This window comes from Pseudorca crassidens, chromosome 14 (assembly GCF_039906515.1).
Source record: "Pseudorca crassidens isolate mPseCra1 chromosome 14, mPseCra1.hap1, whole genome shotgun sequence".
Classification (NCBI taxonomy): domain Eukaryota; kingdom Metazoa; phylum Chordata; class Mammalia; order Artiodactyla; family Delphinidae; genus Pseudorca; species Pseudorca crassidens.
In genome coordinates, this window is record NC_090309.1 from 8,026,355 (window position 1) to 9,054,859 (window position 1,028,505).

The following is a 1,028,505-nucleotide window of genomic DNA, read 5'->3' on the forward strand; positions in this document are numbered from 1 at the left end:
GGTGTCCTTATAAGAAATGGACATCTGGACACAGATACGCACACAGAGGAAAGACTATGTGAGGGCATAGCAAGAAGATGCCACCTGTAAGCCAAGGAGACAGGCCTCAGAAGAAATCAAACCTGGGAATTCCCTGTCGGTCCAGTGGTTAGGACTTGGTGCTTTCACTGTTGGGGCCCAGGTTCAATTCCTGGTCAGGAAGCTAGGATCCCACAAGCTGCCAGGTGTGGCCAAATTAAAAAATAATTTTTTAAAAAAAGAAGATGACTTTATTTTTTCTTAAATTCCATATATATGTATTAGCATACGGTATTTATCTTTCTCTTTCTGACTTACTTCACTCTGTATGACAGACTCTAGGTCTATCCACCTCATTACAAATAGCTCAATTTCTTTTTATGGCTGAGTAATATTCCATTGTATATATGTGCCACATCTTCTTTGTCCATTCATCTGATGATGGACACTTAGGTTGTTTCCATCTCTGGGCTATTATAAATAGAGCTGCAAGAACCTAGGGGTAAGACAGGAATAAAGACACAGACCTACTAGAGACTGGACTTGAGGATATGATGAGGGGGAAGGGTAAGCTGTGACAAAGCGAGAGAGAGGCATGGACATATATACACTACCAAATGTAAGGTAGATAGCTAGTGGGAAGCAGCCACATAGCACTGGGAGATCAGCTCGGTGCTTTGTGACCGCCTGGAGGGGTGGGATAAGGAGGGTGGGAGGGAGGGAGACGCAAGAGGGAAGAGATATGGGAACATACATATATGTATAACTGACTCACTTTGTTATAAAGCAGAAACTAACACACCATTGTAAAGCAATTATACTCCAATAAAGATGTAAAAAAAAAAAAAAAAAAAGAAGAAACCAAACCTGCTGTCACCTTGATCTTGGACTGAATAAATGACTGTTGTTGTTTTAAGCTACCAAGTTTTGGAGTGGTTTGTTATGTAGCAATAGATAACCGGTGAATCCGGATTACTCTCCTCCCTGCTCCACTTCTCATTCCTCAGGGCTCAGCTTCAATGTCAGGTCCCTGATCACTCTAGCTAGGGAGCCCGTATTGTCTAACTGCCTGGACTTTTCTTTCATACTTTTCTCATTTTGTAAGCATTTACTGATTTCTTTCCCTAGTTTTAAAAAACTCAAGTCTTGACCTATTAATGGGTCATAAAGTCAATTTTTAAAAGAAATAAAATTGAATATAAAATATCAGATAAGTAAGTAGTAAAGGATAAGCATCGTATTGTGAAACTTGTTAGGTATAGGCAACATATGTGTGTGCTGGTGCACAATATAAAATACATTTTGTACTCCAGTTTTTAAAAAGTTTGAAACCACTGCTCTAAACTGTCAGTTCTTAAGCTCAGTGAGCATGTCGCTTTCACTCACCATGAACATCCAACAACTAGCAAAGTCCTTGGCACAGAGTAAGCACTCAATAAACATGTAGGAACTACTATAGAAATAAGAGGAGTATGTGAGTGAACTGTAGAGACAGGAAATGGTTGGCAGTGGTGGTACCCTTTGAAGAAGTCTGACAATGAAGTGATGGAGATAAACAGAGTAAAGCCTTGAGCAGGAGTCTTCGGGAAAGGGGAGACATGAGCGTGTCTATTCACTAAGGCTAAAGATCCAGTAAAAGTCGAGAGAGAGTTAGGCAAGATAAAGGAGATAAATAACTGATAGTACAATACAAAGCACAAACAGGCTGGAGAGGAAAAAGCCACCAGCCAATTCTCGAGCCAATTCTTTGAGATTGAATGAAATGAGAAAAGTTGAAGTAGAGAACACGGGGGCGCTGAAGGAGCTCATTTCTGAAAGCCTCCACTCTCAAATTATAAATCAAGGTTTGTGACCAGATTAAGAGTAATGGAATTCTGAGCTTAGGAAGAGTGGGAACATTTACGAATAAGGCCTCTGAAGAATGAGGGGGAGTCAACGGGTGAGTCGAATCTGGTACCAACAGAACAAAGAAATACAAGTTGAAAACTATGTGAATTTTCTTCTAGCATTGCCTGCCATCTGGGTATAAGAGTGGAAATCAATTGTTGGAAAAAAAAAAAAAAGGGTAGCTATGATAGGTCAAGAGAAACAAATGAGAATGCTGGTAAGAAATGGAATTGAAGCAAGAGACTGAGGAAAAGTTATTGGCTTAGAAAAGTGCAATAAGCTTGATTTAATGGGAGAGGACGGAAGGATAAGGAAACAATGAAACGGGAGAATTTTAGAGTTTAAGGTATCAGAGGTGGCAAGAAGCTGGGGTTATATTCCCTAGAGGTAAGAAAGAGAACGGACTCTGAGGTCAGAGTGTCCCATATGGTATACAACCCCAAGATGGTAACAGAGGAAGGAGGTGAAATACAAATGCAGCCAGGTATTAAAATCAATAAAGACAGAGAGGATCTTAGACATCAATGGAAAATATGGACTAGGATAGGTGATAGACAATTTCAAATAGGGAGAAGTTACTGAAGGAGACTAGATCTTTTTTATTTTAAGAGACAGACAATGTACTGTAAACATTTTTAATTCTGTCATTGAAACTGTCAATATTAAGAAATTTACTTGGAATCACATTATTCCCTTAATTTTTTCACAGAGCATATTCCATTTACTGTGTAGTTCATCATCTTCTGGACATGTTCTATGTAATATACTTGTAAGCATAGTCGTTTCAATTGGGCAAAATTTACTACCAATAAAACCTGAATTTAACTTGTCACGTATTTCCAGCGGCAACCAATGGTCAGGTGCTTCAATATTACAGATTTCAATTCTTCCATTCTTTATGTCTATGAATACTTTAATTTCCAAGTGTGAATGTTCATATAACACATTGAAGGAAGTGTTTACACTGAACTTTGGAGTTTTGCCATATATCCACTCCCAGGTCTGTAGTTCTTTGGCTCTGCTGTTTATTCCAGGAAACAGCGTCTCGTCTGTTGGGTTTATTAGGTGAATGTGATTATCGATTTGATGAGATGTAGCATACTCTGTGGCAATAGCATTTATCACTACTTCGCAGGTCAGGGTGGGATCTTTTTCCATAAGATTTTTTACTAAGGCAGGTGTGCTCGCAGTGGCAGTACTCCTGACCCCTTGGTAAGGGCTCTTCAACAAAGATGACAAGAAGGTCCCATCGGTACTGCATAGCAAAGTGCAGTGGTGATAAGCAGCGGTCTGGCCAATCCTGGAAGCTGTTCCTGAGATTTTAAACTGTCCATCAAGTAAAAGGTCAAACCTTTTGGTAGCCCGCACATCCAGCTGCGGCTGGACAGCCTTCAGAGCTTTAACAACTAATTTTAGATTTTCCATCCTATCGTACTTTTTTTTGGTTGTAAAAAAAGTCAAGTTGATGTTACCCATATCATGGTAGACTGTTCCTCCTCCACTTCTCCTCCGAGCTAGTTTTACACCTCCTTCTCTCATCAGATTCAGGTTACATTCCTGCCAAGGGTTCTGATGCCGACCAATTACAACAGAGGGAGAATTCCTCCAAAAGAAAAGAACCGGCTTGGCTTCTAGATTCATATGGTCATGGATCCAGTCTTCTACAGCCAGGTTTTGGTAAACATCATTGGAAACTGACTGTAAAATTAGCCCACTTTTAACTGTGTCTTTAAAACCAGCTGCTGGGACCTTGAGGTTACAAAGTAACTGGAAGCAATTCTTCATTGAAAATGGGATCAGCATGCTTTTAAAAATGGAAGACAAACAAATTAATGATGGAGAAAAAGAAAATTAAATTCTAGTTTGTAGCTATCAGTTCTTGGTTATTTAATCCAAACTTATTTAAGTATCCGGTCTGGTTGCTTTTCTTGCCTTTTAGCCTTATCATTAGTCTTTAGCAAAAATTGTACAACAGAGTACTCAAAGGAAATAAATGATACAAACCTCAAATTGTTTTAGTTGAAATGGAATAAGGGCACAGATTTTTCCAATAATAAAGCTGAAAATACATTATGTAATATATCTCAGAGACAAACAAATTATTTTGAATTCACAGGTAATACACATTATTTGAGAAAAATGAGAAAATACAGACAAGCAAAAAGAGCAAAATAAAAGAAACCATAACATGACCACCCGGAGATAATCCCAATTAACACTTTAGTGTGTACCCATTTTTTTATGTGCATGTGTAAAATACACACACACACTTTTCCCCACCAAAAGTGGAATGATACTCTTATTTCATTCAATGTTAAACCTATTTTTACATCGGTTTTAATGTCGTGTTACATTCCATTGTCAAGATACACCACCGTTTACTCAACCAGTCTCTTAGTTTGTAAGTTTAGACTGTCTCTAGTTTTTCTATGTTATCAACAATGTACTCATGAACATCTGTCTGGAAAGCTTTAATTATGTCCTTGTAGTAGTTTAAAAATAATTCCTATTTAATTTTGAGATACATGTTTACTGGCAGCCTGTTTTATTTAGATCAATATTAAATTAGGATGGACCCCCTGAAGTCAGGGGAGAGGTGGTCAGAGTAGCAAGGTTAAATAGAAAGGCTAGGAACAATTTTATTATGTTTTGACACTTTACACATTATTTGTGTTAGCAGTGCTGATGAAAAGGCTGAAAATACTAGCTGTAATAATGAAGTATTTTGACTGGTTATGGTTGTAAAGAAACCATTCTATTCCGATTTCGTTTCTTAGAATGGTCATAATTTTCCTTTAGGTTAAAGACCTGGGAAGGACTGGGTTATTGAAGCCCAGAACTAGGCCCCATTCTCTTGTAGTTACATCCTAGATGCACAATTCCTAGGGTAACAAGTCTTCGTATTTTCATCACTCTTGATATATCTTGATAAGTTATGCTACAGAAAAGCTGAACCAATTTACACTCTTTCTATCTAGAAAGGTCAGGAGAGGTGTAACAGAGGAAGGGATACTTGAACTGAGTCTCGAAATCTGATGGTTTTTACCACGTTGATGGGAGTAGCATGTTCCAGGCAAATGCAAAGACAGAGAGTCCTCCAACAGTAAGGCATGTCTTGGGGACTCCCTCCTCAAAGGAGTTCCACTACCAGTCTTCCAGCTCCACTGAAACCTTTGGCTGTGCTGTCCTAGGAAGCCTCTGCAGCCAGATGCCGTTTCTTTGGTTAAACTCTTTGTTCTTGGTTCTGTTTGACCAAATTTGATATCAGTCCCTCCTTCACTAAACAAATGTTTATGGAGTGCCTACTAGGCACAAGGTAGAATAAAGAAGGGGAGGAGACAAATTCATGTAATTCTAAAGCATCTGGCCTTTTTCTAAAAGCAGCTGGATCTAGTGAGGTGTTTTAAGTAGGAAAGTGTTAAGTCAGCCATTATACAAAACTGCTTCTGCTGGCAGTGTTGAGCATGGATTAAAAACAGATAGACTAGGGGCAGGGAGACGGTTTAACCGACCCATGCAGTTGTCCCAGTTAGAGATAATGAGGGCCTGAACGAGGGTAGCAGACACTGAGAAGGGATGGACATGAGGACATTAAGGTCACAGACTGGTCCTTGCCTTCAAGGAACTCACTATCTAGTGGGAGACACTAAAAAGCAAGGAAGGTGATAATTAAAATACAGTGTCAGGGCTTCCCTGGTGGCGCAGTGGTTGGGAGTCCACCTGCCGAAGCAGGGGACATGGGTTCGTGCCCCGGTCCGGAAAGATCCCACATGCCGCGGAGCGGCTGGGCCCATGAGCCATGGCCGCTGAGCCTGTGCGTCCGGAGCCTGTGCTCTGCAACGGGAGAGGCCACAACAGTGAGAGGCCCACGTACCACAAAAAAAAAAATATGGTGTCATAAGTGCTATGACAGGGTAAGTACATTAGAAGGCCATTTAACCCTCTCATCATTGGAAGTGACATTGAAGTTGAGACATAGAAGGGGTAAGGAAAAGTATCCCAACAAAGTACAGTAGCTTGGAGAAGAAGACCCATTCAAAGAATTCGAAGAATTTAACTAAATTGGCTGGTATTTAAGAGTGCAGGAATGGGGAGCTGCAAGAGATAAGGAGGCAGAAGTAGAGATCAGATTATGAAGAGACTTAAAATCCAGTTAGGGACTTCCCTGGCGGTCCAGTGGTTAGGACTCTGTGCTTTCACTGCAGGGGGCACGGGTTTGATCCCTGGTCCGGGAACTAAGATCCCACAAGCCTCGGGCCTAAATAAAAAAAAAAATCCATGTTAAATACTTGAACTTCACCCTGAGGGTGATGAGCAGGTGCTGAAGAGTTTTACAGATTTACACTTCAGAGACATCGCCTAGAGATTTAAGCAGGGAGAATCTTGATATCTGGTAATTGGTTCAGTGAGGGTGAGAGAAAGAAGTCAAGGGTCCTTTATGGTATGATTACAAGCCAGCATTCAAATCCCAACTCTGTCTCTTCCCAGCTAAGGCAGATTAATTGACTTTTCTGTGCCGCAGATCCCTTATCTGTAATATGTGGGTAACTGACAGGACTCATATCAGGATTAAATGAACTAATACATGTAAAGTGCTTATAAGAGTGCCCGGCACATAGAAAGTACACAGGATGTTAGCTCTTTTATTAATTTTATGCATACCCTGACTTCTGGCCTGGGAAATGGGTGGAAAGAGGTGACATTTCCTAGGACAGATTTCATAGGAAGAGGAGATACAGGGTGAAGATAACTGGTCCGTTTTGACTGCATTGGACTTAAGAGTCTTTGGCTACCAGCAGCCAATGGCACAGAGCTGAAGAGATGGTAACTAAGGGCTCCAGAATTGATCCAACTAATGTATTAATAGTGATCAAAATATCTGTATTCATCCAGGCATTGTGGATACGGTGTGAGTGAAACACAGTAAAGATATTAATTCAAGAGATCTTGCATCTACTACGCAACAGGCATTGTTCTTGGCACTTGGGATTCATCAGTGAACCAAATCAAGGAAGGTGATGAGGACCATATGAAAAAGGAAAGGGAACAAAGGAAATGTGTATGTGAGAGGAACTGGGCTGCTATTTAATTTAATTTATTATTAATTTATTTATTTATTCATTTATTTTGGCCACGAGGCATGCGGGATCTTTGTTCCCCTACAAGGGATCGAACCCATGCCCCCTGCAGTGGAAGCACCAAGCCTTAACCACTGAACTGCCAGGGAAGTCCCCAGGCTGCAATTTCACATAGGGTTGTCAGGCTAGGCTTCATCAAAAAAGTGACCAAAAAAGCAGACTAAGTCAGAAAGAGAAAAACAAATATCGTATATTAACATATATATGTGGAATCTAGAAAAATGGTACAGATGACCTTATTTGCAAAGCAGAAATAGCAACAGAGATGTAGAGAACAAACATATGGACACACCAAGGGGGAAAGAGGGGGGTGGGATAGATTGGGACTGACATATATACACTACTATGTATAAAACAGATAACTAATGAGAACCAACTGTATAGCACAGGGAACTCTACTCAATGCTCTTTGGTGACCTAAATGGGAAGGAAATCCAAAAAAGAGGGGATATATGTATACGTATAGCTGATTCACTTTTCTGTACAGCATAGACTAACACAACACTGTAAAGCAACTATACTCCAATTAAAAAAAAAAAAGCAGACTGAAAGTCGAGGGAGTTAGGCTAAGTGCCTACTATGTGCCAGAAACTGTTCTAGGCACCTGAACACACAAACAAATAGGACCCTGTGAAGAGGTAACATTTCCTACTGAGCCTCGTAGGACAAGAAAGAATCACACAAAGAGTGAGAAAAAGTGGGAACCCAGGGATGTCTGAGAAAACCTGAATGCCAATTTATTAATTTACAAAGAGAACTATAGGCTATCAACCGGATATTCAGATCGGCCTGTCCAACTACTCTCTCATCATAAGTTTGCTTGGTGAATACTGAATCCGGACAAAAGGATGGAGTTATATGACTTCAATGTCTGGTGGAATGAGCCTTGAGGAAAGCGCCTCTAAGCTCCTGGGCTCTGGAGAGACCCCACTGTTAACGCCAGGACACCCTGTCTCTCCCAGAGGAGGCCTGGAGTCATCCGGTCAGGCGCACCTCTCTTTTACTCCATGCTTCAAAAACAGATCAGACCGCCAGCTGCATGATGTACTGTCTTTTTTTAGTTGTCAGGATACTGTCAAGTTCTGAAGGCCTGATAAAATTTTGTCTCTTTAACTTTGCATATCTCTACTCTTACCTTTTAATTATTAATTTTTTATCGTTTTTTAATCAGAGGACAATCATATTTCCATGTTCTGGGAGGGACACTTAGCTACCACCACTTTGAATTTACCAAACCTGCTTCTCCATCATCGAACAGAAAGCAAAAAATAACAGGATCTCACCTACCCTCCTAGGCAGGCCCAGCTCCTTCAAAAAATCCCCCCCAAGTTTTATCTTGCCATCTTGCCACCTGTCTTAGTACATAACTTATCCAGTCTCAGGACAGCCGTGTGCCTGTTTGATTTCGCCTTTTTGGTTCTCGGTGGGCGCGCACGGGGCTGGCACCCAACATGTCTAATTTTTTGACCCTCCCGTGTTGCGGATAATCCGTTCCTAACCGTGGAGCTACGTCTTCCCAAGCTCTGACAGGACACTTCAGGGCCTGCAGCGCCAGCCGTGCGCACCGCCCCAGGGTCTCAGGTTCCCGCCCGCTGCCTGACCTCGGGGGCCCACGCTGCCTGCCCCGCCCCGCCTTGCCACGCCTCCGGTTTCACGCACCTGAGGCTTCCGGTCGCGGTCAAGCAGCGCGCGGGCCCGTGTGGGAAGGACGCGTGCGACCCGGAGTCCCGTCCTGCTGCGCACGCAGCCGCCCCGCCCGCCGCCCCGGCCCGCGGGGGGCGGGGCACCGGAAGCGCTGCGTAGGGGCGGGGCCGGGGGTTCTGGAGGGTCTTTACGACCGGCTGAGCTGGCGCCGAGCCAGAGGAGAGGCAGGGACGCCGCCCACGTCCGAATAATAGTATCAATAATATCGAAAGTCCTAGAGCCCCAGGGCAGATGGAGGTTCCCCGCGTGACAGCCCAGAGCGTTAGCGGGGAACAGGTAGGAGCGGGGTTGAGTCAGTCTGGAGGGGAGCCCGCCTGGTACCCAGAGCAGTCGGGTCGGATGTTCTTTACTGAACATCCAGGCATTGCGCGGGGCTTTGCACGTCTCATAGTCCAAAGGGCAGGCAACTCCACTTGGAAGGGAACGAAACTAAAATCGGTTTTAAAAGATAAATGGCATTTAAAGGAATAAACGCTGGTATTCCCAATACAGGGACATGTAGGAAGGAGTGGGTCGGAGAACAAACACACTGAGCGCAATGAACGTTACCACTCGGGGTGTGCCTCGGTGCAGCTGGCAAGAAAATCCTTGTGGCTTAGCCAGATGGGAAATTCCCCCGTCAGGCAAAGTTCCAAGTAACTATAGCTGCGTAACAAACTGCCTCAAACGCCAGTGGCTTAACACAACGATTTATTCTAACCTTTATATGGTCAAGGCTTGCTCACGTGGCTTCCTTCATTCAGCACAGGTTGGCTGAGCGGGGAGGTCCAGGACGGCCTTATTCACGCCTTTGGCGGCTGGTGCTGGCTGGCTGATGGGGCACCTCCGTTCAGCGCTAGCCTTGGAAGGAGCACTTTGGCCACATTCTGTTGACCAAAGCACCAGCAAAGGCAGCCCAGAGTCAAGGGGTGGAGAAATGGACCCCACCTCTTGATGAGAGGAGCCCAAAGAATTTGTGGTCATCTGTTTCAGGCTTCCACAGAAATCAATCTCTCTTTTGGCTTAGAATAGAAACCATCAAGACTTGCATCTTGGAGTAAGAAGCATCCAGTGTTCACAATTTGGTGATGCCGATACAATGACCAGGGCTCCATATAAAGCTACGATAAAGACACAGTGGCTCCTTATTTATTTACTATTACCCTCTTGAAGTCACTCTAATTAGTCTTTCTTGGATTATGCAGGTGGGAATGGATTCTGTGCAGTTAGTCCCAGTAGTTTTCCAAGTTATCATTAAAAAGAGCCACGCAATTCTCTTGCCCTTTGCTTATAGTACATCTTTCTAAATTCCATTTCTCTGGAATCTGAGGTGGTACAATTTTCCCCCCCCTAATTTCCTACCGAAGTGTTTTTCAAGAATGGATCCGTCCTCCCTGCTCCTAGACTTCCACCCTGTGGTTATCTTAACCCCTCTCCTACTTCTTCAGCTTCTCCACTGGATCCTTCTTCTGCTGACACTCAAACACGACCTCCATCTCATCTTCCATCTCTCATGCTGTCTACTCCCCTTCAGAGTTGAGCTTCTTTGTGGAGTTGCTACACATCCAGTATCCACTTCCTCACTTCCCATTCGTTTTTTAACCGACTCCAATATGGATTCTGTCCTGGTGTTCCATCAAAAGTGCTTTTTGCAGGGTGAGCAAAATGGGTGAAGATGATCAAAATGTACAAACTTCCAGTTATAAGATAAGTAAGTCCTGGATATGTAAATGTACAGCATGGTGACTATAAAAATACCGTACTGTATACTTGAAAGTTGCTAAGTGAATATATCTTAAAAGTTCTCATCGCAAGGAAAAAAAATAACTATGTGTTGATAGATGTTAACTTCTTACAGTGATCACTTTGCAGTATATACGAAATCATTATGTTGCACACCTGGAACTAATATAATGGCATATGTCAATTATATATCAATTTTTAAAGTTTATTTTAAAAATAATAAAATTCTTTAAATCATTAAAAAACTATTCAGGGATGACAGAGAATTAGGTCAGCTACTTACTCTCAAATGGTTGGGAGGAGAGGGAAAGGCCTTTGTACCATGCTTGCAACTTTGCTGTAAATTTGAGATTGTTTCAAAATAAAAGGAAAATAATATATGTTAGGTGTCTGGCATTGTAGTAAAGACTGTGAGCACCCCACCCAGGTCCCCTTTACCCTTAATTCATCATCCATTCTCCAGCTGGTGTGAATGAAGGAGCTAGCAGGCACAGGCACACCAGAGTGATTCACCCTGCATCCCTGCCCACCAGCCTCCCCACTTTGGCTTGGAGGTGGCAACCGATGCCTGACTGGCCTAGCGCTGCAATAGTCCCACCCCTTGCCTCAAAGTGGGACAACTCTGCAGTATGATCCCTCCAGAGCACCCTGTGAGTCAGGCCATGAATTTATCTGAGTGCTCATTCTTCGTTGATTCCTTCTGCTTCCCTGACTCCCTCACAGGCTTACCTTAAAGAGCACACTCTCAAAAATCATGTGCATCTGGGTCCTTGTCTCAGGTAGCTCCTAGGGAATCTCAACTAAGCCAGTTACACAACAGCTCAGTAAATGATAACTATTATTACTGGCATCAATGACAACACCATTAGATGCAATACCAATGCATGTATTATAGGTCTTATAGGTATGTTGAATCTAAGGTCTCCTAACATCCTTATTTCTCCTGAACTATATTATTTTTATATGGAAAGTTTCTCATCAGAAACAACGGTAGAACTCTGAAAAATGTTCACTTGAGGATTCTTCTTGTAGAATTCTTCCATAAAACAAATAAACACCTAAGTGAGGCTGTTGTTCTGATTAAACTTATTCCATTCTACCCCTTCCAGGAAGTATTTGTGGATTTCCATTCCCAGGTGTGCTGCTAAAACTATGGCTTCGCTTGGATTTGGGGATTCCAATTCTCTGATGTCTTAGCAGCAATAGTTCTCAGTCAGAGTAATTAATGCTTGCATTTGCTATCATCTCAATGACTGGATTGTGCTACAACATTTGACATCCTGCAATGCCTGGGGCATCACATACAATGAAGGACATCCCAAATTCAGTGTCCAACACACTATCAAATGTCCTGTTGGACATTCATGGAGGTGAAAAACCAGTCTGTAAATATTTGAGCCAAGTCCCTATTAAAGAAAAAAGTGGTTTTGCTAAGGTCACTAGTGCCATTCATGTTGCTAGATCCAGTGGACCTTTCAGGTCCTCATCTACCATTTCAGTTGACTGCCTCCACCTTAAAGACTTCTGTGGGCAATCTTGACACTATCCTGTCTTGGTTTTCCACCAACTCTGCCAACTCTTCAGTCCCCTTAGCCAGCTCCCCCTGCGTTGACCAGCTCCACCAACTCTGCCAACTCTTCAGTCCCCTTAGCCAGCTCCCCATGCGCTGACCAGCTCCACCAACTCTGCCAACTCTTCAGTCCCCTTAGCCAGCTCCCCCTGTGCTGCCCAGCTCCTAAGTGTTGTAGTTGCTTTATCTCACACTATACATCCACCATAAGCAACCTCTTTCGTTCCCATAGCTTTAGATACCATTCTGTATACAACTTCACAATTTGTATTTTTTCATTCCATACATAGGACTGTCTGCCTTAGAAACAGGTATGCCCAAAACCCATGCTCCCAAGCTCTTTCCCCCAGGGAACCTCCATGCATCTAGCTTTTTTTTTCTGTTTTTGTTTTTTTTTACTAGAAATCCTTTCATTTTCCTCATTTCCCACTTTAAGACCATCAGTCTGCCCTGCCAAACTTCACCTGGACTCTGTCCCCTTCTCGATATACCTCGACCATCACCATCACCTCACTTGGACAACCATGTCCCTGCAAAAGCTATACATGTCACGTCCTCAGAGAAGCCTTCCTAGTTCCCACAATTAAAAATCAAGTGTAGGGCTTCCCTGGTGGTGCAGTGGTTGAGAGTCCGCCTGCCGATGCAGGGGACACGGGTTCGTGCCCCGGTCTGGGAAGATCCCACATGCCGCGGAGCGGCTGGGCCCATGAGCCATGGCCACTGAGCCTGCACATCCGGAGCCTGTGCTCCGCAACGGGAGAGGCCGCAACAGTGAGATGCCCGCGTACCGCAAAAAAAAAAAAAAAAAAAAAAAAATCAAGCGTATGTGTTATGTCTCCTCTTCTGTCTCTCTGAAATTTAACTTTTTCTTCATGGCACATCACAATTTGTATCATATAATTACTGTCTGACGTTCTACCTTCCCTGGTAGACAGACAGTAAGCACTATGAAGGTAGTGGTAATTTATTCACCACTGTATCCTGAGCACCAAGCACAGTGCCGGGCTAGGTGAACAAATGAATGATTTGTGTATTTTTTCTCTCCCAAAGAATTATATTCTATAAATGATAAAGAGCATTATCTTAGTGGCTTACATCCCATTCAATTTTTTTTTTTTTTTAACTCTACAAATACGTGACATCTGTTTGGTTTTTTTCTGATTTACAAAATATTTCTTCTCCTAAAAGAAGATGCCTTTTCCTGTTTGAATATGCCTTTTTCCTTTATGAATATTAAGGAGATTACTCAATTGAGCATTAGAGATCACCAGTAAATATTAAAGTACAGGAAAATGTTCAAACCATACATAATAGAAATATTTATAGGTCACTGTTTGTCCAGACACAAATGGTTTTTAACTTCAGCTTACATTACTTGGGACAATACTGCTGTTTCAAACTAGTAGATGTTTTAATAAGAATGGCAAACTGATATATACAAAACAAGAATTTTTTTTAACAACTAGGCTGTTTTATTATATTAAATATTGGTGGTATAAAATGGTAACATCCGCAAGATAAATTATTACACTTAGAAAAAACGGTTTTGTGAACTCTGAAATGAATTCCACGTGGGTGAAAAAAAAGTTTTAAAAGGATTATTTGAAATGTGAAATGCTTCTCAAGGTATGTAATTTACTGGTCTTTGAGTTTAGCTGCCAGTGATCTTTAACAGAACAGACATGAAAAAATGCAAGAAGATAAAGTATTCTAAAGCAAAATCCCTAACTGGAATTTCAACATACAAAATCAGTACAGCAGAAATCATGTGAAATACTGATGTCAAATTGTTTGGGCACTGTTTTTTTGGGTTTTTGATCACTTGTTAGAGAAATACATTATAATTAAAATGTTTTGGTGCCATTTAAATACTGTTACACAAAAACTCTGATTTTTTGACAAGGACAGAATGTAATACCAGAGAAATCTTCTTTGAATTTTGGAAAGCTTCTTCTCTCTAAAGCAACTTTTCTGAATATGTATCATCAAAAAGTGCAATCTACAGTGATTCATAAATAGTGAAAAATAAGCAATCGTCTTCCTTCATTTTGTTAGGTTTTCATAATAAGGTTACATTCTCATTCAACAGGCCCTCTTAGTCAAAACCAATTTTTGGTTTCTTTGGTAACATACACAAATAACTTCATTCCACATCTATCATTTCTATTCCATCACTTTCTTTAACATACACCACTGAACCCAAGGCTTTCTCCGAAAGAGATCCTGTGCCAGTATCTTTGCTCCTTGTAAAGTTTTCTTGGTTTGTGTCTTCTAATCTTATTTTCTTGGTGTTTTGAAATAACTGAGTCACTGGTTCCAATTTGCTTTTCTCAGTGCCTTGCATTAAGTGATCATCCACTTTTGAATCCATACGCATAGCAGATACCTGAGTAGCAGATTTACTAAGAGAAAATCCCATTGGGACAGCTGAATAGAAATAGTTTGCAGGTCCCTCTTTAAGTAGTGGAGACGTTTCTTCAACTTGACTGCTTGGGGAAAAAATTGTTACAAGTGAATACAGCGGGAATTTCAACTAACTTCATGGCAATGTTTGTTTTAATGAAATTTCATGGTGATGATGCCAAAAATATAAAGTAAAATCGCCTTCCACCTCTCAGTGTTTACATTTTCTTTGTGGAAGGGTTTGCAGGTTCTACAGATTCTCCGAAAGTCTTTTTATTAAAAGGAATTTACTAGATGTTACCTTTCATCACCTTGCAGAAAATAATAGAACTTCTGTACTTAGTCCTGCCTATCATTCTTATTATCAAAAACTTTTAATTTATTATTAATGGATTAAAGAAATAATTACTGAAGGCCAAACACTCTGCTAGGTGTTCTAGGGAAAAAAAAAAAAGCTGCCCAAACAACTGTAAACATTTACACACGTAATAATACACTATCAAAATAATGAAGGAAAAACTGACAGAAATGAAGGGAGAAATAGACAGTTCTACAATAATAGTTGGAGATTTCAAAACTGAACTGTCAATAATGGAGAGAACAACCAGACAGGACACAAGTAAGGAAATAGAGGATTTAAACCACACAATAAACTGACTAGAGCTAACAAACACATGCAATACAAAAAACCCAACAACAACAGGATACATATTCTTCTCAAGGGGACATTTTCCAGGATAGACCATATGTTAGGCCACAAATTAAGTCTCAGTAGATTTAAAAAGATGGATATCATACAAAGTATGGATATCATACAAAGTATCTTCTCTGACCACAATGGGATGAAGTCAGAAATCAACAACAGAAGTAAAACAGGAAAATTCACATATTTGTGGAAATTAAGCAGTATACTCTTAAACAACCAATGGATCAAAGAAATCACAAGGGACATTTTAAAAAATACTTAGAGATGAATATAAACAAAAACACAACATATCAAACTTACGGGATGAAGCAAAATCAGTACTAAGGGGGGAATTTATAGTTATAAATACTTGCATTAAAAAAACAAGAAAGATCTCAAATCAACAAACTTTACAGCTTAATGAACTAGAAAAAGAAGAAGAAACTAAACCCATTACTAGCAGAAGGAAGGAAACAATAAAGACTAGAGCAGAGATAAATGCAGTAGAGAACAGAAAAGCAATAGAGGATAATCAATTAAACCAAAAGTAGTTTTTGAAAAGAGCAACAAAATTGACAAACTACCTCGATGGACTGAGAAAACTCAAATTACTAAATCAGAAATGAAAGGGGACATTACTACTGAGTCTACAGAAATAAAAAGTATTATAAGAGAGTGCTATGAACAACTGTATGCCAACAAATTGGATATCCTAGCTGAATGAACAAATTCCTAGAAACGCAAAACCTACCAAGACTAAGTCGATAAGAAACGAAAATCTGAATAGACCTATGACTGCTCAGACCATTCAGTGGGGGAAAGGGCAGCCTTTTCAACAAAATGTGCTGGGAAAACTGGATATCCACACGCAGAAGAATGAAGTTGGACCCTTACCTAATACCATATACAAAAACTAACGCAAGATGGATCAAAGACCTAAATGTAAGACCTAAAGCTCTAACTCTTAAAAGAAAACATAAGTCAAAATCTTCCTGATGGATTTGCAATGATTTGAATACACCACCAAAGGCAGAGGCAACAAAAGAAAAAATAGACAAGTTGGAACTTATGAGAATATATAAATTTTGTGCATTAATAGACACGAGACTATAAAGGCAACCCACAGAAGGAGAAAATATTTGCAAACCATATATATGATAAGGGACTAATACCCAGAATATACAGAGAACTGAATCTCAACAACAACAAAATAATCCAATTCAAAATTTGGCAAAGGACTTGAATAGCCATTTCTCCAGAGAAGATATATGAATGGCCAACAATTACATGAAAAAATGCCCACCATCACTAATAATTAGGGAAATTCAGATCACAGCTACCAATTAGATACAGCCTCACAACCATTAGGATAGCTACTATTAAAAAAAAAAAACAGAAAATAACAAGTGTTGTTGAGGATGTGGAGAAATTCAAACCTTTTTTTAAAAAAATTAATTAATTATTTTTGGCTGCATTGGGTCTTCATTGCTGCGCACGGGCTTTCTCTAGTTGCAGCGAGTGGGGGCTACTCTTCGTTGTGCTGCACGGGCTTCTCATTGTGGTGGCTTCTCTTGTTGCAGAGCACAGGCTCTAGGCACGCAGCCTTCAGTAGTTGTGGCTTGTGGGCTCTAGAGCACAGGCTCAGGAGCTGTGGTGCATGGGCTTAGTTGCTCCGCGGCATGTGGGATCTTCCCAGACCAGGGCTCGAACCCGTGTCCCCTGCATTGGCAGGCGGATTCTTAACCACTGAGCCACCAGGGAAGCCCGAAATTCAAACCTTTATGCACTATTGGTGGGAATGTTCAATGGTACAGCTACTGTGGAAAACAGTGTGGCAGTTCCTCAAATAATTAAAAATAGAATTACCATACGATCCAGCAAACCAACTTCTGGGTCTTGAAGACATATTTGTACACCCATGTACAAATAACATAAGCTATTATTCACAATAGCTAAAATGTGGAAGCAACTCAAGTGTCCAACGATGGATCATAGGTAAGCAAAATGTTGTATATAAATATGATGAAATATTCAGCATTAAAAAGGAGGAAATTCTGCAATATGCTACAACGTGATGAACCTTGAACACATTATGCTAAGTGAAATAACTCATAAAGACAAATACTGTATGACTCTACTTACATGAGGTAGCTAGAAGTCAAAATCATAGAGACAGAAAGTAGAATGATGGTTGCCATGGGGAGGTGTTGTTTAAGGGGTATAGACTTTCAATTTTACAAGATGAAAAGAGTTCTGGAGATAAATGGTGGTGATGACAGCACAAAATTATGAATATATTTAATACACTGAACTATACACCTAAGAATGGCTAAGATGCTACATTTTATGTTACATGTATTTTACCACAATACAAAAAACTAAAGAAAAAAAAAGATGTCCAATAAAGAAACAGTACCTTTTATTACCAATGCCCAATCTGCTTAGAGAGATGAGCATGCAACATGGCGGGAGGGGCTTGGAAAGGTTGTGAAAGGAGGGGGCCTACGTCAGGGTTGGGCTTTGAAAGATGGTCAGGAATTTGGTAAGCAGAGTTGACCAGGATGGCAGAAGGGACCAGAGCTTGTTACAGAACAGTGATCTACTGAAGAAGCTCTAGCAGCAACTTGAGATCTGGAACCCACTCCACAGCTGTGAATGAAAGCACTTACTCACCTTTTAGAATGTATTTCTTTAATATTTAGGTACTGGAGTTATCTTTTATGAGTTTACAATTCCATCCCCATCAAGCCCTAATCATTTACTGACAGAAGATTTCTAAAGATATCATGTTGAAACCTTGTTTATCCATATTCGTGATTGAATATCAGTGTTTAATCTGTAACAGAACAGAGTCCAGGGTCTACAGTAGTATCCTAAACATAGTAGTTAATCAAATGTTGTTAGTATAACAAATACCTGTTTCTTAGATTTGGAAATTGAAGATGAATTTTTTTCTCATCAAGTGAATATCCAATACTACCTTCAAATGAGTAAAAGTGAGTTTATTCTGTTATTTGGTTCCTCCTCTTTGATTATTTAAAAAGGAAACACTCCTCTCAAAAATGCATAAGTTGGGGCTTCCCTGGTGGCACAGTGGTTGAGAGTCCACCTGCCGATGCAGGGGACACGGGTTCGTGCCCGGCTCCGGGAAGATCCCACATGCCGCGGAGCGGCTGGGCCCGTGAGCCATGGCTGCTGAGCCTGCGCGTCCGGAGCCTGTGCTCTGCAATGGGAGAGGCCACAACAGTGAGAGGCCCACGTACCGCAAAAAAAAAAAAAAAAAAAAAAAGCATAAGTTGAATCTAATCATGAGGAAACAATCAGATAAACCCAAATTGAGAGACATTATATAAAATAAATAACCCGTACTCAGAAATGTCAATGTATGAAAGACAAAGAGAAGTTGAGGAACTGCTCCAGATTAAAGGGTACTAAAGAGACATGATTTCCAAATGTAGTCAATGATCCTGAATTGGGAGGTGGGGTGGGCTGGAACGTGGAGGAAATGTACTACAAAGGCCATTTCTTGGACAATTGGACAATTTGAATATGGATGGTTTATTAGATAATAATGTTGCATCACTGTTAAATCCCCTGATTGGGATAATTGTATTGTGGTTATATTAGTGAATGTCCTTGGTCTCAGGAGATAACATGCTGACATAGGGGTAAAGGATCATATCTACAACTTGCTTTCAAATTATCTAGTGAGAGATAGATACAGAGAGAAAGTAACATATGCAAAATGTTAATGACTCTAGGTGGGAAAGGATAAAAAATTCTTCAGTATATTATTTTTGCTAAACTTCTATATGTTTAAAACTTTTTCAAAATACAAAGTTAAAAAAAAATTAAAGGGACTTCCCTGGTGGTGCAGTGGTTAAGACTCCACACTCCCAATGCGGGGGGCCTGGGTTCGATCCCTGGTCAGGGAACTAGATCCCACGTGCTTGCTGCAACTAACAGTTCATATGCCACAACTAAGGAGCCCATGTGCCACAACTAAGGAGCCCGCCTGCCACAACTAAGACGTGGTGCAACCAAATTAAAAAAAAATTTAAAAGAAAATACTAACAAAACTATAAAACATACCACATTTGAAATTGACAGAGGGTAAAATAATGGTAATGTATATAATTACCCACTAGCACATTAAACTTCACTCTAACAGAGGGACTGAGAAGGAATGAAATGCAATAGATTAGATTTGGCCCTATGAGTCTCACCTTAACTTCTCTGGGATTTTGAGGACAGGAAGGGAGAAGAAGTCTATTGGGGGCCTCTTTGACCTAGTATTTCAGTTGCCATTCAAAGGAAATCTTGTATGCATATGGAAGAATAAAGATCTATAAAGAGCTAAATAAATTTGGACATTCACACACAAAAAGCACAGAGACTTGCCATACCAGATTTTAAGATATGCCACAGGGCCTTCCCTGGTGGCTCAGTGGTTGAGAGTCCGCCTACTGATGAAGGGTACACAGGTTCGTGCCCTGGTCCAGGAATATCCCACATGCCGCGGAGTGGCTGGGCCCTTGAGCCATGGCCGCTGAGTCTGCGCGTCCGGAGCCTGTGCTCCGCAATGGGAGAGGTCACAACAGTGAGAGGCCCGCATACCGCAAAAAAAAAAAAAAAAAAAAAAAGCTTCCAACAAACAAAAGTCCAGGACCAGATGGCTTCACAGGTGAATTCTATCAAACATTTAGAGAAGAGCTAACACCTATCCTTCTCAAACTCTTCCAAAAATTGCGGAGGAAGGAACATTCCCAAACTCATTCCATGAGGCCACCATCACCCTGATACCAAAACCAGACAAAGACACTACATAAAAGGAAAATTAAAGACCAATATCACTGATGAACATAGATGCAAAAATCCTCAACAAAATACTAGCAAACAGAATCCAACAGTACATTAAAAGGATCATACACCATGATCAAGTGGGGTTTATCCCAGGGATGCAAGGATTCTTCAATATATACAAATCAACCAGTGTGATACACCATATTAACTAATTGAAGGATAAAGACCATATGCTCATCTCAATAGATGCAGAAAAAGCTTTTGACAAAATTCAACACCCATTTTTGATAAAAACTCTCCAGAAAGTGGGCATAGCGGGAACCTACCTCAACATAATAAAGGCCGTATATGACAAACCCAGAGCAAACATCATTCTCAATGAAAAACTGAAAGCATTTCCTCTAAGATCAGAAACAAGAAAAGGATGTCCACTCTCACTATGATTCAACATAGTTTTGGACATCCTAGCCACAGCAATCAGAGAAGAAAAAGAAATGAGAGGAATACAAATTGGAAAAGAAGAAGTAAAATTGCCACTGTTTGCAGATGACATGATACTATACATAGAGAATCCTAAAGATGCTACTAGAGCTAATCAATGGATTAGGTAAAGTTGCAGGATACAAAATTAATGCACAGAAATCTCTTGCATTCCTATACACTAATGATGAAAAATCTGAAAGAGAAATTAAGGAAACACTCCCATTTACCACTGCAAGAAAAAGAATAAAATACCTAGGAATAAACCTACCTTGTGAGACAAAAGACCTGTATGCAGAAAACTATAAGACACTGATGAAAGAAATTAAAGATGATACCAACAGATGGAGAGATATACCATGTTCTTGGATTGGAAGAATCAATATTGTGAAAATGACTATACTACCCAAAGCAATCTATAGATTCAATGCAATCCTTATCAAATTACCAGTGGCATTTTTTATGGAACTAGAACAAAAAATCTTAAAATTTGTATGGAGACACAAAAGATCCTGAATAGCCAAATCAGTCTTGAGGGAAAAAAACTGAGCTGGAGCTGACTTCAGACTATACTACAAAGCTACAGTAATCAAGACAATATGATACTGGCACAAAAACAGAAATATAGATCAATGGAACAGGATAGAAAGCCCAGAGATAAACCCATGCTCCTATGGTCAACTAATCTATGACAAAGGAGGCAAGGATATACAATGGAGAAAAGATAGTCTCTTAAATAAGTGGTGCTGGGAAAACTGGACAGCTACATGTACAAGAATGAAATTAGAACACTCCATAACACCATACACAAAAATAAACTCAAAATGGATTAGAGACCTAAATGTAAGACCAGACACTATAAAACTCTTAGAGGAAAACATAGGAAGAACACTCTTTGACATCACAGCAAGATCTTTTTTGATCCACCTCCTAGAGTAATGGAAATAAAAACAAAAAATAAACAAATGGGACCTAATGAAACTTCAAAGCTTTTACACAGCAAAGGAAACCATAAATAAGATGAAAAGACAACCCTCAGAATGGGAGAAAATATTTGCAAATGAATCAACGGACAAAGGATTAATCTCCAAAATATATAAACAGCTCAATATTAAAAAAACAAACAACCTATCCAAAAATGGTCAGAAGACCTAAATAGACATGTCTCCAAAAAGACATACAGATGGCCAAGAAGCACATGAAAAGCTGCTCAACATCACTACTTATTAGATAAATGCAAATCAAAACTACAATGAGGTATCACCTCACACCAGTCAGAATGGGCATTATCAGGAAATCTACAAACAACAAATGCTGTAGAGGGTGTGGAGAAAAGGGAACACTCTTGCACTGTTGGTGGGAATGTAAATCGATACAGCCACTATGGAGAACAGTATGGATGTTCCTTAAAAAACTAAAAATAGAATTACCATATGATCCAGCAATCCCACTACTGGGCATATACCCAGAGAAAACCATAATTCAAAAAGACACATGCACCCCAATGTTCATTGAAGCACTATTTACAATAGGCAGGTCATGGAAGCAACCTAAATGCCCATCAACAGATGAATGGATAAAGAAGATGTGGTACATATATACAATGGAATATTACTCAGCTATAAAAAGGAACGAAATTGGGTCATTTGTTGAGACGTGGATGGATCTAGAGACTGTCATACAGAGTGAAGTAAGTCAGAAAGAGAAAAACAAATATCGTATATTAACGCATATATGTGGAACCTAGAAATATGGTACAGGTGAACTGGTTTGCAGGGCAGAAATTGAGACAGAGATGTAGAGAACAAACATATGGACACCAAGGGGGAAAGCGGCGCGGCGGTGGCAGTGGTGGTGTGATGAATTGAGCGATTGGGATTGACATGTATACACTGATGTGTATGAAACTGATGACTAATAAGAACCTGCTGTATAAAAAAATAAATAAAATAAAATTCAAAAATTAAAATAAAAAAAGAAATTGTAAACAAAGTTCAGAAGACAGAGAAAGGACTGGAAGATGTGCTGTCCAAGCTGACAAGGGATTTATAGTTATAATATAACAAGAACAACTATGAATTAACAAGGAAAAAGGAAACCCATTAGAAAAATGGGCAAAGGATACAGAGACATAATTCACCGACTGGAGAATCCCCAAAAGATAACGTGTGCATAAAGCAATGCTCAGACTTATTAGAAATCAGAGAAATGCAAGTTTGCTACCATCTGAATGGCAGATAGGTGGGTAGCACCGAATATTTAGTAGAATGCAGGAAACCTTGTGCATTGCTGATGGAGTAATTTTTAATTCCTACCTCACATTCCACATCCAATCCTTCAGTGAATCCTGTTTCTGTTTCTACCCTTGCCTATGCCTCCCCACTGTTTGTTCTTCTAACTGTATCTGGAATGGGCCTTTTAAAACATAAGGCATATCACATCCATCCTCTGCTCAACACACTCTAGTTACTTCCCATCACAGAGTAAAGCCAAATTCTCTACCTAACAAGTCTCCAGCTGTGGTAGGCAGAAGAATGGTCCCCAAAGAAGTCCATATCCTAATCCCCACAACCTGCGAACGTTCTGTTACATGGCAAGGGGGCATTAAGGTTGCCAATCAACCTACCTTGAGGTGGGGAGATAACCCTGGGCTAATTGGTGGCTACGAATATAATCACAAGGGTCTTTATAAGTGAGGGCGAGGGGAACTCCCTGGCGGTCCAGTGGTTAGGACTTGGCACTCTCACTGCCAAGGGCCTGGGTTCGATCCCTGGTTGGGGAACTAAGATTTCAGAAGCCACTCAGTGCAGCAAAAAAAGAAAAAAGAAGAAAAATTGAGGGAGAGACAGGAATGTCACTGTTAGAGTGATGACTGGCCATCGCTGGCTTTGAAGATAGAAGGGGACCACAAGCTAATAAGCAAAGCGGGCAGCCTGTAGCAGCTGGAAAGGCAAGAAAACAGATGCTCCCCTAGAACCTCCAGAAGGAATGCAGCCCTGCTGACATCTCAGTATTAGCCCAGTGAGATCCGTTTTGGATTCTAACCTCCAGGACTGTAAGATAATAAATTGGTGTTGCTTAAAGCTACCACATTTGTGCCAAACTGTTACAGCAGCAATAGGAAACAGATACACCAGTAACATTCTGTCATCCCAAGCTCTTCTCCTCTCCACTCTGCCCCCCGCCCCATGACCTCATTACTGTTCCTCCAGGACATGCTTCGGGGACCTCTTCTGCTTCAGGGCCCAGGCACTGACAGTTCCCTCAGGCTGAAGCAATTTCTGAATTGCAAACCACTTCTGATGGGGATGATTAGTGGAGATAGCTGACTTCTGCTTCTGTCCAGGATGGAGTAACATGGACCAGATTTATCCTCATGCCTTAAACATCTTAAAAACAGACAAAACACATGAAGCAATGGTTTTTAGATACTGGACAATAGGTAGTACAGGAGAGTGATCCCTAAGAGAAAGGAGATAAGGTTAAGTCTTATGAGTGCTCAGGGCCTGGAAATTTTAGGCTTCATCACAAGGAAGGGGAATCCAAATTGACTCTGGCCACTTCAGTGAACTGTGAAGACAGACTTCAGAGTTTGCAGAGGCCAAGATGGCTAGAATTTGTGGAGAGAGGGGAGAGGTGCAGTGAGAGAGCGAGCTCCAGAGGTCTGCAGAAGATTCCCCACAGTTCTTTGGCTGAATACTTATCAGTGTATGTGTGTAAAAAAACTATTGAGCCCTGGGGAAAATAACACCAAAAAGGAGAAGGCAGAATAGTTCTTAGAGCCTACACAGGGCCAAGAATAGAGTTCTCACCAGTCAGAGTAGAAAGAACTCTTAATACACTGGTCATTGAATAGAGTCCTCAGAAAGGTATTGCCTCAGTAATGGGGTCAAATTAGCCCTAAATAAAGACTATTTTGGACCTAACAAAGCTTAAAAGCAAGCTTCTAAAGCAGGTCTGTCCAACAGGACTTTTTGCAATGATGGAAATATCCTATATGGATTGTCTAATATAGTAGCCACTAGCCACGTGTGGATGTTGGCAGGCGAGAATTCTAATACAGAACGACCGATGCAAGCTGGATGTTGGAATTTGAAATATACAGAATACAAATGAGGAACTAAACTTTAAATTTTATTTAATTTTATGAATACAAATTCAAATAGCCACATGTAGCTAGTGGTTACTATTTTCAACAGGGCAGCTCTAAAGGATCAAACTGTTTCCAAGTAAACTTGTTGCATCTCAGAAAAAAGCCTAAATATATTTAAAGAAAAACCAAAACCCAAACCTCCAGCACCCAACAATGTCAAATCTGCAACACCTGGCAGCCAATAAAAACTCACCAGGCATGAAAACAAGCAGAAGAATGTGACGCATAACCAGGAGGAAAAAAATCAGTTAATAGAAACAATGCCAAGAATGAGACAGATGATAGAATTAGTACACAACAGCTATTTTAAATATATTCCATATTTCCCAAAGCATGGGCATGATGAAGTGAGAAATGAAAGACATTTAAAAAAAATCAAACTGGAATCCAGAGATGAAAAATATAAATCGGACATGAAAAATATCGTGGATGGGAGTAACACTGCCAAAGGAAAGAACAGTGAGCTTGAAAATATATCAGTACAAACTATCCAATTAAAAAAAAAATGAACAGAGCATCAGTTAGCTGCAGAACAGCAAAAAGCAGCTTAACATGTGTATACTTTTTTTTTAAGGGGACCAGGGAGGTACCGAGGAAGAAAAAAGGTGAAATAGAGGTTTTTGTAGCGAAGTTTGTGAAATGGAGAAACCCGATCTCAGACTTGCACAGGAGTATCTATTACAAGGGAGAGAGCTCAGGTGCTATAAAAGGATTAGGTGGGGCAGGAGGGGGCACTCAGCACTCTTTGGGTTTCCACAGAGGGAGGAAATTTTTCACTTTCTTGGGCTGAGGGAGGAAGTCAACAGTCCTTGATAGGAAAAGAAAGGAAACTCTTCACGCCCTGGTCTAGCTTTAAAATGATCTTTTCCCTACATTCTTTTTTTTTTTTTTTTTTTTTTTTTTTGCGGTACGCGGGTCTCTCAGTATTGCGGCCTTTCCCGTTGCGGAGCACAGGCTCCGGACGCGCAGGCTCAGCGGCCATGGCTCACGGGCCCAGCCGCTCCCTAATTTTTTCCCTAAAGGGAGTACTTTCCTACCACCTGTATTAACAATCCCCTTCTCCCCACAAGCCTTCAACTCTATCTTAGAGTTTTGAGGTTTGTACATTTTTCCCCATTTCTTTTCAATAATGCTAGATCATGAGAACATTTTATTCAAAATAATCTTAGTATTTTAAGAGGAAATGAGATTATACTTTGCTTTCCCTAAAATAACTTTTCAGGATGGTCTTTGAGAGCTCATGCTTCTTTGTAACTTATTTTATCAGTTAGGTATAATTATATTTCACAGGAAATGTATCTCTTGGGACCTCTGACTTCTTTATCTAAAATAACAGGGACACGATTTAATTTTTTAGTATCTAGCTATACTTACGAAGTATATTATATCTGAAAAGATGAGAAAATGTACTGGCACAAATAACAAATAAAATGTACTGGCATAAAAAAATCAGAGCAGAGACTGGAAAAACATATGGCACATATTTAAATGCACTTCTGTGAAATTCGTTCTAACATAAAATTTATTTATGCCTGTCAAAATACATTGTGGGAAAAAAATGAGTACTCACCTGGCAAAAACAGGAAGCGTTAGTCTCTTGAAATGTGAGATTACTTTTGAAAGACACAGGCGAATACTATATCAAGATCATCAGAGAACAGCTATGAAAACCTAGTTTATTTCATCTGTAGGAAAAGACAGGGAGATAAAACCACCTTTAGAGTTCAGAAGCCCTTGGGTTACTTAAGAAAAGTGGAACATGTTAAACATGAAGAAATGTTTAAAGGACAATATTTCTTTTCCAGCTGAGCTCCAAAAATTTGGCAGAATAATGCAATTCTCATTCTTTTCCCCTTCTTCATTTTTAGGTAATGTGGTCAATATTAACATAGTTGGATGGCCAAAAATAATATTACACCTGGTTAACTTAAATGAGTGTTCCCAGACTGAAGGCTCCTATTTGAGAGGACAAATTTAAACGGTATTAAACAGGAGCAGAATCTGTACAATATTAAATATCAAGCGATATTTCTTTTTTTTGTTAACCATGATCAGTTTTTCTTCAAAGGGGACTTGGAGTAGGCCTGGCTTGTGGAGAAGGCATACCGGTCAGGAACCTGCGCTGTCATCACTAGTTCTGTCACTCTCAGATTCAACCCAGACTGGATGGTGCCTGGCGGACGGGGCTCGGGGTCCGCAGGCTCCCCAGCTGCGGGCGCTTACCGCAACAGGACGGTCTCTCCCCCGAGGCTGCAAGCAGCAGCACCCGACCCGGGAGGCTCCACGCAAACAGGCCCCTGACTGCGGACCGAGAGCGCACCACCCTCCCAGCGCCCAAGAGCAACTCTGCGGAGTAACGAATTCACTGAACGTGGGTCCAGAATGGTACCCGATCCCTGGGGAAAATAGCACAAAAGAGCGGCAGCAAAGCAGCAGGTGTCCCAGAGCTAACTGAAGGCAGCCAGAGGGAATGGAGCCCCGCGCATGCGCATTCCACTCAGGTGCGGCCGCCGCCCCCAGGGAGTAAGGAAAAAGTCTTGGAAAAGGGGATAGCGGCTGGTTACTAGGAGACGGGACTCTCGGAGGGGTAGTCTAGACGCTGCGTGGGCGTGCGCCTGCGCGGCGCGGATGAACCAGGAAGAGGCCTTATCCTCAAGCGCCCTGTAAGGCGGACAGGAGGACGTACGCGTCGCTACGTGCGTGGGTGTGCGCGCGCGGCTTGTAGTCCCCGCGAGAGGGAGGGTCGAGCCAGGTACGCGTGCGCACAGGGACTTGGGGCGCGCTGGACAGAAGCGGAGCAAAGGCTCCGGGGAGGTGGAGGACGAGTCCCCTCAGGTACAGAGCGTGAGGGCGGGGCCGACGGCGGCGGAGGCCGGCGCTAACCGTCCCCGCCTCCTTCCTGCCGGGTCCCGCCTCCCTGCGACTCCCGGGGCGGGGCCAGGTCGATTTGGGATGGGAAGGGAGAGGAAAGGGGCGGAGGATGGAGACCTCGAGGGACCTGGATCCCTGACGGAGGCGGAATCCTGGCAGTCGCCAGGATGAGCTCCGGGGAGGATGGCAGGCCGAGAAGCCCGGGGAGGGACCCGCAGCCCCAGGTAGAAGCGCGGGGATGCGCCGTGTTGGGGTAAAAAGCATCTCCTGGGCCAGAAGGCCTCTGAGAGGGCAGCTGCAGGGGGCGGGTGTGGTGGGTGTCCGGGGCTGAGGGCGACCCCTGAGGTGGGTATTGGCTGCTGGAGCCGCTGTTAGGGGCGGTAGCCGGCGGAGTTGCGGTCCAGGGAAGCCCGCCAGGAGCAAACTTTGCCCGTGTTGTCGTTTCTTGGGAGCTTAGGGTTGAGCCCAGTTCCTATGGTGACCGCCTCGCTGCCTACCGCGGCTCTCCGCTTGGTCGTTGCGGGGATTGTTCTGTTTAGAAACGCTCTGGAGTGGAGCTGAGGAATTTGGAAGCGAGAGATTTGGGAGTTCAACCTGGCTCTTCCTGACTCCCAGCCTCTCACTTTTAAGCCACTTTATAGACTTGGCGAGGTGAAGGGCCGAGACTACGTAGTCAATTGCATGAAAATCTCATATAATTACAGTAGAAATTATACACCAGAAAGGCAGGGTACGGTGGCTTTCCTTGGAAAAAGTACTTGAGGTTTAAATTGAATAACTGCGGCGATCAGGGAGCTGATACCTAAACACGCATAGGAATACACTTTTTTTTTTCTTTAAATAAAGTCAAGGATAGCGATTTCAGGAAACGTTACATAGATGACACAGGGTCTCTGTGTTTGTTTTCCTTTTTCCATTTAAGGCCATTATATCTCACGATATTCGTTGTTTTAAATTTCCTCTAGTGGTTTTCAAAATTTCAAGCACACTTTTTTTTTGTTTTTTCCTAACCTGTAAGGAAATAAATAGAAGAATAATCGGGTTGCAACTAGAAGAAAATAGTTTAGTTATAACTATGAAAGGAAAGGGTTACATTGCTCAGATCTGCCTCCAGGATACAACTGATTTTTGTTTGTATGTTAATTGATGAATGAGCTAAGTAAGCCATTTAGTCTTAATTAGTGGGTAGTAACTAGGAAGATACATTAATTATATATTTATTTTAAACAGTATACAGTTTAGCATTATTTAATGGCAGCTTCCAAAATAAATCTTGTTTACCTTCTGAAAAAAATCACTGCTTATGGCCCAACAGATGTAGACATTCTCTGACCTCTCTGTCTTCTTCAGGTGCTTCTTTTTCCATTTGTTTTAGGATTATTTGCTTTTTTTTTTTTTTTTTTTTTGCCGTACGCGGGCCTCTCACTGCTGTGGCCTCTCCCGTTGAGGAGCACAGGCTCTGGACGCGCAGGCCCAGCGGTCATGGCTCACGGGCCCAGCCGCTCTGCGGCATGTGGGATCTTCCCGGACCGGGGCACGAACCCGTGTCCTCTGCATCGGCAGGCTGACTCTCAACCACTGCGCCACCAGGGAAGCCCTACGATCACTTGCTTTTAAAAGTACTCCACATACAGAGGCAGTTAGAGCAGGTGTTGTTATTCATTCCCTTTTCCCATCACATGCTCCTCCTTGTTCCCTTTCATGACTTCTATGATAGCCACTTCCTTGCTTTTCCTTGTAGTTTCACCATCTTTGTATGTGACCATGCACTTCCTAGTTTGGCTTGTTTTTGAACTTTAGGTAGATGGGATTGTACTAAGTTTTCCTTTGTATTTTGCAAAGTTTGCTGTTGTAACAATGTTACTCAACATTGTTTTTACGATTGATCCTTTTTATTGCTTGTAGTTAGTTTGTTGTTTGGTGTTCCATTGTAAGAGTATACCACAATTTACCTACTGTTGGTGGACACTAGGGTTTCTATGTTTTTTGGTGAATATGAGGAACACTGCTGTGAATTTTCTTGTACACATACCCCATGATAATCTCTTGAAGTGTGCTGGTTGGTAAGGTAGTTCTGTTTGTCTTAGTTATGCTATTTATGTCAGTCTGTATTAAATTCCTTTGGTTCTGAAAAGCCTCTTGACAACAACTCTTTGACCCCCTTCTTATGTTTCCAAGAGGAACTGATAAATGATTCTTCTCCTAAGGCCATTGTTTTATGCTCCTTAAAAAGGGCAAGTTATTTCTTCACGGTACAGTCTGGATTGAAGAGAACTGAGGAGCTTTGGTTTGGATGGAGTGACTGGAGAGATTATTTCTTTTTAAGAAAGGTTAAACAAGTGACCTTACTGTTTTGTTTGAAGTGAATTTCCAAAACATATATTCACTTATTTTTTATAAATACAGAACCCACCTCAAAATTATTCATAAAATTTTATGTGGTTTTCTACATCCTTCTCTTAGTGAAGCTATTGCCTCCTACTTCAAAGTGTCTTTCAGTCTAAACTTTTGGAGACAGTTTTCTAAAAAGAAAACAAGTTGACCTTTTGTGGAACCAGATTTCAAAATCCTATATAAGATACTCCAGTATTTTCAATTATTCTATCAAAATATTCAGTAGACGTTTGTTGAGCACATATTATATTTTGCTCAGCACTGATGATACTTTTTAGCATGTGATCTCAACTCCTGTTTCACTGAAAAATTAAAATTCTGCCAGGCAGGAACTTCTTCAGATTTCTACCCCTTCTTATCTAAATCGTTACCTGACCTTGCTTTTTTCTGTCTTGTCTCAAAGGACAGTGCGCACCCTTTACCTGGGTTTTCTCTTACTAGCTTATTGGCCTTTCTCCTTTAGTTAACATTAACCCATGTCTTAGGAATCGTCATTGTGTTTATACTGGTAAGAATTTTTAACCTGGAGTACAAGAAATTTGGGGAGTTCTTGAAACCCCTGGAATTGTTTTTAAAGTTTTGTATGTGTTTGCATTTTCCTGGGGTAATGACCTAGGGCTTTTGCTTAATTCTGAAACGGGTCCTTGATATAGAGGAAATTAAGAAGCAAGTTTTTCTCCTCTTCTGTTGGCCCTTCAACAACCCTGGTCTTTTCCCAAATTTTGTTCTTTCTTCTCACAATCATGCTTTGTAAAAGAAATCTACACTTTCTATTTCTTTTTCTTCACTACTCATTCATTTGTTCGTCCTCCTACCATTGAAACTACCTTGTTTGAATCATCAAAATTCATTATTTGGGAAATGTTTTATTGAGTACCAACTTTGTGCTGGGCACTCTTCTAGGCATTAGGGATATAACAGTGACTGGACAAGAGCCTAGATCACTTGGAGCTTACATTTGGTGGGGGGTGACGAACAATAAACAAATGAAGAAATAAGTGATATAATTTCAAATAGTGTTAAGTGTGATAACCTAATGGGCGAGTGAGTAGGAGAGAGGCTACTTTAGGTAAGAGGTTGGGGAGGATGCTCTGATATTTCAGCCAAATTGCCAAGGGTAAGAAGGAGCCATTCATGTCAAGGGCTTGGGAGTGAGAATGTTCCTGACGGAGGGAAAGCAAGAGAGGAGGCCTCAGAGTGGAATGAGATTGGCACAGTAGAGGAACAGAAAGAAAACCAATAAACCTGGGGGGTGAACAAAGAAGAGAGTAGTAGGTCTATTTAGGGAAGTGAAGGCAGGGGCCAAATCATGTAGGACCTTAAAAAGTTTGACTTTTTTTAAGAAAATTGAAATCGTATCAAGTATCTCTTCCGACCACAACTCTATCAGACTACATATCAATTACAGGAAAAAAGACTGTAAGAAATACAAACACATGGAGGCTAAACAATGCACTACCAAATAACCAAGAGATCACTGCAGAAACCAAAGAGGAAATAAAAAAATACATAGAAACAAATGACAATGAAAACACAACAACCCAAAACCTATGGGAGGCAGCAAAAGCAGTTCTAAGGGGAAGTTTATAGCAATACAATCCTACCTCAAGAGACAAGAAACATCTCAAATAAACAACCTAACCTTACACCTAGAGCAATTAGAGAAAGAAGAACAAAAAAACCCCTAAAGTTAGCAGAAGGAAAGAAATCATAAAGATCAGATCAGAAATAAATGAATAAGAAATGAGGGAAACAATAGCAAAGATCAGTAAAACTAAAAGCTGGTTCTTTGAGAAGATAAACAAAATTGATAAAACATTAGCCAGACTCATCAAGAAAAAGAGGGAGAGGACTCAAATCAATAAAATTAGAAATGACAAAGGAGAAGTTACATCAGACACTGAAGAAATACAAAGCATCCTAAGAGACTACTACAAGCAACTCTATGCCAGTAAAATGGACAACCTGGAAGAAATGGACAAATTCTTAGCAAGGTATAGCCTTTTAAGACTGAACCAGGAAGAAATAGAAAATATGAACAGACCAATCACAAGTAATGAAATTGAAACTGTGATTAAAAATCTTCCAACAAACAGAAGTCCAGGACCAGATGGCTTTACAGGTGAATTCTATCAAACATTTAGAGAAGAGCTAACACCAATCCTTCTCAAACTGTTCCAAAATATAGCAGAGGGAGGAACACTCCCAAACTCATTCTACAAGACCACCATCACCCTGATATCAAAACCAGACAAAGATGTCATAAAAAAAGAAAACTACAGGCCAATATCACTGATGAACATAGATGCAAAAGTTCACAACAAAATGCTAGCAAACAGAATCCAACAGCACATTAAAAGGTTCATACACCATGATCAAGTGGGGTTTATCCCAGGAATGCAAGGGTTCTTCAATATATGCAAATCATTCAACGTGATACACCGTATTAACAAACTGAAGGATAAAAACCATACGATAATCTCAATAGATGCAGAAAAAGCTTTTGACAAAATTCAACATCCATTTATGATAAAAACTCTGCAGAAAGTAGGCATAGAGGGAACCTATCTAAACATGTAATAAGGCCATATATGACAAACCCACAGTCAACATCATTCTCAATGGTGAAAAACTGAAAGCATTTCCTTTAAGATCAGGAACAAGACAAGGTTGCCCACTCTCACCACTGTTATTCAACATAGTTTTGGAAGTTTTAGCCACAGCAATCAAAGAAGAAAAAGAAGTAAACGGAATCCAAATTGGAAAAGAAGAAGTAAAACTGTCACTGTTTGCAGAAGACATGATACTATAAATAGAGAATCAAAAAGGTGCTACCAGAAAACTACTAGAGCTAATCAATGAGTTTGGTAGAGTAGCAGGATACAAAATTAATGCACAGAAATCTCTTGCATTCCTATAAACTAATGATGAAAAATCTGAAAAAGAAATTAAGGAAACACTCCCATTTACCATTGCAACAAAAAGATAAAATACCTAGGAATAAACCTACCTTGTGAGACAAAAGACCTGTATGCAGAAAACTATAAGACACTGATGAGAGAAATTAAAGATGATACCAACAGATGGAGAGTTATACTGTGTTCTTGGATTGGAAGAATCAACATTGTGAAAAAGACTATACTACCCAAAGCAATCTGCAGATTCAATGCAATCCCTATCAAACTACCAAAGTCATTTTTCACAGAATTAGAACAAAAAATTTCACAATTTGTATGGAAACACAAAAGACCCCAAATAGCCAGAGCAATCTTGAGAAAGAAAAACAGAGCTGGAGGAGTCAGGCTCCCAGACTTCAGACTATACTACAAAGCTACAGTAATCAAGACAGTATGGTTCTGGCACAAAAACAGAAAAAGAGATCAATCGAACAGGATAGAAAGCCCAGAGATAAACCAATGCACATATGGTCACCTCATCTTTGATAAAGGAGGCAAGAGTATACAGTGGAGGAAAGACTGCCTCTTCAATAAGTGGTGCTGGGAAAACTGGACAGCTACATGTAAAAGAATGAAATTAGAACACTTCCTAACACCATACACAAAAATAAACTCAAAATGGATTAAAGACCTAAATGTAAGGCCAGACACTATAAAACTCTTAAAGGAAAACATAGGCAGAACACTCTGACATAAATCACAGCAAGATTCTTTCTCTTCTTTTTTTTTTTTTAAATTAAGAATAAACAGTCAATTTTATTGGGCTCAGACTAAGAATCCATGGGTTTTGAGGACCTCTGTGAATTTGTCAATTTTCTTCTCTGTGTTCTTTTCGGCCTGCTTCCATAGCCTCGTGAGCTGCTTCTTTTTCCAGTAGTGGATCTTGGCCTTCTCCTTTCTCTTCTCCTCAAGGGTGGCTGTTACTGCCTGGTACTTCCAGCCAACCTGATGAGCCAGGGACCCTAGGTAGGCAAACTTCCACATAGGCTTCAGATGCACAACCTGGAGGGCGGTAGGAACCACCATCCTCTTTTTCTTGTCATAGGGTGGCAGGATCCCATCAAACGCCTTGAGGCAGTTTAGAGCGGCCTGGCCTTGATTGGTCTTATGGGACAGCATGCCTTGCACTGTCTGCCAGAAGACGCAGCTGGGGGCTCAGAAGTGGTAGGGGGCTGTGGGAGGGGTTGGTGTTCATCCGCTTGCAGAGGAATGCCAGGTACTTCAACTTGTTTCTATAGAAATTGCCAGAAATGTTGATGCCCTCACAGCACATAACCACCACCTTTTGACCCAGAAGCACCTGCTCGGCCATCATGGCCACCAGGCAGCCCAGGAGATGGCCTTGGCCATCGAGAACCAGGACCTGCCCCTCCGCCATCTTTGGCAGCTGCCTCCAAGATGCTTTTTGACCCACCTCCTAGAGAAATGGAAATAAAAACAAAAATAAACAAATGGGACCTAATGAAGCCTAAAAGCTTTTGCACAGCAAAGGAAAACAAAAACAAGATGAAAAGACAACCCTCAGAATGGGAGAAAATATTTGCAAATGAAGCAGCTGACAAAGGATTAATCTCCAAAATATACAAGCAGCGCAATACCAAAAAAACAAACAACCCAATCCAAAAATGGGCAGAAGACCTAAATAGACATTTTTCCAAAGAAGAAATACAGATTGCCAACAAACACATGAAAAGATGCTCAACATCACTAATCATTAGAGAAATGCAAATCAGAACTACAGTGATGTATCACCTCACACTGGTCAGAATGGCCATCATCAAGAAACCTACAAAAAATAAATGCTGGAGAGGGTGTGGAGAAAAGGAAACCACCGTCTTGCAGTGTTGGTGGGAATGTAAATTGATACAGCCACTATGGAGAACAGTATGGAGGTTCCTTGAAAAACTAAAAATAGAACTACCATATGACCCAGCAATCCCACTACTGGGTATATACCCTGAGAAAACCATAATTCAAAAGAGTCATGTACCACAACATTCATTACAGTACTACTTACAATAGCCAGGACATGGAAGCAACCCAAGTGTCCATCGACAGATGAATGGATAAAGAAGATGTGGCACATATATACAGTGGAATATTACTCAGCCATAAAAAGAAACAAAATTGAGTTATTTGTAGTAAAGTGGATGGACCTAGAGACTGTCATACAGAGTGAAGTAAGTCAGAAAGAGAAAAACAAATACCGTATGCTAACACATATATATGGAACCTAAAAAAAAAATGGTTTTGATGAACCTAGGGGCAGGACAGGAATAACTACGCAGACATAAAGAATGGACTTGAGGATGCGGGGACGGGGAAGGGTAAGCTGAGATGAAGTGAGTGGCATGGACATATATACACTACCAAATGAAAAATAGATAGCTACTGGGAAGCAGCTGCATAGCACAGGGAGATCAGCTTGGTGTTTTGTGATCACCTAGAGAGGTGGGATAAGGAGGGTGGGAGGGAGAAGCAAAAGGGAGGGGATATGAGGATATACGTATGCATATAGCTGATTCACTTTGTTATACAGCAGAAACTAACACAACGCTGTAAAGCAATTATACTCCAATAAAGATGTTAAAGGAAAAAAGAAAAAAAATATATGAGCTACCTTTGTAGGCTAGCGATTAAAGTAAAAAAAAAAGTTTGACTTTTATTCTGATTTCAGTGGGAAGCCATTGGAGTGTTTTGAGCAGGATCTCATTATTTTAAAATGATTGTTTTGATTTCAGTTTGGAAAACAGGTTGCAGGGAGCAGCAGTAGAAGGAAAAAGACCAGTTAGGAGACAATTGCAGTAATCCATGTGGGAGATGATGGTGACTTGAACCAAGTAGGTGATAATAAAAGTGTACAGAAGTGGATGATGGATTGGGGATATATTTTGGAGGTAGATCCAAAGGGCTTGTTGATGGATTTGATGAGGTTCAGGAAAAGAGGAAACAAAGACAACGCCTTGGCTTTTGACTTTGATCACTGCACAAATGACAGTGCCATGTGACATGGGAAAGACTGGGAAGGAACATGGTGGAGGCAGGGTTGAGAGTAGAAGTGCAGGTGGGGGAATTGAGGTCTGGTTTGTTTTTTTTTTTGCGGTACGCGGGCCTCTCACTGTTGTGGCCTCTCCCATTGCGGAGCACAGGCTCTGGACGCGTAGGCTCAGCGGCCATGGCTCACGGGCCCAGCCGCTCCACAGCATGTGGGATCCTCCTGGACCGGGGCACGAACCCGTGTCCCCTGCATTGGCAGGTGGACTCTCAACCACTGTGCCACCAGGGAAGCCCAAGAGGTCTGTTTTAACATGTTAAGTTGTGATGGCTTTGGACATCCAATAAACAATATAATGTGTTAAGTGCTCCAGTATGGATATGTTCATAGTTTGGAGGGAACATGGAAAATATATGCTAAGTCTTTGGGGGGAAGTAGAAGTCAGAAATACTTTTTTGTAGTCCTGTATTCCCTTAGCATACATGTATGTGGCACGAATCATACTGTACTGTAATTTCTGATTTGTTTTGGACTTCCCTAGATTCATTGAGGCTTGAAATTGTAAGTTTTTTGTTTTAATTTAATTTAATTTAATTTATTTTATATTGGCTGCATTGGGTCTTTGTTGCTGCACGCGGGCTTTTCTCTGGTTGCGGTGAGTGGGGGCTACTCTTCATTGCGGTGCGCAGGCTTCTTGTTGTGGTGGCTTCTCTTGTTGGGAGCATGGGCTCTACGTGTGCAGGCTTCAGTAGTTGTGGCACACGGGCTCAGTAGTTGTGGCTCGTGGGCTCTAGAATGCAGACTCAGTAGTTGTGGCGCACGGGCTTAGTTGCTCCGCAGCATGTGGGATCTTCCTGGACCAGGGCTCGAACCTGTGTCTCCTGCATTGGCAGGTGGATTCTTAACCACTGTGCCACCAGGGAAGCCCCTTGAAATTGTAAGTTTTTATTTGTTTTCTATCTTTCTAGCTTCCCAATCTAATATTGGTTCATCCTTATCCTAACTGTTTATAAATTTGTTTGGTAAGTGAATAAATGTTACAATCTGATAGTATGAACTGAAACAGTGATAGTAGTGATGGAAGAAATGTGTTTGAGAGAGATTTTAGTGAAAAGATCAGTAGGACATGACGGCCAATTAAATAAGTTGAGTCAGTGAGAGGAATTAGTAATAATAGTAATTGTAAATAATAATAATATATATAGCAGTTATTATTTATTGCCAGGCACTGTTCTAAGTGCTTTACATATAATAACTCATTTAATCCTCACAACAACTCTATGAGGCAAGTACTGTTTTCATCTCTATTTTAGAGATGAGGAAGCCATGGCCAGAGAAGTAACTTGCCTGTGGTCACGCAGCTAAGAAGGGGCAGAACAGGCATTATGAACGGAAGCAGTCTGAGGCTAAAGAACATGCTCTTAACCACTGTGCTGTGTTGGTTCCCCGTTGAGAATGACTGTGATTCTAGCTTGGGTGTTTATGATGACAATTTGCTGCTTACAAAGTACTTCACTTGCGTTCTCTGAGATCTGTACAGGAACACAAGTTCCATTCAAAGCTCCATCTAGAGATCACTGGAAGGTGGAAGATATTCAGGTAGCCTGAGGTGGAGAAACTGGCATGCCAGGCATGGGCATTTCAGATACACTGATTTCTCTCCCTTTTTATTGCCTCCAAAGTTAGTGTAGGGAAAGTCGCAGCTCTAATATGATGGCTCACAATTGTCAGGTAGACTCTTGGTCTCTTTATACTTCTGATTTCTAGACTAGACTGATAGTAAACGTGACTGTTCATTTTACCAAAAAGAAGAGGGAAGGTTCCATTTTATCTGCTTTAGTACACTGCTTCATTATCAACCTCTACAAATTTGTATTGACACCTTCCTGTTAGCCAAAGAACTGTGCAGATTCATGGAATACAGAGAGCTCTAGGATATTATTTGTTAAGATTCTAATAACTGTGTGAGGAAGACATAGCCAGAAAAAGTAAATAGCTACATAAATTGTTCTATTACCAAGATATTTGGATGTCTCAATGAAGAGGTGATCACCGTTCGATGGAGAAGACAGAGAAAACCTCCTAGAGAATATGGAATTCAAGCTGAGCCTTAGAAGTGTCTTTACTTCAGTGGAGAAAATAGTGAGGGCAAAGCTCATGAACAAAAGATAATATGTTTCTGAATGTATGTATAAAGAAGGTGTAGAATAGTTTGTCTTTAATAGAGGGGTTCTTGGAGGTGTCAAGTAGGAGGTAAATTTGAAGAAGTAGGAAGGGACCAGATTATGAAGAACTGTATGCTAGGCAGGTTTAGATTTTAGGTCCTTGCTATGCAAGGTATAGTCTGTGTGCTAGCCAAATAGGGATCGCTGAGCAGCTTTTTAGAAATGCAGTATTTCAGACCTACTGTGAGTAATAATCTCATTTTAACAAGATTCCCAAATGATTCGTATGTTTACTAAAATTTGAAAAGTACTGCTATAGTGAGGAGTCATTTGATTCAGTTATACTTAGTCACATGTTTATAACTAGGAACACATTTTTCAACAGAAACTATGTAAGAAATGGTAGTTAGGATTTCAGCCTAACCCATAAAGGCCTAAAACGATTCATACTTAGAAATGCTGTGTGAGATCTAATGCTGAAGTTCCAGGAGAGGCAGGAACTGCTGGACTGGAGAACAGAAAAAGCAGATTTGTGTCTTGTTTAGGGAAAGGGAAAAAGGGAAATAAACCTGTCGGACTGCTAAGGGCTGGATTGTACAGGGCGTTAACACAAGGTCAGTGATCCTGAGCCTTAATTTCCCAAGCACTAGATTTTGGAGCATAGCATCTGTGTTGCTTTGCTTGTAGCAAATTCTCTCTTAACGTAATGGTAGGCTTGATTCAGAGAAAGAAAAATTATTTCCTTAAATTATACAGTTTCTAAGATACATAGTCAAGTAAAAAAAGCACAGTGAAGAGTAGTATGTGTAGTATGCTAAAGTGAGAAATCTTTTAACACTGCTATTTTGCACATGTGCAAATATGTATGTAGAAAAATTCTGAGAAATGGAATTATTTGTAAAGAAGCTATGTGCATTTGTAATGTTGCTAGATTTACCCAGTGGTTCTCCATAAATATTGTGTCAATTTACACTGCCACAGAATGCTAATTTATATATCCAACTTTATGATTTTGCCAATGTGATGGTTAAAAAATGGTATCCCAGTGTTGTTTTAATTTGTATTCCTCCAAATGGTGAGATTGAATATCTTTAAATCTATTTAAAAGCCATTTCTGTGAAATATCCATATTCTTGGCCAATTTTTATATTAGGGTATTTCTTTTCCTTTTTTTAATTGTAGGAATTATTTATATATTAGGGAAATTAGCCCTTTGTGATATGGGTAGCAAACCTTTTTGTTAATATACAAAAATAACAATAAACAGGTAGCTAGTGAACATCATAGCCCTGGAAGTAGACTACTTAATTTGCTGCTGACCCATACTCCCTTAGATAGAGTGGAGTATGTCTTTTTTGAAAAGCATGTTCAATACTATAGTTTCATATTTGGAAAACACACAGAAGAAGTTTTATAATATAAAGTTTTAAGAAAGTAAATGTTGATGAAGTCCTTTTAGCTGGTGGAACAGGTTAAAAACAATTTTTTAATTGAATGTTGTTAATTTTCAAAATTATGGTTGTTGTGGGAAATCACAAAGCTGTTTTAAACCTGACTGTCTCTATATTATTCCCATTCCTTCCACTAGGTTACCACCAAAGAACATGCTTTTGATCTAGGGGCTCCAGTTTCTGAAGCTGAAAAACACCAGAATATTCTCCAGCTAGAACAAGAAGTGAGAAATCAAGACAAATTCATTTCTTCACTGAAGTTACAGGTTACATTTAATTTCTCTGCATATTTCCCTAAATTAATTTGGGATGGGGGCCTATATTAAAATAAGATAGAGAATAAATACCAATTCAGTGCTCATTTAAATTGTATGGGTCTAAAATCATTCCATTTTTATCTTAACCATTTTGAAACACATAGATTCAGAGTTAGTGAGTGAAAACTATATCCCAGGTGTTGTATCAGATGCTTTCAAGTACATAATCTTACCTAATCATCCCAACTTTGTGAAATTGTGATGTTATTTCCATTTTACCAATGTGGAAGCCCAAGTTCCAAGAGGCTAAAGAATTACGATATTTGACTAATGAGTGACAGAGCTAGGATTTCTCTGAACTCCCACGTTAGCTAGAATTTGAATCCAGTTCTCTGAACTCCCAAGTTCATTATTGTTTCTGTTCTCCTGGTGTCTGACCTGTGGTATAGCTATTAATAAAGGCTATTAAAAGAAACTTCCTCTTCTAGGAAAATGGAGTAGACTTACTTTTCCTTACTCTTCCCACTAAGTACAGCTAAAAACCCTGAATATTATGTATAAAACAAGCATAAGAACACTCTGAAAGGTGGGAAGAAGGAAGACTGGCTAGAGACCTCAGCACACAATGAATGTTAGGACATGTTAGGGAGTTCCTGGTTTTTCTTTTTGTTCCATATATCCCAGGCAGAGTACTGGAAAAACTGGCAACCAGAAATCATGGGTGCAGATTTATAAAGGTCTCAGAAAAGCCATCCCTTTCTAGCTGAAGGACTAGGAATTGGGCAATCTAGCAAGGCAGATTACTCTTAGACAAGAACTGCCCATTTTAAGCAGACACCAGGGAAAAAAACTAGCTCCATTCCTGCCAGCAAAGCCTAAGAGCCCAGACACCCACCCTTCTCATGCTATAACAAAGAACCCCATCCTTCCCTCATCCCCCTACCCTGCCCCACAAGGCCCCCATCCCACCAGGGTGGTATCAAAGAAGGCTGAGTGGGGAACCAAGACTTTTGTGTCATTCAGGAAGTAAGGAAGTCCCCAACCCCATATTGTCAGCAGAGACCACATGGGGAGCCAAGAAGTCCACTGCCACCTGGTAGTAAGAGGTGCCCCATTTCCTCTTTGCTGGGATGATATCAGAAGAGACCTAATGCAGAGTCAGAACCTTTACCACCCTCCAACAGTAACAAGTCCACCCACCCACAGTGGCAGTGGAGGATACATGGGAGCGGTAATAAGGAGCCTCCATTCTTCCAGCTCTGGTGATATCAGCAGAGGCCTGGTGGGTAGCCCGAAGTCCCATCCCTGCCTAGCCGTAACGAGGAGCCCCACCCTTCCCAGGTGTCAAAGGAGGCCTAGTGGAGAAATTGGGCTTTTACTCCCATCCAACAGTAACAAGGCAGTGTCCCCCTTTTCTTGCTGGAGCGGTGTCACAGGAAGCCTACTGAAAGATAAGAGTCAGTGTCTTAGACTATGAGGTCTCAATTAAAAAAAAGGAAAAAACACTCCTCATCCCAAAAATCAGGAAGATTTCAACCTCTATGAGAAAAGACAATCAAGAGATGCCAACACAGAGATGAATCAAATATGACAATTATCTGACAAGGATTTTAAATTAGCCATCATATAAATGCTTCAACAAGTAATTTTGAGCATGCTTGAAACAAACAGATAAAGTACAGCCAAGTGGAATTTTGGTAGCAAACAGGCTGTTCGAAATAAAAGATATAAAGTAGAGGCAAGTGGAATTTTGGTAGCAAACAAGCTGTTCTTCAGTAGGTGAATAGAATAAACAAACTGTGGTATATAATAGAATATCATTCACTGATTAAAAGACATGAGCTATCAAGCCATAAAAAGACATGAAGGAACCTTGAAAGGATATTGTGAGGTGAAAAAAGCCAATCTGAAAAGGTTACATGCTCTGTGATTCCAACTATACGACCTTCTGGGAAAGACAAAACATAGAGACATTAGAAGATCACTGGTTGCCAGGGATTTGGAGGGAGGAAGCGGTGAAGGGAGCACAGGGGATTTTTAGGGCAGTGAAACTATCCTGTATACAGTAATGATGGATACATGTCACTGTACATTTGTAAAAAGCCACAGAATCAACAACCCTAAGAGTGAACCCTAATTAAACTCTGGATTTTAGTTAATAATAATGTATAATGTTGGCTCATCAATTGTGACCAATGTACCACACTAAAACAAGATGTAAATAAGGGGAAACTGGGGTGAGTTGGAGGGGGGAGAAGGGGTATGTGGGAACTCTCTGTACTTACTGCTCAATTTTTCTGTAAACCTAAAACTGCTCTAAAAAAAAGTAAGTTCTATTAAAAAATACATGGGAGAAAAGACTTCCAAATTATGTATCTGATAAGGGATTAATATCCAGAATATATAAAGAAATCCTATAACTCAACAACAAAAAACCCCAAAACAACGCAATTCAAAAATGGCAAAAAACTTGAATAGATGTTTCTCCAGAGAAGATATACAGATGGCCAATAAACATGAAAAGATGCTCAACATCACCAGTCATTAAGGAAATGCAAATCAAAACCACAATGAGATATCACTTCACACCAATCAGGACCACTATTATCAAAAAGCAGAAAATAACAAGTGTTGGTGAGGATGTGGAGAATCTGGAGCTCTTGTGCATTGCTAATGTAAAATGGTTTAAGCACAGTACAAAATTTTGGCAATTCCTCAAAAAGTTAAGTATAGAATTACCATGTGATCCAGCTATTCCACTCCTAGGAATATCCCCCAAAGATTAAAAGCAGGGACTCAAACAGATACTTGTACACCAATGTTCATAACAGCATTATTTATGATAGCCAAGAGGTGGAAACAACTCAGATTCCATCGATAGATGAATGGATAAACAAAATGGGGTACGTACAAACAATGGAACATTATTCAACCTTAATTCTGAAAGGAGACTACAAGATGGAAGAGCCCTGAAAACAGTGTGCTAATTGAAATAAGCCAGACACAGAAGGACAAATATTGTATGATTCCACTTATATGAGGTAGGAAAATTCATAGATAATTATTTAATGGGTACAGAGTTTCAGTTTGTGATGATGAAAAAGTTCTGGAAATGGATATGGGATGGTTGCACAATGTTGTGAATGTACTTAATGCCATTGAATTTTACATTTAAAAATGGTTAGAGTGGTAAATTTTATGATGTTCTATTTTACCACAATAAAAAAGTTTAAAAAAATACAGTAACTGAGATTAAAAACTCAGTGTTCTCAAACAAAAACATGAAGAGGAGGAGAAAAGAATGAATCAGTGAACATGAAGATAGAAATAAAGAAATTACCTGATCTGAACAATAGAGAGAAAATAGATTGAAAAAATGTGAACAGAGGCTCAGGGACAGGTGGGAATATAACAAAAGATCTACATTTGGATTGTTGGAGTCCCAGAAAGAGAGGTAAGAGAAGGTGGGGCTGAAAAAATATTCAAAGAAATAATGGCTACATAGTCCCCAAATTTGGCAAAAGACATAAACAAATGAAAGAAGGTGAGTGAAAAGCTACCAGGAGTCTCCCAAAGAAATCTACACTGAGACACTTCATATTCAAACTGAAAACTAAAGACAAAAAAAATCCTGAAAGAAACAATTCATTATTTATAGGGGAGCACCAATTCAAATGGCAGCAGGTCTGGAAATGAGATCAGAAGGAAGTGGCACAACATTTTTCAAGTGTTGGAAGAAAAGAACTGTCAACCCAGTGCATATTCTGTATTTAGAAAAGTATGAAGGGAAAAGTAAGAAATGAAGGGAAAATTAAGATATTCTCAGATGAAGAAAACTGAGAATTTGTTGCCAGCAAAGCTACCCTAAAAGAATATCTAAAGGAATTTCTCTAACAAGGAAGGAAGTGGTAAAAGGAGTAGTCTTGGAAGAATAGGAAGGAAGGAGGAACAACATATAGAGCAAAAATATGGGTAAACGTGATCGAATTTCCTTTTCTACTTTTCTAAATTATGTTTGTCGAATGTAGTTCTCAGTGCATGTAGAGGAAATATTTAAGAATCATTTTATTAATAAAGGAGGGTAGAGGGACGTAAAGGGAGGTAAGGTCTCTGCACTTCACTTGAACTGGTAAACTGTAGGCTGTGATAACTTATGAACATATAATGAAACACCTAGAGCAACCACTAAAAATCTGTAAAAAGTTATACTCAGAATTGCTATGGATACCTCAAACTGGAATTCTAAAAAATGTTCAAGAAACCCAGAGGAAAGTGGGTAAAACAAAACAGAAAGAAAAATTTAAAAAAAAAAACACAACAGAAAACAACAGAAAAGTCACACTTGAATCTTAACATAAAAGTAAGTACATTAAATATATGTAATCTAAATACACCAATTAGAAGCTAGAAATTGGCAGAGTGGATTAAAAAACCATGACCTAGCATTATGCTGTCTATAAGAAATTCACTTCAAATATAATGATATAGCTAGGTTGAAAGGCATTCAGACCCAAATGAAGAAATAAAACTATCCCTGTTTATAGATGACATGATCTTCTTCCTGGAAAATCTCATACCATCTACAGTGTAAAAACTAGAACTAATAAATGAGTTCAAAAGGTCAGAATACAACACAAACATACTGTATTTTTGTTTTAAATGTATTTATTTATTTATTTTTTGGCTGCGTTGGATCTTTGTTGCTGTGCGCAGGCTTTCTCTAGTTGTGGTGAGCGGGGGCTATTCTTCGTTGCGGTGCACGGGCTTCTCATTGCAGTGGCTTCTCTTGTTGCAGAGCATGGGCTCTAGGTGCCTGGGCTTCAGGAGTTGTGGCTTGTGGGCTCTGGAGCACAGGCTCAGTAGTTGTGGCACACAGGCTTAGTTGCTCCGCGGCATGTGGGATCTTCCCGGATCAGGGCTCGAACCCGTGTCCCCTGCACTGGCAGGCGGATTCTTAACCACTGCACCACCAGGGAAGCCCTGTATTTTTGTATATTATCAATTAACCTGTGGAAATCTAAATTAAAAATTACATGCCATTTACAGTCACTCAAATAGAAAATGGAATCCTTAGATGTAAATCTAACAAAATAAGTATGAACTCACATTCTGAAAACTACAAAATGCTAATAAGAGAAATCTAAGAAGATCTAAACAAATATTCAGGGATTGGTAGCCTCAACATAGTAAGATATCAATTATCTCCAAATCTATATCCAAGTTTAATACGATTCCCATCAAAATCCCAGCAAAGAACAATTTTGAAAAAGACCAAAGTGGAAAGAGTCATTCTCCTTGATTTAAAAACTTAATATACAGCTACAGTAATCGTGACTGTATGGTATTGCTAGAGGGACAGACATAGATCAGTGATACAGAATAGAGAATCCAGAAATAGCCTTACACGAATACAGCCAAATGATTTTTGACAGAGGTGCAAATGCAATCTGATGAAGAAAGGTAGTCTTTTCAACAAAATGTGCTGGAGCAATTTGATATCTTTTAGGAACAAAAATGAGCCTAGACCTAAACCTCACACCTTATACAAAAATTAACTCAGAATAGATCATAGATTTAAATGTAAAACATAAAACTATGAAAGTTTGAAAAGGTAACATAGGAACAAATCTTCAGGACCTTGGGCTTGCTGAAGAGTTCTTAGACATGACAGCAAAAGTGTGATTCATAAAAGAGAAAATTGATAATTTGAATTTCGTCAAGATTTAAGTCTTTTGCTTTGTGAAAGACCCTGTTAATAGGATGAAAAGACAAGCTACAACCCCTGTTTCTGTCAAAGGAATCGTATCTAGAACATGTGGAGAACTCTCACAACTCAACAGTAAAAAGCAAACAATCCAGTTAGAAAATGAACAAAGAATATAAAGACATATGTCACAGGAGGATGTATTGTTGACAAATAAAAAGATGTTCATCTTTTCTAAACATCAGGGAAATACAAATTAAGACCATGATGAGATAACAATGCACACTGTTAAGGAACAGTTAAAATAAAAAATAGTCATGATACCAAATGCTGGCAAGGATGAGGAGAAACTGGATCACTGATACATTCCTGGTGGGAATGGGGAATGGTACAGCTACTCTGGAAAATAGTTTAGTTCTTAAAAAACTAAACATACATTTACCATACAGCCCAGCAATTGCACTCTTGGGAATTTATTCCAGAGAAATGAAAACTATGTCCACTCAAAAACCTGTATACAGTTATACAGTTGTTCATAGCAGCTTTATTTGTTATAGTCCCAAACTGGAAACATCTAAAACTTCCCTTAATTGGTGAATTATTAAACAAACCATGGTAATCCATACCATGAAATATTATTCAGCAATAAGAAGGAATGAACTGTTGATCCACTTAACAACTTAGATGTCAGGGGCACTGTGCTGAGTGAAAAAGCCACCGTCAACAGATAGCATACTGTGATCTCTATCACATGATTCTATTTATGTAACATTCTCAAAATGGCAAAATTATTATAGAGATCAGTGGTTGCTAAGAGTTATGGGTGGGGAGGGATGGCTGTGACTATACAGGAGTAACGGGAGGGTGATCTTTGTGGTGATGGAATAGTTCTGTGTCTTATTGAGGTGGTAGTTACAGCATTTTACACGTGATAAAATGGTATAGAACAATAGGCACACGTTGTACCAATGTCAAATCTCTGGGTTTGATATTTTACTGTAATTTAAGATGTAACTGTTTGGGGAAACCAGGTTAAAGGCACATGAACCTCTGTACTATGTTTGCAACTTCCTGTGAACCTTTAGTTATTTCAAAATAAAAAGGTTTTTTTTTTGGCAAGTTTTTTTTTTAATAAAAGCTACTTTTTGAGTACCTATTGTCTGCCAAAAATTTTACTTGAACTTTTATATCTCTCTAACTACACCCTGAAAATTGTAGGTATTCTCTCCATTTAACAGATGAAACTCAAGAAGCTTCCATTTATTTTTTTCTGAAGTCAGATGCATCTCTTAGGATCAAGAAAATATGGTAAATTGTCTGAGGTTAAGTGACTGGTGAGGAACTGCAGCAGGATTTAAACCTGTCTGCCTCAGTCCAAAGCCCACATCCTTTGTAACTTCCTCTTCTAAAGTACTTGTGTCTTGGAATTAAGTAAAAGTGGGGCTTGATGTCAAGGTGAGGGAAGTGTTCATTTATTTATTTATAATGTATTTGTTTTATTCATTTAATAATTGAGCATCATGTGCTAGATATATAATAAATGATACAGAAAGGAGAGGTATGTTGATACAGAAATTAGAGACATGATCCCTTTAAAGTCGCTTAGAACTTACTGGAAGGGACAGGGAAACAAATGATTATAACACATCTTATAAAATACTAAGATAAAAATATATAAGAAGCTGTATGGGAGCCCAGAGAGGAAAAGCATGTAACCTTTCCTGGTGGGAGGTCAGGAAACATTTTTAGCATGTTCTTGTTGCTCAGAGACGTGGCCCTGTTGAAGCCATGAACAAAGACAAAAAGATAGATAAATTGAAGTTTGTTTAGTTAAAAAAAAAATGCTAGTAATGAAAAGAGGTAATAAGAGTGCGGGAAAGTAAAGAAACAGTGAAAGCATGGATAAGCAGAGCAAACAGGAAATCATTGCATGGTTTCTGTACTAGTTGCTAGAGGTGAGCTGCAGATTTCTTTAAAATTACTACAGGCAAAAGCAACAAGGAAATTGTAAAGTAATTCACGGTACAAAGAATAAAAACAAACCAGGTATACAAAAGAAGCACATGTTTTTCTGAAATTGAGACCTGAGCAAAGTTTTCCCTGAGGATTCTTTTTTTTTTTTTGTGGTACGCGGGCCTCTCACTGTTGTGGCCTCTCCCGCTGCGGAGCACAGGCTCCAGACGCTCAGACTCAGCAGCCATGGCTCACAGGCCTAGCCGCTCCGCGGCATGTGGGATCCTCCTGGACCGGGGCACGAACCCGTGTCCCCTGCATCAGCAGGCGGACTCTCAACCACTGCGCCACCAGGGAAGCCCCCTGGTGGATTCTTATAGAGAGGGTTCTGTGATATAGTATATAACATTTTCAATAAATTTCCTAACAGGTTTTAAAATGAGTTTAGCAAGTTTCTTACAGCATGTCTAGAGCTTAGGTGTATATTGGAGATGGTGGAGAGGGCTTGGACAGGGCAGTAGGCCTGGGACCACAAATGGTATTTGTTCATCTTATTCTCAGTGTAATGAAGCACCATAAGGCTACAGGAATTACTTCAAATTTGCATTTTCAAAGAATTTTTAGCTGTAGTTGGGAGAATGCCAAAAAAGAAGAGAGTAAGAGGTATTGCTGAAATTCAGCCTGGTTGTGATAAAAGGCTCAACTACAGAAATAAGTGCATTTACAGTTTGCCTTTTTGCTTTTTAAAAAATTCTTCAAGTTCTTTTTTTTGTCTCCTGGTTTTGACAATTTACTCTTTTCCTGTAAATCTCACAAGTTAGTGTGCCTTACAAAATACCAAAGTGAGAATTGGATTAAAATAATGGCTTTTATTGTGCTTCTTGAGTATAATAAATGTCATTGTGGTATAGTTAGTTATATATAATTCATGACCTTTAGGATATTTCTTTATATAGTGACAAATAATAAAGTTTATATTTTTAAAGAAAACTTTGTTGATTTTGATGGTTTGGAAAGAGCTCTCTCTAGTTACTTGAAAAGGGCAAGGTTACAGCAAAAATAATGTTAGAACTAAGAATAACGTTACCTAAGAGATTTAGCAATTTTAGATGCTCTTTAAAGACCAAGACTGTTTTTTTCTTCTGTCTTTTCACATCTTGCACACACAGTGCCTTGAATATAGTAGGTGCTCAATAAATATTTGTTAAATATACAGTGAGAGACAAATCCTGTGGAAAAGGGCTTTGTGCCACCCCTTTATCTCAGATATTTCTCTTACGGCACTTAACATACTGTATATGTATTTCCACAAGTAAACAATACATTCTCTGAGGCAGATAGCTAACCTGTCTTTGTACCTGTTGAATTTAACATAGTTCTTGACATATTATCATTATTCAATTGGTATAACATATCTTTTTTCCTTTAAAGGCATTTGGATACCTTCGTGATAGAAAAGGCCCTTTTCTTCATCCATTGATGGTTTGATAGTGGGCTAAGAAAGAAAGCTGTGGTCCTCCACATAAGTCAGCAAATACTTGATTGATTTGGTATTTAGCTTAGTCAAGTAAGTTACTGATATGTTCAAAGGACTTTTCTAAAGAGTTAACATATTTTGATGACAGTAGTTAGAAACTTAATTCTAAAGAATGCCTAATTGATGATATTAATTATTTAAATTATTTCGAGACTGGTTTCTTTTCTGCAGATATAAATATTTGGCAATTTTTCTAATAGTTTTGTTAAATATCAACACTAAGTGGTTTTTTTTGTTATTAAGCTGTAAATTGTTTTGAGAATTATAGCTATAAACCTTTAAATTTTCACTTAGTATATTTTTTTCAGATAGGTAACACAGTCACATGGTACAAAATTCAGAAAGTAAAAAAAGATATATAGTTAAGTCTCCTTGCCAGGGAAGCAAACCTCCCTTCCTGAATCTAGTCACCTAGTTGTTCTCCTCAGAGAGAAGCTAAGGAAATAGTTTAATTTGATTATTTTCTTTCTACTTGTAACAGATTGAAGATCTCAAACAGACAAATCATGGCTTGGAAGAATGTGTTAGGAAACTCTTGGACGGTAAGGAGGTGGTAAGCAGTCAAGTAGAGGATTTAACCAGCCACAATGAGCATCTTTGTCAAGAACTGATTAAAATTGACCAACTAGCAGAGCAACTAGAAAAAGAGAAAAAGTTTGTGGTGGATACTGCCAACAAGGAACTTGAAGAAGCAAAGGTATTAGATTGATCACTGATCAGGTTTTTTTTTTTAATTGAGGTATAATTGACATATAACATTATATTAGTGTACAACTAGTGTACGATTATATTCAGGTGTACAACATAATGATTCAATATTTGTATGTATTGTGAAATGATCACCACAAGTCTAGGTAACATCCAACTACTGATCAGGATTTTAATTCTACTTTAAACATATAGTTATTAATGCAGTGGAAAAAGTGGCATTCTCATTTACATCATTTGAAAGTTTTTTAGATTTGACATTGTAATTAAATGTCTATTCTAAGGATTAAATTGTTTTGTGTTTCACATTTTATTTCTTTTAAAAATTTTTACTCAAAAATTTTCCTAAGTAATATGTAGTCATAGTAAAAACTCAAAGCAATGGGAATGTTCTGTATATAGAACATTTCTTTCTCTCTAATCCTTTTTTCCTCTGCAGAGGTATCTACCAACAAGTATATATATGTATATTTCCATTCTTCTTTTCTGTTTTCACACATACACAATTTATTTCACACTTTAAAAAAAGATGGGTTTTTTTTAACCAAAGCTTTTAAATTTCTATGTAGTCAAATTTGTCAATCTTTACTGAATTCTGAGTTTTGATCTTTTATTTTTTGAGGTCCCACCCCCTTTTAAAACATTTGAATGAGACATCCCTGGTGGCGCAGTGGTTAAAAATCCACCTGCCAGTGCAGGGGACACAGGTTTGATCCCTGGCCCGGGAAGATCCCATATGCTGCAGAGCAACTAAGCCCGTGTGTCACAACTACTGAGCCTGCGCTCTAGAGCCCACGAGCCACAACTACTGAGCCCGTGTGCCTCAACTACTGAAGCCCTCGGGCCTAGAGCCCATGCTCCACAAGAGAAGCCACTGCACTGAGAAGCCTGCACACCGCAATGAAGAATAGCCCCTGCTCACCGCAACTAGAGAAAGCCCACACGCGCAGCAACAAAGACCCAATGCAGCAAAAATAAATAAAATAAATAAAAATTTAAAAATATATATTTGAATAGACTTTATTACTTTAGAGCAGTTTTAGGTTCATAACAATGTGAAGCAGAAGGTAACAGAGATTTCCCATATACTCCCTGCCCCCACACATGCCTATTCTCCCCCATTATCCACAATCCCCCACCAAAGTGGCACATTTGTTACATTTTATGATAAAGAATTGACATATTGGGACTTCTTGGTGGCACAGTGGTTAAGAATCCGCCTGCCAATGCAGGGGACACAGGTTCGAGCCCTGGTCTGGGAAGATCCCACATGCTGCGGAGCAACTAAGCCCATGCATCACAACTACTGAGCCTGCACTCTAGAGCCTGCAAGCCACAACTACTGAGCCCATGTGCCACAACTACTGAAGCCTGTGTGCCTAGAGCCGATGCTCCACAACAAAAGAAGCCACTGCAATGAGAAGCCCGCTCACCACAACAAAGAGTAGCCCCCGCTCGCCACAACTAGAGAAAGCCCGTGCACAGCAACGAAGACCCAATGCAGCCAAAAATAAATAAATAAATAGATAAATAAATTTATTAAAAAAAAGAATTGACATATCATGATCACCCAGAGTCCATAGTTTACATTAGGGTTCACTCTTGATGTTGTACATGCTATGGATTTGAACAAATGTAAAATGACATGTACCTACCATTATAGTATCAGAGTAATTTCACTGCCCTAAAAACCCTCTATCTCCACCTAAGGTTTTTTTTTGGGGGGGGGGGATACGTGGGCCTCTCACTGTTGTGACCTCGCCCGTTGCGGACTACAGGCTCTGGATGCGCAGGCTCAGCAGCCACGGCTCGCGGGCCCAGGCGCTCTGCGGCATGTGGGATATTCCCGGACTGGGGCTTGAACCCGTGTCCCCTGCATCGGCAGGCGGACTCTCAACCACTGCGCCACCAGGGAAGCCCTCTCCACCTAGTTTTGAACCTTGTTTAGGAAGGCCTTCTCACCTCAAGAACTACAAGAATATTTTCTCCAGTTTTCTTTAAAGAATTCTTAACATGTATATTTAAAGTTTTAATCCTTCTGGAATTTCTTTTTGTTCTAGTATGAGGTATGGTTGAATAGTCCTTTCTTCAGTCACTGATTTAAAGCGCCATTTTAACAGCTACTGAATTCTTGTACGTGCATGGATATGTTTCTGGACGATTTGGTTTCATTGATTCATTTGCCATCTTCTATGCCACTACCGTATTATTTTAATAACTATAGCTTTATGATATTTTGATAAACATTTTATTTCTTGATTAAATTTTAGTACCCTACCATGACCTTTAGAAACTAGGAATTTAAACACTACTATAAAATGAAGACTTTGATTTCTCATTGTTGTCTAATGGCTTACAGGCAAGACACATGGTATATGTGAAAGCCAGAAAACAACCTGTTGAAATTTTAAGTGATAACATGTGCTTATTCATCTTGATTTTATTAATCACCAAATTAGTAAATTGTGTCTGTAAGATGGTAGTTTCCCAAAGCTAATTGTTATTACATGTTATTTCATACACATCCTTTTAATATACTCTTGGTAGCATACATAATATAATAAAGCATATATTATTATATAATATAATAAAATAAAAATATATTATTTATTATAATAATTTAATAAAGCATATTATATGGTACTCTTGGTAGCATATGATAAAGCACTTAAATGATCAGGCTATAAACCTAAGTGTTATTGAAGACATTATTTGTTACAGTAATTTGAAACCTAAGAGCCTCGTTAATGAGCACTAGGATGGTATTTGTTTACATACAGTAGCCTCACTTATTTAGAGTGTGTAAAGGATAAGTCTGTATTAATGAAAAGTCTGAATAATGGAATATTTAAATACATGAAGTTTATTACTTTAATATAAGGACACAATCTTCCCGGAGGAAGATTGTGTTGCCTGGAGGAGGTCCTTAGGAGAACTATTTGAGAGAGTAGATAAGAGTGATTTGTTTTTAACTTGCAAATTATTTATCTTGTAATAGTTGTTACCAAAGTATTTGAAGGGTATTTAAAAGTAACTTAACTATTTTAAACATTCTCAACAAACTTTTTTGTTTGTATTGTTTCTTTTTTAATAATAGTTATCATTCATTCACAGTTTAATGGTAAATTGAGTTGTCTTAATTATAAAAATTGTCAAAAAACACTGGATTGATGTTTTATTATGTCTTTCTTGTTTTCTTCTTCAAATTTAAAATTAACAGCACTCCTTCCCAGACTGTGGGAAGCCTAGTTGGCCAAATTCCCATAAAGAGAATGCCTGGTTTAGAAGTCATCAATTTTAAAGGGTTGTTAGGGTCTGTGTTCTAGAGAGAGAGTGAGTACTCTTTGAGGGTGAATCCTCTGCTATCAAAAGGAAGAATTTCAGGAATGCAGAACATCTAAAATAAAAGAGCTAGGATTTACCTAAAACTGAAAATATTAAATTCATAGATGGAAATTCTGCCTAGCTCAGAAAAGAGTGTTTCTAAGAAATAGATATCCATATATATATGATTTGGAATGTTTGGTGTATTCGAGAATTGGAAAGCTATTTGTAGAAGAGGTGGACTGTAGTCTTAGGGTAGAGATAACATTGCTGATGCAGGGAAAACATTGGAAAGTTAATAAAGAGAGGACAAAATGGAAATAGGTCCTTTGTGTTGGTAAAATGCCCTGAAATGAAAACACCAACCTCAGTGAGGGGATGTTCCAGGTAGAATGGGGATTAGAAAGATGCGTGAAAGGTGCTGGGAATGTGAATACCAATGCGTGTTGTTATCATCATGAAGTCATTGGGTGTACAGTTTAGGCATCCAGTCACTGGGGAGAGATTCCTTGTCTGATTTGTGAGATGAGACTTGAAACAAGAGAATTTCTAATTTGAGAGCTGAGAATGTTTGGGTCCCTGTACTATTTGAGATTATTCTTTAGATATGTGGAGGTAGAGTCTGAGGCTAAAACTGCTGTTTGTCTAGAATTGAGATAGTATTAAATTTATTTACTCAGAAGAGTTTACTTTTAGTCATATTTTTAAAGTCCACTGAGTAACTTCTTCCATCATTCATTCCATGAAAATGTTTTGAGGATTTGCTATTGTATTATCTATCACTATGTAACAAGTTACCCCTAAATCTTAATGACTTCAAACAACAAACATTTATATCTCACAGTTTTAAGTGCAGCTTAACTAAGTAGTTCTAGTTCATGGTTTCTCAGGAAATTGTAATCGAGGTGATGGCCAGGCTGCAGTCATGGCTTGATTGGTACTGGAGGATTTGCTGTTAAGATGACTTATTCAGATGGCTCTTGGCTTTTGACAGGAAGCTTAGTTCCTTGACATGTGAACCTCTCCCTAGGTTGTTTGATATATTCTTTTTTTTTAAATATAAGTTTATTTATTTATTTACTTTTGTTTGCATTGGGTCTTCGTTGCTGCGCGTGGGCTTTCTCTAGTTGCGGTGAGCGGGGGCTACTCTTCATTGCGGTGCGTGGGCTTCTCACTGAGGTGGTTTCTCTTGTGGAGTACAGGCTCTAGGCACGCGGGCTTCAGTAGTTGCGGCACACGGGCTCAGTAGTTGTGGTTCTCAGGCTCTAGAGTGCAGGCTCAGTCGTTGTAGCTCGTGGGCTCTAGAGTGCAGGCTCAGTAGTTGTAGTGCACAGGCTTCAGTAGTTGTGGCACGTGGGCTCAGTAGTTGTGGCTTGCAGGCTGTAGAACGCAGGCTCAGTAGTTGTGGCGCACGGGCTTAGTTGCTCTGCGGCATGTGGGATCTTCCCAGACCAGAGCTCAAACCTGTGTCCCCTGCATTGGCAGGCATATTCTTAACCACTGCGCCACCAGGGAAGTCTCTTGATGTATTCTTTATGGCATCTGTCTTCCCATTGGAGCCAGTGATCCAAAAGAGACAACAAGGAAGAATTTCCAGTGCCTGTTATGATCCAGTCTCAAGAGTTACATACCATCACTTCCACCATATCCTGTTCTTTAGAAGTGAGTCACTAAGTATAGACCACACTTAAGGGGCAGAGAAATTAAGCTCCGTCTTTTGAAGGAAAGAGTATCAGAATTTTGGGACATATTTTAAAGCTTCTACAACCGTAAGCCTTCTTTGATCTTTTCTTCTTGAGTTATTATCATTCATGACTTAATGCAGTGTTTCCCAGATTACTGAACGCAAGTTTGTGAAATATGAAGAAACAGAGTTGCAATTTTACCGTTACTATTTCTTCATACAGTTTATATTTTTAATTAACATGGGGCCATTATTGGACTGGATCTCTGGTAGCTCTTGTCATTACTGTTACTTTGTATGTGATTCGGTCAAAAATGCTTCAGAACCTACTATGAGGAAGACAAGGCGTAAAGCCTGTATCAGTTTCTGACCTACACCCCCAACCACACATGCTTATTCCTTCTCTCTCTCCCTGATTCATTTTTCTCTAGCACTTTCCTACTACTTTCCTCCTCCTTCCCTCTGCTGCAGCCACACTGACCTCCTTACTATTCCTTGGAATTTAGCAGACAATCTTTTGCCTTTTGCTATAGCTGAATGTTCTGCCTGGAATATTCTCCCGAATTTTTACATGGTTGACTCCCTCAGTGAGGACTTCCCTGATCACCCCCTTTAAAATTCCAGCCTATTCCTTCATAAACACTCCCAATATTCTTAAGGATATTGCTCTTTTTTTCTAATCTAGTATGTAATTTATTTGTTAGGTTTATTTTTTGTTGTCTATCCAGCTGGAATGTAAGCTGTCCAAAGGCAAGGATCTTTGTCTATTTTATTCCCTTTTTAAAAATCTTAAGTATAGAACAGATGTGAGTACTCATTATATATTTTTGAATGACACAATGACTACCTGATATATACTTTACCTATTATCTTTTATTTTTCTCTTTTCAACGAGAATGTAAGCTCCATGAGGGTAGAGGTTTCTGTCTGTTTTATTCACTGCTATAGCCGGCAAATAACACAATGTCAGACACATAGTAGACACTCATTAAACAATTGTCAAATAAATGAAAGCACTGGGCTGGCATCTTTTCATTTGAGCCAGTTATAAGTTTGTTTTTCAGAGTGGAATAAGCATTAATGTTTTTATCTTTATAAAAGTAATACATATTTTTTTAATAGAAGAGTATAATGAAGAAAATAGTATGTACTGTTAATCACACCTTGCTATACCTAGACATAATCTATCTTGCGCAATTTACTTATTGGTTATGTTCCATCTGTACCTAGGATATGTGTGTATGAATTTATTTTTTACAAGAATGTGTCATACTAGATAAAATTTTTGGCAGTGTGAGTTTTTATACTTAATATATATGGACATCTTTGCACATAATTCAGTATAGATCCATTTTTTTTTAGTGTCTACATAGTAGTACACATTAAAGCATTGAAAAATTATCAAAATTATCCAAAACCATATATAACCTTATCCAAACTGTATGTAAGTTATATTCTATACCATAACACCCCTTAGTATATCATAAACTAAAATATAACTGCCAGAGAAATCTTAGAACTTTGGTCTAAAGAACAAATGAGAAGGAATAATTGCAGAAAATTCAAATTTAAAATATAACAGGAGACATTTGTGATTAGAATAACAAGGGGGAGGTTTACGAATTGAGAAATCCATTAAACTAATATGCCAACTTTTAACAAAGAGATTTACAGCTTTACATAAAAACATAGTCAGTATCCTCCAGGAAGGTACAATCTAGTCATAGACTAGATATATGATTGCAGGTGGCTATACTGTAAGACTTTTAAGACAATGTTATAAAACTGATACAAAAAGTATTTTGTGGGTTGGATTGAACTAAACTATTAAAAGAATTCAGAGGAAAGAGCAATCACTTCTGACTATGGTGACTTGGGAAAACTTATTCTAGTCATTCTTTTGACTCTTCCGCATTATCATCTTCAAAATTATAATTAGTATTAACAGTTTGTTCCAGTTTATGAGGAGCAATTTGACAAAATAAAATCAATTAGTATTTTATACAAAACATTAGACAGTTTAAAGGAACTGCTTCATTTCATTCTAGGTTCTTTTACCATCAAAAGTAGGTAAACATAAGAGTGGATTATCTTTTCTTTCGTAAAGTATTCACTGTCTGCATGTTTTTATTTTTAAGCAGCTCCTGTTTTTGATGCTCTCTTTCCAGTGAAATCAGTTTAAACATTTTACACCTAAATAACAATTTTTTCTGGCTTGTTTTTCAGATTGAACTCATTTGCCAGCAAAATAATATAATAGTATTGGAAGATACAATAAAAAGACTCAGATCTGTAAGTACATTTTTCATAAATATATATTAAGGAATCATTTTTATTCTGTTAGTAGGACAGCAAAAATTGTACATATGTTTTGGCTCTCATGCATTTTGTGAACAGTAAAAAATGTTTGTTTTCTAAAATCAGCACGCTCTGCTTGATGCCCAGGGGTACTCCCATCCGTAAGAGCGATGCTATTCTTGCTCTATTTCATCATTACTTCTTTCTTTCCTAGAGCTGGAGAGAACTTTTGGTTGGTTTTATTAATGCTCTTAGCTGTTACTTGATTAAAATGACGGCTGTGAGTAATTTAATTCTCAAAATGTAAGATGTATTTGTGTACACATTTATTCCTCTTAATAATAAATATTTTAAAGTCAAATGTTGTTACTTAGTTCTGAGTAATATGTTCTCTTTAACAATGTGAAATGAAAATTGCTCTGATTAGACATTTTAGTGTTATCATTTAAAATATTTGAAACATCCTCTCTAAAATATCTGTACTTTTTTCCCAATAAAGTATTGGTAAAATAAATATTGTAAAACAAATGTTTCTAAATATATTAAAGTGAATGGAAATGCACTTGAAAGTATATATACGTATAGAATATCCAGCATTCATTTAATTTATTCATTCATTGAATGATTATTGAACAAAATTGAACGCTATGAACAGGTGCTTTAATAGTAGCATACAAGTTTCTCTAAGCAAATTAATTCCATTTTTAGGATTTGTTACTAGATCTGATACAAGAAACAATTCTGGCCTCTCTGAAATTTCTTTACTATTTTTTCTTCAAATTATTGAGTAAATGTAGGGACATTTTCAGTGAAATAAAAATACACTACATTCAGAAATGCTGGAAAAGAAAGGTGTCTAACTGCTTTTTAAAAAGTATTGATGAATTATTATTTTTTGAATTATTTTCAAAATACCAAATTTATTATTTTTAAGGATCCTGTTTGCTTTCAACTTTCATTTAGAAAATGATGCTATAGTTTAGCTTGAAATAATGGCCTAATTTTTTCCTCCTTGGCAAGATAATTTTAGAGACTGAAAAAGCACAAAATAAATCTCCTTCCAGACTTGATTCCTTTGTCAAAACTTTAGAAGCAGACAGAGAATACTACAAGAGAGAAGCTCAAAATTTGAGAAAGATGATCAGAAGTAGATCTAAAAGCCCAAGACGCCCATCTCCATCTTCCCGGGTAGGTTTTGGAAACTTATAAATACTTTGGAGTTTGTTGCTCAGTGACTTTTATTCTTTGATTTATCTAATCTGGAAATAATTCCTTTTAATTTGGCATGAATTGGTATACCAACGAGGATGGGAGACAGAGCTCTCTTTGATAGCACAGTGGACCGTTGAAATTGGCCTTTATCCCCAGCATTAGTAGTGGTTGGGGGTAATCATACAAATGTGGAGCAATTTGGGATGAAGTTGTTTAAAAGAGAGGCAATTTTTAAACTTTTTTCATCATTTCATTATATCGTCATGTTTGCTTAACTAGAGATCGTGTGCTGCCATCAGTAGCACCTTTCTATCAGTAACACATGTCAAAGAATAATTTCAGATTTCTTTTTTAAAAAATTTTATTGAAGTATAGTTGATTTACAATGTTCTGTTTAATTTCTGCTGTATAGCAAAGTGACTCAGTTATACATATGTATTCTTTTTCATATTCTTTTCCATTTTGGTTTATCACAGGATATTGAATATAGTTCCCTGTGCTCTACAGAAGGACCTTGTTGTTTATTCAGATTTCTTATGTAATAATTGTAGGGTACAAAGTGTGATGTAGAGCTTTTGAAGACAACAAGAGACCGTGAAGAGCTCAAATGCATGCTGGAAAAATATGAGCGTCATTTGGCAGAAATTCAGGGTAATGTCAAGGTTCTCACATCTGAGAGAGACAAGAGCTTTTTTCTGTATGAGCAGGTAAACTTATTTATAAGTAAACAAAATACATAAATACTAACAATTCTAGAGATAGGTAATTCTTTAAGTTCTATGAGAATGCTTAAATCTGTCAATCAAATTAATCTAACATTTGGGAATTGCCTTTGTTCTTATGATATTCTTAATGAAATGTAATGTATTTGTGTATGTGTACACACACACACACACACACACACACACACACACACACACACACACGTTATCCCCGTATCCGAAAAAGCTCATATGCATGCATCGGAATAGTCTGATTTTTGGAATAAGAAATGGGGAAAGTGTTAAATGATAGGGTGTGGTGAGTTCAAGGTAAAAAATTTGGACTTGGGGGTTAAAAAATACAAACACATCACTTTGATGTACTGTCAGTCACTTTAGGAATTGCCATATAATTTAATATAGAGAGTAAAATTAGTTTGTAGTTTATCTCTTTTTAGCTTAAGATTATATAACCCTTATTAATCAAATGGCTTCTTGACTCAACAAATAAACCCCATACATCACCAATATAATTTATTTTAAAAATATCAAATTTTATTAAGAATTACAGCTACTACGTGCAGGGTTCTGGACTTGCTACTCTAAAAGATAGAAAAAATAAACCAGACACTGTTTTATATGTTTGCAATCTAGTTGGGGAGATAAAATATATTATCTTGTATTTACTTTTTGTTACTTTAGCGTAAGTAGTCTAGAAGATACTGTAAGAAATAAAAGAGGTGAGTACTTTTAGTTATGGTTATCAAGATCTTTGCTAGACGATGTGGAGTTTGAGTCCTGAAGGATGAATGGGGTTTCTTTTATCTTGAAAGGGGTAAGAAAGAACATTCCAGACTAAAGGAATGGTATGAAGCAAAGGATAAAGGTGGGAAAGTCAGTACATAAATGGATCAGTTTATGACTAGAATAAAAGTATATGTCAGTGGAGTAAGGGCTTGAGAGGTAGACTAGACTAGAGCAGGAGTCTGAAAACATTTTCTGTAAGGCCCAGATAAGAAATAGCTTGGGCTTTGCAGGCCATGTGACTTCTGACACAGCTATTCAACTCAATTGTTGTAGTGTGAAAGCAGCTACAGATCATATACAAATGAATGAGTTTGGCTGTGTTCCAGTATAATTTATTTATGAACACTGAAATTTGAGTTTCATATTCTTTTTACCTGTTGTGAAATATTCATCTTGTTTTGATTTTTTTTTAACCATTTAAAAATGTAAAAAACATTTTCAGCTTACAGAGTTACAAAAATAGGCAGGCTGGATTTGGCCTGTGAACTATATATAGTTTGCCAATTTCTAGACTACATGGTAGAAGCTGTTCAGAGGGCCCTGTAGGAGGTTTATACTTTGCTTTCTTATAAGCAATGGACAGTCTGTTTGTTTTTTTTTTAAAGTGGAAGAAATATGATGAAATCTACATTTTTACAATTTTAATCTGGTAACAGTTCTTTATTATCTCTTACGTAATCTTTCTATGTTATCATCTTATATAACAATTTCTCCTTCAGGAGATTTGGAGGAGGGGGAAACCATGGACTCTTTTTTTTTTTTTAAATTAATTAATTTATTTGTTTATATTTTTGGCTGCATTGGGTCTTTGTTGCTGAGCGCGGGCTTTCTCTAGTTGCGGTGAGCAGGAGCTACTCTTCATTGCAGTGTGTGGGCTTCTCATTGCTGTGGCTTCTCTTGTTGCTGAGCATGGGCTCTAGGCGTGTGGGCTTCAGTACGTGTGGCATGCATGCTCAGTAGTTGTGGTCCACGGGCTTAGTTGCTCTGTGGCATGTGGGATCTTCCCAGACCAGGGCTCAAACCTGTGTCGCCTGCATTGGCAGGCGGATTCTTAACCACTGCACCACCAGGGAAGTCCCCATGGACTCTTTAGAAGGCTGTTAACAGTAGTCCATGCATGAAGCATTAAGGGACTAACCTAGGGTGTGATCAGTGGAAATAAAGATAGGGACAGATGCAAAAGACACTGAAAAGGAAGACTTAACAAGATTTGATTTTAGCACAAAGGAGGGACAAATGGAGATCACTGAAGTTCTGTTTTGAATGACTGAAGAATTGTGGTAATAGAAAAAGAAACAGGAAAGTCATCAGTGGTTTGAGAGAAAAGATGTGTTTGGTTTCAGAGAGATAGAGTAAGATGATGGCGGTACATCAGGTAGTAACTGCCATCAGGCAGTAAGAAATGTGGGACTGGAGTGGGGAGAGAGGCAAGAGCTGAGTATGTAGATTGAGAAGTCGTCTGTTTTGAGCCTTCAGAATGGATGAAGTTTCTGAATGAGAAAGCTATAAATAGAGTAACAGAGAAGTCAAGATGGAATCTTGGGAAGTTTTATTCAATTGGTAGAGGAACCTTTGAAAGAGATAAAGAAGACAGGAAACTAAGGCAGAACATTGTTATACACCCAAGGAAGGAAGGAATCTCAAGGAGAGTGTTGAAGGCAATGGCAAGTGTTGCCGAAATATCAAGAACAGGAACTGAGAAGAGGCCATTAGATTTGGTGAGGTCATTACGTGAAATTCTGCAGAGTGGTGGGTGTGGGAGTCAGGTTAGACTGGGGAGAGAGAGTGGGAGGTAAGGAACAGTCAAGATGTACAATCCATGGCACTAAAAAAAAAAAGCCTGTCAAAGGAAAAAGAGACATTTGATGGTAAATGGGGCAGCAGGATTTAGTGACAGTTTTTCAAGATATGGGAGTTGTGTGCATGGTTGAAGAAGTAGAGAAAGAGTCAGTGGAGAGGATGATATTCAAAAAAAAGTAGGATGTGAAACAAAAGTAGGATTCAAAAAGTAGGATATGAAATCATCTGTAGATATAGAATAGATTTGGAACCCGAGGATCGTTGTTGAACAAGTGTGTAAAGAGTTTGTTGGGTTGTCAGTAAGGATTGATGGGCCCTTCTGTCAGGGTAAAAGTAGCCAGGACATGGAAATGGCATATGCATTTTGGAGAGAAAGACTGGAACGCTATGATATTTTTTAAACCAGTATTCTACCTGAGTTGTGCTGAATTCAAATTTCACAAAATGGATGGAGTAAACCCACAGCCAACATCATTCTCAATGGTGAAAAACTGAAAGCATTTCCTCTAAGATCAGGAACGAGACAAGGTTGCCCACCCTTGCCACTGTCTTTCAACATAGTTTTGGAAGTTTCAGCCACGGCAATCAGAGAAGAAAAAGAAATAAAAGGAATCCAACTCAGAAAAGAAGAGATAAAACTGTCACTGTTTGCAGATGACATGATACTATACGTAGAGAATCCTAAAGATGCTACCAGAAAACTACTAGAGCTAATCAATGAATTTGGTAAAGTAGCACGATACAAAATTAATGCACAGAAATCTCTTGCATTCCTATACACTAATGATGAAAAATCTGAAAGAGAAGTTAAGGAAACACTCCCATTTACCATTGCAACAAAAAGGTAAAACACCTAGGAATAAACCTACCTATGGAGACAAAAGACCTGTATGCAGAAAACTATGAGACACTGATGAAAGAAATTAAAGATGATACAAATAGGTGGAGAGATATACTATGTTCTTGGATTGGAAGAATCAGCATTGTGAAAATGACTCTACTACCCAAAGCAATCTACAGATTCAATGCAATCCCTATTAAACTGCCAGTGGCATTTTTCACAGAACTAGAACAAAAAATTTCACAATTTGTATGGAAACACAAAAGACAACAGCTAAAGCAATCTTGAGAAAGAAAAACGGAGCTGGAGGAATCAGGCTTCTGGACTTCAGACTATACTACAAAGCTAAAGTAATCAAGACAGTATGGTACTGGCACAAAAACAGAAATATAGATCAATGGAACAGGATAGAAAGCCCAGAGATAAACCCATGCACATATGGTCACCTTATCTTTGATAAAGGAGACAAGACTATACAGCGGAGAAAAGATAGCCTCTTCAATAAGTGGTGCTGGGAAAATTGGACAGCTACATGTACAAGAATGAAATTAGAACAGTTCCTAAAACCATGCACAAAAATAAACTCAAAATGGATTAAAGGCCTAAATGTAAGGCCAGACATTATAAAACTCTTAGAGGAAAACATAAGCAAAACACTCTATGACATAAATCACAGCAAGATCCTTTTTGACCCTCATCCTAGAGAAATGGAAATAACATAAAAGTAAACAAATGGCACCTAATGAAGGTTTTGCACAGCAAAGGAAACCATAAGCAAGACGAAAAGACAACTCTCAGAATGGGAGAGAATATTTGCCAACGAAGCAACTGACAGAGGATTAATCTCCAAAATATACAAGCAGCTCATGCAGCTCAATATCAAAAAAAAAAAAAAAAAAAACCCAATCCAAAAATTGGCAGAAGACCTAAGTAGACATTTCTCTAAAGAAGATATACAGATTGCCAACAAACACGTGAAAGGATGCTCAACATCACTAATCATTAGAGAAATGCAAATCAAAACTACAATGAGGTATCACCTCACAACAGTCAGAATGGCCATCATCAAAAAATCTAGAAACAATAAATGCTGGAGAGGGTGTGGAGAAAAGGGAACCCTCTTGCACTGTTGGTGGGAATGTAAATTGATACAGCCACTATGGAGAACAGTATGGAGGTTCCTTAAAAATCTAAAAGTAGAACTGCCATATGACCCAGCAATCCCACTACTGAGAAAACCGTAATTCAAAAAGAGACATTGTTCATTGCAACACTATTTATGATAGCCAGGACATGGAAGCAACCTAAGTGTCCACTGACAGGTGAATGGATAAAGAAGATGTGGCACATATATACAATGGAATGTTACTCAGCCATAGAAAGAAATGAAATTGAGTTATTTGTAGTGAGGTGGATGGACCTAGAGTCTGTCATACAGAGTGAAGTAAGTCAGAAAGAGAAAAACAAATACCGTATGCTAACACATATATATGGAATCTAAAAAAAAAATTGTTCTGAAGAACCTTGGGACAGGACAGGAATAAAGATGCGGATGTAGAGAATGGACTTGAAGACATGGGGAGGCAGAAGGGTAAGCTGGGACAAAGTGAGAGAGTGGCATGGACATATATACACTAAAATGTAAAATAGATAGCTAGTGGGAAGCAGCTGCATAGCACAGGGAGATCAGCTCAGTGCTTTGTGACCACCTAGAAGGGTGGGATAGGGAGGGTGGGAGGGAGACGCAAGAGGGAGGGGATATGGGGATATATGTATACATATAGCTGTTTCACTTTGTTATACAGCAGAAACTGACACACATTGTAAAGCAATTATCCTCCAAATAAAGATGTTAAAAAAAAAAGTCTAAAAAAAAAATAGATGGAGTACCATATATATTTCTTAGTAAAACACTGTCTCTTTCATTGACTGCTTCCAAATTAATTTTTTTTTTAATTTTTGGCAAAGACATTGTAAACCAAGCTTCTATTTGTAGACATTCATTTACATATGGGGGAATCATTTGCATTTATATGTGTAAACTCATTAAAGAATTATACCATTATCCTGCCACATGCATATTAATATAGGTTTGCATTTTAACTGGCTGGATATAAGATAGCTGTATTTATTTCTGTTCTAAAGCTTGTTAAATAAAAGTCTATCTGTGTATTTAAATAATAGGCACAGGAAGAAATTGCCCGACTTCGACGAGAAATGATGAAAAGCTGTAAATCTCCTAAATCAACAACAGCTCATGCCATCCTCCGGCGGGTGGAGACTGAGAGAGATGTGGCCTTCACTGATTTACGAAGAATGACCACAGAACGAGATAGTCTAAGGGAAAGGCTGAAGGTTTGGAAGAATTTTATCTATACGAGCATTTGTGAGACACCATGCAGTGACATTGAAAGCGCTCTGTTTTTTTTTTGTTTTTTAAACAGATTGCCCAAGAGACAGCATTTAATGAGAAGGCTCACTTGGAACAAAGGATAGAGGAGCTGGAGTGTACAGTTCATAATGTAAAGAAAAATCACTTTTGCACTTTCGGCTATAAACTCTCAGCGGTTCCCCCCTTTCCCCCTTTTCTGTGTTCAGAGAAGTTGGTTTTTTGTTTTTTGTTTTTGTTTTTGTTTTTTTGTGGTACACGGGCCTCTCACTGTTGTGGCCTCTTCCGTTGCGGAGCAAGCCTCCGGACACGCAAGCTCAGCGGCCATGGCTCACAGGCCCAGCTGCTCCGTGGCATGTGGGATCTTCCCAGACCGGGGCACGAATCCATGTCCCCTGCATTGGCAGGCGGACTCTCAACCACTGCGCCACCAGGGAAGCCCCGAGAAGTTGGTTTTTTATGATAGTGTTTGTAATCCTAATATATTTATGGTAGTATGTATGGTGTAAATAGTCACCTTTTCATTATTTATTTCCTTCTAAAAAATGTGAGTGAAGTCTTTTTTTGTGTTAGGTTGCAAAGTGTGTTCTTTTAAATAAACCATTAGGGATGCATTCTAAGGGATTTTAGCAACTTTGTCATCTCCCTGTTTCATTAACGATAACATTGCCAGGGATAGAAAAACTGGCTTATTCTACCTAAAGAGTAGCTAGGGTAGAGAAAATTATAATGAAATGGCAATTAATGAAATGTATTTAAACTGAATTTCATTGTGAAGCATCACCTTTTTACTAATCAAGGATTTGAGATGCTATGAATATATATTTGAAATGTTTTTACTATATAAACAGAATTAAGGGAATTCAACTTTCTTTTAACCAAATTTAATTGATTATATTTCTGAATTCATCTGTTTTATGTTGTTATAATGAGTTTTAGAAAAAGCAGTAGACAGGAGAAAAACATTATTTTTCATAATCCCACTTTATATATGTAATTTGTTAATGCTGAGCAACAAATAAGAAATCCTTTTGCAAATAAGCTGTGTGTGCTATAGTCCAGCTGAACCAGACTGAAAATATAGATATGTATACTGTGATAGGCTTTATGGAAAAGCTGTGCAGTGGCTTGTCTGAGTTCCTGCTCCACGGTCGCCTTGTCCGTACAGCCTCCTGCAACGTTTAAGTCTAATCTGATCATCTCATTGTGTGAATCTTATATACCGGTTTGTACAAAGAGAGGATGTCTCTTTAGGAAGATTACTGAAACGTTTTTAGTGATGGCAGTAACTTTGTCATTCTGCTTGTATAGCTCGATGATGAACGTATGGAACAAATGTCAAATATGACTTTGATGAAGGAAACTATAACCACTGTGGAAAAAGAAATGAAATCACTAGCAAGAAAGGCAATGGATACCGAAAGTGAACTTGGCAGACAAAAAGTAGAGAATAATTCTTTGAGGTAAACTCAATTACCATTAAACAACTAATAGTTTAACTATAAATAATAGCTCTGCTTTTTGTAGTGTATTTTATAGTGATAATTAAGTTATTTGTTGACTTTATTTTCTGAGAGGATTATTATGAAGCAGTCATAGACACCTTAGCAGACATTAAATGATTTCCTGAAGGTCAGTCACAGACTGGGAATGCCACACTTAACTAGTAATCTTAATCTTATATTTGCAGAAGGCCTCAATGTTTAGCTGAAATAACTTTTACACAGCCCTCCTGTGTAAAGAGCATATTTGACTTTGGTATTTCACTGCTTAATTTATTTTTTATTTTATTTATTTAGTTTTGGCTGCATTGGGTCTTTGTTGCTGAACGCAGGCTTTCTCTAGTTGCAGCGAGCGGTAGCTACTCTTCGTTGCGGTGCGTGGGCTTCTCATTGTGGTGGCTTCTCTTGTTGTGGAGCATGGGCTCTAGGGCGTGCGGGCTTCAGTAGTTGTGGCGCGCGGACTCAGTAGTTGTGGGGCACAGGCTTAGTTGATCTGTGGCATGTGGGATCTTCCCAGACCAGGGCTCGAACCCATGTCCCCTGCATTGGCAGGTGGATTCCTAACCACTGCACCACGAGGGAAGCCCTCACTGTTTTATTTACCTTATAACTTTAGTTATGTTCTGGGATCTGAATGATATAAGAAAGCACAAAGCAGCGGTTTGATAGTAGCTTAGGAAAGGGGTAGTTTAGCATGTAATAAAAGCCATAGCAGAGAAATAGGAATATGTAATAGAACTTCTATTAATTGAATGCTACGTACTGTGCTTAGCGCTTCTACATATTGCAGAAAGGTAGCAGAAGATATTCCAATTGAAGCAACCTACAGGCAATAACGTAGGGGAATAAGTGTTTGAAGACCTCCATGTTAGTGCTTTACTTGTAGTATCTATTGATGTGAGAAACATATATTCTACAGATTCAGTAAGGTTGAATTTCAGTGCATCTATGAACATATGAAATATAATAGTTCATATGAGTATGAAGTATATTATTAAATCTACAGATAATATTTGGTTCATATGTGAATTCCCAGAATCCCCTCTTTGGTCTTTCATGGGTCTGTGGTGCATATATTGGAATCACTTGTCAGGACAGAGAGTCACTTAAATTTTTTCCCTTCATTTATTTTTTACTTTCCTGCTTAAAAGGATATTGCAAGCTCAGGTAAAATAAAAATAGTAATAAAATAAGAAGGACAACAAAGAAAACTTTGGAAAATAGAGAAAAGCATACAGGAAAGTTAAATCATCCATGATTCCATAACCCAGGGAAAACTATTATTAATATAGATCATTTTTCTAACCAGAAATAGATCTATCTGTGTGTATAGAAGCTTTCTATGTAATTGATATCATCCTATATTAAGTTATATATTTGGCCAATTTCACTTAATTGTATACCATAAACATTTACACATGTCATTAGAAATTCTTTGAAAGCATTATCATGGTTTATTAAAATATTCTAACAGATAAATGTACAATAAGTTAGAGGTTTTTTTGTATACAGTTTTAACAGTATTATTCAAGTTTAATTGATATATGTACAGTAAACTACACATATTTAAAGTATTCAGTGTGGTAGGTTTTGACATGTGTGTGTACCTGTAAAACTGTCACCACCCTCAAGATAGTGGCTCTATCTATCACTCCACAAAGTCTTCTTGTACTCCTCTAACCTCTCCCCTACCCTGCCCTCTCCAGGCAACCACTGATTTGGCTTCTGTCGTAGAGATTTGTTTGAATTTTCTAAAATGTTGTATAAGTGAAATCATACAGTATATATTCTTTTGTTGGGCTACTTTCACTCAGCATCATTATTCTGAGATTTATCCATGTTGTCACATATAATCAATAGTTTATTCCTTTTTATTACTGAGTAGTATTCCATTGTATGAATATACCACATAAATATTTCAGTTGCTTCCAGTTTAGGGCTATAACAAATAAAACTGTTATGAGTATTCTTATATGGGTCTTTGTATGGACATATGCTTTTATTTCTCTTGGGTAAATACCTAAGACTGAGTCATATGATGGATATATGTTTAACTTTTGAAGAAACCATTAAACTGTTTTCCAGAGTGGCTGTATTATTTCATTTTACATTTGCACCAGCAGTGTGTGAGTGCTAGTTGTTACATATCCTCACCAACACTTGGTATGCAGTATCTTTATAGTTTTAGCCATCCTAATAGGTACGTATTATGGTTTTGATTTGCCTTCTCTAATAACTAGTAATTTTGAACATCTGTTCATGTCCTTATGTGCCATACATATATCTTCTTCAGTGTCTGTTCAGAACTTTTGCACACTTTTATTGAGTTTTTTATAGTATTAAGTCATAAACATCCTCTCTGTATTCTAGATAAAAGTCCTTTGTTAGGTACATATATGTTTGGCAAATATTTTTTTCCCAGTCTATGGCCTGCCTTTTTATTTTCTTAAGTGTCTTTTAAAGAGGAAATGTTTTTGATTTTTGATTAAGCAAAACTTATTGATTTTTAAAAATTTATATCCAGCTTTTGTGTTCTTTTAAAGAAATGGTTGTCAAGCCTAAGATGAGATTTTTCTCCTGTGTTTTCTTCTAGCAGTTTTATAGTTTCAGTTCTTAAATTTAAATCTATGCAAGTTAATTTTTGTATATAGTACAAGGTTCAGTTTTTTTGCATATGGATATCCAATTGTTCCAGCACCATTTGTTGAAAAACTTTCCTTACTTGTCTACACTGAATTGTTTTGTACCTTTGTAGTAAGTCAATTGTCCATATATGTTTAGGTCTGTTTCTTGATTATCTATTTTGTTTGGTGGATCTATATATATCTTGATGCCAATACAACATTCCTGATTCCTTTTTTTTTTTTTTAATCCTCAAATTAGGTAATGTTAGTCCTCCAACTTTGTTCTTTCTCAAAGTTGTTTTGGCTATTCTGGTTCCTTTGCATTTTATTTTAATTTTAGAATTAGCTTCATAGTGTAAACACAAAAGCCTGCTTGGGGATTTGATTGGAATTGGGGAAAAACTCCCACTCATGAACACTTTCCATTTCTTTATTTAGGTCTTTAATTTCCCTCTGCAATGTTTTATACATATAGATCTCTCATTTCTTTTGTAAGATTTATCCCTAAGTATTTCCCATTTTTTGATGCTGTTGTAAGTGGAATTTTAGAATTTCACTGTCTGATTGTTTATTGCTTGTATGTGAAAATATCAATACAATTGTTTTTAAAAAATAAACTTTGCATTATATAACAGTTTTAGATTTACAGAAAAATTGTGAAGATAGTGAAAAGTTCCTACGTACCTCACACCCAATTTCCTCTGTTAATAACATCTTACATTAGTATGGTACATTTGTTAAAATTAATGACTCAACATTGATACACTATAATTAACTAAAGTCTGTAATTTATTCAGATTTCCTTAGTTTTTCCCTAATGTCCTTTTTCTGTTCCAGGATCCCATCCAGGATACCACATTATATTTAGTTGTCATGTCTCCTTAGGCTTCTCTTGGCAGTCTCAGACTTTCCTTGTTTTTGATGACCTTGACAGTTTTGAGGAGTACTGATCAGGTATTTTGTAGAATATCTCTCAGTTGGGGTTTGTCTGATGGTTTTCTCATGATTAGGTTGGGTAATGTTTTTGAGAGAAAGATCACAGAATTAAAGTGCCATTTTAGTATACACAGATACCCAGGGTGTCATGAGTACATCTTATTGATATGATTCATTACTGTTGATTTTGACTTTGGTCGCCTGGCTGAGGTAATGTTTGCCTTATCCAGAATGTCATATAATTGAAATCATACAGCACATAGCCTTTTCAGACTGACTTCTTTCACTTAGTAATGTGCATTTAAGGTTCATCCATGTCTTTTCATACCTTGATACCTCATTTCTTCCCATTGAATAATATTCAATCATATATATGTACCACATTGTGTTTATCCATGCATCGATTGATGGTCGTCTTGGTTGCTTCCAGTTTTTGGCAGTTGTGAATAAAGCTGCTATAAACTTTCATGTGCAGGTTTTTGTGTGGACAGAAGTTTTCAGATCAGTTCAGGAAATACCTAGGAGCACAATTGCTGAATCATATATAGAAAAACTTATTTAGCTTTGTAAGAAACTGCCAAATTCTCTTCCAAAGTGACTGTAAAATTTTGCATTCCCATCAGCAGTGAAGGAGACTTTCTGTTGCTCCACATCCTTGTCGGCATTTGGTATTGTCAGACTTTTGTATTTTAGCCATTATAAGTGTGTAGTGATATCTCATTGTTTTAATTTGCAATTCTCTAATGACAAGTAATGTGGAACATCTTTTCATATTGCTATTTTCCATCTGTATATCTTTGATGAAGTGTTTATTGTTTAAATGTTCTTAACCAATTATAATTCTAGTGACTTCCGCTTAAGATAAGCAGATCTCAGTTGTAAGTCTCCTAATTTGCCATACTTTTCAGTTTTTGGGGTGGTGATTTGTCTTGCAACTCACTACTCTGATATGTCCATGAAAAGTCTTTGATTCTCAGCTTTTTCATCTTTATTTCCCCCATAACAATGGGAATGATGGCTCCTAAGCTCTTTACATGTCAGGGCTAAAACCAAAAGTCCTACAATTTATTTTTATTTATCCAGTATTCTACAACCGTGCTAAATATACCTTTTAGTTCTAGTAGCCTTTTTATAGATTCCATTCAATTTTCTACATAGATAATTAGATCATCTGCAAATAAAGACCCTTTTACTTGTTCAAGTTGCATGCTTTTTTTCCTTTTATTTTTCTTGCCTTATTGCACTGGCTAGAACATCCAGTGATTTGTTGAATGGAATTGGTGAAGTGGACATCCTTGTCTTGTTCCACATCTTAGGGGAAGCATTCAGACTCTCAATAGTTGGTATGATGTTAGCTTCATGTTTTTCCCAGATGTTTTCTATCATAATGAAGAGGTTTCCTTCTATTTGTGGATTACTGAGAGTGTTTTTTCAGGAATGGATGTGCTTTGTCAGATTGGTCAGGGTATTATTATACTTTTTATAAATTTCTGGTCTCAGTTAACTAATGCTTTGTTTAAAATATTTTTCAACTCTATTTTTATAAATGAGATTGGCTAATAATTTGCCAATCTTGGGGGTTTTTTAAATCAGATTTTGGTATCAAGGTAATATAAACTTTATAATAATCTTTCCAATTCATTTTGTCTTCTTTCATTATCTGGAATAATTTATTACTTCCCAGTGAAGCCAATTAGGTCTCAAGTTTTCTTTGAGGGAAGCTTTTATTTTATTTGTTTAATGGAAAAAGGGACAATCAGAAATTTCTTCTTATGCCTTTCAAAATATATATTTTTGTGGCATTTGTCCATTTTCCCTAAATTTTAAAACGTTTTTAGAATAATGTTGTATACAATATTCTATCAACATTTTACTGTCCACAGAATCAGTAGTGATTTGCTCTTTTTCTAGTCTGTTATTAATCTTTTCAAAGGACCAATTTCCCTATTGTTTGTCTTATTAGTTCATTAACTTCTGTTCTTTATTATTTCCTTTCTTCTATTTTCTTTAAATTTATTTTCTATTTTTTAATTTCTTAAGGTGGATGCTTACATTTATTACTTTTAAGTCTTTTTTCTCATATAAACATTTAAGGCCATATAGTCTCAAAATACTTCTTTTAATGTAAGCTATAAGTTTTGGTATGTACTTCTTTCTTTATAAAATATTTTCTAATTTCCATTATGACTTTTTATTTGATCCATTGGTTATTTATAAGTGTGATTTTAAATATCCAAAAAACATAACGAATTTTCCCTTTGTGATTGATTTCTTGCTTAATTACATTGTTTTGTTAACATACTGTTAGATTTAAAATTTCTGAAATTTGTTGTTCTCTATTTTATGGTCAGTTTTTGGTAGTGATCTGTGTATACTTGAGAAATTATAAATTCCGAAATAGTTGGTGCATTGTTTTTGTATTTGTCCCTTTGTAATCAGATTTGTAATCATGTTATTCAGATGTCCTATATTTGTACTAAATCTTGTGTCTCATTTACAGGAATTTCACTGAAAGAGTTGCCTGAACTTCTGGCTCCAATGTCTCACTTCTTGTTTTCTCTTGAACCTACTATAATCTGCCTTTCTCCCTCACCATCCTATCAAAACTTCTTTTCAAGGTAATATTTACTTTCATGTTGCTCAATGCAGTAGTCAGTTATCAGTCTTCATTTTATTTGACCTATTGGCAACATTTGACAAAGTTGATCACTTACGTTCTCTTTCTCTGCTCCTTTAAACACATGTTCATTTGGCTTCTGAGATACCATGCTCATTTGATTTTCTTTTTATCTCTTGGGTTGTCCTATTCAGTCTTTCCTGATAGTTCTTCCTCATCTCCTTACCTCCAAATGTTGGAAGTGTCCCTGAGTTCAGTCCTTAGACTGCTTCTTTTTTCTATCTATACTGATCCCTAGGTGATCTCATTCACTCTCATGTATTTACTCTTGACTCTCAAATGTATATCTGTAGCCTGGACTTCTCTGTTGAACTGTAAACTTGAGTGTCCAACCACCTTCTTGTCATCTTCACTAGGATGTCTAATAGGCCTCTCAAAATTAACATTTCCAAACTTGAGTTTCTCCACCCTTCCCCTCTGACACACACAAACCCAAACCCGCTCTTTCAGTCTTCTCATCTCAGTCAATGGAAACTCCATTCATACGGAAACCTTGAAGTGATCCATGATTTCTCTTTCATATACCCATATACAATCCAGTTGATTTTGTCTTCAAAATGTATCCAAAAGCTGAGTGTTTCTCACTACCTCTTTTGCAACCTTACTGTACTGAAGGATATTTTTGCTAGGTAGAGAATTCTACAGTTTGGGAATTATTTTTATTTTAACACTTGGATGATATCCTACTGTCTTCTGACTTAAATTATTTCTGCTGAGAAGTCAGCTGTCCGTTTATTTTAATAGGTCAATGTCTTTATAACGCACTCACATTTATCATAGATTTCATATATATGTGTACAAAAGGCAAAGAATTATAATGAACCTATGCATAGTTAAAATACCATTGTCTCTGTTTTCCATTTTGTCAGTTCATGAGAAAAATTTTAAGTTTATCCCACATGTGAACTCCACTCGTTAGAAGTTAAGTCCTGAGCACAGTTCAGCACATGCTTAGGTTTCTATAACTCTAAACTGAGGTTCAATAGTGTTCAGGTTGAACCAGCCAGAAAGAAATGTATCTATTGCTGTTTATGTTTCATTGCTAGTGGAAAAAAAAAAAATTCTCCAGGTTTCAAAACCAATACTTATTTTCTGTGTTTCTATACTGCTTACATGAACTTTTCTTTCTAAACAGCTATATTTTAGTAGTAAAAGTTCTTCAGTTTGGATTTCGATGTCAGATAAATCAACACTTCTAAAAAGCTGGAGTGTTGTCAGAATATTTCCTAGAAGCATATCATTTTGAAAAAAAGGTCTCTATGTCTGCATTTGTACATCAAACATCTCTAGGCCCAAGAAGTTAGAATATCCCATGGAGTTGAATGATCGATAGAGTTATCTGTTACTAAAAAGTTAGTTTGGGTCTCCGTGTCCAGTGATTCTAAAACTGGTTTGGTTTGAATTTGGATATTTGAAGTTAAAATTTTTCAATATTAAAATCTACTCTAGATGACATGATATCCTAGAAAATCCAAAAGAATCAACAAAAAAATCTGGAACTAATAAACATTTATAACAAGGTTGCAGGATACAAGGTTAATATACAAAGTCAGTTGCTTCACTATTTATTAGCAATGAAGAAGTGGAATTTGAAATTAAAACACATTTATATGAGCACCCCCTCCAAAAGAAATACTTAAGTTAAATCTAATAAACTTTGTGTAAAATTTATATGAGGAAAACTACAAAACTGGTGAATGAAATCAAAGAAGAACTAAATAACTGAAGAGATATTCCATATTCATGGAAAGGAAAACTCAATATTGTCAAGATGTCAGCTCTTCCCAGCTTGGTCTACAGATTCAGTGCAATTCTGATCAAAATTGCAGCAAATTATTTTGTGTATATTAACAAATGGATTCTACAGTTTATATGGAGAGGTAAAGAATTAAAAGATACTGAAGAAACACAATTGGAGTACTGACACTACCTGACTTAGGACTTACTATAAGACTACAGTAATCAAGACAGTGTGGTATTGGCAAAAGAACAGACAAACCAGTGGAACAGAATAGAGAGCCCAGAAATAGATCCAGATAAATATAGTCACGTGATCTTTGATAAAGGTGACGGCAATACAATAAAGCAAAGACAGTCTTTTCAACAAATGGTACTGGAAAAACTGGACATCCACGTGCAAAAAAACCAAAACACAACAACAACAACAACAACAAAAAACCCCGAAACAAACAAAACCCCACCCATACACAAAGAAACAAAGAATCTAGACAGAGTCATTACACCTTTCATATTAACGCAAAATGAATCATAGGCCTAAATGTAAAATGCAAAACTATGAAACCTCTGGAAGATAACATAGGAGAAAACGTAGATGACCTTGGGTATGGTGATTACTTTTTAGATACAGCCCTTAAGCACAATCCATGAAATAAATAATTGATAAACTGTACTTCATTAAAATTAAAGACTTCTACTCCACACAACACAATGTCAAGTAGGTGAGAAGACAAGCCAGAGACTGGAAGAAAGTATTTGCAAAAGAAACCTCTGGGGCTTCCCTGGTGGCACAGTGGTTGAGAGTCCGCCTGCCGATGCAGGGGACACGGGTTCGTGCCCCGGTCTGGGAAGATCCCATGTGCCGCAGAGTGGCTGGGCCCGTGAGCCATGGCCACTGAGCCTGTGCATCTGGAGCCTGTGCTCTGCAACAGGAGAGGCCACAACAGTGAGAGGCCTGTGTACCTCAAAAAAAAAAAAAAAAAAAGACATCTCTGATAAAAACTGCTATCCACAACTCAATTTTAAAAAGACAACTCAATTTAAAGATGGTCAGAAGAATTGAATAGACATTTTTCCAAAGAAGACATACAGATGGCTAACAGGCACATGAAAAGATGCTCAACATCACTAATCATCAGAGAAATGCAAATTAAAACCACAATGAGATATCAGCTCATACCTGTCAGAATGGTCATCATCCAAAAGACCACAAATAACAAATGTTGGGGAGGATGTGGAGAGAAGGGAACCCTCGTGCACTGGAAACAGAAATTGATGCAGCCACTATGGAAAACAGTATAGAGGTTTCTCAAAAAACTATTAATAAAAAGGGAACTACCATATGACCCAGCAATTTCACTCCTGGGTATTTATCTGAAGAAAATGAAAATAATAATTTGAAAAGATACATACAGGGGCTTCCCTGGTGGTGCAGTGGTTAACAATCTGCCTGCCAATGCAGGGAACATGGGTTCGAGCCCTGGTCTGGGAAGATCCCATGTGCCATGGAGCAACGAAGCCTGTGTGCCACATCTACTGAGCCTGTGCTCTAGAGCCCGCGTAACCCAAATACTGAAGCCCACGCACGTAGAGCCCGTGCTCCGCAACAAGAGAAGCCACCGCAATGAGAAGCCCTCACACTGCAACAAAGAGTAGCCCCCGCTCATCGCAACTAAAGAAAGACCACATGCAGCAATGAGGACCCAACACAGCCATAAATAAATAAATAAAATTAAAAAGATAAAAAGAATGACTATAAATCAAAAAAAAAAAAAAATACATGCAGCCCAGTGTTCCTAGAATCATTATTTACAGTTGCCAAGATAGGGAGAAAACCTGTGTCCATCAACAGGTGAATAGATAAAGAAGATGTGGTATATACATGTCTGTGTGTATATATATGTATGGGAATATATACATATATATATTCATGAATATGAATATACAATATAAGAAATTTTGCCATTTTGCCCTTTGTAACAACATGGATAGACGTGGAGGGTATTATGCTAAGTGAAATAAATCAGACTATAAATGGCATAAACCTTTAAAAATTGTGAATCACTATGTTACACACATGAAACTTATATAATATTGTACATCAACTGTACCTTAATAATACATAGATAGGTTTTCCAAAACATACAAAGAACTTTTAAAAAACTCAACAATAAGAAATAACCCACTTAAAAAATGGGCCAAAGACCTTTACAGACATCTCACCAAAGAAGTTATACAGAAGGAAAATAAGCATATAAAAGGATGTTCCACATCATATGTCATCTGGAAATTCAAATTAAAAACAACAACGAGATACCAATACATATCTATTAGAATGGCCAAAATCGGAAACACAATAAATGCTGGTGAGGATGTGGGTCAACAGGAATTCTTATTCATTGCTGGTGGGAATTCAAAATGGTACAGTCACTCTGTAAGGCTGTTTGGCAGTTTCATACAAAACTAAACATACTCTTATCATATAAACCAGCAATCATGCTTGTTGGTATTTTTTTTTAACATCTTTATTGGGGTATGATTGCTTTACGATGGTGTGTTAGTTTCTGCTTTATAACAAAGTGAATCAGTTATACATATACATATGTTCCCATATCTCTTCCCTCTTGCGTCTCCCTCCCTCCCACCCTCCCTATCCCACCCCTCCAGGCTGTCACAAAGCACCGGGCTGATGTCCCTGTATCATGCGGCTGCTTCCCACTAGCTATCTACCTTGCATTTGTTAGTGTATATGTCCATGACTCTCTCTTCCCCGTCACAGCTCACCCTTCCCCCTCCCCATATCCTCAAGTCCGTTCTCCAGTAGGTCTGTGTCTTTATTCCTGTCTTACCCCTAGGTTCTTCATGACATTTTTTTCCCTTAAATTCCATATATATGTGTTAGCGTACGGTATTTGTCTTTCTCTTTCTGACTTACTTCACTCTGTATGACAGACTCTAGGTCCATCCACCTCATTACAAATAGCTCAATTTCGTTTCTTTTTATGGCTGAGTAATATTCCATTGTATATATGTGCCACATCTTCTTTATCCATTCATCCGATGATGGGCACTTAGGTTGTTTCCATCTCCGGGCTATTGTAAATAGAGCTGCAATGAACATTTTGGTACATGACTCTTTATGAATTTTGGTTTTCTCAGGGTATATGCTCAGTAGTGGGATTGCTGGGTCATATGGTAGTTCTATTTGTAGTTTTTTAAGGAACCTCCATACTGTTCTCCATAGTGGCTGAACCAATTCACATTCCCACCAGCAGTGCAAGAGTGTTCCCTTTTCTCCACACCCTCTCCAGCATTTATTGTTTCTAGATTTTTTGATAATGGCCATTCTGACTGGTGTGAGATGATATCTCATTGTAGTTTTGATTTGCATTTCTCTAATGATTAATGATGTTGAGCATTCTTTCATGTGTTTGTTGGCAGTCTGTATATCTTCTTTGGAGAAATGTCTATATAGGTCTTCTGCTCATTTTTGGATTGGATTGTTTGTTTTTTTGTTATTGAGCTGCATGAGCTGCTTGTAAATTTTGGAGATTAATCCTTTGTCAGTTGCTTCGTTTGCAAATATTTTCCCCCATTCTGAGGGTTGTCTTTTGGTCTTGTTTATGGTTTCCTTTGCTGTGCAAAAGCTTTGAAGTTTCATTAGGTCCCATTTGTTTATTTTTGTTTTTATTTCCATTACTCTAGGAGGTGGGTCAGAAAGGATCTTGCTGTGATTTATGTCATAGAGTGTTCTGCCTATGTTTTCCTCTAAGAGTTTGATAGTTTCTGGCCTTACATTTAGGTCTTTAATCCATTTTGAGCTTATTTTTGTGTATGGTGTTATGGAGTGATCTAATCTCATACTTTTACATGTATCTGTCCAGTTTTCCCAGCACCACTTATTGAAGAGGCTGTCCTTTCTCCACTGTACATTCCTGCCACCTTTATCAAAGATAAGGTGTCCATATGTGCGTGGGTTTATCTCTGGTCTTTCTATCCTGTTCCATTGATCTATCTTTCTGCTTTTGTGCCAGTACCATACTGTCTGATTACTGTAGCTTTGTAGTATAGTCTGAAGTCAGGGAGCCTGATTCCTCCAGCTCCGTTTTTCGTTCTCAAGATTGCTTTGGCTATTCGGGGTCTTTTGTGAAATTTTTTGTTCTAGTTCTGTGAAAAATGCCAGTGGTAGTTTGATAGGGATTGCATTGAATCTATAGATTGCTTTGGGTAGTAGAGTCATTTTCACAATGTTGATTCTTCCAGTCCAAGAACATGGTATATCTCTCCATCTATTTGTATCATCTCTAATTTCTTTCATCAGTGTCTTATAATTTTCTGCATACAGGTCTTTTGTCTCCTTAGGTAGGTTTATTCCTAGATATTTTATTCTTTTTGTTGCAATGGTAAATGGGAGTGTTTTCTTGATTTCAATTTCAGATTTTTCATCATTAGTATGTAGGAATGCCAGAGATTTCTGTGCATTAATTTTGTATCCTGCTACTTTACCAAATTCATTGATTAGCTCTAGTAGTTTTCTGGTAGCATCTTTAGGATTCTCTATGTATAGTATCATGTCATCTGCAAACAGTGACAGCTTTACTTCTTTTCCGATTTGGATTCCTTTTATTTCCTTTTCTTCTCTGATTGCTGTGGCTAAAACTTCCAAAACTATGTTGAATAACAGTGATGAGAGTGGGCAACCTTGTCTTGTTCCTGATCTTAGTGGAAATGCTTTCAGTTTTTCACCATTGAGGACAGTGTTGGCTGTGGGCTTGTCATATATGGCCTTTATTATGTTGAGGAAAGTTCCCGCTATGCCTACTTCTGCAGGGTTTTTATCATAAATGGGTGTTGAATTTTGTCAAAAGCTTTCTCTGCATCTATTGAGATGATCATATGGTTTTTCTCCTTCAATTTGTTAATATGGTTTATCACATTGATAGATTTGCGTATATTGAAGAATCCTTGCATTCCTGGAATAAACCCCACTTGATCATGGTGTATGATCCTTTTAATGTGCTGTTGGATTCTGTTTGCTAGTATTTTGTTGAGGATTTTTGCATCTATGTTCATCAGTGATATTGGCCTGTAGTTTTCTTTCTTTGTGACATCCTTGTCTGGTTTTGATATCAAGGTGATGGTGGCCTCGTAGAAGGAATTTGGGAGTGTTCCTCCCTCTGCTATATTTTGGAAGAGTTTGAGAAGGATAGGTGTTAGCTCTTCTCTAAATGTTTGATAGAATTCGCCTGTGAAGCCATCTGGTCCTGGGCTTTTGTTTGTTGGAAGATTTTTAATCACAGTTTCAATTTCAGTGCTTGTGATTGGTCTGTTCGTATTTTCTATTTCTTCCTGATTCAGAGTTGGCAGGTTGTGCATTTCTAAGAATTTGTCCATTTCTTCCAGATTGTCCATTTTATTGGCATAGAGTTGCTTGTAGTAATCTCTCATGATCTTTTTTATTTCTGCAGTGTCAGTTGTTACTTCTCCTTTTTCATTTCTGATTCTATTGATTTGAGTCTTCTCCCTTTTTTTCTTGATGAGTCTGGCTAGTGGTTTATCTATTTTGTTTATCTTCTCAAAGAACCAGCTTTTACTTTTATTGATCTTTGCTGTTGTTTCCTTCATTTCTTTTTCATTTATTTCTGATCTGATTTTAATGATTTCTTTCCTTCTGCTAGCTTTGGGGTTTTTTTGTTCTTCTTTCTCTAATTGCTTGAAGTGCAAGGTTAGGTTGTTTATTCGAGATGTTTCCTGCTTCTTAAGATGGGCTTGTATTGCTATAAACTTCCCCCTTAGAACTGCTTTTGCTGCATCCCATAGGTTTTGGGTCATTGTGTCTCCATTGTCATTTGTTTCTATGTATTTTTTTATTTCCTCTTTGATTTCTTCAGTGATCACTTCATTATTAAGTAGTGTATTGTTTAGCCTCCGTGTGTTTGTATTTTTTACACATCTTTTCCTGTAATTGATATCTAGTCTCATGGCGTTGTGGTCGGAAAAGATACTTGATACAATTTCAATTTTCTTAAATGCTTGTTGGTATTTATCCAAAGGAGTTGAAAATGTATGTCCACACAAAAACCTACATGCAGCGTTTATAGCAGCTTTAGCCATAATTGTCCAAATTTGGAAACAACCAAAGTCTATTCTAGGACTCTGAGCTGGAGATGACAACTGTATGTCAGATTCCATATTAATGTCATACTGAGAACCCTCACTATCTGTTTTCTGGCCAGACAAATCACCTGATAACACATTTTCCCCAATTGCTTTAAAAATCTACGATTTGGTTCTGATTCTGTCATTTTGTGAAGGAAGCATTCTGTGCAGTGAGGTTTATAATAAGTGCAGATTTCTCATCTTGAATTTTAAGTCTTAGAATCATTCTGAGATAACAAAGCATGAATTTCAGCCTCTGCTAATCAAACTGTTGCTTGTAATATTATTTGTTAAAATGCTGAGTGGAAACTATAAAAAACTGTCACCATACATTGCAGCTTGGTTTATCAGTGCTGTCGTCTGTAGCGTTTTCTATTTCACTGGTGTGAGTTTCTCTGGAGAGTCTACTTGATTATAACCAACTATGTGTAAAAGCATTATTTTGAGTGTCTCTGAATGAGTGTCTCCCTTAGAAATGGACAGAAGTGTATACATCTGAGCTCTAATGGAGAGTGCAACTTGAGAACTAAATGGTAATTTGTTTTGAGAATAAGACCATACAGAGAAATCAGGGGAATCGCACCCCATGGCAGATCCCTGATTTTTAACACCTCCTCCTAAGGCTGCACAGAGGGTTGGTTTTAAGCCCCAAAATAGGCATTTGATAAAAACCATGTTAGATAGCTTAACCAAAGCCCCTTTGGGCTTCGGTAAAAGCAACTCCTAAACATATCTTGAACAACTTTTCTGAGTGCCTGTTTTCTCATATTGGAGTTAGAAGAGTCTGCAAAAGAAGCTACCAGCTTTATTTCTAAAGTTTCTATTTCTTGAATGTCTGTTTTCGGTGTGGGTTTATTGGTCAGTGATTTAAAGGTCTAATCTGAGAACTTCGGATTATGAATGTAGTTTTCCATTTTTCCTTTTTCTTATTAGGTATATTCTTGTGTTGTGCAGGGGTCTTATGGCTATTTGGGAAGATATGTGGCTGCAGTGCAGTTTAACAGGATAAGGACGGCCACAGTGTAAACCGGAAGGTTTTGCCACATCCTCCGCTTGTCTTTTCTGGACTCATTCATTATCATATGCATTGATATACTTATTATTGCAATATATTTATGGCTCTTATATTAGCATCCATTTTTTAAAGAATTTTTTAATGGAGTTGATTTACAGTATTGTGTTAGTTTCAGGTGTACAGCACAGTGAATCAGTTATATACATATACATATATATATTCCTTTTCAGATTCTTTTCCCTTATAGGTTATTACAAAATATTGAGTATAATACCCTGTGCTCTACAGTATGTCCTTGTTGGTTATCTATTTTATACATAGTAGTGTGTATATGTTAATCCCAACCTCCTAATTTATCCTTTCTCCCACCCCTCTTTCCCCTTTGGTAACCATAAGTTTGTTTTCTATGTCTGTGAATCTCTTTCTGTTTTGTAAATAAGTTCATTTGATCATTTTTTTTAGATTCCACATACAAGCGACATCATATATTTGTCTTTGTCTGGCTTACTTCACTTAATATGCTGATCTCTAGGTCCATCTATGTTGCTGCAAATGGCATTATTTCATTCTTTTTTATGGCTGAGTAATGTTCCATTGTATATATGTACCACATCTTCTTTATCCATTCATCTGTCGATGGACAATTAGGTTGCTTCCATGTCTTGGCTATTGTAAAGAGTGTGCCAGTGATCATTGGGGTACATGTATCTTTTCACAGTACGGTTTTCTCCAGATATATGTCCAGGAGTAGGATTTCAGTATCATACTGTAGCTCTATTTTTAGTTTTTTAAGGAACCTCCATTCTGTTCTCCATAGGGGCTATACCAATTTACATTCCCACCAACAGTGTAGGAGGGTTCCTCTTTCTCCACACCCTCTCCAGCATTAATTATTTGTAGACTTTTTGATGATGGCCATTCTGACTGGTGTGAGGTGATACCTCATTGTAGTTTTGATTTGCATTTCTTTAATAATTAGCGATGTTGAGCATCTTTTAATGTTCCTGTTGGACATCTGTATGTCTTTGGAGAAGTGTCTATTTAGATCTTCTTACCATTTTTTGATTGTGTTGTTTATTTTTTTGATATTGAGCAGTATGATTAACATGCATTTTAAAAGTGTTTTACAAGAAGAAAGCTAAGAAAATAATCTGTCAGGGCCTTTGAAGGGATTCTTCTTGGACTACAGTAGAATTTAACTATATTTTAAAATATTTTATTACTGTTGATTTACTATGCATTGGTGCTTTTTTTCCCAGATGCATACTGAATGAGGGTTATCAGGTAGGATCTTCTAACAGTCAAGTATAGTGCACAGAATGTTGGTCTCCGTTGTCAAGGGCAGCTCTCCACCAAAAGCCAGATAAGTACCACTGTAAATCCTTGCTGCCCTGATCCTATAACCCAAGGACACAGTGGTGGTTCCCCTGATAGCTTCCAGGGCAGCCGAACTGTTTTCCAAAATTGTTTTACCATTTTATATTCCCACCAGCCGTGCATGAGAGTGCAGTTGCGTTATATCCTGATCAACATTTGATATCATCTGTCTTTTTACTTTAGTTATACTAGTGGGTGTGTAGTATCTGACTGTAGTTTTAATTTGCTTTTCCCTAATGATCAGTGATATTGATTATCTGTTCATTTACTTATTTGCCATTCATATATCTTCTTTAGTGAAATATCTGTTCAAGTATTTGCCCATTTTTATTGGTTTGTTTCTCTCTTTATCATTAACTTATAAAAGTCCTTTATAGGGTCTAGATACAAATTTTTTGTCAGATACATGTTTTGCAAATATCTTGCCCCAGTATAGAGCTTGCCTTTTTATTTTGTTATCAGTGTCTTTTGATGAGCAAAGACTTTAAATTTTGATGAAGCACAATTGAAATTATTTTTCATTTATATCATGCTTTTTGTGTTCTATTTAAGAAATCTTTGCCAAACCTAAGGTCACTAAAAATTTTTGCTGTGTTTGCTTCTAGCAGTTTTATAGTTCTACCTCTTACATAAATGTAAGGTCTGTAATCCTTTTTGAATTAATTTTTGTGTAAAGTATGAGATAAAAGTAGAGGTAGTTTTTTTGTTTGTTTTTTGTATATGGGTATCCATTAGTTATTTGTTAAGATTATCCATTCATCCACTGAATTGCCTTGGCATCTTAGTGAAAAAATTGGTTGACCACATATGTGAGTCTGTTTCAGGACTCTATTCCATCAATCTATTTCTCCATCTTTATGCTAGTATCACTCTGTCTTGATAATTGAAGCTGCATAATTAGTCTTGAAATCAAGTACTGTTAAGTCCTTCAACTTAGTTCATTTTCAAAATTGTTTTGGCTGTCCTAGATCCTTCACATTTTCATATAAATTTTAGGATCATCTTGTCAACATATACAAATTATTATTGGGATTTTGCTTAGAATTATGTGGAATCTACAGATCAGTTTTGGAAAATTAACTGTGAACAATATTGAGCCTTTTGATCCATAAACAGAAAATCTCTCTCTATTTATTTAGATCTTTTAAAATTTCTCTCAACAGTGTTTTATATTTTTTCATTGTACAAATCTTGTACACCCTTTGTCATATTTATACCTAAGTATTTCACATTCTTTATGCTATTATAAATGCTTTTTAAATTTCAGTTTCCTATTGTTTTTTTGCTATTACAAGCAGACCTTGGAAATATTGCATCTTCTGTTCCAGACCACTGCAATAAAGCAAATATCACAATAAAGCAAGTCACATAAATTGTTTGGCTTCTTAGTACATGTAAAAGTTATGTTTACACTATACTGTAGTCTCTTAAGTGTGCAGTACCATTATGTCTAAAAAACAATGTACACACCTCAATTTAAAAAGACTTTATTGGACTTCCCTGGTGGCACAGTGTTTAAGAATCCGCCTACCAATGCAGGGGACATGGGTTCAAGCCCTGGTCCAGGAAGATCCCACATGCCATGGAGCACCTAAGCCCATGCGCCACAACTACTGAGCCCGCGTGCTGCAACTACTGAAGCCCGTGTGCCTAGAGCCTGTGCTCTGCAACAAGAGAAGCCACTGCAATGAGAAGCCCGTGCATTGCAACAAAGAGTAGCCCCCACTCACCGCAACTAGAGAAAGCCCGCACACGGCAATGAAGACCCAACGCAGCCATAAATAAATAAATAAAATAAAAAGACTTTATTGCTAAAAAATGCTAACTATCATTTGAGCCTTTAGCAAGTCAATCTTTTTGCTGGTGGAGGGTTTGAAATATTTTGAAAATTACCAAGATGTGACACAGAGACATGAAGTGAGCAAACGCTGTTAGAAAAATGGTGTTAATAGATTTGTATGATGTAGGGTTGCCACAAACCTTCAATTTGTAAAAAAAAAAAAAAATGCAATATCTGCAAAGTGCAGTAAAGCAAAATGCAATAAAATGAGGTATTCCTGTGTAAGAAACAAAATTGATTTTTGTGTACTGCTCTTGTATGTTGCAATCTTGCTAAAACTCACTTGTTAAGATAGTTTTTTTTGGTAGATTCAGTAGGATTTTCTACATAGATTATCATGTTGTCTGTGAATAGAGAGTTTTGCTTCTTCTTTTCCAATCTGAATGCCTGTTTCTTTTTCTTGCCTTATTTCTCTGGCTAGAACCTCTAGTATAATGTTGAATAGAAGGATGAGAAGAGTCATCCTTGTTTTATTCTTAATCTTAGTGGGAAAGCATTCAACCATTCACCATTGTGATGTTTGCTGTAGACTCTTTGTAGGTGCCTATTATCAGATTGAAAAAGTTCTATTCCTAATTTGCTGAGAGTTCATATGAAGAGTGGATATTGAGTTTTGTCAGATGTCTATTTTGCATCTATTAATGTGGTCATATGGCTTTTTTCTCTTTTTTTTAGGGTGTTAATATGGTGAATAACATTAAATAATTTTAGATTGTAAACCAACCTTGCATTCCTGAGTTAACTCCACTTGGACATGATGTATTATAGTTTTTCTATATCCTTGGATTTGATTTACTAAAATTGGTTAAAACTTCTTATGTGTATGTTTGTGATTTCTCTCAAAAGCATTATATTGATAGTTTTAGCTTTTATATTATGTCTTTTGTATGTGGTGTGATGTAGGGGTTAAGATTCATTTTTTTCCCCACATGGCAATTCAGTTGTTCCAATACCAATTGTTTCTTTTCCCCATTATATTGCTTTTTGTTGAGAATTAATTGACTGAATAAATGTGAGCCTATTTCTGGGCTCTCTATTATGGTTTCTATAGTAAGTCTTAAAGTCAGGTTTGGTAAGTCTTCTAACTTTTCATCTCACGTTTTCAATTTTTTTTTTTTTTTTTTTTTTTTTTTTTTTTTTTTTTTTTTTTTTTTTTTTTTTTTGCGGTACACGGGCCTCTCACTGTTGTGGCCTCTCCCGTTGCAGAGCATAGGCTCTGGACGTGCAGGCTCAGCGGCCATGGCTCACGGGTCCAGCCGCTCAGCGGCATGTGGGATCTTCCCGGACCGGGGCACGAACCTGTGTCCCCTGCATCAGCAGGTGGACTCTCAACCACTGCGCCACCAGGGGAGCCCTCATGTTTTCAATTTATTTGTCCTTTTATACTTCATTCTGAGAAATATCCTCAATTGGTCTTTCAGTTTGCTAACTCATTGATCAGCTATATTCATTCTGCTATTTACACCATCTGTTTTTTTTTTCTTTTCATTTCATCTATTACATTTCTCATACTTGTCACATCTGTTTTTCCCCTTGGTTCTTTTTTCATATTGCTGATATCTTTCTCTTTCTTTTAATATGTTTATTAGTCTAATTAAAAATTTTTGATCTGTTTCTTCTAATATATCTGCTATTGCTGGATTCTGTAATCAGTATATTTTGTTTCTTTTGAAATGACTTGTCTTTTCAAATGTCTTGTCATTTTGGTCTGTGAGCACATTTTTCCATTGAGATATAAGTTATTATGTCATACAGTCCTTTGGGGGGAACAGCCTCATTGAGTTCACACTATGGGTGATGGAAGAGTCCTAAGATGGGAGAGACACCATAAAATTGCAATAACATTTTGTCTTACATAACATCTGCTTTGTCAGTTTTTCACCTTTTGCTCCCCTGGGTGAAGCAGCAGTAGGAGGCACTCCTTAACAACCTTGGCTGCATATTGAAATCAAATAAGGAACTTAAAAAAAAATAGTGATTCCTAATTCCCACCCTGAGATTTTGTTTGTTTGTTTGTTTTGCGGTGTGTGGGCTTCTCACTGTTGTGGCCTCTCCCGTTACGGAGCACAGGCTCTGGATGCGCAGGCTCAGCGGCCATGGCTCACGGGCCCAGCCACTCCGCGGCATGTGGGATCTTCCCAGATCGGGGCATGAACCCGTGTTCCCTGCATCGGCAGGTGGACTCTCAACCACTGTGACACCAGGGAAGTCCCCCCACCCTGAGATTTTTATTTATTTATTTTAGTTGTGCAGATTGGATTTGAGAATTTGTTTTACTTCTTAAATTTAAAATAATTTAGGGTGAAAGGAAGTTGCAAAAATACAGAGAGATTCCTTCACCCAATTTCTCCCAGCTATTACATTTTATATAACTATAGTACAATATCAGAAGCAGAAATTGTCACTAGTTCAATGTGTATGTATAGTTTTATGTACTTTTATCATTGTATTCCATGGTATGGATGTACCACAGTTTAACCATTCATCTATTGAGGGACATTTTGATTGTTTCTAGTGTTTAGCTAACACAAATAAGGTAGACCTTATGTATTTAATGTAATTATTATATGTTAGGGCTCAAGTCTCCTGTTTTATTTGTTTTTTTGTTTGTTTCTTCCCTTTGTTTTTCTTATCTCTGTTTTCTTTTTCCCACCTTTCTGTGGGTTACTTGAACATTTTTAAGAATTTCATTTGGATCTATCTTTAATACTTTTGAGTATCTCTATGTAGATGTTTTCATTGGTTGCTCTAGATATTACATTATACACACAGCCTACGGGTGTCACATTTTATCAGTTTAAATGTAGAAATCTTGTGTCCCTTTAAATACTTTTACCCTCCTCCATTTATAATTGTCTTAATAGATACAGCTTTTTTTTTTGGCTCTACCCATGATTTACATTCCCTCAAAGCTGCTGTTTATGTTTTTCATTGATGTTTCTTTAGTTTAAGATTTCATGTATTATATGAGCCATTGTTTCTTTGAATATTATGTTTATTCTCTTGTGGAATTTTTATTAGGTGAATATTGGACCTTCTCATTCTATTCTTTATGTCTCTTAAACTTTATTTTGTATTTTTTCTATCTTTTTTTTCTGTGCTCTATTATAGGTAATTTCCTCTGATCTGGCTTTTTTTTTTTCTTTCTATCTTACTAATTGTCTCTTTAGCTGTGTCTATTTTGTTCTTAAACTTGTCATTTGATGTTGTCCTTTTAAAAGTTTTATTTCAGTGACTTCAGTTTAATTTCCTGAAGTTCTCTTTGGTTCTTTTAAAAATCTCCTGGTTCTTTTTTCTTTTCATTGTGTATTCTATTACTTATGTTATGTCTTAGTATTTAAAACTTTTTAAATTGCTATTTAATAATGCTATAATCTGAAGTTCTTTGGGATTTAATTTAGTTTGTGTGTATTTTGACTCCCACTAAGTTTGGGTTGTTTCTTAATGTGTTTTTGAGATTGAATTGTGAGCTCATTTTCAACAGACCTTTGTCTGAGGTTTAGTTTGTGCCTGAGTTGAGGACATGTCCCTCCAGAGAACTTTTATTTCCACTGAGTGTTCTAGATTATATGACCATCCTGGAACCAGATTTTATTTTGATTTCTTATCTTGAGGTTGAGAATTCCCAATGAAGACTTTTAGTTATTTTTGTTACCCTGGCCCTAGCAATGTTTGGCAAGCTGATTTCTTCTAGTCCTCTCCAGTAATAGTGTAGCCCTTAGTGGCCTTATGGTAGAGGATCTTAATTCTTTTTTTTTTTTCTTTTTTGGCCATGCCACATGGCCTGTGGGATCTTAATTCCCCAACCAGGGATCAAACCTGGGCCCTCAGCAGTGAGAACACAGAGTCTTAATCACTGGACCACCAGGGAATTCCCGGACCTTAGTTCTAATACTTGTGTTGCAGCCATCTCTGTGGCCTCATCTTCTGTTTCTGAGTTAAAAGGCAAGACTCTAGGCCACAGAGACAGGCAAACCCCAACTGTATCTAACATAACATCAGTTCATTGTCTTATTGCTCTGATTTGGCTCCAGGGGACTTCCCTTACAAAAATCCTTCTAAGTTTTGCTATACATTTAAAAGGATGCTTCTTACATCATATTTAGTATGTGTAAGTGTTTTGTGGTGAGAGGACTTTCAGATTATCTAGCTTCCATATTTCCAGAAATTATAGTCTGTTTACTTATTAATATTTGTTTATTGACTGTGAACTCCATGAGACCAGGGCCACTGCCCACCTAGTTCACCATAGCTTCCTCAACACCTAGTGCCTGGTACATACTAGCCACTTAATAAATGTTTGTGGACTCAATGAAATGCTATTCATTACAGATTTATTTGTAATAGTGAAAACCTGAAATGAACCTAAATGTCTAATATTAGGGGAGTACTTAAGTAAGTGGTTACTGCTCATATAAGGTTTTTCAGCCAAAAAATGATAATTTGGAGGGCTGAATAATAAGACTAAAAAATATTAAAGATTAAGTGTAGGTGGAAAAAAATCAGGATTCAGTTTTGAATTTAGAATATGGTAACTTTAAAATACGTGTAGCCAAAAAAATACGAACTAATGAACACCAAAATGCTAATAGTTGCTTGTGTTGGAGTGGCGGATTGAGTATCCCTTTTTATCCTTTATATTTCAAACCTCCTATAATGTGTTTTTATAATGAAAATACTAAGAAGAAAAAAATGTACATTAGTATTCTTAAAAGTTTTTAGATTTAAATACACTAAAAAGTTGATAAAACAAAATTTCAGAATTAGTTTCATTATTAAAATGTTTACAGACTTTTATATGAAAACACAGAAAAAGATCTTTCTGATACTCAACGATACCTTGCTAAGAAAAAATATGAGCTACAGCTTACTCAGGAGAAAATTATGTGCTTGGATGAAAAAATTGGTGAGTTGTTTTTTTTTTCCCTGATGTTACTTTTTTTTTAAAGTCTGGTTTAAAAAAAGTTTTCTTCTCTTCAGTTATAACATAGATAAACTTAGAAATATGCCCTTAAAGTTTTTTAGTCAGAAATCATGGGAAAATATATTTTTCTTTGATAATAAAAATTTTTACTTAAATTTAGGACCATAAATACTTAGACATGGCTTCATATTTTTCAATGAAGAAATAGCTAAACAAAGCAGCAATACTTTGTAAATTTATGATGATCAATTTTGAATTTATAAGTTTTTGTATTATATGTCATGCCCATAGCTGTTGTAATGAAATACATTACATATATACTATCTTTGGTGGAAAGTGTACATATATTTGGCTATATCTATGGTATCACTTGAGTTTATAAAGATTATTTTTATAAAGTCTCCTATTATTGTTTCTTACCAGTGATCTTTATGAAAATATGGTTATAACTTTAAAATTTTGGTCAAGACTATAAAAGAGCCCATTTTAAAACAATAAATATTTTTAAGATTTACTATTATGCAGTTCAAAAATATCTGACATAAGCAATTAGGTGGGTGGAGGTGCTTTTTATTGAGACAGGAAGTATTAAACGAAAATATAAAAGGGGAAGATTGAAGAACTCATTTCTGGATATTTTAAGTTCAAGTAAAAAGGTAGGGTAAGCAGGTAAATAGATAAGTTTGTATCTCAGATGAGAAATCTAAGCTAAAGATATACATTTGGGACACATCAGCATATAAATGATATTTTAAAACCATGAAATCACCTAGGGGAAATATAGAGAATGAGGAGAAGAGGATCCAGGACTCAGTAAGAAGAAGCCAAAGACATAGGAAGAAAACCCAGAAGTGAGTGTCATTTGGGGAAGCAAGAAAGCAACATGTTTTAAAAAGGAGGATATGATCAATTGTCAGATACTTTCAAGAAGCAAAATAAGATGAGAATGAAAAAACATTTATTGGATTGGCACATTGGAGGTTTTGGTAGCACTGACCCCCCCAAAAAGTTTGAATTACAGTGTTAGATGTGGAAGATGGGGTAGGTTGACGAATGATTGGGAAGTGAGGAGGTAGAGACAGGAGAGAATAGAAGTCTTAAGAAGTTTGGCTATTAAGAGTAGTAGAAAAATGGGGTGGTAGCTTAAGTGGAATGTGGGGTTGAGGATTTTTTTAAGCTAGGATATACTAGTTGTTTTAGAGTTTATTTTATGCCAATGGGAATGAACTCAGATAACAGAACACCCAAAACATGTGGTTTGCCTGGAAAAGGGATGTGATGTATTATATAAATCACCCTCTTGGCATATGGGATTACGTCTCTTAGTGGTGCACTGGGTGGCCCTTGGTGGGCATTTACTTAGAGGTCTAGTCACACAGAGCTTCCTTAGTAGAGCTCTAGACCAGTGGTTCTCAAACTTCAGTCTTTACCTGGAGAGCTAAACCTCATTGAGCTGGGCTCCTCGAAGTAGGATACGGCCAGGGCTTTTGTATCTTTACCAATTTCCTCAAGTGGTTCTCAAACTTTATTGTGCATTAGAATCACTTGGGAGGGGTGCTTGTTAAAACATAAATTGGTCTGCCCACTCAGAATTTCTAATTCAGTAGGACTAGGATGGGACCTAAGAATTTGTATTTCTCACAAGTTCCCAGGTGCTGCCAATGGTGCTGGTTGAGAAACCACAATTTAGAAACCACTATTCCACACCATCTTTCAGTCCTTCAACAGTGACCTTGGCTTGCCAGCGTTCTTACAAATCAAATCAGACTTCCTGGGATGATTTTTTTTCTAGGAATTTTTATAACACTACTTTAGAAAAACCAAAATACTAGAAGATATTTGACTCTGAAGATGACTTAACTGGATATTTTATTAAGATCTGTTAGTTACCAGCTTACATCCAACAGTGATTCTAAGCTAGAGGGAGGTGAAATTAGAGGGGGGAAGATTGATAGTCCACGTGCTACATCCACACACCCTCCCTACCCCACCACACATCCTACTTTGAGAACTTGTTATAAAGAACTTTCCTTTGCTGTTCTTTTTTTAAAAAATATACTTTATTGAAGTATAGTTGATTTCCAATGTTGTGTTAATTTCTGCTGTACAGCAAAGTGATTCAGTTATACATATATATCTATATATACATTCTTTATCATATTCTTTTCCGTTATTTTTTTTGAATTTATTTTATTTATTTTTTTATACAGCAGATTCTTATTAGTTATCTATTTTATACATTTAGTGTATATATGTCAATCCCAATCTCCCAATTCATCACACCACCTCCCCCCACACCTCTTTCCCTCGTTGGTGTCCATATGTTTGTTCTTTACATCTGTGTCTCTATTTCTTCCTTGCAAACCGGTTCATCTGTACCATTTTTCTAGATTCCACATATATCCTTTGCTGTTCTAATTCAAATGTATTAATTGTGCTTTTACATTTATATCATTTAGAATTTCATGATTAACTTTCATTTTTAATCACTAACAACAAAAGCCATTATTTATTTGGGATACAGTACTTTATATTTAGTCATTGAATATAATACAGGATAATTTTCTTTGAAAAGTATTTCACTCTGCTTGAACTGGAAAAAAATTTATCTTGATTAAAACAATGCCTTTATGATTACACATTTAGATAATTTTACAAGACAAAGTATTGCCCAGCGAGAAGAAATCAGCATTCTCGGTGCAACCCTCAATGATCTGGCTAAAGAAAAGGAATGCCTGCAAGCATGTTTGGATAAAAAATCTGAGAATATTGCATCCCTTGGAGAGAGTTTGGCAATGAAAGTATGTTCTGACAACCGTGGTTTAAAAGAAATGTTTGAACTTGAATCTGAATAAAATAATAGGATTTTCTCAATTTTTTCCTAGAGAGCTAAAACTTTAAAATCTGATTTTGAAATATTTCAAGATAGTCTTAGGAAATATGTGTTCAAATTCACTAGCTAATATTTTGAAATAGATTTTTCTTTCATCACTTTATGATCAACATTCACTAACAATAACTAATTCAAATATCAAAATGTAAAGCATAATAAAAAAAAAGCAGTGAGACTGATTTCTTTTTAAAAGCACGCCAGAACTTACGTTTTCAGGTAGCCACCTTGGGAGGCAATATGTGTATTTCATTAAAACCACCTTTGTAATTGTATTCAGAACTGGGGCACGTTGTTACATCATCCTTAGCCTTGAGAGTGGATCACATGGAACTGGTGAATAAAGTTAGATGATAAGCTTCATCCCACATTTCTGTTGTTCAAACAACAACAACAACAACAAAAAGGTGTTCTCAAAAAGGCAGGGATATATTGACCCCCTTTTCTAGCTCATAAGCTGATTCTGAAGGCAATTCCTAAACTGTTTTCCACAAATGTTTTAAGCAAAGGCAGCATCTCTGGCATAAGGTCTTTCCCCTCTCTAAGGGAACTAATTCATTCATTTATCCAGCCATCCATCCATTCAACAAACATTTATTGACATGTACCAGGAATTATGTTAGAAACTGAGGTTGAGTGGGCATACCTTCCAAAGGCCTATGGTATAATTCAGAGAAAGATAAAGAAAGAGGCTGTTATGATAGAATGTGCTAAGTACCATAATGACGTATGCACAATGTATGAGTGAAGTTTGTCAGAAACATACCTGATTCAGCCTGGGGGTTGGATTAGGGGAGGGAGAAGATCTAGGAAGCCTTCCACACGGTGATGGTGCCTACACTGCCCTGAAAGATGACTAGGAATTAGCCAAGAAAAGATTTAGAGAAAGGGGACAGTGAGAGAAAGAGTGATCCAGACAGGCAGAGCACTTTTTAGAGAAAGGGTGATCCAAACAAGTAGAGCAGATTATATGAAAGCCCAGTGGCTCTCATAAGAGAATTTCATGAGATTTCTTGATAGTTTAATATGTCCAGAGAATAGAGTGCAAAGGGGAGTATGGGGGATGAAGGGGGGGGCGGTGGTAAAAGATGAGGTGGGATAGATAAGCAACAAATCAGAACTACACATGATATTGAGTTTAGTTTCCATCATCATGGACATAGAGGAACATTGAAATAATGAAAATGAAATGTTACAATTAGATCATTAAAACATTATCCTAGCCCTTGTTAATCTACATAAAAGGTGGATTGTAGGGAAATGAGAGTAGTGACAAGGACACTAGTTAGGAGTAAAATGATAAGAACTGTATTAGGAGAGTGGCAGTATCCATGAGAGAAATAGACAACTCTAGGAAGTAAGACTGACAAGATGCGCTTTCTGACTTCAGAACCAAATGAATAGTTCCTATGTGTGAAGTAGGAAACACAGGACACAGAACAAGCTTAGAGAGGAAGATTATTGACATGCCTTTGGGACATGTAGTGAAATATTCATAGGCTCTTGGATTTTAAGGTTTGGAGAGAAAATTGAAGTTAATAGATTTGGGAATCATGAGCACAATTGAAGTTATCAAAATACATGAGATAGTAAATTTTGGCTTTTAACTTGTTGAAAAGTCTGACTCATTATAGTTAATACCTTTTAATATTTTTGAAATTTTATGGTATTTTGGGGGGTGGGATTTTGTTTCTCATTATATTCAAACCACTTTTTGAATAGTTAAACATGATTTGCTTTAGAAACAAATTACTCAATTCTTTCTGAATATCTGTTCCTTCTGTTATATCTTGTATTTCACATTTCTTCCATTCTACTAACTGTACCAATATTATCTTTTCCTTCACAAAGAATATTGAGTTGCAAGTCTATTTCAAAATTAAGAGTTTTGTATAGGATTATGAATGTAAACGCATCCATCCTATGAAAGGAAAATAACTTTTTAAAGCAGTGTTAGACATTCAAAAGAGGAAATGTTCTCTAGAGTGATATTTCAGAGCTGAATTTATAATGCCTTTCAGTGAAAAGCAGTAGTTTTATAGTTTAATCTGGAGATCACAGAAATAAATTACCAAGGAAAAGTCTATATTATAGTGAATAAGGTGAATTTTTACTGGTAATCATAGTTTTAAAAGATGTTCTACTACCTGCTACCAATTAAAGTTAGAAAATTCAATAGCCAGTTCACCGATTTTTGAATCATAAAAGCCAGAATTATTTGTGTAAAATTTTAGTTTGTTTCTTTTTTCTGAGTAGATTTATGACCATCCTGTCCAGGTTGAATTTTTAACAATTAACTTGAATCTATGTCACTGGTTGGACAGACGTATTGAGATTGTACAAGGAATATCAAATTGATAATGATGGCATAAATTTCAACAATTTAAGAAACAGTACTATTTGTGTCATATTAAGAGAAAAATAGGCTAAGAGGATATATTATTGGATTCTATACAGTAATTTTGTTGCCCTGGATACTTTACAGTGTTCTTAGAGAGTCTTTCAAGATGAATTTCTATTGATAAAGGAAAGTCCTTTTTAGGCTTATAAGCCATGTTTAAATTTTAACCAAGGAACTTCTGTCAGAAACACTAGAAGTTCAATGAGCTTTTCAGAATTTATTTAGAAGTGTATTAAGTTATATTTCGAAAGTATGTGTAGATATTCCATTTTAAGTGGTATTGTCTCTTTGAGTTTTTCTTCCATTGGCTTGTGCTTCTTAAAGGGGTTTAACAGTTTTGCTAATGGATATTTTAACCATACTTCAATACCTATTACTGCCAGATGTGGAATCTGTACCATTCTACCAGAAAGCAGAATGGGAAACCAGAGATAAAAATACCCTAGAGAGGAGCATGTGAATAAAGGAAGATCACGTACACACACACACACACACACACACACACACACACCTGTCTCTCTGATGAAAAAAACAGCACTAGTTGGGAAATACAGATTTAGTTTTTCATCTTGCTACTTGGTTACTAAGGATTTGAAAATTTAAAGGGCAAAGTGAAATCTAGGTATTTAGTGAAAGAATAATTTTCCTTTTTTAGGACTAATGTTAGTGCTAAGAACCTATGTAAAGTATCTGTAACTAGTTCAGGATCGGCGAGTTTTTAAAGGAGGAGGTGTGGGAATGGTATTGATGGCCTTAAGATATTCCCCCTCATTTCAGTCTTGATTGACTCCATTAATTCTACTTCCTCACCATACCCTTGAAAAGGAAGAATAGCAATTTATTTTTTTATACCTTTGCTCTAGGCCTAATGCTTACCTCCTTGTTAACTCACACCTAAAATTAATCATATACTTTTATAAGTAATTCCATTGGAACAGCTTTTTGAAGATAATGTTGATGACATATATATATTATACTTGGTCAAAGTTATTATTCTTAATAACTAAATTCAGTTTTACATGATTCACTTTCCTGGGTTTTATAGCATGAAGAAGTGAGGAAGTACATCAGTCCTATTCCCAGTATAGAACACTACAATGCCAACCATTGGTTTTCTTCCAAAAACAGGGTGCTTAAGGGGTTCTTGTGTTGCTGGATAACTGCACAAAACATCTTTTAACAGTATTTGATATAATGATATCATATCAATATACTTAAGTATAGTCTTTGCTTAAATGAGCATAATCTATTGTTTTTATCTAGTACGTATACTCACACTGATATATTAGGCTTTAGTTTTAAAGTGTAGCAAAGAAAAATAGAATATAAATGTTTAAAACCAAATGGAAATCCAAAAGGGAGGGGAAATTCTTTTAGTTTATTCAGTTTTAACAGAAATAACAGTTTAAGATAATTTTTTATTTAATACTTATATTACTTTTCAAGGAAAAGACCATTTCAGGCATGAAGAATATCATTGCTGAGATGGAACAGGCATCAAGGTAAGTCACTTATTCAACAAAAATGTGAGCACTTATTGGGGGCAAAGTTCTATGTTAGGTATTGTACAAAGATAGTAAGAAACAAGGAGCTTAATGTTATATGTAAGATGATAACTCTCTAATGTTGAAAGGAGGCCTAAGTCTGTTTAGGGAAGTAAAGGGAGGATACTCTGTTTGCCAAGGAAAGCAAAGAGAAGGCATTCAAGGTAGAAAGAATAACAAAGCCACAAAGAACCACAGATCATGTTCAAGAGCCTCTTGAATGACAAGTAAGTGAGTGTGTTGGAACCCAAAGTGTAAGGGGAGAAATGAAGGAGAAGAGGCTAGGTAGGCAGGCAGAGGCCTGTGTTACAGACAAATGAGTCTGTGGGCAATGAGAAATCATTAAAGAATTTTGAGATTTTTATGCCGGAAAGATGAGCTAGGCTGCAGAGGTGATGATAAATTGGGGTTGGGAGTTTGGAGGACAGGAGTGTGGTGTTTGTAAAGGAGAAAATCTAGGAAAATGCCAGGTTTCTGTCTGGGGATGAATACTGGACATGATGAACCTACGTGAGAAAAGATTTTTCTTTGAAGAGCTTTTGAGATGTCCTTATAAGTATGTCTAGTTAGCAGTTAAATATAAGGGTCTAGAGTGTGAGGGAGAGGCTGAGGCTGGGGTGATCATTTCAGAGTCATCTGGGTGTAGACAGGGTTGGGAGCCACGGATATGAATAGGAATTGTCTGAGCGAAGGGGTAGCGTGAGAAGAATCAGGAGGCTAAGGGTTAAGCTCTGAGAACCATTCATTTTTAAGAGGGCAGGAGAAGAGGAGCCTGCAGAGGAGACTAAGCCATAGCAGCTAGAGGTAGGATGAAGTCTTTCTTATACTTGAATGTCAGAAGTTTTGAAATGCTTAACAAATCATTGACTACTGTGTATATTTGGCATCCTTGTTTATAGTGAAATGTTGGCAACACAGAGGAACTGCAGTGCACTATCTCTGCAGTGTTTCTTCCTACACATTTAAATGTATTTAAAACTTCTTCAAATGTTTTCATGCTAACTGTCTATCTTCTGTCTTGTGAAAATTTGTTATTCTTTTCTGGTAAAATGTCTCTTCTTATGTACTATTTGATTTGTGGAATAGACAGTCTACTGAAGCCCTAATTATGTGTGAACAAGACATTTCCAGAATGCGTCGGCAATTGGATGAAACAAATGATGAGCTGTCTCAAATTGCCAAGGAAAGGGATATCTTGGCTCATGAGAATGACAGTCTCCAAGAACAGTTTTCTAAAGCTAAACAAGAAAACCAGGTATACTTGTTCCTACAATCTTTTTCTCTAAGAAAAATAGGTATTTCTTCTGAGACATAACCCTCATTTCATTTTGTAGAAAAGCTCAGGCTTTGGAACTAGCAATTTTTTACCTTTATTACACAGAATATGCCACATAATTTCTAAATGAAATTTTCAGACATATAGTTTAAATATCAGAGAAAAGAGGGAACGGGGATATAATAGATTTGCATTAAACCTTAGGAAGTACTTCCTTAGTGAAGGATAAATATTTGAATAAACCAACAAATGAAGATAACCTTCCGAAATTTTTAAGAAAAGCATAGATTTATTTGATGGACTGTTACTCCGTTTGAATATGAGTATACAGACCATGATACATCATTTGGTCCTCTTTAGCACTGTGATTCTTTTTAGGAAAATTTCTTTTAATTACTTGCTCTCTAAGCCAGTACAGTTCAGCTTTATCCAGAGCTCTCATTACCAATATCACTTTTAATTTTAACATTAAAAAATTCTACTTGGGGCTCCCCTGGTGGCGCAGTGGTTGAGAGTCCGCCTGCCGATGCAGGGGACACAGGATCGTGCCCTGGTCCGGGAAGATCCCACGTGCCGCTGAGCGGCTGGGCCCGTGAGCCATGGCCGCTGAGCCTGCGCGGCCAGAGCCTGTGCTCCGCAAGGGGAGAGGCCACAACGGTGAAAGGCCCGCGTACCACAAAAAAAAAAAGAAAAAAAAAAAAATTCTATTTGGAAACTTTCTTCCCCCTTTAAAATTTTTGGTCCAAATAATTTCCCTTGCTTTGCTATCACTCTCAATGTGTTCAGTTTGCATCATAAAAGTCTATTTTTTTAACTGTTAAATATTTTAATTTACATAATCAGATATAAAGATGCAAAACTTGATTAATTATTAAAAAGTTGCCTGAGGTGTTAAAGTACTTTGTTCAAAAATTAATGAATAATGGGATCCTGGAACAGAAAAAGGACATTATGTAAAAATGGAAGAAATCTGAATAAAATATGGAGTTTAGTCAATAATGTATCAATATTTGTTCATGAATTGTGACAAATTTACCATACTAATATAAGATGTTAATAATAGAGGAAGCTAAGTGTAGGGTATATGGGCACTCTCTATACTATTTTAATAACTCTTCTATAAGTCTAAAACTATTTTAAAAGAAAGTTTATTTTTTAAAAGTTAATAGCAATAAAAACAAGAGATGTGAATTTATAGGATCTACTTTGTGTGCTCTATTTATAGCTAAAGCAAATAGGCTAAAGGTAAATATAACTTATATTTATGAAAATTAGATTAAAAACTCTCATATTTACCACCCAGAGTTACCCACTGTTAATGTATTTTTTACTGATTTTCAATGTACTTAAAAAATTTTTATACTATCTTTTACATGAACTTTTTAATGTAGCTGGGATAAAACCACATAGCACTTTATATCATGTTTTGTTCTACATGAGAAGACAATAGAGTGGAGTGTTTAAGACCCACATGAGTTCAAGTCCCCTGCCTGGCTGTGTGATCCTATCATTTAACTTCTCTCAGTTTATCAACTGTAAAAATGGAGAGTAGATGAGAATATGCCTGGCAAGAATGTAGAGTGTCTCGCATAATCACTAGATAAATATTTTTTAACTGTTATTAGCTTACTGTAACATCATAGTTGTTTGTTACACCTTCATAAACATCTTTTATAATCAGAAGAAGAAAATTAGTATCATAACAATATACAAATGTTCAAGAATAGTTTTTTCCTTTGTTTGGGTCAGAGGGCCCAAGAGTAGAAGATGGATCCCTCTGTGGACTGCAGGTTGTTTAAAAACTCATATCATATTGCCAACAAACACATGAAAGGATGCTCAACATCACTAATCATTAGAGAAATGCAAATCAGAACTACAGTGAGGTATCACCTCACACTGGTCAGAATGGCCATCATCAAAAAATCTACAAACAATAAATGCTGGAGAGAGTGTGGAGAAAAGGGAACCCTCTTGCACTGTTGGTGGGAATGCAAATTGATACAGCCACTATGGAGAACAGCATGGACGTTCCTTAAAAAACTAAAAATAGAACTCCCATATGACCCAGCAATCCCACTACTGAGCATATACCCTGAAAAAAACATAATTCAAGAAGAGTCATGTACCACAATGTTCACTGCAGCTCTATTTACAATAGCCAGGAGATGGAAGCAACCTAAGTGTCCATCGACAGATGAATGGATAAAGAAGATGTGGCACATATATACAATGGAATATTACTCAGCCATAAAAAGAAACAAAACTGAGTTATTTGTAGTGAGGTGGATGGACCTAGAGTCTGTCATACAGAATGAAGTAAGTCAGAAAGAGAAAAACAAATACCGTGTGCTAACACATATATATGGAATCTTAAAAAAAAATGGTTCCGATGAACCTAGGGGCAGGACAGGAATAAAGACGCAGACGTAGAGAGTGGACTTGAGGACACAGGGAGGGGGAAGGGTAAGCTGGGGCTAAGTGAGAGAATAGCATTGACATATATACACTACCAAATGTAAAATAGATAGCTAGTGGGAAGCAGCCGCATAGCACAGGGAGATCAGCTCGGTGCTTTGTGACCACCTAGAAGGGTGGGATAGGGAGGGTGGGAGGGAGACGCAAAAGGGAAGGGATATGGGGATATATGTATATGTATAGCTGATTCACTTTGTTATACAGCAGAAACTAACACAACATTGTAAAGCAATTGTACTCCAATAAAGATGTTAAAAAAAAGAAAAAACCCATATCATAAAAGATTTGGAAAGCAGAAGCCTTAAAAAAAATTTCTTCCTCAATACCACGATTTTAAACAAATTGAGTTGTTTTTAGTGTTTTATCCTGATTTTTTTCAAATATACATTAACATTTTTCTCTGTTATTAAAAATTATTCCAAACATTTCTCATGAACTCATAGTATTCTGTGTGGTTTTACCGCTATGTAGATACTATTATGTACTGCATCATTCACCTAATGTGAATAAATATTGTCACATAGCAAATAATGCCTTAATAAACATTCTTTTTCATTAAATTTTATAGATTGAGTTTCAAATTGAATCAAACGCTTATGAGGTTTCTTTTTTAAATTAAAAAACCTTCTAAGTGGACATGGGTATCGTGAATACCCAAGTATCCATCTCCCACCTTTAACAAAAAGTAACATATTTTTGTCTTTCTTGTTTTTATGAGCTTTTAAAAATGTCTCATGTCATCACCAGGTAGCAGATCACAGATTTGCTTTTCTCAAATTTACATTTACTCTAATAATACATGGAAACGCCCATTCCTTACCATATCTTTGATTACTAGTAAATTTTAACTTTTTTCAAGTATTATCCACTTATGCTTCCTTTTTGTGAATTGTGTTTGGGTTCTTTGCCCATTTACTGTTTGGACTCTTGTGTTTTTCTCACTGTCTTTATATGAGCTTTATATATTAGGTATATTAATTGTTATTTATCATATTTACTGTAAATATTTAAAAATTTATGGTAGTTTTGACACAGAGCAATTTTTAATTTTTTGTAGTCAGATCTAACTGTCTTTTTCTTATAGGCACTGTCTAAAAAACTGAATGATACTCATAATGAGCTTAGTGACATTAAACAGAAGGTTCAAGACACTAATTTGGAGGTTAATAAACTGAAGAATATATTACAGTCTGAAGTACGTATATATATATTTCCACCTTGGCTCGAGACACTTGAGTTTTCACTAAAGCTGTTGATTGATTGCACTGATAGGGACAGCTGAATCAAGTGCATTTCTTTAAGGCATAACCTATTTTAATGTTGACAGTTACGTGTTAACTATATATTTAGAATGTCACCAATGTCCAGAAGGGTAACTCAAGGATACACCCCCTTTATTTGCCACTTAGCCATTTTAGATAAGCAGAATCCTCCTAACTGGATGAAGAACAAGGGGCCAGAATCAAGTTGGGCTCACTTATATTTGGAAATGGTAGTTTACAGTTACAAACCTTTGACAAAAGAGGCTCCACCTGACTGTGTAGCAGATCAGAATTGATCTCTCTGTTGTGGAGCCACCTGTTTCCCAGGACCAGAGGGCAGATGGCTCTCTTCTCCATTTCTCTGTTAGTAACCAGTCGACTAGACACATGTCGACTGGTATGTCTGATATCAGATGATTCCCGATAAATTTGGGCACATGTGTGACAACCCTGGAATAAAGAGACAGCTAGACCAAGGATGTTAGGTATGTCCATCTGATAAACTATTATATAAAATAGTGTTGGATTGACTCCTGTAATAGGTGTGGTGTTGCCTACTTACGTAACAATCAAACCACTAATAGGAATTCTTCCCCCAAACAGTTTTCCTCATCGTATTTAACATATCATTTAATTTCAGTCCATAAACATACCTTGAGCATTTATTTATGGTGTACATAAGACCGTTCAGGACTTTGAGAGGTGAGAGATTCTAAGGACTCCTGAATTGCAACCCTTGTTTTCAGGCAGTAAGGCAGCAGCCTCATGTTGCCAAATCAGGTGATTTCCTACCCTTCTTGAGTTGAAGGTGCTAGCAATGTAATGTCATAAATGGACAGAAGCTTTGGAGTCAGGTAGGTCTGACTCTTTCTCTCACTAATGCCATGGACTTCTGTAGGCCACTCAACCTCCCTCAGTCTCAGTGTCCCATCGGTAATTGGGAAGAACACCCAAGTGAGTAAGATACGCCTAGCACAGTGAGCCATCTAAGTCTATTCTGGAATAGGGCAGAATATAAATAAAAGACTATCTGAACAACATTTAGCGTAGTAAGCTTTCAGTCGGTGTTAGACACTTTTTCTCCCTAGCCCATCGCATTACCTGAAATTCCACCATTAGGGATTGGGGCTTTTAGATTCTGGAATTGTATTTTCAGACATCACACATCAAACTCCTCTCAGCTTTTAGCATCCTCATGTGAGTTCTTTTTTGAGACCCTGTTTCACAACATAGCTGGATGGATCCAGGCACCCGCCTGAGAGAAAGGATCACGGGTCCATTTTGGTAGGGAGGTCCATTAAGGATTGTCGAGTACTTTATTCATCACCCATCCATTCAGTGTGCAGTATGCTGGGCGCTGAGGTGACAGAGTTGAAAAACTGCGAGGAGACAGAATGGCATCCCCGGCAGTGGGGACAACAAGTAGAGGGGGGAAAAGTAGGTCCTGTAGCTAGAGTGGAATGTGAAAGTGGGTGGTAATAAAGAGGTAAGAAGGATATGTCTGAACTGTATTTTTAGGAAGCTTTCATTACAACATACACAGAAGTTATTTGAAGAATTGTCTTTTAGAAAGATTGTTCAGGAAATGTTGGAAAAAGAATAAATCAGAAGGGTAACAAAAGAGGGGGAAGAGCAGTTAGGAGAGGGGAGGGGTGTAAAGAGCCCAGTGGTCAACCAGAGGGAACTGGTGGGGAAGCACCAGAAAGAGGGAAAGAGATCTGCAAAGAGAGAACTGGAGAATACCAAAGATCAGTTGCACTTTCTTTATAATGTTGCCCATCTTGCACCCCACACTGCTCTGGCTGCTTTGGGCAGGTACAAAAAAGGGTAAACTGGTTGCCGGCTGCTGGGAGGGAGGGCACTAAGTGGTTAGAGGGCAGAGAGACGTTTTAATGCAGGCTTTTTCGCTGCTTAAACTTGGACCCATATATTACCTAGTCACAGAGCCAAATTTAAAATAAAAATGATTTCTACCTTAGAAAACTGAATTCAACATAAAAATGGTTCCTATCTTTGAGGAATCTGAGGGGTTATTGGGGAGATGGTACATCCACAGCTAACTACATAAAGCTATAAGGCTCTTTTAAGAGAATGACACACAATAAGTGCTACAGAAAGTTAAAGAGGGTAAAAATTAATGTGGGTAAAATTCAGTTTATGTATATTATATCATGTAACTCCCAAGTACATACTCTGTACAAAACTGTTATTTTTAGTACAATAATAGAAAACACACATCAGATTCCTACCGGCACATTTGGAATATCTGAATCTTAAAAGCCAATACAGTAGTTTAGTATGTTAACTTGTTAATCAACAGACTTGGCAAAGATCCTTCATATTGGTCAAGGTACAACCAGACCACAAGGTGGCAATATTAACTGAATTTCAACCAGTCTCATGATTAATCATATTTCTGAGAAAAATCTGATTTGAAAGCTTTATACAATGCGGTGTTGTTTATTGTAATTTGCCTTATACAATTAGATGTTGCTTATTCCAGTGTTTCTGAACTGTTTATTAACAGGTAGGAGGCAAAGAGATCTAGTGCCTTTTTAATGAATTACCAGAATTATAAATGATTTTTTAGAATGAGTTGGCCAAACCATACTACTAAAATTATATTTTTAAAAGTAGCTTCATAATTTTTACTCCATATAATATATTATTTGAGGAGCTGATTGTTTTCCTTTAGAAATGAGATCCTACTTTAGTCAGTCCATCATGATAGAACTTTATCATGATAGGTTCTAACAGTGGTTCTATACTGTATGCCCAGTATATACATGAATGTATATTTGTGAGTAGTGTCTATTGGCATAGGTTCCATATTTTACTTCTGAGCAACTTCAGGCAAGTTATTAGAACAGTGAGCAAAAGTGAATTATAGAACAGTCCATGATCAAGGAAATTAAGCCTGGGGTTATGAATGAAAGGCAGGAACCAGATGGGAAGCATGCCAAACCAAGAGAATTATCAGAAGCTGACGCTTAAGGTATGCAATCAGGCAGAAGCTCTATCGCCGTAGTACAACCCAGAAGAGCAGTCAGGAACAAGGGAATTACACAGATACAAAAGGTCAGGTCGAGGCAGAAGCTCGGAAACCAGACCAGCAAGTAGTCAGCAAGCAGCTATAGGGAGGCAATGAGGATTTTGTTTGAACAGAAGCAAATAGAAGAACATATTTATTGAGGTCTTGAAGATAAGAGTGAAAACTTTACTAGATGAGTGAGTGTGACTCAGGAGCCAGGGCAGATCCTGCTTCCATTCCCTTCTGTTAATTACAGGATGACCAATTTTCTAAACTGAGAGTAGAGATAGGAGTCCTTGAGATTGTGGTACAGTTGGTCATCGTGGCAAGTAAATTCCCAGTGGCCTGGCAAATAATGTTTAATTTGCATCACATGTTTAACATTTTACTCTCCTAAAGTAATACCTAAGATTTGCTTTTTAGGAATCTGAGAACCGGCAAATGATGGACCAACTCCGAAAAGCCAGTGAAGATGCTGAAAACTGGGAAAATAAGTGCCGTCAAGCAGAGGCAGATAACAGTACCCTCAAATTAGAACTTATCACTGCTGAGGCAGAGGGTAACAGATTAAAAGAAAAGGTAGATGCCCTCAACAGAGAGGTCGAGCAGGTAAGTTTGGTAAAATATGCTTGTAGTACATCCTGTATCATATTTAAAAGAGTTTTGTTTGGCTTTATGTAAATTAAGTGTATAAACAAACACTTAAGTTATTTAAATATACTGTGAATTGTAGTCTGTTAACTGTTCTCCGCTCCGGTTCTCTAATCTCTTACCTACTCTACAACTAGAATAATCTTTAGCTTTTTTGAAAATTAGAAACTATATCAAGCATACAAAAACAGTGCCCTCCCCAAAAGTAATATAAAAGACCCACATATGCCCATCTCCAAAGTTGAAGGATGCTAACATTTTGCCATATTTATGAAGAATATATTTATTATTTAAATAAAGTCTCTCTTTATTTAAAAAAACAAAACATTGCAGATACAACTCCTCATCCTTTCTTCTCCTCCCTCCCTAATGGTTGGTATGTAGAACTTTCATGTCAGTTGTATAACTCTTTATCATATGTTTGTACTTTTTCTACATATCTGTCACCCACAAATGATGTATTTTGTGTTTTGTGTGCTTTAAGTTTTTTTAAGTGATAATACACTGTAGGTATCTATTTGCAATTTGCCTTTTTTGCTCAATATTATAATTTTGAAATGTATCTATTTTAATACATAGAGTGTACATCTAAACAGTTGCTTCTATAGTCATTGAATAAAATATTTTATTTTTAAAATTCATTCCCATACTAAAGGACATTTAACTGTCTTCACTTTTTCTATAATAAAATGCTGCAACAAGCAGCATTTGGTAAAAGTTACTGAGGTAAATAGGCCTTTACTGTGAAGTTTTGTGTTTATCTGTCTATGAGTTAGGCTATGATTACTGTTTACTGTAGCCGTGCATGTCAGAGAGGCTAAAATTCCTTCTGGTCTCCTTCTTTGTCTCCTCTATTGTCTTTGGGTTCACTTAAGAGACTCCTTAAATAGAGTCTGAACCTTGTAGTTCTTTCAACTGTGACCTCCTGTTATTATACAGGAGCCCTGTTGATGTGGTAGTGAAGTGTAGGTGGAGGAGACGTGTTCTATTATCCTACGATTAGGTCTTAGTCTTTTAGTGGGCATGTGCCCCTGGGATGTGACCTTCACAAGCGTTTCTCAGTTTTTTTCTCCCTTAGATGAGGTAGAAAGGCTTGAGAGACTCTGCGTCAGGTACTACCATCCCTCCACATTGGTTAGGCTCTGGTACAACCATGTTGGTTATGCTGTCACAAAATCATCTCCTTTGAGGGCAGACCTTTGTCAAGAAGTACAGAATCCTGTGGGATTATTCAAAATGGTTACTTTTCCCCTCACCCTGCTAGAAGCATGAGGGGATTTTTCTCGGATATTAATCCTGAAAACCCAGTGGGCTCCAGGAGGTAAAACTAATAAAAATGTGGGGTTCTTCTCAGGCTGGGAGCCCAGGAGGATGTATCTCTCAAGCTAGTTCATGCTCAGTCTCTAGCAGGTGGTCAATTACCCTTTAAGAGTCGCTACCGGTTGCTAGCTCCAACGGCAGTTTCTCCTCCTGGTAAGCTGCAATTCTCTGTATTTACCTTTCTCTATATTTTGGGTGCAGTGATTCATTTTATGTCTTCAATTCTCTGATAGATCAAAGAGGAGTTGTTTATTGTCATATTTTCTGCTTTTTTTGTATTGTGAGCATGGGAGTGATGATCTCTAAGCTGTTTACATGTTGGAACAGAAACTGGAAGGCTGCTTGTTTATATGATTAGAGACTGGCTGGATTATTTAGTGAAATCTCTTTCTCCCCTTTCCCCTTGAAGTGTGAAGCCTCTGATGTTTCTCCTCAGAGGTGCAGCCTTGAATGCGTCCACAGTTACCCTGCAATGACAGTGGCTGTGGCAGGGCCTTTTTTGACTCTCTTCCTTTACTACACTCAGCTGTTAAGCCCAACTAATTTCTGGCTATTTGCTTTATTGTTTTCAACAGTGCCCTCAAGCACAAATTGCTTCATAGACTGATTCAATTAAATTTGGGTTGTTTTACAGGGATAGCTTTTGAGGTCAATGTTTGAGTTTTTTCTGAACCCGAGAACATTCTTTTTAGCAGTCTCTTCCCCTAATTTTCGCTGGTAAACTAGCTGACCTATGGTGGAGCTTGTATCTCTTAAGAGTTTACCATTCTTTTTAAAATTTCTTTTCAACATAGCCTTGAAGTATTTTCGCTGTACCTTCCATTGTTCTTGAGAGTGCCTTAGACTTGAATTTTCCTATAGTCAGTTGTAAATGAAGTAAAGTTCCTTTGGAAGAATTTAGGAGCTTCCTGCTTTAAGGCCTCTCTCTCTCCCTGGGCAAAATCTCTGAGCCCTGGCTCTAAAGCTGGTACGGGGACAGTGGTGCAGTTCTCTTGCAGTGACGTGCCCACTTTAGGATCTGGGCACTTGGAGGGGATGGTGGGTATATGGCTGTAGCCTCTGGCCTTCTCAGCATGCCTCTCCAGGTATGGAACCTCTTCCTTATGAATAACCTGTGTCAAGGAGAATCAGAGCCACAGTGTTCTCAGTATGCCACAAACAAGATAGAACCTCCATCCCATGTGGAGAGGCTGGTCAGAATGCCTCCCAGACATTGTTGCCAGAAACTTGGCCTCTGAAATAAGTAGCTGTTGGAGTGGCATGAGAAATGCTGATAGCCTGCCTCTCCTGGGAATACACTATAGTTCTTGACTGAGTACTGAGGGGAGAGGGAGCATTGTTTTTAGCTGCACCCACCTGGAGTGGAATTTCCATCGTGCTGAGCTGGGTGTGGGGAGAGAGGGTCATACTTCAGATGCCACGGACTTTTCCTGTTTTGTCCCAGTTTTAGTTGGTTTTCTTAAAAGTGTTTCTTCATTTACTGTATGTTCTTAAGACCATTTCCAGAGACTATTTAAAGACCATTTAAGGTTGCTTTTTTATAGTTTTCACTACTTTCACTGGTTCTATGGAGCTGCTCACACTGCCGTGCCAGAAATGGAACCTTATTCTACACAGTTGATATGTTTTCATTTTATTTTATGTCAAAATAATTTTCTGATTACCCTTATATTATTTTGTGGTATTGTTTAATTTTCAGTATTTGGAGATTTTAAAAAAATACCTTTCTAGTTATTGATTTTTCAGTCTTTTACATTTATTGAGACTATGGCTAGCATATGGTCATCTTTCTGGGTTTTCCATGTACACATGAATATAACGTGTATTATTTTGTTGTTGGGTAAAATGTTCTATAAATGTCTATTGGGTCAAGTTCATCAATAGTGTTTTTCAATTCCTATCATTACTGAGTTTCTGTTTACTTGTTCTACCAATTATTGAGAGAAGAGTGTTGAATCTCCAAACATATTTGTGTATTTTTTATTTCAGTTCTGTCATGTTACTTCATGTATTTGAATCTGTGTTATATTACTTCTTAATGAATTCATCTCTTTATCCATTGTAATGCTTCTCATTCTGTAGTATACTACAAGTAAGTAAGTAAGTAATACCTTACTGTAGTATACTACAAGTAAGGTATTAATATAGCCACTTCAGACTTCTTTTAATTATTGTTTGTATGGTATATCTTTTTCCATGCTTTTGTTTTTAATCTTTCTATGTCTTTATGTTTAAAATAGTATTCCTTTAGACAGCATATGGTTGGATCTTGCTTTTTTATCCTGTCTTACATCTGTCTTTTAGTTGTCTTTGGGCCATTTATATTTAATGGAATTATTAATATAGTTGTGTGTAAACCTACCATGTTATTGTTTTCTATTTGTCCCACTTATTTTTTGTTTCATTTTCACTCTTTTTCTGCCTTCTTTTGAGTATTTTTTTTTAGTATTCCATTCTATCTCTATTATGGCCTTATGAGCTGTACATCATTATTTTTTCTGCTGATTATTCTGGAGTATAGACCATGTATCTTTTTTTTTTTTTTTTTTTGCGGTACGCGGGCCTCTCACTGTTGTGGCCTCTCCCGCTGCGGAGCACAGGCTCCGGACGCGCAGGCTCAGCGGCCATGGCTCACGGGCCCAGCCGCTCCACGGCATGTGGGATCTTCCCGGACCGGGGCACGAACCCGTGTCCCCTGCATCGGCAGGCGGATTCTCAACCACTGCGCCACCAAGGAAGCCCTAGACCATGTATCTTTTAATTGTCACAGTCTACCTTCAAATAATAGATTACTTCTTAGTACCCCTTTACTTCCCCCTCCCATTCTTTATCCTACTGTTCCTCCATTTTTCTTCTACATATATTGTAAACCCCATAGTACATTATTATTTTAACTTTTAATAGTTATCTTTAAAGAAATTAAAATATGAAAGACATTTTTATTCACCCACATATCTACTATTTCTCATGTTCTTCATTCCTTTGGGGAGATCCAAGTTTTCATCTACTATAATTTTCTTTTTGCTAGAAGAAGTTCCTTTAAACATTTCTTCTAAATAAAGTAACAAATAGAAAAAAATTTAACAAAAAGTAAGTAAAATAAAATAAAGTGGTAAGAGCTAAGTTCTTTTCAACTGAGGGGGAAAAAACCCGTTTTTTGTAGTACGTTGGCATTGAATTCTCTCAGGTATTGTTTGTTTTAAAAAGTATTTATTTCACCCTCATTTCTGAAGAACCTCCTTTTTTTACATGTCTTTTATGTGTTTATTTTCCTTACACACTTCCTACCCCACTGCTGATTGGTTTGGCAGTTATATGTTCTCAGTCTCTTCTTTTGGTAGTTAAAATTGTAATATGCATACTTAACAAAGTCTGTTGTTAGTATCTCCAACCTTTCTCCTAAACAATAATATATGGTCCTGAGAAAATTTGAATACTGAGCATAAAACTACTGCTTACTAGATCTTGTGCCCTCTCTCTTATTTTCTCTTTCACACAAACACACATACACCAATCTTTTATGATACTGTTGTGTACTATTTTAGTTCCACCTTGTTTTTATATTCTTAAAAATAAATCATTACTATTCTTATTCTTTGTCAATCCTTATTTGTATCTACCCATATGTGTACAGAATCCTTCATTCATCGTTGCTTCTTTTTTTTGTCATGAATATATTAAAAATCATCTGCTTTAATCACTGTAAATAACTCTTGCTCAAAGAACCTTATAAATAATTGGTATGCTTGTTTCAATATCAGTGTTGTTTGTTTTTGTCATTGTTATATGACAATATTGCTATCCTTGATCCTAAAACCTTGTGATCAAATCCAGGAGGGTTGACTTTAGGTGATATTAAGGGCAATAGTGATCAGGGCCAAGAGTTTGGTATAAAACATGCTCAACCCAATTCTAAAAATCCAGTTCTCTGCAGAACTTTGGTAAAATATACTTAGCAGAATATATGTTACTGAAATTTGGGATTTCCTAAGGATACATTTTTCACTTTTTCTAAAAGGAAAACATTTTTGAAGACATTTAATATGTGTTCACATGTCTGAGTAAATTCATTTATATATTAAAACTTTTTCAAGTGTAAGGAAAAGAGATCTACTCCAGCTAGTTCAAGAAAACAGGAGTTATTGTAAAAACACAAGCGGAACATGTGGGAGAAAGGATTTCATGGGAACTCTTAAGTCCTAAATCTGCCAGGAATGGAGACTAGAGGATCGTTTTGTGATAGAAAGTAGCTCTCAAGACCTCCACAACCCAGCCAGAAAACGTTCATCTTTCCTGTTGTGCTTCACTGTGAATTTCAGGGAGGTGCATCTGCTTCTACAGAAGGACTCTGAGTTATCATTGGCATGGAACAAACATTATGTTAAAGTTTAGAATTGTGTATGGCAGGGTAAAGTCAGACTCCAAAATTGGGTGAAGCCAGACCAAAGTTTTCAGTTTCTTACAGAAGACATTTTTTTTTCTCTATCCAGAGACTAGGTCAAGATAAACTTTTGGCTGTCTCTCTGTGAGGTTGAGTGAATTTTTTTTTCCTGGAGCCTCCTTTCAAGGGTCCCAGATTATATGGAGATCTCAATTCCAACTCTCCATTAGTCCTAAATTCTTGTCTCCTAGTCTTACTTGAGTGTGTTAAGCCATTCGCCATTACTGGGTCTTCCAACCCCCAACTCTTAGCTTCAGACCTGCTCATTTGCTCCTTGCTCTGGTTTTGTTTTCTCTGTTTTTGGCATGTGAGAATTTCTCTTTCTTACCTGCAAGTTCAACTATGAACTGCAAAAATAATTTTTTATTCTGTTTTATCCAGATTTTCCTCTTAGCTTAATCAGCTATTTTACTAGAACCTGAAACGTCCAAAGCATTCTTCTCAAAACACAAAACCGATCACATAACTTACTCTGTAAGATCTGTCAATTGTAATAAAGACCTGAATTTTACATGGCTTACTAGGCTCTATTTTGTAAATTATGTACCTTTTCAACTGCACCTCCTATCACTCTTCCCTGTAGTCTCTGGGCTCTAGCCATACTAGCCTTCTCTCTGCTCTTGCTTTGCACTTAGCATCCTCTGATTTGAAAAGCCACCCTCCCCCAACACACTGTATATCTACTCACTCTTCAGATCTCAGTTCAAGTGTCATTTACTTAGAGAAGACTTTCCTGATTTCCCCGATCCCATCAGTCTAGGTCACTTTCCTGTGTTCTACACTTTTTTCTCTAGAAATATTTGCTCAGTATATATTTACATATTCATGTATATGATTATTTTATTAATGCATGATTCCCCCATAGTCTGGAAACTTCATGAGAGCAGAGACCATTTTGCTTATCATTGGATATGCATCAAGGCACATTGACTGGAACATAGAATATACTCAATAAGTATGGAATGGATGGGCGGGTGGGTGGATGGATGGATAGAAGGTTGTTTGAAGAATGAGTGAGAAATTGAGTGAGTAAGGAAGGAAGGGAGGCAGAAAGGTAGGAGTGAATTGTGGCCAAATAACTTATTCCAGGAGCAATTTTTTGTGCATTGTACTTGTAAAAACGCTTGTAAAAGCAGAAACATTTCTTTATTTGTCTCTCAGTTCTGTTAGTCTCACATAATAGCAAATACTCTGTAGGTGGCAGTGCACTTACATAAGACATTTTTCTGAAAAAAAAAGGGGCGGTGTGTGGAATTATCTTGAACATTTGAAAGCATTTATATAACTTGACTCTCATATTACAGTTTTAAAGACATGCTCTTATTTTCCATAATGTGGATGTGTTCTTGATTTATACTTGCCCGGAGTCTTTTTCCCTCAGAGGTATTAGTAAGTGCTAGAGAGTTATCAGCTCTCGTTTTATGATATTATGATCCATATCAGCATGCCATTCAAGAATTAGAAAATGGGTATTGTGAATGAAACAGTAGACAATGTTTTGTCTTTAACAATAATAATATTTATACTGTAGAATAATTGGAACTATGGCAAATATAGACAGAATTACAGGCCAAACGTGTATATCTCAACTAACTTTGGGGATGAGACTTTTCAATTGTTTTCTAAATACATTGAAAAGAATGACCAGGGACGTCTCTGGTGGCATAGTGGTTAAGAATCTGCCTGCCAATACAGGGGACACGGGTTCAATCCCTGGTCCTGGAAGATCCCACATGCCGCGGAGCAACTAAGCCCGTGCGCCACAACTACTGAGCCGGTGTGCTGCAACTACTGAAGCCCGTGTGCCTAGAGCCCGTGCTCCGCAACAAGAGAAGCCACTGCAGTGAGAAGCCCGCGCACTGCAATGAAGAGTAGCCCCCTCTCGCAGCAACTAGAGAAAGCCCGTGTACAGCAACGAAGGCCCAACGCAGCCAAAAATAAATAACTTTATTTAAAAAAAAAAAAAAAGAACGACCAGTTGACCACTTTACTCCTGGATTTTATATATAGAAATGTGAAGCCCAAATTTATCTTTCCCAGAATGTTTTGTGCATACTATTGCCACCTATATCATCTAAAGTTCCTTATAATCTAAAAGTACTATCATTAAAATATTTGCCCCACTTTGTTTTCCATGCTGTAGGTTTTTTTCAAGTTAAAAAAATACATATATATAATAATTTTGTCCTTGCAGCACTTAAATGCAGAACGGTCTTACAAGTCCCAGATTGCTACTTTACATAAGTCTGTTGTAAAGATGGAAGAGGAGCTTCAGAAGGTTCAGTTTGAAAAAGTGTCTGCCCTTGCAGACTTGTCTTCCACAAGGGAACTTTGCATTAAACTTGACTCAAGCAAAGAACTTCTTAATCGACAGCTGATTGCTAAAGATCAAGAAATAGAAATGGTATGTATTATGTTTTTAAATGGTTCTTTTAATATTACTATAAAATTACCACCATTTTCAAAAAATGAACTATTTTTTAATAAAATATTACATCAAGCCATGCCTTTCAACTTTAGATTTTATTTTTAAAGTCCAAGAAATTAATTTATGCTGTGTTCCAAACAACTCAAGACCATAACAGAAGCTCTTCCTTTGAGTGTGTAATTTGCATTTACTTTTAGCCAAAAGAAGTATAAAACACATTGACATATCAATCAGCAAAGAACCATGAGGCTGAGGTTTATCTAGCAAAATAATAACTTTAATGATATCCTTTTAAGCAAAATTTACTATTTGGCTGAGTTCTTTTAAACTGTAATTCACTTGACTGTGTCTACCACGTGCCTGACATTGTGCTTGCCACTGTGAATATAATGTTCAAAAGATACAGTCCCCTGCCCTCAAGGGCCTCCTGGTATTGACATACAAATTATTTGGGGTGAATATTTTACTAGTAAGGAATACTCAAGTTTTCAGAGAGGGAATTCCTTTTTGGCCTATGGGTGTCAGAGAGGAGTTCACAAGGGCAAACTACTGAACTCGGAAGTGATGAGGCATCCCATTCAGAGGGAACAACCACTTAGGCAATGGTCTGAAGTTATAAGTAAATTCTTGAGTGAGTAGTAAGTCATTTGCAATGGCCAGGTGGCTGAGATGCATCTGGAAAAATAGATGGAGCCTGAGTCCTGAAGGGATATGTATTCAAGATGCATAGTATAATTGAAATATCAACACATTTTGGTTATATGTTGATACACATACACAAATACACCATAACCAAAAGGATTAGTAATCTTTAAGCTTTAAAATTATTACCCTTAGCAGAACTAAATATAAAATCGATAATGATTTATATTTATTTTTTAATCTTTTAAGGATGTTTACCACAGGTTTTGTTGCTTACTTACTAGTCTTTAAATATTTTTTCTCTTATTCTGTTAAAATACATATAACCTTTACCATCTTAACCATTTTAAAGTTCAGTGGTTTTCACATTGTTTTGCAGCCATCACCACCGTCCATGACCATAACTTCTTTCATCTTATAAATCTGAAACTCTATACCTATTAAACACTAACTCCCCATTCTCTCCTCCCTGCAGCCCCTGGCAACCACCATTATATTTTCTGTCTTGATGATTTTGACTACTCTAAGTAACTCACATAAGTGGAATCATACGTATTTGTCTTTGGGAGGCTGACTTATTTCACTTAGCATAATGTCCTTAAGGTTCATCTATGTTGTAGCATATTGCAGAATTTCTTTCCTTTTTTTTAAATAGATTTTTATTGCAGTATAATTGCTTCACAATACTGTGTAAGTTTCTGTTGCACAGCAAAGCGAATCAGCCATATGCATACACATGTCCCCATATCCCCTCCCTCTTGAGCCTCCCTCCCATCCTCCCTATCCCACCCCTCTAGGTCATCGCAAATCACCAAGCCGATCTCCCTGTGCTATGCTGCTGCTTCCCACCAGCCAACTATTGTACATTCAGTAGTGTATATATGTCGATGCTACTCTCACTTTGCCCCAGCTTCGCCCTCCCACCCCATGTCCTCAAGTGCATTCTCTATGTCTGCCTCTTTTTTCCTTCCCTGCAACTAGGTTCATCAGTACCATTTTATTTTATTTTTTTAGATTCCATATATATGCGTTAGCGTATGGTATTTGTTTTTCTCTTTCTGACTTACTTCACTCTGTATGACAGACTCTAGGTCCATCCACCTCACTACAAATAACTCATTTTCATTTCTTTTTATGGCTGAGTAATATTCCATTGTATATATGTGTCACATCTTCTTTATCCATTCATCTGTTGATGGACCCTTAGGCTGGTTCCATGTCCTGGCTATTGTAAATAGAGCTGCAGTGAACATTGTGGTACATGACTCTTTTTGAATTCTGGTTTTCTCAGGGTATATGCCCAGTAGTGGGATTGCTGGGTCATATGGTAGTTCTACTTTTAGTTTTTTAAGGAACCTCCATATTGTTCTCCATAGTGGTTGTATCAGTTTACATTCCTACCAACAGTGCAGGAGGGTTCCCTTTTCTCCACACCCTCTCCAGCATTTATTGTTTCTAGATTTGTTGATAATGGCCATTCTGATCCATGTGAGGAGATACCTCATAGTGGTTTTGATTTGCATTTCTCTAATAATTAGAGATGTTGAGCATCTTTTCATGTGCCTCTTGGCCATCTGTATGTTTTCCTTGGTGAAATGTCTATTTAGTTGTTCTGCCCATTTTTTAACTGGATTATTTGTTTTTTTGATATTGAGCTGCATGAGCTATTTATATATTTTGGAGATTAATCCTTTGTCTGTTGTTTCATTTGCAAATATTTCTCCCATTCTGAGGGTTGTCTTTTTGTCTTGTTTATGGTTTCCTTTGCTGTGCAAAAGATTTTAAGTTTAATTAAGTCCCATTTGTTTATTTTTGTTTTTATTTCTGTTACTCTAGGAGGTGGGGTAAAAAAAGATCTTGCTGTGGTTTATGTCAAAGAGTGTTTTTCCTATGTTTTCCTCTAAGAGTTTTATAGTGTCTGGTCTTACATTTAGGCCTTTAATCCATTTGGAGTTTATTTTTGTGTATGGTGCTAAGGAGTGTTCTAATTTCATCCTTTTACATGTAGCTGTCCAGTTTTCCCAGCACCACTTATTGAAGAGGCTGTCTTTTCTCCATTGTATGTTCTTGCCTCCTTTGTCGTAAATTAGGTGACCATATGTGCGTGGGTTTATCTCTGGGCATTCTATCCTGTACCATTGATCTATATTTCTGTTTTTGTGCCAGTACCATAGTGTCTTGATTACTGTAGCTTTATGGTATAGTTTGAAGTTGGGGAGCCTGATTCCTCCAACTCTGTTTTTCTTTCTCAAGATTGCTTTGGCTATTCAGGGTCTTTTGTGTTTCCATATGAATTGTAAAATTTTTTGTTCTAATTCTGTGAAGAATGCCATTGGTAGTTTGATAGGGATTGCATTGAATCTGTAGATTGCTTTGGGTAGTATAGTCATTTTCACAGTATTGATTGTTCCAATCCAAGAACATGGTATATTTCTCCATCTGTTTATGTTATCTTTGATTTCTTTCATTGGTGTTTTACAGTTTTCTGAGTACAAGTCTTTCGCCTCCTTAGGCAGGTTTATTCCTAGGTATTTTATTCTTTTTGTTGCAATGGTAAATGGGAGTGTTTCCTTAATTTCTCTTTCTGATTTTTCATTGTTGGTGTATAGGAATGCCAGAGATTTCTGTGCATTAATTTTGTATCCTGCAACCTTACCAAATACATTGATTACTTCTAGTAGTTTTCTGATGGCATCTCTAGTATTTTCTATGTATAGTATCATATCATCAGCAAACAGTGACAGTTTTACTTCTTCTTTTTCCAATTTGTATTCCTTTTATTTCTTTTTCTTCTCTGATTGCTGTAGCTAGGACTTCCAAAACTATGTTGAATAAGAGTAGTGAGAGTGGACATCCTTGTCTTTTTCCTGATCTTAGTGGAAATGCTTTCAGTTTTTCACCATTGAGTATGATGCTTGCTGTGCATTTGTCACATATGGCCTTTATTATGTTGAGGTAGGTTCCCTCTATGCCCATTTTCTGGAGAGTTTTTATCATAAATGGGTGTTGAATTTTGTCAAAAGCTTTTTCTGCATCTATTGAGATGATCTTATGGTTTTATTCCTTAATGTGTTATTGTGGTATATCACATTGATTGATTTGCATATACTGAAGAATCCTTGCATCCCTGGGATAAATCCCACTTGATCATGGTATATGATCCTTTTAATGTGCTGTTGGATTCTGTTTGCTAGTATTTTGTTCAAGATTTTTGCATCTATATTCATCAGTGATATTGGTCTATAATTTTCTTTTTTTGTGATATCTTTTTCTGGTTTTGGTATCAGGGTGATGGTGGCTTCATAGAATGAATTTGTGAGTGTTTCTCCCTCTGCAATTTTTTGGAAGAGTTTGAGAAGGATGGGTGTTAGCTGTTCTCTAAATGTTTGATAGAATTCACCTGTGAAGCCCCCGGTCCTGGACTTTTGTTTGTTGGAAGATTTTTAATTACGGTTTCAATTTCATTACTTGTGATAGGTCTGTTTTTGTTTTCTAATTCTTCCTGGTTCAATCTTGGAAAATTGTACCTTTCCAAGAATTTGTCCATTTCTTCATGGTTGTCCATTTTATTGGCATATAGTTGTTTGTAATAGTCTCTTATAATCCTTTGTACTTCTGCAGTGTCAGTTGTGATTTCTCCTCTTTCTTTTCTAATTTTATCTGTTTGTGTCCTCACCCTTTTTTTCTTGATGAGTCAGGCTAAGGGTTTATCAATTTTGTTTTTCTTCTCAAAGAACCAACTTTTAGTTTTACTGATCTTTGCTATTGTTTTCTTTGTTTCTATTTCATTTATTTCTGCTCTGATCTTTATGATTTCTTTCCTGCCACTGACTTTGGGTTTTCTTTGTTCTTTTTTCTCTAGTTGTTTCAAGGGTAGGGTTAGATTGTTCATTTGAGATTTTTCTTGTTTCTTGAGGTGAGATTGAATTGCTATAAACTTCCCTTTTAGAATTGCTTTTGCTGCATCCCATAGGTTTTGGGTCGTCATGTTTTCATTGTCATTTGTTTCTAGGTATTTTTTTATTTCTTCTTCGATTTCTTCAGTGATCTCTTGGTTATTTAGTAGCGCACTGTTGAGCCTCATGTATTTGTGTTTCTTTACAGATTTTTTCCTGTAATTGATTTCCAATCTCATAACATTGTGGTCAGAAAAAGATGCTTGATACAATTTCAATTTTCTTTAATTTTCCGAGGCTTTGTGGATTTGTGACCCAAGATGTGATCTATCCTGGAGAATGTTCCATGTGCACTTGAGAAGAAAGTGTATTCTGCCACTTTTGGGTGGAATGTTCTATAAATATCAGTGAGATCTATCTGGGCTATTGTGTTATTTAAAGCTTGTGTTTCCTTATTTATTTTCATTTTGGATGATCTGTCCATTGGTGTAAGTGGCATGTTAATGTCCCCTACTATTACTGTGTTACTATCGATTTCTCCTTTCATGGTTGTTTGCATTTGCCTTATGTATTGAGGTGCTCCTATGTTGGGTGCATAAACATTTATAATTGTTATATCTTATTCTTGGATTGATCCTTTGATCATTATGTAGTGCCCCTCCTTATCTCTTGTAACAGTCTTTATTTTAAAGTCTACTTTATCTGATATGAGTGTTGCTACTCCAGCTTTCCTTTGATTTCCATTTGCATGGAATATCTTTTTCCATGTGTTCACTTTCAGTCTGTATGTGTCCCTAGGTTTGAAGTGGGTCTCTTGTAGACAGCATATATATGGGTCTTGTTTTTGTATCCATTCAACTAGTCTGTGTCTTTTAGTTGGGGCATTTAATCCATTTACATTCAAGGTTATCATCGATATGTATGTTCCTATGACCATTTTCTTAATTGTTTTGGGTTTGTTTTTGTGGGTTTTTTTCTTCTCTTGTGTTTTCCGCCTAGAGAAGTTTCTTTAGCATTCATTTTAAAGCTGGTTTGGTGGTGCTGAATTCTCTTAGCTTTTGCTTGTCTGAAAAGCTTTTGACTTCTCCATCGAATCTGAATGAGATCCTTGCTGGGTAGAGTAATCTTGGTTGTAGGTTTTTCTCTTTCATCACTTTAAATATATCCTGCCACTCCCTTCTGGCCTGCAGAATTTCTGCTGAAAAATCAGCTGATAACCTTATGGGGATTCCTTTGTATGTTATTTTTTGTTTTTCCCTTGCTGCTTTTAATATTTTTTCTTTGAATTTAATTTTTGTTAGTTTGATTAATATGTGTCTTGGTGTGTTTTTCCTAGGATTTATCCTGTAGGGGACTCTCTGTGCTTCCTGGATTTTGGTGACTATTTCCTTTCCCATGTTAGGGAAGGTTTCGACTATAATCTCTTCAAATATTTTCTCAGACCCTTTCTTTTTGTCTTCTTCTTCTGGGACCCCTATAATTCAAATGTTGGTGTGTTTAGTGTTGTCCCAGAGGTCTCTGAGACTGTCCTCAATTCTTTTCATTCTTTTTTCTTTATTCTGCTCCTCTGCAGTTATTTCCACCATTTTGTCATCCCGCTCACTTATTCGTTCTTCTGCCTCTGTTATTCTGTTGTTGATTCCTTCTAGTGTATTTTTCATTTCAGTTATTGTATTGTTCATCTCTGTTTGTTCTTTAGTTCTTCTAGATCTTTGTTAAACATTTCTTGTATTTTCTCAATCCGTGCCTCCATTCTACTTCCGAGATTCTGGATCATCTTTACTATCATTACTCTGAATTCTTTTTCAGGTAGATTGCCTATTTCCTCTTCATTTATTTGGTCTTGTAGGTTTTTACCTTGCTGCTTCATCTGTGACATTTTTTTTTTTTTTTTAATGAGTGGGATTATGTTCATGTCCTACTGGTTATTTGGCCTGAGGCTTCCAGCACTGGGGTTTGTAGGCTGGGTCTTGGTGCTGAGATGAGGAACTCTGTGAGACCTCACTCTGATGAATATTCCCTGGGGTCTGAGGTTCTCTGTTAGTCCAGTGGTTCAGACTCGGAGCTCCCACCACAGGAGCTTCAGCCTTACCCTGGGCTCGTGAACAAGATCCCTCAAGCCACATGGGGCAGCAAAAAAAAAAAAAAAAAAAAAAAAAAAACAATGAGAGAGAACAATAACAAAGTAAAAAATAAAATTAGACTTGGAAACTAACAGATAGGTTAGAAAGAATATAAAAATAAAAATATAGATGAATCAACAACCAGAAGGTACATCAGTACCCCAATAGTAAAAAAGAGGAGGAAAAAGCAAAAAAAAGCGGTGTGGGGAAGACTTTGGCTGTGGAGGGCAGGGCCTAAGCAAGGGCGAGGTTTGGGCAGTGGGCGGGGCCTATGCTTAGGACCCACAGGGCTGGAAAAGACCCTGGGGGCTGTGGGGGGTTGGGGCTTAGGCTCTAGGAACAGAAGAGGCCCAGGCATGCCCCCCACCCCTGGTCTTAGAAGGCAGGAAACCTTACCTGGCAGCCCAGCAGGCTTCCTGGGCTTGAGGGGGTAGGGCAAATGCCCTCCTCCCCTCTCCTGCTCTTCCCGTCTGGGAGGGCCCCTCCCACCTGCCTCTCCTGATCTTCCCGGCCTCCCTCCTATGTCCCCAGGACCAATGAGGGGTGGGCGGCCTTGGAGGGCAGGGGACCGGCCTGGGAGCTCAGCAGGCTCCCTGGGCCCGAGTGGGCAGGGCAATCATCCTCCACTCCTCTCCTGCTCCTCCTGGATGGCCTCTCCCACCTGCATCTCCTGATCTCTCCGGCCTCCCTGCTATGCCCCCAAGGACGCATGTGGCCTGGATCGGGCTTTGGATAGGGGAAACCAGCTTGGGAGCTCAGCAGGCTCCCCGGCCCTAGTGGGCCAGGCGATGGCCCTCCGCTCCTCTCCCTCTCTTCTGGGAGAGTCCCCCCCAACTGCCTCTACTGATCTCCCTGGCCTTAGGGGGCACAGATCCTGTCTGGCCTCCACTTCTCCTCCCCCCTCAGTCCCCCTACATCCTACTGGTTCACTTTGGGGTTCCTCCCATCTCCTTGGGTGTCAGAGTCCCCCACCAGCGGCCAGCAGGCACCCTAGTTGTGGGGAGAAGCTAACTCCACGTCTTCCCGCACTGCCATCTTGACTCCACCCTCTCTTTCCTTTTTAAGGCTGAACAATATTCCATTGTGTGAATATACCACAGTTTGCTTATTTATTTGTCAGTTTGTGGACACTTGGGTTGCTTCCATGTTTTAGCTATTGTGAATAATGCTGCTATAAACATGGGGGTATAAATCTCTCTTCAAGATGCTGCTTTCATTTTGTTTGGGTCTCTACCCAGAAGTTGGATTTCTGGATCATATGGTAATCATATGGTAATTCTATTTTTAATTTTTTGAGGCATCTCCATACTGTTTTCCAAAGCAGCTCTACCATTTTATATTCCCACTGACAGTGCACAAGTGTTCCAATTTCTCTACATCCTTGCCAACACTTGTTTTTCAGCCTTTCTTTCTCTCTTTCTTTCCTTCTTTCTTTCTTTCTTTCTTTCTTTCTTTCTCTCTCTCTCTCTCTACCCCCCTCCCTCCCTCCCTTCTTCCCCCAACCTCTCTCTCTCTTTTGCTAATAACTATCCAGATGGGTGTGAAGTCATCAGGCTAATTCTCATAGTATTTTTAAATACTCCTGACATAAATTTTTTTGCCTTAGAATTTAGTTATTTATATATTTATGTTTATCCCCATAATAAGCTGTATTTCAAGTGCAAGAACTATCTTATTTATCTTTGTATTTCTTCAGCTGTACTATGCATATAAGGAACAGTCAAATAATTTTTCTAAGTTAAACTTTTGATTTTGAGATAATTGTAGATTCACATGCAATTATAAGAAACTATACAAAGAAATGTTGTGTCTCCTTTACCTGGCCTCCCCCAATGGTAACATCTTGCAAAACCATAGTATAATATCTCAACCAGGCTTTTGACATTGTTTCAGGCAAGATATGGAACATTTCTATCACAGGACCCATCATGTTGCCCTTTTTTAGCTCTATCTACTCCCCTCCTATCCACAACCTCTCCTTAACCCCTGGAAACAAACAGCTAATCTGTTCTCCACTTGTAAACTTTGTCACTTCAAGAATGTTATATAGATAGAATCATACGATATGTAAACTTTTGGGATTGGATTTTTTCACTCAGCATAATTCTCTGAAGATTCATCCAGGTTGTTGCATATATTAGTGGTTCATTCCTGTAACATAGTTTGTTTAATCATTCATCCTTTGAAGGACATCTGTTATTTCCAGTTTGGAGACAGAGAGATATAGAGAGAGACAGAGAGAGAGAGAGAGAGAAAGACAGAGAGAGAGAGAGAAATTAAAGACCCAAATAAAAGGAAAGACATCCCACATCCATGGATCAGAAGACTTAACACTGTTAAAATGGCAGTACTACCCCAAATTGGTCTACAAATTCAATACAATGCCTATTAGAATGCCAGCTGGCTTCCTCATTGAAACTGACAAGATGACATAAAATTAATATGGAAGTGCAAGTGACCCAGGATAGCCAAAACAATCTTGAAAAAGAAGAACAAAGTCAGAGCACTTCCCAATGTCAAAACTGTCTATAGTAATCAAGACAGTGTAGTACTAGCATAAGAAAAGATATATAGGTCAGTGGAACAGAATTGAGAGTCCAGAAATAAACTCTTACATTTGTGGTGAAGTGATTTCCAAAAAATTGGTAGCAATACAATTTAATGGGGGAAGAATAGTCTTTTCAACAAATGCTACTGGGACAACTAAACATCTACATGGAGAAGAATGAAGTTGGATTCCTATCACGTACCATATACAAAAATTAAATTCAAATGTTTTATAGGCCTATATGTAAGAGTTAAAATTATAAAACTCTTAAGAAGAGAACATACAAATAAATCTGTGTGACCTTGGGTTAGGTAATGCTTTTTTAGAGTCACATCAAAAGTACAACAGAAGAAAAAATAGATTAGAAGGACTTCATCAAAATAAAAAACTTCTGTGCTGCAAATGATATCAACAAAGTAAAAAGACAATGCACAGAATGGGGAAAACATTTGCAAATCATATATCTAATAAGAGATTTGTATCCAGAGTATATAAAGGACTCTTGCAACTTAGTAATAACCCAACTCAAAAAATGGGGAAAGGATCTCAATAGACATTTCTCTACAGACACTACATAAATGGGCAAAAAGCACATGAAAAGATGCTCAACATCAATAATCAGAGAAATGCAAAACAAAACTATACCATTTCATAACCACTAGGATGGCTATAATTTACAAAAGACAATAGCAAATGTTGGCAAAGATGTAGAAAACTTGGAACCCTCATACATTGCTGGTGGGCATGTAAAATAGGCCTCTTTGGAAAACATTTTGGCAGTTCCTCGAAATGTGAAAAAATAGGATTACCGTAAAGTCCAGAAATCCCACTCCTATTTATCAAAGAAGAATGAAAACATAGGTCCATGTAAAAACGTATACACAAATGTTCTTATCAGCATTATTTATAATAGCCAAAAAGTGTAAATAACTCAAATATTCCTACATCTATGCAAGGGAATATTATTTGGCAATAGAAGTAATGAAGTACTGATACCTGCTAAAACATGGATGACTCTTGAAAACATTACACTAAGTGAAGGAAGGCAGTCCCATAAGACCACACACACATTGTATGATTCCATTTATATGAAATGTTTAAAATAAAGCAGATCATAGAGATAGAAAATAGATTAGGGATTGTCTAGGGCTCGTGCTGGGGTAGGAGTGGGGGAATGACTGCTAATGTGTGCTGGGTTTCATTTGGGGATGATGAAAAAGTTCTCACAATAGGTTGTGAGATTGTGGTATGATCATACAACTCTGTTAATGTACTAAAAACCATTGACTTGTACAATTTAAATGGGCAAGTGGTATGGTATGTGAATTATATTCCAATAAAGCTGTTACCAAAAATGTGACGCTCCATTTTATATTCCTGCCAGCAAGGTATATGAGATTGCCATTGCCCACTTTAATGTTAATCAACACAAAAGCTAAGAAATTTGCCAGTTTGATAAACTACAACATTGGTTCACCTGAAAGAGATTTTGCTCCCCAGGAAACACTTAGCAATGTCTATAGACATCTTTGACTGTTACAACCAGGGTTGGGGGCTGCTGTGGATCTCTGGTAGGTAGAGGCCAGGGATGCCACTAAACATCCTGTAATGCATAGGGCAACTCCCTACCCCAAATAAATGTCCAACCTAAAAGGTCAATAGTGTCAAAGTTAAGAAATCCTGGACTAGAAATACCGTCTTGATTTAATTTCTATTTCTTTGATTATTAGTAAGGGTAAGTTATTCTATATGTTTACTAATTAGCTGTATCTTGTACATTTTCTGTTCACATCATTAGTTCATATTTCTCTGCAGTTTGTTCATCTTCCTTATATTAATAAGATATTAACTATTTACTGAGTTTATTTTCATCTGGTTTTTTTCCTCGTAAATTTTGTTTCTTTATAATGAGTATAAGTATGTTTGTTTTTTCTACAGTCAGACATAATTTTTTAATTGTATCTAGTCTAAAAAGTTCTTCCCCTACCTGCCCGCCCCTTTCCTAATAATTTCATTTTTATTTAACTTTTTTTTCTTAGGGTTTTATCTTTTACATTTAACTTTTTTTTTTTTTTTGCGGAACGCGGGCCTCTCACTGTTGTGGCCTCTCCCGTTGCAGAGCACAGGCTCCGGACGCACAGGCCCAGCGGCCATGGCTCACGGGCCTAGCCGCTCCGCGGCATGTGGGATCTTCCCGGACTGGGGCATGAACCCACATCCCCTGCATCGGCAGGCGGACTCTCAACCACTGCGCCACCAGGGAAGCCCAACATTTAACTTTTTTAATGCATATGTAAATTATTATAATATGTATTATGAGATAAGGAATTTTTTTTTCTAAATAATGTCTGGTTTTTCTCCTTTTGAAGAAACATTTGGCTTATAGAACGTATTTTAGGCTCAAGATAACCTTCAAAAAGTGAAGTTTTCCACAGGATCATGCAAGAGAGGGAATGTGCAATTACTCCTTATCTTTCTTAACTATGGAGCGCGATGACATTCCGTCAGGAAGTTAGGTGTTTATAATTCACCCAACTCAGGACAAAGCAGTAGTTACAGATACTACCATGTCAGTCTTGCAGAAATAAGAAATATCAAAGCTGGAAATGGAAATTGTTTGAAGTTTGAGATTAATAACTCTTTACTTAAATTAATGAACTTTCTGATATTATCAGAGAGTTGGGGAAAGTGATACTCAGTGTGTGTGCGTGTGTGTATCTGGTAAGAAGGAGGACACAATTTCTAATCAAGAAATTAAAAGTGGTTGTCAGTTTATAACATAATACAGACATTTTATGAGTCTCTGATAATACATCAGTTAAGTGAACGAATAGGAATAAGTATAGGTATCTTCCTATTATTGTACAGATGGAGAATGAGTTGGATTCTGCTCGTTCTGAAATAGAACTCCTCAGGAGTCAGATGACAAATGAGAGAATCTCCATGCAGAATCTAGAAGCTTTGCTGGTGGCCAATCGAGACAAAGAATATCAGTCTCAGATAGCACTTCAAGAAAAAGAATCTGAAATTCAGCTTCTTAAAGAACACCTTTGTTTGGCAGAAAGTAAAATGTGAGTTGGTTAGCAATATGATAACATAAAGTCATATTTCTAAAGTTTTGGTACTTTATAGATTAATAGAATTTCAAAGCTGGCGTTTAGACAATTTAGTGTCATAATTTGCTATTAATTAAACTGAGGACCCCAAATATTGTGATTTGTCTAAGATTTAGTACTTATTTCTATTATATGTTTATCTAAATTTATCTAAATTTAAGTTTAACCATCTTTGTTGATTGTTTGGGTATAAATGAACACCTACTGATCTAACATATTGCCTTTAGGAAATAACCAGATTAGAAGAAATTAAGCACTTCTGAAACCAGAAGAATTTTTCCATTTATGGACCCACCTGATAGTGCTACTGTCTTTCCATTTGCCACATAATATTTCCCTATGTACCTGTAAGTGTATGCTGGTTATGTGGAAGAACCGCTGCATTTACAGAATGCTGAAGACTTCCCCCAGAGCATTGATTTTGACTTTTTTTTTTTTTTTTTTGGTGGTACGCGGGCCTCTCACTGTTGTGGCCTCTCACTGTTGTGGCCTCTCCGTAGCACAGGCTCCGGATGCACAGTCTCAGCGGTCATGGCTCACGGGTCCAGCCGCTCCGCGGCATGTGGGATCCTCCTGGACCGGGGCACGAACCCGTGTCCCCTGCATCGGCAGGCAGACTCTCAACCACTGCGCCACCAGGGAAGCCCTGATTTTGACTTTTTATTTTAAGAATCCCTAATACCGTTAGCACCTTGTTTACAAGACTGGAGGATTAGGTGGAAATGCCTGCCTGCATAGTGAATATTTTATTATTAAACATAGTGAATATTTTATTATTAAAATATTAAACTAATATTTTATTATTAAAATATTTTATTATTAAACTTAATATTTTATTATTAAACTCACTTCTCACAAAACTTCATGGGGACCCTTAGCCTCTGTTCTTATCTGTCCAACCTATAACACTTTTTCATCCAGCCTCAACTCTGCCCTCCCATCCGAGCAGGGGACGTGGGGAAGGACAAGAATCATGGTCTCAGGAATCAGCTACTTGTAGGAGCCCCGACTAAGCAAAGGCTGCAAAGCCAGGGCCCGTTTCCTTCAGAAACTGATTTTAGGTTTTGGCAGCTGTGATTGAGTCATTCTTTTCAATCACTGCAGCTGGGCTTTTGGGGTACCTTCAATCAGTTCTGCAGGATCATTTCCTCAAGCCGTAGATGGAAATTGCCTCAGTGAAATGTGCCGACTCTCCCACCTTAAGAGGTACATTCTGTTTTAGACTGGCTGGTGAGTAGTATCAAGTAAGCTTGATAAAGTTGTGTGTTCTTAGTCTCTAAAGTTTAGACTCCAGCAGTCTGTAATGCAGTCCTGAAAGCCAGCAGATAGGATAGAATGTTCTGTGCAAGAAGCATTCACCTCTGTCATCTGCCTCATGGTAGTGTGCCTTATCACAGGGTTTTTGAGGCAGTGTTTAGCCCTAAGGAAGATCCTGTTAAATTGAAGAGATTTTGTTTTTAACAGTAGATATATCAAATTTCATTGCAAGTATATATAAGGCATTTGGTCAATTAAATGTACATATATACACACACATTCATCATGGTGCTAGTGAATTCCAGTATTATATGCACTGGAGTATGCACCTAATACCTTAAAGTACACTTGTAAAAATGATCTGCAGTAAATAAGTAATATAGGTCGATAATAGATAATAGTACCCCTCTAAACATAAAGAAACTGAGACAGAAAAGGTTTAACTAATTGAATGGGGCTGGGACAGCTTAGGCTTTTAGTAGGCTGCTTTGCACATTTACTACATCTAAAGCTGGCATATTTTAGATGCACTAATACATCTATGAAAATGACAATTTTGCTTGGATCCAGCTGAGAAACCATTGCCAACATGGTTTCGTGTACTCTAGGAGTCCTAGCCATATTTTACCTGTAATTAACTGTCACTCACATTCTTTTACACAGGGCCATCCAGAGTAGAGATGTGGCCCAGTTCAGGAACGCCATAACGCAGTTGGAAGCTGATTTAGACATTACCAAGAGACAACTAGGGACAGAGCGCTTTGAAAGGTAAGTGTGTCTCTATGCCACGTTCAGCCTGGAAAGCATTGTTCCTTGGATAACCACAGATTTTGGTTATTTCATGATGCTTAGATTTTAAAGCATGATTTGAACTATAGTTCTACGACAGTGTTAATAATGTCGCTGGATATAAAGTTTAGTAAAAGTCTCACTGTTTTGCTTTAGGGAAAGAGCTGTGCAAGAACTTCGCCGCCAGAATTACTCAAGTAATGCTTATCATTTGAGTTCCACAATAAAGCCAAATACAAAATGTCACTCACCAGAACGTTCTCACCATCGATCTCCTGACCGAGGCCTGGATCGATCAGTAGAAGAGTAAGTGGTTTAAGGTTCCATTCTTCGGGAACCATATAGCAATAAAAACTGAATATCTGAGGGGGTAAGAAAACTCTGTAACAGTCTACCATTAATAGTGCTATTTAAACATCATTACATAATTAGATATGTAGACATAAAAATAAAGTATTTTGATAATTAGTTTTATATAAATATGTTAAAGAAAGGTCTATTTTATCTAATGTCTACATAAATTATATTTTTAAAATCTGATTTTCTTTTTTTTTCTACATCATACAGTTTTTTCATATACTTTCATTGACAAAATATTGGCTAATTATTACAGCACCATAAAACACATATACTTCAGGAAAATAATAGGCTAATTTTTCAGAGGAAAATATTTTAGATATATTCCTGTATGTCACAAATTTCATAAAAACATTTTTATTTAGAAATAATCTCAACGTTACAAGAAGTTAAAAAAAAAATACAAAGAACATCTGTGCAACCCTTTACCCATACTCACTATTATTAAAATTTTACCGCATTTGCTTTTTCTGTGTTTAGACAACACATGCTGTCTCACGCACTCACATTCTTGCACTTATTCCTTCGTCTCTCTCTCTCTCTTCTATCACATTATCTTGCTAAATTCTTTTACTTTTTCATTAAGTTTTGTAATTGAATCTTTAGGGGTTTCTAGATATACTATCATGTCACCTGCAAAAAGAGATAATTTTATTTCTTCTTTTCCTATATGTATCTCTTGAATTGTATTCTCTAGTTGACTGCATTTGCCAGTATCATCAGAATAATGATAAATAGCTGTAGCAAAAGTGGACATTCTTGGGGCTTCCCTGGTGGCGCAGTGGTTGAGAGTCCGCCTGCCGATGCAGGGGACACAGGTTCGTGCCCCGGTCCGGGAAGATCCCACATGCCACAGAGCGGCTGGGCCCATGAGCCATGGCTGCTGAGCCTGCACATCTGGAGCCTGTGCTCTGCAACGGGAGAGGCCACAACAGTGAGAGGCCCGCGTACTGAAGTGGACATTCTTGTTTTAATTCTGACCTGTGGTGGGAATGCCAGTGGGGTTTGCCCATTAAGTAAGATACTGGCTTTAGGATTGAGGTTTATATGTTTTATGATATTAAGGAAATACTACTCATTACTATTTTTTCAAGACTTTTTATTAGGAAAGGATGTTTTTGTCAAGGGCCTTTTTATCATCTATGAAGATATGGTTTTTCTCTTTAGAACTATTAATATGTGAATTATATTAATAGATTTTCAAGTACTGAACCATCTTTGAATTTCTGGCATAGCCCCTACTTGGTCATAGTATATTATTTTCTTGGTGTTCACTACTATTTCATTTATTTTAGATCTGTGTATCAATATTCGTAAGTGATATTGGTCTGTAATTTTCTCTCTGTGCTATTTTTATCAAGTTTAGATATAAATGTTATATTTGTTTCAAAAAAAGAATTTGAAAATCTTTTGTTTACCGTGCTTTGAAACAAGTTATATAGTTGGGGATTATTTGATCTCTAAAGATTTGGGTGAGTTTACCTGTCAAACCATGTGGCCTTGGTTCTTTTTTTTTGTGGGATGTACTTCCTTAATAACTGTTTCTATGCTTCTTTTTTTTTAAAGCCTTGACACGACTTTTTTTTTTTAATTTATTAATTAATTTATTTTTGGCTGTGTTGGGTCTTCATTGCTGCACGCGGGCTTTCTCTAGCTGCGGTGAGAAGGGGCTACTTCGTTGCAGTGCGCGGATTTCTCATTGCTGTGGCTTCTCTTGTTGCAGAGCATGTGCACTAGGTGTGTGGGCTTCACTAGTTGTGGCACACAGGCTCAGTAGTTGTGGCTTGCGGGCTCTAGAGCACAGGTTCAGTAGTTGTGGCGCACGGGCTTAGTTGCTCCACGGCATGTGTGATCTTCCCGGACCAGGGCTCGAACCCATGTCCCCTGCATTGACAGGCGGATTCTTAACCACTGCACCACCAGGGAAGTCCTCTATTGCTTCTTTGGAAATTGGTCTTTTTAAGCTTTCTATCTCTATTTGCCTAAAAGTTATCTAGGCTTTCAGTTATCTAGGTTTTCAAATTTATTTGCACAGAAGTAACCAATGCAATATCTTATAAATTTTAAAATTTCTTCTGTATCAATAGTTATATCCTTTGTCATTTCTTATTTGTATGTTTCTTCCTTTTTTTGTTGATTACCTTAGCCTATGGTTTGTTTACTTTGTTCATTGCTTCAAAGAACAAGCATTTTGATTTATTGATTTAATCTGTTTTTCTTTCTTATTAATTTCTGTTTTTATTTATATTATTTCCTTCCTTGTGCTTTTTCATTTACTTTGTTGGGTTTTTTTCCCTAGAGTTTTGAGTTAGAAATTTAATTCATTTATTACCATTCTTTCACTTTTATTGATGTAGATATTCAGAGCTATGAATTTTTCTGTGATCACTGCTTTAAATATATCCCATAGATTCTGATATATGGTGTTTTTGTGATCATTATTTTTCATAAATTCTGTAATTTCTGTTTGTATTTTCACTTTTACCCAAGAGTTATTTGATAGAAAATCTTTTAATTTTCAATGAGAAGAGCTTTTTTGTTTGTTGGTTTTGGTTTCATTTTTAATTCTGAGTGTTATTGCATTGTGATCAGAGACTATTGTCTATAATATTTCTATTTTATGGACACTACTGATTTTTTTTGTACTTTACTGCATGATCAATTTTTGTGAACAGTTCATGTGCACTTGAGAAGATACATTCTTTCTTATCAGAGTATAGTGTAATATATCTAAAAGATTTGCCTTTTTAATTTTTAGTTCTTTTATAATGTCGTTTAATTTTTGTTCACTTGTTTTACTAAGAATGGTGTTTTAAAACCTATTATTAGTATGTTTTTATTTCTTCTTATGTCTCCTATAAATTTTGTTTTATATAGGTGGTTTGCTGTTTTATTTGTGGCATAGATATTCTGAACTATCATATCTTTATTGTGAATGTGGCTTTTATGAAGTGTTATTTTCTGATGCGTTTAATTTTTTTGGATGGAGGAAGGACTTGACGCCTGCTTTGTCTGGTATTAGAGTTACAACTCCTGTTTCCTTATTGTCTCCATTTGCCTGGTAGATCTTGGTCCATCACTTTATTTTTAACTTTTTTGAATCACTGCATTTTAAGTATCTCACTTCTATATAGTATGGATTTGAGTTTTGCTTTATGAATCATTTTGAAATTTTTTTAAAACAGGTGAATTAAGCTCCTTCATTTTATTGATATAACTTAAATTTGGCCTCAACTCTGTCCTATCATCTTATGTTATGATAACCGTGTTTACTATGTGATATTTACTCTATTTGATTATTCTTCTTTGCTTGTGAACATTTCTTTTGATATTCAAGAAGTTTTGTGTTTCATTATAATGGTTACCTTTCTATTAATACTTTTAATAGTACCCTTAAAGTACCCTTTTTAAAAAATTTTAACTTTTTGCTGTTAGTTTTAAATGGTATCCTTTGACTGCCACCTATTATCCAGACAACAGTCAATGTACTTAATTTACTTTCCCCGAACCACTGATCTGTTTCTTGTTCCTCTAGTGTTGCCTTTTCAAGTTGTCATATAAATGGAATCATGTGTTAAGTAGTGGCTGACTTTCACTCAGCACTACATATCTGAGATTTATCCGGCTTGTTGTATGTATCAGATATTATTGGATATTCCTTTTAACTGCTGAGTAATATTCCATTGTGTGACTGTAACACAGTTTTGTTTTGCTTTGTTTTACTTTTTATTATTTTGAAATCATTACAGCAGTCTCACAGGTAGTTGCAAAAATAGTACAGATAGTCCCACATATCCTTCCCCCAGCTTCCCCAATGGCAAGCCAGGAAACTGACATTGGCATAATTAACCAGTCTATAGGCCTTATTTAGTTTTCACTAGTTTTTACATGTGCTTGTGTGTGTGTGCAGTTTTTTTACACAGAGAACATATGACATCACCACAGTCAATATTCTGAATTGTTCCATCAGCCCCGAGGAACTCATTCCTTCATGATACCCTTTTATGGTCACAGTCCTCTCGTTCTCCTCCCTATTCCTGAGCAAACACTAATTTCTTCTCCAGCTCTATTATTCTGTCCTTTTGAGAATGTTGTATACATGGAATCACACATGGGATGTAAGTTTTTGAGACTGGTTTTTCTCTCTTAGCACAGTGCCCAGGAGATCCATCTAAGTTGTGTGTGTCAATAGTTCATTCTTTTTTATTGTTGAATCCATAGTATTCCATGATATGGATGTATCACAGCTTGTGAAAACTGAGTGAAAAAATACATTGTATCTGTTTTCTTACACAGAAGCTGAGGGAAAAATCCTAAGTCTTACCAAATTAATATTAGAACACATTTTTTTATTCATCATGAAATCATTGAGTTGAAAATATTAATCTACATAATTTTTTTCTCTCTTATAGGAATCTTTGCTATAGAGATTTCTGACACGTGAAAAGATTCTTCATATCCTTGGGAGAGGTCAAAGTTTCAAACTGATTTTTTTCTTGCTATATGATTGCATTTATCTTTTGAATGCTTGACAATGTTAAATGAATTTATTAACATTGTGCCTCTGAATCTCTGTTTTCATGTGCCATATCGCAGTGATCTGAGATGACTTGTAAAAAACAAAAATGCATATGTCTCTTTCTATCCATACAGTAATAGTGAGTGTAAAACCTGCTTACTTCACTATTGAACACTGTTATGTTAACTCTCCGGAGTAAATAAAGAAGATTATAAAAAGGGGGAAAAGCGTTTTTACAAAACTGATTTTTTCTTTGTGATTTATGCTTTCATGGCTGGACAAGTTGTGCCACAATAGGTGCAGTGTACCAATACTGGCCTGGGACCCCATATTCCATTTTGGAACCAACGTGACATTAACTCTAGGCCATAATCTAACTTCAAAGCAGTAGATAGTACGAGTGTGTCAGGGTTTTTAAGTACATAGTGTTGTACCACTAATTAACATACATTTTCTACAATTGTTTACCCTTACTATTTTTAGAAAGGTAGGTGATGCTATATCTGTCAAGAATGTAAAAATTTTTTAAAAGTCTGTATTTTTAATATGTTTTTCTTTAAAATATTAAAATACTGCAGTCAACTTAATTGCCATTTTATTTATTTATTTTTTTGCCTGTGGCAGCTGTCTATAATGTAGAGTACCAAGTTCAGTGGTGTTTCCTTATTTATTCCTTATTTATTCCCTAAAATCTCCTAAATCTCTTACCGTTTCTGTCCATAGACTTTGATTTAATGTTGATATTACAGTCTGAACACTACTGGTAAAAGCTATTTGTACTCTTGCCATTTTAATAATTTTTAAAAAGCCCTGTCATTAATAGTATTCATATGATGCAGACAGTTTCTCATTTTATAGAGTCACTATTCATTATGACTACAGTAATGTAGGATAGTGCCCCGATTTAGGTCTTGTTTATGCATTAGCTCTCTAATGTTTTTCACCATAAATTTATGCTCTATATTCACTTTACTTTGATTTTTAAAACCCTTGAGGTTTACACAGCTAGTTCAGGACAGTTATTACAGATTGGTTTTAAAAATTGAATAATTAAAAATAAGATGTCTTTTTATAAACATGTTACAGAATAATATACAAAAAGTTTTTCTTACTGGTATTAAATAATATACCAATAGATATGCAAAATTAACCTCTGCTAGGTAGCAAAGCATCACAATATTCATTTTAGTCTCTCCACCTCCTAGAAGAGCTGATAAGGAGCTGAGTGTCACCTGTTGCGTGCACTTAACATATATTGGGGTTTTTTAAATTAATTTTTATTGGAGTATAGTTGCTTTACAATGTTGTGTTAGCTTCTACTGCACAGCAAAATGAATCAGCCATACATTATACATATATCCCCTGCCTTTTGGATTTCCTTCCCATTTAGGACACCACAGTGCATTAAGTAGAGTCCCCTGTGCTATACAGTATGTTCCCCTCAATTGTCTACTTTATACATAGTATCAATACTGCGTATGTGTCAATCCCAATCTCCCAGTTCCTCCCACTCCATCCCTTTACCCCTTGTTATTTGTTCTCTACCTCTGTGTCTCTATTTCTGCTTTGCAAATAAGGTCATCTATACCAATTCTCTAGATTCCAAATATATGCATTAATATACAATATTTGTTTTTCTCTTTCTGACTTACTTCACTCTGTATGACTCTCTTTGATATTGTAAGTGGAGAGGGCAGTATGAGGGAGAGGGGCGTGACAGAAATAGAAATGAAGTATGTCAGAAAATATTTCCATACTTGATTAAAAGTATACTGTACTTGACCTGTGCCATTAATTGCAGAATACTTAAAAGGAAAATTATATGGTAAGTATAAAGGGGCCAACATTATCCAAAGGTAGGGAAACCTTAAGTATATTCTATGCTAAAATTCAAAGAAAAGATGATTTCTTATGGTAATATATATTTTTAATTAATTAATTTAATTAATTTGGCTGCATTGGGTCTTCGTTGCTGTGCATGGGCTTTCTCTAGCTGCGGCAAGTGGGGGCTACTCTTTGTTGCGGAGCACGGGCTCTAGGCATGTGGGCTTCAGTAGTTGTGCCACACAGGCTCAGTAGTTGTAGCTCGAGAGCTCTAGGGTGAAGGCTCAGTAGTTGTGGTGCACGGGCTTAGTTGCTCCACAGCATGTGGGATCTTCCTGCACCAGGGCTAGAACCTGTGTTCCCTGCATTGGCAGGCAGATTCTTAACCACTGCACCACCAGGGAAGTCCTTATGGTAATATTTAAGAGCATTTATGGTTTTATTTTATTTTATTTTTTGTTAGTTTCTGCTTTAGAACAAAGTGAATCAGTTATACATATACATATATCCCCATATCTCTTCCCTTTTGCGTCTCCCTCCCTCCCACCCTCCCTATCCTACCCCTCTAGGTGGCCACAAAGCACCGAGCTGATCTCCCAGTGCTATGTGGCTACTTCCCACTAGCTATCTATTTTACATTTGGTAGTGTATTTATGTCCATGCCACTCTCTCACTTTGTCCCAGCTTACCCTTCCCCCTCCCCATATCCTCAAGTCCATTCTTTAGTAGTTCTGCGTCTTTATTCCCGTCTTCCCCCTAGGTTCTTCATGACCATTTTTTTTTTCTTAGATTCCATATATATGTGTTAGCATACGGTATTTGTTTTTCTCTTACTGACTTACTTCACTCTGTATGACAGACTCTAGGTCCATCCACCTCTCTACAAATAACTCAGTTTCGTTTCTTTTTATGGCTGAGTAATATTCCATTGTATATATGTGCAATATCTTCTTTATCCATTCATCTGTTGATGGACACTTAGGTTGCTTCCATGTCCTGGCTATTGTAAATAGAGCTGCAATGAACGTTATGGTACATGACTCTTTGAATTCTGGTTTTCTCAGGGTATATGCCCAGTAGTGGGATTCCTGGGTCGTATAGTAGCTCTATTTTTAGTTTTTTAAGGAACCTCCATACTGTTCTCCATAGTGGCTGTATCAATTTATATTCCCACCAACAGTGCAAGAGGGTTCCCTTTTCTCCACACCCTCTCCAGCATTTATTGTTTCTAGATTTTTTGATGATGGCCTTTCTGACCAGTGTGAGATGATATCTCATTGTAGTTTTGATTTGCATTTCTCTAATGATTAATGATGTTGAGCATTCTTTCATGTGTTTGTTGGCAATCTGTATATCTTCTCTGGAGAAATGTCTATTTAGGTCTTCTGCCCATCTTTGGATTGGGTTGTTTGTTTTTTTTTTTTGATATTGAGCTGCATGAGCTCCTTGTAAATTTTGGAGATTAATCCTTTGTCAGTTGCTTCATTTGTAAATATTTTCTCCCATTCTGAGGGTTGTCTTTTCATCTTGTTTATGGTTTCCTTTGCTGTGCAAAAGCTTTTAAGTTTCATTAGGTCGCTTTTGTTTATTTTTGTTTTTATTTCCATTTGTCTAGGAGGTGGGTCAAAGAGGATCTTGCTGTGATTTATGTCATGGAGTGTTCTGCCTATGTTTTCTTCTAAGAGTTTAATAGTGTCTGGCCTTACATTTAGGTTTAATCCATTTTGAGTTTATTTTTGTGTATGGTGTTAGGGAGTGTTCTAATTTCATTCTTTTACATGTAGCTGTCCAGTTTTCCCAGCACCACTTATTGAAGAAGCTGTCTTTTCTCCACTGTATATTCCTACCTTCTTTATCAAAGATAAGGTGACCATTTGTGCGTGGGTTTATCTCTGGGCTTTCTATCCTGTTCCACTGATCTATATTTCTGTTTTTGTGCCAGTACCATACTTCTTGATTACTGTAGCTTTGTAGTATAGTCTGAAGTCAGGGAGCCTGATTCCTCCAGTTCCAGTTTTCTTTCTCAAGATTGCTTTGGCTGTTCGGAGTATTTTGTGTTTCCATGCAAATTGTGAGATTTTTTTTTGTTCTAGTTCTGTGAAAAATGCCATTGGTAGTTTGATAGGGATTGCATTGAATCTGTAGATTGCTTTGGGTAGTAGAGTCATTTTCACAATGTTGATTCTTCCAATCCAAGAACATGGTATATCTCTCCATCTATTTGTATCATCTTTAATTTCTTTCATCAGTGTCTTACAGTTTTTTGCATACAGGTCTTTTGTCTCCTTAGGTAGGTTTATTCCTAGATATTTTGTTCTTGTTGCAGTTGTAAATGCAAGTGTTTTCTTAATTTCACTTGCACATTTTTCATAATTAGTGTATAGGAATGCAAGAGATTTCTGTGCATTAATTTTGTATCGTGCTACTTTACCAAATTCATTGATTAGCTCTAGTTGTTTTCTGGTAGCATCCTTAGGATTCTCTATGTATAGTATCATGTCATCTGCAAACAGTGACAGCTTTACTTCTTTTCCAATTTGGATTCCTTTTATTTCTTTTTCTTCTCTGATTGCTGTGGCTAAAACTTCCAAAATTATGTTGAATAATAGTGGTGAGAATGGGCAACCTTGTCTTGTTTCTGATAGTAGTGGAAATGGTTTCAATTTTTCACCATTGAGGACAGTGTTGGCTGTGGGTTTGTCATATATGGCCTTTATTATGTTGAGGAAAGTTCCCTCTATGCCTACTTTCTGGAGGGTTTTTATCATAAATGGGTGTTGAATTTTGTCAAAAGATTTCTCTGCATCTATTGAGGTGATCATATGGTTTTTCTCCTTCAATTTGTTAATATAGTGTATCACATTGATTGATTTGCATATATTGAAGAATCCTTGCATTCCTGGGATAAACCCCACTTGATCATGGTGTATGATATTTTCTTTATTTTTTTTTGCATTACATGGGCCTCTCAGTGTTGTGGCCTCTCCCGTTGCGAAGCACAGGCTCCAGATGCGCAGGTTCAGCGGCCATGGCTCACGGGCCCAGCTGCTCTGCGGCATGTGGGATCTTCCCGGACCGGGGCACGAACCTGTGTCCCCTGCATCGGCAGGCGGACTCTCAACCACTGTGCTACCAGGGAGGCCCGGTGTATGATCCTTTTAATGTGCTCTTGGATTCTGTTTGCCAGTATTTCATTGAGGATTTTTGCATCTATGTTCATCAGTGATATTGGCCTGTAGTTTTCTTTCTTTGTGACATCCTTGTCTGGTTTTGATATCAAGGTGATGGTGGCCTCGTTGAAGGAATTTGGGAGTGTTCCTCCCTCTGCTATATTTTGGAAGAGTTTGAGAAGGATAGGTGTTAGCTCTTCTCTAAATGTTTGATAGAATTCGCCTGTGAAGCCATCTGGTCCTGGGCTTTTGTTTGTTGGAAGATTTTTAATCACAGTTTCAATTTCAGTGCTTGTGATTGGTCTGTTCGTATTTTCTATTTCTTCCTGGTTCAGTCTCAGAAGGTTTTGCATTTCTAAGAATTTGTCCATTTCTTCCAGGTTGTCCATTTTATTGGCATATAGTTGCTTGTAGTAATCTCTCACGATCCTTTGTATTTCTGCACTGTCAGTCGTTACTTCTCCTTTTTCATTTCTAATTCTATTGATTTGAGTCATCTCCCTTTTTTTCTTGATGGGTCTGGCTAATGTTTCATCAATTTTGTTTATCTTCTCAAAGAACCAGCTTTTAGTTTTATTGATCTTTGCTGTTGTTTCCTTCATTTCTTTTTCATTTATTTCTGATCTGATGTTTATGATTTCTTTCCTTCTGCTAACTTTGGGGTTTTTTGTTCTTCTTTCTCTAATTGCTTTAGGTGTAAGGTTAGTTTTTTTGAGATGTTTCTTGTTTCTTAAGGTAGGATTGTATTGCTGTAAACTTCCCTCCTAGAACTGCTTTTGTTGCATCCCATAGGTTTTGGGTCGTCATGTTTTCATTGTCATTTGTTTCTAGGTATTTTTTGATTTCCTCTTTAATTTCTTCAGTGATCTCTTGGTTATTAAGTAGTGTATTGTTTAGCCTCCATGTGTTTGTATTTTTTACAGATTTTTTCCTGTAATTGATATCTAGTCTCATAGCATTGTGGTTGGAAAAGATACTTGATACGATTTCAATTTTCTTAAATTTACCAAGGCTTGATTTGTGACCCAACATGTGATCTATCCTGGAGAATGTTCCATGAGCACTTGAGAAGAAAGTGTATTCTCTTGTTTTTGGATGGAATGTCCTATAAGTATCAATTAAGTCCATCTTGTTTAATGTATCATTTAAAGCTTGTGTTTCCTTATTTATTTTCATTCTGGAATGATCTGTCCATTGGTGAAAGTGGGGTGTTAACGTCCCCTACTATGATTGTGTTACTGTCGATTTCCCCTTTTATGGCTGTTAGTATTTGCCTTATGTATTGAAGTGCTCCTATGTGGGTGGATTAAATATTTAAAATTGTTATATCTTCTTCTTGGATTGATCCCTTGATCATTATGTAGTGTCCTTGTTTGTCTCTTGTAATTGTCTTTGTTTTAAAGTCTATTTTGTCTGATATGAGAATTGTTCCTCCAGCTTTCTTTTGATTTCCATTTGCATGGAATATCTTTTTCCATCTGTTCACTTTCAATCTGTATGTTTCCCTGGGTATGAAGTGGGTCTCTTGTAGACAGCATATATCTGGGTCTTGTTTTTGTATCCATTCAGCCAGTCTATGTCTTTTGGTTGAAGCATTTAATCCATTTACATGTAAGGTAATTATCGATATGTATGTTCCTTTGACCATTTTCTTAATTGTTTTGGGTTTGTTATTGTAGGTCTTTTCCTTCTCTTGTGTTTCCTGCCTAGAGAAGTTCCTTTAGCATTTGTTGTAAAGCTGGTTTGGTGGTGCTGAGTTCTCTTAGCTTTTGCTTGTCTGTAAAGATTTTAATTTCTCCGTCAAATCTGAATGAGATCCTTGCTGGGTGGAGTAATCTTGGTTGTAGTTTTTTCCCCTTCATCACTTTAAATATGTCCTGCCACTCCCTTCTGGCTTGCAGAGTTTCTGCTGAAAGATCAGCTGTTAACCTTACGGGGATTCCCCTGTATGTTATTTGTTGTTTTTCCCTTGCTGCTTTTAATAATTTTTCTTTGTATTTAATTTTTGATAGTTTGCTTAATATGTATCTTGACAGGTTTCTCCTTGGATTTATCCTGTATAGGACTCTCTGTGCTTCCTGGACTTAATTAACTATTTCCTTTCCCATATTAGGGAAGTTTTCAACTATAATCTCTTCAAATATTTTCTCAGTCCCTTTCCTTTTCTCTTCTTCTTCTGGAACCCCTATAATTCGAATGTTGGTGCATTTAATGTTGTCCCAGAGGTCTCTGAGACTGTCCTCAATTCTTTTCATCCTTTTTTCTTTATTCTGCTCTGCAGTAGTTATTTCCACTATTTTATCTTCCAGGTCACTTATCCATTCTTCTGCCTCAGTTATTCTGCTATTGATCCCTTCTAGAGAATTTTTAATTTCATTTATTGTGTTGTTCATCACTGTTTGTTTGCTCTTTAGTTCTTGTAGGTCCTTGTTAAATGTTTCTTGTATTTTCTCCATTCTATTTTCAAGATTTTGGATCATCTTTACTATCATTATTCTGAATTCGTTTTCAGGTAGACTGCCTATTTCGTCTTCATTTGTTAGGTCTGGTGGGTTTTTACCTTGCTTCTTCATCTGCTGTGTGTTTCTCTGTCTTCTCGTTTTGCTTAACTTACTGTGTTTGGGGTCTCCTTTTCTCAGGCGGAAGGTTCGTAGTTCCCATTGTTTTTAGTGTCCCCAGTGGCTAAGGTTGGTTCAGTGAGCTGTGTAGGCTTCCTGGTGGAGGGGACTAGTGCCTGTGTTCTGGTGGATGAGGCTGGATCTTGTCTTTCTGGTGCGCAGGTCCACATCTGGTGGTGTGTTTTGGGGTGTCTGTGGACTTATTATGATTTTAGGCAGCCTCTCTGCTAATGGGTGGGGTTGTGTTCCTGTCTTGCTAGTTGTTTGTCATAGCGTGTCCAGCACTGTAGCTTGCTGGTCATTGAGTGGAGCTGGGTCTTGGCATTGAGATGGAGATCTCTGGGAGATTTTTGCCATTTGATATTCCGTGGAGCTGGGAGGTCTCTTGTGGACCAATGTCCTGAAGTTGGCTCTCCCACCTCAGAGGCACAGCCCTGATGCCTGGCTGGAGCACCAAGAGCCTGTTATCCACACGGCTTTTGCACCACCCTAGTCTCAAAGCTCCCGCCCCTGCTCCTCAGGCTGGGGGCCCATCGCATTTATTGTTTTAAATGAGATTCTAATTGCTTGAGGTAAATGTGTAATAGCCTATTGATATGGTAAAGACACAATAGAGAAACTGCAATAAAATACAGAATGCAAAAACTATACCAAACATATTCTTTCTTTGATGACAAAGAAATCTCCTGAAAAAGAGCTCTCAGTTTTGAAAAGTCATGTTTAGTACAAAGCATCCACTCTTGCTGAGGTAAGTGTGTTTTAAAAGAGGATTATTAACCCTCTGAGTTAAATATCTCATAGGCACTGAGTCTTGTTACGTCTAAACTCAATTCAACAATGTTTCCTCCTTGTAGTCTCTACCCTGGTTTCCCACCATGGAGTGCCACACCAGCCACTAAGTCAGACACCTGAACCCTGAGGCCAGATGCCACACCAGGTCACTCCCTTCCCTTCTCACTCCACACATTCTGTCAACTTAAATGTCACTTCCTACTATGCAATATTGCTGAAAAAAATTAAAGACCTAAATATGTGGAAAGACATCCTGCATTCATGAATTGGGAGGCTTAATATTCTTAAGAAGAAATATTCTCCCAAACTGTCTTCTGATTAAATACAATCCTTATCAAAACCCCAATGGAGTTTATTTATTTATTTATTTTTTGCAGAAATGGAAAAGCCAGTCCTAAAATTCTTATGGAATTACAAGGGACCCAGAATAGCCCAAGCAGTCTTGAAACAGAAGAACAAAGTTAGAGGATTCACGTTTCCCAATTTCAAAACTTACTGCAAAGCTGCAGTAATCAAAATAGTGTAGTACTGGCATACAGACAGACATAAGGATCAATAGAATAGAATTGGTTTATTCTATTAGCACAGAAATAAACCCATACATCTATGGTCAATTGATTTTTGACAGGGGTTCCAAGACCATTCAATGCGGAAAGCACAGTCTCTTCGACAAGTGGTGCTGGGGGCTTCCCTGGTGGTGCAGTGGTTAAGAATCTGCCTGCCAATGCAGGGGACACGGGTTTGAGCCCTGGTCCGGGAAGATCCCACAGGCCGTGGAGCAACTAAGCCCATATGCCACAACTATGGAGCCTGCACTCTAGAGCCCACGTGCCACAACTACTGAAGCCCATGTGCCTAGAGCCTGTGCTCGGCAACAAGAGAAGCCACCACAATGAGAAGCCCACGCACCACAACAAAGAGTAGGCCCCGCTCGCCGTAACTAGAGAGCCCACGCACAGCAATGAAGACCCAATGCAGCCAAAAATAAAATGTAAATACAATAAATAAATTTATTAAAAAAAAAAAGAAAAGAAGTGGTGCTGGGACAACTGGATGACCACATGCAAAAGCATGAAGTTGGATCCTGCCACACACCACATGCAAAAATCAACTCAAAGTGGATCCTATACTTAAGTGTAAGTGCTAAAGCTGTAGAACTCTTTGAAGGAAACATAGAAGCAAACCTTCATGACCTTGCATTTCACAAGGTTTCTTAAATATTACTAAATGACAAACAACAAAAATAGATAAATTGGACTTCATCAGAATTACAGAACCTTGTACATCAAAGGACAGTATCACGAAAATGAAGAGCAGCCCAAGTAATTTGAGAAAATGTTTGCAAATCACACATCTGATAAAGATGTCATATCCAGAATATATATAGAATTTTTACAACTCAACAACAAAAAACAGGTATGCTTTCATACTTCCATCTAATCCATTCTTCACACTGTAATCAAGAAAGTTTTCAAACAAATATGCTTACTTCTCTCTCTCCTCACACGCACGCTGTGAGTACCAAATTTATCATTAGACTAAAGTCCAATCTCTTCAACATTGCCTTTACAGACCTCTCTGTTTTGTTTTTTTTTAATCTCTTCAACTTCATACCTCACCTCCCACCTTACAATTATATATTATAGTTATTCTGAATTGCTTTCAGTACCTTGAACAGTTTATGCTCTTTTATCTCTCGGCCTTTGCACATGCTGTTTCCTGCCTGGATCACTCCTTTTCCTCTCTCCTATTCCCCTCCCAGCCTGGAAGATTCTTGTTTGTCTTAACATTGTGTCCTCAGCACCTAGCACAGTACCTGGCACTGATGTGTGCTCAATATTTATTTCTAAAAATGAAATCCTTTTTATTTCTTGCTAATTTCTGTGTATTTTTCTATTCACTATTAATTTCACTTATCCCATGTGTTCCATTGCATTCTTTTTTTTTAACATCTTTATTGGAGTATCCGTTGCATTCTTATTGTATCTTCTTGTTTGTGTGTCATACCTGCTAGACTGAGCTCCATGAAGGCAAGAATAGTCTGGTTTATTTATCATGGTACAGACCATGCCAGACTCATGGTGGTTTCCAGTTGATATATATTTACTGAAAGAGTATAAAGCATAGGTGGTTATGATCATAGGTTCTTAAGTCCCACTGCTTGACCTTACGTCATGTTTCTACATAGCTGTGTACTTGGGCAAGTTAGCACTTTCTAAAGTGCTAACTTTTTGTTTTCCTTATCTGTAAAAGGTATATTTATAATAGTACCTAACCCAAAATAGAATCATGTGGTTTAACTGAGATAATATATCTAAAGTGCTTAGTTTCAGTACAATGCCAGATGTACAGTAGGTGGTCAGTTGATGTTTTTATGATTTGTTGAATTAATAAAGAAATCTATAGGTTTCAGTATCAAGAGAGAAAACTTGCCTGGGGAAAGAGATTTGTTAGTCCTTAGCAGGTAAGAGATAGGAGATCAAACGAATGAAAAACAAGATAGGGAAAACGAAAAGCAGTTTAGGAAGGGAAAGATTAATCATGGTTTACCAGGTGGCTCAATTGCAAATAGTACTTCGCAGACATAATAATGTAAACACTGAATATAAATATAAACAAAATGAATTAATGAGAGAATGAAGGAATTGGAAAGAAGCAATGTGTAATGAAGGCCTTGGAAAGAAATAAAGCTAAATTCTCTTCCTTTGTGGTGGTAAGTCAATAGCTAATGCCTAAAACTGAAAAGTCAAGAAATAGTGATACAAGTTTGTTATTTAGAGAAAGGGATACCAAAACAATCAGCTAAAAGAGGTAAAACTGGTGGCCTCTGGGAGGGGAAAATGCACAGGTGGAAATAAGGCTGGCTGGAGACTTTTGTCTTAATAACCTTGTGGAACTATCTGAATCTTTTATAATTTTGATTAAAATTAAAACAGAATGTGTAAGTGTTAAGTTTTTATTTTGTTTTAAGAGAGAAGGTGAGAAACAGATCAACAGCTAGAAGGCTTTTGAAGTCTTCTCTAATCCCATCAGCCCTAAATTAGTTTGCCCTTCTGACCTCCCCTTAAAATGTTTACGTTTTTTAGGCCTGTATCACATAATGCCTTGTATTACACCTATTTGAGTAGATGTTTTATAATAGACTTTGAATATTTTGAGGGAAGGGAACATAGTTTCACCCACTTTTATCTTTATCCCCAGCCTTCTCCTGCTCAAAACAGTCCTTTGTACATCACAGGTAGTCTTTAAATATATGTTGAATGGGTTAAAGTGTATTTAGCTAGGTTCCCACTTCACGTGTTTTTGCTTTGTTTCATCAAATACAATACTAGGATCCGGTTTTTAAGTTTTTCCATCTCTAACCATGCTGAAAATGTAAGTGGGTGCTTAATAAATGCTAGGGTGATTCACAGGTGCAGTATCAGATCTCTAGATTTTGAACAAGGTAAGATTGATCAGTATGCCAAAACTAATTTTCCGAAACAACCTACGTTGTTCTAATGTGCTAGAAACATAAACTGGAATGCACACCCTCTCTACAGTCTATTTAGTTATCTTCATTTACTTAGTGTCCTTTTCTTTATTTGTACACACCAGGGTCTATTTGTTTGTAGTGTTTTCTGGTGCTGAGAATATACACATTTTGTTCCTCAAAATATTTCCTTTGAGTCAAAGCTCTAGTTCCTCCATCCCCCCTCCCTTCTTCCCTTGCTCCCTCCCTCCCTTTATCCTTCCTTTTAATAGCTTTATTGAGATATTTACATGCCATACAATTCACCTATTTAAAGTATATAATTCGATGGTTTTCAGTATATTCACAGAGTTGTGTCACCATCGTCACAATCTAATTTTAGAACATTTTTGTCACCCAAAAAGAAACAGCATTCCCATTAGCAATCACTCATCCCCCATTCTCCTCCACACACTCAACCCCCTGCCCTAGGCAACCACTAATCATCTTTCCACTTCTATGATTTGCCTGTTCCAGACATTTCACATAAAAGGAACCATACAAACATGTGGTCTTTTGTGACTGGCTTCTTTCACATAGCATATTTTCAGGGGCTTTCTATGCTATAGCAGGTATTGGTGCTTCTTTAATTTTTATTGCTGAATTATGTTCCATTGCATGAATATACTGTATCTTATTTATCCACTCATGAATTAATGAACACTTTGATTATTTCCACATTTTGGCTATTATGATTATACAATGAACATTCATGTACAAGTCTTTGTGTGGATATGTGTTTTCTAACCTCACGGGTAGGTACCTAGGAGAGAACTTTCTAGGTCATATAGTAATTAAGGAATTACCAATCTGTTTGTTTTTTTTTAACATCTTTATTGGGGTATAATTGCTTTACAATGGTGTGTTAGTTTCTGCTTTATAACAAAGTGAATCAGTCATACATAAACATATGTTCCCATATGTCTTCCCTCTTGCGTCTCCCTCCCTCCCACCCCTCCAGGCTGTCACAAAGCACCGAGCCAAAATCCCTGTGCCATGCGGCTGCTTCCCACTAGCTATCTACCTTACTACATTTGTTAGTGTGTATATGCCCATGACTCTCTCTTGCCCTGTCACAGCTCACCCTTCCCCCTCCCCATAACCTCAAGTCCGTTCTCTAGGAGGTCTGTGTCTTTATTCCTGCTTTACCCCTAGGTTCTTCATGACATTTTTTTTCTTAAATTCCATATATATGTGTTAGCATACGGTATTTGTCTTTTTCTTTCTGACTTACTTCACTCTGTATGACAGACTCTAGGTCTATCCACCTCATTACAAATAGCTCAATTTCATTTCTTTTTATGACTGAGTAATATTCCATTGTATATATGTGCCACATCTTTATCCATTCATCCGATGATGGGCACTTAGGTTGTTTCCATCTCCGGGCTATTGTAAATAGAGCTGCAATGAACATTTTGGTACATGACTCTTTTTGAATTTTGGTTTTCTCAGGGTATATGCCCAGTAGTGGGATTGCTGGGTCATATGGTAGTTCTATTTGTGGTTTTTTAAGGAACCTCCATACTGTTCTCCATAGTGGCTGAACCAATTCACATTCCCACCAGCAGTGCAAGAGTGTTCCCTTTTCTCCACACCCTCTCCAGCATTTATTGTTTCTAGATTTTTTGATGATGGCCATTCTGACTGGTGTGAGATGATATCTCATTGTAGTTTTGATTTGCATTTCTCTAATGATTAATGATGTTGAGCATTCTTTCATGTGTTTGTTGGCAGTCTGTATATCTTCTCTGGAGAAATGTCTATTTAGGTCTTCTGCCCATTTTTGGATTGGGTTGTTTGTTTTCTTGTTATTGAGCTGCATGAGCTGCTTGTAAATTTTGGAGATTAATCCTTTGTCGGTTGCTTCATTTGCAAATATTTTCTCCCATTCTGAGGGTTGTCTTTTGGTCTTGTTTATGGTTTCCTTTGCTGTGCAAAAGCTTTGAAGTTTCATTAGGTCCCATTTGTTTATTTTTGTTTTTATTTCCATTACTCTAGGAGGTGGGTCAGAAAGGATCTTGCTGTGATTTATGTCATAGAGTGTTCTGCCTATGTTTTCCTCTAAGAGTTTGATAGTTTTTGGCCTTACATTTAGGTCTTTAATCCATTTTGAGCTTATTTTTGTGTATGGTGTTAGGGAGTGATCTAATCTCATACTTTTACATGTACCTGTCCAGTTTTCCCAGCACCACTTATTGAAGAGGCTGTCCTTTCTCCACTGTACATTCCTGCCACCTTTATCAAAGATAAGGTGTCCATATGTGCATGGGTTTATCTCTGGGCTTTCTATCCTGTTCCATTGATCTATCTTTCTGTTTTTGTGCCAGTACCATACCATCTTGATAACTGTAGCTTTGTAGTATAGTCTGAAGTCAGGGAGCCTGATTCCTCCAGTTCCTTCTTTCATTCTCAAGATTTCTTTGGCTATTCGGGGTCTTTTGTGTTTCCATACAAATTGCAAAATTTTTTGTTCTAGTTCTGTGAAAAATGCCAGTGATAGTTTGATAGGGATTGCATTGAATCTATAGATTGCTTTGGGTAGTAGAGTCATTTTCACAATGTTGATTCTACCAATCTGTTTTCCAAGCAGCTGCACTACTTTGCATTCCCATCAGCAATATATGAGGGTTTCAATTTCTCCACATCCTCACCAACACTTGTTATTATCAGCCTTTTTTTTTAAATAGCCATCCTAGTGGTTGTGAAATGGTATTGTTTTGACTTACATTTCCCTAATGGCTACCGATACTGAATATCTTTTCATGTGTTTATTTGACATTTGTCTGTCTCCTTTGGAGAAGTGTCTATTCAGATCCACTTCCCATTTATTAATTGTGTTATCTTTTTATTATTGTTGTAAGTTTTCTTTATTCTAGATATTAGACCCTTATCAGATGTATGGTTCGTAAATATTTCTCCCATTCTTTAGGCTGTCTTTTCACTCTCTTGATGGTATCACTTGTAGTACTAGTTTTTAATTGATCAAGTCCAATTTATGTATTGTTTCCTTTTGTTAGGTGTACTTTTTGGTGTTGTATCTAAGAAAACGTTGCCTAACTCAAGGTCATGAATATTGATTCCTATTTTTCTTCTGAGAGTTTTATAGCTTTAGCTCTTAAGTTTAATTCTATGATTCAGTTGTAATTACTTTTATGTGCAGTGTGAGGAAGGGGTTTGGGTTCATTCTTTCGCTTGTGGATATCCAGTTGTCTGGGCAACATTTGTTATAAAGACCATTCTTTCCCCCATCAAATTCCCTTTGCATCCTGATGAAAATAAATTAACCATAAATGTGAAGGTTTATTTTTGGACTCTCAATTCTGTTCTATTGACCTATATGTCTCTCTTTATGCCGGTACCACCCTGTCACAATTACTATAACTTTGTAGTCAATTCTGAAACCAGGAAGTGTGAGTCCTGCAACTTAGTTCTTCTTTTTCAAGATAGCTTTAGTTACTTTAAGTTGCTTTTATTTCTATATGAATTTTAGGATCAGCTTCTCAACATCTGCAAAAGAGAGTACCTGGTTTTGATAGGAAGTGCATTGAATCTATAGGTCACTTTGGGGAGTATGGCCATCTTAACAATATTAAATCTTCTGATCCATGAATATGTGATATGGATTCTTTAATTTCTTTTGACAATGTTTTGCAGTTTTCAGTGCACCTCTTTTGATAAATTTATTCCAGTTTTTTTTCCAGTTTTATTGAGAAATAATTGACATGTATCACTGTATAAGTTTAAGTTATACAGCAAGATGGTTTGATTTACGTATATTGTGAAACGATTACCAAAATAGGTTTATTTAACATCCCTCATCTCAGATAGGTACAATAAAAAGAAAAAAAATATCTCCTGGGGCTTCCCTGGTGGCACAGTGGTTGAGAGTCCGCCTGCCGATGCAGGGGACGCGGGTTCGTGCCCCGGTCCGGGAGCATCCCACGTGCCGCGGCGCGGCTGGGCCCGTGAGCCATAGCCATTGAGCCTGCACGTCCGGAGCCTGTGCTCCGCAATGGGAGAGACCACAATAGTGAGAGGCCCGCGTACCACACACACACAGAAAATCTCCCTGTGAGGAGAACTCTTAAGATGTACTCTTAGCAATTTTCCTATATATCATGTGGAAGTGTTAACTACAGTCATCATGTTGTACATTACATCCTTAGTGTTTATTTATCTTATAACTAGAAGTTTATACCTTTTGATTACCTTTCCTCATTTCCCCCTCCCCCAACCCTTACCTCTGGTAACCACAAATCTGACCAATTTTTCTATAAGTTTGTTGGGGGAGGTTGGGGTTTTTGGTTTTTTGTTTTGGTGTTTTTTAGATCCCACATATAAGTGAGATCATTCAGTATTTGTCTTTCTCTGTCTGACTTATTTCACTTAGCACAATGCCTTCAAGGTCCACCCATGTTGTCGAAAATGGTAGAATTTGCTCATTTTTTTAAATGTTTGAATGTTATTCCATTGTACATACATACCACATTTCCTTATCCATTCATCCGTTAATGGACACGTAGGTTGTTTCCATGTCTTGACTTTTGTAAATGATGCTGCTATGAACATGGTGCAGATCTTTCTGAGTTAATGTTTTCATTTGAATATATTCCCAGAAGTAGAATCACTGGATCTTATGGGAGTTCTATTTGTAGCGATAAACTTTCAGAGTATTTCAAAGGAGATTTTTCTTTTATTTCCTCTTTTTTTAAAAAAGGGTATTTTGCTGTATCTACTAATGAAAATAGAAGAATGAAATGATGGTGAGTTTAGTCTATTGATGAGCAGTGAAAAGAATTAGGTCTTTGAAAAGAACATGCACTTGATGGGCACCCAGATTCATGGATAATAAGAGTTCCTTTCTTTGGACTGTGATTGGAGAGCTCACCTTTATTACTTTCAGTTAAGGTGGGCAGAGATGTGGCAGAGAGAGTCAAACAAGGAGCCAATGAAGCCAAGGAGAGAAATTTTAGAGGCCCCGATGCACAGGGAAGCTCTCCTTGTGAGAAAGGTCGGCTTTTCAGCTGGGAAACATGCTCCTGGTATCCTTTCTGAGCCCCTTCTCTTTCTATAAGTCTATGATTTAATGTTGGGGAAAACCTACTATTCTTTTTTAAAAAATTTAGGTATAATTGACATATAATGTTATATTAGTTTCAGGTATACAATATACTGATTCAGTATTTGTCTACATTGTGAAATGATTAACACGGTAAGTCTAGTTAACATCCATCACCATACCTAATTTCTTATGATGAGAACTTTAAAGATTTACTCTTAGCAATTTTCAAATATGCAGTATGGTATTATTAACTGTAGTCACCATGCTGTATATTACATCCCCATGACTTATTTATTTTACAACTAGAAGTTTGTACTCTTTGACCCCCTTCATTTAGTTTGCCCACTTCCTCCCCAGCCCACTGCCTCTGGCAACCACCAATATGTTCTCTGTATCTACGAGCTCATTCTTTTGTTTTTGTTTTGTTTTAGTGAGATCATACAGTATCAGTCTTTCTCTGTCTGACTTATTTCACTTAGCATAATGCACTCAAGACCTATCCATACTGTTGCAAATGGCAAGATTTCCTTCCTTTTTACTGCTAAATAATATCCCATTGTATATACATGCCACAACATCTTTATCCATTCATCCATCAATGGACACTTAGGTTGTTTCCATATCTTGGCTACTGTAAATATTGCTGAAATGAATATGGGGGTTCATTTTCATTGCATTTTCTTTGGATAAATACCCAGAAGTAGAATTGCTGGATCATATGGTACTTCTATTCTTAATTTTTTGAGGAACCTCCATATTGTTTTCCATAGTAGCTGCACCAATTTACATTCCCACCAGCAGTGCACATTCCTTCCTTTTGTCCACATCCTCTCCAACACTTGTTATCACTTGTCTTTTTTTTGTTTTGGAAGATTTTTAATCACAGTTTCCATTTCATTACTTGTGATTGGTCTGTTCATATTTTCTATTTCTTCCTGGTTCAGTCTTGGAAGGTTATACCTTTCTAAGAATTGTCTGTTTCTTCCAGGTTGTCCATTTTATTGGCATAGAGTTGCTTGTAGTAGTCTCTTAGGATGCTTTGTATTTCTGCAGTGTCTGTTGTAACTTCTCCTTTTCCATTTCTAATTTTATTGATTTGAGTCCTCTCCCTCTTTTTCTTGATGAGTCTGGCTAACGGTTTACCAATTTTGTTTATCTTCTCAAAGAACAAGCTTTTAGTTTTATTGATCTTTGCTATTGTTTTCTTTGTTTCTGTTTCATTTATTTCTGCTCTGATCTTGATCATTTCTTTCCTTCTGCTAACTTTGGGTTTTGTTTGTTCTTCTTTCTCTAGTTCCTTTAGGTGTAAGGTTAGATTGTTCATTTGAGATTTTTCTTGTTTCTTGAGGTAGGCTTGTATAGCTATAAACTTCCCTCTTAGAACTGCTTTTGTTGCATCCCATAGGTTTTGGATTGTCATGTTTTCATTGTCATTTGTATCTAGGTATTTTTGGATTTCCTCTTTGATTTCTTCAGTGATCTCTTGGTTATTTAGTAACGTATTGTTTAACCTCCATGTGTTTGTGTTTTTTACGTTATTTTCTCTGTAATTCATTTCTAATCTCACAGTATTGTGGTCAGAAAAGATGCTTGATATGATTTCAATTTTCTTAAATTTACTGAGGCTTGATTTGTGACCCAAGATGTGATCTATCCTGGAGAATGTTCCGTGCACACTTGAGAAGAAAGTGTAATCTGCTGGTTTTGGATGGAATGTCCTATAAATATCAATTAAATCTATCTGGGCTATTGTGTTATTTAAAGCTTCTGTTTCCTTATTTATTTTCATTTTGGATGATCTGTCCATTAGTGTAAGTGAGGTGTTAAAGTCCCCCACTATTATTGTGTTACAGTTGATTTCCTCTTTTATAGCCGTTAGAAGTTACCTTATGTATTGAGGTGCTCCTATGTTGGGTGCATATATATTTATAATTGTTATTTCTTCTTCTTGGATTGATTCCTTGATCATTATGTAGTGTCCTTCCTTGTCTCTTATAACATGCTTTATTTTAAGGTCTATCTTATCTGGTATGAGTATTGCTACTCCAGCTTTCTTTTTTTTTTTTTTTTTTTTTGCGGTACGCAGGCCTCTCACTGTTGTGGCCTCTCCCGTTGCAGAGCACAGGCTCCGGATGTGCAGGCTCAGCGGCCATGGCTTATGGGCCTAGCCACTCTGTGGCATGTGGGATCTTCCCGGACCAGGGCATGAACCCATGTCCCCTGCATCAGCAGGTGGACTCTCAACTACTGCACCACCAGAGAAGCCCCCAGCTTTCTTTTGATTTCCATTTACATGGAATATCTTTTTCCATCCCCTCACTTTCAGTCTGTATGTGTCCCTAGGTCTGAAGTGGGTCTCTTGTAGACAGCATATATATGGGTCTTGTTTTTGTATCCATTCAGCAAGCCTGTGTCTTTTGGTTGGAGCATTTAATCCATTCATGTTTAAGGTAATTATCGATATGTGTGTTCCTATGACCATTTTCTTAATTGTTTTGGGTTTGTTTTTGTAGGTCCTTTTTTTCTCTTGTGTTTCCCACTTAGAGAAGTTCCCTTAGCATTTTTTGTAGAGCTGGTTTGGTGGTGCTGAATTCTCTTAGCTTTTGCTTGTCTGTAAATCTTTTGATTTCTCTGTCGAATCTGAATGAGATCCTTGCCGGGTAGAGTAATCTTGGTTGTAGGTTCTTCCCTTTCATCACTTTAAGTATATCATGCTGCTCCCTTCTGGCTTGTAGAGTTTCTGCTGAGAAATCAGCTGTTAACCTTTTGGGAGTTCCCTTGTATGTTATTTGTCATTTTTCCCTTGCTGCTTTCAATAATTTTTCTTTGTCTTTAATTTTTGCCAAATTGATTACTATGTGTCTCAGCGTGTTTCTCCTTGGGTTTATCCTGTATGGGACTCGCTGCGCTTCCTGGACTCGGTTGGCTATTTCCTTTCCCATGTTAGGGAAGTTTTCGACTATAATCTCTTCAAATATTTTCTCAGGTCCTTTCTCTCTCTCTTCTCCTTCTGGGACCCCTATAATGCGAATGTTGTTGCATTTAATGTTGTCCCAGAGGTCTCTTAGGCTGTCTTCATTTCTTTTCATTCTTTTTTCTTTATTCTGTTCCACAGCAGTGAATTCTGCCATTCTGTCTTCCAGGTCATTTATCCGTTCTTCTGCCTCAGTTATTCTGCTATTGATTCCTTCTAGTGTAGTTTTCATTTCAGTTATTGTATTGTTCATCTCTGTTTGTTTGTTCTTTAATTCTTCTAGGTCTTTGTTAAACATCTCTTGCATCTCCTCGATCTTTGCCTTCCATTCTTTTTCTGAGGTCCTGGATCATCTTCACTATCATTATTCTGAATTCTTTTTCTGGAAGGTTGCCTATCTCCACTTCATTTAGTTATTTTTCTGGGGTTTTATCTTGTTCCTTCATCTGGTATATAGCTCTCTGCCTTTTCATCTTGTCTATCTTTCTGTGAATGTGTTTTTTGTTCCACAAGCTGCAGGATTGTAGTTCTTCTTGCTTCTGCTGTCTGCCCTCTGGTGCACTTGTCTTTTTGATAATAGCCATTCTAACAGGTATGAGGTGATATCTCATTGTGGTTTTGATTTGCATTTCCCTGATGATTAGTGATGTTAAGTATCTTTTCGTGTACTTGTTCATCATCTGTATGTCTTCTATGGAAAAATATCTATTCAAATCTTCTGCCCATTTTTTAATCCAATTTTTTGTTTTTGCTATTGAGTTGTATGAGTTCTTTGTGTATTTTGCATACTAACCCCGTATCAGAGATAGGATTTGCAAATATTTTCTCCCGTTTGGTAGGTTGCCTTTTCATTTTGTTAATGGTTTCCTTGGCCGTGCAAAAGCTTTCTGTGTTCTAAATTTCTTCTTGCTGCACTTCCAGGAAATTTTGCATCTTACACTTACACATTTAGTAAAATGAAGACCAAATTTCATAAAGACTCAACAAACAAGAGAAGATAAAATATAGAAAATATCCCATTTTGTCCCTAGGATGAAGAATTATTATCTTATGTTTACTTTGCTTCTGGAGGTAAGGTTAATTACAGGTAAGGTAACATGAGCTGTTATCTATTAAGACAAATACAGTGTCCTGTTTTAGGTTTAAGGGGAAAAAAATCTATCTTCTGCTTGCTGCCTCTTTATATGTGTTTTGTTGAGCTGGACTTAAACCAGTTTTATCTCAGTAGGAAACAGACATTATAGTAATTATTAATACATTTGCATCATCTCTTAGGCTATAGCGTCTGATATAATAGAGAGGCCATTTTGCAATATTCTGAAAGAGAAGACTTCAGACTCCTTGATATGGCAGAAATCCCTTCTGCTTCCTCAGTTTTCTTAACAGGCTATGGAATTGCAGGGATTGCTATTAAAGGACCAGTTTCTTTAATGATGTTTCCATCAAAGTCAAGGCAATTGGAAGTACGCCTAGCTCAAGGGCAGCTAATTAACTCCATCTGTGCATGTCTGTACTTCAGGATAACAGCCTCTAGACAAATAGACCTATGGTTTGGCTTCCTACTAATGAGAGTGATGGAGAGAATCAGGAATATGCCTCACGGTCATCTTGTTTTCAGAGGAAAGTGTTTTTATCTGTATTTAAGTGTAACCTTCATTCGATATTTACTTTCATAGAGTTCTTCCTGTTTTTCTTTCATTGTACTGTTGCAGCATTTTCCGCCAATTCACACTCAAGTACCAGTGACTTTGATAGAGTAGATGTTCAATAAATATTTGCTGAATGAACAAATGAGTGAGACCTACGTTTTATATTCATCAGGATGAAAGGTTTGCCTCAGTACTTCCCTGTAGCTCCAAGAACTCACTGGAACTGCGCTCCAGTGCAGGCAGCCTTAGTATGTTTCCCTCGCTGCAGCCAAATGGCTGCTAAAGACTCTGCTCGGCCGAGGGATTCTCTTCAACTGCATTTACATTCATGTAGTTATTTACAATAATAATTTCCTCAGAAAAAAGCAGACAGTGGGTTTTTTCAGAAGCGAGTTAAAGGCAGATCTGAAGAAGATGGTCACAGGTGGGAAAAAATTCAAGATCTTCTCCTTAGCAGCCCAGAGTTGTAAAATTCAATAATCAAGTTAATCCATGATGAAACAAGTCCCTTTGACCATTTTCAGGACTTCCATTTGGAAGTGGACAGTTAATCCTGGGCTTCATAGGCATTAGTACAAGGACTTGATTGCCTCTATTAGAAAAAAGCTGTATTGAATGACTTAAAAAAAAAAACCCTTAATAACTACACAGACTAGTGAAAACTTTTTATAATAAGTAATTGAAAGTTATGGGTTTATGTATAAACTCACAGAAATTTATACATTATGTGTCCACATAAACCCAGGACTTTCAATTTCCTATTGCAAAAAAATTTCCATGTGTTAAAAAGTTCTAAACTGTGTTTATGATCAGAATTTTACACTTGCTGTGGATAAAAAAAAAGATTTTTTCTTCCAATTCTGTACCTTGATTGAATTTTGGCTACTGCTATAACTGATCTACATTTGATTATTGCAGCCCCCATTGTAGCATCTTTCAAATCCCTCTGCTTACCTACAAACCTCAGTCACTTGTGAAGTTTGAATTGTTCAGAGACAAGGATTTTCTGCAAGTAGATCAAAGATAAATGACTTCAGGTTTCACTAAGCTCCCATCTGGCAGTACGTTAGCCTTTAAAGGTTTTGAAATAAACACCTTCACTGGGGCAAGTGGTTAATTCATACATGAAGCAATAGAACAGTATCTCCCTTTATAGCAGTGAATGGCAGATTGACACAGGTAAATTCTGATGAGAAAGAATGAATACGAATCGTCCATTTGAGGAGTTTCCACAGATCATCAGAACCAGACAGGGTAGACTGTTGTCCCTCTCTGTGTTTCTCTGTGCTTCTTTCTTTGTGCTCTGTTGTTCATTGTCTCAGAGCTCTCTGGGGTAAAATAGAGCAGACATCTCTGGATTCTACAATGAGAAGTAGGACTTTTTCTTTTCTGGCAAAATGTCTTTGTGACCATGATCTTATAGGATCATAAACCTGATATTGTGATATGCCAGATACACTGAGAAAGGCTAGAAAATGTCACCTATAGGGATAAGGGAAGTATTTGATCCCAATTTTCTGTATTTCATTATTAGAAAAATCTAGTAATAAAAAAATAAAATCTTAGCAGTACTTCATAGAGTGCATTTTTGGTGGTAAAGTATAACCATGTAGAAGAGTACAATGAATTATCACAAATACCCATAAAACCACTGTCTGGCTGGGTCAAGATCCAGGACATTTCCAGCATCTCAGCAGTTTCCCTGGTACCCCGTCCCAATCACTCTTCCTGTCTTGCCAAATAACCAGAGTCCTGATTTCTAAGACAAATAGTTCAGTTTTACCTATTTGGAAACTTTTTATAGATGGAATCCTAGGGTATGTATTGTTATTTCCTTTTTTTTCACTCAATATTTTGTTTCTGAAATTTACCCATGTTGCTAAATGTAATAATAGTTTCAGGGTTTTTTCATTTTCATTGTTGTGTATTATTCCATTTTACAAATATGAGACTATTTATTTATTATTTGGGCTGCTGAGACTTCCCTGGTGGCGTAGTGGTTAAGAATCTGCCTGCCAGTGCAGGGGACACAGGTTTGAGCCCTGGTCCGGGAAGATCCCATGTGCCGCGGAGCAACTAAGCCCGTGCGCCACAACTACTGAGCTCGCACGCCTCAAGGAGAGAGCCCACGTACTGCAAACTACAGAGCCCACACGCTCTGAAGCCCACGTGCCACGACTAGAGAGAAGCCCACATGCCACAACGAAGACCCCACGCCGCAACTAAGACCTGACGCAGCCAAAAAATAATAATAATAAATAAATATAAAAAAAAAATAATGTCCAATTTATCAGTTATTTCCTCTATGGATGTACATTTTTTTCTGTCCTATTTAAGAAAATTTTTCCTACCTGAAGTTTGCAATGGTGTCTCATATTTTCATCTATAAACATTATTTCTTGTTAATTTTACAACAGTCCATCTGGAATTGACTTTTGTGTAGAATTGAGGAAAGTGTTGAGATTTTAAAAATTTCATATAGATTTCCAATTAACTCAGCACTATGTGTTGGAAAGACTGTTGTTGGTTTTTTTAACATCTTTATTGGAGTATAATTGCTTTACAATGGTGTGTTAGTTTCTGCTGTATAAAAAAGTGAATCAGCTATACATATACATATATCCTCATATCTCCTCCCTCTCGTGTCTCCCTCCCACCCTCCCTATCCCACACCTCTAGGTGGTCACAAAGCGCTGAACTGATCTCCCTGTGCTATGCAGCTGCTTCCCACTAGCTATCTATTTTACATTTGGTAGTGTATATATGTCCATGCCACTCTCTCACTTCGTCCCAGCTTACCCTTCCCCCTCCCCATGTCCTCAATCCATTCTCTATGTCTGCGTCTTTATTCCTGTCCTGCCCCTAAGTTCTTCAGAACCTTTTTTTTTTTTTTAGATTCTATATATATGTGTTAGCATACAGTATTTATTTTTCTCTTTCTGACTTACTTCACTCTGTATGACAGACTCTAGGTCCATCCACCTCTCTACAAATAACTCAATTTCATTTCTTTTTATGGCTGAGTAATATTCCATTGTATATATGTGTCACATCTTCTTTATCCATTCATCTGTCGATGGACACTTAGGTTGCTTCTATGTCCTGGCTATTGTAAATAGAGCTGCAATGAACAATGTGGTACATGACTCTTTGAATTCTGGTTTTCTCAGGGTATATGCCCAGTAGTGGGATTGCTGGGTCATATGGTAGTTCTATTTTTAGTTTTTTAAGGAACCTCCATACTGTTCTCCATAGTGGCTGTATCAATTTACATTCCCACCAACAGTGCAAGAGGGTTCCCTTTTCTCCACACCCTCTCTAGCATTTATTGTTTGTAGATTTTTCTGATGATGGCCATTCTGACTGGTGTGAGGTCATACCTCATTGTAGTTTTGAGTTACATTTCTCTAGTGATTAGTGATGTTGAGCATTCCTCAGAATGGGAGAAAATATTTGCAAATGAAGCAACTGACAAAGGACTAATCTTCAAAATTTACAAGCAGCTCATGCAGCTCAATATCAAAAAACAAAAAACCCGATCCAAAAATGGGCAGAAGACCTAAATAGACATTTCTCCAAAGACGATATACAGATTGCCAAGAAACCCATGAAAAGACTGTCTTTTCCCCATGGGTTTGCATTACTACTTTGTCCTATGAAGTGCCAAAATAGGTGTGTCTTTGTTTTTGGACTCTCTATACTATTTCACGGGTCTATTTTTCTATCTGACAAATACCTCATTGTTTTAATTACTGTATCTTTACAATAAAGTTTTGCTATCCACTATAGCAGATCCTATCATGTTATTGTTCTTCTTCAAAAGTATCTTGACTCTTTTTCTTGTGTATTTCCATATAATTTAAAAATCATTTAGTGAAGTTCCATATAAACTTGTTATGATTTTTAACGTACTAGTTACATCAAATTATGGATACATTTGGGGAGAACTGACATCTTTCTAATACTGAGTCTTCTAGTCCATGAGCATATATTTTTCTATTTATTTAATTTTTCTTGGTAATATTTCATAGTTTTCTGTGTGAAGGTGTTGATACACTCATTTTAAAATATTTTTAGGTATTTGAATTTTTTGATGCATTTATACATGAATGTGTGTCATTTTTAACTTCTTGCTGACGTATAAAACTTATTTGAATTTTGTATTTTGACCTTGTACTGATTTAGCAACCTTGCTAAAAGTCATTTATTCTTTCTAATACTTTAGCGGTAAATTCTTTAGGACCCTACATATTCAATCATATCATCTGTGGAAAAAACCGTTTTTATTGTCACAATACCTGTACTTCTAATTTTTTCTGGATTTAGTGCATTGGCTAAGACCACCTATATGAAGCTGAACAGAAGTGGTGATAATGGATATTTTTGTCTTCTTTATAATCACAAAGGGAAAGTTTTCAGCATTTCACCATTAAGTATGATACTTGCTGTGGGTTAGTGGCCTTTTTTTTTTTTTCAAAGATACTATTTATCAGATTAACAAAGTTAATTACAGTTCCTAATTTGAGAGATTTAATCCTTGAATGGATGTTGAACACTATCAAATGTTTTTCTGCATCTATTTTGATTATCATATTACTTTCTCCTTTATTATGTTGACTGATTTTCAAATATTAATTTAACCTTGTTCTCCTGGAATAAAGTCAACTTGGGTTTCACATGGAACCTTTTTATATACAGCTAGATTTGATTTGCTAATATTTTATTTGATAAAACTGAATGAAATTGAGTTGTGTAAAATTTCATCCTCATAATGGCCTTATCAGGTTTTGGTATTAAGATTAAGTCAGCCTCAAAGAATAAATTAGGAACTTTGTATTTTCTGGAAGAGCAGTATAAGAGTGAAATGATTTCTTCCTTAAATGTTTAGTAGAATTACATTGGTGAAGCCCCTGGGCCTGTAGTTTCCATTGTAGGAAGGTTTTCAATTACAAATTCATCTTCTTTAATAGTAATAGGACTCTTCAGATATCATTCTTCTTAAGTCAGTTTTAGTTATTTGAATTCTTTTTTTTAGGAATTTGTCCATTTAATTTAAACAAATTTTTAGACATAATATTGTTCATAAAATCCTGCAACTATCTCTTTCATGTAACAGGATCTACATACCCCCTTTTTCATTCCTGATGTTGACTATTTTTGCCTTCTTTCTCTTGTTTTTTTCAAAGTCAGTCTCACCGGGAATATATCAGTTTTATTAATCTTTTCAATTTCTGGCTTTGTAGATCCTTTCTACTGTGCTTTTTGTTTTCTATTTCACTAATTTCTTCTCTTTTTTTCTATTTTCCATTTTGGGTATAATTTGCTACTATTTTGCCTAGATTCTTTTATTTTTTTTAAAGATTTTATGAGCATGGCTTTTAATTTATTTATTTTATTTTTGGGTGTGTTGGGTCTTCGGTTCTGTGCGAGGGCTTTCTCTAGTTGCGTCGAGTGGGGGCCACTCTTCATCGTGGTGCGCGGGCCTCTCACTGTCGCGGCCTTTCTTGTTGCAGAGCACAAGCTCCAGATGCGCAGGCTCGGTAGTTGTGGCTCATGGGCCTAGTTGCTCCACGGCATGTGGGATCTTCCCAGACCAGGGCTTGAACCCGTGTCTCCTGCATTGGCAGGCAGATTCTCAACCACTGTGCCACCAGGGAAGCCCTGCCTAGATTCTTGAGTATGGATGCTCAAATTGTGTTTTCAGTCTTTCTTCTTTTCTAACGTATGTGTTTTGAACAAGTAATACTTTTCCACTAAGGCAAAGTATTTAGGTGTATCTCACAAGTTTTGATATGTAATATTTTCATTCATGACTGGTTAAAAATATTTTCTGATTTCCATTGTGATTCCACTTTGACCCACAGATTATTTTAATTATATTTCTTAATTACCAAATATTTAGGGATTTTTTATTATACACATTCTTGTGTGTGTCTAGTGGCTTTGATTTGCATTTCCCAAGTATATAATTTGCAAATATTTTGGTTACCTTTCTATTTTCCTTTAATTTATTGGGATTCTAATGTCCGTTTACGGAACAGAGGTCTGGTGACATCTACGATATGCTATGAAATTCTGATATGAGGAGGTAGTTTTGGAAGCAAAATTCAGTGGTCTAGCTGTTTAACGGCCAACACTTCCAGAAAATCCTTTTATGCAATATTTATGTAACCTTTTGTATCCAGGAACTAAAGGAGCATACTTTATATGCGTTCATACAGTTCTATTAAAACATATCTGCTACAGTGGTTTCTGTACAATATGGTACAAAGAATAAAATATATTTTTAAAGACTTTTTGTATATTTTACTTTTAAGTAAAAGTTACTTAAAAGTGTAACATTTATCACTTTTTACTTTCTTGATGGTGTACTTGGAAACACGCAAGTTTATAATTTTGAAGAATTCCAACTTCTCTTTTATCACTTGTGCCTTCAGGTATCATATATAAGCAATCAGTCCTGAAATCAAGGTCACAAAGATTTACCCCTGTGTTTTCTGCTAAGAGTTTTATAGTGTTAGTCTTACATTATGTCTATCATTCATGTGAGTTAATTATTGAGTACCACACTGTCGATTTCTTTAGCTTTGCAGTAACTTTTGAAACTGGGAAGTGTGAGTTCTCCATCTTTTTCAAGATTGCTTTGGCTGCCCTGGGTTGCTTGTATTTCCATATGAATTTTAGGATCAGCTTGTCCTGCTGCAAAAAAAAAAAACAAACAAAAAAAAAACAAGCTGGGTTTCTGATAGGCACTGCATTAAATTTGTAACTCAATTTGGAGAGTGTTGCCATGTTAAAGATACTAAGTCTTCTGATCCATGATCATGGGCTATCTCTCCACTTACTTAGGTCTCAATTTCTTCCAGTGATATTTTTCAGTTTTCAGTGTACAAGTCTATGCTTCTTTTGTTAAATTTATTTCAATGTATTTTATTACTTTTGATGCTATTGTAAATGAATTGTTTTCTTAATGTCATTTCAGTGACATTTTGTTGCTAGTGTATAGAAATACAATTGATTTTTGTATATCGATCTTGTACAGTTCAACATTTCCTGAATTTTTTTTTACTTACAATAATTTTTAGTGAATTCCTTAGGATTTTCTATCTACAGGATCATGTCATCTGCAAACAGAGATTGTTTTACTCTTCCTTTCAAATCTGGATGTCTTTTATTTCTTTTATTTGCCAATTGCCCTGGCTAGTACTTCTAGTACAGTGTTGAATAGAAGTGGTGAGAATAGATACTTTTGTTCCTGATTTTAAGGGGAAAGCATTTAGCCTTTAATTGTGTACGATGTTAGCTTTAGGTTTGTTACAGATGCCCTTTATCCGGTTGAGAAAGTTCTCTTCCATTCCTAGTTAAGTGTTTTTATCATGAAAAGTCCTGAATTTTGTCAAATGCTTTTTTTTCTACTGAGATGCTCATGTGGTATTTGTCCTTTATTCCATTAACATGGTTTATCACATTGATCGATTTTTGTAAGTTCAACCAACCTTGCATTTCTGGGTAAATCCCACTTAGTCATGGTATGTAATCCTTTTGATATGTTGCTGGATTAATTTTGCTAGTATTTCATTGAGAACTTTTGTAGAATTACACATACCCCTGTGAAATGGTGATAGAGGCAGGAAAACCGTAAGCAATACTAGCCACTGACATCCTTGAAGGGATTAGTTTACGAGCATGTTGGTTTATTAGCTGAGGTGTATAGAAGGGGTACCTTTGAATTGGGCCTTGTCTGCAGAAGGCAGGCCTGGGGCATCTGCAGGATAGGTCTCTGAGCTGGAAGAGGAATCGAAGTGCACAAAAAACAAGCTTCACCTACATCACAACTTCGCATGGGTCAGCATTTCAGCACCCCTTATGCCATTTTCTATAGAAGCAACACGGATCAAACAATAGGCAACTAGATATACAAATACAGTCAATAAAAATTTTCACATATACATGAAATAAATCAGACTCACAGACATTTAGAATGGGAAGAGATCGTAGAGATGAAAGTGAAATGCGGAACAGCTGTTTAGAGAGCTATCATGGCAGCAGAGACCCTCCCATTTCTTTGAAGGACATCTCCAGATCTACCTAAGGCCTCAAAAGGCCATACATCATTCCCACTTTCCTACTTTTCCATGGAAACAATGAAGAAATTATTCCTCATCCTACTTTCACTCCAAACACTATTTTTAGTGTTACCATTTGCTACAGAAACATTCCCTTCATTCTTTCACCTGAATGTCATATCATTTCACTGACAGAGCCACGGAAGAGCTGCTCCAGCAGTTAGCAGAAGAGGGTGTATGCTTCGGGTGCCAAACTGCCTTATGAACATGTTTTTGTTCATAACTCAGGCAAAAAATAAGGAGCTGCCCAAACAGGGTCAATAAGAAAACCTTTCTGTGATTAAAAAAAACCTACATTTCCTTTTTTACTGTTTGTTTATTTATACTGTATTTGTTCTTTACAGTCTATCAAATGAATAAGATGCTGCACTCCTACTAAGTGAATAGGAGTGTTGCTCATTTGTTCTACTAAGAAGATAAGTTTTCCATCAGAATCTTCTGGTGATTTTCAGAGACTGGGAGACTACAGAATCAGTGAGAGGTGAGCAGATGCTGTAACACACCTGCCTTTCGCAAAGCACAGCCAGCAGCGTGTAACCTTGGGCTAGTCACTTTCTAGTCCCCCATAACGTGAGGTTGGAGACTCTGATCTTTAAGATCCTGGACAGATCTCACCTTCCAAGCTGGAATTCCAGTCACGTAGCACACTGTGCTGGGGAGGCAAGACAAGCCCCGGGAAGCTTCATCTAAGTGAAAGTCGTGAACTGCATTGGGTACTCAGAAACACAGCAGTGTGTTCATTGGCAGAGCTGATCACTCTTATTCAGGGCCTTGCGTTTATACTCCCACATTTGTTCTCCTTGCTTCTAAATTAGTCAGTGTAAAGACTTTCAAAAGATTAGCTGGTTTAAAGCCACATTTGCAAAAGGAGCTATGTGGGCCAGCCCATACATTGGATCCTTGCTTGCTTTATCTCTCTGGGATAAAACCAAAAGAAAAGAAAAGTAGAGGTTTAGACTTTATAAGCGTAATGAAAGTTCTCATTTCTCTTACCGAAAATATTATTCCATATAAACACAAATAAGCATTGTTACGGATATTGTTCCAAAATAATCTTCCAGCTTCATCCCCGGTCAGGAAGCTGATGTTTTTGGATAAGAAATTCTTGTTAGGTTAGAGGAAGGGTTAAGTATGAAGGCTCAGGATTTTATGGAAAATGACATTACTACTGATAAGAAAACCAACAAAACTATGATTTTTAGATGGTGTAACAAGAGAATGAACTTTTTTTAAAAAGAGGGAATAATTAAAAATAAATCTTACAAAATTGGGGCAGGTTAAAATAAAACTGAAAGTATTTTTGAGTTCTCAGAAGATACTGTTGTGGACATTCCTGAAAGGCCTATAAATTGCCGAAGGGTATTTAAATGGCTGCCCAAGGCTCTAAAATTTCAGACTGTCAGCGTCTGGCATTTGTCCAAAAAAAAAAAAAAAAGTGCCTGGGAGAGCCTTAGTTAAGAATCTGAATCCTACATTGAATGATAATTTCCATTTAAAATAATAAGCTTATTCAGCTACGATTGAGCCAAGGCATGTCTAATGGGGTCTCTGCTATAGACTGTGCCAGGGAGTGGGCATGGAGAAATAGACTTTCCAGCTATAAGTCAAGGGAATTCTAAAATAAATTCCATATTCATTTCCTATTGTTGCAGTAACAGATTACCACAAACTTAGTGCTTTAAACAACACAGTTTAATGATCTCACAGGTCTGGAGGGCAGAAGTCTGCTATATGTCTCATTAAGCTAAAAATCAAGGTGTTGGAAGGATTATGTCCCTTCTGGATCCTTGAGGGGAGAATCCATTTCCTTGCCTTTTCGAGCTTCTAGAATCTGCCCACTTTCCGTGGCTTGTGGCCCCTCCCTCCACCTTCAAATTCAGCACTACTGAGCTGAGTCTATCTCATGCCGCCACGTCTCTGGTCTTCAGCTGCTTCCCTCTTCCCTTTTAAGCACCCTTGTGATTACACTAGACCCGCCCAGATAATCCAGGAAAATCTCCCTATTTTAAGGTCAGCTGCTTAGCAGACTTATTTCCATGCCCAGTAACTTTGATTTTCTATGAAAAAAAAGGAAGCAGACCATCTGTTTGGAAGAGTGTGATGGGGGCTGAGAACACGTGGTGCATGAGAGCAGTAAGGGCTAGTTGCTGTGGGGAATGGGAGAAGAAGCTGCCCAGAGAGGAATGAAAGTATTATCCAATTGTGTCATTAAGGCCTTACAACCTAAGAAGCCTTCATACCCTGTGATTAATAGAGCCTCTGACTCATTCACAGCCATTGACCCAGGAACTCCTCTCTGGATCTCTCCTAAAGATATAATTATGAATGCAGACAAACTATGGACACAGATATTTGTCAAAGAATTTTGTATCATACTTTCAAAGGAAAACAATGCAGTAGAGAGATGGTATTTGGTAGTAAGTACTAAAGTTAAACTTACTATATATGTCCTATGACCCAGGATTCCACTCTTGGATAAAACTGAGTACTTATGCCCACCAAAAAACATATATGAGAATGTTCATAGCAGATATATTATAATATCCCAAACTTGGAAAGAATCCAAATGCCTAAGAAGAGTAGAAGGGGTAAGTTATGGTGTATCTATGCAGTGGAATACTACACAGCAATACAAAAGGAATGACCTGATACACAGAACATGGATAAATCTCACAGACACTGTGTTGAATAACAGAAGTCAGATACAAAAGAAGACATACCGTATCAGTCTACATATGCCTGTTCATGAGCCTTAACAACACAGATCACTAATCTATGGTAACAGTGTGGAATAGTGGTTAGCTTGGGTATGTGCACTGACTACAAAAAGGCACAAGAAAGCTTCCTGGGATGCTAAGAATGTTCTAGATCTTGATGTGGATGATGGTTGCATGAGAGAAATGATATGTAACCGAAAATTCAAGCTGAACACAGAGATATGTGTCCTTTAGGTCCGTTATACCTCAGAAAACAAACCAAACCAAATCTTGTCATCAAAAACCACTGCCAAGATTTAACCCACCCTGAAACCCTAAGATTGTATGAAATTTATCAACCATGATAAACTTCTAGCAGAACTGTGACCTCCCAGCCCCAGCCAACACTAAGCCAGAATTACTGAATATCCCTACCTCACTAAACCTGAAATACCTTCCTACAGATCAATAAACTGGCCCAAAAGGATGAATAGTTTCTAACTTAGGAAAAAACATTCCATCAAGGAAAACAGAGTGCCCTGAACTTGTTCTGAACGTAAGTCCAGCCTTTCAATCAGACATCTATTTTACAAAAAAATTAAGATCGTAAAGATTTATGAGAAAACATTCAGAACCACTGAAATAAAGGTGTGACCTCAATGCAGAGCCTCGTGACCCTTGTGATGGTCTTGAAAATAGGTAATCACTACTTAGAGCAAAAATGCACAAGCTGCTTGATTGTGTGGACAAAAATGTACCTGCCTGGGTGTGTGGTGGCAGACGATGCCATGTAAACAAAAGACAAGGAAGGAGGACCTCTGACAGTGAGGCAGCTCAGTTCCACCTCTGTCACCAAAGCTCACCTGGGCAACGGGCCTGCTGTCATGAGAAGGTTGACATCTTTTTTCTCCTAGTTGGTTCCTGGCTGGTCCTTGGATGAAATCCTCTGCCCAGGTAGGGATACCTGTGCCTGATGGGGTCTGTATTTTTGGAACCCAACGGAAGACAGGCAGGCTGAGAATCTTATGAAGACCCAAGAGCAGAAGGCTGGGATGAAGCCCTGTCCTGCAGAAGGGTCTCCTGGGTACCAGCCTGGGCTAGTGAGCCTGGTACCTTTGGCGAACCCCTCTTCAACCCATCAATGACAGCCCTCTGGTCTGACTAAATGATGATTCAGGAAAGAGGAGACTAGACTTAAATACTCTTGTTTTCTGAGATCCCAGAAGCTGCCTCTTCCTGAGTGTGGGCGAGGGTGATTCTCCTTCCCTTTTTAAGCTAAAAGGTGTTTTCAGTTTGCAGCGTTAGATGCCACTTGTAGAAAGGCAGCCTGTTCAGTGCCGAGAGTGCAGACTGTGGGTTCAGTCCCTGGCTCTGCCACTTCCTTCCTGCCTGACCTTGGGCACCTCATTCCTCCACAACAGGGGGACGATGGCAGTGCCTTATCTGTAAAATGGGATAATAGCAGGTCTTAGCTCAGGGCTCTCCTGGGGACTGAATGGTTTAAATGAGCGACGAATTGTAAATGGTTTAGAACAGCACCTGCAGTTTGATAAAAATGTGTTCCCTGATCAGGTGCCGTATATTTAGAGGTAGCACAGACTTTTCCTTTTGCCTTGGTGGTGAGGTTCTCCTTCCCCGGGAGGAGGTGTTCAGGGATAGATGAGAGAGATTTTCTGGAGTTCCAGAAAAAACAAACAAACAAAACCAAAATGCAATCCTATGCTCGTAGCTTTATGGTTGTCTGTGCAGGCTTCCAGAAACTCCACGTGGAGACTATTTCCTTGGAACCTTTGGCAAAACTTCACTTTAGCCATTTCTCATCCTGGCTTCAAGGTTTGGTCCAAGAGCCATTATGGAGGTGAAGAGCTCCCTTGAAGGCTGTGTGGAGGAGCCCTGGGGACTGGGTGTGGGGAAGGGACATTCTTCCTTTCAACACTTTTAAAGCATGAAGGTGCTTGCTCTACCAGAAGCCGGTAACTTCCCATTTTCCTAACCTATTCACAAAGCTCCTCATCACTTTCTATTGTGGGTGTTGACACCGTGTTCTTTCCCAGCCTTAACTAATCACCAAGAACTTTGGGTTTTGTCCCCTCAAAACCTCCAGGAACTTCAAAAGCCCCCCACAGCACACACAAATAAAGCCAGAGGTTTAAGATACTCTGGAAACAAATGAAATCCTTAGTTAGAAAGGGAATTTATGAAGTCAATAAATATTTAGTTATAACAAAAAATAAATGTGATTTTGAGGAGCAAGAAACAGAGGCTCAAGGTGGGAGAGGAGAGAAAGGAGTGTAGATTTGTTTGTAGTTGTTCAGTTTAGTCTGACGGTTCTGAAAAAAGCAAACACATACCCCTAACAAAGTCATTGTCTCTGGCTGTCACGAGTCACCTGTCCATCGTGAGGGCAGGTTGTTGACTTGGGGGGCAGTAGACTGATCCACAATATATTTTCGTTCCTTTCACACAGGGAATTTCAAGCATTTAAGGGCAAAGGGGGATTTTAAGAGAATGGCTTGTACCAAAGGGATTATACGAAAAAAAATTTTTTTTGAGTAAACCTCTCTTTATGTGCTCAAGTAAATGAGATCTGTCCTTAGCCTCTTTTCCCTGCCTTTGATTCTTGTGTTTGGGATTTTGATCCCCTTTAAAGCCAGGGGTGGGGAGAGCCCCTTCCAGGCTTCCACCCTGGCTCTGCTGCAGATAGTGGTACAAACGCAGGCTTCTCCAGTCCTCAGCGTACGCAGGGAAAATCCCCAAACCCACCACCCCAAGATGTGGCGCGGATTCCGGGCGTGTCCCCATATAACGGCGCTGAGATAGCTGATGATTCAGATGTCGGCTATCACTCGAGTGTTACTCCGTGATGCTAGCATGAGCTCTGCCAGCTAGCATGAGCTCTTCCAGCTGGCATGGAAGTTTCTCAAGGGTCAGCTGTCGTGGTCTCGGTCTCCTGCGGGTCACAGTTCACGTGCGTCTTCCCTCCCTGCCGGGAAAGCTCCCTGCTATGGGGGCACATGGTTGGAGTGGAGGTGTCCCGGGCTGTGCGCTCCGCAGGCCCAGGCTTAAAGGCCGGCTCTCTAGTTGACTCGCTGAGCGACCACCCGAGGCCACGTTTCCTAAGACGCTCTCCTTACCTGGACCAGCCCGTCTCTAAAAGAAGCAAAGGGGAGCCAGTGAGGCTGGGAAGCTGTCAGCAGCCTTTCTTTCTTCCACCACTTGCAGTGTCACAACCATGATTCAACCCAAGACAGGGCGGCATCTTCCCTAATTAGCCCGGAGACGCTCCGGACCCAGACGGTTATAAAAAAAAGAACAACTTTTACTTTTATTCAAACGTACAATTCCCATCCACGGCGCCCTCCCTCTGGACCCGGCCGTCGGGCCGCTGACCCCCAGGTGACCCCCGAGGTCGAGGCTGGAGTCGGGGCCGCATCCCTCTCGGATGGGGCGCGCAGGGGCGCGGGGCCAGGGCGCCTCGTCTTCTGGGTCGTCTGGGTCTCTGGCGGACCCCGGCCCCGCTCAGTGGGGGCAGCCAGGCCTGGAGCCCCGACAGCGCCGCCGCACGGGCCGACCCAGGCGGGGTCGCCGCAGGCTGCTGAGGGGTTCCCGCGGGCAGCCAGGCCCGCACCCGGCGCCCTCCCGCCCTGCGGGGCCCACCTCCCCCGCCCCTCCCCGCGAGCTCGCGGCCAGACTCGGCCCGGCGGCGGGAGTGGCGCGCCGCGGGGGAGGTGCGCGCGACTGGCGGGCGAGCGAGCGAGCTGAGCGGCGTCCGCCCCCGCCGCGCCGAGAGCAGCCGAGCCGAGCCGGCGCGCCCGGGGCGGGGAGCGCGCACGAGGCCGGGCGAGCGCCGGCTCCGGAGGGTCGTGCCCCCGCCCGCGTCCGGGTCTCCGGGCCACGACCCGGCGGCGGCGAGGCCGGGCGGCCACCTGCAGCGCCGCGTGCGGAACGGGCGTCCGCGCTCCCGGGGCGGCCGCAGTCCCGCCGCCCCCACTTCGCCGACCGAGCCTCCGGCGCTTCGTGGAGCCGCCCGCGCTCCCGTGCAGGTACCGGGGCGGGGGGACCCGAGTGGAGCGGCCGCGGGCGCGCGTGGGCCGGGGACCGCGGCGCGGGGACCCGGGCGGGGACGGCGCGGGCCGGGAGCCGGGCTTGGCCGGCCAGCCAGGGGTCGGGGCGCCGAGGGCTGGGCGCGGGCCTCCAGGTGCCCCTCGGACCGCGGACAGGGCGCCTTGCCCGCGGCCGCCTCTCGGGGCAGCGCTGGCCCAGGGCCGAGTCTAGCCGGACGCGCTCCCGCAAGCGCCCGAAGTTTCCCTTTGCTCACTTTGCCGGACGACTTTGCGTCGTGAGGGGAAGCCTCGCAGTTGATCGTGTTCAGAAAATAGAAAAGAGGGAAGACGGTCTGCAGGGTTGAAGTTGTTAGTAGACGGAAGTATTTGTGCCTCCCGTCGCTAATGGCCACGGCAGGAGAAAATAGTGGACAGAGTCATAAACTATTTTCCTCCTGCTCCAGGTAATGGTTGATTTGTTATACAGGTTTTAGGCTTTGATTACAAGCCGCTAGTACGAGGTTCTGGGTGTGATCTAAGAAATGTTCGAATTTTTAATCAACACATATTTGTTGAACAGAGACTTCATCTCAGGCGGGGCTTTAATATGAGGTGAACAAGTGATCAAAGCATAAGTAGCTACGCCAATGTAGTAGTTACCAACTAAGCTTCGGCTTTTGAAATGCAAAGTGAAAAGGAATGCCACCGTTTGGATTGGACTTGCGTAGGTACAGGCGGCAGCTGGTATCGTGTCACTGCTGAAAACTTAATTTTGAGCCAGAAATCCATCCAGTGGGAGACAAGCAGCTGTGTGATCGAGCCCACCCCACACCTTCCCCAACTGATATCTTAAAATATCCCACCCCGTTATTCAAGCCTGCACGCTTCCTTCATTTACATAACATGTGCACGTGACCATGGAACAGAATCTGTTTAGACCCCGGTCTCCCTGGAGCTCACACCTGCGATGATGGAGCCTCCTGATCACTCCTTACAGCCCTTTGAGGTCATAAAATTGTGAGGAGAAACATATCTAGAGGCAGTGCAGGAGCATCAGGGGTCTCTGCCTTTGGGGGCCGGTGGAGAAGGGTTGAGCTGGGCTGGTTTCTTGGCACTGCCCCAGTGCTGAGCTGAGCCATATTGGAGCCTAAGGCAGAAGGAAAAATCAGTAATACGGATCCTGTCTTTATTTAAAATTGTGATGTTTTGTACAATGCGGATTTTGTGTTAATTTTGATGTTTTAAAACAGTTCATTATAACATTTATCTTCTGGAGTTTTTGGTACCGCCTTACATTTTGTGCCTGGAGCGAGGGCCTCGCTTGCCTCACCCTCGGTCTAGACTTGCCTGTGCGTCAAGTTTCTTAGCCTCTCTGAACACGTTTCCTCGTTGATAAAATTTTAAAAAGTGGCCCCTCCACGGGTGTTGTGCAGCTCACGTACAGCATGTGGCCGCTGCGTGGGACCAGGCACGTGGGGCACACGAAAGGGTGGCTGTCCTGTTCGTATTGTCACTCAGCTTGGACATCTTGAGCTGGTCACCGAATCTTGCTGAGTGTCAGTTTGACTCAGCAGAATGGGAGTGGTGATCGCCAGCTCACAGGGTTAAGTGAGAGACTGTAGGTGAAGGTGCCTGGGCCTCTGGGGGGTGAGTTTTCCGCGATGGCTCAGGGGGCCTGGATTGCCTTGGCAAGCTTGCAGTCACCTGCTCTTCCTCTGGAGGTTAGCCATGTGCCTTGTGCACAGACACGCTTTTTTTTTTTAATTAATTTTTTTTTGGCTGTGTTGGGTCTTTGCTGCTGTGTGCGGGCTTTCTCTAGTTGCAGCGAGCGGGGGCTACTCTGGCACACGGGCTTCAATCGTTGTGGCCCGCGGGCTCCAGAGCACAGACAGGCTCAGTAGCTGTGGCACATGGGCCCAGTTGCTCCGCAGCATGTGGGATCCTCCCGGGCCAGGGATCGAACCCATGTCCCCTGCATTGGCAGGCGGACTCCCAACCGCTGCACCACCAGGGAAGCCCCCAGACACACTTTTATAAACGCTGTTTGTGTTGCATGGAGACCCTGCGGAAGCATTTGAATCCGAGTAGAGATGTTTCTTGCCCAGCTTTATCGTGGAAGGGTGAAGGTCACCAGCCACCAGTTGTGATGGGCAAAGATTTTTATAGGTGAGCTTAATTTCGCTGCCCCAAACGGACTTTGGTTCCTGTTTGATATATGTAGTCCTAGGTCATGATCGTGATTTTCCTGAGCCTAATTCTAGTGAGTTTCTCTCAGCCACTATCTAGCTTAAAGCAGCTTAGTCCCTCAGAGTCAGTCTCTGTCTCCCCACGTCACCCTCTGGGGCCCCTTCTCACCGCAGGTGGTGTCGGCTCCAGGAGAAGGTTGCAGTTACATCGGGGCATGGGGGAGAGTGGCCCCTTGCTGTCCTCTGATGGGTTTCCCACGACTGAGCCTCCTTTTTCTGTTTCCACTGCCTATTGTCCAGCCGGGTGTCACTGGGGTGAGCCACAGCTGGGGACCCGGCTCCTGCATCTGGTCCTGAGGTCCCCACCCCCTTGGGTCTCCACCAGGTCCCTGCTGGGCACCTGGGAACCTGCCCAGTCTGTGTGGAACAGCCCAGGCCCCCATACCTGCTGTATTGAGCAGTCCCTGTGCTACCAGCAGGAGGAAGGACAGACTCCCCCCTGCCTTCTCCATCCCCCTCCACCTCCTGGGGGTTTTTCTTCCCGCACCGCCTCTCCTCCTCCAGGCACGGTGCAAAGGGCCAGGGGGCTCCCAGGCTCCTCTCTCCCGGTACCAGAAGAACTTTTTTCCACCTGCAGGGCAGGAATCTTTCTTAGGTTGTGTCTCCTGTCTTCTGGACATTGTGGCTTAGAGTAAAGCTCTTGATGTGTAAAGGGAATTTCAACATCTTTTTCTCTTAACTCCCCCATCCCTGGAGAAACCAGATGTACTCTGGCAAGGTGGGAAGGAAGCAGGGTGGGGAGCAAGCTGGGGAAATAGACTGGAAACTCCCTCTCCCCCCGCCCCATCTTCTGGGTCGCTGACCTCGGTTATGTGCACTGGGCTTCTTAGTACCTGAAAAAGACTGGAAAGGCTGTAGGGCCTGTTGGAGTTGCCAGTCTGGGGCTGGGAGGAAATGGAGAAAGAGCAGCTTTGAAGCTTTGGTGGTGGGGGGAGAGCAGAGCTGTCTGCCTACACACTACTGAGCCCAGCCCGGTAGACCAGTTTCACATGCATTAGTGTTTTCCGAACAGTCACCCTATTTCTGCCGCTGCTGCTTCATCGTCAGAACGACCCACTGTATGCTTGGCATTTTACTAAAAGCAGCAGGAAAAATACAGAAAAGTCCAAGTCATAATTGATGCTTCAGGGTCCTTGGGAATTGTCTGGAGAATATGATTAGCTCTTATGAAACCTAAAGCTATACACCCAGAGCCCTGGGTTTAGTTCACACTCCATGCGTGGAAGGTTAAGTGGCCAGTGAAGGCTTCTCAGAGGAGGTGGGACTTTAAGTAACGTTAAGACTTGGCCACACAGACGTGAGATGAAAGAGAACTTCCCCTGGGAAGGAGCTCTTGAATTCCTAGAGACAGAAGGCTGCCCCAGGAGTGGCCTTTCGGGTCCCACCTGTGACTTGACCCTTCCTGGTGTTGTGCTTATCCGTTTTGTTGTCAAGGGTACCTGTAAACCCTGGTACAGGTAGTGTCATCTGTACAAAGGACAACAGGCACGGTCAGCTTTCTCAATGCCTGGTCTTTTCCCCCAGCTGAACGGAAATCAGAGGAATTCTCATCTAACCCTGTTATTCTTAGTTATCTGCACCTGGAAACTCATTTCAAACTTTCAGCTCAGGTAAATGGACCTTTAAGACACATCGGTGATTCTTAGGAGTTACGGCGGCATCCTTTGTATTGCTTTAACGTGCTATGACCCATAACCCTGAGCTCAGTGGGTCACAAACCAGTAGATGCCATGGGGTGGGGGGGCGGATGCTCAGCAAACTTAGCAGCAGATTGACAAGAAATGATCAGACAGGTGTGGCCACACCACTAGGGATGCCCCCTCACCGGTGTTGGCCACTAGCTCCGTGCAGACACTTGCACTGTTCCTGTGTAGATTCCGGGTAGGAAGGGCTCCCAGTTATTTTTCTTATGGTTAAGCTATCCGTGAAAAGAAATTACAGAAGAGCCTTTTGAAAGGTGAGGAGTAGGAAGTTATTTATTTGCTCAAGTGTCTTCCTAGCCCTGATGTGTGGGACGGGCTTTTGAATGTATGAAGTTTGAGAACTTCTGGAGTACCCACCTTCACCCCTGGGGTCCAAACACCAATCTGACCATTGTTTCTATCCCCAGATTCTCACATCTGTGGGAGACAACAGAAGCATCAGCTGAGGTGTGCAAGTTTCCCAAGAAACTGGTCTCAGAACAGCTGTCCCAAGTGTGGACATGAAAATGTCAGAGGTGTTTTGCTTTCTTAAAGCAGGTTGTCCAGCCGAGGCGGGCAGTCAGGGCTTTGGTTTCCGCTCTGCTACTTAGAGTCCCTGCGACCCCATAGCCTGGGGGTAGGGACACACGTGCTCACACACACACACACACACACACACACAAGCATCACTTGATGTACTGTATCAGCGGAGAAAATGCTTCATAAATTATTTGTGGCTGTTACTCTTCCATTGTCTTTCTTAGAAGGCAAAAGGGTGTTTATTATAGTTCTCAATTAGGAACCCCTAATAAAGTCTCCTAAAGCAATAAAGGGTCCTTCCTCAGCTGAGATCTGATGGCGTTCCAGGAAAATGAGCAAGTGTGCTCTACAGAGCACCCCTGAGCAGGGCTAAGTGGTCGATGTCCTGTGGGAAAGGACCTTGATGCAAGTTAAAGCAAAGAGCCAGGGCAGAAAGACGGGGAAGGTAACACAGGTAGGAGAGGGTGACACAGGTGGGAATTCCTCTGATTTCCATTCAGCAGGTGGGAGAGCCTCAGACCCTGAGTCCTGGGGCGTGCAGGGTTCGCGTGGCCCATCTCCCTCTGCAGTGTCAGCTTTCCCCGCTAACGTGTGCTTACAAGTACTAGCAGCAGGGCCGCAGATGGGAGGTGCCCTGGGCCAGTGACGTGCGCGCGCGCACACACACACACACATTCTGCTGGGAGCCGTAGGGACAGTTCTGCCCGGCCACATCTGTGGCCTGCCGGTGAGCCTCATGAACAGCGTGGATCAGAGGACCACAGTCGGTGTCACCAGTGGGTAACCGAATGACAGCCAGTATCAGGTTCCTGTTGTATATTTAGTCTCCTGCCTGTGAATATATTATGAATATTTAGAACCTTTTCAACATTAGTGTATCATGAATATTTACTGCCCAGCTGCCTGGGTATATTTAGCACCTCATGACTATCGGGTGTCTGTCCGTCCTTCCCCACCTCTCTGTGTTGGATGCACACATGCCCTCCTTCCTGAGTTTTTATCTCCACTTAGTCATCCATCCCCTTTGCTGTCCTTTCTGTAGACGCTGCTGCGAGCCTGTGCAAGCTGCTCTCAGCTCTTCGCTCTTGGTCTGCTTGCAGCTCTGGGGCAGGCACAGCCTCAGCACCTCGTGGGTGCAGGGGCAGGTGCGGTGGCCATGAAGGCTCTGACCTGGGTCCCTTGAGTTCTCCTCACGGCTCTGCAGCCCACGTGGGAAATGCAGGGAGCTGCTCCGAAGCAGCGTCTGCACTGGCACCAGCTATTCTAACCTGGGTTTGATACCTAACTCCTAATCCCGAGGTTCCATCAGCTTGCCTGTTAATTATTCATCCTTTCTCCCTGACCTCCTCCGCAAGGAGTGGTAGCAGGAGCTTTCTTATGGGTCCGTCTGCGTGGAAGATTCCTGACTTAGCAGCTGCAGTGCTAACTCTGCTGATGGAAGTGAGGAGAAGGAGGGTGGCGTTTGCTGGGGGGTCGACGTCTGAACCAGGCGGCCACGCCACTCCACCTGGTGGTTCATCCTCCGTGCCCTGGGGTCATTTCCATGGGGATAGACTCGGCCCTGTATATTTGCTAGGTGTCAGCTGCATGGTCCATTGGAAATCAGATCTTTAAATCATGATGTATTAGCATTTCCAGTGTACTTTCAGGGTGTGAATGGGCTCTTAGTGTACGAACACAGAACATCTTGCAGATGTGCGCCACCTGCTTTCCGAGGCTTAGCTGGTATCATCTTGCTGCTGTGTGGCCTTCGCGAGCGAAGACGGGTCTGTGCGTCGAGGGGTTCTGGTAAGCAAGGCTTATCCGGTACCACGTTCTAGAGCTGAAGTCGTTGGGAGCGTTCCATGGGTATCCCGGGGTCTCTAGGTGGCAGAGGGACCATTGCAGACAGGACTCGGCCAGGCCAGCAAGCGGGGAGGGCCTGGAAGGTGGTGAACGCGGCGTGGGACGGGTCGTCCAGCCGCCTGGGGCCCCGACCAGGCTTGTGATTTGGCTCCGTCCTGGCAGGCTGCCCCCCTCGGGTGGCCCGAGGCCAGGTGCTGCATAACAGACAGACTCTCCCATCCAGCAAGCCAGGGGGCAGAACACGAGGCAGCTCGGTAACATTTGGGGGCGTATCCTTCCAAACTTTGTCCCTGCTGCTCCGAATACGCATACATACGTGTATGCACAGAAGTATATATTAATACAAAGAGGTAATGCCTACACTGTTTTCTGGGCTGCCTTTTCAAAATGAGTAGCTCTTTTCCACATGGTCGGATACGCTTCCTTAGCACCAGCTGTCATGGCTGCGAGGGATTCCATGGTCCGGGTGGCCCCCGCTTACTCACCAAGCCCTCTGTCGGATGGACGTTTCCTTAGGTCATTTTCAGTCTGTCACCGTTTAGCAGCACGACAGTGAAGGCCGTTGTCAGTGCTCTTTTGTATGTTGTCTGGTCGCTTCCTTTGACGTCCTGTCTCATAAGTAGATTTCCTGTCTATGTACAAGCCTCCTCCTTTGAGGTGTCCTGCCCAGAGTCTTTTTTTTTTTTTCCACACTAAAGTTTTTTTTCCCCACGAGATTTCATGGATCTTGGTCGACAGCATCGTCAGCATCTGTGCTATTCAGGATTTGCTCTGGTTAGTTTAAGGAGAAGAGGATTTAATGCAGGAAATTCAGGGATAACAGAATCATTGAAAGCTCAGCCCTGGGCCAGACCCGCAGGGGTGACCCCCAGAGCAACACTGCAGAGCTGTCCCGCCGGGAGCTGCCTCCCACCCCAGACCCACCGCGTGGAGGGTCCCACCTGCTGCTCGGCGATCGTCGCGGAGCTGTGGCCGGTGGATCACCTGGGACCCCCATCACCACCCGTGGGAAAATCTGATGCCTCCGTGGTGGTGCCTGTTAGCAAAGAGGCACAGGAAACTCCACCTTGTGGGGAGCGTGGCCTGGATGGAGGCCGGGAAGTGTGGTCTTGCTTTTCTAGCTTCTAGCAGGCAGTGAGCAAGCCTGCAGGTGGGCTGAACTGTATCTCAGCCCTTCTCTCTTTCTTCTTAAAAAAATATTTTGTACTTTTTGTGTTCTATTTGATGCAGACGGGTGAAGTTCACAGAGTTTAGCCATGGGTTCTGTGGGCCTGGTCCCTGCCTTGCAGAATCAATCATTTGTCCTCTCCAGAGAAGGTCAAGGTCGTTTCCCTGATAAGGTTTTCATTTCAGTCCCCTTCTCTTCAGACCCCTTTTGACATGACCCCAGCCCCCTTCCTGCTCAGTCTTAGAAACCAGATTGGCAGCCTCTCCAGCCTGAGCTTCAAATAGGTAAAAAAAGAAACACTATATATCTGTCTCTATATATCAGTATCTATCTCAAGGTGAAGCCACATACGAATAGCGCCTGCAGACTTGCCTTCTATACAGACCATGTATTTGAAAATCAGGCCCCCTGAGGCCTGCCTGTGGGAAGCTGTGGGCTGGCTCTTTTCTCTCTGGGGGACCCTGGGTTCTGTTGCCCCTTCACACTGAGCAGCCCTGAGCTGTCAGGCGTGGGTAGGAAGCAGGAGTTAGCTTATGCTAAGTTAATAGCCAATTTTTTTTCATGACCCATAATTGACCAGCAGGTAGTTTATGAAACGTATTTCTCCCTGCCTCTTCCAACGGCCTTTATGTGTAATTAGTGTGAATTCAGGTGTTTGTATAGCTCCAAGCTCCCCCTCTGCGTGGTTTCTGTATTTTCAGCTGTTCCAGGAAAGCATTGCCGAGGAAGGATTCCAGAAAAGACTGTGTCCTTAGCAACCCAGAGCCGTGGTGGTGGGGGGGTGTTTGGGTGACAGCAGGGGGGCAACCCCAGCCTGGGGGTGCACGCTCTCCTGACCCTCAACAGGTTCTCTGGCCCTCATGGTGTGTGCTCCCCCTTTAGAGATGGACTGTTTAAAACAAGCCGGTGCTCCCCAGCTCGAAGCTCTGAGGGGGGTGGTAGGGGTGAGAAGGGGGCTCGGCCCCCTCCATCTCCAGGTGGGCCGACACAGCCCTTGGGACTAGTCCTTGGAGGGTCCAGCAGGTCATGCTTTCAGCGAGGCGCATCAAAGGAACCCATGTCTTTTAAAAAAGAGAAAGTAATCGTGATTTGCTGTATCCCAAGTGATGTGCCTTAGGTTTCCACAACACCTTCTTTCTGTGGTTTATATGTAACAGACATTTGCCTTTCTTTAATTTTAGGGGGTTGTACATTGATTGTATATGATGAAGTAAACTGAAATAATTGTTTTACCAGCAACAGGTGTTTCTTTCCGTTTTTCTAAGCACGTACGATGAGATTCTGAATTTTGTGCATGTGGCATAGATACATTGGATAATCCAGGCTGCCTATTGCATAACCTCCCCCTCCCCGAATCTTGTGCTTTCAAATAGTTACTAAGCTGTGAGTATGTGTGCGATTAGATGAGTCCCTTTCCAGATTAGATGAGTCTCTTTCCAGCACAGAGAGCAGGTGATGTTGAGGCCACGCATCATTCTGGGTCTTTCATCTTCAGCATCTCCTTTTGTCCTTACGATCACCCTGTGCATTTTACAGATAAGGAGACTGAGGCCCAGAGAAGCCAAGTAGCTTGGCCAGGGCCCCTCAGCTAGTGAGCAACAGAGCTGTGGACCCACCTCCACCCCCTCGTCTCTCAGGAGATGATTTCCCCTTGAAAACAGACTGTTTGTTCCTTAGGTAACACGCCAGGTGCTGCCAGGACTGCTTTACCCCCACCCCCATTTTTATTCCCATTTTCTGGAGGAGCAAACTGAGGCACAGAGCAGTTATGAGACTTACCTAGACAGCCAGTCCACGGTGGAGCAGGGAATTGAACCCACTGTCCTTTCCTTGTCGCCTGTTGAACTCTTCCTTGTCAACCTCTTGAACTGTTAATGTGGAAATGGTCTGGAAGTGTCCTTATAACTGGCCCAGGGTTTCTCTTAGTGGGAGTGAACTTGGCAAGTTACTCCCCAGGGTGTGCACGAGGCCTGGGGCACGGGAGGGGCTCCTTGTTCCAGGCCACTTCCCCCCAGAGCTGCTTCCATGACACCCACGCGGGGCGGGAGTCTCTGGGGACCCTCCTCTTCCCTCCTGCATCCGCCGCCTGCAGCAGCTTCTGCAGGAAAGCAGAGGAGGGGAGGTGGCAGGTGGGGAGACAGCTGAGGGCATGGGCTGGGGGCTGGGCCGACCCAGTGGGCCTCGGGCTCACTTTCCTCCAGGGTTGTTGGGAGAAGCAAAGGCAGTCGTTTGTGTGGAAGTGGCAGGTATGCTGTAGCCAGTGGACAAGAGTGAGTTAAAAAGGATGTGTTATTATAATTAAGCCTTACTTACCTCTCTCTCTTTTTTAATGTTAGAACATTCCTAGTTAAAATTGAACAAGGCCTCGTGACTGGGAGCTCTGGGTGCAGAGCCTGACTCTCGCATTCTCCAGCCACGTGGCCTCTCAGCGCCTCTGTTTCCCATCTGGAAAATGGGATGGGACGAGCCCCTACCTCTGAGGGTCGTTGTGTGGACCAGCTGGGGTACTGTTGCCTGTAACGTGCCATCTGAGAGAATAAGAAGTGTAGTGTCGAGTGAGGGGGACGGGTTGGAGCCCCGGTGGGCTGAACATGGGCTGTGTTCGAGGCACTGTTGGGTGCTTAAGGAATACATGATCCCACTGGTTCTGGCAGCAACCTTAAAGAGTACAAACAATTATCCCTATTTGGAGGTGAGGAAACGAAAGCTCAGGAGGTGAAAGTGGCGTGTGTGCCTGTCCCCATCCGGGGACACCTAGGTGGGCAGAGAGGGAGGCGGTCACCTGAAGCCCCTGGGGGTGGGGGAGGGGGTCCGGAGCGACCGGTGCTGGGATCCTGCCTTGTCCCCAGGTCAGTGGTTGGCTGGCACACCAGGGTGGCTGCATCCTGAGTCTCTCGGGCTCCACGGGGCAATCCCAAGTGAACGGTTCACCATGTGCCGGCAGGATTAGCCAAGGGAGCAGATACTTCCCAAACATCCTCTGTTCTTGTTTCTCCCCAATTCCCAAATAAACACTTCTGCTGTAATATCAACATGACATTACAACAGTTCTTTGCTCTTCTCATGGATGTGTAGTCTTTTGTGTGAAGTTGCAGTTTAAGCTCTTCACTGTCAATCAAAGTGGAATTCCCATCTGAATTCAAGACACAACATCCAGGATGGTCTGCCATGGTGTTTGGTTTCTTAAAGGCTGTCAGTTCTCCCCTAAAGCCAGAGTTCCTGGTCTTTCTGAGTAGGAGTGTCCCTTTGTAACATTGGACAGTTAGGGAAACCTTCCACATGACAGCAGTTATATTTTTAATATATCAGTATATAAACAAAAAGACAGTATGAATTTTGAGGCTCATCTAGATGACATATTTTATTAATCACATCTACACTTATTTAAAAATAATAACCTACACAGGGAGATCCGCTCGGTGCTTTGTGACCACCTAGAGGGGTGGGATAGGGAGGGTGGGAGGGAGATGCAAGAGGGAGGAGATGTGGGGATATATGTATATGTACAGCTGATTCACTTTGTTATAAAGCAGAAACTAACACACCATTGTAAAGCAATTATACTCTAATAAAGATGTATAAAAAAAGTAAAGTAAAAATAATAACCTGCATATGTATGTGACATAATATTGATACCATTTCTATATAATGCTTCTTTATCAGGGATTCACAGGTAAAGAACTAAGGATCTGTGTTTGGAGATTTCATATTTGTAGCCTTTCAAAAAAGTGGATATGCCCTTTTGCAGTTTGCTTTTTCCTCCTGGGTACTTTGCTTGCAATTTCAGTAGGTTCCACCAGGGGGTGCTTCTGCAGTGGATGAAGCTTCACTCCAGCTATGAGACAAAGTGTAGTTTTCTACTCCCAAATGTTTTCTTTTTAGGACAAACATACCTTAATTAAAAGAAAACATATGAATTAAGAAAAAATGGTCTAAAAGAGGTAACCAAACATGAAGACAAATTTAAGAGATGTAATAGGCTGAATAATACCAAAATTCCAAGTACTAATTACTGCTTAGTTTTCTCTATTTCAGGATTTCAGAATTAATTAATTAACTAATTTATTTATTTATTGGTCATGCCACATGGCTTATGGGAGGGGTCCCCAACCCCCGGTACCAGTCTGAGGCCTGTTGGGAACCGGGAAGCACAGCAGGAGGTGAGTGGCAGGCGAGCGAAACTTCATCTGCCGCTCCCCATCGCTCCCCATCTCTTGCATTACCACCTGAACCATCCTCCCCCACCCCCCATCCGTGGAAAAATTGTTTTCCACAAAACCAGTCCCTGGTGCCAAAAAGGTTGGAGACCGCTGGCTTATGGCATCTTAGTTCCCTGACAAGGGATCGAACCTGGACCCTGGCAGTGAAAGCGCCAAGTCCTAACCACTGGACTGCCAGGAATCCCCAGGTTTGATTTTTAAAAAGCAATCCCCAAGCGTCAGCCACTGCACTAACTTCCAAAGGGTCTGAAGTGTCACAGCCCAGGAGAGCTTTAACATTAGAAGTACACAGGATGTCTTAACCACTTAGGGACCATGAGGCACCAGGACCCCACTTTTATACCTGGATCCTAACAGAAGGATCCAGGACTCTAGCAGGCACGTTGTTCCCTCAGCAGCCTGGTCTCACAGGCCACCGTGGCTTCTTATTCACCTGCGAGAGAGAGCTGCATGTCAAGCTAATTTGAATATGAAACACGGAGCCAAGAAAATCAGGCAAAAGTCCTCAAACAAACCTATCGTTTCATCCAGTAGTCCCACTGGTAAAAGTTCCCTGCTGTTTGTTCTTTTCAGTGTGCCTTCAGTACACATTATCAAGGTCCATGGAGCCCACAGTCTAAACAGCACTGAAATATAAGCATAAGTGCAATGAATGTGACGGGTGAGGGCAGCAGATCCTCTGGGGTGGGGTACCTGGGGCCTGGGTCCTAGAGGCACTGGCCGAGCTTGCGCCAGTTTCCGTGGGGAGGGTCCAGGGAACCCTGTGGGGCTCACGGTGGGGCAGGGCCCACCGGCCCAGTGGACACAGGACGCACAGTGCTGAGCGTCCGTAATAGCTTTAGGGGCCCACAGAAATGTCTTAATTTCTTCTAAAATCAGAAGGAAAACATGAACTTTAGGTTCAAGAAAATGTTTTAGTATACAATAATATATTCATCTTTATACCAATGCAATTGTAAGACCTGGCCTCCAGGCATTGTCAAGCGTTATTTTCTTCTCCTTTGTTGGTCCACCTTGTCATTCAAGGGAGGCCAAGGAGGCGGAGGGTGATTGCCTGGGCTGTACCTTGGCCTGATATCAGCCTGCTTGAGGCTGCCGTCGCCCCACCTACCCTGCTGACTCAGGAGGTCTGGGTGGGACCGTACTTTGTGTTTAACAAGCTTTTGCGGGTGAATCTGCTGCGTGGCCAGGGTTGAGGGCCTTGGCCTTCACCTGAGCGTGTCTGGGCCACGGTTGGGCAGATCTGATTTCCAGGACCCGGGCTCCCACCTTCCTGCAGGAGGGAGGAGCCCAAACAGTTGTTGGGGAAGATTCCAGGTGTGCAGGGCTGGGCTGGCCTGCACCCCATCTGCTCTGAAGAGGCACAAACGCTCCTTTGTCCTCAGCCCCTCGGGCCTCCCGGTCTTCCTGGAATCATTCTTCCTTTTGGCTTCTCCATACCCAAGGTGCACATTTCCAGCTTCCTTCACCCAATTTATCAGCACACACTTGCTGCAGCCGAGTGCACGGCACTGGGATTGGGGCAGGACAGCTGACTGTGGGCCGGGCCTTCCCAGCATCAGCTGACAGGGCACAGACGTGTGAATAGCTTATCAGAAAGTAAACTGGATAAGTAAGGGCTCCTCCACAAGGTGCAAACCCAGTGGGGAGTTTTAAAAAATTCCTAACATTTTATTTTACTTATTTTTGCTATTTTATTTTATTTTTTATTGAGCTATAATTGACATTAGTTTCAAGTGTACAACATAATGATTCAATATTTATATATAATGCAAAATGATCACAATAACTCTGGTTAACATCCGCTACCGTACACATTTACACAATTTTTTGTAATGAGAACTTTTAAGATATACTCTCTTAGCACCTTTCAAATACGCACTACACTGATTTTTAAAAAACTGTATATACTGAGTTTTTGTTTAGTTTTGAACTCCACCCTTCAGGCACACTGAGAACAGGAGCGGGGGACAAGCAGCTCGGGGGCGGGGGGAGGGTGTGCAACCAGAAGGGGGTTCAGTCCCGGAAGCACTTTTGAGGTGCGGTAGACATAGCAGTGGATGGATCTAGAGGAGTGAAGGTCGTTGCTACAGGGAGCGACACCTCCAGTTGGGAGAAGGGTCTGGTGTGTGTGGGACAGGCTGTATCTGATGGGACAGGGCATGGGCTGTGTAGAGGGCTGTCGAGGGCGGAGGGGTTTAAAAGAGGAGGCTGCCGCGAGACCGAGGAGGAAAGCGCGGGCGCCCCTTAGTGGCCACAGCCCTGGGGGCCTGCAGGGGCGACCACTCACTCAGTGAAGGCTTTGGAACCAGCTGTGCTTGGCTGGGGGACATTGCAGAGACAGCGCCTACATGCGGAAGTGTTCACAATTCGCCTGTCTGCCCCTAAGATAGTCGGGAAATGCGATGGGGAAGCTTTTCCACCAATGACAGAATCAAAGATGGATTCCCGGGAAGGGTGCTGATGGGAAATGTACAGAACCTGCATCAAGATGGAGTTAATGCAACTCCCAGCTAGGATCTTGGTGGATAACCTATCAGATATTAAAACATATTATAAACTTACAATACTTTAAACATTTTGATTTGGGGCTGGTAATTGAAAGCATATCCATGGAGCAGACTAGAAAGTCTGGGAAATAAAAGTTAATAGATTTAGTTAATATTTAACCACTAGGAAAACCATCAGGTTTCTCACTCATGTCAAACCCCAAAATGTATTCCATGTGGATTGCAATTTTAAATGTAAAAATGAAGTCATTAAATTTACTTCAGTTGAGAATTTAAGAAATGATGGGATGAGGAACATCTTTCTACATGTGATACCAGAGGCAGAAGCCACAAGTCAAAATGGTTGTGTCTCACCAGGGGGAATCAAAACTTTAGTGTGCTAAAAGGAAAAAACCCCAAAACAAAATAAAAAGTCAGTTGATAAACTGAGAAAGAAAAACTCCTGCAACACGTATAGAAAAATACTCTTACATAAACAACTCTGATAACTGATATGAAGAACTCTTTTTGTGAATGAACTTGCCAATAGGAAAGTGGCTGAACGATGTGAATTCATTCACATAAGGAGAAATAAATGGCAGTAAATCTGAGAAAGTCGGTCGTAAAGTAATAAAATAGGTGCATATTAAAATTAGATACTATTTTTTGCCATCAAATTAGCAAAATTTGGGGTGTGTATCGTTTGTGTTTGTTTTCGTGAATGATGGTACTTGGTGCAAGTGGAGCCGTGTGGAAGATACAAGCTTTCTGTCAAGCAGTTTGGCAGTATGTCCCAAAACCCTTAAAAGAATTCACCCCTTCATCCTGGGGATTCCACTTCTAGGAAATTTTCCCAAGGACACAATTAAATCTGCAGTGAAAAGATTTCTATGCAAGGATGTTCATCACAACATAAGTTACAAAGATGAGAACTTGGAAGCAATTTAAACACCCAATAATAGGGAGTGAGTCATTCATACGCCAAGTGTGGTTGAACCCTTAGGAACATTTCCGAAGGATGCTTAGTCACAAGGGCACTTCGTGATCTAGGGCTAAATGAAGTAGGCGGGAGGGATGGTGGGCCGGGGCTGGAGGGGGAGCCGGGGACCCGTGGGAAAGAGCTGGGGGGCCAAAGTGAAGATGGGAGATGTGTTGGGAGAATAGGCCGGTCTTCACTTTTTTCAGAGCAGATACTGGGTGCAAGGCACTGTGATTTAGGTGTGATTTGGAGAACAGGAAAGTTTGAACCAAAGGAAGGGGTGCTGACACTGGGCAGGCTCTCAGAGTAGTGGACCGGCTTTCTGCCCTGGGGTCTGGGGTCCACCTGGCCCCTCCAGAGGCTTTGCTTCCGGGACTGAACCCCCTTCTGGTTGCACACCCTCCCCCCGCCCCCGAGCTGCTTGTCCCCCGCTCCTGTTCTCAGTGTGCCTGAAGGGTGGAGTTCAAAACTAAACAAAAACTCAGTATATACAGTTTTTTAAAAATCAGAATATAAAAACTTTTAAAAGAGGGATTGTAGTCTATATAAAAACAAGTTTAGGGCTTCCCTGGTGGCGCAGTGGTTGAGAGTCCGCCTGCCGATGCAGGGGACATGGGTTCGTGCCCCGGTCCGGGAAGATCCCACATGCCACGGAGCGGCTGGGCCCGTGAGCCATGGCCGCTGAGCCTGCATGTCCGGAGCCTGTGCTCCGCAATGGGAGAGGCCACAACGGTGAGAAGCCCGCGTCCCCCCAACCAAAAAAAACAAAAACAAAACAAGTTTATATGTTATTTGTGTGTGTGTATAGGGAGAAGATTGAAAGAAAACATTGTTTTGGGTCAGCTCTGATAAAATTATGGGAGATTTAATATTTTTCTGTATTTTTTCTTATAATCAGCATCGATGACTTTTTTTAAACAGCTTTATTGAGATGTAAGTGACGTATAATCTTCTGAACACATTTAAAGTGCACAATTTGATAAGTTTGGACATATTTATGTATCCGTGAAACCAATACCACAGTCGAGACAGTGAACATATCCATCACCCCCAGAAATGCCTCATGCCCTTTCTAATCTCTTCCCTCCATCCCCCTCCCTTCTCACTGGTCCACTCTCTGTCACTGTTACTCAATTTACATTCCCAAGAATTTTATATAAAAGGAATCACGCAGTAGATCCTCTCTTGTCTGGCCTCGTTCAGCCTGTAATTATTTTGTGATTCATCCATGTAGTTGCGTCAGTGGTTTATTCTTTGTTATTGCTGAGTAGTATCCCCTCGTATGGGTACAGCACAGTGTTCTTACAATCCATTGAATTACTGTTATAATTAGAATCCCCATTTTTCTAGGTGTATCCTAACATTAGATGATGTCGTGGGAGTTTGGGCTCCTGCCGTCCGGCCCTCTCTGGAAGTTTGGGGCAGTTTTCCAGGCCAGTGCCCTGGGTGAGCCCAGAAGGGACACCTGCTGTCATTCACCAAACAAAAGGCTCGGCCGCGCCTTTGAACACTTGCACTGTATTCGGTCAGTGTTTTGATTTGGGTTCCAAGGAGACGGAGAGCTGGTTAGTAGACATTAGGAAGATTTGCCTGTGTGCTTCCTCTCGGTCATAGAGTTGGAGAGAACTGTGTCGAAAGAGCTTGACCTCTGGGACTTCCCTGGCGGTCCAATGGTTAAGACTTCGCCTTCCAATGCAGGGGGTGTGGGTTTGATCCTGGTTGAGGAGCTAAGATCCCACATGCCTTGCAGCCAAAAAACCAACATGTAAAACAGAAGCAGTATTGTAACAAATTCAATAAACCTGATGACTGCCGGACACTGCGCCGGACCGGCCCTGGGAGCAGCCTTGGGCTAAGATTCATCCTTCCTTCTCTCTCAGGGGTCTAAATTACAGGGACGAGACTGTCAAGAACGGAACCAGGAGGAAGGGCAAGTGGCTGTGTCCCCCCCGCCCCCCGCAGGAGTGCTGACTGCCGGGCGCGTGCACCCAGGGCAGCCCGCCTCCCCCGCGGACCCTCCAGCTTGAGCAGAGATGATGAGGGGCCTGTGGTTCCAGGGCCCTGAACTGGTGAGCTCCGGAACCCGATCCCCGGGAGGCGGGAGGCGGAGGAGGGGTCAAGACAGGGCTCCACCTCCACCCCGCGACTCCTGTTTTTAAAAAAATCTCCTTGGAAGCGGACGGTAACCAACAGCAGGTCTGCCTGGACCACGTCCGGCCCGTGTAATCGGAGAGCTACCGTGGGGTGGAGACGGCACCCAGCCTCTGTAACCCGACGTGGGAGGGGTGAGCCCGGAGCAGCCCCGCCGTTTTCTGGAAGCGCCTGCGGGCTCGGCCCCGGACCTTTTCAGTTGCTGTGGTCCCGCAGCGGTGGCGGAGGAGCTGCGTCAGGGCTGGAGTCCGTGAAGCGCCTGGGGACAGGCCGGGGTTGGGGGTGTGTGCCGGTGGGGCTGCCCGTCCTTAGCATCAGGGGTGGGCAGGACCCTGCTGGTTTCTTGGGACCCCCCTCCCTGTGTGCGCCTTTTCTGCGCGTTTTCACTGGTGGCGTCCACGTGCGCGTGGGTGTGATGCCCAGCACAGAGAGGGGCGCCGTCCCGCTGGAAACCTGGCTCTCGGACGCTTCCTGCCTGAGGTGGAGGTTCCGAGGCCGCCTTGAGTAAATGTCCGGGCTGCTGTTGGCACTGGCGGGGTTGCTGTGCGGTGCCGGAGGAGGTGGAGGAGGAGAATGACTTCCCAAGTGGAAGATCCGTTGGAAGAATTCCAGGACTGCAGGGCCCCCTGTTGGTTCTTGCCTCCTCCCATAGCGTATTTAATCCTGAAAACAGCCCTGCAGTAGGGTTTGTTATGTTTATTCTGATTCTCGTGAGGCTCAGAGTGTGTAAGTAACTTGCCCGACCACATACATTGGTTAAGGTCCTTCTTTTTTTCTTTTCTAAGAGTCAGACAGATTTCATTTTATTTATTTATTTTTATTTATTTTATTGGCGTATAATTGCTTTACAATGTTGTGTTTCTGCTGTACAATGAAGTGAATCAGCTCTATGTGTGTATATATATATATATATCCCCTCTCTCTTGGACCTCCCTCCCACCCCGCCCCCCCCATCCCACCCATCTAGGTCATCACAGAGCACCGAGCGGAGTTCCTGTGCTATACAGCAGGTTCCCACTAGCTAGCTATTTTACACATGGTAGTGTATTCATGTCAAATCTAATCTCCCAATTCATCCCACCCTCCCCTTCCCCCCGCTGTGTCCGCACTTCCATTCCCTATGTCTACGTCTCTATTCCTGCCCTGGAACTAGGTTCACCTGTACCATTTTTCTGGCTTCCACATACATGCGTTACTATACGATGTTTGTGTTTTTGCTGCTGCAGAGCGTGCTCTCCGTGACTCCTGGATGCCCAGACCTGCCCTCTGATGGGAGGTGTGGTCCTTAGTGACTAAGGGGCCCCCCACATCTGACCAGCATTCCTTGCATCTAAGCATGTCTGATACCTGCCCCTCCCCTCACTGCCCACAGGTTCCAGCCTTGAAACTCCCTGTTCCCCAAACCTCCCCAGAGGCTGCAGGCCTGTGTCCTCACTGCCCGTGGGCTGCCCACAGGTCGCTTTTCCCCCTCCCTCGCCTCCTGCGCAGAAGTAACTGTTCCGTGTTGCTTCCCCTCCGCGCTGTGTCGTACCCCCGCTACAGGTAGGGCGGAAACAGCCGACTCTGAGATTTCTTGATGGTGGAGACTCTGCCTGAGGTCCTGGGGACGTGGAAGAATAACGCAAAATAGGTGTTCAGGAGATGGTTTTGGAATTAGGTTGAGCTGAGCTTTTAGATGTAAATTCTCCCTTCTTTTCTGATCTCTCGTCTTTAAGGTTTGAGAACGTTGGCAATAGTGTGAGAATTTTCCACACTCCAAACGGGTCTCGATGGTAAACAGTAAGACAGGTTTAATTTTTAACTCCAGATTTTAACTCCATGGTTGTGTACCACGAGCATATGGCTGGACGTATCAAGACATCCATCCGTGGAGTTCAAAATCGGGGCTCGTCCCCACCAGTGTGATTTGTGGAAGTGATGAGAGGCCTCCCCGCCAGGCCGAGGACCCCTGGCCCTGAGCTGATGGGGTGCTCGTGGGCGCCTTGTGGCCTGTCTCCTGGCCCCTGCTTCTAGGCGCCTCAGAAATGAGTCAGAACATGTGCGCGTGGGCTTGTGCGGGTGGCAGGGAGCCCAGAATTAGCTCAGTTGCTTCAGCAGGGCTGCCGAGGGGAGGGAGCGGCCGTGCCAGTCGGGGGCGGGAGGCAGGTGGCCCCCAGCCGCCGCGGGGGGGCGGGGGCATCGCTCTCAGGAGCCATCACGGGCCTGGAGCGGGGACAAGCCTGTCTATGCCTGGCACACGCCCCGTTGCAGACGAGCAGTGGGTCGGAGCAGCAGATCTGTGCAAGCACAGCTGGTGTGAGCCTAGCGCCTGAGACAGAGTGGGGGCCGGACGGGCACGGCCAGGTCGCCCCTGAGGAGCAGGTGGCAGACAGGAGTGGGCATCACCATGCTCGCTGTTGACCTCCAGCCCAGAGCCTTTACCTGCCTGCAGCATACCTGGGCCACGTTGTACCCACCCCGCCCACCGCCTGACAGCATGGCCCCCTCCTCCATTTGTTGTTCTTTTACTCTTTGCAGACTGCCTTTTTGTTCGAAGGAATGAGCAGTTAGCATGGCTATTTCAATCAATTGCAAAACGCTGTGGTCTCCCTTGCCCCTTTCCCGCTCTCCCCAATCCCGGGCACAGGTGTGTCGTCCAGGACGCTGGTGGCTGTCACCAGAGGAAACACTCCCGTCGCCAGTTAGGGCCAAACAAGGGGCGGGGAGGGGCCTGGCACGTGTGTCACCACCGAATGAGTCAGCCAGCTGGGACAGTAAAACAGTTAAGCACACGTGTGTCAGTATTGTTCTCGAAAGAACATTTCTCCACTGTCACCTCTGCGGTTTTCCTGTTGCCATGTGAGACGCATGCGAGCAGAGCAATCGGTGTGCTTGGGGTTTCTGTGGGTTTAATCATGTGAACTGACGGTTTGGGGAAGAAAACAAAGCATGCACAGGTTTTCAGGGTGGCCCAGCTTTGAGGCTCAGCAGGTAATTTCTGCCTGGGAGTGCCGGCCTTGCCTTGGGCCCCAGCGCTTGGATTCAGGAGGCCACAGCGGGCCACCGGCACCCTGTCCCGCAGAGGCTCGGCGGCTCCCGTTCCTGCAGGTGCCTCCCCTTCTGGCCCTGGCATCGATCTGGGCATCCTCATGACATTGAACACACCTGGACCTCGCACACTAAGGGGGCGGATGGTCATCTGTGGGAGTCTGAGAGCAGGGACTGCATCCTGTCAGCTTCGTCCATCAGTGCCTGACCTTGTGCTCTGCCCACGGAGGCCCAGGACCCTCAGTCAGTGCTTGTGGGCCGGCACCTGGGGCTGCGGGGGGCATCTGTGCAAAGTGTCCCATAGTCTGGAGGAACCTCCCCGTCTATAGAACCGTCTGTTTTTTTTTTCAAGGCACAGCTTGCACCCAGCAGTCTTATTTGGGCCCACCATTAACTGCGAGGTGGGCAGGGCCAGAGTTAACATGCCCCTTTGAGCATTAGGGACGTGCCTGTGTAGGAAGCAGAAGCACAGGCACTGTGGGTCTCCCACCTCTCAGATAGGCACCCAGCCCAGGTGCCTGGCCTTGGGACAAGCCCCGCCTACCCCGCCCCGGCCCCACCCAGAGCTCTGGGTGTAAAAACCCCCTCGGCAAGCCCTGACCTGGGGGTCTTGGAGCACGAATAGTTCCAGAGTTTGGACAACTTCTGTATTTTCCAGAACCGGTAGCCGAGAAGAGCGAAGTAGTTTGCAGTAGGCTAAATGTTGGAAAAATTATTTGGGGAAGATTTTTTTTTTTTTAATCCCAATCCAGGTTTATAATGCCTGGCCAGCAACATCGGTGTGATATTCGTCCCATAGCTGCTCTGTGCGACCACAGCTACTGTGAGCCCAGCCTGCCTCAGGCCCGAGGGGTTAGACGTACACTGCCGTATCCTCCACTTCCTGGCAGCCATATGGGGTTGAAGACAACTTCTCAAGCTTTCTTGAAAAATAAACGGTTTCTTAGATTTTTCTGGTCCTTTGTGTCCAGCAAGCTCACTGGAACCTGAGTCCTGAACACCCCTTTTGTCCGAGAGGTAATTGCATGTACCCTCGAGCCGAGCAGTTGACCTGTCTCACCGGATTCAATCTTCCTGTTGATCCCGAGCGTAGGCGCAGTCATCAGCTGCACTTTGCAGAAAATCAAACGTGTGCACTGGGGACAGACCCCCGCCGGGGTCCCCCTGTAAACGGGCCCAGGCCCGATGGCCTCTAAGCCCGCACTCTGGCGGTGGGTGGGTGTGCGAGGGAAGCACACCTTAACCCTGACCCGTGTGGCTTCCAGGCTGCTCCTTGTTTGGGGAGAACGGTTGTCATGTGAGCCAGAGCCGACTCTGGTTCTGGGGTGTCCTCGGAGCAGTGGTTTGGGAAGCAAAGAACTACTCAGAATGCATCCTCAGAGAAAATGCTGCCCTGCGCTGTTCGCAAAAGGTGTGCAGTGTGTCCTGCCTGAGGGTGGTCCTGACCCGCAGCCTGTTGGCAAGAGGTCTCTGAAATCTGCTCCAGCAGGTGGAGCAGCTGCAGGAGGGGCTGGAGCCGCAGTGGGAGGTGGTGCCAGGCCGGTGGGGAGGGAACAGCATTCCCCCCTGCCCCCCGTGTGATGCTGGGGAGAAAGGACACGATGACAAGACGGGCTTACTGCTGAAGGGTGTTTTATTAAGCCCGGTGGGTTGAGAACCTGCACGGAATGCAGGCATTTTCTCCTTCAGGATTCAGTTACCCCTTTTGAAAGCCGCCAGAGCCCTGATACCCGTTCATTTTACTGTCGTTGTCTCTCAGCCATATCGCTGCCCCTTCGTCATGCCCGCTGATGGGCTTTGGACCTGGGGACAGGCTCTGTGGGTTTGCAGGTGGCTCGGGAACAGGATTCCTCTGACCAAAAGGGAAGCAGGGAAACGAGCAGCTGGCCAGGTGGCTGGGGGCGCCCTAGCAGGTGGAGCGTTCGGTGCCAGGTCCATGCTCCCCCGGGGGAAACCGGCTCAGCCTGGCATCAGATTGCAGGGGGCCTTTGCAGGTCAGAGCAGGAATATGCGGGAGGGAGGCGGCTTCCTCGTGCACGGCTGCTGTTTGCTCGTGTCACGCAGCCTGACAGCTCATTTCCTTTGCATCCGCAGGTTTCCTGAACAGTGGTTTGATGACAGTTGCCTGGGTCCAAATTGCATGGAAACATTCTGAACCTCCTGTAGGATCCTGTATCTAAGAATCATGACTGCTTTCTCAGACATTTAATAGGAATTCTTCCATACCTGCCCACCTCTTCTTATGAGCGGTAGCTCTTACATCACACAGCTGCTACATGTAAATCAGCAGACAATTGAACCAAATAAAGAAAATAACCTCATGAACAAGAAAGCCCCCCTTGAGAAGCCCAGGGAACCTAATGGGAATATTGTACGGGAAATGTAAGCATTTGCTACCGCCGTCTAGGGCTCTGGAAAATATGAATTTCGTGGCGTGCGCAGAAACCTTACACAGAAATTGCCTGACAGCCCTCCTCCACTCTCTTACGAAACTTTGCCGGAGAGTTCTCACAGGGTCTCTGAGGGAGCAGAGTTTCTGAAATGCTGATTCACTGTGTGAGGCTTAAAATGAGGACGTCTTTGTACAGCCCCTGCTATTAGCGTCTGCGTTATACTTTTAAAGATAGGGTTAGGGAAGTTTTGGGCAGTGAGCTTCCTCTGTGTAGACCTCTGAACCTTTAGGATTCTTCTGGCTGGTTCTGCAAATAGAGACTCAGTCCAGGCTGAGAGAAGACAGGTGAGGTGTAAATGCCATTCACTTCCGCACACGTGGACTTGCAATGGAAATTGTGATGTTCAGGCCGCCTCTCAAGTGGATTCTGGACGTTGCTGCTCTCCTGAAGCGGTGCCGGGGTGTGGAGGGGCTGGAGGGAAGGTCCTTGCATCTGTGAGCCGCCTGACACCCAAGCCTCGGTCTGTTGTCCGGGGCAAATGGCAGCTTGTCCCAGGGAAGGGAGGGGGAGGCTCTTTCACGTAGTTATCTGCCTGGTAGACATTCACAGCGATAGGGTGAGTTTGAGTTCGGGTTTTCCTTTGGGCTGATAACATCTTCCTGTTCCCTGGCAAGCTGTTAGCGTGACAAGCCGTCCACAGGCTGTGGGTGGGAGAAACCGTGGCGTCGTATAGCTGGGTGCTTCCCCTGATCCAGATCCCCATTTGTAGCGAGGGGCGGGCATTTGCTAAGAAAATAACTGTTGTTGGAGGGTTGACTTGGTCCTGCATTTGCGAGAGTAACAGCGTGTGACCCGTTTGCTGCCCCACAGCTGAAGATTTGGAAGTGTCTAAATGAGACCCAATGCTTGAGGGCGACCTCGGAGCTCCCCAGGTCACACACTTGGGTTCCTCTGCCCTTGTGGCTGGTTTCCCAGATGAGATGGCCCGTCAGTCCACTGGTTACAGCTGCGAATGGGAAAGGAGCACTGCCAGCTCCTGCTCTGGCTGTGGCTGAGCTCAACCAGAAGAACTATGGAAGGAGGTCCTTTTATTCCAGCCTTCCAAACTGCAGGTCTCTACTTGGTGTCAGAGATGAGAACCGGCCTCATGTTCCCATGGGTTTATCTGAAAGTACATTTTACTCGTGATGCCTTGCCGGATTTGCACAGGTGTTTAACAGGTGTCAAAGCATTCGCGTTTTCTGCTCCAAGAAAAGCTCCATCATCAGTCTTTTTTTATGTGGTCTTAGGGTAGGTAGTTCATTTTGCAGTTTCTTCCATACAGCAGCCAGAGTCAGAATATAATCAGACTTCCAACCCCAGCCACAGTGGGATCGTAATTGCTGGATTTCCTCTTTTTCCAACAATTTTGATACAGGGCAAAATATATGAAGCAACTGTTTTCAGGAATGGAACAATGTTCAGTGGTCTGTGATCCAAATGGAAGCGTGTGAGGCACGTTCCACATCCATCCTGGCTTTCTGTGGGGGAGTGCCTTCAAAACCAACACACAGGGCTTCCCTGGTGGTGCAGTGGTTGAGAGTCCGCCTGCCGATGCAGGGGACACGGGTTCGTGCCCCGGTCTGGGAAGATCCCACATGCCGCAGAGCGGCTGGGCCCGTGAGCCATGGCCGCTGAGCCTGCGTGTCCGGAGCCTGTGCTCCATAATGGGAGAGGCCACAGCAGTGAGAGGCCTGTGTACCGCAAAAAAACAAAACAAAAAACCAAGACACAGGGGAGCAGAGACCAACAGAGAGATGGGCAGAAGAAACAGAGGTCAGAATTTGGGGGTGCTGAGGCATCCGGAATTTGTGGGGCACAGTGTACTGGAGACGAAGCTTCTGAAATCTTCAAAGTGGTCGCCTAGTCTTGCATAATACTAAGTTGTGTTTACACAGGACAGGGCTCCTTGAGGCTCAGAAAAGAACAACTACTAAGGAGCAAGTAGTGAGCTAGAACAAAGATTCTGGAGGTCACACAGTGCTGAGAGACAGAGCTCTAACCTGCCAGAGTGAGGAGCTCTTACTGAACAACTGAGGCCACAGAAAGGCCACACCTTAGGAATAGGGTTTCTTTAATCTGGAGTAAGGACCACGCTAAACCCACAATAACAAGACCTAAAAACAAGCCTCATCAGGATCAGGATGATATGCCAGTCAACTAACTGTCTGCCAGAATCAAACTCAACACTATTTAAACGAAGTGTTATCTACAATGTCCAGCATGCAATAAAAACATCACTAGACACGTAAACAGTGTGACCAGGAACAAAGAGAAAAAGGTCACTAGATACACCCCCATAGAAACATAATGAGCACGCAGATGGGAATTTCAGTAGAGAAATGGAAATTTAAGAAACAATCAAACAGAAATTCTACAACTGAAAAATACAGTATCTGAAATGAAAAATTCACTAGATGATTCAACAGCAGTTTGGGCACTATAGAAGAAAGTATCAATGAACGTGAAGGTCAATAGAAACCATTCAAGCTGAAGCACAGAGTAAAAAAAAAAATTGAAAAAAAATGACCAGAGCCTCAATGTCATGTGAGAGATAATATCGAGTAGTCTAACGTCTGTGTAATTGGAGTTCTAGAAGGAGAAAGATTGGGCCAGAAAAGCATTTGAGGAAATTTCCTCAAATTTGATGAAAAAAATCTCAACATACAGATGTTAGAATTTCAAGTAACCCAAGCAGGGTAAACCCAGAGAAAACCACACCTAGGCTCACCGGAATTAGATTGCTGAAAACAAAAGATGAAAAGCAGCCGGAAGAAAAGAGATACACAGTTGACCCTTAAACAATGTGAACTTGAACTGTGTGTGTCCATTTATACACTGATATTTTTAAATAGTAACTACTACGTACGTGGCCCGTGGCTGGTTGAATCCGTGGATACAGAGGAGCCATGGCTATGGAAGGCTGACTCTAAGTTATACACAGATGAACCCCCACGTTGTTCAGGGGTCAACTGTGTTACATATAGGGTGACACAAACAAGGATATAGTTGACTTCTTACCAAAAGCAATGCAAACTAGAAGACGTGGAATGCCATCTTTAAAGTTCTGGAAAAAAAATTATCTTTCAAAAATAAATATGAAACAAAGACATTTTCAGATTGACAAGAGTTGAGAGAAATTGTTCCCTGCAGACTTACAGTGCAGGAGTCATTAAAGGAAAGTCTTCAGCCTGGAAGGAAATGCCACCAGATGGAATATAGATGCATATAAAGGAATGAAAAGTGCCAGAAATGGGAACTATGTGGTAAATATAAAAGAATTTGTTTTCCCAGTTTAAAATTTCTTTAAAAGACAATTGATGGTTTACTCTATGACATAAATCACAGAAAGATCCTTTTTGACCCACCTCCTAGACAAATGGAAATAAAAACGAAAATAAACAAATGGGACCTAATGAAACTTCAAAGCTTTTGCATAGCAAAGGAAACCATAAACAAGACGAAAAGACAATGCTCAGAATGGGAGAAAATATTTGCCAATGAAGCAACTGACAAAGGATTAATCTCCAAAATTTACAAGCAGCTCATGGAGCTCAATATCAAAAAAACAAACAACCCAATCCAAAAATGGGCAGAAGACCTAAATAGACATTTCTCCAAAGAAAATATACAGATTGCCAACAAACACATGAAAGGATGCTCAACATCTAATTATTAGAGAAATGCAAATCAAAACTACAATGAGGTATCACCACACACCCTTCAGAATGGCCATCATCAAAAAATCTATAAACAATAAATGCTGGAGTGGGTGTGGAGAAAAGGGAACCGTCTTGCACTGTTGGTGGGAATGTAAATTGATACAGCCACTATGGAGAACAGTATGGAGGTTCCTTAAAAAACTACAAATAGAACTACCATATGACCCAGCAATCCCACTACTGGGCATATACCCTGAGAAAACCATAATTCAAAAAGAGTCATGTACCACAGTGTTCACTGAAGCTTAATTTACAATAGCCAGGACATGGAAGCAACCTAAGTGTCCATCAACAGATGAAAGGATAAAGAAGATATGGCACATATATACAGTGGAATATTACTCAGCCATAACAAGAAATGAAATTGGGCTTCCCTGGTGGCGCAGTGGTTGAGAGTCCGCCTGCCGATGCAAGGGACACGGGTTTGTGCCCCGGTCCAGGAAGACCCCACATGCCGCGGGGCGGCTGGGCCCGTGAGCCATGGCCGCTGAGCCTGCGCGTCCGGAGCCTGTGCTCCGCAACGGGAGAGGCCACAACAGTGAGAGGCCTGCATACCGCAAAAAAAAAAAAAAAAAAAGAAATGAAATTGAGTTATTTGTAATGAGGTGGATGGGCCTAGAGTCTGTCATATAGAGTGAAGTAAGTCAGAAAGAGAAAAACAAATACCGTATGCTAATACATATATATGGAATCTAAGAAAAAAAATGGTTCTGCAGAACCTAGGGGCAGGACAGGAATAAAGACACAGACGTAGAGAATGGACTTGAGGACATGGAGAGGGGGAAGGGTAAGCTGGGACGAAGTGAGAGAGTGGCATGGACATATATACACTACCAAATGTAAAACAGATAGCTAGTGGGAAGCAGCTGCATAGTACAGGGAGATCAGCTCAGTGCCTTGTGACCACCTAGAGGGGTGGGATAGGGAGGGTGGGAGGGAGACGCAAGAGGAAGGGGATATGGGGATATATGTATATGTATTGCTGATTCACTTTGTTATACGGCAGAAACTAACACAACATTGTAAAGCAATTATACTCCAATAAAGATGTTAAAAAAAAAGACAATTGATGGCTTAAAGCAAAAATAATAGCAGTTTTACTGAGGAGTTTCTAAGACATGTAACAGTAAAAAGTATCACAAAAAAGAAGAGGAGGGTAAATGAAAGAATACAGACAAGGAATAGAGAAAAACCAGTAAAGACAAAAGTTGGTTCTATAAAAGATGAGTGAAATTGATAAACTCCTAAGAAGAATATTCAAGAAAAACAAGAGGGAACCAAATTGCCAATATCAGGAATGAAAGAGGGCCTATTACTATACATCTTACAGACATTAAGAGGTTAGTAATGGAGTATTAAGAACTACTTTATGTCAATAAGTTCAGAAAAAAATTAGATGAAATGGACATAAATTCCTTGGAAGACCCAAATTATCAAAATTAACACAAGAAGAAAGTGACAATCTGAATAGCCCTGAATTTTAGTTTTTAAAAGAATAAAATTTGTAATTTAAAACTTGCCCGCAAAGAAAACTCCAGGCCAAATGGCTACAGTGGTGAATTTTAGAAAACACTTAAGGACGAGATAGCACTAGTCTTATACAAATTCTTTCGTAGAGGAAGAGGAAAGAGGAAAGACTTCCCAAATTTATGAGACCAGCATAACCATGATTTAGAAAAAGGAAAAGAAGTTATAGATCAGTATTTCTCATGAGCATAGGGACACAAAATATAACAAAATACTAGCACATTGAATACAGCAATATTTAAAAAGAATAACACCTCGTGACCAAATGGGGTTTATCCCAGGAACGCAAGGTTGGTTTAACATGTGAAACTCGAGTGTAATTCACCACATTAACTGAATAAAAAAGAAATATTACCTGTTTATTAGATGCAGAAAAAAAAGCTTTTGACAAGTCTCACAGCCTATTTATCATTAAAAACTCTCAGCAAACTCAGAATAAAAGGAAAATTCCACAGGCTCTTAAAGGACAGCTTCCAGAAACCCACAGCTAAAGTCATTTTAAACTGTGAAGCATGGAATGTTTGCCCCTTGATCAGGAAGAAGCCAAGGGAGCCTGCTTACAACACTGTGCAGCCCAGCCCTGGAAGTCCAGTCAGTGCAAAAGGGCAGCAAGAAGAAATAAAAGGCAAGAAGGTTGGATGGAAAGGAAGAAGTGAAATTATAATAAAAGGCGAGAAGGTTGGATGGAAAGGAAGAAGTGAAATTATCTTTGTTTGCAGAAGGCGTAATTCTCAGTAATCTATGCAAATGCTACTAGAACTAATACGTGAATTTAGCAAAGTCATAGGATACATGGTGAAGGTGCAAAAATTAATATTTGTGTATACTAGCAAGATTAATTGGAAAATGAAACTTAAATGTATGTCATATTGTGCCAGCCCTCTGCTTGGAACCTGCCGATGGCTTTTTACTTCCCTCAGAATAAAATTCAAAGTCTTGTCCATGTGCTACAAGGCCCTCCTTGCTGTGTCCCCTACTCCCCACCCAGCACCCGGCATGGCTCTGATCTCTTGATCTCCCCTTGATCCCTCTGCTTTGAGTTTGCTCCCCCCCCCCCCGCACCGGTGCCTGCAGACTCTTCCCCTCCACATCCCCATGGCTCACCCCCTCACTTCCTTCAGGTCTCCGCTCAACTGTCAGCTCCTCGGAGAAGGCCTTCTCATCACCTGATATAAAATAGCACTTCCTTTACTGCACTTTGGGTTTTAAAGCCCTCACCTCCACCGGCATATTGGATACCTGTTTGTTTATTGTCTCTCTCCCCCTTAGAACACGAGAACAAGGACGCAGTCTTTTGTGGTTGTTCACGGCTGAATCTGCAACGCCTACCACAGTGCCTGGAACTTAGCGGCAGTCAGTAAATATTTGTTTTGTGAATGATTGAGAACAAAATGTAGTGCTGACAAGGACAAGGCCTGGGGGGCCGCCATACTGAAATGACAGTGGTTGGTACGGTAGGCCCTTGAGTTCACCTTGATCTTATTTGAGAACCTGTGTAATTTTACTGTGAAAGCAACATTTCCATTCAAAATTGTGATGTCGTGCGGAGTCCTGAAGCAGGACAGGGTGCATCGGTAGGGCACCTCTTGTTTGCATGGCAACCCCTCATTTGCAGGGTGCTTTCCTGGGCATTGCCACACCGGATGACACAGGGCCCGGTGATATAGTGGATAGCATGGGGAGATAGATTCATTTACCTGCCTACGGCCGTGCAGACAGACTGAAGCCAGGAGTCTGGATTTCAATCCCACGTTCCTTACCACTGTGTCCCATGATGGGAATCAGGCCCTCTAACAAGAGTTGTCGCGTGGTCATTTGTGGACGAGGCTGCCCCTGGGGTCTGATCTTCACGAGGATACGTGTTCTGCTATTTCGGTTCTGTGCACGTGAGGCAGCAGGTGGAGGAAAAGAATTCTCCAGATTTTCGAGGTCTTTTGGAGGCAGGATCTGTGGGAAGAGAGACCAGGGCCAGCCCGACATCAGTCAGGCCTCAGATGTTTTCATTGTGTAAAAAGGCACAGGAAGGGCCCTGCTGATCCTGGGGTGGAGTGAGGGTCCCACAGACCCTCCCGAGGGCTCTGGAATGTGGGTTGGCTTCAGCTGCAAAGAGGAGAGGCCTGGAGGGGCCTGTGGATGTGAGCAAGTCCACTGGGGCCCCACTCTTGTCACGTATGCCACCTTGAGCTGTGGGAGAGGGGCAGTGGGGAGAAATAAAAGTGGCCTTTTTCTGCTCTGATTGAAATTTGTGTCAGTAAACACAGCAGATGAAAGACTGGGCATCCATGTGCCGTATCCCACTGTATCCTCAAAATGGACCAGAAAAATGCCTTCTCCACCTTCCCAGATGAAGAGGCAGGCAGAAAACGATCTTGTGGGTTTCCCAAGGTTATTCCCATGGTAGGTGGCACGTCTGGGGCAAGGACCCAGGTCTTGGGCTAGAGCTCCAAGTCAGGTGCTATCCGGGGGACTTCCCTGGTGGTCCGGCGGTTAAGACTCCGCGCTTCCGCTGCAGGGGGCACAGGTTCCATCCCTGGTCGGGGAACTAGTAATAATAAAAAAAAAATGCTCTCCGGGAAGGCTCCTGCCAAGAGGCCTCGTGTGTTGAACAAATCTCCACGGGGAGTGAGCGGGACAGAGAGCAGTGTATGGCGACTGTAATACTGTAATCACGCAGGGGGTGGCTTCCCGTGGACTGTTCTCAAGAAAAGCATGAATGAGGGGGGACCTAAGTGAGGACAGGGCTAAAACGATCTCCAGCGGGTGCGTGTGAAGGAGTGGGTACGTCAGTTCATCCTCTTCTGCATTTGGTACCTGCCTTCTCGGTGGCCCCTCACTTTGTGTAACTCTCTCTCTCGGGGATCGTTTTACGCGTCCTCACTGGGTTTGAGGCTTTGGCTCCACCGCGAAGCTACCGGGAGCTCAGGGTATCGTTGGCAGTGGGATGAGGGTGGCTCCGGGGACTCTGTTTTGCAGATGTCGTTCCGGGCGCCAGAGATCAGACAAGGCAGCGCCCCCCTGGACAGAGGGCCGGGAGAGCAGGACTGATGGTTGCAGCAGCATTTCTAATCTCAGGACCGCACGCCTGTGTGTGTGCGCCTAGGGATAATGCCGGAAGAATGGTTTTTTTTCCTAACTCAGTGACCTATCAGAAATAAAACTTACTGCTAAGATCCACTTGCAGAACAATTACAGGGTGAGGCATGTTAAGAAGCCTTAGTTCATTCTCAGCATTCGGAGTTAATGAGAATGCAAATGTTTTTCATCATGGTATATCGTTGCTTTAGAAAAAAAAAAACCTGTCCCTTGATTTAAGTGTTCGCAGTGGTTTAAACTTATCTCTTGTCTGTGTGCCTGCGAGCTGTGGCCTCTTCCCGCAGGTGGAATTGTTTGACACAGTGAAGCCCGAGGACTCCTTTATTTTTTTCCTAGATGGGATTTTTAAAAAATAGGGGGGTAAACAAAAGGGATTTATAATCAGGGAATTCTGAACATGGTGTGGCCCAAGGTGGGCATTTGGCGGGTTCAGGAAAGCTGGTCCCTCAGCTGCCCGATGGTGGCCAGGTGCCCTTGGCCGTAGCACTAACTGCTCCTTTGTCCTGACACTGGGTCTGCAGGGCCTGGGGTGGGTGAGGCAGGCGTGAGCGCCTCTGCTCCAGGCCACCTGGACTCAGGGTGGATTCAGGGTGCTGGCTCTGCCAGTCTCCACGAGGGCCAGGGGCACAGAGGGAAGGGCGCTCACTTGGCTTCCTAAGGGAGCCCACCGCTAGGCTGTCTCTTCTGTGATTCAGGACTTGAAGTAGAGACAGAAGGATTCCTTGCAGATTGGGGGCCCTGTGGTCTGATGTGTGGTCCCATCACACAGATGAGCATCCCGGGTGAGATGCTCAGTGGAGGCGACATCGGCCTGTGGCCCCCTGCGCCGCTATGTCAGGACCCCCAGGCCACCTGTGCTGGTCCCCCTGGGATGTCTGCTGTGCCCCCAGGGCTCTGGGCTCAGGAGAGAGGGAGCCCTGGGATGGCGCTTTCACCCGTGCCCTCTGTGCCGTATGTATAGGATCAGGGCTCCCCGAGCGCTGGGGATGAGCAGACCTTTGGTGGGAAGGGTGCTTCCTGTCGCTTGCGGGAACCCAAACTGGAAATCCTTTTGCATGGTGCTGGCGACATTCCCGCTGCAGCAGAGGCTCCGGGACCTCATGAGGCCCCAAACGGTCACTGTTTATTAGCCTTTCCCTGGCCAGGTCCTGTGCCAGCCTAGCTTCATTTAGTTCTCAGCAGCCCTGCAAAGAGGTATGGTCCCATTTCACAGATGAGGGAGTGAAGAGAGACCACGAGGGGTCACAGGACTTGCCCTAGGTCACCTTGCTCTAAGTAGCAGAGCCCCTTGCTTTGAACACCCTTCCCCCTGCCCTTTACCTCTTTATTTTTTTTTTTAATTTTTATTTATTTATTTAGGCCGCACCGGGTCTTAGTTGCATCATGCGGGATCTTTTTTTTTTTTTTTTTGGAGTTGCAGCATGCGGACTTCTTAGTTAATGCACATGGGATCTAGTTCCCTGACCAGGGATCGAACCTGGGCCCCCTGCATTGGGAGCGTGGAGTCTTACCCACTGGACACACCAGGGAAGTCCCTACCCCCTTTACTTGTTGAATCACTTCCTGTCCTAAGGAAGCGGGGGGTGCTCAGTCTTCCTTTTGGTGGAACTTAATTCATCCTCTGACTGCCACCATCACTGAAGGTGGAGCTGGAGGACCTGATCCTTCTCAGATGAGGAGGTGCTGTGTGGGCAGCCACCACCGGCCCTGAACCCAGGCCGTCTCTGGTCATTCCCTGTGGCTGGTTTGCTCTGCCCCATGAGGCTTCAGGAAGAGGCTCAGATCTCCCCCTGACTGGCCTTGTGCCCTCACATCATTTTGGGACGCAGATCAGGATGGGACGGCTCTGCGTGGTCCTCTTGGGAGGCCTGCCCTCCTCTGCTTTATGAAACAGCCCACCTTCCCCGCCCTGTACACCTGCACAGTTGACAGTCCCTGAGCCCCACCAATGCCTTTTTTTTTTTTTTTTTGCGGTACGTGGGCCTCTCACTGTTGTGGCCTCTCCTGTTGCGGAGCACAGGCTCGGGACACGCAGGCTCAGCGGCCATGGCTCACGGGCCCAGCCGCTCCGCGGCATGTGGGATCTTCCCGGACCGGGGCACGAACCTGCGTCCCCTGCATCGGCAGGCGGACTCTCAACCACTGCGCCACCAGGGAAGCCCTCACCTCTGCCATTTTTTCTCTCCTGCTCCTCAGCCCCCTTTGGAAAGCTGGGAGCGGGTGGGGGGCCACTGGGGGAATCATTGCTGGGCAGGTTTAGTAACCTGGTTCTGGCCGCAGGGCACCCACACGTGGAGCCTCTAGTCCCTCCCCCTCACTCCCATTGGGCCAAGATTTCCCAAACACACATCCGGGGGTCTCACCCTCAGGCCCTCCATTATCAGGCAGCACCAGCCTTTCAGCCTTTTTCCCCTCATTTCCTCCTTAGCCACGTTTTTCCCTCCAGTCCGTTGGGGCCAGTCTGTCTGCTGATGCCTTGCCTGCGCTCAGGGGCATCCCCTCCTGCAAGGCCACCCGCCCTGTCCCTTCACCTGGACGTCCCCTCCCTCCCTGCCCTGCAGAGCTTGGCTGCGGTCCCCGCATCACAGCATCCTCCCCGGGCCTCCAAACCCAGAGTGTTGGCAGCCACTGGACCGTCCATTTGGCACCTGCCCACGTTCTGCCTTAGGGATGTGATTTCCTTCTCGTGTGGACTCGTGTAACTTACCATGTCTGTCCGACTCGCTCGCGAAACTACCAAGGTTATGTGAGGACTCTTGTCCTGTAGATTTTTGTCATTTTTAGGTGCTGATTACATATTTGAAGATTTTTTTAAGTTGAAGTGAAGTTATTTACAATATCGTGTCAGTTTCAGGAGTAGAGCATTCGGCAGAGTGATCCAGCATTTTGCAGATTGTATTCCGTGATGGGTTATTACAATAGATTGCGTGTAATTCCCTGGGCTATGTAGTAAATCCTTGTTGCTTATGAAATATTTTTCAATGTGAAAGAAAGGATTAATGGCTTGAGGTTACGTGACCTTGTCTCATCCCTCTGTGTTGCCCGGTGGCCAGTGATGGACCCTCGGCCACTTCTTGCCACTGGACCATCAGGCTGTGTGGGGAAGAGTGGCCAGGTGGCCTTTTGCTAGGACTGGGATCTGGGTGGAGTGGGCTGGCTCCCGTGGCAGCAGGTGACTGTCATGTTCAGGGGCTGCCACCTCTCCTGCCCACAAGGCCCCTCCCGCTGAGCTTGGGGGGGGGTCAGAGCGGTGCTTCCAGCATCTTGGCCTTGTGGAGGCCTGGCAGTCGTGAATTGACTGGGGCCTTTGTAGTCACCACAGAGGAGCCTGTTCATCGTGCCTCCTCTCTGGATTTCAGCCTCTGTCTTCCTCTTTTTGGAAAAACACACCCTTTCTGGCAGAAACTGATGCATCCTTCTACTTAAGAAAAAAACAGGTGGTCTCGTGGGAATGGGCCTGGGCTGCCCCTGTGTTACCTGAGCACAGTGGCGGTGTTTCCGTTGCCCTTGGCCTTTTCGGTCCGCCGTGACAGGCTACGAGCCCTCCGTCCACGCATCCTTGAAGGCTCCGTGCTGTGTTGCCCTAGCCCCAGAGTGCACCCGCTCTGGCGGGGTAAGAGGGCTCAAGGTGTGCCCTGCCTGACCGAGAGCCGGGACGGCTGGCTGGCCATTCTGGACCCCCCTTTCCTAAACGTGGTGACGTTTGTCACCTGGTCCCACGTCGGCACTCATCAGGTGACGCCGTGCTCTGATGCTTGTACTGTGGGCATGTCCTCTCTGCCCCTGACCTTAGGGAAGTGAGGACTCTGATCTCCCTCAGACCCGCATGTTGCCTACCACGTTGACTTGCTCATGGCCCTTTAAATGAGCACTGATTGTTGACTGTTGTTTCTTTTTGGTGTGGAGAAAAAAGCAGTAAAACTCCAACAACCAGCAGTAAAACTCCACATTCCAGCCGAATGACCAGCGGAGAGTTTTCCTTCAGCTGATCCCATAGTCTTTGTATCTGGATCTAAACCCTCAGGCAATCAACTATTGATCAGTTACACGTGGATTCACTGTTCCGGGCTTATAGGTGACAAACAGTAAATTTCACGTCAGCCTCCCCAGCTGCTCAGCAGGCTTTGGGGCCCCCTGACCCACCCCATTGATGATGAAAGCTTGGGGGGGGCTGTGATTTTAATGGAACCTCAGCAAGCTTCAGTGAGGGAAGAAAGCTGGCTGAAGGAACCCTCACAGTGGGCTCCACAGTTTGGTGATCATCTGGAACTCCTCTCTCCCCTCGAGGGCAGGGTGTTCTCCACCTCTGTTCCCAGTGCTGCGCTGAGCACATACATGCCGGAGTCCACTGATGTTTGCTGGCACAAGGGTGGCACAAAGTTAGCGTGCCGTCCTGAGTTGCCTTGTAGCTCAAAAATCTGTGGCAAGCTGAGCACAGGATTGCTCTGCACCCCTCCTCTCTTATTTTTATGAGAATGGTAAGGAAAAGCAATAGGTGAGGCTTAACTGTATCTCCCAAGTTAGGCTTTTTTTTTTTTTTTTTTGCAGTACGTGGGCCTCTCACTGTTGTGGCCTCTCCCGTTGCGGAGCACAGGCTCCGGATGCACAGACTCAGTGGCCATGGCTCACGGGCCCAGCCGCTCCGCGGCACGTGGGATCTTCCCAGACCGGGGCACGAACCCGTGTCCCCTGCATCGGCAGGCGGACTTTCAACCACTGCGCCACCAGGGAAGCCCCCAAGTTAGGCTTTTGAAGAATTATAGGTCAATTTTTCTTTTTTTCATTGGGTTACATGGAGCATCCCTACTTTAGGAGTTAAACGTGACTCCCCCCGCAGAGTTATACCAAACGGAACCTTCAGGGCTGTAGTGTTTTCTAATCTATTTCAACAAGAGGCACTGATTGACTGCGTACCCCATATGATGAATTTGGTTTGCTGCTACCAGGGCCCCTGTGACAAAGATGATTTCTTTGGCATCCGTGTAAGAGAAAAGTATCCACGTAGGTGATAAAAGGAGCAAAGCAAATAAATGTTTGCAATGCTGTCAGTGCTTTGTGTTTAATACCAGAAGGCTAAAAGGAACAAACTATGGGTACACGCAGCAGCTTGGATGAATCTCAAAATCATCATGCTTAGCGAAAGAAGCCAGTCTCAAAATGTTACATACTGTGCCATTCCATTTTTGTGACATTCTCGAAAAGACAGGACCACAGTGGCAGGGAACAGATCAGTGGTTGCCAGGAGCTGGGGGAGGGGGAGGGGAGGATAACGGAGAGGCGCTGGGGAGGGTTTGGGGGGCAATGGAACAGTTCTGTGTCCTGGCAGTGGGTGGCTACGTGAATCTAGGCATGTGTCACAACTCATGGGACTGTGCACCGAAAACAAGTCAGATTTACTGGGTGAGAATTTAAAAATAGAATAATTCCTGAAGGGTGAGGAGTGCCTGAGTTGTCCAGTCCCTGAGGACAGGTTCAGGTCCCCTCCTCTCCTGAAGTAACAACATCTGTGCTGAGAGGTGTAGAGAGATCCCCAACCCAGGCTCACTCTCATGTCGCAAGTGTCCTTTGGCTGACGGTTGTCAGGACGCACCCAAGGTGACGATCTGGTTTTCTTTGTTGTATAAAAGGTCATGGAGTTTGCACCTCTGCTCCAGACTTGCCCCTTAGAATATATGTAGGATGCAGGTTTGGGTGATTTTTTTTTTTTTTTTTGGCCACTCTCAAGATTTCCTTTTGTGTATTTATATGAATGTTTGTATGATTATAAGTGTTTCCATGAAATTGATAAACTTAGAACAGCGATTCCTTTTCAGCTGTTAATTTATTCCCTTGAAGTGGTTTCTCCTCTGGACACGTGTCCGGAACTGCAATGATATTCACTTCTCTCTCAAAGCCGAGTCTCCTGCCTCAGGAATGGACTCCACTGTCCACTCACTTGCCTGAATCTGAACCCAGGTTCCATCCTCGTTCTCTCTCCCCAGCCCTTCTTGAGGCACCGTGTCTTGAAATTCTGTCTCCTAAATAGCTCTCAAATGGGCCCATTTCCTCTCCACCCCGTGCCACCTCCGCAGCTCCACCTTTTAGCCAAAGAGCTAATAGAGTCCAAACACTTTGACATGGCTTCATGTCTATCCTTGAACCATCTGGTTTTCCTCTGCCTGTTTCTCTAGCTTAGTCTTCGTACCCACCCCCAATCCGACGCTCAATGTCTTACCGTGCCCTTGCAGAATGCTACTCCCTGTACTTGGAACCGTGCCCCCAACCCCTGACCACACACAGTATTCGTCCGGCAAGTTTTCCGTCCACCTGTCCATCCTCTACCTACATGCCACTTTCTTCTGGGCTGAGCCTCCCTCCCTCCTGGCCCAAGAGTTGCCTGTTCTTCTGTCCTGGCACCTGACACGCTGTATCATCATTGCCCCCAGATCTCTGCAGACAGCGTCCTCCCTGTGTTGTCACTGTTGTGTCCTGGGCACCGAGCACAGTGCCTCGAGTTAGAAAGTGCTGAGGGAAGATGTTATGAGGAAGGGACAGAGTCATCTGTAAAATCCCAGAGCCAGCGGCCAGCAGGAATGTAATGGCCTCAAGGTGCCCGTCCCTGCCTTCTGATTTGCCTACAGTCTGGTCAGGGAAATAATAACCTTTTAAATACGTGAATAGTAATTGCGTTAAACCATGCAACATGGACTCCAAATGCCGCTGAGGGAGAGGACGGGAGCTGGAGCAGTTGAGGCTGTTGGAGAAGCTACGCAGCACTCCTGCGTTACGTCACAAATCCGCTGCTTCTTCACGTCATATGGATTTTCTCCCTTCTCACACTGTACAGGTTGCTGCCCACTCACCAAAGCTGAGCCACTAGGGCCCACCCCACTCCCTCCATGGGTGACGTCGGGTAGCCCCGAGGGTTTTGTCACATTTCAGGGGAAATCTCACCTACTGCTGCGTTGTGTGGCCACTCTGCCCATCATCACTCTCCTCCACATGACCCTCACGTGATGTGCTGGTGTTGTCCCTTCTCTGCCCTATTTAACTTTGAAACACGTCCCCATTCGGCCTCTCCCGAGCTGTCCCTCCCCTGCAGCATGGTCCTACAGGCAGACTGTTTCCAGAGGTGGGGGGGGGGTGTCTTCTCCCTCCTCCTCTTTCCAGCCCCACTCTGGTTCCAGGGACCAGAACCTGCTGTATAGGACAGGGAACTCCACTCAGTCCCCTAAATGGGAAGGAGATGACCTAAATGGGAAGGACATCCAAAAAAGAGGGGATATATGTATACGTATAGCTGATTCACTTCACTGTACAGCAGAAGCTAGCACAGCATTGTAAAGTAACTATACTCCAATTAAAATTAATAATAATAATAAAAAATGATGGCTTTCCACTTGGAAAACACGGTGTCTTGAGTCCACGTCTGGGCACAGGTGTTGCTGATTGGACCCTAAGATGGGTCTGAAGGCTGTGGGCACGTCCAGCTGTAGCTGGGAGCGCCTGTGTCCTGCTCACGTGCTCAGGCCCTAGACCCAGGGGGCTGGAGGGATGTGGGCTGGGTGACCCTGTGGTCCCCCACCCCCTGCCCCCAGCTAGGCAGGGGAGGGCTGTGCCTTGTGCCCAGGGCTGACTCGGCCATCTTTCAAGTCCAGCCAGCCTGGTCTTTGGGACCCTCGGGGACAGTTTGCCCTGCATCCCACAGCCATCCAGACAGCCACGAGGGCCCCAGAGCGCTGACGGGCTCTGCTGGTTCACAGCCCTGCCAGGTCCAAGGGCACCTACCTGTTCTTTTGTGAAGCCTTGTCTGATTTCCTGATTACAGCAAACCTCCAGCAATGGGGAAGTCTCATGGTCTCGGCTTACGGGCACTGCCTGTGTGGCCCGGCCTTTGGTTTGTCCTGGCTTCCCACTGACCAGCAGATGTGGCACATGGACAGGTTACTGGCTTTTCTGGGTCTGTTTCCTCGTCTCTCTAATGAGGGGTTTGCATGAGGTGATCACCGTGATTCTCTCTGGAACTTTGATTTAATAGAGTTACTATCCTGAGAGTTTGGGCTGGTAGGTGAGGCACACATCCGCTTTCCTCCTTCCCCGGGTCCCAGTGAAATGAGAGACAATGAGGCGAAAAGAAGGAAGTCACAATACCCTCAGCAGACCAGAAATGCAGAGGAATGCCTAGAAGGTAAAAACGGAATGGGTTGACAGGAAAGCAGAGTAGAGGCCAAAGCAGCCCAAGACCCTGGAGGGACACGTGAGTGAGTTTTTCACAGAGCCCCGGGGAAGCCCCAGTTTCCACATGGTTAAACACGAAGAATGAGAACTTATGTGGAACGAATGCCCCCCGCCCCCCACCCCGGGAGCCCCCACTGACGCTTACTGCAGATCAGAGTAGCCCAGAGCAGATCTTGCCTCCAGGATAAAACCAAGAGCGTTCTCTGAAGAAGGTGGGCAGTCTGCCCGGACAGGCTCCTGGCGGTGGTGCTGGGCTCTGACCGAGAATCATTGCACAGCCTGAGGTGACCTGAGACCTCAGAACGGACATGGAGGAGAATAAAAGAGGAGAGATGACGCTCTCCAGGAGTGAAAGACCTCCCACGCTTTGCACCCAGGGTAAAGCTTTCTTATTTTCGGCAGTTGTGAGAGTCCCAGGCTGCCAGCCTGTCCCACTTACCCAGCTTCTCATCCGAAGGAGAGGCCTGGGGGAAATATATTCTAGCCAAACTTCAGAATTCTAAGGGTAAGAAAAATATTGCTAAACTTCTGGAAAGAAAAAGCAGGTTGCCAAAAAGAACAGAAATCAAACTGGCAGCAGACTTCTCGTCAGCACCAGTGCAGTTGTATCTGCCAGGTTTGGTGGAGATGATCTCCAATGTAGAATGCTACTCCCTGCTAAACTATTAGTCAAGCGTGAGGACCGATAGAGGTATTTTTGTGCCTGGAGGGGCTCAGAAATACACCTTTACATCCCATATGGGGAAAAAAGAAGAAGTCAGTCAAAGGGGTCTTCCAGATAAAGCAAAAAAACCCAACACTCTATAACAACAAAAACAGGGATTGCTTGGTGTACAAGAAACAGTGGCAGCCGATGATCCAGAAGAAGGGAAGAAGGCTGTAGAAAGTGGAAATGCTTTAACAGACCCTCTGCCTCGTGCAGGTTCTCAGGTCCAGGGGAAAGGTTTCTCGCCAGTGGGCTGGCCATGCCCTCTGCTGTCCAGTGAGTGGTCCTGCAGCATGATGTCAGCCCTGCCAGTCCTGGCCGTGGGCTCCCACCTCGTCCTCTGCTCACCAGGTGCTGCTGCTTCTACCTCTGCAGTGTTTCCAGCTCCCCTGGGAGGACGAGGTGGTGTTGACACAATTAGGGGAGTGGAGGGGGGGCGTGGGAATAGCTGGGCGTGGTTTGGACCCCATAAAAGGAGCAAGCCCATTGCTGCTTAACCCAGCTGCACTTTGGAGTCACCTGGGGGGCTTTAACACTGCCTGATACCCAGGCCCGTTCCGGCTGATTACACCAGAACCTCTGGGGATGGTGCCCAGGTGACTCTGCTGTGTAGTCCCTGGGAGTTCAGGTGAATTCAGGTGGACGTGAGGATACAGGGCCTTCTGCTGATGGCATGGGGCTTCCTCAGTAAAAGACAAGCTGTTCACACTGAGAAAGTCAGAAATAGACTTGGGAGACTTTTTTCTTTTTAATTATCTTTTCATTTACATGAGTAATTAAAAAAAATCATACACTACAGTAACATAAAGAGTAAACAGCTGTCATCCCTTCCCCAGAGATAAGCCATTGCGTGTCCCTCCAGATCTTTTCTGTACTTTTACACAGCGGGATGTGGAAGTAGAGCTCCTCTGCACTCTGGACTGAGAACTGTTTTGTGGTGCTTCTGCGCCCCTGTTTCAACGGTGCGGGGAAGGCAGGGGGCACACAGGCCCCAGCCACCTCCTCGCCTGAGAGCTGGAATCGTAGATGGCGAAAAGTTCTTTGGAGATGTGATCAGCAAGTCCATTTCCCTCCCTGAACCTAGCCCCCTACCCTGTGCACCTGGAGGTTGTAGAAAGCACCTGGGAAGCACCTGTCTGGATGGGTGGCTCTCCTGCCAGGCTACAGCCAGCGTGAGGGCTGCCCAAGTGGGACCTGGCCAAAGGGGTTCCCAGAGAGTATGTGGGCCTGCAGGGGGGAGGTGGGCCCAGACCACCTGGAGGGCCCTGGCCCCACTTGGACTGGGCCTGTCCTTGGGGGCCTTCGTCCAGGTACAGGCCAGGTGATAAGCCGGGCAGGTGTCCACACAGCTTCCCGCATGGGCCTCTGGGCCTCCGTTAGCCAGGGAGTAGAGACACTTTCTTGTGGAAAGGACTCTACCCTCAAGTCCACTGGACTGGACTGGAGTGTTTCATGCCAAAAGAGATGGGCTATTCATCTACTATTTCAGAAAGGCCCGAAAAGCTATGGCTGACGTGCATGCAGGTGGCGGGAACAGGTCCACAGAGCAAGTTTAGTAAGAATGTGAGGAAGGATGCGGGTGGTTTCTGCTTCACTCTAAGGTGTCCAGCTTGGTCTGTAACCGATTACATTTATTATACATATATATGTAATACATATAAGTTATAGATGAAAGTATATAACACACCTTGCATGTATACATACATATACACACATACATGCATATTGGGGTTTACATTTTTTTTTCAAAAATGAAGTCCTACTATGTTTGCATATTTTTCTGCAGATCTTTATTGAAACTTCATAATGTATTTTATAGACACTTCCAAGTCAGTAAATAGATCCACCTCATTTCTTTTAACCACTCTTTATTATCGTGAATAATTGGTTAACCATTCCCATGTCAAGGAGTGTTTATGAGATGACTGAATTTTTAATACAAATCTGGCTTCAGGGAACATATTTGCTCATTTATCTGTATGTGTCTCTGAATATTTCTATAGAACAAATTCCCAGAAGTTAATTGCTGTGTCATAGGATGAATACATTTAAGATTTTGATAGAAACTTCCAAATGGCTGTCCAGAAAAGGTGTACCATTTTTAAACTACCAGCAGCATATGGGCATGCCCATTTCTCACACTCTGCCAAAGATGACTAGTATCTACCTTTTAAAATTTCCAGGAGCCTGATGGTTACATTTGGTTATTAGTGGGGCTGACCATTTTTTATGTGCTTACTGGCTGTTTCCTATCATTTGAATTGTTTTTCCATATCCTTTGCCCACTTTTCAATGGAATGTTTGCATTTTTCTTATTACTTTATAAGAGCTCTTTATAAATCAAGGATATATATTCCCATTCTTATGTATATTGCATATATTTTCCCCTAGCATGACTCATGTCTTCAATTTTATTGAAAGCTTTCACAGTATAGAAAAGGAAGAGATGAAATAAGAAGCCACCTACTTTAGGATTGAAAAAAAAAAAAAAGGAAGGGGCTTATGACTCACAACTTTTCAAATAATGTTTAACTTTACCAATAAGAAAAAAAAAAAAGTTCCAGGAATCCCATTGTTATAACTGTACTAGATTCCTTTTGTTTTGCTTCTCCCCCTAATTTTAAAATACTTGAGATATAATTCACATATCCCCAAACGAGGTTGTGAACCACTGACAAAATCTAATTCCAGAACATTTTCATTGCCTCAAAAAGTAACTACAATCCATTAGTAGTCTCCTTTAAACATTTGGTGGAATTCACCAGTGAAGCTGTCTGGGCCTGGGCTTTTCTTTGTGGATGATTTCAAAATTCCTAATTCAGTCTCTTTAGTTGTAATAGGTCAATTAACAATGTCTTCTTGAGTCAGTTTTGGTAGTTTGTATCTTTCTAAGAATACGTCCATTTCGCCTAGGTTATGTAGTTTGTCTGCATCCAGTTGTTCATAGAATTCCTTTATAATCATTTTTACTTCTGTACGGTCAGTAGTGATGGCCCCTCTTTCATTCTTGATTTTAGTAATTTGAGTCTTTTCTCCTTTTCTCTTGGTTAGTTAGTCCAGCTAAAAGTTTGTCAATTTTGTTGATCTTTTCAAAGAACCAGCTTTTGGTTTTGTTGATTTTCTCTGTTATTTTTCTGTTCTTAATTTCATTAATTTCTTCTCTAATCTTTATTATATTTTTCCTTCCGCTTGCTTTTAGTTTAGTTTGCTCCTTTTAAAATATCTTAAGGTGGAATGTTAGGCAAGTGATTTGAGTTTTTTCTTCCTTTTTAATATAGGCATTTATAGCTATAAATTTAGCTGCTTTAGCTGCATCCATAAGTTTTTGTTTTTATCGGTTTCTAAATATTTCCTAATGTCTCTTGTGATTTTTTTTCTTTGACCCATTGGTTACTTAGGAGTATGTTATTTAATTTCCACATATTTGTGAATTTCCCAGATTTCTTTCTTATTGATTTCTAATTTAATGCTGTTGTAGTTGGAATACATACTTAGTATGATTTTAATCTTTTTAAATGTATCAAGGATGTTTTATGGCCTAACAAATGTTCTGTGTCTGTCAGGTCTAAGTTGGCTTATCATGTTTTTCAAGTCTTCTATTTCCTCATCGATCTTATGGCTAGTTGTTCTATAATTACTGAAATGGAGCATTGGAGACTTCAACTATTACTGCTTGTCTGTTTCTTCCTTCAGTTCCGTTAGTTTTGCTGCATGTTTTCTGGAGCTCTGTTATTAGGTGCATATATGTATGTAATTGTTAAATCTTCATTGATTGACACTATTATCAATATATAATTTCCCACTTTGTCTCTAGTAATTTTGTTTTGAACTCTATTTTGTCTGATATGAACATGGCCACTCCAGCTCTGTTTTGGTTTGTTTGCATGGTATATCTTTTCTCCATCCTTTTACTTTCACCCTATTTGTGTCTTTGAATTTAAAGTGTATCTCTTGTAGAGAGCATATAGTTGGATCATTTTTTAATCCATTTCATCAGTCTCTCTCTTTTATTTGGAATGTCTAACCCATTTTCATTTAATGTAATTAATAATAAGGTGAGATTTACATTAGCCATTTTGGTCTTCAGTTTCTGTGTGTATTAAGCCTTTTTTGTTTCTCTTTTCCTCCATTACTGCCTCCTTTTGTGTTAAATAGATGCTTTCTAGTGTACCATTTAAATTCCCTTGTCATTTCTTTACCTTTTTGAGGATTTATTTTCTTTGTAATTGCCCGTGGGGATTACAATTTTAACTTATAACAACCTAGTTCAGATTAATACCAACTTAATTTCAATAGTATACTGAACATTTGCTTTTATAACTCCATTTCCTCACCCCTTTTTAATGCTGTTATTGTCAGACAAATTACATCTTCATACACCATGTGCTCATTAGCACAGAGTTGTAGTTATTGCTTCATACAACTGTCTTTTAAATTAGGTAGAAGGAAAAAGGAGTTACAAACAATAATACACTTATGCTGGTTTTTATGTTTACCTATGTAATTACTGGTACTCAATTTTTTCGTCTGGTTTTGAGTTACTGTCTAGTAACCTTCAGTATTTCTTGTAGGGCAGGTTCGCTAGTGACAATTTCTCTCTGTTTTTGTTTATCTGGGAATGTCTTAATCTGTCTTATTTTTTCCTTTGTTTTTTAGCAATTGAGGTGAAATTCATGTAACATAAAATGAACCATTTAAAGTGAAAAATTCGGTGGCATTTAGCACATTCACCACCTCTCTCTAGTTCCAAACATGTTTTTTTCACTCCAAAAGGAAATTCTGTACCTGCTAAGCAGTTGTTCCCCATTGTTTCATTGTTGAAGAACAGTTTGCTGGGTCTAGTGTTCTTCATCCACAGTCTTTTGCTTTTAGCACTTTGAATAGTTCATCCCACTGCTTTCTGGCCTTGTGGGTTCTGATGAGAAATCAGCCATTAATCTTACTGGGGGGAACTTCCATGGTGGTCCAGTGGTTAAGACTTCGCCTTCCAATGCAGTGGTTGCGGGTTCAATCCCTAGTCAGGGAGCTAAGATCCCACAGACCTCGCGGCCAAAAACCAAAACATAAAACAGAAGCAATATTGTCTAACAGATTCAATAAAGACTTTAAAAATAGTCCACATCAAAAAAAAAAATACATCTTTTGGGCTTCCCTGGTGGCACAGTGGTTGAGAGTCTGCCTGCCGATGCAGGGGACACGGGTTCGTGCCCCAGTCCGGGAAGATCCCACATGCCGCGGAGCGGCTGGGCCCGTGAGCCATGGCTACTGAGCCTGCGCGTCTGGAGTCTGTGCTCCGCAACGGGAGAGGCCACAACAGTGAGAGGCCTGTGTACCGCCAAAAAAAAAAAAAAAAAAAAAAAATCTTAAAAAAAAAATCTTATTGGAGATTCCCTTGTAGGGTATGAGTCCTTCCAAGATTTTCTCTTGTCTTTGACAGTTTGATTGTGATGTGTCTCGGTGTGGATCTCTTTGAGTTTATCTTGCTTAGAGTTTGTTGAATTTCTTGGATGTGTAGATTAATGTTCTCAAACTTTGGCAGTGTTCAACTATTAGTTCTTCAAATATTCTTTCTGCACCATTCTCTCCTCTCCTTCTGAAATTCCCAATATGTATATGTTGGTGTGCTCAGTGATGTTTATTTTTCTTCATAGTATCTCTTTCTGTTTCTCAGGCAGGCTAATCTCAATTGATGGGTCTTCAAGTTCACTGAATCTTTCCATTTAAATCTGCTGTTGAGTCCCTCTAGTGATTTTAAAATTCTTCAGTTATTGTACTTTTCAACTCCAGAATTTCTATTTGGTTCTCTTTTATAATTTCTGTCTCTTTTTTCATGTTATGTATTCGGTGAGACATCATTCTCATACTTTGCTTAATACGTGGTTTCTTGGTTTTTTGAATATATTTAAAATAGCTGATTTGAGTTCTTTGTCAAATAAGTCCAACAGCTGGGCTTCCTGTGTATGGATCACACTTTTTGTTTCTTTGTATGTTGTGTAATTGTCCGTTGAACATTTAAAATATATAATGTGGCAGCTTTGGATATGGGATTCTCCCTGACTCCCCAGCATATGTTGTTTGTTTTGACTTTTCTGAACTAATTCCATAAAGCCTGTATTTTTTTTTATCATGTGTGACCACTGAAGTCTCTGCTTTGGTTGGCTTAGTAATCAGCTAGTGATTGGACAGAGACTTTCTTAGACATTTAGAATCAGCCGTCCTCCCAGTCTTTGCTGCAGGACTCTGTGTGCATGTTGAGGCACTCAGACAGGCAGTTGAGAGCTCTGTCTAAACCCTCACTTCCTAGTTTCACAGAGCTTCAAGGTCAGCCAGAGGTGAGAGGCTAGGGGCTTCTCAGGTCTTTTCCTGAGTATGTGCATAGCCCTACATGTGGTCTTCTAGATTCCCAGGAATATGTTGGGCTTTTCTTTTAAGCATTTTAGCTAGTCTGTCATTTACCCCAACTGTTATCCGCTTGCCTCAGTGAAGTTAAATATTTCCCTTTAGGGGGAAAACGGCTTTTCACACTGAGAGAGCTCTAACTCAGGTCAGACTGGGCTTTTTCCCCTTGCAAGTGAGGTTTTCTGGGGAACCACTAAACAGGTTAAATAATGACGATTCTCTGGAAATGGAGCTTTGAAGACGTTCCAATCCAGTTCTTCCCCATCTGGTGACTGCCGGGCTACTCATTTACACAGTAATTGTGAAGTAATTGGTTTTCAAGGCTCCCAAGGAGCTGGAGAGCCGAGGGTTGGAGTAAGGCAAGTTAAAATGCCACAACATTCACTGTTTTTTACTGAGGTTTAGCCGTGGAATACATGCTCCACGGAGTGCTAAAGCCTTTGGTTAATTTCTAGAGTTCTGACAAAGTTGATTCTAACCTTTTTTTTGGGGGGGGCAGTTTTTAAATTGCTTTTATGGAGAAGAGGTTTTTTTTGGAGGTCCTCATTCCACCATTCTTGCTGATGTCATTTGCATTTGGTTTTATCGTTAAAAGTGTTTGGAATCAGGCTGAATGTTCGGCGTCATCATATTTGGTTAGCGAAGACAGCTCAGTTTTGTCACTTATTCACTGTGTCCTGGGGCACGTTCAGAATCTGCCAGCCTCAGTTCTGTGGCTTGAAAAATGGTTGGTTGTCAAGCGAAATCTCTAGTTTTTCCACCTCTGAGATTCTGAGCTTCTAAAGGCCACATTTTCATCTGCATTTTCAGTTCTTTCTTATGCAGCTTTACTGAGTTAATTTTTAAAAATTCTAACCGCACCTTGTCAGTCATCTTCTTATGATAATTATTTCACTCTGAATTGTAAACGTTCTTCCAATAGCATCGTTATGGCTCTTGGCTGTTATTTATTCCTGCGGAGAAACTTTAAAAGTGCAGTTGCTATCTTACCATTAAAAGAGGGGGTTACTCTTCTCTCTGTCGCCCGCCCCCTCCACCTTGGGTTAGCAGCTCCTTGGCATGAAGTAGAAGAAGAGGCCTGTAAACGGGCCCCGGTACAGGAAAATGGTACCCAGGTCTGGAGGTAAGATGCCATAGCAACCGAGCCACACATCTCACGCCGGTTTACAGTTGCTGATGTCCTGACCCCAGCAGCAGATTTCAGCCCTTGTCTCAAATGTATCATCTTCGTAAACCACAGCCTCTGTGTTTGGGCTTCTCCTTCCTTATGATGCTACAGATGCCTAAATGCCGCGGACAGCCACCGCTCCCCACACTCCTGCGCCTTTTGGTGCCAGGCACTCTCTCCCTAGCCTCCTTGTGCCCAACTCAGTGGGCACTTGTTTCCAGGGTTGGAGGATGGGGCATAGCATCTGGCACTGCTCTCCGGAAAGCCCAGCTCCATCCTCCCATTTCTCAGGTGCCTGCAGGTGGGGACCAGATCGTCATCCGTGCCTCCCTCTTTGCATTGAAGTCTGCCCCCTCATGCCCCCTGCTGGCCCATGTCTCCAGGTGGATGGAGCACCTGTGGGTCTGTGGCCCCCACCTCCCAGCACTGGCTGCTCCCCAGCCACAAAGCGTCTCCCGTGGGCACACTGTTTCCACATCCCAGGGAGCTGGGGATGGGACAGCCAGAGCAGGCCTTGTGTGGAGGTGGTGTGTGTGGGCGCCATGTGCTGCATTCTGAGAGATGCCAAAAATAACGGTGAGCCAAGAGCCTTCCCGTTAACTCCATGCGCCTCACGCGTTACATCATCTCATCCGGGCCTGCACGGCGGCCCGCACAGCAGGTCCTGTGACAGGTGAGACACCGAGACCGGGCTGGTGAGTGACAACCAGGACTCCCGTGCAGAGAGCCACGCGGGGCTCTTCCTGTTCTACTCAGGCCCGGGTTTATCCCTCTATTTGGCGTAGAATTTTATCGCCTCTGGTTGGCCGCACAAGTTGTGCTTTGTGTTAGTGTACCAACGTGCCCCTTTCATGGTGGTGCGGGGCCTGTGAGAGCAGCGGGCCTGCTGGGAGCCGAGCCCCGGGCCGGACTCCCCACATGCAGGTCTCAGGCCACCAGCGTAGGTGCCCAAGAAACAACTTGCTTTCCCGACCACTCGGCTTCATTTGTGCCCTGAGCCCCCAGAGCACAGGGCCACCCGTCTTAATCTCAGCCGGTGTGGTGTTTCCTCCGGCCCTCAGCACCCAGTGGGTTGCACCTCAGTCCTGGGAGCTGGACTGTGGTGCGTGATGTCTGGGAGGGAGAAATGCTGCTGGCCTCGGTGCCACTGGCCGCTCCATCCTCCCGCCTCTGCACCAGGGGCTCTGGGTTGGCTCGTCTGCCCTTCCTGTGGTCCCTCTGAGTTTGGTGCACTGCCCTGCCCAGGCCTCCCCTGAAGCCCAGGAGTCATCCTGCTGCTCTGCTGCTGCTGGGCCTCGGGTTGCCAGTGACACATCTACGTCTGGCTTTCCTGAGCACCCCACAGCCCTTTTCACCCAAGGATCTTGCTCTCACTCCCTGGTTCCACCTGGCTCTGTCTCCCTCCAAAGCCCTAGCCCTTCATCCTTTGACAGATTGTTTTCCACCTACTGGAAGAAGTGATTCCATGAGGGGACACAGGGCACACACAGGGAATGGGACAGAGCTTGGAGCTGGCTTATTCTGCTGATTACTGAGCTGTTCAGAGGTGACTCCGATACCGAGGGGTTGCACCTCCGCCCTGTGTAAATCTGCAATGAACATACTCTTCCTTTACTGATACCTGCCTTTACGTTTGCCCCAGCCTGTCCTGGGTGCAGCTGTCCTGAAAGTATACTAAACCCCTTTGCCCTAAAGATCTAAAAATGGAACCAAACAAATTGTGTCCGGGTGGCTCCGGAGGGTTCAACTGGTTTGACATCACTCACACAGCCCCTGTTTGCTCAGGGAATTAGTTGGGACTTTTTCTTTTACAGATAAGGCTTGCAAAGATTTGTTTGGTTTAAAAAAAAAAAAAAGAGAGAGATGGACTTTGTAGCTTAGGTAACTGGAAAATCTCTGGTAGCTGGCTTCAGGAACAGCTGGATCCAGGACTCTCAACAGAGTCCCCAGGTGCATTGCTTTTCCCCTTCACCTCTTGGTGTTTCTTTCCTCTCTAAACTCACATCCTCCTAGACCCAACAGAAAAGAAATATTCTGTTTCAACAATTCCATAAAAGCCCTGAGCCTCACTCCCCTTGGCCTGAAATGAGTCACATGCCTGTCCCTGAAACAACCACTCTTGCCAGGGAATGGAACTGCGTGGACCAGCTTGGGCCCAGGCTATGTCTGTAGCTCCTGTCTTGGGCCACATCATGTATTAAGAGTCAAGCCTTGGTACGTTCTTACCGAGTTCCTGGGTGCCTGGGCCTGGATGACTCAGTGACTCAAAGGAAAACCTTTTGTTACAGAAACTGTAGTATTGAAAGCAGAACAGTGTTCTTTAGAGCCATCACCCCTGCTGTACAGACCCTCCCCAGGGGCTGGACAGCATCCCACTCCTTCCCCAGAACTCCAGTTGTCCAGCCCTTCTTTTTTTTTTCTTAATTTGGCTGTGCTGGGTCTTCTTCATTGTGGCACGTGGGCTCTTCATTGTGGGCTTCTCTCTAGTTGTGGTGCGCCGGCTCTAGAGCGCATGGGCTCAGTAGTTGTGGTGTGTGGGCTTCTCTCTAGTTGCGGTGCATGGGTTTAGTTGCCCTGTGGCATGTGGGCTTTTAGTTCCCCAATCAGGGATTGAACCTGCGTCCCCTGCATTGGAAGGCGGATTCTTAAGCACTGGACCACCAGGGAAGTCCCTGTGCAGCCCTTCTGAGTGCAGCCGAGCCGTGATCAGTGGGTGGATCTTCCTAGGCTGCCCTAAGCCTGTATTGTAAGAGGCATCTCTCAGAAGGGGACTGGATCCACGTGACGAGCCCTCTCTCCCCAACCAATGATGCTGTGTGCCCGGCTCCTGCCACTAGACCACAGACCAGGACACGCTGGTGGCCACGAGCACTTCCACTGCCTGCACGGTGCAGGCAGCAAGCTTGCAGCAGCTCCTTGTCCTTGTGGGTGAGCACTGTGCTTGGACCCCCAGGGAGTGTTCCTGCAGGTGCCCCAGCTGAAGGCTCACCTGCTGACGTGAGGGCCATGCTCAGAGTTGGAGAACTGCTGTCCTCCAGTGTGGCTGCATTGGAAGTCACCCGGGATCCCCTGCCAGCAGTTGGGCTGGGGCATGACCCGAGGATCCCAAGGTTTTTAAACCTCCCCAGGGGATTCTGATGTGCAACCAGGGTCGAGAACAACTGCTCTAAAGCCATGGTTCTCAAACCTTCACATGCAAAGGGATCACCCGGGGACGCTGATTCGGGGCAGATTCTGAGACATAGGTCTGGATGGAGCCTGAGAGTGTCTGCGCCTCTCACCAGCTCCCAAGTGATGCTGAGGCTGCTGGTCCCCAGGCTGCACTCTGAGTGGCAGGGGAACTGGCGTTCCATCCTTGAGGCCTCGGAACATCCTCTGGCAGGTGGACACATCAGCCCAGGCCTGTGTTTGCCATCAGACGCCATCCCACTGGAGAAAGAGCCACGGGCTGCTCAGACGCAGTGCCCGCAGTAGCACTGACCGCCGTCCCGAGGGTGGGCTTCTGGGCAGGTGAGGCACAGGTGTCCCCGGGTGGTCATCCTGTCAGTGCCTCAAGCCGTGAAGCAGAACACGCGGCAAGGTTTCTTCTCCGAGGGGGAGAGTCAGTAGGCCAGTTTCCTCTGATACTTTTTGCTCGGCGGTCGGCATATCAGACTGGGCCACAGGGTCACCTGACACACTTGCTCTAGAGCTCAGAGCCCTTCGCGACTGAGTGTCTATCAGGCACTTAGGGCTGCCCTTCTGGGTCACATCTGGCTGCAGCACCCTTGCCCTAGGGGAGAAATTTGACCAGATGGAGATAGAAGAGGGCCCCCTGGCTGGGCGGCCACCTGACCACGCTGCCACCACCCCAGGAACAAGGCACCCGGCGGACAGGCGCGCTCAGCAACGGGAGTCCCGCGTCCCCGGGCTCCGCCCTCCACCCCACGCCTGTGCTGGTGCCTCGTGGTGCTGCTGCCGGCTGCCACCTGGTGACGCTCCTTCTCCGATGAACGACTCAGAGTGGCCTGGCTTGGATGAAACGCTCGTAATGTTCAGTTCAGCCAGCGTTTAAAGAGTAAATGTATATGAAGTATTTACAGCAGTTCTTGGCACTTGTGAGCTGCTGCCAGCATCATGCCGCGGCTTTACTAGAAGGTAAAGTGTGAGAAATCCTCAGTCGTTCACGGGATCCCGCCTGTCTACCACAGCCTGCCTTCCTCTGGCCACGTTCCTGTGCATCAGTCAACTTAGGACTTCACGGGTGCTCCCTTACTGACGCTAGTCCCGTGCCCAGTGCTGTGTCCACTGATGGCCCTGGCCAGTCCAGGAGTACATGGTTTATATGTTGCACTGTATGAATCACTGTGCACTTATGAAGCACCTGCTGCATACTCGGCTCCTTGGAATATACAGAAATAATCAAATTTACTGGCATTGTTCTCAAAGACTTTGCAGTCTGATTGAGGAGGCCAGTTGTGACCCATTAAGCGCTAACTGGTGTGGGGCATCTATCTACGACGCCCCCCTCCCCATGGCAGTATTGAAGAAGATGGGAACTTGGTTGCTTTTCTAAGGTCTTTAAAATACCAAGAGGCTGGGGCTTCCCTGGTGGCGCAGTGGTTGGGACTCCGCCTGCTGATGCAAGGGACGCGGGTTCGTGCCCTGGTCCGGGAAGATCCCACGTGCCACGGAGCGGCTGGGCCCGTGAGCCATGGCCGCTGAGCCTGCGCGTCCGGAGCCTGTGCTCCGCAGCGGGAGAGGCTACAACAGTGAGAGGCCCGCGAACCGAAAAAAAAAAAAAAAAAACAAGAGGCTGGAATAATTTGGAATATTAGATGTCCTTGCGTGATGAGCCAAATGTGTGTTCATACTGCTCCATGTCCCCAGTCTCCAAATGTGATGTCTCCGAATTACAAAATAGGAAGATATTTATGTCAAACCCAACCAGCCCACACATCTGAATCACACAGGAGCACTCTGTCAGAGCATCTTACCAAATGGCTCAAACGAAATCAACTATTTGAGGATGTTATTTTCCTTAGGGGAAATGTAATAAAGCAAAGACGTTATTACAAGTGATTTCTGCCCTTGGATTTTATAAGCGCAGGTGATACGTCTCACTCATTCATAAAATATTTCCCAGCATCTACTGTGTGTAGGTTATCAGGGCTACAGAGATGAAAAGAGCTTGTCTCTGCCCTTAATGAAGCTCAGACTCCAGGAGGGGAAATGTGTACACAGTAATGTGGGTGGGCAGGGGCTCAGAGGAAGGATGCAGGGCGCCCAGCAAGTGCAGAGATTTCTCAGGGTCAGGGTGGGGCAAAGACGCTGATGTGTGTGAGCGCGGCTCCCTCGGGAAGCAGGCGTGCAGTGTCAGGTATGGCTGCGTGGCGGAGGCGGGGATGGCAGGAGGTGAGGTGGTGGCCAGGACAGACTGGAGGGACTTTCTGTGATATTGCCATTGCCACTTCGTTTTTTCGGATCACAAACGAGCAGTGTACTGAGAGCTAGATTTTGAAAATATATTTCCAATATATGTTGTTCTCAGCTCAAACATGTCTTGTCCTCTGCTGGCTAACTAAAGCATCTTCACACAAAAAGAAGTCTGGGCCAATTTTACAGACCTTTGTTTTTCTGAAGTACTCTAATGGACTGTCAGATATCAGAGTCCAAATCACTCGTATCATAATTGAGACAGAGGCCCAGAGAGGCAAGTGATTTGTCCCAAGTCACTCAGCTGGTTAGCAGCTAGTTAGTGGTAGGCAAGGCGAGAACCCAATTCTATAGATTTATTGCAATTTCTGCCAACAGTGCTGGCAGGCTTCTAGCCAAGTGCTACTCCAGGCAACTGGCAGTAGCTGTCTGGAGTACTGTGTGGTGGGCAATTCTGAGAATGATGCTGTGGTTGATTACTGATGTCTGCCCAGGGCAGGTAATGGGAGAGTGGCGATACATGTGCCCGTTGTTGCCATTCTGCCTTACCTTTCCTTACCGTGATAAAAATGAAGCAGTAGGGAAAGCTGGTCACCCATGCTGTGACCAGAGCTGCCTTTTCCACAGACTGGTCCTTCCTCAGCTCACAGTCTCAGGGCAAAAGCCGTGTTTAGCAAGGAATGTCAACGGCTTGCAACAGAATGGAGAAAATGTGAAAAGCAATTTCACAGATCTGTGCTCTGCAGTGCATGTGTATTGTTTGTCTAAACTATTTTTAAGTTAAAGTGAAAACAAAGTTAATACCTCTTTAGTTACTGAACTAGCCAGGCGATTTTAGACCTATTAAGTCATTAAAATGACATTAGCTGTGTTTTTGCTCAATTAAGAAAATAATGGCAAACAAGTCCATACATAGAATTTGTTTTCAGTAATTTTATAGTTTCCTCAAATCTCGCTAGGTCAGGGAGATCCCTGGAGCACCATGGCTTTTGCTCCCAAGTACAGGAAGCCAGTTTTGGGTGCTTGTGGCCTAACCAGGGTCCAGCTGGCTGATGGGTAATCTGGGAGTTGACCAAGAGGCAAGTGAGTGGGCGGGCAGGCCACATTTATGTGGTGACACACAGTGTCCTGCAGGCCCATGAGGCAAATCCTTGGCTGAAGTGTCAGCCCACCATGGGTGAATGTGCAGTTTCATTAGCTGCCTGGCTTCTGTTTTTACTGAGGCCAAGCTCATACTGCTTGCTGCGTGACAGGCCACTAAATCAAGAGAGAAGTTGTTGCGGCAATGAATAACGACTTTATTCGGAAAGCCAGCAGACCAAGAAGTTGGTGGACCAGTGTCCCAAAGAACCATCTTCCCCGAGTTAGAATTCAGGCTTCTTTTATACTAAAAGGGGAGGGAGTGCAGCTGGTAGTTGCAGACTTCTTGGTGTCAGCATCCTTTGTTCTTGCATCTTTTCACAGAGGTCAGGTCAGGACGTTCCTGTAAACCTTCAACAAGACAAATGGTATTCTCTGTTCTGCAACTTATTGTCTCTATATGAATGGAAAAGTGCTATACCTTTAAAGGTCAGAGCCTCGAGAATGGGCTGTCCTGTATATTTCAGGCTATAGGCAACATTCTTGTAGCAAAAGCAATAGAATACAGAGGTTAAAATAAAAGAAACAGATCCAGTATGGAGGCAGCTTTGTTCTTCGCTCTTCCACTGTTTGATTGTTTTATGAATGCAGACACTGGCTCTGTGTGGCACCTTTTATTTCTGTCCTCAGTTGCAGCATGTTACTGCCCAGTGATCCCTGATGCCCCGTGTTGAATCATGTGTGTCTGTGTGTTAGTCCTCAGGCCGCGTGGTTCTCCAGCACAGTTCTGCCTGATGCCCACCGGCTCACTCTCCCAGCTTTACTACCCTCTCTTCTGCTGCCTCCCTGCCAGCTGGGACCTTCCCCTCTTCCCTCCATCACAGACAGCAGGGACCTGCCTTCTCACACCCGGTGACTTCCTTGCATCCCTTGAGTTGGGAGGGTGGCTGGCCCCATGTGGCCAGAGGTGGAGAGACTTCTGCCCAGCAGTATATGCAGAATTCCTGCTGACTCCCAGCTAGGGGGCTGCCCTTCTATGTTTTTGTCTTTTTTGTGTTTCCGTAGAGTTGCGTTTAACTGGGAAGAACTGTGAAAAACTGTCAGTGTGGCAGTTTGACCTATGGCTGTTCTTTCCATTTTGGGGGGCGGGGAGGGGGGTTGGTTAAATATCAATATAACTCACGATGGCCGTTGTGCTCTTTATAATGTCTCTTTGGGCTACTAAGCAAGTAAAGGCCACATAGGTGACAGGTGCCACTTGCAAAGGTTAACTCTGAACAACACACAGCAGAGAGAAGACCTAAAGTTGTCTCACTCATTCCTGACCCTTGTAAGTAGCCACTCTAAGTAGCTGAAGTGCTCCCTTGGGCTCCGGGGGCCTAATGGTTTGGTTTGATTGCCTTTGCAGCTGGAAAGAATTCATCGCTAGTGAGCCCATCTCTTCTAGGGCTGTTTAAGCAGATCAGAATGTTACAGGGGAAAAAGCACACCGTGATGTTTTTGAAATCCCAGGAGTGAGCAGGAAGGGCCGCTTGCAGAGGCACGGATGGGCCAAGTGGCATGAGGTGTGGGGTCTCCCCGCTTTGATTCCCGACGGAGACCCTGTTCTGCATCCCTGCTCCACCCAGGCGCTTTCAGCTCAGGGGACCGTTCTGGCCCAGGGCCAGAGCACAGCGGGCTGGTCCTGCGTGTGTAGGGTGGGGTGTTGGGATGGGGGTGTGAGAGGGTCGTCAGAGGTAGTGGAGCCACGGGGGATGCTGCGTCCTGGCACCGAAGCCCACTGTAGGCGGCCGGCGCTGACCCTGGGCAAGTTGCTCGCCTTCCTTGCAGGTCGGTGTTTGTTAAGCTTTACAGCGATCATTCCTCCTCCAGCTCGTAGTCAAGGAAATGGTGTGCAGACGAACGGGGGAGCAAATGTGAAAGTACCTTGGAAAAATGACAGAAACTGCTTGTCTCAAAGACTCAAGCTCTCATTTCCAGCAGTGGAGAGGGTGGGTCCTGACACTGCTGAGATCCTGCCGTGTGGCCAGAGCAGGGCAGAAACTTACACTTGGAATCTGTGCCGGGGCAGCAGCCCAGCCACTCCTCAGGTTTACCAGGTTAGGAAACTGAGCCTTAGAGAGGAACAGGAACTTAAATCCCAGCCTGTTTACCACATACGGCTTGGTATTTAAAAGAAACTATTGGAGCGTCTCCTAATTATCAGCAAAATACATGTTCCATCAGAAAATTTGCAAAACATAGAAAAGCGCAGAGAAGAAGTTTAAAATACACCTAATTCTGGGATGTAGAAATAACTGTAGATCACATCCTTTTGCGGCCCTTCCTGAATTCCTTTTATGCATTAAGACGCTTGTAAAAAAAAGTAACGATGGGTTTCATGCACACGCCATTCATAGCATGGTGATCATCAGAGGAGGGTCTATGGGCGACATCACTGGTGTCATCCAGAAGCTTGTTCGAAATACCAGAATCTCAGGCCCCACCCCAGACTTACTGAGGCAGAATCTGTGTTTAGCAAGCTCTTCAGATCCTGGGGTGCGTATTCCCTTTAGAAGTACTGTTGTAGCCTACTCTTTCCCCTTGCAAGGTATCATGGGCATTCTCCCTTGTCAATCAATATTTTCATGTTACAGGGTTTTTAGTGACCTCGTGACGTGTCCCAACACCATAGCCAGTGTCCTGTTTCTGTCTCCTACCGATGAGCCTTTAGAGTGTTTCCAGGGGGCTGTTCTCAGGGGATACTTGATGATCTCCTGAAGACAACTTCCCAGAGCACAGTTACCAGGTCAGCAAGGGTTTTGAAGGCCTTTGATGCTTGCTACCAGATTCCAGCCCAGAGAATATCTAACGTGACTTGTCACCTGAAATCTTGACCAGGGCTTCTTAGTAGGCAGCTGCCCTCGTGGGGAGGAGCTCACAGCTGGCGAGGTACAGGCCTTGATTTGAGCGTCAGATTTTCCACTTACGCCGGCTCAGTGATCTTGGACCGTTGGCTTAACTTCTCTGATACTCTGTTTTCTTACCTGCAGAAAGGAGATGTGCCATTTAATTCAGAGCTGGTTGTGAGCACTGAGTGAGAGAGAATATAGACCATCGTGGACCTGGTACCTGCTTCATTCTCTTCCCTCTGAATAAAACGAGACCAAAGGCCTGAGGAGGTCCTATCGCGAAGCCTTTTGATTTTCTTTCAGAAAAGATTTTCTGTTGCAGTTGATAAATTGCGTTGTAATAGGAATGCACCAGGGGGGTTACTGGCCTTTTCGTTTGGTTCTCCCATGTCCTGAGGGATGTATGGCTTCAGCATGGCAAAGAAGGGCAAAGAAAGCATCAAAGAGAGGACATTCCTGAAATTTTTTCTTAACATTGAGCAGAGATTTAAGACGTGCGAACGGTGTGCCGTGGGGAGCACGCTGGGACGTGGTAGAGGGACGGTGAGAAGGCATGTGTGCATGAGCGGGTGGTGGCAGGGCCCTCCCTGGTCTTCAGGGTCCCTCTCGGTCCCTGGGGCCTTCAGTGTGACCCCAAGATGCGACGCCGCATCCCCTTGTGGTGTTGTGTCAGTCTGAAGGGTGTTGTCTTGTGCTGGGCACCGCCCTGGACTGGCAGGGAGTGCTGTCCAGGCCCAGAGCAGAGCCGGCCGTAGTGAGTGGCAGGGTGGCTCCAAGTTCAACGCCGCTGGCTGCTGAGCCGGCCTCTGGTGGGGTGAGTTGCAGCTCTGGGTCTGTTGGATTTGGCCTCTGGGGAGAGAGGAGTGCTGGCTGGGACCACTCTTTAGAGACATCCGCCCCGAGGCTGAGGCCCGTCCCTGAACCTACAGTGGTCCATTCTGCCCCTGGATCGCCTCACGGGAGATGGGAACCCCCTGCTGGCCCGTTGTCTTTCTCCCCGGAGAAGGCTGTTCTGTTAGCAGCATTCAGGCAGCAAATATTTAGACTCTAAAGCATACAAGGGCAAGTGGATGTAGGCTGCCGTCAAAAAGCACTCAGGGGTCATTTTCCAAGTTCAGTAAACTCACTGCTTTCTTTGTTCACCATCAAATACACTGGTTATGCTTTATTATTTAAATTATAAACCATTTGACCAGAACTTTATATATATGGATGCATTTTGGAAAACAGAAGAGGAAGCTAGGACTTTTTCTAAGATGGTTTCTAAGAACCATCTCCAGGAGTCACCCTGGCTGCCTGCTGCTCCTTGGTTTTAGTAATACAGACTCATGCTTGTCATCCAGAGCCTTCTGTCAACCCTCCAGACGTTGCCTGGAAACTGCTGACTGTGCAGGTTAGCAGCCTTTAGACCTTGGATGAACTCAGGTGGAGTTGCGATGCTGGACGGCAGGAGTCTATTATTTTGAAGTGGCAGCTGCCAGTCATCAGGGAGGCGGCTTTTTGTGGGCTGCCCCTGGTGATTTCTCTCCGGCGGGGGGCGTGGTCTGCGCACCTGCCAGGTGTGGTCTCCAGCAGGGAGTGCTGGAACTCTGTCCTTGCCACAGCGAGCTGCTGAGCAGGTGCCTGACTGAAAGGAGGAGCCTTTGGAAGGTCCCAGGAAGGCAGTTCACAAAACACATCCAGGACCCGCGGCAACATGCTGGCCCTTGAAGAAGGAATAAGGAGAAAGCCAGCGCAAGGGAACACACGTGCAGGGGTGGATGTGCCCCGGGGGCCCTGAGCCCTTGCTCGGATGCATGGGGCAATCAGTGCCCTTTGCCCGCCTCTGCTGGGAGCGCAGGAAGACGGAGCCCGGGCTTGTCACTTTCCACCCTCAGCAGTTGGGCAGCGACTCCGCTCAGAGGGAGGCGGGTGGCGGCTCCGGCCCCACCCTGGGCGTCCACGTGTTTGGAGGGAAGGAGGAAGTGCGTGTGTGTCTGAGCGTCCACTGCCCTGGCTGCACACCTGCCGGGGGACCCGCGGGGCCGCAGGAGTTGGCCAAAGCCCTCGGGGCCCGGGGGTGCTGCTCCGGAGACGGGGACGAAGCTCTTGATCAGCACCCAGGGGTGTCCCGAGGGCCCCAAGCCCCTTTGGGGAAGACAGGGAAGGCCCTCTGTTCTCCCAGAGGATGAAAGTGCCGGAGGCCCCCTCCACGTTCACGAAGATGGCTGCCTTTTACCAGTGCCTCAAGCCTGAGCCCAGGTGGGCCTCTGAGAGCCGAGAGGTGGTGGTGGTGGGGGGAGGCGGAGGGGCGGAGCGGGGGGAGGCCCGGCCACGACCCCCAGCCCCTGGGGTCCAAGAATTGACTTTCAGCATCTGTTGTCGTGTATGATCTTTTTCCTTACAGACATCATTATGTATATTATATAGTTCCTTGAATTGCGTGAATTCCGGGACAAAATAATGATTTTCTTTATTTTCTTTGTGACACATGCATATATTGAAAGAGAGGGACACAGGGAGCAGAGGGCTAAGGTGAGAGGGTGGGGAGTGAAAGGAAGGGAGAAGGAGAGGGGCAGAGGGCTGGGAGACAGAGCATTTTCCTCTGAACAGCCCATGCCTGTAAGTTGGATCCACATGGCACAGTCTGTGTACTTCGGGTGGAGAGTAGACAGCGGAGGACAAAGTGAAAGACCATTAGAATTATTCCTGTAGCTCACTGGGACGAAGTGAGAGAGTGATATATACACTACCAAATGTAAAATCGATAGCTAGTGGGAAGCAGCCCCATAGCACAGGGAGATCAGCTCGGTGCTTTGTGACCACCTAGAGGGGTGGGATAGGGAGGGTGAGAGGGAGACGCAAGAGGGAGGGGATATGGGGATATATGTATACGTACAGCTGATTCACTTTGTTACAAAGCAGAAACTAACACACCATTGTAAAGCAGTTATACTCCAATAAAGATGTTAAAAAAAAAAAGAAAGTAAAGGGAATCAGGATATGTCACCCCAAAATATGCCACTTTGACAGAATAATTATTTTAAGTTGAAGGAATCTGAGAAATGGCAGGTATAGGAAGGGCTCGCTTCCCTTTCTACCCTGTAGCTGGTCATAAGACTCTCATGTGAGAGGTGTCCACCTGATACTTGGAGGAAAGGAGCATCCTTATCTCCAAAGATGGGGGGATACTGAGAGGAACCTGAAAGCACAGGCTTGCTGTTTCACCCAGTTTACTATCCTTAGCTCATATCCTTTATGTCTCCTATCATTTTTTCCCACAACTTTCTACTCTTCATCAAACCTAGAATAAAAACACTCAGGCTTAATCATTTCTTTGGATCTTCACTTCCTTATAAAGGCTCCTGTGCCATGTAAAACATAAATAAATTTGTATGCTTTTCACTGTTAAAAAAAAAGAATTATTCCTGTAGCTAAAGATCAGCACCAAAGGGCTTGTTCTTTTAATTTATGTTTTAATTGAAATATAGTTGCTGTACAATATTATAGAAGTTACAGCTGTACAGTATAGTGATTCACAATTTTTCAAGGTTATACTCCATTTATAGTTATTGTAAAATATTGGCTGTATTCCCCGTGTTGTACAGTATATCCTTGTAGCTTGTTTTATACCTAATAGTTTGTACCTCTTACTCCCCTCCCCCTATATTTCCCCTCCCCCTTCCCTCTCCCCACTGGTAACCACTCATTTGTTCTCTATTATCTGTGAATCTGCTTCTTTTATGTCCACTAGTTTGTTGTAGTTTTTAGACTCTACATCTAAGTGATCATACAGCGTTTGTCTTTCTCTCTCTGACGTATTTCACTTCACATAACGCCAAAGGGCTTGTTCTTAACTGACAGATTTGCTGAGGGCAGTGACCTGCCCGAGTTCCTTTGGAGCAGAGGCCAGTGGACCTTCAGAGCCACCACCCCCTGCTGCAGGTGACCTCGTGCTTTGAAAATGTTTGGCCCTCGGTGCATTTTGCTTCAGTCATGATAGTACAGAGGGAAGTAGACCTATGATGTGGTTGAAATGCATTTGCAAGTATAAGCAAACAAATTGCACGTCTCATATACCAAGTGGAAAATTCCAGTATGACAGCCTCTGCTCATCCAAGTGATGGTCACATCTGCCCATCACCTGGGCTGGGTGGACCGTCTTGGGAAACGGATGTTGCACCTTTGGCAGCAGACATCTGGTGGTGTGGGGATGCTGGGGGACCTGGACAGACTGTCCACCCGCCAAGCCTCACTTCCTTTTTTGCTACCTAGGGACAGGAACCCAACAACCAGAGGAGTCCTCGGGAACATGGGCCTTTGTACTGTGTAAAGCCCTGTGCATGGACGTTACCATCATTGTTATTGTTTCATAAAAATCATTTTACTTGTAATTATTCAGCCTCAGTGTCTGATGCTGCCTATTTTGTTTTTTGTTATTTTTTCACATGCACACACTGTATTTTATTTTTACAAGAGATAAATAGACTGACACCAAGCATTGTAAATGGATGACCACAACAAAAGCAACAATGACTGCAATTACCAAACACGAAGCACACTCATACTATGTCATAATATTGACATTCAGCCCAGTAATCCTCCAGTGTAACAGCTCCTTTACTTTGCAGTGAAAATTGATTTGTATATTTTTTGCCTCTGAGTCCTTGTGGGATTTCTTTTTTTTATTCAAACAGAAAGTCACAAAAATTATAATCATCCTCATCAGTTCACTCAGTCCCATGTAATTAATTTTTTTTCATCTTGATCTTTTGTTAGCACTTTTATGAGTTCGTCAGTTTTCCATTAGAGTTCTGAAAATGCCTATTCATTCAGTTCAGCAGTATAGTCAGTTACCAGAAACCTGTACTTGTCCGAGTCTTTTCCATGAATTCCTTGAAGAGGAAACCCTTTCATAGGAACATATTTGCAAAAGTGATGCTGCCTATTTTGAATGGACCAGAATAGAGTGGTGGTGTGATGTCTCCTCATTAATAGACTTTGGAGCATGACTTCCTAATTAAAAAAAAAAAAACACAAAGCAAAACCTTAATTCTGCATCTGCTGTGCTGCAGAAATGCCAATCACATATGGAACATCCTAGATAAATTTAGCCTTAAGAACTTTCTTCGTGTCATTATTTTTGGTAAAAATGCTTAAAAAGGGGGAAATTATTACGTAAATAAACTCATGAAGTTAAAAACAGACCAGCCTTCATAAAGCTTCCCTGAGCCCTGGGCTCTGGGTCCATTCGTCCCGTGTGCGCATCGGTCAGCACAACTTACAGCTCTAACTCTGAGACTGAACGTTTCCAAGTTAGATGGCATCTTGGCAAGACACTCCAGCGTTAGAATGTATTTTCCCAGGAATTATGCAAATGCAGTTTCTGAGGTTGCAAAGTTTGAAGCTCTTATGCTTACCTGTTTTTGAAATGATGGTTTTGTGAATGTCGCTAATAGATTTGTTTTATTCTAATAACCTGAAAATGTCTAAACTAACGTTTTTGAAATCTCATATGAAAACATTCATTTCTAGGTGAGTGAAAACAGGTAACTCCTGTGAAAGCTGTCATGAATCACAGTCTGAGACATGAGCTTTGTTGAGGAGCATTCATGTAGACGTAGGCTGCATACGTGAACACAGGTTCCTGTGTGTGTGTATACATGTATACATGGTATATAGGTATATGCTGCATTGGCCAGCTATATGCATTCCCAGCTGAGTAACTTATCAATGTGTCCATTCACAAGGACTCTAACTACCACAAAATCAACTGTTACATAAGTTTCAAAAAGTGGTGTAGTTTATCTTACATAAGATATTATTTATATGCTTATAAACTGTGCCGTTTGTCTTGCGGATGATTAAGTTTGTTTGAATGAAGCTCTGCTGTTTCTCTGCAAAGAAACAGCCCAGCCAGTTGTGGTCCACCGCCTTGTTCTCTTTGGGTGCCCCAACTGTCCCTGCCCAGCTGTGGCCGAAGGGAAGCCGGAGGATGGGAGCAAGGCACCTGGAGCAGAGACGTCCTCTGCATCCATATTCCTTGACTCCCAAAGGCTCTGCATGGTTATAGAGCACCTGATGTCTAAAGGGGGACAATGAACAAGAAGAACTCAGGCTAAAGAAATGTGACATTGTTTAGCTAAGTCATGGATTTAGAAGGACGTCTCTCCTCAAGACATTGGAGTACTATGTGGTCTTGGGAACAGTGATTGGGTAGTTGATGCTGTGTCATTTTTATCAGGAGGTGAATCCTTTCTAACAAGTGTTATAAATGCTTCTGGTTCATTCACTCACTCATTCATTCATTTAACAATCTTTATTAAGGACCTCCTGTGTGGCAGTACCATGCTGGTACATGGTCCCTATTCTCAAGGAGTTAGTCTTCAAGTTTTACATCCTTAGCCAGATAGGGGATGACTGACTTCTCTAGGCCAAGCCAAATTTTAGTATTTCAATAAGATAATCAATTATAGGTCGATAGGAAACTGACCGCCCAGTAAGTTCCTTTGTTTCCCTCCTGCTGTCCTCCGAGCACTGTGACTCAGTGTCTGAGTTCTCGGCTTTCAGCCCTTCACTCATCCGATTTCCTTGCTACTTTTTAAAAAATTGAAGTATAGTTGATTTACAATGTTTTGTTAGTTTCTGGTGTACAACAAAGTGATTCAGTTTTTTATATATATATATATGTATATACTTTTTCATATTCTTTTCCATTATGATTTATTATAGGATATTGAATATAGTTCCCTGTGCTATACAGTAGGACCTCTTTGTTTATTTTATTTATAGTAGTTGGTATCTGCTAATCCCAAACTCCTAATTTATCCCTCCCCCACCCCCTTTCCCCTTTGGTAACCATAAGTTTGTTTCCTATGTCTGTGAGTCTGTTTCTGTTTCATAAATAAGTTCATTTGCACATATAAGTGATATATGATATTTGTCTTTCTCTTTCTGACTTACTTCACTTAGTATGATAATCTCTGGGTCCATCCATGTTGCTGCAAATGGCATTATTTCATTTTTTATGTCTGAGTAATATCCATTGTATATATATATACACCACATCTTCTTTATTCATTCGTCTGTTGGTGGACATTTAGGTTGCTTCCCTGTCGTGGCTATTATAAATAGTGCTGCTATGAACACTGGGGTACATGTATCTTTTCAAAGTATAGTTTTCTCCGGATTTATGCCCAGGAGTGGGATTGCTGGATCATATGGTAACTCTAATTTTAGGTTTTTAAGGAACCTCCATACTGTTTTCCACAGTGGCTGCACCAATTTACATTCCCACCAGCAGTGCAAGAGGGTTCCCTTTTCTCCACATCCTCTCCAGCATTTGTTATTTGTAGACTTTGTAATGATGTCCATTCTGACCGGTGTGAGATGGTACCTCATTGTAGTTTTGATTTGCATTTCTCTAGTAATTAGCGATGCTGAGCATCTTTTCTTGTACTTATTGGCCACCTGTGTGTCTTCTTTGGAGAAATGTCTATTTAGGTCTTCTGCCTATTTTTAGATTGGGTTGTTTTGTTGTTGTTGCTGTTATTGAGTTGTATGAGCTGTTTGTATATTTTAGAACTTACGCCCTTGTTGGTTGCATCATTTGCAAATATTTTATCCCAGTACGTAGGTTGTCTTTTCGTTTTGTTTATGGTTTCCTTTGCTGTGCAAAAGCTTATAAGTTTGATTAGGTTCCATTTGTTTATCTTTGCTCTTATTTCTGTTGCCTTGGAGACTGACCTAACATTGGTACGGTTTATGTCAGAGAATATTTTGCCTATGTTCTCTTCTAGGAGTTTTATGGTGTCATGTCTTGTATTTAAGTCTTTAAGCCATTTTGAGTTTATTTTTTTGTATGGTGTGAGGGTGTGTTCTAACTGCATTGATTTACATGCAGCTGTTCAGCTTTCCCAACACCACTTGCTGAAGAGAGAGACTGTCTTTCCCCCATGGTATATTCTTGCCTCCTTTGTTATAGTTTAATTGACCGTAGGTGTGTGGGTTTATTTCTGGGTGGCTTCTTTGCTTTCTTTTCTCCCCTATGTCAGAGTGGATCTACCCTTCCCGACAGTGGACGGAGCAGGTTTTGCACAGAAACATCGAGGTGTCTACTCTGAAGGGCAGGAGGTCCCCTGGCACCCTCGAGGAGACATGACCGTGGAGAGGTCCCCTGCCAATGCCCCTGCCACCTTGGGGTGGGAGCAGAGGTCAAGCCTTCTGCTCTTGAGGATAAAAGTATCTATCATGAGGCAGTAAAGCTGGCACAATTTTCAAGCAGAGATTTCTCACAGGAACTTTGCAAGCCTTACACATCCCGTTGCCTCAGTAATGTGAAACTTACTTTTCTAAAAAAAGGTACAGGCAGATCCTGGTGTGACTCACTAGAGAACAATAGTCAAGTCCCAGTTTATTTTCGTCTTTTTCCCCAAGAAAAGGAAAAGTTAGTTAAAGGTATAGGGAAGGTAAGCAGGCTTAAATCCAGAAAGGGGAACCAGATCACAGAATCGTGCAAACAGAGGTGTGATGAAAACTGGTGAGCGCTCTGAACAAAAGGTTCAGGGCTTCTCACTGTGCATTGTGGGAGGTGCAGGCTCCTCAGATCAGACCCCTGGGGGGATGTGGAAGTGAAGCTGGTACCTGAGGGCCGAGTGGGAGTTGATAGAAGGAAGTGGAGTGTAAGAACAGGGAAGAGCATTCAAGCCGAGGGAGCAATGTCTGTAAAGGTCCTGGGCTGGAAGGAAGTGAAGCCTGTGGGTCAGGGAGAGCAGGGCAGGCACATTCCTGCCAGTTGTGTACAGGGCGTCTGGTTGAGATCCAGACAACCTGCTAGTCGCGTCCACGTTTAGGTTTACTCACATATACTGCCCTCCATTCCTCCAGGCTTCCCTCTGAGATCATATCCTCCTTCCCTTAATATCTGCTTTACTGTGGGATTGCTGGCGACACATTGTATCATGTCTTCTTTTCCAAAGGTGTCTTTATTTCACCTTTTTTTCTGGTCACGCTTTTTTCCAGCAGCTTTATTGGCATATAATTTACCTACCGGAAAGTTCACCTGTTAGGAGTGTGCAGTCAATAGGTTTTAGTATATTTACAGAGTTGTGCAACTATGAACATAATCTAATTTTAGAACATACTCATCTCCCCCAAAGAAACCTTGTGCCCATTAGCTGTCACTTCCCTTTCTGCCTCCCTCCCCCAGCACTCTACTTCCCAGTCGTAGGTGAACAGGAATCTGTTTGTCTTTCTCGATGGACTTGCCTATTCTGGGTGTTTTATAGACATGGAATCGTTCAGTATGTGGCCTTTTGTGTCTGGCTTCTTTCACTTAGCATAATGTGTTCAAGGTTAATCCATACTGTAGCATGTATCAGCGCATCATTCCTTTTTACGACTGAATAATATTCCATCCTATGTATGTACCACATTTTAAATGTATTCATCAATTGTTGGACTATTTCTACTTTCTGATTATTATAAATAATGCTGAACATTGGTGTATACGTTTCTGTGTGCGTTTTTCCCCATTTTTTTATTGTTGTAAAATACACATGACATAAAATGTAACATCTTAACCATTTTAAAGGGTATAAGTTCAGTGGTATTAAGTACCTCCATCCTGTGCAGCCGTCACCACCATCCATCTCCAGAACTCTTTTCATCTTGCAGAACAGAAACTCTGTACTCATTAAACTACCCCTCCTTCCACCTTCCCCCAGCCCCTGGCAACCGCCATTCTGCTTTCTGTCTCTATGATTTTGACTCCTCTAGATAAGTAGTGGAATCATTCAGCATTTGTCTTTTTGTAACTGGTTTATTTTGCTTAGCATAACGTCTTCAAGGTTCATCCACGTGGTAGCAGAGTACAGAATTTCCTTCCTTTTTACAACTTATAAAGAGAGACTTGCTTCTGTCATTTTGCTATTTGTTTTCTCTATGCCTTATAGATTTTTTATCCTTCATTTCCTGCATTACTGTCCTCTCTTGTGTTTAGTTGATTTTTTTTGTAGTGAAACTTCTAAGTTCCTTTCTCATTTCCTTCTGTGTGTGTTCTACAGCAATTTTCTTTGTGGTTACCATAGGGATTACATTTAACATCCTAAAGTTATAACACTCTAATTTGGATTTATACCAGCTTAGTTTCCATGACACACAGAACCTCTGCTCCTCTACATCTCTGTTCCTCTTGCTTTCAGTTGTTGATGCCACTAAATAACATCTTTAAACATTGTGTGTGCAGAAACATAAATTAATAATTTGAAAAAATACAGTAACCTCTTAAATTAGGTAGCAAATAAAATGTGAAGTTACAAACCAAAGTTACAGTCATACTAGCTCTTAGACAACTAATTGCTTTTTTTTTTTTTTAGCATGGATGGGTACTCCAGTGGCTTTATTAACTCTTTTCCGGGGATGGCAGGACCTTAGAGCTGGAGATGAATTGCTTTTTAAAAATGTATTAGTCTCTTAGGGCTTCCCTGGTGGCGCAGTGTTTGGGAGTCCGCCTGCCGATGCAGGGGGCGTGGGTTCGTGCCCCGGTCTGGGAGGATCCCACGTGCCGTGGAGCGGCTGGGCCCGTGAGCCATGGCCACTGAGCCTGTGCGTCCGGAGCCTGTGCTCCGCAATGGGAGAGGCCACGGCAGTGAGAGGCCCGCGTACCACAAAACAAACAAACAAACAAAAAATGTATTAGTCTCTTAAATTGTGTAGAAAACAAAAAGTGGAGTCACAAACCATTGTTACAGTAATACAGTTGACCCTTGAACAATGTTGGTGTTAGGGACACCAACCCTCCACGCAGTCCAGAATCCAAGTCTAACTTTACACTTGGCCCTTCCTATCTGTGGCTCTGCATCCAGGGATTCAACCAGCCATGGATGGTGTAGTACTGTAGTACATACTTATTGAAAAAATGCACATTTAAGTGGACTTGGGCAATTCACACCCATGTTGTTCAAGGGTAACTGTACTAGCTTTTATAATTGCCCATGTATTTACCATGTATATAGTTACCATTTTATAATTGCCATGTATTTACCTTTACTGAGCTTTTTTAAGTTAGTTTTTTTTTAATTGAAGTATAGTTGATTTTTAATATTATGTTACAGGTGTACAATATAGTGGTTCACAATTTTTAAAGTTTACACTCCATTGATTATAAAATATTGGCTCTATTCCCTGTGTTGTACAGTATATCCTGGTAGCTTATTTTATATCTAATAGCTTGTGCCTCTTACTCCCTTACCCCCATATTGCCCCTCCCCCCTTCTGCACTGGTAACCACTCATTTGTTCTCTGCATCGATGAGTCTGCTTCTTTTTTGTTATATTCACTAGTTTGTTGTACTTTTAGATCCCACATATAAGTGGTATCATACAATATTTGTCTTTCTCTGTCTGACTTATTTCACTTAGCGTAATACCCTCCAGGTCCCTCCATGTTGCTGCAAATGGCAAAGTTTCATTCTTTTTTATGGCTGAGAAGTATTCCATTCTGTATACATACCACATATTCTTTATCCATTTTTAAAATATGGTGTAAAGTTACTGTCTAGTTCCCTTTCATTCCAACCTGCAGGACTCCCTTGAACATTTCTCACAGGGCAGGTGTAGTGGTAACAAACTCCCTCAGCTTTTATTTATCTGGAAATGTCTTAATTTCTCCCTTACTTTTGAAAGATGGCTTTGCCATGTCCAGGGTTCTCGGTTGACTTATTTTTTTTCCTTTTAGCACTTTGAATAGATTGGCCTCCTGCCTTCTACCCTCCAGAGTTTCTGATGAGAAACCTGTTGATAATCTTATTGAGGATTCCTTGTGTGTGATGATTTGCTTCTCTCTTGCTGCTTGCAAGATTCTTTATCTTTGGCTTTCAACAGTTTGATTATAACGTATCTCAATTCATTGAGCTCCTTAGATGTTACATTCATGTCTTTCATCAAATTTGGGAAGTTTGGGGACATTAAGTTTTCAAATATTCTCTCTGCCCCTCTTTCTCCCCTCTCCTCCTTCTGGGACTCCTACAGTGTATTTTGATCCAATTGATGGTGTCTTACACGTCCCTTATGCTCTGTTCACTTTATCCATGTCCTATCTTCAAGATTTCTGATTTTTTCTTCTACCAGCTGAAATCTGCCTTTGAAACCCTCTAGTGAATCTTTCATTTCAGTTATTATTATTATTTTTAGCTCCAGATTTTTTTTTTGCTTCCTTTTAAGGTTTTCTATCTTTTTATTGATATTTCTATTTGTTCATACATTATTTGCTTCATTTTCTCTGCATCTTTAGTTCTCTGAGCATCTTTAAGAGAGTTGTTTTAAAGTCTTTGTCTAGTAGATTTGCCACCAGATCTTTTTCAGATTCAAAACTGGACATTTGAATCTAATAATGTGGTAACCGTGGAAATCGGATTCTCCCCCTTCCTCTGGGTTTGCAGGGCTTTATGTTTGTGCCAAGGATCAGCCTAAACTGTAATCTTACGGTCTTCTCAGATCTTTTCTAAGCCTGTGCCTTTCCCTGGGCATATACAGTAACTTTCTCATTTGTCCTCAAACATACAGTTTGCTTTTGAATGCCCCAGTACTTAATGTCTGGCTCCCAAAAGGGGAAGAGAGAAAACTGAAGTGGGGGAGGAGACATGAAGCACCAGCCCAGGCCTTTAAAGCTCCTGGAAGTTAGTGCAGCTAGAAGGGGAGGGGCTTGCAACAGTAAGGGGAGGTGCGGCAATAGTGGCCGCCCACCTCTTCGTCTGCAACTCTGTCGTCATAAGCATTAATCACAGCACAGATCCCCAGTATTTGGAGAGCAGGGTCCTTTTTGCCCACCATGGTTCCTTCAAGCTGTGTGCAAGCTGCTCCAGGAACAGATTCGTGGCTGCCTGTCAGGGGGGTAGGGAGTGGGGGTGAGTAGACGCTGTTGAGCTAAGAGCTGAAATTGACTGAAATTAACTGCAATTTCCATACCAACCTTCCAGGGGAAGTTGCAAGCCTTAAATGGACTCCAAAATAGTTACCTTAAACAGATTCTGCCAGTGTGGTTGTTTTCTAAGTGGGAGGCAGATTCCTGGTGCCTCCTACTCCACTGTTTCCCTAGAATCTTCCACGGACATATGTGTTTATTTCTCTAGGGTAAACACGTAGGAATGGAATTGTCAGACTGTATGGTATCTTTATGTTTTGTGGGGTTTTTTTTTAGGAACTGTTTTCCAAAGTGGCTATAACATTTTGCGTTCCCATCAGCAATGAATTAGCGTTCCAATTGCTCCATGTCCTTGGAAACACTTGTGACTGTCTATCTCTCTGATTAGAGCCATTCTAGTGAGTGTGAAGTAGTATCTCACTTTGGTTTGGCTTTGCAGTTTCCTGATGATTAATTATGTTGAACATCTTCTCATATGCTTATTGGCCATTTGTTTGCCTTTCTTGTACAAGTATCTGTTTAAATCCTTCATCTATTTTAAAATGGATGTCTTTTATTGTTGAGTTATAAGAATTATTTATATATTCTGGGTACAAATCCCTATATTGCAGATATATGATTTGCAAATATTTTTCCCAGTCTGTGAGCTGCCTTTACACTTTCTTGATAGATTAGATTTGAAACAAGAAGTTTATACATTTGATAAAGTCCAGCTTATCTGTCTTCCCTTTTGGTGTTGCATATGAGTAATCATTGCCTAACCCAAGATCACAAATTTATTCTAATGTTTTCTTCAAAGAGTTTTCTAGGTTTAGCGCTTACATTTAAGTCTATGATTCACAGTGAGGTAATTTTTATGTATAGCGTGAGGTAGGAGTACAAATTATGTTTTGGATGTGAATGTCCAGTTGTTCCAGCATTTGTTGAAAAGACTGATTCTTCCCACATTGAATTGTCTTGGCACCCATGTTGAAAATCTTTTGGCCATGAATATATTTTATTTCTGGACCCTGAATTCTGTTAATCTGTATGTATATCTCTGTGCCAGTACCATGCATTTTTTTTTTTTTTTTGCGGTACGTGGGCCTCTCCCTGTTGTGGCCTCTCCTGTTGCGGAGCACAGTCTCCGGACGCGCAGGCTCAGCGGCCATGGCTCACGGGCCCAGCCGCTCCGCGGCATGCGGGATCTTCCCGGACCGGGGCACAAACCCGCATCCCCTGCATCGGCAGGCGGACTCTCAGCCACTGCGCCACCAGGGAAGCCCTACCACGCATTCTTGATTGCTGTGGACTTGTAGTCAGTTTTGAAACTGCGAAATGCGAGTCCTCCATCTTTGTTTTTCTCTTTCAAGATTGTTTTGGGCCCTTCGTATTTCCATACGAAATTTCAGATCAACTTGTCAATTTCTGCAAAAAGCCATCTGGGATTTTGATAAGGGAATGCATTGAATCTGTGTATCAGTTTGGGGAGTATTGCTGTGTTAAACATATTCAGTTTCTGATCTGTGAACACAGGATAGCTTTCCACTTATTTATGTCTTCTTTAATTTCTTTCAACAATGTTTTGTAGTTTTCAGAGTACAAGTATTCTGCCTCCTTGGTTAAATTTATTCCTGAGTAGTTTATTTTTGTATGCTATTGTAAATGGAATTGTTTTCTTAACTTCATTTTTGGATTGTTTACTGCTGGTAAGAGAGCAATGGATGTGACAGGCATAGAAGCTCACAGCCTTGGAAGTGAGGGGAGTGGTCGGCAGACACCTAACAAACAAGTTTCTGTTGACAGCTGTGGTGAGCATTGTGAAGACAGGTACAGGGGCTGAGACAGAATACCACAGAGATGCAAACAGGGCCTGGAGGGTGGTGTGGAATGAGTGGGTCTGTAGGGCTGGACACTAAGGTTTTTGTATACAATTATGGGCTCAGAGGTATGTAATCAGGATACAGATCTTTTGCTTTGCATTGTGTAAATAAGTGTAATGGATGGGTACCTTTAAAATACCATATTAAAATCTGTTCTCATTCTTCACGTGAATAAACTTCTGTAGAATTTTTCAGTATAAGCTGCAACTAATGATGGAATTCTGCTGGAAGCTGGGGAGAAGCCTCTGGTGAATTAGGGTTCAGAGAGAGGCAGTGGGGCAGCCCTCACAAGGATCCTTCTTTGGATCCAGAACGCCCCTGAATCCTGTTAGGCGCCCAGATGCACACTGATGAGTGCTGTGCAGAGGGGTCTGGAGGCTCAGCACCGTTTTGAGTTAACTAGAACCCCTGAAGAGGCCCCCTCAGGTCCAGGTTTAAAGAACCAGTTTTCCTGTACTTGGACTTGAGCTGTCAGAGCAACGGGGTGGGATGGTGGAGGGCAGAAGCTGGTTGAGGGGACATTGGGGCCACTTGACTTGAACTTTGAGTTACAGCGAGAAGCAGAAGGGGTGCTGGGAGATACTGGTTATTTGCCACATTGCCTTCCTAATTATGGGTCTCCTTCTGGCTTTTTCTTCAATTTTGCTCGGGTTGGGGAACATGTATTCAGCAGGGCAAGTTATTGGGCTCAACAGAGAAGACGTTCCCTTGTAACAGCTGCGGCGTGTTTGCACCTGGAGCATTCGAGTGCAGGGGACGGTCCTCCATCCGCACAGCCCGCAGTCCCAGGTGGAGGGCGTTCCTCCGGGGCCTGGAATATATTTCTGTCAGTTCCTTGGCAACAGTTTCATTCATGGTCCGTCGGGCTGCGGAGCCTTGCGAAGGTCAGGGGTCATCTAGGAGCCCAGGTGTCTTCATCTTTGATACTGGTGGCTCCAAAGCGAGCCGTTTGCCCAAGGAGACTGTGCCTACGTGAGACAGCATGGCCAGTCCCTAGGGCCTGCCGGTGATGTGTGTTCTTGTCTGCAATCGTGCAGAGGCGTGAGCCCATGGTGAGAAACGAGATGCAGAAAGCGACAGCTCTTCTCAGCGGGTGCTTGTATGTGCTGTGTTCTCAGTCCCATTTCGTTAAAGTGTTACTGCCCCCATTTTGTAAACCAGGAAACAGAGGCTCCGCCCTAGTACATGATGGGATGCGGCTTCAGCTCCAGCACTGCCTCCCTTCCAAGTCTTTCCCGTTTCCTCCGCATCATACTGCACTCCTATGAGTAAGAAGCTGTTTGGAACCTCAAGCGTGAGCAGGCTTTCAAACCTCCCACGTGGGGCGAGGCTGACTTGTCGTCCCTTGGTCTGGGGGTGGCTTTTGCCTCTGAGCGCGAGTTCATCAGCAGCCTCGGCCTCTCGTGCTGCTTTCTGCTCCTGGGCCCCCGCCGAGCACGTACCTTCCAGCAAGGTGAGGACCGGGCCATCCTCTGGTGTCTCCCGCTCACCCTCCCACCTGCTCCTGAGCCCTCTGCCCTGTGCACAGCGCTTTATCACAGCCACATGGTTCAATCCAGGGAGAAGCGTTTCTGAGCTCCTGGGTCTACTCCACACTCAGCGGGATGGGCGCCCTCCTGTACACCCACCTCCGAGGCTGTGCACACGCTCACATACACTTGCATGTTCTCAGCACTTCCCGGCAAGGAACATTTTGTAAACTGTGCAGAAGTGGACATTTTGAGGGTAACCTCATGGTTTCTTAGGAGTGTTAGCTGATGAATCATGGCAGCCTCAACCCACCCCCACCCCCTGCTGACTAAGATGCCCTGTCAGACCCCATGGATGGTCTCCTGGGGCTCCTTCAGCCTCTGAGCCTGGCCTGATTGCTGGACAGGGGCTGCTTGGCAGGCAGAGCCATTTCCGTGGGAGATTGGTGTCCTCTGGATTTCCCAGCTTCCCTTAAGCCCCTCTGGGGACAGCTCCGCATGCTCCACTGCACTGGGTCAGCACGTGCAAGAGGCAGGGACCAAGTTGGTCTCATCCATCGCTGTATCCCCAGGCCTCCTAAGTGCCTGCCCACCCTGCATATGCGGTCAGTATGGGTATATAGGTTGGTGTCTCTGCCTCACTACTTTGGGCCAGTTAATAAACTTACCTGATACATAATACATGTTCTCATTTCCAAAATGGGAATACTTAGAGTTCTTGGAGATGAAATGAGACAATCAGATGATATGCTGCATGCTTGATAAGTAATTGCAGCTGTTAACTCCAAATTCAAGCGATAGAAACCTCAAGCACTTGTACTTTCTAGCTCAGCGGCAACCATAGAAGATGGTATCCAGGGTGGTAGTTGGTGACTCTTAACCAAATCTGACCACTTTTACTCTCCTTGCTCCTTGCATTGCTCCTTCTCTACTGCCTCTTCCCTCAAATCCTCTGGTAGCCGCCCCATCCCCTGTAGTAACATCAAGCGGCAGGATACTGTGGGATCAGGGATTCTGATAAAGATTGCATTAAATCTGTGGATTGCTTTGGGTAGTATGGACGTCATAACAACAAGAAGTCTTTCAATCTATGAACGCGGGATGTCTTTCCATTTATTGGCATTATTTTCAATCTTTCATCAACATTTTCTAGTTTGCAGGATATAAGTCTTTTGTCTCTTTGGTTAAATTTATTCCTTAGTGCTTTATTCTTTTTGATGCTATTGTAAATGGAATTATTTTCTTAATTTCCTTTTGGGATTGTTCACTGTTTATAGAAACAACAGGTGAGTGTGTGTTCATTTTGTGTTCTGCAACTTTGCTGAATTCATTTGTTCCAACAGTTCTGTGTGTGTGCAGTGTGGCAGGGATCTTTAGGATTTTCTACATGTGAGATCATGTCACATGTGAACAGAGATCATTTTACTTCCTCCTTTTCAACTTAGATGCCCTTTATTTATTTTCCTTGCCTATGTGCTCTGGCTAGAACTTCAGTGCTGTGTTGAATAGATGTGGTGAGAGTGTCTTGTTCCTGATCTTAGAGGAAAAACTTTAGGTTTTTCAGTGTTGAGTATGATGTTAGCTGTGGACTTTTTATATATGGCTTTTATTATGCTGAGGTAGTTTTTCTCTATTTCTAGGTTTTTGAGCGCTTTTTTTTTTTATCACAAAAGGGTGTTGAATTTTGTCAGATGGTTTTTCTGCGTCAGTTGAGATGATTTGTGTGTGTGGTGTTTTTCTCCTTCATTCTGTTGATCCAACATTTTTGTAAAGCCAAATTATATCAAAATCAAGAAGCAAGGCTAATGAAGCTTTGTTCCCCTTTTAAGGAATTGGCTGGTCAGGGATGGGGCAGTTTGACATTAATATTTGACATTAATATTAAAGGAGACCTAAATATTAGACCCAGCTCTAGCAAAGACCTGCATCTTCTTTCCTCTGTTAATTTTTTTAAAAATTTTTCCCATCATTTCCCATATGTACTGTGTGCAAGTGGTAAATGTTAATTGGTTAATTAAATATTTTAGCTCCCTTTTAAAGTACGAGAATTCATAGTAATTGCCAATAAGGAATAGCCTTCCAAGTAAATGAGGAGTTAGTCTGTGTGGGATAGAATGTGCTGTTTAAAAGTCAGTTGTGGAAAGCAGGGACGCAGCTCAACACTCTGTAGCAGGAATACTGACCAGCAATCATTTATTTGATTTCCATGAAGAGTCAGAAATTTTTAATCTGGGGAGAAGGCAAGTCCCTATGGATGAAATGATACTGGTATGTGGAATGATTCGCTTTGAAATAACCTAGTTAGCGGGGAGTGGAGAAGGGGTAAAAATGAACAAGAGTCCCCATGTTTTAAATTCATTATACATTCTCTGTACTTTTATATCTGTTTGAAATTTTTCATAAAAAGTTCAAAAAAGAAACAATATAAATAAGTGATGGCACAGCATAACATCAAAACATTATGTAGCCATTACAATAACATCAAGAATTTTACTGATGTGGGATAAGAAAATCAGGAACTCAGTCTTACTAATAATATAGTGCATGTGTGCTTGTGCACATAAATATTTGCATAAAAGATATTGGAAGGAAATACATTAAAACGTTCCATAGTTAGTCATTCTTGGTTGGTGGGATAATGGGTGATTTTCATTCTACCTTCCAAACTTTCTACAGTGAACAAGAGAAAAACCTAATTTCTGAAATTTTTTTTTCAAAGAAAGGAATGAAATCTGCGTTGTGTAAATCGGTGAAGCATTTTCCATTAAATGGCTCTGGTCAGTGATTAGATAAATGCTGATGTGGTTACTAATCTTGGACATGTTTTTGGCCTCTACTGACCTGGAATCTGTCTTTGCCAGGGACATGGGCAAGAGGCAGTCACCACCATTTCAGTCACTGATAACTTCTGTTAGACTTGCTCCTCTAACATGACTTTCTATCTGATTTTAGTGAGCTGGACATGATTTCCACGAGGGTGATGGACATTAAGCTTCGGGAGGCCGCGGAAGGCCTTGGGGAGGACAGCACAGGTAAGGCCCTTACTTCCCCTGTGCTGGGTGGAGCCCTTGTTGCGTTGTAGGGCTGAGAGAGGGGCTGCTAGAGCCAGGGCTTTAGGTTCTCTACGTGGAGTGTGGGTTCAGTTCACAGTGTGTTCAGACACATGTGGCTGGAGAGCACGTCCAGACGGTTGGCGGCCACCCGGGGGCAGTGCTCCTTGGCTTCTCTGTCAGACACGGCAGCGGGGGTGGGGGTGGATTACTCATTTTCCTCCTTCCTGGAGGTGAACATGTCCCAAAGTTTGGTTGACTCGAAAGCAAAGGAAGTGAGATGCAATGGAATCATTTACCATCCAGGAACATCCAAAAGTTTCAAAGTGGGACGTCGGGCAGAGTATTGGATGGTCTAATCATCCAGAAGAAATAATGATATCAAGAGAGAGCCTTTGAGTCCTCTTTTATGGCTTTTACCCTCCTTCAGGAGACCTTTATTGCACTTTCTACTGAGCTAAATTCCAAGCGCATCAATCATCATCTCATAACGCATTCCAAGAGTTACCCAGTTATGCGATTGGTTTACTGTTATCCATAGATTGCTCTGTATGTCTGTATAGAGTTGTAAAACTGACATTAGAAAACGTTAATCTCCCCACATGTGCCTTTTCCCGTATCAGCCATTTTTACTCACCTTATTTTGGTGACAGAGTTCTCCGTCTCTCTCCCTTGTTTTAAGTCAAAGTGCTAATAGTGATTGTCTTTGAGGTAGTTCAGGGGAACAGCTTCCAATAATATTAAATCCTAGCGCTTATCTCTTAGCTTCAGATACTAATTTCATTACAGACTTTATTTCATATATTACATAATATATTATTATATATTATTATTCCATATTAGGACTACTTTTCCTCTGTCACATTTCAGTAGATACGCTGGTAATTGTCTTTCAACAAATGGTGCTAAAGCAATTGGACATTCATATGTAAAAAAATGAACTTTGAGAGTTCAAAGTTTATTTGAACTCAAATGAGTATAGAAAAATTAATTTAAAATATATCATAGTCATAAATGTAATACTATAAATGCTTTAAAAGAAAATATAGGAGAAAATATTTATGACCAAGGATTAGATAAGAGTTCATAGATATGACAACTCAGTCCCTAAAAGAAAAAGTCGATAAATTGGACTTTATCAAAATTTAAAACTTTCGCTCTGTAAGAGACACTGTTAAGAAAATGAGAAGTCAAATCACAGACTGGGAGAAAATATTTGTAAATCACATTTGACAAGAACACTCAAAATTCGACAGTAAGAAAACTAACAACCCAATTAAAAATAGTCAAAAGGTTTTTAAAGATGCTTTACTTAAGAAGATACACAGATGGCAAAAAAGCACATGAAAAAGTGCTCAACACCGATAGTCATTAGTTAATGCAAATTAAAACTACACCGAGATACCGCTATACACCTATTAGAATGGCAGAACAAAAACAGAAACAAATGCTGGTGAGGATGCAGAGCAACTGGAACTCGCATATATGGCTGATGAAAATGCAAATGGTACAGCCACTTTGGAAAGTATTTTAGCAGTTTCTTATAAAATTAAATACACACTTAGTCTATGAGCCACCAATCCCACTCCTAGGTATTTACCTAAGAGAAGTGAAACCTTATGTTTACACAAAAACCTATAACAATTTTCATTTTGTTTACCACTTTGTTTCTATCTATACAATGGAACAGTACTCAGCAATAATAAGGAACAAGCTATTGATTGAGGTAACAACATGGATGAATCTCTAATGCATGGTGGTAAGTGAAAAAAAGCCAGAATCAAGAGGATACATACTGTCTGAATCACTCTATATGACATTCTGGAAAAGGCAAAACTATAAGAACAGAGACGATATCAGTGCTCTCCAGGGGTTAAAGGTAGGGGAAGGGTTTGACTACAAAAGACAGCACAATGATGATGTATCTTGATTTTGGTGGTGGTTATTCAACTCTGTATACACCAAAAAGAGTCAATTTTACTGATGTAATTTTTAAAACAACTTTTAAATGAGGTACCAGATTTGAAAAACAATCAAGTGGATTTTTTAGAAATAAGTAAAACTATTACAATTAAAAATTAAGTGGATGAGTTTAATAGCAGATTATATCAGCTCGAGAGAGAGCACAAGAAAGTATACAGAATGTATCACAGAGTGGTAAAAAGAAGGAAGATACAGAAAGAGAACAGGAAGCATAGAGATAAGTGAAAGGGTGTAACATGCATTTGAGCACAGTCTCAGGAGAGGAGAGAATAGCTGAGAATTTTCTGGAATTGACTTAAAAAAAAAACAACACAAAAGGCGCTCCAGTCCACAGATTTAAGAAACTGAATGAATCCCAAAAAGGATCAATAAAAGGAAATCCACATCGAATGAAAATGTAGAAAACCAAAGACAAAAATGAAAAAATCTTAAAATTAGTCTGAGGAAAAAAGATTACCTTCGAAGGAACAAAAAACTGACTTCCTGACCACACGACAGAAGCCACAACACAGTGAAATAATGTCTTAATATTACTGAAAGCATAACTTAGAAAAAATAACTGCCAACCTAGAATGTTAAACCTACGGATACGATATTTTAGGAATGAAGGAGAAATAAGGGCATTTTCAGGTAAACAAAAACTGAGTTTGTCACCAGGAGACCCTCAGATTCTAAAGGAATCTCCCTTCGGGTGGAAGGAAAATCATCCTGATGGAGGATTTGGACACAGGAAGGAATGATAAGCAAAGAAAATGAGAAACAAGCAAACACATCTAAATGAACATGGAATAATATCTTTTGGGTTTTTAAAGATCAGAATGAAAACAATAGGGCATAAACATAGGATTAAAGTATTCTAACTTTCTTGTTTTGTCCCTTAATAGAATGTGGGGTATAATTTCTAGGGTAACCCGTGAAAGAACAGAGGTAAAAGGCAAAGTTTACAAACTAGAAGTGGGAAGATAATGGAATAATTTTTTAAAGTCAGTTAGTCCGGAAGACAGCAAGAAAGGAGATTAAGAAAAACTACAGAAAAAAAAAAACAAAAAACCACAGAGATGGTAGACTTGTTTTTATTAACATATCAGTAATTAGAATAAGGGTCAGTAGCTAGTTACGTTAATTGTTCCAGTTAGAAGTGTAAAGCTCAAATTGGCTTTCTAAAACTCTATATCTCTTAAATATAAGGATTCAGAAAAGTTGAGGGTAAAAGGGATAGAAAAAAAGGAACCTTGCAACACTGGGCCAGGGGAAGCTGGCATAGCTGTATCAATAGCAATCAAAATAAAATTTAAGGCAAAAAGCATTCCTAAAAATAAAGAGGGTCATTTCACAGTAGGTTCACTTCCCCAGGAAGATATTAATTTTACCTTTCTTTGGCATTTATCAACATGATGTCAAAATTTATGGAGTAGAAATTGACAGCTAAATAACGATAAATCTACAATCAGAGTGGGTTATTTTTAATACACCTAATTGATAGGACAGATGTATTAAAAATTAAAGACAAAGTACTTGGACAACACAATTAAAAAGAAAAAGGCCTGTCCTAATCGATGTGTATAGAACATTGAAGAAAATACATTAATTCAAGTGCTCTAGGAACATTTACAAATATATGGTAAGCCATAAAGCAAGTCTCAACAAATTTGAACGGATTCAAATCATGCAGGGTATGTTCTCTGGCCACAGCGCAATTAAGCTAGAACTCAATAACAAAGATAATAAAATCCCCAAGTGCTTGGATATTGACATACTTTTCTAAATAACCTATAGGTCCAAAAAGGTATTATAATGAAAATTTGAAAATATTTTCAAGCAAATAGTAAGGAAACTATATATCAAAACATGTAGATGCAGGGACTTCCCTGGGGGTCCAGTGGTTAAGACTCCACACTCCCAATGCAGGGGGCCTGGGTTCGATCCCTGGTCAAGGAACTAGATCCCCCATGCGTGCCGCAACTTAGAATTCCGATAGCCGCAACTAAAAAAAAAAAAAAAAAAAAGATCCCGCATGCCACAACTAGGAGCCCAGTGTGCTGCAAGGAAGATCCAGTGTGCCACAACTAAGTCCTGGTACAGCCAAATAAATAAAGAAACAAATATTTTTAAAAAGAAGAAAAAACATGTAGATGCAGCTAAAACAGATTTAGAAGGAAATGCATTGCCTTAAATGTGTGTATTATAAAAACAGAAAGCCTAAAAATTGATTAGCCAAGTATTCATCTCAAGAAGTTTAAAAAGATAGCAAAGTAAACCTGAAGAAAGTAGGAGGAAGGAAGGAAAAACTAGACCAGAAATTAGTCCAATAAAAAAATAAACATTCAGTAGAGAGAATGAACAAAGCCAAACTTTATTTAAGGCAAAGGAAATTGACAAACCTCTTGTGTAATTGATCCAGGAAAAAAGGAGGGACAGATAATAGCAGGGCTGAGAAAAGGGGGCTTTATTATAGATAGTACAGACGCTAAGATAATAAGAGGATATTAACAACTATATGCCAGTGCATTTGAAAATGTGGGAAATAAAGACAAATTTCTAGAAAAATGAAACAATAAAACAAATTCAAGAAATAGAAAACCCAAATAGTTCCTATAACCATTAAAGAAATTGAATGAAAAAGGCTAGCAGCCTAACAGATATAACACAAACGGGCCTCCAGTGGATGGCCAACTAATTATGGCAAATCAAACAAGTGTTCAGCGGCTGTACTCTGGGTGTTGGTAGCCACTTGCTTTAATCCCGAAGGAGCCTCTTTGACTGTAAAGGATCGTGAGGCTGCGTGTTTGTGCAGACCTTCAGGGGTGCATATCTATTTGTCAACTAGGCAAAGGCCAGATGGTGTCCTGGCAGATGCAAAAAACTCTGAAGAGGCTTTCCAAATAATAAGCTCTCTTTGAGACCAATCAGTTAACAACATAAACGTTTTGAGATTATAAAGGTAAGGAAACTCCCACTGTAAGTTAAGAAAACTTGGCTGTAGAACTCATTTCCTTTTGGGCAGGAATCTGCTCCACCTAAGGTCATATAGGTACTCCAACTGTAGAGTAATCCTAAGAAATTCTCCACATTAAGGCAAGATCATGTAAACTTCCCAAGGGGGGCATGAACATAAACCAAATATAAAGATCCTGGTGTTTTAAAAAGGAATTCAGGGACTTCCCTGGTGGCGCAGTGGCTGAGAATCTGCCTACCAATGCAGGGGATACAGATTCGAGCCCTGGTCCAGGAAGATCCCACATGCCGTGGAGCAACTAAGCCCGTGCGCCACAACTACTGAGCCCGCATGCCACAACTACTGAAGCCCGCATGCCTAGAGCCCGGCTTGGCAACAAGAGAAGCCACTGCAATGAGAAGCCCGCGCACCGCAACGAAGAGTAGCCCCTGCTTGCCGCAACTAGAGAAAGCCTGGGCACAGCAATGAAGACCCAACACAGCCAAAAATAAATAAATAAATAAAAGTAAATTTATAAAAAAAGAAATTCAGCTTACAGAATGATTTACTTATCAAACAAATCAATTGTTAGCAAATTTTCAGGATATATTAGACAGCAGCCTGGTAACCTGTGATGTTCCATCCTTCTGTTGTTAGTTCTCATATTCAGAAGGAAAGGAATGGACTTTGCTGAGCTGCCGAAATCATGGGCACTTGAGGATTTTTTAAAAATTTATTTTATTGAAGTATAGTTGATTTACAATGTTGTGTTAGTTTCTGCGGTACAGCAAAGTGATTCAGTTATATATACATATATATATATATATGTATTAGCACTTGAGGATTACCTTGGAAAATAATTTGGGTTATCATTTACGGGCTTTACCTCATCAGGAATTTTTGCTTTTGACTATTTTTATTTTAGGGATTAAAATCTGATTTTATACAGTGGAATATTACTTAGCAATTTAGAAAAAGAGGAAGAAGGCAAAATGCACGCATCACCATGCAAAGTGTCAAAAGCGGTATATGGAGGGAAAGAAGCCACACACAAGAGTATATGCTGTATGATTCTACTCGTACAGGATGTGCCGTATGAATTCAAGAATGGGCAAAACAAATGTATGGTAATAGAAATAAAAAGCATGGTTGCATCAAAAAAATTAACTCTTCAGGAATAAATTGAACCAAGGAGGTGAAAGATATGTTAAAAAAGTGTTGATTTCAAGTAAGAGGGAAGTTGCTTGTGCCTTGTTTCTGTGATCATGCTCCAAAGCTTTCTTGGCTGTTTTATTCAATGTCCAAAATAGACAGAAATCAAGATGCTTTCAGGTGTGCAAAAATGGTATGCTGTGTGCTTCACAACCTTCTGTGTGGTAAAAGGACTTTTCAGGAGCGAATAATTGATGCACGGACAGAAATCTTACTTTCCTTCCCGTGCACATCTCATACGTGTCTGGTAAATACTCACATGCATTCTTTTTGCATAGGAAAGAAAAAGTCCAAATTCAAAACGTTTAAGAAGTTCTTTGGGAAGAAGAAGAGAAAGGAATCTCCTTCTTCCACAGGAAGTAGCACCTGGAAACAAAGCCAGGCAAAGAATGAGGTCATTGCCATCGAGTCAGGGCCAGTGGGCTACGACTCAGAGGATGAGCTGGAGTAAGTTGCCTTTTCCATCCTTCAGGCTTGTGTGTTTGAAGGGGTAGGAGGGGGTCACAGGAGGACCCCAATACTTGGGCTAGTTGTCATGGTAACTTGGTGGGTTTCTGAGCTTACTTTCCTCCTAGGTAATTCCACTGGAGGTTCTTCCATAGATATGGTGTTTTCTGTCTTTTCGTACATAGGGATGGAGAAAGTTGGAGCGGGGGGTAGGGGAACATTATCAGGTACCCGCTATGTGCCAGGTGTGTATATATTAAAAGTCTAGGGCTTCCCTGGTGTCGCAGTGGTTGAGAGTACGCCTGCCGATGCAGGGGACACGGGTTCGTGCCCCGGTCCGGGAAAATCCCACATGCCGCGGAGCAGCTGGGTCCATGAGCCATGGCCGCTGAGCCTGCGCGTCCGCAACCGGAGAGGCCGCAACAGTGAGAGGCCTGCGTACAGCAAAAAATAAATAAATAAATAAAAAAGTCTACATAACTATGAAAGAGAAGGTAAGAAATACCATTTTATAAATGAACAAACCAAGCTTTAGAGAAATTTCGGAAAATTTGCCCAATGTCCTACAGCTGAAAGTAGCAAGATTAGGAAGTAATCCCTCATTTAATTTGACTTAAAACTCTTTTGAGGACCTGGATACTATACCAGAAAAATACATCTCTCTAAGCCTGAGTCCTCAGTAACCCAATAAGAAAATTTTCCACTGGAGAGAGAGAGAGGAGTAGGGGGAAGGCTTCTTGCTGTTCAGTCTTAGAAAAATCATCCAAAAATATTGTTAGGAAGAACAGAAACCCATATTTCAATAGGTATGAAATATGGGGAAGTCTAGGGAAGAAATCTGTATTTTTGTAACTTGTACTTCATCAGAATATAGTTATAATACATATGCTTTGGTTATTCCAGCAGTTATTTCTGTGAGTAAAAGGGAAAAAACAAAAACAAAACCAAAACCAGATCTGTTGCCATGCCAGGTTTTGTTTCTTAACAACATGGGCTCCTTAATTTGAGGATAAGGCATAATGACCCTGGGATTGGGAGACAGACCGTGCTGCTGAGATGGGGTCCTGTCCCCTCCTTCCTCACCAGTCTCCTTGCCTGTTTCTAAAGGTGTAGAAATTACACTGACCGCTTGGTGGCGCCAAACGACTAAAGAGGAGAGATTTGAACTTTGTCTTTCAGGTTGTTTTTTTTTCTGGTGCTGGCTGGGAATAGGAGGCACCCACATGGGACCTTGTGAAGAGTGGAGAGGACGGGCTATACACGCATTTTTAAGGCAGCTCCAAACTCTTGGGGAGCAAGACATTATCGTATAGAACTAATCGCTCACTGTTACATGTCTTCACTGGGCCAGCCCCAGGGACATTATAACACTCGCCTCTACCCACCCAGTCTCTCGACCAGAACACTCAGCGGCCCCTCCAGCCAAGGAATAAGAACACAGCAGGGGGGTGAGCTGGGCTGAAATGACCTGTCCACTGGTCCGTCATCTGTCACCAGAGCCCATGGAGAGTGGGGACAGTGCCCCTTTCATCTTTATATTCTCAGCACCTGGCAGGGGCGGGTCTTCAGTTACTGGTGAAAGTTTGCTAGAGTGATGCTAGGAGCGGAAGCTTGGGGTGGAGTTGTGATGACACCCGGGAAGTACAAATAATGTCCTTAGAGAACAGCGCAGAGGTGAGACAAGAGCTTTCTCTCTTTTTTTCCCAGCTTTATTGAGAGAGATCATTGACATATAATGTTATGGGAGTTTTAAGGTGTACAACGTGTTGATTTAATACGCTTACATGCTGCCACATGATTACCACCATAACATTAGCTAATACCTGCATCATGTCACCTAATTACCGTTTTTTTTTTTGTGGTGAGAACATTTAAGATCTACTCTCGTAGCAGTTTTCAAGTATATAATACAGTATGATTAACTGTAATCACTGTGCTGTAGATCCCCAGAACTTACTCATCTTATAGCTGGAAGTTTTTACCCTTTGACCAACATGTCCCCATTTCCCCCACCCCCCAGCCCCTGGTAACCACCTTTCTACTCTGTTTCTATGAGTTCGGCTTTTTTAGATTCCACATGGAAGTGAGGCCATAGAGTATTTTTTGTTCTCTGTCTGATCTCACTCAGCATGATTCCCTCAAGGTCTATCCATGTTGTTGAAAATGGCAGGATGTCCTCCTTTCTCATGACTAAATAATGTGCTGTTGCATATATGTCCCACGTCTTCTTTATCCATCACCCATTGATGGACACTTCTGTTGTTTCCATGTTTTGGCTATTGTGAATCATGCTGCGATGAACATGGGACTGCAGATACCTCTTCAACATCCTGTTTTCATTTCCTTCAGATAAATACCCAGAAGCAAGATTGCTGGATCATATGGTAGTTCTATTTTTAATTTTTTTGAGGAACCTCCATACTGTTCTCCATAGCGACTGCCCCAACTTACATTCCCACCAACAGTGCAAAAGGGTTCCCTTTTCTCCACATCCTCGATACCACTTATCTCCTGTCATTTTTGTAAAAGCCCTTCTAACAGATCTGAAGCTTTGTCTCCTGTTTTTGATTTGCATTTCTTGATGATTAGTGGTGTTGAGCTCCTTTTCATGTACCTGTTGGCCGTCTGTTGTCTTCTTTGGAGAAATGTCTATTTAGATCTTCTCATTTATTAATTGGATTGGGTTTTTGCTATTGAGTTGTATGAGTCCTTTAAATATTTTGGATATTAACCCCTTACCAGATATAGATTTGCAAATATTTTCTCCCATTCTGTAAATTGCCTTATCATTTTGTTGATGGTTCCCTTTGCTGCGCAGAAGCTTTTTTTTTTTATTATTGAAGTATAGTTGATTTACAGTATTGTGCCACAGAAGCTTTTTAATTTGATGTAGTCCCACTTGTTTATTTATTTATTTACTTTTTGCGGTACGCGGGCCTCCCACTGTTGCGGCCTCTCCCATTGTGGAGCACAGGCTCCGGATGCACAGGCCCAGCGGCCACGGCTCACGGGCCCAGCCGCTCCGCGGCATGTGGGACCCTCCCGGACCGGGGCACGAACCCGCGTCCCCAGCATCGGCAGGCGGACTCTCAACCACTGCGCCACCAGGGAAGCCCCCACTTGTTTATATTTGCTTTTGTTGCCATTGCTTTTGGTGTCAAATCCAAAAAGTCATTGCCAAGAGCAATGTCAAAGAGCTTACTCCCTATGTTTTCTTCTAGGAGTTTTACGGTTTCAGGTCTTATGTTCAAGTCTTTAATCCATTTTGATTTTTGTGTATGGTATGATAGTGGTCCAGTTTCATTCTTTTGCATGGGGCTGTCCAAGTTTTCCCAACACTATTTATTGAAGAGACTGTCCTTTCCCCATGATATATTCTTGGTTCCTGTGTCATAGAGTAATTGACTGTATAAGAGACAAAAATGTAAAGGTACTCTTTAGCCTCTTTGAAGAGTCCGTGAGCCTTCTAGACTCTGTAGCAACTTGTCATCCATCACCATGGGCAGAAATGTCCACTTACCAAGGTACATTAAGGCTGACACACCACATGAAACCCTGTGGGTTTCAAAAGTTGATGCCCGTTTACTGTGTCAGTGGGGTTATGCTTCTTGAGTCTCTTGATCTATAACAATTTTCCTTCACCCTTCCTGCTTTGTTTCATGTCACTGATCAAATGGAGAATATCCCACAATCGGGATTTGCTTGCTTTTGGTATGATTGGACTCATGTCTGTATTCTCTGCATTTCTTGTAGAATGGTAGCTGGATCTCGATATTTAATTAGATTTAGATTCAAGACGGTCCTGGATACTTCCTGTCACATCTCATCCCAAGGCACATGCTTTCTGTTTGTCCCACTTCTGGTGATGCTGAGACTGAGCGGTGGGTTCAGGGGGTCTCTCTCAGTGTGATCCATCCACGAACCTTCACCTGATGGTTTTTACACCTGCTGCTGATCATTACTAGATCCATTATTTCATTGTAAAATGGTGGTTTTTCTAATTTGATCGTTCATTCTGCATATGTGCTAGCTAGCATTCGTCTATGCAGAAGGCCTTTCCTTCATCCACTCCTTGGTTGCTCTGAAATACAAGTTGTACAGGAAAAGCAGGGTGATGCTTGGTTCTCTTTTTATCCATCTACCTTCAGAGTAATGACCTGGTACCCTAGCAAACTTCCAAAACTGAGTGATGAGTTTTCTTTTTTTCTTTTCTTTTTTTTCTTGACTATCATTGTGAATGCATGGATTTTTATATATTTGATGTGCCCTAACCCATGACAGTCTCTGTTCATTTTTATGCTCGCACTGTCCCATCCTATTCTACCGAGAGTCACTTCAGAGTAGCTCCTGGTTCTTTTGACATGACCCCATTTGTCTCTGGAAGGTTCTTCGCTTTCTTGCATGATGAGAAATCCCAAGTTAGTTTGTACATTTCCTGCCGTAGACCTGTAATCAGCCATTTCCTTTTAGTGTGAAATGGTTTTTAGCGACCACAGTCTGCCTGCCAGGGCTGATGGTTGTTAGTTGGCTGTCATTGCTTCTAGACCTTTCCAGTAGATGTAGCTAGGAAATATGTTTTTTTAAGAGAAAAATAAATCATTAATTCACTGGTATTTCCAGTTCAAATTTATTTAGACAGACTTGTTGCTTCTTTGATTCTTTGTTTGAATTTACTTTTCTCTTTTACTGGAAATCTTGGTTCCTAATGATACTAACAAAATTATTTATTTTCTTCATCATTTAATGTACTTATAATAATTTCATTTCCCCCTTTCCCACCCGGAGGTTACATACTATAAAGATTGTTCTGCACTGTTTTTTTTTTAACCAATATTGCTACTAAGACTACCAAGTACAATTTGCTGTCTTTGTGCTTTTTGTTCTTAGAATTTATCCTATTACAGATGTAGAGTCAAAAGTCACTTGGATGTCAAGTGAAAGTCACTTGAAATCATTCTTTTCTCTGTGTTTATGCTGACAACCTGATATAAAATTAGACTTGTTTCCTTCTGTTTGTTTTCTAGTTTTAGAGGCTGATTTCCCTTTTTGTTTGATTTTGTCTTTTAACGATGCAAAATGTTTTCATAGTTTCAAAGACAACATTGTAAGTATAAGTAGAAACCTTGATACCCTGAGTCTCGTCTTGTTCTATCCTTCCCCTTAAAGGAGACTTTTTTTTTTTTTTCGCCGTATGCGGACCTCTCACTGCTGTGGCCTCTCCCGCTGCGGAGCACAGGCTCCAGAAGCGCAGGCTCAGCGGCCATGGCTCACAGGCCTAGCCGCTCCGCGGCATGTGGGATCTTCCCGGACTGGGGCACGAACCCGCGTCCCCTGCATCTGCAGGCGGACTCTCAACCACTGCGCCACCAGGGAAGCCCTAAAGGAGGCTATTTTTATTCATTGGTTCCTTATCTTTCTATTTTTATTTTTTAAAAATATACGCAAACACACGTATGTTTGTATGTGTTCATACCCCCTTTCCCACACAGAGCTAACACAGCACTGTCTGCACTCCGTTTTTATTTTTCACTTATTAGAGTCTGGTGCTACCTGCACACAGGGTTGCCCCTCACCCCTTTGGTCAGCTGCAGAGCCTCTAGTATATCACGTCCCATAGTTTATTCAGGTACCTGCTGAGGGACATGTGGGCTCTTTCCAGTCTTTTGCATCTATAAATAATGCTGTAGTCAATGGCCTTGAGCATATAGCATTTTGTGTCTTTGCAGCGGCCTTTTCACACTGTCTTGAATTCTAGTTACACCCAGAGTGGAGGTGTTTGGGCAGTGATTATGGTTTCCAGAGGGTGTGGCCATGGGCTGCCCGCTGTGGGAGGGCAGCCCAGGTGTGCATATGATCTTTGTGACAACAGCTGCCATTAGCAGGAGGCCCTCCTGGTTCTTTCACTCGGCCTCACTCTCTCCCAGAAATGTGAGGACATTTGTGAGCTGTGGGTTCCCCACTTGCAAACTTACTCTAGCGGCTGGAAGGAAGCTAGAAAACATCACTAACCAACATGGGGCGGGGTCACACCCAGGAGTCCCTAATGCCTCACAAAGGACAGGATGCCCAGGGCTGGGGTGGGGGAAGGGCTGTTGGTGCAGAAGGTGGCAGCGTCTTCGGACAGGCTTTCCTTCCTTCATCATCGTGTCTCAGTCACCTCCTTCCACCTATTGTTCAGGCCGCCAGCGCCGCTAGGAAAATCTGACGATAACTCCCACATCCTCTTAGCACGTTTTGTGAATGTCCTGTGGGTTCAGTTCCAAATTGGAGCCTTGAGCTCGGGGCTGGGGAAGGGGCTGGGATGGTGATGCCAGAAGGGGCCGCCATCTCCGCCCCAGGACCTTGGCACATGGGCTGGGTTGCACAGATCACATCAGGTAATGAGATGAGGATGTGGCTTTGCACATCGCCATTCTTTTCAAACCCAGCCATGGACGTGTGTGTTTTGGACCACGTTGTAAGGATGCCTCCGTCTGGCAAGCCCTCAGCCTGCTGTGCAAACACGGTCTCCAGCCCACTGAGGGGCTGCATGTTTGCCCACAAGGAAAGACCTCACCCTCCCTGGGCATCCAGGACAGTCTGCACAGCCTGCCAGCCAACCCAGGCCTCCTGCCAGCCCTTCCTCTCTGCAGGCCTGCTGTCCTAGACCTCACACCTCGTCAGACCTTGGTTTTTCGCTTAACGAAAAGAATTCACATAACCTTCAGATCTGTTAGAAAAATCCCTGTCTCTACAAAGCTCCTAATAATTGACCGTGGTATTTGACAGGATGAACCAAAGTCGTAAGCAGTTAAAAAAAATAAATGCAGCTGAAGGCTTGTTGTAGCATGTGCCCTTAGCCCCATCCCAAGCCCCCCGGGACCAGCCGAGGGTCACAGTGCTTCTTTCGTCCTAGGGAGTCAAGGGGCACGCTGGGCAGCCGGGCCCTCTCACACGACAGTATTTTCATTCCTGAGTCGGGACAGGACCCTCCTCGGCCGGTGCGGGTCTTTTCCCAAGAAAATGTGTGTGACCGGATTAAAGCTTTGCAGGTAAACTTTTCCCCGTGGCGACACTGGGTACGTATGTCAGGTAGGCATTGGGAAGTCTTAAGATGATTTCTGCTGGGTTTACTTGATCTATTTTAAAGCCCAATTGCATGCACGTCGCAGCTCTCCCAAGACTCACCCAGTTAGTTACAATTGGACCATACCTCATTCTCAGTTATAACCACTCATTTTCAAGATGACAGCGGCAGAGCTGGTGGCAGACTCGCAGTTCAGTTCCCTGCCCCAGGCAAGGGTGCTGAAAATATCTCTTGAATGAATGAATTGCAGTGGGAGCATTTGTTGAGAAAAGTTGCTGACGAAAACAACAGCAAATGTTCTTTATTCCGATCTAGTTAAAAATACAGTGTAATGTGAAAATGGGGCTGCCACCTCCTCCGGGGGGCCTTCCGGCCAGGCGGGGAGATGATGCTGGCATGAGCTCTGAGGACGACGGTCTGCCCAGGAGCCCCCCAGAGATGTCCTTGCTGCACGACATCGGCCCCGGCACCACCATAAAGGCAAGTGTAGCCTGCACCACCTCGACTCCATCCGCGCCTGCCACATAGGGCTGTCGGGGACTCCGGTGGCCCCTGTGTGTGTTCCCCTTAGACTCCCGTGCTGGGTCGTGCTCCGTGCAGCCAGGAGGGATTCTAGCCAGGTCACTGGAACCCACTGTCAGGCCTTGGACTGCATTTGTTTTCATTCTTTGAGCAGAAATTCAGGTCTCTTTAGGAGATATGGTTTGGGGAACATTTTCCATGGTGGATAGAGGGCTGATACAATCAACCCTATACCTCGTTTTTCCTGTCTGAGCAGATGACCAGACCAGGCATCTCATCTAAAAGAAGGAAAACGGCTTTGAATCTGTTTTCTGTCATCATGACATTTGGCTGGAGGGAGAAGGGAGTGGTAACACATATGACTTAGTCTAGGCTCCTGCATGTGAGTTTGGGACTCTGAGAACTTGTTAGCTTAGGGGTAGAAATGTGAGGCGTGGCGCTGGCAGACAGGGCAGCAGGGAAAGTTTGACAAGCAGGAGAGGTGTCTCTGACCTCAGCAGGGCGGGGAACTGATCCCAGAAGTCCCCCACCCCCTTTGGAATCCAGGAGGAAGAATTGAACTTTTTTGTGTGTATACCAGCGGTCCCCAACCTTTGTGGCACCGGGGACTGGTTTCATGGAAGACAGTTTTTCCACGGACCGGGGCCGAGGAGGGGGATGTGGCGGGGTAGGGGAAGCGGGGGATAGTTCCAGCGGTAGTGTGCGCGATGGGGAACAGCAAATGGGGCTTCACTTGGCCACCCGCTGCCACTCGCCTCCTGCTGTGTGGCCCGGTTCCTAACTGGCCTTGGACCGGTACCGATCCGCGACCGGGTTGGGGTTGGAGACCCCTAGTATAAACAACATAGCTCGTGGTGCTGCCATTTTGAGCCCATACAGTGGGCTCAGTGATAAAATCCATATCATTTATGTTACATGAGTACATAAGTGATGAAACAGCGGATCGTTTCCCCTTGTAGACAAGCCTTGCTGTGAGGTGGATGGAGTTGGAGTCATCCGTGTTACGACCCATGACGTATATAGCCACACCCCTGCCCTGTGTGTCCTTGGAGGGTCCCTGTGCCCTGGTCGAGGGCCATCCTCAGGCAAGTCCTGCAGGTTCCGTGCTGCTCTGAAATATACTCAGCCGTCACTTCCACCTGGACGTTCAGAAGCCCCCCTGCAAAGGCAGGAGGAGGAGTATTTACCTGACTTGTTTGCCGTTGTGGGTTCCCAGAGCCCCACGGATAAAGGCAGAGGAAGAGCTGTGGTGTAGCTGAGAGTGAACACGCCCAGGGTGCGGGTTTCTGCACAGAAGGCCAGAGAATGCCTCTCTCCAGAATTCTGCCCTAGGGTCAACCTGTCCCTGCTTGCTCTGCGAGCAGGTCAGAGGGCAGTAGGGCACCCACACCTGCTCTCCCACCTCGAGGAGAAAGCAGAGAAGACAAGGAGGAAGATTTGGCCCATTGCCTGGACTCCAAGCCCACCCTGCACCCCTTAGCACCTTAAAATACTGGAGGGGCAAGTGGACAGTCTGATGGCCGTGTTAAGGTGTCATCACCACGTGACACACGCATCTCAGCAGCTCAGTGGCCACAGCCTCAGGAGTGGATGTGACTGTGTGTGCTTCAGGCTGCGTGGTTGGGGGGATGTGTCTGGCGAGCCATTGTTGACTGACTCACCCTCCTTCCACCCCACAGTTCTCTGACTCTCCCGGCGTCGTGGTTCTCTGCGTTTAGCTGGGACAGACGGTACAGGAGAGCGGGTAGCTTCTAAATCTGTTAAGGATTAAAGAGTGAGCCCAGCTCCCAAACCCGCAAAGCACCGTGATGCACAAATTCCACAGTCCGCTGACTGGGAGCCACTCATACTGGGCAGGGCTGACCTTGTCCTTTTCAACACCCCTCCTTTGGTAGTGATGTCATCTTAAAAAAACGTTCTGAGAATTTATCAAGTATTGGGTAGTAGGAACAATCCACTAGCTTCATCGGAAACCAAAATTTGAGCCTTTAAGACTTAAAAACTATCATCTTTGTCATCATGGTTTTTGAAGACACAGTGATCATATGTTGTGCCTTGATAGTTTTCTGGGTCCAGGGGGCCGATCGAGAGGGGGAGACAAAGCACCCTTTAAAATGCATTTATGTAACACATGCTATTTGATGTGATGCCACGTTAAACCCCAAAAGGATGGGACTGCAGGCTGTTGGGTTTTTTCCTGTGTGACGCCTTACACGGGCCCACATGCTTGACAGAGAACTTAATGAAGATTATTATGAAGAAAGGTCTTCATTAACAAGTATTTGATGACACTGCCAAGGTGACATTTTCTGATGGGATGAGTTTTTCAGGAAATACACGGAATTATTTTTAAAATCTCATTACCACGTGAGGTAACGACTGAGGAAATCTCTTTAGTGATGTTTAAGGTAGAATTACATCTAAGAGGTCCTAATCTAGGTTTCCGACCATTAAGTAGGAAACAAGGGGTCGAGGTGGCAAACTGGCAGGTCTGATTTGCTCTGGGTGACAAGGAAAGACAACAGGGGAGACGGTACAGCTCTGATGGCAAAAGAAGGCGAGGCCTCCTGCTGTGGGTGAGGCCGCGGGCTGGATCCCTCACCTCTGGGTCTGTGTCCTCGGGGGACCTGGGAGACAATTGAATGGGATCAGGGAGGTCAGTGCCTGCCCTGCTTCCCCCAGCCTGCCCGCCACCCCTGCCCTGTGTCTGGGGCCCATTCCCCATGAGCCACCCTCCCCCAGTGGCAGGGCCTCTCTTTTTGAGGACAAATGTGGTAAAGCAGCTGTCTGTCAGGGTGTCCAGGACCCTGTGTCCAGGGTCACCCCACAGAAGCCTCTGAATTCCAGGCTGCTTCCTCAGGGCTCTTTGAGCCATATTTTCCCCCAACAAAGGGCCACTTTTTAGACTCTTAAATCATCCACTTCCAGAATCATCCAGAAGCACAGACTCCAGGAAACTTGGGGGGCTGGGAGCAAGCAATGCAAACGTGAGCTCCAGGTGCCACCAGCCCGCAGATAAAAATGCAGGTCAGCTTTTCCTCCTCCTCCAGACCCCACCCCACCCCATCAGTGGTTGCTTCACTGATCAGAGACGGAACTTGGTTCTCCTCGATCGGGAAGGTGTTGGTGTTTCCAGGCCCCAAGGACTCTCAGGACGACAGCTCAGAGAGAAGCGAGAGTCTGGTTCCCTATAGGGAAGACCAGCCGTGACGGCCAGTGCAGGGTTGTCTGGGGACCGAGGCCCTTGTCCAGTGTCAGGGACATTCAGCTCCTCCCGAGGCCCCCAGCCTCAGGGTCAGAGTGAACCATCCGCTCAGGCAGTGCAAATGCAGGGGGAGCCAAGTGGAGAGTAGGCAGGGAATGTTTGTCCTTTGGGTTTATAGAGGGGTGACCCAAGGCCCACATTGTCACAGAAGGAGAATTCGTCCTCATTGGTGGAGTCACTGCGTTTGCAAAGCAGCTCATCTTATCTGCTCTCCTGAGTCCCAGGCAGTAAGAAAAATAAAACCCCAAATCTCACCAAGTGTGGATATCCACTGTCCCTCCAGACAGGGGTGAAAATGACGATTTTGTATGATTGTGAAATGGACCCATCCTGCTGTGACCTTATAAGGAGGACTCTCTGGGGAAGGTGTCTCCCGTCCAATCGCAGGGGGCCTCCTGAGTCATCAGCTACAGCAGTGAGAGCCAAAGCCACAGGCACGGAGGGAGTCGTGGCCAGGTGTCCTGTGGTTTATTTTCAAAATAATCTTTCCTGTTTTATTCCCGTAAGAACCCCGATCGCTAAAACCACAGAACTAAAAGAGATTATGTTCACTTAGAACCATTTTTCCTCTCATTTTGGTGATTGTCTTCTCCCCATCGACAGGAATAAGCTTTGTACTTGCACTGGAAAATACAAGGGACTTTATGTTAACAGGGAAAATGCGTTCCTCTGCAGCGGGTGGTCCCCGCGTCAGTGACGCGCTTGCGAACAGCGTCTTCCTTCCGTTTCCTCCTCTAGTTTGGTGGGGGAGGCTGCTGGGCACGTGCTCCTGTGTGGCCCAGGGTTGTGGGAAAGACCCTGAGCGAGATGCATCCGGGCCCCTGGGAGCCCCTCACTCCTGTGTCTTCTTGTCACCGCTTCCTTCCTGAGGAGGGCATTTACTAAATCATCGTGCGGTGCATAAAAGTATGGTCTCAGGTTAAAATGTAAGCAGCGCACCACCTGACACCCATTCCGATGGCTACTGTTAAAAAGAAAAAAAAGAAAACAGAAAATAACAAGTGTTGGAGAGAGAACATGAAGACAGATGTTGGTACCCTGTGCCCTGTTGGTGGGATTGTAAAATGGTGCAGCCACTGTGGAAATCAGTATGCCTCGAAAAATTAAACATAAAATCACCTTATGATCTAGCCATTTCATTTCTGGGTATGGACCCAAAAGAACTGAAAGCAGTTTCTCGCAGAGATATTTGTACACCCACGTTCGTAGCAGCATTACACATAGTAGTTAAAGCGTGAAAGCAGCCCAGGTGTCTTGGGCTGGATGAGTGAACACACAAAGTGTGGTATATACCCACAGTGGAATATTACTCAGCCTTGAAGAGGAAGGAAATTCTGACACAGGCTACAAGACGGATGAACCTCAAAGACATTACGCTAAGTGAACTGAGCCAGGCACGAAAGGACGAGTATTGTACGATTCCACTTATACGAGGTACTTAGTCAAGTTCATAGCGACAGAAAGCAGAAGGGTGGGTGCCGTGGCTTGGGGGAGAGGGATCGGGGACTTAGTGTTTAATGGGCATGGAGCTTTAGTTTTACAAGAGGAAAAGTTCTGGAGGTGGTGGGTGGTGAAGGATGCACAATGACATGAATGTATTTAATACCAATGAACTGTACACTTAAACGTGGTTAAGACGCTTAGTAAAAGAAACTGGAAAATAAAACACTTCGGGAAAAAGTGTGAACTTGACCCTAATATTGAGCACCATGCTGGAACAGAAAGCTGTGTTTGTTTGCAGGTGGCAGGGTTGTCACTAAAGCCCCGCCCCTCCCAAGGTCTCCCTCTGCACCTTGCTCCCCCGGGTGCGCGGTGGGTGCCTGTCTGCTACTTTATGCTGATAAGTGTCTTTGCAGGAGAACCCGGTGTTACCATCACTCTTCCACGTGACTCCCCCCAACCCCTTCCTCCCAGGCGACACTTTTGCCCTTTGCTGCCTTTCAGTTACTTCCTGCCGAGGTATGAACTAGTAAAATATTTGAGACTTAACAGGGGTAACTTACAGCCAGATGGTCCCAAGAGAAGGCGTGAAGATACAGAACCCTAGAGTGAGCAATGATGGGATGCTGAGAGCAGGGCTTGGCATGGGCTGTGCCCCAGCCTGTGAAATCACACCCTTGAGCCACCCCCCATGGCTTCCAGAGACAGGGCCAAGCCTGACTCCGCCCTTGGAGGAATTGGGCTGGTCGGTGTCATGGGAGAAAGGAGCACTTGTCTGAAGCACCTGTGCAGCTGCCGTGGGTGGGCGAAGGCAGAGTTACTGGCTACCTAGGACTCGGGTTCTTGGAAATGAGTGATGGGCCTGCAGGGTTTGGCTCGACACTTCAAACCCCCAGCCCAGAGATGAGCCCGGTGAAAGGGGAGGTTGATGTGCCGGCTGTACGGTTTCCTCGGGGAAGCTGACGGCCTGGCCTGTGTGTTCCTTGTGCCCTGAAGGTCTGTGTGGTTTCCTCGTCCCGGCCACAGTCTCCTGACCAGCTCTTCTCCAGGCAAGTGAGCGACACCTCCGTCTCCCCCAGGACCTCGGACGGCAGCGTGGCCCCCGTGGCTGATTTCGATTATCCCCCAGAATTCTCCTCCTGCCTGGACAACTCTGCGGCCAAGCACAAGCTCCTGGTCAAACCCCGCAACCAGCGGTGCAGCAAAATGCGGCGTCTGTCCTCGGTAACCGGGCAGGGTGGGCGGGTCCCCCCCCCGAAGTGCCGAGCTGGTCCAGGGTACCTTCTCAACACCCCACCATCTTGTCTTGAGGGAAGGAGGGAGGGGATGTTGGTCTACGAGCATCTCTTTCTCAGCCCCGTCATTCTCTGTGGCCAGGCGGACCCCACAGCCCGCTTCTCAGCTCCTCTGGGGATGACCACTGGGCAGTGGAGAAGGTGACAACCCTACATGGACCTCGAGCCCCTGGGCCCCTCCCCCCCGCGAGGGCTGTGGGACCATGACCATGCTGCAGGAGCTGGGGGTGCTCATGGTTTCAACCTAACTCAGATATGTCCCTCCCGTCCTAAGCACTCATTCATTCGGTCTTCATTCTGCAACGCTTGCCAAGAACCTGCTCTGCGCCTTGGGTCCCCTACCTTCCCACTGTCTTCAGTGTGATGTCCACACTGCGGGCCTGGCGCAGCCGGGCCCTGCCCACCTCCTTCCATTCTCACTCAGCACGCTGTGGCCTCCCTTCTGCTTCTGGCACTCACCGAGCTGCCTCCCACCCCAGGCCTTGGGACTGGCTGTGTCCCCTGCTCAGTCCTTGGGGGATGGGTTCCGAGGCCCTCCCCAAAGGGGCTCCCCAGGAACGTCCAGTGGAAAGCAGCCCACCTGCCCATCACCCCGGGCACTTCCTCCACGGCACTGGCTATACACGGACGTGACCTTTGTAAATGGAGGTGCTCACTTGTTTCTTGCCAGTCTTCCGTGAGCAGACTGTACTTCTAGCCCTGGGGCGACACTAGTCACAGAGCTGACATTGCGTGGACATTAGTTGAATGCGTGAATGGATGAACAAACGCGTGAATGACCAAGGGAGAAGCTGAACAGCTAGAATGGACACTGCCTGGGGCGAGGACCTACTTAGCAGCACAGGGGTGGTGCCCCTGTAAGGACAGACCCTCCTTGGTGTGCTGCCCGGGCAGTCATCAGCTCGTCCCTCTGGGAGCTGAGAACTCGCTCGTGCAGTGCTTTGTCTTCACGGGACCAGGGGCTCGAGGTCCATGTAGGGTTGTCACCTTCTCTGCTGCCCAGTGGTGCCTGCGATGCCTCATCCCCAGAGGAGCTGAGAAGCGGGCTGTGGGGTCCGCCTGGCTGCAGAGAATGACGGGGCTGAGAAGGAGATGCTCATAGACCCAAAATCCCATCTGGCACAGGAAAACGAGCAAACAGAAAACCTTGGCTGTCAAGATTGTGATATTTATTACAAGTTTGAAAAACCTATTCAGGGCTGCATTTGGCTGGACCCGTCTGCCCCCGCCAAAGCAGGGGTTGGGGAAGAGGAACGCACGGAAGGCCAGCTTAGGTTTTGGTTGTCTCAGCATGTTTGTTACCCTGCTGCTCAGAACCGTGCCCCGTCGTGGCTCTGGCGCAGTAGAAGTGGAACGCCCGTAAATGTTTATACTGACATCTCACCACCCCAGCTGGTCCTCATCCCAACCCAGGCAGTGCCAGGAGAGGGAATATTATTAACTCTGTTCTGTCGGGAGCAGCGTGATTAGATGACTAGCCCGAGGTCGCCTGGCTGGCAGAGCTGCCAGCAAGTCCCGGGTGTCAGAAACAGATGCTTCCTCTCCACACCGTGGATGGGAGAGGTGCCCATCGTGCCCGTCCTCTGCCCATAGATGATGTGCATGCTGCCCAGAGACACTTTCTTTCTGGCAAGAGGAGGGTGATGAGCAGGCAGCCATGCTAGAGTCTCCTTCTGGGTGCGGGCTGAGCAGTGGGTCCCCTGCTTCCAGTTCCTCGGGAGGGTCCCAGGGGGTGAAGCTGCTCTGAGGGCCCAGAGCGGGAGGCAAGGTGTGGGTGGCGGAGGTGGAGCGGGTATCCGCATCCTTCCTGCTGTCCTGGCCAGAGAGCCCAGGCTCGGGTAGGTGCCGCTTCGTTCCCTGCAGAGCCTCTGCTCAGCATCGGGGGAGGGGGGGCACCCTCTGGAGCGCACGCTCCGTGCCAGCCTTCCTTCTGCCTGGCCTCCCACCGTAACCCCTCGGAGCTGCCAGTGGCTCAAGCTGGATGTGCTCAAGCCAGGCCCGCTCCTCAGCTTTGTGTTGACCTAATGTGGGTTCCAGTAGTTTGGAAACATGAGCCACCGTCCTAAAGGGGTTTCCACATCGAGGATTTCCTGTAGTAACAAAAGGCCAGTCACACCTTAGGAACCTGCAGCTTCTGAAAATTCTTCTGGGGATTTCACATCTTCCCCTTTTGGAATCCAGGGGAATAGGGTTGTGCATCTTGGCAAAGCTAGCTTAGGTGTCGTCACAAACATCCCAGTTATGTTGTGTTAGCAAGCAGATGCCAGCTGGAAAATGTTAAAACAACAACAATAACCTATTGCAAACACTTCTCTGGGTGTTTGCTAAAAAGAAGGAAGGAGGGCACTGCCCTTGTGCAGAAGCCTGGGTGACTCTATAAAGTCTAAAGACAGGTCTGAAATCAGGAACTTTTCAAAAACACCAGCCTCAGTGCCCTCAGCCTTTCGGTCATTTTCACATTTGCTTGTGAATGAATCATGACTACCTTGATCTCCTTTCCTTCCTAAGAGAGCAAGAACTGACTTTGTGGATGGTGGGGAGGAAGTGGACCAAATCTAGATTCCAGAGACCTTTCGGAAGAAAAATAGCACGAGGCCGTGACTTACTGCTAAGCCAGGCAAAGCCTCCTGTAGGAGTGGGATCAGAGCTAGCTCTGGGGGTGCTAGTGGAGCCCTGGAGGTGTGGGCTGGAGGGCAGCCGGCCAGTCACTCAGGCCCAGAGTCTGGTACGTAAAATGGCAGGGGCTTGGCTTGACCAGAGCAGGGAGTGGGAGAGACCATTTAAAACGGCAGAATAGATTGTCTATTTTATGTATAGTAGTGTGTCTATGTTAATCCCAGCCTCCTAATTTATCCCTCCCCCCACCTGAGAATCTGAAAAAGAATAGATATATGTATAACTAAATCACTTTGCTGTACGCCTGAAACTCACACAACATTGTAAATCAACTATACTCCAGCATAAAATAAAAATTTCAAAAAGACAAAAAAAATAAAATAAAAAACGGCAGAATATAAGACTTCAAATTTAGCTGAAAAGTTTGGGCGTTATCCTGTCAGCTATGGTTTGCTGTTGACCGTGGTGGGATGATAGGAATCATGTTTTAGGCAAACCAGCCTCTGCCTTTGCTGTGAGGGTGCATCCCTGCAGAGAGAAGGAATCGGCTGGGGACACTGGCTCTGAGGCAGCACAGGGGATCAGAGAGGGCAACAGCTTTGCCCCTGGGCCACTTATTAGCTCAGCCTTGGCCAAGGCAGGGACCTCTCTGAGTTCCCAGTTCTCCAGGTGCAAGCAGGAAATAATAATCCTCTCCTCACTGGAGCCAATCAGGGAGTTAGTGAGGTAACCATGTCGAGCACAGAGCATGGCAGACCCGGCCGATGCTAGTCCCCTTCCCTTTGCTTCACTCTGTAGAGCAGTGTCCACTGGTTTCTAGCTTGGCCTTGAGAGCCTCAGGCAACGTTTATTTTAGGGGCATAGCGGCCTCAGTTCTGCTGAAAGCTGAACTTGGGAGGCAAGATTCCAGTAAGGGAGGATTAAGAAAAGACAGCTGTGTGTGAATGTCCACTTGAGTGCCAGCTTTAGAGACATTCTGCTTCCCTTAAACCTAATTAAACCTTGAACACGATGGGGAGGCCATAGGCTTCCTAATACTCGTCCTAATGATGCTGTCTTTTGTCCACTTTATTCCTCTTAGAGAGCGCAGTCCGAATCCCTGAGCGATCTGACGTGTACCCCAGAGGAGGAGGAATACGACGAGAAGCCGCTACCCAAAGTCAGCACGGAGGAGAAGCCCAGTTCTGGGCAGCAGGAGGGGGGACAGGACAGAGGCGCTGAGCCTGGGGGGCAGGCGACCATGCTGCCACCTGTGGGGCCCCGTGCGCGGCGGGCGCGCCTGCAGCACTGCCCGGCGTTCACCGCTAGCACCGAGGATGAGAACCCCCCGGGGGAGAACCCCTCCAGCCTTTTGGCCACGCCGGAGGTCATGGAGGTCACAGAGCCCGTGTCGAGCCCACACCCCCGCTCGGAGTCCCCGTCTTGCCCAGAAGGCTCCCCGCACCCTCACCCTAATCCCGACAGCGAAAACCCAAGGGAGGAGCTGTCCCTGGAAACCCGGTGTCCCCCCGGCGGGGACACAGCAGACGAGGTGGTTTGTGCTTCGGGAGACGTCGAGGGTCGATTATCTCCCTGCATCCCCGAGGGGGACACGACCCCTCCCGAGCCCGGACCCATAGCCACCTGGGAGACGCCCTCTGGTCCCAACGGGCCAGACCACACCGGTCCGAAGGAGGTGCGACTGACTCTGGACGCTCCGGGTCCCGAGGGCGCAGGGCCAGCAGCCCCGGCCCCCAGCCCGCCGGCCCCCAAGAGCTGCTTGAAGCACAAGGCCTCCGCTGCGACAGCGAACGCGAACCTCGGCGCGGCCCCCTCACCGCCTGCCTCGGCGTCGCCTGCAGAGGCGCCCGCACCCCGATCCCTGGACCAGGAGACGGCGCCCCCGGAGCCCCCCAGGGCCGAGCGGGAGGGATCCCCCACGGAGGCGGTGGCGCCGGAGCGCAAGATGGAGCGAGGAGGCCGCGAGGCGCGGGCCGCCAAAAAGTTCTCGGTGTCTTCGGGCCGCGAGTGGCCGCGCGCGGGGGGCCGCCTGCTGGAGCCCCGAGGCCCCGCCGTCCGGCTGCCGCTTCTCAGGAGCGGTCCGGCCTGGAAGAGCGAGGCCGCCCTCGAGGACCTCCCGGCGCCCGCCGAGCCCCAGGGCCTGAAGCCCGGTCCTCGGAAGCCGCCCGCCCCGGCCGAGCGCGGCTCTCCGGACGCGGCCACCGCGGACCCCGGCCCAGCCGCCCGGGAGAGGCCCGCGGGCGGGGACGGAAGCCCCTTCCCGGTCAAGCTCCGCTCCACGTCTCTGTCCTTCAAACACAGAGAAGCGCCCTGCCCGGAGGGGAGGGGAATCAAGAGGTACAGCGCGGAGGTCAGGCTGGAGAAAGGAGGGCTGACCTTGCTCTCCAGGAACGACAAGGGTCCGCCCGGGACGGGCCCCGCCGCCCGAGGCGCCAGGTCTCCCAACGAGCCTGGGAAGGCGAAGACCCGGTCCACCGAGCAGCTCAGCTCCAAGCCTCCCCTGCCCAGGAAGCCGCTACTGCAGACCCTCACCCTCCCCCAGCTGCCCGCGCCCCCCGACGCCAGCCCCCGGGACCCCGAGAAGGTAGGGCCGTCCGCCGACCCCAGGAAGGAGAGCCAGGCGGCGGAGAGGAAGTCGCCCCACAGGGCAGCTGGTAAGAGGCCCGCGTGGAGCAGCCTGGGGAGGGTGTTCGCGAAGGGTCAGGGCTGTGGGGAAATCAGGTCAGTTGGAATGTCTTGCTGGACGTCTGGCAAGGTATTGATATTTAAATGCATTGGGTAAAAACCTTGCTGGGGAACTGGAGGAAAAGTCAAAATTCCTGTTGGTACCACCAACATGTTTGATCAAGAGTTAGGAGTAGAGACTGGGGAAGGGAAACAAATAGCAAGGTTTTGTGTAAGTTCTGAGAAGTCAGGAAAATGTGGAAACTCGTTTTGCAGCGTCTTCCGAGAGGAGCTGGGCCTCTCAGTGGATCACTCAGACACTTTTTCCTCCAGAAGGGGTATCCCTCCTGGGCAATGTGTGCTCTCATGGGTGGAGGCCCTCCTGGGGCCTCACCTGGTTCTTGGTTATAAATGAAGCATCTGGCTCCACTGTCACTTAGCATCATTCCGACCTTTCCCCCAAAGGAAGAATTTCATCCTGTTTAATAATAATCAGGCTTACAGGGCCCAGCCTCACACAGGAAGAGTCCCCTCTGTTGGAGTTCTGAGTCTTCGTAAAATCTGAGCTCTTCATCAGGTGGGCCTGAACTGTCCCAAAAGGGAGATGGTGTTAAGATTGGGGCAGAATGTAAGAATCTTGTAAAGCAACTGTCTTTTAAAATGAGCAGAGACAAAATAGATGACCTTTCTCTGTCTTTGACATTTGTCACTCTATATAGTGTTTCAGATGGAATCTGTTGGAAATGGGTATTTTCAGTGGAGCTGAAGAATCTCTCGTTGTTGGTTTCTTTTATTGATGGAAGTCAGTGTACCAAAATGGAACTAGACATGCGAGTCATGCGTGTGTGGGTGTGGGTGTGGGTGTGTGTGGGTGTGGGTGTGATGGGAGCACTAAGGAGAAATTTTCCATGGCAGATTTTATAAAACAACACAACTTTCAGGATATTTTAAGTGGCTGCTCTAAGTTCAGGAGTCTGTTTAATCACTGCATTGTGGAACAGAGAGGAAGTAGAACCCAGTTCTCTCAGGGACCCCACACCCTAAAAGGAGGACGAAGCACACACACGAAGACAGGTTTAAAAACGTTCTAGTCTTCTGTGTCTTCTTCCTAGGAAGTTAGTAAAAGTGCAGTGTATAAAGGGCTCTGAATTCTTAAGGCGATACCCAAAGATGCAGGCGATTCCAGGGAGAAGTTTCGGGAAAACGCCCCCAGAAGAGCCTACACGTGCAGCCTTCCTGATCCAGGCCCCTTGGCTCCGCTGCGATTTGCTGTTGCTGCTGCCGCTACATTAGGGTCATCAGTGAGGGAACTTTGGGGGAGGTTCAAGCTGTAGCTGATTATCCACTCTGCAAATTTCCAGGTTATTGAAGCTGTTACAGAGTGATTCAAAACGCCATTGAAATAGCCAGGGCGGAGGAGGGTGCAGATAAAACCCTGACGTCAGCACCATCCGCCTTCGTGGGCTAGAATTGAAGATGTCTCTCTTGCTGAATGAACAGAACTTAAAGACAGGATACTCAGCTTCACGGTCAGATCTGGAAAAGAAGCTTCAGAGGGCGAAGCTCGACACGTTGATAATTTATAACTTCCTCAGCTTAAGCTGTGAGAGTCAGGCTTTGTTCACTGTCAACTGGCTGGAATGGTCTGTAGTTAGAGAGCTTCTGTTTTTTCTTTTGATTTGTAAAGTACAATATAATATTTATTAATGGCTTTGCTTAAATAGAAGAGAGTTGTGTTGTCCGACTTAGCACTCCCTAAGCCACAGAAGTAACTGACTCAGATGAATTCTGGAGTGGAAGAATCTAGATTGCTTTAGGGGGCAAGGGTAGTGATTTTCATTTCGATGCAAAGAGAGGAGATAATTCTTACATTCTCTTGGGAAACCGACCCTCCCAGGGTGGATGGTATTTGAGGGACGAGAGCCAGGCAGGCTGGGGCTGCTGTCTGGTGCCCCCTGGGACCGTAGGGTCTGGGGGCTGTCTCCTGCAGGCCAGATCAGAATCTCAGAACCCCAGGCTCCCAGAGCCCATCAGTGAAGCAGCCTCCACCCCTTCCCCAGACCCTGGGTCTGCTTGTGGTTCAGTTCGTTATTATTTCTGCTCTCGCCCTCATGGCTCCCAAATTATAGCAGCTGAAGGCAATTAAATTCGTGTAAAACATACAGATAATAAAACGTTGTGATAACAGCATTACCCAGTTTTCCAGGAAGGCCTAATTACTGCTGTTTATTATCTTGTGGTGGCAGGCGCTTTTAGCCAGAGCTCCCAGATGGGCTGCCATCTCCCCTGCCCCCCTTCCAGGGGTGCGCAGCATACAGTTGGGTTATGGAGGTGTCCCAGATGGGCACAGTTCCATCTCCGGGACTCCATCTAGTTTGTCCCAGCACTCCTGCTTCTTCCCCCACCTGTCCCCTACACCCTGTCTTCCTTCCTTGAAGACGGAGAAACCCCGGGGGTGTGGGATTCGGGGAGGATAAGATGGTTGTTGGCAATAAACAGAGGAGCCCAGCTTGCTGACCGGGCTGAGCCTCACAGGGCACCTTGGGGGGGTCGCTGTGAGCCCAGTGTGTTTGTGCTCGTTGATGCAAAGGAGACCAGTCAGTCTGCGCACTTGCCATAGGAGGTGAATGGCCCTGGGTTATCAGCCCTGTTCACGTGTGCAGACGGTCCCCATCCTCCTGTGGGGCCAGTCCGTCCCAGTCTAAATCACCAGTCGGGAAGCAGCTTCCTGCGCTCAGGATTAGAATTGGAACAGGAAAAATGGTGAAATACACAAAACGTACAGAAAAAAGTAGTCGTCCGTAGGTCCACTCTCTGGATGTTATTCCTGTTGGCCTTCCTTCTAGTCTCCTGTGTGTGTGTGTGTGTGTGTGTGTGTGTGTGTGTGTGTGTGTGTGTGTGTGTGTTTTATTTTCTAGTGGTAGACACTTAGATATTTTGGAGAGTAGCTAGACAAAGCACTGTTCTCACCAGGGGCCTCATTTGATCACCAGCCCCTGCCTCTAGTCCATGCTCGTTCCCTCCAGACCGGGCTGGTGCCAGTGGCACACCAGGTCCTGGAGCCAGTCCTCACTCATTCATGCATATTCGTTCTTCCAACAAACATTCATGTACTCCTGCCATGCACACTGCACTGTGCTGGCCCTAAAAGGTGGTCAGGAAGAGAACGCCAGCCCTGCTGTGCGGGAGCTTAGGGGCCCGGGGAGGCAGGTGGCGGCGACTGTAGGTAGATGCCCATCTTTCTTTGGATGGCAGGGAGATTTTCTGGAGGAAATGAGCTCGAAAAGACTGTCACCGTCTCTAACGACAAAGTTATTTCAGTGTATTCAAGTTCATTTGAGTAGAATACAAGGCGTTTGGTGGGATTTTGTGTTGTTTGTTTGGTTTTTTTTTGTGTGTGTGTATGTGTGTGTATATATATATATATATATATATATATACAGGTCTTTTATTCTTAAAGAAAAGCAACTTTGTTCACACCTGCCTTTCTTTTTAGCCTTATCCATACCCTCATGGTCCCTTCCTGGCAAGTGTGGTCCACACCCTGGGCCTCCATTTCCCCACCTTTCCTGTGCTCCTCTGCTCATCCTCGCTTGCCTCCCAGTGCGATCACTCTCCTCGGCTAGGACCACCCCCGTAGCAGAGCCCGTAGTGAAGCCACACCCCCTCAACAGTTGTGCTGGTGGTCCTGCAGGTTCCCTTCCCCCGCCACTCTGCCCCTCAGGTGGTCCCGGTCATAAGAGTGCAGAGCAACGCAGAGGCTGAATCCCGGCTTTCTAGCCAGAGAATCTTGGGGTGTGAAAAACCACAGAAGGGAAACACCTGAGAAGGGTCCTTCACATACAGTATGAAATCCTGGGCTTGGCCCTGAGATGCACCTGCAGATCAGCACAGAAGAACCTTTGAGAATTTTAACAGGACCAAGTCTCAACATAATACTCAAAATGTCTAGGATACAAACCAAAATTATTCAACCTACAGAGTACCATGAAAACCAAAAGAATTCTCAAAGAAAGAGGCAATCAACAAGCATCAACCCTGAGATGATCCAAAGGTTGGAATTATTAGAAAAAGATGTTAAAGCAACTGTTATACCACAGTTCCAAGATGTAAGGGTGAGCACTCTTGAAACAAATGGGAAGATTCTCTGTAAACAAACAGAAGCTATTTTTAAAAGCCAAAGAGAAATTTTAGAACAGGAAAATATAACAAATTAAAAATTCACTGGAAGAGTTCACTAGGAGAATGGAGATGATAGAAGAAAGGGTCAGTGAACTTAAAGATAGATCGATAGAAAACATCCTGAACACAAAGAGAAAAAAAGATTTTTAAAAAAGCCTTGGGGGCCTGAGCAACAATATTAAAAAGTCTAACATTCATGTCATGGGAGTCCAAGAGAAGAGGAGAAATAGATTTGAATAGAAAAAAATACCTGAAGAAATAATGACTGAAAACTTCCTACATTTTGGAAAAACAAATTTATAGATCCACGGAGCTCAGGCAAATTACTTTTGCACCCTTGTAAAAAATGTGGCCATATCGTTTGGTTTTACTTCACCTTTTCAACAAATGGTTGTGGAGCATGTGAACATCCATATGCAAAAACGTGAACTTTGACCAAAGTCTCGCATCATATACAGAAATTAACTCAAAGGATTCACTGACTTACAAGTAAAATGAGGGGACTTTCCTGGTGGTCCAGTGGCTAAGACTCTGTGCTTCCAATGCAGGGGGCCCGGGTTCAATCCCTGGTCAGGGAACTAGATCCCACATGCTGCAGCTAAGACCTGGTGCACCCAAATAAATAAATATATTTTTTTAAAAGGTAAAATGAAACTATAAAACTTGTAGGAACTTAGGAAAAAAATGTTTGGAGCATAGGACTAGGCAAAGAGTTCTTAGACTTGACATCAAAGCATAATCCATGAAAGGAAAAATTGATGAATTGGACCTAAGAATTTAAAACTTTTGCTCTGCCAAAGACCCCATTAAGAGGATGAAAAGACAAGCTATGCGTTATGAGAAAATATCTGCAAACCATATATCCAGTGAAGGACTGGTATCTAAAATATATAAAGTATTCTCAAAACTCAACAGTACAAAACCAAAAAATACATTAGAAAATGGGCAAAAGATATGAACAGTTATTTCACCAGAGAGAACATACAGATGGCAGATAAGCACATGAAAGATATTCATCATCATTAACCCTTAGAGAAACACCAATAAAAACCCATAATGAGATACTATCACATTAGTATCTCATTTTGGCCATGTTAGAATGGCTGAAATTAAAAATGCTGATAATACCATGTGCCCAGGGGGTTGCAGGACAACTGGAATTCTCACTCATTGCTAGTGGAAATGCACAACAGTACAGTCACTTTGTTTTTGTTTTTATTATTATTTATTTATGTATTTGGCTGTGCCAGGTCTTATTGCAGCCAGCAGGCTCCTGAGTTGAGGCATGTGGACTCTTAGTTGCGGCATGCATGTGGGATCTAGTTCCCTGACCGGGGATCAAACCCGGGCCCCCTGCATGGGGAGCGTGGAGTCTCAGCCACTGGACCACCAGGGAAGTCCTTGGTACAGTCACTTTGGAAATTGGCAGCTTCTTACAAAATTAAAAGTACACTTACCTTATAGCCCACCAATCCCACTTCTAGGTATTTATCCTAGATAAAGGAAAACTTAGGTTAACCAAAAGCCTGAACACAAATGTTTATAGCAGCGTTATTCATAATCACCAAAAACTAGACACGACCCAAATATCCCTCAACTGGCCAGTGGATAAACAGCCCACACAATGGAATATTAGTCAGCAGTGAAAAGGAATGAACTGTTGACACACACGATAATGGATGGATCTTAAATGCATATACTAAGTGAAAGTAGCCAGTCTCAAAAGATTATCAAGTGTATTATTCCATTTATATGATGCCTGAAAGAGGCAACAATACAGAGACAGAGCAGATCAGCAGGTGTCAGGGTTTGGGAGTAGAGGGTGGGGTCTGACTACAAAGGGGTGGTACCAGGGAATTTGGTGGGGTGTTGACATTGTTCTGCAGCCCATTTGTGATGGTTGTTAGAAGAATCGAAGCATGTGTTCAAACTCATAGAACTGTACGACAGAAAAGATGCATTTCACTACATGCAAATTTTAAAATAATCTTTTAAATGGCACAAAAAATAGGTAGTAGCCTCCTTTTCACCCACCTCTGAACCTCTCTAATCTCACACACACACACACACACACACACACACACACACACGGAACCACACTAACAGATTCATCCCAGCTCTTTTCCCATGGCCATTGCAGTCGTAGGTACATCAATGTTGATATATAGGCACAGCAATCCTTTCTTAAAAATCACAAAAACTCATGTTGGCTTGCAATTAGATATTTTCAGTCCACAAGAAAGACTGGGCATCTTTTCTGATCAAAATGAGCCACTTGTCCTCATTCTTTTTAAGGGCTACAGAGTGCATGTACCATATTTTATTTAGCCATTCCCCTACTGAAGGGAGTTCCAATTGTTTTGAGGTTTTTCCCTTTTGCTAACAGTGGTGCAGTCACCCTCCTTGTTCGTTTTAGCTGTGTGTGTTCACACAGTTGTTTGTCCAGGCCAGATGCTTTTTTGTATTCTTCTTTTTTTTCTTTTTTGACTGCGCTCTGCGGCTTATGGGATCTTAGTTCCCCGACCAGGGATTGCACCCCGGCTCTTGGCAGTGAAAGTGTGGAGTCCCAACCACTGGACGGCCAGGGAATTCCATATCTAGGCTAGATTCTTAAAAGTGGGTTTTCTGGCTCACAGAGCTTGTGAGGTTTTAATTTAATACACAACTTCAAATGACCCTCCGTAAAGGTCGTACCAGTTTACACTTCTAAGAGCAGAGCAGAGACTATTTCCCCGCCCCCTCATCAGCACTAGGCATTATCAGTCTATTTTTAATTTCTTTTTTTTTCAATCTGATGGATGAAGAATGTCAGTCATGTTTTACACCTTGGTCAGCAAGTCCTGGTCATCCTAATGTGACATGTCTTTATCCACCTGCACCCAGGCCAGCCCTCAGCAACCTTTAACCTGACACCTGCAGCACCTCCTCCCGCAACTCTCTCCTCACCCTCTCTTCCCAAGTCATGGGTCTAACAGCGGAGCTTTCCTCTTTAAAACGTCCCGATGCCTTCCCATTATATTTAGAATAAAATTCAAAGTCCTGCGTGAGGCATTTGAGGCTTCTTAGATTCTGGCCAAAGTCAACATTTCTGCCTTCCCTAGTCCATCTCCCACTCCTTCCCTCCCTCTGATATCTCCAGCCCCACCCCTGCCACCTGGTCCCTGAGAACATCAGGGGCTTTGATCCTCTACAGTGTCTGTGCCTGGGGGAGGGGCGGGGCTCCTGGCCTGCAGTGGGTGGCCCTCAGCCGTGTGTGTGTGTGTGTGTGTGTGTGTGTGTGTGTGTGTGTGTGTGTGTGTGTGTGTGTGTGTGTGTGTGTGTGTGTGTGTGTGAGAGAGTGACACCAGGTGCTGGGACAAGGCTGGGAAGCAAGCCAGGCAGGTGCTGGGTGGGGAGATTGAAGAGCCTGGGTTTGGAGGCTTGACTCTGAGGTGCACCCCTCAGGGGCTGTGGGATTCGGAGCCAATGAGTTTCTCAACCTCTGTGTCTTAACTTCCTCCTTTGTAAAGTGAGGTTAGTATTAACTCACGGGGCAGCAAGAGCATTTTCACTGCCAACTGTGATACAGTCTCACATGGTACAAGTCATACTTCCCTAAGGAGGTACCGAAACCTCCTCTGGGTGGCGGAGACCAGCGAGCGGGCGTGGACTCTCCTGTCCCGGTTCTGCTGCAGGCACGGCTCCGTAGACGTGAGACCCCAGAGAGAACGTGTGCAGAATACTGTGGGAGCCACGGGCCACCACCACCGCCCTGAGTGTACACAGGGGTCCTAAGAGGGGAGAGGAAGAGAGAGCGTTTGCAGGGGTCACAGCTGCAGTTCTGTGAGTCCTCAGCTCAACAGGGTGGCACCAGGGGAGCCTCCCTCATCCCGAGAGGGCCTCGCACGGGACAGGGACAGGGCACAGGGACTCTGGGGACAGGAGCCGGTGTGGGTGGAGGGGAGCTGAGCTAGCCGGGGAGGGTGGGTGGTGGGTGGGAATCTCTCAGAGTCAGTTTGGGACTCTGCCAGACGCACCCAGGACACAGCCCACCTGGACAGTGGCAGGCGCCGGTCACAGGAGAGCTCTGCCTATCCCCCACTCCCTCCTTCCCAGACCCCCAGCCCCTGGGGAAGGACCCACCCCCCACCCCCAGCTCAGATGCCCTGCATTCGAGGAGGCAGGAGACAACCCTGACTCAGCCCAGAGGTGACGCCGTGTTCTGAAGTGACCGCGGTGAAACTTAGGTCAAAAGACTTGCCCAGAGGCACCTGGCATGTGACCCGGGGGGCTGGGGGGAAGCGGCATTTGGGGCCGTATAGACCATCTTTGCGGCCAGTGTCTTCACTATAATGCTCTGTTGGGGGGGTATCAATGGGGGGTGGCTGTGTGCTCCGGAGGACACGTAGCAGTATCTGGAGACGTAGTCGAATGTCGCAACTACAGTGCGAGGAAGGGAGATACCACCAGCATCTAGTAGGAGGCTAAACGTCCTACGATGCACAGGACAGGCCCCCAGCGCCCCCCAGCAGAGAATTATCCAGCCCCAAGCCTCAGTAGTGCCAGGGGTGAGTAACAGTTCCTTGTTACTCCATGATAAGCAATGATGGGAAGGCATGACATGTGGGAAAGTTGTGGGGTCATTCCCCTTAATATGATATGGTGTGCGATGTAGTGAATGAAGGTTAGGGATCCAGAGGCCTGTGTCCAGTGCCCCCTTGGTGACACACTGGCCATGTCACCCTGAGCAAGTCCTCTACACAGTGAGACTCTGTGTTTCCATCTCTGAAATGGGGATTGAAAGTATTCTACGTTGCAAGGCGAGTTGTGAGGGTCATTATGAATGTGATACTGCTCTGAAAACCGAGACCTAGTAACCCTTAGCTGTTAACGTTTCTTGAGTGATGAATCGGGGAAAGGTCCCTACCTGTCTGGGGTTGGGAGGGGGAGGTGTAATAGAGGAGGGCAGATCCAAGCTCCGTGGACAAGAGCCATCCCTCCACTGATTGGCCACTCGGTGGCCACTCGAGACAGAATTCCACTCGAGACAGAATCCCAGCTGTTTCTGGAGAGCCACCAGGAATCCAAGGTGGGGTGACTGTTTACATTCTGAATTGGAGGAGGATGCCGTGTAATATAATAGTTTCACTACTCTTCCTCCTTTGCTGAGCTCAAAATTATTTTCGAATTACAGTGCCTTTCCATCCCCATATGCTTATAAGGTCCCAGTTATATCACCTGGCAGGTAATGGAGACCAGCTGTCTCTGTACTCAGAGAAGGACTTTGGTCATTGCCTTCTGCTTGGAGACGGTCTTAATTGCATACACAGTAGTGCGTGAGCAAATGGACTTTCAATCTAAGCTCCTCCATCACAGCTCTGCACCCTTGGAGCCTGCCGCTGGCTTCCTGGTCGCCACCGTGAGGTGTGGGGTTCAGGCTGGACACTGGGACAAGGTCTGCCAGCCTTCACATGCTGAGGCCCAGGCTTAGCCCCTGAACTCAAGCAAAGAGCTTGGCCAAGTGTCTGACCCTTGGGCCCCACCCCCAGTACACATGTCTGCCCGTGATCAGATGCCCGGCCCTGCACATGCAAATCAGGTCAATGAGTAGGTCAAGGGAAGGTAGGTTTCAGGGGAGCTGGGGTGACGAGATCCCAGCAGTGCCTCCTGACTTAGAAGGAGGGAAAGGGGTAAGGACCGGTTTGCCCTGGTGGCCGAGAAAGAGACTCTCAGATGCAGTGGCTCTCCTCCCTGAGAGCTGCGTTTGGCCACTGAGTTTAGAGAGGCAGGTTCTCTGCCCTTGCTGATCTGTGGTCTTATTTAGGAGAGGAAATGGAAGCAGGAAGAGGGATTCAGGGTAAGCCATTGGAGGATGGAAAAGCAACAGTAGGGGGGTGCAGGGCAGCAGTCGAAAAAGCAGGTGGTCCCGGAACTCCAGGTGCGTGGAGGCCCGCAGGGAAGTGAAGCAGATGGGAGGGGAGCTGGATCCTTCTCCAGGTCACTGTCCAAGCACCGCGTGAGTTGTGGTTCTCTTAGAGTGGCTTTTGTGTTTTTGTTCTGGTTTTTTACTTTTGATTGGAGAATGATATACACGCAGAGACGGGCACGTGCTGCTCAATGAATTTCCAGACACGGAACACACTCCAGACCAAGAAACAGAATGAGACCAGTGCCCGGAGGCCCCTCGGTGCCCCTTCCAGTGGGCTCTAGAACTCATTCCCGGATGGTGGCCACGTGTCAGCAGTGGAAGGACCCCTCTATCCCTGGTCGCTCTGGTAGGAGAGCCTGCGTGCCTGCGCTGGAGGGGTGCACTGGGTTAGAGACATCCTTCCTCTCCGTAGACTCAGCATCTCCCACGGGGCCTGTGCTCACCCAGTACAGTTGATTCTCGTTGTTCACGGTAGCTGTGTTCTATAAAGTCGCCGCAAACACTGAATTAGCGAGTCGTGAACCATCGCTCCAGGGGGAATAAAGGGTTAGTTTCCTGTGAGCGCGCAATCACAACATTTTTCTCAAGTGATGGATACCTAACCTTGTTTAATGTGTGTTTCAGTTTACAGACAGCTTATTTAACATGTATTGTTGATTCACGAGCATCCAACTCCCAGCCAACAACAGTATAACTCACACCCGAGCGACGCTCGTGTGACACGCGTGTCTTCTCCATAACACGCATCACTGCCTTCTCGTGCTTAGGGGCCCCAGACAGCACTTCAGTAGATATGGGGCTATGTTAGACAGTAAAATCACTAAGAAAAAACACAAAAATGTGACCCTAAGTACACTGTGAAAGGACCCTTGTTTACAGCCTGAGAGCAGAAACATGAAAGAAGCATCCCCTTGTTCCACATCCGCTGGGAACGTGTTCGTCCCAGGACTCAAAGTTTGCATCGCTCTGTGCACGTCTGCAAATGACCATGAAGGGTCATTTGATTTTGGGGGTTATAAATACGTTTTAGCGAGTAGGCGAATGGTCAAATACAGAATTCCTGGACGAGGGCTGACTGTGTTTGTTGGATGAACAGAGGAAGGAATGGTAAGTTTCCTTCGGAGGTGGAGCGGGGACACAGCTGCGTCACCATTATTAAAAATGGGGGCTTTCTCTGCCAGAAACCCTTTCTCATTCTTAAAATGCTCGGCACGGCTTTACAGATGCTCACGTGAGCGTTAAAAGCCCAAGTTCTCTGGTAGCACCGCACGGCCTGGCTCACAGCCAGAACCGATAGAGAGCGACAGCAGGCTTTGCCAGCTTGTGTAGATCAGGAGCTGTCCGTGTAAGGTGAGACTGACAGTAGATCCGTAAATACTTTTAAAAAAACCTTCAACTTTCATACCGGGAGCCCGCAGTGTGGGTGAGGCCCATGTGTGCCCAGGGTCCCCTTCCCACCCCCAGCAGTCCCCTCAGTGTCTCTCCGGGCACACGGTCACCTCCGTGTAAACCAGGGTGATGGCAGAGGGGCTGGAGGGGAGACAAACGGGGGACGGCTCTGGCCTCAGCTCGTTGTCACGAATGCTGGCGATGCTTGCACGTCAGAGCAGGAATCTTAGCAAACTCGGGCCTCTCCGTCCACAGAGGACATTGGGAAGAGCTGGGAATGAGCCGTGGAGATGCATTTTTAAGATGACAACGTAACAAAAGAGACTTGAAGCTGTGTGCCAGGGTGTTAACACAGCTCTCTTGGGCTGTGTCGATTTATGAAGAACTTTTTTCTCCTCCTTTCTACTTCTGCTTTCTGAATTTGTACATTGTGCATGTGTATTTTTATGAACAAGAAAGATATTTTCTGAAAGGAAGAAGATTCTTTAAAATTGCTGCTCCAGAAGCGGCAGCATCTACCAAATGTTTATGAGGAGTAAGAAGCCTGCCGTCCTACTGTATGTTAGCTTAGGGCGGAGTGTCTGCTTTATTTTCTTAGCCAGAGGGCAAGAAACGGTGGTGGTTTACGTTGTACAGCTCCTTGCCTCTCACTCAGAAGACGGCGTTCTTTTTGTTTTTAAGTTATTTTTTCAAGTGTAGTTGATTTACAATGTTGTGTTAATTTCTACTGTACAACAGAGTGATTCAGTTATACATTTATATACATTCTTTTTAATATTCTTTTCCATATGGTTTATCACAGGATTTTGAATGTAGTCCCCTTTGCTATACAGTAGGACTTTGTTGTTTATCCATTCTATATATAATAGTTTGCATCTGTTAACCCCAATCTCCCAGTCCATCCCTCCACCACCCCTTGGCAACCACAAGTCTGTTCTCTATGTCTGTGAGTCTGTTTCTGTTTTGTTGATAAGGTCATTTGTGTCATATTTTAGATTCCACGTATAAGTAATATCATATGTCATTTGTCTTTCTCTTTCTGACTTACTTCACTTAGTGTGATAACCTCTAGGTCCATCCATGTCACTGCAAATGGCATTATTTCATTCTTTTTTATGGCTGAGTAATATTCTGTTGTGTATATACACCACACCTTCTTTATCCGTTCATCTGTCGACGGACACGTAGGTTGTTTCCACGAGGAGACGTTGTTCTTGACGAGTCCCAGCTGTGTCCTGGCTGTCACAGGGGGTGTAGATCCCTGTTAGAGTCCCACCCTCGGGGTCCCCAGCCTCCTCTCCCCACTATCTGTAGGAACGCTGCCTATGCCCTGTTCCATACAACTTTCTCCAGTGCGTTGTAAAACTCTTTTTGGCTCAAATGGGTCATCCAACTGCATGGCGTAGGAATTCATCAGAGCCGTGTCAGTGCCGTCATGGTCAGAGTGACACCAGTGCCAGGAGCCCGACACTGAGCCCCCCGGGGGCCGGGGAGCCAGCTGGAGCACTGAGATGCCGGGGCCGCCTTGGCCTCGCACAGCCAACCACCATTTGCCTCTGACTGAAAGCCCAGGATGGAAATGTTGTCTCCAGTACACTTAGTCTTGACTGAAGCATTAGAATATCTTGTTGACTGAAGTAGTGAGTTTCAAACCCTAGTCGAAGCCCTCTCTCCAGTCTCCCTGTGCTGCAGCAAAGGCCAGCACGTGCTGGGTATTGCTGGGAGGACCGTGTGACCAGACATCTGGGGCCAAAAGAGAGCAGAGGGCACGACCAGCCACTGAGCATGGAGGAAAGATCTAAGAGGAAGTGAAAGGGCCCCTTTAAGAAAAGTCCAGAAAGACAGATTGTGAGGACCCTCTGGAATGAGGGATGGGAAATGCAGACTTTCTGTAAAATACGCAGCCACCCAGCCTGCCTTCTGTGTGCCGGGCAATCACTGGGTTCTCTAGGCAAGAAATAAAATGTAAAATTACATTGTAGATAAGCTGATATTAGAACAGCACTTGGTATGTAGTCTGTGGCGTGTGTTTGTTTAGTAAATAAGTTCTAATGACCAGAAGCATATGTCAGGGCTTCCCTGGTGGTGCAGTGGTTAAGAATCTGCCTGCCAATGCAGGGAACACGGATTCGAGCCCTGGTTTGGGAAGATCCCACGTGCTGTGGAGCAACTAAGCCCGTGAGCCACAACTACTGAGCCTGCAAGCCACAACTACTGAAGCCTGCGCGCCTAGAGCCCGGGCACCACAACGAAGAGCAGCCCCCGCTCGCCACAACTAGAGAAAGCCCACGTGCAGCAACGAAGACCCAATGCAGCCAAAAATAAATAAATAAAATAAACAAATTTAAAAAATAATAATAAGGAAAGCATATGTCAGTGGGGTGGACGGTCATCTGGCAGATGTGTCAGGGCAAATGTCTCAATAGAGTTCCAGAGGATTAGGAGGGAGAGTATGTCCAGCTCAGTGACCAGAACAGGCTTCATAGAGGAGATGGCATCCGGGTGCCGACTTGGTGGACGTGAGGGGGTGATCCTGGTGCCAGTGTCCAACTGCAACCGAAAGCGGGGTCTGGCTGCTCTCATCTCAAAAGCCATTAAAGAGGCCAGGTTGGTGGAAGGGAAAGTTTGCTTTATTTTGGATGCCAGCAACTGGGGTAGGGGGCACCTGTCCAAAGGCTGACTCCCCCCCACTGACAGTCAGGGGGCAAGAGCTGTTATAGACAGAGCACAGGGGCTACACGCAGAAATAGCACAGGCAGCTCTGACGGTCATTGAGAAATTGGTCATCAGTGGTCTGACCAGCGTCATCTTGATTATTTTAGGTACAGTTAATCTTTAGTTTTGGGGTCGGTTTGTTTCCATGTCTTTGAGGCCAGTTCTTGGAATTGTGGCAGCTTGTGTCATGGAACTTCTTCCACCTGGTGAGGGTTTCAGTATCTATAAGACAGCTCACAGGAGACGGCTCAGAATATTATCTGTAGCCCTTGAGGAGGAGCTATAGGTCCTTGGCTTTGCTTACTGACTCAACTATTACATTTGGTCCCCTTTGACTGCTTTCCTTTGTTTCTGCATTTTCTCACTTCTCGGAGTAAACTTATTCTTTGGCTAAAGGTTTTCCACAGACAAAAGGCAGGCGGAGGACATGGGGGCAAGGACCACAGGGCCCTGATCCAATTCACAGCCTGTCCTGGACCACAGCCTCCCTCCTCGCCCCCCGCCTCCAGCCCGCTGTCCGCCTGCTCAGACTTACTCCTCACGCAGCCTCCAGAGTATACCCAGGGTTTAAAGCCCTGTGGCTCCCCGTTACAGACAAGAAAAAGGCCAAGAAGGCCCCCTCGGTTGGCCTAGCCTGCGTTGCAGCCCCTCTGGGCCGGCGTGCTGGCAGTTCTGTCTTCTGCCCGCTCCACGTGGGAGGCCTTTCCTTACCCCTCTGCTCAGCCTAGAAGGTTCCTTCTCCAGGTGCCAACCACAGACAGCATCCTCAGGTCCTACCCACCGGTGTTACCCTGTGTCTACACAGCACGTTGTGAAGTGTAGCGTTTTCCAGTTTCCACTGAGTGACTTGTTTTTGCTTCGTCTCCTCCACTGGACTTGGAGCTCTTTGAAGAAACAGGTTTTTTATCTTCTTTCACCTTAGCATTTAACACCATCCTGCCCATAGCAAACAGTGAGTGAATGAATGAATGGGAGGGAGGAAGAAAGGGAGGCGGACGGGGAGTAGAAATGCTGGGCTCTGGCTAAGAATAGACGTAGGGCTGGATTACACATTTGGAAGCAATCTGAGCAGACCTGAGTGTTGAAGGTCAGGAGTGGAACAGAGAACATTTGGGGAAGAAGAGAAAAAGGCTGAGGGTTGGGAGCAAGGAGAAATTCCAGGTTTAGGAGCAAGAGTCCAGCAGGGACCTGCAGAGGGGATGCCCAAGGTGGACAGGCCTCCAGGATGGGTTATATGGCCACATCCGAGCTTCAGGGGTAAAGGAGCCGGAGGACGGGAGAGTCCTCTGATCTGTGGTCCAGTGGTGGGGCGGATGGAGAGCGTAGCGCTCACGTTGTGTCAGGATCCAGGATGAGCTGAAGAGACACGGGCAGGAGCCATTGGAGTTGAGGGCAGAGGAGGGTCGAGAATGGGGCTCCAAGGGGGTGGCGAGGCTCCTGGAGATGTTTTGTTGTTGTTGTTGTTTTGAGCTATGGGAGACCCAAGTGTTTTGCAAAGCAACGGGGAAGTGGTCAGAGGCCAGGGAGAGCCTGAGAGGCCGGAGGGGACAAGGGGGTAAGTCGAGGAGATGGAGCAGGGTTTGCAGGGGCCAAGGACAGGTCAGTGCCTGTGAAGCCCAAGGTTCCTCTCCACCTGCCGGGAGGCCAAAGCTCGCAGGGCGGTGGCCCTGTCCCTCGCCCCTCCTTGGTGACCAGAAGAGGACTTCCATGTTGAACTGGAGGCGGAAGCCAAACCAAATAGAGTAAAATTCTAAACAAGCCGGAACAAGGGGTGACATCTGTCAGGCCACAAAGAATGAGGGCGCCGACTCACCCTGGCCTCCCTTGCGTGTGGCTGTGACCCGGGTGTGGCCTGTACCTGCTGGCGGGGCTGCCCTGTGGACACGGGAAGCAGGAAGGAGCCGGGTGAGGATGGAGGTAACCGTCCACTTGCTTTGTGGGCTGGCTGGCAAGTATTCAGAGAGGGCAGCTCGTGGGGAACCCTTGGATTCAGGGTGCTTTCCAGAGACCTGTGAGAAGCCACTTAGTTAATCATTCCGTTTCCTTGAAATGTTTTGGTTTTAAAGGCATTATTTCTCTTCTCTCCCGAACATCAAGGAAAACAGCCACGGCTTACTTTTGGTGTCAGTCTCCACAAGGGAAGGTTGTGCTTATAATTTCTAAAAGAAAAGAGAAGAAGAACGTCCCAAGTCAGTCGGGTATTGGGTAGTATGTACTGGTCTAGCGTGACAGGCCTATATTAAAGAAACCTGACCTTATCATGTACTGACTCTTATCTCATTCTCTAAGGTATCCAATAGGAGGAAGGTGACTTTAAAATGTGTGTATAGGAGCAGTTGCATTTGATTCTTTGTGGCTCAGACTGGAGGAGCATAATCTCTTTGATTTGTCTTTAACTGAGAAAACAAAGTCCCTGAAAACAAAGTACTAGTGTCACCAGAGAGGCTCCCAGACCTCCTTCCCTGCCACTGTCTCCCAGAGCCCCTGTGCCGTGCTCTCTGGGTGGGAGAAGCCACAGGGGGGCTGAAGGTGACTAGGATTGTTTTGCATAACCTGTGTCTTTACCCACAGAGAAGGCAGCAGGGCCTGGGACCGACGGCCAGCCCGCGCCGCCCTGGATCACCGTCGGGCGACAGAAGCGGCGAGGGGCCCCGGAGCAGCCATCCAGCCAAGAAGACAAGCCTGGGGCCGGAACCTTGAAGTCTGACACAGGAAGGCCAGCCAAGGCGCCCGAGAGAACCCAGGTGCTTAGAGCAAACATTCCCTGTCCCTGTGGATGCAGGGGAGAGCCCCTGGCGGGGCTGGGACCCGGGACCCCACGATGGCCTCATGTCCTGCACGGTCATAACGGGGACCGTCGCCTGTGATGACTGCTGCTGTCTGCCCTGTGCATGTGCTGGGCGCCTAAGGCGTCAGAGAAGCCATGGATCACTCAGGCAGTGGAGACAGCCCTGTGCTCCCGGCCTCCTTGGCAACGCAGCTCAGCATCTGGAGAGATGGACCGGGGTTAAAATAACTTCTCAGTTGGACGCTAGGCGACCACGTCAACAGCTCCATCTCGACTCATTTTGCAATAGTGACCGAGTTCTGCTTTTGCTGCTACCCTGGCCACCCGCTGGGGTCCTTATTCCTCACGTAGGACTGCGGGGCTGGAACCTGGGGCTCCCTTTTACACTCCGGACTGAAAACAGCGTCACCAAACCCAAACGACTGCGCTTAGAAGCAGGCTGAGACTCACAGCTTTTGTGTTCCCCCAGTTGCCGTGGTAAATCCCAAAGCGCATTTCAGCCATGCGGGGAAGTGAGCCTGAGCCTGCGGTAGAACCTGCTTCTCTCCACTTTAACCAAAACCACAATCGTACCCCAGCTTGGAAACCCTCCTGCAGGCTTAGGGAGTTCATAAAACAAATATTCACCAGTGACCCCGGCATCCATGATCATACCAAGTGTCATAAAAGTCTCAAAAACTATTTCCAAACACAGTTCATTTTGCCTTTCCGATGGAACCCTGCTGCCTGATGTCTGGGGTTGAGGCCAGGGCCGGGGACAGGGCAGAAGCCAGGATGCCTGTGTGTGCCCAGGAGGCCTGCACGAGTGGACTCCAGCATCCTGGAGGCCAGATGGCAGCCAGTACCCAAAGCAGAGCTCCTCCGAGAAAGTGCCGGTAGCATGATTCACGTTGGCAGAAAAACCGCGTGGCTCATTGCCTTGGGTTAGGTTTGTCCCCATCTGAATCTCAGGTGATAGGACAGCGTGTGTCTTTCTTACATCCTCACAGGAGTCCGTGAAGCAAGCCGACTTCGTCCGCAGCAAGTCTTTCCTGATGGCCCCTGCCAAGCCCACTGTGGACCAGAGGCAGGGGACAAAGCTCCACCTCCAGGAGGGGCTGCAAAGAGGGATCTCCTTGTCCCATCAGAACTTGGGTATGAAACCCAAAAATAGTACTGAACACTTCGAAATGCATTTCCGGGTTTGGTCCTGCCATGGTTTTTTTGTTTGTTCGTTTGTTTGTTTTTTGTGGTACGCGGGCCTCTCACTGTTGTGGCCTCTCCCGTTGCAGAGCACAGGCTCTGGACGCACAGGCTCAGCGGCCATGGCTCACAGGCCCAGCCGCTCCGCGGCATGTGGGATCTTCCCGGACCGGGGCATGAACCCGTGTCCCCTGCATCGGCAGGCGGACTCTCAACCACTGCGCCACCAGGGAAGCCCGGTCCTGCCATGTTTTGTTCTGTTTTGTTTTTCTGAATTACTTGCCACGTTGATTTTTTTAAAACAGCTTTTATTGACATAATCATTTACATGGCAAAAAACTCACCCATTTTAAGCACACAGTTCAGTGAGTATCTATTTACTGAGTTGTCCAACCATCACAGTCCAATTTTAGAACATTTCCCTCACCCTAAAAAGCTACCTCATGCCCACTTACAGTCATTCACCATTCCCACCCCCCAGCTCTCTATTTTCTGTCTCTCTATTTGCCTCTTTGGGGACATGTCTTATACATGGCATCATAAAATATGTGTTCTTTTGTATCTGCCTTCTTTCACCGAGCATAATGTTTCTAGGTTCATCTTCGTTGTGGCATGTATCGGTATTTTTAGATTTAGTTTTCGTTGCGGTAAAATACACATAACAGAATTCACCATCTTAACCCTTTTTCAAGTGTACAGTTCAGCAGTGTTAAGAATATTCACACACAGAGTGCTGGCAGCTTTATTGTGAAAGTTCCTCTCACCTCATTGCATCTCTGGAACTGTTCGAGCCTGCTCTGAAGTCTTTTTAGCACATAAGTTATTCCACGCTGAAACCTTCTTTACAAGTTTACGGGCTTTATGTTTGAGACCACGGTTAAGACCTTGGACCTGTAGTTTAAAGGCGTGCAGGAGGCTTAAGTGCAAATCCAAACTCATTTCTCACGTTTCCGTTTGTTTTGTCTTCTCTCCAGCAGCCCAGTCGGCAGTGATGATGGAGAAAGAATTGCATCAGCTGAAGAGGGCCAGCTATGCCAGCACAGACCAGCCATCCTGGATGGAACTTGCCAGAAAGAAGTCGCAAGCTTGGAGCGACATGCCCCAAATTATAAAATAGGTTAACAGTGTGCTGGTAAAGAATGTCCACTATCTTGACGGGTCACTTTCTTTAAAACTGCCGCTATATCAAGGCAAACAAACTGTGAAACTTGAGTGATTTTATCATCAGGTTACGGGAGAGCGAGCTCGGGGAAGAGGAAGAAACCAGGCAGACAAGTTGGACGGACACATCGCCAAGGGCCTGGGCCAGAGGTGCCCGAAGACAAGAAAACCATTGAAAAGGGCCAGGAACGAGGTTCTGTGCCCACAGGTATGAATGTGAGTCTTTCAGAATCCCCAGGGTAAAGAAGGCTCGGGCAGGGAAGGAATTGCAAATGAAGCGTGGATGCAGAGCTCGGAGGGCCTTCCGAGAGAACGTGTGTCTGCGCCTCCATCTGAGATCAGCTGTGTCTCTGGCCATTGCCCTGCCTGTGGAGCCCATTCTCTCCTTTCATGTTTACTGTTAGGCATGACATTCATGGTAAAACAGGGATGCCGTTTCCAAGAGCAGCTATAACACGGTCCGTTTTCCTGAAGGCAGCTACTCCAAGAAGGAGTGGAAGGAACACAGCAGGGTTCATCAATTCACAGACTCTTTCCAAAATTAATTTTTAAACTTTTCCACTTGGCATCTGTGTCCCTCACTATTGCACAATGCATTGCCTGTTCAATAAAAGGTTTCAAACCTGCTTCCGTGACACGTGTTATTTCCGTGCTGTTTCTACTCACGTTGAGAGAACGTCCTCCAGCAACTGAGTTAAATGCAATGTGTGGAATTTCATTTAATATAGATCTCATGTCAAATCTCAGTTGGGTTGATTTGGGGGTTTGGGTTGTATGAGATCTTTTTTTTCCCCAGTAAAATTTTGGTCTTTGTTTTTGAAAATCAGAAGCTACTGTAGGCTTTTTGCTCTTTACAACTATTTGGTACAACATATTAAAAATAGAAAATTTCCTTTAAAGTTGCCATTCTTTCACATCTCATTAATCTAACCTGTATGTTTCTGTTGAAAACTAGGTTATCAGTGCATTAACCAGGATGATCCATGAGTGGAGAATGTGGAGAAGCCAGGAGAGTAAGAGCATATATTTGGGATATCAGAATTATGTCTCAGTTATATAATACCTCTATTTTTAAAAACCTTTCCGATTTGTTCCTTTGAACAAGCTAATCTCCATGGGAATGTGTATAGCTGGGGACATTTGGCCATCAGAATCAATAAGACGTCATATATAATTTGATTTTATATACCCTAAGTTCTGCTCCTTTTACAGTATTTTCTAGCTGTTAGAACTATACAACGTGGTCAGGTCTACCTGTATGGAAAAAGTCCTGGGATAGTTGTTTTTTCCCCAACCAAATTGATCTATTAGCTGCATTCACTTAGAGAACATCAACGCCAAATTCCCTGGTGAATGTGCTCTAAACGAGAACTCTCTCCATCCAGCCTTGCTCCAAAAGCTTAGAGGTGCATAGTTTTAACTAGGAAAAAATACATGTTGTCTATTATTACTCAACACCATCATTTCTCCTATTAGCAGAACATTTCAGATGAACAGTTTTGAGGCAGTGGATTTCACTGTAAGATCAAAAGTATTTGGTTCCATTTTGTTGAAATAGAGGTTGATATTCTCTGTGTGTTGCAGGACTGGGTTTCATTCTCCCTGGCACCAGGTAAGTTAGGAGGGTATAGAATTTTAGGACACTGGGAGAATTCCCTGCAGGGGGTGGGGGTGGTCCTGCAGCTGCCACCTCTCCCTGTGCCCTGCATGGAGGTTGTGACCTTCTTCCATAACAAGAAGAGCTGAGACAGAGGCCAAAATTTGGAGATCATGTGGGAAGTCTAGACTGGAAATGGAGATGATAAAAGCCTGCAAGGAATTGTCAGCTTTTTTCAGGTTGTCAGGTTTTTCCTAAGAAGAAAGACAGCAAGCAATTACTGAGTTCTTCCTCTGTCCCGGGCACTGCTCTGAGTGCTTCGTACCTATTATTTGTAATCCTTTCCACAGTCCTTTGGAGATAAGTACCAATCTTTACCTTGCAGATGAGGAAATGGAAGCATTTCATTGAGATTAAGGTCACCTGCCCAAGACCTCATAGCAGAGCACCTGGTAAGTGGCCCCAGACCCCATGCTTTTAAACACTACCCTCAAGTGAATCCCCATTTTTAAAAAGCATTAGTGTGGAGGTGAATCGGTGTCCTCAGAGACGTAACACAGACAAGGGCGCTCTAAACTTGACCTTGAGGGCTCCTGCATGGCTATAGACTGAATTTTTGTGTCTCTCCAAAATTCATATGTTAAACCCTAATGCCCAGTGCAACAGTGTTAGGAGGTGGGGCGTTGGGGAGGTGACTAGGTCATGAGGATGGAGCCTTCATGAATGGGATTAGTGCCCTTATAAAAGAGACCCCAGAGAGCTCCCTTGCCCCTTCTGCCGTGTGAGGATACAGTGAGAAGGTGGCCATCTACAGACCAGGAAGAGGGCTTTCACCAGACACTGGGCACCTGGATCTTGGACTTCCTGTCCTCCAGAACTGTGAGAAACAAATTTCTGGTGTTTATAAGCCAACCATTCTGTTAACAGCAGCCCAACCAGACTAAGACATATATCCTGGAGACAAGCGTACCTCGTGATGTTTCCCTGGTGGCCATCTTGATTCCCACCCTGAAGTTCCTTAAAAGGACTGGAGAACGTGTGAGGGTTCTTTTGTACTTTATAATCATGAGCACCTACACGGACTGTGAGGTGTTCCCATTCATTCCTTCACTTCGTTCAGTCAACACCAGTGTGCGGGCGCTCTGCCAGGGCCTGGGGGCACCCTGATGAGCAAATGGGCAACATGCGTTCTATTTAAGTGGGGGCACGCTGAGTAAATAACCGTGAAACCTGAGAAAAACATGGAACAACAGCAGTAAGTGCGATGGTGAGCCTGAAACAGGGACTTGGTTGTGGCCGAAAGTCTCCTGAAGATTGGGTGGTTAGGAAAGGGTTTGCTCGAGAGATGACCTAATTATAAAAATGAACCTGCCATGCGGTGATCTGGGGGAGTACACTTGGAGAAGAGGGAACCACTCAACCAAGTCCCAGGCCCTTGAACTTGGCCGGTTCAAGAACAGTGTAGCTGGCACGTGCAGGACAAGGGGAAGAAGCAGGTGTGGACATCAGGAAGCAGGTCATGTGGGGAGACAGATTTTGTTCTGAGTGCTCTGGGAAGTCAGTGTGATCTTGGGTGGCCTTGGCCTGCAGTGGCTTGAAGGAGGATTTCGGTTTCCGGCCAGAGATTGAGGTCACGTAGTGGCAGCGAGAGTGCTGAATTCTAGCCACCAGACCACCAGGGACCAGTGGCCAGTGACAAGGCCCTGGCCTGTCAGCTGTGTAGAAGTGAATTTCCACATAGAGATGGAAAGTACTGAAACAAGTAAAGTGTTTATTAGGAGGAAAAGAGTATAGTACATGTGGATAGACACCCTGGTGGGCTCAGAGAGAGAATCATGCCCTTTTGTAGCAGTTTGAATCACTTTTATGGGACGTTTCTTCCGGGTTTCCTTTGACCAGTCATCTTGCTTTGCCTTGTTCTGAGTCCATATTTGATTTATCTCAGGGTCCTCCCCTGTGTGCGTGTGCATCTCTTAGCCAAGACGGATTCTAGTGAAGAATCTATGGATAGGTTGACATCACTTACTATGAGGTGGCACCCCCCTCCCTTTTTGACCTCCAAGGAGCGTTTCTGCACATGTGTAGTCGAGGAGGTCTCCTTGACTTTGAGAATGAGGAATATATGGTCTCTTATCTGGGCAGAGCCCAGCCTCCTCCATCATCCTGCTTTTATGGGGTTTCTCCCATTATGGAGTTTCTGTCCACAGGGGAGAAACTGTTCAGCCTGGGGCCCATCTATCTCCTGCCTCCAGTGAAGGGGAGTGATGGGAGGGGATGGGATTTATATTTTAAGAAGCTGGCTGTAGCTGATGGGTGGGAATGGATTGTGCGGGGACACAGTGGAAGCAGGAGGCTAGAAGGCTGTTGCCGTGGTCTGTGTGGGATCATCATGGTCTAGAGTCATGAGGGAGGTGGAGAGAAGTAGATGGATTCAAAATACTTTTAAAAGGTAGGGTAAAATCCAATATGCTGGTGGATATGATTTGGAAAAGGAAAGCGTGGCAGTGGAGATGACACCTAGATTTTTGTTTCGAGCTCCTGATGAGTTATGTATCATTTATAGAAATGGGGACAGGGGAGATATGCCACAGAAGGAGTTCAGTTTTGCACGCCTTCAAGTTGAGATTCCCATTAAACATCTAAGGGGAATATCAAATAAAGTTATAAACGGGGACATCATCAGCTTTAGATGGAGTAGGAATGCAGGGGTCTGAAAGAGGGAGAGAAGGGTCCCTAGACTGATCTGAGGAGAAAGAGGAGCCAGCAAAGGAGACAGGGAGGGTCTGTGAAGGAGGAGGAGGTGTTGGCGGAAAGAGGGAGGCATCAGCTGTGCAGGCGGGAGACAGGGAGGGTCTGTGAAGGAGGAGGAGGTGTTGGCAGAAAGAGGGAGGCATCAGCTGTGCAGGCGGGGACGTACCAAGACATGGGGTTGAGAGTGACCCCCGGCCCTGGGAACATGGAGGTCATAGGAGACCTTTTCGATTTCAGTGGACTGGTGGGGGGCAGAAGCACAGGTAGAGTGGGCCAAGACCAGCCAATGTGTTGACACATCAGCTACACTCAGCTTTCAAGAACTGTTACTGTGGGGGCTTCCCTGGTGGTGCAGTGGTTGAGAATCTGCCTGCTAATGCAGGGGACACGGGTTCGAACCCTGGTCTGGGAGGATCCCACATGCCGCGGAGCAACTAGGCCCGTGAGCCACAACTACTGAGCCTGCACGTCTGGAGCCTGTGCTCCGTAACAAGGGAGTCCACAATAGTGAGAGGCCCGCGCACCGCGATGAAGAGTGGCCCCCGCTTGCCACAGCTAGAGAGAGCCCTCGCACAGAAACCAAGACCCAACACAGCAAAAAGGAATAAATTAATTAATAAACTCCTACCCCCAACATCTAAAAAAAAAAAAAGTCCTTGATATCATACTTATTAAAAACAAACAAACAAACAAAAAAGAACTGTTACTGTGAATGGGAGCTGAGGAAATGGCCGTAGCTAGAGGTGGGAGAGGTGTGTAGCCAACAGAGGGTTTGTGGTTTGTTTTTTTCACAAGAGACATGCAAGAGCGTGTTCATGCGTGGATGGGAGTAAACTTGGAGGGGAGCGGGGAGAATTGATGATCTTTGTGAAGCGCACCTCACTTTCCAGGGCTTCCAACAAGGATGAAATGCCTGCGCTTGTGGGCTGTTCTCGTTCCTGGAACCAGGAGCCCCCCAGTTTTGATCCAGCTGCCAGGGGAGGCCCCATGGTGATGGCAACATCCTGGTTACATCCTCCCCGCCTGCCGTGGGTCTTCCGTTCCCACGGCCCCCTTCACGCCTGGACGTGTGCATTTTGGGGGCTTGTTGCTGTCTTTCCCCAGAACTTGGCCCCTGAGCAGTCTGCAGAAGGAGTCCACGCGCACCTGGCGTTCTTTGTCTTGGTCAAGCCTATTAGATATTTGGGGGTGTGGGGGTGTCTCCTGGAGGGGACGTTGCCTCTCTAGCTTCCTCATCCTATAGCCTGCCCCCGCCAGCGGGGCAGATCGCTCTTGGTTATCTCAAGCGCATCAGGCCTACCTTGACCCCTCCACACACAACACCACTCCGAGCAGCTTAACAGAATTGCTCCAAAACAAATGGCGGCGTCTTGCTGAGGGGAATTTTGATGAATAAGTTTTTCTCCACTTCAAGCCGGTCCAGTTGTTTGAAGAAAGAAGAGAGAATTGACTTCTTCTCACTCCACAGGGAGCAAACTAGGACCAGAAATGAATGTTCAAGAGAAGGACTAATGAAGAAAAGTTTTAACACTCACAGTTGTCAGGCATGGGACAGGATGCCCAGTCAGGGGTGAGCAAGCAGTGGGAGGATGGCCATCCCTCCGGGCTGACGTACGTATGTCCGCCCCTGGAAAGGACTTTGGGCTGGGCGGCCTCCCCAGCCTGGAGTTACTGTGTATCTGCAACCTGCAGTGGTCCAGGTGGGGCCTTGTACGTTCGTTTTATAATACGGTTACATTACATTGCTCTTAATCTGATTATTACCAAGAAGTAATCATCCAGAAATTCATCCAGGTGGGCTTTCATGCAGAATGTAGTTGTCCAGAGTGCTTTGGAAGCTTTTGATTACCCGGAGAAGGAAGCCAGGTGGAACCAGCCAGTTGGAAGATGGTTCTTCCCAGTCCTCTCTAGAGATGTATGTGATGGAGAGAGGGATCCAGATCTGCCGCCCCACCAAGTACTAAATCTTCTGGTCGGTTCTGTGTAACTCCCATGTGGACAGAGATACTTATTCCTTGGTGGATGAAAATCATCTCTAGCAAATAGGCTTTTCAGGGCCAAAGAGCAGAAGTAATGCAAGCTGAACGCATGTGTTTTGGGTAATAGCACAGGTGTTCAGGCAGTCGTTGACATTTGCTTTATCCACGTGCTCTAGCTTCCTTCCTGCCTCCTCCGTAGGGAAGGTATCCTCATTAGCATGGAAATAAGGGAGAGATGTGTTTGTGATGCCCAAAAGATTCTCAAAAACAGCAACAGTCAGGCTGGTTGCAGGGTGTCCTCCAGGAGTTTGCTTATTGACTTCTAAAAGCACCCAGAAGTATCTGCAGGGAGGCCAGAGGCCTCCAGACCTGCACAGCCCTGAGCATGAGCAAACCTCCCTGCCGAGAGCCTAGCTTGACAGTTGCTATTACATTTTGAGAAAACAGAAAGTCACCGTTTAGCTCACTATCCAATAAAGAACAAGTTGCCCCTGGAAGATTCCCCACAGGAATAAGAATTCTGGTATTGGGCTTCCCTGGTGGCACAGTGGTTAAGAATCCGCCTGCCAATGCAGGGGACACCGGTTCGAGCCCTGGTCCGGGAAGATCCCACATGCCGCGGAGCACCTAAGCCCGTGCGCCACAACTACCGAGCCTACACTTTAGAGCTCTCGAGCCACAACTACTGAGCCCACGCACCACGACTCCTGAAGCCCGCGCACCTAGAGCCCATGCTCCGCAACAAGAGAAGCCACTGCAATGAGAAGCCTGCACACCACAACAAAGAGCAGACCCCGCTCGCCACCACTAGAGGAAGCCTGCGCGCAGCAATGAAGACCCAACGCAGCCAAAAATAAATAAATACATAAGTAAATTTATTTTAAAAAAAGAATTCTGGTATCAAACTTAGGAAAATGCAGAATTGCTATCAAGACAAAGGAAACTAGAGGCAAGTCATTAGGGAGTCCTTTAGACAAAATAAACCCAATCCTTCAGAAGCTGAAGCCTTTAAATTGAGATGCTCCATCTTTCTTCCCAAAGGAGGGGGAGGAGGGAGATGAACAGATTATTTCCACTGTCTACCACTCCCCCCACTTCATCGACCAGCTCATCCGTAAGGCTCAGGCCCTCCCATCAGGTGGCCTTCCCGGGCTCCCACGAGGGCAGAGCAGGGGGCAGAGTCCAGATGCTCACAACCGTGCTGAGTGCAGGGCAGCCCTCAGGAGCCCTCACCCCACATTGCCTTGCCTCTTGGAACTCTGTCCACTGCGGGTGCTGAAATGCTTCGAGCCCCTGGAAAATTTACAAAGGGTGTGGACCTGGGCACTAAATTCAAAGGCGCCAAGTTGGAGCCGACTTTCCTGGCAGTGGTTGGAGCCAGACATGTCTTGGGTCACCCAGGGACCCTGGAAGTCCCAGCAGCTCCTGCCCTGATAGGCTGCCGTTCTGTGCATCCACTGTCCACGTCTGCACAGGCTGCAGCAGGTTTCCAGAGCTCTCTTCTGTTTATGGTCTCTTCCCAGTGGGTGCTGGGCTTCCAAGCTATTATAGGCTTAATTGTGTCCCCTAATTCAAATGTTGAAGTCCCAACCCCCCAGTATCTCAGAATGTGACTGTCTTTGGCAATAGGCCTTTAAAGAAGGCCTATCTTCATGAAGTTGAATGATTTCACTGTGGTGGGCCGTTATACAATACGACTGGTGTCCTAATAAGAAGAGATTAGAGCACAGACGCACACAGAGGGAAGACCGTGTGACCACACAGAGAGAAGCCACCGTCTACAAGCCAGGGGGAGAGAGCTCTGAAAAAACCAATCCTACCGATACCTTGATCTTGGACTTGTGTCCTCCAGAGTCATGATAAAATAAATTTCTTGTTTAAGGCACCTAGTCTGTGGTGCTTTGTTATGACAGCTCAAGCAAACTAACGCACATAACCAGTGGGGTCTACATTTAGAGCTGGGGTTGCCTCTCTGGGTCTGGGCTGGGAGAAGTGACCTCTTGGGTCTCACCCACTCTAAGCCTTTGTGGTGAGCCACAAACAAGGTCAACTTATTACCTTTGTGGTGAGCCACAAACAAGCTTTGATACTTCTGGCAGGTGATTGTTTATTTTAAAAAGAGAACAATCCTCAGTTTTTAGTTCTTTCTCTCTAATTTCTGATACTTCGGTCTCTGTGCCCCTTACTGGTTCTCAGGACATTCCTTTGGTTCAGTCTGGAAGGTGCGGGTTCCATTTGCAAGGTTCCCGTCAGCCCTGGCAGTGCCATCTTTTACTGGTGACTGTGTGCCCTCAGCAGTGTCCGGCAGAGTGGTGTACCTGGTGCAGAGTAGATGCTTAGTTAATGTCTGCTGAATGGAGGAACAAACACGGTAGTTAGCAACACGGATGTTTCCGTGCAGGGTCAGTCAGTCAGAAAACATCATTCTAGTTACACACACCTCACCTCCATTCATTCCCTGCTTGTCAGAGTCCAGCCCAAAGGTTCTTAGTTGGAGTGGAAGGGCAGGGGGAGATAAAGGAGGACGTAGGTAAAAGAATCAGAAATTCCAAGGGGAGTTTTTCAGACTACCCAAGGCTGCTCTTCTCTGGTGCCTGTCAGACCAAAACTACCCGGTATGTGGAATGCAGCCTTTATGTTGGCATTTGGTGGCCCCAGACACGGTGAATGTTCTTCATCAGTGTTCCGTGCGCACGCAGGAAATGCTGTTGTTGGGTGGAATTTTTGTAAATGTCAATTAAGTCAAGTTGGTGGATAGTGTTGTTTGGGTCATTTATATCCTTACAATTTTCTGCCTCCTTGTCCTATCATATGCTGAAAGAGGAGGGTTGAACTCTCCAACTCTGATAGCCTATTTGCCTATGTCTTCTTTCAAATCTATTTGTTTTGGCCTTGTGTGTGTGTGTATATATATATATATATATATATTTTTTTTTTTTTTTTTTTTTTTTTGCGGTACGTGGGCCTCTCACTGTTGTGGCCTCTCCCGTTGCAGAGCACAGGCTCCGGACGTGCAGGCTCAGCAGCCATGGCTCACGGGCCCAGCCGCTCTGCGGCATGTGGGATCTTCCCGGACCGGGGCACGAACCCACGTCCCCTGCATCGGCAGGCGGACTCTCCACCACTGCACCACCAGGGAAGCCCAATGGCCTTGTGTATTTTGAAGCTCTGTTGTTAGAGGCAGACACATATACGATTATTATGTCTTCTTGGATATTTGACTCCTTTATCACTATGTAATATCTCTTTAACCCTAATAATCTTCCTTGCTGTGAAGTTTACTTTAAAAGTAATATAGCAACTCCAACTTGCTTTTGGTTAGTGTTTGTATATCTTTCTCCATCCTTTTACTTTTAACCAGTGCATGACTTTATATTTAAAGTGGGTTTATTGTAGATAGCATATAGTTGAGGCATGCTTTTTTTGTTCAATCTCAGTCTTTTAACTGATATGTTTGGACCATTCATATTTTAACTGATTATTGATATGGTTGCATTAAAATTTACCATTTTACTAGCTGTTTTCTATTTGTTCCACTTGTTTTTTGTTCTTTTTTCCTCTTTTACAGTCTTCTCTGGGTTTCAGTATTTTTTTATGGTTCAATTTTATCTCCTCTAGTGACTTATTATTTCTTTTAAAAAAACAGATTTTTGAATTGATAAAGAGAATGTGATATATATGAAATCTTGACATTTGTGACAATGTAGATGGACCTTGAGGGCATTATGCTGAGTGAAATAAGTCAGACAGAGAAAGACACATACTATATGATCTCACTTATATGTGGAATCTAAAACTAAAACAAAAGGGAGCTCACAGATACAGAGAACAGACTGGTGATTGCCAGAGGCAGAGTGTAGTGGGGAGTGGAGGAGGATGAAATGGATGAAGGGGGTCAAAGGGTACAAATTTCCAGTTATTTAAAAATAAGTCATGGAGGGCTTCCCTGGTGGCGCAGTGGTAGAGAGTCCGCCTGCCGATGCAGGGGACATGGATTCGTGCCCTGGTCTGGGAGGATCCCGCATGCCGCGGAGCGGCTGGGCCTGTGAGCCATGGCCGCTGAGCCTGCACGTCCGGAGCCTGTGCTCCGCAATGGGAGAGGCCACAGCAGTGAGAGGCCCGCGTACCGCAAAAAATAATAATAATAAAAAAATAAGTCATGGGGCTGTAATGTACAGCATGGTGACTATAGTTAATAATACTGTATTGTATACTGAAAGTTGCCAAGAGAATAAATCTTAAAAGTTCTCATCACAAGAAAAAATATTGTAACTATGTGTGGTGATGAATGTTAACTAGACTTATTGTGGTGGTCATTTTGCAATATATACAAATATTATGTTGTACACCTGAAACTAATGTAATATGTCAATTATATCTCAGATTAGAAAAGAACATTTAAAATCATTGCCCTAGAATTTACAATATTCATTTAAAATAATCTGAGTCTTTCTTCAAATAATATACTATTTCACAAGTATTATGAGGATTTTATAACAGCATACTTTCAATTCTTCCCTCCCACCTCTTGTGCCATTGTTGTCATACATTTTACTTTTACATATGTTATAAACACATATTTCACTGTTATATTTGCTTTTAACAGTTATCGTTTGGAGCAAATAAAAACAAAGAAAAATGATTTCACTTTACCTTCATTTATTTATGATGCTCTTTTGACCTTTTTCATATTCTTTCTGCCTAAAGAACTTCCTTTAACATTTATGGCTGGGTAGGTTTGCTAGCAATGAATTCCTCAATTTTTCTGTCTGAGAAAGTTTTGATTTTGCATATCTTTCATTTTTTTAAGGCTATTTTAACTAGGTATAGGGTTTTGAATTGTGAGATTTTTCTCCCAGAACTTTAAAGATGTTAATACATTGTCTTCTGGCTTGCATGGTTTCTGACAAGTATGTTGTAGTTCTTACCCTTGTTCCAGTGTAGATAATATATTTATTTTCTTGACTGCCTTTAAGATTTTCCCTTTGTCTTTGGTTTTCAGCAGTCTGTATGTGATATATCTAGGTATGTTTGTTTGTTTGTGGTATTTATCCTTTTGTTTTTCTCTGATATTCTTGGATCTGTGATTTTGTGTCTGTCACTAATTTTGGACAATTCTCAGCCTTTTTTTCTTTTCAAATATTTCTTCTGCCCATCTTCTCTTTCTTCTCCTTCTGTGATTCAAATTACGCTTATGTCTGATAATGTCCCATGCTTTAGAATGATCTGTTCTTTTTTTTCCCCTTTGGGGCCATTATCTAGTGATGATATATTTCTTCTATTTTTTAATTAATTAGTTGATTAATTATTTTGGCTGCACCGGGTCTTAGTTGCAGCACACAGGATCTTTGTTGTGGCATGTGGACTTCTTGCGGCATGCGGACTTCTTGTGGCATGTGGACTCTTAGTTGTGGCATGTGGACTTCTTAGTTGTGGCATGATCTGTTCTTTGTTTTCACTCTTTTTCTCTTTGGTTTCAGTTTGTGTAATTTCTATTAAATTTCTTCAAGTTCATTCTTCACTTAATTCAGTCAATTCTAATGATGAACCCAAAAGCCCTTTTTATTCCCATTACTATGGGTTGTTTTTTTTAAATTTTTAGCATTTAAAAAAATATATTTTATCCATTTATTTTCCTTTTCTTTCTTCCTTTTTTTTTTTTTTTTTTTTTTGCTGCATCGGGTCTTAGTCGTGGCACACAGGATCTTTGTTGAGGCGTGCGGGATCTTTTCGTTATGGCGTGCGGTCTGCTCAGGTTTCTCTCTAGTTGTGGTGTGCGGGCTTCTCTTTAGTTGTGGCACATGGGGCTGAAGGGGTCGTGGGCTCTGTAGTTGTGGCATGCAGTCTCTAGAGCACGTGGGCTCTGTAGTTTGCGGCACGCTGGCTCTCTCGTTGAGGCACACGAGCTCAGTAGTTGTGGTGTGCAGGCTTAGTTGCTCTGTGGCATGTGGGATCTTAGTTCCCCAATCAGAGATCGAACTTATGTCCCCTGCGTTGGAAGGCAGATTCTTCACCACTGGATCACCAGGGAAGTCCCTTTTTAGCATTTTAATTTGATTCTTTTTCATGGTTTCTATTCCTCTGCTGAATTTACCTTGCATGGTATCTACTTTTTCTTTTAGGTCTTTTAAAATATTAATCATAGTTAATGTCTGATAATTCAACGCATGTGAGTCTGGTTCTCATGATTGTTTCATCTCTTCAGACTGTGTTTTCTTGTCTTTTTGTGTGCACATAATTTTTTTATTGGAAGTTGGAAATGCTGAATAGGACAATAGATATTAAGCTAAGTATTTTTTATGTTTCAAGATGGACCTGCCTTTCCTTCTCCTCAGACTTAGGGTGGTGAGTTGTGTTGATCTAGTCAGCATTTGGGCTGGTTTGGAGTTTCTGATGGGTTTAGCCACCTTCACTGCACTAGAGGCTTCAAGCCCCTCTAGCAATCTATATTTATGCTGTAGGCTAATTTGCCAGTGAGTTTTTCTGAATATGTGCTCTCCCTTTGGTTTTGGATCTTCCTGCTACTCCCCAGAGAGAATCGATCTCCTATAGTTCTCCCTGATGTATTCCACCATTAGTTTTTATTGGATGCTTGCTAGCATGTATGAGGGAACAGGGTAGGTGGGTCATTCTCTGATATTCTGATTAAGCCTCAGTCTTAGGAAACCCTGTAAACCTGGGTCTCAGAAGTGCAACCTTCACAAGAATTCCTGTCCCTCCCCCAGGGGTAGAGCGTTTTGTTTTCTGTTCTTCCCTACCTGCAGCAGGTTTCCACTGGTGACCTTAGGGTACCGTTTTTGTCACCCTTCCCTCCACATATTAAGGCTTTTGTTCCCCAGGGAAGATATGGGATGTGGGTCAGCCAATTTCGTCAGTGGCTCATGTTCGCCTCGCTCAGTCAGTAACACAGGAGAGTTTTCTCAGAAAGCTTTTCTAATCCTTTCTACAGTCACCTGGTGGAATTCCTGGGGGGAAATCCTGCAAGAGAAGCCTCTCTTATATTAGCTTCCTTTCGGCTGTTAGCAATTTGTTCAGAATTTCTAACTGAATCATCATAGTGACCTATAAGTGTTCAGTGGCTTCTGTTCTAGGTAAGCAAATGCTTGTGTCCTTTTTCTCCTAGCAAGCATCTGTCTCTCTCCAGATTTCAGGTAAATTGTTTGTCTTGCAACCTCAGTTCTCTAATGCGACCAAGATAAGTCATTAATTTGTAGTGTGCCTTGCTATTTTCTTATTGAAAGTGTGGTAACCACTCTCTTTCAAGCTCTCTACACCTCTGGGCCGAAACTGGAAGTCTGCATTGGCATTTTAATTAACACAATGCCCTGGGAAGAAAACAAACAAATCAGATTTCCAGTTTTTCCTGTCATCTTCATGCATCGAAAGCCAGAACTGGGCTTCCCTGGTGGCGCAGTGGTTAAGAATCCGCCTGCCAGTGCAGGGGACATGGGTTCAAGCCCTGGTCTGGGAAGATCCCACATGCTGCGGAGCAACTAAGCTCATGCGCCACAACTACTGAGCCTGCGCCCTAGAACCCGTGTGCCACAACTACTGAGCCCGCATGCTGCAACTACTGATGCCCGCATGCCTGGAGCCTGTGCTCTGCAACAAGAGAAGCCACTGCAATGAGAAGCCCGCGCACCACAACCAAGAGTAGCCCCTGCTCAGCTCAACTAGAGAAAGCCCATGCACAGCAATGAAGACCCAATGCAGCCAAAAATAAATTAATTAATTAATTTAAAAAAAACTGGAAAAAAATCTTCTGTCAGAGTAAAGGCACCTCCACGTAGAGTTAATGCCTCCAAGACTATAGTTTTTACCTTTATATCTTCATTATGACTTCAGATCATGGTGCAGTAAGTTGTTTTCTCACAGTAAACAAGTGTTAGTCAATAAGTTGTTAATACTGTGGGCTCCTTTCAGCCACACTTGGAAACACTCCTATCCTTATGTCCTTAATCTACTGGGTTCTAGTATTTATTATCTGGTTTCTGGGGAGTAGAGTCCTACTTACAATCCCTGTTTTCTTTGATTTCTCTCACTTGTACTTCCTTTTATTTAAAAAGACTTTTTACAAAATTTTCATGAGGAAGAAATCAAAACCTGATTTTCTAAAGACCTGGAAAACTGGGCTTTTTGTTGGAAGAAGAAAATAAGCAAACAACAACCAAATTCCTCTCTGTTTCCACATCTTCTTATGGCTTCCATGGTCAATAATCCATTTCCAAGATCAAATGCATGTGATTAGAGACAATGTAATTTAGGAATAGAAAGAAGATTTTAAAATAACAGTCTTTAACTAAAAATAAAACGGAGATTTTTATGACCTAGAGTTCAAGTTTATAGCAGTTTGGAAATAGGTGTTGAAAACTAGGAAGTTTAGTATTTTCCCCCGCTTGTGTTTTCTTTTTTACAACTCAAGCATGCACACAGTTTTAAAAATCATAACTTATAGCAGAGGTCAGCAAACATTTCCTGTAAAAGGCCAGAAAGCAAGTATTTTAGGCTTGCAGGCCATACAACTTTTGTTACAATTACTCAGCTCTGCCATCATTAACACAAAATCAGCCATAGGTAATACAAATGAGTGTGACTGTGTCCCAGTAAAACTTCATTTACAAAAACAGGCAGCAATCCTGTGGATCACAATTTGTTGACTCTTGAGCTATAGAATAATTCGAAATGAAAAATCAAAGCCTTGCACTCCCAGAGGCCATTTTCTGTATTCTTTGGGTGGCTAAACCCATAATTCTAGATAATATGTGTATAACTCTATTTCTTGATTTTTAAATTTTGCATGGCATCTACTGAGTCCCCCCTATGAAATACGGGAAAAGTGCCTGACTCACATTACGTGTACCCTACATTACTCCCTAAGGCTTGTATCTTATAAACATATATATTTATAATTTTTCTTTTATAATTTTGCTCTTTCTTTTTCCATTAACAGGACACCATTTCTCTTGATCATCCACTCCCCTATACTCCTCCCCATCCTTTCCTGATCACTGTCAGTTACAATGTTACTTTTACAATGCCCTTGTTATAATGTTTACATTCATTTTGTAAATTAATTATATCTTTGGTGCTCTGCCAGATTCTAAAAATTACAAACTAAGAAACAGCATTTACAACATTTTAACTATGTAAATATTAATCACTATAGAACCAATTAGTGTGATTGGAGAAGTAAACATAATCCTCTGGGACTAAATCCATCTCTCCACAATGTTCCAAGCATCAAAGCCATGTGGATTGTTTTTTCTTATACTCCAGCAAACACTCAAAATCATACTGCATTTTAGTTTGCAGTCTTATCCTGAAAACCCTATCATTGATCTTCAAGAATCCTTGTTCTCTTCTCCTTTTTCAGGTTCACCTATTCTTGTTTCATGGGGAAAATGTCCTCACACAGAGTTCTGAGACTTCCATTTCTTTCTTTTTTTTAATTAATTTTTTTATTAAAGTATAGTTGATGTACAATACTATATAAGTTACAGGTATACAGTATAGTGATTCACAATTTCTAAAGGTTATACTTGATGGAATAAAATTTATATTTTAAGGTAGGACAAGAAAAAAATTAAACATAAAATTCTCTCTCTGTTCTTGTTTGAGCCTTCTTCCTCCCTAATGTGCAATGTGCATCTGCATTACACGTTAACCAGAGCTCCCCAAAGATGGGAGTGCCTGCTCAACTGTAAAGACAATTTTTTTTCTTTCTTCTGATGCTAGCAATGTAACTTCTTAAAAGAACAGCATTCTTTCCCAGCTCTGTAGGGGGTCATGGTGACTTGCTACTCGCTTTGTACGTGCTTACCTGGATTATGTACTGTTGGTGACCTTTATGTAAAATATCGGTATGTCATTTTGATGTACGATCCTTTGTCTCAAAAATGAATATGACTAAGCCTTTGACTTCTAACAGGCAGAACAGTTTTCAGAGCTGTCTGAGAATCTGCTTCCTGGGTTATAATCCTCAGTTTGGCTGGAATAAAATTTCCTTTTTTCTTCTTGATAGTAATTGAATTTTCATCAACATACTCTATTTATAGTTATTATAAAATATTGGCTATATTCTCCGTGTTGTACAATATATCCTTGTAGCTTAATTAATTAATTAATATTTTTAAAATTTATTTATTTTTTAATAAATTTATTTATTTATTTATTTTCGGCTGCGTTGGGTCTTCGTTGCCACGCACGGGCTTTCTCTAGTTGTGGCATGTGGGGGCTACTCTTCATTGCGGTGCACGGGCTTCTCATTGCAGTGGCTTCTCTTGTTGTGGAGCACGGGCTCTAGGCACACGGGCTTCAGTAGTTGTGGCACGCAGGCTCAGTAGTTTTGGCACTTGAGCTCTAGAGCGCAGGCTCAGTAGTTGCGGTGCATGGGCTTAGTTGCTCCGCGGCATGTGGGATCTTCCTGGAGCAGGGCTTGAACCCGTGTCCCCTGCATTGGCAGGCAGATTCTTAACCATTGTGCCACCAGGGAAGTCCTATCCTTGTAGCTTATTTTATACATAGTAGTTTGTACCTTTTAATCCCCTACCCCTATATTGCTCCTCCCCTCTCCCCTCTCCCCACTGGCAACCACTAGCTTGTTCTCTGTGTCTGTGAGTCTGCTTCTTTTTCATTATATTCACTAGTCTGTTGTATTTTTTAGATTGCACATATAAGTGATATCATACAGTATTTGTCTTTCCCTGTGTGACTTACTTCACTTAGCATAATACCCTCCAAGTCCATCCATGTTGCTACAAAGGACAAATTTTCATTCTTTTTTATGGCTGAGTAGTATTCCATTGTACGTGTGTGTGTGTGTGTGTGTGTGTGTGTGTGTGTATCACATATGTCACATCTTTTGTATCCATTCATCTTTTGATGGACACTCAGTTTACTTCCATATCTTGGTTATTGTAAATAACGGAGCCATGAACATTGGGATGCATATATCTTTTCAAGTCAGTGTTTTCATTTTCTTCAGATATATACCCAGGAGTGGAATTGCTGGATCATATGGTAGTTCTATTTTTAGTTATTTTTGTTTTCCACAGTGGCCGCACCAATTTACGTTCCCACCAACAGTGCACAGCTGTTCCTTTTTCTCCACAGCCTCACCAACATTTGTTATTTGTATCCTTTTTGATGAAAGCCATTGACAGGTGTGAGGTGATAGCTGATTGTGATTTTGATTTGCATTTCCCTGATGATTAGTGATGTTGAGCATCTTTTCATGTTGGCCATCTGCGTTTACTCTTTGGAAAAATGTCTATTCAGTTCTTCTGCCCATTTTTTAATTGGGTTGTTTATGTTTTTGATGTTGAGTTGTATGAGCTGTTTATATATGTTGGATATTAATCCCTTATTGGTCATATCATTTGCAGATATTTTCTCCCATTCAGTAGGTTGTCTTTTTCTTTTGTGGATGATTTCCTTTGCTGTGCAAAAGCTTTCAAGTTTAATTAGGTCTCATTTGTTTTTTTAAATTTTATTTCCTTTACTTTAGGAGACAGATGAAAAAATATTGCTGTGATTTATATCAAAGAGTGTTCTGCATATGTTTTCCTCTAGGAGTTTTATGGTTTCTGGTCTTACATTTAGGTCTTTAATCCATTTTAAGTTTATTTTTGTATTGGGTTGACCAAAAGGTTCATTTGATTTTTTTCCATAAGATGGTTCTAGTAGCACTTAGTTGTCTTTAACTTCATTCAAAACAATTTTGTTAGATTGTGTGTAATAGCTGTCAGATCAGTGTGCATTTAAAAAAAAAGACTTACCAAAATTGGTGAATTTTTGTGTGGCCATTTTAATATTGAAGATGGAAGAAAAAGAGCAACGTTTTTGGCATATTATGCTTTATTATTTCAAGAAAGGTAAAAACGCAACTGAAACACAAGAAAAGATTTGTGCAGTATATGTAGAAGGAGCTGTGGCTGATCAAACATGTGAAAAGTGCTTTGCGAAGTTTCGTGCTGGACATTTCTCTGTGGACAATGCTCCACACTCGGGTAGACCAGCTGAAGTTGATAGGGATCAAATCGAGACATTAATTGAGAACACTCAACATTATACCATGTGGGAGATAGCTGACATGCTCAAAATATCCAAATCAAGTGTTGAAAATCATTTGCACCTGCTTGGATATTTGAATTACTTTGATGTTTGGGTACCACATAAGTTAAGCAAAAAAAACCTTCTTGACCGTATTTCCGCATGCTGTTTTCTACTTAAACGTAATGAAAACGTTCCGTTTTTAAAACAAATTGTGAGGGGCAATGAAAAGTGGATACTGTACAACCATGTGGAATGGAAGAGATCGTGAGGCAAGCGAAAAGAACCACCACCAACCACAACAAGGGCTGGTCTTCATCCAAAGCAGTTGATGTTGTGTATATGGTGGGATTGGAAGGGAGTCCTGTATTATGAACTCCTTCCGGAAAACCGAACGATTAATTCCAACAAGTACTGCCCCCAAATAGACCAACTGAAAGCAGCACTCCACGAAAAAGCGTCTGGAATTAGTCAACAGAAAACGCATAATCTTCCATCAGGATAACGCAAGACCGCACGTTTCTTTGATGACCAGGCAAAAACTGTTACAGGTTGGCCGGGAAGTTCTGATTCATCCGCCATATTCACCAGACATTGCACCTGCAGATTTCCATTTATTTCCATCTTTACAAAATTCTCTTAGTTGAAAAAATTTCAATTTCCTGGAAGACTGTAAAAGGCACCTGGAACAGTTCTTTGCTCAAAAAGATTAAAAGTTTTGGGAAGATCGAATTATGAAGTTGCCTGAAAAATGGCAGAAGGTAGTGGAACAAAAGGGTGAATATGTTGTTCAATAAAGTTCTTGGTGAAAATGAAAAATGTGTCTTTTATTTTTACTTAAAAAACAAAGGCACTTTTTGGCCAACCCAATATATGGTGTTAGAGAATGTTCTAATTTCATTCTTTCACGTGTAGCTGTCCAGTTTTCCCAGCACCACTTATTGGACTGTCTTTTCTCCATTGTATAGTCTTGCCTTCTTTGTCGTAGATTAATTGACCGTAAGTGCATGAGTTTATTTCTGGGCTCTCTGTTCTGTTCCATTGATCTATGTTATGGCTTCCATTTCCTGAATTCTCTCTCCTTCCCCTGGAAACCATCCTCGGTTTACTTATCTTGGTTCTTTTCTTTGAGGCTGTTTCTTTTCCTCAAGGCTATCTTGGTTGTCCATTTGTATTTATGGATGAAAGCCAGACTGGTTGATCTAGGGAGTGTGTTGTGGGTACCTCTGTACTTGGATAACCCTTTTCTCCCCACACTCCCCTTCCAGAACAGATAGACCAACTGGTAGGTCTGGACGTGGAAGTTCAACTGGTAGCTTCCTGGACAGGAAAGTTCCTGGACAGGGAGGTTCAAATGGTAGGTTCAATTTTAGGGTGCACGGGCAGGAAACAGATGTTTAGTCCCTCTCACCTGCAGAAAGCTCAAATAAGGAGGACTTTCCTCTGGGGTGGGGCACCAACATCCACACTGGGGCCTAACCCTAACCCACCCACCCCACCATGCAGTTCTTAGAGGGCAGCTCTCCTGATTTAGCAGGAATAATATTCAGAGTTGGCACTGTGACGGAACTGCTCAGTGGGGCTGCAGTTCTTCAGAGACCTTTGTAGAATCAGCCTAATTTCAACCCCTCTTTCCACCAGTGTGGTTTGTGCCCTGTGAAATCTGAACCTAGAAGTCTTTGGGAGCCAAGATAAGGGCTCGTTTTCTCTTCTGCATCATCTGAGCTGTGGCTCACTCTGCTGTAGGTAATTCAGCAATGTCATCGCATCCACTTTCCACCTTCCAGAAGTATATCAACATCTGATCTGCTGCTGGCACTCCTGCTGTCAGCTCGCTTGTGGAATTATTCTATTTTCGACTCCATTTTACAGTATTCTCAGGGGAATTGTGGGAAGGAGGCAACCTAGAAAACCTGAAGCTGGAAGGTACATTTCTCCACTGGATGAAATACACAAGGTGGATTTCCCTTTGGCAAAATTTTAAGCCAAGTAATTCCTACAAATAGACAATATGGATAATCTCATAAAACAGAAATATTTTTCCATTGCCTGAATAGAAGGAAGAGTACTTCTACAAAAGAGATTTGCTAGTTTGGAAAGGTTTCCAAGGCAGAATTTTAACCTGGGTTTCCCCTTCTCCAAAGAGCAAGTGATTCTTCATTTCCTAGGAATGTTTGAAAGAATATTATTAGTCCATTAGGCAGAACTGGTTTCTCCTTCCTCCCTGTATATTGTTATCATTTGTCATTTTATCAGCCTGGAAAGCTACACATGAGGTCAACAGCCTAAGTGGCACTGAGTAAGTGTCCCTTCTAAGGTGCTGAAGGAGTTAATCCCTTGACCTTCTGAGTCGGAGAAAACTGGGTTCAAGGGGCTGAACAGGATGCACAGAAATATAAGATGTGTGAGTCATTAGTTCCGGGAACTTAATGTTCTCAGTGAAAGAACATTCAGAGCAGCCAGGTCTAATGAAGCATCTTTAAATTAATTGGATCCCTTCATAAAGTCAAGGGATAAATTAAGTAAATGAATTGGTTGAGGCCAATTGATTTGTAGTTCACATTTCTTCTGGAAAGACTCACTTCTTTTTTTTTTTAACATCTTTATTGGGGTATAATTGCTTTACAATGGTGTGTTAGTTTCTGCTTTATCACAAAGTGAATCAGTTACACATATACGTATGTCCCCATATCTCTTCGCTCTTGTGTCTCCCTCCCTCCCTCCCTCCCTATCCCACCCCTCCAGGCGGTCACAGAGCACCGAGCTGATCTCCCTCGACTACAGACTTCTTACTGCATTTCTGAAGCCACTTGATTTAGTGCCGATGCCTTTTGGGGCCGTTGATAACTGCCGTGATGATTGAGGCCTTGGAAGGTATACAAATGTGTTTTTCACGATGTTTATTGATACCTCCCCTGCCCACGAAACATGAACAGGCTGCTGAGAATGTTACTTAAAATCAGAAAGAAACCAAAGGGCATTTTTTTCCCCATAATGCACCACTTAAATACCAGCTGCAAACTGTCACTGCTCAGCTTGCACTTTTATGACCCTTTGGGCCGGTGGCATGAAAAGCAGCTCCGGGTACTGCCATAGGGACATGCCAGGCTGGGAAATCGGCTTCGAAAATGCCAAAGCGTGTGCATGTTCACTCGTTTGGATTTCATGATAGTGTAAAATGGACACGGCCTAACCTTTATTTCAGCCACTTTGAGGGAGAAAAAACACCATGACATGTCAGTTTGATTGGATCATGGGATGCCTGGTCACGTGTGGCCATGTCTGTGAAGATGTTTCCGGAAGAGATTCGAATCTGAGTTGGTGGATTAAGTAAAGCAGATGCCCCCCCGCCCCCCGCCACAGTGTGGGCAGCATCCAGTCTGTGGAGGCCTGAACAGGGACAAAATGGCAGAGGGAGGGTTGATTTGGCCTCCCCGCCCCGCTCCTGAGCTGGGATGTGGCTCTGCCGGCCTCGGTGCTCCTGCTCTCAGGCCTTCAGACTCCGATTGGAAGCTACCCCATCGCTCTCCAGTCTTCGGCCTTCTAACTACATGCCAGCCTTTCTGAGTCTCTGGTAGACAGCAGACTGTGGGCCTTCTCAGCCTCTGGAATCATGGGAGCCAGTTCCTTTTAATCAATCAATCTGTCATTCAATCAGTCAATCCTATTGGTTTTGTTTCTGTGGAGAAACCCTACTACACCCCCTAACAGCGATTTCTAATGGTATATTCCAAGGGCAATAGCTGTCTTGTGCGTCCACACACATTTTATTTTGGAATGATACCTTGAAGGGGTTGCCCAGACGGATAGTGTACAAGCGATCATGCTCCCCACTTCAGAACAGGTTGGTGAAGCCTGGCGGACAAGAAGGTATGTTCCCTGAGGGGTGAGGTCAGCCACGCTTCAGACCTGTGGGTGGAGCCGTGCAGGCCCTGCGAGGACGTGACAGTGACCTCGGCTGTAAAACCAGAGGCCAGAGCAAGGCGGTGTGTTTAATTTGACCTGGGAATTGCCTCTGGTTCGCAGCCAGCTCTGAGAGGGGTAAGTGCTCACCCAGGGCTGTTGGGGGTTTGCCTCCAGCTCAGAGGAGAGGGCTTGGGAGGGGGAGGGAATCAGGACTGGCCCCTTCCCTCCCAACGTGGACAGCCGACCGTCGTTCTCCCAGATTGTATCTCGAGGCCTCTGAAGTGAGCCAAGTCTGTGAAACACACACCGTCCTGGGCCTTCTCCTGTCCTACACCTTCACTACCACTAGACCACAGCCCTGCAGGGTTGCTCGGAGAGCCAGCCTTCTGGGGCCTAGGCCACGATTGCTTCCTCCTTTGCCAGAGGGCCGCCTGCAGGGGACTGCCCGGGGTGGGCCCAGGGTGGGGCGGGAGGGCCGGCAGGGTACCTGGACCTTCCTGGCCTCTCAAGGCCATTGTCGTCCCAGGGTCCTCTGCAGGCACTTTGACAGTGAGCGAGGAATCCAGCTTGATCAACCACAGGGACTGACATCTCCTACCCGATTTGAATAGCTGATACCTGGTGCTGGGGATGTGACAAGCTCTGTTCTGCTAGGCACTTAGCACGGCCCTACATTGTAAATCTGGAATGAAGGGACGTTCTTTCCTGTCGCCAGGGTTGTAACTCCCCCGAGGGAATCCTTGAGTTACAGCAGAAGGCCCCAGGCCAGCAGCTAAATCCCAAAGTCACTTCCCCGCCTCCCTGCCAGAGCAGCTCACAGTCTGAGAGCTACGAGACTCTCGTGAAGAGGCGGGTCAGCACTTTGCTGTATGTCATCAAGCCGTAAACGGATGCACAGTATAAAAATAATACTAAAGTAGAGCCTGTGCTCCAAAGACAGTCCCGGGAGAGTGTCAGCGAGTGTGGGGTGGTGATGGCTGTGTATTTGCCCAGGGTGGGGCTGGGGAAGTTCTCGCCAAGCGGTCGGGCTTTTGGGACACGTTTGAAATGTGGCCAGAAATGGGGAGGCTGACCCCGAGGGGACAAGCAGGTACGTGTTCATGGCGTCCCGGGGAGCCTGGCATCTCTGAACGTCCTCACGTCTCCCTGAGTTCACAGCATCCAGGAGAGACTGGGGCTCCAGGGACCAGATGCTTCCAACACCAGCAACACTGAGATTTTCTTTCTTTTTTTTTTAATTTTTAATTAATTTATTTATTTTTGGCTGCGTTGGGCCTTCTCTGCTGCGCGGGTTTTCTCTAGTGGCGGCGAGTGGGGGCTAGTCTTCGTTGTGGTGCGCGGGCTTCTCATTGCGGTGGCTTCTCTTGTTGCGGAGCATGGGATCTAGATGCGCGGGCTTCAGTAGTTGTGGCACGTGGGCTGGGTAGTTGTGGCTCGCGGGCTCTAGAGCGCAGGCTCAGTAGTTGTGGCACACAGGCTTAGTTGCTCTGCGGCATGTGGGATCTTCCCGGGCCAGGGCTCGAACCTGTGTCCCCTGCATTGGCAGGCGGATTCTTAACCACTGCGCCACCAGGGAAGCCCAACACTGGGATTTTCATGGCAAGCCTCAGAAATCTCATTTCCAATGTCTTCTCTTGACAAATATTTACTGATCAACCACCAGGACCCGGGGACCAGATATGCCCCGGGGGACACACAGAGGAGAAAGTCAGGTACCATGGCAGAGGCAGCGTGGCCCCCTGTGTGGTGACTCAATATGACAACTGCTCTGAGAGACAGAGGACCCCGGGGGCAGGCAGGAGAGGCTCAGGGGAGGGCAGAGGGAGCGATGCCAGGCCTGTGGTGCCTGTGCTGAGACCCAGGCCCTGAGTGGGAGTGAGCTGGGGGGAGGGGGAGGGGGGCACTGTGGGAGAGGAACTTCACGAATTTAGAGTCGATTCTCAAATCCATGAAGAATCACTGGAGACCTTTTGTTTTAGCCTATGTGACGTGACCATCACCCACACGCTGACAACGTTATCCCTGCATTCCAGACCTCTGCTCGGACCCCATCTGCCTCTCCAGGGTCTCCAGAAGCCCAGTAGACACCTGCAGCTCTAGACAGCATCCCGGCCACAAGTCCGCTCTTCTTCCCATAATCCCTGAAATACTGTGATTCAGTAAGAAATACATCTATTTGGTCTCTGTCGTGTTCCTGGCACAGGAGCTACTAAGACTCTTGCAAGTTCCTGACAGGGGTGAGAGGAGCCGCTTTTGTTATTCATAAGCCCTGGCCCAAAGGTAACTGAGCTCATGCTAATAAAGTGACTCTTGGAGGCTGGGGGCTGGTTGCCACAAGAATGAACCTTGAGATTCAAGACTGGTGCTTTCAGCCGCACCCCTACACTGCCAGGGAGTGGGTGGGGGGTGGAGACTGAGTTCAGTCACCAATAGCCCATGATTTAATCAACCACAGACCCTCCATAAAAACCCTAAGAATGGGTTCTGGAGGCTTCCGGGTTGGTGAACACATCAAGGTGTCGGAAGGGTGGGGCTCCCGGAGAAGGCATGGAAGATCTGTGCACCCCTCCCCATACTGCCTCCCACCCCGTGCATCTCTTCCATCTCCTGTTCATGAGTTGCAGCCTTCATGGGAAACTAGAAAACATGAGTAACCTGTTTTCCTGAGTTCTGTGAACCATTCTAGCACAATATTGATCCTGAGGAGGAGGTCGTGGGAAACCCCAACTGACAGCTAGTCAGTCAGAAGCGCAGGAGGCCTGAGACTTGTAACTGGCATCTGACGTGGAGACAGTCTTGTGAGATTAAGCCCTGAACTTGAGGGCTCTGACTCTAACTCCAGGTAGACAGTGATGGAATCGAATTGAATTTTAGGACACCCAGATGGTGTCCAGAAAGTTAGAGAATAGGTTGATGTGAGGGAAAAACCCGCACATTTGGTGTCAGAAGTGTGGTGAGTAGAAAGCATTCAGAGTCCCTATTTCAGTTAATGGTACCTCTGCACCTGGCTGCCTCAGCCCATCACCTGTGAATCGTCCCTGCCCCCTCCCTTTTCCCGCCTTCCACATCTGTCACTCTAAAGATTCCAGTTCCACAATCGCTTGTGAATGCTTTCAGTTCTGTGCACCTCCACTCTCCCCGGGCTGGTCCCAGCTTGGTCTCACTGGACCACTTCAGAAGCCTCCCTGAAGGGTTCTAAGCAGCGTTTAAAACTTGCGCTTTATAGAGATGGGTTTCTGGAAGTGGAGGATGGACTGGGGGCCAGTAAGAGTAGAGACAAGGGATTGTCTCAGTGCCATGAGTACATCGAGAGCACCCGCTGTGGGCAGAGGTCCAGGAGAGTGGATTGAAGATGGAGAATACACGTCATTCACACGTACAAGGTGATAGTGGAGCCGTGACAGTGCTGGATCACCCGGACAGGGCCCCAGGGAGAAGAGGCAGAGGCCAGAGCCACTGAGGGATGCACAGAGGAGGGGACCTGGGGAAAGGAGGGTGAGCAGGACCCGGTGGCCAGAGGGCAGGAGGAAGAAGTCCAGGCTTGCAGCGCCATGAAGCTGGAGGAATAGGGGCCCCGAGAACCTGACGCCCCTGGGGACCCAGGAAGGGAAGACGGAAGTCAGCAATGAGGAGGGGAAATGCACTTCTTCCATCTGGCTGTCCCTGAGTTGTATCCTTCATGATAAACTGGTAAAGACAAGTAACAGAGCCAGGCTGTGGTGGTTAGAGAACCAGAAAAGTGAGCAGTGAGAGTGACTGGCAGCAGGAGAGCTGAGTGTTAAATTTTCAGGAATTTTGCAAGCCACAGCCAGTATTAAAAATGGAATTATGGGGCTTCCCTGCTGGCGCAGTGGTTGAGAGTCCGCCTGCCGATGCAGGGGACGCGGGTTCATGTCCCGGTCCGGGAAGTTCCCACGTGCCGCAGAGCGGCTGGGCCCGTGAGCCATGGCCGCTGAGCCTGTGCGTCCGGAGCCTGTGCTCCGCAACGGGAGAGGCCATAACAGTGAGAGGCCCGCATACTACAAAAAAAAAAAAAAAAAAATGGAATTATGGAAACTTACAGTTAAATAGATGATATTAATAACAAAAGTAATACATGCTCAAAACTCATCCCTTCCTAACTATTGATATTTTAGTACACGTGACTAACAGCTGTTCTCTTGGGGCCGTTTACATTCACTGTATCCACAGGGTGAGAATAACATGGATGATGCACTTCTGTGAATCTCTTCCATCTCTGCGTTTAGAGATAGCGAGTTGGGAGCTTGAAATTGGCCATGATGGGAGTATTGACACCACAGAAATCAGGGAACTCTACACATCAGAGCTTTTTTTTTTTTTTTTTTTTTTTTGCGGTACGCAGGCCTCTCATTGCTGTGGCCCCTCCCGTTGCGGAGCACAGGCTCCGGACGCGCAGGCTCAGCGGCCATGGCTCACGGGCCCAGCCGCTCCACGGCACTTGGGATACTCCCGGACCGGGGCACGAACCCATGTCCCCTGCACCGGCAGGCGGACTCTCAACCACTGCACCACCAGGGAAGCCCCATCAGAGCTTTTGATACCCCCAGAGAGCCAGTTGTTAGACATTTTCCAGTACACCACGAGTGAGAACAGCACACTTATCAAGAGAGACGTTAATGTTGCGTCTTAGCATACAAGGAGGAAAAGACAGCAAGCGCAGGTGGGTTTGTGGGATTCTTGGTAGGAAAATGAGGCCTTCTTTTCTTGCCGACTTCCATTTTTCTCTGTTCACTGGTGGTGAAGTCAGCGGCTTGTGTGAAGAAGCTGAAGAGGACAGAAGCCCAGCACCACGGATGCAAACCAGCTCGGCTAGAAGGTGAAGCGCGGAGAGGCAGAGAGCAGAGCAGATGGACGCGAGGCCCTCAGGACGGATGAAATAGGAGCAGCTGAGAAGGCGAGGAAGCCACAATGCCTGGGAGTGGCGGAAGGGGCGGGGAGACGGATTTGAACGGGAGCGTTCAGAGCGGCCCATTTTCAAAGCCTTTGAGAGCTGACTGCGTGCAGGCCCTGAGCGGCAGACAGCAGGCACACAGTGGTGATGGAGACAGACCCGGTTCTCATCCTTCTGCACTCTGCTGAGGAAGACGAGCACCAGAGGAAGAAATGTAACAATTACAGGATCGTGGTGAGCACGCGAGGAAATCAAAGGAGGCTGTGACACCAGGTCATGGGGGTTTCCTTTTCACGGGGTGATGGCATCGACAGAACTGAAAGCCGTTCAGATGGCACTCTTGTTTGTTTTGTTACCAACCAGGGTCCTCGGACGCTTTAATCAATGGAAACTGATAAGCGGCCCCACGAGGAATTCAGGCAAGACTTTACTGGGGCTCGTGCTGCAGCACGAGGGAGCGAAAACAAGTAACAGGTGCCCTTGCTCCCTGAGGCGGGGCAAGCCGGTCCCTTAAGTGGGGTGAGGGTAGGAGCGGATCAGTGGGTCAGGCCAGAGGGGGGGCGCTTAGGTGGCCTGCCCACCCCCTTGGTGGTGCTGTGCGCAGGGTGCAGGGGCAGGACACTGCTTTTGCTCCTGACACCTCAGAAGTGGCAGTTGGTTTGTGGCCTTTTTCTATCTTATTCATAATTGCCTTGGCTGCCCATGTATGCCGTCGTTTTTCGTCTCTTATAGTGTCTTTGTATTCCGTTGCTTGAGGAGATGAGAGTGTGTCCAGGGGAAAGCACTTCAGTAAAGGGTCCCAGCCTGTCTCAGATGGCAGGTGCACAGGAGTATATAATAAAAGGAACTGCCCCTCCCATCCCCAATGCCAGATGCCTTCTCTCTCCAGAAGCAGCTATGATTTGTTGCATCCATTTCCAGAGATATTCTAGGAACCAGCCGTTTGAGGAGCCGGGATAAAGATCAGTATGTGGAAAGGCCCTGAGGTGGAAGGAGTTTGTTGTGTTTGTGAGCAGTGCTTCTCAAACTTCAATGTGTAGACAGATCACCTGGGGGCCTTGTAGAGCGCTCGATTCTGATCCAGGACATCTGGAGCGGGGCTTGAGCTTTCTAACCAGCTCCAGGCAACGCCGAGGCTGCGGATCTGGAGAGTTCACCGATAGTAGTCAGGTCCCAGGAAACCAGTAGAGGCTGGTCTGGCCAAAAAGCCCTGAGAGAGGGAAGAAAGTTTCATGCCCCTGGTGGGGCTGCTCCGTCAGGGCCCTGGGGTACAATAAGAAGCTTGGGTGTTATTCAGAGGCAGCAGGAAAACCCAGTGAAGGATTTTGTGCAAACTAGGGGTGGAAGTGGCATCCCATGCTCTAATTTTTGTTTCTAAATCACTCCAGCTGCTGGTTGGGTTGGCAAAGTGACAGTGGGGTGACCTATAGGGAGGCTATGGTATAGCTGTCCTCCAGAGATGATGATGACTGGACCCGGGTGGTGACTGAGCAATGGATGAAGTAGGCAGACTCCAAGGGGATTCTGGAGGTAGAGCTGAAAGATCTCCCAACTAGACTGGGTATGCGGGTGAGGAAAGGGAGGAAGCGGGATGCCTCTTGGGGTCTTGCGTTGAACACGTGAGTGGCTGCATCCCCATTTACTGAGATGCAAGGAGGAGCAGAGAAGGGAGGGGATGAGTCTGAGAAGGCTGCGCTTTAGGAGGCGGAGATGTCAAGGGGAGAGATGTGAGTCTAGAGCTCAGAGAAGGGTCTGAGATACAATTGGCAGTTGTCAGCATGGAGATCGCTTAAGGCTATGACAATGGAAGAAACCACCTAGGAGAGGGGTATAGATGGAGAAGAGCAGAAGCCCTAGGACAAACCCTGAGGGTATTTAGGGACTCAGTAGAGAGAATAGCAGCAGAGGTGAGAGACTGCAGGTATCTACCAGCACCAGGGCTTCCAAGTAGGAAAGGCTGGGCAGCCCTAAGCCCTGAAAGCATTTGCATTTTGGGACTTCCCTGGCAGTCCAGTGGTTAAGACTCTGCCCTCCCAATGCAGGGGAGAAGGGTGTGATCCCTGGGCAGGGAACTAAGATCCCGCATGAGGCATGGCCACAAAAAAGCATTTGCGTTTTACCTTTTTTTCTTCACAGAATTGCTTTAAAAGAAGGGAAGGACAGGAAGGTGTGTGAGGACCATGTGTGGAACACATCTCTCCGGTTTTGGTGAGGCTAGCCCAGCTCTTGCAAATCACAGCTGTCCAATGGACACGTGGTCACCTGTCACTGCAGGAGACTGAGCGGGTGCTGGACGCCAGCCCCTTTCCCTTCCTGTCCCGTTCAGATTCTTTGTGTTGACCTATTACTCTAATACTTTATTCATTGTGTACCAGACGATCACTTTCTTATAACTTGTTTACTACTTTTTCTTGATTTACATGATCACATTAGATTTTCACACATGGGAGCCTACAGGGACATCTTTGTTTATAAGTTTAAAACTTAAAATGAATATTTTATATATAGAAACATTTAAAACAGCGGCAGAAAAGCTCTTAACCCAGTTTTATCTTAATGCTACAATTTTATTCTCTCGAATTCTCTAGCCTCCGATCACTGTGGAAAAGCAATCCTTGAGGAACAGGTGTTATCAATTATTAACAACTGTTAAACTAGCATAGAGTTCGGTTCTCCCTTAAGCATGTTTCGTAACTGTGGAACAGCGTTGGGCCTCCTGGGTGTCCTGCTCAGACAAAGCTGAACCCAGTGCAGGCACCTGGGCCTCCTGGGGTGGGCCAGCCAATGAGCCCACGGTTGCTACCCTGCTCTGGAGGGCACCCCAGGCCGGGCCCCCCTCTCCAGGCCTAGGACATGGTCTTGGGTGAAATGATGAGCCCACCTCTGTGTGAATTCCTGGCAGGGACCTGTGACCCTGATGCTCTCCACAGGCTTGAGAAAGAGGCTGTTTGGTGTTTGTCCCCCTCACCCTCTGAATTGTAGGCTGAATTATGTCCCCCACCAAAATTCATGTGTTGATGTCCTAACCCCCAGTACCTCAGAATGTGACTGTATTTGGAGGTGGGGTCTGTAAAGAAGTAATTAAGGTTATATGAGGTCATTGAGGGTGGGCCCTAATCCAATATGATTGGTGTCCTTATAAGAAGAGGAGATTAGGGAACAACACAGACAGAGGCCCCCTGCTAGCCAAGGAGCGAGGCCTCGGAAGAAAGCAAACCTGCAGACACCTTGATCTTGGACATCTAGCCTCAAGTTTTGTGAGAAAATTAATTTCGGTTGTTTAAGCTGCCCTGTCTGTGGCCTTTGTAATGGCAGCCCGGGCAGACTAACACACTATCTGTGCCCTGTTCCTTCTGCCGTGTTTGGTGTCCTCCTAAGTGTCTACCACCCAACTCTGCTTCCCACCCAGGCTTACCCTTGATCTCTCTCCTTTCTCCCTTTTAAAGCATGATCTGGGCCGCTGTGCTTTGGGGGCTCTTAAAGTGTAAAAACTATGAACAGCTTAATATATTACCGGATTGTGGCAGTGACCCAGCCCAGGGGATGAGAAACAGGTCAAGGACCTCATCAGCTGTCTTTGAGCAGAGACCAGATTGGGGGAAGCACAGGAGCACTTCCGTCCTGTTCCCACCCATCCACAGCCATGCCTGGCACCTTGCCCTGTTCCCAGGGCATTCTTACCACAGCGGTCCCCAAACCCAGGTAGACGCTTGTCTTCCCCAGAATTGCTTTGAATTTGACCCTATGATTAAGGAGTCAAATGTCACACACTGCTGGGTGCTCCTCAGGCCACGCCAGCTGTTTCCTGACCCTGGACCACCGCACCCTAATTAAAGGGGTTGGGGTCTCTTCTTGTAGTGGGGGGCCTGGAGATGCCTGCGGTGGATTGGGGGAGAGGGGCTTGAGAACTACTCCCCAGCCTGGGCTGGAATTGACAGAGGTACTCTCTTCACAAGAGTAAGTATCGTGATTTTTTTTTTTTAAATATTACATATTTGTGGCAGGAAGGTGCACAGGAAAAGCTCTAACAGTTATGTCCTGTGGGAGTTTCTTCCTGCAGCCAGGAAGGGACAGTTTGCAGGGACATTGAACCCCAACAAACTAAACCCCAGTCTGGAGAAAACACACCTCAGGAAGGGTTCTGAATATGATAGTTGGAGTCATCTAGTTGTATCAGCCATGAAAAAGCATTTTAAAATATACTCCACTGGACTCCTCCACCCAAAAGTAAAATCAGTTAAATGCGGTTGTCCTTAGGCTATGACAGCCTTGTCAAATGGGCCAGTCCCAGAGGCAGGGAAGGGAGAGTGGGAGGAGCCAGATGGTTTAAGAAGAAGGAGGAAGGTGCAGGGGGCCTGAGCCGCGGTTGACTAAATCCAAGGATGCAGAACTCCTGGATGCAGAGGGTACCGGTGCTAACCTACCGCCTGAGTTGTTGGCTGAGGGCACTGGGAACGGTCGGCCGCTGTCCTTCTTAACAAAGAAAATGCACCTGGCCCAGATGCTAGAGGTCTCCAGCCTTGAATTAACCAAACAGCGGAGGCAGCAGACCAAGGACTGTTGCTTTCCCCACGCAGAGAGGCCTTGGAGAATAGGAGGCAAAGATCTAACCAGAGTCCTCGCCCTCATCCATGTAGTCTACGCGCAGACCTTTAAGACCAGCCTGGGCTTTCAGGTGCAGAACAGGGAGGCAGGTGAGGCCCCTGATTCTCAGAATCTACCTGTTCTCTCTTGAATGCCCAGGGCTTTCCAGAACTTCCTCTCTTCTCTGCTATCAAAACCATGTGAGAAAAAAAAAAATCCAGGAAATATTAGAAATTCAGCCACCCAGCAGCCTTGCAATGGCTAACAGCTGTTAAGAACCATTTTGACAAACTCAAAACCACAAATAGCCTTCAGCTGAAAAGTGTTTCTCTGTATTCTCAGGTAGGAAGGTTCAGAAGGGCCTGATGTATCCTCTCAGTGCCCCTCCAGTTACCCCAAAAGAGCCAGCTCCCTGACTGAAGCCAGGCCCTGTCCTTTCCATTTGTCCAGCATCCCATACACTGCTCCTTCCGCAGCCTTTCTTCCTGTTAGGTATGCGGACCACTAGGACCCTCGGCTGTGTTCTTAGTGAACAGCATATACATGGAAGAGACAAGGGCTTTGGAATCAGTTGCTTCTGTTTGTATCCCAGATCTGCAACTTAATATATGTGACCCTGGGTGAGTTAGGTACCCTTTCTGTGCCTCAGTTTCTCATATGTAAAATGGGATAATCATGATAACTACCTCTTTCGGTGTTCTGTGACCAATTTCAATGTGGGAGGGGGTGGAGAGGATGCTCTGACAGCAGCTGGGTGTCCTATAATTCAACTCAGTTCTGACACTGTCTACCTGGAGATGGCATGAGGTTCCACAGGTTAATGGTTCAATCCTCCTAGACTGCCCCTCCCCCAACTTCAGACATCAGTTGCAAGCCAGGTTGTTGCCTATGTTTCTGACCCATTGGCTACAGATTGGAGGTTCCCACAACCCCCTCCTTGGGTTCAATCAATTTGCTAGAGCAGATCACAGAACTCAGAAACATTTTACTTACTAGTTTAGCAATTTGTTACAAAAGGATATAACAGGAACAGCCAGACGGAAGAGATGCTGTAGGGCAAGGGACGGGGAAGGGGTACAGAGCTCCCGTGCCCTCTCCAGGCATGCCGTTCTCCCCACATCTCCACATGTTCACCAACCCAGAAGCTCTCCAAACCCATCCTTTTGGATTTTTTTAAGACTCATGACATAGGCATGATTGATTAACTCATTGGCCATTGGTAACGGATTCAACCTCCAGGCCCTCTCCCCTCCCAGAAAGTCAGGGGCTGAGACTACAAGTTCCAACCGTATGGTTGGTTCTTCTGCATCCAGCCCATCCTCCCATCCTTAGGTGAGGTCGAGAGTCACCTCATTAACATTACAGAAGACACCTTCTTCACTCTCAACACTTAATTCCAGGGGGTGTGGGAAGCTCTGTGCTCCCAGAGACAAGACCAAGTATATACTTCTTATAAACACAGTATCACACTTCTTCCTAGGGTAGTGAGGATTAGATAAGTTAACACATGACGAGCACATTGTAAGAGTGTTTAGTGGTCTTGTCATAATGATTATCTGTGTAGGTCTTGGTTTCCTCATCTGTGACATGGAACTATTGTTAAAAGAAGCAAAAGAGATACTGAATGTCAAACACTTGGCACATAGTAAATGCTCAACTAATGTTTATTGCTCTCCCCCTTCTACTGTTCTCTGTGATGACATTTTCCTTAGAACTTGCTGCTCTTCTCTTCCCAGACACACCATTGTCTTCCGAACACTGACTGTGAGTCAGACACTGAGCAAGCCACATTCCTTCCGAGCTTCCTCTCATTAATCCTCAAAATAACACTATGAAGTAGATATTACTCCAGTCTTCCTGATGGGGAAACTGGGGCTTAGAGAGGGTACCGAATTTGTCCAAGATCACAGTGATGGTGTCACAACCCATCATTAAACCCAGGTCTTTCTGACTCCTGAGCCTGGCTTTGAACAACTCTGCAGTTTCCAGAACCAGAGCTGATAGGAAGCAACTGATACCATGGAGCCATCACAGGCAGGCACAGGGACAGGAGGGAGGAGACAGGAGATAGTGCCGGGCAGGATCTCAGGGGCAAAGGATCCTTCAGAGATGAGTAGGAGCTTAGCATGGCCAGCTCCTCCCCCGACTCCCTGTCCATCCTCCCTTCTCATCCTAGTTTAGATGTTGTCTCTTTATGTCCTCAGAACATTGCCAACCTGGTTTTTACGTTTTTATTTTTGGCTTCGTTGGGTCTTCGTTGCTGCATGCCGGCTTTCTCTAGTTGTGGTGAGCGGGGGCTACTCTTCGTTGCGGTGCGCGGGCTTCTCATTGCGGTGGCTTCTCTTGTTGTGGAGCATGGGCTCTAGGCACGTGGGCTTCAGTAGTTGCAGCACGCAAGCTCAGTAGTTGCAGCACACAGGCCCTAGAGCATGCAGGCTTCAGTAGTTGCGGCGCACAGGTTCAGTAGTTGTAGCACACAGGCTTAGTTGCTCCGCGGTATGTGGGATCTTCCCTGACCAGGGATCGCACCTGTGTCCCCTGCACTGGCAGGCGGATTCTTAACCACTGTGCCACCAGGGAAGTCCCACCAACCTGGTTTTTAAACATACAGCTTTATCGAGATACGCTTCACATAACCACACAATTTACCCATTTAAAGTGTACACTTTAAAGCGACGGCTTTTAGTGTATTCCCAGAGTGGTGAATCCATCACCACACTCATTAGAACGTTGTCATTGCCCCCCAAAGAAACCCACACCCCTTAACCATCATGCCCATCGGCCCTCCCGCCCCCGCCCTCTCCCTCCCAGCCCTAGGCAGCCACCAATCTACTTTCTGTCTTTACAGATTTGCCAGTTCTGGGCGTTTCCTATAAATGGAATCATACAGTATGTGCTCCTTTGTGACTGATTTCTTTCACTCAGCATACTGTTTTCAAGATCTGGTTTTAAAGCAAATAAAAAAGGTTTAAATGTCAATGTCCAGTACTTGGCACAAAGTAGAAATGCTCAATAAGTACTCATTGAAATTGGTCATGTATGATTACCCAGAATCATTAAGAAAAAACTACACTCATTGTATTTCTTGAAGAAAGCAGAGATGTGAATGAATGATACCTTTTTGAAAATTATCCATTGAAAAAAGAAAAAAACATAAAATTAGTGCTTAAAGGGGTCTCAAGGGCTGGAAATTTGGCTTTCTAGAATGGCTCATCCTTGGGGATGTTTCACTCTACTGTGCGTTCACTCAGTATTTGCTTAATTTCTTCTTTATCATCAAAGGAAACTGATGCTATCAAGCTTCATTCTCTATATATCTGTGACTACTGATTTCTAAGCTTCTTTCTCCTGTCTTAGATGTTCAGTTACAATGTTAGTGGGTTCTAACCCCAGGCTGGGGCATCTCTTTAATTCATTTATTCATGTACCATCTTTTATCATTACTGATGAAAATTTAAGCTATACTGGCCTAAGACCAACCTTTAAAAACACTCTTTGTTTCTAATACTGATATTTTGACCATATTTTTATAGTTTGTTACATGGGACAAGTTCAAACCCTTGTTGAAATTTAAGTCTATCATGTAACCAACAGCACATGATTTACCAAACTTAGAACTAGTAGTTAAAGTTTTACTAATCTGACAGGATTTGTGATTCCCCAAACCATACTGAATAGTATTTTATGTTTATTCCACAGGAGGGTAAAGCAGTGAGGGATCTGTGATTTTTAGGTTTAGGTATTTTGTGGCAATTCTAAGAATTGAGTAAACTGATTTGTACCAGTTTCTTATCATTCATTAGCTTACTAATTCTCCTGAAGTTACTAAAATCAATAGAAGCTGTTAAGGTACTCAACCTCCAGGGCCTGTGCTTTGTGCATATCTATAGTTTAAAGAAATATAAATTAATTCTTTACTTCCATATTATCTTCGCCGTATTCCCAATTCTAACCTTCATATAACCTAGAGCAGCTGTTGACGGTAGAGGCTGCTGGTCCAGGGCAAACACCCTGGGTGGCGCTGCCCCCAGGGTGCTCCCCACATCCATGACATCCTCCCGACAGTTCCAGGAACCCATAGGAACTGCTCTCATGTGTTCCACTTGAGAACCCTGGCCCTTCTGGAAAGCTTTTTTATTTTTTAATTTTTATTTTATATTGGAGCATACTTGATTAACAATGTTGTGTTAGTTTCAGGTGTACAGCAAAGTGATTCAGTTATTCATATACATGTATCTATTCTTTTTCAAATTCTTTTCCCATTTACGTTATTACAGGATATTGAGCAGTGTTCCCTGTGCTGTACAGTAGGTCCTTGTGTTTATCTGTTTTAAATATATCAGTGTGTATATTGTCAATCCCAAACTCCCAATCTATTCCCTCGCCCCACCCTTGCCCCCAGTAACCATGAGTTTGTTTTCTAAGTCTGTGAGTCTGTTTCTATTTTGTAAATAAGTTCATTTATATCATTTTTTTAAGATTTTGCATGTAAGCTATATCACATGATATTTGTCTTTCTCTGTCTGATTTACTTCATTTAGTGTGATAATCTCCAGGTCCATCCATGTTGCTGCAATGGCATTATTTCATTCTTTTTAATGGCTGAGTAATATTCTATTGTATATATGTACCGCATCTTCTTTATTCATTCATCTATCACTGTACATTTAAGTTGCTTCATGTCTTGGCTATTGTAAGCAGTGCTCCAGTGAACATTGGGGTGCTTGTATCTTTTTGAATTATAGTTTTGTCTGGGTATTTGCCCGGGAGTGGGATTGCCGTGTCATATGTTACCTCTGTTTTAGTTTTTTAAGGTATCTCCGTACTCTTCTCCATAGTAGCTGTACCAATTTACATTCCCACCAACAGTGTAGGAGGGTTCCCATTTCTCTACACCCTCTCCAGCATTTATTGCTTGTAGATTTTTTGATGATGGCCATCTGACTGGTGTGAGGTGATATCTCATTGTAGTTTTGATTTGCATTTCTCTAATAATTTTATGATGTTGAGCATCTTTTCATGTGCCTCTTGGCCATCTGTATGTCTTCTTTGGAGAAATGCCTGTTTAGGTCTTCTTCCCATTTTTTAATTGGGTTGTTTGTTTGTTTTGTTTTTTGATATTGAGCTACATGAGCTGTTTGTAAATTTTGGAGACTAACCCCTTGTAGGTCACATCATTTGTAAATATTTTCTCCCCTTCTGTGGGTTGTCTTTTCATTTTGTTTATGGTTTCCTTTGCTGTGAAAAAGGTTTTGAGTTTAATTAGGTCCCATTTGTTGGTTTTTATTTCCATTACTCTAGGAGGCAGCTTGGACAAGATATTGCTGCGATTTATGTCAAAGAGTGTTCTGCCTATGCTTTCCTCTAAGAGTTTTATAGGATCTGGCCTTACATTTATTTTGAGTTTATTTTTGTGTATGGTGTTAAAGAATGTTCTAATTTCATTTTTTTACATGCAGCTGTCCAGTTTTCCCAGTACCATTTATTAAAGAGACAGTCTTTCCTCCATTGTATAGTCTTGCCTCCTTTGTCATAGATTAATTGACCATAGGTGCATGGGTTTGTTTCTGGGCTTTCTATCCTGTTCCATTGATCTATATTTCTGTTTTTGTGCCAGTACCATACCGTTTTGATGACTGTAGCTTTGTAGTATAGTCTGAAGTCCAGGACCCCAATTCCTCCAGCTCTGTTTTTCTTTCTCAAGACTGCTTTGATTATTGGGGGTCTTTTGTGTCTCCATACAAATTTTACAATTTTTTTGTTTTGTGAAAAATGCCATTGGTAATTTCATAAGGATCGCACTGAATCTGTACATTGCCTTGGATAGTATAGTCATTTTCACAATATTGATTCTTCCCTTCCAAGAACATGGTGTATCTTTCCATCTGCTTGTGTTGTCTTTGATTTCTTTCCTCAGCGTCTTACAGTTTTTGAGGTACAGGTCTTTTGTCTTCTTAGTTAGGTTTATTCCTAGGTATTTGATTCTTTTTGATGCAATGGTAAATGGGATTGTTTCTTTAATTTTTCTTTCTGATATTTTCTTGTCAGTGTATAGAAATGCAACTTTCTGTGCATTAATTTTGTACCCTGCAACTTTAGCAGATTCATTGATGAGTTCTAGTAGTTTTCTGGTAGTGTCTTTTGGATTTTGTATGTATAGTATCAAGTCATCTGCAGACAGTGACGTTTTACTTCTTTTCCAGTTTGGATTCCTTTTGTTTCTTTTGCTTCTCTGATTGCCGTGGCTAGGGCTTCCAAAACTATGTTGAATAAAAGTGGAAAGCTTGTCATTAGTCTCCAGCAGGCTGTGGGTGTGGCTGCATCTCAGGCCCAGCCCCTCCTTCTCACAGCTTTTCCCACCTCTTGCTCCTCTCCTGGCTCCTCCAGCCTCCATGCTCTTGTCTTCTATTTCCCACCCTGGTTTTCTGTTTCTCCAAGATGCTCTGTTTCTAGGTGATTATAATTGGCAGGCAGCTATAAGTCTCATCTTCCAAGGGCAGAAGTCAAATCCAGAGCAGGTTCCCCTTGCAGACTTTGAACTGACCCAGCATCTTGCCATTTTTATGGACCTTCCTCATTCTTAGTACTTTATTGTGTTTGATCCCAGGGCTGACAAGTGTTTCCCATCTTCAAAGAAGTTCTCTTCTCTGGAAACTATCTGGCCCATTCCCAATTTTCTGTAGCCCTGCATCCCAATTACAAGAAATTGGAAAATCACATAGAGAGCTTCATAGAATAATAGATAGAACTCCCATGTGTAACTACAACCCATCCATTATCAATCTATTACTTTCAAATGTAGTTGATAATTTGGTTCTGAGGCTAGATGGTACAAAAATTATCATTCACAGTGGCAGAGTCATCATTAGTTGTTAAAACCTTTCAGAAGGTTGATTTAGTAATGTGTCAGGGCCACTTAAAAACCCTTAGAATTACTCATTCCAATCCTAGGAATTTATCCTAGAGACATCAACAAATGTGCACCAAAATTTGTGTGCAAGAGTATTGTGTAGAATTTCTATATGGAAAAACTTGGAAACAGGCTACTTGCCCCCAGTAGGACTAAATAAAATATGGTACATCAAATAGTAAAATATTACATAACCATTAAGTTATTTTTAAAACAATATTTTTTAAAAATATATTTATTTTGGTCGTGCTGGGTCTTAGTTGTGGCATGTGGGAACTTTTAGTTGTGGCATGTGGACTTCTTAGTTGCGACATGCAGACTTCTTAGTTGTGGCATGTGGGATCTAGTTCCCTGACCAGGGATCGAACTCAGGCCCCCTGCATTGGGAACATGGAGTCTTACCTACTGGACCACAAGGGAAGTCCCTGAACAATATTTTTAAAATAAGAGATATTCCAAAATTTTTGAAGGATCTTTTAAAAATAAAAGCATACAAAGTGAAAATTGGGCTATAACACTTAATGTCATAATATGATCCCAATTGTGTAAAAAGAAAGAAAAATGTTTGCATGTAGGCATGCTTAGCACAAAACCAAAAATATTAACAGTATTTATCTCTGGGTGGTAGAATTACTGGTCATTTTAAAAATACATGTTTCTGGGCTTCCCTGGTGGCACAGTGGTTGAGAGTCCGCCTGCCGATGCAGGAGACGCGGGTTCGTGCCCCGGTCCGGGAGGATCCCACATGCCGCGGAGCGGCTGGGCCCGTGAGCCATGGCCGCTGAGCCTGCGCATCCGGAGCCTGTGCTCCGCGACGGGAGAGGCCACAACAGTGAGAGGCCCGTGTACCGCAAAAAAAAAAACCCCAAAAACATGTTTCTGTATTTTCTAAATATTCAACAATCAGTGTATTACTTTCCTAATCAGAGAAACAATTATTGCTTTTTATTAAAAGAAATTAAGCTACAAAAAAGGCAAAAACACTCAAAATCACCAAAAGCCTTTGCCTGTTGTTTTTTTTCGTAACTGTTTTCACCCCATCTATTCTCAGTGATATAGAAAAAAAGGGGATCTGACGTTTATCATTTTAAGAATCTAATTCGTTTATCATTTTAAGAATCTAATTAGATAGAATCTAATTCCATCCCTTATCCCTGGAAGGTACATATTTTTCCCATCTTAAATGTAAGGAAACATTTAAGTGAAAAGCGTGGAAAAATCAAGATGTGAGAGCAGGTTGCTTGGTCCAAGGGCAAGTTCTCGTCACTTCTGTGCTGTCTCTTCTTGTGATAATTTTAAGTTGCATCTTATTCTATACCTGAGCTTTCTGATTTTATCAGAATAAACTTCCCCTTTGGTTAACAAAGATATTCTGCTTTCCATAAAATTCTCATTCTAGCTGACTTTCTTTAGCTAAGATTTTGCCTGAAGAGTGTCAATTATTTGAATACTTATATTAAAAAGACAGCTTAATTGGTCTGAATAAAACTGAAAGACTGTTCAAACAAGCTGCATACAGCATTTTTGCATGTGCCTTGTTTTGGCACAGCAATCATTGTCAACAAATATCAACACACAAATCTTAGAGAAGTTACCAGTGTATAGTGATAAGGTTAAAGAAGGTTGTCATCTCCCCAGTGTCTCATAGAAAATGCTTGTGGCTGGTGGCATTAGGCATCACCCGAAGTCCACATGGTTGTGAAAACTGCCTTTAACAAACCGTGTCACCTGAATTTCAGGTACGACTTGTAATTATGCCACGTAAGTCATTTTGCCGTTTGTCTGCACCTGCAGTTACCTTGCCCCTGTGTCACAGGGACCACTGCGTTCTGCTAATGTGTTATCATAAAACCCAGGAGGGACTGAGCAGACATGCCTGAGAGGAGCAAAGTCCAGCTACTATTCCTCACATTTTATGATAAGGAAACAGAAGACCAGAGCCATTAAGCAATTTGCCCGAGGTCATACAGCTTTTAGTGCATCCCCCTCTCAGGGCTGTACTGTTGAATAACACCACATTGTGCTGCTGTGCACGTGGCTTTTGAGCACTTGCTCTGTGGCTTGTCCACACTGAGAGGTGCCATAAGTGTGAGCTCCACCTTGAACTTTAAAGAGTTAGTCTGAAAAAATAAAGTGAAATATTCCACTCGTAATTTTTCATATTTAAATGATTATTTTGGATTTTTGAGTGAAATAAATATAATAAAAAATAAATAAAATAAATAAAATATATCATCAAAACTCATTTCACTCTTATTTTTGCCTTTTTTTTTTTTTTTTTTGCGGTACGCGGGCCTCTCACTGTTGTGGCCTCTCCCGTTGCGGAGCACAGGCTCTGGACGCGCAGGCTCAGCGGCCATGGCTCACGGGCCCAGCCGCTCCGCGGCACGTGGGATCTTCCCGGACCGGGGCACGAACCCGTGTCCCCTGCATCGGCAGGTGGACTCTCAACCACTGCGCCACCAAGGAAGCCCCTATTTTTGCCTTTTTAATATGTGGTTACTGGAAAAAAATTTTAATTTAATTTTTATTTTATATTGGAGTATAGTTGATATACAATGTTGTCAGTTTCATGTGTACAGCAAAGTGATTCATTTATACATATACATTTATCTATTCTTTTTCAGATTCCTTTCCCATATAGGTTATTACAGGATATTGAGTAGAGTTCCCTGTGCTCTACAGTAGGTCCTTGTTGTGAAAAATATTAAGTTGCAAATGTGGTGCACTTTCTATTGCTAGCGGTTCAGGTTTGGAGAACCTGTTTCTTTATCTATGATATGAGCAGCAAGAACACATGTAAAGTGCCCAAGCCAGGGAATGTTCTCGAAATGTTTGCATTCCCCCCCCCCACCACCCCCTGCCACTTTTTCTCACCAGAACACCCAAGTCTCCTAATTTCCACATGCACAAATGTCCAGAGACTCTAAAAGGACCACAGTTTCTCTATTTCCATCCAGATTCCTCTTTAGTAGAGGCATTTTTAAAGTCATGTGTTATTAGAAATCTTATGATGTACAGTTTGTAAATAGCAAGTCAGACACTGGAAACTCGGGCTGGGATCCTGAGACTGCCTCTACGAAAGCAAGGGCATTAGAGAGAATGCACCCTTTCATAAGCTCGCCACAGACGTAGGGGAAAAGAGACTGACGTGCAGACAGGAAATGCACACGAGGTAATTCATTGCCACTGAAGCTCACTGAGTGTTGGCCTGGTTGAGATGTGAATTATTCATGGATTCCCCCATGGCATGCTTAAGTTGAAGGTTGATGTCAGGACAGGACCCCTACTCCCTTCTCTGCCCCCGGAGCTGAGCATCTGTGTACAGGGTCGACACCCCATCGTAAAATCCCCTCTCCTCCAAGCGGGCCCAGAGTGCAAGGTCTGCCAGTACAATTAGACTTACTTGTCCAAATGCCAGAGAGGGATGAATTCATTCAGCAGCCAGCCCAGTACCCCTGAGTGAAGAGCTTGAGATAATTTATGGAATTGATTGATGCTGCTACTCTTTCCATGAGAATGCATGGAATCCACTTACAACATAAGTGGCCTTTTTTTGCATGGATAGAATTGTCCTCTAATCATTCATCTAATGTTTCAGATGTCCCAGTCGGGAATAAAAAATTCATGTGCTATAGGGCCCAGCAGTCACAGTGGTGAACAGTAAGACAATAGGGAGTGGTGGGGACTGTTCCAAAGTGAAGACCACCTGCCCCAGCCGTAGGGGTGGCTCCTGGCAGACCCAGTAGGTTGTTGCCTCGTGAGAATGCACATCTGGGGTTATTGCATCCTCTGAGTTTTCACAAGAAGCCAGATTCCCAGACTTTAATGTGGAAATCTCCCGGTTTTTAAATTTGGGTGCTGAATGAACACTTCTAGTGGTCTAGTTCAACTAGGCTGTTTATAATCTCTGATATTATTTGTTCCCCTATATAAATGGTAGGCTTTCGTGGGAAGGGACATTACATTTCTCCCACATTCCTTTTTGTTCTCTTTACCCCTCACCACTCTTTGCATAGTGCGTAGCGTTTATATCAATTATGACTTTCAACATTAGATGCCAATTCACCACTTTTACATTCGTTCCAGATTCTTCTTCTACTTTGTTATTGCTTTTTGTGTCTTCTCCTTGTTTCTCAAAGTCCTTCAGACACCTAGAAAGGAAAGGAAGCGTGAACAGGAGTAGTAATGGCTCTTTTCTGACCACATGCCCTCATCTGTAAGACAGTGTTTTATCTCTTGCATGGCCAGGGCATTGCCAAGATGGCAGAAGCTTAGGAGAGAAAAAGGAAGGAATTCCAGGGTAAGGCCCAGAGGTCTCTCCTTTCATGTAAGTCGGTGCTAAGCAGTTAAAGGCATGCCTGATCCATCTCCATGCATCCTTCACCCCGTCCTGCTCTCCATGCGCCACCATCTTTGGGAACATTTTCCCTTTACTGGGGCTCGTTCTGTGATGAGGGCCCCCTGCCTCCTCATGTTCTCCCCCATTTAACCGAATACTTTGTGTTTGATGACATGCCCCGAGGGCCTGAAGAAACGGAAGCTGTTTCCGCACAAGTAACCAAAAGCTTTACGTAGAATTCAGAGACGTCACTGGCTCTTCTAACAGGCAATTTATTGGATTACTTTTTGTTTGCTTGTTTCTGTAGTATTGAAAAGTCACAAATTGACTTACTGTCCGTAGGAAGCAGATCCAGACCATTTCTTTATTGATAAAGTCCACATTTTGAGAACTACGAGCCAACTGTAAAAGATACTAAAGCACTTTTTAAGGAACTGAAAAAAGACAGCTGTCTTTTCAGGAAATGAATTGAGGAACACTGGGTGAAGCAACGTTAGCTTCTACCCATGTGAAAACCCAGACATTGGGCAGGAAGTCCACTGTGTCTGCGCTCTCAGGGGCCACACTGGGAGCACACATAACCCTGACGACGGCAGGGATGAGACTGGGTTCTGTCACAATGCAGCTACTGGTGAACATACAGGAAGATCAACTACCTGTGAAATACTCCAACTTGGTAGATGAAACGTGATACCAAGGGCAAAGTTCTGCCGCTGTTCACAGAGATCCAGTACATGCACAGAAGCTGTCCTTTAATAGTTTTGTCCACCCAGTCTTGGAGCCCGTGGGACTTAGATTTTGGAAGCTAATAACACCAACACAGACATTTCAAAGTTCTCTGTAGGGAACAGGGGAGCAGCGTGGTCTCCACGTTTGAGGGTACCTCATCCAGAGCCTGTGCTTTATGTTTGCAGGCATACACTTTCGCCTCCGTGTTTTGTTTTGGCCAACACAATGACTTACATTTGATGTTTGGGGTCTCCCAAGTTGACTCTCCTCAGAGAACGGACTCCGTGCTTTGAGCATGCTGTGCTCTCATGCTGTAGCAGATTGGGATGTACTTTCGTTGCCCCACCCTTTGTAACTGGGCTTCATCTAGCAGTTCCCCAGTTCCCCTTCAGGGCACACTGCATGGTCTACGTGTTCTGACGCCTTGATGCTTGACATTTTGTATTCTTGGCACACACAGCTTCCCAATCCCATGATTTTTTTTTTTTTTTTTTTTTTGGATGTGGACCATTTTTAAAGTCTTCATTGAATTTGTTACAATATTGCTTCTGTTTTATGTTTTGTTTTTTTGGCCACGAGGCATGTGGGATCTTCGCTCCCCGATCAGGGCTCAAACCCACACCCCCTGCATTGGAAGGTGAAGTCTTAACCACTCGACTGCCAGGAAAGTCCCCCAATCCCATGCTCTAAGGTTCAGTATTATAGCTTATGGAGTGTGGCAGTCTACTGTTTTAGGCATCCCAGGCTCTCTGTGGGTACATCTCCAAGGGTACGGGGTCTGAGGCTGTGGCTGATTTTCTTCCAATGCCAGTCCTCTGAGAGGCTACACTGGAGAAAGGGCCCTACAGAACACACAATCCTATAACCTGGCGTTTAATAATAAAGTCTAACTTTCCCTAAAGTGAGTGCTCCATGCGCCAGTCACCAGGGGCTCCATGTCCTTGCCATTGCTTCCGCTTACCTGCCTCCCAGCCACAGACAACTGGACAGCACTGGGCACCTGGCCAGAGCAGGACATCCACAGTGCCTTTGTCAGGCCCCACCCCCAGGCCACAACTGAGTGAGCCATCGGGGGAGTCTTCATCCATGTTGAGCCAATCCCCTTCCCTTTCTGGAATTTTAAGACTGGAAATGAGAAAGAATGAGTGTTTTCCCAGTGGATGAAATTGTAACCTAGGACTCTGTAGACAGAGGCAGGTGTGCCATTAGCAGGAAGAAGGAGCCACACGTGGGGAGATAGATGCAGAGCCAAGGGGAGAGGGCACCCTGGGGGTGTTTGGGTCCAGCTGTCCCTGAGGCTCATCTTCTTTCCTACTCTCGCACAGCTCGTAACCTAGCAATCTTCCCCCAAATCCCCCTTTCTGCTAAATTTTCTTCTAATTGGGTTGTACCACTTGCAATGAAGTTGTCCCAATTATTACCGTGAAGTGAGATCACGTGCTGCCCATAGAAGCAAGTACAACAGCAATTGCATTTTATGTCGGGGATGTGGTCCTAAAGACCTTTTATAATTTATACTGGGTGATATTTCCATTTTCCAGCCAAGATAGCTCTGTGATGTATCATTACTATAAACAGGGTGTGCAATTTATTTGGCCCTCCAACTTTGACTTGTGTCAATGGTTGCAGAATTTGTCTTCCTCCCTCCCTCCCTCCCTCCCTCCTTCCTTCCTTCCTTCCTTCCTTTCATTCTGTCTTTCTTTCTCTTTCTCCCTCCCTCCCTCCCTCCCTTCCTTCTTAGTATTTAGAATTTGGGGATGAAGAGGGGGGATTTTTGGTGGTTACAGATGTCCAAAAATTCTTTCACATTCCTCCCTTCAAAAGAGTTAAGACTCAGCTTTTTTGGATAATGTCAAACAGTTTTCCAAAGTAATGGCATTAATTACCCTCCCCCCAGCAGTGTGGAGGTTTCCAGTTACTCCATATTTTCAGCAACATATGATACTGTCAGTCTTCCTTATTTTAGTCATTTTACACAGTTATACAGTGGAGAGAGAGTGGTATCATGTTATAGTTTTACTTTGTATTTTCCTAATGACTAAGAAGATGGAGCACCTTTTCGTATGTTTATGGCCATTTGGATATTGTATTTCCTGAAGTGCCTGTTCAAGTCTTTTGCCCTTTTTTTTTTTTTTTGCCCATTTTGCTATTGGGTTGGCTGCCTCTTAATTATTGATGGATTGAGGTTCATTGTATACTCTGGTTGTCAGTCCTTTGTTGGGTACCGGTAGTGCAAATATCTTCTCCCACACTTGGCTTTCCTTTTCAATCTCCTAATGTCTTTTGGTGAACAGAAGTTTTTGATTTTAATGAAAGTAAAATGAAAAGAGAAACCCTTTGATTATTTCTTTTATGGTTAGTGCTTTTTATATTTTGTTTAAGAATTCTTTGGGGCTTCCCTGGTGGCGCAGTGGTTGAGAATCCGCCTGCCGATACAGGGGACACGGGTTCGTGCCCCGGTCCGGGAAGATCCCACATGCCGCGGAGCGGCTGGGCCCGTGAGCCATGGCCGCTGAGCCTGCGCGTCCGGAGCCTGTGCTCCGCAACGGGAGAGGCCACAACAGTGAGAGGCCCGCGTACCGAAAAAAAAAAAAAAAAAGTTCTAAATTCCGTTGGTTACCCCCCCATCACTGGCAATACGGGTTATGGTGTAATCTTTCTAGGCCGATGCCAGAGTAAAGGGAAGAAAGACAAGAAGAAAGGGTTTCATGTTTAGTTAAAGTGTGAAGTCTTGGTCCGGCATCTTGGGAAGAAGCAGTGTGCGTCCCTGCCAGCTGTTTCTCTTCCTCATCAATGTGATTTGCAGGTCTCCAGGGTCGGCACGAGACAGATGTCAGGTGGAGCCTTCTTCGGCTGTAAGATGTGTATCTAGGGTTCAAATCCCTGAAGTTTGGCTGCCATCTGGGGATGAGGCGGACCTGGTATAGTCTCTTCCAAGGAAAGTCAAAGGCCATCTTTGTTCTTACTGATTCCAAATCAGAAGAGTGGGAGAAGATTAGAAAAGTTAGTTTGGAGAGTCCTAGCTAGATATTTGAAGAAAGTATAATTTAAGATCCAGTCCAATGTACAGCTATATAACAAAACTTCAAAGACAGTGAACAGGCCTAGAGTCTAATGTAGACAAAGGTGCAAACATAATTTTTCCCTCTACAATTATTCCCATTTCTTTATCAAAGATAATCATGGTAAAACTAATTTGTTTGTTTGCATTAGACTTGGCCCGAGTATTTACATAAGTGTGGCAGGAATAGCTTATTGGCCCTATAAGTTCTCTTTATGGCTGCTTTGCTGGAACCTTGTAAGCAACGGATGGGTCGATTTTTCCAAGGCATCCTGTTGGCTCCATAAGGTCAATCTTAGTTCCTTCAAGCTATCTGGTCATATCTATGTGTATTTTTCTCAAATATGACAATGCAGTAGAAGCCTTGGTAATATAGCCAACATTTCCAATTGTGTCCTGTTACAAGGAGAATAATTTTTATTGATTTATGCAAATAACTAACTGTGTTGCCATGAAAAGGATACTTAAGAGCTTCCAAATTCTGAAGGGATCAGGGAGGGAGAAAGGAGAGTGTTTCATCTTTGCTTACAAAGGTATATTTTATCAAATTGTTGTAAGTCATAGACAGCTTGAGAGAAAAAGTTTCCTTAAACATGGAAAAGCAAAACATTAAGGAACCAGCAATGTTTTAAAACAAAAGGTCATAAAAGTTATACTCATCCTCCTCAATTCATTCGGTTCCATGTTGTCAGTTTTTGTTCTGCTTGAATCCAGTCTGTCTATTAGTTCCAGAAATTCTTACCCAGTTCAGTTTTATGATCTTAAATTTATGAGAAACCTGTCGTTGTCAAAAGTCCTTTCCATGAATCTCCTTGAAGATGAAGCGCTTTTGTAGGAACACTTTTGCATCAGAGTAAAACAATAGATCTTTGAAAATGACAAAAGACTTTTTAAAAATGACCATTGTTAAAGATTTGATGAACGTTCATTATAATGGAATTGATAAGGAAATTTTGTTATTTCTGTGACACACAACATTTTAAGATAATATCTAGAATTATGACTGATAGCATTATACCAGGACATATCAGAATTTTAGGAGTTTCATATAATTTCTGGAATGCTTATATTAATAACACATATTCACACAGATATAATCTAAGAATGTTCAGCATCACTTATTTGACAGTGCTTCCCATGTAATTTAACAAATAAAATAAGCCTAATCGGTTTAGTATCTTTCTTTTTATAAAAAGAGAGAACAAATCTTTGGAGATGTTCCAGGGTCCATCTGGAAAATCCCAAGATTACCTCCAGGTCAAAAAAGACTTCATTTAGAATTTGAATTTGGGGAGTTTTGTCAAAATTATAAAAACAGATTTGGACTTTTGACTAAATAGGTTCACAGATCATTATGAAACAACACTTAATTAGCTACTTAAGCAAAAGACAATAAAAGGTTTCAAAGGCAAATGCAGAAAATTATATAGTTGTGAGCAAAACTTAGCTCTTTTAATATGGAGAAGACTCAGTTTTCTTAATTAATCAAAGACCCGATGAAGACAGTTGGTAAGACACAAAGTCTTTGTTTTCCAAGTAAACTACCTAAAAGGTGAAGAAAAACCTTTCATAATCTCTTATCAAGAGTCGATGAATGGTCCAAGAAACATTTATCATTTTTAGCAAATGAAAGAAAATTAAGTTTTAGCTTTATATAAATACACTACTGATATTAAAGTTTATTTTTAAAACCCTTGTAATAGCAATTCAATTTTTAGACAACTTGACCACGCAGGATTTCCTCTCCGCCCCCCACCCTCTCTCTCTTCTCAACTTTCTATGTCCATAGTTTTTCCTTCATTTTCTTCCTTCCCATTCTGAAATAACCCGCTTTATTTTAGGACAAAATTATTTTCATTTTCCTTAACAAAAACACATCTCCATATTTTATACCTTCTCTTGGCCAAAAACATATTCTACTTTCTTTGCATACAGAGTTGTTTCCCTTATTATTTCTAATAACTTTAACCACATACCTTGGATTTTTTTAAACCCTCAGAAACCTTAATTTCTAGTGAAAATAAAGAAGTAAACAATTGTGAACTTTTACCTTAGCATTCTGTGGCTTGGCAAATTTGTAAATACTTTTTATAATTTCTACAAATATGTGTCTCTTCATAGTACAATTTTTATGGAACATGCTTACTAATTAACCCATGTCTTTAATTCTTCTATAAAAGGAAGCCAAAAATGGATAAACCTGTGTCCAGTAATTAATATTTCATTACTTTATCTTACTTGGAAATAATCTAGGTATTCAATGAATTTCCATCATTTAATTTACCTTAGGAAAACTCTAAGGGTGTAAGTTACCCAAGAGATTTGGGAAACTGTTTAAGTAGACATATAAAATAATTACTGCTAAAGAGTTCTAAAAATCCGTCTAAAAACTTTTATCTTACCTATGCCTATTTATTTGTTCCTAGCAAGCATACTTACTCATGAAAATTTCATGAGACATTAAAGCAGTTAGCCATCATTTCAAGTTATGCATATTTTTTCCTGACAAATTTTATAACAGAGATAACATGAGCTTATTTGACTTTTAGTAAACCTAGGTAGAATAAAATTATTATACTTATGCTGATAATTCCAGACATGTCTGTATTAAACTAACAAATTTAAACTAGGTTTTATTTACTGAAAATCATCTTAGATCGTGTGAACTTGAAAAATATTTGGATTTGTTTCTATTATGTTTTTGAAAATTTTTATGAATAGTAGATTTATATAGGTGCTTGTTTGTTTAAGCCAATTAAATAGAGCTCTTTTACAAAGTAATTTTAGTAACACCATTCAGAAGTAGAGAAATACCATATCTAAAACGTACATCATAAACATATAAACACAGAGATCTTATAACTCTCGTTCAAAAATTTTAGCCACGAATCAAGTATAACAATAAAAAACTCACTGGCTTATAAATCATAGTTGGAATAAGTTAACTTTATCCACTCAGATGGCTAATGCGTTTTACTATTTGTGTAGGAGACTTTTAAGATTTGTATTTGCCCTGGATAAGTAATCTTACGGAGGATGTGGTAAGGGAGCCTTTATAGCAGTTTGTATTTTTAAAATGCCTCTTTCCCTTTTTATTTTTCCTTCAGTCTCCGGAGAGAGTGGACTGTGTTTACATTTCAAAGACATGATAAGATTTACAACTTCAAGGAACAGCGAAAGAATGCAAGTCTTTTCCTCAGGGTTTTGGGATATATATGTCTGTTGTCAGAAATCTAGGATAATTATAGTTAACATTTTTCATCTTTTTCTTAAGTACAGGACAATTTTGTTTCTAATATCCTGATCTTTTATAATATCTACAAGCACTTTGAGGAGAATAGATGAGGTTTGGGGACTGGGAAAGATAAGTGGGCTGTGAATTGCTTCTGGAGTTGCATTTCTGGTTTTGTACAGATTTGCAAGATGGTTGCTTCTAATTCCTCAAGGAATTGGACTGTAACTTAAATGACACCATAAATGATCTACCAATCCAATTACATTATCCCCACTATGCTTCTTTGCCTCTGGGTACACTGTTTTATTTTAGCTTGGGGAAAAAGACCTAAAAACAAAAATCCGTATCAGGCTCTGAGTTCAGTCAAACCAGTGGCCTGCCTCCCATCTTATGTTACTTTTCTTCTTATCTATCCATTCATCCCAGGAAGTAATCCATTTACAAAAACTTTTATGGGTCCTGCCTGGCTTTAAGAAATTTTTTAACTATGGCCCTTGATTTGGCCTTTGACCAAGGAGTAAAAGATGAAGAGGATGGTATGTAACTTCAGGTGGTTTTTTTTTTTTTTTTTTTTTGCAGTACGCAGGTCTCTCACTGTTGTGGCCTCTCCCGTTGCGGAGCACAGCCTCCAGATGCGCAGGCTCAGTGGCCATGGCTCACGGGCTCAGCAGCTCCGCGGCATGTGGGATCTTCCCGGACCGGGGCACGAACCCGCGTCCCCTGCATCGGCAGGCGGACTCTCAACCACTGCGCCACCGGGGAAGCCCCAGGTGGTATTATTTTAAAGGTAACTGTTTAAACAGTCTCTTTCCAGTGGAAAGGCAGTATAGACCAGTATTACTAGAATGAGTGCTAAACTAAAGGATAGCAGGGAACAATAGGAGTTACTTCAGTCCTAGAGTCTTTCATTTTAGGTACCTCTTTTTTTTTTTTTTTTTTTTTTTTGCGGTACACGGGCCTCTCACTGTTGTGGCCTCTCCCGTTGCGGAGCACAGACTCCAGACGCGCAGGCTCAGCGGCCACGGCTCACGGTCCCAGCCGCTCCGCGGCATGTGGGATCCTCCCAGACCGGGGCATGAACCCGTGTCCCCTGCATCGGCAGGCGGACTCTCAACCACTGCGCCACCAGGGAAGCCCTCAAATGCACTTCTTAAATGATCTCACCTAATTGGAACGCTCCTCAGGTTGGCCGTTGTACTTCCCCGGAAAGCTGATAGCAGCTTGGTAAGACCCTTAGCCACAAATGGGGTGCAACCCACATTTCTGTCCGGCTATATTTCTGGGCCCCCAACCTGACAGTTACCAAGCCCAGTTCTCAGGACACAAAATTTTAGGTTGTCTTTAGTAAGTTTGGAGCCATTTTTGTAAACTATTTCCAGCTCCTGGGGCCATAGTTTTTAGACATAAAATCAGCAGGAGTGCCAGAGGCGGGACGCTTGAGGATCCCGTTAACTAAGTCTTTGGGTTATTCGGAGCCAAACTAATTCCTGAAAGGGATGTGCCACTGGCTGGGGGATGGTGTGGTGTTTTACAGTGTGCCTGGGTTTGCACACACACTTTCTTGAGGTTGGCAAGTGACCTGGTGTCAATCTGAGCTGTTCCGTGACCAGTTTATCCTAACGCAGGTGTCTTTGGGTTTGGTGTCGAGCTCCCCAACAGCTTCTAAGTGTTTGATCTGTGCCCACCAATTTTTGCAGCTTTTTGGCCTCTGAGATCACTGTTAATAATAGCCTTTATCTACACGAAACGAGACAAACATGTGCACCTTAACACACCAGCAGTAACCATGAGACGTTCCTACAGCCTGGCCAAGAGAAGGCCATGCACATCACCAGCAATTCCCAGTGTGGACTAACCCGGTAGACTCCAGTATGTGGGCTAGAACTGGGGAAACGGATTCCAAACACCTGGGGAACTGCAGACTGAACCAAGCCTAGGGACTCGGGTCCCGGATGAGACCCTCTGCCGGCTCCTTCGGACCTGCTAAGCTCCGCACTGGAAAGCCAGTTAGATGGGGAGCTCAGTGCAAAGAGAGCAGAGCTCAGAAGTGAGAGGGAGCTTACCCACGGCCTCAGAAACAGCGAGAGGAGACAGCAAACCCAGAAGGGATGTGTTTCTTGCCTGTGTTTCTCGCTGTCCCCAAAGCTGTGGGAAATCTTCTTTGGTCCCGCTACTGCCACCAAATCTGTTAAAGAACAGTAGTTCAACTGAGTAAATTTAAAGATCAAATTTGATTTATTAAATAATTCATAAATCGGGCAGCATCCCATTCGACAATAGGAAGGAGCTCTGTCAAACTCTGGAAAGGGAAAGGTTTTCAAAGGTGGAAAGGGGGCGGGAGGAAAAAAGAAATCATTATCAAAGAATGCATTGTTTCAGGTAAGGTCTCCCTCCTAAGCGGACCAGAGGGCCTATAGGGGGAATGACCTCACCAGAGCTGACCAGCTACTGCCACCAAATCTGTTAAAGAACAGTAGTTCAACTGAGTAAATTTAAAGATCAAATTTGATTTATTAAATAATTCATAAATCGGGCAGCATCCCATTCGACAATAGGAAGGAGCTCTGTCAAACTCTGGAAAGGGAAAGGTTTTCAAAGGTAGAAAGGGGGCGGGAGGAAAAAAGAAATCATTATCAAAGAATGCATTGTTTCAGGTAAGGTCTCCCTCCTAAGCGGACCAGAGGGCCTATAGGGGGAATGACCTCACCAGAGCTGACCAGGTAATTCCAGGTGGACTGGTTAAAGGTTACCTTTCACCGGTGGGGGAGGGGTGAGACTGCAGCTAGGTTAGGTAATAAGTCTCAGTTTGCTGACGTGGGGTTTAGCACAAGGGACTCCATTTTGGGCCTGCTGTCTCTTTTTTAACACACCTTATGATTTAAAATCGTATTTTTCTGAATAGTGTGAGGAAGGAGAGACAGGAATGCTCGTGGTGTTTTTGAGGGAAAGTATCATGAGTTCATGTTGGTAAACAGGAAGCTGCAGACCCGGGGCAGGTTTGAGTGCCAGGCTGAGGAGTTTGAAGCTTATCCTTTATAGCAGATGGTGCGCCCCACGCACCCACCGCTCCCCAGTCCTTCTCTCTGCTAGAGACTAACTTCTTATTGCTGGATGCACCCTGGTTTTCGGTTCTAGTTCTTGGTTTCAATCCCTCACAAAGCCCAGAAGTTATCCCCTTTTTATGTTTACAGTTGATCGCAGGCGTTTCTGTAACACTTTGTCAGAGGCTGAGGTCAGCAGGGCTGGTCCTAATGAGGAGGCAGGAGAAATGAGATCAAAACGCCTGCACGGTTTATGAAAGGCGGACAGGTCAGGAGTGGGCAGCGGAGTCCAAGTGCAGGGGAGACGGAGCGGAGCAAAGGCTGAGTCTGAGAGTCCAGCCTCAGCTCCTGGGAGCGAGAGCCCAGACAGAGGTGTGGGAGGAGAAGATGTATTTTGGAGAAAGGTGATGAGCTTGGTTTGAGAAGGGAAAAGGACAGGAACCAGTTTGTAAGAGCCCAATCTTCTGAGAGCCCACTCTGGGTTCGTTCTGTGCTGGCTGGTCTGCAGTGGGGAGACAGTCAGGTGAAGATGCAGCCAGCGAGCCCGAGTCGGGGGGCCGGCTCACCAAGAGGTCTGCTGGGGGCAGAAGCGGAGACGGAGGGGTGCGCTGGTAGAAAGGGGGAGAACGCACAGGAGGAGGGGGATGGAGGGGCCGAGGGCTGAGGACTGGACCTTGGGTCCCTTGACATGACAGGGCAGGAGGAAGGCATAAAGTCCAAGAGGCAACGAAGAAGGGGCGGCAGGCTCAAAACAAGGAGCGGCACAGAATAGTGACATGCTGTGCAGAGCAGAGCAGAGCAGAGGGAATTTCAGAAAGGGCCTGGCAGAGCTGAATGCTGCTGAGAGGGTCTAGAAATCAGACTGGGAAGACCTGTCAGATTTGAGAGTTTGTGGGTCCTGGGAAAAATTGTCCACTTGGCAAGGACAAAGATAAAAGTAGAACTCTCCCATCCACATTTTGGTATATTCCACACAGGATGGTTTCCTGACTTGTGTACATATATATGCTCTTTCTTTTTACAAAGTTAGAATTGTATTTTCCACATTGACTATAACCTGCTTTTTTTTTGCGGTACGCGGGCCTCTCACTGTTGTGGCCTCTCCCGTTGTGGAGCACAGGCTCCGGACGCGCAGGCTCAGCGGCCATGGCTCACGGGCCCAGCTGCTCCGCGGCATGTGGGATCCTCCCGGACTGGGGCACGAACCCGCGTCCCCTGCATCGGCAGGCGGACTCTCAACCACTGCGCCACCAGGGAAGCCCTATAACCTGCTTTTATTACACTGAATGTAGTGTGATCACCACAGCATCTGGATGGGTCTGGACTAGGGCCAACTTCAGGGGTACTGGAGGGCTGTACCTGCTGAGGCTGCAAAGCAGGGGGAGAAGCCGCCACCCTCCGCTGGCTGGGCCACTGCCTGCTGAGGTGTGGTTTCCCTAGCCCCTTCCTGCCACAGCACTTTCTCCTCGCCCTTTGTCCAGTCTTAGAAGTTGAACGCTCCTGGAGAGGATGCTGTATCATACCAGCATTCACAGAGGCTCAGCTAGTCATGAGAAGAGGAGAGCTGAGGATGAGAAAATGTGTCCAGTTGTCAGCGTTCCTCCTGTGGCTGCTCCAGGCTTGCCCCACGTCTACCCGTCCTCTGATCCCATTCTCCTCCGCCTTCCTCTGGCTTGAAGGACAGGTGTTTTGACAAAATATCAAACCTAGGAAGCCCCAGTGTCAGGTACCTTCCCCCAGAGTATTCAATACAATGGAAAAGAATGTGTGCAATAAATCCATACACATCCCTGCAGGGTGGCCCATGTCCTGTTCAATTTACAGATGTGAAAACTGGGCTTGTAAGAGTTAAGTATAACTGATAACTAGGCGTGGCCTAATTACTAGATTAATATAATATATAACATATTCTAATATGCAACATGTACATTATTAAAATATATACCACAAATTCATATATAAGACATGTACTGGGGCCCTCCCTGGTGGCGCAGTGGTTAAGAATCTGCCTGCCAATGCAGGAGACACGGGTTCGAACCCTGGTCCGGTAAGATCTCACATGCCGTGGAGCAACTAAGTGTGTGCGCCACAACTACTGAGCCTGCGTGCTGCAACTACTGAAACCTGCATGCCTAGAACCTGTGCTCTACAACAAAGAGAAGCCACCGCAGTGAGAAGCCTGTGCACCTCAACGAAGGGTAGCCCCCAAGCGCAGCAACAAAGACCCAACGCAGCCAATAAATAAATAAATTTTAAAAATAAATAAAAATAATCCTTAAAAAAAAAAAAGGCATATACTGAATGGAAACCCTGGGAGTCAAACTAAGTCTAAGAGCCACACCCATTGGTTCACATTAGGACAATGATGGCTAAGGGGGTTTCCCAGAGGTTGGAAGCCAAGGTCCACAAGCCAGATATGGCTAGAAAGTGTGTTGTGTTTGGTTCTCCTGCTATTTTAAAATAGGATAATTAACATGAGAATCAGAATTTCAGTTTCTTGGGAAAAGGTGGATCTGGGCTTCCGTCACCAGGAGGCAACAATTGGCAAGGAGTTGTGCAGTGGCTTCCCCTTCAGACAGCTGTGTGCTCTCCAGTTCGCCCGGACCCCACCGCTCCCTCTGGCCTCCCTGCATCAGCAGCTGAGATCAGCTGTCATTCAAAATTGTGACCGAGCTGGAAATGTTCTCACCCTGGCTCTTGTCACTTGTTTCCATGCCTGTCTGGGTCCACAGGCGTGTGTCAGTCTTGGTGTAATGCAGCCTCCTTGCCAGGATCATTCACTTGAAAAAAAAAAATGTATTGAAGGAATAATTGACAGATATAATTGTACATATTTAAAATGTATAGCATGATGATTTGATATATAGATATACATTATAGGATGATTACCAAGATCAAGGTAATCAACAAAGGGAAAATCCTTAAACTGAGTGGTAAGTCATAACAAAGTACTAATATTTGGGCAGCAGAGAATCACCAAGAAAAGTATTTTTATCTGGGGTCACCCCAGTGTCCCTAAAATCAAACCCATATAAATAGGGGCCTGTTCTGCATAGTCTCAAATTTAAGCTGGAAATTAGTCACATTTGGTGTGAAAAGTAGGTAGTTTTGTATTTTCCTTAAGTCATTTAATTTAATCATACAAGTAGAGGGGCCTCAAAATGCAACGCATCCCTAAGCTGAATGCAAAAGATGATCTTTGGATAGTAATAACTTCTCCCTCTCCCGCTTATGAGATGTAACACCATCCAAAAAGCTGTAACAGTTTTGGGAGAGGCCGTTATTTTGCAAAATGTGCTTTTTTTTCTCGGCCTATGTGTAGGGCCATTTAGGGAACAGCCGTGTTTGCACAGTAAGGTTTTTGGTGGAAAGTTGTTTTTGCAAGAGACACTCATTTAGTGTTTCCATATTACTGCATCCCTGTTGGCAGCAGGGTGAAATGCCGTTGGAAGGTGAAAGTTACCATCTGCAGCTCAGACGCTGGGAGCCTCAATGTTGAAAAGAAGTGGACAAATCCTAAAAAGGGCCAGGACCAACACTACATAGTTCAAGTCATGTGTTTTGGTACGACCACGGGTTTTTTTCTGTAGGATCCTAGAGGGTTCTGCTGAGGTTATTTTCTTGCTTCCCTAGTGGATCAAGGGGAGATCCACGGACTATCAGTACTTTTCCTGTGCATGATTCTCCTCTAATTGTTCACTTATATGGATCAATTAACTAATTTTTTATTGAGGTATAGTTGATTTACAATGTTGTGTTAGGTTTTGGTGTACAATATATATACTGTTTTTCATATTCCCTCCCATTATGGTTTATTACAAGGTATTGAATATAGTTCCCTGTGCCATACAGTGGGCCCTCGTTATTTATCTGTTTTACGTACAGTAGTGTGTATATGTCAATCCCAAACTCCTAATTTATCGATATCCCCCTTTACCCTTTGGTTACCATCAGTTTGTCTTCTATGTGAGTCTGTTTCTGTTTTGTAAACAAGTTCATTTGTATCATATTTTAGATTCCACATATAAGTGATATCATATGGTATTTATCTTTGTCTGGCTTACTTCACTTCGTATGATAATCTCTAGGTCCATCCACGTTGCTGCCAATGGCATTATTTCATTCTTTTTTTTTTTTTTTTTTTTTTGCAGTACGCGGGCCTCTCACTGTTGTGGCCTCTCCCGTTGCGGAGCACAGACTCTGGATGCGCAGGCCCAGCAGCCATGGCTCACGGGCCCAGCCACTTCGCGGCATGTGGGATCTTCCCGGACTGGGCCACAAACTCGTGTCCCCTGCATCGGCAGGCGGACTCTCAACCACTGCACCACCAGGGAAGCCCTATTTCATTCTTTTTTATGGCTGAGTAGTGTTCCGCTATATAAATGTATCCCATCTTCTTTATCCATTCATCAGTCGATGGACACTTAGGTTGCTTCCATGTCTTGGCTACTGGCTACTGTGAATTGTCCTGCTATGAACACAGGGGTGCGTGTATGTATCGTCAATTAACTAATTTAAAGACATTCTTTAAACACTTGTGGGCCAGGGGCCTAATCTACACTTTCGTCTGGGCGTAGAGTGTGGGACCCAGTGGTAGGGGGTCGGAGTGGGACTGGGATGGGGGGTTAGGGAGAGAGAAAGAAAATGAGTCAGACCAAATGGCTGAAAGGATCATGCAAACTCAGAAAAAGGCCTGAGGTGGGCTGCAGCCTGTGGACAGGTCAGTGCCACTCACCCTGACCTTGAGCTGGGTTCTGGGGTGCAGCCTCGCCCTGCTGCTTCCTCCTCTCTTGCCGTACACCTCTCCCCTGTCTCCCTCACTCCAGCTCCTTTGCATGCAGTGGAAATACTCAGAATATTGAGTTCCAGTCTTAGTCGGCCTTTAGCTGGTGATATAACCTTGGCCAAGACGTTTTGTTGCTCTGGCTGGTGGTTTCTTTTTATGTACAAGTAAGCACTTGACCAGAGGGGATAGGGTCCCTCCTAGCTCCAAGAGTCCCCAGTACTGGGCTTACGATATTGGCAGATTTTTCAGCTCGCCTACATAACCGTTTGCCCTGAAACAAGTGATGTGGAACCTAGGCTGTGTCACTCTCTAAAATGAGCCAGTCCACAAATAGAATGAATGTTTGAAAGCTTTCTACGATGGTGTTTAGTTTCTGCAGAATTCCTAGGACTCCTTTAATACCTTTGCAATGGTTGGGGCAGGGCAGCGTCATGATCAAGGGCACAGACACCTGCAGGTTGCCCGGGCTGACTCCTAGCTCAGCTACTTCCTCGTTTTGTGAATTTAGGCAACTTGTTTAATGTTTCTTGCCTCGGTTTCCTCCTGTGTAAAGAGGTAAAATGAGAATCCCAACCTTTTAGGGTCATTGTTAGGATTAAATTAATATGTATACATCTCTTCATGGGATGCCTGGCAGAGTGTGAATGTTCTGGGAATGCTAGCTATATTTACTACAATTTCTTTCTTATTTGCAATTATAGAAAAATAGCGGAGGCCTAGGGGATGGTTCAGAATACTAAGCTGGTAAATCCAAAAGGGCATGCTGAGTAGGAGGTGGCCAGTGATGGGGGCGATCCTGATTTATCATTTAGATCTCCTTTTTCTGGCTTTTCAAATATTTCTGATCTTAGAAACAAAACCAGGATGACTTCACGCCACCCTGCAAAGCACAGCCCAAGCTGTCTTCACTTCCTTACCACCCACTCATCCTTGGCAAATGGCCATGGAGCCTTTCCTGATGCTGCTCCTCTGAAATGTCCCTTGTGAAGGCGGCCAGTGACCTACCTGGGAAACCCAATGGTTTCTACTCACCCCTCATCCCTCTCCGTCTTGCTGGTGTTACCTGATCTTTCTCTTAAATTCTAACGTCCATGTCTCGTTCCTGCGAAAGAGCAACACCTCTGTGTCTCCTAACAGCTCCATTTCAGTAGGGTCAAAGTTGAAGTCATTTTCCTCCTAAACATCTCCTTCCCTGTGATCTCTGCTTTGGTTTGGAAAGCTGCCATCAGCCCCATCAGTGGCCTCAAAATCTCCATGCCTCGGGACTTCCCTGGCGGTCCAGTGGTTAGGACTCTGTGCTTCCACGGCAGGGGGCACGGTTTGATCCCTGGTCGGGGAACTAAGATCCTGTATGCTACGTGGCGTGGCCAAACAAAACAAAAAAACAAAACTCAGTGCCTCTTTTGCCCTCCTTCTCTCACCTGTCCCTGCAGCAACCCTAAATTGGGACTGATTAGCTCTCGCTCGGAGGACCCACCCTCCCTCCGCTACCACCCACTGTACTGACTGCCACCAGGAGGATCTCTTTACCCTTAGCTCTGAACGCCCATTCTCAAAAACATCCGATGACTTCACATTATCTACTGAATAAAGTCCAAACTCCTTATGCTAGCGCCAAATCCCCCGGCACCTACTGCCCCTACAGAAAAAAAAAAAACTGACCCCAAACCCCAATCTTTCTGTGCAACCTCATTTCCTGCTATACGCCCTCACTCCAGACAGACTGAAGAGCCGAGTTCAACTGTCTGTGCCACATGGTGTTTGGTGCCAGAGCATGGTAAGCACTCAGCAAATATTTGTCGAACAGGAAAGAAATACGATACGTTGTCAAATAGAAACTATGGCAAATGCTAAAATTCATGAGGAAGAAGCTTCCTAAATATTTGTTCTTCTCTGCAGAGGCCAAGATGATGACTTTTCCCCTAATGCTTGGAATATGAAGAAATTGGGATGTACTTTCACTGCAAGGTTGAAGCTTTCACTTGAAAGGAGAAATTATTTCAGGTTGATGGGCAGAAGGTACTTTCACAATTACAATAACATTTGAAAGACACTAAAATGTAATGTCCCCTTATAGGAAGGCAATGAAACGATGAATTATAAGGACCATTAGATGATTGGAAGGATTTTTTTCCCCCTCTTTATCAGATTTTTCTAATAAAGACTCAATTCTCATTTGAGGCAAGTTCTTTTGGGGACTTTCCCGATACAATTCCAATTTATTTTTCCATTAGCGGGGAGCGGTTCTTAGATTTTTTTCATTATAAGCCCACAGTGCCACGTCCTGCTAGAAGTGTCAGGGTCCCACTCCCCAATACTTCTGAATATCACCCTCCTTGCCTCTCTGTTGTTGCTGAATGGGAACATAAATGTGGCCAGTGAGATAGGATTCAGGTTGGAAAATTAGAAAACTGTTAAAAAAAAATATCCCACAGGGAGTTCTAATAAATGCTGAAATACAAGAGGATTTATCTGTGTGATCTTATGTTCTGGGTTTGGGGAAAATGAATGGAATAGAGAAATTATGATCATCATTATTAGAAATAGGTCATTTTTGGGGCTTCCCTGGTGGCGCAGCGGTTGAGAGTCTGCCTGCCGATGCAGGGGACGCGGGTTCGTGCCCCGGTCCGGGAAGATCCCACATGCCGCGGAGCGGTTAGGCCCGTGAGCCATGGCCACTGAGCCTGCGCGTCCAGAGCCTGTGCTCCGCAACGGGAGAGGCCACAACAGTGAGAGGCCCGCGTACCGCAAAAAAAAAAAAAGAAAAAAAAAAGAAATAGATCATTTTCGTCCTCTCTAAGATGGTTTTAGGATGTGTATATGCATAAGTCACACATTGATGGAAGCTTTACCTTTTTGGGTCTCCAGCCACCTTGATGAGGTTTGGCTTCTTGGTCTCCCTACCCCTTCAATCCATGCTCAATTGTATTAAATTCAAGTTTTAAACTGAAAATAAGTATAACTACATACTTTTTTCAACTAATGAGTGACAGGGTGTGGAATTATGGAGTGCATAATAAGCGCCATGGATGGTCTAAAAAGCCTAAAACATTTCAGAATGTTTTAGGTTTCGCATTTGAATGTGCACATGTCATCTTGTAAGAGCTCAGGGTCCTTCACGAAAACAGTCGAGCCCTGGGGACTTCCCTGGTGGTCCAGCAGTAAAGACTCTGCACTTCCACTGCAGGGGGCACGGGTTCCATCCCTGGTTGGGGAACTAGGATTCCCACATGTCGCAGGGTGTGGCCCAAAAAATTAAAAAACAACAACAATAACAATCAAGTCCTATTTCTGAAGATCTGGCTGCCTTCCCCAAATTCCTGAACCCTCCCCTCTACCCTTTGTGCAGACTCATGTGATGGGAAGTTTTGAGAAGAAAAGGAACACAAACCCACAGCCTCCTGGACAAGTTCAAGTATTTCTGTCCCTGTCCTGCCAGTAGTAGGCACTGCTATCCTCCCACAGCAGCTCGGCCCCAAAGGCAGCTGCAGCCCCGGCCTCATTCAACTGCTTAGTCTCTGCTCCTCCCTGACCTGCTGCTCTTACCCTTTTGTGGACTCACTTCTCTTTTTTTTTTTTTTGGTACGCGGGCTTCTCACCGCTGTGGCCTCTCCCGTTGCAGAGCACAGGCTCCGGATGCGCAGGCTCAGCGGCCATGGCTCATGGGCCCAGCCGCTCTGCGACATGTGGGATCTTTGCGGACCGGGGCACGAACCCACGTCCCCTGCATCGGCAGGCGGACTCTCAACCTCTGAGCCACCAGGGAAGCCTCTCACTTCTCTTTACTTTCTGTCTTTTGGCTTCTTCTACCTTTTTGCTCAGGGCTTCTGCCTACTCCATCCCCTGTCTTTCTGCTTCTGTCCTGACACTGAAGGAGACTGTATGTCCTTGTTTCAAAGACCTTCAAAGATGAGATCTGATGAGTTCCCTTGGTCTCAGTCCTGTTTAAATCACCCCTACAGGGCAGGTCCAAGTGTCAGGGCCCTATATCCTGGGATCGTCTGTAAAACAGCTAGGACATCTCACTGTTGTGAAGAAGAACTTTTGATTTTCTATCTGTCTACCTATGTATCACTTGATTAATAATAGGAAAATGATTACTCAGTACATTTAGCTGGTTTGGTGTGTGAAAGCTTTTTAGATAATATGGTGTCTTTAGGAGAAAAACCAATGAGAACAGGAGGTTCTCAGTGATGAAAGGAGGGGTCAACTATTCAGCTGGTGAAAGAAGTCTACATCTAGGGAAAGGAAGATGGCTCAAGGCTGTGAACCAGGCCTAGGGGTCCCCCAAAAAGGAACAGGAACCCAGCTGGCACAAGACCTGAGTTCCTCTAGAAGGAGGCCTCTGTGTTTGTACTCAACCACGTTCAGGTTTTTTGCAGTTCTTTTAAAATTGTTCTCTTGCCCCCTAGCCTGGGAAGAACTTGCTGACTTCTCCCTTACCTCTGGGATAAGACATGCCTTCCCATGCCAAAACAGAGGCAGGTCACTCTTACAATGTGTCCCCTCAATAAGCACTTTTAAGTTCACAAAGCGTATTGCTGTCCAAAAACGTTTTAGAGAATTTTTTTTTTTTTTTTTTTTTTTTTTTTTTTGCGGTATGCAGGCCTCTCACTGCTGTGGCCTCTCCCGTTGCGGAGCACAGGCTCCGGACGCGCAGGCTCAGCAGCCATGGCTCACGGGCCCAGCCACTCCACGGCAGGTGGGATCTTCCCGGACCGGGGCACGAACCCGTGTCCCCTGCATCGGCAGGCGGACTCTCAACCACTGCGCCACCAGGGAAGCCCCCATTTTAGAGAATTTTGACAAAGTTAATTTTACAAAGCATTCTGTGGAGATTGTCTTGGAAGGTTTTACTGACAATTCTGCGCACCAAGATTTTCTATTCAGAGGATGTTCTTGATTTCTTGTACCATTTCTACCTTCCCAAACGCTTTCCATAGAAGCTGACTTGAGCAAGGCTATTGAATGGAGTGTTCAGAGTTCTGGAAGATTCTTTTCCCTGAAGATTCACCTCAGCTGTCACTCCTGTTCATTTCTGAAGCGATAGGGCATTTTCAGTTGTATCTGAGACACTAATTAGAACGTCCATTGACGGAAGAGAACTGCCTACCCTTTACCCTCCTCATCTTGTCTTAAGCTTTGTGATTTTGATCCTAGGCCAGTGTGAAATTTAAAGTAGGAAGCAAAACCAAAGCAATGAGCAAATATTTACAAAAAGCCTCCAGTGGAGGTGTGTAGATGGGGCATACAGTAGCAGCCCTGCAAATATTTGTTGGATGGTCATAAGACACATTGTTTTTTCACTCAGGTAAAAATATCACAGCAACTTTCTAGCAGGGGTCAATGACCTGAGGACACCTCTAGCCTGGAGGATTTTTGTTACAGTGTTGCTTTTTTATCCAGCAATCTTCAGTGTTTTCCTCTTACCTGAGACCAAAGCCTGAGACCGGGTACAGTTTTCATAACCTGCCTTGTTTCCCATGATGCCTCTGTTTACTCCCCCTGCCCAGGTGCCATGAATGCTGGTGCACTGCGCTCTTTGTGTGTGCACTGCTCCTTCTCTTGTAATGCTTATTTCCTTCCCCCCTACATCTGCCCAAATCCTACACCCGTTCTTCAAGGCTCAGAGAAAGTGTGTCCTCTTCCACAGAGTCCTCCTTCATTCTGTCAAAGAATGCTGGCAGTGGCTCCCATGTGCCTGCCCTACAGTGATGAATAAGGTGGTCCCTGACCTCAAACAGTGTAACAGCTGAACGAATGAGGCAGATAAGTCAGCAGACGATTATATCGCTGCTGCCCAGCTTTTCTTTTCACTAAATAAAACACAGAGAAAACAATATTCATCATGGGCCCCCAGCCTGCTTGTAGCTGGAAGGTTCCAGCTGCCCCAGATCTGACCCAACCACTCCAAAGACTGAGAGGCACTGAAGCTTGCCCTTCCTCTAACTAACACCAGCTTGGAAACTCAGGGCGATGCTACAGTGTGATAAATCCACTGGTAGGAGTAGGAACAGAGTACCACGCGTCCCTCTCCCAGTCTTGCGGGAGAGGGAAGGCTTCCTGGGAGGCGGCATCAAGCTGAATCTTGAAGAATGTTAGCCAAAGAGGACGGTGGGGTGGGGCTGGGGAGTGAGTTGCCAGAGGCAACAGGATGTACCATTTGGTGGCTGGCAGGGACCGGTTCAGGACGGCATGTCTTGGCTTGAGGGGCAGAGGCTAGAAGGTGGCTCTAGTGGCAAGCAGGCATGAGATGAGGAGGGTCTTGGGTGTTCCTCCAACCAGACTGTGAAATCCTTGAGGGTTAAGACCACGTTTTCAATTCTGTGTCTTCTAAACTGCTGATCACCTAAGGGCTCCATACAGCATCAGTGTTTGATAGAAAAGTCTCTCCTTACTAGCGACAGCATCGTGATGGCTGCCACGAGACATGTGAACAAGTCTCTCTTAAGAGTGATGTGAACGAGAAAGGTGTTTTCTACGGTTTGTGTTAGTCCCACTGGAGCAGAGAGATCTGCCAGGCTCCATTCCCTCTCGTTTCCAGGACAAGCTCCGGTTTCTCTTTAAAGAATGCCTGAAGTGGTTTTTTATTCTGACGCTGATTTGGTTACTTAGGCATTGTCTTGAGCCTCCCATGCTGTTGCCTTTCTATCCTCTGCTGTGTGATGCCAGGTCTGGGAGTGAGCTGGCTGCAGTTGCTTGGCTTCCTGGAACTGGCTTTCTGTTAATATCTGCCCTTAGGAGGCAATGGTTGGAGATTAGAAGGCAGAGGAAGGAGAGAAGCTTCCTGCTTCTGGAAGTTGTTGGCAACAGTTGCAAAAACAGTGGGGGGTGGGGTGATTCCTGTCTCCAGATGCCCAGGCTAAGGCAGCATCTTTACAGCGTTCCAGACCAATAGCAACAGTTCTCCAGTAGTGCATCAGCAGATGCAAGCTCCAGGTGTCCACCCAGGGGCACTAGCAGTCTCTGATCCTCGGGTATCCATCCTGCATCCTCTTTGTTCTTCATGCCCCTTCTTTCTTCATTCAGCCCTTCCAACACCTTTGCAAGCAATCTCCTGTATAATATTCCCTCCGTCCAAAATACCTAGCATAGTTTCCTTCCTTCCCTTCCCCTCCCTCCCTCCCCTTTTTCTCTCCTCCCTCCCCGCTTTTTTCTCCCTTTCTTCCTTTCTCTTTCTTCCTTTCTTCCTCCCTCCCTTCCTTCCTTCCTTTCTCTATCTCTCTCCCTTCCTTCCTTCCTTCCTTCTTTCCTTCCTTCCTTCCTTCCTCTCTCTTTCTTTCTTCTTTCTTTCTTTCTTTCTTTCTTTCTTTCTTTCTTTCTTTCTTTCTTTCTTTCTTTCTTTCCTTCCTTCCTTCCTCCCTCCCTCCCTCCCTCCCTCCCTCTCTCTCTCTTTTTCTCTTTCTTTCTTTCCTTCCTTCCTTCTGGTCCGTGGCTGATACAGACACATACTTGTAGAGCTGTGTTCAGTTGCTATCAAAAAGGGTACAGAAACACTAGGTCTATGAAAAAGATGACAGAGATTATGTTGTCCTGATACCCAGAAGTCCAATGGCCTGGTATTTGGCAATCATGGTCCTGGGTATATTATTTGAGTAAAGGTTTTTATCCTGTTTGAAATGTATTGATGGAGTAGCATAGTTGAGCGGCTCAGATTGGTTTCATGCATGGATGGATTTCAGATGCAGGGCTGTTGATCCAGCATCTTTTCCAAGTACCAAATTCACAGAGGAAGAAAAAGAAAAGAAAAAAGTAGCCAAGGCTCTGAAATTCTCCAGCACAAAATTCTCCTCCATCATGCCTTTGGAGTATCCATCAAATAGAATAAAACCAGTGAGTCAGCTTTAATGGTGTGGCTAAGGCACTTAGTAGGGCAGAGTGATCCCTCCAAGCCTCCTAAACTTCCTGCCATGTGGCATTGCCGAGGGCGCCTGTTCCCAGTAAGATGGTTGGATTCTCTTGAAAAATTTTTGCAGTATCTTTTATATACATATATAAACACCACTGGCCAAAACACTTCAGTATGGTAAGGGCTTATAATTCCATAATCATGTAGCCACACAGCCTGGCTTTTGTCTGAATAACCTGATAGGTACACCTACCCCGACAGTGTGAATGTGAACGAATAAGAAAGGCATCTTTCAGGGGTTCTTTCACAAAGAGATGGGTGAAGGTATGGAGAGAAAGTGTAAAAATGAAAAATTAAAATAATTTAGCTCTCTGCTATCCTTCATCGGTATAAACCTTAATGTCTACCTAGAGCTCAATATTAAATGGGGTGGTTGGTTCTATTTGAATTCTCCCATTAATTTCTTGGACCTCATGTGCCCTGTCTGATTATACAACAGAAATACTGTGTACCTGTGTCTGAAACACTCTGTGGTTAACAAAGAGTTAATACGCTCTTAATGCCCACCCTGGTCCAAGTTCCCCTCTAACTTCTAGACTAAAGGGGTAGAACACACCATTTATCAAGTAAAATGGGAGGGTAAAAAAAAAAACAGGAATGTGATGTGATGTGATTCCTCTTGAAGCCTTTACAATAGAAAAAAAGATCCCATTTGAGCCAGTAGCCAAGAAACCAGAATCACGACATTTAACAACACTCATAAATGATGCAAGTTTGATGGTTGGTGCATGGAGGGGACAGGAACAGAAAAGAACTAAAGATCATGTGTTTGATTTCTTAGAAGTTGATTGCTGCAGGCAGTGGTCCCCACCAACAACTACTCCCCATCAGAGTGATAAAAGGAAAAGATTAGCTTCCTGTGTGTACTCTGTTTTTAGGTCAGATGTCACTTCCAGGAAGCCTTCTCCACCCTGAGAATCTGATTGAGGGTCCATCCTATCTTGTGTCCTGGTAGCTTGAGTTTATGGTGCTGTCTGTGGTCTACTTCCTTACCCACCTCTCCCACTAGTCGGTGAGCACCCCTGGGTAGGCACCAGCTGCCTCTGCCCATCTTAGGCACTCCAGAAACATCTGTGGAAAGAACAGCCACCACATCACAGTTTTGTTGGAGACGGAACATAGAGTAGTGAAGTTACAGGCAGAACTTCTAGCCTAAGTCCCTCCCAAGTTTCCACTGACTGTGTGAACTTAAAGGCCAGGATAAGGCAAAAAGAGAAGATGCAGAATAACGGAGCTAGAGAATCATCGCGGAAAAGATAAAAAAGGGAAAAAGAACTAGACTGGACTCAGTGGGGTTAGGAACCCCTTTAATTGTTTATCAAACAAATTCCACAGACATAGTCAGCAAATCCAGGATCGTGTGCTCTGCAAAGTGAGGGTGAATGATCAATCCGTTCTAACCCATACCTTGGCATATATCGCGTGCCATTCTGACTTCTTAGGACAACAAACTGAAATCCAGGCTTTCCAGAGCTAAAACGTGATTGGTTTGTGACAAGTTTAACGGTATCACCAGATTTCTTCCAAAACCTGTCCTTCTGCTGCCAGATGGAGTAGCAACAAACGATCAAAAAGGCCCCCTAAGGAAGGCAGTTCTGTCTTTCCTGCTTTTTGTCTTCTGCTGTGGGTTCGCCACTAACCCTCTTCCAGGGGGAATTCTGCCATCTATCCTGAATAAGCCCATTGAGTCTGTAGTTGAAGCTTGTCCTTTGCAGCTTTCCTTTCTCTCTGACATATGCCTCTGCTTATAGAATGTTTGTGAATGCTTTCATTTCCTTCCCTCACTGAGAGAGAAAAAATGGAGAAAGTGGAGAGAAACACATCTTTTTAATATTCATCCACTTAACATTTTGTCAGTTGCTGAAGGTGTAAGCAGAGAGGTACAGGAATGGTGGAGGGGCTCTGGAGTCAAACTGACCTGGGTTTGAATTGTGCTTCCATCATTTACTAGTGCCTACATTACTATTTGTATCAGTTTGTATGGTACTACTGTTTGTACTATTAACCTTTCAGGGCCTCCAGTTTCTTCCTCTGTAGAATGCAGATAGGAGCTACCTGGGCTATTCGGTTTTTTGTCCAGTCTTGTGGATGCGGCTTTGTCAAATGGTAGTGCTTTCTTCATCTGCAAGGAAATTGCTTGCCTGTCATTGAGCATTGTAGAGCAAGGCCTAGGGCTTTCCATTCCCAAGAGATATTTCAGGCAAGGTGTATCAAACAATGTATCAAAGGTTTTATCCGAGAGTGGTTTCAGCCTTTATTACTTACATCTGGTCATGAAATTGTTGCCAGTTTGCTAATAGGAAATGTCTTTGTCATAGATTACAGGAAATCTGGCCCTCAGGCCAGTTACTAACCCAAGTCACGGTACATACAAGATACTAAGAAAAACTGGGGCAGACCACTTGGGCTTTCTATAGATGATTATCTATTTGCTTCCGAAGTTAACCTCCAACTTTATGAAATGGTGATAGATTAGGACATGTGCCTCAGGAGAAAGGGGCAGGACAGCGTGGTGTAGTGGAAAAAATCAGAGGCTTTAGCACTCAAACGATCTGCATTTAAATCCTAATTTATATTATCTTCTTCCCAGTCGCTTAAGCAAGTCCTTCTCCCTAAGTTCTGGTCTCCTCGTCGGTAAACTGGGGATAACGATGCCTATCGCTGGGGATGTCGCGAGAGCCAGAGGCATCGGTGAGGTGCCTGGACGCGCGGGGCCTCAGAAGCTCTTGCTGGATTAGGTCGGGAGCCGCCCCGGGACCTGTCACTGGGAATGCCTCCCTGGCAGGATGGCGGGGACGGGACCCCAGCTGGGGGTAGGGGCTGGGGCCGGGGCACCCCGGGTGGTCGGGTCGCGCCCCAGGCGGAGGCTGGGGGCTCCCCGGGGCCTTTTGTTGGCAGCCTGAGCGGCCTCCGCGCACACGCCCGGGAGGATTAAAGCCAGATGTGGCGGCCGGGCGACACCGAGCGCTCAGAGGCCGGGACCGGAGACCCGGACGCCGCTCCAGACCCCGCGGGGACGGTAAATGAAGCGGGGAGATCTCACGAGAATGATACAGGCTGCGAGACGGCGCCCCTAAATGACAGCCGGGCGGGCCTCTGGCGGGAGGCTCGGCCGCGCGGGGGCGCCCGGTGGACGGCGCGCAGCACCGGTGGCCAATGGCTGGCGGGGTCGCGGGCGGGGCCGGGCGCGGGGGCCGCAGCGCTCCAGCAGCGGGGCGGAGCCGCGCGGGGAGGCGGGGCGCCCGGCAGCAGCGGCGGCGGCCACAGCAGCCTCCGCGGCGGCCGCGGCAGGACTGGAAGCGCCGGCGGCGGTTGAGGGGCTCGAGGCGGCGGCGGCGGCGGCGGCGCGCGGGCAGCTTCGAGGTGGTGTGCAGGGCGGCTGCGCGGAGGGCGCGGGATTGAGGGGCGGCCCCGGGTCGCGGGAGATCCACCTGCTGGTAACGGAGCAGCCTGCGCCGCGGCCCGGCCTGGAGCTCTTGCGCCTCCGGCTGCTGCGGGGCCGGCTCGGGGCGCGGGCGGACCGGGCCTCGGGGCGGGGAGCGGGCCGGGCCGCCCTGGGTTCGCCGTCAGCCCCGCTCCGCCGCCGCCGCAGCCCCGGGGTGCTGCGCGCTCTCGGGGTGACCGGCCGGGCGCCTGGTGCGTTCTCGGCGCTCCTAGGCGGGGCGGGGCTTGTCGCCTTTGGGGCAAAGTGGAGGAAAGTGGGGGTTTGGGGATGCAGAGGGGAGAGAGAGTTGCCCGCAGGACCTGCTGCCCCAGGGCGCACGCCTGTCCCGGAGTCGGCGGCGTCCCGGGGCCGCGGGGCAGGTGCGGCGGGGGCGAGGCGGCCCGGGCGCAGGGTCTGGGGCTGCTGCCGGGTCGGCGAAGCGTACACAGTCCTGGCGAATTTTCCTACAAAGTCAAGACCCGCTGGTCCTCTGTGCAAGCGCACCCCCATCCCCAGGCCTCAGTTCCGCCTTAACGAGGAAGCTGCAAGTGGGACCCTCGGGTTGGGGCCAGGTGATTCCACTGAGTGTACCCGGTGACAGCGGGAAGGCGTGTTTTATGAGCTGGCAGTCAGACCACTCGCGCGCCCGCTTTTTATTTCTCGCAGCGTGTGTTTCTCTGGAGCCCGTTCATTGCTTACAATCCGAATTGCGAAATATAAGCAGGCGCAGTGCATGTTTTCAGTGCTTTCCATATATTTTGCTGTTGTGCTTTTGCTGTCGGACGACTTCTGATAAAATAGAATGACAACGTCGTTCGTTCGAATTTAGAACCTAAATTTAGAAGTGAATAATATGCGTTTAGTGGTTTATGTTTCTTTTTCTGAATGTTTTTTTTTAAAAAGTTCCATTAACAGGTTATCCTAACAAAGGTTTCTTTAGCCCACACGTGTAAATCTGAAAACGCACAGGATGGTGAAATTATGTAAGCTGTATTGACGAAAAATAGAAATCCTTTTATAAACGTAAAACCAATGAATTTTAACATGATTGCGGTGTATAAAGTTGTAGGGCTTACATCACGGATTTCATGATGGTGCCTTTCCTTCAGGCATCTCTGTCCTGTCTGTGGGATGGTAATTAAGCCATATGTTAAGTGTTTTCGGCCATAGAACATATTGACTATTTCAGAGAACACTTTAAAATCCAACAAAGGTTATGTATCTAATAATAACATAAAGGACTGCAGCCCTTAAAGGACTGTTAATAAAACAGATTTTTCAGTGTGAGATCTGGAGTTGAAAGTTCCATACAGCTTTGTCAGGATGGAGAAGATGACCAGTAACTTAAGCCACTGCCTTTTTTGTTGTTAAGAATTCAGATGTGTTAAGTGATAGTCACAGAGAGTGACAAGGTGTTAGATTGAAATTTTTACAGATGTGGACAGTGATGAAAAATATGTGTTACTTCTTCTCTTGCTATAGGTAGTCAGTCAATCCAAAGGGCTCTTGGCTGTCCAGCCTCACCTCTCCTGTTTTGAGAGCATGGGGATCATTGGTTTTACTCTTGTTCTGTGCAGTTAAACTTCATTAGTGTGGAAACCCTAATTAAAAATGTATGATGGCATTCTTCCTGAGTAAAATGCTCTTGTATTTCTCTTGCAGAATTTCAGGTCTTATTTGTTGGCAGAGTTCATTATAAGTATTTTCTTCAAACCAGAGATTAATTACTTCCTGGATCCAATATTTAATATTCTTTATGTTTTTCCTGTTACCAATACTATATCTATAGTCTACTTTGATTATAGTGTTCATTCACTTTTACTTGTCTCTCTACCCATTTATACTGAATTTTATGGGATTTATTTGTATTTAATAAAACTATGTTTCAAAATATCCTTTATTTTCTGATTCTCTGCTTCTCTACTTCCCCGTGATTATTGACTGAATGTCTGCTCTAATAACCTGTATACTTTTAGTTCTTTCACCAAAGGACAGAATCCTTCTTGAAGTAAGGTAGGGCTAAGGATATAGCAACAGAAAGTTACGTGAATTTTTATATGATGCCGCAACAGGACTAAAATTCCAAGTTACATAATTCACTGAGTTATCCCTTCTCTTTTTATAATCAGAATTCATTATCGAGTGCTTATTGATATAAGACAATATATTAGGCACTTTATGGAAATGAGTTGAAATTCTAGAATTTCACCATGAAGACTGTTGACATGGATATGTTAGAAGGTGAATAACTTTGGTTTTAGAAAATTATCATAACTTGAACGTGAGAATATCTTTGGAGTTCTTTGTTTGCGGAGAGTAAGGAGAGGGGAGTTCAGTGCTTCTAGAATATTATACCACAGAGCTGCTGGCCAAGGAGGATTAACAGGCTGCCTGGGTGTGAGTGTGGGGGGGGGGAGGGCCTAGCCCAGGGTACAGGAAGTGAGAAATTCGTTTCAAGTTTTAAGTTGAAACTTTGAAATTTCCTGTGAATTTTGCAGTTTATTCTATAATAGATCCATACTGGTTGTAGAGTATAATTATTTTTTTAAATTCACACTTAATCTGTTGGGTAAAGGTAACACCCCGGGATGATTCTCTGGTGTAACCTGAGACTTGGAATATCCCTGGCGCTTCTAGGGGCCCCGGTGCAGGTGGCCTAGTTTGAGAGGCAAAGGGTGGGAGATGAGGACTTGGACTTTGGAGTCATGCAAATTAGGGTTCTGTCTCTGGGTTCATTTTTTTTGTGTGTAAGATAGGGTCAGCAATGCCTGCCTCACGGGAGTTGAAGATTGAAGATTTAGAACGTGTGAGGGACACATAGAAAACCCTCAGTGAGTTGTAGTGTCTATCATTCTTACTGTTAATCCTGTGCCCTAGTGATATCTTTTTTCACTAGTGGAGGTTTCTAGCAACATCACTTTTACAAACCAGCTGAGATGGTAGTTTCTGAATTGCCTACAAATGGCCGCTTTAATCAGCTGCCCTCTTCGCCATAGGGAATTGTCCCTTGGGCTTCCCAGGCCTTTTTGGAGGTGCATTAACTCACCCCACTGGAGTGTCACTTAGTGGATTGCCAAGTGCATCTCATGGTCCCCCCGTGGCCAGCAGGAATCAATGCACATCTTGCCGTGCCTGATATGCCCTGAGGGAATGAGACCGGCTGTGCACAGAGCCGCCTGAACCAGTGACTGGCTGCAGGTTTTTGATTCGGTTTTATTTTTTAATACAGTTAACATTTATTGAGAACCTATTAGGTGCTAGGTGACTATGCTTAAGTACTTCTCAGGACATGATTTCATTCTGTTTTCTGAACTTTGCTAGGTGGGAGGTGATCTCCAGATTTTTTTCAGCTTTGCTAGATGGGAGGTGATCTCCAGGTTTCCTGAGTTAAAGCAATGCTAAGTGATTAGTCCTGGGTCCTATGGTATCCTGGTTGGATTGCCGCATTTTCTAAATGCTGAAATAGTCCCAGTTTACACCCGGGGAGTAGGTTAATCGTTGGAAAAATGACATTTATTTTACAATGATGATCAATAGCAATCGTAACTGTAACCTTTTTATTATTTATGAGAACAGGAGAGTCCAGGACAGGTAGTTTTCTCATGTTATGGATGAACCACAAAGCCAAGATAAGTGACATGCCTGAAGTCCCGCAAGCAGTGATGGAGCTGGATCTAGGACCTAGGGCTTTTGACCCTCGTAGGTTGTAGTCTGTCAGTTTTCTTTAAAAAATTTAAAACATTAACTATTATTGTGCAACAGGAGGATTGCAGAGAGTTAAGATGCTGTTACTCAGGAACCATTGTGTGATCATTAGAGTTCTCAGCTTGGAATCTGTGGCTTATTATTTAATGAGCCCCACCACTTCCCCCTTTAAATAAGTAACCATGACTCTGTTTCCACAGGCAAAACAAAACCAATGAGGAGGGAGTACAGTTGGAAGCTTTTTTCCCCTGGAGAAGAACCATATCATTCTAGTGTATTAAATGTCATTTGGATATGGGAGTAATCTTTACAAGATACAGTTTAGCCCAGCCAAAAATCTGTTTATAACAGTGACTGATAAATGAAGAAACTAATATTTTGCATCACTGAGCAAGTTTTTCTTTCTCTCTTCCCCCCGAATAGGAAGAAAGAAGCCTGCAGCATCCACCTATGAAGACCGTGCAGACAGTCCTGAATAGTAATTGTGGGTGGTGTGGCTGCCAGGCTGCTTCCGCGCCGCGTCTGCAATGAACTTCTCCTATTGATTGTTTTGATTGGCCCAGAGCCAGGAGTCCTGGCTTCACCTGACTTCAGGATAAAAAGAAAACAGTCTTGGTTATCATCCTAAACATATGAACCAGTGTGATGGTGAAATGAGATGAGGCTCCGAAATGGAACTGTAGCCACTGTTTTAGCATTTATCACGTCGTTCCTTACTTTATCTTGGTATACTACGTGGCAAAATGGGAAAGGTAAGGAAAACATCTCCAAAAATGTGCATGGCATGTAGTAGGTGTTTCGCTTTGTCAACGGTGCGTAGATGCTTGAGTTGAATGCCCCTACAAGCTGCATGTTGCATGCTATCTGCTGGCGGCCTGCCAGTTTCTTTCTGACACAAAAATGAGGCAGTATTCTTGGACGGAGGAGACAGACTTTCTCATTTGAATGGGGTTTGTTTTGGTTTTGATTTCTTGTAATTGCACTTGGAGAGACATGCTCATCAGTGGTTTATATTATAAATGGCAGCCAAGTCGAGTAACAAAGACTTCTGTTTGGGCATTTTATTTTTTATTATTAAACATCATAAATGTTTAATAAGCTTCCTTGTACCGGATGTTGTATAAAGCGCTTCAAAGGACAATCGGCGCCTTCATGAAATTTACATGCTGATCATAGGACTGATTTGGTGCTGTGTAGTTAATGATTTAACCAGCATGTGTTGACAGATTGCTCTTCAGGCAAGAGTATTTTTGAAGTAAGTGAGGAGAAATTCTGATGTGAAAATTTTAAAAGTTTAAAAATTAATTTTGTTCAGACTGTCCAACTGTGTTTCTAAGGAAGGTTGTCTGTTTAGTGATTGGAAGTATATTCAGGGCTAATGCATTTCTTTGCTTTTTTTGAAGAGGAAATGTTTACAGGCAATTCCTACCTCTACTTTTTACCTGTCTCCTTTCCTTATGTTAATCTAGGGAATATTGATGGCAAGAAGAATGGAGGTGAGTATTGTATTTAGTTTGTGAGAGTCAAGGTAGACTAGTAGTTGTCACCTGGTTATTGGAAGGTGGTGTTGCTGGCATTATTTTATTGACTTGTATGAAAGTAACTGAAAAGATGTGTTCACGACTTAACTTTTCTCTGGTGTGTGTATTGATATGTATATATCTGTGTGAGTATACGTGTATATATGAAATAAGTTGATATAAGTGGGAAAACGTGTTCTGTGCTTTGAGCAAGTATAGTATTGGTATTGTTTTTCTCTTTTTCTCTGAGTTGGACTCTAATTTCGGAAGGAACTGTTTGGGGAAAATGAATGAAATACTTGCTGAAGACCTTTCTTCTTTGCAGACAAATATATACATTTTAGATTTCATTTTTTAATCGTACCAAAAGGAGAAGACTTACTTAAGAAGAACTTTGAGTAGTTAATCAAACTATTGCTTGTCCCTGACGTGAACAGAACAGATGACTGGCCTTAAAAGTCTACTTAGGAAATAAGAGTAAATGACCCTAAGAAGAGTATATGGATTTTTTTCTTATCAGGAAACTTATCTGTTCAGAGAGTTATAGTAACAGAAACTTGACCCTTTTTACTGTGTCTTATTTAAAGGATTAAAACTTTTGGAATCTCCATTCCTTTTATCTTGTTCCATATGTAAAGCTATTATAAGCATTATTTTTTTGTGTGTTAAGTGGTCTTTAGAATCAAAATTAATTTCAAAACATATAACGATCTTTTCACCTTGTAGTATTAGGGATACACACAAAAAGCCTCATCTCTTTGATTTTCACTCTTCGAACAGTCTGTAGTCCTTCTGTGCATACTTTTCTGTTCTGTTTTTTCTGCTTAGTGTTTTGTCCGGACTCTTTCAGGTATCAGCAGAGGTCTCCCGTCGTGCTTCTGTAAAACCCCCTGTGCTTTAATGCCAGCGTTTATGTAACCACTCTGACCGCTGAGCATTCGGATTCTTTCTAGATCATTCTGGCAGTCAGCCTGGATTTTCCAGAGCCAGCCTCATTTCAGATGTTTAATTCTTATATACTCATAAACCACGTGCTCTGCTTTTTATATTGAAAGCATGGTTTCTGTAATCACCGATGTTTCTGGACTCATAATTTTTATTTTTCACTCATTCATTGGTCCCTTTCATGTACCTGTCCTGTGCCTAGCACTGTGTTATATGCTGTGAATATGAAAAGGAAGAAGACACTTCACACCTTTGGGAAGCTCAAGGACCAGTAGGGGAAGATGCAAGTAAAAAAATGTGATACTGTCAGATAGGCTAAGATAGAAGCGGTAACAGAGTGCTGTGGTTGTGCTGTTATAAGCATATTATGTGTTATATGTTGTCTCATTTAATCCTCAAAATGACCTCGGGAGGTATTATTACCCCCTTTCTATACATGAGGAAACCAAGGCAGAGTGGTAGAGGAACTTGTCAAGATCATACATTAAGGGGAAGAGTGAAGTTTAAACTCAGTAAAGCTGGTTCAGAGATTGTGCTCCTAGCTATTGGTCTACTGCCCAGAAGAGCAGAGACCAGGCAGAACAGGGGCCAGTAGGCATGTCAGGTGGAGGAGGCTGCTGTGCATCCATGAACTTGCTGCAAGGGTGTAGAGCATTCGTGCTTTGGAGTTACGAGATGCTCATTGTGCTTCCAGGACTGTCCCAGGGTTTAGCTGGTCATCCCAGTGCAGTTCCTATCATATTTGTTATAGGTCTTCATTTACTACTTGGAAGAATACATGAGCTGGTCCATGGGATTGGCGTACGTTGAGGAGGATGTCAGGAACCCAACCAGGAAAGCTGGAGTTCAGTCCAGGGTACAGGTTTCTGCAGGGTATAGAGGATTCTCACATAAAAATTAGGCAGAATTCCAACTGTGTGGAAAGCACAGGTTGGGAAAGTTGTAAGCAGGTGTGAGAGTGGGACAAGGGTAATTACATGTCTTACTTGTGTGTGTGGGGGGGGGAGTGGGGGTGGAGTGGGGGGAGGGTTCTCCTAATGGACTTCCTAGTTTGGTCAGGCACAATCCAGAAACTGGGCAACACCAAGCAAGCAATCTTAGATGCCTGTCCTTAGGGACATCTAACACTCATGTACGTTTCTGTGTGGACATGTGTTTTCTTTTCTCTTGGTTATTTACCGAGGAGTGGAATTGCCAGCTCATGTGGTAACTCTGTATCTAATCATCTGAGGAGCTGCCAGACCGTTTTCCAAAGTAGCTGGACCATTAGCGTTTCTTCCAGCAGGGTATGAAGGTTACCATTTCTTTGCATTCTTGATGACACATATTATCTGGCTTTTTGATTCCACTCATCCTGGTAGTAGTGAAGTAGTATATCATTGTGCTTTTTATTTGTATTTCTAATAATGTTTAGCATCTTTTTATGTACTTATTAGCCATTTGTATATCTTCTTTGGAAAAGATGTCTATTTAGGTTCTTTGCCTGTTTAAAAAGAATTTTTTAACTATTAAGTTGTAAGAGTTCTTTATATATTCTAAGGCAAAAATACAGTAAGCGTAGTTGGATCAACCACCTATATACCTAGTATGAAGGTTAAAAGACAAAACTAGTAAAATCATATAACTATAAATAAAAATTAATAAATACACATATACACACACAATAATTAAGGGATACACAAAATAAAAATATGTTAAAGATGGCATCAAAAACATAAAATGAGGGGGTGGCATGAAAATGTAGTGCTTTTAGAACGTGCTCAAACTTAAATGACCATCAACTTAAAATAGATAGCTGTATACATATGTTGTTATAGAAGAACCTCATGGTAACTACAAGCCAAAACCTGATAATAGACACTAAAAATAAAGAGGAAGGAATACAAACATAATATTGAAGAAAGTGGTCAAATCAGAAGGGAAGAGAGCAAGAGAAGAAGAGAGGAAGAGAGAAGACCAATAAAAATAACCAGGGAAAAAAATTAACAAAATGGCAGTAAGTACATACCTGTCAGTAATTTCTTTAAATGTAAATGGATTACACATTTCATCCAAAAGACGTAGGGTGGCTGAATAGATACAAAGGCAAGACTCATATATACACTGCCTATTAAGAGACTCACTTCAGATCTAAAGACACACATAGACTGAAAGTGAGGGGATGGAAAAAGGTATTCCATGTAAATGGAAATAGGAAGAAAGCTGGGACAGCTTTTTATTTAAGCATACTTAAATTAAACTTTAAAACAAAGACTGTAACTAGAGCAAAGAAGGACATCACATAATGATAAGGGGATCAGTCCAACAAGAAGATATAACACTTGTAAACCTGTATGTACCCAACGTAGGAGCACCTAAAGACATAAAGCAAATATTAACAGACATAAAGGGAGAAATTGACAGTAATACAATAGTAGGGAACTTTAACACTCCACTTACATCAATGGATAGATCATGCAGACAGAGAATCAATAAGGAAACACTGGCATTAAATGGCACATTAGACCAGATGGACTGAATAAATATATATAGGACTTTCAACCCCAAAAGAGCAGAACGCACATTCCGTTCAAGTGTGCTTGTAATATTCTGCAGGACAGATCCCATGCTAGGCCACAAAAAAGGTCTCAGTAAATTTAGGAAGATTGAAATCATATTAAGCATCTTTTCTGACCACTGCATATGAGACTAGAAATCAACTACAAGAAATAAAAACTGGAAAAATAACAAATATGTGGAGTCTAAACAACATGCTGTAAATATGTAATGGGTCATTGAAGAAATAAAAGAGGAAATAAAAGTATACTTTGAGACAAATGAAGATAGAAACACAGCATTCCAAGATTTATGGGACACAGCCAAGGCACTTCTAAGAGGGAAGTATATAGCAGTACAGGCTTACCTTGAGAAATGATAGAAATCCCAAACAATCTAACCTTACACGTAAAGGAACTAGAAAAAGGGGAACAAAGCCCAAAGTTAGTACAAGTAAGGAAATAATAAGAGTGGAAATAAATGAAGTAGAGATGAAAAAAGCAATGGAAAAGATCAGTGAAACTAAGAACTGGTCCTTTGAAAAGATAAACAAAATTGTTAAACCTTTAGCCAGACTCATCAAGAATAAGAGAGGGCCCAAATAAATGAAATGAAAAATGAAAGAGAAGTTACAACTGATACCGCAGAAATACAAAATATAAGAGATTACTATGAAAATTTGTACGTCAGCAAATTGGACAACCTAGAAATAATGGATAAATTCCTAGAAACATACAGTGTTCCAAGACTGAATCAGGAAGAAATAGAAAATCTGAGCAGACTGATTACCAGTAATGAAATTAAATCAGTAATTTAAAAAAACTCACAAAGAACAGGACCAGATAGCTTCACAGGTAACAGGAGCCTTTAGCTCCTTGAAGAATGGAGTCTTTTTTTTTTTTTTTTTTTTAGTAAATCCTACAGCTTGGCTTGGGTTGTTATTCTTTTTTAAAATTTATTTATTTATTTGTTTATGGCTGTGTTGTGTCTTCATTTCTGTGCGAGGGCTTTCTCTAGTTGCGGCAAGCGGGGGCCACTCTTCATCGCGGTGCGCGGGCCTCTCACTATCGTGGCCTTTCTTGTTGCAGAGCACAGGCTCCAGACGCGCAGGCTCAGCAGTTGTGGCTCACGGGCCTAGTTGCTCCGTGGCATGTGGGATCCTCCCAGACCAGGGCTCGAACCCGTGTCCCCTGCATTAGCAGGCAGATTCTCAACCACTGCGCCACCAGGGAAGCCCAAGAATGGAGTCTTAATGGACTAATTTCTGTGTGGTATCAGCACTTCTTGTCCCTCTCAGTGGACAGTGCAAGGAAGTGTGTGTGTTTATACACACATCTGTTATCTAGTTCTATATCCATCTGTATATATTAAAAAGAAAAACCACCATGAGTTCATACTGGTCCCTCTGATTTTAATCCAGTGCTGTAGTGTTCATTCTAGTCTAGTCTAGACATTTCCCTGTCTCCGTAAAAAACATGGCTGTTAGTATCCCAGTATAGTAATTATTTGCTCAATCTCAGTGTATACGTACATACAGTCTCCTGGTAGAGATATTAACTTAAGCATACTTTATTAGCATCTTCTCATTAGAAGACCACCTAGAGTTTTCTTCCTCTGAAATGTGGGATCTAGTCTAGGACTGTGATCATTTTAGGACAGATCATTCTTTTCTTACTCAGTTTCTTTGTGAGACCATTGTTCTGATCATCGCCCCCTCCCTCCATTCTTGTAATACTTCTTACTTTGTTCGAAAACTCTTGGGCTTACACAGAACTACCCCCCCGATTTCTTGGTATACACAGATATCTATACTTTATAAGGAGACATGCTTATTAGAGGAAACAAACACAATTATATTGACAGTCTTCTACTTACTGAAATTAACAAAAAAGTACCCATATACTTTACCTCTTTTTTTTGCATTCCAGCCTTTCTCCGAATATTTTCCTCTTTTTAGTAGTATTTCCAAAATACATTTATATCCACTTAATATAATTTTTTTTCTTCCAGTGTCCACATTGTCACAACTTGTCTACAGGAGGTCCTTTTAAAAAGGCTATTGTCTTTATCTCTTTAGAACTCTCTCTGACATCTTTGGAAGCATCCTTGCTTTCTTAATTCTATTTCCATGCTTGCAGACATGTCCTGATTTTTCCCCCCTATCAGAAGATGTGGAATTAGTTATGCCTTAAGAGTCCTAGTTCCTTTCGGTAGGAATTATATTAGAGACCAAAATTTTGGTGCCTGTGAGACTCCATGATGGACAGGCATTGCTGTTGTTCTTAGGAAATGGTCATTGGTTGGTTTTTCCAATTTAACCCATCATGGTGCTGTACCCTACTTTCCTTTCTTTATGAGGTTTTATTGATCACTAAGACTTTGTCCTGTGTTGATGAGCTCCAGCTCTCTAAAGAGGCATTCCAATATGATTGCAGTTTTGTAGGGCAACTGGGCAGCCTGGGACTTGTTACTTAAAGGAGAATGTGAAGTGGGATAGGAAAAGTTTGCCTACAGGTTTCTCTCTTTCTTCACATCGTGGCAAATGGCCAGATGTTCCTTGAATTTACCTCTTTGTTAGTACTGGCAGGCTTCAGTGTAGAGAAACTTCTGTTGGCACCTTGATTGCTATTTCAAAGTACTAAAAAAAATTTTTTTTAAAAATTTCTTCACAAATCCTGTGTGTGAGTTATGGAAAAAGGAGATAAATGTTCCAGGAAATGTAATGTTCCTAAACTGGATGTCTGGTGCCTTGCAGCCATGATAGAGTTTTCCCTGGTACCATGTTGTTCTTTCATTAAGTCAGTGGAGGTTAAGTTTAAAAACCTGACCTTCAAGATTTGTGTTGTAAAGGTTTTTTTTTTGTTGCCTCTCCTAATTTGAATTTAGCTCAAGTTGTCTCTTCTGTAACTCTGCAGCATTCCTTCGAATCTTATATCTGTTCCTATTTTTCCCCATTTCACTTTCAGTCAGTGGTAAGGTCCTATTAGTTTACAGACAATTTTTCAGAGAGATAATAAGACTGGTTAGACCTCTGTTATTACTGTATACTGCTGCTGTTTCAGGAGAAATACGCCTGTAGTTTCAAAGAAGATAAGCATAGGGATGGTAAAGAATACCATTTGATGGTCTCATTCAGTCCTCACAACAGCTCTAGGGAAATAGATGAGTATTAAATCTCTGTTTGAAGACACTAAGGCAATTAGTAAATTGCTTCATCCCACTCTGTTACCTGACTGGAGAACGATAGAGTGCAAGGTCTAAGCCCAGGTGTGTCTGATGCCCAGATGTGTCTGATGCCCTGGCTTGGACTATCTGAAGCAGACTACCCACTGCAGTAGAAAACAGGGTTTCCATAGAGGGGCTTCTGGAAGTCCCATTTTGTTGGTCACCGAATGTGGCTTCTTCATATACTTTTTCTAAAACAGTATTTTCTTCATATACTTTTTCTAAAACAGTATTTTTCTTTCTAAAACAGTATTTTCTTTGATTTTTAACCATTGCGGTGGCTTTTCTTTGATAGTATTTAATCATGTTCTAGCCCTATTCATTTATTTTGCAATTTTTTTTAAGTATGAGGTTTCCTTTTTTTTTTTTTTTTTTTTTGCGGTACGTGGGCCTCTCGCTGTTGTGGCCTCTCCCGTTGCGGAGCAGAGGCTCCGGACGCGCGGGCTCAGCGGCTATGGCTCACGGGCCCAGCCGCTCCGCGGCATGTAGGATCTTCCCGGACCGGGACACGAACCCGTGTCCTCTGCGTCGGCAGGCGGACTCTCAACCACTGCGCCACCAGGGAAGCCCCTGAGGTTTCCATTTTTAAGAAATTTAGAGAAAAAAATCCAGTTCAATTTGATTCTTTTTAGATTAACAAGTCAGTTCACCCTGCCATTAGTTAAAGGATACTTAGATCGTGCAAATAATCTGTTGCAAAATTCCCTTTAAATTGAAGTGTCTGTGTTATTGGTTGCTGATATTTCTGGAAGAAATGTGTGTTGACGAGAGTGATGATGGTGGGATTTTGTTTTGTCACAGAGTAACAACCGTTAAAGTGTCTTTCTAGCAACATGTTGCCATAGTTTAAGGTGGATATAACCTTTTCTTTTCCCCAGATATAATTACACAGAATCTTAAACTTTCAGAGTTTAGGTTTATTGCTCTGATGCAGAGGAGGACACATAAATCTAGAGGCTTTTGATTAAAATAAAGCACATAATTAATGACTATATCAAATTTAGTATGTTTCCTTTTATTATGGACCTAAAAAGCAGGCTCTTTATTGTCAGTGTGTGAACTCAAAGAACCTTGACATTGAGTAAATCACAGAGGAGGATGTCATAGTCTTGACTTCCATATTTTGGTCTGTAACAGAGCTGATTAAGGTCAACCTAAGGCAGCTGGCAAAAAAAATTTATGGGTCGTTAGAAAATATAGGTTTCCAGTGTGGAACTTAAGTTACTTTGGAACCATTTTCAGTGAGTGAGTTATAATGAAGGTCAGGTGTATCATGGAATGTGTGAAATTTTTGACTTCTAACAGATGTTTAAATATTTGGATTAAGTCGTGGAGAAGGTCCAGAAAGAACTCCAGAGACTACACATGACCAGCCTTGCTCTGGCAGAGTTGGACTTGATTCCTTTTTAGAAGTGAAAGGGAAGGTGAATGTAGAGGTTATTAAACTCTTAAGATGCTGTTGATAGTTTTCTTTTCCTGAGGAGTAATGGCAGTATTATCATTGGGGGAAAATAAGATCCTAGAGATCTTGGTTCTCTTAGAGCTTGTGCTTGGATTTTGGAAAAGTCACTTTAGCTTTCTGGCTTTGTTTGTTTCGGGTTTGGGTTTTTGATTTTTGTTTTCTTTTTGCCTCTCATTTCACTGTTAATGATCATGGAGGAATTTTAAAGATTAGGTGAAGTGCTTGAAGGCAACGTGTAGGCAAACAGTTTTTTTGTTTTGTGTTTTTTTTTTCCCTAAGGACGAAAAGATGGATATGCAAATTACAGAGCTTGATGTTTGGGGACAGACTTTAGTTGCGTAGTTTGAGAGCATGAATATTTATAAAAAGAAGCAGTGATTGCTGGCAGCCAGCAAAAATGAACTAGGATTGAGTCTAGACAATGAGCATCTTAAAGCACAAAGACCGTGTCCCCACCCTGCCCGACCCCATTTTTTAAAATTTCAAAGTATACAGAAAAATATAATGAATAATATAGAAGTATTCCCCCTAGATTTTCATATTTACTTCCAGTCTTTTCATTTTTAATAAATGAAGCATGGCAGATTTCCCTCAAATCTTTCACCCATTTTCCATCTCTGCCCCCTACCTTGACTGAGGCAAACCATATCATGTCTGTGTGCTCTTCTAGTCCACTTTTTATACATTGATTTATGTATATAAGTATCCAGAAACTGTATGTATGTATCGTTTTTTGTGTTTTAAAACATTTAAATCATATTGTGCTCTGTTACAACAGTACTATGCAAGTGTTCTACATGTATAACAACATCTTGTCTTTTTTAAAAAAAATATTTATTTATTTATTTATTTTTGGCTGCTTTGGGTCTTTGTTACTGTACACAGGCTTTCTCTAGCTGCAGAGAGCAGGGGCCACTTTTTGATGTGGTGCGCGGGCTTCCCATTGCGGTGGCTTCTCTTTGTTGCTGAGCACGAGCTCTAGGTGCACAGGCTTCAGTAGTTGTGGCTCACGAGCTCTAGAGTACAGGCTCAGTAGTTGTGGTGCATGGGCTTAGTTGCTCAGCGGCATGTGGGATCTTCCTGGACCAGAGCTGGAACCCGTGTCCCCTGCATTGGCAGGCGGATTCTTAACCACTGTGCCACCAGGGAAGTCCCTTGTCTTTTTTTTTTTTAATCACATCATTTCAGTGTTTCTGAGGTCCCTCCACATCCTGGAGGTCCCTACCTCATCATTTTCGCAGTTGTCACTCTATGGCCACTTTTTTTTTTTTTTTTTTTTTGCGGTACGTGGGCCTCTCACTGCTGCGGCCTCTCCCGTTGCGGAGCACAGGCTCCGGACGCGCAGGCTCAGCGGCCATGGCTCACGGGCCCAGCTGCTCTGCGGCATGTGGGATCTTCCCGGACCGGGGCACGAACCTGTGTCCCCGGCATCGGCAGGCGGACTCTCAACCACTGCGCCGCCAGGGAAGCCCTATAGATAATATTTTTAATGGACATCATTTATTTCCTCAACAGTTAGGGTGATCATATATTGTCCAGACTGGGGCACTAGAGAACAATTATTGTTACTAGTAACAGTTAGGCTGGGATAACAGTTGTAAACTGGAACTGTCCCTAAGCAAAGGTAAGTTTGTAGTCAGCCTATTAAAGAAGGGAAGGACAATGGTAGAAAATGACTGGCCATGTAAGGACGGAACAGGGAAACTGATTTAGTTGTGATGGGAAGTGAAGCTCTCAGCGATCAGAATCATGAGCCTGTGTTCCTGAGAGTGTGTGATCCAGGGCACTAATCAAACACCAAGTGGAACCAGCCCATCGCTGCAATGAATTCCTTAAGAAGGAAGTGTAAACAGGGAGGAGGGGGAAATCGTTCCCCAGGCGGTGGCAGGCTTCCGCTGAAGCAGTAATGAAAGGAAGTTACCTTTTAGTGTGTTGATTGTGATCTAGAAGGTTAATCAACCCTCTTCTCAAGGGAAATAAGCATTGCCCTTTCTGACCTGATTGGATGAAAGAGTAAAGATAACTTGGGTTTCCTTATCAGAAAACTAAGAGATAAGGTAGAAATAGGACACTGCGGACATCCCCCTGTCACCTTCTTTAAGGGAAGTTCCTTCCTGCGTGTGGACTATGCCTCTTGTGTTCTTTTGATAAACTGGCCAGAAGTTAATATGCAAACTATAGGGGAGTATTTGAACAAGGCCAGCCCCCCCGCCCCGCCCCGTGAGTCTTACTGCTTACACTGCTCGGTGATGAATTCTATCTTGAAGGAAATGTACTAACCCCAGTGATAGGATATTGGTGCTTTATTGCCATGGTGCTCTTTGGTTTGTAAGTAGCTTTCTTCAGATTGCTCCTTTTTCTCTCTTCAGCTCAGTTAATTTATTCATTCACCTTATGCTTATTGAGCATGTACAAGGAACTGTTCCACGAGGCACTGGCAGTATAGTGGTCAACAAGGTAGGCGACATCCTTGCTGTCATAGAGCCTGTTTATCCACATCTTCACTGGGGAGGGATATTACACAGTAATAGCTGAGCAACTGAACAGCCTAGATGATTTAATGAATATTGACAGTAAAACACGCTAATGCGATGGGCAGTGACAGAAGGGGGAATGAGGGCTGTTTAGGTACAGGTAGTCAGAGAAGGCCTCTCGGAGGAGGTGAAGTTGAATGGAGGCCTAAGTGATAAGAAGCCAGAGGAGTAGGGCAAAGAAGCCAGAGAAGTAGGGCCAGAAGTAGAAACAGGAAGTACAGAAGTCAAGGGTGAGCTCTTTCAAAAGGCATGTTGAAAGAGCATAAGGAAGAATCAGTGTGGGTGAAGCATAGTGAGAGGAAGGAGGTGTCGGGAGTATGGTAGAGATGGTGTCGTGAGTTCTGTGATAAACATGAGGTGCTCAGGCCAGAGGTAGAAATGTGCATGTTGGTGGCATATTGAGGAAACTGAGAGTCATGGGAATGGACGAGAAGAATCACGTGAGGGAAGTGTTTGCAGACGGAGGAAAGTTGTCAGTCGTACGGAATGACGCTGAGAGGTTGTGTAAGGTGAGGACAGACCGATTTTATGTACAGTTATTAAGTTTCTCATCCTGACATCTCAGGGGTCTCCAGGATCTAGCTCATCTTCATCTTTTATCACTATCCGAATACTTAATATTAACCGAAAATTGTTGGCCTTCTTTACTCTTGAGGATGTTCCTCTCCTAATGCTCTTTGCCACAGCTTTATCTGTTCCATAGGTTCTGGCTTAAATGACTCAGCAGTCCGACAATCTCTAGCTGTCCCTTTGACCCTCACGGCACCTCCCTGCCGGTGTGTCAACTCGTGACCTGATCTCAGAACTCAGTACAGAAGTGCCCTCGGCCTCCTAGCAGCGTCTCCCAGCCGTGGCCTCTTGGTACCTCTTTACTCTCCTCTTCCCAGTGTGCTCAGTTCCCCCTGAATTCCACCATGATGACTCTTTCATGTTTGTTGCTTCTGGTCCCCCTGTGAAGCAGAGTGGGTCTTCGAGTTCTGTTTCCTAGGCGCTTCAGTTAAAGCAGTATTACTGCTGTATGTTTATGTGTTGTGTGCTTTTAACTTAAGTAAAAATTTTTATTAAAGTGAAATATGCTCCTAGTTAGAAAAAGTTTTTTGATAACACTGAAAGGTGATATTGAAAGGATAACATCCAGCTTCATCTCTTTGTACTCTCCTAGTCTCCTGTCCCCAAACGAGCTATATTCAGTTCTTTTGGCTGTTCTTTTTGGCATTTCCATATTTATAAATTATATGTGCGTATGTATACTACTCTTCCTTGATTTTGTTTTCACTTTTAGACATCATCTATGGACTTCCTCTTTTTTTTTTTTTTTTTTCCGGTACGCGGGCCTCTCACCATTGTGGCCTCTCCTGTTGCGGAGCACAGGCTCCGGACGCGCAGGCTCAGCGGCCATGGCTCATGGGTGCAGCCGCTCCGCGGCATGTGGGATCTTCCCGGACGGGGTCATGAACCCGATGTCCCCTGCATTGGCAGGCGGACTCCCAACCACTGCGCCACCAGGGAAGCCCTATGGACTTCCTCTTGTAGATGAAAATTTAGCTCTTATTCCCTCTTTCCTTCTCATTCTTCCAATATAATAGTGACATCACAATTTTTAGCTAAATCATGACTCCATATTTACATTATTTTGATTGAGTGAATACATCTTACTTCTGAGCCAAGTATTGTACTTGTACCTTTCCTTTATTGTACAACTTTTTGTTTCCCTGGTATTAGCAGTTCTCATTCTGGTATAATTTTCTGCATGCCTGTTTTATTCCGGTTTGTTCTCTATGCCATATGTCTATTAGTAGTTCTCTCCAAATGCTTTCATACACCAGGTAACTTATCAGTTTTATTTTCTTCCCAGCTGTTTCCTTCCTGAAGCTCTGTGTCCTTCTCCAGTCTGGACTGGTCACACTCTAGGCCTCTGCAGAGCTGTCTTCTGGGTCTGCAGTTGCCATTACCCCCAGGAGTTCCCTTTGTCTCCCTCTTGGGTGTGTTTTCCAGATCCCAAGTTTTTCTCTTTCTTGGCTTTTTTCCTTTGCATGTTCTCTAGCAGCTTCCTGAATAGGTACATGTTGGAATATTTTAAAATCCTAGTTTTGGGACTTCCCTGGAAGTCCAGTGCTTAAGACTTTGCCTTCCAATGTAGGGGCTGCAGGTATGATCGCTGGTCAGAGAGCTAAGATCCCACATGCCTTGTGACCAACAAACCAAAACATAAAACAGAAGCAATATTATAACAAATTCAATGAAGACTTTAAAAATGGTCCACATCAAAAAAATCTTCAAAAAAAAAAAATCCTAGTTTCACAGTTCACTAATGGCTGGGTAAAGAATTTTAAGTTGAAAATTATGTTTCCTCTGAATTTTTAAGAAATGCTTTCACTGTCTTCTAGCAGCCAGTGTGGCTATTCAGTTCCATATTCTTGTATAATACCTGTTCCCTCTACCCCTTTAGAAACCTTTAAAATGTATTTTATCTTCCTCTCTCTCTTTCTCCCTTTCCTCCTCTTCCTTCCTTCCTCCCCATCCCCCCCTCCTTTTTCTTTATTGTACTGGATAGAAACTCCAGTGTAACATCAAATAAAAATGACATGAGTGGACATCCTTGCTTTGTTCCCATTAAGTATATGATGTGAATTATAGAGCTTTTAAAATCATAAACGAGTTGCATTTTGTCAAATGCTTTTTAATGCATCTATTGAAAATCATGTTTTTTAATCCTTTATTCAATTAATATGGTATATTAATTGATTTATGATGTTGAACCAACCATGCATTCATTACCATCTGAGCCTGGGTTTTTTTCTTTGGGAGGATTTTTTGAAAAGAACTAACTTTTGGCTTTATTGATTTTTTTTTTTCCCAATGGTTTAAGTTGGGGAGAACTGACATCATGAAATACCTGTTTAGATCTTCTTTGATTTCTTTCAGCAGAGTTTTGTAGTTTTCTGTATATAGATCTTGGACATATTTTGTTAGGTTTACACCTAAGTATTTTATTTCGGGGAGTGCTAATGTACATGGTATTGTATTCTCAATTTTAAATTCCAGTTGTTGCTGGTATATAAGAAAGCAGTTGGTTTCTGTATATTAACCTTGTATCTTGAAACCTCTCTGTAACCACTTATTAGTTCCAGGAGTTTTTTTTATTGACCTTTGGGATTTTCTACATAGACAGTTGTTATTTGCAAACAAAGACAGTTTCCTTTCTTTCTTCTCGATCTGTATATGTAATTTTAATTTCCTTTTCCTGTTTTATTTCAGTATGATGTTGGATAGGAGTGGTGAGAGCAGACATCTTTGCCTTTTTCCTGATCTTAGTGGGAAAGCATCTAGTGTCTCACCGTTAAGTGCAGTGTTAGCTGTAGGTTTTTTGTAGACGTTCTGATCAAGTTGAGGAAGTTCCTCTCTATTCCTAGTCTGTGGAAAGCCATTGATTTTTTCCACATATTTTCTCTCTCCTCTCCCTCTGGGTGTAGTTGGTGATAGCTTATACTCTAAGGCTCTGTTCCGTTTTCTTCAATCTTTTTTTCTTTCTTTTCTTCAGATTGGATAATTTCTACTCCTCTAACTTCAAGTTCACTGATTCTTTTGCCACCAGAAATCTGCTGTTGAGCCCCGTGAATTTTTCATTTTAGTTACTGTTCAGCTCTAGACTTTCCATTTTGTTTTATAGTTTATAAATTTATAATTTATATTCATTGCATCAGTTTCATCACAGTGTCCTTTAATTCGTCAAATGTGGTTTTATTTAATTCTTTGATAGTAGCTGTTTTGAAATCTTCATCTCCTAAATCCAACAATTGGGAACGCTCAGAGACATTGCCATTGACTAAATTTTTTTCCCCTGGAGTATGGGTCACTTTCTTTTTTCTTCGCATGTCTTGTAAATTTGTGTTGACTACTATATATTTTAGATAGTATAGTGATGTCAACTCTAGATTCTTACTTTTTACCCTTGAAGTTGTGGTAGTGGTTTTGTTGGCTCATTTGTTTGGGAACTTGACTGAATCTCTGGAGTCTGTCTCTCCCACAGTGTGTGACTACTGATGCCCTACACTTTGGTTTGGTTTGTTTTTATTTTTAAGCCTGGTTTCCTCGAGGGGTTGCACCTGTGTCTGCACAGCATCGTGCTCAACCACAGGTTGTTCAGAGGTTGTAGTTAAGCCCTTGGAGCAGTAAGGCTCCCTTCCCTGCTGGTGATGCATGTGGACAGTGGAGCAGTCGTACCTGAGGCTTTCCTCTCCTCTGGCCTCGTTCGGTTCCTCTTTGTGAGGGCTTGGGTTCTGTCGGCCGGGCATCTGTGGGTGGCCTGGGCCCTCTCTGGTCTCTGCTGTGCATGCTCGTAGCTCCCAGTCAACCTGGGAGATGTGAAGAGCCTTTTAAGCCCCTGTAGCTGTCTGAGTCTCTGGAACTCCCTGTTAAGTCTCTGGCTAGTCTGCAATGCCCAAGTCCATTGCTCACCCCAAACAGAACAGCGTCCTCAGGCTCGCACAGCTGCCGGCCCTCCCTGTGCGTTTGCCTCGCACTTTGCCCAGCAACGCTCCAAATCAAATGAGCCCCCTCCGAGAATCTGCTGGTGTCAAGGCCTGTCTCTGCCTTGTTGAATGTCTGAAATGGTGGAGCTGGGGAGGCAAGAGGGCAGCTACTGGCAAGAAAGTCACAGACTACCCTGTTCTTACCCGAAGTGCAGCTGTTTTCACGAATTACACTTCTCAGTTTGCTGTATGTCTTTGGTTGATTTCCAGAGCACTGAAATGGTGGGGGTTTTTTTTTCCCCCTCTTTTGTCCAGCTTTATAGTTGCTTTTCAGAGAAAGGATCTGTGGGCCTCCTCAAACTTTTAGGCCAGTCGTTAGGAGTTCCCTGAGCAGTTTTACAATGTTCCCTCAGGTGATTCGGATACTCAGCCAGCGTTGAGAGCCAGAACACCTAGGATTCTTCAAGCTCTAAATACATACACACAAAATCATAGCATAGCAAAGTGTTTACCATATTGAATTTCTAAAAGAAAACAGTCTTTAATATCTGAGGTTTTATAAATAAAGGCCTAATTTTAATATAGTACCTAAAGGGGGGCTACAGTATAAACCTATTTTCTGCCAAGTTGGCCAGCAGCCTCTCTCGTTTTATATATTAAAGTTGGTAGATTTGGCCCTTGGACTTGCTCTGGTATTATTTCATGTTCAGCTTGGTTGGCCAGCATCCATTTCCTAAAACAGTTTCCTAATCTAATTTTTCCAGGTTGGAAAGCTTCTTACGCAGTCCATGTGCTCTGCTCAGAGAGTGTCTGGAATCTATGCGTGATGTATTCTTAACTCTGAAAGGGTATTATTCATGGCTGACACATTAGCGGAGACAAGACTGAGAACATTAGCTAACTGAATTTATGTGCTGCCTTAGAAGTACTGCCAGTCAGATGTTAGGTATATGAGTAAGTGCACAGCCCTAGACTCCATTATTTAATGAAGTACATGGATAAAGGTGCACTGGACCCTTTAACCAGGAGTGGAAAAGAATAGCATAAAAAAAAGATGAGTAGATTAGTCTTACTTAATAAAATGTAAATGCATGGAAATCTTAAAGTGCTAATCAATGGCATCTAGCAGTTAGAGCAATGTTAACAGTTTTGGTTATTTTCTTTCGTTTTTCTGGACTAGTGGTTCTCAAAGTTTGGTCCAAGGATCCGTGAGGATTCCTGAGACCCTTTTGGGAGGTTCATAAAGTTAAGACTGTTTTTCTAATAATACTGATATGTTACTTGGTTATTTCCCTTTTTCACTCTTGTAAGAAATAACAGAACCAGATTTGAGAATTCAGCCGTATTATTAAGCCAGACATTCTACTAAGCCCGCAAATTTCACTCTATTAAACGTTTTGTTTTAGAAAGTAAAGTTATTTTTGATAAAATGTGCTTTTTTATGTTAACACGTAATGGGTTCTAATTCACATAAATAAAAGGTCTTTAGGGTCCTTTAATTGTGAAGGGGTTCTGAGACCAAAAAGTTTGAGAACTACTGTATTAAATATAAATAAAACGTAATTGACATATTGTGCATGTTGTATAATGTACATTTTTGCTTAATATACCACAGATGTTTCCCATGTCCTGATTTTTAGTGGGTCCATAATATTCCATTGTATAATTAGCATCTTTAGCTTAATCTTAACTAATGCTATGGCAAATTTTGTACACATCATTGATCAGTTTCTTATGAGTTTTTTTTTTTAATTTAAGAGGATTTGCCTTAGTTCACTGGCATCACTACTAATTACCTGGCATTCTACAAGGCGTGGGCAGTTAGAGGAACATACCTAAACAGGATTCCTGCTGTAAAGAAAAGAGTTAACAACAGATCTGAGATTGCTTATCATTAGAAAGGTCTGCTTGCAAGGTTGGCCCTTGGCTGGCTTCTGGGAACTTGGCTGGTAAACACTGACATAAAACTTTCCCCACATGACAGAGGCTTACTGTGCCTAAACTATTTGTACAAGCTGTTTGGTCTGGAATTTTGGTATGTGCTAGGCAGAGGCTGTCTGCATGACCAGCTCCCAGTGACATCCGTGGGCGCTGAGTCTCTAAGGAGCTTCTCTGGTGACAGCACTTTGCATGTGTTGTCATAACTCATCGCTGGAGGAATTAGGTGTGTCCTGGACCACTCCACTGGGAGAAGACTTGGAAGTTTGTACCTGGTTTCCTCCAGACTTACACCCATGTGTCTTTTCTCTTTGCTGATAACTATATACTGAGTCCCCTATATCCTAGTGAATCACTGAAGCTGGGTGTGGTCTTGGGAATTTCTGGCACACCTGCTATCATGGAACTCACACTCACAAGGGAAAAGGAGACACGCATGTCATTATAGTGCAGTGCAGGAGATGCAAAATGGGAGTGTAATTAAGATAAAGTATAAGATAAAGAGGAGACAGGACAGACGTCAGAGAGAGAGCTTCAAAGGGAAGACAACCAGAGAGTATTTTGAAGGATGAATGGAATTTTATCAAATGAAGAAAGATAAGGATGACTCTGATAAGCAGACTGCCTGAGCTATGAGGGATAAAACTTCTTAGTGTGTTTGGAGAGCTCCAAGCAGTATGGGAATGTTGAAGCAAGACATGATCCTGGGCAATATTAAGAAATAACACTGGAGAGTTAAGCAGGGAGCCATTTAAGGGTTTCCAGTTTAGAAAGTAAGCTATGTGATAGTCCAGGGAATAGAGGGGATGCAGGATGGCATGGAGAACGGTTATGTTCTGATCCAGGTGCGGGATTAAAATGAGGGCTTACAGTGGCATCTGTGTGAACAAGAGAGGATAGGTGAGCACCAAGGTAAGCAATTACCTTGTGATGAAATTTTCAGGGTGTATGAACAGCTTCAACATTCAGAAGGGTGTGTGGGTAGGGCCCAAGGATGTGTGTATTTTTCGTAGTAACTGCAGCCTCTGCTGTCTCTATGAGGAGGGCCATCCTCTCCGTCCCCCTTACCTCACCACATAAAGGAGATGTCGCATTGGCTTAACCGTGTAGATGACCTTGTAGGAACTATTAGAGTGGACTGAATCATGAGATGTTTGGTGAACTCACTGGTCCTTTCTATCTTGTGCAGCATGATTCTGAAGACTAGAACCCCTACCCATTGAGGTTTTCTCTAGATAGTGTGGAAAGGTGAATTGTGGATGGAAGGAAGTGTTCGTTTCCCTAAACTCAGTCTAAAAGCCCTCGTTATACCAGGAAAAATAGACGTCAGTGTTTACTGTCTGGGTCCAGTGGACGCCTTTTATTTATTTTTATTGTAAGTGATTTTATAAATAATACAGAAATAAGAATAAAGGGACAGTGAAAAACAACTCTATTGTAAATTTTAACAAGAAGTTAAACATAGCAAAGACAAATATTTATCCTGGTATTTCTGGTTTGGTAGGTATATTAACTGAAATGGGCAACGTCCTTTGAATACAACTAACTGTTCACTAACTGTCGTGCGTGAACCTGGGACACATCCTTCTTGTAAATTCTAATTCCAGATTTCAAATACATGTCTAATGGGTTCTAGTTCATCATTACTTCTAGTTCTTCTGCACCTCTATCATCAAAACGCAAAACTTTTGAAAACGTTTGTAGTTCATAATTTTGTTGAAGAGAGGATGGCCATCTTCTTTGCTCCTTGATTGCAAAACATTTTCATTATTAAATTTAGAATGATCAATCCAATGAAGTTTTATCATTTCTGAATCCTCTCTAATCACTTTTGTATGCACGCAAGCCTTTATCGTTTGTCTGCTTAAGAACCTATCCAGTATATCCTGTTGCACAAATACATCATAGACAAAAGAATATTGTTACCCATCCTTTTAGCAAAACAGGATGTTCTGGGTTCTTATGGTTCATTGTGATGAGGTCCTTCCAGTTAAATGACTAACTTGATGAAAATGCTGTTTCCATTTTGTCTTTAGAAATGATTATTCATTCATTGATTCTTGTTTTGCTTGTTTAAAGAATCATCAGTTCTTTCTTGTTTTGCTTTTTAAAAACTATTTAAAAGAATTATGGAATTACGGGAAGCTGCAAAGATAATACAGAGAGATACAATGTACCTTTCACCCATTTTCCCCCAATGGTTACTTCTTTTTTTTGTTTATTTGTTTTGTTTTTTAACATCTTTATTGGAGTATAACTGCTTTACAATGGTGTGTTAGTTTCTGCTGTATAACAGAGTGAATCAGTTATACATATACATATATCCCCGTATCTCTTCCCTCTTGCGTCTCCCTTCCTCCCACCCTCCCTATTCTACCCCTCTAGGTGGTCACAAAGCACGGAGCTGATCTCCCAGTGCTATGCAGCTGCTTCCCACTAGCTATCTATTTTACATTTGGTAGTGTATATATGTCCATGCCACTCTCTCACTTTGTCCCAGCTTCCCCTTCCTCCTCCCCATATCCTCAAGTCCATTCTCTATGTCTGTGTCTTTATCCCCATCTTGCCCCTACGTTCTTCATGACCTTTTTTTTTTTTTTTTTAGATTCCATATATATGTGTTAGCATACGGTATTTGTTTTTCTTGTTCTGACTTACTTCACTCTGTATGGCAGACTCTAGATCCATCCACCTCACTACAAATAACTCAATTTCATTTCTTTTTATGGCTGAGTAATATTCCATTGTATATATGTGCCACATCTTCTTTATCCATTCATCCGATGATGGACACTTAAGTTGTTTCCATCTCCGGGCTATTGTAAATAGAGCTGCAATGAACATTTTGGTACATGACTCTTTTTGAATTATGGTTTTCTCAGGGAATATGCCCAGTAGTGGGATTGCTGGGTCATATGGTAGTTCTATTTGTAGTTTTTTAAGGAACCTCCATACTGTTCTCCACAGTGGCTGTTTCAATTTACATTCCCACCAAGAGTGCAAGAGGGTTCCCTTTTCTCCACACCCTCCCCAGCATTTGTTGTTTCTAGATGTTTTTGATGATGGCCATTCTGACTGGTGTGAGATGATATCTCATTGTAGTTTTGATTTGCATTTCTCTAATGATTAATGATGTTGAGCATTCTTTCATGTGTTTGTTGGCAATCTGTATATCTTCTTTGGAGAAATGTCTATTTAGGTCTTCTTTTTGGGTTGGGTTGTTTGTTTTTTTGATATTGAGCTGCATGAGCTGCTTGTAAATTTTGGAGATTAATCCTTTGTCAGTTGCTTCATTTGCAAATATTTTCTCCCATTCTGAGGGTTGTCTTTTCGTCTTGTTTATGGTTTCCCTTGCTGTGCAAAAGCTTTGAAGTTTCATTAGGTCCCATTTGTTTATTTTTGTTTTTATTTCCATTTCTCTAGGAGTTGGGTCAAAAAGGATCTTGCTGTGATTTATGTCATACAGTGTTCTGCCTATATTTTCCTCTAAGAGTTTGATAGTGTCTGGCGTTACATTTGGTCTTTAATCCATTCGGAGTTTATTTTTGGGTATGGTGTTAGGAAGTGTTCTAATTTCATTCTTTTACATGCAACTGTCCAGCTTTCCCAGCACCACTTACTGAAGAGGCTGCCTTTTCTCCACTGTATGCTCTGGTCCCCTTTAGCAAAAATAAGGTGACCATATGTGCGTGGGGTTCTCTCTGGGCTTTCTATCCTGTTCCCCCAATGGTTACTTGTTGTGATAAGTTATGTATATATAATGTACGATGTTAAAATCAGGAAGTTGACATTGATACCATGGGTGTGTATAATTCTATGCTGTATTATCACACGTGCAGATTCTTGTAACCACCACCCCTAACAAGATGAACAACAATTTTATCACCACAAAGCTCTCCCTTTGTGCCACCCCTTTATTGTCACACCTGCCCTTCCATCCCTCACCATCCCTGTCTCTTGGCAACCACTAATCTGTTACCTATCACTGTAACTTTGTCATTTTTGAACTGTTATATAAATGGAATCATATAGTATGTGACCAGATGAAACTGACATTTTTCACCCAGCATAATTGAGGTCCATGCAAGTTGTTGGCTGTTTCAATAGTTTGTTCCTCTTTATTGCTGAATAAGATTCCATGCTATGGATGTCAGTCTTGTGGACAGCATATAATGGGATCATGTATTTTACTCCACTTTACCAATCTCTTTTAATTGGTACATTTAGACTATTTACATTTAATGTGATTAGTGATGTTAGGTTTAATAAAGTCTGTCATTTTATTTTTGTTCACTCTATGTTCCCTCTATTTTTTGTTTTTGTCATCTTTTTCCTGACTTCTTATGGGTTACTTGAACATTTTTTAAAATTCCACTATTAAATTCATAGTGTTTTTGAGGTATCCTTTTGTATAGATATTTTAGTGGTTGCTCTAGGTATTATAATACACACACATAACTTATCATAGTCTACTGCCATGGGCATTTTATCAGTTTCAGTGAAATATAGAAACCTTTTCCCTTTTAAAAGCTCTTTTTCCCTCACCAGTTTATAATTGTTTTAACTGTTTCTTCCACATTGAGAACCAAATCAGATGTATTATATGTTTTGGTTCAGTCATCAAACATGATTAAGAAAACTCAGAAAAGAGAAGGAATGTCTATTGTGTTTACCCATATTTTTGCTCTTTTAGTTCCTTCTTCCTTCTTGATGTTCCAAGATTCCTTCTTTTATCATTTCCTTTCTGTTTCAAGAACTTCCTCTAGCCATCATGTTAGCGTAGGTTTGCTGATGACAAATTCCACTAGTGTCTGAGAATATCTTGATTTCCCTTTCATTCCTTAAGGATAATTTTGCCAGATATGGAATCTGGGGTTGATATATATTTTTTTCAGTACAGTCCCCAACTTATGATGGTTTTGCCTAATGATGGTTCTACCTAATGACTTTACGATGGTGCAAAAGCTATACACATTCAGTAGAAACCGTGCTTTGAATTTTGAACTTTTCCCGGGCTAGGACTGTGTGGTATAATAGCTTCTTGTGATGCTGGGCAGTGGCAGAGCAGTGAGCTGCAGCTCCCAGTCAGCCATGCCATCATGAGCGTAAACAGTCGATACACCTACTACCATGCTGTACCCATACAAACATTCTGTTTTTCACTTTCAGTACAGTATTCAACAAATTACATGAAATACTCAATACTTTATTATAAAATAGGCTTTGTGTTAGATGACTTTGCCCAACGGTAGGCTAATGTAAGTGTTCTGAGCATCCTTAAGGTAGGCTAGACTAAGCTATGATGTTCAGTAGGTGAGGTGTATTAAATACATTTTCTACTTATGATATTTTCAACTTACAATAGATTTATTGGAATGTAATTCCATTAAAAGTCCAGGAAGATCTGTGCTTGAAAAATGTAGTGCCACTTCCTTCTGACTGTCATGGTTTTTGATGAGAAATCTGCCGTTATCCAAATTATTTTTTTTCCTAATGGGTAATGTGTCGTTTCTCTCTGGCTGCTTTCAAGACTTTTTCTTTGTCTCTAGTTTTTTGACATTTACTTGTGGTGTTTTTTTTTGGCATGGGTTTCTTCGGGTTTATCCTGTTTGGGATTTTCTCAGCTTCTTGAATCTTTATGGAGGTTTATGTCTTTTGCCAAATTTGGGAATTGAAATTCGCCATCATTTCTTCTGCCATCATTTCTTCTAATACTTTTTTCACCCTGCCCTCTCTTTTCTTCTGAGGCTCTGATGACAGGAATGTAAGATTTTAGATCTTTTGATTTAGTTCCAAAGGTTTATGAGGCTCTGTTAATTTTTTTTTTTCCAGTCTGTTTTCTCTTTGTTGTTCAGATTGGGTTATTTTGATTATTTTTCACAAGATTCACTGATATTGGGTCCTCTCCATTCTGCTATTGAGCTCATCCATTAAGTTTTTTGTTTCAACTATTGTATTTTCTGTTGTAAAATTTTCATTTGTTTTTATCATTTATATCTTCTAGTTAACGCTTAGGGTTTCCATTTTTTCCATTTGTTTAGTTTGCCCGTTGAAGCACTTCTATGATGGCTACTTTAAGATCCTTATCAGATAATTCCAGCGTCTGTGTCATCTTGATGTTGGCATATATTGACTGCCTTTTCTCATTCTACTTGAGATTTTCCTGGTTCTTAGTATAATAAGTGACTTCAGTTGTATCCAGGACATTTTGGGTATTATGAGAATCTGGGTCTTATTTAGTTTGACTGTCTTAGCTGACCCTTTCTGATACCATCCTGGGAGGGGAAAGGGGAATGTTACCTCGCTACCACCAGGTGAGGATAGAAGTCCAGGCTCCTCACTTGGCCTCTTCTGATACCACTCAGGCTGGCAGTGGGGGAGGTGCCCTGTTACTGCTTTCCATGTAGCCTCCACTGACACCTCACCTTACTGCTCATTACTGCTGCAGTAGTGAAAGTCCTGACCCTCACTCTTCTCTGATACCACCCCAGTGTGTCTGTGTCTCTCTCTGTGTGTGTGTGTGTGTGTGTGTGTGTGTGTGTGTGTGTGTGTGTGTCCTTGTTACAGTTAGGCAGGAGTGGAAGTCTAGACTCCTTGCTTGGCTTTTGCCAGTGGGGTGGAAGTGGGACCATGGTTTTTTCCATGGTCTTTGGCTAGAATAGAGCAATTATTGTATAAAATTTTTCTGTCTTGCTAGGTCACCCATCCTTAGTGCTTTGGCTAGACAAAGAGGGCTTTTCTTGGGGCATTTTTGTGTGTTCCTATTGGTGTTTTTAGAATGCTGGCTTCTCTAGTACCCAGTCTGGAATATATGAAGCAAAAAGAAAACTCAGGGAACTCACTGTCTTGTCATTTCTTGGGGCAGGGATTTCTCTGTCTGCCTTCTTCTCTTTACTGTTCAGAGTTTTCTGTATGTTTGGTTAATATGTAACGTCCAGGGTTTTCATTGTACTTAGCACGAAGAATAGGGAGAAGTGTGTCTACTCTGTTTTGTTCTGTAATTGGAAGTCCTGATCTTGAACCTGAGAAAACTCATTTAGGATATTGTCATCTGAAGACTCATAGTCTGAGATTTCACTTTTATGATCAATTTTACCAACATTATTAGAGTTCAGACTGATACTGTCTCTCCACATTCATTTCCTGGTTCGTCTTAATAATTATGAAATATTTTCCTCTCGCAGTTTCCTTTCTTTGCCATTATGGGTACAAGAAGCAAAAATCCTAAATTTTCGATTGTTTTCATTGAAGGTTACAAAAAACTACAAAGTTAGGGTCTCCAGGCAGGTAGACTGTTTACATCAGTCAGAGAATAAAGTCCTCGGTAGGGGCCTCCTTGGTGGTGCAGTTGTTAAGAATTTGTCTGCCAATGCAGGGGACACAGGTTCAAGCCCCGGTCCGGGAAGATGCCACATGCTGTGGAGCAGCTAAGCCTGTGTGCCACAACTACTGAGCCTGCGCTCTAGAGCCCACGTGCCACAAATATTGAAGCCCGCGTGCCTAGAGCCCGTGCTCCACAACAAGAGAAGCCACTGCAGTGAGAGGCCCGCGCACCGCCATGAAGAGTAGCCCCCGCTCGATGCAAATAAAGAAAGCCTGCGTGTAGCAATGAAGACCCAACACAGCCATAAATTAAAAACAAAAGAAAAGTCCTCGGTAATTTGAAACATAGACAACAGAGAAGATGGGGATATTGTGAGGTGGATGGGGGAGACTGAATATGAAAGAAGGAAAGAAATGAGAGATGTGAAGCATGTGGTTGAAAATGAAAAGTCCAGAACGAAACACAGAAGAAGAATTTGAAAAGGGTTTTGCAGAAGTATATGATGGGAGAAACGTGGAAAATAAGGAAAAGAGGAAAGTGAGGAGAGGGAAGAAGAAATCGCGAAATTAGTCATAAAAGGAGTAACCATGTCCAGCTAGGGAGATACAGTAAGAGGACACCACCTTCATTGGTAGAGCTAGTCCACAGTGTGGAATTGATTAATTACCAGTATCCTTCTTTTTTTTTTTTTTTTTTTTGCGGTACACGGGCCTCTCACTGTTGTGGCCTCTCCCGTTGCAGAGCACAGGCTCCAGATGCGCAGGCTCAGCGGCCATGGCTCACGGGCCCAGCTGCTCCGCGGCATGTGGGATCTTCCCGGACCGGGGCACGAACCTGTGTCCCCCGCATCGGCAGGCAGACTCTCAACCACTGCGCCACCAGGGAAGCCCCAGTATCCTTTTTAAGTAAAGATGATTCTAATGAAGAATAAAATGCTCTGTCTTGAGGGATTATTCATAGAAACATAAATACCATTATATCTTTTAGAATACAAATTTTTTTTTTCTTTTGGGAACAAATCAACACCTTTATAGAAAATGTCTGTCAATAAGTTTAAGTACTTAAGGAAAATTAATTTATAACCATTTGGTGATTTTTACTCCAAGCTCCTTATGGCTTGTTGAATTTCAAAAACCCAGATTGCATAAAATCATAATTTTATATTTTTTAGAAGTAAAAAACTGTTGTTATGGCTAAGTTTACTTTAATGAACATTATCCTAGGTTATGCAAATTATTGTTTTTTCCTCTCATTTCACAATGGTAATAGAATTTGGGACTTAATGATAAAATTACTAAAAATAGATTACCCTGTCTTCAAGGGAAATCAAGGAAAATGATTGCAACTATTTAGATGGAGAAAATATTTCTAAGAAAGTGTGTGTTATAGGTATATGCAGCATCATTTTATATCTTAAGGTTTTGTGCTTTATAAGGTCAGTGGATGGATTTACTTATTAAACCTCTCCCTAGAAGTTTGTTTGGAATGACAGCATTAATGATTATATTACTTATGGGACAACTCAGAAATAGTGATCATGTTCCAGAAAACTTTTCAACCATAGCGTATCTGATATTCACTACTTAGGGTCCTGTTTTGTAAGCATAGTGAAAACATTATGTAAAGAAACAAATAGAATTATATTCTTTGTTTTAATGTAAATAAAATATATGATTCTGTATATCTGTGAGCCCCATTTTCCCTTTTGAGTTTAGAAGAGTACAGGTCTTTTCATAATCCGTGGGTCCTGACTGAAATACTCCAAAAATAGGGATTGATCTTGTTAATTCCTGTAACTCTTAAAAGACACCTTGGAAATAGGTGTCCACTGGATATTTTGAAACCCTCTCTGCTCCAAGTGTTATCTTGAGGATTATGGACCTGAAATTTTTGATGAACCCCTCCTGTCCCTGGAGTTCTTAACATCTAGTCCAAAGGAGAGCAGGACAGCATAGATTTCCAGGCTGCTAGAGACCAGACCTACATTGAGGACAGTATACTCTCCCTTAGAGCTACTCACTCAGTGGCCCAGCATCACCTTGGAGCTTGTTAGAAATTCTCAGGCCCCATGTCAGACCTGTGGAATCAGCATCTTTGGAGATAGGGTCCAGAATTTTGTGTTTTAACAAGCTCTTCCTGGTGGTTCTTATGCACAATAAAGTTAAAGAAACGAGAGACCCAGTCTTGTTTGTCACTTTCAGCTAACCATTTTTAGCTCCTTAGAATTGTCTTTTCAAATTCTGGTCTTTTAACCTATTTCATTTGGACTCCTGTCTTTCGGTTTTTCTAGGCTTTAGCTCTCCTAAACTACCTTCTGAATCCAGTTCTTTAATTTTTTCTGTAAGATATTTGTAATATTAAATTGTCCATAATTTCACATTAAGCCTTCTCCTTTCTATTTAAAAATGGTTGTATAAGAATGGTGAATGTGAAATAAAATGTTTTCAGTCAGTGACTTCCTGAAGTATACAACTTGGTAAGTTTTGGAATCTGTTACTCAGGGAGTTTTTCATATTTTTCAAAAAGTTTTATCTGTATGAAGTAGTTCAGGGTAGTACTAAAGAACAGAGGAATGCAGATGACTTGTCAACATTCTTTCCAGTGCCAGAATTTTATGATTTAATAAATATTAAAATTAAATTATTTAAAAGTCGGTTTAATTTTTGGTAATTTTAATTTCAACATAAAAAGCCCATTTTTAAATGTTAGCTCATAGAATTAAGTGGTATCCTCCGAGTCTTGCTAATAACAAGGTACTATTTGAAAAATGAACTTTTCTGTTCTGTTTTTATGTATCAGGTTAGTTATTTGTGCATCTTTATGTTAATTTTTCATCTATACTATTTATAGATTTTTAAATTACATTGTTGAATCTAAGACTTATTTAATTTGCTGAACTATCTGAAATTGCTATTTTTGGTCAAAAGTGGTCAAATATAAGCAGTTTCATATGGTTCAACCAGTAATTCTTTGAAAGCCTAAAGGTACCCTTTCACTGGAAAACTGACTTGATTACTTGATTTGAAGGAATTAAAGTGGTTTCTTCAGAAATTTTCTGTTTCAGATTCTTAGGTTCACAGAATGTGATTTGTACTTAGATTTGTCTAATCTGGGTATGTGCTTTTCTACAATTAAAAAAAGTTAGATTCAATCTTCAGTAAAAACAAAATGGTAAACAAAACCAGGGACTTCCAGTAAGATGATAGTGTGAAAGTTTCCTCATGGGTTCCTGCTAGGTTCCTGCACAGAAACTGATTGAAATGATTCAGAGAAATGCAAAAATAAGAATTTTGATACTAATGTTGAAAACAGGAAATTGTCAAACACATATCACTAATTTGAAGGAGGATTTTGTCTATTATGTTACGGTTTGAACTTTTTCTGAGAGCTGGTAAGCCACTCTCCCCAGGAGAGCAAGGTAGTACTATGGGAAATATGAATGGAGAAAATTCTAGAGGTCACTAGTAACGCTATGTTTGTGTGGACTGTGGAGGATACGCTGCAAGGGAGGGTTGTAGAAAGACCATGTGTAACTGCTCTCTGCTTAGAAGAGCCAACAGTGTCCCGTGGAATTCCTAGCAGGACTAGCTGAGAGCTTTACTGCATAGTCTTGGCTTTCTAGGTAGAGTGTGGACTTGCTCTGATGTCATGGAGACAACACTTTTATTTTTTTTATTATGTTTTAAAATGTATTTTATTGAAGTATAGTTGGTTTACAGTGTGTTAGTTTCAGGTATCCAGCAAAGTGATTCAGTTTTACACATAAATATTACACATATAAATATTCTTTTTTCACATTCTTTTCCATTATGGTTTCTTACAGGATACTGAATAGAGTTTGTGTGCTATACAGTAGGACCTTGTTGTTTATCCATTTTGTATATAGTAGTTTGCATCTGCTAACCCCAAACTCCCAGGAGAGAACACTTTTAATACGGAAGGGTGGTGTTAGAAGCAAAGGATGGATGCGAGCGAGATGGGAAGTGACCTCATGCTGAGCCCTTTCACAGCTGTGGGCTCTGCAGTAAGAGCACTAGTCACATCTGGACCTGAAAGAAAATACGTGTGATTTTATCCAGCGGTCCGTGGGCCCCAGGGATCTTTTCAAAAGCATGGCCAGTTCACCTCAAAGCAGGTGGGCAGTTTGGAATTTGGAGTGGGAGTATTTGTCCACTGCTACTGGCTACTCTCCTTACTTGGTGAGGCTGGCCTTCGGGAAGATGGTTCCCAAAAGTACCAAGAAAATGCATGTAGGGCAGAGGCTACGCCCAGATCCATAGCCCTCCCACCACTCAAGAGCTGCTAAAAGACTGAACCTGTATGCCATCCCCTCCTCCTGCTTACTTCTTAAAAACTTAATTTTTAAAAAAGTTTCAAATGAAGAAATGCAGAGTTATAAGGACGGTACAAACAACTTCTCTATGCATTTCACGTACTGTGAACTTTTTGCCTCTATCATCTTTTTATGTATCTATAGATATTAGTTTCTTTTCAGGACCATTTGAGAGTAAATTACAGAAATTGTGCCTTTTTACTCCTAAATAATTTTATTTCCAACAACAGGGAATTCTCTTACATTACAACAGTTCAGGTGTCAAATTTAGGAAATGTATCATTGGTACAGTGTTACATGCTCTTTGGCATACTCTTTGGCACAATGTTACATACTCTGTCGTCTATCTTCTGTTACTTTGTTCTAATAACGTTCTTTATAGCGTTTTTTTCTTTCTGGTCCAGTATCCCATCCAGGATTGTAGTTTGTATGTAGTTGTCTCGTCCCCTTCAGTCTGTTGTCTGGGGCAGTTCCTAAGTCTCTGTCTTCGATGACCTTGACATTTTTTATAGCAGAAGCTTTTTGTTTTGTGCATTGTTGCTCACTTTGGATGTGTCTGATGTTTCCTTGAGATTAGGTTCAGATGATGCATTTTTGGCAAGAATACCACATAAATAAGGTGTGTCCTCTGTGCATCATGGCAGAGGGCACGTGATGTCTGGTCCGTTACTGCTGATGTGAACTTTGATCATGTGATTAACATGATATCTGCCAGGTTTCTCCAAGATAAAGGTAGCGTTTTTCCTTTTGTAAATGAATGGCTACTTTGTGGGAAGATACTTTGAGATGATACACATATCCTGTTCCTCATTAAACTTTCACCTACCGGTTTTGGCATCCTTTTTTTTTTTTTGATTAAAAATTTTTAAAAAAATTGACACAATTTTTAAAAGTTACTTCTCATTTACAATTATTATAAAATATTGGCTATATTAGCCATGTTGTACAGTACATTCTGGAATCTATCCTATACCCAGTAGTTTCTGCCTCCCACTCCCCGTCCCCTGTCTGGCTCTTCCCCTCTTCCCTTTCCCCACTGGTAACCACTAGTCTGTTCACTATATGTGTGAGTCTGCTTCTTTTTTGTTATATTCACTAATTTGCTGTATTTTTTAGATTCCACATATAGGTGGAATCTGTACAGCATTTGTCTTCCTCTAGAATCCATTTTTGATTTTCGCCTGACTCAGTTATTGCTTGGACAGTTGCAAAGGGGTGATTTTCTAACATTCGTCCTTCTTTCATCATTTATAAGCTGGCATTCCGCTGTAAGAAACACTTTTCTCTCATCTGTTAGTTGTTATTTATTAGTATGGACTCACAGATTCTTACTTTATTTAATAAGTTATAATTCATTACCATCAGTATTTGTTTTGGTACTTAAATTGCAGTGAATTTAGCCAGGGGGAGCACGTCGAGTGGCTTCCTTTGCCCTTATGATATGTCCTATCTTATTATTATTTTTTTTTGACTTCTGTCCTCAAGGAATTTATTTTTATTTATTTATTTATTTTTAACATCTTTATTGGAGTATAATTGCTTTACAGTGGTTTGTTACTTTCTGCTTTATAACAAAGTGAATCAGCTATACATATACCTATATCCCCATATCTCCTCCCTCTTGCGTCTCCCTCCCACCCTCCCTATCCCACCCCTCTAGGTGGTCACAAAGCACTGAGCTGATGTCTCTGTGCTATGTGGCTGCTTCCCTCTAGCTATTTTACATTTGGTAGTGTATATAAGTCCATACCACGCTCTCACTTTGTCCCAGCTAACACTTCCCTCTCCACATGTCCTCAAGTCCATTCTCTACGTCTGTGTCTTTATTCCTGTCCTGCCCCGAGGTTCTTCAGAACTTTTTTTTTTTTTACATTCCATATATATGTGTTAGCATACGGTATTTGTTTTTCTCTTTCTGACTAACTTCACTCTATGACAGACTCTAGGTCCATCCACCTCGCTACAAATAACTCAATTTCATTTCTTTATATGGTTAAGTGATATCCCATTGTATATATTTGCCACATCTTCTTTATCCATTCATCTGTCAGTGGACACTTAGGTTGCTTCCATGTCCTGGCTATTGTAAATAGAGCTGCAGTGAACATTGTGGTACATGACCCTTTTTGAATTATGGTTTTCTCACGGTATATGCTCAGTAGTGGGTTTGTTGGGTCATATGGTAGTTCTATTTTTAGTTCTTTAAGGAACCTTCATAGTGTTCTCCATAGTGGCTGTATCAATTTACATTCCCACCAACAGTGCAAGAGGGTTCCCTTTTCTCCACGCCCTCTCCAGCATTTATTGTTTGTAGATTTTTTGACGATGGCCATTCTAACTGGTGTGAGGTGATACCTCTTTGTAGTTTAGATTTGCATGTCTCTAATGATTAGTGATGTTGAGCATCTTTTCATGTGTTTGTTGGCAATCTGTATATCTTCCTTGGAGAAATGTCTATTTAGGTTTTCTGCCCATTTTGGGGTTGGGTTGTTTGTTTTTTTGATATTGAGCTGCATGAGCTGCTTGTATGTTTTGGAGATTAATCCTTTGTCAGCGCTTCATTTGCAAATCTTTTCTCCCATTTTGAGGGTTGTCTTTTTGTCTTGTTTATGGTTTCCTTTGCTGTGCAAAAGCTTTGAAGTTTCATTAGGTCCCCTTTGTTTATTTTTATTTCCATTTCTCTAGAAGGTGGGTCAAAAAGGATCTTGCTGTGATTTATGTCATAGAGTGTTCTGCCTATGTTTTCCTCTAAGAGTTGATAGTGTCTGGCCTTACTTTTGGTCTTTAATCCATTTTGAGTTTATTTTTGGGTATGGTGTTAGGGAGTGTTCTGATTTCATTCTTTTACAAGTAGCTGTCCAATTTTCCCAGCACCACTTATTGAAGAGGCTGTCTTTTCTCTATTGTATACTCTTGCCTCCTTTATCAAAAATAAAGTGACCATATGTACGTGGGTTTATCTCTGGGCTTTTTATCCTGTTCCATTGATCTATATTTCTGTTTTTGTGCCAGTACCATACTGTCTTGGTTACTGTAGCTCTGTAGTATAGTCAGATCAGGGAGCCTGATTCTTCTAGCTCTGTTTTTCTTTCTCAAGATTGCTTTGGCTATTCGGAGTCTATTGTGTTTCCTTACAAATTGTGAAATTTTTTGTTCTAGTTCTGTGAAAAATGCCATTGGTAGTTTCATAGGGATTGCATTGAATCTGTAGATTGCTTTGGGTAGTATAGTCATTTTCACAGTATTGATTCTTCCAATCCAAGAATATGGTATATCTCTCCATCTGTTTGTATCATCTTTCATTTCTTTCATCAGTGTCTTATAGTTTTCTGCATACAGGTCTTTTGTCTCCCTAGGTAGGCTTATTCCTAGGTATTTTATTCTTTTTGTTGCAATGATAAATGGGAGTGTTTCCTTTCTTTCAGATTTTTCATCATTAATGTATAGCAATGCAAGAGATTTCTATGCATTAATTTTCTTTCCAGCTACTCTGCCAAATTCATTGATTAGCTCTAGTAGTTTTCTGTTAGTGTCTTTAGGATTCTCTATGTATAGTATCATGTCATCTGCAAACAGTGACAGCTTTACTTCTTCTTTTGTGATTTGGATTCCTTTTATTTCTTTTTCTTCTCTGATTGCTGTGGCTAAAACTTCCAAAACTATGTTGAAAAATAGTGGTGAGACTGGGCAACCTTGTCTTGTTCCTGATCTTAGTGGAAATGGTTTCAATTTTTCACCATTGAGAAGGATGTAGGCTCTGGGTTTGTCATATATGCCCTTTATTATGTTGAGAAAAGTTGCCTCTATGCCTACTTTCAGGAGGGTTTTTATCATAAATGGGTGTTGAATTTTTTCAGAAGCTTTTTCTGCATCTATTGAGATGATGATATGGTTTTTATCCTTCAGTTTGTTAATATGGTGTACCACATTGGTTGATTGGTGTATATCGAAGAATCCTTGTATTCCTGGGATAAACCCCATTGATGATGGTGTATGATCCTTTTAATGCGCTGTTGGATTCTGTTTGCTAGTATTTTGTTGAGGTTTTTTTGCATCTATGTTCATCTGTGATATCGGCCTGTAGTTTTCTTTTTTGTGACATCTTTCTCAGGTTTTGGAATCAGGGTGGTGATGGCTTCATAGAATGAGTTTGGGAGTGTTCCTCCCTCTGCTATATTTTGGAAGAGTTTTAGAAGGACAGGTGTTAGCTATTCTCTAGCTGTTTGGTAGAATTCGCCTGTGAAGCTATCTGGTCCTGGGCTTTTGTTTGTTGGAAGATTTTTAATCACAGTCTCAATTCAGTGTTTATGATTGGTCTGTTTATATTTTCTGTTTCTTCTTGGTTCAGTCTTGGAAGGTTGTGCTTTTCTAAGAATTTGTCCATTTCTTCCAGGTTGTCCATTTTATTGGCATAGAGTTGCTTGTAGTAATCTCTCATGATCCTTTGTATTTCTGCAGTGTCAGTCATTACTTCTTTTTCATTTCTAATTCTCTTGATTTGAGTCTTCTCCTTTTTTTCTTGATGAGTCTGGCTAATGGTTTATCAAGTTTCTTTATCTTCTCAAAGAAACAGCTTTTAGTTTTATTGATTTTTTCTACTGTTTCCTTCATTTCTTTTTCATTTATTTCTGATCTGATCTTTATGATTTTTTACCTTCTGCTAATTGTGGGGTTTTTTTGTTCTTTGTTCTCTAATTGCTTTAGGTATAAGGTTAGGTTGTTTATTTGATATTTTTCTTGTTTCTTGAGGTAGGATTGTACCACTATAAACTTCCCTCTTAGAACTGCTTTTGCTGCATCCCATAGGTTTTGGGTCGTCGTGTTTTCATTGTCATTTGTTTCTAGGTATTTTTTGATTTCTTCTTTGATTTCTTCAGTGATCTCTTGGTTATTTAGTAGTGTATTGTTTAGCCTCCATGTGTTTGTATTTTTTACAGATTTTTTCCTGTAACTGATATGTAGTTTCATAGCGTTGTGCTCAGAAAAGATATTTGATATGATTTCAATTTTCTTAAATTTACTAAGGCTTGATTTGTGACCCAATATATGATCTATCCTGGAGAATGTTCCATGAGCACTTGAGAAAAATGTGTATTCTGTTGTTTTTGGATGGAATGTCCTATAAATATCAATTAAGTCCATCTTGTTTAATGTATCATTTAAAACTTGTGTTTCCTTATTTATTTTCATTTTGGATGATCTATCCATTGGTGAAAGTGGGGTGTTAAAGTTCCCTACTATGATTGTGTTACTGTAGATTTCCCCTTTTATGCCTGTTAGTATTTGCCTTATGTATTGAGGTGCTCCTTTGTTGGGTGCATAAATATTTAAAATGGTTATATATTTTTCTTGGAATGATACCTTGATTATTATTTAGTGTCCTTCTTTGTCTCTTGTAATAGTCTTTATTTTAATATCTATTTTATCTGATATGAGAATTGCTACTCCAGCTTTCTTTTGATTTCCATTTGCATGGAATATCTTTTTCCATCCCCTCACTTTAAGTCTGTACGTGTCTCTAGGTCTGAAGTGGGTCTCTCTTTTTTTTTTTTGCCATACGCGGGCCTCTCACTGCTGCGGCCTCTCCCACCATGGAGCACAGGCTCCGGACGCGCAGGCCCAGCGGCCATGGCTCACGGGCCCAGCCGCTCCGTGGCATGTGGGATCCTCCCGGACTGGGGCACGAACCCACGTCCCCTGCATCGGCAGGCGGACTCTCAACCACTGCGCCACCAGGGAAGCCCTGAAGTGGGTCTCTTGTATACAGCACATACATGGGTCTTATTTTTGTATCCATTCAGCCAGTCTATGTCTTTTGGTTGGAGCATTTAATCCATTTACATTTAAGGTAAGTATCAATATGTATGTTCCTACTACCATTTTCTTCATTGTTTTGGGTTTGTTTTTGTAGGTCCTTTTCTTCTCTTGTGTTTCCCACTTAGAGAAGTTCCTTTAGCATTTGTTGTAGAGCTGGTTTGGTGGTGGTGAATTCTCTTAGCTTTTGCTTGTCTGTAAAGTTTTAAATTTCTCTGTCAAAGCTGAATGAGATCCTTGCTGGGTAGAGTAATCTTGGTTGTAGGTTCTTCCCTTTCAGCACTTCAAATATGTCCTGCCCTTCCCTTCTTGCTTGCAGAGTTTCTGCTGAAAGATCAGCTGTTAACCTTATGGGGTTTCCCTTGTATGTTATTTGTTGTTTTTCCCTTGCTTCTTTTAATATTTTTTCTTTATTTAATTTTTGATAGTTTGATTAATATATGTCTTGGCATGTTTCTCCTTAGATTTATCCTGTATGGGACTCTCTGCACTTCCTGGACTTGATTAACTATTTCCTTTCCCATATTAGGGAAGGTTTCACCTATAATGTCTTCAAATATTTTCTCATCCCTTTCTTTTTCTCCTCTTCTTCTGGAACCCCAATAATTCGAATGTTGGTGCGTTTAATATTGTCGCAGAGGTCTCTGAGACTGTTCTCAATTCTTTTCAGTCTTTTTTCTTTATTCTGCTCTGCAGTAGTTATTTCCACTATTTTATCTTCTAGGTCACTTATCCGTTTTTCTGCCTCAGTTATTCTATTGATTCCTTCTAGAGAATATTTAATTTCATATATTGTGTTGTTCATCATTGTTTGTTTGCTCTCTAGTTTTTCTATGTCCTTGTTAAACGTTTCTTGTATTTTCTCTATTCTACTTCCAAGATTTTGGATCATCTTTACTATCATTATTCTGAATTCTTTTTCAGGTAGACTGCCTATTTCTTCTTCATTTGTTAGGTCTGGTGGGTTTTTACCTTGCTCCTTCATCTGCTGTGTGTTTCTCTGTCTTCTCATTTTGCTTAACTCACTGTGTTTTGGGTCTCCTTTTCACAGGCTGCACGTTCGTAGTTCCCGTTGTTTTTGTTGTCTGACCCCAGTGTCTAAGGCTGGTTCAGTGGGTTGTGTAGGCTTCCTGGTGTAGGGGACTAGTGCCTGTGTTCTGGTCGATGGGGCTGGATCTTGTCTTTCTGGTGGTCAAGTCCGTGTCCAGTGGTGTGTTTTGGGGTGTCTGTGACCTTATTATGATTTTAGGCAGCCTCTCTGCTAATGCGTGTGGTTGTGTTCCTGTCTTGCTAGTTGTTTGTCATAGGGTGTGCGGCACTGTAGCTTGCTGGTCGTTGAGTGGAGCTGGGTCTTTGCGTTGAGATGGACATCTCTGGGAGAGCTTTTGCTGTTTGATATTATGTGTAGCTGGGAGCTCTCTGGTGGACCAATGCCCTGATCTTGGCTCTCCCACCTCAGAGGCACAGGCCTGACACCTGGCCGGAGCACCAAGACCCTGTCAGCCACACGGCTCAGAAGAAAAGGGAGAAAGAAAGAAAGAAAGAAAGAAAAAGTAAATTTATTAAAATAAAAAATAATTATTAAAAATGAAATTGAAAATAAAAAAGGAAAAAGAAAAAAGAGAGCAACTAAACCAAAAAACAAATCCACCAATGATTACAAGCACTAAAAAGTATACTAAAAAAAACCCAAAAAAAAAACAAAAAACCGGACAGAGAGAACCCTAGGACAAATGGTAATAGCAAAGCTATACAGACAAAATCGCACAAAGAAGCATACAAATACACATTCACAGAAAGAGAAAAAGGAATAAAAAATATATATTGTTGCTCCCAAAGTCCCACTGCCTCAATTTTGGGATGATTCGTTGTGTATTCAGGTATTCCACAGATGCAGGGTACATCAAGTTGATTTTGGAGATTTAATCCGCTGCTTCTGAGGCTGCTGGGAGAGATTTCCCTTTCTCTTCTTTGTGTGCACAGCTCCCGGGGTTCAGCTTTGGATTTGGTCCAAATCCTACCTGCGTGTAGGTCTCCTGAGGGCGTCTGTTCCCGTCCAAAGAGGATGGGGTTAAAGTAGCAGCTGATTAGGGGGCTCCGGCTCACTCAGGCTGGGGAGAGGGAGGGGTACGGAATGCTGGGCCAGCCTGCAGCAGCAGAGGTCAGCATGACGTTTCAACAGCCTGAGGTGCGCCGTGTGTTCTGGGAAGTTGTCCCTGGATCATGGGACCCCGGCATTGGCAGGCTGCACAGGCTCCCAGGAGGGGAGGTGTGGATAGGGACCTGTGCTTGCACGCATGCTTCTTGGTGGCTGCAGCGGCAGCCTTATCATTTCATGCCCGTTTCTGGTGTCTGTGCTGATAGCCACGGCTCACGCCCATCTCTGGAGCTCGTTTAGGCGGTGCTCTGAATCCCCTCTCCTCGCACACCCCGAAACAATGGTCTCTTGCCTCTTAGGCAGTTCCAGACTTTTTCCCAGACTCCCTCCCTGATAGCTGTGGCACATTAGCCCGCTTAAGGCTGTGTTCATGCAGCCAGCCCCAGTCCTTTCCCTGGGGATCTGACCTCCGAAGCCCGAGCCTCAGCTCCCAGCCCCCACCTGCCCAGGCGGATGAGCAGACAAGCCTCTCAGGCTGGTGAGTGCTGGTTGGCATCGATCCTCTGTGTGGGAATCTCTCTGTTTTGCCGTCTGCATCCCTGTTGCTGTGCTCTCCTCTGTGGCTCCAAAGCTTCCCCCTGCCACCCACTGTCTCCAACAGTGAAGGGGCTTCCTAGGGTGGGGAAATTTTCCTCCTTCAGGCTCCCTCCCAGGGGTGCAGATCCTGTCCCTATTATTTTTTCTGTGTTTTTTTCTTTTTTCTTTGCCCTACCCAGGTACGTGGGGAGTTCCTTGCCTTTAGGGAGGTCTGAGGTCTTCTGCAAGCATTCAGTAGGTGTTCTGTAAGAGTTGTTCCACATGTAGATGTATTTCTGATGTATTTGTGGGGACGAAGGTGATGTCCACGTCTTACTCTTCTGCCATCTTGAACTTCTCCCTTTTATTATTTTTTTAAATTTAATTTTTTAAAATTGCAATTTATGTCCTTTTTTAAAAATAACATTTTCTTAGACTTTAAAATAAAGACTGTTACAAGAGACAAAGAGGGACACTACATAATGATCAAGGGATCAATCCAAGAAGAAGATTTAATAATTATAAATATTTATGCACGCAACATAGGAGCACCTCAGTACATAAGGCAAATCCTAACAACCATACAAGGAGAAATCGACTGTAACACAATCATAGTAGGGGAGTTTAACACCCCACTTTCACCAATGGACAGATCATCCAAAATGAAAACAAATAAGGAAACACAAGATTTAAATGATACATTAAACAAGATAGACTTAATTTATATTTATAGGACATTCCATCCCAAAACAACAGAATAAACTTTCTTCTCAAGTGCTCGTGGAACATTCTACAGGACAGACCATATCTTGGGTCACAAATCAAGCCTTGGTAAATTTAAGAAAATTGAAATCGTATCAATTATCTTTTCAAATCACAATGCTATAAGGCTAGATATCAATTACAGGAAAAAAAACCCTAGAAAATACAAACACATGGAGGCTAAACAATACGCTACTAAATAACCAAGAGATCACTGAAGAAATCAAAAAATACCTAGAAACAAATGACAATGAAAACACGATGACCCAAAACCTATGGGATGCAGCAAAAACAGTTCTAAGAGGGAAGTTTATAGCAATACAGTCCTACCTCAAGAAACAAGAAAAATATCAAATAAACAGCTTAACTTTGCACCTAAAGCAATTACAGAAAGAAGAACAACCAAAAAACCCCCCAAAGTTAGCAGAAGGAAAGAAATCTTAAAGATCAGATCAGAAATAAATGAAAAAGAAATGAAGAAAACAGTAACAAAGATCAATAAAACTAAACGCTGGTTCTTTGAGAAGATAAACACACTTGATAAACCATTAGCCAGACTCCTCAAGGAGAAAAGGGGAGAAGACTCAGATCAAATTACAAATGAATTACAAATGAAAAAGGAGAAGTAACAATTGATACTGCAGAAATATAAAGGATCATGGGAGATTACTGTAAGCAACTCTATGCCGATAAAATGGACAACCTGGAAGAAATGGACAAATTCTTAGAAAAGCACAGCCTTCCGAGACTGAACCAGGAAGAAATAGAAAATATAAAGAGACCAGTCACAAGCACTGAAACTGAAACTGGGATTAAAAATCTTCCAACAAACAAAAGCCCAGGACTAGATGGCTTCACAGGAGAATTCTATCAAACATTTAGAGAAGAGCTAACACCTACCCTTCTGAAACTCTTCCAAAATATAGCAGAGGGAGTAACACTCCCAAACTCATTCTATGAGGCCATCATCACCCTGATACCAAAACCATACAGAGATGTCACAAAAAAAGAAAACTACAGGCTAACATCATTGATGCACATAGATACAAAAAACCTCAACAAAATACTAGCAAACAGAATCCAACAGCACATTAAAAGGGTCATACACCATGATCAAGTGTGGTTTATCTCAAGAATGCAAGGATTCTTCAATGTATGAAATCAGTCAATTTGCTACACCATATTAACAAATTGAAGGATAAAAACTATATGATAAACTCAATAGATGCAGAAAAAGCTTTCGAGAAAATTCAACACCCATTTGTGATAAAAACTCTCCAGAAAGTAGGCATAGAGGGAACCTACCTCAACATAATAAAAGCCATGTATGACAAACCCACAGCCAACATTGTTCTCAATGGTGAAAAACTGAAAGCATTTCCTCTAAGATAAGGAACAAGACAAGGTTGCCCACTCTCACCACTGTTATTCAACATAGTTTTGGCCACAGGAATCAGGGAAGAAAAAGAAATTAAAGGCATCCAAATCAGAAGAGAAGTAAAACTCTCACTGTTTGCAGATACTATGTTACTATACATAGAGAAGCCTAAAGATGCTACCAGAAAACTATTGCTAGAACTAATCACTGAATTTGGTAGACTAGCAGGATACAAAATTAATGCACAGAAATCTCTTGCATTTCTATACACAAATGATGAAAAATCTGAAAGAGAAATTCAGGAAACACTCCCATTTACCATTGCAGCAAAAAGGATGGAATACCTAGGAATAAACCTACCTAAGGAGACAAAAGTCCTGTATGCAGAAAACTATAAGACACTGATAAAAGAAATTAAAGGTGGTACAAGCAGATGGAGAGATATACCATGTCCTCGGATTGGAAGCATCAACATTGTGAAAATGACTATACTACCCAAAGCAATCTACAGATTGAATGCAATCCCCATCAAACTAGCCCTGGCATTTTTCACAGAACTAGAACCAAAAAAAATCACAATTTATATGGAAACACAAATGACCCCAATAGCCAAAGCAATCTAAAAAAGAAAAACTGAGCTGGAAGAATCAGGTTCCCAGACTTCAGACTATACTACAAAGCTACAGTAATCAAGACAGTATGGTACTGGCACAAAAACAGAAATATAGATCAATGGAATAGGATAGAAAGCCCAGAGAGAACCCCACGCACATATGGTCACCTTATTTTTGCTAAAGGGGACAAGAGTATACAGCAGAGAAAAGGCAGCCTCTTCAGTAAGTGGTGCTGGGAAAGCTGGACAGTTGCATGTAAAAGAATGAAATTAGAACACTTCCTAACACCATACACAAAAATAAACTCCGAATGGATTAAAGACCAAATGTAACGCCAGACACTATCAAACTTTTAGAGGAAAATACAGGCAGAACACTCTACGACATAAATCACAGCAAGATCCTTTTTGACCCACCTCCTACAGAAATGGAAATAAAAACAAAAATAAACAAATGGGACCTAATGAAACTTAAAAGCTTTTGCACAGCAAAGGAAACCATAAACAAAATGAAAAGACCACTCTCAGAATGCGAGAAAATATTTGCAAACGAAGCAACTGACAAATGATTAATGTCCGAAATATAGAAGCAGCTCATGCAGCTCAATCTCAAAAAAGCAAATAACCCAATCCAAAAATGGGCAGAAGACTGAAATAGACATTTCTCCAAAGAAGATATACAGACTGCCAACAAACACATGAAAAGATGCTCAACATCACCAATCATTAGAGAAATGCAAATCAAAACCAAAGTGAGATATCACCTCACAGCGGTCAGAATGGCCATCATCAGAAAATCTACAAACAGTAAATGCTGGAGAGGGTGTGGAGAAAAGGAACCCTCCTGCACTGCTGGTGGGAATGTAAATTGATACAGCCTCTATGGAGAACAGTATGGAGGTTCCTTAAAGAACTAAAAGTAGAACTACCATATGACCCAGTAATCCCACTGCTGGGCATATACCCTGAGAAAACCATAATTCAAAGAGTCATGTACCACAACGTTCATTGCAGCACTATTTACAATAGCCAGGACATGGAAGCAGCCTAAGTGTTCATCGACAGGTGAGTGGATAAGGAAGATCACACATACAATGGAATATTAGCCATAAAAAGAAACGAAATAGAGTTATTTGTTGTGAGGTGGATGGGCACAGAGTCTGTCATCCAGAGTGAAGTCAGAAAGAGAAAAACAAATATTGTATGCTACACATATATATGGAATCTAAGAAAAAAAAAAGGTTCTGATTAACCTAAGGGCAGGACAGAAATAAAGACAGAGAGGTAGAGAATGGACTTAAGGACATGGGGAGGGAGAAGGGTAAGCTGGGATGAAGTGAGAGAGCAGCACTGACATATATACACTACCAAATGTAAGATAGCTAGTGGGAAGCAGCTGCATAGCGCAGGGAGATGAGCTCGGTGCTTTGTGACCACGTAGAGGGGTGGGGTATGGAAGGTGGGAGGGAGACGCAAGAAGGAGGGGATATGGGGATATATGTATGCATATAGCTGATTCACTTTGTTATCCAGCAGAAACTAACACACCATGGTAAAGCAATTATACTCCAATAAATATGTTAAAATAAAGTAAAATAAAATAACATTTTCTTATTTGACACAAGAATGCTCCAGGTTCATCTTAAAGTTATTTTTCCAAAGGGTTCTAATTCTTTTTTAGTGACAGAGGTCTAGAATTCACTATCCTGGCACCATGTGAGTGGTAAGAGGTAAAGGGGGAAGAAATCACAGGACAGTTCACTCATGCTCATTTTGGACACAATCTGCTTGGCGTGATCGGCCCTTGTCCCTACTATTTAGACTTGGCATTTAACATGGTTTTCATTTCTATAGCCTTATATAGTATGTTCTGATTTCAGAGCAAGTTACCTATTATTATTTCTAGATTTTTTTGACCTTTTAAAAACATTCTGTTTTTTACATGAATTTTAGAATCACATGTCAAAATTCAAGTTCCAAAAAATTTTCGTTGATGTTTTAAAAAGTGTTGCATTTATTATTAGTTTAGGGTAGGATTTATCTGTTTTTTTTGCAAGATTGGGATTAATAAATGACTTCATTTTTTTCTTCCATTACAGGCTCCAGGAAAAGGCTTATAGTTTTTATCACATAACTCTCGTGTGCCTCTTGTTAAAATTGTTATAGTATAATTGTTTGTAGTTTTGTGTTTGTGAATAGTATCTTTTTAACATTTCTTCCATTGTCAGTTAACACATATGGAAAAGTGCCTAAACCATGGGTGTATAGTAATGAATTTTATTTAACCAGGAACCAGGTCAATAAATAGAACCTTGTTGGCACCCTGAGGCTCCCCTGTATGCCCTTTCCTAATCACAACCCCCCTCCCTTCCTTTCCTCCTAAAGCCAGCAAATTATGGAAACTAGAGCTGCTTATTAATACATTGTTCAATACAGGGAACTATGACAGTTAAGCAGGGGAGGCTTTCTTCCCTGCCACAGAATTCTTCAGAGGTATTTACTCTATGGTCCTTTATGTAAGGGCCAAAGAATAATATAATTGCCTATTTTTAAGGCTAGCTTTATGAGACAGGCAGATTTATATTTCTTAATTCTGTTTTGTACAGAATGATTCCATCCTTGATTGAGTAAAGCAGAGATTACAATATAAATTAAAAAGAGTCTTTCCAAGGTTTGTTTTGTTTAGATGTCAGAATAGTAGCCTTAGATTATCTAGCTTGATAGAGAAGCTGAAACGGTTGTTCTGATTTTTCTTAGTTTAATGAGGTTGTGGAAATTGCCCAGACCATTTACCAGCCTCAGCTCCCTTCCAGTGCTGCTGATCAAGATAAATGCATGGTTTCTTTTCTGCCTCTCTTAGATTTTGGTGTCCAGTTCTGTCTTGGGGCCTCTTCTCACTGTGTACTTTGTATCTGAGCTGTCTCATACTATTGCTTCAGTGCCTACGGTTATCCTCATAAAATCCACTTTTATTTCCCAGACCAGGCTTTCCTGACCTGTGATTCTCTTAAATTCAAATAATTGACTTTTAGGGTCATCTTAACATCTACCTGATTGAGTTGTTAGGGATCAGGAATTTGACCAAAGTCTGGCCTAGGGAAATTTTTGCAGAATAGGAAGTACAGAGGAAACAGCCTATGGAAATGAGTGGTTACGCTATAAAATATGTTATATTCATTATATTATTAGATATATTATCATTAGTTTCAATGCTTCATCTCTATCTTCATACAAATAGGGTCTTTATAGTTGTTTGTACCTTTTGAGAAATGATCTTGGTATTATGCTTGAAGTGTTAATTCCAAAAACCTTGTCTATTTCTCCCTATCTTTAACTTTCTGAAGTGCTAATTAGAAAGCGCCCATATTCTTACAGATATTAATAGCACTAAGTTAGTGGTGGCTTTGCCACCACTTTGTTAGTTGTGGTTCTTTTTTATTTTCAATTCTGTCTCAGTGCATTCGTTAATGAATATCTGTTTCTGAAAAATGCAACTTTAAAATCCCTAATGTTACAATTCTGTTTCGATTATAGTGGGTTTTTTTTTTTAAGAAATATACTAATAACTTTTGGTTTTGCTTCTAGAAAAACTGATTGCTTATCAACGAGAATTTCTTGCTTTAAAAGAACGGCTCCGAATAGCTGAACACAGAATCTCTCAGCGGTCTTCTGAACTCAATGCCATTGTACAGCAGTTCAAGCGTGTAGGAGCAGAAACAAACAGAAGTAAGGATACGGTGAATAAATTTTCAGGTACAGACGATATTTTTGGTTTTATGAAAAGATTACATTTTCAACGGGTCATGTGAAATACTCTCTTTGAAAGTTGTCTAGAGTCGCAACATTTGTTACCCTCTACAGAGAGAAAAATCACCATACAAAACTTTCTATTGTGGTTAATTATAAAACAAGTTTATTAATTGCTAAATTTGATTTAAAGAGAGTAATATTAAGTTAAGTTTCAGTTGTATAAATTTCACTGCCAATAGTGAAGAACCAGCATCTTTAAAAAAAAACATTTAGAATGAGACTAAAATTTAACTTGGTGTTTATGCATATTTCTTTTGTGACTTGTGTGGACTTCAGATGGACTCTGGGGAACCTTTGAGCTATTTGAAGCAATTAGTGCTCCCAGATATGACTTATAAGAAATAAAAAGATATAGTTTTATAATGGGTACTTTTGGGGGTACCTGACCTGTTCCCTCTCTGAGAAATTCTGGTCTGAGTGAAATGAGTATCAACCATCTTCTGTTTCTATCCTATTCTTATTCTAATGACTAAATCGATATATGTATATAATCAGTTGACTCCAAATCTACATAATCTTCCAAGAATAATATACTTTTTCATTTAGCATTATCTGTTATAATCTTTCACCATTAATTCCTCTCATCTTGAGATTCACTACCGTACCTTATTTTTAGAGATTCATGCCCCTTTCTTCCCCTCCTGATTATAAAATTTGTATTATGGCACAGTAACATTCAAAATTATGGAATGGTTAACATTCTTTGTTTTCTTCTAGTCTTTTTTCCATGCATATTTTTCTTCAAAAGTGTAATTGTGTGTTTTATGGCCTTATCTTTGCTCTTGAAATTATGCTATTAGCATTTTACTATGGCATTGAATATTCTTTTAAAATACCATTTTTGATGACATATATATCAGCTAATCATATACTATAATATATTAAATATTTTTCTCCAAATAGGCAAATAGGATTTTTCTGGGTTGTTTTTGTCCCCCAATTTATAACTCTGTGAAGAACATCTCTGTATATAAATCAGTTACTTTTATGGTAGGTCTTAGGTTATTTTCATTAGATTATGACTTTCTTAAAAACAGAATCTGTGTTTTGATGACTGTTGATTTCCAACCACATGCGACAGTGGCTGGAACAAAACCGATAATTCACTAAATATTTATTGATTGCATAGAAGTTACATTCCTAAAAGGGAAATTACTGAATAATAGGGCAGGAATGTTTTAAGGGTTTTGATGCTGTTCTTAATAGCTGAAACATTTTATCACATTATCACCACAATTTAATATTACTGTTTAATCTGCTAACTTAATTTGATGGGTAGATATTGTTGTCTTGTAATTTGTAGTTGTTGCTTTTACATGAGGTTAAACTTTAATTTCATGTGTGATAGTTTCGTTTCTTTTGTGAACTTTCGGTTCTGAATATTCAGAGTATTTTAAGGGAATTTTCATATGCTCTGTATAAAATTGTTATTGAGACTGCAAGTCCTTACTGCTAGCTTCCTTATTTAAAAGGTTAAGTTCTAGTTCAATGGAATTGTAAAACAATATTGATTATCCTATCAAGGTTTTATTTTCTATTATATTAAATGGTTCATTGGTTCCTCTCATAAAAACTGAAAAACGATTTGAAAGTTATGAACTGTACCAAACATTCTCAACTTGTGCTGTTTAAATTAGTGTACTTGAACTAAAAAAAAAATCTTCCATGTGAAATTTTGGTCAAATATAACAGCATAAAAAAGTGAAAGTTACTGGTGGTCGTTGTACTTATTATTATTACATTTTCATGAGTGGATAGCGTGTTTACCGTCTGTCCCCCAGGGCTTGAGTTCTGACACATTATAAAGGTGAGTGGTTCACATTCTATCTTCTCGTGGTACTCTGGCTGACCTTTTTAGCTTCATTCAGACCGTTCTCATCATCATGACTCTGCGAGACTCTGGTTGCCTAAGTGTCCATGGAAATATCATTGACCAAAGTATGAAATTGGGACAGAAAATTCTTTTAGTTCTCATAAATTTTTACCACTATCTTTGTAACATCAGCAACTTCTATAAGTGAGGTATTACCGTGGATTGATTCTACTTCTGTATTTCAGATGGTACCCTAAAGCTCTTGAGGGAGTTAACAAGCAAAAAATCTCTTCAAGTGCCAAGTATTTATTATCATTTGCCTCATTTATTACAAAATGAAGGAAGCCTTCAACCTGTTGTGCAGATTGGTAATGGAAGAATGGGAGGTATGTTTGTTTTGTTTCCTATTGTATTTGCACTGCTGGTCTTAATTATGTCTTGGAGTATTATGTTGACCCTTATAAGTCAGGCAAGTCAGGAGTCAAGATGGTGGGCTAGGAGGATGCAGAATTCACATCTCTGCACAACTAGGGCACCTACCAGGCACCAGTGGGGGACCACAGACACCTAAGGGGCGGGAGGAACCCCCCCAGTGATGGGGAAGGACGTGGGGCGTGGGGGGAGTGAAGGGGGAGGAGAAGTGGAGGCGGAACAGGACTGGCGTCCCTGAGGGGTGGCTGGGGGAGGGGAAGGGATTCCCATGCCAAAGCGGGAAATTGGGGAACCACTGGGAGAGCAGAGGATCAAAAGGGAGCGTGGCCAGGTTTCCCCTGCCCACTTGGGCCCCTGGGAGCCTGCTGAGATCCCAGGACTGGTCCTCTGCCCGCCAAGGCCCCCTCCAGCCACGCGGGTCCTGAGGGAGTGGGAGGGAGGGAAGGGGAGCAAAAATAAAGGCCGGACCTCTGGGTGGGAGAGGGGAGGAGTTCCTACACCCAGCGGGACCCACCCACGGTTAGGGGTCCAGTGGTGACGGGGGAGACCCTGGGGGAGACGGTGGGGGAGGGGCGTGGAGGAACAAAAGGGACGCGGGCAGCGCTTTCCCTGTCCACTCAGGCACCGGGGAGCCTGTTGGGCTTCTGGGCCTAATCCTCTACCATTGGAGCCTCCCTCTTGCCATGCCGAGCCCAAGCCCCGACCCTACACCCCCACCTCTACACTCAGAGGACCCCCCTGCATCACGCTGGGCCTAAACCCCACCCACACACCCTCACTCAGGGCCTTACCTCCAAACTCTGGAACTCTGCACTCCAGAGGCCCTCCTTTAGAGATGCTGCCTCTCTCCTTCCATGCAGGTCCTAAGCAGAGGCCCCGCCCCACGCTTGAACGTCACCCTGCCTAGGCCCCACCCCCAAGGCCTTTTCTGGCTGTGTGTCTTGAGCCTAGGACCCGCCCCATGCTCACCCCCACCTGCCTTGTTCCCCCCCACCCTAAACCCCAAGGCTGCCTAAGTTCCACCCCTGCCTAAACTCCGCCCCCATAGCCAAGGCTTTTTTTTTTTTTTTCCCCTTTTTTCCTCTTTTAGATTGGGGTTCTGTTTTACCTTGTTGATTCATTTATATTCTTATTTTTCCTAATCTTTTATTTTTCTAATTTTATTTTATTCCTTATACTTTGTTATAGTTCTCTCCTTTTGTCTTGTTCACCCCGTTTTTTTTCTTTTTTCTGTTGTGGTTTTATTTTACCTTGTTGCAGTTGTTTCAATTATATTTTTATTTTTCCTAATATATTTTTCTAATTTTATTTTGTTTTTTATTCTTTGATATTGTACTGCTCCTTTTTTCTTTCTTTCTTTCTTTTTTCTTTTTTTTTGCCACATCATGCAGCTTGTGGGATCTTGGTTCCCAGGCCAGAGTTCCTGTGGTGGGAGCTCCAATTCCTAACCGCTGGACTAACAGAGAACCTCAGACCCCAGGGAATATTATATATCAAAAAATATCAAAAAAAAAATATCAAAAAATTTCAAAAAAAAAAAAAAAGAAACGAGAAAAAATATGTTACAGATGAAGGAGCAAGGTAAAAACCTACAAGACTAAATAAATGAAGACGAAATACGCAACCTACCTGAAAAAGAATTCAGAATAATGACAGTAAAGATGACCCCAAATCTTGAAAACAGAATGGAGAAAATACAAGAAACATTTAACAAGGATCTAGAAGAACTAAAGAGCAAAGAAACAGTGATGAACAAAATAACTGAAATGAAAAATACTGTAGAAGGAATCAATAGCAGAATAACTGAGGCAGAAGAATGGATAAGTGACCTGGAAGATAAAATGGTGGAAATAACTTCCAGGGAGCAGAATAAAGAAAAAAGACTGAAAAGAATTGAGGACAGTCTCAGAGACCTCTGAGACAACATTAAATGCACCAACATTCGAATTACAGGGGCCCCAGAAGAAGAGAAAAAGAAAGGGTCTGAGAAAATATTTGAAGAGATTATAGTCAAACATGGGAATGGAAATAGTCAATCAAGTCCAGGAAGCACAGAGTCCCATACAGGATAAACCCAAAGAGAAACACACTGAGACACATACTATTCAAACTATCAAAAATTAAATACAAAGAAAAAATATTAAAAGAAGCAAGGGAAAAACAACAAATAACATATAAGGGAATCCCCATAAGGTTAACAGCTGATCTTTCAGCAGAAACTCTGCAAGCCAGAAGGGAGTGACAGGACATATTTAAAGTGATGAAAGGGAAAAACCTACAACCAATACCCAGCAAGGATCTCATTCAGCTTTGACAGAGAAATTAAAACCTTTACAGACAAGCAAAAGCTAAGAGAATTCACCACGACCAAACCAGCTCTACAACAAATGCTAAAGGAACTTCTCTAAGTGGGAAACACAAGAGAAGAAAAGGACCTACAAAAACAAACCCAAAACAATGAAGAAAATGGTAGTAGGAACATACATATCGATAATTATCTTAAATGTAAATGGATTAAATGCTCCAGCCAAAAGACATAGACTGGCTGAATGGATACAAAAACAAGACCCATATATGTGCTGTATACAAGAGACCCACTTCAGACCTAGGGACACATACAGACTGAAAGTGAGGGGATGGAAAAAGATATTCCATGCAAATGGAAATCAAAAGAAAGCTGGAGTAGCAATTCTCATATCAGACAAAATAGACTTAAAATAAAGACTGTTACAAGAGACAAAGAAGGACACTAAATAATAATCAAGGGATCAATCCAAGAAAAATATATAACCATTTTAAATATTTATGCACCCAGTATAGGAGCACCTCAATACATAAGGCAAATGCTAACAGCCATAAAAGAGGGGATCTACAGGAACACAGTCATAGTAGGGGAGTTTAACACCCCACTTTCACCAATGGACAGATCATCCAAAATGAAAATAAATAAGGAAACATAAGCTTTAAATGACACATTAAACAAGATGGACTTAATTGATATTTATAGAACATTCCATCCCAAAACAAAAGAATACACTTTCTTCTCAAGTGCTCATGGAACATTCTCCAGGATAGACCACATCTTGGGTCACAAGTCAAGCCTTGATAAATTTAAGCAAATTGAAATTGTTATCAAGTATCTTTTCCAACCACAGTTCTATGAGAGTAGATATCAATTAGAGGAAAAAAATTGTAAAGTATACAAACACATGGAGGCTAAACAATACACTACTAAACAACCAAGAGATCACTGAAGAAATCAAAGAAGAAATCAAACAGTACCTAGAAACAAATGACAATGAAAACACGACGACTGAAAACCTGTGGGATGTGACAAGAGCAGTTCTAAGAGGGAAGTTTATAGCAAAACAATCCTACCTCAAGAAACAAGAAAAATATCAAATAAACAACCTAACCTTATACCTAAAGCAATTAGAAAAGAAGAACAAAAACCCCCCAAAGTTAGCAGAAGGAAAGAAATCTTAAAGATCAGATCAGAAATAAATGAAAAAGAAATGAAGGAAACAATAGTAAAGATCAATAAAGCTAAAAGCTGGTTCTTTGAGAAGATAAAGAAACTTGATAAACCATTAGCCAGACTCATCAAGAAAAAAAGGGAGAAGACTCAAACCAACAGAATAAGAAATGAAAAAGTAGAAGTAACAGCTGACACTGCAGAAATACAAAGGATCGTGTGAGATTACTACAAGCAACTCTATGCCAATAAAATAGACAACCTGGGAGAAATGGACAAATTCTTAAAAAAGCACAGCCTTCTGAGACTGAACCAGGAAGAAATAGAAAATATAAAGAGACCAGTCACAAGTCTGAACTGAAACTGAAACTGGGATTAAAAATCTTCCAACAAACAAAAGCCCGGGACCAGATGGCTTCACAGGAGAATTCTATCAAACATTTCTAGGAGAGCTAACATCTATCCTTCTCCAACTCTTCCAAAATACAGCAGAGGGAGTAACACTCCCAAACTCATTCTATGAGGCCATCATCACCCTGATACCAAAAGCATACAGCGATGTCACAAAAAAAGAAAACTACAGGCCAATATCACTGATGAACATAGATGCACAAATCCTCAACAAAATACTAGCAAACAGAATCCAACAGCACACTAAAAGGATCATACACCATGATCAAGTGGGATTTATCCCAGGAATGCAAGGATTCTTCAGTATATGCAAATCAATCCATGTGATACACCATATTAACAAACTGAAGGATAAAAACCATATGATCATCTCAATAGATGTAGAAAAAGCTTCTGACAAAATTCAACACCCATTTATGATAAAAACTCTCTGTAAAGTAGGCACAGAGGGATCTTTCCTCAACATAATAAAGGTCATATATGACAAACCCACAGCCATCATCGTTCTCAATGGTGAAACACTGAAAGCATTTCCTCTAAGATCAGGAACAAGACAAGGTTGCCCAGTCTCACCACTATTTTTCAACATAGTTTTGGAAGTTTTAGCCACAGCAGTCAGGGAAGAAAAAGAAATTAAAGGCATCCAAATTGGAAAAGAAGAAGTAAAACTGTCACTGTTTGCAGATGACATGAGACTATACATAGAGAATCCTAAAGATGCTACCAGAAAACTACTAGAGCTAATCAGTGAACTTCGTAGAGTAGCAGGATACAAAATTAATGCACAGAAATCTCTTGCATTCCTATACACGATTGATGAAAAATCTGAAAGATAAATTAAGGAAATATTCCCATTTACCATTGCAACAAAAAGAATAAAATACCTAGGAATAAATCTACCTAAGGAGACAAAAGACCTGTATGCAGAAAACTATAAGACACTGATGAAAGAAATGAAAAATGGTACAAACAGATGGAGAGATATACCATGTTCTCGGATTGGAAGCATCAGCATTGTGAAAATGACTCTATTAATTACTCTATTACCCAAAGCAATCTACAGATTCAGTGCAATCCCTATCAAACTACCAATGGCATTTTTCACAGAACTTGAACAAAAAATTTCACAATTTGTAAGGAAACACAATAGACTCCGAATAGCCAAAGCAATCTTGAGAAAGAAAAACAGAGCTAGAAGAATCAGGCTCCCTGATCTGACTATACTACAGAGCTACAGTAACCAAGACAGTATGGTACTGGCACAAAAACAGAAATATAGATCAATGGAACAGGATAAAAAGCCCAGAGATAAACCCACGTACATATGGTCACTTTATTTTTGATAAAGGAGGCAAGAGTATACAATAGAGAAAAGACAGCCTCTTCAATAAGTGGTGCTGGGAAAATTGGACAGCTACTTGTAAAAGAATGAAATTATCACATTTCCTAACACCATACACAAAAATAAACTCAAAATGGATTAAAGACCTAAATGTAAGGCCAGGCACTATCAAACTCTTAGAGGAAAACCTAGGCAGAACCCTCTATGACGTAAATCACAGCAAAATCCTTTTTGACCCACCTCCTAGAGAAATGGAAATAAAAACAAAAATATACAAATGGGACCTAATGAAACTTTTTAAAAGCTTTTGCACAGCAAAGGAAACCATAGACAAGACAGAAAGACAACCCTCAGAATGGGAGAAAATATTTGCAAACAAACCAACTGACAAAGGATTAATCTCCAAAATACACAAGCAGCTCATGCAGCTCAATCTCAGAAAAACAAACAGTCCAATCAAAAATGGGCAGAAAACCTAAATAGACATTTCTCCAAGGAAGATATACAGACTGCCAACAAACACATGAAAAGATGCTCAACATCACTAATCATTAGAGAAAACCATATCAAAACCACAATGAGGTATCAGAATGGCCATCATCAAAAATTCTACAAACAATAAATGCTCACAGTGGTCAGAATGGCCATCATCAAAAATTGCTCACACTGGTCAGAATGGCCATCATCAAAAATTCTACAAACAATAAATGCTGGAGAGGGTGTGGAGAAAAGGGAACCGTCTTGCACTGTTGGGGGGGAATGTAAATTGATACAGCCACTATGGAGAACAGTATGGAGATTCCTTAAAAAACTAAAAATGGAACTACCATATGACCCAGCGATCACACTATTAGGCATATACCCTGAGAAAACCATAATTGAAAAAGAGTCATGAAACACAATGTTCATTGCTGCACTATTTATAATAGCCTGGACGTGGAAGCAACCTAGGTGTCCATCGACAGATGAATGGATAAAGAAGATGTGGCACATATATACAATGGAACATTACTCAGACATAAAAAGAAATGAAATTGAGTTATTTGTAGTGAGGTGGATGGACCTAGAGTCTGTCATACAGAGTGAAGTAAGTCAGAAAGAGAAAAGCAAATACCGTATGCTAACACATATATATGGAATCTTAAAAAAAAAAAAAAAGCAACGAAAATAAACGGTTCTGATGAACCTAGGGGCAGGAGAGAAATAAAGACGCAGACATAGAAAATGGACTTGAGGAGTCGTGGAGGGGAAAGGGTAAGCTGTGACGAAGTGAGAGAGTAGCATTGACATATATACACAACGAAATGTAAAATAGCTAGCTAGTGGGAAGGAGCTGCATAGTGCAGGGAGATCAGTTTGGTGCTTTGTGACCACCTAGAGGGGTGGGATAGGGAGGGTGGGCGGGAGACGCAAGAGGGAGGGGATATGGGGATATATGTACGCATATAGTTGATTCACTTTGTTATACAGCAGAAACTAACACAACATTGTAAAGCAATTATAGTCCAATAAAGATGTTTAAAATTAATTAATTTAAAAAAAAGGCAGGTTAAAGAATAAAAAGTTCTTGATCTGTGGATAGTAACTTAGGAGTCATTCTAAACTCCATGTTGAAGGGAGTTAGATATTTTTCTCCAAAGACCAGAGTAATAGAGCTGAAAAGGATTATGAGACATGTAGTTCAAGTCCTATCTCCAGGCAAAACAATGTTTAAACTTTTGAAACTTTTCTATTTTAAAAATTTGAGAGGTAAAGAAATAACTTTTTTTCTTGTATCTTATTTCAACATTAATAGCTCTTACAGTCATGTCAAGAAAGTTTTTCATATGTCTGCCCCTACTTTTCTTACAGAAATAGAAGTATATAGTCACTTATGTTTAACCTTTCATGCAGTAATAGAAATAATTTGGTTTGCATCTTTTTCCCAAAATACCTAAAAGATAATCTATGGCATTTTTTTTCTCCTCTTGTTAGAGTCACCAGGGCTTCTTGAGTTTTCCTTGTGGGACTTATATATGATTCTTTTATACTTTTTATTTCTCCACTTTGAACTTTGTTAATCTTTTCTTTGTAGATTTTAGGATGTAGAGACAAATATTATTTTGCTCCTAAGTCTTTAACAAATGACAAAATCATTACTTCTTAGGTATTGAAATGAATCTTTATGATAATGTTTTTAAAAAGCTGATTCAATCTGCATTTGATTCAATAGGATTCTTAGGTATCTTACTGGTTTTCGATATTCTGAGTTTTCACATTCATCATTTTTTAGTTCTGCCATCTTTCTATTTTATGAATCATTTAAAATTATACACTTTTCCTATGGAGATGATACTTCTTAAATTATATTCAGACTAACTCATTCTTCTATGTCTTTATTGATTCAAGAAATATTTTTACGGTACATACTGGATTACAAAGACTAATAAGATATGTAGTATGTTCTAAATTATGTTCTTTAGAACATTGATCATTAATTATTTCTGAAGTTGATAGTGTGTCTCTTCCTTTAATAATCACTATTTGGGTAAGTTGCCTTTGCCATTTCATGCATTTTTTGGTTTAGACTATTTCCTCATGAATAAGAAGCAAATGAAAAGGAAGTAGAAGTATTTTTAAAGTTATTTAAAACTTCCAAGGTCTCTAGTAAGTTCTTTTATAGTCAGCTCTTCTTATTTTATGAATGTGACATTCTCTTTCTTTTTTGAAGATGCTTATTCTAGCCCATTTGTTTATGACTTTATCCATCATAAATATAATATAATCTTGGTCAACCAGCTTTTCAGTGGTTAACATTCTTACTAAGCTGAAACAGTTTTTTTTTAAAATTTTTTTATTTTTTTTATTTTTATTTTTTTTGCGGTACGCGGGCCTCTCACTGTCGTGGCCTCTCCCATTGCGGAGCACTGGCTCCGGACGCGCAGGCTCAGTGGCCATGGCTCACGGGCCCAGCCGCTCCGCGGCATGTGGGATCTTCCCGGACCGGGGCATGAACCCGCGTCCCCTGCATCGGCCGGAGGACTCTCAACCACTGCGCCACCAGGGAAGCCCTGTTACTAGTCACATCCCCTCCCCCCAGCTCCGCAACCTGAGGGGACCTTACAACATGCCCAGAAGGCAGGAAAAGCTGTCTTTTTTGTGGTATTTTGTGCATTACCCCTAGCATGGATACTCTAATTCTGTAGATTTAGCCGAAATTAGTACTTTCCTTTTTAGTGCTTTTGGAGTCCTTGAGTGCCTTGGTTTAAACTAAAGAATTTAAATTTCAGCTCCAAAACAGTCTATTTGGGAGAAGTGGCTTCTTCTCTAAACATGCCATCTCAACTTAAAACAGAAACAGAACAACTTAAGACTGGTAGGGAAGAGAGAATTTGCATTATTACTTTATGCCATTTTTCTTTGCATAAACTAGAGTCAGCATGGATTTTGCTTTTTCTGTGAACAAAGTTTTTGAACTTCATATGCATTAACATTTCCTAGAAATGCTTCATAGCATAGTTTATACTCTTTTAACATATATTCTAAATATTTTAAAATTCTGAGGTAGATTAAAGTATATGGAAATTTGCTTCCGGGGTTACTCATCCTGTCTCTAGGCATCTCAGAGTAACATGGTCAAAACAGAAATCTTGATTGGGAGCCCTTTCCCCCTCAGGTGTGTTATTCTTAGTAGAAGGTCCCATGTCCACTTGCTCAGGTCATCCTCGACCCTCCCCTTCCCTTATCTCTGCCAGCCACAAGCCCCATTGGTGAGGGTCTCCACAGTGGATCCCAGATCTGCTCACTCATCTCCAACTTGAAACATCCTAATTCAAACCACATCTTTTCCTTAAATTACTGCAGTAACTTCCTAACTGATCTCTCCAAAATACTTTTATACTTGTTAACACTTTTATGTCTATTCTCCATAAAATTTGGTAATCTTTTAAAATTACAAATCGGATGTTGTCACTCCCCTGCTTACAACCTTACAGTGCCTTTCTCTTGCCCTCAGAATTAAAACTAAATTTAAGGGTCTATGTGATCAGATCCCTAACTAATTCCTCTGAATCTAGGCTGATTCTGCTTTAGAGACATTCTGTTCTTCCTATTGCTTGACTGTTCAGATCATCCTCTCTTCAGCACCTAGCTGTTTCCTCATCTTCTTTCTCTTCTCTTTCTCATCATTAAGTACCAGCTCAGTTGATATCAGAGAGTCTTTCCATGACTGCACTGTCTGTAGAGGTACTTCCTCTTCCCCCCCACACTCTTTCTAATATTGCCATGTTTTAATTCATATACTACATATCACCCTCTAAAATTATTTATCTTTTTCCCTCTTGTAGAATGTAAGAAAGGTCCCATGATGGCAGGGACCTTATCTATGCTGTTATATTCCTAACACCTAAAATAATGCCTTGCATTTAATAAGTGTTCAATGCACATGTTCAGAACAAATATAGTAAATCTTCGTTTTAAGCCCTTGGAAACTTTTCATCCCAAAATGGAAGAGAGGAGTGTGGTATGGAAACTTGGGGGCTCCCTTAAGCTATTTGGACCTTAGAACTGCAGAATCCTGGTGGTAGAATCATGGATCCATGATCTTTACACTTCCTTCTAACTTTAGAATTCTATGACCTCTAAGTGTTTTGTAGTATCTCCAATAAACTGTTACATAATTAAGGCTTAATTTTAACTTTCACAAAATACTTCTCTACTGATCTGTAACACTTAGGATACTAAGACTTTTTTATTTTATGTTTTTATTTTTTAAATTTTTTGGCCACACTGCGCAGCATGCGGGATCTTAGTTCCCCGACCAGGGATTGAACCCGTGCCTCGTGCAGTGGAAGCACGGAGTCTCAACCACTGTACCACCAGGGAAGTCCCTAAAACTTTTAAAGATATTACATTTAAAAACTAACTGAAGTACTCTAATATAACATATGTGTTCCTAAATATTACTGTGCTATGCAAAATTGTGCAATAAAAGGAGAAAAATGGGGTTAAGATCACAACACTCAAAAGCTTTGTCAGTTACACATAAAGAAAAGATAAGCTAATAAAAGCAGTGGCACAATTTTGCACGTATTAAATGATGGAGAAATGCATAAATACAATAAATATGGTATTCTACCTTGAAAAAGACTTGAGGTTTGCTTGTTGAAGTGGGCTTCAGAAGGACTGCAGCTTGGAAGCTTTTTGTGAAGTGGTACAAAGCGGATTGACTGAAATCTGCCAGAAAGTTGTAACACCAGGTGTAGATAGCTGTGGTTTACAGCATGCAGTGAACTGAGGCAGCTGTGCATTTTGGGTATTTCTACATGGCTTGGTTCAGTATTCTGAACTCAGTTCAAATGGGTACTATTTTCTGTGTTCACCTAGTGAGTGTTTGTCCCAGGGGAGAAATTGCATAAAAGCAAATGTGAAATTGACTTCATGCTCAAATTGTTTTCTAATGTATTAATCATGTAGGAACAATTTGCATTTCAAAACAAGCATTATAGTAGAACTGACTGTAATTTTAGACTTAAAAAAAGTTGCATGAATAGTACACAGTTTCCATATACCTCACCCAGTTTCCGTAAATGTTCACACCTTATATAGCTATTATACAATGATCAAAACCAAGAAATTAACATTGATGCTATGCTGTTAACCTTAGATCTTAGAGTTTGTCATTTTATTATCATTATTATTTAATCTGTTCCAGGATCTGACTCAGGATCCCGTATTTCATGTAATTGTCATGTCCCCTTAGTCTTCTCCAGTTGGGGACAGTTCCTTATCCTTTCTCTGTCTTTCCTGATCTTTGGGGAGTGTCCCCTTAATTTGGATTTGTCTGACATTTCTTCATGGTTAGATTGAGGTTATGAATTTGGGAAGAAAACCGCAGAAGTGATGTTGTGTCCTCCTTAAGACATCTTATATATGACATGTGAGACTTTAATTTTTAAGATGTGTTTAATGTTTCTAAGTTTTAGTTGTATAATAAAATCTGTTGTTTATACTTTACCATCGTTCATTCTTAACGTGTGGTTTAATGTCTTTCATCTTTATCAGTTCTTTGACATTATTTCCTTTCTTATGGAGAAGCCATGTGGAAAAGAATTACTGTATAATAGGTGTGCCCCACATTCTTTGATTATTTTTCTTTCTTTCAATGTAGTATATTTTGATCCTCCAATTATTTCTATCAATTTGAGAGGGTATAATACTTGTAAAACAGTGGTGTTTTTCTGCATTGTCTTTGCAAAATCTTTTAATATAATTACTATCATTATTTTGTTTCAGTTTCAATAGTAATGGGAGTTCCCACAGTGAAGAGAGAAGTTAAATCTTACCTCATAGAAACTCTTCATTCCCTTATTGATAATCTGTATCCTGAAGAGAAGCTGGACTGTGTTATAGTTGTCTTCATAGGAGAGGTAATTATTTAATTGTTGCTCTTTTTTTTTACCACATATAATCTGTAAGAGTTGAAACCATATTTTGAATAATGCTTTTATGAACCTTTTTTATAAAATGTGATGAGTAGAGCTTAGGTAGTATATTCCATCTGCTAGTTAAATGTAAGTTTAACTTGCGTTTGCCTTAACTTCTCTTGTGCAGTTACAATCTAGGAATGGTAATATCCTGTTAATAGGATAATATTATATTCAAAGAGCTTTATGAACAGTGAGTCCCCATTTCTGGCTCTAGGACCTGAATTTGGAGATTTGCTTTGATGTTCTTTGGGAGTTTAGAAACCTGAGAAAGGTTTAGTGTAGGCTGGGGTTTTATCATCTCTTTATTCTCTCTACCCCTTCTCTGTACTCTCAAGATGCAGCCACATTATAATTTTAAAAGTCGAATGTCATGTTAATTATAATTATTATATTGCTTATATTTTAGTCTCCTCAAAAGATATGGGGAAAGAATAAATCTTGAGGAGGTTTTTTTTAATGATGAAAAAGCACCCTAGAGTAAATATTTCCTTAATTATTATATAGAATTTTGGAATGTGAGAAGATTTATAATCTCATCTGGTTCTGGCCCACTGATTCCCAACTTTTCAGTGTTTCCTGTCTTTTTTTTTTTTAATGAAAATGTTCTTGTGTCTTCTTTAATATAAAAAGTAAACACGTGTATATCGTTCAAAACAATTACAGAAATGCATATTGAAAAATTACCTGTAATTCCTCCATGTAGATATAGCTACTATTGCTATTCTGAAATATATATATCTTAAGAAATTTTTCCTTTGGCTGTATACATATATATAAATGGAATTGTTCTGTATATTGCGTAATATCATGGACATTTTCCCATGGTAAAGTGAATAGTTATCACACCATCATTGTTATGGCTATATTACATTCCATTGTATGGTTTTATCATACTTTATTTAATTTCTGATTGATAGACCAATTGAGACTGTTTCCACACTTTTGCTATTCTTTTCAGCATTGTATTGAACATTACTGTAAATAAATGGTTGTGCACTTGTCTGGTTACTGATGCGGGATCAATTCCTAAAAGTGGAATTGCTGGGTAGAGTCCACATACATTAAATGTTCACACCTGGGCAAGACGCTCTGCAGAAGTTGAGCCATTAATATCCTTTTTCCAGCAGTCTGCCAGAGAGCTTGGTTCCCTGTCCCCATGCTCTGCAAGATATATTAGTCTTTAAATTTATTTTGGCCAATTTGATGGGTAAAAATAATACATTGCTTTGGTTAAATTTGGATTTGTTTACTGAATGGGATTAAATGTTGGTTTATATATATTTTGACCATTTGTATTTATACTTTTATTTAATTTTTTTATTTTTTATTTTATACTTATTTCTATACTTATTTTATAGGCTTTGCTCATTTTTTTAATTTGTAATTTTTTATTTGTAAGAAATTTCATGTATGAGAGGAATTAACTCTTTGACATTAACTCTTTAATTAACTCTTTTGTTCAGTTTGTTTTTTTCATGAACTTCGTGTATGATGTTTTTTGTTTGTTGTAGAAATTTTACATTTTAAGTAATCAGATTTGTCAGTCACATGTTGTATGTCAGTAGAAATTGGGACCGCCTCCTTGGAAAGCAGTTTGGCAATAGCTGTTAAAATGTAAGTTTCCTCTGTGGCCCAACATTCTCCTTCTAAAAATCGATCCAGTGGAAACATTCGCAAGTATGTAAATATATTCCAGCACATGACACATTTATACAGCTCCTAATGTGCATTGATAAAATAAATAGAGAACATGGTCTTGTGGAATAGCCTCGAAACTATTCGTAGCAGATACCTTGAGAGTTGAGGTTTTGGGGAGATACCATACAGTTTTGTAAAATTACAACTTTTTTGCAATGAGTGCATATTGATTTTTATCAGGAAAAAAGCCTTAAAATTTAAAAACTACAAAATGAAAAATCCTCCTTATGCACTTGAAAAATAGTATTCAGCCTATAGACAGAGATGAGCTGCGTGAAGATTCAAGACCCTCTTGCTGCATCCGTTTCTCTGATCACTCAGATGTAATAACGCTGGGTTTGGAGTCACAGGACCAGTGTTCAGGGTCTGGATTCTGCCACTTGAGCAGGTCGTTTTCTCTTCCAGCCTCAGTTTGTTCATGTCTAAAAGGAGAACAGTGCCATTGAGCCTTGTGAGCTCAGCACTGCTGCAGGGAGATGCAGTGAGATTGTGCGCGGAGAGACGCTGTAAACTGAAAATGTGGCCCAGGGGTCAGCAGTGTTCTGATCTCGGAGGACTCCTCTCCTGAACTGCAGTGTTTGTATATGTGTCTATATAGAATTTCAATATTTGAAAGAAAATCTATTCTGAACAGAAGAATTAGTTTACAGAATTCACTGCATTGCCTTTAGGCAATCTGAAATTATTACTCACCACATTTGGTTCTACGTTTGATTAGGAGTTTTCACCTAAGTGTCTGGTAGCTTGGGGCTCATTTAACACTAGTCCCAAGTGCCTGTTCTGCGGCTTTGACCGTGATCTACGTGTGGGATGGTTCCTAATCTAGATCTCTAGCCTCTTCCCGAGTCTGTTATTTCTAACTGCCTACTTGATAACATTATTTGAAGTATTTCATGGGCAACTCTTAATCTGTCCATAACTAAATTAGTCTGGTTTCCCCAAACTGCTTCTCTTCCAGGTTTCCCATCTGTTTATTAAAGGCTCTTTACATCATAGTGTTAGTAGGTCTGGGCTGTAGTCATTCTGCTCTCAGCTCATTGAATAGACCTTGGATGTTCTCAGTTCTGTTTGTGTTATTCCTCAGCCCGAAACATTGCCTCTTCCTTTGTCTTTCTTATTCCTCCTTCGGGCCCCAGCTCATCCCTTTTATGAAACTCTCCCCACTCTCCCACTTGAAATTCATCTAGAGTAAATAGGCCAAAGTAATGTATCTTTTGCAAATATTTTCAGCTTTTATAAAAGTATGAATTACCTCAGGTCCACTTTAACATGTGAGGAGAAAATTAAGAATGAAAAAACTGGACAAGAATACACATTGACAGTAAAGGAGGTCATAGTCTCTTCATTCTTGTTTGAGTTTCTGTTCTTTGTATTTTTTTTTTTTTTCTTTGAAGGGAGAACCATAAGATTACCCTCAGGGAGGAGAGGAGAGAGACAGAAAAGTAATTATTTGCTGTGTGTTCTTCGCTCCTCTCTGATGACTTTTCCTTTAGGGGTCCACTGGTCTTCTATGATGAGACATTTACAGAACATTCAAGGTTTTCAACAGTTGGCTGTTGATGCATTATTTAAAGTTCACTGACTGTATTCTGGAATTGCAGGAGGAATGGAGAGGAATGAATTCCACTTGCTCTGAAGGATCCATGAGATAATCCAAGTGTGGTGTTCACATTTGAAGATTGTATCATTCTTGTGTTTACTTTTACTTAGAATATAACGATTATTTTTGTATCCTAATGATCCTTGGTTGTCTGTATGCCTCCTTATTTTTTATGTTATATATTTGATTATTAATTTATAATGTTTCTTCTTATTTTATATAATTGTTTCTATTATTTCTGTCATGATCATTTCTGATAGAATGTTTTCCTACAGTGTTCTCTGAATTTTACCAAAAATTGTTTTTTCTGTCCCATTCTGATATCTGGAGAACTCCCCATTTTATGAAGCTTGGTGGGAAGGAGTGTCTTCCTCTCACTGTGGAAACTAAACATGCCAGATACTTGCTCACCCAGTTCCCAGGCATGTCACCTGGGCTCAGCCATGTGGGTGTTCCTTTCCTGGACTTTGAGTGGAGCTTCATCGTTTTCAGATGACACAGAAAACCCCCTCTAAAACAGACAAATTGTTAGAAATAATAGGGAAGTTTATCAAGGTGGCTGGATACAGGATCAGTTTATATTTCTGTACGCCAGCAGAAATATATTTTCTAAGGAAGCAGGGGTTGTGGACAGTCCATTCTGGTGGTAGTGGTGGTGGTGTCATCTCCAGGGGCCACAGGGGCAGTGTCCAGAGCATCGAGGACTGATGGTGAGGGCTTTGCAGGCTGTGGCATTAGGAGCATTCTCTGATTTTTGGCTGTGGTCCGGGGTTATTTCTGCCACCTTCCTAGCCTGCTTCCTCAGCCCAACTGGAGGTTCTACAAGTTCTAACCAATCATTTTCCAGTAAATTGCTTTTCTGACTCTTCTGCGTGAATCAGTTTCTGTCCGTTGCAACTGAGATCCTGACCGAAACAGGTTGTATCTTCAAAAATACCTGAATTGCTAGATAACTGCCACAGGCAATCAACATGGAGGCATAGGGGTAGATGGCTAAATACTATTCGAAGTGAAAGAAAGAGACGGAGTGAGTTTTTGAAGTGGTTTCAGTCAGAATTTTGCCTAAACCGTAACACCTAGATTATGTTGATGGAGCTTCCCTGGTGGCGCAGTGGTTGAGAGTCCGCCTGCCGATGCAGGGGACACGGGTTCGTGCCCCGGTCCGGGAAGATCCCTCATGCCGCGGAGCGGCTGGGCCCGTGAGCCATGGCTGCTGAGCCTGCGCGTCCGGAGCCTGTGTTCCACAACGGGAGAGGCCACAACAGTGAGAGGCCCGTGTACCGCAAAAAAAAATTATCTTCTGCCTCTTTATATTTGCTTGGGTATAGAAACCGTCAGTTACATTTCGTTTCCTTTCTTTCTTTCTTTTCCCCCCCTTTTTTTTCCCAGAGGATGGGGGAATGGTATAGTGCTATTGCTGAAGCTAGCCAGATGACCTTCCATCTTTCTTATTTTTTGCTGTAAGAAATCCATATTTTGCTTGGTTGCCCAAAAGATTCTTTTTTTATCTTTAAAGCCTAGTAATTTTGGTATACTATGTCTTGATTTTAACCATTGTAGATCATTTTTCCCTGGCACAGGATATGTTCTTTAGGTATGGAGTCAAGTCTTCTTTAAGTTCAAGAAAGGACTTTTGAATGGTATTTTTTATTATGAAACTATTAAGACATACAACAAAATCGAAAGAAATTTACAGTAAATACCTGTTTACATCCTACCTAGATTCTACCAATGTTTTAGTACTTTCATTTATCGCATCTCTATCCATCATTAATCCATTTTATTTTCTATTGTAAAATGTCTTCAAAACTCTGCCCGTTTAAAAAAATTGTGTGGTGGTGGTATTGAGTTTTTCAGAGTTCTTTGTGTATACTGGATACCATTCTTTGTCAAATACGTGATTTGTGAATATTTTCTCCCAATCTGTGGAAGTCTATTCATGTTTTTGCCTTGTCTTGGCGAGCAGAAGTTTTTAATGTTGATGAAGTCTAATTTGTCAATATTGCCTTTTATGACTCTTGCTCTCCATGACCTGAGAAACCCTTGCTTACCCCCAAATCATAAAGATTTTCTTCTCTGAAAGCTTCATGTTTTAACTCGTGCATTAGGTCTGTGATCTATCTCAAGTTAATTTTTGGTCATGTTAAAGTTCACTGTTTTTTATATAGATGTCATTTTCTCCCATAACGAGTTATCGAAACACTTTCCTTTCCCCATTGGATTGCTTTGGTGCTTTTGTTGAAAATCCAGTGACCCTATAAGTGTGGGTCTTTTTTCTGTTCTGTTCCATTAATCTGTGCATTGATCCTTATGCAAATTCCTCAGTATCTTGATTACTGTAGCTTTGAAGTATTGAAGACGGGTAGGATTAAGTCCTCCAACTTTGTTCTTTTCAAGATTGCTTTAGATATTTTAGATCTTTTGCATTTCCATGTATATTTTAAAATTATTACAATCATTTCTGCTCTCTGGAATTGCTTCACCACAGCAACTGCTTTAATGGGGTGTTTTTCTTTTCAATTACTGAGGAAATATTTGGTCACAATTTCTCACCTATTTTGTTGCTGTCAAGTGTAGCTTTTGTTGTTTTTGTTCATAGGTTTTGTTGAAGCTCTCCTTTTTTTCTTATGTTTTTCTGTAGTTGCTGTGTTGGTTCCTTTTTTATGAATCATCATTGAAGGAGGGACAGAGTAGTGTTCCAGACTAACTGTGTGTGTGTGTTATGTGTTTTGTTTCTTTTCCTTGATCAGACCATGTCTTTGTAGCTGCTACAGAGTCGGGCTGCTTCCTGCAACTATAACTACTCTGCACGGTTCTGCACATGACCTCGGGTTATTGGAACCAAACTGGATTCCTTTTGAGTTTGAGAATTTTGGTTATTAATTTTGGTCTTACTGAAAATGGAGTTTGCAGTTTTGTAACTGTTTCTCATTGGTGATTGTGTGTAATGTCAGTGCTGTGTTCCTGGGTGAACTCTGTATGAGTGGTTTAGTCTTTTCTGGTTAGACCCTTTAGTGGTGCTTTCAGCCAGGGGTTAGTTACCTGAATGCTTTGGAACTTTTTTCCACCCCAAAGCCCCTGAGAAGTACAGTAGCCTCAGAAACAGTTGCCCTCTCTGTACTTATGTTTTCTCAATCTCTCATACTTAACTTTTTGTCATCTTTCTTAATAGAGGCAAAAGAACAGATTTCATTCTAAGTATTCTTTTACTCGTTGAACTAAAGTGAGGAAGGTACTGAAGGATTTTAGAAATCTTTAAAAAATCCATTAGACGGTGGCTCGTGCCCTTAACTTGTAGTCTGGCATTACACGGGAATATTTTTTTCTGTACCCTTGTCTTTCCTTTTGAAAAAAATATTTATTAGCTATATATGCACATGGCTGAGAGTCCAATAGTTCCTCAAGGTTAATTTGCTAGACAGCAGTCTCCTGTCTTCATTCTTCCTACCCCTACCGCCATTTTCCTTTCTTTCTCTTCCCCACTCGCTCCCCCAGTGAGATCTTTTAGGTCTTTCAGCTCCAGTTGGCTGGCCATCAGGTAAAGTAGAAAAACTTCTGGTGATACTATTCAGTTGATTATCATTTTTTTTTGGATCTTGTCAAAGAACCAACTTCTAGGGCTTCCCTGGTGGCGCAGTGGTTGAGAGTCCGCCTGCCGATGCAGGGGACACGGGTTCGTGCCCCGGTCCGGGAAGATCCTACATGCCGCGGAGTGGCTGGGCCCGTGAGCCATGGCCGCTGAGTCTGCGCGTCTGGAGCCTGTGCTCCACAACGGGAGAGGCCACGGCAGTGAGAGGCCCGCGTACCACGAAAAAAGAAAAAGAAAAAAAAGAAGCAACTTCTAGTTTTATTAACTTTATCATTTCTCTATTTTTCATTATTTAATTTTTTTTATTGAACTGTAGTTGAATTACAATGTGTTAACTACTGCTGTACAGCAAAGTGACTCAGTTATATATATATACATTTTTTCATATGTTTTTCCATTATGGTTTATCTGAGAATATTAAATATAGTTTCCTGTGCTATATGGTAGGACTTTGTTTATCATTCCTCTATTTTTCTATGTCATTCATTTCCACTCTTTACTATTTCCTTCCTTTTGCTTACTCTTAGTTTGGTTTACTTTTCTTTTTCTATATTTTTAAGGTGAACACTCGGATTATTGGTTAGAGAGTTTCTTTTCCTAATAGAGGCAGTTTAGAGCTCTAACTCTCCCTTCTGAGTACCAGTTTAGCTGCTTCCCATACATTTTGATATGTCAAGTTTTAATTTTCATTCAGATCAAAATACTTTCTAAATCCCCTTGTAATTACTTCTTTTACTCATGGTTTATTTAGAAATGTGTTGTTTAATTTTTATCTATTTGTGTATTTCCCAAACTTCCTTCTCTTGTTTGATTTCTAATTCAGCTCCACTGTAGTCAGAGAATAAACTTTGCATGATTTCAGACCTTTTAAATTTATAAATACTTATTTATGGACTTGTGTATGGTCTACCCTGATGAGGTTCCGTGTGGTTTAAAAAGAATGGATTCTGCTGTTGTCGAAAGGAGTGTTTTATAGATGCCTGTTGGGTCAAGTTGGTTGATAGTGTTGTGCAAGTCTTCTGCAGACTTGCTGATGATCTGTCTAGTTATTAGTTGTTTCTATTCTTGATTTTAAATCACAGATTACTGTCTTCGTGCTTCAGTAGTAGTTTTGGCCTGTAATTTTTTTAGAAGGTAGATTTTAAGATGTTTACTTATGCATTGGTTATAAATCACAGAAATGCCAGTCAGGAAGAAAGTGTATATATATATATACACACATATACACACATATATACGTATATGTATATATAATATCTTATAAAACTTGCTTGTAATTCAACAAATATTTACTGACGCAGCGGTGTTAGCCATATCATCTAATAAAAGCCTCTACCCCATGAAGCTTACATTGTAGAGAAGGACAGATAAAAAACAAATGTATGACGTGTTAGATGGTAGAGAACGCTGTGGAGAATAAATCAGAGTACATAAGGGGAGTACAGGGTTGCCAAGGGAGGGTTTATCAGAGTGGTCAGGACACTTGGGCAAAGACCTGAAGGGTGCAAGAGTTGCACAGTCCAAGCAGACGAACAGCACGTGCCAAGGCCCTCACGTGAGAGCATTGCTGGGCACATTTTGTGAAACAGCAAGGAGACGCCTGTGTGGCTGGAGCAGAAGAGGTGAGGGGCTTAGCAGCAGGAGGTCGGCAGAGGAGGAGCAGGTTGGGCCAGATCACTGAGCACACTACAGGCCATCATGAGAACTTTGCTTTTACCCTCAGTCAGGAAACTGTGGCCAAGTTTTTTTGCAAAGGGCCACATGACAAATATTTTAGGCTTTGCAGGCCACACAGTCTCTGCTGCAACTGTTCAACTCTGCTGTAGTAGCCCCGAAAACACCAGAAACACCACGTAGATGAAAGGATGGGGTTGTGTTCCAATAAAATCTTACTTTATGAAAACAGGGAGTGGGTCTGTCTTGTGAACTGCTAATCTGGAAAGCCATTTGAGGGTTTCAAGTAGAGAAGACACTTGACTTAATGTTTTTTTTTCTTTGAAGGCACTTTAAAAAACTTTATTTTGAAATAACTTAGATTTACAGGAAAGTTGCAGAAGTAATGCAGAGTATTCCCTTCACTGCTCTAATGTTAACAACTTATGTAGCCAAATAATCAAGACCAGGGAATGAACACTGATATAATACTATTAGCCAAACTGTAGACATTATTCACATTCCACGTTTTTCCACCTAAGGCCGTCTGTTCCAGTGTACAATCCAAAATATCACACCACATTTAGTTGTTCTGATTCCTTAATTTCCTCCTTTTTTTAAAAAATATTTATTTATTTACTTTTGGCTGTGTTGGGTCTTCGTTGCTGCGCACGGGCTTTCTCTGGTTGTGGTGAGCGGGGGCTACTCTTTGTTGCGGTGCGCGGGCTTCTCATTGCGGTGGCTTCTCTTGTTGCGGAGCACAGGCTCTAGGCGCGCGGACTTCAGTAGTTGCGGCACGCGGGCTCAGTAGTTGTAGCTCATTGTTGTAGCTCGTGGGCTCTAGAGCGCAGGCTCAGTAGTTGTGGCGCACAGGCTTAGTTCCTCCGCGGCATGTGGGATCTTCCCAGACCAGGGCTCAAACCCGTGTCCCCTGCATTGGCAGGCGGATTCTTAACCGTTGTGCCACCCGGGAAGTCCAATTTCCTCCTATCTTTGGCAGCTCCTCAGTCTCTTCTTGTGTTTCATGAACTCGGAGACTTTTCATGAGTACTAGTCAGTTATTTTGTAGAATGTCTCAATTTAGGTCTGTCTGATGTTTTCTCATGATTAGATTGCAGTTATGCATTTTTGGTATAACTCATCTTTTAAAAGGATCACAGTGGCTGCTTTGGAAAGGGCAGAAGCGAGGAGGCTACTTAGAAAACTTGTAATAATCCAGGCTAGGCTTGGAGGTGGTGAGAAGTCATCAAACTAGGAACATATTTTGAACTGAATGGGTTCTGATCACAAAAGTTTGAGAACTGTTGCTGTAGCATCAGCTGACTGTTAGGAGAAGGAAAGGAAGAAAGGCTATGAGAGATATATTGAAAATGAAGAAGTAGGTTTCTTTTTTTCACTTGTGTGTCCTTTTCACTTCCGCTTTCTTACTTTTATCTTTGAACAGCTTGACTATTTTAGAAACTACAAGCTAACTGTGGTATTTGTTAGCCTTAGTTGGTACATCTGCACTGAATTTAAAGAACTTAAACCAAGCACTAGGTGTATAGGAATAGCTTTTCCTTGGACTCCTAGGGAAACAAAATTTATTATGAGCTGCCAGCTCCATTCTGGTACAGGCCTGTCATTTTAGTCCTTTGGATTTGTCGCTTGTACACATTCTCTTTCTGGAATTCTCATTGGTTCTTTATTATATAAAAATGACCTCTCGGGCTTCCCTGGTGGCGCAGTGGTTGAGAGTCCGCCTGCTGTTGCAGGGGACATGGGTTTGTGCTCCGGTCTGGGAAGATCCCACATGCCGCGGAGCGGCTGGGCCCGTGAGCCATGGCCGCTGAGCCTGTGCATCCGAGGCTGTGCTCCGCAACGGGAGAGGCCACAACAGTAAGAGGCCCGTGTACCACAAAAAAAAAAAAAAAAAAAAAAAAAAATGACGTCTGCTTCCAGCCATGATGGAGTTAATGACTGGACTTACCTTCGTGCTATAAGCAATTAAAAAGCTAGACAAAATATACCATCTAGTTGTTCTCAGACAGTGGACAGCAGGCTGTGCAGGATGTGATTCCCTGAGAGAGAGAAATGAGCACCACGATTGTCCCAACTTTCTGCCTGGAGATATTTCCAGATCACGTTGCAGGAAGGGGAATCCCGAAGAGAGCAGCTGGAAATTGCGGAACAGAGTTTCAGAACAGAGACGCTGAACAGAAAATGATGGTGCCTTTGAGTCTTTGTTGGGTGGGGACCCACATACACAGGGTGAAGCTCCACAGGTTTGGAAAAAGGATGATCAGGGAGCTGTAACCTGACCATATCCCTTTGCTCATGTAGGATGAGGTTGACCAGCCAGAACGGTAAGCCCCTGGTGATAACCCAGGGCGTTCAGTAGAGACGCCAAAGGAAGTGGTCATCCTTGAAGTGGTCATTCTCAACCCACCCCAGCAAAGCTTAGAGACCTTTAAGGATCAACTGACCCACAAATAACTGTCTGCTGGGATAAAGCTCAGTGGTTTCTAAAAGAAGAAAGCAAAATCAAGACACTCAGCGGTGTCCATTTGTAATGTCCAGTATCAAATAAAAAATTGTTATTGTTAACCAGTATGCCAAGGAGCCCCCAAAAAAGTGACCCATAACTAGAAGAAAATTTAGCCCCTAGGAACAAGGATAGGGAAGACTTGGAACAGAGTTATCAACCGAGTGATATAAAGCCATCAGAGTTTATTTAGAAGATAACCAGCAAAGGTGGTGGATATCATCCTTATTATTATTATTATTGTTTGCGGTACACAGACCTCTCACTGTTGTGGCCTCTCCCGTTGCGGAGTACAGGCTCCGGACGTGCAGGCTCAGCGGCCATGGCTCACGGTCCCAGCCGCTCCATGGCATGTGGGATCCTCCCGGACAGGGGCACAAACCCATGTCCCCTGCATTGGCAGGCGGACTCTCAACCACTGCGCCACCAGGGGAGCCCCATCCTTATTTTTATGGCCTATTTCCAGTGACCACTTGGTGGCCTGTTTGGTTAATTCAACCTTCCTGTCTCACCAGGACTTGTATTTTCCAGTACAGCAGTGCAAGCCCAGCTTTCCTGCTCAGCATTGCATTGAGCAGCACCCCCCAGTCTGTACATGTGTATAATAATAGCATATTATACCCCCTAAAATATATACAAAATAGAAAATTCTACGCTATGATCTATTCCAGTGGATTATCTTGCACATACCCTAAGGGCAGAGGCAAAGCCCTAATTAACATATCAATTAATTTACAATATTCCTTTTAGTATTTTCTGTTTATTTTTGTCGATTTGAATAGCAATATGTATCAGGTTTGGGCTCAGATGTCAAATCTTCAGACTTTCTTTGACTATCCTGTTTAAATAGGTTGCTTCCTTTTCTCTATTATTGCATACTAGTTATATAGCACTTAATAAATATTCAGTTATAAATACATATATATATATATAATTTTGGTTTTCTTTATGGACTGCATCTTCCACAAATTTTAAATTTCACAAGGCAGAGATCTTGTCTATTTTATTTGCTAATCTAAACTCAGAGCTTGATGATATGGATATGATACGGATATAAATATCCCCAATTACGGTGTAGACACCAAGTAAATATTTGTGGAATGAAATGATTGGAAAGAAGATAGTAAATTTACATATAAAGGACATTTTTAAAAATCAGTTTTTACCTTCAAGTTATTTAGAATTCAGTCCTCTTAATTTTATGTTCTTTTTTGATCTAGTGCTTAAAATTTCTTCCTTTTTCATCTGGGTAACTGTCTTACAACTGGTAACTGTTTAAAGTTTCTGACATTTGTAACATTTGTTTATCTTTCATAGGAGGTTGCCTCTAACTTTCTGTTTTATTCCTTGGGCCGTTAGAAATAAATTTCTATGATTTATTTCTAAAAATATCTTTTCACTCAGATTTCTATTTCACATATTTGTTCTTTGCAGTATTACTGAACACAACAGCTATAGCATATTCAAAAGTGATGTGTTATTTTATATATTGATTTTAATTGAAAGTTTCCCTGAAATCATATGACTTTGTTACAGTTTCCTGACTGCCGTGACATTTGGCAAAGAATTATTTCTTTTCCAGTTGGACTTCATAAATTATTGATTTAGAGTAAAGATTGGAATTTATTACTGTCATGTCATCTAATTTATATACTACTGGTAAAATTGATTCTTATAAGCCAAGTGTATATGTTGAATTGTTACGTGTGTATGACTCTATGCTGATGAATTGGTGTCAGTATTAGTGACTTACTTGAACCTGCTTTTATGCTTCTTAAACTTTTCCTTATACGTCCCTAAGAGAAGCTGCTTGACCCATAGTTCTGTATGCACAATCTGAAATACTTTTTTTTTTTACATTTAACTTTTTTCTATCTCTTAGTTTTTGTTTTCGATTATTTATTTATTTATTTTTTGGAATTCACATAACATACAACTCACCTATTTAAAGCCAGAGTTCTGTAGGCATCATCTTAATCAATTTCTGAAAGATTTTCATCACCTCAAAGAGAAATTTCTGAACCCCTTAGCCATTACCCATTAATACTGCTCTCCCTCCAGCCCTAGACAACCACTAATCTACTTTCTGTCTCTATAGGTATTTTTAAAATACTGGACATTTTATATAAGTGCAGTTATAAAATGTGTGGTCCTTTGTGACTGGCTTCTTTAACTTAGCACAGTGTTTTCAAGGTTCATCCATGTTGACGTATGTATTAATAAATCCTTTAGTTTTAATTTAAAAATTTTAATTTTACTTAACCATGAAGAAGACACTTTCTCCGGGGGTTGGGGGGAATACTCTTTCTTCTTTTGCTATGTGTGTCTACTCTTTTTCCCACCTGTCCCAATCATTATCACTCACATACCCTAAGAATATACATATCTCCTTTATAGATTCACAGATATGTTCTCAGAATTGGAGGACAGTATTACCTTTTTTTTTAACATCGTTATTGGAGTATAACTGCTTTACAATGGTGTGTTAGTTTCTGCTGTATAACGAAGTGAATCAGTTATACATATACATATATCCCCATATCTCTTCCCTCTGGCATCTCCCTCCCTCCCACCCTCCCTATCCCACCCCTCTAGGTGGTCACAAAGCACCGAGCTGATCTCCCTGTGCTATGCAGCTGCTTCCCACTAGCTATCTGTTTTACATTTGGTAGTGTATATATGACCATGCCACTCTCTCACTTCGTCCCAGCTTACACTTCCCCCTCCCCATGTCCTCAAGTCCATTCTCTATGTCTGTGTCTTTATTCCTATCCTGCCCCTAGGTTCTTCAGAACTTTTTTTTTTTTAGATTCCATATATATGTGTTAGCATACGGTATTTGTTTTTCTCTTTCTGACATACTTCACTCTGTATGACAGACTCTAGGTCCATCCACCTCACTACAAATAACTCAATTTCATTTCTTTTTATTGCTGAGTTATATTCCATTGTATATATGTGTATATCTTCTTTATCCATTCATCTGTCAGTGTACACTTAAGTTGCTTCCATGTCCTGGCTATTGTAAATAGAGCTGCAGTGAACATTGTGGTACATGACTCTTTTTGAATTATGGTTTTCTCAGGGTATATGCCCAGGACTGGGATTGCTGGCTCATATGGTAGCTCTATTTGTAGTTTTTTAAGGAACCTCCATACTGTTCTCCACAGTGGCTGTATCAATTTACATTCCCATCAATAGTGCAAGAGCTTCCCTTTTCTCCACACCCTCTCTGACATTGATTGTTTGTAGATTTTTTGATGATGGCCGTTCTGACTGCTGTGAGGTGATACCTCATTGCAGTTTTGATTTGCATTTCTCTAATGATTAGTGATGTTGAGCATCCTTTCATGTGTTTGTTGGCAATCTGTATATCTTCTTTGGAGAATTGTCTGTTTAGGTCTTCTGCCCATTTTTGGATTGGGTTGTTTGTTTTTATATTGAGCTGCATGAGCTGCTTGTATATTTTGGAGATTAATCCTTTGTCAGTTGCTTCATTTGCAAATATTTTCTCCTGAGGGTTGTCTTTTCGTCTTGTTTATGGTTTCCTTTGCTGTGCAAAAGCTTTTAAGTTTCATTAGGTCCCATTTTTTAAATTTTTGTGGTGCTGGGAAAACTGGACAGCTACACGTAAAAGAATGAAATTAGAACACTCCCTAACACCATACACAAAGATAAACTCAAAATGGATTAAAGACCTAAATGTAAGGCCAGACACTATCAAACTCTTAGAGGAAAACATAGGCAGAACACTCTAGGACATAAATCATAGCAAGATCCTTTTTGACCCACCTCCTAGAGAAATGGGAGTAAAAACAAAAATAGTGCCTTTTAAAAAGTCTCCACAGACCTTTAAAAAAGATTTCAGGAAAAAGCGTTCTTTTAATTTAAAGCAGTGAAGCCCCCAACATCTCAGAGACTTCCTGTCTTATGGCCAACATTTAAGAGTTGGAGAGAGGCAAGTAGAGGCCTGAATGGGGACGAAGACTGGCCTGGCTGTGTGTTTCCAGGCCAGTTACATGTTTACTTTCTTCAGAGGAGCCCCACAACCACTCCCTTGGCTGATAGCAGGTAGGATCGCTTCTGGTATATAATGGTGACACCAGTTACCGTCGCTTAAGTGAATCCTTTGCTAGTTGCGTCAGTTAACATGCAACATAAGGATTATGTGTAGTTTTAGATATGGATCACTTTGCATTTCATAAATTTTATTATACATTACATAATAGATCTATGTTCACATAATTCTTCTTGGCCGCCCTCTTGGATAGCTTACTGGACAGGGAGCTAGACTTGTTCATCTGTATTCTGGTTTCCTTGGCTAGGCAAATCACTGGCTCTCAATAAATGCTTATCAAATTGAATTTCAGGTATTACGAAACTCATTAAAGGTTATATAAACCAGACTTGATTATGTTCTCTAAAATCATAGCCTGATGAATGGTAGGATGTGTGTGGGTTTATGTAGGGGAAGGACGGAGGGTTTTGAGCTGTGTGCTAGTTGTGTTTCCATAGTTCTTTAAGAGTTTGAAGGATATGGTCTTAATAAGTTGTCTCACTCCTACATCTTTAACAATTAAAATAGGAATTACTTTCAATTAACAGAAATTAAAGTTAAAATACTTTTCCAAAAAGCCTCCTCTAAAACAACTTTTTATAATTCAGTAGTTTTGTAATTTCCAGTGTTAAAACAAACCAAAAAGGTAAAGCTTATCTTCCTCAAGTATTAAGTGTTTTCGCAGTCTTTATAACATAGATTGTACTAGAGATATCGTTGATTCTTTCTAACAGTTGAGCATTTTAAGTTGTCACTGTAGTTAAAATTGGTCGGGAGTATTGGCTCTCTACTTGTATATATAATTTAGAAGTTCACAGGTTTGATAAACGTTTTTTTCTGACTGATTAAAGTACTCTTGACTTGGGTTCTCATTATCAGCTTAATAATAAAATAATAACAATAATACAGAATAACACTGCTTTTTATTACATAGCTTTATCATGTAATGTCATAGTGTCTGAGGTATTATTTCCTCCCAAACCTCCCCCCCCCCCCGCTTTTTCTTTAAATAGGATAGGAAACTGAGGCTCAGAGAGTGACTTTCTTTAGATTGTACAGGCCAGAAGCTAGAGAGGCAAATCTGGAACCTTGGTTTTATGATTCCAAGTGGAAAAATCTTTCCCTATAGCGTTCTGCCTCTGTTATTTATTCACGACTTACAGTTTGGATGTTGCAGAAGAAGTAGAAATAGTTTCTGTGCTCACTTTTTTCTACTGAATTGAACATAGACAATTGAAAACAACAAAAACTTAAGAATCTGCTTATTGTATTGGTTAGTACTCAGCGATATATAGCAGTGCAATACAGTAGAATACGGAAGTGCAGATCCCGTAAGTTGTCTGAAAATTTCATGTTTTCAGTGAATGTTTTAATCATTTATTTAATTTTGAGTTCAGAATTAAAAGTTAAATAAAATATAAAGGTAAAAATATAAAAACATGAATGTTGGTATAATTGTTTTTTTCTCTCCCAGACAGATATTGATTATGTAAATGGTGTTGTAGCCAACCTGGAGAAAGAGTAAGTTCTTCTTAATTATGGAAATGAAAATATTCTATTTACTATTATCTCTTGGCTTTTTGCTAAAAGAAAACACCTTCTTTTACAGTTCATTTTTTTCTGTGGAGTTCGGTGTTCACTGGACCACCTATCATTGGTCTTTTATAGTATCATAAAGTATGTGTATATATATCAAGTTATCTGATGGGATACATTGGTGTATTTCATTTTGGAAAAGACTTGAATGTCATATATATGTAACACTACCAAACAACAATTTTTAATCTTGAAGACAGTGAATAGAGAGTCATATGAGATCACTTAAATCTTTCACCCTCTGTTTAGCAAGAAAAGAAATTTCTGCTGTCAGGATAGCTAGTCAGGTAGCAGTTTCAAACCTCAGTGCTAAACTATGTCTAAAAATCTGCAAAGGTTTATTAACAGTTTATTGTGAGTGGGGCGCGTAGCAGATAACAGATGGACAGCTTAGTAAGCTGCAGATACCATTAGTTTTTATAATATTGCCTTTGTAGTTTTAAGAGCAGTATCATGAAATTAGTCCTGATATGGGTTTCTTCATTGAAATGTATCTCTTGTTGCCCCCAAAAGACATATCTTTTACTTTAAAAGGAAAGACAAAAGAGAAGCAAAGGTCCTTGTTTAAGATAATGTGCCTCTACCTTTGTCTATCAATATGCTAAAACCAGAGATTTTTTTAAATGTATTTTTATGTTATACATATAAGTTGATCGTTAAGATATAAAATCCCACAGAACTTAAATAACTCAGCCAACCTTTCTCATGATAGATTTTCTAAAGAAATCAGTTCTGGCTTGGTGGAAATAATATCACCTCCTGAAAGCTATTATCCTGACTTGACAAACTTAAGGGAGACATTTGGAGATTCTAAAGAAAGAATAAGGTAAGCCTGTGCACCCTTGTGAGTATAATAGGTAATAAATGTCATCCTTGTTTATCGAAGCTTAACTCATTTTAGGGTTGAGCTGATTAGTTGAGAGCTAATGACTTTTTGATTATTTTATTGGAAATTCTGTGGAGTTTCTGATGAGAGGTTGAATTTGGTAAACCTAATGAATTTTATGACCGTGCTGTTCTGTGTTGTTATAACTTTTCTTAAGAGTATATTCAGTATAACTCAAAACTTAGTCCAGATAGAAATCTCATGTATGTATGTAACATAAATGAAAACAGATCCAATAAAAGTGATAAAAACAATAATACTCTTGTGCAGAATTGTATTGCAGTAAAATCATTAGTCAGTTGAATTTATTTATCTCTGAATCTCTAAAATTGAAAGGAAAACTTTCCTTGTGGTGTTGTTAAAGACAAAGTAAGCTAAGAGATATTGGCATTATTTTGGGATTGCCTATAACCAGAAAAAGGGACAAAAGCACTGTGTTGGGAAGAGATTTATTGTATTTCTTGAGTTGTTAATTTGTCACAAAAACAGATTTGTCCCTATAATTGGTTAATTATCTCTCAATAAATATAATGTTATTTTAAAAATTTAGGATCGAATTTGTTTGAAAAAAACTCTGGATAGACTCAATAAATTCATATCAGCTTGTAAGATATTTTCTGGAGAAGTTTACTTAGTGGTTCAAAGCTTTTATTTTATTGTGTGCTTTTTTTTTAAAAACTGGCTTTTAGAAAAACCACTTCTCTTTTTCACATTGGTCAGTGTGTTTCTGTAGCCTGCCAAGAATTCACCAAAAGGACCTAATATTGTAAATTTTAATATGATGTTTTGGGTTTTTAAAGCATTTTTACCTGTATGTGAAGCACTAGTTCCTAGAGACATTAAGATATTACTGGAAAAGGGGGCTGTGGTCAAGAAAATTTGGAAAATATTGGATTAAAAACTTTTTTTCAACAAATGTATTTACTGCTTAATGTTTAAATGCCTCTAATATTACTAATACGTCTCTAGAAGAGGAATATGTGTTCTTCCCAAACTTACTTGACATTAGACTCCTTTTTTCCTCAGGACACCTTGAGGATTAGTGTTTTTGAGAATATATTTCGATAAAGACTTCATTAGAGAAGAGTGAATTCTCATTCACTCTCTCCTAAGTGGATATATCCTGTATGTGAGATATCCATCCATCTATTTATCTATCTACCTATCTTTCTAATACATAACTATACATTGGGTATATATATAATATCGTGTATACAATATGTGATGTATATATTGCATATGTATATATTATAAAATATTTTATATATTATAAAATAGTATACATCTAACCTTATTTTGCTAACTTTGAGTCTGATTCCTAACTTATTTTTATTTTTTTTTTGGCTGCGTTGGGTCTTCGTTGCTGCGCACAGACTTTCTGTAGTTGTGGCGAGCGGGGGCTACTCTTCATTGCGGTGCGCGATCTTCTCATTGCACTGGCTTCTCTTGTTGCGGAGCACGGGCTCTAGGCGTGTGGGCCTCAGTAGTTATGGCACGCAGGCTCAGTAGTTGTGGCTCTCGGGCTCTAGAGCGCAGGCTCAGTAGTTGTGGCACACAGGCTTAGTTGCTCAGCTGCATATGGGATCTTCCCGGGCCAGGGATAAAATCCGTGTCCCCTGCATTGGCAGGTGGATTCTTAACCACTGTGCCACCAGGGAAGTCCCTAACTTTTTTTGAAAATTTTTATTTCAGATGGAGAACAAAGCAAAACCTCGATTATTGTTTTCTAATGATGTATGCTCAGGAAAAGGGCACATATTACATCCAGGTAAGTGTGTGTTTGGTTTTTTTTCACACTTTTAAAGGAAAAGTAATATGAAGGGTATATTTTCATTAAAACGAAGTTTTGAAAGCATAAACCCTCTAAAATATATAAGATCATAACAGTATGCCAGAGCAGAAGGGTTGATCACATCACTGAGAACATGGGCTCTGCAGTTGCACTCGCTGGTTTAGCTCATAATTATTTTGGTGGTCTTATGGTAAATAGTTGTTTTGTGCACTTCAATACATTTTCATTTGTACTGAAGATAGTAAAGTTGACATTTAGTTCTAATGGTGCAACTTTTAGCAGCATGGCTAAAACAGTAAGTCCATCATGATAAGGGTTTTAAGTTAGCCAGGTAGGCAACAACTTAAATAATTCTAGGAAGCTCTTATTTCTTTCAAACCTTTAAGCTTAAATTTCACCACTGGAATTTCACTTCTTTAACCAAACGTCTTTATCCCTTGTTCACAATGCAAATACCCCTGAGAGGTATATGGCACACGAAGCCTGTCAATTGTTTTTTTTTCCAGTATAAAAAGTTTATTAGATCCTTTCCTGGGTGGATGTTTGGATGAGAGTGGCAAGAAGCAGCCCTGGTCCCTGAACAGGAAGGACATGATTAAGCAGCTGTTGGCAGGGGCTGGGGAGGGAGAGAAGGAAGAAAAGAGGCTGACATCACATGGGAAGGTGGACTTCTTGAGGGCAGACTTTGTCTCCTTTGACATTGTACCTCGAGCCAGCTGCATTCAAGTGTGCGTGAACCCTTCCTTGGTTCACAGGATGGAAAATGGAAATGATGATAGAGTGCAACATTGTCTATAACAGGATGCAACAGCTGTGCATATAAAAAAACACAGCATCCTAGATATAGGTAGTACATTTCCTCTAAATACATTAGAGAAGTCTGATTTTAGTTTTAAGATAATAATTTCATAGCATTTTATTTTAATGTATACCAAATATTATGGTAGTTGAACCTTGCTCTTTGTTCTAGGGCCAGTATATATATATGTACATTATGGTCAAGAACTTTATAGAGAGAATTTAAAAGTGTAGCTATATCACTTTTAAAATTTGTTTCCAATTTTATTCCAATGGAAGAATTAATGGAACCTTAAAGCTTTTGGGGGGAGTGTAGGAAAAGTTAATATTTAAAAATTGAGAAAAGGATGGGGGTTAAGAAAGAGGATGGTAAGGAAAACTTCCCCTAAGCAGGGTCAATCTATGATGTATTATAACAATAACAGCTGCTATAAACTAACATTTATTGCATACTTACCATGTGTCAGGCATTGTTCTTTAAAATTTATGTTTTTCACATATTAACTCATTTAATACAACCCTTTTTATAACAGGAGTGTACTGTGCATACTGTCTTAAAGCCTGTTTTGCTGTCATTTAACATACTGTAGACACCTTTATATGCCAGTAATTATAGATTGGTATAATTTTTAATTGCTTCTTGAAGTACCATTTTTCAGCTATCACGATGATCTTATTGTTGGTCATTAAGATTGCTACCAGCTTTTCAGGTCTTTCACGTATGGATCCACTGAACATTCTTAAAATTACCCTATTTGCCCAAAAATTATGCCTCAGAAAAGAGGGAGTTGCTTTACCTTCAGGTCTTTACATAATGTATAGAATTCTCTCAGTTCATTATGATGTACAAAGTATTGTAATCCAGACTCCATAATTATCCCAGGGACATGACTTCAACATTGCATATGTTGGGGGTGTATCCTACCCAAGACCTTTTTTTTAAATTAATTTATTTAATTTATTTATTTATTTTGGCTGTGTTGGGTCTTTGTTGCTGCGTGCGGGTTTTCTCTAGTTACGGCGAGCAGGGGCTACTCTTCATTGCAGTGCACGGGCTTCTCATTGCAGTGGCTTCTCCTGTCGCGGAGCACAGGCTCTAGGTGCGTGGGCTTCAGTAGTTGTGGCATGAGGGCTCAGTAGTTGTGGCTCGCGGGCTCTAGAGCACAGGCTCAGTAGTTGTGACTTGTGGGCTTAGTTGCTGCGCGGCATGTGGGATGTTCCCGGACCAGGGATCGAACCTGTGTCCCCTGTATTGGCAGGCGGATTCCTAACCACTGTGCCAACAGGGAGGTCCCTATATAGCATTCTTGAAATGACAAAATTATGGAGATGGAGAACACTCTTGGTTACCAGAGGCTAGGAAGGGGGGAGAGGAGGGAGGTGGCTGAGGATGTAAAGGGTAGCATGAGAGCCCCTGTGATGGAACCGATCTGTGTCCTAGCTCTACTAGTGCTCTTGCACATGTACACGTGTTAAGATTGCATGGAGCTAAACACACAGACACACAACTACACACAACTGAGTGCATGTAAAACTGGTGAAATTTGAATAATGTGGTTGAATTGTATCAGAGTCAATTTCCTGGTAGTGATATTGTGCTGTAATTATATTGGAGGATATATATTGGGGGTATGTTGGGTCTCTGTATTATTTTTTATAGCTGCATATGAATCTACAGTTATCTTTAAAAGTTTCTTAAAAAGTGAAGTTGTTTGATGAGGTGTGAGAGTGGAAGAAAGCAATTTTTCTAATTTAATATAAAAAAATGTAAATTTTTGGTGGTAACCAAATTTAGTGCACTAAATTTTAAGTAGGCATTTAATTATTTCACCTACACTTCTGTATATTTAAATCAGTCCCAAGCTTGTTTTTGTTTTTTAAATTGGGGTATAGTTGCTTCACAATGTTGTGTTAATTTCTGCTATACGACGAAGTGAATCAACTATATGTGTACATATATTCCCTCCCTCTTGGACTTCCCTCCCACAGTCCCCCATCCCACCCATCTAGGTCACCACGGAGCACCGAACTGAGCTCCCTGCGCTATATAGCAGGTTCCCACTAGCTATCTGTTTTACACATGGTGTATATGTCAATCCCAATCTCCCAATTCATCCCCCCCTCGCTCCCCCCGCCATGTCCACACGTGTGTTCCCTACGTCTGCATCTCTATTCCAAGCTTGTTTTTTAATCTACTTATTGGAAAAGCTTGGAAGTACCTGGTATTGGGGGTCATCTTTCCTTTGGGCGTCCATGGCCAATGTTTGCGTGTGAGTGTGGGCATCTCTTCTTTGGGAAAGCAAGGTTAGGTGCCAGCGGGGCTTTGTGCTTTGTCTGGTTTTCCCCCTGGCTTCCCTACAAGCTCTGAGGGTGTAAAACTTGTCTTTTCTGTTCACTGGTGGGTTCCCAGGGTTTAGTACTGTGTCTGGAACATAATCAAAGCTCAGTAGATATTGGGTGAGTCAAAATCATACCTTTCCAAATATTGCTACTGTTTCTTCACAGATAGGAAGAAAGCTTATAGGACTTAAACACATGAAAAAATCTAAATACTAAAACAAGTGAAAATTACTTGCAGATAACTAGAAATGATAATGTGTCATTAAGAAAAGGAAGGGGCTTCCCTGGTGGTGCAGTGGTTGAGAGTCTGCCAGCTGATGCAGGGGACATGGGTTCATGCCCGGGTCTGGGAGGATCCCACATGCCGCGGAGCGGCTGGGCCTGTGAGCCGTGGCCGCTGGGCCTGTGCGCCGTGGCCGCTGGGCCTGTGCGTCCGGAGCCTGTGCTCCGCAGCGGGAGAGGCCACAACAGTGAGAGGCCCATGTACCGCAAAAAAAAAAAAAAAAAAGGAAGAGTTTTCTTATGATATTAAAATCATCAATGGAAAAGAATATTAAAAAATAATGTATATATGTAAAAAAAATCATCTTATGACTTTAAAATTTTATGAAAGGAGATTTGGGGAGGAAGTCTTTGCAGATACTCTTGATCTCTGGTCTCTGTCAACTCCCTCTTGAACTGGTAAACATTCCAGTAACACGTGGTGATGGCAGAGCACATGGGGTTAACTGGCGCTCTGAGTTGCTACAGCTTCTTAAGTATTTTGAAGATACCTTTTAAACTATAAAAAGAGAACTTTTAGGAACCCATCCTACAGAAATGAATAGCACTGATATGAAGTGTAAGCATTGTTTGCATTGACAAAGCATGAGAAACAACCTGGGTGTCTGCCTGTGAGCAGGTGAATGATTTGTCCATCAATCCCAGGGAATAGTATGAATCTGCTAGAGAGAATGCTTTAAATATATACTCTTTAACCTGGAAAGATATTCATGATATATTAAGAGAAAAAAGCCAGTTTCATAATGTGATCCCTTTTTAATAAAAATGTAAAGGTGGTGGGAACCTTCAGGTAGGTATGGGTCTACCTGTGCTGTATGCCCATATTGAAGGTGTCCAGTGGGTGCACACCCAACCTTGAACATTGGTCACTTCTACTAGCAGGGTGGAGGGCAGAGGAGAGCTGCTAGCTTTTTTTTTTTTTTGACTTGTTACATGTATTATGTAAAAAGCAAAAAAAAAAAAAGAAAAAATTAAAAGACCTATAAAATTCTTGTCCTTTGAAAAGAAAACAGGATAGTGTGAAATCATGTTGGGAGCCATAAAAGGACCAAAAGGAGTAATTCATGGAGTGGTTTTGTTATTTCCCGTGGTAAGGGAGTGGTTTTGTTGACTTGCTATGTGCATCTGCCATTTTATTTTCCTTGCTTTCTTTTAATAAAATTTATTTTTATTTTAGTTATTTTTTATAATTTTTCCTTTTTATTTTATCATTATTATTATTATGTATTTTTTGGCCACACCACGTGGCATGTGGGATCTTCCCTGACCAGGGATGGAACCCGTGCCCCCTGCATTGGAAGCGTGGAGTCTTAACCACTGGACTGCTAGGAAAGTCCTAAAATTAATTTTTATATTTTCATCATTTTTGACCATTGTTTCCTTGATTGTCATTATAAAAGTGTGCTTCAGTTTTTCCATAGTAAAGGATGTTCTCTTTAAATCTTCCTTCTCTTTCTGATTTATTAATATGATTGTTCAACTTTCTTTAGCTTGAAGATGATATTATTGTCAAGCAGAATTACTTTAACACCATAAAAAATTTTGCACTTCAACTTTCTTCTGAGGAATGGATGATACTTGAGTTCTCCCAGCTGGGCTTCATTGGTAAGAAAAGTTTTAGATTTATTTACTTTTCAGAAATAACTGGGACTTAGAATCTTAGACTATTTTTTTTTTTTACCTTAAAGTTGTCTTTTTTCCTCTGGAAATGGATTGCTTTTGAGAAAATTTAATTTTGGTAAACTTCTGTGTATAAAATGTTGAAAGTCAACCCAAAATAGTATTTGGGGAGTTCTAAGATGGTAATATTTACTCTGGAGTTCTGCAAGGCAGCCCTGCTGGCTTTTCATGTCCACAGAGAGCCAATCACTGTCCTGGGGAGCATGTCTGGTTCCTTCTCGGACACTTCGAGTTCCTGTTTTAAAGCCCAGAGCTTTTGCAAGATTGGGGTTCTTTTAAGAAGAGTCCTGCACTAGTGGTTTTCTAATAGGAATTCCTGGTATTTGACATAGTACATGAAGTTCTTGTTCAGTCATTAGTTTGTATTCATGTATTGCTTTCAGGGACTAGTAAGGGTACTTATTTTTAAAGTTTTTTTTCATTAAAATTCCTAAAGTATCCAACTAAAGAGAATATGTTTAAAGTTGAAGGTTGAAGGAAATTTATAGGTCTTAAAAAACACCCCAGAGAGTAACATTTCGCTGCCTCTAATGCTTTAAATCTGTAAGTATTAGAGGCTGGGGCTTTGATCTTGTTGATCATTTATCTCAAAACTTAATTTAAGACTCAAAAAACATCTTTATTTGTGAAGGTTTCAGTGAAGACAAAATCAGGAGTCCTTGTTTTTGCGTGTATTGATTTAGTTAAATTTTTTTTTTTTTTTACTTAAACCTCTTAAGTCCCTTTTTTATGGGAAGAATTTTAATAAGACATGAAGGAAAAATCTCCAGCTTGCTTCTTGAATCCTTTGAGCTAGTAGTTGTATGATAGACTTTGTAATGGAGAAAGTTAGGAGTTCAGTACCTACTTCTGTTTATACTCAGGTGACAACTAAACTTAGCTAAAGCAAGTTTGCTTTTGATAAGACAGGTGGGGAAATTATTGATAATGATTTATAGTTGAAAGCACAAGCTTTCGTGTATTTGTTGTACGGATTTCACTCATTTAAGCTGTTTTGTTGCTTGGCTTCTTTATTACAGTTACTGATTGGGAATATCTTTTCAGGTAAAATGTTTCAAGCGCCAGACCTCACTCTGATTGTGGAATTCATATTTATGTTCTATAAGGAGAAACCCATTGATTGGCTCTTGGACCATATTCTGTGGGTGAAAGTCTGCAACCCTGAAAAAGATGCAGTAAGTTAATTTCTTATGCGGGTAGAAGAGGCTTCTTTTATGTTTTTAGTGAAAGTGATGACTCTTAGGGAACCAGATGTTGTAAACGAACAGTTAAATAGGTAGCTGGAAGAAAACAGTGTTCCCACTTACCAGTGTAAGTGCTTGCCTTCTTTCTAGAACTACAAGAAGTTCCTGTTCTGGAGGGACTTTTAAGTCAGTGAAGCACACCTTTCTTTAAATTGCTGATGAATGTTTATTGTGTCTTGAGGCTCTGGTGTTTCCTTGCTGTTGGCCATATCTGTCCTGTGTCAGGGGGGAGTTGTTTTGGTTTTCTTCACATCCTCTGTCAGCTTTCTTTTTTCAAATACTTTGGGGACAATATCGGACCCCAGCACACCTGGATATAAGGAATAGAATGGAGGTCATATTTTATACCAAAACAATGACAAGTCAAAAGTGTACCTTTTTTGTATTGTGTTACTTGTAAGAAGCCAATGTTCATGCTGATATGCTGACCTTTGGGATGTTGGTGACAGGGTAAGTCAGTAAACAATGATTTTTGCTTGGACTATTCAAATATTAAGTTATCGCCACTGAAATCTTATTGTAGAAAGTAAATTAATATGTTTTTCTTGTCTCATTTGAATTGTATCTCTGGAAAAATTTTTTAAATTATTGGCTGTAAGCATAAATAAAATATGAATACACATTCTTAAAAATGAATGAGTCACTTTGACATGTAATAACAAGGAAATCTTTATTATAAGCATATGTCATTATAGTGTTGACTTATTCTCACAAACAGACATTTAATTTGATTTCATGACCTTATATTCCCTAGAACAGTTTGATCATCCTATCTGCCAGTTAGCTTTTAGGACACCCTCTTCAGGTGTCTGTAAGCTATTGCTTTCTCTCTCTTTTAAAAATAACCACTTTCTTAGAGCAAATCATGGTGTGTAGCGAAATAGCAGAGTACCAGCTTTCCAAAAATGACTGAACATATAAATCGATTCGATCAACTCATTTTTACGAGGTAAGCCCTTACCTGTATTTTCTTTGTGATTTACAGGAATTTTTATTGTATGACACAGAACAATTCATGTCATCTTTACATTTGTACAACACACTTGCCTTTAATTGGTCCTGTGCAGTTTTACCTAATATGGTGGTTAGGTTCTTAAGTGAGCTTGTGAGGTGAAAATCTCTGAAAGTAAAAATTAAAACCATGAAGATACATTCTTCCACCCGTCTTTCTATGGCCTGTAATTTTTCAGCTGCTTCCACTAGGATGTCACGGAAGCTGTCACCACATACTTGCTGGCTCCAGAATCACATTCCTTTGACAGGGGTCTAGGAGACCCTTCCATTCACACTTACTTCACTGAGCATAATACCCTCAAGCTTCATCCATGTTGTTGCAAATGGAAAGATTTCTTTTTTTTATGTTTGAGTAGTATTCCTGTGTGTGTGTGTGTGTGTGTATGTGTGTACGTGTACACAGCACACCTTTATCCATTCATCCATTGATGGGCACTTAGGTTGTTTCCATATCGTGGCTATTGTAAATAATGTGATGAACATAGGGGTGCATGTGTCTTTTCTGATTAGTGTTTTCGTGTTCCTTGGATAAATACCCAGAAGTGGGATTGATGGGTCATATGGTACTTCCTAGTTTTTTGAGGAATCTCCATACTGTTTTCCACAGTGGCTGTACCAGTTTACATTCCCACCAATAGTACCAAGCAAAAACAAACACGTAGTTACAAGAACAGAGTGGTGGTTACCAGACGGGATGGGGCAGGGGTTGAGTGGCGGGGTGAAATGGGTAAAGGGGGTCAGCTGTATGGTGATGGATGGAAACTGACTTGGTGAGAACACTGTAGTGTATACAGAAGTAGAAGTATAATGTGTATTTGAAACTTATATAATGTTATAAACCAATGTTACTTTAAAAAAAAAAAGCATTCACACATTTTTCCAAAGGTTTATGGACCTGCTTTGACTCTTCGGGCCTGAATGTGTCATTCGTTGCCTGTGTGTTGAGTGGCGGGCTCGGTCTCAGGCACTGCTGCTTCTCATCCTCTCTCGCCTCCACTGTCCCACCTCCCCTCTCCTCGCTCCTCCCCTGTCCTCTCCCTCCCTTACCTTCCCTCTCCTTCCACTTGAGTGTTTTATTTGTGTAAATAAAATATACAATTTCACCTCTACTCTCCTGTTAGCAATAATGCTAATGAAGTAAACCTCTTGAGAAAAATTAGGCATTTTAACACCCAGGAAATAATTGGAGGTCTTTCAAAGTGGAAATGTCTTATACATTTGTCTTTTTCAGTATGTTCTGGGCCCAAAACTTATACAAGTCATTGAAAATGGAAAGGATTTATAAAAGCATGACAAGGTAGCCATGGCTGTCCTGAAGCACTGAGCTAACGAATGCACGAGAGTCCTGCCAGGGCTGTAGGTCCCACATGCTATGATCACACGAGAGGAGCTTATAATCGAAAATATGGGCCATGGGGCACTTAGAGCTGAAACATAGGTGTCTCCCAACTGTGCTGAGTTGGATTTGTCTGGTTTTTTTTTTTTTGCAGTACGCGGGCCTCTCACCACTGTGGCCTCTCCCGTTGCGGAGCACAGGCTCCGGACGCGCAGGCTCAGTGGCCATGGCTCATGGGCGCAGCCGCTCTGCGGCATGTGGGATCTTCCCGGACCGGGGCACGAACCCGTGTCCCCTGCATCGGCAGGCGGGCTCCCAACCACTGCGCCACCGGGGAATCCCGATTTGTCTGTTTTGATGTTGTGTCCTTGCTTGTAGTCCACTTGCTGGCTCACATTTTCAGATTGCTTTCATGCAACAAAATGTGCTTTTTCTTATCTGCAAATTCTTCATTATATTATCCAATTAAAGATATTTTGTGTATTTGAACCAAACCTCTAGAGTTTGTGCATTTTAACATTAAAAGTCAAATCTAGGGGCTTCCCTGGTGGCGCAGTGGTTGAGAACCTGCCTGCCAATGCAGGGGACACGGGTTCGTGCCCTGGTCCGGGAGGATCCCACATGCCGCGGGGCAACTAGGCCCGTGAGCCACAACTACTGAGCCTGCGCATCTGGAGCCTGTGCTCCACAACAAGAGAGGCGGCGACAATGAAAGGCCCGCGCACCGCGATGAAGAGTGACCCCCGCTCGCCGCAACTAGAGAAAGCCCTCGCATGGAAACAAAGACCCAACACAGCCAAAAATAAATAAATAAAATTAAAAAAAAAAAAAAAGTCAAATCTATATTGACCTATTTTGAAAGGTAGTTGAAATTAAATCCTTAACTCTTCCCTTGGAAGTGCTTATTTTTAATTTCCGCATCGTGTCTGTTTATCAAGTAGGTAGCAAATCTATTAATGCCTCAAAGGGGACCCTAAAGAAACACGACTTGGAATTATGAGATGAAGCTGGATTTTCTTTTCAATATTTACCCTTCTGAAGGGCTTCTCATCTTTCAGAGGAGGACAAGATTTCACTTTATAATGTAACACTAACTTTCCCGTTTAATATTTAGAAACATTGTGATCGACAGAAAGCAAATCTGCGGATTCGCTTCAGACCTTCTCTTTTCCAACATGTTGGTCTGCATTCTTCACTAACAGGAAAAATTCAGAAACTCACGGTTGGTGATCTAATTTTATTTTTCTCATGCACAGACAATTTGTTATCTACTGTATCATCCTTGTTCTTCTGAAGTATAAATGAGCCGTATGTTGTTAATATGTCTTTCCTCCTAGGATAAAGATTACATGAAACCATTACTTCTTAAGATCCATGTAAACCCCCCTGCAGAGGTATCTACTTCTCTGAAGGTCTACCAAGGACATACACTGGAGAAAACTTACATGGGGGAGGATTTCTTCTGGGCTATAACTCCAGTAGCTGGAGACTACATCCTGTTTAAATTTGACAAGCCAGTCAATGTGGAAAGGTAGGTCATTATCGAAATATAATTTGGTCTTACAATTCAGACCTCTTATTCATAATGTGATCTATGATGGAATTTTTGGTGTATATAACACGTGAGCAGTCAATGAGTCCTACATGTTGGATTATAAAATACATTTTGTGTAACTCAGTAACAGTATGGGTATGTTGCTTACAGATATAATACCAGCATTTAGTGATAAATTCTATTGGTATTTCTGAATGTATATTTAGTATAGATTTTTAATACTTTTATGTAGAACTCTCCCTCAGAATCCCAAATTAGTTTTCACGTCCTTATCCTAGAATATCCCTTAAGATTTGGCTGCGAGCTAGTGGATGGCCCAGCAATTTGGTTGAAATGATAAATTTGACAGCCTATGACTATTCCTATCCAGTATTTCTGCAAGTGCTGGAAGTGCAAGTGCTTTTAGTACACCATGGAAGCATTTAAAACACTTTTATGTGTTTCAGCATTTCTGTTCACTTTACAGAATTTGGGACTTTTTCTCCCCATTTTTTACTTAACAGTCACAATTCCTTCCATCTTTCCTCAGTTTTGGGTATGTTCCCCAGACTGTCTGTGGCATACTTCCATGTAATCCCCAGAATGTGATGTTATGTCTTCTCCTTTGAAGGCCATTTGGTTTTTAGAACCTGCCAAAAATAATTTGGAATAATTCTGTTTAAGGTGGTCAAAAACAATGCATAGCTATATGTAATGCTATTAATTTTCTTTTACTGTAAACTGATTCTAAACTGGAATCAGTTTAGATTCCAGTAAACAGTAAACAGTTACTCTAAACTGATTCTAAAGAGGAATTTAAGTGTAAAAATGTTATAACCAATGGGAAGATCACTGGCAAGACATATTAGAATACTTTTGAGTAATATTTTGCACTTATATGAGTATATAATATTGGTTTCGTTGTTATTTAATGTTCATTTTTATACTATGTAGTGGAATTCTGCTCTGTGAGGTATTGTTCACCACACTTGAGTCCTCATAGAATTAAAAATAGCACTCTTCTTTTACCTCAACAAGAATAGCCTCAAACCACATTTATGGGTTTATTTTTAGGAAATAAAAATAATTCCATCAAAGAATCTACTAAAGAGCTCATATATTCGAGATCAAACTTAGTAACAACAAATATATTTACAATAAACCTCTTAATGCCCCTACTGAGGGCACTTTTCTAGCGAAACACAATTCTTCTAAAGTGACAGTATATGTGAATTTTCTTGGAGTCCATGCACAGACCCACCCTTCCTAGGACAGAGAAAAGGGATCATTTGATTTTCACCATAACTTATTTGCTGAGAGGGGAAAAAGCAGAAGTTGTATTTATTAATACAGAAGTGAAGTGTTAGGAAAAAAATTCTCTGTGTAACATACGTATGTGTTCATTATACAAAAATTTTAAGGTGTGAAGAATGAGGAAAACAATCATAACCCCAAGGATACCATTATGACCATATTGACACTTTTATTTTCTTGGTAACTGTGTGCACTTTCTACTTTGAGATCGTGGTCTACATGTAATTTTATATCATATATTATCCAATATACTCTGTCACAAGTGATTCACAAGCATTTTAATGGCTGCATCAACAGCAACAAAACACTGTCATCTTTTTTTTTTTTGTCAAGTACATTATTGTTATGCAGCAAACATGCCCCTCTGATAGAGGAGCTATTGCATCCCCCTTAGGTTTTAATTTCCCTGCAACTATTCAGGACATATGATGTGCAGTCACTACAGACTTGAGCGTCGTCAACCTTATTCTGAGGTAAGGCCCCCTTCTGAACCTTTGTGGAGGATAGTCTGACTATATTTTTATGTTTGGCTTTTCAGTTATTTGTTCCATAGTGGTAACCAGGAACATCCAGGGGATATTCTGCTCAACACAACTGTAGAAGTTTTGCCTTTGAAGGTATGGCTATTTTTTCTCCTAAATTTTCCTTGAGAACTAATATTAATAGACCTGATTTGAGGCTCTTCCTGTTTAAGAAATTCTCATGATGGCAGGACCTTAGTGGTGAGTAATACCAACTTCTTTTGGCAATATGGAACACCTGGTATATTGTCCTGTTTGCCTTCATAGAAAGAGCCTTTATTTTGTTTCCTGTTGGAAAGTAACTTGGACATTTGTACTGGGAAAATAAATGAATCATTATTTTACTTTAATGTTTACTTGCTGTTTGTATTTTGAGTCCCAAAATACCATGCAGTTTTAATGCCTGTTGAATAATGTAGAAAGTTAATTTATTGGTCACTAAGGAATGCTTAATTTCTTTCAAGGTAACACACAGTTCTTTACTTCTGTATATTTTTAATAGAAAACAGCATTCTATTAAATTGATTTAAACTGGAAATTAATTAAAATTAAAAATTTCTAGCCAACAGTATATTATATACAGATTCAGATGGAGCACTTATACTGATTGATAAACCTTTTAAGGTTCAAGACTGACATGGCATTTTCTCTTTTCAGAGATAGCTGTGCCACAGATGCCACTTTTATATTTATTAAGATATATTAATAACCTAGATTTGTTTTAAATAGAAGTAATTATTTATAAGATGTTTTTGTTCTATTTTAGAGTGAAGGTTTGGAAATCAGCAAAGAAACCAAAGACAAACGATTAGGAGACGGTTATTTCAGAATAGGTAATACCTACTTGAAACTAGTAAAATGTCCTTTACTTTTTTGGACTTAGTCCTGAAGTAATTTTAAGTTCTTTTCAGATATTAAGCAGCTTCAGGATTATAAATACCAGTGTACTCTTTTATTTGCTCTCTGTGTTCTAGTACATACTTTTATTATTATCTTGACCCAACTAGGGTTTCAGATCAAAGGTTCATTTCCTGGTTCCTCTTGCTCTCTGCATCTGCTGCTTCACTGTCGTCACTGGTAGATAATCCGCCTTCAAGCTGCCTCCTGCAGTCTCGTACTGGACGATCTTAGCTGACTGCTCTCATGATCCCAGCAATATCCGTGCGCCAGAATCTGAGCCTTTAGCCCTGCCTCCCTCCTGAGCTTTAGATCTGTACTGAGATGCCAGCTGACAAACTACGTGGGGGCCACGTAGCCATCTACCCGGAGCGTCTGTAATATGAACATTTCGTCATTGGTCACCATGGTTTGTGCTGTCACGATTCATCTAGCTGCCTGAGTCTAACCTTGGGAGACACTCTGAAACCCCGCACCCACCTTCACTGTCCATTAGCATAAAATGTCTATTTGTGTCTGAATGTGCATTCACCCTACTGCAGCGATACTCTGCCTCTGTTTCCCAGCCAGTACACCGAGCCACTGTAGCTCCCTTGCCAAAACCTAAATGCTGTATTAACCTGGCTGAAATACCTTAATGACCTTCTGTGATCAGATTCCTTAGCTCCCACCCACTTTCGTATCTTGTTACTTTCCTCTTATGCTTCATCTCTCCAGTCCTGAGATGTGTTCCTCTAATGCCCTGTGCTCCCAGCCGTGTCTCTGTCCACTTTCCCCACCTGAAACGATGGATTGGTATTTCTCCTCCTGATGAATACGTTCTCATCCTTTATTAACAAGTTCTCCTTGGCTCTTCTTACCACAGTGCATGCACCTCTTCTGTGTAATCGCGTTTCGTAGCTCAGTTCTGTGCGCTCACTGTGGAAGGGGGAGGGGGCTTTGTTGCTCAAGCACTCCTGTGATTAACGTAGGACCTGTCCTTTGATGGACATCAACTCAGTGGATGATTATATATTTTCTTTTCACTTAAATTAATACTTTTCCTAGTGGTAGGCAGAAGAGATTATTGGGCAATTAATATTGTAGGTATACAGGACAGAGGCATTCTTATAACTCTTTCAAGCAGTTTTACGTTCAGTGAATGTCATTCAGTGTTTGCTACAAGGCTTGTACAGTCACCCTGACTAATTTCTATATCGCTTAGTGGATAGATGAGTTTAATTATTTTCATATTTGGGTTATATTTTAGCCCACCCTAGAAATGTTCATAAGATTAGCTGTGTATATGAGACATTTATTAACCCTATTACCTATGAGTTATTAAATTTCTGAGAATGTTGTGTTCTAGGTTATGAAAGTAGCATAGGAAATAGAGACATTTATATGATTGCAGTAATTTGAAGATAATGACCATCTAAAACATCAACTCATACATATTTACAACTGGAAGAGAACTGATGGGTGATCAGACCTAGGACCTTGTGTAACAAAAGTGTGCATCAGAAACAAAAGCAGCTGATTTTTTTTCAAGTTCATATAAAAAATTCTGCTCCCTGAAGAAGTATGCTTTAGCTGAATGGTGTGTGAGGGGCTCTGTAGACCTTTTTCTAGTGAGACAACCAAAACTGGTGAAAGGTAGTTTTTTAGAAAAGTACAGCAAATAGAGAAACATTAGCTCGTAAAGTCTGAATCTCAGTAACAGCATTAAGAGTCTGTGGCATTGGAGCCCTGACTCGCTCATTACCCACGCTGGCCAAGCTCAGTGACTCAGAAGCTCTACTCTGCATGTCCAGCCAAAAATACGGACTCCCTCTCCCACCAGCCCCCACTCCAGGGCTGCGGTATCTCACCAGAAAGGGCAGGCCACCAGCGTCTGTCACCTCCCCAGCTCTCTGTTGCAGAAGCTCCGTTCCAGACATGAGCAGCTTAGAAATCTGAGGCTCCTTTCCTCCACCTAACTTCCATTCATCGGGCGAACCTTTGCTGCAGGGACGGCAGGGTGAGAGTCCTTGGCCCTGATCACCTCCCCCAGCCCACTGGTCCCCGCACACTGGGAGAGGTCAGCCAGGACACGAAGGGCTACTGCTACAATCCAGTGCTCTGCTTGTAAAGCAGGGGTGTCACTTTAGCTGGGAGGTGGGCTGCTGTCCCTGCCAGGGGTCCTGAGCAGTGGTGCAGAGATTTTCTCCAGGGGAGAGGCAGGCCATCAGAGAGCTCTGTAGCGCACCCTAAGGGGACTGCCTTACTTGAAACAGAACTTGGGGAAGTTCAAGCCCAAGGGCGCTGTGGAACATGATGGAGATTTTGGTGGTAAACAGTTAGGAGGAGACTGGTAGCTACATTCAAGCTAAACTGTAGCCCATCCAGAAGTTTGACAGAGAGAACCAGAGAAAGAGGTCGCTAATAAGAGCCCTCTTGGGTGGGACAAGCCACAAAGGCTGGTGCTACAAAGGGGCCTGGGTTCAATAGGATCAGACTGTGCAGCAACTTATGTCCAAAGGCATTGTTGGAAACAGCAGACACCAGCTGGCAGTTAGCAGAGACCTGATGGGTGAAGGTGGGGTTGGCGGGATGGTAACTAAGGACAGTCTTGTGAAAGAAATACCACATTTATTAGTAGGTTAAAATTATGAGACAGCAGAAGAAGAGCCTTTCACAGAGAAACACTGGAAGAAGGAATGGACCACCGTCTGGGTAGCAGAAGGGCGTCCACGGAGGGCATGACCTTGGAAGTCCCCCCTAATGCCAGGGTTTGGGGATTCCAGTCACTCTTTAGTCATTTCCTCCTTCATTTTCCCCTTCTTTTTTATCTTTTAATGCTTACCTACCAGACCATTGGGTTAAGGACAAAAGTTAAATTTGTTGTTTGGAAAGTTAATACAGGTACATGGTACCAAATACAAATTTAAGAGGGTAAACTTGTCTCCTTCCCTCTTCTTTTCCCTCCTACCCGGTGCTTCCCAGAGGCAATTGCTATAATGATTTGTATTCTTCTAGAAGTATCTACTCATAAATAAAAATATTTTAGTATATTCTTTGAAAACACACAATCACACATAGATGGTAACATACTCTACAACCTTGTTCTACATCTTGTTTTTTCACTGAACAAAATACATATGTGCATATAGAAGATGAACATTTTTTTAAAATTGTAAATATTTCAGATGCACAAAAAGATACAACTAATAATGTAATGAATATCAGTGTATGCAGCTTAAGATTTGCCAGTTCAGTTGCTCTTCCCTAATTATCTTCTTTCCCCACCGACCCAAGGGTAACTACTATCCTAACTTTTGTGGTTACCATTTCCATATATGCTTTTACTACATATGTGTGATATATCCCTGAATAATGCAGTCTTATTTTGCTTGTTTTGAAATTTGATATGAATGATGACATTCTGTAGTCTACAGTTTGCTTTTTTCTCTCACCATTGTGATATTCAACCATGTGGATGTGTGTATCTATGGCTTATTCATTTTCATTGCTGTATTGATCTCCATGGATGAATATATTGCTGTCTGTTCTGTTTGGTCATAAAGTGTGTTTCCATCTTTTTGCTGGCCTGAACACGTAGGCACATGTATGAGAGTTTCTCTACAATGTATTCTTAGGAATGGAAGCAAGTCACAACTGCATTATCTACAACTTTACTTCGTTCTTTCTATTGTTTCTTCAGTCTTTTAATGGGCTGCCTAATATTCCCTTGTATTAGCATGTTGTAATTAAATTAGCCAGTCTCCTAATCATGGGCACTTAGATTGTTCACAATTTTTGCTGCAGTCTATATATGCTTTTTGCACATGTGAGAGTATATCTGCAGCATAAAATTGCTGGGCGAGAGTCTTTTAATGAGGCCAGTTATATAATTTGCTAATTATTTTTCTAATTAAATGAGCTCATCAGGTGATAGATTCAGATACATTATAAGTTAAAATGTTTCAAGTTCCACAGCATTATTCAGCCCTGAATTCCCTTCCTAACTCAATATTAAATTATACTGTTTTTGTAGCATACATTCCCTACCCCAGTCTAGCACCAAATAAGGACATACTTTTATGAAATAAGTATTAATTTTTAAAATAAAAACATTACTTTGGCAGTTCATAAGTTGAATATTTCCTGTACAAATGAAAATGAACTTTCTCCAGTATGGATTTTCAATTTGAATGTATCTTATCTTACTATGAGCCTAGTCAATATATTTTAAGACTCTAGAATTGACACATAATTTAATGGTTAGCTAATGACAGCCCATGGGCCAAATGTGGCCCACTGCTTGTTTTCTAATAGCCTGTGAGTGAAGAATGTAGAAATTTTTTTCATTATTTTCATCTTTAAATGGTTGAAAAAATAAAAAGAATAGTAATATATTGTGACATGTAAAAACTAGAAAATATTCAAATTTCAGTGTCCATGAATAGAGTTTCTTTTAACACAGCTATGCTCATTTGTTTACGTGTTGTCTGTGTGCTTTTATGCTACAACAGCAGAGATAAGTGAGCAGTTGCAAAAGAGATGGCGGTGGTGCTCTCAGTGCTTTGAATTGCTGCTTAGTGCACTACAAATAGCTTTGATGCATTATAATTTGACAGTGTTTAAAGTGCCACACACATAACTCTACTGTGACATTTAAAAAAAAATTACCAGTGATTACCCTTCATGTCAAAACAGGAAGAGAAAAGTGGACTTTGAATGTTGTGCTTTTTAACACAGTGGAATATGGGTTGTTTTACAAAATTAGATGGCAGGTTATGTGGTTATTACACAGTGACACAAGAGCTGTGCTAAAGAGTACGTTACCACTACTAAGCGCTCACAACAATATCCCCAACTCACAGGAAAGCAATGGTCAGAAAAATTAGAAGATTTAAAATATGATATCTCATCACTGAGAATTTCTTCACAAAAATAAAAGAGTCAAATGACACTGTAACCAAAGTTTGTTTCAAACTGGCTCATGTGTTAGCCAAGCAAGAAAACCATTTACCAATGATGAGTTAATTAAATCATGTTTAACTACAGCAGATATGTGTGCCCAGAAAATAAACTCATTTCGGACCATCAGGCTTTCAGCAATAACTATTGCTTGAGGAGTTGGGGACTTTGGGAACAATATCAGTAGTCAAAAAGCAATGCAAATTATTTGAGCAGTTTTCCTTGGCTCTTGGTGAGTTGACAGATATTACTGATACTGCCTAGTTGTTATTTGGAGTCAATGCCAGGTTTGAAGTGACTGAAGAATTGGTCTCTGTGAATAGTCTGTAGAGAACAAGTACAGGCAAGAATGTTTTCAAACCAGTTGAGAAAACACAAAGTTCATACAAACTGAAGTGGAATCTGCTAGGATGTTTTACAATGAATGGTGGTGAAAATATGTGTGGAGGAGAAGAAGGCTTAGATGGACAGATTTACAAAGCTTGCAACAATGTAAGGTGTTTAAAGCCTATGGTTATGTTATTATTCATCAGCAGGTGCTTTACAGAGAGTATTTGAGTCTGTCGTGTATCATTAATTTATTGAACCAGTTGTGTTGCCAGTGAACTTTACTTACTCTCATTGACTTCATCAACATCAGTTCTGTGAATTTTTGTCAGAAATAAGAACTGAATATCCTGACTTGCCCTGCCACACAGCAGTTCTGGGGCTTAGCAGTGATAAAATTTTATTGTGTTTTTTTTTTTTTGGTTTTGTTTTGTTTTAGCTCTGAAATAAGATTGAAAATTTTCCAAGTGAGAACTGCCCTCAACCACTATTATCTCTTTGAGAATTAGTTTTTGCTTCAGACTTGATAACGTTTCTTAATTCAACCTAAAAGTACAAGAGAAAGCAGTGCTTATGTGCAAAACTTATATTGCATTCAGGTCACTTTGATGACTATTAACGTTATTTGAACTGCAAGTAATAATATCAAGCTAATTGAGGAGCTTCCCCCAACCTTTGATTGAAAGTGATTCATCTGCAATGTAATGATGAGGCAGATTATCAAAGAGAAGAATCTAATAGAATTTTACGCAGATACCTTCCAAGTCATGGACATGCTCCATTAAAATCATGTGCTTGTGGATTAATAACAATATTTGCAGTATCTAGGCTGTGTGAAAGGAAGCATTCAGGATAAAATACATCAAATCTCATTATAGATCCACATTAACAGATGAACATTTGCAATCGATTTCGATGATAAGGAACACTAACTTTGAATACCAGTTAATTTAAGTATTATCCCCCCATAAGGAATTACATGCTCCTTAGTATTAGCAGAAAAAAAAAAAAACTTAGTTATTACATTTTGAATTTCATCAATAAAAATTTTGTGAAAATTAGTTTTCTCTTTTTCTATACAAGTACCTGGATGATATTCTCAGATGCCCTCTTGACCCACAAATCCCCAAATATTTACTATCTGCCCTTTTTAGGAAGTTTGCCTATCCCTGGCTTAGAGCAGTGTGGCTCAGAACAGACCATTTTCCTGTCACTTTTTCAGTAGCATTTTTGTTTTGTTTTCTTGCTGTTTCCTCACAGCAAGAAAAATTGAGTACTGAGCATGTTCTCTTCTATAGAACTTCTTGGTCCTTATCCTTACAGGAGAGCTTCTTGAGCTTATCATTTATAATGGAGTTTTATGTTGGAACTGCCTTGAGGAGGTATCACCTTTTAATTCCATCTAGATGTGACCTCGGAAACTGCTCAAGGCCAACAGTTGTGAGTCTAATTAAAGCACTGAAATTTGTTACTGTTGACTTAATCCTCAAAGTGATCAGACTGAAAGATGGTACAGAGTATATTTTGTAAGGTTTGTAAGTCACATTTTGCTAAAAACTTGTGTGTTAGTTGATGTAAGAACAAATATATTTGTTTTTTTTTAATTTGCAATAAGAAAATATATAGTTCTGCCTCTTTAAATAGGTTGCTTCTAATGTTTTTAAGCATATACTACTTCATGAAACGTTTAAAAGTTGAATAAAGGTAGAAAGAAGGAAAAATTTCACCCATGCTCTTTGTGTAAAAACATCCACTAGAAATATTTTGGTGTTTTCCTTCCCTGCTTTAAGTCAGTGAAAATTTATGTGTGCTTGTTTCAGTCTACCCAATGAGTGTTGATTTTTACTTTGAAGGGAAATTTGAGAATGGTGTTGCAGAAGGAATGGTGGATCCCAACCTAAACCCCATCTCAGCATTCCGACTTTCAGTTATTCAGAATTCTGCTGTTTGGGCCATTCTTAATGAGGTAAGACAATATATTAAATCAGTGAAACTGCTTAGATCCTACATTTTTTACAGCATTTGGATTTCATAATTAAGACCTTTTTGGAATTGAAAATTGCTATTTCATGCTGTTCACTATCTTGTATTTCAGATTCATATTAAAAAAGTCACGAACTGACTATCTCCTAAGAAACCAACACATTTTTTCCCTGTGAATTTGTTGATTAAAGATGGCTGAGCATGTACCGTTTTTTGGTAACTTGAATTCTACCTCTTGTGAAATCTACTGTAGATAAGATGATTGTCATTTCCACTCGGAAAATGAATCTTCCATGGATCATTGTATTCATTCGAACCTAAGCTGTCCTCCAGTTTTAACTTGACTCAGACATTTTAGTTATGACAGCCTGTTAATATGACTTGTACTATTTTGGTATTATACTAATACATAAGAGTTGTACATATTGTTACATTCCTTAAAATTTGAGAAAAATTAATGTTAAATACATTTTATGAAGGGGGTACTTTTGAAGTTCATTTATTTTAATATTATAGACCCTCTTTTATAGATTATCAGGGATTATATATATATATATACACACACACACACACACACACACACAAATATACATAAAATGCTACGGAGTTAATTTATTAGAAACACTTAAGAAGTACATATTTTTGTGCAGTAAATTTTTGAATCAATACTTTTTTTGAAAACCAGTTACCTTGCTTTTTTAAGTTCTTTCTATATTTTTCTTTGGAAATGCAAACATTACAAGTTAATGCCATTTTTCAAATGCACTGCCATTTAAGAATGATTCTAGATTGATTTCCTAACTGAAATACTTTTATAATCACAGTGATTCTGAACAAAATATTTTCAAAGGCATTTGTCATTCCTTAAAGCCAAGATTTTAAAGACCAATGTCCTTTTTGAGGGTTATTTTACTATACTGTGTATGGTGTGTAGTCACAAAAAATCAGTCTGATAAATTTTAATGTGCAGGGGTGATGCATTCAACCCAAATTATCATAGACTGAAGTCATTACATTTCCTTTGATATGTAAAATGACAGACTCTTCTCTTTTAATCTTTGTCTTTAATCCATGAATTAGAGGCATTTTCTCTTTCCTTGATGCTTTTATATCTGCACTCCGTGAGTTCTGACAAAATGTTTTCTAGGTAATGCTATTGTATGAGTCATAATTGGTTTAATTTTAAAGAAAAACAAAATTGTAATGTTGGTTTTTTGGTGAAAGGTATTGTAACAGTTGTATGTTTTTCCAAAATTATTCTATTGCATTATGAACTTGTAAGTAAATTCACATCTGGAGTATTTATTGCTCTTAAACATGCAAATTCCACATGATATCACTACTATAAACAAAAATACTATCAGCCTTAGCAATCGGTGATCTTTACAAAAGTCTTTTACTTTTACAAAATTATGAATTATCAACATCAGTTCCCAACCAGCCTGGTGTCCTCAGGTGGGTTGCAGGCGGTTACAGGTGTGCAGAGCTTGAATCTCTTGAGCTTTCAGAGTAGCCAGTGGCTGAGGCCTCTGGCAGCTGAAGGTTCTAGCTGGTTGCCTTTAGCCTGGAGGAGCGTCACCTGGTTACCCAGCAGGCTGAACAAACAGCTTCCAGACAGCCTTGTTTTCTGTGCAGGGTTATGCAGTGAAAAAGGTTGGGAAACACTGATAGGGTACAATTATTTCCATTACTCCATATTTGAATAATTCTTAGTTACGTCTCTTGATTAAAAAGTTACACGTTGCCAACAATGATTTCTTTATGTCCGAGTCCAGTTAAAAATTTTTATTGAGGTTTTTAAATTTTACTTTTTATTTTCTTTAATTTACGTTTTATTTCCTTCCCAAATCTCCTTGGCCCAGCGCCTAACAGGGAAATGTCACTGCAAAAGCATAAACCTTTCATTACAAAATTGTGGCACCAGCTTCACATACTCAATTACTGCTGTAACAAATAAGTATCAGGAGGTAAAAATCTGGAGGAATCCCCTTGTTTCCCTGCTTCCCAAGTAGCTAACTCTGATTTGAGGAAGAAAGGCCACGCTCTGAGTCTAGGGAGGTGACAGTAATTGCAGCTCCTGGCCATTGGGTGTCTCAGTCTTGAGACTGAGCCTTACTTACCCAGCCAGCTTTGTCCTGTTTTTGTGCTCAGTCTCCCCTCCCAGGCTTAGCTCATCCCTCCTGTTCCTGAGAAGACTTTCAGCCAAATCTTATCCATCTTTCAAGGACTCTCCTGTGCACTCCTTCCTCCCCATGGATTTGTTACCAGTGCCTCGTTGAGCCCAGAACAGTGCCTGACACGTGGCAGGTGCCCAGGTAGCGTCTGGGGAAGGGGACCAACTGTTCCAGCCCACACTCCTCTTTCTTTTTCTTAACTCTCTTTACCTACTGTCCTTGCCACACACACACACACACACACACACACAGACACACACACACTCAGCTGTCTACTTTGCTTGTGGCGAGTGTGTGTGCACATACACGTAATCACTCTGGCCAAATGTCAAGCTCCTGCAGGCAAGCCTGTAAGTCATGCTTCCTAGCTTCCTCTGCTGCACAGGTGCTCACGGACCCTCGTGTTAGCTGCGCTCTCCTTTCCCCCAGTTGCCACTAGACAATTAGAAGCACCCAGCCTTGCCTCAAGCAAGCGATTATAGTGGTTGCCCTTAAGAGTCATGTTAGGGACTAAAGTATTGGGACAGAAGATGAGGGGACCTGGAACGAGAGAAGGTACATACTTGACCTTGAGTGGACACTGAACCACTTTTACCCAGAGTGAGTGGGGAAAAGTACAAATGGCGGGACTAATTTTATTTTTACATATGTATATGGCATGATGTCTCTGGAGCTGCACTGTCCTCCACAGTAGCTACTGGACACAGGGTGGCTATTTAAGTTTAAATTAATAAAACATTCAGCTTCTCAGTCACACTAGCTCCCTATGGCTAGTGGCCACTGGGTTAAACAGCACAGATATAGAACATCTCCATCATCACAGAAAATTCTGTAGCACAGCAGTGTGTCAAGAGCGCTAATATGAACATTTTAGAATCCAGAATAACGAATTCCCATCATGAGGCTAAAAGCAGACATGCAGAATATATCGTAGTGCAAATGATGATGAGTATTTCGGGTGAGAAGAGAAGGTTGAGGACCTAATTCCAGGATTCTAAGATCCAGTTTCTAAGTTCTTTAAGTCTCCTGCGTTCTTTACAGCATTCACTGTCCCTACTATGTAGTCCAAAAAGAGTGACAACTTGAGGATGAGGTTCCAAAACTCGTGTGATTGACAAGCTTTGGGAAATGTGAACACACATGGATTTAGCACACAGCCTATAGACATGTACGTGAAGGTTAATTCGGCTGCTGGAGATGTCTTTGGACAAGCTTTTTAAGTCAATTGCATTTGTAAATAATTAGAAGATGTTATTTTAAAAACTTCAGCAACGCTATGGAGGCTTCTTTTTAAATATGTCATAATAATGAAAAAAGTTGTCTTCCAACAGTGCTGTCCTCAAAGACAAGTGTGGTTATATGGAAACAGCATGTTTGGAGAGATTGCTCTAATTAATAGCAGTGAATGTTTGTAGCAGCCAGAATTCATGGATGACCCCCCTGCCCAATGACTTTGTATATCCTAACCCTTTGAGTATGTGTGGAACCTGTGAGTATGATCCATAATTACGTTGTACAGCAAAAAGGAGATTATCTGGGGACAGCTAATCTAATCAGGCGAGCGCTTTAAAAGCAGAGTTTTCTCAGGCTGTCAGCAGAAGTCAGATTCAAAGCAGGACTTGCGGCACCATGGCTGGTTTAAGATGGAGGTGGCCGCATGAGAAGGGATGCAGATGGTCTTAAGCTGAGAGGCCCCAGCTGACGGCCAAGAGAATGGAAACTGCAGTCCTGCAGCCACAGGAACTGAACTCAGCCACCAACCGGAAGGAGTGTGCAGGTGGACTCTCCTCCAGCAGCTAAGAGCTCAGCCCCAACACCGGATTCCAGCCATGTGAATCTCTAAGCAGAGAGCTCAGTCCTGCCTGCCTGGACTTCTGGCCTACAGAGCTGTGAGATAATAAATGGGTGTTGTTTTACGCTTTTAAATTTGCCGTGATTTTATGCAGCAATAGAAAATGAATACGATTTTAAAAGAGGTGAAGCGGAGAAGGCTTCCTACTTGATCCCCTCTGGTATGTTGGGTATTTCTTGATAAACTTATGAATAAAGTCTTGCACTAGCAGATCATATACACAGGCCTCATCTGGGATTCTCTCCCAGAGACCTCAGTTAATCCTCTTTGGCAGGTTGTTGGCAAAAACTTGCAGCACCTTTGTAGCGTTTCATGAAGGAACCGCTAGCATGAGATTGCAGGAGCAGGATCCAGTGAGTAAGGAATCTTTTTCCTGGAATAGGTGTCACTTTATGTTGATTTAGGCTGCTCTGAGCCTGTCAGTTATTTAAGAATGAGGAACAGTGATATTTTAAGTAAGACATTAAGAGAAAAAAAATATTTATGCTTTTATGTAGAGACCAAATAATCTACTCTGTATTGAAGGACTTTTTTTTTTTTTTAACCAAAATTTATAGTCTAAGCACAGATCAAATCCTATATGTGCTGACCAAATTTTTGTACTTAGGGAATACTTTTCAAAATGCTTCTCTGCTTCCAAGCCATTAATTGCTAATGAAGTTTAATTTTGGTTTGTCCATTACTTTTTGTGCTTCTTTTACTATATTGCTATAGCCTTGATGTAAGAAAAGTTGAGCTAAAAGAAAGAAAATGAGAGGCTAACATTATCGAAAGGTCAGAAATTTGAGTCATAATCATATCTGAGGTCCTAAGAGAACTTTGACATCTGATCTCTTTAAAGAAAAGGAAACTTTTCAAAGCTATGTAGCAGTGTTTATAGTGTATGAAATTTAGTCTGATAGTTGTAAATTATTAATCTTAACAGATATATGCCATGATAACTAACATGCTTACTTTTCTTCAATGCATGTGAACCTACAGTGCTGAAGAGACCACTACTACAGTATCACTAAAAAACAACAAAAGATTTGTTATATATATACACATATATACCCATATCATCAATGCTTATATAGAAACTCTTCTCTTCTTACCTGAAACACGTGCTTCACCTGTTTGGGCACTAGCTAGAGCATTTCCAGAGGAACAAACAAGAAAGAGCTGGCACTCCAGTTATGTGTGAGTTGAGAATTTAGATGTCGTTCAAAAACGTGAACTGAATGTTGAATGGGAAACACTTTGTGCAGAAAAATGTTAGGAAGAGTGGTGCTAAAATTGTTCTAAACTAAGGATTGTGTGTTGTGGGGGAACATTCAGTACTCTCGGACACTAGGGAAGCTGTTTAATATGTCACTTGCTCCTAGTGGCTTCATGGTGTTAGTAATTAGCAAACTGCCCTGGAATCAAAGGTTTGGTATTTTAGTTTGATTAGCATTCCATTATTTATTTGAAATACTCAGTGTTGGCTGAAATTGGGTGAAAATACCTTTTGAAGACATAGTCTCTGAGCCTTAAAAATGGTGGATATTGACAGTACTGTAAGATGCACTGCCAGCATAGTTGATACTTTTCATTTCCGTGTAGACAGTCACATTTTCTAAGACAGATTTAGAAATCAGCTGATTAAACTGTAACAACTGTTTCATTTATGGAATGAAAAACTGAAGCATTTCTCCTTGAGAACAAACTTTGTTTGGAAAGGCTGTCTTTGTAATTGGGGTGTTTCTGGAAGCACTCCTGGGAGAAGCTGCCTGAGGAACTGCTTTACCAGGTTGAACCAGATGTTTTTTCTCCGTAAATGTATTGTACATATTTTCCTTACAGTGTCTCCATTGGTTGAATGGGTAATCTCTGTAGTGATATTTTAGGTACCTGTTGGATTTTTAAAGGCAGATTATTTATTTTCAAATTTGCTGCTATAACTGAAAACCTGATAACTGGTCCTGTTGACTGTGCCTTTCATCACTGTTTCTCTGTGCCACAACCGTTCATGTGTATTTGAGATAAAGAAGTTTAAAAAGCCATGTTGAATTCAAGACTCCTAATATAAATAAACAGGTAAAAACTTCATGGGTACCAAGCTTTTTTTATTATTAGTTTTGCTTAACACTGATATAATAATAGTTTACTGGTACTGTTTTCAGTTAGAAAACAGGCGTGGATTTGATATGTGGGTTTTGGAAAGTCTTTTAAAAAAGAAAAGCAGACTGGTGTTAAGACTGTGATTATCAGTGTCATGCAGGTGTTCACTCAGACCCTGAGTATGCTATACAGTCCCTAGAGTAAGAGTAGCCTCCGGGGACCTCTTCGATCTACTGCATTTTGTTTGTTGGGTAATTTTTTTTTTTTTTTTGCATGAACAATGGCTGTTAATGATATTTGGAGCCTGTAGTACAGTGATTCCTATTTGAATTACAAGTAGAGGCTTTTGAAGGTTACACTAGGATCCTGTGACTTATATAAAAGTTTAAAATGCAGCCCATTAGAAATGGGGCTGGACTTTGTACCTTGTCAGTAACAGTGGGGGAGGGGAGAAGGGGAAACATTATTACCATGTTCTCCAAATGGATACTTTCAAAAATAATTCATATTAAAAAGTTTTACCTTTCTCTTTTCCGCATGCCCTTAGTACTTTGCATATATTCTCTGTGCAGAATAAAATACATGCTTTAGTTTAAAAAATATTTATTATAGAAATGTACATTTAATTAGTTTTAAGGAATGTACTAGATAACGGTGTTAGCATATATATTTCTTCAAATTTGCAAACTTTACACCTTTAAGGTATCTACAATGATAGTTTATTTACAAGTTTCACAAGAAATCACCACCTCACCAATACTGTTGACGCACCTAAGATGTAAGAGGCTCCGTGTTTCACTTCACTCTGTACTTGTAGAAGGAGCACAGTGTGTGGGTGAAGTTCCAGCCCAGCGCTAGTGACAGTCCATAGAGCAGGATGAAAGGTGCAAACGGGTAAAGAAGAATCACTGTGTTTTTCAGAAACGGCAGTGCTGGAAAAGGAGCAAACCCACATGCGTTGGTGGGAAAAGTAAAGGACTAGTAAATGAGCGTTCTGGAAGACGGCTTCCCCCACAGCACGACGGGCCGAGCAGGCAACACATACTGTGAATCTTACTGAAGCATCTTACTGACGATGCTGTATTGCAGCCAGAGCAATACTACTACTCCTCTGTGTTATTTCCTTCTCATTCATGGCTGTGAAGAAACCGAGCAGAGGTTTCTCAGCACAGAGGCTGAATGAGAAGCAAATCCAGGACTGAGGTTAAGAGGGTCAAACATCACCAATATTAATGGACGCGGTGGTGAGTTTAAACCTGTGATGCTTCAGAAGCCTCCCACCTAACGTGCCAACAGAGATGGATGATGTTATAGGAAAAAACCCAACTCTCAGCTGTCTGCGATTTCCCAGCGGGGGAAAGCATTACACGTCCACTTTGAGAAGGTGAGATCTCAACTAGTATCCGAGACTTTAGGAAATAACTGAAACTCTCACATATAAAATCCACCCTCAGATATCCGTGTTTGTTTCTTGCTCATGGCTTGGTTAGTGGGCCCCTACCCCATGCATTCTAACCTAAATATTTCTCGTACAAGTAGTCCTCAAACTGAAACTGAGCTGTGCTCAAAGAATCTTCTAAATCATAGGGAGTTACCAGGAGAGTGGTGCAAAACCCACTTGGAGAAACCGTAGCGTGGCAGTGTGCTAATGACATTTTAAAACTTTCTCAAAACTTGAGAATTCATTAGAAGCCCAAATATAACATGTCATAAACATTTCCCCTGAGCTAGAGAAAGGACTCCCAATGCCCCAAACAAGGTATTACAATGTGGGTGGCAGGGGCGTTTCAGTGGTTCCTGGCAAGGCCAAGGGGACAAGCGTGGGAAGCTCTCACCATTGGAGCCAGTCACATGTGAGTACAAGTGGCTTGTATTTACAGTAAGAGCCTGATCATCTAGAGTGACAAGAAAGGAAGGGCTAAGAATATAATGCTAACAAATCATAAGTAAGGTCTCTAGATTTAATCTAACTCTATTTAGTGGTGATTGTTCCTTAACATACATGAAGAATAATGTCAATATGGTTCTCATTCATACTATGAAAAATGAATCGACAGCACGATATAACGATGAATTCACAAACGTCCTGAGCTCAGCAGAAGCTGGGCCCGATCTCCTGTGATTATCTACAGAACCTCTCATCCCTAAGCTTCCCCACTCCAGCAGGTGGCCTGGCACCTGGCCTTAGGCCCAGACTGCTGAGCAGGCACTGCTGCCGTTGACGCGTAACCACCTCTGCACCCCTGGGCGCTCCCCTGCTCCTGAGCCCCACGATCTCCCTGTGACGGGTGAACTTTGTGTACTGTGGCAGGGGTACAGTATATGAATTGTGAGCAGGGTTCATCTATTTTAAACACAGAAGTTTACAAAATAAAGAGTATTTCAAAGCTCCCCCAGCCCACAATCATAAAACAGAAAATGAGGCAAAGGTTTTAAACATGCTCACACCTTGGACCCAACCCTTTCCTCACTCTGACTGCCGGTAACCCAGAACCCAAAAGCCTCGGAGAAAAGGAAGAGGAAACTGAGTGGGTTTCCTGCCAGTAACTTGGACAGCATCAATATGGTTTAACATGGTTCCTTGAAATTATAAAATTTGTTATATACCAGCTATGCCACCTGCTAGCTGCGTGACCATGGGTAAGTTACTTAATCTCTCTGTGCCTGTTTCCTCATTTGAAAATGGGGACAAGTAAAGCTGTACCATGTATCTGTAAAGATTAAATGGGAGAATTCCTAAAATACCTGGGACAGTGCCTGTAAGAGCTCCATGAAAGTAAGCTAATTGTATTACTGTTGCAACTTTTCCCCTCCCTGTTGTGTTGTCAATCAACCAAAAAACGCAATTACTTACCACTGTATCCTAGGAAAGTTACGTAGATGTAGTAGCCAACTGCAACCAACCATAAGGTATTTCCAACTAAATATCCAATAAATGTGTCCGTTAGGATGACATCTGCAGAAGAGACGCATACAATGAATCTCTTTTCAGTGGGTACAATGAAGACTTTTTGATAATATGTTGAGAAGTAACTGCTACTTACGGTTGATGAAAAAAAGCTGGATAAAATGCAGAATGACGAGGAGAGGGTAAAAAGCGTTCAGATGCACATCAAAGGCATAGCCCCACTCCACATCATAGTCTCTGCTCTGCCGTTTCACTAAGTACTTGTTAGAGATAAACCTGAAAAGTTAACATTTATTTCATAGTACAATAAAATTAATTATGAATATTTACCAACTACCTTCTATGTCCCAAGCTTTATTCCAGACATTTGGAGATACAGCGGTAAACAAAACAAATTTCTGCCTTCAATCTCGGGGGAGTAGTCTGACAACAATACAAATAGCTGTCAGATGGTCCCATGGAGAAAAACATAGTAGTACAGAAAGACAGAGAATACAAAGTTGAAATGTTACATATGATGATGGTCATGAGAGAGCGACATCTGGGTAAAGTCCCAAGGGCAGTGATGGGAATCCCCCGGGGCAGAGCATTCCAGGCAGAGGGGAGTCCAAGCACAGAGGTGTGGGGGGGTACAGGGAGGTGGCAGAGGGCCCCGCAGGCTTGAGGAATGGGGGAGGGGTGCAGAGTGCCTGGGACAAGTGAGAAGATACACAGGAAATGGAATCCGAAAACAAACGGGAGCCGGACCTTACAGAGCCTGTGGCCACTGTCAGACCTTTGGGCTTTTACTCTTGGTGGAATAAGAAGTCACTGTGGAGTTCTAAGATCGTCCGACTTACTGTACTGACAGGGTTCCTCTGGCTGCCGGTCTGAGAACAGACTCTGGGGACAAGAGTGGAAGCAGAGAGGCAGATGGGAGGCTGCTGCGAGCAGGAGATGAACAGGGTGGCAGCAGCGGAGGTGCTGACATGGGGATATATTACCGCTGGAAGGCAGAGCCAATAGGACTAGATGCACTAGAGAGACTAGTGCTAGACTTGAGTGCTAGGGTACAAAAAAAAAGATCAGTCAAGGACGACTGAGAGATTCTGGCCTTAAACAAACGGAAGACTGAGGTGCGAGGTGGGGATGCCTGTCAGTCTGGAGTAAGAGGTAGAGAAGGTCTAGAGTTTAGAGGAGAGGTCCAAACTGGGGATATAACCTCATCAGTGTGTAGATGATATTAAAAGCCACGAACCCAAATGCGATCACCCAAAGAGTGAATGCAGAGAACAGGTCCAAGGCCTAGGACCTGGGTCTCCCCCGTGGAAAGGTCAGGGAGTCAGGAGGAACCAGTAAGGAGAGAGGGGCCAACGGTGTCTCCAGCCACAGGAACAATCACTCAGCTGGTGTCTCTGTTCCACAGCGTGGCCTAATCGTTCCGTTAAATGACGAACGAACGAGAAGACAGACATCCAGGTAACAGAAAGACAGATTATCAAAGGAAAAGAACAATAAAGATCATTGTATTATAAACACAGCTGTGGAAATTCAATGGACTCTTCCACATGTGATTTCATTTTGAGGATACCGTTAAGAAAATGCTATGCCTAGTGGAAATAAAAATAGAAAAAAGAAAGAAACAAGAGGGAGAAGGTGTTACAGTACTAATAAAGCAGTCCTGTACTCAGCTACCTGAAAGCGGCAAGACAACAGTGCTCTGATGGAGCAAACGAGCTCACCAGAACACCTTCCACTCGAGCTGAGAACCGGTGCCATTAAAATGAATGGAATAAGCATCTAGCCCACTACTCAAGTGCCCACGCTGGGGTCCTGCTACTGCCCCTACCTCTCTGCTTAGCCCCTGAATGGCTGCTTTCCAGGCTTCCGGCCTCCTTCCGAGTCTCACCTCTAGAACACGGACACGCCTTCTGAGAGAGCTCAAAGACAGCTGTCGTGCTCCTCTCCCACCTCCGTATTAATAATGCCAGTCATGTCTTCATCTCGGCCAGACTGTTGCAGCTTCTAGTCACCTACCCCAGGGGCCAATGAACCTTCACTTCACTATCAACAAGCCTCCTGAACTCAACATGTCCAACATGGAATGCTTCGCTTGCACTGGCCACTGACTGCTGAGCCCCAAACTCCCAGGCCATCCCAGAGGCCCTGGGTCCTGCTCTTCCCTCCCCTCATCTACTTCTGTGACACCGCAGCAGCCCGGGCCTCCTCTGCTCCAGTGCAGACCCCACGACTGTATCCAGCCTAGCCACTCTCTCCAGCTCCTCCGTCTCCACTGCCACAGAGAGGATCTTTCCTGAAGTGTGAACTGGATTGCATTTCTGACTTCAAAGCCTCCAAGCTCCCCACCGCTCCCCCTCCCTCCTACTCCCACATGCAGCCTACGAGCTGAAGTCCAGTTCTTTTCTCTAAATTGCATTTAGGGCCAACTTCTCTACTCCCATCTCCTCCGCAGCCATGCAGTGCCCCCTGTGCTCCCATACCTGGCACGCTGTTCCACACCTCTCTGCCTTCACACTTGGTGCCAGGAATCAGCTACCGCATCTGCCCAAATGCCTCCTCATGCTGGCTTCTGTGGCACCCCTGGCGTGACTGGAGTCACGCATGATTTCTATTTCTGGTTCTTCACACGATTCACAGCACAATGTAGGTTCTCAAAAATATACTCAGTCCTTCTCCAATGAACTCAAACTATGATACAGACTCACACTAAGGTACTAAACTCCCGGCTTCTGCGACCCTCCAGATCGCAGAATCGCGTGCATTCAAGGCAGAATGCCGGCTACAAACTATTTGTTTGAAAGCCTTATTTATTGAAATTTTTTCACCTAGCCTGTTACCCTTGGATATCTTGATAATGAATATGTGACTTACGTTGGTTAGCAATATTCTTTTTAGGCCAGATTTCAGAATCTTAGGTTAATGATGCATTGCATTTTCCAACTACCTAGCACATACAAGACCTGTACTGGACTAGTCATAAATTACAAAGCAAAATAACAGGTTGGTATCGTCAGAGGTTAGCGTCTCAGAATCTTGCTTAAAATGTTAACAGCTACCATTTATTGAGCACAGACTATATGCCAAGTGCTTTTCATACCACAATCTTTTCACATACCTCATAAATAGATAATCAACTCCATCTTCCAAAAGAGAAGACTGGAGCTAAGAAGTACACAGTAAATGGCTGAGCTGGCATTTGAACCCAGGTCTCTCTGTGACTCAGGTTCCAGTGTTTTCTCTGACATACGACCACCACCACCACCGGCCCCCTGCTGAGCTCACCCACACATCCACCCCTTCCGCCAGCCCCACAGGAGCACTGATCAGGGAGAAGGCTGAAAAACCAAACACCAGATTTATACTCAGTATACTACTGTTGGTACAGCAAACCCAGACAAAGTCAGACTGAGAACCCAGTCAATAAAACCCATGTGTGTGGCTCAGAAGAAAGACACCAAAATTTTAACCAAAACAATCCTTTTTCAGGTGTACTTCATTTCATGTCGAAGATGCAAAGTAAGATTCCATAATATATCCCTCTACATCTTATAACTCTAGAAGTGACCCACTGGAAAAGGCAGAATACTGTGCCGTCATCCAGACAGCTTAAGCAGAATTGGCTAACTGCATAATATTTTTGCAAAATCAAAATTTTTGTTAATACGACACAATCATTACTTCGATTCACTTATTTGCTGTGCTTTGACACAGCAGACCATCCCCTTAGAGTATTTTCTGATGTAGGTACCTCCTAGAGTGGCTAGGAGGACAAGGTATGTTAATCCTGGCAGCCAAAATCGATGCTTTCAGTTCATCTATCTTGTTTCAATTTCCATCAGCTACTCTCTGAAGCAAGCAAATGGAGGCTCTGCAGCAGCATCTGAAGAACCAAAGTTAACCGTACTTACCACATTAAGGTTGATATGAGAAGGCCGACGCCTACACAGTCTATGAATACAACCCAAAGGAGCAGCTTTATCGTCTCAAAAAATCCCATGTCCAGCACAAAGCCAAATCCTATAGTGGACACTGAAAGAAAGATGTACAAGATGTATTCAGGCACTCTGCTAGATTCTAGGGGTACAGGGCATGGTCTCTGCCTTTCAGATGCCCACTCTAGTGTGGGAGACAGGTATGTAAACCCCAAAGGTGTGTTAAATGTAATTGATTAAGAAATGCAGACCACCTTGGAACACAGAACTACCACTGAGATATCTGAAGTTTACTGAGGAGGCCCCCATCCGTCTGTGGTTCACCAGGGTAGCCCCAGCATTCAGAACACAGCAGCACTCACACCCTAAAGACGGCTCAGACCCTTTCACTGCACTATTGAACTAAAAGCAGTTTCTCAAGTTCACATTGGTACTTTCAGAACTCTCATTCTGGATTGGCCTGATGGTGAAATGCAATTTCCAACCTCGGGAGACTTTTTTCACAGTAAGTTTGCATTTGGGTATCAATTTATTTGTCATGGTAGTTAAAAGACATGGAGTGACTCTGTCCTCTGCTTTTGAAAGTTCTGAGGAAACAGTTGACTCTGGCACCTGCTTGGGACTTTTAAAATCAGGAAGAATACCACCTTCTTCCCTGTGAGGAGATTTCTGAGGCTTCAGAGAGGAAGAAAACAGCTGCAGAGATCCCCAAATTGTGACCCACAACATGCTGATAACAAAAGATTCTCCAAATGACAAGCCCAACCTGAAACGCTCATTTATTCTTCAACTCTCCTGCAGACAGACACTTACCACAGAGCCAGAGACTTAACAGGACCAAGAAAGCAGGGTCATCTCTGGCCCACTGATCCTTTGTCTGCTTCCGGTAATGAAAGTTTCTATAAACTCTCTGTGGGGAAGTGAACAGGTAGAGCATCTGCCAGGCAGCAAACTCAAAGTCCATCTGCCGGAAACGAAAAAGCCTCCTCAGGTATTTGTAGCGTTTTGCTCCAGCTGTATGTCTGGCCGCATCCCTGGAACTCAATACGCCGTTCCCCTGCACTGGGGAATTCACGGAAGTACTCGGTAACATCTTCCTAGATGGACGAAGAAAAAAAATTCTATTCCAAGTCATCGAAGAAACTGTCAGCTACTAGCACCCCTCTTGTGAGTTATGAGAGAAGTCACCTTACATGTCGGCTCCAATCCCTGCGTAGAGGCAGGGCTCAAAAGCGAGTGGAGTTGGTTCCGAGGCTGCAGAAATGATCACTGCACTTCAGGCAAGGGCTACCCCACGCCCTTCTGAACCTTCATAATAACACTTTCATAGGGTCCACATTTTCCCCACACTTCACTTCCCTCAAGCCTCAGCTTCCCCCTTTCCCCCCACTCCCCGGCAGGAGCAGTGATACTGATGGAGCCAAATGTGCACTCAGGCAGTCTGGCTCAAAACTCCACCTGTCATGTGGGCTCTCGACCATCAAGACTTTAAGAGAAAGCCTTTGCTGAAGCCAAACTGAAACGATGTTCCCGACGAGGTAAAATAAATGGCCTATCTCACAGGTCCACCAGCGCATGACCAGCAAGCAACTCGTTCATGACTATGTGATGTAAAAACAAAGCAGAACTCAAATGCAGTGTTTTACTTCCTGACTAGTTCAGCAGCGGAACGACAGCGTGGGAGTTCCGGTCCAACCGGTCTGAAGCCAGGGGAGCGCCGATCACCGTCCGGCCCCCACACCCCGCCCCGGCAGCCCAGTGTCTGGCTCCACTCCCCAGGCCTCCTCCGGGACGCCGACGGCGCTTCACGGGCCCTACGGCTCCCCGCCGGCCCGGGGCCTCGGGTAGGGCGGCCAGATTTTGCATAAAAACACAGGACGTCCAGTTAGAACTGAATCTCAGATACAAGAGTAATTTTTAATATCAGCAGGTTCGAAATACTGCGTGGGACATACGCATACGAAAACATTCTTCGCTGGTATCTGAAATTCAACTGTAACCAGCCCCACTGAATGTGTCTGGCAGCCCCGCCGCAGGCCGAGCACCCGAACCCGGGCGCGGTCACTCCAGGGCCGGGTGACGTGGGGCCGCGAGTTGCCGTTGGAAACGGCCCCCGGGTGAGCCCGAGTCGCGCGCAGACAGGGCGGTCGGCAGGCCTCACCTGGAGCCCCGCGGCGGCCTCCACCGGCTCCAAACTGACCCGCCACCGCCGCACAGCTGCCGAGCCCAGCTGCCGCGGGGCCAACTTCCCTCCCAACAACGTCGTTGGCGCTGGGGGCGCGGCGCGGTGCGTCACGTGACTCACTTCCGCCGCGCGCTCGGCCTCCCGGGCTCCGAGGTCCGCCCCGCGCCCGCCGGAAGTGGTGGCTGTGGCTTCCGGTTCCGCCCGCCGCGGCGTCGCTGGCGTTCAGTCAAGTGGGGGCCGTCGCGGAGTGGAGTGGGTTTGGATAGCAGCTGGCGGAAGGCACAGTCATGCCCCGCTATTACGAGGACAAGCCGGAGGGCGGCGCGTGCGCGGGCTTGAAGGAGGACCTCGGCGCGTGCCTGCTGCAGTCGGACTGCGTGCTCCAGGTAGCGCGGCCGGGCGCTCGGGTGACCGACGCCCGAAGCGGGGAGGCGGGACCGGCGGAGGGCTCTCGGCCGGCCGCGGTGATAGTCAAGAGAAGTGCCCGGGGTTCGCCGTCCTGGGTGTCGAACGCAGCTCCAACTTAATGATTTTGGGCGCATCCACCGTCAGAGCCTCACTTCCCAGGTGGTGTGAAATTGGAGAGAACGGTGCCGCCCCGTTGGGTTTTTGTAAAGGTTAAACCATTTCGGGTCGAGAAACACGGAATGTTGCCACTCTGCTAGGTTCTGGAGGCATAAAGGAGAATAAGAAAGGTTTCTTGAGCCCTAGAAAATAAGAATCAGTAAATTAGCAGGTAATTACATGAACCTGGCACACTATTGCCTAGTAAATTCTCCTTTCTGTGTTCAGTGGTGGCTGAATAGATTCTCTGCCTACTCTGTGTTGGTTTGAACGTGTTGCTGAGTTGAGTTCTGTGCATTCCTGCGTAAGTTGTAAATGAGGCAGCTCTTTATTTTCACCACTTTGTATCTTGCTCCCCCTACCGTGGATCTTGTGGTTTTACGTGCTGTGATGGGAGCTATTGCTCTCCTGTTTTTCCCTCACTACAGCCCCAGGTCTTCTCAGGAGCCAGTGTGAATGCAGAGAGGTTCAAAGTCGACTGGGGAACCTGGGTTCTGGCCTTGAACCCAACCAAAGCACAAGTACCTTTTCCGCTCACCAAGGCCTGGTGAGAGGGCAATCCGTTGGGTGCAATTATTTTTGCATTCGGAGATGTAATTTCAGAAAGTTGCCTTTATTTCAAAGAAAAGACAACTACGCGAAAATGGACATCAACCATGAGGCTATATTGGTGTTTCTGCTGATTCATGTTTTACATTTGGTTCACTGTTTTTGGCAAGGGCTGTGTAAGCATTGAGTAAATACTTGTTTTATGAGTAGAGGAGCAAAATGCCTCGGGCACCCAGTGGAGAGCAACTGATTTTGCTTGAGAATTTGGAAACTTCTCACAGGAGGAGGTAACATTTGCTCTGAGTCTTAAAGGATGAGTAGTAGTTTATCAAGTAAAGGAGTGGAGGCTGTAGTGTTTGTGGGGGGAATCTGAAAGAACACGTGCATAATCATGGAGATGTGGCAGGCCCACGAGAAGCTGGTGCCCTGCTGGGCTGGAGGACGGGGAATGTGCCGGAAGGTTTGAGAGGACGGTTGCCATGGGTGACGGGTGTCACAGTGAGCAGCTCCGGCACAGAGTAGGACTGAGGAAAGAAGCTCTGGAAGTGGAAGAGAATACTGGTGGCAAGGAGAACACCAAATTGGTTTTTTGCAGTGATTGATTGATTTAGCAAACATTTGAGTGCCAGGTCTGATTGAGGGGACATACAGATGAATGGGACACATTGTAGAAATTGGATCTCTGGGAAGCTCAGAAGGTGTAGGCAGACGTAATGACCCGGACACATTGCACGGATGTTGCTTTCCCTCACTGAGTATGTGGCATTTTTGTTGCTGAATTTGGTCAACTAGGAAAACGTGGTGTTTTCATATAAAGAGTCTCTTAAATAGAAGTGCATTGACAGATTGAGTTAAATTCATCCTGAATGGTCACTTCAACTGGACTATAAAATGGCAATACTGAGGCAAAACATTGAGTTATGCAAATCCAGGCGGATATCCTACCTTCTCGGATGGTGTCACTGGCAGCTCTAGCCCACCCCTCCCCACTAGGAACTCAAGACCAAGGGGAGTTCTGCTGAGGTATATGGCTGCTGTGTATGGCCACCTCATTTATGATAAGGTTTTTGATTCCTCAGCTCCTTGAATAAAGAAATTAATCTGATCTTTTGGCAGGTGATGCTATAGTCTCTCCTTGCCAATCTTTAACCCACCTGCAAAGCTGCTAGACTTTACTTTAGGGAGGAATTAAACATAAAATACTTAGTTCTGGGGCTGTACTGAGAGATAGCCAAGGAACTGTAGGGGCTCAGAGAAACTCAGGGTAATGGTGAAAAGGATGTAAACTCTGGTGGGGCTGGAGAAGAGAAACAAGGAAAAAGCAGATTCAAAAGGCATCTCTTGGATAAACTTCTTAGGATTCTGACTCCTGGGAGTTGAAACTGCCCAAGGAACTCAATTACAAGTTATCTCCCTTGTGTCTATTAACAGCTTCCAGACCTGCTGACTTTTCATCAGAATCACCTGGAGATGGAGGTGGAGGGCTTAAAAGTACAGATTCCACTGCTCTCCCCATCTCCCTTGTAAATTAAAAGTGTCTCAGGTTGATTCTTGGATACAGCCATGTTTGGGAATCACCAGTCTTGACCTCAGAAGGCAAATAAGCTTGGGAGTGTCTTAGTTGGGTTATAGGTTCAGACGAATATTACAGAGACCCAGAATAACAGTGGCTTAAAAGAGAGAATTCTCTTTCTTGTTTGCCTATAAGTAGGGTCTAGTCTGATCCTCTCTGTCTTCCATGAACCTAAGCACTGTTGATTGGTGGTGTCAGGTGCTGTGATGGGAGTTAGGATGTTACTCTCCCACTCATGGTCCAAGACTGCCTTGCTTCCACATCATCAGGCCTAGTAACGTGGGGGAGGAAAGTGGGGCAAGCCACTTTGCATTACAGACCAACCCAGGAGTTTTACATTTCAGTTCCCTGCATATTCCATTGGCTAGAACTTAGTCACATGACCATACCCAGCTGCAAGGTGGCTGGGAAATCTAGCTCAGCCATATGCCCCACTCAAAAGGAAGAGTGAATATTAAGGGGGCAATTAGCAATCTGCCATTAGGGGTGGAGGTGGAGGAAGATGAAGTAATATTTCTCTCTTAAGTGTAGTATCTAGATGGATCTTCCCGGTAGGCAGTTGGCAGTATGGGTTGAAAGCTTGTGAAAAAGATGGCATCTCAGATACGGTTAGGGGAAGCATCAGTTTATAAATTACAGTCCTTTTTTTTTTGAAATTATAGTCCCCTTGTTATTTATTTATTTATTTTTTTTGAGGTACGTGGACCTCTCACTGTTGTGGCCTCTCCCGTTGCGGAGCACAGGTTTCGGACGCGCAGGCTTAGCGGCCACGGCTCACGGGCCCAGCCGCTCCGCGGCGTGTGGAATCTTCCCAGACCGGGGTGCACGAACCTGTGTCCCCTGCATCAGCAGGCGGACTCTCAACCACTGCGCCACCAGGGAAGCCCCAGTCTTTTGTATAGTTATAGTCTTTTATCTCTATGTTGTTCATGTGGGCAACCTCATTACAGAGTTTGAGGGAGGAACATTATAGTGCAGAGAAGCTTGCTACTCTGTTCTGGTTCACTTTTGAGATTCACTGATGTAGATGACAATTCAAATCTAGGGTCCAACAGACATAAAGTCTGGAATGTGGCCAGGATTCCTGGGGATCAGGAATGCCATAGATGTGGTACCCTGTAGCTTTTTTCACAGTAAAAACTAGGAGTGTGACTGCAACTTGCAAAATAAAGGTTTTGGAGAGTGATTGCAGTGGTGGAGTCGGGGTGTCAAAATCTGCTTGAGGGGAAATCCTTGATAATGAAGAGCAGGTGAAGTTTAAGTTACACCAGAGCTTTCTACTTAAGTAGTACTCTAGCCGACCTCATTAACATCTTTCTGAAATGTTGAGAACCAGCACTAAAGCTGTTCAGACTTTAGGGCACCTAATTGGGGCTGTTTGAGTGTTTAAAGTTAACATGGAACAGGGTCATTTTTACTCTCAGACAAAATTGCTTGATTCATTTTGCATTGGAATTCACCTCGAGTTGGAAGATTTCACGATCTTCCTTTATATCGTGAAGCACTGCATAAAGGTAAAGTTTATGAGCAGTATATGATTTATTTATTATTTCTTTAACAGTAATAAAATGTAAGGTTTTGATTTTTTCCCCTTGAGAATTGCAAGTTAGTTTAATGTCATTAAACCTCAGGTGATTCAGAAAATTCAAGTTCAGTCTCCTTTTTCCAGATGTTGTTTTATGCATTTACAGTCCTGGGAAACAGGAACCCCCTCAGCACCTTTCCCTCCCCCCTCCCCCCTCCCCGTTACCTCGCCCACTTTGTGACTTGCTCACACTGCCAGTGAACATTAGCATGTGTATACCTTCTCCTACCTGCTGTTTGAAGCTCTGTGTAGACAGGAATATCTTGTATTTACTTTTTAACCTCCTGCTAAACTGATGTAGGACAGTTCTGAATTTTTTTTTAAATAAATTAGTCCTTGTGAGTGTTTAGTTACTAGATAAATTAGTAGGGTAGGGGGTTCAAAAAGAAATTTTGCATGGTTAAATTTTAATCTTCTTTGAGTTGTGAAATACACTTTCTGTAGATGCTTTTGTGTCCAATATATTTAAGTGCCTTTGTGTTCAATTTATGGCAGTAAATTTGTTCAAAATATTTTAAGATAATGAAGATATGATAATGAAGTCATTTCTATCCCATGTTTACCTACTAAAATACTACTAAATTTTAGCTCTTAATCTAGTTTTGCAGTTACTTTGTCAAGTGTGATTTTTAAAGTCTTGTTAAGAGTCAGAAATAAGCACTTCCCTTGTGAATGTGTTCTTGTAGCACTGTCCTGTCTTGATGGCAGAAAGGGAATGGTTTAATCCATTTTTCTTAAGCTCTTATGAGCTTTCACTGCTTAAAGACCAGTTAATTTCACACTGGGCCCAGGCAGATCTTCCCTTCCAAGTATATATAAATTCTGTTAAAATCTCACTCTCCTCTTCAAATTCTTACTCAGTGAGCTTCTCAGAATAGAGAGCTTGACTGTGGCAGTAGGGGGTGGGAAAACACAGAGATGTGTTGGAGATAAACTTGCTTGCATTAAAACGATATTGTAATTGGAGACTTTAAAGCCACTTGATACTACCTTCCAGAACAAACCCTCCCATTCACCACTACAGCATTCCTGATCGCTCACGTGCACACCCTCTCTCCCTCCCTCCCCCTCCCTCCCTCCCTCTCTCTCTCTCCCTCTCTCCCGTTCCTCCCCTCTCTCTCCTTCTCCCTCCCTCCCTCTTTCCCCCACTTCCTCCCCCTCTTTCTCTCCCCCTCTTTCTCTCCCCCTTCCTCCCTCCCTCTCTCTCCCCCCTTCCCTTTTTCTCTCTCCCTCCCCATCCCTCCTTCCCTCTCTATCTCTCCCTCCCTCCATCCCTCCCTCTCTCTCTCCCCCTTCCTCCCTCTCTCTCCCCCTCCCTCCCTCTCTCCCCCTTCCTCCCTCTCTCTCTCTTCCCCCTTCCTCCCTCTCTCTCTCTTCCCCCTTCCTCCCTCTCTCTCTCTCCCTCCCTCTCCCCACTTTCTCTCTCTCCCTCCCTCTCTCCCCCTTCCTCTTTCCATCTCTCCTTCCCTCTCCCCCTCCCTCCCTCAGTCCCTCCTTCTCCCTCCCTCCCTCCCTCCCTCTCTCTCCCCCTCTCCCCCTCCCTCCCTCTCTCTCTCTTCCCCCTTCCACCCTCTCTCTCTCCCTCCTTCTCCCTCCCTCCCTCTCGCTCCCCCCCTCCCCCCTTCCTCCCTCTCTCTCTCCCTCTCTCCCTCTCTCTCTCCCTCTCTCCCTCTCTCTCTCTGTGTCACACACACTGCTTTCTTCTCTGTCTTTAGGACTTCTTGAGTGTGAAAGTTTTAAAAACCCTGAAGAAACCCTGTTACTACTTTCACCTTTACTCTTTCCCTTTCTTACACATGAGGAGGTGAAGATAACAGTTTCTAGATTTTTATATAAACATTTTAAAGAAAAGTATCCCATGGAAACCAGCATTTTCAAAAATTCAAGGGCACCCTTAAAGTGCCCCAAAATTATTTGACATATTTTTTCATTCTATCCTTTTTTTCTTAAGTACCAACAGTCAAAATGAATTATGAATTATTTCTTATATTATTGTTTTCTGCTTTTCCTTAACTTTTTAAAAAAGAACTATTTCCAGAAGGACAGTTATTTTGTACTTTGTGAGAAAATTTTTCAGGTATTTATGTTGTTTTATGTGTCATAGGAAGGAAAATCCCCTCGGCAGTGTCTGAAGGAAGGAAACTGCAAAGCTTTGAAATACTCATTTTTTGAGTGTAAAAGATCAGTGGTAAGTAGCTAACGATTTTTAAAAGCTTATGATAGAAATTAGCTCTGTGGAGTTAAATATGGGAGTGACTTAGTAATTATAAATAGGTTGCAGTGATATCACTTGGAAAAAAGGATGTTTTTTTTCTCCCCCCGTGAATTAACGTGAGGTGGCATTCATGCACACCCACAGCTGATTGTTCCGTTATTGCTGTTATGCTAACCACAGCAGCTAAACTTCATGGAGTTTTGAAAGAGAGAGAGTTCAGTCTTGGCAGGTGTAGATGGGGCACAGTTGATGTTGGTCACTGTGTACGTGGGTCATTTGGCAGCTACACACAGACCCATAATGTGGGGTCTGCGGCGCGTGCACTGTGCCTTACATGTTGGTGTGATTAGGAGGAGATGTTGGTGTCTGTGTTTGAATTTGTAGAGTGAGGGATTGTGGAAAGACAGCCTAAGAGGACATTACAAATCTCATGGTTTCTACTCTAGTGTTCTTTGATTCCAAAGATCTACAAAGATCTTTGGAATAGAAACCAGGAGCCTTCTCTTTGTGAAAAGAAAATACGAAATCAGAAAAATGGACATCCCTCTAAAGACAGCAGTAACTTGGACTTGAACCTGCTTTTGTTTGTTGAGGGACAGCACTCAGATCCCTTCCCTTTTGTTGATAAGAGCAGCAGAGAGTACAGGATATTATGATCTGGGAGGCCAGACAAGAACTTGAGCATGTTTGCTCACTAACCAGATCCTGGGAGGTGTAAAGTTAGATTAAATTTAGCCATGCTCGCTTTCTTTTCTCAAGTGACACAGTTCTTTGCCATATTTTCCCGTCATTTCATGTTAGAAAAGAGGATTTTCTTGCCTTCTCTCACATAGTTTTGTTACCCATGTAAGATGCAAGCCTTTAGATCTTTCAAGAATGTCAGATCATGTTTAAATAATTGAGAAGTTATAAAGAACAGTTACTGTAAGAGGTGATGAGTTGTCCTTTTTAATCGTAATGATTGAATTTGTAATAAACTCCCTGTAATTCGTGGCCTGAACATCAGTCTTTGATCTCCAAAGAACTTTAAGAAATCAGAACATGTAAAAATTTCCCACAATTTATCTACCTTCTGCAGAAATTTGTAACCATCTTGAATAAAAAGTAAACGTGCTTCTGACCATTTCAAATATCAGTACAAGGCAGAGCTTCACTCATACTTTTGGACTCCAGAAAGAGCAGTATAGGGAACTTTTTAGCAGACTTAGAGATTCTTGCAGCCCTTAAGACTGTGACTCACTGTTAGTCCTCCAGCATAGTGGAGTTGCCTCACACTTAACTGATGTAACCTATGCACTCTTGGCAAAAACCTGAAACAAAATAATTTAAATTGTGCTGGTAATTTTGCTTGATATTTCAAACAGTGAGTGTATGACCCAGAGTGAAGGTGAGATGGTGAGTTTGAATCGGCTGTTCCCTCTTAATATAAGCTTCTCATCATCCTGATCATGATTCCCATGTTTGAAGATTATTTATTTTTTGAAAATGTGGCTCTTAGCTACTTTATCTAGTGCTCAGATGAAGAAATAGCAGTCTGTCTCACACTGGCTGTGTTGTCCTCATTAATAGGGTTTAACTCTAAAATAATTCCTTCCTATGGAATTTCTAGGGAGTGGTATTGACTGTCTATGCAATTTTGCCTTCTCTACTGACTAGGACCCTCCACACTACCACACCACCCTTAAGAAGTGGCTGCACTGTGAGGCTTGAGTGAAAGAACATAGAATTGACCTATGAGTAGTAATTTAAGGACTTTTAATACTAAAGTGTCAGTAACATTGTTCAAGGCTCTTTCCTCTTTTCAGTTACTATTTAAAGATTTAAAAAACACTTGAATATTAACCCAAACAAAACCTAATTAGAACGTCAAGTTTGTTTGAAGAACAACATACATTGAGTGTACTTCAGAGAAAAAGATAAATGAAATTTGGACTCAAGAAGAAAATCCTTATTGTGACCTTAAATGGAACTTTCGTTTTTAACGCCATCTTTTCTTCCCCCCCCTTGGGAGCTGTGACCATTGCCTTTTTGAGTGTGCTGGAAACTGGTTTACTTCTCTCATATAGTGACACCTGTTACCAAATCTGTGTTTAATTATGGTGTCCAGAATATTATTTAATTGTATATTTATTTTCAGTTGGATGCCAGATCAAGATTCAGGGGAAGAAAAGGATATTGATACTACTATGTTGAAACCAAGATGAAAACAACAAAGGATTTTCTCTGTCATTAAAACAGAGAAGCCAAAATAAGAAACATACTTTTTGTTACATCTGTTCGGTTGGAGCAGTTTCTTCCTCCATGGAACACTGAAGAAAATGGATGAGTATGTATGAAGTAAATGCTTCTCTTGCTCTAAGTTATTTTTAGAAGAAAAATTTAATTGAATAGTTATGAGCTAAGAACATACTAGATGTGTTTTAAGAATTGTTCTGAAGCACAGAGAATGGAAAGATTGTTATTTTCAAACTTGACTTCTCAACCAAATGACACAGTTTGTACATCCTTCGTGAATATTGTGAAGGCCACTAACAGGACTGTTAAAATCAACATGGTGCCTGGTGAGAAAATGTCTATCTTGAAAGTTTAGGATAAAATTTTCTTTTATTCAGTCTGTACTATTTAGTTCTAAAATAAATTGTGTTTGATTCCTTGGAGAAGAAATGCTTCCCTTGCACTGAATCACTGAAGTAACAACCTCAAAACATTAACATCACTCATTAGGCATAGCTGGATCCAAAGCCTGGGATTATGCTGCCGGGGCTCCTTGCCTCCATCTCTTGACTGTTTTTCTCTGTCTCCTGACCTCGTTTTTAGGCTGGCCCTTTCTACATAATGGGAAAGAGGCCATCAAAAGCACACATCCTTAAGGTCTGTGACCCAAAAAGAAGAGAGATAACCTCCTTTTCTAGGGTCCACTAATCAGACCCTACAAAAGGACTCTTCTGTGGAACACCTGCCCCTGAATTAGACCTGTAGTCCCTGTGGAAAAAGGGATGGGACCCCATGATCTTGGCCAGGCCTGGGTCTTATGCAGTGTATTTGGTAACTCATGTCAGAATCTCATTGAATGAATGCTGGGCTTTATCCTAAAAGGAAAGGAGGATTCAGAGCCAGTAGGTATTGACTATAGAAGGCAAGACTGAAAACCATGAAATGCTTGTAAAAGTTGAGAATCATGTAATTTTATTCCAATCACATAATACAGTAGAGCCAGATGTGAATCCAAGTTTCCAGTTTTTTTTTTTTTTCAGTATTGAAGAATAATGGAAGGAGCCATAGCTTCTTCATAGACCTGCAGGTCACTGGAGTTAAAGCAATCAAGGTATTCTGTAGCTCATTTGCTTTCTTAAAGGTTCACCTAAAGTTGTGAGAATTCCACATCAGCACTGATCCTTGTTGCAGAAATTCACTGAGGTCTGTTGTATATACTATTCACTGGGAAAGGGAAAAGGATAGATTTTTTCAATACCTGTTGTATACCTGCTTAAGTGCTACAACTTTTATTAAAAGTTAAGTTTGATAAGAAACTCAAAATTATTTTATAGAACCCTATCTTTTTCTTAGTCACAGCTTTATTGAGAGCTTCATTGGAAGAAATTCAAATACCGTAAAATTCACCCTTAAAGTATACAATTTCAGTGTTTTTTTTTTTAATAGTCACAGTCATGAAGCCCAGTCATGAAGCCATCACCACTGTCTAATTCCAGGGCATTTACATCACCCCAAAGAGAAGCCCCATCTCCATTAGCAGTTACTCCCTCCTCCCCCCCACCCCCACCCCCGCCCCCAGCTCTTGGCAACAACTCATACATTTTCTGTGTCTGTAGATTTGCTTTTTCTGGACATTTCATAAACATAGAAATATGTAATATGTGGCCTTTTGTGACTGGCTTCTTTCACCATGTTTTCAGGTTTCATCTATATGTAGCATCTATCTGTACTTCATTGCTTTTTATTGCTGAATAATATACCATAGTATAGATATACCACATTTTTTAAATCCATTCATCAGTTGAGGAAATTTTGGGTTATTTGCACTTTGGGGCTATTATGACTAATGATATGAACATTTATTAATGAGTTTTATCCGGACATGTTTCATTTCTTTGGGTTATATACCTAAGAGCGGTATTACTGTGTCGTATGATAACTCCATCTTTAACTGATAAACTGCCAAACTTTTCCACAGTGGCTACATCATTTTACATTCCCACCAGTAATGTATGAGGATTTTAATTTCTCCATATCACCAATAGTTGTTATTTTTCACCTTTTGGGTTTTTTTTATTATAACTTCTTAAAAATTTTATTTTTTAAAATTTTTATTGGAGTATAGTTGATTTACGATGTTGTGTTAGTTTCAGGTGTACAGCAAAGTGAATCAGTTATACATAAACATATACTCACTCTTTTTTAGATTCTTTTCCCATATATGCCATTACAGAGTATTGAGTAGAGTTTCCTGTGCTATACAGTAGGTCCTTCTTAGTTATCTATTTTATATATAGTAGTGGGTATATGTCTATCCCTATCTCCCAATTTATCCCTGCTCCCTCTCTTACCCCCTAGTAACCATAAGCTTGTTTTCTACATCTGTAACTTTATTTCTGTTTTGTAGGTAACTTCTACATCTGTAACTTTATTTCTGTTTTGTAGGTAAGTTCATTTGTACCCTTTTCTTAGATTCCACATATAAGGCATATCATACAATATTTGTCTTTCTCTGTCTGACCTACTTCACTCAGTATGACGGTCTCTAGGATCATCCATCTTGCTGCAGATGGCATTATTTCATTCTTTTTTATGGCTGAGTAATATTCCATTGTATATATGTACCACACCTTCTTTATCCATTCCTCTGTTGATGGACACTTAGGTTGCTTCCATGTCCTGGCTATTGTAAATAGTGCTGTAACGAATATTGGGGTGCTTGTATCTTTTTGTTTGTTTATTTATTTATGGCTGTGTTGCTTCTTCGTTGCTGTGCACAGGCTTTCTCTAGTTGTGGTGAGCGGGGGCTACTTTTCGTTATGGTGTGCGGGCTTCTCACTGCAGTGGCTTCTCTTGTTGCAGAGCAGGGCTCTAGGCATGTGGGTTTCAGTAGTTGTGGCTCTAGAGTGCAGACTCAGTAGCTGTGGTGCACGGGCTTAGTTGTTCCATATCATGTGGGATCTTCCCAGACCGTGGCTCAAACCCGTGTCTGCTGCATTGGCAGGCGGATTCTTAACCATTGGGAGGTCCCCATGTATCTTTTTGAATTATGGTTTTCTCCAGATATATGCCCAGGAGTGGGATTGCTGGATCATATAGTAGCTGTATTTTTAATTTATTAAGGAACCTCCATACTGTTCTCCATAGTGGCTGTACCAATTTACCTTCCCACCAACAGTGGTACCTTCTCCATAGCCTCTCCGGCATTTCTCGTTTGTAGATTTTTTGATGATGGCCATTCTGACTGGTGTCAGGTGATACCTCATTGTAGTTTTGATTTGCATTTCTCTAATAATTAGCGATGTTGAGCATCTTTTCATGTGCTTTTTAGCCATCTGTATGTCTTCTTTGGAGAAATGTCTATTTAGATCTTCTGCCTATTTTTTGATTGAGTTGTTTGTTTTTTTGTTATTGAGCTGCATGAGCTGTTTGTATATTTTGGAGATTAATCCCTTGTCGGTTGCTTTGTTTGCTAATATTTTCTCCCATTTTGAAGACTGTCTTTTTGTTTTGTTGATGGTTTCCTTCGCTGTGCAAAAGCTTTTAAGTTTCATTAGGTTCCATTTGTTTGTTTTTTATTTTCATTACTCGAGGAGGTGATCAAGAAAGATCTTGCTGTGATTTATGTCAAAGAGTGTTCTGCCTATGTTTTCCTCTAAGAGTTTTATAAGGTCTTTAATCTATTTTGAGTTTGTTTTTGTGTATGGTGTTAGGGAGTGTTTTAATTTCATTCATTTACATGTAGCTGTCCAGTTTTCCCAGCACCACTTATTGAAGAGACTGTTTTTTCTCCATTGTGTATTCTTGCCTCCTTTGTCATAGATGAGGTAACCACAGGTGTGTGGGTTTATCTCTGGGCTTTCTGTCCTGTTCCATTGATCAGTATTTCTGTTTTTGTGCCAATACTGTACTGTTTTGATGACTGTAGTTTTATAGTATACTCTGAAGTCAGGGAGCCTGATTGCTCCAGCTCAGTTTTTCTTTCTCAAGATTGCTTTGGCTACTTGGGGTCTTTTGTGTTTCCATACAAATTGTAAAATTTCTTGTTCTAATTCGGTGAAAAATGCCATTGGTAATTTGATAGGGATTGCATTGAATCCGTGGATTGCTTTGGGTAGTATAGTCATTTTCACAATATTGATGCTTCCAATCCAAGAACATGGTATATCTCTCCATCTGTTTGTGTCATCTTTGATTTCTTTCATAAGTATCTTATAGTTTTCTGAGTACAGGTCTTTTGCCTCCTTAAGTAGGTTTAGCTCTAGGTTATTTTATTCTTTTTGATGAGGTGGTAAATGGGATTGTTTTCTTGATTTCTCTTTCTGATATTTTGTTGTTAATATATAGGAATGCAAGAGATTTCTGTGTATTAATTTTGTATCCTGCAACTTTACCAAATTCATTGATGAGCTTTAGTAGTTTTCTGGTAGCATCTTTAGGATTTTCTACATATAGTATCATAGCGTCTGCAAATAGTGACAGTTCTACTTCTTCTTTTCCAATTTGGATTCCTTTTTCTTCTCTGAATGCCGTGGCTAGGACTTCCAAAACTATGTTGAATAAAAGTGGCAAGAGTGGACATCCTTGTCTTGTTCCTGATCTTAGAGGAAGTGCTTTCAGTTTTTCACCATTGAGAATGACGTTCGCTCTGGGTTTGTCATATGTGGCCTTTATTATGTTGAGGTAGGTTCCCTCTATGCCCACTTTCTGGAGAGTTTTTATTATAAGTGGGAGTTGAATTTTGTCAAAAGCTTTTTCTGCATCTATTGAGGTGATCATAGGGTTTTTATTCTTCAATTTGTTGATGTGGTTTATCACACTGATGTGCAGATATTGAAAAATCCTTGCATCCCTGGATGAATCCCACTTGATCATGTTGTGTCATCCTTCAAATGTGTTGTTGGACTTGGTTTGCTAGTACTTTGTTGAGGATTTTTGCATCTTTGTTCATCAGTGATATTGGCCTGTAATTTTCTTTTTTTGTGATAGCTTTGTCTGGTTTTGGTATCAGGGTGATGTTGGCCTCGTAGAATGAGCTTGGGAGTGTTTCTTCCTCTGCAATTTTTTGGAAGAGTTTCAGAAGGGTAGGTGTAAACTCTTCTCTAAATGTTTGATAGAATTCACCTGTGAAGCCATAGTCCTGGACTTTTGTTTCTTGGAAGATTTTTAATCACAGTTTCAATTTCAGTACTTGTGATTAGTCTGTTCATATTTTCTGTTTCTTCCAGGTTCAGTCTTGGAAGGTTGTACCTTTCTAAGAATTTGTCTATTTCTTCTAGATTGTCCATTCTATTGGTGTGTAGTTGCTTGTAGTAGTCTCTTACTACCCTTGGTATTTCTGTGGTGTCCACTGTAACTTTTTTCACTTCTAATTTTTATTGATTGGAGTCTTCTCCATTTTTTTCTTGATGAGTCTGCCTAAAGTTTTATCAATTTTGTTTATCTTCTCAAAGAACCAGCTTTTAGTTTCATTGATCTTTGCTATTGTTTTCTTTGTCTCCATTTCATTTATTTCTGCTCTGATCTTTATGATTTCTTTCCTTCTACTAACTCTGGGTTTTGTTTGTTCTTCTTTCTGTAGTTGCTTCAGGTATAAGGTTAGGTTATTTGAGATTTTTCTTGTTTCTTGAAATAAGATTGTATTGCTGTAAACGTCCTTCTTAGGACTGCTTTAGCTGCATCCCATAGGTTTTGGATCGTCATGTTTACATTGTTGTTTGTAGGTAGTTTTTGATTTCTTCAGTGTTCCATTGGTTATATAGTAACATATTGTTTAGCCTCCATGTGTTTGTGTTTTTTTTACAGTTTTTTCTTTTCCTGTAGCTGATTTCTAATCTCATAGCAATGTGATTAGAAAAGATGCTTGATATGATTTCAATTTTTTAAAATTTACCAAGGCTTGATTTGTGACTCAACATGTGATCTATCCAGGAGAATGTTTCCTGTGCACTTGAGAAGAAAGTGTATTCTGCTGCTTTTGGATGGAATGTCCTATAAATATTAATTAAGTCTATCTGGTCTAATGTGTCATTTCAGGCTTATGTTTCCTTATTAATTTTCTGTCTGGATGATCTGTCCATTGGTGTGAGTGGGGTGTTAAAGTCCCCCACTGTTACTTGTTACTGTCAATTTCCCCTTTTATGTCTGTTAGCATTTACCTTATATATTCATGTGCTCCTGTGTTGGGTGCAAAACAAGACTCATATGTATGCTGTCTACAGGTGACCCACCTCAGACCTAGGGACACATACAGACTGAAAGTGAGGATATGGAAAAATATATTCCATGGAAATGGAAATCAGAAGAAAGCTGGAGTAGCAACACTCATATCAGACAAAGTAGACTTTAAAATAAAGACTGTTACAAGAAACAAGGAAGAACACTACATAATGATCAAGGGATCAGTCCAAGAAAAAGATATAACAATTGTAAATAAATATGCACCCAACATAGGAGCACCTCAATATATTTTTCATCTTTTTGATTGCAGTCATTCTATTTGGTATGAAGTGTTATTGAATTGGGATTTTGATTGGCATTTCCCTAATGGCTAATGATATTGAGCATGTTTTCATGTGCTTATTGGCCATTTGTATATGTGTGTAAAAGTGTCTATTCAGATCCTTTGTCCATTTTTCATTTGTCTTTTTATTGTGATTTTTTGTTTTTTATTTTTGTATATTAGGTATACAAGTTCCTTTTAAAGACGAACGATTGGCCTTTGACATGTTTTCTCCCAGTTTGTAGTTTATCTTCACTTTCTTGATGCTGTCTTTTGGAGCAGTTGTTAATTTTGATGAATTCCAAGTTTTCCTTTTGGTGTATCTAAAGGAAACCACTGCCTCTTCCAAGCTTATGGAAATTTATTCCTGTTTTCACCTGAGAGTTTAGTTTTAGCTGACATGTAGGTCTATAATCCATTTACAACATAATTTCTGATACCTTTATTAGTGCCTATATTTTTAAGTTTTAGTTGTGATAAAATGTACATAACGAAAAATTTAACATCTTAACCATTTTTAAGTATATAGTTCAATAGTGTTATGTAATTCAGCTTGTTATGCAACCAGTCACCAGAACTCTTCTCATCTTGCAAAACTGAAACTCTCTACCAATTAAACAACTCCCCATTACCCTGTCCTCCCTCCCACCCGCTGGTAACCACCAATTCTACTGATGTTGAGCAGCATTTTATCATTTCAGGTCTTTGTTAACTATTTATAGATCTTCTTTGGAGAAATATCTATTCAAGTTCTTTGCCCATTTTTAAAAAGTGTTGTTTGCTCTTTTGTTAAGTTCTAGATGTTCTTTGTATATTATGATATTAACTCCTTACCACATATGTGATCTGGATATGTTTTCTCCCATTTCTTTTCACTCTGTTGATTGTGTTCTTTTGATGCATAGTTTGCAATTTTGATATAGTCCAGTTTATCTGTTTTTACTTTTGTCGCCTGTGCTTTTGGTGTTGTAGCCAAGAAATCATTGCCCTGTCCAGGAAAGCTCTTCCCCTAAGTTTTCTCCTAGGATCTGTATTGTTTTACTTCTTATGTTTAGGTCTTTGTTCCAATTTGAGTTGATATAAGGTAAGGGTCCAATTTCAGTCTTTTGCATGTGGATATCCAGTTTTCCCAATCCTGCTGAGAAGATCGTCCTTTCCTCATTGAATGGTCTTCTGCGTTGTTTAAAATTATTTGCCCATCTATACCAGGGTTTATTTCTGGCCTTTTTATTCCACTGCACTATGTGTCTGTCTTTAAGCCAGTGCCCCACTGTTTTGTTTTTGTTTGTTTGTTTGTTTTTTGCAGTACACGGGCCTCTAACTGTTGTGGCTTTCTCCCGTTGCGGAGCACAGGCTCCAGATGCGCAGGCTCAGCGGCCATGGCTCACAGGCCCAGCTGCTCTGCGGTATGTGGGATCTTCCCGGACCGGCATACGAACCCGTGTCCACTACATCGGCAGGCGGACTCTCAACCACTGTGCCACCAGGGAAGCCCTGCCACACTGTTTTAATTACTGTCGTTTTCTATTAAGTTTTGAAATCAGGAAGTACTAGACCTCCAACTTTGTTCTTTTTCAAGATTGTTTTGGCTATTCAGAGTCCCTTGAGATTCCATATGAATTTTAGAATGGATTTTTCTGTTTCTGCAAAAAACACCAATGGGATTTTGACAGGGAGTATGTTGAATCTGTACACTTTGGATAGTATTGGCATCTTAACAATATAAATTCTTCCAATCCATTCATAGGGGATTTCGTTCCATTTATTGGTGTCTTCTTTAATTTTTTTCAGCAACTTTTTGTAGTTTTCAGTATGTTAGACTTTTGTGTCTGTGGTTAGGTTTATTCCTAATTATCTTATTCTTTTTGACTCTGTTGTAAGTGGAAATGCTTTTTAAATTTTCTTTTCAGAATTTTCATTGAATGATGGATTAACATGTAATTTTTATTGTTAAATATAACAGGAAGGTACATAGGGTATTGTTTTTTTCATTGAGGCATAGTTGATTTACAATGTTAGTTTCAAGTGTACAACACAGTGATTCAAAATTTTTTTAGATTATAATCCATTTAAAGTTATAAAATATTGGCTATATTTTCTGTGCTGTACAATATATTTTTGTAGTTTGTTTTATACATAGTAGTTTGTACTTCTTAATCCTGTACCCATGTCTTGCCCCTCCCCCCTTCCCTCTAGTAACCTGTAGTAACCACTAATTTGTTCTCTGTTATATCTGTGAGTCTGGTTGTTTTGTTATATTCGTTTTATTTTTTAGATTACAGATATAAGTGATAAATAGTTTTTGTCTTTGTCTTATTTCACTAAGCATGATGCCCTCCAGGTCTGTCTACATTGTTGCAAATGGCAAAGTTTCATTCTTTTTTATGGCTGAGTAGTAGTCTAGTGTGTGTGTCTGTGTGTGTGTGTCTGTGTGTGTGTGTGTGTGTGTGTACATATATATATATATACACACCACATCTTTATCCACATATCTGTTGAGGTTGCTTCCATATGTTGGCTATTGTAAATAATGCTGCTGTGAACATTGGGGCATATTAATCTTTTCAAATTAGTGTTTTCATTTTCTTTGGCTATATACCCAGGAGCAGAATTACTGGCTCATACAGTAGTTCTAGTTTTAGTTTTTTGAGGAATATCCATACTGTTTCCATAGTGACTGCACCAATTTACATTCCCACCAACAGAGTACACAGGCTCCCTTTTTTCCACATCCTCACCAACATTTGTTATTGGTGTTCTTTTTGATGATAGCCATTTTGACAGGTGTGAGGTGATATCTTGTTGTGGTTTTGATTGGCATTTCTCTGATGATTAGTGATATTAGTGATTTTCATATGCCTGTTGGCCATCTGTATGTTGTCTTTGGAAAAATATCTTTTCAGGTTTTCTGCCCATTTTAAAATCAGGTTTTTTTTTTTTATATTGAACTGTATGAGCTCTTTATATATTTTGGATATCAACCCCTGATTGGTCATATCATTTTCAAATATTTTCTCTCAGTAGGCTGTCTTTTCATTCTGTCAGTGGTTTCCTTTGCTCTACAAAAGCTTTTAAGTTTAATTAGATCCCATTTATTTTTGCTTTTGTTTTCTTTGCCTTAGGAGACAGATCTAAAAAATTGCTACAATTTATCAGTGTTCTATGTTTTTTCTTCTAGGATTTTTTTTATGGTTTCCAGTCTTACACTTAGGTTTTTAATCCACTTTAAGTTTATTTTTTGTATGTGGTGAGAGAAAATGTTCTGATTTCATTCTTTTACATGTCGCTGTCCAGTTTTCCTAGCACCGCTTATTGAAGAGACTGTCTTTTCCCCATTTGTATATCTTGCCTCCTCTGTCATAGGTTAATTGACCATAAGTGTGTGGGTTTATTTCTGGGCTGTCTATTCTGTTCCACTGTGCTGTGGTGTCTGTTTTTGTGCCAGTACCATACTGGTTTGATGACTATAGCTTTGTAGTATAGTCCAAAGTCATGGAGGATGATAACTCCAGCTATGTTCTTCTTTTTGAAGATTGCTTTGGCTATTTGGGGTCTTCGTGTTTCCATACAAAGTTTAGAATTATTTGTTGTGGTTCTTTGAAAAATGCCATTGGTATTTTGATAAGGATTCCACTGAATCTATAGCTTGCCTTTGGTAGTATGGTCATTTTAACAATACTGATTCTTCCAGTCCATGAACATGGTACAATGTATCGTTCCATCTGTCATCTTCAATTTTTTTATCACTGTCTCACAGTTTTCCGAGTAAAGGTCTTTGATCTCCTTAGTTAGATTTATTGTTAGGTATTTTATTCTTTTTGATGCAGTGGTAAATGGGGTTGTTTTCCCAATTTCTCATTCTGAAAGTTCATTGTTAGTGTATAGAAATGCAACATATTCCTGTATATTAATTTTGTATCCTGCAACTTTACTGAATTCATTGATGATCTCTAGTAGATTTTTGGTGGCGTCTTGAGGATTTTCTTCGTATAGTATCATGTCATCTGCAAGCAGGGACAGTTTTATTTCTTCCTTTCCAATTTAATCTCCTTTTATTTCTGTTTCTTGTCTGATTTCTGTGGCTAAGACTTCCAACACTATTTTGAATAAAAGTGGCAAGTGGGCATTCTTGTCTTGTTTCTGATCTTAAAGGAAATGTTTTTAGCTTTTCACTGTTGAGTGTGATGTTAGCTGTGGGCTTATATATGGCCTTTATTATGTTGAGGTATGTTCCCTCTATAGCCACTTTCTGGAGAGTTATAAATGGTTGTTGAATTTTGTTAAAAGCTTTTTTGCATGTATTGAGATGATCATATGATTTTTTTGTTGTTTTGTTTTTTGATTATATGATTTTTATTCTTCAGTTTGTTAATGTGGTATATATATCACATTGGTTGATTTGCAGATAATGAACCATCCTTGCCTCCCGGAGATTAACTCCAGTTGATCATGTTGTATGATCTTTTTAATGTATTGTTGAATTCAGTTTGCTAATATTTTGTTGAGGATTTTTATATCTGTGTTCATCAGTGATATTGGCCTGTAATTTTCTTTTTTGTGATATCTTTGTCTGCTTATGGTATCAGGGTGATGCTGGCCTCCTAAAATGAGTTTGGAAACACTCCTTCCTTTACAATATTTTGGAATAGTTTGAGAAGGATAAGTGTTAACTCTTCTCTAAATGTTTGGTAGAATTTACCTGTGAAGCCATCTGCTCCTGGGCTTTTGTTTGTTGGGATTTTTTAATTTTTATTTTTAAGCTGTTGCTATAAACTTCTTAGAACTCCTTTTGCTGGGTCCCATAGATTTTGGATCATTGTGTTTTTCTTTTCATTTGTCTTCAGGTATCTTTTGATTTCCTCTTTGATTTCTTCAGTGATCCATTGGTTGTTTAGTTGCATATTGTTTAGCTTCCACGTTTGTGTTTCTTGTAGTTGATTTCTAGTCTGATAGCATTGTGGTCAAAAAAGATGTTTGATGATTTCAATTTTCTTAAATATGCTGAGGCTTTATTGCCTAGCATGTGATCTATCCTGAAAAATGTTCCATGTGTGCTTGAAAAGAATGCATTTTCCTTTCTCCTGGATGGAATGTTCTATATATATTAAGTCCATCTGGTCTAATTTGTCATTTAAGGCCACAGTGTTTTCTTATTGATTTTCTTTCTGGATGACCTGTCCATTGATGTAGGTGGGGTGTTAAAAGTCCCCTGCTGCTACTGTGTTACTGGTGGTTTGTACCTTTTTATCTGTTAGTATATGCTTTATGTATTTAGGTACTCCTGTGTGGGGTGCATATATATTTACAATTGTTATATCTTGATGGCTTGGTCATTATATAATGTCCTTCTTTGTCTCTTTATATAGTCTTTGTTTTAAAGGTGGGTTTTTGTTTTAAAGGTGGTTTTTTTTTGTTTTTGGTCTAATATTGCTACCCCAACTTTGTTGTGATTTCCATTTGCAGGGAGTACCTTTTTCTATCCCCTTTCTGTCTGTGTGTCTTTAGATCGAAGTAAGTCTGGTAGGCCTCATATATATGGGTCTTGTTTTTCTATCCATTCAGCTACGCTGTGTCTTTTGATTGGAGCATTTAGCTCATTTACATTTAAAGTAATTATTGATAGATATGTACTTATTGCTGTTTTGTTAATTGGGGGTTGTTTTTGTAGTTCTTTTTTGTTCCTTTCTTCTTTTGTTCTCTTCCCTTGTGATTTGATGACTATCTTCAGTTATGTTTGGAGTCCGTTCTCTTTTTTGCGTGTGCATCTATTATTGACTTTTGGCTTGTAGTTACCATGAGGTTTATGTATAGCTCTCTATATATACAAACACACATGTATATATAATGATTATTTTAAGTTGCTAATCTCTTAACATGAAATGCATTTTAACAACCCTGCGTTTTTGCTCCCCTCCCTCAACACTTACTGGTTTTCATGTCATATTTTACAGCTTTGTGTATCTATTAACTACTTAAAGAAGATGTCGATGACTTTTTTTCTTTTAACCTTCTACTAGCTTTGTACATGGTTAATTTACTACCTTCACTGTATATTTATCTTTAGCAATGAGCTTTGTCCTTTCCTGATTCTCATGTTTCTAGTAATGGCCTTTTCTGCTTAGAGAAGTTCCTTTAATATTTCTTGTAAAGCTGTTTTTTTGGAGCTAACTCTTTTAGCTCTTGTCTGTAAAACTTTTGATCTCTCCATCAATCAGAATGAAAGCTTTGCTGGGTAGATTATTGGTTGTAGGTTTTTCCCTTTTATTACTTTAAATATATTGTGCCACTGCCTTTTGGCCTGCAGAATTTTTGTGCCTGCCCACTGGTGTGTGAGGTTGGTCCCAATATAGTGTTTTTATAATGTTGCCAGTTAACTATAAAGTAGATCACCATGTAACTATCATCCAGATCAACAGAATATTGTCTGAACCCTCTGTAATGCTTAACATTCCTCAGAGACCTGCCTGCTCACCCCCAAGAGAAAACCACTGTCCTGGTGTTTGCCACACTATACTATTAACTTTGCCTTCTCCCTTGAGCCTGTTGAATTTGGCTCCTTATAATGTGTTTAGAATAACTGATTATATACAGAGAAAAGCAATAGTCTAGTGCTGAAATAAGATTTCAACTGAACATCAAAAGAAAAATCTTTTCATTCGGTGAGCTTTTTTGAATAGCTCCTGTGTGGCAGGCATTGCACTTGCTGGGCAAAGTAAAAGGTAAGTAACATGATGAATGAGAGACGCATAATACAATACGCATATAGTCAAGGCTGATTGAGGACATTTTTTTTTTAAGGGCCAGCTCATTTTGTGGAGAGAAATCGCCATAGAAGAGGGCATGCCTGAGATGGGCCTTGAAGGAGGAATAAGAAAGCTATGGGGAGGTGGTCCAGATGAGAGGGAGTGTGGATGTGGACCAGGGCTGTGAGTGTGTGGATGGAAATTATGGAATGGGTTGAAGAGATATGATCTTAGTGGCTGATGGGATGTGGAGGGGAGGGAAGGTGACCCCAGGGTGGAAGGTGAGGTCATTTATCAGAGGAGAGCTCAGCCAGCTGGCGGGGGGGGGGGGGGGGGGGGGGGGGGGGGAGAATGCATGAGTTTGGTGTTGACATGCTATGTTTGAGACACCAAGACACTCAAGTAGAATGGCTGAGATATGGTTGGATGTTTAGATGGATCTGGAAATTTGGTAGTCATTAGCAATTGAGTGGTAGTTTATTCTATATGAATGACTAATAAGGTATTTCAGGAAAAGCATATGAAGTACGATAGAAGGAAATTATGGACAGAAACCTAGGGACCACCACAGTGCTAGTGGTGGATGGAGGACAACAAGCCAATCAGAGTGAAGAGGCAGAGTGAGAGACCAGGAAGGGAAAACCACAGAAGCCAAGGGCAGGGCGGGCAGCAGGGAGGAAGTGATGAGCTGCCATATGCCTCTACATCCATCTCTAAATGCAGCTGTGTTCTTCCTCGCTCTGGAAACAAGCACACTTCCTGTCCTCTCCAACCTGGCTGTTTTTTGTTAAATGGTACAACCGAGACTGACAGCACCATAAAGATTTATAATTGAATGCAGACCTGCCTGGACTGGCTGAAAAGGCCCACTGGAAGCCTGGTGCAGGAAGAGTCATTGCAAAGTAGTGCTGAAGCACAAAAGGGGTCTGAGGAGGGATTTGGAGTGCAGATATTCTGTTCCCACCCTCTCAGGAATCTGTGTCGGAGCTTGGGTAGTGATAACTGTAATAAAAAGAAGACAAAGTTAGGGCTTCCCTGGTGGTGCAGCGGTTGGGAGTCTACCTGCTGATGCAGGGAACACGGGTTCGTGCCCCGGTCCAGGAGGATCCCACATGCTGCCGAGCAGCTGGGCCCGTGAGCCATGGCCGCTGAGCCTGCGCGTCCGGAGCCTGTGCTCCGCAACGGGAGAGGCCACAACAGTGAGAGGCCCATGTACCGCAAAAAAAAAAAAAAAGACAAAGTTATTACCCGTTTGCCAAATCTCAGCATAGACTGGGGAGGGGCATTCTCCCCTGGGCAGCACAGGATAGAGTTGTAACTTGAGACTGGGGCAGTTTCCCTGGTGGCCACGGCTGGGGGCGGGGGGCACCTGTGTACGCCCACTCACAGGGCCCTGCTGCAGTTCAGAGCACGGCACAGAACCCACCTGCACCCTCCACCTAAAAGTCAACATTTGGCTTCCAGACACGTTGTAGGCTGACATCTGCTGTGCTGGTGTCACTGCCCACGGTCAGCGTAAACAAGGCGCTGGACTGTCAGTTCTGGCCAGTGCTGTTCTGCTTCCAGAATCCTGTGGGAGCATGGAGTGTGCTAAACAGAAGTTTCCATCTCTCCTGTCACTTCTCCCCCTGCCAGTGCCTGTGCTGCTTCGTGCTCGTGGGAATGAAAAATCTTTTGGGTTGACATACACCCCTATTTCACTTTCATTTCTATTTTCCTTCCTGTTCTCAAATACTGGATTTTAGCCACTGTAAATTTAATTACTTTCTACTTTTTTGGAAAGGGCCTTTGAGAGGAAGGTACATTTAAAAGTGTAAAGGTAATCAATACCTGTGAGGCAGCTCTGCCCTCCCTCTGGGCAACCCTCATGAGCATGTAGGGCAGGTCAGGCGCCCTGAGCTGTCCCCTTCCAGGGAACCTTTTGTTTCTGGACTAGGGTTTCATACGCTGCAGAGCAGCACCTGCACTGCAACTTCCTGAAAAGTCAACTCTTCATAGAGGCTTGTAAGGGAAGAGTTTGTCCATCTGCAAGTAGAGAGTTTCACAAGGGCTTGCTCGAAGGTGCTGGTCCTGGAAGGGCCCACGCCCAGAGCACAACAGGATGTCCAGACCTGAGGCCAGGCCCTTCTACTGGCCCAGGCTCCTGGCACTCTCCAGGCCAGAAAAGACGGCAATGCCAGAAGCTCTGTCCTGTGACTAAGGGGTGGCCCTGTGCCCGAAGGTCCACCTTGTGACGGCAGCATAGGAACACATCAGGCTGAGGACGATCTTGCAAGAAAACTTCAAAACTGGTTCCACCTTGCTGTTTGCTGTTTCAGGAAGGGGCTCAGGGGAATGGAACCCGGCGCTGTGGACACGGTGTGGGGGGGGTCCCTCAACTAAAAATGGAGTTACCACGTCGTCCAGTAGTCCCACTCCTGGGCGTGTACCTGGAGAAAATGCTAATTCAAAAGGACACATGCACCCTAGTGTTCACAGCAGCACTATTCACAATAGCCAGGACATGGAGGCAACCCAAGTGTCCATCGACAGAGGAATGGATAAAGAAGATGTGGCACATGTATACACAAAGGAATACTACTCAGCCATAAAAAAGAACGAACTAATGCCATCTGCAGCAACATGGAGGGACCTAGAGGTTGTCATACTGACTGAAGTAAGTCAGAGAAAGACAAATATATGATATCACTTATGTGTGGAATATACAATATGATACAAGTGAACTTATTTACAAAACAGAAACAGACTCACAGACAGAAAACCCATGGTTATCATAGGGGAAGGGGGGAGAGGGATAAATTAGGAGTTTATACACATTACTTTATATTAGTAATTAACACTATATGTGTAATTAGTAATTACACATATAGTAATTACACATTACTATATATAAAATAATATACACATTACTATATATAAAATAAACAACAAGGTCCTACTGTATGCCACAGCGAACTATATTCAGTAACTTGTAAAAATCTATAATGGAAAAGAATATGTATACATATATATGACTGAATCACTTTGCTGTATACCAGAAACTAACACAACATTGTGAATCAACTATACATCAATAAAAAATTTTTTAAAAAGAGGGGAGACCCGTTAGAACAGCCTGTAAGGAAGTTACAAACGTAACGGCCCTTTGAACAGCTGATCATTTTTGTCCTCAGCAAAATTACAAATGGGGAAACTCCAACCACCAGCCCCCCTTACCTTCTTCCAATCAGAACCTCTGCAGTCACCGCCCCTAGAACCAAGCAGCCAGGTTGAACCAAGTCACCCACTAACAGGCTGGAACGGAAACCCAGGATGGCATCGAGGAGGGGCAGGAGGAAGTGCACGGTGACGGTGGCCAGTGTCCTGAAACGTCTCCCCTTGCTTATATCTTTAAAGGAGCAACATTCGGGCTGGCTTAGAGGAGGGAGCCGTGCTGACCGTAGCAAACACTACAACATGTGCCTTATGCCAAAAATAATTCCCGATGAATTGTTCTAAATGTAAAACCATGTAAGTACTAGAAATAATAAGAACAGGTGAATATTTTTTAAGTAACCTCAGTATCAGCAAAGGCAGGAACCATAAATGGAATTAAACCAAGCATGTGCAAGGTGCCAAGTGCGGTGCTGTCCCTCAGCAAGGGCACAGCATGACACCCTCTCATGGACAAGGATGGGGGGCCAGCTCTGTCACCTCCAGTGGGGAAGCCAGGACCCAATTTCACAACAAACAGCAAAAAGAAAAAGACAGGTGTATATCACCACATAAGATTTTTTCACTCTGTAGACCCCCTACCTACCATCAACAAAACGAAAAGACAGCTGACAAGTAGGTTTAAAAAGACCACAAAATGTGACAGAGTGAACAGACTGTGTATTAAAAACACTTAGTCATATGAAAAAGATGTACACTCGAAGTCACAAAAGTAGAAGCACAAATACAAGTATAAAAGATGTTCAGTTTCAGAGTAATCAAAGGAATGGAAGTGAAACAAGGTGCCGTCCCAGCTCCGATGAGAAAGGGAAAGGCAGGTGGTGCTCCAGGTGGTAGCTTATGGGAGTACTCTGGTAGTATTAAAAGTTCAAAAATTTCAGAACATTGAAATTATCCTTTAGTTGTACATTTCTGCTAGGAATTTATCCAAGGGAGATCCCTAGGCACGTGTGCCGAGCACAAGATGCAACATAATGAAGAATCAGACCATTCACGGAGTGACATTTCAGCAAGTCACACAACGGGTGGCCAGGCAACCCACAGAGTTGACACCACCCACACTTACGGACGTGGGAGGGTATGAGCAGCAGCGAACACTCAGGAACGTTTGATGCCAATCATCTCACACTGCCCACTGTGTCCACACTTAGCACGCAGATCTCACGAGTGGTTCCTTCTCTCCTGCTGGAGGCATAAGGGGATTTTTCTCTGATACTCACTGTGGGTCATGGTCGATGATCTGGAGAGCACAATGACCCTGGATTAAAATTTCCTCGGTTCCTGGGACAAGATGGCAGAGTAGAAGGACCTTGAGCTCACCTCCTCTCGTGAGCACACCAAAATCACAACTAACTGCTGAACAGCCATCGATAAGAAAGGTAAGAACCTACCAAAAAAGATATTCTGTAACCAAAGACGTAAAGAAGGAACCACAACGAGACAGTAAGAAGGGCACACTCGCAGTACAGTCAAATCCCATACCCCTGGGAGGGGGTGGGTGACCTCCAAACTGGAGAGTAATTATATGGCAGAGGTTCCCCCACAGGAGTGAGAGTTCTGAGCCCCATGTCAGGCTCCCCAGCCTGGGGGTCTGTATTTGAGAAGAGGAGCTCCCAGAGCATTTGGCTTTGAAGGCTTAACTGCAGCATCTCCACAGGGCTGGGGGAGACAGGAGGAACTTCACTCTTACAGCGTGTACGCAAAATCTGATGTGCACTGGGCCCAAGGGCAAAAGCAGCAACTTCATACTCAGCACATGGAGGGAGGCTCAGAGAGGGCAAGCAAGCTGCTCAAAGTCACCAGCCAGTGAAAGGCAGAACAGGATAGGGATCCGAATCTGTCTGAAGCTGAATCCCACACCTCACTGCCCTCTACTTCCAACTAAGTGAAAACAGGATTATAAAACAGAAATGTCTCATGTTTACAAACACTGAGCACTCAATGCAATGCCCAGCAGTCCAGCCAGATGGTCCAGCCAGATGCCGGCCACAGAACCAGTCCTCCTAATGTATCCGAATGAATCAGGCAGACCAGGTTTAATGATCTCGTTCGTTGTTTATTGTCATTCTAAAGACTAGCACATTTACAGCATACATGGCTTTGAATGAGCTAAGAATATATAAAACGGTAACTATATGTTTATATATATTAATACTGTCCAAAACAAATAAATAAAAGTACCTTAATGCACTAAGCCTGGCAAATACAATTGTGTAGGGACAAAACTTATTATACAGTATTTGTACGTTTTTAAAGGAAACCAAAGGCAACTGTGCTGCAGACGCTTTCACAGAATCCACGTCACATCTGAGCTTTCAGTGTCTCAACGTTTCTTTTTAAATGGGTGCCTTATATAAGGAGCACTTGATGGAACCTCTATTTTACGGGAACCTGCACAACTGCCTTCCTTCTCCAACTGAAAACTCAAAGCTCCCGTGTGACCTGGGTACCTGCAGCCACCACGATGGGCAATGTGGCCCCCACTCAGCGAGCTTTGTAATCGTGCAGCGCCGCCGTGAGACTGACTACCGCACAGGAGCGGGGGAGTAACGCTCAGGTGGAATACTGAAACCTGAATATTTTCTACGTGATTAGCCAAGTCTTCGACTTTTATGGTGATCCAACATGAAGCCAAAATTAGGAAAATACTCACATAAAGGTGCCACATGCAAAACTGCTAACAGATGACAACATTTGCTATATTCCCTTTTGGTAAATGCAGGTAATGCTCTTCAGACCAAAAAAAAAAAAAAAATCTGAAAGTTGTATGAGTAACATTAAAAATACAAGGGAGTTTTAAAAAATGATGTTAAAATGAGTAAAGATGGAAATATATAGATACTAGAAAATGACAAATTAAATGAAATGGTGGAGGTGAAAGACTAAATCAGCCATACTGGAAGCTGTCTCTGCACATGGATCGACACAGCAGGAGAATCTGACACCACCTGCTGCCACCTGTGCAGTGGGCTTGCGGGACACGTTTCTCCACCTCCGCCCTCCACAGTGAACCCAGCTGTGCAGGGGTTGGTGAGCACCAAGGGTCCCTCACTGACTCACCCTCCACACCAGTTCACACTCACCAGTGGGCGTCAGGAGACAGCAGGCTCCAGGTGTGCACTGACTTCTGAGGAGGAAAGGATCTGAAAGGTCACCTGGTTCCACCCTTACCTGATGCCCACCCTCTGTCCCTGCCAAGGGGTGGTCTTGCCTGTGCTTCAGCTCCCCAGGCCCAGGCCTGTTACGTGTTTCCAAGTGGCATTTCTAGAGGAGCCCAAAGAATAGCATTTAGAATTTTAGGTAAAGGAACTTCCTAAGGGTTCACAAGTCATTAGGATCAGTATCATGAATATGTGCCACATACATTTCTTTTACAGCCTTTTAAATAACATGTAAACATAATGATAAAAACAATTGATAAAAACATATAAACTAAGAAAAAACTCTGCTATGTGCAGATGACTCATCATCATCTTATAATAGATGACCAGACATAATTTTCTATGAAATTCCTAAGTTTTATGGTCCATTAATCCCTTTCAAAATCTCATTTTAGGAGATATCTCAACTTTCTCAACAGCCATCTTACATAACAGAATGAGTAGTAACAATTATTGCAGACCTAAAAGACACTTTCATCAGACATTCAAACATGATTGTATTGTCTTCTAGAAGACAAAAAATTGGGAAACCCACCAGAGGACACCAATTTTGAAAATATTTAGGCTTCCACTGTCTCTATGCAAAATCCCCCATTGTTGACTGCGAGGCATCAGACAATACCACGTGCGAGGTCCTGACCTGGGGAAGAAGGGGAGACGTGCCCTGGGGCCGTGGACTACACACGGGGCATAAGGCAACAGGAGCCGGCTGGCCTCATGCCCTCGAGCAGACACCCTGTTCTTTAAGGGACAGGGGTGGCCCCTACTGTGCAGGCGGCTTTGCAGGTATTGTCTTCTAATAAGTCTTATCTCAGGCTGATTTATCAGCCTTTACTTCAACTCCTGGTTCCACCCGTGCTGTTACAGGCAGGCTGATGCACCAGAAGCACTCGCCCTGGCCGCATGAGACAGAGCGAGCGTCTTTCCCCAAAACTTCCCTTAACATTTAACATTTAGTGGTCTGCCCGGGATCCAATCATTTAAACTATTATTTACTGTTTTACATGGAGATTTTTAAAAAGTAGATTGTAAATCAATGCTCAATTTTGAGTTACTCAGTAAAAAAATAAGTTAGGTGAGCAGCTGCCTAAGTGGGTGTTTTAGAAAGTCTTAGCATTTCAGACGCACCTGGCTTGATTCATACAGGTAACTGTTGATACCTGTGTGGTTATGGCTGAAGGCTGTTTAAATGGGCAGTTGTTAACTCTCCACACTAGTGAGCCCAACATTACCTGCTATGGATTCCAACGCAAAAAACATGCTCTATAGACTCTTTAGTGAAATAGTTTTAAAAACATAAAAGTAAAAACCAATCCTTCAGGTCTTCTTGAAGAATTCATATATGACACTAGAGGGTACCCACATTTATTACATAACAGCTAATTAGAGGAAACCGTGTGTTCATGTTTCAACTTTTCCGTAAGTCCCTTCAGGAGGCCTGTAATGCTTGGGGAAAGCCTTCAGCTGCAGGGAATTAAACGCATATTTGCGACTTCCAACATTCTTCATTGTATTTTCTCTTCGACAACCCTCACTGGGGAAAAAACAAGCACAAGAAATGACAGCAGTAAAAAAGGAAAAAAGAAAAGACTTAAACTCAGATGAAATGAACTGATTATTTTCATAGCATTAAAAGAAAGGTTGATTAATTTAAATGGATGCCAGACTCATTTACGACAATACACACGTAAGATGGCGGGTTTCTGAACAAGGCAATTAAGAAGCACAGAGATGGACACAGGCTGTATGGGACTGCGAGGTTTGCATTTCCAAAAGCAGCACTGTATCGAAGTGGAGGACAACCTTTTTTTTTTTTAAGGTAATGGTTTCATGTATTTCGTGTCTGGTTATCTGAGGGGTCTATCCTAACTAGTGGTTCAGAGGTTCTGTCACATAGCAATTTAAGTGGAAAAAGTGCTACTCTTACCAAAAGTCTTTAAAAAGCTGCATTTTTCTATATTAGCAACAGCTGTTAACCGTCTCCAATTGAACATGCTGATTTTCCTTGCAGAATTCAACATGTAGCAAAACCATCTGGCTAAGAAGGTGGCTGTCACATGCTGTCTCAACCTGGGAGACAGCTGTCCCGGGCACACAGCAGTGCCGCGGGCTGTGCGATGGCTACATGGCTCTCAGCGCTGGGGCGTCGTGAAGAAGTGACCCCACCGAGGTCACCTTCTCCAGGTGAGCTGACCTCGTGGTCACCTCTCTCAGGAGTGCCACTGAGCCAGTGAGAGCCCACAGGGGCCCTGCCCTAGAGAACCTGCCACCAGCCTCTTCCGCTGCTGCATTGATCAAGGGTTGTCATTGGCAACCCAGTGGGCAAAGCAAATGCTCAACAGGAGGATGAGCTGTCAGGCAGGCCTCACATTCCCGAATGGGAGCCTCAGGGGAGCTCTCTGGGAAACGTTCCGATAGACATGAGATTCACAGGCAAAAGTGATTCTAAATAGGAATGACTTCCTATATAGCACAGTGTAAGTTCATAGTTTTATATTATTCTAAGACTAGCAGTTAAATCAACTAATTATTAAATTTAGTACAAAATCCCCTTTATGAGATGTAAAATTTGCAGTTACCAAGAAACAGTGATTTAAAAAAAATATTTCAAGTTGTCTGAAGTCCATTATGTCATGCATTTTAAAAAAATATCAGTGGCAATTGCTCAAGCCTTTTAAAGTGAAAATGACAATCTCATTATCAAGAACATGAAAAATATTTTTGGTAAGACAGTGATTTTATTCAGAAGATAAACTCGGGTATTTTAGAAAAGTATCCACCTGCTTGTTATATTAAGTAATTTAGTAACTCAGATATGCTTTCTTGTCACGAGAGCCTCAAAGCCCTCAGCTACGTGTGTGTCATCCTCACTGAGCGCCTAGGCCATACGAGCAGGGAGCCCTAGAGTAAGTAAAGACTGTGTGGGTCTAACATCCAATAATCAGATAAAAATACTCCGTTTAAAGCAGAAGCTATATAGGTGCTTCTTTAATCTTTGGAAGCTCTTACATTATTGGACTATTTCAGATATGGCTTCTCCATTTACAAAGAAAGGTACACACTTTTCAAAAACTACCTATCAGTAGTAAATGTCAAACTGCTTTGAGGAACGAAGAAGAAGAATTTGTGAACTGTGACGTTACCTTTTTATTTACATGTTAAAGAGGCTGATTACTGGTTTAGCTGGCTGAATATATACTACACATGAAATTACAGTCAAGATTACACTTTATTTTTAAATTGTGCTTATTTTCCCTCAAATGTTTGAATTTGGACTGAGTTTACAAAATCTGACTAATGAGGCTGATCACACGCTGACTCTATCACCCAGTGTTTAGACAAGCTCCAGCCTGGGGCTGGGGCCTGAGTTGTGGAGAGAGGCAAGCCCGAGCTGTGGTAACTGGTGTTTCCTGCCGCAGGGGCCAGCCTGCGTCCTAAGGCAGAATACTCTGATCCCTCACAACAGCTGCATTATTTTTAGGAGTCTATAGTACACACCGAGGTGGCCTTGGATAGATTTTTAGAAAGAGGGATTTAATTATTTCAAAGCTACATGATTTTTTTTATTATATCGATAAATTATTTCAAGGACATCTATTTTTTAAAACAAAAAATTAAAATTGAAACCCCAAGTGGCAACTAATTTTAGTGACAGCTCTGTTTTTCCTTTCTGGAGGGGATCTTCCCCTTCAGAACTCATCTGGACACGAGTGTCTTGGTGACCCTGAACATCTAGTCACCTGCGCTGACACTGCCTCAGCGCTAGCATTAGCTCAAAAGCAACTGAAAACCTTCACCAAGTATCAGTGACTCCCCTTTCTTGAATCATCTTCCCATCTTTGTTTTATCCTGCCTGTTACTTACTAAAGCAGGAAAGATTTCAAATATATATTTAGCCTGACTTCGTAAGGCCTTGGCGACATGAAAACTCAGCTCAAAGGCACGCTGAGCTTCCTTGCTCAGATATTCTAAAGCACCACCACCACCCCCAGCCTCGTCTGATCTCGTGGTGCGCTGTCTCCATCTCACCTCGTGACTGCAGTTAGAACGTACTACCTCCTGACCCACCCCTGAAGAGAAAACCCAAGAATCTTAGCCCCTCTCCTTCCATCCATTTCTCTCTTATCTTAGCAGCCAAGCCTATAGGAAGGCCTGGTGGGCACCATGACAGCCGGGGGCAGACAGCTGGGGACAGGCCATGATGTCCGTGAGGCCCCGCGGGGGGTGCCGGGGGGGGGGGCGCTTGTCTAGCTGGCCGCGGCCCCCATTTGCTGGGCGGGCGGTGGCACCCGGGAAGAGGAGGGGACACTCTGTGGGGTCAGAAGGGCCTCCCTCATCTGCGCATGGTCTCTGCCAGCCTGGAGGCGGGCACAGCATGTGTCACCCCGGGGGCGGCAGGAGTGCTTTACCCAGAACAGGCTAGGAGCTATGGAACGTGAACCGTAGGCCCTGCCTGCCCTCTTTCCAATAAAGGAACGAGATGGTCTCAGAAAGTCGACTTGTACACCTTGATGTGGAGGAGGAGAAGTGGTGGACACACCTCTCCACAAGAGTCACAGGCTGGCAGGACCTCACCTGTGACTAGTGTCATGTTGCTACAACTCAACACCACCAGTCACTTGGCATCTGAAGAGAGACTCCCTCCTGACAGATGTCTGGAGCTGCGCCACAGAGCAGCCACCTCATTCTAGAAAAGACAGAGCGACCACACTGCACTTGTGAGGAGAGTGGACTCAGCTGCCCTAGGCTCCCCCAGTGCTCAGGTCTAGGACACAGCGGGGAGGAGGATGCCCCTTCATCTTAGAATTTAAAGTCTGCACCTGCCCTCTGTCCCCCACTGCTTCTGCAGTCGTAACTGCCTCTACAGTTCCCGGAACCCAAACTCAGATCTGAGGCCAAACCAGAGAAACCCCAGAGTCAGTTCTGGAAGTCTGGGGGAGGGAATGGAGAGGCCAGATTTTGTGGTGGACTGGGTTTGTGTGCATGGCTGGGGGTAAAGTTTCTGGAAAAGCCAGCTTCTCTAAATTCACTCCAGTGTTTCTAGAGTGGTGAAAAGAAATCCACTTCCATAAAATGCAATATATGGGAAAGCCAGCTGGAGGCCAAAACAGAAGCACAACATAATCGGAGCTGGAAAACAGAGAAGCCACCGCCCGTTTCTTATGCAGGGTCTGTGGGGTTCCCTGTCATCTACTCTGCTGCCTTCAGAGGTGTCTAGCCACCGTTTTCCACACAGGAATGTTAAGGTTACAAATCCTCCCATTTTACAGACGTTGCCGTGTTAAAATTAAGAGCGATAAGAACAGAAACCAAAGTGACCTTTTCTCTCTCACACCTCCATCTGGCACAACTGCCCAAAAGTGGACCTTATTTTTTGGTAAATTTTGATTTTTTTCATAATTAACCATATTTGATTTGTAAGAGAGAAAAGGTATCTGGACTTGAATCTGGAATTAAAGCAGCAGGTTTTTTTTTTTTTTGATGAAAAATGCTAGTTCAAGAAAAATAAATGTATCTATAACTTCAACGGCCTTTTGCTACTCTGTGCATTTGTTCCTGGACCAGTTTAATGACAGAGATTTAGAAGAGTAATTCTAAAGTCACGTGCAATATGTTATTTTTATGTGCCTGACTTGATACGATGAGCTACCGTCCTCACAGCTTTGTGTCATCCCAACTTGGAAATAAGCAAGGAAATGTTATAATTCTGCAAACTGTTTGCTACTATAATTTCAGGGACTACGCTTTGAAATGAAAGCAGAAAGTACATGTCCTATTAAATAGGTTTATCTAGATGAGCCAGTTAGAAAGCATCTACACTTTTCATTTCTCTTCAAAAGGAAAGGAAAGGTTAGCAGTACATTTAAAGAATAGTATCAAATATACAAATTCTTTCCTGACAGAATTCCTCTCTCTAGGAAACAGGGCACAAGAGATAATACAGGTAATAAATAGTTTTACATCAGAAGGTAAGAGATTTGGTACAAGTAATTCCAGGCCAGCTAAACAAAGCAGTAACAGAGCTCTGTAAGAACATGTTACAAGCACTGAAAACTCTACAGAATTTAAACGAACACATCCTCTTGGTGAAATAATTTGGCAGGTGTTTACAATTCAGAACAACAAAATGTCAAACTGTAAGGCATGAAATACATCTCGGCGGACCATGCTCTGACACGCTCCTTCTGTCCAGTCGGGTACACGGTGGCTGGACATGTCTGGCACTTTTTTTTGGTGATTTGTTAATTTCTCATAACGATATTCATTTGCAACGCAATTTGGCCACCAGGTATGCTACGCTCAGGAAGAGCCACGCAATCAGTAAATTGGGGCTCAGAGCTAGTAAAGGGACGGAACAGAGGAGGCTGGGGTCTAGTCTTAAGTCTCGGATGGGCACCAGGCCGCTCAAGTTCTTCTGGGTGACTACCTCCCGTGTTCCAATGCTGTGAAAAGGAAGAAGGTTGGGAGAAAGGAAAAGAAAAAGGGAAAGAAAATAAAGGAAAAGGAGAGATACATGCAATGGATTTTCTCAAAAGTGTGGGGAAAAAAGAGGAGAACCAAAAGATAAGATTTAAAAAAACATGGAATGAAGCCACAACACAAAGAAAAAGATGATATGCAGAAAAGGGTGTAAAAGGGATACCAAAACAAAACGAGCAGTTACAAGAAAAACAGGAGAGAAAGAGAAGGGAAAATAAGAAGAAAATACTGTAATCTACTGAAAACAAACACGTGTAGGCCGACTAAATGGTTTTCCATGTTCACACCCTCGGCTGCCAAGCACACACCATGCTGCCCTGCCATGCTCGCACATGCGGCCAGACGTGGACTCCAAAGAGCAAGCTGAACATGAAGAACCATCGGGGCGTTTGACCTTCTCACAGGTGCCTGAGCGGCAGGTGGTGCAACTTATTTCGCCAAAGCTGCCTCCTGATTAGACGCTCACACGATAACCGTTTCCCTTCAGTATCAACTGCAGGCAGAGCCCTCACCAGACTCGCCTTGGCTTTTAGGCTGCACAGCGGCAGGGTGTGAGCTACCATTCCGAGTCACCATTCTGTGAGATGGGGTCTACCAAGAATGGAGTCCAACCCAGCTCACTGGAAACTGGGGGTCTGTCCCCCTTTGGTGCTACCGAAGAAATGTGCTGAGGTGAGGCTCCCGGAGGACCCTGGATGTGCCATTCTCACGGGGGGACGCTTCTCCTGCCACGAGCACTGATCACGGGGTCACGACCCCGGCCAGGGCAGTCTCGGGGGCCACTGGGGCTACTTAGGAAGGCCCACTGTTGTGTTTCGGTCCCTGCACTGGGGACGGAGGGGCACCACCAGCAGGGAGCTGGAATGGGCTCCGACGGCAAAAGCCAAGCGTGCGCATCTCTTCCCAGCTCCCTGGTCCGTGGTGTTGCTCGGCAGCCTCAAACAGGCGCTGGCGGGAGTGTTTATGCCACAGAAATTGGCAAACCAGACAGATCAGGTTTTGTTTTTGTTTTTGGAGAGAGCTGGCTGTCAAGCACTTGCTAGCACCGCACTGGCCAGTGCTCACCCGGGGCCTCCAGGACACAAGACAGCTGAGTGTCAGCCCTGCCCCTCCCCCAGCCCACCTGCCCCCAGCCGCCCCACCCCGCTGCCTGCGTGCTCTGCTCCTCCGTGGGGCAAGACGCAAGCCAGAAAGCAAGAGAACCACCGCAGGGCATGGCCAAACCGCCTGCTGCCTCCTTAGGGCTCCGGGCTGCCCCGTGGCTCCTGGCCACGCCGCAGCCAGAAACACCAGCTACCGACCAGCCACCTGGGGCCTGCAGCCTATGAGCTGACACGTCTTCCCCACACGGGATAATCCAAAAAGCAGAGAAGTGGGGGCGGGGGGGCGGGTAACAGTGTCACATGGAAACAAATGCATGAGGTCGGGTGGACAAGGGTGGCGAGCACGGCACCCGGGGCTGGTGCTCTGAGGATCCCGAGGGCGGCAGAGGCGAGGTGGCATCGAGCTTTGCTTTGGTTTTGAATAACTTCTTCAACGATTATTAAGGTAACATATGTTCACGGCAGAGGTTTTAGAAAATTCAGAAAAACCTAAATAAACTTTAAAAAGACATCCATGATTGGAGGCAGATGGGGGTTTCAGAGAAGCAGAGGGAGGCCAAGGGAATGATGCCCGTCCCGTGGGAGGAGGGTCCTTCCCTACTCAGGATCCCGGGGTCCCTGCCGTAATGTAGGAAAGCAAGGCCGACTTCCCAGGCTCAGAGCGCTCAGAGCAGTGGCAGGATGATTACCCAGAGGGTGGGTGGGCAGGCCCCCGGGACACTGGGTGCGACTGGTATGGGAACAACCTGTCAATTTGTATTAAAGGCCTTACAAGGGTGTACACTCTTTAACCTAAGGAATCAACAGGGCAGACGTGGGTAGGAGAAAACACAAGGGTATTCACTGCACCCTTATTTAAAGTGCTGGCACACTGTACACAGCTTAAAGATTCAAGGACAGCAAATTGGATAAATTATGGTGTGCTAAACATGATAAGGCCCACATTCATTAACCTGAAAAAAAGCTCACAAGACAGTTAAGTGAGAACAGTAGACTAAAACAGTGGGCAGAATTACACATCTAACTGCATCTGTTTGTGCATATGTTTTGTGTACTATTCAGGGACTGGGTAAGTTGACCAATGTGTGGGTTAAGCACACTCACACTCATACGTATGTATCTGAACATGCATCAGGATGTTAGCAGTGTTCCTTGTAGTAGCAGGAATACGGAGAATTGTCCTGTGGGCTATGGGCTGGTGTGGGAGTCACTGGGGTAGGGGCTTATGTGGATTTTCTGATTTTCCTACAAGGAAACCCACGTGATCAAAGTTGTGAGCGTGCCTCGTGTGTTGTAAGCCTCCCAGTTCACCTGTGCACGTGTGGGTAACTGCCCATAGCCCCTTGGCGGGCTGCAGGCCAGCAGATGGGGCCGCCCGTGTGTCTAAGGAGCCACCTGCTCCCTGGTCTCACCAGACCTTTGTGCTCAGACGCAGTCAGAACAAACACATCGAATGTGTTCACGAAGACAAGACTGGATAGAGGGGTACCAACTGTACGCCTGACGCGCGCCTACGGCACGGACCTCATCCTAGTATCTGCCCCACAGCTAGAGCTGTGTCCCTCCATTTTTCTCGTCTCTCTGCGGCCGGCGGCCTGCGTCTCACCAGCGCGGTCCTCCCCTCCACCTCGCAGCTGACCGCACCAGGGACGCTGAGACCCCACCGCCTCCCTGAGGCCGAGGCAGGGAGAGTGTGAACTTTCTAAAAGTGCATCAACAGGCAGCCCTGAGGTCACGAGGTTTGGGTGAACTTGGAAAGACCAAACAGGAACAAATGGTTCCAGTTCTACAAAACGCTACTGTCAAGAGGTAGGCGCTCAGGCATCGCTTTCGTGTAAGACTGTGAGAAGGTGAAACGGCAGAGACATACAGAAAGGATAAGAGAATTGAATGCTTTGAAGAATTTGGTGAGAGGACAAATGGTACAGAACACTCAGTAGAAGTGACTTGGAAACGAGACTAGAACAGCATTGGCGGCCACATGGAAGAAGACAGGAGGAGCAGGTTTCTTATCCTTTCTTTTGGTATGTGAGGGGAGGTGCTCCCCGGCAGTGCCGGAAACAAGGCATCGCTCGGCAGCGCACAGAGTTTTAGTCCCTGGTTTCATCCTGCAAACACGCCTGCTGCCTCGGAATCAGAACATCATTAGGGCAAGGTGGCCACGGCACGGGGACAGGGGAGGGGCTGCTGCCAGGAAACACTGGACACTGGGCTCGTGAAAGCAAACCCAGCCCACCACTGGGAGAAGCGGAGCCAACCGGCGCAGCCTGCGGACGCTCGGTCTCCCCTCGGTTTGAAAAGAGACAACGTGGGATGGGAACAGCCGGGGCCTGCTGGGATGCCCGGGCTCTGAGTCGCACCCACAGCAAGATGAGTGGCCGGGGCACACCGGGCACCAAAGGGCAGCCACACGGCCGCCTCCGAGCTCACCACCTCCCTCCCCGCTGCCTCGGCTCGCCCGCTTCAGTGCGGTCCCACTCAGACACAGCGCCGGCTCTTTTCCCCCCCTGACTCAAGAGGACACTGGATGTGATGGGCCTGGAGTTTGACTCGGCAGACGTGGAGGAATTTTCCAAAGCCAAACTAGAGCGCGGCCGCCGGGCCCGGGGGACTCACCTGCGCATGCACTCCAGGGCCTGCGTGAAGACCTGCGGGGCCATGCCGTGCTCGTGCTGCAGGATCAGGCACTGCTCCAGTGTCACCGACATGGCCGTGCGGTCCTTGGCGCTCTTGCAGCTGGTGAACCGCACCCCATTGAGGCGGCGGCAGACCTGCCAACGGGAAGGCAGGCTTTACTTAGGGGGAGACGGGACAGGTCGCTGCCCCGGGCCACCTCCCGGGGCCTCTCCCACAGGACGCTGCTGCCTCCCGGGGGCCCCGCCGTCTGCTCAGCCACATTCCCAGCTCTGCCCGGACCAGCCCTTTGCTGCCCACCCCCTGGGGTAGGTCAGAGAGCTCCCAGGATGCCCAGCCCCCGCCAAGTCTCTAGGCCTTTCTGGAAGTGACAGCACAGACCCACTGGTCTCTACACGCTTCCTCGTCTGCACAGGTGGGAACAGCTCAGCAGACCCACTTCCCTGTGGCCACCTCCTGCCCACCAGGCTCCCCTCCAGCTCGACCCGGGGCCCTGTTACAGGGCCCAGCGCACCTCCCCTCCCAAGTGAGGAGCTCCCGTGGAGGGCAACCCCCCTGCTGAGAAAAGACCGCCTCAGGGCACCTCATCTCCCCATGGAAGGACACCTGGGAGCATTTGCTCTGCATTACTGGGAGCAATCCTAGGCACACAGTCCCCGAATCGAGAAAGCTCTAGAACAAAAGACTTTTTTTTTGGTATAAAGTTTGTGGCAGCCTTGTTTGGCAACATGACCAGCTCTTGAGTGGATGTCAAACTATCTACAATTTTTATTTATCCCATTTTGTATACATATTCATACTTTTCAGTAAGACAGTATTCAGGAGTTTGATTCCAGGGTGCTGCCCCAGATCCCCTGGGGATGTGAAATCATCCACGTGCACGTTACACACAGGTGATGTGCACCCTATCACACGCCTAGGTACCAACTGTATACCGTATCACCTTTCTGAAATGTGGAGCCCTGTGAATTCTAAAACACCTGCCCACGAGAGCTTCAGATAAGGGCCTGTGGACCCATAGGAGATGCTGCATTGTGAGAACAATGTGGGTATCTCACGAAGAACCATGTGACCTAACGCCAGTGGGCTCCGTGACCTGCTCTTCTCAGAAAAACACCAGAGGCGCTGCAGGCTGCCCTACAGACGGCCCCGTGCCTGCTTCTCGGGCCAAGAGGCCCCAGCCGAGACCACGCAGCCACGGCCAGGGATGCCGCTCTACAGAGGACAGTGTGGTCCCAAGCACGGTGTCTGAAGGAGGACAAGACAGAAAGGACCCAAGCAAGTTCAGCCACGACCGTCAGGAGGAAGACGGGCATCTCGTGAGAACAGACAACAATTTCTTTTAAAGATTCTAAGCAGCCCCTGAGCTAGGTGAAGAGTGAATTAATAAAATCATAACTGATGAAGTGAATGGGGACGTGCTCACTAAATTCCACAGGCTGGAGAGTTCATGACCCAGACACGTGGCATAAACCAAACTAAAAATAGGGTCAAAGAAAGTTACACTCATAGATGGTGGATCCAGAGCTCCATGAGGTTCTGGAAGGTGCAGCAGGGTGGCCACAAGTGCATCCCTGCACAAGAGGGAAGCCTGCAGCACCAGGCTCCAGGCTTTGTGGGGGGACTATCAGCCACTTCAGGGTGCTGGTGGGTCTCCCCATGTGTGAATTAGGCCCGACTAATAATATGCCAACTCTGTGTGTGAGTCCCAGTGTGGACAGGTCCCCTCATCAGGGGTGAGTGAATGACGAGCTGTGAAACTGCTCTGATACCCGGGCTCAGAGCAGGAACTCCACAAATTGGTGAGAAAGTATCTGAGGTCTTCAGGGGAAATGAGGAGATCTGAGCAGCAGTGTACTAGAAATATTGTTTAAAGAGACGGCAAAGGTCCCAGAGATCTCCCTTTGAACCTATTAAAAGATGCAGCAGGTCGTGAGCTCTAGCTGGTTATCACTGTGCGGGCTTCGGAAGGGGACAGCTGTCATCAGCCTGGTTATTCCACGTCCGAGGGGGTAGACTCTGTGTCAGGCTTATCAGAATTCAGGCAGCCCTACGGTAAGCAACTCACGAGCAACTCTCATTGTGTCCTTATGAAGAAACCTGTTCTCTTCACTCCTGGCTGAGGTTTTAATTTGTTGTTGTTATTCACATTTTTTCCCTCACCTCAGCAGCTTGCCAGAGAATGTCAACGTTCTTGTTCTTCCTGGCGTGCACGTTCTGACCCAGGAACCGCAGCAGCTCCGGCAGGCACGTCTGGCTCCGAGATCGAGGTAGGCCTGGAAGAGAGACGGGGTCGTGGAGCTGGGGCCGCCCACGGGGACTTAGCCCACAGCAGCCAGCGCCGCTGGAAACGGCCAAAGGATGAGTCCCGGCCGGAGCCGGAGGTTCAGTGTGATTGAAGCAAGAAGGGAGGCCTGTGTTCAGGGACTGGGCCTGGTGGCCAGCACGGTGAGCACTCCGTTACTTTCACTGCCACTTCAGTGCCACCTGCAAAGGGCAACCACCTGGCCTCCTTTCAGTTCTTTCGAGGGGCTGGAGGGGGAGCTCGGATCATCGAGAACGGGAGGGAGTGAGGGAGATCCATCAGGTCTTCAGAACTGCCGCCAGGGCTGGAGGATGCTTAGGGCCGGGGGTGGCGACACTGAGGGGGCCGCCACCCTTGGGGGAGGTGGGGAGGGCAGCCGCCTCCACCGCGACAGTGTCCAGGCCGCTCCAGGACCCCTCCAGCTGGAAGATCAGTCAGACCACCTCACCTCAGAAGCCTGGGATTTTCAAACACCAGGACCACCAGAGGAGAACAGAAGAGCCTCGAGGTCACATCTACGGAAAACAGCCAGGGGGCCTGAATCCGCAAATCACCACCAACTGTGGGATGAAACCATGCACCCGTTTCCACCGCACAACCTCCCCGGTGCACGCAGGATCCCATGCCAACCACTTCACGCTGCTCCGGGGGCTGGGCCAGAGGGCTCAGCGCGTGACGGGGGCTGTGGGAACCCAGAGGCTGTGAACCAGAGCCTCCCGGAGGAGACGCACGACCTGACCTCTGGCCCAGTTAGCAACACTGGCGCCCCAGCAGAGTTGGGGGCGCTTGCTGGTGGGCCCCATCTCCTCAGCCTCGCGGACGAGCGTAACTACCGGGCTGAGGGCCACGCGGGCTGCGGCACCCCCGGCGTCCCGGGCCGTGGGCAGTGCTACCGGCTTTTGATCCCGCCGGCCTCGCCCTTCCCGGGCCTTTACCCCTGGGGCCACGTCTCACTGGAAACTGCCGCCCTCCAAAACGTTGAGCACAAGTCTCCCCCTTCCTGACCACAAGGCTCCTGGTCCCCCAGCGTGGCCCTTCCGTCTCAGGGCGCCCTAGCCGGGGGGCTGGCCCAGCACACGCTCCCGTCCCCTCAGTCCAAGCCTGGGCAGCCGGCACTGTCCCCGCCTCCAGAGCAGTCGGAAGGTGGGTGTTGGCCACAGGCCACCTGGCCTGACCCAGGTTCCTTGGGGGACCTGCCCTCCATGCCTCAGTGTCACTATATGTCAAATGGGTATGAAACCAAGCCCGCCTCCCAAGGCTGCTGTGGGATCAGTTAGATAATTCGTGGGAAGTGTGTAGAAGGCCTGGCACGTGCAAGGACTTGACAAGTCTGTCACTGGCCACTGTGGTCACTGTGGAAGAACACGAGGATGACCTGGTATCTGGGATCCTTCAGCTGAGTCCTCAGAGAAGCATTTTACTGACTCTTAAACGCCATCACTTTCGAGCTTGGTGCAGCACACGGGGATCACCCGGGGAGTTTCTAAGCTCCCAAGGCCGAGGCCCCGCCCTCCACACTCTGAGCTGGGCCCCTGGCAAGAGGATTTTCCCAGATTCTCCAGTGAATTCCGATGTGAGGTCAGTGCCAGAGCCTCGACGGCTCCAACAGCACCCGTCCCAAGCCTCCTTCACGGCCGCCAAGCCCAGTGCTGGGCTCACGCCCTCAGTTCACGGGGAGACTGAGGCCTCCCGCCTGAGCTCCCGTGCCCACACCATGTCCCCCCACTCGCTTGCGGGCCCCGACCTGGCCCTGCAGGATCTCCAGTCCTGCCATCCTCTGGCATCTCGCAGGCCTGTTTTTCTAGCCCCTTCGCTCGGGCCTTTAAGACCCTTCCATCCCCCATGCTCCAGGCGTGTTTCCTGCCTCCCCACGTGCCAGCCCTCAGTCCCTGACGGACTCCGGCCACTCGAGGCCGTGCAGCGTGGTCACCCACCTGCGCCACTGCAGCCTCGCCACACGGCGACTGTGAGATGCCCCTCGGACGCCAGCGGGGCCCCTCGGCTCTGCGCCCACCTGGCCCAGCCTCCATGCGAGCCCTCCCCAGGGTCTGTCCTCAGCCCCTTCGTGTCTTGCACGGTGACCCCGGGCATGAAAGCAGCCGACCACATTGGTGACAGGGCGGGAGGCAGGGGGGTGTCAGCATCAGCATCAGAAGGTCGCTAAGCAAACCTCAAACCCCTCGAGGGACGAAAAACAGCGGGTGGGGACCTGCCGTGGTGAAGAGATACTTACAATCCTCTGGCAAAACCTCCTTAAACTGCTCGAAGTAGGAATTTAACCGCACCAAGCTCTCCACGTTGATAACTTCTTGTAAAGACGTGTCGCCAAACCTTCAGAGGTCACAGGGGGACACCGTTAGCTGGCTAATGTCGCCGTCTCTAGCGCCACGGTGACCGCGTTAAAGGTAACGATGGCGATTCTCTCGATCCTTATGGCGCACGTCAAGATTCTAAGCCACGTTCCTCCCCCCAGGCTTAAGGTTATCTCTCCCGTGTTGGTGACAAGTCTGAATACGTTTCATGAGCAGGAATCCTGCGTGACCTGTGACAGGCATGCTTGCGAGACACCCAGGCCCTTGGGCAGCCCCGCCGCGCGGCCCCGGGTCCCCGTCTTCCCACCCCGGAGGCGCCCGGGAGTGGGGCCGGCAGTGGGGCTCTGGCTGGGGAATCAGGACAGTCCCATCTTCAAATCGGAAGTCGCCCTGCTGCTGGATGACCAGACCCGACCAGCTGTTCCTGCTGGAGGGAGTGCAGGGCCCCAGCCCTCCCCTCACCACACAGGGAGCCAGGCCCGCGGGGAGTCGGGAGGGAAGCCACCCGTGAGGAAGGCGCAGGTGCTCATCAAACACGCAGCCCTGGAGTCCCAGGCCTGGACGCACGCCCCCTCCACCACTTCCTGCCCAGCGACCTCCGTGCATGGCAGCCTCTTCACAGTCCCAAAGTCTTCCCTCGGGGGGCAGGATGCCCTCCTGTGGGTCCACCGCAACCCGACCACCCCTGATGCCCAAAATGGCTTTTTCTCCTCCAGGCACCTGCTCCCTGGGGGTCACCCTGGGACACAGGTGAGCTGGCCTTGTTTAGGAGCAGACAAGCAAGCAGAGCACAGACCCTGCCTCCCGTGTCTCCCGTCCACTGCCATGTCCTCCGCCACCTGGCCCTCTGCTCACTCCAATCTGGCCTGGCCTCAACCCTTTGCAGAAACCTTTCCAGAAACACCTTTTTCAGAAACCACTCTTGCAGTCAGGAACAGGAGCTGCCAGACGCAGGGGATGTTACCTCCTCCTGGGGCCCTGACACTGCCCGCTCTCCCTCAAGTGGGCACCCCACCTCTGGCCACACCTTCCGGATCTCTGCTTCCTGGGCTGGCGCCCTCAGCCTAAGGCCAGCTCTCCAACTGCCCCCAGCATGACCCCTCTCCCGTTTAGGACCAGCTACTCACCACCCACCTAGAGGCCTGCTCTGTTCCTCTCCTTGTCGCCTCTCACACCTGCCCCGCTGAAGACCACGTCTCGGCTCTCCAGTCTGTCCCTTCCCATCTGCACTGCCCCTGCCTGACCCAGGTCACCGCCTCTGGCCCGGACTCTTCCCGACAACCCCCTCGTCACATCTGGCCCCTCACATCTTTCCAGCACATGGCCGGCAGATGACCTTCTTCAGATGTGACTCTGATGGTGTCCTGTCCCACTGAAAGGTCTCTGACCGTGTGGGGAGGACCCTACACCTGGGGATCAATGGACACTGACCACTGGGCTCAGAGGCTCAACAGGAATATGGCATGTCGTCCTGGAGACCACATGTCCTTAACAGCAAGAACTTTCAGATATCTTTCAGTTCTAAAAACACGTAGATCACATGCATGTAATGACGTGACAGGAAAGGTCTTCACGTACCAAGAGAAGGTCATTAGAAGCTACACACACCCAATCCCCTCCTCCTCTCCAACACCTGCACACACTCTTGCACATGTGGGCACACGTGACTCTTCCCTGCTGCCTGGCAGGGGACCCTGGAGGAGTTTACGAGGCACAGGCCTTTAGGACCAAGGTGTGGCTCTATGCCTGCCATCCAGGCCTCTCCGTCCTCACCCCTGCTCACTGCTGCCTGCTACCTGAGCCTCCGGCCCCACGTGGCTTCTCCCCACCTGCCTCTGTTCAGGCTCCTTGGCCTGGGACGCCAGGTCTCTCCTCCACCTCCTCATATAACCAACTCCTACTTACTCTTTAAAACCCACTTCCAGGAAGCCCTCCCAGACCCCCTGAGACCTCACTAGGGCCCCTACTCCCTGCATTCATCTTAATCCTTGCAGCCACCTCTCTCTGCTACCCGCCCAAGTCTCTCGAGGACACGGACCTCGTCTGGTTCATCTTTGTGTTCCAGCACCAAAGACGAGCCCGGTATGTGGCTGAACTTAAAGGAAGGAGGGATAACAAAGTCCAGGTGGCCCTCGGAGCCCGAAGAGGACTAAGTACACGCTCTCCAGCAGCTCAGCGACCGACGGATGCAGCCCCTGGCCCACAGAGATGGCCCGGCACGCACCTTTCGGCCAGCGTCTGCTGCTCGTTGATGCCCACGTTGAAGAGCACGGGCTGCACCCGCAGCAGCATCCCGCTCTGGATCTCCCGGGGCAGGGCGTCAAACAGGGGGCCCGGCAGGGGGATCCGCACGTTAAAGCCATCCCTGAAATGCAGAAGAAGAGGAGGGTCAGGCCTGCGACAGGGAGATGCGAGACAGGTGAGCAAGGAGAGGAAGGCCCTGCTGGCCTCAGGACGGGACAGCGGCCTGGCCCAGCTCAGAGACCTCCTAGCTGCTGGTCACCGACCTGTACAGGGCTGTGAAATGAGTGTAGCGGGCTGGGATGAGCGTTTCCAGCTGAATGCAACGGAATAAAGCAAAAATGAAACGTGCATCACATGTGATGAACACAGATGAAAACTGCGCTAGTTCTGAGAATCAGAAAAACATTTCTACCGATTTCCTGTGATGACGGGCAGCATGTCGGTTGATGCATTAGAAGTAGCCTGAGTGACTTTGAAGGTCACGTTCCTCAAGTCCATGATCCCAAGACTCATGTCCTCCAGCATGGCCAGCTCCTCCCCTGGAGACGAGAGGGAAAGGGCTGTCAGGCAGAGGGGACCTGCGCTCTCCCCTGGACTCAGCGTGGCCACGAAGGACAGCGATGAGTTCAGGGCGGCAGTGACGAGGCGGTGAGAGTTGGGGGGAGGCTGGCCAAGTGCCTCACTTCTCCGTGAGTAAAGCCCACTACTGAAGTCCTGTGGCCACGTTAAAAAGCGCAGCTGGTGCAACCACGCCTTGTAGTTCCCGGCCCTTTCCTGGCGAAGGGAGGGGTGGGGGACCTACACGTGGGAACCTCAGAAGGCAAAGCCGGCTCTTTAGGTGTTGTGATCTTTCCGTATTCTTTAGATCTTTTGATATTTCTTCAATGTCTTAGAACTCCAAAGATTAACAGATACTTTAAAGAAATTTATCCGTTTTTACCTTCTAAGAAGAAATAAACAGAAAACGAAGGTGAGGAGAAGAGAGCATTGATAAGACAATTTGGAAATACCAACAAATTTTTAAAATACTCCTACTGTGTGACCCAGCAACTCTCCTTCTAATAATTTAGTGGGTGCAGAAATGGGCCACAAGCGGGGGTGTGTGTGTGTGCCTGTGTGTAACTATATAGGGCTTTTTTTAGTTCTTTGCCACCTATCGGGGTGTTTGGATACATTTTCATCAGTACGTGTTACCTGTGTACCAGACAACCACTCAGGGAGACGAGAGGGGGCCACACACGGAGGCTCTCCCAAGCCCAGCCCAGGCGGCTCACCGTAGGTGCTCAGCAGGCTCTCAAACTGGGCGAGCAGCCCGATGGTGTAGAGCTGCCGCAAGAAGCCGTCGTCGTGCAGGCAGTTCCTCAGCTTGATGACGAAGCCACAGATCAGCGCCGTCAGCTGCAGGGAACAGACACCGCCTCACCTCGCGCCTGGCCCGCCCCGGTTCCTGCACCCGCGTTGCTCTGCCTGCGGCGGCCCCTCGCCCTCGGGGGCTGGGACCAGGAGTGCAGAGGCCACGGGAGGGCTCGCTTCCAAAGGTCCGTCTGGTTTTGGTTCAGCTTCCGACCCGACCTTGGGGTCACTCCTGGGCCAGAACCTTCTGGAAGCCCAGAATGATTTCCCCACGGTGAAAGGAAAGGCCTCTATGCCCGAAGATCCAGAGCAGCGCCGGCTGGAAAGCGGGGTGCTCACGACGAGGGGCAGGAGCGGAGAACAGGGTGCCCCGTGCACAGCCCCGGCCTCGTGGGGACAGGAAGCCACACGGAACCCACCAAGCCTCTGCCACCGTTCACTCTGCTAATCAGATGACTGCACCTGAAAACTGGTGATGCTCATCTAAGCTCTTCCCTCCTCTAAGGGAAATCGAAATCACCGGAATAGAGTTGTGCCTGAGCGGGCCTAATACCTGCTGCTTTATAAACCAGAAAACAGATTGCGCGTCTTCCCTCAATGAACTCCTCTGCAGGGAAGAACAAAGGTGGCACCAGGGCCGGTGTGACCCCAGGCTCCTTGGGGCAGGTTCCCAGGGAGCAGGTGTGAAGCCGGACTGTCCTGAGCACCTGCGATCCAGCAGCTCCCCTCCCCCTCCCTCCAAGGCCAACACCCAGGCCTCAGGCCACACGGGTAAAGCCACAGGCGGGAGGGCAAAGCGCCACGCTGGTTTCCTCAACCGGCAGAGAGGGACAGGTTCACCTACCGTCTGGCAGAAGACCACGTCGCGGCGGTACTGCAGGCTCAGGAAGGTGGCGATGGTGGGCGCGCTGTCCTGCATGAGCAGGAAGACCATCGCCTTCTTGGCCTTGTCGCTCATCATGGCCACGCAGTCCGTGAGGGTGGTCAGCAGGGGGTACAGGGCCTCGCTCCACTCACCTGGCACGAGGGGCGGTCGGCTCAGAAGGTGGCGCTTCGAAGGCCCCCGGCCCCCAGTCCCGCACCGGCCCTGCCACCCCGCCTGCCCCTCCCGCCTCCGCACGGCCCAGAAGTGGCGCCAAGTTCAGCCCCGCTCTCTGCCCTCCTAGCCTGAAGCTTCTCCAGCAAACGCACCATCAGCCCTCCTCGGGGACCACCGACACCCCCTCTGGGGACTCTACACACTCACGGCCCCGACTGTTCCTTTCGAGCAAGATGACAGCGAGCTCTGGGAGTCATGACTCAGCAAGAACACACTGTGTCTGCGGAGGCCAGTGCCTCCCGGCACCGCCATCCCTCGCGGGGTATCTGCTGTCTGGCTTCTCTGATCCAGGCGGCGAGGCAGAGCCCCGGGCTTCCGGAGCAAGGCCAACCCAGCCTGGCCTAGTCTTTGCGCCGCGGGCGCAGGCCCCACCCACGACTGCGGAAGGACCCTCCCCGCCTACGCAGCCGCAGCCCTCAGCGTCCCCGCCTCCTGCGCTTTCTTCCCCGCCGCCACCTTCCTGCCAGACTCCCCCTATTCCTGGCTTAGTGGGGTTTTTCTGTTTTGGGAATATAAGGAAACTTTGACCCTGTACCAAAACAACTTTTTAAAAATAGAACCTCAGGGGAGAAAAACAGAGTGAAAGGTATTTTTGGCTTTGGCTCTTCTCGGTCCTTCCTATTTGGAAGACATTGAGACGAGAAAAGACATGCCCCCATCAGTTATATTTTTTTAACAGGCCACCAAGCCCAGAAATAGGCACTGGATCATCACCACTGGGTGCGCCCACCCGGAGCGCGGCGAAGGCAGTGGTGTGCAGCCCGGGCAGGGCACCCTCCTAGGGTGGGGTGCATGCAGGTCACAGGATGCCCGTGACCGTCACCCCACTCAGGACAGGACCTGGCCTCGTGAGCAGTGCAGCTGCTAGGATGTTCAGCTCCGTCTCAGATAAACAGAATCTTAAAAAGAGAGAAGGGAGCTGTGGTTCTGCTCTCTCCAACTGTGTGCTTCACGCTTTGCTGAGAAACAAATTCAGAGAAACGCCTAAAACCTACAAAAGGACTTCCCTGTACTCAGTGTTTGGTCAACGCAGATTTTCAAGTCTACGTAGCCATTCAAAATTTGGAAATGATCTAAGTGTATATACAGACACACTGTACGCGGACAAGGATTTCTACCTCTAGTGGGAAAAAGGCAGGCTTACATTTAGAAAGTCTACAGCAAAAAGGTCCTGGCAAATAAATCACAGTGGAAAAGAACCCTGCATGGAGGCGTGGAAAATGTGAGTCCCAGGCCCCAGCTGCCACTGAGCAGTGGTGGGTGAGCCGTGGGCAGGTCCCCTGACCCCTCAGCCACAGGGGCCCTTCGCGGTGAAACGGGGTGACTGTTGTGGATAATATCCACGTCTTTCTTCCTCTAAAATTCTCAGAGACCATGTTTTTGTTTCTTTGAAGAACTCTGTTGAATCCATGTCAATTATATTCAACTGTCAGAAAAGGCCAATGGGCGTTAAGTTTTAATAGCCAAGTAGTTTGGGGAAAGGTAGGCAGTCATTAAGACTACGCTTCACCTCAGAAGTAAAGGCTCTTAGAGCAAGTGTTGCCAATTTTACTTTCTGTTCCACTTAACCTGAATATATATATGTAATCACTATGCAACTCTTGATCGTTTTAACCTGAAAATGATCAGAATATACAAGTGGTCTTATGTGACTGAGCAAGCCCTCTGCATACAATTTTTTACTCTGCCTACTTCTGTTTAAACGAAATCCACATAAGAATGACTTAGTTTTGCTGCATTAGAGAAAAAACAACAAACCAGACAAAAAAAAAAAAAAAGACACTGAAAAAAACTGTAGAATTGGAAGAATGGTTAAAAAAAAGCACTCAGGGTTTGTTCCGGAGAAGAGATGTGGCCCTGGGCGGGAGTTGAGCCTGATGTCCGCCTAGAGAAGGGCTCAGCCGTGTCTGGATGGCTCCGGAGTTCAATGAGAGCATCAACCAGCCCTTAAATCAACACCTGTGAGTGCCTCACTCTCTGTTTTCTCACTTAATCCACAGAGAGAGGACTAGTAATAGGGGTAAGGAAAGCCTCAGAAAGGCTAAGTGTCTTCCCAGACACACAAAAAGAACGGCCACTCGTACACACATCTGACTACGCAGCGAAGAGTCGTTGGGGATTAATACATTTTGGGTCAACGCGAGGGGAAACCAAACTTCAGAACTTCCAAACAAAATAAATGTCAGGGACAGTGATGAGATTTCTACCAGAACCTAGTTAAGTACAGGTGTCTGGGACGTTAGGGTTGGTGAAGGGGTTTACTCTGCCTCCTACATCGAGAAAGTCTGGCAATGAACAAAAAACACCAGTGCCTAAGCAGCACCCTTCGTGCTGGAGCCGATGCCCCTTGTGGGGCAAGCTCCCGACCTCACTGCTCACCTGCAACATGCACTGACGGGCGGCCAGTCCAGGACTGTGCTACTTCAGGTAGCTTTGCTTTGTGTATTTTTTTTTTTTTCTCATTAATAGGGGAGGGAAAGGAGAGAGTAGGGAGAGAGAGAGAGAGAGAGAAAATGGCGTGTTCTAACTCAGACTAAATACAGCTCTGTGGGAAAAGCTAAAGGAACCCCTGGCAGGGGACCTTTTAGTCCATCTGACATCAGCTGTGGACAGGCCACCAAAGCTTCTGGAAGTGACAGAGCTCACAGAAGACGAGGAGAGCTGTACAAGCCAGGTTGCCCGAGTGCTGCCCGGGAACCCGCTAGACCTCCCCTCGGCTCTACAAACTGCAGGGCTCGCAGAGCCGAGGAAAGCCCCGAGCTGCCTCGGGCCAGGGTCATGAGGCCGCCACCCCCCTTTCCTGGCCTTAACTGCTGGGGACGGTCACCGCCACGGGGCTCGGGGGAGACAGCACAGCGAGAAGGCACCGACCTGTCCGGCAGGTAAGCTGGGGGGACTGGGAGTCCAGAGGCAGGTGGGAAGGAGCCAGGCCTGGGCCAGGGGAGGTGCTGGGGAGGGCCCAGGGAACCGGAGCTGGAGACCTGCTCGTGACCAAACTAACGTTTCTGGGGAGAGAAACTGAGGGGCTGAAAGCAAACTGGGGGGTTATGAGGCGCCCCATCAGATGACCCGCTGATGAGCAAATGGGGTTCTGGAGTCACGGCCGTGAGCGGAGCTGAATTCCCCGGTGCCGTGTGAGCGAGAGGATGCTCTGAGAGCTGACGGGAATAGTGCGGCAAATCCCGCAATCACAGCTGGCTGCACCCTAGACATGAGGCAGGCGGCCTGCGACGTCATATTTACATGCAGTCAGAGGACGGGATGACTGGATAGCTGCTTTTTGGAGTGTAAGGGGAAAAAAAACCCACAACATCGTACTTGGGGGTCTCATGCTCCCTCTGGGAAAACCACAAGCCACGTCGAGGAAATTCGATATGAACTAGAGCAGGGGTCGGCACGTTTTTTCTGTAAAGGACTAGACAGTCAACACTTTAGGCTTTGAAGGCCACAGGGGCTCTGTCACAACTACTGGACTCCGGCACTGCCCCAAAGCAGCCGTGGACAGTACGTGAACGAATGGGCGTGACTTATTTCCAGGAAAACGGTATTTACAGGAGCAGGCGGTGGACGGGATTCGCTCGGAGCAGTGGTTTGCCGACCCCTGAACTAGAGTCACAAACACTGATTTCTACATGCAAATGCAGTTCAAAAGATGCCATTTCTAGCACTAACTCCACCCGAAGCCCACAGCAGTGCCTGACAGGAAGTCTAAGGCTGCAGCCAGGCTCAGAAGAGAGGAGGCTGTGTGATTACCGTGCCACAGCATCTGGACGGCTACCTCTTATCTGCCTCCCCCTCCATGGGACGCTCGCAAGCTCAGGTGAAATCACAGGAAGCGTCACGTACCATCATGTACCTCTCTTAGCCAGGCCACCCACTTCAGGAAGCCTAATGCGCTCGTGGACACTAACTTCTGAAAAGGGTTTAGGACGGGAAAGTGACAAAAACGCATGTGGTAGCCTGCTTCTGCCCACAATACCAGCCCGACTGGCCCCTCGGCAAACCTAAGAAAAGTTGCTACATCCCTCACAATGAGGAAACTCCTAAAATGTTTTCCTGACTCTGGGAGTACAAGGTAACCTTTGACAGTTTAGCTACAAACACGCCCTGAATATTAAGAAGACGTCTGCAGAAGCCTTGAACATAAACCACGTACCTGGGCTGGACTCTTCAGGAGGGGGACTGCAATCTGCACAGAAATGGAGGGTGACACGGATGATTAAGGAGCGGCACACGGTTCAAACACGAGCAACTCAACGCTTAGCGCAACTGCGGCAGCAGCTGGCAGTAAGCCGGCTAAACCGAGCCTCGGAGAAGAGGCCGGGGGCCTGCCTGCCTCTTCCCCAGGAGTCACACGAAGGTGGTCGGGCTGCCTGGAGCTCCCTGCCCGATCCACCGGTGTCAACATGCATGTTGCTGGTACTTCAACATGACACACTCTTCGGGAAGAGCAGGTTAACGTGTCACAATGAGATAAAGCCCCCACGTCCATCCCATTGCATGTGCTGGAGCCCATGCTGGCTCACGACATCTGGAAGCAAACTTGCAGTGAGAGAGACTGACCGGTAAATCGAGCGTGCAGCTCAGAGCCCACCGCCCTGACTGACTTTAGAGCCCGGGCTAGAGGTCGGCTGCTGAGATCCAAAAGGTTAGGGTCGTCATAAGACCCATATACCAGACACATGCATGCCAATCTTTACGATGTTTAAGCCAAATACAAAACGTTTATGATTGAGGGAAGTCTGGAATTGGAACATCCCTCCAGGTCCCTCAAAGAATACCAAGTTTAACTCAATTTCACCTACACTGAGTCACATCGGGAAGTACTCATTTCAAGTTCTCTTCTCCCTTAAAAACTCTAGAATTCCTGGTTAACTGGGTGTGCCACCTGAAACAAACAAGTTTGAAAAGGGATCGTTTGGGCTAAAAGCTTATTTTATTTTATGTCTAAACTTTTCAGTTCAAAGAACGTTTTAGGATCCTGAAACAGGTGGTTTCAGATCCTCAAGAGTAACTGGAACCAGCTGAACAGAGACTTTGACAACCTGGATTGTCCAGAAGGGTGGTGGCAGGGATCTTCTCTCTCATCGTCTTTGGCAATGACTTCTTAAACTGGCCAACGGGACAGAAAATAGAGCAAAATTAAAGGCCTCTGTAAGTTGAAGACTTCAGCGTCTTCACTAGAGTGCAAATATCCTGAGACTGCCTGCTTCACACAGAGGGAAACCACCGTGGCGCGTGTGATGCACAGCGGTGACCGTTCAACATCTGTCTGGCGAAAACAGAATTACCCCAGGCCTTGGAAAAATACAGACTTCTGTCTCCCCATAACCCTTCCTCCAAGGTCCCAAGGCTCTATGAGGAGAAGGGTTTAGAAGACTGTTTTCATGATCTGCAGTGATCCCAAACTGCTGGGCTGGGACCATGCCTGAGAAGGGATCAGGGGTTAAACCCACTGGGTAGACTCGTCTTTCAGTCAAACGGGAGAAAGGGATCTCCTCTTAGATCACAGAGGCCCCTGCGATTTGATGCCCACTGTGGACTGCTCCACACACATGCAGATTTTAGCACACAGTCTCAGGGGTACGGGGACCTGGGGTGCAACCCATAGATCTCAGGTTAAGAGAAACCTGGTCCAGGGTTTGAAGGACTCTTCGGGGATGAGGAGAGCAGGAGAGAGTGTGTGTGGGAGGTAATGGAAGTCACCAAATCCTGACAGTTTGCAGACGGGTCACTTGGGTGGAAAACCAGGAGGAGAGGGAGGCTCACGGAGCCTCTACGGTCCCCGCTGCGGGGGACTGGTCAGTGGGCCCTGCGGAGCCCTGACCCCAGGCGGGGCTGAGGCAGGGCGACTCCTTGATGAAAGATGAAAACCAAGGACCCAGGACAGGGTAGAGAATTGCAATGAAAAGAGAGAACGCCTTTCAAAGAGGCATGGAGTTGTTCACGGGCAGTAAATACGCTGGTGTGAACACAACCCCGCTCATTAGGCCAAAACAAGTGCCCCAGGAACCTGGAAGGGCATCGGGAGTCACGACAGAGCCCAGCTCTGGTCCCTGAGGACAAGAGATTGAGTAAAACAAATGGCTCACAGTCTGGTTTGTCCAGATCCTCCTGATCATGCCGAGGTCTGGACGGCTTCCCGGCTGTGCTCAGATTTTTAAATTAAGGACCACGTGCAGGTAATTTAGAGGCCTGTGGTTTCATAAGTTTCTTTTGAGCGCTGATCAGAGTCAGACTCTCTCAAACGCTTCCTACTCCCATGAGCACAACAGAGCTGATCTGTACGGCACACACAGGTACAAGTCAAGCCCTAAATATCACAAAGAAATGCTCCTTTAAATAACTTTAAAACTGCGCTTAAATTTGTCTATATATTTGAACAATAGGGGACGTGCCTAGAAAAAGAGGACATTTAAGTTATGAATACAACAGTATATCCAGTTAAATGAACTATCTCCTGCATTTAAAAAAATCCAATCAGTAACTTTTTTTAAATATGCAGAAAAATGTTTAAATTGCAAGCAAGACAATATTAAAGAGAAATGAGCAATGAACTTTCAGAAATTTTTTTAAAGAAACACAATTTACATTAAAAAAAAAAAAAATGACAGCACGAACAAAGACAAAACAGTTCCATGAACCAAACACAGGTTTGGGGAACTGAAAGTCGAACCCCTCACAGATGGCAGAGTGGAGGACGGGGACACCGAGGAAACACAGGCTCAAGTGAGAGCGCACCCTGAGGACAGACTGCAGGCGGACAGGAGGGGGAGGGCGTCTGACAAACCCAAGGAGGATTTACCACGAGGCTCCGACAGGGGAGCGAGACCCTGCCTTGAATGAAAGCTGCCCGGTTCAGAAATGACAAGTCCCACTGCCAGCGGCCCATCCCTGGCCCAGCTGGGCCTTAACCCGCCCAAAGGGGGGCAAGGAGGCGGCGGCGGCAGCTGGATCTCAGCTGCCTGGCGCACAACCCCACCAGCTCTTCCGGGGAAAGGCCAGAGCTGCAGGGACCAGGGACCCACGGGTTCAGGAGGCACGAGGCCCCCCGCTGTAAGGCGGCAGCGGGGCAGAGCGTCTGGTCATGCCCTGTGTCTCCGCAGGCAGCAGGCTGTTTCTGAAGCGTGCCGCTTCACGCCAGCGTCCCGCCTTCTACCGAGAGCCCCACCTTGGAGGTGGCGCCGAACAGAGGAACCTAACTGGCCCCCCCAGACGTGGGAGCGGGGCCCACCCTCTGACTGGGTTACGAGCAAGGCCCAGGGCAGCAGGCCTCTGCCGGATAAAAGCGCGCCCAGCCAGTGACAACCAGGCTTTCCAGACGAGTCCGCTGGGCCTGCCACCAGCTCTCATCCAGAGAGAGCTGCGCGCCTCACCTTGTCCCTGATGCCTGATGCCGTAAGCAACCTCACGAGAAAGGCATCTACCGTTCGGCCTCCTTCGGGTCCCCAGACTGGCTGACAAACCAGCAAAGTCCAGGAGCCCCACCCTCCCGGACGCGGCAGCGTGAGCCCGCGGGGCCCTGAGGACCGGCCTTCGCCTGCAGGCTCACACGCGGCCCCCCCCCCGCCCCCACTGCTCTGGGTGCCGCGACACCCCCTCTGCTGAGAGGCCTCCCTGCAGTCTGCGTGGCGGGCGTGGAGTTAGAGACACACACGAACACACAGACAGCGCTCGAGGTGGAGGTGGGAAGCGGGGTGCGTACGCACGTGTGGTCGGGTGAGGGCGGCATGCGGCGGGGGGGCGTGGCGAGGGGGGCCCGTCGCAGAGGGGGTCCTCCGGTCGGATCCAGTAGGCCTGGCTGCCCCGGTTACCTTTCCTTCCTGCGCAGCTGCCGGTGCCGGGGAGGCTGTGGTCGCAGCCCTCGGCCTGCAGGCGCTCCCGCTGCAGCAGCTTGTCTGCCCGCTGGATGATGCACTCCAGGCTCTTGTCCACGTTCAGCCACACCTTCTCCTGGCGGACCCAAGGGGCGCGGGGTCAGCTCTCCCAGCAGGAGACACAGGGCAGAAAGCAGGGCCCGCCCCCCACCCCCGGGCGCCACGCCCACTGAGAGCCCTCAGGATGCAGAGAGGGTGAGACAATTTGGAATCCCCCATTAAGCTGCATCTGCTTTTCCAAAGACAAGTCGATGTCCCGTGGGCGTCAGTTTCAAAGCTTGGGGGACGTCTGTTAGTCGCTGTCCCGGAGGCCACTGTGGGTACAAGGGCCACGGGAGCACCCTCGTCCCCTCCTCCCTCCCCGCAGACCTCGTACAAACACCGCAGGGGACTGAGGTCTTCTGGATGGAGGCCGTGGATCGCTCAGCATGGGGGACGGGGGCGGGGGGTCCCTGCAGAAACCCAGGCAGCACTCAGGACGCCAGGGCAGGCCTGGGGGAGCGCGCTGCTGCCGCCGGCAGTCCGGTGCCCCCAGGACGACACCGCCGAAGAACAGTCCCAGCAAATGACAAACACGAGTCCGTGATGTGTCACTCCCTCAAGGGGCAGACCCTGCTCTCAAAGCCCATCCAGCGGAAGCAACATCGTGACGGGATGTCAGGGCGGCGTCTCCCAAATCCTCACCAAGCTGCCCAGCACCTCAGCTCCCACATCTCCAGAAAGACGTGGCCCCGGCAGGGCTGACGGCCAGTGGAGGCCAAGGGGGCAGGGCCCGGGCTGGGCCCGACACCCGCGAGGGAGCGAGGCCTCGCATTTTCCAGGCCGGCTCAGCGGTAGGGTGACGGGCGGGGGCGGCAGACTCACCCACTCCTCCTCGTGCCAGTCCACCTGCAGGGAAGACCGGCTGTTCCTGCCCGACCACCTGGCCATGAGGGTGTCCTGGTCGTTCCTCAGCATCACCTGCTCCTCCTCAGTGGAGGTGGGCGAGGCCTTGGAGGCGATGTAGTCGGGCCGGGCCGCGTTCAGCCCATGGATGGAGGTGGCCAGCAGCTTGCAGTCGCACACGGTGACCAGCTGCCGGGTCTGCAGGGACACACGCATACCCGGCCTCTCTGAGCGCCCAGCCCGCCCCCCTCCGCCCTCCCGCACGGTGCCCACACCCCAAGAGCTGCAGCCCTCGAGACGGCCGAGGTTTAAGGCTGCCTGCCGCACGACGGGCCCGGCTGAATCTCGGCAAGAACTTCCCACAGAAGCCCGGAGAACGCAAGGAGGACGACAGGGAGGCCAAGAAGCCTCTGACATTCTTGGACCCCGGCCAGCCTCTGAGCCTGACATGGCTGGAGGAGGGGCCCGGGGTGAGCCCAGTGCCAGCCTTCACTGGCTTCCCGGGCTGTCCCTCCATCCCAGGGCACAGGCCTCACTTCAGTTTAACCGCTGAAGTCTTATGCGTCACATCTAATACCTGAAGCCCCGGGCAGCGGGATTCCTGGCATAGCACTTGCGGTTCTGGGGAATTCTGCAAGCAACAGCAGCTCTGTGGCTCAGAATTTGACGTCTGACAGCGTCACCTTTATTTTATGAGTGGATTTAATCCCCGGCTCTCAGTCTTTTTACTGGGCAAACACATGGGAAGGATACAAGACATTCGGACGGGGAAAAGCAGCTCATCCCAGTGAAGCAGGTGTGTGTGGGGAAGTGTGACCAGAATCTGTGTGTGCACGTGTGTGTGCCTGTGGCCACGTGTGTGTTTGGCGGAGGCACGTGCGTTGGGAGAGACACTGAGTCATGTGAAAAAGCATCACCCATCAATTTTTAATCAGGATCAGGTGACAGTTAATTAGAAGCTGGTTTGTGGACTATACATAACCCAGTGAAATTATACTGTTCTTATATTATGTGTGTATAATAATTCAGTTTCTTTTTTCGAACTGTGAGTACAACAGAAATGTGGCCCCAAATGTGCTGGGTAGGCAGTCACTAAGGAAGCAGAGGAACTGTCCCAGCTTCAACAAGACCCCCGTGCGCTCCCTGGAAAGCCAAGTGCATGAAGCCACAGCTGAGGCTCCTGAGCTCCGGGCTCTATTGCTGGTCTGCCCCCATCCAGCTCTGTGACCACGGGCCAGTCACCAAGCCCCGCCCCAGGCCTTTGTGGGAATAGGATCTGAAGTCAGACCTTCAAGGTCATCCCAGTGTCACCATTTGTGTGGACAGCTCTAGGCACACATGAGGTGTCCAGGGGTATTCAGAAACCCAAGGGACCCCCACCCACCTGCAGCAGGGTAGCCTCTCCTACCTTGTCTGCTAAGATGGCGAGTGTTCTTTCGAGGCCAGTGGCGGACCTGTCCTTGGCCGCCCTCGAGAGCCTCTCTGCGTAGTAACTCACTTGGGTTTTCAGGGTGTTGATCTGGGCAATGATCTCCTTGGCTCTGACAATGTCCTGTGGTATGTAGATGATGGACTGGCAGCTGGACGACGTACTAAAAAGGATGAGAACAGCTTCTAAGGGGTTCTCTTGAATCGGTGGGGATAGTAGCACCTCCCCACCCCTGCCCACCACCAACACGAGGTGAAGCCTCCTGTTACTCGGGGCTGTTTCCTAGGCTGGTCTAGTTGTTGGTGGACAAGAGGAAATCTCAGCAGATCCATTCTGTCTGTACAGTAGAGGCTTGAAATGTTAAAATACAATTAAGCCTTTTATTCATGTTTGCATGTATCTGTATTCTTACTGTGTTTCTACCTGTGTGTACAGATGCTGAACCCAGTAGTTGCCTGGATGCTCACAACCTTTCACCTAAGAACCTCTTCTGTCAGTTTTTAAGCAGTACTTGAGTGGAGACCTGCTGACACCAGAGTGGCTCACACCGCAGTGAAGGGAGACTGCAGTAGGGGCTGGACTTTGCCAAAAGAAACCTGTCTTTTCATTTGGCCAATCAGGACTTCAAACTTTCTGCGCACAGACCCACACCCTCCCTCATGTGTCTACCCCAGCAAGTCCCCAGAACACTGGGCTTCCATCCTCTCTCCCCTGCTCCGGGACTCCCCTGCTCAATGTTCCATCGGATGAAGGGGGGCATGGAGAACATGCCGAACTGGAGGCCAGGCCTGGATGCCTCACTGGCTTTGAAAACCAGTCCTTCCCTCATCCCCCACTCCCTGCCATCGAGCAGCATGTGCATCTTGGGATCTGATGTCAAAGCTACTGTCCGGCACAAACACCAGCCTCTGGGGATCCAACTCCACGTCCCTGGCTTCGTGGGACCTTCTAGATGGGGATGGTAAATTGCATGTCTCTTAGCTAAGATCCCCAATCAACCCAATATTATAAGTTTATTTTTCAGACCACCTGAGGAAGCTGAGGGAAACAGGGAGACGTATAAGGCAGCCATGCTTCATGTAAGGAGGGGCCCTGACTGGTCCCCTCGAAGAGCTGCCCTTTGAGTTCAGGGGAAAAGGGAGGACCGCACCCCCCACTGCTGCCCCTGGAGGTGAGGGTCACACGGTAGGACTGAGCCCTTTCCCTGCTGGGCTCTTTCCAGGGTAACCCGAAGCTGGGTCACCAACAGACCGCCCTGCCCATTCCCCTGATGGACTATGGGGTAAACATGCAAAAACAAAAACCCGAAGCACCCGAGAAAAAACAACACCCCAAGCCCAGACACCACAGTGAAAAACGATGGAGCTGCCAGAAGCCCATGCAGCAGGCTGCGGTCAAGCCTGCACAGCACGAGGTGCGCACGCTGCTCTCCAACCTGCAATCGCTGCTGAATGAATAGCTGCCGTCTGGGGCAGCTGCGTCTCGGGGGCGCTGCCCCGGGTCTTGGGAGCGCCACCCCGGGTCTCGGGAGCGCTACCCTGGGACCGGCTGTGAAATTTACTCTTCCCACACGGGAAGGACGTGGCGGAATAGCTACCATCTGGGACAGCTGGGTCTCGGGAGCGCTACCCCGAACAGGCTGTGAAATTTACTCTTCCCACACGGGAAGGACGTGGCGGGAGTGAGAAAGGATGCACTTCAAAGAGCTGCTGTTCACGGATGACCGTGAACACATGAGCGTGGGAGCCCAACCACAGGCCTAAACGGGGGGCAGCCGCAGAACCTCAGCCACCGGGGAGGGTGTCCTCAGCGTGCAGCACCTCCAGGAGTGTGCGCCCTGCCACGGCCCCTGAGCTGCTCCAGCTCTACGACAGCAGCAGTTCTGAGGGCTACGGGTGCCTCACAAGCCCCAGGGCGGAGCCCCTGTTCTGGGCCGGGGCAAGCGCCCCGGGCGGGTCTGGGGAGGCCTGGAACGGCAGTGGGGACCCCAGGCAGCAGGCATGGTGGCTTCTGGCTGCCATCTCATTGTTGGTGGAAAAAGTCACTGGGTTGTATTAATTGTTGGTTTGCCCTCCAGGGATAAAACTGGCCCTAGTAATACTGTTTTACAAATCTCCATTAACTATTAAATACCATAAAAATGTAAGCTGGCTTCATTCCTACAAGACGTGAAGGGAAACTGAAAACTGAAAAGCAACAGGTTCTTGTAAAAGAAGCCAGGAAGGGACTCCCAAACGCACCAGTGGGTTGACTTGAAATCCCAGCACCTGGGGACCTGCCCGGCCTGGGCTCCTCATATCCCGGAGGAACAAAACTGGGTCTTCGCTTCGAGTGAGCACAGCAATGAACTGCTACCAGACTGGGAGGGTTTGACACAGCAGACCGGAGATGGGCTATTCATTATCACAGAAGATTGCAGTTGGAAGGAGAATTCTGTCTATGAGGCTACAACTAGGAGCCCACGGGGGCACGGAGGGGGAAGCACCTCAGAGGAGGGGACAGTCTCTCCGCACGAGAGCAAGACCCAAACACACACTCTCCACAGACAGAAAACTCACCAACACTCCTCAAAACTGCTAAAGAAAAGAACCAAAACGAAATATTAGCAGCTGGTTAGCAAACGGCAAATGCAAAACAAAAATTAAAAAAACAAGTTCTCTTTCGTCAAAATTCTGGAGATCATTTGTCGAGGCCCCGACTACAGGGACAATTAAACTCAAGAGCCCAGCATGCTCACTGGTGAGAGCAACGTCTGCGCGTGTGCTCGAGCCCCAGGGAGACGTCCCATGCGGGCGAGTAACACCTGCGCCGAAAGGAGAGCTCCCCTGGTGCAAACCATTCCTGCAGGTGGTGTTACGACATCAGTAGGACATTAAATAAAAATGTATATATTAGAAAAATGCTGTAGAAGCACTTAGGGAGTAAGAGGTACTGAAGTTAACATGCCAGACAGGTATCAACACCCCAACCTTCCTGGGACAGGGACAGCCCTCTTGAGCGGCTTTCTCCTCCGGGGCCTCCACGCCAGCCTCAGGTCACACACTCGCACCTCCACGCGGCCACATGCAATGCTGCGACAGACACGCGGCTGGCTGTGCAGAGCACTGTGGCACAGGAAGCTCGCCTTTGTCCTAATTCCCAGAGAAGCACCGCGTCGGTGAGTCCTCGGAGGGATCTGGTGGCCTGGCTTGTCTGCCCAGGGAGAAGCCCTTGGTGGGGACGAATCAAGGTCGAGGAGGCTGCCAGGGGCCTCCCAGAGATGCCACCCAGCGCTCAGCTCTGACCCGACTCCCCAGCTGCTCTCCGCCAGCCTGCGGGCCCCTTGGCCCACGACCGGTGCACCTGACCTTTCTTCCCAACCCGTGCAGTCCGAGGTCACCTTGCTCAAGCCCTGTCCTGACTCCCGCCCTGGGGCCTGAGGCTCCGGCCAGCGCTAAGCCTCCTCCGACTGCCCCGCGGGTCCTCCTGAGGCTGGCGGGCCTTGGCCTCACCATCCTCAAAGCACTCGGCTCCGGCCCCTCAAGCCCACGTTCCACGCAGACTGCCCCCTCGTGGCCCCAGCTTGTTCCTTCTCTGCAGCCCCACCTTCTTCTCCGGGCCTCGCCGCCCCGTCTCCTCCAGAACCTCGCTCCATCAGTGTCCTCTGCCGTCTCCCCGCACTTGCCTTCATCTCTCCTATCAGCCTGAGCACGGGCTCGTCTCGGTCACCTTCTGCGCGCCTGAGGCCTTCACGCTGCTCTTCCACCTCACGGTCCCAGGAGCCCAGGCCTCGGCCACACGCATAGCATCCACTTCCTACACCCGCACGCCCTGGTCAAGGTAAGCCTGGCGCGTGACGCTCGGGAAGATCACCCACACCTCGCGGCGTCCAGCTCGACAGCTCGGTTTAGCGCTCTCTCCCGTCCCCTCTGATCCACAGCACACCCTGCACCCTCCGCTCGCCGATTTCCAGCAGGCTCCAAGCGCTGGTGCTGACTTTGCCCCAGGGCCAGGCCCAGACCCATCAGCTCTGGTCACCTCCGCGCCGCCTGCGCCTGCCCGGCCCCTCCCCTCGGCTCCTGCCCCCAAGGCCCCGCCCCTCACCGCGAGCTCCGCAAGGCCCGCCCCACCCCGCCCTCCTCCCAAGTTCCTGCTCAGCGTGGTCAACTCCGTGCAGCCCCTTGAGCCTGACACTGACGACCTCTCCCGGGCTTCACGCTTTGTGACCTTCAACCGACCGACCAGGGCCTGTAAAGGGCAGCTGAGCCCCAGCGTCCAGGAGGGCCGCCGCCTGGGGCGCTGCTCTCCAGGTGCATTTCCATCCGCTGTCATTTTACAGGGACAGGACCAGGGCTCGGGTGCCTCGTCACCCACCCAGCTCAGTCACACACACAGAGCAGCACAGGGCCCGTAAGGCAGCTCCTCCCACCCCGCAAAAGCAGATCGGATGCTGGATGTTTTCTGTGGTCCCGTTTTGACTTTCTTTTTTTTTAACCTAGGAAGCGTCAGACAGCAGTACAAGGACAACAAACACCCTCCAAGAACTTACTGTTTCTTGGTCTCTTCAAATTTGTGCAGCTTTTTGCGGAGACCTCCTGACTTAAAGCCTTGGCAGTGTGCTGCTGGCGCTCCGATGGTGACAATGTCGTAGTTCTGATCTGAATGACAGAAAGCTCTCCTCCATTACTCTGGGCTCAGGCCTGTGGACGAGCCAGCTACAGGGATACGTGCACAACTCTGGGATCCCCCGCCAGCCCACTTCCAAGCAGCCTGTGGTTCCCTCAGTCGCACAGCCCGGGCTGCCCGAGGGCCTCTGGAGCCAAGCACCATCATCTCGGCTACGAGGGTCCTGTCTCAGGGGAGAGTCACACAGGGCAGAGGGCAACTACCCAGCGACTCAGCTTGCATCCCTCCTTCAGAAGGATGACCTGTGGGCAATTTTCTGCCACAGCAACACAAAGGGAAGCTGGAGGGAGGACAAACGAGGGGAAGGGGTCTGAGCTCTCCACAGAGGCCTTCCGGAGGCCCTTGGGCTGGGCCTTTGCCGAGCGCCCAGCAGCAGCACACACAGGGCAGGCTGGGGCAGATGTGGGGCAGCTCAGGGAGAAAAGAAGTGAGATGTGATCAAGCGAGACGGTTACCTGATCCTCCATCGTCCTGAACTCTCATCCTCTGTATGTGTAAGTTTGTGGGAACAAATTCTAACTTTTTATCTGCTTTCAAACTGCTTGCCTTGAACGAGGGACCTGAGGAATGGAATGTGAGAAAATAAAGATGGTCAGCCCGTATCCCCCATTCATGAACGGTGGGTGGAGAAGGGACAGTTTGAGGGTATTGCCGCGGGTATGCAGGTGTGTGTCAGCAGTGGCCTCAGAAACTCTGAGCTGCCCGTGAGCACACTTCCTTCCCAGACGATGGGGGTGGAACATTGAGGGAGAGCAGCTCCCGGCCAGAAGACTGGTTCGGGGTCCTAGGTGGTGAAAGGGGCCTGGGGGATCCACCCTCAGAGGCTCGGGAGCGACGCCGGGCCTTCCCATAGGCAGCTCTCAACCGACAGGACTGACACAGGGACAGGATTCTGTGCAGCACGATGTCAGCACCACTATAAAAAGCAAGTGGGCCCGTGCCAGGAAGTGCCTGTTCCAACTGTAGAGCCTGCCGGCATCCAAGAGCTAAGAAACTGGTGTGACGGGAGCAACACTTCTCAATTCTGAAAAGTGATGAGAAGGTCTGCTCATCACCCCACGTCTATCAGATGAGCAAACGCTACACAGCCGCGATTCTGGCCTCCAGAAAACACGCTAACACGTCCCCTTGCACATCCTGGGGTGGGGCTCAGGAGTTTGGACCATGTTTTCTATCAAATATTCACAATCTTATTTCTATAATTAGAATACTTAACCAATTAAGTAAAGAACTGCTTGCCGAGAAAAAGAGACTATAAATTACACTAACCATCAGGAGAAATAAACATTCCACCTGGTGAAAAAAGACAACTTTATTTTGCCAGTATGCAAAACGCAGACCAGCCACTGTCCGCTTTGCACTTTGCCACGGGAGATGGTTCTCTAGCTACTGACGGGGTAGCCCATGGACCCCCGGCACTGGCATCCTGGGAGCCTGTTATAAATGCAGAATCCCAGATCTGCTGTTCACGAGACTCTCTGGAGACTTAGAAGCACACTGGCATCTCAGAAGCTCTGCTCTAGAAGAATCATGGCGGGGGCGTTTCAGACTTTCCCAGGTAACAAGCATCCAGCTCGGGCAGGTCCCTAAGTCCCTTCAGGCAAACACGGCCATTTGTCTTAGAAATACACTTAGATCTGTTCTTCAGATTCAAACCAAACCCAGGGCACCATCATCTTGTCATCACTCCTGTAAACCTGGCTGCTTCCCAGCCAAGTTTAGGGACGGGTTCCTCTGTGCTGTCCCCACATTAAGGGGTTACGATTTTCTTTAAAAGCTGAAATTCTATTATAAAGAGGGGAAGGAGGGAAGAATCTGAATAAAGTAATAGAAAACCAAAAAAGTCACTCCATTTGGAACCAAGAGGGAATGAGTTAAGCATAGTCTTCTAAACCTACCCTGAAAATGTTTTGAAAATCAAGTGGCATCTTTCAAGAAGAAAAGATGTGTCTATATTTCACTTTCGCTTTTGAGGCTTAAAATGGAGAGCTCCACTCAGACAATTCATATGTAAACATAAGGACCGCTAAACAGTTAAACTGGGAAATCCAGAAAACCCTGCCTTGCTTTGTCTCAAGGCAAACGGCCTGCATCCTTTTGGCCATTTCACTGATGCTAGACCAAGATGAAGAAATAAAATGAACCAACAGCCTGTGACTTTGTCTCTCCTGAATTTCATCCTACAGCGGTTGTTTTGGCAGATGACACCATGGAAGGAACTTTCGATGCAATTCACACATTTGTCTTCTCAATTAAGATCTGAAAACTCCATATTTGAGAGAACTCACACCTACATGAGAATCTATTTTTAAAAATCCATTAGCGTGTCTGTCAGTGGGAATATGGAAGTGACCCTAGGTTCCAGATTTCCAGCTGGGAAAATGAGAGCGGGTGAGCCATGGTGGGGTTGAGAGCGGGCACCCACCTTTGTACTGATGGAGGTCGGTCAGGTTCTCCTGGTACGTGAGGATGATGGTCTGGTACTGAGTGACGATCTGGCGCCGGAGGCTCTCCCAGCAAGGGGACAGTTCCCCCAGCTCCTCCAGTTCACACACTCTGCAAGAAGACACACGCATCAGGCCATGGCACCGGCTCCCTCCCAGCAGAGGCTCAGGAGTCCTGACCAGCCAGGAGGACAGATGGATGTGGACGCGTCATGCCCAGGGGAGGCCCTGCGAGTCTGGAGGGGCAGCAGGGCAGGACAGCAGACAGCTCCAAGAGCGGCTGTAAAAAAGGCAGACCACTGACCACGTGGAAACTGCACAGACAGGCTTTTCATAGCAACTCAGTCAAATGTTCAGGGAAAACTAAGTGAAGGAGTGAAGAGGGGAGTGGCTCCACCAGGCACCCTGGCGACCTTGCATGTGTCCAGAGGCCACAGGGGCGTGAAGGCTTGAACTGCAGCCTGAGTCTGACCCTACCGGAGCACAGGAGGATTGGAGCCTGAGGGCAACTGCTACAGGCTCTCCCCACCCCTCCATCCCCGCTACCCCCGGGGCTGTCATTGCCTCCTGGATTCTGGGAGGCGGGGCTTTCTGCCCTCACCAGAGCAGAGCTGCAGAATATAAAGCTGTCCCGCGAGCCGGGCTGCTCAGCAACGGGGGTCCCGTGGCTCCTGCTGTGGCCACCAGGCCCCTTATGTTTCACTGTCATCCTATTCGGGTCCGGGACAGGGACCCTGGGAAGATGGCAGCTTTAGCTATCGTTCCCTTTACTACCTGTGTAAGTAATGAACTGTCTAGATCTAAAAGTGCATAGAGAAGAAGACAAGGGAAAAAAAGAATTTGTTATATCCACAAAAATGAAAGCAAAGCTGTTTAAGAACTGAAATATAAACTTCTTAGCTCAGCAGGAAATAAGAGCTACATAATCAGAATAATGAACACAAAAAATGGATTCAAAAAAAAGGATAACCATTTTAGGAAATTTAGGAAACTGGGGGGGAAAGTATAAAAGACCCAAAATCCTCTTCATAGGAAATCAGCAGTTAATCTCTGAAGTTGATTCATTAAGAGGGCACTCTATACATAAATCTAGAAATATAGCAGAAAACACTAAAACGGCTAAAAGTGGTTGTTTCTTGGAAAGGAGATCAGAAAGTTGAGCATCCCAAGACTTACGCTTTTCGTTAAAAACCTTTTTGCGCTCTTTGGCTTTTTATACTATGCACGTTTTCCTCTACGGGGGGGAAAAAGCTAAGTTTATAGAAGTGTTTAGGAATCTACTAAATTTTCTAAAGTTAAAAAAAATTTTAAAGCCGTGCCATTTTATTATTATTATTATTACTAATCAACGAGGTTAACGTAAAGAACCCTTGGTGCAGGCAAGGCTGGGTGGGACCGATGTCCCCGTGTGTTGCCGGCTGAGTGGCCCCGCTCGCCTTGGGTCTGCAACCGAGCCTGTCTGCCTCAGCCACTGCGGGCCCTTCTCTCTCCGTGTCTCTGCCCGTGTGTCACGTGGCTCCTCCTTGTGCTTCGGGTGTCAGCTTAGTGTCACCGTCTCTCAGAGGCCTGCCCCGGCCACCCTCCTCCTTCTCACAGCCCCTTTTAAGTTCTGCACACCAGTGACCCGTCTGGGCCCCATGTGGCCCAAGTTCTGTTACTGACTGTCTCCCATGGTCCATCTCACTCATCAAGACCCCCGCCTCCCCACCACAGTGAGCAGAACACTGGCCACGTGGTGGGTGTGGGAAACAACAAAACCCTCCAAACCGACACAATGAATGAATGAACTCTTCCGAGTTATAGTGCACCGAACAGTGGGAAATTATGCGTAACTAAAAATTTAGTGAAACTGAAGATATATAGAAAAGTAGATGGTAGCTATGTAAATATATTACAAATATGGAAAAGCTGAAAGGAAGTTTTAAAAAATTAACTCTATAAAATATACACAGGGCTTCCCCGGTGGCGCAGTGGTTAAGAATCTGCCTGCCAACACAGAGGACACGGGTTCAAGCCCTGGTCCGGGAAGATCCCACGTGTCGTGGAGCAACTAAGCCCGTGCGCCACAACTACTGAGCCCGTGAGCCACAACTACTGAGCCTGCGCTCTAGAGCCCACGTGCCACAACTACTGAAGCCCGCACACCTAGAGCACAGAGAACAACAAGAGAAGCCACCGCAACGAGAAGCCTGCACACTGCAACGAAAAGAAGTCCCCCACTCGCCACAACTAGAGAAAGCCCGCGCACAGCAACAAAAACCCAACACAGCCAAAAATAAATAAAATAAATTCATCTAAAAAAATAAAAAATAAATAAAATATACACACATAGGGGGATAAAGCAGCTCATTGCATTATTCTTCCCCTTTTTCTCTAAGTTCAAATTTTTTTTCAAGATAGAAAAATTAAAACAAAATAGCTGTATTAAAACAGTAGGATCTGGCTGCACTGTTTTCCTTCATGCAGCTGCTGTGTTGCATCTACGATTAACACTGCTCGATGGCAAGGAGCAGAGGTGACTCTTAGGCGGACGGGAGACGTACTCTGCGGTGCCCGGACCTCCCCGCAGGCTGCTCCCCGCCTCAGGACCAGTGAAGCAGGCCCCGGGCTGAGAGACACAGAGGATCAGTGTCCTGATGGGTCATCCTTAGCCCTCTGGAGCCCGGACCGTAGGAAACCGTGACCCAGGCAGCCGCAACCAGAGAGGGACCAGCTAGTCTAACTTTCTCAAGGCTGGAGGGGAGGCGAGGGGAGGGGAACCCGTGCTCAGCAGGGGCACAGCTGGCGTGTCGGGCACGCTGTCTCGTGACGTCCTCGCGCAGAAACCCCGGGACACAGATGAGCAAACTGAGCCCAGGCCGCGCAGCAGGCAGGCGGCGGACGCCGGGCGTGCGGCCCATGTGAAGCCAGTGCTCACCCACCCCGTCCACGGGCCTTCCAGACGGGAGGGGCAGATGACAGGGGCCCTCACCTGGCCGCGTCCTCCTCCAGCAGGAGCTTCACGAACTGCCGGGGCACATGCAGGGACAGCACGCTCTCTGCCATCTGCTCCAGGATCCGCAGGTGGTTGCCCTCGGTGGTCGGGAACCGGTACATGCGGCAGACGGCACCGCCAAACACTGAGGCGGGAGGGCGACGGGCCGCAGTGAGCAGGCGCAGGCCGCCGCGGGGCCCGCTCCCCCCCGGCCCCCAGGTCTCCTTCCTGCTCATCTCCAGGGAGTTAAAACACTTAAACCCACACCCACGGAGTGACCGAGCCCAACACCATCGAGACAGAGCAAAAGGAAGCAGGAGCCTCCTCCCCGGAGGGTCACGAGGTCCCGACACGCTGCCACAAAGGACGGCACGCTGATGTGCAGAGAGAGGTGACGATGGGCGTGCACAGCCGTGACAATCAGAGCGGGTGGGGAAGCAGACCACGAACCCACGTGGACACTCACGAGTGGCAAGGGTACCGACAGAGGAAGCTGCTTACCCGATTTCAGTAAAGTGTCTTTTCGCAACGAAGCGTATTTGGATCGGATTCCCAAGGCCTCGGTCAAGCTCTCGTCAACAGGCAGAACCATCTAAAAACATGTACAGAAAAGCATGAGAAAACTGTGACTGACTCCAGAGCACATCACGTCATAAAAGAACCCTTGAAACTAACATCCACCAACAACTCTACGAGGAACGCACAGCCAGACAAGTGAGGCCCCCTCCCAGGACGCTGAACATACTCCGCCCACACAGCTTTCTAGAAATGCACAACTTTCGAAGTCACTTCCCCTTGTCTTTGAGTGTTCTGACGTGTAGGATGAAAGGGCAGTGGTAGACGAGGCCCACGAGTATTTCCACAGCTGACGTTCAGGTTCATTTGGGGTAAAATGAGAGATCTCTGTATTTTACAATGACTACCAGCGTTTGGGCTCTGAAATTAGAACTGTCGTTTGAGAGTGTCTGGGTGAGCGGCTGTGCATCAGAGAGGGTGACACGGTTGGTGGGGCGGGGGGGGCCGGGCACAGGTGTGAGACGGGGCCCAGGCGACTGCGAGGCAGAGGAGTGTCTGGGAGAGGAAGACCGTGACCAGCCCTCAGGGTGACCTGGGTCTCACTCCACACCCACGAGCCACCTCTGCCCTCTGCACTCTGGAGGGACGCCGGCGTGGCCTGGGGCAGGGGCAGGGGCCTGCTTCTCTCTACGTGGAGAAGTACCTGGGGGGACTGGCGCGCCCGGCAGAGCCCAGCCTTCCCCTCCCCACAGCTCACTGGCAAAGTGTGTCGGGACAGTCCTCGACTCCTCACAGAGAGGAGCAGAGTGGTGTGCTCACCCTCCCGTTGACGGTGTCCAGAGACCGGGTCACGGGGGGCCGCTGGTCTGACTTCTCCTCCATCTGCCAGCCCATCACGGTGATGTTGCCCACGCGGTCGCTCTCCGCAGACCTGCAACCGGCAACGCGCTTCGGTAAATAGCGCCGTGACTGCGCTTCGTTTTCTGCTTCAACACAAAGCACAGCTTCCTGGATGGTCAAGGGGTCCTGGGGGTGCCAGGATGGGGCCAGCTGGTGGGTCAGGCAGCAGTTACCGTGTGCACAGGCTCCGGGGGAGGCAGGCGAGGAGATGGGGGCACAGAAGAGGGCTGTGTCTGAGAGGAGACGATGCCCCAGAGATGGGTGGCGTGCCCGGTGAAGCGGGGGTCAGGGGTAGCCAATGCCCGCTCGGGAGGCTGGCGCCCATCAGCCCTGGGCTGACCCTGCCCCGGAGAGTGATGCGGACACACCTTGTAATCAGGACTGGAGAGCACCTTCTTCTGGCACTAGACCCCTTTTCTACTCGTTCCCACCCCACCCTCAAGCTCTGATTAGCCTCAAGGCCTAGGCCGGGACCCCAAGTGAGCTGAGGTCACCCAGGATTGCCCAAAGCCTCTGAATCCTTCATGGTATGGCTGACACCACCCTAGCCCTGGTCCGCTTTACCGCTAAGACCCCTCAGGGTGGCTGCTGGCTGCCTGGGCCCATCTGATTCATCCAGGGAAGCCCCAGTGAGTCCTTGATTCATTCAGAGATACCTGAAGCCTCTGGCTTTTTTATCTAAGCTGTGGGGCTTAGCCAGGTTCTACATTTTTATGTGGTCACATGCATCCACTGACCATTTCCTCTGACTCACTCTCACGGTTCTCGTGCCTGGAAGAGTCCCTTCCCAGGCTCTCTGTTCGACGGGCATCTCTAGCTCCTTTTAAAAAGGATGATGGGGCTTCCCTGGTGGCGCAGTGGTTAAGAATCCGCCTGCCAGTGCGGGAGACACAGGTTCGATCCCTGGTCCGGGAAGATCCCACATGCCGCAGAGCAACTGAGCCCGTGCGTTACAACTACTGAGCCTGCGTTCTAGAACCTGCAAGCCACAACTACTGAGCCCACGTGCCACAGCTGCTGAAGCCCGAGTGCCTAGAGCCCGTGCTCCGCAACAAGAGAAGCCACCACAATGAGAAGCCCGCTTGCCGCAACCAGAGGAAAGCCCGTGCACAGCAACAAAGACCCAACGCAGCCAAAAACTAAAAAATAAAAAGTGCAGGCTCTGGAATCAGACTGCCTGGATTTGTACGTGGGCTCTGATAGTTCTCAGCTGGATAACACTGAGCAAGTTAATTAACCTCTCTGGACCTCAGGTTCCTAATATCTCCTCCTAGGGTTGTAGTATTAGGCGAGGTCATACAGGAGAGCACACAGTAAGAGCTTAATAAATGACTATAAAATGTACATGTATAAAAATTTAAAAATAAATAAATAAAAAGGATGATGCCCACGTCTTACATTTAACCCTAATCCAACTAGAATCATCTCTGGCGTATGATGTACCTGGGTGTTCTTCTCTAACGGCCCCTCCCCCATGCGACCCTGATTTTTCTCCCCGAGACCCCTTCCTCGTCCTGAGTCAAGCTCTCCACATACACAGCAGGGTGAGCCCTGCCCAACGCCTTCAACTCTGTCATCTCCGTATCTTCAAAATGTCACACTACTAGCAGGGAATTCATCTTCTGTGTCAAAATCTTCTTTGCTATTTGGGACTAGTTCCCCAATTTTTACATTATTTTGGAAAAAAAAAAAAAAAAAAGAACACTATGTCAGGGTGGGAACTGCCCCTAAAATGAATCTGGGAAGGACCGACACCTTGACCCCAACATAGTGGGGTCCCCCCCGCCGCGCCTCCCTCCCCACATTCCTTCCTTCCACAAATATTTATTGAGCAGCAGGCACTGTTCTAGGTCTTGGGATACGAGCAAAACCATGGAACATCCCTGCCCTCTGGGAGATCCTATTAGGGACGGGACAGATAACAGCAAAGTATGTTTGGTATTATTAGATGTATACCTAGGTTTTCCTTTGGGTCTGCATACTTCCTATGAACACAGCACATTTCCATTCCGTGACAGGCCCTCTGACAGGCTTTTTTTCTCTCTCCTCAATGACAACCAAGTCCCTGCCCAGAGTCTGGCCTCTGGGGACACGGTGCTCTCCCAGTATAGGAAGTAGGGCCTTTCCCCATCTGTCCCTGGACCTCATAATTCCAGATCCTTGCAAAGGGACAAAATTTAATACCAACCTTAGTGTTAAATACAACCTATGACGCCTGTCCTGGAGCAGATCTTTGACGACAAATGTTCCAGAGCCCAGCAAGTACATCTGAGGAAGAGGGGGAGACAGCATTAGTGCACCTGCTTTGCCTCTGCTCCAACTGCCAGGCCCTGGGGAGTCCAGCTGGCTGGTTCTCTCAACACATCTGACGTCATCTCAGTAGCCCAATGGGGAGGCTCATAGAGACGTTCCCAAAGACAAGTACATTTGGACATGAATTTGTGAGCCAGAAGTGAAGTCAATCTCGTGTTCACCTCTCAAACGATTACAGAACTTTAAAAAAAGGGAAGAATATCCCACGAACCACAACATGGTACTTAACTGTTCCCTGAGATCTATCCTTGACATCATACACGGAGAGCTTGATCTGTGTCATCTGATTGATGAGAGAGTCTTGAAAGAAGGCAATACTGCTTAGAAATATAGGATCGTTGGTTCCCTAGAATAGAACAAAAACAAAAAAAGAATCAGAATACAGAGTTGGATTTTTTGAACTGGTTGCTTCTGAAACACACCAACATTCTCAGAAGGAGAAACTAACGTTCTTACCAACTTGGATCAACACAAGTGCGAATGGGGCTTACATGGATGCATATAACCAAAACACTGTTTTCCAAAAAGGACAAAGTTTTCTGGGCCCAGATACAACAAACAGACCACCACACAAGCTGGGCCCACAGGCTCATTCTAAGGGTTCCTCCCTCAGCGGGAAGGATTTTCTAAAACTGAGTTGAATGTCCACATGTATTCTTAGTCTTACAACTTCACTTGAGTTATGCATTTGGATCTACTACTGTGGGTGATTCCTTTAAGATGTACAAAGGCAGATGGAAGAGGATATGAATGGCCAGAGCTGGTTATTTCCAGAATCCTGGGTTTGGAATAATTACGGTCCGGCTTTCTTAGGGCTATCCTTTTCTGAGGACTAGCTGCTAGTGTCTCAATCGTAGGTAGCTACTTCCTGGCAGCCCGGCCTTGCCCCGCAAAGCGCCGTTACATCAGACTCTCTTCCTCAGGCGGTGGTTAGCGATCTCAGCCAGTTAGCGGCTCCTGTCTGTACCTGCAGCTCCAGCTCCAATGTCTCAGCGCCTGCTGGACAGTGCCCGCCCCCGGTGTCCTGCTGGGGCCACAGCCCCACCCAACCTGTCCCTCCATCCGCTGGTTCGGACCCTCTCTGACTCTCTGGCCAAGGAGGCTGCAGACCCAGGCACCTGCTTTGGTGCCTTCTCCTTTGTTCTCAACCACCCAGCGTCGATGCACCCCCGCCAGTTCCCCCTCCAGAGCCTCCCTCTCGTGCCCCCTTCTTTCCACTCCTCCCTGCTGCCAGCCGGGCCCCACAGCACTGTCACTCCCCCAGCGACCTCCGACCCGGCGCCTCCCTGAAACACACCTGCGGACAAGGCTGCCCTGCCCGGCTAGACCCCCGCTTCCCTGCACTCCTGCTCTGCCTCTGCACACACTGGACAGGATCAAGTTACTCTCCAAACCCACACAACGAGCTGGATGGGACCTCGACCTCCGGGTACCGTCCTCGTCTCTCTGCTCTAACAGAGACCACACTCTGCTCTGTCTGCATGAGCCACGTTCATTTCCGCCTCCTCACCCACAGGACGGTAGACTCCTTGAGGGCAGGGGCGGGCCTCAAGGGTCTTTGCATCATCCACAGCACCCAGCACTAGGCTTCCTACGTAGGCAGTGCTCGACAAATGCCGAGAAAACAGAATTGTTGGCCTGAACTTGGAAATACATTTCTAAGAGAATGAAAAAGTGTCTTGTCTTCCAAAATGTGAAACTGGGAGAGAAGGGGAAATGCAATTTGTTTGGTGGAGAGTGCCAGGGAGGAGATACTTCACACCTAGAGGCTCACGTCACCAACAAAATCCAACAGGAGCTCATACCAGCCAACTCCTACACTTAGTTTCATAACTTACATGATGTGCTCAATTATTGGAAGAAATTTTGTAAACTTCCCCAGGCGAACGCAGATCATTTAACGTAAAAAGTAAACACATAGCACACATCTCAAAAGAATATAAAAATAAAAACCAATAAAAATAAAGGTATGCCTAGTAAGAGGGTTGGTTAAGGGTTAATGCTCTCCAAACTCTGATTAATGAGCACGACTGTCCACAAGTAGCAGCCAACTGGAGGTGACAAGGAAGAATCGGGTCTTACCTCTTAAAAGGCAATCAACCTTAGGGGACCCACTGTTCAAAAACAGCCTGCCAACAATCAATAATAACTGTAAAGGATATGGCGAATATAAATGCCACCCGCGTGAGTACGTGTGATGCAAGATACCAATGTAGCTGCAGCTACAGGTGCTCAGGCCACTGAACAGCCCTCGCACCGGGATCAGAAACACTGTCACGGAGCCGCCGGAGGCCAGGGGCCAGCAGCACCCACCTCAATGATCTCCGTCTGCGCGTGTTTCGTCCAGAACGCCTGGGGTGGGGTGGTCACACTCACTGCTACAAAGCTATTTGGTTTTCGATCTAGCGACGGCGTATGCAGCTCACTGCAAGCTACAGAATTAAAACAACAGAAGTAAAATAAATAAAATAAAATAGAAATGAATCTTTAAAATCAGGCTCTAGTTAGTTCTCTGTTCCAAATGCATCCAAAGAAAGAGAAGTAAATGCACTCAAAGGGATGAGATGATCACAGTGTCAGTTGTCACAGGGAGGTGATTTTTCAGATTAGAAGCAATCCCTTCTCATTCCTCCCCGCCTTCCCCAGCCCCCAGGACAGCAATGCAGGCACTGCCAATGGAAGGCTCTCTACGTCCACGGAATGGATGACATAGGAAGGGTCTGACCCATAAAGTCTGACCTTAATAACTAATTGGAGCTAGGCAGCCACAGAGTTGATGAAATCAAGACCCAGCTACACACACCCGCATCCAGGACTTCCGCAGCCGTAGCTTATGGTGTCCCCAGATCTGTGTGTGATGTATGTTGGAAGCAAATTAAAATTCTATGGCAAAATAAACAAAGCTTTTTTTTTTTAAGGAAGTCATTGCTTATTTATTCTCCTTATAAGACTTATATCAAATGTAAGATTACTAAACATGTGACTTTTCAGAACAAAAGGTGCCCTGCAGAACTGTTTCAGTTAGAAAATGTACTAAGCATTTTGAAAGACTCAGATAACTCTATCATAGAAGGGACCCACAGGAAAAATGATCATACGTCTTTGAATCTAACATGCTATCTGTTGTAAAATGCATTATAAGAGAAAAAAAAAGGCCCACTGCCATTAGTCTATGATATGACACTGATTGTAAGACACTTTCTGATTAAAGATATACTAAAAGATGAAAAAATACCCACATTGTAACTGATGAAACATATGGTAAATCACCCAACACTCATAAAAAGAACTGGCTTTTCTGGAGGGGCACTGAACATGCCCCACAGTGTTGCAAGCCTTTGGTTAATTCCCAGAGTTCGGAAACAATTGATTTTTTTAAAACAATTTATAATTTTTAATTTTTATACAATTTCTAAAGGTTACTTTCCATTTACACTTATTACAAAATATTGGCTATATTTCCCGTGTTGTACTATACACCCTTGAGCCTATCTTACACCCAGTCGTTTGTACCTTCTACTCCTCCCACCCCTGTATTGCCCCTTCCAGCTCTCCCTACTGGTAACCACCAGTTTGTTCTCTATATCTGTAAGTCTACTTCTTTTTTGTTATATTCGCTAGTTTGTTGTATTTTTTAGATCCCACATATAAGTGATATCATACGGTATTTGTCTTTCTCTGTCTGACTTATTTCACTTAGCATAATGCCCTCCAAGTCCATCCATGTTGCTACAAAGGACAAAATTTTCATCCTTTTTTATGGCTGAGTAATATTCCATTGTATCTGTGTATATACCACATCTTCTTTATCCATTCATCTGTTGATGGGCACTTAGGTTGTTTCAATATCTTGACAATTGAAACAATTGATTTTGACCATTTTTCCACTGTCTTTATGAAGGAGAGGATTTTTAGAGGTCTTTATTCCTACTCTCATCATTCTCATTGATTTTTAAAATGCTCACTGGTGATTTAAAATTCAGAAACTGATTTTTACTTCTGCAAATTAATTTACTTCTGAAAATTAATCTCTTTGTATTATCTTCTCATACATCTTCATGGATTTTCATTACTTATTGGAATATAATAAAATACAAAGACCTTGGGTTTTCAGTTCAATGAGTTTTGACAATCATATACACCCATGTAACCCTCATCAAAACAAGATACCTTTTCCCATCAGAGAAAGTTCCCCCCATACTTCCCAGTCAATTCCCCTACTTCTGCAACCACCTTCTGATTTTTATCACTTTTGTCCATTCTTGAATTTCACATAAATGGAACATTTTTAAGATCCCTCTGTATTGTTTATATACCGATAATTCATTCTTCTTTTTAAAAATTGATGAATTATATTCCATTGTATGAATGTACCAACATTTACTTATCAGTCCTGCTGTTAATAGACATTCGGGTTGTTTCCAGTTTGGAACTATTATAAATAAAGGTGCTATAAACATTCTTACATCTTTTTGTGAACATGTTTTCTTTCCTTTGCCTAAGTACCTAGGAGTGGAATTTCTAGCTTATAGTAGAGGACACACTTAGTTTTGTAAGAAGCTGACAGTTTTCTAAAGTGGCTGTATCATTTTACAATCCAACCAGCAATTTACATGAGTTACAGTTGCTCTGCATCTCACCAACAGTTGGTGGGGCTCGTCTTTATTTTAGTTGTTCTAATGGACATGTTTTAATTTGCACTTCTGTGATGACTCATGCTGTTAAGCATCTTTTCACCATGTGTTTATTGTTCATTGTTATAACTTCTTTTGTCAACAGTCTGCTCAAGTCTTTTGCTCATTTTTAAATTGAGTTGATTTTTTTTTTTAACTGTCAATTTGTAAGCATTTTATTCTGGATCTGTCCTTTGTCAGGTATATGTGTTGTGAATTTTTTTTTCCCAGTCTGTGGTTTATTTATTCATTTGTTTAAAGATTTCTACAGTTTTTTTTGATTTTAGATTTTTAATTTTAGAGAACAGCAGGCAGAAAAATGTCCCTCCCCCTAAAAAGTATCCACGTTCTAATCCCGGGAACCTGTGAATATATGATAATAATAGGCAAAAGAAGACTTCATAGATGTGATTAAGGTCATGGAATCTTGACATGAAAAGATTATTCTGGATTATCTGGGTGGGCTTAGTCTAATGACATGAGCTCTTAAAAGTACAAGTGGAAGGTGGAAGGGTGAGTTAGAAAGATGTGACAATAAAAAAAAGAGAGACAGGAGAGATTCTAAGCATGAAAGGCACTCAACCTGTCATTGCTGGCTTCGAAGATGGAGGAAGGGGCCACAGCCACAGAATGTGAGTGGCCCTTATAAGTTGAGAACAGGCCTCAACCCGGTAGCTAGCAAAGAAATGGGGACCTCAGTCGTAAAACCACAAGTAACTCATTCTGCCAACGACTTGAATGAACAAGGAAACACATTCTCCCCTAGAGCCCCCAGAAAGGACCGCATCCATGCTGAAGCTTTCATTTTGGTGTTATAAGATTCTAAGCAGAGACCCAGCTGAGCCCTCTGGGTTTCTGACCTAAGGGAACTGTAAGATAATACATTTGCGTTGTTTTAAGGTGCTGTGTTATGGTCATTTGTTATGGCAGCAATAGCAAACTAAAACAGAGAGTTGGTACTTTCTGCCAAGAGAGCTCTGCCTACCCTCAAGTTGTGGTCGTGAGTTATTTATTTTCTTCCAGAAGCCTTAAGGTTTTATTATTTTCTAAAAATTCTATTCTCTTTCTTCTATGTCTGCCTCAACAGAAATCAGGGATTTGACTGTTCCATTTGCTCTCCCTCCTTTAAGCTACCCCCATCGGTGACCCTGGTCTGGTCTCTCTCGGCCTACCCTCTCATCATGCGAGGTTAGAACAGCCGAGTCTCTCAAGCGTGAGTGATGGCAGGTAGGTTGAGACACAGCAGGTGGCCCAAGGCTGGAAAGACTGATCATCAGCTCAAAGGCGGATGAGCCAACTGCCACCGTCAGAACACACCTCCCCACGGGTGACATTCTCTCCTGGCCTCGTCCCCACCCAGCCTGTCTAAATCTCACGCAAGGTTTAATTCCTAGCTCAGTTCCACGGCTTCCATGAAGCTTTCTCTCTGCAGCCCACAGTCACGTCTCCTTCCGTTTATCACTTACACGTCACTCCTCTGGCATATTTCCATAGAAACCATTAATCTCTGATATGTGGGTCTTGTCTCTCCAACCAGAGCATCTGTAGTCCCAGCTGAATAAATGCTATTGACGTAAACCGGTAAAACATATTTCGAGCGCATATCATCTGACTCAGCAATTCTATATCCAAGAGTTTATCCTAGGGAAATAATCAGCAAAATATATGAAAGATCCATGTACAAGTATGTTAACTGTGCTGGTGTGTCTGTAATGGCATATTGGAAAGACCCAGATGTCCAGCAACAGGAGACTGGTTAAAATAAATACGGCACAGCCATACAAGAGATTATTCTATGTAGGCATCTAAAATGATGAGGTGGCAGATCCACGTTTATTAAAATGAAAAGATGCCAGTGATATTTCGCTACGTGAAAAAAAAAATCATGTTAAGAACACTAGGATGACATTTTTGTAAATAATTCCATCACCTCCACAACTAAAAATCATCAAAAATTTCTGTATAGCCCTGTGTGGGTGTAAAAAAATATCTGGAAGGATATATACCAAAATGCCAACTGTGATTCTCTCTCTCTGATAGGGTTTACATTTTCTCTATCAAAGGTTTTTAAATGAGTACTTTTTAATTTTAAACTTCTATTTTTAAGATAAAATATTTGACCATTCAATTATCTGACTCCTACTCATCTCTTTTTTTTAATTGTGGCAAAATTCGTTTAACATAAAATTCACCCTCACTTTTTTAAGCTGTTTCTTCCTCCATCTGTCTCATTAATATGACTATATTACCGCCCTTGACTTGCCAGATTCAGAAATGTCCTGATTTCTAGATTTCTATTATAGCGGTGAAGATTTTTAACTTAATTACATCAACTCTCATTCTCTCTCTAAACTCAGTTTAGCTCAACTTTTTTTGTTACATCCATGTTCTGCATTATTAAAGCTAAGCAAATACTATTCATTACGGGACTTCTTTTACTTCTCTCCTGTGTTGGACTGTGTTTCCTGGATCTTCTTTTTTCTCAGTTTATTCCTTCTTTTCGGTGGAGCACATCCTCCACTAACTTCCAGAGAAAGGATGTGGGGAAAGTAAATTTATTTGAGACTCTGTATCATGAAACAAATGTCTTCCTACCTTCACACTGATCGATAATCTGGTTGAGCAGAGAACTGCAGGTTGGAGATATTTCTCCACTCATATTAACGATGTGGCCCCACTGCCTTCAAGCTTCCAATGTCCCTAAGAATCTCCAGGCCAGTTCCATCCCCTGGAGAGGACCAGTTGGTTTTTTCCTCTCTGGAAGTTTTTAGGATCTTCATTTTATTCCCAGTGCTCTGAAATTTCAGCGTGACGTGCCTTATGTGCTCTGTGGTTCTGAGAGACGCTTGTATTATTTCTTGTTAATTTCCTCCCTTACCTTCTTTCCTATTTTCTCTTCTAAATGTTGAGCCTCCTGAATTTGCTAATTTTCCACTTCCCTCCCATTCTCTAGTTTGCTCTTAAATTTTTACTTTCTGGGATAATTCCTCAAATATCTTCCAACCTTTATTGAATTTTAAAATGCTCTGTTATATTTTAAATTTCTCAGACTGTACATGCTCTTCAGCTGCTGTTTTTCTTCATAGTTTCCTAGGTTTTTTTATGGATACACCATCTTCTCTTGAGGATACACATTATAATTTCTTTGACGTTTTCTTCTTTCTTCAATGTCTCTGTTTCTTCCAAGTTCTACTTTTTTCTGTCTTTCATGTTGTGGGCCTTCCACAAAGGTCTAGTGATCTACGCTTTCATTTTGTTTTAAATCACCTCTGAGGTATAATTTGTATGCAAAACGCACCCATTTTAAGTAGAGCACTCAGTGAGTTTTGATCAGCATACACACCCATAGACCCACCACCACTGTCCAGACACAGAGCATCTCCATCACCCCAAAGGGCTCCCTGTGCCCCTTTCCAGTCAGTCCTCACTCCCAGATAACCATTAGACTGTTTTCTCTCACTACAGATTCATCCTTCTGAGTTTCACATAAATGGAATTACACAACACACGGCCTCTTATTACGGCTTCTTTCACTTTGCACAGTGCTTTTGAGATGCACCCATGGCATGTGTGTACCAGTGATAGGTCCTTTTCCCTGATGAGCGGCTGTCTGTTGTATGCATGTAACATAGTTAATCTTCCTGCTGATGGACGTTGTTTCCAGTGCTGGATATTACAAATAAAGCTGCAATCAACATGCATGCACCAATCTCTGCGAGCACAAATAAAAGTCCATTTGTTTCTAAGTATGTGGTATCAGGAGGCTGAGGTGTATGGTGGGCTCCGCGGGCTCCGCGACAGTGAATGGGGGGCCGGCCGGCCTACTGTGGCTGGGTTCCAGGCCAGCATCTCTGTGTCTCTTTGGGGGTGGTGGCGAGTGGGTGGTTTACCTTCTCCAGAGACAGCCTCCATCCTGGAGGGATAAGCCCAACAGAATTAGGACAAGAGGAAGAAGGGTAGGGAGGGTGAGGTGGGCGCGTGCCACTCGGCAGACTTCCACGGACAAGGGGAGAGGGACACTAAAGAGTGTCGGGCCTTGGAGCAGAACCTTCTGCGATGAGCCACACTGCCCGACCCCGGAGCCAGTACAGCCCACGGCAGTGGTTGGCACACTCTCTCATCTGATGCTCGTGAGAGGGACAGCATCAGGGGTCAGCTCCTCCGTGCGTGGAGCTGGGATCCGAGGGCTAGAGAGCTAAATGCAACCCCACAGGGCCTTGTGGTGGCGGGCGGACAACGCTGGCCCTAAGCCCCGTTTCCTCCCGAGGGTAGGAGAGGGGAGGGGAGGCTGTCTCTGCGGCTCTGGGTGGGCTTACCTCCCGCCCCTCCCCACTGCCAGCTGGCAGGGAGCACTTGCTGAGGAGACACGAGCCCCGCAGGCAGGCAGGCAGCCCCCCGAGGTTCCCTCCCACCCACAGGAGGTTCCCACCAGCCTCGGAGCTTCATGTCCTCAGAAGCACTTGAGCAGCAGCAGTGGCAGCAGCAAGATCTCTGAGACAGACTCCTGCCAGTCGTGGAGTGTTTGTTTTTGTTTTTAAGCAACGTCTATTTTAAGACAAAGTTTAAAAGACACCTACCTAAGCTGAATTCTAAAATGGGCTCGTCTGGATCCTGTATACTTCCTGGATAAAAAAGAAATGACAGAAAAAAAATCACCCTTAAGAAACTTTTCCCCGCTTTCAGATTGGATGCAAAAAACTCGACACACTGGTGGCAACCATTTCACAATATGTATAAATTAAACCATCAAGCTGTACATCTTAAACTTACAGTGATATATGTCAATTACTTCTCAATAAAACTGGGAAGAAAAACCCAACGCTCTGCTTTCTTTTCCCTCACAAACTGTTATATGAGATGATTTCTTTGTTTTCTAAACATTTTATTTTGAGATTCCTAAGAAGTCTCTGACCCCGAGACCAAACCCCCTCCCACTTGGGTCTGTACACTCACAACACAAAGGGCTTTTATTATGGTCTGGGCACTTGCCAGACAGGCACTGTGGACATTCCCACGTTATCTATTGGCAAATGAGTCCTGGAGGTGCCCACACAAACTGGAAAACTGATGGCGGGCAGGTTCCAGTGGAAGCAGTTCCCAGGAAGAGGGCTGACTTCCCCTTATTCCAGTTCAAGCAGAGGGATGCCAGGCCTGGCCCTCCCAGCGCTGTTACAGTATGGGACCCTCACCTGCCAGAGAGAGGCCAAGCATGTCGGCCGCCACATCGACGGTAGAAGCCCGCTGCATCGCACGGGCCCTGGTGCCATGGCGAGGGCTGTGCTCTCTTGCTGTCATGATGTCATTGGTGACGATGTGCTTCCTGTTCCTGGGTCAGACCACGCCTGATTCCCCGGGAAGAGCTGTCATCAAGCCCTAGTCCCCTAAGGTGGCAGTAGTCCTGAGAAATAAAAACAAACACTGTTTTTTTTAAAAAAACAAACAACAACAAAAAACAGGGACGGTGACGAAGAGACACTGTGCTCTCATGAAGAGAGCACGTTGACCTACACGGACAAAATGCAGCAAAGCCAGGGTCCTCTGGCAGTTGGGGAGCCAGGACGGAGAGTCCGATGAGCTAGGCCCCGTCTAGTCACCTCCTCTGTACTCACACACCAGCACGGTCCGTCTGTGGGATCCCGTAAAGAAATCATGTTCTCTTCAACAGAGACATGCCACATTAAATGATGGCTTAGATCTAATCATAAACTATGGCCTTTGATATTTTCTTGTTTGCTTTATTATGTTTTTCCACTGGCAAGCCTCAGAGACTCTTCACAATCATAAATCAGCTCACTACCATCTCTGTTAGAAAGATAAGAGACGCAAGAAGAGGTCTGGTACCCACTGGCCAGGACAGCACAGCAGAACAGTGGAGACCAGAGGCATGTCTCCGACCCTGCTCTCTCCCTCCCAGGGGTACAGGAATTTCACGTGTGTCGGACTGAGGCTTTCTTTCCCACAAAACGTGACAATCTACGCCTCAGTGGACAGTGCTGTGCTGTGGATATGGAGGTCTCTGGGCAAAGGGCCACTGCAGGCTGAGCCACACAGATGCTCCGGCCCAGCACAGAACTCACTTTCTGCTCACAGCAAGGAGTGAGTTTCACATATTCTTCTAACCCTATATGCTACAATCCCTGCTGTCTCCGGAAGGAACCAACCTTTAGGAGTTAAGATAATTAGACTAATAACCCCTCTCAAAGGTCCCCATATATCCAGATGCCCCTGTCTTCTCAAAGTGCATCAATGCCTTTGCACCTGAAGGGCCTGTGTTCCCACTCTTGGGTTAATTCACCCAGCAACTAACTTACTGGGCATGTTTGTTCTTGGACCAGTAGAGACACGTGGCGTTTCTTCATAGAAGCACATCCAAATCCATCATCTAAAAATAGAAAATTATAAACTTAACAAGCCAGTCAAACATGGAGTTCTCGAGAATGCTTATTATAATGTACTGATACATGTTATAATTTTAATGCTTAGAAATGTGGGGAAGCCAAGAGCTACTACATGTTCCTTTGAGCTTCACACCCCAATCTAACCTTTTGGCTCAAAAACAAAGGTTTTGCACAAAGCCCCGAAGGATGAGAAGCGGAAAGTGCCCATTCCTCTCCCCCGTCCCTGGGGTGATCCAGGGGAAGTGGGGACAGGCCTAAAGGGCCTGCTGGGCAGCTGGGATGTGATTCAGGGAAAGGAGGAGATAAAGAGCCCGAGGCCCAGGCCTCCTGCTCAGAAAGGTCAGGCCCTGGGAGAACCTGGGTGCCTCTGAGGCTCTGCTTTTTGGTGTCTAAGATGGAGGTGGTTGTACCCACCTCACGGGGCTGCAGTGGGAAGCAAATGTGCGAGAACGGGAGCGGGCTCTGCAAACCCACCTAGCTCCCAGCCCACCGCTGCTGCCTGGCCCCTGCGCGCCTTCCCGCGGACCCCAACACCCAGGCTCCGACTCGGTCCAGCACTGCTGGGGGCGGTAGGGCAGACCGCAGGGCCCAGAGCGAGAGCATCTGAAACTTCCGGAGTCCGTGGTGGAGACGGCAGGAGGATCGGTGCGCACAGCCCTCAGACAAACCCGACACCCCCTGCAGGCTGTGTTCCTCCCCCTCCCACTGGGGCACCCGGGGGCCTTGGGCACCTCAGCAGGGAGGGCAGTAGCCTGGCTGGGGAGGCCCCGAAGAAGTCACCATGGGGAAGACTCACCAGTCTGCTGACATCAAAAGGCATACAAGTCAAAACTATGCAATGGCAGTGGAACAGACTGGGAAAGTACTTGCAGTCCTAATATCTGTATTTTACAATAATGTTTACACAACTTGACAAAAAAACAACTCACTAAAAATGCAAGTGGCAAAAGGTATGAATTCATAAAAGAGGGATACAGGTAGGAAATACTTTGGAAAAGTGACCAAACTCAATCATAATGAGGAAAGCAATGCTAAATACACCTTTCGTTACCTAAAGGAGGGTCTAAAAGAGGTTTGTTTGTTCTTCTAATGAGAATGTGCTTTGCTGGCAGAACTAGGGGAAACTCTGTAGGGCTCTCCTATACTGCTGATAACATTTTAGAGAGGTTCGAGCATTTCAGAAACCAATTTGACATTATTTATCAAAATCTGTAAACAATAACAAAATTCTGGCCAGTGGTCCAGAGATGCTAATTGTAGCACTGCTTGTCATGACAAACACTGCAACCAATCTAAATGCCCAGCTACAGATAAGTGCATTCTGGAACATCTATAAGAAACACTACCATATGGAGGTTAAAATGATCATAAGAAAGGCAACACACAGAAGAAGTCCTTCAACCTCATTAGTCATCAGGACAATGCTAATTGTAACCATGAGATACCTCTGCGTACCCACTAGAATAGCTAAAATGAAACAGACAGACAGTACCACGTGCTAGCAAAGATGTGGACAGAATAAATGGGGCCCTGATACACTGCTAGTGGAGTGTAAGATGCTGGAAAACTGGCAGTACCTACCCACACTGAACGTGACCTGGTGTGTAACTCAGAGTACAATTGCTAACAGAAACGCACACTTAGGGTCACCAAAAAAAAAAAAAAAAAAGCTGCAAAGAACACTGAAAGCTGGGAACTCCCTGGCGGAATTCCAGTGCTTAGGACTTGGTACTCTCACTGCCAGGGCCCGGGTTCAATCTCTGGCTGGGGAACTAAGATCCTGCAAAGCCGCACAGTGCGACCAAATAAAAAAATAACTCTAAAAAACAAAAAAACCCAACACTTAAAGCAGTAACATTTATAATATTCAAAAACTAGAAACAATCCAAGTGTCCATCAACAATAGAATGGACAAAACAGCACAGATGACTCTTAGGGACAATGTCAAGGGGGAAACCCAGACCCACGAGAGCACGTTCTAGGCGATTCCACCTCTATGAGGTTCGGGCACTGGCCAAACGAGTCTGTGGTGTCAGAAGTCAGGACAGTGGTGTCTCTGAGGGGCAGGACTGACAGGGGAGGGTGGGAGGAGGCTTGCGGGCTCTGCTGTGTGCTGTCTCCTCGTGCGGGCGCTGCTTCCGTGAGTCACTTCACCATGGGGAAAGGCACTGAGCTGTATATGAGATGATCTTTATACCCAATAAAAAGGCTGATTCCTTTAACGACTATAATAAAGACAACACAACATGAAAAAGTGTTTATGTCAGTTCTGCATCTTGTGTGTCTTTAATGAAATGTTCTACCTGTTCTCTGGTTAAAGCCAGAGAACACGTTAAAAAGACGGGACAGAGCCAGCAGGAGACCACACCAAGACGATGGCCACGTTTGGGGGCGTGACCAGGGGGAAACATTGTCTTTCTCAGCTTACTGCCATCCTCCTGCGTCACTGAAAGCTGCCGCCACGCCAGAGGTAGAGGTGGCACCCGGAGCATGACCTTTCCCTGCGTGTCCCCGGCATCCCCTCGCCCCTCCTGGCTGCCCTGCTCAGCTTGTTAGTGAGCTGCTGTCGCCCCCCTTCACTCGGGACAGTGGAGACATGCCACCTAACGGAGGACAACATCTGTACCCCGACATCCCGCCAGCCCAAGGGAGGCTCCGCGCCCGCCTGCCCTTGCAAGGTCCCCACCAGCCCATCCCTTCCCCTGGAGACTCTGGGGACAGAAATGCTTGAAGGGGAACATCTACAGGCTAATTTTACACGTAACAGAATTCACAGACCAGAGAAGCTTTTAGTTCACGAGGACCTTAGAAGCCCCTCATGGTTATTTGGGGGCATCTAATTAGGATCTGCGATTCAAGTCATCAGGACCCAGGACACGAAGCTGACTTGCACGGCTGAACTAGACTTCCCTTCATTAGTCTCATTAATTGAAGGTAATTCGCCGAGGATTCAGATATTCCCAAGCTCCCTGGTTTTCCTCCTAGCCCCATTTGAAGGCCAGAGCTCATTAGCCAGAAAAATGACTTAAAGAGGACAGAGAGGGTGTGGGAGTTGTTTAGGAGACTGGAATTTTTTTCTTCGGGGCAGGAGAGAAGCAGTAACTCATGAAACTAACTGCCTCGGCTCCTGACTCTGTGGGAGACGTGTGACCCCTTCCATCAAATCAGCAGCAAAGCCGATGACGTCCTGCTGCCCAGTGGGGGCAGGGAGATGTGGCCGAGGGAGCATCACCAAGGCCATGGAGAGGACGCTATGACTCACACGGCTTCGTGGGGTTCCTGAGGGTCACCGATGACTGTCGGAAGCTTCTAGAGGAACCGGTCTCGGGAAGGCCTGCCCTCCTCCTCCACAGAACAAGGTGTCTCAGGCCTGGCAGGGGTCTGGAGGCCCTTCTGGCTCAGTAACCTCTGCTGAGCAGGAGTTGAGGGGGGAGGCCAGCTTCACTGGTATCTGTCAGAACACTGGGGTCTTCTCAAAATCATCTTAAAAAGGAGTTGCATGGATGAGCATGGAAATCCAGGCAGGGTGACTTCCTCAAGGTCAAGTGGAGGTAAAGGATGAGCTACTGGCATCAACCCAAAGCCAGAAGCCCCCGTACCACTGGCTCTCTCCCTGCCATCCCAGCCCTCCCCACCCTACCGCTGTCACTGCTGTGGGCAGCAGACGGGCCAAGGGCAACCCTTCCCAGTGCTCTGCTCTCCAAGAGGGAAGGTCAGACGAAAGCTGAGTCAGAGCAGCCCTTGAGGAGGCGGCTACTTCACGAGTCAGAAAGAGGAAGCGCTTTCTCTCAAAGCCCCCAATCCAGGACGGCCACGGTCACTGATGGATGAGGTGTCACACTGATCACTGGCACCGAAAATCACTGGTTATAACCCGAGAGAGACAGCTGCCCCTTCCTGCAGGAAGCCTCCCCTCCAGCCAACAGCCCTTCTGCAATGGAGCAGGACCCGGTGGGGCCCTGCTGGGTACAAGTCCTTTCCGTGTCCCCTGTTTCTTGTTTGTAGGAAATGGGCTTCATTCAGCCTCCTTGACCTTCCCGGAGCTCCAAAGGGCAGATTCAAACAGCTGCTCATCAGGGAAGGGAGGGACTAGAGACAAGGGAGAAGCAGTCAGGACACAACAGTGCAGCCTTGGGGCAGGGTCCTGGTTCCCCCTCAAGGTATATATATAACAAAATATCTCTGAGTTCTTCTGCAGGAACTAAGACCCCACCCAGGTGGAGGATGGTAACTTCTGGCTGAGCACCAGATTCCTGGAGCACTGCCCTGTCACCTCACCACCAGCCAATCAGAAGAAAGTCTGCACAAGGTGGAAGATAAAGAAGACTCTGAGCCCCTCCCCAAATGATTCTTCTTTAAAAACTTTCATGGTCGAGCAGAATCTCTGGAGTTGGTTTCTGGACACAAGTCCCCCATCTCCCCAGGTTAGCAGCCTCCTGAACAAAGCAGCCCTTCCGTTCCTGCCAGCACTTGGCTCTCGAGTACTGGCTTACGGACATCATGCAGCCAAACCAGAGTTTGCTAAGCTTTCCTCACAGAGGCTTGCTAACCCACCAGGCGGTCTGCACCTCAGGACGATGCACTTCCTGTGTGGCAGCAGGAGAGCCAGCCAGCACCTGTGTCTTGACCTAAAGTCCTTGCTTTACCCTCCTGGGCGCCTAGCTCAAGCCTAAACATAGATGAGGGGGCGAACAAGCACCTACCGAGTAACAAACCATCAAGGTCCATGGCAGACCACACCTGCCACCAGGCTCACTGACGGACTGGTCCCTCCAGCGGCGTGCGACCACTGCAGAAGGATGTACAACCGCTTAGATGCGGACAGTGACGTGGTCATGGGATCCCCTCTTCCCTGGACTCCCTGCTATGTGCAGGGGCCTGCTGGGCAATTCCAAGGCCCCAGGGTAAGGTGGGGTCACTCAGTGGAAGGAAACTAGCTCCCCAGACTGTGGGGCGGGCAGAGCCCCCACCCCACCACTTCCCCACACACGACCTATGTTGAGCTTAACCTGACTAAGAGATAAACCTGTGCTGTGGGAGACTGGGGGGTAGGTGGTTGTTATAGCAGCTAATGTGAGTTACTTTGACTAAAGTCTGGTGCTTTCCAGGCACTCAATAAATGGTTACGATGAAAATAAAAATTACAGGGGCTTCCCTGGTGGTGCAGTGGTTAAGAATCTGCCTGCGAGTGCAGGGAACACGGGTTTGAGCCCTGGTCCAGGAAGATCTCACATGCCGCGGAGCAACTAAGCCCGTGCGCCACTACTACAGAGCCTGCGCTCTAGAGCCCGCAAACTACAACTACTAAGTCCGCACGCCACAACTACTAAAGCCTGTGCCTAGAGCCGATGCTCCACAACAAGAGAAGCCACCGCAATGAGAAGCCCGCGCACCACAACGAAGAGTGGCCCCCGTTCTCTGCAACTAGAGAAAGCCCACACGCAGCAACAAAGACCCAACACAGACAGAAATAAATAAATATTTTAAAAATAAATAAATAAAATAAAAATTACAACCACAAGTTAAAACTTACTGCACAAAGGGAAAAACAAAAAATAACATACAAGGGAACTCCCATAAGGTTAACAGCTGATTTCTCAGCAGAAACTCTACAAGCCAGAAGGGAGTGGCATGATATACTTAAAGTGATGAAAGGGAAGAATGCACAACCAGCATTACTCTACCCAGCAAGGATATAATTCAGATTCAATGGAGAAATCAAAAGCTTTATAGACAAGCAAAAGCTAAGAGAATTCAGCACCACCAAACCAGCTCTACAACAAATGCTAAAGGAACTTCTCTAAGTGGGAAACACAAGAGAAGAAAAGGACCTACAAAAACAAACCCAAAACAATTAAGAAAAATGGTCATAGGAACATACATATTGATAATTACCTCTATACCAATAAAATGGACAATCCATTCACAAACGTGAATGGATTAAATGCTCCAATTAAAAGACACAGGCTTGTTGAATGGATACAAAAACAAGACCCATATATATGCTGTCAACAAGAGACCCACTTCAGACCTAGGGACACATACAGACTGAAACCGAGGGGATGGAAAAAGATATTCCACGCAAATGGAAATCAAAAGAAAGCTGGAGTAGCTATACTCATATCAGATAAGATAGACTTTAAAATAAAGAATGTTACAAGAGACAAGGAAGGACACTACATAATGATCAAGGGATCAATCCAAGAAGAAGAAATAACAATTATAAATATATATACACCCAACATAGGAGCACCTCAATACATAAGGCAACTGCTAACAGCTATAAAAGAGGAAATCGACAGTAACACAATAATAGTGGGGGACTTTATAACACCTCACTTACACCAATGGACAGATCATCCAAAATGAAAATAAATAAGGAAACAGAAGCTTTAAATGACACAACAGACCAGATAGATTTGATATTTATAGGACATTCCATCCAAAAACAGCAGATTACACTTTCTTCTCAAGTGCACACGGAACATTCTCCAGGATAGATCACATCTTGGGTCACAAATCAAGCCTCAATATATTTAAGAAAATTGAAATCATATCAAGCATCTTTTCTGACCACAATGTTATGAGATTAGAAATGAATTACAGGGAAAAAAAACATAAAAAAACACAAACACATGGAGGCTAAACAATACGTTACTAAACAACCAAGAGATCACTAAAGAAATCAAAGAGGAAATAAAAAAATACCTAGAGACAAATGACAATGAAAACACAATGATCCAAAACTTATGGGATGCAGCAAAAGCAGTTCTAAGAGGGAAGTTTATAGCTATACAAGCCTACCTCAAGAGACAAGAAAAATCTCAAGTAAACAATCTAACTTTATACCTAAAGGAACTAGAGGAAGAAGAACAAACAAAACCCAAAGTTAGCAGAAGGAAAGAAATCATAAAGATCAGAGCAGAAATAAATGAAATAGAAACAAAGAAAACAATAGCAAAGATCAATAAAACTAAAACCTGGTTCTTTGAGAAGATAAACAAAATTGATAAACCATTAGCCAGACTCATCAAGAAAAAGAGGGAGAGGACTCAAATCAACAAAATTAGAAATGAAAAAGGAGAAATTACAACAGACACCACAGAAATACAAAGCATCCTAAGAGACTACTACAAGCAACTCTATGCCAATAAAATGGACAACCTGGAAGAAATGGACAAATTCTTAGAAAGGTATAACCTTCCCAGACTGAACCAGGAAGAAACAGAAAATATGAACAGACCAATCGCAAGTAATGAAATTGAAACTGCAATTAAAAATCTTCCAACAAACAAAAGTCCAGGACCAGATGGCTTCACAGGTGAATTCTATCAAACATTTAGAGAAGAGCTAACACCCATTCTTCTCAAACTCTTCCAAAAAATTGCAGAGGAAGGAACACTCCCAAACTCATTCTATGAGGCCACCATCACCCTGATACCAAAACCAGACAAAGATACTACAAAAAAAGAAAATTACAGACCAATATCACTGATGAATATAGATGCAAAAATCCTCAACAAAATACTACCAAACAGAATAAACAACACATGAAAAGGATCATACACTATGATCAAGTGGGATTTACCCCAGGGCTGCAAGAATTCTTCAATATATGCAAATCAATCAATGTGATACACCATATTAACAAATTGAAGAATAAAAACCATATGATCATCTCAATAGATGCAGAAAAAGCTTTCAACAAAATTTAACACCATTTATGATAAAAAACTATCCAGAAAGTGGGCATAGAGGGAACCTACCTCAACATAATAAAGGCCATATATGACAAACCCACAGGAAACACCATTCTCAATGGTGAAAAACTGAAAGCATTTCCTCTAAGATCAGGAATGAGACAAGGATGTCCACTCTTACCACTATTATTCAACACAGTTTTGGAAGTCCTAGCCATGGCAATCAGAGAAGAAAAAGAAATAAAAGGAATACAAATTGGAAAAGAAGAAGTAAAACTGTCACTGTTTGCAGATGACATGATACTATACATAGATTATCCTAAAGATGCCACCAGAAAACTACTAGAGCTAATCAATGAATTTGGTAAAGTTGCAGGATACATAATGAATGCACAGAAATCTCTTGCATTCCTATACAGTAATGATGAAAAATATGAAAGATAAGGGAGCACTCCCATTTACCACTGCAACAAAAAGAATAAATACCTAGGAATAAACCTACCTAGGGAGACAAAAGACCTGTATGCAGAAAACTATAAGACACCGATGAAAGAAATTAAAGATGATACCAACAGATGGAGAGATATACCATGTTCTTGGACTGGAAGAATCAATATTGTGAAAATGACTATACTACGCAAAGCAATCTACAGATTCAATGCAATCCCTATCAAATTACCAATGGCATTTTTTACAGAACTAGAACAAAAAATCTTAAAATGTGTATGGAGACACAAAAGACCCCGAATAGCCAAAGCAGTCTTGAGGGAAAAAACCGGAGCTGGAGGAATCAGACTCCCTGACTTCAGACTATACTACAAAGCTACAGTAATCAAGACAATATGGTACTGGCACAAAAACAGAAACATAGATCAATAGAACAAGATAGAAAGCCCAGAGATAAACCCACAAACCTATGGTCAACTAATCTATGATAAAGGAGGCAAAGATATGCAGTGGAGAAAAGACAGTCTCTTCAATAAGTGGTGCTGGGAAAACTGGACAGCTACATGTAAAAGAATGAAATTAGAACACTCCCTAACACCATACACAAAAATTAACTCAAAATGGATTAAAGACCTAAATGTAAGACTGGACACTATCAAACTCTTAGAAGAAAACATAGGAAGAACACTCTTTGACATAAATCACAGCAAGGTCTTTTTTGATCCACCTCCTAGAGTAATGGAAATAAAACAAAAATAAACAAATGGAACCTAATGAAACTTCAAAGCTTTTGCACAGCAAAGGAAACCATAAACAAGACCAAAAGACAACCCTCAGAATGGGAGAAAATATTTGCAAATGAATCAACAGACAAAGGATTAATCTCCAAAATATATAAACAGCTCATGCAGCTCAATATTAAAGAAACAAACAACCCAATCCAAGAAGACCTAAATAGACATTTCTCCAAAGAAGACATACAGATGGCCAAGAAGCATATGAAAAGCTGCTCAACATCACTAATTATTAGAGAAATGCAAATCAAAACTACAATGAGGTATCACCTCACACCAGTTAGAATGGGCATCATCAGAAAATCTACAAACAATAAATGCTGGAGAGGGTGTGGAGAAAAGGGAACCCTCTTGCACTGTTGGTGGGAATGTAAATTGATACAGCCACTATGGAGAACAGTATGGAGGTTCCTTAAAAAACTAAAAATAGGGCTTCCCTGGTGGCGCAGTGGTTGAGAGTCCACCTGCTGATGCAGGGGACACGGGTTCGTGCCCTGGTCCGGGAAGATCCCACGTGCTGCGGAGCGGCTGGGCCCGTGAGCCATGGCCGCTGAGCCTGTGCGTCCGGAGCCTGCATGTCCGGAGCCTGTGCTCCACAACAGGAGAGGCCACAACAGTGAGAGGCCCGCATACCGCAAAAAAACAAAAACAAACAAAAAACTAAAAATAGAATTACCATATGACCCAGCAATCCCACTACTGGGCATATACCCAGAGAAAACCATAATTCAAAAAGACACATGCACCCCAATGTTCACTGCAGCACTATTTACAATAGCCAGGTCATGGAAGCAACCTAAATGCCCATCGACAGACGAATGGATAAAGAAGTTGTGGTACATATACACAATGGAATATTACGCAGCCATAAAAAGGAATGAAATTGAGTCATTTGTTGAGACGTGGATGGACCTAGAGACTGTCATACAGAGTGAAGTAAGTCAGAAAGAGTAAAACAAATATCGTATATTAATGCATATATGCGGAACCTAGAAAAATGGTACAGATGAACTGGTTTGCAGGGCAGAAATTGAGACAGAGATGTAGAGAACAGACGTATGGACACCAAAGGGGGAAAACCGTGGTGGGGTGGGGATGGTGGTGTGCTGAATTGGGTGATTGGGATTGACATGTATACACTGATGTGTATAAAACTGATGACTAATAAGAACCTGCAGTATAAAAAAATAACAAAAATACAACTAATACTAAACTTTCTTTAGGTTATTTGTATGGAAATATGTTAATATAAATGTTTCAGACATTACATGAAATTTCTAAAAATCTTATATGTTCTGGTATAATGTTATAAGTCATAATTCTAGTTATTACTTTAAAATGTATATCTCAGAAATAACTAAATTTCCTTGTCAATTACATTATTATGAACTTTCATCAAATCTTTAACCATGGTCATTTTTAAGTCTTTTGTCACTTACAGACAATTCTGGGTGTACTCTGATGCTTTTGCAGAAATGTTCCTATAAAAGGGTTTCATCTTCAAGGAATTCATGGAAAAGACTGACAAGTACAGGTTTCTGGTAACTGACTATACTGCTGAACTGGATGAATAAGCATTTTCAGAACTCTAATGGAAAACTGATGAATTCATAAAAGTGCTAACAAAAGATCAAGATGAAAAATAATTAATTACATGGGACTGAGTGAACTGATGAGAATGATTATAATTTTTGTGACTTTCTGTTTGAATTAAATAAAAACAAAAAAACAATCCACAAGGACTCAGAGGCAAAAAATATACAAATCAATTTTCACTGCAAAGTAAAGGAGCTGTTACAGTGGAGGATTACTGGGCTGAATGTCAATATTATGACGTAGTGTGAGTGTGTTTTGTGTTTGGTAATTGCAATCATTGTTGCTTTTGTTGTGGTCATCCATTTACAATGCTTGGTGTCAGTTTATTTATCTCTTGTAAAAATAAAATACAGTGTGTGTGTGTGGAAAGAGAAAAAAATGGGCAAAGGATCTGAAGAGACATTCTTCCGAAGAAGATATACAAATGGCTAATAAACGATGCTCAGTGGAGACTTCCCTGGTGGTGCAGTGGTTAAGAATCCACCTGCCAATGCAGGGGACATGGGTTCAAGCCCTGGTCCAGGAAGATCCCACATGCCGCAAAGCAGCTAAGTCCACGTGCCACAACTACTGAGCCCGCGCGCCTAGAGCCCATGCTCCGCAACGAGAGAGACCACCGCAATGAAAGGCCTGCACAATGCAACGAAGAGTAGCTCCTGATTGCCGCAACTAGAGAAAGTCCTCGCATAGCAAGGAAGACCCAATGCATCCAAAAATAAAAATTAATTAATTAAAAGAAAAAAGATGCTCAATGTCATTAGTCATCAGGGAAATGTAGATCAAAACCATGATGAGATACTACTTTGCACACTCCAAGATGGCTATGATAAAAAAAAAAAAGACAGATGATAACAAGTGTTGGGGAGGATATAGAGAAATTAGAACCTTCATCTATTGCTCATGGACTGTAAAGTGGTGCAGTCACTTTGGAAAAGTCTAGCAGTTGCTCAAAATGTTAAACATAGAGTTACCATATGACCCAGCAATTCCCCTTGTAAGATTTTAAATACCATAGAAGAAATCATAAAGGAAAAGAGTGAATAGTAAAAAAAGAAGAAGAAAAAAAACAACTTACTGCACAATGCTTGGGAAAGAATGATGTTTTGTGCTCTGGATGAGGTAGCCCAGTTCATGAGAAAAACACCCACATGTGGCAGGAAGAGTTCCAGAAAATGAGAGGAGCACAGAGAAGTAAAAAATCCACTTTAGCAGGTAGTCAACCAGACAAATCTGTCATTCCCCCTCTAACTCCAGGTCAGGCTCAGGACCCCCTGATTTCTCTCCTGCCCCTCTCCCACCCCGATATCCCCTGGCGAGGCCTGGGCCTCAACACTCCAGACAGACCCTAAGGTGGAGGCTGGCCTTAATATTAGTTGAGAAAGCAAGTTCTTTGAGGTGGCCTCAGAGCTGTTAATCCAACCAAGAGAGGAAAAGGGACCCACCACCGCCACCAAAATCAACCTCTGGTCCCACGGGTTCCCTGGAGTCCACTGGGAATTGAGGCCACCCAGGGCTCCCTGGTCTACTCCCAAGAGGAAACTTGATACGCTGGGGACTTCAGGGCCACCAATTCCTTAAAGCCCAGCAAATAAGAGAATGACAACAGCGTGGGTGCAAACTCCATGGCGTGGGTACAAACCTGGGGGCGGGCACACAGTGGCTGGGGGGCAGCTGCCAATGACATAAATGGAATGGGCAGAGTCATGGCAGCTGGGGGAAGAGGGATGGGCAAGGCCAACACAGAGAAACAGGAGCGGTGTCTCTGCAACGGCCAAGGGCAAGGGTGAGCAGCAAACTGGAGGCTGCACTCCAGGGAGAAGGCGGTGCTGGCCAGAGGGCAGGCTCAGAGCGCCCAGTGTCAAACAGCTCCCGGGCATCTGCCCAGGTCAGCCACCAGCAAAGGAGGAGCCGGCATACGGGCAAGGACCAGGAAGGCCCGGATTGCGAATGTTCCAGAGCAACAGCCAATGGCAGCAGAAAATGCCTCTGGCTTATATTTGGAACGGATGAATGTGTGCTTCTCTGGGAAGACTCAGAAATGTAAGTGCTGTCAATCAAGTTCTGATGCAAGGCAAGTGACGGGACGGCTGTGGTCAGAGAAGCCTGCTGCCGGGGTGGGGGGAACCACACCTTCCCTGAAGCAGAAATCACGAGCAGGCTGCCGAGGAGGCTTACAGAAGAGACGTTACACTACGGAAACCTCTGCCACCTGATGCAAAGCCCAGACGGGCCGTGGGGTGGGGAGGAACCACCAAAAGCAGAGCACAGGGTGGGTTCCAGGAGGCGGGGCAGGAGGCGGAGCCCTGGGGGTCAGGGCTCCTTTATTCTAATTTGCTCACCTTGGGGACTTCCCTGCCCACTGGATGCTCCACTCCACCCCCACCCCCCACCCCCGTGCCTCTCCCCAGCCTAAAATGCATAAGAGGGGAAGCTGGGACGAAGTGAGAGAGTGGCATGGACATACATACACCACCAAACGTAAAATAGGTAGCTAGTGGGAAGCAGCCGCATAGCACAGGGAGATCAGCTCGGTGCTTTGTGACCACCTAGAGGGGTGGGAGGGAGACGCAAGAGGGAGGGGATATGGGGATATATGTATACGTATAGCTGATTCACTTTGTTATACAGCAGAAACTAACACACCATTGTAAAGCAATTATACTCCAATAAAGATGTTAAAAAAATGCGTAAGAATAGTGGAAGCAAGCAGGTCTTCCTTTTTTTCTGTTTGAAAAAGCCAACTGCCTAGGAAAGATCTTAATTTTGTAAACAAAGTCAAATATGACTCATCCCCACAAAAAGCCAGGAATGCTGGCTGTGGCAAAGGCTCAGGTATTAACTGGGCGGGAAAGGCCAGAGGCCCCGGGAACAGAGACCAGGGCGGAGGGCACCTGGGAGGGCTCTGAGGGGGCACACAGGCAGGCCTTGGGCTTGGCCCCCGGCCCAGGCTCTGGCCCCCGCCCCATTCTCTGCCACCGTGAGGGCGGGTTCTGGGCACCCCTATCATGGCCAAAAAACCATACTTGACACACAGGACCTTGTGCTGCAGGTTAGAGTCCGATTCAGGTGAGCTTAAACAGAAAAGCCCGTCTTCATAAAGGTTCTGAGCCGACTTACAAAAGCTGGGCAGGAAAATGGCTGAGCTGTCTTGTGCGCCCACCCGTGTCTCCCACCAGGCCCCAGACACTCTGGTCCACAGTGCTCTCCACACCTGCCCTTCTGGGACCTGGATGCTTGGGTCAACCGGCAGAGGCCCAGAGCTGGTCCGTGAGTCCAAGCACCTGCTCAGTTAATGTCACCTCAGACCCCTCCTCCTGCACGAGTGACAGAGCTACTGAGCTTCTCCCAGCCTCAGTTTCACAATCTGTAAAAGAGGAATAACAGCACGACCACCAGGGGATGCCCTGAGGAGCAAGCACGTACACAGAGAAACACATGACAGCCCACACAGGGCCTGGCACCAAAGGCCTCCGTGTGACACGCTGAGTTTCCCTCCTGGGCTTTCCTAACCTCCCACGTGTCGGGTCCACACTACATTCTTCCTGGGGCATCTGCAAGCCGGGAAGGCCTTCATTCCAGCTCAGCCTCTTCCCATGGACAACTCCGCAGCCTCCCTGGGTTCTCCAACCGCAGCTCTTCCCCCAGGTCCACGGCACTTTGCTGTGCTTCAGTTTATAGTCAGCACATTTTCTAATAACGTCCCTAAAATTTAGGCTTACAGGCTGCTGCTGGGAAGGAATGTGTGAACGGAGGGCCCTTCCCGGAGACGGTGGGGCTTGGTGAGGGAGCCCGGGCACTGGTGTCAGCCACTATGAGCCATGTCACCTCCACAGGGCGCCTTCCCTGTGCTGAGGTTTCCTCGCCTGTAAGACGAGGACACGACGGCTGGTGGGAGGAATCCACGGTGCCCCAGTCAGAGGGGAGCGCGGAAGGAGGCCCTGCCCCCACCCCAGGGCTGTGCCTCGGGCTGGACATCCTTGGGATTCTGTTCTCCAGAGGGTGGCCCCAGGCCCCCCTGTACTGGAGAAAGCCTGTGGGGAGGCCACTTCCTCCTTCCCCCTGGACCCAGCTCTCTCCCACTTCCTGCTCTAGCCCCTGTGCAGGGAGGGCCTCGGGCCTGGGCTGGGCCTCCAAGAACGAGGCCCAACATGTGAGCGAGCTGCAGAACATCATTTCAGTGTCGCTGGTACTTAACTGCCGGAAAATGATGTGTCTTAGAAAGGCAAGCACAGGATAGTGAGAAATGTGCTGCAGTTGCTGTACAGTCTCACCTGCAGACACAGGCCGACCCAGGGCTGCACTGGGCCTGCGCTCGGCAGGGGACAATCCATCTGTCACCTCCTGCGTCCTCCCATTCCCCCAAGTCCCGCTCGCTGACAGTGACACTGAACAGGTAGCGTGGCAATGAGTTCACCCGATTTAATTAACTAACCTGCCTCATTAGTTTAATGAATTTAGTGCCTTAACCCAGATTCAGGGCACATCTCTGGACTCCAGTGGGAAGAGTCAGGCACTGGGTGGGCCGTGGATATTCCTCTAAAGCAGGGGTCCCCCACCCCCCAACCCGTACTGGTCCGCAGCCTGTTAGGAGCCGGACTCGCAGCAGGAGGTGAGCGGCGGGCGGGCGCCAAGCTTCATCGGCCGCTCCCCATTGCCCACGTCACCCTCCCGGACCATCCTCTCCCTGATGCCCAACCCCAAACCCGGGTCCGTGGAAAAACCGCCTTCCAGGAAACCAGTCCCCGGTGCCAAGAAGGTTGGGGAGCACTGCTCTAAAGGACAGTGGGGGGGGGGGGGAAGCAGGCAGGGCGGTGCCCTGAGCAGGACAAGCCCAGACCGTTCCGGCCGCAGCCCCGATCCCCCGGCCCCTCAGTTCTCCCACCTCAGTCGATGGCAGCTCCATCCTTGCACTGGCTCCGGCCAAGAAACAAGATCAGTGCAAGCACCTGGACTCCTCTTCCTCTCACACCCACACCCAGTGCATCAGCGACTCGTGCCGGTGGTATCCTCCCCAGAGATCCCTGCAGTCCCCTGTCTGTCCCCACGCAGCACTCGCGAGCCTGTGACCCTTCCCGCCCTGGCCTCCTCGCTCTTGAGACCTCCCCGGCCAGCTGCCCTCTGTGAGGCTGCCCTTCTTTGGACGACAGGGCAGCTCTCTCGCTTCCTGTGTGTCCTTCCTAAAAACCAGCTCCTCCAGGGGGTCTTGGGGACAGCCCGGTCTAGAATTGCAGCTCAGCCCCTGTGACTCGCCTGCAAACCACGAACCCTCAGGGGAATTTCAGCAGGAACTAGTCTGAAGCTAAGGTGCCCTGAATAAACTGCTTCAAAGTGCTTGTGAGAGCACCGCAGGTCTGGGGGCTCACTCCCGGGAGAGGAGACACGTGTTACTGGTACGCACGCGCCACGAGCAGCAGCTGTGGTCTCTCTGCCACGACAAGCCTCCCTCCCCCCGCACCCACCCTCCAGCTGCTTTCCGCAGGTGCCTGCCCTCTCTGGCTTCTACACCTCCTGCGCTTTCTTCTCTATCAACCGACCATCTCAGGTCTCTTGTGGACCAGGTCTCAGGGACACAGAGATGGACAAGGAGGCTTGCTCGGGGAACGCATCACAAGAAACAGAGCGGAAACATGAACGGTGGGCCCTCTGAGGGCCATTCTGGTGCTAGTGAAACCTCTTCTGAGGGTGCCTGGGGTGCTGGAACCAGGGATTCTGAAGGCTCTTTCTTGGGATGAATCGACTCAGTGTCCTTTATGTCACTGCTCACTCTCACGCACCGGGCTTCATCTGTCATCTGATCATCGCATAAGCTCCCCAGGACACCATGAACAAAGATGATGCAGACCCTGAGCGCCATAGTCCATTGTGAGGGCTGCCCGTCAGTGCTGGGGACAATGCCCTCTTCTCTATCCCAGAAGGCCCACAGCTGTGACAAGCCTCACGGCGTGCTCCTCTGTCAACTTGGCCACTCGAAGCCCTCACATAATTAACTGAAAGTTCGTCTGTGTGTTGGTCTCTCAGCCATTCCACAGAAACTTCCACACAGGTGTGCAAAGGACGGAGGAAACCATCCAGTATTTACCGATTCCCACTGTCAATGAAGACATGCAGTTCCCAGGGGACCGAGAGCCAAAGGGGACAGGACAAGGGCTTCCCCGTGACCTGTGGGTCAGCTTAGGTCCGGGTGGGGCTCCATGAAGGCACGTGTCGTCACAGACGCAGAGGTCCCACCCCCAGGCACTCACTCAAAGCTGGACGAGAACTCTGGGTGCCCGGGGCTGGGGGGCGCTCTAAACCCCAGTGCTGGGCTGCGTGTGCCCTGTTCACTGCCTAAGACTCTTTCTCTTCTCTATTTCCACCCAAACCCAAGGCTGTGGGGCCTGGCCTGGCGCCTATCTCTACCTCCCCCTACCCGGAGCTGGCCACCTGGAGGCCGGGCCCTGAGCTCCTCCAGCCACCAGGGCGGAAGCCGCCCCTGACTCTGTGTCTGTCCTCCTCCCTTTTGGGAGAGGTCTGTCCATTCAGCGAAGGGAACGGCCAACGCGGGTGTGGCCACAGCTGCTCAAGGCTCCTTAGGGTCACGGCGCCAAAAGGGGGCGCCCTCCCGCAGCGGGGGCCCACACCCCAGCTGCAGCAACGCCCTCTACTCTGCTGCCCCTCCCCCCAGCCCTTGGGGGTTCAGCGACGGGGCTGCCACGGTGAGGGCGGGTTCTGGGCACCCCTATCGTGGCCAGAAAACCACACTTGACACACAGGACCTCGTGCTGCAGGTCGGAGAGTCCGATTCAGGTGAGCTTAAACAGAAAAGCCCGTCTTCATAAAGGTTCTGAGCCGACTTACAAAAGCTGGGCAGGAAAATGGCTGAGATGGCTTGTGCGCCCCGTGTCTGACCTTCTCGGCTCCCTCTGCTTGCCCACGTGATCCCCCCACTCTGCCGACGACCCTGTGCACACAGCAGGGCCGAGCGCCCCACTTTCAAGTCTCCAGCCGGAGCCACTGAAGAGGCTGAACGCATGGATCCTCCCCGCGTCTCCGGCCCGGCTCTCTTCCGGGGAAGGTGACCCAAGGGCCTCGCTTGGGCCAGGTCCCCCCCCTGGCTGGAGGGAGCACACTGTAGCATGGGGGCCACCCTGACACCTGAGTTTGGTGGGAAGAGTTCCCACAGAGAGGGGGGAAGGGGAGGCTGGACAGAATCATCTCAAGTCACAGGTTTTAGCAGCTGAATGGAGAGACCCTATGGCAAGTCCTTCTTAAACTTCAGAAAGTCAAAGAACTCCCAGCGTTTGTTGTTTTCTATATTATTTAAAATGGATAACGTAAACATAAATTAGGTATAAACTCTTTTCTTGGCACTCTTAAACTACTAAAACTAAAAGAGATGTACAAAAGAACGACAAACAGAACCCCGACACAAATGCACTCGAGTTTACCTTAATTTAACGTGACAGACGGGGCTGCGGAACAGAAACCATCGCCCAGACGTGACGTGGAGCGACTCTCAAAGCTCTCTCGGGGCCACACCTTCCACTCCCTCCCTTGCCTGGCCTGAGGCAGGAATGCCTGCAATGGCCACTGAGCTCTACCCAGCAGCTAGCTGGTCAAGATAACAGCAGCCGGCGGCCACCGCTCCCCAGAAAGGGGGTTGTCGAACCGGGCAGAGGCATGGGGACGTGGCGACACTCCCGGGGCTGTGAGCGGGGACCTAGGGATCCCGGACGGCAGGGCCGCCCCCAAGGCACCGCAACATGTTGTTTTGCTCTTTTACATGAAATCAAGAGGCAGCCATATGTCTTTCCCACGCATCACTCCGGTGTTAGGCTCCCCCTGGACTTTGTATCTGCTGCCGATTCACGGAAAGGATCAAGTTTCTCTTAACGTTTCCGACACGCGCAAGAAGGTCAAGAGAGGAGGAGACCACGAACCACCGAGCCCAGGGCGCCTCCACCCACACCCCGGCCGCTCACCTGCCTCACCTGGTGGTGAGGAAAGAAAACCTCATGGAAAGAAAACCTCAGGTAGAAAACGCCCGTCCAGGTGACCTCGCTCGCTGCTTGGCGGCGTCCAACAGACAGGACCCAGGCTCACAGGGCTAAAGAGGCTTCTCTAAGGTCGTGAGCTGCGGAGGGAAGTCAGGACTGGAAGGTGGGTCTCACTAGTCCAGTCTCTTTCCCAAATGCAACACAGAGCGCTGGGCACAGTAATTCAAGCTACGAACACATGCTCATATCAATAAAAAGCACAATCTTGTCCACTTGTAGAGGTCCTCGATTTTTAAGCACTTTCACAAATACCATTTTAATCTCACAGTGTTTATTGGAACATTACTTTCTTCCCTCCGTCCCTTTTCAGGACCTCCTGGAAGAACACATTTCAGATTCAAGACACACTAAACAGTATTTCCCTCTCCAACACCAGCCACAATCGTTACAAGTGCCCGCTCTGGCTCCTCAGTCCTGAGCCCATGCCCGGCTTTCACAGTCAGCACCACAGACACGAGAGAGGAAACAGATCTTCCTAGAGAACTTTAGGATGAGAACAGCTTCTTTTTTTTGCATCATTTCATGTTTGCTTCCCTTTTCCTAAGCTGAGATTACGCTCCTTGACAAAAATAACCTATTTTTGTCAAAATATTTCAAAGTAAGTTTTTAAAAAACACAAAAATTTGTGAACAGGATAAACAGACAAAACCTAGCCAACAATGCCAACTGAAACTGAAGTAAAAAAACATATACATAATGTTCTGCATTTCTGATGGTGGAGATGGGGCTTATAGAATATTGTACAGACGCGTTATATTTCAATGGGAAAGTAGGATGGGAAACACACTGACCCCCAGACCAGCAAGTCGTCACTCAAGACCTCCTTTTGGTGCCGACACGTTAACACAACTAGCAGGGGCTCCTCTGCTCTTTGCACGGCTACTGTGGCTCTCTCATCATGTCCTTCTCTGTACGGTTCACAGCAGCTTTGATTCACTCACTGTGGAACATCCTGGTTCAGTAAGGGAAGCACGAGTCCAGGAGCCTGGGGAGACGGTCAGCACGCCGTCCCCAGCTCACGCTGGTGGCACACACTCCACAATTCAAGGAGTCCTCCCCCTCCCTACAAAACGCCCACGTCCTCCTTCGGGTCTGTCCAGGGCCGCACCGCAGGGAGAGTGAGCCAGCTTGCCACTCGGGCAGCGGCTGGACACAGAAAAGGAGTGGGCCCGACGCGGGGACACACAGGCCTTGACCAGGGTTAGCCCGCCCAGGAGACACTACGGTCCCAAAGACCTGCCGGTATTTTTCGCAGACCTAGTGGCAAAGTGCACTCCTGGCAGGGAAGCTGGGAGTCCACACCAGCCCCCAGAGGGGTGAGTCAGACCTGGCCCGACGCAGTTACACATGCTGGTCGGCGAGCAGCCAGGACGCCAGGCTTCGGTTCCGTTTACTAGAAAACAGGTTATTAGCGCGGGACTTTAACTTTCCAAACCCCATGCTAACGGAGCTTGGGGAAAACAAAGAAGGATCCAGCTGCCAGGGCTTATCCCATAAGAAGGCCTCAGGCTCACCCTCGAGTTCTGGCGTCTGTGCGCTTCCCATCAGCCAAACCCGCGGGCAGCCTGGTGCCACCGTCCGGCTTCTGCGGGACCCCTCGCTCCAGCGCCTTGTGCGGGATGGCGCGAGGGCCCGACGAGGCACTGGCCGGTCCACGCCACTGTCACCCATGTTTCCTTCTAGACCCTGGTCATCGCCAGAGCAGCCCTGACAGTAACTGGAAAGTTCCACGTGCTTCAGATGACAGGAGGAGGGTGGGTTCAGTTTATTCTTATAATCACTAGGAAAGCTTGTTTTCTAAGCCAGAAGTGTCAAAGTTGGCTTTCTATTCATGAGAGAATATAAAACTTTCTGAGCGGGAATAAAATCCCTTAAAGGGCTATTAACGCGAAGCAACAACCGCAGATCGATGAAATGCCAGGAAGACAAAGTTATTTCTGGAACAAGGCAGTGATCCAGGACACGGGCCTGCCCCAGGCCTCGCAGCGGGGAGCCCCCAACCAGGCTGAGTTTAGCTTCTGCACCAACAAACCCAGATCAGGGAGAGATGTCTCGATCTTCTATGCGCTGTGGAACGTAAAGCAGGGCGCTCGTTCTGCCAACTTCAGGACACGTCAATCTCTGGTGAAGTGGTGTATTCGCTGCTACTCTAGCTGCTAAAATGGAACACTGTTGGGTGGAAGACACAGAGGAGACGCTGAGAGGACTTCAGCGCCCCGTATTCTCGTAGGAAAACAAAAGGCAGGCGGTCCTGTGTCACGTGACCTCTCTGGAAAGAGGGGGCTCTGGCTTCGGCTGCGTGGTTGTGATGTGATGGAAGTGAGAAGGGGAAGCGGCCGGAGGTGGGTCTGGCCCACGGGAGGGAGCCCTTTCTGGCCCACATTTCACCCATGCCCCTGCGCCGGGAGGAGGGGGCACGGCCAACAGAGGAGTCAGCATCCCACCCCTCCACTGACCCCGGGCTGCCCTCCCAGGCAGCCTCTCCCAATCCTTCCCTCCCAGAGCTGAGTGGGAGGACGGCACGGGGGGAAGGGTCCCGCGGCTCCCCCACCAGTTGTGTTTGCCCTTCACAGGCCGCCGCTCAAAGGGTGGCCTGGAGTGACTTCCTGACCAGGGCAAAGAGGACCCTCACGGGAGGCCTTCTGGGAGCCTCTCCCATGGCAGCCTGGCCACAGCTCTGAGTGCGAAGCCGATGGTGGCAGGCATGACGGGAACCCAAGAAAAGCAACATAGAAAGAGAGCTGCAGGCAACGACTGGAGGCCCAGTCGTTTCTCGGGGCAGCACTCAGAGCCGCCCACCCGAGCTTCGGTGGGAGACGTGCCAGCTGGCGCCCAGTTCACACGCAGCGGCAGACCAGCCACGCACCACTGCCAACCTCCAGCGACCATCAGGCCAATGGGGACGGGACAGAGGCAGGGGGCAGACAGCAGCTCTGCGGGTGTTTCTGCCCTCCGCTGGCAAGCCTGGCCCGGGGGCCTGCGGCCCCCTGAGTGTTCACGGCAGCCTGCAACCGGGAACCAGAGCTGCTCGCTCGTTCATTCAACAGGTGCCGGGCCGGGCACTCCGAGGGGACACACAGCGAGTCAGAAGGGTCCCTGCCTGCAAGGACCCCCCAGAGTTACCGGCAGAGTAAGACATTCAGGCAAGACAACGCCCAGACAAAAGGGAAACGCACGCCCTGGGCCGTGGGGAAGGTGAGGAAGAACCCTTACGTCTAGTCTGTGATCGTGCAGATGCAGCGTGGACAGAGCTGACTTGGAAGGTCCAGGCTCGCTCAGACACAGTGAGTTCAGGGAACGGGGAAGCCTGGTGCTGCAGGGGACACAGAAGACGGGCTGGAGGGCCAGGACAGGGTCAGTTCGGGGGAGCCACTGATCCCAGACCACAGTGCTGGGCTCCAGCTAGCAGGCAACTCCTGTGCTCTCTGGAACCCTCGTCTCGGGCTTTTGAAAACAAACCTCTCGCTCGCTTGGTACAAACCAGCTCAGGCCTCATAAGGCTGGGCCAAGGGGGCACCTGCCCTGGAACAGACAGGCAACATCTATGACCAACATGTAAAGGGCAGCTCTCTTGTCCTGGCAGGTCTCCAGGGGGTTCAAAGGCTGTTTTGTCATCCAGACGACTGACGTTGGCACATGCTCACTAGCGCTGAAGGAAGCGCTATTCAATTCTACAAATCAGAAGTGAAACCCAGCAAGGCAACAACCACAAAAGGAACTAAAACCACTTAGTAACTGAAGAGGCCAAGCAATTTCAGGTCTATTAGCAAACACGTTACACAAGAGCCATTTTCGCCTTTGAGAGGCCCTCCCCCAATGAGCTCACCCGTAAGCCGCGTGGGGTGAGACCACTCAAGGAAGTGGCGGGAAGCCCCCTTGTTCCAGAAAGATTCCAGCCCTTGTGCTTTTTGTTTAGAAAAAGAATGCTAACGAGTCAGGACATCTGTGTAATTATAAATGTCAAGATAAACCTTTTAGGGTTAGTTCTTTTTCTCTGAAATTCAGTTGAGTTCTACAGTGTAGAGAACACACTGAGAACAAAGGCCCCCATGAAGTGTCTCCCTGTCACATATCTTATGTGAAGTGACCATCACCAAGAGCAGTGACAGCGAAAACTAATTAAAATCTCTACTTGTGCTTTCACTTTTTTTTTTAAAAAAACGTTCTTGGCAGTTGGGTAATAAAGAGACCAGGGAAAATGTGCCTTCAAAATTCACTTTTTAGATTTGCTCCCACCTCCCACCAGAAGAGATCTGTAGAAAAACAAAAAACCAGAAGCTGGCAGGGAGCAGGCACACCCGCCAAGCCACCTCAGGCCCTGCCCCTTGGGAGCAGGCAGGACACTGACGGAGAGCCAGGGAGGCAGGCCTCCAGCCGGTGGGATGTTCTCCTCTGGGTGACTGGGCCGGCCCCACACTGACATCACCCGACACCCCCAGGACCATCACGCAGCCCCATCACCAGGTTTCAGTGAGGACCAGCGGGGGAAGGGGCCAGAGGCACACCCTCGGGTAGGTGTGAACACACATCTGTCCGATACTCGACCAGAAGGGAGCAGGCACCAGCGTATCCAGCTGAAGTCTTGGGTCCCTCAGCTCTGCCCGCACCACTCCGCTGAGCAGCGCACGGTGCATCAGACGCCCGCCAACCACAAACAGGGGCAGAGAAACCCAGGGAAACACAGCTGACACAGAGTCGCGCCCTCGGTCTGCTTCAGGTGCTTCATTCAGCGATCAGATCTCAGGCAAATCACAAACTCTGGGCACCTGGGTGTCCCCTGCTGGGTGTGGCGCTGTCCTCTCCCATCTACTATCCTGCACCGCTGGGCTGCCCAAAATGGCATCAACTGTATATTCTGCTCTGTCATTTTCTCCTCACCACGACGCCCGCCCCAGCCCCAGGGAAATCATTACTCCCTGCCTCAGCGAGGACATCACAGCGCAGAGAAGAGCGGCGTCCTCCCCGCCATCCTGAGGACGACCAGCAAGGCTGGGCCGCACAACAGGACTCCGGCCTCCATCCTGGTCCCCTGGCAGAGCCAGCACGGCTCATGGAACACCCTGAACAGCAGGCCCTCGGGGGGCATGGCTTCTGCCATGACTGCGCTCTACTGCTGCACAGAGATTCTTCTTTCAGTAAATGTTTTAACTTAAATGTGCTACACATAATACCTTGAACTAGTTAAATACTCAAGTATATGTAGAAATGAATTTAACTCTTCAGATATAAGGCTTGCATCCAGCAGCGCACAGGCCCCCTTCAGGAGACAGGGGGCCCGGGGCACGGCATCCCATCCCCATCCCCAACCCCGACCAGCTGTTTGACTGTGGGAAGACTCTGCTTGGAGCCCATGTCCTCTGTCATCAAGTTGGGGAGACATCCCCAACCTTACAGACTCGCTGCAAATCTCAGTTAAGAAAGTGTGTGTGAAGGCTTTGTAGATCCCAAGTTACTCAGTTAAATGTAAGTGACACTAGCTCTTGCTAAGACTCAAATGAGATACAAAGGCAAAAATGCTTTGAAAATGTAGGAGTTAGGATTTGAATCTTTAAATGACACATTCTTTCTGGAGGATGACACAGCCTGGGTTACGAGCAGTGGGGAGGCTTCCCCAGGAATTAGATCTGGGCCTCCCAATGACACCTCCTGCGGCTCCCTTGGGCCCATGGTAGACGTGGTGAGACTCTGCTGAATGCCAGGCCCAAGTTCATTCAAGCTGCAGGCAGAGATGGGTGGTCTGACACTCACCCTGCACCTGATCACTAAAGGTCGTCAATCTAGACAAGAAATATACTACTTCTCTAAAAAGGAGAATCTGTCCCTTCTGTCCTTGAAAAGTTACAACGGCACAAGCAAACAACTTTCTGTGTGGGGACAGGGCATATATGGGAACTCTCTATACTTTCTGCTTCATTTTGCTATGAATCTAAAACTGCTCTAAAAACTGAAATTAATTAAAAAAAAAAAAAAAAGACCTTCTGACACTAATTCCAAGGGAGTTTTTAGCTAGCCTGCCCTAGATGGCTTAGAAAAAAAGGAGGGAAATAAGTCATAAGAAAACCTACACTCACATCAGTGGCTAAGCCTTTTAAGGCATTAAATTCTAGAGTTCTGTAATCATTAGATTTCTTGGAACAACATTCTGAAAAGCCCTGAAAGTTCAAATAAAGTCAAATAAATATAGCACTCTGTAGACCTTAAACAAGGCTGGATGAGAGGATTAAACCATGTACCCGAGGAAAGGTTTGCACAGAGAAACTGCAAAGCAGATCTAAAAATACTGTGTGATTATACACCACCACGGTTTTAGGGGGAAAGATAGGGAGGAGATCAAAATGCAAGGCAAACCTGGCATTTCTGGGATCACTGCTGTCAGGCGACCCTGTTCTGGCGCATCACTGTGCACCCCAGACCCACAGCCCTCAGGCAGGCTGACACCAGCACTCAGATGGCTTCTGCCACCAGGCTGGTCATTAAGCAGATCTGAAGGAGAACAGAGAGAAGACAATCTGCAAACCAGCCTTTTCATGTGTGATTATCTTGCACGTCTGTAATTTTGAGTGGGATGGCTTTCCCAGCTCCTCAGTGGGGAGGTGCTGGTGGGTACCAACAAAGAACACTGAGATTCCACAGCAGCTGGGTATTCGTCTGCTCGGGCTGCCATAACACAACACCACAGGCTGGGGGGCTCACCCAACAGAGATCTCTTTCCTCACAGTTCTGGAGACTGGAAGCCCAAGATCAAGGTGCCGGCAGGTTGGGGTTCTCCTGAGGCCTCTCTCCTTGGCATGCACACGGCCACCCTCTCCCTGTGTCCTCACATGCACTTTTCTCTGGGCACCCCTCCCTGGTGTCTTGTCCTCTTCTTATAAGGACAGCAGTTCTACTCAATTAGGGCCCACACTTATGACCTACTTAACCTTAATTAACTCTTTAGAGATGCTATCTCCAAATACAGTCACGTCGGGGGTTACGACTTCAACATATGAATCTGGTAGGGGCTGGGAGTGGGAGAGACACAATTCAGTCCACGACAGACAGCACCTGGCATCCTCTGACATAATACACCACCCAAGTCCAGCAGCTGAGCTGGTGGGTGCTCAGGAAGGGGTCCAGGAGCAGAGGTGGTGAAGCAGCCCCCCTTCCCCTTTCTGCTTACAAAGGGTGCGGCTCTCACACTGAGGCAGAGAACCTGAATCCCCTCTCTCCCCTCCCCACGTCTCATCTTCTGGGAAGGGGGATGGGGAATTCTGTGGTCAAATACTTCCCAGTCATCATCTGAGCGCTCGAGGTGACCATTTAACATTTGAAGCCAGGGTCAGAGATGGACAAGTGACCAGTTCAAGGTCACAAGCAGTAGCAGAGCCAGGACACACCAACCCCAGGTTGTAAACTCCAGGTCCAAGCACCTCCCTCACGCCACAGCCACTCCTTTTATCTTTACAACCTCCTGGTCAGGCGTGTACATGCTCTGAATACATTTAAAATACACCTTGGACAAAAAGCCCCAGAATAAATGGAACACAGATGAGGGCTCTATCCAGAAAAAAAGCTAGTAAAATTTTTTTTCATGTAGAATTAAAGAAACACAAACTCTAATATTTAGTTTATACCCTTATAATAAAAACAGTTTGAAGCTGGCAAGGGCATAGAAGTCTCTGCCATTTTTGTTCCTCTCTTCCTCATCTACTGCTTTCCTTTGCATTAAGTGAATATTTTCTAGTGTAACCTTGAATTCCTTTACCCACACAATTACAGTGAGATATGGAAACATTGCTCTTATAATAGTTCTATTCCTTTTTCCTCCTTTTGTTCAATTATTATTATAATTATTCTATCTATATATATCACAAACCCCAAAATATAGTTATTATTTCTTTATATAATTTTTGTGTTTTTTAAGAAGTGAGAGAAGGAAAGCAAGTATATATTTCCAGGGTTTGTTTCATCTACCTTATTATTCACCGTTTCTGGTTCTCTTCCTATTGTCCTGTGGATTTGGGTTACCTCATTAATGCAGTGTAATTTCATTACTCCAATACAGTTTTGCTCCCGTTTGCCTCCTTTAGCTGTTATTGTCAAATACATTACTTTTCTAAATGTCCTAGGCCCCAAAACCTAATTGTATACATATTATTTTATAAAATTGGGAGAAATATGCATTTATACTGCCTCATGTAATTATATAATAAGCTTTACTGGCATTCTTTGTCTTCTCATATGGGTTTGAATAATCACCTGTGGTCACTTGCTTTCAGCCCAAAGACCTTCCTTTATATTTTCTGTAAGGCGGGTCTACTGACCACAGATTCTCTGGGGGGTTTCTTTGGCTTATTTTTCAATTTGAGAACATCTTTATTTTTACCTTCATTTTTGAGAGACAGCTTTCCTGGATATAAAATCCTTGGTTGACATTTTTTTCTTTTTTTTTTTTTTTTCTTTCAGGACTTTGAACACGCCATCCATCCCTCTGCCCTCTGGTCTCCATTGTTTCAAATGAGAAGTCTGTTAATCTTACTGAGATTCTTGGTACAATCTGAGGCATTTTCCTCTTGCTGCTTTCGAGATTTTCTCTTTGTCTTTCAACATGTTTTACTATGATGTGCCTGAGTGTGGACTTCTTTGTGTTCATGCTACTTAGAGTTTATGATGTTTCTTGGATGTGGAGATTGGTTTTCATCAAATTGGGAAGTTTTCAACATTATTTCTTCTAATATTTTTTCCTGTTTCTCTCTCTCCGCTCCTGTGGTACTTGTATTATGTGTACGTTGGTGTGCTTAATGGTGTTCCACATTTCCCTGAGGTTCTGTTCATTTTCATTTTTTTCCTCCATCATTTGAACTGCATAATCTCTATCACTCTATCTTCAAGTTTACTTATTCTATCTTCTAGTTAACATCTACTGTTTTGGTCTTCCAGTGAATTCCTCATGCCAGTTATTTTACATATCAACTCCAGAATTTCCACTGAGTTCATTTCATACTTTTTTTTTAATTGGTATTCTCTAATTGCTCAAACACTGTCATCAGACCTTTCTTTACTTCTTTGAGCATGATTTCCTTTAGTTCTTTGAATATATTTACAATGGCTGCTTTAAAGTCTTTGTCTGTTAAATCCAACATCTGGGCCCTCTTTCAGGCAGTTTCTGATGCTTTAAAAAAAAAAAAGAATCCCATCACACTTACCTGTTTCTTTGCATGTTATCCTTTTGTCTTAAACATTGGACCTTTTAGGTAATATATTGTAGCGGTTCAAATACTGATCCTCTCCCCACAAGGGCTTGTTTCTGTTTTATTTTTTCAGTGAATCAGCTAGACTAGTTTAGTGAAGTCTATCCCCTCAGGACTCCCCACTTTCCCCACAGTGTGCAGCCTCTGATGCTGTTCCTCAGAGGACACTGCCTTGGGTGTGCACAGTCTCCGTGGGGTGACAGTGGTTCTATCAGGGCTCTCTTTTTCTCTTCCCTGATCTCTCTGGAAAGCTGCCTGCCTCTGGCTTTATCACACCCAGCTGTTAGGCTCCATGAATTGCTGGCTGATTGCTCTACTGTTTTGACAAGATCCTGGGGCATCAACGGCTGTGCAGCATGATCAATTACATGCTGGCCTTTTTGAGGGAACAATTTTTGATATCAGTGTTTGAGGTTTGTTCTGACCCCAGGAGGGCTCTTCTTAGCTGTCTCTTTCTCTGGTTTTCGCTAGCCTAAAGTTTCAACTGTTGCTTTCATGGAGCTACCAGCCTCTTTTTAGCTTCTTACTGCCAAGATCTCCTTGTCTTGTTTCTGACAGCATGCTTAGGTCTCAACTTCCCCATACTCTGTTATAAATAAATTCAATACTTTTGGGGAGAGCCTCAGAGTTTTCTGTTCTCGTGGCCAACCTCTCCTCCTCCGCAAAGTCTCTGAGTCACTGCTCTGGAGTTGGGGTCAAGGACAGTAGCTCATTTCTCTCAGAGTGACACCCTACACTATGAACAGAGTGCTGGGTGGAGGGGGTAGCCTTTGATCTTTTTTTTTTTTTTTTGGCCACACTACACAGCATGCAGGATCTTCCCTGACCAGGGATCGAACCTGTGCCCCCTGCAGTGGAAGTGCGGGAGTCTTAACCACTGGACTGCCAGGGAGGTCTGCCTTTGACCTTCTTAACTCTTCTGGAATTAGACCTCCACCCTACGAGCAAACTGGCATGACAGAGGGTAACTGGGGCCCCAATATCCTCAGTTCGGTGCAGAGCCTCCACCCCACGAGTAGAAGCTGGGTACACTTTCCTGGAATTTCGCCTCTGCAACACGGGAGCTTGAGAGGAGTGAGAAGTGCTGGCAGCTTGCCCCTCCGAGGGAGATACTGTAGCCCTTGATGGAAACTGGGGGGAGCCACATGTTCTTGGCCACACCCAGCCAGAGGGATAACTTCTGTCATACTAAGCTGGGCAGGAAGGAGTTGGCCACAGCTCAAGTGCCACAGACTCTTGACGTGGTTACTGATACACAGTAGATTTTCTTGTATAAATGTTTCTTCATTTGCTGCATACCCTTAGGACCATTTCTGGATATTTTAATCGATTGTTTTCTTAAAAACAGCTTTCACCAATTATTGTTGTTTTGCTGAGGAACAGGTCTATGGAGCTCCTAATACTACCATTCCAGAAGCGGATCCCAATAAAATTTATACTTAATTTCTAACAATCGGCGAAATATTATGCGTAAGTTCCTTTCTGGCTAATACTTCATGTTAGGGAAGCTGGCATTAACCAGCAACATGTGACTTCTACACACTGTAAGGAAACGTCCCCCCAGCAGGAACTAAGCCAGGTCTTCAAAAATATATTATTTTTGTTAAAAATAATTCACCCAGATGTATATCCTGATCAGCAAGTCAGCTGAAAATGTGAGGAAACATTACCATGCATGACAGGTGTGTGATCACAGATCAGATCATCAGGTCAGACGAAGTGGACGAGCCACACACATCCCTCATAAATAAATCCCTCTCCAGTAGCCCCCTCTACACAAAAGGAGACCATTTCATGCTGGGCCACTCGGCTGAGAAGGTCAAAAGGGTTCCAATCCACATGCAAATGAAATGTGGCGCTCACCCCTCCCCAAGAAAACAACTGGCCTGGGGTAACCAGGCATGGGAGAGAGGAGAGCTACCAGCACATTCTTGAAAGTCACCGAGTGTTGCCCACTCTCTAAGGGAAGCAGACGGCATTCTCAGAATTCAAATCAAGGAGGTGGCTGGGAAATGTGAAGACACCAGCCAAGCATCTCCACCCGATAGCAGTGATGGGGGTGAGGATGCAGGGAGGGTGGCCCCAGTGCTGGCTCTGTCAGGCAGGAGCTGAGAACTGGACCGGACTTGAGACCCCCTCCAGCCCCAGACTCCCCGTCTATAACGTACAAAACGTACCCAAAGTCAGTACTTAGCAAACTGACGTTATTCTGGACAGGGCCCTCCTGGGCTAGGTTCCCCTACAGGTCCCTCCAGACATTAAACAGATGCCAAAAGGTCCAAGGGTTATGCTTCCTATACAGGCCCCACAGGCACCCTTTCCGGAGAAGCCCCTGCCTCAACCTCCCCTGGAACCTGACGGTGCTCACCCTCATGAACACACCAGACGAGTCATCCCTGAAGGCCCCCTGGCATCACGGGGATCCGGCTCCCTGCCCGCACACCCCTCTGAGATCTCCTCCCAGCCAGCTGAAGACAGGACAGGTTCTAGAAGCATGAAGGGAGACAGTGAGGAAGGACGCAATGTACCGGCCCCCACGACAGCCTATCAACAGGGCCTGGCCCTTCCCACAAGGAGAGAGATGTTCCAGGAGGGGACCCCTGGCAGCTGCTTCTGGCCAGTGAGAGATCACGTGGGGGGGCAATGTTTTAAAAGCTACCCACACTAGAAGAAAACTGTTGTAAAACGTATTACACTCTTCCCTGATTTTAAGGACTCTTCTGAACAAGAGACCCATCCCCCAGCTCCGGTCCTGTCCCTGACCTGGGCGCCCTGGGGCTGCCGTCCAGTCTGCAGTGCGGGGAAGAGTATGAACAGCACTCAGCACGTCTGCGACTGGGCACAAAGGGGCCTCCCATCGGGGGTACAGGGCGGCTTATTTCCACGTGAAATGCACCCGGCCCGCTGCTCCTTTTCCAGCTACATCTACTCGTGACGCCGGCTTCGCTCTCTTCAACTGCAGTCAGGTTAAGCAGCTTTCAGTGCTCTTGTTGACTGAAAGTTGCTGCTTCTCCCTGGCCAAGGCGCTTGCAAACCAAACCGTCCAGATGAGATCATGCGTGAGTGTGTGTGAACACTCCAAAGAGAGCATTCCCTGGGTGAGGCCTTAGGGCTCCAGGGCACTTTGGTTTACCTTCTGTTGCCCAGGCCCCGCCTGGCACTGGGTCTGCAGCTGGGGGCTCATGAGACCCTCCCGAATCAGTTGCGAAAGCAGAGGCCTTACCCCGAGTGTAAAAACACCCAGGCTCTGACACATGACTACCCACTGGGTGAAAATCCAGTGGGATACACAAAGCTCACCTCCCACTCCCTTGTGGAAATACAATTTGTTTTTGATGTTTTGTTTTCTCAGCTGCAATTAGATAGGGACAGAACTCATCCTTACTGCTATTGTCTATCTGACAGAGTTTGGGCTTTTGATTTTTTTCTCCATCACCATAAAGAAATGCAACTTCGTTTTATTTTTCCCCACCGTAATTTTTTTTTTAATTAAGAAGTTGGCATTAAAATGCTTCTCTTCTTTGGAAAGTGTTTTATTTTGTTCTAAGTAGAAGGAGTCCACGTACTATAAAACAATAATTTTGGAAAACGAACGCTTCATGGCATGTTCTGACACCCAAAGGACCAAATGTTTCCCCTCGATGTGTTTGGTCTTTGGTTGCTGCAGACACAACCTCTCCACCCCTGACCCTGCTGTCACCCCCGACAGGGGCAGGAGGTGGGGCGCCCTAGATTCCCACCTCGTCTACTAGGAGGCACTGGTGTCACAGGTTAATGGTGATTCTAGGGCAAGGAGTTGTGGAATCCCAGTTTCAAACAGAATGAGAGGAAGGAAGGCATTCCCACGAGGGCAATAAAGGGGTCAGGACTGAACCAGACCACAAATGCCTCCGGAAGTACCTCATACTAAACCAGTGAAGTTTAGTGAAGTTTGGGCCAAACTGCCTGGCCCGAAACTCAAGTTCTTCCTCCGTATTTAACTGTGACAGTGCAGGCCAGGGGCCTGGGGTACCTCTGTGCGGCCCGACTGAGAAGAGCATTGCGGGACGGGCCCAGACCCTCCCATGCGGGCATCCTCATCCCACATGGGCTCCATCCTCCAGAGCCAAGTACTGCTTCTGAAACCATCTACTTTTTAGAGATTCCCGTGTGATAAGCAGCAAGTCAGAAAAAGGAAACCAGCCGAATAACACAGCCCTTTCGGAGGACGTCCTCACCCCTCTGGGACTGTCCGCGCCGCCCCTGGCTTCCCTGCTTCTCCACCTCTAGCCTTCTCCATCTCAGCATCAGCATCCTCCAGGTGGTTCACGCCCCAAGCATGGCGTCCTCCCCGTTTCCTCTCTCAGTCCCTCCCTCCTCCACATCCAGCCCCTCGACAAGTCCCGGTGATACACCCAGAACCGGAGCACTTCTCCCCATCACCACAGCCCCCGCAGGGACACAGGAATTCTGGGTAAGCTCCATCCCCCGGGGCCTTTCTACACTGTCCACGTCACTCCACGGGCACGTGGATCTCACAAAGATGTTAATTCCACACAGAAGGAGCGGAAACGGCAGTCAGAATTTGGTGGCTGCATGCAGGGGTGACGGAAAAACCCTATACAATATACCATGTCTTCCAAGGACAAAAACTCAGACCAAATAGTTAAAGAGTCCCCCACACCATCTCCCTCCCAGAAACAAGTCCCACCCGTAGTTCGTGGCAGGGGGCAGGGGTGGGGCTCACATTCTCAAGCGTCCTCTCAGACTCAGGAAGGAGAGGAGCAGGGCTCACTCCGCCAAGAAGAGAGCTTTAGGGTTAAATTCCCTCAGAATGAGACTGTCAGAGGAGTTCCAGCACAGCAACACAGAAGCCCCAAGACAAAAGACCCTAAGCCGGGACTTCCCTGGTGGCCCAGGGGTTAAGAATCTGCACTTCCAATGCAGGGGACGCAGATTCAATCCCTGGTCAGGGAATTAAGATCCCACATGTCGCAGGGCAACTAAGCCCACGCGCCGCAACTGGAGAGACGCCCACGGGCCGCAACAAATAGCCCACGTGCTGCAACGAAAGACCACACATGCTACAATGAAGATCCCGTGTGCTGCAACTAAGACACGACGCAGCCAAAAAAATAAATACTAAAAAAAAAAAAAAAAGACCCTAAACCACCCAGTACTGATGGTGTCAGGAGACGGTGTGGAACGGCAGCTCCCACTTGGTGCTTCAGCGACCCCATGCTCGTCGGTCATCCGGCACGAGGGGTAGCTCCCTCTGCCAACAGCCAGGACAACGGCAGGGACAGGGACAGGCTGCAGGCCAGGCCTCGTCCTCGGTGTGTGCCTTCACCCTCCTGCACCCTGACTTTTTCAGCCACCGAGCCATCCAGGAGATGATGCCCGGATCCCTCCCCTCGGCCGTAAGGCCTCTCTGGAGGCCGAATCCAGCATTATTAAGTCAGTGAGTCACCAGCCCCGGACTCCTGGCACCCGCTGAAACTGGAGCCCATGTCCCCCTTCAGAACTGGCTTCTCCTGCATCCTCTCCCTTTGGGGCCCCCCGTTCTCAGGAGCTCAGACATTCCCGACACGGCTTCCCAACCATCAACCACGCTGGGCAGTCGCTGGGTTGCGCTGCCTCTTCCTTTGAGACTTCTGCTTTCATCACCCTCTTCTCTCTGTTCCCACTGGCACCCCACAAGGGGCTAAGGCAACAAGCTCTGATCTGGCCTCCCAGTGTGGCTGAGAGCCAGAGAAGACATCACTTACACACACACACACACACACACACACACATGCATGCACATGCACACACTCTCCTAAAGGTGAGGCTCCAGAGTCTTTAGGGTGGGGTGCAAGGCTTCCACTCGGCCCCCCTGCACTTGTAGCCTCCACAATACAACTCCCACCCACTCCACCTACCAGACCAGCTCCAACCCCATCTCTTAGTTGTCTCCCCGGACCCCAGCCTCAAGCAGCCCCTCTCTCTCTAAGGGGCTCAGTGGGGCTTTCTGTCTACACAGCTCATCATGTGTCTAAAACTTCTCTTCCATCGGGTTCTTTTTTCAATATATTGCTTTTGACCAAGAGCCACTACAGGACTCAAGGTGCAGGAATTAGTTATTCCAAGACGTACTTACTGCATCTCCACCGTGAACGGGTAAGAGTGTGTGCATAAAGGCATCACCACTACAGAGACGATTCCAGAAACAGGACTCAGAACGAGGTGCACATCAGGTTTACAACCGTAAAACTGTGTCTGAGGAGCCTGAGAAGGGGCAGAGCTGGTAATGGAGATTTTCAGTTATTTCTTGCTAGTATCGCTATTTATGTGTTTTGCTTTTATTCCTCAGTTGAGTACACAGACACTGAAATTACAATAACTTTAACCACTCGGTGCCGGGGTCTTGGTTTTTAATGCAATTCTCCAATAAAAGGGGTGAGGGGTAGTTGGAGAAATGGCAGATTCTAGGGCTGGGGCAGGAAATGTACAAGATGAGCCTGGGGCATCTCATAGTGCCAAAAAAAAAAAAAAAAAACAGTTAAAAAACCCATAATAATGGGGGTAGGTCAAAGGGACACAGTAGCCAACCAAAAGAGCTCCCATGGCCAAAGCTGGAACAATTTGAGCAACAAAATAAATAAATAACCTAGTACTAAATTATAACCCCAAGTAGAAAATAAATATCCAAAAGTCCATTCTGTTATAAACAAATGACTGAATAAATAAATGGAGAAGAGGCAAATCTCACACACAGAAGAATTCCAAACCATTTACGAAAATAACCCTGTCACCTCAAAGGGGTGGAGCCTAACTCCCACCCCATACCCGTGGGTTGCACGTAGTGACTGCCTTCCAAAGAGAACATTCTAGGGCAGGTGGGGAGTGTAACTTTACAAACACCACCTCAGCCAGGTGATCGAGTCATGTTGACAGTATGGACCCTGCTAGGATGTGACCAGAATGCACTTCATCTCCGTGGTCTTCCTCCCAAAACTGATAACCCCAGTACAATCATGAGAAAAACATTAGACAAACCCAAAATGAAGGCCATTCTACAAATACCAGAACATCACTACTTAAAACTGTCAAGGTCCTCAAAAACAAAGAAAGTCTGAGGAAGTCTCCCAACCAAGAGGACCCTAAGGAAATAAGACAATTAAATATAACAGGGCATCCCGGATAGGATTCTAGGACAGAAAAAGGACATTTGGTTAAAAAATAATAATAATAAAAACTAGGGAAATCTAAATAAAGTACGGACTTTAGTGAATAATAATGTACCAGTATTGGCTCATTAGTTGTGACTGATGTATCACAATGTACCACAATAAGGTAAGATGTTCACGATATGGGAAACTGGGTGGGAGGGTGAGGGGGGAGTATAGAAGAACTCTCTACTATCTTTGCAGCTTTTTGTAAATCTCAAACTATTCTAAAATTTTAAAGCTTATTTCTTTTAAATTACCTTGGGGGCTTCCCTGGTGGCGCAGTGGTTGAGAGTCTGCCTGCTAATGCAGGGGACACGGGTTCAAGCCCTGGTCTGGGAAGATCCCACATGCCGCGGAGCAACTGGGCCCGTGAGCCACAACTACTGAGCCTGCACGTCGTCTGGAGCCTGTGCTCTGCAATAAGAGAGGCTGCAATAGTGAGAGGCCCGCGCACCGCGATGAAGAGTGGCCCCCACTTGCCACAACTAGAGAAAGCCCTCGCACAGAAACGAAGACCCAACACAGCAAAAATAAATTAATTAATTAATAAACTCCTACCCCCAACATCTAAAAAAATTAAATAAAATAAAAATAAATAAAATAAATTACCTTGGGTCTGAATCAATTAGCCTTTCCTTTTTTTTTTTTTTTTTAAGTGCAAAGATGGAAAGCTATACTTTATATACTTTCTCTCCCCAGAGGACGCAGCTTCCAGTCTCCCCCTGCCCACCTCCTGCCATTGGCTGAGATCACTGGTGCAGACTCCTCACAGGAGGAGGCCCTTCAGGCAGAGGCCATCATAGGTAGAGCAAACAGACACCCGAGAAGCAGCTGCCCTGGCCTTCACACAACCCAGCCTTCTAAGAACTGACTTCTGTTCCTAGATTCCTCTGACGTAACTCATCCTCAGGAACCCAGTGATCTAAGAGCTCTGTGACCTGGGCCTGCTTCGCCCACCCACACTGCAGGGCCTCTGGGCAACTCCGAGAGCCCTGCCTGCCCTCAGCTGGTCTCTCCTCCTCTGGCTCGCTGGTGGTTCCAATGGTCTCCACGCTGTTGGAGGCCTTGGGGGGAGGGATGCACAGGCTGATGAGAAAGGCAGGAGAAGTGGAAGAGTCTCCTCTTTCAGAAGATGACCAAGGGCAAGGAAAGGAGGAGAGAAAACAAGAGAACAGAGACTGGCCTGGACACCGAGGAAGATGGGCCATAACTCCTAGACTTTTAGGATCCCAGGAGGACTCACAGCACCTCTGCTGCTTCACAAACATCACAGGGACACGTCTGATTCTTAGACCATCTTGTACGAGTGCCCGCAATGTGTGTGCATTTCCATTAAACTCAGCCTAATTTACTACTGAGACTTCAGGCAACAACATAAACCCATCAATGCAGTTACGGTACCCCATGAAGATACCCAGAGAGAAAGGAGAAAGGGCTAGAAATTGAGCCTTCCATCGTAGGGAGCAATGAGGAGAAGAGGAGCTGCCTGCCAGGGACTCTGGAAAGCTGCCGTGGTCCGCGGAGCGGGACTGTAGCAAACCTCCCCTGAAGGCTGCGATTCAAAACCTCTCAACGGTACTGTTTCTAATTTAACTTTCTCATCAACAGGCCTCCCTCCCCTTGTTTTAATAAGCAGTAACCCTTTCGACAGAACTGAAAATTTTATGAAGAGAAATATTTCATGTAGATGGTTAGCAATCAGCATGTTGTAGTACTTTAGACGAGGTGTTTCCAACAGATTTCTATTTTCTCAGTTACAGATTTACTTCAGGAAAAGAGTATATTCTACTATAACAACAAAACTCTGGATTAAATATTCAAAGGAAGATGAATGAAACAGCTTCCAAATTTCTCACTTAAAAAGCAAAACACTTGGGGCTTCCCTGGTGGCGCAGTGGTTGAGAGTCCGCCTGCCGATGCAGGGGACACGGGTTCGTGCCCCAGTCCGGGAAGATCCCACATGCCGCGGAGCGACTGAGCCCGTGAGCCATGACCACTGAGCCTGCGCGTCTGGAGCCTGTGCTCCGCAACGGGAGAGGCCACAATGGTGAGAGACCTGCGCACCGCCAAAAAAAAAAAAAAAAAAAGCAAAACACTTTCATATTAATAAGATGCTGATACCCTGAAATCAACAAAACAAAGAACCCCGCAGCTGGGCTCCCATCACCAGAAGAGCTACAGCCGTGGTCCCGAAGTGATGGCTGGTCCCGAAGTGATGGCTGGCCCCAAGCGCAGGGGGACAACCAGACACACACCACCTACCCGGCAGCCAAGTCACCTTAGGAACCGCCTGGGGGGTTTTCAAGGAATCTGACCCTGTAGTCAGCCGAGGACAGATAGCACAGACGCTTGAAAAAATTATCACCATGGTTCCCCTGCGGCAAGTTTGGAAAGTAAAGGGGAAACCCCACCCATAATCACACAACTGAAGTCAGAGTTTTTTTATTTGCATATTTTACACAGATGAGATCAGCAGGTACTAAAGTATAGCATCCTACTTTTTCTCTTGAACGTTAAATGGCAAACATAGTCCCTGCTGTTGCCGGGTGGCAGGACTACCATATTTTCAAGACTGCATCAACTCTTCACACACATTTTTTAAACATTTAACCTAAAATATGTCCTACAAACAAGATAACACGTGGCTGTTTTCTCCAGCTCCTAAGTAGGCACAGACTGACTGGCAAAGCAGCTAAGAGCCTGTGGCCAGCAGTGGCCGGAGGGGCTCTGTTAGCAGGAAGGTGAGACCTCTGAATGGAATGAGGTCACACCCTATAGGCCTGGTCACCCATCCACAAGACAGATGTGCAGCAGCTGGAGTTTACTCGGCCACTGGGGTGGGGGGAGGGGGGCAGTAGGTAGGATGTGTGCTAAGAGGACGCTCACTGCAGCTCGTTACCTGTGCCCTAACGTACCTTACACCATGAACTGCAAGATTTAATAGCAGCCTAAATGTCCGTCAGGGAAACAGTAAATTACGGTTCAGTCATATGGTGAGATACCATGCAGGCATTTGAGATGGAAATTACTGAGTTTATAACAACTTGACAAATGAAAACCTAAAACTCTAAGATCTACCAATATAAATACACAGAAGCGCACACACACTAAATGGAAGCGATTAGAAGAAAACGTATTAAGACGTTAACATTGGTAGACGGTGTACCGTGATTTTCTTTTTTATCACCTGGACCATGCTTCTCTAAACCCTTTACAATAAGTATGTAAAATTTTAATTACTGGAAAAAAACGAGCCCATGTGAGGTGGTTTAGGACCTCCCCTCCCACCTGGCTCCTGGGGAGGATTCCCTCCCCTCCATCCCTCCAGATTCAGCCAGAGGGGCTCTGCCTCAAATGTCTCACAGCCTCCCCCGTCTCTCATGGTTGCAGGGGGGGGGGGGGATGCACAACTCCTCCATCCCCAAGTCACAGGAAAACTGTCACACCTCAGACCCCCAGATCCTGGAGCAGTGGCTGCGACCTGGCTAGCCCTGTACCGCAGGTCCAGTGGACAAGAAGCTCCCGTGGGCCTGACCAGCGGGGACTAAGCGGGAGCCAAGGACGGGCACACACAGGAGGGAGGTGGGCGTTCGGAAGGCTGGGATCTCCGGGAGGGGGCAGTTTCAGGAACGACCACGGGAGAGGAGGCTGAAGGCCGAGGGCTTGGTGACGCCACATGCCCTGCAGACACGGAGTGACAGGACGTCAAAGGCCGCTGCCCAGTCATCTCTGGAGACCGGGGTAACCCGGAGTGATGCCAGAGGGCAGTGACAGGAGGTAGAGAGGATGGCACGTCGTGGGTCAAGGAGGAAGGGACCCCCAAGCCCACCTCGGCTGAGAAATGTAGGCTGTGCAGAGGAAGGAATCCATCCATTGCGAGGCCTCTGGCTCTCATGGGGGAACCAGCCACGCTGCATTTACTGTGAGGAGACAAAGGGGCGTCTGCAAAGGAGCGGAGGTGGGACAGCAAGTACTTCTTTTTTTTGTTTGTTTTAAATATTGATTTATTTATTTGGCTGCGCCGGGTCTTAGTTGCGACATGTGGGATCTTTTAGTTGCAGCATACGTGCGGGATCTAGTTCCCTGACCAGGGATTGAACCTGGGCCTCCTGCATTGGGAATGCGGAGTTTACCTGCTGGACCACCAGGGAAGTCCCTAAGCAAGGGCTTCTTTACAAAAGGAAAGGCTCCAGGCAGAGAGTGGAAAGGAAGAAAAGACTTCACGGACTGTCCATCTGTCGGACACATGTGTTCACCAGGCCTTGTCCGGCGGCACACCATCCCTAGGAGAGGAGCGGCCTACAGGAAGGTGAGAAAAGCCCGGAAACGGGGGGCACAGAGAGCAGGTCCAGGCTGCTATCTTTAGGGCAGGGCTCGTGAGCAATGTTACTGACAAGGTGTTTGGTGCGGAGACCACAGGCATGCTCTGGGGTAGAGAGAGCCTGCCCAGGTGAAGCCAGCTCTGCAGCAGAGGTAGACACAGACCAGCCTGTGCTCTGCACTGGGAACCAGGCTGGGTGCTGCCCACCCCGGCACACAGCCGCAGGGCAGGCAAAAGGATGAGAGAGGGGAGGGAGCATAATGCACAGGCCCCAGCCCCACGCAGGCCCCACCCTGAACTTGACCATTCCCATACCACCTGCGGCGGCAGGTAGCAACAAGCCTCATTTCAAGCAACAGCTGTTTCTGACCGTAAGCGTCACAAGACAAACTGAGAAATAACTTGCTTCCCATCTCCCAGCACAAAAATATGTAAAGACTGGGTCACAAAATACAAAGAGTTGAGCGGATGGAAATAATAAAATGCAAACTGAAGCTGACGGTAACCTCAGGGTGAAGGTATGTAGTTTCAACTATACTGGAAATGAAAATGTCTTAAGCTGAGTGGAAATCCACCGTTATCAGCCTTCCTATGCTTTTTCATATAAAGTAGCACCTACTAAATCGTTTTATCACAATAAAACCTAATAAAGAATATCAAAAACCACTATCTGCATTCTAGTTTGACTTATCTTTTTATCTTTCTTTTCGAAAAAGCAACGTAAGCAAAATAAAAATCTTTTCTACAGCTTAGAGATCATAGGCCACATGTTTCTTTTAAATGGGAGGGTCTGCGCCTGTCATTTTTGATCACATCCCTGGATGTTGCCCACACCTGCCCACTGTCAGCACTGACTAGCTGCTTGCTGGCATCCAGTCCCCATGAAGCCCACTGAGGAGACATCCCCATTCAGGCAGGATGACGAGCGGGGGGAGGGGGGAGGGGGCAGGACCTCACAGCTGCCCACATCCTGCCCCTTGCTCCCTTCCAGGAGAGCCGGTTACACCTATCTAGAGGGGCCCACCTCTCATGTTTGCCCCCCACCAGCCCGCCCTCCTTGTAGGGCCCTCACCCCCTGGACCAGGTGTGACTGACTCTTGCCATCCATCAAGTCCCTCCCGTGACTTAACGCTAATGAGGCAAACCACACCTGTCCAGGATGGTCAGTGGAACAATTTAACCTGCGGCCCCGGGGGGATTTTACCCAGACCTCCAAAGGCTTAGCCCCAAAATGTGCTAACGTAGTCGTTGCAGGTGTAAAGGCAGAGAGGAAAGGGACCAGAACACAGGCTCCCTCACATCACCTGCTGTGCCACTTCCTTTAACGCTGCTTCAGCTTGTTTAAACTTTGCAAGTTTTTAAAGTTTAGAACATTTAAACACCACGTTGAGCTATTAAGCCAGGGAAGGACATCACAGCCTAACTCCACTGTGGCAGACTCCTAATAAAGGGAAAAGGAAAAGCAAGAAGTACTGATGATGAGACCTCTCACCAAAAAACAAAGCGCCCAGCCCAGAGGAGGCGGAGGTGGGCAGGGTGCCCCCTTGGGACCAGCCACCAGATGCTCAGGCCCAGCGAGCAGCACACTTGCGGGCTGAGGCCGCTTCCCTCACCTTCCTGGGACTCTACAAGGCACGGTCCGCTGGGGGAAGAGTCAAATGCTTAGAATCACCCCCACACACCAGCCTGCTTGCTGACACTGGATCACCTGGAGATACAGCAAAGCCTCCGTAAGTCTGCTCTCGAGGCTCAGTGTAATGAGATCGCTTCACACAGAGGACGGCGGCACTACCTCACATGGGAATGGTGTCACTGAATCCTTATACCCAAACCCACGTGAGTCGGGTACAACACAGGCCAACATTCAGCCAAACGCAGCTCCATAAAGAAACCAACACCGTCGCCAGGCCACTGGGTTATCCAGTAGCCACTGGCGATCAGAAGAGACGACTGCAGACAAACAGGTTCTGGCCGACAAGTGGCCGAGCTGGCTCTGATACACAAAACGCTTTGAGGCTCTGGGGAAAGGCATGCAGTTTCCCTCCCTCCTGAGCATGTCAGGGGAAGACATCTTCCCCCCAACTCAGAGGGTCCCACCAGGTGCCCAGAGGCCCCTCCAACCCCTGCTGTTCACGACCCCTGACCTCTCCGCGGGGCGAGGGCTCACACTGAGCGACACCGAGCAACACCCACAACCTCGCAATGGAAGCACCAGATGCAGGAAAACTCCACTGGCTAAACTCTGTTCTGGGAGGAGCCCCACCTCCAAAGAGTTCTGAAGTTGAAAGGTGACGATCAGACGACCTAGCAGCAGGCCAGTGTGACCCAGCTAGCCCTAGGTCAAGTCCCAGGCTCTCCTTTCCTCTCTCTCTGGGCCTCAGTTTCCTCATCTGCAGTGGGTTGATTAGGGAGCCTCATCAGGTGGCTGGGGAGTCACAAACTGCTCCTTAGAGACACCTGGCACCGTGCCCAGCACATGAGCCCACCCCTGGGGGTGAGACAGCGAGAGAGCCGGGACCCCTCCAAGGGGCTCCACCTGGTGCCCTGCAAAAACGGGAAGGAGGGTTTACTGCTGCGGCAGAGCCTGAGTGGCTCGGCGAGGGGCTGCCCCTTGGCCAGAGGGCAGCAGGGCGGGCAGGGGCTAGGAGGGCAGCACCCCAGCCCCACTGGGCAGTCTGGGGGCGATTCCTCAGGCCCGCACACTGGGGCCTGGGGGCAGTTTCAGATCCAGATCCGGCCCGAGGAAGACCCTGAGGAAGGGGCCCAGCCCAGGGTCAGGCTGAAGCACTCCAGAGACCATCTCATGGGAGCAGCTCAAGCCAGGCGGCCGACAAGAAACCCAGGAGGCGGGGCTGGGCGGACGGGAGAACGAGTCTGTTATCCTTTGTCCAAGTTCCATTTGCAACGGTTACTCGTTTCAGAGAAGCTGGTGCTTGATGACGTTTTATGTATCAGACAAGGTAAACCAGCGGGGACCTCCTCATCCTCACACGCTCTGTCCACGTGGCGTCCCGCCATCAGCCATACTGCCTGGTCCCAGACACAGTGGGTGACAGGCCTCCTGGAACCCCTGAGAAGATCCTAGTTCATAAACAGCAGGGTCATGGCTCTGGTCCCAGTGGTTGGGACAAGCTGGTTCAGACCAGGGACGAACCAGCTGAGATGCCACCAATCAGACCATTCATCGATCTCTGAGGCTCCGTAAACTAGATCTGGCGTGTAATTCTTACAGCGAAACAGCAGGGCTCCTGGATTTTGACACCTTGCTCAACTCACTGTGGTGGCGTAGTCTTGGGGGGGGTCACACGAGGCACACGCACGAGCTCCTGGCAAGAGCACGGCAGACTGTCTCCCCACCCCCATCAGAACCACTGCCAACTAGAGCGGACACAAGAAGCCCTCCCCGCACTCCTGGAACTGGAGCTGCTATCAATTAGCACCACAAGAAGTAGCCCAGTTTAGGGAAGGTGATAAAAATAAGCTAATACCTTGAGTGGGGGGTGGAACAGGACCAAGGGCTCCAGGACAGCGTGAAGTACGGTCCACGGACAGGCAGCATCAGCGTCCTCTGGAAGCTTGTAGGAAGCGCCCCACCTATTAAAGCTCCCTGAGGGCGGAGCCTGCAACAGGCCTGCCAGGTGATTCGCAGGCACTGAAGTTGTTGCAGAAGCTGCCTCTAGTCTGCTGTCTTAGAAAGAGGCCCTAAGCTTTGCACAGCTGTTTCCAATTAAGTCCTAATGCTCTAGGAAAAATCAGACCTCCCTCCCTCTTTATCGAAGAGGCCTCCCTCTTCAAAAAACTGCAAATCAGCTCTGCAGCAAAAAGACAGGATGTGGGCTGTGTCCATGTTCAGTGACAGTAGGACTGAACGCAGAGTGAGTCAGGCAGAGTGGAACAGTCAGCCGCGTCCCCCTCAGCAGTCCCTGCCAGCCTCCCACTCCCACCCAGCTCACCCAGTTCCCCCAGTTCACCCTCCCCTACGGGACCCCGCACCCTCTTCACAGCCACACTGGTGACCATCAGAAAGGCCAAAAGAGAGGTTACCGCATCTGGTGCAAGGGTGTGTGTGTGGGGGGTGTGTGTGTGGTGTGGGGTGTGTGTGTGTGTGTGTGCGCGCGGTGTGGGGTGTGTGTACACGCAACACTTGACAGCTGCCCACAGTTCACCCAGAATGGGGCTGGGGTCCGCCCGTCCCCGTGTGGACTCTCACTACAGCCCAGCCCAGCCCAGGGAAACCACTCAGCAGCTGGCCTGCAAGGGAGGCCCTCAGTTGTCTAGATCCCAAACCCCCTCAGGCTCTTGGGCAAATGACCTTGTCCTCGGGTCAGCGGACAAAGAACAGACATTGTCAAAGGCCTCCTGACCTGGAGCAGTCCCGGGTCGCGGGCGGGAGGCCTTCAGCAGCTGGGTCTGTGGGTTGGCACCCGCCTGGGGCTGTCCTCTCGGGTGGGAGGGAGGACACTATGACACTGTGACTTAAACACGGTGTGCATGACACAGAAAAAGGAAACACCCGCAAGTTAAAAAGTACAGCCTATTTTAGCTTTAAACACACATCCCTCTCACCGACAGCAACGTCCAAAACAGCACGTCCTATTTTAGGAAGTGATCAAAGGCAGCTCCTAAATGGGCCACAAAATAGACCCACAGGACTAACAGAGGGTTACAGGAGCTGCAGGGCGTGGAGATGCTGCTTAACCACCTCCTACCGCAGCCCCAGTTCGAGGACCAAGAGACTGAGGCCCAAGAGCTAACACGGCGCCTGAGTCTCCCTGACTCGGGCTCTACCCTCTACTTCCAATCCTCCTGCGCAGCCCCCAGCCACTGTGAGGCCCGGCCTCCAAGTCACGGGGCCTCCAACTGTGGTCTCGGCAGGACGGGCAGTGGATGAAACGGGCAGTGGGTGGGGAGAGGTGGGCAGGGGGGAGAAAGCCCCCACCCGGCGGACGCCGAAGCTTTGGGCTGAAAGGACGGTCCCTAAGGAGGGACTGGTGCTGCCGCGGCCTTACTCTCTCACAGAGGGAGGGCAGTTCCCACAAGACGCCAGCGATGTCCTGGAGGTGCCGGCCAGGCAGAGCCCACTGAATGGAGGATGTGGTGAATCCTCGCTCGTGGGGCTGTGCTCTGGGAACGCCGGGTTCCAGCACCGCGGACAGAGAAAGGCCACAGCAAAAATGCCCCTAGAATTTGGAAACAGGGCCTGGAGCAGTCACTCACTGAGAACTGGGACACTGCGGGGCCCCAGCTTCCCCAGTCCAGGCAGGATGACCAGGACGTGCCACCGCACCCGCTCGGGACAGAGGTCAAGGTGGCGTGGGTGCGGGCGTCAGGTGCAACTGCACAGCCTGCATCCTGTCCCGGGAAGGGGTCCTGCCTCGTGGTCAGGGGCAGAGCCTGGGGCCAGGCCACCTGTGGTCAAGTCCTGGCTCTGCCTCCCAGAGGGCTACGCACAGCCAGGGGGAACTCATTTCACCTTCTGCTCCTCCGTTTCCCCTGACGTGGGCGTAACCAGCAACCTCCTCCTCGGGCTGTTGCGAGGGCTAGATGATGCCAGCCCCATGAACTGTCCCCAGCAAACGTTACCAAGCCCGGCTACCAAGCCCAGCTGACGCCCCCAAGGCCCGGGATCTCCTCTATCCCTTCAGAAACAAGGTCCTGGAAGCACTCAGGCCAAGCCACTGGATCTAGGACAGCAGGGAAGGTGCTCTAAGTACCAGAGAACACGGGAAGTTTACAGCAGGAAATGAGGCCTTGATGAAAGTCAATAAATCTATTCAAAGTCCCCATTAAAAACCTGGCCAGGGACTTCCCTGGTGGTGCAGTGGTTAAGAATCCGCCTGCCAATGCAGGGGACACGGGTTTGAGCCCTGGTCGGGGAAGATCCCACATGCCGCGGAGCAACTAAGCCCGTGTGCCACAACTACCGAGCCCGAGTGCCGCCCGCGCGCCTAGAGCCCATGCTCCGCGACGAGAAGCCACCGCAATGAGAAGCCCGCGCACCGCAACGAAGAGTAGCCCCCACTCGCCGCAACTAGAGAAAGCCCGCATGCAGCAAGCAACAAAGACCCAACGCAGCCAAAAATAAATAAATTAATTAAAAAAACAAAAAAACCTGGCCAGGAAAAGAATGGGCCAGAGAAGCCCTATGAGAATCTGTGGACAGCAGGAAGGGAGGGAAGGCGATAGTGACCATGCCCGGGGGATGGTGCACCAGGGAAATGACCTCGGTAACCGGGAACTCGGGGGTGGGCCCCGCTCCCCTCTGAAGAGCCGGAGGCCTCGGGGAACCCCACCCTCTGCAGAGCTCCCGCTTCAGCCTTTCCTCCCCACACACGTACTCAGAGCAGGGCAACAGTGCCACGGTGAGGGCCACCCTGACTCTGGGGCTGGGGACTGGACACCTGTGGGGAGGGGAGGAAAGAGAAGGGGAGGCTTATCCCCAGAGCACAGGATCCAGCCCAGCCGGAGAGGGTCCCTGCTCTGGGGAGCTCCGGGGTGCGGGCAAGCAAGGCCATCTCCACTCAGCGTGGAGCCGCGCAGACCGACTGCGAGTCCAGCCAGGAGCAGGTCACACAGAGCTTAGAGCTCAGTGAGTCAGCACCAGCAGGTGCGTCCCCGCAAGACCCGACCTGAAGCCCAGGTGCTCTCTATCTAACCTAGCTCTGAACAAGCACCAACTCAAGCTCCAGGACCTATCGACACTCTTAAAGAAGTTTCTACGCCATGAATCCTCATTATCCTGTGCGCCCATTCTAATTAACTTCTCTGAAAAGTTTTGTGATTAAAAATATTTCAAGTGGCAAGTCTGACTCATTATATTAAAGAGAGAAACGGGGCAAAGTCTCTTGCAAAGAAGGCTGGTTACCACAACGCTATTTGGAGTTGATTTTAGTAAGATTCTGCCTTCAAATCCTGACCACCTGGGGGTGGATTAAACATTTGTGGATTAGCCTTGGTGTAAACAATGAGAAGACAGTGCACTTGCGGGGGGGAAAAAAAAAAGTTTTAACTGCACTCCGCACTGTTATCCGGAATTACTGGCAACCAAGGGGGACACACAGGGCCCCCTACAGAGGCCCGTCCTTCCCCACCACGGGGAGCGCTGCTCCCCCGCCCCCCACCTTGGGGAGGGAAAGTTGGGGGGGGGGAGTGCACTGCAGAGCTCCTGCCCCACGCGGCCTGGTCCGCCACAGCCGAGCACAGGCTACCGTGGCCATTTTCAGTCGTGCCGTATAATATTGAGGCTGAGACTATAAAAACAATATATCTGTAAAAGTTCAACACGCAATTTTAAGCAGCTTAAACTCATTTTGTACTCAGTTTTGACTCCTTCGGTGCTATCGGTGATTTTGCTTTGCCCAAGGCCTAGCCTCGCTCTCCCATCTCATCTGTCATCCCGGATGAACAAGAGTTGAGTTTCAATAGTCGGGAGAGAGAGATGACTTTGGTACTTGAACCATGGGGTTTTAGTGGGCTCTCTGTAACCTGGAAATCTGATGGGCTAAATAACTCCCTGGCTTAAATCCCTTCCTTGGCTTTCTCAGCACAAACAGGATACAGTCCAAGGTCCTTTACCCCGGGGTGGGGGGCCTGCTAGCCCACCTACCTTCCCCAAGCGTGCTGAGGACCACAACCGCAGGCTGTTTCTTTAAGGCTCTCAAATATGCACCCTCCACACCTTTGCTCGGGCTGTCCCTCCCCTGATGCCCTGATTCTTGTCCTGCAGGCAATTCGTACTCACGCTTCAGGACCATATTTAAATAGCAATTCCTCTGTGAAGCTTCTCCTGGCCAGAAATAAACACCCTCTGCTCTTTATGACACAGTCCTCTTGAAACCACAAAGAAAAAAACTTTAATACACTGTAGATCCCTGTCTCCCCTGAGCTCCTTAAGGGACTGAGTCATTTTCATCTTTAACGAGCACAAAGCTGACCCGTTGAAGGAGCCCCAAACAGCTTTTCTTAAATGATTAAATGACAGAAAAACTCACATTCTGCATCCCCAGTGCCCCAAGATAAACTCAGTACATAAGAAACATTATTTGGAAATGTTTTTTATCAGTGAAACAGATTGCTTAAAAAAATGACTATAAAATAATGAAACTGATTTTCCTGCACTTCACTTAGGCGGATACTGATGGCACAATGTGAAGAGGGGCTGCAAACTGTCGGGGTGACTGCAGCCCGGCTTGGGTGTGCAGCCTCCCGGGGCCCTGCAGTATACAAAGGGGCCAGGCCTGGGGTCAGGGGCCTGGTTTAGTCTTGGCTGTCACTCACCAGCCAGGAGAGCCTGGGTTGGCCACTGATCCGCCCTGGCCTTCAACATGATGTCTGTGGAGTGCAGGGCCAGGCAGTAGCAGTCACAGCTCCCTGCACCCAGGGCTCTTCAGAGGCACTTCGATCTCTGCGGTATTTCCACGTTATAAAGAACACAGCGCTGCACACCTCCAACTCCAGCTCCTTTGGAGGACACCCTTTTGTGTGGGCGACCTGCTTAAAAGTACGCAACCTGCCACAGACCTCAGGCAGCACCTAGAAGGCTGGGAGGCAGCCCTCCCCGCTGCTCCGTGGACACCTAGCAACAGGCTGATCTTGAGTGCAGCCAGGTGATACCAGATTCTACTAACACGAAGAGGGAAGTACTAGGAGGCTGCAATGAAAACCACAAGTGATTTCCTAACCCCGCGTACACGGCTTTCCAAACAAGCCTTGGTAAACAAATGCCCACTTCAGAAACATACATCTAGATGGGCCAGACAGTGCCACCGGGGCCATGCGCAGACACGCCAGGCCTCCAGGGCGGGGGGCAGAAAGGCCAGAGAGGAGCCATGATTTTCCCTCCATACTCCTGTGACGTTTGAATGAGGCCACAGGTTAAGTACTGCCCTCACAGTGTGTAGCTGTGTAAAGTATATAACAATCTCAAGAACCAGGGCTCTGGGTGCCACCACCTGTGTGATGCTCGCGTCCCTGACCTTTCTACTCTGCACAAGCTTCGAGGGACCTGTCGGGAGGTGCTGGGTTCAAGCCCAGCCAGTACCTGGCACCCTCCTCCCTCACCAGGGACCCCACCCGGGGCTCGTGCTCACCACCACCAAGGCCCCCCAGCTCTCCGCCTGTGGAGCCAATGCTGCTGGCCCAGGAGGGGCAGAAATAAGCCTGGCTGGAGGAGAGAAAGAGAAAATGGACTCACACAGGAGATGGAGAAAGGGGCCTTGCTGGAGCTGCCCACAGCCCAGTCGATACTCTCGGTTCCCACACACTCCTTACAGGGCAGGGAAAGAGGAACAAGCCCAGCTGGTCCTCAGATACCAGCTCAGCACCAAGGCCACAGTCAGCGGGAGCCCCCACCCCCACCCCAGGGCTTCCAGAGCCATCCAGGAGATGGCTCCTGCCTCAATCACCCAACCCCGGGCCAGACCCTCGGTCACAGCCTGCCCGCATGGGGTGAACCCCAGACCTATAACCTGCTCTCCACGGTAGTCACACTGCGGGTGCCCGGGCGCTTCTGGAGCCCGGGGGCAGATCCATGAACAGGGGCAACATCTTGGGGAGCTTCCACATTTACGGGATACTTTTTCAAAAAGTTTGCGGGCCACTGGGCTAAAGCATTTCAAGGCTACACAGTCCACTTAGCAAACAAACACCTAGCTCTGTCCCTGGTCCCTGAAAGCTCAACCTGAGGCTTTTAGCCTGGGAGAAGCCACAGCACGGGAGGGCTTATGTGCAAAAGAACCTCGCCTTCCTCCAGTTTTAACTTCTCAGATGGCCTAACAGAAAGATTCCACACATGACAAGACACCATAGACATCTCAAATGTAAGTTAAAAAAAACACACTCCCACCTATTATATAATTCCACATTTTCCCCTGATAGCTTAGCGAGATTGCCAAGTTTAAAGGAAAAAAAGGCTTTTCGGACTCAATTATTTTATCCCCACAGGGTCATCCGTTCTTTTCTCCTACACGTAGTGACTGTAGAATAACGAAGCAGTGTTTTCACAGGACTGGGGTCAGGCATCGTTCCTGCTGGCCGTCCAGGAGAAGCTAAAGACACACGGGTGAGCACACTCGTGAACACTTGTGAGCACATGTGTAACACCCACGGCCAAAACTGTTCTGAAGTGACCTCAAATCAAAAGTTTGCCCAAATCATCCTGGTCTCTGAGACCACAGAGGGAGTGGATTGTCACAAAAATGAAACCCACACTGAAACCTATTCAAAGGCGGCCCATGAAGGTTCCTCTGGAAACGTCTCCTGGCTCCTCCCGCAGCACAGCCCTGATCCATGCCTGACCAGAGGCAACACCACGGGTGCAGGGGTGAGGCTCTGGGCTCCGGTTCCAACCGTGCCTCCAGATGAAGGGAAGGGAAAGGCCATCCACTCAGGGACACAGACTCACCAGGCATGCCCTCCGCCCCCTTACCGCTCGGAACCAGTGGCTAGTGAGCCGCACTGCTCCCCTCCTTGCTGTGGGAGGGGCCTGGGGGGGAGGGCGGTGAGGAGGCCAGTAGGCACCCGGGGTGGGGCACACCTGTGCCTGGCCAGCCCGCACAGGCCAGCTCTCCATGCCTGTAACACCCAGCCCGGAGCCGGGCTCCTTAAAATCCAGGGACGCGACAAAGGGAAAAGCAGTCCTCTGAAATCTCAAGTGAAAAGTAAAGAGAAAAGAGGAAAGAAAACAAGTTGAGGAAATCTTTGTGGAAGCCACAAATCCTTTGTGCAGCAGTTAGTCTGATACTGACCCTGCCAGATGGGTTAGCACCTCACAGCCTCAGCCTACATGTTACCCCTTTACATGTCTAAGAGGAACAGGACTGTAATCAACAACGTCATTGAGAAGGCTTTGTGGCTATAAATCCTGAGCCTTAATGAAATATAAAGTAGCCCTCGCTCTCAAGAAGACAGCAGGGCTTCCCCGTAGCTGTCCCCCACCCCCTCCATCACCACACCAGGCACTTGGCGGTGGGGTGCACCCACTCACAGGACGCCTGCTGCCAACGTGGCCACGCCCCGGAAACGCCAGCCTGGGCGGAGGGCCTCGTGCAGGGCCCCTACTGCGCCAACATCACGGTCCTAAGGCGCCCAGGGAGACTGCCCAGGCCACCGGGGCAGAGCCTGCTGGGCAAAGTGGGGGAGGGGTGGAGACCCAATTTTACATACAGCCGTCAGGATGGGCCTTACCATGAAGGGGACATTTGAGCAAAGGCCCAAAGATGCTATGAGAGAAAGTACGCCATGGAGATGTCTGAGGGAAGAGGCAGAAGGGCAGGCCAGGGCCGTCAGCCTGAGGCTGGCGCAGGGACAAGAGGAGGAGAAGGGGGATGCGACGTGCGGCCTCATGACCTCTGCTGTACCCAAGTGAGAAGCCTCTGGAGGGTTCTGAGCAGGGGAGTGAGCTGGTCTGACTTTGCTCAATGAAGCCCCCTCCGGCGGCTCTGCTAGAAACAGTGATGGGGCAAGGGCGGCCGTGGGGAGAGCGGGCACCCTGCAGACGGTGCAGTAATGAAGGCAAAGGTGGGACACACAGAAAGGAGGAGTGACCGTGCTCCGAAGATGCGGCAGGACTTCCTACAGAGCCGATACGGGCAGTGAGGTGTCAGGGACCACACGAGGTTTCACCGACAGAGCAGAAGGTGCGCGCGGGCCTTCATCTCACGGAGGTGGGGAAGGAGGCCCGCGCCCGAGTCTGGTTTTGGACACGTGCAGTCGGAGATGCTTCCTGTCAGGAAGGCAGTGGCTAGAAGGGCCCAGAATCCAGGCGAGACGTGTGGACTGGGTGAGTGTGTTTCGGAGTCGCCAGCCTGTAAGTGATGAGTGAAGCGCCAGCAAAGCGAGCAGAGAAGAGCAGAGGTCCCGGGACGAGGCCCCGGCAATGCCAGGAGGAGAAATCAGCCAAGGAGGGAGACAGGAGGGCGACCCCGAGGGAGGGGTGCTGGGGACCGAGGGGAGAGGCTTCAAGGACGGGGGGGGGGTGACGCGCTGATGCTGACAGGCGATGGGAGGCTGAGAGGCCGGGCGAATGGTGCAGACGCTGGCTGGTGAGTCCACAGGAGTGCTGGCTTCCGCAGTAACTTGGAGGCAAGGCCAGCAGCCGCGAGCGGGGTGCGGTGAGGTTGAGGAGAAAGTGTGAAATCATGGTCCAGGGCAGGGATCCACAAACTGCGACCCCAGGGCCCAGTCCTGCCCACTGTTTGCTTTTGTAAAATAAAGTTTTATTGGAACACGGCCACATCCGTTTGCTTGCCTACTGCCCTTGACCATTTTTGCGCTACAACAGCAGAGTTCAGTGGTGCTGTGACAGGACTGGCATGGCCCGTAAAGCCCCAAATGTTCACTCTCTGGCCCTTCTCAGGAAAAGCTGGCTGACCCCTGGTCTAGGATGGTGGGGAACCAGGTTCTGGGTGCCAAATGGTCCCAGTCACGCTGCGGCCATGAATTCCGAAACCCGCCAACGTGGTCGTGGGTTCTCCAGCCACATCCCACCATGTTGAGAAGCAGCCGTAACCAGGACTGTGGTTTTACCAAGTGACAAGGAGGCCCTCTGCCACCGGCCCTTCCGTATCAGACAACCAGCCACTCCTGCCACGAGCCCCCAGCGCCCAGCAGAGCCCGCCGTGCTCGGCACATCCTCACCTACTTTCGCAGCCTCCGAGAGGTGGGGAGGGCTGGGGCTCGGTGCTGAAGAGGATTCAGCTATGCGTGGAATCAAAACAGACTGGTTCCGTTCAAAAGCCCAAGTTCTAAACCTCTGGGGCCCGGCACGCTCCACCCCGGCTGCAACTTAGAATCACCACGTGGAAAAGGTGACAAATGTCAATGCTGGCTGGCTCCACCCCCCACTCCTTTACTGGCCTCCGGCGGAGGTAAGGGGGTGGAAAGCAGGCCTCCCTGCTCCTCAAAAGCCCCCGGTGAATGTAATATGCGGCCAGGGCGGGGGACCTCCCATCACTGCTCTGCTTCCCTCCCTAACTCCACACCCACCCCAACAGTTCCTCTTCCCAAGAATTCCCACGTCTGTCCTGTCACGAAGGCTCCTTCTCTGCGTCCCAGAGAGGCCTCAGGAGGCATCCGCCCAGCCTCCCAGGCAGCGAGTCCCCAGGGACCGGGGTCTGCAGTGATGAGGTCTCCCCGGCCTTCGACACCCAGCCACGAGCTCTGCGTCTGGTCTCAGCTGAACTGTGTCCCCTTGCGAACCCAGGAGACTTCAGTCCTGCACCATCCAGACTGTGGCATTTCACCTTTACAAACTGAAGTCTCGCTGGGTTCAGGACCAAGACCATGAAAAGAGAGACGCCACAGGTCTTCAGAGCAGAGATGTGAGCCGCCGGCCTCTCACTGCACAGAACTGACTCCGGTTTGGGTTTTATTCCCCTTCCTTCCTTCCTTCCTTTTCCCTCCCTGGCAGCACCTTTACATTTTCTGTTTCCTTTACTGAGACATCAAAATTGGGGTTTCTAAGGCTCTCACCTCCTTACTGTCCAGCCTCAAAATTTTACTATTATCTCACCTACTTAAGAGTTACCACGTGTTACATTGGTTCATGGTCTCACTGCATTAGAAAATAAACAAAGCGCTATCCCTGATGAAAAGTTTTAAATCTCAGTTCTAGAATTCCACAAAGGTGAAGGTAAACTTATGGGCAGTTCAACCAACAGGTTGCTTTCCAAAAGCCCATGTATAAGTTACTTGGAACCTAGAGAATATTTCTCTTCATATAAAATCACCATTAAGACGGGACTTAAGATTCCAAGCTAAGAGGCAAATGTCTATTTAACAGGTTTGTTCTTTTGCCAATTTAAAATAAGAAAAATGTTATAATAATACAAGAAAATCAAATGTGAGTGTATGTGTGGGGATACAGGCAAAAATGCTGTTACTTCAGGAAGAGAAGCTTTACATCAAGTCCACAGAAGCGAGTCCACGGGGCTGAGAAGAGCCTAGAATTCTGCTCACTGCCAAGGGGGGGACGCTGATGATTCTGGGTCTCCCCTCCAAGCCACCGCCCCACGTGGGACAGCACTGCTGGCAGGTCTCAGGTTTAACCGCTAAAACAGGGAAGGGCAAGGAGAACGGAGCTACACAGGTGGAGAGGCCAAGTTCACAGAGTGGGGAACAGTAAACAGACAAGGGGGGAGGAGGGGTGTACGAGGCATCCGCGGTGAGTATACACAGGGTTGTGAGACAAGGATTAGAGAGAGAGAGATGGGAATAAGACTGTGGGTCCCTATCAGAAAGGATGCAGGAGGACACTGTCACCTGCTGCCACCCCAGTCACCCCGTGAGTTTGGTGGCTGGTCTATCACCGGGCTAGGCCTACCTGGCGTAACTTTGTGAGGGGCTTTGTGGACAGAAAGACCTGTGAGTCCTGCTCTGCCACTGACCACTGGGCAGCCTCATTTCTCTGCGCCCCAGTTCTCTCACCTGCAAAATGGGAGGACAGACGCGTGTGATTCAGGGCGTATGAGAGGAAGCCGTGCACGGCAGCCAGCGCTTGGCAAGGCTCCAGGAGGGCGGGTGGCTCATGAAATCAGTGACAGGGGACGTGCGTCACCCGTCTTGAGCCGACAGGCCCTGGCGCACAGCAAGTGCTCAGTAAGGTCAGCGTAAGAAAGCTAACAACACAAGGTCCCTTCCTGCGCAGCTGGGAGAGGAGGGAAGACTCGGCGAGGTGGGCAGGGGCCGGCCTGGGCCTGGAGCCAGGGAGTCAGAGGGAGACCAGAGCCCGGAGGCCAAGCAGCTGTCCACCTGAGGGCTGGGCAGAGGCCAGGCCTACACCGGGAGGAGAAACCCCAGGCCCAACCCGAGCGGGGGCTCAGTGTAGAGAGGGATAGCAAGCAGGCCCACTCCCTGGGGACGGAGGTAACTGGGTCTAGTCAGTCACCAGGGACCTGAAAGCCATCAAGTGCGGGACTTCGGGGACCCATGACCAGCCACTGAGGGGACTTCAAGGACCTACAACAAGCAACTGAGGGGTCTTGGGGACCCACGGCCAGCCACCAAGGCGGGGGAGAAAAGGAAGATGAGCTGAAGATACAGATAACTGACTCAATTCTGGTCTCCCTCTGACTCCGTGGCTCCAGGTTCGGGAACAGGGACCGCCATGAATTTATTATTATTTTTTAATTATTTTTTATACAGCAGGCTCTTATTAGTTATCTTTTTATACATATTAGTGTATATGTCAATCCCAATCTTCCAATTCATCCCACCACCACCCCCCTCCCCCTGGACCACCATGAATTTTCATGTTATTTATACTATGTAAGTATAAATAAATATGTAATAGAGGCATATCTATTCATCTTCAAATCAAAGACGACTTCTCTCAGTCCACAATCGGGAAATGACCTTTTAGACGTCTGTCCTCCGGCTCCCCTCCCCCCAGGGCAGGAGTGGTAGGTGTTGTCTGCTATTCTTTCCCTTTCGCCCCCTTGACATCCTGGCACAGGCAGGCATTCAATAAATGTTTGTCACATCAATGAGCCAATTATTTGCACAAATCCCAGTGCACTATTTCTTCCGGGTATTAACACAATCCCTCCTTCATGTCACCTGGCCTTGCTCATGTGACTTCTCCTTGCTGGGACCAGGAACTCACACTGAACAAGGACCCCTCACACAGACCCTTGCTGGGCCATTTCACCCAGGTGATACCATCTGACCCTCAGGCTGTTCTGTCCTCAATTCACAGATGAGGACAACGAGACTGCCCAGGGCCACCTGGCCACAGTGAAACGAACTCACTCATCAACAAACGTGCCCCTAGCGAGATGCCGCACAGGCCCCTGATCCGAAGCTCTTACTTTTCCAAACCAGTGTAACACAGGAAGACGACTTATCTGTTCATTGAGTGCATGTCCAGCAAATGGCCCTCCTGCAGGTCCAGGAGGAGGACGAACCGTGGCCGCCTAACAGCCTCAGCTGTGCCAAGCCTGGGCTTCCTCACTCTGTCTGCTGTGTCGGGCGGTGCCCTCCTCACCAGGCTGCTGCGCCACGTGGGAGGCCAAATAGTGCCCCCCGCAAAGATGTCCACGTTCTAAGCCCTGCAACCTGTGAGCGTTATTTACATGGCACGGACTTTGCAGATGTGATTAAGTTGAGGATATTGAGGTAAGAAGCTATCCTGAAATATATGGTGGACCCTAAATCCCCATAAATGTCCCGAGAAAAAGGATGCTGAGGAAGATTTCAGACGGAAGAGAAGAAAGCCATGTGACGGAAGCAGAGGGAGGCACAGTCACAGAGAAGCAGCTACACAGCTGGCGCTGGACGGAGGAGGGGGCCGTGAGCCAAGGAAAGCCGGCTACCATCTGGACAAGGCAAGAAATGGATTCTCCTCTGCAGCTACCATGGCCCTGCTGATACCCTAATTCTGTCCCTGTGACGCTAATTTGGACTTCTAGCCTCTGGAACTGTAAGAGAAAGAAAGTTCTTTTGTTTTAAGCCGCCAGGTTTGTAAGAATGTGTGACAGTCGTCCTAGGAAACTGATACAGGGGATGAAGTGGGAAGTATGAGCGAAGCCAACAGAACAGGGCCCGGCACACAGCAGGAGTTTGAGAACCTCAATCCGTGAAGGACGGTTCCTGCCACCTCCCTGGACCATGAGCCAGTCCTTCAAGCTATGCAAAGAGCTACAGCCTTATGCTGCAGTGAGCCTGCTGACATTTAAAAACCTCCTTCACATATACTGTCTCTCTTGATTCTGTCTCAAGAGGGAGTTTCCAAGGCTGCCCAAACTCTTAGCTCATCCTACATAAAAATACAATTTTGCCACAGGCATTTGTCTTAAACACCCAGTACAATAACTCAGCTATCCATGGGCGGCCTTTGCTGACCTCTCACAGAGGACCTCAGGCATCGTGAGCTGTGATCAGGGTCTCCTAACCTTGAATAAACACAGCAGAAGCGCTCCTCTCAGCCACAGGCCCTGCAGCTGCCAAAGGAGGGGCTGGAGGCGGGTCCCCAATGTGGCTGGGCCCCGAGAGCCCTGCCCTGCGGACCCGGGAGAAGGGCCAGCTGGGCCAGCAAAGGACCGGGTGGTTAACATCTGGCCCTCTGTCCCCGTCTCTCCATCTCTTCAGCCCTGGCTCCGCGGCCCCGCTCTTGGTTTTCCTTCTTGAGGGGTGGGCCCCAGTGTTGAAACACACGATGTGCAATAATCCCACTTCCTCTGGCGCCGGCAGCTGCCCTCCGGGCTCTGCGCGGACGAGGCCCGGATCCTGGAGGCACCTCTGCCCTCCCCCTGCCCCCATGCAGGGGCCCCGCCACTCTGTCTCCAGCCTGCGTGAGATCTGAAGACCATCCCGCTCTCACAGGCCGCGAGCAGCCCGCCACAAAGGGCTCAAGGCGGAGCCTCGAAATCTCAAGGGTGTCTTAATGAAAAAATGAACAGAAAGAGGAAGCCCACTGGCTTCCTGAGAGCAGCCCTCTGAGCTGTCTTCTTTGCACCCGTTCTCGTCTGACCTTCTGCACGGGTGCAAGGGCTGGGCTCACTCATGGGAGACATGTGCCCTGGGTTCCTGACAAGACACCACCAGGGCAGACAGGGGACAGCAGCATGTCAGGACCGAGCCAGGGCAGAAGGAGGCGCCCCTCGGCGCTCCTCAGCCTGGCAGACCCCGGGGGCTCAGGCCTAACGTCCGCGCGCCCCTCACTCCCCTCGGAGGGCTCACAGCTTGGCCCTGTCCTGCGAGACCCCACCTGGGTCTTGTGCGCAGCCTCCTAGACACACTCCTGGGACGGCCCTGAGGGGTTATCACCGCGTCCTGCTCCCTGGAGCACCCCCGGGCCATGCGGCCACGTTCCCCCGCCCTTGTGCCTGAAACCTCGTACGGCAGGGAACGTGAGCAGGCAGGTAGGTGTCAGCAGCCTCCGCCAGCCCACCTCCCGGGCCTGAAGGGGGGCCTCGCAGACGCCCCTGCCCACACGCACCCACTTCAGTGGCGTACTGCCAGGGCCGCCTGGCAGACTCAGAAGCTGACGACGACCACCCAACATGACTCCAAGTCGTCCGCATGTACAGTGCCCGTGTCCGGATCGTGCCCTTCCCTTCCAGACACACAGCGTGATGGTGGGAGCGGCTGACACCCTGGGAGGGCACAGCCAGGACCAGCATCAGCCCACCACCACAGCTGGAAATCGGCTCGATTCCCCAGGCACTGTGCAGTCCTGGGCCCGGCTGTCAGAGACGTCCCTCCAGAGCCTCTTGTAGCACCTGCTGCTCAGCCCTGCGGTGGGCCAGGCAGAGGAGTGCCCCTCAGAGCCATAGTTCTTTCTTTGTTTTTTTTAATTTATTTATTTTTGGCTGAGTTGGGTCTTTGTTACTGCGCGCGGGCTTTCTCTAGTTGTGGCGAGCAGGGGCTACTCTTCGTTGCGGTGTGCGGGCTTCTCATTGTGGTGGCTTCTCTTGTTGCGGAGCACAGGCTCTAGGCGCGTGGCCTCAGTAGTCGTGGCTCGCGGGCTCTAGAGCACATCCTCAGTAGCTGTGGCGCACGGGCTTAGCTGCTCCGCGGCATGTGGGATCGTCCCCGACCAGGGCTCGAACCCGCTCCCCTGCGTTGGCAGGTGGATTCTTAACCGCTGCGCCACCAGGGAAGCCCGGAGAGCCACTGTTGTTGAAGCTGAGGTCCAGGTAGCCTGGACAAGCCTCATTCAGGATGCTACAGACCCGTTTGAAAAGTCTGTGTGTGACTAGAAGGCGATAATTCTAAAAAGCATATCTTACAAATAATATCTAAGCAAGAAATAGTTACAGGCCAGGTGAGAATAGGAGGAAATGCGGAGGAATGTTCAAACGTCATCTAAGGCCACGCTCTCCTTCCAGCCAGGGTGATACTCCATCCACCCCTCAGAACAGGGTGGGGCAGTAACCACACTCGTGCCAAGCACGGGCTGGAAAGTGCCCACCACGCATCAAGAGAGATCTGCTTAAAGAATCTACAGTACAGCCTGGCAGGGTGACCCGGTGCAGCTGGGCCAAACAAAGAGAAACTATGTTCCCACGTGCAGAGAGTACCAGGATACAGTCAGGGCATAAGGGGAGGCCCCAGAGAGCATGGAGCGCGACAGCCCCGGTGCAATAAAAAGGTGAATGTGAACATATGTACACATAAAACATACACATACTTGGCTGGCTTGTACACAGAATACCTAGGGAAGAATACATGAGAAGCACGTGGCATTGGTGGCTCCAGGGAAGGGATCTGGGTGGCTGGGGGATGGGGCAGGAGGCAGACTTTATCACATATCCTGCTGAACCTTATAATTTCTGAACCACAGAAGTGAACGCCTATTGGAACACATAACACAGGATGTCATCCCATTTGTCTAATCGAGCTAAGAGCAGGCAGGTTTCGAGGACTCGCACCAAGTGACATTAGTGCAAGGATGGGGGACTTGAGGGGGCCGTACTCTGGGGCACTGTCACCCCAGCAGGTGGGGGAATGGAGGAGGGGGCCGTGCCGGTTTCTGGCAGTGACCCCCATCACCCCTCTAGCATCAGCACCCCTCGCTCTCTGCCTTCACTTCCCTCCTCCCCAACTGGACGCCTTCGTCCATGTCTTCCACCAACTGTCACTGCAGTATACGGCACAGGGACACGTATGCTCCGAGTCCCAGAGCCCCAGAATCTTGGAGACCGAGCGTGCCTTAGCGGACGCAAGCCAAGCCCTGTTCCTGTAATCGCTCACTACCAAAGCCCCCTCCCCGGCCTCTGGCCAAGGGGCTCGACCATGTTTCATGGCAGCTCCGCGCCCACTGCACAGAGACCCCACGAGATCCTAGGGAGAGCGTGACGGTGGAGAACGGGGGGCCACCAAAGCAGCCGCTTGGCTGTTTCATCGCAGGGAGAGGATCCTGAGACGCTGTATCCACTTCTAGGAACACATATCTCTGGGGCTCTGCATACCCCGGTGCTTCGTCTCTCTCACAGCCCAGTTTTCACAGGCCGTTTAGAATATTCTTCCCTGGTGCTGGTTTCATTTCTGTCATTTCAGAGACACAGCTTCACTGCCACCACTGCAGGATCTGGGGACATCCTGCCTGTGGTTGGGCACTTCGGCCACCCAGCATCAGGCCCCAGGGCTGGGCAGGGCTCAGGGAGCTGTGGTGCCCACGCCTGCTGGCCCAGCCCTGAGCGGAGACCAGGAAGCCAATTTTGGCCCACGAACCTGATTACTGCACAGGGGTGGTCACAAGAACACTGCAATCTAAGGACCTTCTCAGACCACAGAAGACTAGGAGTTGCTTTTGTCATGTAAAATGATAATAATGATTCAATCAATCAATCAATCAACCAAACAACCAATAAGATACAAACAAAACAATTTAAAAGTCTGATAAGGGACTTCCCTGGTGGTCCAGTGGTTAAGACTCCACGCTCCCAATGCAGGGGGCCCGGGTTCAATCCCTGGTCAGGGAACTAGATCCCACGTGCATGCCACAACTAAGAAGTCCATATGCTGCAACTAAAAGATCCTGCGTGCCGCAACTAAAGATCCCACGTGCTACAACGAAGAGCCGGCACAGCCAAAATAAATAAATATTAAAAAAAAACAACTCTGGGGCTTCCCTGGTGGCGCAGTGGTTGAGAGTCCACCTGCCGATGCAGGGGACACGGGTTCGTGCCCCGGTCCGGGAAGATCCCACATGCTGCGGAGCGGCTGGGCCCGTGAGCCATGGCCGCTGGGCCTGCGCGTCCGGAGCCTGTACTCCGCAACGGGAGAGGCCACAACAGTGAGAGGCCCGCGTACCACAAAAAAAACGAAAAAAACAACTCTGAAGAAACTCCGGGGTAGGATGAATGATGTCCCGAATCTTGAGCCAGTCCCGCCCCTCCTGAGCCCCCTTCCTGACGTGTTACCCCATCCTGCCCACACTTCTCTCCTGAGCCCCCCAGCTCGAGACACCACCCCCAGCCTTGACACAAAACTCATCTTTCCGTGAAGCCCTGTGATTCCCCGCAAGGCCCAGGAGAGGAGGAGGCCCCCCTTCCTGTGTGCCCTATCCTCTCGGCTTCTCTAAAGTCCCTAGGATTCCACTCACAACCCTGTGCATGTGCAAACAGAATTCCTCTTTTAGGTTCACTAAATTTAGGAAGCAAACATCCAGGCTGACCAAGCCCTGAGGTGTGGCTCCTTCCTCCCAGAGGGGCAGAAGAGCCTTAGGTTCCAGCCAGCGGGATGAGGGGCGTGCGCTGAGGACACTTCAGGTGCAGGGGGACAAGCTGACGGGCTTGGTTTCACCTTGAGAACTTAACTGGGACGACCACGGGCTCTGGGCTCACCTCCCTTTCTTAAGTTAGACTGAACCCCAACTTGATATCCAGGTAACAGGCTATGTTCCCAGGAGAGCCTGAGGCTTTCCTTTCACTTCTGACAATGGCGTAGTAGCTTTTTTCTTTCGTTCATTCAACAAACATTGATTACACACCGATTCTGTGCCAGGCACTGTAGGATGCTCTTGGGAATAGAAAACTGAGCTATTGTCCCTGCCCTGAAGGACACTGATGTCTTAGGACACCCCAGATCTGCTGTGTTCACTGGGCATGTCCCTTGAGAACAATCTTCACACTGGTGAACACCACGTGGGACATGACATCGCCATAAAATGCAGTAAAGCAGAAGTGCACCTCTTAAGCAATTCCTCCAGACCCTTAAGGAGTTACTGTTAAGGAACTACACACCAGGAAGGAGAGGGTGAGGGGACCTCCCGACCATGGGGCTCAGGGGACCCAGCCACTCAGCACTCCCCACACCAGCTCTTCAAGGTGCCCAGAGTAGATTATCTTACTTTGATGCTGTTTTTCCTCTTAGCTGCCCAGCACTCACCCGCCTCATCTGAACCACAGTTGCCTACACGCCGTTAAAGTGACCATGCCACCCACCCTCTCTCAGGCCACTCAACCTGGGGGGCAGGGGGTGGCAGAGAGACCCACACCAGGCACTCAGGGTATCTAGTTCCCCAGCATCAAGGGTCAGTCCCTGACCAAGGACCATATCCTGCGCCCCCATGGGTGCTCCCTTCACACTTCAGTGTCTCTGGGCCGAGTCCCAGAGCCCCAGAATCTTGGAGACCGAGCGTGCCTTAGCGGACGCAAGCCAAGCCCTGTTCCTGTAATCGCTCACTACCAAAGCCCCCTCCCCGGCCTCTGGCCAAGGGGCTCGACCATGTTTCACGGCAGCTCCGCGCCCACTGCACAGAGACCCCACGAGATCCTAGGGAGAGCGTGACGGTGGAGAACGGGGGGCCACCAAAGCAGCCGCTTGGCTGTTTCATCGCAGGGAGAGGATCCTGAGACGCTGTATCCACTTCTAGGAACACATATCTCTGGGGCTCTGCTGTTGCCATCTGGAACTCAGATGTTCCCCGAGTGCCACTATGTCCCTGGCAAGGGTTACCAGGCCGGGGGCCACACGACCTGTGCTGACAGCCCCCTCCCACAGGCAGCAGTGCTTTCCAGGACTCCGGCCTCCTCCACCCTCCTCTCCCCCAGCCCACCCCGTGACAGCGCCTGCCCCTTCAAGAGGGGGAGACGAAACACGGAAATCAGAACCACCTGCCTCCAGCAGGGCCTCACTTTCTGCATTCACACTGCATACTTAGGGTGTCCCAGCAGTCTTTGTTTCCTCTGAAAAACACATGCAGCCTCTGGTCACCGGGGCACCTGTGGAATGGGAAGGCAAGTCGCAAATAACACAGGGACGGGCACACCCGTGACGGGAAGGAAAGGTAGTTCGATGAAGTTCGACGGTCACCTCCCGCAAGCAAAATATTTCACCCACAAACATGAAAAAACAAATTATGTTTCTACTGAGAAAGAACTGGACAGCAAAACAATCTGGGAGATTAGCACCGGCTCAGGCAGCGGAGATGCTGGGGTGAGAGGAAAAGACGCCCAGTTCATCCACTGCCTGCGGAGCTGCCCCGGGAGAGAAGACAAGAAAGGGCCTTGGGGTGGTCCTTGCCTTTTTTAAAAGGCGAAGTTAAAACGTCTTCAGAGGCCAGGAAAAGCTGTTATTACACATGAGCAGATTTTCATCGTTAGCTTTGGAAACACAAAAGGAAGTTCCTGATTTCAGGAGCATGAATTCAGGGAGTGTTTCTGGTAAAGATGCTTGAATACGTGCACATCCAGACCCCTAGCCCCCAGGGATTCCACTCAACCAGAAAGCAATGCACGGCCCTTCCAGAAGCTCAACTTCCGGGGGCTACTGCCTCCTTGCAGGGGGGTGGGGAGGGGGAGGGGCGCGTGGGCATGCACACGCACGCACAGTGAGAGTGTATACACGTGTGCAAGCGGCAGGCGTAAGTGCACGCCTGACTGGCGTGTGAGCACACGAGAGGTGTGAGGCACGTGCTGCACACAGGCGTTGGACTGGGGTGGGGGGAAGGTGACGGGAGCAGCTGGCCTGGCCAGCTTCACCCAGATGTGCAGCAGACACACGCTACGCCCAGCGGCTGGTGGCACAGGGAGGGCCCCAGGCTCCTCTTATTCCTGGGTCGGCCGTCCGACCATCCGAGAGGCTTTGAGTGTAGGCACTGCTAGCACATATATCCTTCTTAAAATGCAAATGCCTCGAAGAGCAGAACACAGTCGATTTCGCTGACACCTAGAGTTATGGGATCCCTTTCATCGGACAGAGAGCGAGGCACTTGGGATCACCCTTCTGCAAGGAAAAGCAGAATGAGGAGGGAAAGAGGCAGGAGAGATACAAGCAGACCCAGGCGTCTCTCAACTCCGCTGGCGAGGCCAGCCCTCCCCCAACCCTCTGGGGAGGGGGCATGTCCGTGGCAGGCTCAGGGCGAGGATGGCTCTGGAAAGAGAAGCTCTCTGCCTCTCCCAGGCCCTCCCACTCCAGGCCTCTTCCCACTCAGGGCATCTCGCCCACTGGCCCTCGCCTGGATCTCACACTCTGCCTGAAATCCCCACGCCCAGGCAGCCCTTGCCTTCTGAACACACCCATGGGTCCAGAAACCCCGAGGGAGCTACTGGGGAAAAGCAACTCCAGTCTGCGGAGCTCAGCACTGGCCCTGAGAACTCAGATTAGACTTCTACCATTTCTGTTCTTTAAATGAGGAAGTGGAGGCACAAAAGGAACAGTGACGTCTTTCAGGCTCGAGTATGAAGGCCCACGTGGAAGTGAGAAAGGTCTTAGGCCCTTGAGTTTTTAGCTAGACGCCCGCGCCTGGTTTCTCCACAGAAATTTTGCCAACACTTTCCCAACAAGCACAAAAACTCATCTTTCAAAACAGATAACAACTTACAGGCAAGACACAGCTAGTTGTGCCTCCGATGTCCATTCTTCCCTTCCTCCTTAGAAACAGGCCCAGGACCCTGACTCGGTTGGCATGGGGTTGCATGCCTCCTTGGCATCTAGGTGTGGCCAGGGGTTCAGCTCTTGCCAACAAGATACAAGGACAGAGCTCGACGAGGAGTTCTCAGGAGGTTTGCCTTCCTGCGGCCTGGTGTCTGGAACGCCCACGAGCTCGGTGTACCTCTAGCCGCCGTCCTGGACGTGAGGCCTGGGCTTAGGGATGGTAGGGCACAAGCTCTGATTGCCCACCTCCAGACCTCAGTAGATAAAGAGAAATAAATGCCTACTTTAACTTAGCCTCTTTTCCTTCCGATTTGTTCTGTTACACACGACCAGATGTTAATCCTAACAACTTTACCATTTCTCACTTATATCCAATGGTGGAGAACGCCACCATCCTGGAATGCTGAGAGCTGGGGATAAGGAAGGATACTATTTTAGATTTAAGTTCATTAACAGTCCCATTTTCCCCGAAAGAGGCCTTTAAACAAAGCATTCTCAAATTTACTCTGGGCTCCAGGCTAGGGTGAGTACATTCTCACAAGACCTTGTAAGCATAAGAAGATTCACTTCGTTATAGAGTTATTTCATAAAACAGTTCCTTCCTGACGCAGTCAACACTTATAATCCTAAAAAAGCTACAACCAATCCTACTTCCAGGCCTGCCCCACTACCAAGCTCAGAAAGACTTAAAATACTGAATTCCTGTTTACTGCCCCAAACATTTAATAGCTTGGCTTGCATATTCAGTCCAGACAAATCTAGGTTATGAGGTAAAAATAGCCCCTTTTTATTCATTACAGTTAGTCCACTAAACTAGGTTCACAGTCTAAGCCATGGGCTGCTGGTTGCCACAAACACTGGTACAACCCTTAAGAGTTAGGGAACAGCCAACCTACGGGTCTCTAACACTGGTCAGAGCCTGTCACGTCCAGTTCCAAGGAATGATACAGCGATTTATGGCCCTGGAATTTGATCGTGTCTCATCTAATCCTGTTTGAAATGAGTCACACCCACTACAGCTTAGAACCCTCTTGGCCACAGAAGGGGCTGAGGCTGCGCTGGCTGCTGCGACGAGGAACGAACCTGCACACTAGACGGCGTGACCTGATGCCCTGAGAGCACACGGGGTCACAGCCTGATCGGCAAGTCCCCAGTGCAAAAGGCTTATGTGGTCCCAGGCTAGGAACTGACAGAGATTAATTTTAAAACCTGGAGCTTCTTAACCAAGATGGCGGTACTACTGTCATGGAAGCATTCTTTCTCTTTGAGCCAGTGAAACAACCCTGCACAAGGCCCCTCACTGCTTCCCAATCCATCTGCTGGCTTTTCTTCTGTCTTTGACCAACGAGGTGAACACCTAGCTTGGTAAAGATATTGGACTAATTAAAGAATGATTAAGTAATTAAGTTGACTCAAAATGCAAAGATCATCCTCCCTCTGCTGAAGTTATTCAAAATATCATAACAGCTCGAAGGCACCTATAATGATAATCACAAAACACGTGTCTTGAGAAATCACACGCAGAACACCAACTATTTCCAAGATTATTTTTGCTATCAAGACAGGTTCCTGTTCTCACGGGCTCAACGGCATTTCAAGGAGACACACAAGGGCTTCCCCAGTGGCGCAGTGGTTGAGAGTCCGCCTGCCAATGCGGGGGACACAGGTTCGTGCCCCGGTCCGGGAAGATCCCACATGCTGCGGAGCGGCTGGGCCCATGAGCCATGGCCCCTGAGCCTGCGCTCCGCAACGGGAGAGGCCACAACAGTGAGAGGCCCGCATACCGCAAAAAAAAAAAAAAAAAAGGTCAGGGATGGCTAAAAAGAAATAAAATAGGTCAAAAACAGAGTAAAAAGGAGGTCAGAGAGACGTAAGTGGAGAAGTCAGGGAAGGATGTCAAGCTGCCAGAGAGAATCCAGAGCTGAACCAGACAATAACTGTGCATAAATTATCAAGGCAAAATATCAGAGAGTAGAGTGGTCTCCATCAGTCCACGGAGAATGACAAGGATCTGGGCTTCAACATAGAGTGCAGTTGTACTGGGGGACTTCCTGCAAAGAGCCTCAGAGTAGGGGTGTGGGGATGGGGCACAGGTGGAGAAGCCAGGGGCGGCACCGGATGCTCTACTTGGACCAGGAAGAGTTTGGTCTGCATGGCACACAGGGAGGGTCCATCTCCACGGACACGCCCGGGGTCCTCCAGCATCTCTGACACGAAGCTTCTCCATTCTGGAAAGCTGCTGCTGAGTCACTACAGAGCGGAGGGAAAGTGAAAGAGCACGAGGCAGGAGGTGGACTTCCAAGGCCACAGACTCCAGAAGCACTTCCCTAAATAGACTTTATGTATGTCTGTGTCTGAGCCTGAGGCCCACCAAACCAAGCACACACAAGACTTTGCCCATGCAGCCCTCAGGCACCATCACAGTTCCACTGCGATGCAGGATTGGGGGCCAAGGGGGCAGGAATGCAGGGACTGACCTTCACTAGATGAACAAGGAAGGAGAAGGTAACACTCAGGCCCGACTTCCCCAAATCACCTGCAAGCCGGGGGTAAAACCCAAACGCGCCTTCCTCCTCCCCCAGGTGGGCCTGTCGACCAGCAGGGTGTTTCCGCAAGGCCAATCCACTCACCCACCACTCCTCTTCCAAACCAGAGCGGTCACAACGCGTGGAAGATTCTGGGGCACCTTGAGGCTGCTTGGCACACGCTCCACCAATGACTCCATTTTACTGGCCATCTGATCAGCGCCCAATTAGGCAATGTGATCATACTGTTTAACGTGTGTTTACGCAGAACACAGTCGAAGCAATGACTAAGAAATGTGAAAATACTTACCGTTCCACTGCACACAATCACAAGTTTCTATGTGCTTTAGAGAAAAAAAAAAGTGTCAGTAGAAGACAGCTGGGTCAGTGGCCACCTGACTAAACATCTATGAGCCCAGGCCACTCTCACTTCCCTCTTCTGCCCACATCCTTCTCCTCTGACCTTTGCCGGCAGTCCCCTACCTCTCAAAATCTCCTTCTTCTGCAGCATTTCCCTTTAGAGGTGACCTGGGAAGGACTGAGAGATGGGATGCACTCTAGCCTTTTGAATACACTTTTTAGAACAGGGGCACAGTAGGAAAAAGGGTAATCGAGACTGCAAAGTCGAGAGGGGAAACGCCGGACCTCCTGCGAGACGGTACCTTCCCTGGAGCGGCACTGGTCCAGAGCTGCAGTGCCCAGACCTCTCCTGCTTGTATCAATACTATTTAATCCACACAGCACCCGCCCCCATCCCCGTGAGCCAGGCACCTTCCGCATTTTACACATGAGAAAGCTGACTCAGGTTCTTGTCCAGCACTTTCTCTTCCCACAATCCAACTTGCCCCCCTCAAAAAACAGACACTGACATCCCGAAGCCATTACTGCGTATGCTTTGTGACACGAACCAGACTAACCCCGGCGTGAAACAATGCATATCACCCCGTCCCAACGGCAGCCAGGGCGACGTGGGAGCTGTCCTGTCACTGCTCACAGGCAACAGTGGGGCCAGCCGCCAAACAAGCCAGACGCAGACACCTGTCCACATCTGTCTCCACCTCTATCCCCTTTCCCCGTCCTCCCTCTGTAGGTCACCATATGCTGATCCGCCCTGTCAGAAGGATGGGTCAGGCGTCCAGAGTCACATTTTAAACCTCTGAAAAGTCGACACACTCCCTGCCACGGCCTCCCCAGTCTCAGAGTGGCCAGGCTGAGGACCCCCAACATCTTCAGGAGGATCTGGTCCAGGTGGTCAAACACCACAAACAGTAAACCAGAGTGAGACCAGGAAGTTCAGACCCCTCCCTGCTGTCCTTGGGGCTCCAGCTCCACTCCCCCGGCCCACACCGCTAAAAGGCCCTTCTCGTTTCCCATCCGTGGCTCTCCACCTGGAGTAAGACACGCACCCCCCCCCCGAGGCCCCCTCCCCGGCAAAAGACCCCGTGTCCGTCCGTACACGTCCAGCGGAGCCCCCTCCTCCCCGTGCTCAACCCTCGGATTTAATACTTTTTGAAAAAAACCCACAGGAAGAAAAAATCACACCGTGACAATACCCACACACACACGTGCAAGTCACTACCTGTGGGATCAAAAAATGCTTACCCTCCCTGTAGGAAATATACTTGGATATTTTCTATTTTATTTCAAAAACATTTTTAATGCCGGTTACAATCTCAAATTGATGTCACAAACCACTGCCGTCTGAAGACACTATCCTGGACCCTCCCCAGGCCCCCTCCCCCTGGGCTGCCCTTCCTTCCTGGGCCGTCAGCACCGATGCAGAGGCGCTCAGCGTGAGGCTCCCATACATCACTTTTGTGTATTAGGATGAACCTTGAAAGCCGTGCAAAGTCAAGAAAATCTAGAAATACCTCGGCTCTCTAGTTCCAGGAAAGGTCTGGAACAGTGGGCTAGTCTGATCCCACGAATCACACCATGGAGGCGGCTGTTTTACTCCACCCGAGCGTGAAGGTGAGGCTGTGCCTCCGAAAGGGGACGATAAGGCAGGTCGCACCCCACTACCATTATAAATAGTCCCTGAGGCTGCCGCCCTTCCAGGCCCGTTCCTTCCGCGTTCCCCAAGCCCCTCCTAACGGTACTGCTCCCTGTTTCTTCCTAATTGAGTGAGAAGTAGCAGCAGGTGCAAACCCCACACACCTGAACATGCTTAGGAAAGTGAGCCAGCAGGGCCCGCGCACCCCATCCCCACTGGGCCAGAGAGAGAAGCTGGGGCCGGCGCTCCCAACGCGGCCCCCTTCAGTGCCGAGTCCTGCAGGGAGGGCATGGGCCCCGCTCAGAGGGGCTGGAGAGACTGCGGGCACGGGAGCTGGGACACTCAGCTGGGCCCATACACTGCGGCAGGGGGCCAGGGAGGGCAAAGCCGCCCACAGGCTCCTTAAACGCTCTGCACGCCCCTCGGCTGACACTGTGGGCTGACCTCCCAACTTTTCCCTCCCGTCCGCCTATTCTGGGAACTGTCCTCTCTGGATTCCGGAAGCACCAGCTCCATATCCAGCTGAGGAGTGGGGGGGTGGTCTTGATTAGACTAAGGGAGCAATTCTCAAACTGGACCCTGCATCAGAATCACCTGGAAGGCTTGTTTCGCAACAGATCGCTGGGCCCCAACCCAGAGTTTCTGAGTCAGTCGGTTGGTTGGGGCCTGAGACTGCATTTCGGACAAGTCTCAGGTGGTGCTGATGCGGCGGGTCTGGGGGCCACATTCGGAGGAGCTCTCCTAAGTCAGCCGGCCCAAAGCCTCCTGTTCTGGGTCCGGGGAGGCCACATGATGCTCACTGCTCCCACAGACCAGAGGGAGGACAGGCAGACCCTGTGGCTGGGGACTGGCTGGCATGTCTCCTTCACGCAGTCTCGCTGACGCTAAGGACCATCTCATAACTGCGGGGACGCTGACCCTGGGATGAAGCATCTAGGTCCTCGATGAAACTTCAAAACTGCTGCTAGAGTAGGACTCCAGGTCTGTGAGACAGTAAACGTCCTCATTGCTGACTTGGCAGCCAAAAGCACCCCAACTGACCCGCCCCATAATCCATAACCCCAGGGAGACTCCTGAACTGGGCATCCTCATTTCCTAACAGGACCTGTTCTCTCAGAAACATGCACCTGCCTAAATGCATTTCTTTTGCTCTCCCAGAATATGCACACCAAGGTCATCCGTCTTGAAAGCTCTAATTCATGGGTTAGAGAATGCACCACTTGAAATGCAAGCAACACAGGACAGGGAAGGAAAGGAGTTCCACATCTTGGAGTGAGTTTTATCAGGCAGCTACTGTAACAGCCGCTGATGCCAGACATTCAAGGGCACTGGTGGAGGCATGGGGCAGGGAGCAGGGAGGGAGGCCGGGGGTTTCAGGAGACCTCAGAGTCCTGCCTGCAAGCATAAGAGAAGGGGCGCTGCAGGGGCTCGAGGTCAGGAGAAAGAATAGGTGTCTGAGGGACAGGCTCTGAGGAAGGGAGCTGAGGGGAGCTGGTCGCTTGGCCCCTCCAGTGGTCCCCTCCCCTCCTCCTGGAGGCCAGAGGACACCTGTCTGTTCTCCTGACCCCATTCCAGAAAATGGACACCTCCTCTTTATCCCCAGAGCATGCCCCTCCCCACCAGATACTGCCTGCCTCTGAGACCCTCCCAGGTGACCCCCACTGAGCAGACCGCACACGGAAAGGCCTACAGTGTCTCAGCTGTCCCAGGTCAGCAGCTGTGGGCAGAGAGGAAGGGCCAACTGGGCTAGCTGGCAGGCCCATGACAGGGCACAAACAAGGTCTGCAGAGAGAGGATACAAGCACACAGCACCCAGGGGCCCTGGGTTCCCATTTCCCGGCCGGGTCATGACAAAAGGGATGGTTAAGAGATTAAACCCAACCAGAAGAGGCTGCGCTAGTTCCACGCGGCCTCCCACACGTGCTTTCCATATAGACTCATCCTAAGGTACATCCCCTGGGTTTTCAGCAAGCATCAGGCGCCATTGCACACACCTGACGTGTATTAACTCATTCGAGCCCCCAGCAAAGCCTCTGGGTTTGCTGCTGCCATCAGCCCAGTTTTGCGGGTGAGAAAAACAGGCACAGAAAGATGAAGCCACTCGCCCAAAGTCACACAGCCAGTTGAAGACCTACAGGAAGTTTGACTGCAGAGTCCACAATAGCTCCAGGAATAAAACAGATGGTTTTGAGAGATGTGTATGTTCACCAAGCAGGACTGAGTAAAAAAGCCCTTTACTGAGACAGAAATTGTTGATACTGAGGACTCCAGGTAACTGATTTTCACATCCACGCTGACACATAAAGCATTCATTTCAAAATCCTGTGAAGGAAGCTATGTAATTTCGTGGAGACGGCACTAGATCCAGACAGACCCGGGTCTGAATGCCGGTTCAACCACTTACAATCACCCCCAGGTGGTGCCTTAATCATGCCTCGCCTCAGCCACCCCCTCAACACCACTGGCCTTCTGCCGGGACCTTGCTGAGAACGCATATGGACGCTTGGCCCAGGGCCTGGAACGTAGGGGTGCTCAGATATGTTAGTTTCCTTCTCCTTTAGGATGAAAAATGCATCACCCTTAAAGGAGACATCAAAGGCTGCCGAGAATAAAGTCCGAAGTTATAGTACCTTCCACAGCCCAGCAAGATAACCTCAAAAGAAAAAATGGTCAAAAGGTATGAACAGGCTATTCACAGAAGCTAAAATATGAACTGGCAAGAAAAGGTTTTCAATATTTTTGGTAATTTGGGAAATGTAATTTAAAAAGTAGTGTCTTCTTTATCCATTAGATTGGCAAAAATTAACAAGATTTATACTCTTCAGTTCAGTGTTGGCCAAATTAAAGGGAAAGAGGCAATTCCACACACTGACGAATGCACAGAGTGATAAAGCTTCTTGGAAGGGGTGAGGGGGCAATGTGGCAAAGCTATCCATTTAATATTACTCTTTAACCCAGAAATTCTACTTCGAGGGATCCAGGAGACTGAAATATTTGTGTTGACAATGACGTGGTTCACAGATTCCCCACTATTTTTAGAGCAGAATATTGGAAACAACCTAGAAGTCCATCAATAAAGGACAGTTAAGGAAATAACAGTACACCCACACTCTGGAATACAGACCAAACTTTTCATGTCAGTGCATATAGATCCCCAGGACATAGCATTAAATTTAAAAAGTAAAGCAGAGAAAATTTTGTATGACGTGTCTCCACTTATGTTTACAATGAGAACACCTGTCCACTGAAGAGGCCTGGAAGCAGCAAGGAGCACACCTAGCTCCCAGATCTGGGTTTTTCAGTATCATTCTCCACTAAAATGAACTTGGACTCTTTGGAGAAATGGCTGATTCCAGGGCTGGAAAGTACAAGCTGAGTCTTGGAGGTTTTGTGCCAGAAAGTAAAGAAGTCCTCAAAGATGATGAGAACACATCAAAAGGACAGGAGGGCCAGCTGGAAGGGGCTTCTGCAGGCCAAGTCTGGGACAATTTAAGCAGAAAAGTGGGTAATGAGCATAACAAACTATAATCTATTGTATAAAGCAGGAATTCATTCATGAGTGCAGAGACATGGTTAAACCAAAGAGTAAATGAGGGAGAAAGTAAAGTTCTTCCTTTTAGTACAATTCCAACTGATAAGCGTAGAAAGAAACATGGAATTAGAAAATCACCATCTGTCAACTATCGTAACTGATCTGGGTAAGCATCATCAATGGATTCTTAAACTAGTGGGTGAAAGTATGAGGAGTAACAGTACATTTACAGTCTCAAGTGATCTTACTATGAGATACATATTAACAACAAAGGGAAAAACGGTAACTTTCTGTGAGGGAATCTGACAGACAGGATCTTAATGAAGTGATGACAGGACCAGTGAATGGGACTAATCAACAGCATATGCCTCCCACCGTGAGACACGCTAAGACGGCTGCAGCACCGCCCCGTGCCACACCTGCCAAAAGTGCATAATATGAATCTAGGCAGGAGGAAACCACGGGCAAACCCAAGGGGAGGGACATTATCCAAAACACAGGCAGTTGTCTTCAAAGACGTCAATGTCAAAGTCATGAAATACAAAGACAGATTCAGGAACTGTTCCAGATTAAAGGAGACTAAAGAGACAGGATGGTTTAAGGCACCACAGAATCTTGGATTTCCTTTTGCTCTAAAGTGGCCTACTGGCGAGATCTGAAAAAGACCTGTAGATTAAATAATAGCGTTGCATCAACATTTAATTTCCTGATTTCTAATAATCATGCTGTTGTTTTGTAAGAGAATGTCCTTGTTTTTATGAAATACACAATAAAGTATTTAGCAGTAAAGGTGTATCAAGTCTGCAACTTAACATTAAACATTTCAGAGAAAAGTAATCACACACACACACAAATATGAGAGAGGATAAACCAAATGTCAACATTCGGAGAATCTGGGTAAAGGATATCTTGGAATTCTTTCGATTATTTTTTCAACTTTTCAGTGAATCTGAAATAGTATATTTTTTTAAAAAATTTTTAAGAGAGCAAGGTATGCATATGCATAGAAAAATACAGGTCAATTCCTGGGGATTAAGTTCACAATGGTATTTTCCTTAAAAGCACAGAGAGACAAAATGAAGCAGGCCTACCCTGGTGTTACTACTGGTCTCCCTAGAATATGCTGTCCTCACAGAGCTTCTGTTCCAGGACACTGGAAAAAGCTGTTTTGAAGGATCTCTCAAGACTAGCTCGTTAACCAAGTTCCACAGAAGCAGCAACAACATAATCAAGGCTTCTTCACTGCAAATTTGTGCTATTTTTCCCTCAGTGAAAGCCACAGCATCCTGACACTGTGCGTAGCTGATGATGCTACAGGACCCTTCCTGGAATACATAATCTCTAAAGAAGTTTTTCATAAGAAACCAGGATAAAACAGTCTTGGTCCAAAGTCTCCCCCTCTACTGTGTCTTACTGGATTCTTGAAATGTTAAGCCATGGGATGGGGATCAGTTTGTCCCACACACTCTTTTGCTTCCATTCCTCTGGTGCCCTTGCAGATTTGCTGGCTGAGGAGAATGCTCCCAGTTAGGCAGCTGGCTAACGGGACTTGAACGGTCAATAGTTCTATCATACACAACCTGTCTCTCTAGAGCTTTACAGCTTACAACCTCTTATGTATATTATTTGATTTCATCCTTCCCTTAAACTGATTTTTTTTTTTTTACTTACTAATGGCATTAAGTCTAACAGCAATACAACAAAATATACAGTTTCCAAAAACAATGAGTTATAATGTCTACCCTTGCCTTTGCGTCTAGCTGGGAGGCAGGACTTGCACCTGAGCAGACAAACACTCTGAGACAGCATAAGCCTAATGAAAAATAGTTGGATAAGTAAACCGGCTAGTGGAATTAGTACAACTAATTCTACCACTGAGCTCAGTAGAAATACAGCCCTCCTTTCTCTTTGTATTTTTCCAGCATTTATTCCTTTAAGCCCTGTCTTCAGGGCAAACCCTCCTTGTAAATGTAACTCTGGCTTGTTGTTACAGAGGCTTGTTCGCAAGACACCACAGGGAACCAGGCCTTGTGGGCTCCAGTTCGCACGCAACGCCGCCCCCCACCCCCCACCCCCGGACAGCATCGCAGTCTCCTGACACCAGCCCTCCAACACAACAACCACACTGACCTTCCCACACAGGCACCATCATCTCAACTTTCTTCAAAGAAACCAGTGAACTGACTCTTCCAGAAGTAAACATTTCAGCAAAGGACCCCCCAAACAAAGGCCCTAGCCTAAATCCAAAGACAAAATTCCTGTTAAAGAAAACCTGTTTTCAATCAAAGAAAAATTAGGCTTAATTCTAGGACAATCTATAGTTAGCCTATGCGCACTTACCAATGCCAACAGCATCTAGATTCCAAAACAAACTCAGCAAAGTAGGTTCTGTTCTCACCTTCCAGAGATGAGAAAATTGAGAACCAGAGTTAGCAACTGGCAGATTCAAGATTCACATCCAAGTCAGCCTGTTCGCTCTCCAACCCCACTGCCCACAGTCCGCCCCATCCACTGTGAACAGAGATGAATCAGGCAGAATCTCACTGCAACATTCAAACTGCCACCCCGCCTCCTACTCCCTCGGTTTAGATGCCCCTTTAAGGGGCAGGTGGCAAATCAAATTCGACTCTTCTGCAGCCTCTCAACACAAAACCCATTAAGTGGCAAAGCAAAAACACAAGAAGATGGGCTTTACAACCGCCTATACTTTTTTCTTATCCAGAGGAATATTTTTTTATGATCTGTCGTTAGGGATGAAGTCGGGGCAGGAGGAATACATGATTATGTAATGTCACAGGGCAGGCAACAAGGGGAGGGAGAGCCGAGCCCATCACCGCTCCCTTCGCCCACAAACACGTAAATTAACCGTTGACGTTTTGAGTGTTTCAATCTCCTGTGGCCTACACATTCATGATTGGCTTTTCAGGAGACAGTCACAAACCCCTGCAGATTTCCCAGGCCTCAATTCATTGACTAGCAAAGCCATAAAGAAAGAAAATATCAAAAGCAAAGATGCCAGAACTGTTGTCGGGGACGGTGGGCCGGCAGAAAAGGGAAGAGTTTGGGAGGATGGGGGCCTACACCGAGGTGTATGTTTATTTTTACCCGGTTCTGTTTACACCCGAAACACCCCGAGGCCTCAGCGTCTGGAGTCACTAGATCCAGCCCTGGAGATGCACCAAGCAGGCGCCGCGACCTGGCCTCGGGGGCGCCACGTCCCGCATCCCGGCTCCCCGCCGCCCGCTACCCTCAGCCCGAGGCGGCCCGGGGCGTCATCCTGCTAGGGCTCGCCGGGGTCTGATCGTTCTCCGAAGACGCCACCACCAGGGAACCGCTAGCTGTACGATTTCCATGACAACCGCCGGCGCCTTCCGCGTCCGGCGCGCCGGGTATCGGGATGCGCGCCGCGCCCCGCCGCTCCCCGCTCCGCCCGAGGAGCATCCAGGTCCCCGGTGGCTCCCGGCCGCCGCGTCGTCCCCGGCCCGGCCCGGCCAGGCCCACCTACCTGGCGCGTCCCGGCCCGCGGCGCCCGCGCCCTGCCGTCCCGCCGTCCTCGGTCCCGCCGGGCCGCGCGCCCGAGCCCCGCAGCAGCAACGCCGCCGCTGGGTCGCAAAGTCGTGGGCTGCAGCCGGGCTCCAGGTGCTCGTCCTCTTGTCCGGGTCCGCGGCGCCCACCCCAGCCGCGAACCTGCCACCAGCGCTGCAGCGCCAAACCCGCCGCCCAGGCTGCTGCTGCTGCTACTGCTGCCGCTGCTGCTGCCGCCGCCGCTCAGGAGGCCACGCCGGCCCCGCCCCGGCCCCGCCCCCTCGCCGCGCATGCGCGCTCCACGAGCCCCGGTCTGGGCCGACCCCACCCGGCCGGTCCTCCTCCGCGGCTGCTCACGCAGACTTCTTTCGGCTTCCTGCAAGACCAGCTCTCAGCTGTGATCGAATCGCCTGCAAGGAGTTCTTGAACTTCTGCACTTTAATTGGACGATGGCATTTTCGCCCTCACAAATACTGAGGCTTGGAGGCCCCGACGCATCCCTGAGGAAGAAGACTCCTGAAGAGTCGCGACCCGGGAACCGCTCCGGCCGTTTGCCCTCCGGTGAGCGCGCTCCCCGGGTGCGGACTACGCAGTCCCCTGGCGAAGTTTAGGAAACTGAACATTCAGCCCAGAAACAAGCAAAAATTAAAATCATACTTTGAAGAAACAGATAAGCAAGAAGACAGAGACTGCTAACATCCTTCCAGATTGTCCTGGCATACTGTATAAATATACATTTACAGACTCTCACCAAATATCAGCTCCTTACACCTCTCTCCCAAAGTTCTATTTTTCCATGGCGGGGGCGCGGGGGGATGTGAAATAGAAGAGTCAGAAGTTTTGGAAGAAAAATCACTTTAATATAACTTTAAACCTTAATATTTCTGCTTGAGCAAGGGTAATACTGGACTGAATATAAACATTAATCTTCATCTTTAAATTTTGTCAGAAAAAAAATTCTTAAAAATTCTTGAATGAAAACTAATTTAATTCAATAAACCAGAACCCTTCTCAGCTGGCCCTCACATCCCTCAGGTATAAAAACAAACATTTATAAATTACTTTAAAAAGAAAAGATTAACCTGTAAGAAATGAAAATTAAACAAAAATTCTCTAATATTTAGAATAAGAGCTGAGCTTCCCCATGTCACAAAAACCAAACGCAGACAACAGTCTGGAATAAAAATAAGTAAATATGAAACTTTTTAAAGTTTAATTTATTTTCTGACTTTTTTATTTCTCTTCTGAAAACTAATTTACTAACAAAAAGCTTTCTATTATTTCTTCAGATAAATGGATAGAAATATTGACAGAAATTTAACCCTAGTGTAAAATTAAATCCAAAATATCAAACAAACTTGTGGAAATGCAAAAATAATTTTATACCTTATTTTCTAAAATTAGGGTGACCAATATACCTGGTTTAGCTGGGACAACCCCAGTTTACATCTTTTACCCAGCAAAATTATTAATAGGTCCCCTTTCATTCTCAAAAGTGTTCTCAAAAGTGTTCAGACAATACATTTTATGGCCATGATAACTTTAATCAAGCCAAGAGAGTTTTTCAATCACTGGCTTTAAAAAAAAGTAACAAATTTAAATTCACAAACATTTAAAAATAGACATCAAAGTTCAACAATTCATTCATTTAGCATAGTAACAAACTGAATGAGAATCAGGCTTCCAATAACATTTGTCACTTGACTGTTGTGTAATTCAGGTTAATCTTATAAAGATCAATTACAATTTCAGTGCAGCAAGGAACGGGGCCCCAATTTCACTGTAGAATGAACATTATCAAGAGAAAAAGGAGCCAGGTTTGTTGGTAAATATGGTACTATGCATTCCCTAAGCATCACAACATGATAGAAGAAAGTATCCTAGAAGTGTGCTTGTGGGAAAATATCCCCATCCTTCAGAAACTCTCAGCATGTGATACCCAAACAACAGCATTGATATCCTCTCAGAACTTGCTAGAAATGCAAGTTCCCAGGCTCCATGCCAGACCTGCTGAATCAGAAACTCTGAAAGTGAGGCCAAGCAATCTGTGTTTTAACAAGCCCTCCAGGGATTCTGATAAACATGTGGACCTAGATTGTCTATATACAATAAGTAAGCTGACTTAGATCATCTATATATGATAATTAAGAGCTAAGCAGTGCTGTTTTGGGGACTAGAAACAACCTACATGAGAATTTCTTTGGGAGCCATTAAACATAATATATTTACATGTGTTTTCACTGGAGAATATATGTAGCCTGGAAAACTAACAGCCCTGCTGCCATAGTAGCTGTGAAAACCAGTGGCCTCGCAAAAAAGGAGGCGCAAAAAAGCATTTGGAGTGCCTCATAACGCCCTATCCCCAAGGAGTTTTCACTATGTGACTGGCCTGACAGCTTAATGGAGAAGCTCCATTCTCAGGGCTTGTCTTTAATTGACCTGACTCAGTGCTTCTTTGGTGCAGTTGGCCCTATCCACAGAGCACTTGGTGAAAGCAATCGGCAGCAATTATTTCACAGGGCAACTGCCTAAGGGGGTGATACCAGATGGAGCTAGCAAGAGACTCACCAATTAACTTAAAAGGAAAGAATGGGGGAACTTTGGAAAGACCCGACATATTTCTTGGAATCCAAAAGGACACACATGTGTACAACTATGCACATGTCCAGGAAAGACTTAAGAAGGCCATAATTTCTCACTTCTGGCTGACCTTGAGGCTTTGAGCAAGCAAGAAATGAAGGCTCAGGCAGAGTTGTAAATTGCCTGCCCGAACACTGAAGACATGCCTCAACATACACACACAGCCCCTTCATAAAGACATATTGAGGGCTTCCCTGGTGGCGCAGTGGTTAAGAATCTGCCTGCTAATGCAGGGGACATGGGTTCGAGCCCTGGTCCGGGAAGATCCCACATGCCACAGAGCAACTAAGCCCGTGTGCCACAACTACTGAGCCCATGTGCCTAGAGCCAGTGCTCCACAACAAGAGAAGCCACCGCAACGAGAAGTCCATGCACCGCAACGAAGAGTAGCCCCCGCTCACCGCAACTAGAGAAAGCCCATGTGCAGCAACAAAGACCCAACGCAGCCAAAAGTAAATAAATAAATTTTTTTTAAAAAAGAAGACGTATTGGTCCCAGCATTTGAGACTATCTTTGTATAACAGTTAGCCAATTTACACAAAGAATATCAATAAAAAGATAGGAATTAAGCTAACCAAGCAAGGACTTCAGTGGCTACAAATGACATAGAATACAGGCTTTATAGAATTATCCCAAGAGAGACACGAAACAAACAAAAGGCCCTCTTCTCTTTCCCTGGGGTAGAGGGAAATTTGATTTCCAGAATTGCCACATTATGTAATTTAAAATGTCCAGTTTCAAACAAAAAGTTTAAGCATAAAGAAACAGGAAAGGACAGAGGCTTAAAAGTAGTCAATAGAATGTCCGTGAGAAAACACAAATGTTATACTTACTAGACAAAGACTTTAAATCAGTTATCATAAACATATTCAAAGAACCAAAGGAAACCACGTATCAAAAGCTAAAGGAGGCCTTCCCTGGTGGCACAGTGGTTGAGAATCTGCCTGCCAATGCAGGGGACACGGGTTCGAGCCCTGGTCTGGGAAGATCCCACATGCTGCGGAGCAACTGGGCCCGTGAGCCACAATTACTGAGCCTGCGCGTCTGGAGCCTGTGCTCCGCAGAGAACAAGAGAGGCAGCGATAGTGAGAGGCCCGCACACCGCGATGAAGAGTGGCCCCCGCTTGCCACAACTAGAGAAAGCCCTTGCACAGAAGCAAAGACCCAACACAGCCATAAATAAATAAATAAAAAAGCTAAAGGAAAGTATGAGAGCAACAAAAAGAGAATATCAAAAAGAGATAGGAATTATAAAAAAAGAACCAAACATAAATCCTATATTTAAAAGGTATAATAACTGAAATGAAAAATCTGTTAGAGGGGTATAACAGCAGGATTGGGCTGGCAGAAGAAAGAATTACATTTGAAAATAGGTCAATTAATATAACCTAGTCTGAGGAACATAAAGAAAAAAGAATAAAGAAACATGAACAGAGGCTCAGAGATCTATGGGACACCATCTACTATATCAACATACACATGATGGAAGTCCCAGATGGAGAGGAGAGAGAAAGGTACAGAAAGAATTTTTTTTTTACATCTTTATTGGAGTATAACTGCTTTACAATGGTGTCAGAAAGAATATTTGAAGAAATAATGTCTAAAAATTTCCCAGTATGATGAAAAACACTAATTTACACATCCAAGAAGTTCAATAAACTCCAACTAGCATAAACTCAAGTAGATTCACCCTAGACACAGCATCATCAAACTATCAAAAGCCAAAGATGAAAAAAAAAAAAAAAAAAGCCAAAGATGGAAGGAATCTTGAAAGCACCAAAAGAGAAGCAACTCATAAAGTACAAGGGATCCTCAACAAAATTAACAGCTGTTTTCTCATCAGAAATCATGGTAAGGGACTTCCCTGGTGGCACTGTGGTTAAGAATCTGCCTGCCAATGCAGGGGACACAGGTTCGAACCCTGGTCCAGGAAGATCCCACATGCTGCAGAGCAACTAAGCCCATGTACCACAACTACTGAGCCCAAGCTCTGAAGCCTGCAAGCCACAACTACTGAAGCCTGTGTGCCTACAGCCCGTGCTCCGCAACAAGAGAAGCCACTGCAATGAGAAGCCTGCGCACCACAATGAAGAGCAGCCCCTGCTCACCGCAACTAGAGAAAGCCTGAACACAGCAATGAAGACCCAATGCAGCCAAAAATAAATAAATAGATAAATTTATTTTTTAAAAAAAAGAAATCATGGAGGTCAGAAGAAAGTAAAATAACATAATCATAGTGCTGAAAGGAAAAGGCTGTAAACCTAGAGTTCTATATTCAGCAAAACTCTCTTTCAAAAATGAAGGAGAAATAAGATATTCTCAAATAAACAAAAACTGAGAGAATTCACTGCTAGCAGACCCATCCTATAAGAAATAATAAAGGCAATCCTTCAGGCTGAAATGAAAGGACACTAAAGAATAACTCAAATTCACACAAATAAATAAAAACTAAAGGTAAATACAAAGGTAAAAATCAGTTTGAAATGCTTTTCTTCTCTCTGATTTAAAAGATATCTGCATAAAACAATCAATATAAATCTGTGTTGATGGGCTCATAATATAAAAAGGATACAATGTGTATAATAATAATAGCACAAAGGAGTGGGGAGAAAACAGCTTAATTGGGGTGAAGTTTGTATATACCACTGAAATGAAGTTGGTATTAATACAAACTAGATTGATTTAAGTTAATTAAGATGATAATTTAATTCCCAGGGCAAACACTAACTGCAGATATACACAGATATAGATATAAATATAAACATTAAAAGAAAGAAGGGAATTAAAATATCAGTAGTATACTAAAACATACATATTTACCACAAAAGAAGCAGTAATAGAGGAAGAGAGGAACAAAAAGGACATAAAATATGTGGAAAACAAAGAGCAAAATGGCAGATATAAGTCCTACCTTATCACAAGTTATATTAAATATAAATAAATGAAATGCTCCAATTAAAAGGCAGAGATTGGCAGATGGATTTTTTTTTAAAAAAAAGAAGAACACGACTGAACTATGTGCTGTCTACAGAAACAAACTTAAAATTTAAAGGTCAAATAGGTCAATGGTAAAATGATGGACAAAAGTATACCATAGAAACAGTAAACAACAGAGGGCTACTGTGGTTATACTAATATCAGACAAAACAAACTTTGAAACAAAAAAAACTATTACTACAAACAAAGAGGGACATTTTCTAAGAGGGTCAGTTAATCAGGAAGATACAATAAAGACAATGTATCCAAAAAAGAGACCCAAATTACAGGAGACAACACGGACAGAGTTTAAGTAAGAGGTGGACAGTGTAATAGTAATAGTTAAAGATGTCAATACTCTACGTTAGATAATGCATAAAACAATGAGGCAGAAGATCAAGGAAATAGAAGACTTGAACAACACTATAAACCGGCTAGACTTAACATATATCCATAGAATACTCCACCCAACAATATCAGAATATACATACATACTGCTCAGTTATTTATAAAACGTTTTCCAGGATAGACTGGTAGGCCATTAAAAAGTCTCAATAAATTAAAAAGGATTGAAATCATATAAAGTATGTTCTCTGACCCCAGTGTTATTAAAATAGAAATCAACAACAAAAGGAAATTACAAGTAGGTAGAAATTAAACAACACAGCCCTCAATAACCAGGGGGTCAAAAAGAACTCAAAAGGGAAGTGAGAAAACATTTTCAGAAAAATTACAGTGAAAACTCAACATACCAAAACTTTCGGAATGAAGCTAAAGCAGTGCTAAGAGGAAAATTTATGGCTGGAAACACCTATATTAAAAAAAAAAAAAAAAAAGACCTAAAATTAGTAACCTAACCTTTCTCCTTAAGAAATTAGAAAAGTAACAATCCTCCCCCCGCAAGAAAAGCAGAAGAAAGGAAATAATAATGATCAGAATTGAAACAAATGAAATACAGAATAGAAAAAATAGAAAGATCAATAAAACCAAAAGTCAGTTATTTGAAAACACTAACAATTTTGACAAACCTTTAACTAGATTGGCCAAGAAAAAAAGGAGAGAGAAGATTCAAATTACTAGAATTAGGAGTGAGAGAGGAGATATCACTACTGACCATGCATCAATAACAAGGATTATAAAGGAAAACTGAACAACTTTATCTTAACAAGCTACAAAACCTAGATGAAATTGAGAAATTCTTAGAAAGAAGCAAATGAGACAAACTCAAAAGAAGTAGAAAATCTGTATAGACCTATAATAAGAAAACAATTTTTAATTCATAACTTTAAAGCATTCCATTAAAAAAATCCTCAGGCCCAGATGTCTTCACTAATGAATTTTAACAAATATTTTAAAAATTCTTTACAAACTCTTACAGAAATTAGAAGAGGAGGAAGCACTTCCAAACTCTTTCTATGAGGCCTGTATTACTCAAATACCATAAATAGACACAGACATTAGAATAAAGGAAAACTCCAAATCTATATTCCTTATGAATATACACAAAAATCCTCCCCCCAAAATACTAGCATACTGAATCTAGTAACATATGGAAAATGTTATACACCATGACCAAGAGAGATTTATCCCAGGAATATAAATTTAATTTAACATCTGAAAACCAATTAAGGGAATACATCATATTAATAAGTGGCAAAAAACACATGATTTGACAAAATTCAACACCCAAAACTCAACGAACTAGGAATAAAAGAGAACTTCCTCAAACTGACAAAGAACATTTTTGAAAACCCAGAGCTAACATTATATTTGATGAAAGATAGGATGTTTTACCTCTAAGATCAGGAATAAGACAAAGATGTCCCCTCTTTCCACTTACATGCAACATTGTATTGGAGGTTCCACTTAGGGCAAGTAGAAAAGGAGAAAAAAAAAAAAAGACATGCAGACTGAAGAGGAAGAGGTAAAACTCTCTCTATTTGCAGGTAGTGTCATCCTGTATATAAAAAAGCCTAAGGAATCAATTTTTTTAAAAAACAGAATAAACCAGTTCAGCAAGGATGCAGGATATAAGATCAATATTTTTATAAACTAGCAATGAACAATCCAAACATGAAATTAATAAAACTCCACTTATTATAAACTCCATTTATAATAGCACCAAAATAATAAAATACTTAGGAATATATTTAACAAAGTTCAAGACTTGTGTACTGAAAATCCAAAACATTGTTCAAAGAAATTAAAGAAAAGCTAAATAAATAGAAATATACCCCACGTTCATGGATCAGAAGACTTAATATTTATAAGATGGCAATATTCCCCCCGAATGATCTTCAATTCAACATAATCCCTATCAAAATCCCAGCTAGCTTCTTTGCAGAAATTGACAGCTGATCTCAAAATGTATATGGAAATGGAAAAAACTGAGATAGTCAAAACAATCTTGAAAAAGGAAAACAAAGTTGGAGGACTTATCCTGACTAATTTCAAAACTTACTAAAAAGCTACATAGTGAAGATACCATGGTACTGGCATAAGGATAGACATGAATTGGGAGTCCAGAAATAAACCCTTATGTTTGTGATTTATTGATGCCAAAACAATTTAGCTGGGGAAAGAATAACCTGTTAAACAAATGGTCCTGGGACAACTGGGTATGTACAGGCAAAAAATGACATTGGATTCTTACTTCACACTATAAACGAAAATTAACTCAAAGTGGATCACAGACTTAAAAGTAAAAACTAATACTGTAAAATTATCAGAAGGAAACATAAGAATACGTCTCTTTGGACTTGGACTAGGGAGTGATTCCTTAGATGTGACACCACAAGTACAAGCAACAACAACCAAAAATAGATAATTTGGGCTTTACCGAAATCAAAACCTTTTGTGCTTCAAAGGGTAACATCAAGAAAGTGAAGACAACCCACAGAATGGGAGAAAACATTTCAAAATCATATATATTTAGGGCTTCCCTGGTGGCGCAGTGGTTGAGAGTCCACCTGCCGATGCAGGGGACGCGGGTTCATGCCCCGGTTTGGGAGGATCCCACATGCTGTGGAGCGGCTGGGCCCGTGAGCCATGGCCGCTGAGCCTGTGCGTCTGTGCTCCGCAACGGGAGAGGCCACAACAGTGAGAGGCCCGGGTACCGCAAAGAAAAAAAAAATCATATATATTTAAGGAACTTTTATCCACAATACATAAAGGACATTTACAACTTAGCAATTAAAAGACAAATAACCCAAGTGAAAATGGGCAAAAGATCCAAACAGACATTTCTCCTGAGAAGATATATGAATGGCCAATAAGTATATGGAAAGATGCTCAACCTCATTAGTCATCAGGGAAATGCAAATCAAAACCACCGTGAGGTACCACTTCACAGCCTCTAAGATGACCAAGACTTAAAAAGTCAGATAATAACAAGTGTTGGCAAATATGTGGTAAATTGTAACACTCGTACATTGCTGGTAGTATTGTAGAATGGAGCAGCCACTTTAACAATTTTTGAGGTTTTTTTTTTTTTTTTTTTGGTCGCACCACATGGCTTGTGGGATCTTAGTTCCCAGATCAAACCTGGGCCCACAGCAGTGAAAGCGCTAACCACTGGACAGCAAGGGAATTCCCAAAACTGTTAAACATAAAGTTACCATATGACCCATCAATTCCACTCCTAGGTATGTAATGAAGAGAATTGAAAACATATCCATGAAAAAACTTTTACAGGATTGTTCATAGCAGCACTATTCGTAACAGCCAAAAAGTAGAAACAACCCAAAGTTCATCAACTGAATGAATGGATAAATAACATGTGGAATATTGTTTACAATAAAAAGGAATGAAGTATTGATACATGCGATGATGGATAAACCTTAAGAATATGCTAAACGAAATAATCCAGTTACAAAGGGCCACACATTCTATGATTCCATTTATATAATATTTCCAGAATAGGCAAGTCCATAGAGACAAAGGTAAATATGTAGTTTCCAGGAACTGGGAGGAGGGGAAGATGGGGAGTGTTTGTTAATAGGTGATGATGTTAATAGTGGTGATGGCCGCACAGTTCTGTGCATATACAAAAACCCATTGAAGCGTACACTCCAAAAGGGTAATTTTTATGGTATGTGAATTTATATCTCAAAAAAACCTGTTATTTAAAAAAGCAAATAGGGTATTATTATGTTGGGGATCTTCAAAAGACTGTCCTGAAATTCAATAATTTGCTAGAAGGACCCACAGGACCCAGAGGTTGTTATACTCAAGGTTACAGTTTATTGCAGTGAAAGGATACAGAACAAAACCAGCAAAGGGAAAAGGCACATGGGACAAAGTCCCGAGGAAATCAGGCACACGTGGACTCTCTCAATGGCGTGGCGCAAGTTGCACTTAATTCCTCCAGCAACGACATGTGTGAAGTGTTGCCAACTTGGAAAGCTCACGTGAGCCTGAATGTCAAGGGTTTATATTGGAGGTCAGTCATGCAGGCATATAGCACCTGCGTGACTAGCCTCAGTCACTGAAGTCTAGACCCCTAGACCGAAAGCAAGTATACAGTTTAAATCAAAGTGTTGGTATAAAATTTCCCAGAGTAAAGTACACGCAATGAACCTCAGCAATATTCTGTAATGATGACCAGTGCTGGTATGGAATCCTCACAACCTTAAGTGAACCTTTAAAGTAAGTGAGATACAGAATAGCATGATTTCTTTAACTTCAATGAACTGTGAAGGGATATAAAAGCTAAGGTACTTCATTATTCTTCAGTACTGAAAAGAAGTTGTTTGTTCTTCTACTGTAATTAGTAATCAGAATAAAAGTAATTACTATCATGTCAAACTTTTTCAAGCATTTCATATTTTTCACTCGTGCTTTCTGTAGTAAAAACCTATTGTTTCTGCTTGCTCTGAATCCCTTTTTCTTTTTGAGGAGAGGTCCATCTCTCGTCCAATGAGACTCTGATGGGTGCTATCAATTACAGTGCAATGAGGACAGGCATATGGCCCAGGCCTGGTTGATCAGGGGACGTCATCCATTTTTCCACAGGAACTGTTCTAATTCGAGGGCAGGTGTTCCGGAGAAGACAAGAGACCTTCTGTGGGACCTGATTAGTGGACCCTAGAAAAGGTTATCTCTCTTCCTTTTGGATCACAGACCTTAAGGATGTGTGCTTTTGGCAGACACTGGCCTCTTTCCCATTATGTAGAGAGGGCCAGACTGAAAACGAGGTCAAGAAGCAGAGAAAAACAGTCAAGGGATGGAGGCAAGGGAAGGAGCCCCGGCAGCATAATCCCAGGCTTTGGATCCAGCTATGCCTAATGAGTGATATTAATGTTCTGAGGTTGTTACTTCAGTGAATTAGTGCAAATGAAGCATTTCTTCTCCAAGGAATCAAACACAATTTATTTTAAAATCAGATAGAAAAAAATGAACAAAATGAGTGTTTTAACCTACACTTTCCAGATAGAAATTTTCTCACCAACCTCTGCGTTGTCAGTTACATCCGTCCCCCTGACAGCCATGATAATATTCTCAAAGGGTGTACAAATTGTGTCATTTGGTCAAAAATCAAGCTTGAAAATAACAGTATTTCCAATCTTTGCTTTTAGAACGATTCTCAAAACACAAATTATCTATTTTTCCTTTTGCTGGTGATGCTTTTGGTTTCATATCTGAAAGACCATTGCCTACTAAAAGGTCACAAAAATGTTTGCCTTTGTTTTTTTCTAAGAGTTTTATAGTTTTGATTCTTTCATTGAAGTATTTGACCCATTTTGAGTTCAATTTTTTTTTTCTAGTATGAGGTAGGGGTATGATTTCATTCGTTTTCTTTTAAATAGCCATTTGTCTTGGTACTATTTGTTTAACTGACGATTCTTTCTCCCATTGAATTGCCTTGGCATCCTTGCCCAAAATCAATTGACTGTAAATGTGATGGCTTATTTCTGGATTCTCAGTTCCATTCCATTGATCTATATGTCTATCCTTATTCTAGTGCCACAATGCCTTGATTTGTAGTAAATCTTGAAATCAGGAAGTGTGGGTCCTGCAACTTTGTTCTTCTTTTTCAAGATTTCATTGGCTCTTCTGGGTCCGCTGTACTTCCAAATGAACTTTAGGATCCACTTATTCATTTCTTCAAAGAATCCAGCTGGAATTTCATTAGGGAATATGTTGAAACTATAGGTAAATTCAAGGAATATTACCCTCTTAAAATATTAAGTCTTTTGATCCATGAACATGGGATATCTTTCCATTTACTTAGGTCTTTTTAAATTTCTTTCAATAATGTTTTCTAGTTTTCAGAGTATGAGGTTTGCACTCTTTGGTTACATTTATTCTTATTTTACTCTTTTTATAATATCATAATAGTTTTCTTAATTTCATTTCTGGTTTGTTCATTCCTACTGTATGGAAATAGTAGATTTTTGTATATTCATCTTGTATTCTGCAACACTGCTGAACCCATTTGTTAGTTCTTAGAGATTTTTATTAGATCCCTTCGTTTTCTATATATAAGATTATGTCATCTGTCTACAGAGACTTCTTCCTTTCTTTCCAATCTAAATGCCATTTATTTGTTATTTTGTTTGCTTGTTTACTGCCTAATTGCGCTTGCTAGAACCTCCATTACAATGATGAATAGAAATGGAGCACTTGAATATGTTACTCAACTGTCTCCATTATGTATTATGAGGACGCAGCTGTTAATCTTATTGGGATTTCCTTGCATGTGACAAGTCACATTCTCCTGCCGCTTTCAAGATTTTCCCTTTGTCTTTTATTTTTAGTATTTTTACTCTGATGTGTTTGTGTTTGGATCTCTTTGGATTTATTCTATTTGGAGTTGGTTAATCTTCTTGAATGTGTAGATCCCTTTTTGCTCCTCTCTCCCTCTCTGGTCCTTCTGTTATTGCCATTAAGTGTATATTAGCGTGTTTAATGGCGTCCCATATTTCTCATGGTGCTGTTTATTTTTCCTCATTCTTTATTCCCTCTGTTCTTTGGACTGCATAATCTCTATTGCTCTATCTTCAAGTTTGCTGATTCTTTCTTCTGCCAGTTTGCATTTACAGTCAAGCCCCTCTAGTGACCCTTTCATGCCAATTACTATACTTTTCAACCCCAGAATTTTCATTTGATTTTTTTAATAATTTGTCTTTTTATTGATATTCTTTTTTTAAAAAAAAAAATTGTCTTTATTTTGGCTGCACTGGGTCTTAGTTGTGGCACTCGGGATCTTCGCTGAGGCATGCAGGATCTTTAGCTGAGGCAGGCAGACTCTTATTTGCAGCATGCATGCGGCATCTAGTTCCCTGACCAGGGATCAAACCCGGGCCCCCTGCATTGGGAGCACGGAATCTTACCCACTGGACCACCAGGGAAATCCCTGATATTCTTTATTTCATGAAACATTGTCATAATCTTTTTTCTTTTTTTTTTTTAAATTTCAGCCCCAAAGTTTATTCCTGACCACCTAATTCCTGAACCTCTGGACTGATTTGGTAATTTGCCTCAGAGCAATCTGGTTTTCATTTGGGTTTTTGCTCAAGTCTAGGATTTTAATTTTGGTGTTTGTTTGGGGACCCTGAAGATTTCCTTTACTTTCCAAAGGGCCAACACTACATTATAATTATTATTCTTATTATTTGGCCATGCCGTGCAGCTTGTGGATCTTAGTTCCCTGACCAGGGATCAAACCTGGGCCCTCGGCAGTGGAAGCATGGAGTCCTAACCACTGGACCGCCAGGGAATTCCCTTTTTTAACTTCTTTAAAACATGGTTTCCATTCTTTGACTATGTTTATAATGATAGCTTTGAAGTCTTTGTCTGTTAAGTACAATCCGGGCTCTCTCCTAGGCAGCTGCTCTCGCCTGTTTGTTTGGTCCGTTTTTGTTTTCCTGTGTGTGGGCCCCGCCTCCCTGTTTCTTTGCATAGAGGAACTGAGAGGAGCAGCTCCCTAACAGCTCCCTAGACGTAGCGCATGCTAGTGTCTTGCTACTTCTCTCAAAACCTGAGGCTGGGAGAACTTTTGGCTTCATTTAGTCTTCCATCTTCAGGGTTCTGTGGGGAGCGGATTTTGATCCTACTTCTCCTTTTTGACACTGGCTCCCTCCTCGGGTTGCTTTTCTCCTGGCTAGTACAATTGGATGAGTCTGGGACTGTCTCACCTCGCAGACCCTCAAGGTGGGCCCCTGCTTTAGAAGCACCTTCTCTTCCTAAGTGTGGGCTTCCTCCAGAACCTTCCATTCTTTGCCTCTTCCTATAGCATTGCTTCCCAAATATTTTTACTCCATGGCATACAGAAAACATATTTTCCGGGATCCTGGGGTAATGAAAGAAAGCCTCTTACAACTGGAGGTAAACATCTTAGGGATTCTGGCCTCCCAGACCCCATCAGGGAAGTGTCTCCAGCATATCAGTTGAGCATCTCTGCTCTAGGTCAAGATAAAGTGTTAGATGTAGGAAAAAGGGACAGAGAGGCTTCTCAGGCTGATTTTGGTGTCAGCCTTGGGCCAGAAGTCCAGAATGTATCAATTAAGCCTGTAAGCATCTAGGTTCATTTCCCACCCTTCAGGGACTGACCCCTGAAAACTACACCTCCTAGGTCCCTTTGCCAACTGACTTCTGGCTGGGTTTCCCCAATGGCATGCACTGTCAGGAAACAGACTAGCAGGAGGAAGGGAGAATCTAGGCATCCCCTATCTCCCTGGACCAGAGTCTGTCATGTTTGCATCATTGGCTGCCTCTCCTTGGTCAGCCCAGCTCCCTTTGTACAGTCCTTACTGTGTTTCCAGCTCCCATTAGACAACTCTGGCCCCTGGGTTCTGGTAACTCCACCACCTCCTAACGTCCCTTCAGCTTTTGGGCTCTCTGCTAATCTCTGGGTTGCCTTATGTTTGGATTTTTAGCAACTCTATCATGTAACTAGTTCCTCTATCAAATTCTCTCCATTGAGTATCTGTTGTGGGCTGTTTTGCTGACTGCACCCTACTGACAGCTTACATATGGCCTTCCAAATACCCCTAGCTGCTAAAAAGAAAGAACAGGCACTGACTGACCTTCTTCACTGTGCAGGGATCTTCCTCATAAATCTCATAAGCAGCAGTGGGCAGCTGGTCCAGAATTTGGGATCCTGAGTCCTGGCCAAATATCATCTCCCTATGGCTAATAAAGAGAAAGAACGAAGCTTTGGGGCAGCTCCTTCCCTTGTCTGCCTGACAATCCCCTACTCATCCTTTAAGGTCTTAAATATTATCACTTCTTGAGCAGTCATTTTTTTTCTTCCAACTTCCTCAAGACTGAATCAGTTCCTCTCTCACCTGTATTTCCAAAACAAGCATACATAAATGTACTATAGCAACTTTGGGCATTATAGTCACACACAGATCTATTTCCCCTGTTAGTCAGCAAGTTCACGGAGGGCAGGGACCTGGTCTCACTCAACTCTATCTTAGGGCCTCACTCAGCTCACAACGCCTGGTACATGGCATGCATTCAACAATTTTCTTTCTAGAAATTCTTTAACTTGGCTGCATATTAGGATCATCTGGAGACCTTTTAAAAATTGTAGCTGTGCAGGCTCTACCCCAAGACCAATTAAATCAGAATCACTGAGGATGGGGCCCAAGCACTGGGATTTTTAAAAGCCTTCCTGGGTGATTTTTTTAAATTGAAATACAGTCGATTTACAACGTTGTGGCAATCTCTGCTGTACAGCAAAGTGAGTCGGTTATACACATATAGACGTTCTTGTTTTTATATTCTTTTCTGTTATGGTTTATCACAGGATATTGAATATAGTTCCCTGTGCTATGCAGTAGGACCTTGTTGTTTATCCAGCCTATATATAATTGTTTACATCTGCTCATCCAAAATCCCAGTCCTTTCCTCCCCAACCCCCCTCCCCCTTGGCAACCACAAGTCTGTTCTCTATGTCTGTGAGTCTGTTTCTGTTTTGTAGATAGGTTCATTTGTGCCGTATTTTAGACTCCACATATAAGTGATATCATATGGTATTTGTCTCTTTCTGACATACTTCACTTTGTATGATAATCTCTAGTTGCATCCACGTTGCTGACTCCTAGGTGATTTTAATGTGCAGCTAGGGTTGCAAACCACTGGCTTAACTGATTGCTTCACCTTATCACACTTGCTCTTGCTGGTGAGTCCTGCCATAAAATCAGCTTCTCCTGACATTTAATTCAATTCAGCAAATAGTTTTGAGCACCCATTCTGTGCCAGCCATTGTGGAGACCGACCCTTGCTACGCAAAGTATGTTTTGTGAACCAGCAGCACTAGAATCATCAGGGAGCTTGTTACAAATGCAGAATCTCAGGCTCCATCCCAGACCTACTGACTCAGGATCTGCACTTAACAAGGTCCTCAGGGTGGTTTGCATGCACACTGAGGTCTGAGAAACAGTGCTGTCGATATCACACAATGTCAAAATTCTTGCTCACTGTGAATTGTATTTCACTTCCTATTCACTCTGCTTTGCTTTCCTTTAAAGGAGTATCATATTCTATCCTATTCTCCAGCTAAAACAGAACATCTCATCCAAGGCAGGTTGAGACTAAGCAGGGGAGAGATGAGCTAGTGGATGGTGGATTCCCTGTGTGAGGGAAGAGGGAAGGTGAGGTTGGCACTTGGAGAGATAGATGGAAGCATTTCTCGGCACACTGAAGATGAGTGTATTGGAGGCCTTGGGGATGGTCTGTTTGGAAGGGATGACTACTGTCTGACATGGTCAATTCATTGGGAACGATCTGGGTGCTCTGGGGGGCTGGAGCAGATCTGGTTGCCAGGGAGCATGCTGACATTGGTATCTTCATTGGTAGGATAAATAAAGCAGCCTTGTTCACCTTGTACTTTGGGGATCAAAGTATAGCGGGGCCCACAGACATAGAAAACAAACATATGGTTACCAAAGGGGAAAGGCGGGGAGGGATAAACTGGGAGTTTGGGATTAATGGATACACACTTCTGTACATAAAGTAGATAAGCGACAAGGACCTACTGTATAGCAGAGGGAACTATATTTAATATCTTGTAATAATCTATAATGGAAAAGTATCTGAAAGAATAGATGTATGTTTATACATCTAACAGAATCCCTTTCTGTACACATGAAACTAATACAATGTTGTCTAAAACATAAAAGGTATAGTGGGGTATTTCTGAGGGCTGGCCCATGAGGAGTCACAGGTTACCCCCAAATGTAACATTTTCTTTTCCCATTAAACTCACAAACAATTGAGGCCTAATTTTTGTGGTGTTGTCAGACTGTTGACTACAATCTGTAGAAAAAGACTGAATTTTATGTCCCAATCAAACCCATGATATGTGAGTCTGACAAACACAGTTTTCATGGAGCCACACCCCTGTGAATGGGGCCAATGCAGTCTGTTATTTTCTATTATATTCTCTTAAAATCTGTCATTAGATTGATTTCATGACCCAATAATGGATTGCAATCCACAATTTGGAAAAAAAAATGCTTTTCACAGAATCACAGTAATTTTGCAAGGAAAGCACTGGACATATTCTGTTTGAACTTGTCAAGCTGACCCAACTCCTAAGGCACAGTTTAGCATAGTGGTTAAAAATACAGGCTTCTGGAATCCCTGCCTGGCTTCAAAGCTGGATGCTCTGAACAAGTGATTTCATCTTGCTCAGCCTTGGTTCCCCATTCGAAAATGGGAATGATGACAGCTACTTCCTCCTTCCTAGATCTCTCCTAGAAACTGCGCTCACCCTTAGCTGTCCCACAGGTGGCAAAATAAGTGGTGTGTCTCGGGGCCCAAGGCTTTCTGGGCATCCATGGGCAGAATGGCGCTGCAGGGACCCAGGGACGGGGACAGCACTCTTAGGAGCACCACGGATCAGGAGGTAGGGTTGGGAATGACTTTTATAGAAATATAACACCGACTTTGCTGGCACAGGAAGTAAAATGCTTCCTTCCTTATTCAAAGGCAGATATTATAAAACGTTGCAAATAAACACCAAATGTCACAGGCTTTACACAGTGAAGGCCTATTTCTCACTCATATCACAGTCGGGGGCTGCAGCAATGGCTTGGAGATGCAGACTCTGCCTCATGAGGCCTGCAGGTCACCAAGGCAGAGGAGGAAGAAAGCATGGGGCGGGCACATGTAGACACGCTACTTCCGCTCACACATCTCTGCTCACTGTTGGTTCCCTCATCAGCCAAACTGCGAGGGAGGCAGAAGGGGTCCTCGGTGCCTGTCAGTGAGCCCTCACCGTGGCCTCATCACAGAGACGAGGAAGGAGAGAGGGCGCTTGTGACCATCACCATCATCATCAAAAGCCACCCTCCCACGAGAGGGACCAGCACCTAGGAGTTTATTTATTCTCAGTCATTGGATCTTAAATTCTACAAATGGTGTCAACCACATTCTTGCTTTGGCATCTTGACGTAATTACTGCAGGGTCCTAAAAAGGCCAAACCACACCTTGCTGCCAGCCCTGAAGGCTGCTGTTTGCACAGAAAAGAGCTGCTCCCTCCCACTCTTACCTGCTCTGGCTCTGAGGCATGTTCCCTGCTGGGTGGATCCCCTGGGTGGGGGCATGTGCACAGCTCAGCCTAACCTTGCCCTGGAAAACCACTGCAAGTACTGGCAGATGTGCCCTCTGGATCCCTCCCTCACCTGATTATTAACCTAAACTTTGCATACAACAAGCACACACACACGATTTCTCCTCCAATGCACTTAGGAAAGATATGGGCTGTACTTAAACCATGGGAGAGTCCAGCATTGCCCAATCTGTGAACACTGATTTCTATTAACAGCACGCATCTTGCATACCCACCTGAAATATATGGAAGAATGAAATCATTCTGTCAAAGCCGACTCCGCGTCTGGGTCTAGGGTTAACCACTGCTGCCAGCAGCCATGACAGGCTTGCTTCAGTGGTTCACCAGGCCCCAGGGGAAAATATCACCCCAATGATTCATAACGTGTCATTCGTAACTGTCTAATCTTAGGCAATTTCACTGGTAATATAAGGTGCCTATTAACATACTGACCAAAATTTAATTTTAATATTTGAAAGTATATCCGAAGTTTAAAAAATTTCCAAAGACCATCTTGAGATTCTCATCTTAAAATGCCTGTCTTAGTAAAACAGAACTCAGATTATTTTGAAGGAGCTATCAAAAGAGTTTTGAAGTTTTCATAACCCACGTGGGCTTTCTCTAGTTGCGGCGAGCAGGGGCTACTCTTTGTTGTGGTGCACGGGCTTCGCATTGCGGTGGCTTCTCTTGTTGTGAAGCATAGGCTCTAGGAGTGCAGGCTTCCGTATTTGTGGCGCATGGGCTCAGTGGTTGTGGCTCGCGGGCTCTAGAGCATAGGCTCAGTCGTTGTGGCGCACGGGCTTAGCTGTTCCGCGGCATATGGGATCTTCCCGGACCAGGGATCGAACTTGTGTCCCCTGCATTGGCAGGCGTATTCTTAATCACTGTGCCACCAAGGAAGCCCCTCATTTTTTTTAAAAAAGAAGTTGATCCTCAGCATCTAAAGCATCATTGCTCAAGTTGGGGAGCCAGTTACATGGTTATATTCAAGGTCACTGACATCAGATTCTTCTGGACTACAGTTGCCACACTGTAGCAATTACTAGATACAAAGCCTGGTTTCTGATATAATTGCCTTGTCTTGGAGACAGGCAACTTCTGAAGTACAATGCCACCCACGGGCATGAGGTTTTTTTCTTCCCCAAAATCTTGTTTTGTTATGGTTCTAGGAAATCTACTCATCGTGAAATTCTTGCATATAGAAAAAAATAATGGTCTATCATTTTAATTTTAATGTTTCATTCATGTTTACCTGCTTATCTATCCTCTGTACTCATGATGTGGTTTAGCAACTACGACGTTAAAGCGAAGTGTTAAAACAGAAGACTTGGAGAATAAAGAATATTAGACGTGCAGGATCCTCTCTGGCCAACACAGGAATTAGAAGATGAGAGCTGCTTACCAAAGGTTCTGAGGGCCCCTGGCCCAGAGTTCTTCCTCCTTCATGTCTCTTATTTTTTTTCATAAATAATAACAAAAGTAATACATGCTTGTGGTTTAAAAAAAATTGGAAGGTACAGTTAAGCAAAGAAGGACAAAATGATCATTCACAATTCTACCAGGAGACAACGGTTAATGATTTACTGCATGTATCTTTCTACCTTTTGCTATCATACCTACCTCTTCCAGAAGGAAAGACTGAATGAAATAGCACAAGAGAACTTGCCAAGGTCACCGATGTCCTCTTTGTTACCAAATTCAATGCACACTTTGCAGCTCTTCCCAGAACGTGACATCATCGATCACACCCTCCTCCTTGAATTTCCATCTCTGACTTTGACCACATCCTGACCACTTACTTGCTTGCCTCAGTTCTCTGTGGGTTTCATGGGTGCGTCTTCTTTCTCCTACCCTATAAAAATAGGTGATGCTCCCCAGGCTTTAAAATACTACTAACTACTAGGCCTCTTAAATGTTTCTTGACTGTTCAGCCTGCCATCCTCCCTACCTGGGCCAGCGCTAAGGCTTCCCAACTGGTCTCCTTAGGTCTCCAAATCCAACTCCCACACACAGTGGTTTATTTAGGAGGCAGCTCAGAACCCTCCAGTATCAAAGGATAAGGGCCACCTATAAAACACAAGGGGCACAGTCCCCCTTTCTCCTACTGGTAGGATCAGAGAAGGGCAGAGCTGGAGGGGCCTTGGAAACTGGCTGACCCCACGCCCCCAGCCCTGCCCCAGGTGCAGAGAGATGCAATAGCTGTGTGACATCACCCTGTTGGCAACAGTATTAACCGACCAGAGCGGCCCCAGAACCCTGGACACAGTAGCCTTTCTCAACAAAACATCTGGAAACATGGTGGAGCTGTAGCATTTGCTCATTTAGCTTCTGCAAATCCAACTGTCTGAGTTTGGGGCTGAGCAGAAGGGAGGGAAGGAGGGAAGCACTCTGAACAGTATGGGAGACTCTGCCTGTCCTTCTGCTGCTGAAGTGAGCAGGGATTCCCAAGAGCATCTCAGAGTGTGAGCAGTTTACCACACAGACATCCTAACGTGCCAGAACAAGGCAAACATTTTTTCAGTTAATAGATTTTTTGTTTCCCAGTCTTAACAATTATAACAAACATAAGGCCATTATTAAAAAATCATACGCCTGACCAAGTAGGTGAAAGACATATGCTAAGAACTATAAAACACTGATAACGGAAACTGAAGATAACTCAGAGAAATGGAAAGATAGCCCATGCTATGCATTGGAAGAATTAATATCATTAAAGTGGCCACACTGCCCAAAGCAATCTACAGATTCAGTGCAATCCCTATCGAATCACCCATGACATTCTTCACAGAACTAGAACAAATAATCACAAAATTATATGGAACCAAAGAAGACCCAGAATTGCCAAAGCAATCCTGAGGAAAAACAACAATGCTGGAAGCATAATCCTCCCAGACTTCAGACAATACTACAAAGCTACAGTAATCAAAGCAGTACGGTATTGGCACAAAAACAGACATATGGATTAATGGAACAGAATAGAGAGCCCAGAAGTAAATCCACACACCTACAGTCAATTAATCTTCAACAACACAGGCAAGAATATACAATGGAGAAAAGACAGTTTCTTCAGCAAGTGGTGCTGGGAAAGCTGGACAGCAGCATGTAAATCAATGAAGTTACAAGACTCCCTCACACCATGCACAAAAATGGCTTAAAGGCTTAAATATGAGACATGACACCATAAAAATCCTAGAAAAGAACATAGGCAAAACATGATCCGACATAAATCACAGCAATGTTTTCTTAGGTCAGGCTCCTAAGGCAAAAGAAACACAAGCAAAAATAAACAAATGGGACCTAATCAAACTTATACACTTTTGCAGAGCAGAGGAAACCATGAACAAAACAAAAAGACAACCTATGGAATGGGAGAAAATATTTGCATATGATGCAACCAACAAGGGTTTAATTTCCAAAATATACAAGCAGCTCATACAGCTCAATATCAAAAACAAACAAACAACAAACAGAAAACCACCACCAACAACAAAACAACCCAATCAAAAAAATGGGCAGAATACTTAAACAGACATTTCTCCAAAGAAGACATACAGATGGCCAACAAGCACATGAAAAGATGCTCAACATCACTAATTATTAGAGAAACGCAAATCAAAACTACAATGAGGTATCACCTCTCACTGGCAGAATGGCATCATCAAAAAGACTACAAATAATAAATGCAGGAGATGGTGTAGAGAAAAGGGAACCCTCCTACACTGTTGGTGGGAATGTAAAATGGTGCAGCCACTATGTAGAACAGTGTGGAGGTTCCTTAAAAAACTAAAACTAGAGCTACCATATGATCCAGCAATCCCACTTCTGGGCATATATCCGGAGAAAACCATAATTGGAAAGATACATGCACCCCAATGTTCATAGCAGCACTATTTACAATAGCCAAGACATGGAAGCAACCTAAGTGTCCATTGACAGATGAATGGATAAAGATGTGGTAAACACACACAATGGAATACTACTCAGCCATAAAAAAGAATGAAATAATGCCATATGCAGCAACATGGATGGACCTAGAGATTGTCATACTAAGTGAAGTAAGTCAGACAGAGAAAGACAAATATCATGTGATATCACTTATTTGTGGAATCTAAAAAATGATACAAATGAACTTATTTACAAAACATAAACAGATTCACAGACACAGTAAACAAACGCACGGTTAGCAAAGGGGAAAAGGGGTAGGGGAGGGATAAATTAGGAGTTTGGGATTAGCAGATACAAACTACATTGTATAAAATAGATAAATAATAAGGTCCTACTGTATAAAACAGGGAACTATATTCAATATCTTATAATAACCTAAATGGAAAAGAATCTGAAAAATAATACATTTATATTAATATGTATATGAATACATATATATTTCAATCACTTTGCTGTACACCAGAAACTAACACAACATTGTAAACTAACTATACTTCAATAAAAAAATACTTCAATAAATATTATATGAAGCTGGGCTTCCCTGGTGGCACAGTGGTTGAGAGTCCGCCTGCCGAGGCAGGGGACACGGGTTCATGCCCCGGTCCGGGAAGATCCCACGTGCCGCGGAGCGGCTGGGCCCGTGGGCCTTGGCCGCTGTGCCTGCTCGTCCGGAGCCTGTGCTCTGCAACGGGAGAGGTGGCAACAGTGAGAGGCCCACGTACCGCAAAAAAAAAAAAAAAAAAAAATTATATGAAGCTAAAGATGTAAAATATATATATACAATAAAGACTCATTAATTTAAAAAATTATATGAAGCTAATTATCAAACATAAAATAGAAATTTTGAATTGTTAATGAGTTGGAAACTCAAAATCACTAAGAAAAATTAATTTGTTATGAAACAGATATCCCTATTGCTTTCATGGAAATGAAATGCTTTGCCAGTTTTAATGGTGGTGTGTCCATTATCTCTTTTCTATAGAAATGATCACTGCATTTGCCAGTTCTTCTTGTGGCAGTGTAAACCTTAAGAAGCTACATTTTCTACTGACAACTGGTATTGGCTAACTGATTTTGTATATAAATATATACAAAAGAACTCAGAAATGAATCCAGTAAATCATCACTGCAAGTATGCTCCAACACCCTTGTGGGAGTCAAAAAATGACTCCATTAAGAACTCACATCTCTCCGTTATACGGAAGGGAAAGATATACAGCTGCCCTGTCCAGACAAGACTCTTTACCTACCCTGTTAGAGAACTGTCATACTATACTTGTCATATTAGAACAAGACCCTCTCTCTATATAAAATAGATAACTAAGAAGGACCTACTGTATGGCACAGGGAACTCTACTCAACACTCTGTAAAGACCTATATGGGAAAAGAATCTAAAAGAGAGTCGCTATATGTATATGTATAACTGATTCACTTTGCTGTACACCTGAAACTAACACAACATTGTAAATCAACTATACTCCTATTAAAAAAAAAAAAAAAAGGACCCTCTACTGTCATCTGCTGGAAATATGTCATAAAAAATACAAAAATCTGTGATGCTAACAAGGCAAGATGCCTCTTTAGAAGGCATTCCCTGGCATGTTTAGTCATCAGAGAATAGGACTGACTCTATTATATGTATATGAAATACATCAAATTCAAGAGCAAGTATGAGGACATAAAAGGAAGCTGGTGAGCTACATGAATTCTGAAGGATTTTTCTGCTAATTTTAGTTTGCATGGACAACTGTAGGTCTATTAAAAGACTGTGCTCCCTTCCAGAGTGTAGAGTTGTCACCAGGAAGGGGCTGCCTAGTCAAGGACCATAATTTTCACTCCCCTCCCTGTATTCCTGTGTGTCTAGACATGACAAATTTTTGCCAAGAGAAGTGATGTACATCTCTTCTAGGCTGAGGTGATTATGAAAGCAGGGGTGCCTTCCCTATCTCCCTTGCCCCCCATCTGCAGGCTTCAGAGCTTTGAGACCCAAGGGGAGGGCACACCCCCAAAATAGACAGCGCCTGGATCCCTGCCAGCCAGGAGCACCCCCATTGCCCTGTTGCAGAGTAAGAAACTTGTACCGCGTCAAGCTACAAACCTTTGGGAGTTCATTTATCACAGCAGCTAGCATTATCTTAATACGATTTGCTAATGGTTAATGCATTTTGTCTGCTAATAGCACAAATAGTACCGGGGAGCAAAAATTTCAGCCAACTTTAAGGAGGAAAATGAAAAGATAAGGCCATTACTGTTTTCTGTTCATTGGCAAAAGACTGCCCTTTCTAAATTTCAGAGCAAAGTACTAGCATAGCTCACACACACACTCCATGAGAAAATGGTCGTGAGGATCCCTGAACAGGCTTTCTGGAAGGCTGCTCACTGCTTCAGGAAAACAGCCTGGTGGTGGTAAGTACATGGCAGAAAGCTCTCCTGTACCTACCAGGCCTCTCTCCGATTGTCCTCATCGCTGTAACATTGCTGTTCACGCTCACCTGATCCAGGTGTAGAGCTTGAGGCTCTGCAACATCTCCAAGGCCATCTTCTCCGTAAAGACTGTCATAAATCAGGGGCTGAGGTAATAGGGAGGAAGCGCTTTCCTTCCTTCTCCCTCCTTACCTCCCTTCTCCTTCCTTTGCTTCCTTCCTTTCACTTTTGGTGAAAACATTTCATAACTGGTGGTGTGTCCTTTTCATTACATAAGTGAGGGGGCCCATAATGCTTGATTCATCCACCTGTGGTGACGTTAAAGGGGGTCACTGAGATCAGATTTGTCAGTCTGATCCACGATAAGTTTCCCCATCAACTTTTCAACTAGCAGTTTTTTTGTTTTGTTTTGTTTTGTTTGCAGTGTGTGGGCCTCTCACTGTCGTGGCCTCTCCCGTTGCGGGGCACAGGCTCCGGATGCGCAGGCTCAGGGGCCATGGCTCATGGGCCCAGCCGCTCCGCAGCATGTGGGATCTTCCCGGACTGGGGCATGAACCCGTGTCCCCCGCATTGGCAGGCGGACTCTCAACCACTGCGCCACCAGGGAAGCCCTCAACTAGCAGTTTTGACATCCATTTAATATTATTGCCTAGATCCAATATTTCATAAGGTGATTTTTTTAGTTGGAATTCTTCTATAAAGAAGAACTTTCCTTCCTCAACTGTTTAGGCTGCTCTGAAATACAGTTTGTACAGGAAGATCAGGATAAGTGCTTGATTCTTTCCCCTCAACGGTTTTCAGAATGTCGAGTTGCAATGGTGACCAATAGATTACTTTTTAGTATACTTATCAACTCACAGATTAAAAATATATATATACATATATATGTACATATATTTGATTTAGTTCAAACCACTGTAGTTGCTTTTCTTTTCAATGCTCAAATCTCCCATCTTTGGCCACTGGAAGTTCATTCAGGCCGGCTCCCGTGTCCTACGGATGTAACCCCAATAAGTAGTCTTTGATAGCTCCCTTGCTTTCTGGCAAAACAAAATGTCCAGGTTCGTTTTGGTTTCTTAAATGTGAAAATGCATTTAAAGACTGCAGTCTGGGTTCTCTGGATACTCATACTACCGAATTGTCATTGTTTCTGAGCTTTTTCAGTGGACACTCCTTATGCCAATATCTTCCCAATCTTTTGATCTTCAGAAGCTTCTTGTGCTTTGGGAGATTACTCAGGAAGGGCTCATTGAAACAGTATTCTCTGAGTTGCTGCATGTTTCTGTTTATCTGTGGCCTTTATACTTCAAGGTCAGTTTGGCTGGATATAAAATTTGTGGCTCATATTTTCTTTCTTTAAATATATTAAATGTGCTACTGCATTGTCTTCTAGCATCAAGTGCTATTTTATAGAAGTCCCCCTTGTTTTTTCCCCCTTACAAGTGATTTTGTCTTTTTGCTTGAGTGCCTAAAATATTTTTTTCTTTTCCTTTAAAGAAAGATCCATAAGATTTGCAAGAATATGTCTCAATGCCAGCTTCTTGGGTCAGTTTGTCAGGATGCAGGATGCTTTTTCAATATACAGTTCAATCTGACTTATTTTAGGAAAGTTTTCTTAAATTATAAGTTATAGTGTCGGCTCTTTTCCAGAGTTTTGGTTTACTTCTCTGGAAATTTTTGCCAACATGTTAGATCTCTGTTGCTTGTCCTCTGTATCTATCGCTTTCAAATCTTTTCAATTTTTTCATTTACTTTTGAGTTTTAAAGTATTCCTCCTTTCCATCTTTGATATTTCTCTCATCATCTATTTTGTGTTTATTTGCTTCAGTGTTTCTTCTACTTCAGTCTTTATTTTGAAGTGATTTTTTTCTTTTATTTCCAATACTCTTCTGAGTTCTATGACCTCTCTTTTTGACTCTCCCTTTTCCTCAATCACTTCAATCCTGATTTTGCTTTACATTGTTCTTTAGAGTGTCCATCGTTTTCTTAATCTCTTTGGGCTGATTTTGAAATGTCAGGTCACAGTTTACATCTGTTTTGTGTGCATGTCTTTTTGGTGGATTTCATTATATAGAGAGACCTTATACTCTATCTTATTCTCTCTCTCTCTCTCTTTTAATAATGACTTTGCCTGGAATCTGGCTGTGATCCTTTTCTGTTGCTCATATTTTAAGTGAATTGAATGTGCTTTATACTTTTTTTGTACTTTAGAAAGGAGACAGGGAACATGATTTATCTTTTTCTACATGGTCAAATCTTTACATTTTGGCAAGTAGACAGAATAGGCAAAGAAATAACTATTAGAATCCTTAATAAAGGCATCTGTTTGTTTGCTGCCTCCTTTCAGTGGCCTTGAAGTAGAACCATGCGGCTCCCAGCAACAGATTCTTTATTCTTCCCAAAACAGAGTTCCTGGTACTGAGTGATCCTGAAACTCCACAGTGTGGTGGTCAAAGTCTACCAGTGATAACGTAGCTGAACTTTTGAAAGGAGCTTCTCACTTCATGAGCCATCCCATTACTTTGTGAGAAAACATGAGATAAAAACATATCATCCATAGGTATATTTGCCCAACAGAAATGAACGCATACATCCACCACAAGAACGTTCATAGCAACCTTACTCATTATGACCAAGAACAGAAACAGCCCCAAAGCCCGTCACTACCAGCATGGATAAATAAATCATGTTCTATTCACCCAATGAAATAGTGGACAGCAATGAGAATATGGACTACAGCTATATATAACATCATGGATGAATCTTGAAAACTTTATGTTTAACAAAAGGAGTCAGCTACAGAAAGCAAATACGATATGATTCTATAATATGAAGTTTGAGAACAGACAAAACTAATCTCTAGTGATAGAAGTCAAAATGGTTATCTTTCAGGGGGTTCTAGACTGGGAAGGGACACTAGGGGGTCTTTCCTGATGTTGTAACTGTTCTATGCCTGTGAGTTCATGTCCACATTTAACTATGTATCAAGCTCTACATCTACGATTTCCCCGCTTCACTGTGTGTATCTTATCTACATCAAAACCTTTGCTCTGGAACTTTGTGGTCTCAACCTCATTTAACTCCTTTTACCAAAATGAATTCTTTCCAAATAGATAAAGAATTCAGATATATGAAATGAAGCCATAAAATCCTAGAGGTGTACATGGGTGGATATTTCTATATCCTGAATGAAAAGGCTTAACTATGACATAAAGGCCAAAACGAATAAAAGATTGATAACTTCAACGACATAAAAATGTAGAAACTTTTGTGGGCAAAAACTAAGCAGAGGGGAAATTGTATCACATGTTGACAAAGGAATACCAATTCATTTTCCTAATACCGTCTCACAAATGAATAAGAAAGAGAAGAAAAACAGAAATATAGGAAGAGTTATAAACAGGGGTTTAAAAAGAATGCTAAATAACCAATTATTATATAAAAGATCCATTTATAGTTATAGTGAAATAAATCACATTAAAATAAGATAATTTCCCAGCTATCAGCTTGATAAAGAAGAAAAAAATGATAACACACAGTTACCCTTATAAACTGTAAAATGATGTAAACTTTTGGGGGGGCAACTTAATGGGCATCAAAAGCCTTTTTGGAGAATTTCTACACTTTGACTCACTAATTCCACTTCCGGGAATTTACCCTAAGGAGCTTCAATCCTTCAACTTTTCAGCACCTAATTATAGAACGCCTATTATTGCGCTTGGCCCTTTGCTGGGTAAACTGTGATAAGAAAAAAAAAAAAAAAAAGACCCGATCTTTGTCAGAATGGAATTTAGCGTAGGAGGTAATCAGATGAAACCTCAATAGAAAAATGAACAAAGAGAATAAAAAAATCATTCACAAAATAAGAAATGAATGGTGGAGATGTGTGATTAAAGACTGACCGCACTCACCACCGGCAAGACTGGGAGAATTTGCTCTTTCAGACAGGGGGTGGGCGTGTACACTGATAGAGCTGTTGCGGGGTGGGGGACTCAGGCAGGATGTATAAGAATGCTAAATGTGGAAGCCTCCTGAATAAGAATGGCATCGTTTCTTGGTTTCTGATGACAAGTCATGTGACTTACAGTGTTTGCCTTTTTACTTTCATTGTTTGGATCCTTGGAGCCCAATTTGATGTTCAACCTTTAACCATTTAAATCTTAGGGCCCAAAATTGCACAGGGACTTCTCTGGTGGCGCAGTGGTTAAGAATCCACCTGCCAGTGCAGGGGACACAGGATTGATTCCCTGGTCCAGGAAGATCCCACATGCCGCAGAGCAACTAAGCCCACGCACCACAACTGCTGAGCCTGCGCTCTAGAGCCTGCGAGCCACAACTACTGAAGCCTGCGCACCTAGAGCCTGTGCTCCACAACAAGAGAAGCCACTGCAATGAGAACCCTGCGCACTGCAACGATGAGGAGCCCCTGCTCACTGCAACTAGAGAAAGCCCGTGTACAACAACGAAGACTCGACATAGCCAAAAATAAATAAATAAATAAATAAATTTATTTTAAAAAACCACAAAAAACTGTCAAAGGAGCAAAAGACCAAAAAAGACTGAGGAGCCAACTGTTCCAGATGAAAGGAGGTCAAGGAGATGTGACAATAAATGCAATTTGGACCTGGATTAGATCCTGGACATGGAAAAAGGAGAGCTTCTTGGGACTCAATGAAATGTGAATACGGATCACGGATCAGATAAAAGTATTAAATCAGGAAGTAGTTAAACTTTCTGCTTTTGAAAACTGCACTGTGGTAAAAGAATGTTCTTGTTCTTTTTCTTATAGAATACATACTGAAGTCTTAGTGGGGATGAGGGTGAGGACAACTGAGCTACAGACTCATCCGATGACTGGCTCAAAGAAAAATTTTAAAATTCAGATAAATTTCTATCTTCTATGCTATGATTATCCTAGTAAATCATTAAGAGAATGTGAAATTCTCATTAGTCCAGGTTTTTGTTGGGCTGTATTTAACTTCATTTTTGTTTAGCAGGCATGCTATCCTGCTAGAAGAAAAATCGTGAATCCAAAATCGGCCACAAAATATATACTAATAAATGTTTATGCTCTGATCACAGATAATGCATATGGGTGAATTCAATGCCAACATTTGGTGCTTTTTTCTCTATCTCAATTGATTTGACACTGGGTGGGACATTTAACTTTTCTGAGTTTTAGTTTCCATGGCTGTAGAATGGGGATTCTACTCCTTGCCTTCAAGGGTTGAATATAAAAGAAATGCAGAGCACCTGATATGGTACCAGACACCAAGCAAGTGCCTTCCGCGCGTCAGGGAGTATTACGGCATGTGTCTCCAACTCTCTTCCTATTAGCTTAACTGATTAGAGCCTGGGTCTGGGAAATCCCAGTTCTATGCCGGCCCAAGGCAAATCAGTACTTTCTGGTCATAAGCCAGCCCCCATTCTTGGGTTCTAGGTCATCCATCAGCAAATGCAAGATCCTCCTGATGAGCCATCAGGGCCTGACCTAGCCTGGTATCTCACTTCCCATCACCGTTCACAAAAAGCCACTCAAAGCCATGACCACGGACACGTGGGCCCCATATATCAGGAAAGGTTAGTATAAAACCTTCGTTAGATATTTTTTAAAAACCAACAATCTCTGATGGAAACAACTCAGAAAGGTGGTCGCCTCTGAGAGTGGAATGGAGGTTGCCTGGGAAGGAGTGTGAGGAACTTTCTGGAGTGTTGTTAATGTTCTACATCTGGATAGGGGTATGTTGCAGGGTATACATTTATCAAAACTCAGAGGACATATGCTTAATATTAGTGTACTTCATAGTTCACACATGCATTTTGCCTCAATAGAAAAAAAATCTGTAAACACAGAACTCTAATGATATGCATGTTGAAGTATTTGGGAGGAATACCGATAGCTGCAATTTACTTTGAATTATATTTTAAAATTAGGTGCATTAATGGATGGATAGAAAAATGGATAGATGGATAGTGATAAAATAAATACAGTAAAATGTAAATGGTAGAATCTAGGTGGTGGGTATATGGTTGTTTAACTGCACAATTATTTCTGTTTTGCTGCATGTTTGAAATTTTTCAAAATACAATGTTGGAGGACGGGAGGAGGAATCAATGCCTAGAGCCCAGGACCTTGAAATGGACTGACATTTAAAATACCTGATTATTTTCAACACTGAATCCACAATTCTCATTGGGTTGGATAAAGAAAGCATGATTATAGCAATGAATAATCAGTTAGCTTTTTTCTATCTTCACCACTGGCTGGTCTAGTGAACCGTAAGATCCTGGACAAATCCAGATCAAAGATGAAGGACCAGTGTCCAAGTGCAGGTTCAAGGTCCAGGTCTAGGTTCATTACCAAAGTACAGGAGAACAGTTCAGCCACGAGCCCTGATGACTTCACGCAGGTCCAAAGTCCAAGTTCAGTATCCACGTCCAGATCTAAGGTCCAGGCCCATGTCTATAAACAAGGTCAGGTCTAGGTCCAAATCGGAGGTTAAACCAAAGGTCCACATTCAAGTTTATTTGTTTGTTTGTTTGTTTATTTATATATTTATTTACAGCTTCGTTGCTACACACGGGCCTTCTCTAGTTGTGGCAAGCAGGGGCTACTCTTTGTTGCAGTGCATGGGTTTCTCATTGCGGTGGCTTCTCTTGTTGCAGAGCACGGGCTGTAGGTGCGTGGGCTTCAGTAGTTGCAGCATGTGGGTTCAGTAGTTGTGGCACACATGGGCTTAGTTGCTCTGCGGCATGTGGGATCTTCCCAGACCAGGGATCGAACCCGTGTCCCCTGCACTGGCAGGCGGATTCTTAACCACTGCTCCACCAGGGAAGTTCCCACATTCAAGTTTAGAAGTCCAGTTCCAAATTCTAGGTTCTAGGTCCAAATTATAATAATGTCAAGCACATGTTTCATTTCAAATTCATGTCCAAGCTCCAGGTTCAATGTTCAAGGGCAGATCAAGTTTCAGTATGAAGTTCCAGGATGAAGGTCATATCTAGGTCCAGGACTGAGGTCTAGGGTCCAGGTTTGAGGACCATGTATCAAGGTTCAGATCTATAGCTAAAGATCAGATTTAAGGCCAGATTCAAGGTTCAGGACTAATCCAAGTACATGGCTGAGGTCTGCTGTCTGGTTTTCAGGTCCAAGTCCAAAGACAAGGTCAGTAGCCAAGGCCTTTGACCAGGTTGAGATCTGAGGTATAGTCCAAAGATCAGGTCCAAGGTCTAGGGCTAGGTCTGAGTTCCAGGTTCAAAGTTCAGGTGCAAGGTCAAAAGTCTACTTCCAATGTCCAAATCCAGGATTTGGTTCAAGGCCCATGACTATTTTTGAGGTTCAAGTTATATCCAGGCTCACATCCAAGGTTGAGGTACAAAGTGCAGGTCAGATTTGAGAGGATGAGGGGAGAATGACCAAAAAGGCAGAGTAGAAAGACCCTGAGCTCACCTCCTCTCACGAGCACAACAAAATCACAACTATTTGCAGAACAACCATCAATAAAAAAGACCAGAACCTATCAGAAAAGATCTTCTACAGCTAAAGACATAAAGAAGGAACCATGTCAACACAGGTAGGAGGGGCAGACTTGTGATATAATCAAGTCCCATACCCCTGGGTGGGCAACCCACAAACTGGAGAATAATTATATTGTAGAGATTCTCCCACAGGAGTGAGAGTTCTGAGCCCCATTTCAGGCTCCCCAGCCTGGGGGTCCTGTACCAGGAAGATGAGCCCCCAGAAGATTTGGCTTTGAAGACCATCAGGGCTTAATTTCAGGAGTCTTTGGGAAGACTGGGGGATACAGACTTCACTCATAAAGGGTACACACAAAATCTCACGCTCACGGGAACCCAGAGCAAAAGCAGTAATGTGATAGGAACCTGGGCCAGACCTAGCTGCTGGTCTTGGAGAGTGCCCCAGAGAGGCTGGAGGGGGTGGCTGCAGCTCACCTGGGGGACATAGACACTGGTGGCAGCAATATTGGCGAACATTCTAGTGCAGGAACAAGGCTCCTTGGGGCTTCCACCTTGGCTCATTAGGCCAAAGACCGGGCCCCGCCCAACAGCCTACAGGCACCAGTGCTGGGAAGCCTCAGGCCAAACAACTAACTAGGCAGGGACACAGCCCCACCCATTAGCAGACAGGCTGCCTGAAGAGTTCCTGAGCGCACAGCCACCTCTAGATAGGACCCTGTCCACCAGAGGGCCAAGACCCAGCTCCACCCAGCGGTGGAAGCCTGCACCAGCTTCTAGACCAGCCTCACCCACCAGGGGGCAGACACCAGACAGAAGAAAACCACAATCCAGGTGCCGAAAGCCACTCGCTTTTCTTCTCTGCCGAGGAGGCTGCACAGTTGGGAAGCCCAGGGGTGCTCCTTCTGTTCTTTCAGGCTCCCGGGCTTGTACCAGTGCACTCTGCGAACCAGCTGTGCCCCCGCGGTGCAAGGGAGCGCCCACCCTGGGGGCCTGGCAATTGCTTGGCACTTAAAAAAACTTTCTGGAGGGCTCCGGGAGCATTGTAGGGGTTCGGAAGTGGGTCTCGGAGGCTCCCCCAACCTTGACTGCATTTGTGTGCAGCTGAGTGCGAGGCCAGTGTCCAGTGAGGGACAGGGGTTGCTCGTGTGTGATGTCAGAAGAGAGGCTGGACCGAGGGTGCAAAGTGGGAGGGAGAGGAGGAGCCTGTTTAGGACCAAGATCACAGGATGTTTCCGGCTTTAAATTGAAAGGAGAGGGGTGCCCCCCAACCCTTGTAATGACTGTGGGCTGCAAGGGTGTTCTTAGATTCTGGTATTTAGGTTATTTTCTTTTTTGTATTAAAATAACGCTGCAATAAACATTTGTACATGTCTCTGGGTACACATGTGTGAAAGCTTACCTGTGTATGGGAGCCAGAAGTGTGGTTGCTATGTTACAGGAATAAGTCTTCAACTTTACTCAACAAAAGCACTCCCTGCACTTCAGATAAGCATTTTTCTTCTCCATTTTATTCATTCAGGGTTCGCATTTCACCTCTCCTTCCTCAGGGTATTATTACCAATGGCCCCAGACCCAGAGAAGGAACCTGCCTTGGCTTCCTTCTATTTGATAGAACCCTGGCAGAAGGGTCTGAGAGGGACCAGAGTGTGCTTGATAAAGTTACAGCAGGTCTCTGGTCCTGCTTAATTTTGGGAGTTGGTAGCATCAGATGTCCGAGGGCCAGTGTTTCAGGGGGGATGGAGCAGTCTTCTCTCTTACTGAATCAGTTGAGTTACACGTTTTTTCAGATGCTCCTTATACTGTTACTGCCAAGATATCCTTTGCCCAGCTCCGTGTGGTTCCTTGAGGCCTGGAAGCTTTGGGACTCTCCAAGCTTGAGGCATTGGACTCTTTACCAGGCTGGTTTCCCCAGAGCCAAAAAGCTCCAGCCCGCTCATCTGAGGTCCTGCCACCTCTCACCTCCCCAGGGTTCTGCCAGGGATCCTGCATCAGTCCATACCTTGAGGGGTGCCCACCAACATTTTCTTTCTTTTTTGTTTCAGAGACTCTCTCTCTTGAGACAGACAGACAGACACACACACACCCACACACAGACCTCAATGAGCTTAGATTCCCACAAAAGGCACAAAGAGAAGCTATCTCCCAGCATGGATCCCCATGGCTGAACCCAGTACAGAGGGAAGAACGGCCTTCAGGGGCAGCACGATGGCTGGGCGACCACAAACCCTGTCTCAGGTTCCAAGACAGTGAACGGCAGTCCTGAAAACAACCCGAGACCCAACCTCCCAACAATCTTGGAACAATCTTTTCATCTTAACTAGATGAAACTGTATTCATTTATTTCTCTAGGATGATAACGTGATTTTTGTGCACCTAAGAAGTTGAACGGGCCATCCCCATTATACTGTGTTATTTTAAAGTTTATTCACAACAACTCTGTGAGGTAGGCAATATGGTTCCCATTTTTCAGGTGGGGAAAGCGAGGCCTAGTGAGGCAAAATAACCTGCCCAAGGCGCAGGGCTGTGACTTGAACGACAGCAGTCCTGATTCCCCAAGGCCCATATTCTAACTTGCCACCCAAACTCCTTAGGCATAAGCACAGGACAAAGCTGGGGAAACGCTTACCTAGCTTCCTGTCCATCCATGCCTTCCTGAACTGCCTGACCAACCCCCCATGGTGACCCGGGACAAGTGATGCCAGGAATCTTAGCATCCTGCTTGGGATACACTTCTTATATATCTGAATTCTTTGAATCACTCACTCTGACAAACGCTGCCGCTTCGGTTGCATTTTCTTACCTGCTTTTGTACTTATCCCCTTCACATCGAGCACGTGCTGTCCCTGTTCACCAGCGCCCGTTCTTTTGGGGAAGCCGGGCTCATTGCCCTAGAAACATACCCCAGGACTGAATCTTCCCTTATAACAAACTATGAAGCAGGAGTCATCCAGTATTTTTAAAATCCAGGTCTCTATTTTTCCTGTGCAAACATGAATGTAGGCAAAATTAATAGTCAAAAGGCTTTTTAAAATATATGCATTTTGATAACACGTTGCTAGTTACATTTTGCTGTTGATATGAGCTTGGATCGCACTTTCCTTTAATAGGCCTTTGAAATTCCTTTTAGAAAGTTAAAATGGTGAAATGGTCCATAGTAAAAACCAGAAGAGACCCATGTAAATCCAAAATACATACCTGAAAAGGCAGCACCTTTTGGATGAACTACATTAGGGCCGAGTTATGTAGAATATGGATTATATAAGAGTGGACCACAGAGACTTCAAAGCAAATGGAGCATCTTGTCTGAGAACAAGAGAGAACAGGAAGAAAGAAGAGGAGAAGGAAGAGAAGAGAAAGAAGGAAGAAGAAGGGGACACAGAGACAGAGAGATTGACGGAAAAGAGCATCAGGAAAACCTACATATACGGCTTCTCTGCATCAGGAGAGTGACTCGTCTTTGGGTAATTTACAATGTGTATTAAGCAAAGGATGGACCATTAAGGTAATAATTCACAAACATAGAACCCAAATCTAGAGATACCTTATATAAAATGTTAATGCAATACTATTTACTGGATTAGACAAAAAGAGCTAGGTTCTACACTCTGCACATTTTCAGCTAAGAGCTTTGCCTCAGGATGTAATTCCAAGGGACGGGACAGCAAGGCTTCCTCTTCAGGGGTCAAGGAGCAGTTTGCAAAGACATGACCTAAGGGTCGCATCTCCTAAAAGTCCTAGTGGTCAGCTTGTTTGGCTTAGGACCCCATTCCAACCTCCAACCTGGGAGCCTTTCCCCTCCACATAACTCTCCCCACCAAGTCAGAACAGGCTGCCCCAGAACCCTGACTCAGGTACCAAGAGAGAGGTTGTGTTTGAACCCCTCTGGCGGGTTAGCAGATGTCTCTTTCCCTAACGGAGATGCTCTTTTCTATGAAACAGATTCTGGTTTCACAGCAGCTGGACAGCAGGGAGCCTGGATTTGCTTCTCAGACTCGAAGTGACCTCAGCTGGGGAGAGCTGGCTTTATCCCTTGTGCTTGTTGCAGCACCAATGGCCAGGGTTTCTAGGATCCCAAAGAGCACACGAGGATATACCAGAGTCAGAAACAAGCCCCAGACTGTCTCATGTATTGAATTTGAGTTACCACATGTACTTCAGATTCTGTTACATCTCCCTCAGCAGAAGGGGGTGAAGTGAGGGGCAGGAGCGGGTGGGTGACTAAATCATCTTCCACTTATAAAAAAAAAAAAATGAAGTTCAAAAGTCTAAAAACTCCCCGTGGATAAATATTAAAAGAGTTTTGTGCTCACACTTTCATCCTCTTGAGCAGGGGACACCTCACACTTTACAAAGCCCTGCTGCACGCAGTGCTTCTTGTGGAGCTCACAGCAACCTGCCACTTAACGGGGGCAGATGTAAAGAGTCCCATTTTCTAGATGAGGACACTGAGGCCATGCAGCTCGCAAAGGGTAAGGAAAGCTGGAATTCAACCCCGGCCAAGTCCCGCGCCGTGCAGCATCACACTGACAGCTGGCTCTGGGAAGCGGGAGACAGACCTCTGCGTCTTCACCGTTGTTTGGCCTCTGTTTGTGGAGCATCCCCGTCAGGCGGGAGGCCGAGCTTCACCTGGTTTTCCAGTTGGCTGAGCCGCTGTTTCACTCTCATCTGGGCGGCACTGTACTCAGCCAACAGCTGTGCAAACCTGGTCTGCAGGGTGTCCAGGGAGGACTCCAGATGCTCCACTTTCTCCTCGATGCCCTGGGGGTCCGCCCCGGCCTTGGCCAGCTCCTCGTCGATCAGGTTGTCCTTCATCAGGATCTGCCGCCCCTTCTCCTCCAGCGCCTTCTTGGCCTCAGGGTACTCAGTGAGCGCCTCCATCAGATCGTCCCTGGAGAGGCAGAACAGGTCCGAGTAACCGAGGCTCCTGATGTTGGCCGTCCTGCGGTTCCCCGACTTGCTCCCCTTGATGTTCAAGATGCTGATCTCGCCAAAGTAACTCCCATCGCTGAGGACCACGAACTGGGTGACCCCATCCTCAGCCACCACAGCCAGCTTGCCCTCCTTGATGATGTACATCTCCCTCCCTATGTCCCCCTTCTTGCAGATATAATCCCCGGGGCTGAACACCGCAGGCCGCAGCTTCAGCACCAGCTCCACCAGCAGCCCTGCCTCGCAGTCCTGGAAGATGCGGACCTTCCTCAGGGTGTCCAGGTGCACGCTGATGGCGATCTCGGCCCTCAGCTTGTCGGGGAGGCACTTGAGCACCTCCCTCTCATCCACCGTCTTCTTGTTGGCCCACAGGTAGTCGAACCACCGGATCACCCGTGTCTCCAAGTCCTTGGTCACCTTGCGGAATTGCATGTACTGCTTGACGGAGTCACTCTTGGCCTGGAACTCAGCCTGCGAAGCGTTCATGTGCGAGATCATGGAGCCCACGTTGCCCACAATGGTGGCAAAAATCAGGACACCCACCAGGAAGTCGAGGACCACAAAAAGATACTCCTCATCTTTCACGGGGGGTGGGGTCTCGCCGATGGTGGTCAGGGTCAAGGTAGACCAGTAGAGACTGTAAATGTACTTCCTGGAGAGGCGCCCATACTCTGGGTTGGAGATGTTTGGGTAGACCCAGGAGTCGGTCCCGAAACCAATGAACTTGGAAATGGCAAAGTAGAGGCAGGCGTTCCAGTGGATGATGATGAGGATGTACAAGACCAAGTTCCCAATCCTGAACATGTTGGGGTAGTTGGTCCTCGTCTCCGTGCGGTCAAAGAATTCAAAGAGCCGGGCCAACTTTAGTAGGCGGTTGAACCTCAGTTCTGGGTAGTTCATGCCCAGCTTAAAATAAGCCAGGTCCGTGGGGACCAGGGACAACATGTCCAGCTTGAAGTGCAAGGTCTTTGTGTAGTGCTTCCACAGCCGGTTGGCATCCGTGACCAACAAGCCTTGCTCCAGGAAGCCTGATGAAGAAGACAGATCACGTGGGCATCAAAGAGGCCTTTTTATGACCATGGCCCGCAGAAAGGTATCTCACCTCAAGACCACACAAAACCTGGTTATACATATATAAAAGAAACAACTTCCACAAACCACACATACCATTACTACAGGAAATGCACTCTGGTATTTTCTATTCAACGATCTAATCTATTTTATTCAATTAAAAACATAGATCAGTTAGGTAAATTTGAATGTGGATTGGGTATTTGATGGTAGTAAGGAATGCTTATTAAATTTTCAGAGATAAATGAAAGTTATACTTAAAAAATGGGACCCTAATTAAGGTTAAATGCTAACGTGGTTACTGTCTGAGATTTGCCTTAAAAAACTCCATACAAGACCAGGGAGTGGGAGGATAAATGAAAAAAGATGAGCAAAATGTTGATAACATTTGGAGCTGGGTAAGGGTATGTTGGGATTCATAACACTACTGTCTCAGTTTTGTATATGTTTGAAAATATTAACAATAAAAAATTTGAGGGCTTCCCTGGTGGTGCAGTTGTTAAGAATCTGCCTGTCAATGCAAGGGACATGAGTTCGAGCCCTGGTCCGGGAAGATCCCACGTGCCACGGAGCAACTAAGCCCGTGCACCACAACTACTGAGCCTGCGCCACGACTACTGAGCCTGCGCTCTAGAGCCTGTGAGCCACAACTACTGAAGCCTGCACGCCTAGAGCCCGCAACGTGAGAAGCCACCGCAGTGAGAAGCCCATGCACCGCAACAAAGAGTAGCCCCCACTCGATGCAACTAGACAAAGCCTGCGCGTAGCAATGAAGACTGAACGCAGCCAAAAATAAATAAATTTATGAAAAAAAATTGAAAACACTGGTCATGGCCTAGCAAACTGACTTTACAAATCACTGATGGCATATGACCCGTCTTTTTATTTTTTATTTATTTATATTTATTTATTTTTTAAACTCTATTTATTTATGGCTGCATTGGGTTTTTGCTGCGGTGCGTGGGCTTCTCATTGCGGTGGCTTCTCTTGTTGTGGAGCACGGGCTCTAGGCGCACAGACTTCAGTAGTTGCAGCACGCAGGCTCAGTAGTTGTGGCTCACAGGCTCTGGAGCGCAGGCTCAGTCGTTGTGGCGCATGGGCTTAGTTGCTCTGCGGCATGTGTGATCTTCCCAGACCAGGGCTCGAACCCGTGTCCCCTGCATTCGCAGGCGGATTCTTAACCACTGAGCCACCAGGGACGTCCTGCAACCTATCTTTTTAAAACCTTGCCCAGGAGCACAGTGGTTTTCCTTTCTGGTTGCACATTACTGTCACCCAAGGGGCTCTGAAAACACATGAAGCCTGGGACCCACCCTGGTCTGGAGATGGGCTGGACCTTGGTAGTCGTGAAGCGTTATTACTGGTGAAATCCACCAAATAGGCCATGACCTGCCGTCTCCCTTCGTCCCTCTCTCCCTTCCTTTCTCTCCCTCCCTCTTTCTTCCTTTCTTTCTTTCATTTTCAAACATGCAAAAGAGTGCAGAGACTAATGTAACAAATGCTTCTTAGATCTGGGTGAGCAACAGCAACACACCAAGGGCTCTGTAAGTCACAGAGCTGGACCTGTCCCCAGAGTTTGGTCCCATAGGTCTGGGGCATCTCTAACAACTTTCAGGTGATGCTGCTGGTCCAGGGCCACACTTCGAGGGCTAGACCGAGGTAGGACTGCCCCCTCTGTGAAAAGCAAACATCAAGTTTGTCATCACATGTTAGGGACACCTGGCTTCACAGCTCCCCATCCCCTATTTGTTTGGTTACACTCGTGTTTATTGAGTGCCTAGATCATTACATTGCACTCGTGTGCCTTGGGACTCCTCAACACCTCCTTAATAATCTTGTCTCAATTCTGACTATTTTTTCTCCTGGAGTATGATCCATGGCCTCTTGGTGTCTGTGCCTACCTGTCCCCCTCTCTCTCCCAGCCTTCTGCTGAATCTTAGATTGCCAAGGACAATACCAAGCACAAAAAGGGGTGGGGTCAATGTCTGGGTGAGGGCTGCCTGTCCCACCGAAGCCTGATTGATGCAGGGAGTCCCCCCAACCAGTCAGCCACCCACGGGGCTCTTGCATCTCCATAGGCTCGTGTAACCATGGAGTGGCAGGCCACCAGGACTGGCCAAGTCACCCAGGCAAGCCTCAAGCTGTGTTCTTGAGATCTTCTAAGTTATGATGCAGGGCACTAATTCTGGAGCAGGGGGGCCACCCATCTGGCCTGCTGGGTGGTGACTGTGGCCTTTAGGCTGGCCACTCAGCATCTCTGGGCCCCAGTTTCTAAAGCAGTAAGATGGAGATAACCATGTCTACACTTCTCGTCTTCTGCAGCAGTTCTCATGAGAAAACAAGACGTGCTTGGAATGCTTTGTACACCATGAAGCCACCCTGAGGTTTTGCTGTGATCCAGTGGTTTTTGCATCCACAACCATGGCACAGTTTTTAGTTTAAAACTCTTGGAAATGACAAGCAGGGCCTCCGCCAGCATATGTGATGTCTTTGTGAAAATAAGAAAAAGGAGGCCCAAGGAGGCCCAGCTTGGAGACTGAGGCATGGGTGGGGCTTTAGCCCCCACTCACAACTAGAGGTGATCTTGTTACCGACTGGGGTCCTCGGACTCTTTAATCAACAGAAATTGATAAGAGTCCAGATGAGGAATTCAGGCCTTTATTGGGACTCATGCTGCAGCACAAGGGAGCGAAAACAATAGCAGGTGGCCTTGCTTGCTCCCTGAGGGGTGGGAGCGAGCTTGTCCCTTAAAGGATATGGGGGTGGGTTGGTGGGTTGGGCTGGAGGGGGGGCTTAGGTGGTCTGCACATACATGTAGTTATGTTTAGTCCTTTACAGATTCTTTGTGTCCTGTTGCTAGAGGAGATGTTTGTCTAGCGGCAAGTGCAAGCACTCTGGTAGAGGGTCCCAGGTCCCAGCCTGTCTTAATCGAAGGAAGTCATATCCCTCTAGGCCCTGTTTTAGATTTTAGTTCTGAAACTAATATACTTTTAGTATATTACACCTCATCTAAAAGCCATGGGGTAACATGCCCTGGCTCCTCTGACTGTCCAAGAAGAGGAACTCCAAGGGCTACCATTCTGGATCTCCCTGAACCTGCCCTGTGGCCCCCAGGTGGCCCCCGAACCATGCTGTGGGGTCTGCGGCCCTGGGCCCACTCACCTGTCCGGGCTCGGACTAGCACATCGAAGCCATAGAGGAAGTCGGCTGAGTAGTCCAGGACCAGCCAAAGCATCAGGTGCTCAGACTGAAGCTCATCAAAACAGGCCCTAAACAAGTGTGAGAAGCGGCAGGTGTGTAGCGGGGAGGGACCAAGGCGGGCAGCAGCTCTGTGCTACAAACCTGGGGGGTCAGCTCATCCCGCTAACAGCCCAGCCCACAGGGTTGCACCCCAGCATCAGCATCCCAGCCCCGATGAGGGGACCCAGGCTCTCAGAAGCTTTTCTGTCTCAAGGTCACCGAGCTCCTAAGAAGAGCTGGGACTGACCCCAAAGAGTGGGCCCCGTTGCCTCGCAGCAGTAGCGACAAGACTGCTCCCCTCCCCTGGCCGGGGAGCAGTTTATCCAGGCCTCAGATGAAGGGGCTGAGAACTTGCCCTTTCTGGGGCCTTTAAATGCCAACAAAGATATAACAATTTCTGAGAGATTAACAACAGAACAAGCCACATCCGTCCCCACAAATCAGCAGTTTGGGAGCGCCCCGAGGCCCCGGCCGCCCTCACAAGAGCAGCAGCTCACCCTGCATCCCAACCGGCTCAGAAAACCCAAAGCCCACAGCCAACAGCCTGAAAATGTCGCCTAGCGCCTGCATCCCTGTCCTGCAGGTCAGCTCAGGAGTGACCCAGCCCCTCCCACTTCCCCTCAGAAGAGCAACGGCTCGCCCTTGCATCTTCCTCCTGCAACTCCATCAAGGAGGCTCCAAGGTGCCAGGACCATGGTTTCGATCTCAAAGCCAGGCCTCCACCAGTGCTTCAGGGAACCCAGGAGGAACTTAGGCACATGCAGCTGGATGGTGGCTGCCAGGGACTCAGAGCTCTGTGTTGAGGCCCCGTCCCACGCCCCTACCTGCAAACAAGCAGACACCAGTTGTAGAAGATGGGCACGGCGATGATGGTCAGCCAGTGATAGTACATGTTGTTGGAGGGGTCCACCACGGTGGTATCCTTCTTCTTTCTGGAAACACCGACACACAAGCAGCACAGTGTGCTGGAAGACCACAGCTTTGGAAAGGCTTAGAGACCCGGCCTAGCTTAGAGACCCCAGGGCAACTGCGGGCTTCAGCTAGAGATGGCTTCCCAGATAGGGTGCGGTCAGTCCCAGGGGGGTCACATGGGTGTCCCTGTATGGGTGCCCCCACCCAGGCTGGGAGCAGGGCAGACTCCGAAGGCCTTCTCTCCCAGCTCAGCGCCCCAGGAAGCCACCGGTGACTACAAAATGACAGTGATGACATTCCCGTGTCCTGGGGTATCATCCATAGCCTTCAGGGTGCTGAGGAGGAAACTGGAGCGGTGATGTTGGAACCACCTCGGGGAGCTCTGTGAAAATGCCAGCTCTCAGGCCCAGCCAGAGCCCTCCAGGACTGGGGTCTGGAAATGTGCACTTAATCACTGTCCTGGGTGGTTCTGAGACAGCTCCTCTCTGGACTGAACTTGGGAGCTTGGGAGCCCAGAGCTCTCCCTTGGGAATGTGCTCTTTCCACCTCACTAACTGCAATCGTGCAGATGTTCTAAAGACATTTCCTGCCTCTCCACCAAAAACCACCAACCTGGGAATCATCGAGGTATGTCAGCCAACACTGAATGGAAGAAATAGCTTAGGGTGCTTTCGGTGTTTATTTTCAGGATTTTCGGAGGATTGGAATTTATAAGCGGTACTGGAGATCTTTCTTTGGGTCCACGCGTCTCCTCCCCCACCCCATCTGCCCCCCATGCCCGCCTAGGCCTGCAGAGCTGCTCCCGCACCCCAGAGGAGACCCTGAGCTGCCTGTTTTCACCTCAACTCAGCAAGTCCGAGATCAGCAGCTGATTAACTGGGCTTTGGACGTTCCCAACATTCATTGCCACTGGGTTTGGATTAAAGTTTGTGAATATAGTGTTTTCTAGTACCCAGGAAAAGGGCTCCGCGTACTCCACTGTGTGGACGGCCACCTTGTGGGCAAACAGAATGCCCAAGGGGAGGGCACCGGAGCAGGCTCCCAGGGAAGCCCCGAACTGCTCACCTGAGGCTGGAGACAAACCTGCCTACCTACAAGCCCCCCTGTGGGCTCCCCGACCTTCCCTGCAGAACGAGACCCTCACGTGATCTCAGCAGGCCTGATCCCTGCCTGAGACCAACTCCTTTTCTGTAGCCCTAAGCAGCCCTCTCTCCAGGGCTGACCCTAAGGCCTGATTGCATCTCTCTCCTCCCCAGGGCCAGGGCCGGGTGGTGTGGAACCAGGCCTGCTGTGACATGGAACCCCCTCTTTGGGGGCAGTTTCTCCCAGTACTTACTCCTCCTTTTTTTGCTCTTCCTTTTGCTCTTCCTTTTTTTCTTTCTCCTTTTTCGCCTTGTCACTGGATGACACAGGGTGACATTTAGCAATCTTCATATACCAAGGTCATTACCACGGGGAGAGGGTAGGCCACAGTGACACGGGGGAGAGGGCGTGGTGCAGGAAACTAATCTTTCTAGCACACTGGGATGAAATGAGGTTGTTTGTTTCATGAATAATATCATTATTACTGAAGGGGGAGGGTACCACCTCCACTGAAGTATCCATTGTATACATTGAAATGTACACAACGGGTCAGTCTAATATTCTACAATTTCTGACCTATTTCCGTGAGTCCCTAGAAAGTCACAGCAGCTTGAGACTGGAAACTTTTGAGGTAATGGGAAGTAAACCCAAATCCACACCTTTACGGTGGAAAAGTCACTCAGGGTTTTGGGAGTCACATGGAACGCTCTTTGTTCTGAGGAAAGGGGGTGGCTTTTCCGTTGTTCTGGGGTCACATGAAAACCTGGCCCTTGATGGGAAAGCCAGGGGACAGAAAGGAAGCAAGACCCTTAGGCAGGCACAGGTGTGCTGTGCAGCAGCAAGTCTTCAAGTCGTCTGAGGCAAATGCAGCCACGCTCAGACGCTTCCAGACTTTGCTGGATGTGGCGTTGCAGGTGGGGCCTCGCCCTCCTGTCTGCATCGGCAGGAAGGGCCTGTAAGGGCAGATGTTTCCTCAACGCACAGCTTTGCTCTGCTTCCCCTTCTTTATTGCACGTCCTTCATGGGCTGGACACAGTTACAAGGGTTACCTATTAACGGTTACAGTAGTCCTGCAAGGCACGCATTATTACCCACTGAACAGCCGAAGAAACAAAGGTGGAGGGTAAAAGACCCTGCCTGCCTCAGGGCACCCCCGGAATCACCCGCAGGCCCTTCTGATTCCCCTGTTCCTGCCCCTGGAGGAAGGAAGGGCTGAGAAATAAGTGTCTGCTAATTAAACACTCGTTGAAAAGGACCAATGCACTTTACACAGCACTTCCCCAGGAAATAATCAAAGGTGTGTGCAAACATGCATACAGAAGAATCATCACCACCATTATTTCTAAGTCACAGCACAAACAATCTGATCATACACAGAGGAAATTCTTCATCAACCACAGAATTCTATGAGGCCACTTACGACGAGGTTGTGGAAGAAGGGGAAAATGTTCCTCAGATTTCGCTAAGTTAAAAAGTAGACTACAAAAGATTTTCTAATAATAGCTGTACTAGTTTTCTGTTGCTGCCAGAACAAATTACCACAGACTTAGTGGCTTAAAACAGCCCAAATGTATGATCTTGTAGGTCAGAGATCTGGTAGGGGTCTCATCGAAGTCAAGGTGTCGGCAGGGCCGTAACACTTTCCGAAGACGCTAGGGAAGAAACTGTTTCCTGCTCACTTGGATTGTTTGCAGAATTCAGTTCTTTGCAATTATAGGACCAATATCCTCATTTTCTTGCTGGCTGCAAGCTGAGGACATTCCCAGCTTTTAGGGGCTGCTGCATCCTTGGTTCGTGGCGCCCTTCCTCCATCTTCAAAGCCGGCAACAGCGGGTTGGGTCCTTCTCAAGATGCCATCTCTCTGGGAAAGGTTCTCCACTTTTAAGGATGCATGTGATTCGACTGGGTCCACCTTGATAAGCCAGGAGAATCTCCCCATCTCAAGGTCCTTAAACTTCATGACATCTGCAAACTCCCTTTCGCCATGTAAGGTAACATAGTCACAGGATGTGGGGATTAGCATATGGGCACCTCCGGGCTACCTACTACAGTCTTCACTGGCCCTCAAAGATTTCCTTGCATCCCATGTGCAAAATGACTTCACCCCCATTCCAAGATCCCCCAGCCTCATCCCATTAGAGCATCAACTCAGAGTCCAAAATTATCATCCAAGTCTCATCAGTTCAGAAGTCCCAAATCTCATCACCTAAATCAGGTGTGTGGGAACTCTGGGTGTGAATCATTTGAGACACGAGTCCTCCCTACCTGTGGAACTAAAGAAACGAATCACCTCCATAAACACAGGAGAAGGCACAGGACACCAGGTGTAGATATTCTAGTTCAGCAAGGGAGAAGAAGATGGGAGGACAAAAGGAGTCAGTGGTTCCAAGTGACTCGAAATCCAGCAGGGCCATGGGCCAGTATGTTTCAAGGCCTGAGAATAAACCTCTATAGCTCATGACTCCGCCCTCAATCATCCTTCCTTTTTCATGAAAGGTAGCACCTGCTTGTAGCTGAGTAGTTTTTTATCAGCCTGCTTTCTGCATCTAGAATTTAGAGGTCTAACAGTTCTCCCTCATTTTATACTGTTTCTATCCTTCAGCTCCAAGCTGGCAGCGTTTCTGCTGCCATAAAATCTTCTAGACCTTAATGGGTCATGTATACCGGAGGGATCCACTCCGCTAGACAGAGGCTCGTCCACAAATCTTTCTGAGAAATCTCTTCTCTATTTTTGGCTTCTGGTGAGATGAGCCGTGGTTCACACCCTCGGTCTCTTCAGAGGGTCTTTTATGTGACTGAAGACTCAGAGCTTTTGATCTTCGAGTTATCAGCAAGAGTTCAGCCGCATCCTCTGCTTTTGCCTGAAGGCATGCTTTCCTGACAGTGACTTTTTAAAACTTATTCTCTTTTGCCATCTGAGCAGGCTGAGAACTTCCCAAGTCATCAAGTCTTATTTCCTTTTCATTTATCAGTTCTTCCCTCAATTTCTTTCTTAAGTTTTACCATCAACAGCAAGAATAAACCAGGCTGCACCCTCGGTACCTTAGCTTAGAAATGTCCTCAGCTAAATATTCAAGCTCACTGCATACGAATTCTGCTTCCCCCATACTTGTGGGACATAATCCCGCTCAGCTTTTTGCCACTAAACATGAATCCTCTTTCCTTCAGGTTCTAAAAACCTGCTCCTCACGTCCTTATGAGCCCTCACCAGCAGCGCCCCTAAAGTCCAGGTTTCTACTAATAGTCTGTTTCGACCATTTAGGTATTAAGTATGTAGGCAGCTTAGGTTTTTCTCTGTAATGCTCCCCATTTTTCCTTCTGAACCCTCACTGCTATAGTTTTTTTTCTGATGATTGTTCCCCACTTCTTTATATCTTTATTGGAGTAGAATTGCTTTACAATGGTGTGTTAGTTTCTGCTGTACAACAAAGTGAATCAGCTATATATATATACATATATCCCCATATCCCCTCCCTCCCACCCTTCCTATTCCACCCCTCTAGGTCGCCACAAAGCATCGAGCTGATCTCCCTGGGCTACTGGTAGAGTCTTTAACATTCATATGTCTTTTAACAACCTGTTCAAAGCAATCTAGGCTTTTTTAACAAAAGCATGCTCCTTAAAATTCTTCTAGATCCTGCCTAGGGTCAATTCTGAAGCCACTTCCACATTTTAGGTATTTGTTACAGCAGCACTCCACTTCTGGGATCGAAAGCTGTGTTGTTGATTTTCTACTGTTGCCATAACAAATTACCACAAGTGTAGTATCTTAGAACAACCCAAATTTATTCTCTTACAGTTCTGGAGATTGGAAGAAGTCATATAATCTGACTGGATGAAAATCAAGGTGCACTCAGGCTGTGTTCCTTTTTGGAGGCTCTGGAGAGAATCTGTTTCCTGCTCACTGGGACTGCAGGCAGAATCCAGCTCCTTGAAGCTCAGGACCAAGGTCCCTGTTCTCCTGCTGGCTGTAGATGGAGGGCTATCCCTGGCTTTTGGAGGCTGCGGCATCCATGGCTCAGGCCTCCCTCCCCACTTCCTCCATCTTCCAAACCAGCAATGACAGGACGGTCCCACTCACACTGCGAATCTCTCCTCCTTCCGTCTCATATCTCTGACTCACTCTCCTACATCCCACTTCTGCTTTTAAGAACTCATGTGATTACACTGGGCCCACCTGGATAATCCAGAATAATCTCTCCATCTGCAGGTCCTTAAATTTAATCACATTTGCAAAGTCTCCTTTGTCATGTAAAATAATCTACTCACAGGTTCCAGGGATTAGGATGGAAACATTTTTGGTGAGGTTGTGGTAGTGAAATTACTCTGCTTCCCACAGTAGTCAATATTGATTGATCATTTACTATGTACTCAGCACTTCACATGTATTAGAATAGTCTTAACACAACTCTGTAAGACGCCAGTTACAATCCCTATTTCACAAGTCGGGAAACTGATGCACAGAGAGGTCAGGTAACTTGCTCAAGGTCACAAAGCTCTTAGGTGGTTGAGTTGGGATGCAAATGCACTTAACCAGTACATACATTAAACATATTGCATCTGTCTATGTATCTGTGTATCTATGTATCCATGTATCTATCTATTCAATATATATGCCTAGAGAAAACTTGGAGGGATATTTGCCAACATGTGAAGAGGGGTTGTCTCTGATAATGGGGTTCAACTGCTAACGTAAAGTGTACTTTTTTATGGGTGTATGCTCGTGGGTGCTTTTCTGTGTTTTCTAAGTTTTTGACAATGAGCATATTAATAAACTAAGAACAAAAGTTGTTAGAATCTTTAAATGAGAAGAGCAAGGACACTCACCCATCCTCTGTTCTCTTGAATCTACTGGTCTTTCTGCAGCTGAAGTCTTAATGTCAAGTCACCAGCAGAGGGAGCTGCCCACAAGCTTATCGGGCACACTTAGCCCTGCTGGGAGTTTAATTACACCAGGCTCTGTCACCCTTGTTCAGGATTTGTGGCCCCAAGTTACAAGCTTTGGACTTTCCTCTGGCTACCAACCTGCTGAGGGCCTAGGGAAGACCCCGTGCCATCCAGCTGTGTCCCGGAATCCACCCAGCACTGCCCCAGGGGACATACACAGAGCTACACAACGAGGCTGGTTTTGGCTGAGAACAGATTGATCGGGAGAAAGAAACTTTCAGAACCCATGGGACTAAGTGAAAATGCTAGAAATGTGGTGGAAGAATGGGGGAAGGTGTCCACAAGAATTACTTGTGTATCTTTGTACCCAGGTGGCTCCATTTGGGGGCAGCCCCCAATGTTGTCCCTCGGTCCTTGGCTGCAGTGTGCACCCACGATATGAGCCCATCGGAAAAGATTTATAAGAGCCTGATGTAGCTGACGGCATCCACACCATCCTTGCCCACATCCCAGCCCCAGGATGGAGAAGCCTGGAGACCCACCCACAAGACCTCTACCTATGGTTTCTGGTGCCCTGAGGCTTGCCTGACTGCGGGACTCAACACCAGGTTTCCAAGGGCATCAAACACATATCACAGTAGCTATCATTTTGCAGATTAAATCATTTCATTTTTCTTGACTGTTGGCATTTGGATCTCTGGATTTGATGTCCCAATTTATGTAAACAAAATGCAACTAAGGGGGAGAGGATGGGGGAGGGATCAACTGGGAGTTTGGGATTAGCAGATGCAAACTAGTATATATAGAATGGATAAACAACAAGGTCCTACTGTAGAGCACAGGGAACTATATTCAATATCCTGTGATAAACCATAATGGAAAAGAATCTGAAAAAGAATATACGTATGTGTAACTGAATCACTTTGCTGTATTCCAGAAACTAACACAACATTGTAAACTCACTTCAATTAAAAAAATACATTTAAAAAACAAACAAAGAAGCCCCCAAATGCAACTAAGGTTCACGGAGGGAAAATGGAAAGAAGTTCTATCAGAAGAACAAAGGGAAATAACAAGAAGAAGTTCTATCAGAAGAACAAAGGGAAATAACAAGAAGAAGCCTCGGCACAGTTCTCGGTCGGCTGGAAGTCAAGGAGTTGGCATTTCTTGGCTGATACGGATGGTTTTCCCCCCTAAGCTCCAGCTGAGACCCCCCTCCGCTCCTACCTCCATGGTGTTCTAAAAAGGAAGGCTGGAGAGCGGGGCACACACACACACACGTGTTCACACACAAACATGGTCACACACATACGCACACTGTGTGCTTGGGCTCCTGGGTGAGGCTGCCAGAATCACACAGCAAACTGCTCTGCCCGCTCGGCACCGGGTGGCAGGAAGGGATTTCGGTGGGTCACGGTTTCAAGAGGCTAATCTCTGGCACTATTTAAATCTCCTCTTTCCACTGTCCCGATCACGCCCTCCACATTGGCCTGAATTGGCTTGAAGACAAGGGCACTTCACCGGCACACAGGAGCCTGAGGATGTAGAATGGGAAGTGCATTCTCATCATGAAGGAGGTTTAGCCACTGCTCTGTAAAGGGACTCCAGCTTTGCACCTTCAGATACATAGCAACAGAGGTGTTAGCGTTGAAAATGTTTACTGAGCCAACCCCTTCTCTTTCTAGATGAGAACAATGAGAGACACAGAGATAAAAGGACCTGCCCAAAGAAGTCACACAGACCAGGTCCCTCTCCCCATTTGTCTACGGGGATGGGTTTCCAATGGAAGGAGCAGGACCCTAGAATGGTCTGGTGGGGTTTGGGGGAGGTAGCAGTACAAAGCTGGGGTGTCTACAGGGAGGTGGTTGGCCGCAGGGAGTGGGAGGGAGCAGAGGTACTCACTCCTTCTCTGAGTTGTTGCAGGCATTGGTGTTGCTTCTGGCCAGGGGCCGGTCACTGCGGGGAGGTGAAGAGAGCACAGCATGGGAATCTGAACTCAAGTCCAATTGCTGGGGACCCCTTGCCCCCAGGCAGTTATTCTGGGACTCCCATCCCCTGTCTCACGGGCCTTTCCACACAGCTTGAACAGAGGGAACTGTTATTGTCAGGGACAGACATTGTTTTGTGAGTAGTTAGTGTTGGTGAAGGGGAGAGGATGAACACCTGGGTAAACTGAGGCTTCTGAATAACTGAGGATTAACTCTTTGAATCCCACCCAGCATCCTAGCCTCGATTCCTCTCAACGTCCTCCAGTTTTAGCACGTGCCAGTCAGTGGGCCAGGCGCTATGGGGGGGGGGCACAGAGACCACCCGGCGTGGCGCCTGCCCTTAGGTGCTCCTGGGTGAACAGGCCAAGCTCCTTGGACCAGAATGGACATAGTTAGCAGCACCTTGCTGCCCCCTCTGCAGAGACATGGCTGTCACAGGGCCCTTCCCTTGGAAACCCCATCACAGGGGCCGCTTCCAGTTCACAGGACAAAAAAATGGACTCTTGGGCTTCCCTGGTGGCGCAGTGGTTGAGAATCTGCCTGCCAATGCAAGGGACACGGGTTCAAGCCTTGGTCTGGGAAGATCCCACATGCCGCAGAGCAACTAGGCCCGTGAGCCACAACTACTGAGCCTGCGCGTCCGGAGCCTGTGCTCCGCAACAAGAGAGGCTGCAATAGTGAGAGGCCCGTGCAGCGCGATTAAGAGTGGCCCCCGCTTGCCGCAACTAGAGAAAGCCCTCGCGCAGCAACGAAGACCCAACACAGCCAAAAATAAATAAATAAATTAAAAAAAAAAAAAAAGGACTCTGGGCAGAGCTGCCCCAGGTTTCAGCCCATCCTCCCCCTTCCCCTGCCCCACATTCATCTTAGAACTCCAGGGCCTGCCATCCCAGATCTATGTGAGAATCTGGTAGAAGGCGGGGGCTGGTTTCACAACCAAGCACGTCTACTGAAAGCTGGATTGGGCAGTACTTGGTGATGTTCTTTAGGAAAAGGCGTGATCTCCCTGAGCTCACCTGCCAGTTCACACCTTTGACAGCTGGTTTTAGAAAGCCAGCCTGGCCTCACAGGGCTAGAGGGCAGCTTGCCTGTCTGTGGTGACTGCAGACCATTCACAGGACAGGAGACCCCGGGGCCCAGAGCCAGCTGCTGGTGACACTCCAGCCTGACTCTCAGGGCACCTGTTCTATGATGTTGAACATCCAGCCAAATGCCTTTTTGGTACTTCTACTCATCCCTCCCAAGCCTCCCTCTCCCCATCCAGGATGTGGCTCTAACTGCTTGTTTCAGGATTGGTTCAGATCATCTAAAATTCCCCTGGGGAATCAAAACTGTGAGATTACGGAGGAAAGTTTAGCTCTCTGGGGTGCAGTCGCCCGTGAGCTGCACCATAATCTGCCATAATCTCATCGGGCCAAACCCACAGGAGAACTAAGACCCATCTCTGCATACACTTTGCTTTGCTGATGGGACTTGGCCTTGAAAATTCAAAGTCTTCTTCCCCCAGGAAGCCTCCCTGATTGATCTGCTCCCATCCTGCACCTATGCATTCACCTGCCCACTCTGAACCTTCCAGCAAGTGACCAGGCATTGGTGGCATAGTTGGGGCCTGGTTCTGATGGGGTCATCCCTCCATTAATCTGGTCATATAGGGAAATGGGCAGAGTCTAATGTTCATCTCCATGAGTCTAAAGTTGTGGAGAAGAAGTTTGATCAATTAAGCCAAGGAAGTCTTTGCTTGCCTAAAAGGAACTGAACCAGACTGGCTGGCTTGCTAGCAAACCTCCTTTCCTCCCCCACTCTTTCCTCCTCCTCCACCCTCCCTTCGTCCTTAGCTGCCAGCCCTCCTGTCTTTCTGGCTCAGCAGCGAACAGCATGTGGGCCTCGTGGTCCTGGTACTCCCTCACAGCCTGGGATGCCTGGCCCTGGGAACCTGGGATGGCCCTGCACACATCCAGCCAGCACCCAGGCCCTCCACGGTCCCCTTCCCACAGCCCAGGGAGCCCGAGGGTTTATAGTCCAAGCTCATGGGAAAAGGGAGCCTGAGAACGCTGCTCCACTGGGCCTCTGGCTCTCAGCCAGAGATTCTCACACCTTTCCCCAGCAGAGAAGACTAATGTACATCTCCTAATGTCTCTGGCAAGACATCTCTTTGAACTCTCATAATTTATCTTAAATACGCTTGTACATTTTGCAATGCACTGCATAACCTGTAATAAACATAACCCCCTGCCCCAAATCTGGAAATAAAATCAAAGCTCCAAAAAGATTCATCTGTTTCCCCTGAGGCTTCATGGCCTTTACTCCCCAGGGGCTTTCTTTGCCTTTTCGAGGGGCCCGCAACCGAGCCCTTCTGTTCCTTTGACTCCAAAACAGACAGCATTTTCTCTAGCAAATTATACAGGGACTGTCTGTTCTGCAACAGTCATGCTTCTTTTTTCACACTTTACGTCTTCTAAACCCTGGCATAACCTAGAGAATTCAGCCAAAAGACCTTTTCAAGCCCCTTTTTCCTTAAAACAGGTTCTGAGCAAGTGTCCTCCTGTTTGTGAGGCTGAGAGGAGGTCTGCTTCCCCTGAACGTGTTACCTCTTCTCCCCCAACTGCCCCAAGGGTCCTAAAGAGACCCTCTGCTGTTCAGCAACAATGGATTCAACCCACGGTCGCCCAGTGGTCTCCCCGCCCACCAGAGGCTGGGGTGACTTCTCAAGAACACGAGAAGAGGGGGAGGGGAGGCAGCAGCTCTGTGCGGGGGTGGGGGCAGGGGGATTGGGGGGTGTCAGTCCAGCCCCTGCAGAGTTCTCTACTTGCAGGCACCACTGGGCAGGGGCCGTGCAAGGTGCTCAGAGCCCTTGTTCTGCAGACCCTTCTACTGAAAAGCAGACACTCTCCTCATCCCCCATCCTACTCCCACCTACTGTGCTCCCTATGGTTCTTAAACCAACCTGGGGCGAGGATGGTTCCCCTTCAAAGTTCTAACCAACCTTTGGACCTTTTCCCCAGAAGAATGTACGTATACCCATCCATAAAATTGTGGGCACCATCTAGGTACTCCCTGAGGTTCGTGGTACAAAAGCCCCAGTTTTTTAGCAAGGTGGGTCACAGTGCAAGGTGAGTAGGATGAGGGTCCTTTAACGGAGAGATTGGTGAGGCTAACGTCCCGGGTGCGATTCTGAGAGCACCAACTCCAGGGGGCGCTAGCGGGAGCTCCGCGGAGGACATGGTCAGCTGCCCATGAGGCTGGGGCCTCCGGTTAAAGGGTTTCCGCTCCCGCAGGGCTTCTTGGGCTCATGTGGAGACTCCTAGAGCATGAGTGTTCCCCCAGGACAGACCCCTTCTTCAGGGAACAGCTGAGGGACTGGTGCTCCCGGCCACCCGGGGGGCGGCGGGTATCCACGCTGCATGGAAGGGGCAGCAGGTGCTTCCCTCCCCGTTTGGGGCAGGCAGCCCCGCCTCCCTTACCTTCTCCCTCTGTCTGGAGGCTCCTGGCTGCCCGCGTTGTTCTGGACATGGCTTCCGCGGCTGGACACCTCCTTAAGCTCGGCTCCGTGGAAACGCTCCAGGGAAGAGTCAGGCCTCTGGTCCTCGTGGCGTAAGTGCCTTGCGGCCCAGGCACGCAGCGAGATGATGAGGCGTGACAACCTGGAAGGGCACAGACCCGCAGCGAGGGCGGTGTGGAAGGAGACGGAAGCCCCCTCCCAGAGGGCTGGGGCAGGGGCAGAGATGCCGGCAGGATGTGGGTCCCAGGGCCGGTCTCAGGTTTGCACGCCACCCCCTGCCCCCACTCGCCAGAGCCTTTTCTTCCCTCCACCTCTGCCACCTGGGACGGAGCTTCCTCCATAAGGGACATTTCTTCATTATGGCTTTGTCCCTTTAACACCTGGACTCCATCAAAGGCACGATCCTGCCAATGGGCCATTTAGCAAGCTTTTCTGCTCATCTTTCCTTCTGCCCCATGTAGAGCTCTTTGTTACGACAGGTAAGCATAGGAACAGTAAAAAAAATACAATTTCCGAATAGTGATAAAATTCAGAGCAAGGTATAAAGGAACAAGCACCCAGATACAACCTAGGTTCTTTCCCCAGCCCTTGTCCTATGAATTGCTCTTCATACAAACTCTTGTTTTCTCCCCATCCCTGTGCAGAAGTTCCTATGCAATGTGCCCTGACCTCTCTCCTGGAGCGGACACCACCCGGGCCGCAAGCACCTGAGACCAGGCAGTCCACACGCCCAGAGCTCATCTTAGCTTCAGTTTTCTGTAAAAAAGCTTCCCTCAGCCCTGCCTCTTGCTTCCCCGTCTTGGCCAGGGGGGAACGGAAAGAGAGACTCAACTATTTCTTGGAGTTCAGCTTTCCTGACTGGGCACCCACTGTGCACGCCACTGTCCCCAAGAAATCAGTTCTGAGCAACCTGGCATGGAGTCATGAATTGTCACATACCTTGATCCCCATCACACACTTGTGACCATAGCCTAAGGGAATAAGTTGAAGTGAGGCAACATCCCACGAACAGAGATGCTTACAGCGGCTGCTGCAGATGAATGGCAAGGTGCCTGCCCAGCCCAACCTCTCTGCTCTGACACTCCCCACACCCACATCCTCCCTCTGCTGAGGGAGAGAAGCAAGGTCATACTCCCCGGAGCTCCAGCCTCAGCCAACAGGCTCGGGGATGGACGACTGACCCACAGAGTCACTCAAGCCTCGGAACTAAAAACCACTCCAGATGGGGTTGGGTGTTTCAACTCAGGATCATATGGTGAAGGCTGTGTTCAGCCTGTGCCTGCTGAGGTGTGAGCAGAGAAAGCCAGAAACGTAGGAGGCACGCAGGCAAAAAGCACACAGATCATGAAATGCTGCTAGAGAAACGAGAGAGGGAAGGCAGCTGCTTCCCCACGGCCCCTTATGAGCCCCACTGGCTCCATTTCCACAAGGTGGCCTGGATCTTAGCTTACACCAGCCCCTGCCCCAGCCCTACCCTTTTCATTTGAGCTAGTTGAAGGTGTTCTCTAACTTACGATCAACAGGCCTTTTATTAGTAAGATATTTTATTAGTAAGACAAAAAACACTGGAAATCACTTAAATGCCCAGCTGTAAGTGGCTAGTGAAATAAATAATCCTCCACAATGAAAAACATGAAGAATAACTAGATAAATTAATTTTTTTGCAATACTCTTAAGCAAAACCTGTAGAACACGTGACTGTATGAAACTCTGGCTTTGGTAAAAAAAAAAATATCAGTGGAAGGAAATAATGAGCCCAACGTTTGTTGAGCGCCCGTCGTAAGGCAGCGCTGGGCTCTGCCGCAGCCCTCATGTTACTAGATGCATCTTTAGATGAGATGTGAAAGGTGAAATGACTTCCTTCAGGTGGTACAGCTACTGAAGCCGGAGGACAGATGTCATCAGAAGGGAGACAGAGCTCGGAGCCTAGTTAATCTTCCAAATACTTTTGCGAGGACGTAAGCTATGAAGTCTAGACCCATACGAGTGAGGACCTGCCAGGGGCTATTTCCGACAGAGCCACGATTGCCCTCTGTGTGCCACCGTGATCCACCCAACGGTCTCCCACAGCTGGCTGATCTTTCTTCTGAATTCTTTTCTGAAACTTCTCTGGTTGGCTTTTTTTCCCTTGAATTCTTCCAGAATTGAGCAAGTACCTCAATATCACTTTTTATGAGAGCAATTTCAGATAGAGGCAGTTTTTCTTAGACTTTTCTGAGCTCGGAACACCTGACCCAAGAGGAAATGACTCCCTGATAGATTTCTGACTCCGCTTCTCCTGCCTCTTTCTTCTCCAAATCTGCAACCCTACCCTCAACCACCATTTCTTCCTGAGACTTATCTACCTTCTTTCTGCCTCTGTCTGCCCTTTCCCAAGGTGAGGGCTGAGACCGGTCGGTTACCTGGCAGGCCCCTGGCTGGTGAAGGAGCTTCGCTTGGATTCAGCCAGTCCTCTGGTCTCCATGGTGATGCCTTCTTGCAGTTCTGACGGTGTCTCCTCACATGGCAAGTGGGTCCTAGGAAATCAAATATGCAGCAAGCGAAATTGATTTCAAGCTCATCCTTGACATTGATTTCCAACCTCCTGGACACGTTGAGGACTGAGATGGCCAGATGCCCTGCTTAAAGAGGAAAGCTACTGTCACAGATCCTCACCCCAGAGCTCCCCACTTCAGTTCATACTCCAGCAGCAGCCAGCAGGTCCTGGCTTTCAGGAGAAAGTGGCTTTTCCTTTATGACAAGGAGGCTACTGCCCATAGCCCAGGTGAAAAGGGCAAGCCAGCAGCAAATGGTCCTTATTAGAGCACTGGGGGCGGGGTGGTGGGGGGGAGGTCCCGGGCCTGCATCTGGAGCCACAGCAGCTGTTTCCATGCAAGGATTCCAGAACAAGGATTTTGGTTCACACACATCTCTGCATACTGAGATCCTATCTCCTAAAGTTGGATCAAGTGCCGTCTCCTTCAGGAGGTCTTCCCTTGCCCCCTGTCGTAGTGTGTGGGTACTGCAGGAGCCCACTGGTTAAGAGGAGGGTCCGGCCATACTGTAAGGAATTGGCCTAGCCCTCCACGTGCATTTGTGTAGTGCTTTCAAATGAAAATCCATTTCTGCTGTGCCCTTTTGCCAAGCCCTAACCTGTGTCCCCTGTAATGCAGAGGGAAGCGGGGCGGGGACCTCACCTGTGCAATTCAGGGCAAAAAGCAACAGCACCCACAGGACAGGTGTCCACAGCTCAGTCTGAGCATCAGCAGAGCCTCGTGTTTGTTGAACTTCCTGGAATAAGACCTCTCTGCTGGGGTGTAATTTTCCTTTTTTCCCTTTCTTTTAAAACTTCCTAGGGCTGAAGTTTGATCAGCCTGATTAAAAGCCATCCAGGCATTGGCCTCCAGGGATTTGCATTTCATTCTATGAGTCTTGGAGAGCCCAGGCAAGACAAATTAATTCGATCACGTGACCTATTCCAGCCTAATCAGCCTTCTTAACAAGGTGGCAACGCGGCTGAAGAAGCAAGCAAGAATTAATGTCAGGGCAAAGGCTCTATCTCTCCCCAGTGAGTGATTCGAAGTCAGAATCCCCTATCTCAGCCGCCAAGCCGCTGCCTCTTCCTTTCTGCAACCTCCCTGCCGTCTCCAGCATGGGGAGCTCACTACCATTCCATGGCTCCTCCAGGTCTTCTCTGCACAGCCCTGATTGCCGGCAGGTTCTTCTCTCCCTCAGCTTCCCCATATCGAGGATACGCTTTTTTTTGCTTTGCTGGAACCACATGGAGTCAGGCAACTTCATCTTCTAAAAGACCGCCTTCCATGAAGGGACAGCTCTCACACCTGTGCTGCCTCGTTTTTCCAGGCTAGACGCATCAGCTCACCCAGGCTTTCCTCATCAGGTTCAAGTCTCTTCCCTGTCATGGTCATTCTCTTGTGAGCAGGTTCCTGTATTCTTGCCTGACTGGGCACAGAGACTGAGAACCACCCTGCTGTTACTGGAGCCCAAGACATGCTTTTGGTACCCCATCACCAGCTACCATCATCCAAAACCCAATGTCTTATAACATGTGCTGCTGCTAAGCCAGAAGGCCTTGTCTTATGCATGTAGAATTGATTTGTTGGAAATAAGTATTGGACTCTCCCATTTATCTGAGTCACTTGATGTTTTGGCACCCTTGGTATGCAGGGTCCTCCCAACTCCGTCTCATTCACAGATGTGATACCCGAAGTATATGCCATTTATTGACTGCTTGCTGTATGTCAGCCACATACATTTGATCACTTAATCCACATAAAAACTGTATGAGAGGAAACTGAGGTTCAGAGAGGTTAAGTAACTTCCCCAAGGTCACACAGCCAAGCGGCAAAGCGGAGATTTGTATGCCATTCCATCTCCTTTCAAAGCCTGCTCTCACCTACTCCATGAATCTGCCTTCTGTTTTCATATATGGCACTGATTAAAGCAAAAGTTGAATAGGACACAGCTGAGAGCTGAGCCCTGTGGCATGCCACTAGAGACATGGCTCTGATTCCCCTGGCTGCACTAATGTGGGCATGGCTTTTTTATTTCCAAACCGCCTAACTGAATTCTCTATACTCATAAGAGACCACTCACACCTCATCCTTATACATATGAGAGACCCTACCAGAAGCCCTGCTGCAGTTAGGAAGCTACAATACCCTTGCGCTTCTAATATTCTGCGTACTACAAAGGTGGGAATGCATGTGCAAGGCACCCGGGTCAGTTACAGGAGGAGGAGGCGGCAGGGCGACAAGTGAGTCCATCTCTCCAGTGCCTGGATCCTAGCAGCTGGCATGCTTGGGGATGGGGAGTTGGGGTGCGGGCAGCAACTAACAGCTGGGCTCTAGCTCTGCCACAGAACGTGTGCCTGGAAGATCTAGAGGCAATCCCAGGACGAGGTGTTCCGTCCCCACCAGCAGCTCCCTCCTCAGGGAGCTCTAGGCCCCGAGCAGGCGGCCCAGCATTTCTGCCTAGTCTGGATTCTGTTCATCGCGGGGGGAGTGGGGGGGGGGGGTACATCCTGAGACCAGATTTATTTGCATCAGCAGCAAAGGACTCAATGCCCACGACATCAGGGCTTGTGGGTGGGTGAGAAGGGCAGAACTCACCCCAGATTTCAAAGCAGGCCTGCAGCTGGCAGCAGTGAGAGCTACTGCAAGTGGCCTGGACCTTTGACACCTACATGAAGGGGAGGCGGCGTAGTGGGGAGCCCGGAGGCCTGGGTTCGAATTCCTACCCCAGCACCTATTAACTAAGTGTACTGTGGGCTGGTCACTTACCCTCCCTGAGTTTAATTTTCCTGGTCTTCGAAAAGAAAACAAAGGAAAAATTGATTTCATATTGATTTAAGTAATGGTCAAACACCCAAGTCCAGAAAGGCACATTTAGCTGTGAAGAATAGGAAGGGTCTTATACGATGTAAGTTCAAGGGACCCAAGGGGCCTTTTCTTCTTGATGCCTCTCCCCACTTGTTTCTTGATGCCCAGAGTTCTACCCTGCTGTCTTTCTCCCAGCTCCATAGTCTCCACCCTCGTTAAATGCCTGGGGGAATTTAAATAGCAAACCCAATTAGTTATTCCTCAGAGAAACTGATTTTATGAGGTAAATGGAAGGGGAGATTGGCTAGGAGGAGAGGAACCAAATGTCTGAGGTGATATTTTGTGTCCCCAAGGACACACAGGTACTGCCAAAAGGGCGAAACTTCTGGCAATCAGTGCAAGATCAGGGATCCAGAACCTCCCAGGGAAATACAGAGGCAGGAGAGAGCGCGGTCCAGGTACTGTCCGGCCGGGAGCTGGCTCAGGACTCGACAGGCTTCGGTCTCTGTAAAACAAGCAGATCAGGCCAGGACAACATGAAGTTGCCTTCTATCCGCAGTCTCCGGTTCTCTGTGGTGATGGTGCCTTTGCAGGAAGAAGCCCTGTGAAGTTAGTAACTAGCAAGATCAAGGGCAACTGGTGAAACAAAATGAAGTGACTGTTTTGAAAGACAAGGTCATTTTCAACCTGTAAAATGAAGCTACTGCAAGTGGCCTGGACCTTTGATGATGATGAGCTCAGATGATGAAGATGAGCTCAGAAGCTCATCTTCTGAGTTTATTTATACAGAGGAATTAATGTCCACAAGGTGAAGCTTTTTCGTCACTGGGAGGGAGCAGAGGTTCTCATCAGAATGGGAACTGGTGATTAACTTTGTGCTCTGTGGATCTGGTGTCTTCTTTCACTGACTTTGGGGACATAAGAGGAAACAGAAGTGGCCTTTTGGAACAAGGGTGGAGAAGATGATACCTTATTTTACTTTTCCTGATCTCAAGCCCTGAGGAACTAGAGTGATGGGCAGGTACTGCCCCGGCCACGTGTGACCAGGGAACTGAAGTCACTGCATTTTTGTCTTGGGTCCTGGGGAAGCAGGTTGAAAATGGTTTTCTTTTGTGGAAATTGCTTTGGGCTCTGTTCAGGGTAAAGCATGAAGAAGTCTCCTTCTCTGTAGGACACAACCCCTTATGCCCAGAAGCTCACCTAAAATAGCTACACTAGGAGACTGATCTGGGGTTTGGGGTGCCCTCGGTCCCAGCTGCAATTCTCTGTGGCAGACTGTGAAGCCTTTCTCGATTGCAGTATCTGCAAAAATATGCCAGCCAGCTCTCAAATAACTGAGTCAACCAAACAGATCTAAATAGGAAAAGCAAAATTCAAGACATTTTTATTTCTGGTCTTTTCAAGGTGTAAAGTTAATTTTTTTGTTCAAAGGAAACATCTTCATCCTTCCTTATGACTCTTCACTAGGAAAATGGGCCCAATGATTTAAAAAGAGAAACAGAAACCTGGGTCTCTAACTTGGTGAAAGACCTGGGAGGCGGGATGTCTCAGGGGTCGGGGAAACGATACTCCCTGCCTTGGGGGGCACTCAGCAAAGGACCACACTAATGCATATATTCCCAGCACAGCTGTGTGACATCATTGAGGATAAAGAGTGATTAATATTTAAGGACACACATTCATAATTATTCCTCCCAAAAGTTTTCTAAAAGGATTGGAATTTCAAGGCAAAGATCTACGATTTGTTCAAACAGCATTTCCTCCCTGCAAATAGTGATGTGAAACTTTAAAAATTTTATGTGACTGTGCCAGAGTCCTTGGCTGAAATCAATCTTACAGGGAAAACTAGTCTGTGAATTGACAGATGTTGGGCTGCTCTGGGAAGCAGGGGAGGGCTCTGGCCCCAGGCTTCCGGCCCAAGGCTGCTCCCCCCAGCCTGAACTCCTATTCTCAATCTTTGGTGATGCTAAGGAGCCATTCTGGAAACTTCTGTCTGTTAACCCACTCCTGCCTCCATGAGATAATGCTTCTCATGAAGGAAGCATTTTTCCTCTCTCTCCTTTTGAAACCTCTCAAGTGTTTCCACGGGATTCTGTACTAATCTGTCAACAAGCTTTTACCACGTAGGTAGCTGGGCACGGCCCCAAGTGGAGCTCACTGAGACCCGGCTAGTGGTCAGGCTGAGACAGCCTGATGTGGGCACAGGCAGGAAATGGCCCGTTCCAGGTGTCGGGACAGCTGGGGCCATCTGAGGTCAGAGGAGGTGAAGAAGGCTTCAGCTGGGACGCCAGAGAAGGCCCATAGGAGGGGCAGCATCTCCAAGACCCGCAGTGAGCACCAATTAAGCTCTCACTGCATGGCAGGGGTACTCTGTTTTACCCTCATTTCTGCCCTGAGGTCAGTACTAGTCCATTTTGCAGATGAGGAAACTGAGGCTTGGAGCTGTTGAGCAGCTTTTCAGAGCCACTTTTCAAACCCGGCAGTCTGACCCCGAGCCTGTGCTGTTGGTCACCACGCTGGCCTGGGGACGCGGGTGGGGGAGGGGAGGGCATTTGCTCACCCGTGAGATGGCAGAGTACTGTCCAAGAGCATCACTTCAGAGCACTGGCTGTGTGGACAACCTATCCCCGGAGCGTGCATGGACCCAATGTGAGCCTACAGCGAGGCTCTCGGAAGCCGGAGGCTCTTGAACAGCCCGCAAGCCAGACGGAGCTTGTCGGCCACTGGCCGAGGCAGAGCCAGGGCGAGTCGGGCAGAGCTGGCTCGTGGTGGTGTCGGGTCAAGCAGGCCTTCTGGGCAGGAGCCCCAGCCCACTCGCCAGGCCCGCCTTCTCACTGGGAGGAGCCAGACTGACACTCCAGGGACTCTGGAAGCTCCACGAGATGCTCTGGTTTTGTCCCGCTCGACGCAAAAGGGAGCAATGGGGAAAAGTTCCATTTGCTTCAAATTCTTCTTGATCCTAACAGCTTCTTCCTTCTCCCATGGGGCCCAAGATCCCAGGAGCCTGATGCTGCCCAGGGAGCCTGACTTCCTGCTGTGCTCCATGCTTGGGACTTTTCTCCCCTCTACCGCAATCCTCTTTGAAGCCCCTCTTCAGGGGGTTTTATTAGCTCAGGTATGGGAAAGAAACTATTAACGCACACCAAAGTTTTAATAGCAGATAACTGTCCTAATAGTGTTCCTCTTCCTTTTAAATAAGGGCAATGCCTTAACCTAAAGGAAGGAGTCCTCAGTTGTGGAACACAAGTATTGACAGTCGGCCAGTTAGGAGGGAGAAATTTGAGTAGGGTGTGAATTTCTGATGCCCCTGAGTCTATCAAATTTCCTGGGTCCAAGCACCAACTTAAAAGAGTTGGAGGGAATATCTGTTGCCATGCTTTGAGATTTCCTTCCTTTGCCTGAATCCCAGAAGGTGGAGGTCCAAAGACTACGGAAGTTTGCAAAGATAGGGAAATTGCTGTCTATCACTTATTAGCCGAGTTGCTAAGGAGCTGGGACAAAGCACCTAGACATAGGAAAAACCAAATGTGCATTTGAGAGAGGAAGTGACATATATAAGTTAGTGAGGAGAAACGATGGAGGAGGGCCTAGTGCCAGGGATGCGAGGATTGAGGACTGTAATTGCACTTTTGGCCGTCAGATAATATGCAGTTTTCATGGGAGGGAGGTTTTAAGTGTTATATATGTGAGACAAAAATAACATAAATATTGGAAATAAAGCTTCTTCTTGTTCAACTCAATCAACTCACTGAGAATTTAAGAAACTTAAGAATGTAAGTCCATTTGCACCAAATAGATACTCTCCCATTTCCCATTTCCCAATGCTGCTCCATTTTGCAGTTGAAGAAACTGAGGCATGGAAGGGTTAGTGAGTTTTCCCAGGTCTACTAGTAAGTTAGGAACAGGGCTAGAAGTAGAACTCAAGGCCCCAGGTTTCCATGTGGCTGCCTGTGTCGGGATGTCACTGATGGGGCCGATGGCTTTGCTGGCAAGGCACGGCCCACTCCCCCCAGGTACATGAGCACGGCTGAGTCCTGGCCTTCTCCTGGAAGTGAGGGACAGTTAATCTGATCTGTACTCCACCCCAGTGCCCAGGGCAGTGGCTGGTGCACAGACAGAGCCCGATAAGTATTTGATGTATACAAGGGAAAGTGTGGCAGTTTGGGGACATTTTTACAGTAGAATTTAATCAGCTGCATGTGAGTCTTCACTTTCTTGCCTCTAGAAAAAGAGTTACAAAAGTTATGTAACTTTTGGAGCCTCATTTTCCCACATCTCTAAAATGAGAATAAAAACTACTTCAGTGTGGGTTGTGAGGAGTAAGGGACATGGAAAATGAAGTTAGAAGGAGTGCTGTGAACAGAGCCCGCCCTCCGACCTGCGCTTGCCCACAGGCTAAGGCAGTCTTTCCCCCAGGTCTAGATCAGCTATGGAAATAACCTGTTCCAGGCACGAAGTTAAAAGCCCATCCTACCTGCTGAGGCCGTTCTCAATGCCATCGAGATCTCTGTCCGTGGTCCTTACCACGAGGTGGTGAGTCCCGGAAGGGTGGGAGTATTGGGTGCTAATCTTGGCCATCTTCTTGCTTTGTCACATTCAGCTCCAAAGTGGTTGCTGAAACATGAACACAAAGCAGATATGTCATCAGGACCCCCCAGGAAGTAACTGCAAACCCAGCTGGTATGGGAGGGCTACTCCCCCAGGCAGGCCCTGGCACACGTGCCCTCCTCCATTTCTCTCCCAGTTCCTGCCACACTGTGTTTTAGTTGGATCTCTCCGGGCTAGTTGTCCGAACCAGAAGCACAAACAAGGTCTTTTACTCCTTTGTATATGCTGCATGCTGAGAGCTGCTCAAAGGTTTTTTTTGTTTTTGTTTTGTTTTGCTTTTTGCCACACCTCGTGGTTTGCAGGATCTTAGTTCCCCGACCAGGGACTGAACCTGGGCCCCCAGCAGAGGAAGCGCGAAGTCCTAACTACTGGACCACCAGGGAATTCCCAAGGGCTGCTCAAAGTTAAGCGCTGATTCAGCAAATGAATGAATGAATGGCCAAGTTGGTATCCCATGTAAGAAAGCTAAAACCCTCATGATTCTCTTTAATGATGCAGTGTCCCTCCTAACTCTGGCTTCCTCATTTACCCTATGTTAATCTTATAATTTTGCACATGTTTTAGTAACTCCCCAAAATCTTGTTTTAAAACAAAGTATAAAAAACCTAAGTACTTGACATTTATAAAACCTTTACAATGTGATGTTCAACCCAGTACACACTTCATCTCATTTAATCTTCACAATAACCTCATCAGATATTTACAATTTTTGTCTCCATTTAAAGATGACTAAATTGAGGGACCTCTCCAGTGGCACAGTGGTTAGGAATCTACCTGCCAATGCAGGGGACACTGGTTCGAGCCCTGGTCCGGGAAGATCCCACATGCCGTGGAGCAACTAAGCCCGTGCGCCACAACTACTGAGCCTGTACTCTGGAGCCTGTGAGCCACAACTACTGAGCCCACGTGCCACAACTACTGAAGCCCGCATGCCTAGAGCTGGTGCTCCACAACAAGAGAAGCCACCGCAACGAGAAGGCCACGCACTGCAATGAAGAGTAGCCCCCGCTCACTGCAACTAGAGAAAGCCCACACGCAGCAACAGAGACCCAATGCAGCCAAAAATACATAAATTAATTAATTTAAAGAAAATAAAAAAAATAAAGATGACTAAATTGAGACTCAGTGATGTCAAACAGCTTGTACAAGCAAAGAAATAGATAAAACCTGTCGATGGCATGATCCTTATGCTAGAAATCTGACCGTGAATACTTTCCCTTCAGCAAACATTGGAAGGTGCCCCTCTGACGGATGAGAAAAGAAAACTGATGTGAGTGCACAGCTGGCGCGATGGATACGAAGACAGGCCAACTGCATGATTTCTGATCACAATCTCCCAGAAGGAAGATGAATTCCCGAGGACAGTTTCTCTGAAACAGATGGGCACAGGCTCTCCTGAGCAGCCACATGGCTTAAGTGTGTCAGAAGTCAGGACAGACCACTCCAGAGAAAGATGGTGATTTCCAGAAATAGCCCAGTGACGAATTCCAGGACTAAATTAATTTCATATCCAAAGGAAGGTCAGTGCCAGGAGCCCAGAGCACTGCACTGAAGTACCCAACATGGATGTGGTCCCTGCTCACCACGAGTTACTCAGGGAGGGGCAGCTGGTGGCTCAGATAGTCCTGGTTTATCTCTGATGTTTGATAGTTTAAGTCCACAATTTTAAATTTTATAATTTTCTCAATAGATAAAAAATAGTTTTGATTTTTAAAAACTGTATTCATTTATGTAACTTAGTTTCTGGCTGACCACAGGATATACAAAGGAATATAAGACAATGACTGTTCTCAAGGATCTTACAAGTCTAGTGGGGCAGATGACGTATACCAGAGGGTCCTCAAAGTTGAATCACGGGGCTTGGGCTTTACCTCTGAGCCCATCAGGGATGTGGTCAGATGTGTAAAGGCCACTCTGGCTACACTGGGGAGGATATATCCACTGGGGAGGATATAATCAGGGAGCAACTAAGCCTGTGTGCCACAACTACTGATGCCTGCGCGCCTAGAGCCCGTGCTCTGCAACAGAGAAGCCACCGCAATGAGAAGCCCGCGCACCACAACGAAGAGTAGCCCCCATTCGCTGCAACTAGAGAAAGCCCGCGTGCAGCAATGAAGACCTAACGCAGCCAAAAATAAAAATAAATAAATTAAAAAAACCCCACAACTACCAGATAGATAGAAGCACCGGGACATGGTAATTGATCAAGGATGAGGGGTTACGCTGCCATGACCGCTGGCATGGGGGTCGGTGGTGCTGCCCACTGAGGCAGGGACTGCGGGAGGGGCAGGGTTGAGGCAGAGAATTATTCCAGTTTGAGATGTCTGCAGAAACTTTGAAGCCAACATAGGAACCAAGAGCCTCCCACTAAAAGAAATACACCAAATTTGAAATCATCCATCCAGTGCTTTTTTACTGAGCACTTACTATGTGCCAGGCAGTATGCTAAGAGTTAGGGTTTTATCAGAAAATGATATGCAGCTCTGTCCTCAAGGAGCTTATGGTCCAGTGGGATCTAGAACAAGTCTTTTTTTTTTTGCTGCACCATGCAGCATACAGGATCTTAGTTTCCCGACCAGGGATCGAACTGGGGCCCCCTGCATTGGGAGTGCAGAGTCTCAACCACTGCACCACCGGGGAAGTCCCTAGAACAAGTCTTAAAGAAGTTTTGGGACTCTGTGGAAAATCTATTAAATTACTCTTCTTTGTGTATTTTCATGAGAATTGTACCAAACAGAGAAAAAGCTCATTGCAACCAGTCTGTGCCCTTTCCCTCAGCCCCCTCAGCTGTCCCCTCCATCCTGGGCACAAACCCTGACCCCAGATGCCACCTCTGGACCCTTGCAGACCTGCTCCCTGTGGAGAGCTCCCATATGCCAGGCTCAGAGTGGCCGCTCGTGTAATACTGTCTCCTTCAATCCTTACAACAGCCTTCTTCCCTCCCTTTTCCAATGAAGAAATTCAACAGGTGAGCAGTTTCCCTAATGTTGTTGCTTGCAGCCTGAGCCAAGGTTAACAAAGACCTGTCTGACTCCAGAGCCCGATAAAGTCAGTGGGTGGAAAAGAACTGGGTACTTTTTGGCCTGAGCAGTAGGGGTCCTGCCTGGGGCCCCGTTCTTTAAAGCAGCGGTCCCCAACCTTTTTGCCACCAGGGACCGGTTTCGTGGAAGTCAATTTTTCCATGGACAAGGAGTCAGGCGGGGGGGATGGATCACTGTAACGCGAGCGACGGGGAGCGATAGGGAGTGGCAGATGAAGCTTCGCTCGCCCGCCTGCCTGCCACTGCGCCACCTGGTTCCTAACAGGCCTCGGACCAGTACCTTTAAAGGCCCCCACTCTGACTCCCCTCCAGCCCTAGCCCATGAGGCCAAGGGAACATGCTCTCCCAGAACTCCATGCCCTGCTCTAGCCTATGCTCTGGGTGCCCGGGACCCCCAAATTCTCTGTGGACGGGCTCTAGAGGCTGCCTGGGCCTCTTCCCAGGTCTGTCTTCCTGAGAACGGTGTCGATGTGCTGCCCCTAGACCTACAGGTGGCCCAGGAGGAGCTATTTGTGAGGGTGAGGTGAATGGAGCTTGGAGGTGTGGGCAGATTGTCCACTCATGTGTGTGAAAGCCCCCCTGTGGCTTGGGGTGGACTCAAGGCTGGGAATAGAAGGGGGCAGGCCATGGATGGGGGACCAGAGATCAAATGACCCCATGCCACTATGTTCTAAGGCCATTCTGACACACGTGCAAACCCAAAGTGCTAGAGAGTTAACTCCCCTTGGGCAACCCTTGACTAACAGAACCTGGAACCATGGGTAAATATTCCCCTTTTCTGTCCCCTCAGGAAGATAATTCAGACATATATTCTACATGGCTCTTTGGAGAAGCCCTAGAAGGATCAAACGACTTGCCCAGAGTGGTGATTAGTTTGATAATGTACACTTGGGGTAGTTTCCCCTGCCTCCCTTGTTTTCTCTTCCAAGACCCCTACTTCTCTTCCTTGGAACCACTCCCCAAAAAAGTTGCCTGCCAGCATGCCGTTACCCAAAAAATTCTTTTTTTTTTTTTAATGGTGGGAGGAGGGGATTACCTCAGCTAAGAGAATGCTTTTTAGTTATTTAGACATGGTAAGTGGGCCCTGTGCACTCCTGACCCAGGTCCCTCAAGGGTTAGAAGTAACCTAATTTCCTTCATAATTCCGTGTTCTTTATCCAGGAGAATGAGGTTGGGTAGGACAGGGCAAAATGTACATCATTAAAGGAAAATGTTAGTTTAAGATAAATCATTAAGATCTTTTTTCCTCTAATTGTTTCATAAATGTCATAAGGGTTGTCTTAAAAAATTACTTAAAAGAATCAGGACACAAACAAAGTCTATATATTCTGATTGGTTGATGTATCTCACTGGTATTTTTAAATCTAAAGTTTCTATGCGTTTCTCTTCTTTCTCTTTATGGAAGAAATGTAATTGTTTGTACTATAGAGTTTCCCACAATATGGATTTTTGCCAATTCCAACTCTACGATGTTTCCTGTAAATTAGAAGTTGTACTCAGGGCTTGTTCAAATTTGGGTTCCATATTTTCTTGGGTGATTTTAGCAGCCATTGGTGATCACTGACTGGATCTATTGATTTATTAAGAGTTGCAAATTGGTGATATTCTAGCATTCCATCTTCATCAGTTAGCTGAAGTATTCTTAAAAAAGAAAATCTGACTTCTTATTTGGCTGCTCAGTGGTATGGTTCATACAGGAAAGGCAGAATAAACCCTTAATTCTTTCCCTTTATTTACCAGCTTGTAAGCCATGACATCCTAAGTGATTCCCCAACCGCCAGAGTGTTTTCACATCTCCCGGCCCCATAAACTCTAGGAGAACTCACAAGTGAGATGATGAAAGTACAATAGATGATCCTGAGGCTCTGCTGAAAATGGCAACTGCCGTCCAGCCCGGGCCCCCTGAGCGTGAGGCGCCTGCATATCCATCACTCATCCATCCTCAGGAGCCCCAAGAGGTAATAGCGAGGCTGATTTCGCAGGTAAGGAAATGCGGGCTAGGGTCTGTCTGACCCTGCAGTCTGTGTTGTGGTTTGCTTTGTTTATCATGCCCGCTGCAGGAGATGAGAGGTGCACAAATATAATTTTAATTTTCAAGCACGGGAAGAAGATGCATCCTGCCAAGTACCAGGGTGACCTTGAAGTGGATCCCAGGCCTGAGCCGTTTGTGAGCATCTCCCAAATGAATGTGTGTTTTCTAGGGCTTGACTGGGAACTAAGGACATACCATTCCAGACAATTCCCATTTTCTTTACAACATCACTAAACCCAACATATTTTCTTCCCACCGACACACTTATTGACTCCATCAGTGTCCTAGGCATTGCACCTGGCCCTGAGGATTATGATGAAGAAGACAGGTCCCTGTCTTTGAAAGCACAAAATTGCCTGGGAAAACAGGTATGTAAACAGCAGGGGGAGGAAAGAGAGGTGCTGAAATAGAGACAGAGACATGATGGGGAACAATGTGGATGGGGGGTACTAATTCTGCCTTAGGGACCACTGAGGTCTGAGAAGGCTCCTCACGTGAGGAGCAATCACAAGAATTATTTAACATTATTCAACATGCACTATGTGTTAGCCATTGTGCTGTGCACCTTTAAGGATCTGACTGTCTTTTGTGCATATCTTTAACTCTCTCCACTGTTCTCGGCTGGGACACCTAAGTAGGCAGGAATCTAACAAAGCTCGCCTGCATTCCAGATATATTTTTTTCACTCCTTTATTAACTCCAAAAGCCTTGAAGGCAAGAATTGTTTCCTTTTACTTAGAATATTTTATCCTCCAAAATACTCAGCATATACACATGGTAGGTAATAAAAAGTAGGTGGCATAAATGGAGGAGGATCAGGTGAGTGACTGTAATGACGGCACTGATAATTACAACAGTATATTTACTAGCATTTACTCTTTGCCTGGTCCTGTTCTGATAACTTAAGTGTGTATTAACTCACTTGATCCTCACAGCACTCCTGTGAATGAGTCACACTGAACATTTCTATCCTATTTAAGAATGGATGGGAATTTATGAGGGAGAGAGCAAGTGAGCAACAAAGGAGGTCAAAACATGGGAAACCCTTTCTTCTAAACTGAAGTGTGCTTCTGAAAAAAAATCTTGGTCCCCACTCATGATGACTAACTTTTCATACTAAAAAAATATTGTCCATGTTCTGTCCTCTTTTTTATTATGGCTTAGACATGAGAACCAGTCCTGGTTCAATTTGTGTCATTTGAAACATTGTCATTTTTCAAACCCTGAATGTATCTCATCAATAGAGAGGTGCCTGCAGCCCAACGTGCACCCCATCTAACCCACTGGAGGTCCTTGCGAGTTATCACTGTCCTGCGTGATGACTCCTGTTCAGCCGGGGACTGGCAGGTCCAATTAGTGAGGCCCCAAGTCTAGACACAGAGCCATGCCAAATAAATGGGAACCCCAATCAGAGGGGAGCCCCATAGTCTTGCTGGATGTGCACTCTTGGCCCAGGTCTCTGTCTTCTCCAATGGAGATCGACCACTTTTACCACCTGGGGTCTTTGCTCTTCTCAGAAGTAACGTCTCTCTGGGCTTCATCCATTTCAATCCTCCACAACTCAACTTTCTCATCATTGTTCTAGGCAAAAGCACTCAGCCAGTTCTCAGTAAGTATGAGGTTGGACAGGCTCACTCTGTCAAATTAAACTCCAAAGATAAATCAATAACTCCCACAAGGTCTGCATGCCTTGGAACTTTTGTCTAAAGCACACTTCTAATTGCCTTTCCCTTCTTTCCTATTCCATCTGAGAACTTCAGGGTAGAAGGGAAAACGTCCAATGCTGAGGCACTGAATCACTCTGAGACCTGCGAACCAGCCAGAGAACAAACACAAGGACCAGAACAGACGTCACTACAATAACCCAATGACGAGGGCTGTGTGTTTTCAAGCAGTCCCTTGAGTAATATCTTTGGTTTGAGACAAATGACTTTGGAAAGACAATATAGGCAGTCAAGGGCACTCAACTGAGAGAAAGGAGAGCTGGAGTCTCTTCTCACCTCAGCCTCCAATTTGGGCGAGTGACCCAGCACTTTAGTTTCTTCATCTAATGATGGACATAGACTTATTGCAGATGAAATCTTTCATAGGAACCCAATGCATAAAACATTCACTTGTAGTATTTTATTTAAATGTATTTTGTAATTTTATAAAGACAAGCAGTGGGACATAAGTTAATTTTGACCATGATATCCAATATAGTAAAGTTTGGTATGGAATACATGTCAATCAATGCTGTCTTTATTTATTTGGGCTTTTAAAATACTTAAATATACATTAAAAAAAAACCCTTAAAATGCATACAGAATACCTTAGGGAACTCTGTGGAACAGAGTTGAAAACCAAGGCCAAGTTGATTATTAAAGGTCCTTCTGTTTCAGAAGTTCCATGATGGGACAAAACTCTACAGTGCAAATATTGTACCCAAGGGTCCTCTCATATTTTCTGTGAGTGTGATCCTATGTGGAGAAAATAAAAATATTCCAGAGCTTCAAAAACAGAAAGGGGAAAAAAACTATATAATGTTAATATTCTCTGGACACGGCACAATACAAGTAGAAACAACTTGAATATCAGAACTTAACGTGAGAGGGCATTTTGAAAACTATATTAATATGCAAAGATCCTCAACAAAATACTAGTGAACCAAATCTAGCAACATATAGGAAGGATTTTACACCATGACCAAGTGATATTTATCCTAGGAATGCAAAGTTGATTTATCATTCAAAGTCAATCAGCATAATACACCATATTAGTAGAATAAAAGGTAAAGACCATGTGATCATCTCAACAGACACAACAAAAGCATTTGACAAAATCCAACATATTTTCAAGTTAAAAACTATCAATAAACTAGGACTAGAAGGAAACGTCCTCAACCTGATTAAGGGCATCTATGACAAAGCCATAGCTAACAACATAATGGTGAAAGACTGAATGCTTTCCCCCTAAGATCAGCAATAAGACAAAGACATCCATTCTCATCACCTCTCTGCAACATGGGATGGCTCGCCAGGGCCATTAGGCAAGAAAAATAAATAAAGGCATCAGATTGGAAAAGAAGAAGTAAAACTATCTCTATTTGCAGATGACATGATCTGGTATATAGAAAATCATAAGGAATCCATTAAAAAACTATTAGAATTAATTGAGTTTAGTAGTATTGCAGGATACACGATCAGCATAGAAAAATCAGTTGTATTTCTATACACTAGCAATAAATAATAAGATGAAATTAAGAAAACAGTCCCATTTTTAGTAGCAGTAAAAAGAATAAAATACTTAGGAATAAATTCAATCAAGGAAATAAAATGTTTGTACGCTGAAAACTATAAAAATTGTTGAAAGAAATTAAAAACATGTAAATAAGTGGAAAGATATCTCCTGCTCACAGATTAGAAAAATTAAATAGTTAAGATGGCAATACTTCCCCAATTGATCTACAGATTCAATACAATCCTTATCAAATCCCTTCTGGAATTTTTGCAGGAATTGTCAGGCTGATTCTAAAATTTACATGGAAATTCAAGGGACCCAGAGTAGCCAAAACAAACTTGAAATCCTGATAAAGAAGAACAAAGTTGGAGGACTCACACTTTCTGATTTCAAAACCTATTACAAAGCTACAGTAATCAAGACAGAGTGGTACTGGTGTAAGGATAGATATATAGATCAATGGAATAGAATTGAGAGTACAAAAAATAAACTCATACACCTACGGCCAACTGATTTTCAACAAGGGTGCCAAGATAACTCAATGGGGGAAAGAATAAATAGTCTTTTCAACAAATGTTGCTGGGAAAACTGGATATTCACATGTAAAAGAATATATACCATACATGAAAATTAACTCAAAATAGATCATAGACTTAAATATAAGGGTTAAAACGATAAAATTCCTAGAAGAAAACATAGGAGTAAATCTTCACAACCTTGGATTAAGCAATGGTTTCTTATATATTACACCAAAAGTATAAGTGACTAAAATAAAAATTAGATTGCACTTCATTAAAACACACACACACACACAAAAAAACCTTTGTGCTTCAAATGATACCACCAAGAAAGTAAAAAGGCAACCCACAGAATGGAAAAAATATTTTAAAATCATATATTGGTAAGAGACTTGTACCCAGAATATATAAAGAACTACTAAAACTCAATAATAAAAAGACAAATAACCCAATTAAATAATGGGCAAAGGATTTGAACAGACATTTCTCTGAAGGAAATTACAAATGTTCAACAAGCACATGAAGAAATGCTTAACATTTAGTTACGGATAAATGTCAGTCAAAATCATGATGAGATAACCACTCCACACTGCCTACGATGGCTATAATTAAAAAAACAGACAATTACAAGTGTTGGTAAGGATGTGAAGAAGTTGGAATCTTCATACACTGCTCGTGGGAATGTAAATGGTGCAGCCACTTTGGAAAACAACGGCGCAGTTCCTCAAAATGCTAAAAATAGTCACAATGTGACGCAGGAGTTCCACTCACAGGCATATACCTAATGAAAACATGTCCACACAACTTGTATTTCAATGTTCACAGCAGCATCATTCATAATAGCCCCCAAATGGAAACAACCTAAATGTCCATCAGCTGATAACTGGATAAACAAAATGTGGTACATCTATATAATGAAATGTTATTCAGATGGAATTTTATTCGGCAATTAAAAAGGGTAAAATACTGATACCTGCTACAACATGGATGAACCTGGAAAACATTATGCTAAGTAAACAAGCCAGACACAAAAGGCCACACATCATATAATTCCGTTTATATGAAATGTCCAGAACAGGCAAATCCACAGGGATAGAAAATAGATTAGTGACTGCGAGGGGCAAGGATGGGGAGGGGAGTCAGAAAAGAAAATGTCTGATAATGGGTTCAGGGCTTCTTCTGGGAGTGTTGAAAAGTGTTGGGCTGCACCCCGCAGGCCCACAAGGCCTGCGCTTGCCCAGCTTTAAGACCGAACAAAGAGCCTGGAGTCAGCAACACAGACATCAATGGTTTAATGGATGGGGGGACCTTACACGTCTGAAGCAAGGTCCTGGAGCGACACCCCACTGTGTGTGGCTCAGGGCAGACAGGACCTGGTGGCAGTCTTCGCCCCCAAAAGGAAGGGGGGATTACCATTTATAGGAGAATTGACGGCAGGTGGGCTCATTAGTTACCAGGGAAACCAGCAGAGGGGCACGCCCCTCACCACCCCTTCCATAAGAATAATCACTAGCTGGGGGCTGGGGCAAGTAGTAGGAAGGTCAATCAGGTGTGTAAGATACAGGTGAAGCAGGCATTTGTTGGGCAGGGGATGAACAGAGGGCAAGAGAACAGCAATCTCGAGTGACCTGGCCCTACAAAAAGTTTAAACATTATATCGAGTTAATGGTCGCACAGCTGTGAATATACTAAAAAATAACTGAAATATATACTTTAGAAGACTTTCATCACATGTGAGTTATACCTAAAAAAGAAGTAGTGTTAAATCTAAAATCAAAACACTTTTCAAATGCAAAACTCACAATGTCTGCTACAAGAAACTCACGAAACATAAATATACTAAAGGGGAGAAATGTCGAAATATCATATTAATAAAAATACTGATAATGATCACATTTTTGAGAGTTTACATGATGCTAGGTACTTCTCCCCATGTAACAACTCATTTAATTTTCACAATAACCCTATGAAGTAAGTACAACTATTATCCCTATTTTATAGATGAGCAAACCAAGGTACACAGTTCACACAGCCAGGACTGTAGCAGGCAATCTAACTGTAAAGCCTGAAAGCTTAATCCACTGCCTCTCAAGAAACGAGGCCAATTTCTGGGACCAGTAAGTATCAACATTTCCTCCATCTGCCCAAGGAATGTCCAAAAGGGTAGCTCAGGTCTTAGACCATGAGGATGTGTCCAGTTGTGCTCAGAGCTGAGCTTCCCGGTTGACAAAGGGAAATGGAAGTCAGAATCTCTGTTCTCCCTTTTCTGCAGAGTAGAGGCTAGGCAAACCCAGGAATGTCACTGCACCAAGATAGGAAGAATGAGTCTGAGTTAGGAGACTTGAATTTTGTTTTTCAAGGAAACCTCTGAATGGCTGGGAGGTGGAGTCCTCCCTCTTCTCAACTCTATGCACTTTTATAACACAAGCAAAGGGAAGCCTGCACACACCAGCTGTAGATTTTCAATTCCTGCCTGAGAACAAAAGCTAACCTTGTTCCCCCAGACAGGAAGAGATTCTGGGTAAAAGAGAGCCCACCGAAATTGTAACAAGGTTATCAATTATGTGACTCAACCACCAGACAGAGGCTTGCCTCATGCCTAGAAAGTGTCTTGGTCTTCTGTAGAGATGACTCAGAACTAATGGGACTCTGGTTTCCTGAGCTTTAAGTGCACTCAGTTTCTAAATGACTATTTTGCAATAGGATTCAGCTGCTCAGGTTGAGATTCCAAGAGGATGAAAGTGCTTTCTAGATGTATCTAGGGCCGGAGAACCCGTATCTCTGTAGCCAGCCCTATAGATGCTCTGCCCAGAATTCCATCTTCTCCTTCCACCTCCCAACACACACACACACAGACACAGACACACACACAGACACACAGACACAGACACACACACAGACACACACACACACACACACACACAGACACACACACAGACACACACACACACACACAGACACAGACACACACACAGACACACACACACACACAGACACACACACACACAGACACACACACAGAGTCATCAAGCCAGGCAAAGGACCTCCCTTCCTTCCCCAAGGACTGTTTCCCCAAGGCTAGCTGCAGACACAGGAGGTAAAGCGTGTTTTTTCCCTTAATTAACTTTTGGGATATGATATAAAAATAATACATTGTCATTACAGGAAATTATAAGATGGTCATATCCAACTTTGAGCACTTGCCATGCCAGGCGCTGTACTAAGAAATTCACACCAATTGCTTCATTTCTTCTCCCAACAACTCAATGAGGCAGATGTTATAACTACTACTACCAACTTATACATGAAGAAACTGAGACTTGGGAATGGTTAACAACTTATTCAAAGTCACCCAGTGGCAGAACTGGGGAACAAAAGCCTGTTTTGTTTTTTAAATTCCTACACTGCATTATTATAGTACAAGACGGAATGTGTGAAGTTCCTCAAAAAGGGGATCAGATGAGGTCCAAGGTGTGGGCCATGTGAGGGAGGATACAGTATATCCAGGAAGTTTTTGTTGGTACAAAACTAAATGTCCTGAATGGCACCGTCCCAACTGCTCCCCCGCCCTTCCTCCCCTGAGTCTTATTCTGGTTAATGCCCCACGAACGACCCGTGGAGCCAACTAATCACCCAGCTAAGCCTCGCATAAGCTTCCACGCCTCCCTCTCCCTCACTTCCCCAGATCCACCATCACCAAGTCCTTCAGTTACACCACCAACTGTCTGTCCCCTCTGTTGCCTCCCACTCATCCATTCACTAAGTCAGAAATGCACTGAGCCCTAACCATGTGCCAGGGCTCGAACAAGCCAGAGACAGCTCTTGACCTCCTTGAGTTCTGTTCCCACCTCTGTCCAGGCCCTGTTCCCCCTCCCCAGGATTGCTGAAACAATTCTTTTTGCGCATCTCCCATCTTTAGTTTCAACTCTGCAACTCTTCCAAGGCCTGGCACTCAGGAGGTGCTCAATGAGTGTGGAATGAAAGAATGAATGAATCTTCTACACTAACATCGGGGTCTTTCTACACGATAGTTCTAATCATGTCACTCAGAAGCTTTCAGAGGTTGCCTATTTTCTCCAGCATGCAGTCTTAGCCTGACATTCAAGGTTTTTTTGTAACCTGGATCATATTAGCCTAAAAGGGATGCTCCATTTAAATGAAATTACTCATCCTTCCCTTAAGAGTGGCATGAATTTTCTCATCCCACCTGGTGGCAGAGACTGCTCACCAAAGACCACCCTAGTACTGGCTGTATTTCTCAGTCCCCCTTCCAGGCCAGCTGAGGGCTGGGTGGCAGGATCTGGCCAGCAGAGTCCCCACCATGATGCAGGGCCCCCCAGTGCCTCAGAACCTCAGACATCGCATAGGCCATGGGCTAAGCCACTGAGACGTTCTGGGTCTGTTATCGAACGCAAGTCCGTGTGCCTGACGCACAGTGAGTCCCAACAATACCAAAATGTCGGAGTTTGCAGCAGAGGAAGGTTTACTGCAGGGCCATGCAAGGAGACGGGTGGCTCATGCCTTAAAAACCCTGAACTCCCTGAAAGTTTTCAGCAAAGCCCTTTTGTAGGAAAGGTGAGGGAGGGGCGTGGTTAGTTGTTGCTAACTTCTTGGTGTCTGATCCTTTGTTCTTGAGGTCGGGTCTCGGTCAGGTCATGATGTTCCCCTAAATCTCCACCAAAACAAATGTCTTTCTCTATTCTGACAAGAAAGGGCAAGGGCCCAAGGCTCAACTTCCGCCCTCCGAGGTCCAGGTCCTGCCTAAGAGGAGCCTGTGCAGGTCGCTTACACTGCCCGGGAGTGTTTATCCAGCGCCCGGTCTGGGTCCTGCGGCCAATGCCCAGGCTCCGCTGAGGAGGCAGATCTCAGCTGGTGGCGCCCTCGGGGCCAGGTCCCCAGACCCCGCCCAGCCGTCATCACTGAGGGAGCCAGGCACGCCGCACCCAGTCGGCCCTCAGCTTTTCATTTAAACTGGAGAGAATCGTTTGCAGAGCGTCAACAGGAGCACGTGGTATAGCAAATGCCAATCAGGCGAATGCCCAGCTCACCACAGCTGCCCTTCTTTGAGAACAGCCCCACGACAGAGGTGGACCTGCAGTCACGACGTGCAATGCCCTTGCAATTTAACCCTGACCTCTGGCCACCTCCTAGGGGTGGACAACTGATCTAAGCTGGACCAAGTTTAGAAACTTGAACGGAACGACTGAAGCTGGATGAAGCTGTTACCTTCATGGCTGTGTCCATATACTCCCGTTGCCGAGGCCTCCAGGGACTGCGACCCAGAGACGGCCGCCGCCATGAAGTCGCGGAGGCGGGGATGGGGGAGGGGTTCGCTGCTGCCTCAAGGCCTGGGCCCGGCCAGTGGGTGGCAGTGAAGAGGACTCTGGAGCTCTGGGGGACACAGCCCTCACTCAGCCTGTCCCCGGCCCCCCGCCCCCGCCCCCAGCTCACCCTCAGGCTCGGAGACCGGAGGGCCTGGAGGGCCCAGGAGAGAAGGCCAAGGTCCGCCTCTCGCCGCACTTTCTGCTACGAGGAACACCACAGCTGTGCTCCTCGGGGCAGCCAGACCTCCAACCACCCGGAGCGCTCCGGCTCTCGTGCACTTAGGGTCTCGCGTGCTCAGGGTCTCGCGATAACTGTCGTGCGCTAAGGGCTGCGCGCGGCTCTGCCCCTATTACGAGTCTATGTGTTTCCACAGCAGGGTCTATCCTCTCCTGAACAAACGCACATCTTGGCTCCTGCTAGTCCCTCTGCCTAGAGAGACGTTTTCCCTCTTGCTCAGCAGTTGAAATTCCTTAGTTTCAACTCCATTATGGCCTCCCCTGGGGGGGTCTGTCACTCCCACTTCTCTCTACTCTGGGACACTGTTATCACCCCTATTGCAGCCCAGAGCAGAGGCCATCTCTACACCATGATGTCCAGAGGCCAGGGACTGTGTTTAATTAATTTTGTCTCCCGCAGGGCTTAGTCTTGTCATTTGTACTCAGGAGTAGACAGTGTGCAGCTGACATGAATTAGGTCAGAGGGAAAACCATTTACCCCAGCCTCATTGTAGCAGTTGGGGGATGGAGGTAAAAGCTTGACCCATCCCAACCTGGAGGCCGCAGTGATTGGCAGGGATTAAGAGAGGGTTTCAGGTGAACAGGCGGCTAGACAGTGTGGGTTGGGAGGGAAGAGGGGACCACAGCACCTGATCATTGCCATCCCTCCCTCACAACCACAGGAAACCCGCAGCCTGTGCAAGATCTGGGTGTGTGTGGGGGGGTAGCTACTGAAGAGCCTCTGTGGCTTCCAACTGTTTACCTCCTGGGTACCATGGCGACGGGAAATTGGTCGCCATGGCAACCCCATTATTAACCAGCCGCAGCAATCGCGGGCAGATAGTGAATGACTACCGAAAAGGCAGAAACACAGGCGCATCAAAGGCAAGAGGCACACGCAGTCCCGGCCAAAGTCCCAGATAAAGTGACTGAGATCTTGTGGGGACCAGTCACCCGGAGAGCAGCCAGTCGCCCTCTCCTGGCATCCCACGCCCGACGAGGGCCCCGTTTATGACAGAACAAAGGCTGAGAAGGAAAAGTGCGTGCGCTCGGGCGTTCTTGCGAAGGGAAGTTCGCGTCTTTCCTGCCACACCCGCTCCCCGCCAAGGGAGTCCCGCTAGCTCAGTGAAATGCTAACTCGCTTCCCTGACCTAGCGGAATTGTCAAGAATCCGGGACTTTGGAGTACAAGGACCTAGCTCAGGGAGTGGCCGTGACAGGGGTCACCTCCCTCCTCCCGGCCCGGCTTTCCATCGCCCCCTCCAGTGATTTCTCATTCAGGGAGTATGTCACCCCATGCCTAGACAACGACGTCGTTGCCCGTTTTTATGAATGAAAGTGTGTGTGTGCGTGTGTGTGCAAGGGAGGGGCTGGTGGACAGGTCCATAGAGACAGGGGTCTGGACTGAACACTCCGGGGTAGAGCCCGAACCCAGGTAGCCAGTCACTGCTCCAGGGTGTGAGGTACCAGGGAAGGCGCCGGACCCAGCTTCACCCCTCCGGAACATTTGGTGAGGAGCGCCCACCGTCGGGCCGTCCGGTTTCCGGGAGAGGGGTTGCGCCGGCGGAACCGCTGGCAGGGAGAGCGCTGAGCGAGCGAATTGCGTGTCCCCGGCACCGCGTCTACAGCCACGGGGTCCCAGCCGCGGGCTCCGGGTCCCCTCTGCTCTTGCCCCACTGACCCTCGGCCACATGCCGTGTCTAACTAGAGATACCCACTTCAGAATGACAAATTTTAGTCTCAACAACAGCATAAAGTAGGGCAGCTGTGAACTGGAGAATCACACGGAGAGAAAAATGAATCGGCACTTCCTCCAGTCATCCAGTCCTTGCCCAGGGTTGCCGGAGAGCGAGGGGCTGCTGGCCGCGCCCCCCTCGGGGCGTCGGGGGCGGGGGTGAGGGCTGAGCTGGGGAGAAAAGCCGGAGGACGAGGACAGAGGGCCCGTGTGATTATCCGGTTAGGGGTTTGCAAAGGATCTGAGGCCCACCCCACCCCGCCCCTTCTCCTCGCTCCTGAGCTCTAAGTCCCTAAGGCCAGAGCAGCCAAGATCGCGGATTATGATTTTGTCGTTAAAAAAAAAAAAGAGTGCTTACTCCGCCAAAGTATTTTCATTCTTTGCCTCCTCCGCAGCCCACCTGTCTCTTTGCATCCTCACGGCTGAACAGGGCCCAGCGGAGGCAGTCCCCCTACCCCGGCGGGGGTCCCCTTGGCTCCTGCCCCCTCCAAGCCATGGACACAACTTCCCCCCGCGCCGCGCGTACTCGGGGAGACTCTGCGCGGGACCCGAATCTGGAGCCCGGGGAACGAGGCGGCGCGGCCTCTGGGTACAGGGTCTCTTGGGGAGATGTCTCGGGGGTGGTGTCCATCCTTTTGCTGAAGGAGCCCAGCTTCTTCTGCCTCCTGCCCTGACGGCTCAGCCCGACTTGGCCCAGCGCGTCTGTGGGACGTGAGTAGAAAGGGGTGCGATAGACTTAGGAGGCGCAGGGGACGCCTTCTAGTTCTTTGATCCCTGCTGGAGGGAGGTGTGTGTGTGCCGCGGGTGGGAGCAGATGCCAGAGCTGGCTCTTGCTTCAGCTCCTTCCTTTCCTGCCGAGATGCGGCCCGTTTCAGCACCGGGGGGTGCGGACAGCGCCGCGGCCGCCCTAGGGCTCCGCCACCCCACTGCCCTGGGCGTACTTCTTTAATCCACACGGTGAGTGGAGTCTGCGTCCCCCGCGCACCTCCCAGCGCCCCAAGAACAACCAGCTCAAGGGCCCCTAAAATCCTTACCCCACTTCAAAGTTTGAGCTCTCCGCGGCGCGCCTATGTCTGGCAGAGCGTCTCCTCCCCGCTCTGGGCCGCAGCTCCGGCCTCACTCCCTCCCACACTCTCGGGCCCCAGGACCCTCCTCTTCAGGTGGCGGAAGGAGCCGGTTGCCCGCCTCTCTCTGCGAAAGTCAGGTGAGGCTCTGGAGCCTCAAAGGCGGTCCCCCGAAGAGGCAGAAGCCACTCGTTCGCATCACCGTGGCCTCCAAGGGAAGAGGGGCGAGCCAGGAGCAAGAAAGCAGAAAAGTCTGTCTGTCAAATCCGGACCCTCCCCTAACCGCGAACGGCCTCCTTGGACTCCTTCCTGGGATGTTTTACCAGTAGTGTAATCCATGCGGCATGAGGACACAGCGGAGATCTGGGAGTTTGAAGTTTAAAGGTGGGAATGTATATCCCCTTAAACTCATTTACAATCTTAGAGGGAGGGTTTTAGAAACAAATGTCTCTCAGGGATATTGTGTATTCTCCTTGCAGAATGTTGGTTTCCTTCTATCACACCGGACAACACAGATTCCCCAAATCAAAAATTAAAACCCACCAATCCAGCTGGTATTCATTGTCCTCTGTGGAAGAGTTTATGAGTTTCTTAAACTCTTTTCAAAGAAAATAACTTTAACAAAGCCTCCACATTTCTCCAAACTCACTTTCTCCATAGAAGTCATTTATCTAAGGACATATTCAGGATGAAGACCTAATCTCACCTCCCTTTCACTTAGGTTCTAGATGGAAGGAACAGGTCCCAGGAGCCTTCCTGTCTGGAACAAGAAGCCTCTGGGTTCTAGGTTCCCATGAGTGACACTCTTATAGTAAGAAACTCCGAAGGAGCAGTTCTCCCAGCAGCCTGAAAACCAGAGGTTTCCCTGAGGGCTTCAAGTATGTGGCATTTCCTGAACATACATATCACACTGTCTATTCATGGAGCAAATTGTCTTTAGAAGGCAAGTTTTCAAGTTCATGCAACATTTCAAGGGAGAGATGAAGTGTACACTATTCACTGGAGAAATAAAGAGTTAGAATGGCACGTGCACACATACGCACATTCATCTTAGAGAAGGGAAGTAAAGCCTAGCAAAAGTTTCCTTGAAAAGTCAGGCTTAATTGTTCAGATTCAAAGGATTTTGGTTATATGAAAGCAAATGAATGGAAGTGGTGAATCAACAAAACAAAGCAGAAGCCACAGAAGTTGGAGGAGAGTTCTTGTTTTATCATTTGGGCTCCTGGAAGAAATGTGAAGTGAATTTAACACACGAGAAAACATAATTCATGAGACTATGGCCTCATTAAGACCTTTAGTCTCCTCAATCCAGAGAGTCTCCCACGTACATCAGTTACCCTGTGCAATTTTGTTTTCAGCCCTCATTATTGGGAAATGCTGCATTTCCTCTAATCCCTGTAACTTACCATACAAGTTAAAGCTGTTTCCTGTTGCCTTGTCCTCAGGGAAGACAGGAAGCAGGTGGTAATCCTCTGTTGCCCAGAAACATTTCAGAGCTTCTAAAGAATCTTAAATGCTGATTTTGGAGAAAGTAGTAGTTATCATGAGACAATTTTAAGGCATAAGACTAAAAATGAAAAATCCATTTGGACTCTGTTTTTGAAATGCAGACCATTTCTAAGATATGAGGGGGAAAGCAAGACCTTACAAAATTGACTATAAAATGGAGAAGGGCACTGAATCTGATGAAGTAGAGCATCCACTACAGGACGGAGCATGTAATTGCCCTGGGGGAAATTATGTGGGTGGCTAGAGTTATCACTGAAGAACTTTTGGCACCTGAAATGTGGAAACAGGTGAACTGAGATGGGAAATGAGCAGAAAGAGACGGGAGAAGCTATATCTGTGAATTTGCCTGGAAAGGCATCCAGCGGCAAGATCCTGGGCCACCAGGATGGAAGGTCCAGATAGGGCCAAAGGCACACTGAGTGGGGTGGCCTCTGGGGACCTGTCCTATTGCTTAATACGCTTCATCTGAGGTACAAGCAGGTGTGTATGGCACAGTGTGGAAGGGTCAGCAATCCTTTATCAAGATGCAGGACACTGTCAGCACCAGGCGATCCCAGACAAGTTAGTGGGAGGTCCTAACAGGTCCATGGTATCCAGACACCCAGCAGAGGGATCTTCAGAAACCCAAAGCCTTGTGCCAGAAGAGGGAGTCCACAGTTTGAAGGATGCTATGGACAAGGTATCACTTCCTCATCCTGATGGGGCAGGTGAGACGGGGAGTGGGGGAGGACTAGGTGGATCCTAGGTTGTTTCAGCCTCAGCCAGGACTCACTAAAGAAATGAGAAGGGGTCTGTGGGGAAAACGGTGGCACCCAGCCGGCAGGAGCTGAGGAAGGCTGGCCCCAGGGAAACTGGTGAGACCAGTTCTATTCACCTGTGATTTCAATGCCAGAGAAATGAAAGGATAAGTACTCGTCATGCCCAGAAGGATTGAGTCCGAGTATGAGCCTGTATAGGTGTGGCTTAGGGGACTCCCCAGTGATGTGTAGTTTTGTTTTAAAATTTAGAAATGGTGGAATTATGGTCTATATAGTGTTCTGGGATTGTTTTTTTCAGTCAATATTAAGAGTCAGTGATGTTTCCTGTAGCTTTAGGTCTTTCGGTTTTACTCTGTAAATATACAATTTGTTATTTATTCTGGGTGCACATGATGCATTTGATTTCATAAACTGGGGAGGGGAACTCAATTTTTGCTATTCTAATTACGGAAAATCTGCCCAGTACAAACAAATTTCAGATGTCCTGGTGACCTGATAATTACAGGCTAGGGTTGGAAGGCACATAATTTGTGCCCATAGGTGGGCAACAAGGCAGCTACTTCTGCTGGGGGCCATATGGTGTCCATTGTGCTAAAGAACACGCAATGGGATAAGCAGATAAGCCAGACTAGCAGATGAGAAGTAGAGATGCAAACAGATAAGCCCAGTTATCAGTAAGGGGGAGGGTGTGGGCCTACCCTGGCAGATGGTCTAGATCCTTGGTAAATGATAAGGCAATTTGTAGGAATGGCTTTTAGGAAATAAAATATTTATGCAGAGGCAGGCAAGGTTCACAAGAGAAGCAATGATGAACCAATTTCCCCAGCAAAAATTCTCCCATCAGTGCAAAGTCATCTGGGGAGGAAAGTCCCCGAGGTGGGAAGCAGCAGTTGTTTTTAGATTTTAAGGCTCACTTTGCCTGTTTCTTTCTCAGACAGTGATGATGACATGTTTCCCTCACCTACCTGGCAGTTGGAAGAATAGAAGGAAAATTAACTTAAATTAATGAAATGTGAAGAGTTATGAATTCTATCCAAATATCATTAAAAGCCTGAGGAGGACCGTGGTGCTGTAGGGTCTAATCTACCTTGTCCCAGGAGACACCCCATTCAGGCCAGCCTTGCAGGCAGTGGACAGGTAGGGGCTGCCAAAAAGGCCCCCATCTCCTCTCTCTGACCACCAGTGCCTGCAATTCCACCCTCAGAATTTCATCCCTCTATTTTCAAACTTTGATCCCTGTTAAAATGCAGATAGCTCCAGGTGATAGAGTGTGGGTAAAGAATCAAATAAAACGTTCTGATAAGACTGAGGAGAGCATCTGATGATGCTAGAGACCAGTGAGGGTGGGATGGCGTGGATGCCATGGCAGGGGGGTGGGTGGTATCAGAGGGGTCAAGGGCCCAGGTGACAGACACTGGACACTGAGGGCAAACTTGACCCCCATTACAACCGAACCTGGCCCTGGCCTGGGCACATCACACGAGCTTTCCTCTAAGCCTAAAGCCTTCATTTTCCACCCACAAAAGAGGACAATGACCTCTGCTAATTGTTAGAGCTGGCAAATGTGTACTGGATGCAAGGCTGTTCTAGTGGATGGTAGCATGAATGTCATCACAGGAGCTCATTAACAGATGTGATGTACCCTGGAGCTCAGTACTACTCAGGACCACATTCTCGTCAGGGCCTGGGGTAAACATATGGAGTGTTCCTGGACATTTTAATATAGGTATGGCTAACATGCACTCAGGAAATATGGCAAATAAGGGGTGTAAATCGGGATCCAAAATCATCTTGAGCGCTTTCAGCAATGGGCTGAAAATACAGACCAAGAAAAACATGTAACGGGAACAAGTATAAGGTTCTGCATTAGGGTCCTGAAAACTCAGCCACCCCAGTACAGGAAGAGGAGACGTGGCTTAGCAGACCTCATTCAGTGTGACGCTAAGCCTCAGGATGATGTGTCTCCACAAAATTGGCAAAAAGTTAAGGAGAAATAAAGCTGACTTAATAGAAATAGATCACATAGAAAAGAGGTGAGAACATAACATTTTATGTTATGTTCTAGATTTTCTTCACATACACATATTCTCTTTCACAGTCGTAATAACATGTAAATACAATTTTGTTATTCTGCTTTTAATTATCTTGAGAAATAGCCTATCTTGCTGCATTAGTTTCCAATGCTTTTTAGTCGTGGCCAAATCTTTTATCGCTGGCCACGATCATGGTCAAATGAATTATATGATCAATAGAATGATTTACACAATTTTTGAACTTTTTATGTACATTTAAATTATTTCCTATTTTTCAATCCTTTAAATGACTGCCCAAAACACATGCATAGAGCCTTTTCCTATTTTTTGTAATTATTTTAGGTTATATGGTAGAATTATTATTTCCTTAGGTTCCCAGAAGTAGGATTACTCCAGAGATATAAACATCTGAATTCAAGAGAAGTTTTAGCAATTTCTATTGCCATCAAAGATTTGCCAGTTCCACCGTTTTTTTCCACCAGCATTCTATTTTATTTTTCACATTTCATGCTAAACTGTACCCCACTACAGTTTTAAGTTGCATCTCAATAAGAGGTAGTAAAATTGAACATTTTCTCATGTCTGTTACTTATGTTTCCTCTTGGTGAATCATCTGTTCATGTCCAACTTTACATTAAAGGTGATGTTTTTTGGGCTTCCCTGGTGGCGCAGTGGTTGAGAGTCCGCCTGCCGATGCAGGGGACGCGGGTTCGTGCCCCTGTCCGGGAAGATCCCACATGCCGCGGAGCGGCTGGGCCCGTGAGCCATGGCCACTGAGCCTGCACGTCTGGAGCCTGTGCTCCGCAACGGGAGAGGCCACAGCAGTGAGAGGCCCACGTACCGCAAAAAAAAAAAAAAAAAAAAGATGTTTTTCCTTTCAATTTTCATGAGGTTTTGTGCAATACTGGGAGAGATTCTCTCTGGTTTATTTGATGAAAATATTTTCCCCAGTTGGTTTGCCTTTTTATTTGAGCTATGATAGTATTTATTCTACAGACTTGCAAACATTTCCCACTGAGATTCATTCAATGCATTGAAGGCCTAGAAGCAAAATTCCACTACACATATCACGTCTACTCTTTTTATTTTGATGGTTTTACATGTTTTTATTCTTAATATTAACTCCGTAATACAATTGGATTTATTTTGACATAAAGTCTAGAATTTTACTTAAAATTTCTTAAATTTGAGCAATTAATTTAATGTGGGACTCGGGTTCTTCATCTGTTAAAAAAAAAAAAGCACCTAGTTTTCACTTTTATTCCAAGATGCTCTAATAGAATACTGGGTTGGTCAAATACTTGATTGCCCAGCATACCCCGTTCTTCAACCATACTATGTCAGTTATCAAGTCATTACCTTTTAGCTCCCCAGTATGACCTGCTCCCGGTATTACTTTAAGCATTTGTTTTGTACAGGGTGCAAGATGTTAAGCTTTCTCAGTAGAGGAAGCAGGAAGGGACTCTTCTGCTTCTGGCGGCAGCACCATCGGTCAGCAATGAGGATGTGAGAATGACCAGTGGTGCTTTCCCCCCGCCCCCCATACGCCTAGAACACACAGTCCTTTGATGATGTCTCAGCCTCAGCCCAAGCTGGTGGTCGCCTTCCTGCAGCTCTCTCAGCATGGACACTGAATGCTGCAGCCCATCCTGCCTGCACTGGTGCTGCAAGTCCATCTGCTTCCCTATGCCCCACCCCCCAGGTTTGTCTCCTGGGACTTTTGGCGCCATAACCCTTCTGACACAAGCACCACAGCTCCAGATCTCCATCTTACACTGGTGCCCCTGCTTTCTTTGCACACTGGTGTGGCCACAGCCACTGGTTGTGGCTTACCCCACCTGCATTCTGTGAGTTGCTTATTGCTGGCCCAGCAACTGCAGATCACCTCAGGCCTGTGCAAACCAGTGAACTTCTCTGCCATCTACTGGGCTGCAATTATGCCAGATCCAAAAAAGTCTTAAATGCTAGCCTTGGGTGGGGGTGGGGGGGTCCCATTCCAAGTTTGTCCTTCCTTGGTTACTCCCTTTCAGCCCTGGGTTAATGGTCTTTTTTTTTTTTTTTTTTTGCAGTACGCGGGCCTCTCACTGTTGTGGCTTCTCCCGTTGCGGAGCACAGGCTCCAGACGCGCTGGTTCAGCAGCCATGGCTCACGGGCCCAGCCGCTCCGCGGCATGTGGGATCTTTCCAGACTGGGGCACGAACCCGTGTCCCCTGCATCGGCAGGCGGACTCTCAACCACTGTGCCACCAGGGAAGCCCGAATGGTCTTTATATTAACCTTATCCTGTTTAAATTATTGTGTGGTTTCTGTCTCTTGATTAGATCCAAATTGATAAATGTGATATGAACCAGGGTGTCTTTTATATTTTTCTCTAGAGAAGGGGTCAGAAACTTTTTCTTAAGGGTCTGGATAGTAAATATTCTAGGCTTTCGGGCCAGATGGTCTTTGTCACAAAACTCAACACTCATTCATGTTAAAAAAAAAAAAAACACAAGAAATGAAAAACCAGAAAAAACTCTCAGCAAATTAGGAATAGAAAGGAACTTCCTCAAGTTGATAAAAGTCATCTTAGAACAGCTTACAGTTAACATCATGCTTAATTTGAAGACAGAGATCAGGAACAAGGCAAGAATGTTCAATTTCAGCCGTTCTATTCACCTCTGTTCTGAAAGTCCTAGCCAGTACAATACAGAAAAAAAGAAAATAAACAAGTGGCATGAAGGTGAGAACATAACTGTCATTACTCAAAGAAAGCATGATTGTGTATGTAGAAAAACCTATTTAATCTATAAAAATATTAGAACTAATAAGTGAATGTAATAAGATTGCAGAATACAAAGTTAATATACAAACTCAATTGTACTTCTATATATTCTAGCAACAAACAACAGGAAAGGAAATTTTAAAAATACCATTTACAGTAGCATCATAGGCATAATTACTTAAGAATAAATCTAAGGCTATGTGCAAGACTTGTAAAACGTTGCTAAGAAAAATTAAACAAGACCTAAATAAAAGTAAATATATATCATGTCATGGTATGTTTATGAAATCTCAATCATTTAAAGATTTCCCACAAAATTAGTCTATATATTTCATGCAGTCCCAATCAAAACCCCAATAGGCTTTTTTTTTATTTAAAGAAATTGGATTCTAAAATTTTATGGAAATGCAAAGGATCTAGGTTAGATAAAATCATCTTGAAAAAAAAGAACAAAGTTGTAGGATTTATGCCACTTGATCTCAAGACTGTAAAGCTACAGTAGTTAAAACAGTGTGGTACTGGCCTGAGAACAGGCTAGTGGAACAAAATAGAAACTCCAGTAAAACCCCATGTATATATGGTCAATTGAATTTTGATAAAGGTGCCAAGGCAATTCAGTGCAGAAAGTAAATTCATTTTTAAGAAATGGTGGTGAAACAACTAGGATATGTATGAATAAAACCAAATCTCAACTCCTATCTCACTCCACACAGGAAATTTAATTTGAGATGGATCATAGATAGGCCTAAATATAAAAGCTGCAACCAAAATGCATAGAAACAAAAAACCAGAATATTTTCATGATTTGGGGGTAGGCAAAATTTTCTTAGACAGGACCAAAAGTCACTAACCATAAAAAAAAAAAAAATAGGGGTTTTTTGTGTCTCCAGACAAATTTTAGGATTTTTTGTTCTACTTCTGTAAAAAATGCCATTGGTAATTTGATAGGCATGCATTGAATCTGTGGATTGCTTTGGGTAGTATAGTCATTTTCACAATATTGAGACTTCCAATCCAAGAACATGGTTTATCTCTCCATCTGTTTGTGTCATCTTTGATTTCTTTCATCAGTGTCTTATAGTTTTCTGAGTACAGGTCTTTTGTCTCCAGAGGTAGGTTTATTCCTAGGTATTTTGTTCTTTTTGTTCCAATGGTGAATGGGATTGTTTCCTTAATTTCTCTTTCTGATCTTTCGTTGTTAGTGGATAGGAATGCAAGAGATTTCTGTGCATTAATTTTGTATCCTGCAACGTTACCAAATTCATTGATTAGCTCTAGTAGTTTTCTGGTGGCATCTTTAGGATTCTCTATGTATAGTATCATGTCATCTGCAAACAGTGACAGCTTTACTTCTTCTTTTCCAATTTGTATTCTTTTTTTTTTCTTTTTGTTCTCTGATTGCCATGGCTAGGACTTCCAAAACTATGTTGAATAATAGCAGTGAGAGTGGACATCCTTGCCTTGCTCCTGATCTTAGAGGAAATGCTTTCAGCTTTTCACCATTGAGAATGATGTTTGCTGTGGGTTTGTCATATATGGCCTTTATTATGTTGAGGTAGGTTCCCTCTATGCCCACTTTCTAGAGAGTTTTTCTTATCATAAATGTGTATTGAATTTTGTCAAAAGCTTTTTCTGCATCTATTGAGATGATCATATGGTTTTTATTCTTCAATTTGTTAATACGGTGTATCACACTGATTGATTTCTGTATATTGAAGAATTCTTGCATCCCTGGGATAAATCCTACCTGATCATGGTGTATGATCTTTTTAATGTGTTGTTGGATTCTGTTTGCTAGTATTTTGTTGAGGATTTTTGCATCTATATTCTTCAGTGATACTGGTTTGTAATACTCTTTTCTTGTAGTATCTTTGTCTGGTTTTGGTATCAGGGTGATGTTGGCCTCATACAATGAATTTGGGGGTGTTCCTTCCTCTGCAGTGTTTTGGAAGAGTTTGAGAAGGATGGGTGTTAGCTCTTCTCTAAATGTTTGATAGAATCCACCTGTGAAGCCATCTGGTCCAAAACTTTTGTTTGTTGAAAGATTTTTAATCACAGTTGCAATTTCATTACTTGTGATTGGTCTGTTCACATTTTCTATTTCTTCCTGGTTCAGTCTTGGAAGGTTATACCTTTCTAAGAATTTGTCCATTCCTTGCAGGTTGTCCATTTTATTGGCATAGAATTGCTTGTAGTAGTCTCTTATGATGCTCTGTATTTCTGTGGCGTCCACTGTAACTTCTCCTTTTTCACTTCTAATTTTATTGATTTGAGTCCTCTCCCTCTTTTTCTTGATGAGTCTGGCTAAAGTTTTATCAATTTTGTTCATCTTCTCAAAGAACCATCTTTTACTTTTATTGATCTTTGCTATTGTTTTCTTTATTGTTTTCTTTCTATTTCATTTATATCTGCTCTGCTCTTTATGATTTTTTTCTTTCTACTAACTTTGGGTTTTGTTCTTCTTTCTCTAGTTCCTTTAGGTGTAAAGTTAGATTGTATATTTGAGATTTTTCTTGTTTCTTGAGGTAGGATTGTATTGCTATAAACTTCCCTCTTAGAATGGTTTTTGCTGCATCCCATAGGTTTTGGATTGTCGTGTTTTCATTGTCATTTGTCTCTAGGTATTTCTTTCTTTTTTTTTTTTTTTGTGGTACGCGGGCCTCTCACCGTTGTGGCCTCTCCTGTTGCGGAGCACTGGCTCCGGACGTGCAGGCTCAGCGGCCATGGCTCACGGGCCCAGCTGCTCCGCGGAATGTGGGATCTTCCCGGACCAGGGCATGAACCCGTGTCCCCTGCATTGGCAGGCGCACTCTCAACCACTGCGCCACCAGGGAAGCCCGTCTCCAGGTATTTCTTGATTTCCTCTTTGATTTCTTCAGTGATCTCTTGGTTATTTAGTAACGTAATGTTTAGCCTCCATGTGTTTGTGTTTTTTACCTTTTTTCCCCTGTAATTTATTTCTAATCTCACAGCGTTGTGGTCAGAAAAGATGTTTGATGTGATTTCAATTTTCTTAAATTTACCGAGACTTGATTTGTGACCCAAGATGTGATCTATCCTGGAGAATGTTCTGTGTGCACTTGAGAAGAAAGTGTAATCTGCTGTTTTCGGGGAATGTCCTATAAATATCAATTAAATCTATCTGCTCTATTGCATCATTTAAAGCTTGTGTTTCCTTATTAATTTTCTGTCTGGATGATCTGTCCAAGTCCCCCACTATTATTATGTTACTGTCGATTTCCTCTTTTATAGCTGTTAGCATTTGTCTTATGTATGGAGGTGCTCCTATGTTGGGTGCATACATATTTATAATTGTTATATCTTCTTGGATTGATCCCTTGATCATTATGTAGTGTCCTTCTTTGTCTCTTGTAACATTCTTTATTTTAAAGTCTATTTTATGTGATATGAGCATTGCTACTCCAGCTTTCTTTTGACTTCCACTTGCGTGGAACATCTTTTTCCATCTCCTCACTTTCAGTCTGTATGTGTCCCTAGGTCTGAAGTGGCTCTCTTGTAGACAGCATATATACAGGTCTTGTTTTTGTATCCATTCAGTGAGCCTTGTTTGTTTGGAGCATTTAATCCTTTCACATTTAAGGTAATTATCAATATGTATATCCTACTACCATTTTCTTAATTGTTTTGGGTTTGTTTTTGTAGGTCCTTGTCTTCTCTTGTGTTTCCCACTTAGAGAAGTTCCTTTAGCATTTGTTGTAGAGCTGGTTTGGTGGTGCTGAATGCTCTTAGCTTTTGCTTGTCTATAAAGCTTTTGATTTCTCCATCGAATCTGAGTTATATCCTTGCTGGTTAGAATAATGCTGGTTTTACGTTCTTCCCTTTCATCACTTTACATCATGCCACTCCATTCTGGCTTGTAGAGTTTCTGCTGAGAAATCAGCTGTTAACCTCATGGGAGTTCCCTTGTATGTTATTTGTCGTTTTTCCCTTGTTGCTTTTAATAACTTTTCTTTGTCTTTAATCTTTGTCAATTTGATTACTATGTGTCTCAGCATGTTTCTCTTTGGGTTTATCCTGCCTGGGACTGTCTGAGCTTCCTGGACTTGGGTGGCAATTTCCTTTCCCATGTTAGGGAAGTTTTTGACTCTAAGCTCTTCAAATATTTTCTCGGGTCCTTTCTCTCTCTCTTCTCCTTCTGGGACCCCTGTAATGTGAATGTTGGTGTGTTTAATGTTGTTCCAGAGGTCTCTTATGGTGTCTTTGTTTCTTTTCATTCTTTTTTCTTTATTCTGTTCTGTGGCAGAGATTTCCACCAATTCTGTCTTCCAGCTCACTTATCTGTTCTTCCGCCTCAGTTATTCTGCTATTGATTCCTTCTAGTGTATTTTTCATTTCAGTTATTGTATGGTTCATCTCTGTTTGTTCTTTAATTCTTCTAGGTGTTTGTTAAACATTTCTTGCATCTTCTTGATCTTTGCCTCCATTCTTTTCCGAGGTCCTGGGTCATCTTCACTATCATTATTCTGAATTCTTTTTCTGGAAGGTTGCCTATCTCCACTTCATTTAGTTGTTTTTCTGGGGTTTTATCTTGTTCCTTCATTGGTACATAGTCCTCGGCCTTTTCATTTTGTCTACCTTTCTGTGAATGTGGTTTTTGTTCCACAGGCTGCCGGACTGTAGTTCTTCTTGCTTCTGCTGTCTGCCCTCTGGTGGATGAGGCTATCTAAGAGGCTTGTGCAAGCTTCCTCATGGGAGGGACTGGTGGTGGGCAGAGCTGGGTGTTGCTCTGGTGAGCAGAGCTTAGTAAAACTTTCATCTGCTTGTCTGCTGATGGGTGGGGCTGAGTTCCGTCTCTATTGGTTGTTTGGCCTGAGGTGACCGAGCAGGCTCTTTGGAGGGGCTAATGGCAGAATCCGGGAGGGCTCACAGCAAGGAGTACTTCCCAGAATTTCTGCTGCCAGTGTCCTTGTCCTCACAGTGAAACAGAGCCACCCTCCGCCTCTGCAGGAGACCCTCCAACACAAGCAGGTAGGTCTTGTTCCATCTCCTGTAGGGTCACTGCTCCTTCCCTATGGGTCCTGAGGTGCACACTATTTTGTGTGTGCCCTCCAACAGTGGAGTTACTGTTTCCCCCATCCCGTTGAAGTCCTGCAATCAAATCCCGCTGGTCTTCAAAGTCTGATTCTCTGGGCATTCCTCCTCCCTTTGCTGGACCCCCAGGTTGGGAAGCCCGACGTGGGGCTCGGAACCTTCACTCCAGCGGGAGGACTTCTGTGGTATAAGTGTTCTCCAGTTTGTGAGTCACCCACCCGGCAGTTATGGGATGTGATTTTACTGTGATTGTGCCCCTCTTATCGTCTCACTGTGGTTTCTCCTTTGTCTTTGGATGTGGGGTATCTTTTTTGTCACCAAAACAGTTCCAGTGTCCTCCTGTTGATGATTGTTCAGCATTTAGTTGTAATTCTGGTGCTCTCGCAAGAGGGAGTGAGCACACGTCCTTCTACTCTGCCATCTTGAACCAATCTCCCATTATGCTTTTAACGCCTATAGGGTCTCTAGTGATAATTCCTCTTCGTGTTAATTTGTGTTGTTTCTCTTCTGTCTTACTAATTAGAGGTTCATCTCTTTTGTTGATTTCTTTCAAAGGACTAACTTTAGAATGTGCCATTTTACCTTGTAGTTTTTTCTTTGTTCTATCAATTATTCAGAAATGTGTTTAATTTCCAAATATTTTGAGATTTTAATGAATATCTTATTGCCATTTGTTTCTTGTTTAATTTCACTGTGGTCCAAAAACGTGCTCTGTATGATTGTAATTCCTTTAAATTTATTGAGACTTATTTTATGGCCAAGCATATGGGCTATCTTGGTAAATCTACCACGCATGCTGGAAAAGAAAGTTTGCCAGGATTTGGAATTTAAGTTGAGGTGGTTAAGATAATCTTGTTTATTTTAATTTATTTTATATTTTATTTTATTTTTATTTTTTAAATTTTATTTTAGTCTACTTAAGTGCCAAAAGAAAAAAGTTAGTATCCACACCTATGTAAAATGTAGAAACCTTGCAGTCGTGTAAATCCATTTACCACTCTACCAGTTGCCTTTCAAGCCATAGTTGTCATATGTATTATGTCTATATGTATACCATGGAAACTGAGAGGAAAAATAGTTAACAAATATTTCCTAGATACTTACCATTTCAGAAGCTGTTCATTCCATCTTTAAGATCTGATTTTCTATATTGCACCATTTCTCTTCAGACTGAAGAATTTCCTTTAGCATTTCTTACAGTACAAGTATTCTCATAATAACTTCTCTTCATTTACTTTTATCTGAAAATGCTTTTATTTTTATTTCATTTTTGAAGGATATTTTCAGATGATACAGAATTTTGGGTTGAGAGGTTTTGTTTTCTTTCAACAATTTAATGATGTTTCACTGCCTTCTAGCTTCTATAGTTTCTGATGAGAAGTCAGTGATTTCTAGTTATTGTTCCTTTATGTGATGTGTCGTTTTTCATCTGGAAGCTTTCAAGATTTTCCCTTTATGTTTGGTTCTCAACATTTTACTCACATGGAGTAATTTTCTTCTTATTTATTCTGTTTGGGGTTCACTGAACTTCTTGAATCTATAAGTTTGTATCTTTCAAGAAATTTGTGGTATTTTTCAGCCAGTGTATCTCCAAATATCCTTTCCTTCCTCTCCAGTTACAAAGGGTATTAGATTTTTTGATATTCTCCAAAGTTCCCAAAGTCCATGAAAAAAGTCTTTTATCTCTTTTTCAGACCAAACAATTTCTTTGATCAATCTCAGTTCCATTAACTCTTTCCTTGGTCTATTCTGCTCATAAGTCCAGTCAGTGGTTTTTTTTCTTTAAACTTAAGATACAATGTTTTGTTCTAGAATTTCCATTTTTAACAGTCTTTTTCTCTGCTGGGATTTCCTGTCTTTTCATTAATTATAAGCATGTTTTTCTTTACCTTAATGGACATAGTTATAATAGCTGCTTTAAAGTTCTTGTCTGATAATCCAACATCTGGGTCATATCAGGGTTAGTTTGTTGCCTTTTCTCTTGAAACTGGATCACATGTTTATATATTGAATAACTTAAAATTGTATCTCAGACTTTGTGCATATTAGCTTGTAGAGATGCTGGATTCTGTAACATTCCTCAGAAGCCTAGTTATTTTTGTTTTAACAGACGTTAACTTTGTTGAACTTAAATGGAAATCTCTGCCTCTTTGGCGGGAGCTCAAATTTCCATGTAATTTTTTAACTTTGGATGGTGATCCTGTAACCTGATTGTGCATGTGTGGTTAAGATGTCAGTCAGAAATATGGTAAGAGTCTGTATACACAATATTTTTGGTTCCCTGTCTCTGGCTCTCTCCTTGCTGGGATTCTCTCTGCACTTTTCAGAAGCTATAGTTTCTCCAAACTGTTTTCTGGTTTTTCAAGACAGAAAGACTATATGTTTTCATTCAGAGATTAAACCTGCCCATATGGTACTGACCACGTCCTGCCTCAGGTTCCCTCAAGCTAAAAAAAATATAATAACAGGAAACTCACTACATCAGAATCTGCCTGTCTTTGCTCACTTTTCAGGATCTCTGGGTAGCTGTTATTTGTATGCTGTCTGTCAGAGGGTTCTGTGTTAAGAGTTTACGTTTTCAAATGTACTGGAAGTGGAATTTCTCTTGCCTTTATTGTTGAAGGTTAGTTCCACTGAACATACAATTCCTTGTTACATATTTTTGTTATTTTCCTCTTTCTGCACTTTCCTGTCCCAATATCTTCTGGTTGCCATAGTTTTTTTTGAGAGGTCATTGATATTGTGTCATCATTTCCTGGAATGTAACACACTGTTCTTCTCTGGTCACTTTCAAGATTTTCTTGCTATCATTTTTCAGCAGTTTGACTGTGACGTGCCTGGAGTGGTTTTCTTTGTATTTATCATGCTTGGGATTATTTAGGCTTCTAGGATCTACTCATGTTTTCCATCACATTTTGGAAGTTTTCAGTCATTGTCTCTAAATATGTTTTTTCTTTCTCTTTTCCTGTCTCCTTTTCTTCTAGGTCTTCAATTTCACATATTTTGAAATCATCCCACAGGTCTCTGAGGTTTTGTTTACTTTTCTCCAATCCCCTTTCTGTTCTTTTTGTTGAACTGGGAAATTTTTATTAATCTATCTTCAAGTTCAATGATTCTTCCGATCTCTCCTCCTGCTGTTCAGTCCATTTAATATGTTTTGTTGTACTTCTCAGCTCTAGAATTTTCCTTTTGCATTTTTAATACCTTCATTTATCTATTGAGATTCCCTATACATTTCTTCATTGATTTTCCTTTAATTCTCTGCACATATTTATGATTGTTGCTTTGAAGTTTGTTAAATACAACATCTGGACTCAAAAGTTTCTATTGACTGTCTTTTAGCCATTAGAATGGAACACATTTTCCCATTCCTTTTCATGTCTAAGTTTTTTGATTCAGAAATCAGACACTGTAGGCAGTATATTCTAGCAATGTTGTAGTCTACTGTGTTCTTCAAGGTTTTTGTTTATTTATTTTTGGTCTGTTGTCTGCTTGTTTTTTTTTATTTTTCCTATTCTAGTAGGAAGTTAACTTGCCTGTATTCAAACTGCAAACGTTTCTCTGCTGTAATATGAAGCAGCTCACATTTTAATTCTGTTTTTATGGTTTGCCATTGCTGCTTTTCTATCCTGGCACCTTGGGTGTTTCCTCTATGGCTACATAATTTGGTGGCAGATTTTGGAGCTCACTCTTTCAGTGATTTCCCTCCTTAAGTTTTCAACTGCATTGCCAGCCTTGGAGTCTGTCCCCTGACACTATAATTCCACAGGACTAGATTACTGCTGCCCAAGCTGTACATGACTTGGAAATACATTTCAGTTAACAAGGAGCAAACACACAGACTTTGCTCCATGCAGTTCTATCTCACGAAATTCCTCTGTTTTCTGCCTATTTTGGTTTTGAATAGGGCTCCCTGGGTTCTCCCCTGTACATGCTTAAGTAGTTTAGTGATCAGCCAGGAATAGAAACAGTTTATATTTAGATTTCATGACTCACTCTTACTGTGGTTTCTTGCTGCCAAGATGTTATCTTTAAATTTTCACTTCTTTTCTACCCTTGAACTCTTATCTCTGGCACCTTGAGCCAGTCAGGCTGTAGTTTTCTGTGGCCTTGGCCATGAAAACTGGGGAGTGCCCTTAGGCCAGAGTGTCACCACCTCACAATTCTTACCTCTTCCAGTTGCAGTTTTTGGAGACTAAACTCTATGCTTTTGAACATTTTCTTGTGAATTTAAATACTTGTTGACTTTTAAAAACATTTCATCCAGGTCTTAAATTAAGATTAATTAAGGGATTAGTTAAGGGATTTGGATTACCACTTCACATTGCCACATTTCTGGAAGTTCTCTAAATGTAGTTTTAAATTATATTTCTCTTAACATGAGTGAAGTTAAATATCTTTTCAAACTTTTAGGTTTATATATTTGCAAATAGTTGATGTCCTTTGCCTGTTTTTCTGCCATGTTTTTGGTCATTTTTCTCCCTCAATTTTTAAGAGTTTATGATATACTAAACTCTTTATGATATACTAAATTTCCATTTTTATTTGGGTCTGTTTCTAGACTCTATTCTATCCCATTGGTCTATTTGTCTTTTCTTGTGCTAGCACCATACAATTTTAAGCGTGAAGATATTATAGTGTTTTATGTGTTCTTACAAGTCCCTCCTCATGGCTTTTATTTTTCAGAATTTTATAGTTACTCTCACATATTTATTTTTCCATACGAACTTTATTATCAACTTTTCAAGCCTTATAAAATACTTGCTGTTATTTTTATTGGGATTGTGTTACATTAATAAATTAGCTCAGGGGCTTCCCTGGTGGCTCAGTGGTTAAGAATCCACCTGCCAATGCAGGGGACACGGGTTCGAGCCCTGGTCCAGGAAGATCACACATGCTGCAGAGCAACTAAATTCATGTGCCACAACTACTGAGCCTGTGCTCTAGAGCCCATGAGCCACAACTGCTGAAGCCTGCACACCTAGAGCCCGTGCTCCGCAACAAGAGAAGCCACCGCAATGAGAGGCTCACGTACCACAACAAAGAGTAGTCCCCGCTCGCCGCAACTAGAGAAAGCCCGTGCACAGGAACGAAGACCCAACACAGCCAAAAATAAACAAATAAAATAAATTTATAATAAATAAATAAATGAGCTCAGGGAGAACATCTTCATGATGTTGAGCCATTCTATCTAAAAACAAGGGATATTTATTAAGTCGAATTTTGTGTCTTTAAGTTTTCCCCATATTGTTTTTGTTTATTGTTAAGTTTATTCAAGCTACAGTTGATCCTCATTATTCATGGATTCCATATTTGTGATTCACCTAGTCACTAAAACTTATTCCTAACTCCAACTCAATACTCAAAGTATTTTGTAGATATGCATATGCTCAGAGTGGTGAAAATCTGAGTCACCTTTCTGTCTCGTTTCAGCTCTTACTGTAAAATAGTGTCCCTTTCCTGGCATATTTAGTGCCATGTTTTTCACATTTTTGTGTTTACCACTGGTGATTTCACTGTTTAAAATGAAGTAGCGTTGAAGTGCTGTCTAGTGTTCTTAAGTGCAAGAAGGCTGTGACGTGCCTTACAAAGAAAATACGTGTTAGTTTCCTTCAGGCATGAGTTATAGTGCTGTTGGCCATGAATTCTATGTTAATAATTCAATAATACATATTAAATAAGGTGTCTTTAAACAGAAACACACATAAAAGAAGGTTAGATATTGATCAGCTGGTGGAAATGATGTGACCAGAGGCTCACAGGAACCTAACCCCTAAGGGCCATAATTCAGTATTTGCTCAATTTAGTTTTAGAGATGACTTTATAGAACAGAACTGCCATTTTAAAAATGAGATTTATGAGAATTGACTATATTTAGTTTTCTATGTTTCTATTGTAAATGAGGTTTTCATTACCAATAATATCTTCTAATTGATCGTTATCTGTATATATGAAGACTATTGATTTCTGTATATTAAATTTCTATCCTGCCGCCTCACTGTATTATTTTTTTGTTTCAATTCGTATTATTATTTATCCTCTCAGGTTTTTCAGGTATATTCTCTTATCATGTGCAAATATAATTTTACTTCTTTTTCAATTCTATTTCCCTAATTAATTCTTCTTATCTAATTGTGTTTGCTACAACTCCTCCTCCCTTTTATAAGGATGTATTTTCATCTATGTTGAACTGCTCTGAGCTCGTAATGGCCTAGGTTATTGATCCATAGATTCCTGAAGTTGAAAGGAACTTAGAGGTAATGTTGGTGATCCTGCCACTTGATGCATGAATCTTTTTTACATCCTTCAAGTGGTCATCCGGTCTCTTCTTGAACCATCTGTTCCCTTTCTTCTGGTAAGAGCTTATCACCCTGTATGCATTCCACACAGTTCTCTGTGGCTACCCGTCACTTCATCCTGATGCCTCTGCACCTGGCTTATGATCCAGGCCAATTATATAGGGTAGGCTATAAAATCTGGATATATAGCTATTATTTTTACCAGATTGAATCCTTTTTATTGCTTCTTCTGTCACACGCTAAAAGTGCAGATTTATTCAGTGAAAATCAAATACATAAATTACCTGAGGCAATGCACACAGATGCACAAGAAGGATGGATGGTAATGCATCCCCTCCATTTGCTGCAGCCTGGAAACTGTCTCTAGACAGTGAGTCAGGCACTCACAGGGCTCACTTCGTTTGTTTCTCAGAGATCAATGCTTCTGTCCAATGTTTTGGAAACTGTTGTTACATACATTTTATCAGGTGTTTTAGTTGTTTCAAGTGGGGGATGGGGGTTGGGGTGGAAATCCAGTTCCTGTTATTCCATGCTGGCTGGAAGTGGAAATACATAGTCATTAATGCAGTCTTCCCCAACACATAGAACTGGGCATGATCGTTGAAGGACAACACACTGAACATATCACTTGATGTCACTGAGCATATCATGCATTGTAATATAATGTCAATACACTATTTCATATATTTGTCCTGTGGTTCATCCTTGCATCCCCGTGGAGATGAAGAGGGCAGAATAGTCTAATGGTCTCTCTGCAGCCTGGCCCACTGTGAGCACTCAATTGTTTGTTGAATAATTGAATGAATACATGCAGGCTTACATGAATGCACTCATGCATGAATGAATCACTTTGACTGTGTGAATGGATTCTTTCCTACCCGAGCACCCCTCCCCCCACAAATTCTCCACTGTGCAGACCAAACCCAGACGACTGCTCCAGAGCCTTCCTGCCCGGGTTCTGGGTGACAGGATGTCCAGTGACAGGACACTGTCCCCGGCCTTGTTCCAGATCATTTCCTCACTCCTCAATTTCTTCCTCCCTGCCTTACTACTTTTAGCCTGATGCTGAGCTGATGTCCCTTCTTCTTACATATTTTTGGAAGTGGTTAAACTCTTCACCATAACCCTGGTGACCCCTTAGCTTTTGAGAATGTTAAGTATCACTTTTAATTAGGTTGTGGATTTTAGAGTATCACAACGCTGCCCTACCATTTCTATTTGCAAAAAGCATCCAATATTTTTCTTATTAATAATCTGTACTCTAGTATTATCTAGCCCTAGGGCTATTATTGACTAGAAGAAAACAATTTGGGAGGCTATTTCATTTTTAAAATTAATGATGCTAATTTTACTAAAATAGTTTTGAAGTGAATACTTTGGTACCTCATTGCTAAAATGTGTTCAGAGAAAACAGTAACAGCCCAATAGTTCTGAAATGTTTCCAATGTAAGAGTTTTTATTCTGGTTCCACGCTCAGAGGTACCTACAACAGACTACAGATAAAACTAATTAGGGAGGGCTCAATAAAAATTTTCAGAAAACAGTAAAACAGGCGATGTTCAGCCTTGCAGCTCTCAGACAAGTTACTAGGTCTGAATTTCAGTCCTAACATTTAATGATAAAATCTCTAATTCTGATGAGATAATCAATTTAAAACAAGACTGCAGGCTTGGATTAGAACTACATAATTTCAAGATTAGAACTACAGATTTCAAAAAACTTGAAAATCCTGTGATGGTAATCTATCAGGTTAAATTTCTGGGTGTGGGGAGTCTACCAGAAGACGGTATTCAATCAGTTCTGTGGGGGCAGGGAAAATAATAGGATAAAGAATGGTCCAGGAAAGCCAGAACCAATAAGCTCAAACAGATCCAGGTGGAGGATGGCAGGGAAGTCTACCTTTGTTACAACCGGGGAAGGCAGAGGTAGAATGAAGCATGGCCTCACCTCAGCAGAGGGGCTAGTTCCACAATGTCTGGTGGCTGAGGGCAGCCCGGGAGGAACACTGGTTCTCTTAAACATGGCTGCCACTAGACTGCTTTCAGGTTTCTCAGCGATGCTCCTCAGCGCTTTGCTGCTGTGGGTGGCTTTATAAGGGCAGGGCAGGGCAGGGCTGCTCGAGGTGGAGGTGTGGCAGCGACGGCGTGCCTGGTTGACTCCTAGACCCCACGCCGGGGACTTTCTCTGGGGAAGTGGATGTCAGCGTTACTTAAGGGTGTTAGAGTTTTTGCTGTCCTGGCGCCTAAACTGGCCCGGAAACTGGGGAGTGATCTTACGTGCACTATCCTTGAGAGACATTTCAGGGTGTTCCTGAGAGAAATGATGTTGTCCCTCTCCCAGCCTGGGCTTGGGGTGTGTTTTGGGGTAGGACTCTCGGGACCTGTTTCCATGGGAAGAGTCATCTGAGTCCGAGGAGACCATCTCCTGGAGAGGTAGCCTCTTGGTGGCTTTCTTTTTCTTCCTTCTCGGGTTCTCCTGTCTTAGTGCTTGTAAATCCCCAGTGTTAACTTCTTTGATTGGCCATATTAGGAGAGTAGAGTTCTTTATCTCCATGTCTTCCCTAGAGAGAGAGAAAGAGAGTGAGAGAGATAGATCAGGGTTATCCTGGTCTGGATGGCTGCTGTGTCTACAGAAATGTTCCAGCCAAGAGATAACAAGTGTGGTGAGGATGTGGATAAAAAGGAACCCTCGTGCGCTGCTGGTGGGAATGTAAACTGGTACCGCCACTATGGAGAGCAGTAGGGAGTTTCCTCAAAAAAATTAAAAGTAGAACTACCATGTGATCCAGCAATTCCACTTCTGGGTATATACCCAAAGGAAATGAGATCAGTATCTTGAAGAGGTATCTCCACTCTCATGTTCATTGCAGCATTATTGACAATAGTCAAGACACGGTAACAACCTAAGCGTCCACTGATGGACGAATGGATAAAGAAAATGTGATATACATGGCATATTATTTAGCCATAAGAAAGAAGGAAATTTGCCATTTGTGACAACATGGATGGACCTTGAGGGCATTATGCTAACTGAAATACGTCAGAGAAAGACAAATACTGTATGATCTCACTCATATGTGAATCTAAAAAGAGCCAAACTCACAGAAATAGAGAATAGCATGATGGTTGCCAGGGGCTGGGGAGGTGGGAGAAATGGGGAGATGTTGGTCAAAGGGTATATAAAAATAAAAGAAAATATATCGGGCAGTTTATTTATCTAGAAGTGTCATCCTTCAAAGAAGGCGTCTTGGGAACACCACGACCCCATCTCAGCCAGGCCATCATGGCATACCATTTCGGGAACTTGCCTTTTTCAGGGCCTTTAGGGTAAAGTAAGGACACCAGCTGTTCAACCTTATTTTGTTCCCATAATCAGTACCTGCCACCTTGATCACCCATCTTTCACTCTGAGTAACTTTGCCATGGCTGCTTCAGATCCTTTTGGAAATTGTCCAGAAAAAAATTAGTAGAGTGGAAAAAGATTTTTAGTTACTTTTAAACAGAAAATTTCATCAATCAAATTCCTCTTCAAAGGATCAAGATTCACCACATGTGATACTTTTCAAAGATTGGCTCAAGGACTCAGGAGGTGATTTCCAAGAGACATTAAAAAATTGGCCTGACCAGTTCACACGCATTAGGATAGCTATTGCCAAAAAAAGAAGAAAAAAAAAAAATCAAGAAGTAACAAGTGTTGGCAAGGATGTAGAGAAACTGGAATCCTTGTGCACTGATGGGAATGTGAAGTGGTACAGCTGCTGTGGGAAACAGTGTGGCAGTTCCTCAAAATACTAAAAATAGAATTATATAATCCAGAAATTCCACTTATGGGTATGTACTCACAAGAATAAAAGCAGGGACCCAGATACAGATATCTGCACACTGATGTTCATAGCAGCATTATTCACAATAGCCAAAAGGTAAAAGAAGCCCAAGTGTTCATTGATGGATAAATGAACAAACAAAATAGGATATATACACGCAATGGAATATTGTTCAGCCTTAAACAGGGAGGAAATTCTGGCATTTGCTGTGACGTGGACGAACGTTAAGCTGAGTGAAATAAGGCAGTCACAAAATGGCAAACGCTATGATTCCGCGTAGATGAGGTAGTACCCGGAGTCGTCAAGATCACAGAGACAGAACATAAAACGGTGGTTGCCAAAGGCTGAGGGGAAGAGGGAGTGGGGAGTCCGTGTTCATGGGTGCAGAGTTTCAATCTGAGAAACTGAGAAAAAGCTCTGGAGATGAATGGTGGCGATGGTTGCACAACCATGTGAATGTACTTAATGCCACTGAACTGCATGCTTAAAAATGGTTAAAATGGTCACTTTTATGTTATGTATATTTTACTACAATAAAACAGTTGGCCTTAGCAATAGCAGTAGCATTGGAAAAAGGCTTCCCAGGAGGCCACCAACAAGATTATCTTTAAATATAAGGCCAGCGCCTGTGTGGATGGGTAAGTTCTGTGAGGCCAGGTTCTCAGAGCCTCGAAATCATGCCGCAAGACTGTAATCACCAACCCTGTTCTTTGAAATCTACAATCTTATCCACCGCACCACCATCAATTCTCCCGCAACTCACTACGCTGCTCCAGAGGAGACTAAGTTGATACATACTATTGCCTTTCAGAGATTTTCTCTGTTTCCCATATATTAGAGTTGGTCGCAGTCCAGTCTATAACCTATCAGCTCTCCGACAGAAGAGCAGCAAGGAAGGAATGCGAAGAGGAGAGTTTTCCGGGTGTACTGAAGGCACCCAAAGAGTAAGGCAGAGGAGAGGCCTACCGGCCCACCTGAAGGACACTAGGAGATGATCTTGGAAGGAACCCAGGAAGAAGAGCATGAAAGACCGAGAAGCAACGTGTGTCCAGCCCTCCCTCAGTAGGGGGTTGGTCACATAAGTGGTGGACCACCTGGACAACTAGATTTGAGGCAGGCAATAATGAAACAAGAAGTGCCCTTGTCCTGTAAAGACGCAAGTAACATATTAAGTAGAAAAAATGGCGCAGAACAGAACGTACATTACATGTTCATTTCTGTTATTAAGATTGTGAATATGGGGGATGACTGGAAACCTTCACACCTGTCTCTTAATAGTTGCCTCAGAGAAATGGATTCCAGGAGAATTGCCACTTTCTCCACATTAAGAAGTCTTTTTTCAACTGTCATAAATGATTAAGAGAAACAAAGGTTTCTGTTTTGAGGAAAGAGAAGCAAAATAGCAGAGAAAACTCTAGAAGGAAATACATCAAAATGCAAATGACGATTACTCTTGAAATGTGGAACTACGGATGGTTTTTATATTCCTTTTGTTTTTTGCTTTTAATTCCTAAATTATATTAACTATGCATTACTTTTTGAATAAGAATAGAACAGTATAAGTTAGCATGATTCGAATAAAAATGGGCCGGGATTTTGATCAAGGAAAAGCCTTTACATCAACCAAGTAGATGCTGCTAGGCTACCCTATTATATCCTCCAGAATGACTGATGTCGACCAAGTTCAAGATATTCCACAAGGAAATGTCCCCTTATAGGATAGGGGAGCAGGGTAGGTGTGAATCTGATGTGAAAGCTCTTATCCACGCCCCCCGGCCCCCCACGCGCCCTCACTCTGCTCTGTGGGAAGGGGAAGGGCGGCCATGCTCCCGACTTCAGCCAGTGGACATTCTCCACCAGCACACCCGGAAGGGCCCTGCTAAGTGGCTTTCTTTTGCCCTATTTCATGCCCAAACTGAATTCGATTTAGTGCCCTATTAATTATTTTAGGCTACAGAGTTGGTCAACACTGCAGGGGATCGTGGAGGAGCCAGGCACTGTGCCCTCCTTCACTGGCTCTTCAGAGCAGCTCGTTCCGCTATGGGGAAGAGTTCTGAGCATCCTGTCCATGCTCTCCTTGGGTCAAAATCCACCGCATTCACCTGACCTGGGCATCGTCAGTCTGCCCGTATTCTTGCTGGCTCCCTGAGGCCTCATGTCTATTCTGCCCTAAGTGTGTCTCTGTTGGCAAGGCCATCTTAGAACATAAAGAACAGGAGGACGTCTGGCGTAGGTACCGGATACACGTTTGATGAGGGCCAGGAGGACCCTGAGTTTTAACAACGGAAGGGGCAGAAAAAGGAGAGACTGAGAAGAAAAGGCAGTTTTTGCTATCCAGATTGCTCTCACTGGCCCTCAGGGTAATGAATCACCATGACTGTCTGTGCTCTTGTCCCAAGTACAAGCACGCCTTCTTCCCAAGTACTTCCCAAGTACAAGCACACTTCCAGGCAATGGCACCTATCCCTCTGGATAAGGCAGGACACTCACAGACAGGGTTATGGCGGAACTGCTTGTTTTCCAGGCCTTAGGAAACGGGGCTCCTGATCTGGCCAGAAGGGACCGAGGGAGCTGATGACATACACAGGCTTAATGATTTCCAGAGGCACAGCTCCTTCTAAGGGAAAAACAGTCAGTAGTGACCGGGTGAGAGGATGGGAGTGATTCATCTCAGAGGCAGCACTGAATCCTGAAGTTTTAATCGATGACTTAATATCCCTGCTGTCAGGAAGGCAATGTGAGGCCATGCTACGTGGATAAGGGGAGGAGGGTTCAACAATATGGGAATTATCATTTCCTTTGGGGGCACAGTCCTAAATCCGAATAGCTTGATGGAAAATTGCTAAACTGCTCAAAGAAAGGTAACGAGAGGCTCATATTTTGTGTAATAGGAGTTAAGAGCTGGCTGCAGACCCAGACACACCACATCAGAACGCTGGGAGGGGGCTCTCCCCTCCAGGATTCCCCTACCCAGCCACGTCCCCAAGACCACACGGTTACAATTGTGCACCAAGGGAAGAACACTCTTGTCTTCAACAACCTCCTTCAGACGCCCAGTGATTTTTCCGGAGCACAGAGGAAATGACTAGTCCAATCTGGTTCTCCTGTGATCCCATTTAGAATGTCGCTCATTATTTCAAGAAATCAAACTCCCTCTGTGGTGAATCTTCTTAAAGAGGAAACTTGAAGGTAATTTGCCCAAGCCTTGTTCTGTCAACAAGGAAGGGAGGATGGATTCCAGCTCGGCTGCGAGAGGTTTCCTGCCAGTTACATGGCACCAGAGGCGCCCTGCCCAGAGGAGCACGTGGTCCCCACCTGTGGGTGGTTGAGCAACACCTGCTAGAGGCACTTCCCTTCAATGGAGAAAACCGGAAGTCAGAGCATGAAGCCCAGCAAACACGCTTTCCCTGAAGGAGCCGGAGGCCGCAGCCTTCTGATGTGAACAGGACCCCAGGGCAGGCAGTCAGGGAAGACCTCGTGCTGTGAATCTCCGGCCTGGCAAGGAGGGAGGATGCCAAAATGAAGGAAAATTCCTTCTGGCTCCCTTGCCTTTTGGAGTTAGGAGAAATTACATGTGTGTTCTCTAAATGGAGAAATTTACTGACAGGTTAGGGACTATTTGCATTCAGAACAGACATCTCTGATGGTGTGAAATGCAGAAAAAGCTCAGGGACTTTCCTGAAGGTAAGGCAAGGCAAGAGCAATCATTTCCCTCCACCAGACACACCTCTCTCAGTGGTGCTGTCAGAGAATGCAATCGTCAGGTTTCAAAGCAACGAGAAAATTGGAAGAGCCTCACCTGACTTCATATCACAAACATGGTAATACTAAAACTCTCTCCTTTAAGGACTAGTTATTTGGAATTTAGCAAAATGGGTAACATATTTTGCAAGACAACCTTGCTATAAGTCTTCAAGAATCATTTCTGTCGACCCTCCCTGGTGGCACAGTGGTTGAGAGTCCGCCTGCCAATGCAGGGGACACGGGTTCGTGCCCCAGTCCGGGAGGATCCCACATGCCGCGGGGCGGCTGGGCCCGTGAGCCATGGCCGCTGAGCCTGTGCGTCCAGAGCCTGTGCTCCGCAACGGGAGAGGCCGCAATAGTGAGAGGTCCGCGTACCGTAAAAAAAAAAAAAAAAAAAAAAAAGAATCATTTGTGTCGAATTTTGAATTGAAAATGAAAATTTGTATCAGCTGTGGCCATATTCAATCAAGTTTGAACCCTTTACCTTCCAAATACTTTTCTTCCTGCCTTTCACTGTGTACCAGCCTTGTTAGGAACCAGAGGAGGGGCTTGCAGAAAATACTCTCAGTGACCCCAAACTGAAGACCCCAAGAAGGAAGAAAAAGAGGAGGGGCAGAGGGTGGAGAGCTGGATGTCTGGCATCCTGGTCCACAGCTGTCTGGGACCACATACCCCTTGTCTTACCAACCCCCAATGGATGGTTACAGTGGATTCAGTATTTTAACATTAAATTTGGCCATACGATGTCCCGCTGAAGTTGTAACCTACAGTACATTTCTTTAATTAGCCCATGAAGAAAGCACCACGATCTTTTTTTTTTTTTTCAATGGTCTCATCTGGGGTAAGAGTGTGAAGATTTACTAAAGAACAACCAAAGGGAGGTGGCACATTTAGAAAGGAGGTGAGAAAGAGTTTCTGATGAGAAAGGACCTACCAGCAGGAAGTCCCAGTGTAGTGCAAAATAAGACCTACGCCTTTATTCTGTGTGCTCACATCTACCAGCCCTGATTATGGAAACAGAGACAGATTAAGCTCTGAATGTAGCGGGCTGGATGCGACCTCTGCTTAGGAGAATTAAATGCAGTCTCTTTCTAACGGAGAGGCAGCTAGAGCAACAGAACAGTGGAAATTACAATGGGAGACAAGGGGGGTCAATGAACGCTTCCGCTGTGTAAAGCCCCAGGAGCTGGGGTAGGCAACTAGCCACAGAGCTTTAAATAAGGCCTGGGGTAGTACTAAGGCAGAAAATAAGGAAAGGTTTTTCTCAACATAGAAAGAACTGAATTTTAATTCTAAAATAGTGATGGATAATACTGAGTTTAGTGAAGATGGTACCTAGACAATACCTAGACACGTGTATCCACAGTCCTTTATGATGTACTGTAAGTTGGATATCATATTGCTTGAGTAGGATTTTGAGACAACAAAAGTGCTCTTATTTAAAATGATATATTCATCTAGAAAAAGACTGAAGGATTGTAGAATGTATTTTCAACAATCATACCTAACAGAAGCTTCTCTGTGGAACTACATGCCCCTCAAGGAGCCTTGCTGGGCGTCCCCTAGTATTTGTGTGTTCGTTGGTTCATTCTTCAAAGAGTCCTTGGGTACATCCTGTGGGCTGGACCCTGGCAACCAGGATTTAGAAGCAGATAGAACCTTGCCCCCGCTTTCAAGGACTGACGCCTAGTAGGGGTGATGGTCCTGAAAGTACATGGCCCAACACAAGGTAAAATTCCTATAACGAAAACGTCTACAGGATGCAGTGGAATCGCCTCACCACATAGGGCTGGAGTCCTGGAACACAGGGCTTGCGTTCAATGTTGGAGTTCCCCAGGTGGCCAAGGGCAAGAATAGCATTCCAGGGAGGAGATACTTAGTCTCTGCAAAGGTACAGAGCCTTGAAAAAGCACAGCATGGGAAAAAAACTGCAAGTTTTTTTAATGGTTAGTTTACAAATTTAATATGGTTAGTGTGCAGAGGGGCTTTTGGGAGGTTTGTTGGGGAGTGGCTAGGGGAGAAGTAAGGCCAGCTAGGCAGGCCTGGTTCAGGGCAACAAAAGGCTAAGCTAGGATAAGAAGAGGGATGGGGGGCGGGGTTCGTCGGAGAGGGGCAAGAGCAGATTTACACGTGAGGAAGATTCCTCTGCTCAGCACTTAGGGGAGATGGCGGGACCTCAGGGCAGGAGGAGGCCTCAGGAAATGAGAGCACTTGTGCCGTCAAGCTGAGAAATATTTGCAAGTTGTTTATGGAATGTGTATATCTCTAAATAAATCCACTTCTTACCTATCACTTTGTCTCTTCACTGAATTCTTTCTGTGATGCGACATAAAGAACCTGAGCTTCCAGGTGTGTGAGACCACGTGTGTGATCTCAGTTAAAATACAGTGGGTTCAACTCCCAATCTGGATTTTGGCTGGATTCGAGTCCCAGCCCGTGGGTTCAAGTCCCAGTCTGAGTTGTGCGGTTTCAGATCTGGGTGGCGAAGGGAGAGGAGGGTGCTGGGTCACACTGCAGCAGGCAAGGAGGTCTAGTTATTTAGGATCGTGTGTGCACACGTGCATGTGTGCGTGCAAACAGAAGAGGCAATTTGAGGGTTTTGCAGAGGTGAAGGAATCGGTGGAGAGGAGCTAAGGAGAGAGGGGAGGAGAGTCCAGGGGTAAATCACAGAGCAAGGACCTGGGCAGCGGGGGACAGGCCTGCCGGACGGATCAGCATTGGATGAGGAGGGACTCTGACATCAGGGGGAGAGATCCAGGCTTCCACAAGCCCAGAGGTGAGGAAAGCAGCGCAGGAAGAGAATGTCTGGTGGTTTCTGTTTATGAAGCACAAGGTGAGGCCACTGGGAGATTGAAGGTTGGCACCCAAAGACGGCTCAACCCGTGCTCAAAATCCACCTTCACCTCCAAGGTCAGGGCTCTGACTCCAACTTTGATGCCCCTCGTTGGCCCCATGGACTTGGTCTTGCCTGCTCTTCAGGCCTCAGCTTTTTCTTACTGATTTTGCTTTAATCCACCTTTCCAGCTGTTAGCCATCCTGCTGCCTCAGTTGAAAATGTGTTTACCCCACTGTCGCCCCTGGAAACCACCACCCACCCACCCACACTCACCTGGGCACAGGCAAGCCAGGGCCAGCACCTCACTCTCACCCGCAACAGGGAGAGGTGATGGGTGATTAGTCCCAAGTGCAACTTAATCTAACCTGTGCTTTACAGTGAGGCTTCATTAGAAGACCCTGAATCCTTACAAATAAGAGGAAAATAATTCCTTCAGAGTCACGACAGGATTGAAAGCTTTGCTGAAGGGTCAGTAAAATACATAATGTTGAATTTGAGATTAGAACAAGATAGACAAATAACCAGCAGGTAAAAGCTGTGACGTTGAAGGAACAATCGTCATAGACTTGCACTTTGGTAGGAAGTCCTCCACCTTTGCTTTTCTCCCCAAGTATGTCGAGATCGTGGGTCTCAACTCAGAAACAGACTAAAAGTGCCAAGATATAAATAAAATTCAGAAAGTAGAAAGTTGGGTCCACTTACACTTTTGAATCCTCCTGAATTGGGGGTGACTTAATATGAGCGCAAGAGAGGGCGTATTTGTTTTGGCTGATCTTAATAAGTGCACTCCGAGGGCAAAATCCCTGTAATGATACCAAAAGAGTTCATTCAATTTAAATCAGAAATGTCCACAATTCAGATGTAATTTTAACCTAGCTCAACCCACTGTAACAGCTACCAGCCATTATCCTGTTCCGGGCAGCGTAAATGCAGAGTCTAGCTTGATAAGTTTACGCTGAATAAAGGTCAACATTGAGTCCTTCCTGTCATTTCTCCACATCCTGGATCATTTGTCAAGTACACCATTTGTCAAGGGGTGTGTGTGTGTGTGTGTGTGTGTGTGTGTGTGCACGTGCATCCACTGATGTACACGCGCGCACACAAACACACACAGACACACACCTTCATATAACCACCTTCCTTTCTAGCTTAAGTCCAGCCTCGGCCATCTCTTTCCTGGACTTATAAACTATCACCACCACCCCACGCTGTATGTCCCACTGTCAGCCCCCGGGTCTCCCAGAATTTCTATCAGAACTGTTCTCAGCGTCCATCCCCAAGACCATGCCGTCTAGTCCAGTGCCCCACTGCCAAGGGGGGTAACCTGCAAGGTCCTTCCTGGGCTCTGAGGCTCTTCCTCAGGGATCCTGGGTCACCAGCTACATCTCTCCCCACACCTGGGACCCACCCACAGGCATCTCGTCAAACGTCCCTTGATCTGCTTTCTCCTCTCTTGCCTGGTAGATGTCCCCAGACCAGGGCCACCTGGCAGAGATGCTTCCCACCCGCTGCCCTTCCAGGCTCCTTCAATGTCATCCAAACAGCTCCAGGAAAGTCCATTATCTCTCACGGTTTTTCCTGGGTTGATGAGAAGATGCCCTTTCTCCCTCTTATTCTGTCGGATGGGATACAGTGCTCCTGCGGCCACTGGCTCTGACGGCCTTCACTCATCCATCCTACATTTCATCCCTTCATCCTAAAATTCATTCACCATGACCCCTTCCCTTATGAACATACCCCATGCTACAGTCAAGAATCGATTAGAGATTCACTTTGTTATACAGCAGAAACTAACACAACAATGTAAAGCAATTATACTTCAATAAAAATGTTTAAAAAAAAAGAACTGATTAGATATTTTTGTTCTGTTTACTAGGCAGTTGGGCACAGACATTTAGAGTGCAGGCCACGGAACCAGACTGCCTGGGTTCAAAGCCTGTAACACCGCTCACCCTGGGTGTGACTTCACCTCTCTGCGTCAGGTTCCTTATCTGAAAATGGGGATAAGAGTACCTGCCTCACAGCGTTCTGAGCAGCCAGCTGTTCACTACGTGTGAAGCACCTGGGTTAGTACCTGTGCCACATAGTAAGTGCTGAATAAGTTAGCACAACTCTTTCGTTTGCTGCTTTTCGCTTGCCAATCCATTTTCCAGGCGTATTAAGTGGGCCATCAGAACATGTTATTTCCATTAGAAAACATCGTTCATTCAAGTACCTCATAAAGCAATTGTGAGAACTTGCTGTTCACCAGCAGCGGTACCAGGGATGCAAAGATGGATAGGACCCGGTCCCTGCCTTTAAGGAGCTGGGAGATTGGTGAGGGAGCTGGGGCGGAAGGAAGGCAGGACAGTGTGCAGGGGAACCTGAGGGCCTCAGCAGAGATCAGGCAGCGTCTTCGGGTGACAGAAAGAAGATGGGGAGGGTGGTCCAGGAAGGGTTAAAACACAGGGGCTTGGGAAAGCCCACTGTGTTCGGGAAGCGGTGAACCTTCCATAGGGCTGGTAGCCAAGCTCACGGGGCAGGCGGGGGGGTCAGGCGGGGGTCGGGCTGGGCTTTTCCTTGAGGTTGCCGAGAAGTGTGTGTGTGTGCGCATGTGTGTGGGGGGGGTGAGGGACAGGGGGCACATCAGGTAGGCAAGTGACATCATCAGATTTGTAAACTGATAATGATTTTTCTTCTAAAACTTTTAGGAAAAATACAGAGGGAACAGCAGCAGTAGCAGCAGGGAGAGAGAGAGAGTGGGGCTGTAAGAACCTGGGGAGGCCCTTGACGAAGCCAGAATTGGCGCGAGCCTCCCCAGACCCCAAACGTGGAACGAGAGCCCCAAAGACCACCTGACAGAGGAGTGAGGAGGCCACGGCGACCTTCGCAAAGGCGGATTTTGTGTTGTACAGCGGACAGGACTCTAACCACAGCGGGTGGATGTGCAGGGGGAACAGAAGCAGCCAGGGAGATCGCTCTTTCGAGACATCTGGCGGTGCCAGGAGAGAGCCAGGCACTGCCTGCAGGAAGGCAGGGGTGAAAGGAAGCCACTTTCTGCCTAGCGAGAATGTTCTGTTCTGAGTGAAAGTCTACTTACTCTCCGGCTGTTACATTCTAAGACTGTGTAGACTTTATCTTCGGCCACATCCTCATTTGGGACTGCTATGACAACGGCGGGCACGTAGAAGCCAAACCCTCGGGGTATCACAGCTTTGGCAAACACATAATCTCCAACCTGTAGATGAGAACATCTTTCACGGCAAATATTTCGCTTATCCATCTTAGAGACAATATTCATATAAGCTTGTTTTAAAACACCCCAAGACGACTAGCAAGTACTGATGCTGGAATTCAAATACGTATTTTTTTTTCCTCAGTTGGAAAGAGTCTCTAGGTCCAAAATTCCCTGGGCTCATTGGGCCACAGCTGGAATTTTGTGACCAGTTTGGGGAAGCCGCATTTTAGCAGGGCTTCCCCTGACAAGGGTCTCAGGGACAGTCAGCAAGACGGTGAGGGGTCTGGAAACCATATCTTACAAAGACTGGTCGAAGGAAGCTGTAATGTTTCACATGAGGGCCAGGGAGAGAATGGACGGTGCCCTCCTGTGTCTGAAGGGTTATCGGGGACAGAGGAGAGGAGCAGATTGGTTTAATGTGGTTCCAAAGCTCACACCTGGAGTCCATGGGAAAAAGTCCCAAGAGATAACTTCCAGCAGAAATAAAGTCTTGTGAAGGGTCATACAAAGCTGCAGGGCACCTGTCAGATGGAGAGGATTCACGGTCAGGGGGAAAGTGCACTGATGTGCCCTCTAAGTCTGCCCAAGGGGAGGTGGGAACAGACAACCAGTGTGAATCCTACAAGCACTCCTCAGCACTCTTCCTCCTGGCTCACACTAGCCAAGAAACAGCAGCAGTGCAGCTCTGGGGGGTTTCCTCTCTACACTCTCGCCTTGGTGCGGGGATGAGGATAGCACAGGAGGACGTGCCAGACACGGCACAGCTCTGATGAATTTATAAGCAGAAGAGAACACGTCAGCCTGGCTCACCCCTGGAATGCATGTTCAGGGGTAACTGCATTATGGCAACAAGGGCTGGCATCAACTGACTACAACGTCAAGGAAAGGGCTCCCTCTGCCTTTGTTATTAAATCTGTTTTAGTATAATCTTCTGCAGTGAAAGCTTCAAGAGCACCAGCAGTTACAGCAACTCCCGCCCACGACCATCCATCGTCTGTAAAGCAACAAGAGCCTCAGGGCAACGCAAGCAGGTCTGTGCAGTCCTGAGCTGCTTAACAGGGCGTTAGCAGATCAGGGTCAGGAGCAAAGAAACTGCTAGGCAAGGGGTCATAGGAAGAGGGGTCACTGTTATCCAGAGCTCTAGGAACGGTGGAAAGGGGCCCAGGGGGCTTCCCTGGTGGCGCAGTGGTTGGGAGTCCACCTGCCGATGCAGGGGACGTGGGTTTGTGCCCCGGTCCGGGAGGATCCCACATGCCACGGAGCGGCTGGGCCCATGAGTCATGGCCGCTGAGCCTGCGCGTCCGGAGCCTGTGCTCCGCAACGGGAGAGGCCACAACAGTGAGAGGCCTGGGTACCGCAAAAAAAAAAAAAGGGGGCCCAGGAACAGATGGCTGGAGCAGGTACCTGGAGCAGTGGGCAGGGCATGGCGCCCCCCACAGGTGTGATGAACGAGATGGGCACGACCTTGGTGTCGCCACACCTGAAGCCCACGAGTGCGTGGGTGGGGCTCACACACTTCTTCACAACCCCTGTAAGGAATCACATTTAAAATAAAACAGAAAGGCAATGCTTATTCCCTTAGGCTTGCCCCAACCCGTTGGTCAAGCTAAGTTACAGCACTTTGCCTGCTTACATCACTGTGCCCCTTGGTTTCTCCACCAGATAACACTGGATACTCTATGATGCCTGCTGAGGTTGACCAACTCAGAGTGCAGTGCCGTGCTCTGCTCTAGAGCTGAGCTGGGAAGCTAAGAGAATGCGTGGAAACTTGTTCAACCAGCATTACCAGCGGCCATCCTGCTGGGAACACTGTTCCTAGAAATATCCTTTCCCTGGACACTTCCTAACGTCTGATTCCCTTATTTATTTTAGTCATATTTCCTTCTATAATACTTGGAGACAGAAAATCGTTGTTAGTATACACACTACTATATATAAAATAGATAACTAATAAGGACCTACTGTCCAGCACAGGGAAAACTACTCAATACTCTGTAATGACCCATATGGGAATAGAATCTAAAACAGAGTGGGTGTAGGTATACGTATAACTGATTCGCTTTGCTGTACACCTGAAACTAACACAACATTGTAAATCAACTATACTCCAATAAAAATTTAAAAAAGGAAAATCATTGTTAAATTGTGAAAGTGAAAGGAAATATGAATTTTCATCCTCAGCTTTTCATCTAATATTATACACCCCACAGTGTCCCTAAAATGTACAATCAGAAAAGGAAGCAAGAAGTTTTCTCGTTTTTTAGTTACGTGCAGAGATTATTGTAACAGGAAAAGAAAATATTGGTGTTAAGGTTCACATATTTTGTCATTTATCCTAGTTGAAATTTATTATATTTTCCCATTTAAAAGGGATTATAAACACTGGGGGAACGTTTTGACTTCCCCGGCAGTAACAGCTGCACTTGGACCCCCTAGTTTGAGACAGAAATGTGCTCGTCCCCACTGGGCTCCCACAGCGTGAGTGCCCGGCATCCTCGCCCCAGCTCACACACCGGCGTTTGCAAAGTCCTATGTGCTTTCAGGTGGCAAAGAAACAGCTGCTGATTTTCATCTCAAGTCCAGGTGTCTTGTTTTAAATGGCCAAAGAAAGGGAAAACTTATTTTTTTAAAACACACCACACACACATGAAAACCAGCTTTATATTGTCTGTTTTCTTATTGGACTAGATGTTCGGTTTGGCTTCTGAAATATTCTTTACACATAGGTCACACATTTTCTACCATAAACTGACTCTACCCTTTTAATTAGGAAAACTAACACTATTTTTTAGGAAGAATTCCTATTATGAAAACGAAGAACCTCTCTGAGTTGAGGAGAATCCTAGCAACCCCAGCACACAAGCCCATCCCAACCCACCCCGACCCCGGCCCTGCCCCAGGCAGGGGTAAAGGTCTGGGCTGCCAAGATGACCTTGTTGGCCAGTGGGACCCTCCTCAAATTCTTAGCCTTTGGGACTTTGCAGAATCCAGTCTTAAACCTGGGATGCAGTTTTTCAGGTATCTGCCTCAGGTGAGTAGCTGTGTGACTGGATGGCCTGCGGCGTCTAAGCCATGTATCGGCTGCCTTTTACAGAAAAAGGCTGCTGACCCCTGCTCGAGACCGTTAGACCTAGACTTTTGGTATGTTACTACCAGCTCTTTTTTTTTTTTAAATCTCTTTCCTCATCTTTTATTCTGATAACAAGCAAAATAGCTCACTTAGTGTCTTGTATTCTTTTTTAATTTTATTTTATTTATTTTTTTATACAGCAGGTTCTTATTAGTCATCCATTTTATACATATTAGTGTATACATGTCAATCCCAATCTCCCAGTTCATCCCACCACCACCTCCCCCCGCCACTTCCCCCCTTGGTGTCCATACATTTGTTCTCTACATCTGTGTCTCTATTTCTGCCCTGCAGACAGGTTCATCTGTGCCATTTTTCTAGGTTCCACAAATATGCATTAATATACGATATTTGTTTTTCTCTTTCTGACTTACTTCACTCTGTATGACAGTCTCTAGATCCATCCACATCTCTACAAATGACCCAATTTCGTTCCTTTTTATGGCTGAGTAATATTCCATTGTATATATGTACCACATCTTCTTTATCCATTCATCTGTCGATGGGCAATTTAGACTACCAGCTCTTTTATGTTCCAGTCTCTGCAGATGTGGACCTTTGTTCGCCTCCAGAAATTAGTGTAGTTTCTTCCAATCTAACTCTAGAACCAGCCTCATGGTGCTGAAACCTGGCTGTCCTCCAAGGCGGGAGGACCCAGAGCTGCTGGCCTGTTTGGTCACGGCTCAGCCTCTGCACTTACCCCTTCTCCACCTCATTAAGGAGTTGCTACCATTTCTAGGCCCTGATTCAAGATCAGCTTCCGATTTTTGGCTGCCCTTACACTGCAGCTTCTCTTTGCCCTCAGCCTCAGAGAGGTGAGATGGTGTTTCCTGCTCTGAAATGTCTCCTGGGACCATGTTAGGGGACTGGGCTCTGGAGGTTGGACCAGCAGGCAGAAAGAAGCATCTCTACTCCGTCATCTTCCTGGGTACGAGTGGGCCTCCCCACCTCAGTCAGGGGGCTCTCCTATACCCAGTGACCAGGTGATCTAAATGAACATCACTAATGAGGACACCTGGACATCATGTGCCTTTGGATAGGTTGCCCTGAGAGGGATGTGGCATCAATGATATCACATAACATTTTGGCTGGAAACACTTAACCTGAATCTAATTTAACCCAAATTGAGGAACATTCCATAACATAATTGGCCTTACTGTTAAATAATGTCAGTATCATGAAAGATGATGGAAAAGGCTAGAGAATGATCTAGATTAAAGCAGACTAAAGAGAAATAACTAAATGCAATAACAATTCTGAATTGGGACCTATACTAGAGGGAAAAAATGCTATAAGGGCTATTCTTGGCATAATTAACCAAATTGAAATATATAGGTAAAACTATATAATATTAACTTTCCTGAATTTTATAACTTGACTGTGGTAATATTAAGCCAATACTCTTGTTCTTGAGAAATACATGTATCAAGGGGCAAAGGGGCATGATGATACCTAATCTCAAATAGTTCAGGATAAAATGATGTGTGTGTTATGGTAGAGGGAAGGAGACAGAGAGAATGGAAAAATAAAATAATAGATTGGTAAAATAAATGTGACAAAATGTTAAAAATTGGTAAATCTGGGTAAAAGTATACAGGAGTTCTCTATTGTTCTTGCAAATTTTCTGGAAGTTTAAAATTATTTTTTTTTGAAAAAATAACTCTATGAGTGTAAAACAGAGTTGAAGTTCCCAGTTAAAGACAAGATACATTGACTTTGTGGGGGGGAGGGGAGTGTAAAGGGGGGCTGTGGGGAGGGAAACAGAAACTAAGTCCATCCTTAACCGATGCATCATCATTTAATTCAGCTGAGTCAATATTTACTAACTAGCCACTAATCAAAATAACTGATTATATGACTAAATTCAAGTGTTTATTATGTTATTACCTTTTTTTTTTTTTTCTGGCCGCACTACACGGCTTGCAGGATCTTAGTTCCCTGAGCAGGGATTGACTGAACCCGGGACCTGGCAGTGAACGTGCCGAGACCTAACCACTTACCACCTGACTGCCAGGGGATTCCCATCAAATATTTATTACCTTTCAAGTGACTTATCTGAGCCACAGATTAAAAATTCCCAAAGGGCCAAATCCCATGGAGCTATTAGGACTGTGCGTTCTCTGCTTCTAGCTGCATATTTAAAAACAACCAGGGCAACAATCATTGCTGGCATGGCCTTAGGTATTGCATGTGGCTACATGTTACCTGTTTCCTCTACTCCCCCAGATCAGCAGTGGTAGGTCTTCTGCATTTCCTTATTACGCAGGGATGGTTGGGGGAAAAGTTTGAGCAGTATTATTTTTTTCTGGGACCCTGGCCGGCAAACTGATCTCAAGCCCTAGTCCAGCCATTTGGAATCCTGTCATTTTCAGCATTTTCATTCAGTTGCTAAATTAGCCTTGGGTCCTGCTCCGTGACTCAGATTCAGAAAACCAAGCAGGGGTGGCCTCCTATGATCACCGCTCAGTGAATCTAAGCCCCAGAGAAATAGGAGGTTCTCAGGCCCTGCTCTTGCAAAGCAGAGTTTCATGCCTCAGCCTAGGAGCTCATCTCAAATGCCTGGATCCATTTTTCTCTCAACCAGTCAACTTCAAAGCACATTTACCAAATTTCAAATAAAATATCCCAGTTATAAGTTCTACACATATGCCTGCTGGAAACCCAAACTCCAGATGAAGCATTTTTCTCACTTAAAAAGCAGATTAAATTAAGTTTAATAAAGAACTACTTAACTGGTGATTGACAGATAATGCCTACGTTAAGATCAGCTATATTTTGAGGTACAGTCTTTCTGCTTGACAGCTCTTCCTCAGGGTTCTTTCTCTAAGCTCTCTTTCCCAATAGGCCTTTACCATGATTTCAATGACTACTTTTGTGCTGACGTGGCAAAAATCTCTATCTCCCGACAGAGTTCCTCCTCCAGACTCTGGACCCATTATCTCCAATTGCTTCTCTGACAACTTTAGCGTCTTGTGGTGCACCTACAATTCGTCACATCCCAGACACACCTCGTTATCTTCCTGTCCATACCACCATCTCCTACAGGTACCATCCTTTACCTTATGACCCACGCCAGGGACCCGAGTGACATCCTAATCCACTCCGTATGTACTCTTCACACAGCGCTGGGAGGGATCTTTTTAAAACTTCAAGTGTGATTGTGTTTCTTCCTGCTTTAAATGTGACTCCCCAATAAAGTTCAAACCTCTTAACATAACCCTTTATGAACAGCCACACACTTACCTCTCCGAAGAGCTTTCTTACTTTCTACCCTTCCCTTGCATTCTAGGTTCCAGCCATAATCTATTTTATTTCTCCAGGCATATAAAATGTTTTTCTTCACCTCTAGATCTTCACACGTATCATTTTCATTATTCATGAAGCTCTTGCTTAACTTCACCTGGCTGATTCCTTCAGGATCACATGCCCCAGAAAGTCTTGGGCAAACCCCTCGGGTCCAGTCACACTGGCCTCTTCCTTCAAGGAAGAGGGTGTCATGGGCACTCCATCCTCAGGACTTCGTACTGCTGTTCCCTGTGTTTAGAACTCTCCCTGAGACAATCTCATGGCTCCTTTTTAAAGTCCTTAGTAATGTGTTGCCTTCCCTGGAAGCTCTTCCTTGACCACCATATCTAGAATCGCGAGCTTCACCTCTGACACGCTCAACCCTCTTCGTGGCTTCATTTCCCTTCATAGCCCTGTGTCTGACACACTACGTATTTTACTTATTTGGTTGCTTGTCTGTCTCCTCTACTTGCATGTAAGCTTCATGAAAACAAGGATTTTCTTCTGGGGTCTGCTCACTACGCCAGACCAGCACCTTAGGGATATTACATATGTGGAACATAGTAGGTATGTAGGAAAACTTTACTAAACAAAAGAAAGATTAAAGTAAGTTTTTCTGGCTGTTACTTGCCCACAAATATGGGGAGAAACTTCATCATTTCATTTTAGAAGTGGAATACCTCAGCATAGCTCATGAAGTGTCAGTGTGCTAGGGAAAGCATAGTTTGAGAACTTCTGGTTCCCAATATCATATTATGTCACAAAGGAATCTTACAAAATAAAATACCTACCTGGAAAATAAAAGCCATTTTCATCACATCTTGCAATAACCTTCTGGCCTTTGAGTGGATCCAGTTTTTTGGATTTGTTTTTCTTTGTTGGAGTTCCTTGAATTTTCTGTTGCTAAAAAAAAAAATAAAACATTAATAGTTGATAGAAAAAGTAAGTGCAGACAGTGAAAGTCACAGATACAGGATAGCATGCGATTCTTTACTTAGAATCACACTGTTGAGGAATTACAGGACATGCATATACTGTATACTCACTCTGGAGTACTTTCTGTTCTATGCTGTTGGGAACAGCCTTTTAAAACTGAACTGATATGGGAAACACTGCACATAGAAAATGAGGCAGAATTTACAGTCTAAATCTAATCAAGCTTTGTTAAAACGAAACAAAAAAAGGCAGCCTTTTCTGGAGAATTTAAACAGGATCCAGAGTTTTAAACTGTAATATTCAATATATGCATACACGATCCAAAATGCAACATACAAAAGAAGCAAGCAAACATAACCAATTCTCAAGGTAAAGGAAATCAACAGATCGCAGTATTTAGATGGCTCAGGTGTCGGAATAATCAGATTAAGATGCAAATCAGCAGTCATAACCATAGTACCTGAGGTAAAGGTAAATACTCTTGAAATGAACAGTAAGGTAATTGTTTTCAGCTGAGAAAAAGGAACTATTAAAAAAACAAATGGAAATTTTAGAAGTAAAAACAAACCCAACCATAGCTGGAAGGGCTAAATAGCAGAATTGATACGATGGAGGAAAGAGACCTGAAGACAAATGAACAGAAATCATCCAATCTGAAGAAAGAGAAAAAAAGATATTTAAAAATGAGCAAGGGCCTTCGTGTTCCAGATAACCCCTTCAAAGCCCAGCTCAGTTATAATCTCTCTGGGAAGACTTCACCCCCAGGCAATTTCAGAAAAAATGAAGGAAAGTACTGCTCTGTTATTTCCAAATGCTACCACCTGAATCAACCTTGGAGTGAATGTGATTGTTGTGTCCATTACAGGAAGAAACTGGTAGCTTCATTTTTGATCTGTAAAGTCCAATTCTATCTAAAGTCCTATCTTCTATGCTAGATGACTGATCATCAGTAGAGAGACCCAATCTCCACTACTCCTCCAAAAAACCCCCAAAAGCCTCCATTCCATCATCCAGAAAAGTCATTATTTTTGATTTCCAATCAATGTGAGGACCAACGATCTTGTAAAATAAATTTAAAATGAATTATTAGAAAACAAAATAAAAAACAGACATATAGTGTTTGGGTTTCTAGGTAAAATCTATTTAAGAATTCTGAAAAGCAACTGGTAGCAAATGGGTTGGAAAAGAAGACAAGAATTCAAAGTACCACCAAATTGGTAGGGTGTTTACCATTTTTTTCCTCTGGTATTCCCTGGCCTGACCTCAAGACAGCCCAAAACACAGAAGTGGGCTCCAGGGTATAGACAGAGAGAGTTCTAAAAGAAGCCCTCTAGTTCTGGCTTGAGGAATGGGAAAAGGAACTCCTAACCCTTGGAGAGAATACAGAAATCCTTCTCCCCTTTCTCCCTCCATACTCAGACCTCAGTCCCTAAGCAGTTCTGTGCAGTGGCAGCAGTGTTGGCAATACGAGCCTGGAGGAGCCAAAACCCTGCAGGAGTGGAATCTTCTTGCTCCAACAGGGTGGGTGAACCCTCACTGTTCTCTCTCTCTATGTATCTAGCCTCTGTTTGGTCCCAAAGGCAAGCACAATATGTGGAAGCACGCGACTGAGTTAGGGACATAAAACCCTGGACTTCTGGCTGAAGGACTGAAAAGAGGAACCCTAGGAAACCAGAAATTACTTGGGAAGGCCAAGTATTACCCCAATACCAAAACAGGCAAAGACATCACAAGAAAAAGAACACTACAGTCCTATATTCCTCATGAATATAGATGCAAATATCTCTTAAGAAAATATCAGCAAAAAATCCAGCAACATATGAGAAGAATTATATACAATGACCAAGTAGGAGTCATCCAAGGAATGCAAAGCTAATTTAACATCCATAATTATGCATCCACAATTAATGTAATACTCCAAATTAATACAGTAAAGAATAAAACCATATTATTATCTTAATGCATGAAGAAGGCGCATCTGACAAAATCCAACAGCCTTTCATGATAAAGATGCTCAACAAACCAGGAATAGAAGGAGACTTCCTCAACTTGATGAAAAGCATCTGTAAAAAGCCTACAGCAAGCATGACACTTAATGGCGAAATATGGGATGATTTCCCCTTAAGATCAGAAACAAGGCCAGGTACTCTTGCAACTTCTACTTAACATTGTACTTGATGTTCTAGCCAGTGCAATCAGGCAAGAAAAAAATAAAGGCATCCAGATTGGAAAGGAACGGGTAAAGTTGTCTTTCTTCATAAATGATATAACCCTATACGTGGAAAACCCTGAGGAAAGCACATAAACACTACTAGAGTCAACAAGTTTTGCAAGATGTCATGATGCAAGTTAAATATACAAAAAAGAAAAAATTGTATTTCTATGTACTAATAATGAACAGTCTGAAAATAAAATTAAGAAAAGAATTCCATTTATAGAATAAAAAAGAACAGACTAAGGAATAAATTTATCAAAAATATATGAAAAGCTCATACACTGAAAACTACAAAACCCTACTGAGAGAAATGACAGATCTAAGAAGCTGAATATCATGTTCATGGATGAGAAAACTTGAAATTGTTAAGATAGTCATTTTTACCAAACTGATCTATAGATCCTACATAAATCAAACAAAATCCCAGGAATTTTTTTTTGGCCAAAATTGAGATGCTGATCTTAAAATTTACACATAAATGTAAATGACCCAGAAGAGCCAAAATCATTTTGAAAAAGAACAAACCTGGCGGACTTACTCTTCTTAATTTCAAAACTTACTGTAAACCTTCAGTAATCAAGAAAGTGTGGTCCTGAATTAAGGATAGTCATATGATCCATGGAACAGTATTCAGAGTCCAGAAATAAATCCTTACATTTATGGTCAACTGATTTTTGACACTTTGGAAAAGCTTTTGGCAGTTTCTTTAAAAATTAAACATAAACTTACTGTATGCCCTGGAAATACCACTATTAGACATCTAGCCAAGAGAAATAGAAATTTTTATCACACAAACACTTGTATGTGAGTGTTCATATCAGCATTATTCACAGTAATGGAAAGATGGAAATAATCCAAACGTCAGTGGACTGGGGAAATGGGTAAACAAAATGTGGTATATCAATGCAATGGAATGTTACTCAGCCATTTATATACGAAACTTACAGAAAACACAAACTTATAGAGACAGAAATTGATTAGTGGTTACCTGGGGCTTGAGGTGTAAATGGAGACTGACTCCAAATAGGCATGAGGGATCTCTTCTGGGTGATGGAAAGGTTCTGAAACTGGATTGTAGTGGTGGTTGAAGCTCTGTCAGTTTTGCTAAAAATCACTGAATTGAAATAGGCGAATTTTATGGTGTGAAAATTATATTTGTATACATCTGCCTTTTTCAAAAAGGTTAAAATAGGCAGCCATCTACTTCTTGTTTCCTCTGTGTAACTGCTCAAGGTATTTTGCAGATAGTGGGCTGAAGAAGCAAATGAACATAGAAGTTTCTGAATCTACTCTTAAATCAAAAAATAAACAAAATAGGCCTTTTTCTTCAGATTGCTGTATTGTAGAAAATGGCGGTTTTCCCCCCCAGATTTTTTTCCTTTTTTTCCTTTCTTGACCCTTAACTTATTAATTTTTGGATTTCTCAAAGAAATTAGTCCTCCAACCCAATCAAAGCACCCAGTGACATCATTCACCAGCTTCTCATCTTTGCAGACCATCAAGTGACCCTCTTCTCCATGACACAAAGCCAATATAAACTGTTTTCACATGCACTTTGATGCCATCTTTTTTGCACTGCTATAGCTATATCGTCAATAAAGTATTCGATGCATATTTTATGAGTTCATCTGCTGGTCTTCACTTAAGCAAGTCTCTAATTTATGAGGCAATTGACAATAAAAATTTAAATAACTTCAGGTGGTGTGAACACCACTTACTCTTGGGTCATGATTCATGTTCAGTATGGTTTGGGCTCCTGAAACCTGCAGCTCATTTCCCTGGTGCACTGACATAACTGAGCATTTTGCAGCCATCTATCATTTGTATCTGTTTGGTGATACTTTTCAGGTTCACTAAAAGAAGTGGGAGTATGCTTTATTTCCTTGGAGCTGAAAAGTTAGAGCTAGGTCCTCAGGGAAGAAATAATGAACTAAGGGCTTAAAGTCTCTTGCAGGATGGTGGGATATGATCAAGTCTTCAGACCTGTGTTGCTTGTAGCCTATGTGGTCACAGACAAAAATGTAAGATGAACACCACCCTTTTGTTTATGATGTTCCCATCTAGTTGAATTTTGCTGGGGACCCTCTATTCTCATGGAATTTCTATTTTTACAGATGTACTCAATACATCAAAGAGGATGGCCCAACATCATTGGTAGCTGATGAATGTCATCTGCCTGTTCCTGGGCTTCACCCAGAGAAGAAACCTAAGCACTCCTTCCCGTGGGCAATCAGAATGACCTCCTGCCCATCTGAAATGGCCTCAAAGGGAGGAGACTGGACCAGGGGACAGGAGAAGTGGGACTGAGTGCTGTCCAGGTGGCTGTGTGACTTTGGGCAGTCTGTTAACATTTCTGGGCTTCAGTTTCTACATGTGCAAAATACGGGGATAAAATAAATGATCTCTAACATCTCTCATATCTGTCCAGGAGAGTCTAGGCCTTACTAGCCTTTCTGCAGTGCTGGGGAAACTGTCAGGCTATGTGCGTACACGGACAGGAACACAAGCAGGATACCCTTGCTTGTAGTTTTTACAATATAAGGGAAATGTAATGGCCAGAACTGTGACATGAACAGCAGTGTTTTCCATCATAATACTCCAAATAGATGCCCACACCAGTTTCCTACAGTCAGTTCCTCGACGGAAGATTCCATGTACAGTATATTCTCATTATTGATACAATTTAGAATCTTGAGAATTTGGAATAAGCCAAATTACATCAGCTGTTGCATAAATACCTCACCTGTACATAAAGTGAACCTCCAAAGCCACCTTACTTCACACCATCAGTGTTCATATCAAAGACCAATCAGCCAGGGAGGCGCTGTTGGTCCCTGAGGCATCAGACAGTCTTATCACCTCCAGACCAGTAACAACCTGTTACTACAAAAGATGTCCACATCGATTCCAGAAAGCGATTTTTCCCCTTTAGGTTTCATCAACAGACCAGACATTTATTAGAACCTATGCCTAGATACATTTAAAACTCCTTTTCAAAATTCTAAATGAGTATAATCACATAATTTATTTAAATAGCCCCTTTTTATCTCTAGATTCCAAATACTGATTCTCTCAATATACTAGCCAGAAGCTAACCAATGTGACTGCTTTCTACAGTTCCACATGTACAAATCTGGGAAGTCAGTTGCCAGAAATCATCAGGGAACCTCTTTTTTTTTTTTTTTTTTCCCATAGTTGTCACTCACTTCCCAATTCATCTGATATAGGAAAACCACTCACTCTGTGAGGACCTTCCCTGCAAGGGCAGCAGCAACGGACGGAAGCGATACAGAGGGCTGCCGGTGTTCATTTTTAACACACTGAAAATGCCACCTAAGAAACTGCCTTTTTAAATCGCTGAAAAGTATCACCTGCCATTCGAGTCATTCACACATCTGTGAGTTTACCTGAAAGAATCATTACAGCTACTAAAGGGCTTTGCATACTCACATTCACTCTGCTCTTGTTTCCAACAGTTACTACTATTGGCAAGAATTCATTTCTGGCTGTTTCCACAGCACGTAGCTTTATGGAAGGAACTGTTCACTGTACACTCAGTGATTCTTCCATATCCCTGCAGAGGCAACTCAGCTACACCACAGATAGAGCAGAGAAGCCGTGGTGAAACAAATCAACAGGGCCAGCATTAATACAATGGTTCATTCACAGAAATAGAGCATTGGTCTCCCAGGATGGAAGGACATCGATCAGGGCAGCTAGACACACCATCCCTTCAGCCACAAAGTTGACAGCACCTTTCCAGAAAGATGATATCCCGCTGTTTTTGAGTCTTGCCAAAGACTTTAGAGACCCCTTACAGCCCATACTAGAGGACATTAGCTTCCCTGTTCCTTTCCTGCCATCAGTCACCTATGCACGTGCACAAGACAAGCATGCTACTGGGCTTTAAAATGAAATCTATGGGGACTTCCCTGGCAGTCCAGTGGTTAAGACTCTGCACTTCCAATGCCGGGGGTGTGGGTTCGATCCCTGGTCCAGGAGCTAAGATCCCACATGCTGCACGGTATGGCCAAAAATAAAATAAAATAAAAAATAAAATAAAATAACATTCTTTACAAAAATAAATTAAAAAAAAGAAATCTATGGAGGACAAGGGGATGGAGAATGAGAGAACAAGAAATGCTAGCACTAGATAAATAAGCTGACCCATCTCTAGGTTCAAGTGCCTGGGAGTCACTGCTGCCAGTTTCAGTGAGGAAGTCAGATAGGCAATGATGCTGGCAGTTAGGGATGCTGTCCACTGGATAATTGATTTTGCCTTGTCTCCAAAATTCAGAGAATCCAATTCACTTCTTTGCCAGATTCAATTATCAGAGGGTGCAGATCAGGATCCAACATGGTCTACCCTCCTTTCATTTCATTACTTAGTTTCAAGGTCATGCTCTCAGGTTTGCATTGGTGGAGTAAAGTTTCTAAATGTTTGATGCTTTCGAATTTTCCATTTAACAAACAACATGTTTTCACATCAGGTACACAGTGCACTTCCATGATGTAACTAGAACTAGTCTTCGGCTCAAAATCGTGTCATAAAACCACTATATTTTTTCCTGCCTCAAATCACTGAACTCTGCTGGACCCAATCCCCAAACTGTACTAGCGGCAGTTCCAGTGGCTTGTCTGTCCATGTTTTGTCCTTAAAGCCAAGTAAAGTCTGTGACTGTGCTAATCAAGATAATACACGTAGTGTCAGGCATGTTCTGACCTTTCCTCTCGCTAGGATACCTAATTACAAGACCAGAATACTTGCAAACTGTCTCTGAATAATTCAACTCTTTTTAAAACCTTGGTAAGGAGGACAGAGCCAGCCTGGAGCATTTTCTGACATTCACTATCTCTCCCTTCATTTAGATTTAGAGGGGTTTCTCCACCATGAGAGTATCCAGGGTCTGCATCCCTTTTGGAAATGGGTTCTGGAGAGAAAATGAGAAAAAGACCTTACAGGAAAACATAAATCAGGGATGGCAAACTCCTGCCCAGCCCCTCTAGGCAGCGGAGTGACCGACCCATGGTAAAGAATTGAAAGGACTTGGATAGGCTATTTGCATTTTAACAGGAGTCAAACCATAAGGCTAAAGAAGTGAAGCTCTAGGTGGAATTTCCTGCCTCAGCCCCTCCGGTCTGAAGAGGAAGCTAAGACTCCTCGCAAGACCTCTCACAAGCACAGCAGGTCGGCGCTGGGCTCCCGGGGACCCTGAGGACACCGTGTGTGAGCCCAAGGCTTAAGGCGGAAGCTGCGGCCAGGAGAACGTGCAGAGAGAATTATCGTCCCCTTTCAGAAGCCTCAGGCGCTTAGCCGTGCTTTAAAATCCAAAGCAGCATAGGGACGTGCTTTTTCGGAGCTGTTTCCCCCTCCTCCTCAGGGAACATCATAAATTTAGGAAACACAGCGTGAGCAACACGTGTCCCCAAAACTTCTGTGCGGGTTTCCACTTCCCCTCTCCGGGGGCTGCTTCCTGAGCAGATCAGGACTGGTGAGCTGCTTGGCCTTCCCCTCTTCCCGATGTGGTTCCTGTGCTGTGTGAGGGGCTGCTTAGGAAGCACAGGAAACAATTACAGGATGATGCCCTGAACTACCAGACAGCCTCCAGACAGGTCCCCAGCACTGAGCAAGGGAGAAGACTTAACCACTCTGACAGTCAAATCTCCAGTCAAATCTCAGTCAATAGCAACTCAAAGGGCTTTTGTGGGAGGCTAAACTAACTTATTTTGGGTGGTTTTTTTTTTTTTTTTTGGTAGCAGCAAAGGAACCTAATAAATATGCATTAGATGCTGAATCGAACGATCTCCCTAGCTTGAAGAGCACACTTGTAACATCTTCTCAGGGAACACTCCCTTGTTGCTCTTTTAGGGAAGAATCAAAGAGAGAAAAACTTGGAATGTTTTAAGTATTTAAACCTGAAAATTACTACAGCGCTGTGGCCTGCAATTCGGATGTTACTGACGTAGTTATCTACAGGCAGCTACTCCAGAGATGCACCACAGCCATACACTGGAGCCGCTTCTGTGTCATTGCCTGGAGCGTGGACCACCGCCAGCTGTCTGCTGTGGTTGTATACAGATACCTCACACGAGGTGATGTTATAAAAAGAAATGCTGAGCCTTTAAGAAAACTTTTCAAGAGATCTCTGTGCTGGTTACTCTGGGCCATCCACCTGCCCCCAGGTCCATTCCCTGCCCTGCTCCATGCCCCAGGAGGCTGACCCCCAAGGACAACATGACCCAAGTTCTCTTGTTGGCTGACTTTCCAATAGGCTGAGCCAATGGGAGGCGAGAGGTTGGAGGGCAGCAGGGGGAGGAAGACAGGGGTATTGGCTCTGGGCTCCCTCCGTGCCCTTTGTCTCTCTAGGAATACCCCCTACTCTGGCTAGTGGACTTCGCTCTTACAGGCTCCAGTAGCACTATTTCCCTCCACCCGTCAAGTCTGGGGGTGGTGACAACTTCCTGCTATTGCCAGTGCTGGGGTGAAATCCCCTTTTGGCTGCCTTAGACCTGCCTCCGCCTCTGCAAATAGTCCCTTCATTAATGTTTCTTCACTTGAAGTGACTGAATGGGATTCTGTTTCCTGCCTGGACCCTCCTGATAAGCCCTCCACATTCAGTTCTCCTCCTTCAGACTGGGAGGTCAATGACCATCCCCAAACCTGTTTAGGGTAGAACTCATCCCAATGAAAAAAGACGAGCCTTGTGGCAAAAGAGTGCTAGGGTCCACCCAGCTGAAATCTCCAGCCAGGATGGCTGTCTTCAGCTTTAGAATGAAAAGACAATCTGGCAGTGATTTTTGTCCCTGGAGCTGATACCCTCCTTCCCACTCCTAAACATCAGGATACTAGACAGAAACCCTTCTGGATACTATTTAGAGTTGATGGGAGTTTTTCTTCCCTTCTGTGAATTTCCTTCAGTGGCTGGTCTTCCTGAGTAGGATCCTCTCCTTAAATCCCCAGCTAACTGGGGCACGATCACGACATGGCAGCATCTTCTCTTTGGCATCCTCGCCCATCCCATGCAGGCACCTCACTCTCTCTGGGATTTCAGTCTCACCCTGGCCACATGTCCTACCATTATTTCTCAGGAACCCATCGGGGGTCTGGTTTCCGTATGTTAATGTATCACCAAGGCACTGGCCTGAACGTGCACGTGTCACTCTTTGTGTGATGGCATCACTGATGCACAACCCACACCTGCTAATTCCCCACCCTTGCACCAGGGGATCTTCTGTGTCACTGTCACTAAGGAGTCAGTCCTCCTACCAGACCCAAGTATCAGCAGAAGAGACTAAAGGTTTTACTTGTGGAATGAGAAAGGCTGGCTAGTCATAAAGGGTTAAGGTGTGATGCCTCCGTTCTCCCCTTAAAGAGGGAATAATGAGAGCTGCAAAAGGATGGGTTACAATGCAAGAATGACAACTGGTCCAATTATTATTTGGGAGCAGATATAACAAATGACGCTACTTATTCTGACTTCATTTTATATACAACTCAAAGAAATTTCTCTCTAAGTCTCCCCAACTAATGTTCTCCTGTGTAGTGTCAAAGTCACAACCCAATATAATGTTTTCAAATCCAAGTGGTCTCTTTTCGTCCCTTCATTCTCCCATTCCCATCTCACCCAGCCTCACCCATATCCTCCCTCCTGCTGTGCATTTTCCTGGACAGTTTTCCATGGAGTGGACCACTCAGTTAGTCATTCTTCAAAGCTAGAGACTCCACATTCCTTGCCAGTCTCAACTTGGAAACGTAACCACGTGCAGCCAGCTGTGTAAGTACATTTCCGAGGCCTCTATTAGGGTTGTTTAGAGCTACTTAGAATTTAACAAGATTTTCTGCCTCCGAGTTTTTCAAGGCAGCCAAGGTTGGGTGCAGAAAGCCCGTTGGATCTTTCTGGGTCTGGATTCTGTGGGATTTGCTCTGGAGAACAATCCTTATTTACTAAGAAAATGCTGCAGGACAACATAGCTGGAGCTGCCCTAGACCAGGCTCCCAGCGAAAACTTGGGAAGTTTAATTACAACTCAGATGCCCTTGGTGATTTCCACCATACTGCAGCTCCGAGGGCTCGGGAGTGGCCAGTGACGTTGGACTCTGCAATCACGGCAACGAGAAGGGTGCTCGTGAAGGGAGATTTCAAGTGGAATTTACAATTTCAGAATTAAGATCTTTCATTATGCAGTCAGTAAGCCAAGCACCTGTCTCCAGGGATGCCACGAAACTAGTGGATTACAGAAATAGGGAGGGACAATTAATCATGGAATGTGTCCAGTATAAGGTGCTGGGCAGAGCAGGTGGGATAATGATGCTTGCCCTACGTCTGATCCTGGGGCCAGCAAGGGACTGCCAGTGAAAGCCTGAGTGGAAAAAGCAGGGCGCATTCTAGCCAGACACTGGCATGTATAGCCACTTCTCCCCACCTCTGATCCTCAGCAACAGAAAAATCAGGAAGCTGTCCCAAACTCAGGAACCAACATGGCAGCTACTGTGGGTGCCAGCGTACTGTAGGGGAAAGAATCAGAGAGCCACAGACCTCCAGACTCCATCACATATTCTGGAGTGGATCAAACAGTGACCACTCCCTTCGGAACACACGTGGGCATTTCTGATTGGGCATCCCATTCCGACCAACTTTGATCACCTTTTGTTACTTCTGATCAATAAACTTTAGGGGGTCTTAATGAAAAACAGGTTTCTTCCTCTCCAAATTACAGTCATTGATCAAAATCTTTGGCCTCTGCTAAAAACATTTAAAGTGAGACTTTTTTTATATGAGTCAATGAAAATGCCTTGCATCTGTGATGGATTTTCACCGCAGGATCCCAAAAGGCCTGGCGATCTTGAGCTTTGGTCCGAACCATTTTTCACGCTGAAGGATGAGATTTGTTAGCAGGTCATGAAATCAACTCAACAGAGCACGATAAAAATGGAATAAAAATACCACACAATACATCACACATGGTAAGGAGAAGTACCGTTTTAAGAAAATAATACAGAAAATCTTCCATTGCAGACGGCCATGTTGAGAGTGGAAAGAACTCTGTAGATGAGCTGCCAACCATGGACCCCTCCCCGCCCGTTCATTACCTACGGACTATTGTCCTGGGCACATGGGTGCTTTCCTGAACGGACAGTGGGGGCTTTGGTCACCCTATGTAGGGACAGGGCAGTGAAAGGACAGCCTTAGCCCCTGACCAAGAAAGGGGGCAGCAGTGGATCCATCAATACCATCACACAAACTCAATGTCTTCCTCGCTCTGGCTCCCACATCAAGTTCCCTCCATTTTTTCTCCTTTGCTTTCTAGGAAGATCTTGAACAAAAAGTGAACTTCCTGTATTTACTTTCTCCACTGCTCTCTACTTCTCCATCCTCTGTACACTGGCTTCCACTCCCAAAATGCCACCGAAGTTGTTCTGGCTAAGATCACTAACGATCTCCCTCTTGAAAATCAAATGGTTTTCAGACATCATCCTGTATGACTTTCCAAACTCCTCAGTAATAGTTTAACAACGGAAATAGCAATGACGGGCAAGGTGGGTTGAGGGCATTTCCTGTTGAGCATTTAGCGTGGCACGCTGTACTCAGCACATTATGCGCGTTGTCTCACAACCATCTTGCAGGTGGCTACTATGATTTTTCTAATTTAAGGATGAGGGATCTAGGCTTAGAGTGCCTAAGGAAGGTCCACATCTGGAAGTACTGAGACTTGCATTCAGGTCTGTCTGACTCCAGACCCAGGGCTCTTGCCATCTCTCCTCCTCAGGCTCTGACATCATAGCTCCCTACCCTGCGCCTTCTGCTCCTCTAGCTTTCCTGTCTTGGCCCTTTCCACAGTCTCCTCTTCCTTTCTCAGCACCTCAAATGACCTCCAAATCTATCTCTGTAACATGGACTTCTCTCCTAAGCTCCAAACACATGGCTGCCTATCGGTCTTTCTCGCCGGGATGCCCTATGGACATCTAAGGATCAAGAGGACCTAAAGTGAGTTACCTTTCCCTGAAAATCCACTCTGCCTCCCATGGTAGCTCTTCCTCTTGTTCTTTCATTCATGTATTCATTCGAATGCCTGGGAGTGCCTACAAGGTGCCATGCGATACTGCAGCAACACTAGGTATACCCAGAACACAACGGACCAAGTCCCACCCTCATTCCAGCGGAGGAGACAGATGATGAACAAATACGTACATGATGGCAGGTGGTGAAACGTGCTGTGAAGAAAACAAAAATGTGGGAAGGGGTTAGAGAATGACAGGGTGTTTAGAGGGGCTGTCTCTCTGCAGAGCAGAGGTGACACGGATGTGGTGGCTAACCGTGCCTCTGTCTCCCAGTTGTCCAAGACGGAAAGTTTGTGGGTATCCTCAACGTTGCCCTCTGGCTCACCCCACACATTCACTTTCCACCAACTGGTATCTCTTTCACCCATTCCCTCCCCACTGTACCGGCTTGACTCAAGGACTCAACACCTCTCAGTGGAGGCTGCACCTGGTTTTGGTCTTCCGTCCCTACACTGAGCCTCATCTTGCTGCCAAAAAAATCTTTCCAAGACACAAATCTGCTCATGTCCTCCACTTGCTGAAAAGCCCTCGCTGGTACCCACTTCCTACAGGCTTGGTTCCTGATCCTAGGGAAGATTTCCAAGTTCCTTGTATTCTGGGGCCATCTTCCCTTTCCCGTCTTGTCTCCTGCCACGCCCCTGGTGAACATGCCATGCTCTTTCCACCTTCCTGCCTTTGCACAAACAGTTTCTCTCACTCAGAACATTTCTCACACTCCCCCCCTCAAATTCCTACACATCCTTCCAGACCAAATTCAATCATCCCCTCCATGAAGACCTCCTCCACGCCTCAGCCAGAATCGTTCACTTCTTCCCATCTTCCAGTTGTTCTATGGCTACGCCTCTGTTGTCATATTTATAATACTCTGCTATGAGGATCTGGGTTTCATTCCTTCGATAAATATTTCTGCATGTCCACTGTGTGCCAGGCATCATTCTCAGGGGATGTAGCTATGGATACAGCTACAAGTAAGGCCAGACGAGACTTCAGCTCTCACACAGGTTACATTCTATGCCAGTATGTCTCCTCCACTAGGCTGGATCCGTGTCTCCATTGCTGTTAACAAACCCCTATTTTGTGTCCAATGTATAGTGTCACCTTGGGAGGCCCCGAGGAAAGAAAGAAGAATGTGGCAGGCTGAGACCACCTGTGCCAAGGACAGAATCTGACCCATGGTCGGGAGTGAACAAATGTTTCTGGATGAAGAAATTGTGGAAATTATTTTAATTCCCACTCTGTGGACAAGGGAATTAAAAAATAGAGCAATTAATTCACATCCCATGAACAATGAACTTTTGATTCCCACAAATTCAGGAGACTACACTACGCTCTGAAACACACGAGGCTTCTTTCCACTTCATTAGCAACACTTCCCATTTTAACATTTAATATAAAGTATAGATAAAAGAATAATGCTTGCAAATTCTGCTGTTAGGCAGTAATGTCACCAGAGCTCAACATGCGAAAGTCCATCATTTAGAACCTATCTGTTCACCTCAACTAGAGTAAGAGTGGGACCTGGTCCATGTGTTGAGGTACCTCTAGTGCCTAGAATAGGGCTTGGTACCTCATAGGAACTCATACATATTCCAATGAATAAATGAAAGAACAGAGAGGAAGAAGCGTGAGGAAAAGAAGAGCAGATTTCCAGGGAGAGGGATTGAATTCATTTGAATTCAGTCTTCTTGATTCTCGGTGTTTACAGGGCACCTATGTGAGGAAGGCCAATATACAGCCACATGTTTGGGGTCATCAGATGGTGCCTTCCGAGGAAAGACTGAACAACTCTTTGAGGAGGTCACTTTGAATAACAACGACCACCCCCCCCATATATATAAATAAATAAATAAAAACAAAAATATAAATAAAGATATGATAAAACTTTTGCACTCTGCACAAAAGAAATCGCTTTCTACACTGAAGGAAAAAAAGCCATTTGCAGGGGAAAAATAAATTTAAATAAAAATAAGCAAATAAAACACAAGAATCTAGAACAGCAAATACAGAATTTAAAACCAGGCAAAGCTGGTATCACTTAGCAAAGACTGAAATCAAAAAAGATGAATCTCAAAGGTCAGTTCCTTGGATATATCTTTTAGACTATCATATGGTAAATATATTAAAATCATATAGAACTCAGTAAGAGTCTGGATGAACTGTTCCAGGTTTACACGCACCCTACTATAGTCAGAAAGAGGATATTACACAGGCAGCAAGTATTTAGAGCCCCCAAATGTTCACGTCCTTTGGTCCAAGAATCCCACACCTAAGAATTTATCCTAGCAAAATAGTTCAACTATATGCACTATAGAAGCAATAAAACATGATGTGAAAGAGAAGAAAATTGGAAAAAACCCTCAAATGCCCAACATCCAGTGAAGAGTTAAACAAATCAGGGCATTTACACACCATGGAATATTATGTAACCACAAAAAATATCAGTCTGATGATTCAGCAAAAACACCAAGAAAATATATGAGACGTTGAAAAGCAGACCATAAAATGATTATGGATACTCTAACTGCAATTCTGTGTAAAATTTATTCAAGGAAAAGAAACAATTAAAAGTAAATGATACAAAGTGGTAATAAATAATATGGCTGCCAGAAAATAAATTTTCCTTGTAGAAGGTCTGTTTTACTAGTAATAATAATTGCAAACACTTATGTGGGGAGCTTTCAATACTAAGTACTTTAAATGCTCATTTTGCTTCCGTAACAAGCCTATGAGGCAGATACTATTAACACTCTTATTTTACAGATTTAAAAAAAACCCCTAAGGTTTAGAGAGACAGAGTCACTGGCCAAGATCACACAGGGATTAGGTGGTAGGTCTGAGGCTGGACTTTGGTCCGGCTCATATCGAAGTCCAGGCTTTTAATCACTACACGATACTTCTGTTTAGATTTATTTTTCAATTAAAACACGTATTGTTTAAAAAATAAGGCCAGAGTAAAATCAAATGGCATTTCCTTTCTGTTGAAAGAAGTCCTGAGACCTTAAGTGGGTTGGCTGTAACTCTTAGAAATCAGTGCAGTGGGAGGTGGGAGAGAGGGGAGGCCAGCACAGGAATGGCAAGGGCTTGGGATAGGAGGGAGGGAGGGAATACAGACAACCTCCACGGTACACACCTCTTCAAGGGCCCTGCTCACATGATTCTCCTTCTTGGCAGCCTCCTGGAGCTCCATGGCCTGCTGCACATACATTTTCCCAGCTAGGATTTCATTCTCCAGCACTGACAGCTCCTTCAAGGAAATGGGCCAATTCAACCGTTCTAATGCCTTGTTTAAAGCTGCCTTGTTTTCTAAGTAACGCATTGGTTTGTTTGCACCTAACCTAAAAAAAGAAGAAGAAAGAGAAACATAAAGTGATCACAGTAGAACATAGTAGAACATATGGAAAGATGTTTTTTCTGTAAACCCTCCCCTGAGAAACATCTGTCAAAGCAGATGTCAGGTGTCAGTTGACAGAATCACAGCCATGCCTTCTGGCCTGTCAGGGCTTTGGTAGTTTATGCAAGTCAGAAACAATCATCTCCGAGTCACGGTAGGCACTTTTCCCCATTACCTAATTTGATGATCTGATTTTATAGAAGTTTGATACACGTAAGTTATTTTTTCAACAATTTTTTCAGCGTATCTGGAACCCATTCCTTTCTCCCTAGGTCTAACATTTGGCAGAACCAACAGTGAGTTTCAAAGACATTTCACACAACTATGCCTAGCAGTGACTCTGGAAAACAAAGCAAACCCTAAACTCAAATATTTGTCTCAGTGCAGTAATTCTCCTATTAGCTCATGTTAGCTATTTTTATCTTCTCTCCTCTTGTAAGCCTAAATAGACCTAAACTTTCTGGCTTCACTGTTTTGGTACACAAAGAACAGAAGCCAAACTTTCTATCAGCTGATGAACAAGCTGTGTGATTCCAGGGGAACCCAGTGGGGTGTGGAGGTCCCAAGTCCTGGATTCTGTTTCCAGTCCCAGTACCTATGAGTCAGATACTCATGGAAGCGGGTACAGAGATTGACTGATTGAGGGACATGGGGGACGAAAAACATTTCATAACTGTCATTCTCTTATTGTTGAAAATGTCATGGCATTTTTTTAGATGTTGGGTGTTGGAAGAGCACACTGTTAAACCAGTACATTCACAGGACTCAATCCACAAACAAACTTGTCAACAGAAGACAGCAAAAATTCTTATTAAAAAATCTAAATTGGTGTGACGTCAGCAAAGTGGTGAAATGAGAAACCCCAGGCCCTTATTCCCCCACAAAGACACTGACTAACCATATAAAGACCAAACTGCCTTTGTGAGAATTCTAGAAACCAGTTAAAATGTACCTGCCCTCCAGCACCACAAAGCCAACAAGAGTAGGCATTGAAGCGAGTAGGAACATGTGTTGCATTTTGTCTGGCCAAGCCCCTCCCCTTCCCTGGCACACTGCAGAGCAACTGGGAGAAAACTCCTATTCAACATGTATCCAACATTTTGGTCTTTTGTGGCGCTTCCTGGGAGACTGGCTTCTGTCTCACTTGACTCAGAATGTTGATAAAAATGGCAGTATACTTTGGATGCCAGGTTGGGGCAGCTGAGAACAAAGGCAAGTTTCATGGGTGGTTACAGCACCAGAGATACTGCCGTACTAAAGACAGACACCAGGGAGAGCAAGAGATTACGGGTTCCTAAGAAAAAAACAGGGGCAAAACCTCTTCAACTGGGAAATGACATGCACAAGCCTAGAGAAGACATATCCCCAGAAAAGGTGTGAGAGGGTCCCAGAATCTCTAGCCAGAATGATTGGTGAAGGTCTTCCCCTGTAAGAAGCCACCTGTAAAGACTGGGAGAAGTGTTTGTTTTATCAAATGCCCAAATATTGCCTAAAGATACTAAGGCATACAAAGAAACAGAGAAAGATGGCCCAATCCAGGAAACAAAATAATCTCCAGAAAATCTACCCTATAGAAAGGAGATCTATGAATTACCTGACAAACAACTGAAAATAACTGTCTTAAAAATGCTCAATGAGCTCAAGGAGAATACAGACAACTAAATGAAATCAGGAAAATGATGCATGAACAAAATGAGAATATCAACAGATATAGAGACTATAAAAAGAACCAAACAGAAATTCTGGATCTGAAGAATACATTAACTGAGCAAAATGGAGGGCTAGTGGAAAGCTGCTGCATTGCACAGGGAGATCTGCTTGGTACTTTGTGACGACCTAATGGGGTTGGATAGGGAGAGTGGGAGGGAGGCTCAAGAGGGGATATGGGGATATATGTATACATATAGCTGATTCACTTTGTTGTACGGCAGAAACTAACACAACATTGTAAAGCAATTATACTCCAATAAAGATATATATAGAAAAATAATACAATAACTGAAGAATTCACTAGAGAGCTTCAAAAGCACACTTCGTCAATCAGAAGAAATAAATTAGCAAATTATGACTATTTTAAGTCATAAATTGTTACAAGGACAAAGAAGGACATTATATAATGGTAAAAGGGTCTATCTACCAGGAAGATTTGACAATCATAAATACATATGCACCTAATTTCAGAGCTCCCAAATATAGAAGCAAACATTAACAGAATTGAAGGGAGAAATAGAAAGAAACAATATAAAAGGAGATTTCAATTTCCATTTTCAATAATGGATAGAACCACCAAACAGAAGACCAATAAAGAAACAGAGGACTTGAAAAACACTATAGATTAATTAGACCTAACAGACATATACAGAACACATCACCAGCCAACAGCAGAATACATATTCTTAAGTACACATGGAACATTCTCTCCAGGATAAACCACATATAAGAATACAAGTATTAAAGGTTTTTAAGATAAAATCATATAAAGTATAATCTCCAATAACAATGGAATAAAACTAGAAATCATTAGCAGAAGGAAAACTGGAAAATACACAAATATGTGGAAATTAAACAACCCACTCTTAAACAACCAATGGGTCAAAGAAGAAATCCTAAGGGAGATTATAAAATATCTTGAGATATTTTAAAATAAAAATACAACATATCAAAATGTCTAAGATATAGCAAAAGCAGTCATAAGAGGGAAATTTATAGTGCTAAATATTTACATTAAAAAAGAGGAAAAATCTCAAATCAACAACCTAACTTTACACCTAAAGGAACTGGGAAAATGGAGAATAAACTAAACTAAACCCAAGTTAGCAGAAAGAAGGAAATAAGGATTAGAGCAGAAATAAGTGAAATAGAGTATAGAAAAACAATAGAAAAAATCTATGGAACTAAGAGTTAGATTCTGGAAAGAACAACAAAACTGACAAATGCTTATTAGCTAGATTAAGAGGAAAAAAGAGAAGATTCAAATAACTAGAATCAGAAAGGAAACAGTGAACATTACAACTGTTGTCACAGAAATAAAAAGGATCATAAAAGACTACTATGATCCATTATACACCAACAAAATGGATAACCTAGAGGAAATGGATAAATTCCTATAAAATTATAACCAACTAAGACTGAATCAGGAAGAAATAAAAAATCTAAACAGACCTATAACTAGTAAGGAGACTGAATCAGTAATCAAATAATTTCCAACAAGCTTGACTTCAGCACTATGTAGCTTCCATGGAGAGTGCTACCACACATTCAAAGAAGATTTAACACCAATCCTCCTCAAATACTTCCAAATATTTAAGAGCAGGGAACATTTTGAAACTCATTCTATGATGCCAGCATTACCCTGATACCAAAGCCAGACAAAGATACTACAAGAAAACTACAGCCCAATATTCCTTGTGAACATTGATTCAGAAATCCTCAACACAATACTAGCAAACCAAATTCAACAGCATATTATGAAAGGATTAAACACCATGAAGAGTGAGATTTTATTCCTGGAATGCAACATACAAAAATGAATCAATATAATACATCACAGTAACAGAATGAAGGAAAAAAACCACTTGATCATCTCAATTGATACAGCAAAATCATGACAAAATTCAACACTCTTTCGTGATTAAAAAGTCAAACACTCAACAAACTAGGAATAGAAGGAAACTATCTCAATATAATAAAGGCCTCATAACTTACTCAAACCTTGCTTTAGATAGTGAGGAGGGAAGTGATGTCATGAAAGGTGGTGGAGCAGAGAAATCAAGGAATTTGTCTTTTCACCAAAACAACTATTGATAGAATTAGCTATTTTGAAATTCTGGAATCTAGTTGAATACTTACAGTATCCAGGGGAATGCTTGATGAAGACAGAGGCTGGCATTTAGGGAAATCTCTGTCAGGTCACTGGCTGACCACAGAGATGAAACAATACTTCAGTGAACACACATGACAAGGAATATAGTCTTTGCAAAAACAGTGTGGAAAGACACTAAACAGACAAGTGCAGCCTTCATCAGGCAACAACAGAAATTTCTGGGAAGGGTAGAGAATCTAATTTCCAGAGTTACTACGTTACAATGTCCAAAATGTTCTGTTCTCAATAAAAAATTGCAAAGAACACAAAGAAACATGGAAGTATATAACCCATTCACATGGAAAAAAAGAAACTGACAGATGAAGTCCAGACACTGGATTTGGTAGAGAAAGACTTTAAAATAACTGTCTTAAATATGCTCAAAGAGGTGAAGGGAACCATGGACAAAGAACTAAATGAAATCCTGAGAATGATATATGAGCAACTAGACAATATCAATAAAGAGAAATTATGAAAATGAACCAAATAGAAATTCTAGAGCTGAAAAGTACTATAGGTGAGATGAAAAATTCATTAGAGGGTTTTAACAGTAGATTTGAGCAGGCAGGAGAAAGAATCAGCAAACTTGCAGATAGATCAAATGAGATTACATAGTGTCTGGAGTAGAAAGAATACAAGAATGAAGAAGAGTCTAAAGGACATATGGGATTCTATCAAGCTTAACAACATATGCATTATGAGAGTGCCAAAAGGAAATGAGAGAGAAAAGCGTGAAAATATTTGGCAAAAATGAAATAATGGCCAAAAACTCTCCAAATTTGATGGAAGACATACATCTACACGATCCAAGAGGCACAGTGAATGAAAAGCAGAATACACTCAAAGAGAGCTATACCAAGACACTATACTACAATTAAACTGTTGAAAGACAAAGACAAAGACAGAGAATCTTGAAAGGAACAAAAGTGGCTCATGAACAAGAAATCCTCAATAAGATCAACAGCTGATTTCTTATGAGAAACCATGAAGTCCAGAAGGCAGTGATAGGGTTTGTTTGTTTATTTATTTAGGCCACGCTGCATGGCATGTGGGATCTTAGTTCCCTGAACAGGGATCGAACCCAAGCCCCCTGCATTGGAAGCGTGGAGTCTTAACCACTGGACCACCAGAGATGTCCCATTGATATGGTATATTTAGGATGCTGAGAGGAAAACACTATCAAGCAAGGATTCTATATCTGGCAAAACTATCCTTCACAAATGAAGGAGAAATTAATACATTTGTTAACACATAACAAAAGCTAAGGGTGTTTGTTGCTAGTAGGGCTTCCCCATACAGGAAATGCTAAAGAGAGCTCTTCAGGATGAAATAAAAGGACACTGGAAGACAAGTTACACTGGCCATATGAAGAAATAAAGATGACTGGCAAAGATGACTACATATGTAAATATAAAAGCTAATGTTCTTGTATTTTTGGTATGTAACTCCTCTTTTGTTTCCTATATTATTTAAAAGACAAATGCATAAAACAATGATTATAAAGCTATGTTAACGGACACATAATGTAAAAGATGTAATTTGTGACAATAACAATATAAAGAGGGGATGGAGCTGGACAGAGACAGAGATAATGTACACTATTGGAAATAAGTTGATATCAATTCAAACTACTTTGTTATAAATTTAGGATGTTAACTGTAATCTCCATGTAATCATTAAGAAAATAATGAAAAACTATGCAAAAAAGGAAATGAAGAGGGATCACAATGATACATTAGAAAAAATATCAAATACAAAAGAAGGCGATATTGGAGGAATTGAGAAACAAAATAGACAAGACATATACAAAACAAACAGCACAATGACAGAAGTAAGTCCTTCATTATCAGTAGTTACTGTAAATGTAAACGGATTAAACTCACCAGTTAAAAGACAGAGATAGGCAGAATGGATTAAAAAAACCATGATCCAACTATATGCTACTATAAAGAGACCCACTTTAGACTTAAAGACACAAATAGGTTGAACATGATAAAATGAAAAAAGACATTCCATGCAAATAATAACCAAAAGAGAGCTGGAATGATTACACTAATATCAGATAAAATAGATTTGAAGTCATACACTTTTACAAGAGAAAAAGAAGGACATTATTTATATTAATAAAAATGTCAAATCATCAAGAAGACGTAACAACTGTAAATACATATCATCTATCAACAGAGCCCAAAAGTATATGAAGCAAACATTGACAAAATCGAAGGAAGATATAGACAGTTGTACAAAAAGGAGACTTCAATATCCCACTTTCAATAATAGAACAACCAGACAGAAGATCATAAAGGAAATAGAGAACTAGAAAACACTATAAAACAACTAGACTTATATATAGAACACCTCACCCAACAACAGTAAAATAAGTATTCTTAAATGCACATGCAACATTCTCCAGGATAGACCATATGTTAGGTCATAAGGCAATTCTCAAAATATTTTAAAGATCAAATCATATAGACTACCTTTTCCAGAACAGTGGAATGAAGCTAGAAATAACAACAGAGATAAAACTGGAAAACTGGAAGTATATACATACAAATATACACCACACTCTTAAACAACCAATGGGTCAAAGAAGAAATCACTATTAGAAATTGGAAATTAGAAAATACGTTGAGATAAATAAAAATGAAAACACAACATATAAAAACACATGGGATGCAGCAAAGCCAATGGTCAGAGGGAAATTTCTGGCTGTAAATGTCTAGTAAAAAGAAAGAAAGATCTCAAATCAACAACCTAGGTGTACACCTTAAGGAACAAGAAAAAGAAGAGAAAACTAAACCCAAAGCCAGCAGAAGGAAGGAAATATTAAAGATTAGAGCAGAGATAAACAAAAGAGAGAACAGAAAAATAACAGAATCAACAAAATGAAAAGTTGGTTTTTGACAATATCAACAAAATTGGCAAAGCTTTAGCTAGGCTGACTAAAAGGAGAAAAGACAGAACTACTAAAATCAGAAACAAAAGCAAGGACATTACTATTGATCTTACAAAAATTAAAAGGATTATAGGGAATAATATGAACAACTGTATGTTTTCAAATTAGATAATCTATACAAATGGACAAATTCCTAGAAACACACAAATTACCAAAACTGACTTCACACAAAATAGACAATCTCAACAGCCTATAATAAAGACATTGAATCAGTAATCAAAAATCCCCCAACAAAGAAAAGTCCAGGACCAAAAGGCCTCACTGATGAATTCTACCAAACATAAAAAGATCAATTAACATCAATCCTATTCAATCCCAAAAAAACAAAAGAGAGGAGTCACTTCCAAATATATTATATGAGGACAAGATTCATCTGATACCAATGCCAGACAAAGATCCTAAAGAAAAGAAAACTACACGATTATTTCTGCTTATGAATATAGAACTAAATAGCCTCACCATATTACTAGCAAAACATTATTATTTATTTATATAAATTTATTTATTTATTTATTGGCTGCACTGGGTCTTCGTTGCTGCACGCAGGCTTTCTTTAGTTGTGGTGAGCGGAGGCTACTCTTGGTTGCGGTGCATGGGCTTCTCATTGCGGTGGCTTCTCTTATTGTGCAGCATGGGCTCTAGGCGCGCGGGCTTCAGTAGTTGTGGCATATGGGCTCAGCAGTTGTGGCTCGTGGGCTGTAGAGCACAGGCTCAGTAGTTGTAGCGCACAGGCTTAGCTGCTCCACTAAGGGGATCTTCCCGGACCAGGGCTCAAACCCGTGTTCCCTGCATTGGCAGGCGGTTTCTTAACCACTGCGCCACCAGGGAAGCCCGACTTCAGTTTTTTAAAACGAGAAAAATAACAAGTGTCGGCAACAATGTGGAGAAACAAGAACCTTCATACATTGCTGTATGTACGAGGTGGGAAAGTAAAAAGATGCAGTTGCGGAAGGTAAATGAGAAGTTTGGCAGTTCCTCAAAAAGTTAAACACAGAATTACTCTGTGACCCAGGATATCCACGGCTAGGTAGGTACTCAAGAGAAATGAGAACACATGTCCACACAGAAACGTCTACGTATTTTGCAGCACTGTTCATAAAAGCCCCAAAGTAGACACAACCCAAATATTCATCAATGGGAGAATGGACAAACAAACTGTGGTATATACATACAAGGGATCATTACTCAGGCATAACAAGGAAGGAAATGCTACATGTGCTTACAACTTGGAGGCACCTTGAAAACAAATCTTTACATTAACTAAGTAAACGAAGCCAGACACAAAAGGTCACATGATGTGTGATTCCTTTCATATGATATACCCAGAACACGCAGATTCACAGAGACAGAAAGCAGATTGGTGGTTACCAGAGGGGGAGAGAGGAATGGGGAAGGATTACTTAATGGGTACAAGGTGTTTTCTGAGATGATAAAAAAGTTTTGAAACTAGAGGGAGGTGGTGGTTTGCACAACACTTTGAATAACTTAAATACCACTGAATTGTACATTTAAAAACTGTTAATTGTAAGTTATGTGAATTTCACCAAAATTTTAAAAATTTTTAACAAGTGAGAAGAAACGGGCTTACTTTTTCTTTTCCTCTTGAGATAATGCTTGCCAAACAATTTTATTCAGGCGCCTGTTTAAAAAAAAATCAACAATAGTTATTTAGGAGCAACAGTTCATTTCATGGCAAAAAGCTGAACCCGGGCAAGGGAGATCCCAAGCCCCGCAGCACCACCACCGCTGGACCATGTCATTGCCACTAGCTCAAAGAGATGGGATGTGAGTGTCTCCCACCCTCAGCATCACTGCAGAAGCCTCGGGGCTTTGTGGCAATCATGCTAAATATTAAAGGAGGGCACAGCTCTCAGCTGGATCAGGTAAAACCCGGACTGAGAAAAGGCAGCAAACAAACTGTTCCTCATTATCTCTGCATGAAGATATTTCTAAACACCCACTGCTTTTCTTCATAAGGAAAAATATGTGTGCCCTTAGCCTGCCTTCTGTAGACATTCTTCTGTCTGGATTCTCAGAGCAAAAATAAAAGGTTAATAGGGTCATAAATAAGAGGATTGGGACACACTTTAGAGATCAACCGGCCTGATCTCCTTGTTTTCCAAATGCAGCCGCTAAGAGGGGCAGACAGATGAAGCGCCTTACTTATCCAGCACCGAGAGCTGGTGGGGCTGAGATAAAGCTCACCGAACGTGTTTGCAGAGAGATGCTGGCAACCCAAGAAGAAAGGAGGAAGTTGGAGCCAGTGCTTTCTATCAGGTAGTTACAGCTCCTTTTCTTGTTACTAATCAGTGGTGCTTTTTCCAGAGCTTCCAGCCCAGTTCTGTAGTGCTACATCATCACCCAAATCAGGCTTACTAGGGCACAGGGCACAGAACACTGGCTCCACAGGTTGTGAGCTGGTGTTCCATGAAGCAAAAAAGCTCCAATAAAATGGGGTGGGAGAATACTGCCTCTCCCCAGGAGGCATGCTTCTAATCCTTGGACCCACCGTCCGGGGCACAGGGCTCTGGGAGCACACTTTGGGTGGTGTTATCCTGCCCTGATCTACCATCACAGGCCTGGTGAGATCATGGAAAGGGGCTCTGGCACGGGGGTGAAAAGCACAGACCCTGGAGCCAGACTGCCTGGGTCCAAAGCTCAGCTAGCTCCTCCTCTTATTAGCTGGGAGACTTTGGGCCAGTAGCCAACTTTTCTATAGAAAGGGGGTAATCACAGTACCTCCCTCCCAGTGCTGCAGTGCAGACTCAATGAGCAAGTTATGTGCACCACACACAGAACTGTGTCTCACACAGGTAAACGCTCTGTAAGTGACAGGAAGAGTCAGGAAGTGGGAAATAAGCCAGCTCGGCTCCTGTGTCTCTTGATGTTTTTAGTTCTTTGGGGTCTATTTGGAAATGGTTTTCTTTAATGATGTGGTTGATGAAACAATGGGCTTCTAAGGCTTATGTGCATTTCTGGGGAAAAAAAAAAACAAAACAAAACTGTAAATCCTTTTAAGTCTAAACCTTGAAAGTGCAGGCAGTAGAGTAGGGAGGCTGGGAGTGTGATGAGGGCTTGGGAGCTACGTGGGTCGGGGTTCAAATCTCAGCATCTCCACTTTGCCACCGTGTGTACCTGTTACATAACTTTTTGAAACACTGTTTTCTTATTGATAAAACAAAGATAACACCACCTACCCTTGCAGTTGTGAGGATTAAGTGAGCTATATGTATAAAGTGACCAGGAATAACTAAGGCTCATTCCCTCCAGCTTTTGAAGGAGGGTGAGGCTTAGACACTCAGAAACAGTTGGTGAATGTGGGTCCAATTAGCTAGGACATGTCTCTAATTTTAATTCGGTTCTTCAGAAAATATTTTTCCAAGAGGGTATTTCCATAACCTCTATTATTCCTGTTTTCCGCCTTCACTGAACTATTTCAAAGCACACAGGGCAGAAAAAGCGAGTGGGTGTGAGCTGAGGGCAGCAGAGAGTGTGTGAATCCCGGCTCCACTGTCCCTGAAGGCAACCGTGGGAAAGCCTCTAAGCGTGCGGGACAAGGGCAGTCCTTGTGGGATGCTGGGATTTGACAAACCACAGTTTTCCTCTTTGCTTTAGGAGACTGAAATTTGGCTAAGCGTAGCGTTTAGAAGCTTTCTCTACCTCTAGTTTGTAAATCCACTTGTACCGAGTGGCTCATTTGCAAAGCAACTTGTAACTAATGACACTTCAGAAGTCTAGTCAGCAGCCCAAGCAAATCGATGATAAGCAGAGGCTACTATGCCTGGTCCCTGAGCCAGAACTGATGCTTCTCCTGTGGATCTGAGGGCTGAGACCTTGACCTCAGATTCACAACACAGGCTGTGGAAAAGTCACCCCAGAATCCAGCCAACCCTGGTAATCCTCACTCAGAGCTTATGCTCAGACACACAAAGCCAAAACTGCTTCTGCAATTCTTAAAATATTGAACCAGAAGGACTTCTACACATGGGCACTAAGTGTGACCAAAACTGCTAGTTTATGTCACTATTTTGGCCAGAGGACTGTGAACTTCCCACTCATTTGGTCATCCCTAACCATACGGACTTAGGGTTATATCTGGCTTACTTGTGGTGGGAAACTCCTTAGAAATGTTGTATTGGGGATGAGATGGGGATAAACTAAGTTTCATTAATTACTTTTCATCTTTTCATATTCCGCATATCTTTAGAAAGATGAAGCAAGATGGAAAAGGGAACTGACATTTATGCCAGCAAAATTCTTCAACACTATTGAATACAAAAGATCAGGAAGCTTTGTTCTGTATAATATTAATGTTAATATTATTAAATAACAATATTAAATAAATAATTCATTTAAAATAAACATCAAGTTATTAATACCAAATAATTAATACTAATGCAATCAATAATATCAAACATTAATCATATTAAAATAAATGTTAATGATCATATTTAAATTAATATCATTTTAATAAACAATATAGTATAATATTCCTCTAAGGGTACTAAAAGGCTTTTCCGGATTCACTCATTGGAAGTAAGAACTGGAACAAATCACTACTATGTCTGTATTTTGGTTTTGCCATTAACGAAGGACTCTCTTCTGCCTGGGAAGGAAGGGTCCCTGTCCTGGAAACTCTCGGGAAAGGGTCAGCTCAGTGGGAAGAGCTGTGTGACCCTTCCATTCCATGTATTTATGGTTATTTTAGCATCAGCAGATATAGGGAATGAAAGAGGGAAATAATTAACATGCGTTGCTCTTTGTATATAATTTACGTAACCCTCACAACTGCCCCGTGGGCCAGATCTTGCAAGTGAAGCTCCCAAGTGTCCTGTGACCTGTCAAGCAGCTATCTGACCTCAAAGCCCCAGTTCATGGCCTGGCATCAGGCTTTCACAGGCCAGGTAATTACAGCACTCAAATATTTGAATGAGTCAAGCAAATTAAATTACAATATGAATGATATTATATTTCATTTTGAATAACTGAATTGGATCAATTTTAATAAGTAAACTTGAATTAGATCAAATTCAAATTAAATTCCAACAGTCAAAAAAATATATATATATATATATAATATATATATAGTGACACCTGCTAGGAAGAGGAGAAGACCAGGGGGAAAGCAGGCAGCCCAGCGCCTGCCTTCGGGGGCCAACATCCTCGCAGGGAAGGGACAGGCCTGTACAGAAGCTGTGAGCGCTCCAAGGGCCACACGCAAGGTGGGTGGTGCAGAGTCGTTGGGGAAAGGCCTCTCTGGGGAGGGCCACTGGCGCTGGGGCAAGAACGGAAGAAAGAGGACAGCTGGTGGGAGGGGGCAGGAAGAGGGGCAGTGGAGCTTCAAGGCAAGGGAAGGACTGCCTGGTGCAGGGGCGGGGAGGCAGAGAAGAGGGCCAGCACCAGTAAGAGGGTAACTACAGAGCAAAGTCTCAGGCCCACAGGGGAGGGCGAGCCTTGGCAGAGTTCAGCCTGCCTTCGAGAGAAACGAAGGGCCCACAAAGACTCAGAGAAGACCTGAGAAGCCCGTGGAGGCAGCTGCAGGAGCCCATGCGACACAGCCTCAGTTCTCAGGCAAGGGCAGTGGAGGAGGCTCAAGTGTAAGGAGATTTGGAGAGGACCATGATGGGCGTGGGGCAGAAAGGCCAGCCTCTGGGCTGGGTCGTGCACTCCAGGCAACAGAAGTCAGGCTTTATACTTTTTTTGAACACACACTAGACACGCTGCAAAATGACAACAGATCAGTAAATGCTGGCCTGGGCCCCGTCGTTCACTTTGGCGTACTTTATTACCTTTTCCCCAACCACATGGTATTAATTAAAACCCAACTGCACAGCTTCCAGAACCAAGAATAGGCTTGCCTGGAGGAGCTGGGTAGCTCAACGTTTAATCAAGCGTGTGCACCAAGGACTAATTAAGTGCTGAGGGGCAGGGTGCGGAGGTGATTAGAGAGCTGGGAGAGGGTGAGATTCTAGCCCCAGAGCTGTGTTCTCCACCAACACTCTGAGGCAGGCTCCCAGGTCAGGCCGGAAGGAGCCAGGCCCCAGGAAGGGGCTGGGATTCAAGGACCCTGGGTCTCCTTCTCCAGCAAACCCTGGGTTATCTGCCCTTGGGAAAAAAGGCCCCCTCACTCAGTACTAACACAGTGGCTAGTTAAGAGTACAGTTTTCACTGTAGTCAACTTGGTCGTCTTCTTGATTTTGCTATAAAAATTGTTTAAATCAATTATCTCATTATTGTGGCGTTTCTTTATTGTGGTGTGGTGTCACTTTACAGAATGTTAGATCCTAAAATGGTCCAATTCGCTCTGCTAAAAAGCAAAGCTTTAAAGAGCTCATGGAAACATGAGATTTCTGCAGAGTTTGGAAAGGGAAGATGGCTTCTCGAAAACCCCGCTGGACATACTCAGGTAAAGCATCGGGCTGGCCGAAAAGTTTGCTCGGGTTTTTCTGTAACACCTTACGGAAAGACCCGAACGAACTTTTTGGCCAGCCCAGTACTTAACGCCGTGCTGGCACAGAGGAAGCCCCTTAGGTTAGCTGCTGCTGCTGTTAATATTCCTCACGGACCACTGTTAAACAGCTGCGCCAGATGAAAAATTTAAGCTAAAAGAAGGGAAAACAAGCCAAAACAAATTCCACATCCATTAAAGAGTAGCCAGGTGTAATACTCACTTGTCGTAGGACTTAATTGCCTGCTCCACTTTTTGCTTGTAGATATTAAGCTTCGCTCCTTGGGGGTTAATTAAAGTCATCTTATTTGTGTCACTGCACACATGTGCCAGAGGGAACACCTATATGCCAATGCCAAAGGAAAGGGTCACTTGATAGGCTAACACGTGCCTTCAGAAATGGATCTAATGGCTGTACAGTATGTTTTTCTGACTATAAAATCAAGACATTATATTTGTAGAGAAATTAGAAAATAGAGAAAATAAAAAAAATAAGAATCAGAGATATCACTGCTAACCTTTTCCTTCCAATTTTTAAAACTATATATTTAAAAAATACCCCCCCCAAAAAAAAACCTGTTTCAGGAAACCCAAATCAGAATCAAGTGTTATCTTAATAAGCCTCTGTCAAATTGAAGGGCACAGGCGATAAGAAATAGAATATCATTGTTGCTGCTTTGTAAACTACTAGCTGGGTTAAACATCTTTCTCACATATTTATTTTATATTTGATTTTCTCTTAAGAATATCTGATTATAGTTAATATCTTTTGACCATTTTCTTTATCAATTTGTAAGAGATCCTTATACATGTCAAATAAAGAAGGCTTAGTGATCAATGAAACCACTTTCTGTAAGAACAACAGAGTACCAGAATGAGAGGGCATCTTTTTGAGTTCTTTCTGTGTCTGATGCTTCCTTCTGGGTTTGGGGATGCCTCTGATTCCATGCTATCTTAACAGCACCTGTAATATTTTACTTTTACCTGTCTGCATATTACTTTGTTTCATTCACTGCTGTATTCCTATCACCTAGAACAGTGCCTGGCCCTCAACAAATATCTGTTGATAAATGAATAAACGTATGCTTGCAAAAAGGCTTATTCCATGTCTTATTATTTACATAAAAAGAAGAAGTCTAACAGGAGAATACAAGGTCTAACAGTGTTTCGATACTGTGTATGATTCCAACCACGAGGAGCATGTAGGCATTTTAGAAATGTGGGGAATCAAAGCAACTATACACCAATAAAAATTAATTTAAAAAAACCCAATTAATCATAAGATGAAAGAAAGCTTTGGCCTTGACAACAGGGACCTGTGATATTTACTTTCAGAATATTTTCTATCAGTAATTTCAATAAATTGATATGTTAATTTTAAAAAGTGTGGGAATCACTTTTAAGAAGTAAATTTTTACTTCCAATCCAGATGATACAGAGCTCATGTTTTATGTTCCCCTTTGCCTTCAAAATCATACAAAAATTGTATTGTTGTTATTTAAGGAAAAAATGCATAAAAAGAAAGGAAGGAAAGGAAGAAGGAGAGAAGGGAAAGGAAGAAGGAGAGAAGGAAAAAGAAAGATGCATGGTTGATGTATTTCTAGAGACAGAAAGTTGAATAAGTCAGCAGGGCTGAAGTTGTGTGTTTGTTGACTCTCGTGGGCAAAGATGGCAGGGGCGGTGGGAGCTCAACACCCAGAAAGCAAGTGGGACTCTGAGTCAGGCTCAGTGCCTGAAGCCAGCACTAGTATGAGGTTCTCTCACCCCTGCAAGAAGGCCCTGCCTGGTGAGAGAGGACACTAGTGCAGTCTAACAACCAAGAACTGAACCAAGCCATCCTCAATCTACACTATCCCAGTATCATCATGGGACAAGAGCTCTAAATACCAATGACTGGGGTACAAGGGGATGGATTTAGGTAACTGCAAAACAGAAGACAGAGAAAAAAACAGGTTTTTAAAAATCTTGTCAAAATGTGCCAACTGGGCTTCCCTGGTGGCGCAGTGGTTGAGAGTCTGCCTGCCGATGCAGGGGACACGGGTTCGTGCCCCGGTCCGTGAAGATCCCACATGCCGCGGAGCGGCTGGGCCCCTGAGCCATGGCCACCGAGCCTGCGCGTCTGAAGCCAGTGCTCCACAACAGGAGAGGCCACAGCAGTGAGAGGCCCACGTACCGCAAAAAAAAGCACAAATGTGCCAACGTACTAAAATTCCTAAATACACAAAAATGCTAAAAACAGTAGCTGAGCAAATCAACAATCAGAACATCAATTCACGTGAGTAGAAATTAATTTTACGAGCCACCTAACAATAACTTTATATGAATTATGATTAAAATTAAGTATGATTAGGTTGTTCAAAGATGTAACAGTCATATAAAAGTGTAAGAACAGAGTGCCGTTAAGAACAAATGGATGAGAAAAAGAACAGTATTTTAAATAATAAAGTCATGTAAAAAAATAGATACTGAAATTGCAAACTACATAATTTTGCAATTAAAACATCAAGACCAAAAGAGACAAACAAAATAGCCAAAGATTCAGAAGGCTGAAAAGCAAGACATTTGGTTTGGCTGAATAGTCGAACCTTGCTACTTGTCAGACACAAGAAGTCATCATGTGGCTTCTAAGCAATCTTTGTCAAAGAGAAGAAGCCAAAACAGTGGGTTAAAAGTTGAGGTGACTGGACTTTGAAAACTTAATGAAATTTGCAGAAGTGGAAAAAAAAAACCCAAACAAACAAACAAAAAACACCATCTCTTAAAATTTCACATAAACTTTCAGAGGAAAAATAATCAGTCTCAACAGAATGAAAGACCCTTACATATGTATCTCCCCTGGGAAAAAGACCCCCTAGAAGTCTATAAATAGCTCTGCAAATTGCCAGCCTATGGCTCAACTGCAAATCAACCCCACGAAGTATTTAGCAGCATTACACCATTTCACCAGGGTCCGCTGGACGCCCGACTGACGGTGCGTAAAGAAAACCCATCGTTTAACGTTCTACCTCCCTCTTTGGTGGATTTGGACCTCAGGCCTTGCATGGCCATCATGGACTTCAGTGTGGTAGGAGTTCAAATTTGGCTCGTGGGTACCCACTCTCGTGCCTTTCTGCATGCAGATTTAGGGAAAGACAAAGTCATACTCCACACCTTCAGTCTGTGGTCTTAGTTTTTGCAACATGGTAGTCACGGGGAGGTCCCATGGGCTATTCTCTTCATGATGTCAAGTTTAGTGTGACTATGAGGTCATAAGGGGCATTCTCACAGGGACTTGGGGGATCAGAATCATGGCTTCCCAGCTTCTGTAGGGAAGCAGGTGGGGAGGAGAGTGTGATTAATGAGGAAACTGATACTATGTGAGAGGGAATGAAACCACCTGGTCACACCTCCTGAACATGGTTTACTTGTTACCTCTTTCTTTTTTTCTCTTTTTTTTTTTATAAGAAGAGGGAAATGTAGACACAGAGACAGAGAAGTCCAGGCCATGTGATGACAGAGGTAGAGACTGGAGTAATGCAGGTCCAAGCCACGGGATGCCAAGGATTCCACCAGCAGAAGCCAGGAACAGTCAGGGAAGGGCTCTTCCTTAGAGCAGTCAGAGGAAGCATGGCCCTGCCAACACTTAGATTTCAGACTTCCAGCCTCCAGAATTGTGAAAGAATAAACAAATTTCTAAGCCACCCGGTTTGCGGCACACTTTGTCACAGCAAACCTAGGAAAGGAATACAGAGATAGGAATACATACATATAACTGTTTATGTTTTCAAAACAAAATAATGGAACAACCAACTAGCTGTTGGCTGATCTAGGAATGACTTCTTGGAATGACTGGGGGGGACTTGGCTCTGCTCCACGTGTCTCTAGAAGGCTTGACCAGGCATGTTCCCAGGCACAAATGAGTAAGCAGAAATAGCCAAGGAGCCTTAATGCCTGGGCTTGGGACTGGTATACCCTTGCTTCCGTTTCATTCTATTGGTCAAAGATACTTGCTACCTCTTATAATGCAAATCAAGCATTAACAACTAATGGGAGATGCTTCTGGACAGTGTTTGAAAATAAAAGGGAGCCTCAAGGTATTACCTGCTTCAATTCTCTTGAGGTAAACCTAGAAGCCTTACCAAATTGATGCTAATCACACCCTGTGTGAGAAGATTTTAACTGTGAGGGATGGAGGGCAGAGGGAGGAAGGGGGGGCAGGGGGGAGGGGGGGAGTGAGAGGGAGATACTGACCACAATTCCTGGAATTCATGGACAGCCCTAGTTTGGGCTGATTCTGTTAGAATTTTTCCCAGTGTTAGACCAGAGATACACCTTAACCACTAATTTTGTCAATAGGTGAGAATAGTTTTATCAATTCTATTAAGAATAGTTTTATCAATAATGGGATTGTAGCTTCAAGATGGCGGAGTAGAAGGACGTGCTCTCACTCCCTCTTGCGAGAGCACCAGAAGCACAACTAACTGCTGAACAATCATCGACAGGAAGACACTGTAACTCACCAAAAAAGATACCCCACATCCAAAGACAAAGGAGAAGCCGCAATGAGATGCTAGGAGGGGTGCAATCACAATAAAATCAAATCCCATAACCACTGGACTCACAAACTGGAGAACAATTATACCACAGAAGGGAAAAACGACAAATAACATACAAGGGAACGCCCATAAGGTTAACAGCTGATTTCTCAGCAGGAACTCTACAAGCCAGAAAGGAGTGGCATAATATATTTAAAGTGATGAAAGGGAAGAACGTACAACCAAGATTACTCTACCCGGCAAGGATCTCATTCAGATTTGACAAACAAATCAAAAGCTTTATAGACAAGCAAAAGCTAAGAGAACTCAGCACCACCAAACCAGCTCTACAACAAAATGCTAAAGGAACTTCTCTAAGTGGGAAACATAAGAGAAGAAAAGGACCTACAAAAACAAACCCAAAACAATTAAGAAAATGGTAATAGGAACATACATACATATTGATAATCATCTTAAATGCGAATGGATTAAATGCTCCAACCAAAGGACACAAGCTCGCTGAATGGATACAAAAGCAAGACCCATATATATGTAATCTACAAGAGACCCACTTCAGACCTAGGGACACATACAGACTGAAAGTGAGGGGATGGAAAAAGATATTCCATGCAAATGGAAATCAAAAGAAAACTGGAGTACCAATACTCATATCAGATAAAATAGACTTTAAAATAAAGAATGTTACAAGAAACAAGGAAGGACACTACATAATGATCAAGGGATCAATCCAAGAAGAAGATATAACAGTTATAAATATATATGCACCCAACATAGGAGCACTTCCATACATAAGGCAAATGCTAACAGCTATAAAAGAGGCAATCGACAGTAACACAATAATAGTGGGGGACATTAACACCTCATTTACACAGATGAACAGATCATCCAGACAGAAAATTAATAAGGAAACACAAGCTTTAAATGACACAATAGAACAGATATATTTAATTGATATTTATAGGACATTCCACCCGAAAACAGCAGATTACACTTTCTTCTCAAGTGCACACGGAACATTCTCCAGGATAGATCACATCTTGGGTCACCAATCAAGCCTCAGTAAATTTAAGAAAACTGAAATCATATCAAGCATCTTTTCCGACCACAATGCTACGAGATTAGAAATAAATTACAGGGGAAAAAATGTAAAAAACACAAACACATGGAAGCTAAACAATATGTTACCAAATAACCAAGAGATCAGTGAAGATATCAAAGAGGAAATCAAAAAATACCTAGAGACAAATGACAACAAAAACACGATGATCCAAAACCTATGGGATGCAGCAAAAGCAGTTCTAAGAGGGAAGTTTATAGCAATACAATAAGAAACAGGAAAAATCGCAAATAAACAATCTAACCTTACACCTAAAGGAACTAGGGAAAGAAGAACCAACAAAACCCAAAGTTAGTAGAAGGAAAGAAATCATAAAGATCAGAACAGAAATAGATGAAATAAAAACAAAGAAAACAATAGCAAAGATCAATAAAACTAAAATCTGGTTCTTTGAGAAGATAAACAAAATTGATAAACCTTTACCCAGACTCATCAGGAAAAAGAGGGAGAGGACTCAAATCAATAAAAATAGAAATGAAAAAGGAGAAGTTACAATGGACGCCACAGAAATACAAAGCATCATAAGAGACTAGTACAAGCTAATTCTATGCCAATAAAATGGACAACCTGCAAGAAATGGACAAATTCTTAGAAAGGTATAACATCCAAGACTGAACCAGGAAGAAATAGAAAATATGAACAGACCAATCACAAGTAATGAAATTGAAACTGTGATAAAAATCTGCCAACAAACACAAGTCCTGGACCAGATGGCTTCACAGGTGAATTCTACCAAACATTTAGAGAAGAACTAACAACCATCCTTCTCAAACTCTTCCAAAAAATTGCAGAGGAAGGAACACTCCCAAATTCATTCTATGAGGCCACCATCACCCTGGTACCAGACAAAGACACTACAAAAAAAGAAAATTACAGACCAATGTAACTGATGAATATAGATGTAAAAATCCTCAACAAAATACTAACAAACAGAATAAACAACACATTAAAAAGATCATACACCATGAACAGGTAGGATTTATCCCAGGGGTACAAGGATTCTTCAATGTAAACAAATCAATCAATGTGATACACCATATTAAAAAATTAAAGAATAAAAAACAATATGATCATCTCAATAGATGCAGAAAAAGCTTTTGACAAAATTCAATACCCATTTATGATAAAAAAAAAACTCTCCAGAAAGTGGGCATAGAGGGAACATACCTCAACATAATAAAGGCGACATATGACAAACCCACAGCAAACATCATTCTCAATGGTGAAAAATTGAAAGCATTTCCTCTAAGATCAGGAAAAAGACAAGGATGTCCACTCTCGCCACTATTATTCAACATAGTTCTGGAAGTCCTAGCCATGGCAATCAGAGAAGAAAAAGAAATAAAAGGAATACAAATCGGAAAACAAGAAGTAAAACTGTCACTGTTTGCAGATGACATGATACTGTACATAGATAATCTTAAAGATGCCACCAGAAAACTACTAGAGCTAATCAATGAATTTGGTAAAGTAGCAGGATACAAAATTAAAGCACAGAAATCTCTTGCATTCCTATCCACTAACAACGAAAGACCAGAAAGAGAAATTAAGGAAACAATCCCAGTCACCATTGCAACAAAAAGAATAAAATACCTAGAAATAAACCTACCTAGGGAGGTTAAAGACCTGTACTCAGAAAACTATAAGACACTGATGAAACAAATCAAAGATGGCACAAACAGATGGAGAGATATACCATGTTCTTGGACTGGAAGAATCAATACTGTGAAAATGACTATACTACCCAAAGCAATCTATAGATTCAATGCAATCCCTGTCAAATTACCAATGGCATTTTTTACTGGATGGAGACACAAAAGACCCTGAATAGCCTAAGCAATCTTGAGAGAAGAAAATGGAGCTGGAGGAATCAGACTCCCTGACTTCAGACTATATTACCAAGCTACAGTAATCAAAACAATATGGTACTGGCACAAAAACAGAAATATAGATCCATGAAACAGCATAGAAAGCCCAGAGATAAACCCATGCAGCTATGGTCAACTAATCTGTGACAAAGGAGGCAAGCATACACAATGGAGAAAAGACAGTCTCTTCAATAAGTGGTGCTGGGAAAACTGGACAGCTACATGTAAAAGAATGAAATTAGAACACTCCCTAACACCATACACAAAAATAAACTCAAAATGGATTAAAGACCTAAATGTAAGACCAGACACTATAAAAGTCTTAGAGGAAAATATAGGAAGAACACTCTTTGACATAAATCACAGCAAGATCTTTTTTGACCCACCTCCTAGAGTAATGGAAATAAAAACAAAAATAAAGAAATGGGACCTAATGACACTTAAATGCTTCTGCACAGCACAGGAAACTATAAACAAGACGAAAAGACAACATTTAGAATAGGAGAAAATATTTGCAAACGAATCAATGGACAAAGGATTAATCTCCAAAATATATAAACAGCTCATGCAGCTCAATATTAAAAAAACAAACAACCCAATCCAAAAATGGGTAGAAGACCTAAATAGCCATTTCTCAAAGAAGACATACAGATGGCCAAGAGGCACGTGAAAAGCTGCTCAACATCACTAATTATTAGAGAAATGCAAATCAAAACTACAACGAGGTATCCCCTCACACCAGTTAGAATGGGCATCATCAGAAAATCTACAAACAACAAATGCTGGAGAGGGTGTGGAGAAAAGGGAACCCTCTTGCACTGTTGGTGGGAATGTAAATTGATACAGCCACAATGGAGAACAGTATGGAGGTTCCTTAAAAAACTAAAAATAGAATTACCATATGACCCAGCAACCCCACTACCGGGCATATACCCAGAGAAAACCATAATTCCAAAAGACACATACTCCCTAATGTTCATTGCAGCACTATTCACAATAGCCAGGTCACGGAAGCAACCTAAATGCCTATCGACAGAAGAATGGATAAGGAAGATGTGGTACATATATACAATGGAATATTACTCAGCCATAAAAAGGAACGAAATTGGGCCATTTGTAGAGACGTGGATGGACCTAGAGACTGTCATACAGAATGAAGTAAGTCAGAAAGAGAAAAACAAATATCATATATTAATGCATATATGTGGAATCTAGAAAAATGGTACAGAGGAACTGGTTTGCAAAGCAGAAATAGAGACACAGATGTAGAGAACAAACGTATGGACACCAAGGGGGGAAAGCGGGGTTTTGGGGGTGGTGGCAGTGGGATGAACTGGGAGATTGGGATTGACATGTATACATTCATATGTGTAAAACAGATACCTAATAAGAACCTGCTGTATAAAAAATAACAATAAAATAAAAATTAAAAAACATGATAATAGTGTTTATCTCTTACTCTTTGCCAAGTACTAGGCAATCTATATATTTTCTCATTCAATCCCTCTATAGATGTATACATTGAAATGCAGTTTTGTTATTTGGTTTTCCTCTCCACTGAACTCTAGTTTTTTATTCCTTTAAAAAATATTAGTTTCTAGCACAATGCATGTACAAAGTAACCACTTACTGAATACGTAAAAGACTAAAATTATATAAATTCAAATAATGGCTGAGGCCCCAACATTTTTAGAAGTTTATCTCTATTATAAAATACTGTGTTTGGAGTCTACCAAATTTGAGTTCTCGGTGATTGAGGCACGAGATGAGCCTACCTTTGCTATTTTAAAAGAGGTGTTGGCCAAGAAGGTTAATGATGTAACCAAGATTTTAAGAGATATATTTAGCTTACACAAGAAAACTATTCTCAAACAATAAAAGAAAAAAATCAAAATTGAATGCCATTCTCACTTAGCAATTGGCAGGTGTTTTTTGTTTGTTTGTTTTAATGTTACTGCTCTAAGTGACAGCAAAGATGTAGGAAAATAGGCACTCTTAAAATTCCAAGTAAACTGCCCAATAATGGGGGGAATAGTTCAATTAATTGTAGTAATTCATGTTATTGAATATTAGCACAACCATTAAAATTCATCCAAAATTGGTCATTACAGGGAAATATGTTCATAAGATATGCTAAATGAAGAAAGGGGGATACAGAACTGTACACACAGTTATTAGCTGTTAAAGTAGTACAGGAAGAATTCTACCTGACAACATTCTGGCTGTGTTTGTAAGCCATCCCACAACATTTTGAAAATGAGAAAATAGTGTAAACTGGTGTTTATATATTCATCACTCAACACTAACTGAATTCACCAACTTCACTGTTTTTCAACTAAATCATTTCTTCCAATAAATATCCCAGAGCCTGCTGTCAGACTGGCCAAGGAGGGGTCTGATTGGATGTGAGTAATGAAAATGCAAAGGCTGTGCAAATCCCACGTGGCTGACCCTGAACACAGTGCAGTGACCTTATAGTTGTGCAAACTGCTGAGTGCTGATGCTTAAACCTCTGCTTAAACAGAAACATCTCCAGGCTCCACAGAACAAATTGAAGGTGGGGCTACAAAGTGAACTGGGAAAGAGAAGTGTCAATCAGATCATTCATAAACCCATGAAAATATGTTGCTTACTACAGTGTAGGTTATATCTCACAAATTTCAATCTAAATTTTTAGAAAATAAAAAAAAATTTTAATATAAATTTCAATTAAATTGCTAGTGAGGTCACTAGCATTTTAATTGGTATAGTAAATGAGTATTTGCTGGCATGCAATAATATTTGAAATAGACTGTTGAGTAAAAATCAAGGCACAGAGTATCTTTAGTTCAACTTCATTTTGGTAAAACAAAAACAACAAAGGCTATATATGTAGTGAAAAAACTTTGGCCAGATAACCACCGAACAATTCATATGCGAGGAATTATATTCTATTGTTTCTTTTCTACTTATCTGTAGTTTCTAATTTTTCTACACAATGAATACGTATAGCTTTTGTATTAACTGTCCTTCTAGATTTTTTAATTAAAATAAACTTTTCTATCAGTATCGTTTTCATTGCTATTATATTTGAAAGCAACAAGATGCCATGCCCTTAGCAGCATCCCTAACATTCCTCGTCACCTAAATGATGAGATAAAAAGCCACCTCACTATGTTGGTCTAAATTTTCCATCAGATACTTTGATGAGATCAAATGTTTTTCTCAAAACCTAGTCTGAGGGCTCACCACGTACCAGATTAGGGACCTTTGCCATGACCCATCGGGAGTCAGTGACAGAGCTGGGGTGCAGGCCCAGGCTACCTGATCACAAAGCTATGTGCTGAACCCAGATTAGGGCAAAGCAGGAAGCCTGGATGCAGTGCTGGTAAGACATGATGACGATGATGGTGGTGGTGGTGATGTAGTGGACTTTTCAACGATGCAAACTAATGTTCCCAAATTGTTTTTTTTTTTTCAAAGGCATTGGCAATGAAGAGCTTTAAATTCCAGATTCATCAAATACCTAAAGCAGTTTTACTCTGTATATGACTTGGTGATGAATTAATCTTTTTGAAAGAGCTAAGATTAAATTTATCTGGTCCACTGAAAGTGCCAGTTAGCATCTTGTAATGAAGAGTTGCCAGGGCAACCTCCCTGCTCAACACTTCATTTCCAAGGTGACAGATTTGATGCTGGCCCAAGAAACATGAAAACCAAAATAGCATTGTGTTCCAGAAGAAGAAACAGCCCATACATAAGTCATGAATGAAACAAGTAGCCGGGGATAAAGCCAAATGCTGCTTTACGATTCTACCCAGACAGATGTGGCTGCACACAGAACACAGGAGTAAAAGGCAATTACAGTTCTCAGTGAAGTGGGTTAAGATTCATGTCTCCTTTTCAGCTCCAGTCTACTTTTTCAAAAAACTGTTAGGTCCAAATCTCAAAAAGCTATGTATCTCACTCAGTGGGATTATATTTTTCGATCACTGTTTTCCCATTCTTTCCATCAGAGAAAATATTAAATAAAAGATGTTAAGTGGGCTTTGAGGGTGAAATGGGAATTTATTGCAGTATATTTCCTTCATCATCATGATTCTTGCTCTTATGAGCATAATGGAGGGGGGAGAGCATGTCGTGTGCTACGTACCCACAGGCTTGTGATGAGAATTTACAAAGCCACAGAAGGCACGAGCACAGGTGCCCATGGTGGAATGCACGTGAAAAAATATACAGCCTCTTCCCTTGGCTTTGCTTTCCGGAGTCAGAAGACAGGTTCTCCAGAAAAACAGGACCCTCACTACTCTTCCATTTTTTCCTTCTTGGAAGTCACTCAACATTTTTCTCTCTCTCAGCCCCATGTGGTTTAGTCCTGTCGACTTGACTTTATATAGAGCCTTGGATCCATCCTCAGCATTGTCACCTGGGTCACAGCCACCTAGACCTTGCCTCCTGACTGCCCCGCTTCGTTCCAGCCTTGAACCTCTACAACCCTTTTCCACATAGTAGCCAAAGACCAAACCTGATCTTCTCTGTCCTCTGCTAAAAACCCTTTGGCTTCCCTCAGGATGACCTTCAGAAAATCCTTAACTCGACCTTCACCAGCTTTCACACCTTCCTCCAGTTGCACTAAACTTTCTTTGGAACGACAAACGTCCTCTGACCCTTAGACTTCCCCCTAGGTCACTCCTCACTCCCCTCCACCTCATCACCCTCGTAACTCCTCCTCCCCTAGGTCCAAACCTGGACTGATCAGATCCCCCAGGTCTGAACTTCCCAGGCCAGGTCCAAAGCGCCCTCTGCCAACTCAAGGTGGTTAGGGGCCTCTCTGGCATCTTCACTCTGCTCTTCCCACTCATCACATTTAACTAGAACTTCTTATTTTAATTGCTAGCTCCTCCATGAGATTGTAAGTTGTGATTGGGTAGGCTGTAGTCTAGCCCAGTTCAGAGCCTGCATACGGTAGGCAATGTAATATTTATTGAATATTTTTATAATAAAAGCCAACGTTTGGGCTTCCCTGGTGGCGCAGTGGTTGAGAGTCTGCCTGCCGATGCAGGGGACGCGGGTTCGTGCCCCGGTCCGGGAGGATCCTACGTGCCGCGGAGCGGCTGGGTCCATGAGCCATGGCCACTGGGCCTGCGCGTCCGGAGCCTGTGCTCCGCAGCGGGAGAGGCCACAGCAGTGAGAGGCCTGGGTACTGCAAAAAAAAAAAAAAAAAGCAAAAAAAAGCCAACGTTCATTCAGTGCTTGCAGCCCATTATATGCATTACTTCTTTTTATACTATATATATATACCTATACTATATATATTCACTATACTATACACAGTATAACAGTCTCAGAGTAGGTATATTATTATCCCCAGAGTCCAGCTACATTGCATACAGCCTGGAGAGCAAATTTCAAAGTGCTGCAGTGAGTTACTATGTTTATTTCTTCTAAATATGAGGAGAGGACAAGTTGAATAAGATATCTGCACACTAAGGTCTGCACACTATTTTTAGGGTTTTCAAAGTATCTCTATACTTGTAGAACTAATGCTTATCAACAAGTATGATATACAGTTAGGAAAATGGCTGTCTTTCTGAATATAAACTAGTGGAAATATAGAATCTATCTGGAGGGTGATTTGGTTTAATCTGTCAAATATTTAAATGTACACATCCTTTGGGTCCAGCAATCCATCTATCACAAAGACAGACTTGTAGAGGTGCCCAGAAGTCTCTGTGCAAGGAAACCCATTACAGGATTGTTTGTAATAGGGGGAGGAAGGACACAATGTAAATGTCCATTAACAATGGGGAAGAAATTTGCAACTAACAAAAATGAGATAGACCCATATCTACGCACAGAGAAAAGTCTCTAAGACATATGTTTTTAAAAGATAAAATAGCAAATCCATATGGTATTACCTTATTAAAACTGTTTTGTATATTAAAATTGTTATGTGTATGTGTAAAAATATATGTAATGTATTCATGTGTGTGTGTGTGTGTGTGTTGAAAAGGATTAGCAGGATATTCACCAAACTATTCAGAGTGTTTCCTTCATAAATGAGGTTGGTGGAGAGAGAAACTTTGACATATTCCTCTAAAGACTTCTAAATGGTCATTCTATACAAGAATGTACTCATATATTACTCATCAAACAAAAATAAACCAATAAATTAATTAAAAATCAAGTGTCCTTTGCATTTAAACTATTTTATCTCTTGTTTTAGGTCTGTTTTTCTTAACTTTTTTTTTCTCAGCATATCATTAATGTATGTTCAGAGTTGAAAGAACTACAACAAAAACGAAAAATTATATAAACAAACCCCCAGGTCTCCAATAATCTCACCCCTCAGATAAACACTAGGAACATTTTGGTAAAAGAGAAAAGGGAGAGACAAAGAGTGCTATGTCTACATCATACACATATGTAACCAAATTAATGTACTATCTGTGCGGTTTTGTACCCTGATTTTTTCATTTAGCATTGTATTGAGAACTTCTCCCCATGTCATTACTTATTCTTCAGAAACATGATATTTAATGAACGTATGACATTCAATCATATGGGTGTACTCATTGGATATTTAGGTCGTTTTCAATTTTCTCATTGTTAGATATAAGGCAGCAATAATTATTCTCTGAATATATTCTTCAGTATTTCTGATTATTTCCTTCTGTAGATTATGGAATATCTACAGATGGATTTGCTGGAGGAGAAGTTGTAAGCCCTTAACACCGCTGAACATATTGCCAAGGTTACACCAACTTATACTCCCCCCAGCAGGATGTAAGAGTTCTAATTCCATCCTATTTTCACCACGACTGTATATTAGTATTTTTTAACCTTACACATTTGATGATGGGGGGAAGTTGCCTAATTTTTTTTAATTTGCATTTTTTCAAAAATGCATTTATTTGGTTACCAGCAAGAAATATGTTTCTATGTGGTTTTTGACTTCTTATTTTTAAACTTTTTCCCCTAGATTTTCCACTGGGATAGTTATCATTTTCTTATTCCTTTATGGTATGGGTGCATGTGCATTTTTGTGTGTATACTGAACCCTGATTTATACACACACACACACCATATGCATGTGCTAACTTACATGGATACACACATGCAAACACATATTTAACATATTACTCCTGTAACTCTTTGTTGTACACGTTAAAAATATTTTTCTGAGATTTGCCTTCATTTTAGTTATATGTTTTTAATGCAAAATAACATTTTTAGGTATTCAATCTATACATCTTCCCTTTGATTTTATGTGCTTGCTTTCCTACCTTCTCATATTTGTTTTTTGAGTATTTACTTTTCAATGTATCTCAGGTTGTTGGGAGGCTTAGAAGGAGACATGGTAAGTACCAGAACATTCTATTTCCAGGGATAGTTCACCAAATATATTTTCTTTCAAACACAACTCAAGAATAGTAATAAAATAAGTGCACAGAATATGAGAAGCTGTCACCAAACTTCCTAGAAGGAATAAATCAGCATTCAGTTTCTCTCTCTTGCTTTTGGAAGAAGTCAGATTCAAATGATAAGTTGGTATCTGAGTAATCAGGTTAGAGTTCACTGAAGGCAGAAGTAGAATCTTCCAGTCACAAGGTCACAGCCAGGGATAGGACCGCTCACTTGAGGCAAAGTCATCAGGAACCCAGCCTAAGGGGTCATATACCCAACCTCCAGAGCAAGAACTGCTGGTCATGTCAAATCAAGATGCATATCCAACTCCATGGGTATAATCTCTTAAATGTGACTAACAGAAAAAGTCCACCAATTCATCTGCTACTTCCAAGTACATCAAATTTCAGCTACTGCGAGACCAGTTAGATAAAGCCTTTTTTTTTTTTTTAATTTTCCTGCCTTTGCTTTTTCTCAACTTTTTACTATGGAAACTTCCAAATACGTAAAAAAGCAGAGAGAATAGTAGAATGACCCTCCCCCAACTCAATATTCTTATTATCCAAATTTAACAATTATCAGCTCATGGCCAATCTTGCTTTATCTACTCCTCCCTTCCCCCAACTACTCCCACCATCCAGATTATTTGGAAGCAAATCCCAAATTTCCTATATACCCTCTGCAAAATTTCAGCATGAGATAAGGTCTTTTAAGGATATTATTTCAATTTACTGACCGTAAAGCTTGATACGTTCCTATTTAAATCATGAGTTGCTGCATATCTGCCGGGAAGCACCAGGGTTCAATCTTCCTATTCTTGTTTCTCTTGTGTTCCTCATCTCTGTGCAATCTGGCTGCTCCACTGGATCCGTTCTTGCGTAGGGCAAGGACCTTCCAGTTGCCCAATTCAAGGCAAACTTTACAGTGCTTGGCTTTCCTCCACAGTTAACCCCAACTTGCGCCCTCCTACTGGAAGCTCTTTTTCTCCTCCCAGGACGTGACTCTCACTTTCTCATGGCTCTTGTGCTCTGGCTCACTCCCGATCCTCTCTCTCAATCCCTCTCTTTTTCTGCATCTCTGCCTCTGTGTCTCTCTCCCTCCCTCTTTCTGACGTTTTCCTTTGGAGACTTTTAGGATGGAAAAGATGCCACTGTATTTAGGAAGAGAAGGTAAGCAAAGGATGGACAAAATCTCTCACAAGCGCTCCCTGTCCTTTGATACAGACTGATATTCACTCGTGACTCATGACTCTGACTTAGAGGCTTTTCAGACATTTCTGCAGCCCCACAATGCCACCCATCAGCAACGAGCCATGAACTGCCAACCCAACAAAGAAGAAATTGTTCTTCTCAGCTTAGAAGCAAAAATGCTTAAGAGCTTCTCTCTCTCCTTTTTACTGCCTTTGCAAATAATTTTTTCCCAATCGCTGAAATACATTTCTGTGACAACTGTACAAGACGTCAAGTGCACTACTCTTTATTTAGGCAGGAAATGAAAACTACATCAAGCAGGGACATACAGAAAATCAGTTTTACCTCATCAAAGACCTTGGAAACGACATGCTTGTCCAGAATGGGGACGTAGGTGGGACTGTGAGGGATGGCGGTCATGGACAAAGCATCCATGATGGTGAGCTTCTTGGCCACCAAGCCATGGATCTTGAGCCAGTTTGCTGAAGACATTCCTGCAGAACTAAGAACACGAGACTGTGACCTTTTAAAACTTGTATCAAACAAAAACACAACAAAACTGTCCCAGTAAAATTACTCACTCTTGGTCATAAACTTGGGTTCCTTCTCGAGTCAATCTTTCTAATGACTTGTCATCTGGAAACTCATTTGTCAGCAGGATGCCCATTTCTGTGGAAAGGGAAATGGCAGCTGTATAATTTCCTCATATATGGGGTTTATATCAAAAATGCAAAAGGATCACACTGATCTCTGAGTTCAGTTGTGACTGAGGGCTAATAAATGGACTATTTTTCCCAGAACTGATCTGTCAGAGGGGGTTCTAGGCAAGATTCATTTGCAATGGACGCTAAAGACCAATGCAAGAGTAAATAGGGTACTCTCATTGCTTTGCTAATCTATCTCACCCCATACCCATTGAGATCTCTCTCCATAAAAGGATGAGACAAATTCATTCTCCAGAAAACATAGTTTTAAAATGTCAAGTAAGAATACCATGAACCAATAATTGTTCAATGTGGCCCTCATTAGACTTCCCCCAAATTACACAGAAGAGCCTTGTTCAACGTTTCAGGTTTCGATAGTTTATTCTGTAATTCCTCAGCTCTGTGCAGAAACCCAAAATCCCTACTAGGTCCTGTTTAGTTATAAGTTCATATTTTCAAATTATTATTTGGAGTTTTTAATGTATATCCTCATAGAATCTTGGATTCATAAATGAAAAGGGATATGAGCTAGTTGAATCAGCAGCATGTAGAAAGAAGGGGTGTTTGGGAGTGAGCTAGTTAAATGCCTAAGAAATCATATCCCGATCATCATGGGATAAGCCCCTTAAAGGACTGTGCACGTAGCAGATTTAGGAGATAGGGCAGGTTAACTGAAACAGAGGAAAAGGCATCACACGATCAGCACTGAAGAACACAGGGTTTGATTAAGCTATGGCTCAGTAACAACAGGTGTAAATTTGTCCCTCAGGCGCTTCCTACTACTTAGGGGCTTGTGTGGATGTGTGTGTTTAGCTGGGGATTTATTATTTATCAACTCTTTGAAAGATAGGGAGAAGTGCTACAGGAATTAAACTTTTAGGAAATTTATTCTTAAAATTTACTATTTTAAGAATAATGATATTATCAGTCGTCATAACAATTGAGGGGAAAAGTCTCGTTTTCCTCACATTTAGCCCCCAAAAGGCTGACAGTGTGGATCGGAGAGGGGCTTGCCGGATGGCGCCACCTGTGAACGAGGGGAAGAAAATAAACCAGCTATGAAGTACTAGGTTTTCAAGTTCAAACCACGCAGTGACAGCGAGCATCACCACTAGGGCCGCGGTTGTACGAGCCACGGGTGTATTAAACACCCAGGCACCATATACGCAAGTCTGACCCTAAGAAAATCCAGTTCACTAAAGCAAGACGACCTGATTTACAAGGGAGTCCTTTGAAGAGGAAGCTCTCTGGACTCACTTAAAAATGATTTGTTTTCCCCCCAAAGTACCTCTACCCAGCTCTTTCAGGAGCAGACACACTGGGGAGAGGAGACCACCCTGGGCTTCCTGACCTAGAGACCCTTGCTGGCTTGCCTCTGTCGCTTGGAGTGTTCCAGCTGCTGGAATTGGAAAGGCCGTCCTTCCTCTCACTGCAAGCTGAGCTCCTGAGGGTGGACAGCTGGCTCCTGAGTAGGCGGGTTTTGGTTGGTTCTGTGGGTACCACAGGGAGAAGGGTTAAAGGAATGTGGGTTGGAAGGAGGTATTTCATGAGATGCAACTACATTCTTGGATCCTTTAAAAAGAAAGCAGGTTCAGTCTCCCAACCCTCAGGGGGACAGTACTGCCACCAAGTAAATGCTGCGGTAATGGCTTGTTCCACTGATCTGAGTTCAAACTCTGCCCCTCTTGGAGAGAAATCTCTTTCCGAGCTCATTCAGGTTGTCGGCAGAACTTATTTCCTTGCAGTTGTAGGACTGAGGTCCCATATCCTTGCTGGCTGTCAGCCGGGGGCCTGTCTCAGCTCCTTAAGCACCCCCTTTCCTACTCATGGGCCCCCTCTATCTTCAAGCCAACAATGGCACGCCGATGGCCCTCATGCCCCAAATATCTCTGACTTCCTCTTCTGCCACCAGCTGGTAAAAGACCCTGCTTTCAGGGGCTCACGTGAGTACACTGGGCTCTCCTAGAGAACCTGGCCGAGGTCACATAACACTCTTATCACTCCCAGAATCATGGGAGTGATGCCCCATCACACTCACAGCTTGCAGGGTTTACAGCGGGACATCTCTGTAGTTCATTTTATAAACTCTGCTGACCACAGTTGCTGTCTAAGCCTTTATTTATATGATTTTCTATCCTCTGTTGGGTCCTTTCAACTAGAAAGTAGACACTTATCAAATTCTGACATTGAATTTGTGTGCTTTAGAGGATAATAAGTTTGTACCAAGACATGCTGATTACTTTTCCCACGTGGTCACAGAAACCAGACTAACTGTAAATGTGTTCTGTACTTCACGACCTGGATGCCTTCTGTAGTACCAAGGCATTATGTGGTATTCATAAATGAAATGTGTCCTATTTTGGACAAGAAGGGACTTACCCTCTCTTACAAGAAATTAGACAATTAGAGTGAACATTAGCTAATAATCTGCACTATCTTTTTTTTTTTTTTCTTTGCAGTACGCGGGCCTCTCACTGCTGTGGCCTGTCCCGCTGCGGAGCACAGGCTCCGGACGCGCAGGCTCAGCGGCCATGGCTCACGGGCCCAGCCGCTCCGCGGCATGTGGGATCTTCCCGGACCGGGGCACCAACCCGTGTCTCCTGCATCGGCAGGCGGACTCTCAACCACTGCGCCACCAGGGAAGCCTGCATTGTCTATCTTTTGCACAGGAAGATAACACCCGTGGTCTCCATGCATGGAGTTAGGAGTGTGCTATGTGTTATTTGTTTTCCTAGGCAACAGACAGGGTGATTCCTGTTTTGGCTGCCTCTGTAACAAGGAATTAAGAAGGATACATTTTCTCAGGAGCCATGTCTGTGAGCAAAGGAGATGAATGATCCACATACGAGAGCTGAACTCCTGCCCCTGACCACACCGGCAGGCCACCTCGATCAAACTCGCTGGGCAAACACAAGAGGTGTGTCCAAGTGAAAATGAAATTTAGCTCGCGAAGCCCCCAAACATAACAACTGTGCTATTCCCAAACTTTGAAAATAAGGAGTAAAAGTATGTTGATCTGGCAGTGCATTCAAGCATTTAACCACTCCCCCAGCTCTGTACAGTCAGTCACCACATTTCATCACTCTTCTAAATTAAAGACTGAAACAGAATAAAAACTCAGCACAGGGATGCCTGCCAACAGCAACAATCCCAAACCTAAGTGACCGGGTACAAATGACCAAAGGCCATTAAGACGTTCAGGATGAGCGGCAAGCAGCATTTCTAGCAGAAGCCACGTTTCCTGGAATGGGCAGGCAGGACTGGCACGAGGGATGCTGCCGCACAAGTGGCCCAGTATGGGAATCCTCTTTGTCCCCATGGGCTCAAGACAGAGACACCAGGGCAAATGGACAGATCATGCAAGAGGGACCAAGCTTCAGCCAATGCCTCTTGGTCCCTACAGGGTTGAGGCTCTCTTCTCCTGCCCAGAGACATGGGGACACGCAAGAGACAGTGTGTGTGTGGCAGGGGAAGCCACCACAACCTTCCTCCACTGAGAGGCATCTAGCATCCTGGCCTGGGATACTCCTCTGCTCCCTCAGGCAGCACCAGTAGGAGCCCCAGTGACACCAGGAAACCAAGCACCAAAATAACACCACAAAGGCTGTGAAAATGAAATTACCACCGGAACCACAACCCACAAGAGCAGGCCATGACCTATGGGCTAACTTTAAACAGGACAGCTGCTTCCTAAAATAAAAGATTTACACAGCATCCAGCGTCCCTAACATAATAGACAAAACATTCAGGATACTGTAAAAAAAATCACCCATCATATCAGGAATAAAGAAAATCACACCTTGATGGAGAAAAAACAATCAAATGATGCCAATACCATGATGAGTCAGAAGCTGGAATTACCTGACAAGGATCTCAAAGCATGTCAGAAACATGCTTCAGCAATTAATTACAATTTCTCTTGAAACTAATAAACAAATAGAAAATCTCAGCTAAGAAACCGAAGTTATAAAAGTTTCCAAGTGGAAATTGTAGAACTGAAAAATAAAATATGAGAAATAAAAAAAAATTGTTGGATGAGCTCCGTAGTAGAGTGAAAATGGCAGAGGGCAGTATCAGAGAGCTCTGGGGACATAAAAATAGAATTCAGCCAATTTTAACAACAGAGAGCAAATACAATAAGAAAAGATAAACAGAGCCTCAGGGACCTGTAGGGTAATAGCAAAATACCCAATATTCATATTATCAGAGTCCCAAGACAGGGAGGAAAAAAGTGGGACTGAGAGACCATTTGAAGAATAATAGACGAAAACTTCCCCAATTTGGTGAAAGATACAACACACAAATCAAGAAGCTGTGCAAACCCCAAACAGGGTAAACCCAAGGAAATCCATGCCAAGATGCGTTATAGTTCAACACTGAAAATTCGAGACAAAGAAACAATTTTTAAAGCAAGCCAGAGAGAAAGGACCCAGTACCTAGAGGGAAGCACCAGTTTGAACAACAGCAAATTTCACATTTAAAAAGCAGGAGGCCCGAGGAAGAGGCACTATGTTTTTCAACTACAGACAGGAAAGAACAATCAACTGCAAATTCTGAATATGGCAAAAATGTCCTTCAGGAACGAAGAGAAAATAAAAACATTCCTAGACAAGGAAAAAATAAAAAATAATTGTGGCTAGCAGACCTACCTTTAAAGACTGAACACAAGAAGTTCCTCAAACAGACAGGAAATGATAAAAGAAGGAACTTTGGAGAATCAGGAAGGAAGAAAGAACAAAAGAGAGCAAAAATATGGTAAATACAATAGATTATCCTTTCCTCTTGAGATTTAGAAATCATATTTGATGATTTAAATAAAAATTGTAGCATCACCTGATACTCAAGACAATGATATTTAAAACTGGGGAAGGCAAAGAAACCTAAATTGAAGTAAGATGTCCACACTCACAAAAAGTGGTAAAATGCTGATACCAGAAGAGTGTTATAAGTCATGTTTATATGCTGCTATACCCAGAGAAACCATACAAAGAGTTACACTCAAAAGCACTGCAAATAAACACTAAGGCCAAGTGGAAGATATTCCAGACATACAAGGCTGCTTCAACATTTGAAGCAATCAATGTAATCCACCATCATATCAATAGACTAAAGAAGGAAAACCATATGATATATCATTTGACACAGAAAGAGCATTTGACAAAATCCAGCACCAGCTCATGATAAAAACTCTCAGAAAACTGGGAATGAGGGGAACTTCCTCAACTTGATAAAGAATATCTACAATAAACCTACAGCTAAAATCATAGTTACTGGGGAAAGATTGAATATCTTTCCCCCTTAAGACCAGGATAAAGGCAAGGATGCCCACTCTCATCACCCTTGTTAAACATAGTGCTGGAAGTTTTAGCTTCTGCCAACAAGGCAAGAAAAAGAGATAAAGCCAGAAAGACTGGAAAAGAAGATAAAACTGTCCAAATTTGCAGATAACATATTGTATATGTGAAAACAGTAAGGAATTCACACACACACACCAAAATTTTAAAAAAAACACCCACAAAACCCAAAAAACCCCTAGCACCATTAAGTGAGTTCTGTAAGGTTGTTCATTATGGGATCAACACACAAAATCAATCACATGTTGATACACTAACAATGAACATACAGCAACCTATATTAAAAAACCAATACCATTTGTAATTGTTCAAAATACTCAAATGAAATAATTAGGTATATACTTAACAAAATATGTACAGGATGTGTAAACTGAAAATTACAAAATGCTGCTTGTAAGACATCAAAGAAGATTTAAATACATGGTCATGGTCAGGGGTCATGTTCATGGGTCATGCCACATTCAGAGGCTGGATGAGTCAACATTGTGGAGATGTCAGTTGTTCCCAAATTGATCTACAGGTTTAATGCAATTCCTATCAAAATCTGAGAGGGTTTTTAGTAAACAGAGACAAACATATTCTAAAATTTAAGCAGAAATTTCAGGCCCTAGAATAGCTAAAATAATTTTGCAGAAGAAAAATAAAGTTGGAAGAATCACTGTATCTGATATTAAAGCTTACCTGGTAGCTACATTAATGAAGACATTGATCAGTGATCTATGTGGAGAGATATACACATAGATCACTGAAACAGAACATACAGTCTAGATTTAACCCACGCAGATATGCCCAGATGATCTTTGGCAAAGGTGCAAAATTAATTCAATGGAGTAAGTATAGCCTTTTCAACAAATGCTGCTGAAGCAACATCTATAGGCCAAACAACAAACAAACATAAAAAACCTTGATCTAAAACTCACACCTTATACAAAAATTAACTCAAGTGAATCATGGACTTAAATGTAAAATATAAACCTACAAAATCTGTAGGAAAAAACATAAAAGCTAATCTTCAGGAATTAGGGTTAGGGAAAGATTTCTTAGATTTGACACCAAAACCATGATCCATAAAGGAAAGACTGATAAATTGGATCTTATCAAAATTAAAAGCTTTTGCCTGGCCAAAGACCCTAATTAGAGGACGAAAAGACAAGCTACAGACTGGGAGAAAACATTTGCAAACGACATATCTGATAAAGACCTAGTATCTAGAATACATGAAGAACTCTCAAAATTCACCAATAAAAAACAAATCGATCCACATAGAAAATGGGCAAAGCACATGGGCACAGACATTTCACTGAAAAGGATATATGGAAGAGGATATCTATTTCACAGAAGAGGACATATTGTGAATGAGCACATAAAAAGATGTTCAATATCACTAGCCATTAGGGAAATGCAAGTAAAAACCACCGTGAGATGTTACACACCTATCAGAACAGTTAAAATAGAAAAGAGCGACAATCAATACCAAGTTCTGGCGAGAATGTGGAGAGACTGAATCACTCATTCTTTGCTGTGATAATATAAAATGGCACAGCCACTCCAGCAAGTAGTCTGGCAGTTTCTTATAAAACTAAACATTCAATACTATATGACTCAGCAATGGCACCCTTGGGCTTTATCTTAAAGAAATGAAAAACTATGTTCACATAAAACCTGTACAAAAATGTTTATAACTGCTGTATTCCTGATAGCCCCAAACTGGAAACAACCCAGATGTCCTTCAACAGATGAATGGTTAAACCAACTCTGGTACATCCATATCACAGGCTACTACTCTGTAATGAAAAGGATTGAACTGCTGATACCTGCCAGAAATCTGGATGAATCCCAAGGAAAATATGTTGAGTGAAAAAAGCCAAAACCCAGAGGTTATGTGCTGTATAATTCCATTTTATATAACATTTTTGAAATGACATTTTAGAAATGGAGAACTTAGTGGTCCCCAAGAATTGGGAAAGGGTGTCGGAGGGAGATGGCCGTGGTTATAAAAGAGCAATGCCAGGGATTCTTGTGGTGATGGAGATGTTCTGTAGCTTGACTGTGATGGTGGAAATATGAAACCATGTATGATAAAATCATATAGAAGTACACACACACACATAAATGAACACATGTAAAACTGGGGCAATCTGAGTAAGATCGTGGATTGTATCAATGTCGATCTTATGGTTGCAAAATTGTGCTATTTTTTCAAGATGTTACCATTGGGTGAAGCTGGGTGAAGAGCAGATATACGGGAGCTCTCTGTATTATTTCTCATAACTGCATGTGAATGTATAATCACTTCTATAAAAATTTCAATTAAAAAAACACAGGTTTAGGCTTCTTTTAAAATATTATGGGGCTTTAGTTTTATTCTACCTTCTTGCATTAAAGGAAAACTGGTAATGAGAGTCAAACCATTTCGTTCACTGATACCTGCGTGGAGGACTTTCTTTTTCTGAATCTTTTGACTTGACAGGTCCTCTGGTACTTTCGACATTCGTGTTGATTCGACATCAGCGTGAGATTTTGCACATTTTTCTGGGGTTGAAACAATGGAACAGATTTCTTTTTGATGCCTGTTTTAGATAAAAAGTAGACAAAGAAAATGAAAGAAAAAAAAAAGGAGGGGAAAACAAAATTTCCATCAACAAGGCAGAGCTAGATCAATACAATCGTGTTGAATGCTGCAAGCTTAAGAAGTGAGCCGCTCCCCTTATATTTGGTTAAAATAAGAATAGTCATTTATCTCTGCCCCCGCAGAAGAGTGGACAGGAGCCCAGCCCTGGCTCACACCACAGCTCTGTTCCTTGCCAGCTATGTGACTAAGTGCAGTCGCTCGATCCTCTAAATTTCATCACTTCCCTCACCCACAAACTGAAGGAAACATCAGCTGGGCCCTAACAGCATGGAGCTGATGAGAGGATTAACTCCAGAAAGAGTCTGTTGTAAAGCAGAAAGCATTATAGAAACCCTTTTCTCTAACTAAAGGGTTGAACAGCTAGCTCTTATAAAAGCCAGAGAAGGGAAACCCCTGCCTTGAACCCTCTGCCAGCACCAGATCATGGCAAACCATTCTGTTGAAGATCTCGGGCCAGGAGGGATCCCCCAAAATTCCTAAATATTTTCCCAGACACACCTTCTCTGACACTCTGAACACAGCAACCACAGAAAGGAGTTTCCAGAACAACCTCCTGCTCCAGCACTGTAAAGCACGCCTTCCTTCCTTCACCTCCCCCTCCAAGCCCATCTCCATGGAGCACCCGCCCAGTGTCCCATGATGCCCCACCACACTGCATCCTGTGACAAGGGCCCAGGCTTACATTCATCTGTGCACCCCAGTTCGCCTGGCGTATGATTTGTACTAGTAAATGTTTGAAAAAAGAAAGAAGGGAGATGAGATTTGGAGGCTGTAACATTTATTCCACCTGGTAAAAAACTCAATCTGTTTTCAACCACAGCTAGGTAGGCGAATTAACTTTTCCTAACGATATGTTATAAGGAAGTACAGAAGCATAATATCTATAGAATGAGGCACTGCATTTTACTCTTTTCTTTATATTAATTCAGAGCTCTTATTATGTGCCAGGCATGCCCTCATTTAATCCACCCAACAACCCTATGATGACCATTACTCCCCTCTTATAGATGAGGAAATTGAGGCTCAGTGAGGTTAAGTAGCTTGCCCAAAGTTACTAACATGTAATGGTGGGAAGCCTGGATTAAAACACTCCTCTGCATGACTCTAGAACCTGCTCCTTAGAGCCCCTAAAATATATATACATATAAAAAACCAAAAATACATCTACTAGTCAATCAATAGCAGCTACAGTCAACTGACCAAACCAACTTCCAAGCAATAGCTGGTCATGTTGTCCTGACATTTTTTAGTTTGATTAAGCAAGGGGAAGAAGACAGGTAAGGTACTAGCTGAAAAGTATAGAGAAGATAATTGACACTGATGTGCTGCTCATTTATTTCTTAGTTTATTTGCTTAAATTCTCCAGATTTAGGAGATGTATCTAAGCTTTCCCAAACAAATTTAAAAAAAATAATGCTGTAAAATCTCATTATAAGAGATGCCTGGGGGCTTCCCTGGTGGCGCAGTGGTTGAGAGTCCACCTGCCGATGCAGGGGACACAGGTTCGTGCCCTGGTCCGGGAAGATCCCACATGCCGCGGAGCGGCTACGCCCGTGAGCCATGGCCGCTGAGCCTGCGCGTCCGGAGCCTGTGCTCCGCAACAGGAGAGGCCACAACAGTGAGAGGCCCACTTACTGCAAAAAAAAAAAAGAGATGCCTGGTATAACATTTATCTTTTTACTGATTCCATGCTCATGCCCTGCCCCCAGCCCATATTAAATGCTTAGTTTGCTAAGAGGAAGACAATAAATTTCGAAGAAGGAGAAATCCTGATTAATATGTATTTTCAACTTCTTTCCATTTTGCTATCACTCTTTTAAATAAAAAGACATCTTCCTGATGGGGTATTTATATGAAGCTGTGACACTTGAATATGTGTACAATGTGAAATCATTTAAATAAGATTTGACACATTTTCTGAGTGTTTGTTAGGGTGGTTTTGATCTTTATTTAAGAACTACTAGTTAGAAACATATTAGAGGGAATTCCCTGGCGGCCCAGTGGTTAGGACTCTGCGCCCTCACTGCCGAGGGCCCAGGTTCAATCCCTGGTTGGGGAACTAAGATCCCACAAGCCGTGCGGCACAGCCCAAAACCCCCCAAAACCAACCAACCAACCAAACACAAAAACCCCCAAAATAAACATATTAGAATATAGGATGGGAAAAGACCTAAGGAATCGTCTATCCCAAATTCTACCACCACAGCCATCATTTTAAAGATGAGGAAACTGAGACCCATGGCAATGGACAATATGGAGATCCACCAAGGCCACACAGAGTGAAGTCTGGACCTTGGCCTCCTGACCCTGAGTCAGATCTCCTTCATGACACAGCACTCCTGCTCTGCTCCGTCACTGCTTCGGTTGGTGGGGGGTATTGTCCTCACTGGGTGGAAATGAGACATCCTTAGGGCTCATGCAAGGGTTTCAGAATCTACATATAAGGATGACCATGTGGCCTCTGTAAGTCAATCGTTATTATTTTTTTAATATATTTAAAAAAATTTTAAGTTATTTATTTTTATTTTTGGCTGCGTTGGGTCTTCGTTGCTGTGCCTGGGCTTTCTCTAGTTGTGGTGAGCGGGGGCTACTCTTCATTGCGGTGCGCAGGCTTCTCATTGCACTGGCTTCTCTTGTTGCGGAGCACGGGCTCTAGGTGCGTGGGCTTCAGTAGTTGTGGCACGTGGGCTCAGTAGTTGTGGCTTGCGGGCTCTAGAGCGCAGGCTCAGTAGTTGTGGCGCACTGGCTTAGTTACTCTGTGGCATGTGGGATCTTCTCAGACCAGGGCTCGAACCCGTGTCTCCTGCATTGGCAGGTGGATTCTTAACCACTGTGCCACCAGGAAAGTCTGCCAATCATTATTAATTTACTAGATTATGAGTTCCCTTTGCTTAAACAAAAATCCTAACATAATCATACTATGTGATTCTTTAAAAGAAATCTCACAAAGCACTGCAGAAAGAAGTGGCAAAGAGATCCAGCAGAGCATCCTAGGGGACCCCCTGCGATGGGGAAGTGGGAGCTCTGCTGTGCTCACCTGTCTCCATCCTTTTCTCCGTTGTACCACCAGTCCATGACCAAGGACTCCGAGTAAAGGTCTTGTACCCTCTCCAGGTCACTGCGTCCCTGCTCCATTTCCTTAATTAAAAGAGTCAGATCTTCATTCTGCCAAAATAAGTTAATGCATTACAAGATTAGAGTTCAGATTTCAAACATTTCTAACAGAAAACGAACTGTATCAGGAAAAGGAGAATCTAAAGAATTTCATGTAGTTCTTATATTATTCCTTTTTTAGACAGCCCAATTGAGGTATAATTCATTTATATTATAATAAACTGAATGTACGTGAAGTGTGCCATTTGAGTAGTTTCGACAGTCACACCTGTGAAGTCATCACTGCAATGAAGACAATAATCATATCCATTACCCCCGAAAGCCTTCTAGTTTCCCATTGTAAATCTGCCTTTCCTCTGCCTCAAAACCTCTCTTCCCCCAACCAACTACTCATCTCCTTTCTGTCACTATATAATATTAGTTTCAATTTTCTGGAATTTTATTTAAATGGACTCATATAGTATATACCCCTTTTTTGGTCTAGCTTGCTTTATTTACTTTTATAATTATTTTGAGATTCACCCATGATGTAGCATAAATCAGTAGTACATTCATTTTTATGGCTGAATAGTATTCTATTACATACCGAATTCAAAATTTAGTCACCTGTGGATGGACGTTTGAGTTTCCAGGTTTGGGCTATTATAAATACTAAAGCTGTGAACATTTGTGCACAAGTCTTTGTATGGACATCTGCTTTCATTTCTCTTGGGTAAATAAATAGGAATGGAATGGTTGGATCAAATGGTTGGTGATGTTGAACTTTTAAAGAAACTATCAAACTTTTCCAGAACGGTTGTACTAGTTTACATTCCCTCCAGTAATGAATGAGAGTTCTAGTTCCTTCATATAATTGCAAACACTTGATGAGGTCAGTTGTCTTAATTATAGCCATTCTGATAGCTGTGTAGTGGTATCTCATCATGGTTAATGTGTATTTCCCTAATGACGAATGATGTTAACCATCTTTTCATGATCTTGTTTGCCATGCATATATCTTCTTTGATGAAATGTCTGTCCAAATCTTTTGCTTATTTTTTGTTTCTTTGAGTTTTGAGAGAACTTTATATGTTCTGGATACTAGTCCTTTATTAGATATACAATCTGGAAACATTTTCTCCCAGTCTACAACTTGTCTTTTCATTATCTTAGCATTGTTTTTTAAAGAGAAGCTTTTAATTTTGATCAACTCAAATTTATCAGTTTGTTCTTATATAGACTATGCTTTTGATAACCTATTAAAAATTTTTTGGGGGCTAACACAGTGTCTCAAAGGGTTTTTCATATGTTCTCCTCTACCTGGAAAAGACCTAGATTCTACATTTGGATCCATGTATCATATTAATTTTTGAATATGGCATGATGTATGGAGGAAATTGTGTTTATTTTGTCCAATTGTTCCAACACCATTTTGGGGGGGAATAAAAAAACTATATCCTTTTTCCACTGAATTGCCTTTGCATCTTTGTTGAAAATCAGTTGTCTACATATGTGTCAGTCTATTTCTGGTTTTGCTATTCTGTTCTGCTGATCTATATACCTATCTTTACACTAATACCACCCTGTCTTGATAACTATAGCTTTATATGTCTTGAGATCAGGCAGTATTAGTCCTCCAACTTTGATTTTCTTTTTCAAAGTTTCCATGGAATTAGTTTGTCAATTTTTAATTGAAAAAACCTGCTGAGATTTTGATTGGGATTGTGATGAATCTAAAGATCAATTGAGAAAGAACGCACATATTAACACTGTGATGTCTTCTGACCCGTAAACAAGATACATCCCTCGGCAATGTTTTGTAGTTTTCAGTATACAGGCCCTTTCACATATTTTGACAAATTTGTCCCTACATGTTTCATACTTTTGATGCTATTGTAAATGATAATTTTTATTTTTCTTTGCTAATATGTAGAAACAAAATTCATTTTTGTATGTTGACCTTGTATCCTACAATCTTGCTAAATTCAATGATTAGCTCCAGCAGCACTTTTGTATATTCCATTGGATTTTCTACATATATAACCATGCTGAATGAAAATAAAGACGGTTTTACTTCATCCTTTCCATTCTGGATGGTTTTCCTGCCCCCTGGTTTATTGGGCTAACTAGAATTTCCATTACACTGTTGAATAGGAGTGGTGAAAGCAGACAACCTTGCCATTTTACTGATGTGAGGGGGAAACCGTACAATCTTTTACTATTAGAGTATGGTGCTAGCTGTAGGTTTTTCCTAAGTGCCATTTAACAGAATGAGGAAGTCTGTTCTGTTCATATTTTGCTGAGAGATTTCATTAGAAAAGTGTGTTAGGTTTTGTCAAAACTTTTTCTGCATAAATTGAGATGACTGTAAGGTTTTTAATAAAGTATGTTAATTTGGTGAATTGTATATCAATTTTCAAATGTTAAACAGAACTTGCATTTCTGGGATAAACCCAACTTGGTCCTTATGCATTCGACTTCTGTATGCGTAAGGAATATTAGCCGGTAAGTTTCTTGTCTGATTGTATTTGTGAGGGTTTGGTATCAGGTTAATGCTTGCCTCATATGAAAGTATTCCCTCCTTTCACTTTCCTAGACGAGTTTGTGTAGAACTGATATTATTTTCTCCTTTAAATGTTTGATGTAAATCAGCAGTAAAGCAATCTGGGCCTGGAGGCTTCTATGCATAAAGGTTTTTAACTACAAATTTAATTTCTTAAATAGATGTAAGGCTGTTCAGGTTATCTATTTCTTCTTGAGAGAGTTTTGGTAATTTGGGTCTTTTGAGCAGTTTATCACTAGATGTTGAATTTATGATTATTGTTTGCTTTACCAGTAAATTGTCTTTTTAAAATTAAATAACTGTAGATTTCATGCAGCTGTAATAAATAATACAGAGAGATCCCATGTACTCTTCGCCCAGTTTCGCCCAAGGGAACGGCAGACACTCCCAGTGCCTTTTCATCCTGTTAACAGGGTCTTTTGCAAAGCAAAAGGTTTTATTTTTGATGAGGTCCAATTTATCCATCTTTTCTTTTATGGATCATGCTTTTGTTCTCAAGACTAAAAATTCTTTGCCTAGCCCAAGGTCCTTGAGATTTTCTTCCATATTTCTTTCCAGAATTTTTATAGTTTTATGTGTTACATTTAAGTCCATAATCCATTTTGAGTTAATATTTGCATGAAGGGTGAGGTTTAGGTTGAGGTTCACTATTTTGTCTGTGAATGTCCAATTGCTCCAACCATTTTTTGAAAAGGCTCTCCTTCCCCCATTGAATTGCTTTTGTACCTTTGTCAAAAATCAGTTTGGCATACTGGCATGCTGGGTACACTTCTGGGTTCTATACTCTATCCATTGGTCTAGGTGTCTGTTTCTCCACCAAAGCCATACTGCCTTAACTAACGCAGCTACACTGTAAGCCTTAATACTGCAATTATTTCTCCCACTTTATTCTTCTTTTTCAAGATTTGTAGGGTTTTCTAGGGCCTGTGACTTGCCATATACATTTTAGAATAAGCTTGACCACGTCTGTAAAAAACCTTTCTGGGATTTTGACAGGAATTGGATTAAATCTATAAATCAAATAGATCTCTAATATGTTCAGTCATCCAATCCATGAACAAGGTATACGCCTGTCCATTTATTTAGGTTTTCTTTGATTTCTTTCTTCAGCCTTTTGTAATTTTCAGCATAAAAATCCTGTACATATTTTTTAAATATACATCTAAGTATTTCATATTCTTTGGAGCAATTGTAAATAATATGGAATATTTAATTTTGACTTCTCAAAATGTGATTGAATTTTGTGTGCTGATCTTGTAACCAGTGGCCTTGCTGAACTCACTTAATAGTTCTAGGAGTTTTGCTTTGTTTTTTAGCTCCTTGGGGTTTTATGTGTAGACAACATGTTACGAGCAAATAGGGACAGGTCTCTTTCTTCCTTTCTGATCTGTATGCCTTTTGTTTATTCTCTTGCCTTGTTGCCATGGGTACAGCTTCCAGTCGTATGTTAAATATGAGTGGTGAGAGTGGATGCCTTTGCCACGTTCTTGATTGTAGGAGGAAATTATTCAACCTTTCACTATTAAGTATGATTTTACTCGTAGGTATTAAGTTGATGTAAGTTGAGGAAGTTCCCCTCTGTTTCTATTTTGCTGAGTTTTTTTTATTATTAACGGGTGTTGCATTTGGTCAAGGCTATTTGTGCACAATAATACGACCATATGATTTCTCTTCTTTAGCCAGTTAATACACTTGATTACATTGATTGATTTTCTAATGTCAAACCAGCCTTGTACATCTGAGTAAAATCCCCCTTGGTCATAATGTATAATTCTTTTATACACTGCTGGATTCAGGTTACTAATGTATTATTGAGGATTTTGGCATCGTTGTTCATTGGTATATTGGTCTGTGGATTTCTTTTTTCTTTTTTTTTTTAATACTGTCTTCTGGTTTTGGTGTCAAGGCAATACTGGCCTCATAAAGAGAATTAGGAAGGAAGTGATCTCTCCTATTTTTTGAAATAAATTGGTTTAATTATTTTTTGAACTGTTTGCTAAAATTCTCCATGGAGCCATCTGAGCCTTGGTATTTCTCTTTCAGAAGTTTTAAAATTATAAATTCAGTTTTTTATGATTTTAGTGCTATTCACATTGTCCATTTTATCTTGGTTGAGTTTTGGTAGTTGGTGGATTTTGTGGAAGTGGTCCATGTTTTTGCTAAGTTGTCAAATTTATGAATGCAAAGTTGTTTGTTGTATTCCTTTTATTATCTTTTAATGACTGTGAGATCTACTGTGATGTCCCCTATTTCATTCCTGATATTAGTGCTTTGTGTCTACTCTCTTTGTCTTTGTCAGCCTTCTGAGAGGTTTTATCAAATTCTTGAGAATTTTTTTTCAAAGGAACAGCTTTTTGTCTCATTGATTTTCTCTACTGTTTTACTATTTTCAATTTCACTGATTTTATGCTCTCATCTTCATTGTTTCCTTCCTTCTGACTGCTTTGGGTTTATTTTGCTCTTCTTGTTCTAGTTTCTTGGGGTGAGAATGCAGATTGTTGATTCAATACATTTTCTGGTTTCCAATATAAGCATTTAGTGCTATAAATTTCACTCCCAACACTGTTTTAGCTGCGTTCCACATAGTTTGATGTGCATTTTTGTTTTCATTCAGTTCTAAGCAAATTGAGAACTTTTCTTTGACCCATTGATAAAGGGTTTTCCTGGAGTGGACCATTTGCTTGGGCTGGGTCCCTCCTGCCTATTTTTCCCTCCCACTCTGGCATCTCTGTACAGAGGTGGAGTCTCAGGACCATGGGGGTAAAGAGGCTTCCCAGAGGGGGCCACTTGTGGCTGTGTCCCTTTGACTAGTCTTCTCACTTACTCCAGTAAACCTGTTTTTCTGGTACATGTTTTATATATTTGGGAACTTTTATAGTTAAAGTTCATTTTCACTTGGGCATACCTGTGTATCTGGTGATTTTTTTTTTTTTCAGCTGTTTTCATCAAGGCGAACTGTCACAGAGGCCAGAGTCAGGAGTTCAGCTCTCTTTTCGTGGGACAGTTATCTCCACTTTGTTCACAGTCAGAGGCTCCTAAGGGTAGGGGTTAACAGAGCACTGAGTAGCCCCACATAGCACACCTCCTTTGACCTTGTTGATGCTGGATAGAGGTAGAGGCTCAGCTCTCCACTGCGGGAGGAGCGCTGTGGGGTTAGTCCTATTTCATACTACCTCAACTATCTTATGCTGGTGGGTGCTGTGGAGGCAGCTTCTCACCAAGCCTCACTGACACAAAGGATGGGGGAAAGTGGAGTGTCACCTATCCCCAGCCCACACTTACTTTTTCATTTTCATTGATGCTGGGTGTTTGTGGAAGCTTAGCTCCTTGCTGATCCCTCTGCCATGAAGGCTGTGGTGAAGAATAGCAGTGATGCCCCTGATCTCACAGTGCCTTGCTAAGTCTCAGCGCTGCCTGGTGGGACGGTGGTTCAGCTTGCCACTGGACTTAGCAGTGATGCCCCTGATCTCACAGTGCCTTAAGTCTCAGCGCTGCCTGGTGGGACGGTGGTTCAGCTGCCACTGGACTTAGCAGTGATGCCCCTGATCTCACAGTGCCTTGCTAAGTCTCAGCGCTGCCTGGTGGGACGGTGGTTCAGCTTGCCCACGGGACGCCTTGGACAACACCCTGCTTAGGGAACGAGGGCACTGCTTACTTCTACCGGAGTGGGGCGGGATGGATGACCAGCTTCCCTCTCAATCCTCTGATACTACCTTAGCGCAGGATTTGCAGCACACCTGCTTCTGCCTGGTGGGGTTTGGAGAATCAACTTTCCATTCAGCCCCACTCACACTACCCCAGCAGAGAAGCATTGCCACTGGCTTCCACCATGTCGGGGCTGGAATATTAGCTCTCTGGGCAGATATACTGATACCACCTGACAGGGACATCAGAGCACCATCACTTCCTTCCATGGAGCAGGTGGGTGGTAACGGAAGATCATCTCCCTGTTCAGCTCCACTGAAATCCTGGGGAAGGGGATATAGTCTTCCCATTGATGTATGGCTGGAGTAGGGCAGGTATTGCCAAAAAGGTCTTTGGCTAAGCTATGGGAAATAGGTTGTTCTTGGGTCATTTTTTGGGTCTGTGCCTGTTAGGGATTCCAGGTTGGAGGCTCTGGCAGTGCCCCATCTGGGGTATATGGAAGACAATAACAAAACCCACAGAACTCATGCCATGTCATTCCTTAGGTTCTGAGGTCCCCAAGGCATTCCACCTCCTTCTTTCTACTTTTCAGAGTCTTCCTTTGCTTGTTTGTTGTTCTATGTCCAGGGCTTTTAAGCTGTAAGACAGAGGACCTAGGAGGAATGGGGCTACTCCATTATTGCTGGAACTGGAAATCCCTCCAGTTATTTATAATTAGATTTAAATAACAAGGTAAAACAACGTATTTACCCATGCAGTTACCATTTCCTTTGCTCTTCATGCCTTGGTGTAGGTCTGTATTTCTATCTGGTGTGATTCCCTTCTACATATAGTACTCTCTTTAACATTTCTTGTATTGCAAGTTTATCGGTGATGACTTATTTCAGTTTTTGTATATCTTTATTAACTTTGCTTTTTGAAATACATTCTGCATATAGATTCTACCCTGACAGATGTTTTTCTTTCAGTACTTTAAAAATGTCACGTCACTCTCTTTTCACTTGCATTGTTTCTAATGAGAAATCTGCTGTCATTCTTATCTTTGTTCCTCTGTACATAATTCACCTTCTTTTAAAATTTTCTCTGTCACTGTTTTTGAGAAGTTTGATTCTGATGTAACTTGGTGTCGTCTTCTTCGTGTTTATTGTGCTTGGGATTCACTGAGTTTCTTGGATCTGTGGATTTACAGTTTTAATCCAATTTGTAAAATTTCTGGTCACTATTGCTTCATATATGTTTAAGCTACTTGAATTTTTCCACAGCTCACTGATGCCTTGTTTTCTATTTTTCTGGTTTTTTGGTTTTAATTCTCTTTCTTTCCTATGTTACATTTTGGATATTTCTATTGCTATCTTGCAGTTTACTAATCTTTTGTTCTGCAATGTCTGATCTGCTGTTCATCCTATTAACATGTATTTTATTATCTCATACATGGTACTTTTTTATCTCCAGAAGCTTGATTTGTGTCTTACTTGTATCTTCCATGACTCTCCCTAACGTTTTGAACATATCAAATACAGTTACAATAACTGTTTTCATGCTCTAATACTAACATCTGAGTCCGTTTTACATGTTTCACTTTTTCTGTTTGCTTTTTCTCCTCATTATGGACCTGTATTTTCCTGCTTCTTTGCATACCTGGTACTATTTGATGGGATGTCAGAAACTGTCGATTTTACTTTGTTGAGTGGTGGATATTTTTGCTTTCCTATAATTATTCTTGGGGTTTGTTCAGAGATGCAGTTAAGTTCCTTGGAAATGGACTGATCCTTTCAGGTCTTGCATTTAAGATTTTCTAGACAGAACTGGAGCAGTGCTTGGTTGTTCCCACTGCTAAGAGAAGATCATTCTTTAAATTCTACCCAATGCCCATAAGATTATGAGGTTTTCCAGTATGACTGATAGAAGTAGTCAGTATTCTCTGCCTTGTGTGAGCTCAGAGTACTGTTCCCTCCAATTCCTTTGGATGATTCATTCCCCAGACTCTGGTAGTTTCCTCACATGTAAGCACTCATCAGTACTCTGGTTTGTCATTCCTTAAAGCAGACAGTAGGACAAAAACCACATTCTCTAGAAGGGCATTCTTTTTTTTTTTTTAAAGGATTATTTATTTATTTATTTGGCTGTGTTGGGTCTTTGTTGCTGCGCGCGGGCTTTCTCTAGTTGCGGCGAGCGGGGACTACTCTTTCGTTGTGGTGCGTGGGCTTCTCATTACGGTGGCTTCTCTTGTTGCGGAGCACGGGCTGTAGGCATGCGGGCTCAGCAGTTGTGGCTCACAGGCTTTAGAACACAGGCTCAGTAGTTGTGGTACACGGGCTTAGTTGCTCCGTGGCATGGGGGATCTTCCTGGACCAGGGCTCGAACCCATGTCTCCTGCATTGGCAGGCGGATTCTTAACCACTGTGCCACCAGGGAAGCCCATACGAGGGCATTCTTGAAATGCACATCTTCAGGCCAAGACTGGAAGACTGGAGCATAGGATTTTATTTACTTTCTCCCATTAGTGCATTAGAATGGATTGCTTTATCAGGTGTCACGTGGATATATAGCCTGAGAAGTCAGAAGACAACTTCCTAACGTCTGAATTTTTTGGAAGTTTCCCACAAATGTCTGTAAACAGGCAGTGGTTAACGAACTTTATGTATGGACCCCCAGGATGCTTGTTAAAAATACAGATTCCTGAAGTTTGGCAAAATGCTGATAATTGTTAAATTTGACTGATAGGTACATGGTCCATATACTCTTCTACTTTTGTGTTTGTCTGAAACTTTCCATAATAAAAAGCATAGAAAAAAACAAAATATATTAAGATTCCTAGGCCTCTATGCCTAGACCCTGATTTAGTAGCTCTGAAGTAGGACCCAGGAATCTGCATTGTCACAGGTGCCTTAGCTCAGGTGGTCCTTAGACCACATTTTGTAGTATGCTCACTGTTAAGTGATTCATTTTCTCCACTTAGGTGTCCTTGTGGTTGCTGTTTTCCCAATTAAAGTCTCATCCATGGGCCTCCAGCCATTAGTGCTGAAATAAGTGAACACTCTCTTCTCAGCCCATTAAGCTCTTACCTGAACAGCCTCTGGAGGACAGGGATCCTTGTAACCAAAATTGTAAGAATGGAACTCTCCTCCAGTCAAAGAAGCAAGCTCTTTCAAAAATCCATTTGCAATCTCATCATTGTAACAGAAGGAAATGGTGTAAATAGGGACTTTCTGAAAACATTTGGCCTGCTCTATAACCATTTTAGGTGGCTGAAATGATAAATTTTGAGGGGAAAAGGGGAGATGGAAAGAGAGAGGAAGAGACAGAAAAAAAAAAAAAAAGACATGAAAATTCCTAGTATTTGCTCTAGATAGTGAAATTCTCAAATAGTAATCCTGTATACAGTGGAGAGTGACTTCTTGGAAAGGTGTAAATTCAATTCAAGAAACAAAGCAAACATTGCCAGATAGTGAGAGTATGAAGACCAATGACTCAGCTCTATGCCCTCTGAGGGCTCACAGTTTGGTGGGGAAAAATCTGGGAGAAATATTTGACTAACCAAACTACTCAATTTCAGTGCACCTGAAGTCCATGCTTGTAGAATGCTGGGCTATACTTCTGAGCGCTTGAAGTATTAGGGTCATGGGTAATACACCTTGGCTGTTGGGGTTCTACAGAGTGAGCCCACCAGATGTCCATGTGGCTTCCAAAGCATCTACTCCCAAAAAGTAATTTCTAGGCCATGGTCAATGTGTCTCCCACAGAGTGAAAATAGAGACATTGATTTAGGGTCCTTCCATGTGCTGGGCACTCTGCTGGGGACAATAATATCCCAGTTAATCCTCACAACCATCTAGTGAGAGAGTTTTGGAAAGACTGCTAGTTGCCTACCTCTCCTTTTTTTTTTTACTGTCAGAGCCCTGGTTTTCTTTTCATGGTAGCAACATACTTAGTTAAAAACAAACAAACAAACACAACACATACACACATACACACTCATCTTCTGACACTTTTTTTGCAGCTAGGTGTGGCCAGGTCTGTCCATTGAGATATAAGCAGAAGTCTCAAGGGAGAGACTTTTTTTGCCAATAAAAAAGACAAAGACTTAACAAAAAAAGCTAATATCCTCCCCTTTTCACCCCTGCCCCCTGGAAAGTGGACACTCTGCCTAGAAGTGGAGCAGCTCTTTTGTGACCATGAGGGTGGACGTCACACACAAAGACAGTGAAGCATAAAGATTAAAGGAAGCCTATTTCTTGGAGACGTCCTTGAATAGCTGTATAACCCAGACTACCTTCCGCTGGGCTTCGCAGCCATAGGATATAGGCCTCTCCATTGTTTCAGCCATCATTGGTCTGCTCTTCTGCTTTTCCTCCCAGTAACGTGAAACCCTAATTGGCACAGTAGGTACAGATATGGACTCCACTTAAAGATAGAGAAATTGAGGCTCAGAAGAACTAAGTTTCCTAGGGTCATCAACCTCTTAAGTGGTAAGACTAGATTCAAAGAGTTTTTACTCCTAGAAGCAATGCCAGACTATGTGTTTCCCCGCCATTTGCAATAAAGACCGTCTCTTGCTAAGGACTGACTCTCTGTAAACATTACCTGATTCTCAGGAAAGATGACTGATGAACTGCCCTGCCACCTCTCTACCAGCACCACCACACCCAGCTGAGCACCCTCAGAAGTGCCTCTGATTGTCTTGCTTCCACTGCCTCTGTGTTTCTCAGTCCCTCTTTGATGGACCCAAATTGCTGGCTCCAACTGGAGAGTGGCCAGTTCCCACTCTCCACCCCCAGTTCCTATCCTTTGACTGTTAACCCTTCCTATACGTTTGCTATGAGCCCTGGGGAGGCAGGGGGATGAAGGAGGCCTCTGGACTCACCACTGGGAGATGGCCAGTTGAGTGGTCCCCCAGAGACTGGTCTCATTCCAGCCACCACTTACACATGGCTTCAGTCTCTGTATCTCACCAGCCTTGAACCTGTCCTTGCCCATAAGTCCACCCACACCTCTCCTCCTCTCTTCTCTCCCCTCCCCTCTGCCCATTGGCTGGTTCCTAACCAAACAGCAACCTAACCTAGCTGAGGGCTGATCCCATCCCTCTTGTCAACTTCAAGGACAGAGCAAAGCCCTCTCCGCTGCCTGCTCTTCCTTCAACCTAGCTTCCGTTTTGAGGACTTATCATGTGCTGGGCACTAAGGGCTCTGCTTGTGCTCTCTCCCTGCACCCCCCCACAACCACCATGGAAGGTACTATCATTATCCTCATTTCTTACAGGACTCCTGGCCACTGCCCCTCAGCCCCATATACCAGACTGGAGATGCTAGACCTAAATTCTGTTAATTTGATAGATAGGGTTTTAGCTAGAAATTACTCTTATATTGACTTACAGCTGAGATATTTGGGAAGGGAAAGAAACTAACGTTGATTTAGTGCCAGTGGTGTGGGTGCCAGGGACTGTGGACAGCGTTTTCATCTTCCATACGCTACCTGACATTATTTCATATGGTCATTTGCTCCTTGCCTATCTCTCCATAAAACAGAAGCTTCACTGAAGGCAGGCATGTTGTCTATCTTGCTCCCCACTGTATCCCAGACTGATAGCAGTACCTGGCACATAAAAGGTGCTCAGTAAATATCCGTGGAATGCCAAAACAAAAACAAAAACAAAAACAACCCCCCCCCCCAAAAAAAAAACCCAGTGTTTAGGGACTTCCCTGGCAGTTCAGTGGTTAAGACTCCGTGCTTCCACTGCAGGGGGCATAGGTTCGATCCCTGGTGGAGGAACTAAGATTCCACATGCCGGGTGGCAAAAAAAAAAAAATATATATATATATATGTATAATCTCCATGTAATGCATCCACGAGAATATCACCTCACTCACTCACAGCAACCCTGTGAGGAGGGAGCATTAGCTTTAAGTCACGGATGAGGAAATTCACAACGGGGGCACTTGCCCAGGGTCATTCAGATGGGCAGTGCTGGGGATGAGCTCTAACCCAGGTCTCTGGCTCTAAAGCTGTTTATTTCCATCAGTCCTGACAGCTCAAGAGAGCATGAGCAAGTCTCTTACGTGTATCGCTGTGAGCCACCCAGCAGCACACAGCCCCAGGTAGTGTTTGCTAAACCGGCACGAGGTTCTAGTGCCCAGCGTGGTGGTGGAGAGTTGGGCGGAAGGCGGGGCTGCACCCTGACTGCAGAAGGAGCTCCATCCCTGCAACAGAAGAGAGCCACACCTGTCCTCCCGCCCCAACCCTGCAGCCCCCAGGGATCCTTTTCGCTGGCGGGTGTCCTCACAGCTTAAAAGAAGACTCAGTATGTTGAAGTAAGCCTTTCACCACCACAGCCTGAGTCACCCTGACGCTCCCCAGCCACTTACTATAGTAGCTCAGCTCGCGGGGCTGTGCAATGCGGGGGCCATGTCTGTAGGACACCGAGGAAGCCTTTCTCAGCCCAGGACTCCTTAGTCTGTTCCCCTCAGAGGTCCCGTCGGTCCCTAAGATGGGGCCAAGCAGCACACCTGAGACACTCTCCCCCAGTGCCCTCGTCCCCGAGTCTAAACAGGTGTGCGGCCAGATGTTCCTTTCACCACAAAGGTCAACTTGGGGTGTCAAGAAAGGCAGGGACGGTTCTCCCAACAGCCTGAAGGAGGTTTGTTTGTGCAGAGGGGGTCACCCTGTGCCCTCCCCTGCTCCCATCCCTCGCATACCCTACGTGGGGCTTTATCATCCATCCGTTTTTGTTTAGAACGGTGCAGATACCTTCCTCACGTCCATTCTTGCGAGGGTGAGCCCCTAACTTCAAAGAAGTCCCAAAATAACCACAGCCAAAGATGTGCTGGGCTGCTCCTGACAGAGGCCCTGCAGTGTCCACCTGCACCTACAGAAGCCCACCCAAGGACACCTAGCAATCCAGGCTCATGAAGAACCCTCTGAACTTGACTAATTAAAAGACTTGTCTTCTATATAATTCTGCCCTGGACATTGAATAAACAGGCAGCACGCTGATGTCCATGGAACTGAATCCTGAACAGCATCTCTGTGCGTTCTTCCAAGTAGGAAATTCTGCGGAGTACCGGGAATAATGACATTGGTCTTACATATTCAGGTCCTACAGTCAGTGAAAATTCAAAACCAAATCGAGATTGAGTGGTACATCTTAATGTCCTCTACATAGAACATGAATATCAAATATCCATTTGTTTTTTTGAGAGAGTCTGAGGAACAATGCAAAATAAGTAGATTGTTTGTGGGAAAAAGGCAGATACAAATATGAAATGCCTGAATAAGAGTTTATAAATCACTTTTTCAGTAACTTGCATATTTCTGATTCCAGCTCATTCATTTCCCTAGTGCCTCATCGTTAAGTGGACCACAGACCCTCTGGGAATTCGGGGGCAAGCTACTGATCTTCTCCCCAGAGAAATGTACGAGTGCATTTTTTATATAATTTTGGGAGATTCCAGACCCTCATAAGTCTATGATGGACTGTAGACCAAGAATCCTTCTCAACACACGGCTGGCACAGTGGTACTTGGTAAATCTTCTTCAAGGGCTATTTGGCGTATCTATCTAAACATATACCTTTTAATTGAGTCCACTTCTCAGAACTTATGCTACAGATATACATGTGCAAAATGATATATGTGCACAGTTACTTTTGCAACCTTGTCTGTAACAGGAAGATTGAAATAACCTAAACACTCATCACCGGGGGACATGACTAAGTAGCTGTGTGATGGAATAGTAGGCAGCTATAGAAAAAACGAGGAAGCTCTTTATGAAATGACATTAAGCAATCTCCAAGGTATATTGTTTTATTAATACAGTCGCAGAATTGTGCGTGTAATATGCTACCATTTATGTATTTTAAAAGGAAATATACATAAACAAATATCTGTCTGCATAGCAAACTATCTCTCAAAGAAGATGCAAGAAACTGGTAATATACTGGTAATATACATATCACCTGCCTCATAGCTGGTGAAGGGAGGGGGGAGGGAGGATTTTCTCTACATTCTATCCTTTCGTACCTTTGTCATTTGTACCATGTGAATGTATTACTATTCAAAAATTAAATCAAGTCAATTTTTAAGGTAGTTTTATTAAATCTATGTCATTTAATATGATGCACTCATTGAGAATGATGTTTCTGAAGAATTTCTCATGACTTGGAAAAACACATAGATGAGAAAGAGCAGAAAATTGAATTATGAACAATTTACACCTTATTCTTCCTTATGATTATATGCTTACTTATATTTTCTAAATTACAATAAAATCAGTTAGGATTTATTAACAAGAAAAAGATCCCCTGTCCAGATGACTTGCAAGTCAGAACCTGCAGCCTACTTCTTCCCCCAAATGCCAGCCCCATCCTTCTAGGGGCTTTTGGACAGCCGTGAACTCCAGGTGCTCAAACTCAGCTTCCTCCACCAGAAACCCCCAGGTCTCTCCTTCTTTAGATTTCAATCATTTAATAACAATTACTAGAAACCAGAAATCAGTCATCTTGACCCCTTTCTCCCTTGTTCCTCACCCAGCCCCCCACCTCCTGCCCCCAAACTGGCCACCAAGTCCTTTGATGCTACTTCTATGATCTCATCTCTGGACGGTCCCCTCCTCCGCATTTCTGCTGCTCCTCCCTGAGGTGGGACCTCACCAGCCCAAGATCTAGTCTTTCCCTGGCTCTCCCATCCACCTGTGCATTAGAGGCATATCTCTAACGCACTGGCGGATGGGACCATCTGCTCCTCTGAGAGTCCCTACTGAGGTAAAGCCCACCCTTTCTGTGTGACATTCACGGACCTTCACAATCTCCCCCAACCAAACCTCCGAGACTCGGCCCTGACACTTTTCCATTCACTGCTCTCGGGATGTTCCCTCGAGCAGCCCACATATTTTCACACCTCTGTTCCTTCTGCCCAGGATACCAGTAATCTCCCCCGTCTAGGAAATTTCTTCTCCTCCTTCCAGACACAGCTGAAATGCACCCTCCTCGGTGGAACCTTGCCTGGCCTTCTCTCCATCGCGTACAGCAGAATTCATCACTGTGCTCCCGTACAGCCCGTAGCACAGGCAACTCCACTCCCTCTATCTCACCAGAATTAACTGTATATGCTAGCACATCCTCCGATGTGTAAGCTCCCCTAGGGCAGGATATTATTCATCTCTGCAGCCTCAAACGTGCAGCCGCCACACAAGGAGCATAAACAAGGCACGATAAATCGCCTCTGAATAGAAAGGACAGTGAAGTTGATAGGAAAATCGTTCCAAATACAATTTCACTTTATACAACTTCGCGGCCATAGATCTAACACGGTAGTAAAATCCAGCTGCTCTAGTATTTAAGCCCTGGACCGTTTGACACCGGGTATTGTACAATATTTGCCTAGCAGTCTTCACATGCAGACACTTCACAATGAAGGAAACAAGTTGATACTAATTCACTTTAGCGGTTAATTTACATTGTACTGGCCTGCACATCCGTATATTTATTTAATGCCCAGAGCATTAGTCTTTCACTCACAAAGCTCAAAAGAAGATGAAAAGATGCCGCTAAAACTTATCAAATATTTTCCAGTCAGGCTAAACAAAGAACATTTCACCAGAAAGGCATGCTTTTGTTTAAATGATTACTAAGTTAAAATTAGGGATAAAACCAAGGACACTGTGCAGTGACGTGTTTTAGATTCAGCGTTCCCAAAGGAAAAAATTCAAAAAGAATCTCCTCACTCTTAGTTTATAATAAAATATAAACCAGCCTTCCACGGAAGGCATACATCACCTTTCATCGGGTTTGTCTCCAGGTCTATGGGTGGGCATCAAATTAACCAAACAACACTCACTGTCACTTAAATTCTCCTCACTGTTGCAGTAGACAAAGGAATTTCTCAGTGTGTGTGTTTTTACCTCAGTTCTGCGTCCCTAAGCCAAGCAAGTACCTCTCAACAGCTTTTTAGTGGCAGTGGAAAAGGTCCCCGAAACCCACGCTCAGCATTCACTTTCAGGGGATTAGTGAGTCCCTCTTTGTTCCCAACTTTGATAAGTACCTGGTCAGGTCTCCCATCCGTCAAAAGGTAGATTACTTGTGTTTCTTTATCAGCAAAAGCAATTTGCAGGGCGCTCAAGGTGTTTGTGGAACTTCCAATCTACAGAAAAGAGAGAGAGAGACATACCAAGTACATACTTGAATCTCAAAAAAGATCTCACAAACAACTGTTATTTATTCTCTGCTTCCAAAAAGAAAAGTACTTGTGAAATAAAAGATATATTTAAATTAGACTGAGATCATAATTTAAGTCCAGGAATTCCAAGAAGACAAATCCCTGAATATGTCGTAAAAGCATCTATGCAGACAGTTCCAGGATAGCTAGAAGCCAGGACGATGGATTTCCTGTCCTGACGACAGAGCTCTTAATTCAATTTTATCTTTGTGTGTTTCTGTGGCAGGCACTAACTCAGTTACTGTTCATTCAGCTGTCAGCACGGCTTAAACATGCAGCCTGAATTCCCCCCAGGCGGGGACCATGTTAGCTTCCAACCAGGATTGATTCATGACACCCAGTATTCAGCAAACATGAGTGTGGTGTCATGAGCAATCCAGAGGTACAGGAAACTGTAAAGTTGTAAAACGCCTGCAGTTTCTGCCCAGGGAGGTACAGAACTGGCCAAGTTGTCACTCCAAAACTCAGAATGAGAAAAAGCCAGACAAACAGCAAGTACATGACTTTTGTTATGCCCATGAGAGGGCTCAGGTCACAGGGCAACCAAGTGGCCCCAAATCTGGGGAGAGTCAGGCAAGAGGCCAGCCCTGGCTTTCTGGGACAGGATGCAGCCAGACACTAGAAGAAGAGTTGGGCTGGGGTGACTGGTGAATCAGCGGAGGCTGCCAGGTGTATGTTGGCAAGAGGCCACAGATATGGGGGCATCAGCGCTCTCTTGAAGGCTGTTTTGCCACAAACCCCACAGGGTGCTCACAGAATAGACTGGGAGAGTCTAGAGAAAGTCTCCTTCACGGTGCAGAACTGGGGGAGAGAAACACAGGAATCTCCATAGAGACCCTCTCCTCGCTCTCCCCAGCAGAACAAAAGCCTTAATCTGTATGTGTATATGGGGTGGGGGGCAACAATGAACACACTCACCCTAGGGCGCTGGTCAAAACCCAGGAAGGCTGGGGGAAGGAAAGAGGAAACAACACACTCTCTACACCTGCGGAAGGAGCAGGGCTATGTGCTGGGCTCAGAGACACTGAGAAGGCCACGCCCCTGAGACTCCTGGACACCATGCCCAATTAAGACTGAGGCTTATTCAGAGAACACCCACCCCCATCACTCCCCTAGAAACATCAACTAACAAATAACTTTCAAGAGAAACGCTCTCTTTGAGGCCCAGTGTGAAGGGAAAAATCAAAAGCCGAAGATGAAGCAGACAGCCCTCTGGCACGTCATCCCCTACCCAACACCAAGTGTCGCTGCAAGAATGTGAGGGATGCGGTGCAAACAAACCTCCAAGCCAGCCCAACTCCTAATCAGAGTCATTTCAACCCATCCCGCAAAGAAAGGCACGCCCATTTCCAGGCATGAAAAATATTTATCTCAGTCGCTATATACTGCACGTGATGTCCAGCTTTTAACAGAAAATAAGCACATAAACAGAAGAGCAAACAACATACTCCCGAGAGACAAAAGTACTCATCGGAAACAAACACACACATGACACAGATGCTGAAACCATCGGACAGAAAATTTAAAATAACTGTGATAATGGCAAAGGTGAACAACATTCAAGACCAGGTGGGTAATTTCAGCAGAGATGGAACCTTAAGAAATAACAGAATAAAAATGCTAACAGTAAAAAGACTCAGTAGGACGGTGAAGAAGTCTTGCAAAGAGTTCAGAGTACAGTTGTTCCTTGGTATCCACAGGGGTTGGTCCAGGACCCTCTCCCCCTGACAGATACCAAAATCTGCAGATGCCCAAGTCCCTTATATAAAATGGCGTAGTATTTGCATATAACCTATGCACATCCTCACATATACTTTATTTATTTTTTAATAAATTTATTTATTTTTGGCTGCATTGCTGCATTGGTCTTTGTTGCTGCACGCGGGCTTTCTCCAGTTGCGGTGAGCGGGGGCTACTCTTCGTTTTGGTGCGCAGGCTTCTCATTGCGGTGGATTCTCTTGTTGTGGAGCACAGGCTCTAGGCGCACAGGCTCAGTAGTTGTGGCGCACAGGCTTAGTTGCTTCGCAGCATGTGGGATCTTCCTGGACCAGGGCTCGAACCCGTGTCCCCTACATTGGCAGGAGGATTCTTAACCACTGCGCCACCAGGGAAGTCCCAACCTCCCGTACACTTTAAATCTTCTCTAGATTATGTATAATACCTAATACAGTTCAAATGCTATGTAAATAGTTGCCAGTGTGCAGCAAATTCAAGTTTTGTTTTTTGGAACTTTCTGGAATTAAAAAAAAATTTCCATCTGGGGTTGGGTGAATCCATGAATGAGGACCCTATAGATACAGAGGAATGACTATAGGTTCAAAACAGCCAAGGAAAGAAGTAGTGAACGTGAAGATAGAGGAATAGGAATTACCCAAATTAAAATACAAAGAGAAAAAAACAGCAAATCAAAACAGAAAAGACCACCAAAGAGCTGTGGAACAGTATCAAATGGTCTGATATACACTTAATTGGAAACATAGGAGAAGAGGGAAAACAGGACAGAAGAAATATTTGAAAAAAAAAATAATGGCTGAGAATTTTCCAAAAACAATGACAGACATAACCCCATGGACCCAAGAAGGTCAGATAACACCAAGTAGGATAAATAAAATAATCACCTAACACTTCTGCCAGAGTGGTATACAAGGAAGCCAAGTAGTGAGCTGGGACGTTCATCCCCACCAACTGTACCACGTCCTCCCTGCTCAGTGATGTCCCCTCCCACCCAGCAGTAACAAGGTACTCCTCCCCATCAGGTGTCAACAGAGTTCGAGTGGGGAACCTGAACTTCAACCTGCACCTGGAAGTATGAGGAAGGGCCCACCCATCCCCCTGACAGCACAGTGTGAGACACAGCCAACTAAACAGAAGGCTAGAAGAATACCCAGAGCCTCATAACATGAAACAAAAATGTCTAGGATTCAATTGATAATCAGTCCATCGTACCAAGAAGCAGGAAGCTCTCAACCTGAAATGAAAAAGATAGTAGATACCAACAGCAAGAAGACAAATATGTTAGAATTATTCGACAAAAATTTTACATTAGCCATGAAAAAAATACTTCAGCTAGCAATTATCAACAATCTTGAAACAAATGAAAACTAAAATGCTTCAGCAAAGAAAAAGAAGGTCTCATCAGAGAAGAAAAAAAGACATGAAGGAGAATCAAATGGAACTTTTAGAACTTAAAAATAACAATAACTGGGCTTCCCTGGTGGTGCAGTGGTTGAGAGTCCGCCTGCCGATGCAGGGGACACGGGTTCGTGCCCCGGACCGGGAAGATCCCACATGCCGCGGAGCGGCTGGGCCCGTGAGCCATGGCCGCTGCAGCTGTGCGTCCGGAGCCTGTGCTCCGCAATGGGAGAGGCCACAACAGTGACAGGCCTGCGTGCCGCAAAAGAAAAATAATAATAACTAAAATTTTTAAAATTCTCTTACCCAAGGACTGGCTATGCCAGCTGACCACTGCTCTGTGACACCAGCACACGGCAAGCTCACAACGTCTGAGTGTTGCCCTGAACTTACTGGGTTGATTCCTGGACCAAACCAGTCCAAAGAATAATAGAGGAATCTGGTCTTCTTGCAAATGAATTTTGCACATTCAGCAAGCAAGCAAGCGTTCTTCAATGAAGACTTTTGAAGAGACCAGAATCACACTTTACAAAAAAATGATCTGACATGTTTTCAGCCACGTAGATGGCTGATACTATGCATCAGTGATTTTTACACGAAGCAGAACCCACTTAAGTTTTCACCCAATGAGATTCCATATATAATATCTTGTTATCACAAACTCTAAATTAGTGGGCTCTGACTTAAGGTATTTCCTACTGTAAAAGAAGACAACATATGTCCCAAGGAACCAATTTAACAAATTGTTTATGAATTTAATATTCTTTCCCAGCATAAGGTAGCCAGTTAGGACAAAATTTTACAGGCATTAATATTTCTTATAGATTTCCTCCTCCCATTTTCATTTTATTTATTTATTTATTTGGCCATGCTGTGCAGCTTATGGGATCTTAGTTCCCTAAACAGGGATCGAACCCGGGCCTTTGGCAGTGAAAGCACAAATCCTAACCACTGTATTGCCCCTGAATTCCCCCTCCTTCCATTTTTAAAAAACAAATCCCAAGGGAACTCTACAACATCCCAATGACAGTGCAAGTTCTGCTTGGTTAATATTCAGGGAGAGTCACTAACGCCCATTTGTGGCTTCTTGTCAAATCCAGGACTCTAAACTCAGGCACTGAACTATTTTAAAGATACTTGCGATCCATATTGGACCTCTAAGAATAACTCTTGGTCTCAGTTTTAGTATATCTTAAATATCTGGAATGCTATGTGGTTCTAGAAAAAGAACTTTTAAAATGAAGTTCAAGGCAAGAGGAAATTTGAGGAAAGGCAAATTCTCCCTAGTCTGTGTAAACGCCAAGAGCAGAAGCTTTAAAGTTCTCCAAGTAAAATGCAGGCCTGAAGGAAGTATTTCACCTTCTTATGATATCCTGCTGCCCTATCTCTCTCCTTGCTTTCAGCCCTTACCACTCACACTGTACTGTATGTTTCCACAAGTTCATTACTTTTGAACAAAGCCCACTGTTAAACGCAGCTGTAATATATCATTTGAAGCAAGAATGAAGCGTCAGAAGAAACAAATACGAATGTTTAAGTAAAAAAAAAAATTATATTTTGAAATTTGTTTTCATAAAAGTGCTGAGACTTGAGCCAAGAGAAGTGCTGTCAATAGAAGCTTATCTAAAGGTTAGATATTGACAGAAAAGATTGAATTAACATGACCTCTGTAAGCAAAATGAACGTCTATGTGAAGCCATGGCTACCCTTGGCGTTCAAAGCATTTCTCAAGCATTTCTATCCTGATCTCCATCCTTCTTCTCCCGGACCCAGGCTCCTTCTTACCTTAATGTCTCTAACCCAGGCCTGGGCCCCTTTCAAATTATCCTCATCAATTTCAACAAGTTTTTCCCGCCAAGCAACGGCTTGAGCATCAAACTGCACAAAATTGAATTTCCTTTTATACTTCAGCTGTTCCTGTAAGAGACAATTATTATTTAGCCATGAAACCACTTATGTGTGAGAAAAGATTAGGACAGGTCAGGGTTTGATACATTTTAATCGTTTGATACCTCTTTTCAGTTCTAGAAGCTAAAAATTACATTCAAGAGAGAAAATGTTTTCTAGTTCAAAAGGCATTTAAATAAAATTTACACACAGTTTGGATATTAAAAATTTACAAATGTATATATGTATAAACACATATATATATGTCACATATAAGTTTATATGTATAATGTGATATTATATCCTGTGTTTAATACTGACATTAATGGTATACCGAATATGCACACTAAATGCTTAAAAGAATCCAAAACAGTGTTACCGCTTTGGTCAACATCTTTTTGGTAAAGCTATTTTATTCACCTGCCTTCCATCAATCAGCTCATGTTCCTCCAGCAGAAGTTCATCAAATTAAAAATTCTATTTTGTATTTGTCAAACACTCCCTGCAATTGTTTACTATGGTTCATACTCACATCAATACTACCAAGTCATGACAGTACTCTGATACCCATTTATATGTGTGGAAACTAGGAGTTAGGGAGTGTTAGCAGCCTGCTTTGGGTAGTACAACTCAGAGGCAGCACAGGTGGAATAAGGACCAGAAGCTCCTGACCATCAGCCCACGCTCCTCCCACACATTAGTTCTGGGGCCAGTGCATGCAGCATCCCTAACGCGCACTGGTAATTAAAATAAGCATGACGAGCTGAAGAGTATCTGGGAGACAGCGGAGGCGTGTGCACACCACAGATTCCAGGATAGAGAAAACCTGGGGCAATGGACATAGAAATTTCCTTAGCAACCCGTATGTGTTACAGGAAGGACCCACAGAAGGAAGGGTCTGCTTGCAAAGAACAGATGATGCTCTCACTGGCAAAAGGGAGCCTTTTTCTGACGTGGCTTTTCTGTGATTTCTGAGTGCACACCTGGCCTGGGCATCTCTGACAACCACTACAGGTGCTGACTGGCGGAGATGCACTCGTGATACTCGGCCCCCAGGTGCCTGGTCCCGAGAGCTCCATCTCACCTGCATGAGCTGGATGATCTTTTTCTTCACCAGGTCCAGTTTCCCCTTCATTGAGTGAGATGTGTCAATGAGAATGTAGACACAATCACTAGGCACTTTTCCAAAAAGGACTTGACTCCCATCCTGTAGCCATTGAATCCTAGGCAGGAAATAGTTGAAAGGGAATGGTTAGAGCCTGTGGCACTCAGAGCATCGTCCTAAGAACTTAATGATACGTCTACAGAGGAAAACCAATAGGACAGAAAAATAAATCCAATACTGGGCTCCAAAGCCAAAAGTAAATTACTTCCAGTCATCTGGTATTTTTGAGGCCTTTAGCTATGACTTCACACCATGTATTCTTCTAACCCTGCTGACTGCAGTCAAGCTAGTCATGCCAGCACATTCCTGAAGCTTCAGTGAAGCTTATGGATAGAATCAAGCAACCCCAGATCCCAGGAATAACCAAGCGCTAGGTGGTCGTGTAAGCAGGACTGCTTCTGTGGTCCAGGCTCAGGATCCCATCACAGGATGTAGATTAAATTCATGGTTGCAGGCAAACCCTGGGGCAGAGGGTGGGGCAGACAAAAAAAATACTTGAAACTGAGTTCAGAGTTCAGCAAGGCCCAGTCAATTAGACTTTACAGGGCAAAACACTGAAGAGGAGATCACTACATAGGAGAGAAAGAGCGTCAGAGAGGGATGGAAAGAGAGATTGAAAGGGAGAGAGAATGTGCTCCAGATATCTGCAGAAGGGTGCCCTGGAGACTCTGGCTAAGTTATGATCAGGGCATGTGCGTGAAGAAACTACTGAAGCCGGGGAATAAATCACCAAAAAAGTAATAGATGGACCAACCCCTCAGAGCTCACGCAAGTCTGGAAATAGTTCATCTTCCAATCAGCCAGAGTGGAAAAGCCTCCATAATGCACGTGGCCTCAAGTAGAGTCCTCACAACAGTATTGCCTTAATAGTAGGACCAAATTAGTCCTGAACTAAAGGCTCCCCTGCACCTACGCTGACAGAACTTAAAAGCAAGCCCCAGAGTAACTTACTGCATTCCAAGTAACAACTGCGTCACAGAACACACATAAAAAATGCATCAAAATCCAGTACCCAACAATGTAGAATTCAAACTATCTGGCATCCAGTAGAAAATTACCAGGCACACAGAGAAGCAGGAAACTATGACCCATAACCAGAAGAAAGACAGATCAAAAGAAACGTACCTGAAAATGACACAGATGATAGAATTTGCAAAAAAAGGATGTTACGCAGCTATTGCAAACATAATCCATACGTTCAAGAAGGTAAAGTAGGAACAGAATGAGGAGAGGAACGGAAGATCCAAAAAGAATCCTCTGGGGAAACGTCTAGAGATATACAATGACTGAAATGAAAAATACACTGCATGCTATTAACAGTGAAGTAGACACTAGCAGAAGAAAAGATCAGGGAATTTTAAGAAAGACATAGTAATAGTAAACAATCCAAAATAAAACACCGAGAGAAAAAGGTTAAAAAAATATAACAGAATAAGCAACCCATGGAACAATATCAAGGAGTCTAACACATGTGTAATTAGACACTAAGGAGGGGGAAAGGGGCACAGAAAAATATTTGAAGAAATACAATCAAATGTTTCCAGTTTTGATGAAAACAATACACCCACAGATCCAAGAAGCTCAAAGAACCCAAATAGAAAGAAAAAAAAAAAAAAACCATGACACATCATAATATAATGGCTGAAATTTAGTGATAAAGAAAAAAATCTTAAAAGGAACCAGAGACAACATAGGAATAATAGGTGACTTCTCATTATGCAAGCCAAAAAGAATGGGGAACAATTTTTAAAGTATTAAAAGATAAAACTGTAAACCTAGAATCCTATACTTAGCAAAAATACCTTCCACAAATAAAAGTAAATTCAAGAGATTTTCAGACTAAAACAGCTGAGAGAATGCATCACCAACAGACCTGTGCTAGGATCTATACAAACAGACTAAAGAGCAACAGAAATCACAAATATGTGAATCAATACAAAATACATTTATTCTCATTTTAAATCTGTTTACAAGACAATTGATTGCTTATAATGTATTTTGGGTTTATAGCATATGTGGAAGTAAAGTGTGTAGGACAGCAACAGACAAGTCAGAAAGGGAATGGAAGCTGAAGACTTTCATGATGTACATGAAGCAATATACTATTATTTGAAGCTAGACTGTGATAAGTTAGAGATGTATACTGTAAATGCTAAAGTAGTCACACCACAACAAAACAAAACAAAGAGGTAGAGTTAACAAGCCAATAGTGGGGATAAAATGGAATCGTAAAAAATATTCAAACCAAAGTAGGCAGAATAAGAGTAAAAAGGGAACAAAGAACAGGTGGAACGAATAGAAAACAAACAGCAAGATCTTAGGTTTAAATCCCACTAAATCAATAATCACATTAAATATAAATGATCTTAACACTCCAATGAAAAGCAGAGATTGTCAGATTGGATTAAAAATAATATCCTTACATATTCTGTTGACAAGAAGCCTATTTCAATATAAGATACATATAGGTAAAGGTAAAAGGACAGAAAAAAGAAAAATCCTGCAGGAAATAACAAAAGTTAGCCAGAGTAGCTATATTGATATTAGACAAAGCAGACTCCATAACAAAGAATATTACCAAAGATAAAAAGGGACATTTCATAACAATAAGGGAGTTGATTCATCAAGAGGACCTAACAACACTAAATGTACATGTATTGGCTAATCGAGCTTCCAATTACATGAAGAAAAAATTTTAGAACTGAAAGAAAAATTGGACAAATACACAACTATAGTTGGAGATTCTAACACCCTTCTCTCAATAATTTATAGAACAATTAAGCAGAAAATCAGTAATAATATGGAAGATTTGAATAATACTATCAACCAACTTGAGCTGAGATATTTAAAGTACACTCCACCCAACAAAAGTGGTTTTTTCTTCATATTCTGGGCCACAAAACAGATCTCAACAGATTTCTAAGAACTGAAATCATACAATATTTCTCTGTCCACAGTGAAATTAAACTATCGGGAAAAATCCACAAATACTTGGGAAGTAACCCTTTGGTCAAAGAAGAAATCAAAGGGGAAATGAGAAAATGTTTTGAGATGAATGAAATGAAATACAACATATCAAAATTCGTGAGAGACAGTTAAAGCACTACTCAGAGGGAAATGTATAAAATTAAATGTTTATGTTAGAAAGGGAGGTCAAGATCAGTGATCTAAGTATCTATCTCAAAAAACTCAAACCCAGAGTAAAGAGAAAGAAGGAAATAATAAAGATAAGAGTAGAAATCAATGGCATAGAAAGGAGAAAACCCTACAGAGAAACAAAACAAAACAAAACAACAACAGTGAAACCAGAAGCCAGTTCTTTGAAAAGATTGATAGGATGGATAATCTCCAGTCAGACTTAGAAAATAAAGATGACATAAATGACCAACATCAGCTCTATGTATATTTAAAGAAATCGAATGCAGCATTAAAAAAAAAAACCTTCCCACAAAGAAAAGCTCCAGGCCCAGATGGCTTCAATGGTGAATTCCATGAACATTTAAGGGGGAGATGAAGTCTTCCAGAAAATACAAGAGGAGAGAAACCTTCCCGGCAACCCTTGATACCTGGTGGGAGGAGAGGGACAAACAGACCCAGGAGCTGCCAGGTGGGGTGTCTTCCAAGCAGCTTCCTTTTCCCCAGATTTGAAATCCAAACTACTCTCCTAAGGGAGTCAATCCCAAAACCATAAGCACAGAAGACTCCAGAAGCAAGGATTACTTTTTCTGAGTAACCCGTCATCAGCTGGGTTTTGAGAAACTGGGGCTCTGCAGAGTATATACGGGGGGAGACAGGTGTCTGCAGCTTGTGGTTTATAACAGAAAACAGGGAAGGAGGGAAAAAGCTCTGATTGCAAGTGACTACTACAGGCTGGGTACTAGCCTAAACTCATTAGACTTAGTATCTAATCTAATCCACAGAACACATCTGTAAATGGCATGATCATTCCTGCTTTATAAATGAGAAAGCTGATGCACACAGACACTGACTAACCTGCCCAGGGTCACAGAAAATAGCAGACTGGGGTTAGAATCCAACTCTACCTGACCTTAGGGCCCATGCACCTAAATGGGCGTGGTCTTCATATTCTAGAGCATCATCTAGAGCACCTCCCTTGGCATCAGCGAGATGAAAGCGTTGAGCTAGGTCACCCCATGGAGCTGATGTTGAGGTCACAGCCTAGTACACTAGACTCTTAGGAGCATTACCATATTTTAAGAACCAGCAGGGTTGAGAGGGAGCACATGAAGTTATTTTTAGCAGATTTCTAATATGTATATATATATTATTCCATTGCATATAAATGTTTCACAACATTGTAACAGTTGCCTTGAAAGGTAATATTCAAGAGTACAGAGGACAGGTGTCATACAGTCCGCTATACACCTGAGGCCCACAGAAAATGCAAGACATTAGCAGAAGTGTTCCTTTGCCTCCTACAGTGATGCACAATCAACATGATAACTACATCTTTGTTTGCTGTTTTTCAGAGTCTGCACTGGCATCAAGGCAGCTCAGAATCTGCATCCAAACATCCCCTTTGGTTATTAACAATGAGGCCAACAGCAAACTATCAGATGGCAACCTTGATGTAACAATGCTTATTGGCCATTTCTCTTGGTTGAGCTTTACCAAGGGCTCAAGCAGACTTGAATTTCAAGAGAGACTGGATCATGCAATGTACCCTCATGCAGCACACCAACCTTCTCTGGATCCGGGCCAGGACTGCATGAATTCTCTCACTGTACCATGTGTACTTCTCCTTGGTAATGCAGACGTGGACCAAGCTCCCATCCTTCCAGGGAGCATGGACAAATCTGCTGCAGTATTTCGCATGCACTGTCTTCTTGTTGGTCTCCTAAGGAAAAGACACAGGACAGAAGCCACTCAGGAACCTTTCAAAGAAGAAAAGTCCCCAGATGGTACCTCCACCTCTGCCTTATTACACAGCTCCTAGCACTCGCTCCCACCATAAAATCATTCAACAGTTGGTTCAACCAAACTTATTACCGGGGCCTACTCCATATGGAGCCCTGCGCTGGATGTCGTGAATGATGGTCAGCAAGACATGGGCAATCCCACTTGTGCCCAGAGAAGCTAATGTTTCCAGCAGGGAGATGCTAAACACACACACAGGCACACACCAATATATACAAACACAGAGAAAGTAGCAGTGTAGAACACTAGCACCCAGTACCTGGTCCTGGGTTGAGACAGTAATGATTGGGCAAGTTCTGGCAAAGAAGAAAGAGTTCACAATGGACTAGAGGGTCAGGGAGATCTAGAGGAGGTGGGACTTAAGACACCCCAAGCATCTTTCCACTGTTACTCCCAGCGCCAAATGAAGAAAAGTAGTAAAGAACCCCATGCCACATCTAGGGTCCTTCCTGGACATACGGAACTGGCCCAAGGACAAAGTCCTCCCACAAAGAGAGCTTTCCGAAGGACTGTCTCTATCACTCACCCAACCAGTTTATAAATGCATCAAGCACCACTCCGCCAGGCCCTGTTCTAAGCACCAGGAACACAGTCCATAAAAGAAGACCAAAATCCCTGCCTTCATGGAGCTCACATGACAGGAAAAGAGCCAGATGATAAACCAATACTCATCTAGCAGGTCAGAGGATGACAAATGCTGTGGAGACAAATAAGGCAAGGAAGGAGAAGAGAGAATGCTGAGGGACAGGGGAGGGGAAGGGGCAAGTTAAAACCTAGAAGGGAAAGCCTCAAAGAGAAGATGAGAGCGTCCCTGGTGGCGCAGTGGTTGAGAGTCCGCCTGCCGATGCAGGGGACACGGGTTCGGGCCCCGGTCCGGGAAGATCCCACATGCCGCAGAGCGGCTGGACCCGTGAGCCATGGCCGCTGAGCCTGCGCGTCCGGAGCCTGTGCTCTGCAACGGGAGAGGCCACAACAGTGAGAGGCCCGCGTACCGCAAAAAAAAAAAAAGAGAGAAGATGAAATATGACTGAAACCTGAGGGAACAAAGCGTGTGGCCCTTCGGAGGTCTAGGGGGAGTCTGAGGACACATCAATGACAAAAGCCCTTAGGTAAGTGTTTGCCTAGCATGTCTGTAGACTTTTAGGAAGGGCAGTATAGCCGAAACATAGTGAGTGAGGGAAAGAGCAAGATGAAGCCAGAGAAACAGGAGGAGGAGGACCAGGAAGCAGATGCTGTGAAGCTTGCTCACTGACGGAAATGATTCTGGCTTGTCCTCTGAATGAAAAAAGGAACCATCCAAGGGCCTTAACATAAGAAGCGACACAATGTTTTTAAATTGAGATACAACTGACATTTAACATTTTATTAGTTTTAGGTGTACAACATAATGATTTGATATATGGATATACGGGGAAATGATCACCATGGTAAGTTTAGTTAACCTTCATCACCCCACAGTTACAATTTTTTTCTTATGATGAGAACTTTCCAGATCTATTCTCTTAGAAAAATGACACAATTTATACTTGTCTTACTCACAATTTAAAAGTTTCATTTCTAAACAGTTTTCGGGTTTTTTAAAAAAATAAATTTATTTATTTATGGTTGCGTTGGGTCTTCGTTGCTGTGTGCAGGCTTTAGTTTCAGTGAATGGTGCACGGGCTTCTTGTTGTGGTGGCTTGTCACGGAGCCCAGGCTCTAGGCGTGCGGGCTTCAGTATTTGTGGCACGCAGCCTCAGTAGTTGTGGCTCGCGGGCTCTAGAACGCAGGCTCGGTAGTTGTGGCACACGGGCTTAGTTGCTCCGCAGCATGTGGGATCCTCCCGGACCAGGGCTCGAACCTGTGTCCCCTGTATTGGCAGGTGGATTCTTAACCACTGCGCCACCAGGGAAGTCCCCTTTTTTCATTTTAAAGGATAACTGTGGATACTGTGCTGAGAATAGACTGTAGATAGTCAAGGGCAGAGTCAGGAGATCAGTGAGGCGGCTTGGACCAGGGGTAGGAATAGTGAGAAGTGGCCAGATGCTGATTTACAGATATATTATGAAGGTAGAACTGACAGGATTTAATGAGAGGTCAGATGTGGGTATGAGATAAAAGAGGGGAGTCAGGAATGACTCCAGGTTTTTGGCCCAAAGAACTAAAAGAGTGGAGTGGCAATAAATTGATGGGAGGAAGATTATGGGAGAGCAGCCTTGAAGGGAAAGATGGGGATTCAGTGTCGATGTGTTAGGTTCCAGATGCCTATTAGACATCCCAGTAACATGGCAAGTAGTCCGGCAAAGGCCAGGGAAGGACTCAGGGCTGGAGATTTAAAGTTGGAAGTCACCAGCACGCACACAGTATTAAAAGCCACGGGGCCGGATGAGGTCATCCAGAGAATGAGAGCAGATAGAGAAGAGGTCCAGGGACTGCGCCTTGAGGCCCTTCGGCAGATAGAGGTTGGGAAAATGAGAGCGAAATAACAAGGAAGACTGAGAAAGATTAGCCAGGATGAGCTGGGGGATGGGGATTGACATTTATACACAATTGATACCATGTATAAAACAGATAACTAATGAGAACCGGCTGTGTAGCACAGGAAACTCTACTCAGTGCTCTGGGGTGACCCAAACGAGAAGGAAATCCAAAAAAGAGGGGATATATGTATACATATAGCTGATTTACTTTGCTGTACAGTAGGAACTAACACAACATTGTTAAACAACAATACTCCAATAAAAAGTTTTTTAAAAAATAAAATGTTTCATAAAATTCTGATTTAAAAAAAAAAAAAAGGTTAGCCAGTGAGCTAGGCAGAAAAACAAGACAGTGTATTTTCTGCAAGCCAAAGAATTTCATGGAAGTAACCAACAACAGCAACTGGTGATAACAGGTCAAGTAGGAAAGAGACTGAGAATTAACCTCTGAATTTAGCAATTCAGGGATCCTCGGAGAGTGAGACCTTTGCCTCATTGGCGTATATTCAAGAGAGCACGGGAGAACTACGGGATTAGAGAAAAAGAATTTACAAAACTACTGAGGCACTGGGTTCCAAAAATGAACAGAGGAATAAGGCAAAAGAGGCAGAGCCAGAGACGAAGACGGGGGTCAAAGAATTGTATTTTTAAGATGGGAGAAGTACCGCCATGTTTTTTTATGCTGACGGGAAAGATCTAGAAATGAGGACAATAATAATGACACAGACTAGAAAGGGGGAGAATGGATGAAAGAGAGGGTAGGGGTCAGTGCACACGTGGAAGGGTTGGTTGGTGAGGACGATTCAGCCATCCTAGAAGAAACAGGGGTAGAGCGTACAGGTGCAGATGCCCCGGGGATTTGTAACATGGAGGCGAATGTTCACGGATGTTCACTTCAGTGTTCGGTGAACTGCGAAGCAAGGTCTCCTGCTAAGAGCGGGTGGGGAGGAGGAGGTGTTGGAGGTGTGAGGAGAGAGGAGGCAGGCATCTCAGAGAACAGGAGTCAGAGTGGATTGTAAACCCCCGCAGAGTGCGGGGCAGCGGCACAAAAGATCTGCCTGAAATCAGAGGTCAGGAATTTAAAGTGAAACCAGGTGGCTGTGTGTTTTTCTCCAGTTTCCTTCATCAGAGTCAATTGCACGAGTATAAGGCAGAAGGCTGGGTTTAACAAAGGTTGGGGTTTTGCCAGATGAGTGCAAGAATGTAAGGCATGGGGAGTAGCTGAGGATTATGAAAGGGACAAAGGATAGAGGACAGAGAAAAGGTCACAGAAACAACCAGCTGTATATCCCCATGGGGCTGAAAGACTGGAATTAGTGTAGTAGAGGAGATGACCTAAAAAGAGTGGGACCTTTGGAATTGATTATGTGGGTTATGATTACACAGTTATTTGCCATGACGAGCTCAAGGGTATGCCATGGCAGGATGGAAGAGAAGGAATGGAGGAGAAAGTCATTGAACAGGTCAGAGAAATGAAAGGTCTGGGTATGGGAAGGGTCATCCACAAAAAACTGACATCACTAAGGACTGAAACAGCTGGAGCCAGTGACAGCAAGCCAGAAGCTATAATCTTCAAGGATGGATGGGGGTGACCTGAGGCTCAGTGGATGTCAGATACAGAAGGTACCTTGGGTGGTACATTCTGATGACCTGGGAAGAGGGAGGGAGAATGATCAAGAAACAGCAAAGAGAAGCAAGGAGGTCACCACCCACCTCTGTGCCCACAGACCCAGGGAGAATGGGAGAGAAACTAGGGTCCTTGAGCAAGAACCCAGACAAGCAGGTGAAGGGAATATTTCAGAGTATGTGAGGCTACGGAGGGTCTGCTGATGACTTCCAGTTCCAGAGGGCACAGTGGAGGGGTTTTAGGAGTCAGTGGGGGATGGAAGAGGCTCAAAGAAGGGATGCCAGAGCCACACAGGGATGAGAATCCAGGAGTCCAGGGGTGACTGATGTAGGCAGGGTTGAAGCACATAATGGGATCAGTCCTGATGTTCTCAAGGCAGGCAGGGAGGCGAACCATGTCTCCACCGCAGTGCAAAGATGGAAGGAGAAACACATCCTCTCTCTCAGTCTCACCATGTGCTCCCTACACTGAATCCCATCACGTGGCATCTCCCAACTGTGCCCTGTGCATTTCCAAATGGAAACACACCAGACCAGAAGTTACGAGAACACAGGTGTCCGGCACCAGAGTGTCCAAATGGGAAAAGCACAGTGTTGAGAGCCCAACAGATGTGAATTCAAACCCTGCTTCTACCTGCCACGAGATCTCAGCTGCGTTGTCCAACCCCTTGGAGGCCCTGGGACTTCATTTTCTCATGTGTGATACAAGAGCACAAATATTCACCTTGCATACAAAGTGAGTAGGCATTCCATAAATGCTCCTTTCTGACTCACCATGTTTGTAATAAAGAAAACAAGGAAGGCAACATCTAGTGGGCATCTCCTAAGTGCCAGGCATCGTGCTTATACGTGCAATTTTCAAATTTAGACTTTACACCACCCATTTTACAGATGTGCAGAGTGAGACTCAAACAGGTTAAATTATTTGCTCAACATCTCATATTTAGTAACTGGTAGAAGCAGTATTTACACCCAAGTCTTCTCATTCAACTCCGGTGTACTTTCCACCATACCACACTGCCTGGTACATAGTGAAGGCTCAATAAATATTTGTTGGAGGAATAAGTGATGAGACTAGAGTGGGTTTCTGAACATCAGGGCTGGCTTTGTGCTCAAGCAACATAAGTGGCCATGAATGCAACGTGACTTCAAGGGGTGCCCCAAGACATCAAGTTACTAGACTTTGCCTGCAAATTCCCTAATTAGAAATGCATTTTTGTCTCCTCTCCTCCCCTGCTCATCCATCTTAGAAATGCTACACAACAAGGCATTTTTCGTCGTTTATTTCTCAGCGTCTCAATTTCCTGGATCCATACCTACAAAGCAGTTTTTATAGTTAAAAGTCTAGGGGGTCCTTCCCAGTGGGAGTCTGGGGGAACCCTAAAGAATCAACCTATTTCACAGCTTCAGTTTCTTTCTACCTTATACACACATCACAGTTTTAGGTATAAATCCAGTTTCAGATACGTAGCCCCAAATACTAAAAATAAAATTGTCGGGCTCCCCTGGTGGCGCAGTGGTTGAGAGTCCGCCTGCCGATGCAGGGGACACGGGTTCGTGCCCTGGTCCAGGAAGATCCCACATGCTGTGGAGTGGCTGGGCCCGTGAGCCATGGCCGCTGAGCCTGCGCGTCTGGAGCCTGTGCTCCGCAACGGGAGAGGCCACAGCAGTGAGAGGCCCGTGTACCACAAAAAAAAATAATAATAAATAATAAAATTGTCCCTTTTTTATTGGTGAACGAGGGCAGCTATACTGTACACTTCTCAACTTTTACTATATTATAATTTGTTAGTGTCAGAAGTTTGAGGTAAAATTCCCCATTTATAAAGCCAAATTCTTCAAACCATCCCTGTAAAATTTCATTTAAATTTGTCAAGAAAGCAAAGGAAAAAATCAGTATTAGAGAAGACCTGTGCATACCACACTGTTGGGAGCCTGCAGTAAGCTATGTTCAAATTGACACGAATTCATATTTTAAAATATCCAGGGCCTAATGTATTTTAAAAATGAAAATTTAATTAGGTATGATTTCCTGAACTAATAACATTACTGAATAAGGTCTACAAAAGCAGAAAACGGTACTGAGGGAGGAAACCCACAAATGAGATTTCCCTGCAATGTAGCAATTACTCTGGATCCCAATATGTAAGCCAGGAAACAAGTCTTGCGTCAATTCTGCATTTTTTCTCATTCAATTTTGACATTCTCCTCCTTGCAGTTCATTGTAAACGGCAATCAGAGGGCAAAAACACAACGTCATGTGGCTAACGTGGCCCCAAAGGAAAACAGCGCTTCCTCGGGTGGACGTGTGGAACCAGTGGCCATGCAGCCTAAGAGGGAGTGTCAGAGAGACGGGGGTTTCACCTCTGTAGGATTGAGAGGTTTCGCAATGATGATCTTGACACTGAATCAGAGCCTTAGAGAATACATAAAGGGACACTGCATTTGGGAAGGACCTTGATTTCCTCTCCAAGTAGTCTCTGCTGGGCTGCTGTGACTGACATGTCTGCTCTGTGGCTTGCATTTTAGCTCTCACTTCAGTGTGTATCTGGGTTTTCACTAACTTCTAAAAGAGATTTCCCTCAGTTTTACAAATTTACAATATTCATTTTACCCTGATTTTCTGTTTCATAGGGAGACACTTTTCAGTCTTTCTATAATTCTAAACTTCGGACAGTCTTCTGGGTCCTGCTCTACACACCAGTGTTTCTCCAAGTGTGGCTCCCAGAGAGCAGCTTCAGCATCCTCTGGGGATTGTTATAAATGCACTTTCCTGGGCCCGGCCTCCAACCCAGTGACTCATGCACCCTGAAGGTTAGGAGCCACTGCCACAGATCATTGTCCTTCCACTACGAGCCAGAGCCAGGCATTTTGAGAAGCTGTTCACCTTTCAAAAGTTTACAGCATAGACCCTTACCACGCTATAACCCCTTAGAGAATATAATTTTACGTTTACTGGAAATCCAGTAAACGCTGGCTGGCAGCCACTTGAATAATGTAGCTCTAATACAGTGACGGTCCAAGAGGACCGGAGAAATGCCTGCTTTGGGGCATATTCACCAGCAGTTTCTCTCTTCCATTCAATACGGGGAAACAAAGGGCTTCTTTTTTGACCCAATGCCTGAATTTCTATAAGCACAGCTCCTGGCTTCTGTATAATGATTGTCTAATTCACTTATATCTAGAAGCCATTCTCAGACTTGAGCTCCACTCCCACAAGTAGCATTCAGAAAAGTGTAAGGCAGGGAACAGAGGGGCATCCTTCTTCAAAGGCAGCATTCATGCTGCCTTTCAACCTTGGTCCTGCCCTGGGTCCAGCCCTGGTCCTCGATGCCCCTCCCAGGGCATCCCCGTCTAGGGGTTCACTTCACTTACCGCACTGGTCTGCACCGACTCGTCCTCTGGTTTGGCTTTTATATCAACAACTCCATCAGCATGGCGGAAGGAGCAGTCAGCAATGACATCATAAAATGACAGCTTCTGGGATTTCAAACCGTATTTCTGTAGCCACTTCTCAGAGCCCCAGGCGTCCTCTGGATTCGACTCATTTTCGGCAGAGGTTGCTCCTAATTGTAGTTTTGGAATCACAATTCATCAGCCGTTCATATGACACAAGACTTTCATATGTCATCCTCAACTTAATATTTTAAAGAAACATGTTCTTTGTTAGCTCACATTCTTTTCAGGAAGCATGCTTTCCAAAGCAGGACTGGCAGAGAATTGGTCCACAAGACTGGAAGGCAGGAATCTGCTACTTTTCATTTCATTCTTCTGCTACCTAAGTTGACTGGACCCATGCAGAGGGGGAGGTGGCTGATAGGCAAGGCAGGAGAGCATTAACCGTAGGGTCAGAAGCTCTGGGTTCAAGTCCTGGCCCCGTTACTTACTAGCTTGGGCAAGTTGCTCAAACTTGGGTGAGTCACCCCATTTAACCTCTCTGAGCTTCAGTGCAATTCTTCACCTGCAGATAGCATCTGCTTGGCCTTCCTAAGGGTGTCGAAGTGATTCAATATGAAGAGTTATGTGAAAGTGCCTGGTAACGAGGGGCGAGGGGAATCACGGACAGGAGCTCCCCTGTTAACTTGGTGAAATTATCCTGATTCAGAGCCTGGCTCTCAACTCTGCAGGCTCAAGAACCTCAGGTCAGCTCAGGCGCCTGGAGCTGTACCTATGCCTCACTTCAGGCTCACATGATCAATTACAGCAAGAAGGCCAATCGCCCAAATATCCCTAGCCTTAGGCGCATTCCCTTGGTGTTTGCCAAATCTTATCTGTACTCTCTAAGGGGGAGGAGGTGTTATGTTACCTGAGCAGAACACCGGAGAAGCCAGCTTATCATACAAACAGCAAAGTATCTATCCATGTGGCTCAAAACCCCTATGGCCACCTAAGGGAGAGTGGGGTATCTGAGGGTGGGCACAGAGGAGGCATGGTGTCTGGAGCTGGCCCGTGAGAGCTGACTGTGCCCCTTTCCCTCCCGACTCCAGGCTCAGTGGTATCGCGTGGTGAAACTGACCATGCCTGCCGGGAGCATAATACAAAATCTGAAAATCAGCAGATGCTACAAATGAGGGCTTTCTTATTCCAGAGAGAGGCCGATAACATTTGTCTGCATGAGGCCCCTGCAAGGAAGGCAGAAAGGAGCCTGAGCTCTTAGCCCCAGTGGGACCAGTAGAGCCTCAGGAGAACCGGGAGAAGGTGCTGTGCAGAGAGGTGGTTTTTAAAACGGGTACTACCACGTATCAGGTCCACCAGCCCTACAGAGTTTATTTTCACTTGGATCAGTGGTTCTCAACCCTGCACACTGGAATCCTCTGAGGAGTTTAAAAATATACTGATGCCTGGGCCCCATGCATTAGCTTCTGTTTTAACTGATCTGGACGTTGAGATTTTTCAAAGTTCCTTAGGCGATTATACTGTGCAGCCAACACTAGGGTGAGATGAAGAGAGCTTTCTAAATTATGATTCGGCGATCGCTCCATTTATGCTTCTGTCAGACAGATTCATGTTAAATTATACTTTTAATGGGAAACAAAAATATTACCCATAGTTATCCATGACTATATTTAAGGGGATATATAATTAGAATAATATTTGAAGAAATAAAACACTTGAGAGCCAATTATTTCTCAATAACACATAAAGGATCTGTCCATTAATGTTACGTATGTCCTCAAATTTTAATAGAACAGCTTTTAAATAACGCACTCTGAAACCTACTGGAGCTGGAACTTCTCAAAGAAGCTTGATTTTGGCTTTTGAACTTTAAACCAATCTGGCATCAAAAGCCCCTCTGGACACCATCCCCGATGTCAGCAGTTGGTTTCTACGTGATTCACAAAGTGTCTTTTCAATCTGCACAGGGGACTGAAATCAGAGGTTTCCCAGAGCTTCTGATCCCAAGGTTCTCCTGCAAGTTCTCCTGCATCGCAGGGAAAAAGCAAAAGGAAATTGGAGGCATTTTCGTCAGGGGGGTCAGCCTCCTTGGAGAAACCCTTTGGGTGACCATTTTTCCTCAATTATTGTTGATTACATTCTAAGCCTTTGTCTCCTCTTTACTCCTACTTTATTCTCCTCCCTCCTTTATGATCAATAGGTGTAAGCAGGAAATAAAGTTTTCATTCAATTATTTCCATAGCAACACACACACCCATCACATGCTTTGCTCTCTTTTGGGTTGCTTTCTTTTGAAAAGACAAGAGCCTTTTATCAATTATAAATTCAAGCCAATCATAAAAGAATTTCCTAAAAACACATCAAACAAATTCTAAGAAGGGATTTTTAAAGAGCCAGAGACTAAGTTTTGACTGTAGCTTCACCCAGGACCAGGCAGTGCAGTCACCCTGAGGGTATGATTCAGGCTCCCAATTACCCTCTGAAAAGGGGTTGGAGGAAGACCCCAAAGCAACTTGAACTTCATAAAGGAAAGGAGGGGCAGCCAAGCATACAAAACCAAAGAGCATAGGTGCCCCAAAGCTGAAGAAAGGAGAGAAAGGGTGAAATCTTTTCACTTTCAGTGCTAATTACACCACCCCCATCTGAGCCTCATTTTCCCATGGAGAGGAGAGGAGTGGCGAGGGAGTCATCCATTCATTACAAGTCACTAAGGGGTCCTTCCCTTTCCCCTGCAGTTGTCTTAATTAAATGTGCTACATAAATTCTCACCTATGGAGCCAAGGATAATACCTTTATGTATGATAGAGATGTGACCTCACAGTGCATCCTAGATTCTCTCTAATCCATGGGCAGATCACATCCATGTCACAGGATAACTTACCTGCCACCCGGCCCCTGTCCTACTTATCAATCTCAGAACATTTTTCAAGGAGTAAGACCTACCGGCCAGTGCTTTCGAAACATCACGGCTACAGCCAGGGCCACGGCAAAGAGACAAACTGGACACAGTCCGTCAGTGCCCACTCCTCCTCTAGAGGCTCACAGCCATCAAGGACTTAGAGTCACCATAACTACCCTCCCCTTGGCGATGGTTAATCTTATGTGTCAACTTAGCCGAGCCACACTACCCAGATATCTGACAAACATTATTCTAGATGTTTCTATGAAGGTATTTTAAAAGTGAGATTAACATTTAAATTAGCGGACTCTGAGTAAAGCAGATAATCCCCCGTATTGTGAGTGGGCATCTCCACTCAGCTGAAGCCTTAGTAGAAGACAGACTGACGTCCCCTGAGGAAGAGGGAATTCTGCTTTTAGACCCAAACTGCAATACCAGCTCTCCCCTGGGTCTCCAGCCTGCTGGGCTGCCCTGCAGATTTTGGACATGCTGGCTTCCACAGTCATGTGAGCTAATTCCTTAAATCTCTCTCTCTATACACACATGTATACATACACATACACACACACACACACACACACACACACACACACTTAAATATACACATATCCTATTGGTTTTGTGTCTCTGAAGAACCATGACTAAGAGGCCCATCCTCCTCCACTGAAAGTTACTTGTCCAGCACCTCATTCCTGCCATGGCCCATGTGCCTTTCAAGGGAACAGTCAGCTAATGACTAAACTACAGCTCTAGATCTGGAACCAACCTCACAGAGCATCAAGTTCAATGTTTCCCACAGTGTGTTCCACAGACTCTACTTCTACTGCATGTCAGTGGCTATTACTCAGAAAGAGGGTTCCTTAGCAAAAAGTTTGGAGAGCTTGAAAATAAACAGTTTCAACAGGTTTTTCAATGAAGGGCTTGTCAAAGCCTTTGTTGTAGGAATCAGCAGTGGGTCTCACCATGAGCAGAGGCATGCATAGTATTTCCTAAAGGCATTTAGTCTAAGCCCTTTCTCCACAGAACATTTTGTAGGGCTTTTATTTGATAGATCACAGCTTGGTACACACTGTCCAACATCCCTGTTATCACAAGTGTCATGAGACAGTAAACCAGCCCTTGGCTACCATGTGGAAAGTGGCACGTGGGAAGTGGCACAGGAAAAGTAGCACATCATGTGGGAAGTGGCACCGTGAGACAGTTACAAAGAAGCTGGAAGTGGTGTCCAACAGCAAGCAAGCAAGCGAGAGAGAAGGAAAGAGAGAGGAAGGAAGCAAGGGAGGGAGGGAGGGAGGGAGGGGAGGGAGGGAAGGAGGGAGGGAAGGAAGGAGGGAAGGAAGGAAGGAGGGAGGGAAGGAAGGAAGGAGGGAAGGAAGGAAGGAAGCAAGGAAGGGAGGGAGGGAGGGAGGGGAGGGAGGAAGGAGGGAAGGAAGGAAGAAAGGGAGGGAGGGAGGGAGGGAAGGAGGGAAGGAAGGAAAGAGGGAGGGAAAGAAGGAAGGCGGGAAGGAAGGAAGGAGGGAAGGAAGGAAGGAGGGAAACAGAAGAGAAGAGAAGGAAAGGGGGGGGAAGAATTGAGGACAGCTGGGAAGGGAGAGAGAGGAAGGAGAAAGGGGGCAACTGCCAGGGAAAGAAATCCAGACACTCCTGCTGGTGAGATGGGTGAGATTTCAACAGGCTCAGCAGGCAGCAGCTGGTAGGACTGAGGGTTCTCTGAAGGTGGGATGATAAGGCCCACCTGGGTCGGGAGCCCAAGAGACAGGTGTTGACAGCGTGGCTCAGGAGAGTAGACTGTCTCCGGGCAGTTACACACTTTGTGCACTGCACTTGCTGACTGACTGATATCTTCTGTTCATCGACACTTGTTAAAGCACCGAGGGCTGAGCACGTTTGCCTGGCACTGGGAGGGGAGCCAAGCCAGGGGGAGGAGGAGATGGAAGGGCAGAGAAAGGTACCCACTGATATTCTGCACAACTGATTCACCTGGCAGACTGGGGTAAAGGTTCTCTGGAGTGCCCCAGGGGGTGCACACACGAGGGCAGGGGTACAAGGAGATGCAGTGACGTGCCTGAAGTCACATCTCTAATATCTGCCTGAGTCCAAACTGGCAGCTATAGAGTCTGCCCCGAGCGGACTGTTGAATAATCTTGGGAATGATGATTCGCGTGTGCAACCATTACGTTCATGGGAGATTGGGAAAGAATCTTGATGAATTCTAGGCCCTTTCTCCCCTGAAAATGATTTTTACTTCCTACTTGTAATGCTTGTAAAAATCAAAGTAGAATCTGTTGAAAAGAAGGGTTCCATGGTTTATGCAACTTCAATAAACCAGCAAAAAAACGATCCCAACCCTGAGTTCTCTAACTCCTATAATCTTCAGGGGGTGTAAGCAGGAGGGGAAGGAAGTTAAATGAACAAAGAGGCAAAAAAGAAGCAGATGTAAAAATAAAGAACATAAAGCACGGATAATGGATAGGATGTGGGAGAGGAGCTAATGCCTCTCAAAGATATCGTTCTGTTTTCTAATTTTTTTTCTTCTGCGCCGTGATTCTGAAAGAAGGAAGCTTACAAAAAATTACGAGTAGGCTGTGGATGAGGCAGCTGCAGGAAGAATGTTTACTTTCTGATGATACCTGCAACTAGACACTGAGAGATAAGGAGCAATAGCTCATGACAAACCTGCATGAAGGCTAAGAAGAACCCACCAGTAGAACACGGACTCCAAGAGAAGAATTTCGAAAGCCACACATTTCATGTGACTATGTCTAAAATGACATTGAAAATAAATTGAAAATAGTTGAGGATCAGTGACATAGGCCACAAATTATACCAGAGGCAACTATTTCTTTAAAAGATAGCATGACATGGCAAGAGAAACACAGACCAATTCAAGATGTTTAGTATAAAGTGGAAAAATCAAGATTAAGAAATGAGCAAAGGATTAATGGAGTTTGGGAATTTAAGGTTAAGAACCTGAAATTCTTGCGGCAGTGAGAATGGCAACTCTTAGAGTGGGAATACTAGAATTAAACCAAGACAGAGATCTGAATCTGCTTCCCTTGGGAAATTAAAATATTTGCCACTTTTCTGATCTTGCATCAACAGAGAACATGTTTTGTATTATTTTAATCCTTTTAAATTTATTGAGACTTATTTTATTGTCCAACATATGGTCTCTTCTGGAGAATAATCTGGGTGCATTTGAGAAGAATGTGTATTATAATGCCGTTGCGTGGAACAGATATCTATAGATATCTATTAAGTCTAGTTGATTTATTGTGTTGTTAAAGTTTTCTATTGATCTTCTGCCTGGTTATTCCATTCATTTTTTTTTTTGCCACCTTGCGGCATGTGGGATCCTAGTTCCCTGACCAGGGATCTAACCCGTGCCCCTGCAATGGCAGCATGGAGCCTTAACCACTGGACCACCGGGGAAGTCCCTCCATCATTATTGAAAGTAGGATATTGAAGTCTTCAACTATTATTGTTGAACTATTTCTCCTTTCAATTTGCCAGTTTTTGCTTAAAGATCTGCTGTTAGGTGCATATATGTTTACAATTATAATACCTTCTTGGTAACTTGACCCTTTTATTATTATCAGATATCTCTTTGTAAAAATTTTTTGTTTTATAATCTATTTTGTCCAAAATTAGCATAGCTACTCCAGCTCTTTGATTGTTACTATTTGTATGTCTTTTTCCATCCTTGACTTTCATCCTATTTGCATCTTTCAATCTAAAGTGTGTATTTTGTAGACAGCATACGGTTGGAACATTTTTTTTTTAATCCATGTGTTTATCTCTGCTGTTTAACTGAAGTGTATAATTCATTTTTATGTAATATAGTAAATGATATGGTAGGATTCACATCTGTCATTTTGCTATTTATTTTCTATATGTCTTAAATCTTTTTTGTTCCTCTATTCTTCTATTACTGCCTTTTGTGTCCAAAAAGATATTTTCTAGTATACCATTTTAATTCCCTTGGCATTTCTTTTACTAAATTTTTTTGACTTATATTTTTAGTGGCTGCCCTCAGGACTACACTTAATATCTTAACTTACCACAATCTAGTTCAGATAAATGCCAAATTAATCTCAATAGGTACACAAAAGCTTTGCACCTATATAGCTCCATTCTCTCCCCACTCCTTGTGCTGTTATTCTCATATAAATTATATCTTTATGCATTATGTGCCCATCAACACATATTTATAATTATTGCCATGTGCAGTTGTCTTTTAAATCAAATAGGAGAATAAGTTCAAACAAAAGCTACATTTATACTGTCTTTTATATTTACCCATGTAGTTATCTTTTTTTTTTTTATTTTTTTGCGGTACGCGGGCCTCTCACTGTTGTGGCCTCTCCTGTTGCGGAGCACAGGCTCCGGACGCGCAGGCTCAGCGGCCATGGCTCACGGGCCCAGCCGCTCCGCGGCATGTGGGATCCTCTCGGACCGGGGCACGAACCCGTGTCCCCTGCATCGGCAGGCGGACTCTCAACCACTGCACCACCAGGGAAGCCCCCCATGTAGTTATCTTTATAATGTGGATTCAAGTTACTCTCTAATACCCTTTCATTTCATCCTTAAAGACTTTCTTTATTATCTTTTATAGGGCAAGTTTTCTAGCAATGAAATCTCTCAGTTTTTATCTTGAATGTGTTAATCTTTCCTCCTTTTGATGGATAATTTTCCCAGATATAGTATTCTTCATTGACAGACTTTTTCTTTCACCACTTTGAATATTTCATCCCACTGCCTCTGGCCTCTATGGTGTCTGATGAGAAATCAGCTGTTAATTGTACTGGGGATCACTTGCATGTGATGAGTCACTTGTCTCTTGATGCTTTCAGGAGTCACTTTTAGGGCCTGGTGCTTTCTGTTGTGGACAGTTGTTTGTTATTGATTCCATTTCTTTAACAGATATAGGCCTATTAAGATTGTTTGTTTCTTCTTGTGGGAGATTTGACAGACTGTGCCTTTCAAGGAATTGGTCCATTGCATCCCGGTTATCAGTTTTGTAGGCACAGAGTTGTTCATAATATTCCTTTACTATCCTCTTAATATGGGATCCCTAGTGATGTTTCCTCTTTCATCGCTGGTATTTGTAATTTGTGTGTTTTCTCTTTCGTTCTTAGCTAGCCTGACTAGAAGTTTATTGATTTTATGGATCTTTTCAAAGAACCAGAGCCAGCTTTTGATTCTGTTGATTTTCTTTACAGATTTTGTTTTCAATGTCATTAATATCTGCTCCAGTTTTTATCATTTTTTTCTTCTGTGTACTTTGCATTTAATTTGCTCCTCTTTTTCTAGTTTCCTAAGGTGGAAGCTTATTGACTTTGGATCTGTCTTCTCTTTTAATTTAATTGCATTCAATGCTATAAATTTCCCTCTAAGCACTGCTTTTGCTGCATCCCACAAATCTTGATAAGTTGAATTTTTATTTTCATTTAACACAGTCACTTTCTAACATGATTCTAGCTTTGACATTTCATCATATCTTGTATTACATTCCAATAACCTTCCTGAATTAAATGCACCACATCTACAGAATCCTAATGAAATAATTCTTCTTCCACATTTTGGGGGGATTTTTTCAGTGAGAGCCTTAACACTGATTTGTGGAAGCATTACATGCTACTCTTATGCAGATGTTTTTGTTTGTGTTTTTTGTCTAGAAAATACAGAGCTCACTACACATGAGAAAACGTATGCTTGAGTTAAACAAAATACTGGCCCTTTCTAGCACTCTCACTTGCTGCTTATTAATCAGCTTCGTCAGTATTCATCTAGGAGCTTAGCTTTGACACTTATATCTTCTTTAACCCAAGTCCTGCCAGGTTCAATGTTTGAATTCTCCCTCAGATCTGCCCACTTAGCATCATCTTCACATACTATCACCCTAGTCCAATATTCTTTCATTTCTTGTCTATATTAACATCCTAACTCTCTTCCCTCATCCTCACTTGGTCCCTCCCCTCCAATCTTTTCCCACACAATAGTCAAAGTGGTTTTTTTCTAAATACAAATCTGATCTTATCATTCCCTTGCTTAAAAGCTTCCACTGGGTTCCCACTGGTCTGAAATTAAGAACTGACTTCTCGGGCTTCCCTGGTGGCACAGTGGTTGAGAGTCCGCCTGCCGATGCAGGGGACACGGGTTCGTGCCCCGGTCTGGGAAGATCCCACATGACACGGAGCGGCTGCGCCCGTGAGCCATGGCCGCTGAGCCTGCACGTCCGGAACCTGTGCTCCGCAACGGGAGAGGCCACAACAGTGAGAGGCCCGCGTACCGCAAAAAAAAAAAAAAAAAAAAAACTGACTTCTCATGCCATGGACTCCAGACCCAGCATGGTCTGGTCCTGAGGTACTTTTCCAGACTCATCACAGGCCAATTGCTAACTTGAATTCTGAGCTCTGGCCACACTCATCTTTTCCAGCTCTACTAAAGTGCCATGCTCCTTCCTGCCTCAGGACCTTTGCATGCGCTATTCTGTTGCCTAGCGTAAATTCTTCCCTTACTCCCACCCTTCATCTCATTAACTCACCCCCTCAACCCTCAGATATCAGCTCCAATGTTATTTCCTCAGCGAGGCTTTCCTTTACCCCAAAAACCTCAGGAGCTCACACCTTTCCTTAGTCATACTTCCCCAGGTGGGAATTATACTTCCATGTGCTTCTGATTTTCTACCCTTCCTGAACAAGAAATGGTACAAGATCCTGCTTTATTTTATTAGGGGCCATTCCATGTCTGTTTTTCGTCATTATACTCACTGTCTAGCACAGAGCTACGTATAGTGAGCATTCAATAAACAAAAGAATAAATAAATGGATCAAACTTTTTTTATGCTATCATTACATTCTATGTGTCAGCACAGTTCTGAGTGTTTTACATATATTTTCTCATTTAATTCTCACAACAGCACATTGGGTAGGTATTATCATTATCCCAATTTTGCAAATAAGGAAACTGAGGCACAGATAATAAATGTCTTGTCCAGGGTCACACAGGAGTGGGCAGAGCCAAGATTAATGTCTTTGTAACTCCAAACCTGTGTACTTCACCATCACCAATGACTACAGGGAAATCCAGCCAGTTATTTAATACAATGCCAATAAAAATGAGCATTGTCTCTTTCTCCACTTGTTAAAAAAAAATGCTCAAAACTCCCGTAGAGCTCCTTGACGGAAATTCCTACAGAGCCTGAGTGGACCTTTTGCCTTTTCCTTGTCTCTTGGCATTGAGTTTGATATTCTGAACCAACCAAGTATGCGGAGTCCAATTTCGGCATCACTACACAACATGATTAGACTAATTATCTCTAGTGAGTCATAAAATGTCTGTGAAGGTTACTGCAAATGCAGAGTTCCTGAAATGCTTTGAGCTGAAGCATCATCCAAAGAAGAGTAAAGTCTCCCTAACTTTGGACAAATTCTTGAACGTTTTGTGAGAAAGGCCATATTATCGTTTGAGAGCCATACCTGGCACACACACAGACACAAACACATAGAATGCTCGTATATGCCAACACCAATGTCTCTGAACAGCTCAGCACTTCAGGAGAGATGCACAGCCTCCTGTGTTACTTTATTAAGAGCTGTGTTAAGGTATAATTGATCACTGATAACAATAAACCATATACATTTAAAATGTACAAACTGGTAAGTTTTGCCACATGCATGGTTAGGTTTCTGTCAATCATTTTGCTATTTGTTGTCTATTGGCCCCATCTGTCCTTAATTCTCTCTCTTTTTTTCCTGACAGCTTTTGGATTGAGTATTTTCAAATCCAATTTATCTCGTTTGTTGGCTTGCTTTGTTATTTAGTGGTTATTTTAGTTTACAGTACACATGTTCAATGTATCACGGTCTAATTTCAATTGATATTATATCACCCCACACATAGTATAAGAACCTTACAATAGCATATTTCCATTTCTCCCCTCCTGGATTTTTTTTTTTTTTTTTTTTTTTTTTGCAATGCAGTGGTTTGCTTTTTTTACAATTGTGGTAAAATACACATAACACAAAATGTATCATTGTAACCAGTTTTAGGTGGCATTAAGTACATTCACACTGTTGAATCACCATCACCACCATCCAACTCCAGAACTTTTACAGTATCCCAAACAGAAACTCTGTACCCATTAAGTGACTCCCTCCATTCCCCAATCCCACCAGCCCCAGGTAACCACTTTTTGGGTCTGGCTTTTCACTTAGCATAGTGTTTTCAAGGTTTATCTGTGTTGTAGCATGTGTCAGAGTTTCCTTCTTAAAGCTGAATAATATTCCATTGTCTGTACATACCACCCTTTGTTTAGTCATCTGTTGGTGGACTTTTGGGTTGTTCATCCTTGGAACTTATGAATAATGCTGCTATTCCCCTCCTGCTTTTATGCTACTATTGTCATACACTTAACTTTTATATACATGGTATAAACCCCACAGTACACTGTTATTATTTTAGCTTAAACAGTCAACTGTCTTTTAACGGTATCTGAATAGAAAAATACCACCTATTTACCCATGCAGTTATTCCCAATGTCCTTAATTCCTTTGTGTAGAACCATGTCGCCATTCATTTCTCTCCATATCAAAGTATTACATGCTGCTTCTGCCTGAAGGATTCCCTCTAACTTTTCCTGCAGTGCAGATGAGCTGATAATAAATTCTTTCAGCTGTTGTACATTTGAAAATGTCTTTATTTTGCCTTTGTTTTTGAAAGATATTTTCACAAAATATAGAATTCTAGATTGCGAGTTTAAGGTACTGAATGAAAAAAAAATAAGATGTTACTCCACTGTCTTTTCACGTGCAGCAAGGAATCTGCTGTCATGCTTATCTCTGTTCCTTTTACAGAAAATGTCTTTTTTGCTCTGCTTGCTTTTAACATTTTCTCTTCCTTAGCGGTTTCAAGCAAATTGATTGTGATGTCCTTTGGTACAGTTCCCCTCATCTTCTTGTACTTGGCATTCATCGAATTTCTTGGATCTCTAAGTTATAATTTTCATCAAATTTGGAAATTTTTCAATCTTTATTTTTCCAAATATATTTCTGTTCTCCCTCCTCCCCTCTCCTCAGGAATTCCATCTACATTTGTTTACTTGAAGTTGTCCTACAGTTCACTGACGCTCTTTTGTTATTTGTTCTTATTTTTTATTTATTATTGGTTTTTTTTTCTCCGTATGTCTTCTTTTGGATAGTTTCTATTGCTATGCCTTCAAGATCACTAATCTTTTTCCCTGCAATGTCTAATCTGCCATTGATCCCATTCAGCATGTTTCCAAGTAAGATATTTTCTTCCCTAAAAATTTTCATCTCTAAAAGTTCAACATGTATTTTTTAAAAATACTTCCCTGTCTCCACTTAACTTTTTGAACATATGGAATACAGTTGTAACTGTTTAAATGTCTTTTTCTGCCAATTCTAACATCTGTGTCAGTTTTCTTCTTTTCATGCCTAGTAAACTTTGATTGGATACCAATTGCTGTGAATTTTACCTTGTTAGGTACTGGATGATTTTATATTCTTATAAATCTTCTTGAGCTTTGTTCTGAGATGCAGTTAAGTTACCCATAAAGAACTCTCTACTTTCATGTCTTGCTTTGATGATTTCTTAGAAGGGCCCAGAGCTCAGTTTAAGGCTAGTCAGTCCCCATTACTGAGGCAAGACCTTCCCAAGTAGTCTACCCAGTGCTCTGTGACTTATAAATTTTTCCAATCAGGCTAGTAAGAACAGGCACTGTTCCTGGCCCTGTGTGAGCTCTAAACCCTTTCTTTCTAATTCTTTCCAAAGGATCTTCCCCAGCCTCAGGTAGTTTCCTCATAGAATGATCAATATTGAGCAGAAATCACAAGAGGGGCTCATTGCAGATTTCCAGAGTTCTCTCTCTGTGCACCTCTCTCCTCTCTGGTACTTTGTCCTGTGAAATCTTGATATCTTGATCTCCCTGGACTCCTAACTCTGTCTCTCAAACCTGGAAGTTTGCTCTGGTCTACCTGGGATCCTTCTCCCTACACCATGGCCTGGAAACTCTCTCAGAGCACTAAGCATTAAGCTGGGACAATCAGAGTTTACCTTGGATTTTCCTGTATCTCAGAGACCACTGGCCTTGGTTGCTTGGTGTCAAGCGCCTTTAAAAACCAAAGTTTCATATGTTTTTGTCAGTTTTTTTTTCCCCTCAGGGAATTATCATGCACTGCTCTTGGTAATTAAAAGAGGTCAAAATTACCAACGGCCAGATTGTGTGGCCTCCCCATCTTCTTATTCCAGGTATCAGGCTGATGAGTCATCCCTGCCAGGAAATGCCCTCCCGGTCCTGGTCCTATAGGTGCCAGTTGGTCCCTGAACCAGTGCACCCAGTCCAGGGGGCAGATGGGGGCCGCTATGTCCAGGAAGGAAGACTTTGTCTAATTCACATGGAGGTTCCACGTGTAATGACAGCTCACCTGATCTCCTCCATCCTACCCTTCCTCTCTCCAGATGGCTACCATATCTCCTCTGGCCTGCAGGCCCTGGGCAGCCAAACATGGAAAATGACTGCTGCCCTCACACAAAGCAGACGCAGGGTCTTGGGCTGACACAGCCTGTGCTTCAATAACATTGGGCTGTGGGCAGCAACAGGGGCAAGTCAGACGCTACATGTGGCCTTTGGGGCCAAAGCAAGGTTACAAAAGCTTCTTTTGGTATCCAACAGTGGAAAGGTCCTGACCAAATTTTCCTTTTTAAATAGAAATGATAGGGACTTCCCTGGTGGCGCAGTGGTTAAGAATCCACCTGCCAGTGCAGGGGACATGGGTTCGAGCCCTGGTCTGGGAAGATCCCACATGCCGCGGAGCAACTAAGCCCATGCGCCACAGCTACTGAGCCTGAGCGCTAGAGCCCACGAAATACAAGTACTGAGCCCACGTGCCACAACTACTGAAGCCCGCACGCCTAGAGCCCATGCTCTTCAATGAGAGAAGCCATCACAATGAAAAGCCCATGCACTGCAACGAAGAGTAGCCTCCACTCGCTGCAACTAGAGGAAGCCAGTGTGCAGCAACAAAGACCCAATGCAGCCAAAAATAAAAATAAATAAAATAAAATAAATTAAAAAAAAATAGAAACGGTACATTTAAAGCATCTTTTGGGACTTCCCTGGTGGTCCAGTGGTAAAGAATCTGCCTTCCAATGCAGGCGACGCGGGTTCAATCCCTGGTCGGGGTACTAGGTTCCCACATGCTGCGGGGCAGCTAAGCCCGCGTGCCACAACTACTGAGCTCGTGTGCCTCGGCGAGAGAGACTGTGCGCCACAACTAAGACCCAATACAGCCCCCCCCCAAAAAAAGCATGTTTTGAAAGTTTATGCTTGGAGTTATTTTGGTTTTTAGTTCTGTGTGTGTATTAGATTGAAACAAAGGGATGACAATCTATCTTTCTAAAGATTACAGAGGCCAATAGCTCTTCTGTTTCCTTTAGAAACAACATCTAAAAACCTTCTGTTAACCCTCAAGATTACCCCAAGCTTCAATATTCCCTCTGTTAGTCTGCTCAATATGCCATAACAAAATACTAAAGACCGGGTCGCTTAAACAACAGAAGTTTATTTTCTCACAGTTCTGAAGGCTGGAAGTCCAAGATCAAGGTGCCTACAGGTTTGGTTTCTGGTGAAGCATCTCTTCCTGGCTTGTAGATGGCAACCTTCCGGCTGTGTCCTCATGTGATGTGAAGAGAGAGAGGTCTCCAGTGTCTCTTTCTCTTCTTATTAGGACACCAGTTCTATTAGATTAGGGCCCCATCCTTACGATCTCATGTAACTTTACCTCCATAAAGGCCCTTTCTCCAAATATAGACACACTGGGGTTAGGGCTTCAACATCTGAATTTGGCGGGACAGATTTCAGTCCATAGCACTCCCCCAAATACCTTAGCAGTGAGTATTTGTCTGGCATGAATGTTTGCCTTATCCCAGGTCCCCTGCTTCATTTTCATTCTCTCAGGATGACAGAGGACTCTCTGAGTCCTTGGCTCTAAGCTCACGCTGAGGGGGGACGGGTGTCACCACAAGCGAGCAGCCCCTCCAGACAAGCCTGACTGGGCCCCTCCTTGGAAACCCCAGACAGCCGGTCCTGGGGAAGCAACTGCAGCTGCTGCTGCCCCAGACCCAAGTCAGGACACCCACTCACAGGAAAAAGCCACTGTTGCCAGGAATTTATTAAGTCGCACAGGGCAAGCTCACCCATGCCTTCTACCTCCTCCTCCCTCTACTCGTGTCCCCTTCCCCGCTTCTCCTCTTCAACTGCATCCCTGACCCCAGCCAGCCTGGCCTTCTTGCTCTCCTCCCCTGGTGATGCCTCTGTAACACAAGGCAGGGTACCAGGAGGCAATACAGCATGGCAGGGGCTTCCAAACTTTGCCGCACATTAGGATTGCCTGGGGAACTCTCAAAACTCCCAATGTCCAGATTGCATCCTTTATGGATTAAATCAGAATGTCTGGGTTGGGAGCCAGACATCAGTATTTTTACTGAAGAACTAGGTTTTGAATCCTGGCCTCATTACTTCTAGCATGGCCTTGGGCAAGTTACTTAACCTTAAATGGAGATAAAAGTAGCAGCTATCTTATAAGATTGTGGTAACGATGAAATGAGCTAATACTTGTGAAGTGCCTAGAACAGTGCCTGACATGTAAGGTATGTGCTTTGTTAACTACTGTTATTACCAGCCGTGCCCTAAATGAAACCAGTCCCCTACAGAGGAAAATCCTTTACTAACTCAAGAACTCAGGACGAAGAATCAGTATTCTCACTGCCCTAACTGTGAAAGAGAAAAGATGGAGCTAACATTTACCAAGTACCTGTTTGGTGCAAAGCATGCATTATTTTACTTAATTTTTACAATAATCTCTTAAGACTGATGTTATCATTATTTAACAGGAGAATAAACTAAGGCTCAAAGAGATAGACTCAGGTTAATCTAGTGATGGAGTTGGGATTTACAACCAGATTTCTCACTCCAAACCCAGGTTCCTCTGAATCCTCTTTTCAACTGGATCTTGACCTATGGACTTCCGTGTTTGTCTTTGCATAGCCTAATTTTAGCAAAAATCCTGAGAAGACAGTTTACCCGGATCCCCCAACCCCCATACCTGAGCAAATTCCTCATTCCCCCTGTCCCCCAGGTGATGTCTGATCACCCCGGCCCGCCTTCAGCAAGAATCCTGTCAGATAGGTTTAGCCAGAAATCCCCTTTTAACCCTGATGTTTCTTCTTGGTAATTTTCCACCCACCAACCCTCCACCCTGCTCCTTGCCTGTAAATCCCCACTGGTCCATGTTTATTCATAACTGAGCCCACTTCCATACTGAGGTCTCTTTTCCCCTCTTGCAATAGTTCCTGAATAGAACTCTGATTTTGCTTTGACAAACTGCAGACACACACATGTGCACACACTGACACACACACACACACACACACACACACACACACACACACACAAGGAGCACAGCAGAGCTCTGGAGAGTCCCCTCAGGAGCTGGGCTAAGGAGCTCTCCTTGGTAAGTAAGGAACATGGAAACAGCCCCCATCCCCAACCAGTAGCAGTTATGACTCTTTTACACTCGTGCCCGTAAACAGCACCCACCGTGATCTGTTGTGGCCACGTCAGTATTGGGAGGCTCAGCCACCAGACTCTGGATCTGGGCCAACGTGCTGCTGGCTTCCTGCATCTCCCTCCAGATGAGAAACACGTCCTCTCTGACCCCAGCTCCTGGAAGGGAAACACGTGTGAGCAGGCAGCTGTGGAAGGCCCCAGAATGCTCTGGTGGTCCTAGCAAGCCTGGCACAGCCCGGCCAAGTTTCTAGAATATTTCTGAACACCCTCTTCCATTTGCTCCACTAACGTCTTTCTGAGATTCAGAAGTGAGATCCCTAAGAAAACGCTGTCATCTCAAGAAATCGTAAATGCTGACCTTAGGAGGTAATAAATCCTTATAAAGTAAATATTTGTGGCAGTCAGGATATTTTAAGATGAATTTATTGATAATACTCAAATAAGATAAAGAATAAAAATATTCAAAGGCACCCAATAAAAGCCAGGGTGATCACTGTGAGCAAGGGAAACAACGGTATATGGAAGTAACAACCCCTCACCTCTCTTGATTAAGCTGAGATTCCCTGCTTCTTTGAAACCACCTTCACAACTCTATTTTTCCCTAATGTAATAACAATTCTTTGGCCTCCTTTTCTGGACCTCTCCTGTCGCAGTTAAGGGTTTGGTTTGGCTGTATGACATTTTTTTTTTAATGATATGGCTTAATTAATATAGACATTTATATCATTTTAGCCATCAGTCAATAGACGTTCATCCCATGGGTAAGAGGTCCAAGGCTGGGACAGAGGCTCTGCCTCCACCAGGATCCTGGCTCTAATAGATTAGTAACCTCCAGAGGTTAAGGAGGGTGTAGGAGCAGGAGGGGGATGGGTATGACTATAAAATGCAACACGTGGGAACCTGGGGTGGTATCCTGAGAGCATCAATATCGATATCCTTGTTGTGATACCGTCCTATAGTTTTGCAAGATGCTACCATGGGGGAAACCCAGTAAAGAGCATGTGGGCATTTCTGTTATTTCTTACAACTGTATGGGAACCTACAGTTCTCTCCACCAGAGCTCGCTGTGCGTACGAGGCCAGCAGTGACTCTAACAGGCAACCGTGCTTAGAAGATGCCACTCACCCATTTTCAGTGGCAGCCACGGGCCCAGCCGCCAGCCTGGCACCACTCACGGCATCGTGGGGGTTACAGGGGAGTCCCTGCTCTGGGGTGCTTCTAAAAGGGTTGCTCAGACAAGAATTCAGCAGACGTATTCTCTAGTTTTAAAGACTCCATTCCAGTAAAATTTATTTAAAAACAAACATGCACAAGAAATCTACTTCACAGACTGTGTACAGTCGGCTCAGAGAACACTGATGCTGTTATTACTTAAGTAAGCTGAGTCCCGATTCTCTAATGATAAACACCTTTTTGGGGTATCTGCTACGTGCCTGGCATTGTGCTTAGGCCTTTCGAAACATTTTCTCATCTCTCTTCACAATTCTCCAGGCAAATTCTATTCCTGTCCCCATTTCCCAGCTGTGTAAACTGAGGTGGAGCTAGTTAGTTGTCCAAGGTCATACCCTCAAGAGTGGCAGAGCAGGGTGTCAAACCCAAGTTGGTGTAACTGTACCAACTCAGCCACCCTGACTAGGTGTCCTGGAAAAGGGACGGCTGGTTTATAGAGGTCCCTACCCAAGCTGCTGATGGCATCCCACTGAACAGTCCACAGATGCCTGAGATCCCACAACCACAGAGAAAGAGAACAGCCATCACGTGTAGGGGCCGCCCCAGGAGATTCGTCCACCCTGGGCCAAAAGACTGACCTTAAGCTACCAGGGCAGACCAGAGTTGATGTTTCTGACTTTTAAAATGTAGTCCGGAAGGGTGGGGCGGAATTAAGGGAAACCAGAGCTCTGGCCCTCCTGAAGTTGGCCAGATCAAGTGAGAGAGTATTAATAGCTATATTTATTAAGAAGCAAGTGACAAGCCCTGACAGAGATGGATGGCCACCAGGGCTCCACAGCCATCAATAGCCCGAGGAGTGAAACGTGATGAGTACCCAGCTCCACGCTGGAATTCCAAAAATATCGCAGGCTGCTACCCATCGCAAACCTGGAACCCCCAGGATTTTCTGACCCTGTGAAAGCAAAACTGGCTTCCAGCTGCTTGCTTTAGCCTGGAGGTGTTAAGTAGCAGAATTCTCTCTTTAAAAGTTTCAAATGAGTCAAGGCTTTCCATTTCCCCCAGGCTTGTCAATAACATCTTAAGAAGGAGTAGACTACTCCTTCAGCCTCAAAGGAAAAACTTCCAAGGAAATACAGTTGCCGCTGGCTGATCCGAGGACAGGAAAGTGCGTTTAAGGGGCAGCAGTGACCCGGGATGTGCTCTCCTGAGCAAGCAGTCATCAGACTCTCACTCCACTGGTTTAGTCGTTATAATCCGGCAGCTACAGATTCCTACGCTGGTGATCAGAAAACAAAACAACTCAAAACTACCCATTTAACTTGGTCTGCTCTAAGAACAAAACATAATGAAACAAAACCAGCTAGCAGACAAGAAAAACCACGGGCAATAAAAAGCCTAACTTAGGGCTTCCCTGGTGCTGCAGTGGTTGGGAGTCCGTCTGCCGATGCAGGGGACGCTAGTTCATGCCCCGGTCTGGGAGGATCCCACGTGCCGCGGAGCGGCTGGGCCCGTGAGCCATGGCCGCTGAGCCTGTGCGTCCGGAGCCTGTGCTCCACAATGGGAGAGGCCACAACAGTGAGAGGCCCGCGTACCGCAACAACAAAAAAAAAAGCCTAACTTAGAAGGTAGAGGTTTTATTTCAAGTTATTCGACAGGCAGTCAGGAAGGGCTGCCATCTTTATCTGGGTCATTTCTAAGGAGCTTAGCTGGGAAATCAGACGGCTGCAGCCAAGGAGGACAGCCCCACTGGAAACAGAAGAGCGTGGAGGACAGGGCACAGGAGATTGCAGTATGCAGAGAGCTTTGTGAGTTTGAAGTTCTCCAGGCCAAACCAGAAAGGAGATGAAAACACAGCGGATCCTGCCGTGCACAGAGACAGGATATGGTTCCTCAGACAGACACCCAGGTGACCTAAAAGATCCTCCAACCCCAGCGGCCCCCTCCCACCCCAACCCCTGACATCCCCCATAGGCCTTGTGGTGACCACTTGAAGGCTCACAGAATGCTGACACTAGCTGGAGGTGACGTCACATCAAGCTGCTGTTTGTTGTCAGCACGCGGTACTGACTGGCTTGTTTAACATATGAAGGAGACCCACCTGCCACCAAACACTACCTCCCGGTTAAATCTTGCTTGTCTCACTTGTAGGATAAAGTCCAGTTGTCAGAGTCCAAGTCAGTCATCTATTCACGTGGCAAACATTTGTTGAGCGCTTAGTATATGTGGTGGGTGGGCACTGCCAGTGAACCCTGAGCTGGCATTCAAATCCAGGGCTCAAGGCCCCCGCCAGGACACCCCCTCTAATAGTCTGTCACCATGAGCCCAGTAAGAGCACCATCCTCCCAGCCCTCCAGGGCCCCTGCACTCCCCTGTGCTCCCTATCAGGGGGCTCAGAGCCCTCCACTGCACTCACCCAGCCCCACCCTTCATTCAAGGCAGCAGCCTGACTCCACCATCAAACTCTGCCCCGCCACCCCAGGAAACAGCCATCTGCCTCCTGTTCCTTTTCAATTCCCATGAAATGAACCAGCCACAGCCACTGCTCTCGGTGCTTTTGTTGCCAGGACACACGCAATTAAAGAGGCTGGCGCCATATGCAATTCCTGGCTGCCTGGCCAGCCAACCTCCAATTCCAAAGAGCATAAAGAAGCATCAGCCGGAGATGGTGAATTAGTGTATCCAGACCTTGAATCCAGGCTCATTTAAGTCAATCCTTCACAAACACGAAGCTTTATTTTTAGTAAGCAGCTGCTTACAGCACAGCTCACCACTCAGCGGTGGGTCCAGGGCCATCCTGGGGCCGAGAGCTGTGATCGACAGCTTTCCTGCAGTATCAGTCTGCTGTGTTGGATTACGGTTTATGTTTGCAAGGGCAGAATGTCTCTTCTCTCTTTGTATCCTCCACGGCACTCAGCACAGGGTCCAGGGTTTCCAGTAAGGATTCCTATCCTTCCTTCTTTTCATTTTTCTTTATTACAAAGAAACAATGACGGAGCACCTAATGCATTCTCTCCTCGAGGGATTGCTCTGTCCCATAACCGACAACCCCCAATAATGCAAGAAACTCTTCTAAATGGTAACAGATTTATATCATTTGAGCATATGGCTATACCCTAGGTGTTCCAGACATTAACAGTGACATGCCCTAGAGCAGTAAGTCATTTCTTTTTAGGTCCTCGTGCCACAGCAAGGCAAGGTCCCCACCCCCTCACCCCCGTATCTGAAATATTAGCAATACCAGGGGCAGGAAGGGAAGGGCTATTAAATTAAATTAAATTAAAACCACCCTCAGCAACCTGAATCCCAGACCACCCCCTGAGTCCTGCTGTGGCCCTTTCCCCATCGCCAGGACTCCTGGGGGAAGAACTGGCCCCCCTGGGTGGAGACTCTGCTGACTGCCTGAGCCCTAAATGCCTACTCAGTCTTGAGGATCTGAAAGAGTTGAATATGACTATAAAAGGCAGTATTTTCAGGAAAACACAGCACCTCTATTTTCAGAAAGTGATATAACATTTAAAAATAATAATAAACAATGAGGTAATTAAAATCCCCAGAGACCTAAAAATACAATATGCATCTGGTAAAAGGGTGTATATTATATCCATAAAGGGATTGAAAGTGGTGAAATCAGTAGTTTTTGTTGTAATGGAAGCATTCCCAGTTCCTTGTTTTAATTACATATTAAGATATTTTGCTCAGTCTCACCCTATGGAAATTAACCATTAATGAATTTAAAGCAAATAGAGTCATTTCACCATCTTGATAAATGTCTAATATTTTCTTGGGACAATGAATATATGTGTTTCACAAACATCATGATGCCTTAAAAGCAGTTTCAAATATCAAGTATGGACAACTCTTAATAGGCGGCTATGGTACCATCTCCTGGGGCCTCTTTCTTCTAAGTATAACACTGTAAAGTGCAAATGGAATGCAGTCTAATTGTCCAATATTCACATAGAAAACCTGTATATAAACCATAACTCTTCTCCCCATGGTAGGGAGCAAGTGTTCCACAAAACTCAGTAAGAAGCATGACCCCAGACTCTGTGGGCTACTAGCAAACAGGTGATAAAGACACAGGCACAAGAATAGAGAAGCAATATCTAAAGAGAAAATGCCCAAAATGCCCACGAATAAAGTTTAGTTGGATAAATCTATTCTATTTAGAATCGCTAATGCCGTTCAGAAGACACCAACTCAAAGGTAAGTGTTTCAATGAAATGGTAAATTCGAAGGAACTTTATGAGTTTCCTTTAGAGCAAAGTTATCAAAGTTTTTGTTTTTCAGCTTTCCTAATCACATAAAAGGCCTGCACTTCTTTCGGTTCTAAGGGACTTACAGTGCCCAAAAGAATTATAAGATGCTCACAGGGCTGCTCACTGATTTCTGTCAACCAACTCGGAACCAAGAGAGAAACAGTAAGGCTAGGACTGTTGTTTTGCGGGAGTGACCCCACGCTAGTATCTGCTCTGCCTCCTGCCCTCAATGGAAACCCGTTTTGGGGATGGTAGGTCACATGGGCTACTGGGGACTGGGTCTCACTCACATAAAGGGGTCTCTTCCCAGCTCTGCCAGGTCATTCAGGAATGAGTAAGTTTTAGGAGACTCATTATTTCACTCTAAACTCACAAGAGACTAACCTAGAAACCAGGAAGCCAATCATTTAAAAATATCCTTTTCACAACAGGACATCTTCTCGGAGAGTCACCATTCATTCATTTCTTCAACAAAACTCAATCAACGCCCATGATATCTGGGCACTGGAAATACAGAGTGAATAGGAAACAGCGTGAGCTTTGAAGCGGCTCCCCCTCCAGGGTGGTCTTCCCAAAGTGTGGTCCTCAGAACTTGTGTCGGAACCCCCCATCAGCTTATCAAAATGCAGATTCCTAGGCCACACCCCAGACTCACTCTGAGGGTGGGAATCCAGGAAATTGGACTCTTACAAGCATCCCCGTGAGGCTCTTGCAACAAAAGTTTGCGAAGCTTTTATTTCTATCATTTCTATCCAGCATATGCTTGGAGAAAAAACAAAAAAGTTGGGTGATTTCTGGGAATGGTATTCTAATACCCTGATGTCCCTATTTCTGCCCTAAAGAAATGCTCCTAAAGAGTCAGAGCTCTTTTTTGTGTCTGACCTTCAAGGTGTCAGAGAGTCCTTGACATACCATCTTCCAGATCCCGTTCCAGGCCACTCTCATTGATATGGTTCACAATATTCTACTATTTCTAAGAGTGTCATTTATTTTAGATGTATTTCATAATGGCTGCTTCCTGCTGATACAAAAAGAGGGAGGAAGGGGGGGGAAAGTAAAATTGACTTTGTACCTACTATGTGCCAGTCACTATGTTGGGCACTTAAACATACTACTTCATTTGTTCTTACAGCCATCACCCAAGTACGGCTCATCACTCCCACTTAACAGATGAGCAAACTGCAGTTCAGAGAAGTTAAGGAACTTGCCCAAGGCCACACAGCTAATAAGTGATAAAGTCAGGCTTCGGCCTCAGGTCTGTCTCCAACTCCCCCTCCCCGTACTCTTCCCATGTGGAGCACTGTCCTTGTATATCCTCAAAAATTACCACAATGCAGGATTTGTGTAAGCAAACCTCATCTGTTATGTACTGGTTGCTTTTAGTTTCCTTCAAGGGGCTTATAGGCTCATCTCTTCCTGGTATGGAAACCACCCAGTTTGTAATTGTGATCTGTAGACGATGATGGTTGGTGAGCTGCACTCTGCTGAGTTGTAGCACACACCTGCTTGCTTAGCTGTAATCTACCTGTGCTGGGATGGGCGGTCACCCACGGGCAGGCCCGATGGGTTTTACTAACTCTGAGAGCGCTCCAGGGTTGAGCTTCTACTACCGGCATACTGCATCCCTTATCAAACTGTTATTACTTTGAGGACAGAACTACGTTTATCCCTTTTTGTAACTACTCTCCTTGGTACATCCCTGACACCTTGTAGGCTGCTCCAGAACATCAGCTTCTTGAAGAGAGGGACCCCCTTTTTTCATCACTGTAACCCCAGAGCTCAGCACAATGCTCCACTTTCAAGTAATATATGTGGAGTAGATCCCTCACCTTGAAACCAGAACAAGCGTATTCAAATGTAATCAGGAATCTACACTAGCTCTTTTTCCTGGTAATTCAAGTTAATTTTTAAAAGATTTTTCAGAGATTTCTCTATGCTTCAGTGTTTTGTTAGGTGATGCAGGATGTCTGAACCCACTTGATTATTTCAGTGTGATTCTAAGAGATTGATTATCTTGGTGACTAAAGAACTGGGCTGAGTCCACCACGGCCCGGTGCCAAGAGAGGGTTCCAGTGAGCAGTGCAGGGGTCCTGGTGACAGGCTAAGAATAAACAAGGAACCCAGGATTTAAACCCGCTATGGGGGAAAAAAATACAGGGGGTCCCTGCCCTTAAAGGGACTTACTCTCTGGTGGGGAAAACTAGACCTTCCTACACATTAGGTGAAGGTGTGAACTAAGGGAACAAGAGGGTTGAGTGTAGGTGGGCAAGTCTTAAATCCTAAACTGAGATCCTGCAGCTGTGATGGGAAGGAGCAACGTTTTTTTCCCACTTTTACTATTTTTTTAAATTAATTTTTACTGGAGCATAATTGCTTTACAATGTTGTGTTAGTTTCTGCTGTACAGCAAAGTGAATCAGCTATACGTATACATATATCCCCTCCTTTTTGTGAAGGAGCAACTTGGAAATCATCAAGCAGAAGCATAATTGATATCCTAAGAGTTTAGGGTTCCCTGAAGAGGAAACTTGTCTTTTATTCCTTCTGAATCTCCTCCTCGCCCCTAGGGAGACACTAAAGCACACAGAAGGCGTTTCATAAATGCTTTGCCAACAAGAGGACTGTCTCAAGAAATCCAAGGCAAGCCATTATTAGAAGGAGCAGGACTTCGGAGACAAAGTCTCAGCCTTGTACACTGGAATGTGGCAGCGATTTTGGACGTGCAGCTGCTCCAGCTCCATCCATTGAATTAAACTGAGGTCTAGGGAGCAGAAAGGAGACCTCTGAGAGAACTGCTCTCAGTAGCCCATAAACAGGCGCCAGTCAGTGCTTCTATATTAAATTAGAGCTTAGAAGCAAAGAAGCCAAGTCAAGCCTGAGTGATGGGCCAGCAAACCTGAAATATCGAGTTAAAGATCACAAGTGTCTTCCAAGAATGAGGACTTGGTTGTTTATTCTCCTCAAGCCTGTCAGCCTGAACATACCTTAAAACACATAAATTTTGGTTTTGTAATACTGGGTTTCGTTCATGCATTTTTCTCCACCAACACACAAAAAATTGCAGTTTCCAAAGGTAGAATCATCCAATTTTTACAGCTACACCATTTTCGGACTTCAGAATAATACTGTTGAGCAGAACAGATTTTCTAACACCATTTTGCCAGAAGTACTGGACACAAACAAAAACACTCTCAGAAAAACACTGTCTTTTCCTATTACCTGAAATTCACTCCTGTTTTCCCCATTTAAAGAAAATTGAAGTATAGTTGATTTACAATGTCAGGCGTACAGCAAAGTGACTCAGTTATACTATACATATATGTGTGTGTATATGCTTTTTCAGATACTTTTCCATTATAGGTTATTACAAGGCATTGAATATAGTTCCCTGTGCTGTACAGTAAGCCCTTGTTGTTTATCTATTTTGTATATAGTCATGTGTATCTGTTAATCCCAAATTCCTAACTGATCCCTCCCCAACCCTTCCCCCCTTGGTAACCATAAGTGTGTTTTCAATGTTTTTGAGTCTATTTCTGTTCTGCAAATAAGTTCATTTGTATCCGTTTTTCAGATTCCACATGTAAGTGATACCATATTTGTCTTTCCCTGACTTACTTCACTTAGTATGATAATCTCTAGGCCCATCCATGTTGCTGCAAATGGCATTATTTCATTCTTTTTATGGCTGAGTAATATTCCATCATATATATGTACCACATCTTCTTTACCCATTCATCTGTCAATGGACATTTAGGTTACTTCCATGTCTTGCCTATTGTAAATAGTTCTGCTATGAACATTGGAGTAGATGTATCTTTTCAAATTAGAGTTTTCATCTTTTCCAAAACTCACTCCTTTTTACTTATTCATTGCAGTCTTTCTCTTATCCCATGAGCAAAGTATGGTGATCAGCAACTGAACCTATTTGCCGCTTCTGCTCAAGGAGCAGAGGCTGGCCAGCATGCTGGGCTGAGCTGGCCGAGGGGAGTCCAGGCTCAGAAGGAAGAGGCGATCACAGATCTACTAATGATGGCTGATGGTGGGAGACGGGGCTAGAAGTGAAAGGTGTTCAGCTGCCTAACCCTGATCTGGAACCATGAGGGGGTCCTGAGCTGTGGGTGTGGCTGTACATATGAAACACGCTAAAGTTAAGACTGCCCCTCAAGTGTCTGCATCTGCCTCTTCTTCTTCCTTCCCCTCCCCCCCCCTTCCTCCTCCTCTGGTATAAGATACCAGCTCTGGCTTGAAGTGGGAGCTCAGAGCTCCAACCACGGCCATCAGCCTGGGTGCTCATCCTACCACTGGATGTCTTGCATTCTCAACTCTGAAGAGCCTGGCGTGGAAAATGAGTCCACTGTCAGCTTCACCGATGAGTCCAGATTTCGAGCTACCCACATCAATGCCAAAATGATTGACTTTTGTTTAGGCTGGTGCCAGGCCCTCAGTGAAAAATTTTACTCTAATGTGATTTTCTCAGTCCATACTTACTATTTCAGTTTAATTAAAATGTTGAGGACAAAACAGGAAGAGAAAAACCAAAGTAAAAGATGAGGTCTGCTCCGAACCCTAGAGATCAGAAGCCTCTTTCCTTCCTGAGAGGGAGCCCCCAGACCACTACGTAGACCCCTCATTCTGGGCCCACAAGGCTTTCCTAACTTAAGGAGCAGCTTCCCATGGAATTAGGACTGTACCCCTTAAAGATACAGTCCCTGGAAAGGACCAGCAGTTAAAGTTCCTTCCCAAGTCAGCAATAACCCAGCTCCCATGCAGAACAATCCATCCCATCCAATCATGAAAGCTTCCGAGAACTGAAAATTACCACATCCAACTGACAAATATTCCTGCACCATTCACACCTCTCACTGCACCCAATCTGACAATAGGGAAGTGGGGGAAAGTCATGCCGAGAAAGGGCCCCACAGTATAATCCTAGGTACCACTGCTAGTAGATGAACAGGTGCTCCTGATTTCCTCTAGAAAGGTCCTGGTCACCTACCCTTAATAATAAACCTTGGAAATGGATCCACCTCCAATCAGGACGCAGCTAATCAGTACAGTATTCACTTCCTACTTCCAAATTCCGATTCCCACCCATCACTATGCATGCGAATAAACTGGTTAGTATCATAACTAGTCTGAAAATGCTCACTGTCCTGTTGGATTATTTTACTTTCTAGAGCCAATGTCTACAATAAAAGCCCACTTGGAATCCTAAAAGGAAACTAATATTAATTGAATGTCATTTTTGTACTAAACATTACCATGGGTGTTATATGCCTTAACTCCCCCAACAATCATATGAGGTAAATGTGATTTTTCCCATTTTTACAACTAAGAGAACATAGCTCAGAAAGGTTAGGTAACTTACCTAAAGTCACACAAGTAGTTAGTGGAAAAACTAACTAGGGTTTGAATCCAGGTCTGACTCCAAAGTTGATTCACTTTCCAGCAAACGCTGTTTGCCAGAGCCAGAAAAAGAATCATGCAAGAACAAAACATTGTGAAAGCTTTTGCACTACTGTTTAGCAAATATTCATTTCCCTCCCCACCTCGGTGTGAGTGAAGTAGATGTCCTCATCTGCTTGATGTGGGACTTGGTCATGTCATTTGCTTTGGCCAACAGAATATGAGTGGGTGTGACATGTGCAGAGGCCGTAAGTAGGGCTGCACGGCTTGGCCTGGCGCTTGTGCTCATTGCTCATGCTGACGGCCACAACAGAACTATATCCTGGAGAGCACTAGTTAAAGGAGGACACGTCCCTCCTCAATTAATCAATCTGCAGTTGACCTGTAGACCTGTGAGCAAGAAATAATGGCGAAAGTATTACTAATTTGGTGAAAACTATAAACCAGCAGGTCCAAGAAGCTCAATGAACCCCAAGGACAAGACACAGCTGTCAGGCTTGGAGGGGAGACTCAGTGGCAGGCTTTGCTCTTGAAAAGAAATGTTGAGAAGCTTCAGGAGGCAAAAGGAAGAAACAGAAGGGAGGAGCCAGGGAGAATGTATGTCACTCTTTCCTCCTCCAGTGGCTCAGCAGCAGCTATTAAAATATCACCTAATGAGGACTTAACTGGTGGTCCAGCAGTTAAGACTCCACACTCCCAATGCAGGGGACAGGGTTCGATCCCTGGTCATGGAACTAAATCCTGCATGCGTGCCGCAACTGAAAGATTCCCACATGCCACGACTAAAAAGATCCTGCGTGCCACAACTAAAGATCCCGCACGCCACAACTAAAACCCGGCGCAGCCAAATAAATAAATAAATATTTTTTTAAAAAAATATCACACCTCATGAAGAGTATGTGAGGAGGATGGTGGGAGGGAATAAAGAGAGGAGCTGAATTTTCATCCAGACTAGCATGGAAAAACTAGACACAGAGCCAGGCAAACAGAGGATCCCAGGGGGCAAGGAGAATAGAAGGGTATCCCCCCTCCCCTAAGAGTTCTCAGAAATCCAGGGGAAGGTCTTTGGACAGCACCTGGCCACAGAATCAGAGGTGAGAGGCAATTTACTCTTGATTCCTGAGGTGGGCAGGCACCACCATATGCACAAGAGCTCAGCGGGGCTGATGCAGTAGGTGCCATGAACCTTAGCCCTCTTCCCGTCCTCTCTCTAAATACTCCTGACAGCCAAAGAAAACTGCCCAGGAACTCTTAGGAAGTAATGTAGAAACAAATTTTAATGTAATGCACTATTTAAGGTACCACCCTAGGCAGCACATATTGCCTGTGTCAAAACACTGGAAAAGCTTTCTATCGCCCAAAAAGAGCAGTCCTGGGAAAATGAGCAGACAGGAAAAAATTCAATCTGGGGGGGAAATTCTTCCAAGTACATATAAGAATCCAAAGCAGGCACAGAATAAAGAAATGATTGTACACGATGTATCTAGTGCTGTCTTTGCAAGGAAGCAAGAAACAAGACAAAATTGTTCTCAGTCTACAACTACTTTTTGCTATCTCAGGGGAAGAGGATGATGTATGGATTTGCCCCAAAACATGAGGCCTAAAAGTTCGTTAAAATTCACACATAATTAACTTATTTGTAGATACTATTACAATTCATTTATCAAACCCATTACAAGAAATGCAGATTCCTACAAATAGCTATTTATTAACAAGTATCACACATCAAAATTAAGTGAAATAAGAACTTGTAGCTATGCATTTATCTAATCTATCCAGTCTCCACTAATCTGAGTTGGAGTAGTCCAAAGGACTTCGGAAACCTTAGAGAATAATTATAGCCTTTTAAATCTTGAATTGATAATGGGCACAAATGCAATATAAATGGTCCAAATTTTTAAAGGCTTTTTAATACATTGGCAAGGAAAGCTGCAGTAAGCAAACTGCTGATACAACTCAATAATTTTTTTTAAATATCTTTATTAGAGTATAATTGCTTTACAATGGTGCATTAGTTTCTGCTTTATAACAAAGCAAATCAGCTATACATATACATATATCCCCATATGTCCTCCCTCTTGCAACTCCCTCCCACCCTCCCTATCCCACCCCTCTAGGTGGTCACAAAGTACCGAGCTGATCTCCCTGTGCTATGCGGCTGCTTCCCACTAGCTATTTATTTTACATTTGGTAGTGTATATATGTCAATGCTACTCTCTCACTTCGTCCCAGCTTACCCTTCCCCCATACCATGTCCTCAAGTCCATTCTCCATTCTCTACATCTGCATCATTATTCCTATCCTGCCCCTAGGTACTTCATAACCATTTTTTTCTTTTTAGATTCCATATATATGTGTTAGCATACGGTATTTGTTTTTCTCCTTCTGACTTACTTCACTCTGTATGACAGACTCTAGGTCCATCCACCTCATTACAAATAACTCAATTTTGTTTCTTTTTATGGCTGAGTAATATTCCATTGTATATATTGCCACATCTTCTTTATCCATTCATTTGTCGATGGACACTTAGGTTGCTTCCATGTCCTGGATATTGTATACAGACCTGCAGTGAACATTGTGGTACATGACTCTTTTTGAATTATGGTTTTCTCAGGGTATATGCCCAGTAGTGGCACTGCTGGGTTGTATGGTAGTTCTATTTTTAGTTTCTTAAGGAACCTCCATACTGTTCTCCATAGTGGCTGTATCAATTTACATTCCCACCAACACTGCAAGAGGGTTCTCTTTTCTCCACACCCTCTCCAGCATTTATTGTTTCTAGATTTTTTGAGGATGGCCATTCTGACTGGTGTGAGATGATATCTCATTGTAGTTTTGATTTGCATTTCTCTAATGATTAATGATGTTGAGCATTCTTTCATGTGTTTGTTGGCAGTCTGTATATCTTCTTTGGAGAAATGTCTATTTAGGTCTTCTGCCCATTTTTGGATTGGGCTGTTTGTTTTTTTGATATTGAGCTGCATGAGCTGCTTGTAAATTTTGAAGATTAGTCCTTTGTCAGTTGCTTCATTTGCAAATATTTTCTCCCATTCTGAGGGTTGTCTTTTCGTCTTGTTTATGGTTTCCTTTGCTGTGTGAAAGCCTTTGTTTCATTAGGTCCCATTTGTTTATTTTTGTTTTTATTTCCATTTCTCTACAAGGTGGGTCAAAAGGATCTTGCTGTGATTTATGTCCTAGAGTGTTCTGCCTAGGTTTTCCTCTAAGACTTTAATAGTGTCTGGCCTTACATTAAGGTCTTTAATCCATCTGGAGTTTATCTTTGTGTATGTATTAGGGGGTGTTCTGATTTCATTCTTTTACATGTAGCTGTCCAGTTTTCCCAGCACCACTTATTGAAGAGTCTGTCTTTTCTCTATTGTATAGTCTTGCCTCCCTTATCAAAGATAAGGTGACCATATCTGTGTGGGTTTTCCTCTGGGCTTTCTAACCTGTTCCATTGATCTATATTTCTGTTTTTGTGCCGGTACCATACTGTCTTGATTACTGTAGCTTTGTAGTATAGTCTGAAGTCAGAAAGCCTGATTCCTCCAGCTCTGTTTTTCTTTCTCAAGATTGCTTTGGCTACTTGGTGTTTCCATACAAATTGTGAAATTTTTTGTTCCAGTTCTGTGAAAAATGCCATTGGTAGTTTGATAGGGATTGCACTGAATCTGTACACTGCTTTGGGTAGTAGAGTCATTTTCACAATATTGAATCTTCCAATCCAAGAACATGGTATATCTCTCCATCTGTTTGTATCATCTTTAATTTCTTTCATCAGTGTCTTATAGTTTTCTGTATACAGGTCTTTTGTCTCCAGAGGTAGGTTTATTCCTAGGTATTTTATTCTTTTTGTTGCAATGGTAAATGGGAGGGTTTCCTTAATTTTTCCTTCAGATTTTTCATCATTGGTGTACAGGAATGCAAGGGATTTCTGTGCATTAATTTTGTATCCTGCTACTTTACCAAATTCATTAATTAGCTCTAGTAATTTTCTGGTAGCATCTTTAGGATTCTCTATGTATAGTATCATGTCATCTGCAAACAGTGACAGCTTTACTTCTTCTTTTCCGATTTGAATTCCTTTTATTTCTTTTTCTTGTCTGATTTCTGTGGCTAAAACTTCCAAAACTATGTTGAACAATAGTGGTGAGAGTGGGCAACCTTGTCTTGTTCCTGATCTTAGTGGAAATGCTTTCAGTTCTTCACCATTGAGAACGATATTGGCTGGGGGTTTGTCATATATGGCCTTTATTATGTTGAGGTAAGTTCCCTCTATGCCTACTTTCTGGAGGGTTTTTATCATAAATGGGTGTTCAATTTTGTCAAAACCTTTTTCTGCATCTATTGAGGTGATCATACGGTTTTTCTCCTTCAATTTGTTAATATGGTGTATCTCATTGATTGATTTGCATATATTGAAGAATCCTTGCATTCCTGGGATAAACCCCACTTGATCATGGTGTATGATCCTTTTAATGTGCTGTTGGATTCTGTTTGCTAGTATTTTGTTGAGGATTTTTACATCTATGTTCATCAGTGATATTGGCCTGTAGTTTTCTTTCTTTGTGATATCTTGCTCCCAAAGTCCACCGCCTCAGTTTGGGATGATTCATTGTCTATTCAGGTATTCCACAGACGCAGGGTATATCAGGTTGATTGTTGAGATTTAATCCACTGCTCCTGAGGCTGCTGGGTGAAATTTGCCTTCCTCTTCTTTGTTCGCACAGCTCCTGGGGTTCAGCTTTGGATTTGGCACCGCCTCTGCATGTAGGTCACCTGAGGGCGTCTGTTCTCCACTCAGACAGGATGGGGTTAAAGGAGCAGCTGATTCGGGGGCTCTGGCTCACTCAGGCCTGGAGGAGGGAGTGGTATGGAATGCAGGGCCAGCCTGCTGCGGCAGAGGCTGGCATGACGTTGCAACAGCCTGAAGCATGCCATGTGTTCTCCCGGGGAAGTTGTCCCTGGTTCCCGGGACTCTGGCAGTGGCGGGCTGCACAGGCTCCCGGGAGGGGAGGTGTGGACAGTGATCTGTGCTCGCACACAGGCTTCTTGGTGGTGGCAGCAGCAGCCTTAGCATCTCATGCCCGTCTCTGGTGCCCGAGCTGATAGCCACGGTGTGTGCTCGTCTCTGGAGCTCATTCAGGCTGTGCTCTGAATCCCCTATCCTCACGCACCCCGAAACAATGGTCTCTTGCTTCTTCGGCAGCTCCAGACTTTTTCCTGGACTCCCTCCCGGCTAGCCGTGGCACACTAGTCCCCTTCAGGCTGTGTTCATGCAGCCAACCCCAGTCGTATCCCTGGGATCCGACCTCCAAAGCCCGAGCCTCAGCTCCCAGCCCCCACCCGCCCCTCCGGTGAGCAGACGAGCCTCTCAGGCTGGTGAGTGCTGGTCGGCACCAATCCTCTGTGCGGGAATCTCTCCGCTTTGTCCTTTGCACCCCTGTGGCTGCGCTCTCCTCCGCGGCTCCGAAGCTTCCCCCCTCCGCCTCCCGCAGTCTCTGCCCACGAAGGGCCTTCCTAGTATGTGGAAACTTTTCCTCCTTCACAGCTCCCTCCCACTGGAGCAGGTCCCGTCCCTATTCTTTCGTCTCTGTTTTTCCTTTTTTCTTTTGCCCTACCCAGGTATGTGGGGAGTTTCTTGCCTTTTGGGAGGTCTGAGGTCTTCTGCCAGCATTCAGCAGGTGTTCTGTAGGAGCTGTTCCACATGTCGATGTATTTCTGATGTATTTGTGGGGAAGAAGGCGATATCCGGGTCTCACTCCTCTGCCATCTTGAATGTCTCCTCACAACTCAATCTTTTATTTGCTTTCTAATTATATCACTAGACCTACCCAAATCTATACTAATAAACAGGGTAGGGGAGGAGTGGAGAAAAGAAAAAGAGAAAGGAAGAAAGGAAATATATTGGGGGCAAAAAATGAAAAGCTTTAAAAGCTAGTGTATAGTATGAGAAAAAGCATGTATTGAATAAGACAGCACAGAAACCAAGAATACATGTGCTCCCATGTGTGTGTGTTGAAAAAGCGTGTGTTGAATAAGACAGCACAGAAACCGAGAATATACGTGCTCACCACTTAGAATATTCAGTCCAGCAATACACAAAATGAAGGTTTATTCGGATAACATCAAACCCATTTTTCACATCTACAGTAAATATACAGGGCAGAGAGAAAAACAAATTGAATGTCAAAAGGTCATTACCAATCAAGAGTAGAGTGCTACAGGGCAATGAAGCAGAGTAGATGGTCCAGGGCAAGCCCACCACATACAGGAATGTAACATTGATATATTGCAAAGGAATCCACATACATCAGTGGAGAAAGAAAGATTAGTAAGTGAATGGTGTGAATATCTTTTTTGGTGGTGTATTTCTTTCTGTACTTTAGACTTCTGGGGGAGATAGATTTCTAGTAGTGAAAATACTGGATCAACGTGATTAAACATTTTGGCGTCATGTCTCACACTGAATTGCTTTCCAAAAAAAGTTTTAAGACAATCTAAGTCACAGCAGCAGTGTATATGGAATACCCATATACACTGAATTAGCATAAAAATAATATCTCACCGTTTCCAGCTGAATTTGCTTTGATAAAGAAATTAATGTCAATTAGTAGTGAACAGTAGTGAAATTGAACATTTTTGTATTTAACTTCTTTTGCCCATTTACCTGTTGGGGTCTGCCGACTTGGTTCAGAAAGGCAAGAGGGAGAGCATCACAAACTATCTCCCAGAGAAAACTTATTTGCAGGAACCACTCTCAGCAACAGCAAAGAAGAGTGCGTTTAGCCATGAAGCATAGCCCCTTCCCCACACCATCTCCCATATGAACCACCAGCAGATACCTATCTTGTGTCCTTTCAGTGGTGAATAGTAAAGGGGAAGCCAGCACACAGCATCCAAAGAACAACATAAGAAAAAAATGAGGGAAAGAGCAGCAAAATTACCAAGAGATGAATAACACTCACTAAAAACGTTATCAGGGAATACATGAAAATTATGATCCAATATTTCACCACAAATTTAAAAATATATATGAAGCCATCATCTCCTTGAAGGAAGAAAACAAAGCAGACATGCAAAAACTCAAGAATGTGATGGCAAGATAACAGGAAGAGATGAAATATGAAAAAGTCAGGAAAGAAGGAAAAAAATCACAGAAATTAAGATGAAAATGGTGGGAAATCAACAAAGAAAATATACGCTGGAACTCACTATAAGAAACTAGACAAGGTGAACACAAGCAGAAATAAAGTATTCTAAAACATCAGCGAGAAAATAATAGGAGACAGTCAAAGGAGAGCTATCGTACTTTAATACACAAAGTGAGTCACCAAGAAAGGAGAAAACCAGCCTGGCACAATGGTTAAGAAAATGAAGTATTTGACTTCATGTCAATGAAGTGAATGTGAATTTGGACAAGTTTCTTAACCACTTTCTTTCTTGGTTTCCCCGTCACTAAAATGAGGATAATGTTAGTACCTACTCCATAGGGCTGTTAGGAAGTTTAAGTGGGTTAAAATTTGATATGAGGCTGGAACAGTGCCTGGCATATTCCAAGCAATGTCCAAGTGTTTGTTAAATTTAAAAATAGTAATAAATAAAACAACAGGGCAGAAGAAGTATTTTAAAGTATAATTCAAGGAAACTTGCCTGAAATAGAAGTCTTAGAGGTTCATATTAAAGGGCACACTACATACCAGGGAATGTCAACCACAGCAGTCAACGCTGAGACATATCCTAGGACTTAGTGGATTTAAAGATAAAAAAAAGAATGCTTTGGAGCAAAATGGCTGAACAAGATATCCCTTGATCATACCCCCGCCTCAACAACAATAAGTTGGCATCCAGCCACGGACAAAAGTGCCTTCACAGGAGCTTTGAAAGTGTCTTCATAGGAGCTTTGGGATCCAGGTAGGAGACTGTGAAGTCCAAGACCAAGGAGAGGTGTTTTGAGAAGGCAGGTCTGCCCCATGCTGCTGACTTACCAACCATGCTCCCCGCTACAGAAACAGAAACAGCTTTGTGCCCCCGAGAACTTGACTACAGCCCTGTTTGGCTTGGTCCTCCTGTCTCCAGCACCACATGCCGAAGGACCCAGGAGGAGCCATGCTCGCCCGAGCATCAGGTGATACACATACAGCCCTCGGTCCCAGCTGTGGACCCTAAATTGGCCCGTGAACCAGGTCCAGCCCCTCTTGGCCACAGTCTGGGAGCCCCTGGAGGTAAGCCCCCAAACTCAGTCAGACTGTGGATTCTGAAGAGGCCCTGTAATTGGGCTCCAGCCCATCCCAGCCACTGTCCGCAGTCTTGCTAGCACAGGGATCCTGCAGGAGAAATACCTGTCTATACCCCCAGAGATCCAGAAAGGGCCCCATACTTGCCTCTAAACCCCTCACAGCCTCCATCTGCCAGCATTCCTTAGGGTCCAGGGCCCCAGTGGGAGACTCTCCAGTCTGAACCCCCAGAAGGACCCTGTACTGGGCTCCAACCTCAACACAGCTTCAGTCCACCAGCAGACCTGCCAGCAAAGGACCCAGTAGTACACACTACTGTCTGTGCTCCAAGAGACTCTGAAAAGGACATATACTCAGTTCCAGGTCCTCCCAGCCTCAGTCCACACCACTGAGCCCAACTTGCCCAGGGACCTGGTGGGAGACATACACATCTGTGCCTCCAGGGCCAGGTCTGCAGACCTCAAACATGGCTATAGAATCTCAAACAACCCTGGGGCCCCATTCCAGCCCCTCTCAGCCATGGTCCAGGGCCAGTCCTGCCCACCTAGGGGCCCATCCAGTGACCAGGCATCAGTCCTCCCAGGGATCTAGTGGGAGCCATGCCCCCTGCACACCTAGAAATAGACTTGCTGTCTAAGGACCCAACTGTGGAACCTGAAGAGGATCCTTATCCCAGAACACCCTACTGAACAAGGTACTGGAGGCAGTCCCATTCACCCAGAGACGAGGCAGGATCCACACCTGTCCCAGCCCCTGATAACAAGCCTGCCAACTAAAGATCCCACTACAGACCCAGCAACAGCCATATAACTGGGTCTAACCCAGCACAACCGAGATTTCAGAGGTAGTCCATCAGCCCAGGGAACAGAAAGGAGAAGGTTTTTACCTATGGAAACTAGTCTGTAAAGACTGGAAGAAGTGTATGCTTCTTCAAATGTACAGATACCAATGCAAGGCTACATGAATCATTAAGAATCAAGCAAAGATGACACCATCAAAGGAATTAATACAGATCCAGGAACTGACCCCAAAGAAATGGAGACCTACAGATTACTTGAAAAAGAATTCAAAATAATCATCTTAAAGAAACTCAGTGAGGGCTTCCCTGGTGACGCAGTGGTTGAGAGTCCGCCTGCCGATGCAGGGGACGCGGGTTCGTGCCCCAGTCTGGGAAGATCCCACATGCTGTGGAGTGGCTAGGCCCGTGAGCCATGGCTGCTGAGCCTGTGCGTCCAGAGCCTGTGCTCTGCAACGGGAGAGGCCACAACAGTGAGAGGCCCGCATACCGCACACACAAAAAAAGGAAACTCAATGAAATGCAAGAACACAGATAACTAAACAAAATCAGGAAAACAATACATGAACAAAATGAGTTTAATAAAGAAACAGAAACCATAAAAAAGAACCAAAACAGAAATCCTGAACCTGAAGAATACAATGTCAGAACTGAAAAATTCTTTAGAGAGCCTCAACAATAGACTTGATCATGAAGCAGAATCAGAAAACTTGAAGACAGATGATTTGAAATTAGCCGATTATAAGAACAAAAAGGAAAAAGAATGAAAACGAGTGAAGAAAACCTATATGTATTATGGGACACCTTCAAGCAAATGAATAGTCACAACATAGGAGTCCCAGAAGGAAAAGACAGAAAGGGGCAGAAAGATTATTTAAAGAAATAATAGCTGAAAATTTCCCAAATCTAGAAAGAGATATGGACATCTAAGTAGAAGAATCTCAAAGGATCCCAAGGACCCCAAGCAAGACCAACCCAAAGAAGATCACTCTGAGACACACCATCATCAAAATGTAAAAAGTCAAAGATGAAGAGAAAATTTTGAAAGCAGCAAGAGAAAAATGACTTATCATGAACAAGGGAACCCCCATAAGGCTATCAGCAGATTTCTCTGCAGAAAGTCTGCAGGCCATGAGGGAATGAGCTGATATGAAATATTCACAGTGCTAAAAGCAAAAAACTGCCAACCAAGAAAACTATACCCAGCAAAACTGTCCTTCAGAAATGAAGGAGAGATAAAGAATTTCACAGACAAACAAAAGCTAAGGAAGTTCATCATCACTACATCTACCTTACAGAAATGCTAAAGGAAGTTGAAATGAAAGGATGCTAAGTAACAACTTAAAAATACATAGAAGTATAAAACTCACTGGTAAAGGTAATTATATAGTTCAATTCAGAATACCCAAATGCTGTAATCATGGTGTGTAAATCACTTTTATCTCTAGCACAGAAGTTAAACGATAATATTAAAAACAACTATAATAAGCTACAATAATAAATAAGCTACAATATGTATAAGCTATAATTATATACAGTATATAAGCTACAATAATTTGTTAATGGATGCACAAGATAAAAAGATCAATAGCATAAAATGTGGGGAGGAGAGAGTAAAAGAGTAGTGGTTTTATATGCAATTGAAAGTAAGTTGTTATCAGCTTAAAATAGACGTTATATCTTACAAGATGTTTTATGTAAGCCTTGTGGTGGCCACACATATACAAAAAATACAACGAAGACCTTTAGTAGTTACAGAAAAAATAAAGGAATTAAAGCATACCATTACAAAAAATAAATCACAAAGGAAGACAGTAAGAGAGGAAGAAAGGAACAAAATAACTAAAAATGTCATAAAATAACATAATGGTAATAGTAAGTCTTTATCTATCAATAATTACATTAAATGTAAATGGACTAAATTCTCCAATCAAAAGACACAAAGTGGCTGAATGGATAGAAGAAACATCCAACAACATGCTGCCTATAGGAGACTCACTTTAGCTTTACGGACACACATAGGTTGAAAGTGAAGGGATGAAAAAAGATGTTCCATGCAAATGGTAACCAAAGGAGAGCAGAAGTGGCTATACTTATATCAGATAAAATAGCCTTTCAATCAAAACTGGTCACAAGAGACAAAGAAGGTCGCTATGTAAAAAGGGACCAAGTGATAAAGAGACCAAGTCATTAAGAGGATATAACAATTGTAGGTATATATGCACCCAACATTGAAGCACCTAAATATTTAAAGCAAATATTAATAGAACTGAAGGGAGAAATAGATAACAATGTAATAATAGTAGGGAACTTCAATACCCCACATTCAACAATGGTTACATCACCCAGACAGAAAGTAAATAAGGAAACACTGTACTTGAACTATTCCTTAGACCAAATGGACCTGAGACACATACAGAACATACCACCAACAGCACCAGAATACACATTTTTCTCAATTGCATCTGAAACATTCTCCAGGATAGATCATATATTAAGTCACAAAATAAGCTTTAGCAAATGTAAGGAAACTGAAATCATACCAAGTATCTTTTCCAACCATAATAGTATGAAACTAGAAATTAATCAAAAGAGGAAAATGGAAAATTCACAAATGTGTGGAAATTAAACAACACACTCCTGAACAAATGAGTCAAAGAAGACATCAAAAAAGAAATCAAAAAATATCTTGAAACAAATAGAAATGGAAACACAGAACAAAAAAATATCAAAACCTATGGAGTGCAGCAAAAGCCATTCTAAGAGGGAAGTGTGTAGCAACAGCACCTACATTTAAAAGATAAAAAGAAAGATCACAGATAAATGACCTAACTTTACACCTCAAGGAAATAAAGAACTAAATGAGTCCAAAGATGGCAGAAGTAACAAAGATCAGAGCAGAAATAAACGAAATATAGACAGGAAAAACAATAGAAAAGATCAACAAAACTAAGACGGTATTCTGAAAAGATAAAATTGACAAACCTTTAGCTAGACTAAGAAAAAAGAGCAAAGACTCAGTGATCATGGGTTGCCTGTGCCCTGGTCATCGATAGTACAGGGAGAGGAGTTATTGAAAGACATTTTTCCATGTTTGAAGGGCCCAGTTGTCCCTTCCAAACCCTGGAACTTTCACACACTACCTTTTTTCTCCTGCCATTCCCTTCAGAGCTCAGGCCTTTGCTGCCCCCCTCCGTGATATGGTGACCAGGCTAGCGCCCAGATTGCAGGGTTCACTTTGTCTTTGAAGTTAAGGAGTCTCTTGGCAGAAACCAGTCAACACATCTATATTTGGATCTCACACTGGAACGAGTTCAGGTCGGTTCGGTGGGAGGTAGAAACCCTGTGACAGTGCCTTTGCTTAGTAGACTCCACAGATGCAACATGGTGCCCCCAAGAGGCATGCCTGGCTCCCAGATAACAGGTCAGCCTTAGATCTGGAGATTGTTGAGGAAGTCCCATGAGTCAGTGACCTTGGGGTGACGTGGGATCTGGGATTGTTGGTATTTCTCCCCAAGATTCCTATTGTTCATGGACACCAGTGGGGCAGAGAATGGACAGTGAGGTCTCCATGTGAAGAGCTCCCTGCTGCCTGCTCAGAGCATCACAGGAGAAGTGTTCACTCAGCATGAGAGATCAGGGGCAAAGCACTGGGACTGGGGGCTTGGCATCCCCTTTAGCTGGCTCTGAGTCCTGACAGCAGTGCCCTTGGAGAGCCAGGGAAGGCTGACCCTGGTCCCTCTGCTGTGCCTGGATGACTTCAATAACCAAGAGATTTTTTCTTGAGTTGGCAGCTGCTCCTCATCATCATTTTCTCTCCATCCATCCATTCAATAAACCATATGGACCCACCCACCCCCAAAAAAGGAGCAAAGACTCAAATAAAATTAGAAATGAAATCTAAATATGACACAATAGAAATACAAAGGATCATAAGAGACTATTATAAATAATCACATGCCAACAAATTGGATAACCTAAAAGAATGGATAAATTCCTAGAAATATAGAAACTACCAACACTGAATCATGAAGAAAAAGAAAATCTGGGCCAGGTGCCTGGAGGCACGTCAGCCGGTCCTTTGGCAGGCTTTTCGGGGACAAGGATGGCTATAGCCAGTGATTTCTACCTACACTACTATGTAGGGCACAAAGGCAAGTTTGGACACGAGTTTCTGGAGTTGGAGTTTTGGCCAGATGGAAAACTTAAGATATGCCAACAACAGCAATTATAAAAATGATGTCATGATCAGAAGGGAGGCTTATGTACACAAGAGTGTAATGGAAGAACTGAAGAGAATTATTGATGACAGTAAATTACAAAAGAAGATGATGCTTTGTGGCCTCCCTCTGACAGGGCTGGCCAGCAGGAGCTTGAAATTGTAATTGGAGATGAACACATTTCTTTTACCACATCAAAAATAGGTTCCCTTATTGATGTTAATCAGTCAAAGGATCCTGACGGCCTTCGAGTATTTTACTGTTTGGTACAGGACGTGAAATGTTTAGTTTTTAGTCCTACTGGATTATATTTCAAGATTAAACCAATCTAAATTGTAAAAAAAAAAAAGAAAAAGAAAGAAAATCTGAACAGATTAAGAATTAATACCAATCCTCCTCAAGCCCTTCCAAAAAACTGAAAAAGAGGGAGCACTTCCAAGCTCATTTTATGAGGCCAGCACTAGCCTTATACCAAAGCCAAATAATGACACTACAAGAAAAGTTTACTATAGACTAATATCACTAATGAATATGTATGCAAAAATTCTCAACAAAATAGTAGCAAACCAAATTCAACATCACATTAAAAGGTTCATACACTATGATCAAGTAGGATTTATCCCTGGGATGCAAAGACTGTTCAACATACACAAATTAATAAATGTGATACACCAAATCATGATTCTCTCAATAGATGTAGAAAAAGCATTTCACAAAATTCAACATTCTTTCATGATAAATGAACATGAAGTGAACTCTCAAGAAATTGGGTACAGAAGGAATATACCTCAACATAATAAAAACCATATATGACAAACTCACAGCTAACATACTCAGTGGTGAAAGGTTGAAAGCTTTCCCACTAAGATCAGGAACAAGAAAAGAGTTTCCACTCTCACTACTCCCATTCAGCATAGTACTGGAAGTCCCAGCAAGAGCAATCAGGCAAGAAAAATAAATAAATACATCCAAATCAGACAGGCAGAAGTAAAATAGTCTCTGTTTGCAGATGATATGATCTTAAAAACTCCACCAAAAAACCTACTAGAACTAATAAACAAATTCAGTAAAGTTGCAGGATACAAAATCAACAGGCAAAAATCAGTTGTGTTTCTACATACTAACAGCAAATTATCTGAAAAAGATAAAAAGAAAACAATCCCACTTATAATAGCATCAAAAATAATACTTAGAAATAAATTTAACCAAGATGTTGAAAGATCTGTACACTGACAAATTATAAGACATTGATAAAAATAAATTGATGAAGACACAAATAAATGGAAAAATATCTCTTGTATGTGAATTAGAATAATTAACATTGTTAAAATGTCTATATTACCGAAAGCCATCTATAGATTCAAGGCAATTCCTATTAAAGTTCCAAAGGGGGCTTCCCTGGTGGCACAGTGGTTAAGAATCTGCCTGCCAATGCAGGGGACAGGGGTTCAAGCCCTGGTCCGGGAAAATCCCACATGCCGTGGAGCAATTAAGCCTGTGCGCCACAACTACTGAACCTGCGCTCTACAGCCCGCGAGCCACAACTACTGAGCCCGCATGTCACAGCTACTGAAGCCCGCGCACCTAGAGCCTGTGCTCCCAACAAGAGAAGCCACCGCAATGAGAAGCCCATGCACTGCAATGAAGAGTAGCCCCTGCTTGCTGCAACTAGAGAAAGCCCGTGAGTAGCAACGAAGACCCAACGCAGCCAAAAATTAAATAAATTAATGAATTAATTAATTTTTAAAAATTCCAAAGGCATTTTTCACAGAAATAGAAAAAACAATCCTAAAATTCATATGGAACCACATAAGACCCTGAATACCCAAAGCAATCCTGAGAAATAAGAACAAAGCTGGAGGCATCATGATTCCTGATTTCAAGCTCTATTACAACACAATAGTAATCAAAACAATATGGTACTGGCATAAAAGTGACACACAGACCAATGGAACTGAATAAAGAACCCAGAAATAAACCCATGCATATACAGTCAACTAATACCTGACAAGGGAGCCAAGAATCCTCAACAGAAAAATTATAGTCTCTTCAATAAATGGTGTTGGAAAAACTGAATATGCACATGTGGAAGAATGAAATTGGACCCCTATATTATACCACTCACCAAATTAACTTGAAACAGATTAAAGACTTAAACATAAGACTTGAAACTGTAAAATACTAGAGGAAAACATAGGGGAAAAGCTCCTTGATACTGGTTTTGGCAACAATTATTTTGGATATGACACCAATAGAGCAAGCAACAAAAGCAAAAATAAACAAGTGGGGCTACATCAAACTAAAAATCTTCTGCACAGCAAAAGAAACAATCAGCAAAACAAAAGTCAACTTACAGAATAGAAGTAAATATTTACAAACCATCTATCTTAGAGGAAGTTAATATGCAAAATATATAAGGAACTCATACAACTTAATAGCAAAATACAAACAATCCAATTAAAATGGACAAAGGATTTGAATAGATATTTTTCCAGAAAAGATACACAAATGGCCAACAGATACATGGGAAGGTACTCAACATCACTAATTACCAGGGAAATGCAAAAGATATCCCCACACACCTGTTAGAATGGCTATTATCAAAAAGACAAGAGACAACAGTGTTGGTGTGGAGGTAGAGAAAAGGGAACCTTTGTGCCCTGTTGGTGCGAAATGTGAATTGGTGAAGCCACTATGGAAAACAGGATGGAGGTTCCTCAAAAAAATTGAAAATAGAACTACCATATGATCCAGCAATCCCACTTCTGGGTATATACCCAAAGGAAATGAAATTACTATTCTGAAGAGATATCTATACTCCCATGTTCATTCCAGCATTATTTACAATATTCAAGACATGGAAGTAACCGAAGCATCCACTGACAGATGAATGGATAAAGAAAATGTGATTTTATATATTTTTTATGGGTACAAAAATTTGAAATATATCAATGCAATATTACTCATCCATGAGAAAGAAGGAAATCCTGTCATTTGCAACAACATGGATGGACCTTGAGGGCATTATGCTAAGTGAAATAAGTCAGATACAGAAAGACAAATACTGTATGATCTCAGTTATATGTGGAAACAAAAAAAGCCAAACTCATAGAAAGAGAGAGTAGAATGGTGGTTGCCGGGGGCTGGGGCTGAGAGAAATGGGGAGAAATTGGTCAAAGGGTCCAAACTTTCAGTTATTAGATGAATAAGTCCTGGGGATCTAATGTACAGTGTGGTGACTATATTTAACAATACAGTATTATACACTTGAAGGTTTCTAATTGAATGTTCTCACCACACGCAAAAAGACGTAATTATGTGAGGTGATGGATGCATTAACTAAGCTTATTGTGATAATCATTTCACAATATATATGTGTATTACATTGTACACCTTAAATTTTCTCAATACTATATGTCAATTTTATCTCAATAAAGCTGGTGGAATAAAAGAAACCTCTGAGCAACCAGGCAAAAAGATAAAGTCACTTACAAAAGAAAAAAATCAAGTTGGCCTTGGATTTCTTCTCGGCAGCACACACTATGAGAAGACACTGCAGCACCACCCATAACACACACGAGACAAACAAAAAGTGAGCCAAGGGCGTTCTATCCAGCCAAGCTGTCCTTTAAGTATAAAAACGTAGAAAAGAACATTTGGAAACCCTGGGAATATTGTTCCTCTGATTCCCTCCTTGAGGAAACTATTAGAAGATAAATTTTAGCCAACCAAGAGGTGGCTGGGGAAACCAAAGGAGATGGACTACAAGTGAGAACAGAATGTACTTAATAGCAGAAATATTAAAACTAAAACAAACATGGGAATTGGGATGACAGAAGAAAAGTAAAGGTGATAAAAAAAACTTAGTCTTTAAGGGCTTCCCTGGTGGCGCAGTGGTTGAGAGTCCGCCTGCCGATGTAGGGGACGTGGGTACGTGCCCCGGTCCAGGAAGATCCCACATGCCGCGGAGCGGCTGCGCCCGCGAGCCATGGCCGCTGAGCCTGCGCGTCCGGAGCCTGTTGCTCCGCAACGGGAGAAGAACTTAGTCTTTAAGTTGCTTACCTAGTAGTAATAACAGTAGGGTAACCCACAGGATGGTGATGGTCATGGCAGTAACAGCAGTTATAATTATTGGCTGGCTAACCATGAGCCAGGTACTACATAAAACACTGTGTGTGTGTGTGTGTGTGTGTGTGTGTGTGTGTGTGTATGTATACACACAGTGTTTCATACAGTGTATACACACATATACACATATATACACACACGCATATATATATATATATATATATCCCTAACAACCCATAAGGTAAACATCATCATCCCCATTCATAACTAAGGAAGCTAAAGCTCAGATTAGTCAAGTACCTCAACCACGATCACACAGCTAAGTGACAAATCCAAACCCAGGCCTGACTCCAAAGCCCAGGCTCTTGATTTTACCGCATTTGCGTTCATTGAACATAGGACAGACCTTATTCCTCTCTGCCTCCTCATCATTTAACACAACTAATATAATATAATATAGCATAGTATAATATAATAATAACAATCTATTTTTCCCATTTTATAGATGAGGAAAGGAAGCAGAAAGGTTAAATGACTTTCCCAAAGTTACACAGCTACGTAATCGACGGGGCAGCTAGCATGGCTCTAGAGCAGCGCTATCCAATACTAATTCAATGGTAGGTGAACCACAAGTATAATTTCCAATTTTCTAGTAGCCAAATCTTAGAAAAAACTTAATTTTATTAATATATTTGACGTAACCCATATGTTCCTATTATCATTGTGACATATAATCTATATTAAAAACTATTCATGCCATAATTCACATGTTTTCCTCACTCAGTCTTTGAAATCCAGGGTGTATTTTATACTTACAGCACATCTCAAATCGGACTCACATTTCCGTGCTCAGTAGCCACATGTGGTCAGCGGCTCCCATATTTAACAGAGCAGCTCCAAAGCTACGTGTGGCACCAACTTAACAACGCACGAACCCTCCATTTTCCATTCTCCAGCACTGATTCCTGAAGTGTTATTTTATAAAATCAAAAAACAAAGTAACTAGTTATATTATCTACCTCCACAGAAAACCCATCCTGGGGTTAGGGTTTCACTCTTACAAAAAGGTCGTATTTATGCGTGTCGTTGGATCATATTTTTGATGGTAATCTGTTCTCCCTCTACTTTCTCTTCCCTACCCACTCCCTCCACATTCAAGCAGCCATTCTCTCCTTGCCCCAAAGAAGGCAGAGCAGAAAGATGAAATAGGCTGCAAGACATTCTGGCTTTTTCCTTTTAAGCCTAACCCCTGAGGAGAGGCGCTGGGGTTTACAGAGCAGGCAGCTTTAAGAAGCAGGAGGTAGAGAGGAGTCATCCCAGATTAGAAGGACATTCCCCTTGGCTTGGGGGAGAGGAGGAGAGCATCCCAGGAGAGGGTGGGAACTGGCTCCGAGTCTTTGCAGCACCTTGGGAGCAAGGCGCAGGGTGAACGGGGGTGGGGCAGAGTCTGCAAACGACTCCCACATCTGAAGCCAGCACGGGAGCAGCAGAGAACTGCTCAACCTGGAGTGGCCGTGAGACGGGGACAATGGGTATTTATAGGGCGGTTTGCAGGAAGAGATGTCTAATTACTAGAGACCCCTCCCGATGCCTTAGCACTGCCTAGGATCTCCAAGCTGTGGGAAAAGCTCAGGAGGAGTCCCTGGGAATGACTGGGGTTAATGTCCCCCCAATCCACTGGGATAGAAGGGCACTGGAATCAAAAATTAAACTGAATTCTAGAAATCAAAGAAAGTGTCTGGCTGGACTTGTTTTTGTGACCAGACACTCATATCTGCCACTTAGGGGGCCTCACTTGAGCCCGTCAGGGGCAGTGGGCAGTGTCCCCCCACAAACCATTACACTGGAGCCAGTTCATCTCCAGTGGACGGCTGTAACCCAGGAGGAACTGGAGTGCTGAGGGGTGTGGCCTCTCAGAAGTCACTGCTGACTTGGGGAACACCAGTGGCCTGGGATGAAACCGAGTTTCAAAGAATATCACGGAATACGTTTAAGTCCTGATCAGACACAAAACAATCAGCACAAAGGCCACTTGTTGGAGTTTGCTTAAATGATGAGTTTCCCTGACTCCCTGAGAAGACCCAGAAATAGAGGGGTGTAGAAGATGATTTTCAGGACACTATTTCAGACTCTGAGGAAAGAAGGACTATTTCAGCAGCAGCAGTAGCCATAGCTCTACTAGACAGGACAGATGAAGACCATCACTGCAGCCAAGCCCTGGCTGACACTGTAACAGGAAGAACAAATCTGACTCCATGTTAGATCTGTTCCTTTTACTGTAACCCTTTGTGCTTTGTTGCTTGTGCTTAATCATGCTGGCTCTGCACCTTTTGTAAGAGAATGTTGCCTGTAGCCTGAAGTATACAGGATAGCCTACTCTCAGGGCTCTGACCTTTAAGAGTCCATTCATACAGAGATAGAAGGTTGCAGAACAGAGAATAACATTTGCCTTGTTGGAGGTTTACAGGAACATCGTGACCTGACCTATGTGGACAGCTGCAAGGGCAAAGGAATCCAACACCAAGAAGTCTGCAACAACTAACCACACCCCTCCCTCACCTGGCCTTTAAAAGTGCTTTGCTGAAACCCTGCAAGGAGTTTGGGGTTTTTTGGGCACAAGCCACCCATCTCCTTGTGTGTCCCTGCAGTAAACCTTTCTCTGCTCCAAACTCGGACATTTCAGTACCGTTTGGCCTCACTACGGATCAGGCACATGAACTTGCATTCAGTAACACCATGTTCAAAGACTTTAGGAAGATAGGCGGGAGCACTGTCCACAGATCTCTACAAGCCAGGTGTCAAGACAAGGAGACCCCCGCTACCTGCCCATCAGGCCTACTCCTTAACCTGCGGTCAGTGACTGCTAGGAGACTGTGCGGGAGGGAGAGCCCAGACCCAGGGCAAGAATGGGGAAAGTGTTGCTCAGTCCTGGAGAGAAATCTTTCCCAAGGAAAAACGCCTGGAGTTTGAGGAAAGTCAACATGCCTCTGTTTTATTTTGCTTATAAGTGAGGTGAATATTTCACAGTACACAGAGACTGTGAAGAGAACCCACACTCATTAACGGGGAAGGAAAGCCAAACTTCAGGGGACTGGGTGGCTCAGAGGAGCTCCAGAAGGTAGCATCATCACTCTGGTCCCATAGCAATCTAGGCTCTGTTGGCACCCTTTCCCCTCCCCAGTAAATAGTCAAGGAGAGTAGTTAAACAGAGAAAGAGGCAAGGACACCTACATGGAAGGTGCTGGCTACACAGCAGAGCAGCCACCCCCCTGCTGTATGCCCCGTGAATATAAACATGAGCAGGGACCCACCCAACTCTGGGCGGAAAGCCAAGGGGAAGGATGGCCGTGAGGAGGAAGAGTGTAGAGCTGCAGCTTCAGGTCAGCGACACCTGCCATATTAGATCCCCCACCCTTCTTACATCTAAATCACAGATCCTGCTCCCTCCAGTGAGGGGAATCCATCCGAGGCTGATGGAGCATTCCTACACGGGATGGAGCCTGCGCCGGAAGAAAGCAGAATTTCTAAGGCAGAAAGTCATCCCTGCAAGGGAAAGGGGAGAAGTCTACTCAGTGCCCAGGTTCATGAACTCAACTCCTGGGAGCCTGAGATTATGACCCATCCAGCCAAGTGCTGCCAATGTCCTGGGATCCCGGTGCAAAGCCACTGCTCCAGCCCCGCCCTCGTGCAGGTGAGAAGCCATTCCTTTCTAGAAACAGAGAGATTTGCTTCAGGAGATGTGGATGGCTGGGATCATGTCATGAGATAGTATGAGATATTGCACCCTACACACACACACACACACACACACACACACACACCAGAATATTATTCAGCCCTTAAAAGGAAGGAAATTCTGACTCATGCTATGACATGGATGAACCTTGAGAACATTATGCTAAATAAAGTAAGCCAGTCACAAAATGACACGTATTGTATGACTCCACTTATATGGGGCATCTAGAGCGGTCAGATTCAGAGACAGAAAGTAGGATGTTAAGTGCTGAGGGCTGTGGGGAGGGACAAATGGGAAGTTGTTTAATGGGTACAGAGTTTCAATTTTCCAAAATGGAGAGAGTTCTGGAGACTGGGTTGCACAACAAGGTGAATGTACTTGACACCTCACTACTGAATTTAGGGAATATACTTAACACTTAGAAATGGTTACAATGGTAAATTTTATGTTATGTACATTTCACAACAATTTTTAAAACTATTATTTTGACTACAGAGGTTTTTTGCATTGATGTGGTACATGGGGTGATGGTAACTCACAGGCTAAAAAGCCAACTATCTAGAAACTCAAAGTCAGAAACAGCAGGACATTTCTTTCAGTTGCCAGTTCACTTCTCTGAGCAATGCTTCTCTAGCCCCTCACTTGATGGTCTGTCTTTTCTACACAACAGAAGGCAAAATTATCTCCCGAGGAGACACCCTCCCTTCCCAAACTAGAGAGGGTCTGAGGAAACTCATACTGATAAATGCTTGAGACAAATGATGGAGAAGCAGGGAGGGGAAACTGATCAGGGAAAGATTGGAGAACTGCCTCTGAGCCCGAGTGAGGTTGAAAACCACACATTTTGCAAACAAGAATCGTCTCAAGGATTTCTGGCCAGTTTTTGAGTGGGAGAGGTAGGCTCTGAAATGTTGGCATTCCTGGGACATTCTGATGGATTGAGGAGACAAGATCACATATTTAGGATCTGGGACACTCTTCCCAAATTCAGAACATGTGATCACTGAAATGGCATTAGAATGGCAGGCCACGCTCTGAGCATTTCATTCTAAGAAAAATGTTTTTATCTGTAATTTGATTCGTATGCTTCACAGGGGTTGGAAAGACGGTGGTTGTTGAAAATGTAAGCTATGCAGCCAGACATGCTTCCCTCTATAACTAAGTTGCCAAGGAACACACAGGCCCAAATGAAACCCCATTTATGGTCATTGGCACACCTTGGGGAGCTGGTGACATCTCACATTCTTTAACTTCATTGATTCACTGCCCACTAGGCTTAATCTTGTAAATTACTTTCAAAGGCACGGCATACATCCTAAATTACTTTTTTTCTTAGATTAGCATCAATCTTGCTTATCAATTGACATTTTCTCAAATTCCCTGGAAATGTCCACCTCACCATCAGAGCAAAGCTGTAAGTTACCTAAGGCAGCGGCCCTGACGAGCTCGAGGGGAACCTCTCCCCAGCTCTGCTTTGGGGCACTAAGAATCTGAATCCACAAAGTGTGTGTCTAGGACACACTCTGTGATTCAACCCCCTGCCTGGGTCTCCACCTGACCCCCTAGCCCAGGATTGCAAATGCCTCCTACCCAGTCCCAGGGCCCTTCTCCCAGGAGCCTTTGCAACACTGTTATGTAAACAGAGGAAACTTGCAAGCACGTGTATCCTGCAGCTTCTCCCCCAGCCCCAAACAACCCCCAAAGAGTAATTCCTGCCTTGTTTGAAGCTAGAAATCCTTCTGTTGATTAGTAAAAACGAGCAGGAAGGTGGAGGTGGGGATGGGCTTTCTCAGACTTCTAACCACCCCCGCGCTGCATCATGTCACGGTCCCACAGGAGCTGCCGTCCCTGCTCTTCTCGGCGGCGTTTACTCAGTGTAGTTGGCACTTGGCAATTTCATCAGCTCCCCGAAGAAACTCCTATCTCCTGCTTCCTGAGGAACCTTCTAGTGCTGGTTTCCCGAATCACAGTACTATTTCTCACTTATTTCCTGACCTCGTTCTCTACGCCTGTTAAACTCTCTGATCACATCCTTTGAATGAAAGGGGAAGTTCATTCAGCCTCCACAGAGGTTCCTGTGTGGCCTTGGCCCTCACAAGAGGCAGGTCCATCCCTCATGTGCATGTAGAAACACCACCATCACTGATGGGGAAGCAACAGAAAACCCACGAGAAGTGAGGGCATCCTCGCTACAGCTTCCAGCCAACCTGGGCAACAGAGCAGCTCTGCCTTGCCAAGAACTAAGAGTGCGCTGACACGCCTGGGGCCAGGTCTCCAGAAGTTTCCCAAGTTAGGAGACACATCTCACTGAGGCCACTTCCCTAGGTAATACACTTATGCCTGGTTGCCAGGCTGCCAAATTCCCCACTAACATCCAAGAACTCTGCCCTTGCACCACAGGAATAATACAAAAGGTAGGGTGAGTCCTGCCCTAGAGCTAAGGCTAGGGATCATCTGAAGTTATTAAGACATAAAGTACACTGTTTCTTTTCCATCCCAGGTACCTGGAGGGAGTTTTCCTTTCAGTTTCCTTGAATTCCAAGTAATTACACTGTCGCCATCCTTAATGGGGAAGGCAGGAAGTTCCACGCACTCTGTTCTCTCTGCAAATGCATGGAATCTGAAACAGGAAGAGATATGCCACATCAGGCTAGTAAGTGGTATCTGCGCATTATCTATTCATCCTCCCAAGACTGGGACCTTGCTCTTCTGTGGTGCTAGGCATCTTCCAAGTGTTCACTGCTTTTCCCTGTGCCTTGTCAATTCCCACAAATAAAAGACAGGAAGGTGGAAGACACCAGAGAATTGCGGAGCCACTGGGACTTTAACTGATGACTCTTCTGTTCATTAGAGGATACTTAGCTCAACCAAATGGTATTTATCGACCCTGGAAAAATGATACCCTGTGCTTAGACTTATCCTTTTGTTCCCAGGGTTCAATCATGTAAACACAGTTTGGACAAGCCCAGAGGCTAATGAGGGGCCCAACAGTGCCCAGAGCCCTGCGGGTTCACTGTTGAAAGCTGGTGACAAGAGGCAGCGTTGGCTCATCTGCCCACTGCTGAGGGGCTTCAGTCAACTTTCACTTGGCAAATACACACCTCCCCAGGACCTGAGCATCAGCACTAATGAAAAGAACTCAGTGTGGGCACGTTTTTAAGGCAGCCTCTCAGAGTGTGGTCCTAGGAGCAGCACCTGGGAGCTGGCTAGGGATGCACATTCCCCGGGCCCCACCTGATCTGCCGAGTCAGAATATGCACTTTAACAAGATCCCCAGGGGATTCATAAGCAGCTTGAAGCTAAAAAGGCGCTCATGTACCAATGTTCACAGCAGCACTATTCACAACAGTCAAGACATGGAAGCAACCTAAACGTCCACTGACAGAGGAGTGGATAAAGAAGATGTGTGTATATATACAATGGAATATTCCTCAGCCATAAAAAAGAATGAAATAATGCCATTTGCAGCAACATGGATGGATCTAGACATTATCATACAAAGTGAAGTGAGCCAAAGACAAATATCATACGATATCACTTATACGTGGAATCTAAAAACAAGATACAAATGAACTTATTCACAAAACAGAAACAGACTCATAGCATAGAAGACAAACTTATAGTGACCAAAGGGGGAAGGGGGGAGGCATAAATTAGGAGTTTGGGATTAAAATATGTACACTACTGTATATAAAATAACCAACAAGGACCTACTGTATAGCACAGGGAACTATACTCAGTATCTTGTAATAACCTATAATGGAAAAGAAGCTAAAAAAGAATATATATATATACACACATGTATACATATATACACATATATGTGTATAAAACTGAATCACTTTGCCGTATACCTGAAACTAACACACCATTGGAAATCAACTGTATTTCAATTTAAAAAACTTTTTTTAAGCACTGGTGTAGTGTTGCAGGTGATGATGGGCTAAATCGCACCCTCAAAGCCAGTTGTCTGGAATCCAAAAAATCAGTAATAGCAGGAAATTTCTCTCAGATGGCAGAGGAGATCTCTGAGTAATGCTCCTCCGGCCTCTCAAGAGTACCATCCCTGCCTATCGCCACTCATGACGCAAAAAGAATCCTGAAACATGAGCTGGGATGGACAGAAGAATGGGCAGATGGCGGGAGAGGTCTGTGGGCCTTGCCTGGGCCATAGAAGGCCTCAGTCTCGTCTATTTCTAAAGGGTTTCAGGTGACACTGGGACAATGAAAGCAGGGGCTTCCTCCAAAACAGAAATGCCCAGTTTCCTTCGTCCCATTGTTACCAACCTGGGTTCTCAGACTCTTTAATCAATAGAAATTGATAAAAGAGGCCAGAGAAATTCAGGCAAGGCTTTATCGGTACTCTTGCTGCAGCACAAGGGCATGAAAACAAGTAGCAGCTTCCCTTGCTAAGCAGTGAAGGTGGAGGTGGATCAGTGGGTGGGGCTGGAGGGGGGGCTTAGGTGGTCTGCCCACCCCCTTGGTGGTGCTGTGTGCAGGGATCATGCTCGGGACCCTGCTTTTGCTCCCAGGCCCTCAGAAATGGCAGCTGGGTTTTGGCCTTTTTGTATTTTATTGTTCATAATTTGCCCCGACTACCCATGCATGCAGTTATTTTTAGTCCCTTATAGTTCCTCTGTATTCTGTTGCTGGAGGAGACGTTTGTCCAGCTGCAGGCACTGCAGTAAAGGGTCCCAGGTCCCCACCTGTCTCACCACAACCTCCCTGCAGGACAGACGGGGGGATGATCGAGGTTTGTCCTGACAGGCCTCACACTCTGAGTGCCAAGGCCTTTGCCCAGAATTTTCTACTCTGAAGAACAGGGCAGACATTTCCTCTGGCTAATACAGCCTCGCTTGTGCAGAAAGCAAATCACGATTAAGTCAGGCTCTTTGGAGAGTCTGAGGAGTGTAGCGCTGTGTCTGAGAGCTGGTGGTTCTGTCCAGACACAGCCTCAGGCACCGGGGGACACAGAGTCCAGCCTCCCTGCAAGCTGAAATGCTCAGGACACGCCCTTTACAGTTTGATAATAACTGCTCTTCAGCTGGGGCTCAACAGCAAAAGATGCACTGAGACCATCCAGGACCCCCGGGAGGAGGTGGGCTGGCAGGTAGCAGAGCGGGCAGGGGCACTGCTGGTCGTGGGTTGGCCTCACTTCCCAGGACTAGAGGAGGGACAGAAGGGCCCGGGTGTACCCCGTCCTCTTCTGCAGAATCCGCTCTCCACGAAGCATGACCTGAAAGTCAGGGGCTGAACTGCAGCTTCTCCCGTGTTAAACTACTCCCTGGCCTCTCACCTTCCCAGAGAGTGTCCCACATGAGCTGAGCAGAGGACCAGCAAGAAAGGTGGCCCTGCCAGCTGGGTTTTTCTCTCTCCACTAGCAAAAGTGGGGGCAGTGAGCCCCTTCTGTATTTGGGGGTTTCAAGAGCCCAGAATTGAAGCCAAGCACCTGCTGTTGAAAGATTTCAAAGCCTGCAAGGTGAAGCCCATGTCTCCCAGGCCAATATGATGAGCAGCTAAATTTGAGAACAAATGCTCAAGAGTGGGCATTTTACCCATTTTAGACAGGCTGACTTAGGAAAGAACTCAGCCATTCTCCTTGTTACCACATAAGGAGCTGGTCTCTCTCTACAAGAGACACAAACTCTCTCACATGCACAGACGGGGCTGTTTTGAAATGTAGGTATTATTATTATTATTCAGGTATAGTGAGGCCAACAGATCAGGAGACAGCTACCATTGAAAAGATAGTTAACAAGAAGACCTTCAAGATGGCGGAGGAGTAAGACGTGGAGATCACCTTCCTCCCCACAGATACACCAGAAATACATCTACATGTGGAACAACTCCTACAGAACACCTACTGAATGCTGGCAGAAGACCTCAGACTTCCCAAAAGGCAAGAAACTCCCCACGTACCTGGGTAGGGCAAAAGAAAAAAGGAAAAACAGAGACAAAAGAATAGGGATGGGACCTGCTCCTCTGGGAGGGAGCTGTGAAGGAGGAAAGGTTTCCACACACTAGGAAGCCCCTTCGCGGGCCGAGACTGCGGGTGGTGGAGGGGGACGCTTCGGAGCCGCGGAGGAGAGCGCAGCCACAGGGGTGCGGAAGGCAAAGCAGAGAGATTCCTGCACAGAGAATCAGTGCCGACCAGCACTCACCAGCCCAAGAGGCTTGTCTGCTCACCCGCCGGGGCGGGTGGGGGCTGGGAGCTGAGGCTCGGGCTGCAGAGGTCGGATCCCAGGGAGAGGACTGGGGTTGGCTGCGGGAACACAGCCTGAAGCGGGTTAGTGCACCACGGCTAGCCGGGAGGGAGTCCGGGGAAATGTCTGGAGCTGCCGAAGAGGCAAGAGACTATTGTTACAGGGTGTGTGAGGAGAGGGGATTCAGAGCACCACCTAAATGAGCTCCAGAGACAGGGGCGAGCCGCGGCTACCAGTGTGGACCCCAGAGACGGGCATGAAACGCTAAGGCTGCCGCTGCCGCCACCAAGAAGCCTGTGTGCGAGCACAGGTCACTATCCACACCTCCCCTCCCGGGAGCCTGTGCAGCCCGCCACTGCCAGGGTCCCATGATCCAGGGACAACTTCCCTGGGAGAACATATGGCACGCTTCAGGCTGGTGCAACGTCATGCTGGCCTCTGCCGCCGCAGGCTCACCCCACATCCGTACCCCTACCTCCCCCCAGCCTGAGTGAGCCAGAGCCCCCGAATCAGCTGCTTCTTTAACCCCGTCCTGTCTGAAACAACAACAGATGCCCTCAGGTGACCTACATGCAGAGGCGGGGCCAAATCCAAAGCTGAACCCCAGGAGCTGTGGGAACAAAGAAGAGAAAGGGAAATCTCTCCCAGCAGCCTCAGGAGCAGCGGATTAAATCTCCACAATCAACTTGATGTACCTGCATCTGTGGAGTACCTGAATAGACAACAAATCACCCCAAAACTGAGGTGGTGGACTTTGGGAGCAATTGTAGACTTGGGGTTTGCTTCCTGCATCTAATTTGTTCCTGGTTTTATGTTTATCTTACTTTAGTATTTAGAGTTTATTATCACTGGTAGATTTGTTTATTGATTTGGTTGCTCTTCCTCCTTTTTTTTCCGAAATACATATATATGTATTTTTTTTCCTTTTTCTCTTTCTGTGAGTGTGTATGTGTATGCTTCCTTGTGTGATTTTGTCTGTACAGCTTTGCTTTTACAATTTGTCCTAGGGTTTTGTCTGTCCGTTTTTTTTTAGTATCGATTTTCGCACTTATCATTGGTGGCTTTGTTTCTTGGTTTGGTTGCTCTCTTCTTTCTTTCTTTTTTTAAATTACATTTTAATTTTTTTTAATAATTTTAAAAAATATTTTATTTTAATAACTTTATTTTATTTTATTTATTTTTTTCTTTCTATTTTTCTCCCTTCTCTTCTGAGCCATGTGGTTGACAGGGTCTTGGTGCTCCAGCCAGGTGTCAGGCCTGTGCCTCTGAGGTAGGAGAGCTGAGTTCAGGACATTGGTCCACCAGAGACCTCCCAGCTCCATGGAATATCAAATGGTGAAAGCTCTCCCAGAGATCTCCATCTCAACGCTAAGACCCAGTTCCACTCAATGACCAGCAAGCTACAGTGCTGGACACCCTATGCCAAACAACTAGCAAGACAGGAACACAACCCTACCCATTAGCAGAGAGGCTGCCTAAAATCGTAATAATGTCACAGACACCCAAAAACACACCACTGGATGCGGTCCTGCCCACTAGTAAGACAAGATCCAGCCTCATCCACGAGAACACAGGCACTAGTCCCCCCCACCAAGAAGCCTACACAACCCACTGAACCAACCTTAGCCACTGGGGGCAGACACTAAAAACAACGGGAACTACAGACCTGCAGCCTGTGAAAAGGAGACCACAAACACAGTAAGTTAAGTAAAATGAGAAGACAGAGAAACACACACCAGATGAAGGAGTAAGGTAAAAACCCACCAGACCAAACAAATGAAGAGGAAACAGGAAGTCTACCTGAAAAAGAACACACAGTAGTAACAGTAAAGATGATCCAAAATCTTGGAAACAGAAAGGAGAAAACAGAAGAAATGTTTAACAAGGACCTAGAAGAATGAAGAGCTAACAAACAATGATGAACAACACAATAAATGAAATTAAAAATTCTCTAGAAGGAATCAATAGCAGAATAACTGAGGCAGAAAAACGGATAAGTGATCTGGAAAATAAAAGAGTGGAAATAACTACTGCAGAGCAGAATAAAGAAAAATAATGAAGAGAATTGAGGACAGTCTCAGAGATCTCTGGGACAACATTAAACACACCAACATTTGAATTATAGGGGTACTAGAAAAGAAGAGAAAAAGAAAGGGACTGATAAAATACTTGAAGAGATTATACTTGAAAACTTCCCTAATATGGGAAAGGAAATAGTCAATCAAGTCCAGGAAGTGCAGAGTCCCATACAGGATAAATCCAAGGAGAAACATGCCAAGACATATTAATCAAACTATCAAAAATTAAATACAGAGAAAAAATATTAAAAGCAGCAAGGGAAAAACAATAAATAACATACAAGGGAATCCCCATAAGGTTAAGAGCTAATCTTTAAGCAGAAACTCTGCAAGCCAGAAGGGAGTGGCAGGACAAATTTTAAGTGATGAAAGGGAAGAACCTACAACCAAGATTACACTACCCAGCAAGAATCTCACTCAGATTCCACGGAGAAGTTAAAACCTTTACAGATAAGCAAAAACTAAGAGAATTCAGCACCACAAAACCAGTTTTACAACAAATGCTAAAGAAACTTCTCTAGGCAGGAAACACAAGAGAAGGAAAAGACCTAGAATAACAAACCTAAAACAGTTAAGAAAATGGTAATAGGAACATACATATCGATAATTACCTTAAATGTAAATGGATTAAATGCTCCAACCAAAACACACAGACTGGCTGAATGGATACAAAAACAAGACCCGTATATATGCTGTCTACAAGAGACCCACTTCAGACCTAGGGACACATACAGATGGAAAGTGAGGGGATGGAAAAAGATATTCCATGCAAATGGAAATCAAAAGAAAGCTGGAGTAGCAGTACTCATATCAGATAAAATAGACTTTAAAATAAAGACTATTACAAGAGACAAAGAAGGAGACTACATAATGATCAAGGGATCAATTCAAGAAGAAGATACAGCAATTGTAAATATTTATGCACCCAACATAGGAGCACCTCAATACATAAGGCAAATGCTAACAGCCATAAAAGGGGAAATCAACAGTAACACAATCATAGTAGGGAACTTTAACACCCCACTTTCACCAATGGACAGATCATCCAAAATGAAAATAAATAAGGAAACACAAGCTTTAAATGACACATTAAACACGACGGACTTAATTGATATTTATAGGACATTCCATCCAAAGACAACAGAATACACTATCTTCTCAAGTGCTCATGGAACATTCTCCACGATAGATCATATCTTGGGTCACAAATCAAGCCTTGGTAAATGTAACAAAATTGAAATCGTATCAAGTATCATTTCTGACCACAATGCCTTGAGACTAGATACCAATTACAGGGAAAAATCTGTAAAAAATAGAAACACATGGAGGCTAAACAATACACTACTTAATAACCAAGACATCATTGAAGAAATCAAAGAGGAAATCAAAAAATAGCTAGAGAAAAATGACAATGAAAACACGACAACCCAAAACCTATGAGATGGAGCAAAAGCAGCTGTGAGAGGGAAGTTTATAGCAATATAATCCTACCTTAAGTAACAAGAAACATCTCAAATAAACAACCTAACCTTACACCTAAAGCAATCAGAGAAAGAAGAACAAAAAAACCCCAAAGTTAGCAGAAGGAAAGAAATCATAAAGATCAGATCAGAAATAAATGAAAAAGAAATGAAGTAAACAATAGCAAAGATCAATAAAACTAAAAGCTGGTTCTTTGAGAAGATAAACAAAATTGATAAACCATTAGCCAGACTCATCAAGAAAAAGGAGAAGAAATAAATCAGTAGAATTAGAAATGAAAAAGGAAAGTAACAACTGACACTGCAGAAATACAAAGGATCATGAGAGATTACTACAAGCAACTGTATGCCAATAAAACGGACAACCTGGAAGAACTGGAGAAATTCTTAGAAAAGTACAACCTTCTGAGTCTGAACCAGGAAGAAATAGAAAATGTAAACAGACCAATCACAAGCACTGAAATTGAGACAATGATTAAAAATCATTCAACAGGGCTTCCCTGGTGGCAAGGGTTGAGAGTCCGCCTGCCAATGCAGGGGACACGGGTTCGTACCCCAGTCCGGGAGGATCCCACATGCCGCAGAGTGGCTAGGCCCATGAGCCATGGCCAATGAGCCTGCACATCCGGAGCCTGTGCTCCGCAACGGGAGAGGCTGCAACAGTGAGAGGCCTGCATACCACAAAAAAAAAAAAAAAAAAAAATCATTCAACAAAAAAAAAAACCCAGGACCGGATGGCTTCACAGGTGAATTCTATCAAACATTTAGAGAAGAGCTAACACCTCTCCTTCTCAAACTTTTCCAAAACATAGCAGAGGGAGGAACACTCCCAAACTCATTCTACGAGGCCACCATCAGCCTGATACCAAAACCAGACAAACATGTCCCAAAGAAAGAAAACCACAGGCAGTATCACTGATGAAAACAGATGCAAAAATCCTCAACAAAATACTATCAAACAGAATCCAACAGCACATTAAAAGGATCATACACCATGATAAAGTGGGGTTTATCCCAAGAATGCAAGGATTCTTCGATATATGCAAATCAATCAATGAGATACACCATATTAACAAACTGAAGGAGAAAAACCATATGATCATCTCAATAAATGCAGAAAAAGCTTTTGACAAAATTCAACACCCATTTATGATAAAAACCCTCCAGAAAGTAGGCAGAGAGGGAATTTACCTCAACATAATAAAGGCCATATATGACAAACCCACAGCCAATATCGTTCGCATGGTGAAAAACTGAAAGCATTTCCACTAAGATCAGGAACAAGACAAGGTTGCCCACTCTCACCACTATTATTCAACATAGTTTTGGAAGTTTTCTCCACAGCAATCAGACAAGAAAAAGAAATAAAAGGAATCCAAATCGGAAAAGAAGAAGTAAAGCTGTCACTGTTTGCAGATGACATGATACCATACATAGAGAATCCTAAAGATGATACCAGAAAACTACTAGAGCTAATCAATGAATCTGGTAAAGTAGCAGGATACAAAATTAATGTACAGAAATCTCTGGCATTCCTATACACTAATGATGAAAATTCTGAAACAGAAATGAAGGAAACACTCCCATTTACCATGGCAACAAAAAGAATAAAATAACTAGGAATAAACCTACCTCTGGAGACAAAAGTCCTGTATGCAGAAAACCATAAGACACTGATGAAAGAAATCAAAGATGATACAAACAGATGGAGAGATATACCATGTTCCTGGATTGGAAGAATCAACATTGTGAAAATGACTATACTACCCAAAGCAGTGTACAGATTCAATGCAATCCCTAACAAACTACCAGTGGCATTTTTCACAGAACTAGAACAAATAATTTCACAATTTGTATGGAAACACAAAAGACCCCGAATAGCAAAGCAATCCTGAGAAAGAAAAACAGAGCTGGAGGAATCAGGCTCCCTGACTTCAGACTATACTACAAAGCTACAGTAATCAAAACAGTATGGTACCGGCACAAAAACAGAAATATAGATTAACGAAACAGGATAGAAAGCCCAGAGATAAACCCACACAGATATGGTCACCTTATTTTTGATAAAGGAGGCAAGACTATAACAATAGAGAAAAGACGCCCTCTTCAATAAGTGGTGCTGGGAAAACTGGACAGCTACATGGAAAAGAATGAAATCAGAACACCCCCTAACACCATACACAAAAATAAACTCCAAATGGATTAAAGACCTAAATGTAAGGCCAGACACTATCAAACTCTTAGAGGAAAACCTAGGCAGAACACTCTATGACATAAATCACAGCAAGATCCTTTCTGACCCACCTCCTAGAGAAATGGAAATAAAAACAAAAATAAACAAATGGGACCTAATGTAACTTAAAAGCTTTTGCACAGCAAAGGAAACCTTAAACAAGACAAACAGACAACCCTCAGAATGGGAGAAAATATTTACAAATGAAGCAACTGACAAAGGATTAACCTCCAAAATTTACAAGCAGCTCATGCAACTCAACATCCAAAAAACAAACAACCCAATCCAAAAATGGGTAGAAGACCTAAACAGACATTCTTCCAAACAAGATATACAGATCACCAACAAACACATGAAACAGTGCTCGACATCAGTAATCATTAGAGAAATGCAAATCAAAACTACAGTGAGGTATCACCTCACACCGGTCAGAATGGCCATCATCAAATAATCTACAAACAATAAATGCTGGAGAGGGTGTGGAGAAAAGGGAACCCTCTTGCAGTGTTGGTGGGAATGTAAATTAATACAGCCACTATGGAGAACAGTATGGAGGTTCTTTAAGAAACTAAAAACAGAACTACCATATGATCCAGCAATCCCACTACTGGGCATATACCCTGAGAAAACCATAATTCAAAAAGTCATGTACCACAATGTTCACTGCAGCTCTATTTACAAGAGCCAGGACATGGAAGCAACCTAAGTGTCTATCAACAGATGAATGGATAAAGAAGATGTGGTACATATATACAATGGAATATTACTCAGCCATAAAAAAGAAACTTAATTGAGTTATTTGTAGTGAGGTGGATGAACCTACAGTTTGTCATACAGAGTGAAGTAAGTCAGAAAGAGGAAAACAAAAACCATATGCTAATACATATATATGGAATCTAAAAAAAAAAAAAGGTTCTTAAGAACCTAGGGGCAGGACAGGAATAAGGATGCAGAAGTAGAGAATGGATTTGAGGATATGGGGAGGGGGAGGGGTAAGCTGGGATGAAGTGAGAGAGTGGCATGGACTTATATATACTACCAAATGTAAAACAGATAGCTAGTGGGAAGCAGCCCCATAGCACAGGGAGATCAGCTCAGTGCTTTGTGCCCACCTAGAGGGGTGGGATAGGGAGGGTGGGAGGGAGACGCAAGAGGGAGGAGATACGGGAATATATGTATATGTATAGCTGATTCACTTTGTTATAAAGCAGAAACTAACACACCATTGTAAAGCAATTATACTCCAATAAAGATGTTAAAAAAAAGAAAAGATAGTTTGCCACTCACAGTTTCTGCTATGGAGTGAATTGCGCCCCCGCCCATCACCTCCCCAAATATCTGTGTTGAAGCCTTAATCTTCAATGGGATTGTATTTGGAGACAGGACTTACAAGAAGGTAATTAAGGTTAAATGAGGTCATAGGGGTGGGGCCCTGATCCAATAGGACTGGTATCCTTTTAAGAAGAGACACCAAAGAGTTTACATGCCCTCTCTCTCTGTCTCTCTGTCTGTGTCTCCCTCTCTCTCTCTCTGTCTCTGTCTCTCTGTCTCTCTCTGTCCTCCATGGAAGGATGGAAGGACACAGCAAGAGGGCAGCTGCCTACAAGAGAGAAAGAGATTTCTCACCAGAAACAGAATCTGCTAGCACCTTGATCTTGGACTTCCCAGCCTTCAGAATTGTGAGAAATAAATATGTCATTTAAGCCACCCAGTCTGTGGTGTTTTCTTGTGGCAGCCAGAACTAATATTTTTCCAAAGAGATGGGGGCATGCCACACCACACAGGGCCACACAGGGAAGCCCCAGGTTTGGTCAGGAAGCAGAGAGAACAAGGGGAAAACATGGGCAAGTCTTTCTTGTGGATCCTGCAGAAAGAAATGGGTGAGGCAGAGTAAGCAGGCTTAGGATTGGCTACTTTGAATGATTTCAGCGGGTGCTGGAGTGTAGGGGCTGTCCTGAGCTGTCTGGTACCTGGGGTGACTGGGGTGACTGGGACAGGGGACAGACAGCGTTTAGGGTACGAGAGCCTGGATTGAGAGTGTGGGCTGGATTTGTTAGTTTGCACATAAAAGGTGCATTCCGTCCCGGGTGAGTCTTTTAACTGTCTTTACGAATCAGCTAACCTGGGAGGCGCGGTCTGTCCAGGGTCAGCAAGACCCCAAAATGTCAAAGCGTCAGAAAAAAAAGTCAAGATTAATGCCAGGTAGAGGAGCAAAGGTGAATGGAGACTAAAGACTACTGGAAAGAGGAGAACACAGCAACCGACTGGTCAGGAAGACCGCTAGGAATCAAGACCCACTGTCGACTACAGGCAAGCACGCAGCTCGCTCGCAGTCTTCCCAGAGCACCTTTTCTGCCTACCTGCTTCGGGTCTTGGCACTCAGATCCTTTAAGAAAGCTGTCGTGCCCTCTCGTCTGGCATTGAAGGACACCATGTGGACAGGATATGGGACCTCCAAAGCCCCCTGAAGGAGAAGCTCCTTGGATTCCTCTGGAACATCCCCCACCACAAAGTAATAAATGGATTCAACCTGCAGAACAGTGATACCAACAGTTTATTTCCCTGAGGCACCCCAGCTGTGAACCAGACTCATCGGCAATATACTCTCTATAAACCTGCCTCTTTAAAAAAATAAGCGGGCAGAAAGAAGAGCAGCACCGCTCAATGTTTCATGACGATGTGTTGGGGCCAAAGTCAGGAAGTAAGATATTCAAGGCCCGGTGCTAAGAAGTGTCAGGCTTTGCATGGGAAGGATATGGTTGGTGGATTTGGAGAAGAGCTTCCTCCGAGCCCACGAATAAGTTATGCAAGTCCACGAATGAAGGAAGTGTTGGCCGGCCACTGGGGGCAGGAAGCTTATTAGCCATTCCCTATGGCGGTGCCAGAATTCTGCAGGGCCGGCTCAGGCATCCTCCGTCTGAGGCTGCGTGTGGGAAGGAGGGCATATTCCCAGCTGGTCTCACCTCCGGGACACACACTCTCCTGGGGAGGTGAGGCTGTCCTGCCTTCACACAGCCAGTCAGGAGCCACGCCAGGCCAGGAGTCAGGAAACACACACACACACACGCACACGCGCGCGCGCACACACACACACACACACACACACACACACACACACACACACACCCCAGCTTTAAACCAGGAACCTGGGAGATGCATACCTCACCCAGGTAGGAGACGATGCCCTGCTTAATGTAAAGATGTCGATGCCATCCACTGGGCCTCACCCTTAACCACACTGCTCTAAGGGTCTCCCCTGCCACTGAGGAGTTCTGTAACCTCGGGCAAGTGGTTTAGGTTCAGTTTCTTCACTTGTGAAAAGGGAGATTATGCAGCTGACTTCATGACTGAGCTTCAACGAAATGGCATACGCTTAGGTATGTATATTAATCACACAAAGTAAAACCACAGGTAGAGCCAGGAACACATATCACCTAAACCTGCCCCTAACAGCAGCCTAAGTGATTGTCTCCACAGATAACGGGGCAGAAACCCCCAGAAAATATACTGTATTTTTTTAAATATTTATATATTCGGCTGCGCCGGGTCTTAGTTGTGGCATGCAAACTCTTAGTTGCGGCATGCATGTGGGATCTAGTTCCCTGACCAGGGATCAAGTGTGGGCCCCTGCATTGGGAGAGGGGAGTCTTAGCCACTGGACCACCAGGGGAGTCCCTGTATTGTGTTTTAAGGGATAAACAGATGTCACCAGCCCTTTAGGATTCATGAGCTTCTAATCACACATCCCCAGTTAGCTGACGGTAAATAGTCAATTACCTCACCTTGCCTTCAAAGCTGGGACTTAAAGCTACCTGGCCCAGAGAGAGGTGGGCTGAGGGTCAGCTCCCAGCTGCTTAGGACACCCCGTCTGTGGCAGCAGGGGGCAGGCTGTGCCCAAGAAGGCAGGTGGGGAGAGGGTGGCAGAGGGGCCCGGCTGGGAGTTAGGAGACCGCCGGGGTGGGAGCTGAGCCCAGCCTACTTCAGCAACATTCCTCCCCAGGCTGGGCACAAAGAGTCTTCCTGCCCCCGTGACTCTCTCTCTCAGGCCCTTCATCACAAAGTCCCTGATTTTCAGAAGTACCTCATGGGAGGTAAAGACTGAGGAAGGTTGAACATTTCTCCCAGTCAGTCACCTGAGAAGCAGAAAACACACTGACAGGAGGAAGAAAGTGTTCTCCAGATTCCTAATTATACAACTAATACTGTTCTTCCAGAAAATGCATTCTATGTTGTTCTCTTCCTGGTGTTAGACATTACCTTCTGTAAGACGTCTTGAATAGGCTCCAGTGAGCTGCAGTTACTAGTTTTCCAGCTGTGTTGGTCCCCAAGTTTAGCATGAGGACAGCTTCATCCTCTCAGAGGGTCTAAGAACACACATGGCTCAAGACAGGGGAACAGACCCAGGGAGTATATTCTAGGGTTTGGTAGATCAACAGGGAAGTGAGTGAGGACAAACAACTCTGGCTGGTCTGTCGGCAGCTTCTGACTCCCTCTGTCTCCACCGCATGCTGTGGAGACAGCTTCTTTGCTCTGGCAATAACCCAAGAGCCTGAAATCCTCACACAGAGATGTTTTTTCCCTCGAGACTTCAGCAAACCAGAAATTGCTATAGCCAGCAGTGAGTCAGGATTTCCTTTCCTTCATTAATTAAGGCTATGGGGTTATTCACTATTCACTAAGGTCCTTACTCAGCTTCTTAGTTGCCTGTGTTTTCGGTCAACTCTCAGTTATCTGTGCTCCAGATTTCCAGGAGTATGCTTTCCCAGAGACCAGCTACCTCACCACCATCTGCACACTGCCTTTCTGCCTCTCCTTTCTGCTCGCATAATGACATTTAGAAAAACAAAGAGGACGATAAATATGCTACCTGCTACTATCCCCCCAAATTTGGCAAAATGCCTTTGAAAGTGAAATGGCTTTGAGGTCGTCTGCTATTGGAGATGATAAGCTAACATAAATTTGAATTCTTGTTATCATGCCCAGTTTACAGATGAAGACACTGAGGCCTGGACAGGTTATTTGACCCGGGTGAGCAGCCAGTGAACCCAGCCTGCCTGACCTCACGAACTTCTGTCCTTGCTTTTTTCAGCCACTGCACTCTGTCAGCTCATCATGGCAAGACTGGTCCTCGCGTGTTAGAGATGATGGTGAATCCCAGAACTGGAGAGGCGAGATCATGCAACAAGAAGGTGGCCAGGGGTGGGCACTGTTTTCATTTTCTTGGTCCCCACAGCATCCAAGGCTCCTACCCCCAATCTCACTACCACTGACCAAAAGTTGGGTCCAGGAGGTTGTCTGGCTCAAGGGAATTACCCTCATGGGAATCCTCACTCCTTAACCAGGACCTCTGTGCTCCTTGAGGGCAAGGGGACCTGGAGCAGCTTCTTCACTGACCAGCATCACCTTAAATGCTGATTTGTACCAAATTTGATAACACCAGACATAGAAAATATTTGGGTTCCATGCAGCTATTTAACCATGACTCAAAAACTCTTGCCACTTTATACTACGTGAAATAGGTTGGAGACTTTATGTTTTCACTTGATATGTCTTATTCTGTCGGGCCACATGTTCTGCAGCTTCCCAAGGTAACCTGCAATCCGCCTGACCAAGGAGGTCTTGCCATCTTCCCAGCCATGGGTTTTGGGGAAAAGAAGAACCAAACTGGGAGCAGCTGCTTCCACTCTGCCCGCCATCTGCTCCAGCCTGTCAGAAGCTCCCAAGGCCTCTGGGTGTAAAAATTCCCACTTTGCTAGGAAACAAAAATGAAAGTCAACCGGAACAGCAGTGAGAGGTCCAGCAAATTCTGTCTTCTCCTTCATGCAACTTTGACCATTACAACAGTGTTGACCAACTCCAGAGCTTGGATCTAACTTCCAGATCTTCCCTGTGCCTGTGGCCGCCCTCCCTGGTTCAGCCCATTTGGATTTTCTGACCGCCCCACCCACCCAAGGTGGTGACTGCCCCTTGCCCCAGCTCCCTTCTCAGATTCCTCCTAACATCATTAACCACCACCAACGTTCCGGCCTCCTGGGCTTCAGGATCCCTATTCCAACCCAACATCCCCATCACAGGCATACAAGGCTCAGCAAATTCACCCACCTGGTCCCATGCAGACCACCTCCCTTCAATTCAAAAAAACTCAAATCCGGACCATAGCTTGGGGATGGGAATCTCTTGGATCCACATCTAACCCCCAATCTCAAGAATATTGACATTATTTCCTTTCTATTCCTTCACTGTTCAACAAACATTTATCGAGCCCATGCTAGGCACTGCCATTGCTAGGCAATGCTAAGGCAAAGATGAAAAGATGTGATGCCTGTCTGAGCCGCAGCAAGGAGGAAAATGAAGTGCCAGGGTCATGACCGATGTGGCCAGGCCTTCTGCTCACTGTTCAGTGGTGAAGGTTCCTTATGGAATCATGGGGGTCTGCCTCTAATTCACCCACCTAGTCTCTCAGTGAATATGACTTTTTTAAAAACAAGTAAACAAATTTGTGCCTATCGGGTAGATGGAAGAGAGGATGAGAGAACACAAGGAGAAATACAGGCACCTTTGAAAGCAGAAGGCAGGTCCCTCCCTTAGGTAGCTGGGAATTGGGGCCTTGGGTAAACAGCCATCTCTTTCCTAAGGACCCTTCTCGTCCTGGGTCAGCTGGCCATCCAGGGCCCCCTGACACAGCACCCCTCCTCAAAAAGGCCAGGGAAGCTACCAACTTCCAAAAGACGCATCCAGAGACCAGAGGACGCTGCAGAGTAGAAACCCTGTGCCAGACACATGCCTGGGCTCTGAAGGCAACACCAGCCGCTCTAAACACCTCCTCAGTACTCCAGGGGCTGCCCTTCCCATGCACCAGGTTCTTTTTTACAGGGTACACCAGTAATTCATCCATCAACAGTGCTCTTCGTGCGCCACTATGAGATACACGATTTAAACAGACCCACACTCGGCCCGGGCTCTTCCTGGACCCGAAGGCTCACACTCTGTCATCTGTCTCTGGTAAACCTTCCTGGCCCACCCATGGTTACAAAGACCAGTCCTGGAGGCCAGTGGGCTCTGGGCATCCTCCCCCATCGTAACCAAGCCCATCAGTCAGCCCTCCCTCTTCACGTGGAACAGGTACAAAAACCCACTTCCCTGTTAATCTTTGAACACGAGACAATACCCACTGTCTTGCTTCCTCTCAGGATCCACTCACGGAGGGAGATGAAAACTCAAAGCAGGTTATCGTGAGCAGGAAAAGGCTGGGGTTTTAGATTTACTGTTCAAGACACTTCTTAAGCTTTAAATCCTTTCCGTTCATAGCAAACTGCAGCCACATGGACCAACTGGAAACTCACTGGGGTGGACGTGAGGGGCTCAGGGCAGAGCAGCGGGTCTTTAAGGGAACCGTTTCTCTCCCCACCCCTAACACATGCATGCTTTTCTGGGGTTGCTTTTGGCCGCTCCGCAAGATATGCAGGATCTTAGTTCCCCAACCAGGGATCAGACCCATGCCCCCTGCAGTGGAAGCGCGGAGTCTTAATCACTGGACTGCCAGGGAAGTCCCCGTGCATGCTTTTCTTTACTCCTCGTAAGACACAGAGCATGGCATTTTTATATGGGAGGCAGTTGCATCTACTAAACGCTTCCTCAGGACCACAGCCAGATATAAGCTCTGGGTGGAGAATACCACGGTCTGAATATGTTTAGCATCTTTCATACCCCGTGGTCTCTTCTCAAGAGTTTTCGCGTGACATTTGATGACCAGTGCCTGGAAGCTTCTTTCTTGGTTATTCCTCTTCTACAGAACTTCCCTGGAACTCACTAAATTGTTACACATACCCTGGGATAGGGAAAAACCCCCCAGAGAAAGGAGACATACAAACCAGAGGGAAGTAAAACAGAAAGTCAAGGTCACCAGGAAATCTTGCAGTCAGGTCAGGTTGCCAGAGCCACCTATGACCGGGGAGCCAGGTAAACAGACAAAGAAGGAGAGCACCCATGTACGCGCGCACACGTGCACACACACACACACACACACACGTCCAAGAGCCTGTGAAATATTCCATTTCTTGAATGCTTATTAAGGTGTCCAGACATTTGAATTTTTACAGATGTTAAAACAAACTTAAAAGGCCAAAGAACAAAGTTGCTTGCATTTCATTCTTCTTTAATGGGAAACATTTGTTCCTCTGGGTTTCTGAGGATAAACAGTATGTTTCCAATTTCAAACCATCACCCTCAGTATCAATAAACACAGTCTGGTGACCACTGAGAGCTCTCCTTTGAAGGTGCCAGCACATGGCCACCTTGCCCAAGAAAGGACTTCTTAATGCGGCAGAGTAAAGCTTGAAACCTGCAGAATCCCCGGGATTCCAGAGTAGAAGAAGCAATTAAGTATTAATTAATATTAATCAATTAGTAAGGATTAGTTAAGCACCTGTATCCCAAAAGAAAGCAGACCTATGCCTACCTGGGGAGTAAGGCTGGCCCAAGGACCTCATGTGCCCAGAGTACTTCCTCTCTAGCCTGTCACTACCCTTAACAGTCCCACCATTAGAGCTGCTCACAAAAACACACACTCTTGTGGCTAAAAGAGATATAAAACACCACCAGTGAATCACTGCTTCCAGGTAAAGCTTTATATCCGAAAGGTCCCTATCAAAAAGCTTATGTGAATGCATCAGCATTCAGGAACGGATGACACACTGACTGGGATACACTTCACCTTGGAAAGCACATGATGGACCCATCTGTGAAGAAGAGGAACTGGGAAAGATTCAGAGCATGGATGCTGGGAAACCCTATTTCCTCATCCTCAAGGTTCAGTGACGAGTCTTCCAACCTCTCCTCCCGTAAGAGATGGGTTTATCTAATTGCCAGGAGAGCAAGAGTGGAACTGAAGCATTAGAGGTGCACACTCACAGCCTCACTCCCTTCCTTTCTCGATGCTCGGGGGCTGTGGGCAGCACGTGGCTCTCCTGGCAGCGGCTAAATGAGGGCCTGCCCTGCGGCCCCAATGAAGCCCCCTAGGGGAAGCCCAGCCAGGCTCAGGCGTGAGAGTCTCATTTTGGTTGGTCCAGTCCTGCCATCACCAGAGATGCTCTTTTGATCCCCATCTGGGGCCTGTAACCTATTTATCAATTGGTTCCAAATTCAGAGGTGAACAGGATTAAGACTGCTGGGGCTCTTGAATGCCAAGGATGCAGTCTCTGTGGGATGCAATTGGAAGGGCCCAAGCTCGGCTGGAAGGCAGTATGCGGATACTGAGTGACGTGGGAGCAGACACAGACACACACTTACCGATTCGTCTCTCCCCGCCTCCAGCAGAGCGTCTAAGCGGCTAGTCTGGCTCAGAGCCAGCTCAAAAGGCGATTTCTCAACCCAGCTGATGGCAGCGGCTATGGATTGTGCAGTCACAGGAACAGCACCTTCCTGCCATTTCACAGGCTCTTGAGAAACCCTGAAAGGGACCGCATGGGGCTGTCACTGGCAGTGCTCGACGTAGCTGTCAGCCCTCAGTCTCACAGCTACAAGCAGCAAGACACCCAATGTCACCAGAGCTGAGAGAAAGAAAACACAGCTCCCAGCCCTCTCAAAGTTACCGAGAAAACAGGCGAGCTGTTTAAGGCAGGTTTCCAAAGCACTCTGGCCTTCCATAAGCTGTACTGACTGGGAAAAACAATGCTTACAGGAGAATTTAAAAATCTCAAAAATTCGAACATCAACAATTGCATTAAAATTACTGAGGAACGTGCACAGGGAACTACACTCAATATCTTGTAATAACCTATAATGGAAAAGAATCTAAAAAGGAATATATGTGTATACATATATAAAACTGAATCACTTTGCTGTATACATGAAACTAACACCACATTGTAAATCAACTATATTTCAATAAAAAATTTTTAATGTCAAAAAAATTATTGAGGAAAGTTATTTTCATAAACAGGAAGGTTTAGGGCTTCCCTGGTGGCGCAGTGGTTGAGAGTCCGCCTGCCGATTCAGGGGACACGGGCTCGTGCCCTGGTCCAGGAAGATCCCACATGCCGCGGAGCGGCTGGGTCCGTGAGCCATGGCCGCTGAGCCTGCGCGTCCGGAGCCTGTGCTCCGCAACGGGAGAGGCCACAACAGTGAGAGGCCCGCGTACCGCAAAAAAAAAAAAAAAAAAGATTTAAAAAAGAAAAACTCAATTAGATAGATGTCCCTCTCATCCAGATGTTTTCTGTCAGGGAAGTACAGTCACTGTTCCACATGAGAAGTCAGTGCTGAAGTCCAAATTCTCTTGAATACAAGAATCTGTAAAAAATTGATTGTGAAAAATCTGAAATATGGGAAAGTCTATAAAGCCAGCCACCTGTTGTTCTGATTAAAGGGGGTCAACTTACAGGGGAAATCAATATCAGCTGCAAACTCAATCTGAAAAGCAGTGAAATTTGTGACACTGGAATTCATTATTGAACCTAAAGTCTAAAACGTATGAAGGAATTTTAATTTTAAGAATTTCTATTCTTATATTTTGACCTTGCCATACCATACACTGAAGAAAACAATGTTTTAAAGTATCTTCTAATTTGAAAACTAAGATGCCATATACAAAGCAGATAAAAGTTTTTAAGATTTACTCATTGTGGGTTTTCTGCTGGAATGATATATTCTAGGAAATTACAAGATTATAGCTCCTCCCTCCCCACAGATCTAACTGTGTTAGTTATGCTCCTTAACTCCAAATACATGAAAATTCCTCATGAAGTTTCAGGGAAATACTCCTTTCCTATGGGAACTCACCATATGATATTGAACTTGGCTATGTGAGCCACCTGCTCCTGGAGGACCATGATTAGAGCATCTTGGCACAGATTAAGCTCCTCCTCCAGCATGCCGCCACAATCCAGCACTATGGTGATGCACTGTTCCAAGATGACACCAAATATCTGCCGGCTGTTGCTGGTGAGCCAGTCCATCCGCTGCTTGTAGCTCTCCACAGCTTGTGTTAAGTGTTCCACATACTGATAGATCAGTTCTGATTTGGCTGTCAACTTAATGAAAATAAAAGTAACAAAATAAAATAAAATTAATAAAAGCACACCAAATCAAGTCATTTGAACCACAATGCAGCCAGGAACAATAGGGCCCACTGAGTCATGGGCTATGCCATCAAGAACTGTACATTAATAACAGTTTCACAGATGATCCTTCAAACTCCACATAATCCAGGAGGAAGTCTTCCAATCCTTCAACTGAAAAACCCTTGGATAATTCCCCATAGAAGGAAACATGGTGATGAAATCTATTCAAAAATATAGCACTCTTTTTAAAAAAACGTGTTTCCAGACTGTGTTTAACCTTTCTAGTTACAGAATTATTTTTATCTGAAAATGCTCAGGGGTACTTTAAGAAATTAGGTAGAAGAAAAGAGAGATTAGCAAAGGCAGAGGGGAAAAAAGTTCCTAAAGGAACTAGAAAAAGATGAACAAACAAAACATGGAGTTAGTAGAAAGAAGGAAATCATAAAGATCAGAGCAGAAATAAATGAAATAGAGACTAAAGAAGCAATAGAAAATAACAACGAAACTAAGAGTTGGTTCTTTGAAAGATAAACAAAACTGATAAACCTTTAGCCAGACTCATACAGAAAAAAAGAGAGAGTGCCCAAATCAATAAAACCAGTAATGAAAAAGAAAAACTTACAACCAACATTACAGAAATACAAAGGATCATAAGAGATTGCTATGAACAACTATACACCAATAAAATGAACAACCTAGAAGAAATGCACAAATCTCCCAGATGGAACCAGGAAGACACAGAAAATATGAACAGGTCAATTATCAGTAATGAAATTTAATCAGTAATTAAAAAAAACCCAACAACTCCCCCAAAACAAAAATGTAGAACCAGATGGCTTCACAGGTGAATTCTACCAAACATTTAGGGAAGAGTTAACACCTATCCTTCTCAAACTATTCCACAAAAACTGCAAAGGAAAGAACACTTCCAAACTCATTCGGCCAGCATCACCCTGATACCAAAACCAGATTATCACAAAAAGAGAAAATTACAGGCTTATCACTGATTCACATAGATGCAAAAATCTTCAACAAAATATTAGCAGACCAAATCCAAAAATACATTAAAAGGATCATATATCATGATCAAGTGGGATTTATTCCAGAGATGCAAGGATGGTTCAGTACCTGCAAATCAATAAATGCAATACACCACTTTAACAAACTGAAGAATAAAAATCATATGATCATCTCAATGGATGCAGAAAAAGTTTTTGACAAAACTTAACATCCATTTATGACAAAAAAAAAAAAACTCTCCACAAAGTGGATATAGAGGGAACATACTTCAACAAAATAAAGGCCATATATGATAAACCTATAACTAACAGCATACTTGATGGTGAAAAGCTGAAAGCATTTCCTCTAAGATCAGGAACAAGACCAGGATGCCTGCTCTTGCCACTTTAATTCAACATAGTATTGTAAGTCTTAGCCAGAGCAATCAGACAAAATAGAAATAAAAGGAATTCAAATTGGAAAGGAAGAAGTAAAACTGTCACTATTTGCAAATGACATGATACTATACATAGAAAATCCTAAAGACACCACCAAAAAACTACCAGAGTTCATCAATGAATTCAGGATACAAAATTAGTATACAGAAATTTGTTGTAGTTCTATACACTAACAATGAACTACCAGAAAGAGAAATTAAGAAAACAATCCCATTTACTATCACATCAAAAAGAATAAAATACCTAGGAATAAATCTAAGGAGGTAAAAGACCTGTACTCAGAAAACTATTAAGACACTAATGAAAGAAATTAAAGATGACACAAACAGATAGAAAGATATACTGTGTTCATGGATTGCAAGAATTAATATTGTTAAAATGACCATACTACCCAAGGCAACCTATATATTTATGCCAGCCTTATCAAAACACCAATGGCGTTTTTCACAGAACTAGAACAAATAATTTTAAAATTTGTATGAAAACACAAAAGACCGCGAATAGCCAAAGCAATCTTTAGAAAGAAGAACAGAGCTGGTGGTATCATGTTCCCTGACTTCAGACTATACTACAAAGCCAGCAATCAAAACAGTATGGTACTGGAACAAAAACAGACACATAGATCAAGGACGCAGAACAGACAGCCCAGAAATAAACCCATGCATTTATGGTCAATTAATTTATGCAAAAGAGGCAAGAATATACAATTGGGAAAAGACACTCTCTTCAATAAGTGGTGCTGGGAAAACTAGACAGCTACTTGTAAAAGAATAAAATTAGAATATTTTCTCACACCGCATACAAAAATAACCTCAAAATGAATTAAAGACCTAAATGTAATACTGGAAACCATAAAACTCCTGGGGGAAAACATAGGAAGAACACTCTTTGACATAAATCGCAGCAATATCTTTTTGAATCTGTCTCCTAAGGCAAAGGAAACAAAAGCAAAAGTGAACAAATGGGACCTAATTAAACTGAAAAGCTTTTGCACAACATATGAAACCACTGGCAAAATGAAAAGACAACCTTCTGAACGGGAGAAAATATTTGCAAATGATATGACTGATAAGGGATTAATATCCAAAATATAGAGTCATACAAATCAATATCAAAAAAACAAACAACTCACTCTCCGCCCTGGGTCGCCGCAGCCTCCGCCGCTTTCAGGCCTAGCAGCCTGAAGAAAAAAAAAAAAAACAGTAAAAGATAAAAAAAGAAAAAAAATCCGGAAACGCTTTTAAATCTTTTAAAAAAGAAAGAAAGAGGGTTTCCCTGGTGGCGCAGTGGTTGAGAGTCTGCCTGCCGATGCAGGGGTTCGTGCCTTGGTCCGGGAAGATCCCACATGCCGCGGAGCGGCTGGGTCCGTGAGCCATGGCCGCTGAGCCTGCGCGTCCGGAGCCTGTTGCTCCGCAACGGGAGAGGCCACAACAGTGAGAGGCCCGCGTACCGCAAAAAAAAAAAAAAAAAAAAGAAAGAAAGAAAAGAAAGAGCGAATACTCCTCAGAGAACCCGTGGGGAAGTCACTTTGGCACGCTTCCGGCCTGCCCCACGCCACCGCCGCCGCCGCCGCCCCCGGGCGTCCGTCGGTCCCCGCCCGTCGGTCCGGTGGTGAGCCGCTCGCGCGCCCGCGTCCACGCACTTCCGCACGCCACCCGGCCGCTCCGCGTGACAGCCCGAGCCCGCCGCACCCGCTCCCCGCACGCCGGCCTCCGCGCTGCACGTGTCCGGGCTGCCCTTCGTCTGCCTGGCGTGGGTGGCGCCTGCGCGCTCGGGCAGCCCGGGGGCTTGCAGAGTCGGCACCGACAAATATTTGGTTTCCCGTTTTCCCGGGCTGCCGTAATCTTAAACCGCCAGGAGCCCGAGGCCTGTATTTATAGAGAAACGCACGTTCCGGAGGCCGCCGTGGGCACCACGGGGTTGCCTCTGGAAGAATTTTTGTAATTTGGAGGACACTCCCCGTTTTAATTTTTTTCATTTTTTGAAATTGGGAGCTTCCAGACCAGGACAGCTGAAAATTGCAAACTCCCAGGGAGGGCCATATTGTTTTTGAGAGCCTTTTGTCTGCGGTTTGGCAGTCTCCTCCGAGGCGCCCCCAGACTCCTCTCCGGCCCGCGGAGCCCACTCCAGCTTCTCTGAGCTTCACTGCCACCTGTGAGCCGCGGCACGGGCCACGGCTCCGAGCAGAAACCCCATTTGTCCTGTGTGGTCCCTCTAAGAAGTCCTCCTGGCGGGGCTCAGGGTGGTGGGGAGATGAACGCTGCAGCCAGCAGCTACCCCATAGCCTCCCTGTACGTGGGACAAAGCCTCCAGGCTTTGGCTTTGTGAGTTACATAAAGCACGAGGATTCCAATAAGGCCGTGGAAGAGATGAATGGAAAAGAAATCAGTGGGAAAGTCATTTTCGTCGGCCGTGCGCAGAAGAAAGTGGAACAGCAGGCCGAGTTAAAGCGAAAATTTGAACAGCTGAAACAGGAGAGAATTAGTCACTGTCAGAGGGTGAATCTCTACATTAAGAACTTGGATGAGACCATTGATGATGAGAAGTTAAGGAAAGAGTTTTCTCCTTTGGGATCAATCACCAGTGCTAAGGTGATGCTGGAGGATGGGAGAAGCAAAGAGTTTGGCTTTGTCTGCTTCTCATCCCCTGAAGAGGCAACCAAAGCAGTCACAGAGATGAACGGACGCATCATGGGCTCCAAGCCACTGTATGTCGCCCTGGCCCAGAGAAAGGAAGAGAGAAAGGCTCACCTGACCTACCAGTATATGCATTGGGTGGTTGGGATAAGAGCGCTCCCTGCCAATGCCATCTGAAATCAGTTCCAGCCTGCAGCTGGGGGCTACCTTGTGCCAGCAGTTCCACAGGCTCAGGGAAGACCTCCATATTACCTAACCAGTTAGCACAGATGAGGCCTAATCCACGCTGGCAGCAAGGTGGGAGACCTCAAGGCTTCTAAGGAATGTCAAGTGCTATACACCAGTCTGGGCGTCGTCCAGCCCTTCGCCATCTGGCTCCAGCTGGTAATGCTCCAGCTTCTCGCAGCCTCCCTACTACCACTCAGAGTCGGGTCTGAGTGCCCAGACCGCTTGGCTATGGACTTTGGTGGGGCTGGTGCCGCCAGCAAGGGCTGACTGACAGCTGCCAGTCTGGAGGTGTTTCCGCAGCTGGGCAGAACCTAGCGTGCTGCTGTTGCTGCCGCTGCTGCTCGGGCTGTTGCACCTTACGAATACGCCTCCAGTGTCCGCAGCCCTCACCCAGCCATCCAGCCCCTGCAGGCACCCCAGCTTGTGGTCCATATGCAAGGGCAGGAGCTGCTGACCGTCTCCATGCTGGCCGCAGCACACCCCCAGGAACAGAAGCAGATGCTGGGTGAACGTTTGTTCCTGCTCAACCAGATGATGCACTCAAACCTGGCCGGGAGGATTACGGGGATGCTGCTGGAGATTGACAGCTCGGAGCTGCTGCACGTGCTGGAGTCCCTGAGTCTCTCCGCTCCAAGGTGGATGAAGCTGTGGCGGTCCTACAGGCTCATCATGCCAAGAAAGAAGGTGGCCAGAAGGTGGGCGCTGTTGCTGCTGCTACCTCTTAGACAAGGACAAACCGATTCAAAAGCCAAATAACCCCTCATGGAATTCAGCTCAAGGTTTGAAGATGCCCTAGCTCGTCCTATGGACCTCAACACCAAGACCCACAAATTGCAAATTTAGTAGGTCATTTTGTATCAAAAGGTCAATTCTGAAGCACCTAGAATTTTTCAATTGAAAGATTATATTCTTTGGGTTCTGATACGGCGCAGACAGTGTTAACTTTTTTTTTCTATTGTGAGTTTTGATTTTTCCCCCCAGAAATTGATTTTATTTGATGTACCCAAGTCTTACCCAAGTTTCTCAATAAAGAAAAAAATCTCCATTAAAAAAAAATGGAAAAAATGGGCAGAAGATCTAAATAGACATTTTCCCAAAGAAGACATACAGATGGTCAACAGGCACATGAAAAGATGCTCAACGTCACTAATCATCAGAGAAATGCAAATCAAAACCACAATGAGATATCAGCTCACACCTGTCAGAATGGCTATCATCAAAAAGACCACAAATAGGGCTTCCCTGGTGGCGCAGTGGTTGGGAGTCCGCCTGCCAATGCAGGGGACACGGGTTCGAGCCCTAGTCCGGGAGGATCCCACATGCCACGGAGCAACTAAGCCCATGCGCCACAACTACTGAGCCTGTGCTCTAAAGCTCGAGAGCCACAACTGCTAAGCCCGCGCACCTAGAGCCTGTGCTCCGCAACAAGAGAGGCCACCGCAGTGAGAAGCCCGCGCACCGCGATGAAGAGTAGCCCCCTCTTGCGGCAACTAGAGAAAACCGTGCATGGCAAGGAAGACCCAATGCAGCCAAAAGTAAAAAATAAAGTAAAAAAAATTTTTTTAAAAATAGAGATGAAAAGCCTTAAAAATGTTTAAAAAAAAAAGACCACAAATAACAAATGCTCAGGAAATGGAGAAAACGGAACCCTCCTACACTGTTGGTGGAAATGTAATTGGTGCAGCCCCTATGAAAAACAGTATGGAAGTTCTTCAAAAAACTAAAAATAGAACTGGCATATAATCCAGCAATTCTCCTGGGTATATATCCAAATAAAATGAAAATGCTAATTCGTAGGTATGCATGCAGCCCAATGTTCATAGCAGCATTATTTACAGTAGCCAGATAATGGAAGCTATGGAAGCAACGTAAGTATTCATCAACATATGAATGGATAAAGGAGATGTGATATATATATATATACATATATCACACAATAGAATAGAATATTACTCAGAATTTTACTCAACCATAAATAGAATATTACTCAGCCATAAAAAAATAATGAAAGCTTGCCATTTGCAACAACATGGATGGATCTGGAGGATATTATGCTCAGTGAAATAAGTCAGACAGAGAAAGACAAATATTGTGTAATCACATGTGGAATCTGAAAAATAAAACGAATGAATATAACAAAAAATGCATCTGTATCATATTTGCATCTGGCGTTGAATTGTATCGTTTCATAAATGACATCAAATTTGTATTCAACCTAGAGATTATCATACTAAGTGAAGTCAGACAAGAAAGACAAATATCATATGATATCACTTATATGTGGAATTTAAAAAAATGATACAAATGGACTTATTTACAGAACGGAAACAGACTCAACAAGACTTTGAGAAAAAACTTATGGTTACCAAAGGGGGAAGGTGGCGGGGGGAGGATAAATCAGGAGTTTGGGATTAACATATACCCACTACTATATATAAAATCAACAAGGACCTACTGTATAACACAGGAAACTCTACTCAATCATCTGTAATAACATATGGGAAAAGAATCTGAAAAAGAATGGATATGTGTATATGTATAACTAAATCACTTTGTACACCTGAAACTAACACAACAATGTTAATAAACAATGTACTCTAATAAAAAATTAAATTAAATTTGTATTCAACAAATCTAGATAAAATTCAGACACTCCAGAGAAAACTGGGTTGGGCTGGGGGAGAAATTAGGTAGAAGAAAAGAGAGATCAGCAAAGGCAGATGAAAAAAAAAAAATCTCACTGAAACATCTGCCTAAGCATAATATGCCAAAAATATTTCTGAAAATGCTTCTAAACATGCCAGCACATCTGCCTGGCTTCCTCTAAGGGATGCCACCCCACTACCCATCCTCCCGCTCACAGCCTTTGTCCTATGTCCTCTTGTCTCTCAGGCCAAGCTCCCCTGTACCTGGATCACTTGATCACCCAGGGCTGCCACCAACACTCTAGGGGCTGCCCCTGAAAGGTGACTTACAAATAAAGCATCGTTCACACAGGTCAGGCAAAATCGTGCAAGGCCTTTCAGGGTGTAGGGAGGCAGGAGACAGACAAAAGGAATAAGAAAAAAGTGTACCCTATGCTGTGAAGAATCAGACATTAAAAGATCTGGTACTTTAAAAAAAAACAACTTTAACAATCTTCACAACACCCCCAAACACCTAAATGGTTAAGGAAAATGTGTCTTCGGAACACACCATGTAATTCTACGTTTTCACGCTGGCCCCTCTGCCTTCAACTCCTTTCGTTCTCATCCCAGCCCCCTCCCCACGCCCCCGTGTCGGCAGAATTTCTAACTCCCTCGCCAGAGTTCACAGCACTTACTACAAACCTCTACCACAACACAGAAACCAGGGTGGGACCATGTCATAGGGGCCATGTGGGTGGAATTAGATGGCAAAGACAGACGTTTTCAATACTGCCACATTGATTTTAAGGTGGTTCAGATTTAAAAAGCTGCGCAGCGCCACCAAAATAAAAATGAAAATAAAAGTAATGTACATTTTTTAAATGTTAAGAAATAACCATCCAGGTGGTACGTGAATGTAAAGTGACATGAAAAAGTATCCAGGAAGCAACATGATGGGACGTGTGTCTCTGGAGCTCCCTGTGGTGGCCGGGGTGTGCACAGCACCTGACGTGTTAAGGGTGCGCAGGAATCACGTGTTGAATTGCTGGGAATGAAGGACTCCAGTAACAGATGCCACTCAATCTCTGTCCACTACTACCTGCATCAGGGGTCCTCTATTCCTAGAGCATCTACCAGATAACAGCAGCTTGTGCTTGCCTGTCAGCTAACTTCTGTCATACTGCTTTGTTTCTTTATTTTCCAGGCAAAACAAAGTGTTGATATGCAAAGGTTTTCACCTCCGGTCAAGACCTTTCTGCTCTCATCTCTAATGGGTCAAGTGCTTCTCTCTCCAGTTCCTGGGCCGTGACATTCACCACTGTCTACACACAGAAGAAATCCTCCAGCCCTGATAAGGCCTTGGCCTGCCTGCCTCTCCATGTAGACCTCAGTAGCATGTCCCAGGACCTGGCCATCCATCGAGGGAACTCTGACTTACGTTGTACGCTCTGCCATCTTCCGTTGTATAGATCCGTGGAAACAGGCCGTCTGCATACCGGGAAGCCACAAGTCTCCCCAGAGACGTCACATAATCTGCATGTTTATAAAGAAAAGCAGTCAAAATGGTACATTATCAACACTTATTTTTATTTCAAAATGCTATTCTCTGACATCAGATTATATCCCCAGGGACACCAATAATCCGTGATGCTTAGTATTCTGTTCTAGATAACGAAGTATTTCTAGGTGCTATGATAAATGTGACTGTTTACGACATGTGAAATCCTGTGATGCATGAATGAACGGGGAGGAAGAACAGGGTTTGTTTCTTGGTCTCCTGGTTCTTTTGTCCAGAATGATTAAGGCAGAGGTCAAAAAGATGACATAGAAACTGTGTTTAATTCCGGAGATCTTTTATTCAGGATTTGGGCTTAGTTTTCAGAATTTTAAAAATTAAACTTAGATATTATCTACTGTTCTCTCGAGTGGGGATTCATGAATAAATGAGTGAGATGAAGCAAGTAGGGAATAGAGTCAGAACACTCATACAGGATGTCAAGACCACTTTCTTCTCAGAGCATATGCTCAGCTGTTCAACATCCATCCCATAAACACTCACTGAGCACCGCTATGCGCTAGACACCGTGCTTACAGAATGGGAGTACAGTGCTTCCTGAAACATATGTTTACTCCTTCGCAGAACTAACAGAATCTTTCAAGGACTGATTATGACTTGGCAGGACAGAGATGAGGTAAGGCTTCATGGAGCTGTTTTATTGTGATAATTATTTTATTGTTGCTGTTATTGTTAGTATTATTAAGTCTCAAAGGTGGTAGAGAGAGCGGTGGCACTCTTCCATCCAACACTTCCTTTCCTTTGCCTTTCTAGGGAGGCGGGATCACGGCCTACTTAGGAAAGGCAGAAGGGGCAAGGCTTAATTTTAGAGACCAGGTTTGGTCCCAAATCACCAGGAATGATAAAATTCACAAGTCCTGAAGTTCAATGTCCATAATAGTAAAGAGCAAAGAATGGATACTTGAATCCCATCAGCAATAACCTCACTCAATAAATCTCTCAATCTTTAAAATCTTCATTTCTAAGATTTCAACATCTTTTTTTTTTTTCTTCTTTGAAGTATGCAGGCCTCTCACCGTTGTGGCCTCTCCCATTGCAGAGCACAGGCTCCGGACGCTCAGGCTCAGCGGCCATGGCTCACGGGCCCAGCCGCTCCGCGGCATGTGGGATCTTCCCGGACCGGGGCACGAACCCATGTCCCCTGCATCGGCAGGCGGACTCTCAACCACTGCGCCACCAGGGAAGCCCCTGATTTCAACATCTTGACTGACATCTACAGAGCAGCGTCAAATCACCAGCAGCATTCTCTCTTTACCTAAGACATTTATCTGGAGTCAGGAGGGAGGGCTATTTTCTGAGAATTGAAGAAGATGAATCTATATAAGGCTCCATAGCTGTATTAAAATTAAATTAAAAGCCAATTAAAATTAAGGCATTATGAATTCCCCATCCAATAATGGTGAAGTAGATTTTATTGGCTAACTCTCACACAGAAAAAAATTATAAGCCCTGGACAAAATATTAAAATAGCTACTTGAAGGCACTAGAGAGCAATCAAGAACAGGCAGAAACTGGAGTAGCATTAATCCTTGAAAAAAGGAAATTGGTGAGATTTGCATTCATTTAATAAGGGAGGCAGAGCTTGGAGTTTGAGTCCAACCAAGTTAACTGCTTGCTAGAATAAGAATCAGCTCTCCACCCATCAACTGGTAAGTGGATAAACAAACTGTGGAATATCCATACAATTCATCTCCTGATTTTATTTGGCCATAAAATGAATAAAGTTCTGGCACATGCTACAACATGGATGAATCTTAAAAACATCACATTAAGTGAAAGATGTCAGGGACTTCCCTGGTGGCGCAGTGGTTAAGAATCCGCCTGCCAATGCAGGGGACACGGGTTCGAGCCCTGGTCCGGGAAGATCCCCCATGCCGTGGAGCAACTAAGCCCGTGCACCACAACGACTGAGCCTGCGCTCTAGAACCTGCAAGCCACAACTCCTGAGCCCGTGTGCCACAACTACTGAAGCCTGCATGCCTAGAGCCAATGCTCCACAACAAGAGAAGCCACCATAATGAGAAGACCGTGCACCGCAATGAAGAGTAGCCCCCACTCGCCATAACTAGAGAAAGCCCACACGCAGCAACGAAGACCCAACTCAGCCAAAAATTAATTAATTTTTTTAAAAGTAAAAGATGTCAGTCACAAAACACCACATATTATATGACTCCATTTATATAAAATGTCCAGAACAAGAAAATCTATAGAGACAGAAAGTAGACTGCTTTGGGCTGGGGCCTGATGGGCAGGGTGCATAGCTAAGAAGTACACGGTTTCTTTCTGCAGTGATGAAAATGTTCTAAAGTTGACTGTGATGATGGCTGCACATATCTGTAAATATTGAATTGCACACTTTAAATGGGTGAATCGTATAGTATGTGAATTACATCTCAATAAAGCTGTTATTTTTTAAAAAGCAGATGTGAGAATCTAGCTGTTTTCTATTGGGACAAATATTAAAGGGATTTGCAAAAATGTAAAACAGTGCCACTCTTCTCACTACCATTTTTATTTTAAAAAACATTTTTTTCTTAAAAATGTTATGTTAACATATAATGGGTTTGTTACTTTTAAATGAATTAATAAATATTTTTAAGGGTTTTAGTTTTAACTTCCAATATGATAAATATCAACAGATGTAAAATGCATAAGAGATTAAAAATGAGGACATGATATGAAAGTGTATAAAGGAGATGTAATGAACTGAATAAAGAAACATTAGGGTAAAAACATTTACATACTAATATAGGTAATCAATTCTAATGACAGAGGATTTCTCATCAGAAATCACAGAGGCCAGAAGGACGTGGCACAATGTCTTTTAAGTGCTGAAAGAAAAGAACTGTCAACCCCAAATCTTAGATCTGGTGAAATTATTCTTCAGGAATGAAGAAGAAATAAAGATATTGTCAGACAAAGAAAAAAAAATGTTGCCAGCAGAGCTATTATTTACAGAATAAATAAAGGAAGTTCTATAAACAGGAAGGAGATGATAAAAGAAAGAACCTTGAAACATCAGGAAGGAAGAACACAGTAAGCATAAATACGTGTAAATAAAACAGATTTCTCTTCTTGAATTTTCTAAATTGCTTGATCGTTGAATTAAAAAGTATAGTACAGCCTAATGTGATTCTCAATGTATGAAGATAAACAATAAAGCATATTATAAATGAGATTAAAGGGACATAAAGGGAAATAGTTACCATTCTTCATTCAAACTGATAAAATGCTGACACCAGTAGACTTTGATAAGTTACATATTTATAATGTAATACCTAGCACAATCACTAAAAGAGCTGTGTGAAGAGATACTCAAAAAATACTATAAATTTTTTTAAATTCTGAAAAATGTTTAAGTAACCCAAAGATAGGCAAGAAAAAGAAATAAATGGAAAACAGAGGAAAACAACAGAAAACAAAAAATAAAATGTCAAACAAACTCTAACATATAAATAATTACATTTAATATAATTGGTCTAGATACAACAATTAAAAGAGATTGGCAAAGAGGATTTAAAAACTGACCCAATAATAAGGTGTCTATAAAAACCTGCTTCAAATATAATGATGTATAAGTTAAAAGTAAAAGGACAAAAAAGATAAGTCATGTAAATATTAAAAAAAAAAAAGAAAGCAGGATTGGCCATATAATGTAAAAAAAGTAAACTACAGAGGAAAGAATATTACTAAGGATAGAGGAGAACATAATATAATTATAAAAGTGTCAATCCACCAGGAAGACTTTGCAATTCTAAACGTACATGCACCAAACAATAGAGCAGCAAATATGTAAAGTAAAAACTGATAGAACTGAAAGTAGAAACAGACAAATGCACAATTATAGTTGGAGATTTCAATATCACTCCTGTCAACAATTGATAGAATAACTAAACAGAAAATCAGCAAGAATAAACAGGATCTAATTGGCATTTATTTTAAAAAATACTCCATACAACAACAGAAGAATACACATTCAAGTACCACAGAATATATACCAAGGTAAACCATATCCAGGGCTAGAAAACAAACCTCGAAAAATTTAAAAGAATTGAAACTGAGTATGTTCTCTGTCCACAGTGGAAACAAACTAGAAATCAATAACAAAAAGGTAAGAGATTCTGGGTCGGGGTTTCGTATGTAGCAGAGCAGCTCCCTCGCTGCGATCTATTGAAAGTCAGCCCTCGACACAAGGGTTTGAAAAAAAAAAAAAGTTAAAATAGAAATTAAAAAGAAAAAAAATTTTAAAAAGATGAGAGAAATCTCCAAACTCTTGGAAACTAAATAACATGCTTCTAAAAAATAAAAAAAAAAGTCCTTGAATCAAAGAAGTCTCAACAGAAATAAAAAATACTTTCTTAACTGAAATGATATACAATAAAATGAATTGATAATGAAATGAAATGATAATACAACATACGAAAATTTGAAGGACACATCTCAAGCAGTCTCAAGAGAGAAATTTATAGCACTAAATCCTGACACAAGAAGAGCTGAAAAGTCCCAGAACAATAATCTAAAGGTCCCACCTGAAGAAACTAGAAAAAGAAGAGCAAAATAAAATCCAAAGCATGCAGAAGTAAATAATAAAGATCAAGGCAGAAATCAATGAAATTAAACAAAGAAAAATAGAGAAAATCAATTAAATTAAAAACTGATATTTTAATAAGATCAATAAAATTGACAAACCCCTAGCAAGACTGACAAAGATGAAAATAGAGAAGACATAGGGCTTCCCTGGTGGCACAGTGGTTGAGAATCTGCTTGCTAATGCAGGGGACACGGGTTCGAGCCCTGGTCTGGGAGGATCCCACATGCCGCAGAGCAACCAGGCCCATGAGCCACAACTGCTGAGCCTGCGCTTCTGGAGCCTGTGATCCGCAAAAAGAGAGGCCCGCGCACCGCGATGAAGAGTGGCCCCCGCTTGCCGCAACTGGAGAAAGCCCTCGCACAGAAACGAAGACCCAACACAGCAAAAATAAATAAAATAAATTAATTTAAAAAAAAAAAGAGAGAAGACATGAATTATTGATACCAGGAATGAAACAGGGACTATCACTTAAAACCCTACAGAATCAAAAGAATAATGGAATACTACAAACAACTCTGCACACATAAATTAAAAAACTTAGATGAAATGAATCAATTCCTCAAAAAACGCAAACTACCACGACTCACTCAATACAAAATAGATCATTTGAATAGTCCTATACCTTATTAAGGAAAGAAATTTGTAATTTAAAAACTTCTAGAAAAAGAAATCCCCAGGCTTGGATAGGTTCCCTGGATAATTCTACTGAACACAGAAAGAATTAAATTCTATACAATATTTTCCAGAATATAGAAGATAAGGGAACATTTCCCAACTCATTTTATGAAGCCAGCATTACCCTGATACCAAAATCTGACAAAGGCAGTATAAAAAAAGAGAAACTACAGACAAATATCCTTCATGAATATAGATGCAAAACTCCTTAACACAAAATTAGCAAGTAGAATTCAGCAATATATAGTATAAAAAAAATTATACAACATGATGGAGTCATGTTTATTCCAGGATACAAGGCTGGTTCAATATTCAAAAATCAATATAATCAAGCAAATTAACAGGCTAGGGAAGAAAAATCACATGAACCTTTCAACTGACACAGAAAAAGCATTTGACAAAATCTAACACCCATTCATGATAAAAACTCTCAGAAAACTAGAAATATAAGGGACCTTCCTTAACTTGATTTTTTTTTTTAATCTACCAAAAAACCTAACATCATACTTAATGGTTAAAGACTGAAAGCTTTCTCCTAAGATCTGAAATGAGGTAAGGATGTCTACTCTTACCACTTCTATTCAAACTAATACTGCAAGTTCTAGCCATCACGACAAGACAAGGAAATAAAAGGCATATAGATCAGAAAGGAAGAATAAAAACCTTCCCTATTGGGCTTCCCTGGTGGCGCAGTGGTTGGGAGTCCGCCTGCCGATGCAGGGGACACGGGTTCGTGCCCTGGTCCGGGAAGATCCCACATGCTGCGGAGCGGCTGGGCCCGTGAGCCATGGTCGCTGAGCCTGCGCATCTGGAGCCTGTGCTCCACAACGGGAGAGGCCACGACAGTGAGAGGCCCGCGTACCGAAAAAAAAAAAAAAACCTTCCCTATTTGGAGGTGACATGATGGTCTACCTAGAAATCCCAAGGAATCAACAACAACCAAAGAAAACCTCGTAGAATTAATATGTGAGTTCAATAAGGTCACTGGATAAAAGATCAACATTAAAAAACCAACCATATTCCTACATACTAGCAATGAACATGTGGAAACCAAAATCAAAAATACAGTTTCATTTATAATTGCTCAGAAAAATGAAATACGCACTAAATCTAACAAAACATGTCCAATACTTGTACACTGAAAATTACAAGACAGGTGTTGAAGGAAATCAAAGATGTAAATAAATGAAGAGATACTCCATATTCATGGACTGAAAGACTCAACATAGTAAAGATGCCAATTCTCCTTAAATTGATATACTGGTTTAATGCAATTCCTATCAAAATCCCAGCAATATTTTTGTAGACAGACATGGTTATTCTAAAATTTATATGGAAAGGCAAAGAAAATAGAGTAGTAGTTAAGACAATTGTGAAAAAAGAATAAAGAGGGAGGAATCAGTCTACCCAATGTCAAGACATTATATAATTATAGTAATCAAGAGTATGGGGTTTGGTGGAGAGACAGACATACAGATAAATAGAACAAAACAGAGGACCCAGAAGTAGCCCCATATAAGTACAACCAGCTAATTTTTAACAAAGATAGAAAAGCAATTCAAAAGAGAAAGGATAGTCTTTTCAATAAAAGTTGCTGGAGAAATTGGATATCCATAGTCCCAAAAAATCAACCTTATACAAAAAATAAATTAATCACAGGCTAAATGTAGGGTGTAAAATCATAAAAGTTTCAGGAAGAAAAGGGGGGACAAAAACTCTGAGACTTAGCAAGATCTACACAAGAAAAAAAATAAATTGGATCCCATCACCTGTGCACTGAGAAACTCTGTTAAAAGGATGAAAAAAGAAGTTACAGACTAGGAGAATATATCTGTGAAACACGTATGTGACAAAGGACTTCTGTCTAGAATACATAATGAACATTTAAGACACCAACCTAATTAGAAAACAATCAAAAGACATGAAGAAACATTTATATTGCCAAAGATGATATATAGCAAATAAGCACATGAAAAGGTATTCAACAAAACTAGACATTAGGGAAATACAGATTGAAACCACGGTGAAATATCACTACACAACTGTTAAAACAGCTAAAATTTTTAAATGGTGACAATACCAAATGCTGATATGATGTGGAAAAACTGGATCCCTCATATATTACTGATGTGAATAGCACAACAACTCTGGAAAACAGTTTGGCAAGTTTCTTAACAAAACAAAATAAAAACAAAACATATACTTAACATACCACCTAGCAATTGCATTCCTGGGCATTTATCCCAGAGAAGTGAAAATTTACGTCCACATAAAAACCTGTAAACAATTATTCATAGCAGCTTTACTTGTAATATCCCCAAACTGGAAACAACCTAGACGTCTTTTAATGGGTGACTGGTTAAACAAACAGTGGTACATCCATACCATGGAATACTACTCTGTAATAAAAAGAAACAAACTATTGATACATGCAACAACTTGCACGAACCTCAAAGAAATAATACCAAGTGAAAAAACTGCCAATCCCAAAACGTCATGTACTATATGATTCCATATATATAAACAGTCTCTAAATGAGACAATTATAGATGTGAAAAACAGACTGGTGGTTGCCAGGAGTTAAGGATTTTGGGAGATAGAGTATCTGTATGCCTATAAAGGGGTACCACAAGGGAGATATTTGTGGTGATAAACAGTTCTGTATCTTGATTGTGGTGGTGGTTACACAAATCTAAACAGGAAATAAAATTACGTAGAATTAGTCACAGTGTATCAATGTCAAATTCCTGGATTTGGTATTATACTATGATTTTATAAGATGTAACCAGTGGGAGAATTGGATGAAGGGTATGTGGGATCTGTTTATATTATCTTTGCAACTTCCTGTGAATATATCATTTCAGAATTTTAAAAATGTCAATCAATCAATCATCCAAAAAAAGAGAAAAAAAATAAAGACAATATCAGATGAACAAAAACTGAGAAAACTCTGTCACCAGCAGACCAGCACTACAAGAAATGCTTAAAAGAAATTCTTTAGGAAAAAACACCAGATGGAATTTCAAATCTTAACAGGAAGGATGAATATTATAAACAGTAAATATATGGATTTTAAGATGCTATTTTTTCCCACTCAATTTCTTTAAAACACAAATGACTTTTTAAACCAATAATTATAACACTGGATTGTGAGGTTTATGATATATGTAAAAATAAAATATACTAAAACAATAACACCAAGGACAGGTGTGGGGGATAAGTGGAGCTACACTGTTATAAGAGTCTTACATTTTACATGAAGTAGTGCAAAGCTAACTTTTACCAGACCGTGACAAGTTATGGATATAATCACTAGAGCAACCACTGAAAATGCAATGCAAAAAGGTATACCTTGGGCCTCCCTGGTGGCGCAGTGGTTAAGAATCTGCCTGCCAATGCAGGGGACACAGGTTCGAGCCCTTGTCTGGAAGGATCCCACATGCCGCAGAGCAACTAAGCCTGTGCACCACAACTACTGAGCCCGTGCACCACAACTACTGAGGCTGTGTGCCACAACTACTGAAGCCTGCGTGCCTAGAGCCAATGCTCCACAACAAGAGAAGCCACCGCAATGAGAAGCCCGCGCACCACAATGAAGACCCAACACAGCCAAAAATAAAATAAATAAAAATTTTTAAAAAAACTTTATTTTTTAAAAAACGGTATACCTTAAAATCCTATTGCAATTCAAATGGAAAATAAAAATGGAATTAAATGAAATACAAAAATATTCAATGTACCCAAAAGAGGTCAGGAAAGGAGAAACAGAGGGGAAAGAAAGTGATGGGACAAATGGAAAACAAACAGTGAAATGGTAAACCTAAATCTAACTAAGTCAATTACTACATTAAATGTAGAGACCCGAACTACAATTAAAAGACAGATTATGAGACTGGGTTAAAGGGGCACTCTTTAAAGACAGAGAGTACAGATAATTTGTAAGTGAAGAGTCTAAACATATATGCCATGTAAAAATGAAGCACGAGGAAGCTGTAGTGGTTATATTAATATTAGACAAAGTAAATGTCAAAACAAGGACTACCATGTGATATAAAGATGGACATTTCAAAATTATTAAAATTTGCCAATTCATCAGACAGATATGAAAATCTTAAATGTGTATGCATTTAGAGTTTCAAACTACACGAACAAAACTGACAGAACTAAAGGGAGAAATGGACAAATCCACTAGAAAAAAAAAAAACACTGAAGACATAGAACATCTCTACAATACTATCAAGCATCTTGACCTAATTAACCTTTATAGATACCACCTAACAACTGCAGAATACACATTGTTTTCAAGCATGTATGAAATGTGCAGCAAGATACACGTTGGGCCATAAGTTAAATGTCAGTCAATTTCAAAGACTAAGAGATGCTCTCTGACCTCAGTAGAAGTGAATTAGAAATCCAACTACAAAAAAGATATCTTTAAAAGTCCTAAGATATTTGGAAATTAAACGCATTTCTTAAAAAACATGAATCTAAGAAAAAAGATTACGAATCTAAGAAATCTAAGAATATGAATCTAAGAAAAAGAGGAAATAAATACTTTAAACTCAATAATAATGAAAACACCACCTATCAAGATGTCTGCAATTCAGCCTAAGCAATGCTTAGAGGAATACTTATAACTTTAAATACCTATATGAGAAGAGAAGAAAGATTTAAAATCAATTATCTACGTTTCCACCTTAAAATAGAAAAAGAAATGCAAGTTAAACTCAAAGTAAGTAGAAGGAAATAAATAATAAATATCAAAGCAGATATCAATGAAATAGAAAACAAGGGATAGAAAAAAAAAAATCAACAAACCCCAAATTTGATTCTTTGAAAAGAGGTATGATATACCCCTAACAAGACTTATCAAGAAACGTGAGAGAAAACACAAATTATCAATATCAAGAGGGAACATCACTACTGATTCTACAGGTATTTAAAAAATGTTAAGGGAATATTTTGAACAATGTTTTGCCAATATATTAGAAAACATTCATGAAAGGGACAAATTTCTTGAAAAACACAACTTTCCAAAACTGACATGATGAAACAGAAAACCTGAATAGTTCTACGTCAATTACAGAAACTGAATTTCTTATGAAACTTTTCCTATAAACTCCAGGCTCAGATAAGTTTCGCTGGTGAGTTCTATCAAACATTTAAAGTTGAAATAGTACTAATCATATACAAACACCACCAGAACATAGAGGAGAAGGGAATACTTCCAAATCATTTTATGAGGCCAGCATAACCCTGATGCCAAAACCTAACAAGGACATGAAACGAAAATTATGGAGCAATATCCTTCATGATCTTAAAAGGAAAACTCCTTGACAAAATATAAAGAATTGCTACTTTGCTAATATTAATGACTGAATTATAATTATTTGAAACATGAGATAAAACTGCTTTCAGTTTGTTTCTTTATAAAGGAATCCCACAGACCCTGACTCTCGCAGACTCCCCCACATCTAAAAGGTATTTAGATGGTACAGGGTCGGCTGTACCAGCCTTTGTGGAAGGATAAATAAGAAGGCACAGCTTGAGCCCTGAAGAGCAAGGTCTTGCCCTTAGGATGGGCCCCCAGATCAGTCTGTAACACCCACATCCCCTAGATCTTCCTTATTACCAGCATGGAACAAAGCTGTCAAGGGAACTGGTGAAAAATGTGAAAAACACAGTATTAACGGCTGCTCAAAAAATACGTTTAATTGATTAATTAATTGACAAATTCAGAATAAAATCCTAGTAATGAAAATTGCCCTGACTGAAGGAGTGTTTCCCTCAGGTGGGGTGTTACTGAAATGTGGGCCAGCACAGTCCCAATGGGTGGGCAATCACACAATGTAAGACACTCAGTATCTCTGGTCCCCCAGGCCCTACATTTCATTAGCGACTCAAGTCAACATGCCCTTTAAAAGAAAAAACCCTCACACGTTTCCATACTCCCTGTTGGAGGGCGGTACTCCTGGGAGTTGAAAACTAACATTCTAACTAAGACATTTAAGAAAATACTGGACCTTTAACAGGCAGGTTACAACAGGAAAATAGCACGTTCTCCCTGAAACCACACACAGCTATTGTTCTCATCCATAGCCTCCAGAAGGGTTTGCATAGGCCAGGGGGTGAGCAAGACATCTGCGGGGACAAGGGGTAGAACTTCTATTTATTTCTTATTTCATCTTTAGAAGAAGAAAGAATGAAATTAAGCATTATTAATATTTAATATGTGGGTTGAGGATTGTACATCTAAATAATATATTGATACATATATTGGGGGTCCGTGCGCAAACCTTTTTTACCCATAAGGATGTGAGATCAAAATAAACTCAGAGATCTGTGCTTTTGAGGGACCTTCAGAACTGATGCGACCTCGTCAAAGGCTAAAGGGCAGCATGTTGGTTGGGTTTTCCAACCAGTGTTGCTTTGTGAGTATTATACCTTCACAACGCGGAAATCCAATCTGTGACAAAATCTGTTTCAAGGTCAATTTGTTGCTCTTAAGCCCATGCAGTTGAAGCCATTCCTCAGAAGAGATGAGTCTCTGCTTGACTGAGTCTGTTCTGGCGTGGCTCAGTCCCTCTTGCCACCGCAGCTGCTGCTCAGAGATGGTGGAAGATGAGCCTGGTACCTCCATCTCCGAGCTAGGATCTAAGTCATAGGGACCTCCTGTAAGGGCAATTGTCAACATCAGACTTCCCGAAAACTTGGAAACAATCTAACATCAACCAAGGATTGGTTTAATATAAATTACAGTGCAACCATTCACTGGAATTCTATCAGGTAAAAATTATAATACAACCTGTATATTTGTTGGCAAAGAAAGTATCTACATGTATGGCTAAAAGGTATCCATAAAATTCAACGTCTACATGTGTATACCCACAGACACTCAGAAAAACATCTAGAAAGATATGTGCCAATTTTTACAGTAGTTTTCTCTGTGTGGTGGAAGCACGTGTAGTCTTTGCCTTTTCTGTATTTTTTAAACTTTTACACTACTTAAACATTTCTAAGACAAGATTTACTTTTATAATCAGAAAAATACAAAACTCTTCCATTTTGGAAAATAAACATTTGCTCCTGAACCTTCATGACACATCAGTATTCCAGTTATAATCACACCTGGCCTTTCTCTTCCAAAGAGGATAAAACGCTGAAAGGAAACAAACCTTTTCTCAGGTGGAGTGGCTAACTGGGAGCTAGGGACATGGGGGCAACCAGACAGAGGCTCAGCCCTGATAGAATACAGGGACTCACCTTCCCACGTTTCATTCTCTGGGACTTCACTCGAAAGCTGTACTTAAACGTTCTGGCTCATGTAGCCAAGCTGTTCTGAGACCAACCAGACGCAATGCAATACACAACACACTGAACTGATCCAGACCTGCCTAAACATAGCTGGTGCACACACAGGGAAGGAGGAGCCTGACTGTAATGTAATCTTAACCCACTCATTGCAACTTCAGGCAGGGCCTGATGACTTGGAGAAAGAGTAGAAACCTCTGCTTCCCTCTGTATCTAGAATGTGCAATGCATATAAATGTGTTTCCCTGGAACGTAACATTTTTCAACAATGGAAAAACTCGCTTTTCCCATTTCTAAAACTCTAACCCTATTTTCTGAAAGTATCAGTGTTACGACATGCAAATTCAGTCAAACAGAAATCAATCCGACCCACGCTGGGGAGGTTTTGTAAAAAGAAGTTAGAAGTATTATTATTAGCAAACATTTATTTAACTTTATATATGTTCTGTGTAGTATATACTTTTCCTTACAATAACTTTATGAGGTAGGTAGTACTATTATTCCCATCATACAGATGAGGAAACCAAGACAGAGTGCTTAACTAACTTGCCCAGTTCTCACAGCTGGTGGGGGATGTAGCTGAGATTCTCACCCATTCCAGAGTCTATGTTCTGTGAACTTTACAGTAATGAAACCAACCGCAGCAACTTCCATTTGTTGGCCAGGAACTGAGCTTTTTAAAGACACTACCCACAAATTCTTCATCATGGTATCCGTTACCACTGCTGTCACCCCACTTACCTTTGAGGAATTGGAAGCTTCAAGAATTTAAAGAACTTGTTCAGGACCCATAGCCAGTAAAGCAGAGGCAGAAGTCAAAGCCGTTTCTTAACCTCTCTGCCATGGCGATAAGTGACCTCCAGCCTGGTCCTACGATACAAGCTTACTGATTCCTTCCAGTAAGACTGCTGTCCATCAGGGCTCCTGGGTCCTCACTGAAGACAGAGCACTAACCTTTATTATCAGAGCTCAGGCTCAATAAACTTCCTGGCTTATCATTTTCAAGTTTTTAAAGATAATGATTTCTATTTTAAGGTTTATGTGAATTTGTATTGTCCATATATGTTGAATTCCTAAGGTACACAAACGCATGCTATTGGTGAAGATCTTTCTACAAGGGCTCAATTTGATGAGAATGTTACAAGAGTATCTTGTAGAGCATCGTGTCGGAGTGGGAAGATTTAGAATGACAACTCTGTGTAGGTCCATTCTGCCATTTCAGGCAAGCGATTCCTCCTCTCTACATTGGTAATACACCCTAACTCCCAGGTCCACTGCAAGGAACAAATGTGGCAATACATGAGTTATGTGTGGGTGAGCACTTGATGTATTGGTAAGAACTATGTACAAATAAATTCCTTAAAAGTCATTACCCTTTATATTACTGCATGTTTGTGAGCTAATACATGGATGTTTTTAAGCTAAAAAAAAAACAGTCATTACCCTTTAGTACTTTGTTTCATATACCCACTTTTTCTCCAAGCCTCTTTTTTTTTTTTTTTTTTTGCGGCACGCGGGCCTCTTACTGTTGTGGCTTCTCCAGTTGCGGGGCACAGGCTCCGGACGCACAGGCTCAGCGGCCATGGCTCACGGGCCCAGCCGCTCCACGGCATGTGGGATCTTCCAGGACTGGGGCACGAACCCGCGTCCCCTGCATCGGCAGGCGGACTCTCAACCACTGCGCCACCAGGGAAGCCCTCTCAAAGCCTCTTTTTACCCACCATGTCCCCAGAGCTATGAAGTTTGGACTCCTCCTCCTTTAGAATCACAGAACATGAAAAGAGCAAGGAAGGCAGACTAATAATACGCTTCTACTCTCTTTTTGAGCTCTGTCCAACAGAGACTGCCAGCTGAAGAACTTTTAAATTTGGCCAGTGGTTCCTACAGAAACAAGAAAAAGGAAGTCCCAGAATATTTTTCACTATTTCACCATTTCCAGTTAATCTTTCTCCTTCTCAAACACATTCATCCACCTCCTGTAGTCTTCTTACTAGAGGAAGCTACAGGCCCTAGGTTAAAAAGGGAGCGCGGCCACATAAACTGTCCTACTAAGACTACTAAACTGGATTTAAAGAAGATCTCAGAAGAGTCATAGCTTTTGTTTTTAAGCCAAAGGGACGTGTTCTCAATTCCAAACAAAAGACAACTGAATCCTCCAGCTAAGGTGTATGCCCCAGTCTCTTTTGCATTCGAATGATTTTTTTTTTAAATAAAAGTTGTTTTTTATGTCCGGTTGGCTCTACTGGATCAGAGAACCTACATGAGGCATTCTAACTCAGATCTTGATGCTTCAGGCTTTTTAGCTTGAGAATACCCATTTTGTTGGAAATGAAAGCTTGGAAAGTTGAACTTATCCAGAGAAAACAAAGAAGGAAGGAGAGAAAGGGCACCTCCGACAGAAGGGATCATTTACACAGATGCGATAAGAGCTACTCTGTCAGAGCAAGGAAGCCTTCGAGAGCAAAGTTGTCAAGTAAACTGACAAAGCAACCCTTCCACACAGCCTTCCTGCTTTCCTACATCTAAGCCGCTCTCAGGTCGTTCTCCTACATGGAATCTTAGCCTTGAAGGCCCATTTCCAACCCTGCTCCTTCATTAAGACTCTCCAGATCCTCTCACCAACCTCCTGCAGCCTCCCCCTGGGAAAGCCCTAGTTTTTGCTCTGATACTTCACCCATATGGCCTTGGCCACTTCAGGTTTGTCCTTCCTAGATTGAAAGAAGGTTCAATGACTACAGGGACAAACTACATGAATGTCCTCAGCAAAGTGCCTGATATACAACAGGTACTTTGTACAGGTGTTGAGTTGAATTAAATTGATTGCTCAGAATTACTGAGAATCCTGATCTTCAAACAAGGCAAAGATTCTCAGGGCAGGAAACAGCTGTCTCTTTAAACAGACATTTCCCAGATATTACTATGCTATTATTATTCCTATTATAATTCAGTTTCTTCTTCTGAGGTTATTACAATATAGAGGAACCCAGAAGTTAGAAACAACAAATCCCAGTTGAGCACTTCCCTAAGTTTTAAAAGCTATCCCAAGAGCCAAAGTTTGGGGAAATAGAAAGGGGTTTCCTAAATAGAAAAAGTATAAATGGAAAAAAGAAAAAAATAAATAAAGAAGTGAAAGTCTGAGCTGAAGGCAGGGTCGGGCAGGCAGAATTTGGGGAAAAAATATAAAGTTGATTAAGCTGGCACAGTCCAAAAGGTCCCAACCAAGGTAACTAGGGGCTCCGTGTACAGCCAGCCTGGGGCTGCTAGGGCGTGCGGTTCTAGGCGGCCAATAGCTGCCCCAGGGCTGTCCTGGGGTGAGCCCCTGTGGAAGTCCTGACGCCTTAAGAGAGCAGGTCCTATATGGTCAGAGGTTGAGGGACCGTGCATGACTTAATTATGCATTAATTCAGCTTAAATATTTGGAAAACTCTACCTGCTTCACCTTATTACTGCTGGCCTATAGTACAGACAAAACTTTTCTAAGCTGGTTCTCTACCAGAGCGACCGAGCTTTCCCTGGGAGTGAGGTATGGTGCAAAGAGCTCTGAAATAGGAGGGGTCGGTCCCTTGTTTCTGGGTCTGACCCTCGTAGGAATTAGTTAAGTGAGTCAGAGCAAGTCGCTGCGCTTTTCTGGGCCTCTTTCCGCATCTGTAACCGGGGGCTAGTCCAGCTCGGAAACTGTATGCTCCCAAGGTTTCCCTACGCAGCTTGCTGGAAACCTCGGCACCTCAGAGGTTCTGACGTGAGGAGATAGTATCCCACACTTACTAGGCAACCTGTCAGATGAATGACAAGGCGATTCCTGTTCAGCAGCCACCCTCCCGTGCTAGGGGCACCGTCTGGCCCGAGAGGACAGGCAAGCCACGCATCCCGTTGGTTGAAAAAGCGGGCGCAGGGTCCGCGCTTGGCGCAATAGGATTCCAGCTTTTCGATATCTCCGTGACCCGATCGCGACCTGTTGACCACTGCGTCGCCGCGGTTGCTCGGACACCGCCAATCAAGGCGCGGCCCGAGCCGGCCCCCGTGGAGGCGGAGCCAGAGGAGAACGGGTGGGGCTCCCAGGTGGTTCCGCCGCGGGGCGGCGCGGGACTGGGTAGCGGGTCCCGCTGAGACAGACGGATTGGAAGGACAGTGTGCTGCGGTGTTGCAAATTTGCAACTGGTGGGGGGGGCGGGGGAGGGCGCTTCAGTTACCAAAATTCCTCATATCTTTGGATATAAGTATTCCTATAGGCATTATTTTCTCTTACTTTATTTGTACCTTAACGAGTAAGCAAAGAGCTCAAAATATGCGTCTGTGATTTTTCAGTCACTCGGAAATAAAATTGTGCTTGTGAAAAGCGTCTTTAAATCCTTAAGAGGAGATCCCACAGGCAAGAATTGTTTTACTATATGTATTGGGATATTAAACTGTGTCTTAGATTTTAAAACTCAAAAAGTGACCAGAGGGCTTCCCTGGTGGCGCAGTGGTTGGGAGTCCGCCTGCCAATGCAGGGGACACGGGTTCAAGCCCTGGTCTGGGAAGATCCCACATGCCGCGGAGCAACGAAGCCCGTGCGCCACAACTACTGAAGCCCGCGTGCCTACAGCCCACAAGCCGCAGCTGGAGAAAGCCCGTGCGCAGCAACGGGGACACAATGCAGCCAAAAATAAATAAATAAAATAAATAATTAAAAAAAAAAGTGACCAGATTATTTGTAGGCTCAAAGATCTAATAAAACATAGTTAATATTAGAACTGAATAATTCTGTCCTCGACAGAAAAGTCTACTTCATCTACAGGGGTTTACTTTTCCTACATTCTTTTAATGCCTTTATAACTTTAAAAGTACGGAAAGTTTGATCTTAGATCATAAATCATTATGCAAAGGTAGTAGATTGTGTACCATTGGCCCTGCAAATGACATCTGCCAACCACAACCCCAAAAAACAAACAAAAACTCAGCAGTACTGAAGATTCTGTTCAGAAGGCAAGTAGCACAAGGGCCACGCCCGCGCCCACGTTTGCCAATGCCACCTTAATCCCTGCTGTCCACACCCTGCCAGACTCATATTTCTGGGTCAGGTGGGTGAGATGGAGCGCACAGCATCCGCTGAGCCAAACCCACTGCCTCATGCTGTCACACCAGGCGGTCCTGTCTCCACCTTCACCCCATGCCTTCTCCCTTCCCTGGGACACTTGCCAATTATATGCAAGTCACTGCAGATGACTCTATGCTTCTGTCATTTACATTTATGTGCCTATCAGCATAAATTCTTAGGAAATGTTAAATATTAATTATTTAAACTGTAGACAGATAAGTGAGCAGAAGTCTAGGCCATTTTGAAGTATTGCAAAGCTGACATGGACTTCAGTTCAGCCAGCCACAGGATGGTTCACCTCATTTTTGTTTGCTGGTCGGGCATAAGAATACCTTTAGCACAGTCGTGATATGCCATTGGACTGAACTGTCACACATTTGTTTCGAATTTACATTTTACAGATATTTTGTATCCTACCAGCAAACTCAGTAATTGGCATTTATTATTTCACTCCCACCCTTAAAGTAATGTCTAACCTGAGTTTATCATTCAGGGCCCGTATTGTACTTTCGGCCTCTTTGTCCACAACTCAAACCCTCCAGCAGGAAGACTAACCTGGTCCCTGCCTTTGACCACACGTGCCTTTACTCCAACACCCCCTTCACCTGGATCACCACAACTTGGGAGCCACAGACCTGCCCAGGGCCTACAGGGCGAGCTCAAGCTCCTCTGTCTTCACTTGACCCTTGGGGACACAACAGCCCCAATCATTTCTTTCCACCTGTCCAGACTCAGAGCATCAGTTGTCAGTGCCACAGACCTGGCACTGCCTCCTGCCTTGTGACAGCCCTTACATTGTTATTTGACCTTTGTGCTGGTTACTTTTCAGGTTGAATGGTTTTTCCTTTTCTTTAAACAAGCCCATCACTGGCACTGCTGGGCTTATGATCATGATTTGAATCTCGGTGGGTGAGGGGCAAGGATGATGATAAATGAAAAAAAGGAGGAAAAGCAATTTTCCTGAGCCCATCACAAAAACTGGAACCAGAGAAAAATTAAAATGTTAATTCAAGAGAATTGTATGTATGTATGAGAAAGAGTCTGAGAGAGAATTAATGCTACACAGTAGCATTCCTAAATAGAAAGGAGGAAGTGGGGAGTGAAGCACCTCGATCAGGCAGCCGTTGCTCTTGAACCTTGGTTGGCACTGTTGGTCCAGGGAGTTTGGCTACCTAGGGGCTGCCTGAGATAGCTGGGGTGGGCAAAGTCCAAACAGACATTTGTATATATTGTGATATTCTTCAATTCACTGTTCTTTGTTGGAGGAGTGAATGTAGGCTTGCGGCTCTCAACCTAACATCTTCCATGAGGAACAGGGCTTTTAAGGATAACTCTTCTGCCCTTGACAATTACTATGTTCACTGTTACTCGACATTTAAAAATAATAGCTAGAATTTCTTGAATGCCAGACAATGCTCTAAGCACTTTAAATATATCACTTCATTCAATCCTCACGAAAACTCCAGGAGGGAAATACCACGATTATCCCCATTTGACAGACAAGGAAACTGAGACATAAGATCAAGCAACTTCTCCAAGGCTACTCAGCAAGTAAAAGGCGGCTGGAGAATCTGAACCCGGGCAGCCTGCCTCAACACCCCACCCTCGTAATTACGTGCTGTGATGGTCAGTTGCTGGCTTTAGCTTTCTCCAAAAGAAATGTTCTGCTGTCTCAGCTGTACAGTATTCCCTTAGAATGGGATATTAATGCCACAATGAAAACCTCACTGGACTTGAATGGGCTTTTAACAGAACACATTTCAATTTTAAATGGCATAAAGCAGGCCCATTTTCTAATGGCCTCTGCCTTCCACACTTCCTGTTAATCAACCCCTTTGCAGCTCAGTGTGGCTTTTCAATGAACTGGATGCCTCTGAGTCTACAGTCGTATCCCAATAGCTGAATTAAGACTTGAACAATATTTTATCCAAGCAGGAAGTCCCAAACACTTGAAAATTTTAAATCACTCTTCAAAATAGATACTTACACCAAAAGCTGGCAAAACCAACACTCCTGGGATGAGATTTTGATCACATGGAAGCGATATTCAGGAATGGGCCTGAATCTTGCATTGGCTGAGTCATCCTTGTCTTGTGGTTCCTAAGGAGAGGAGTAGACAAACTGGAAATGGCAATGGGAGCTAAGACATCTCCTCATTTTAGGGCCCTCTGACCCTAGGGCAGGGTGACCTGGCAACACTTTGTGTGCACAAGACTTGGGCACAAGGCTGGGGCCTCTCTCTCCTTCTAAGCTCAGATCTCTCTACCGGCGTCTTGCCAATCCTGGAGGGGCAAATATGTGGTGGGAGGAGGAGAGAAGAGGCTCTGCCCACCAGAAGAGGTAAGCTCTGGTTCTGCTGCCCTCTTCTCCCCTTTGCGAAAGAGCTAAGTGCCAGAGGGAGAAACACACCTGGTGGACAGCTTCACGCTCTAACCTTGGCACCAGCAGCATCCTGAAATCTGATCCAATTAGATCAATACTCACACTTCTTGAGGAGTGAAGGGAAGAGGAAAGAGAGGAAGAGGATAACATTAAATGAATTACAACATTCTCACTGATGAATCTAATTGTGAAAATCCCAGGTAAAATACCAATAATTTGAATTTAAGAGAAGATTTTTTAAATTAGTTTTTAAAAAACTGTAAAAGTACATACTTTTCTACCGAGCCATTCCACTTGGTTTCCTTGAGAATATGTAAAAGAGTTTTTATGATAGCAAAATAATGGCAATCATCTAAATGTCCATCAATAAGGAAGTAGTTGAAATTATGGTATATTCTCATTGTAATATAGTAGTTAAAAAAAATAAGTTTATTTGGAATAATGTAGAAAGATCTCCAAGGTATGTTATTGAGTTATTTTTTAATCAAGTTACAGAACAAATGCAAACATTTTATGTTAATACACACGTATACACACACACACACACACACACAATTATATTGATGCAGTCATATGTTTGCTTCCACTCACAACTCATTGGCCAGAGCAAGTCACATGACCCCACCTCATTACTAGGAGATGGGGAACTTTGGGAAGCACAGGATAGTCACTGGGCAGTGGGAATTTCTCTCTGCCATATAAACCAAGGCTTGGGCTTTTGGAGAACAGCAGTCAGAAAGAGTTGCAGCCAAACACACTCTGCTTTCCACTGTGCTACGTGGAAATAAAGTAAAGAAGAGGCTGCCTGGTGGAACGTGGCAGCAAGGGCATGTGGAGTATATGGAAACTCAGAAAACACACACACACGCTCACACACACACGGTCCAGCTACAATTATATACTAAGAGTTTCTTACTCAAATAGAAATGCTGTCACAGAGACAGGGTTTATAATGTCATATGCCAAGGGCTTTTGTAAAATGCTAATATAATAATGATCATTTGAAGATTATATGTTCTAAAAGTATCTATTAAAGACACCATTATGTTGCCATAAGCCCCAATTCAAATGCCCTACAAGCTTCTCTAGGAATTCAGTGCTATGGAAAAGTGTGCCTCTTGTCGGGTTGTTTTTTGTTTGTTTGTGGGGTTTTTTTGGCTATGCCTTAGGCTCACCTGAAGTATCTTTCTGAGGTTATTTGCCTCCCTCCCATCTTTCACCTCTCAACTGTTATAATTCTACTCTGGTCTCAACATTTTTGAAAGTGTGTATGGGAAGGACCTTTAACTGTAGCTCAGTGCCTTTCAAGAAGTGAGAAGAGCATAAATAAAATCTCAAACAGAAAAATGGAGGCATCTTTGTACAATGCCTTCCAAAGCCTGCATGGTTGCTGTGAGGGGCTGAGCAGGAATTGCAAGATGAGGTGGGGCAGGATGACTGCTCCGCCTCTGGGAATGGGCCAATGGGCACTCAGATTTCAGAGCTCAGAGGTCCCGGGGAGAAAGGCGGCTGCCTTTTTCTTTACTTGAGGCTCCTTCCCCCAGCTCCCCGCCCTGCTGGAGGTGGAGAATCCCGCTGTGACTGAGGCTTCCATGGGGCAAGCTGAGCCCCCCAGGCCTCACTCACGCAGAGCCCCCCACAAGAGGGAGCCCCTGATCCCATCTCTTTGCTTAAGTTGGCAGGAGTTTGCCCCCACCTTCCAAGCCCCAGAGCCTGCTCTCCCCTTCACCCTACTCAGTTTCACACGTGTCCTTCCTCCTGACCGATAAATTAACCTGGTTCTTGAATCATTCACAGATAATGGACAGAGAAGTATTGATTTTTAACTGCAGTGAAATTTTAAGCAAAACTCCAGAAAGTCCTTACCTGAAGGCCACTTTTTTGTCTTTTGAAGAACTCTTTAACTGAAAGGGTGGCTTCAAAAGAATACATAATTAGTAGGTTTCTTCCTTCTATTGAAAACTTTTCCATCTTCTTGATGAAAGCCTAGTGCTAATGCAAAGCTGCAAGCCTGTCTTTAAGACCCCAGCTACATTTCCTGAAAGAACAGGACAAGAAGTAAATGATGACTAATGTGAAACACAAATTCCACAGAACCATTCTGTGAAAGAATAAATTTATTTACATAGAGAAGCAAAAAGGTGATTGTGTCTCCCTTTAGTGAAAGGTACCTGTTAATGGTATAAAATTAGGTGCCCAGTATTCGGGACATATTGCTCTGTATGCCCTCATCTATTTAGATAACACATGGGTATCTCAGTGACTAGATAATTGATTATTGTAATCAACGGCCCTTCATTTTAAATAGAACTTCCAATTTGGGGGCTTATAAACCAAACATCAGAAAACTGATAAATATAAAATAATTTCTAAAAAAAATAAAATAAAATAATTTATGCCCCTGGGCCACACCTATCCTATCCAAAGTGTACCAAAAGGAAGTTTGTAGGGTATAGGAATCAGAGATGATGGGCCAAGGGACCCATGCACTGAATAAAGACACCTACTAGCTGTGTGACCTTGGTCAGGTTAATTACAGTCTCTGATCATTTTTCTCATGTGTCATGTCTCATTTGACAGGGATCATAAAACATACATGTCTTCATACCTCCCAGGATGACGTAAGGTACAAATGTGAAAGAAAACAAACTACCCTTCTTAAATTCTGTATATTAAAATAACATCATGTATCTGAACTCAGCTCTCTAGGACAGGAATTGGATGAACTATCGTGTGTGCATATGAGGTGGGCCTTTAACTGCAGCTCATTGCCTTTCAAGAAAGGAGAGCTCAGTGGGAGACGGAGTCAGGAGACTTCTTTCTGGGCCCAGAGCGATGAGCATGGATGCAGAGGAGAAAGCAAATTGTGAATAACGTATAAGCTTGTAGATTCAGAGAACCCAGAATGTACTGACCCAAAGGGCAAAGCACAGGGAAATACACCTGGAAGGAAAGTAGCACCTGGAGGAAAAGGGCTGCAGAGAGATAATAAGGAAGTTCAGGGAAGGGGCTGGTCAGTCTGGGTTTCCTATAGGTGTCTGTCAAGCTGCTAGGACAGACATGGAACAGACTTGGAAGGAGCCTGGCTGTGAACCAGAGGATGGAATGCAAGCAGACTAAAGGAGGTCCCACAGCCTGACAAGAAGGGTGAAGACAGTCAAATCGATGGACAACAGCTGTGGAGGCCCAGTGAAGCCAACTCTGCCAGGGCTGCCCTGGACGGCACACTCCCAGCAGCTCAGAATCCACTCTCGCCGTGGCCAGGTCTCCTTGTGCCCTTGAACTTACCCAAGATGCTGGTCCAGAGGGCCACAGAGAAAGCAAACATCACCAGTAGCCATGCTCGGGGCCCAGTCACTGACAAAATCCTCCTCCCATCCCAACCCAGATTTGATTTTTTTAAACTGGGTAATGGAAGTAGAATTTTAACCTGAGTGCAAACAGGCCTTTATATTTACTGTGCGTCCTCCTGAAATATTCTTTCCCCAGATAGTGAAATATAAGTTATAAATTAATGAAATATAAGTGTTAAAAGTGTTACCGACCTGGGTCCTTGGGACTCTTTATTTTTTTTTATTAACTTTTACTGGAGTATAGCTGTTTACCATGTTGTATTAGTTTCTGCTGTACAGCAAAGTGAATCTCTTATACATACACATATATCCCTCTTTTTTTGTATTTCCTTCCCATTTAGGTCACCGCAGAGCACTGAATAGAGTTCTCTCTGTGCTCTACAGTTGGTTCTCATTAGTTGTCTGTTTTATACATAGTAGTGTACATATGTCAATCCCAATCTCCCAATTCATCCCACCCCCTTCCCCCACACACACCCCGCATCTATATTGGACTCTTTAATCAATAGAAATTATAAGAGGCCAGACAAGGAATTCAAGCAAGTCTTCACTGGGACTCGTGCTGTAGCACCAGGGAACGAAAACAAGTAACAGGTGCCCTTGCTCGCTCCCTGGGGGCTGGGGGAGGGGTGAGCTGGTCCCTTAAATGGGGCGAGGGTGGGGGTAGATCTGTGGGGGCCAAAGAGGGGCTTAGGTGGTCTGCCCACCCCCTTGGTAGTGCCGTGCGCAGGGATCATGCGCAGGACCCTGCTTTTGCTCCCAGCTCCTCAGAAGCGGCAGTTGATTGGTGGCCTTTTTGTGTCTTGTTGTTCCTAATTCGCCCCAACTGCGCATGTGTGCAGTTATTTTTAGTCCCTTATAGTTTCTTTGCATTCTGTTTCTAGAGGAGACATTTGTCCAGGTGCAAGCACTGCAGCAAAGAGTCCCAGGTTCCAGATCACAGCCTGTCTCAAAAGAAAAAAGTTCTTATTTCTGTGAAACTTAGGATGAATGCTTTGGAAGTCCTAGATGGAGGTGAGTCACTAAGTAACATTGCTATGGAGTTAGGAATGGGTAAAACCCACCCTGGGGGAAAGTGACTGGGGGAAGGAACAAGCAGTTCTACAAATCTAGAAGTACTCAGCTTGCCAATCTTTAAGCTCTATTTCCACTTTACAGAGAGTGAAACTGGAAATCGTTGTTGTCTGTGACATGTTATGCGTGTGATTTTTGAAAAAAAGAGAAGTAACTCTCAACAGTAGACAAATATTCAAAGGAAGTAGCCTTGACCCTAACAAAAAGGTAAAATCATGACTCTCATTCAGATATAAAAATGAACACATGTTAAGATTCTATTAAACTCATCAAATGAAAGAACCAGGCAGATGTTATAAGTGCTTCAAAGAAAAAATTTTTTAAAATTACATGGAGTAATTTTGAATTGAATATACAAATAGACACAGACTGGCTCTTCCACAGGAGAGGGGGAAGCCCATCTCTACCAGATGGGACAGAATTTGCATGTTCAGCAGTTACCCACACTATAGATTTACAGAATCAATCTGATACGGCAGAAAAGTACACTATAGACGACACATCATTTTCCACTGAGGTACAAATAGTTTTTCTACAGCCCTATACCAAAAGATTGATTTTACATCTTGACATGAGCCAAATTAAAATGAGGTATCTATCTAAGATCTGTGTATCATTTTATGGTTCCGACATTTTCAATTAACTGGTTAATAATTAGCCCCAGTCACTTGAATAAGAGAGTCTTGGGTATGATAGATTTTCTTTCACTGGATGAAAGGACTTAAAGAAAAGTTTCTATATTTCCTAGTTAAAAAAAAACCCAAACAGAAATTGATTGTTTTTTCCAAACGTTGTAACCTAACAAATGAACATTAAAGTAAGTGCCCAGGAGAAACTGGGTGAAGGATACCAAGGACTCCTCTGTACTATTTTTGCCACTTTCTGTGAATCTATAATTATTTCCCCAAAAATGTTAAAAAGCAAACGACCATTAAAGTACAGCACCAGGGGAGACCCCCCGCAAAGATTGCACCTTGCCTTCCTGGTAGAATGATGGAAGGCTCTCTTGGGCACACGGAGTGAGGGGCAAGGGAGGTCTGCTCCATGTATTCAAGATGAGGGATTATAAGAACTGCATTTCTCTGCCTAAAGAAGGCGTGGGTATTACAAAACGAAAGTAGTCTGAGCAGGGTGAAGTGTGGAGAACTTGAACCTGGTAGCAGTAGATCTTATCAGGAGATGGAATTTTTTTTTTTTTTTAACATCTTTACTGGGGTATAATTGCTTTACAATGGTGTGTTAGTTTCTGCTTTATAACAAAGTGAATCAGTTATACATATACATATGTTCCCATATCTCTTCCCTCTTGCGTCTCCCTCCCTCCCACCCTCCCTATCCCACCCCTCCAGGTGGTCACAAAGCACCAAGCCAATATCCCTGTGCCATGCGGCTGCTTCCCACTAGCTATCTACCTTACGTTTGTTAGTGTATATATGTCCATGCCTCTCTCTCGCCCTGTCACTGCTCACCCTTCCCCCTCCCCATATCCTCAAGTCCATTCTCCAGTAGGTCTGTGTCTTTATTCCTGTCTTACCCCTAGGTTCTTCATGACTTTTTTTTTTCTTAAATTCCATATATATGTGTTAGCATACGGTATTTGTCTTTTTCTTTCTGACTTACTTCACTCTGTATGACAGACTCTAGGTCTATCCACCTCATTACAAATAGCTCAATTCCGTTTCTTTTTATGGCTGAGTAATATTCCATTGTATATATGTGCCACATCTTCTTTATCCATTCATCCAATGATGGGCACTTAGGTTGTTTCCATATCCGGGCTATTATAAATAGAGCTGCAATGAACGTTTTGGTACATGACTCTTTTTGAATTATGCTTTTCTCAGGGTATATGCCCAGTAGTGGGATTGCTGGGTCATATGGTAGTTCTATTTGTAATTTTTTAAGGAACCTCCATACTGTTCTCCATAGTGGAGATGGAATTTATTCGTTTTCTTAGGCTTTAGGACCTTCAGTTCTTATGCTGTCAGAAGTCAAAATGAATAGTGGCAGTAGTCCCAATGTCAGTGTCAATTTCCTGACTTTGATCTAGCTGTATAAGATGTTCATATTGGAAGCTGGGGGAAAACTACAGGGAACTCTCTCTACTATTTTTAAAACTTTCTGTGAGTCTATAATTATTTAAAAATAAAAGTTAAAAAAAAAAGAATGGTGGCACATGTTTCAAAGTGTACGGAGCTGACTTTATGAACTTTTGCTGACAGAGGCAGAACTGTAATTTCTCTGGTGTGTTGGATCCATTGTGAAGTCAGATGCATTTGGGGTACACATGGGCCAAGTTAAGGTTACAAGTATCATTCCGGGATTACTGGAAATTTCTCCATCAGCATCTTAAGGATCATCATAAGAAAATTAATGAGAAGTGGAGGCGCTTTTCATAACCTTCAGGGAAAGACAGACGCAGGAAAGAGCTTCCTTTTGCTCGTAGGCAAACGTCTAGTTGCCAGAGAAGAAAGTAGCCTGCGATTGTCTCTCTTCTCTCTCTGTAAACGTTTTCGAAGTCAAAGATTTGCAGGGGACTTCTTTTCACATGCTCAAGGGTAAACCTAAACCTGGGCCTGACTGTGCACGTTTCCCTTGAGAGGAGGAGCCCCAATGCCATGGTCCCTGACACAGGTGTTACCACCGAGCCCTCAGTGTCCCTGGTCTTTGTGGATGTCTTTATGGCCTGGCAAAGGCTTTGTCAACACAGGGTCGGGCAGTCTCTGGACATTCGTTTTAACTTCGGGTGTTAACCTTTGGCTGAGCCACAACTGGAACTTCCATGACGTCCTGCTCTATCTGCCCTTCTCTCTCCCTTGTCTGCCTTTTGCCCTGGAAGCATCCTTCTTTGTTCCCACCGCAGAGACTCACAGTTAAGGATGTCAAAGATTTCTCTGCAGACTGAACAAGCTAAAAGGGGTCAGTTGCCTGGCTTAGAAGAAAAGTAAACAAGACCACCATTGTCTAGTGACCATCATCTTTTAAAACAGACCTTCCCTGAGGAACACGGGATTGTTTTGCGAAAGTATCTTTTTGTAATGTGTTGAATGGCACTGTCTTACAGTCATATGTGGAGAGTGCTTTATGTGATGTTTTCAGGTGATATGGGTGCCCCAGAGCCTGTTTATTCCAGTGGTGTAAAGTGTACCCTTCTGTCCTACTACAGTAAGAATCACAGAGAGTGCAGCTTACCAAAAATGAAGACCCTTTCTGTGACCTTGTTATTGTATTTAAGAGCCCTGGTCACAATTCTTCTTTTTATGCAAGAGAATAAGCAAACCCTTGGTGTGTCTTCAACAGGATTTGTAGGCATAGGTGAAAGAATGCTGTCCAGTCGTCCAAAAAGCAATTTACATGAGAAATCAGAAAACTAATCTTTTCTGATGTTTAATTTCACTTAGATAAATACTTTTTGAGGTTTAATTCCCTTAAAATTGCATTTTTATTGCAAATTTGGTCTTTTAATAGTTAAATTCACACAGCCACGCACTGTGCTGTAGGCAGATAACTAATCAAGATAAGCGCAGTTTTTCCCTTAGGAAACTTGCACCTAAATTACCACATCATCAATAAAGACTAAATATATAACAAGTGAAGGTTTATAATGGTGTAAAATTGTAATCAACTTGAGTTGCAAACAAGAGGCCTTGGTAAATAAATTATGGTCTACACAAACAAGCCATTAAAAACGGTGTGTAGAAGTCACATTGAATGACTCGGAAAGGTTGAAACACTATCATAAGTGAAAACAAAAAGACCTCAGCGTAATATATCGTGTGCACCAAGTAAAAGTACTAGAAGGAAGTATAAATCATTGTAGGTCAGCAGAGGTTATCTCCAAATGGTATGATAATGGGGAATTTTCATTTTCTTCCTTTTCCTTTTTGTAGTTTCTAGATTTTCTATAATAAGTATGTGCTATTTTAGAATTTGAGAAACTAATAACCATTTCCCCCTTAAATGAAAGAAAATACATTCCTAATGTCATTTACAATAAGAAAATCTGATGCTAGTCAATTATTTTCTTTAAGCATATATATGTGATTGCTTGTCTGTGCATAAATTATCTCTGGAAGGAGACCAAGACTGCAATATTGGTTGCCTCCAGGGAGGGGAAATGAGTGGTTAGGGATACCAGTGGAAAGAAGATTTTTCACTAAATATTGTTTTATGTCTTCTGAATGTTATACCATATAAATATGTAGCCTATTCAAAAAAGTAAAGCTTGAAAATTAAGAATTTAATCAGTATTAGCTGAAACTAAGCTTTAGAAACCTTAATCAAGTCCCTGTGTTGGTGTCATTGGCAAACCTTCAATGACTGGGACCACAACCAATACACCCGGTAAGGACTTTTCCCAACTCACTCACTACAAAGTAACACATAAGAGGACCACGCATTCCTAAAGCATGGTCATGGCTACTCTTCCCAGGAACCTGATGGCTGGGGGTAGAATATTGAATCTAATATGGTCTAATGTGGTGTAAGGGCTACAGTTGGCAAAGCAACCTGTCAGTTAATTCTGCTTGCTACACAGTTGTTGATTCACTGGGTAGAGAGAAGAAGGGGTGAAGGAAAGTCATTGATTTAATTGACTGGGTAAAGTATGTTGACCTCAATGATCAAAACTGAGCATAGCCTTAGCATCATTACTCTGATGGCCATACCAGATCTTTCTGTGTGTTGTGTTTCTCTATGAGTCCTGGGATGCCCTGAGCCCCCCTTTCATGGACTGCCCTTTGGGATGCAAGTCACTGTTCTGTGCTGTCTGCCTAAGGCTCCATTCAGCTGCTCCTCCCATGAAGCTTATTCTCACTGCTCTGCTCTTGGGCCATTCAGGCTACTTGGCACTCCTGTGGCACCGTGACTCTAGCACTGCATTCTCACATTGAACTGACTGCTGGGGTCCTCTCCCCCAGGCCCACTCACCTTTCCCTTTGAATGTAGCACTTAGCCATGTCTCAACATAAAAGAAACCAATATATTTTTAAATACATCAAAGAATAGCCAATAACAATGTTTCTCAAACTGGACTCCCAACCCTATATTCCTTAAATTTCTTTTGGAATATCTATGAATGTTCTATGGAAATTTATTAATTTTGTTTTCGTTTCCATTATTCACCTTCTTTAAAAATATATAGCTATATTCTTGATGAATTCATGAATCTTTGAATGACGTCCTGCTAACCGGTGGGATTTGAGTGACCATATTTACACATGTTTATTGATGTGTTGGTGTCAGAAATTAAATGCCTCAAATAATTAGACAAGAAGTGGGAGGATACCATGAATATGAGATGATGCATTCTGCCCAGTAAAGGCCAAATGACTGTCAAAGCTAACTCTATGTGAGAAGCTTTCACTGTAGTTTGATAGAGACCAGTGGTGGGGAAAAAGTCATCATGTCACATCCAGCAGTGGAGACTGCACTGGGGACAGGCAGTGGTATTCTCATGCACAACAGCACCATATCCCAGGAGAAGTCAACTTGAATTATACTGGGTTTGGTCACTTTTTCATGTTTATTTTATAAATTTCTTTGGGTTTTACCATTATATGTGTGCTGTCAGCCCAAGGAGTTTACTACTAGCTTACGTTGTTGCATATTTAAGAGATATCACACCGTAAGGCAATAGTGGCTGTTTTCTTTTCCTTCAAGTGAGTCCACATATTCCTCAAGAAACTCTGGCTTGTGAGAATCTGTCTTTGACAGAAAACAAACTTATGGTTACCAAAGGGGAAAGCGGTGGTGGGGGGAAGGGGATGAAGGATAAATTAGGAGTTTGAGATTAACAGATGCATACTAATACATATAAAATAGATAAACAACAAGGACCTACTGCATAGCACAGGGAACTATATTCAATATCTTGTAATAACCTATAATGGAAAAGAATCTGTAAAAGAATAGATATAAATATATATAATATAAATGTTTATAAATATATTTTTACATATACATATGTGTATATATATATATATATAAGTGAATCACTTCACTGTACCTGAAACTAACACAACATTGTAAATCAACTATACTTCAACTTTTTTTTTTTAAAGTGTCTGTCTTTGGACTTATCTACCATATGCACTAACGCTCTAAAAGTCAGTGACTGTTTGCTTTGCCTGCTTCCTATACCACCTACTATAGTACTTAGCAAATGTCTATAATCATTATGAGGACAGGCAATAAGTGCTATGTTAGCATTGCCCTTTTCCAGCATTTGGACACAATGGCAAGTTTCACGTTGATGTTTTTCAGTGAACCTATCTTCAAGTCCAACCTCGTCAAAACTATTCCAGAGCATCATTATCCTTTGTAAAATATCTTGTACTGGTTGGGAAAATCTTAACTGGTGTCTTGGCCCTTGGTGATAATTATTCCAATAAATACTCTCTAAGAAAACACTTTTATGGTGCATACTTTTTACCGGTATATGTGTAGGCAGATGGGTCCCCTCATCCGCTATTCTCAGCACATACATTATTTCACTAAGGGCCTCAAGACATCCATTGCCTGTGGCCTACCAGCATGTGGTACCAAGCCTGGTGGACCCAACAGACAAAACCAAAGAAAATCAAATAATGATTTAGTGAAGGAGGAGGAATAGCTCAAGAAACTCCAAAAACAGATCTAACTACTAGTTCAAGTTCCTTTAATAGGTTAATTATATGCCTCACTTTAGCAGCTAAAGAAAGAATAGTCTCGATTTTTGATAAGAATTTGATGAATTTGCTCATGTATGATAGTTCAGAATACGTCTTCTTAGATGTTCTACTGCTTAAAGTAGGTATGGTCAAGGTGGCATTCTTTTGTACTTAGCAATTTTCAGCTCCTTATTAATCTTATCATCTTCATTCTTGATGATTTTATCATCACCTTTACATGGATGTGAACCACATGCTCACATGTTCTAAGCCCGAGTCAGAACAGAGAAACATAACTCTTTACTCTTTTTCTCAAGACAAGAAGGAGTTGGCAGTTTCAGACTCCTGAAACTTAGATCCAGTACCATTTGGTGTAAACCCAAGGAAAGGGGAACTGAAATGAATACTGTTCATGGCCAAAAAAACTTACTTACATTTGCTTTCATCACTAAAATCTTAGTAAAGATAAGTAAGCTCCCAAACTTTCCCTATTTAGGCAATCTGGCCCACTTCTCTGTGCTTATGTCTCTCCATCCCAGAAGCTGTTATACTCGAGAAAGATACAGCTGTCATCATTTAAGCAAAGCAGTGAAAATGAAAGCTAGCTTGCAGCCATGTATGGTCATCACAGTTGTGAAAATGCACTAAAATTAGATTTATGGGACCAGGACAACCTTTAGAAATGATCACTTCTCCCAATCAAACTTACGCTTCCGGTAGTATGGATTATTAAGGTGCAGCAGTGACAGCTGAACACGTTTAGGGGAAAGAAACAGTTTAATCCTATAGAGGTCACTTGTGACATTTATGCATAGTTTCCGTAAAACAGCAGTTCTCAAAGTGTGATCGGTGGACCCCTAGGGGTCCCTGAGACCTTTTTAGGGGATCTGCAATTTAAAACGATTTTTATAGTGATATTAAGATATTATTTTTCTTCATCACTGTATTGACATTGTTATTGATGTCACAAAGGCTATGGTGGGTAAAACTGCTAGCATGTTAGCAGGGAGCCACGCAGTGGCTCCACACTGTATTGGAAGTCATTATATTCTTCTCCACTACATACAAGGGGGAAAGAAAAGACAATTTCACCTAAGAATGTCCTTCATGAAGCAGTAAATCTATTCACTTTATTAAATTTCAACATTTGAGTTTTTTTCAAATTAAAATTATTTATTTTATTAAATATCAAACCTTTGACAACATGTATTGTGACAAAATAGTACATTGCTGTATACCAAAATACAGTGGCTGTCCCCCTAAAGAAAAACTAATTGAGAGATTATTTGTGTTGTGAGCTGAACTTTTTTCACAGAACATCATTTTTACTTGAAAGAACAACTGATAGACAAACTATGATTATTCAGGATTGGGTACTTGGCAGATGTTTTCCTAAAAATGAGTAAAATGAGCCTATCACTTTAAGAAAACTACTGACAGTGTTTGTTACTCATGATGAAATTTATGATCTCAAATGAAAATCAGAATTTTGGAAGATTAGTGTCCACCACCACAAACTTAACAGCTTCTCAACACCTAAATATTTTTCTGATGAGATTGATTATAACATTAACAACTGTTTTAAATATTATATGCTAAATTGTGTCACTATTTGAAAGATCTGTATAGTCAGTGAACCAATATTTTCCAAATGACCAACACATGATATTACAAAATTATGTGTGATCAAAAGAGACCATTCAAAGACAGACCAATGAGTTTAATATAACAGAGATCAACATTGTTATTTTATTTCATATTATAAAATCAAGTGGGATTTATCCTAGGAATGCAAGATTGGTTCAATGTAATATACCTTATTAATAGAATAAAAGACAAAACCCACATGATTATCTCAAAGGTATGCAGAGATGCATTTGACAAAATCCAACATCCCTTCGTGATAAAAACACAACAAACTAGGAATAGAAGGGGATTTTCTCAACCTGATAAAAAACATCGATGAAAAACCCACATCTAACGTCAGACTTAAGAGTGAAAACTGGCTGCTTTCCTTCTAATTTCAGGAACAAGACATGGATATCTGCTTTGGCACTTATAATCAACATTATACTGGCAGTTCCAGCCAAGTCAATTAGGCAAGAAAATGAAATAAAAGGCATTCAGATTGGAAAGGAGGAAGTAAAACCCAATTTTCAGATGACATGATCATATATAGAAAATCCTAAGGAAGTCACTAAAAACAAACAAACTATTAGCACTAATAAACAAGCTCAACAAAGTTAGGGGATACAAGACCAATGTACAAAAATCAATGGTACTTCTGTAGACTAACAATGAACAAACTGGAAGTGAAATTAAGAAAAAACTTCTGTTTACAATAGCATCAAAAAGAATAAAATATGTAGGAGTAGAATTAAGAAAAAATGGTGCAAAACTTATATTCTGAAAACTGCATAACATTGTTGAAAGAAATTAAAGAACACTTAATTAAGTGGAAAGACATCCCATGTACAAGGATTGGGAGACTAAATATTGTTAAGATGTCAGTACTCCTCAGACTGACCTACAGATTCAATGCAATCCCTATCAAAATCCCAGCTGACCTTTGCAGAAATTAACAAGCTGAACCTAAAATTCATATGTAAATGCAAGGGACCCAGAAAAGCCAAAACAATCTTGAAAAAGAAGAACAAAGTTGGAAGACTCATACTTCTTGATTTCAAAATTTACTACAAAGCTACAATAATCAACACAGTACGATACTGGCATAAGGATAGACACATAGACTGATAAAATAGAATTGAGTGTCCAGGAATAAATCTTCACATTTATTGTCTATTGATTTTCAAAAAGGATGCCAAGACCACTCAATGGGAAAAGAAATGGTGTTGTGACAACCGAATCTCATCAGGCAAAAGAATGAAGTTCCTATATACAAAAATTAGCTCAAAATGGATCAAAGACCTGAATGTAAGTGCTAAAAATATAAAACTCTCAGAAGAAAACATAGGTTTAAACTCCATGACCCTGTATTAGGCAGTGGTTTCTTAGATATGACACCAAATGCACAAGCAATAAAAGAAAATATACATAAATAATTCATCATCAAAAGTGAAGACTTTTGTGCCTAAAAGAATAGAATCAAGAAAGTGAAATGAGGGACTTTCCTAGCGGTCCAGTGGTTAAGACTCTGCGCTCCTAATGCAGGGGTCGCGGGTTCGATCCCTGGTCAGAGAAAGTGAAATGACGATCCACAGAATGAGAGAAAATATTTGCAAATCATATACCTGAGAAAGGTCTTGTATTTAAGACCTCGTAATTCAGGCTCATTATTCAGCAACAACAGCAAACAAGTAACCCAAATTAAAAATGGACAAAGGATCTGAGTAGACATTTCTCCAAAGCAGATATACAAATGGCCAACAAGCACGTGTAAAGATGCTCGTCATTAGGCATTGGGGAAATCAAAACCATAATGAGATAATCCTCTGCACTCACTAGGATGGCAAAAATAAAAAAGGCAGATAATTACAAGTGTCAGAGAGGTTGTGGAGAAATTGGATCCCATATACATTGCTGATGGAATAGGAAATAGACTGTGGAAAGCCATCTGGCAGTTCTTCAAAATGGTAAACATGGAGTTACTATATGACCCAGCCATTTCACTCCTAGGCAGATACCTAAGAGAAATGAAAATATATATCTATACAAAAACTTGTACAAAAATGTTCATAGCAGCATTACTCAAAATAGTCCAAAAGTGGAAATATGGCCAAATGTCCATAAATGAAAGGATAAAGAAAATGTGGTATATGCATAAAATGGGATATTATTTCACAATAAAAAGGAAGGAGTCACTGAAACATGCTACAAAATAGATAAACCTTGAAAGTATTATGCTAGGTGAAAGAAGCCAGTCACAAAGGACCATGTAATGTGTTCCATTTATATGAAATGTCGGCATAGGCAAATTCACAGAGACAGAATATAGATTGGTGATTGCCTAATGCAGGGCCATGGGGGTGGAGGGTAAGAGAAACTAGGAGTGAATGCTAATGGGTACAAGGTTTCTTCTCAGGGTAATGAAACTATTCTAAGATTAATTGCGGTGATGGTTGCCCAACTCTGAATATACTGAAAACTATTGAATTATACACTTTAAATGGATGAATGGTATGCTATGTAAATTATATCTCAATAAAGCTTTTTTTTAAAAAAAAAATTTATTTGGCTGAGATGGGTCTTAGATCTTCATTGCAGCACGCAGGAACTTAGTTGCAGCATGCGAGATCTAGTTCCCTGACCAGGGATCGAACCCTGGCCCCCTGCCTTGGGAGCACAGAGTCTTAACCACTGGATCACCAGGGAAATCCCTAAAGCTGCTATTTTAAAAAGTACATATGAAAATCTAGATACTTTCTTTTGAGACAGACATTCAAGAGACTGGCAAAAATGTAAAACAATGCCACTCTTCTCACTAAAATTTTTGTTTTAGAAAATATCCTTACTTTTATTAAAAATATATTGTTTATGTAACATATAATGTTTACTATTATTTTTTAATGAATTGAATATTTCTAAAAGTTTTTAGTTTTAACTTGTAATATACTATCAGTAAGTATAAAATGCATAAATTGTTATAAGCATATGAGATTATAAATGAGGCCATGCTATGGAAATGTATAAAGAAAGTGAAATTAATTGAAATGAAATTCCAAGGTAAAAATATTTACCATTCTACATACTAGTAGCAGGTACTATTAAAAGAAAGAAACACTACTGAAAATTGCTCAGAACTTTATTTAAAAGCAACAAACAAACAAATGCCCTTTTCTATTATTATTTGCAAATGTATATCATACTTTCAAAATTGAAAGTATACCTAGAATAACTATAGATACATTTAGAAAAAAAACTAGCAAAATGAATTTACCTCTTTTTATATATTTTAAGGCTAAATGGTATTCTCCAAAGGTAGCTTTAAAACTATTTTCATCTTGTAGGGCTTTAGTTAGCTGGTGATGTAATAATAGCCCTGCCATGAAGGAGAACGTCAGTGATGTCAACCAGGCAATGCCAGCACCAACAAATGGTTGTCATGAGGACAAACGGTGCCCAAGTGGACTGTGCCCAAGAGAATCAAGTTTCCAGGCATTCTGTGGACATTTAAGTTTGTTTCTGTTTGCACTGAAAGTTAGCAACCACCCACAGCAACTCTCCAGGAATTAGAAACAAAGGTTCCTGAGCTTGGCAAACATTCTCCATGGTTATCAAAGCCTCCTTGCTAATGAAGCATGTGTGACTTTAGCTGACAAAGTCAGGGTGCTGGGTGTTCTTTCACGGGGCCTGTGCTGTTCCACCGCACCTCCCTAACACCTGACTCCCAGCCCCTCCTGGCCATCTACACAGCCACCTGCTCCTCTTTCTTTACAGGACGAGTAAAGAGAACTGAATACGACTGGCCTTTCAAAGTCAGAGCACAGAGCTTCCCTGCTCACAAGGCCTTCACTAAAGAAGTGTTAATTCAGTAGAACTGGGACTGGAAAAGGGTTGAAAAAAAGATAAAGGAACAGGCAAATCCAAAGGGACAGAAATGAAATTAGTGGCTGCAAGGCCGGGCGGGGAAGGGAGAATGGGAAGTGACGGCTAACAGGCAGAGGGTTTCTTTTTGTGGAGATGACTATGTTCTGGAATTTGATAGTGCCGCTGGTTACACAGTTCTGTGAATATATTAAACACAGATGGATTTTATGGTATGTGAATTATATCTCAATCAATCAATAAATGGGAGCTGGTTCACTGGCCAAAAATAGCAGAGGGAGGAGGCGGGTAGTTTAGTAACATGAAGGGCTGGTTCACAGACATTTTGAGCCACAGCTTTTTCTTCCACTGAAAACTTGATTTGGAGGGCAAGACTAGGTATTTTAAAGAAGCTTTTGTATGAGACCAAAGGACTTGCAGAGTTTCTTCTTCTGGAATGGAGGAGAAGGTTGAGGGCTATTTTTCTAATGTTTGAAGATTGGATTACATGTATATAGATTTATGCAGGTTAATATTTGACTTTGTATTTGGCCTGGGAGAAACTATTTATTGAAAGATTGGGTGGCTCTTAGGAATGCTCTAGTGTATTTTAAAGGCTATATATATATATATGGATATATGTTTTAAAGGATATGAATATATTGGGCACAGAAGTAGACTTCAGTACACATTTCTAAGCAAGAGCAGAAGGCAGATGTCTTAGTGGAAGAAAGAATTGTCTGGGACATAGATTCAGAGCCAAACATGAAGGAAACAGGGACTTCAGAGGCATAGAGCTCCAAGCAACAAGATGTCCCTGCCCCTACAGATTCTCCATCCTCCACCACCCCTTGCTTGAGTCCCCAAATCAAGGAAGTAAGAAGGTCAAGGCCCCAGAACACTTCTGCTTAAGAGCTCAAAGCATCTTCTAAAATGCGTGTCTGAACTGGTACCCTAATCTAGTTTGACTTCTCCGGTAAATAGGCTATTATGTTGATAAAGAAGAGGGTCCCAACAGGAATCTGCCCACTCCCGGGAAGTAGACCAGGTGGAGGGCTAGCAACCCAATGGGTAGACTTGCATACGTTCCTGTGGAAGGGACTGAGCTCCCCTGGGGAGGGAACTCACCCTAAGGAAAAGGGAGACACAGTGACATGGAACCAGCATAGATTTTGCCCACGAGTTTGGTCCCCACCCTACCTTCCTTGGAGTTGAGTTTGAGCCCCAGGGAAAGAAGGGGCAATGAGTAAAAATGTAAGGAGATGGTTTCACTTGAAATGTTTGTGAGATGGGGGCAGCTTTAGCTGAGTGTAACGCAAAAAGGGAGAGGCATTCTGTTTTCAACGGAGCTAAGCTCACCCTGAGGACCAACAATTTTACTGCTATTTTGGGTATCTCTAGGCTCTGCCAGTTGGAAATGGGTGGCTGCTATATATTTCCTTCCCCACAACCTCACAATCAGATGGTACCTAACAATCAGCGTTAGGCTCAGATGAGATTCTGCCACATGTACAAACCTTATTAGCCACTAGGCTCCAAAAGTCACACAACTGGTTTTGTGACTTCCGTGAAGTTTCCACTCTCTTTGTTAGATACTCTGACAAACACTGAGTTTGTTTCTTAGGGTTGCACTAACAAAATACCACAGTCTTGGCGGTTTAAAACAACAGAAATGTATTCTCTCATAGTTCTGGAGGCTACAAGACTGAAACCAGGGTGTTGGCAGGGTCTGTTCCCTCTGAGATGTTGAGTGGGATCCTTCCTTGCCTCTCTCTGGCTTACAGTGGTGACCGGCAGTTTTGATGCTCCCTGGCTTGCAATGGCATCACTCCCATCTCTGCCTCCGTCATCACATGGTCTTCTTCCTGTGTGTCTCTTCTCCTCTTCTTATAAAGACACCAGTCATGGGACTTCCCTGGTGGTGCAGTGGTTAAGAATCCACCTGCCAATGCAGGGGACACGGGTTCGAGCCCTGGTCCGGGAGGACCCCATGTGCCGCGGAGTAACTCAGCCTGAGTGCCACAACTACTGAGCCTGCGCTCTAGAGCCCGTGAGCCACAACTACTGAAACCCACATGCCTAGAGCCCGTGCTCCGCAACAAAGAGGAGCCACCGCAACGAGAAGCCCGCACACTGCAATGAAGAGTAGCCCCCGCTCGCCACAACTAGAGAAAGCCCGTGCGCAGCAACGAAGACCCAAAAATTAATTAATTAATTAATTTTTAAAAAAAGACACCAGTCATATTGGATTAGACTTCAGTATGACTTCATCTTAACTTGATTTCATCTGCAAAGACCCTATTTCCAAGGAGGTCCTGTTCACAAGTACCAGGGGTGAGGACTTCAACATAGTTTGGAGGACACAATTCAATCATGACACACACCTTGCCAGAAAGGGTCACTCCAAAGCCAACACAGCAGTGTCCTCGCTACAAGACCAGCCAGGCTTCTGGTTAAGCCAGGAGAGAATGTCCTTTGTAAAAGGGTAGACCAAGTGGGGTCCAAGATCTTGGTCTAACTGGCAAGTGGTTAGACAGCGAGGTCTTCTGATTCTTGTGCCCCAATTATGAAAAGACCAGACTCATAATTTGAACAGCTCTGATTATCTGGGGGAAATATAATTTCTAACATCTGTTGTGTTAGTTAACCCTCTAGGGAAGCGTTTCTTAAGCATTTTGTACCACGGACCCCTTTGACAGTCTGGGAAAACCATGGACCCCTTCTCAGGGAAAAAAAAAAAGCTTTCAAATGAATAAAATAAAATACATAGATTGGAAATGCAATCAAGTCTATTAAAATACAGTTCTCAAAATTTTTGTGTCAGTAACACTTTAACAAGATCTAGTGGAAGGTCTAATAATTATTGTGATTTTAAAGCAGTGATGAATATAAACAATATTTGGTGATGTCTATAACAATTGTAACATCCATGCAAACACCTGAGGCAAACACCATGCAAACACCTGAGGCTATGGCAGAAGATTTGGTACTTTCCTTCTACCGCGGTTTGCTACCTACTTTCACAATTAAGGGAAATGCATTTTTTCAGTTTGAGGATAGTGAAAGTGAAGATGTAATTTTTTTCCCCATCCAAAGGGACAGACTTGCTGAATGCTATCCTTGGCCTCCTGGGAGGTCAACAGACTCCAGGTGAAGAAGCCCTGACTCCAGTGGATACAGAGAGTATATTCCTGATTAGGGAGCTTCCAACAGTAACTAACAGCCCTGGGGGAAGAAAAGGTGAATGTCACTACACCGTCTACACTGAATCATCTTAAAGTAGGCTATAAATCCTTTAACTGCCAAATTCTGGGAGCCTGGGCCAGGCAGATACCACGGAAGAGATGCAGGGGTCCTGGCCAAGATGGGAGGAGTGGGGCTCTCAGAGAAACAGTCAGCAGGAAACAGGGCAGGAGTGGGCCTAAGAAACAGTTGGGAAATGGAGGTGATGGGGCTAACCAATAGACAGGGCCGGCACAGGGGAAATTAAACTGTAGAAATGGCCAACACCATTTGGTAATTAACTAGATGTATATATAAGTACTTGGAAAGTACCCCTGGGCACCCCTAGAAATTACCTGGGGACATTCCTATATCATTTGGTGGGTAGCTAAAACCAATGAACTGTACATTATGTTAGAATATTTCAGATGGGTTTCATCTACAAACAGCACAAGTTCAAAGCTTGAAAGTCTGTCATTTGACCATCTACTCAAGGTTAAAAAACTTAAATTTCAGAATTTATCAGCCTGCTTCAGTAATGATGCCCTCAGAGAAACAGGTCTTTTTTTTTTAAGCAGAAGAGAACCTACCAACAAAGAACCGTAGATTGACCCATTTTCTATTGCATACAATCTGTGGCACCCATCTAGAAATGTTAAAAACAGCACTTCAGCACATCATTTGTCATCTTCTGCACTTATTCAAATGTAATAGAGGTGGAGTAGATGGGAATGCTGGCCTTGGTGGGCGGGGCCTGATGTCCAATCTAGTCTCTGAACTTCTTGTTTTTCAATTGTGTTTGGCCCACTGTTGGTGTATTCTGTGAGTCAGGGGTCTGCGAAAGAACAAGTAGAGTAACCAGCCTCTGTTTTAGAGAAGACATCTCCATCCAACCATCTGGGGCTGCATAATCCACTGTCCTGCCTCACTTTTCTGGAAAGCCGTGCCTTGGAAGGGGCCCCAGGCTGGACACCAGGAAGACCTGGTGCTATAACAGCCTTGCTGGGGATTAGCTGTCTGACCTTGGAAAAATCCTTTAATCTCTTAGGGTTTAAGTTTCCTCTCTACTAAATCTCTGAGGAACTTTCCAGTTCAAAAATTATTCTATATGACAGCATAATGCTTAAAGGAAAAGCATTCTTGTGAACTTCCACTATTGTTTTTTATTATATTAATCAAAATAGTACTTAAAGGGCTTCCCTGGTGGCGCAGTGGTTGAGAGTCCGCCTGCCAATGCAGGGGACGCAGGTTCGTGCCCCGGTCTGGGAAGATCCCACATGCCGCGGAGCGGCTGGGCCCGTGAGCCATGGCCGCTGAGCCTGAGCGTCCGGAGCCTGTGCTCCGCAACGGGAGAGGCCACAACAGTGAGAGGCCCACGTACCGCAAAAAAAAAAAAAAAAAAAAAAATAGTACTTAAATATGTAAACTTAAAACTAGATATAAACTCCTTATGCACGCCATTTTAGAGATTTTGAAATAAGCAAAACAACAAATCCAATAAAATTTTAATCAATATATATTATTATTAAATTTCAATTACTTTTATTCATTAATAATTGACAGTATTAAGTCAATTCAATGGCTAATACTGCTTTGCTGGACATAAACTGCTGCTAACAATTGGAATATAATTTTCCAGGGCACTGCCTCTACCACTGTGTTCTGTTGGATGACTCCGTTCTCCCATTCTCTCCCTTTGAACTCTTGTGAAACTTTCTTTAAAGCCGTGGCATCATTTGGCCTTTACTTTGGAAGAATGCACTGTTTATGTATTATGTTCTCCTTTGCTCTTTTCTCCTGAGTCTGCAGTTATTAAAGTAAAACAATATAGCTCCAAATGACGCTGTAACCAATGGTGATATCTTCATAAGGAGTCATCCAGGTGACCCCAAACATGTTTACATTAGTATTTTTATTGGGTATTATGAGGTCATCATTGAAATAAAAACACGAGCATTTTAAATTTCTTATAAATTCACCATTCCCTGGGATCTCAGTTTGAGAAATGTTGTATTATGACTTTACAGTGGCCCTGGCAGAATCTTCCTCTAGTGCCTGCATGATACCTCTTAGAAGGACATAACACGTACATTAGGCCCTCAGTTCATCTAACGTGTTTCTGGAAATCAGGACGTAGAACACATGATCCAATATGTTTCCAAACGTCATCAAACACAAGGTGACGCCCAGGAAAGAAAAACCCATGCTCTCTCTTACAGAAATCCAATTCCCATTCCCTGCTTTCCAAAAGATCTTTAAGAAAGAAAGTAGATCAGTAAGTTCCAAAGAACAAAAGGAGTATTACTACAATGAAAAAAAAAAAAAGCATGACCTGAAATTCACCTCTTGGCCTCCAGATATGTGGTCTATTTGATTTTAAGCAGGCTGCTGCCATAGAAAAAACTCATGAGACTCAGACACAAAGAGAAGCTCATGGTGACCATTCTGAAGTGTGCTTGTGGGAGAGTGGACAGCCTTCGTAACAGAGTTCAAGGTCTGCAATCTCCAGAAACAGCCTACAATACACAAGAAAGCCATCAGCACCCTCGAGACATGGCTGACCTTCACAGTGCAGCCCCAAGACTCACCTCAGCGCAAGAACAAGGTGAAGGTAGCTCTCATGATCAGGCACAGGAAGGTGAACTTGGCATCAACATTGGTTATGACACAGAAGCCAACCACCACCCAGGAAGTTAAGAGTCCACTGGTGGCCTGGCGGAGTATAGTGGATCCGGAATGAAACTGTCAGCCTCTGTGGGAGTTTGGCCACTGTCACAAAGAAGCACGGAATATTTCTCTCCCTGAACTGGTGGAGGAAAACTCAGAGGGCCAGGCCATTCAGTGGCAAAGCAGAGGCCAACACCAGCAGAAACAGGGACACGGACAAGGTCCTGACACTCTCAGATTTTATGGAGGAGTTGAATACCCGGGAAGCCTGCATTTTTACAAATATTGGGGTGAGATTTTTGTTTGTTTGTTTATCAAAGATAGAGTTCTTTCTTTAAGGTCTACTTCTTACCTCTTTCCTGTGGAAATCCTTGTCTAGGAAGGCACAGAACAATTGTAGTAATTGCTGCAAAGGTGGGGGAAAAAAAGAAAAAAGAAAAATCAAGGGTAGTTAAAGCCTGAAATGGAACATTATTGAAAACCCCTTGTACGTCCTTTCTTTTTTTAATTAAACTTTTAAAATTTTAAGATAATCGTAGATTCACATGCAGTTGTAAGAAATAAAACAATGAGATCCCATGTACCCATTATGCTCTTTCCCTCAAAGGTAACATCTTGCAAAACTATATTACAGCATAAAAACAAGGATATTGACATGGATACAATCGACATACAGAGCATCTCCCTTATCCTTCACATTGCATTTTTATAGCCACATCTACTTCCCTCCCACACCCACTCACTCTTTAAACCCTGGCCAACCACTACTTTGTTCTCTGTTTCTATAATTTTGTCATTTCAAGAATATTACATAAATAGAACCATGCAGCATGTAATCTTTTGGGATTGGCTTTTTTCGCACAGCATAACTCCCCGGGGATTTATCCAAGTTGTTGCGTGTACCCATAGTTTGTTCCTTTTTATTGCTGAGTAGAATTCCATGGTATGGATGTACCACAGTTTACTTAACTATTCCTCTGTTGAAAGACACCTGGGTTGTTTCCAATTTTTGGAATGAAGTTCCAAATGAAGTATTCTATTATAAATTATGGCTGTAAACATGCCTGTATATTTTTGTGTGTGATGGTAAATTTTCATTCCCCTAGGAAAAATACCTATGAGGACAATGGCTGGGTTGCTTGGCGGTTGTAGGTTTAGTCTTTTAAGAAACCGCCACACTGTCTTTCTGCTGTACCATTTTACATCCCTACCAGCAAGGTATAAGTGTTTATTCTAAAATATATAAGGAAAGGAGAAGGAACTGGGTATTTAAAACTATTTGAAAAAGAAGAATAAACCAGGAGCGTTTGGTGGTTTTCAGTATACAAGTCCTGAACAGGTTGTGTTACATTTACACCTAATTCTCTTTCTTTAATGACTGTAAATGATAATGCATTTTAAGTTTTAGTTTCCATGTGTTTATTGCTAGTATCCAAATATACAATTGATTTTCTTTTGATTTGATATACATTTAATGGGGCTTTTTTGAATAGCAGAAGTTTTACATTATTTTTAACATCATTATTGGAGTATAATTGCTTTACAATGGTGTGTTAGTTTCTGCTTTATAACAAAGTGAATCAGTTATACATATACATATGTCCCCATATCCCCTCCCTCTTGCGTCTCCCTCCCACCCTCCCTATCCCACCCCTCTAGGTGGTCACAAAGCACGGAGCTGATCTCCCTGTGCTATGCGGCTGCTTCCCACTAGCTATCTATTTTACGTTTGGTAGTGTATATATGTCCTTGCATGTTGATCTACAACCTGCAATTTTGCTAAACTCACTTATTAGTTACAATTTTTTGCTTTTTTGGTTTTGATAGGTTCCTTGGGGTTTCCTTTGTAGACAAAAGTGGCCTCTGCAAATAGGGACAATTTTAGCTCTTTCTTTCTGATCTGCATGCCTTTTATTTCCTTTTCTTGCCTAATTATACTGGCTAGCCTTCCAGCACTATGCTGAATAACAGTGGTGAGTGTGGACATCCTTGCCTTATTACTGATCTCAGGGGGAAAGCATTCAGTCTTTCACCGTTAAGTACAGTCTAAACTATAAGGTTTTGTAGGTGTTCTTTACCCAGTTGAGGAAGTTTCCCTATATTCAGTGTTCTGAGAGTTTTAATCATGAATTGGATTTTAAACATTTTTTTTCTTCTTTGATTGGTATGATCATGTGATTTTTACTCTTTCTCCTGGTATTTTAGTGGACTGCTTTAATTGGTTTTTGGATTAAACAGTCTTGCATCCCTAGAATAAACCTCACTTGGTTGTATTGTATACTTCTTTTTATATATTGCTGAATTCTATTTGTTAATCTTGTGTTAAGGATTTTTGCATATATATTCATGACGGATATTGGTATAAACTTCTCTTTTTGAATGTCTTTGTCTGGTTTTTTTTTTTTTTTTACATCTTTATTGGAGTATAATTGCTTTACAATGGTGTGTTAGTTTCTGCTTTATAACAAAGTGAATCAGTTATACATATACATATGTTCCCATATCTCTTCCCTCTTACGTCTCCCTCCCACCCACCCTCTCTATCCTGCCCCTCCAGGTGGTCACAAAGCACCGAGCTGATCTCCCTGTGCTATGCGGCTGCTTCCCACTAGCTATCTACCTTACATTTGGTAGTGTACATATGTCCATGCCTCTCTCTCGCTTTGTCACAGCTTACCCTTCCCCCTCCCCATATCCTCAAGTCCATTCTCCAGTAGGTCTGTGTCTTTATTCCTGTCTTACCCCTAGGTCCTTCATGACATTTTTTTCTTAAATTCCATACATATGTGTTAGCATATGGTATTTGTCTTTCTCTTTCTGACTTACTTCACTCTGTATGACAGACTCTAGGTCTATCCACCTCATTACAAATAGCTCAATTTCGTTTCTTTTTATGGCTGAGTAATATTCCATTGTATATATGTGCCACATCTTCTTTATCCATTCATCCAATGATGGACACTTAGGTTGTTTCCATCTCCGGGCTATTGTAAATAGAGCTGCAATGAACATTTTGGTACATGACTCCTTTTGAATTATGTTTTTCTCAGGGTATATGCCCAGTAGTGGGATTGCTGGGTCATATGGTAGTTCTATTTGTAATTTTTTAAGGAACCTCCATAATGTTCTCCACAGTGGCTGTATCAATTTACATTCCCACCAACAGTGCAAGAGTGTTCCCTTTTCTCCACACCCTCTCCAGCATTTATTGTTTCTAGATTTTTTGATGATGGCCATTCTGACTGGTGTGAGATGATATCTCATTGTAGTTTTGATTTGCATTTCTCTAATGATTAATGATGTTGAGCATTCTTTCATGTGTTTGTTGGCACTCTGTATATCTTCTTTAGAGAAATGTCTATTTAGGTCTTCTGCCCATTTTTGGATTGGGTTGTTTGTTTTTTTGATATTGAGCTGCATGAGCTGCTTGTAAATTTTGGAGATTAATCCTTTGTCAGTTGCTTCATTTGCAAATATTTTCTCCCATTCTGAGGGTTGTCTTTTGGTCTTGTTTATGGTTTCCTTTGCTGTGCAAAAGCTTTGAAGTTTCATTAGGTCCCATGTGTTTATTTTTGTTTTTATTTCCATTTCTCTACAAGGTGGGTCAGAAAGGATCTTGCTGTGATTTATGTCATAGAGTGTTCTGCCTAGGTTTTCCTCTAAGAGTTTGATAGTTTCTGGCCTTACATTTAGGTCTTTAATCCATTCTGAGCTTATTTTTGTGTATGGTGTTAGGGAGTGATCTAATCTCATACTTTTACATGTACCTGTCCAGTTTTCCCAGCACCACTTATTGAAGAGGCTGTCCTTTCTCCACTGTACATTCCTGCCTCCTTTATCAAAGATAAGGTGACCATATGTGCGTGGGTTTATCTCTGGGCTTTCTATCCTGTTCCATTGATCTATCTTTCTGTTTTCATGCCAGTACCATACTGTCTTGATTACTGTAGCTTTGTAGTACAGTCTGAAGTCAGAGAGCCTGAGTGCTGCAGCTCCTTTTTTCTTTCTCAAGATTGCTTTGGCTATTCGGGGTCTTTTGTGTTTCCATACAAATTGTGAAATTTTTTGTCCTAGTTCTGTGAAAAATGCCACTGGTAGTTTGTTAGGGATTGCATTGAATCTGTACACTGCTTTGGGTAGTAGAGTCATTTTCACAATGTTGATTCTTCCAATCCAAGAACATGGTATATCTCTCCATCTATTTGTATCATCTTTAATTTCTTTCATCAGTGTCTTATAATTTTCTGCATACAGGTCTTTTGTCTCCAGAGGTAGGTTTATTCCTAGACATTTTATTCTTTTTGTTGCAATGGTACATGGGAGTGTTTTCTTGATTTCACTTTCAGACTTTTCATCATGAGTGTATAGGAATGCCAGAGATTTCTGTGCATTAATTTTGTATCCTGCTACTTTACCAAATTCATTGATTAGCTCTAGTAGTTTTCTGGTAGCATCTTTAGGATTCTCTATGTATAGTATCATGGCATCTGCAAACAGTGACAGCTTTACTTCTTTTCCGATTTGGATTCCTTTTATTTCCTTTTCTTCTCTGATTGCTGTGGCTAAAACTTCCAAAACTATGTTGAATAATAGTGGTGAGAGTGGGCAACCTTGTCTTGTTCCTGATCTTAGTGGAAATGGTTTCAGTTTTTCACCATTGAGGACAATGTTGGCTGTGGGTTTGTCATATATAGCCTTTATTATGTTGAGGAAAGTTCCCTCTATGCCTACTTTCTGCAGGGTTTTTACCATAAATGGGTGTTGAATTTTGTCGAAAGCTTTCTCTGCATCTATTGAGATGATCATATGGTTTTTCTCCTTCAATTTGTTAACATGGTTTATCACATTGATTGTTTTGCGTATATTGAAGAATCCTTGCATTCCTGGGATAAACCCCACTTGATCATGGTGTATGATCCTTTTAATGTGCTGTTGGATTCTGTTTGCTAGTATTTTGTTGAGGAGTTTTGCATCTATGTTCATCAGTGATATTGGCCTGTAGTTTTCTTTCTTTGTGACATCCTTGTCTAGTTTTGGTATCAAGGTGATGGTGGCCTTGTAGAATGAGTTTGGGAGTGTTCCTCCCTCTGCTATATTTTGGAAGAGTTTGAGAAGGATAGGTGTTAGCTCTTCTCTAAATGTTCGATAGAATTAGCCTGTGAAGCCATCTGGTCCTGGGCTTTTGTTTGTTGGAAAATTTTTAATCACAGTTTCAATTTCAGTGCTTGTGATTGGTCTGTTCATATTTTCTGTTTCTTCCTGATTCAGTCTTGGCAGGTTGTGCATTTCTAAGAATTTGTCCATTTCTTCCAGGTTGTCCATTTTACTGGCATAGAGTTGCTTGTAGCGATCTCTCATGATCTTTAGTATTTCTGCAGTGTCAGTTTTTACTTCTCCTTTTTCATTTCTAATTCTATTGATTTGAGTCTTCTTCCTTTTTTTCTTGATGGGTCTGGCTAATGGTTTATCAATTTTGTTTATCTTCTCAAAGAACGAGGCTTTAGTTTTATTGATCTTTGCTATCGTTTCCTTCATTTCTTTTTCATTTATTACTGTTCTGCTTTTTATGATTTCTTTCCTTCTGCTAACATTGGGGTTTTTTTGTTCTTCTTTCTCTAATTGCTTTAGGTGCAGGGTTAGGTAGTTTATTCGAGATGTTTCCTGTTTCTTAAGGTAGGATTGTATTGCTATAAAATTCCCTCTTAGAACTGCTTTTGCTGCATACCATAGATTTTGGGTCATCGTGTCTCCATTGTCATTTGTTTCTAGGTATTTTTTGATTTACTCTTTGATTTCTGCAGTGATCACTTCGTTATTAAGTAGTCTATTGTTTAGCCTCCATGTGTTTCTATTTTTTACAGCTCTTTTCCTGTAATTGATATCTAGTCTCATAGTGTTGTGGTCGGAAAAGATACTTGAAACAATTTCAATTTCAATTGTTAAATTTACCAAGGCTTGACTTGTGACCCAAGATATGATCTATCCTGGAAAATGTTCCATGAGCACTTGAGAAAAATGTGTATTCTGTTGTTTTTGGATGGAATGTCCTATAAATATCAATTAAGTCCATCTTGTTTAATGTATCATTTAAAGCTTGTGTTTCCTTATCTATTTTCATTTTGAATGATCTGTCCATTGGTGAAAGTGGGGTGTTAAAGTGCCCTACTATGAATGTGTTACTGTCGATTTCCCCTTTAATGGCTGTTAGTATTTGCCTTATGTATTGAGGTGCTCCTATGTTGGGTGCATAAATATTTACAATTGTTATATCTTCTTCTTGGATCGATCCCTTGATCATTATGTACTGTCCTTCTTTGTCTCTTCTAATAGTCTTTATTTTAAAGTCTATTTTGTCTGATATGAGAATTGCTACTCCAGCTTTCTTTTGGTTTCCGTTTGCATGAAATATCTTTTTCCATCCCCTTACTTTCAGTCTGTATGTGTCTCTAGGTCTGAAGTGGGTCTCTTTTAGACAGCAAATATATGGGTATGTTTTTGTATCCATTCAGCCAATCTGTGTCTTTTGGTGGGAGCATTCAGGCCATTTACATTTAAGGTAATTATTGATATGTATGTTACTATTCCCATTTTCTTAATTGTTTTGGGTTCGTTATTGTAGGTCTTTTCCTTCTCTTGTGTTTCTTGCCTAGAGAAGTTCCTTTAGCAGTTGTTGTAAAGCTCGTTTGGTGGTGCTGAACTCTCTCAACTTTTGCTTGTCTGTAATGGTTTTAATTTCTCCATGAAATCTGAATGAGATCCTTGCTGGGTAGAGTAATCTTGGTTGCAGGTTTTTCCCCTTCATCACTTAAAATATGTCCTGCCAGTCCCTTCTGGCTTGCAGAGTTTCTGCTGAAAGATCAGCTGTTAACCTTATGGGGATTCCCTTGTGTGTTATTTGTTGTTTTTCCCTTGCTGCTTTTAATATGTTTTCTTTGTATTTAATTTTTGACAGTTTGATTAATATGTGTCTTGGCATATTTCTCCTTGGATTTTTCCTGTATGGGACTCTCTGTACTTCCTGGACTTGATTAACTATTTCCTTTCCCATATTAGGGAAGTTTTCAACTATAATCTCTTCAAATATCTTCTCAGTCCCTTTCTTTTTCTCTTCTTCTTCTGGAACCCCTATAATTCGAATGTTGGTGCATTTAATGTTGTCCCATAGGTCTCTGAGACTGTCCTCAGTTCTTTTCATTCTTTTTTCTTTATTCTGTTCTGGAGTAGTTATTTCCACTATTTTATCTTCCAGGTCACTTATCCGTTCTTCTGCCTCAGTTATTCTGCTATTGATCCCATCTAGAGTATTTTTAATTTCATTTACTGTGTGGTTCATCATTGTTTGTTTCATCTTTAGTTCTTCTAGGTCCTTGTTAAATGTTTCTTGCATTTTCTCTATTCTATTTCCAAGATTTTGGATCATCTTTACTATCATTATTCTGAATTCTTTTTCAGGTAGACTGCCTATTCCCTCTTCATTTGTTAGGTCTGGTGGGTTTTTAGCTTGCTCCTTCATCTGCTGTGTGTTTTTCTGTCTTCTCATTTTGCTTATCTTACTGTGTTTGGGGTCTCCTTTTTGCAGGCTGCAGGTTCGTAGTTCCTCCTGTTTTTGATGTCTGTCTCCAGTGGCTAAGGTTGGTTCAGTGGGTTGTGTAGGCTTCCTGGTGGAGGGGACTAGTGCCTGTGTTGTGGTGGATGAGGCTGGATCTTGTCTCTCTAGTGGGCAGGTTCACGTCTGGTGGTGTGTTTTGGGGTGTCTGTGGCCTTACTATGATTTTAGGCAGCCTCTCTGCTAATGGGTGGGGTTGTGTTCCTGTCTTGCTAGTTGTTTGGCATAGGTTGTCCAGCACTGTAGCTTGCTGGTCGTTGAGTGAAGCTGGGTGCTGGTGCTGAGATGGAGATCTCTGTGAGATTTTCGCCGTTTGATATTATGTGGAGCTGAGAGGTCTCTTGTGGGCCAGTGTCCTGATGTTGGCTCTCCCACCTCAGAGGCATAGCACTGACTCCTGGTGCAGCACCAAGAGCCTTTCATCCACCCGGCTCAGAATAAAAGGGAGAAAAAATAGAAAGAAAGAATTAGTAGAAGAAAGAAAGAAGGAAAGAAAGAAAGAAGCAAGGGAGGGAGGGAGGGAGGGAGGAAGGAAGGAAGGAAGGAGGGAAGGAAAAAAAAGAAAGAAAGAAAATAAAGTAAAATAAAATAAATTAAGATAAAATATAATAAAGTTATTTAAATAGAAAAATAATTATTAAGAAAAAAAAATGGACGGATAGAACCCTAGGACAAATGGTGGAAGCAAAGCTATACAGACATAATCTCACACAGAAGCATACACACTCACAAAAAGAGCAAAAGGGGAAAAAATCATAAAGCTTGCTCTCAAAATCCACCTCCTCAATTTGGGATGACTCGTTGTCTATTCATGTATTCCACAGATGCAGGGTACATCAAGTTGATTGTGGAGATTTAATCCGCTGCTTCTGAGGCTGCTGGGAGAGATTTCCCTTCCTCTTCTTTGTTCTCACGGCTCCCAGGGGCTCAGCTTTGGATTTGGCCCCGCCTCTGCGTGTAGGTCGCCGGAGGGCGTCTGTTTTTCGCTCAGGCAGGACGGGGTTAAAAAAGCCGCTGATTCGGGGGCTCTGGCTCACTCAGGCCGGGGTGGAGGGAGGGGCGGGGCTGCGGCGGCAGAGGCCGGCGTGACGTTGCAGCAGCCTGAGGCGCGCCGTGCGTTCTCCCGGGGGAGTTGTCCCTGTTTCCCGGGACTCTGGCAGTGGCAGGCTGCACAGGTTCCCCGGAAGGGGGTATGGATAGTGACCTGTGCTCGCACACAGGCTTCTTGGTGGTGGCAGCAGCAGCCTTAGCGCCTCATGCCCGTCTCTGGGGTCCGTGCTGTTAGCCGCGGCTCGCGCTCGTCTCTGGAGCTCCTTTAAGCAGCGCTCTTAATCCCCTCTCCTCGCGCACCAGGAAACAAAGAGGCAAGAAAGAGTCTCTTGCCTCTTCGGCAGGTCCAGACTTTTCCCCGGACTCCCTCCCGGCTAGCCGTGGCGCACTAACCCCCTGCAGGCTGCGTTCACGCCGCCAACCCCAGTCCTCTCCCTGCGCTCCGACCGAAGCCCGAGCCTCCGCTCCCAGCCCCCGCCCGCCCCGGCGGGTGAGCAGACAAGCCTCTCGGCCTGGTGAGTGCCGGCCGGCACCGATGCTCTGTGCAGGAATCTCTCTGCTTTGCCCTCCGCACCCGTTGCTGTGCTCTCCTCCACGGCCCCAAAGCTTCCCCCCCCCCCCCCCCCCGCCACCCGCAGTCTCCGCCCGCGAAGGGGCTTCCTAGTGTGTGGGAACCTTTCCTCCTTCACAGCTCCCTCCCACTGGTGCAGGTACCGTCCCTAACCTTTTGTTACTGTTTATTCTTTATCCTTTTGCCCTACCCAGGTACATGGGGGGGTTCTTGCCTTTTGGGAGTTCTGAGGTCTTCTGCCAGCGTTCAGTAGGTGTTCTGTAGGAGTTGTTCCACGTGTAGATGTATTTCTGGTGTATCTGTGGGGAGGAAGGTGATCTCCGCGTCTTACTCTTCCGCCATCTTCCCGGAAGCCCCCCCACCCCCCGCCTTTGTCTGGTTTTAGTGTAAGGGTAATACAAGCTTCATAAAACAAATTGGGATATGTTCCCTCCTCTTCCACTTCCCAGCATAAATTGTGTAGAACTGGTGTAAAATCTCTAACCTTTTGGTAGAATTTGGGGGGGACTAGTTTTTTCTTTGGAGGGAAAATTTTAAATTATTAATTCAATTTCATAATATTTATAGAGCTATTCAGTTGAGTTATTTCATAAATGTGAGTTGTGGTAGTTCGTTTTTGAGGACTTCTCACATTTTATCAAATTTTTGTGGGTAGAGTTGTTTGTAGTATTCTCTTATTATTATTTTAATAGATAGAGGGTCTGTAATGATATCCACTGTTTCCTTTCTGATAATGGTAGTTTGTGTCTTAGCTCTTTTTTTCCTCTTGTCAGTCTTGCCAGAGGTTTTACATTTTATCGATCTTTTCAAAGAAACAGCTCTATTTCCTTGCTTTTCTCTATTTTTTTCTATTTTATTTTCATTGATTTCTGCTCTGATCTTTATTACTTCCTTCCTTCTATTTGCTTCAGGTTTATCTTATTTTGCTAGGTTCTTGAGGTGGGAGCTTAGATTGTTGATTGGAGGCATTTCGTCTTTTCTATTCATATATATATATATATATATATATATATATATATATTTTTTTTTTTTTTTTTTTTTTTGCAGTACACGGGCCTCTCACTGTTGTGGCCTCTCCCGCTGCGGAGCACAGGCTCCGGACGTGCAGGCTCAGCGGCCGTGGCTCACGGGCCCAGCCGCTCCATGGCATGTGGGATCTTCCCAGACCGGGGCATGAACCCGTGTCCCCTGCATCGGCAGGCGGACTCTCAACCACTGCGCCACCAGGGAAGCCCGAGTGTATCTCTTTTTATAGCTTTTTTTTAGTAGCCGATTTAGGTGTTATATTATTCATACATAAATTGTCACAGTGTCCTAGTCTCACTTTACCAGTTGAGTGAAGCATAGAAATTTGTTTCCCTTTATGGCCCTTTGCTCTCTCCCACTAACAATATAATGTTCTCCAGTATTTCCTTTACGTACATTTAGACCACATCAGATAGTGCTCCAATTTTTGTTTCTGCCATCAAACAGAATTTAGGAAAATCGAGAAGAGAGGGAGAATATATTATATTTTTTCTGTGCTCTTTCTTCCTGCTTTTCCAAGGTTCTTTTTTTCATTATTCCTTTCTGTTTAGAGAACTTACTTTATTCATTATTTTAGGTTAGCTCTACTGGCAACAAATTTCTTCAGTTTTTCTTCATCTGAAAGTGTCTTGATTTCCTCTTCATTTTTAAAGAAAATTTTCACTGGATATAGGATTCTGGCTTAACAATTCTTTTCTTTAAGTACTTGAAAAATATTGTGCCACTTCCTTCTGGCCACCATATTGTCATTCAGATTGGTTTCCCCCCATAGATAACATGTTTCTTTCTGGATGCTTTCAAGACTTTTTTTCTTTCTCTTTGATTTTCAGACTTTGACAGTACTGTGTCCTGGATGGATTTCTTTATGTTAATTCTATTTAGGGTTTGCTCAGCTTCCTTAATCTGTAGTTTTACATCTCTCAACAAATTTGAGAGTTTTCAGCCATTATTTCTTCCAGGAATATTTTAGCCTTGCTCTCTTTCTCCTCTCATTCTGGGAATCCAGTGAAATAGCATTAAATTTTAGGTTACAATCCCACAGACTCCAGAGGCTGTGTTGATCGTTTTCAGCTATCTCATCTTTGTTGCTCAGACTGAGTAATTTCTGTTGTTCTATCTTCACGTCCACATATTCTTTCCTCCATTTCATCCATTTTGATGTTGAGGCTATCTATTACATGTTTGGTTATTGTACTTTTCACTTATAAAACTTCCATTTGACTTTTATTTATATCTTCTGTTACTTTGCTGAGAATTTCTACTTTTTCATTTGCTTCAGGCATTTTCATAACTGCTCACTGAGGTATTTTATCACAGCTGCTTTAAAGTCTTTATCAGATAACTCTAACATCTCTGTCATCTTGGTGTTAGCATCTATTGTATTTTTTTACTCAGTTTGAGACATTTCTGGTTCTTGATACAATGATGAGTGATTTTTTTTATTGACTCCTGGACATTTTTAGTATTGTTATGAGACTCTGGGTCTTATTCAAACCTTCTGTTTTAGTTGGCTTCTTTTGACACTACTCCAGCAGAAGTGAGGTTGCCACCTTCTTTCTGCAGGGCAGGGTAGAGTCCAGGTTCACCATTTGGCCTCCTTTGACACTCAAGGGTGATGGGGCTCTTCATTACTACTGCGTGGGGGTGAAAACTCTGGCTCCTCACTAGGCTGTACCTCCCTGGCTGGGAGAAGTTGGAGTTTGTCATTTACTGCTCCCCACTGACACCATCTGGGAGTGGCCTAGTTATTGCCGGGCAATAGCAAATATCCTGATTCTTCACTAGGCTTCTGAAACACTACTTGGGTGATTGGGGCATTTCTTTACACCTGGTAAGGGTGGAGGTCTAGGCTTCCCACTCAGCCTTTGCTGGAATAGGTGGGAGTGGGGCCACAGGCTTTTCTGTAGTATTTAGCTGGAGGAGAGCAGTTATCGTCTAACAGTTTCCCGTCTTGTAGGTGGTCCCTTTCCTGATCCTTTGGCTAAAAGAGCAGGCTCTGTTGAGGCTTTTTTTTTTTTTTGTCTGCACCATTGGCATTTCCAGGCTTCCATCATCTTCTACTCTAAGTCTGGAATGTAAAAGGTCAAAAAAAAAAAAAATCTGGGGAACTCACCACCATGTCATTTCTTGGATCCTGAAGCCCAAGCTAGTCTGCCTTCTCCTCTCCACCCTTCAGAGTCTCCTTATGTTTATTTCGTATATAATGTCAATGGCTTTCAGATATACTTAGTGGGAGGAATAGGTAAATTGCACCTACTCTATCTTCCCGGAAGTCCACTGATGTATCTTTAAGACTTATTTTGGAAGTTTTTCTTATACGGATAAAAGGAATAGAGACTCTCGCTTTCTTTAAGCCCTTGTTGCCTTGCGAAGGCCTTTTCAATGGTCATCCAATTAGAGCAGAGCCTATCTGACTGTCAGTTCCCAAAAGTAAACCTGAGGCAGGGATTTAGGTGAAAGGGATGTATTAGGAAGTAAATAACCAGTAGGGGAGTGAGGAAGTGGGACTGGGAAATGAAGGAAGCCAACAAGGGTGCATTACCCACAGAGTAACGTTAGCTTGAGCTCTCAGTGAGCAGTGGAGACGGTGCATGAGTCCCCTCTGTGTTTTCCTAATCAGAGGCAAGGGCAGGGGCAGCTTCACGGGAGTCCACGGTCATACAGGGCTCCACACTCGGAAGAGCCCCATACTTAGTTTAGTGTTCTGCTCCCATCATTTTGAAATTCTTAATAATTTCTTAACAAGGGGCCCTACATTTTCATTTTGCACTGGGACCTACAAATTATATAGTCAAGTAGTGGAATATTTATACCTACTTCCATTGGAGGGACGTAAATTCCTAGACATTCTGGGTTCTTCTTTAGCTCAGGGGTGCTGGGTTGCACAGTATCTCCCCAAAATGCACGTCTACCAGAACCTCACAGTTTTATTTGAAGATAGGATCTTTGCAGATATAATCAGTTAAAATGAGATCATACTGGATTAGGGTGGGCCTTAATCCAATGACTGGTATCCTTATAAGAAGTGAAAACAGATACACACACACGTGCACACACGCACACACACAGGGGAGAATGTCATGTGAAGACAGAAGCAGAAGTAGGAGTGAACACCGAGGGTCACCAGCAGCCCACCAGAAGCTAGGACATGCGTGGAGCAGTTTCTCCTGCAGAGTCTCCAAAAGGAACGAACCCTGCTAACACTTTGATTTTGGACTTTCAAACTCTTTAACTGGGAGAGAATAAATTTCTGTTGTCTTAAGCCATCCAATTTATTACAGCCCTTAGAAACTAGTACACCAGGCAAGGGAAACTCCAGGTCTTGGCCGTTGGGAGTGAAGGCACACCTGGACCATCCTGCAAAAAACTGACAAAGGATCTGAGGGGCAGGGCAGAGCCTTGCTGGGGCCAGGCCCTCTGGCCTTGGCCTTTCATTTAACCAAACCAACCTCTCCTCTCTACAATGAGCATGTGGCCTAATGACCCAGCCAAGGAGGAGCCATTCAGCCAATAGGGGTGTGGGGCTCCGGTGAACCAGAGAGGCTGACCCCACTTAATTGCATTTGCATTCAAATTTTACAAAACCAAGCAATCGCAACCAAACATGGCCTGTCAGAGGGCCAAATTCAGCAGCTTCTGTGCCTGGAAATTGCGCTTCTGGCCCAGAAAATCGTGTTACAGCTGTTCTCTGGAGTGAAGATTCTTCTATCCCAAAGGCAAGCCAGCTTTATTCACAACTCTATTGTTCAGTGTTCTCAGCTATTCATAAATATCTCCCCCAATGGCTCTAAGGGTTCTGAAATTCCTAGCTGACTTACTTCTTGGGTTAAGATATTAAAGTTTTTTGCTTTATTGCAAATATCGTTAATGTCTCGGTCTACTAAAGCAATGGAAAAATAATTCGAATTATTAATACATTACCACATAATCTCTCTGAAGACCTTGCAGAGCCTTAAGCATGTAGGATGCTAAGCAGGTACATTTTGATGAGAATCAGGAGAGCGTGAACCATAGGCCACTGCCAGGGAGCGTAGTCCAGGCTGAGTGACCCTGAACAAGACGGCAGGCAGCAGGGGAAGGAGTGTGCTACGAGTTGGAGGGGAGGTTACATAGATAAATAAAAAGGAGGGCTTCCCTGGTGGCGCAGTGGTTGAGAGTCCGCCTGCCGATGCAGCGGACACGGGTTCGTGCCCCGGTCTGGGAAGATCCCACATGCTGCGGAGCGGCTGGGCCCGTGAGCCATGGCCGCTGGGCCTGCGTGTCCGGAGCCTGTGCTCTGCAACGGGAGAGGCCACAACAGTGAGAGGCCCATGTACCGCAAAAAAAAGAAAAAAGAGAGAGAGAATTTAAAAACACCTTATCAGGTCGAGAGAATATAGAGACCACAAAAGAAAAGAAAAATCCCTTTCCTCCTAGTAAACAAAGGGGTCCACATTTTCATCTTGCACTGGGCCCTGTACATGATGTAGCCAGTCTTGACAGCAACGTCCCAATATAATTGTGTATATAGGCCACTTGCTCAGGCAGGGAGCCCCTGAGCAACTTGCTGGCGCACTTAACACAAGCTCCAACACACTTAAGACATATCTGTAATACTAATAGTAGTGTCCCAGGGACAAACAGTCTGTCCACACCACTCTCAACACCCTCCAGTCTTTGACCCGCTCTGCAGCTCAGAACTATGCAAACCAGCTACGGACTCTCTCACGTAGAGCCTCAGCTCAGCCTTTCCTGTGAAGGAGCTGTAACACATACTCTTAGATTTGTGATATTCTATATATGAATAAATTATGTTAGTTTTTTCACAGCTAAACTCCTTCAGTAGACTCACTGGGAGGAACATAACAAGTAGTCCTGAGCGCATCTCTTAACCCTGGCCTTCTATGGAAACGTGGAGGAGATGCCCAAGTTGTTACGTTCTGCTGGCTTTTGACCCTTGACTTCCGCAGATCAAGGCTGCAGCGTTACCCCCCTATGCCTGAGGATGTGCAAGCCTTTTCAGATTAAACACTATTGCTGTCCAAAGTGGGGCTTTTTTTTTTTGCTCCAAGTCTACCATGATCTTTCCTGTGGTCTCTCCACTTACTTGTGTTGCTCCGGGGATATTCAGCCCTGCTCTTGTTGCTGCGTCCAGCACCAGCTGACCGGTAGGACAAGCTCCTCCTGGGCCTGCTCCAGGACAGCTGGCAGGAACAGAGGCGATGCACTTGAGCCCTGTAGCCTGGGCACGAAAGGGAAGCAGGTGAGCCGGGCAGGGGCAGCTGGGGTAAGGGGGTTCTGCTGCCCCGTGACCGGCAGACCTTGGGGCACACAGAGCAGCAGGACGCACCCAAAGGACAGCCGTAGGCTTCCCGATGCCTGTCCATTTGCAGTCCGTGGAGGGGCATAGAGAATATGCTTGTGACTGTGTTCGCAGAAAAAATTAAAGCACAAATGAAGAGCCTGCCTCTGTGGGGACCCCGAAGTGACCGGAGGCTGCACCCACAGCCCAGCTCACTATGGCTACAGTCCTCCGGGTCCCTAGCAAATGAGCTCAGACAACTTAAGATACTTGCTTAACCCACTTCCTCAAGTCACAATAAAGCAAACGCTCCGATGGGACTAATGCAGATGGGTATGAGGGACTTTACTGGGATGATGCAAATCTTCTAAAATTGAATTGTGGTAATGGTTGCACAACTCTGTACCTTTGCTAAAAGGCATTGAATTGTACACTTAAATAGGTGACTTTTATGATACATAAATTATACCTTGATAAAGCTCTTTAAAGAAAAAAAGAGAAACAGACTTTCTCATTCCCTTGAGAATTCCTGTCCATTCAGATCCCAGCTCCAGATTGCATCTATGTTCTTGTTTTTGAATCAATTTTATGGAGGTATAATTTGCATATAAATAAATGTATAGCTTGATGAGTTTTGACAAGTGTACATATCTGTGTAATCACTGTCACAATCATGATATAGCACATTTCTGTTCTCCCAAAAAGTTCCCTCTGACTGACTCACAGCAGTCAATTCAGCCGCCTCCTCAGGCCAACACTGATCTGTTTTTTGTCAGTGTAGATTAGTTTCAAGTCTTCTAGAATTTCATGTATACGTACTCTTTCGTGCCTGGCTTCTTTTGCTCAACGTAATGTTTTTGAGAATCATCCTTTGCCCCTCTTTAAAAACCAAACAAAATAAACTTGTGTTGGTGGTTTCTTTAAAGTGAGACAGCATCTCTTTGATGTCTCTTTGATAAGAACAAGTTTTCTGAACTAAGAAACAACTTTCCTTCATTAGCCTAAGGCTCCTAGCTGATAATATTTTCCTTAGTACTGAGTTCGGAAGAGAAAATTTCACTTCTAATTTAGAATGAATTTTTGTATTATCTCTGTTCAATTTTTTTAAAAAGTGAAAGAGAAAAAGGGCCAGGTTGGAGGGAAAGAAACACACTGAGACAAAAGTATTTTAAACTAAAACACCTCCCTAAAGATATCACACATTTAAAGCTTTCAAGCTAGGTGAGTAATTCCTCAGGAAAGGCAGAATGTTTCATGTTATGGCGTGTAGTAGACACTCAAGTCACTGTTGAAAGATTGAATGAATTTGAAAAAATTTATAGTACTCACAGGAACAGACAGTGTCTCTCCAAACTCGCCTAAATCGCTGAATGAAGCAGTCCGTGTGAAATCTGCCTTTCATCGTGGGCAAGTTTTGCTCACAAGATAGCAAGCGGTCACTTTGAAGATGCAGAGTGACTTTTAAAAATAGCCGAACCAAATGGAACAAAATGTGGGTGTTGGCTGCCGTAGAAGGAGTGTGCTGTGTCGAAAGTGAGGCCACGAGCTGTTATTGAAGCCAAAGGGTTGACCTCAAATGGTTTAAGCCACTTGGGGAAGGAGATGAGACCATGAGAATGAGCAGAAGTGGGGTCCAGGCAGAGCGCACAGACCCCCATCTCTGCCTCCCACCAGAGAAGAAAATCGCTCCATTGATACTGTCCAAAGAGGTCAGGTGTTTCTCTGCACTGTACCCTAACAACACAGCCCATCTCCAGAAGTTTCCAAGAATGTGCTCCCAGAAGTCTGTTTCCATAACTAGCCCATATACTGGCATCTGAAGCCTCTGCTTGGGCTTCCCTCTCCCTGCCATTCTAACTAATTGTATCATTTTTTTCAAGTGTTTCAACTTAGAAGAGCACCTGGGAGTCTAAACTAGCTGCTTTATTTGCTTTCTTTGTTCCCTGCTGTTCCCAGCTTCCATTAGGGATCATCTTCCTTGGACAATCTAACTATTGTCTTTGATTCACTTTGGGTCACCCAGATTCCACATCCTCCTTATTCCTTTTCCCATGACCACTTGGAACTACCACCTCACTGGCTCATCCCATATCAACTCCAGGCCCAATCCCTGCTGGCAGCAAGGGCGGAAATGGTTTCCACCTACGTGAGTTTACACAGGCACTTTCTACCCAAAGAGCCTTTACCCAATGCAGGACCTGCTCCTGTTTTTCCCCGGGTATTGTGGAATGAATCGTGTCCTACCCAAAGAAAATGTGTTGAAGTCTTAACCCCCAGTACTTCAGGGTGTGACTTTGTTAGGAACGAGGATCATTGTAGATGTTAGCAGTTAAGATGAGGTCATGCTGGAGTCGGCTTCTAAACCAATGTGACTGGTATTCTTGTAAGAAGACAGCGTGTGAAGACACAGACACACAGAGAGAAAGCCATGTTACGATGAAGGTAGAGATTGGAGCTATGCAGCTGCAAGCCAGGGCACATCAAAGATTGCCAGCAACCCACAAGAAGCTAGGAAGAGGCAAGGAAGGATAACTCCCCTATAGGCTTCAGGGGTGCATGGCCCTGCCCACACCTTGATTTTGGACTTCTAGCTTCTACAACCATGAGACAATAAATTTCTGTTTTCTTAAGCATCCCAGTTTGTGGTACTTTCTTAGGGAAGCCCTAAGAAACTAATACAATGAGTAACTCTCATTTGCATCTGACTTTCACTGTAATAGGGAAAAAACAAATCTGACTCCAATTGGATCTGTTTCTTTTACTTTAATCTTTGTATTCTATTGCTTTCGCTACAAGTTAAGAATGTTGCCTATGGCCTGAAATATACAGGAGAGCCCATTCTCAAGGCTATAAACTTTAAAGGTGTAACACTTTTCCATCCTTACCCAGATAAAAAGTTGAAGAACAGAGAGTAACATATTTCTTGTTGGAAGTTTACAGGAACATCGTGACCTGACCTATGTGGACAGCTGCAAGAAGGAAAGAGCCTGATGCCAAGAAGTTTGCAATAACCAACCCCACCCTCTCCCCTTTTAGTATAAAAGAAGGCTGAATTCTAACTCAGGTAAGATGGTTCTTTGGGATACGAGTCCACCATCTTCTCTGTCTGTTGGCTTTCCAAATAAAGTCACTATTCCTTGCCCCAACAACTCATTTCTCAATTTATTGGCCTGTGGTGAGGTGAGCAGTATGAGCTTGGACTTGGTAACACACCTCCTCCAGGAAGCCAGTCAGGGTTAGGAGCCACTCCTCTGAAATTGTATTTTATCCTCTGTTTAACCCCCTAGTAAAATAAGCTTTCTTAAATTATATATACACACACATATATATATATTTTTTTCTTTTTTCACTTTCCTGGTAATTCCTTCCAAGTAAATGATCAGCGCTGATATGGTCAAAGGTATGATAGAATAGGGGGAAAAATACTAGCAAGGTTCTTCCCGACTTTTAGATTCTAAAGCCTGGGTCCTCAGGGGAATGTGGAGGACTGAAGCATAGACATCATGTTTGGGAGGAGTGAGGTTTGAGGAATGGTTCGAAAATATTCCCCCTGGTGTGGAGGGAGGAGGATGAAGAGGGGAGGAGAGGAGAGCAGAGGGTTGGAGCGTTTCAGGGAGAGAGGCTGCAACTGGCTTCCCTAGAAGAGTCCTGGGTAATGTTTGTCCAGGGTCGGGGAGGGGGAAGCAGCTCAAACCACTTTATAAGCATTTAGTCTCCACAAATTCCTGGGAGGTGTTATTATTTATAAATGAGGGAACGAGGTCTAGACAGATTAGTGACTTGCACAAAGACAAACCCCTTTGTCTTTAGGTGTGGTAGCCTCCAGGGTGGCCTCCACTGAGCCCAGCTTCCTGGTATTCATGCCCTGGCGTGGTTCCCATATTGAATCAGGATTAGTCTGTGGGACCAAGACGATATGGCAGAAATGATGGTGTTTCACTTCCAAGGCTAGGTCATAAAAGAGGGAAGCATGAGAGCAAGAGTTTGAAGGCTGGTTTTGAAGACACTTTCCCAAGGACAGAGTGATGACTTGAGGTGTCACAGGAGTCCTTGCCTCCCTGGGGAGTGGTACCTGGTCTAAAAAGATTGTGGAAAATTCAGTCCAAGAGGTAGAAAGCAAGTTCATATCTGATCAGGGAATCAGGAAAGGCCTGTGGGGCTTTGAAGGATAAGCAGGATTTTTTTATCAGCAGAGTTGATAGGAAGAAAAGAATTCCAAGTGGAGAAATTAGCATGAGCAATGGACAGATATGGGAAAGTGTGAGGCACGCTTGCTGAACAGCACACGCAGTCATACACGGAGGGGGAAGAGGGGGCAGAACGCTATCACATCATAGCAATGTCGACTGAAAAGAAAATGCATAATCTAAAAGTTGAGAATTATGTTTTATTAGGAGGACAAAACTGAGAACTTAAGCCTGGAAGACAGCCTCTCAGCTCTGAGGGACAGCTCCAAAGAGGTAAGGGAGGAGCCAAGATATATAGTTTTGCAGGAAAAACTAGGTAGTCAGAACATCCAAAGATTCCTGTTAATTAAAGAAAACCAGGGTCTTCCCTGGTGGCACAGTGGTTAAGAATCCACCTGCCTATGCAGGGGACACGGGTTCGAGCCCTGGTCCGGGAAGATCCCACATGCCGTGGAGCAGCTAAGCCTGAGCACCACAACTACTGCAGCCCGTGCTCTAGAGCCCACGAGCCACAACTACTGAGCCCACATGCCACAACTACTGAAGCCCACGTGCCTAGAGCCCATGCTTCGCAACAAGAGGAGCCACCACAATGAGAAACATGCGCACCGCAACGAAGAATAGCCCCACTCGCCGCAACTAGAGAAAGCCCATGCGCAGCAATGAAGACCCAGTGCAGCCAAAAATAAATTAAATAAATAAATTTAAAAAAAAAAAGAAAACCAGACATCTCAAGTGAATGAATGTAGCACTTTTCTATGTATGGGTAGATGCAAGAGTCTGGGCTCATTGAAATCGTTCCTTGTATATGCATCTTAGCTCTCTAGGGCCAGTATCCTGGCTTTTCTCCATCCTCAGGGTGCACAGTGGGGGGCTGCAGTGGCTGATGGCTTGACGGATGCAGCATCCTTTGTTTACTGATATGGCAGGGGACATTCTTTGTCCACAGGATGAAAGAGATTTGACTGGTCATTTAACCCAATTTCTTCCGTTTAGTTTTGTCTTCATGGGGTAAAGGGCTTTGAATGACAGTCTGTGGAATGTAACCATTGTTCTATGGACAGTGAGAAGACAAGGTTTGTCGGACAGCTGGGGGCAGGCTTCATTCTGAGTTAAAGAATTGGTTTCCTATTCAATAGAAGAAGAAGTGTCATGGGCTCTAGAACTCTGTTTTCTTTCCCAATTGGACTATGTGCTGTTTGATTCCTAAACCCACGCTAAGATTTCAGCCTTTGCAAAAATTGATGCTGCTCCACAGAAGGAACTTACCTTCCTTACAGCCAGTGGGATTCTAACCATTCTTCAGGCCCAGTTTAAATGTTATAACCGTTTTTTCCAAATGTTTGACTAGCTTCCAGGCAGAGGATTATTCTCTGATAGGATTGTCACTGCCTGCACCTATGCAGGTTTAGCCACATGTGACTGTTTCTGATGATTTGATCGTCTCTTTGATTGAGTTATTTGCATTGGTAACACCAGGCAAGATTGAATTTAAACTTGAATTCAGTTCCCTAAGCACCATTTACTACAACTCTGAAAGAGCATATGTGATGCAGAACTGAAACTAAAAATAGTGTAGCATGCAAAAGACTCCCTGAGGGTGAGACTTCTGGTTTTAAAATGTGGCATAAAGAGGGCAATTTCCCTCTTCTCTGAGAAATCACCCCAAAGCAAGAAGGAGAATAAGAAACAGGAACAATACTCTAGATTGAAAGAAATAAAGAGACATCTGTAACCCTGAACCAAAATAGATGAAGTGCAGTGAAGGTCAAGTAGGCGCGTGGGAAGATAATGAGAGAGGATAGCCACTGTTGGAAATGTCACTCAAACCCAGGAAAGCCTGGTTCCTCAAAGTAAGTGACACACCCTAAGGGACAAAACCAATGACCTCTTTTTGGAATAATGGGAACAGTACAGGTTTGTGGCTGGAAATTCTGTAGAGTGGTTAAATCTAAAGTCTTGACAAATAAGAAAGGTGGAACTGGATGAGGAAGGAAACAGATGGGCCATGTTTGCATTCTGAACGTGATGCAGAAGGGTGTGAGCAATCTAATCTGACTGAGGAGAGATAAAGGATATAAGAACTCTCACACACAACCACGTTTAGCCTGGGAAGTGGCACCAGCCCTTCTGCCATTTAAACCTCCAGGCAGACTCCATCTCTTTATAAAAGAGTATCAATTTTTTTTTAAGCCACAGAATCTAAACAAAGATAGCACATGAAGATAAAGATGAAAGTAACAGTGGGGAAGTGGCTGGTGAAAAACAATTACCAAAAAGGCTGTTGCCACAGAACAGATGAAAAGTTGACTAAACATAGTTCCAGGAATTTTAGAAAGAAATGAGTGAAGTATTTCCTCATGAAAAAAGAAGAGCACATGGGCTTCTCTGGTGGCGCAGTGGTTAAGAATCCACCTGCCAATGCAGGGGACACGGGTTTGAGCCCTGGTCTGGGAAGATCCACATCCCGTGGAACAGCTAAGCCCGTGCGCCACAACTACTGAGCCTGTGCTCTAGAGCCTGTGAGCCACAGCTACTGAGCCCACGTGCCACAACTACTGAAGCCCACGTGCCTAGAGCCCATGCTCCACAACAGAAGCCACCACAATGAGAAGCCCACGCACCACAACGAAGAGTAGCCCCCACTCGACACGACTAGAGAAAGCCCATGCATAGCAATGAAGACCCAATGCAGCCAAAAAAAAAGAAAAAAAGGAAGAGCGCAAAGCAAGATTGAAGAGCTTTGTAGACAAGGTAAGGCACAGAGGAAGACGGAATATGAGTCAGCAAAGCATAGGCAACCAGAGGAATAAAAAGCAAAACCACTACAGAAACAAAGACTCAAACAGATGCGGCACACAAGAGAAGAGGGCTTAGCTGGAAAATACAATAAGGTAAAAGGAAGAGAGAATTGAGAAAAGCGAGCTAGTGAAATTAAAATAACCAAATAATTTTAAGTGATTCGGAGATATTGCCAGTATGATGGAGTAGTTTGTATCAGATCACCCTTCCCCACGAGAACAACAGCAGGTTACACACAGAAGAGGGAATTAGGAAATTGAAAAATAAGTCAGTTGCAATTCTGAAAGGAAAAACAAAGAATAGGAGAAGTAAGTGTAAGACATATACGGGACATGGTTAAAAAAAAAAAAAAGAAGTCTCACATAAATGCAATTCAAGTCCCAGAAAGAGAGAAGAGAGAGGATGTGGCTGCAGAGAATCTGGTTATTAATTTTCCAAAAGTGATGAAAGGTATCAAGTCATAGATACAAGAATCCAAGTAGGATAAGTACAAAGAAAACCACACCTAGGCCCATCATTAAAAGGCTAAAGTCTCCATATTCTGTCTATGGAATGTGTATCTCTCTAAATAAATCCACTTCTTACCTTAAAAAAGGAAAACCAAAAACCAAAAAATAAGAAGGCTGAAGGCCAAAGATAAGAAAAAAAATAGAAAGAAAGCATAAAAGCACCAAAATACTCCAATAAAGACGTTTAAAAAAAAAAGAATGGAAAATATAAATAGCCCTTTATTTGTTAAATAAAACTGAACATATAATTAAAACTCATTTCACAAAGAAAATTCCAAGCTCTAATGACTTCAATGGGAAGTTTCTGCAAATAACAATAGGTTCAATATTACACAAACTTGTCCAGAGAAAAGACAAAAAGTTGAGGCCAGCATAAACTTGATCACAACCTGACACTTCAATAAAAAAGTTTATCACCAGAACAAAATATAAATGTTCTAATTACCAGAAAACAAACACACGAAGTCAGACAACATGGTGAAAGATTTCAAAGGAAGCAATCAAAACAAAAGCGTAACATAAAATAGGACAGAATTGAGACCCAAGGGTGTTAGTTAAATTAATAAATATAAACAGGCTCACCTATAAAAAAGGAAAACAGTATCAGATCACCAAAAAAGCCCACAGTTCTAATGTATGGAAGTACATACAACTCTATGTAAGAAACATACCCAGAACAAATTGATCAGGAAGGTTAAATTTTTTTAAATGTGCAAAGGCCAGGCAGGCAAAGGTAAAGAAAGAAAAAAAAGCAGGGTCGTAATCTTTATTATAGATAAGTTGAAAATTCGGGACAAAAAGCATTTCCAAGCTAAGGAAAAGCACTTCATTATAGCAAAATTGTGCAATTCACAAACTGTCATGAACTTCTGTGCCTCAAATAATATCATGTAGTCAGTGTTTCCAGTTGACTCACTCAGTACAACCTCAGTCAACCTCTAGCACAAAAACAGCTAGAAAGCGTGGCACTTAAGTTCCTTTCATCAGACGTATCGACAGGAGAATTGGAACACAAGTGAGCAGCGGGAGATGATCAACCACGCACAGGGATTGGCATCAACTGGAAAGCAGCAGTGGAAGCATTTGGTTCTTCTGGGACAGCTGGTGGAGGTGTTCCTGTCTTGTCCCTGGCATTGTGCATAGCAAGTGTCAGATGGCAGCAGCTGTGGAGTTTGGGGCAGTGGTGCAGTGGGCATGCTCTTTGCCTATCCTATGCTTGTTCCCTCACTGTATTTAGGAAGAAGATAACTTGTTTTCTCGTCTTCACAGGTCTACAGGTAGAGGAATTTTGCCCCAGGATGGACCATACCCCGGGTCTTACTCATAGATTTAGAGGTTTTAGAAGATGAGATTTGGGATTTTTTTATGAGATTTGAGACTTAAAGTTGATAGGGGAACAGGTCAAGACTTTGGGAATCTTAGGATGGGATGAGTGTGTTTTGCATATGGAACAGACTTGAATGTTTTAGATGCCAGAGGGCAGACTATACTAGGTTGAATAGTGTCCCTCCAAAATTCACATTCATCTGCAACCTTAGAGTGTGACCTTATTTGGAAATAGTCTTTGCAGATGTAATGACTTAAATTAAGATGAAGACATACTGGATCAGACTGGGCCCTAAGCCAATGACTAGTGTCCTTATATGAGGAAAAAACACATACACACATCAGAGAAGGCCACGTCAAGATGGAGATAGACATTGGTTTGATGCATCTACAAACCAGGGATCACCAAGGATTGCTAACGACCACCAGAAACTGGGGGAGACAAGGAAGGATCCTCCCTAGAGCCTTCAGAGAGCGCATGGCCCTGCTGATACCTCACTTTCAGGCTTCTAGCCTCCAAAACTGTGAAAGAATACGTTTCCAATGTTATAAACCACCAAGTTGGAGGTAACTTGTTTTAGCAAATCTAGGAAACCGTTATAGTGATCCTCTGGTCTTTTTTCTATACATACATACTTTTCTTGAATGTATGTGTGTGTGTGTGTGTGTGTGTGTGTAAAATTAAGGTGTGTACACACTTTTTTAGATATAAAGCATCTTTCTATGTGATCAAGTAAACCCCATAGCTGCATACTTGATGGCCATGTGCATGCCATTTCATGAACGCCACAGAATTTAGTTCACCTTTTCCTCATGGCTGGATATTAATATTCTCCTTACTGTCCCATCTAACATCTCTTTAAAGTTCACCTGACCCTGGGACTTCCCTGGTGGTCCAGTTGTTGAGACTCCTCACTCCCAATGCAGGGGGCACTAGTTCCATCCCTGGTCAGGGAACTAAGATCCCGCATGCTGCATGGTGTGGCCAAGAGAAAAAAAAAAAAAAAAAAAAAGGTTCACCTGACCCTGTATGAGAGGTAGCAGCTGGCTAAGAGTGCCTGAGTTATAGAACCCCTCTGTGCTCCCGTTTCTTCCTGTATGAGGTGGGAACAATGTCTGTACCCTCCTCATAGGTTATTGTGAGGACTGCTGGGTACAGGGAAAGCCCTTAGAACAAATGGTGCTAACAATGTCAGGTGTTCTATCTAACCCTAACCCTAACCCTAACCCTAACCCTAACCCTAACCCTAACCCTAACCCTAACCCATCGGTACTCCTGCCCCTTCTCCTCCACAGTAATGACCTCACCTTTCTTCACACAGAACCTTCCATTGTGAGGAGGAGTGAGAAAGCCCTGGAGAGTGTGTGGTACAACTTTAACGCCCTTAAGTTCTGAGAAGACTTTCAAACCTAACTCTCTCCCCTAATTCCTCTGAGATGAGACCAACGTCCAAAGGAGCAGGAATGACACCATTCAGTGGAAACACCATCTGGGAAAGACACACGCAGGTGGCCAAACTCTTCTCCAGCTCCTCAAATGGTTCTGTTCAAAGAATGCAACAGATTACAGTCCAACAAAAATGTGTTGAGGGCCTACTACAAGCTAGGCCCTGAGCTGGATGCTTTCACAGTTATCTTTTTAAAAAATTTTATTTTACTGAAGTATAGTTCATTTACAATGTCATGTTAGTTTCTGCTGTACAGCACGATGATTGAGTTATACATATATATATATATTCTTTTTCATATTCTTTTCCATTATGATTTATTACAGGGTATTGAGTATAATTCCCTGTGCTCTACAGTAGGTCCTTGTTGTTTATCCATTCTATATATAATAGTTTGCATCTGCTAACCCCAAACTCCCAATCCATCCTTCCCCCACCCCTCCTCTCCCTTGGCAACCACAAGTCTGTTCTCTATGTCTCACAGTTATTATCTTGTTTCATCCTCACAATAGCATCATTGTCTCACAGCAAACAAATACACAAATCTATACTAAGCTATAGAGGCTAAATATTAAAGCCAGAGGGAGTAAACCAGTGGTTCTCAAATTAAACACGCAACGGAATCACCTGGAGAGTTTGTTAGAACTCAGGTTGATGTCAGAGTTTCTGATCAAGTTGGTCCAGGGGGGGTGGAGCCTGAGAATTTGCATTTCTAACAAGTTCCCAGGTGATGCTGATACTGCTGGCCCCAGGGAGCACGCTTTGAGAACCCCTGGAGGAGATGCTGCAGTCTCTCAGCGACCATCCTGAACGCCCCTCTTCCCCCCGGGGATGTTGTGGTGCTCTCAAAGGGCAGGTGCTTCCGATGTCTACATGTCTGCTTACGCACCTTCCTTCTACTGCTTCCTGCCTCGTCTAACCGAGTAGTACTTACGCTTGGGTGTCCCTGAGGGTTTCTGGATGGGGTTACAGGAATGAAACCCAGCGTGCGTGCTCTATGGCAGATTTAAGAGAATTTCAAGGGCAGTGTTTGCTGTACTTGATTTTGCCTTCTGTGCCAATTACAGAACATCATCTGCTCATAGATTCTGATGCCACTGCATAATAATACCTGGGATGGACTGTGAGAAGAAAGATTTTACACACACACACACACACACACACACACAACTGAGGGGGAGGGGCGGGACAGGAAGGATTTATGCGTGTGAAGGCATGTGTGCTTACACCTGAAGACGTCAGGAGCTCTTGTTAGGGGGGACAGTCCAGGCAGAGAAATAGCAGGTGCAAAAGCACAGAGGCAGAAATGCCTAGGCTTGTTTAGGAATTGATGAGGGGATGTGTCATGTCACCTATGTTCCTCTCTTTATTGAGGGGCATTAGCTCCTGATACTAACGGAGGGCTACACTGCTTACATTTTCTCTTTCGTTCCCAGGGCTAAAATGAGTTGGCATAGCTCTGATGGACTAGGAGTGCAATGGAGAAACACCAAGAGTATCCTGGCACTGGTTACACAATCCTCTTAGGCCAGCATTGTCCAGTAGAACTTTCAGTGATGATGGAAGTGTTCTAGAGCTGTGCTGTCCCAGGTTAGTCATAGGTGGCCCATGAAACACTTGAAATGTGGCTAATGGAATGGAAGAACTGAATTTTTAATTTCAGTTAATTTAAATTCAATTTTAATTTTAGATTGAAATAAGTACACCTGGTGACCTGTGATGGCAGCTCCAGAGGCAGGCCATTGGAGATCATAACTGCTATGGTCTTCCAGCTATGGCTATGGTGACTGCCTGAAGGCAAGATTCTGAATTCAATGCTGGTGGAAATAAATGATGAAGGAGATATGGTCCCTGTCCTTGAGAGAGACAGAACTAAACATGCGACCGGAAAGTCAAGAGGTGAGTGCAGCAAGACAGGGAGCCCAGGATTCTGTGAGAACACATGGAGAGCCTCGTGGTCCTGTCTATTGCTCAGAGATGGCGTCTCAGAAGGGCAGCGGCTGGGCTGAGGGTGAGGACGAGCTGGAGTTAGTATGAGAGGCTGGGGAAGGGCCAAGGGGAAGCGGTGGTGCCCTGGGGTTGTCATGGCGACACTGAGGCCCTGGAAATCACAGCGTGCCCTTGGGCTGCTATTAAATTAAGCCACCAAACCATGGCAGGGAATTGCCATTTATTTATTTTTATACTTTATTTCATCCCCAAAAGAGTTAAGGAGGATTGTAAGAACAAACATAGAGCACAGCAGGATAAAAATAGAAAGCCCTTAGAGTGAAGGGAAAGTAAGGGCAACTAGTAAGATGAACCCAGAGGGCTTCTGGGTTGTCTCCATCCTTGATGAGCTGTCAGCTGCTTTACTCACATGGAGGAGTCCCTGCCCGCGCTGACATCTGGGATCTAAGGCACTTGATATCACAGTAGCTGGGTCCTGGGCAGGCTTCCCCAGGAAGCGCCTGACGAAACAATTGTCCGAAGATGGAGGTGAATTTGAAGAAGGCAGCACCACGGAGCCCTCCCAGTTCCATAAGTGCAAGAAGCAAGAACATGTAACTCAGATCCGTGACCTAACACCCTGCTATGGATTGGACTGTGTCCCCGCAAAACATAATTCAAGTCCTAGCCCCCAGCAGCTCAGAAAGTGACCTTCCTGGAAAATAGGGTCTTTGCAGATGTAGTCAAGTTAAAATGAGATCATGAGGGTGGGCCCTATTCCAATATGACTGATGTCCTCACGAAAAGGAGAAATTTGGACTCAGGGACAAACACACACAGAGGAAAGAGGGTCACGTGAAGACAGAGGATTGGAGTCATGCACTCGTAATTTTAATGAGTGCCAAAGATTGTCAGCAAACCACCAGAAGCTGGCAAGAGGTTTAGGAAGGGTCCTTCCCCTACAGGTTACAGAGGCAGCATGGCCCTGCCAACACCTTGCTTTTGGACTTCTAGCCTCAAGAACTATGAGACAATAAATTTCTGTTGTTGTAAGCCACCTGGTTTTGTGGTGCGCTGTTATGGCAGCCTTGAGAAACTAACACAGACCTTGACTCTGGACATGCTGCTTGAAAGGCAGTTAGGGTCAGAACTAGCTTGGGAATGTGTGAGGTTCCGGGTAGGGTTCTCAGGGGGACTGTGTACGGGAGAGGCCCTGGGTGAGAGGTGAGTGCTTCAGCAACAAGGAACTCCAGGAACGCTCACCATTCATTTACTTATTACTGCACCACATGGCACAGGTGTAGACCACGCGTGTGTGCGCACGCGTGCTCGCGCGCGCGCACACACACACACACACCAGTCCATACGCAATCTTAGAAAGACTTCTCATTTCCTGATTGATGTGCTACTTATTTCTGTTTTGGGTTTTGTCTTGTTTTTTAGTTCCTAATGTCTTTGATTAACCATTTTTCTACATACTCTGTAACATTTTATTTTAAAATACAAACAGCCAGTTATAACTACTGTGCACCTTTCATTCCACGTCAGGATTACAGCATCACTTGTCACACCTGACAGAAAGTTTAGACGTGCCCTTAGGTGACTAAATTCACTGGAAATGATACAAATGAATAATAAAAAAATGTTTAAAGTGGAAGTAAGGCCAACTAGTCAGTTTGTCTTAGTGTATAACAAAGCTTCAACATTCATTGTGCAATTTTTTTATTTCTAAATTTGTTTTGATAACCGCATTCCAATGTAAGTTGGCTTTGATTTTTTTAATACTTTTCTGGGCCTTATTTTCCTTATCTGTAAAGTAGGGATGATAATAACGCTATCTCTGAGGTTGCCGAGGCTTCACAGTTAACTTGGAAACATGCCAGGCACATACCTAATGCTCCAGGGTGTTAAGTCTGAAAGGTATTTCGGGCCCAGGTCCTGCCCTTAAGGAGTCTATAGTCAACTTTGGGATACCAGCAAGTGAGGCAACACTGGGTTTCTTCCTCTCCCCAGCCGCTCCCCTCAGCCCTTCCTTTACCTGGGAGAAAGTCTTTTCTAGAAGGTTAAAAAGACAGAGACTGTGATAGTAAAAGAGTGTTAAAGATAGATTAGCATCTTTCAGGCTTCTCCTTAGCTCAATATGACTACAGTTTCCTAAACTTTACTGGAGCTCTTTGTTTCTTCAAGTGGATCCAAGTAACTGTTTAGTGTCCTTTATTTCTGTCTGAAGGACTTTCTGCAGGCAGGTTTGCTAGTGATGAATTTTCTCAGTTTTTGTTTATCTAGTTATGTCTTAATTTCACCTTCTTTTTTCAAAACTATCTTTAGAAAGACAGTTTGCTGGACACAGAATTCTTGGTCAACAGTCTTTTTCTTTCAGAACCTTTGACTATTTCATCCCTTCTGGCCCTGTGGTTTCTGATGAGAAATCAATTGAGCTTACTGAGGATTTCATGTTTATGATGAATTGCTTCTTTCTTCCTGTTTTCAAGGTTCACTTTTTGTCTTTAGTTGTCAATAGTTTGGTTTGATATTTGATATTTCTAGTTTGATATTTCGAGGTGTGGATCTTTTTAAGTTTATCCTGCTTGAAGTGCGTTGAGTTTCTTGGATGTGTAGATTATTTTTCATCAGATCTGGAAAGTTTTGAGCCATGGTTTCTTAATATATTATTTCTGCCCCTTTCTCTTTCTCCTCTTCTTCTGGGACTCCAGAAGATTCGGGGAGTCTCTGTTCATTTTTGTTCACTCTTTTTTCTTTTTATCCTTCAGAATAGATCATTTAATTTGGCCCATTTTCAAGTTCACTGATTCTTCCTTCTGCCTGTTCAAATTTGTTGAGCCCTTCTAGTGAATTTTCATTTCAATTACTACACATTTCTATATTTTTTCATAATTTCTATCTATTAATATTTTGTATTTGGTGAGACATCATTGTCATACTTTCCTTTAGTTCTTTAACAGGTTTCCTTTAGTTCTATGAACATATTTAAAATAGCTAATTTAAAACCACTGTCACCATGATTCTGGGCACTTGGTTTTCAAGGCTGCCACAGAGCTGGGTGGGGAGGAGGGGAAATGGAAATAGGGCAAGTTAAAATGCCAGAAAAACCATTGTTCTTACTCTAATTCAGCCTTTAAAGGAATAAATAAATAAACACTACTTCTGGATTGCTAAAAGTCTTTGGTTAATTTCCATAGTTCTGAAAAACATTGATTCTGAAAAGTTTGCCATTTTTTGCTTTTATGGAGTTTTGCCTATCCTTACATTGCCACATTTGCTGACATTACTTAATTTCATTGATTTCTGGTCTTTTATTATTTTTTTCTCAGCACTTCTTTAGATGCATCCTGCAAATATCGATAAGTTGTATTTTATTTTCATTTAGTTACATGGAACTTTTTCCATTGAGACTTCCTCTTTAACGCATGGATAATTTAGAATTCTGTTGTTTTATATCCAAGTGTTTATAGATTTTCCTATTGACTTTCTGTTATTGATTCCTACCTTGGTTCCATTATCTTCAAAGAACTTACTTTGTATGATTTAAAATCTTTTAAGTGTGTTGAGGTTTGGGGATGGAAAAAGATATTCCATGTAAATGGAAATCAAAAGAAAGCTGGAGTAGCAATACACATATCAGATACAATAGACTTTAAAATAAAGACTTTTACAAGAGACAAGGAAGGACACTACATAATGATCAAGGGATCAATCCAAGAAGAAGATATAACAGTTACAAATATATATGCATCCAACATAGGAGCACCTCAATACATAACGCTAATGCTAACAGCCATAAAAGAGGAAATCGACAGTAACACAATAATAGTGGGGGACTTTAACACCTCACTTACACTGATGGACAGATCATCCAGACAGAAAATTAATAAGGAAACACAAGCTTTAAATGACACAATACACCAGATTTAACTGATATTTATAGGACATTCCACCTGAAAAGAGCAGATTATACTTTCTTCTCAAGTGCACATGGAACATTCTCCAGGATAGATCACATCTTGGGTCACAAATCAAGCCTTGGAAAATTTAAGAAAACTGAAAACATATCAAGCATCCTTTGCAACCACAACACTATGAGATTAGAAATCAATTACGGGGATAAACGTAAAAAACACAAACACATGGAGGCTAAACAATATGTTACTAATAATCAGGAGGTCACTGAAGAAATCAAAGGGGAAATCAAAAAATACCTAGAGACAAATGACAATGAAAACACAGTGATCCAAAACCTATGGGATGCAGCAAAAACAGTTCTAAGTGGGAAGTTTATAGCAATACAATCCTACCTCAAGAGACAAGAAAAATCTCAAATAAACAATCTAAGCTTACACCTAAAGAAACTAGAGAAAGAAGAACAAACAAAACCCAAAATTAGTAGAAGGAAAGAAATCATAACGATCAGAGCAGAAATAAATGAAATAGAAACAAAGAAAACAATAGCAAAGATCAGTAAAACTAAATGCTGCTTCTTTGAGAAGATAAACAAAATTGATAGACCTTTGCCCAGACTCATCAAGAAAAAGAGGGAGAAGACTCAAATCAAAATTAGAAATGAAAAAGGAGAAGTTACAATGGACACCGCAGAAATACAAAGCATCATAAAAGACTACTACAAGCAACTCTATGCCAATAAAATGGACAACCTGCAAGAAATGGACAAATTCTTAGAAAGGTATAACCTTCCAAGACTGAACCAGGAAGAAATAGAAAATATGAACAGACCAATCACAAGCACTGAGATTGAAACTGTGATTAAAAATCTTCCAACAAACAAAAGTCCAGGACCAGATGGCTTCACAGGTGAATTCTATCAAACATTTAGAGAAGAGCTAACACACATCCTTCTCAAACTCTTCCAAAAAATTGCAGAGGAAGGAACACTCCCAAACTCATTCTGTGAGGTCACCATCACCCTGATACCAAAACCAAACAAAGATACACCAAAAAAAAAAAAAGAAAATTACAGACCAATATCATTGATGAATATAGATGCAAAAATCCTCAACAAAATACTAGCAAACAGAATCCAACAACACATTAAAAGGATCATACACCATGGTCAAGTGGGATTTATCCCAGGGATGCAAGGATTCTTCAGTATACGCAAATCAATCAATGTGATACACCATATTAACAAACTGAATAATAAAAACCATATGATCATCTCAATAGATGCAGAAAAAGCTTTTGACAAAATTCAACACCCATCTGTGATAAAAACTTTCCAGAAAGTGGGCATAGAGGTTACCTACCTCAACATAATAAAGGCGATATATGACAAACCCACAGCAAACATCATTCTCAATGGTGAAAAACTGAAAGCATTTCCTCTAAGATCAGGAACAAGACAAGGATGTCCACTATCACCACTCTTATTCAACATAGTTTTGGAATCCTAGCCATGGCAACCAGAGAAGAACAAGAAATAAAAGGAATACAAATTGGAAAAGAAGAAGTAAAACTGTCACTGTTTGCAGATTTCATGATACTATACATAGATAATCCTAAAGATGCCAACAGAAAACTACTAGAGCTAATCAATGAATTTGGTGAAGTTGCAGGATACAAAATTAACGCACACAAATCTTTTGCATTCCTAAAGACAAACAACGAAAGATCAGAAAGCGAAATTAAGGAAACACTCCCATTCACCATTGCAACAAAATGAATAAAATACCTAGGAATAAACCTACTTAAGGAGGTAAAAGACCTGTACTCAGAAAACTATAAGACACTGATGAAAGAAATCAAACATGACACAAACAGATGGAGAGATATACCATGTTCTTGGATTGGAAGAATCAATATTGTGAAAATGACTATACTACCCAAAGCAATCTACAGATTCAATGCAATCCCTATCAAATTACCAGTGGCATTTTCTACAGAACTAGAACAAAAAATCTTAAAATTTTTATGGAGATGCAAAAGACCCCGAATAGCCAAAGCAACCTTGAGGGGAAAAAATGGAGCTGGAAGAATCAGACTCCCTGACTTCTGACTATACTACAAAGCTACAGTAATCAAGACAATATGGTACTGGCACAAAAACAGAAATATAGATCAATGGAACAGGATAGAAAGCCCAGAGATAAACCCATGCACCTATGGTCACCTTATCTTTGATAAAGGAGGCAAGGATACACAATGGAGAAAAGACAGTGTCTTCAATAAGTGGTGCTGGGAAAACTGGACAGCTACATGGAAAAGAATGAAATCAGAACACTCCCTGACACCATACACAACAATAAACTCAAAATGTATTAAAGACCTAAATGTAAGACCAGACACTATAAAACTCTTAGAGGAAAATATAGGAAGAACACTCTTTGACATAAATCACAGCAAGATCTTTTTTGATCCACCTCCTAGAGTAATGGAAATAAAAACAAAAATAAACAAATGGGACCTAATGAAACTTAAAAGCTTTTCCACAGCAAACAAAACTATAAACAAGAAGAAAAACAACCCTCAGAATGGGAGAAAATATTTGCAAACAAACCAACGGACAAAAGATTAATCTCCAAAATATATAAACAACCCATGCAACTCAATATTAAAAAAACAAATAACCCAATCAAAAACTGGGCAGAAGACCTGAATAGACATTTCTCCAAAGAAGACATACAGATGGGCAAGAAGCACATGAACAGCTGCTCAACGTCACTAACTATTAGAAAAATGCAAATCAAAACTACGGTGAGGTATCACCTCACACCAGTTAGAATGGGCATCATCAGAAAATCTACAAACAACAAATGCTAGAGAGGGTGTGGAGAAAAGGGAGCCCTCTTGCACTGCTGGTGGAAATGTAAACTGATACAGCCACTATGGAGGACAGGATGGAGGTTCCTTAAAAAACTAAAATTAGAATTACCATATGACCGAGCAATCCCACTACTGGGCATATACCCAGAGAAAACCATAATTCAAAAAGACACATGCACTCCAATGTTCATTGCAGTACTATTTACAATAGCCAGGTCATGGAAGCAACCTAAATGCCCATCAACAGACAAATGGATAAAGATGTGGTACACATATACAATGGAATAATACTCAGCCATAGAAAGGAACGAAACTGGGTCATTTGTAGAGACGTGGATGGACCTAAGGACTGTGATGCAGAGTGAAGTAAGACAGAAAGAGAAAAACAAATATCGTATATTAACGCATTTATGTGGAATCTAGAAAAATGGTACAGATTAACCGGTTTGCAAGGCAGAAATAGAGACACAGATGTAGAGAACAAACATATGGACACCAAGGGGGGAAAACGGTGGGCGTGGTGATGGGATGAATTGGGAGATTGGGATTGACATGTATACACTAATATGTATAAAATAGGTAACTAAGAAGAACCTGCTGTATAAAAAAATAAAAAAATTCAAATATAAAAAAAAATGTGTTGAGGTTTGTTTTATGGCCCTGGATATGTATGGTCTATCTTTCTTTGTGAATGTTTCATGGGCACTTAAAAAAGAATGCATATTTTGCTGTTGTTGGGTAGAGTGTTCCATAAATGTTAATTAGATCTTGTTGGTGGGTGGTGGTGTTCAGATCTTCTGTATCTTTGCTGATTTTCTGTCTAATATCTCTATCAATTGCTGAGTGGAGTGTTGATATCCCAAGTATATTCATGAATTTGTTTTTAATATTTGTCTACTATATATATACATAACTTATCACAGTCTATTGTTAAAGATGTTTAATTGCTTTTTTTTGTTTGTTTGTTTTTGTTTTTGCGGTAGGTGGGCCTCTCACTGTTGTGGCCTCTCCCGTTGCGGAGCACAGGCTCCGGAAGCGCAGGCTCAGCGGCCATGGCTCACGGGCCCAGCCGCTCTGCGGCATGTGGGATCTTCCCGGACCGGGACGCAAACCCATGTCCCCTGCATCAGCAGGTGGACTCTCAACCACTGCGCCACCAGGGAAGCCCTTAATTGCTTTTTTGGTTTTATTTCATTTTATTGTTTTATTGAAGTATAGTTGATTTATAATGTGTTAATTTTTGCTGTACAGCAAAGTGACTCAGTTATACATATATTATATATATACATACTTTTTTGTATTCTTTTCTATTATGGTTTATCACAGGATATTGAATATATTTCCCTGTGCTATACAGTAGGACCTTGTTGTTTACTCATTCTATATATAATAGTTTGCGTCTACTAATCCCAAAGTCCCAAACCATCCGTCCCCCATCCCCCTCCTCCTTGGCCACCATGAGTCTCTTCTCTATGTCTGTGAGTCTGTTTTTGTTTCGTAAATAAGTTCATTTGTTTCATATTTTAGGTTCCACATATAAGTGATATCATATGGTATTTGTCTTTCTCTTTCTGACTTACTTCTCTTAGTATAATAATCTCTAAGTCCATCCACATTGCTGCAGATGGCATTGTTTTATTTATTTATTTTTAACATCTTGGCATTGTTTTATTTTATTTTATTTTATTTATTTATTTATTTTACTGGTACGCGGGCCTCTCACTGCTGTGGCCTCTCCCGTTGCGGAGCACAGGCTCCGGACGCGCAGGCTCAGCAGCCATGGCTCACGGGCCCAGCCGCTCCGCGGCATGTGGGATCCTCCCGGACCGGGGCACGAACCCGTGTCCCCGGCATTGGCAGGCAGACTCTCAACCACTGCACCACCAGGGAAGCCCAGCATTGTTTTATTTTTAATTAACTTTTTAGTTATAGTAAGAATACTTAACATGAGAACTATCCTCTTAATAGATTTTTAATGTACAATACTATATTGTTATCTATACGCATGTTGTATAGCAGACCTTTAGAACTGTTACCCATTGATTAGCAACTCCCCACCTCCCTTTCCCCCAGTCCCTGGAAACTACTATTCTATTTTTGGCCTCTGTGAGTTAGACTATTTTAGATACCTCGTAAAAGTGGAATCATGCAGTATTTGTCCATCTGTGACTGGCTCATTTCACTTATCATAAAGTCCTCAAGGTTCATTCATGTTGTCATATGTTGCAAGATTTCCTTTTGTATGGTCAGGCTATTCAAGATGACTGTTCTCCGAAATTTTGCCTTTTGCAACAACATGGAATGACTCGGAGGGCATTATGCTAAGGGAAATAAGTCAGAGAGAGAAAGACAAATACTGTATGATATCATTTATATGTGCAACCTAAAAGGTACAACAAACTAGTGAATATAACAAAAAAGAAGCAAACTCACAGATATATAGAACACACTAGTGGTTTCCAGTGGTCGAGGGGCCGGGGGAATATAGGGGTGAGAAAGTGGGAGAAACAAACTATTGAGCGTAAGATAGGTTCAGGGATATATTGTACAGCATGGGGAATATAGCCAGTATTTTGTAATAACTGTAAATGGAAAGTAACCTTTAAAAATTGTGTGGAAAAATTTTTTTAAAAAGTTGTTCTCCTACTCTCTGTGCATCACCTGCTCAACCAGTCCCTGCTTCACTCACATGACTATCCAGTTCTCTTAATTATAGGGCTTAATCAGCAACTGCCTATGTACTTGCCCACTGCCCCAGCTGCTGGTTTCCCTGGTAACTGATGAGCCAACCTGATATCAATTCCCCCATAAATGGTAGCTTTCTTCTTCGCTCCCCATCGCCCCCCCTCCCCTGCCGTCAGTAGTGAAGATTGCTGCCATGTCCTAGCTGCCAACTGCTGTACTTGGTGGAGTATTGCCTCAGGACACTTTGCTTCAGACTGGTAAGCTTCCCTGTCCAATAAACCATTGATGTCTTTGTCACTGTAACGGGGCTCTTTCTTAGGTCTCAGACTGGGCAACTGCAAGGCTCACAGGCTTGCAGGGTGTAACCCAACACCTTTTTTAAAGCTGAATAATATTCCTGTGTATGTATATACCACATTTTCTTTTGCCATTCAACATCAGTGAAAATTGAGGTTGTTTTCCTATCTTGACTCTTGTAAATAGTGCTGCAATGAACATGAGGGTGCTAATATCTCTTCACGATCTTGATTTCAATTTTATGAAAAAACAAATTCCTAGAAATGGAATTTCTGTATCATATGGTAGTTCTATTTTTAATTTTTTTAGGAACCTCCATACTGTTTTCTATAGCAGCTGCATCATTTTACATTCCTACCAACAGTATACCAGGGTTCCAATTTCTCCACATTCTCATCAGCGCTTTTTTTTAATAGTGAAAACACTATTTTTTTTTTTTATAATAGCCATCCTGACAGGTATGAGGTGACTCTCATTGTGGTTTTGATTTCCATTTCCCTAATGATTAGTCATGTTGGTCATCTTTTCATATACCTGTGGGCCGTTGGTCTGTCTTCTTTGTTTTTCCACTTTAAGAGAAGTATAGAAAACTTTCTTCTATCTATCCACTTAAAAATATAATTTTTTGCTATTTCCTCTATATACATGGAGCACTGCATCAGATAATGTTACGATTTTTGCTTCAACCACTGAATATTATTTTAAAAACTCATGAGAAATAAAATAGTCTATATTTATTCCCCTCCCCACTTTGTGTGTTTATGGGTTTTTTTTGTTTGTTTTTCGTTTGGTTTTTTTTTTTTCATTGTTATTTCCTTTCTACAGTTCCACGCCTTCTTCTGTTACGTTTTCCTTGAAAAACTTCTTTTGGCCTTTCTTTAAGGCTAGATCTGCTAACAAAAAGTTCTCTTCATTACTCTTTGCCTGAGAATGTCTTTATTTCCACTTCAATCTTGAAGGATAGTCTTGCCAGATGTAGAATTCATGATTGACAGGTTTTTTTCTTAGCACTTAAAAAACATTGTGCCACTTCCTTCTGGCCTTCTTGGTTCCTCAGAAGAAATCTGCTGTCGTTCAAATTGTTTTTCTTATGTAGGTAAAGTGTTTCTTTCTGGATGCTTCAGATTTTTTATTTGTTCTTAGGTTTGACTATGATGTGTCTTGGTGTGAATTTCTTTGGGTTTATTCTGTTTGGGGCTCACTCAGATTTTGGAATGTGTTGTTTTATGTTCTTTGCCTAAACTGGGAAATTTTCAGTCATTATAGCTTCAACTATTTTTTTCATCTCCACTTTCTTTCTCTTCTCCTTCTAGGACTCCAATAATATGAATATTAGATTTTTTTCATTATAGTCCCACAGGTGCCTGAGACTCTGTTCTTTTTCTTTTCAGTGTATTTTCTCTGTGCTGTTCAGATTGAGTAATTTCTATTGTTATATCCTCAATCTCATTGATTTATTTCTCTGAAATATTTTTTTCTGGCATTGAGTCCATTCAGTGAAGCTTTTTTTTTTTTTAAATTGGGTTATTGTATCTTTAGTTCTATCATTTAATTTCCCTTTGGTTCTTTTTTCAAACCTCTACTCCTTTTCTGAGATTTTCTATTTTTTCCTGTGTTTCAAACACGTGTGTAATTGCTTGTTGAAGCATTTTTAAAATAATGGCTGCCTTAAAGTTCTTGTAAGGGAATTCTAACACGTGAGTCATCTCAGTGTTGACATCTGTTGATGGTCTCTCTAACTCAAAATTGTGATTTTCTTGGTTGTTGGTATGATGAGTAATTTTCAGTTGTATTCTGGACATTTTGATTATTATATTGTGAGACACTGAATCCTATGTAACTTTTGTGGCAGACAGTCACCCGTTTTAGCATACAGGTATAGCATACAGGTCAAGGTGTGGGTGGGTTTTCAGCTCCCTGCTGGACCCTGTTGACAGCATCCTGACACAGGCTGAGCAGTGACTCATACCTCCTGTGAGTACAAAGGAGTGGGGTGGAAGTTCAACAACTCTGTTAGCACTGACTCACACTACCTCATTGTCTCCAAGTGGGGTGTAGCTCAGCTCCCTGCTGAGCTGACACCAGGGTGGGGGATGTGATGGACCGTCTAGTCCCCCCACAAACTGCCTCCTTCCATTTCACTGAGGCCAGGTGGAAGGAGATGTGCAGATCCCCACTGAGCCCCACTGAAAGCTCCAAAGCAGGAATATCAGGGCACTGCCTGCTTCTGCTGGGCGCAGACAGAAGGTTAGCTCCCTGTTTGGCCCCGCCGACACCACCAGCTGGATAAATCAGTAATGCACTCCTGTTTCCTTGAGGCTGTCAGGGGAACGGAAGACTAGCTCCCTTTGGGGCCTGGCTGAAAACTTGGGTGGGGATACTTATCCACTGTTGTTTGGCTGGAGTAGGGGAGGCGTCACCAAAAAGGTTTCCTGCTCTCTTCTGCATCTCTTTTCTTGGTCCTTTGTTCGGGAGGAATAGGCTTTTCTTGGAGCCTTTTTTTTTCTTTCATTGTTCTTGTTGGTGCTTGCATTTTGCAGGCTTCACCAATGCTCCATTCAGAATATACGGGAGGCAGGAGAAAAAACCTATTGTTTTCTCAATTCCTGTTGTTCTTAGGAAGTCTGCCTTCTGCCTTTCAGAGTCTTTTTATGCTTGTTTGTTGTGTTGTGTGCAGGGATTCTTTAGTCGTAAGAGGGAAATCCTGGGAGGAATGTAACTATTCCATCCTGGGTGGAACCAGAGCTCTGAAATTACTTTTTGTGAAGATCTGTAATGATGTGGAAAATGTTTCCTGTTAAGTAAAAAAGAAAGATATAATTTGTATCTATTACATAACCTTGACCATGAGTGGATGAATGGAATTAACATTTGTTGGGCAGATGGATGAATTAATTCATTAATATCCTCAGTCAATGCTGTACCACCTGATCCCCCAAATTTGATCACTTTCTTACTCCAAGCCTTAACATTTTCTACAAGCCTCTGTATGTACACAGCTGTGGTCTCACTGAAGTTTACCTTACAAATCCTGAACACCCTTGGAAATGTTATATTTGTGAGTCCTGATTTTAACCTTTTGTCCACTTTTATAATATATATAGTAGGTAGTGAAATTTTAGGAATAGATTTTTAAAGAAATTGGTTGGTCATTTTCCTGAGACTGACTAATTTGGTCAAATAATTTTTCCTGGCTAGGAAAAAAGGCAATCCTCATTACAATGAGACATTTATTTATCCATCAAGTAGATATGAAGTGAATGAGAATTAAAGAGACAGCTTTTATTTCTTTTCCTTTTCTTTTTTTTTACAGTAGTTCCTTATTGGTTATGTATTTTAAATATAGCAGTGTGCACATATCAATCCCAAATTCCCAGTCTATCCCTTCCCGCCACCCTTTCCACTGGTAACCATAAGTTCATTCTCTAAGTCTGTGAGTGTTTTTGTTTTGTAAGTAACTTCATTTGTGTCATTTTTTATATTCCGCATATAAGCAATATCATATGATATTTGTCTTTCTCTGTCTGACTTACTTCACTTAGTATGATAATCTCCAGGTCCATATGTGTTGCTGCAAATGGCATTAGTTCATTCTTTTTAATGGCTGAATAATATTCCATTGTATATATGTACCACATCTTCTTTAACCATTCAACAGTCGATGGACATTTAGGTTGCTTCCATGTCTTGGCTATTGTAAACAGCACTGCAATGCATGTATCATTTTGAACTATGTTTTTCTCTGGATATATGCCCAGGCGTGGGATTGCTGGATCATATGGTAGCTCTATTTTTAGTTTCGGAAGGAACCTCCATACTGTTCTCCCTAGTGGCTGTACCAATTTACATTCCCACCAATAGTGTAAGAGAGTTACCCTTTCCAGCATTTATTGTTTGTAGACTTTTTGATGATGGTCATTTTGACTGGTGTGAGGTGATATCTCATTGTAGTTTTTTTTTTTTTTTTGCGGCACACGGGCCTCTCACTGTCATGGCCTCTCCCATTGCAGAGCACAGTCTCCGGATGCGCAGGTTCAGCGGCCATGGCTCACGGGCACAGCCGCTCTGCGGCATGTGGGATCTTCCCGGACTGGGGCACGAACCCGCGTCCCCTGCATCGGCAGGTGGACTCTCAACCACTGCACCACCAGGGAAGCCCGATAGGCAACTGTTTTAAGGCAGTGAACAACAGGCAGCACAAGACTGTAATCCCTTAGAAAAAAGGAAACTTACAAAATGAGCTTCTTGATTGCCCAAACCTCTGCCTTGAGAACGTTTTCCAACAACTAGCAAAGAACTGGAACTTAAGTAGAACACTGTGGTCTATCCTAGCTGAGGACGTAGAAATAGTGTTCTGGGGCAGCTGAGGCAGGCAGACTCTGTGGGGCGGGATACAGCAAAGGAAGGACCTAAGAAGAGAGGGCACCTTAGAAGTCCATATGGAGAGCCCCCATGAATCCATTGCTGAGGGGTGGGCAGTCCATGTGCAGAGAAACACTTCTTGAGACTTACAAGACAGTAACTGCTATGATTTTGAGAGCAGAACAGGGAGTAGAGACTGAAGAGCACTTGAGGACATCGGAGTCCAGCCCTGCCGGAATGAAGAGATAGTGTTTACACCTCATTAGCATCCCTGGCATCCAGCTGAGACACTGGAAAGCCTGTACCTTAGGAGTAAGGACCAAGCCCTAGAGTAACGTCTGCTCTAAATTCACCCTAACAGAGTCTAAAGCCAAGTCCCAACAAAGTTCACATGGGATAAAGAGAGTTTGGAGGCTGAGTCCTGCCATATATACAGTGGAATATTACTCAGCCATAAAAAGAAACGAAATTGAGTTATTTGTAGTGAGGTAGATGGACCTAGAGTCTGTCATACAGAGTGAAATAAGTCCAAAAGAGAAAAACGAATACCAGATGCTAACACATATATATGGAATCTTAAAAAAAAAAAAAAGGTTCTGAAGAACCTAGGGGCAGGACAGGAATAAAGATGCAGATGTAGAGAATGGACTTGAAGACACAGATGGGGGGAAGGGTAAGCTGGGACGAAGTGAGAGAGTGGCATGGACTTATGCACACTGCCAAGTTAAAATGGCTTGGGAGAAATCTCGAACTTTCCACACAACAGCACTAACCAAATATAAATGTAAGCCTGTATAAGTTCACAGTGATTGTTCATTAATTAATGAGCCTGCTGAAACAAGAATCAACACTCTTCAGAGAAAGAAAACAAAAACTAGAGTCTCTAAAATGTACTATCACAATGGCTGAGAATCAAAACTTGTTAGACATACAAACAAACAGGGTAATAATCCATAGTAATTTTCTTTTAAAGAAGGCAGTTAGGGCTTCCCTGGTGGCACAGTGGTTGAGAGTCCGCCTGCCGAGGCAGGGGACACGGGTTCATGCCCCAGTCCGGGAAGATCCCACATGCTGCGGAGCGGCTGGGCCCGTGAGCCGTGGCCGCTGAGCCTGCACGTCCGGAGCCTGTGCTCTGCAACGGGAGAGGCCACAGCAGTGAGAGGCCCGTGTACCGTAAAAAAAAAAAAAAAAAGAAGGCTGTTAATTTAAACCAAATCTAAGATGGGCCTCGATTTTAGAATTCGCAAAAAAGACTTTAAAGTAGCTGTTAAACTTCTCTTAAAGGATTCGAGGAAAATATGATCTTGGAGAGTGAACAGATAAGGAATCTCAACAATGAAAATGAGATTTGAAAACTATGAAAAATGGAAATCCTTATTTAAAAATTTTATTTTATTAAAGTACAGTTGATTTCCAGTGTTGTGTTAATTTCTGCTGTACAGCAAAGTGATTCAGTTACACATATATGTACAATCTTTTTTCATATTCTTTTCCATTATGGTTTAATCACAGGATACTGAATCTAGTTCCCTCTGCTCTACAGTAGGGCCTTGTTGTTTATCCATTCTATATATAAAAGTTTGCATCTGCTAATCCCAAACTCCCAATCTATCCTTCCCCCACCCCTCCTCTCCCTTGACAACCACAAGTCTGTTCTCTATGTCTGTGAGTCTGTTTCTGTTTTGTAGATAAGTTCATTTGCATCATATTTTAAATTCCACATATAAGCGATATCATATGGTATTTGTCTTTTTCTTTCTGACTTACTTCACTTAGTATGATAATCTCTAGGACCATCCATATTGCTGCAAATGGCATTATTTCATTCTTTTTTATGGCTGAGTAGTATTCAAAAAAATGGAAATTATTGAAGTGAAAAGTAAAAATGTTATTTTGCGGCTTAAACAAAAAGGGATTCTGTGGACAGTTAAAAATGGGAAACTTGTTTCAAAAGAGTGTAACAGGTTGGCTTCCTGCAGTACTTCTTAAAGTCTTTAATATGCTTACATGCATTATGAGTATGCAAAAGACATTCTAGGGTACAATGGTTTCCACACATCATTGACTTCAGAACTCACATCACCCAGGAACAGTGGTCTGCAGAACATATTTAAAGATTATGTCTTCTACCTGTGCTCATTTCCTGCCCTGCCATGCACTCTCAGACCTTCATGCCCTTGAACAATATTTCCTCTGCTTCAAAACTTTTCATACACCCACATTCATCTGATTAACTATTCACCCTTTAAAACTTATTTTAAGATTCTCCTTTTTTTTTTTTTTTTGGCCATGCTGCACGGCTTGTGGGATATTAGTCCTCCAACCAGGGATCAAACCCGTGCCCTCTGCCTTGGAAGCGTGGATTCTTAACCACTGGACCGCCAGGGAAGTCCCTTTAAAACTTATTTTAAATATCCCCTTCTTTCTGAAGCCTTCCCAAACTCCCTCTCATAGAATTAGCCACTCCATCTTCTGAGATTCCCTAGCATTCTGTACAAACATCTGCTGAATCATCAATTGTCGTATTGCATTATAATTGTGTTTGCGCGACTCTCTTTCTTGTGACCTCCTTATGGGAACTGTCACCTCCTTGAGGCCAGCGATCAGTCTGACTCATCTTGATGTCCTCAGCGTACAATATAAGGCTAGGGGTTGGCAGCATCCTGAGTGTTTGTTGAATGAGCAATGTCTTACTTCAGAAGGTGACAACCAATGGAAAGCAATGATCAAGATGACACATGCTCCAATTTTTAGTAGCAAGTCACTAGAATCAGGCAAGTCACTAGAATCCTCTGAGGCACAGTATTTCCTGGTGATGAGGACCACAGACTCTGGGGCCAGACGGCCAGGGCTTTAATCTACACTCTATCACTTGCTACCTGTGTAACCTAGGGCAACTTAATTACGTCCTGTAGCCTGAGAGTCCTCATCTGAAAAGCGGGGGTACTAGCACACTCTACCTCACAGGATATGTGAGGATTAAATGAGAAATTCATGTAACGTAGCTAGCACAAAGCCCTACACATAGGAAGGATTCAGTGAGCCGTGGCTATTTGTATTGTTGGCCTTTCCTGCTTGTCACCTGCCTGCCACAACCTCCCCTCTAAGCATCAGTCTATTATCAGTATTCTCCCCTCCAGCTTCTGTACCTACCCACGCCCCTGCCTGCTCCTACGGCCCCTTACCAAAGCCTATCTTCCCACTTATACCAAAAGGGTAGCATGAGTTGTCAGCACGTTCCAGCATACGTTTATCACTACATTCACCTAGAATGCTTTATGCATAGGCCCCACTTACCCCTCAAGGCCAGATTAGATCTGAGTCTGCCCATGAAGCTTTACCAACTCTTAATTTTTCCCTTCCCTTCTGCAGTATTTGTCTGGTCCACATGATTTGACATTTGACTGCGTACTTCCATTATTTCATATATGCAAGTGCTCTTACCTCAAGAAAGAGTATGGTCCTTCTGAGCAGGGACCTCATCTCATTCGATTTCCTTCTGTAATGACCTCCTAGACGCAAGACCCAGGAAACGGCCATTGCAGGATACTTGAAGTGCAATAGGGCATCAGACCATCTCTGTAGATGCCTTTTGGGGTCTCGATGATTGTACAGCAGAGGTTACACCCTCTCAGCTGCCTACAGAGTCCAGGCGGCAGGTTTGTGTGTGAGACTCTCAAGGTTTAGATAACTAAACATTATAAGTCAGTAGGGTCATGTGTTATCTAAAAAGGTTTGATGGTGTTAGACTACGTGAGTAGAGGATAGGGTCTAGGACAAGGGCAAGAATTTTGTGTCCTCTCAGCTGGTGTGACATATTGTGTTTTATCCTTATACACTGATAGATTCTAGTGGCATTTCCAAGTGTATGCAAAGGAGGGAAGGTAGGGTGTTTAGTAATCTAGAAATGGCATCAGAGGATGAACAGCTGGAAGAGTTGAAGATATTCAGTTAAGAAAACATACAGCTTAATGTGGTGTCCTTTGATAAAGATTGTTAGAGTTTTTTCCAACCCTTGAAATCTAGCCTTGGTAGTGACATGGCTATAACAGCTTAGCAAGAGGCTCTTTATCAAATTACCTTTATCAAATCACTGTTAACTGAGTGATTTAGAAAGGTTCTTTTGCCTCTGTTCCCCCATTCCAACCTTAATTATAGAAAAAACAGCCCACGGTATTCTCCCCAAATCAGAGCTTTAAAACAACATGAACTATCTCATACAAAATGAAGTTCTAGACATCAGTAAAACAATACTCTTAACTGAGTGTAGGAAATGTAATGAATGTTAAGTGTAGGAAGACCGTGGATATTATCCCGCAATACTGGCATTACGTTATTGCAGACCTGTTAGGTTACTACACACGTCTACTTGAGATCGTAAGGAAGCGACTCAGCAAACACTCCAACAACTAATGATCATGAAACAGTCTGAGAGATTTTAAATGTTCAAAAGGAACAAATGGAACCCACAAGGCAGGAAGAGAACATTAGGGAAAATAAGGATGCAAATAGAAATTTTAGACATGAAATATATAGTCAGAAAAGTTAAGAACTCAGTAGACAAGTTAACCAGTCTGGACGACTAGAGAGAGAACTAGTGGTTTGGAAGATGAGTCTGAGGAAGTTACACTGAAGCACAGAGAGAAGAACAGAGATTGTGAAAGTGAAATCAATTTAATGTGAAGAATAGAATGACAAAATCCAATATGAATCTAATAGGAGACCCAGAGGAGAGAACAGAGAGAATGAAGGAGAGGCAACACATTGAAGAGGTAATGGCAGAGAATTTACCAGAATTGGAGGACAATGAATGCTCAGCTTGAAAAGGCACACTGGGACTTCCCTGGTGGCACAGTGGTTAAGAATCCGCCTGCCAATGCTGGGAACAGGGATTTGAGCCCTGGTCCGGGAAGATCCCACGTGGGGATGTACTTTGTATTGCAGGATGTTTAGCAGCATCTGTGGCCTCTACCTAACAGATGCCAGTGGGAACCCCACCCACAGTTGTAACGATGAAAACGGTCTCCAAATCAACCTCCCATTGTTTCTCAGATTCCTTTGACTACGATCCACAGCTGGACATTCTCACATACCTGAAACAAGTTTCAGAAAACATTTCTTATGCTTAATTGTCTGGTCTTTTCCATCCTTTTCTATTTCTTTTCTTTCTTGAATGCTCATGATGACTTACCTGTCACTTCAGTTTGACTTCTGCCTCAGAACTTCATCAAGACTCTTCTAGGTGAAGACCAGCAATGACCTCCTCGTCCAGCAGACCCTTTGCAGTCCTCAGCTTACCTGTGCCCTCAGTGGCACTACACAGCGTGGCCCACACGCTCCTCCCGAAGTTGTCTCTTTCGTTAGCTACCATGACATCACGGCCCCTCATTTTCCTCTGCCTCCTCTGCTCTATTTGTCTTCATTTCTGGATACTCCTTCTTTGTCTGATCTCTATATTGTGAAGGCTCTTAGAGGTCTGTCTTGTCATTTTCTTTCTTGCGCTAGATGATCTTCCACATTCTATGGCTTTCAATACCAACCATATGCCAAAGACTGCCAAATTTATGTTCACCCCAGACCTCTCTTCTGAGCTTGACACCCACAGATCCAACTTCCTTCTTGACATCTGCCCTGTTGATGTTTCACAGACATCTAAACAAAAACTCTTGCCTTTTCTCCAAATCTTTTATTCTTCCAACTTTTTAAATCTCAGTAAGTGGTACCACCAATCCACACAATTGCATAAGCCAGAAACCTAGATGTCATACTTGACATCTCCCAGGTGTCCAATGGATCAGGGTCTGTCAACCTGCAAAATACATCCTGAGTCTTTCTACTTCCCTCCATCCCCAAGGCCTTCATCTTACTCCAAGTCTCCATTATCTTTCACCGAGAGCACTGCAATGGACTTCTAACCGTCTTCCTGTTTCATTCTAATCCAGTCTCCGGCCAAGAGAAAGCAATACTCTAAAAATATAAATTTGATCATATCTCTTCTCTGCTTAAACTCCTTCAATGACTTCCCTTTGAATTTGGAATCAAGATCAAAGATCTCAGCCTGGTCTATGAAGGTCTCCGTGACGCCACCCCTGCCTGTCTCCCTAGACCCGCTGGGCACTGCTTACTTATGTACTACCCACTGCTTAGTAGCTCATCAGCTCTAGCCACACTGGCCCACCTTCTTTTCCTTCTATGAATTGCTGCCAATGCTCTTTCCCGCCTTGGGTCCTTGACTCTTCTTCCTCTGCCTGGAACACCTATTCCTCACTCTTTGCAAGCCACTTCCTACTACTGCTTGAGGTGTCAGATTAACTTCCACTTGCTTAAAGAGGCCTTCCTTGCTCACCACCTCCCACTCCAATCTCAATTAGGTCCCTATTATACTCTCTCCTGATGCTCTCTACTTTTCCCTGATTGCACCGGGTAAGTAGCTGTGTGATTATTTGTGCTCCCCACCAGAAAGTAAACTCTATAAGGACTGTTTTTGTTTTTTTTTTTTTTTGTGTGGTACGCGGGCCTCTCACTGTTGTGGCCTCTCCCATTGCGGAGCACAGGCTCCGGAGGCGCAGGCTCAGCGGCCATGGCTCACGGGCCTAGCCGCTCCGTGGCATGTGGGATCTTCCTGGACCAGGGCACGAACCCGTGTCCCCTGCATCGTCAGGCAGACTCTCAACCACTGCGCCACCAGGGAAGCCCCAGGACTGTTTTTTTTAATTTATTTTTTATTGAAGTATAGCTGAACTACAATGTTGTGTTAATTTCTACTGTACGGCAAGGTGGTTCAGTTATACATATACATTCTTTTTCATATTCTTTTCCACTATAGGTTATCACAGGATATTCAATATAGTTCCCTGTGCTGTACAGTAGGACCTTGTGCTTTATCCCTTCTATATATAATGATTTGCATCTGCTAACCCCAAACTCCCAATCCATCCCGTTCCACCCCCCTCCCCCTTGGCAACCACAAGTCTGTCTCTATGTATGTGAGTCTGTTTCTGTTTTGTTGATAAGTTCATTTGTGTCATTATTTGAGATTCCACATATAAGTGACATCATATGGTATTTGTCGTTCTCTTTCTGACTTTCTTCACTTAGTATGATAACCTCTAGGTGCATCCATGTTGCTGCAAATGGCAGTATTTCATTCTTTTTTATGGCTGAGTAGTATTCCATTATATATATATATATATATATATATATATATATACCACATCTTCTTTATCCATTCTAATGACTGTCTTTTATACTCACCTTGAGCCTAGGTCACTGTCTGGCACGAATTCAGCACTTTATAAATATTAATCAGATGAATGAATGAACAGTGTTATTTTGCAGAAAGAGATAGTGGGATGAGACCCAATGGGATGACTAATAGGTGTTGAGGAAATTAAGATGTCGAATTTGCACTATTCTTTTGAGAAAAGTGACAGTAAAGGGCATGTGAGAAAGTAACTGCTTGGAAAGGGGCAGCAGGGTCAAAGGAAGTTTCCTGTTTTAAACCATCCAAAGAGTGACATCAATGGCATAGATGAGTCTGGTGTCGGCAGGCCTCTTTCTCTATCCATGTCCTCAAGGAACTCAGCCAGTGTACCATCAGGATGTGACAAGTGCCTTTCTGAGTCATGTCCTTTTAGGTTCAAACGTCTACGACAGAGTTGCTGGTCCCCTACTCTCAACCCTCTTCTAACCATGGTTGTGTCCACTGCTCACCTCTTACCCCTGTTGTCAACTCAGCCCCACCTCGGGTGGGACTGCAAGACGTTTTCTTTCTAGACAACTCTGGCAAAACGTAAGTATGACCTTTGAGAACTGCTAACCCGAATACTGGAGGGTTGGTTCCAATAGAAACTAAGAATTTCTTCATTTTTACTTACAGAATTACAAGGTGATAATGAAAGTTGAGTTTTGTAATGAGTTTTAAATATCATCACCCAGGAAAGCTTTATCTCTGGCCATAGAGTCATAGCCTGTTGGAATATACTTGATGAACTGCCTCTTTCGCATGTGTGAGGTTGGACAAATCACTTTGTTTTTCTGAAGCTTCAGTTTCTTCATCAGTAAAATGAATGAGGGGCTGGATTAGACTCAGCTTGCAGTCAAGGATACATACGTGTTCAGACCACATGATCCACTCTCCAAATCAGGGTATTTGAGGGTAGGACCAGGCCTCTGTATTTTAGGAAGGCTCTACAGATGCTTCTGACATACACTGCTGGTTACTGGCTTAGATTCTTTTAATTTCTAACATTTTATATTAATACCCCTCATTTGCTTAAAGTAAAACCTGTCTAATAATAGCGCTAACATTTCCCTCACAAAATTTTGGCTACGATTGCATATAAATTGGGATTTTCTTTTTTTCTCAAGAGATACTTTATTCAGATGAATAATTCATTTATAATAAAAGAAACCCAAGTACTAATGTCTTATTAATCTATATGGCTATAATACATTCCCATGATTTAAATGAAACTAAGTACTTGATTTAGGAAGAATCCTACCACAATACATGAGATATCTTAATTAGGAAATGTTCTATAACATTCATGAGGAACAAAGGCAGTGTAAGAGTCTCCAAGCAAAACTACCTCATTTTACTACCAAACCTTTAGGCCTGAGAATCAGAGGAAAGTTCTCATATGGGGGATGAGAATAAAGAACTGAAACTTGCCATGGAATTGAGAACAGAAATTACAGGCATGGTTAAAAAAGCAGAACGTAGTTGTAGGGAAATCACCTTCTTGTAACAGAACCCAGTGGGTGAGTCAGAAAGCAGATGAATGAGAAATCCTGGTGGGACAGGCTCAGAACAGTGATGGGCCCCAGTCTCTCCAGTCCGTGCAGACAGGCGGGAGCAGCCATCTTGGATGAAGTGAACCCTCCACCCCACCGCAGGGAATGTAGACCTCCCACTACTGGCAAAGGTGCAGCAGGACAGTAATTCTATTGCTGCTAAGTGTCTCCATCATGCCAAAATCAAGCCTCAAAATCAGAACTGGCCTGAGTTATAGAAAGTAAAGTTGTTTTTCTTGCACACCCAGCTTTGTGAACTGCAATCCACCCCTGCCACAGACTTGCTATTGTCATTACCTTCGTTACTGTTATCTCTGCCTTCATGTTGGGAACCTTTGTCCTCTGCTCTGTGGCTGGAGTGTAGATAACTAACATACCCTGAGTCCTTCCTGTTCAGGTCACCATCTCTCCTCCCATTTCTCTGGGTATAAATTGCCCGGCCCCTTCCTCCCTTCACTAATAGCAGGAGAATTCATTTATTCTCTCCCTCATTTCATTCAGTCATTCTAAAAATGCCATGTGTTAGAGACCACTTTAGGGTACAGAAATATAGCAGGGAATAGACAAGCTCCTTCTCTCCTGAAGATTGCATTCTGAAGGTGAGGGACAGAGAGTAAACAAATAAATATATAATGTGTCAGGTGGTGACAAGTGCTCTGAAGATAAATATAGTAGGGTAAAGGAATGAAGAGAGACAGGAGACAGATGCTATTTTAGAGGTGGTCAGGGAGGCCTCTATGTTGAGCTGACATTTAAGCAGAGAGTTCTGGGAACTTATAAAAATGCTTTATACACATGATAACTACAGATAACCAGCCAACTGGCACAGTAGCGGGACTGTTCCCTTGACAGTATACGCAGAGCCCCGTCACAATCTAAGGCTAAATCAAATGACTTCTAAAACGCCACCCGGATGCATAGCTTCACTGATGAAAGAGAAACTGATCCAAAATAAAAACTGTAGCAGCAGAAATGGGCTTCCACTTAGGGAACAATGTTCCCTAAAACATATGCAAAATTACTCAGCAGAAGAATAAGATTGTGACAAAACCTAAATACCTAAAACTATCCAATTGGCATTTCCGAACAGTGTTTTCCCTTATGCAGTATTGATTTGGAAATGTTAAGAGAAGGTTGAGAAGTTCATGGTCCCACATTTTCCAAGCCTCCATAGGGAAATGGATAGTATAGGCTCTCAATTGCAAGTGAGGGAGGTGACTAGCTAAGAGTAACTAGAGATCCTCGTGGTGACGGAGCAGCCCTGTATCTTGATTGAGATGGTGGTTACATGAATCTACATGTGATGAAGCTGGATGGAACTAAACACACGCACAAATAAATAAGTGAACGCGTTAGAATTGGTGAAATCGGAACAGGCTCTATGGATTGTTCCAATGTTAATTTCTTACTTTTGACAGTATATATTCCTGCAAGATGTTACCATTGGGAGAAACTGGGTGAAGGGTACACAGAATTTCTCCTGGTTTTATTTCTTGCAACCACATGTGAATACGATTATATCAAAAAGTAAGTTAGAAACAAACAAACAAAGAATTCAGGCATTCTGAGCCCTGAGCCTAAGCCTTGACGATGATGTAGGGCCAGTGGTTGCAAATGTTTTATGTGTCAAAGGATTCTTTAATTAAACAATATAATCTTTGTGTGTGTGTGTGTGTGGTACAAGGGCCTCTCACTGTTGCGGCCTCTCCCGTTGCGGAGCACAGGCTCCGAACGCGCAGGCTCAGCGGCCATGGCTCACGGCCCAGCCGCTCCGCGGCATGTGGGATCTTCCCGGACAGGGGCACGAACCCGTGTCCCCTGCATCAGCAGGCAGACTCTCAACCCCTGTGCCACCAGGGAAGCCCAACAATATAACCTTTTTAAATTTCTGTTATTCTGAGATGTTCTGTTTATCTCCTTAATGGACAAGAAGAATAAATCTAATTTAAAATAGTTTTACAATACATTTATTATTTTAATTAAGTCCTTACTTTCTCATGATGTAATCCACATAAAACATCCCAATTCAATGTAGGGGGGGAAAAAACAGACTCTAAAATATTGTATTCCTTCCACAATTTCCCATTAAAATACAAACTTCTATAGCTAGAAAAGTAATCAAGACGCAAAAAAGCTCTAAAATGATTCTCAGTGTCCGGCAACACAGCTTGAACTCCCCCACACACTACTTGCACGCGCTGTGCACTTGGAAGCTTTAGGAAGAAAGAAGTATCTTTGCTCTGCTTCGCTCCAAACCCATAGGAATAATTCCCTTTTGTTTACCTTTGTTGTTTTGATTTATCTGAAGTTTACAAAGTAGGCACTGGAGGATACTGCATCACATTTAATTTTTTTCACGTTTATTTGTTTTTAATAACCTACACAAAATGTTATGCTTAATTGTGGAAAAACAGATTTTTGAAAACTTGCATTTGAAGAACAGATTGGTTTATCCCAGGATGATGACCTGGCTGCTGTCTGGATAGTGGTGGGCTGGCTCTGCAGGGACCACTGGAGGGGGGCGGGGGGTGGTCTGCAAGACTGTGCCTGGAAACCGCAAACCCGGGCCTGAGAAGCTGGAGAGGAAATTCCCCAGGACACGTCAGAGCTCAGAGCCCTGGGGAACTGGAGAGTAGGAAAAGGGCGAACCTGACCTCAGAACTCAGGGCCAGAGCTGAGCGGGGCAAGAATCCTCTCTCTGCCGCAAAGTGTGGTGACCCAGGGACCATCCCACCCATGCAAGACCCCAGCCAGCGAGGCTCTGGAAAGCCTGTTTCTCCTTCACCTTCTCTGCCTGACCTTTCCCTCTTTCTATGGTAAGAATGGACTAGTCGAGAAAAAATATAAAGAATATTTTAATTGTAACTTTAAAAAATTATGGATTTCCCAGCCCAAGATATATCATTATTATTATTTTTTTAATCAATGAGAAACATTTTCCTCGAGCCTTTGGCTGCTGCATGACCCATCTCCCAGGAGTCAGGTGCCAGGTGACAATGACAATAGCTTTGACGGGTGCAGTGGTGTCTCAGAGCACAGGAAAGGACAAGTTGTGCAAAGATGTGAGGTGCAGCTAAGTTAACTTGCTGCTTTTTAGCGTTCATATTTGATTCTAGATTTTTCTGTTAAGTTATGCAGAACCCAAATCCGGGTGAATGTCACTTGTTTTGTAGCCTCCAGCAATACGTCCAACCACTATCAGATTCCTACTTGTGCAGCCCAGGAAATTAGGACAATATTTAAGGTATCAACTCAGCTCACAGTGATCCTCTCCCTGCCCCTCTTACCAGGAGTGGAAGAGCCCCTGGTAGCCTTGACTATCCCGAAATACTCCCCCACCCTTCCCATCCACCCGTAACACATCTAATGGGTCCTGCTTCTCCTTCCTGAGAATTGACAGTCTGAAATTCTGGTTCTGCCTCTTCTGTGTTTTGAACAGACACTGCAGCCCAACATGTTCTATGCCACGGGGCATAGCAGAACACACATCTTCAAGGGTAGGAGTGAAGCATACGAGACGCACGTAGAGGGAAAATGTCCTCTGAGGTACTCCTCTTCCACCTCCCTTTCTGAAACCCAGCCATAGCTCCAACTCGGGGGTCTATGAGACACTCGTTTTTCTTGTAATAATGTCTGCCTTTCTGGCTAATCTGGCCTGAGTCCATTTATTTTACCTTCAATGGAAGTGTCCTAATGAACCCTGGTAGGATCTGCAAGGTCAAAGACTGCTGATTGGCTGTCACAGTACCTGGCATGTCGTAGGGACTCAATGAACAGATATTGAATTAATGCATGAAGGATACCCTGGGCAAGCATGCCATGCGTGGGAGGAAATGGCAGGAAAGCAGCGTTCCCCTGCTTTGTGGGAATGACGGAGGAATGGTGGAGCTAGTTATACAAGAGAACATACTCAGAGGAGAAGAACTGGCAGGTGGGAGTCTATCCAAAATCCTGTAAACATCCTCTCCATAGTTTGATGATTTCCCAGATTGTGAATTTACCTTCAACCGTAGAAGCCAGATCTTAACTTTTCCAGCCTCCCTTTCCACTGGAGTACAGATGTTTGACTTGTGAGACACCGCTTGGAAGCCAACTCCAAGGGGAAAGGGGCAGGATCTAGGGCACCCACATTGCCTGTGTGCTGGGCAGAGGCAGAGGCAGGTTCTGGGGATGGACCTTCCTGACCAGGTTGGTTCTGTGAACAGATTGTGGACAACGCCCATAAAAGCTCAGCCCAATATGTCCCTTTAGCTCTACTAAGGACACTGTGATCTTTCTACTACCTCTTAATAAACTGACTAGAGTGGATGCAGGGAATAGAAGCTGGAGTCTTCATCATGCAGTCAGAGCTGAGAATCATGTCTGAGAGTCAAGATGAGAATCCAAGATGAAAGCGAGCAAAGTAGGGAGCCAGGAGAGTGACTTTTCTTCTTTTCTTAAAATTTTTATTGGAGTCTAGTTGATTTACAATGTTGTGTTACTTTCTGTTGTACAGCAAAGCGAATCAGTTATACATATAGCCACTCTTTTTTAGATTCTTTTCCACATAGGCCATTACAGAGTATTGAGTAGAGTTCCCTGTGCTATACTGGATGGACCTACAGATTGTCATACTAAGTGAAGTAAGTCAGACAGAGAAGGACAAATATCGTAGATCACTGATATGTGGAATCTAAAGAATGATCTTTTCAAACAACCAATTTTGAGATTAATTGACTTTTCTCTGTTGTTTGCCTCCTTTCTATTTCATTAATTTTCATTCCTATCTTTATTATTTACCTCTTTCTATTTTTATGAGCTTGATTTTCTGTTTTTCTAGCTTCTTAAGGCAGAAGCCTACATCATTGATTTGAAACTTTTCTTCTTTTCTAGTGTAAGCATTTAAAGTTATCCTCCTTCTAAGTGATACATAAACTTCATCCCACAGATTTTGATATGTTGGGTTTTCATTATCCTTTAGTTAGAAATATATTCTAAGATTTCCAGTTTGACACATGCATTAATTAAAGTGTTTAATTTCCAGACATGTTGGGGTTTTCATATTCCTGATATCTTTCTATTATTGATTTTTATTTTAATTCCATGGTGGTGAAAGAACATACTCTGTATGATTTCAGTCCTGGTGAACTTATCGAGGACTGTTTAATGGCCCAGGAGATGGTGTATCTTGATAAACTCATAAGCACTTGGAAAGACTGTGTGTTCTGTTCTTCTTAGGTGGAGTGTTCCAGAAACATTGATTAGGTCAAGTTGGTGGAAAGTGTTGTGTAAATCTCTGTTCTTATGATTTCTGTCTACTTTTTCTATTTAAATACTGATAGAGGAATATGAAAATCAGCTTGGTAATTTTGGATTAGTCTAGTTCTCCTTTCATTTTCATCAGTTTTTAAGATTTTCTTTTTCTTTTTAATAATCACAACCCCTTGTATCAGGTATCTATTGCTGTGTAACAAATTAGCCCCAACTTAGCTGCTCAAAACAACATGCGTTTGTTATCAGGAGTCTGGGTATGGCTCATCTGGGTGCTTCTGGCTCAGGTTTCTCACAAGTCTGTCGTCAAAGGGTCAGCCTGGCCTGTATTCACAGTCATCTCAAGGCTCCCAGTTATCGTCCAAGCTCACTCATGTGGCTGTTGGCTGCCTCAGGTCTTTTCTGGCTCTGGGCTACAGCCTTGACTAGGGGGCCTATCCACAGAGCTATTCATAACATGGCAACTTTCGTCCCCCTGAGGAAACAGAGAGAGACTTTTGTAACCTAATCTTTAAGTAAAGTCATATCACTTTTGCCACATTCTGTTTATTAGAAGTGATGTTAGACTCAGCCCATACTCGGGGTGGGGGGTAGAGAAAGCTGTGAATAACAGAATGTGGAGATCATTGGAGGTCATCCTGGAGGCATCCCACACACTCTTCAAGGCACTCAAAACAGAAAGAGATCTCAATCTATATACCTATGGAGACATACGTAAAAAAATACATGTACATACGTATACATATATGTGTAAATATATACATATTTGGTGGTAATGGATTGTCTCATGGCATCTGGAAATGCTAAGCAACCAGTCCTCAGGAGAGTGAGGCTCGAGGCAGCTATGAGGACTCTGCAGCAGGAGTTTGTTGATGGTCCTATGTAAGCTCTGTCATTTACATAACTCAGAATTCATCTTCCATGTCCATATTTCTTTGTCATAAATTTCAAGAGAATCTGATTGGACCAGCCTGGGATAGGAGTTCATAGCCAATCAGCTATGACAGGGAAACAAGATCACGGAGGATAAAACCCATGACCAGAGGTCCACCCCTGTGGGCAAGGGAGCAGTGCTCATAGAGGAAGGATGGGTTATATGTCAGGTATCACCCTGGTGATGCTCACAAGTAGTGCTTCCGTCAGAATATGTTGGCAGTGGCTGAAGCCGAGAGTGGACTGGCTCAGGGGAGAAGATCTGACCTGAAGGCCAGGGGTCTTAGGGGGCAGAGGAACATTCATAGTAGCCCTTGTGTCCTACCCTGGGTCTTTGTGTGGCCCAGGCTCAGGCCCCACACCTTTCTGTACACCTCAAAGAGATCACAGGTCTCTGTGCACCCTGGTAATGACCAAAGGAACTTTGGTGTCCTGCCAGGGTCACAGAGTAACCTAAGAAGAGGAGTTTGGCCCAGGGTTGGACTCAAGTCTTAGGTGTTGGACTGTGCCAGCAACTGTGGCCTCAGGAGGCTCTGAGCACTTGGCCTCCTCAGCAGGCAAGAGGAGGTGGTTCTGTGGTCCCACCAGAGGTTTCAAGGCATGGGCATTATCTGCTGCCACCCTGGGCTAAGTTTGGTTGTTTCAGATATTTGGCAAGTGCAAGAATTCTTTGGATGAAATATGACCCAGGGCTTGATGACTTGATCTCTCTGGTCAGGCCCCACTGGCACAAGTGATGGTCTAGGATGCCTTCTTAGCCATACGTAGAGAAGCTAGATCTGGGGCTGAAGCAGCTGAAAGCCTATTGTTGCTTTTTTTAAAAAACAGAAAATTCCAAGCATACCTAAAAGTAGAGAGACTGGCATCATGAAGCCCTGCACCGATCACCCAGCTGCAACTGATCAATTCATGACTAATCTTTCCTCTATAACCCTACCCACTGCAGCCATTTACCCTGTAGATTATTTTGAAGCAAATTCCATCATATAATTTCATTCATAAATATTTCAGGATGTATGTCTAAAAGATAAATTCTCATTTTAAAAAATCAATAACCATTATCACATCTAAGATAATTAAAAATTCTTCATCAAAAATCCAGCCAGTATTCCAATAGTCCCTGTTATTGCCTTTTTAATGTACAAACTCTAAAAATTAAAATTAGAATCCCCCAACTGCTTTTAAAAGCGTTCATTGGTGATAATATTCACAATAAAATATATTAAACCATGAAACAAAACAATAAATGATAAAAAGTTTAAGTTGTTCTTTACAATGTGATAAATCATGAGAAACTGAAACCAGTTTCCATCATCTTTTTTCAGGCTGCTGCTTCTTATTTTCCAAGAAGGAAAGAAAAAACGGTTAAAGCCTGAAGTTGTCATTAGGGCTATTAAATTGTCTCACCCTCTCTCCTTGCAGCCACAGGAGAGATTACAGTTCCTCAGTCCCTTAAAGTGAGGTGTGGCCACATGACTTGTTCCTACCGAAAGTTGTGAGTGGAAGAGATGAATCAGTCAGTTCTCATCAGATAATTTAATTTCCATTACGAGCCCCTCTGAAGCATTCTTTTCACCGTGCTATAGTGAGTGACTCAGGTTACTCCATCACCTGGGGTCCTGGAGGAACAGGTAGTGGATGAGAGAAACAAATTTGTTGTTTAAAGTCACTGAGAGTTTGAGGTTGTATGTTATCAAGGCATAACCTGGCCTACCTTGACTCATGCAAAGTGGTTAGGCTTGAGCAGGTGATTTCAGGGAAGGTCAAGCTGTGGCTAATAACCTTTTAGTGAGAACCCTCTTGAGGGATCATTGGATTCACCTCTTATGATTTTACTGAATTGATCTGTGCTGTCCTTTAGGTAGGGCAGTGGAATCTTAATTCTTCGGGCTTTGACATTATTATAAGAGGTATACAATAATTAAAAGAGCACCCTGACAAATAAAACACTTTAGATGTATAAAATATTAAATAGACCTGAAGTTGAAACACAAGATGAAACCCTGGCCTGGAGCGTCATGTCTCTGCCCTTCCATTACCTTGGACAGCTCCCTTCATTTCTGGGCCTCAGTTTCCTGTTCTGTAATGATAATCATTATTACAAAAGTGACACTACTGGGCACCTTACACGGGCTAGATAGTTCCGTGGAACTTAACTTTTTTAATCCTTACAACTAGCTTTCAGTAGTTAATTTTTTGTACCATTTTTAAAAACACAAAACTGGAAACATATTTAGAGAGGCTGCATAATTGCCCAACAATAGCTGCACGTGGACGGGGTACTTCCAAAGCCATCCTCAACTAAAGGTTTAA

At 43.4% G+C, this 1,028,505-nt stretch overlaps 11 protein-coding genes, 1 non-coding gene and 3 pseudogenes across 48 annotated transcripts; 8 read left to right on the forward strand and 7 right to left on the reverse strand.

The window, feature by feature from the left end:
• Positions 1-2,484: 2,484 nt before the first annotated feature.
• On the reverse strand, positions 2,485-26,234 carry LIPT1 (lipoyltransferase 1). 4 transcript variants are annotated; one of them, XM_067704202.1, is made up of 2 exons: positions 26,134-26,234; positions 2,485-3,709 (listed from the first exon to the last, which is right to left on the reverse strand). In XM_067704202.1, the coding sequence occupies exon 2, from the start codon at positions 3,706-3,708 to the stop codon at positions 2,587-2,589; it is 1,122 nt and encodes a 373-aa protein (XP_067560303.1). In that variant the 5' UTR covers position 3,709; positions 26,134-26,234; the 3' UTR covers positions 2,485-2,586. The 4 variants fall into 4 exon arrangements, with proteins under 4 accessions (XP_067560303.1, XP_067560302.1, XP_067560300.1 ...); XM_067704201.1 differs by lacking the exon at positions 26,134-26,234 and adding an exon at positions 9,297-9,339 and having other exon boundaries at positions 2,485-6,163; XM_067704199.1 differs by lacking the exon at positions 26,134-26,234 and adding an exon at positions 8,703-8,835.
• Positions 13,474-26,809, reverse strand: C14H2orf15 (chromosome 14 C2orf15 homolog). 3 transcript variants are annotated; one of them, XM_067704208.1, is made up of 3 exons: positions 26,787-26,809; positions 26,134-26,248; positions 13,474-14,528 (listed from the first exon to the last, which is right to left on the reverse strand). In XM_067704208.1, the coding sequence occupies exon 3, from the start codon at positions 14,456-14,458 to the stop codon at positions 14,183-14,185; it is 276 nt and encodes a 91-aa protein (XP_067560309.1). In that variant the 5' UTR covers positions 14,459-14,528; positions 26,134-26,248; positions 26,787-26,809; the 3' UTR covers positions 13,474-14,182. The 3 variants fall into 3 exon arrangements, with proteins under 3 accessions (XP_067560309.1, XP_067560308.1, XP_067560307.1); XM_067704207.1 differs by lacking the exon at positions 26,787-26,809 and adding an exon at positions 26,670-26,691; XM_067704206.1 differs by lacking the exon at positions 26,787-26,809 and having other exon boundaries at positions 13,474-14,525; positions 26,134-26,249.
• Positions 26,810-27,160: 351 nt separating this feature from the next.
• Positions 27,161-132,958, forward strand: TSGA10 (testis specific 10). Of its 13 annotated transcripts, none has more exons than XM_067704198.1 (20): positions 27,307-27,315; positions 39,534-39,662; positions 49,329-49,544; positions 56,790-56,855; positions 57,882-58,049; positions 58,625-58,780; positions 64,407-64,577; positions 64,667-64,744; positions 65,923-66,074; positions 89,269-89,384; positions 92,049-92,203; positions 96,140-96,195; positions 97,324-97,492; positions 101,076-101,186; positions 104,708-104,893; positions 112,891-113,100; positions 125,202-125,404; positions 127,370-127,474; positions 127,652-127,801; positions 132,265-132,958. In XM_067704198.1, the coding sequence occupies exons 5-20, from the start codon at positions 57,999-58,001 to the stop codon at positions 132,287-132,289; spliced, it is 2,094 nt and encodes a 697-aa protein (XP_067560299.1). In that variant the 5' UTR covers positions 27,307-27,315; positions 39,534-39,662; positions 49,329-49,544; positions 56,790-56,855; positions 57,882-57,998; the 3' UTR covers positions 132,290-132,958. The 13 variants fall into 13 exon arrangements, with proteins under 13 accessions (XP_067560294.1, XP_067560292.1, XP_067560293.1 ...); XM_067704190.1 differs by having other exon boundaries at positions 27,310-27,398; XM_067704197.1 differs by having other exon boundaries at positions 27,310-27,398; positions 39,534-39,620.
• LOC137205576 (large ribosomal subunit protein uL13 pseudogene) lies at positions 33,509-34,172 on the reverse strand (annotated as a pseudogene).
• Positions 132,959-168,567: 35,609 nt separating the features above from the next.
• Positions 168,568-290,513, forward strand: CRACDL (CRACD like). 7 transcript variants are annotated; one of them, XM_067704210.1, is made up of 12 exons: positions 168,569-168,839; positions 191,281-191,568; positions 245,020-245,099; positions 251,526-251,694; positions 258,590-258,725; positions 259,076-259,240; positions 264,984-265,211; positions 268,980-270,552; positions 287,328-287,500; positions 288,534-288,678; positions 289,701-289,858; positions 289,955-290,513. In XM_067704210.1, exons 2-11 carry the CDS (start codon positions 191,429-191,431, stop codon positions 289,841-289,843), a joined length of 2,952 nt encoding a protein of 983 aa, XP_067560311.1. In that variant the 5' UTR covers positions 168,569-168,839; positions 191,281-191,428; the 3' UTR covers positions 289,844-289,858; positions 289,955-290,513. The 7 variants fall into 7 exon arrangements, 5 of the variants coding, with proteins under 5 accessions (XP_067560312.1, XP_067560311.1, XP_067560314.1 ...); XR_010934338.1 differs by having other exon boundaries at positions 168,570-168,839; positions 289,701-290,103; positions 290,292-290,513; XR_010934339.1 differs by having other exon boundaries at positions 168,570-168,839; positions 289,701-290,095; positions 290,292-290,513.
• Positions 290,514-358,916: 68,403 nt separating this feature from the next.
• On the forward strand, positions 358,917-863,380 carry MGAT4A (alpha-1,3-mannosyl-glycoprotein 4-beta-N-acetylglucosaminyltransferase A). 3 transcript variants are annotated; one of them, XR_010934342.1, is made up of 18 exons: positions 358,917-359,043; positions 363,233-363,561; positions 364,279-364,305; positions 407,924-408,091; positions 410,207-410,347; positions 421,895-422,028; positions 438,684-438,730; positions 439,518-439,631; positions 441,384-441,459; positions 446,394-446,508; positions 447,628-447,758; positions 451,292-451,399; positions 451,515-451,708; positions 453,564-453,642; positions 454,313-454,379; positions 461,565-461,677; positions 461,807-462,051; positions 863,371-863,380. XR_010934342.1 is itself a non-coding variant. In XM_067704225.1 (17 exons), the coding sequence occupies exons 2-17, from the start codon at positions 363,468-363,470 to the stop codon at positions 461,831-461,833; spliced, it is 1,635 nt and encodes a 544-aa protein (XP_067560326.1). In that variant the 5' UTR covers positions 358,917-359,043; positions 363,233-363,467; the 3' UTR covers positions 461,834-467,788. The 3 variants fall into 3 exon arrangements, 2 of the variants coding, with proteins under 2 accessions (XP_067560326.1, XP_067560327.1); XM_067704225.1 differs by lacking the exon at positions 863,371-863,380 and having other exon boundaries at positions 461,807-467,788; XM_067704226.1 differs by lacking the exons at positions 364,279-364,305; positions 863,371-863,380 and having other exon boundaries at positions 461,807-467,788.
• On the reverse strand, positions 463,185-476,958 carry UNC50 (unc-50 inner nuclear membrane RNA binding protein). Of its 2 annotated transcripts, XM_067704230.1 has the most exons (7): positions 476,804-476,958; positions 475,456-475,739; positions 474,619-474,739; positions 470,847-470,986; positions 470,657-470,758; positions 468,325-468,366; positions 463,185-463,321 (listed from the first exon to the last, which is right to left on the reverse strand). In XM_067704230.1, exons 2-7 carry the CDS (start codon positions 475,733-475,735, stop codon positions 463,278-463,280), a joined length of 729 nt encoding a protein of 242 aa, XP_067560331.1. In that variant the 5' UTR covers positions 475,736-475,739; positions 476,804-476,958; the 3' UTR covers positions 463,185-463,277. The 2 variants fall into 2 exon arrangements, with proteins under 2 accessions (XP_067560331.1, XP_067560330.1); XM_067704229.1 differs by lacking the exons at positions 463,185-463,321; positions 468,325-468,366 and adding an exon at positions 468,389-468,734 and having other exon boundaries at positions 476,804-476,957.
• On the forward strand, positions 477,019-485,977 carry COA5 (cytochrome c oxidase assembly factor 5). Its single transcript, XM_067704231.1, has 3 exons — positions 477,019-477,213; positions 483,203-483,286; positions 485,451-485,977. Exons 1-3 carry the CDS (start codon positions 477,115-477,117, stop codon positions 485,490-485,492), a joined length of 225 nt encoding a protein of 74 aa, XP_067560332.1. The 5' UTR covers positions 477,019-477,114; the 3' UTR covers positions 485,493-485,977.
• On the reverse strand, positions 486,474-635,214 carry INPP4A (inositol polyphosphate-4-phosphatase type I A). Of its 9 annotated transcripts, none has more exons than XR_010934341.1 (26): positions 634,941-635,213; positions 559,664-559,734; positions 558,542-558,750; positions 557,930-557,974; positions 550,993-551,111; positions 548,909-549,025; positions 548,555-548,634; positions 546,286-546,397; positions 545,452-545,542; positions 544,948-545,095; positions 541,958-542,088; positions 539,988-540,092; positions 539,396-539,504; positions 534,847-535,030; positions 533,418-533,636; positions 532,386-532,629; positions 528,833-528,865; positions 524,422-524,594; positions 523,499-523,622; positions 522,637-522,763; positions 522,205-522,345; positions 519,902-519,999; positions 517,527-517,639; positions 515,346-515,500; positions 499,620-499,774; positions 486,474-486,751 (listed from the first exon to the last, which is right to left on the reverse strand). XR_010934341.1 is itself a non-coding variant. In XM_067704218.1 (25 exons), the coding sequence occupies exons 3-25, from the start codon at positions 558,645-558,647 to the stop codon at positions 511,409-511,411; spliced, it is 2,955 nt and encodes a 984-aa protein (XP_067560319.1). In that variant the 5' UTR covers positions 558,648-558,750; positions 559,664-559,734; positions 634,941-635,214; the 3' UTR covers positions 504,021-511,408. The 9 variants fall into 9 exon arrangements, 7 of the variants coding, with proteins under 7 accessions (XP_067560319.1, XP_067560322.1, XP_067560321.1 ...); XR_010934340.1 differs by having other exon boundaries at positions 499,616-499,774; XM_067704218.1 differs by lacking the exons at positions 486,474-486,751; positions 499,620-499,774 and adding an exon at positions 504,021-511,589 and having other exon boundaries at positions 634,941-635,214.
• On the forward strand, positions 518,017-540,134 carry LOC137205888 (uncharacterized). Its single transcript, XM_067704227.1, has 3 exons — positions 518,017-527,558; positions 535,303-538,686; positions 539,346-540,134. The coding sequence occupies exon 1, from the start codon at positions 520,080-520,082 to the stop codon at positions 521,046-521,048; it is 969 nt and encodes a 322-aa protein (XP_067560328.1). The 5' UTR covers positions 518,017-520,079; the 3' UTR covers positions 521,049-527,558; positions 535,303-538,686; positions 539,346-540,134.
• On the reverse strand, positions 669,943-712,919 carry CNGA3 (cyclic nucleotide gated channel subunit alpha 3). The gene is made up of 9 exons (XM_067704214.1): positions 712,790-712,919; positions 698,396-698,535; positions 691,003-691,116; positions 688,563-688,742; positions 685,016-685,069; positions 678,480-678,542; positions 677,056-677,163; positions 676,154-676,260; positions 669,943-672,948 (listed from the first exon to the last, which is right to left on the reverse strand). The coding sequence occupies exons 2-9, from the start codon at positions 698,497-698,499 to the stop codon at positions 671,558-671,560; spliced, it is 2,121 nt and encodes a 706-aa protein (XP_067560315.1). The 5' UTR covers positions 698,500-698,535; positions 712,790-712,919; the 3' UTR covers positions 669,943-671,557.
• VWA3B (von Willebrand factor A domain containing 3B) lies at positions 735,538-943,361 on the reverse strand. 3 transcript variants are annotated; one of them, XM_067704217.1, is made up of 27 exons: positions 943,196-943,361; positions 938,564-938,791; positions 926,716-926,810; positions 918,049-918,299; positions 916,561-916,720; positions 909,633-909,802; positions 897,782-897,897; positions 863,414-863,539; positions 846,873-847,063; positions 839,178-839,332; positions 834,394-834,532; positions 833,208-833,339; positions 828,117-828,215; positions 821,148-821,330; positions 811,819-811,946; positions 808,577-808,719; positions 802,169-802,285; positions 800,673-800,760; positions 800,437-800,593; positions 784,219-784,337; positions 779,136-779,186; positions 770,466-770,670; positions 754,917-755,028; positions 749,115-749,239; positions 747,573-747,710; positions 745,196-745,296; positions 735,538-736,650 (listed from the first exon to the last, which is right to left on the reverse strand). In XM_067704217.1, exons 2-27 carry the CDS (start codon positions 938,757-938,759, stop codon positions 736,296-736,298), a joined length of 3,852 nt encoding a protein of 1,283 aa, XP_067560318.1. In that variant the 5' UTR covers positions 938,760-938,791; positions 943,196-943,361; the 3' UTR covers positions 735,538-736,295. The 3 variants fall into 3 exon arrangements, with proteins under 3 accessions (XP_067560318.1, XP_067560316.1, XP_067560317.1); XM_067704215.1 differs by lacking the exon at positions 802,169-802,285; XM_067704216.1 differs by lacking the exons at positions 745,196-745,296; positions 802,169-802,285 and having other exon boundaries at positions 736,443-736,650.
• Positions 886,270-886,392, forward strand: LOC137206287 (small nucleolar RNA SNORA71). The gene has a single exon (XR_010934601.1). It is a non-coding gene; the product is annotated as a small nucleolar RNA SNORA71 (small nucleolar RNA).
• LOC137205577 (protein mago nashi homolog 2 pseudogene) lies at positions 887,359-887,805 on the forward strand (annotated as a pseudogene).
• On the forward strand, positions 922,104-923,657 carry LOC137205578 (polyadenylate-binding protein 4 pseudogene; annotated as a pseudogene).
• Positions 943,362-1,028,505: the final 85,144 nt, after the last annotated feature.

Bases quoted from the DNA above. Each gene is read 5' to 3' on its own strand.
- CRACDL (XM_067704210.1), top strand. From the start codon at position 191,429: ATGAGCGGTAGCTCTTACATCACACAGCTGCTACATGTAAATCAGCAG. The intron at 251,695-258,589 runs GTAAGTTGCCTT...CTTTCGTCCTAG, and splicing joins GACTCAGAGGATGAGCTGGA to GGAGTCAAGGGGCACGCTGG. The intron at 270,553-287,327 runs GTAAGAGGCCCG...CTTTACCCACAG, and splicing joins GTCGCCCCACAGGGCAGCTG to AGAAGGCAGCAGGGCCTGGG.
- LOC137205888 (XM_067704227.1), top strand. From the start codon at position 520,080: ATGGCGATTCTCTCGATCCTTATGGCGCACGTCAAGATTCTAAGCCAC.
- VWA3B (XM_067704217.1), bottom strand. From the start codon at position 938,759: ATGGAGGTACCAGGCTCATCTTCCACCATCTCTGAGCAGCAGCTGCGG. The intron at 916,721-918,048 runs GTGAGTTCCCAT...GGTCCCTTTCAG, and splicing joins GCCAAGTTCAATATCATATG to GGTTTCTCAAGAGCCTGTGA. The intron at 755,029-770,465 runs GTGTGTACCGTG...TTTTTTTTTTAG, and splicing joins TGAGCAGGGCCCTTGAAGAG to CAACAGAAAATTCAAGGAAC.
- TSGA10 (XM_067704186.1), top strand. From the start codon at position 27,602: ATGAGCTCCGGGGAGGATGGCAGGCCGAGAAGCCCGGGGAGGGACCCG. The intron at 27,659-39,533 runs GTAGAAGCGCGG...TCCTTCCACTAG, and splicing joins GGAGGGACCCGCAGCCCCAG to GTTACCACCAAAGAACATGC. The intron at 39,663-49,328 runs GTTACATTTAAT...TACTTGTAACAG, and splicing joins TTTCTTCACTGAAGTTACAG to ATTGAAGATCTCAAACAGAC.
- MGAT4A (XM_067704225.1), top strand. From the start codon at position 363,468: ATGAGGCTCCGAAATGGAACTGTAGCCACTGTTTTAGCATTTATCACG. The intron at 446,509-447,627 runs GTAAGAAAAGTT...ATATCTTTTCAG, and splicing joins CTCCCAGCTGGGCTTCATTG to GTAAAATGTTTCAAGCGCCA. The intron at 461,678-461,806 runs GTAAGACAATAT...CTTGTATTTCAG, and splicing joins TTTGGGCCATTCTTAATGAG to ATTCATATTAAAAAAGTCAC.
- INPP4A (XM_067704218.1), bottom strand. From the start codon at position 558,647: ATGACAGCAAGAGAGCACAGCCCTCGCCATGGCACCAGGGCCCGTGCG. The intron at 524,595-528,832 runs GTACGTGGTTTA...CCCTCGTGCCAG, and splicing joins TCCTGAAGAGTCCAGCCCAG to GTGAGTGGAGCGAGGCCCTG. The intron at 517,640-519,901 runs GTAAGTATCTCT...TCTCTCTTCCAG, and splicing joins GGAGGTTTTGCCAGAGGATT to GCCTACCTCGATCTCGGAGC.
- CNGA3 (XM_067704214.1), bottom strand. From the start codon at position 698,499: ATGGCCAAGATTAGCACCCAATACTCCCACCCTTCCGGGACTCACCAC. The intron at 676,261-677,055 runs GTAGGGGCGTGG...ACACTTGTTTAG, and splicing joins TGGTGTCTGCTTGTTTGCAG to GGCCTGTTTTGATGAGCTTC. The intron at 672,949-676,153 runs GTGAGTGGGCCC...CTTCTTCATCAG, and splicing joins GCTAGTCCGAGCCCGGACAG to GCTTCCTGGAGCAAGGCTTG.
- LIPT1 (XM_067704202.1), bottom strand. From the start codon at position 3,708: ATGCTGATCCCATTTTCAATGAAGAATTGCTTCCAGTTACTTTGTAAC.
- COA5 (XM_067704231.1), top strand. From the start codon at position 477,115: ATGCCCCGCTATTACGAGGACAAGCCGGAGGGCGGCGCGTGCGCGGGC. The intron at 477,214-483,202 runs GTAGCGCGGCCG...TATGTGTCATAG, and splicing joins AGTCGGACTGCGTGCTCCAG to GAAGGAAAATCCCCTCGGCA. The intron at 483,287-485,450 runs GTAAGTAGCTAA...ATTTATTTTCAG, and splicing joins TTGAGTGTAAAAGATCAGTG to TTGGATGCCAGATCAAGATT.
- UNC50 (XM_067704229.1), bottom strand. From the start codon at position 475,735: ATGTTACCGAGTACTTCCGTGAATTCCCCAGTGCAGGGGAACGGCGTA. The intron at 470,759-470,846 runs GTAAGTAGCAGT...TCTCTTCTGCAG, and splicing joins CCAGCTTTTTTTCATCAACC to ATGTCATCCTAACGGACACA. The intron at 468,735-470,656 runs GTAAGTAATTGC...CTCCTTTTCCAG, and splicing joins AACTTTCCTAGGATACAGTG to CACTGCCGTTTCTGAAAAAC.
- C14H2orf15 (XM_067704208.1), bottom strand. From the start codon at position 14,458: ATGGGATTTTCTCTTAGTAAATCTGCTACTCAGGTATCTGCTATGCGT.